The following is a 1153433-nucleotide window of genomic DNA, read 5'->3' as shown; positions in this document are numbered from 1 at the left end:
ACTGAACACTGTCTGATGCACACGCCCAGCAAAAACATATCTAAGAAAGTTCACATAACATACGATATAACCAACTGTGCTTAACATTTGTGTTTTTATTAAAGTCTGTAGCATGGTGCCACAACAGTTGTGCTTCATGATATAGATTCTATGCTATTAGATATTATTAATGTTACCATATTCAAAGTACATTTTATTATCGAAGTTTATATACACATTATACAACCTTGAGATTCTTCACCTAACAGCCATGAAACAAAGAAACCCATTGAAAAGAAGATTGTCAAGCACCCAACGTGCAGAGAAAATAAACAAACCGTGCAAAGAAGAAACACAAACAAATCGTGTTCTGAACTGAAGTCCACGAAGAGAGTTTGTCCACAGACCCTCAGTTTAGTGCTGAGCTGAGTAAACATCACAGAGCAGCGAACTGAACTGGCCCATCCCTCACCTCATGCCCCAATACCCTGATCTTTTCAATCTGGCCCAAATTGTCACACATTGAGGTTCTGTCATCTTGTTACACTCTGAGATTTGAACCTTACCGCCTCATTTCAACCTGTATCAGAACTTTCCAATTCAAAAAAGTAATTTAAGACATCTTTGAGATTATTACACAAATGTTATTGCTTATTTGCTGTATGACTAATCAATAGACTCGGGTTCAATAATATCAAAATCTTGAAAACTAATCTAACCACATGATAGGACAACAATCACCACATGGACTCTATCTAAGTCTACCATCAATTTCTGTGACAATAAAAACTGTTTTACCAGAATTCCCAAATCACAACAATAATTTTATTAAAAGAGTATTTAAATAAATTGATTTAGGGTCAATAGAGACCACCTGATTTCTTGGATACAACCAATCACTCAAAAATAAAGATATTGTAGTGCAGATCTTTTACATGTGCAATGTAATTCATGGAGTCTTAGATTCATTTCACACAGAAATAACCCTTTTAATCTACTATGCCTGTGCTATCTACTAAATCCTGATCTATACTAATCCCATTTATCAGCATTTGGTCTGTCATTTTCTATGTCATTAATTCAAGTAGTATTAAACAGGAGGATGAGGATGTCTTCAAGAGCAAGTCAGAAGAAGGGTCCTTAGAAATCCACTCTTAAAGACGGCCATGGAATTGTCTTCAATAGTTTAGATGTCTCTTAATGCTTTTGTTTCTTTTAAGGAAATTCATATAGCTCCAATGTCTTGCTCAAGGGTCCATCTCCAAAACTATAGTGGATAAGCATTCATTAGTGTTGCCCCATTCCCAGTCTGTTCAGCAGTTTTTTCTGCACTATTGGAAGTAAGAATTCCCAGAAGCAGACCAATACTCCAAGGTCTCTCACTAGTGGTGCAAGATCATGCAGCTTAGTTAACACTTCTTGACTCATGGAATTATATGCCATCATTATGTGAAAGTCCGCTGGATGACTGCAAGTCACGCACGACTCTCTGCTCAGTTAACTGTGAGAGAATTACTCCATGTTCCGAAAAGATGTAGGCCCACTTTGGAACGTGTTTCTACGTGATTTCTTATTTCTGTCCGGAGGAGTACAAGATTCTCATGTTTTGACATTTAAAGAAATACATGTATTTTAGTTTGGATGCTCATGGTAATTAAAAGAAACATTAGTAAATCAGGGAGCAGGTGCTGCACAAATTCCTCTTGTACCATTGTTGTTTCACTTCAGTTGACTGGTGAGGTGGATGGAATCAGATTGCAGACAGAAAAGCTGCTCATTAAAAGCCTATTAACTAATTGGAAGACTGATTGATGCCTTGAATTTCAATAAAAATGTTCCCCTTCAGTGGACATGCACGTCCTCCCCTGCCACAAAGCAGCCACTGCAGATGCAGCAGAAATAGCTACAAAAGGCTTTTCTTTGCAACTTTCATTTATCATTTACATCTTGTAGGGAGAGGGTGAGGGGGTGAGCGGGAGATACTCTCCCCATTAGGCATCGGTAAGTGGCAAAAATAAGCGGGCTGGCGTTGTGCCATCCACACCAGACTTTGAAGCGAGCGGTCTCAGGTTTGAATCTGGCTGGCTCCGTGCACACTTTCCATCTGTGCTGGGTTGAGCATCGTGCTAGCAACATGGTCTCGTAAAAAAACAAAGTGCTAAAGAAATGATAAGATTGCAGTCCCATCTGCCCCAAGGAAAGGAACAGTAAGCAGAGAAATGAACAAAATGATTTTGATTTCTCTGATATTGTTAATAAGAAAATAATACTGAATGGTTTGTCTGTTTGATACAGTCAGCAGCTGACTAGAATCATAGAATGATTACAGCACAGAGAGAGACCAACATGTCTGCACTTTACCAGAGTGGCTGACCAGTTATGCTTTTGGGCCCTTTCCCTGTCGTCCTGCAAACTTATCTTCAATGTATATTTATCCAATTCCTTCCAGAAAGCCAAAGTGGAACCTGCCTCCAATGCATCTGCAGGCAGTGAACTCCAGATTCCCAACACATGCAACATTTCCTCATTTCAGGTTCAAGTTCAGTTTATTGTCATTCAACTGTTCACATGTATACCACCAAACGAAACAACATTCCCCCAGACCGTGGTACGCAACAGAATGCATATCACACCCATACAACTCATGAAGTAATATTACTACAAATAAGTTAACAAATAATAAGGTACATTTACAATGCAATTTTTGAAAAGTAAACAGTCTAACACTACTGATGCTTCATACTTGATGAGTTCTGGGTTGCACTTCATATATGATGGGTAATCAAAGAGCCTAAGGGAAAAAAAAAACTTTTTCCCATCCTAACAGTTCTTGTTTCAATGCTACAGTACTTCCTGGCTGATGGTAGGGGATCAAAGAGATTGGTCGATGGATGGCAGGGATCATTGACCTTGCTAAGGGCCCTGAGTACACAGTGACGCTGGTAAATCTCTCTGATGGGTGGACGAGGGACACTGATAATCCTCTCAGCAGTCCTCACAATCCTTTGTAGGGACTTGCAGTCAGATGATGTAGAGGGTCAGCGTACCCTCAATGGTGCTCTAGTGAAAATTCATTAGAAGGGAGGAGCCAAAATTACATATAATCCCATTTCAGTTGAATGCTGAAATGATCATTGGGTTACAGTTGACTCAGAAATGGAGTATTTAGTACATACTCCTCCAAAGGAGAGAGGAGAGGTGAGAAAAGAAAGAGAGAGATAGGGAGAGGAAAAGGGAAGGAGTGGGGAAGGGAGAGGGAGGGTGAGAGAAAGAGAGATAGAGAGGGAGAAGTGGGAGACAGAAATCTGCACTTGGACATCAAGCAGTAATGGTAGAACACAGAAAAACATCTGGAGATCCAGCATTGACCAAAGCTCTGAGATCATCAAGCCTGGTGGAGATAATGCTGACACAAATAAAGGACCAGGGACCTTTATCATTCCAGAAAAATAACACCCAGAGAAAGGATGTGCAGGTAGCCGGAGAGAGGTGCCTGTGCCGCCCCTGCAATTGCCTGAATAGATATCCAATACCCAATGAAACTGCAAAGAGAATCTAAGACATAATTGTCCATGAAAATGTAGATATGCTGCTCATACTATTCTGGACAGTATAGTGTAAAAGAGCCAAAGCTCTTCAAAAGATCCCCACTACTTTTTCAAAAGCATGTCCAATCTTACACTCTGCTGTCTGTAAACACGGTTCTTGCAGTGTTGATGAGCAACCCACTGACCGAATGTTTACAAGGTTATTGTGAAGTCGTTAGAATGCATTCACCAACAGCAAGTATCTATCCCAAACAGTTGTGGTTTATTGCAAAATAGTACATTTACTGTTTATGCACTCTGGTTGATCTTCCATTGATTCTGTTGTAGTTACTATTCAATAGATTTGCTGAGCATGCCCACAGGGAAATGAATGTCAGGGTTGTATAAGGTAACATTTATGTAGTTCGATAGTAAAATTTACTTTGCACTTTGTGGCCTCAAGCCCTGCTGTTAATTTTAACCCCTGTGCAATTGTTATTACCTTGCTTGATGACCAGCAGGAACACGTAACTCTGCTGCCTTGGTTATTTTGGGCTCAGACCCTTCGTTGGGACTGGAAAGGAAGGGGGAAGAAGCTGGAATTCTGTCTGCATTCCTCCAGCACTTTGTGTGTACTGCTCTGGAATTCCAGCATCTACAGAATGACTTGAGCACAGTAGCATAGCAGGTAGTGTAATGCATTACAGCAACAGAGACCTGCGTTCAAGTCCCACCACTATCTGTTGTAGGTTCTCCCCATGGGTTTCTTGCCGATGCTCCAGCTTCCTTCCACATTCCCAAGCTGTATGGGTTAGTAGGTTAGTTACATGGTGTTAGTGAGTGGCATGGGCTTGTTGGACTGCGAGGGCCTGCTGTATCTCTAAAGAAATTAATAAAGTTATACTGCAAACATTTGGGCCAAAGAAAACAAGAACTAATGAGTAAATGTGAAAGTTTTGCTCTTAACCGGTTGATGGGCCCAGGTAGCAATCAATGGGGGTCATGGTTAGCATAACACTATCACAGCTCAGGGTGTCAGAGTCTGAAATTCAATTCCAACATCATCTGTACAAGTCTAGATGTCCTCCCCATGGAATGCATGAATTTTCCCTCAGTGCTCCAGTTTCCTCCCACAGTCCGAAGATGTAGGTTAATTCTTGTAAATCCTTCTGCGATTAGGCTAGGGTTAAATCAGGGGTTGCTGGGTGTTGCAGCTCAAAGAGCCAAAAGGGCCTGTTCTACGCTGCATCTCCGAGTAAATAAATACATAAATAATCTGTTGGACAACTCACTCTGTGATATGTGTATTTGGGGTTGCAGAAAGCAATGTTCAGCAGATGTGAAATTCTTGTATTAGAGCTTTGCTGCTGGAGGAGTTAGAAGGGGACGAAAGCAGAATACCAGACAAGTCCATGGGCAGCAGTCAATAGGATAGGGCAGTGAAACCAGCTCAAAAACAACAACTAATGACTAGTGAAAAGAAACCTGAGAAATTAGAAACCAAATGCCTCAGTAATTTACTTGAAAACAAAAATGGAAAATTACAGGAACCTCCAAGACTTCATTACATAGTGTAGACAGGTACTTTTTACAGTATCTGACATTTGTACAAAGGATGTAGTTTCCTGAAATGTTGTATTAACCATTTATGTAAACATATTGGACTGGATCATTATTGTCATTTAAAGTAAAATTGGATGAGTATATGGACAGGAAAGGAATGGAGAGTTATGGGCTGAGTGCGGGCCAGTGGGACTAGGCGAGAGTAAGCGTTCGGCACGGACTAGAAGGGCCGAGGTGGCCTGTTTCCGTGCTGTAATTGTTATATGGTTATATGGATCAGAATTTTGGACACCTATATTATCTCCAAGCAAGCACTTAATTTTTGAGAAAGCATAAAGTCGATGTTGTTTCTGCAAGGCACAATGGGCCATAAGCTTGATGAAGACACAAATGGTAGGAACTAAATACTCTCCAGGCACAACACTGAATTGTGTGTGTATTGGAGGGGTGTTTTCTGTCAGCCAGTCACTGTTAATGCCCTCAGATGGCTTGTCACTTTCACTCGTGCCCAGGAGCATTTGGTAAATATATAAATATAAATAATTAAACTTTATCAAAGTAATTTTATAAATTTACAACTAATATTTAAAACCTGTCAAAACTGTTGTTAATGAGCATGAAAAGACATAAAACACAAGAGGACAATTGTGGTGGGTGATTTTAATTTCCTCCACATTCACTGGGACTCCCTTATGCATCCTGAAACAATACATAGATCGCCCAGCTTAAGCAGGGCTTTATACTGAAGAAAGATTATGGCCACGTTATGACAATTGCAGTGGGGAGCATCTTGAGATAACAGCTTGGTCTTACAACACAGTGGGCAATGGTGGTCGGGTGTTACTTTGAATGGAATTTGTGACCAATGTTGTCCCACAATGACCAGTGTTGGGACCTCTGTTATTGCCAATACGATTTGGATGAAAATGCAGGTTATCTGATTGTTATGTTTGCAGACAATACAAAAAAGAGTGGAGTTGTGGATATTGAGGAAGATATCAAAGAACAGGATATAGATCCTCTGGGAAGTTGGGTGGGAAGTGGCAAATAGATGTTAATCTGAACAAGTGTGAGGTAGTACATGTAACGCTTACGTGACAGGCTGGTGTATGTCCAGCCACCCGTCAAACCCCGCCTCCCGTATACGTGGATGCTGTGGAATAGAAACATAGAAACATAGAAAATAGGTGCAGGAGTAGGCCATTTGGCCCTTCGAGCCTGCACCGCCATTCAGTATGATCATGGCTGATCATCCAACTCAGAACCCTGTACCTGCTTTCTCTCCAAACCCCCTGATCCCTTTAGCCACAAGGGCCATATCTAACTTCCTCTTAAATATAGCCAATGAACCGGCCTCAACTGCTTCCTGTGGCAGAGAATTCCACAGATTCACCACTTGCTGTGTGAAGAAGTTTTTCCTCATCTCGGTCCTAAAAAGCTTCCCCTTTATCCTTAAACTGTGACCCCTCGTTCTGGACTTCCCCAACATCGGAAACAATCTTCCTGCATCTAGCCTGTCCAAACCCTTTAGAATTTTATACGTTTCAATAAGATCCCCCCTCAATCTTCTAAATTCCAGTGAGTATAAGCCTAGTCGATCCAGTCTTTCTTCATATGAAAGCCCTGCCATCCCAGGAATCAATCTGGTGAACCTTCTCTGTACTCCCTCTATGGCAAGAATGTCTTTCCTCAGATTAGGGGACCAAAACTGCACACAATATTCTAGGTGCGGTCTCACCAAGGCCTTGTACAACTGCAGTAGAACCTCCCTGCTCCTATACTCAAATCCTTTTGCTATGAATGCCAACATACCATTTGCCTTTCTCACTGCCTGCTGTACCTGCATGCCCACCTTCAATGACTGGTGTCCAATGACACCCAGGTCTCGTTGCATCTCCCCTTTTCCTAACCGGCCACTGTTCAGATAATAATCTGTTTTCCTGTTCTTGCAACCAAAGTGGATAACCTCACATTTATCCACATTAAATTGCATCTGCCATGAATTTGCCCACTCACCTAACCTATCCAAGTCACCCTGCATCCTCTTAGCATCCTCCTCACAGCTAACACCGCCGCCCAGCTTTGTGTCATCCGCAAACTTGGGGATGCTGCATTTAATTCCCTCGTCTAAATCATTAATATATATTGTAAACAACTGGAGTCCCAGCACTAAGCCTTGCGGTACCCCACTAGTCACTGCCTGCCATACACGCTAGTGCAACGTCGCACACACAATATCAAGCTCACACCAGATACGGTTACAGAAAACACTCCCTCACCAGTTAGCATAACAAAGAAGCAGTTTTACTTTTAACAAACAAAGAAGCCATTTTGATTAACATACGCAGTGCATACATTTTGTGAAAACAAATGCTAGAAGAAAGTATGTAGCAAATGGCAGAACTCTGATGTACAAAGGGAACTCGGCATTCAAATTCATAGCTTCCAGAAAGTTGGAAATTCAAGGACTAGGGTAGTTAAAAAAGACAGATGACAGACTTGCTTTCATCAGTTGGGATATTGAATATGTAAGTTAGCAACATACAACGTATGTTACAGCATTATAGAATTTGGTTCTGCCATGTTTGAAGTATTGTGTGCAGTTCTGGTCACTGTTTTACAGAAAGAATGGTTGGACAAATTTGGATTGTTTCACCGGAGCATTGGAGGCTGGGAGGCAATCAAAATTATATGACTCATAGATAGGGTAGATATTCAGAGTGTTTTTCCCAGGGTGGAAATGTCCAATACCAGAGAACATAGGTTTAATGCGAGTGAAAAAGTTTAAAAGGTTTGTCAGGCAAGATTCTTTGTGCAGATAGGTGCCAGGAACATGGTGTTAATGTTTAAGAGGCATTTAGTCAAACACATGAACATTATGTAGACAGATAGAATTAGTTAGATTGACATAATAGTTGGCAGACTTGGTGTGCCAAAGGGCTTCTTCCCTTGTTTCACTGATCTATGTCTGATCTTTGTTCCATATTGTTCTATCTGAATGAAGAACAATCCCTTGCAATGGTCATTTGTGACCAACCGGTTTTATATCATCTGTAAAGAGAGATAGACTCTGCCTTTTTGAAGGGAAAAGTTATCATTGAGATAAATTTTGAAATTATCCAGTTGATCTAATGAATAATGATAAACCCGAACTCTTTACTGTCAATTTTGTGAAATCATTTCTATAATATTTTAGGTTTAATATCATCAGCATACGTTGTGGAGTTTGTTGTTTTGTGGCAACAGTACATTGCAATACATAGTAATAGAAACTATAAATTACAATAAGTATATATAAAAATAAATTAAATAAGTAGTGCAAAAAGAGAGGGAAATATACTGAGTAAGTGTTCACAGGTTTATTGTCCATTCAGAAATCTGATGAAGGAGGGGATAAAGCTGTTCCTAAAACATTGAGTGTGTGTTTTCAGGCCCCAGAACCTTCTCCTTGATGGTAGCGATGATAACAGGACATGTCCTGGGTGATAAGAGTCCTTACTGATAGATGCCACCTTTTTGAGGCATTGCCTTTTGAAGGTGTCCTGGTTGCTGTGGGGGGAAGGGAGGAATGGAGAGAGGAGAGGGAGAGAGGGAGGGAGGGAGGGAGGGATGGATACTTCATTGATCCCAAAGAAAATTACAGTGTCACAGTAGTATTACAAGTGCACAGGTATACAAATAGATAAGCATTAGAAGAGAAGTAAGAAAGAATAAAAAATAAATTACCTCAGTCTAATGGGGGGGGGGGGGGTGGTCATCTCTTCCCTGGCTATAGGTTGACTCTTTATAGAGCCTGATGGCCGAGGGTAAGAATGACCTCATATAGCACTCTTTGGAGCAGCGCAGTTGTCTTAGTCTATTACTAAAAGTGCTCCTCTGTTCAGCTAAGCTGGTATGCAGAGGGTGAGAAACATTGTCCAGAACTGCCAGGATTTTCAGTTTACCACAGCCTCCAGTGTGTCCAGTTTGACTCCTATTACAGAGCCAGTCTTTCTAATCAGTTTATTGAGCCTGTTGGCATCACCTGTGTTGATGCCATTGCCCCAGCTCACCATCCCATAGAAGATTGTACTGGTGACAACAGACTGGTAGAACATGTGAAGGAGGGGCCTTCATACTCCAAAGGAACTAGAGGTGACCCTGGTCCTTCCTGTACACAGCCTGTATGTTGGTGCTCCACTCAGGTCCTCAGGTCTGTCATTCAGGTGCACCCCCAGGTACTTGTAGGTCCTCACCACACCCACATCATCGCCATCAACAGTAACAGGGAGCAGTGCAGGCTTGGTTTTCCTAAAGTCTATTCACCATCTTTTGACTTGTTGAGCAGCAGATGATTCAGGTTGCACCATTTGACAAATTCCTCTACCTGGGCCCTGTATTCATCCTCCCTTTATGCACCCAACTACTGCTGAGTCATCAGAGAATTTCTACAGATACATGACTCGGTGTTGGATCTAAAGTCTGGGGTGTACAGAGTAGACAGAAAGGGAGCTAATACAGTCCCCTGTGCGGCCCCAGTGCTGCTTATAGCCAAGTCTGACACGCTGAATCCACACAAACTGTGGTCTGCCAGTCAGTTAGTCCATTATCCAGGACACAATGGAAGTGCCAACCTGAATTAATGGAGCTTTCCCCCGGCAATGAGGGCTGTACAGTATTGAAGGCACTTGAGAAATCAAAAAAAAACATGATCCTCACAGTGTTGTCCTGCTTATCCAAATGGGAGTGGGCTCTTTCAGCAGGTAGATGACACCTCCTGGTAGGCAAACTGCAGGGGATTGAGGGCTGATCTGACCAGGGGTCAGAGATGAGCCAGAACCAGTCTCCCTAGGATCTTCATCATGTATGAGGTCAGGGCCACTGGACAGTAGTCATTCAAGGCTTTTGGTTGGCCCTTCTTGAATACTGGGACCACATGTGATGTTTCCCACATAGCCAGGACCCTTTCAAGGCTGAGGCTCAGATTTAAAATGTGCTGGAAAACTCCACACAGTTGCTCATCTAATAGTGCCCATGATAGAACTGGCTGAGTTTTTAAACTTTCTGCAGCTCTTCCCGATCCTATGCAATGGCCCCCTCCATACCAGACAGTGAGGTAGAAATTTGCCATTATCTTTGGTGACATACCAATTCCCCTCAAACTCCTAATGAAATCTAGCTGCTGCTGTGTCTTTGTAATTGCATCAATATGCTGGGCCCAGGATAGACACTCAGAGGTGCTGACACCAAAGAACTTGAAACTGCTCACCCTTTCCACTTCTGATCCCTTGATGTGGAATGGTGTGTGTTTTCTCAATTTATCTTTCCTGAAGTTGACAATCAAATCCTTAGTCTTGCTAACAAGGAGTTAAGGTTGTTCAACCAACTGACCTACCTCGATCCTATACGCCTCCTGTCATCTGGAATTCAGACAACAATAGCTGTGTCATCCGCCAATTTTTAGATGGCTTTTGAGCTGTGCCTAAACACAGTTATGGGTGTAGAGAGAGGAGAGCTGTGGACTAAGCACACATCCTTGGGGTGTGCTACCGTTGATTGTATGTAGTAAAATATATAAAGATAAATTTAAAATAAAATTGTTATTGAAATATACAGTCTATATCTACAAAGGATGGGAATCAAAGCAACCATGTATGATTAAAAATTGATTCCCTCTCTTCCAACATTTAATTGTAGGCCTCCGTTAGTCTTGATAGACCATGGATTTGTGCCTTGGAAAGTTTCCAGGGTGCAAGTCTAGGCAAGGTTTTTTTTAAACGGAAGACCAGCAGTTGCCCAAGCTGCAAGTCCTCCCTCTCCACACCACCGATGTTGTCTAAGGGAAAGGCATTAGAAACATTTAATTATTGCTGCATGATCCAATTACATTCTTGTCAATATCTGCAGAAAGGGAAGCTGATTTCCACCATTGAATAAAATCCATAACCATTGAGAATTTTGTGGCAATTTTAACTCTCTATTTAGCTAGGAAGGACTGGGATAGCTGTTAAAATGTCTTGTTGCACAAGAGTCCCAAACTTAAGACTGCTGGCTTTGGAACAGGATGGGTTTCCACTGACAGAAGGCAGGGTCCAACAACAGAAATCTCCCATGAAATACAGGAAACTTCAAAGATAAAGGAGCCTGTGGTGGCTCTCTCATCAGGCAAAGCAAACAGGAAAGCAATGAAGCCACAAAAACATATTGAAAACAAAGTTCTGAGGGAAAGCAGTATCCTTTATCTTTATCCTGCTGTAAAGTAGATAAACAGATGACAGAGTAAAGCCCAGATTTGGAAATAGGACAAGTTTCTGGGTCACGCATAAATTTAGTCATTAATATTTACTTTAGAAACTAACAGATAAGTTTTTAAAAGATGAGGAGTTACCAGAAGTGACACATAGTTGGCAGCATCAGGAGTAAAAAAAAAAAGGAGGGGCGAAGAGGCTAGAACAAGAAAGTGGGGAGGGGAAGGAACATAATCTAAAAGGTGATAAGTACAAAGTATATTTATTATTGAAGTACATATATGTCACCATATGCAAACCTAAGTTTCTATTTCTTGTGGGCATACACAATAAATCCAAGGAACACAATAGAGTCAGTGTAAGGCCACAGTGAACAGAATGGGCAACCAACCAATGTGCAAAAGACAACAAAAAGACAAGGGGGACACGGTCCCTGTTGTGGTGATGGGAGGAATGCGTGAGGGCCAAAGTGCAGGAAATGGAGGAGATGCGGGTGAGGGCATCATTGATGATGGCAGAAGGGAAACCATGATCCTTAAAGAAAGAGGACATTTGAGATGTCCTGGAATGGAAAGCCTCATCCTGGGAGCAGATGCAGCGGAGACGGAGGAACTGGGAATAGGGAATAGCATTTTTACACTTGGCAGTGTGGGAAGAGGTATAATCAAGGTAGTTATGGGAGTCAGCGGGTTTATAGAAGATGTCAGTGGACAGTCTGTCTCCAGAGATGGAGACCAAGAGATCGAGAAAGGGGAGAGAAGTGTTCAAGATGGACCAAGTGAATTTGAGGGCAGGGTGGAAGTTAGAGGCAAAGTCAATGAGAGTGATGAGCTCACCACAACAGGGACCGTGTTCCCCTTGTCCTCACCTACCACCCCACCAGCCTCTGGATCCAACATATTATCCTCCACAACTTCCGCCACCTTCTACAGGTCCCCACCACTAAGCTTATCTTTCCCTCTCTACCCCTCTCTGCTTTTCGCAGGGATCGTTCCATCCGCAACTGCCTGGTCCACACGTCCCTCCCCACAGATCTCCCACCTGACACTTATCCCTGCAAGCATAAGTGCTACACCTGTCCCTACACCTCCTCTCTTACCACCATTCAGGGCCTCAAACAGTCTTTCCAATTGAGGCAACACTTCACTTGTGAGTCTGTTGGGGTCATCTATTGCATCCGGTGTTCCCAGTGCAGCCTCCTCTACATCGGAGAGACCCGACGCAGATTGGGGGACCGCTTTGTCGAGCACCTCCGCTCCGTCCGCCACAACAGACAGGATCTCCCGGTTGCCACCCACTTCAGCTCTGCTTCACATTCCCATTGGATATGTCCGTACATGGCCTCCTCTACTGCCATGATGAGGACAAACTCAGGTTTGAGGAGCAACACCTCATATATCGTCTGGGTAGTCTCCAGCCCCTTGGTATGAACATCGAATTCTCCAACTTCCGGTAATTCCCTCCCCCTCCCTGCCCCCATCCCAGTTTCACTCTGCCTCCTCCTCCAGCTGCTTATTACCTCCCTCCTTGTTTTGCCTTCTTCTACTTCCCATATTGCTTTCCCGTTACACTCCTTCTTAACCTTTCCTGCCTATCCCCCTCTCTCACCCCTTGATCTTTCCCCTTACTGGTTTTCCACCTGACACCTAGCAGCCTTCTCCTTCCCACCCTCCCCCCACCTTCTTCATAGGGCCCCTGTCCCCTCCCTCTTCAGTCCTGATGAAGGGTTTCGGCCTGAAACGTTGACTGCTCATTTCCACGGATGCTGCCCGACCTGCTGAGTTCCTCCAGCGTGTTGTACATGTTGCTTTGACCTGAACATCTACAGAGTACTTTGTGTTTACCTTTCACATTGTTTGTCAATGATTTGGATAATAGAATTGATGGCTTTGTGGTAAAAGTTTGCAGATGATCTGAAAGTAGGTGAAGAGGTAGGTAGTGTTGAGGAAGCAATGCAATTGCAGCAGGACTTAAACAAATTGGAAGAATTGGCAAAAAAGTGGCAGATGGAATACAATGTTGGGAAATATAAGATATTGCATTTTGGTAAAAGGGACAATAGAGTGGACTATTATCTAAATGGGGAGAAGATTCAAACATCAGAGGTGCAGAGGGACTTAGGAATCTTTGTGCAAAACTCCCAGAAGGTTAATTCACAGGTTGAGTCTGTGGTAAAGAAGGTAAATGCAAAGTTGGTATTTATTGTAAGGGGAATAGAATACAAAAGCAAGGAAATAATGCTGAGCCTTTATAAGACACTAGTCAGGCCACACTTAAAATACTGTCAACAATTTGGGCCCATATCTTATAAAGGTGTGTTGTCATTGGAGAGAGTCCAGAGAAGGTTCATGACGATGATTCTGGGAATGAAGAGGTTAATGTATGAGGAGCGTTTGTCAGCTTTGGGCCTGTACTCACTGGAATTTAGAAGAATGCAGGTGGATCTCAAAATTGAGGGCTACCCTTTAAAACAGAGGTAAGAAGGATTTTTTTTAAGCCAGAGAATAGTAGATCTGCGGAATGCTCTACCACAGACAGCAGTGGAGGCCAAGTCCGTGGGTATATTTAAAGCGTAAGTTGATAGTTTCTTGATTGGTCAGGACATCAAAGGTTATGGTGAGATGGCAGGTGTATGGGGTTGAATGGGGACTGGGATCTGTCATGATGGAATGACAGACTCAATGGACTGAATGGCCTAATTCTGCTCCCATGTCGTATTATATTGTACTGTGGCTGCTAAGTTAATAAATTTCACAACATATGCCAGTGATATTAAACCTGATTCTGATGTATTAATGTAAGTGAACAGTTAAACAAAGTTGTAAAATCTGTGATGGCTGAACACTTTCCAGGGCCTCAAGAGACTTACTTCCAACCTCAGCTTTCCAGCACAACTGTATAACTTTTCCAACAAGTCAGAATTGTTTTTGACAAAGTTAAACTTCTAGCCAATATTCCTTGCTCAGCTTCTTGTAAATAGATGAACAATGATGCCTTGCTGTCCCACGTTTAATCAATGTAAGAAAATGCGGTTATGCTAATTGGCCTATATCAAACCAGACAGCACCAACTGGATTGCTTGCACCATTGTGACTGAAAAAGTCCACATGTAGATAATATCAATGAGTAGCAAAACAATATGAATATTAGAAAGCACTGGGATTGATAGGAATGACAGAAAGATTGGGTGATGGAAGAAGAACTAGAATTCATTCCCTTCCCTTCAGTTTCTGCGACAGATGGGTCATCTGCAACTTGTAGGCATGTTCTTTTATTTTGTCAGCATTTACCTGTATTTGGATATTCTAATTAATTTTCTGTAATTCAGGAATCTTTTATAAATCTGAAACCTTCTGTGAGTTTTAAATATGTGTTAAGAGCAAAATGTGGAAAGCAATGTCTAAATGTAAACATGCATCATTAAAAAATAAAATAAACTGTTTTTAAACTACTTTGTTGGCTGAAGTATCTCCTTTTTGGTAGGGAGGGAGAACCCACCACTCAGGCAGTGGATACTGGCAGGTAGACCTTATCACAGAGACTAGACAGGGAAGTAAGTGAGTTTTTGAAGAGTAGTTAAACATATTATAAACTCCCTATCATGAAGGCACCCACAGATACCAATAAATCAGATAGGGCTTAAAATCTCCTTTCAAGTTTCGGGCTTTGTGGACAGTGAACCCAGTACCATCACAAATCCACAACACCCTGTGCAGTGAACAAAAACATAAATGGAAAATTTGTGTTACATTATGCAGTGTCTGGAGAGAGAGAAAAATTGAGTCAATATTACACGTGGTAACCTTACAGCAGAAATGTCCAGCTCTGATGCAAATTGAGAGAGATTGTCATCTAAATTGTTGAACTTGCCATTGAGTTCTAAAGGCCAACTGGATGATGAGGTTCTGTTCCTCAGGCTGAGATTGGGCTTCAGTGAAGTAACACAGGTGGCCACAGACCTATAGTGCTCAGTGAGAATGGGATGGAGAATTGAAATGACAGGCTGCAGGAGGCTCAGGATTAGCTTTGTGGTCTGAATGCAGTCACCCACCCTGAAGCTGGTTTCTCCATTGTAGTGGCAACCACCATGTGAATACAATGCACACTCTTGGAAGAAATCCTGGCGAATTGCTGTTTCATCAGAAAGGACTGTTTGGATTCCTGGGTTGTATGAAAGGATGAGTTAAAAGTTGTGTCTCCTGCTGTTGCCTGGCAAAGTGCCAGGAGACGGAAGCTCCTGGTGAAGATGGAAGTGTGGACCTGGGTATCACAAGGAGAATGGACCCATCAGAATGCTGGTACAGGAGAGGAAGGATGGAATGCCAGCTTGTGACTGATGTCAATAAAGAGCATAGAACAGACAACAACTCAGACTCTTTAGCCCACAGTATTGTGCCAATCTACAACTTACCTGAATACCAATCTACCCATTTTCACCCACATTGTTCTATCATCCACATGCCTATCTAAGAATGTCTTAAATGCCCCTAATGCAACTGCCTGAACAGTTTTTATAAAGGTTCAATATGACTTTCTTGGGTATTCTGTGCTTTTATTTACGAAGTTCTGGATCAATATCCATCATTAATCACTTTTTCAAACTACCCTGTCACTGATGTAGTTTTGTGTAAATATACATACTGTAGAACATGGAAACAGAATGTACAGCATTGTGCATACCTTCAGTCCACAATGTTGTGCCAACTTTATAACCTACTCAAAGATCAATCTAACCTTTCCTTCCAACGTAGCCCTCCAATTTTCTATTCATCTATACATTCAGTTTAGAACTGCACCATTTAAGCTATTGAACCATTCCTCTTTTCTTCCCAAAATGTATCATGATCCACATTTCTGTTTGAGAATGTTAAAAATAAATAACAGTTCTTTGCAATATAATGAAAGAAGGAACACTGTTCAGTAATGCTTAAAGAGAAACACATTAGAAAAACAAGACTTTTATCGGTATTTGCAGATGCGACAGTATGTTAATAGGACGGTTAAAAATGTACCCAAGGCAAGCACATGTTTGATAGAGTTATTTAGAAAAGCATATAATTCAGATAGCGGTAGTAGAATCATTTCAAGCATGTATAAGGGTGCCAAATCTTAAAACACATTCGACTTCATACATTAAAGCAAAATGGGAGAAAGAAGGAGTGATAATTATATCTGAGGAAGAATGGACAATAATATGGAGGTATCAATGAAAGTGTACCAGTTCACAGAAATGGAGGGAGTTCGGATGGAAAAACTTGATAATAAGATTTTTATTACACCCTCTCAGAAATCCCATTATGATTGTAACCTCCCTGTTTGCTGGAGAAATCATGGAAATCAAAAGGCAAACCATCATATTTTCTGGGAATGCCCCTTTATCAAAGACTACTGGACTGGGATACACAATGCCCTACAAGACATCTTTAAATGTAAAATACCCTTAGAAAGTAAGACCATATATTTTGCGTATATACTTCAAGAATGGTTGAAAAGAGATAAATATTTAATGAACATACTGCTGGCGGCTGGTAAAAAGACTCTTACTAGGAAATGGTTATCACAGGAGAGCCCAACCTTAAATACATGGATGGAAATTACAATGGACATTTACAAAATGGAGAAGATAACAGCATCTGTGAATCATAAGTTGGAACAATTTGATTCATACTGGGCCAAATGGTTTAACTACATAATACCGCATAGGCTTGATTTTATTCTCACAAATCAATGAATATATTGTGGGAAAAAAAGGATCACTCCCTACTTGTACATAGTTCTTTCCTTTTGCTTGTTCTTTCTTTCCTTTCTTTTCTGTAAGTGCATACCTCAGATAAATATTATGTGGAGATTTGTGGCAAATATGACTATATAATATATGTACAATATCTGAAATACATCTTATGGAAATGTTTGTTTGACGATGAACTTCAATAAACAATTTCTACTGTCTAATTTCCACTTTATAAATTACAAGATGTAAAGCTGAGGAACAGCAGAGCAGCCAGGCTGTGTGGAATGTGCATTCTGTGACATGTGGGCAGACACTCCCGACAAGCCAGAAAACAATGGCAATGGAACAGCTTGAACTCCAGGTTTTGGAGCTGAAGCAGAGGCGGGAGTCATCCTGAAGCATCTGTAAGGCTGCGAACTTCGTGACTAGTACATTTAGAGTGGTTGGTCACACTGCAGCACAAGTGCATGATGAAGGAAGTGGTCCCACAGTCCAAATTCAGAAGAGTTAGTCGGTAAATTAGCCATTGTAAATGATGCTGTGAATAGGCTAGGCGAACTCTTGACTCGGGTTAAATCAGTGGCTTGCAGGGCAGTGTGGCTCGAAGGGCCGGTTCCACACAGTATCTCTAAAGTAATAATTAATTAATCAGACTGCCTGCATCAAACAGGTAATCCAGGGGGCTCCCGTAAGTCCATCACTCTCAAAAACAAGCCCTCCCTCCTGGATTGTGGTGTGGTTGATGGTTTCTCGGTGTAGTGCAGTCAGAGCCAGAACCCGCAAGAGGAATAGAATCATAGACCATGGGAACAATCTATTCAGCCCAAAGGGCTCATGCCAACCAGGATTCCCATCCAAACTAATCCCATTTGCCTATATTCGACCCATTTCTCCCCAAACTTCACATATCCATGTATCTGCTCAGTGTCTTTCTAATGTTCTTACAACGTACCTGCATTTCCTTGACACAGACATGAAAAGGCTGCTCTTCTGGTTCCTATTAAACCTTTATAGGATCAAAATACGGTATCTGATCCATCATTTCCATGCCAACCAGTAGGCACCTATGCATTTTTCTCCCACCTTCTACTACTTGACCAGTAGTCTTCAATGCCTGGGGCAATTCAAACGCTTATATAGACACCTTCCTAAAAGTTGTCAGTATCTTGGCTTCCACCACTCCCTCTGGCAGTGCATTCGTGATCTTCACCATTCTCCGGGTGATAAAAAAGCCTCCCACAGATGTGCTGCCCAACTGCACAGAAGGAAGAAAAGGGGAAAAAAAGACAATAGTGATGGAGGGTTCAAAAGAGGATGGACATGTGCTTATGTGATTGTACATGTCGTTCCAGGATGTTTTGTTGTCTCAATGGTGCTGGGGTCAGAGATGTCACTGAGCAGCTGCTAAGCATCTAAAGCAGGAGGGTAAGTAGCCAACAGTCATATCAGTACCAGAAATATAGATATAAAGATAAATGGGACCCTCATAGAAGTTGCAGAATTAGGAGGAGGTTTTAAGAAGCAGACACTCAAAGGCACCAATCTCCAGACACATCCTCACTACGATTTTCTTTTTTTTGTATTTTTTTTTCTTTTTGCACTCTTTATTTATTATATATATCAAACAACAAATTTCATGACATGCAGTATGCCAGTGATATTAAACAAGATTTTGATTCTGAATCTGAGTCACTACTACTGCTGTGTGTTGGTGTCGGTGACAGCAGAAACAGGAAGATAAAGCAGATAGCTGACCATGTGGTAGAAGAACTAACCTGGCAGAGGAGAGAAAACTAAAATTATTGATTATAGTATCATAGAATCATAGAAATCTACAACACACTACAGGCCCTTCAGCCCACAATGGTGTGCTGAACATGTAACCTACTCCAGAAACTGTCTATAATTACCCTTCCACATAGTCCTCTATCTTTCTAAGCTCCATGTACCCAACTTAGAGTCTCTTAAAAGACCCTATAGTATCCGGCTCCACCACCTTTGCTAGCAGTGCATTCCACACACCCACCACTCTCTGTGTAAAAAAACTTACCGCTGACATCCCCCTTGTACATACTTTCAAGCCCCCTTGTGTTAACCATTTCAGCCCTGGGAAAAAGTATCTGGCTATCTACGCGATCAATCTTTTCATCATCTTGTACACCACTATAAGGTCACTTCTCATCCTCCATCACACCAAGGAGAAAAGACCAAGTTCACTAAACCTGTTCTCATAAGACATGCTCTCCAATCCAGGCAACATCGTAAATTTCCTCTGCGCTCTTTCTATAGTATCCACACCCTTCCTGTAGTGAGGTGACCAGAACTGAACACAGTACTCCAAGTAGGGTCTGACCAAGGTCCTATATAGCTTTAATGTTACCTCACGGCTCTTGAACTCAGACCCAAGGTTGATGAAAGCCATCACATCATACGCCTTCTTAACAACACTGTCAATCTGCGCAGCAGCCTTGAGTATCCTATGGACACGGACTTCAAGATCTCACTGTTCCTCCACACTGCCAAGAGTCTTACCATAAATTCAAGAGAATATTTTAGTGCTGGAGAGAGAAGATGGCACAGCAGAACAAAAACAGGCAAAAGAAAATCTGCAGATGCTGGAAATACAAGCAAAACACACAAAATGCTGGAGGAACTCAGCAGGCTAGGCAGCATCTATGGAAAAGATTATGGTTGACATTTCAGACCAAGTCCTACTGAAGGGGCTCAGCCCAAAACATCAACTGTACTCTTTTCCATAGATGCTGCCTGGCCTGCTAAGTTCCTCCAACATTCTGTGTGTGGAACAAAAACAGAATCCTTCTGTTTCAAGCTAAGAAACTGAAGGTGGAGTATTGGACTGCAGTTGAAGTTCTGTAAAGCACCAACAAGTATTCAGTTTGTCAATGTCCAAATCTTGGCTGAATTGTTAACTGCAAAAGCCAGAGTGATAGATTGCATGTGCATGGCAGACAAAGTTTAATGCAGAGAAATGTTAAGTGATGCAATTTGGTAGGAAAGGTGAAAAGAGGCAATAAAGAATAAAGGAAACCATTCTAAAAGAAGTGCACGAGTCAAGAGACATGAAGATATTGGTGTACAACTCAATGAAGGTGGCAGGGCAGGTTAGGTTGAGAAAATTATTAAGATGTTCACAATTCTGAAGCCATGCTGAATCTTTATGATGTGTTGGTCTAGCCTCAATTCTGTTAATTTCTGGTCAGCACATTACAGAAGGGATGGAAAGCCATCAGATTGATTCTAGTGAGATATATGAGAATGGTTCTTGGGGAAAAAGTACAATACTACAGTTGAAAATATAGAATAGAGAGGCTTGAGCTGATTTCTTTGGAGAATTGAAGGCTGGGGCACATTTAAAATATATAAAATTTTGAGGGGTCTGGATAGAATGGATAGTGGGAAACTGTTGGAGGGTTTGGAGAGTTTGATGGACAAGCATTAAATAAAAAGGGACAGAATTTAAGAATGGCGTAAGGAAAATCTTGCTTTTGCAGTGCTGTTTGCAATTTGGAAGCCACAGCCTGTGGGTGTGGAGGAGTAGTTTCCACTGAGTGGATAAAAACATAGTGAAGAAAAATATTGGCAGACTGCAGAGAAAGGGCTTGTGGATGGAACTAGGGAGTTGTACTGGTAGACAGCTGGCATGGAGATAATGGGCTAAATGGTTTATTTAATCTGGTAGCTTTTCTATTCTGTGATTACTGTTCAAATAAGCTGCTTTTTTCATAAGCTGTAAATGATCCAGATGTATTGCCTGCTGTGAACACAGCTTGCCAAATCTATGGTCTGTTGGGTAACACTCTGCTTATACAAAAAGTCCAAGATTGTGAAATTGGTCCCTAGTGAAAGCTTAAATGGACAAAGTTCCTACTTATGGTTTATGAAGGTAGAATGTCAGCATTTTTACTAGTATGTGTATGAAACTCAGAAAGGTTCCATCAAACTCCATCATCTTACCTAAATGCTGCAAGATGAAAATAAGAATATATTTCTGTTGTGTATTTAATATTTCAGTAGCATTTGAATAATATTGTAAATCTTCTGTTTGATTAAGAATTCTCATTCACTTAAATAATTCATTACAGGTTATACTGTATGTAAAAGTGAATGAATTCCATACATCATGATACAAGCACGTGATACGTGCATACCTTGCCTAAAGTAAACATGAAGTTAGTCTCTCATTTTGGACCCCCTTGTTTTTCTTCCAATTAGTGTTATGTTTTGGAGTTACAAAACATAACAGTGCTGAAAAGGAAAAAGACAGAATACAGAATACTGAAGAATTTATGGGTTCAGAAACAGTGAGTACTGGGTGATAATAATCATTAAAAAGAGCAAAAATGGCTGGCTACACCAGAAAGATAGACCAGTCCATTACATAACAGATAACTGGATTTTATATACTGAATGATTGACCAGTATTATAAAAGCAAATGGAATAGTCAGTGAGAAACAAGTACCAATTGTGCTGAGTGGATTTAATTTAAAAACCATACTGTTTAACTGTTCTAACCAAACCAGCCGAAATGAGCTTTGTTGAGATCTTGAAAGTAACGTATGAACATTTAGAACTGAAACCATTGTTCATTGCAGAACTCTTTAGGCTTCATAAGTGGAATCAAAAGGAAATATGTGGCTGAATTACAGGAGTTGTCCGAGCATTGTCAGTTCAGTAATGGGCTTAATGCAGACATTCCACCCTGCAAAAACTCATTTCAGGGAGGTAGCACCACCACCCCCGCCCCCCCGCAACCCCATATCCCACCCACCCCCCACCCCGGTCATCCTCAAAGTGTGTATGTATACAGGACATTTGATTATGCAAGAACACAACAAATTATTTGATCACATATTGAAACTGTTTACACACATATTATATATTATATATATTCCTATTCTTTGTTGAGTATTTTGTTGGCAGTCTCAATGCTAATAGCTAAATGCTAATGCAAATAGCTTTTCTATTTCTTTTGTAAACTTTCCTTGTACTGTGATCTGGCTTGCTTGGCAGATTTGAGCATTTTGCCTGAAGTCTCAACCTCATAGCAGTCTGTGTCAATGAATTTGTTAATTTTGCAAGACATCAGATTCACAAGTGTTTTGTGAGACAGCTGACTTCTGAATTCTATCTTAATGTGACACACCATGCTGAATGCCCTTTCTACATCACAATTAGAATTTGGCAGCGCCAAAAGCAGCTTCATTAACTGAGAGATCATTTAGTTTATGAAAAATTACAAGAAAGCACAGACCAACTAAAACATTAACTAAAGCACAACTTAAATTTAAAAGAGCAGTTGAAATAGCTGTATCAATGGAAACAACAGACGGAGACACAAGTGAATTGCTGTCAGAAATGAAAATGAGCATGAACAAGATTGCAACATCTAAACAGAAACCTGCCTGACCAAACAAGCAGGCGAAACTTGCAGAAAATGCAATGAAGTAGGACGCATACAAAGTGTGTGTGGACTGCAGAGGGAAGAGAAAAAGCTAAACAGTCCATTTGCAGTTTCAAAAAGAGAAGAATTTGCATGCTCTGATAATGATCCAAGTGACACAGGACAGATTAGCCTTGAGCTTTACAATGTGAAAACTAGCAATAGACAAGCAATATAGCTTACACCAGAAGTACTGAAGAATGCCATCAAGAAATGGAAAGACTATGGCACAACTCTAAATCTACTTAAAGCAGGCCATCCTCAAAAACTGAATGATTATGCAAACAGGGGATTAGAGAGGGAGACCACCAAGAGACCTATGACAATTCTGGAGGAGTTACGAGCTTCAGTGGCTGAGATGGGAGAGATTGCGCATACAACAACTGTTGCCCAGGTGCTTCACCAGTCGCAACTTTATGGGAGAGTGGCAAAGAGAAAGCCAGTGTTGAATAAAACATAAGAAATCTCAGCTAGAATTTGCTAGAAGGTACATGCGAGATCCAGAGCCAGCTGGAAGAAGGTTCTATGGTCTGATGAAATCAAAATTGAACTTTTTGGCCATCAGACTAAATGCTACATTTGGCGTAAGCCAAACACCGCACATCATCAAAATCACACCAGCCCTACCATGAAGCATGGTGGTGACTGCATCATGCTGTGGGGATGCTTCACTGGAGCAGGCCCTGGAAGGCTTGTGAAGGTAGAGGATAAAATGAATGCAGAAAAATGCAGGGAAATCCTGTAGGAGATCCTAATGCAGTCTGCAAGAGAACTGAGGCTTGAGTGAAGATTTGTTTTCCAGCAAGACAATAGCCCCAAGCATAAACCCAAAGCTATAGAGGAACACCTTAAAAACAATAAAGTTAATGCCCTGGAGTGGCCAAGTCAGAGTCCAGACCTCAATCCAATTGAGAATTTGTGGTTGGACTTGAAAAGGGCTGTTTACTCACAATCCCCATGCAATTTGACAAAGCTTTAGTAGTTTTGTAAAAAAAGAATGGGGTGAAATTGCAATGTCCAGATGTGCAAAGCTGATAGAGACCTATCCACACAGACTGAAAGCTGTAATTGCTGCCAAAGGTGCATCTACTGGCTTAAAGAGGGCAACTACTTCTGCAATCACTTATTTTGTGTTTTATATTTCTAATTAATTTAGATCACTCCGTAGAGATCTGTTTTCACTTTGACATGAGTCTTTTTCTGCTGATCAGTGTCAAAAAAAAAGCCAAATTAAATCCATTGTGATACAATGTAGTAAAACAATAAAACATGAAAATTTCCAAGGCTGGTGAGTACTTTTTATAGGCACTGTAGCTGAGACCTACATACAGATGGGGATGGAAGAAGAGTCAAATGTTTTTCTTACCATAAACCATAAAACCATAAATGTTTTTTCTCACCAAGGGCATTATCACTATAATGGACTAATTTTTGGAGTAGCATCTCCACCTGCACTCTGGCAGAAGGCTATGGTGTAGGTGCTGTGAGGTTCTCCAGGCACTCAGCATTACCTGGAAGATATCATTACTACCTGTAAGGATGACTTGGAGCATGTCCAAAATCTCAAGTCAGTATTAAAAGGATTCGAAGATTATGGACTCATTCTTTAAAGTAATCATCATTTACTAGGTCACACCATTGACACCCAAGGATTTACACAAGTATGCCAAGAAAATTCAAGCAGTTGCGGATGCCCCAAGGAAAAAGGATGTGTCACAGTTGTGGTCCTTTTTTAGGATCTGTCAACTACTTTCACAAATTTCTACCAGACCTGGCTACTCTGCTCCACCAGTTGAACTCATTATCACAGATCAGCAAGAAATGGCAATGGACAAAGCAGTGTGAGGTGGTTTCCAAGAGGCAAAGGAAATGGTGATGTAAGACACTGTAATCACACATCATGATCCACTTCGTCCATTGAAGCTTGCCTGTGACACCTGTATAGGTGCAGTCATGTCACATATTGTGAGTGATGGGAGTGAATGTCCCATAGCCTTTGCCCCACATTCCTTTACCACTGCGGAGAAAAATTACTCACCAATTGACAAAGAGGCCTTGAATCTGGTTTAGGGTGTAAAACATTTTTACCAGTACTTGTATGTGAGAGAATTTATCCTTGTTACTGATCATCAACCACTGGTGTCCATTTTCAATCCACTGGAGGGTATTCCACTAATAGCAACAGCATGAATGCAGAGATGGGCTCTGTTTCTTAATTACAGGATCGAATTACAGAGGACAACTAAGCATGGAAATACTGATGGGTTGTCCCTTTTACTTTGGAAAAGGAAATCCCTGAAAAATTTACAGAAGAGGACTCTCTACTTGATGTATTCTCCCTAAGGGTAATCAAAAGTCTCCCTGTTGTGGCAAAGATGATCCAAAGGAAATCAAGAAAAGACCCCACACTGTCTCAGGTCTACATGGCCACCCAAAATGGCTGGCACATGCAGCAGATACTCCAGTTCCACCTTTTTACCGACATTAAGATGAACTTGCCCTCGATGGGGATTGCCTGATGTGGGAATTGAATTGTTATACCATCCAAGCTGAGAGCTAAAGCATTACAGGAGTAATATGCTGGTCATCTAGGTGTGGTTAAAATGAAAGCATTGGCTCAAAGCCTTGTCTGGTGGCCTAAGATAGAGCAACAGATCAAGCAGCTTGCTGTGCGTTGTGAAGGATGCCAACACATTCAGAAGATGTCAAGAGCAGCACCTCTTCATTTCTGGGAATGGCCTGCATTTTCCTGGGCAGATAATTCCTGTAGATTTTGCCCGGCCATTCATGGGCATAAGTTTCTTGGTAGTGGTTGATGGTACAAAGTGGCCAGAATCATTCTCAATAGCCGCCACTACAGCCTCACACGCTAATGATGTGTTGAGAAGCCTCTTCGCAAGGACTGGTGTTCCAGGACACTTAGTCAGTGACGATGGACAACAGTCTGTGGCGGAACAGTTTCAGTCATTCTTGAAAATGAATGGAATAAGACATATCTGCACCGTACCACCCAGCTACAAATAGCTTGGTGGAAAGTTGTGTCCAGAGCCTAAAGAACTCACGGTGAGCAATGTCACCAGAACACACTACACTGGCACTGAATCAGAAGCTCACCAATTTCCTCCTTGCATATCACAATGCAGCACAATGCACAGCCAGCAACTCACCAGCTATGCTCTTCCTGGGTCATCCCTTGCATTCATGCTTGCATCTCAGGAGAATGCAGAACATCTGATACAAATTGAAGGCTCCTCAAACAAGGAGGTCTGATGTTTGACTCCTGAAGAAGCAGTCCTATCAAGTGACTACAGAGGTGATCAAAGGTAAGTACTCGAAAAGATTAAGGACAGAACTGGACCACTCTCCTATACAGTGGGGATTGCACCTGACATCATCTGGAGATAACACATCAATCAGTTGAGGACAGCAGAGGCAATTGTTAGAGAAGAAAGGAGGTCAGAGCTGTCCAAACCACTTCCTGCAGTCCCAAAGTCAACTCCTACAACCATTACGGAAGAGGCCCCCAAAAATGAGACTGTTTTACAACCACAAGACTCACCTGCCAAGCAGATTGAATCCCCCGGTCAGGAAAGATGTTATCCCACAAAAGCAAGAAAGCCTCCACAGAGGTTAAATCTTTAGGCCTGAACCAGATGTTGCAAAGATTTACTATGCTGTGGATGTATAGTAGTTGTATGGTATAGTATACTGTGGATATAGTTGAGATGCATTCTATATTGGGATGGAATTTATAGCTAAGTAGGAAGGAGTGTTGTGTATCTAATATTTCAGTTATATTTGACTAATATTGTAAACATATTGTTTGATTAAGCATTCCTGTTCATTTAAATAATTCATTATGGGTTATACTGTATGTAAAAATAAAGTGAATAACATATGTCATTATGCTAGCACGTGATATATACGCACCTCGCTTAAAGTCAAACACAAAGTTTGACTCTTATTTCAGACTCATTTATTTTTAATTAGTTTTATGTTTCAGAGTTACAAATCATAACAATTTCATATAATTCAGTACCAATGCAAGTTGATTAAAAAGCATTTTTTCCAAAGAAAAAAGCTGATGGATGATAACGGATAATTAGAAAAAAAAACATTTGCTTAAGAAGAGAAGATAGAAATATACATAAAAGTCTGTGCACTGTTAAACTTTATAAATTGGAAAAGTAATTTAGGAAAGGTCCCTAGATATCATAAAAAGATTGTTTCGAATTTAAGACTGAGCAGCGGATCTTCTCTAAATTTAAATAAGACATAATATCACGTAGCCATTGAAGATGTGTAGGAGGGGTAGAATCCTTCCATTTAAGCAAGATTGCTCTCCTTGCTAAAAGAGAGGTAAAAACTAAAACCTGTAGGTTAGGAGTATTTAAAGTTATATCTTCATTTGCAATAATACCAAACAAGGCAGTAAGGGGATTTGGGTCAAACTGGACCCTAAAAAGTTTTTTTTTCTAATTATCCATTATCATCCATCAGCTTTTTTCTTTGGTAGTTGGTAGGGGGTTGACTTTTTTAATATAAAAAATTTATTTTATGATGTATGACCTATCTTTAAATTTTTGATTACAGAGTGGTGTACCTTTATGTGATATGCTATAACATTTTGATCAATTTTATTACAATATATGAATGTACACAATTTATGTTGAGATGTATCTATGTGTTGCACTCTGTAAATCTTGTTTTTTCTTCTAAATAAAAATATTGTAAAAAGAAAGAAAAAGCATTTTTTCTGTGCTGTTACATCAGCCCAGTTCAAATATGCAATTATTCCTTATTTTCATAGCCTGGGATTCTGACAATTACAAATGAAAAAGCAGCCGATCGGATATTGTAAACTCATTGGCGACAACATGATGCCAAAAAATATATATCCAAATACAAAGGTCTTTTTGTGGACCACTGCTCTCTAGAAGCTGCCTATTGTGAGAGGCAACAGTACTACCTACTCTGCCACTGAGCAACCTCAGAGTGCAGTCCTAAAGCCTGTAATATGCTGGTACTCCAGATTACTTTTAGCATCATAGGAACTCTAAAGGGGGACAAAGACGAAGGCCAGAGTGGATGTAGGACCAAGGATTATGCATACATCAAGTAATACTGCCTCGTTGGAAGCATTTTCATTTAATGTGGTACATGCTTGGCTCTGGTGCAATATTAAAATGAAGTAACTGGTTTAAGGACAGTACGTTAGCCAATATCTCTTAGCTAATGGGAAGTTCCAGGATCTACTGACACATACAGCCTTATGAAATCCAGGTCTTGACTAAATGCAAAAAGAACATTGCGAAATATGCCAAAAGTATTTTTCTTCTGAGTGATTGCTTAACTTAGGTTGTGTTAAACTTACAGCTACATGCCATTTTTTCCTGATACCTGTTATGCTCTTCCTGCATTTGTTTTTGATCCTGATTAGTTTGACAAGACTGATGGGCAATCAATTTTTGCTGCTTGCCACACCATGAATTAATTGACTGCAGATTTGAGTTCACAAGCTGAGTTCAACCAAGGACGAGGCCAATGGGAAGGAAAATAATCCTGGCTCCACCAAAAAGCCAGAAAAATTTGAGGGAAATTCCCAAGAATATTGTTACACCAAAATTAAAATAAATGAGATGAATCTGAAAAAAAAGTCATCACAAGATTGCTTTGTCATTATTTGAACAAGGCATTTCTTTAACACCTGTGTTAAAAGGCATTTTCTATGGACACATTATAATAATTTACTTAGTTTGTTTTCACTGAGAAACACACTGAGAAAACAACTTTACTGAGAAATATGGTATCATAAGCTCCACCAACAACACTTTCTTCCCCCCCCCCCCCCCCACCTTCTAACTCTGACTCCTCATCTCTTTTTTCTCCAGTCCTGCCGAAGGTTCTCAGCCCAAAACGCTAACTGTACTCTTTTCCATAGATGCTGCCTGGCCTGCTGAGTTCCTCCAGCATTTTGTGTGTGTTGCTTGGATTTCCAGCATCTGCAGATGTTCTCTTGTTTGTGAACATTCTTTCCTTAATGACTTGGAAGATTTGCTACAAAAGCACCATTTGTCCTTGTAGATTTTCTACAACATTGGCAACAAATTTTTTCAAAAGTGTTACTTCCTCAGATTTTTTTTCGTTTATGATGGACCTCTTAAAGCTGAACACAGATATAATTTCAGACTACTTGTATCACATATGATTTTGAAGAAACAAGAAATTAACAAGAAATCTTTAGTGACATGTTGTACTTCATGGTTTGTATGTTTGAAGCATTTCATGAACCAACTGCACGTAGTTTGGTGCTCTGTAGTTGCCAAGGAAGTTTCCAGCAACATTTTTGAATGCCTTCCATGTGATTTTCTCTGATCCCATTGGAAGTTCTTCAAATTGCTTGTATTTGATGACCTGTTTGATTCGTGGACCCAAAAAAATGCCATCCCTAATTTTGGCAACAGTTATCCTGACTTGAATTATGAATTGTAAGATATATAGGCAACTTAAAAAAATAATTGCATGTTAAATTTCATTATGATTTTCATGATCACTAGCCCAAAATCCGTAAGCTTTCATGGAAGTATTCAGGAAGCAAAATCTTCTTTGGCCAGTGAAATAGGTATCAATAAAGAATGCATTTCTAAATAAATAACATGCATTTGCTTCAAATTTTGATAGCAGAATATCATGAAAAATGGAAAGGAGGCTTTTTAAAAAAGCTACCATCCTCAGAATCAGAATCAGAACCAAGTTTAATATAACCAGCACATATTGTGAAATTCATTATCTTCGCAGCAGCAGTGCAATGCAATGCATGATAAGTATGTGGTGAACTACATATACCTGTCTGGACACGCCCCCCCCCCCCCCCCCCGCTGACTGCTCCTGTGGCTCCTCCCACAGACCCCGGTATAAAGGCGATTGGGGCCTGAGCCCTGCCCTCAGTCTCCAGGATGTAGCATGGTGGTCAATTGCTGCTTGTTCTTTCTTCCAGTCAATAAAAGCCGATATCGCACCTCATGTCTCCGAGAGTTATTGATGGTGCATCAAAGTATAGGGGAAAAAACTGAATTTCTGTAATTATATATCTGTAAATTAAATAGTTAAGTTAAAATACGTGGTGCAGAAAACCAGGAATAAATTTTAAAAAGTGAAGTAGTGGTCATGGGTTTAGTGAACATTTACAAATCTGATGGCAGAAGGGAAGAAGCCGTTCTTGAATCACTGAGTGTGTGCCTCTGGATTCTGTATCTCCTTCCTGATGGTAACAATGAAGAGAGGGATGTGCTGGGTGGTGGGGGGGGGTGATCTTTAATGATGGATGCCGCCCTCCATCAAGGCAGCACTGCACCTTGAAGATGTCTCGGATACCACAAAGGCTAGTACCCATAGTGGAGCTGACTAATTTTACAACTTCCTGCAACTTACTTCAATCCTGTGCAGTAACCCCCCCCCTCCCCCCACCCAACCTCCATACCAGATGGTGATGCTCTCCATGGTACATATATAGAAGGCTTTGGGTGTTTTAGGTGACAAACCAAATCCCCTCAAACTCATAATGAAATATAGCCTCTGTCTTGCCTTCTTTATAACTGCATCAATATATTGCATCCAGGTTAGATCCTCAGAGATATTGACACCCAGGAACATCAAATTGCTCATTCTCTCTGCTTCTGATCTCTCTATGAGGATTGGTTTGTGTTCCCTCATCTTACCCTTTCTGAAGCCCACAATCAGCTCCTTCATCTGATTAACATTAAGTGTAATGTTGTTGCTGTGACACCACTCAACTAGCTGGTATATCTCGCTCCTGTACGCCCTCTCATCACCATCTGAGATTCTGCCACCAATGACTGTTCCATCAACAGATTTATAGATGGCATATGAGCTATGCCAATCACACAGTGATGAGTGTAGATAGAGTAGAGCAGTGGGCTAAGCACACATCCCTGTGGTGCACCACTGTTGACTGTCAGCAAGATAGAAATGTTATTTCCAATCGGCACAGATGAACCAGTTGCTTCATTATAAAACTGCATTTCAGGGATAAGCTTGGAGCATGTTCTCTGCAGATATCTGTAGTTTAATTATATTATTTAGTGCAGGAACACATGTTGCTAGTCAGCAGTCTGAATAAATTAATGACATATCCTCAGGTTCAGAGTTCACTAATCTGGCATAATTCATTAAATTCCAAAGAAACATCTTTATTTTGTCATTTCATCACTTTGTATCTTATTAATTCATATTGTTATTCTCTTTTTATCATTATGCTATCCTGTCACGATTTGCTTTGCATTTCCAAGTGGAAATCCAGAATTACATAGTGTACAGGCAGAATAAATATTACACATCACAACTTTCCAACATTCTTGTACCCTCTGTATCTGTAGAAAGGATATAGCTTGTGTAATCATTATTTCTTAATGCTTACCCTAATTAGAATGGCTTTAGCAGAAAGATATAATTCCACAGATCTATTTGATCAAATATCTGATGTTGCTACAATAAACAATCTGTTTGGAACAACTCAGCTGGTTGAGCAGCATCTGAATTAGGAAAGGAATTGTCAACGGTTTGGTTTGAGACTCTGCACCAGAACTAAGAGTGAAGAGTTGAGATCACCAGCTTCAAGAGGAGAAGGGTGGAGAAGAATGGCAGGGGCCAGAGCTGACTGGAGGACTAAGGGAGGTGAAGGATGACCAGAAGATCGATGCATGTCGAGGAGGGAGAAAGGTGGGGTTGGGAGGCAGAGGCAAGTGGATGATAGGTGGAAGCAGTCAAAGTAAAAGATAGATGGAGCTAGGTGAGGGGAGAGGAGGGTGAAGGTGAAGACAGCTAAAAGAGTGATAAGTGGGTACACAGAGCCTGATAAGCATGAAAGTGATCATGGAAACCATGAGGGGAAAGATGAATTGAACAGCACATTCAACTAGGACCAAATGGGACAAAGTAGTAGGGGGAGAGCTGATGGGTGTAATATGGGACTACTAAGTTGATGGGGGACAAAAGTAGGGTGAACAGAGGAGGACTAGAAGGAGAGGGACTACGTGAATATTGCAGACAGTGAAACACTGGTAAAGAGGCTGAGCCTGAGCTCCAGATGAACAGTGCTTTTTAGGAAGCTTGGCCCCTTGACTGCTGAATACTATTTTGTACTTCAGTTATCCTTAGGTTTCTCTCATCCATCAATTTCATTAACTTCTTAGAAACTGAACACCTTAAAGGAAATATCTGATGTACAGGAACAATGGTTTTATGTTTAAGTAATGACAGCCTCACCAAAGGGAACTATCACCTGATTCATTAACATATTTCACATTATCCTTGCAAAACATAATGTAGATTTTTTTGTCTTTAACAGGGTACACTCTGAAAATAGTTGGTAAATGGTTATAGGCCAGACCAGTTAAAGTGATGACTTACATGGAGAACTTTAGATAACCTTCATTCATCTTACAGGATTATATTACATGATTTCTAACGTTATATCATGCATACCACTCGAATACTAGCATTCACCTAGTGAACTGAATCCTGTTTTAGAAAAGTTCACCCAAAGCACATGGAAGATAAGTGAACAACTCATGTTCACCAACATGCATTGCATTAGAGAGTCACTTGCAATCAATGTCAGCATCTCAAGATAATTGGTCAAAGAACTGGAGGCGAGAAGGGAGTAACTTCCTCTGCATCTGATTTCTTATTTGTGAGCTGTGGTGGAAGCAAAGTTAGTAAATGATAGCTTTTAAAATCTAATAAGTACCTCAAGGAGAAAATAATTTCAAGACTATGGGGAAAGCACAATTGTGTGACACGGCTCAGTCAAGGTAACATGCAAGTTCCATAGTCGCATTGTATCATAGTCCTGATGAAGGCTCTTGGCCTGAGACGTCAACTGTTTACTCTTTTCCATAGCTGCTGCCTGGCCTGCTCAGTTCCTCCAGAATTTGTGTGCATTGCTTTGATTTCCAGCATCTTCAGATTTTCTCTTGTTTGTTAGTCATATTGTATGTTGTATTATTCCCTAACTTTAACAGAGAAAGTCTCTTTCTCTGTATGCTGGAAGCAAGGCTTCCTATTCTAGTTGGAGTTCATGCCTCCATTAATCAGAGGTAGTGGTCATTGGCACCTTGAAAGGAGAAGCCAGCCATATTTGGTAACTATAGTGGAGTAAGCGACATAGGTCCAGCTAGTGATGTAGTGGCATCAGCATTAGACTTGGAGATGAATGGTCCTGAGTTCAAATCTGGCCAAGTGCTAACCTGGGCAGCAGTAGTATCTGTATGGAAGAAAGGCCTGGCGATCTACTTCCATGTCATGCCAGAAAAACCTTGTGGACAACTGACCATATCCATAGGGTCACCATGAGTCGATGGCGACTCAACGGCACTCAACAACAAACAAGTCAAACCAGATTTTGACCCATAATTATAAATTACGTTTCCAAAACTTAGCTTTACATTTGTGTTTGGAGTGAATGCATTCCCATTTGAGTTACATTAAAATTTGTAAAAAAAAACAACGAATGAACATCTGAGCAACATGACAATTTAAATCTTTGTGAGCTTGCAGCATGCGGAGTGTCTGCACAAGGTAAACACAGAAGGTCTGTTAACGCCTAATGTTTGTTGACAGCAGCTGGATTCTTTCTTGGTCTCAGTCACCATTAACATGAGGATGTTTGTTATTGACTAATGTCTGTTGGTTTGAGAGCTAGATTGATGCATTCTTTCTTAGTGTGTCAAATTGGTTTGATGGATTCTTTCTGTTTTGGATTTGGGCTTATTGCTTTTCTGTAAAATGAATGCCTTCTATAAGTCCAAGGAATGTTATGTCCAAAACATTGGCAGACTGATGGATAAGGGGTGACCAGTAAAGTGTCTAATTGATTTGTCAGGATATGCTGAACACTGTTAATGAACACATGTACTGCTTGACTGAAAGAAACCAGACTGAATTAATGGCGTGAGAACAAATGATCAAAGAGTTTGTCTCTGTGTGTCTCTCTATGCTTGTGGAACTTGTATTTATTGCAGTACCTTTCCCTGGGTTCTTTGGACTTCACCCAGACTGGATATTGCAATCGATGCCTGGAATCCAGGAGTGGATGCACAAGTAAGCCCGACAACAGCAATAATCAAATGATGACGACAAATCATAAGGCCTGAAATCTTTGTGACCTACTACTCAGTATTTTGTCTGGTTTATTTTGGCTTTCTAGTTTATGATAATAAATTAGGTTTAAGTTGCTTTGTTATGCTTATTACCACATCTCCCAGACACTCAAATTGTTTGGGTCTGATCAACCCAGTCCACTACACCATTTTCACAAAAATAGCAAAACTACTAATCAGCATTGAATTAAAAATGTCAATGTCCTTAATGATGAGGTAGTGAAAAAAAACAGCATCTTCTTTCTGTATAATACATATTATAGGGAATTGTGTGGTTTCCACAGAGATTAACCTTTATTCCATTACTTATTCGACATCTGGCTATTTAGTGGCTTCTTCCCTCCTCTTAAAACCTTTCAATTCCCAATGCTGAATTCCATTAATATTTTTGCCATTCCTGTGAAAACTGGAATGGCATTATCTCCAAACACACACATAAATGAAAGGTTTCTATACTGTTGTCTGTCTCCCAAGAACCAAAGGTAAGTAAGAAATAAGATTCTCACTGCATCTCACTGCTTATCCAATAATGCACTGAAAATAAGCTTTATGAGTCTGCACCCCACCGGGCCTTCATCTGCAATGTGTACAGGAACACTGCTGGGCTAACAAGCGTGTTCGGCACAGCTAGTTCACTAGGTACTCTTGCAATGATTCGTGTGCTTAAAACAGCAGTGTCAGCCAGACCATACACAAGAAAACTGGAATACAGTACAGCAGAAGAACAGGCCCTTTGGCCCAAAATGTTGTACAGAACTAATTAAACTAGTAATTAATTCCCTAAGTAAACTAATCCATTCACAGCTTCATTTTGTCTCTGAAAAAAAAGATACCAGAAGTCTTTTCTTGTCTATGCCTCTCACAATCATATAAGGCTCTGTCAGGTCTCCTCTCATCTTCTGCTGCTCCAGAAGAAACAACCCAAGTCTGTCTAACTTCTTCCTATTGCACGTGCTCTCTAATTCAGGCAGCTTGCTGGTAAACCTCCGCAGCACCCTCTCCAAAGTCTCCATATCCTTCCTATAACCAGGCAGCCAGAAGGAATTCTGAAGCAACCCAAGTGAAAGAAAGTAGGCTTAATTGTTTAAATTAAAAATAGTGCAAGGAAGCTGAGGCACTCACGTAGTGATCTTTATCAATGTGTGGAAGGCTAGAGTCCTGGATACCTGACCTACAGCCAAAGGATTTGCATTCCAATTGCTTCCTCCTTACATCTTCAAAAGTTGGCAATATTGCTACCTTATCCTTCATAGTTCCCTTTCCCAAGAATCTTCCCATCAGATCCAGACATTCATATACAGTTGTGTAATTCTGATGCTCGCTCACCTTTCACTATGGCAGAGAAAGACAGATGCAGATTCATCAAAAGAACACTCTTGGACATTTTGTGCACCCTTCCCATGGAGAATATAATTCAATTGGGATCTTAACACTGGAAAGAGGGATACCCCTTTCTCCCTCATTAGTGAGAGAGCCCACGGGATGTCGAACTGTTGGAATAATCAGTGCTTTTTGATGGACTAGATCATTGTCTCTTTGGGGACTTTGCTATTGCTTGCATGGTGGGTGGCGGGAGGGCTGACGCTTTCTGCTGGGACAAATGGGGAAGGAGGAGGAGTGTTTTTGGGTTCTAGCATTTTTTTTCCTGTCATCCATCCTTGGGGTGTTGTTTTGTTTTGTGAATGTCTGCGAAGAGTAAGAATTTCAGGTTGTGTACTGTATACATTGTCTGATATTAAATGAACTTTATCATTGTTAAACAATGAACATTGAACTTTATCATAAGTACAATATAATTAATCTCACTTGTCCAAAAGTAAAAAAAAAACAAATGCAGGAAAGTTGAACTAAAAATGGAAATGTTGGAAATACTCAACATGTCAGACAGCCTTTAGGGACAGACATATAGAGTTAATGCCTGAAGTCAATACTTCAGATCAATGGTCAACGAAAAACATTGACCTGCTAAGCTACTTCGCTGTCACTCTGTGCAGATTTATCTGACCCATTGAGCACTGCTGGCATTTGTTTCAAAAGAAATTGAGAAAAGTCAGTAAGTAAGGAGACATGATTGGCGAGAGAGGATGCACAAGGGTGCTGCCTGGATTAGAGAGCTTGAGTTTTCAGGAAAGATTTAGAGGCTTTCCTTAGAGTGTATGAGACTGATATGATAGAGTGTAAAATACACGAGATGCATAGATAGGATGGAGAGCTGGTGTCGGTTTCCCATGGTAGAGGCAACTAAAACTAGAGAGCATAACTTGAAGGTGACAAGGAGAAGATTTTAAAAAAGGTCTGAGGGGCAAACTTTTCAGACAAAAGTAGTAGTTATCCAGAAGGAGCTGCCAGAGGAGGTGGTGGAGGCAGGGGCAGTAGTAATATTTCAGAGTTATCCGGACAGGCACTTGACTGAGTAAGGCAAGGAAGGATATGGGATTACTACAGGCATGTGACATTAAGATAGATGTGATGTTTGGCATTGACATTGAGTACCGAAGGGACCGTTCTATGTTGTAACTCTAGAATAAAATTTCTTATGTCTTGAGAAATCTTTTAATTTCAGCTAATAAATTATCATTTTCTTACAGTATTAACAATTGTAACCAGTTGACACATTGGAAAGGAAGTGGTGTAAATTTAACTGAAGTATCTAACTACCCATCATGAAACCCAAGAACTTGACCAGAGAGCTTATATAGAATTACTTTGAGAAATATGGCAAACAGCTGTTAGCATTACATTCCAATTATTATTTAAGAATATTTGAACTTTAAAGTTTATCTCAAAGTTCAGCTAATACATTGGACATCCAGGATATACAGTACATTTTGTTTTTGTAATTTACAATGGGACTGGAGCCAGGAGAATCAAGGCAAACTCCTGCAGTTGTGCAATGCTGGGGTCATTCACTGTCGAGTTACTTCAGTCCTGGACTAAGGCAGAAAACCATCTTGTTCTTAAATATCTCCACCAGATGACTTCTGATTTGAGACAAAAATCAGGATGGGGAAGGTAATGCAGCCACACAATTAACCAGATTCAAAATAAATGTAAATTGCTTCTTAACATTTGAAACAAAAACTTTAAAATGCCCAAGATCTCTACTGCCAGTGCCTCTGTCAAAGTATTACATATAATTGAAATGACTGAAATGTGCCCAAAAGAACAGATATAATAATAATGCAAACAGTTGTTATGAGAGATCATTTAAGAATTTCATTGACGTCCATTGTCTGATGAAGATTAAATTTTAGCAACAGGAATTTAATTTAACTGGAATCTTTAATTTCCTCAATACTTTAAAGTTTTGAGATTACTTGTGCTAAGTGTGAAGCAAGGAATTCAGACACAGAACAGGTAACAGTTTCCCTTTTAGAATAGTTTTTTTTTACTATGTTGGCAGAAATTTGTGATGGAATTCAACACTCTAATGAACCTATTTTCAGAATAAAAACAAAGTTAGATTGAACGTGAAGATCGAAGCAGGTGTCATCTGCCTATACCCTGTCCCTCCAATGATCATTTGAGAAAGTTGAGAAAGCTTATCATAGTGTTGTTTTTAAAAATGAGCTTGATAACTGTTTGAGCATTAATAGAATTGAGGGATGTATGGATAATGTTGAAAATTGGCACAGAGGCTAGTAGAGAAGGCTCAGAGGGCTGAATGGCCAAATCCTATCCTTATGTTTTTTTCTAATTTCAGGCAGAAAATAGGGTAGATCTTTCTTTACCTGTCCATTGAGTCATGTGTGCAAGCCTCTTGGACATTTCAATCTCAACTCCCAAGTGAGGAGTAGGAGCAGATACATCCAGCTTAAGGATTTCACTTCCCATGTTAATGTAAACATATTTAGAAATGATGGCAACCTCGATTCTCTTTCTTTGACTTTTCATAAAAGATGTTAAATCTCCTGCACTGAAACATATGACAAGACTTCAAGTCAGGGGAGAATGGGGTGCAGGGAAGGAAACAAAGCTTTCCTGTCTGAAAGCTACTTCCTGAATAGCTAAGGAGAGATATTCTTAAGCAACCCCAAAGCTGATCATTCAGATCAAATACCACCGAAGTTACTTCCTGGTTTGACAGGCTAAAAACAAATAACTTGCTCTTCCACAAAACTAGATTCGATGCATGTCATGGAGAGAGATGTACTTCCTGTGACAAAATGTTTTGGCCAACTGCAGTCATGCAACAAATTTCACAACATAAGCCAGTGGTATTAAAATTAATTCAGATTCTGATGCTGCACCACATATCTGCATATCCACCAAGCATGGCCTGGTCAGCAGTGAAGAAATGGTGCAAAACGGTCTCTTTGTTGATAATGGTTTTGCAGGCTTCTGAGCGAAATGTTCTCTGAACTGGTGTCTGATCCAGGGCAGCAGACACACTGGGAATACTGTGGTACATTGAATGGGAAGCGGTGGGGTGTGGGAAAGCAAGAGTAAGCATTGAACTATCTTCAGTGGAAAATAAAAGGATCTATCAATGTCAGCAGGCCAGTCATCATTGTCATGGTTTACATTACCTCAGCAAAACTGGAAGCCACCAGCAACAATAAACTGCAGCCATATTTTAAGATGATAAAATATCCAGACTTGCGAAGGGTTAAAAAAAGTAATTAGCTTAAAAGGACTGTTGCAGTCTTCGGAAACTAACAATACTTAATATTATCCTCATACCTGTCTACAAACCTAGTTCCTCCTTGGGGTTTGCATCAATGTAGGAAAGGATAAAGTTTATTGCCCCCTGATCCATTCACTTTGGAATAATACATTTAATTCTTTCTCAGTTATTAAGCTGTGATTGATTACATTGTTACTCGATTGTTGGTTCAAAATGACATTTTGTAATGGCAATCTGACCAATTACATTAAAACAGGGAAACATACCCTGGGATGCTATTGGAGAAGTTTACCCTGAGTGGAATAGAGTTACAATCAAATGAAAAGCTGAACTCATGGATGGGTTTCATGTACATCTGATAAACTCAGTCTGAGTTTTCTAATGAAGGAACCATATTGCAGCCCACCAGACATTGCCAGCTTTGAAGGAATAGCCTTTGTGATGTCTGACCAATAGACCAAGATCAAGAGCAAGAACATAATTCTGTTTTTTTGGGCTCTGAGCCGAGAATCATTTTGTTTCAAATCCAAGAACAGAAAAGGAGGACATTAAGAGCTAGTAGCTACATCTTTCTGTTTCCTGAACCCAGTCTTGGCTGAATAGCTGACTTGAGTTCAGCAATTTTTTTTCCTTTAATGCCTTCTTTGCCAACTCATCCACCCTCTCATTCCCCTTCACCCCTACATGAGCTGGAACCAACAGAAATTTTACCTGACCTCCCTGATTTGCATCTCTTGAGACTGACTGAAGGACTTCATAAAGTACATCTTGCCGGCTGTTTGAGTGAAAAGACTTTAAACTTGCTAGAACTGAGGATGAATCCAAGCATATCAACATTTTGACTTGTTTAGCTTTCTCCACCCATCGCAACACAGCCAACATCTCCACCGTATACACCCCTAACTTATTAGATGCTCTTATTAGGGATACAGGGTTTTTTTAAAAAAATAGGATATGATGGATAAGCAGGAATAGGGGACTAAGATGGCCAAAGAAGGAAGGATAAAATGTAGACTGGGTGGGGGGGGGGGGGGAGAAGAGGGAACAGAATGGGAACAGATTTTCAACCCAAAGGTCCATGCCAATCAAGTTGCCTTACTAAGCTAGACTCCTTTCCCTGAACCTGGCCCACACCCCTTTCCGATCCTTGTAACTTTCCAAATATTGTTTAAATGTTTTAATGACAACCATGTCCACCATTTCCTCTGGCTGCTCCATATAACCACAGTTTTCTGTATAAATCATTCTCCTCTCACTTTAAACCTATGCCATCTAGTTTTACTCTCCCTAGCCTGAGAGAAAGTCTGTCACTATCTACCCAGCCTGTGCTGTTCATAATTCCATAGACCTCAATTATATTGCTCCTCAGCCTCCTTTGCTCCAGTGAAAAGTCCCAGTCTATTCAATCTCTTCTTTCAACTCACACCCTCCAGTCCAGACAGCAATTTTGTAAATCTTTCCTGCACCATCTCATGCTAAACCACAGCTTTCCTGTGGTGTGGCAACCAAAATTGCATACAACCCTCCCAGTGCTGTCTAGCCAATGTTTTGTACAACTGGTAACATGACGACTCATGTACTCAGTACCATAGCTGATGAAAATGAGCATGCCATGTGCCTTCTTCTTCTCAACTCTGCCGACCCGTGTTGATACTTTCAGGAAATAATGTCCCTGTACACAAGGTATCTGTGTTTAACAACACTCCCCAGAGTTCTATTAGTTACTTGGTATATCCTTCTTCGGTTTCACTGCCAAAATTGCATCACTCTGCACTGGTCTGATTTAAATTCCAACTACTATTCTTCTACCCATTTCTCCAATTGATCAATGTCCTCTTGTAACATTAGAAAACCTTCTTCACTGTCCACTATATTATTCCTTCTATCATTTACAATGCCATCCTATCTTCTCTCATACAATGGACGGAAGATTATCACAGCCAATCCAAATGTTCCTTCTCAGTTTTGAAATCTGAAGGCGCACAGATTCCCATGGGTCAATGAAGATATTAAAATTCATCAAGAAGACATTGAGAAGATCATCAAATTTTTTCTTCTGTTCTCCTAGCAGTTGCTATCTGTGAAAAAGCTTAGAGGAATTTGCTGTCTTGAGGCATATTAGGGCGATAAATCCCCAGGGCCTGACAAGGTGCTCCCTCGGACTCTGTGGGAGTGAAGTGCAGAAGTTGCAGGGGCCCCAGCAGAGATATTTAAATCATCTTTAGCAACAGGTGATGGAGGATTAGAGGATAGCTAATGTTGTTCTGCTATTTACGAAAGGCTCTAGGAATAATCCTGGAATTTATAGGCTGGTGAGCCTAACATCAGTAGTGGGAAAGTTATTGGAAGATATTCTAAGGGATAAGTATTTGGATGGACATGGATAGATATGGAATGATCAGGGATAGACAACATGGCTTTGTACATGGTAGGTCATGTCTAACCAATATTATAGAGTTCTTCAAGGAAGTTAATAGGAAAGTGGATGAAGGCAAGGCAGTGGATTTTATCTACATGGACTTCAGTAAGGCATGGGGAGATGGTCAAGAAGACTCCTTCGCTTGGAATTCAAGATGAGGTAGTAAATTAGGTTAGACATTGGCTTTGTGAGAGTGGCCGAACGGTGGAAATAGATAGTTGACTCTCTGACTGGAGGCCTGTGAATAGTGGAGTGCCCCAGGGATTGGTGCTCGGTCCCTTGTTGCTTGTCATCTATATCAATGATCTGGATGATAGGGTGTTTAACTGGATCAGAAAATTTGTGGATGATACCAAGATTAGGGGTGTAGTGGACAGCGAGAAAGACTACTAGAACTTGCATCAGAATCTGGACCAGCTGGAAAAATGGGCTGAGAAATGGCAGATGGAATTTAATGCAGACAAGTGCGAGGTGTTGCACTTCAGTAGAACCGCCCAGGACTGGTCTTACAGTGAACACACTGAGGAGTGTGATAGAACAAAGGGATCTGGGAATATAGGTTCATAATACTTCGAAAGTGAATCGATAGATTAGGTAGATAGACAGGTAAATAGAGTCGTAAAGAAAGCTTTTGGCCCATTGACCTTCATAAATCAAAGTTCTGAGTACAGGAGATGGATATTCTGTTGAAGTTCTTTAAGATGTTGGTGAGGCTTAATTTGGAGTATTGTGTGCAGTGTTGATCACCTACCTACTGAAAAGATGTGAGTATGGTTGAAAGAATACAGAGAAACTTTACAAGGATGTTGCTGGCACTGGAGGACCCGAATTATAAGGACAGATTGATTCCTTGGGATGTAGAAGATTGAGGGGAGATTTGATAGAGATATACAAAATGATGAGTATAGATAAAGGAAACGCAAGCAGCCCTTTTCCACTGAGGTTGGGTGAGACTACAATTAGAGGTCATGGGCAAAGGGTGGAAAGTGAAAAGTAAAACATTTAAGGGGAACATGAGGGGAAATGTCTTCACTCAGAAGATTGTGAGATTGTGGAACAGGCTGCCAGTGCAAGTGGTGCATGCAAGTTTGATTTCAATGTTCAGATAGATGCATGGATGAAAGGGGTATGGAGGGCAGATTGATGGGAGTAGGCAGCTTAAATGGTTTGGCACAGACTAAATAGGCCAAAGGGCCTGTTTCTGTGCTATATTTTCTTTGACTCTACTACTCTAGCATGGCAGTTTCAGAAGTCTAACATTATGCAAGGGCACATAGTGGCAGACTCAATGCTGCTGACAAATTAAGAGCTTTACTGCTGGAGATGTTGACCAGGCACAGGAGTCTGATGTCAGGTCATTTATTCTTCCAGTGGATTTTGAGGATTTTACAGAGACAACTTCAGTGATGCTTTGCAGTGTTTTGTGCTGCCTGCATGTCTTGGAGTCTTACATTTCGGTTGGGCTTTCTGCTGCCTGGGCAGACAATGCCAAGACTGAGAGCTTGATATTTACAGTAGAACAAAATTCCCAGAACTGCAAATTAGCAAAGAGCCATATGCGACAGTGCTGCACTCCAACATACTTTTGGGACGGGCAAGTAGTAAAATATTTGTTCAGATGTACTGCAGAACAGTACAGCACCGGGCTCTTTGACCCATGACGTCTGTACCAACATGATGTCAAATTCAGTTAAATCTCCTGACTGCATGTGATCTGTATCCCTCCATTCCCTGAATATTCACGTGTCTATCTGAAAACCTGTTAAACACCACTACTGTAACTGCCTCCACCATTACCCCTGGCTGCTAATTCCAAGCACCTATACCTGCAGAAAACACATAACTCCTTTGACAGTTCTTCCCTCACTTAAAAGCCTGTCCTCTGGTTTTTGACATTTCAGTCCTAGGGAAAAGGCTGTCTATCCTCTCTATTCCTCTCATAACTTTGAAAAACCAGGTCTCCCCTCAGCCTCCTATGTACAAGGGAGGACAACCAAGTTGACCCAATCTTTCCTTTTGGCTTATGCCCTCAAATCCAGGCAGCATCCTGGTAATTCTCATTTGCACCCTTTCCACAGTCCTTCCCATAATGGGGTGTCCAGAAATGCACAGTCCTCCAAGTACAGCCTAACCAAAGTTTTATGCAGCTAAAACATGACTTCCTTACTTTTATTCTTAGTTCCCTGACAAATGAAGGCAAGTGTCACAACCATGGATTCGGCAGCGCAGTAGATGGGCAATTGCACTTGTGAATTTGTGCATGTCAGCTAATTGTTAGTTAATCTTGATAGTAATGAACTCCATACTGGTCATCATAGGGTTTTCGAGACTTGAACAGAGCACAGCAACGCTTTGTTTTTGTTTGTATCGGCCTTGTCTGAGAAATTGGACTGTCGAGTCAACTGACTCCGAACACTAGCGGTATTTCTTGAATAATTAGATGTTCTTTTCAGCCGCAGTGTGGGCTTTGTTTCTCATTTGAGAGTTTTAGTTAATGGTCCTAGTTGGCCTAGCGTTTATTGTTTAATTTTCCTTTTAACACTGTTTGCATTAAAGTTTTGTGAACTATCAACCCGCTTCAGTGTCTCTCACTCCGCAGGTGGATCATTTCTGAACCTGGTGACAGCAAGCATGCCAAATGCCTTTGTTACATCCAGGGACAGTGGGATGATGTAATCGTCTTGTGAGTGGGATGATGTACTGGTCTCATGATCGTGGTGTGATGCTATGTCATGTGATGGCATGGTATATAAGGAAAAGCCCGCCACTGTGATGCAGTTTTTAATTCAATTTTACAGTACAAACGTTGCTGCCAGCTGTTGTCCCAATTGCTGCCAGTTTTTATTGTTTGTTGTACTTTTTTTACCTTTACAGTCTAGTATTGAAGAGTGAAGACATTACCAGCATACAGGAACCCAAAGGATTGGGATAAGTTAAGGACGTTCGGTGTTTTGGAAGTGATCGACCTTTTTAAATCTTCGTTCGGGAAATTATGGCATACACGTTTGAGTTAAACCCCTGCAAGGTCAGGAATGTTTGTGTGGTGACCACCATCCAGCCCAAAGGTCAGTTATTTCTTTGTGATTTCTTCAGACAAGGCATCTCTCAGCTGTGATCGGGAGACTTGTCAATTCTTTGAAGAAATTGCTGCTTCAATAAAGTTTCTCCTTAATGGCTGTATAAATCACTTGGACTTTTGAATTTACTGCTTTAAGACTGTGCTTGAATGAGAACTCATTAAGAATTGTTTCTAAATTTGACTGTTTGATAGATACAGTTGCATAACTGTTAACTTCCAGTTAGAAAAACCACAGAGAATGAACCTATGTTTTGAGTAGAGATTAATAAATTTCATTTTTGTTTATAAAACCTGACTCAATTTCATATCGATTGCTGCTGATTCATAACACCTTATCTACTTCTGTGGCCACCTTCAAGGACCCAAATGTCCATTAGTGATGTTAAGGGTCCGGCTAGTAACTGTATACATTTGACCTCCCAAAGTGCAGTACCTCACTTGTCCAGATTAAAATCCCTCTATTAAAAACAAAGAAAACCTACAGCACAATACAGGCCCTTCGGCTCACAATGTTGTGCCGGAACATGTCCCTGCCTTAGAAATTACTCGGCTTACCTATAGCCCTCTATTTTTCTAAGCTCCATGTACCTATCCAAAAGTCTCTTAAAAGACCCTATTGTATCCACCTCCACCACTGTTGCCGGCAGCCTATTCCACACACTCACCACTCTCTGACATCTTACCCTTGACATCTCCTCTGTACCTACTCCCCAGCACCTTAAACCTGTGTCCTCTTGTGGCAACCACTTCAACCCCAGGAAAAAGCCTGACTATCCACACAATCAATGCCTCTCATTATCTTGTACACCTCTATCAGGTCACCTCTCATCCTCCTTCACTCCAAGGAGAAAAGGCCAAGTTCACTCAATCTATTCTCATAAGGCATGCTCCCCAATCCAGGCAGATATCTGACCTACCAAAATGAACCACTTCACTCTCATCCAGTTTGCACTCCATCTGCCATTTCTCAGCCCAGTTTTGCATCCTATCAATGTCCTGCTGTCACCTCTGACAGTCCTCCACACTATCCACAACACCTCCAACCTTTATGTCATCAGCAAACTTACTAACACATCCCTCCACCTCCTCATCCAGGTCTTTTATAAAAATCACGAAGAGTAAGGGTCCCAGAACAGATCCCCAAGGCATTCCACTGGTGACCAACCCCCATGCAGAATATGACCCATTGACAACCACTCTTTGCCTTCTGCGAGCAAGCCAGTTCTGGATCCACAAAGCAATGTCCCTTTGGATCCCATGCCTCCTTACTTTCTCAATAAGCCTTGCATGGGATACCTTATCAAATGCCTTGCTGAAATACATGTACACTACATCTGCTACTCTTCCTTCATCAATGTGTTTAGTCACATCCTCAAAAAATTCAATCAGGCTCGTAAGGCACGACCTGCACTTGATAAAACCATGCTGACTATTCCTAATCATATTATACCTCTCCAAATGCTTATAAATCCTGCCTCTCAGGATCTTCTCCATCAACTTACCAACCACTGAAGTAAGACTCACTGGTCTAATTTCCTGGGCTATCTCTACTCACTTTCTTGAATAAAGGAATAACATCATCAACCCTCCAATCCTCTGGAACCACTCCTGTCCCCACTGATGATGCAAAGATCATCACCAGAGGTTCAGCAATCTCCTCCCTCGCCTCCCACAGTAGCTTGGGATACATCTCATCCTGTCCCAGTGTCTTATCCAACTTGATGCTTTCCAAAAGCTCCAGCACATCCTCTTTCTTAATGTCTCAATGTCTAATATGCTCAAGCATTTCAGTCTGCTACAAGTCATCACTACAATCACCAAGATCCCTTTCCATAGTGAATACTGAAGTATTCATTAAGTACCTCTGCTATTACCTCCAGCTCCATACATACTTTCCCACTGTCACACTTGATAGGTCCTATTCTTTCACGTCCTATCCTCTTGCTCTTCACATACTCATAGAATGCCCTGGGGTTTTCCTTAATCCTGCCTGCCAAGGCCTCCTCATGGCCCCTTCTGGCTCTCCTAATTTCCTTCTTTAGCTCCTTCCTATTAGCCTTAATCTTCTAGATCTCTAACATTACCTAGCTCTCTGAACCTTTTGCAAGCTTTTCTTCTTGACTAGATTTATTACAGCCTTTGTACACCAAGGTTCCTGTACCCTACCATAGCTTCCCTGTCTCATTGGAACATACTTATGCAGAACTCCACACAACTATCCCCTGAACGTTTACCACATTTCTTCCGTACATTTCCCTGAGAACATCTGTTCCCAATTTAAGCTTCCAATTTCCTGCCTGATAACCTCATAATTCACCTTACTCCAATTAAATGCTTTTCTAACTTGTCTGTTCCTATCCCTCTCCAAAGCTATTGTAAAGGAGATAGAATTATGATCACTATCTCCAAAATGCTCTCCCACTGAGAGATTGACACCTGACCAGGTTCATTTCCCAATGGCAAGTCAAGTAGAGCTTCTCCTCTTGTAGGCTTATCTACATATTGTATCAAGAAACCTTCATGAACACACGTAACAAACTCCTCCCCATCTAAACCCCTTGCTCTAGGGAGATGCCAATCGATATTTGGGAAATAAAAATCTCCCATCACAACAACTCTGTTATTATTACACCTTTCCAAAATCTGTTTCCCTATCTGATCCTCGATATCCCTGCTACTATTGGGCGGCCTATAAAAAACACCCAGTAAAGTTATTGACCCCTTCCTGTTCCTAACCTTCACCTACAGAGGCTCCATAGACAATCCCTCCAAGGCGTCCACCTTTTCTGCATTCGTGACACTATCTTTGATCAACAGTGCCATGCCCCCACCTCTTTTGCCTCCCTCCCTGTCCTTTCTGAAAAATCTAAAACCAGGCAGTTAAAGTAACCATTCCTGTCCCTGAGCTATCCAAGTCTCTATAATGGCCACCACATCATATCTCCAAGTACTAATCCATGCTGTAAGCTCATTCGCTTTGTTCACAACACTCCTTGCATTAAAATAGACGCATTTCAAACCATTGGTCTGAACACGTCCCTTCTCTATCACCTGCCCCTCTCGCACTGTCTGCAAGCTTTCTCTATTTGTGAGCCAACCGCCTCTTCCCCAGTCTCTTCAGTTCGGTTCCCACCTTCCCAAACAATTCTAGTTTAAACTCTCAGGTCTTAGCAAACCTCCCCGCCAGGATACTGGTCCCCCTGGGATTCAAGTGCAACATGTCCTTTTTGTACAGGTCACACCTGCCCCAAAAGAGGTCCCAATGATCCAGAAATCTGAATCCTTGCCCGTGTTCCAATCCCTCAGCCACACATTTATCCTCCACCTCATTTTATTCCTATTCTCACTGTCATGATATTGTAACTGATTTATGTTTTGTGTCCTTTGACAATCTTCTTCGATCTCCACACTCCATCAATCTGGGTAATTACTGCAAACTACCAACCCACTCATCTACATTTTCAAGCAAACCATATATATGTAAATGAAACACAAACAAAATATGTCCAGTGCATAATACCTCCAGCCAGGCGAACACCCATCCACAACTATCCCTCTGACTTATATGGGCATGTTAGTTCTAAATCCAAACTGGGAAATTACCGTCAATCACATGTATCCTAATCTGAATGTAGAAATTACAGAGTGGTGGCATAGTGAAGTTATTTTACTTTTCATAGTCTAGGTAAGAAGTAATACACCAAGGACTATCCCATTTCATTTCTTATGAATGGATAAGAAAACACCATTCATATGTGGCATTCCTACTGAGTAAACAGCCTTTCAAACATTTGTCAATGTAAAAACCTAATAGTTGAACTGCCAGCAAGATGAGATGAAAAGTAACGGGAGAAAGGTTTCAAATTTTAGAAAAAGTGTTTAAGTCTGTTTTCCTTAATGACAGACTTTCCTTTGACCCATAAAGTGGCATTAAATTTCTAGCCCATAATCCCAGCTGTAGTAAAGAATTTAGCTTTCAGACTTTGTTTACCTTATGCTCTGTGGGAAACTGCATCAAACCTTTTCATGGTACTGATTCAAAGATTCATACTGAAGCTATCAATGAAGACTGTAGTGGGAAATACACACCTTCTCGGGGGCTGAGAAATTCCACTAATGGCCAAGAATCAGTCTATCTGGGTGGGTGAAGGTGATAAAACTAGAGGTGGTCTTGGTATAACATTAACCCAAGACTCAACTCAAATGCAAACAGGATTTTTTTTTCTAAAGAAAAGCAAGAATATTTTCAGTCTTACTAACTGGGGATGTATTTGCAGGTTGTGCTTTTTTACACTGGGGACCAGAAAACACACAAGATAAAACTGAATAATCAGCCTTACTCTTAATTGCCGTGGAAATCACATGCACAAATTCCTCCACCCTATGCTAGAACTAGTTACATAGTTTAGAACAATCTATTTAACCTACAGAATTGCCCTTATTTGATATGCTTATCATAACAAGTTCATGGGTGTTTATCAGACTAGTTGACTGAATACTGTCACAGCCCAACTTGCTGCTGGCTATTCACAATGAGAACCACAGACAAAATTACATACAAGCTGACAGGGAAAATCTTAAATGGAGCTAAACTGGATAAACACCTAAAAAATTAAGACATCAAAAATAAAGAGAGAATATTAGAAACAGAGGTAATGTTTCAGGTTGAATGCCCATCACCAGAACTACAAACATATTGATTTTTAGGATGGTAAAAGGAGGGCTTGGGTGATGGAAATATTTCTGATAGGGCGAGTTCGGGGCTTCCCACTGTCAGTCTTATGTTTATGGAAATTATAAGATGAATGGGAGAAGTCAACGAGACAGAAGGCAATGAAATTAATTGTTAAAATTGTGAAATGCACATCATGGTTGTTGTTAAGTGCAGAAACTAAAAGAACATTGCTGAAATGACTGGCCAATCAAGTAGAGTGCATGGAGAAAGGAAAGCTTATTGAATAGCAGAAATCAAGGACTCTCTAACTAATAGAGAAAAGGGAGGGGCTTCCCACCCTTGCCACTCTATGTAACCTCAAGTATACCAGTTCTCCAAAACTATCCAGTCCTGATGAAAGATCACCAACTTAGCATCTCTCTCTACACATGCTGGTGACTCGCTAAGTGTTTTTTTTTAATTATTGAGCCATGCCACAGGATTCAACGCAAGTATTTGTACTTGTGCTCCATATAAAATTCTTTTCACCCTATTTCATCTAAACCTGTCAAAATTTCCTTCTGTTCTATCCACCCACTTTCCCTTAAATGGGGTTCATGCACTTGAAATTTCCACATTTTAAACATCTTCCAATTCCACAGACTGGACGACAGGGAGACTGAGGACAGAATCAGTATCATCCCTCTGCTTAACATTTACTTATGGAAATCTTACATTGAAAAACGTGAGCAACATTTCTGACTTTAACCAAGGACACAAATATATCAGAAAGGCTTGGTCAACAAATCTCCAGAGTTCTTGTTTCATTCAACCTGACATCTGCACTCTGCCTTGTTGCCTGTGTGAAAAATAATGACATTTTATATATAGTCTGGTGTTACCTACCTTTGTGATTAAGTTGAACAAACTCATTCAACATTCACTTAGAATTTTCAGAAATTTCTGACTGTAAACAGAATCTGGAGCAGGCCCATGGTAACACATTGTAAATGCCCATTCAAAAAGTGCAGCAGGTTAGAAACTGATTCAGGGCTCTTCTTTGAGAATTAAAGTTTTATTTAGCCCATTTCATATTACTTTCAGGGCACCTCAAAATACTTTACAGATGACACCTTGCCCTACTGTCCTGTTTATTTATTGTAATGCCTGCACTGTTTTTGTGCACTTTATGCAGTCCAGTGTAGGTCTGTAGTCTAGTGTAGCTTTCTTTGTGTTTTTTTTTTAATTACATAGTTCAGTCTAGTTTTTTTGTACTATTTCATGTAACACAATGGTCCTGAAAAACGTTGTCTCATTTTTACTATGCACTGTACCAGCAGTTATGGTCAAAATGACAATAAAAGTTGACTTGACTTGATATAATTATGAATACATTGATTTTACTTTGCTTAATCTCATGTGATGGCAACATACAATATATCACTACACTTACTGGCCAGTTTATTGGATTTCTGTTGCTGTAGCCCATCCACTTCAAAGTTTGACTCGTGCATTCAGAGTTGCTCTTCTCCACACCACTGTTGTGACACATGGTTACTTGAGCTACTGTCGCCCTCCTGTCAGCTTGAACCAGTCTGGCCATTCTCCTGTGACCTCTCTCATCTACAAGGTGTTTTTGCCCCAGAACTGCCACTCACTGGGTATTTTTTGCACAACATTCTCTGTAAACTCCAGAGACTGTTGTGTGTGAAAATCCCAAGAAATCAACAGTTTCCGAAATACTCAAACCACCAATCATTCTGCAGTCAAAGTCACCTAGATCATATTTCATTCCGTTATGATTTTTGGTCTGAACAATTGAAGCTCTTGACCACATCCACATGTTTTATGCATTGAATTGCTGCCATGTGATTGGCTCATTAGATATTTGCATTAATGAGCTGGCATACAGGTGCTTCCAATAAAGCAGCCACTTCGTTTATCTCCCTTTGTGTGTCAAGCTTGGGCTTGATTTCTCTCTATGCAGAAGAGAAGTACGAAGGTAATAGCCGAGGGTAAGAATGATCTTATATAGCGTTCTTTGGAGTGGTACGGTTTTCTAAGTCTATTACTAAAAGTGCTCCACTCTTCAACCAAATTGGCATGCAGAAACATTGTCAGAATTGCCAGGATTTTCCAGAGGATCCTTTGTTCTACCACAGACTCCAGTGTGTCCAGTTTGGACTCCAAGAACAGAGCCAGCCTTTCTGATCAGTTTATTGAGCCTGTTGGAATCACCCACACTGATGCCATTCTCCCAGCACACCACCGCATTAAAGGTTGTACTGGCAACAACAGACAACCAACGTATTGATGTTATGTGCCAATGATTGGCTGCTGGAGGGAACTGAATCAATTCCAGCTATGCTTAATCCAAATATATATTCCACAAACATAATAACTACTCAAAAACAGCAATGTAGCTGCTTCCCACAATCACTCTTGCCCTCAGTGCTGCTGTTGCTGCATTATCATTGTCACTGGTACCCAGAATATAGCTGTCACGGTCTGCTTTTTCCTGGTCCATTGCAAAACCCTTCCCACCAGCACGATCCCCTTCCACTCCCACGAACATTAGGTGAAGTCAGTGCAGCCCTAAGAGCACTACTGCTTCAACTTAATGCAGTCTTTGATTCAGCTGGTTTCAATCACTTCATTAATGACTTCCCGTTGTACAGTGGGTTGCTGTGTTTGAAAAAAGCTTGCAACCAACTTCCCAAGTTAGGGATGGGCTAACCGCCACTGCCCACATCCTGTGGATGAAGAAACTGGTATTAGTTCCCGCAGCTGCTCCATAACAAAGACACAATGTTCAGTTCCTCCAAAAAAATAAAGGTGCAAACCATGCTGATCACCAACGCTCGGACAGCTTTCAAGTTCAGGATTAGGTATGATAATGGCCACCAGAGTTTATGATTACCGTATTAATGAGGCATCACAGAAATTCAGTTGGATGGAAATAGATGCCAAGCTAAAGGGCAAAGCAGAAAGGGAAAACGATAGCTTGCTCCAACATGGTGTTGGAGATGGAGAAGCAGAGTGATTCAGGCATACCGAGGCACAGAGTGAGACTAGGATGACTGAAAGTACAGCTACTATTAGAAAGGACAAGAGAAGGAATGAAAAACATGACATAGAACATACCTCTGAAAGCACCTGGCAGAGCACAGCTAGAATACTTTGGATCTTGTTCCACATATTACTTGTGTTGCATTTCCTCATACTTCTATGGGGCAAAATAAAATTTACCTAATCCTTCCACATGTTCTTTCAATTGTGGTATCAGTTTTATATCCTTCAGTTAGCAATTTGAACCACAGAAGTAGGTTCTTTAGCTGACAACTATTGGGTCACTTTGAACATCTTAAGGAATGTCCACTGTTCCAACTTTTCTGCAATCTACTTCCTCTATTCTCAAACTCCAAGTGAATGGTCTTCTACTTTTCTGATTCCCACCAAGTCTTCATAGTTCAGTATTACAAAAATTTAAAAATTGAGAATTTAGGGGCTAAAATACTTCCTCTGAACCAAAGGAGTTTGAAAAGTATAAGAAACAAATAAATTGACAACTTAATTTGAAGAAACCATACAAGTTCAGTGGAGAAAGTAGGAAATAAATGGCCACAAAGTTTTTTTTACCTTTTCAAACTCGTAAGGATATGGAGTTAAGCATCTATTATTAGCTGGATAGTTTTCCCTGAAAAGTAGCTCAAATGGCAATGCACAAATGAAACTTGGATAATAAGCAAATATACCATGATTGTTAACTGGGAGATTTTATATTTACATGAACAGTTCAAATTGTGGAACAATGCTCCTTTCAAATTGAGTAATGGGTGGACTTCAGCAATCTCACCTGATACACCAGAAACACACACGACTCCTTGTATTACACTAATTTGTTTTCAGGATTGCAATAATGTTGATGTCTTTCTCCTTCCACCTATTCAAATTTTTTGACATAATTCCCATGTCTTGTAAGTTCCTTCTTGTCCCAAATCAAAATTCTAAATCAGTGAGGAAATGGAAAGTTAGTGCATGTGTTTTCAGGACATGGTAACACTAAAAAAGAGATTCATTGTTCATTGTCCAGGATTGAGTTGGATATTGGCATCATATGGACTTGAGGTCAAATTTTATATGATATCACTGAGGAGCAACATGTAGAATCAGATCCACATCTTTTGAAGTCTTGTGAGGTGACAACATAAGAGTAGTAAAACAAGAGCAGGAGTTTCTCTGACTGCATCTGGCTAGACAAGAGCAGAATTGGGAAATGGCAGCTTTTCTCAAATAGGTTACAGAAAAGAAATATCGGAAGAGGACAATATAGTCAGGTAGCTCAAAAAGGATTTACTATGCATGAAATTGCTGAAGAGAAAATGTGCAGAAAATAGAATTCTGAAATTAAAGTGGGCAATAGTGTTTTGGTCAGAACCTGTGGAAAGAGAAGCAAAGTTAAGGGTGGATAACATTTAGTTTAGTAACGTTGATGAGGATGTTTCTATGTGACAACTGTGATATAATAAAAATACAGTGGAATTATTCCTGCTTCACTGCAGAGATTGACCCAGGAAATAACATCCAAGAACTTTAGAAATGGAAGATGGAGATGTAGTAGAAACTTGGAACATCCTATGACCCAAGATTGTGAGGGGCAAGTATTTGCCAATGTGAAATGAATGTTCACTGTACCTGAGGAAATAATTTTCAGAGGGTGGGGTTTAAGAGGAACAGTTGTGTCACCAGAATTTTAGCAGGAATAGGGTCAAAGAGGAGAGTATCATGGATGGGGAAAAACTCAGAGGGACTTCTGGGCAATGGCCATTGTGTTAGAGTGGGGAATTGAAGCTTTGCCTCAGAGGTTTCTCAAGTCACTTTTTATTGTCATTTCAACCATAACTGCTGGTACAGTACACAGTAAAAATGAGATGACTTTTTCAGGACCGTGGTGCTGCAAGAAACAATACAAAAACTACACTGAACTACGTAAAACAACACAAAAAACTACACTAGACTGCAGACCTACCCAGGACTGTACAAAATGCACAAAACAGTGCAGGCATTACAATAAATAATAAACAAGACAATAGGCAGAGTAGAGGACAGTAAGTTGGTGTCAGTCCAGACTCTGGGTATTGAGGAGTCTACACGAGGAAATCTGCAGATGCTGGAAATTCAAACAACACACATAAGATGCTGGTGGAACGCAGCAGGCCAGGCAGCATCTATAGGGAGAAGCACTGTCGACGTTTTGGACCGAGACCCTTCGTCAGGACTAACTGAAAGGAGAGATACTAAGCTCTCCTTTCAGTTAGTCCTGACGAAGGGGTCTCAGCCCGAAACGTCGACAGTGCTTCTCCCTATAGATGCTGCCCGGCCTGCTGTGTTCCACCAGCATTGTGTGTGTGTTGTATTGAGGAGGCTGATGGCTTAGGGGAAGAAACTGACATAATCTGGTCGTGAGAGCCAGAGTGCTTCGGTGCCTTTTCCCAGATGGCAGGAGGGAGAAGAGTTTGTATGAGGGGTGCGTGTGGTCCTTCATAATACTGTTTGCTTTGCAGATGCAGCGTGTGGTGTAAATGTCTTTAATGGCAGGAAGAGAGACCCTGATGATTTTTTCAGCCGACCTCACGATGCGCTGCAGGGTCTTGATATCCGAGATGGTGCAGTTTCCAAACCAGGCAGTGATGCAGCCGCTCAGGATGCTCTCATCCTGAGATGAGAGAGGTCCTGAGATGAGATACAGAGGGGTCTCTGTAGAATGTGATGAAGTTGGGGGGTGGGAGACTTTCCTCAGCCTTCGCAGAAAGTAGAGACGCTGCTGGGCTCTCTTTGCAATGGAGCTGGTGTTGAGGGACCAGGTGAGATTCCCAACCAAGAAATTTGGTGCTCTTAACGATCTCTACCGAGGAGCCATCGATGTTCAGTGGGGAGTGGTCACTCTGTGCCCTCCTGAAGTCAACAGCCGTCTCTTTTGTTTTGTTCACATTCAGAGACAGGTTGTTGGCTCTGCACCAGTCCGTTAGCCACTGCACCTCCTCTCTGTAAGCTGACTCATCGTTCTTGCTAATGAGACCCACCACGGTCGTGTCATCAGCGAACTTGATGATATGGTTTGAGCTGTGTGTTGCAGCACAGTCGTGGGTCAGCAGAGTGACAGCAGTGGACTGAGCATGCAGCCCTGGGGGGGCCCCTGTGCTGAGTGTGATGGTGTTGGAGATGCTGCGCCCGATCCGGACTGACCGAGGTCTCCCAGTCAGGAAGTCTAGGATCCAGTTGCAGAGGGAGGTGTTCAGGCCCAGTAGGCTCAGCTTTCCAATCAGTTTCTGAGGGATGATTGTGTTGAATGCTGAACTGAAGTCTATGAACAGCATTCGAATGTACGTGTCTTTTTTATCCAGGTGGGTTAAGGCCAGGTGGAGGGTGATGGCAATGATGTCATCTGTTGAACAGTTGGGACGGTACATGAATTGCAGGAGGTCCAGTGAGGGGGGCAGCAGGGTCTTGATATGCCTCATGATGAGCCTCTCGAAACACTTCATGATGATGGATGTGAGTGCAATTGGACAATAGTCATTTAGGCAGGGCACTTTAGACTTCTTCGGCATGGGGACGATGGTGGCAGCCTTGAAGCATGTTGGAACGACAGCGCTGCTCAGGGAGATGTTGAAGATGTCAGTGAGAACATCTGCTAGCTGGTCTGCACATCCTCTAAGCACTCTGCCATGAATATTGTCTGGTCCAGCAGCCTTCCGTAGGTTGACCCTGCACAGGGTTCTCCTCACATCAGTCACAGCGAGACACAGCACCTGGTCATTTGTGCAAGGAGAGGCAGAAGCTTGTGGATAGATTTTTTTTTTGTATAATTCTCTTTCTTTCCTATTACACTATTAGAGCAGAGGCGATACCAGGCAGGCTACTGGAAGGCTCCTCCTGCAGGATGTGGGAAGGCAGACAGTCCTCCCATGTCCCTGAAGACTATACCTACAATAAACGTATCCAGCCGCAGCTTCTTTCAGACCATGTTATGAGTTGGAGCTTGAACTGGATAACTCGAGCTCCAACTCTGCTGATAAGCTCCAGATCGGTAAATAATGTTAACTATGCTAATAAATGAATGACACCTGTTGAACTCAACTCAACATGTCTTTTACATTTTAACCCACCATGGGCAATAGAAAAGTCACTGTTGCAAACTGTGCAGCGAGAAACACTGTCATTATTTTTGAGGTCGACTGTAAAGCCCACTCACAGAGAAAACTGATAGGTCTACTTAGCACGAAAGGAGACCAATCAGGATGCTCCCTCCCGCTCTTCCTCTCTGCTCTCCCTCTCAAATAAAAACAAAAATCGATTTCCAGGATATTGTATATAATTTGCAGGCGTCAGGGAGCCACTACCAATATGTGGGAGATTCCCAGAACTTCCGGGAAAGATGGGATGTCTGCCTATGCATCCGTTGTCATAAAACATAGCAGTATAGAGCACCCTGTAGCACGACAGGCCAAGTGCTTCCCAGTCCCTCAGGTAGATTAATATCACAATGAGATAAGGAGTCAGGAGTCCGAAGTTTATTTTTGCTTAAGTCATGTTCAGAAATCAGTGTACATTAGAAAACCAGGTAACTTCACTCACTGCCTCCTCACTCTTAAGCACACCTTTCTGTAGGCCTTGAGAGAAAGAAACCATTGAATGGCATTTTCCTGTCCTCTTCACACGCCTTGCTTGAATTGACAGGCAGATAAACTCCACCCCTAATTACTACACTGAGAAAGATGTTCCAAGTTGACTTTCTTTAATGTAGCAACTGGCAGTAGGGTAAAACTGACAGAAAGAAAAACATTCAGTCAACAAAAAGCATCCAAATTCCATTCTGGTAAGTACAAGTATTAAGTATACCACAAATGATACAATATATACACACAATACTGTATACAAATAAGTTCCAAATGTATCCTAAAGATAGGCTACTGGTAAGCATGATGTTGCTATATACACAACGTATCTTATGCACATTTTCTCACTACAAGCTAGCCAGGTTTACACATTATCAGGATTCAATTTAACGGCTTGTTCTTCTATCAGATAATTTCAATCTCAGATGCAATACATGTGCATGTTGTTACTGAAGCAGTCAAACCAGAACAACAATTGCCATGACATTCTGGAATCAAGGAAATGTAAGCCATGGCTGCCCACAGCATATTGGGAAAACTGCTTTATATGTAGCTATATCTTAAACATTTAGTTACCAAATGCTCTTGGAGCTTTCTGCATTTTGTGAATGATTACATTTAATTTGTTCTGAGCTCTAATTAGCAGCTAATTAACAAAGTCCATGTGCAAATATCCCACCATGAACCTCTATTTCTTGAGGCACCAAATGCATTCTGTGCCATTAGGATGCCCGCAATCAATTTACCCCCATTGCAAACACAACTACCTACTCTTACTGAAAGTGGTCAAAAAAGTTTTCCTACAATACTTAGGTTAAAAACAACTACAACATTTAAAAAGGGGAATTTGACCTTTACAAATGTCATCCCTTTCAACCTTGAATAATTAAATCAACTGCTGAATACAATGATGCCCATTACCTATATGGGCACCTTAAATCTCCTTGTTTACCCAGCATTCTATAAAACTTTAAAAACCATTCCTATAAAGATAAAATATAAAACAATGACAATGATACTCCCAAGAAAATAATGCCATTACCAAAGAGGCCTACAAAAATAATACTATTTGGAATTAAATGGTTCCTTGTCAGGTTATATTAAGTCACTTTTTTGTCTGTGGGAACATGTGGCCCACATGAATATTCCATCTGTATTTTTATCTGCACACAAACCATTCAAATATCTCTGATGTGTGAAGATATGCATATACATCAATAAATGATAAACTCAAAGGTTATTTTTACATACCAATGATCCTTCAAAGTCCCGAATACAGGATGAAAAGGCATGAGTTTTCCTTTAGTTCTGATGCACCATCAATAACTCTCTGAGACGTGAGGCAAGATATCGGCTTTTATTGACTAGAAGAAGGAACAAGCAGCAATTGACCACCATGCTACATCCTGGAGACTGAGGGCAGGGCTCAGGCCTCAATCGCCTTTATACCGGGGTCTGTGGGAGGAGCCACAGGAGCAGTCAGCGGGGGGGGGGGGGGGGGGGGGGGGGGGGGGGCATGTCCAGACAGGTATATGTAGTTCACCACAAGTTCTAACGTGGAGAACTGTTTAAATACCTACCGTGATGTCATCAACTAAAGACACAGATCACATGACCTAAATGACTGCTATACAAAATACCAGCAGAGGCTGCTAAATGACAAATAAAAATAACTGACTACTAAGGCAGTACAGTATTCATCATTTTGAATTGACTTTATTTCTTACATCCTTCACATACGTGAGGAGCAAAAAATTTTGCATTACGTCTGTCTAAATGTGCAATGTGAAATCATGGTAATTTATAATAATTTGCCTTATCCAATCATTTCTTATATTTCTATCCCTGTTCTGCCTCTGTTATAAGGACATAGAAATTCTATCATGACTTCTACGAAAAAACTCTGATTGTCTTCTATATGTAGAATTACTCCAGAGATACTACTGAGAAATAATTTGCAGACACAGGAGACTGTAAGGTGCTGAAATCTGAAGCAATAAGCAATTTGCTGGAAGAACTCAACAAGTCATCAAACTTATGCTACAGATAATGGCAAAGTGAACTCAAACCTTGACAAATTCTATTCACATAATATTATATGGATGAAATTCATTCACAAAGGGTAAAATTTCCAGGTGAGCAACCTTTACCCTCATTATTGTTTATTATAGCACTAAGGAAAGTGTTAAGTAATCTGCTATGACCTTCAATTGGTTAATTAATCTTCTGGGAGCCAGCTAATTACAGGCACTAGACACAATCTGTTTATTAGTTAAGATGTGTTGCGATACAATTCCACATCATCACTTGAGCAGTGACACCATCACCAACCAGGAGGCCAAACCCCCTGGAGTGAAAAGAAAGATGAAAGGACTGCAGGGAAAATGAGAATATATTATTTTCTATTGCTTTTACAGGGATTTTTAACAACACTGGAGTGCACTTTGCATAGATTTTATAAATAACCATATAAATGCAGAACTAGAAGATATATTAGTGGTTAAAAGGGAACTCTTCACATCTAACACAAGCATGAGTGAGCAGCTTCAAGTCCCTGGGTGTCAAGATCTCTGAGGATCTAATCTGGTCCCAACATATTGATGTAGTTATAAAGAAGGCAAGATAGCAGCTATACTTTATTAGGAGTTTGAAGAGATTTGGCATGTCAATAAATACACTCAAAAACTTCTATAGTTGTACTATGGAGAGCATTCTGACAGGCTGCATCACTGTCTGGTATGGAGGGGCTACTGCACAGGACCAAAAGAAACTGCAGAAGATTGTAAATCTAGTCAGCTCCATCTTGGATACTAGCCTACAAAGTGCCCAGGACATTTTTAGGGAGCGGTGTCTCAGAAAGGCAGCGTCCATTATTAAGGACCCTCCAGTTACCAGGGCATGCCCTTTTCTCACTGTTACCATCAGGTAGGAGGTACAGAAGCCTGAAGGCACACACTCAGCAATTCAGGAACAGCTTCTTCCCCTCTGTCATCTGATTCCTAAATGGACATTGAAGCCTTGGACACTACCTCACTTTTTTTTAAATATACAGTATTTCTATTTTTGCACATATTTTTTCATCTCTTCAATATGTAATTGATTTACTTATTATCATTATTTTATTTTTATTATTACTATTTTTCTTTCCCCTGCTAGATTATGTATTGCATTGAACTGCTGCTGCCAAGTTAACAAATTTCACATCACAAGCTGGTGATAATAAACCTGATTCTGATATAGAGGCACTAATTGTGGTGTTTTACCCAGTAATTTCTGGAGGCCTGGGTATCAACCAGGACAAAGAGCCTGAAGTCCATTATTTTCAGCATGAATGTCAAGAACTTATGATGGTACAATGCCTGTTAGAAGACATCTTAGCTATATTGAGATACACACAGAGTCCACTTGCTCCCTGTGAACCATTGGACTCTGGGATATCAGGAGTGCACAGAATCTGAAACCCCTGTCCTCTCTCAGGATAGCAGCTGTCATTCACAAATCTGCCAATTCATTAGTGCCCTCCCTGTTTCCTTCCAGCCAAACTGTTGATGGTTTTTAACATTAACTCCAATTCCTTTCCATAGATGCTGCCTCACCTGAAAGTTTTTGGAATGTTCTGCCTTTTTTCAACATACTACCCCAATTCACTACCATACCACTGTAAGGGGAAGCTGGCCTATTTAGATGCCGATGTATTCATTATTTCCTCTCATGGCCACTAACAACATCTTCCATTCTAAGGGAGTAACCATCCTCCAGCATGACTGAGATTTGGATGGGGGGGGGGGGGGGGCTGTCAAGAGAGAATAACCTGGTATGCCACCAAACACAGGCCAAAAAAACAGGTAACGGAGTACACAAGGGTGAACAGATAAAATTGCTTGGTCTTGATAATAATTGGATGTACAAAAATGTTTGATGTTGTTCTGGTTTTCTTGAATGGATAGAAAGGAACACTGAACCAAGTCGTCACTGAGAAGTAACAATGAGGGGATTTAGGCTTCACGACACTTATTAGCTATTGGTGCTTGGCTTCAGAAGGATGTTTCTCATCCTCATTTGACATTGCCTCTTGGATTAACCATGGTATTCATGCTGAGTGAAGTCAAATATTATTGAAATCAGTCCAGAAGCTGGGTTTTGACTCAACACATCAACAATCGCCACTGATGTGACTCGACCTGCTGAATTCCACCAGCAGATTGCTGCTCCAGCCTCCAGCATGTGCAAACTTTTGCATCTCCATCAGATATTACTGCTACAGTGGCATCTTCAATGTGGTAAATGATTGCCTGAGGCAATTGACATTGTATTAAATCACCTGCTTTTATCTTTGTTCTTAAGAATATGAAAACCTGGTGTACATTTGTATCAATCAACTTGTAGTCTCCATTGACTTGGTTATAGTTACATCATAGAACTGAGAACAATAAAGATTCTTTGGCCCATAATTAAACCTACTCTGTGATTAATCAAATCCATTCCCTCCTGCACATGACATGAGAGTTCATTAAATTTTCATGAGTAAAAGCAGGGCAATTGACCCAATGGTAACATCAGATAGATTATAAATGAGGGACTGGGCAGTATCAATGTTCAAAAGGAGTAAGGTGGCCAAGAGACTCTAAAAGCAAACATGTAGCAACAAGACGTGCCAAAGAAGCCACACGGTACGTTGGTTTACTTTGACAGAATTTGTATGTTAGAATAAAGATACCTTACTGAAATTAGGTTAAATATGCAGCTTTAGTGTTCTTATCTCAAAAGGGACACGCCTGCTATTGAGGGAGTGCAGTGACCAGTGAATTGAACCTTACTGGCAATAAACAAATTCCAGCTCAATAATGTCTGCTGAGCATACTGCTGAGTATTTCCAGTATTTTATGTGTTAGCTAGTAATGAGCAGATGTACAAAAGAAAATATCTACAGATAATCTTTGTTTATTAAGCAGAAAAAAATGGACTGCTTGCGATCTGACAAAACTATGTGCTCTCTCACTTGTCACACAGTTTAATTAGTGCAAATTAAAAGTTTACAGTAGCCATTGAATAGATCACAATATTTACTTAACCCTCCTTTCTAACGTCCAAACAAAACAATGCTGATTATGATTTGGAAATGATTAAGTATGTGTAGGTCCTCAGAGGTTATGTGAAATTACTGTAAATATTCCTCCATGAGGAGCGTTATGTCCACAGCTAGGAAACAATAGTATAAACCTTGGAACAGTACATTTCCTGATGTTTATGCAGTTTAATTCAGTATTTCATAATTTCAGTTGAGAAAACAAAAGAATTTCCATCATGAAATTCTGTGGGGAATATGTCAGAAGGTCCAAATCCAAAACAAAATCTCTTTTCCTTTTACCCTCATCATCCTTTCCTCGCCCTCTGAACAGAAAATTATGTATGAAAACAGAACAACTTGTCTCAACAAGCCTCTTCAGTATTTTGTTGGTTGTGGATATTTGATCTTTAAATCTCAATTTACCATTTTATTTCCATATATATGGACCCATGTTTAAGGGCTCTACAACTCATGTTCTTGATGTTTATTGCTTATTTGTTCATTTTTATCATATTATCCTTTCCTTTTTATATTTCCACAGTTTGTCTTCTGCATGAGTTGTTCGTCAGTCTGTGCCGTGTGCGAGTTTTCATTGATTCTATTGTGTTTCTTTGTGAATGCCCACAAGGAAATAAATCTCGAGGTAGTACAGTATGCATATGGTGAAATATGAACTTGGATAATAAATTTAATTTGAACGTTGATTTTTGACATTTTTAATTATCATTGCATATCTTGTTGCTTGTGTACATTCTTATGAATCTCTTTAACTGATCATAACACATTTCAACATACTGTAGCAATGTGCTACACACAGCGCTGAAATAACGACACGCAGTCGGTAAGTCGTTTCGAGACTAGTTTATTCAAACTTCGCGGCGCTGGCATTTAATCCCTAGCGCCCGCCCTCTCCGGGCGGAAATGATGTCAGAGGTGCATTACCAAAGTCTCCCCGATGCGCTGGCTATTTGTGAGCCGGTTCGCCTGCGCAGAAAGTGGGTCGCCACATAACCCCCCCCCCCCAGAACCAGCGATACACCCCCCAATGTCCACAGTCTGGACCAGCCTCTGTTTGGGAGGTCTGCCTCTGCGCCGCGGTGCCTGAACCTCGACTGACTGCACTAAGTCCACATAGGCTGGTTTGAGTCAGTCCACCGTGAAAACCTCCTCACTCCCCCCAATTTCCAGAACATACGTGGACCTGTTGTTGTTGATCACCTTGAACAGCCCTTCGTACGGCCACTGTAGCGATGCCCGGTGTCCGCCCCTTCATACAAACACAAACTTACAGTTCTGCAGGTCTTTGGGTACATGGGTCGGGGTCCGTCCGTGCTGTGAACCTCCGGTGGGTGGATTCGAACTGCTGCGACAGGGCTTTAGTGGGCCGCTGCACCTTGGTTGTTTGGCATTGCACGCACGTTCTGGCCCATTCACTGACCTGCTTGCGAAGTCCGTGCCACATGAACTTGCTGGAGACCAGCCCGACGGTTGTCCTGATACATGGGTGCGCCAAACCGTGTAAGGAGTTGAAAACCCGTCGCCTCCAGGCTGCCGGGACGATGGGGCGAGGCCACGTTGCACAGGAGGATCCTCTCACCTGGGCCTACGAGAAAGTCCTGCAGCTGCAAACCCGAGACTGCGGTCCTGTAGCTGGGCATCTCGTTGTCTGCCTGCTGCACCTCCGCCAATGCTGCATAGTCCACCCCCAGGGACAGGGCCTGGACAGCTGGTCTGGAGTGTGCGTCCGCCACAATGTTGTCCTTTCCCAAGACATGCTGGATGTCCGTCATGTTCTCGAAGATGTAGGACAGGTGTCACTGCAGGCGAGCCGACCAGGGATCGGACACCTTCGTGAACGCGAAGGTCAACGGTTTGTGGTCCGTGAACGCGGTGAACGGCCTGCCTTCTAAGAAGTACCTGAAATGTCGGATTGCCAGATAGAGTGCCAACAGCTCCCGGTCAAAAGCACTGTACTTGAGTTCAGGTGGTCGTAGGTGCTTGCTGAAGAATGCCAGGGGTTGCCAGCGACCCTCGATGAGCTGCTCCAGCACCCCACCGACTGCTGTGTCAGATGCGTCCACCGTGAGTGCGGTCAGAACATCTGTTCTGGGGTGCACCAGCATCGCGGCATCTGCCAAGGCTTCCTTGGCTTTAACAAAAGTGGCCGTGGCCTCCTTGTCCCAAGTAATGTCCTTGCCTTTACCCGACATCAGGGTGTACAAAGGACACATGATACGGGCTGCTGAGGAGAGGAAACGGTGGTAGAAGTTCACCATACCAACGAACTCCTGTAGGCTTTTGACCGTGTTGGGCCGGGCAAAGTGGTGGATCGTGTCTACCTTGCCGGGCAGAGGTGTTGCCCCGTCTTTGGTAATCCTGTGGCCCAGGAAGTTGATGGTATCGAGACCGAACTGGCATTTGGCCGGGTTGATCATGAGGCCGAAATCACTCAGGCAGGAGTAGAGCTGGCGGAGGTGGGACAGATGCTCCTGGCGACTACTGCTAGCTATAAGGATGTCGTCCAAATAGATGAATGCAAAGTCCAGGTCGCGTCCCACCGCATCCATTAGCTGCTGGAATGTCTGTGCGGCATTCTTCAGGGCGAACGGCATTCAGAGGAACTCGAACAGGCCGAACGGGGTGATGAGTGCTGTTTTGGGGATGTCTTCAGGACGAACCGGGATTTGATGGTATCCCCGGACGAGGTCTACTTGGCTTCACCAGGGAGAACGTCTTGAAAGTCTCAGCATGTACTAGTCTTTTCCCTTGAAGGTCGATCAGCAGGCTGTGAGCTCGCAAGAAGTCCACCCCCAGGAGTGGTTGGGCCACCGCGGCCAGTGTGAAGTCCCACATGAACCAGCTGGCGCCGAACTGCAGCTGCACTTGCGGGTGCCGTAGGTCCATATCGTGCTGCCGTTTGCGGCCCTCGGGGTGAGTCCTGGCTTCCTGTTGCAGGTGTCGTACCCCGTCGGGGGCAAGACGCTGATTTCCGCTCCGGTGTTGACCAAGAAGTGGTGTCCTGACTGTTTGTCCCAGACATACAAGAGGCTGTCCTGGTGGCCAGCCGCCATAGTCATTAGCGGCAGCTAGCCCTGGCCCTTGCAGGGCGGACGACAACGGCGGGCTTTTGTGCCCCACTGCTGGTGGTAGAAACACCACTGTTCACTGGCCTCCTCACTCCTGCCTCTGTGTTGTGTGCGCCCCCCTGCCAGGCCTGGTCTGGTCCGCTGTTGGGCGCGTGGCCTGGTAATCTGAATGACGGACACCACGCTCTCCCTCTTGGCTTTCCACAGCATGTCTGCCCGGGCCGCCACCTTCCGGGGGTCGCTGAAATCTGCGTCGGCCAGCAGCAGATGTATGTCCTCGGGCAGTTGCTCTAGGAATGCTTGCTCGAACATGAGGCAGGGCTTGTGTCCGTCAGCCAGAGACAGCATCTCGTTCATCAATGCCGACGGCAGTCTGTCTCCCAAACCGTCCAGGTGAAGCAGGCGGGCACCCCGCTCACGCCGTGAGAGGCCAAAGGTCCCAATGAGCAGCGCTTTGAATGCTTCATATCTGCCTTCTTCCGGGGGCGACTGTTGAAATCCGCAACCTGGGCGGCCGTCTCCTGGTCAAGGGCGCTCACCACGAGGTAGTAACACGTGGAATCAGAAGGTATCTGCCGAATCTGGAACTGGGCTTCTGCTTGGCTAAACCACACACGTGGTCGCAGCGTCCAGAAAGTCGGCAGTTTTAGCGAAACTGCGTGAACAGATGAAGAGTCGGTCATCTTTGGTCCAACTCCCGTTTGGACCGTCGGGGTCACCAATGTAGCGATGTGCTACACACAGCGCTGAAATAACGACACACGGTTGGTAACTCGTTTCGAGACTAGTTTATTCAAACTTTGTGGCGCTGGCATTTAATCCCTAGCGCCCACCCTCTCCAGGCGGAAATGATGTCAGAGGTGCATTACCAAAGTCTCCCCCCGCACGCTGGCTATTTGTGAGCCGGTTTGCCTGTGCAGAAAGTGGTTCGCCACAATACAAAATTTGTTAGTAGCTTTACACTGGGGATGCAGAGCTTCTACTTAGCCAGGTTGCAATGTCTGGAGCTAGTCTTGAAACGAAGATCAAGCATTCAGCACAGGGACGATAAGAAATTTCTCCCCCCAGATGGTAGTAAATGTTTTGAGTTCGCTTCCCCAGAAGACGTCGTTAGGCTAGAAAAAAAGTGCAGAGTAGATTTACAAGGAATTTGTCAGTAATTGAGGGATTTATTGAAGGAGAACAATCGAGTGGGTTGGGTCTTTAATCATTCGAGCATAGGAGAATGAGGGGCTGCATTATGGAGATGTAAACAATCCCGAGGAGCATAGATCCCAGGTGAAAGCTCTCTGTCTTTATCCCAGGATTGTGGGATCAAGAACAAGAAGACAAGGGTTTAAGATGAGAGGGGAGAGATTTAATAGGCTCCTGAGGGACATTTTTCCCTGTGTATATGGAATGATTTACATATAGAATGGCTGAGCTGGGTACATTAACAACATTTAAAAGGTACTGGGATAAGTACATGGATGGGAATGGTTAGGAGGTCAAGGGCCAAAAGTGGGCAAATGTGACTATATTAGGAGGGACTCTGGTTTGGCATGGACCAGTTAGGCCAAAGAGCCTCCTCCATGCTTCTGCAGAGGCTCAGTCACTAAATATATTAAACTCATCAATTGATCAATTCTTCAAATCAAATTTAATTATCAATTAGCCATTGTATGGATACAGCCAAACAATATCACATTCCGCTGGGGCCAAGGTGCAAAATATACACAATACATTCAAAATAGCAAGAAAGCAAATACAGTCATGCAAAAAAAAACACACAAACATACATTAAATAGTCAAAGGTGCTGAGTAACATGTCCTGCAATTTGATGGTACAGATCCCAGCAATCCAGCCTGTCATACCAGAAGGGCATAAAGCCATAAGATACAGAAGCAGAATTAGACCATTTGGCCCATTGAACCAATGCTTTCAAAGCCAAAATTGGACTCACAAGCCACTTGAGAGCCCATAAATAGATCAACAGAATGAAGACCATCATCCTCGACCTCGAGGGATAGCCACAATGGCCATTTCATCATGGCTGGTCCATTTGTCCTCTCAGACTCAATCTGCTGTCTTCTCCTCACACCCCTTCATACCCTGACCAATCAAGAATCTATCAACCTTTGCCTTAACTGTACATAAAGGCAGCTGCCTGTGGCAAAGAATTCCACAGATTCATCACTCTCTGGGTAAAGAAATTACTCATCTCCATTCTGAAAGGATGCTGCTCTATTCTAAGGCCAGGTCCTCTGGTCTTAGACTCTCCTACCAAAGGAAACAGTCTTCCCACTTCCACTCTGTCAAGGCCTTTCACCATTCGATAGGTTTCAATGAGGTCACCCCTCACTCTTCAGCTCATCCTGTTGACTGCAATTTTTCCCTATCGACAGTTTCTCCTCACTTCACATTACCTTTGCTTGTAAACCTCATCTTCAACACTATTTTCTGCCTTTCCTATGATATTTTTTGCATTGAAATATAAGCAACTCAGGACACCAGTCACAGCATGCTCAATCTTTCGGTTCCTAACCTTGTCTGAGGTCTTACAAACACCTGCCTCCACAAATTCTCCACTAACTGTTCAGGCATGCAGGTTCCCACACCCCTGCAACTCTAGTTTAAACCCCACTGTGCAGCATTAACAAACCTTCCTGCTAGGATATTAGTCCCCTTCCAGTTCAGATGCAAACTGTCCCTTCTGTACAGGTCCCACCTTCCCTGGAAGAGTGTTCAGTCCAATGACACAAAAATCTTATGCCCTCCCTCCGACACCAACTCCTTAGCCACATATTAAACTATTTAATCTTCCTAGTTTTAGCATGTCTAGCATGTCACAACCCTGGAGGTCCTGCCCTTTAACTTAGCACCTAATTCCCTAAACTCTCTATGCAGAACCTCATCACTCATCCTACCCATATCATTGGCACCTACAGGGACGACGACCTCTGACCTCACCTCTGACTTTCCTCCGATAGGTCAACCCCACCCCCCTAATAGTATCCAAAGTGATATGCCTGTTACTGAGGGAATGGCCACAGGGGTACCCTGCACTGTCTCCTTAACCCCTTTCCCCTTCCTGACAGCCACCCAGTTTCCTGTGTCCTGCACCTTGCGTGTAACTACCTCTCTACATGTCCTTCTATTACCCCCTCAGGCTCCCGAATGATCTGGAGCTCATCCAGTTCCAACTCCTTAACACAGTTTGCTAGAAGCTGCAGCTGGATGCAATTCTCACAGCTGTAGTCTTCAGTCAGGGACACAGGAGGTCTCCCTGCCTTCCCACATCTTGCAAGAGGAGCATTTCACTACCCTGCCTGGAATCTCTACTGTCCTAGCTGAGCAGATATAAAGAAGGGAAGGAAAACAAAATTGAGATTTTATTTCCTTTGCTTTACTTGAGTGAAGCTTCTCTTTGCTGAACCCTTGAAGAGCTAAAGCCTTAAGATCACCACTCTGACTATCTCCACTCAGGTGACGGCCACTGCACTTGGCCCTGCCTTCCTTTAATTTGCTCTTACTGATCGATCCTAAATGTTGACTGGTCACTGGTCAAAACTCTATTAAGCTGCCACAACACACTCCTGCCTTTTATCCTTGGGCAGTAGACCTGATTTAAGGCCCCTCCGCTACAAACTTCCAAAGTCCAGATTTACTGTTGGTAAAGCATGCCTTTCCTGTCCTCTTCATACACCCTGCATGAATTGACAGGCAGATAAACTCCATCCCTAATTACTACACTGAGAAAGATGTTCCAAGTTGACTTTCTTTAATGTAGCAACTGGCAGTAGGGTAAAACTGACAGAAAGAAAAATGTACAGTCAACAAAAAAACATCCAAATTCCACTCTGGTAAGTACAAGTATTAAGTATACCACAAATGATACAATATATACACACAATACTGTATACAAATAAGTTCCAAATGTATCCTAAAGATAGGCTACTGGTAAGCATGATGTTGCTATATACACAACGTATCTTATGCACATTTTCTCACTACAAGCTAGCCAGGTTTACACATTATCAGGATTCAATTTAACGGCTTGTTCTTCTATCAGATAATTTCAATCTCAGATGCAATACATGTGCATGTTGTTACTGAAGCAGTCAAACCAGAACAACAATTGCCATGACATTCTGGAATCAAGGAAATGTAAGCCATGGCTGCCCACAGCATATTGGGAAAACTGCTTTATATGTAGCTATATCTTAAACATTTAGTTACCAACTGCTCTTGGAACTTTCTGCATTTTGTGAATGATTACATTTAATTTGTTCTGAGCTCTAATTAGCAGCTAATTAACATAGTCCATGTGCAAATATCCCACCATGAACCTCTATTTCTTGAGGCACCAAATGCATTCTGTGCCATTAGGATGCCCGCAATCAATTTACATCCATTGCAGACACAACTACCTACTCTTACTGAAAGTGGTCAAAAAAGTTTTCCTACAATACTTAGCTTAAAAACAACTACAACATTTAAAAAGGGGAATTTGACCTTTGCAAATGTCATCCCTTTCAACCTTGAATAATTAAATCAACTGCTGAATACAATGATGCCCATTACCTATATGGGCACCTTAAATCTCCTTGTTTACCCAGCATTCTATAAAACTTTAAAAACCATTCCTATAAAGATAAAATATAAAACAATGACAATGATACTCCCAAGAAAATAATGCCATTACCAAAGAGGCCTACAAAAATAATACTATTTGGAATTAAATGGTTCCTTGTCAGGTTATATTAAATCACCTTTTTTGTCTGTGGGAACATGTGGCCCACATGAATATTCCATCTGTATTTTTATCTGCACACAAACCATTCAAATATCTCTGATGTGTGAAGATATGCATATACATCAATAAATGATAAACTTTTAAAAGGTTACTTTTATATACCAACAATGCTTTCAAAGACCTGAATACAGGATGAAAAGGCATGAGTTTCCCACAGCGCTAACATGGAGAACTGCTTAAATACCTACCGATTATGTCATCAACTAGAGACACAGATCACGAGACCTAAATGACTGCTGTACAAAACCACCAGCAGAGGGTGCTAAATGACAAATGAAAATAACTGACTACTGTGGCAGCATACTCCCCACCTGGTATCCGTAGATACCACAATTTAACACTCTCACACTTCACTCCTGAATGAAGAATACTCTTGTTCCTAGTCCTCGGGGAGAGCAGCAGGACCACTTCAGGCACAGGCCTGTTGATCTTCACCTCAACCTTACGAACTCTTCCATCCTTGCTGGGAAATACCTGAGTTATGACTCCTAAAGGCCAGTCATTTTTCTTGGATTGACAATCCCTCATGAGAACCACAGATCCTAGTGTGATGTTTGGCCTACTGGACGTCTGTTTCTGTCGTGTCTGGAAGAATGGGATGAGGGCTGCTTTTCTGTGTGAGCAGTGGGGCAGGAGTGAGGATGAATGGACATGGGCACTTGAGGTCTATTGTTCACAATGGCCATTACCTCACCAATAAATGGATCCGGCATCCTAGAGGACTGACCTTAGGGATATCTCTTTGGGTCCTGATGCAGTCCATTTCTTCAGCATGTTTCCTGCTGCACAGATTGAATTATGACATTTTTGCTCTGACTGAGTTCCTCCACTGTGTATGATTTTTCGCAATAATGCCATCCCTTACAGCTCCCCATAGAGTCTTCTGAGGTCTTCTTGAAGAGGCATGCAATATGTGTGAGACAAGATATGGCACGAGTAAGAGCCCTCCAGGTAGAAAAGTGCTCAAAGCACTGAGATCCAAGTCAGCTGTCTTGGGAGGTGGAGGTGAGCCCTGTCACTTGCGTGTGAATATCTTTATCTTGTTCTGGGTCCACTAGTTCAAAGATGGCTGTCTTGAGAGAAGTTTTCTCTGGCTGAGATAAGAATGCAGGCCCGGTAAACCAGGTGGTGTCTTTCAGACAGGCTGCAGGGATGGACCTTGTGGCATGGTCCGCAGGGTTGTGTTCAGTGGACGCGTAATGCCATTATTGTGGCTGTGTGCCCCTCCTGATCCTCTGGATCCGATTGTTGACATAGACATAGAATCTCCGCTTTTCATTATAAGTGTAGCCCAGAACTACCTTGCTGTCTGTATAGAAAGTGACTGCATCACACTCGATGCCAGTCTCAGAGGTAATGAGCTCTGCCATGTCCACAGCCATCACCGCAGCGCACAACTCTAACCGAGGTACGGTCTGTTCTGGACATGGAGCTAATCTTGCTTTGCCTAATATAAAGCCTAAGTGGCAGTTCCCTTCTGCATCTGAGATCTTTAGATAGGCAACTGCAGCTATTGCCTTATCTGAAGCATCCGAAAAGATACAGAGTTCCTTATGCTGGGCCTCCGTTGGAGACACATTTGTATATGGCCTTGGGATCTTCAGGTGCTGAAGCTTTTTTAAGGATTCTCTCCACTTTTCCCATAGTTCTTCTTTGTCTGGAGGTAATGGAGCATCCCAATCACTCGTCTCCATTGAGAGTTCTCGAAGAAAGGCCTTGCCTCGTATAGTGACAAGAGTTATGAATCTCAACAGGTCATACAAGCTGTTCACTGTTGATTCTCCCCGCCAAGTGAATGGCTTCCTTTCTTCTGCCACCTGGAATAGGAAAGTGTCCGTCTGCAAGTCCCAGCAGAGTCCAAGGCTGCGCTGTATAGATAGAGTTGACACTAAGATCCAGATCTTTAAGGTCACTGGCGTGATCCTCAGTGGGGAATGCCTCCATGACCTCTCTGCTCTTTGAGGTTATTTTATGTAGCCTGAGGTTGGAGCAAGCCAGCATGTTCTGCGTTCTTTTGAGCAAATTGATAGCAGCCTCTGATGTGGACAGGGACTGAAATCCATCATCAACATAAAAGTCTCTTTCAACGAACTGCCTTGCCTCCTTGCCAAACTCCCTCTCCCCTTCTTCAGCGGTTTGTCAGAGACAGTGAACAGCGACTGCTGGCAATGGACTATTCCTGAAGACATGCACTTTCATGTGATACTCCATGATGTCATTTTCCAAGTTGTTGTCTCCATACCAAAAAAATCTCAGAAAATTTCTGTCTTCCGTCCCAACGACAAAACAGTTGTATGTCCACTGTGATGGCAATGGAATCCTTACGAAAGCGTATAAGTACCCCAAGAAGACTATTATTGAGGTCCGGGCCAGTCAGGAGGACCTGATTCAGTGAGACTCCCTTGTGTTGAGCACTTGAATCAAAGACCACCCGAATCTGGCCTGGTTTCTTTGGATGGTAAACCTCAAAGCAAGGGGGGGTATCAACATTTTTGTCTTATCTGAGGGAGGAGCTACCTCTGCGTGACCATTCTGGAATATCTTCTCCGTGAATGAGATGAAATGATCCTTCACCTCAGGCTTCTTGTTAAAGGAGCAGCGCAATGAAGAAAGACTTGTGACCTGTTATTGGGAAGGCAAGGTCATGGCTCTCTGAATGGCAGGGGAGCTTCCCAGCTATTGTCCTCATCTTTACAGGCTCCCTGTTCCATAGTCTTCAGAAAGAGTATATCCTCAACCAAAGGGCCCATCTTGTCATCATCTTTTGTCTGTTGGAAGACACTACATCCCAGGTGCTCTCCGTAATCCCCACCTGTGGGACCCTCCACATGGACAGGTGCGGGGAGACCTGAGGCCTTGCTGCCGTACCACTTTTCCTTTATGGCATAGCGATTAGGGCTTGGTTTAAAGACAGAGTGGTGACCATTTTCCAAAGAGTTGGTTTAGTTGGTGTTCACAGTGGCCAGCTTGTGGACATTTCCTCAGCAGACATTGCCAATGATTACCCATCCCAAGTCCAGTTTTTGAGCATAAGGAGAGTCATGTGGCCCATTTATCTGCTTCTGTATTTTGTAGATCCTTATGATGTCTCTTCTGAGCAGAATCACAATAGGAGCCTGAGGGTCGAGCTCCGGGATCTTCTGCGCCAGAGATTTCAGATGTACATGATGCAGTGCTGCTTCCAGGGTGGGGATTTCAGAGCGATTATTCGGAATCGCGTTACACTCGATCAGTGTTGGTAAAGAGCGAGTAACTTGCCCGTCCATGGATTCCACTCTACTGCCTGCTGTTTCAACCACACCAGCACACGTCTTGAGGGAGTAAGGAGAGTTGTGGCCTTTGATGTTGAAAAGCTCAAAGAACTCAGACCTTATTAATGAGCGATTACTCTGATCGCCCAGAATCGCATATAACCGGATTGCCTTTTCCTGCTGGCCAGCTGGGTAGACTTTCACAAGACAAATCTTTGAACATGATTTTTCAGTGAGGTCTCCCCCACAGACCTGTGTACAGCCTGAGGAAACGGTGCTCACGTGCAGGAGTTTGGGTCTCTGAGGACCAGGGTGCAGGGCTGAGGTGTGATTCTTGCTTCCCCATTCAGCACACTTTATGCTGCTGTCACAGTTTTTGGCTAGATGTGCTGATGATGCACAGCACTTGTAGCAGATGCCACGTCGCTTTAAAAAGGCTTTCCTGTTTTCGATGGACTTCTCCCTAAATCCACAGCATTTTTGGAGGGGGTGCAGTTTGTTGTGTAAGGGGCATTACTTAGCAGGATCCACTTTACTCTTGCGTGTTGTGTCAGCTGAAGGGGAGGTATAAGGAGACACTTCAGTCTTGTGGACTGAAATTGGAGGCCTCTGACTGTGGTACTTAGGAGCTGACCTTCCCATCACTGCAGGGTCAGTACTGCCTGGAATGAGAGAGAAGCTAGGATCATTTTGCATCTTGGCTTGCTGACAAATGAAATCCACAAAGTAGGCAAACATTGGAAAAGGAACATTGTGCTCCTCCTGGAACTTAGAACCGTCCGAGAGCCATCTCTCCTGTAAATTATATGGCAACTTCTGCACAATGGAGTTGATACCACGGTGAGTGCCGGCAGGTCCCCCTCAGATTCAGTGGCTTCAAGCTCCATTAACAAGTCACCTAGCTCTCTTAGCTTCCACAGCTGTCTGTGGCAATGAATTCCACAGATTCACCTCTCTCTGGCAGAAATTCTTCCTCTTCTCTGACCTAAATGGACATCTTTCTATTTTGGGTTGGTCCCTCGGGTCCTAAACTCCCCCACCTGAAAAAAAAAATCCCTTCCATGTCCACTCTAGCTAGGCATTTCAATATTCAATCATTTTCAATTCTCATTTTTATAAATTCCAACAAGCACAGACCCAGATCCATGAAACATTCCTCATATGTTAACCCTTTCATTCCCAGAATCATTCTCATGAACTTCCTCTGGATCCACTCCAATGCCAGTACATCTTTTCTTAGATAAGGGGCCCAAAACTGCTCACAATACTTCAAGAGCAGTCTGACTAATACCTAAAAAATCCTCTGCATTACATCCTTGTTTTTATTTCCTGGTCCAACCGAAATGAATGCTAACTTTGCATGTGCCTTCTGTTGGGCTTGAAATTCTGCCCTGTGTTCGTTTAGGAAGAGAGACAACCAACACCGGAATATTACAAAACTTGGGTTTATTGCAGAATACACGGAGTCGCTGGAGAAGGCGTGTTCTGTCTTCCCCTTACAATCTGCTCTTATTTATAACCCTTTTCCCCAGCCCAACCCTTCGCTACACATATTTGGTAAGGCTGGACTTTGTGTCCTCCTTATTGGCCCGATGCCATTCACTCACGAGTTACCTGTTTCTTTTGTTTACTGAATCGCGTGACACTAGCAGTTTCGGTGTAGCGGAATCCTCAGTTTCGCTCCCTCCCTCCCTTGCACTTCTGTCTCCTAATATCACGTGAGCCACTCCTGACATGTAGTGGCAGTCTCGAATTAACCCTAACATTAACCCTAACACTTCCTTACCACCAACTCAGCCTGCAAGATAACCTTTAGGGAATCTTGCATGAGGACGCTCAAGTCCCTATGCACCTCTGTTTTTTTAATTTTCTCCATTTAGAAAATAGCCCATACCTTTTTCCTTCTACTGAAGTTCATAATATTCCATCTGCCACTTCTTTGATTTCATTGTTTACCAACAATGCCACCCCACCTCCTCTGCTCACCTGCCTGTCCTTTCAATGCAATGTGTATCCTTGGATGTTAAGTTCCCAATTACGTTCTTCTGTCAGCCAGAACTCAGTGATGCCCTTAATATCATATTTGCCAACCTCTAAGTGCATTTCAGGATCATCTACCTTATTTCATGTACGACGTACATTCGAATATAATAAATCCAGTCCTGTATTGATTACCCTTTTTGATTTTGCCCCCATGTTACACCTCAATGCATCCGACTAATGACAAATGTGGCAGTGCGTTGGAAGCTGGAGTGATAGGGCCGAGGATGGGACAGTTGGTATAGGAGTAGATGCAGTGTGTAGTGAGACTGTGAAGAAGTACAGGCAGACGATAGTGCAAAATTGAGGTGTCCAGAGCAATATGCTTATTATTGAGGGGAAAAGCCACAGGGGTACACTGCACTGGCTGCCTATTCCCTTTCCCTCTCCTGACAGTCACCAAGTATCCTTCTCCCACATCTAACGGGTGACTACCTCCCTGTAGCTCCAAACCATCACCTGATAAAACCTTTGTTAAAAATGTTTCATTAAAATGTCAATGTTTATGAGGTAATAGAAATTTGGAGATGATGAGCTTGGAGCATTTTATTTTTTTTTTTACCAGGTATCCCAATCAAGGATCCGAGCTTCCAATTCTCAAACTCCAGAATTAAGATTCCCCTTAAAATCCCTCTCATTGCTTCCATCTGGGTGGAACATGTAGCTGCTGTGGAGCCACCTGGTGTTCATGGTTAAACACAAGAATAGTTGCGATCTATTCACCACATATTAACTGATGAGCGGCACCTAGTGGTCATTTAATGCAAAGAAAACTCAATTTAATTTTAAACCATCCAAAATTTATTAGTAATTCATTTTGCATAATGTGGGCCACACTTGCAAACGGGAACGTTTATTGCCAGTCATTGATTTTCTTTGGTGGTGGTGGTGGTGGTGAGCCACATTTCTGAATCATTGTGGTCATTAGCAGGGAGATCCAGAGTAGTGAGATGATTCAGTTGAGAGATCCAATGGAGGAGGAAGATTGAGTAGCATCTCCCTACTCAATAATGGTGTGACTGAGTTAGCAGATACTGAATTTATCCTTGGCAATGATGAAGAAATGTTGATATATTTTCAAGATTAAGTTGCTTGTGTGTCTTTCCTGCAAAACCAGGAGATGATGGTATGCCTCTGTACCTGGTATCCTTGCTCTTCCAGTTATTAAACGTCAGCTTAACAAACAATTAACAAATGGAGCAGTCTCTTGTGTCTCCATTAAAATAGATAGTGTCACAGAAAGTGGCTTTTGCACTTTAGCCTTAAGTACAGAAGTTAGGATGCTCTATCAAAGTTGTATGAGAATTTGTTGAATCCAAATTTGCAGTATTGTGTGAATTTCTAGTCACCTATCTACAGGAAAGATAACAATTGGATTTAAATAGTACAGAGAAGATTTGTAAGGATGTTGTTGTTAATTGAGCTTTAGGTGTTACATACCTCGTGGGTATCTAGTGACTGTCTTATGACCATGATGTAATTGAGTATCTGGTGAGCATGATGTAATGGTCTTGTGATGGTGGGGTGATGCATTTTCCCGCCAGTGTGAGGTCACATGATGTAATTTTTCCGCCAGTGGGAGGTCATGTGATGGCCTGGTCCAACAGGTATAAAATGGGGAAAGCCTGCTGTGACACAGGAGTTTTTGTTGGGACATCGTTTAAGTAATCCGTTACTCCATTATGCTGCGTATTTGGTTTCATGACGCAGTTTTGTTTTAAAGTGGAGTTTTATTTCTTACTGTAAAGTACGTTGTCATTGTGCAGGCAGTTTTGAAAATCACTGCCAGTTATGTTTGATGTATCTTCGATTTAATTCTAAAGTCTAAGTATTGGAGAGTGAAGATTTACCGAAGTACGGAAACCCGAAGGATCGAGTAAAGTTGGTGTCATCAGCAGTTTAATTCAGGATCGACTTTATTGGATCTTCGTTCCAGAAATAGTAACCTGCATCCGAGATAGCCCCTGCATTGTAAGAGCAGAAAGGGTTACACGCAGTGTTATTTGCCAAGGAAAAGGTCAGCTCCTTCAAGCAGTTTTTATTTCCTTCATTGGGAATCCGGACAAGGCATATTTCAGCTAGGATCAGCAGTAATGTCACATCGTCGAGAAATTTGTTACTTCAGGAAAGTCTCTCCTAATTGACTGTATAAATCATTTGGACTTTTGCATTTATCACTTTAAGAACTGTGTTTGCATTTATCGCTTTAAGAACTGTTCGAGTTGCCATATAGCAGTTAACTTCCGGTTAAGTTAGTCGCTTGTTTACTTTTCATTTTTATTGAGCAGAATTTAAATAAATGTTTGTTTATTTAAAAAAAACTGTCTCAATTCTATATTCATTGTTGCCATATCATAACATAGGTAAAAGTTGAATAAGATAGAACTTTAATTTTAGCAGCATAGGAGACTAAGAGGCAATTTGATGAAAGTATACACAATTATGAGGGCGTAGTTAGGGTAAATGTAAGCAGTCTTTTTCCATTGGATTTAGGAGAGACTAGAACTAGCAATCATAGGTTAAAGGTGTATTTTCAGGCCAATCAGGCAATCTGGCACTTTGCTGTCTCCCTGAGGGTTCCACAAGTTTGTGAGCAAAGTGTGCGGCATGGAGGTCAGGAAGCCAGGAGATGAGGAGCGGGTCCATCATTAACTCCATCTCTCGCTAATCTTGCCAATCAAAGCACTGAGGAGGATTGAAATCATTGAGGTGAATGCAGAAGGGCAAGCAAGCGTTCAGTGCCGTCTACCAGCGGCTGCCGGAGGAAGGTGTCTGCACATGATGATCTCTTTCTCCCTCTCCCTTGCTGCTCCTGAGGGAAAGTCTTTGCATTCGAATGATCATTCTCTTCCTCAATGCTGTCAGAGGATGATGCTGGAGCACAGTTTAATCAAACTCGGTTTGTGGATTATGGACTCTAATTCAAGTATGCTATGTTTCTAGTTTTTCTGGTCACGTCTTTATATGTTGCTAGTTTGGGCAATTTTGAATCGGAGTGGCCTGCAGATGATGAACCCTGACCTGAACTGAACATACCTTTTGATTTTGTGTTTTATATTTGGTGTTTTTTGCTCATTTTCCTTTGAGGCCATTTGCTCAATTTGTTTAGATTTTGCATGTGGGAGGAGGGGGGGGGGGTTTGATGTTTTTTTTCTTTGAATGGGTTCCATGGTTCTTCTTAGTTTCGTGGCTGTCTGTGAGGATGACAAATCTGAGGGTTGTATACTGCATACATACTTTGATAATAAGTGTGCTTTGGATTTGAATTTGAATTGAACAGTGAAATATTTCAGAGGGAACTGAAAATCTTTCCACTAAGAGGGTGATGAAAGTGTGAAATGAGCTGCCGGAAGTAGTGGATGCAAGTTTGATTGCAATATTTAAGAGAGGTTTAGGTAATCAGAAGGGGTGTGGATGCCTATGTTTCAGATGGTGGTCAAGGGGATTATGCAGAATAACAGCTGGAGATGGACCAGATATGCCGAAGAGCTTGCTTTTGTGCTGTGCCACTCTATAACTCTATAAATGATAGATGTGAGAAATACCATAAGGGCAGCCTATCAAGGAGGAAGTTAAAATTTGGCATGTTGTTAGCTGCCAATCTACTTTATGATGGATTTCATTGGATTTTAAGCATATAGTTGGACTCTTGTTCATCCAGGCAAATCAAGACTGTTCCATCAGGCCACGGGCCTTACAATTGGTGGAAAGCATTTGGTGTGTAAAGAGGTGAATCATTTGCCACAAGATACACAGTTCTTGCTGTGCTTTATAGCAACAGCATTTTTGAAGTTGCTCCAGTCAAGTTTCTGGTCAATATTGAAGGCCAGGATGCTGTTAGTGGACAATGTTTTAACGGTAATGTCACTGAATATTAATACAACTAATTACATTCTTGTTTGATAGGCATGAGCATTTCTTCAGTGATATTTAGGTCTTGTGTGCAACATGAACTAAGTCATTTGCTGAGGTCACAAACATTCACAACCAGATAAAGACAGACTGCAGAAATAGCTGATTACAATCTGTTGATTGCAGAAGCTCTTGACTATGGCTATATCCACACTGAGCCGGTGAATTGTGAAAACACCGGTGTCGCGAAAAAACGATAGGCGACCACAGCAGGCATTTCTGAAAATACCTCTGTCCACATTAAAACGGGTATTTGGGCGAATCTCCTCCTACTGGACACAGGCTCAGGACACAGCTACAGAAAACAAGCAAAGAAGAAACGGTATACTATTTCTGTTTCCTCCTCTTAGTTCAAGAAAACAATGAAATGCTGCACGGCTGCCACCATCTGTTCCAGCGCGTCATGACAGCATTTTTAAAAAGCTCCCCTACACACTACACCGTCCTGCCGGCATTTTCAGATTTACATACTCTGGAGAGCGTTTTAGAAAAGCTCTGTTTTCGGGGGAAGAAAATGCCGTTTCAGTCTGGTCTAGTGTGGATGAGGCCTATGTCTATTACTTGCAGGTTTTGCTGTCTAGCTTGCAAGTAGGAGTCATACAAAACTACAGGTGCTGGAATCTGGAGCAACAAACCCCTCACATTTGGGGTGTGTGAGGGGTAAGTTTTACTACTCTGAGAGTCATAGATGCCTGGAATGTGCTGCCTGGTATGGTGGTAGAGACAAATAGATTAGAGGCTTTTAAGAGACATTTGGATAGGCCCATGGATTTAAGGAAGATGGAGGGATATGGGCATGGTGTAGGGAGGAGGGATCGGTGTTTGGGTGTTTTTGATTTGCTTTTTAGCTGGCTCGGCACAAAATTGTGGGCCGAGTAGCCTGTTTCTGGGCTGTACTGTACAGTTCTATGTTCTAAACAAGATGCTGGAGGAACTCAGGCAGTGGAGGGAAATGAACAGTTAACATTTCAAGTTAACTGAAAATGAGATGAAGACTCTTCATCTAGATTGAAAGAGAGGGGAGAACAGGTATATAGGTGGTGGAGGGAAGGAGTTGGAGCAAGAGCTGACAAGCAATGGGGGGATCCATTGGTGATAGTCATATAGAAAAGGGAGGATCAAAAATAGAAGAGGCTGTGGGCTAACACTTGCTTTTTGAAGAGTGGCATAAACTACTCTATATGGTAGTCAACTTGAGATATCAGTGAAACACAAAATTTGTGGTATTTGTTGCCATATGCAGCTGTGGAGGCCAGGTCATTGGGTGTATTTAAGGCAGAGATTGATAGGTTCCCGATTGGCATGGCATCAAAGGTAACAGGGAGAAAGCTGGGAACTGGGGTTGAGAAGGAGATTTAAAAAAAGGTACAGCCATGATTGAATGGCAGAGCACACTCAATGTGCCAGATGGCCTAATTCTGCTCCTATGTCTTATGGTCTTATATCAGAACTCAGCTGTACTTACAAAATTCCAGAAGTAGATAGGGTGGAATGCCAAACATGCCTGCTAAAACTGGATGACAATGGAATTTGCAAGGCCGAGTTCTAAACAGCTCCTATACTGTTGCATATTTAGCAAAAAAATTACAAATATCCACCCCAAAATGATTCCATTTGCAAGAGGATCAGTAAACAAGCATTGCCACTTGGGAGTGGGGAGTCCAGGGGGGACAAAGAAGATTTTTTTCCCCTCACATAACAGGCTGTTAAATGCACTTAACAAAACTGTTGAAAGTGGGTTCAACAGCAGCTTTCAAAAGTCAATTAGACATGCAAGTTAAATTATTGGGTTATGGAGAAAGAGGAGGGGAGAGCTCTTTGGCTGGCTCTTTTCATCAGCTGGCATCGGCCAGGCTGTCCAAATTGCTTCCTTCTGTGCTGTTTTACTTAAAATCCTATGAAACAATCCACTTCAATACTGTCTATTTTCTTTCTGCAAATGCTGCACTGTTGTGTCTGAACATGGATTTTTATTAACTTTTATTATTAGCCAGATGCAATTTTATCAAGACGAAGTGTGCTTTAAAAATATTACATAAAAAGGATATTTGAACAAACCTTGTCAGATTTTAAATTTTATTGTACACTATATTTCCTTGATATGTAAGAAATGGAGAGAGAAAATTCATGTAAATTTTAATATACTTCGAGGCATAATAGGGTAAGTTTAAATGTACCACACTAGCTTATAGGCATTGAATAGAATGCCATAGTGGAAGTAAAATCTTAAAAATTAAATATGTTTTATATGAATACTCTTCCTCTGTTACATTGACAACTGTACTGGTAACTGCTTCATGCACCCATGCTGAGCTCGTCAATTTCATCAATTTTGTCTCTAATTCCACCTTGCCCTTAAATTCACTTGCTCCATTTCTGACATCCCTCTTCCCTTTCTCCATCTCTTTGTGTCCATATCTGGAGAGAAACTGTCGACTGATATCTTTGATAAACCTACCAATTTCCACAGTTATCTTGACTATACCTCTTCCCACCCTGTCTCCTGTAAAAATGTCCTCTTCTCAATTTCTTCATCTCTGCCGCATCTGTTCGCAGTATGTGACTTTCCTCTCCAGGACATCAGAGATGACCATTTTCAAAGAATGGGGTTTCCCTTCCTCCACCATTGATGCTGCCCCCACCCACACCTCCACAATTTCCTGAACAGCCACTCTTACTCCATCTTCCTGCAGTGATATTTGTCCTGACCTACTACTGCATGAGCCTCTGCATCCAACACACCATTCTCGCATCTTCTGCCATCTCCAAAAGGATCCTGCCACCAAACCCTCCCTCCCCCTCTTCATTTTCCCACAGGGATTGCTCCATCCGTGATTCCCTTCTCCACTCAGCCCTCTCCACTAATCTCCCACCCAGCACTTATCCCTGCAAGTGGACTAAGTGCTACACCTGTCCATTCACCTCCACCCTCACCTCCATTCAGGGCCCAGACAGTCCTTCCAGGTGAGGCAACACTTCACTTGTGAATCTGCTGGGGTCACCTATTGTGTCAGTTGCTTCCAATGTAGCCTCATCTCTTACCTTAACACCTTTGTGCTCATTTTGTTACTCTAACATAGGTAAAGATTCTGATTCTACCCTGTCTGCACCCCTTAAAATTTTATATACATCTGTCAAGTCACCCTTCCACTTCTTTCACTCCAGGGAAAACAAGCACATCTTATCCTGTCTCTTTCTAGAAATGAAATCTTCCAATACATTAACACTCTAGTGAATCTTTTCTGCTTTCTCATCTAATGAAACCACATACTTTCAATAGTGCGGTGGCCTGCCCTGCACACAATACTCCGGGTGCAGTCTAACCAGCATTTATAAATTTGCAATATAGCTTTCCAACTTTTATATTCTATGCTCTGGCCTCTGCATCCTGTCTACATTGGTCACCGATAATTAGTTTATTACTGTCACGTGTACTGAGACACAGTGAACTGCTTTTATTTGGGTGCCTTCCTGACAGATAATTCCACACACAACTTTGTCAAGATAGTACAAAAGTAATGAAGTAGAAAGTAGAAGAACTGTTACAGTTACAGAAACAGTGTAGTGCAGGGGGACAAAAAAATCAAGGGCCGTTAGACTTTGAGGTTAAGAGTTGTTTATCTTTCATGTTTAAAAGGTCCATTCTAGAGGCGGATAACAGCAGGATAGAAACTATCTTTGAGTCTGAAGGTACATGCTCTCAAGCTTTTGTACCTTCTGCCAGACAACAGAGGGCAAAAGAGAGAATGCCCGGAGTAGAGCGGTCTTTGATTGTGTTAACCACTTTCTTGAGGCAGCTTGAAGTATAGATGGATTCAATTAGGGGAAGCTGGTTGGCATGGTGGATTGTACTTACAGGAACCTCTAAAATTCAACCTCACAGTTCCTCTCTTCAGAAACATTTTTAGTATCCTACCACTTACTTCAATTTGACTTCCTAAAATGCTCATGTCACACTTATTGTGATTATATTCCGTCTGTCAATGCTCCGTGAATTTAAGTTTCTTGTCAATATTATGCAGTAACCTTGGGCAACCTTCCACGCTATGCAGAGCACCACCAACTTTTGCAACATCCACAGACTTGATAACTACACCACCTATGTTCACATGCAAATAGTGAATATATAATCACAAACAACAAGGCCCCCAGTACCAAACCCCCGTGGAATGACATTGGTCACCTACTTCCTATCAGAAGAGTGTTCTTCCATTTCTGTGCTCTACCACCTCTCACCAAGATAACTTTGGTTCCAATTGACCAGCTTGCTTTTGATCGTACAGTACTATGTAAAAGTTATTACTTACATGTGTCTAAGGCTTCTGTTCAATACTATATTTATCAATGTGGAGCAGAGAGTGAGTTTGTAGATCTGGTGGGAGCAAAGGATGTTGTGAATGGTGAGGGTGGAGAGCACCATGGGAGGAGGGTGGTAGAGAAGAAGTGCCAAGGGTAATAGGGTTGTGCGGGTGCAGACACACCCACCCTGAAACACCAGACAAGGCCAAACAATTGGTTTATTGATCATTTCAGTATGTTGTTCTGGTGCTTCCTGCTCCCTCCCCTCTCCCTTCCCCCTTTCCCAGCCATTTTTGAATTTTCTCCCCATTTAGAAAATAGTCCACACCTTTATTCCTTCTACCAAAGTGCGTGACCGTGCATCTGCTTACACTGTATTCCATCTGGCACTTCTTTACCCATTCTACCAATCCGTCCAGGTCCTGCTGCAGACATGCTGCTTCCTCGACACCTACTGCCCCTCCACCTACCTTTGTATAATCCACAAACTTGGCCACAAGGCCATCAATTACGGCACCCAAATCATTTACACATAACGTGAAAAGAACTGATCTCAACACCTACCCATATGGCAAACTACTTATCATCAGCAGCCTACCAGAACACTCCCCTTTTATTCCCACTCTTTGCCTCCTGACTGTCAGCTAATCTTCTATCCATGCTAGTGCCATTCCTGTGATACCATGGGCTCTTGCCTTGTTAATCAGCCTCATGTGCAGCACCTTTTTAAAGGCCTTCTGAAAATCCAAATAAATAACATGCACTGAATCTCCTTTGCCTATCCTGCCTGCTATTTCCTCAAAGAATTCCAGCAGATTTGTTAGACAAGATTTCCCCTTAAAGAAACCATGCTGACTTTGGCCTATTTTATCATGTACCTCCCAAGTACCCCCAAAACCTCATCATTAATAATGAACTCCAACATTTTTTCAACCACTAAACTCAGGTTAACTAGCCTATAATTTTCTTTCTTCCTTTTTTTCCTTCTTAAAGAGTAAAGTTGCATTTGTAATTTTCCTGTCCTCTGGAACCATTCCAGAATCTAGTGATCCTTGAAAGATCATTACTAATGCCTCAATATTCTCGTCAACCACCTCTTTTAGACCCCTGGGGTGTAGTCCATCTGGTTCAGGTGATTTATCTACCTTCAGACTTTTCAGAATTCCAAGCACCTTCTCCTTAGTAATAGCAACTACACTCGTTTCTGCCCCACCAGTGCTCTCGCGTTTCTGGCATTTTGCAGATGTTTTCCACAGTGAAGACAGGCACAAAATACTTATTCATTTCTTCTGCCATTTTTTTGTCCCCCATTACTACTTCTCTATCATCATTTTCCAGGAGTCCAATATCCACTCTCATCTCTTTTATTCCTTGTACTGTAAGTCTGAAACAACATTGTATCCTCACTGCAATCAGAGCCAGGTGTCTGCAATATTTGCACTCTTGGCTGCCATCCACAAACTCACCGTAGACAGCCAGCATCAGCTGACAGCCATTAGCGTTGTCAGCAACACAATTCAACAGCCTCTGGCCACATCAGTCCCACTCTCAGCATCTCACAGGTCCATCCTTTTGGCTGCCTGGACTACCTCTGCCATTATTGCTCCCACTCTGTGCCCAGACCAGAACTGACTCCCACACCCAGACCAGAAGTGACTCCAGCGACCGTACAAGAACCGAATATTCCACCACCAGACAGATACTCTGGAGATCCCAATGGATGCAGGAATTTTATTACCAATGTGAGCTGACATTCCAAGTCCTGCCTAGTTGTTTTGGTGATGATTCGCGAAAAATGGCGTACATGGTCATTCTCCTAGATGGACTTCCGCTCAACCTATCTAAAACCTTACAGGAGAAAGGATACCCCGCAGCAGAATTGTTCCAACATTTTGTTGCAGAGTTAAGAAGAGTTTTGGACCTTCCAATACAGGGTCAGGAGGCTGCTGAGGCAGAGGGACAGTGAGGGCCTTTGCAATCCCACACACCTGCAGTGGAGACAGGAAGGAGTGGGAGATCTCCCATCACTGACTTCCAGCATGGACTGAACACAGGCATCTGGCATGAGATTGCTGTCCGTGACGAGCTGGGTAGTCTCCGGAACCATTCCAGAATCTAGTGATTCTTGAAAGATCATTACTCGTCAACCACCTCTTTTAGACCCCTGGGGTGTAGTCCGTCTGGTTCAGGTGATTTATCTACCTTCAGATTAATTTGACAATTCCAGTTGACAACTGGGTAACTGAGTGGTGCAGGGAAAAAATGTCTCAAACTTCCTACTTGAAGTCTGATCACAATCTTTTCTCACTCTCTCCCTCAACACCTGGCACCCAGTCCACGGAGTCCACCTATGCAAGTGGGGTGAATGCGCCTATGTCAGGAGGAACGAGATCGGTGCAGCAGAACAGGTTCTTGCCTCTGTTGTAGTGATCCAAGACATTTCCTGAAAGCATGTCCCAAGCATCCGGGAAAAGAGGATACCCATCAGCAAGGAGGGGAGTCCTGACAGGTTGGTCCTCTCCGCAAGCACCTTTCCCTGATGGTGTTGTGCTCATGGGTTTCTTGTTGTAGGGGTGTCAGAACCATGAACCTAAGGCATTAATCAACTCTGGGGCAGCCAGGAACCTCATGGATATCCCTCCAGCTCAAAGATGGGAAGTTCTGACTCAGGAATTAAGAGAAAATATCGACTGCTACTGATGCTTGGTCTCCCCAGTTACCCTGGCATAATCCATGAATTGATTGGTCTCTTAAAGCACACCTGTCCACCTGTCTGGGTCCAGCTCAGGCTCCACACCTTGAATTCCCTCCTGTGTCAGCTAAGAACGTGAACCGTCTGAGATTCTGACAGAGTATGCTGATCCTCTTGAGGTCTTCATTGAAAGGAAGGCCACCTCCCCATTGTCCACACCAGACATACGAGTGCGCCATAGATCTCCTACCTGGCACTAGTTCTCCCTGGAGCCAGCTCTTTTCACTTGCTCGTCCTGAAACGGTGGCCATGGAATAATACATCTAGGAGGCACTGGCCACGGGGCTTATCCATCCATCAACCTCACCTGCAGGAGCAGGCTTCTTTTTTCATAAGCAAGCTCCATCCCTGCATCGGTTATCGGCCCTAAACATTAACACTGTGAAGAACCGCCATCTCCATATTTTCCAAATTTGACCTGCGCAATGCTTATAATCTGATTCATATCAGAGAAGGGGATGAGTGGAAGACAGCTTTCAACACTTTGAATGGCCACTATGAGTGAAGGGTTTCGGCCCGAAACGTTGACAGTGCTTCTCCCTATAGATGCTGCCTGGCCTGCTGTGTTCCACCAGCATTTTGTGTGTGTTGTACCTTGTGATCTCCTTTGGTCTGGCCAATGCTGTTTTCCAGGCCTTAGTTAACAATATGCATCTAGATTTCCATTTGAGAGTTTTAGTTAACAGGTCTGTATGGCCTAGCATTTATTGTTTTCTTTTCCCCTTAAAATCCTGTTCACATTAAAGCTTGTAAACTACCAAACTGCTTCAGTGTCTATCTCCCAGCACTTGGGCCATCTCTGAATGCCTTGACACACCTGCTCTGCCTACCTGCCTGTCCTTTCAATACAATCTGTATCACTGGATGTCAAGCTCCCAACTCTGATCTTCTTTCAGCCACAACTCCGTGATGTCCACATCATACCTGCCAATTTCTAACTGCACTACAAGATCATCTACCTTACTCTGTTTACTGTGTGCATTCAAATATTCCACCTACAGTCCTGTATTCATCACCTGTTTTGATTTTGACCCCTTGTTATACTTTAACTCAGCCCACTGACTGATCCTCTCATTACACACTGCATCAACTTGTACAGTATATCAACTGTACCATCTCAGCCCTACCATTCTCATTCCCCCCCCCCCCCCCCTCAAATTAGCTTCAACCCTCTCCAACAGCTCTAGAAAATCTACCCACAAGGATATTGGTCCCCCTTGTGTTCAGGTGTAAGCTGTCCTTTTTATACACGTCATACCTTCCTCAAGAGATCCCAGTGATCCAGAAATCCGAAACCCTGCCCCCGCACCAATTCTTCAGCCACACCATCATCTGCCAAATCGTCCTATTCCTACCCTCACTGGCAAGTAGCACAGGCAGCAATCCGGAGATTGCTACCTTGGAGATGCTGCTTTTCAATTTTATACCTAATTCCCTATATTCTCTCTTCAGGACCTTCTCCCTTTACCTGCCTATGTCATTGGTACCAGTATGTGTCATAACTTCCAGCTGTTCACCCTCCCCATTTAGAATGCTGTGGACGTGATCTGAGACATCCCTGAGCTTGGCACCTGGGAGGCATCATACCATCTGGGTGTCTCTTCCACATCTATAGAATCTGCTGTCTGCTCCTCTAATTTTGGAATTCCCCATCACTACTGCACTCCTCTTCACCCCTCCCCTTCTGAGCCACAGAGGCAGACTCAGTGACAGAAATGTCACTGTGGCTTCCCCCAGCATTATCCAAAGCTGTATACTCATTATTCAGGGAACTGCCACAGGATACTCCGCACTGGATGGCTAACCCCTTTCCCTCTCCTGACAGTCACCCAGGTATCCTCCTCCTGCAACCTGGGGGTGACTAATTCCCTGTAGCTCGTATCCATCACCCCATTTTCCCATGTGAGCCAAACATCATCGAGCTGCAGCTCCAGTTCCTTAACACGGTCTCTATGGAGCTGCAGCTCCCTGAATTTAGTGCAAATGTGGTTTTCAGGGAGACTGGAAGTCTCCCAAAGTTTCCATATCTCATACAATGAACATACCACTAACTTTAGACCTACTCTCAATGCACTAACTATGTACTAGCAGAAAAAAATGACTAGATATTTACTTAGAATCTCCAGCTGTGCTTGCCCAAACGTGTTCAGCGAAAGTCTGATTGCTCTAACACTGTCCACTCACATAATGGCCGCTCTGTTTACACTTTACATCTTTTTATTGGCCCCTGACAAGTGCCTAATAGATCATTTAGAATGCAGGCTGTTGAAACGTCCCAAAAGCATTTGAGCTCTTTATAAACCTGGTGCTGCAGCACCAATGAACAACCTCTCACATTGATTGCAGCCCAGATACACCCAAAAGATATAAACATGTCCTTAAAACTGAAATATCTAAGGAATAGTTTGCCAAGAGAGTGAAGGAAGGTACATGGGTAACTAGCAGGAGAGCCAGTGAGGAGAGATAGCACTTTTTAAGGGCAAAGTGAGACAGTGACTGTGGAAGGTGAGACTACAGGGGAATGATAATGTGAGTGGTTCAGAGAGCTGATGAGCTGGCCATGGATTATGCAGAATGTAAATATCAAGCATATGAGGAGTACTCAGGGCTGGATAGTCGAGGGAGGGATGATCCAGTCTTCCTGAATATGTTGAAGGGAGGTCTGAGCTCTGCAGAAATTTTTAGATTTGGAAATAGAGGGGAATCAACCAGTCCCACAATAGTATGCTGGATCAGGGAGATAGACCAGAGGAGGAGGAGGTGTTGTAAAGGAGCTTTAGTGGATGTAGCTGCTGTGATGTTACAGAGGACTTGCAACCAAAGTTGAAAGTATATTTATTATTGAAGTACGTATGCAGAATAGAACCCTGAGATTCGTCTTCCTCACAGACAGCCACAAAACAAAGAAAACCATGGAATCCATTCAAAGAAAAACATCAACCCACCCCCCCTTACATTAAAAAAAACAAATCATGCAAACGGCAAAAACAAAAGAGTGAAAAGCACAGAATATAAAACATCAGCCCACAAAGTCATCAAAAGAGACCAGGCAGATTCAGTTCAGTTCAATCTAGTGCTGTGTCATTCCTTATCTGCCCCGATTCAAAATCAGCCAAAATAGCAGCCAAAGAGGAGCAACCAGACACACATCATAATGTGAACTTGAGTCCAATCCACGAACCACGTCGATTAAACGTTGCCCAAGACCCAAGTCTCCGGTACCATCCTCTGACAGCATCAAAGGAGAGAGAAACCATTCAAATGGAGGGACACTCCTCTGGGAGCAGTGAGTGACAGGGATTGAGGGACTGTTACATGCAGACAGCTTCCTCCGAGAGCAGTCAGCAAGAGGATGGTAGACGGCTCACCTTCTGCTCACGCCTCGATGATTTCGATCTTCCTCGATGCTTTAATTGGTGAGATTGGAGAGAAAGGGAGTTGACAGTGGTCTCACATCCCACCTCCAGGCTTCTTGGCCTCAAGGCCATACACTTTGTTTGAAACCTCATCAAGCACCCTCGGAGACAGCAAAGTGCTAGAGCACTCAATTGGCCTGAAAACACACCACCAAAATATACATCACAGGCTCCAACTGTAGCAGAACCACATTTCAAAGAAAAATAAGATGTAAAAGTAGTTTCATGAACTGTCTTCAGGATGTCGCCCTTAGTCGCGTTGTTCGCTGGTGCCATCTTCTTCCGAACAGGCCACCGAGCAAGAACTGCTGGACTAGACATAGAACAGTAAAGGAAATATGTTCTGGCTGTGGCCAGTCGGGCCATAGTTGTCCTAAAAAAAAAGGGAAGGTGTGAGAGTTACTCACCAAGATAGGCAGAATCCACAGCAGCTCATTCTCTGTCCAGTTTGATTACTGACCAGATTACAGAGTCCAGTCGGACAAAGGGCTGATGGCAGCCCCCAGTACCAGCAAATGTGCACAAAAAGGCTTATTAAGGGGCCAGCAATGTGATATGTTATTGGACACAAGTTCCTCGGTGTGTTAACAGATCTACCCTTGACCATGTCTGGAGAGGTGGCTTACATTACCAGTGCAGGGGGTTAAGGAGATCAGAAAGATCAGGTATTTGAGATTGAGGGAGTGCAGCTTCCTGCAGATTTCTAGGTGTGCACAAACAATGAGGGTACTGTCCTGGGGATAGACACACTGAGTAAGGCAGGAGCTGTCAGAGTCTCAGGAAAAGGAGAAATATCACGGACAAGATAGGAAGAGCATACCTGTATGATACACAGTAAACATCATGGTCCACTGGGAAGCAGCACTCCCAAGCAGTGACAGGACATGGGACAATGATCGTGAATCATGACAGGAAGTCCCAAAGGTAGGAGGCAAACACAGACAAGAAGTGTTAAAAGCAGTACAGCAGACATAGCAGCAGTTAGAGACATGCCAGAAAGGGGAAAGAAAGGAGCAAATGGGAATGGGTGTGCACATCACGGGGCAAAGAGAGCAACAGAAGAACATGATACAACAGAAGATGCAAGTGCAAGGGAAGAAACAACTGGAACCAATTAAGTAATGTTATATGGAGGCATAAAGGACCATTGTGATCAGGTTAACAGAGCAAAACAGCAGCAACATATCGCTGATCAGAGAGAGCCAGAGAGAAAGGGACGATGGTCCTCCCACAGCCAGGTGAACAAGTCTTGGTAAGGGAGCAGCCTGAAAAGGCCGGGTTCGCTCCCGGGTGGATAGGGCTATGCGTGGTGCTCCTGAGAATGGCACCTGTGTTTGTGTGCAGACCCAGAAAGCAGCCAGTGGAAACCCTGAACTCAGGTCAAATGGTATGACTCACCTTGTCATAGGCAGAACAAGAGATCAAGTCTAACCAGTAACCATTTCATTACAGAGAACTTAAGTGATGCCTGCCTAATCTGACCACTCCTGATGGAAGCAAGCCTGCGGATGAAAAGGAACATAAACATGAATGCAGAAGACACAGAGATCATGTCAGTGAACTGTATTAAAGTATAACAGTAACAGTACTTTGTAATGAAGGATGTTTCTGGGAGGTGGATGATTAGTTATATAGATCAGAATGGAAAGATAAAGGGAAAATAGATGGGAAGAGATCTGAGTTACAGTAGAGACATCAAGTTCCATAACATCAATGGCAAGGGAGGCTGATAAAGAGAAGAAATTGTAGTCAGTAGTCGGGCCAGCGACCAAAAGGAGTCTGGGACAGGTGCCACTGGGATGAGGTCTTTAGGGATCACCCCAAACCCTCCAATACATTGATCAAAGGGACTGAGAGGCATGTCATTCTGGTAATCTTCTGTCATGGCATGGACTGTGATCCTGAAACAAAAAATACTTTGCTGTGCCCCCTGCTCTCAGACTAACTCCCGACAGCTATGTCTGATAGTTATCAGACTCTGAAGGGGTGAAGATAAGGATGTAAGCTCTGGAGGATCGGTCCTAGGCCCAGCTCATCAATGCAGTTACGAAGAAGGCACAGCAGCAACTATATTTCATTAGGAGTTTGAGGAGATTTGGTTTGTCACCACAGACTCTCGCAAATTTCTACAATGTACCATGGAGAGCATTACAACTGGCTGCATCAGCATTTGTTATGGAAGGTCTGCTGTCTTAGGATTGAAATAAGCTCCAAAAAGTTGTGAACTCAGTCAGTTCCATCATGGGCAGTCACCTTCTCAGTATCCAGGACATCTTCAAGAGGCGATGCCTCAAAAATGAGGCATCAATCATTAAGTACCTCCATTATCCAAAACATGCCCTTTTGTCATTGCTACCATCAGGGAGGAGATACTGGAGACTGAAGGCACATACTCAAAGATTCAGGAATAACTTCTTCCCCTCTGCCATCGGATTTCTGGATGGAAATTGAATCTATGAACACTAGCTCACTACTTTTTTTCCCTTGGTTGCACTATTTATTTACTTTTAAAAATATCTATTGTAATTTACAGTTTTCTTATTCTTATGTATTGCATTATACTGCTGCCACACAGCAACAAATATCATGACATATATCGGTGATAATAAATCTGATTCTGATTAAACTGCAGTGGGTCAGCAGGGAAGGCAGCAATGAGCACACAAACGACAAAGCTGCATTTTAAAGACGGATTGACACTGAGAGGACAAATTTATCCAGGAAGAGGATGTGATCAAATTTCCGGAGTGTTTTATGGCCATTTCTGCTTAGTCTTAAAGGTACTCGGTTAGGGATGATAGTGTAGATGTAGGTTCGCATAGAGACATGGTAGGTTAGTAACTGGGGAGGGGATCTGAAGCGAAGGTAATTTTTGATGCTCTACTTAATAATAATCTCCTTAATGTTTGGCCTTCTTGGGACAGATTTCTGTTCAGGGCCAAAAGGAGGGTATTCTGGAATTAGAACACCCACAATGTTGTGCTGAACCAACTAAAAAGAAAATCAAAAACACCCAAACACTAATCCTTCCTAGCTACACCATGTCCATATCCTTCCACCTTCCTTAATCCATGTGCCTCTCCAAACGTCTCTTAAAAGCCTCTAATATATTTGCCTCTGCCACCATAGCAGGCAGGGCATTTCAGGTATCTATGGCTCGGAGTAAAAACTTATTCCTCACATCCTCTTTGATCCTACCACTTCTCACCTTCAAAGCCTGTTCTCCAGTATGAGGTATTTCAACCCTGGGAAACAGATACTCTCTGTCCAATCTATGCCTCTCATAATCTTATAAACCTCTAACAGAGCTTCCTTCAGCCTTTGGCATTCCAGAGAAACAACCCAAGTTTGTCCAGCCTCTCGTGATCGCACATGCCCTCTAAAATAAGACAGCATCCTGGTAAACCTCTTCTGCAGTTTCTCCAAAGCCTCAACATCCTTCCTATAGTGGGGTGACCAGAACTATACACACACGCACCCCTAATCTCCTGGCCCTCCATATCCTTTTCCTTGGTAAATACAAAAGTTCAAAGTAAAATTTATTATCGGAGTATGAACAGCCCTGAGATTCTTTTTCTGTGTCTGCGGGCATACTTAGCAAATCTAAGTATTAATAGTACTAATAGAACAGTAACTATAAACAGGAACAACAAACTGCAAGTGGAAATATAAATATATACCAATAAATAACGAGCATGAAATAGACATAGAAACATAGAAAACCTACAGCACAATACAGGCCCTTCAGCCCACAATGTTGTGCCGAACATGCCCCTACCTTAGAAATGACTAGGCTTACCTACAGCCTTCTATTTTTCTAAGCTCCATGTACCTATCTAAAAGTCTCTTAAAAGACCCTATCATATCCAACTCCACCACCGTTGCTGGCAGCCCATTCCATGCACTCACCACTCTCTGAGTAAAAAACTTACCCCTGACATCTCCTCTGTACCAACTCCCCAGCACCTTAAACCTGTGTCCTTTTGTGGCAACCACTTCAGCCCTGGGAAAAGCCTCTGACTATCCACATGATCAAAGCCTCTCATCATCTTATACACCTCTGTCAGGTCACCTCTCATCCTCTGTTGCTCCAAGGAGAAAAGACCAAGTTCTCTCAACCTATTCTGATAAGGAATGCTCCCCAATCCAGGCAACATCCTTGTAAATCTCCTCTGCACCCTTTCTATGGCTTCCACATTCTTCCTGTGGTGGGGGACCAGAACTGAGCACAGTACTCCAAGTGGGGTCTGACCAGGGTCCTATATAGCTGCAACATTACCTCTCGGCTCCTAAATTCAATTCCACGATTGATGAAGTGTACACCAACACACCGTACGCCTTCTTAACCACAGAGTCAACCTGCGTAGCAGCTTTGAGTGTCCTATGGACTCGGACCCCAAGATCCCCAAGATCCCCCGATCCTCCACACTACCAAAAGTCTTACCATTAATACTATATTCTGCCATCATAATTGACCTACCAAAAAGAACCACTTCACACTCCATCTGCCACTTCTCAGCCAATGCACGAGGAAATCTTTTCTGTGTAATGGACATAGATTTTTTTCACTTACTTTTATGGGTACTGCAGTGGGGGCCCTCAACTCACAGGTAGGAGGGGCTATCCCTCACGGCTAGGTGTTCCCTCTAGCTCAACCCAAGCTCATCTACTGGAGACCTCAGCCTTGGAATCACACCTTCGTTACCTTGCTTTTTATTTGCATTTCTTGGTTCTTATTTGTTCAGGGAGTAGATTAAGTTTTATTCTGCTAATTTCAATGAGATACTGACAGATAAATACACATGGCTAAGGACAAAGTAAAATTAATTTCTTTTAATGTCAATGGGCTGTTAAATCCAATCAAACACAGTAAAATTCTGTCAAAGATGAAGAAAGAACAAGCCCATGTAGTATATTTACAGGAAACTCACTTAAGTGATAATGAGTACGGAAAACTAAAGAAAATGGGCTTCACTAATTTGTTTTTCTCCTCATATAAATCAGGACATAGTAGAGGAGTTGCTATTCTCATCTCTAGCAAGCTAAATTTTAAAAACGTATTCGAAATGGGAGATAAAGAGGGCAGATATATTCTGGTAAGGGGGAATATAGATGGAAATCCAGTTACTCTATTGAATATATATGCACCTCCAGGAAGTGATATTAGTTTCTTCCAGAAACTTACTAATATTATGGTAATGGAAACAGAAGGTCTCCTGATATGTGCGGGAGTCTTAAATTTACAATTACAACCAAACTTAGACTCTTCCAATAGAAAAACCTATGAAACAAAGTCCTTACATAAGAAAGGTAACACACTTTTTGAGGATGTTGGTCTAATTGATATATGGAGGACTTTTCCCCGACAGAAGAGATTACACTCATTACTCTGCACACCCCCCACCCCGCAATTCTGTATATACAGGAACAGACTGTTCCATAACATTTTAAAAGATAAAGTCAAAATAAACACCTGTGGAATTGGGACAATAGATGTAAGTGACCATGCACCTATATATTTATCTGTTGATTTTGACCTACAACTAAAGAATACAATTTGGAAACTAAATTCAAGTCTACTCAATGATCCCTATTTTAAGGAACAAATTAAAAAAGAAATTGGTCTTTACTTAGACTTTAATGATAATGGAGAGGTTTCACCTCCCATTCTATGGGATACTCTGAAGGCTGTCTTAAGAGGGAAAATTATAGTGATATCTTCATATAAGAAAAAAATAAGCAATAAAACATTGAGGGAATTACAAAATAAGCTAAAGGAACTAGAAAATTGAGTTTGGCACAGGATACATTAGAGAAAATTTTTAAAATTAGGAATGAAATTAATAGTTTGGTTACACAAGAAATCAGGAAAAATGTAATGCTTCTGAAACAGAGACACTATGAAAGTGGATCTAAATCTATGAAAATACTGGCGTGGAAACTTAAAAAAAAAGAAGAAAATACAATTCATAGAATTAGGGACCCAAGAACAAAAGTGATAAAAAAAAAAGCTAAATTAAATTCAAGAAGCTTTTGAAGTGTGTTACAGCACCATAAAACTCTATTTTCCAAAGTTCCAGGGGGAAGCATAACCCAAGTTGAGACCTTCCTGAATTCTCTAGAGTTACCCACTTTAAGCGAAGAACAAAATAAAATGATGACTGCTGAAATAACTAAAGCTGAACTAAAAGCTGCAATTAGTAGGCTTAAATTAAGTAAGTCACCAGGATCAGATGGGTATATGGCAGAGTGGTACAAAGAATTTGAAAATGAGTTAATTCCTGATTTACTCCCCACACTGAACAGGGCTTTAAAAAAGGCGCAAATGCCACCCAGCTGGAAAGAGGCAAATAATCTCAGCTATATCAAAAGAAGGCAAGGATAAAATGGAATGCGGGTTATTTAGACCAATATCTGTTCTTAATGTAGATGATAGGTTATTTACCACTATCATGGCCAAACGATTAGAAGAGCTCCTACCCACACTGATACATAATGATCAGACAGGTTTTATACAACAACGCCAAACACAAGACAATATATAAAGGACACTTCACATTATGGATCATATACAAAAAAATGAAATTGAAGCAATAGTGATAAGTGTGGACTCTGAAAAGGCATTTGATTCGGTTAATTGGAATTTTCCTTACAAATTACAAAGTAATTAATTGGAATTTACAAAGTTTTACATGGATTTGGTTTACATGACAATTATTAGAACTATACAGGTACTATATGACAATCCTTCTGCTAGGATTAAAATCAATGGATATTTATCAAATAGTTTTACCCTAGAAAGGGGCACAAGACAGGGTTGTGCATGGTCACCACTGCTCTTCACATTCTATCTGGAACCATTACCTCAATACATCAGACAAAATGAAGTTATCAGGGGAATTTCTATTAAAGGGACAAAGCATAAATTGTCCTGTTACGCAAATTACATTTTGATCTATCTAGGGCAACCAACATACTCTTTACCTAAATTGATGCAATCCTTTGAACAATATGGTCAATTGTCAGGATACAAGATCAACATAGATAAAACCCAATTACTTTCATATTACTATAGCCCACCAAGAGAAATTGAAAGTAGATCTCCCTGGGCATGGCAAACAGACCCTTTCAAATATTTGGGCATCATTATGCCAAAAGATTTGGCGAAATTATCAGAATACAATTATTCGCCTACATATAAAAAATTAAGGAAGATATAACAAGATGGAACCCAATTCCTATTTTTAGTCTCAGTTCAAGGATTGAATCCATTAAAATAAATATACTGCCCAGACTGTTATATCTCTTTCAGACCCTACCAGTAGAGATGAATCAAAATCAATTCAATGAATGGAACAAGATGCTACCAAGGTACATTTGGCAAGGTAAAAGGCCTAGAGTTCCTCTCAAAACTTTGCAATTAGCCAAGGAAAAGGCGGGATGGGGCCTACCTTCACTTAGAAATTATTATTTTGCAGCACTGTTGAGAGCTGTGATATTTTGGTGCAACCCATCAAATGATGCTCAATGGAAAAACATTGAAGAGAGGATACTTCCCATCCCCATACAAGCAATTTTGGCTGATAACAACCTACAAAGTTACATAAATACTATTGATAGCCCATGGGTGAAATGGACTCTTAAAATATGGAGAACTATTATAAAAGAATATAAACCAGAGGGAGATATTGCAATTCTTAAATGGTGTGCATATGACTTGGATTTTACGTCGAATGAACTGGATTTAAAGGATTGGACAGCTAAAGGAATAACAGTTCTTTGTAAAATAATGAAAGAAGGAACACTTCAGTTTGAAATACTTAAAGAGAAACACTTATTAGAAAAACAAGACTTTTATCGGTATTTACAGATGCAACAGCACGTTAATAGGAGGGCTAAAAATGTAACCAAGGCAAGTACATGTTTGATAGAGCTATTTAGAAAAGCATATAATTCAGATAACGGTAGTAGAATCATCTCAAGTATGCTCAAGGTGTAACATACCCCATAACAGGTTAAAAAGAACCAGCAGAAATGGACACACCTGGAGTCTGAGTCTTCCATTATAAACTCTATTTTATTAGTAACTACGTGAATAAAGTAATATAAAACAAGGTACAGGTTAGCAAAGTATATGCATATATATAGGTGAGTAGATAAGGTTCCCAAGCTTCCCCAGTCTTACGGTGGTATGGTAAGTAATCAGTTCAGTTCTTGGTATTTAGTTGAGTAGTGATGGAGAGAGAGAGGTGTTTAGTTCTTCAGGTGAGCTGATGCCGTCAATCTTCCCGTTGTCCTCCGAAATCCTTTAGAAGTCACCGAATGTGACCACAACAAAAGGGGACCATTCTTCTGTGGTGGAATTATCAACCCAAGTGAGGGTTGGACGCACGAATAACTCCCCACCAGTCACACCTTTTCCACACTGCGAGAGCCACTGATCTATTCTCCTGGTTGATCCTGCAAAACCCACCTTTCTGTGGGCACAACAAAGCTCATCCAGTGTTCAAAACTGTGTGTCTGTGAGTCTATCATCTGACCTTCTGTTTATCTCACCATGCTGAACACCAGCTGTCAATCAAGTAACTCCTCCCTTCTCTCTCTGTAAGAACTTAGAAGCTGCCAGTGTCCTTGCAGAAGTGTAAACACGCTGCAGAGAAACCATAACACCATCTCCAAGCAGGGTTCACCTCTCTTTCTCTCTCAACAACAAGGTGTTTGTATTGGACACCTCTCTCTCTCTCTCTTTTTAAAAGCACAGTTCATAGGGATAATTCAGGATCCCGTCACAAAGGGTTTGTCAAATCTTAAAACACAGTCGACTTCATACATTAAAACAAAATGGGAGAAGGAAGGAGGGATAATTATATCTGAGGAAGAATGGATTATAATATGGAGGTATCAATGGAAGTGTACCAATTCACAGAAATGGAGGGAGTTTGGATGAAAAGTTTGATAAGATATTTTATTACACCCTCTCAGAAATCCCATTATGATAGTAACCTCCCTGTTTGCTGGAGAAATTGTGGAAATCAAAATGCAAACTATTATCATATTTTCTGGGAGTGCCCCGTTTTCAAAGACTATTGGAGTGGGATACATAATGCCCTACAAGACATCTTTAATGTAAAATACCCCTAGAAAGCAAGACCATATATTTTGGGTATATACCTCAAGAATGGTTGTAAAGAGAAAAATATTTAATGAATATACTGTTGGTGGCTGGAAAAAGACTCTTACCAGGAAATGGCTATCACAGGAGAGCCCAACCTTAAACACATGGATGGAAATTACAATGGACATTTACAAAATGGAGAAGATAACAGCACTTGTTAATCATAAGTCGGAACAATTTGATTCATACTGGGAAAATGGTTTAATTGCATAATACCTCATAGGCCTGATTTTATTCTCACAAATCAATGAATAAGTTGTAAAAAAAGATCACTCCCTACTTGTACATAGTTCTCTCCTTTTGCTTGTTCTGTCTTTCCTTTCTTTTCTATAAGTGTATACCTCAGATAAATATGTGGAGATTTGTGGCAAATATTACTATATATGTATGTAGAATATCTGAAATACATCTTACGGAAATGTTTGTTTGATGATGAACTTCAATAGAAAATAAATTACAAAAAAGAACCCGGTGGTGCGAGTCCTAAGACACTTGCACTTTCTACTTGATGGCAGAAGTGTGAAAAGGGCATGGTCTGGCTGGTGAGGACTTTGATGATAGATGCTGCTTTTCTATGCCAATGTTTCATGTAGATGTGTTCAGTGGTTGGGACAGTTTTACCCGTGATGTACTAGGCTAAATCTACTACCTTTTGTAGGATTTTCCACTCATAGGCATTGGTGTTCCCATACCAGGTCATAATGCAGCCAATCAACACATTTTCCACCACACATCTTCGGTTCTTGATGACATGCCGAATCTCTGCAGACTCCTCAGGAAGTGGGGGCACCGTCATGGTTTCTTTGCAATTATATTTATATGATGGGTCTAGGACAGGTCCACTGAGATAGTGACACACAGGGATTTAAAGTTACTGACCCTCTCCACCTCTGATCCTCCGATGATTACTGGCTCATGGACCGCTGGTTTCACTCTCCTGGTCTACAATCAGTTCCTTGGTCTTGTTGACATTGAGTGAGAGGTTTTTGCTATTACACCACTCAGGCAAGTTTTCAATCTCCCTCCTGTATGCTGATTCATTACCACCTTTGATATAGCCCACAAAGGTAGTGACATCAGCAAACTTGTATATGGTGTTGGAGCTGTACTAGTCACACGGTCATAGGTGTAAAGTGGGTAGAGCAGGGGACTAAGTGCACATCCCTGTGGTGATCCTGTGCTGATGGAGATTATGGAGGAAATGCTTTTTGTTTAGTTCCTCACTCACATCCACTGCATCCAAACAAATGCCCCCCCCCCCCCCTTATCTTTGAGAGATCCCACCCTCTCCCTAGTTATCCTCTGGCTCTTGATGTATGTATAGAATGCTTTGGGATTCACCTTCTTCTAACTTGCTAAGATCTTTTCATGGCCCCTCTTGGCTTTCCCAATTCCCTCTTTAGTTCTTTTCTGGCTTCTTTATACTCCTCAATTTGATTTGTTTGATCCTAACTTCTGAAGCTTAACATACTTTTCCTTTTTCTTCTTGACTAAATTCATCACCACTCTGGACATCCAAGGTTCAATTACCTTGCCATCCTTGTCTTTCCTTCCAGCAGGAACATACCTTTCCTGTACTCTGTACAGTTGATCTTGAATACAGCAGATATTAAGTTAAACCAGAACTAATCTTCAGTTCTTCATGTAAACTGTAAATTGCAGGGAGTAAATTGAAGTTAAAAGCACATCTTTGCAAATCAACAATACTATCTGCTTAACACAGGCTGGCCCATAGACTAAGAGACATGGTTTGTAAAATGTACATCAGCCAAACGTTAAAATAATGGTGTTATGTTAATTGGCCTGCAATACAGGAAACTATGGGTTTAAGTAATTTGCATCATTGTAAACAAGTTCAAGAAGGCTTGCAGACCAGACTGAAACTATCTTGGCAATTCGTTTGTCCCAGAGAAAGTACTTGAACATTAAGGTGACTCATAATGTAAATATGCAATTCAAAGGAAGCATTGTCAACCCAAAGTATGATGTAAATTATGACATTTTAACTGTTGAAATGGTATTGAATCACCTACTGTTATCATTGATCACAAGAACTAGAGGTGGAGAGAGTATAAAAAAGTGTACTTTTGAGTTTGTGAGACTCTACTGAGATGATCCCCAGAAGAATGTCTACTTGTGATGAATAAAGACCTTTAGAGCATCAGCTTCAGGGTCTCCAGTGACATGGATCACAGTCACAACAACTTAAATTAAATTAACTCAGGAGAGATAATAAAATGCTAATGTGTGGTTCCAATTAATTTTGCCATAATTCAAAATCACATCCTTTGTTATGTCTAATTGTTTGACATTTGCATTTTTGCTCAATGTGGGAGGGTGAGGTGAACCATACCAATTTTAGAGTTAATCATTGATTGATAGACTGTCAATAAATAAGACTTTGTCTAGTTGAGTAGTGGATGAACCTTGCATGCCAGTTCGTGTGATTAATATTTAAAAATAAACCCACTGACTTTAAATTTTCTAGACCAATAAATCTCTTCCTCCACCACGTCCATGCACTGACAGCAAAACTGTCAGTGTTCATACTCACAACTACTTGTGTCCATGGTTTCCTGAACTACAGAGTAGAGGGATTTCTGCATTACTATCCCATTCCAGAGGCATTTGATAAGGTATCACAAAGGCTAGTGCATTGGGTAGGGATAACATCTTGACATGGAGAGAGGAAAGACTAACTAGGTATCTAAATCAAGATAAAGGGAAGAAGCTCTGAGGGTCAAGAAGAGTGGTTTCATCCAGAGGATGTTGAGATCTGGGACTCACTGCCTGAATGTTGTCCAAAGCTATATGGGATATGGGTTATACCCAAAACAGTGAGCTGTTATACAAGTAAGGGAAGTCATTAGTTTCATGGAATGTGAGTCTATTTTGAAAGGTGTATAATATGATGACAGGAAAGTTTTCATGAAACACTACAGGCACTATCGAAACTGTACCTAGAGAACAACGTACAGTTTAAGCCTCCACATTTAAGGATATGCTTACACTGGAACAACATAGAGAAGATTCACTTTTAGATAAAGGAATTGACACATGACAAAATGTTGGGCAGTTTGGCTTAAGCACAATAGAATACAGACAAATGAGAGGCAATATTGCTAACAGATAAGACCTTGAGGGGGACTGAAAGGATGTTTCCATTAGTGATATATAGAACTAGGGAACTTACTTGCTGAGTAAGGTATCGCCCACTTAAGATGGACATAAGGTGTTTTTTTTTCTCTCAGGAAGTCATGAACCTATGGAATTCTTTGGAAGAGCAGTACAGGTAAAGTCATTGAAAATAATTAAAGCAGAGGCTGTGAGACATACAAAGGAGGAAGGAGATATGGAGAGAGCAGAAATAATGCTTAGGCCAAGATTCCTACAGCCATGATCTTACTGAATGGCACAGCAGATCCGTGGGGCTGACTGGCCTAATCCTATCTTTGTTTCTTATCTTGCAATCTAAATGGCACCTCCCTGACTGTTGTCTAGGTCTTACAGCACGCAAGCTGTATTTGCTCAATAGCTGCATGTGGAAATGAGTAATAAGCAATCATCACGATCCCCACTTCTGCCACTGCAATTGCTCACAGTATATGACTGTCTTCATCAGATAATCTCTGCTAGTGACGGGGCTCACCTGCCCCCAGCAACCATCAGGACTGCTCACTCTCTTCTCCAAGCAAGTCAATCAGTTATGCCAAGGAGCATCTTCAGTCGTGGGAGTGCCAGATATCTGTTCCATACAAATTACAAAACATGATTGAACAGATGTAACATCGTAGCCTCAGTTGCTAAATAGCCAGACTAGTAACCCAGAGACCTGGACCAAAAATTATGAGGTGAGGAAAATTAGAAAGAAACAGGAACTGTGTGTGTGTGTGTGTGTGTGTGTGTGTGTGTGTGTGTGTGTGTGTGTGTGTGTGTGTGTGTGTGTGTGTGTGTGTGTGTGTGTGTGTGTGTGTGTGTGTGTGTGTGTGTGTGTGTGTGTGTGTGTGTGAGTGAGTGAGTGAGTGAGTGAGTGAGTGAGTGAGAGAGAGAGAGAGAGAGAATTTTACTGAAAGATATTAGCAGAATGGTGAAATGATGACAAAAATTTGGATGAAGAAGAAAACTTATGACATAGATTGACCAACATTGAGAGGTTAACTAATTTTGTTTGGATGCTGATCAGCCATGCTGATTATGTTGTCCCTTGTAGGCATTTCCCTGGCAACTCCTACCAGCATTGCCTGGAGGCAGCTCTAGAGAGTCCTCCTGCAAGACGCTTGCCCCATCCCCAACAACTCCTTGTCCATGATATTTTCTTTCTTTGGGTACAATGACCAACCAGTCCCTCAAGGCCCCTTGTAGGAAAACTGAGAACACATAGTACATACCCAGCCCTTGGGAACGTTAGAATCAGATAGCTGGAAGCTTGCAGTGTAATGGAATCTTAAGTTTTATTCATTATGGACTGTGTCTTTAAGAACCATGTCTGTAAAAGAGAGAGAGATGAGCAACAGCGGAAGACTGGCTGCAGCGCAAGGGGAGGGGGAGAGGGAGGGGGAGGGGGGAGAGGGAGGAGGAGGGGGGAGAGGGAGGAGGAGGGGGAGAGGGAGGAGGAGGGGGGAGAGGGAGGAGGAGGGGGGAGAGGGAGGAGGAGGGGGAGAGAGAAAAGCTACATTATGGACAGCTGGTGTTCAGCACAATGATATTTAAACAAGCATTACTGCTTGTTTCACAGGACACGCAGATGCATGAAGGCTGGTGGCGGACAATGCCACTGAACTTTTAAGTACCCACAAAGGGTGGGACTGAGGATCGATTATGAGGAATTGATCTGTGACTATTAGTGCGTGTAAGGGTGACCTTGTGGAGTCTATCAGTGTGTCTAACCCTTGCCTGGGTTGGTAGATTATCACTTGAAGACGGCGCTGTTAAGTTGGTCACGTTTGGCTGACTTGGAAGATTTGGAGGACATCGAGGAGGATCGACGACACCTGTTTATTCAGATTACAAGTATCTCTCTCTCTCTCTCTCTCTCACTTCAATCCCGTGCACCTGAACTGAACTTTTGTTACATACAATCATAAGACTGTAACTCTTGCCACCTGAGCTTATTTACACCTATATATGCATAACACCATTAACTCGTGATTTACCTGGTTTAAGTTACTATATTACATAGTTACTAATAAAATAGTGTTTTGTTAACAGCAAAACCAGACTCCAGGTGTGTTCTATTGCTGCTGATACTTTTACAGGGTTGTGTGTACATGACAGCAGTCAGCTATTGACACACAGATTCCTTACGTCAGAGTGAGTGATCTGGAGGCACCTGTCTTTCCTTCTGGTACAGCTCACTGCATCTGGTATTCTTCAGCAATCTCTCAACCAGGCTTTTTTTAATTAATTTTATTTTATGAGTTTCTACAATACAACTACAAAAAAATCAACAAAATGGAGATTTATACAGTGCAAAACAAAAGTGTCTAATATATAATTCATAACAATAAAGAAAAAGCACCCAAAACAAAATCATATAAAGTTAGTGTCCTCCCCACCCTCCCACTACAAAACTCCAGGCCAACCATTTCAATGTATAACAGAAAAATTAATCAGAGCATTCAACCCCACAGAGCTGTAAATATCTATATATATATATATATATATATATATATAAAAATAAAAGTATAATGCCTCCTACCAAAACTATAATATAATTCACATTAAAAAAAACCATAAAACTTACAGAAAAAAAGCTGAAAGTAAGGGATTATAGTACAAAAAAAAGAATAAACTTAAAGAGGAGTTTTGAAAGTATTCAAGAAAAGGTCCCCACATCTTATGAGACTTTATGTCCAAATTGAGAAGTGAATAATGAATCTTTTCAAAGTCTAAACAGGACATAATATCATTAAGCCATTGAGCATGAGTGGGTGGGGCAACATCTCCCCACCGTCTAGCCAAAAGAGAGGCAAAAGATAATGTTCAACGTTTAGTCAGACTCAAATGCATGTCTACTTCACCCACGATGCCGAAAAGAGCAATCAGAGGGTTAGGTTCTAAGTGGCAATTAAGAATATGGGATAAAGATAAAAAAGACTTCTCTCCAGATTTTCTCTAGACTAGGACAAGCCCAATACATATTGTCACAAATGGGACTAATGTCAGGATAAAACCGCAATAATTTAGTTTTAGGCATATGATCCCTATGTACAACCTTAAACTGCAAAAGGCGGTGGCAAGCACATAAAGAGGTTGAGTTAATTGACTTAAGAATTGAATCCCAGACAGCATCAGATAAATAAATATTTAAATCATGCTCCCAGGCAGTTCTAATTTTATCAAAGGGGGCACACCTCAAGGTCACTAACTTATCATGAATAGAAGATATTAAACCTTTACCCAATAGATTAATACAAAGAAACAGTTCCACAACATTTTTCTCGGGCTTCTCGGGAAATTTTGATATAAAAGGGTTTGAAGGTATCTAAAGAAATGAGTATTAGGTAGGTTAAACTTTACAGACAATTGTTGAAAAGTTGCAAAACAATTATCTATGAAAAGATCTTCAAAGCGCCTAATGCCCTTTCTGTACCAATCATGAAATGTTGAGTCTTGCATAGAAGGTAGGAAAAGATGATTGCGTAAAATAGGACTAGAGAGAGAAACCGTGAAGGCCATTATATTTTCTGAACTCAGAGTATGTCTAACAATTAACAATTAGGCTAGGCAAGTGACAAGGAAGTGCGGATCCAGGAAGTGCAGAAATGGAGAGTTCCTCACTAGAGTTCAAGTCCATTGCCACCTATTTTGGGCAGCCAGACTGATTATGACAGAAGGACTAAAAAGTAAGACAACCTATATTGGCTGCCCAATAATATAAACGGAAGTTAGGCAAGGCCATACTGCCTTCCTTTTTAGATTTTTGAAGGTGAGCATTATTAAGTCTGGAACGTTTGCCCTTCCATACATAGGATGAAATAATAGAATCTAATGAATCAAAAAAAAGCTTTAGAAATAAAAATGTAAACACTCAAGTAAATATAAAAATTTAGGAAGGATATACATTTTAATAATATTAATTCAACCTACCAGAGACATGGACAAGGGTGACCACTGTGTCAGACTCTGTTCTGTAGAATTTAAAAGATTAGCAAAAGGTAATTCCACTCCACACGATCAAACACTTTCTCCGCATCAAGAGAAATGATACATTCAGGAGTCCCAATTGAGGGTGAATGTAAGATTGTAAATAGATGTCATATATTTTAAAAGGAAAGCGATTTTTAATATAACCAGTTTGATCTTCAGAAATGATAGAAGGTACAATATTCTCCGATCTACGAGCCAAAATTTTAACATCGATATTTAACAAAGAAATCGGCCTATATAAAGGTCATTCTGTTGGATCTTTACCTTTTTTGGCTAAAAGAATGATATATGCCTTGTTAAATGATGCTGGCAATTTACCATGTTTAAACGAATCAGATAGAACTAAAAGTAATTGAGACGGAAGCAGTGAGGAAAATGATTTATAAAATTCTGCAGAAGACCCATCAGGTCCAGGAGATTTACCTGACTGCATTGCATAAATGGCAGAGAATATTTCTTCTAGTGATAATGGCTCATTGAGTTTTGCTTTAAGATCAGAAGAAAGTAAATTGTTTAAAAAAATGCTCAACAGAGATATCATCATTTAAAGATACAGAAGTATAAAGTCAAGAATAATAATTCTTAAATGTGTCATTAATTTCAGAATGGTTCGAAGTAATGTTCCTATTTCCTATTCAAATTTTTGTAATTTGTTGTTTAGGTTTAGAGCGTCTTAGATGGTTGACTAAAAACTTGCTGGATTTATCACCATGAATGTAAAGTCGGCTCTTGCTTTCAAGGAGCTGACGTTCAACTGGTTGAGTGGAAATAAGGTCAAACTTAGTTTGAAGTTCTATTCGTTTCTTGTAGAGTTTGGGATTTTTGGTCTGGGCATATAGTTAGTCTGTTGCTTTAATCTGACTGATAAAATTTAATCACTCTAAATAGGTCTTTATTTTCAGATTCACAGTATATGAAATTATTTGATCCCTCAACTATGCTTTCGTGGCATCCCAGACAACCTGGGATGAGATTTCAGATGACGTGTTAGTGTTTAAAAAAAAGTTATCTGGTCCTTCATAAATTTTACAAAATCATTATCCAACAACAAGGTTGGGTTAAAACGGCAATATTTATTCATTTGAGGGACACCAGGAAAATTTATAGACAGGGTAACTGGGGCATGATCCGAAATCAATGTACTCTGATCATCACAAGAGTGAACAGATGGAATCAACTGGTTGTCCATTAAAAGTTAATCAATTCTAGTAAAAGTATGATAGACATGTGAAAAAAAGGAATAATCTCTCTCAGTTGGATGGGAAAAATGCCACACATCAGAGATACCATAATTAGAAAGAAAAGAGTGAATAGATAAAGCAGATTTACTAGTAGTCTAGGAACAGAGGACGATTGATCCAAAACTGGTTCTAATCAACAATTAAAATCACCACCCAATATAAGAGAATAAAAACTCAAGTCAGGCAATAAAGAGAAAAAAATTATCAAAAAAGTTCACATCATCTGAATTGGGAGCCTACAGGTTAGCCAAGAGTACCCTAGTATTATACAATTTCCCAGACAATAATAAAACAACCATTTGTATCAGATACTTTGTTGTGAAACTCAAAGGGAACATTTTGATTTATAAGAATTGAGACCCCCTGGCTTTAGCCAGGAAGGCAGAATGAAAATGCTCTCCCACCCACCTTGACATAAAATGAGAATTATCAAAACTATGAATATGTGTTTCTTGCAAAAAAGCAATGTCAGCTTTGAGCTGCTTAAGATGTGAAAACACCTTCCTCCTTTTAACAGGATGGTTCAATCCCTTAACATTCCAGTTAATAAGATTCAATGGGCCAAACACTCATTTAAAAAAATCATAAAGGGTAGTAGGAATAAACAAGATCTAACATTCAAATAACAGCTCTGGTGCAAAAATATAAGACAAGGGAATCAGGACAAAAAATGTCCTGAGTAACAAAGAATAACTAAAGGTTCTATAAATGATGTTGGCACTAGAGAGCCCTCCCCCCCATCCCAAAACATGAAAGCTACCAAAAAAAACAGCAGCAGGCTCTTCAGAGAAAAAAAAACACCCCAAAAACCAATTTCCAGTTTGTTAACATCATCGTAAGCTCCGTTTAACTAACAATTCAAGAACCCAGAGAACTTATCCACTACGAATTAAAATTATACATAAAGAATTAAGAGAAACAGTTCATCAAAAAGCATTAAGCTTAGCTCAAAATAATAATCCAGAGTAGCCTACCCGTGAGAAACCATGAAAAAATACAGTAATTTAAAAACAGGAAAAAACAGAACAAAAATCATTTTTAAAGTACTTACTGGCCATTTTAAATAATCAGACTGAGTCTGATGGAGTTGAAATGGCAGGGAGATTTTCAATAAATTTCTGAGCTTCTGTAACCGAGTTAAACCATTTTTTTTTTGTCCAGTACTAAGAGTTATTCAGAGATGGGCTGGATAACGCAGAGAGGGTCTGAATCCACAATTGTAAAACTCTTTCATAACTTTATACTCAGTGCGCAGCTTCAGAACTTGTGGAGCATAATCCTCAACAATAGGGATAAAATGACCCTTGAAATCCAATTTTCCTCTCCGACATGCTTCCATGATCAAAAGGTTTCTCACCCGATATCGATGAAAACACAGAATTACTGGACGTGGCCTGGAGCCCAACTCAGGCTTGGCCAGAAATGTACGGTGAGCTCTGTCTAACTCGGGTGGGGTCAGAAGAATATCCTTCCCAAAAATCTCACAGAGTAAAGAAGAAAAAAATTCAACAGGAGATCTACTCTCGATAGCTTCTGGCAGACTGAGGATTCGTAAATTATGACATCTGCTCTGACCTTCGAGATCAGTTATTTTGGATGTTAACTTGGTGTTATGCTCACTCAGATTGGAACAGACAACTTCTAGCTGCTGAACACGACATTTTAATTCTTCGGTAGCTGACTCAAAAGAGACGTATGGCATGATCCTCCACTTCGGAATAAATTTGATCCAATTTTGACTCCAATGAACTGAAAGAAGACTTATATTCAGACTTAAGTTCAGATACATTCTCTTGTCAGTGCAGTTCCAAAATGGAGATAATCTCGACAGAGGAACCAGAGACAGTCACAGTCGTAGAGACTTCTTTTTTTCCAGATTTAGGGAACTTTGTGGCCATTGTAGGACAGGCATATTTGCAGGCTGGTAGGAGAGCAAAAAGTTTAACGGTCTGGAGTTAAAAAAAAGATAAAGAGTGTGGAAGTAAGAAACGAAATGGAGCGATAGTTTTAAGTGCCTAAACTATTGCCATCTTACTGGAAGTCCCTCACCCAGGCTTGAGTCAGTTTAGCACTGAAGATCAGACACAATAACAGCATGAGACGCCTTTAGAAGCACATGTTCATAGAAAGCCTTTTACTTACACAGTCTCAAAAGAAATAATGAAATTTTCTGATGATACAAAATAAAGAGGATGGTGGTTACTGAAAACAGGAAGTGGCTATTCATTATACTGTTTCCCTGGAATCTCTAAAATATTCATCTAATCACTAAATGAGCATTCAATTTCCTTTGATATTTACTATTATTTGCATCCATCAACCTTTCACACAGTGCATTCTAGATTAGGGGGAAGACTGGAGTACACACACAGGACCTCATTGACGGGCCAGCAGTGGAAAGGGTTTCAAGTTTAGTGTGTCATTATCTCAGAGGACCTACCCTGGGCCCTACATAATGATGCAATCACATAGACAGCACACCAGCAGCTGTATTTCATTAGAATTCTGAGGCGATTTGGCATGTCAGCAAAGACTCGATCAAATATCTTCATCTGTATGGTAGAGAAAACTTTGGCCAGTGTGGAGGCTTCACTGTGCAAGATCGAAAGAGGCTGCAGAGGGTTTTAGACTCAGCCATCCCAATTATCGGCACAAATCTCCCCACCACTGAGGACATCTTCAAAAGATGATGCATCGAAAAGGCTACATCGGCCATTAAAGACCCTCACCATCCAGGACACGTCCTCTTCTCACTACTACGTTCAGGTGGAAGGTACATGAGCCTAAAGGCCCACACCCAATGTCTTAAAGATAGCTTATTCCCCTCAATCAGATTTCTAAACACTATCTCACTGTTCCTCTTCTGCACTATTTGTTTTGTAATTTTTATGTTTTGCACTGCACTGCCATAAAACAACAAATTTCATGACTTGTCAGTGATAATATACCCAGTTCTAATTAAAAACTACTTCTCATCTTAAAAACATAGAAAACCTACAGCACAATACAGGCCCTTTGGCCCACAAAGTGCCCCTACCTTAGAAATTACTAGGCTTACCCATAGCGCTCTATTTTTCTAAGCTCCATGTACCTATCCAAAAGTCTCTTAAAAGACCCTATCATATCCGCCTCCACCACCGTTGCTGGCAGCTCATTCCACGCACTCACCACTCTCTGCATGAAAAACTTACCCCTGACATCTCTGTACCTACTCCCCAGCACCTTCAACCTGTGTCCTCCTGTGGCAACCATTTCACCCATTCTTCTCAATAGGGACTGAAAATTCTTTAAAGATTTGGAGGCAGAGAACACTGTTAATAAATACTTAGATTGGTACCTCCCCATTATGTCTGTATTCTTCAACTTTTTACTGGATTCATCAATGACATCACAGAAATAATGACCTGTATAACCAACTCTATTAATGACACTAAACACATGTGGCACTGCAAATTATTTTCATGTGATTAGGAAATTATATTAGAGTATTCATAAATTAAATGACTCAGCAAAGCTATGGCAGAAACAGATGAATATGAAAAAAGGAATGTTCCCCTCTTTCACAAGAGGGCTGGAATACAACCCAGTGGAAGATTTGCTACAATTGCATAAATCTCTCATTTTACTGCATCTGAAGCACCATGCTGGAGGATATCTTGATCTTGGAATAATTGCAGTGCAAATTCATCAGAATGACAGAGAAAAATATATTTTTTTTAAAAAAGATTATGCCTAGACATGCTGGAGGCAGGGAGCATGTTCCCGCTGATGGGTGAGTCCAGAACTAGAGGCCACAGTTTAAGAATAAGGGGTAGGCCATTTAGAACAGAGATGCGGAAAAACTTTTTCACCCAGAGAGTGGTGGATATGTGGAATGCTCTGCCCCAGAAGGCAGTGGAGGCCAAGTCTCTGGATGCATTCAAGAGAGAGTTAGATAGAGCTCTTATAGATAGTGGGGTCAAGGGATATGGGGAGAGGGCAGGAACGGGGTACTGATTGTGTATGATCAGCCATGATCACAGTGAATGGCGGTGCTGGCTAGAAGGGCCGAATGGCCTACTCCTGCACCTACTGTCTATTGTCTATTGTCCATTATAGATTAGATTTTTATTTAAAGATGATTCATAGATTAGAGTGTAAAAAATAGTGATCTACTTTGTTTTTAAGATGGTTCAGTATGTTGACAGTATAGACGGGGCACAAGAAATACGAGTAGCCCTTCCAACATATTTCACCATTAAATAAAATCATAGAAGAATTTTAGTAAACTATCCAAAGCTGCTTCACAGGCGTATCAGCAAAAGGAACTGCAACCTGATGCCATAGGGGCTAATACCCATATTACCCAGCAGTGTCTCTACTTTCTGCGAAGGCTGAGGAAAGTCCATCTCCCACCCCCCAACCTCACCACATTCTACAGAGGATGTGTCAAGAGCATCCTGAGCAGCTGCATCACTCACAAAATGCTGGTGGAAAGCAGCAGGCCAGGCAGTGTCTATAGGAAGAAGTACAGTCAGCGTTTCGGGCCGAGACCCTTAGTCAGGACTAACTGAAAGACTAACCAGCATTTTGTGTGTGTTGCTTGAATTTCCAGCATCTGCAGATTTCCTCGTGTTTGCAGCTGCATCACTGCCTGGTTCAGGAATTGCACTCTCTCAGATCGCAAGACTCTGCAGCGGATAGTGAGGTCAGCTAAGAAGATCATCGGGGTGTCTCTTCCCACTATTACAGATATATACACCATATACTGCACCCGCAAAGCAAACAGTATTATGAAGGACCCCACACACCCCTCATTCAAACTCTTCTCCTTCCTGCCATCTGGCAAACAGTAACGAAGCATTCGGGCTCTCACAACCAGACTGTGCAACAGTTTCTTCCCTTAAGCTATCAGACTCCTCAATACCCAGAGCCTGGACTGACATCTACATCATTTATTATTATATTGAAATTTGTCCTCTACTGTACATATTGTCTTCTTTAGTTATTAATTATTGTACTGCCCTGCACCGTTTTGTGCACTTTATATAGTCCCGTGTAGGTCTGTAGTCTAGATTTTGTGTTGTTTTACATAGTCTAGTGTAGCCTTTAGTTGTCTCACATAGTCTAGTGTAGTTTTGTATTGTTTCATGTAGCACCATGGTCCTGGAGGAACGTTGTTTCATTTTTACTGTGTACTGTACCAGCAGCTTATGGCCGAAATGACAATAAAAAGCGTCTTGAGTTGAGGTAACTTTTAAACAGCATCAATAAGGAATGATTGACAGAGGCTTCAAAAATATATTTCAGATTTTAGGTTGGAGGAAACTGAAGGCACAGAACGAGGCTCCTAGCTAGCTGCACACCCTCTTTTAAATTGATTGTTCGTGCCCATTTTTCATAATTAAACATTTGGTTTATTTTAAATTAGACTTCTATACTGTTGAAAGTAGCACTGCTATTGAAGGTGCACTTTTCAGCTTCTTAAATCAAGGCAAGTATAGAATTTGGTAATTCTATTTGCAAAATTGCCATCACAATTAATTAAATCTCCAAAACCAGGAGAATGACTGGGATATTCTGATACAACAGACACAAAATGCTGGAGGAATTCAGCAGGCCAGCCAGCATCTATGAAAAAGTGTAAATAGTCGACATTTTGGGCCAAGACCCTTCAATAGTCCTGAAATGTCGACTGCTTACACTTTTCTATACATTTTGCCTGATCTGCTGAGTTCCTCCAGCATTTAGTGTGTGTTGCTTTGGATTTCCAGCATCTGCAGATTTGCTCGTGTTTGATATATTCTGATAGTCATTTACAAACTAATCTAGAAAACAAGGAAAAATCTGATTAATTCCCTCAAACAAATTGGCATACTTCCATGTTGCTAGCTGCTGAAGAAAGGGATTCAAAAACAAGTTACAATTTGGGGTTTCTTGAGCTGAGAAATGGTTATTCACTATATTGTTGGATTTGCATCTATTATAAACAAATCACAAATGCTCTGCAAGAGACATTTACATTTTGCAAAATGGTCTGTTGGAAATAATTTGGAAAATTGAAACAATGTTAGACTTTGCAATAGGTACAAATTAATTTATAAAGCACAGGCTACACTGTATATGGAACATTGTGAGAAGTTGTTGGCCCTGTATCTAAAGAAGGATGTGCTGGTCTAGAGGAGGTTCACAGAACTGATCCAAGGAATGAAAGGCTAAATGAAGAGAGTTAGATATCTTTGAACCCGTAGTCAACAGAGTTCAGAAGGATGAAGGGAGACCTCATTGTTACCTACCAAATAATGAAAGGATTGGATAGAGTGGATATGAAAAGGATACTTCCATTATTTGGACAGTCTGAGAACAGCATCGGAAGAAAGGCAAGGCCTTTTAAAGTTGGGAGGAGGAATTTCTTCAGAGGCCGTTGAATCTACATTATTCATTGCTGCAGAGGTTGAGTCACTGTTTGTACTTAAGGCCGAGATCCATTCATATTAAATGAGTAAAGGAGTTTAGGATTACGGGAATAAGATGACAATCCAGTTGAAAAAGTCAGAATGGTGTAACAGACTCAAGGGCTAAATTCTGCTCATGTATTTTCATTGAAAAAAGTAACATTTGCAGGCCATTACTCACAGAAAGATTGCACATCTGTTACTTTTTTTTTAAAAAAGATTCAATTGCCCACCCTCTTCCTTTTGTGCCAAGGAATGTCTTCATACAGCTGGTCTCACATTTCATAGCTTCCTCTTCAACAATATTTCCTTGCCCTTTATCCTATCTCTATTTACATTAATTTAGTTCACTCCCCTCCTTTACTTATCTATTCTAGCCTCTTTCCTAGGAAGAATGTGATTAAGCTATATAGACCACAAAAAAAATTAATGTTTCTTTTGTACCATCATTTTTACCTCCAGAGATCTTATTTGTACATTCTTCAACTTCATTATTTCCCAGACCTGCACTACCATCCAGGATTCACAAACTAAACCTCCTGTGTTTCTGCCTGCTCCTGTCATACCAAACACATAGAAACATAGAAAACCTATAGCACAATACAGGCCCTTCGGCCCACAAAGTTGTGCTGAACATGCCCTACCTTAGAAACTACTAGGCTTACCCATAGCCCTCTATTTTACTAAGTTCCATGTACCTATCTAAAAGCCTCTTAAAAGAGTCTATTATATCCACCTCCACCACCTTTGCTGGAAGCCCATTCCACGCACTCACCACTCTCTGAGTAAAAAAATTACCCCTGACATTGCTGCGACATTACCTCTCGGCTCCTAAATTCAATTCCACAACTGATGAAGGCCAATACACCGTATGCCTTCTTAACCACAGAGTCAACCTGCGCAACTGCTTTGAACGTCCTATGGACTCAGACCCCAAGATCCCTCTGATCTTCCACACTGCCAAGAATCTTACCATTAATACTATATTCTGCCATCATATTTGTCCTACCAAAATGAACCACTTCACACTTATCTGGGTTGAACGCCATCTGCCACTTCTCAGCCCAGTTTTGCATCCTATCAATGTCCCGCTGTAATCTCTGACAGCCCTCCATACTATGCACGACAACTCCAACCTTTGTGTCATCAACAAACTTAGTAACCCATCTCTCCACTTCCTCATCAGGTCATTTATAAAAATCACGATGAGTAAGGGTCCCAGAACAGATCCCTGAGGCATCCCACTGGTGACCGACCTCCAGGCAGAATATGACCCGTCTACAACCACTCTTTGCCTTCTGGGGCAAGCCAGTTCTGGATCCACAAAGCAACATCCCCTTGGATCCCATACCTCCTTATTTCCTCAATAAGCCTTGCATAGGGAACCTTATCAAGTGCCTTGCAGAAATCCATATACATTACATCTACTGCACTTCCTTCATCAAGGTGTTTAGTCACATCCTCATATCGCAGCTCCATTTTGTCTCCCTCGATTTATTCCTTCCCCATTCACAACTTCATCAGCTTTCAGTTCCCTAGCTCCAACCACCACATTTGCACCATGTCTCTGTGTACTTCTGTCCTCATCAGGAAAGTCTCAGGGCAGTCTATATTTTCTGGATAACAGACTCAACCAGTTCCCCTCCACCACCACTCTGCTCCATCTTGAGATAAAACAGTAAGACACAGGAGCAGAATTAGGCCCTTCGGCCCATTGAATCTGCTCCCCATTCAATCATGGCTGGTTTTTATTTTATCCTCTCGACCCTGTTCTCCTGCCTTCTCCCTGTAACCTTTGACATGCTTACTAATCATGGATCTATCTACCTCCATTTTAAATATATCCAATGACTTGTCCTCCCACTGTGCCAATGAACTACACTGACTTACCACCAGCTGGGAAAAGAAATCCTTCATCTGTTCTAAAGGGATATCCTTCGAGTGCCCTCTGATGCTAGACTCTCCTACTACTGGAAACATCCTCTCCATGTCCACTCAATATTTGGTACTCCTCAATGAGATAACTCCTCATCCATCTGAGATCCAGCAAGTACAGTCTGAGAGTCATCAAATACTCCTTAAAAGGCAATCCTTTCATCCCCGCATCATTTGTGTAAATTTCCAATGTCAGCACATCGTTCCTTGGATACAAGGCCCAAAACTGTTCTCAATACACTAAATATGGTCTGACAAACGCCTTATAAAGCCTTATCATTCAATCCTTGCTTTTATATTCTGATCCTCTCAAATTGAATGATAACATTGCATTGCATTTGCCTTCTTTACAACAAACTCAACCAGCAAGTTAACATTTTGGGAATCCTACACTGGTACTCCCAAGTTGCTTTGTACCTCTGATTTCTGAATTCTCTCCCCATTTAGAAAATAGTCTATGTCTTTTTTCCTTCTCTTATAGTGCATGACCATACACTTCCCTATGCTGTATTCCATCTGCCACTTTTTTGCCCAAGTCCTAATCTTTCCTAGTCTTTCTGCAGACATGCTGCTTGCTCAATACTATCCACTTATTAACCTATCTTCATATCAGCCATAAACTCATCCAAAAAGCCATCAATTCTGCCATACAGATCATAAATATATAACGTAAAAAGTAGCAGACCTACCACTACCACTGGGGAACACCACTCGTCATCGGCAGCCAACTAGAAGAGACCCCCTTTATTCCCACTCTTTGCCTTCTGCCAGTCAATCTTCTATCCATCATAGTACCTTTCCTGTAAGACTCCTATCTTCTTAAGCAACCTCATGTGTGGCACCTTCTGAAAATTCAAATAAACTATAACTACTAACTCTCCTTTCTATTTCCTGCTTGTTACTTCCTCAAATAACTCCAAGAGATTTGTTAGGCAAGATTTCCCTTTAAGGAAACCATACTGTCTTTGGCCTTATTTATTTATTTAGTGATAAAGTGTAGAGTAGGCTCTTCAAGCCACTCAACCCTTGACAAACTCAATTAACCCTAACCTAATCATGGGACAATTTACAGTGACCCATTTACCTAATCAGCACATCTTTGGACTATAGGAGGAATCCAGCGAAAACCCATCCCTTTCATGGGGAAGATGTACAGAGACTCCTTACACAATGGCACTGGAAATGAACTCTGAAATCCAGAACATTACCGTGGCTGAGTACCCTGAAACCTCATTCTTAGTAATGCACCCTAGAGTGCTTTCTAATGGGCAAAGTGGCCTATAATTTCCTGTCTTTTGTCTCCCTCCCTTCTTCAAGGGTGGAATGACATTTGCAATTTTCCAGTCTCTGGAACCTTCTCTGGAACCTTCCCTGAATCTACCGACTGTTGGAAAATTGCACTCTGATGCTTCCACAATCTCATCAGTTCAATATTAACATTTACTCAATTTCTTCAGCAGAAATGCTGGTAAACATAAATCATACTCAAAAATTGAACCATTTACTCTGTAAATGGAAGTAGAAATGTTCCTGGGGATGAATGATGGTGCTTGAGAAAGGAAAGGGAACAAAAAGCAGCTTATAAGAGGAGGAAGATGGTACCGTTCCAATACAGTGGCCTGAGATACAATATATGAGTCCATGGTAAAAAAAAAACTGGAAGGGATGCTATAGTCATAATTATCAACAATAACCAGGATTCAGAATCAGGTTTATATCACCAGCATATGTTGTGAAATTTGTTAACTTAGTGGTGGCAGTACAATGCAGTACATGATAATATAGAACAATAAATAAATAAGTAAATCAAGTGCAAAAACAGAAATAATAAAAGTGAGGGAGTGTTCACGGGTTTGATGTCCATTTAGGAATTGGATGGTAGAGGGGAAGAAACTGTTCCTGAATTGCTGAGTGTGTCCCTTCAGGCTCCTGTATGGCCTTCCTGATGGTAACAATGAAAAGAGGGCATGTCCTGTGTGATGGGGGTCCTTTCTGAGGCACCACTCCTTGAAGATGTCTTAGATACTATGGAGGCTAGTACCCAAGATGGTGCTGACTAATTTTACAACTTTCTGCAGCTTCTTATGATCCTGTGCAGTAGCTCCACCCCTCATCCCACCCCCATATCAAACAGTGATGCAGTCTGTCAGAATGCTTTCCACGGTACATCTGTAGAAGTTTTCAAGCGTTTTAGTGATAAACCAAATCTCCTCAAACTCCTAATGAAATATAGCCACTGTCTTGCCTTCTTTATAGCTGCATCAATATGTTGGGACAAGGTTAGATCCTCAGAGATCTTAACACCCATGGACTTGAAATTGCTCACTCTCTCCACTTCCGATCCCTCTTTGAAGATTGAGTCATGATCCCTTGTACTACCCTTTCTGAAGTCCACAATCAGCTTTTTGGTCAACAACCTTGACATTGAGTGCAAGGTTGTTGCTGCTATACCATTTTCAATATTTTTATTAATATTATATAAATTGCATGGATATAAATACAAAGTTCATAAGGATGCAAGTAGTATGAATTACATTATATTTAAAACACAGTAATATAATCAGAGTATCCCATATTCCAAATCAATCATGTAGAAAAAAAGATTGAATTATGAAATGAAATAAAGTAGAATAATTGTATTTTATTAAAAAGAAATCCACCCCCACTAACAAAATGAGCTGGTTGGTGAAAAAAAGAGGAAAAAATACCTTACCATATAATATTATAATAATAATGGGTCAAAACCATACTTTAATAACAGTTCAAAGATTACAAAAATAACTCAGAAAGGGTCCCCATAACATTAGAAAATGTTTAGAATCAGAAATTGAATAACGAATCTTCTCTAGATCAAGGCACAACATAACTTCAGATAACCATTGAACATGAGTGGGCGGGGCAGCCTCCTTCCACTTGAGCAAGATCGCCCTCCTGGCCATAAGAGACATAAAGGCCAATACCCGCAAATTAGATGGCTTCAGTTTCGTAATACTATCCTCAACAATACCAAACATGGCAGTCAAGGGATTGGGCTTAAAACTAACATTGAAGAGTACAGAAAAAGTTTGAAATACATCTTTCCAAAATTTTTCAAGTCTCAGACATGTCCAAAACATATGAATTAGTGTGGCCACACCATTAGTACATTTATCACAGTAGGGGAAAATATCTGCGTAGAAACGAGAGAGCTCATCTTTAGACATATGAACTCTATGTACCACTTTGTATTGTAATAAAGAATGATGAGCACATAATGATGAATAATTAATCAATTTTAAAATAGTCTTCCAGTTCTCTTCAGATATGAGAATTTTTTCCCAGTCTCCTTTAATTTTATCTAAAGTGGCCTTTTTCAGTCCCAACAGCAGACCATAAATGTGAGATATTGAACCATTGTCAAAGGGTTTCAGTTTAAAAATTGTATCTATTATATTCTTATCTGGGCTTGTAGGAAATGTATGTAGTTGGGATCTTAAAAAATCTCTAATCTGTAAATATCGAAAAGAGTGAGTATTGGAAAGGTTACATTTTGTTGAAAGTTGCACAAAAGAAAAATTCCCTTCATCAAACAAATCCTGAAGTCGTTTTATACCCAATCTATCCCATTCTTTAAAAGATAGGTCCATTAAAGGTGGTTTAAAAAAGCAATTAGAAAAGATGGGACTTGAGAGGAAAAATCTGAATAAACCAATATGTATTCTAAACTGTAACCAAATCCTCAAAGTATGTTTGACCACCACATTGTCAGTTAGTTTATTTAAAATAGAGGAGGCGAGGATCCAAGTGAAGAAGTAATGGAAAATTTCATAACAGAATTGACTTCCAAAGAAACCCATACAGGGCAATTCTCATGGTTCATGTAATATATCCAGAATGTAATGTTTTGTATATTAACTGCCCAATAATATACCGTAGATTCCGGATTTTAAGCCGCTACTTTTTTCCCACATTTTGAACAGCTTTGAACTTTGCGGCCAATAATCCGAAGCGGCTAATGCATGATTTTTTTCATGCCGCCTCGTAAACATTTTGCCTCATAACAGTAGACCAATAAAATTGATGAGTAGTTCACAGAGGTCCAATGAAATTGTACGATAAATCAAGCGCACTTTCACAATTAAATTATTGTAAATCAGTCATTTGTACTCACCCTCATCAACATGGAAAACACTCGAAGCATTGTGCTGCCTACTTAGTTTAAACTATATTTGTTTTCTGTACTACATCGCGGGATGCTATGACGTCACACCCGGTTTCGCGGTGTCTTGTGGGAAAATGCCGGTTTGCGATGAAACGGGATGGAGGGAGGGAGCGCATTACGCGAGCGGCTTTGGATCTGAGCGAAAACGCTGCTTTTAAGTTAAAGGTGATCAATAACTTTTCCTGGTAGGCTGCAATATATATATTTTTTTACCAGTCGTTAGGAGATATTGGAATGTTGTTCAGTAAAGAAGTATACGCAACGTATATTTAAAAGTAGCCGCGTACGGGCACGGTTCGAAAAAAAGCATTTGCAATATGTATTTGTTTTTGTTACCATATGGATTTAATTAAAAGTTAAAAAAATCCTCACGTGTAATATCTTTCTGTGTAAATATCTCATATTACAACGTGGGACACCTGCGGCCGAAAATCCGGTGCGGCCTAAAATCCGATGCGGCCTTTACAATTAAAAAATTGATTTTATTTCTAAAATTAGAGCCAGCGGCTTTTAATCAGGTGCGCTCTGTAGTCCGGAATCTACGGTAATCTAAAATTGGGTAAGGCAAAGCCTCCATTCTGTTTGGTTTTTTGAAAGTGAACTTTATTTATCCGAGGTTTTTTATTCTTCCATATATAGGAAGAGAGAATTGAATCCACAGAGTCAAAAAAAGATTTAGGAATAAAAACAGGCACAGATTGAAAAAGGTATATAAATTTAGGTAAGATATTCATTTTAATTGAATTAATTCAGTCAATCAGTGTTAAAGAGAGAGGCAAAGTGTTTTTAACATAATTCAATAAAGTTAAAAAAGTTTCCTTAAATAAATCTTTATAATTCTTAGTGATTGTTACTCCTAAATATGTAAATTGTTTTCTTAAAATTTTAAAAGGAAGGTTAATATCGGATGGTATTAAATTGTTTAAAGGAAACAGTTCACTCTTATGTAAATTTAATTTATATCCTGAGAACTGACTAAAATTAGTTAGTAAACGTAACACAAATGGTAAAGAGGCTGTAACATTAGAAATAAAAAGCAATAAGTCATCAGCATAGAGCGACACTTTATGGCTATTACCTCTCCTTAAAATGCCAGTAATCTCTTTAGACTCCCAAAAAGCAATTGCTAAGGGTTCTAATGCCAAATCAAAAAGCAGAGGGCTCAAAGGGCAGCCTTGTCTAGTCCAACGTTGGAGTTTAAAAGCTTTAGAATTCTGAAGATTAGTAAGAACCCGAGCGGAGAGAGATAAATAATTTAATCCAATGAATAAAATTAGATCCAAAATTAAGTTTTCCTAAGGATGTAAAAAGATAATTCCATTCAACTCTGTTAAAGGCCTTCTCCGCATCCAAAAATATCACACATTCTGATATTTCCTTAGATGGAGAAAGCATAACATTTAATAAATGCTGTATACTAAAATGGGAATATCGATTTTTAATAAATCCTGTCTGATCATCCGAAACTATAGAAGATATAATATTTTCAAGTCTGCGGGCCAACATTTTAGATAAAATTATAGTATCAAAATTGAGTAAAGAGATAGGTCTATATGAAGAACATTCAGTAGGATTCTTATTCTTTTTGAGGATAAGTGAAATGGAGGCTTCGTAAAAAGACTGTGGTAATCTTCCTACCTTGAAGGAATCTGTAAGGGTAGAACATAAGTGTGGTATGAGCAAGGAGGAAAAAGCCTTATAAAACTCTCCAGAGAATACATCGGGTCCTGGGGACTTCCCAGAATGCAATTCTTGAATAGCCTGAGCAATTTCCTCCTGGGAAATGGGTTGATCCAATTGTCTATGGTCATCTATCAAAAGATTAGGAGTACTTAATTGATCTAAAAAAATATTTATTGCAATATTATCATTAACAGAGTCAGAGCTATACAATTTGGAATAAAATTCCCTAGAAGTGTCATTAATTTAAAAGTGATCAGTTGTCATATCCCCATTAATTTTACGTATTTCTTTAATTTGCCGCTTAGCTATAAATGGCTTCAATTGATTAGCCAGTAGCTTACCAGTTTTATCTCCGTGAATATAAAATTGACTTCTATCTTTTAAAAGCTGACTTTCAATTGGATAGGTTAAAAGGAGATCACATTTAGTTTTGGTTTCAATAAGTCTCTTTTAACTTTCAGGATCAGGTACCAAAGCATATTTACTGTCCGGTTATTTTAACTGATTAGCTAGTCTGGTTCTTTCTTTGTTAGCTTTTTTAATAATGTTTGCAGTATAAGAAATAATTTGACCTGGATATACACTTTAAAAATATCCCATGTAATAAGACTAGACATCTCTTCTGACGTATTTTCATTAAAAAAAGAGTAATTTAATTCTTCATAAATTTAAAAAAGTCCTCATCGGATAACAGAGTTAAATTAAATCTATACTCAAATCTACTGGGATAGGACCAAGAAGATTTAGAGATAGAAGTACAGGAGAGTGGCCACAAATAGCAATCTTTTTATACTCGATCGATTGAATCAATGGAATCATTTAACTGTCAATAAAAAAATAATCAATCCTGGTATAAGAATGATGGACATGAGAAAAAAAATACTCCCTGTCCGTCGGATGAAGAAAACACCAAGCATCAACTATACCACATTTAGTTAGAAAGGATCGGATAAACAAAGCTGATTTATTAAGTGTGGCCGGTTTGACAGATGAGCGATCTAATACCGGGTCTAACCAGCAGTTAAAATCTGCTCCCATTACAAGAGAGTAAGTACACAAATCTGGCAGAAACGAAAATAGGCATTCAAAAAATCCTGGATTGTCTACATTGGGGATATATACATTAGCAAAAACAATCAATTTATTGTCTAAACTCCCTGATACAATGACAAATCGATCATTAGGATCCGAAATAACTTTATGCTGAACAAAGGAAACTATTATCTACAAAAATTGAAACTCCATGTGATTTTACATTAAATGAAGAATGGAATTGCATACCCTTCGACCGAGTAAAAAAACAAACTATCACAGCTGCGTAGTGCATTTCTTGTAAAAAAAAAGTGCTTTTAATTTTTTAATATAAGCAAACACTTTGTTCCGTTTAGTAGGATGATTCAGCCCTTTCACATTCAAACTAAATAAGTTAATATTTTTGAACCATTTTAAATAGATCATCATGTAATTAAAAGATCTGGCCAAAAGTTATTGAAACTAGAAAGCAAATCGTAAGGTAAGGTAGTCAAACAGGCAATCATATAATCAACCCAACACAGCTCCCAGAAAGAATTAGATCCTAGCCCCTCCCCCACCCAAAGCCAGAAGGCTGACCAATAGACAGTCAGCGAGCTAAGAACTAAGTACCCTCCCCAAAAAATCCTGTTGACAGAAACTCCAGTCCTTCAAGGTCAATTATGTCCCTACCAAGACACAACATAGAAAGAAAAATAACTCAGTATTCAAAAGCAGAAAAAGGTCAATTTAAACAAATTCAAAGAAAGCTATATTAAAATAAAGCCTCAAAAAGGGATAAAATAAAGTATCAAAAAAGACAGCATATGAACAGCCAAAACATAACCTTATTTCAGATTCATATTAACAGAAGAAAAAATTGATCAAATATGAAAGATAAGTTTTAGACTTCCGCTTTCAGAGTCTCTTTTGCATCTTCAACTGACTTTATTCTTCTTTGCATTCCATTCTTCAAAACAATACTCAGACAAGCTGGAAACCGAAGGGATGGTTTAAATCCTTTATTGTACAATTCCGACATAACTTCTTTGTATTGCATACTTTCAGCCACGACTTCAGGCGAATAGTCTTCCACAAATCTAACCTTGTAACCATGGAAATCAATCATTCCTAGTCGACAGGTGTGGCGAATTAAAAGGTCCTTAATACGAAATTCATGAAAACTTAGAATGACCGACCTGGGTATCGCAGCCGACGACAATGGCGTCAAAGTTGACAAGTGATATGCTTGCTCGCACTTCGGCTTGGAAGTAAATAAAACAGGGAATAACTGTTTCAGAAAGTTTGCAAAGAACTTCGTAGGGTCAGTGCCTTCAATTGACTCCTCAAAACCCAGAATTCGCAAATTATTTCTCCTGTTTCTATTTTCTAGACTGATAATCCTTTTCATCACTTTTTCATTGGATGATAATTCTTTGTAGAGTTTAATTGTATCTTCAACATCCTCTTCAAGAGTCGCCAGTTTTGCAGTATTTTCCTGAATTCAATTCTCATGCTCAATTAAAGTTAGTTGGAATGTATCCAATTTGCTGCTAAGTCGTTGAAACTCCTCAGAAAATTCTGATTTTTGCCATTTAAAAAAGTCACTGATAGAATCCAAAATGACTGGGGATTCATCTTCTGTTTCTCTTTCATTTGCAAAAGCTTTTGTTCTTTTCCCAGCCATAGTAGAGCAATATTAAAATATTATACTAAGGTTTCAAAACAAAAACTGGTAGGAGACAACAAAGTAAGTAGGGTAAGAACGATCTAAGACATGTTACTCCATCAGCTGCCAACAGGGCTCTGCGTGTTGCTGCTATGCCACTCAACTAGCTTGTATATCTCGTTCCTGTACACCCTTTCATCTCCATCTGAGATTCCGCCAACATTGGCTATATTATTGGCAAATTTATAGTTGTCATTTGAGTTATGCCTAGCCACACAATCATGGGTATAGAGAGAGTAGAGCAGTGGGCTAAGCACACACCTCTGAGATGCACCAGTGTTGATTGTCAGCAACGAGGATGCATTGGCACATGCATCAAAGGAAAGATTGTAGATTATGTAGCCAGGCATAAAACACTGGTAAAAAGATGCAATTTACAGGCCTTATAGCTTAAGCTCTGAGGTATTACTTACTACACTGATGGGTGATCGAGAGATTTCAGGAAGAACGACCTGAAATGCAGATCTCACCATTCAAGGAAGCAAGCAATTAGTCCCATATGAAAAAGCTTAGTCAAAGCGTAATTCTGAAGTCAAGTCCACTGAAAAAAATAAAGTTCTCTTTTTCATTGTGGCCAATTTAAATAGGTTCTTGAGTGAGTTCAGCAGAAAACTGGTAGGTCATGATTGCAACAGAATAAAAAGCTCAAGTCATGTGTACAGAACTTGGAAGACTTGCCAGCAGTTACTTGGCCTCAGAATTCCTACCTTCGTCAAGAGGACCACTATCATCCTAGCACCACAGGAAAATAAGAGAACAGGCCTTAATGACTACTGCCTGGTGGCTCTGACACCCATCATCATGAAATACTTCAAGAATGTCATGGCACACGTCAATTCCAGCCTCCCAAATGAACTCGATACACTGCAATTTGACTACAACCACAACAGTTCCATGAGTGATGCCTTTTCCCTGGCCTTATCTCTGGAACATTTGAATAACCAAACCATCGACTTTAAACTCCTACTTACTGACTACGGTACCATAGTTGCACACAAACTCATTTCCAAACTCTTGGACCTAGGACTTTTGCTTCCATCCCCACCTGCCCCTGGAGTTGGATCCTGTCTTCCAGCCTACCAAACTAGAATCAGAAAAGATAGGTAGCAACACCTTTGATATCTTTATCCGTAACACACGTGCCCTGCGAAGCTGTGTCCTCAGCTTATCACTCTACTCCCAGGTTCTGCTTTAACTCCTCTGGCAGAGGACATATCCATGGAGCAAGAGATTTCAAACAATGAGATGGAGCACAGTAAATGCTTAAAAACACATACAACCAGGATCAAGGACAGCTTTAAGACACTTGAATGGACTTAGAAAATAAAAATGGACTTAATCTCTCAATCGACCTTATACGTTATTTGGCTTTATTGCACTGCACTCTCTCTGTAACACTCTCTTCTGCATTCTGTTGTTTCCCCTTGATGTCCTTATACATGGAATGATCTGTCTGGATGGCATGAAAATATAAAATTTTACATCTCAGTACACGTGATAAACCAGTTACAGTAGATATGAAAAAACAAACAAAAAAAATCTGCAGATGCTGGAAATCCAAGCAACACACACAAAATGCTGGAGGAACTCAGCAGGCCAGGCAGCATCTATGGAAAAGGGTACAGTCGACATTTCGGGTCAGGACTATGGTCTCAGCCCAAAATGTCAACTGTACTCTTTTCCATAGATGCTGTCTGGCCTGCTGAGTTTCTCCAGCATTTTGTATGTGTTAGTGTACATATGACTTAATTGGATAATTAGTATGCAGGAATGAGAATAGTTGATAACATTTACTGCCGCATTATGGGGGAGGGGCAACAAGGAAAGTAGATTTAAGTGCCTTCTGATCGAGGAATTAACTATAAGCATGATCTGGTAAGTCAGCCTATTTCATATTATACTATGTGTCTATTATTACAGAAGCCACAAGAAAAAAACTACCAGCAGGTTAACATGAACTTCTGAGTGAAAAGTCACTTTTGACAAATCTGTAAAGATTTTGAGTTAATGTGTTGCTAAATAAACAAGGGAAAGCAACAGATAATGAATCACTCGGGAGGTCCATAATCCAAATCAGAGAATATTGGATTGTGGGTAATATGCTGGCATGGAGTGACGAGAACCATGATTAGCTAATCAACAGGGAACAGAGAGATACATGGACCACATTCAAACTTTGCCGCATCTAAACATTTTGCACTGAGGAGATCCTAATCAATATTAAGTCAGCCATGACAAATAACCCTGTTATTTTAGCATCTTTCCAAAATTTGTGTACATTTGCTCTGCGGAGTCCAGGTGGCTATTGGGGGCCTACAGAATACTTAGAATGTGATTGTTTCTTTCCTCTTTCTGAGCTCCATCCACACTGACTCAGTAGACCATGCCCCTCCCTTTCTACAACTATGAAACTATCGCTGATTAGTAATGTCATCGCCATTCCCAGTTTTACCCCCCCCCCCACCTTTCTGAAACATCTAAACCCAGAACATCAAGCAATCATGTCCTTATAACAGAGTCTCTGTAAGGACCACAACATGTATTCCATGTACAGATCCATGCTTTAAGTTCATCATCCTTATTCTTCATAGTTCTCACATTAAAGTAATTATGTTAATCTATCCAGCTGCATTTATGGCCATCCACTACCTTTCCTTCCTCACAATCTCACTGCATATTGCATCTACCTTTACACCAACTGTTCCATCACTCTGCTTCCCATCCCCCTGCCTACCTAATCTACACCTCCCCCAACAGCTCCAACAAACCTGCCCATGACATTATTCCCTCTCAAGCTCAGAAATAACATATTCTCTTTGTACATTCATATCTTTCTTAGAAACGATCCCAATGGTCCACAAATCTGAAATCCTGTCCCCTGCACCGATTCGTCAGCCACACAGTTACATGCCATTTCTTTCCACTTGTACCCTCACTGGTGCATGGTTCAGGGATCACGATCCTAGGGATCATTCTTTTCAGCTTCCTTCCTAACTCCCTCTGTTCACTCCACAGGACCTTCCTTCCTAACTCCCTCTATTCACTCCTCAGGACCTTCCTTCCTAGCTCCCTCTGTTCACTCCACAGGACCTCCCTTCCTAACTCCCTCTATTCACTCCTCAGGACCTTCCTTCCTAACTCCCTCTGTTCACTCCTCAGGACCTTCCTTCCTAACTCCCTCTGTTCACTCCTCAGGACCTTCCTTCCTAACTCCCTCTGTTCACTCCACAGGACCTCCCTTCCTAACTCCCTCTATTCACTCCACAGGACCTCCCTTCCTAACTCCCTCTGTTCACTCCTCAGGACCTTCCTTCCTAACTCCCTCTGTTCACTCCACAGGACCTTCCTTCCTAACTCCCTCTATTCACTCCACAGGACCTTCCTTCCTAACTCCCTCTGTTCACTCCACAGGACCTCCCTTCCTAACTCCCTCTGTTTACTCCACAGGACCTTCCTTCCTAACTCCCTCTGTTCACTCCACAGGACCTTCCTTCCTAACTCCCTCTGTTCACTCCACAGGACCTTCCTTCCTAACTCCCTCTATTCACTCCACAGGACCTTCCTTCCTAACTCCCTCTGTTCACTCCACAGGACCTTCCTTCCTAACTCCCTCTGTTCACTCCACAGGACCTTCCTTCCTAACTCCCTCTGTTCACTCCACAGGACCTTCCTTCCTAACTCCCTCTGTTCACTCCACAGGACCTTCCTTCCTAACTCCCTCTGTTCACTCCACAGGACCTCCCTTCCTAACTCCCTCTGTTCACTCCACAGGACCTCCCTTCCTAACTCCCTCTGTTTACTCCACAGGACCTTCCTTCCTAACTCCCTCTGTTCACTCCACAGGACCTTCCTTCCTAACTCCCTCTGTTCACTCCACAGGACCTCCCTTCCTAACTCCCTCTATTCACTCCTCAGGACCTTCCTTCCTAACTCCCTCTGTTCACTCCACAGGACCTCCCTTCCTAACTCCCTCTATTCACTCCACAGGACCTTCCTTCCTAACTCCCTCTGTTCACTCCACAGGACCTTCCTTCCTAACTCCCTCTATTCACTCCACAGGACCTTCCTTCCTAACTCCCTCTGTTCACTCCACAGGACCTCCCTTCCTAACTCCCTCTATTCACTCCACAGGACCTCCCTTCCTAACTCCCTCTATTCACTCCACAGGACCTCCCTTCCTAACTCCCTCTGTTCACTCCACAGGACCTCCCTTCCTAACTCCCTCTGTTCACTCCACAGGACCTCCCTTCCGAACTCCCTCTGTTCACTCCTCAGAACTTTCCTTCCTAACTCCCTCTGTTCACTCCTCAGGACCTCCCTTCCTAACTCCCTCTGTTCACTCCACAGGACCTTCCTTCCTAACTCCCTCTGTTCACTCCACAGGACCTCCCTTCCTAACTCCCTCTGTTCACTCCACAGGACCTTCCTTCCTAACTCCCTCTGTTCACTCCACAGGACCTTCCTTCCTAACTCCCTCTGTTCACTCCACAGGACCTCCCTTCCTAACTCCCTCTGTTCACTCCACAGGACCTTCCTTCCTAACTCCCTCTGTTCACTCCACAGGACCTTCCTTCCTAACTCCCTCTGTTCACTCCACAGGACCTCCCTTCCTAACTCCCTCTGTTCACTCCACAGGACCTCCCTTCCTAACTCCCTCTATTCACTCCACAGGACCTCCCTTCCTAACTCCCTCTGTTCACTCCTCAGGACCTCCCTTCCTAACTCCCTCTGTTCACTCCACAGGACCTCCCTTCCTAACTCCCTCTGTTCACTCCTCAGAACCTTCCTTCCTAACTCCCTCTGTTCACTCCTCAGGACCTCCCTTCCTAACTCCCTCTGTTCACTCCACAGGACCTTCCTTCCTAACTCCCTCTGTTCACTCCACAGGACCTCCCTTCCTAACTCCCTCTGTTCACTCCACAGGACCTTCCTTCCTAACTCCCTCTGTTCACTCCACAGGACCTTCCTTCCTAACTCCCTCTGTTCACTCCACAGGACCTTCCTTCCTAACTCCCTCTGTTTACTCCACAGGACCTCCCTTCCTAACTCCCTCTGTTCACTCCACAGGACCTCCCTTCCTAACTCCCTCTGTTTACTCCACAGGACCTTCCTTCCTAACTCCCTCTGTTCACTCCACAGGACCTTCCTTCCTAACTCCCTCTGTTCACTCCACAGGACCTTCCTTCCTAACTCCCTCTGTTCACTCCACAGGACCTTCCTTCCTAACTCCCTCTGTTTACTCCACAGGACCTCCCTTCCTAACTCCCTCTGTTCACTCCACAGGACCTCCCTTCCTAACTCCCTCTGTTTACTCCACAGGACCTTCCTTCCTAACTCCCTCTGTTCACTCCACAGGACCTTCCTTCCTAACTCCCTCTGTTCACTCCACAGGACCTCCCTTCCTAACTCCCTCTGTTTACTCCACAGGACCTCCCTTCCTAACTCCCTCTGTTTACTCCACAGGACCTCCCTTCCTAACTCCCTCTGTTCACTCCACAGGACCTTCCTTCCTAACTCCCTCTGTTCACTCCACAGGACCTTCCTTCCTAACTCCCTCTGTTCACTCCACAGGACCTCCCTTCCTAACTCCCTCTATTCACTCCACAGGACCTCCCTTCCTAACTCCCTCTGTTTACTCCACAGGACCTCCCTTCCTAACTCCCTCTGTTTACTCCACAGGACCTTCCTTCCTAACTCCCTCTGTTCACTCCACAGGACCTCCCTTCCTAACTCCCTCTGTTTACTCCACAGGACCTCCCTTCCTAACTCCCTCTGTTTACTCCACAGGACCTTCCTTCCTAACTCCCTCTGTTCACTCCACAGGACCTTCCTTCCTAACTCCCTCTGTTTACTCCACAGGACATCCCTTCCTAACTCCCTCTGTTTACTCCACAGGACCTCCCTTCCTAACTCCCTCTGTTCACTCCACAGGACCTTCCTTCCTAACTCCCTCTGTTCACTCCACAGGACCTTCCTTCCTAACTCCCTCTGTTCACTCCACAGGACCTTCCTTCCTAACTCCCTCTATTCACTCCACAGGACCTTCCTTCCTAACTCCCTCTGTTCACTCCACAGGACCTCCCTTCCTAACTCCCTCTATTCACTCCACAGGACCTTCCTTCCTAACTCCCTCTGTTCACTCCACAGGACCTCCCTTCCTAACTCCCTCTGTTCACTCCACAGGACCTCCCTTCCTAACTCCCTCTGTTCACTCCACAGGACCTTCCTTCCTAACTCCCTCTGTTCACTCCTCAGGACCTCCCTTCCTAACTCCCTCTATTCACTCCACAGGACCTTCCTTCCTAACTCCCTCTATTCACTCCACAGGACCTTCCTTCCTAACTCCCTCTGTTCACTCCTCAGGACCTCCCTTCCTAACTCCCTCTGTTCACTCCACAGGACCTCCCTTCCTAACTCCCTCTATTCACTCCACAGGACCTCCCTTCCTAACTCCCTCTGTTCACTCCACAGGACCTCCCTTCCTAACTCCCTCTGTTCACTCCACAGGACCTCCCTTCCTAACTCCCTCTGTTCACTCCACAGGACCTCCCTTCCTAACTCCCTCTGTTCACTCCTCAGGACCTCCCTTCCTAACTCCCTCTATTCACTCCACAGGACCTTCCTTCCTAACTCCCTCTGTTCACTCCACAGGACCTCCCTTCCTAACTCCCTCTGTTCACTCCACAGGACCTCCCTTCCTAACTCCCTCTGTTCACTCCTCAGGACCTCCCTTCCTAACTCCCTCTATTCACTCCACAGGACCTTCCTTCCTAACTCCCTCTGTTCACTCCACAGGACCTCCCTTCCTAACTCCCTCTGTTCACTCCTCAGGACCTCCCTTCCTAACTCCCTCTATTCACTCCACAGGACCTTCCTTCCTAACTCCCTCTGTTCACTCCACAGGACCTCCCTTCCTAACTCCCTCTATTCACTCCTCAGGACCTTCCTTCCTAACTCCCTCTGTTCACTCCACAGGACCTCCCTTCCTAACTCCCTCTGTTCACTCCACAGGACCTTCCTTCCTAACTCCCTCTGTTCACTCCACAGGACCTCCCTTCCTAACTCCCTCTGTTCACTCCACAGGACCTCCCTTCCTAACTCCCTCTGTTCACTCCACAGGACCTTCCTTCCTAACTCCCTCTGTTCACTCCACAGGACCTCCCTTCCTAACTCCCTCTGTTCACTCCACAGGACCTTCCTTCCTAACTCCCTCTGTTCACTCCACAGGACCTCCCTTCCTAACTCCCTCTGTTCACTCCTCAGGACCTCCCTTCCTAACTCCCTCTGTTCACTCCACAGGACCTCCCTTCCTAACTCCCTCTGTTCACTCCTCAGGACCTCCCTTCCTAACTCCCTCTGTTCACTCCTCAGGACCTCCCTTCCTAACTCCCTCTGTTCACTCCACAGGACCTCCCTTCCTAACTCCCTCTGTTCACTCCACAGGACCTTCCTTCCTAACTCCCTCTGTTCACTCCACAGGACCTTCCTTCCTAACTCCCTCTGTTCACTCTTCAGGATCTCATCCCCTATTCTACCTATGCTGTTGGTAGGAATGTGCACCATCAGTTCTAGCTGTTTACCTTCTCCCTTAAGAATGCTCTGGGTTCAATCAAGACATCCCTGACTCTGGCACCTGAGAGACATACCACCTGGGAATTTTATTCTCATCTACAGAATCTCCTACTGTCTCCCTAACCAATGACCCCTCCCATCACTGTCCTCTTCTGCCCCCGTTTTTATGTGAGAAATCAGTGCCGGTGATCTGGCCACTGTGTCTTTCCCTGGTAGGGCGACACTCTCTCTCCCACCCCCACAACAGTATCCAGAGAAGAATACCTATTACTGAGGAGAAAGGGTGCCCTGCACTGACTGTCTACTCTCTTTCCTCTCAGATGGTCACCCAGCTACCTGCAACCTGGGTGAGGTTGCCTCCCTTTAACTCTAAGCAATCCAAATGATCCTTAGTTTATCCAGTTTCAGTTCTGTACTGTGGCCTGTAAGGAGCAGCACCTGGATGCACCTCAAATAGGTGGAGGCCTCCCTGGTATCCCACATTCTTTAAGGGAAGCATATCACTGCTCTCGCAGTCATTCCCACTAGGTTATCTGTGCGATGGGAAAGGAACCTTACCTGAAACTCCATGCCAAAGCCTCAGCTCTTCACTCTAACACTGCCCCAGCTCACATAAAGGCTGTAAGATTTTCCCTAATTCTTACTATTCCCTCTGTCAATTAATTAATCAGCAGATCAATTATTAAATAACAACTTCCAAATCTGCCTCTTTTAGAGTCCTTGTAAGTAAAACTTACAGCAGGCCCTGAGACCTATCTCATTTAAACGCACGCACACACCTTTTCAGGACCTGTTTTCTGCCCCATGTGACTCTACTGAGATTATATAGTGATTTTACATTTAAAATATTGTGTACAGGACAGCTCTTCCAAAGCAATAATAACCTGTGATCAGGCACATCAAGTTTTACCAGGTGATTGCTGGGACGATTGCTAGGGAAGGCCTATATTTTTGACTTTAGAACAATGAAGACTGAACTCATTGAAATATACCAAGCTTTTAAGAAGGGGGGAATCCTTCAGCCTTTATCAGTGGATTTTCAAGACAGGAAGTGAGAGTTAGGCATGCATGATATAGAGGTATTGGGAGAAATTGAATAAAAACATTACATTGGGTTTGTGTGTTGATCAGGCATAATCCAACTGAATGGTAAAGCAGACATGAGGGAGTGAATGACCTACAACTACAGCATTCCCGAAACTAGCCAGTAGGAACTACTGGGCTGATAAACAGGAACCTAATCATGTAGTGAGGTGGAAACTCTGTAATTAAAACTCTGCCAAAGCTTAAAACGAAAACAATAAAAAAAAAGGCGAACATGTGGTAATACTCAGCTGCTGAGTTCCTCCAGCATTTGTGTGTAATACTCAGTGGATCAGCCAATCCTTCGGGCTTTTAGCTTTCATCAGAACAGATGTGTGTTAGTTACGATGACATAACCGAAGTATGGTAGTATCTCTTCTCTCCGCAAAAGCTGCCCTGCTTGCCGACGTTTCCAATAATTAGAGCAACCTAACGGAATATTAAAAACGTATAATAAGCCAAGCCTGCAGAACCACCATAAATAACACGGCAGTTTTTAAGCAGCAACCGGTTTGCGGGCCACGCCCGTCGGCAACACGGCGGAACACAGTGCGGGGTTCGTCCACCATCCTCCGGGGTGGTAGCAGACAAGCAAGGCGGTTTAAAAAAAAGACGCAGCGCTGTCAAATAGCTATTCCCATCAGCTCCGTCAATTTTTGCCCGTGTATTAATTTTTTTTAAATGAAATTGGATGCAAGGACGCGTGCGGTGTGGCTGCCGATGTCGGTGTGACGGGCCGCCCTCCCCTGGAGCCAGCAGCCGCTCGCAGCGCTCCTTCCGTGTGGAGAACACTGGGTATTAGCGAGCCGAGCCGAGCCGAGCGGAGCGGAGTGGACCCGGACCGGAGTAATGGCTTATCCTGGTTACGGAGCGGTAGGTACTGGCGCCCACACGCCGCGCCGCCCCGTCCCGTCTCGTCTCGGTCGTGTGCGTGTAGAAAGGACAGGCTTCCCTGTTGAATGGCTTTCACGGAGGCTCTATTTTAATGGAAGGAGATGGAGGAAGCAGGAAGGGGCAATTTTCATTATAACTCTTATCTAGTTATAAATCTAATTGGATCTATAAAGTTGCTTTAGATCTGTTTAAACACTTCTGCACTCCTAAGCTATTGCATTTGGATTCAATAATTTTAGTGATTTCACTTTTCGGGCTGTTAACGCCCTTGACGAGGCCGGCATTTGATGTCCATGCGTAGTTGCCCTCCTTTACCTGTGACAGATAGTGTATTGCAAGGCAGTCTCGCAAGGATCTGGTGTCAGCCAGATTGATTTATATATGGCAGACGTCTTTTCTGGAGGCATTAACTGAATTTAAATTCCACAACGGCTGAAGTGAGATTTGAGAAAGCACTTCTAAATTGTTAGTCTATAAACCTAACATCATACCATCACTGCCCTGTGTTGTTGAGCAAGGATAAATGGACTTAAAGTGTGTGTGTGTGTGTGTTCATAAGTGGTCTTCCGTGGTGGACCATTACCTCTCTTGCAGCTCTGAGCTGGTCAGTGTGGAACCTACAGCTTTTGCATAGTTGGGTTAGGAAGTGTTTGATGATAATGGATGGATACTAGGGGGCACTACATTCTTTATTCTGGGCTTCTGCACGTTCAGTGCCATCTTAAGTGTTGCTGCCTCACTGTAAAGAGAGATGGGCCTAGTTTTCCCACAGATCAATGGGGGTATTACACTTTGTCTGGTAGGCCTTAAGAGCATCCTTGATTTGCTTCTTTTAATAATCTCTTGCTGTGACAGAACTTGGAGTACTGTGTAAGGCTTGAGAGTCTGATGTTTCAGACAGTGGGACTGGGAGTAAGCTCCATTCCACACCAACACTATTGTTGCTACTGTAAGGTCTCGTTCATTGCATTGTCCAACACAGAAGCTCTTGCTTCTTTGTTTTAGTTTTGGATCTGGTGGCTGAACTGTTTGTGCTGCTTCACCTGAATATGTTTAGCCCTGGGAAATCTTCCTTTACCAAGTGCACACTTATATCATGATCTGACTTGTGCCTCCCTTACCTCCATGCCACACAACTATGAAATGATTTGACAGGCTTCACTTTGCCATTGTGTCTGGACGTGCCATTGTTCTCTCTTGAATTCTCTAATCAGTCCTAATTTTTCTAAGAGTGATTTGAAACTGGAACTTCAGATACCCTGTCATGCAGGGTTTGAAGAGGTATATTCAGTTAGTTTAATAGTATTTAGTAATCTGTAATTTGGTGAGCAACCTGAAGGATAATATTAATTTGATTGTAGGTGTCCTTTAGGGTTATTTATTGAATACTCTGGACCGTTTCTACAGATTGGAGACTAACAAATTAAGAAAGTGAGGATCTACAAATCAGTTATCCCAACATTTGTAGAATTCCAAAGTCACTTATAAAAGTTCAAGTAACAAAATACTTTAACAAGATTGGACAAGTCAGTATGGGTTTGTTATGATTGTGATTCACACCCATCAGCTTCTCCATGAGTTAAAAGTTTTTATTCATTATAACAAATGGATTTTTTGGGGGGATCTTCTTGATAGAGTCTCCTAAACTCTTGAGTACATTAAAATTTTACACTCAAGGCCAGTGGTAATAGTAAATGATTCAATACAATTTTAATAGCTGCAGTGACATTGCTTGTTTCAATATTTTGTCAGAGAAATTATTCCATTGAAACACATACTTATAATTAGAGCACACCATAACAGGGCACTTATGAATGTTCAAACACCATTGTTGGAACAAAATAATTCACATAGATGGTGTAAAAGCTTCTCATAGCAGAGAGCCAGATGTTTAAGGTTAGTGTTGTGAGGGCTAACTCACTGAGTGCACTAATATCTCAGTTATTGGTAGAGCAAAATGACTACCATATTTGATATGGCAAGTGATGAAATTTAGTCTGGTCTGGCGGTCCTCCTTGATCTCTAGAAGAAGAGTGCACAGTAATTTAGCTGCAAGTGTGTTGTTTAATGTAGAGGTCAATTAACATAAATTAAGTGTCTTATTTTGACTGTTGAAGAGCAGAAAATCTTGTGGTCAGTTGAGGTTACAAATCATCTTAAGCTGCCTGTAGATGCTCTGTAGCTGCCTTTTAATTTCAAAACTGATTTCGGTTTTACTTTACATTTAAACAAATTTTAATTTTGAGGTCTGGTTGGTACTTGTTTGGGTTGCTACCTGCTGCACCATGACCTTGAATATGCCCCATGAGTGACAATTTCTTTACAGATTTTTTGAACTGGAAATCATGCTTAACAAACCTACGGGAATTACTTTGAGTATTTAGCTTGTAGAAAGGCTAAGGGAGAAAGAGGGGAACTGTGCATTTTGATTTTTAAAAAATTTTTGATAAAGTTTACAAGAATTAGTATGCAGAGTTGAAGTATGTGGGATTAGCAGTAATATATTGGCATAGATAGATCAAGAGTTGATTATTGACAGGAAACATTAAGTACGAATAGAAGGATATTTTTCTACGTGTATATTTGGATAAGGGAACAAAATGTAAAATCTTGGCAGATGAACACAAAGCTGGGTGGGATGGTGCAAAATATGAGCTGTAGGGAGGATGCATATGGAAATAGAAAATGCTGGGAAACTTTGCAGGAAAGATAAATAGTGTTTGGAGTATGTGATCTTTTAGAGCTGGGTGAGTGAGCACATGCATGGGAGATGCTGTTTAATGTGGATAAAGGCAAGGCTTTCGGGTGAAAACAGGATGACATTATTATCTGACTAACGATATTAGGGTGAGATGGACTTCTATGCCCCTGGGTACCAACCACTCCGTAAAAGTAAGTGTTCAGGAGCGGCAACCATTTGGGAAGACAAATGATGTTTTGCTCTTGTTACATGAGGATAAGAATACAAAATGGATATCACAGCAAGTTAATGAAGTGTTGTCTCCACAGTGTTTGTCATCAACAAAACCTTGCAAACATCAGTTCTCATTTTTCTCTCTAATTATCTTGGGTTAAATGTTATTTCCAGGGTATTTCCACCATTCATGTCAAAATTGCTGGTTGTTTAAATGCAGAGGACTTATTTCTGTTTCCCTCTAGTGAATAGCTGAAGGAATGTTTATGGTTGTTTTTTTTGCCAGTTCACATCCTTTAAGATATTTAAACTACTTTCTTCCTACCCTGGTAAAATCTAACATGACTTGCTGTTGTATTAAGTGCAACTTTAAAAAAAAACTTCCTTTTTTTTAAAAAAAAACACCTCACAATCTGCTATTGCAGTGTGATTTTTTTTTAAAGGGGTCTTTTGGGCCTCTCAAATATCGGACTTGAAAATAAGCGGTGTTTTTGCTTGCTTTTCCTAATTTGGTTTGTGTTAGTTTGTGGTTTGCTGTTCAGAGTTCTCACTTCTGAGATCCCCAAAATGAACATTTTTAAATAAAGTCATAATAAACAAAGGGAGGCAGGTTTTTGCTTGTAAGTGTTGACCAGGTTGTCATTTCTGAATTTTTATCAGTGCTTGTAATGTCCTTGAGGACTTTGCAGCACTGGAGGGATACAGAGAAGGTTTATAAGAATGTGTTAAAACTGCAAAGGTTTTAGGCAGTATTGGCTAGGCAATGGGTGTAAAGCAGGGGTTCCCAACTTCGGGTGCCTGCACCCCCAGGGGGAGCGAGATGGCATTTCAGGGGGTGCGACAAAGAGTGGCTTGTGTCCTTGAGTGATGAGTCACGAGTCATCACTCAGCCAGCTGCCAGTGTGCCTTGAGAAGTGGTAGTAACGTTTGTCCCAAGCACGCTCCAGTCTCCTGCTGCCTGAGTCGAGAGAGACGTAAACTCACTCCAGTCTCCGGCTGCCTGAGTCAGCGTTGAGGATTCTCATCAGTGTTACCTGGGAGTTACACCTCAGAGTTGAGGAGTCTCATCAATGTTAGCTAGAAGGTTACGTCTAGTTAATGAGTTAAAAATCATCTCATAATCCCAAAATCTTAATACATCCCAAATCAACCATCGAGTAATGACTTCGTATTAGAACCAAACCCGCAGACAGTAGGTAAATTATTCAATTATAAAAATTTTTAAAGCCGCATTTTGATTAAAATGTAGCTGAAGTCATTCATTCTTATTTATCTCAATTCATTTAAAAAGTTTTTGAATTTCAAAGGTTTTTTTCCTCTTAGAAGGTTTTTTTTCTTGAATCATTGATAATTTTGAATTGTATTAGTTGAGGAGGTATCATGATTAGCACCGAGGACTTTGAGTCGTATGATGGGAGTTCATATCTCCGGTAATCATCGGAAATAGGTGTGTAAATTCAGTACCGGGTAGCCTAATAAGTTGCGTCACATCCCCCTAGCATTTCCACCTGACAATTTATCTTGGCGTAACTGCAGATAATATCGTAATATAATATTTGAAAGCGTATTTCCCGCGATACTTTGCTGTAGGCGTGTCTGGTTGAGTAAAGCGGTCATCCCCGACTTAGTCAGATAGTTTTTCTCATATTAGCTCATATTTTTCTCTTTACCCTTAACCCTTCATTAACCCTTCATCATGTCAAAAAGAAGGAAATGGAATGATGACTATGTGTGCTTTGGTTTCACTTGCACAACAGGAAATGATGGCTTGCAAAAACCCCAATGCATTCTTTGTAGTTGTGTTTTCCATCTCAAATCTGAAGCCATCCAAACTTCAAGAGCACTTCAAGAACAAGCATGGCGGAGCTGATGTTGAAAGACATGATGTTGGGTCATTGAAAGGCAAAAGAGCTCGTTTTGATTCACAAGGAACTCTTCCAAAATTAGGTTTTGTTTCTGTTGAAAAACCACTACTTCTTGCTTCATACCAAGTGCCGTATAAAGTGGCCAAGTCCAAGAAGCCCCATACAATTGCGGAAGATCTCATCAAGCCATGTGCACTGGAAATGGCAACAGTTATCCTGGGCAAAGAAGCAAGAAAAAAATTTGAACAGGTGCCCCTATCAAATAATGTCATTCACAACTGAATCAGTGATTTGAGTGAAGATATTTTGGACCAAGTCATCTCAGATGTCAGAGCTAGCCCTCTTAAAATCTTTATTCAGTTGGATGAGTCAACTGATGTCTCCAGTTGTAGTCAACATTAGTGAGGTATGTCAATGATGGTGCTGTGAAGGAAGATTTCCTGTTTTGTAAAGATCTGAAAACAAACACAACTGCAAAGGATGTGATGCAGCTGGTGAAAGAATTCTTTGCCTAACATGATTTAGATATCAAAGTCATTGGTTCTGTGTGCACTGATGGGGCACCTGCAATGCTTGGAAATAAATCTGTCTTTTCTGCATTGATGAAGAAGGAGATTCCAGACTTGCAAGTTACCCATTGTTTTCTTCATTGACATGCTTTGGCATCAAAAACATTGCCTTCAAATTTGAAGAAGGTCCTTGATACTTGTGTGAAGATCATCAACTGGATCAAGGGGCGTGCTTTGAACCATCGCATCTTCAAATCATTTTGTGAGGATCTGGGAAGTGAGCATTCAGTTTTGTTTTTCCACACAGAAATCAGTTGGTTGTCACGAGGACAAGCTTTAACCCACTTCATTGAACTGCGGGAAGAAATCAAAGTTTTTCTGAAGGAGCATGAATGTGATCTAGTTGGGGCAATAGAATCACAAGAATTTGCCCAAATGCTGGCTTACTTAGCTGACATTTTCACTTGTATGAATAACCTGAGTGTTTCTCTACAAAGGAAAAGGGACAAACATATTGAAGGCTTGTGAAAAGTTGAATGCCTTCAAAGAAAAGTTACATCTTTGGCATTGAAGGATGGAAAGAGGCAGTCTCTCAAATTTTCCTTCACTAGAAGAGATGGTTGATGATGCTGGATCCATAACTCCTACTGTGCGTGAAGAAATTGTGGCTCATTTGGAAATGCAGTCAGAATTGTTTGATGGATATTTTGCTGCTGGAGACCTGAAGATTTCAGAAGAATGTTTCATGAATCCATACTTCTACAATTTGGAGAAAATGTCAGATGATGAAAAGCTGAAGGAAGATCTTATTGATTTGCGGACAAATCGAGCTCTTGAAATGCAATTTGAAAGCAAGACTTTGGAGGAGTTTTGGTGTGCAGCACCGGATATGTTCTGAAGACTGGTGGAAAAGCACTCCGTGTCCTCATTCCATTTTCAGCAACATACTTGTGTGAATCTGGATTCAGTTCTCTTTTGTCAATCAAGACAAAATCTAGGAATCGCCTGAATCCACAGGCAGACCTGCCGATCGCAGTCAGCAAGAAAGTTCCACGTTTTGACAAAATCATGAATGAGAAGCAGGAGCAAAGTAGTCATTGAATTTTATGTTCACAGTTGGGATTGATTTTACTGTTTACATTTTTTTCTGATTAAATTGGAATCTAATTGCTCAATTTATATTTGCATTTTATGCACTTGAGTTAAAAGCTTATTTTTTTAAGTTCAATTTGTTCACCCGCAGTATTATATGTGGTTCAAAAATTAGAAATTAGACTTCTTCATCTTCAAATGTGATATTACTTTTGTAGGAGGTGCGAACATTAATCAAACATTTCCTAGGGGTATGGGGCATAGAAAAGGTTGGGAACCACTGGTGTAAAGGGTGAAGAGTGATTTAATCCAGTTACAAAAGAAAGCCCTTTCTTATGCATAGCAAAAGAAAAACTGATCAAAGGGTCAAACTGTAGAGGCAACAAAGATGGTCATTATTTTGAATCAAGACCCTGCCCAAGTACAGGCTGTGAATAAGAGATTCTTAATGTACTTTCTTATTCATTGCCTGCCTGTTTTTTAAACTCTTTCCTTTGACAAGGAATACAGTAATTTGGAGCAAAGTTTTAACTAGGAGGAGGGTGTTTGAAAGGTGAAGGCAGAAAACTTTATCACATTTTAAAATGCCTGCATTGGCACCTGATGTTCTGTACTTTACAAGGTTTGTGATGTCAAAGTTCAATATTGAAAATTCAAAGTAAATTTATTATCAAAGTACGTATATGTTATCAAATTCTACCTTGAGATCCATTTTCTTGCAGGCATTTACAGGAAAAAGGAAATGTAATTGAATTTTACAAAAAAACTATACATGAACAGACAAAGATTGACAAATACCAATGTGTAACAGAAGAAAAACTTCAAATAATACTGAGAACGAGCTGTAAAAAGCCCTTGAAAGTTAGGTCGCATCTGGAGTATTTCATATAGTTCTTAACTCCCTACTATAGGAAGGATTTTGAGGCTTTGAAGATGGTGCAGAAGAGGTTTACTGGGATGCTGCCTGGTTTAGAGGGCATGTGCTGTCATGAGAGGCTGGATAAACGGTTTGTTTGGAGTGCCGGAGAGTGAGGGGAAATCTGATAGAGGTTTACAAGATTATGAGAGGCATAGATAGAGTGGACCGAGAATATCTGTTCCCCAGGGTTGAAATGTCTAGCCCCAGAGGGCATCTATTGAAGGCGAGAAGGGGTAGATTCAAGGCGGATGTGAGGCTAAGTTTTTTTTACTCGGAGCCATGGATGTCTGGAATGCACTGTCTGCTATGGTGGTAGAGGCAAATACATTGGAGGCTTTCAGGAGATGTTTGGATAAGCACATGGATGTAAGGAAGATGGAGGAATAAGGACATAGTGTAGGTAGGAGGGAATAGTGTGTGGGTGTTTTTGATTTGCTCTATTAGCTGGTTCAGCACAACATTGTGGGCTGAATGGCCTGCTCCTGTGGTGTACTCTTCTATGTTCTGTCATCTATGTGAGCATGTAAGTCATAGAATCAGTTCAGAGTAGGAGTAAATGAAGTTATCCATGCCAGTTCAGGAGCTTAATAGTTGTAAGGTACCGTAGATGTTGGATTATAAGCCGCTACTTTTTTCCCACATTTTGAACAGCTTTGAACACTGCGGCCTTTAATACGGTGCGGCTAATGCATGATTTTTTTCATGCCGCCAAAAACATTTTGCCTCGTAACAGTAGACCAATAAAATTGATGAGTAGTTCACAGAGGTCCAATGAAATTGTACGATAAATCAAGCGCACTTTCACAATTAAATTATTGTAAATCAGTCATTTGTACTCACCCTCATCAACATGGAAAACACTCGAAGAAAAGCATTGTGCTGCCTTTATGGCAGTTATTTAGTTTATAATATTTTCGCTTATTAATTCATTTTCTAGTTAAAGTTAGAAGTGTTTTAACTATATTTGTTTTCTGTACTACATTGCGGGATGCTATGACGTCACACCCGGTTTCGCCGCGTCTTGTGGGAAAAATGCCGTTTGCGATAAACGGGAAGGTGGGGGGCGAGCGCATTACGCGAGCAGCATTAGATCTGAGCGAACGCTGCTTTTAAGTTAAAGGCGATCAATAACTTTTCCTGGTAGGCTGCAGTATATATATTTTTTACCAGTCGTTAGGAGATATTGGAATGTTGTTCAGTAAAAAAGTATACGCAACGTATATTTAAAAGTAGCCGCGTTACAGGCACGGTTCGAAAAAAAGCATTTGCAATATGTATTTGTTTATGTTACCATATGGATTTAATTAAAAGTTAAAAAATCCTCACGTGTAATATCTTTCTGTGTAAATATCTCATATTACAACGTGGGACACCTGCGGCCGAAAATCCGGTGCGGCCTGTACAAGTACAAAATTGATTTTCTTTCTAAAATTAGAGCCAGCGGCTTTTAATCAGGTGCGCTCTGTAGTCCGGAATCTACGGTAATAACTGTTCCTGAATTTGGTGCTGTGGAATTGAGGCTTCTGTACTTACTGCCTGATGGTAGTAGCAAAGGGAGGCATCACCTGGATGGTGGGGTCCTTTGATGGATGCTGCTTATATGTGGTAGTGAGCCCGGTAAATACATTCAATGGTGGGGATGGCTTTGCCTATGATGGACTGGGCCACCTTTTGTAGTGTTGAACTATATTGATTTTAGCATTCTGAATATCATCTGTAGTATCTAAAGCTTTATTGTAAAATATCATCTGACCTTTATTTGCCTTGGTCATTTTTCTCTGTTCTTCTGAGAACAGTGTTTCTATCCTGAAGTTGACTGTAGAGAGGGAAATCAAATAGAGAGAGCCCAGATTTCGATGGTTATTCAGCCAAATGAACTAATCTTTCTGTTTATTTTTGGGGCGCTGAAGTACTTTAAAGTTCAGATGTTTCTGCTGAGTTAGCATCGATGAGGTTCAGATGTGAGTCTTCCCGGTCTGCATTACAGGCTAATTCATCTATGTTGTGATTTCTATCTTTCATAAAACTCTATGGTTTTCTACCTATGTGGAGCAAGTCAAAATTAATTGTTATAATCTCAATTAAATAGAGTGAGCAGCATAACATTTGTACTGTGAAGACACATACATGAGATCTGCCTGAAGATACACAAGTTAAAATACCTTCATTCTGAGGTCCATTGTGTTTTATTGTAAGTTTTGTAATGGTGCCAAAAAAATTCCAATCCACATTCGCTGGCAATATTTTGCATATGTATTAACAGGTGTGGCTTTTTTTTACTGTTGATTTTTTAAAATGCCATGCCCGATAAGAACAAGGTAATAAAGGGGAATTAAGAAATGAGTCAAGCAAGTGAAAACAGGTGGTAATGTGTGTTCAACACTGTTCTCTCATCTCTGGAAACTGAGTTTTAGTCAAGTCTTGACTGACCTGTTGTAAGTCTTCCTTTTTAAGGTTTAAAGATTATGTGAGATGGAGAGGTATTCCAGAAGACCATAAGTATAGAAGCAGAATTAGGCCATATGGCCTGTTGAGTCAGTTCTGCCATTTTTCCTCTCAGCCACAATCTCCTGCTTTCTCCCCGTATCCCTTCATGCCATTCTCTGCCTTAAATATATACAACAGACTTGGCCTCCACAGCTGCCTGTGGGAACAGATTCACCACTCTTCTGGTTCAAGAAATTCCTAATCATCTCTGTTCTAAAAGGACAACCCTCTATTCTGAGGCAGTGTCCTCTGGTCTTAGACTCTCCCACCATAGGAAACATCCTCTCCACATCCACTCTATCAAGGCCTTCCACCTTTGATAGGTTTCAAGTGGGTCAGCCTTCATTCTTCTGAATTCAATTGAATCCAGGCCCAGAGCCGTCAAATGATCTCCATTTGATAAGCCATTCAATCCTGGAATTATTTTCACGAACCTCTCCAGTTTTAGTACATCCTTTTTTAGATAAGGAACCCAAAACTGCTCACTATACTCCCAAGTGAGGTTTCACCGGTGCTTTATAAAGTCTCAACATTACATCCTTGCTTTTATACTCTAGTCCTCTTGAAATGAATGCTTACTTTGCATTTGCATTCCTCACCACAGATTCAACCTGTAAATTAACCTTTAGGGAATCCCACACGAGGCCTCCCAATTACAAACGAGAAAATCTGCAAGTGTTGGAAATCCAAGCAACACATACAAAATGCTGGAGTGACTCAGCAGGCATCTATGGAAATGAGTACGGTTGACGTTTCAGGCTAAGACCTTCATGAAGGGTCTCGTCCCAAAAGATCGACGGTTCTATTTTTCCATAGATGCTGCTTGGCCAGCTCAGTTCTTCCAGCATTTTGTGTGTGTTAGGACTCCCAAGTCTGTTTGTACTTCAGTTTTTGGATTTTCTGTCATTTAGAAAATAGTCAACCCTTCCTTCTACCAAAGTGCATGACCATACACTTCCGAAGACTATATTCCATCTGCCATGTCTTTGTCCATTCTCCTAATCTGTCTAAGCCCTTCTGTAGCCCCTCTACTTCCTCAAAACTACCTGTCCCTCCACCTATTTTTTTTATTGTCTGCAAACTTTGCAACAAAGCAATCAACTTCTTCATCCAAATCATTGACATATAACGTAAAAAGAAATGGTCTCAACATAGACCCCTGCAGAATGCCACTAGTCACTGGCAGCTCACCAGAAAAGGCTCTTTTTATTCCCACACTATGCCTCCTGCTAATCATTCACTGCTTTATCCATGCTAGAATCTTATCTTTAATACCATAAGCACGTAATTTATTTGCAGCCTCATGCAGCACCTTGTTAAAGGCCTTCTGAAAATCCAAGTACACAACATCAACCGATTCTCCTTTGTCTATCCTGCTTGTTATTTCTTCAAAGAATTCCAACAGATTTGTCAGACAAGATTTTCCCTTGAGTGCTGACTACACTATGACTGACACTACTATGCTGACTACAGCCTATTTTATCATGCACTTCCAACTACTCCAAAACCACATCCATAATAATAGACTCCAACATCTTCCCAACCACTGAGGTCAGACTAACTGGCCTATAATTTCCTTTCTTCTGCCTCTCTCCTTTCTTGAAGAGTGGAGTGACATCTGCAACTTTCCAGTCTTCTAGAACTATTCCAGAATCTAGTGAATCTTGAAAGATCATTATTAATGCCTCCACAATCTTTTCAACCACTTTTTTCAGTACCCTGGAGTGTATAGCATCTAGTCTAGGTTACTTATCTACCTTCAGACCTTTCAGTTTCCCAAGAGCCTTCTCTCTAGTAATGGTAACTTCTCACCTGTCATGTCCCCTGACACCTGGAACTTCCACCATATTGCCAATGTCTTCCATAGTCAAGACCGATGCAAAATTCCTATTCAGTGTGTTCATTTTCTTTGTTTCCCATTACTACCTCTCCAGCATCATTTTCCAGTGGTCTGATATCCACTCTCGACTCTCTTTTACACTTTATGTAACTGAAGAAACTTTAGGTATTCTCTTTAATATTATTGGCTAGCTTACTATATAAAATCTTCCCAATCCTCTAACTTCCTAATTTGAGCTCTATTATATGCCCACTCTTTGGCTTTTGTGTTGGCATTGACTTCTCTTTTTAGCCATGGTTATGTCATCTTGCCTTTAGAATACTTCTTCCTCTTTGGGATATCCTGTGTCTCTGAATTGCTCCGAGCTATTGATGCTCTGCCATCATCATTGCCAGTGTTCTTTTCTGATTAATTCTGTCTAACTTCTCTCTCATACTTCTGTAATCTCTTTTACTCCTCTGTAATACTGATTCATTTGGCTTTAACTGCTGCTTCTCAAATTTCAGGTAGAATTTGATCATATTATGATCCTTTATTCTTAGTTGGACCAAAATCCTTGGCACTAAATTATATAGAATTTTTAATTAAACTGTTACACCATATAATGAATGGATGGAAGCAAACTTGAATTTGTTGCAATGCAGTATTTGTTGTGATGAGAATAGAATTGAAGAAATTACATAATATCTGAAAACAGTTATGATAATGTCTGTGAAATGAGTGCCTGGAAGTTTTAGTACATGACCTGGACCAAATATATCTTGGGACAGTCAAATGATTACACCACCCCTCTGTTTTCAGTATTTTTGCTCCCAGGACCAGATTTTCAAAGCAAAGACTGGCGGGGTGAGGGTGAGAGAAGGGGAGATAATTTGATAATTTTTCTCTGAGGCTGCTGACGTCAATGTCTTGGGAGTTGACCCATCGATCTCTGAGGAGAGTCAAGAAAGATTGGTAACTTTGCCCACAAGGAATGTTGGCCTTTTTCAATGTTTTTTTAAAAATCACCATGACAATCAAACAAAATTAAGGTTTTGCAAGACGCATGTACTTTTGGGCATTCTTGAGGCTGAAACTATGTGTAAACTGAATTTAAGAAAGTCTGCAACAATTTTGAGTCTCTAATTATTCATTATTATTTGAAAAAAATATTGTGAGCCTTCTATATATTGCATTTTGAGGAACTCCCAGACTGTTATAATATGGTTTAGCATGCCATAATGAAAACCTGCTTGAAAGGACACAAAAATTATAAAGCAACGATCCTCATACAGAAGGGAATAATTAGTCCCTTCAGTGAACAGCTACACCCTTATACATCCCAGCACGTAATTTTTACTCTGTTCCAACAAAATAGTTTTCAAAGAATAATATTTCTTTCAAAATTTCAAAAAAACATTTCTTTCAAGTTCAGAAATAATGGTAGAGATTTCTTACAAGATGTCTAGTTCCAAAATATCCTGGGATATGTAGATTAGATTAGTCTTTAAATAATTAAAATTTAACATTTGAACAGCATTTACCATTATTTCCAATAGGTTTCCTTCTACATTGCGCCAAATCTGACCACTTGTACCTCAGATTAAATGCATAAATATGTGACAGCAATTTTAACCTGAGTTGGTAGGTTTTAGAAATACTGGCCTAGGTAGATTGTCAGTTTTAGATCCTGCATTATTTTGGACCTCCTTGATTTCAATGAAGAGCAAAACTGGATATTGTGTAAAACCAACATTTTGCCTGATCTCAGTAGTTTTCTAGTTGGTGGATCACAATAACATTTATCCTAAATTTGTCCAATACAAATAGAAATCCAGTGAGCGAGTCTACTTTCATCTATAATTTTGTCATTTATTTTCCCTAGACTTTGGGGCAGTTCAAAAGTGCCATTAATGCCCTTCCCCCAATCAGCCCTCAAACTGGGACACATTTCTAGATTTTCTGGAACAAGTTTTCTTCTGATACAGGAGAGTGAAGGCAGACTGTAGATAGAACTTTGTTGCCAAAGTTGGCCACTGGGCCAGCTGTCCAAGTGTGGCAGTGCACAGTTGGACTGTGATTATTTGGTTGAGTCCATTCTCAGATTTGATGTGCAATAGGGAAGGATTTTGATAATTTGTGAGCGCTGTATTCCACGGAGGGGAACACAAAGCCTGATGAAGAGTGTGAAGTGCATTTTTCTGAGCATTGAATGAACTTGCCCTACTTGGGCTGTGACATTAGCCTCTCCCTCCTGAATTACCTTCCTGAACTTCCACTTATGTGCTGCTGACTGACTTAAGGGAGCAATCAAACTACCAGTGTAGTAGCAAATTGGAGGGAAGTTCTCATTCTATAGCGGCCCAGTGTGCCGATTTTTGAAGAGGAGGTGTGAGATAAAAGAGGGGGATTCTAAGTCTAGGCCTATGGACAATTCTGATATGGTTAATGATGAAGACTTACAAACTTCTGAGTCATTTCACTGCACTAGCACAACAATGGATACAAAAGAAGTCTGTCTTTACAGTGAAAGCTACTTATCAATGGGTTTTGCATGGACTGGTGATCCAAGTTGTCAAATTCCATTGTGCCTAGTCAGTATCAACCAACTTACAAATGTGGCAGTGGCTCCAGTAAAACTGAAAAGACATTTAACTACATATCTACATGTAAAAGTCCTGATTATTCTAAATGACTGTTGGAATCTCAAAACAAACAGATTAAAGCTTTTGAAAATAAAGTCGCAGTCAGTAAAAGGATCCAGGAATCAAGTTATTTAGTAGCTTCAAGACCAGTTCAACTAGAGGAAGTTTTAAAAATTGTGTGAACACCTGGACAAAGAGCATGCCAATCTCCTGCTACATACAGAAATCTGGTGGGTTGGCAGAAGAAGAGTTCTCAATAGGGTGTTTGAGCAGAAAGGTGATTGCAGGAGTACTTTCTAGAAAATAGCCAGATTTTTCTGAGTGTTTTGAAGATGAAGAATGGCTGCAGAAACTAGCCAACATAATATTTTCATCATATGAACCAGTTGAACAAATTTCTGGAAGGCACTGGAGAAAATGTTTGACTTCAAGTGACAAGATTTTTTGAATTTAGAAGGAAACTGAATCTTCGGAAAAATCATATTGCAAAAGGAAATCTTGAAATGTTTCCACTGCTGCTTGTGCTTGAAAGTGAGGAAGGATATCAGAAAGTTTCGAGTCTTATTGAAAACCACCTGGAAGAACTGTAGAACAAAATTAAACAGTTTTTTCCCTCCCTTTCAACAGAAGTGTATGACAAGATGTTTCTCTGAATCTTCTGCTCAGCCTGAGAACTTGACTTTGAGAGAAGAGGAACTTTGTGAGCTGCACTCTGATCGTGCACTCAAGATGAGATTTACTGACCTGCCCTTGGACAAGTTCTGGATTTCTGTGAAAGAAGAGTATCCTGCCATTCATAGAAAAGCAGTTAACATTTTGCTGGAGTTTTCAACTTCTTATGTGTGTGAGCAAGCTGTTTCTTGTTTAACAAGCATCAAAAGCAAGGATAGAAATTGTTTAATTTCAATTGATGGTGAAATCCAAGTGTGCTTATCTCAAGTTTGACCCAGAAATGAGGAATTTATTATGTTTACCTTATGAGTTCTTAAAATTTATGGAAGGGAAAAAAAGCAATTAATTTCAAGAAAGGTAAGCTAAAAAATCATTCTGTACTCAAAAGAGCATTGATAATTATTTTTGGATTATTAAATCTACAGTTTACTGATCACACTAACATACCATGTGCTGCAGCTATTATAATTTTTATGCAGGGGTTCCCTGAGACCTTAAAATTATTTAAAAGGTTTCTCCAGGCAAAAAGGTTGAGAAAGGCTGCCCTAGAGGTATCAAACATCCAGAAAATCTTGTAAAACCCTGGTTATTTAGTTTCCCTTAGTCTAGGAATCACAAGAAGAATTATTTGTGTCAATCTGGGAGTAACCTGTAAAACAGATTGATTGGTGAGGAGTCTGCTTGTTCTGCTGAATATAGGATCACACTGAGGTTGGAATCTTATTTCAGATGGATATTGGGTGATCCAGCATATTATAAGGTGGTCTTTCAGCTTGAGTACCTGGCAAGTTGATTAAGCCCGTTTTATGTCCTTTGCATAAAAGAAGCTCTGCTGGGCCTTTAGATGGCTCTATCAAGCAATATGCTGGTAACAGTTGGGTGTTCAATTTCATGGTTTGCTGTAGGGAAGGAGAATGGAGGCTCCTGATACTAGAGTCTCATTTCCAACCTGTTGCTATGCTAATTGTTGATTGGGTGTTAAGTTATTTTATTGATTGGCATTGTAAGTAACACTAAGGAATGTGGGGAAGATGCTGCTTTACAAAAGTAGTGAAATGTATTTCTTTTGTTTCAGCTGGCAGTTGAAACTGCAGTTTAAAAATATTAGCATAGATATAGAAGCAGATTTCGGCCATTTGGCCTATGGAATCTGCTCCGCCCTTCAATCATGGTTGTTATTTAACCCCTTCTTCCATCTCCTCCCCACAGCTCTTAAATTATAAGATATGCGTGTGACCAGGAAGCAAAAATCATTGTGTGTATATATTGTGCTAGTTTGTATGAATCACTATAAGCGTTATTAAATTGTTTTTATAAACTTCTCTTCAGTAAAACTAAGTGGAGATCTTTGTTCATAACTAGGTTTGCTCTACAATTGTTTCCTTATTTAATCTAATAGAATATTTTTCCCAATGGTTCGGGCATTTTTCTGATGCAGGGGCCTAGTATAGAGAATAGCTAGGCAGTAATATTTTCTGACCTTTGCAGGGATTGACTGGGGGTGTTAAGGTATAGAGTTGGTGAGGATAGTAGGGTTAGTTTCGTAGTCCTGTGATCCTGGAAACACTCTGCCAGTCCCACTTAAAGAGCTCACAATAGTCTTTTACACTATTACTTATGCTTAACAGTGAATTAATTTGGTTTTGTGTTGATTAATCTGTTATAACCTTGTTCTTTTCCATTCAGCAATTTCCTCAGTATGGTGGTGCACCAGGTGGTCCTGGTGGTGCAGGATTTCCGGGGGCTGGCGGTTCGGGGTACCCAGGGGCTCCTGGAGCTGGAGGTTATGGAGCATTCCCAGGTCAACAGCAGGACCCACTCTATGGATATTTTGCTGCAGTGGCTGGTCAGGTAAGTTGCTTTTTGCTTCTGTGAAATGCATTGCTTAGTACAGGAGGGGTAGGGGTTGTACATTCTCCAACATTACAGTCGGCCCTCCTTATCCGCGAATTCCGCATGCATGAATTCAACTGACACCGAATCACAAAAACCCGGAAGTGTTCTTCCAGCACTTGTTGTTCGAGCATGTACAGACTTTTTTTACTTGTCATTATTCCCTAAACAATGCAGTATAACAACTATTTTACATAGCATTTACATTGTATTAGGTATTATAAGTAATGTAGAGATGATTGAAAGTATACAGGAGGATGTGTGCGGGTTATCGTGTATCAGGATCGGGAAAAAAAGCAGAAGTTCTCTTACTAAGTTAGTCGGAACAGGTACTTTCGGTGTTATTTGGCGTCAGTCAAACGTTTGTCTTAGTATATAGTATATATTTTACCTTTCTTGCATATAAAACACATAAGAGCATATGTTTCAGCGCCGGGCTCAAGAACGGAAGTTCTGGAGTTCGATCTAGTGATAGACCACTTCCGAGTGCACTCTCCACTGTGCTGGGTTGATGTGGAGGATCAAAAACCCAAAACCCAATAATTAAACCACTGCGTTGCTTAGTAATAATTGTAGCTTTCATCAGGGCAGAACCTTTCTCACTTTATCCTTTAAAATTGTTCCAATTGTTGACTAACTGTAGCCTAACACTTTTCCAATGACCTATTGCGTTTCACCTCTTTCCAATCGCTTTATTATTTCCACTTTATTTTCAATCACAATCGTGATTATTTTCGTGAACAGAAACACTGCAGATTCAGATCTCTGCCGCCGGGTCCTAATGTCCACCGCACTGAGAGGTTAAATAAGGTCTGGGGTTCTGCTGGGTCCTAAGGACTAACGTACTGAGACAGGTTCAATAAGGGACTTGAGCATCCACGAATTTTGATATCCGCGAGAGGTCCCGGAACCAATCCCTTGTGGATAAGGAGGGCCGACTGTATTTGAGTTAAGATTTGTCAGCCTGCGAAAACATCCACGTAAGCCATTAACATCACATCGTTTTAAATGTGTATGTCTTGCATGATTTTAGTGAGGCAGTCTGATTCCTATGCCTTTAATGAATTGAACTGGAAAAATTGGAAAGGTAGAGAATGTGGAGGGAGAGTGTATGGCCCATTGCTAAACTGGCCAAGGTAAAAGCTATTTAGGAAAATCTCACTTCCTAACTTTCCATCTGTGGCTCCACAAGATGCAATACATCAAGATTAAGTACTTTTTGAATCTAATGAGGGTGCAGCCATGGTAAATTTGGGTTCTATGTTCTTTAGTACTGACTTCTGTGATGGAAATAGATAATTTGTTCATCTTGTCTAAATTTTGTACCCCTGTTAAATCTTCTGTCTCTGTCTCGCTCTTTCTTGTTGTATAGTAGCCAAGTCTTTCCCAGCCAATCTTTCAAAATTATCCAGACAACAACTTTGTAACTCTTCTCTTCACACTCTGCAGAAGTGTTGCAGACTTTCTGTACCATGTTGACTTAAACAGTAACAATAATTTGTGGCCTGGCTAAACTTTATACAGTTCCAGCGTGATCCCCTACTCTCATATTATCTGCCTCTCACAAAAAAGACAAATATCCCATCTGCCTTAACCAATGTCTTGTTATCTTCCAAATTCCTGAGGATATGTTTTAAAATCTTGTAAATTCTACGGTTTTCCATGTCTGTATTACATCCCTTTTGATTAGATTCTTTTTGCCAACTTTCAGCATTGAATTCTTCTGGTAGGTGCTTTACTGTTGCTACATGGAAGGTTTAATTTTCATAGTTTACTTGTGATGTAGCACTACAGTTGTGCAAAATGGGGGAAAAGCTTGTAACAAAACTGCTTACTCAAACTTGGGCATCCACATTATCCTATGGAGCTTCAGCAAAAAAAGCACAAATATATACGACAAAAAATATGTAACCTCATGGTATACAACTTGTTTTACTTTGCAAACCAAACCAGAAGATCAGCCCTGGTTTATTAAGGAGTGCAGAAGGACGTGCTGGCCTCTTAAAAAGCTAGTGAGGTAAGGAGATTATCTCAAGAATATCCCAATCCTCAGTGATGGCACAGTCCCAAACGTGAATGCTCAGGATGAGGCTAAGGCACTCATTGCCATCCTTGGCCTAGGTGAACAGAGCATCAATCTTGGTTTAATTGCACATGATAGCAAATAATGGATGAGAACACTTATAACAAAAACTTTGAAACCAGACAACATCAAGGCTGGAGGACTGAAGAATTATAGACCAGAATAAGGTTCACCTTCAGCCAAAATGTAAAAGAGCAGATAGTTTTGGTGGCAACAGATATTTCTGTAACTCTAGGTTTATATGTTGCCCACCTGGTGCTAAAATCAAGGATGTCACAGAATGGTTGCCGAGCATCTGAAAAGTGGAAGGTGAATAGCCTATATCAGTACCATTATAAGAACAGAAATGAAGATGTTTGCTGAAGACTGCACAATGTAAAATTCCCATTTGCAAATCTCAGCTGAATTCAGTGTAATTCAGAACAAGGCATCCTGCAAGATTTGTATTCCATCCACCACTTTAACTATTCATTCCCTCCCACAACTGGTACATTGTAGCTGCATTGTACATTGTCTACAAAATGCACTGCACATACTCACTTTAGCTATGACAGTTCCTCCCCAAACCAATACCACTGAAATGTATAAAGGCAGCCAGTGCTCAGGAGCCTCACCACCTATACACTCTCTTCCAGGTTTCACTGCAGTTAGAGAACAATATTTCCATTTCTTCGTTGTCACTAGGTGTTCTGGATTACCTTAAGTCTGTAAATTTTCAAAATGTTGTTCATTATCATGTAATTAAGGGTGATCAGATGGGCAATAAATAATGGCTTGTCACTGATGCTTATGTCCCAAAAAGATTTTTTTTAAAAAAAAAGTAAAAGCTGTACTTCTCACAAATTCACACAATAGAAAATGCTATGCCGAATTAAGTGACCTAACAATAGTAAACCGGCTATGAGGAGAGATCCTGAGATCTCTCCTTTATGTGATTGTGATAATGGGTTGGAGAGCAGAAAGGGAAGATCATATATCAAGATCTTCAATTTGAGGAAAATTCTTACATAATAAATAATTTGACCAGAGTATGTGAAACCTAGTGTGTAAACAGTATAAACACAGTGAAAGACATTAAAATAATTAATTAATGCAATACCAGACTGTGTGGTAAAGGCTTCAAACAAAAGGGACAGTATATCAAATTGTGGAAATTTGCATAAGTTCAAAGGAAAATAGCAATCTTGTAGATCGAGAGAGCCATATTAAAGTAATAACAAAGGATTGCAAAGAAATATGCAACCAACTCTCAAAGACTAAGAAATAAAGTTGGATTGTTGAACCCTTGAAGACTTTTGGAAGTGAGACTACAAAGTACAATATGAAATGGCAATTTTGTTTGGTGAACAACCTTTACCTAGTTATCTTGTTTCACAGTGAAAAGGGAACAAATTATACTTGTTTCAAAGGAAACCAAAAATAAATTAAGCATTGTAACTTAGTTGTTTCACTTTGAGTTTCATGAGAAGAAAAGCATTGGAGGAAATGAGATTCCAGAAGTGAATCTGCATTAGCTGATGAAGTTGGTAAGAAATGACTGATGCTTTAGTTCAAACTTTTTCCTATTTACTAGAATGGTGCAAATGGTACTCTGTTAGATCAGAGAAATGGGTTGGTGAGAGTGACAGCAGAACTAGGTAAATTACTGGAATGATAAGGGCACAGGGTTCTTGGCCAAAAATGAGTGATATGAGAGATTGCAAAAATTGTAAATCATAGGTAACATCTGACTAATGTCGATGACATTTTTTGAAATTGCCTAGGGTTTTGTCTGTATATTTTTATTATCAATTTTCAGAACACTTCTGAGGTAGCAGGTTGGAGGTCAGATAACATGGAATTGGAGGTAACTTGTGGCACGAATTGCGAAGGTCCCTTTATGCCTACTGTTTCCTGCACTGGGACTTAAGCTTTTCATCGACTTGGGATGTTAGTGAAATAGTAGACAGCTATACATCTAACTGTATGGACAGTGCTAAATTAGAAGCCATATTTGTGTGGTTGGGAACAGGAAATTGCATCTCTCCACGAAAGGTTTTAAGAATTAGGTCTTTTTAAGAACATGAGGTCTGATTTGGAGATGGAGGGAGTTCTTAGAGTTGTAAGCTGGAAGACATTACAGAGAGAGGAAAGGGGAACATAAAGGGATTAAAACTGAGCGGTTCACAGTGGGGCCCATTGTGGTCAGTGAGCACAGTTTTGGATAATGTGGTAAGCTGAAATGCGTTGATGCTGAGTTTTCAGTAAGCCCAGGCTGAGCCTTGAGGTAGAATAGAAGTATAACAGCTGTAGGCAAAGATGGAGATGATAAATTTTACACATGTAGAAATGGGTGGTACAGGAATTGCATTTTAGATAGGAAACCATGATTGTGATTGGATAGGACTGTGTGGGGAAAGGGATGAATAAAATGGGGTAGAGATGGAGCTACTGCCTAGAGAAAGGAACTGCTGGGACTAAAGACATACTTCATTGAGTGTTGGAGGTCATGTTAGGGGGATAGGAGGAAAGTTTAAAGGGTATATGTAGAGTGAGATTTTCTTTTGACTCAGAGTAGTAGGTGCCTGGAATGTGCTACCAAGCATAGTAGTGGAATTACGTATGATAGTAGCATTCAAAAGGCTTTTAGGCAGGAACATGAATATGCAGGGACATAGATGATGTGTAGGTGGAGGGATTCATTTAATTTAGCTTCATGTTTGAGATAGGTGGAAAGTGCGTGTTCCTGTACTGTCCTGTTCTGTGTCTTAACTTTTATAATTGGTGGAAATTCAATATTGGATGTCTGGCAGGATGCTTCTGAATTTGCAAATGAAATTTTAGTTCTCTGATTCAAGGTTAGGGAGCCCTTGCAACATTGCAAATATTCTCTTCAGATTTGTGTCTGCAATGAGCACAGGTCTGTTTCTTCCCTTGCTATCAATTATGTCAATTATGGAAAACTCTGAACATCCTCTACATAGCACCATCCAGAGACAGAGAAGCAGTTTCAGCGACAGGTTACTATCGATGCAATGCTCCTCAGACAGGATGAAGAGGTCAATACTCCCCAATGCCATTAGGCTTTACAATTCAACCGCCAGGACTTAAGAACTTTTTAAAAGCTATTATTAATGCTTTTTGAGATAGTGATTTAGATGCATATCATATTTTTTACTGAGTTAAGTATTGTATGTAATTAGTTTTGCTACAACAAGTGTATGGGACATTGGAAAAAAGTTGAATTTCCCCATGGGGATGAATAAAGTATCTATCTATCTATCTATCTATCTCTTGTAGTTCAGACTTGTGGTCAGTTAGCGTTGATTTCTTTGTGGTTGTTTGATAATAAGGTTTACTTTGAACCTTGAATATCATTATAAAGTACCTAATTGTCACCATGTACAACCCTGAGATTCATTTTTCAGCGGGAATACACAGCAAATCTATAAACAGGATCAATAAAATATCGAGTGCAGAAGGCAGCAAACTGTGCAAATGCAAGTATAAATAAATAACAAATACTGAGGGTCTTGTACCTTCTACCTGATGGCAGCCGTGAGAAGAGAGCATGGCTTAGATGGTGAGGATCTTCAATGATGGATCCTGCTTTCCTATGACAGCATTTCATGTAGATGTGCTCAATGGTTGGGATGGCTTTACCTGTGATGTACTGGGCTGAATCCATTAGCTTTAGTAGGATTTTCCGTTCAAAGGCATTGGTTGTGATGCAGCCAGCCAGTACACTCCATCACACATCTGTAGAAGTTTTAGATGTCATACTGAATCTCTGCAGACTCCTAAGGATGTAGAGGTGCTGCTCAGAAGTCAAAATGCATTGAGTTAACAAATACAATTTCTATTCTTGTATTACACTGTGATGTTTTATTGATATTCAGATACTTCTTTAAATTATGGCTGTATTATCAATTCGGGTTCTTTAAGTCTCTTCTTGCTTAACTTCATATTCTTAAATTTTGTTTTTGCACTCTACTGATTTGTCACGTTTCTGACAGGTTCAGATTATCAGAAAGTACTTAACACTGAGTACTGGGCTTTGCAGTTATGTTATTTTAGCAAACTGACTTGCTACTTTTATGTTTTTCAGGACGGCCATATAGACGCTGAAGAACTTCAGAGGTGTCTTACTCAGTCCGGTATCAGTGGCAGCTACAAACGTGAGTTTAAATGTTTATAAAATGCATTGACAAGATTAGTACTTAAAATTTGTGTTTGGTAAAATTATAATCGTACAATTATAGTAAGAAAAATAAATGGGATCCATTGTTTGTAGTGTTTTATCTGTGGAACTGATGGTGTGCTATGTTGTATTTGTCCCTGTTCCTTGCCAGCTGTGACTCAGTGCTCTGGTCAGAAAGTTGTGGTTTCAAATCGTAGTTTGAACAGTTGAAGCTAAAACTGCAGTGTGTTTCTGAAGAGGTTCTGTTCTCTCTTTAGTGCAAGGCATTAAACAGACCTGTATGCTGTTGTAGAATTGTAATACTGTTATCTTTCAAAGGAAAATCTTTTGGGAAACAGGCTAATAAGTTATTTTTATATAGTTCATGTTTGGGAGGCCAACTTGATATGGAGCCCTTGTCTAATCATTACCTTAATTCGTGATAACTCGCACCTGAGAAAGAAGGAGTTGCAGAATTTGAACAACTAATCAGCTTTTCAAAGTTGAAGGAATATTTCTTTTCAAAAGGGTAACATTCACGTTCACCCACTGCAACCTCAAGATGGATTAAGTGGCCATTAATTCCAATGCCATTTGTATAACCTTGCCAAAAGCAAAATAACTTCTGCAGTTGCAGATGATTTTTTTTTAAGTTCAGTGAATGAAACTCTTGAAGTACAGTGGATTCTGGTTAATTGTTTCTTCTACATTTTGGTCCAATTAAGCGACTGCCCCAGTTCGCCCAAGTTTCATGGAGGTAGTTTTAAAAGGTTGTCCATTGTATCCAATGATGACAGTAAACCTGTGTGGGAAAAGCTTTTAAAGTGGAAAACCTGTTGCACTGGGGCTGCTCCACTCTCTCAAGCTCAGAAGTCTGAGTCCAGTGGTATGAGTAGTCATCACAACTGGGGTCTTAGTTGCAGTGGATAACTCTGACTACTTCTGTGCTTCATTATGCCCTTCACTCTCCATGGAGCACTGCAGAACTGCCTTCTTGGCCATTGGATGTTACTGTCGGTCCCATCTGCCTAGTCTGCCAAAGCTGACTTTGCATGTCGTAATAACACCAGGGTACCCTCATCTGTGGAAGCAGTATACTGGGGTGTGGCTGCTGTCAGATGTGAACAGCGATTTGGAGCCAAAAGTAAGAGCTGAGTGCCCGGTGGGGACCAAACTTGAGTGAGCTGCCCCAGATTGGGCACAGGCCTCTTCAGCAGAGGTACTACCCTTCCCTGGACAGCCCTCTAGGGACACCTCATACAGTTAAAAAGACCGATTACTGTTTATCAGTGTAACAAATTATATATTTAAATGAAAAACAGAACAAATTAGAAGACTACCAATATTACTACAGTACTATAAAAACTGTATTAGTTCCTAATAGTTATAGGTGGAATTCATCCAGTGTACACTACCATGTTCTTTTGATTGACTGTAAATGAACAAAATCGGTGCAGACACTTAGTGCAGATAATGGACTGTCTTCATACAATGCTTTTGTCAATTGCATCCTCCAAATCTTCATTTTCATTGTAATGTTCAAGATGATTGTCAATACCTTCAAATTATTCATAGTTCTTGTTGAAGTAGTGAAATCAGTTCATTTTCACTCCAGGCCATTTGTGGCATCTTCAAGCCTGAATGCTTGAAACAGCAGTGAGCAAAACAGTTCCAGATTGTCTTACTGCTTATTTCTCGCTAGCTGTCAGTGACAGAAGTCATGGCTTTTTGAACTCAAACACATGCAACTGAGACAGTTTAGAAACTGCTCTCTCTCAGCACAGTGTAGTGTCTAAAGGCCGTGCAAGTACACGCAACCCAAGTTTGTAACAGTCTCCTGTTCAGATTAAGCGGCATAGTGTCTCAAATAAATGAAGGGAATCTGGCTATTTTCTCAAATAGTTTTAGTTCTTTAAGAGTTGTCCCAAGTGAACAGCTGTCCTGAAAAGCCGATGGCCCAATTAACTGGAATCCAGTGTTTTGGGAAATAAGGCAGTACATTTGGAAATTACACACATTTTGTTGTTAGTTTTCAATTTTTAAGCATCTGGTGTTTATTTAATACTTGTTCCTTTTTATTTTTATCTTGTATCCTTTTTGTTAAGGGTTAAATAAAGAATCAAAAATATGGCTAATAAATATGATCAATAACTCTGAAAGAAAGTTAAATGGTCTTTATGGCAGAAGGTATGAATTTTATCTGCTGGTGTAACCTGTATTTTTGTTCTACAGCATTCAGCATGGAGACCTGCAAGCTAATGATTTCCATGTTAGACGTATCCTTTCATTGCAATTGTTCGATACTGCTCTTGAATATGAAATTGTGATTGATCATTTGATATTATCACCAAAGGAAAAGTTTTGCAATACAAAGTTACCTCTTTAAGTAGGAAGAATTGATTGACATGTTTTCCATGCTTTGCTAAATTCTCTGAAATGTTGATTGTTGACTTTGATCTTATGGCATTAGTGTACCAGGCAGTCTTAAGCAATGGTTCAAATGCTGAAGGAAAGGAGGAGGAATGCAATGGCAAAGCCTGAGTGTATTGTATAGTTGGCCTGATCTCAAAACAATTCAGCACTGTATCACTGCACTAGAATTCTATAGATGACCAGTGGTTGCAGTTGTTGATTGCACTTAATATCATGGTGGTCAACTTATGGCAAAAATAAAATCAGATATTTTATAAAACAAAGCAAGTGTAACTTGTCCATAGTTATTTTTGAAATTCTGAATTGTAAGAAATTCTGTGAAGTATCTGGAACAGAGAGCTGAGTCAACATAATGTTCACAAATAATCTTTGAGTCTGGAATTAGTTTCATTGCAATAACTGTGGACTTATGGTATATATTGTAGTGTCCATTTTTAACTGTAATGTACAGAGCAAAATGTCAGTGGCAGAGTATTAAGTAGGCATTGTAAAGTTATAGATTGGATTGTTCATCTTATAATCAAGATGTTCGTTGGATTATCATCTATTTTTCCTGAAGATAACATTCAAAATAGCACGTTATGCTACTTGTAAGATTGAAGTTCAATCTGTCAATTGCTGTTATTTTAAAAAAAACAAGAAAGTAAATTGAATGTCTCTCTTTCACTTCACTTTGTTCTGTAGAATGCATGACATAGTGTTGTGTGGACGCATTTTCATCACTAGTTAGTAGACCATAGAACAGTACAGCACAGGAACAGGCCCTACAGCCCACAAGGTTGTGCCAAACCAACTAAATTAGTAGTCAAATAGCCAACTAAACTAATCCCTTCTGCATACACATGTCCATGTTCTTCCATTTCCCTCACAATAATGTGCTGATCCAAGCGACTCTTAACTCGCCTCTACCACCACCCCAGGCAATGCATTCCAAGCACCCACCACTAATGAAAAAGAATTGCCCCTTGCATCTCCTTTGAACTTGCCCCTCTCACTTTAACTGCGTGCCGTATGGTATTTAACATTTCAACTCTAGGAAAAAGATACTCTGTTATACTTCTCATAATCCTATAGTCCTCAATCAGGTTTCCCCTCAGCCTCTGCTGCTCCAGAGAAAACAATCCAAGTTTCCCCATCCTCTTGTTACAGCACGTCATCTAATTCAGCCAGCATCCTGGTGAACCTCTTCTGCAGTCTCTCCAACAGCCTTTCTATTATAGGGTGACCGGAACTGTATGCAATACACCAGATGAGACCTAACTCAAGTTTTATAAAGCTGCAACATTAACTTCCTGATGTTTGAACCCAGCGCCTCAACAAATAAAGGCAAACATGCCATATGCCTTCCTGACTATTCCATCAGCACTATTAAGGGTCTTGCCTTTAACAGTGTACTGTTTCTTTACATTTGACCTGCCAAGGTGCAACACTTGACATTTGGCGGGGTTGAACACCAGCTGCCGTTTCTCTGCCTATATCTGCAACTGATGTATATTGTGCTGTATTCTTTGCCAGTTTTCAACACTATCCACAACATCACCAAGCTTCATATCATCTGCTAACTTACTAACCCACCCATCTACATTTTCATCCAGGTCATTTATATACATCACAAACAGCAGAGGTCCCAGTACATATCTGCCAAACACCACTAATCACAGACCTCCAGCTGGAATAAGTCCCTTTGACCATCACTCTCTGTTTTCTATGGGTAAGCCAGTCTTGAATCAAAATGGCCAATTCAAGTCAAGTCAAACCACTTTTTATTGTCATTTCGACCATAACTGTTGGTACAGTACACAGTAAAAAAGAGACATTTTTCAGGACCGTGGTGCTACATGAAACAGTACAAAAACGACACTGAACTATGTAAAAACAACACAGAAAAAAAAACTACACTGGACTACAGACCTACCCAGGACTGTATGAAGTGCACAAAACAGTGCAGGCATTACAATAAATAATAGACAAGACAATGGGCACAATAGAGGGTAGTAAGTTGGTGTCAATCCAGTCTCTGGGTATTGAGGAGTCTGATAGCTTGGGGGAAGAAACTGTTACATAGTCTGGTCCTCAGAGCCCAAATGCTCCGGTTCCTTTTCCCAGATGGCAGGAGGGAGAAAAGTTTGTATGAGGGGTGCATGGGGTCCTTCATAATGCTGTTTGCCTTGCGGATGCAGCGTGTAGTGTAAATGTCCATGATGGCGGGAAGAGAGACCCCGATGATCTTCTCAGCCGACCTCACGATGCGCTGCAGGGTCTTGATATCTGAGATGGTGCAGTTTCCAAACCAGGCAGTGATGCAGCCGCTCAGGATGCTCTCATCCTGAGATGAGATACAGAGAGGTCTCTGTAGAATGTGATGAAGTTGTGGGATGGGAGATGGACTTCCCTCAGCCTTCGCAGAAAGTAGAGACGCTGCTGGGCTTTCTTTGCAATGGAGCTGGTGTTGAGGGACCAAGAAATTTGGTGCTCTTAACAATCTCTACCGAGGAACTGTCGATGTTCAGCGGGGAGTGGTCACTCCCTGCCCTCCTGAAGTCAACAGCCATCCCTTTTGTTTTGTTCACATTCAGAGACAGGTTATTGGCTCTGCACCAGTCCGTTAGCTGCTGCACCTCCTCTCTGTAAGCTGACTCGTCGTTCTTGCTAGTGAGACCCACCACGGTCGTGTCATTAGCAAACTTGATGATGTGGTTCAAGCTGTGTGTTGCAGCACAGTCATGGGTCAGCAGAGTGAACAGCAGTGGACTGAGCACAAAGCCCTGGGGACTGATCTGGACTGACCGAGGTCTCCCAGTCAGGAAGTCTGGGATCCACTTGTAGAGGGAAGTGTTGAGGCCCAGTAGGCTCAGCTTTCCAATCAGTTTCTGAGGGATGATTGTGTTGAATGCTGAACTGAATTCACTATGGATCTTAATCTTCTGGAGGAACCTTCTCAAATGCCTTTCTGAAATTCACATAGACAACATCCACAGCTCTACCTTCATAAATCTCCTCATTACTTTGCCAAAAAGGCTCGATCAAATTCGTTAAATGTGATTTGTCCTATACAAAGCTACACTGCTGTTCCTAATTAGGCCATGGTTTTCCAAATACTCATAAATTCTACCCCAAAGAATTCTCTCCAGTAACTTCCCTAGCACTGGTGTATAGTTTCCACGATTATCCCAGGTACCCTTCTTGGATAATGGAACAACATTATCTACTTACTAGTCCTCTGGGACCTCATCTGTAGCTAGACAGGACATGAAGATATTGGTTAAGGCTGTAGCAATTTCATCTGTTGTGTTTCTCTCTATAACCTGAAGTATATCCCATCAAGCTCCGGTGACCTATTTACCTTACTGCTCTTTAGGAGACCCAATATTACCTCCTCGTTGAACTCAGTGCCCTAGCATATTAATATCATTGGCACTATCCCCTTATCCTCCTCTTTAATTAAAATCCAAACAAATTTCAGATGCTAGGAATAAGAAACATAATATATAATGGTGGAAATACCTAGAAGTATCTGTGCATTTTGGGTCCTTCAGTGGTCAGTGATTCACTTCTAATCTAGTCTACTGCATTTAGTGTTCACAATATAGCTTCCTCTGAATTGGAGAAAACAGATGCAGATTGGATGATTGATTTACAGTGCATCTACATTCAATCTGAAGAAATAATCCTTCTGGTTGCCTACCAATTTAATTCAGCATCTCACTCCCACTCCCACACCCACTCTGACCTTTCTGGCTCTTGGCTCCAGCACTGATACAGCAAATCCTGACTTAAGCCTGATCAGTAATGCCTTGTGCCTGGGCACATTGCCACCTGCTAAACCCAGTATATGAATTTTCCAACTTTATATAACTCGGTCTTCTGTTCATATGTGAATTGGCCACTTCTGCCTGTCATCCCTCTTTTTCCTTTTTCTTTCATTTATATAGTCATGTCCTAGTTGGCCATTGACAACGTATTATATAAGAAAGGACCTTAATCTGATTTTAACTGTCCCTTAGACACATTATTCCACCCATTGCCCAAGCCACCTTCTCTGCGAACTAAACTAATTTTACTGCTTCTTTTCTCTCAGTTTTGGACAATCACAAACTTCAAACTATTTCTCTTTCCACAAATGCCATCTGGCCTCTTGAATTTTCCAATATTTTCTGTTTTTATACCCTGTATCAGCTGTTCAGCATCAGATATAACTATATTTTCAGGATAGTTGGTGGCAAAAAGGGGAGATTTAAAAGAAGAAACAAAATAAAATTGAAGTTGCCACTGTTGAGGTAAGGCTCCTGGGACAGCTTCTTTCTTCTAGTGTCATTGTTGAGATATAACCATATAACAATTACAGCACGGAAACAGGCCATCTCGGCCCTTCTAGTCCGTGCCTAACGCTTACTCTCATCTAGTCCCACCTACCTGCACTCAGCCCATAACCCTCCATTCCTTTCCTGTCCATATACCTATCCAATTTTACTTTAAATGACAATACCGAACCTGCCTCTACCACTTCCACTGGAAGCTCGTTCCACACAGCTACCACTCTTTGAGTAAAGAAGTTCCCCCTTGTGTTACCCCTAAACTTTTGCCCCAACTCTCACTCGTGTCCTCTTGTTTGAATCTCCTGTACTCTCAATGGAAAAAGCCTATCCACGTCAACTCTATCTGTCCCCCTCATAATTTTAAATACCTGTATCAAGTCCCCCCTCAACCTTCTACGCTCCAAAGAATAAAGACCTAACTTCTTCAACCTTTCTCTGTAACTTGGGTGCTGAATCCCAGGTAACATTCTAGTAAATCTCCTCTGTACTCTCGCTATTTTGTTGACATCTTTCCTATAATAGATGTTTCAACTCTGCCAGTAGCTCAATTTCTTTATGGTGTGTAAACTGTGTGTGTTGGGTCTCAACACCTCTCTCTGTAACTGGATCTGGACAACTTGATCGAAAGGCCACAGTTAATCCATGTTGGCAGAAACATCTCTAGCTCCATCACACAGAGCACCAGAGACCCTCGGTTGCATGCTTAGCTTGCTGCTGTTCATACTGCTGACACATGACTGCACTGTTAGATCCCGTTCAAACTGAATTATCAAGTTTGCTGATGACACAGCTATGGTTTGCCTCATCAGCCACAACAACGATGAGAGAGGAGGTAAGCAGCTGGTAAAATGGTGCAAGCCCAGCAGCTTGAGTTCTCGTCGTGCACAAGACCTAACAGGTGATAGTGGACTTAGCAAAGGTGCAAGGTGAGCTCACGGCAGCTACATGGTTCATCTGTTGAGAAAAGTTAGGAGCACCGAGTTGCTGGGAGTGCAGATAATGGACAATCTCAATTGGTCCCTTGGCACCATCTCTTTGGTCAAGAAAGCACAGCATCGTCTCCACTTCCTGAAGAGATTGAGGCGAGTGAAGCTTCCCCACCTCAGGTTCTAATAAAATTTTACAGGAGCACCGTCAAGTGTCCTGACTAGCGACATCGTACAGGAATAGTAAAGCATCTGATTACAAGTCCCTACAAAGGATTGCGAGGACTGCAGTGATGATCATTGGGGTCTCTTCCATTTATCAGAGATTCTTTAGCCAGATGGTGGTGAATCTGTGGAATTCGTTGACACAGGCAGCTCTGGAGGCCAGGCCATTGAGTGTATTTAAGGCAGAAATTGATGGGTTCTTGATTAGTCGGGGCGTGAAAGGTTACAAGGTGAAGGCAGGAGAATGGGGTTGATAGGGAAATGGGTCAGCCATGGTGGAGCAGACTTGATGAGCCGAATGGCCTAATTCTGATTGTAGTGTCTTAACAGGAGCATTGCATACACAGGGCTCTTGGCATCCTCAATGATCTGTCCAATCAGGCAGAAGGTACCTTAGCATTTGGACAAAAACTGTTAGGATGGGAACAGCTTCTCCCTGCACCCCCCCCCCCACCGGCCGTAAGACTACTGATCTCCCTGCCACAATCCAGATCTTATCAGGCACGATGTGCCAACAACATTGTACTGTTTACTTTTTAAAACCTGTTTTGCAAATGCACTTATTATTTGTTAAAATATTCTGCCTTAAATAGACTCAATGGCCTGGTCTCCAGAGCTGCCTGTGTCAACGAATTCCACAGATTCACCACCATCTGGCTAAAGAATCTCTGATAAATGTATTATGTTTGTGAATTATATGTGCTGTGTTGTGCATCTTGGTCTGGAGGAATGTTTCATTTGATGGCATACTTTTGTATGGTTGAATGGCAATTAATTTGAACTTTTGACGCAGGGTGTGAAAGGAACAGAGATAGTTCTAGGCTCAACTGACATGTTGACAAAGCAATAGTTGTGAGCCAACTAACATCCAGTTTTTGTAGTGGAGTTCACAATCCTGAATTTTTGTTGCAACTTGTTTTATTTATGTAAAAGCAGATTGAAACACGTGGGGTGAGCAAGAAAAGTACCGGTAATCCTCTAAGAATAGGATACGGGGGAGTAGTGGAGTCAGGCAGTCTGTGGAGTTTAGGCAGCTTTTGGATATACATGTGAAGATGAAGAGAATGGAGGGAAATGGATGATAAAGGAGGAAAACATTTAGTATAAAATTTCCTTCTCATTTTTATTTATTATTTTCTCCAAAATGTGAAAGAATTCAGTAATGGTGTACTTGATTGCTTTCAAGCACTGAACTGAAGAGGTTACCATGGTAATAGCTACAAAGCAAGTCACTGGGGCAAGAATGCAAATAGGAAATGGGTTTCATTTTTTCTTTTGATTTTCAAGTGTTGTGCATCACAGGTCCAACTTGCAATGTGTTAATAAGTTTGACAAAATGTGAGCAATTTAAAAAAAAAACTAAATGCATGGGATTCTGCAGATGCTTGAAATTCAGAATAACACACACAATTCTGAAAGAACTCAGCAAATCAGGCAGCATCTTTGGTGGGAATAAATAATCAATGTTTTGGACTGAGACCCTTTAGCAGCAATAAAACAACTGTGATTTTTGAACTAGCTGGCATGCACTTATGCAAGAATTGGAGCTCCTTCAGCATGGTGAAATGACAATTGTTAGTGTTATCATTATTAATTTCTTGATTTGAGGGAGGTTGTAGTGACCTTCCAAAGATCTGCCCACCACAGTGTGAACCATAGACCAAGACTGATTGTGAAGTCAGCCTCTGATCTATTGCTAGTAATCAAATCTGCAGCTAGTATTCCATCTGAGAAGATTGTTTTGAAACAAAGCTATGTCAAAGTACTGCTCATGTAAGAGAAGGATGAGTTGTTTCCTGAGGTGTGTACCATCTTTGCTCTGATGCCACTGATCACTTGGGATCTGAGCTCAGGGCCCCAAAAAAATCACCATACCAAAAGTGTACTTAATTTTGTCGGATGGTTTCACCTTAAAATCCCTTAGAGGAAGTATTTGATACACCTATCTCCAAGACAGTGACATGTTGAGATAGTTACTATTGATAATCACCTGAAAGAGAGTTGCATGGCACTTATAGTAATGAGTGCTTCTGCCTCAGAGCTGTCGGGCTCAGAGTTCAATTCTAGCTTTGGCTACTACCCATCTGGACTTTGCACTTTATCTAGGTGATCATGTATGCTCCTGCTGGGTTGTTTAGTTTATTCCCACATCCTAAAAATCATGGTCAGTTGATCGGCAGATTGATGGGAAGTTACTCCTTGGTGTAAGTGGGTGTGTGTAAGTCACTATAAGAAGGATGTGGAAGCATTGGAAAGGGTACAGAGGAGATTTACCAGGATGCTGCCTGGTTTAGAGAGTATGCATTATGATCAGAGATTAAGGGAGCTAGGACTTTACTCTCTGGAGAGAAGGAGGATGAGAGGAGACATGATAGAGGTATACACGATATTAAGAGGAATAGATAGAGCAGACAGCCAACGCCTCTTCCCCAGGGCACCACTGCTTAATACAAGAGGACATGGGGTGGAAAGGGTAAGGGGTGGAAAGTTCAAGGGGGATATTAGAGGAAGGTTTTTTACTCAGGAAGTGGTTGGTGCATGGAATGCTCTGCCTGAGTTAGTGGTGGAGGCAGATACATTAGTGAGATTTAAGAGACTACTGGACAGGTATTTGGAGGAATTTAAGGTGGAGGGTTATATGGGAGGCAGGGTTTAAGGGTCAGCACAACATTGTGGGCCAAAGGGCCTGTACTGTGCTGTATTGTTCTATGTTCTAAAACATCAAAGGGGAATAGGAGAGAAAATAAGTTGCAGAGCTACAGGAAGATAAGGGGATAGACACTATAACTGATGTGATTGTTCTGCTGTGAGCCAGTGTAGACCTGATGGGCTTATTATGTAAGTAGTAATGGGCATATGAGAGTAAGTAAACTGCTGCGTTAGCTTGTGAATTAAACACAACAATGTGCAAGTATTTGGAAGTCAGATGTTAGCATGTACATGCTCGGAGTCCTGCCATGTGCAGAAGTTTGCTGATGACACGGCCATAGTGGGGTGTGTCAGGAATGGACAGGAGGAGGAGTATAGGAAACTGATACAGGACTTTGTGATATGGTGCGACTCAAACTACCTCCGTCTCAATATCACCAAGACCAAGGAGATGGTGGTGGACTTTAGGAGATCTAGGCCTCATATGGAGCCAGTGATCATTAATGGAGAATGTGTGGAGCAGGTTAAGACCTACAAGTATCTGGGAGTACAGTTAGATGAGAAGCTAGACTGGACTGCCAACACAGATGCCTTGTGCAGGAAGGCACAGAGTCGACTGTACTTCCTTAGAAGGTTGGCGTCATTCAATGTCTGTAGTGAGATGCTGAAGATGTTCTATAGGTCAGTTGTGGAGAGCGCCCTCTTCTTTGTGGTGGCGTGTTGGGGAGGAAGCATTAAGAAGAGGGACGCCTCACGTCTTAATAAGCTGGTAAGGAAGGCGGGCTCTGTCGTGGGCAAAGTACTGGAGAGTTTAACATCGGTAGCTGAGCGAAGGGCGCTTTGTCGGCTACGGTCAATTATGGAAAACTCTGAACATCCTCTACATAGCACCATCCAGAGACAGAGAAGCAGTTTCAGCGACAGGTTACTATCGATGCAATGCTCCTCAGACAGGATGAAGAGGTCAATACTCCCCAATGCCATTAGGCTTTACAATTCAACCGCCAGGACTTAAGAACTTTTTAAAAGCTATTATTAATGCTTTTTGAGATAGTGATTTAGATGCATATCATTTTTTTTAATGAGTTAAGTATTGTATGTAATTAGTTTTGCTACAACAAGTGTATGGGACATTGGAAAAAAAAGTTGAATTTCCCCATGGGGATGAATAAAGTATCTATCTATCTATCTATGTATGTATTCCCTTCCTGAATGAGCATGATTGAGTTGGGTCCCGTTTCGTTCTTCACACCCATATGGCTGATTTCAGAGACAACTGTTTTACAGACTTTAATGTACTTCTCGAAACCACATTCACAGGTTTGTACTATTTGTTTACTTGAGAATTTATGTAGTTAGAGATGATCACGGTCGGATTATTTTGTCCCTTAATGTAAATTCCTAGCGGGATATGTCTGGAACTATGGGCTTTGCAGAGTTCAAAGAACTGTGGACAGTTCTGAGCAGCTGGCGGCAGAACTTTGCTACTTTCGACAGGGACAGGAGTGGAACGGTGGAGCCTCATGAGCTACAGCAAGCTATTTCTACCATGGGTAAGGCGCTGATTCGATGATTTCTCCACTAATCTCCATATACTGCCAGAACAATTGCTCCAACATACAAAAAAGTTAAAATATGAATAATATCCTTACCCTTCAATTTATGGTAACAAAGTCCCTGCATGGCAAGTGATGTTAAATACAGAATTACTGCATATGGCAGCAATTAGCTGAGTGGGGAAGATAAAATTCAGCAGCTCTGATCTTGTTACTTTTTGTTTAAGATGAAACTGCAGTACAATATGTTATTTGGTCTGTAATTAAAGGAACCCATTGGCATCATTAATGTGCTCCAGGAAAGGAAATCTGCCATCCCAGCCTGGATTAGCCTGCGCAGTTTTAATTTCCCTTGTTTTTTTAAAAAAATAATATACAATGCCTTGTAAAAATATTCAGCTCCCCAACCCTTTGTTCACATAAGTGATTGTTACAACCAGAGATTTTGATCAATTTAATTGAATTTTTATTGGTGAATCACTTACTCCTTTTCCCCCACAGTAAAACCCAAAAAACAGGGAAAATTGTAAAGCAAAAAAAAACTAACTATTCAAAAACTGAAATGTCAGCATTTCAAAAGTATTCAGCCCTGGGAAAAAGCCTCTGACTATCCACACAATCGACACCTCTCATCATCCTATGCACATCTATCAGGTCACCTCTCGTCATCCGTCGCTCCAAGGAAAAATTGAAAGAAATTTTTAAGTGCTCAGGGAAATTCTCCCTAAAATCTTTCTGAATTTATTACTGGTTAGGAATTGCACTGTAATACACAAAGGTATATTTCATTATTTTCTTTTATTTTCAGCAAATTGCAGTTTTTTAAAAAAAGTTGAATTATCCAGCTCTTGTACACTGCAAGCAGTGCCGTCTCATTTATGTTTATCCGCGGCACTGTGTAAATAATGTAACGTTTTAAAGATTTTTTTCTCTTTCATTGTATTGAATAGGGTACAGATTATCTCCGCAAGGTTTGAATGCAATAATAAAGAGATATAGTACCCATGGGAAGATTTCATTTGATGACTATGTGGCCTGTTGTGTGAAACTCAGGGCTTTGACTGGTATGCATTTCCTTCTTTTGTTAATTTCAGCACATTGTAAAGCATATTGAATGACTTTGGCGATAACAATTGTCCTCCTAGTGAAACCTCTTAATATTGGTTAATTGTACAAATAATTGCTTTTGATTTTGTGCAGTGGAATAGAAACCACACAAAGAATAACACTCTTTTCATTCCTGTGTATTGATGTATTACTGCTCAGAAAATATAACTCAGTACCTGTAGTTTTCAGGTATCTTTCCTTTAACTATGTTACCCATTTATGGGAGTTGCTATAAAAACAGGTATTTTAAGCCCTCCCTGGATGTCTTGAGAATATTTAATCTTTCTGTAAGTTGGGCTGATTTTTTCATTTGAAAACTCCTCATTGCTAACCATTGCATTCTCCTGTATCTCTGAGATATTTGCTTTGTAGTGAAGCAGAGTAAATAGTGGTTTGTACTTCAGTTGGCACTTCCAACAGCAGAGATTTTATTTTGCACTGTTTCAAATTAATACGGTAAATTTTATAAATGTAGATGATGATATTTCATTCTGTTTTGATTCTTACTTTGATCAAGACCTTTTATGTAACCAAAGATTATATGACACTTCTATGCACACATTGAATCTCCATTAGTTAATGTTTGAATATTAAATGTGATTGCTTGCTTGTTTTAAGCAAAAATCATGTTTAGAGTAATTTTACATGTTTTAATTGATCATAATTTTTAATATTGATCGATCGTCATAATGCCTTATACGGCCACAACGTTTTCACTTCTTTCCTATTTCAGGCAAAAAAAAAAATGCTCTGAGCTGAAAAATAAATTACAAAGTTTTATTTTTCTTTGAACGGAAATTGAATGTTAGAAGATTATAAAGCTTTATTTTTTCTGCTGGTACCTCAGTAGTAATGTGTGTTACTGGAAACTGAAAGGTGAACAATAGTTTTAAGGGCATAATGTACATGCAATGATTTTTGATATTGTCATAATCATCCTTTTCTAAATGATTACATAGTGCTATCTCAGTCACAATATGATTTTTATTCATCTGTTATAAGACTAATGAATAATTCGTTGAGACAGTTCATTTTAAAATTTTGGTTCAGTTCCTGCTGCCGTCTACAAGGAGGTTGTTGTTTTTCCTATGAGAGCGTGGGAATCCTCTGGTGCTCCAGGTTTCTCCCACATTCCAAACATGTTATGGGTTAGGGTTATTAAGTTATAGACAAGCTATTTTCCCCCAAGCCATCAGACTCCTCAATGCTCAGAGTCTAGACTGACATCTACATCACTTATTATTGTAATTTGTCCTCTACTGCGCCTATTGTCTTGCTTATTAATTATTGTACTGCTTTGTGCACTTTATTTAGTCCTGTGCATGTCTGTAATCTAGTGCAGTTTTTATGTTGTTTTACATAGTTAGCCTTGTGCTGTCTCATAGAAACATAGAAAATAGGTGCAGGAGTAGGCCATTCGGCCCTTCGAGCCTGCACCGCCATTCAGTATGATCATGGCTGATCATCCAACTCAGAACCCTGTACCTGCTTTCTCTCCATACCCCCTGATCCCTTTAGCCACAAGGGCCATATCTAACTTCCTCTTAAATATAGCCAATGAACCGGCCTCAACTGTTTCCTGTGGCAGAGAATTCCACAGATTCACCACTCTCTGTGTGAAGAAGTTTTTCCTCATCTCGGTCCTAAAAGGCTTCCCCTTTATCCTTAAACTGTGACCCCTTGTTCTGGACTTCCCCAACATCGGAAACAATCTTCCTGCATCTAGCCTGTCCAATCCCTTTAGAATTTTATACGTTTCAATAAGATCCCCCCTCAATCTTCTAAATTCCAGTGAGTATAAGCCTAGTCGATCCAGTCTTTCTTCATATGAAAGCCCTGCCATCCCAGGAATCAATCTGGTGAACCTTCTCTGTACTCCCTCTATGGCAAGAATGTCTTTCCTCAGATTAGGGGACCAAAACTGCACACAATATTCTAGGTGCGGTCTCACCTAGGCCTTGTACAACTGCAGTAGAACCTCTCTGCTCCTGTACTCAAATCCTTTTGCGATGAATGCCAACATACCATTTGCCTTTCTCACTGCATGCCCACCTTCAATGACTGGTGTACAATGATACCCAGGTCTCGTTGCATCTCCCCTTTTCCTAATCGGCCACCGTTCAGATAATAATCTGTTTTCCTGTTCTTGCAACCAAAGTGGATAACCTCACATTTATCCACATTAAATTGCATTTGCCATGAATTTGCCCACTCACCTAACCTATCCAAGTCACCCTGCATCCTCTTAGCATCCTCCTCAGCGCTAACACTGCCGCCCAGCTTCGTGTCATCTGCAAACTTGGAGATGCTGCATTTAATTCCCTCGTCTAAATCATTAATATATATTGTAAACAACTGGGGTCCCAGCACTGAGCCTTGCGGTACCCCACTAGTCACTGCCTGCCATTCTAAAAAGGTCCCGTTTACTCCCACTCTTTGCTTCCTGTCTGCCAACCAATTCTCTATCCACGTCAATACCATACCCCCAATACCGTGTGCTTTAAGTTTGCACACTAATCTCCTGTGTGGGACCTTGTCAAAAGCCTTTTGAAAATCTAAATATACCACATCCACTGGCTCTCCCCTATTCACTCTACTAGTTACATCTTCAAAAAATTCTATAAGATTCGTCAGACATGATTTTCCTTTCACAAATCCATGCTGACTTTGTCCAATGATTTCACCTCTTTCCAAATGTGCTGTTATCACATCTTTGATTACAGACTCTAGCATTTTCCCTATCACTGATGTCAGACTAACCGGTCTATAATTCCCCGGTTTCTCTCTCCCTTTTTTTAAAAAGTGGGGTTACGTTAGCCACCCTCCAATCCTCAGGAATTAATCCAGAATCTAAGGAGTTTTGAAAAATTATCACTAATGCATCGACTATTTCTTGGGCTATTTCCTTAAGCACTCTGGGATGCAGACCATCTGGCCCTGGGGATTTATCTGCCTTTAATCCCTTCAATTTACCTAACACCACTTCCCTACTAACATGTATTTCCCTCAGTTCCTCCATCTTACTAGACCCTCGGTCCCTTACTATTTTCGGAAGATTATTTATGTCCTCCTTAGTGAAGACAGAACCAAAGTAGTTATTCAATTGGTCTGCCATACCTTTGTTCCCTATGATCAATTCACCTGTTTCTGACTGTAAAGGACCTACATTTGTCTTGACCAATCTTTTTCTTTTCACGTATCTATAAAAGCTTTTACAGTCAGTTTTTATGTTCCCTGCCAGCTTTCTCTCATAATCTTTTTTTCCCTTTCCTAATTAAGCCCTTTGTCCTCCTCTGCTGGTCTCTGAATTTCTCCCAGTCCTCAGGTGTGCCGCTTTTTTTTTGCTAATTTATATGTTTCTTCTTTGGACTTGATACTATCCCTAATTTCCCTTATCAGCCACGGGTGCACTACCTTCCCTGGTTTATTCTTTTGCCAAACTGGGATGAACAATTGTTGTAGTTCATCCATGCGATCTCTAAACACTTGCCATTGCATAACCACCGTCAACCCTTTAAGTATCATTTGCCAGTCTATCTTAGCTAATTCATTTCTCATACCTTCAAAGTTACCCTTCTTTAAGTTCAGAACCTTTGTTTCTGAATTAACTATGTCACTCTCCATCTTAATGAAGAATTCCACCATATTATGGTCACTCTTACCCAAGGGGCCTCGCAGGACAAGATTGCTAACTAACCCTTCCTCATTGCTCAATACCTAATCTAGAATGGCCTGCTCTCTAGTTGGTTCCTCGACATGTTGGTTCAGAAAACCATTCCGCATACATTCCAAGAAATCCTCTTCCTCAGCACCCTTACCAATTTGGTTCACCCAGTCTATATGTAGATTGAAGTCACCCATTATAACTACTGTTCCTTTATTGCACACATTTCTAATTTCCTGTTTAATGCCATCCCCAACCTCACTACTACTGTTAGGTGGCCTGTACACAACTCCCACCAGCGTTTTCTGCCCCTTAGTGTTATGCAGTTCTACCCATATTGATTCCACATTCTCCAGGCTAATGTCCTTCCTTTCTATTGCATTAATCTCCTCTCTAACCAGCAATGCTACCCCACCTCCTTTTCTTTCCTGTCTATCCCTCCTGAATATTGAATATCCCTGGATGTTGAGCTCCCATCCTTGGTCACCCTGGAGCCATGTCTCTGTGATCCCAACTATATCATATTCATTAATAACTATCTGCACATTCAATTCATCCACCTTGTTACGAATGCTCCTCGCATTGACACACAAATCCTTCAGGCTTGTTTTTACAACACTCTTAGCCCTTATACAATTATGTTGAAAAGTGGCTCTTTTTGCTTTTTGCCTTGGATTTGCCTGCTTGCCACTTTTACTTTTCACCTTACTACTTTTTGCTTCTACCCTCATTTTACACCCCTCTGTCTCTCTGCACTTGTTCCCATCCCCCTGCCACATTAGTTTAGAGCCTCCTGAACAGCAGTAGCAAACGCTCCCCCTAGGACATTGGTTCCAGTCCAGCCTAGGTGCAGACCGTCCTGTTTATACCAGTCCCACCTCCCCCAGAACTGGTTCCAATGCCCCAGAAATTTGAATCCCTCCCCCTTGCACCATTTTTCAAGCCACATAGTCATCTGAAATATCCTCCTATTTCTACTCTGACTAGCACGTGGCACTGGTAGTAATCCAGAGATTATTACCTTTGTGGTCCTACTTTTTAGTTTATCTCCTAACTCCCTAAATTCAACTTGTAGGACCTCATCCCGTTTTTTACCTATATCATTGGTACCTATGTGCACCACGACCACTGGCTGTGCACCCTCCCATTCCAGAATGTCCTGAAGCCACTCAGAGACATCCTTGACCCGTGCACCAGGGAGGCAACATAACATCCTGGAGTCTCGTTTGCGGCCGCAGAAACGCCTATCTATTCCCCTTGCGATCGAATCCCCTATCACTATAGCTCTCCCACTCCTTTTCCTTCCCTCCTGTGCCACAGAGCCACCCATGGTGCCATGAACTCGGCTGCTGCTGCCTTTCCCTGATGAGACATCTCCCCCAACAGTATCCAAAACAGTATATCTGTTTAGGAGGGAGATGACATCGGGGGACTCCTGCACTACCTGCCTACTGCTACACTGTCTAGTGGCCACCCATTCCCTTTCTGCTTGTGTAGCCTTTACCTGCGGTGTGGCCAACTCACTGAATGTGCTATTCACGACTTTCTCAGCATCGCGGATGCTCCAGTATGAATCCAATCACAGCTCTAGACGCTCAATGCGGTCTGCCAGAAGCTGCAGTTGGACACACTTCCGGCACACATAGTCGTCAGGGACACTGGAAGTATCCCTGATTTCCCACATGCTGCAGAATGAACAAACCACGGGGCTGATCTCAGCTGCCATGAGCTACCCAATACTTGCCTCAACTTTTGAAACTTTCTCCTTTGAAAGGAACTTACCCGGCCTTACCTCACTTGGAGTGAAGCTCGTCCTCAGCCTCTTCTAGTCGAAGCCTCGATTGCCCAATCAGCTGCTTTCTGCTGAGTCTGAGCTATTCAAATCTTGATTGTCTAATCAACGGCTTTCTGCTGAGCTATTCAAATCTTGATTGACTTGATTGCACAGTCCAACTGCCAAAACTGCCAGAATCTCTCGAGTCAAAGCCTCAAACCTCCACTCCTTCACTGGCCCACTCACTCACTGGCCGCTTTCATAGTCTAGTTTTGTTTTGTGTTGTTTCATGTAGCACCAGGGTACGGGAAGAACATTGTTCTGTTTTTACTGTTTACTATACCAGCAGTTTATGGTCGAAATGACGATAAACTTGACTTGAATTGACACTGGGGCACGTTTTAGCATGATGATACTTGCGGGCTGCTCCCAGCACATTCCTGGACTATGTTGGTTATGGATGCAAAACATGTATTTCATTGTATGTTTTGATGTACATGTGATAAATAAAGCTGCTTTATCTTTACCTTGAAGCTGCATTTCTTCATGTTTATACTGATTTTTATAGCCTTTTTAAGAAATGTATAAACGAATGCTTTAGTTTTCCATATAATAAGATCAAGTTGTAAGATTGTGCTTGCCTACGTTATCAATAGTCTTTTATCCGGTAATGAACATCTGATGGAAAAAAAGTCAAGCAAGCACTATTATTATATTCTTTAGTTGTTTGTGCTTTAAATTTGTGTCTGTGTTTACATTGTGAGCAGTTGCTTCATGTTAGCTGGTGGCAATTGCAAAGGATAAGGATTTCAAAAGAGAGCTCTTTTAATTATTTAAAAATAAAGTTTAGGATCATGTTTCTAGTGTTAGTATGTTAATATAGGGGTTGATAGCTTCATTATGCATTTTGCAGATCTCCCATTTTCTTATTTGGTGTTGGTAATTTTAATCTGTTATACATTTTTTTCATTGTCAGATGCCTTCAGAAGAAGAGATGGTTCTCAGCAAGGGGTTATCAGTTTTGCCTACGATGATGTGAGTAAAGAATTATGCTATTGTATTCATGAAAACAGTGGGGAAGCAAAACTTATAAACTACATTGCCTGAGAGATATGAGTGTCAAGGTAGCATGGTGGTTAGCATGACGCTATTACTTGGGGCATCGGAGTTCTGAGTTCATTTCTGGGGCCATCTGTAAGAAGTTTGTATGTCCTTCTCGTCCCATGAGTGTGTGGTTTCCTTTGGGTGCTCCAGTTCAAATAAAATTTATTATCAAAGTACATACATGTCACCCTGAGATTCATATTCTTGCAGACAATCACAGTAAATACAAGAAACACAATAGAATCAATGAAAGACCACTGCCAACTGGACAGACAAACGATCAACATGCAAAAGACAACAACCTGTGCTCGCACAAAAAGAGAAATAATAAATAAGAAAAATATATCAGGAACATGAGACGACGAGCCCTTGAAAGTGAGTCCATAGGTTGCGGGAACAGCTCAGTGATGGGGCAAGTGAAGTTATTGCCTCTGGTTCAAGAACCTGATGGTTGAGGTGTAATAACTGTTCCTGAACCTGGTGGTGAGGGTCCTGAGACTCCTGTACCACCTTCCTGTTGGCAGCAGTGAGAAGAAAGCATGGCCTGGGTGGTGGGAGTCCTTGATGATGGATGTTGCTGTGACACTTATTGTAGTGGGTATCCACTACTTTTTCTTCGCTTTTCCATTCAAGGGCATTGGTGTTTCCATGTCAGGTTGTGATGCATCCATTCACTATACTCCCCACCACACATGTATAGAAGTTTGTCGAATCCTTACAAACTTCGAAGGAGTGGCTCATGAACTTCCAGTTTCCGCCACCTGAAGTCAATAATCAGCTCCTTGGTTTTACTGACGTTGAGTGAAAGCTGGTTATTGTGGCACCTCTCAGCCAGATTTTCAGTCTCTCATATTCCAAAGACATTGGTTAATAGGTACAGTTGGCCCTCCATATCCGCGGGAGTTTAGTTCCAGGACCCCCTGCAGATACCAAATTCTGCAGATGCTCGAGTCCCGTATATAAAATGGTGTAGTATTTGCATATGTTACGCCTGCAGCCCCCTCCTTTTTGAGAATCGCAGGATCGCTATTGATTTGGGTCAGGAGACCCAGGAAATAAGAGAAAGATGTTTGGAATGTCTTGACCCCCCCCCCCCCCCCCACAGCGATATGAAGCTACGGGAAACGGCCATTGTCTCTTGGAGACGGAATTGTGTATTAAAATACTGTGCTTCGTGGAAGCCCTCAGGCAAAGTGGGCTGGTTGGTGGAGGGATTGCATCCTCCCAACCTGATTGACATCTGAGACCCTGTGAGTCAGGATAAAAGAGGGTCTGTGGGAACAGCCCCTCAGACGCACCAGAAGAAACGCTAGCGATCCCGTAATAGCGGAAGCCGGTGGGAAGGCCACGTGCGTCCGTTTCCATTTGCCCCGGAATCGGTGGGTCTTTACCACAGAGGAACGGTTTTTAGCTAACAACGGGGAAATCAACTCACAACGACTCTCGAAGGATTGACATCATAAAAGGAATGGGCAAGTTTTAACCCGTCTTTCTCTCCAACCCAAAAGCTGCAGCTTGAATGAACTGAGTGACTTTTATATTTCCATCGGACAATACATTATCCCCTAGACAACGATAGAGCTATTTTTTATTGATTATTATTATACCCGCGCTTTTAGATTTAGTATTAACGATGTACATTGTCTGTATGTTTGCATTGATATTATTCTTGTGTATTTTTATCAATAAATATTGTTAAAAATAGTACCATCAGACTTCAACGGACCTCTCTATCTTTGCTGGTAAGTGACCCAGTTACGGGGTACGTAACACATATAACCTACGCACATCCTCCCATATACTTTAAATCATCTCTAGATTACTTATAATACCTAATACAATGTAAATGCTATGTAAATTGTTGTTATACTGTATTGTTTAGGGAATAATGACAAGAAAAAAAAGTTTGTACATGCTCAGTACAGCTGCAACCATCATAGCTCTTCTGGGAACACTGATGCTGATTCTCCCATGTCCTTTAAGTTCTTGAGGCTGTAGTGCTTTACATAGCTAGCCAGCCATCCCTCACTAGCCTTAAACTCCTTCCTCTTGCTCACAACACAAGTAGCGAACAAACAAGACGCGAGACAAACAATGCTCAAACAACGAGTAATATTTTTAATCATCTCTAAATTACAGTACTTTACACTCCCTCTTAGCCTTTGAGGAATTGCTTTGACCACTTAATTGCTTTTTAGGTGGCATTTTATCACAGAAACAAAGGGTGCACACAACACAAGTAGCAACCAAATGAGATGCGAGGCAAACAATGAGTGCTTCCGGGGTTTTTTTTTATCCCGATCCGTGGTTGGTTGAATCCGTGGATACGGAGGGCCAACTGTATTGGAAATTGTCCTGTGATTAAGCTAGGTATAATGGGTGCGTTGCTGGATGGTGCAGCTCATTGGGCTGGAAGGGCCTGTTTGCACTGAATGTAAAATAAAATAAGATCATTTTCAGATAAATAACCAAGTAAGTGGGTTAAATCAGATTGTGCAGTGCATCTTTGAAGACATTTACATCATCAAATACTAACTCATAGATATCAGTACGAGTTGAAATCTTTTGGGCAGATGAGTTCAGCAAAGGCAAAGCAGGAGACAAGTCACTTTTCAAAAATTTTCATCTAAATTTAAAATTATTTAGATTTGCAAATTCAATAGAAAGTATTACATTTTTGAAATGAAAATATAAAAATAAAATATTAATTTCAACACATTAGATTGAAACTCTAAGCAGAACACTTGCTCTTCTATAGGGTTAGCAGGCTTATTTAAATCACTGTTATGGCAGTTCTCTCTGCTGAAGTTGAAGTCGAAGTCCTGAGGTAAAGTATATCAGGAGACCGGTATTAGCAAATTGCTGCTCTGAGACTGAAGTTGACCTTTAGTTGTGCTGGCATTTGAGCTTTTCAGGTTTCTAAAATTTTTGAGCATGTGTGCACTGAAGTCAGAGATATCAACAGCTAATGATCAACAATTTCCTTTAGAACAGGCAGCCACTGGTCGGCAAGATTTGGCTGAATAACATTTTGCATTTAATGTTGGTTTATGATTAATTCGGTATAAACTTGTTTTCCAATTAATTGTTTTATTATAAAAATGTCATAATGAGGGGAAGTAACTGAACTTCTGTTCAGCTGAAATTTTAGTCACCTAAGTTTTCAAAGACATTTCTAAAATATGAGATGGACAGAAAATTTGCCTGTGGTAGATCTTTTCTTCGTGTGTATCTGATAAGACCTAGAAGCAGAATTAGGCCATTCTATCATGGCTGATTTATTATCCTTCTCAACCCCATTCTTCTGCCTTCTGCCTATAATCTTTCTTGGCCTGATTAATCAAGACCCTATTAACCTCTGCTTTAAAAAGACTCGATGAATTGGCCTCCGCAGATGTCTGTGGCAAAGAATTCCATGGATTTACCACCCTCTGGCTAAAGAAATTACTCCTCATCGCTGTTCTAAATAGACTTTACTCAATTTTGAGATTCTGGTCCTAGGCTCCCCACTATAGGAAACATCCACCCTTTCCAAACCTTTCAATGTTCAATAGGTTGCAATCAAATCTACATCCACCCTTCATTCTTCTCAACTCCAGCAACTACAGGTCCAGAGCCATCAAAAGGTCCTCCTATGTTAACCCTTTCATTCCTGGGATCATTCTCGTGAACCTCTTCTGGACTCTCTCCAATGCCAGCACATCCCTTTTTAGATAAATGGCCCAAAACTGCTCAAAATACTCCAAATACAGTTTGACCAATGCCTTGTAAAGGACTCCCAAGTCCTTCTGCACCTCTGATTTTTGAATTACTTCTTATTTATAAAATAGGCCATGCCTTCATTCCTTCTGCCAATGTGCATGACCATACACTACCCTACATTACATTCTATCAGCTGCTTCTTTGTCCATTCTCCTAATCTGTCTAAGTCCTTCTGGAGACAACCTGGTTCCTGTCCTTTCTTCATATCATTGGAAAAAATGCCTCTGCAATCAAGTTTTCTTAGCATTTGTGGGTAATATTACAATCAACACAACTTTGAGACAAATCTCAACTCCCTATCTCATCATGAAGCCTTTACTATTAATTTCTATCTATCCAATAAAAGCAGCTGGATTGTTGTAAAAGCTGAATTTGCTCTCCTGGGGAGCTGGATGTTAGGAGGCTGTGATGGGCAAGCTTGTGGGACCCCTCCCCCCAACTAGTTACCTCATTACAACATAATATCAAAGTACACAGAAGATGTAAACCATTTTCACTTGTAAGTAGTATATTTTAATGCAAGTATTTCATGTATGGGAAGTTGGAGGATTTTATGAATGTAGCAAAAGTCAAAAACTGACATGTTTTCTCACTGTAATAAACCAGCATATGTTAGTATAACTGATCTTGACAAATACCTGTGTTAAATAGAGGTATCTGTTTGTTGCCTTAAAAAGAAACACAAATCAAACAGAATAAGAGGCTGTGAGTTGTTTATTTCATTTTAAATAAAATCTCAGTTACCTTCTCTTATGGCTTAACAAGTTTTGTTTGTTTGGTTTCTTCACAGAAAAGATCAAGTTTTAATCCTATCTGTTGTACTATGTAATCACTTCTGTTGGGCTATTGGTATTGAAATTGACAGGTTTTCTGCTGCTGTTTACTAACTAGGAACCCTTCCTGGAGTTGTGTTTGAACTGGACTTTTATTCCCCCCAGATGATCAAATAAGTGCCAACACATGGGTGTAGACAGTCATTTGTATGAGATAAATGAATGCAGTGCAGAAAAGTCATGCCACCTAGGTTGAGCTCTCTTCTTGCTGCTGTCATCAGGAAGAAGGTCCAGGACCCTCAGAACTCTCACCACCAGGTTCAGGAACAGTACTATCCCTCAACCATCATGCCGTTGAACCAAAGGGGATAACTTGACTCGACTTCATCAGCCTCATCACTGAACTATTACCACAACCTATGGACTTACTTTCAAGGACTCTTCATCTCACGTTCTCAAAATTCATTGTTTATTTATTTATTATATTTTTCTCTCTTGCATGTGCACAGTTGTTGTCTTTGCACATTGGTTGTTTGCCTGCCCTGTCAGGTGTGGTCTTTCATCCATTATGGTTCTTGCATTTACTGAGTATGTCTGCTAGAAAACGAATCCCAGTGTTATATATGGTGACATGTATATACTTTGATAATATATTTACTTTGAAAGGAAGAGGGATATAATTATTGTTTTATGCCAAATATAATTTGAATGTTTAGTGAATGTCACATTTTGTTTTCCAGTTCATTATGTGCACCATGTGTATTTAACTGAAGAAAGGACTGCAAAGGAAACTAAGCTTCACAAAAGAACTGACCTCCACTTCTTGAGTGCCAGCCAAGCGGTCACAATGTTATGCAATGTTATACAAAATGTATAAAGAGAGGAGTGCATGAAAATAGATAATTATAGTATATTTGGCTAATTATATAATGCTGCACCAGGTAACTGCTGTGAGATTAGTTATAACATATTAATTATGGACACTGATTTTTTTTTACTGAATTCTACCAAATAATGCTTGATTTGATATTATATAATATGCAAGCTTATAAAAGTATTAAAAATCTAGATTCCATTATGAATATAATCAAATTAAAATACTTGCACACACCTTTTGTTTTGTATGTGCTTTGTACTAGTTCAGGCAAGGAAACTGAAAGCATTTCAACAAGCAACAACAATCAATTCTGCTTGGATCTGTATTCTTTGGAGTTCAGAAGAGTGAGAGGTGATTTCATGCAACAGCTTGACAGGGTAAATGTTGAGATGATTCCGAAGACATTGGTGCAAGATAAGCGGGTTGTTAGTTGAAAACTGGGGAGTATAGAAATTTCGTCCTACAGACTGTGATCAATCTATGGAACTCTTCAACTCAAGAGGCTGTGGATCATTGGAGGTATTTAAAGAGTAGAGACTTACTGCAAGACCCTCAAAAGTGAGGGGCATGAGAAACTGGTACAGCAGTTGAGAGCATTTTGTACTTGAAGGGCATGGTTCCATCCTTCTGATCCAGTTCTCTTTTGCTTATTGAGATACAGAAACAATGACATGCATTTTTTTATCAGGGTACTTTGTGTGGTCTTTACTCTACACACCCGAGATTGTTTAATGTCATTCCCAGTACACCAGTGTAAAGGAGAATGAAATAATTGTTACTCCAGGTGCAGTGCAGCACAAAAAAAAAGGTATGATAAAGAACACAGTAATAAAAAACAATAAATATAAATACATGAGATAGCTTATATACATTGATTGCATGTCCATAAGGTGATGCTAAGCACAGGGGAGTCCACATAAGGTGACTGACAGGAAATGATAAAGTAGTGGTCGTGTGGTGGGTTAGTGGATGGAGTTGTTGATTAACCTCACTGCTCGGGGAAAGTAATGGTTTTTGAGTGTGGTAGTCGTAGTGTGGAAAATACAAACCCCATTTCCAGAAAAGTTGGGATATTTTCCAAAATGCAATAAACACAAAAATCTGTGATACGTTAATTCACGTGAACCTTTATTTAACTGACAAAAGTACAAAGAAAAGATTTTCAATAGCTTTACTGACCAACTTAATTGTATTTTGTAAATATACACAAATTTAGAATTTGATGGCTGCAACACACTCAACAAAAGTTGGGACAGGGGGACGTCACGTGATGACGTAGGATCGAGACGCTGGAACCCAGCCCTCCCGTAAAAAATCAATGTTTAAATGAAAAAAAATTAGCCAATACTTTCATAAGGTTACTTATAAATTACTCTGGATTGTTTTAAGCTATGTCTCATAAACAGAGGACGAAGAAAAATACTACCGCGAAGACAGCTCAAGTTCGAAAAGAATCAAGGCCTACTTCTACCGAAGAACCGCGGACTCAGGTACAACACACTACTGGCGAAACAGAACAGGAAACTACAGCAACATCGGCCATTTCGAAAGGAAAAGATCAACGAGAACTGCGCAAGCGTAAAGGAGCGAGCATGCGCAAACGAGAGCAACAAAAACTACAAATCCCAACAGCGACTTCAACTGAAAGTGACAGCGACTCTGAGAGAGAATCAGACTCTCTGGATAAATCAGGTGAAGATGGAGATGAGAATTCCTCTGAAAATATACAAAAGACTTTGAGGCAAATAATGCATAAATTAAATGCATTAAAAGTAACCAAAAAGTAATTAAAGAAAAAATAATGAGTATGGAGGCTATGTTTGATAATATGACAAAGAAACAAAAAATGGAAAAGAAAATTACAGATCTGGAAATGAAAATGGAAGATATGGATGGAAGAATGAAGGAAATGGAAGTTGATAACAATGCCTGGACATCAGAAAGAAAACAACTCGTGGAAAAAATTGATAAACTTGAAAATTTTAGTAGGCGTAACAATATTAAAATTGTTGGACTTAAAGAAGGTATCGAAGGAGAAGACCCAATAAATTTTTTTCAAAAATGGATCCCTGAAAAATTGGAAATGGGGGAAGAAATTTCAATTGAGATTGAAAGGGTGCACAGAGCTTTAAGACCAAGATCTCAAGATGAGCAAAATCCGCGATCAATTTTGATAAGATGTTTAAGATACCAGGATAAAGAAAAGATTTTGAGGGCGGCTGCCCAAGGTGCCAAAAGAAGAAAGGGTCCATTGATGATAGCAGAGAAACCAGTTCTTTTTTATCCTGATATAAGTTATAACCTTTGGAAGAGAAAGAAAGAATTTAATTCAGCAAAAAAAGTCTTATGGGAAAAAGGTTATAAATTTTTAATGCGCCACCCAGCAACATCTTTCTGGAAGAGGGAAAAATTTTTTTTTCCGATTATCGAGACGCGGAGGTGTTCGCACAAAAACTTCCATCTACTTACTAATTAAACATAGAGACTTATAAATGTAATGGTTAAAGACGAAGACAGAGACAGCGAATGGAACTGATGGACATTTAAGGATGATACAAGGGAGAAAAGTAAAATTTTAGAAATGTTAATTGAGAAGAATATGTTTTTTTTTCCTTATATATACACTTTTTACGTTGCGGGGGGGATGGGGAGCTTTGAATCGGTTACTACGGGATTCACGTGTGTAATCATGGCGATTGGGGGGTACAACAGAGGGGGGTAATGTTGTGTTTTTTTTCTTTCACAACATTAGTAGGGGGGTATTTTGTTTTTTTCCTTGTACTCTATTTTTCTTTTACTTTTTTGCCTGGATGATTGGTGGGGACACACATAGCAACATGGAGATTTCTAAAAAGATTTCCCAGGATACCATGAAAGTTGAAAGATTAGATATTATTATAGATTGGAGTAACATAATTAAAAATAATGACTAATTTATTGAATTTTTTAAGTTTTAATGTTAATGGGCTTAATGGACCAGTAAAAAGAAAAAGAATTTTAACATATATTAAAAAAATGAAAATAGACATAGCTTTCCTACAAGAAACTCATTTAACGGACATAGAACATCAGAAATTAAAAAGAGACTGGGTTGGAAATGTTATTGCAGCTTCATTTAACTCAAAGGCGAGAGGAGTTGCAATTTTGGTTAATAAAAAATTTACCAATTAAAATACAAAATGTATTAATTGACTCGGCAGGAAGATATTTAATTATACATTGTCAAATTTTTTCAGAACTATGGACTCTTATGAATATTTATGCACCAAATGAAAACGATGTAAAATTTATACAGGAGGTCTTTTTGAATTTGGCTAATGCACATGATAAAATATTAATAGGTGGAGATTTTAATTTTTGTCTAGATCCAGTTTTAGATAGATCAATAAAGGTTATTACAAAATCAAAAGTAGTAAAACTAACTCTATCATTGATGAAATACCTAAATTTGATTGATATATGGAGAAGAATCAATCCAAAAGAAAGAGATTATTCATTTTACTCAAATAGACATAAAACATATTCAAGGATAGATTTTTTCTTATTATCAACGAATATTCAAGATAGAGTGAAAAATGTGGAATATAAAGCAAGAATATTGTCTGATCACTCTCCTTTAATAATGACAATGATAATGATAGATAAAGAGGAATCAATTTATAGATGGAGATTTAACTCAATTTTACTAAAACGTCAGGATTTTTGTGATTTTATGAAAAAACAGATTCAGTTCTTTTTAGATACAAATTTACATTCAGTTGATGATAAATTTATATTGTGGGAAGCAATGAAGGCATATTTGAGAGGTCAGATAATAAGTTATACTTCTAAAATTAAGAAGGAATATATGATAGAAATAGATCAATTGGAAAAAGAGATTATAAAATTAGAAAAAGAATCTCAAAGAAATATGACAGAAGAAAAACGAAGACAACTTATCAATAAGAAGTTAAAATATAATACACTCCAGACATATCGAACAGAAAAAGCAATTATGAGAACTAAACAGAGATATTATGAACTAGGTGAAAGATCACATAAGGTCCTTGCATGGCAGTTAAAAACAGATCAGGTTTCTAAAACAATAAATGCAATTCGAACAAAAGTGAATAAAGTTACTTATAAGCCTCTAGAAATTAATGAGGCTTTTAAGAACTTTTATTCTGAGTTGTATAAATCAGAATCAAAAAATGATGATGTTAAGATAGAAAGATTCTTAGCACAAATAACTCTTCCAAAATTAGATATGGAAGAACAGAAGGGATTAGGTATGCCTTTTACAGTGAAGGAGGTTGAAGAAGCTCTAGGATCACTTCAAAGTAATAAATCCCCAGGAGAAGATGGTTTTCCGCCTGAATTTTATAAAAAGTTTAAAGATTTATTAATTTCTCCCTTTATGGAGTTAATACATCAAGCGGAAAGAAAGCATAGACTTCCAGAATCTTTTTCAACAGCTGTTTTAATAGTATTGCCAAAAAAAGATAGAGACCTTTTAAAACCAGCATCATATAGACCTATTTCTTTATTAAATACTGATTATAAAATAATAGCAAAAATCTTATCTAATAGATTATCTAAATGTTTACCAAAATTAGTGCATATGGATCAAACAGGATTTATCAAAAATAGACAATCGGCAGATAATGTAACCCGGTTAATTAGTATAATCCATTTAGCGCAAAAGAGGGAGGAAATGAGTGTGGCAGTTGCTTTAGATGCAGAAAAAGCATTTGATAGATTGGAATGGGATTTTTTATTTAAGGTATTGGAAAAATATGGATTAGGAACATCATTTATAAGATGGATTAAAACCTTAAAAACTAATCCCAAAGCTAAAGTAGTGACAAATGGTCAAATTTCGACACCATTTCAGTTAACAAGATCAACTAGGCAAGGTTGTCCATTATCACCTGCTTTGTTTGTGTTGGCAATAGAGCCATTAGCTGAATTAATTAGAATGGACCCAGATATTAAGGGTTTCAGAGTTAATCAGGAAGAATATAAGATTAATTTATTTGCTGATGATGTTCTACTTTATTTAACAGATCCATTACATTCATTAGGTAAATTATCTTATAGATTAGAAGAATATGGGAAAATATCAGGTTATAAAGTAAATTGGGATAAAAGTGAAATTTTACCTCTTACTAATGGAGACTATAGTCAATGTCGATTAATAACTCAATTTAGATGGCCGGCAAATGGTATAAAATATTTAGGTATAAGAGTTGACAATGACATAAAAAACTTATACAAATTAAACTATTCACCACTTTTGAAAAAAATTCAGGAGGATCTTGATAAATGGATGGCATTACCAATAACATTAGTAGGTAGAGTAAATACTATAAAAATGAATATATTCCCTAGACTACAATATTTATTTCAATCATTACCAATACAACTACCCCAGAAGTTTTTTCAAGAGATAAACAAATATGTGAGGAAGTTTCTCTGGAAAGGTAAGATGTCAAGAATATCGTTGGAAAAATTGACATGGAAATTTGATCTAGGAGGGTTACAACTTCCAAATTTCAAGAATTATTATAAAGCAAATCAACTTAGATTTATTGCATCTTTTTTTGAGAAAGATAAACCGGCATGGATTAGAATAGAACTAGACAAAATAGGAGAAAACGTACCAGAAGATTTTATATATAAATGGGAATCTAAATGGATACGGGAAAAGAAAGAATCTCCTATATTAAAACATTTGATTGATTTATGGAATAAGATAAGTGTTGATGATGAGACAAAAAAATCTTTATTAGCAAAGAGATCTTTAATTCAAAATAGACTTATTCCTTTTACAATGGACAATCAACTTTTATATAATTGGTTTCAAAAAGGGATTAAATACATAGGAGATTGTTTTGAAGGAGGTATATTAATGTCATTCGATCAATTAAAGAATAAATATAAAGTATCAAATAACACTTTATTTTGTTACTTTCAATTAAGGGCTTACATAAGAGAAAAACTAGGTCAAACAATGTTATTGCCGAAATCTAAAGAAATAGAAATTTTAATTCAAAAAGGAAATATTAAAAAATTTATATCTTGTATGTATAATTTGATTCAAAAACAGGCAACTAAACAAGGAGTCCATAAGTCAAGACAAAAATGGGAAAGTGATTTGAATATTAAAATTGAAGAAATAAATTGGTCAAGACTATGTCTCGATAGTATGACAAATACAATAAATGTTCGGTTAAGATTAGTGCAATATAACTTTTTACATCAATTATATATTACACCACAAAAAATAAATAAATTAAATTCAAGTTTATCTGATCAGTGTTTCCGATGTAACCAAGAAACTGGTACATTTTTACATTCTACATGGTCTTGTTCTAAAATTCAACCTTTTTGGACAAATTTAAGACTTTTATTGGAACAAATTACGGGAATACAACTTCCTCATAATCCAATATTACTTTTACTAGGTGATATTGAAGGGACAAAACCGAAACTCAAACTAAATAAATATCAGAAAGAATTCATAAAAATTGCACTGGCTGTAGCCAAAAAGGCTATTGCAATTACTTGGAAATCAGATACATATTTAAGTATAGATTGTTGGAAAAAAGAAATCTATGGCTGTATTCCATTAGAAAAAATTACTTATAATTTAAGAGATAAATATGAAACATTTTTGAAAATCTGGGGCCCTTATTTACAAAAGACAGGATTAAATATATAGGTGCTCTGAAGAGGAAATTAATGGTTACTTGGGGAAAGAAATAAATATATATACTAAAGTTATTAAGAACTCCATGGAGCATGTGGAGACCTTCCAACAACCAGGCACTCTTTCTTTTCTTTTTTTTCCCTTTCTTAATTTTTTTTATATAGGGAAGTTAGGGGGGAGGGATTAAGGGGAGGGGGGAAGGGACACATACTTTTTTTTCTACACTTGTAATCATTTAAAAATGCAATTAAATAAAATTTAAAAAAAAAAGTTGGGACACAGTTAAAATAAGATTGAAAAGTGCACAGAATATTCAAGTAACACTGATTTGGAAGACTCCACATTAAGCAGGCTAATTGGTAGCAGGTGAGGTATCATGACTGGGTATAAAAGTAGTGTCCATCAAAGGCTCAGTCTTTGCAAGCAAGGATGGGTCGTGGTTCACCCCTTTGTGCCAAAATTCATGAGAGAATTGTTAGTTCAAAAGGAACATTTCTCAACGCAAGATTGCAGAGAATTTAGGTCTTTCAATATCTACAGTACATAATATTGTGAAAAGATTCAGAGACATCTCAGTGCATAAAGGGCAAGGTCAGAAACCACTGTTGAATGCGCATGATCTTCAAGCCCTCAGGCGGCACTGCCTAAGAAACCGTCATGCTACTGTGACAATTATAGCCACCTGGGCTCGGGAGTACTTAGGAAAACCATTGTCACTTCATACAGTCTGACGCTGCATCCAGAAATGCAACTTGAAACTGTATTATGCAAGGAGGAAGCCATACATCAACTGTATGCAGAAACGCCGGCGAGTTCTCTGGGCCCAAGCTCATCTCAGATGGACCGAAAGACTGTGGAACTGTGTGCTCTGGTCAGATGAGTCCATATTTCAGCTAGTTTTCGGAAAAAACGGGCGTCAAGTTCTCCGTGCCAAAGATGAAAACGACGATCTTGATTGTTAGCAGCGAAAGGTGCAAAAGCCAGCATCTGTGATGGTATGGGGGTGCATCAGTGCCCACGGCATGGGTGAGTTGCATGTATGTGAAGGTAGCATTGACTCTGAGGCGATTTTAGAGAGACATATGTTGTCATCAAGGCAACGGCTCTTCCCGGGACGTCCATGCTTATTTCAGCAGGACAATGCCAGACCACATTCTGCACGGGCTACAACAACGTGGCTTTGTAGACACAGAGTGTGTGTGCTTGACTGGCCTGCTGCCAGTCCAGATCTATCTCCTATTGAAAATGTATAGTGCAAAATGAAGAGGAGAATCAGACAACGGAGACCACGGACTGCTGAGCAGCTGAAGTCTTATATCAAGCAAGAATGGACAAAATTTCCAATTGCAAATCTACTACAATTAGTATCCTCAGTTCCAAAATGATTAATAAGTGTTATTAAAAGGAAAGGTGATGTAACACAATGATAAACATGCTTCTGTCCCAACTTTTGTTGCATGTGTTGCAGCCATCAAATTCTAAATTTGTGTATATTTACAAAATACAATTAAGTTGGTCAGTAAAACTATTGAAAATCTTTTCTTTGTACTTTTGTCAGTTAGATAAAGGTTCACGTGAATTAACATATCACAGATTTTTGTTTTTATTGTATTTTGGAAAATATCCCAACTTTTCTGGAAATGGGGTTTGTATATATATTCTTGATGGCTGGTAGGCTAGTGTAGGTGATGCAGTTTTGACTAACTGTTGTAGAGCCTTCCCGTCTGCTGCATTGCAGTCTGTGCAGTGTTGCAGCAAGTTAGGATGCTGTCTGCTGAGGGGTGATGTTTTGTGATATCAGCGAACGTGACTATGTGATTACTGGAGTTTTTGGTTGTCCTGTCCTGCCAGAGTGTACCACAATGGGCTCAGCACACAGCCCTGGGGGCACCCGTATTCAGGATGATCGGAGGGAGCAGTGGTTATGCCTACTGACTATCTGAGGTCTGTTGAATGCCAAAATAAAATCCAGTAACAGCATTCGGACATAAGTGCTGTTTTAACAGTGTGTCAGGGCCAGGTGCATGACAGATACTATGCCATCTGTCATAGAGGAGTTCTGTTGGTAAATATATTGGTGCATGTCCAATGTGGCAGGAATAGAAATTTTGATATGTCATTTACAACACTTTGTGATGGAGTGCCACTGAATGGTAGTCATTTAGTTCTAAAGGTGTAGAGTTAATCGGTACAGGGATGGTGGTGGTTGATTTGAAGCATGTGGGATAGTAGCCTGGATGACTGAAGATGTCAGTGTGCTGGTAGGCTTCACACTCCATGCTGTAGCTTGAAGTGTGCTTGGCTCTGTAGTAGTGAGCTTGGATATGAGTCAGAATGTTGTGGATTGGGCCCCATCTCCAGGGCTGCAGCATATAAAGGAGGCTGACGTCACAGTGAGCATTGCCTTACACATGAAATTTAAATCAACGCATTAACAAAGAAGTTGGTATCATTGAAATAGAGCTATTATATTGGGGCAATACATGCTACACAAACTAGAATATATTGGTGATGCTGTCACAGCAATTAATTCACTCACTAAGCTAGGGTTCCAAGAAACTGGGCTGACACATCCGAGGAAAAGGGCTAAGGTGGATTTTCTTCATCTTGTAGACTAAGTGTACTGCCAGGAAAGGAGAAAATAAATAAAAGTACTTAAATTTGTTTGCAAGTGGCAGCTGACTTTACAGATGGCTGTTTTTGCATCTATCCACGACTTTGAAGCACAGGTGACCTTTGTTAGACCTCATTGCCTGAACAGTGTGCCAAGGAAAGAATCTGTGAAAGATGCTTATTTAAAAAAAAACTCTTCTGTGCCAGTTCCCCACAGCCCTCACTTCACTTACCTTTTTAAAGATTCATCTTCCCTTACTGTAAATACTATCAATGATTTAATTTTCTCAATCCTCTGCTTCTCCTAATGGCCTGTTATTTCTTGATTATATTCCTAACAAATAAGTTTTAAGCTAACAGGCTATAGTTACCATGTTTTTGTCTCACTTATGGAGTCCCTTTGCAATTTTCCAGATGACTGGTAACCCTATAGAACTTGGTACGTTTTGGAAAAACTTCAATCATTGGTTCTGCCATCTCTGTAGCTTTGTTCTCTAGAACCGTTGGAAATAGGCCATAGGATCCTGCTGACATGTCTGTTCTTGGTTCAATTACCCTCCCCCATCCCCTGTGATAGGAATTGTGATCCATTCCTACATGTTATTGAAATTAGTCTGAGTGATTCTTTGGCATATTTGTTCTATACTGTGAAGACTGATGCAAAGCTTTGATTAACTTGGCTGCCATTTCCCTGTTTCCTGTTGGTAATTTCCAAGCAGGTACTACCTTTCCCTTTTTTTATATATCTGTAGAATAAAGATGAATAACCTTCAGCTGTCCATTTAATCACTAATAAAATTAATATAGTGCTGTTCATTTTCTTAGATGTCAGATGTTGCTTTAGGTGGATGTAAAAACAATCCCAGAGGACAAATTTGAAAATAAAGACTAATCTCTTTATCCAAACTTCTATATATCCCCTCAATCATCAGCATATGTAGAGTTAAACAATACTGAAAAAGGCCCTTTGGCCCAACTGCTTCATTCTGACTAAGATTCCCATCCAAGTTGGGCTAATTTGTTCTCTGAATTAGAAGTTCTTGACCCAGAGGTCCATGGCCCCCTGTAATGGAGTTGGTCCATCAAAGCAGGTGATATTGCTCTCCTAAGGATGGTGCAAATTTCTTGGGGGCATTAAAGATGGAGCTGGGTTATGGGGTCACTCAGTAGCAAGAGGGCAGCTGAGGGATTACAGACTTAATTTAAGAAATGAATTACTTATTTAAGCATTTGATCCTCATTGCCTTACAATTGATTACAATGATCATGTCACCACCTCATCTCTTGTGAACCCATCCATCTCTTAAACCTTGCTCGGATCGTATTATAGTTGTGGAAGAGCAATGTGACATTTCTGTATTTGGCATTTGAGAAATCTGGACTGAAGATTCAGATCCCAGCCTGGCCAAGCATTACTACCGTTCACTACTGTTAGTAGTGTTAGTGTAAACCTCAGGTTCGGCCAGCATACATTTAAACCACAAGTGATTGATCTTGGTTGGTAATCCATAACAAAAATGGCAGAAGCAGTCCAAATGAAAAAGAAACGTCAAGCATTTGAAATATAGATTAATACCAGCACCAAGCAACCAACAGCAGCCAATGTGTCTATTCGGTGAAAGTTCTTTTTTAATGAGAACACATTCCTTGAACGTTTGAAGAGAATACACTCTGATAAAGCAAACAAGAACTTGTATTGTCAGTCATTTTGTGAAAACTTTCAGAAATGTAGAACACCTCAAAACCTGTTTGCCAGCATTTCACAACATGCTTCATACAACATTTTGTTCTTACTGTTAAATCTGGGAAGCCCCATAGAGTTGGAGAACTGATTCGGCCAGCAATAAGGGAGATTCAGGGTACAGTTTTGCATAAGTCACCAATAGGTATGTGGAATACAAAGTCCAGTTCATTGTTTTTTTTTGGTGGGACCGATAGTGTGGGAGCTGCGTGGCCTCAGTTGGAGTAAGGACTAGGCCTCCTGCTGCAGTATCTGTTTGCAGCTGTCAGGGAGGGAGGAGTTGGAGTTAGTGCCTGTGAGTGGTGTGGTGCGGTGTCCATGCTGGTATCAGTGCTGCCCTCCAGTGTTTGCTCAGTGGAAAACAAGCTGGATTGCATTCATCTGCAGACTGCTGTGGGCTTGCTCTTAGCAACAACATTCATGGACTCAGGGACTTGGGCTATATTTTTTGTGTGACTATATGTTTACTGCTATCTTAAATGTACACACAAGCATAACCAGCTTCTTTGACTATCTTTACTTAAAGACTCTCCCAATTCTTGTACCTCTATTCTTCCTAGCATTCTGCTTTATAGCCTATTCAACTGGTGACAAAGCCATCTAGTCCTCATCTGAACCAATTTTTCCTGCACATTTCCCCTTATGGTTCAATTATCTCTACCTGGCTTCACCTATCATCCACCTGCCTGTTTCCCAATTCCACTCCGCCTCATGCTTCCCTGCCCATCATCCTTCACATTGGTCCAACTTTTTGCCTTTCACCTTTTGGCTCCAGCATTACCTCTCCCTCTCTCCTCTTCATACTGATCATCACTCTTGGTTACTGGTTACTGATCCACTTTTGACCCTGATGCATTAGCAACGTCTTTCCCCCCACTGATGCTGCTCGACCACAGAGTTCTTCCAGTAGATTAATTTGTTGTTGCTCCAAGTTCTAGCATCTGCAAGTTTTTGTGTCTCCATCTGCCTATTTCTATTCCTGTGTCCTTTGGAAATTACCTTTTTTAAACACAAAAAGTACTGAAAACACTCAGCAGGTTGGCAGTATTTGTGAAGGGACAAATAGTTAAGTTCTTACATTAATACTCTTTCATCAGAACAATCCGACTAAAAAATTCTACATTTGTTGAGTGTCTTAATTTTACTACACTCAACTACTTCCACCTAAGCCACTGGAAATAAAGTGATGGACACACTCAACAGGTAAGGTATTTTCTGTGGAAAGAACAGTTAATAGATAGATAGATACTTTATTCATCCCATGGGGAAATTCAACTTTTTTCCAATGTCCCATACACTTGTTGTAGCAAAACTAATTACATACAATACTTAACTCAGTAAAAAATAAGATATGCATCTAAATCACTATCTCAAAAAGCATTAATAATAGCTTTTAAAAAGTTCTTAAGTCCTGGCGGTAGAATTGTAAAGCCTAATGGCATTGGGGAGTATTGACCTCTTCATCCTGTCTGAGGAGCATTGCATCGATAGTAACCTGTCGCTGAAACTGCTTCTCTGTCTCTGGATGGTGCTATGTAGAGGATGTTCAGACTTATCCATAATTGACCGTAGCCTACTCAGCGCCCTTCGCTCAGCTACCGATGTTAAACTCTCCAGTCCTTTGCCCACGACAGAGCCCGCCTTCCTTACCAGCTTATTAAGACATGAGGCGTCCCTCTTCTTAATGCTTCCTCCCCAACACACCGCCACAAAGAAGAGGGCGCTCTCCACAACTGACCTATAGAACATCTTCAGCATCTCACTACAGACATTGAATGACGCCAACCTTCTAAGGAAGTACAGTCGACTCTGTGCCTTCCTGCACAAGGCATCTGTGTTGGCAGTCCAGTCTAGCTTCTCGTCTAACTGTACTCCCAGATACTTGTAGGTCTTAACCTGCTCCACACATTCTCCATTAATGATCACTGGCTCCATATGAGGCCTAGATCTCCTAAAGTCCACCACCATCTCCTTGGTCTTGGTGTTATTGAGACGCAGGTAGTTTGAGTTGCACCATATCACAAAGTCCTGTATCAGTTTCCTATACTCCTCCTCCTGTCCATTCCTGACACACCCCACTATGGCCGTGTCATCATGTTTCATGTAGAAGACCCTTCCTCAGAACTGGGAAAAAAAAATTAGTTTGGAGCTGCTGAGAAGGTGGGGGTGACGTGGTGCAGGATATATTTGAATTGAAGAGGCAAAATGTTACATGGTTACTATAGAACAGGGAGTGCTTGGTAGGGACAGAAGAACGGACCAGGTCATTGTCACTTTGCAATGTTGATAGTTTGGGGATTGGTGGGAATGAGGATAGAATCAAATGGGAATGATGTAGGATTATTGCAATTGGGTGCTAACCAACTTCTATAAGCTGGGTGTACCCAAGGACTTGTTTCCAAGCCTTATGATTCTGTGGTGATGGAATCTTATTGGAGCTGGCAGAAATTGTGAAGGATGATCCATTGAATACAACAGCTGATGGGTTGGAAGGCAGGGAGCAGAGAACTCTGATCTTATTCTCTCCAGATAAAATTAGGGTAAGGCTATAGCCACAGGAAAGAAACAAGATGCACGGAAAAGTACTGTATACTATAGCGAAGCAAAGTCACAGGTCAGAAAGAAGGCATCTCAAAGGCCGCATTGTTAGCTATGCCAGAACTGTTGTTATATAGATAGATAGATAGATAGATACTTTATTCATCCCCATGGGGAAATTCAACTTTTTTTCCAATGTCCCATACACTTGTTGTAGCAAAACTAATTACATACAATACTTAACTCAGTAAAAAAAATATGATATGCATCTAAATCACCGTCTCAAAAAGCATTAATAATAGCTTTTAAAAAGTTCTTACGTCCTGGCGGTAGAATTGTAAAGCCTAATGGCATTGGGGAGTATTGACCTCTTCATCCTGTCTGAGGAGCATTGCATCGATAGTAACCTGTCACTGAAACTGCTTCTCTGTCTCTGGATGGTGCTATGTAGAGGCTGTTCAGAGTTATCCATAATTGACCGTAGCCTACTCAGCGCCCTTCGCTCAGCTACTGATGTTAAACTCTCCAGTACTTTGCCCACGACAGAGCCCGCCTTCCTTACCAGCTTATTAAGACGTAAGGCGTCCCTCTTCTTAATGCTTCCTCCCCAACACGCCACCACAAAGAAGAGGGCGCTCTCCACAACTGACCTATAGAACATCTTCAGCATCTCACTACAGACATTGAATGACGCCAACCTTCTTAGGAAGTACAGTCGACTCTGTGCCTTCCTGCACAAGGCATCTGTGTTGGCAGTCCAGTCAAGCTTCTCGTCTAACTGTACTCCCAGATACTTGTAGGTCTTAACCTGCTCCACACGTTCTCCATTAATGATCACTGGCTCCATATGGGGCCTAGATCTCCTAAAGTCCACCACCATCTCCTTGGTCTTGGTGATATTGAGACGCAGGTAGTTTGAGTTGCACCATATCACAAAGTCCTGTATCAGTTTCCTATACTCCTCCTCCTGTCCATTCCTGACACACCCCACTATGGCCGTGTCATCAGCGAACTTCTGCACATGGCAGGACTCTGAGTTATATTGGAAGTCTGATGTGTACAGGGTGAACAGGACCGGAGAGAGTACGGTTCCCTGCGGCGCCCCTGTGCTGCTGACCACCGTGTCAGACCTACAGTCTCCCAACCGCACATACTGAGGTCTATCTGTCAAGTAGTCCACTATCCAATCCACCATGTGAGAGTCTACTCCCATCTCCGTTAGTTTGTGCCTTAAGATCTTGGGCTGGATGGTGTTAAAGGCACTAGAGAAGTCAAGGAATGTAATCCTCACAGCACAACTGACCCCCTCTAGGTGAGAGAGTGATATGGTGGAACTGTAGGGAATTCCAGGAATGAAGTCCCACATAGTGACTGGTGGTTTGCCACAGGGGTCTGTGTTGGGATCGATTCTTTTTATGTTGTATGTTGGAATTGATTGCTTTGTTGCAAAGTTCGTTGCAGATAGTTTTGAGGAAGTAGAAAGGCCACAGAAGGACTTGGATTAGGAGAATGGGCAAAGTGGCTGATGGAATACTATGTTGGGAAGTCTACAGTCATGCACTTTGGTGGAAGAAATTAAAGGATTGACTCTTTTTTAAATAAAGAGAAAATATAAAAACTGAGGTGCAAAGGGACTTGGTAGTCCTTGGCAAGGATTCCCTAAAGGTTCATTAGCAGGTTGAATCTGTGGTGAGGAAGGCAAATACGATGTTAGAAGCATCCATTTCAAGAAGACTAGGATATAAAAGCAAGGATGTGATGTTGAGACTTGCAAAACACTGGTGAGGCCTCACTTGGAGTATTGTGAGCAGTTTTGGGCCCCTTATCATAGAAAGGATGTGTTGAACCTGGAGAGAGTTCAAAGGAGGTTAACAAAAATGATTCCAGGATTGAATGGCTTGTCACATCAATAGTGTTTGATAGTCCTGGGCCTGTATTCATTGGAATTCAGAAGAATGGGGAAGGGAGGAGTGACCTGATTGAGACCTATGAATGATGAAAGGCCTGCAGAGGATGTTTCCTGTGGTGGGAGAGTCTAAGAGGACACAGCCTCAGAATAGAAGGGTGTCCTTTTAGAATAGACGTGAGGAGGAATTTCTTTGGCCAGAGTGGTGAATTTGTGGTATTCATTGCCACAGGCTGCTGTGGAGGCCTATTTTTATATACGTTTAAGGCAGAGGTTCTTGATTGGACATGAAGGGATACAGGTGGAAGGCCAGGAGATTGAGACTGAGACGAAAAATTGATCTGCCATGATGAAATGGCAGAGCAGACTTGATGAGTCATATAGCCTAATTCTGCTCCTATATCTTGTGATCTATAATGACAAAGGGACAGTTGTTTTGAATTGGTGATGAGTGCTGACAGTGATGTTGATTTATTACTTTTTTTTTGGTTAGCTGAAAGACAAAGTTAGTAGTGTTTCATCTTCAAAGAGGTTATTTTAGTTTCCATGGGTTTATTTTTCTGGTGTCAAGTATAAGCAATCCATTTGAAAAGTGTCCCAGGAGTCCATCACAAGCTTTGACTCCATACTGATAAGCATAAGTCACCCATAAGATGATGGATTCTTACTAATTATGATTGTATGTATGTGCTGTTTGTAGGCCATCTGGTTTTGACTGCTTGCAATCTGAATTAACTGTAGTAAAATGCCCCGTGTTCCTCCGTGATAGCAGAATCTCAAGGTGACTAGAAATGCAATTACTAGCAGGGAATTTTAACTTGTGTCTCAAATGTAGTTCATCATGCAGGTATTGAGTTTATAATTTACAGGTCATCAATGGGGTTGATTAAACAACAAGAAAAACATACTTACCAGCCCTTTTTGAACACCAGCTATGAGTTTTGAAGCTCAGTTATTATAACTGTTCAGAAATGTAGTTTTAGAAAGCAAATATTAATCTAAAACCAAAGCATAAAACTACAACCATTTGATCAACTGAAATCTAGAAAGATTTCATTAGTTGTGCTCATTCACATAACAATGAGAGGAGATTCACCCACCCCAACCTTTCTCATCCAACCAACAACCCTTGTTCTAGCAGTTAGTTTTGACCTGACCCTCCCAACTCTTCCTGGTGGAAATGACCACAAGTCTGGGTAAAGGGTCAGAGGGTGTGGAGTAAGTGCCATCACTAAATGCGATTAGTTCCACCTCTATAAAATTGCTAGCACTGGTGAGATGACACAAGCTTATTGAAAAATCATGGATCAGACCAAAATAATTAAGCAGGTATGTTTAATCCTTCTAGAAATCTTGCAATAGCAGACAAAAAGGTAACTGTCATTTTTACACAAAATAGCAAGATATACAGTAGGTCAGACAGCATTTTAATATTTCAGCCTGATTGCTCTATGACTCAAAGAAATTGGTATTATATATTGTTGGGAAATGGGAGACATGCTGAGATAGCCAATTACTGGAAATCATTGACTTCATTGTTGAGCCTTGGGAATTCCAATGTGCTATTCCTCAAACTAACATTGAGCTTTGGTGATGGAGTGTAGGTGTGAAAGCTCAAAATTCCAGTATCTGCAGTACTTTGTGCACAGTATGTTAGTTGTTGAGCAATTAATTAGCAGCAGGTCACAGCCCAATATACAGCAGGCATACCCTACACCATACAAATACTTGTGTAGGTGACAATAAACTCAATCTAGACTTTAAAATTTGGTGCAGTCTTTGCCTACCTGTCCACTGTATTTAAAGATGGGATGGGGAAAAGGAGCATCTGGCAACGTATGTTATTTAAGCTGTTTATGTAAGACAACATGAGGCTGGATAGGTGGAGGATAGAGCAAGCATTGATTTAATGAGAAATACAATAAACAGTTGATTTCAATGCCACTATTTTTCTGATAGGTATCATTATATTGTATTGTAATGGTCATACAATACTGAATGTTTGAACTTACCTAGAATTTTCATCCACACATTAATCTGTGAAACTCACTAGTGGCTAAACACAGCACCAATGATATACTTAAGTTCGCTGACGATACTTGTTGGCCGAATCAAAAGTGGTGACGAATCATCACATAGGAGGGAAATTGAAAATCTGGCTGAGTGATACCACAACAACAACCTCTCACTCAATGTGGCAAGACCAAGGAGCTGATTATTGACTTCAAGAGGAGGAAACCAGAGGTCCATGAGCCAGTTCTCATTGGATGATCAAAGGTTGAGAGGATCAGTAACTTTAAATTGATTGGTGCTATTACTTCAGAGGCTCTGTCCTGAGTCCAGCATGGAAGTGCCATTATGAAGAAAGCACAGCAGTGCCTATACTTTCTTCTTAGAAGTTTGCAAAGATTCAGTACTTTGACAAACTTCTATAGATGTGTGGTGGAGACTATATTGACCGGTTGCATCAAAGCCGTGAATGGAAAAACTTACAAAAAGTAGTGGATACAGACCAGTCCATCATGGATAATGCCCTCCCCACCAACGAACAGATCTTTTTGAAGCACTGGCACAGGAATGCAGCATCTATTAGCAAAACCCCCCACTACCCAAGCTATGCTCTCTTCTTGTACTGCCATCAGAAAGGTGGTACAGGAGCCTCAGGACCCACACCATCAGGTTCAGGAAGTTATTACCACTCAACCATCAAGCTCTTGAACCAGAGAGGATAAATTCACTTGCCCCCTCACTCAACTGTTCCCACAACCTACGGATTCTCTTTCAAGGACTCTTCATCTCATGTTTTCAATACTTATTTTTTTTTTTCTTTTTTGTATTTGCACAGGCTGTCATCTTTTGCACATTTTTAGTTCTACCTGCCCAGTTGGGTATGGTTTTTCCTGATTCCATTGAGTTTCCTGTATTTACTGTGAATGCCACAAGTAAATGAATATCAGGATTGTATATGGTAAATGTACTTTGATAATTAATTTGTAGTTGGATGAATTTGTATATCTTGAGATGTATATACACTTATATCTTTTACAATGTTGAATTTTCATATCAATTTTAAGTCTACTTGTTTTCTACAAAATAGTAATATTGTGGAGTCCTTTAATTGATCATTATATCTCAGTTTTCCGTGAAGCTATTAAATCTTGTGTTTTGTAGAGGTGTGTGTAAATTATTACCAGTGTGCAGAAAATTTTTTACTCCAAGTTATTTGAATTACAAGAATTTGTAATTCTTGCATTTTTCCTAATTGTATTTAAATAATTACACAACTTACCATATTAACCAGATAAAGAAAGAATCTAAAGCTTGGTCAACCTTAAGGTTCTAATAGAATTAACATGTGACTATTAAATCACAAGCTTCTCTGATGTAATAGTCATAAAGTTCAATTAATAGAATTCTGCTGTAAGCATTCTATATTCCAGATCTGATATAACAGCTACATTTCCAGCAACAGAAATGAAATATTCAGAGAAAATCCATAAAATGAATCCTTGGGAAGCAAACAAGCTGCATGTGACCACTAATCAGAAAAATTTCATGAGGTCTTGAAGCAATTATGAAGAAAAATGGACAAAAGAAAAATTCTCTTGAGTCATTCCTATTCACAAACTAGGAGACTTCTTCATAAACAAGTTAAGGTGGGTCTCTTAACAGTTTTACTGAAGAAAGCACACGGTGCATGTTTTATCAACACTGGTGATACACAGAGAACCCTTTCTATCCAAACAGGAACTTCATTCTCCAAAGTTTCCAGATGGCAACATTAAAACTAACAGTGTTCAAGAAGAAATAGTAACTGCAGATTCTTCACTGACATGCTCACCTTATGCTGAAAGCCATACAATGCATACGCTTCCTGGAATAAGAACTTACGGACATTTAGAATGGTTCCATTATGAATTACCAGTGCCGCTCTACCCTTCCTTCTGGGATGTTCTTACAAACAAAGAATCCTCGAGGCCTCAAGAACTAAATTCTCCAGGGAGTGATATGAATACTAAAGGAAAGAATAATAACTCAGCTCCTCCAGTTTTAGCAATGTCCACCCCATTCAACTGTACAAATATTCCTCATCAAACAAAAACAAAGGCATCAGCTCCATTCCTCATAAATGACTACAAGAATGTGAATTTTGAACCGCTTCTGACACCATATTGGAAACAAAAGATCTTCATTCCGCATCCTCTCAAAGAAGCAAAATACAAAATTCGACGGATTGTGCAGAACAAAATGACTAAAAACCTATAAGTATACCAACTAAATTGTGAGCAGGTCTGGAAAATGAAGAACATAGAAACAAAGTAAATTAATATTTATTTAAAATCTCCAAAGGTGTTGAGAATTACATAAAATTTACAAGAAGCCAGAATAATAGGCTCCATAATTCAGTAACTCTCCTGTTCATGTTCAGAGCATTTGATTTACATGAGATTATATATAATTTCAATATGAATTCAATATTGACAGCATTAGGAAATCAGTAGAGTTTCTTGCAGCTTCTCTCTTTCTTGATTACTTGTAGGAATTTGCTTTATGTTTAGGCACAAAGGTAAAATTAGGAGGAACAGGTCCCAATAGCATTTCACTATTAAGAAAACAGAATAAAAGTCTTAGAATAAATATGTATTTTAAATTCATGCTTTCAACCACAAAAATCCACTCTCTGCTATAAAATGTATGAGAAGCCAAATGGGATGAAACAGTTATATATGGGTTACACATCAGGGAGAAAACTTAAGAAAATCCCATTAGTGCGAGTTAGGCAATCAATGTGTGCTACACTAGAAATTGTTAAAATTTGGATTGTAACCTTAAATAATCTGTGAAAGATACATATACACATTAAGAGGACTTAAACAGCTACCTTCTAATTAAACTCATTTTAAAACATCTTCAACATTCAAAGAGCATACGACTTTACCTTATTTTGATCCAGTCACATGCATTTTGGCTGGACATTAGAGTTTCCAAATAGTCTCTACCCAAATAATAAGGAGGTCTTTCATTGATTTTCTGAGGTACATGTTCCAGAAGTCCTACTGGAATATATCTGAACCAAACAAAAATGCAATGAATGTTACATTCACTGATGTTCAATATAACTCATTTAAGGGAAATTTAGTGCTGATTTAAAGATTTATTTTACCTGCATAAGAATGACAGCCACTCCAAGAGAAATCTTCTGCACTTCTCCACTCCTTGTGTGTCTGATCCCCAATGCTCTAGCCCATAGTTACTGTAATCCTGGAGAATTTCAAATCTCTCTTTTGAGGAAATATCCCAGTGTCGTTGCTCTTTGATCTCAGTAAATATCCACGGTTTGATCAGTGCTCCTCTGAAATTAAACAAACTCAAGTGTAAATTTCAGAGAACTTAGTCCTTTTGATTTTTACATAGTCACCTCTGCAGAAGGTAGACATTTATCTCCCAGCTACTATACGAACTATCAACTATTTACAAATGTATTAAGAAAATGTTAATTCAGAAACTCAGAAATTACAAACCTAAAAATAATGCTTTTAGAATCTGTCAGATATCAAACTGTCACGTATAAAAGCAACACTTTGTTGCAAGTATTTAAGTTTTCTTTTGCCTTTCTTTGAAAAACTTAAAATTCAGCCCAAAATATTGATTTAGGGTCGAATTTTACAGAAGAAAGTTAGAAATAATTAGTTTTCAAATTTAAGTAATGCTCTGAATATTAATCAAGTTTCACACTGTCTGTGGCTCTAAATTTACATGAGGCTTTGCTGATGATGGAATATGTTCAACAATGCTTACAATTGAAAGCAATAAATTAAAATCCTCTAAATACATTTTCATTTAAGTTGTTATTTTTTAAATGAATTTTTTTGTCACTATTCTCATCTTCAAAACAAAATATGTCATCTTATTTGGGAGAACAGAGAACCCTTTAGGTGAGTATCTCTGCAATGAATTCTAGCAACATCAAATATCAAGACAAACATGCCCATTTGACTTGCATTCAGACCATTTCCTTAGCATTCACTCCCTTCTACTGTAGCAGCTAAGCTATAATATACACCTTCCATACAATTCTCTACAAAAAAATACTTTTTTTGATGCATCTCCAAACATCTGAACATGGATATACATTGGGCACAGTCACACACAGGAACACTACCATTAGCATGTTTTCCTACAAGTCATGTACCACCTGACTAGGAACTAAATTGCCATTCTTTATCATTATTTGATCTAAATATTGAAATTCTCTATTCAACTTTTCTTGAAGAATTGGCACTATCACAAGATGGCAGCTCAAAGGAAATTTTGAAGAGCAAAATATGTAGTTACCACGAATATCCACACTCCATAAAATCTAACCAGGTAAATCATAACCACACTCACAACAGAAGAGTTGTCATAATGTTACCAACATATCTGCATCAGTAATGTCTGCTCGCAGGATTTCTGCTCTCAATTTTTATGAATATATTGGAGTTCATTTCCAAGAAACAACACTACTCAATACATCAGAAGTTTATTTCAAACATCTACCTTGTGTAATTTATACAACCTACATACTGTATAAAATCTCCCTCCTTTATCCACAGTGAAACAATGGAAGTAAACTCAGTTAAGGTCTGTCTTAACATCAAATCGTGTTCAATCAGAACTGCCAGATTCAGATTTATCCTAACACAGAACATCTTGAAGAGTACCTTAGTAAATGGGCTATTACTAAGAATCATTACTTACATATTACTGATTGTTTCAGCAATCATCTTCAAATACCAGAACTAAATTCTCCTAGACTACAGGTCCAAAAAAGGAAATGAGAAGTGAACAGTAGCTCAAGGTCACAGATCAATTCACCATGGCAGAAGTCAGGGTAAAGGTCACAATTTCAACAACAAAACAAGCCACTGCTAGAACAAGAAGCTGTTGGGGAAAAGCTTGTGCTTTGTGCATACAAAGGCAGGGCTGAATAAATTGGGTTGTGCCTGTCCTATTACTGAGGATAGTAATTACCACAGTGGCTGACCCAGATCAACAGACTATTCTTATTGACTTTATGTTGTACATGGCAATCACAGCATTTTAAAAGCTCTGCTGCTGTCACCGCAGCGATCTTTCTGGAGATAAAGAAATCTCAAGAGTTTGGGGAAAGATGCAGAAACCACAGAAGAACCTGCAACCTGAAAACCCTCATTCATGAAGCTAAGTGATATTCACTTTTCTTTTCATTGTGGCAGCTTGACCACAACAACCTGCTGTTTCATAATGTTAGAACTCTTTTAAGTTCATTCAAAGTTTCTATATAAACTAAATCAGGTAGCAAGGACCTTTGTGAGAATTATGTTGACAGAAATTTCTTAATCCTAATTGCACAAAATGAACAAACCAGATGCCCACATGATTAACAGTGATGGTATCAGGGAAAGATAGTACAAGACATTTTAGTTGAAATTGAATGAACATTTGTATTACTTACACACCTTGCAACCATAACTCCTGAGACAGCAGTTGTTGCCCTAGCCCTGTTGGCATCTTCAAATGACAAAATATCACCATTTCCTGTTAAACATAAAGACTTTGTTTATATGCAACCTCAGAAATCAATACAGAATCAAGTCCAACTTCAGTTATGACCTGGATCCCCTTATATTTGCGTATATCCACAACAGGTCAGCAGGAGATGCCATTTCACTGGCTCTCCATTCTATGCTGAATCAGCTGGTCAACAATATTACACAGGTCCTTGACTACAGCTCAGCATTCAACATTTACATTCCTTCCAACCATTTCAACCAGTTTCAAACCTGGGCCTCATGATTTAATCATTGAGCTAATAATTTGAACCAATCACTGATTTCAGAAAGTGGAAGCCAGATGTCCCAGATCTTATTGGTGGTTCCGAGAATAAGTAGCTTCAAATTTGTGTGTGTGAACATCTCAGATGACCTGCCCTGTGCCCTTCGCAGAAAGGCCATCCTGAAGGAATTTACTTCCTTAGAAGCTTAAGAAGATTTGGCCAAGTCACCAAATACTCTAACAAACTTCTGTTGATGAACTGTTGGAAGTATTCTGACTAGTTGTATCATTGGCTGGAATGACAGTTCCAACATAGAGATATGCAAGAGACTGTAAAGAGTAGTCAACACAACCCTCCCCATTACTGACAAGGCACTGCCCCAATAAGTATTTATCAAGTATTCCCACCATCCGAGTTATGCCCTCTTCTTGTTGCAACTGTCAGACAGGAGGTCGAGAAGCCTTAAGTCCCACACTACCAGGTTTAGGAACCTACAACCATCAGTTTCTTGAAAGGACCTGCACACCCCTGATCCTAGCTCAGTAATGGAACTTTACGGATCACCTCTTAAACTATCCCGAGTTTTTTGCACTGCTTTTTTCCCCCACTTACTTCACTGCCTTGCACTATTTATGTATAATTAATATTCTATGCATTGTTTGCACCTATGTCAAAGTCAACATAGTTAATCAAATACACAAGTATATGTCTGCACGATTGCAATAAAATACATGCAGCGCATCACAGGCACATAGCATCATATAATCAAAATTCACAAGAAAAAAACATGAATTATACACAAATTTTACAAGAAAAAACAATTACAGCAAAACAATATATAATTGTTGTGCAAAGTGATCAGTAGTCCCAGTGTTGCTGAACTGCAGTGGTGATTAGGGTTTGCTGGCTGGTTCAAGAACCGAATAGTTGAAGGAAAGTAGCTGCTCTTGAACCTGGTGATGTGGGACTTCAGAATTCTGTAAATGCTGTCCTATGCCTGTGCCTGAAACATGTCCGTCATGCTGCTAGAAGTTTTCTATTTCACCTGTACCTCACCTTATTTTGTATAGGACAATAAACTCGATTTGACTCAATGACAGGGCATTGGTGAAGTACAGCAATTTTAACTCCCCATTGTTTTCTTAAAGAAGGGCACTATAGTAGTCACTGCAATATCAGGCTCAAGTCTATTAATGCTATTATCCTGAACTTAATTTCACAACCAATGAAAAATGAGATGAAACTGTTCTCTCCTGGACTGTGTGCAGGAATTTATATTATATTGTCTTTAGAGAGATACATTAAAATATGCCAACAATGCAACATTGTCTGTGACATGGAAATGGAGTGCTTTCCAAACTGGCACAGCCAATCTAAATCTTAGAATCATGCAATTAGTTTGCAAAGCTCAGGACATAACAGAAAATGAGACTAAGATTGCAACAATTTCATAATGCTAAGATTTTGGAAAGCATTCCAGTTTCATTTTATAGAAATATTGTGCTATTGGTTTGTGAACTCTCACTTAATAATTGACTAACGTGTGGAAAAACTGTAGGATGCTGTAGCTGATAGCAAGGAGAATGACCTTAAGCTACACAATAATATTGATCAATTTACAGTAAGTAAATCAAATGTGCAAAGTAATGTTTTAGGTTAAGACCTGCATCAGGCAGATGAAATATGGCTTAATGCAGATTTTTGTGGGGCATCCACAATGAACGGTTGGGCCTTAGACCTCAAAGTGCAAATCCAAGGATCCATGAAGGAGCAGTACAAGTAAATAAATTGACAAAGATGGTACATGGAATACTTGCCTTCATTAGCCAAGTCGGAGGTTACGGTATGCTTATGTAAAGCATTGGTTAAGCCACAGCTAAAGTACTCTTAGCAGTTCTGGTCTCCACAATATATGAAGAATGTGATAGCATTGGAGACGATGTAGAGATTCTCCAAGATGATGCTCTGAATTGTCACATTTCACTTATTAGAAGAGACCATACAGAGTTGGGACCAAAAAGATGTGGATAATGTTAAAGGAGCATAGATAGATAGTAAGACATTTTCTCAGAGGGCAAAGATTTAAGGTAAGGAATAAAAGGTTTATTTAGGAATTGAGGAGAATTTATTTTTCCATGAGGATGGTTGGAGGGGGTGGAGGGGGCAGTGGAGGCTGCCCCCTCCGTTCACAACATTCGAGGTTTAAATAGAAACACCTAGACCTCCAAGGCACAGAAAGCTACACTCAGTTAATGGGATTGTTATGGATGGGTACTTCATGATCAGCATGTACATGGAGAGCCAAAGGTCCTGTTTCAGTGCTATATAACTCTATGATACCTCAAGGACATAATAGAGCTTTGCAAAACTCAGTGGTACATCTAAGTTATATAATTTAGAAGATAAATGTAAATTTTAAAGTGTTGATTCACTCCAGAAGTGGAAAATCAACTAAACTAGTAGAATATTTCTTTTCTTCTTCTTCATCAAAGTTAACTTCCAGGACACGTCAAATTACTTCTCTTTCGTGCTTCTAGTCTTACAAGGGAAGAAACGTAACAATGACATAAACGTCATAGTGAACGTGTTTATTTAACAGCTGTACTAGTTGTTATTGAGACCAGCTAGTATTGAAGAGTATTGTGTGCTGATTCAGTTATTAATTTAGAAAAGGAGCAGAAGAGATTCATGAAGATGATACCAGGACTGGAGGGCTTGAGTTATAATGAGGCTAGATAGGCTTGGACTGTTTGCCCTGGAGCATAGAATGCTGAGTCATAACCAGAAAGGAGGATATAAAATAATGAGGGGTGTAGATAATGGTGATAGTCATCATGCCAAAGTAGGGGAGCCTAACACTAAGGAGCACAGATTTATGGTGAGAGGGGAAAGAGTTAGGCAGCTCTGTTGGCATGGATGAATTGGGCCAAGGAGTTTATTTCTCTGCTGTACAACTCTATAACAAGATATATATTAACATCTTAACTGTATCAAGTTGCATTGAGTCAATCAATAGAATAAAGGCATGGAACATGATAGGAGAGTCAGAGGATGACAGAGTGTGTGATTATTTCAAAACTCAAAGTATATTTATTATGAAAATACACATATGTCAACAAATATAACCCTGAGATTCAATTTTTTTGTTGGCATATTCAATAAATCCATAATAGAATAAAAACCATAGTAGAATCAGTAAAAGACTACATCAATTTGCATGTTCAACCAGTGTGCAAAAGACAACAAACTGCATATACAAAAAGAAAGAATAATAATGAATAAGGAATAGATATCTAGAACATGAGACGAAGAGTCCTTGAAAATGAGTCCATAGGTTGTGGAAATATTTCAATGGTGGGACAAGTGAAGCTGAGTGAAGTTATCCCCTTTGGTTCAAGAGCCTAATGGTTGAGAAGTAATAACTTCTCCTGAACCTGGTGGTGAGAGTCCTGAGACTCCTGTACTTTCTTCCCAATGTAGATATGCTCATTGATAGAGAGGAATTTACCAGTCATGGACTGGGTCATATCCACTACTTATTGTAGGGTTTTCCATTCAAGGGCATTGGTGTTTCTATACTAGGCCATGATGTAGCCACTCAATATATTCTCCTCTACTCTTCTATACGCATTTGTTAGAGTTTTAAATGTCATGGCAAATCTTCATAAACTCCTAAGTAGAGGCGCTGGTGTGCTTTCTTCATAATTACTCTCACATGCTGAGCCCAGGCCAGGCCCTCCAAAGTGATAATGCTGAGGAATTTAAAGTTGCTGAATCCCTCCACCTCTGATCCTTCAATGAGGAATGGCTCTGGGTTTTCTCCTCCTGAAGTCAATAATCAGCTCCTTGGTCTTGCTGACACTGAGTAAGAGCTCTTTGTTATGGCACCACTCAGCCAGATTTTCAATCTCCCTCCACTGTGTCAGTTAAGAATTGGATTAACTGGAATGGTGGGAGAACACCAGATGTTGCCACATGTAGATCCTATCAGCATTTTGAGGGTGGCTTCTCCAGGAACAAAAAATTTCAGATCATCTTAAGACAGTGATGGAGTGATATATCACATCCTGTATCAAAAGTTGTTTACTTGCAATAATTTTAAATATGGGAGATTACTCCTCTGGTTTACTTTAACCACTTTGTTGTTTTCAGAAATTTGGAGTTAGGTCATAGGATCACCAATTATTTTATTGAATACAGAGAAGGCTCAAATCTTCACTTGCTTCCAAATCTTAAGAGTCTCTGATAAACCATAAACACTGCACCAAAAGGAAATAAAAACAACCATACATACCAAAGAGCAGCATTGGCTTAGCTAACTGAGCACAGTGATCAATATAATCCCAGTCTGCCAATTTACTGTATCGTTGTTCTCTGGATCGACCATGGAGCTAAGAAGCACAAACAGGAATCATTTAAAGAAAGAATGTTGCAATCACATTCCAGTAATAGCAAAAACTTACGTGCATGTTTTAATATTGAAAGGAATTCTAAAATAATTTAATATCAATTTTATAACAGATGACAATATTATAGCTAGCTTATTCGAGAAACGAGTTCACTTTCCTTTACACAAATCATAAATTTTCAATATTTACAATCACCTTTAATAAGAGAGAACATCCTAATTTCCCAATATTTCGGTGCAAAATCTGACAAGCACACAGGTAATGAACCTGAATGTCTCTTAGAAGGTAGACTGTTAACTCATAAATGAAGAAAGAGGTTTTGGGAGGGGAATTTCAGAGCTTAGAACCTTGTCAGGTGATGATATCAATCCTAAGATTAAAGTCTTTACACCTGGGGATAATCAAGAGGTCAAAATATGAGGAATAAAGATATCTGGGAGTTCTTCAAGACCAGAGGGATAAAGCTGAAAATAAGGGAATAGAGTGAGGATAAGAACGAATTCTCATTCTATTTTTTTTATTAAAACTGGAGTGCTGGCTTAATCAGGAGTCAATTGGCACTGTGATGATGGGCAAGTGGAACTTAGGATACGAAACAGAACACTGAAAGAACTCGGCAAGTCAACCAACATCCGTGGAGGCAAAAGGTGTAAGGCAAGACCTGCATCAGGACTGAGAGGATAAGGAAAAAATGCCAGTGTATATCAGCACAAGTGGGCAAGCATGAGGGGCAGGGTGAAATAGAGGCTGAACCAGATAAAACCCATGAAAGTTAGCACGTTAAGAAATGGACAACAGAGTTTTGCATGACCTCATGTTTGAGGAATTCTGGCCAAGAAATAATCAATAATCAATTCAACTGACAATAAAAGGCACAAATGAGGATTTCAGCAAAAGGTGATCAGGAAAAGGGCCAACCAATTTAATAACTAGCAATAAGGGGCATCAATCTGATGTCTATGTGCTTCAAAACTTCACCCAGGACCAATTATGATGGCAAGATTTTGAAACCGTGGTACGGTTTCAAACTATTAAGGACAAAGTCAGCGACCAGAAAATTGTGTTTTCGGTGGACAGTATCTAGCTTATAGGAAATGTTTGACTTGCCTGAAATTGAAAGCTAGATATGTATTCTGTTAATTAAAGGTCAGTCAGGAGAAAAAGTGGATGTAATTCTATGTGTCTCTAAATGATATCTCATGGAGCAGATAAAGAACAGAAAGAGGGTTAGGCAAAGAAAGAGAAGATACTGGATAATCAGACAGCTCCATGTAGCTGGATGTCACAGAAAGGATGTGAAGAATTATGTAATTGGCTAGACCTGAGTTTGTTAAAGAAGTCTAAAGGCATGAGGAGGATCAGATCCGTTAACTGATTGGACTATGGATTCTTTTGGTTTTATGGGGTTTTTTATTCTGTGTTTTCACCGGTGTGCTTTGTCAGTTGGTTTGTTAGTTGTTTTGTGTGAGTGGAAGGGATTTGAGGGATGATGTTCTTGTTGCATTTCGTTAGATTTTTGTGCGGGTGGACGGGGGTTTGGAACATCGAGGTGGATGTGGAAGGCAAGCAAGGAAGTGCCGACTACCTGCCTTTTGAATCGCTGATGGGACAGACCTGAAAAGGAGCCTGTAGGTCCTGTCGCTTGTTGTTGCTGGAGGGTAGGCCTCTACATCTTATTGCATTTTGTTTCTTTTTGTGCAGGAGAATGGGGTGTTGAGGGGTTGACAATTGTGTTGCTGTATTTTGTGTGAAGGGGTGGGTTTGATGCTTTTCCTTTTAACTACTTCTATAGTTATCTTTGTTTTGTGGCTATCCGGAGAAAACAGATCTCAGAGTTGTATACTGTATATATACTTGGATAGTAAATGAACCTTTGAATCTTTTTGATGAATTTCATTCAGGTGACATATCAGATTATTTGTGATTTTGATCAGAGCTTTTTTGCTATTATGATATGGAAGACGCAGACAAGAACATAAAATTTGGAGGCTACAAAGGACAAGAGAAGTTGGAAGTGGAACAGTAATTTATAAGAATGCAAAGGTATCAAGCTTTTTTTAAGTAAGGAGAGGTATAATAAATTTGAAAGAATGAAGTACAGTCCCAAACAGACTACTTGTAGCATCAGAAAACATGGAGGCTAGGCAATATTAATGAGGGGCCTGTGATTAAATGGGAATATGGTCAAAAGAATAGGAGGTGAATCTCTTGGACAAGGATTTGGAGAGAGTATACCATCTTACATGACATGATTATATCTTTCATGTATGATGCAGGTGTTTTACTGACATAAACAACAAGATTATCCTTATATTAAATAGACTCCTTTTCCTGTAGGAAAATGGCAGGCAACTGTCCAAATAATAAAAAATAAACCCATTCCACTGCACTCATGATTTACCAATACCAAGCTTGGCCATGGACAAGTTATTTGATTGAAATGGTGGCCTTCAGTAGGAAATTAGAAATACTGCTCTTGAAGGATTGAAATTCATCTCTGATATTCAATTAAATTTTAACAAAGCAATGAGCTTAGAAACTCAAATTTTATTTTAAACTAAACAGTGTAAAAGTAACAACTTTTTTTCTCACTAGTAAATATATCAGCTTAAAATAAGCTGCCAAAAAGAATAGAATGTTTGTATTGGTACTTACTGTAACCATGGAAAGCCCACAATTCCTAAGACTGGGTATTAGTTTATGGGCAATATTGACCTTCTCTTGTATACCTGTCCTTAATTTTGCTGTCACTGGTACATCCAATACCTACAGCAGAAGATGGAACAAACAGCTTCAGTTACTTCTGGAAAAGCAATAAATAAATTTAATAAGAATGAACTGAACATCCACCTAAGTTACTACTTACAGAATTCATTCCTTTTACAATCTGTTCCAACTTGGTAACACGGTTCATTAGACCACAACCCGCACCCTGAAAGAGAGGCAGGATTTGAGAAGCATTTTACAGAGAATAACATGTTTATTCATAATTTCTAACATGTAGTCCTGTATAATAATGATCATGCTAGACTGTAAAACCAACTGGAAAAACTAATCTAAATCTCCACAATACTTACAAAGAGTAAAACAACCTTTCAACAGAATTAGGTTTCTCAATTAAAGATTTGTGAGATTGTTTTAAGGAAAAATTACACCTTCACTGCATACAATTTATAACTGATGGAGTCTACATTTAGTAGCCATTCAGTTTGAACAGATCTATATTTATTTTATACATAAAGCATCATCATGAATATATTAAACATTATATAAATAAGGCAACAAAGCTACTTACCTTCTGGTACACCAAATCAATTGGACAGCCAACATTGATGTCAACAAAATCAACATCAATGGTCTGGTTCAGAAGCTCAGCACATTTTGTCATGGTGTCTGGAAAAGCCCCCTCTAGCTGTAACAAAGAAATAATTCATTTTAACTGCAAACAATGGTATACCACCGCTACTAATTGTATTGAAAATTCATTGCTAAGTACAAGATACTGCTCATATTTTAATGGCTCCCGTTTATTTAGTTGCTTGGAATTTATGAGCATTCTGGAAATAACTGTTATGTCTTTGAACAGCATTAGGGTCTCGAAATGCAAATCATGTAAAATGTGTGGTTCAGAACAAGGCCCATGCATGAAACTTTGGTGGAAACTACTGACAAATGGCAAAATAAAGCCCCAATTTTGTGCCCCCTTCTATATTAGCTTTGCCAACAATCAAAACTATTTAGGATTTTCAAACCCTGACACCCAAAACCATAAAAAATCTACCATAAAGTTTGATTATTAAAAGACTGAGTTTCCAAAAGCTGTTTTAGAAATGAAATGAGTAATTTGGTAATTAAGAACATTAAAATCAATACAAATATTTAAAAACATATAGACACAAGAGACTGCAGATGATGGAATCTAGAGCAAACAATGAGAACCTGAGCAGGTCAGGCAGTAGAGGGAAATGATCAAAACTTTGGGTCAACTCTGGAAACAGTTGATTAAAAACACGCAACTTATTTTAACTCTTTCCTACAGCCCTGCAAACACCAATCAAATAAATGAGTTTATGGATCCTGCAGAGCAATCTCAACAACTACTGGATCCAAAGGCAAAAAGAATAGAATGCTTGTATTGTGGAAGTTTGGCCTTTTCCCATGCTGAGCCAGCGATGAAGCAAAGCTAGGAAATACAAGAGCATCTAGCCAACAATATTGGGACTTCTGCATTCATAAGGACCCACACACTGGTGTTTACATGAAAAATCTTACATTACTTCCCATAGTCAAATTATGACTTTTTGAAATGATGAGATGATGAGATCAGTTGGGGGCATTTTCTAACATAAGAACCGTGAAGCTGATTAAAGCACTTTCACTGTTAATTGTTCATTGATAAAAATGCTTATTTTCATCTTGACATTCTCCCAATAGAAAAACCAAGATAAATGCCACATATGGGTACTGTTTCAAATACTTAGATATCTGTAGGTGTAAGCTGGTATCCCGCCATACCACTAATACATGCCTCTTTCTAAAAGCTATCATTCATACCAATCAGCGATGGGGCAAAAACTGAAACACTTTATTTAAACATCACTTTATTAAGATTCATCAAAATACATAACTTTTGACATCACACACCTGTACTCCAAAGATGTCTTCTGTGTGATGGCGTTTCAACAGTGCCCATTCTGAAGACTGACCTTGCAAAAGGTTTGTACAAACTGCCATTTCCCCACAAGTGATGTCAGCTCCAAATTGTTTACAGATTCGGCGGAAAGGAAGATTTCCACACTGTGATGAAAAGAGAAAAATAGACCTGAAAAGTACCTTTCATAATGTCATACTGCTTCAATACATTTAGAACTTGCTTTTGGAATGTGGTGCTATAGAAACGGCATGCAACTGAGGATGACACTTCAGGGGCTGGAAATTTATATTCCTGCTGCTGAACACAGCTCTAAATTAGATTGAACTATGGACTAGTACTTCAGAAGTATTTCTTTATTGATACCATCTTTAGACTATAGGCATTATATCCCTCCTTTAGATGGGAAAGTAGGTAGTTTCACTTTTGAATCCTATGACAATTCTCAATGTCACTCTCAGCCATTTAAAAGAAGTATGTTCCTAAGAACTGCATTTTCTTTCATCAACTTAAATTTTTACAAGATTAGTTGTCTGCCATTGAAGGTCACAAACAATTAAATTTCTTCAATGTTATAGATATTCTATTTTTATCATCAAACAAGCATGAAAATAGCTGAATAATGGTGCTCATTATACCTTAGATGATCATGCAGAAACCTTGCTTCATCACAGTGCACAATTTCACAAATAACATCATTTCATTCATCCCATTATAATCTCCGTCCATTCTTGTTTGGTCTCTCATATTAGTGATGGACTGACAAACCTAACCACATCTATGTTTGAACTTTGGAAACTTCTAACCTGAACCACATGATGATTACCAGTGTCAGGAATATTACCGTAGATTCCGGACTACAGAGCGCACCTGATTAAAAGCCGCTGGCTCTAATTTTAGAAATAAAATCAATTTTTTACTTGTAAAGGCCGCACCGGATTTTAGGCCGCACCGGATTTTCGGCCGCAGGTGTCCCACGTTGTAATATGAGATATTTACACAGAAAGATATTACACGTGAGGATTTTTTAACTTTTAATTAAATCCATATGGTAACAAAAACAAATACATATTGCAAATGCTTTTTTCGAACCGTGCCCGTAACGCGGCTACTTTTAAATATACGTTGCGTATACTTCTTTACTGAACAACATTCCAATATCTCCTAACGACTGGTAAAAAATATATATACTGCAGCCTACCAGGAAAAGTTATTGATCGCCTTTAACTTAAAAGCAGCGTTTTGGCTCCGCCGCTCCCCCCCTCCTTTCCGTTTATCGCAAACTGGTTTCCCACAAGACGCGGCGAAACCGGGTGTGACGTCATAGCATCCCGCGATGTAGTACAGAAAACAAATATAGTTAAAACTCTTCTAACTTTAACTAGAAAATGAATTACTAAGCGAAAATATTATAAACTAAATAACTGCCATAAAGGCAGCACAATGCTTTTCTTCGAGTGTTTTCCATGTTGATGAGGGTGAGTACAAATGACTGATTTACAATAATTTAATTGTGAAAGTGTGCTTGATTTATCGTACAATTTCATTGGACCTCTGTGAACTACTCATCAATTTTATTGGTCTACTGTTACGAGGCAAAATGTTTACGAGGCGGCATGAAAAAAAATGCATTAGCTGCTCCGTATTAAAGGCCGCAAAGTTCAAAGCAGTTCAAAATGTGGGAAAAAAGTAGCGGCTTAAAATCCGGAATCTACGGTACTCACCGTGGTCAGCGGTGCTAGATATAGCTTATCTCTGAAGTTCAGCTGAAAAATAAAATTAAAACATTTCAAACATATTAATGATAAAATTAATTTTAAAATGTAACAAAATATTTTCAATGGAAACTATTAGATAGAAACTTAAACCGGCAAATGCAAAATTATCACATTACTGTGAAAATTGTTTTCATTCATATTCCAACATTAGTTGTTTAAAAAAAGTAATATATGGGGTGCAGCTGTTGTTTATAATGATTGGCTATCTTTAATGAACGTATAAAAGGATACCAGCCTTCCCTTATATACGAATGCTACATGGAAAGGTGTATGCTTTTACATTACGGTTATTTGAAGTTAAAAGCCTCTTGGTATTTGTTTTTCCCAAATGAGAAAACAAGGGGAAGAACGGAAGATGAAATTTGTCCTTAACTTGAAACCTGTCTCTGTACACGTAGATTTTCTTAAAGGTTTTTTTATATATACTCTTGTTGTCTTTGATCATCCAATACTTCATTCTCTTTCCCTTCAACAGCTACATTGTTTCCACTAATTATTCTTTTCATACGAATTTCTTTCACGTTTTAAATGTCCCTCATGTTATGCTCTTCCTATCCAGTGGACAATACCTCTCAAATACCAAAAGCAAGCTGATGCACATACACTTGACTGCAATACATCAAAGCCATTCTCACTTTCTAATACTGCTGAAGTAATTGTTAAGGATTTCCAAGCAGCACCTTTACAATCTGCGCACATTTACATGCACATTGCAGAAAGTCAGGTTACTCATAACTTGATACTCTTTGTGGAATGAAGTACAGTATATGGATTTGGATATAAAGTGTGATTTGGATATGGATGATACTCGCAAATAGCACCGACGGAGAACATCCTGTGGATGAGAAACAGAAAGGACCAAGGATACCATCTTCGATCATACAGCTAGGAAGCAGAATGGGAAACAAAGCAAATGAAAGAGGTAGATGGGTTATGTTGGATGTCAGATTTTAAGAGTAGAATCAGAGCTGAATCTCAGAGTGGTTGGGACTAAACCATCACGTATAAAATATATTTCAAAAGCGAGGAAAATTAACAATGTTACATCAAGAAAAATCTGATATATGTCCTTTAAAGCAAGGCAAATATATTGGTGAGTTTCCTTTCGCCAACTCAAAATTGATAAAGTTAACTTACTTGCTTCTTCTCACAAGACCGAAGCTTGATGATATCTTCATCAGTGACAACACCTAATCTTTTTGCAGAGGATATTTGTTTGTCATCATTAACAGAACCATCAACAGCTGCATCTATCCCAGAACTAGGAGTGGTATTTTCTTCCAATTTGCTTCCTGGACAGGCAAAAGTATTTAGCAAATGTGGAATTACAATATCATTTGATGCTAAATAGTTTTCTTTCACGACTGCACTTGAGACACTAACAGCTGAATTAATCTCCACTGCCATACCTGTAATAACCTTGGTGGAATCAGGTTTCTCTTCTGAATGATGTTTTCCTGATTCATTTTCTTCTAAACTGTCTTGTTTACATGATTTTTGTTTTACACTCAACCTTTTCAAATACTGCTCACTCTTGGGAAAAGAAAACTTTTTTTTGCGAAGGATATGCTGCAGTTCTTTGCTGAGAGTATTTTTCACCATCACTTTTGTCTCCCACGTTTTCATAAGATCCTCATTAATAAGGTTATTGTTATCCGGCCCAATATGAGATTGTGCATAACGACAGGATATGCCGTATTGACATCTTCCATATGTGTCATACAAGTAACAATGGTCTCCAAGATCAGCAGGCTTCTGTGCCAAATATTTCGACACATCATGCAAAAATCTGCACTTTTCACCATAGTAACATTCTCCTGGAGGTTCCTTGTGTGTGCAAGGGGAGTGGGGGGAAGAGGAAAAGAAAGGCACAAATGATAATATATGTTTTAGCTTATTAAGCAGATTTTTAACAGCATAGCAATCACAAATGTTTAAAAATTTGAAATCTTAGGAAATGAAGTACTATGATCAAAGCATAGAGTATGTTTGTAAGCCATAATATCTTAGCAACAGAAGACACCTCCAATGCATTGACAATATTTATCTCTCAGGACACTTGGTTTGGCCCACATAGTAGAAACCCTTACAAAATCTGGAAGTATAAATTTCCTAAGCAAAAATAAATTATATATGAACAACAGGTACTTACCAATTTTGCTTCAGTTCATGAGATTTTCCTGAATGACTACAGCCCAGCATTCAACCCCATTATCCCTTCAAAGCTAATCAATAAGCTCCAAGACCTTGGCGTCAATACCTCCTTGTGCAACTGGACCCTGGATTTCTTTACTTGTAGGCCCCTGTCAGTTTGGATTGGCAACAACATCTATTCCACAATCTCTATTAACACAAGTCCACTACAAGGCTGAGTGCTTAGCCCCCTGCTCTACTCGCTTTACACCTGTGACCGTGTGGCTAAGCACAGCTCCAACACCATATTCTAGTCTGCTGATGACACCACTGTTGTGGACAGAATCAAAGGTGATGAATTGGCTTATGGGGGGAGATTAAAAATTTGGCTGAGTGGTGTCATAACAACCTCTCACTCAATGTCAGCAAGACCAAGGAACTGATTATAAACTTCAGGAGAGGGAAACCAGAGTCCTCTTTGGAGGATCAGAGGTACAGAGGGTTGTCAGCCTTAAGTTCTGAGGTGTTACTATTTCAGAGGACCTGTCCTGGACTCAGCACATAAGTGCAAACGTGAAGAAAGCACGGCAGTGCTTATACTTTGTTAAGAGTCTGCTGAGATTCGGCATAACATCTAAACCTTTGACAAACTTCTATAGATGTAAGGAGAGTGTATTGACTGGCTGCATCACGACCTGATGCAGAAATACCAATGCCTTTGAATGGAAAATACTACAAAAGGTAGTGGATTCGGCCCAGTATATCACGGGTAAAGCCCTCCCAACCATTAAGCACATCTACATGAAATGCTGTCATAGGAAAGCAAGATCCATCAGCAGAGATCCCCACTACCCAGGCCATGCTCTCTTCTCACTGCTGTCATCAGGTAGAAGGTCACCAGGTTCAAGAACAGTTACTGTCCCTCAACCATCAGGCTCTTCAATAACAGAGGATAGCATCACTTGCCCCATCAGTAAAATGTTCCTACAACAGTGATCTCACTTTAAAGACTCTTTATCTCATGTTCTAGAGTATGCTTGTTGCTACTTTGCTTATAGTGCCAATTTGGTTCAAAGTCTGAAATTTCACAATAGCTACTTAACATCTGTCAGCTCTTAAGGTCCTTGTGCTCAAGGTGCAAGTCTTGCAGTTTATTTTACACACAATTCTATATTGTAACAAAATTTGTGCAGACTTTTCTTTTGTAGTTCTTTTCCACACCTTGATTTGGAGTAAGACATATGGAATTTAATACACAAATACATTAAATAGAAACTACTTTACAGATAGATTTATTTTTACTTTAGAAACTTGTACGCCCAGATTTTGTAAGGATTTCTACTACCTGGGCAAAACCAAGTGTTTAATTGGTGTATTCACACTAAAATATCACTGTCACCTGTCTCCAAGTGTCAGTACAGTAGCAATCATTTACTGCACAATTTTATTCACCATCTGAAAAATCTTTGTACTTTCCACAAATAAATGAGATCAATTGAGTGAAGCAATCACTGCATTAATTTTCTTAATTTTTAAAAAAAAAATTACTTCTTGTTTCCAGGATTTATAGAGCCAGGCAAGATCTAGTCAAGACAAAATACAGGAGCCCTATTCAAAGTTCAGAGTAAATTTATTATCAAAGTACACAACTATATACGACCCTGAGATTCATTTTCTTGCAGGCATTCACAGTAGAACAAAGAAATACAATTGAATCAGTGAAAAGCTACATACAAAGACCAACAATCAATCTGCAAAAGGAGGCAAACTATGCTTTAAAAAAGTGATAATACAGAGGATATGAATTGTAGAGTCCTTGAATGTGAATCCCTAAGTTGTGGAAGCAGTTCAGTGCTAAGGTAAATGGAGTTGGTCACTGCTTCAGAAGCCTGATAGTTGAAGAGTAATAAATGTTCCTGAACCTGGTGTTATGGAACCTAGTGCTCCTGTACCTCCTTCTTGATAGTAGCAGCAAAAAGAGGACATGACCTGGATGGTAGAGTTCCTTGACAATGGATGCTGATTTCTTGTGACAGCACTCCTTGTAGATGTGCTCAGTGGTGACAGGGCTTTTTCTGTGATGGTTATATCCACTACTTTTTGTAGGCTTTTCTGTTCTTTGGCGTTTCCAAACCAGGCTGTGGTGCCATCAGTCAGGATACTCTATACTGTGCATCTACAAAGGTTTGCCAAAGTTTTACATGATGTGTCAGATCTGCACAAATTTCTAAGCAAGTAGAGGCCCTGCTGTGCCTTCTTTGTACTGGTCCACTGATGTTCTGGTGTCAGAACAGATCCTCTGAACTGGTATTAATGTTGTTGTTTGTTGATCAGAGGAAAATATTTACAATGATGAAAAATGACTATATCAGAATTCCTCTCCATGACAACCCTGTATTCAAGGAAAGTAGAAAGCAGTGCCCAAACATAACTTCACAACGGGCAAGATTTGCAGTTCAACCAAATGTGAGAGAAGGGAAAGGACAGTAGCATAACATATGAGGTAACTAACTATATATACTGATTTTCTAAATCAATATAGCAGCGAAAATGGTAAAAAAACTGTGCTTTACTTAATACTTACCCGAAATACTGAAGAACACAACTTTTGATCATGCTCATACTGGTTAAGCTTCATATGAGGCCTGTTTTTATTCTGGCCCCTGGCCTTCCTTTTACTTTGCTTGCAGTTATCTTTACTTTGACATAATTCCACATTACTCTTTTCAGATTCATTTGTATCTTTGTCACTTTGATCGATTTTAACTTTTTTTGATTCATGCTTTAGAGCATCATCAGTAACTTCTTCATCTAAACTGTCAGGAAGTGTTAGGTCCTTCTTCCTCCCATTGTTAAGATATTCATGGAATGTATCTTTGGTGGTCAGGTATCTGCAGAAAAAAAAGCAAATTAAAAATGTTTTAAATTATGTAGGATGTACTGTGGATAATGAGAAAGCAATGCCACTCGTAAGCAAGAACAAAGGCCAATAACATAGACTTCAACAAAACAAACATGGATGCAGAAGAAACATTATTAGGATCAGTTGTGGGAAAAGGGAAGTTCGAGGGAAGGGAGAAGAGGTACAAAGATTACATAGAGAGGGTTAGACAAGGAAGAATGAGAAGCAGATTAAGTGAAGTATAGTTTTTGCCCTCTGATACATTTACTTGATGTGCAAGTTCAAGGAGCTGTGAATGTTGCAGCATAGTTAAATAAGGAGGTTAAGAAGGGATCCTAGATACTAGTCTTCATTATCCACAGTAGAGTACAAGAGAGGTTTTGATACAAGTTTATAAAGCTTGGTTAGGTTACACACGGAGTATTGTGTGCAGTTTTAGTTGCCACAGTATAAGAAGGTCATGATTCTGGGGAGAGTGCAGAGGATATCTATTAGGATGTTACCTGGGATGGATTATCCTGCTTGTTATTTCTTCAAAGAGTTCCAACAGATTTGAGGAAACAATGCTGACTATGGCCTATTTAATCATGTGCCTCCAAGTACCCTGAAAACACAACCTTAATAATGGACTCAAACATCTTCCCAAGTTAGACTATAATTTCCTTTCTTCTGCCTCCCTCCCTTTGTAAAGAGTGGATTGACATTTGGAAATTTGTAGTCATCTGGAACCAGTCCAGAACCTAGTGATTCTTTAAAGATCATTACTAATGCCTCTAAAATGTCTTCTGCTATCTCTTTCAATACCCTGGGGTGTTGTCCATCTGGTCTAAGTGACTTACAGTATCTACCTTCAGACCTTTCAGCTTCCTAAGCATTTCTCCTACACGCACATGCACGTCTACTGCCTGATACACTTGATTTTGCAACATGCTAAACTATAGAGAAGGCAAATAGTTCTGTGATTCCCATAACAATTGAAATAAGATGGATGCCCATCTTGAAATGCTGGTAGTAATTTTTGACTATATTTCAAGGCTAAATAAAAGAACACAGAAAGCACAGGTGGTGAAAGATAAAAAAAATTGATGGAAAATACTGTATACTGTCTTTGGCTTAGTGCTCTCATAAGCCCTATAAAAAAGCAAGAAGGTTAATTGGTGAGTCAGTATTTTCAAATTTAGTGGGTGTAACGTTACATTTGTTTTGAACTTCATTACTGATTTACAATTACTGCACATTAAATGATCACTAAGGCATTGTATGCAAATTCTTTCACCGAAATGAATTTCTGCTAAAACTTTAGGAAGGCACTGTAATTTAACTGGACTACATTTGTTCTTTCAATACCAATTTCTGAAAGAAGACATTGTAAATGTTTCCCTTAAATCTGGTTCAGTGTTGAATTGGCAGAATATAATATAGCTTCCTTAGAATGAGGAAGAGTACAGCCCACTACAGGCACTTTAACTCACAATGTCCATATCCACTATTTAAAATATTCCCATTTGCTTTCAAATGATCTATTCCCTTCTATCCATTACCTGTTTATGCTCCTATCTGAATATCTCTTACTTGATTAAAAAAAAATGTTGGTTTTAAAAGCAACTTACTGAGATTTGACTGCTGCTACTCCTGGGTAAGTCACAGTACCATTGGTAGATTTATTGGCATCTCCTTCATCCATAATTAACCAAGTTGATGATTACAGGCTTGTGAAATCTCGGAAACTAAATGTATCGTCAAACCAGCATTCAGATTAGATAATAAAAAGTGCTGACAATATTGAGCAGTTCAGAAAGCATCTGTGGACAGAAAATGTAAAATGTTAAAATTTCATGTTGAAATTTTCATTACTCTTCCTCAGAACTGGGAAAATTAAAAGGAGAGCTTCACAGGCATTCAGGCTCATTCTGACAGCCCAATCAGCACAGGAGCAGGCCACAGCGACAGGTCATTGACGTTTGATTGAAAGTACAGAAGGGACGAGCGGGGCGGCTATCATTGGGAGTAGACCAGGGGTGAGAGTAAGAGTGTCAGGTTTTGGCTCAAAGGAAGCTTAGGCTCAAAAGAGGTGTTGGCTCTGGGTAAGCTTTTGTTAGGGCTCCCTTTTTTTCCTCTTACTGTACAAAGTGTAGTAAATGGCTGTGTGTGTTCTTCATGTCAGATGTTGGAGTCCTGGCAGACCCAGAGTCTCCCAGGGAACTTCATCTGCGTGAAGTGCATCCAGCTGAAGTTCCTTGTTCGGGATCTGGAGCAGCAGCTGGATGACCTTCAGTTTGTACGGGAGAGCATGAGGAAATAATCGATCAGAGTTACGGGAAGTAGTCAATCTGAAGTTGCAGGAGGCGGGTAGCTGGGTGACTGTCAGAGAAATGGAAATGTGAACAGGCAGTTAGCACAGAGCTCCCCTGTGGCCATTCCCCTCAAAAATAAGTATACCACTTTGAATACTGTTGTGGGGGATGACCTCCGAGAGGAATGCCACGGAGACCAGGTTACTGGCCCTGAGCATAGGTCTACAGTGCAGGACGGAAAGAGGGAGAAAAGTGGATCGGTAGTGATAGGGGTCTCAACAGTCAGGGGAACAGATTCTGTGGACACGAACAGGTTATCAGGATGGTAAGTTGCCTCCAAGGTCAGGGACACCTCAGACCACATCCAAAACATTTTGGAGCGGGAGGGACATCAACCAGGACATAAGAAGGAAAAGCAAAGAGGTCCAGAAATGAGAATTTAGAGAGCTAGGAAGAAAGCTGAGAAGCAAGATCTCCTGGATATGTGCCACCTGCTAGGAAGAATAGAAAAACAGGAAGATTTGGCAAATTAATGCATGGCTGAGAAGCTGGTGCAGGAAGCAGGGCTTCTGGTTGCTGGATCATTATGATCTCTTCTGGGGGAGGTATGACCTGTACAAAAGGGACAGGTTGCACCTGAACCCAAAGGGAACCGATATTTTCACAGGCAGGTTTGTTAGAGCTGTTGGGGAGGGTTTAAACTAATTTGGCAGGTGGTGGGAACCGAACTGAAGGGATGGTAAAAACTCAAAGATAGTGTGCAGTCAGACTGTCAGGAAGGGCAGGCAGATGATAGGACACAATTGCAGCCAGCAGGGTGAGTATCAGTGTTTTAGGGATGCAGAATCAAAAAGTGTAGCAAATACAGCATTCAAAGTGTTATATCTCAATGCACAGAGTATAAGGTGGATGTTCTTGTTGTACTTTTACAGCTTGTCAAGTATGATGTTGTGGCCGCCACTGAATCACGGCCAAAGGATAGTTGCAGCTGGGAACTGAATATCCAAAGTTACATGTTATATCAGAGGGATAGGAAGGTAGGCAGAGGGGGGTGGCATGCCTCTGCTAGTAAAGAACGGCATCAAATCAGTATAAAGATGTGACGTAGGATCAGAAGATGTTGAATCCTTGTGGGTTCAGTTAAGAATCTGCAAGGGTAAAAGGACCCTGATGGCAGTTACATACAGGCCTCTCAACAGTAGCTGGGACATGGACCCAGATTACAACAGGAAACAGAAAATGTATGTCAAAGGGACAATGTTATGATAGTCATGGGAGATTTCAACATGCAGGTCGATTGGGAAAATCAGGTCAGAAATGTATCTCAGGAGTGTGTTTGTTGAATGCCTACAAGATAGCTTTTTAGAGCAGTTTGTTGTTGAGCCTACTAGGGGATCAGCTATACTGATATGTAATGAACTGGAGGTGATTAGGGAGCTTAAGGTAAAAGAACACTTAGGAACTAGTGATCACAATATAATTGAGTACAACTTGAAATTTGAAAGGGAAGAAGTACAGTCTGGCGTTGCAGTATTTCAGTGGAGTAAAGGAAATTACAATGTAAAGCAGATGCTGACAGGGATGATAGCAGAGCAGCAATGGCGTGAGCTTCTGGGAAAAATGAGGAAGTCGCAGAATGGATGTATTCCGAAAACAAAGACGGCAGACGAACTAAATGAGTATTTTGCATCAGGCTTCACTATGGAAGACAATAGCAGTGTGCCAGATGTTGAAGAGGGAGGAGGTGCTCAAAAAGTTGAAAGACCTGAGGGTACACAAGTCACCTGGGCCAGATAAACTGCACTTGGGGGTTCCGAAAGAGGTAGTTGTAGAGAGTGTGGAAGCAATAGTAATTATCTTTCAAAAATCATTGGACTCTGCAAATGCCACTCCACACTTTAAGAAAGGAGGAAGACAGCAGAAAGGAAATTATAGATCAGTTAACACAAAGTATACTGCAGATGCTGTGGTCAAATCAACATGTACAAACAAGCTGGATGAACTCAGCAGGTCGGGTGCTGCCCAACCTGCTGAGTTCATCCAACCTGTTTGTATGTGCTATAGATCAGTTAGCCTGACCTCAGTGGTTGGCAAGATATTAAGAGTCAATTGTTAAGGATGAGATGATGGTGCACTTGGTGACAGGACAAGATAGTACAAAGTCAGCATGGATTCCTACATGTTGGAATTCTTTGAGGAGATTACAAGTATTTAGATAAAGGGGATGCAGTGGATGTTGTAGATTTGGACTTTCAGAAGGCCTTTGACAAGGTGCCAAAATGAGGCTGCTTATCAAGTTAAGAGCCCATGGTATTACCCAAAAGATACTAATATGGTTAGATCATTGGCTGATTGGTAGGAGACAGCGAGTAGGAATAAAATGGTTCTTTTTCTAGTTGACTGCCAGTGAGTAGTGTGGCCCGCATGGGTCAGTGTTGGGACCACTTCTTTTTATGCTGTATGTCAATGATTTAGAAAATGGAATAGATTGCTTTGTTGCCATTTACAGATGATACCAAGATGGATGGAACGGCAGGTACCACTGAGGAAACATTTAGGCTGCAGAAGGACTTAAAGACAGATTAGGAGAATGGGCATGAAAGTGGCAAATGAAATAAAATGTTGGAAAAATACACGGTCATCTACTTTGGTAGTGGAAATAAACGTGTAGACTATTTTCTAAATGGAGAGAAAATCCAAAAATCTGAGATGTAGAGGGATTTGGGAGTCCTTGTGCAGAACACCCTAAAGGTTAAACTTGCAGGCAGATTAACTTGAAGGCGGCAAATGTAATGTTAGCATTCATTTCAAGAGGGCTAGAATACAAGAGCACGGATGCGATGCAGAGGCTTTATAAAGCACTGGTGAGGCCTCAGCTTGAATATTGTGAAGTTTTGGGCTCCTCATTTGAGAAAAGATGTGCTGGCGTTGGAGAAACTCAGAGGTGGTTTCAGAAGGATGATTCTGGGAATGAAAGGGTTATCATATAAGGAACATTTGATAGCTTTGGATCTGTACTTGCTGGAACTTAGAAAGGATGTGGGGGGTGGGTCGCGTTGAAACCTTTCAAAGTTGAAAGGCCTAGACAGAGTAAATGTGGAAAGGATGTTTCCCATGGTGGGAGAGTCTAAGGGAAGAAGGCACAGCCTCAGGATAACGTTGAAATTTCTTTAGGCAGAAGGCGGCAAATTTGTGGAATTTATTACCACAGGCAGCTGTGGAGGCCAGGTCATTGGGTGTATTTAAGTCAGAGCTTGATAGGTTCTTGATTGGACGGAGCATCAAAGGTTATGGGGAGAATGCCAGGGAGTGGGCCTAAGGAGGGGAATAAAGGATCAGCCATGATTGAATGGCAGAGCAGACTCAATGGGCCAAATGGCCTAATTCTACTTCTATGTCTTATGCTCTTATGCAAAAACAAGTATTTTAAGTCGCAGAGAATGGTACAATGTGGACATCTATGATTGATTATTTGTTTGGAAGAGTGTAAATAAAGAAAATAAGTTAAAGTAGGGGGAAAAAAGACTGAAAGTAGGAAAGGAAAAAAAGCAGGCCGAACTCTGAGCGCAGAGGACATGCATTTGAAGAAATGGAAGGCTAGAAATATTTAAAACATGTGATAATATACGTAGAAAAGTTAATGTTACTTGTGAGTGATTTTAGATCGGGTACGGTCGGTCCTGAAATAAACAGAAGAGATCTGTTATTTGAAATGGATTAATTCAGTCTGGAGTCTCAGGGCTGCCTGGTGCTTCTCCGGGAAATGGGTGCCTTCTCTCATGCTTTCGCACATGTGGAAGTTAGGGCATAAAAAATCGCGCACAGAATTCAATTCTCAAGAACAAGATTTTTGAAAAAAACCCAATAATTTTTGCATTTTCAGCACGATTAATTGTAATACTTCTCCGATCACGGTTACATGAGGCGGAGGCTGGGACTGAGGCCGCTGCCTGATCCCCGCGGACACGCTTAAACCAAAATCAGCCCAGCTCGTCTGATGAAAAGGTGAAAATAAGACAGTTGTTTAAATACGGCTGAGGAGAATATTTACCAGTAACCGCACGGAGCGACTTCTTCCGAGTCGGACCAACACGCCGAACACACTGCAGGTGCACCGCTAGAAAGTTCCCGCCACAACTCGGAACCGCTTTACAGGTCCCCGTGCCTGTCATAATCCAGATCATTTTGCTGCATCTAGGTTTCTTTAACTAGTTTTGGCGAGAGATGAAATATGCATGTAGGAGAACCAAGGGATATTCCTTCATATATATGTATACCTTTGTAAGATAAGAAAATTGTTGAAACCCTGACGGAGATTTTTTTTAAACTTCACTGGCCTCAGGTTAGGTACCAAATGACTGCATGACCCCAAATGTTAAACATTAATTCAAAGGAAGGAAATGAAGAATATAAGTCAAGTAACTAAGTCAGTAGTAGGGAAGCTATTAGGATTAATAGCTAATTAGGATTAATGTAGGATTAATCTACATTTAGAAAAGTGACAATTTGTCAAAAATAGTCAGCAAGGCTTTATTAGGGGGAGATCAACCTGGCTGAACAATCTGACAGCTTTTCAATGAGGTAACAAAATGTATTGATGGGGCAACGCGGTTAATGTAGTCTGCAGGGACTTCAGTAAGGCTTTTGACTAGCTTCTACATGGGAAAATAGTCCAAAATGTTCAAGCTCATGGGATGCAAGACATATTGGAGCTAAAATTGGTTTCATAATAGAAAGAGAGGAAGATGCTGGAGGACTGTTTCTGTGATTAGGTATCTGTGACCAGTGGTGCACCATAGGAATGACCCTTACTGTTGGATGTATCCATTAGTAATTTCAAAGTGTAAACAGATAATGATTAGCATATTTTTTCAGAATGCTCAGTAATTGGTGGTACCGTTGAAAGCCCGGTAAATAATCTTAGGCCTTAGATTCATAAGTGATCCTTTGGTCATATTTGGTTAATTTCAGCAAGATCAAAGAATGGATTGTGGGCATCACGAAGAGCTCAGGAGAAACACACACCAGTTGTCATTGAGGGGTCAGAGGTCGAAAGAGTGAGTAGCTTCAAGTTCCTGTGTGTCAACATCTCAGACGATCTATCCTGGGTCCAATACATTGGTGTACTCATGAAGAAGGCACACCGGGGCTATATTTCATTTGGAGTTTGAGGAGATTTGGTATATCAAAGACTCCTCAAATTTATACAGATGTACCATGGAGAGCATTCTTATTAGTTGCAACACTGTTTGGTATGGAGGCACAAATGCACTGGATTGAAAGAGGGTCTAGATAGTTGTAGACTCAGTCAACGGCATCATAGGCATAAGCCTTCCACCACTGAGGACATCTTCAAAAGGCTGTGCTTCAAGAAGGTGCCATCCTTCATGAAGTACCCTCACCATCCCATACATACCTTCCTTTCATTATTACCATCTGGGAGGTGGTACAGGAGCCTATCAACACCTACTCAACATTTCAGTAACAACTTATTCCCCTCCGTTATCAAATTTCTGAATGGTCCATGAATACAAACTCATTATTCAGGTTTTGCACTTTTTTTGTTGTGAATTGTAGTAATTATGTATGTCTTTCATTGTATTGTTGCCACAAAACAACATATTTCACGAAATATCTCAGTGATAATACAACTGATTTCAATTCACTTAAGCTGCTTTTAAAGTTATTACTATATGTAAATGGACATAAAGATCAATCTCTTTAGTGATGACTCCATCCCATTAACTATTACAAAAAAAAGTATTAAATTCCCAAACAAGAATGGTCCCCAAGTTTTCAATTTTCTGGTAGGAGAAAACAAACAGCCTTTTAGAAAATATACCCAACCCTCCCTCAAAAAGTCATGAAATAATATAAAATCAAATTAAATAAATGAAATCACCTTTCTTTTCCAATATATTTTTACTTCAGCTTTCCTTAATTGACAAGTTCTTCAGCCCAGAAGACTATCAGGCAAATTAATCCTGTGCTAATTACAGTCACCAAACCAGAGTATAACACATAGGAGCAGAATTAGGCCATTCTGCCAATTTATCCTGCTCCACCATTCCATCATGGCCGATTTATTACGCCTATTCGCCAGCATTTTCTCCATAACCTTCGAAGCCCTAATAAATCAAGAACCTAACAACCTCCACCTTAAATACATCCAGTGATTTGGCTTACACAGCCCTCCGTGACAATTTATCATCCTCAGATTTATCACCCTTTGGCAAAAGAATATTTTCCTCTCCTCTGTACCAAATGGATGTCTATTCTGAGGCTGTGCCCTCTGATCCAAGACTCCCCCACCTCAGGAAACATCCTCTCTATATCTACTTTATCCAAACCTTTTAATATTCGATAGGTTACAATGAGACTCCCCTCCCCCATTCTTCTAAACTCCAGTGAGTGCAGGCCCAGAGCCATCACATGCTCCTCATATGTAAAACTTTTCATGCCTTGGATCATTTTTGTGAACATCCTCTGGACCCTCTCCAATGCCAGCACATCTTTCTCGGATAAGGGGCCCAAAACTGCTCACAATACTGCAACTGAAGTCTGACCAATGCCTGTCTTGCTTGAGTGGATTCATAGGTACTCATGTATGGTTGAATGACAATTAAACTTGAATTGAATTGAATTATACTGTAAGGCCTCAGAAGTGCCTCCTTGCTTTTGTATTTAGTTCACTCTAAATGAATGCAAACATTGTATTTGCCTTCCTTGCCACCAAGTCAGCCTGCAAGTTAACCTTTAGGGAATCTTGCACAAGGACTCCCAAGTCCCTCTGCACCTTCGATTTTTGAATTTTCTCCCTATTTAGAAAACAGTCCACTCTTTTATCCCTTCTACCAAAATGCATCACCATACACTTCTGAACATTATATTTTATCTGCCATTTCTTTGCCCATTCTCCTCTAAGTCCTTCTGCAGACACCCTGCTTCCTCAACACTGCCTGCCCCTACACCCATCTTTGTATCATCCACAAACTTGGCAACAACGCCATCAATTCCTTCATCCAAATTGCTGACATACAACATGAAAAGAAGCGGTCCCAACACCGACCACTAATCTGTGGCAGCCAACCAGAAAAGGCCCTTTTATTCCCACTCTTGGCCTCTGCTAGTCAGTCCATCTTCTATCCATGCTAATATCTTTCCTGTAGTACCATGGGCTCTCATCTTGTTAGGCAGCCTCATGTGCAATAGCTTGTAAAAGGCCGATTGAAAATCCAAATAGAAAACATCCACTCGTCAATTTTATCAACTTTGCCTCTAACTTCCACCCTGCCCTTAAATTCACTCCATCCATTTCTGACATCTCCTCCCCTTTTTCCTGAAGACAAACTGTCAGTTGACATCTTTAATAAACCTATCAATTCCAGTTATCTTGACTATACCTCTTCCCACCCACACATTCATGCTTACCCCATCTTCCAGCCGCCTTAACAGCAATAGAATTCTTCTTGTCCTTAGCTACCCCCCATCAGCCTCTGCATCCAACACATTATCCTCCTCAACTTCTACCATTTCCAAACAGATCCTACCTCCACCCTCCACTTTCTCTCAGGCACCGCTCCCTCCACAATTCCCTTGTGCATTCACCCCTCCCCACTAATCTCCCTCCCAGCACTTATCCCTGCAAGTGGCCAAAGTGCTCCACCTACCCATTCACCTCCTCCCTCACCTCCATTCAGGGTCCCAACAGTCCTTTCAGGTGAGGCAACACTTCACCTGCGAATCTGCTGGGTCAGTACTTGTGTCCAGTGCTCTCAATGCGGCCTCCTCTACATTGGAGAGACCTGTTGTAAATTGGGGACTGCTCCATCTGCAAAAGCAGAACTTGCTGGTAGCCAGATTTTAATTCCGATTCCTTTTCCTGTTCTGACACGTTGGTCCATTGCCTCCTTTGTGCCACAATGAGGCCACCCTCAGGGTGAAGGAGCAACACAGACTGCCCAGATAACCTCCACGCTGATGGTATGAATATCGATTTCTGCTTCTTGTAAAAAGAAATCCAACCCCCTCCCCCTTCCTCTACTCCCTACTCTGGCCTCTTACTTCTTCTTACCTGCATATCACCTCCCCCTGGGTCCCCTCCTCCTTCCCTTTTTCTTATGGCCCACTCTCCTCTCCTATCAGATTCCTTCTTCTCCAGCCCTTTATCTTTCCAACCCACCTGGCTTCACCTTCTAGTTATCCTCCTTCCCCTTCCCTTTCATGTTCTGGCATACTCCACCTTCCTTTCCAGTCCTGACGAAGGGTCTCAGGCCAAAACATCTACTGTTTATTCATTTCCATAGGTGCTGCCTAGCCTGCTGAGTTCCTCCAGCATTTTGTGGATTGATTTGAACATCCACCAACTCTCTTTTGTCTATTGTGCCTGTTATTTCCCTCAAAGAATTCCAACAGATTTGTCAGGCAACATTTTCCCTTTAGAAAACCATGCTAACTTTGGCCTATTTTATCATGTGTCTCCAAGTACCCCAAAATGTCACCCTTAATAATAGACACCAACATCTTCCCACCCACTTTTCAACTTCCCAAACACTTTCTCCTTATGTTACGTTCCCAGTAACTGGGTGACTTACCAGCAAAGATAGAGAGGTCCGCTGAAGTCTGATGGTACTATTTTCAAACGTTTTTATTTATAAAGGGGCACAAACGTATGGTTAATACAAAACATTCAGATCATATACATCGTCAAAACTTAATCTAAAGCATAGATATAGTAAGAATCAATCAAAAATAAGCTCTATCATTGTCTAGGGGATAATACTGAGTCCAATGGAATATAAGAGTCACTCAAAGTCTGCAGGCTTTCCCGTTTTGGGAACCGCGGGCATTTCACGTGTTGGAGAGAGAGAGTGGTGAGAAAGAAGGAACACTTGCCCGTCGTCTTTGCGAAGCAAATCCCTGTTGTTAGTTAAAACGGTTTTCCTTTGGTTTCAGCCACAGACTCCCGATCCGGAATCTAACGCACGTGGCTTCCTTCAAAATGGCTTCCCGCTCCAACGGGAAACGCTATCGTGTCTTCTTCGTGTGTCTTCTTGGTGCGTCTGAGGCCCCGCCTCGGCAGCCCACCTTTTATCTGGACTGGCAGGGTTGTAGATGTCAATCAGGGTGGGGGTGAGGCAATCTTTCCCCCATCACCCAGCCCACGTTGCCCTGAGGGTTTGCATGTAGTCCAGTCCCTTATTCCACAAAGGTATCTCCCAAGACAATGGCCATGTCCTTGGCTTTTGTCTGGCTGAGAGGCCAGACCACATTCCAATAGGCTAGGCAGCACCTATGGAAATGAATAAACAGTCGATGTTTTGGGCTGAGACCCTTCGTCAGGACTAGAAAGGAATGTGGAGTATGCCAGAACATGAAAGGGAAGGGGAAGGAGGATAACTAGAAGGTGAAGCCAGGTGGGTTGGAAAGATAAAGGGCTGGAGAAGAAGGAATCTGATAGGAGAGGAGAGTGGGCCATAAGAAAAAGGGGAGGAGGAGACCCAGGGGGAGGTGATATGCAGGTAAGAAGAAGTAAGAGGCCAGAGTAGGGAGTAGAGGCTGCTCTCTCTCTCTCTTGCAATTCTCACAAAGGAGGGGACTGGGGTCATAACACTTAGTAATAACTACTCTCACTTCTGCCCTTGACATTATCTCATTTCCATCACTCTGCTAGTCTTCCACAGAGAAGGCTGATGCAAAATACTTAGTAAATTCCTCCACCATTTCTTTGTTAGCTCAGGCACAGTGTTTCATGTGTGATTTCTCCAAATACAAACTGTCTGAGTGAAATTGTTTAACTATAATAGCTCTTCTGTATTCACTATTATTTTTATGGTAAGCAATTTTTTCCTTACTCTTCCACAAATACATTTTATACAGGTGCAGCAATGTTAGCACATTATACGGCACAACATCGCGGGCTGGTGGTGCAGTGGTATCCCCATCGGGTTTCGGGGTAAATGGCCCTGGGTTTGAATCCAGCAGATTCCTTGCACCCTTTCTATCCATGCTAGGTTGAGCTAGCAGCTCAGCATTTTAAAAAAAGATAGTGTAAATGCCAAAGAAATGGAAAGGTTGTCACCAGAAGGCGCTGAGAGCAACAACGACAGCACACCAGAAAAATATACGGGAGCCCATGAGGCCAGTTCTGCTCACGCCGCGCAGAATAGGCTTTTGCGTGTCAGAATTCCGTCACGCCAGGACGCTCCACGCGCCGTGACCGCGCCGATCCCCGGTCGCCGCGAGCGGCCAATTGCGCATGCGCCTGGTTGGTGGGGCGTTCCCGCGGATGCAGGAAAGGGAATTGAAAGTAAGGAAGGGAGAAGAGAGGAAAGGCGCTGCAAAATGTTGTGTGTCAGAACCGCCCTGGTCGTCGTTTTCCTCACCTCCCTCAGGCTGCCTGGCTCGACCGGCAAAGGTAAAGGGTTGTGGACACGCCGGGAAATGTCGTCTGCATCGAGTGCTGGTGGTTCCACTCGAGTCACTGGCCCGAGGTCTTGGCGTGCCTTTCCCTAATTAAACACCCCGTTCCCTCTCCTTCTCCCCCTCAACACCATCCTGGGTACACCTACCCTCCAACTTTCTGCTCTCCCCCTTTATACTGCGTGCTCAGCTGCACTGGTATCCGTGAGAAACAATGGCTGCGTTACCTGTTGATATCGAAGTTTGTCACTCGGCTCCCCTTTCTGTTCTGTACTTTGCACATAGGAACCTTTCTTTGTACCAGTAAAATGTAAACAGTTGTTTGCTATTCAGCGCTATCATCTTGCTCCCTGCTCAATAAAATCACTCTATAATCTTGGCATCATTTCCCTTATGTACTGCTATCATGTCTCCTCTCATTCTACATCTACTTATTTCAATCTTTTTTTCATAGTTCCTACCCTGCAGACCTGGAATGAGTCTCGTCACACTTCTCTGAACTCTCTCCAGTGCCTTCACATCCGTCACAAAATTTGGAGACCAAAACTGTACACAGTACTCAAGGTGTGGCCTCACAAGTGCATTATACAGCTTAAGGAGAATGTCTCTTGATTTGAACTCCACTGAGCGCGTTTCAGTATATAGCTCGACATTCTGTTAGCCGCTTTGGTCGCTTCTGTGCATTATCTAGACGTTGATAGTCATGAGTCTACCAGGACGCCTAGACATTCCATAGTGTATTTATATATCACATTTTTGCTTGTATGTAATATTTTACATTTAAATTAAGTTTCATCTGCCATTTATCTGCCCACATCTGGAATTTGTTTAGATCTAACTGTATTGATTCTGCTGCCGAATGTTATTAGCCAACCCCCCTAATTTTGTGTCTTCAAACTTTACTAGTTTATTTGTTATGTGCTTAACCGAATCATTAATGTAAATTAATAACAGGGCGGCCCCAAACCTAATCCCTGTCGAACTCCACTTTTAACATCTCGGTGTGAAAAAGATCCTCTCACCATAACTTATTTTCTGTTTTTGAGCCAATTCTGCACCCATTCGCACACCTTACCCTGATTCCCTACCTCCTGTAATTTGATTGTTATCCTCTCATGGAGTACCCTGTTAAAAGTCTTCTGAAAGCCCAAGTAAGTTGTATCAACTGCTCTATTATTATCATAAATTTTAGTTGCCTCTTCATAGAACTCCAGTATATTAGTAAGACATGATTTCCCCTTTCTGAACTCATGTTTGCTTTCTGCTAATGTGTCTGTTCTTATCTACTGCTTTTTCATTTCATTCTTTATTATTGTTTCCATTATCTTACCAAGGATACACATTAAGCTTACTGGTCAAGAGTTACCAGGGACTGTATGGTCACCCTTTTGAATACCAGGACAGCATTATTCCATTTCCAATCCTTAAGGATTTCACCAGTCTTCACTGACTTTTGAAAAATACATGTTAGGGATTTGTATATATAATCACAGACCTCGTTACATACCCCTGAATATATGCTGTCTGGCCCTGGAGATTTATTAAGTTTAAGACTTTCCAGCTGAAACGGGACCTCACTTCCTAAGATCTCTAAGTCACTTAAAGCAAATTTATTTTTCTCTACACTTACTGGCATACTGCTAACATCTTTGCAGGTGAATAGCAAAATATGAATTGAGAGTATCTGCTATGCCCTTCTCTGCTTAGTTTATCACCCCACTATTCCTAATGCACTTAACTTCCTCTTTGACTTTTCTTTTACTACTAAAGTATTGAAAAAATCTCTTGGAGTCAGTCTGAGCATTATCAGCAATAGCCTTCCCAACCTGTCTTTTGCCAATCCAATTTCCCTTTTGACTATAGCTGTCATAATTTCATTTGCCCTACGGTTAATATAATTACTTCTTTTTCTTTATTCCTTAAATAGCTGCCTTTTCAATGAATTTTATGTATATCTTTATTCATCAATGTAATTGATCTGTTGTTTTTATTGCTTCTCCTGACCTTGATTATGAACATTTCCTGCATTGTGTGTATTACCTCTTTAAATTAACCACATTGTTCTTCAACTAACTCAACGTCAAGCAGTTCCTTCCAGTTTACCTTCTGAACTCTTTGCCACATCTGCACAAACTTTGCCTTTCTGAAATATATTTTAGAGGTTTTGGTTTTACTGATATACTCTCCCAAAAAAACTTTGAGACCAATAAAGTTACTTGTTTGTAAAAGCTCAACAATTTTTGTACTCCAAATTCTATTAAATTCTGTAGGGATAGGATAGTGGACTGGGAAGGCATTAAGGGAATGATCCTTTTCAAATGCTGAAAGGAAGGGGAAATGTATGGCTCGTAATTTAATCCTGCTAGATTTAGTAGAAATTGTGAAGGATGATTCATTGAGAGGTTGGTGGGATGGAAAATGAGAGGGGTTGAGAGCCGAGGTGCAGGATATAGATAAGGTCTCATCTATTTGAATCTGATAACAAAAGAAAACCTGTCTTTCTTTTAGATGTCCTGAAATGTATGAATAATATACTTAGTGTGCAACACATTGTTTACTAAGAGATCAAACTGGAATAAAGTATGTCCCAGAAATTTTATTACTAAAAATAACAATCACAAAAATACTGGTCTTTTTATTCATGTTTTTCATTTAATGGAATCATAGTTAAAGTAAATGTTTCAATGTTCTGCATTATTTTCCTTCTATTGTTTTCAAATTATGCAACCATTAAGTGTAAATTATTAAATGTTAATTGAAACTAGAAAGAAACTTTTATTATTTTCATCAAGTGAATTAAGAGGCCACTTTGTTAGTTCATATATTTGTTCTAGGCCAAGGGTGTGTGATCTAATATGAAAAAAATGTCTTAGTAAGAAGCATTAAATGTATTTTGCATGACAACAGACACTTGGAAAGTTTAGAAATGGGTACAGAAGAAAGCCTCATCTGCCATTCATCAAGATTCTGTTGATCCTAACCCAACCAGAATTTTCTGCATTATCGACAGAGATCTTGTTTTCCTGCATAACCAGAAAGCAATCAGTCTATGTTTTGATTGAAATTACCAATCCCAACCTTCACAGCCACGCTGGTATTGAGAATTCTGAAGATGTTTTGATCATTTCAGTCCCATTTGGTCTAGTGTTTATTTGAGTATGATCCTTGGTTCCAGAGTCCTTACTGAGGGGAAACATCATCCCTGCATCTAGAATCTTATAAATTTCCTTCTCCTCTTCTGAACACCAGAGAGTGCAGGCTAGTCCACACAATCTCTACTTGCACAACAAACCCTGGAAAGGGTCTAATGTACTAGCTCTTGGCTACACTCCCTCATTGGTATTTTATATCTTTTAAGTTTGTTGCAATCTGTGCATAGTAATCGTAATTTCACCATTTCTCCATACGTGGAGTAAGACTTAGAAACATAGAAAACATACAGCACAATACAGGCCCTTTGGCCCACAAAACTGTGCCGAACATGTCCCTACCTTAGAACTGCCTGGGCTTTATCCATAGCCCTCTATTTTTCTAAGCTCCATGTAACCATCCAGGAGTCTCTTAAGAGACCCTATCATTTCCACCTCTGCCGGCAGCCCATTCCACGCACTCACCACTCTCTGCATTAAACAAAACTTATCCCTGAAATCTCCTCTGTACTTACTTCCAGGCACCTTAAACTACGCCCTCTTGTGGCAGCCATTTCAGCCCTGGGAAAAAGCCTCTGACTGTTCACACAATCAATGCCTTTCATCATCTTAAAAACTTCTATCAGGTCACCTGTCATCCTCCGTCGCTCCAAGGAGAAAAGGCCAAGTTCACTCAACCTATTCTCATAAGGCATGTTCCCCAATCCAGGCAACATCCTTGTAAATCTCCTCTGCACCCTTGCTATGGTTTCCACGTTCTTCCTAAAGTGAGGCGGCCAGAACTGAGCACAGTACTCCAAGTGGGGTCTGACCAGGGTCCTATATAGCTGCAATATTACCTCTCGGCTCCTAAGCTCATTCCCAGGATTGTGAACGCCAATGCACTGTATGCCTTCTGTATGACTTCTTTACTCTTCAAATCCTCTCCTAAAGGTGGCAAGTTGAGCTACTAACTACCGGCTCTACTTGTCCTGATCTTTGTAAACCTGTAACCACATCCTATGGAATTCTTATGTTGATCCAATAACTGTATTTTTGTGGTTAGTCTGGTTACCTTCTATATGCAGAGATCTTCTGGTTGATAGTTTAATTGGTAATTGTAAGTTGTGTGTTGGTGAAAGGTAGAATTTGATGGGAATCTGGAGAGGATGGGTTACAGGAAAAGTATCTAGGGAATTGAAGTGGCAAAGACTGGATGGGCCAAAGTGGTTTCTTGCTATGGTATAAGTAATTACATTTGCCTTCTGGTTTCTTGTTTATTTGCATATTGGTTTTCAAAGACCTGAGCACATTGTCCCTGTGAATATTAATAGCATTCAGACTGCAACCTTGTGAATCATTAATTGCTACCATTTAAACAAACACTTCATAATTTGAGTCATATCTTGAATCCTTCTGTAGCTTTCAAAATATAGTTTCTGCATTAGCTAATGAGATTTTATATTTTTTGTGCAGATTGCTCACATTTGACAATTACATCTTGTGAAGAATGCTTGGAAAATATTGATGTAAGTATAATGTAACCATAATTGGAGATTACTTAAACTACAATTTCCAAGTCATTTACTTGCCTGCCTGATTAACTCCTTTTATGCGAAATTGAACATTATTATTGGTATTGGTTTATTATTGTCACATGTACTGAGATACAATTGAAAAGCTTTTGTATTGCATGTCATCCAGGCAGATTATACCATCCATCAGGGTAATAAAAAGAAAACAACACAGAATGTAGTGTTGTAGTTACAGAGAAAGTGTAGTATTTGAAGAGATGAAGTGCAAGGATCAAGGTAATGGGATATAGAACAACCTCCAAGCAAACCTCTTTGCACGGATTCAGCTTGGTGACACTGATACTTTATCTGACTTCAGGATGCTGAAACTGCAACGCTTCCCAGAGACTCACTGTACATATGACTATATTTCAGTCAGTTCATTTCAATTTTGAAAATTATTCTCAAGACTTTACAAATACCTGCCACAACTGGTTTGGCATTAATTGGCAAATATTTAGTATCATAAGTTGGCAATTTTAAATGTTATATTGAATTTCTTGTAGTATTTTGAGATCTTTAATTTTTTTTATTGGGTTAAATTTGCTATTTCATTGCTTGTAAAAGCTGACTTCTGCAAATGTTCTTTGTATCAAACTAATACATCTCTATCAGTACTGTAGTCATTTCCCTTTAATCACAGTGCTGTTGAATTCATTAAATTTGTCCAATACCTTTCCAGTTACTTTGATAGTGGGGTTAACAAATTTTAACTTTTTTTCTACAGTGATTTTCATTGGGTACAGTTATTTCATTATCTTTATGTACAAATGTGAAATGTTATTACCTGTTAAGATGATAAAATGTCTATGAAAAATGTTTAAACATGTTTGTTTTTGAAACTTCCTTATTTATATAGTACATTTTTGTAACTAAGTTAGATGTTGTTTCTTTAGGATTTGGGAATTCAGTGGTTGCCTTTAAGACACTCAGGGAAAGTTAATTCTGTCATTGACTGATACATTTTCCTGCTGATAGATTTGAAACTTGGCCTTGCAGGCATATTTTTATTATTTCAATTAGCTTTAGTGATTAAAATGAAACTAAAATTCCTGTCAGTATAAATGGATTGGGGCATTTTGGGACTGTGAACTATTAATATAATACAAACTCGTTTCCTTGAAAATCTTAAAAATACAGAGATGTTTAATCTTTTTAAATACAAATCATCCATGAAAGTGCTTAAGTTTGCTCTGTTATACAGGACTAAGACAAATTAGAACAGATATTCAGGCAAATTTTCTTTTAAAAGTCAATTTTTTGAGTATTACAGTAGGCTTATCCACTCTGTCTATGTAAATTCTCGAGGTGTACGATACTGCAAGTCTTTTGTCCACTGCTAATTCTTTCATGCACCTGATTTTCATTGTGCCAGTGTTGGCATCTATTCAGGTGCCTAAATCTGTGTTCTGAAATTGCTTTTCTATAATTCATCCTTCATATTCCTCAGTTATTTATGGTGCACCCTAAAACCAGTTTATTTCACTAAGTTTTATTGTCATAGCTAATATCACCCTGTCAAATTCTGTTTGGTATTGTCCATTGGGGCATTTTACTGTTTTAAGAGTTCAGTATATGTTAGTGGTTTTTGTAGATCATATACTATTATAGAACTTGGTTTAAAGCTACAAACTATCCATCTCAAGTTTCTAGTTTAGGTAAATCCTGCATTATGGTCTTTTGGGTAATGTAAATTTGCCCTTTCAGAATTCACAAGATTCTATCCAAAATTTAAAATATGGAGTAAAATTTGCTCACATGTAATTTGCGTGGAGAGATAAAGTAAATGATGCTCTTTTATTGGCCATTCTCCTTAAAGTGGCTCATTGTCTCCTCCTGCTGGATGTACTGCCATCATTAAGGGATCGAGATGATGAAATTTTAAAAAAAGAGATAAAGTAAATAGATTAGTACCAAATTTATTTCCTTTCAATGTAGAGATCACTTGTTCTTAACAACAGCCCTCTCATTTCTGAACTTTAAAATACTATAAAATTTTAAGACAAGCAACAAAAGTAGCAAATGAATAAATGTTCTTTAATTAGAAATATACTCAAAAAAACACAAACAAAAAATAGTTTTAGCTTTTATGATGAACTAATCATTTGGATGATGCATTACAGTTTGGATATGTATGAGCTGGAATATATGTTTTAATTTGTAAATAAGTATTTTACATGAGGTAAAGCACTTTAGTAAATCAGAGTCATGGGTAGTTCTGGACAGGAAAAAAAGAATAAAATGAATGAAATTTTTCATCTTAGAAATCATTGCATCATTAATACAGCAACAATTTATGTTTGGGATTCCAAATGAACAGACAATGCATCACAAACATATTGAAAACTGAATTGGCATAAATATTTTAAAACTGGTATGAATTTGGATCAGGTGGGGTTTAAGTTATAGAGTGGTATTTTGCATATAAAAAATGGGGAATGTTGCAGACTGTTGAGATTTTGGGTATTTTTAACATATTTTCAACTCTTGCCCTTTAGTGCCTTTGGTGTTTTGTTGGAGAGCAATGCATGAATTATCCAGTTGACGCTGTTATTCCACCTAGTTCACTATGTCCTTTACGTGACGCTCGTTGGGCAGTTTGCTGGGGTGAGTTCAGTACACATTTTGCACAGACTATCCAATTACATGATAAAACTTCAAATTGTATGTATTAGTAATTTTTAAAACTGGAAGTAGTCCTGATTATTGTTTGTAAGTTCTTCTATCACACACTATCTCAAATATAAGAAAACCTATGGATGGCAATTTAATTGGTAGACAGTTTTTGGTTTGTAGTTTTTCATTCTTTTAGATAATTGTGTCCAAATCTGCATATTACTGGCAAAGGCAGGTCATTTGCTCACTCAGTGTCAAGGCTGCTTGTGCATTGCTGCATCTATATTGTAACAAATAACACTGAGTGCTTTGCTAGACCAATTCCAACTTTTATTCTGGAGTACCTACATATTGGCTAGTATGAGAATTGTGTAGTAACTATTCTGGAGGATGTTAGGGAACAGGTTGGTTTCGAGTTTGATAGATTTATTGTCCCTTCCAGATAGCAGTTTTCAATAAATTACAGATTTTTCTATGCAAAAGAAACTGAATTCAGATTCTTAAATTATCTCTGGATAAGTCATTTACATTTGTACCGCAATATCTACTTCCATTTACCGTAGTTTCCGGACTACAGAGCGCACCTGATTAAAAGCCGCAGGCTCTAATTTTAGAAAGAAAATCAATTTTGTACTTGTACAAGCTGCACCGGATTTTAAGCCGCAGGTGTCCCACATTGTAATATGAGATATTTACACAGAAAGATATTACACGTGAGGATTTTTTAACTTTTAATTAAATCCGTATGGTAACATAATCAAATACATATTGCAAATGCTTTTTTTCGAACCGTGCCTGTAACACGGTTACTTTTAAATATACCTACGTATCGGTAACACACAAATTACGTTGCGTATACTTTTTTACTGAACAGTGCACGAACAACATTCCAATATCTCCTAACGACTGGTAAAAAAATATATACTGCAGCCTACCAGGAAAAGTTATTGATCGCCTTTAACTTAAAAGCTGCATCATATGCGTGCAGCGTTTTCGCTCGGGTCTAATGCACTCGCCCCCTCCTTTCCGTTTATCGCAAACCGGTATTTTCCCACAAGACGCGACGAAACCGGATGTGACGTCATAGCATTCCGGGATGTAGTACAGAAAACAAATATACTTAAAACACTTCTAACTTTAACTAGAAAATACTAACAAATGAATTACTAAGCGAAAATATTATAAACTAAATAACTGCCATAAAGGCAGCACAATGCTTTTCTTCGAGTGTTTTCCATGTTGATGAGGGTGAGTACAAATGACTGATTTACAATAATTTAATTGTGAAAGTGCGCTTGATTTATCGTACAATTTCATTGGACCTCTGTGAACTACTCATCAATTTTATTGGTCTACTGTTACGAGGCAAAATGTTTTTGGCGGCATGAAAAAAAACCATGCATTAGCCGCACCGTAGTAAAGGCCGCAGTGTTCAAAGCGTGGGAAAAAAGTAGCGGCTTATAATCCGGAATCTACGGTATATAACAATTTAAAAACAGCAAAATGTCCTACCGACCCTGAAAGGAGAACAATGCATGAATTATCCAATTGACACTATTATTCCACCTAGTTCAATATGTCCTTTACGTGACGCTCATTGGGCAGCGTGCTGGGGTGAGTTTGCAAGGAAACTCTCTCCACTCCTTAAGAAGGGAGGGAGAAAAAGAAGAGCAATTATAAGCCAATTAGCTTGACTTCAGTGGTTGGGAAGACTTTGGAACCTCTTATTAAAGATGAGTCTTTTGGGGTACTTGGAGGCACATGATAAAATAGGCCAAAGTCAGCATGGTTTCCTTAAGGGGAAATCTTGCCTAACAAGTCTGCTGGAATTCTTTGAGGAAATAATAGGCAGGGTAGACAAAGGAGAGTCAGTGAATGTTGTTTACTTGGATTTTCAAAAGGCCTTTGACAAAATGAGGCTGCTAAACAAGATAAGAGCCTATGGTATTTCTGGAAAGATATAGCATGGATTGAAGATTGGCTGACTGGCAGGATGCAAAGAGGGAGAATAAAGGGGGCCTTTTCTGATTGCTGGTGATTAGTGGTGTTCCACAAGGGTCGTTCATACTGTATCTTGTTATACTGTATGTCAGTGATTTTAATGACAGAATTGATAGCTTTGTGGCCAAGTTTGCAAACAATTCAAAGTTAGGTGGAGTAGCAAGTAATGTTGAGAAAGCAGGAATTCTACAGAAGAATTAGATTGGGAAAATGGGCAAAGAAGTGACAGATGGAATATAGTATAGGGAGATGTATGGTCATGCACTTGGTAGAAAGAATAAAGACATAACTATTTTCGAAACGGGGAGAAAATTCATAGATCAGAGGTACAAAGGGACTTGGGAGGCATCGTGCAGGATTCGCTGCAGGTTAACTTGTGGATTAAGTCACTGGTAAGAAAGGCAAATGCAATGTTAGCGTCATTTTGAGATGACTAGAATATAAAAGCAAGGATGTATTGCTGAGGCTTTATAAGGCATTGGTCAAACCACACTTAGAGTATTGTGACCAGGTTTGGGCCCCTTATCTGAGAAAAGATGTATGGCATTGGAGAGAGTCCAGAGACGGTTCAGAAGAATGTTTCTAGGAATGAAAGGGTTGATGTATGAGGAGCCTTTGATGGTTTTGGACCTGTACTCTTCGGAGTTTGGGGGGGGGGGGTCACAACCTCATTGAAACCTATCAAATATTGAAAGGTCTGGATGGAGTGGATGTGGAGAGGATGTTTCCTATAGTGGATGAGTCCAGAACCAAAGAACACAGCTTCAGAACTGAGGGGTGTTTCTTTAGAACAGAGATGGGAGGAGTTTCTTTAGACAGAGGGTGGTGAACCTGTGGAATTCATTCCAAAGATAATGTGGAGGCCAAGTCATGAAGAATATTTAAAGTGGAGGATGATAGGTTCTTGATTAGTAAGGAGTCAAAGGTTACAGGACAAAGGCAGAAGAAAGGGATTGAGAGGGATAATAAATCAGCCATAATGGAATAGTGGAGCAGACTCGATAGGCCAAGTGACTGAATTCTGTCTTGTGTATGGTATCAAAATATAAGCAAATGAGGACTTAGAAATGACAAACAAAACAAGCTATTTGTTCCCTTCAGTAAGATAGTGGCCAATATTATTGTTAAATGGCATTTCCTGTGCTCATTCATCTCTTGATATCCTTAATATCTAAAAATCATCTAAATGAAAATATGGTGGAGGGCACTTAACTAGCTTAAAGAGGTATGATTCAAAAAGCATTTAAAATGAAGGAAGAAGTAGAGTGGATATTGAAGACCATGGCTGTGGTAAGATAGTGGTATTGACATACAGTGGAAATTGACATCAGGATTTTAGATCTTATTGCCAAGCGGCTGTTTATAAATGAATAATAAAAGATAGATCCTGCCCAGATAATGAAGGTTTAGAAGGCAAAACTGTTGAATATTGTTTTGAAGCACTTAACTGTAGAGCACCCTGGTATCGATCTCTCCTCAAGAACTTTCTGCCATCTTTTCAAAGACAGGAGGATGGGTAATAAATGTTGGCCTTACCAGTGATAGCCACATCTAGTTTAATACTGACATCTATCCAGTAGAATGGGAATGCACAGGTATTTCTTAGCCTCAACAATTAGGACAAACCTAGTTCAGAATACTATACTTGGTTTCAAACCTATTTTCCAGGTCACTGTAAATGTCAAGAGTCCTGAATTTCCAGTTCATTTCCCTGTCCATTGCGTATGTACTTTGCTGTCTGAGAATGACTTTTCCACTCTCTTTGTTCTCTCATTTCCCCCAGCTCCTTCTCTTTTGTTTCCTGGTTTCTGGCTCTCTATTAGTTGTTTTTAGACTCCTTTGTTTTGCAGTCCTCCCAGCATAGACTGGCTGATATTACCAACTAATAGCCATATTTTGCATTGCAGTATCAGCCAAATACCATTGTGCATACTTCAGGAAACTATAATTACTGAAAATCACAGCTCGAATATAAGAAGTTTAGTATGGTTAATTCCAGTGGCTACCAACTGCTATCAATAAGCTTGCCTAGCAAAGATTTAAGATCGTGTCATATTGACATTCAGGCTCTCGCACCTCAAAGTTGGTACCTTTGTTAGTATCTTGGAAACTGAAATTGTTGATAACATTTATACTAGCATTTAGACCCACTTATTTTATTGAATATTGATAGTTAAATACTATAAGTTGGTTTATTTTTAAGGCATGATTTGAACTCTGAGCGTAAGGTATCTTCCTTGAGACTGGGTCTGTGATTGACAGAATAATTTGCATTTAGCTTAGTGTGGAAACTAGTCTTTTGGCTTTCCCTGTAACACATACAAAATGCTGGAGGAATTCAGCAGGTCAGGCTGCATCTATGGAAAGCAATAAACAGTCGACATTTTGGACTGTCTTGACGAAGGGTGTCGATCTGAAATGACAACTGTTTATTCCTCTCCTTACATACTGTGTGGCCTGCTGTGTTCCTCCAGCATTTTGTCTGTATTACTCTGTATTTCCAGCATCTGCAGAATCTCTTGTGTTCAACATTCCCTGTAAACAACATTTTAGGTGCTGTTCATATTTGTGGTTTTCCATTGTTATGATACCAGCCCCCTCCTTTGTGAGAATCGCAAGAGCCCTAGTGAGGGGGGGGGGGGGGGTCAATGACCCAAGAGAGAGAGAGACGTGCTGAATAGACACAGGAAATGGGAGAGAGAGGGAGACGTGCTGAATACCACATTCCACCGGGATGCAGAATAAAGCGACCCTGACTATTGTCTCATGAAGACCACGTGTAAAGCCCTCGGGCAAAGTGGGCTGGTTGAGAGAGAGATTGACACCTGCGATCCAGTGAGGAAGTATAAAGGAGGGTCTGGGGGGGGGATGACCCCTCCAGACGCACCAAGGAGATACGATAGTGATCCCGTCGTAGCGGGAAGCCATTTTGAAGGAAGCCACGTGCATTAGATTCCGAATCGGGAGTCTGTGGCTGGAATCACGGACAATCACTTTTAACTAACAACAGGAAAGCCTGCTCTCCTGATTCCACAGCTTTGCTTCGTAAGGACCTGGGCAAGTGTTCCTTTTCTCACCAATCTCTCTCTCTCTCTCTCTCCAACACGGGAAACTCAGCGGTTCCCAAAAGGCTGAAGCCTGTCGACTTTTGAATGACTGTTATATTTTTCCAAATGGACAAGATATTATCCCCTAGACAACGATAGAGCTTATTTCTGATTGATCATTACTATACCTGCGCTTTAGATTGAGTATTGACGACTTATGGTATCTGAATGTTTGTATTAACCTTCCTTTTGTGCCCCTTTATAAATAAAAACGTTTTAAAAATGGTACCATCAGACTTCAGTGGACCTCTCTATCTTTGCTGATAAGTGATCCAGTTACGGGATACGTAACACCATATACATAAATGACTTGAATGAGAATGTAGCTGGACTAATTAGTATATTTATAAATAATGTGTAACTTGGTGGAGTCATAAAGAAGATTGTCAAAGGATACATCAGGACATGGATCAGTTGGAAATTGGTGATACTAGGACTGCAGATGCTGGAATACGGAGTGACATGGAGTGACATGAAGGATCTTAATTCAAAATTTTTGTTGACTGTTATTTCCTTCCATGGATGCTGTTAGATCCACCTAGATCAGCTATAAAGTTGGGTGTAGTGGTGGCAGATGGAAATTAATCCAGACTATACCATATACCTTGCAAAGACAAATTTCTGTAGGATGTATGGAGTAAATAGACTTGGGGTGCAAATTTATAGTCCCTTGAAAGTGGATAGATTAGTGAAGAAGGCATTTGGAATGATTGTCTTCATTGGAAGGCATTTAGTATAACAGTTCATCATGCTCAGCTCAATAAAATATTGGTTTGGCCTCATTTGGAGTATTGTATTCGATTCTGGTCACTGCTGTATTTCTGTAGCAAATTATTCCTGCACTGTGGTGACCAGCAATTGAGAGAATACCAAGGAGATTCACCAGCATGTTGCCTGGAAAGGAGGGCTTTAGTTGTGTCCTCTCATATTTGGCTTTTACTCCCTGGGGGTAAAAAAAAGACTCTGAATATATCTATCTATCTTTGCCTCTCATAATTTCAAGTACTTTCATCAGAGAAAACAGTCCAAGTTTATCCAACCTCTCCTCATATCTGCTACACTCCAGTTCAAGCAAATTCCTAGTGAACCTCTTCCGCATCCTCTCCAAAGCCTCCACATCTTTCACATAGAATATGGTGAAGACCGATACATTTCAAAAGGGACTGCAATAAGGACTTAAAGGGGAAAGAAAGTTGTGAACTCCAGGGTGAAGACTCGTGACTGGAACTTTCTCAATTGTTTTCATAGAGGCTGCAGGAATTCATTCTGACAAACAGCCTCCTCCAATGCTAAAACTGTTCAGTTATTCTATAGTAGGTATTGCTATGTGTAATGATTCAATAATGTTTCTGAGTGACACTTTGGAGCATGGATTTTGAGAAAAAGTTTCCCCTCTTCTAGAAAATGGAGAACATATTCAGAATGATCAGTTGTGCCATTGACAACATAGAATGAGAGCTGAATTATTGAATTGGTATATTTATGCTAGGCTAATGCAGATTTTTAAAGTAACAGAATTATTGACGGTTGTGTGGAATGGCAGGAGTGGAATTCAGGTCAAGAGTAATCAACAGTATTACTGAATGGTTGGAGCTGACTCACAGGGCCGTAGGATCATCTCCTGTCCTAGTTTCTTACCTCCTTTTGAAAACTTGCTCAACCATGAGTAAATTACTATGACGCGATAAGATGATATTAGTTAAGCAATAGTTGCTGATCACCTAAATAAAAGTTTGTATTGCTCAATTTTTAAATAAAGAAATAAATTAAATAGGTTATCTATGTTTTCTAGTTTTAAAAAAAGTATACCTGAAGAATAGTCTTTGCAGAATGATACCATGAATAAGAAAATGCACTGGGTGGCAGCACTGTATTATACAAAATCATACCCATGGATATGGAAATAATTTTTCCATTGCAATTTTGGTTTGCTGCTAATAACCACTAATTTTGTGGTCCTCTGTCTTTCTACATAAGTGAATTGAATGTGCTTTGATCAGAACACAGGGTCCCCAACAAGGTCAATATTTTCACTATAATAAATGTATTTTCAATTTCTACAAAAAGATTGAAGAAGTGTTAATATGTTTGAAGGAGCTTTCCCTCAGGACTTTTTTTTTTGGAAAAGCAGAGTTAATGAAATATTTAAAAATATAGTTTTGTATTTCAAAACAATTTAGAGTAAAATACTTGCAAAATATTCCATACCCAGATAAACTTTTTTAAAATGCTGCTGTGTGATTACACAGGTGAGACAGAAGAAAGTGCAGACATTTAAATCTTTAGATTAAAAGATTTTGTTTGAAGCATAGAACATTTGAAAACAACTTTGATATTTTATAATGACTCTTTGAATAAGATTTCCAGCATTTTCATTTTAAAATAATTGGTTAATGACAACTGGCAATCTTTTTATAAACACAAACTGACAAACCTGCAAGGATGTATTGCTCATAACAATATTTTTGGTTATTCTGAGCATTATTTGGTTATTTTTGGCATTATTGTGAGATCCCCTCCATTGAACCATTGCAAGTGTTGAACTGTCTGTTTTAGATTATGAAACAATCTAAATTGCAAATTTGGCCTCAAAACCTCGTTCTGTAGTTGGACCCTTGATTTCCTCACTTGCAGATCCCAGTAAGTTTGGATTGGTAATAACATCTCCTCCATGATCTCCATTAGCACAGGTACACCACAAGGCTGTGTACTTAGCCCACAGCTTTTATCACTTTATACTGTGTGGCTATGTACAGCTCCAATCCCATATTTAAGTTTGTTTACGACACCACTGTCACTCACCAATTCAAAGGCGGTGACGAACTAACATACAGGAAGGAGACTGAAAATCTGGCTGTGTAGTGCTACGATAACAACCTCTCACTCAATGTCAGCAAGACCAAGGAGCTGACTGTTGACTTCAGGAGGAAGAAACCGGAGGTCCTTGAGCCAGACCACATCAGAGGATCATAGAAACATAGAAAACCTACAGCACAATACAGGCGGTTCAGCCCACAAAGTTGTGCCAAACATGTCCCTACCTTAGAAATTACTAGGCTTACCCAAAACCCTCTTATTTTTCTAAGCTCCATGTACCTATCCAAAAGTCTCTTAAAAGACCCCATCATATCTGCCTCCGCCACCATTGCCGGCAGCCCATTCCGCACACTTACCACTCTCTGAGTAAAAGACTTAACCCTGACATCTCCTCTGTACCTATTCCCCAGCACCTTAAACCTGTGTCCTCTTGTGGCAACCATTTCAGCCCTGGAGGGAAAAAGCCTCTGACTATCCACACGATCAGTGCCTCTCATCATCTTATACACCTCTATCAGGTCACCTGTCATCCTCCGTCGCTCCAAGGAGAAAAGGCTGAGTTCACTCAACCTATTCTCATAAGGCATGCTCTCCAATCCAGGCAACATCCTTGTAAGTCTCCTCTGTGCCCTTTCTATGGCTTCCACATACTTCCTGTGGTGAGGCGACCAGAACTGAGCACAGTACTCCAAGTGGGGTCTGACCAGGGTCCTGACCAGGGTCCTATATCGCTTCAACATTATCTCTTGGCTCCTAAATTCAATTCCACGATTGATGAAGGCCAATGCACCATATGCCTTCTTAACCACAGAGACAACCTGCACAGCTGCTTTGAACGTCTATGGACTCGGACGCCAAGATCCCTCTGATCCTCCACACTGCCAAGAGTCTTACCATTAATGCTATATTCTGCCATCATATTTGACCTACCAAAATGAACCACTTCACACTTATTTGGGTTGAACTCCATCTGCCATTTCTCAGCCCAGTTTTGCATCCTGTCTATGTCCCGCTGTAACCTCTGACAGCCCTCCGCACTATCCACAACACCTCCAACCTTTGTCTCATCAGGAAACTTACTAACCCATCCCTCCACTTCCTCATCCAGGTCGTTTATAAAAATCACGAAGAGTAAGGATCCCAGAACAGATCCCTGAGGCACTACACTTGTGACCCCATGCAGAATATGACCCGTCTACAACCACTCTTTGCCTTCTGTGGGCAAGCCAGTTCTGGATCCACAAAGCAATGTCCCCTTGGATCCCATGCCTCCTTTCTTTCTCAATAAGCCTTGCATGGGGTACCTTATCAAATGCCTTGCTGAAATCCATATACACTACATCTACTGCTCTTCCTGTGTTTAGTCACATCCTCAAAAAATTCAATCAGGCTCATAAGGCATGACCTGCCCTTGACAAAGCCATGCTGACTATTCCTAATCATATTATACCTCTCCAAATGTTCATAAATCCTGCCTCTCAGGATCTTCTCCATCAACTTACCAACCACTGAAGTAAGACTCACTGGTCTATAATTTCCTGGGCTATCTCTACTCCCTTTCCTGAATAAAGGAACAACATCCGCAACTTTCCAATCCTCCAGGACTTCTCCCATCCCCATTGATGATGCAAAGATCATCGCCAGAAGCTCAGCAATCTCCCTCGCCTCCCACAGTAGCCTGGGGTACACCTCATCCGGTCCCGGTGACTTATCCAACTTGATGCTTTCCAAAAGCTCCAGCATATCCTTCATTCGCCCCATCACTGAACTGTTCCTGCAACCAACAAACTCAGTTTCAAGGATGCTTCATCTCGTGTTCTTGATATTTATAGTTTGTTTATTTATCTATTCTGTATTTGTACAGTTTGTTGTCTTTTGCATATTGGTTGTTTATCCATCCTGTTGGGTGCATTTTTTCATTGATTCTGTTGTGTTTCTTGGGTTTACTGTTTTTGCCCACAAGTAAACAAATCTTGGTGTTGTATATGGTGACATGTCCTGAGCAGATTCGCTATTCAAGGTCTCAGTAATGAAAGGTGTAGATTGTTGGTCATTGAGCACTTACTGAAAAAAATTCTCTCATCTGTAAGACTTGTGGCAAAATAGATTTTTATAATGAATTTTTTTGGCAAATTTAAGAAAATATTTGGTGCTTATACATTTTGGATCAACCACCATTGAATGATTAGAATTCTGCTTTGCGATGCCTCTGTAAATAGAGCATTAGAACAATGGAGGAACACTAAATTAACTGATCCAGTTAAGTATCATCTACCTAGATGAAACACATTGTGGTTTCAACATTTTGCTGGATAATTTAAAAGTGCAACAAGTCAGAGTTGAGTATCATTTAACCTATGTCATCCATGCTAACTAAGCTGCCTGAGCTCGCTCCATTTTGGACGATATTCCTCTAAACCAGAGGTTTCCAACCGGGGTCCATGGACCTTGTGCTTAATGGTATTGGTCTGAGGGGTCCATAGACCTCTTGCTTAATGGTATTGGTCTGAGGGGTCCATGGATCTCTTGCTTAATGGTATTGGTCTGTAGCATAAAAAAAGTTGGGATCTCTGCACTAAACCTTTCCTGTCCATTTTTTTGTCCAAGTGTCTTCTGTCCTCACTATAAACTTTTGTATTTATATAAAGAAACATTTATTGTCTATTGGTTTCATATATCAAGCATACACTCAGTGGCCACTTTATTAGGTACCTACTGCAGCTAATAATGTGGCCACATAAGTGTATGTTCTTGGTCTTCTGCTACTGTAGCACTTTGAGGTTCGACATGTTGTGCATTCAGAGGTGCTTTTCTGCACATCACTGTTGTAATGTGTGGTTGAGTTACTGTCATTTTCCTGTCAGTTTGAACCAATCTGACCATTCCCCTCTCACCTCTCTCATTAACAAGGCATTTTCACCCACAGTACCCCTGCTCGCGAGATGTTTTTTGTCTTTCGCACCTGTAATGCCATGGTTAAGATTTCTATTGCTGTGCTGTAGGTATTTCATTTTGGTAGTTTTTGCAAAAGCAATGCATTCTGCTGGTAGACTGTATTGGTTTCGGCTAAAGATAAGAAGCCCTGTTGTTCAACTCAGGCTGGTGGGATCAGGAGAAGGTTCTAGAGAGAGCAGGGTGGAAGTAGATTTGTGATGGACAGTAATCTGGTTTGGGGTCTTTTGGTGGGAGTTGAAGAGCAAGCCGTAGAATTCTGTTGGAAGGAGAGTCCCTGTAGCAAAAAAATGCTTTGTGCAGGTGAATGTCTCCAAGAAAAAAGAACCAACACTCCTGAGGGAGCCAGTTTGTTTGTGATGAACTTCGAGGGAAGTTCAGACTGTGGCAGGTGCTTTCACGCAGACTGTGGGTTCGGCACTGTGAGTAACAGTTATACCCAGCTTTTGTAAGAAACGAGCACCAACAGTCATGTGCACATTCAGACAAGTCTAACTGTAATTGCCCTTTTCTTTTGTTCTTTTAATAACTGATTAAAAGCTGAAATTGGTAAGTATACTTTCTTCATAATTTTATGTGGTGTATAATCTGTTATTTGTTGTCAACCGATAATTGTGTATGGGCAGTGTTTACACAGCATTCATTCAAGTTGAAGTTTCTTTAATCAGAACATCACAATGCTCCTGCTTGGTTGGACCCCAAATCATACCCACCCTAGATGTATATTATTTATGAAAGGTGACCTTCTCAATGCTGAGTCATGAGTTAGCTAATGAGCTGTTTGTATATGAGCCTGGTGAAAGGGTTACGCACCATTTTCTGTAAACTCCAGAGACTGCTGTGTGTAAAATCCCAAGCAGATCAGCAGTTTTGAGATACTCAGACCACCCTGTCTGCCACCAACAATCATTCCACAGTCAAAGTTACTTAGATCAGATGTCTTGACCATGTCTGCATGCTTTTATACAATGAATTGCTGCCACATAATTTGTTGATTAGATATTTGTGTTGACAAGCAGCTGTACGGGTGTACATAATAAAGTGGTCACTGAGTGTATTTAGAAAGCAAATGGATAGGGATAAGTACTTACTGGGTAAATTAACGTGGCTGAAGATAAAACCCATTATAAAAACACTAAATATGGAATGACCATCAGTCTGCAATGGGAAACCAAACTAATGATTTGGCCATCCATTTGCTACTAAGTGACCATTCAGAATACTTTTCTTCTGGCGTATGTTTTAACTATTAAATGAGCCTTGTTATGGAGCCGTGTCACAGAATCATAGAGCATGAAAGCGAGTCCTTTAGCCCAACCGGTCCATGCCAAACAGGATGTCCATCTAAGTCCATACTCATCTGTCTGTGTTTGTGCCATATCCCTCTAAGCCTTTCCATTCTGTGTACCTGTCTAAGCATCTTTTAAATATTGCTAATACACCTTATCCCCATTATATGCGGGGGATTCGTTCCTCGCAGTTGACGCATAATGTGAATAATTATTAAATGGAGAAAATAGGGATGTGTTCCAGAGGGCTTCCTAAATATGTTTTATCTGTAATCATGTTTTCATACCCATCTGACACAAAAGCAGTACCACAAGGCAACATTTGTATTATATTTCATCAATTTAAGGTAATATTCAGTGTAAGTTGAAAGTGAACATACTACTACTCACCAACAGTGGCAGGTGTGTTCGCTCCAGGAGAGGAGTGGGTGTTGTGTTGGGATCATAACAAGCACAGCAAGGGGTAAAGCAAGACTCACAGAACTCTTAGAACTGCCGGCAGCAAGAAATAACACCAGTTTGAATAAAGTGGTGAGGGTTGTTTGCTTGGCAGCATTTTGTTTTTCAGTATAAGTTTGCTTGTAGGGAAGAAGGGTGGACCACAGGGAACGACGGAAATGCTGACTCCGTTCTAAACTTGGGTCCATGTCCATTGCCATTTGTGGTAAGTGTTCGGACTTCCACCATTCCCTCACCGTTGGTAAACTCCTGGGATTTCCAAAATCGTCTGTTGCTTGCAGCATCTGAAAGGTCGCTGTAAAAAAAAAAGATACACCTTGAATGTGGATCACACCTTGGTCGAGTGGCTGAATCAGCGATGTTGTGTTCAGCAGCAGGAAACGCACTATTATGTTAGGAGGAATGCTGTCCAAATGTTTAGGATGGGTTGGCGCATTGTCAAGCAATAAAAGAACTTTAAAGGCAAGATTCTGTTCCAGGTAGTAGCGTCCCAGATCTGTGTTACCTTCAGCTGATGCCGCACTGTTTATAATTTCCGACTTTTTTTCAAGTGTTAAAGCGGTTCTCTGCCGCTCGGCTGATGGCCCAGGACATGACATCGGACACTTAGGAGGCACAGTTAAATATTTTAAGCACAAAATCACTGCACCATAGATAAAACCAACAAAAGTTTAAGAGCGCAAGATCGCACATCCACACCTTGCCAAAACCAATGCGAGACTAGTGGGAGTGAGACTGTGAGGCGTGCGCACCTGACTTGTATTGGCGGGAAAGCAGTGCTCCTCACATAACTGAGTTTTGGACACATATAAGGAGACGTTGGTAGAAATAGGTTCCTTGCATAACTGTGAGTCCACATAGTCTGAAGACGCATATAACGAGGATAGGGTGTACAGTATTCCTGCCTCAGCCATGTCCTATGGTAGCTCATTCAATATATCAATCACCCTCTGGGTAAAAAGTTGTTCCTATTCTATCTCTCCACTCTCACCTTAAATCTATGTCCTCAAGTTTTCAATTCATCAACCCTGGGACAAAGTCTGTGTGCATTCACTTTGCCTCTATCCCTCAAGATTTTACAAACCACTTTATGATCAACTGTCAATGTCCTTTTCTCAAAGTCTTTCTGTAACTCAGTCATATAATTTAAGAGATGGAGAAATTAATGCACACTAATAATATGCAGAATATGTTTTTTTCTTCTGTTCTATCCATTCTGAAATGTTTATGCTGGTTTGATTTTGATGGTCCACTCTTTCCTTCCTACCTTTCCACAATAATATTTCAGTTTTGTGTCAAACACGAATAGATTGGGTTGGCTGCTATATTTCATGACCCACGGGCCCAGAAACTAAAAGATACAGATCGGTTCTCATAAAGTCAATGGTGGATGAAATAATGGCAAGCATGATCAAATACTTAAAATGCAGTAAACTATGAAGGATGATGATGACAAAATATGTTTGATGAGCTAAGTTACATTCCCATTAATTCAACGTATACTTTTCTTTGCAGTGAACTTCGAAATCTTGATCATTATGATATCCATTGTTGGGGGACTTATTCTGCTGCCTTTGGTGTGTTGCTGCTGTTACTGCTGTTTCAAGCTCAAACTATGTTGTTGCCGAAAGAAATCACACCGGTAATTCTCCCTTTTTTTAAAAAAATTATTCTGAGCAGGCATGTAGTCTCAATCAAGAACTTGGACTTGAGTATCAATTAAGAAAAGTAAACAAGAATACAAATACTTAGATCATGTATTATTATTAAACAGAACAACAAGCAGCATGAAAATTAACTTTCAGGCTAAACCGTTTTGAAAGATGCAAAGGGATGGTGGTCTTGTGAACCAGACTTCTGATTTATTATTCCTGATTGATAAGTTACAGAACCTGGGCCTCTGTACCTCCGTCTGCAATTGGATCCTCGAGTTCCTAATTGGAAGACCACAATCTGTGCAGATTGGTGATAATACCTCCTCCTTGCTGACAATCAACACTGGTGCATCTCAGGGGTGTGTGCTCAGCCCACTACTCTACTCTCTTTATACCTATGACTCTGTGGCTAGGCATAGCTCAAATACCATCTATAAATTCACTGATGATGTAACCATTGTCGGTAGAATCTCAGATGGAGACGAGAGGGCGTACAGGAGCGAGATATACTAACTAATGGAATGGCATTAATGACTCCCATACTGTTAAAGATCTAGACGGATTAGAGTTTGTAAAATGTGTTCAGGAAAGTTTTCTAAATCAATACATAGAGGTACCGACTAGAGAGGATGCAATATTAGATCTCCTGTTAGGAAATGAGTTAGAACAGGTGACGGAAGTATGTGTCGGGGAACACTTTGGTTCCAGTGATCACCATTAGTTTCAACTTGATCATGGATGAAGATAGATCTGGTCCTCGTGTTGAGGTTCTAAACTGGAAAAAGGCCAAATTTGAAGAAATGAGAAAGGATCTAAAAAGCATGGATTAGGACAGGTTGTTATCTGGCAAGGATGTGATTGGTAAGTGGGAGGCCTTCAAAGGAGAAATTTTGAGAGTGCAGAGTTTGTATGTTCCTGTCAGGATTAAAGGCAAAGTAAATAAGAATAAGGAACCTTGGTTCTCGAGGGATATTGGAACTTTGATAAAGAAGAATAGAGAGATATATGACATGTATAGGAAACAGGGAGCAAATAAGGTGCTTGAGTATAAAAAATGCAAAATAATACTTAGGAAAGAAATCAGGAGGGCTAAAAGAAGACATCAGGTAGCTTTGGCAGTCAAGGTGAAGGATAATCCAAAGAGCTTCTACAGGTATATTAAGAGCAAAAGGATAGTAAGGGATAAAATTGGTCCTCTTGGAGATCAGAGTGGTTGGCTTTGTATGGAACTAAAAGAAATGGGGGAGATCGTAAATGCGTTTTTTGCATCTGTATTTACTAAGGAAACTGCCATGGAGTCAGTGGAAATAAGGCAAACAAGTAGTGAGGTCATGGACCCTATACAGATTGAAGAGGAGGAGGTGCTTGCTATCTTGAGACAAATCAGAGTAGATAAATCCCCAGGACCTGACAGGGTATTCCCTCAGACCTTGAAGGAGACTAGTGTTGAAATTGCAGGGGCCCTGGTAGATAGATTTAAAATGTCGGTATCCACGGGTGAGGTGCCAGAGGATTGGAGGATAGCTCACGTTGTTCCATTGTTTAAAAAAGGCTCTAAAAGTAATCTGGGAAATTATAGGCCAGTAAGTTTGATGTCAGTAGTAGGTCAATTATTGGAAGCAGTACTAAGAGATAGGATCTACATCTACAGTGACTTATTAGGGAGAGTCAACACAGCTTTGTGCGTGGTAGGTCATGTTTAACCAATCTATTAGAGTTTTTCCAGGAGGTTACCAAGAAAGTGGATGAAGGGAAGGCAGTGGATGTTGTCTACATGGACTTCAGTAAGGCCTTTGACAAGGTTCCACATGGGAGGTTAGTTAGAAAGGTTCAGTCACTAGGTATACATGGAGAGGTAGTAAATTGGATTAGACATTGGCTCAATGGGAGAAGTCAGAGAGTGGTAGTGGAAGATTGCTTCTCTGAGTGGAGGCCTGTGACTAGTGGTGTGCCACAGGGATCAGTGCTGGGTCCATTGTTATTTGTCATCTATATCAATTATCTGGATGATAATGTGGTAAATTGGATCAGCAAATTTGCTGATGATACTAAGATTGGAGGTGTAGTGGACAGTGAGGAAGGTTTTCAAAGCTTGCACAGGGATTTGGACCACCTGGAAAAATGGGCTGAAAAATAGCAGATGGAGTTTAATACAGACAAGTGTGAGGTATTGCACTTTGGAAGGACAAGCCAAGATAGAACATACAAGGTAAATGGTAGGGCACTGAGGAGTGCAGCAGAACAGAGGGATCTAGGAATACAGATACAAAATTCCCTAAAAGTGGCGTCACAGGTAGATAGGGTAGTAAAGAGAGCTTTTGGTGCATTGGCCTTCATAAATCAAAATATTGAGTATAAGAGTTGGAATGTTATGGTGAGGTTGTATGAGGCATTGGTGAGGCCAAATTTGGAATATTGTGTACAGTTGTGGTCACTGAATTACAGGAAGGATATTAATAAGGTTGAAAGAGTGTAGAGAAGGTTTACAAGGATGTTGCCAGGACTTGAGAAACTGAGTTACAGAGAAAGGGTGAATAGGTCAGGACTTTATTCCCTAGAGCATAGAAGAATGAGGAGAGATTTGATAGAGGTATATAAAATTATGATGGGTATAGATAGAGTGAATGCAAGCAGGCTTTTTCCACTGAGGCTAGAGGAGAAGATAACCAGAGGACGTGTTAAGGGTGAAGGGTGAAAAGTTTAAAAGGAACATTGGGGTGGGGGGGGGGGGGGTTCTTCACACAGAGAGTGGTGGGAGTGTGGAATGAGCTGTCAGATGAAGTGGTAAATGCCAGCTCACTTTTAACATTTAAGAAAAACTTGGACAGGTACATGGATGAGAGGTATATGGCGGGATATGGTCTTGGTGCAGGTCAGTGGGACTAGGCAGAAAAATGGTTTTGCACAGCCAAGAAGGGCCAAGAAGCCTGTTTCTGTGCTGTAATGTTCTATGGTTCTATGGCATCGCAGCAACAGACTTGCACTCAATGTCAGTAAGACAAAAGAGCAGATTGTGGACTTAAGGAAGGGTAAGACCAAGGAACACATATCAGTCCTCATAGAGGGATCAGAAGTGGAGAGAGTGAACAATTTCAAGTTCCTGGGTGTCAAGATCTCTGAGGACCTAACCTCATCCCAACATATTGATGTAGCTATAAAGAAGGCAAGACAGTGACTACTTCATTAGGAGTGTGAAGAGATTTGGTATGCCAACATAAACACTCAAAAACTTCTATAGATGTACCATGGAAACCATTCTGACAGTTGGCATCACTGTCTGGTATGGGGGGGTGGGGTAGTGCACAGGACTGAAAGAAGCTGCAGTGGGTTTTAAATTTAGTGTGCTCCATCTTGGGTACTAGCCTATGAAGTACCCAGGACGTCTTCAAGGAGCGGTGTCTCAGAAAGGCAGTGACCATTATTAAGGATCCCCACCACCCAGGGCATGCCCTTTTCTCACTGTTACCATCAGGAGGTACTGAAGCCTTGAAGGCACACACTCAGCGATTCAGGAACGGCTTCTTCCCCTCTGCCATCCGATTCCTAAATGAACATTGAACCCATGAACATCACCTCAATTTTTTAATATATGTTATTTGTGTTTTTGCACAATTTTTAATTCATTCTATCTCTATCTCTGTCTCTCTCTCTCTATCTCTCTCTCTCTCTCTATATATATATATACTGTGATTGATTGATTTATTATTATTATTTTCTTCTATATTAAGTATTGCATTGAACTGCTGCTGTTTAGTTAACAAATTTCAGGACACATGCTGGTGATAATAAACCTGCTTCTGACTTACTAGAGATAGTTAACACTAAATGTAAATTTTTATGCCTCATCTTTTCTTTTCCATTATAGAATTATATCCAGACCAAGAAGCAATCTCCCGAGTCCTGGCCTCTTAATACAAAACTGAAATTAATTATAAGCTTGTTCAATAGTTTTGTGAGGGCTTGTGAAATAATAACACTTAAAAAAACATTTGGATAATTAGATTGATAGGAAGGGTTTTGGAAGGATATGGGCCAAACATGGGCAGATGAAACTTAGCTTGGTGAACACCATGACTGGTATTGATGAGTTGGGTTAAAGGGCCTGTTTCCATGCTGTTTTATTCCATGACTTCAGAAAATCTCATACTAAAAATTGAGTGGGTAAAGTGGTATGTCTGTATCAACCAGAGCTGATAATATTCACAATGAGTGGAACAGTTTTCAGCATGTTGGCCTAATTCCGTATTCAATAAACCACTAGAAATAAACACTGAAGTATCGAATTGAAATTAATACAATGCCAGAAGCAAACACCAAAAATGTAGTGTTAAGATCTATTGTGCTGCTCCATGTGCAGTACTAGAAATTTTGTATGCAAATTATTTAATTTTTTTGCTTAACTGGATTTTGTTTATTTTACCAGTAGCTAATGAGTAATATCTTGGGCGATGTGGTTCAATAAGTTCAGCACACTTAACATGCAACATCTGCCCATTTTCAATTCCAGTGCTGTTCATGTTTTGTCACCTTTCAATTCAATTTATTCCCCTGAGACCTTATTATTGGCATATACCTCCAGAGCCTCTGCAATTTGCTTCAAAATGTTCCAGGTTTTCCCTTTACTCTTTTACTGTTAAGCCTCCTTGGGACAGAAGCTCAGCTGTCTTGGCCCAGTACTCTGGAATACTTAGCCACCATCTTGTCTGTTGTGTTGTTTTTCTTTCTATTTTGCAAAAATGAGTCTCTCTTGAAACTTGCAAAGCAAGTAAACTTCTGCTGTTGGCCTCAATGCACAATATTAGATATATGCCACATGTACCACTTCATGTTGCAGCCAAAAAGTTCCAGTTTAGTCACATCGACCACAAGGGCTTCTTCTTCATCTTTACAGTATCCGCTGACTGATACTTTGGAAAGTCTTTATGAGCAAGTATGTCTTTTGTAAAGTGGTTCATGTGGCATAAACCTAATACTGTGCATCAGCCAGGTACACTATTCATACCGTAAAGGAATATTTTCAGCAGCAGGACTGGAATTCTGATCAGGATTGATGGGAAGATGAAAGCAGAAAGATTTTGGATAAAAACCTGCTAGCTTCAGTCAGAAAGCTTAACTGGTGAAGAATTTAATCTTTCAGCAGGACAATGATCCAAAGCACACTGCCAGATAGTGGCTTCAAATGAAGAGAATTGATGTCCTTGAGTGACCTGGTCAGAGTGCTGAGCTTAACCCGATTGAACATCTTTGGCAAGACCTCAAGATTGTTGTCCACCACTACTCCCCAGCTTAAGCAACTTTGCAAGGAGGAATGGGCAAATCTTTCACATTCTAGAAAGCTAATAGAGACTTATCCAGAAAGACTACTGGCTGTAATAGCTGCAAGAGGTAGTTCAACTAGGTGCTAAGCAAAGGGGACAAATACTTTTGAAGTGCTGACATCTCAGTTTTGGAAGTTTTAGTTTTATATGATACACAATTTTCCTGTTTTTTGGGCTCTGTTGTGGGCAAAATAAGCATGTGATTCACAAGTAAAAATTGTCAGTTATATTGATCAAAATCTCTGGTTGTAATACTCATTTATGTGATCAAAGGGTTGGAGGCTGAATACTTTTTCATGGCACTGTAGAAACAAAGTTGGAAATACTCAAGTCAGGCAACATTTCTGGAGAGGAAAACACTATTAATATTTTGGGTCACTGACCTTGCATCAGTTTTGCAATTATTTGGCGTGAAGATCTGGGATGCACAGCCTGAATGGTGGAAGGGTGAACACAGATTCAGAAGTAACTTTCAGAGGGGATTTGGAAACATTCATTTAAAGAAAAAGGCTTACAGTGAGAGGGCAGTATAGCTAGAATAATTGAACAGTTCATTCAAAAGTACTTGGATTCGTAAAGGATGTTTAACTATCTCAGAATATCTTTTGAAGTGTCGATGCATCTGTTAAACAGGAAATTCAATGGTAAGTTATGTATGGGCAAGATGTAAATGCTGTTTAGGGAACTGAGACTAGTGCCCTGCTTTTCTTTGAAGTACTATTGAGGCAGTTTTGAGGACAAGAGGAATGCAGCTGGAATATATGCTGCATTATGAATAAGATCAGACAGGTCGAAACCTGGGCCATTTCCCACCATATCTTCAATATTTCTTGATTCTCATGATTTACAATCTACAGCCCTCAGTGGTAAAGATTTCCATAAATGTTCAACTTTTATAAAGAAATTTCTCTTCCTCTCAGTCTCAAATGAGCAAATTTTTTTCTAATGCAACACACTTGTTCTAAGTTCTACCTGCTGAGGCTTTGAATTAGTGTTTCAATCAATAATGAACCTTCTAGCACTAATGTGTTTATATGCTAGAAGTTTCGAGCAAGAAGTCTTTTTCTCATATACTGTCTCCTTTATTAGTAACTTTCTTCGAACATTTGAAAGTAAGGGAATTTTGCAATTTCATATTCATTTGTTTATAGCTATTTAAATTTAGATTTGTATTTAAAATATGTGCAAACTACTGAAACGAATTTATCTGTGTTCTAAGATTGTAGTATAGCTAATTTGTTCATTAATATATTTGTCATAGTCCTGATGAAGAGGAATTGCGCCTGGCCAGGCAGCGAGAGGAGAGGAAACGACGCTATGAGCAGAGGTGAGTGAACGACCATAGAATATTTGAAAATTTAAATCTTACTTTATTATTTCTGGGTTGACTGTGAAGCCATTGTTATTGCTCTTTCTTTAATTTTGTCTTGTTCTTTCCTTTTTCATTTAGTTACTGTTTTTTTAAAAATTCTTTCCCACTGAGTTCTGAATAACATAGCATAGCACAGTAGGGAAAGTGAAACATTAGAGGCTAAATGTAAGGTGAGGGTTTTGAGGATGATCAAACCGTTGGCAGCTTCTGTCTTTTTTACTTACTGTCTTTCAGTCTGGGCTTGCTTCAATAGCTAGCATGAATTAAAGAGAGGTTGAAACCATGTTATTTTGTAGGTAGTTGACCCAATCATTTGTACCCTTCATCAATTACCAAGTGATAAGGATTTGACAATGCTGGGGATCTACCAAGGGTAAGTCCAATACAGAAGAAAACTAGGAGGAGTACATTACTAAGGTCGTGTCAGTTGGTGATAAATGTAAAATTCAAGTGTTGTATGTCATGGCCCAAGACTGGCCTTACTATATTGCTGAGAATTTAAGGTAAAAATGTACTGACCAAGCAGACATTGGACATGTCAGCAAGCTGGACAGGCTCTGCCATTTTCCCTTTGACTACAGTATTGTCAAGCAGTAATTATCCCAGAATATGTTTACACTCTCGACAGATATTAAAGAGATTGGATCTGATTGGATGTTTATCCAGTAAGAAGGGCACTGCATTGACAAACAGTCTTGTTTCTAGAACCATGCAACCAACAGTAAGATCTAACATAAATGGTGATGCTATCACCCTTTCTGTGTCCTCGGTATCACTATATGCCACTAAAGAAGATTATCTTCTATGTTGAAGACAATATTGGGGGCTAGGATAAATCGAAGCAGAAGTGAGGCCATGTTCTTTGGCAAAAAGGAAATCAGATCTTCTGCTTCAATTAGTCTTCTGCTTTAGTCACTGTAGATTCTTCACTAAAAGCCATTATTCTACAGGCTGTCTTCAGTGGCAAGTGTGGCAGGCAATGAGAAGTCTTCTGATCTGCCAAAAATACCAAAACCATGCAATTTTTTTTTGGTCATCTCATCCTGTGCAATGCAGGCATTGCCAGCAGGGCCAGCATCTGTCGCTCATCCCCTATTGCTCTTGAGAAGATGGTAGCGGACTTTCAGTATTGTACTCTCAAATTGCTTTATTACAGGATTTAGACCCAGTAATGATGGAGAAACAATGATGTATTTCCAAGTCTAGATGGCTTGATACAGCACATAATGAATGACGAGATGGCTTGTAACTTGGAAGCAAGGATGAGAGGAAATGGAGGGAAGCTGCAATTGGTGGTGTTCCCAAGTACTTACTGATCTTGTTTTCTTGGTGGTTGGGGTCATAAGTTTGGGCTGTGCTTTCAGTAGACTGTGTGAAGTCATCAAACAGAGCAAAGTATCCTCTGCTATGTGGTGTCACTAGCATAGACCTTGATCCAGGCATATATGCTGCAGAATGAAGTCAAATGAGGTGTGATTTCTGTTGAGGGCCTGTATGCATACTGAGAAATGTCAACTCCATGAATGCTATTTTATAAGAGGGCACAGTGCACGTGATATGTCAGTAAAAGAAAATGAAATTGAACAAAGCACAATGGCATTAGCTCTATATATGTAGACTGTTGTGTCTTTTTGTAGGAACTACTTTTTATTTTACATAATATTCTTTCCATAAAGTATTTTGTAAAAATATGTTTGAACAATTAATTCTTGATAAAATTAGGTTAAAATGCCTAAAAGATTTCTCTTAATTGAATTTAACATTGCCTTCCCCTTTGCTCGATATCCTTAATTTTGTAATCCCCATTAAATTTAATGGGCTATTTTATCCTGTATCCTGACCTGGTGCAGGGTTTAAGAGGCGTTTGCCCACAGAAATGATGATAGGGAATCTCAGAAAGGTGGATTTTAGCTACTGAATTCCACAGAATCAACACCCTAAATTTGTAAATTCAGAATTTTTGTACATGTATGGAAGTCCCAAATAAATGTTGGCAGTTTTGTTAAAAACTGTTAGAACTTACTAGCAAAATCCAAACCATTATAATGAACAAGCAGCATCAAGTTGATAAGTCTTTTTCATTAAAATGGACACATAATTACCCCTACATCAAATTTTGGGGGCTATGGAATTTAAACCATAAGGTACAGGAGCAAAGTTAAGCCATTTGACCCTTTGAGTCTGCTATGGCATTTCATCATAGTTGATCCAATTTTCCTCTCAACCCCAATCTGCTGCCTTCCCCCTGTATCCCTTAATGCCCTGACCAATCAAGAATCTATCAACCTCTGCCTTAAATATTAATAAAGCCTTGGCCTCCATAGCTGCCTGTGGCACAGAATACCGCAGATTCACCACTCTCTGGCTAAAGAAATTGATCTTTATTCTCTCTATTCTGAGGCTGTGTCTTCTGGTCTTAGACTCTCCCACCATAGGAAACATCTTTTCCACAGCCACTCTATTAAGGCCTTTCACCATTCAATAGGTTTCAATGAGGTCACTCCCTCATTCTGAATTCAAGCGAATCCAGGCTCAGAGCCGTTGACCATTCTTCATTTAACAAGCCGTTCAATCCTGGAATCATTTTCCTGAATCTCCCTTAAATCCTCCCCAGTTTTAGCACAAACTTTCTAAGATAAGGGGTCAAAACTGCTCACAATATTCCAAGTGAGGCTTCACCAGTCCTTTATAAAGTAGAGATAGCCCAGGAAATTATAGACCAGTGAGTCGTACTTCAGTGGTTGGTAAGTTGATGGAGAAAATCCTGAGAGGTAGGATTTATGAACATTTGGAGAGCCATACTATGACTAGGAATAGTCAGCGTGGCTTTATGTAAGACAGGTTGTGTTTTACGAGCCTGATTGAACTTTTTGAGGATGTGACTAAACACATTGATGAAGTAGAGCAATAGATGTAGTGTATATGGATTTCAGCAAGGCATTTGACAAGGTATCCCATGCAAGGCTTATTGAGAAAATAAGGAGGCATGAGATCCAAGGGGAAATTGCTTTGTGGATCCAGAACCAGCTTGCCCACAGAAGGCAAAAAGTGGTTGTAGATGGGTCATATTCTGCATGGAGGTCAGTGACCAGTGGTGTGCCTTGGGGATCTGTTCTGGGACCCCTACTCTTCGTGATTTTTATAAATGACCTGGATGAGGAAGTGGAGGGATGGGTTTGTAAATTTGCTGATGACTCAAAAGTTGGAGGTGTGGATAGTGTGGAGGGCTGTCAGAGGTTACAGTGGGACGTCGATGGGATGCAAAACTGGGCTGAGAAGTGGCAGATGGAGTTCAACCTAGGTAAGTGTGAGGTGGTTCATTTTGGTAGGTCAAATATGATGACAGAATATAGTATTACTGGTAAGACTGTTGACATTGTGGAAGATCAGAGGAATCTTGGGGTCCAAGTCCATAAGATACTCAAAGCTGCTATGCTGGTTGACTTTGTCTTTAAGAAAGCATATGGTTCATTGACCTTCATCAATCATGAGTTTGAGTTTAGGAGCCGAGAGGTGATGTTGCAGTTATATAGGACCCTGGTCAGACCCCACTTAGAATACTGTGCTTAGTTCTGGTCGCCTCACTATAGGAAGGATGTGGTAACCATAGAAAGGGTACAGAGGAGATTTACAAGGATGTTACCTAGATTGGGGAGCATGCCTTATGAGAATAGGTTGAGTGAACTCGGCCTTTTTTCCTTGGAGCAATGGAGGATGAGAGGTGACCTGATAGAGGTGTATAAGAGGCATTGATCACGTGGATTGTCAGAGGTTTTTTCCCAGGTCTGAAATGGCTAGCAAGTGAGGGCATGGTTTTAAGGTGATTGGAAGTAGGTACAGAGGAGATGTCAAGGGTAAGTTTTTTACACAGAGAGTGGTGAGTATGTGGAATGGGCTGTCGGCGACGGTGGTGGAGCCAGATACGATAGGGTCTTTTAAGAGGCTCCTGGACAGGTACATGGAGCTCGGAAAAATAGGGGGCTATGGGTAACCTAGGTAATTTCTAAGGTAAGGACATGTTTGACACAGTTTTGTGAGCTGAAGGGTCTGATTTGTAATGTAGGTTTTCTATGTTTTACTACCTCTCCAGCATCATTTTCCAAAGGTCCGATGTTCACTCTCAGCTCTGTTTTACACTTTATGTATCTGAAGAAATTTTAATCTTAATTATCACAAATTAGCACTTGGTATTTATTTATTACAATCCATGGTGTCTAAGAATATAAGAAATAGAAGCAGGAATAGGCCTCCTGGCCAGTCAAGCCTGCTCCACCATTCAATAAAATCATGGCTGATCTGGCTATGGACTCATCTCCACCTACCTGCCTTTTGACCATAACCTTTAATTCCCCTACTATGCAAAAATCTATCCAAACTTGTCTTAAATGTATCTGTTGAGGTGCATGTCACCTGGACCCGATGAACTGCACCATAGGGTTCTGAAAGAGGTAGCATTAGAGATTGTGGTGGCATTAGAATTGATCTTTCAAAAATGATTGGACTCTGGTATGGTGCCAGAGGACTGGAAAATTGGAAACATTACTCCACCCTTTAAGAAAGGAGGAAAGCAGCAGAAAGGAAATTATAGACCAGTTAGCTTGACCTCAGTGGTTGGGAAGATGTTAAGAGTCAATTGTTAAGGATGAAGTAATGGTGCACTTGGTGATACAGGACAAGATAGTGCAAAGTTAGCATGGTTTCCTTCGGGAAAAATCTTGCCTGACTAACTCGTTGGAATTCTTTGAGGAGATTACAAGTAGGATGCAGTGCCATGCGCTTTGGAAGTAGAAGTAAGCGTACAGAAAATTTTCTAAACGGGGAGAAAATCCAGGAATCTGAGATGCAAAAGGTCTTGGGAGTCCTTGTGTAGAACACCCTAAAGGTTAACTTGCAGGTTGAGTCAGTGGTGAGGAAGGCAAATGCCATGTTAGCATTCATTTCAAGAGGCCTAGAATACAAAAGCAAGGATGTGATGCTGAGGCTTTATAAGGCACTAAGGCACTGGTGAGGCCTCACCTTGAGTATTGTGAACAGTTTTGGGCTGCTCATCTTAGAAAAGATGTGCTGGCATTGGAGAGGGTCCAGAGGAGGTTCACAAGGATGATTCCAGGAATGAAAGGGTTATCATACAAGGAACATTTGATGGTTTCTGGGTCTGTACTCGCTGGAATTCAGAAGAATAAGGGGGGGGATGTCATTGAAACCTTTCGAAAGTTGAAAGGCCTATACAGACTAGATGTGGTAAGGATGTTTCCCAAGGTGGGACAGTCTAGGACAAGAGGGCACAGCCTCAGGATAGAAGGGCACCCTTTCAAAACAGAGATGCAGAGAAATTTCTTTAGCCAAAGGGCGGTGAACTTGTGGAATTTGTTGTCACATGCAACTGTGGAGGCCGGGTCATTAGATGTATTAAGGCAGAGATTGATAGGTTTTTGATTGTACATGGCATCAAAGGTTACGGGGAGAAGGCCATGAACTGGGGTTGAGGAAGAAATAGATTAAAGGATCAGCCGTGATTGAATGGTGGAGCAGATTCGATGGGCCAGATGGCCTAATTCTGCTCCTATGTCTTATGGTCTGAGTGAATTCCACAACTGTTGCAAAAAAATTCAGTATCTATATATTACTGTAATGTGGATCTGTGAATTCAAGTCTGTGTAATTAACTGCTACTCTGCTGTAGTCTATTGAGAAGATCAAAACTGTATGCATTACCACAAATATGGTCACACCAAAGGCAATCTTTGCTTTCCTTTCACACACTATTCCTCTTGTGATTATTACCCGCATCTCTTTTCCCTTTCTAACTCCATACTATGCATGTTAGTTTCTTTTATGAGGGCATCAATAATTCCCTAACAACCAGCATTTGATTGTCTCACATGATTAAATAATCTGTGTTCTACCAAAATGGATAATGCTTCATTTCCCCATATTAAACATCTGGTACAGCTTTGATGACTGACTTTTCAAACTTCTGGTGTACTCATCACTGTCTAGCCTATCTTAGTACTGTCAGCAGACTGTGATACAATGCATCTGTCCCTTCATCAAAATCATTCATACAGATTACAAAACATTGAGGCACCAGACTAATCTTTGCAGCATCACATTCAATGCAGTTTGCCAACTTGAAAATGAACCACTTATCCTTGTATCTCTATTGTTGATAGTTTGCCATTTATCCATCTTTGATATCTTGTTGCCCTCAATACTAAATGCTCTTGTGCATTAAGTTTTAATACAGTACGTTATTGAATGCCATATACTAAATTTGTCAAATATTGTTTGCTTATAAGATCATTGTTTATAAACTCATGTTGTTTCTTCCTGTATATTTCTGGCTTCTTGCAGAAAACCAAGAAATAAAAATCACAACTTTTAATCGACTTAAGTTTATAGATAGTACTTTGACGTATTAGAATCAGGCTTATTATCACCGGTATGTGAAGTGAAATTTGTTAATTTAGCAGCAGCAGTTCAATGCAATTCATACTACAGAAAATAGAGAGGCATTGATCGTGTGGATAGTCAGAGGCTTTTTCCCAGGGCTGAAATGGCTAGCATGAGAGGGCAAAGTTTTAAGGTGCTTGGATCCTAACGGACTGGTGCAGAGCCAACAACCTGTCTCTGAACGTGAACAAAACAAAAGAAATGGTTGTTGACTTCAGGAGGACACGCAGCGACTACTCTCCGTTGAACATCAATGGCTCCTCGGTAGAGATTGTTCAGAGCACCAAATATCTTGGTGTTCACCTGGCAGAGAATCTCACCTGGTCCCTCAACATCAGCTCCATAGCAAAGAAAGCCCAGCAGCATCTCTACTTTCTGCAAAGGCTGAGGAAAGTCCATCTCCCACCCCCCATTCTCATCACATTTTACAGAGGTTGTATTGAGAGTATCCTGAGCAGCTGCATCACTGCCTGTTTCAGAAATTGCACCATCTCGGATCGCAAGACCCTGAAGCGGATAGTGAGGTCAGCTAAGAAGATCAACGGGCTCTTCCTGCCATTACAGACATTTACACCACACGCTGCATCGGCAAAGCAAACAGCATTGTGAAGGACCCCACGCACCCCTCATACAAACTCTTCTCCCTCCTGCCATCTGGGAAAAGGCACCGAAGCATTTGGGCTTTCTCACCAGACTGTAACAGTTTCTTTCCCCAAGCCATCAGACTCCTCAATACCCAGAGTCTGGACTGACACCAACCTACTGCCCTCTATTGTGCCTATTGTCTTGTTTATTATTTATTGTAATGCCTGCACTGTTTTGTGCATTTTGTACAGTCCTGGGTAGGTCTGCAGTGTAGTGTAGTTCTTTGTGTTGTTTTACGTAGTTCAGTGTAGTTTTTGTATTGTTTCATGTAGCACCACGGTCCTGAAAAAGTCATCTCATTTTTACTGTGTACTGTACCAGCAGTTATGGTTGAAATGACAATAGAAGGTGACTTAATGTAGGTACAGAGGAGATGTCAGGTAAGATTTTTACGCAGAGAATGGTGAGTGCATGGAATGGGCTGCCGGCGGCGGTGGTGGAGGCGGATACGATAATGTCTTTTAAGAGACTTCTGGTTGGATACATGGAGCTTAGAAAAATAGTGGGCTATAGGTAAGCCTAGGTAGTTCTAAGGTAAGGACATGTTCGGCACAGCTTTGTGGGCCAAAAGGCCTGTATTGTGCTGTAGGTTTTTTATGTTCTATGTGCTTTCTAAAAATAAATAAATAAATTATATGTATATTGGATAGATTTTAAAACTCTGGGAAGCCTTTCGGGTTGTTTGGGTTAAATATGTAATTAAAATCTTGTTTTCTGTATTCTTTCAAAAATATTCTACTGATCCTTCAGTTATATTGCAAGGAGAATAATAATTGTAGAATGTTTCATGAGTACAGCAGCATCAGCAGGGGTTCTAAAATTTCTAGAATGATCTTGTCTTTTAAAATTCTATCTTTGTTTTGATCATTATGTAAAATTCTAAGAAGATGGCTATTATAGGGTGAAGTATCACTAATGGCTGAAAATTGTGATATTTATTATTTCTGCTGTGTTTGTGATCTCCCTGATTTTGGAACTACTTGATATAACAGATCATGCTATACATTTTATTTGTCAAGGACATATTACTTTCACTGTTCTGAATGAAGTATCTTCAAAACAGTAGAAGTTGCATAAGAAGGTTTAAAGAGTAGGTGTCAAGTGGCTGTTTCCTAAGAATCTATAATCAGTGTTAATAGTTTCAGGGCTGGCTATCTAGGACTGAGAAGAATAAACTATTTTCAGAGGTTTGAATCTTTAAGTTGGGAGAAAAATGAGGGTGTGGTGACCCACTTTCTGTGCAGGCGAACCGGCTCACAAATAGCCAGCGCGTGGGGGGAGACTTTGGTAATGCACCTCCGATGTCATTTCCGCCCGGAGAGGGCGGGCGCTAGGGATTTAAATACCAGCACTGCGAAATTTGAATAAACTAGGCTCGAAACGACTTACCAACTGCGTGTCGTTATTTCAGCGCTGTGTGTAGCACATCGCTACAAGGGAACATATTGCTGTCTGTATATTTGCTGAAAAAGATCAGTGTAATTCCAGTGTTTAATTGGCAACAGAAAGTAAGTGCCATTTTAAGTATAATAATTTACACCTCTTTTAATGAATTATTTTGAAATTATTTCTAATTCTTTAATTCTGTAAATTTTATAGCTTTTATAACTTTATTGATGTTTGCCAGCTAATGTTTGAGTCTAGGAATTTTCATTTGGAAATCTAATCATTTTATAATTTTTTTCAGAAAATCAGATATGAGTGCACTTTACGAAGAAATCCGCAAAAAATATGGTATGTCAATGTCATTTGCCATTACTTTTTAATAATGCCTCACATCATATCAATTTGTCTTGCATATTAAAATATTTTTGTAAATTTCATTAGTGTAAGGTTGCAATCAAATAATAATTCTGTCATTTGTCTTCTACATGCCATGTCAGTCTTACTTTCCATCAGTATTTCTTCATCACTACAGATATTAAAGGTGGATAATAAGAAAATCACTGCATGCAATGTACTTAGTTTTTTAAAAAGCAGCTAACAAACTATGATACATGGTCATTATATAATATTAAATTTCATAAGACTGGGATGTGATAAGCATGGATAAGGGATAGTAGACAATTGCTACTGGGTCACAATTCTCTACCTTCTACTTACAGTTTATATTAATGAGTTAAGGAAAGCAGAAAATAAACAATCCAAGTTTGCCATTAACATAAGGAGGAAAAAATGAGCTGTTAAAAAGATAAACAGGGATTGTAGCAAGGTTAATTGAATGGGTAAGAAGGTATTAGAAGAATAATGGTGAAAAATGTGATGCTCTGTGCTTCTTTGGGAAAGAGCAGACAACATTTTAAATCATGAGCAATTGGTAAATGCTGGGGCACAAAGACATTGTGCATTGGTTATTGAGTCACAGAATAAAGAGATGCAGGTTAAATGTAATTAGGAAGGTAAGTGCTATGTTGTCCATCATTGCAAGGAGTGTAGAGTACACATGAACATGCAGAGAATGTTCTGGACTTCACTGTGAACTCATTTGGAGTATTCTGTGCAAATCTGGTCTCAACTGGAAAAATGATTGTTGCCTTCCAGAACATAAAAGATGTACAATATTTACTGCTGGGATGAGGGTTGTACTCTGAAGATAAACCGAAAGTTTGGCCAGTGATGTTTTGAACAATTCAAAGTGATACTGCATAAGATTTTCAGACTGATCGTCATGATTGGTGCCAAAATACTGTTTCCTCAGCTCAAGTGTATATTCTCAGAATGAAGGCCAGACGTTTAGTCTAATGTCACAAAGGTACTCTTTATGTAGAGGCCTCAGCAATTGTAGATGTTTAGTGATTGGGTGGATTCAGGGCTGAAGTAGGTAGGTTTTTAGGTGTTAGATGAATTGTACAAAAAAGTATTCTTGAAGCCGAGCTATTTATTGACCAGCAGAGAAAGCTCCAGGCCCTGTGGATTATTGCTGCTTTCATTTCTTGGGATCCTGTTGATAATGAATAGAATGTGATGATGTTGATTAGAATGTGGAGTAGCTGAAGTAATGACATTGAGGCACTTAGGAGAAGCAAGTGAGGAAGATGTGTTTTAAAGCAGAGAATTCACGATCTTTCATTCCTTGACAATACTACTGATTTCTTGAATACAACTATTACACAACCTTAACTTGAATCATCTATTACTGCTGCAAAAAGCTACTCTGAAGTCCTTAAAACTTTTATTCAAGGGCACTTTTTCATCACCATCATGACGTTTTAGCTGAATCTATCATTATAAAACTGAATCATTAGGTCAGTTTTTGTGTGATCCAGTTCATGTCCCATTTTGAAGCCCTGCAATTCAAAATGAGCTCTGGACCTTGATGACACAACTATCCCACAAAACAGAGCAATCCTTGAAAAGTGACCAGGTCTCAGATGATGGTTACTGAGGATTAACCATTAGGTTGCCCTGTTGGATAGCTTGTGCTCTCAAAGGTATTTGGAATATTTCCAATTCTGTACCAAAAACAGCCATTTAAAGGCAGTTTTAAATATGATTAAAATGGTTAAAGATATAAGACAAAGTTGAAAAAATACATTTAGCTTATAATTTTTCTAAAAATAATTAAAATAAAAAATGTAAACCATTTAACTGTATACATTTAATTATTAAAAGGTGTAATTGGGAAAAAAAAGTATGTTACAGAGGCTGCACGTAGTTGAAATGGATGCTTCAAGGTTATGAAACAGTGGTGGGCACATAGTAGGGCAGCACTGCAGTGCAGTTAAGAGTTACTAACTTGTAGCTCCAGTGATGCAGAATTAATCTTAACCTCCGGTGCTGCCTCTGTAGAGTTTCTTGGTTTCCATGTCACTATATGGGTTTTTTCCAGGCACTGTGGTTTCCTGCTAATTTGAAAAGTTTGTGAGTTTGAAAGTTAATTGGCCACTGTAAACTGCTGTGTTCATAGATGAGTTGTACAACCTGGAGCTGAGGGTGTGGTGTTGGTAGCTGATTGAAATGTAGAGAGAATAGATAGGTTAGGCTAGGTTTAATGTCAAAATGGATGCTTGCTGATCAGCACAGATTCATTGGACCGAATGGCCTGTTTCCACCCTGTATCTCTTTAAGGTTCTATTTTCCTTTCATCCAAGTTGGTGACCCATTCAGATGAATGAGGTCACGAGTTGTGAAATCAGATGTAAAGTGCTCTGCTTCTACTAAACTAGGTCCAGCAGCGAAGCAGACTGTCAGGTGTTCTAGCAACACACACACACAAAATGCTGGAGAAACTCAGCAGGTCTGATAGGATCTATGGAAGGAAATAGAGTCAACATTTTGGGCTAGAAACCTTCATGCTTGAAGGCAACAGGGCTACCTCCTCGAAGAAGAGTCTCAGCACAAAATGTTAATTGTTTATTTCCCTCCATAGATGCTGTCTGACCTGTTGAGTTTCTCTATCATTTTGTGTGCGTTGCTCACCATTTCCACCATATGCAACATCTCTTGTCTTTCGGATGTTCCGTTATCTTAGCTCCATGTGATTCCAGACTTCTACTTTCCAATGTGTTGGTGAAATCAGGAGCAAGATAACATGTGCAATATTATCAACCAACTGTTCTCTGTGAAACAGAAGGCTGAACAGTTTGGGCCAATATCTTTTTGGTGATCAAATTTTGATCTTCTTTAGAACTGCTTTGCTCTTTTACACAAATACTTTAACTTAATCATGTTGGCCAAATCACTTGTTTACCATCCTGTTAAATACTTGATTTACACTGCATATCCTGTTGTATGTATAATTTTGGCACTTCTATTGCAATAGTAATAATAATGATGGACTAGAAGCACACAGTATAATTGGCCCAATCCCTAACAAGAGAAAATATGCAGATGCTGGAAATTCAAGCAACACTCTCAAAATGCTGGAGGAGCCCAGCAGGCCAGGCAGCATCTATGGAAAAGAGTAACATCGACTGTACTCTTTACCATAGATGCTGCCTGGCCTGCTGAGTATATTTAGCCATAAGTTCTGAAATTTCTGTAAGTCATGTGCCTCAGGAACTGGGGAATTTAAATTTAAATAATTCAGTTTGTCTGAAAATAAGAACTGATGTCAGTATTAATGTCTGGAAATTACTAGATTGTAATGAAAAGAACACAAGTGATTCACTAATGCTCATTAGAATAGGAAATCTGTCCTCCTGAACTGACCTGTATGACTCTAACATCATAATGGTTTTAAGAGACACTAGAGTCTACACATGCTACAGCCTAAAGCAAAAGACAAACTCAGCAGATTGAGAAGCATCTTTGGAGGCAGAGGAGTGTTTTGGGTCAAACTCCTGCATCATGACTTAGAGGAAAGATAATAAATATACAGAAGTGAGAGGGAGGGGGTCAGACAAAGGCTGCTAGGTTATAGGTGAGTGTTGAGGCAGAGGCTGGAAGGTGACAGGTGAAAACAGATAAGGGGAAAATAAAGTTCAAAGTGAATTTATTATCAAAGTACATGTATGTCACCATAAATGAGCTTGAGATTCACAGTAAATACAAACACAATAGAATCAATGAAAGACCACACCCAACAAGACAAACTATGTGAATACAAAAGAGAAAAAAAAAGTAAATAAGCAATAAATATAGAGAACATGAGATGAAGAAGCCTTGAAAGTGAGTCCATGGATTGTGGGAACAGTTGAGTGATGTGGTGAGTGAAGTTATCCCCTCTGGTTCAACAGCCTGATGGTTGAGTGGTCATAACTGTTCCTGAACTTGGTAGTGTGAGTCCTGAGGCTCCTGTACCACCTCCTTGATGGCAGCAATGAGAAGAGAATATGGTGTGGATGGTGGGAGTCCTTGATGTTAGGTGCTGCTTTTCTGAGATATCTCCATGTAAATGTGCTCAATGATGAGGAGGGCAATGATGGACTGGGCCATATCCATACTTTTTGTAGGCTTTTCTGTTCAAGGGTGTTTGTGTTTCCATATCAAGATGTTATGCAACCAGTCTATATGCTCTCCCACACATCTATAGAAGTTTTTCAGAGCTTTAGATGACATGCCGAATCTACACAAACTTTCAAGAAAATAGAGGCACTGCTGTGCCATCTTTGTAATGGAAGTTATATGTGGGACCCAGGACAGATCTTCTGAAATTATAACATCGAGAAATTTAAAGCTTCTGGCCTCTCCACCTCTGATACTGCAATGAATCCACGAACACTACCTCACTATTTTCCCCTCTCTTTTTGCACTGCTGTATTTCATGGCATACTGCTTTGGTTCTGAAGCAGCAGTACATTGTAATTCATAATTTAAAAACTGTAAATTACAATATTTGAATAAGTATATGTATTATATAATATATACATGATAATTTTTTAAAATTACAATGATATATTATTGTAATTTATATTTTTAAAATTATTATTATGTATTATAATGTACTGCTGTCGCAGAAAAATTACATTTGGTACGCCAGCGATATTAAACCTGATTCTGGTTCTGAAGACAAGCTCATGGACCTCTGGTTTCCTCCTCCTGTAGTCAATAATTACCAGTTAGGCAGGTGAAACCAGGTGGGGGAACGAAGGGTGAGGGTAGAGTCCGAGGCTGGTAGGTGATGTGTAGAAATAGATAAGGAAGGAATGATTGGCAGTTGGATCGAGGCAAGGGAGAGCTTAGGGATGGTGAACCAAGGGGGAGGAAATCAGATATATAGGCATGTAGGTAATGGGCAGATGGAAGTAGATGGTGGGAGGGTAACAAGTGTTGGTAAGGGGTAGGGTAGGGACAGAAAAGGTGAACAAATGGAGAGAATTTGGGCAACACACACAAAATGCTGGTGGAACACAGCAGGCCAGGCAACATCTATAGGGATAAGCGCTGACAACATTTCGGGCCAAGACCCTTCGTCTAGAATTTGGGTATGGGGAAGGAATGCATGGGGTGTGAATAACCTAAAATTGGAAAATTCAATGTTTATGTCATTGGGATGTTGGCAACCAAGCAGAACATGAGGGGCTGTTTTCTGGTTTGCTTTTAACCTCACCATGACAGTGGAGAAGGCTAAGGACAGACTGTTTAATAAGGAATTGGAAGAAGAGTCGAAATGACATGCAAATGGAAGCTTAAATTGGCTATTACAGGCGGAGAGTGGGTACTCTGCAAAACAGACATCATGTCCATTCTTAGTCTCGTTTTCATAGAAAAGGCCATACTTCAAACAGAGAATGCATTGGAGCAGGTTAAAGGAGGTTCAGGTAAATCTCTGTTTCACTGTGCATCTAAAATCTGTGATAATTCTTAACTGGAAACAGAAATAGCCCAACTGGGTAATCAGTTCAAGGAGCAAAGCTCCAAATTAAAGATTCTTAATAAAAGACATGAAGATCTTTTTTAATTCATTATCTACTTGGATGCCTTGGAACTATTTTGTTGTATTAAGCTCAAAGGAAAATGTATTTGCTATCTCAGATATGTCACAAATTCTTTGAATGAATTACGTCAAAGTAGCGGCAATTAGCCCAAGTCATATTCCTTGAACTCCATCTCAAATTCATGATTGGAACAATGCCTACAGGCTGATGTTGAAACTTCAGCGTGGGAAAGAATCCCAAAATTTCTCACAGTTCTGTGGAGCATTGACAACAAAATGTTGGTGATTTTCCAGTATTCTCACAGAATTCCCACCATTATAAGTTTTAATCAAGTCAAGTCACTTTTTATTGTCATTTCGACCATAACTGCTGATATAGTACACAGTAAAAACGAGACAACATTTTTCAGGACCATGGTGCTGCATGAAACAGTACAAAAACTACACTGAACTACGTAAAAACAACACAGAAAAAAAAACTACACTAGACTACAGACCTACCCATAAAGTGCACAAAAATAAATTGTAGTGGAGCTTCATCCTTTAGAATCAATTCAAAGGTACAAAAGCAAGCACGTTGCAGCAAATTATTTATAAATGTTTAGTGAGCCCATATTGGGCCCTCACTTTGGACACTACTTTTTGAATGTTAGTGTCTTGGCAAGCATGCAGTGGCGATTTACCAAAAACGTGCCTACATGAGGGGTTTCTATAAATTGTGAGATTGGAAAAATAGATTTGTGCTTTGAACAAACAGAACTATAGGGAGAATTTATTTCAGAATAAACTTGACAGAGCTATTTCTGCTGAGTTTAAATTCAATTACTGTGGCAGTCAGATTAAAGATAATTAGCAGAAAGTTCATAATCAGCAATGAGAAACTGTTTTATTCATCAAGTTCACCCAGTCCAGAGTGCAATGCTCAAAGAGGTCATAGAAACAGGTTTGGTGATCATTGTATATCCGGACATATATTTGAAAGAAAGGTATTTGCTGTCTTTGTGAAATTTGTGGAAGGCTAATGTAGAAGAACAGACAACAATACAGTATATATGAAGAAGTGAATGGGCTCCTTGTGTGTTGTATCATTCCATGATGGAGAAATCTAATCTCTGAAAATTGTGATGCAATTTTAAGCAAAATTCCAAAGCTAGGATCTATTTTAACTGGGAAAAGGAACACAGTGAGTGACATTGTTCATGTAGGCCCAGTGATTTTTTTTTAACCAAGGTTTGGTTACACATCTGTTTTTAATCAGTAACAGTGTTGAACTTAGAACTCTTTGCTGATGTTTCAATTTATTTAGGTTATTCTTAGATGCTCAGTGATTGTGCTATTCACAATAACTTCTGCTAAGTTTCAAAAGTATAATTGTTCATTGAAGATTAAACTAAAATGGCATAGGTTTTGTGGTCAGCAGCATGTTGTCAAAACTCATTGACCTTGATTTTTAGACTGCATTCATCAGTGATCTTCCTTGTATAAATTTGAAGAAAACATTGGGAAAATTTTCCACACCATGCTTTTCTACGTCTGTTCTGTGTAGCTCTAAAGCATTAACTCCTCCCACAAAATCAGAAGAAAAGGCATTACGCACTATCAGAGTTGCCGTTGTTTATGGAGGCAAGGCATGTCTAAACTTTTAAACCTTGAAGATATATTTAACAAATCTAAGCTAATTGACCTATTAGATAATTACTTAAATAAAACATCCTTAGTCTTTTTAAATTTTGATATACAAGAACTTATTTTAAGTCATTTTGAAATAATAAGCTTTTTAAAACCTTGCTAAATCTCTTGTAGCTGTTCTCTTCCTTTGGACACATAGAAAACACCGCTTGCACTTCCTTGGACAATTTCAGAGTTACTGTCAGTTTCATGTAGTTATGACAGTCGGTGAATACTGGTACCATGATTGGAGATGTTATTAGTTATGCAGCACAAATCTTCAGCACTACAACTTAGTTGCTGGCTTAACTTTGTGTTTTATTTGAAAGGCAACGCCAAACTTGCTAATTACAAGTTCACGGTCAAACTTTACACTTAATGATTACACTTTATCTATTGTAAGTAGAAGATCATATAACATTTTGTTTCAACATATCCAATTTGCCATTATTTGCAATTTTCACAGTGCAGAAGTATGTGATTAAGCTAGAGAGGTTGCAGGGAAGATTCAGAAGGAGGTCAGTGAAGGTGAAGGGTCTCACCTTAAAATGTTGGCTATCCATGACTCTCCATAGGTGATGCCTGATCTACTGATTTCTTCCATCATCTTGTGTTTTGTTCCAGATTCCAACATCTGCAAGTTTTTTTTTTACATCGAAGGTGGTGGGTATATGGGATGAGCTTCCAGAGCAGGATTAGGGTCAGGCACAACTATAATGTTTAAAAAAAATGGACAGGTACATGGATAGGAAAGATTTAAATTAATATGGACTAAAATGGTTGCAATGGACAAGTTGGACTGAACTTTATAATTCTGAATCAACAGGTTCCTCTCACAGTGAAAATACACCATTTGGTGTACACACTGTTCTCCCTTAGATCATCAAGAAACCTGTACCTGAGCGCCAAACCAATGGTAGTCCAACTTCTAGAAATATTCATATAATTCTCCTTTTTCCACTGGAATGCAGAAAATAGTTGTGGATAGTTTATTTTGATCTGGGTCTCTACTGGCTATGTTTGTCTGTAATGGCAATACATAGATCTCCAATCTTCTATTTTGAACAATTTGTGATCGTGTGCCCATGTTGGTGGAGATAATATATTTTTGTATAATATAATATATAACTTAAATGATATATAATATAAAATATACAGTGGATTCCGGTTAATTAGGACACATTGGGACCAGTACATTTTGGCCCAATTAAGCAGCTGCCCCAATTAGTTGAAATTTCATAGAAATATGTTCAAATTAAGTTTATTATCAAAGTACATATATGTCACCATATGCAACCCTGAGATTCATTTTCTTGCAGGCAAATGCAATAAATCCATAATAGAAATAATAACCATAATAGAATCAATGAAAGACCTCACCAACTTGGGCATTCAACCAGTGTGCAAAAGCCTATGCAAATACAAAAAGAAAGAAACAATAATATCCTAGCTATACACATGTGTTAATACTTTTGCACAGTACCATACTGGAACATGTTATTATTAAAAATGAGGCAGATATCTGAGCAAGTTTAGAGATGTCCACAGGGCCTCATAGAATCAGAATCGTATTTATTATCACCGACATGTGGCATGAAATTTGTTAACTTAGCAGCAGCAGTTCAATGCAATACATAACCTAGCAGAGAGAGAAAAAAATAAATAAAATATTTTAATAAATAAACAGATAAATCAATTGTGTATATTGAATAAATATTTTAAAATGTGCAAAAAAACAGAAATACTTTTTTTTTTTAAAAAGTGAGGTAGTGTCCAAAGCTTCAATGTCCATCTAGGAATCAGATGGCAGAGGGGAAGAAGCTGTTGTGACCAGCAGGGAGGGAACTGATGTTATTACAGGTGCTGGACAGACTTTTAATACGTCACTGGTCATGGGTGATGTGCCAGATGATTAGAGGACAGCAAATGTACCTTTATTCAAGAAGGACAGCAGGGATAAGCCAAGCAACTGCAGGCCACTGAGTATCATGTCAATGGTAGGGAAGCTGCTGATGAACAAGATTAATCTACTCTTGGAGGTAGACAGAATGACTCTGTTAGTAGGATCTAACTCAACCAGAGATTTTGAACCAAGAAGGGGTAACTTCACTCATTTTCACTCACCCAACACTGAAAGTTTCCACAACCTATGGACTCACATTCAGAGATTTTTCATCTCAGATTATCGATATTTTGTTGTTTATTTATTATTATTATTTCATTTATCTTTTTGTATTTGCACAATTTGTTGTCTTTTGGCACATTGGTTGTTTGTCTTGTGTGTGTGATTTTTGTTTGTTGATTCCATATAACAATTACAGTATGGAAACAGACCATCTTGGCCCTTCTACTCCGTGCCGAATGCTTACTCTCACCTGCTCACTCTCCCACTGACCGCACTCAGCCCATAACCCTCCATTCCTTTCCTGTCCATATACCTATCCAATTTTACTTTAAATGACAATACCGAACCTGCCTCTACCACTTCTACTGGAAGCTCATTCCACACAGCTACCACTCTCTGAGTAGAGAAATTACCCCTCATGTTACCCCTAAACTTTTGCCCCCTAACTCTCAACTCGTGCTCTTGTTTGAATCTCGCCTACTCTCAATGGAAAAAGCCTATCAACGTCAACTCTATCTATCCCCCTCATAATTTTAAATACCTCTATCAAGTCCCCCCTCAACCTTCTATGCTCCAAAGAATAAAGACCTAACTTGTTCAACCTTTCTCTGTAACTTGAGTGCTGAAACCCAGGTAACATTCTAGTAATTCTCCTCTGTACTCTCTCTATTTTGTTGACATCTTTCCTATAATTCGGTGACCAGAACTGTACACAATACTCCAAATTCGGCCTTACCAATGCCTTGTATAATTTTAACATTACATCCCAACTCCTATACTGAATGCTCTGATTTATAAAGGCCAATATACCAAAAGCTTTCTTCACCACCCTATCCACATGAGATTCCACCTTCAGGGAACTATGCACCATTATTCCTAGATCACTCTGTCCTACAGCATTCTTCAATGCCCTACCATTTACCATGTATATCCTATTTGGATTATTCCTACCAAAATATAGCACCTCACACTTATCAGCATTAAACTCCATCTGCCATCGTTCAGCCCACTCTTCAAACTGGCCTAAATCTCTCTGCAAGCTTTGAAAACCTACTTCATTATCCAGAATGCCACCTATCTTAGTATCATCTGCATACTTACTAATTCAATTTACCACCCCATCATCCAGATCATTAATGTATATGACAAACAGCATTGAACCCAGTACAGATCCCTGAGGCACACCACTAGTCACCGGCCTTCAACCTGACAAACAGTTATCCACCACTACTCTCTGGCATCTCCCATCCAGCCACTGTTGAATTCCATTATGGATTTTTTGTATTTGCTGTGAATGCCCGCAAGAAAATGAATGTCAGGGTAGTACATGGTGACAAATATGTAGTTTGATAATAAATTTACTTTGAACTTTACACTGGATTTTTCGAATTTGTAACAAGATGCACTGAATAAAGGTAATGTGAGTTAATGTGATCTTTAAGGCCTTTGCAATGTAGGAAATTGGTCAAAATGGTAAGAGCCCATATGATCCAAGCAAGTTGACAAATTGGCTTGGTAACAGGAGACACATGAGAATGATGGGACATTATTTTTCTGATTGGAAATCTCTGACCAATGATGTACCAAAAAGATTGGTGCTGAGGCTGTTTTGTCAATTGTTTTGTATGCTAGCAATTAGAATGTGAGTGGTGTGATACAGAAATTAGTGACAGTGGTGTTAGTGGGAGTACAGATGTAGGCTACACAATGATTCTGAAGAATTGGTAAGATGAACAGAGCATGGCAGATAGAATTTATCCTGATAAGAGCACACTGCAGAAGGCCGATACCCTTGTGAAGGACCAATAGGGGTAGACATACGGAGTATTGAGAGAGAGAGAGAGAGAGAGAGAGAGCGAGAGAGAGAGAGAGAGGCACCTGGGTGCAAAAGTTGTAACAATCCCTGAAGCACAAAGCAGTGTAGAAAGAGTATGCCTTCATCAAATGAAGCGTAGAAACTAAGAGCATCAAGGATATATTATAACATTGGTCATAGCAACAGTATATTTTACATTTCTAGTCACTACACTGGAGCAAGGATATGAATCCTCTGGGGAGAATGTCAAGAGGATTCACCAGGTTATTGCTGGGGTGGAGTGTTTGATTGATTAGGAGAGACTGGATAGGCAGGTTTGCTTCTTTTGAAGTTGAGGAGACTGAGGAGAGACCTGATAGAGGTGTGCAAAATTATGAGGAGCATAGATAGGGTACATAGAAGATAGAAAATTACAGCACAAAGAATGGGTCTTTAGACCACCCTTTCTGCACTGGCCATGATGCCAGCTTAAATTAATCTCGTCTGCCTGCACATGGTCTACATCTCTCTGTTTCCTGCCTAGTCATGTGCCTCTTAAGCATTGCTGTCATATCTGCTTCCACCACTTCCCATTGATCCTTGTGTAAAATAAATTGCCTCACAAATCTCCTTTAAACTCTTGCTCTCTCACCTTAAATCTGTGATCTTCAGTTTTTGGCATTTTTACCCTGAGGTCTTGATTTGATCCTGACCTTGGGCATGACTGTGGAATTTGCATTTTCTTCCTGTGACTTGCCTCAATCATTTCGGAGATGTGCTGTAGCTTAATTAGCTGCTCTTAGATCATTCCAAAGGCCGGGTAAGACAGCCACAGGAGTAATGCGAACATCAAGCTGGATTGAGAGAGGCTGAATAGTTTGGGACTCTTTTTTAAATGAGCATAGGAGAAGGAAGGGTGAACTTAAATGAGGTATATAAAATCAAGATGGGCATAGATAGAGTCAATGTTCACAATCTTTTTGCCAGGTTAGGGAATCAAGAACTGGAGGACATTGGTTTAAGATGAGGGGAGACACTTAACAGGAACCTTAGTGGCAACTTCTTCACCTAGAGGGTGGTCAGTATATGAAGTGAGCTGTCAGTTGAGGCAGGTACATTAACAGCATTTAAAAGATACTTGGACAGCTAAATGAATAAGGAAAAGTTTAGAGAGATATGGGGCTAGCTTAGAGGGGAAACATAGACCAGTTGGACCTAAGGGCCCATTTCCATGCTGCATGTCTGTCTATATGGCTTAGATGCAGTGAACAATGACAGAGCCCAAATCTTGAGGGCATAGATATACAGAAAAAAAGATTTTAAAAGGATCTGAGGGCAGCTTTTCCATTATAAAGGAAGGTGGGTTTTGGAATGAGTTACCAAAGAAAGTGGTAGAGATGGATATAATTACAGAGTTTAAAAGGAATTTGATAGGAAAGGTTTAGAGGTATGTGGACCAAACAGGTGGTAATAGGACTTGCTCAAGTAGACAACTTAGTTGTTCTAGACAAACTGGGCTGAAGGGCCTATTTCTGTGCCTTATAAATTAATAGGTACATTTAATGTCAGAGAAATGTATACAATATACATCCTGAAATTCTTTTATTTCGCACAGATACACGAAAACAGGAGTGCCCCAAAGGATGAATGACAGTTAAATGTTAGAACGCCAAAGCCCCCCCCAACTCCCCCCTCCTGCGCACAAGCAGCAGCAGAGTAATGACCCCCCCCCCCTCCGCCACCAGCAAAAAGCATTAGCATCCCCCACCAAGCACTCAAGTGTGCAGCAAAGCATCAGTAAGACACAGATGCAGTACCCCAAAGACTACTCATTCACCTGGTATTCAACAGACCACAGGCTCTCTCTCCCTAATAAGAAAAAAAGAGGTGTCCCCCTTTTACAGCAAGTGGGGAGACATAACAAAACAACTCGCTGATTTATGATGTTAAAAGTCAGTTGCGTTGCTTTTTCCAAGCTCTGTGCCCAAAGAACTCGGGTCTCTGGGCACACAGCCAGCTTGCTGCTTTTTATCTTCTGTGTACTCTCACGACTCATCAGACGGCGGCACCAGCTTTGAACCCGCCCACCTCCAGAGCCATGAAAATCTCGCACCCTGAAGGCATGCTAGTCTTCCAGGCTGCATCCTTGGCATATCAAAAAGCAACCAGTCACGAGGCCCCGAGAGCAGGTCCCATTTCTGCAAAGAACTGAAGTCAGCGTGTAACTCCAGGTCAGGGTCTTCATAAGAACCCTGAAAGGGACAAAAGGAGACTCTAGAAATAGAACCGTTTCCAAAGATGTACGCAAAGGAATTACTGTTAGGCGCCATTGTCCTCCTATGCTCCGCCCAATCTGTGATTTCATATCACATATCCAAGTAGATCTCTGACAGCTCATGCTTCAGGTTTTTGCTTCGAGTTGTCTTCATTGATTCTTCATTGTCTTCGAGTTGTGGAATTGAATTTAGGAGCCGAGAGGTAATGTTACAGCTATATAGGACCCTGGCCAGACCCCACTTGGAGTACTGTGCTCAGTTCTGGTTGCCTCACTACAGGACGGATGTGGAAGCCGTAGAAAGGGTGCAGAGGAGATTTACAAGGATGTTGCCTGGATTGGAGAGCATGCCTTATGAGAATAGGTTGAGTGAACTCAGCCTTTTCTCCTTGGAACAAAGGAGGATGAGAGGTGACCTGACAGGTGTTCAAGATGATGAGAGGCATTGATCGTGTGGATAGTCAGAGGCTTTTTCCCAGGGCTGAAATAGTTGCCACAAGAGGAGATGGGTTTAAGGTGCTGGGGAGTAGGTACAGAGGAGTTGTGAGGGGTAAATTTTTTACTCAGAGATTGGTGAGTGCGTGGAATGGGTTACCAGCAACGGTGGTGGAGGTGGATACGATAGGATCTTTTAAGAGGCTTTTAGATAGGTACATGGTGCTTATTAAAATAGAGGGCTATAGGTAAGCCAAGTAATTTCTAAGGTAGGGACGTGTTCGGCACAACTTTGTGGGCCGAAGGGCCTGTATTGTGTGTAGGTTTTCTATGTTTCTATGCAATTAAGATTTTAGTGGAGTTTCTGTTTTGCCTGGTTTATTCATTGCTCATTTTGTTGTTGTTGGCTCCAATTTCATATAATCAGCTCAGACATTCCACTTCTATTTTTATGTTAAGTGGATTTCAAGGTTGAAAGTAAATTCTGAAACTTTCTCTGTTGCATTCTCATTTTGCACTATGTCTTCGGCAATAAATGAGGGATGTACACAATTTCTTAAACTGTTGGAACAGTATTTCCTGGCAACAGCAGTCTGTTTGTATGAATTACCTTTTCACCAGGAAACCCACACTTGTTTAGATATCCTGGTGATACTTGTGCATAAAAATGTCTACAAACATATAACATAAGAAGTAGGAGCAGAGTAGGCCAACTTGCCCGTTGAGCCTGGTCCGCCATTCAATAAGATCATGATTGATTTGGCCGTGGGATCACCTCCACCGACCTGCCTTTTCCTCATAACACTTAATTCCCTTGCTATACAAAATCATAACTCTTTATAAATGATTTTTGTATACCTTTATAAATCTTGTTCATGATGTTGAGAAATGTCTTTATGCCACTACATCGTATGTGAACGCCCTTAAAAAACGAAAAGAAAGCTATGTAGAGAAACATCCTGGCTCCTGTGTTTTTCCTTCGACTGGCCTCTGGTGTTACAAAACATAACAAAGACCCTATATCAAGGTGTGTTAAGGAAAGTTTAAAGTTAACCTATGAGGCAAATTTTCTCCGCGGAATGGAGAGTGCCTGGAATCTGCTACTAAGGAAAGTGGTAGAAGCAGGTATAATAGCAACTTCTAAGTGGCATTTTGACAGATACATGAGCAGGCAGGCAATGCAAGGATGTATATACAATGTGCAAGCAGGTAGAAATAGTTTAAATTGATATCAGTGGTTAGCATGGACATTGTTGGCTGAAGTACTGTTCCTTTGCTCTTCTGTGTTCTAAATTCTTGTCTGTCTGAGTGCAGATTCAAAAATTCTCAAGTAGCTTGACACACAGGATAGAGCAGCCTGCTTGATTGTTACCCCTTTTAGCACCTTATTGGGTCATTTCCTACACCACCAATGGACAGTGGTTGCAATATATATTGACTACAGAATGCAATAAACCTACAATCTGTACTACCTAGAAGGGCAAGGGCAACTTTGCATGGGAATATCATGATTTGCAGGCTCACCTCCATGTCACATTCCATCCAGACTTGCATTGCATTTCTGTCCAGCACTGCAGTGATCAAGAATAGGGCTTATCACCACTTTCTCAAGAACAATTAGGATGTGCAACAAATTCTGGCCTTGCAAATGACAACATATTCTGAAAAATAAATAAGCATAAAGAAGACTCTCACCTTCTATGGTGTACTTTTGAACACGGTGGTTGACATCGTCTTCACTACCAACTCTATTTATTATTTTACTTGTTTAGCAATTTGGCACAGAGTAGGCCCTTGGAGCCATGCCTCCCCAGCAACCCCATAACCCAGATTTATCTTAACCTAATCACAAGATAATCTACAAACAAGCAATTAACCTATTTGGTACCTCTTTTGCCTGTGGGAGGAAACCAGAGCACCTGGGGAAAACACACACATTCCACAGGGAGGACGTACAGAGACTCCTTCCAGAATGGCACCAGAATTGAACTCTTTAAGTTCTGGAATTCCCCAAGTTGTAATAGTGTCATGCTAACCATGGGAGCCATGATTAGTGTAGCATTTAGCAGTACATTCCAACCACTGTTTTTAAAAAGAAAAAATAAATCTGAATTCCTCAAGTCACTTTTGGGTTTTTTTATCAGTCACTTTCATTTAGCTCATGTTCTTGAACATGATGGGAATGGTTTCTATTTGTTTGCTGTCCTTGTCCACATAACTGTGGTTTCAAATATCCTGGAACCATATTGGTAAATTTCATCTGCACTCTCTAAAGTTTCATCACAGGCTCCTTTGTTCCAGGAGAACAATCCTAGCTTCCCCAGTTTATCCATTAATCTGGAGTGCGTCCCCAGAATCTGAATGGTAATTCTTTTTCACCTTCTCTCATGCCAAAAGTATGGTACTCAGAACAGTACACTATAATTCAATTGAGGCCAAACAAATGTTTTATAAAACTTATCACATCTTTCTCAGTTGAGTACTCATGAAGGCTTGAATGCAGCTACTCTGCCACTTCCATCGAGCATACACATATAACAGTCCAAATGCTTTTCTTCAAATGGTCATTTTTAGAGATTCTTAGCAGTCAGTGGGATTGTTGCATTTCTTTTCAGAGTTGTATCTTTTCTCTGTTTGCCTGGTAATCTCTTTCCATGATAGTTTTTAGCAGTGTTGCTGAGCATGTGAATGATGCGGCATACTCAACATAACTGGCTGGAAGTAACTAGAGCCTCGGTACTGTGTAGGTTGGCATGATAGAAGACACTGATTCTGGTTTACTTGTCCTTCCAACCAGCACTTCATTATTCAACAAGAAAACTTCGTCAAGTTGGTTAGACATATTTTCTGAACGTAAGAACTAGAAAAGTATTGTAAAGGTATGATATTTGGTTTCTGAATTCTTTATTGTACTTTATTTCTGTTAATTTCTGTTAATTTTATTTCAGGTCTTTCTCAGAATTCTGAACCCGTCTTTCACAGGTTTGAGAATGAATAGAGTTTTGAAGTTCAGCCAGACTTTGAAGACTGCCTAAATGGATTTCAGTGGTGTCCATCTGTTGTTTCAATATTTAGTTAATACTTACATAATTTTATACTTGTATTTAACAAATACATCTTGCTACACCCTTCAGGGTACTAGGACTATTACCACTAGATGTTAAGTCAGAATCAAATTATGAAGCCAAAAGAAATTATGAGAGCTGTCCACCACAGGAAAGGAGGTATGGTTCAGACCATGGATTTATTGTAGCATTAGTTACATCATTTGATATACTAATAAAAAGAAAATACTTAAAGCATTGATCTTTACGTAGGTTATAACATCATAGTAGTTAAATTAAGACATTAAAAATTAATACAAAAAAGTACAACTATAAAGGTAAAAAGTAAATTATAATTTAAAGAAAATAACGAAAGCACTGAAATTAAGCTCAACTACTTAATTGTGTAAAGTAAAAAAGTTTAGAAGTCATTTGTCCATAAAATTGGTCTTGAACACTGAGGAGGAGAAACTCTGGCATTTCTTCATGCCCAGTAAGCTCTTAAGCGGTGCAGCTGAGTTCTCTTTATGAAAAGTAGTATCTGGACCTTACCAACATCAGCAAATTATTCATAAAAGCAGTCCATCTACATTGGAATAGTTTATTGCAAATTCAATCCAAAAATTGTTATGTCTGATCTTAGAGTTTCCATATGCATAAATGTCCTGAAAATGTGGCCCAGGGTTTTCTTTGTCATCCAGCAGTGCCCACAGTATTTATCTTTCTACATCTTTTTAAGTATTTGATACTTAAAACCAGATATGTTGAATTGCTAAATTAAATTGTTTATATGGGATATGACGCTTTATCCAATTGTTCTTAAAGTATGTTAACCTGACCATCTGGGGCTGTAATCATTCCAAATATTAATCTTTTTGCAAAATAACACTGACAAAATATCAATAACACTCCCAACCAAATCATTCACCATACTTTGAAAACACTTCAATTTATTATATCTAATAATCACATCTTTGAGATTAATACCCACTTAATCAAACACATAGAAGGTCAGGCCATTACTCACGTTATTTTAATTTCCTTTTTAAGTCAAGGATCTACACTTGAAAAATGAACATTCCTAGTCCTCAATCAGAAGCTTTCCAGTATGAAATTCTATGATTGTTACAGCTCAGCAAATGTACGAACTTTTTGATAGAGTTTCTAATAGTGAGTTTTAATTAAGTATTCTGTGATGCCTTACATAAAATCAGCAAGTAATAAAAGTAAAGAATTAGAAATTCTATAAAAATTTCTATTATCTGTATGGGCTGTCACCTGGCCTTTAACAAATTGTGGGACCATCTAACTATTGAATCAAGTCAAATGCACAGATCTACACAGCCGCCCAAATATTCAAAACAACTCGGAACATTAAAAAGACAAGTTCAATATTACTAATTTTCTAATTCTGAACAGCATTAAAAATAATGTCTTATTTTTGAGTACAGTGTATTGTGGTTAACTGGGACACATCAGGACCAGTACATTTTGGCCCAGTTAAACAGCTGCCTCAATTAGCTGAAGTTTCATGGAAGTAGTTAAAAAGGTATTAAAAAAAGACAAACTGAGTAACAAATTAGGTATTTAAATTAAATACAGAACAGATTGGAAACTACCAATTAGTACTATAGTACTATAAAACTATATTAGTTCCTAACAGTTATCAATGGAGGAATTCATCCCGTGTACCCTGTCACATTCTTTCGACCATAAATAAACCAATTCAAGACATCTCGTGCAGGTAATGGACTGTCTTCATACAATGTAGTCGACGATTAAATCCTCCAAATCTTCATTTTCATTGTAACTTTCAAGATGATTGTTGATCCTTCAAGTTCTTCTTAGATGCTAACTTGTTGAAGTAGTCAAATTGTTTATCTTCCATCCATTCCCAGCCATCATTGGTATCTCCAAGCCTGAAAGCTTGAAACCGCAGTGAGCAAAACAGTTCTGAATTGTCTTGCTGCTTATTTCTTGCCAACTGTTAGTGACAGAAATCACTGCTTTATGAACACAAACATACTACACAACTGATGCTATTTTAAAAACTATTCATTAAGTATGGTGTAGTGTCAAATGGCCACATAAGTGTGCACGACTGGTGCTAGTTAGAACCTGTTCAGCAACAGTCTCCTGCCATGTTTAAGTGGCATAGTGTCCCAAATAAACAAATGGAATCCCGGCAATTTTCTTGATGAATTTTTGTACTTTAAGAGTTGTGCCAAAGTAGTACAGCCTATATCACTATAATCTAGATGAGAAATATACATCCAACTTTCTAAACAATAGAATTAAAGATCTGTGACTTCATGAAATGAAATAGGTGAAAGTGAGTCACCTTACTTGACCCCCATTAATAGAAATGGGCTCAGTTTTAGCTTTATTTCCACTGGATAAGTCAAGTTTGTCAAGTCAATATGTCCATAACAAGACTAGTAAAATGCTTATTGACCTCTGTATGACCCAAAGCTTTACAATTTGCTTGTGTTCCATGGAGTTAAAAGCTTTTACAAGGTCTGGAAAAACAACTGAAGATTTTTGCAGGTCCTGTTAGTCCAGATATTAACTTACTTTAAATGGTTATGTTTTGGTTGTATTCAATGGTATATATACTGTAGCTGTTAAACAAAAATTTTCACAGCCTGCACTAGTAGTTTGGCTAATATCTTGATTCACAGTCCTGAGGAAAATGGAATAGGCCTTTAATAATTGACGTTCTGTAGCTTAACAGAGTTTTCAGATTTGGGAATAGGAATTCTCAGACTCTCATTGATTTTATCAGGTACTTGTCCTATTTAATCTAAGAAGATAAAATTATCTCTGCTCTGATATCTTGACCTCCATTTTTTGTGCCCACCTTCCCAGATCAGCAGTTGTATCATTTTTAAAAACTGCCAAAGGTCTCCCTGGGCCACACTGACTGCCACTAACACATTTTCATTCCTTGAACTGGTGGGATGCGGGCTGAACCAGACATTTGTTTATTTGTTAGAAGACACATAAAGCTCTAATTTCTAAAGGACCTGTGACATTGACTGGACCTCTAATTCATTAACTGGACCTTAAATTCTGCATGATCATAGACTCATCAATAACTTCTAGCAGGTCCACTTAGATAACAAATTATTGCCCCTAAGTAACTATCTGGAGGTAAAACCAAACAGTGAAAAATTATATCTCATTAAAGATGATAGGTATCCTGTTGGTGGGTGAGGCCACTACCCTCTTTGATCTTAATTATAACAAAAGGAAGTTAACAATTTCTGTATTAGTAATCTTAAGTATTAAAACCCTGAAATATTGATGAACTGACAGTTAGAAATATACCAAATTGCCTTTTTAAAGTTAGATATACTTCTGATTTCCAAAATCAGGTGTTGGTGGTTGCATATTTTTAACAAAACCAACAATTATATATTTTCAGCAGAATGATAATTGTGATGAGTGTATTTTTAAATATTTATCTTAATTTTCTTTCTACTGTATTGATTGTATAAGAATTAAAACATTGTATTCTTGACTTTATTTTAATATTGCACACTTGATGTTTTAAAAAGCATAGGCTGCATTTGATTATTTTTGCCATGTAATATAGTTTATCAATGCTGAAAGCTTAGTTATACTCGTATTTTGTAGAGGTGGATAGTGTCACAACTGGACTATTTTCAGAGTTATATACTTTGTATATAGGACAAAGTCATATTGGAGTCTTTTGGTAATCACGAAGATTGCAAATTTAGTTGCAAACAAAAAGGCTTATTGAAAATTGCACTACAGTAATTAACAACATATCAGAAATGGACTGGTTAAAAATGTGTTTATCACCATAACACCACATGTATTATGAATATTGGTATCTACTTTTAAAGAATTAAATGGTATGCATTTGTCATATAGTTAGGTTATTTGGAAAATTACATTAGACAGAATATGTGCATTTAGGCATTTCAGATTCTCAGAATTTTTTTAAATTTTGTCAACAAAAAGGGTATTACATTGTTTTTTCTCTGGTAGAAATCAAATAGATGATTTGTTAGTAATGTCTATAAATGACAAAATAAATGATTCATTAAACAGATGTTTCTTCACATGTGTAGACCTATTCCTTTTCATTGTAATAAAATTAAATATGTACAAAATACATGTCTTGACTGAAGCTTTGTGACTTGCTGGGCAAACATGAGCCATATCCATTTTGAGCAGTAATTTAATTTGACGTACTGGACCAAATAGTTCAGTTGTCCCTTGCTGCATGTCCTTGATTCAGAAAGTGAAGTAAAAGACCTAGTGCCTGATGTCCAATTATGGGGGGTCGTCATCCTGTGACTGGAGAACCAAAACAGAAAATCCTGAGACCTGAAAATAGGGTGAGTACTTGAGAAAAACATTTGTGGCTTTCATCATTATACTTAGTTGAAAAATCTTTAACCAGTGCAACACCCTGGCTTGGTCCCAGAATTGAAAAAGGTAATTGCAATCAATCACGTTCTTGAAGTGTAGATTATAGGAGAGTCATCATATCAGTGTATTAAGAGTAAGAAGAGGACAGGTTGGAAAAGAGTGGGTCTGCTGTGTGACCAAAAGGGTAAACTTTGTGTCCTAAATGAATAGCTCTTGTCAATATTCACTAAGGATTTGGAGGAAAGTGACTTCAGAAAGGGGTAAGTTGATAGTCTGGAGCATGTCAGTGTTAAGAAAATGCTAGTGTTAAATATCTTAAGATGCATAAGGTGAGCAAATCTTCAGGGCTGGATCAGATCTATCCCATGATACTATAGGAAATGAGAGGAGATTGCTGGGGCTCAGACAGATTTTTGCATCTTCATTAACAAAAAGTAGCTGGCCTGTGGTGTAGTGGCATCTGCACCAGGCTTCAAGGCGAGTAGTGCCAGGTTCAAATCCAGCTGGTTCCTTGCACACTTCCATCCGTCCTGGGTTGAGCACCAAGCTAGCAACTCGGCCTTGTAAAAAACGCTAAAGAAATGGCAAGGTTGCCGCCTGATGCGCCACAAGGTGCAGAAAGGAACAACAATAAATGAAAGGTGGGTATCAAAAGACTGGAGGGGCAATGTTGCCCCTTTATTTAAGAAGAATGGGAAAAATAAGCCAAGTAACAATAGGTCAGTGAGGCTTATGTCAAATAGATTGCTGGGTTTGCTGAGATGAATATAACAGTACTTTTGTGGAGCTTGATTTTTTTCCCTCCCGTCTATGGCATGACCAGTTCCTTTGCTTTTGACGATCAGACAATCAGACTTCATTTTTGCCTCGTGTTAAGATGGTACAGTCTGCATCCAGGCCTTCTACCCCTAGATCTTTATGAGGTTACCTTCCAAGACTACCAGTTGTGTCTTCCACAAAAGACGAGTAGCATTTCAGCTAGTCTATACTAATCCCATTTGCCTGCATTAATTTACTTTATTGTCACCAAACAATTGATACTAGACCGTACAATCATCACAGTGATATTTGATTCTGCGCTTCGTGCTCCCTGGAGTACAAATCGAAGTAAATATAATAAAAATTTAAATTATAAATCATAATTAGAAAATAGAAAAGGGAAAGTAAGGTAGTGCAAGTCAGGTCCGGATATTTGGAAGGTACGGCCCAGATCAGGGTCAGGATCCTATTCCTGTTAGTCCTTTTCATTCAAGTATCAGCCCAGCTGGATCTTAACTGTTGTTACTGTTTACGCTTCCACCACCTCCTCTGGCAGCTCATTCCAGATACCAACTACATCTTGTGTGAAAAATTTACCCCTCATCCTCTTTGATGGAACAGTACATGATGTTTGTGCCAACTATGCCATCAATTTAAATTGCATATCTGCCTGCACATGGTCTGTATCTCACCATTCTCCACTTGTTCATATGTTTGAATGCTTCTTAAGTGTTGCTATTGTATCTGCTTCCACCATTCCGTCAGTATGTTTCAGACAAAAATTTGCCTCCTTTAAACTAATCCTCTCACCTTTTTGCCCATTAAAAAGACTCTATTTTGCCCATGCCTCTCAAATTTAATATACTTATAGCAAGTCACCCCACAGCCTCTGATGCTCCAGAGAAAGCAGTTCCATAAGACAAAGGAGCAGAATTAGGCCATTCAGCCCATTGAATCTGCTCCACCATTCCATCATGGCTGATCCCAGATCCCACTCAACCCCATACATATGTCTTCTCGCCATATCCTTTGATGCCCTGATCAATCAGGAAATGATCAACTTCCACCTTAAATATACACATGGACTTGGCCTCCACTGCTGTTTGTGGCAGAGCATTCCACAGATTTACTACTTTCTGGCTTAAAAAGAACTCTGTCTCTATTCTAAAGAGTCATCCCTCAGTTTTGAGGCTGTGCCCTCTAGTTCTGGATACCCCCACCATAGGAAACATCCTCTCCACATCCACTCTATCTACTCCTTACAACATTAGGTAGGTTTCAATGAGACCCCCCCCCCCCCCCCCCCCGGTATTCTTCTAAATTCCAGTGAGTATAAGCTCAAAGCTGCCAAATGCTCCTCATATGTTAACCCCTTTATTCACGGAATAACCCTTGTGCGCCTCTTCTGAACTCTCTCCAATGACAGCACATTCTTTCTGAGATATGGTGCCTGAAACTGTTGACAATACTCCCAAGTACAGCCTGACTAGTGTCTTATAAAGGCTCAGAATTATCTCTTTTATATTCTATTCCCCTTGAAATAAATGACAACATTGCACTTGCCTTCCTCACCATAGACTCAACCTGTAAAGATCCAAATCTGGGAGTTTTCTCTGCACCTCTGATGTTTGAACCTTCTCCCCATTTAAATAGTCTGCACTATTGTTCCTTTTACCAAAATACATTATCATATATTTCCCAACACTGTATTCCATCTGCCACTTTTTTGCCCATTCATCCAATTTGTCTTATGGATCTGCTGACCATGAAAGAACAGGACAAAACCTTCACTAAATCCCATACATACAAACAACACTCACTGTTCTATCTTTTCAACCTCCCTCTTGCCTTAAACAAGGGGTTCCTATCCTGGGGTCCATGGACCCCTCAATTCATGGTAAGGCTTGTAGGTATAAAAAAGTTTGGGAACTGCTACCTTAAACCCTATGTCCTTTTGTTTTAGACATCGCCACTATGGGAAACAGACCTTGGTTATTCACCCTATCTGTGCCTCTCATTTTACATATACCTCTAACTTGAAACACCTGAACCTCCTTTCCTCCATAGAAAACAGAGCTAACCTATATCTCAAGCCCTGTCATTTTATCCCTCTGCCTCCTTCTCTGATACTAAAAGCTAACTTAGGCTAAGTCCATACTACGCCAGATAAATCCGTAACTGAAGCTTTTTCTCTTAGTTTTTACCCTCCGTCCACACTAAAACGGCGTTTTCGTCCCCCGAAAACAGAGACTTTCAAAAACACTCTCCAGAGTGTGTAATTTTGAAAATGCCACTTGGCCAGAGCAGTGTGGACGGGGTAACTGGAGAAATCTAAAAACGCTGTTATGACATGCCAGAACAGATGGTGATGGCAGCGCGCCATTTCATTGTTTTCTTGAACGCAACCTAACAATTTCAGAACAGACGGCAACGAGACTGAAGCCAGAAGAGTTAGAAATGTACTCACCAAATACTTCGACCCATAACTTACTGAATAAATAAGTATACTCACTTTGCCCTGTTTTCTGTCCTTGCTCATATGAAGGTGATTTACCTATTTATGCAAGTACTTCTCTGACAATAGAAGTTTAACAGCCTAACGTAACATTGTATGGAAATACAAGATAACACTGATGCAGACATGCTTTATACATTTAACAAGGGGCTTTATTATGCAATAGAGTTCGTCAGTTTTTCAATGTTGGTCATCAGCCAGGTCATACTGTCCGTGATCTCCCTGTCGGTTGCCTCCATACGCTCCAGTATTTGTTTTTTTTTAGTTTTAAGTCCTCCTGCACGAGAGCCAACAGCTGTCCATCATTTAAGTTTTTCTAGTCTGTAACTGAACAAACACACAGCAAGTCTTTCACGGCGAGATTCGGCACCAAACATGTCGCTTGTTTTCAGTAGATGTGTCCTGCGCATGCCCAGTAGGAGGAGATTCGCCAAAATATCCGTTTTAATGTGGACAGAGATATTTTTTAAAACACATAGTGTGGACGCCTATTGTTTTTATGCAAAACCAGCATTTTCAGAATTATCCAGTCTAGTGTGGACATAGCCTCATTTTCTTTCTTACCAGTTCTGAGGAAGGATCTAGGATCCAAAACATTGACAGGTTGTCTTTTCAGAGATGCTCCCAAAGTATCTGTTTCTGGTTTTATTTTAGATTTCCAGCATGTGCACCTTTTGTTTTCAATGCTCACTTTTTCTTGCATTTCCAGCTGTTTTTTTCAAAATTCCTGGTATTTCAGGTTTTGTTTGTCATTTTCCGTCAACACATCTAGACATACTGATACCACCCTCTTTCATTCAATTTCTCCTGGTCTCCAGCCATTTAAAGATATCTCCTGTATGTATACAGCCTTCCTTTCAGCAGTTACAGAATGTGTTTCATTTCAGGCTTGTATCTGCTGACATTTAGAGTGGGAGGTAACTTGATTGAAACAAACAAGACCTTGAGAGGTCTGGGAGAGTGGATCTGGAGAGGCTATTTCCTGCTAAAGAAGATTCCAGGAGTACAAGTCACTTCAAAATTAAAGGGCAAATCTAAGGTTAAATTGTTTCTGAGGGCATGAGTTTTTGGAACTCTTCAGTAAAGGGCTGTGGAATCAGTTTATTAACTCTTTCAGAGCATGAACAATTTATATATTAGTGAAGTGGCCTCCTGTGATATATACTTAAATGATTTTAATTAAACTTAATTTGCAACCACTCAGAGTTTTCAGTATTTAACTATTTCAGCATTTTGGTAGTAAATAGACATTTGATATCTACCTGGAAAGTACATGTGCAGACACAAACAATAAGTGATAAAACTTGATTGTAGTATTAGCAATTTTCCACACTGAGCAGAAAACTTAATCATGAAGTTAAAATGAGCCATGTCACACATATTATTCCAATTTTGCATTTGCTTAAGACTTTTACAAAGAGACAAGACGTAAGTGAAGAATCAAAGCAAAGGTAAATCAGCACCCGTGGTAATAATAGATGTCCTCTCATTATACAAGAGTACAGTATATAGATAACATCTATATACTATATATAGATATGAAATATCTATATATGAAAATTTAGAAGGGGTAGAGGAGGAGAAAAATAATGGGAATAGTTTATGTAGTGGATGGTGAGCTATGAAGAGAGAAATGACCAAGTGCTTGATCAAGGTTCTGGTTTGTTTAGAGCAGGGGTTCCTAACCTGGGGGCCATGGGTCCCGTGAGGGTCCATGAACTTGGGTGAGAAAAAAATTGACATCTTTATTTTCACTAAACTCTAAATAAAATCTAGCATTTCCTTCAATTATAAATGTAGGCAACAAACCACAGCAGTGATAACAGAACCTGTGACTTTGGCATCAATAGAAATCACATATTTTCATATCATAGTACAGTTGTTACAAATACCTCAAAGTACTGTTTACTCATCACTACTTCAAAATTATGGTGGTTATGAGACTCATCGCTAAATCAAATGTGATCATAGTCTTCCTGTCCAGCTATCAGGCAGCCCTATGCCTTGTAATCATTCAGCCACCAAACAGTGAAGTTGCATGTTCTCACATTTGTGACCCAGTCGTCTACATTACTCCCCATTACTCCCTTGCTTGTTGATCAATGCTTGAAGGAGGTGATTAATATTTTTGCAAAACAGGGCAGTTCAAAGGAGAATTCTTAGCTCTCCATAAGGCCACGTGGCCTTTTGTAATGTAGATAGGTATATAGACTGACAGTGTAGGCCAGACAAGTTCAAACATGTCTGATGATTGGAATAACTGTTGAAGTGTGTTAATTAAAGTAAAAATCTTATTATTGCTAACAGATTGTGAAGTGATAAAGGTCATGTAAGTTCTGTGAGTAGCAGAGGTCCTCTTTTGTTTTTCTCTTTGTACTTCCTTTTTGTACATTGTTATGAAGTAAAGAAGTGCACATGCAGTGTGTTTTACAAGTGGCATTCTCCTAACTTACAGCTTTTTGACAAGCATATGATGACTGAAAGACCCTGTTAGTTCTGTACTATAGTTACTGAAATGTTGCATCATTGAAGCCACAAATTCTTGGCCAGTGCATATTCAAAGTTCAAAGTAAATTTATTATCAAAGAACACATATATCACCACCCATGACTTAGACATTCATTTTCTTGCTGGTATTCACAGTAAATACAAGAAACGTAATAGAATCAATGTAAAGCTGCAGCCAACAGGACAGGCAAACAATCAAAGTACAAAAGAAATAATAATACTAAGTAAATAAGTAATAAATATCAGGGTCATGAGATGAAGAGTCCTTGAAAGTGAGTTCATAGGTTGTGGGAATAGTTCAGTGATGGGGTAGATGAAGTTGAGTGAAGTTATCCCTCTGGCCCAAGAGCTTGATGGTTGAGGCGTAGTAACTGTTCCTGAACCTGATGGTGTGGGTCCTGAGGCACTTGTACCTTCTGATGACAGCAGTGAGAAGAGAACATGGCCTGGATGGTGGAGATCCTTGATGATGTATTCTTTCCTGCAACAGCGCTCAGTTTAGATGTGCTCAGTAGAGAGAAGGGCTTTACCCATGATGGACTGAGCAGAAACCACTACTTTTTGTAGGCTTTTCCGTTCAGGGGCATTGGTGTTTCCATACCAGGCCGTGAGGTAACCAGTCGATATACTCTCTACTACAATTCTATAGAAGTTCATTAAAGTCTTAGATGATATATTGAAACTTCACAAACTTCTTAAAAAGGAGAGGCATTGCTGTACTTTCTTTCTAAGGGCACTTGCATGCTGGACCTGGGACAGATCCTCTGAAATGATAACATCAAGGGATTTAAGATTCCTGATCCTTGCTATCTCTGATCCCCTGATGAGGACTGACTCATGGACTGCCAGTTTCTGGACTGTTGGCTTTCCATTCCACCCCCCCCCGCCCCGAAAGATGCTCTCACGTCGGCCTCTTTAGTCTCTGCCTGTATACAGGTCAGAGAAGGACAGCCAAGTGACCAGATTTCCTGAAATACAGTCTAGGAATGGAATGCTAGGCATTCCTGATCATAGTACTGTATAGCAGTGCTTGAGTGTGTTGGAACCCCTGGTCCTGCAGTTTATATGTTCATGATAGTTGAACAGAGATTTCTTCAAGCCTAATTGAAGTCCCCAACAATGATTTGATAGACATTGAGGGAGACTTTCTTGTTTGCTGATGGTGTCACTCAGTATCTTGAGTGACTGCTTAATGTAAGCCTTTCGTAGTATGTAACCCTCTTGGTAAGTCAAATGGCTTGCACATAATCTTCAGATGGTTCAATTCAGGGGAACAAGAGTGTAAAAAAACCGCTGTGTCCAAGCACAAGGACTATCATGAAACAGACTCCCACTGTTTGGCTTCTCTGAATCAGCAGTCCTGTCCATTCTGTGTATTGAGAAGCCCTCTAGTCTTACGGAAGTATCCAGTGTGTCTGGAGTGAGCCGTGTCTCTGTGAAACAGAGAATACAGCAATTCCTCATTTCCCTTCAATACAGAAGTCTTGACCTTATGTCCCCGGTCTTGTTCTCCAGCAACCATACATTAGCTAACAAGATGCTGGGTAAAGGAAGTTTCATGCCCCAGTGTTTTAGCCTGGCTTGGAGTCCTCCCCTCCTCCCTCTCTTTGGGCTGTGACAATGTACTTTCGCCAGATTAAAGGTGCCATACCTGTATGGTTGAGAGTTAAGTCCGCCGAGGCCTTCAGAAGATCATAAAATCGCTAGTTTGTTAAGACAGTTCAAAGTATGTACCGTAATCTAAAAGGAAATTGCAGGCTGCAGATTGCAGTGAGAGTAGTTCAGGAGAAGTATATTTAGAAGTTTTGTAAAAAAAAACTTCTAATATACTTCTGAACTACTCCCGCTGCAAAGAGAGAGAGTAGATGAGAATACAGAGAGAGATGATGAGAATTAATCTAAGAGAATTGGGGGTGCAGCAATTCACATTAAAAGGGTTGCTGGGCATGGGTGAGAGAGCACAGGTTAGGGTATTTTTGGCTTTCTTAAGAGGTACAGGTGTTTTTTATAGGATATGATGGATAAACAGGAATAGGGTACTAGGATGGCCAAAGATGGGAGGATAAAGTGTAGGTTAGGGTATGTGTGTGTGTACGATTGGGTGAAAAGATTTCAAATGTAAGTCTATCGTCTGATCCACACTCCGGAGCAGAAGGTGGCGGTAATGCACCATTAAGCTGGGTGCCAACCACCATAAAACAAGACATAGAGAGAGAGAGAGAAGTTTTGTAAACTGTCTGCCATGGTTCACCAGCGCCATTTTGCCTGGATAGACACCAGCTTAGGCAGGCGCATCCAAAAGCAAGACCCAGCTGATGCTGAAAATGTGTGTTGTGTCAGCAGAGAAAATGATAAACAGCCAGACTTAAAGATGACAAAAATCATGGTGCAGAAATGAAAGGGCAAAGTAAGAAGCATATGTGGGCATTGTTGTAAATAAGCAGTGATAGTGATGTCTTTCAAATATTAAATAAGTAGCTATCCATTGCTTGCCATTTTTGGCTGGCCATATAAAACCCCGAACCATATCCTGCAAAATGTCCTTGTATCAGCAGTGAAGAAGGATGGAAAGTGATTTGCAAACATACCAACATGACAATAGAATTACATACTTGTTTTCAGCAATAACACCCTACAGTTACAGAACAGCAATTCACATCAGGTTTGAATTTCTTTCCTGCTTCGTAATGGGCTGGTTATTTTGAGCAAACCATCCCTATTTATTTATTTATCTATCTATCTGTCTGTCTGTCTGTCTATCTATCTATCTTTCGCGGGTGTTCCCAGCCTTTTTTATACTATGGACCGATGCCATTAAGCAAGGGGTCCGAGGACCCCAGGTTGGGAACCCCTGATTTAGATATAATAGGTCCTTGGGCGTAATGAACCACACTGCCCATCAACCAGCTATTAAACACGAGTCTAATCACAGGACAATTTACAATGGCCAATTAACCTACTAATTGGTGCATCTTTGGACTGTGGGAGGAAACTGACATGTTCCCAGGGAGAAGTGCAAACTCCTTGCAGATGGTGTCAGAATTGAACTCTGTAATCTGATGCCCCAAGTTGTAATAGCATTGTGCTAAACACTGTGCTACCATGGCACCCTACTTCCACCTTGGCAGCAGTGGAATTTAACCTTTGTTTAAATATTCAAAGTATCAACTACAATTCAAGTTAGAAGGCTACCATAAAAATTACCAGAGCAAACACGAGGAAATCTGCAGATGCTGGAAATTCAAACAACACACACAAAATGCTGGTGGAACACAGCAGGCCAGGCAGCATCTATAAGGAGAAGCACTGTCGACGTTTCGGGCTGAGACCCTTCGTCAGGACTAACCGAAAGGAAAGATAGTAAGAGATTTGAAAGTAGTGGGGGAGGGGGAAATGCGAAATGATAGGAGAAGACCGGAGGGGGTGGGATGAAGCTAAGAGCTGGAAAGGTGATTGGGGAAAGTGATACAGAGCTGGAGAAGGGAAAGGATCATGGGACGGGAGGCCTCAGGAGAAAGAAAGGGGGGGGGAGCACCAGAGGGAGATGGAGAACAGGCAAACAACTAAATATGTCAGGGATGGGGTAAGAAGGGGAGGAGGGGCATTAACGGAAGTTAGAGAAGTTAATGTTCATGCCATAAGGTTGGAGGCTACCCAGCCAGTATATAAGGTGTTGTTCCTCCAACCTGAGTTTGGATTCATTTTGACAATAGGGGAGGCCATGGATAGACACATCAGATTGGGAATGGGACGTGGAATTAAAATGTGTGGCCACTGGGAGATCCTGCTTTCTCTGGCGGACCGAGCGTAGGTGTTCAGCGAAACGGTCTCCTGGTCTGCGTCGGGTCTCACCAATATATAAAAGGCCACACCGGGAGCACTGGACACAGTATACCACACCAACAAACCAATAAAAATTACCAGATCGTTGAAAAAGAAACACCTTTCTCATGAATGTCTTCTGGGGATGAAATGTGATTGCAGGCGTACACCTTGTAGTAGACTGAATGCTTTCTCTGATGTGATCTAGCCAGTCACTCAGTTGCAGCTGGCTCATCACCACCTTCTCAACAGGGGCAATCAGGGATGAGATAGGGGCAATGTTGCTGGCTTAGCATGTGAAGTTCAGAATCCTGAAAAATTATTTTTAAAAAACTTACTCAGCTGAGCTCTTAACTGCTGATCAACAGGAAATGTTTGTGTTTTCATATTTTCAGAAGTAGCTTGTGCAAACAAATTCCTCAGTTAAAGCACTAATAGATAACGATCAGAAATACATCCCTTTTGAGGCTTTGTACAAGGTTTTTGCAAATTCCTTTTAGCTTTTGTGTGGCAATCATTTACTTGAGTATGATAAACCTTCTGCACTTTATGCTTTGGCAGTATCTTCTAAATTACATACAGCATTTTAATTAGATAGCACCGGTAGCAGTCTTGCATAATTAGATCTACTGATTGTAAGGTTAAAGTTGGTAAAAGTTTATTGTTTATTTATGTTCATGTTCATCCTTCTGAATATTTCAACAACACTTTCCTGTGGAGCTGAAGCCAAGTAAAGAAAAAAATTAAAAGTGTTTTAGCTGTACAATAGATAGAAATTGCTATTTCTGAATTAGTCTAATTGTTACTGTGCATATTTATAATGCTGCTCCACTATAAACACATTAGGTTGCTCAAACTAAAAACTACATAAATACAACTACATAGGCCAGGTGTCGTTTTCATTTTACAAAGCTCACCCTGGGAATTTCAGAACTCATTTCCTTTCTGACCTTTGAAATTCTCTGGAGTCCACTGATCTTTTCAGTCATCCCACGATGTGATGGATTTTAATTCCTTTTATAAAGCTCAAGGCATTTAAAATAAATGAAGCGGGCAGCAACACCGGCTGAAAATACCTGAGTTGAAAGACCACAAACCGGCTTGGATTATGTGTAATGCAGGGTATACACTGTGAGAGATTGTAGGATACAAGAGGGAATAAGAAAAAAAATAAGCTGAAACCTTGCAGATGATGGTAATCTGAAATAAATTAGAAGATGCTAGAAACACTCAGCATGTCGGTGGAAAGAAAGTAGCTGTTGCTTTAGGTCCAAGTCTCTTCATCAGAACAAGAAAAAGAGCGCGCTGGACTTTGTTGGAGAGAAGGATGAGGAAGAGAAGGAATGTCTCTGAAAGAATAGGACTGGCTGACCAAATGTGGCAGTTTATGCCAGATGGTTTCTCTTCACATCTATTGATAATAGATCACATTTTGTTGAGGACAAGGTTTCCCAGCCCGGTGTCCACTGTCCCCTTGTTTAATGGTATTGGTTCATAGCATAAAGAAGGCTGGGAACCCATGGTCTACAATCATCTTGAAATGTGGTTTATTGATGCATTTTTTGTAGAAGAAATATTCCAAGAAGACATTTTTTGAAATTATGGATTGACAGGAAATGCAGTGCTTACTTTTAGACCACTGGATAGGTACCATAATATTAACTGCTCAGTTATATCTCCGACCGTAAATCATAAATGGCATACACCTTGATACCAGTGAGGCAACATTTTTAATTCTTGTATTACCCTAACAATTACCTTCAATAAATAAAGTCCATTCAGCGCTATATCAGAGGACAGACAGAAACACACTTTCTAGGTGGGATTGGAATTGCCTGCTATCCTTAAGGAATACCTTCAATCTCTTCTGATCAGTAAAATGGCATCTACAGTGTGGTTAGACATGCATATTTTGTGTGCATATTGCAGCAAGTAGTATTTCCCTGTTCAATAAAGCCCATCGGAAATATTCAAAGAGAGGCCCGATCATGGAAGTAATCAGAACAGAAATTTTGTGGATAAATTACTGGCCCTGTAATCTGAGGCCTGGAATGTATCTCTCCAAAAACGACATGTAAATTAATTTAATAATCTGGGATTATTAAACAAACAGCCAATGTTGTTGTTAAAAAGCACACCTGTCTTGAAGAAAATTGAACCTGCCATATACATCTGGACCCAAAGCAATACAGTAAACCATGCAGATGTAATAATTTAACACGAATAAAACCAGCCAGAAAACCCGGCATTGAGCTGGACACAGTAAAACAAACCCACCTCAGATGTCTGAATCGAGAGAGTCCTCTCACAGTTTGAGGCTGAGATTATATCAGGCTGAGCAACAGCCTGATGTAATCTTACAGACTGACTCAGAATCTTTCATCATGATTGGTTAGTACATCCTGTACCACAGGCAGGTTCAACCTTCTCGAGGTTGCAGCACAATGTTACATGGTGAAGAATGAAAGGCCAAGGAAGTTCTCCTTGCTGACCTGTTCTATAGAGGCCCTTGAAAGGTCAAGCCAGAGCAAGAAATACAATATATGTTTTTACTTTTCACTCATCATTCTGCTGAGTTATCACAAGAATCAGTGTACTTTTATGTTGAAACGCACTTGGTGGCTCCCTAAAAAATAACAAGGGTGTGTATTCTGAATGGGAGACTTCTGCCTCCATAACCCTGAGAAACACCGCCACTGGTTGGCTTGACCAGATCCACAAGGACGCGGATACTGGACTCAGTCTGTGGTCAATCATAAAGATTATCCAAACCATTGCATTTGGGATTTTCCCATTCCAGTATTGGTAAGAGTATTCAGCACACAAGCTGAATAAAAAATCCCATCTTCCCACAGAGGATGCTGAATGAGCTAATTCAGAACAGCTCAGTGGTGGCATCTGTGATGCACTGTGAGCCATCAGCAAAAGTACTTTTATTTTAACATCGCAGTCTGTTGGCCTGGTATTTCCCATGCTTGATCATTATCCGCAAGTCAAAGGAGTAATCCTGATTTACTGAGGGTAGAAGAGTATTGACAAGATCAGAATCAGTCATACCTAATAATGTCATGGCAACCTAGTGAGAACATCACAGAGGATGAGACGCTTGTCACAGAGAGAACCGATCATCTCATTGGTAACCATGATGTGGTCAACAACCAGGCCAAAGGCAAAGTATTTGCATTTATTTCCAGCCAGCAGGGCTGAGTTGGTGATTTGCCTTCAACTCATAGTGTCTAGCAGAACTGAAAACAGCAAAGAGCTTTGAAACAATCAGCATACTAGAAGTAGTGATAAAAACATACCCAAGAATTAACTGTGCCTCTTATAGTCTAGCCTGAACTCTGGCATCTCCCTGAAAATGTTGACAATTGCCCAGCTCTCTCCTGACTAGATAAAGTAGGATAAATACATTCAGTGGACATTTTATTAAGTACACATGCTCGTTAATGCAAATACTAATCAGTCAATTAGGTGGCAGCAACTTAAAGTATAAAAGCATGCGGACATGGTCAAGAGGTTCAGACCAAACATCAGAAAGAGGAAGAAATGTGATTTAACTGACTGATTGTGGAATGACTGTTGGTGCTAGATGGGATAGGTTGAGTATCTCCGAAACTGCTGATCTCCTAGGATTTTCACACATAACAGTCTCTAGAGTTTACAGAGAATGGTGTAAAAAAACAAAACAAAAATCCAGTGAATGGTAGTTCTGTGGGCGAATGTTAATAAGAGAGGACAGAGGAGAATAGTCAGACTGGTTCAAGCTGACAAGAACACTACAGTAACTCAAATAACCACACATTACAACAGTAGTGTTCAGAAGAGCATCTGTGAACACACAAAATGTCGTACCTGGAAGTGGATAGCAGCAGAAGATGACAAGGATTCACTCAGTGCCCCATTAATTATGTACAGGAAGTATCTAATAAAGTGGCCATTGAGTGTGCAATCAGATAATCACTGCCCCATGAATTTAATATTCATGTAACACCACGCAAGATGCTGGAGGAACTCAGCAGGCCAGGCAGCATCTATAGAAAAGAATTATCAGTTGATGTTTTAGGCCAAGACCCTTCATCAGGGCTGGAAAAAAAGACAAGAATTCAGAGGAATAAGGTGGGGGGGGGGGGGGGAGAGGAGGAGTGGAAGAAGTACAAGGTGATAGGTGGTAGGTGAAACAGGGAGAGGAGGAGGGATGAAGTAAAGAGCTGGGAAGTTGGTAAAAGAGATAAAAGACCATGGGAAGGGGAGGATCACCAGAGGGAGGTTATAGGCAGGTAAGGATTTAAGGTGAGAGATTCCATTCCATTTGCGCTTGTCTGTTCATCCCTCACCACAGATCTCCCTCCTTGCAAGCGGAATAAGATAGATAGATAGATAGATACTTTATTCATCCCCATGGGGAAATTCAACATTTTTTCCAATGTCCCATACACTTGTTGTAGCAAAAACTCATTACATACAATACTTAACTCAGTAATAATATGATATGCATCTAAATCACTAACTCAAAAAGCATTAATAATAGCTTTAAAAAAGTTCTTAAGTCCTGGCGGTAGAATTGTAAAGCCTAATGGCATTGGGGAGTATTGACCTCTTCATCCTGTCTGAGGAGCATTGCATCGACAGTAACCTGTCGCTGAAACTGCTTCTCTGTCTCTGGATGGTGCTATGTAGAGGATGTTCAGGGTTTTCCATAATTGACCGTAGCCTACTCAGCGCCCTTCGCTCAGCTACCGATGTTAAACTCTCCAGTACTTTGCCCACGACAGAGCCCGCCTTCCTTATCAGCTTATTAAGACGTGAGGCGTCCTTCTTCTTAATGCTTCCTCCCCAACACGCCACCACAAAGAAGAGGGCACTCTCAACAACTGACCTATAGAACATCTTCAGCATCTCACTGCAGACATTGAATGACGCCAACCTTCTAAGGAAGTACAGTCGACTCTGTGCCTTCCTGCACAAGGCATCTGTGTTGGCAGTCCAGTCTAGCTTCTCGTCCAACTGTACTCCCAGATACTTGTAGGTCTTAACCTGCTCCACACATTCTCCATTAATGATCACTGGCTCCATATGAGGCCTAGATCTCCTAAAGTCCACCACCATCTCCTTGGTCTTGGTAACATTGAGACGCAGGTAGTTTGAGTTGCACCATATCACAAAGTCCTGTATCAGTTTCCTATACTCCTCCTCCTGTCCATTCCTGACACACCCCACTATGGTGCCACACTAGCCCCTACACCTCCTCCCTCACTACCATTTATCACCCCAAACAGTGCTTCCAGGTGAGGGGACACTTCGCCTGTGAGTCTGCTGGGATCATCTTCTGCATCTGATGCTCCAGGTGTAGCTTTCGGTATATCGGTGAGACCCAACGTAGATTGGGAGACAACTTCACTGAGCATCTACACTCCATCCACCAGAAAAAGTGGGATCATTTAGTAGCCACCCATCCATTTCAATTCTATGTCCCACTCTCACTTCAACATGTCAGTCTATGGCCTCCTCGACTGCTGTAATGAGACCACACTCAGGTTGGAGGAGAAACACCTTATGTTCCAACTGGGCAGCCTCCAACCCGATGGTATGAACATCAATTTCTTCAACTTCTGGTAATTACACCCCCCCCCCCCCCCACCACCTTCACCATTCCCATTCACCATTCCCATTCCTGTTTCCCTCTCTCACCTTACCTACCCATCACCTCTCTCTGGTACTCCTCACCTTCCCTTTCTTCAATGATCTTCTACCCTCCCCTATTAGATTCCTCCTTCTCCAGCCTTTTATCTCTTTCACCAAACAACTTACCAGCTCTTTACTTCAGCCTCCCCCCGCCCCGCCAAGGTTTCACCTATCACCTACGACCCTGTATTTCTTCCTCCCCTCCCCACACCTTTTTACTCTGACTTCTCATCTTTTTTGCAGTCCTGATGAAAGGTCTTGGCCAGAAAGGTCAGCTGTTTACTCTTTTCCATAGATGCTGCCTGACCTGCTGAGTTCCTCCAGCATTATGTGGGTGTTGCTTGAATTTCCAGCATCTGCAGATTTTTTCATGTTTGGGATTTTAATATTCATCATCAGAGTTCCGCTGGGAGATCTTTTTCAACAGTGATATCAAACAGAAGGCTTACCCTCAAATCTATTTACTAGTGGGTACTTTTGACAGGAACAATGCTCTCCAGGTGTTACATGACCTTAATCCAGAAATGGGAAAAAGGCTTGGATTCCAGAGGCAGAGTGAAAATGATGTATTTGACAGTTAAGCAACAAGTGATGAGTCTGATACCAAAGGAGTCCTAGTAAAATGGAAGTAACAGGCAACCAATGAAAAATTCCATTGGCTGAGGTCAAATCTCACACATGGAAGATGGTTTCAGTTAATTAGTTCAGACCCAGGAGTATCAGTAAAGAGGTACAGTACATCAGGGGAATGTCTTCGGTCCATTCACCTTTAGCTGTTTCATGAATGACCTTTCTTTCATCAAACAGTCTGAAGTGCAAATGTTTACTCATGATTGTGATCCACTGGAGTTTCCAAATGTTCTTATTGTTGATTATTGAAGTTTTACTGTATTGAATCCTGTACTCAAATAGCAGTAACATTAAAACATTTGCAGAAGATATAAAACTCGGTAGTGAATCAATTTGAGGATATTTATATGATCCAGGGTGGCCTGGGCAAGATTTAGCAGTATCAACTTCTATATTGTGAGGGTCAGTATAGAGACAATTAATGTCCATAAATATAAAGTGATGGGTCATTGAATTAATTACCTAAATACACAGATGCTTGAATTTGGCAGGGGCAAGTTAATAGGCTGTTTAAATTGATAAACATGGATTATTTATACTTTATATAGAAGAATGGAATATAAAAACAAAGAAATAATGCTCTTCAATCTTAACTGGAATAATGAGGACAGTATATGAGAATTTAAAAAGAGTGCTTAGAAGATTAAGAAGTTTGTTTCGTTGATTAAAGGTTTGATAGGATGGGTAGAAGAAAATTAACCCTCTGGCAAATGAGTCTGTAAAATCATGAATTTAAATTCATTGCCAAAAATCAAAGAGGAGATGTGGAGAGATGCTTCTACTTAGTTATGAGTGCCTGGAATATTTTACTTGAAAAGGTAGTGTAAACAGATTCACTTAATAACTTTAAAAAGGATTTGTTGAGGAACTGGTAGAGTACAAAGATGTGGGACCAAGCACAGCTGTTCCTTGAAGATTCAAGATTATTTAATGCCATTCTCTGTACACAACTGTAAAGGAGAATGGAATAATTGTTACTTCAGATCCAAAGCAGCAGGAAAAAAATGCAATAAAATAAAGAACACAGTAATAAAAACATGATCAATATAAATACATAAGACAGCTTATCTACAGAGTTTGATTGTATGTCCGTAAAGTGACGCTAGGCACAGGAGTGCCTGTACATGAGATGAATCTGACAGGAAATGATAAAGTTGTGGTGGTGGAGTGGGTTTGAAGGTGGAGGCATTGATCAGCATTACTACTTGTGGAAATAACTGTTTTTGAGTTTGGTGGTCTCGGCATGGATGCTACATAGCCTCCTCCCTGGCAAGAGTGGGACACCAGTCCATGAGCAGGGTGGATGAGAGCCTTCATGATATTTTCTGGCGCCTTTCCGTAAATATGCCCTTGATGGTGGGTAGGCTGGTGCTGGTGATGCGTAGGGCAGTTTTGACTACCCATTTTAAAGCCCTCCTGCCCGCCACAGTGCAGTTTCCATACCACACAGAGATGCAGCGTGTTTGAGTGCTCTCTACTGCACACCTGTAGAAGGATGTGGGTAAAGAGGTGCATTGTCCAGCTTTCATCAGCCTACTCAGAAAGAAGTATTGGTGGGCTTTCCTGATTGTGTGGAATGTGTCTGGAACTATGAGAAGTTGTGCAAGATGTGCTCCCCCAGGAGTTTGAAACTGCTCACGGTTTCCACTGTCGACGTAAAGAGGGATGTGAGTGGTCCACGTCAGTAGAAGGCAAATGTTGTTTTATTTCAGTGCTAAATTGAAATTGATTATTCCTTTGAGTTATTAACATGTTATGTTGTTCTAGTTCAGATTTCTTATCACCATTTTTTGTGTCTACTGGAACTAGATGGACAACCCTCATTTATTTATCCAGAGGGACATTGTTCTCTAAAACAGATTTACAGACTGGAAGTTCAATGAAGGTACCACATGATGTAAATTTTAACAGTTTTAGTACAACACTTAAATTATTACCATAATTGCCTATTTTCTTGTAGATGTTTTTGCAAGTAGGCAAGTGTATGTGGAAAATAATGAAAACAATGAGAATTTGTACATGGTTTAATTAATGGTAAATCCTTGTAACCATGTCTCAAGAATAGATTGGAAGGAGCTCAAATGAAACATATTTCATCAAGTAGAAGATTAATATCAAAATCTAGACATAGATGACTGAACAATGAGTTAAAAGCTATTGCAGAGGTAAATATCAAGCTGTTTATGCTAATGGAATCTGGGTAGAAGGAGGGCTCAAAATTGTGCAAAGGTAATTTTAAAATATGAGAAAGTACTACTTATTAGTTGTGGTGATGATCAGGGACAAGTAAATGATGTAACTGTTTATTAAAGGCAAGGTGCTAACATAAAAATGTTATTTTTACAGAATGTAGGAAGTAGTGATATAACAGGAAATGTTGAGTATCCTTTTATCATTATTGGTCTCGGTATTGGTGTATTATTGTCACGTGTTCAAGATTCACTGAAGAGCTTATCCTGCATACTATTAATACAGATCAAATCATTACACCGTGCACTGACGAAGAATAAGGTAAACAATACCAATGCAGAATGAAGTGTAAAAGCAACAAAATGTAGTGTAGGTAAACCACATGGTGCAAGATCATAAAACGGAAGATTGTGAGGTCACAAGTCTATCTTAATCAGACAAGAGATCTGTTCATGAGTCTAATAACAGAGGCTTTCAAAAGTTTTTTTTTCAGATATATAGACTAAAAGAGGCAGGAGTGGATATCAGACCACTGAAAAATTATGCTGGAGAAGTAGTAAAGCAGGACAAAGAAATGGCAGGTGAACTTGATAAGTATTATGTGTCACACTTCACTGTGGAAGACACCAGCAGTTTGCCAGAAATTTGAGTGTGTCAGGGGATTGAAGTTTTTGTGGTTACTATTACTAAGAAGATGGTGCTTGGGAAGCTGAAAAGTCTGAAGGTAGATAATTCACTTGGACCAGATGGTCTGCACCCCAGGGTATTGCAAGGGAAAGCTGAAGAGATTATGGAGGCATTAGTAATGATCTTTCAAAAATCACAAGATTCTGGAATGGTTCTGAAGGACTGGAGGGAGGCAGAAGAAAGGATATTATAGGCCAGTTAGCCTGACTTCAGTGGTTAGAAAGGTGTTGGAGTTTTTTTTATTAAGAATGAGGTTTTGGGATACTTTATAATTTAGGCCAAAGTCAGCATGTTTTCTTTAGGGGGAAATCTTGTCTGACAAATCCCTTGGAATTCTTTGAGGAAGTAACAAGCAGGACAGATAAAGCAGAGTTAGTGGATTTTGTTTACTTGGATTTCCAAAAGGCCACACATGAGATTGCATAACGAGGTAAGAGCCCATGGTGTTATAGAAAATATACTAGCATGGATAGAAGATTGGCTGACTGGCAGGAGGCAAAGTGTGGGAATGAAGTGTACCTTTTCCGATTGACTGTCAGTGACTAGTGGAGTTCAGTAGGGGTTGTTGTAAGACTACTTCTTTTCACATTATATGTCAGTGATTTGAATGATGGAATTGATGGCTTTGAGCCCAAGTTCGCATATGATACAAAGATAGGTAGAGGAACAGATAGTGTTGAAGAAGCAGGGAATCTGCAGAAGAATCCTTTGATACCAGATATGGGGCCACTGTGGATTTTGACCTTGGCTTCGGAAGACAGAAAATACACACTGTAATACCAGAACTTATTCGTTCCTTTTCAGAAGAATTATTTATTGTCCTATGGCTTCGATAGCAATGTAAGTATATTGATACTGAAATTTGAAGAAAGGCTTACGGAGAACCCATGTGAATATGCTCTAGAATATATCAAAAGAAGCAATCTTTGATAATTTCCAGTGCAGTCACAACAGAGGCATGATTTATGTTTCCATTGGTTTAAAAGACAAACCTGTTTGTATTCTATTTAAGGTTGTTTGTGTATTGCATGGAAATACACAATTCTTTTCTCTAGAAATTGCTATAGTTCATTGAAATCTTTATTGTTACTCATTGGAGCCTGGCCCATTGATTTGAGCCACCTTTGTGGTGTGTCTTCAATCCATGCATGGATTGTGTGTGAAAGCTTGTTGTGTGAAATCAGGTTTGCGGGTTTGATGAGTCGGGACAGAAGATACTCAATTCTGTTAAAAAGGTTAACTATTTATTTTATCAGACAAGACAGACACTAAACATTCAGTAAACCCTTCAAGTTACACTCAGTTACAAATATTTATCTAAATTGAGTGCTCAAATTGGCAGGACAAGAATGGCACTAAATATACACACAGTGGCAAACACTTACCTGAAGTGTGCACCCGGGCCCTCTTTAATGCAGCACACTTCCACTGTTTACTGTTTCCATGGCACCTGCCATGACCCTCAACCCACAGTGACCCAGAGAGTAAAAAGAGTGGTTTCAGTGGGCTAGATTACTGTACTGGTACCATGATGTCATCGGGTAAATGGCAGCTGGTGGGAGGGGCTGCAATGCTGCTTAAATGTGCCAATGCCAAATTGGCATGGGGGAGCTGATATAAATGAATAGGTAAGGTCCACCATTACTGCAACATCCACCCTTTGAAAGACATGATCCCATAACATACAGTCTGCAGGCTAGTATAATCTCCATGGTCACCCCACTATGCTACGTACAAAATATAACACTATGATACCCGGAATTATCAGCCTACCAGTTGCTACCCAATGTACTAAAGTCATCCACTGCCCATTGTCTTAACATTTGGCTGATGCACACGCAGATGTCTCGTGCCCATCATTTTGCAAAGGAGTGCTTTTAACTTCAATTTACTACATGCCTCATTAAGAACTGAAGATCAGTTCTTGCTTGAATTAATATCTGCTTTTTTCACATAACTCCAGAATACTCCATAACATGCCCTCCTCTTGGCCCCAGAAAGGCCAAACTTTGAGGAGAATCTAATTCAGTAGGGCAGCAAAAGCACCCTTCACTTCAGATCCCTTCCCCAATTACTAACCTATAATGTCCCCATGTGCATCTACATCTACACTATTATCCCTAACTGGCTATCTACAAGACTAAGCAGAGATGGCAATAAAACATTGCAGAAATTTGATCACATTCCCTTCTTGAACACAATAATCTTCTCGATTTCAACCAGTCTTTAAAGTGCATTCATGTCATTCTGTTGCTTGCTGCCTCCTTTGCTACTGGCCCATTATACATCCTTACCTTCACCTATCCAATCTCTGACAGCTTTGACTTTTAGTACTGTAGTGGTTTTCAGTTGTTACCCTGTGGGCAGGGTCACAGCAAGGTGACTTTGTTTCAAGTTTCCAGCAACAGTTCACGTTCCATGCCATGACAGAAAACTATCAGAATGATCTGACAACCAGTCTCTCACGTTCTTTGATCAACCTATGGGAGGGTGGGAGGGGTCTCCATTTGAATAGCTGTAAGGACCTCGCCCCAGTGGTACCCCTTCTAGACTGTCCTTTCGATCGCGGGCCCAACCACTGAAAGGGCCAAGTTCATTTGTGTTCACTCCCCTTTCAGGTGGGGATGACTGTGCGCAATTCCTTCTCTTTCTCATTCTGCCTGATGTCTCTGCTATAACGTGGATTCCTCCCATCTATTTTCCCATAATCTTTCTATTCTGCTGAAATAACTAATCATCTACCTTCCAGAACCAGCCTCCATTACAAAATACCAGTGGCCATGTGCTTTGACGTGAAGTTCATGGCTTGCTGTCGCACCGTCTCTCTCTCTCTCTCTCTCTCTCTCTCACTCTGTGTCTTCTGCATTCGGGTTTCTGTTCCTTTTAATTTGCAGGTCTTCTTCAGTTCGGAGGTTGATGGTCATTATTTAAGTTTCCTGTAATGGGATTGTTAGTGGCTGAGTTACTTGGTCTGTCTTCTGTCTCCGATTCTCTGTGGTCAGCATTGGTGAACTCTCATTTGCATTTTACCCGACAGAAGCACGTTTTACATTTGTGTTCTAGGAGATAGAAATGATCTTAATCCTGGCTACTCATTTGCATTTATGAGACACATGCTGTGACTATGTCTCAATTATATATGTGTGTATGTGTGTGTGTGTGTTTATATACAGGTATATATATATATAGACTGTGCATACTGCATATATACTGCTGACACTGAGTGAGCATGGTACTGAAGTAGATTATCAGCATAATTATATGTTTGTGAAGGGTCAAATGATTGAATGGACCACTATTATTCCTATTTTTTCAATATTTTCTATATAGAACAAATAATAACTCAAATATACTGTATTTTGCCAGCATTTCTGGCAAATGATCATTGCAAGCTATAACTTCCCTTTGGACTTGGTGGCAATTCGATGTGACAGAATTGAGGGAGGCAAGGCAGTGGGCCCATTGCCGAGAGCGATGATGACGCAAAGTTCGATCAATTTAAGCACCGTGCCAAATCGGAAAGATCAGGTACAGGGCGAATCGAGGCGACGGGATCCAGGCCTCAGAATGTATTGAGGCAATTGAACCCAATGTTTGGATGCTGACTTAGGCACCGGCCAGGTTGAAAAGGTCGGGGTGTCAGGGCCCAGGATGAGGGATGGGCCGGTTCCGATCACTGCTCCACAATGTTTACTCGGCTCTGCACTGAACTATGGGTCTCAGCCTCTCTTCGTGGACTTCAATTCAGAACACTATTTGCTTGTGGTTATTGTTTGCATGATTTGTTTTTTCTCCCTCGCTGCAAATTGGGTGTTTAACAGTCTTTTTTGGGGTTCTTTTGGGTTTCTTGGTCTGTTAGTAAGTGAATTTCAAGGTTGTATAATGTATACATACTTTGATAGTAAATGTACTTTGAACTTATATTTGCATAGTGTGTAAGAAATTTACTGGTAAGTCTAACCAGTCTAACTTCTGAATATTTGAAAAAATTGCTAATCAGTAGTCATAGTTAGCTCTTCAAAAGTAGTTGTTAATGGCCAGGATCCTAACTGAGGATGTGTTTTCTATAATTTTGGTCTGCATGAGGCTGCAGTCACAGAAAGGCATTGTAGACTTAATTCTACTGCTGAGGTACTAATGTATAAAGGGATCATTTTGGCAAGGCTCTTCTTTCTTCTGAATGCAACCTCAAAAATTCCCTTTGTTGTGGGCAAATGTGCTCAGCAAGTACTGTATGTGTGTCAGGTCTATATGGAAACAGGCCAGTTTCCAAGGAAACCTTCTGAATGCACTGTCATGGTTATAACCATAGTGAAATGTGTGAGCTTACTCAGGATTTATTTCAAATTGTTTCAGATCCAAGAAAGGGTAAAATTCCAAGGCTGTGCTGAGCTCCAGAAGTAATAGGAATAAAATTCCTTTTTATCCTAATCAAGTGAATTTTCATTGTTTGGGTATATACTAGTTCTGATTTTCCAAGGTGATCCAAATTATACGTTTGGTAATTCATTTCAATGAGACAGCATTCCCAATATTTTACCAAACAGTGCTTTAACAAGAACTCATAAGCCAAAATCAATTAATTTAGCCAAGGAAATGTGAAGAGTGTCTCGGGTGTCCTAGTATTATGTGGCAGGCAGGTTTTCCATGTCCCACAGGATCAAAATACCTCAAAATCTACCCTTTCAGATGAAGTGAAAGTTAAACACATAAAAACTTTCTATCTAGACCATGATCCTGGTGGGTAGGAGCTCTTTATTAAGCAGAGTGCCTGAGTAATCACAGTGTCAAGTTCGCCGATGACACAGCAATAGTGGGGCTCATCACCAACAATAATCAGATGGCCTACAGAGAAGCAATGGAAGAGCTTGAGGCCTGGTGCCAAGCAAATAACCTCTTCATCAATGTCAAGAAGACAAATGAGGTAGTAATCGATTCAGGCGAACTTACACCACTCATTCAGTGGAAACTGAGCAGTTTCAAATCCTCTATCTCACACAAGCTCTCATAGTTCCAGAACGCATTCTACACAGTCAAGAAAGCTCACCAATGCCTGTAATTTCTGAGAAAGCTGAAGAGAGCTGGACTATGCACATTAATAGTCACATCCTTCTACAAATACGCAGTAGAGAGCGTCCTAACATGCTGCATCACTGCATGGTACAGAAATTGCTCTGCAGCAGGTAAGAAGGCTCAACAGGTAGCCAAAACTGCCCAATGTATTAGCCAACCCAACATATATACAGAACAGTGCCAGAAAAAAGGCCAGCAACATCATGAAGGATTCCACCCAACTTGCTCATGGACTATTTGTCTCCTCCATCAAGGAAGAGGCTACATAGCAGTCACGCCTGGACCACCAGACTCAAACGCAGTTCCTTCCACAAAACAATAAGGGTGATCAACACCTCCACTAACTGATCCACACCGCCAACCATACCCTCACCACTGCTTCTTTTTTATATCTTGTCACAGTCACCTTACGTATATACACTCCACTGCCTAATGTCACTTTATGGACGTAAAATCAATAAGCTACTTTATGTATTTATATTTGTTGTGTTATCTTTTAACATCGTGTTCCTTATCTCTTAGTATTTTTTTTGTGCTGCATCGGATCCGATGTAACAATTATTTTGGTTTCCTTTACCATTGTGTACTGGACATCATATTAAATAATCCTGATTCTTGATTCTTTTGATTACAAAATGGGCCTGGACTTGCCTCCAAGTACCCTTAATGGACTAGAATGAGAGGTAGAATTTTACCATTGATCAAAAAGATTAAATACTCCTTTTTCTCATATGTGGATGATATTGCTGTTTTTGTACTGAGTTAGATTCATAAATCTAAGAACAGAGAAAAATAGAATGCAAAGGATAGAGAAAAAATCTGAATGGCAACATGAAATTTATATGGATAATATATTAATCTGAGGTTTCATGTGTTGCAGCATTGAAGATGATTCAGCATCTTTCTGTTCTCAATCCCTTAATTAAGTTTTAAGTCAGAGGTGCAGTCTCTTTCAATTTTTGTTCAATTACATTTGTTCTTTCCTAGGAGCAACTTACTCCCAACAGGTGACCTTGAAATAGCACAGAAAATTTTATTAACCCATTAACTATGTGAAGAAGCTTCAAAATTCTTTGCAGTAATGTTGTAACTGTTCATGACATAGATTTCTGAGCTTCCTCGTTCCATCACTGAGTTGATCCTGAATTACCCACTCATACAAATGAAGCAATTTTAGTAAACATGACATCAGATTTCTGAATGGTCAATGAACCCATGAACCCTACCTGTTTATTCCCTTCCTTTGCATTTTTTTGTTATTTATGGAAATTTTGAGTCTTTACTGCTGCTGTAAAACAACAGATTTCAGTTTGTATAAAACAGTGATAATAAAACTGTTTCAGTTTCTGATTCCAATAGTTACCAATTCTATCAGTACTACCAATATTGTGGTTGTTACCAAAATGTTGGAATAGTTGCTGATGAGGAGTGCAGCAGATTACAGGAGGACATCAATGAATTTGCAGAATGGATAAATTATTGACAAATTGTTAGGATTTTATTGTAAGCCAATTTGACTGCAAGAGCAACACACACAAAATGCTGGTAGAACACAGCAGGCTAGGCAGCATATATAGGGAGAAGCGCTGTCGACATTTCGGGCCGAGACCCTTCGTCAGGACTGCTGTGTTCTACCCGCATTTTGTGTGCTGCTGTGTTCTACCAGCATTTTGTGTGTGTTGTTGTTTGAATTTCCAGCATCTGCAGATTTCCTCGTGTTGACTGCAAGAGCAATGTTTTGTTCAAATGAAATAGAGCTCTGCTGGGCCACATCTTGCGTAGAAGTCTCTCTGCCTAAAAAAAGATATACCTGTGATGGAGAGAGTACAACAGAGGTTCTCCTCATTGATTCCTGGAAGGTGGGTCTGGTGCTGGAGGAGAGATTAGGCTGACTGGGCTGTAACTCCCCAGAGTTGAGAAGAATGAGAAGTGATCTCATTAAAATGTGTAACATTCTTAAAGATCTTTAAGAGGATGAGACATGAGGTCATTGGAAACAGAGATCTTAGATTTTCAGATATAAAGGAACAAAGGCATATGGTTTGTATACAGGAAAATAATTCAAAGATTAGCCATCATTTTGAATCATGTGGATGCCTTAAGGGACCAGATGGTTTCTCCTGCCTGTTTGTTATTTTGTGGCTTTCTTCTTTTGTTCTAAAACAGATAAATATGGGCTAATACATTTTGATAAGAGTTGCGAATTTACCTATGACTCTGGGAGTACAAGATAGAAAATAAGATCATCTTGGGGTACAAATCTATCACTAAGAGCTGAGTGGGTTAGCAAGGCCAAAAAAATGCATACTATTTTCTCAGATTTATTTCTCAATGAATAGAATTGAAATGTAGTGAATTTATGACAAACCTATGTCAGACCATATTTAGACCAGATTTCAAGAATTACGTATAACTCTGAGTAATGACCTGGAGGAAGGAATAGAGTGCAAGGTTTCCATATTTCAAAGCTCAAATTTCAAAGTAAATTTATTATCAAGGTATATAAACTGTATGTCACCATTTACTACCCTGAGATTCACTTTCGTTTGATCTTTTAGTGAAATTATAAAGAAACACAATGAAAGCAATGAAAAACTGCGCACGGGCAAGGCAAGTAACCAACGTTGAAAAGTGAACAAAACGTGCAAATACCAAAAGAAAAAATGCAAATGAGATAATAATAAATAAATAAACAATAACCATTTGAGAACATGAGATGAAGAGTCCTTGAAAGTGAGTTCATAGATTGTAGAAACAGATCAGTGTTGCGGAAAGTGAAGTTGAATGAAGTTATCCCCTCTGGTTCAAGAGCCTGAAGGTTGAGGGGCAATAACTGGTCCCGAACCTGGTGGTGTGGTCCTCAGGCTTCTGTACTGTAGCTCCTCCTTGATGACAGAAGTGAGAAGAGAGCATGGCCTGAATGGCGGGGGTCCTTTGTTATGGATGTTGATTTCCTGTGACAGTGCTCCGTATACAACCCTGAGATTCATTTGCTTGTGGATATTCATAGTACATACAAGAAACGCAAAAGATTCAATGAAAGACTGCACCCAACAGGATAGACAAAAAGCCAAGGTGCAAAAGACAACAAACTGTGCAAATACATAAAGAGATAATAATACTAAGTAAATAAGCAATAGATATCGAGGACATAAGATGAACAGTCCTTGAAAGTGAGTCCATAGTTTGCAAGAATAGTTCAGTGATGGAGCATATGAAGTTGAGTGGTTATCCCCTTTGGTTCAAGAGGTTGCGGGGTAATAACTGTTCCTGAACCCGGTGGTGTACATCCTGAGGCTCTTGTACTTTCTCCTGATGGCAGCAGTGAGAAGAGAACATGGCTTGGGTGGTGGGAGATCCTCGATGACATATCCTTTCCTGCAACAGCGCTTGGTGTAGATATGCTCAGTAGTGGGAAGGGCTTTACCCATGATGGACTGGGCTGTATCCACTACTTTTTGTAGGCTAGTCCTTTCAAGGTCATTAGTGTTTCCATACCAGGCCTTGATGCAACCATTGCACAGCTATAGAAGTTTGTCAGAGTTTTTGATGACATGCCAAATCTTTGCAAACTTCTAAGAAAGTAGAGGTGTTGCCGTAGCTTTTTTTTTGTAATAGCAATTGCATGCTGGACCCAGGACAGATCCTCTGAAATGATAGCACCAACAAACTTAGGTTGCTGATCCTCTCCATCTTTGATCCTGTGATGAGGACTGGCTCATTGGCCTCCCGTTACTTATTCCTGTGGTCAATAATCAGCTCTTTGCTTTTGCTGACATTGAGTGAATGGTTGTTGCTGTGGCACTATTCAGCCAAATTTTCATTCTCCCTCCTATATGCTGATTCATCACCACCTTGATTTGGCCAATCACTGTGGACTCATCAACAAATATAAATAAGGCATTGGTGTGGTGCTTAACCACACAGTCTTCAGTATAAAGTGAGTAGAACAGGGCACTAAGCACACAGCCTTGTGGTGCACCTTTGCTGATGGAAATTGTGGAGGAGATGTTGTTGCCAATCCAAACTGATTTGGGTCCACAAGTTAGGATCCAATTGGACAAGGAGTTATTGAGGGCTAGGTCTTGAAACTTCTTGATTAACTTTGAGGGGATGATTGAATGCCAAGCTGTAGTCGATGAAGAGCATCCTGATGTATGCACCTTCACTGTCCAGATGTTCCAGTGTTGAGGGAAGAGCCAATAAAGTGGCATCTGTTGTTGCCCTGTTGTGGCGGTAGGCAAATTGGAGCAGATCCAAGTCGCTTCTCAGCCAGAGTTTGATGTATTTCATCACCAACCTCTCAAAGCACTTCATCACAATGGATGTAAGTGCTGCTGGGCAATAGTCATTGAGGCAGGTTGCCACGTTCTTTCTGGGCACAGGTATGATTGAAGCCTACTTGAAGCAGGTGGGTATCTCAGATTGCTGAAGCGCGAAGTTAAAGATATCAGTAAGCATCCAAGTCAGTTGATTAGCACAGGTCTTCAGTACTTGGCCAGATAACCCATCTGGGCCACATGCTTTCAGTTAACAAATTTCATGACACATGCTGGTGATAATAAGCCTGATTCTGATCCTGATTCTGAAGGGTGCTCTCACATCAGCCTCAGAGACTGAAATCGCAGCATCATCGCGGGCTGTGGGAATTCTTGAAGGTGCCTCCATATTTTGTCAGTCAAGGTGAGCATAAAAGGCATTGAGCTGATCAGGGACAAAAACCTTGTTGTTACATATGTTGCTTGTGTATTGCCCTGGTTCATACTGTTTTGTAGTGCTGTGCTGCTCTGTATGTGATTTCTGTGCTGTTCCCCGCAAGCTGCTTGTTCGGGTTACTGTCGCAGGTAAGAGATGGGAGAATTGTGTGCCATCCAGTGGGGATGGACGAATTAAGGGGAGGTTTCTCTGGTGAGGGACACTAAGGTTGGGCTTGGGACTTTTGTTGAGAGGAAGAAGAGAGAAGACGCTGGAGGGAAGAGGTCGGGGGATTCGACCTGAAGCGGGACCGTGATTCGACAAAGCCAAGGTGAGATTGAAGGAGGATTGGTGAAGCGAAAATCGTGAGCTCCAACTTGTGCACATTGGACTGCTTCATTAAAATGGGCCTTTTCTGTTTTTGCTCTTTCTTTACTAACCCTTTAGTCAATTTAAGAATAATATAGCCAAATCTTTTAATTGTATGTGGTGTACTGTCTGTTATTTCATGGCACTTATTTGTAACAGGGTAACACGTCACACAGCATCCACACAAATGGCGGGTTTTAGGGTGGACTTGCGCCTCAATCTCACACGCTTGGTGGGGCCAGAGATTGTCTTCCCTAGACGTTCGCAGCTGATGGAACCAGGGTGTTTCACTTGGTTTTACTTTGTAGGATGTGATAGCATTCAAGCCCTGTCACAGCTGCCAAATATTCTTCTGTGATTTCAGTTTGATCCGAAACTGTCACTTCAAATGTGACACACAAAATGCTGGTGGAACACAGCAGGCCAGGCAGCATCTATAGGAAGAAGCACTGTCAACGTTTCAGGCTGAGACCCTTCGTCACCAGCATTTTGTGTGTGTTGTTGTTTGAATTTCCAGCATCTGCAGATTTCCTCGTGTTTGCACTTCAAATGTGAGATGGCTTTCTGCAGGTTGTACCCAGATCTCTCGTATTTTACTTGGTGGGTAGACCTGAACGCCACTGATCAATCTGCAGGTATTGTGAAAATAGATGGTAGGACATAAATTGGTAAAAGACTGGGTAAGCGGAGCTAAGACTAGCAAATGGAATTTCATATCGGGAAGGAAAGTGTGAGGTCATGCACTTTGATAAAGAAATAAAAAAGCAGATTATTAACTAAATGGAGAGTGGCTGCAAGTTGAATGACATACAGAGGGAACTTGGTGTTCTAGTTCATGAATCACACAAAGTTAGTAGGTTCAACAAGCAGTTAAGAAGGCAAGCATTTGGAATTCAAAAATGGGGAGGTTTTGTTAGAATTGTACAGGGTGCCAGTGAGGCATCACCTGGAATATATTTATAGTTTTAGTCCCTTTACCTAAAATAAGATAAAGCAATGTTGGAGGCAGTGCAAAGGAGATCAAATTCCTGGGATGAGATAGTTGTTCTACCCAGAAAGACTAAATAGTTTAGGCCTTTTTTCCTTGAGTTTAGAAGATTGAGAGGAAAAAGAATTACAGCATTTAAGAACCTAAAGGGGCTTAACAGGAAAGATGTTGGGATGTTTTCTATTCTTTTTTGAATAGGGGTCATAAAGGAGAAAACACAGATAAAGCTGAAGAACAAAGCATTTTCTTCTCACTGAGTGTGGAGAATCTCTCGAATTCTTTGCCCTGGTGTGTACACTAAAGAGGATTTAGGTTTTGGATATAGACAAAACAGTGGTTAATATATGGTATGAATTGGTATTTTGATTAATGGTAGTTCTTATTATGCCTTATCTCTAAAGAATGAACAACATGTTTGAGAGATCATTAGGAATGAGGAAAGGTATGCAGAAAGCTATGATGATCTGTTCCCAAATATTTTTCAAGCTGATAATTGAGGAACTTAAAAAATAGAATGATACTGTTAGAAAGGAGATCTCATTATGTGACAGAAGTGTAATTATTACAAGATACCAAATGGAATATTATTGCTAAGATGACTCTTGTATGCTTGAGTATTATTTTGGCTATCTAAATTAGAGGTAGAGGGTTTAATCCAAAGCATTTTTTTATTCCTCTCTGTTTGGTATCATACCATTTTGTTGGATATTTTCGCATTATAATGGATTTGGCCATATTCCAAGCTTAGAATAATAATTCCTACAGGCTACATTTACAATTTGTTATTTCATTTTCTGCACATTATAATTGATTATTTCCTTGTTCGTGCAAAATGATTCAGAAAGAACTGACACCAGTATGACAAAAAGCAAGAATATATGACCACTAGGTTTGAATTCTATTTGCAACATTATTAAATTTACAAAACAACTGGAGATTTACCAGCAGATCAAAAATAAGATACTGTACATAAAAACACTTTCCAATTTATAGACATGGTTCATTGCCATTCTTCTCACTCTTTGGAACTTTTCAATGGTATGAGTGCTGTCTCTGCGACATCCTCAATGAATACTGAGACTGATCTTTCACTTCCATATTACTGTGAACCCTTTTTGGCTCTTTTGCTGCTCGCTGCTTCTTCACATCATTCTACTGTGACATCCTCATCTAGTACACCTTGAAAGTCTAATTCCGTTCATCATCAAGTTCAAATTCAAGTTTAATTGTCATTTAACCATACACAAGTATAGAGCTCAATGAAACATCGGTCCTCTGAGGCCAAGGTACATACATTCACACACAGCACTCAGCGCATATAGTTACAATAGTTACAATGCACATAGTTACACAGTTACAAAATAATATTAGCACAAGTCTTGAAGTGGCATAGCCAGGCGATTGATGGTGCATGGTTTGTTGTCCTGGTCCGATGTTTCTGCAAGAACAAGCACACAGCAGTTCCTTATCTCGCACTTGATCAGCCTTCGATGAATGCAATCCAGTTTGTCTTCCACGGAGCGAATGCTGGAGATGTCTTGCATCTTGGGAATTGCATGCATATAGAAAGTGAACCTCTTGAACTTTCCAACCACTTCCATTGAGTAGTTCAAAGACAAGAATATCTGCAGACACTAGAAATCCAAGCAACACACACAAAATGCTGGGACTCAGCCCAAAACGTTGCTTGTTTACTCTTGTCCATGGATGCTGCCTGGTCTCCTGAATTCCTCCTGCATTTTGTGTGTGCTTCATCGAGTAGTTGTTGACTGTACCTCTCAATGATTTCTTTCCAATCCTATCTGGATGTCCATGATATGCTAGATTGAATCTCTCATGGTGTCTTGGCAGGAAATAACTTCTTTGGCTCGACATTTTCAGCAGTTTGACTACATTGAGTTTAATCTTGACCCTCAGCATCTCAGCCTTGACAATCCATTGATGCAGTGGAGTGTTGTTCGATGCATCGATCAGAAAATTACAACTTGGTGCTGCATTGACCTGAATTACATTATTCATACATTTTTCTTCAAAACCTTCAGAGTCCAATCAAATGATTCAACTTCTTGATTTGAGGTGGATGCTTTGGAGAAAAGAGGCAGTGCTTTATGCAAATCATGAGCATAATTTTCTCAAATTGGCTGGAATGCAACTTTGGGCCATTATCTGATATAAATTCTGACAACCATTATTAGTTGCATGTGGAATCCCACTGGTTATGATTTGAGATTTTACTAACAAAAGGAAAACTGCCCATAGGCATGTACCAATAAATTAGCCAGCCTGTGCAACTATTCAGTCTTATCTCTACTAAAGCAACAGCTTTCTTCTCACTCATGGCTTTGATCTGTTCATTGTCACTTCTCCCCACTTCTGTAATATTGTCAGCCTAGAAACATATGTCCATACACTCTAAATATTTAGTCAGTTTTTCCCATACCTTGTCATAGCTACTGAATCTTTCAGTTTTTCCAGTCCAAAGTTTCCATTTAACCCAAGTTCCTTTTACCCTCACCATTTCCCACTCGCTTAAACTAAAAATGACTTGGAGGCTCTTTCCCAAACTTCCTCAGTCTCACTTCCTGTAGCGTGAACCTTCACTACCTCATATCCTCATCACCAGTTTGGTGTTTGGAATCCCTGTTTGACTATGCTCCGAATTGCTGGACAAATATAGTGAGGCCTAAGGGGACAGTGTTGGCTAAATTACCAGATTAATTATCTAGAGAACAGAGGAATTGTCCAGAGTCCTGGGAGCATCACCAAGTATACTGTCCCTATAAATGATGAAATGCCGCACAAGTGAAACTGCAACACAGGGTTATTTCACTTACACACTCATACTTCCCTCCTGCCATCAGATTTCTAAATGGTCCATGAACCCATGAATACTACCTCTCTATTTTCCTCTCGTTTTGCATTATTTACACATTTGTTTTCTCATTTCTTATTGTAAACTACAGAATTTAAAAAATATTTTGCACTATCCTGCTGCCGCAAAACAACAAATTTCATGATATATGTCAGAGGTAATAAGCATGATTCTGATTCTGTTTAGCATGCAATAGGTGGAGCTGAGCAAGTTGACAACCAGCTCTCCAATGCTACCTCATGTGGTTGTGAAATTGGGTGGTTATTTAAACATCTAACAGGAGGAGGAGGTTCTGGAGCAGCCCTATCCTCAGTGATCGTGGGATCAAATGCTGAAGTTCAGTGACCTGTGTTCAGCTGCTTCATCATTGATTTTCTTTTCATCATAAGGTGAGAAGTGAGGACGTTGGACAATGCACATTTCCACTTGCAGCTGCTCAGCAAGTAAACTAGTCTCCATCCGCTTACAAGTAGGCCATCGCTAATAGTCAGGTGGGGTCTAGTAGGTGGGAAGTTACATTTATCACCTGACGCTACAAGGCAATTTAACCATTCACTCTTGACATCAACAGATTCAGATTTATTTACCATGTGTTGTTTACATTAACAAAACAACACAACATTGGGATGTGCTGGGTGCAGCCCAGGATCAGCACAAAAAGCAACAAGGCAACAGAAGAACAAGTCCCTTGGCTCCCACCCACCCACACACACATTCTAACTCTAGGGCAGGCCTCCAGGCTTTGGCCATCAGACCTTGACTTCTCAAATACTGATTGACCACCAGACAAGCCGGTAGTGGGACCTCAAACTCTGGGCAGACTGACCGTCTGGCCCTGGTGCCTCCTGCTCCCTGGCCTTCAAGCACAGAGTGGAGGCCTGAACCGCAGGTATCTTTGCCACATGACCTTGGAGCACAGAGTGGGAACCTGGACTGCAGATGTGCTGGGTGGGGTCACCATTGAACAGAAACTCATTTTTGCCCAGCTACAGAACTACCACAGTTACAAGAGCAGGTCATAGCCTGATATCCTGGACTGAAGGACTCATGTCCGGATGTCACTAACATTTTCTACCACTAGCAAAACAAAAATCAAGAGCCTGATGTTTAATGGACTGCAGGCTACTCCCCCTTCACCTCAGCAGGTACAAGGAAACATGGTCTCCTGCAAGTTTCCCTCCAATCTCACACAATATTTTGACTTAGAAAGATATCACTGCTGGGTTTAAATCCCAGAAGTCTCTTCCCAGCAGCGCTGTGTGAGCACCTTCACCAGGTTGACTGCAGCAATCAAGAATGTGACTTAACACCTCTTTCTAATGGACAATTAAAGAATGGAAATAACTACAGCATTGAGGAGTTCAAGCAAACATGTTTTTGTTACATTTGCTCCTTCAGACTAACTCTGGAAACTTCTGCACACAATGTTGTAACTCTTGAAGCATAATTACCCTGTTCTTAATAAAGCAGTGACTGCCCTAATGCAATCAATTCTGCACATCATGAAAGTTTTGCCTACCTAAGCAAGTAACCTGACCTCAGTTCAATTTATCTTCAATGTCAATTCCAACAGTGCCGCTTTGCCTATTCAATTGTTCGACATTCATTACTTAAAACCATGACTTTCATGACAGTTGTACGTTCTTACACTGAGCTAAGGGTTGAATCTTTACTTTGTAACCAAGTTATCTAAAATGTATAAGGTCATCTAGATCACAATGTGTTTAATGAAGTTGCAATGAATTATCAGAAATGGACTTCTCAGAATCCTAAGTCAGCTGACTTGATTGTGTGAAAATCAGATGTGAACAGGAAATAAAGTGCAGACAGGGAAGGAATTGATTCCTGTGCTATTATAAAGCAATTGTACACCAGGAGTGGGTGCAGCCGATAAACTAATGAGGTTTGTTGCTTCGTTTACTATTAACACAAGTGTGCAATGTTAAGAACATGGCATCAAAACTTCACCTGTGACTCTGCTCGGGTCATTTATTGTGTCTGGGGCTCTCAATGTGGCCTCCTCTACATTGGTGAAACCGGTTGTAAATTGGGAGAATGCTTCACTGAGCATCTCCACTCTGACATTTTGTGGTGAACTACATATACCTGTCTGGACACGCCCCCCCCCCACCCCCCCCCGCTGACTGCTCCTGTGGCTCCTCCCACTGACCGTGGCTCCTCCCACAGACCCCGGTATAAAGGCGATTGGGGCCTGAGCCCTGCCTCCAGGATGTAGCATGGTGGTCAATTGCTGCTTGTTCTTTCTTCCAGTCAATAAAAGCCAATATCTCGCCTCACGTTTCGGAGAGTTATTGATGGTGCATCACATTTTAATTCTACTCACCTGCCTATCACTTCCCATGGGTCCCCTTCTCCTTCCCTCTCCCCTATGGTCCACTCTCCTCTCCTATCAGATTCCTTCTTCTTCAGCCCTTGACCTTCCCCACCCACCTGGCTTTACCTATCACATTGCAGCTAGCTTCTTTCCCCTCCCCCTACCTTTTTATTCTGGCATCTTCCCCCTTCCTTATCAGTCCTGAAGAAGGCTCTTGGCCAAACATGTTGACATTTCCATAGATGCTACCTGATCTGCTGAGTTCCTCCAGCATTTTGTGTGTGTTGACTCAGTCTAGATGAAGAATCTTAACCCTAAACATCAACAGTCCGTTTCCCTTTGCAGATGCTGCCTGATCGGTTGAGTTCCTCCAGCAGCTGCAATCTCTTGTGTCTCCTCTCTAAGTCACGCATCAAGTTAACATGAAACTACATTCAGTGGCCACTTTATTAGGTACACCTATACACCAGCTTGTTGATACAAATGTGGCCGCAATCAATGCATAAAAGCATGCAGACATGGGCAGGCATTGTTGTTCAGACTGAACATCAGAATGAGGAAGAAATGTGATCTAAGTGTATTTGACTGTGGAATGATTGTTGGTGCCAGACGGAGAGGTCTGAGTATCTTAGAAACTACTGATCGCCCAGAGTGTTCACACACAACAGTCTCGAGAGTTTATGAGAAGGGTGTGAAAAGCAAAAAAAAAACATCAAGTGAGTGGCAGTTCTGTGGTCGAAAAGCCTTGTTAAAACGAAGTTGGAGGAGATTGGCTAGATTGGTTCAAACTGACAGGAAGGCGACGGTAACCCAAATAATCACACGTTACAACAGTGGTGTGCGGCAGAGTATCCCTGAACACACAATGCATTGAACCTTGAAATGGATGGGCTACAGCAGCGAAAGACCACAAGCACACACCAAGAGGCATGGCCAATTTGTCAGGTACAGGAGGTAACTAATAAAGAGTCCACTGAGTGTATATTACTGCTCATTCAGCATTGCTCCTGACCCTTCAGCTTTGTGAGACTGACATTATCAGAAAGTCTGCATCGATTCTAGAATGAGGTCCACTACCTACTTAAGGGCAATTAGGAATGAGCAGTATGATTCCAAAAAGTAAAGAATGAAATTATGACATTGTTCTTACTGTAAAATAAAACTGTAAGTTACATCATGATTAAGTTATTTAAGACTGTCATCATCATGAAAGCTCAGATGTAATTTTTTCCAGATGTAAGAATACAGTGTGGTTTGCAGAAAGCAATAGAACTACATAATAGTTAAAAGAGCAAAAAGCTCTTAGCACAGTATACTGTTGAAAAGGACCTAAGTGCTCTCTCAGAACATTGTCTATGCTAATAAAATAAATGTTTTTTAATGAGTTTGCAAATGGCCTGGAGATTGCTTCCAGCAGACAAACTACCGTAGATTCCAGACTACAGAGCGCACCTGATTAAAAGCCGCTGGCTCTAATTTTAGAAAGAAAATCAATTTTTTACTTGTACAGGCCGCACCGGATTTTAGGCCGCACCGGATTTTAGGCCGCACCGGATTTTCGGCCGCAGGTGTCCCACGTTGTAATATGAGATATTTACACAGAAAGATATTACACGTGAGGATTTTTTAACTTTTAATTAAATCCATATGGTAACATAAACAAATACATATTGCAAATGCTTTTTTTCGAACCGTGCCTGTAACGCGGCTACTTTTAAATATACGTTGCGTATACTTTTTTACTGAACAACATTCCAATATCTCCTAACGACTGGTAAAAAATATATATACTGCAGCCTAACAGGAAAAGTTATTGATCGCCTTTAACTTAAAAGCAGCGTTCGCTCAGATCCAATGCCACTCGCGTAATGCCGCTCGCCCCCCTCCTTCCCGTTTATCGCAAACTGGCATTTTTCCCACAAGACGCGGCGAAACCGGGTGTGACGTCATAGCATCCCGCAATGTAGTACAGAAAACAAATATAGTTAAAACACTTCTAACTTTAACTAGAAAATGAATTAATAAGCGAAAATATTATAAACTAAATAACTGCCATAAAGGCAGCACAATGCTTTTCTTCGAGTGTTTTCCATGTTGATGAGGGTGAGTACAAATGACTGATTTACAATAATTTAATTGTGAAAGTGCGCTTGATTTATCGTACAATTTCATTGGACCTCTGTGAACTACTCATCAATTTTATTGGTCTACTGTTACGAGGCAAAATGTTTTTGGCGGCATGAAAAAAATCATGCATTAGCCGCACCGTATTAAAGGCCGCAGAGTTCAAAGCTGTTCAAAATGTGGGAAAAAAGTAGCGGCTTATAATCCGACATCTACGGTAATACGTACAGGCTGAAGGAAACAATCCTTACACCACAGCCTGAATCATACTTAATATTCAGAGTAGGCACTGTTCTCCTTTTGAAGGAATGTCACCCTTACAGAGGTATCACAAATGGAGTATTCTGTTGACGTTTTGTAAAAGGTGATAAAGTGGCCAATCAAAATCATTCCAGGTTGAGGGACTATGTAGATAGATTGGAGAATTTTCTTTTACGCAGTAAGTGGTTGACGACAGAAATGCACTTCCAAAGCCAGTGTAGTCAGGTCTATTTGTAATATTCAGAATGACTTTGGATAGTTAGCTGAGAGGAAAAATATGTAGGGCTATTGGAAGAGAGAGAAGATGGGGGGTGGAGTTAGTTGGTCTGATTTTATGTTTAGAAATACAAAGGTAATGGGCTATATGGTTCGCTTCCGTCCTGTAGATATTCTATGATTTTTTAGCCTGTTTTAGTGAAGAAAGGGAGCTTCTCTTTAACAGTTCTTCTCAGTGAGATAGCCCTTTCAGTAAATAAACTGGCCACTTTCCACATTAGATGTTTAAGTGCCAACTTTGCATTTGGAAATCTGGTGCTGAGTTTTGCATTGTTTTACTGACTTTGCAGAAAGATCAAATACTAAAATGTCTGATAAATCAGGAATTTAACAACAGTATTGAGCGTTGTGGATACAGCAGATAAAAACTGAGATGTAGTTTTTGAACAATTGTGTAATAACCAGAAATGCTGTCAAGATCAAATATATGAAAATAGAATATTTCTTATAAAAGCACAAGGAAAGAGACCAATACACCTGAGTGTAAAATTAAAGTTTATTCACCTTGCCAGAAATTGCCTTTGAAATCCAACTAAAAGGAGCATTAAATGAACATTGAGGATATTGTCCAAAGCTAAACTCAGAAAAGTGGAACTTAACATAAGGAAACATAATAGTTTGTGAAAAAATTGTATAACTAATTGGAAAAGTAAGAATTCATGATTGACAGAAATAGTTGTCAGGAAAAATTAATATTGACAAAAAATCAATATGTTTGCTTTTATATTAGAGCTTTGTACAAAGACTTCAAGCTGTTGTTGTTTCTAAGCCCTTGAACTATGAGTACCGAAAGCCAACCTGAATATTGATTTGGGATTCAATCTCCCTTTCTCCTATCTTCTTCTTGTAAAGTTTAATGGTGGTTGGCAGAACAGCATAAGGTACATTGTCACCACCTACTGAAATGGAGTGTGGAGCAGAGACAGGGACCCCCTCCCACCAAAAAACCTCAAATAATATCAAAAAGTCAAATGCTTTTCAGAAAGTCAAATACACACTTATATACATTACAATCACAGTGATATCCTAGCAAACATTTCATGTAAAACTGTGTCTGTCCAAAAGATCTTAACTTAGCGATTAGATGTTTTCTTTGCACTTCATAGGAACTTCATCACAAACAATACTGTATATGCTGCACTGTTTCTTGACAAGTGCACTCCCTACAAATGCCTGTATCATGCATATTAATCCTGAACAAGGATTTAGTCAACCTAGTAAGTCCAATACATAAACATGGAAGTAATAACTCCTTCCCTTCTTTTATACTCATCTTCCAGTTGAGCTCCCACCACCCTCTGAATTTTATATAAATGTCATCCTTTCATTTCCTTATCCCAAATTTTTTTGCCACAGTGATTGAATAGACTTTTTAATTATGGCTTTCACCCCCCCCCCACCCTCAATACAAAGGCACCACTTTGTTTATATCCTTAATTCTAAGTGAGTGCTTGGCTAGATTGTCTGCTGCATTGTTTCCTTTAATCACAATGTGGCTAGGGTTCCAAAGGAAATATATACACAGGCCTTGACCCCATAGCCTCAACAGATGTTGTCCCATCTCAAGAGGAACGTCTGGGCTACAATTTGAAATACCTGTTTTAATAGATGTGAAAACCAAGAACAGAAGTATATGATCAGGGCACATTTCTTTGATCCATTCCAAGGCTAAAGTGATTCCAACGATCTTGGACATGAATACTTTGTCTGATAATCACCTGAAACTTTGGAGCATGAAGAAACACACCTGGACAACTTGTCACTGGATCTTTTGAACCATCTGTGTAGATATGTGAGAAACTACAATATCTGCCTTGCATCAATTGCTGAACTTCCTGAGCCACTGATATACAATCATTCCTCATCCTGATCTTTTATTGAAAGCTTAAATCAACCACAAGCAAAGAGAAAAACAATGGAGAAGTGACTGAAAAGGGTACACTGGGACCATATTCCACATTAAACAACCCACAATATTGTGGCCATTCATTTCCCAGCCACTTAAAACTGAAGACCTTATAACTGATGACCAACTTTATGTCCTCTTACATTAACCCAATAAACAAACTGTAACCCGCTTAGATGTAAAGGTACTTCATCCATTTCTACCAGTAATGCTGAAATTGGGGATGATTTATGATTTAATAGCGCCACAACATAATCTCATCTCATATCTATTTGATTAATAACTATTAACTGTGAGCCAATCAATAATGAAACTGAGTGGATTCCCAAAAGTAGCGAGAATGTACAGAACATCGTTCTCATAGAAACTTGTAAACACCTTTGTCCATGTCAAACAACTATCATTCCAGAGGCTTTAATGCTCTGCGGCCTACTTAAATGACTTTATGATTGAATTACAACGCGGATGATGAGGTAATTTGCAGCCTCGAGGAGACTTTTGGTTACAGAACTTTCCGCCTGACTGTCCTCTAATCAATTCTGTGCCGGCTGCTGAGGTGCGAGGAAGAGAATCGCGGAATACTGCAATATTTAGTGAACATTTGAGCCGTACTGTACACTGACAATACGGTCTTCTATATAATGTACATAAAACAGATTTGTACTTGGTAATAATGAATATTAGCACAGTGTATCCGTTATCTTTCTTCGGTCCTCTGAAATGAATAAACTAGATCCGAGCTTATAGTTACCGGAACTGAAACAAATTTTTGAATATTGCCAGTATTGTGTTTTTTTTTAAGCAACGCCCCGGGTAGCATCACTTGCTTCTACTTTGCGGCATCTTGAATAAGAACTCAGGTTTCGTTTCTTTTGAAATATTAAGTCTGGGAAAATATGCAAATACGGATGTAAACTCGAACAGAACGGGTTCAATGCCCCAGGAAGGAAATGTCCTGATCGTGCGTACTCGTCATTTAAGTTAACACAATTATGTGAGAGTACCAGCATTATCAGTTGACTGCTGTACAAATCTGCCTTGTTCTTGTCTGAGGGTGTTGTTACTGCTGTTTTTATCGGACTGCCTGTAGGCTGTAATCTCACAGTTGTAATTTCTGTTCAAGCACGGATGTCAGTAATTGTGATGTCATCAAATTAATAAGGTTGGTTCATCTCTAATCTAAAAAAATATTTCAACAATAATTTGAATCGAAGGCATATAAATTAAGCAGTATTTCTCTCACTTAATCACAATGCATTGCCTGCTTGTCGTTTCCTGCTTCAAACTCGGTTCTGTGTACACCGTTTCTCCACTGTACCAAACATTTTTTGAAGAAAATAAAATCGAGTGAATTGTCTGGGTGGCAACAAAGTCTGGAACCCCGCTCCTCGGAGAGGGGGGAGGGGGGAGGGAAGGGGGGCGCTTGGAAACAAGAGATTGATGGACACACAGATGCTCAGTCAGCGACCAATCGGGCGAGAGGGGGCGGGTTTTAGCGATCTGAGGCGTCCCTGACTTGCCGAAAATGACAACCAGTTTTGCGGAGGTTTGAGCGGTGACTTCCCTCTGCAGCTCAGGGCTGAGAGTACATTCAGTTCCTCGCCTTCGTTCCCCCCACCCCACCCCATCTCATCTTCTTGCTTCTCTACAGCATGATATACTTCAACCTCACCTGACTGAATGAATGAAATTCTCCCCAGTGTCTTGCCAAGAAATCGAGGTGGAGGAAACTGTCGAAATTAAGTTCCAAAACGCCGAGGGGCTGTGAACACACTTCCTGTGTTTGACAGAAAGCAGAGGGGATGGGGGCAAGCTTTCAGACTTAAGTTAAACGCTTCGTCCCTCGTTTACAATTACTTATTATATGGGGTCCAATTACTTTTTCTCTCTCGCATTGACCAGTATCTGCTGAGTGGCAGAAAGAGGAACGGCTCTGGGCGTTTGACCCGCGATGTGTGATATGATTTCAGACCAATCGGCTGAGAAAATCAGCAGAATGAAAAAGTTGAGGAGAACTTTATCGGAGAGTTTCAGCCGCTTGGGTGAGTGTGTTATTCAACGTTTAAACATACGTAATTTAGAGTCCTTACTTTCGCTTTCTGAAAAAAAACGTGTTCATTATTTTTTAAATCCCCGGCTAACTGGGAATAGTCTTTTATGTTTAAATAAAAACACTTTCACCGGGGTAAAGCTAGCTGGCGCAGTAATCACAGCGTTTGCTAGGTTTTATCCACTGCTGGGTTGTAATGTAAACTCCCAGAGTGATGCGTAATATTAAAGGATTTTTAAATAAAATATTCAAAAAAACTTCTATATATTTTGATCTCGCAGCATTATTAATACATTTTCATATATTTATAAGTGTAAATAAATATTATTCTGTAAAATTTGAACAATTGTAACAAAGCAATCTTCACCAAATAAATGCTCGATATATTAACGTAGTTTACAGTCATGTGTAGATTTATAATTTTCTTTTGTTTCTTTTAAGCCTTGAAGAAGGAGGACAATGGCTTCGATGAGGTAGGATTTCACTCAAACTGTACAATGTTTAGATGTGTGTTTGTAGTGTCCGCGCTGAATGCAGGTTGCTAGCTTAGAATCTATTCTCTGTGCAGTCGGATAAAAGGACACTGTCATTTTGCCTTAGTTACCAAGGTTCAAATCGGGATCAGACTTGTATTGTCTGTAGTTAACTTGGGGAACCTTCAGCCTAATTGAAATCAACTTCAGAAAACCTTTTTTTGCAGCACCTTTCCACCAACTTAAGGGACTGTTTAATATTTATGTATTTAGTCACTTGGGGTACTTGCATGTAAACATACCTCCTTTCTATACAATGATTGACTACAAAATGCAATTACAAAACGCCACAGTTCCAAACACATCTAGTTGCAAATAACAACATTGACGAGGTTTGAATAGTACGATAGACAAGTAAGTAGTGATGGGTTAAAGAACGTTCAGTGGGTGAAACTGGGATTGAGCCAGGATTGTCCAGATTCCATGTGAACCAAGAGATGATAGAAGATATGAGAACACCTGGAATAGACTGGACATTTTTATACATGTAACCATTAACAGCCATCCCCTTCTGAGAGAGGGAGAATCCTTCAATGAACTTGAAATACATTAGTTTTACCCTTTATGTAGAAAAATAAACCAGATGGATTAAATAATAACTGTTCATCATGATAAATGTGAAAGTACAACCTTGTAAAAAATGTTCCCCCTAGATAATGAAGTTCATGGGTGTACAGCAATAAAAGGCACCTTGTTCGGATTATACACAGAGCCTGAAACCAGCCAAAGCGAAGTTTGTTTACTGGTAACATGAGTAAATGTAGTCAAAGGTGGTCAGTGAAATCTCTGGTGGAAACAAAGTATAAAAATCGTATCTCTGTGAATGCCTTTCTTGGAATGGATGAATGTTATAACAAAACATAGCAAAATTTTTGGAATATATTCCAAAAATTAAAGCTTGGTATTAATGATCTGAAATTAGCTTAAAACCATTGACTTTTATGAAAGGATGTGCATTAATACTGTGTTCAGAATGAATTTTGGCTCCATGCATGAACTATGTTTGTCAATTTGATAGATTATAGTGAGCCTCAATGCAATGGTCAGCAGCATAATGGACCTGCAGTTCACATCTTCCATGCCAGTTCTATATGCATGTCTCTTCATTGCATCAAGACTCAAACATGATCATTCCCATGTAAAATTAATCATCTGGCCTCCTGGGGTAGAGATAAAGGTTGCCAGTGAGATGGCATTTGTTTAGAATGCCGGTGGCTTGTGGATGATGTGGTTACTAATTGAAAATTGATCCAGAATCAAGACTTCCTGTGGAATTGTAAATTGATACCTGATGCAAACAGACCTGTGCCCCTCTAAGGTAATGATGATGGATTAGTCACCCCTGGCTGATTGATGGAACCTGGTGGATTAACGTATCATTTTGAGGTCAGATCCCTGCTGCTCGTCTGTAGTTAAGGTGAAGAGTGAAGCAGCTAGTAGAACTGTTTTTACCACAGCCTCTGTGATCCAGATTCAATTCTGACCTTGGCTGCTGACTATGTGGAGCTTGCATATTCTCCTTCTAATCATGTGGGTCTCCCTCATGTTCCACAGAGGCGTGGATTGTTAGGTTAATTGGCAATTATCATTTGCTCCTAGAGTGTAGATGAGTGGCAAAATCAAGGGAGAGGTACTGGGAATCTGGGCAGAATAAAATACACTTTCTGTGGACTGAGTTTAAATGGTTGCTGGTCCGTGTGGACTCAGTAGAACAAAAAACCTTTTTTCGTGCTGTTTGCCTCTGACTTCTAACCCTTCTCCTTAATAATCCAATGATTGCCAGTACTTGGGAACATACTCTCAAAGGGTTGAGTTGGAGTTTTTTAAAAATTAGAATGAAGCTTATGTGCATGAAGCAAAAAGGAACTAGATGGCTTGTCTTTTTGTACATGGAAAGTGATTTGGAGTATTGAAAACACTTGTAACTATACGTTGAATTGCAGTGTTTGGGGGGAAATAATTTGGTTTGGATACAAATTTTGCTGAACATCATTTTGTAAACTTGTTGATTTTTGCAGAAGGACACATAGCTCATGAATTAATAGTTCTAATGTTACAGCTGTTTTTGCATTGATGATTAAGTTCAATTTATATTTCAAATCCAATTTGTCTAGTGTACTGTAGATAAAATGACCGTATATTTGTTAGCTTCACAAATCCACATGGTACATCAGGAGTGTCAGTTTATACAAAGGAGCTCCCTTTGTGTATCAAAATTTAACAGTGGTCTTTTGCACACACAAGCTTTCCATTTTTCAACTGCACCTCTAACTGGAGGTATATTTTCCCTTCTTTAAATCTTGTTGCTTGATTAGGGGGTGTTGTAAAATAGTTCTAACATTTTAATTGATGTCCTGAATAATTAGTCTCATTTCTGATTTCTTCTTTCATTTGGCAAATCAAAATGCCAACTAAGGTATGGAATATCTTAGTCACTTTCTTCTTCACAAACTTGGCAAATGGAATTGTTGTTGGAAGTTGTCCAATCATCTTCCTATAAAATCTGGTTTGAAATATTGTTGAATCATTATAAAGTGCTTCTCAGGCAGAACTACATTTAAGGGTATTAAGTGAAGTTGTGTCTTTGCTTTATTGTAATTATTTATCAAGACCCAATTTTGTTATCTGTTAGAGATTTCTTTGAGACTTTTGTTTCCACCAGCAGTACAGAGAAGCTGCTGCTGTTAGCCTCTTTTGTTCTAGTAGGGCATGACTCGTGTTTCCTTTTCAGGAGGAAACCCAAGAGAGACTAAAATCCCACTTTTGTGGTATAATATTTCAGATCTTTGCATTAAAAGTAATTTGCATGACATTTATCTGTATATTATACATTCAGGAAAAAGCTTGCATTTGTGATCAAAACAAAGCTGTTGTTTGTATAGTATGTGAAAATTATGCAAATTTGAACAGCATGAAATCAGTATCCAATCCAAGGTCTTGGATGTGATGTGAATATGGTAATTTTCGATGTAAACCTCTGCCAAAACATGGAATATGATATATAGGTTATTTAAATGACATTATACTTTACTTTGTATGACAAGCTATGTCGTATGTTAGAATTCATCTGCTGCTCTTCATATTTATTTGTCAAGGTTATGGTGCATAATTCTGATCTTAATTTGGTGATGACAATTCAGCTTTGCATATATCCATACCTCTGTCCTGCTCCTCCTACGTTGCACACTGTTCAGCTACTGCATAAAAATGCCACTAAATTAACATGCCATTCACTGTTTTTTCAGAAAAGCCCCATGCTAATAGTGCCTTAGAGAATCATGATTTGATGTAGCTGTGTTCTTACTGTGGATGTTGGGGACATGTATGTCAACAGGGTTGACTGATAAGGGCTTGAAATATTCCTGGCTAAGATTCAACAATTGTGGCAAAGGTGTTTGATTATTGGTGATAATGTTAAAAGTCAGACAAAAGGGTACTTCAGATGAAACATTGTTTGTTGTTTATCCAGTTAGTGTTTATAATGTGCATTTAATATATGGAGCATATTATTCACTTCTAATATCTGTGAAGGTGCTTGAAAATATCCTTGGTCAAAGTGTCACATTCTGGTTAAAAGAATCTGTTAAAAGCTTTTTTTCCTTCTACAATAGTTTTAAAAAAGAGGTACAGAATAATTGGCTATTATGTTTTATACTTGAAATAACCTTGAGGCTTAATTGCTTACACTTAGTAAAGAAAAATAAATTGTCAACAGCCTGGTATGTTTTCTTTTGCCTTGCTCCTATTAGAGTATGTGGCTCTGAATATTGTCAATTTTTCAAATTTCCTTTCGTTCAAGAATATCCTCATTGCAGTTAATAATGCGTAGGGTGGGATACAGAAATTTTTCAATGACAAAATAGAATATATTGTTTCAGAATACTGTTTTCTGTATTCTCAAAAATATTGGACAATGTGTTATAATCTGTTAATTACTAATGTTGATTTTAAAAATATGTATCCCTATGCAAATAAAGCAGGCATGGTCTCGAGAGGAAGTGCCTAAGGAATGTTAGCAATCCCTTGTTTTGGCAAAAGCATAGGGAATTCAAACAGATGAAAGATTATCTTTCTGTGGTTGTGTCTTTGCAGCCTAAATGCGCTCTAGTCTTTGTAGAGAGAATGGCAACATTTTCAGATACATTGCTCCATTATAATCATGCAGAGTACTTGCGAATATATGCCAATGTTGCTGTAATGTCATATTGATAGAAAATGAATTGTTAAAGTTTCAGTATTACGTGCAGAGGATGTTTCCTATGGTGGGAGAGTCTAAGATCAGAGGACACAGAACCGAGGGGTGTCCTTTTAGAATGGAGATGAGGAGCAATTTCTTTAGCCAGTGAGCAGTGAATCTGTGGAATTCTTTCCTATGGGCAGCTGTGGAGGCCAAGTCTTTATGCATGTTTAAGGCAGAGGTTGATAGATTCTTGATTGGTCAGGGCATGAAGGGATATGGGGAGAAGGCTGGAGACTGGGGCTGAGAGGAAAATTGGATCAGCCATGATGAAATGGCAGAGCAGACTCTATGGGCCAAATGGCTTAATTCTACTCCTATATCTTATGGTCTTATGTTGACTTTTAGTTACCTTTTAATATTTTTTTTGTTTAAATAGCTCTTTTTCAGCACTGTGATTGAGACATACAGCTTTACACATGTGGAGTCACACTGAATTTGTGGTGAAATTTAATTTTACTCCAGCCTATAGGCCACTTTGTTACATTCCAAGGTATTCAAAACTTTTAAAGTCACCAGGAAGTGGCTTAGTTACAGGAATTGAGGAATTGACCATCTGTAAAACTGGGCACTTTCAGAATGTGAAACATGTTTTGGAGATGCCATTACTGAAATACATTTGTTGACCACTTTGTACGGTTATAAGACAAAATGTATATACTACGAGCAGTCTGCTGGAGGAACTCGGCAGGTTGAGCAGCATCTGTGGGGCCGGGAGGTGTGAAGAAAGAACTGTTGATGTTTCGGGTTGAAACCCTCAAACAGGATTATTCAGATTTTGGCTCAAAACATTGATAATTCCTTTCCCCACTGAATTCATCCAACAGATTGCGAGGTGCCCCAGATTCCAGCATCTGTTGTCTCATGTGCCTTGTGTGTGAGAGAAAGAGAAGTTCTCCAATGAATGTTTTATTCAAAGTCCATTCTCCCCTGAATTATACGATTTAAAAGCTAATATCCACTTGAATACTGTATATAAACCATACTTACATTTAAATACACTTTCAAGGCTCAATATACTTACAGAATATCCCTTTAATGTTGTATTAAATCTGTCTTATCTTGGATGTAGCCAAGTGAGTCAAATCACTATTAAAAAAACAGTTTCACAATATCATTTCTGCCACAACAGCATCAAAAATAGATTAATTGGCCTGTAATTTAATTTGCTGCTTTCCTGTGAGAGTACTAATAAAAATATTACACCAGATTTAAAGTGTTCCAAGATATTCTTTCTTAAACATTTTTTCAGTAATGGAGACAAAGTGATATGTTTACAGATGAAATTTGAGACTGTCTGTCACCACTATTTGACTCAGATTGGAGATGCTTTGAAGGCCAGAGTTGCAAAGTTTTGAGGTTGTGCATGACTTGTTCTGAGATTTGATGCAGAATGGATAGCAAGAGTTTGTTATCCTCAGTTGGAGATTCTGAAATTAAGATTACAGGTTGTTCAGTGGCATGGCTAGAAAAGTTACTGCCTCTCATCTCCAGAAACCACAGCTCAGGTATGGCTGGTAAAGCTACTGCTTCTCAGCTCCACAAACTATAGCTTAATCCTGAATTCAGGTGTTGTTTGTATGGAGCTGGCACGTTCTCACTGTGCCTGCGGGTGCAGGCTTCCCCAGATGCTCTGGGTTCCTCCTACATCCCAAATAAGTGCAGTTTAGGTTAATTGACTACTGTACATTGTGTGTTGATGAGTGGTAGTATCTGGGCGAGTTAGTGATAATGTGAGAAGAATTTTTTAAAAGTGGAATTAATATGGTATTATAGTGTAAACGGGTGGTTGATGGTCACCAAAGGCTTGATGAGCCAAAAGGCCTGCTTCTCGGCTGTATCTTTCTGTGACTCTAAGAGACTGGTGACCTAGAACAGAATGATGCAGTGAGTGAATCACAGAGGTCTGTAATGGAGCCAGATTGTAAATCCTTGGACTTAACCCCTGTAAATGAATGAGCTCTCATCATAGTACCATTCTAAAGAGCAACATACATATGTACCGGTACATTCATTCCTACAAATGGCAGAACTGGTTTCCTGTCTCATTTTACTTTTAGTAATTGTTCTTTCTGATGTGCTTTACGTGTCATTCATTACAATACCATGGAGGTGTGATTACCATATGGAGTAATTTATGTATGTCTTCCAATTTATGGACAAAACTGGCTTATGGACATCTGTAAAAATGGATCCTGCTCGTTTTCCAAGGATGTCCTGTATATTCAAGACATTAAGTGTCCAGAATTCAAAATTCACTAATTTGAGAATTCAGAATGGAAGGAAATGGGGATTTGTTGGTCAGGCGGACTTAGCACTGTATCATCTCACTGAATGGCGGAGTGGGCTGAGAAGGGCCTTGGGGCCTTTTCATCATTTTCCCTCCTATGTTAGGGGGAAAGAAAAGTAAACAAGGAGGCAGTTGCATTGATATGGTTGTGGATAAATTTGAAGAAGCAAACAACTATTCTTGTTTCGTTTAGCAGTTGGGATCACTGAAAGGGTGATGAATAAACAGAAATCTGGCATATGGAATTCATTTCAAGAGTCAATGGATGGCAAAGGGTTTGCCATAAATTCATAACTGAAAATCAGAGTGTGTGAGAATTAAAAGTTGGGTGTTGAATTTTTGTAATTTTAACTTGGAGAAAATTTTAAGTGATCTGCAATGTCATACCAGTTAAGCATTGCAGCAGAACTTTCCTGAAATGCACACACAGGGTGGCCCCATTTTTGTGAAATTACCAAGTAAGTGATAAAGACAAGGAAAAGATACTTTCTTAAATAAACATGAAATCTGCACGGGTGGTATAAGAAGCTTTTGCTTGACTTGCACTGCTTTTGTTGTAACATCAGAACGTAAGAAATAAGAGCAGGAATGAGCCATCTGCCCCATCAGGCCTGCTCTGCCATTCACAAGATGAAGGCTGATCTGGCTGTGGACTGAGCTGCACTTACCTGCCTCTTCTCCATAACCCTGCTGTGCAAAAATCTATCTGTCTTAAAAATATGTAACGAGGTAGCCTCTACTACTTCCCTGGGCAGAGAATTCCACAGATTCATTATTCTCTATGAAATACAGTTTCTCCTAATCTTCCTAAATCTATTCCTTTGAATCTTGAGGCTATGTCTCATAGTTCTAACCTTACTTACTAGTGGAAGCAACTTCCCTGTCTCTATCTTATCTGACCCCTTCATATTTTTATGTTTCTATAACATCTTTTCTCATTCTTCTGAATTCCAGTGACTATAATCCAAGGTGACTCAATCTTTTGTCATTGATTCACCCACCCCTGCAATCAACCTAGCGAATCTCCTCTGCACCAGCTCCAAAGCTAGTATGCCTTTTCTCAAGTTAGGGGACCAGAACAGCAACAGGAAGAAATGAAGTGACATTGCTGTAATCCCTCAAAACTGGGCAGTATGCAAGAGATCTTGAGAGTGGAAGAGTGATTTCAAAGATACTCAGTACTGCAGATTGGCAATCAGAGAGTGTTATTTGTTGAGGTGTAGAGAGTATCATTCATTGAAGTGTATTCTCTATCCAAGATATCAACAGTGGAGCTGAAAGAAGATAATGACCCATCATAACCGCAGTGAAGATGGAGGAAGGCTGCAGCAGTGAAGGATCCCCAGCAATTTTGCGTTCCATGCCACTGGTCCCTGACTCTGATCTGTCACGGACCTGCTTGTACTTCAGCCTCACCACTTTAAACAAAGTCACGCAGAGGCGTTCTCCATTAGGGGAATAACCTCTAAGGAAAACATCATACTCAACTTCAGTGATTGCACTTGTATTCTCTATGTTGAGTGTGAAGGGTTTTTAAGAAGAAAACTTCGACAGTATCCAAGGGAAATTTCTAATGTTAACCCAATTTCTGGTATGATAGAGCTGGATTAACTTGAATCTGGACAAAAAAATGAATATTGCACATATTTAAGACAGTAGGGACTATAGAAACATAGAAAATGGGAGCAGGACTAGGCAATCTCGTCCTTTAAGGTTGCTCTGCCATTCAATATGATCACAGATGATCATCCTAATTCAGTGCCATGTTTTTTGCTCTCTCTGGTACTAAGAACAATGTCTAATTCTTGAATGTATTTAATGACTTTTGCTTTCAAGTGCTTTCTGTGGTAGAGAATTCCACAGATTCACTGTTCGATAGGAGGAAAAACCTTCTAATCTCACTCTTAAGTGCCTTATCCAATACTCTTAGACAGTGGATTTTGCTTGCGAAACCTCTCCTCCCCTTCTCCAAAGTCCTGGACTTCCCAGCTATCCTCCTTACCTACTTAAAATCTGTCTAATCCTTTTAGACCTCTGTAGTTTACTATGTGAAGCCTTCTTTGAAACTCTGAATATTAGCCTATTTAATGCAATCTTCTTACAGTAGTATTGCCAATGTGACAATCAGTCTGGTGAACACCCTCCTTAAGTTTCCTCTTCGGTTAAGGAGTTCAGTACTGTATGCAACACTCAATGTGTTGTTTCACTAAGTCCCTGTACAACTGCAACAAGACATCCCTGTTCCTCTAGTCAGGTTTTCTTGCTGTGAAGGCATTGCCTTAACCAGTGGCTGTAGGATGTATCAAACACTCAGGTTTTATTGCACTTCCATCCATCACAGTTCAAGTAATCTGCTTTCTTGTTCTTGCCACAAGAATGGATAGCCTTCTGTGTACTGTGTGTGTATCTGTCTGTATTACTTGGGTAGCATGGTGGCACAGTTAGTAGAGTTGTTGCCTCTGATGACCAGAGCTCAAACCTGACTTCCCATTCTGTCTCTGTGGAGTTAGTTTGTCCATTCTTTTTGTGACCAGGCAGGTTTCCTTTGGGTCATGCAGTTTGGTAGGTGAATTAATTGGCAACAATACATTCCTCATAATGGGGCAGAATCTTGGGGAGGGAGTTGATGGCAATGAGGAGATAGTAAAATTTAAACAAGGTGTGTGTGTGAGATAGTCAGTACGGGTCTCTTTCTGTGCTGTATGATTCTATGGTACAGCCTTTGCCAGGTATGTGCATCTTTCTCAAGGCTTGTTCTTCAACACACCTTTAAAAATGATGCATTTAATTCCCCCTCATGCATATCATTAATGTTGTTAAGAGCTGGGGCCCCAGCACAGATACATCACAGATAAGCTCGACTACCTTGTTCTGATCTGTTAATGCTCCAATTTGCATAGCCATTTAGTGCTGCTGATTTGCTACTCAGTGTCCTGCCATATCCCAAGGATATGCTGGTAGGTTAATTAGCTGTTGTAAATTATCCCTCAGTGATGGTAGGTGACAGAATAATTGCAGGGATGTTGCAATGCGAGATAGAATATGTCGCAGGATATGATTAAGTAAGGAGGAGGGGAATGGAATTGATTGGGTTGTACAGCTGGCTGGCATGGACCCAACAGACAAAATGGCCTCCTACTTATTGTAGATAAGTCAGTCAAATTGCATTGTCAATTTGCTTTCCTTAAAGTTGGAAAATGCAAGTTGATGAGACATACTCAGAGAACTGGGGCAATATGCCCACCTGCAAGCTCAAAATACTACATTTGGATCATACTGCTCTTTCTTTATCTTCTCACACACAATAAGTTGTAACCTTTGTGCCCAAATTCACTGCACATTCTATATTATTCTGAGGTCTTGTCACAAACTTGCTATCAAAGTTCAAAGTAAATTTATTATCAAAGTTACATATACGTCACCATATACAACCTTGACATTCACTTTCTTGTGGGCAATCACAGTAAACACAAGAAACACAGTAGAATCAATGAAAGGCCACACACAACCGGACGGACAACAATCAGTGTGGAAAAGAAAACAACAAACTTTGCAAATACAAAAAGAAAGAGAAGAAAAAAGAAATAATAATAATAAACAATTAAATAATAAATATCAAGAACATAAGATGAAGAGTCATTAAAGGTGAGTCCATAGGTTGTAGGAACAGTTCAGTGATGGGGTGAGTGAAGTTATCCCCTCTGGTTCAAAACCCTGATAGTTGAGGGGTGATAACTGTACCTGAACCTGGTGGGGTGGCTCCTGAGGCTCCTGTACTTTTTTTCCTGATTGCAGCAGCAAGAAGAGAGCATAGCCTGGATAGTGGGGGTTCTTGAATATAGATGCTCCTTTCCTGTGATAGCGCTCCATATAGATGAGCTCAGTGATGGACTGGGCCATATCCACTATTTATTGTAGGCTTTTCAATACCTGGTGTTTCTATACCAGGCCATGATGTAACCAGTCAGTATACTCTCCACCACACCATCCACAGAAGTTTATCAAAAATGTAGATGACATGTTGAAACTTCACAGGCTTCAAAGAAAGTTGAAGTGCTACCGTGCTTTCTTCGTGCTCACTTGCGTGCTGAATCCAGAACAGATCCTTTGAAATGATGAGAATCTTGCAGAAGTGGAATTTAAAGTTCTTGACCCTCTCAAGCTCTGATCCTCCATTGAGAACTGGCTCATGGACCTCTGGTTTTCTCCTGAAGTCAATAATCAGCTCCCTGGTTTTGCTGAGATTGAGTGAGAGGTGGTTGTTGTTGTGGCACCATTCAGCCAGGTGTTCAATCTCCCTCCTATATGCTGATTTACCACCACCTTTGATTTGACCAGTAGGAGTGGTGTCATTGGCAAACTTAAATATGGCATTGGAGCTGTGCTTAGCCTCTCAGTCAACAGTATAAAATGAGTAGAGCAGGGGGCTAAGCATACAGTCTTGTGCTGCACCTGTGCTGTTGGGGATTGTGGAAGAAATGTTGCTACTCTGAACTGACTAGAGTCTGCAAGTGAGGAAATCCAGGATCCAATCCCACAAAGAGGTATTGAGGCCAAGGGCTTGAAACTTATATTGCTAAGAATTGTATCATTTGCATACTTCAAATTATACAGATGTCCAATTCCAGGCGACTTGGAAATAAAATTTGTACTTGTACAACATACCTTACATTTTCCTGGTAATGCTGCTTCATCTGTTCATTCTGACCCTTGCAGATGTTCTTAACTTCCTACTGAGTGTGTGATTTTTGACACTTATTATGCAACCAAATAATTAGTTACTGACTGTAAAGATATAATTTCTGCAAATTACATGATGAGAAGCGTGCCTGTGTATATAGTGTAAATATCTGAGCAACTTGTCATTATGCTGTAATTTTCTGAAATGTATGTGAAGTCTGGGTCATGTTGTTGGGCAGTAGTTCTTTGAATTGTGGTTAAGCTCTTTCTGTCATACTTCTTTAAAATGGATCTTTGTTCCCCAGCTGATTCATAGAGCTTTTGGATTCTTTTAAATAAACTTTTTATTATCATAAATCAGGTGACAGTGCTTCAGCTCTGTGTCAGAGTCTTTTGGCCTTGAATTCAGTGTGTGCTGTTTCCTGTAATAGGCGTGTTAATTAACTTGGTGACTGAGTGATGCACAGATGAATGGAGTTGGGGCGGGGGGGGGGGGGGGGGAGAGTGGAGAAGCTGGGGGATGGGTGGAATGTTGGATGTGTGTAGGAGGATTTGGATAGATCAGGGGGAGAGAGAACAGGACAGATGGAGAGTGGGTTACCTGAAATTGGAGAATTACATGTTCATGCTGTTCAGGTTGTCCCTCCCCCAGCTGTACTCAACTGCTCACACTGCCTTCCTTATTTGGTTCCGTGTCTCACCTTTCTTTCCTGTCAGATTCCGTCATCGGCAGACATTTGACTCCACCTATCAACTCCCAGACTCTAATGATATTTCCATCTTTCCCACTCCCATATGATTCCGTCTGGGAATTATCCTTCTGCACCTGAATTAGACCATTTGTCTTATTGAATCTACTTCACTATTCCATCATGTCTGATTTATTTTCCTTGTAAAGACCAACGGCAGAAGTATTGAGGCCATGATTACCCAGCGTCAGTTGTAGAGGCTGGGGCACGTGATAAGGATGCCCCCATGTTGGCTACCCTGCAGAGTGTTATACGGCCAGCTATATCATAGTCAATGCTCAGCTGTAGGGCCAAAGAAGCACTATAAGGATCGGATGAAGAATGCTTTAAGGAAGTGCAAGATCAGACTTGTGGACCTAGAGGATGTTGCTGCTGACCGTAACACTTGGCGACAGCTGTGTAGGGATGGGGTTCGTATTCTGGAGATGGAAAGAACAACCAGAAGACAGCAGAAGAGAGCCAGGAGAAATGCAGCCATGGTTGCTATTGCTACCACCACTACCACATATACATGTCCCACCTGCAATAGAACTTGTGGGTCCAGGATAGGACTGTATAGTCATCAAAGATCTCACCATTAAAGGAGTGGATGTCGTCATCGGATTCCGATGGACAACCGAAGAAGAATATTTTTCTTCTCAACTTCACTCACCTGCCTTCCTCCTGAAACATTTAATGCTCTTACTAATAAAGAACCTATCAACTTCTGCTTTAAATATACCCAATGACTTGGCCTCCACAGCCGTCTGAGGCAATGAATTCCACAGATTCGCCACTCTCTGGTTAAAGAAATTGCTCCTCATCTCAGTTCTAAATGGACATTTCTCTATTCTGAGGCTGTGCCCCTGGTCCTAGGTTTCCCCACTATTGGAAATATCTTCTCCATATCCACTCTACCTAGTTCTTTCAATATTTAATTGGTTTTAATTGGATTCCCCCCATCCCCATTCTCCTAAACTCTGGCAAGTACAGGCTCCGAGCCATTGTATGCTCCACATACAATAACCCTTTCATTCCCAGGGTCATTTTCGTGCACCTACTCTGGACCCTCTGCAATGCTAGCACATTTTCTTTCTTTAAAAAGCGGCCAAAGTGTGGTCTGACATGACTTATAAAGCCTGAGTGTTACATTCTTTCTTTTATATTTTAGTCCTCTCAAAATGAATGCTAACATTGCATTTTAGAATAGAATAGAACTTTATTGTCATTGCTCAAACTAATGAGACTGTAGTGCCACCTCAGTCTGTGCAAAGCAAATATTTACAATGCACGTGGTATGGCTTAATTAAAAATAAAATCCCATATTTACTTGCAACAAGTGACCTTGGTAGTCCATAACACTGAAAGTCCATTGGCAAACTGGGGTGTAGCATTATTCAGCTGCACAACAGCCCTCGTGATGAAGCTGTTTTTCAGTTTTACTGTTCTGCTAAGGTGTTTCTGTATCTCTTACACGATGACAGGAGATTGAACAGACCATGTCCGAGATGTGATTGATCTTTAATGATATTACGAGCGTGCCGTAGGCATTGAGAGTTGTAGATTGTCTCCAGGTCCAGTAGTTGAGTCCCAATAATGTGCTGAGCCATCCTTTGTGATTTCTTTTCTCTCTGTTGCACATTGGCCAGCAATTTTTGGCACAATTTTTAGCTCTCCTTAAGCACATCAGGTAGTATTTGTCTTCTTTTAACCTTTATGGAATCCTGCATGAGGACTCCCAAGTCCCTTTGCACCTCTGATTTCTGAATTTTCTACCTATTTAGAAAATAGTCTACACATTTATTCCTTCTACCAAAGTGCATGGCAATACAGTTCCCTGCACTATATTTCATCTGCCACTTCTATGCCCATTCTCCTGTTGCTTGCCAATTCTTGCCCCTATCCTCCCTTGACCTCTTTATGTTGGATATCTTCACTCAGTCCAGATGATGAGTCTTTTCTAAAACATCAAAGGTCCACTGACTTCTGCAGGTGCTGCCCGACTGTTGTGTTCTTCCAGCTATTTGTTGTTTTCGCTCCATGGTCCCTCAACTGCAGTCCTCTGTATCTACAAACTTGCTGCAAAGTAGGGGTTATTGCCTAACATGTTAAGTTTTTAGAAAAAAGTTAATTATGTTCCAATGTCCCTCTTCAATTTTTGTTCCAAAAGGGAGTAGTATGAACTGTGAACATGCATATGTTATGGGATTTTGTTTTTGTAGAGTTTTCTTTTTAATTCAATTTTTTTTCTCTTTATTTTACATACTTCCCTTAGTATGAAACTAAGTCACCCCATTTGCTTCACCAATACTCATCTTTCTTAATTCTAATTTGGTATAATTTGGCTCATTTGGTACAATTATAGTGAGAATTTGAAATATTTTTTCATGTTGCACCTTGTTGAATGCTTTAGTGAAATCAATAAAACATAAAAAAACATCATTTTGTTATTCAATTGCCCTTTCTGAAAGCATTCGTAATATGGAAATTGCATTCCTAGTTCCTGTATCCTCAATAAACCCATATTGCAGTTTAGAAGTTTCTGGCCTTAATTTGTTTTTAATTCGACTCAGAACAATTTTTAACAAAATCTTTTTTATGTGACTCATAAGACTGATTGTTCTATAATTTTCACAGTCAATAGTTCCAGGAATTTTTGGCAGAGATATAAATACTGATTTCAAGAGATCGTCAGGCAATACACCAGACTCCTATATGCCATTAAACAGTTCAAAAAGAATATCTATGCCCAGATCTTCTAGGGATTGTATCATTTCCATTGAAATTTCATCAGGTCCAGTGGCTTTACCATGTTTCATGCTTTTCATTGCTTTAGTTATTTCTTCTTTGGTAATAGGTGGGCCAAAATCAGGGTACTGATTTCTTGTACTGGGATTATCTCTTCTGCTGATTGCTGTACAGCATATTTAAATCTGTCCCAAATAGGTGTTGTTTCGTTTTCATTGAGGTGATTTTCTACAGCTGTATTGAATTGTTGATTAAGTATGCTATCATTTTTAAGTTCTCCCAACATATACTTCTTTCTCTTTTTTCCACATTTCATTTTCTTTAATTTTATTTTGATGGTAGCTGTTACTGGATGGTGATCTGAACCACAGTCTGCTCCTGGGTAGGCTTTAGAATTTGTGATATTATTTCTAAAGTGTTCATTGATGGTAATGAAATCTATTTGATTCCATGTTCTATCTCCAGGGCTAATCCAAGTGCACAATCAATGTGGATGGTTTTTATGCCAGGTAATGGTGATCACTTGGTTGTTTCTGACACACCAATCAGTAAACTTTTCTCTATTTTCATTTTTCTCCCCTAATCCAAAAGGTCCTATGATGTTATCAACCCTTTCCTGTCCAACTTTGGAGTTAAAATCTCCCATGACTAGTTTTATATCCTGAGATTTACATAAGCACTGTCGAGATCTTCATAAAACTTGTTGATGTCCTCTTCATCGGCATCATTTGTTGGTGCATAAGCATGGATTATGCTAATATTAAAAGGGTTACTCCTTAATTTAACTAAAGACAGCCGGTCGGATATCACCCAATATCCCATTAGACATTTTGATGCTTGTTTGTTTAAAATAATTCCAACTCCATACATATATTGTTGACCTCTAGATTGATGATAATACAAGCAGTTGGACTAAAATTCAAAGAGGAGTTGGACAGGGATGTGTTGCCTCACCTGAATTATTTAATATCTATAGTGAAATGATTCTCAGAGAAATAGAAGACCTAAATGGGTTAAAAATTGGAGGTGTTAACATCAAAAATATAAGATATGCAGATAATACCACCTGAATAGCAAGTGCTGCAGAAGACCTACAAATCCTCCTAGACAAAGTAGTACAAACAAGTGCAGATTTTGGTCTGACCATCAAAGTTAAAAAACCAAAAGTATTATAATATCAAAACAGCAGGATACCCCCAACTGCCAATTGTACATCAGTAACCAAGAGATTGAACAAAAGACCAACTTTAATTACCTTGGTAGCTTTATATCACAAGATGCTAGAAGTAAAGTAGAAATAAAAAGAAGAATTGCCATTGCCAAAACCAACTTCCAAAAAATGAAACCCATTTTTACCAACTGACACATTTCTATGACAACAAGGCTTAGGCTACTAAAATGTTACATCTGGTCAATCTTGCTGTATGCTTCTGAAACATGGACTATAACACCAGAAGTCCAAAGAAACTTAGAAGCAACAGAAATGTGTTTTCTTAGAATAATGCTGAAAATATCATATAGAGATAGGGTAACTAATGAGACAGTACTCCACGTGCCCATACAAAAACATATTTAATGAGAACATCAAATGAGAGGAAACTTAATTTCCTGGGCCATGTCATCAGAAAGGGAGTAATAGAATGGTTTACATTACAAGGCCTGGGAAACACGGAAGAGGAAGACAAAGAAGAAAATATACGGGCTCTGTGAAAGAACTAACAAATCTAAATGTGCGAGGTATAATTGATGCTGCGAGGAGATGTGTTCAATGTGGAGAGTCATGATCGCCCAAGCGTGTAACGCGCAAGGCACATGAAGAAGAAGAAGGTATAATTATTTGAGGTCATGAGGGTGAATTGTTGTTGCCATTGATTCACACTGTTAGAATCTCTCAGTGCAAACATTTTTGGTTGAAGGATGAGGGGAGAAGTTAAAAAGAAGAAAGTTTCAGGCCAATGTCGGGCCACTTGTTTCATTGTCAGCATCTCTTGGCTTTTCAGGGTTGGGTGGCAGGTTATTGACAGTTTAGAAGACTGCAATGAGAGTCTGTTCCTGTGGCTTTATGGGACTGAATTCTGAAACATTTGAAGAATTCACTTGCATATACGTGATTGTTGTAAGAGCTATTAAATGATCTCAAGTGGAGCAGGCTGGCACCAGCTCCAACCAACTCCACTGACTGCCAGTCATTTTTGGCTAGGAGATCTAAACAGTCATTGGATTCCCTTGATGTATAAATAGGGTTAATGCCTGATTTAGCAGCACTTTGGATTGTATGCAAAGCTTTTTTTTAAACCATGTAGCATTCTGTCAAGTTGCAGAATGTAGTTGCCTTGGTTCAATTTGCAGTCTGGAGGATGAGCACAATAATGGAGACCCATTTTGATTTTTGCCCATTCAAAGCATTTGAGGTGTTTACTGTTCTAAATCAAAAGCTTTGAATTTTGTCTGCACGTATTAGTGAATGGGAAAAGTAGATATATGTGTAGATATTCTTTTAAAACTGTTCTTGTGATTCAAAGCTCAAAAGAATATTTATTTTCTAATAAAATGTTAAAAATCAGCTAAAACAAAATAATTAAAATATCAAACCAAACTAGTCCTCCAGCCTAGTAATTCCTAATGAAATCCAATGGTACATGTTCCAAGAGAAGATTACTTTTTTCCTCTCTGTATCTGTATGTGTCACCCAGTCACTTGGGAATTTCGGAAAAATTAAGCATCTCTGCTGCTGTGGGGAAATTAGTGGCAAAGTGTTGAGATTTTTTGGACTTTCATATTTGACTGTATATGCAGAGTTGGTGGTGTTCACAAGTAAAATCTAAGCCTATGGTCGTATCTCTAACTAGTACATGAGTGATCATGGAATACCCTAGAATTGCACTTCAGATTTAACCTCCTGTCGATATTGAACATAATGTCTGGCACTGAAGTGTGCTTCAAATATTGCACTTAACTGTACTCCCTATGGCAGCAAATGAAATTATTTGCTTCAGTGATGCTTTGCACGGTGGGCGACTGGCCACCTGGTAAAAGAATGCACTCCTGCTGTTGCCTTTCCACAGGGAAAATGATAAAAGTGTTCCCTCCAGGAAGAAGTTTATTTGATGCTTTGTTCACAGAAAATTTATTTGACATATGTATGTTGTGCAGTAATGCAACACTTCAGTCTCCTTTGTGACCGCTGGGTACAGCTGGCGTGATGATAAAATGTACAAGGAGGTTAGGCTCAATTTGTCTTATATCTAGCAACTTTTTCTCATGAATCATGGACAATGAAGGCAAGTTTGCTTTTCTAATAAACCTCAGACAAATGTTCTTGGGTCTGAGCACACAATTTCTTGCACAAATGCCTGAGGTGTAATTACACCTGCTTTTCGTTCATCTACAATAGCGGTCCTTTAAGTTTCCTCCAAACCTTGTGTGGGAGGTGGATTAAGCTGAGCCTTGTGGGAGTTTGTATTCTGAGAAATTTGAATGCTGCGCTACTTCAGTACAATAACAGACACATAGGGAAAAGAATTAAGGTGAAACTGTTGCACAATGCAAAAAACATGAAAAGGTCTGAAGGTTTCCAGAAGAGCAAAAAAAAACTTTAGGAGAATTATTCAAACATATATTTAAGTAGTATGGTAAATCAGTAAATACTGTTCTAGGCTATTAGTACTTACCAACTGTGCAGGTGAAAATATGTCTCTCTGCTTCTATCTGGATAGCCTCCAATCCTCCAATCTGCTGGCATGAACTTCCTCCCCCCCCCCCCCCCTTTCCATTCCCCATTCTGGTTCCCCTTTTACCGACTTCTCTTTTCCTCACCTACCCAAGACCTCTCTCTGGTGCCCCCCCCCCCACCTCCTATTTCTCCCATGATCCACTCTCCTTTCCCAGAAAATTCATTCTTCAGCCCTTTATCTCTTATGCCTATTGCCTCCTAATTTCCTACTTCATCCTGTGTCCCTCACCTGGTTTCACCTATTGCATCCTGCTTGTAACCCCCACCCCCACCCCCACCATCTTATTCTGGCATCCTTCCTTCCAATACAGATGAAGGGTCCCAGCCTGAAACGTCGACTGTTTACTCTTTTCCATAGATGCTGCCTGGCCTGCTGAGATCCTTTTGTGAGTGTTGCTTGAATTTCTAGCATCTGCAGGTTTTCTCTTTGTTATTGAATAAGGGAAATGCCTAGGATGTAGAAGATATGATTAGGGCTAAAGGAAGTCGGGAGAACCTCGGGCATTTGCATTAAATTCTATTTTGCACTATTTATTCACAATGATCAATTCATTTCCGTGTAAGTTAAAGACTAGCCAGTGCCTCTTAATGGGAACATTATGGCTGTAGTGTGTGGCTGTAATGGTTACTTGGTAAGGTTCCACTTGTGAATCTGATCTGGGATCCAAAACTCTGCATCCTTGGATTGTAACCCAAAAAAATTGAATCTGGAGGCTGGAAATGACTTAATTCCACATTGCACGATAGTAGCATTAAATGATTTTGATACCATAAAAGAGGTAACTGCTCAAATTGCAGGATCAAGAATGATGCAGTTATCAGCTTGCCTGAGGATTATATTGCACATGATTTCAACAGTTTATTCTAAAGAGGACCTTGATTATACCATTGGCAGAAAGAAGCTTACATTTTAATGACAAGAGGATGGATGAGTCAAGCACCACCATTGTATCAGAGTAGTTCTTTCTAGGTGGAAGTGGTGCCCGGCTTTGTTTTCCTATTTCTAATCCAACCAGACTAATAGCTGATATTGTAGCTAATTGCTGCATAGTGATGGTACTCTGCAATCAAGGAAAGTAGCCTTGATGTTTTAGTTTTTAAAATTATTCAGTTGGGGAAGTTGGAGAAACACAGCAAAAGTGTAGGGTTCTTTTTATTTGCCTTCACCGAGTGCCCTTTACGATCCTGAGTTCATCACTGTGGCAGAGGACTCCTGGATCAATATGGCAGATAGAAAAAGTTGTGAGGAGAAGGCACATAACATCAAGGAGGAGAAAAGAAAATCAATGACTGAATTATTTGGTCAGTCTGTATTTTTGTCTTTTTAATTAGTTAGTTTCTTTTTCATGCTGCAACTTTGACCACTAGATTGAAATAAGCATAAAACATTTTGTAATCATAATGCACCTATAGGAGATGGATTGAAGAAAATTTGCAGAGACACTGGGTGGTAGGAAGAGAATTTCATTTAATGCAGTGCTATGGTTAAAGTGTACTACTTGAAAGGGTGGTGAAAGCAGATTCTATAACTTCCAGAAGTATCTTAGGAGTCAGAGTTGTACAGCATAAGAACAGAGAGAAAATAATTCTTGGTATCTACTCTATCTGTGCTTCCCATAATTTTGTATGTCTTTTTCATGTAACCACTCAGCTTCCTTTGCTACAGGGAAAATAGAACCAGCCTGTCCAAACACTCCTCCTGTGTCAATGATTGGGCTTCTTTTTCAGGTCCACAGATGGACGTTACAGAACTTGTTTCAGATGGTTGTCTGAGCTTGCAATCATGAGATAGCATCTCCCCTGAATTCATTGCAATGATCTAGTCTGTGGTGTGTCCACAGTAATGAAACTGAAAGCAGAAACCTTTTGTGAAAGGAGTTATATTTGCATCTCATTAGTCGGTCCAGCAGTGATGCATCATGTTACTATAGCTTGACAGCTATTGATTGTTATCAGTTTCCACTTTATTATATATCATTTTTTGAGAACAAAAAAAATGAAGCGTGATGTAAAGGCAGTTGATACTGTCTTGATTAACTTCCTCATAAGGTAGTTTAATAGCCTGGAAATGAGATCAAAATCAAATCCAGGTTTAGAATGAGATCATCTATTTCAGGTGACAGCACAACTTAGAATTTTTAAGGATGGGTAATCTTGCTTTATTTTCTTGTGCAGTTAAAATCTCTGACATATCTTGATTATGGGTTGAGCCAGCTATCAAGATGGCTCTACGTGTCAGCGAGCAGGGTGTTTTATTGGATCAAATGGCATTTTCTTCCTAATGCCATTTTCTTTGCTTTGTGAATTTACTGACAAATCACATCTGGTGATTATGAAAGGATATCTTGATCACAAATAGCACTGTCTTCAGATTTCAACATAGCATTTAACCTGAAACAAACAAGTTGGAATTTAGTTTTTGATTCAATATTAGCAAGTCAGATTATTGAAAATCTTGTCAAGTAATCACTGCTTGCTGTTTTGATTAAGGCAAGAAAGTTAGCCGATAGACCTGCTTTTATATAGCATCCGGAGACATTACTGCTTTCAAACACAGTGAAGTATTTTTGAAATTGAGCCAGCTTTAAATGTAGGAAACAAAACTGCCAATTCATTGTTTATCCAAAAGTCCCTTTCCATTCAGCAAAGTAGTAATAACCACATTATTAATTTTAGTGAAACTTGTGAAACCCTGTGCTGTTTGATACTGTACATTCACCCAGGGCAATAGATTGACACTTCTGTGTGTTGGCATCTCAAACAGAGCAATTCTTGCTCAGTCCTGCGCAGTAATGGTAGCCTAGGTTTCTGAACTAAAATCTCTGGAAAGTGATTTCATCCTCCAAACTTCAGATTTATAGACATTAGTGTTACCCGGACCAAAACTGGCAATATCACTGTTAACTGTAATAATGTTGGAAACTGGCTTTTCATCTTCTAGTGCAATTGCTATGTCAGAAGAAGGAAATCAATCATTTTGATTACAATTATGCTTCATTTGTAGCTATGAAGGATGCTACTGTAGTCCAGTTTACTTCAGGTAGTATTTATATTTACACAGGAGATCCAATTACATTGCATAAAAGTTATGACTTGATACAAGTCAGAACATGCAGGGACTGGGTCCTTGGGAAACAATACTACTGTGCATAATAAATAGAAGAATACCAAGGTCAGAGTGACTTTAATAGGTACCTTTTCAAAACAAAAAAATCTCTTCTATGTCACTATTATTGTCTACTGAGCTAAGAATATAAACCGATTTACACCATTAAGTGGAAGAGGTTCCTAGAGCCAGGATCCAAACTGAATGGAAGTGGAAAAACAGCCGTGCACATGACCAGAACTCATAACTGGAATTTAGTCCTTTTGGAATTGGTTGTCATGCCAACAATTTGATTTTTCAATACAGAGTTGTGAACAGACAAGCTTTCCATTGCAACTGACATAAACAAGCATTAGACTGGCAACTGCTGTTCATCTATTGCCTTGAAAGACTGCCTATAATACTGGCATTTTTTGCTCCATTGTGAGTAATCTTCAGCCAAGCAAGCACAGGTTCAAATTGCTACATTAGGAAGAAATGATACCATTAATCAGTAGTAAACTGCATGAAAGATTGATGCTAAGAGAAGTGAAGTTCTCAGTATTCTACATATTTTTAATAATTTACGCAGGTGGAATATGGAGACCGTAATGCTGAAAGTAGAATGGTTTGTAATATGTCATAACCCTGAACAGTCTTCCATTGCTAACAGGCTATCTTGGCTACCTTCTGAACTTGTACCCATTGTAAACTTCAGCTTGTACAGAATTGTCCCTAATCTAATTATTATCAAGCCTATTTTATCCAAAACCTTTCTGCTTGCTGGCCTTCACTGGCTCCTATTTCCACAAGATATCAATTTGTAACATTGCTTTCAGATCCTTCCATGTACTTGCACCTACAGATGGGAATTTTTTAGTTCAAATGTGGCCAGAAAGGAATAATTCTGGATTTAGTTTGGGGAAGTGAAATGCGGTTACTGAGGCATGTTCCAGTGGGAGACCATATGGGAAATGGTAATTAAAATGTGAGGTTTATGATAATGAAAGCAAAATAATTTTTTCATGAAATCACTGATCTCTCTCTCAGTTAAGCCTAGAAAATTGGAAAAAGAGACCTGTTCTAGGTGAATTGGAATCAAATTTTTGTGGCAAAGCATTAACTCACATGGTGGCAGATGTTCAAAGAGGAAGTGGTCCTGGTCTGCCAGATAGATTTCCACAGTGTGGCCACTTTATTAGGTACACCTGCACAGCTGCTTGTTAGTGCAGATATCCAGTCAGTTAAAACTGTGGCAGCAACTCAGTGCATAATAGCAAGCAGACATAGTCAGGGGGTTCAGTTGTTGTTTAGACCAAACATCAGAGTGTAGAAGAAATGTAATCTAAGTTACTTTGGCCATGGAATGATTGGTGCCAGATGGGGTGGTTTGAGTATCTCAGAAACTGCTGATCTTCTGGGATTTTCTTGCTCAACAGTCTCTAGAGTTTATAGAGAATGGTGCAAGAACCAAAACAACATTCAGTTATCGGAGATCCATGGGCAAAACAATTCGTTAATGAGAGACGTCAGAGGAAAATGGCTGGTCTGGTTCAAGATGACAGGTGACAGCAAACTCAAATAACTATATGTTACAATATTGATGGGTAGAAGAGTATCTCCAATTGCATTGAAGTAGATGGGCTACAGCAGCAGAAGACCACAAACTTACTGTAGACTCAGTGGCCACTTTTTAGGTACAGGAGATACCTAATAATATGGTCACTGAGTGTATTACTATAAGATTGAAATGATGGGCATTCAGCACAGAAGTCCATGCATGAATACAGCTACAGAGACAAACAGAGATAATTAAAAAATAAACCTGGAAAATAGAAGCAGGAAAAGCTATTTAACCCTCTCATACTGTTCCTCTGTTCAATACAACTTTGGTAATCCTAAAAGTTTTATATGCTTTATTAAGATTGCCTATCATTCTTCTAAACTTAAGAGTTGTAAGAGGAGGTTCTGACCAGTCCTCTAGTCCTTCTTGGACAAGGCAATGGTGTCAAAAAACTGAAAGCTTGAAGATGTTCTATAGCTACTTGCTTTATGATACAGGGAGTATCTAGCAACTACCTGCCAGTATGACTAATGCTAGTGATAGGAAATGTTTTAAGATAACAAGTTATGGATGTAGTTAATTGGCATGTGATGATATTCGGGTTAGGAAATAAAATTGCACACATATGTGGCAAATTATCTTGGAATAAATTATTCATGGTAATCAGGTAATTGATGCAGTTATTGTGTTTGATGTTATGGGTGTATTTTTGTATCTGTGCAAAATACAGCTTAGCTTGTATTGCAAAATTAAAGTTTATAGAATCAAATGAACAAAGCAGCACAGATGCACAAATTGTTCTCAGAAATTTGATTTTTCTATTTGCCCCTTTCAAGTCTGTTTATTAAGCTGTTTTAGATCATAGCTGCATAATCCACACATCCCTTGATTCCCTCAATAACCATAAATGCATTGGTCTCTGTCTTGAGTAAACTCACTGATGGAATTATCACAAACTTCAGGTGAACTTATCATTTTAGTTTCAAATGGTACCTCCTTTTCTGTGACTGTGACCTGTGACCCCCCCCCCCCCCCCCCCCCGGTTCTGGACTCCTCAGCCAAGTGAAGCCAATTGCCTACATGCATCCTTTCAAACCCTGAAAGAATTTTGTTTCGTCTGCTTTTAAAAGAATAGAGGTCTGGTTTACTTAACTAGCAAGTCCACTGTCTTGGGAATCAGTCTGGTGAAAATGGTTAATCTTCCTCATGTTTCAAAGCCAGTTTCTACTGGCAGGCCTACTAATAGCTAAAGGACACAGATTTAAAGTGAAGGGCACTGTAAGAGCAATTTTTGAGTTTAGCACATATAACAAATAACTTCAGTCACCGATCTTCAAATCTGAATGTACATTGTAGATTTAAAATGCAGCTCTGAACAATGGGTTCCTAAATGCCTTAAATCACAGACCAAGCAATTCTGATTAAAATTCATTTAAATGTCTGTGGTGTTGGTGGGAATCAGGAGGTGTGAAGTTGTGTGTCATTTCAAAAAAAGCATTATGGCTGAATTGTAAATATGGAATTGTACTGTGATGTTTAGCACATAAAATGTTGGGTACCATTGAGCCATTCTTCTCCTCCCACTCCCCAAGGTTCTGCTGTGGCTTGTTTTGTCAATAAAGAGGCTGCTTCATGTGACTTAATTCATGCAACATCAGACGAAAGAAGTAGAAATATTATGAGATGACCAAATCTTTTTCAGAATATAGTAAATTCTTGTAATTTGGAATACATTGTTAAGAAGGTATGCTGGGAACAGATTCTGTAGTAATAGATAAAGGAGAGTTGGCAAAATATTTGGAAGGAAACATTACATGACTGAAATGCATAACAGGAAGATGAGTAAATATGACTTACCATATTGTTGTACCACAGAACCAAAGGTTTGATGGTCCAAATGTTAGTTATCTGATTTCCTAAATAATTATAATTACAGCACATTAATTTATTGTGGTGGAATGCTGTTGATCTTGAAGTTATGATAAACTGCTGCATATTCTTTTTTTCTTTCATTTAAGCACCATTAAATTACAAGTTATTACCTGTAATTAAAAGCCCATGAGACAGACAAAATGTCAGTTGCCCAGAACAAAGTGAATAGCTCACTAAAAATAACTTGGAGCATCCTTTGGTATGCTGTGTTTCTCTTCCCTGCTGCAGTAGGGATAAACAATTAAATTTATCTTCTTTATCTGGTCAGTTAATGCATGGGAGAGTCTATGAATTGCTGTAAACTGCTACTTAACTGCCTGGCAATTCCATTCCACAAAATCTCAAAGCTTTGTTTTTTGGGATTTTTCCAGATTAAGTAGGTACAAAAGTCTGGAATTTGTGTCTATTCAGTGATAAAATAAAAAATGAACAGAAGTCTTGGGAAATGTGTAGAGTCCTTTATCTTTGATTGGTCACCCAATCTTTTCAGTAATTTCTGTAAACTTTTTACATTTTTTTTTGTTATCCTATGACTGTGGACTTGATTAGTATTCTGTGCATATATGAAGTGTATTTTAAATACAGTGGCATTAAATATATTGAAGTTCAAATTAGAATATGATTTGATGTGTTTCTTTTTAAATTCGATTTCACCTCAAATGAGGTATTCCAAATGTACTCTATCAAGTTGCTGTGAACTCAGATCATTAAAGGTACCTCAGTGAAACTGTGAAATCACGCTTGTTAAATTGAATTTGGTGGTGAATGACTACCATCTGAAGAACTGTAATTTGTAAGAAACTTCTAGATTGGAGCCAATAGACGTTATTGTAATCACAAGATGACTGAATTCAACTGGATTCATTCAGCTCGGAAATGCATGTGGTTAAGTAGTTCCTGCCTGAAGTTCCGTTGAGTCTTTGGTTTTACTTTCTGCCTCTGGGTTCCTGCCAGTGATGATTCAGTGTGAGGAATATGGATCTGCAGCAGGGAACTTATTCTTCAATATCGGATATCATCAGTTTTGAATGTCCTTTTATTTTGTTTAAATATCAGCTTTAGAGAATGGGAAAGTTGTCTCCTGTGAACATGAAGCTGAACAGCCAGTTTATTCATTTTTATAAAACATTGTGTATTGTCAAGTCTGAGTATTAGCTATCTCCATTTGCCTGTGAAGATACAGGGAGTGAGCTATCTTGAACTCTTGTGGTCCTTCTGGTGATTCCACTAAACTCTTGGGTAGGGAATTCTAGGATTTGGACTCTGCAGTGATGAAGGAACAGCAGTGTATTTCCAAGTCAGGATAATGTGCAACATTGACGGATTTTGTGCCCCTGCACCAGCTGACTTTGGTGGTAGAGGTGATACACAATATCATTATGAGGTGACCTTGATTTGAGAAGAGGGGAATACTAATGCCTCTGAATATTGGATATAACCGGAATATAAACTTGTACTGTCAACTAGTGACCTGTGAGGGTGAAGGGTAAACCTGGCAAGTGTAGGGAGCCCTGGCCTATGAAAGGTAATTGAGGCTCTGATAAGGGAAAAAGAAGGAAGCACACATTAGGTTTAGGAGGACACAAATGAATCATTTGAATATAAAATGATTAAGAAGGTATTTCAGAAGGAAATTAGGAGGGAAAGAGAGGGGATGAGCAAGCCTGGCAGGTAAAGTTAAGGAAAATACCAAGAGTTATAATAAGAATAAATGGATAACCAGAGAATAGATTGCTTTAGAGATGAGCACAGCTGCCTATGTCTTGAGCCGTAAGAGGGGGATAGGATTTTTAACAAATATTTCTTATTTCTATGTATAGGATGCCTTCTTTCATGTGAAGTCTAACTACAAGTGTCTCTCTCTCTCTCTCTCTCACACACACACACACACACACACACACACACACACACACACACACACACACACACACACACACACACACACACACACACACACACACACACACACACACACACACACACACACACACACACACACACACACACCTTAGCCCACTGCTCTACTCTCTCTATACCCATGACTGTGTGGCTAGGCATAGCTTAAATACCATCTACAAATTTGCTGATGATACAACCATTGTTGGTAGAATCTCAAACGGAGACAAGGGGGCATACAGGAGTGAGATATACCAGCTGGTGGAGTAGTGTCGCAGCAACAGCCTTGCATTCATTGTCAGTAAGATGAAAGAGCTGATTATAGACTTCAGGAAAGGTAAGATGAAGGAACACATACCAATCATCACAGAGAGATCAGAAGTGGAGAGAGCAAGCAGTTTCAAGTTCCTGAGTGTCAAAATCTCTGAGGACCCAAGCTGGTCCCAACATATTGATGCAGCTGTAAAGAAGGCAAGACAGTGACTATACTTCATGAGGAGTTGAAGAGATTTGGTATGTCAACAAAAACACTCAAAAACCTGTATCAATGTACTGTGGAGAGCATTCTGGCAGGCTGCATCACTGTCTGGTGGGGGGGGGGGGGTCTACTGCACAGGACTGATAGAAGCTGCAGAGGGTCGTAAATTTAATCAGTTCCGTCTTACACTAGCCTACAAAGTTCCCAGGACATTTTCAAGGAGCGGTGTCTCAGAAAGGCAGTGTCCATTATTAAGGACCCACAGCACCCAGGGCATGCCCTTTTCTCATTGTTACCATCAGGTAGGAGGTACAGAAGCCTGAAGGCACACACTCAGCAATTCAGGAACAGCTTCTTCCCCTCTGCCATCCGATTCCTAAATGGACATTGAATCCTTGAACACTACCTCACTTTTTCAATATATATTATTTTCAGTTTTTGCAATATTTTAATCTCTTCAATATGCATATACTGTAATTGATTGATCTATTTATCTTCTATATTACGTATTGCATTGAACTGCTGCTGCTAACAAATTTCACATCACATGCCGGTGATAATAAACCTGATTCTGATTCCAATTCTGACAAATGACAAATATAAAAGTCTTTATTTGCATGGTGGACCTTCAGGAAAGAGGGTCTAAGAGAATATGAGCTAAGACCTAAAGTAGCATGCAGTTTCTGCTTTTGAAGAATAATCTCAAATATCCAGTCTCTGGATTGTCCATCATACTTACTGATGTAACTTTTAATCCAGTTTAATTTATGAAATGCAGCTGTTAACTAAGATTTTTTAAAAATTTACCATAATCAAATATGCTGCCCGTACTTGTTGAAAGTTCTAGTCTGTATTAAGAGTGCAGGTTCAGCAACTTTAAGAAAATGTTGTAAGTAATTTGTACTGTTATCAAGGTTTATAATTGAAAATTGTCATTATAACTAAGTTTAAATTGATTTTGTAGTGTGAAACTTTCAATAAAGATCAGCCGTGATTGAATGGCGGAGCAAACTTGGTGGGCCAAATGGCCTAATTCTGCTCCTCAAGTCAAGTCAAGTCAAGTCACTTTTATTGTCATTTCGACTATAACTGCTGGTACAGTGCATAGTAAAAATGAGACAATGTTTTTCAGGACCATGGTTTACATGACACAGTACAAAAACCAGACTGAACTACGTAAAAAAACAACACAGAGGGAAAAAAAAGCAACTACACTAGACTACAGACCTACCCAGGACTGCATAGAGTGCACAAAACAGTGCAGGCATTACAATAAATAATAAACAGGACAATAGGGCAGTAAGGTGTCAGTCCAGGCTATTGAGAAGTATGATACCTTAGGGGAAGAAACTGTTACGTAGTCTGGTTGTGAGAGCCCGAATGCTTCGGTGCCTTTTCCCAGACAGCAGGAGGGAGAAGAGTTTGTATGAGGGGTGCGTGGGGTCCTTCAAAATGCTGTTTGCTTTGTGGCTGCAGCGTGTGGTGTAAATGTCTGTGATGGCAGGAAGGGAGACCCCGATGATCTTCTCAGCTGACCTCACTATCCGCTGCAGGGTCTTGCAATCCAAGATGGTGCAATTTCCAAATCAGGCAGTGATGCAGCTGCTCAGGATGCTCTCAATACAACCCCTGTAGAATGTGATGAGGATGGGAGGGTGGGAGATGGACTTTCCTCAGCCTTCGCAGAAAGTAGAGACGCTGCTGGGCTTTCTTCGCCATGGAGCTGGTGTTGAGGGAACAGGTGAGATTCTCCGCCAGGTGAACACCAAGATATTTGGTGCTTTTAACAATCTCTACCGAGGAGCCGCCAATGTTCAGTGGGGAGTGGTTGCTCCGTGCCTTCCTGAAGTCAACAACCATCTCTTGTGGTCAAGTATTATCACAAATAAAATGGGCACACTATGGCATAGCGGTTAGTGCGATGCTTTCACAGCTCAGGGGTGTTCCAGAGGACATTGTTCAATTCCAGCGGCATCTGTAAGGGGTTTATACATTCCCCCGTGAGTGGCGTGGCTTTGTCAGGGTGGTATGGTCTCTTCCCACAGCCAAAAACTTACCAGTTAGTAGGTTAATTTGTCATTTAAGTTGTCCATGATTGATCCGGTGTTAAATAGGGAGGTTGCTGGGCAGTGTGGCTTCTTGGGCTAGAAAGGCCTCTTCCATACTGGAACTCTAAATAAATAAAAATGTAAATATTTTATGTTCAAGAAGGTAAATGCAGAAATAATCATTTGTCGACTCAAAGTTTTCACATTGGTTTTAATTTTCTAATCAGTCTTCTAAAGTCTTTTGGAAAAATTAAAGGTTTGGCTCATGCACAGTTGATATAACTTGCTCATCCTGAACTGTTTTGAGTAATCCTTTGAAGCAAGAGTGATTACCCTGAGGAACTAGGTTGCATTTGACTTTGCAAAACTAATTAAGATCCTCCTGCATTGGTGGTTGAGGAAGTCACAGCTTGGATCTCTATTGTGGCTAATTTACAATACTATATTTGTGAGTGAGCACCACATACTTTATTGTCATTGTTTTTGTTTGACATAGAACAAATTCTTAATACATTAAAGTCCTTTACATAGCTGGTATAATTGAGAATTGCTACCTTTTCATCTACAGTTTTTCTCAGTAAGTAGGCATTGCTTGGAAGGCCAGTTCATTTTTCCTTTAATTACAGCCCGGTTGTGAGCTGGGCAAATTGTATTTTTTGATGGACTGATGTTGAAAATGAAGTTGCATTTAGCATAGGCAGAGAAAGGGTAGTCAGATTCCTTCTAAAGAAAAACTCATGAACCATTGGTTTAGCAATAACTTAAATGTGCAGTCACTTATTCGCAACCAATGCTGGTTTTGATTTTGTTCTTAAACTGGGTTTAGAAAATAAAAACATATGAGATCTAAAATAGTGTTTTGCCAGATCTCTACACAGTTTGACAATTCATATGTTATGTTTTTGATAGTGGTGGATTATTCTTGTCATACTGTTGTGTCAAACAAATACGAGACAAAGAGCAGACCGATGGCTGTCATGTGGAAAATATTCCATTCTCCAACATCTGTTAGTTTTTGAATTGTTGTATTAGATTGCTGGTAGTAATAGCTAATGTGCAATGAAAAGCTGGCCCAGCTGAAGGCCACTGAAAGTTGAACAGCCAATTTAGTTCAGGGAATAATTTGTACATTTGTGAAGTTGGCAAGGGGGATGGGTCAGTGTCTAGAACTAGTTACAAATGCTTAATTGTCGTCCTTGCCAGCCTTCACTACAATAAATTTATAAAAACTTCGGCAGCTTTGGAAAAGTGTTGCAAATACATTGCATGTGGTCAAGTCTGTTTCTGCTTTTCTTCTTCTCATGTAGAATCACAAAATTGTAACGGACTAGAAGGAGGCCATTCAGTCCATTAAGTTCATATAACCGTAGGGCAGAGCAATCTGGCCGGAACCTCTCTCCCTAAATCTGCAAAAGTTTCCCTTTTGAATTCTTATCCATCTGTGTTTAAAATGATACCATTGACTTTCCCACTGCTACTGTCCTTGGCAGTGCATGAAGGAAAATAACCCTTTGTGGAAAAGTGAATGATAGATTTTATCATTTCTTTAAAAAAAATCTATGAAAGGATTTTTTAATGCACACTAAAAAAGATTAATGCAGAATCACAATATGTAAAGTAACCTTCTGAAATCTATAAAACCCAACAATTCAACAATATTCCAACAGTTCAGCAACCATGCTGACTCATAATAAATATATAACTTAAATTTTAATAAAATTGATCATGATTCTCTTCTGAGAACTTCTGTCTGCCTTTTTCTTTGAGTGTTTCTACAGCTCTGCCTCACATTGAATGATGAAAAATTTTCTTATGGCAGTGTATATTATCATGTTGGTCCAGTTCTGGAGTTTAGTGCAATCTCCTATTTATTCTCTCTCTGTTTGTTTCTCTCCATTTTTGCACAGTTTTAATTCATGAATTCGATGTAAACCTTTTCCCACATACATACTGAAATTGTAATAGCTGAGGGAATGATCTCTATCAATGGTTGGAGCAAGAGAAAAGCTTATCTACAAATAATTCTGATCATCTTTGCTATAAGTAGTTAATATGTTAGGGGACACAGCAATTAAAATGTTGTCCTCTGAAGTGCCTTTTCATTTAAAAATATTCGTTTTTAATTTGTGAAGTTTTTTGTGCGATAGATCTTTGAATTAGGTGAATGTTTCACAAAACAAATTTTCCTCCAACTGTCCCTCCTTAAAGTGATGCCACTACAAAGCTACTCCATTAAACACAAGACTTTTAACTCTGAAGTTACTTGACTTTTCTGGAAACTATATTTTAACAAACAAAGTCTTGTGGCTTTCCAGCCGACTAGGTAAGTTGTGTAAATACTTATATGGTTGAACCCTGAGTAATTTAAATTTCAGAACTACACTTGCAATGCTTCTGCTTGGGAATGTCCCAGTTCTTGTTTTCTTTTTTGATGAACTTCAGGAAAACAAGTGACAAAATCATGACAACTATTTGCTTGTACTGATTTTGGGAAATAATGCCATGTTTTTGTTGCACATTGGTGGAAGTTATTTAATAATGCTGTTGAGCTGACACAGACTGATTTCTTTTTCTGCAGATGTGGATAATGTAGCTGGTTCAAATGGCTGTTCACTCAAGCACTCAGTCACCTAGTTTCCTTGTTTTCTCCTTTTTTGTAATGTTTCTATGACCCTTTCTGTATAATGGCGCCTCAAATTATGTGACTAATGGTCTGATCATAATTCATCTTCATAGGTATTTGAGTTATTCAAGATTATACTGCGAATTGAAAAAAAAAGCACAAGGATAATTAAGTAATTTAACCTGAATGGAGTTTTATTATTTCTGTTGTGCAATCAAATATAAAAACTCTTCTGTTACTACTGAACATTTAGCTCTAGAGAATGTCTGAAATGGCATTTTATACCCAGTAAAGGCAGTGTACAGATTAATGGAGGGGAATCAATACAATTTTTTCCACATCTGTGAAAAGATCTTGCAGTTAGTAGCCAGCTGTCCTCAATCACAACTCTCTGAGGAGTGACAGAAAGTGCTACTGAAATTAGAAAAGAAATGAGCAGTGCAAAGCGTGAGAGAAGAAAATATTGGCTGGCAAAATAATAAACACTTGCAGATATTTTAGTGTACCTGAATGATGACAAATGAGTGAGTGGGGTCAAAGTCTGTTCAAAGCGGTCATCTGAGAGTGGAAGGTGTGTGCATTGCAAATTAGATATTTTAATTTTCTCCATCTCCTTTTCATGGGAAAGAGGAATGGTACATATTGAGGAAGAATTTGAAGTATTGGAAATGATAAGGAGAAATTTTGCTAAGGATTTTAACATCTGTATCAGAGGTTTCATTATCAGGCCCAGGTAGGATTTGCCTGGCTTTTACAAGAAGCAATAGAGGAAATACTGGAGTGCAGATCTCTCTCTCTCAATCTGTTCTGGCCACTTGCATGATGATAGAGAGCTCGAAGGTAGCTGATTTAGTTACAGCACTGGTTTGGTCAGCACTTGTTGCAAATTTCTAATCATCCCATTTAATCACCTTCACCACCAAGTTCCACCCTGCTGTCAAATTTACCTGGGCCATTTCTGACACCTCTGTTCTTCTTCTGGATCTCTTTGTCTCCATCTCAAGGTAGAAGCTTGCCACCAGCATCTATAAACTCACCCACTCCCACAGCTGCTTGCCCTTGCTTCCTTGCATGCCAGTGCTTTTCCTCAATTTCTCCATTTCTGCGGCATTTGTCTGAAGATGAGACTTTCACTCTAGAGAATCAGAATCAGAACCAGGTTTAATATCACTGGGATATGTTGAGAAATATGTTGGTTTTGTGGCAGTAGTACCTTGCAATACATAATTTAAAAAACTATAAATTAAAATAAGAAATTAAAAAAAAAACAAATTTCATGACACGTATGAGTGACAATAACCTGATTCTGATATGGGTCTCAACTGTGGACTGAGAGTGGGAAGGGAGTAGGAAGAGGCGAATCATGGTTGGGAAAAGGGGAAGGGAGAGCAGATGAGCAGGAAGCACCAGAGAGATCAATAAACCAATTGTTTGGAATCAAATGAACTTGCCTGGTGTCTCAGGGCTGGGTGTGTGTGCAGCCGTGCCACCTAGCGCTCCTGTTCTGCTACCTGTCGCATACCCCTTCTGCGGTGTTCCACCCTCGCCATTCCTGATATCATTTGCTTCCACCAGATTTACAAACTCACACTTCACTCCACATTGAGAAATACTGCACTGTGCAAAAGTCTTAACCCCCCCCCAAGCGATCTATCTATATCTATATATATCTTAAGACTTTTGCACAGTACTGTATCTAACTAAATCAATCAAATAAATAGTGAAAAAAGAGAGCAAAAGGAAGCAAAAAAAAAGTGAGGTGGTGAACATAGGTTCATTGTCCATTCAGAAATCTGATGGTGGTGGGGAAGAAGCTCCTCCTAAAATGCTGAGTGTGTATCTTCCATGGTAGCAGTGAGGAGAGGGTGATGGGGGTCCTTATTGGTGATGCTGCCTCGGTGCTGGGGGGTGCTCATACTCATGATGGAGCTGGCTGAGTTTAAAACTTTCTGTAAGCTGTTTCTGATCCTGTGCAGTGGCCGCTCCGTACAAAACGACAATGTAACCAATAAGAATAATCTTCACGTTGCATCTGTAGAAATTTGAGTGTCTTTGGTGACATACCAAGTCTCCTCAAACTCCTAATGAAATATTGCCACTGCTGTGCCTTCTTTGTGATTGTAGCTGCTCACCCTCTCCACCATTGATCCCTCAATGAGGACTGGCGTGCGTTCACTCGACTTGCCCTTCTTGAAGTTCACAATCAATTCAGTGACGTTGAATGAAAGGTTGTTTCTCAGCCAGCTGATCTATCTCACTTCTGTATGCCTCCAGCTCACCATCTGAAATTCTGCCAACTATAGTCGTGACATTGGCAAATTTATAGATGGCGTTTGAGCTGTACGTACCCACCCAGTCGTGGGTGTAGAGAGAGTAAAGCATTGGGCTAAGCGTGCAAACTTGAAGTGCACCAGTGCTGATTGTCAGTGAGGAGATGCTTTTTTTTCTGATTTGCATTAACTGTAATCTCCCAATGATGAAGACAAGAATCCAGTTGCAGAGAATGGTACTGAGGCTCAGGGTTTGGAGCTAGTTGATTATTACCGAGAGTCTGATTGTGTAGAACGTTGAGCTGTAATCAATAAACAGCAGTCTGATGTAGGTACGTTGATTGTGATTGCAAGGCTGAATGGAGAGCCAGTGAGATTGGATCCATTGCAGATCTGTTGTGGCATTAGGCAAACCATAGTGGGTTCAGGTCCTTGCTTAGGCAGGAGTTGATTCTGGCTAGGACCAGCCTCTCAAAGCATTTCATCACAATAGATGTGTGCAACTGGGTAATAGTTGTTGAGGCAAATAACCCTGCTCTTCTTGAGCAGTCATATGATTGATGCCTTTCTGAAGCAGGAGGGAGTCTGACTGCAGCATTGGGAGATTGGTAATGTCCTTGAGCATTCCCGCCAGTTGATTAGCACAGCTTTTCAGAGTGCCCTACCACGTATGTCATCAGGGCCTGATTGTCTACTCTCATGGAGTTCACCCTCATGAAAGATGTTCTGATGTTGGCCTCTGAAACAGATTACAGGGTCACAGGCTTCTTAAATGTCCTACTGCTTCCCCTCTGCCATGGCTGATGGAGACTTCACATGCATTGTCTTCATTTCCTGCACATCTATTTTGAAACACCTTGCCTCCCGTCCCTGGACAGAATGGTGATTGACTTTCCTTGGTCCTCAAGCCTCTGTATCCTCTACCTGGCATTTCTGCCCCCTCCAAATCATCCCACCACGAGTCACACCTTCTCTTCCCTCTCCTTTTCTGCTTTTTATGAGTACAGATGTCTTTATCCTATGTTGGGTAACCCACGTCTCCGGTGCTCTCCTTTCATGCACACTTACCTTCGAGGTTTGTTCTCCCTTTGTTTATCCAACCCCTCAGCGGCTCCACTTTCACCTCCCAGCTTCTGTGGAATTATACATTTTGCCTCAATAGATGCTGTTTGCCCCACTGATTTCTTCCAGCTTTTTGTACCTAACTACTGTTGTCTGAATGACTTGTTCAGCTATTTTAAAGCGTGAGTCCAGAGTCATGTACAGGCCAGACTGGTTAACGATAGCAGAATTATTTCTCTGTAAGGTATTAATGAATTCGATACATTTTTATGGCAATCTACAACATAGTTGTCATTGAATGTAATCATTTTCTGAAATTCTAGATAGTTAATTAAATTCCATTGCTGCCGTGGTGGAATTTGAACTGGGATCTCAAAATTCTTAGTTCAGGTGTCTGGATTAGTGAACTAGTAATTTCACGGCACAAGCATGTGGCTAGCATCTTGTTTTGGAAAACTTCCAGATATCTTAAACACCAATGAGATGTTCAAAGTAAATCTATTTTCAAAGAACACACATGTCACCATATACTATCGAGAGAGAGATAAATACACACACACACACACACACACACACACACACACACACACACACACACACACACACACACACACACACACACACACACACACACACACACACTGTGCAAAAGAAAATCTGTGCAAATACAAAAAACTAATAATAATGATAAATAAATGATACTGAGACCACGAGTTGGAGAATTCTTGAAAGCGAGTCCATAGCTTGTGGAATCAGTTCAGTGTTGAGGTGAGTGAAGTTATCCATGCTGCTTCAAGAGCCTGATTGTTGAAGTGACTAACTGTTCCTGATCCTGGGGGCATGTGGCCTAAGGTTCCTTCTTGTTGACAGCAGTGAGAAGAGAGCATGGCCAGGGTCCTTGATGATGAATGCTGCTTTCCTGCAAGGGCATTCCATATAGATGTACTCAATCACAGGGAGGGCATTTCCATTATTGGACTGGGTTCTATCTGTGACATTTTGTAGGCTTTTCCATTCTTGGGCATAGTGCTTCCATACCTGGCTGTGATCTCTCCACTGTGTATCTCCAGATGTTTGAGGTGGTGCTAGAGGCACTGCTTTCTTTGCACAGGCTACTCACAAATCAAGGGTGAAACTAGGAAAAAGTTTAAGGGAAAATTATCTTGATCTATATGTTCTGAACAGATAACAGAAACAGTCTGAGTATATCACGCTTGATGTTGACCATATTGCTTTTACTATAGCATTTGATAGTTTGACATAAGGAAACTTGGTGAATTGGTAGAAAACAAGGGGGAATAGTCAGTGGAAGTTTTAATGACTGTGTGATGTACGTGGGTGAATTTCTGCACAGTGTTCAAAGTTGTTATTACTAGGAAGCATAGAATGATACCGATATTTGATATTTTAGAAGAAAGTTCCTGAAGGTCCTGTCTGCAGAAGAATATCATCAGGCTGCTCAGCCAGTTGCAAAGGTAAGAAATAGAATGCAGTCTGGAGAAATGTGAATTTTTAGTAGGTGATAATGATAGGATACAATCTGTAAGAGAACTGAGAGATCTTGGAGATGAATTCTTCAGAACTGGTATCTAAAATGAGTAAGTAGGTGTTTGGGATAATGGCCTTTTACTAGCCAAATAAACAGTGGGGTACCATACTGGAACATACAGTAGTTAAACATGACCACATCTAGAGTACTGTGTACAGTTTTGGTAATCACACTGAGGAAGGACGTGATTGCATATTAAGGCTCAGGGCAAATTTGAGTGTGTCATCAGGGTTGGAGAACTGTAATTAACAGGGTAAACCAATTGCACTGGGGTTGTTCCTTTTCAGAACAAAGGAAGCTGAAGGGGATTTAAATAAGGGATATAAAATTAAGGAACTTATTCAGAGTACAAAAAAGTGTTCATTGGCAGAGAGATAAATAGCTTGAAGGCAAATAAGACCATAAGACCATAAAACATTCTGCTTAGTTGATAGGTAGAAGATCAGGGAAGAAGGGGCAGTGGAACAAGAAATGACGGCTGGAATTTAACTCCAACTAGTATGAAGTGTTGCATTTTGTGAAGTTAAAATGGGTCAAGGCTCTGGAGAATTTTGTAGAACTGATGCACCATCAATAACTCACTCTGAGACGTAAAGGCGAGGTATCGGCTTTTATTGACTGGAAGAAGGAACAAGCAGTGAGTGACCACCATACTACATCCTGGAGACAGAGAGGCCGGGCTCAGACCTCAATCACCTTTATACAGGGGTCTGTGGGAGGAGCCACAGGAGCAGTCATCAGGGGGTGTGTCCAGACAGGTGTATGTAGTTCACCACAAGAACAGACAGTGCTCGGGGTAGAAATATATTTTTCTCTGGAAGCAGCAACACAGGTAGACAAGATGATGAATGTGATGTTTGGGATGGTTGTCTGCATCAGTCAGGATATTGAGCACAATAGTTGGGACATTGTGTTACAGCTGGTGACTATACTTGGAGTATTGTGTGCAGTTTTGGTTGCCTAGTTATAGGAAGGATACCATAAAAGATTAAAGGGAAGTTGAATAAAGTTGTCCACGCAAAGAGAAATTGACTGATTCCCTTTCATTTATACCAGTAAGCCAATCCTTGCTAGAAAGGCTTTGCATGGTGCCAAGACCTTGCCTGCTGTCAAATGGTTTGCCATTAATAAAGAAAACTTGCCTCTAAAACAGCTGGAAAGTGCTGCTATCTGGCAAAGTAGCTAAACACAAAAATATTTCAAACTGAAATTGTTGTCAAAGCACGTTCTTGAAAAATACTAGAAACCAGCTTGCAGTAATGTCAGCTATTGTACGTTTACACAGAAAACGTTGCTATCGGTTACTGGAAGATATATTGAACATTTTATGGGTACAATGGTCACGATATCAAGGCCAACAATGTGTTTGAGAGTTATTCCTGTAAATTTTTAGGATTTAAATAAAGCTACTTTGAAAACTATTTTTTTCAAAGCATGACTTGTATGATGCTGGTGAAGGGTTAAAAATTTTATATAATACTTTTGAATAAAATGTGTCATTACTTCGAATAGGAATTTAAAATATAATTTCATTCTTTAGTAGCTGTCTTTTGATAAGTGTGATTTAATTGGAAGCAAATGATTGACCACTGGTAAACTAGTTTTCAGAATCTTTCATGATCATGATTACTGATTATATCCAGTTTGGCTTGATAAAGAGAGTGAATAGTTTGGTCTCTATGTGGGTCCTGTAGTCCTTTGGATCTTTCAGACAGTTTGTTTCAAGAAGAAAGGCATCCTCAGGCTATACTTATTTGTGGAGAACAGATAAAAATAAGTTGAAAAACTACTTGTAGATGATTTAAAAATGAAATCACAACAGTTTTGCTAGGGGCATTTTTTGGCATTAAATGTACTTGAAACAAAAAGAACCCTTGAAGCTGAATTTGTCAACAAAAAAAGATGGGAATCTTTCCATTTTTGCTTCAAGTCATTATTCAGATAAATGTTCAATCTTTTGACGTTGAGTAAATACTTTATGCTGGTAGAATGCTCAAGGCTTTGTCTTGGGGTCATGTTCCAAATGACAATGTTGTTGCTGTTGTACCACACTTAAAGGAAACCCTTCAATCAAATGACCAGTGATCTGATCATGATTCAAGTTGGCAGATACTTGAAGATTATTTAGCTAACACTACAATGTTGATGTTTCACAGTACTAATGACTTGTATAGCCTAGCAAATGATGTTAAGCAACATCTGGTCACCAGTGCACAAAAATGCATACTGCCTGTAGGTTTGACCTGTGATCTTCTATAAATTATTACATGTGGAATCATAGAAATATGTTACTTTTTCCATACAAATGCTATCTGTTGTATCCAATCGATTCCTATTAACATTGATGTCGGTTTATCTTGAATGGTGTTCCTTCAATATCAGATCTCAGGTAACAACAAATTGATTGTTGCAATCACAATAAAGGCACACCAATGGCTCGATTTTATTAGGCGTTGAGGAGATTTGATAGGTCACCAAAGACTCGGGCAAACTTTTATGGAAGTATGGTTGAGAACATTCTGACTTTGCATCACAGCCTGGTATGGAGGCTGCAATGCACAGAACTGCAAGAGGATGCAGAGGATTGTACACTCAGCCAGCTCCATCACACGCACAACCTTCCCCACCATAGAGGATATCTTCAAGAAATGCAAGAGATGGTACTTCAAGAAGGTAGCATCCATCATTAAGGACCCTCACCATCTGGTCCATGCCCTCTTGTTACAACTGTCAAAGAGCCTTAAGACCCACATTTAATGATTCAGGAACAGCTTCTTCCCATCTGTCATCAGATATCTGAGCGGTCATAGAGTCAAAGAAAACTACAACACAGAAACAGTCCCTTTGGCCCATCCAGTCCATGCTGAAACTATTTAAACAGTCTACTCCCATCGAACTGCAGCCACATCATAGCCTTCCATACCCTTCCCATGGAGGTCCATGAGCCAGTCCTCACTGGGAGATCAGAGGTGGAGAGGGTCAGCAACTTACAATTCCTTGGTCATGGATCCAGCACTTAGGTATCATTACTAAGAAAGCATAGTTCCACTTTTACTTTCTTAGAAATTTGCAAAGAATCAGCATGCCATCTAAAACTTAGACAAATTTTTATAGATGTATTATGGAGAGTATAGTGACTGGTTGCATCATAGCTTGGTATGGAAACACCAATGTGCTTGTACGGGAAAGCCTACAAAAAGTAATGGATATGGCCCAATTCACCACAGGGAAAACTTTTCCCACTATTGAGCACATCTACATGGAGTGGTGTTGCAGGAAAACAGCATCAAGGATCCCCACCATTCAGGCATGCTCCCTTTTCACTGCAGCCATTGTGAAGAAGGTACAGGAGCCTTAGGACTCACTCACCAGGTTTAGGAACAGTTACTACCCCTCAACTATCAGGCTGTTGAACCAAAGGGGATAACTTCACTTGCTCCATCATTAAAATGTCCATCATTGAAATGTTCCCATAACCTATGGACTAACTTTTAAGGAATATTCATGTCATGTTTTCAATATTTCTTGCTTTATCTATCATAATTATTTTTATCTCTTTGTACTTATGGTGAATGCTCTCAAGCAAATGAATCTCAGGGTTATCTATGGGGGCATTTATGTACTTTGATAATAAAATTACTTTGAATACTTTGATGTGGTCATTGTGTTGCTAACCTGTAGAGATTAGTGTTGTGCTGTGTGGTTCATGTCGCAGATGTTTAAAAGGCAGTGATTTATTTTTAAGAACCTGGTGATATATCATTATAGGCTTCTGTACTTCCTGCTTGAAGATAGCTATGAGAAGATAGCAATGGCCCAGTTGCTGGGCATCAGTGGACATTGTCTTTTTGAGGCAGCACATTATATTGATACCACCGGTGGTGGGAAGGGTGTGCCCATGATGTATTGAGCTACTTTCAGTAGCTTCACGTATTCTTGTGCAAAGCAACCAACATACTCAAGGATATGCTTCCCCAACCCCCCATTCTATAGCCCAGGCTCAAGGACAATTTTAAATCCTACTGTTATAAGATAGTTTAATGGCTCTTGCATCTTAAAGATAAAGGGACGAAGTCTAGACTTCATAGTTCATCTCATCATGATCACTACACCGTGTGGTCTGGCACTGCTCATTCACTACAACTGTAGCACTATATTCTGCATTCTATTCTTGGTTTTCGCTTCTACTTCCACAATGTACTTGTGTTCTGAGATGATTTGTATGAACGATATGCAAGACTGTATCTTGGTACAAGCAGCAATAATATTCCATTTCCCAATTTTCTGCCATTTGATGCTTTTGCCTACTGTCAGACCTTTTTTCTTTTTACAATATTTTTATTCAGAAGAAAAAACAAGATTTACAGAGTGCAACACATAGATACATCTCAACATAAATTGTGTACATTCATATATTGTAATAAAATTGATCAAAATGTTATAGCATATCACATAAAGGTATACCACTCTGTAATCAAAAATTTAAAGATAGGTCATACATCATAAAATAATTTTTTTTAAAAAATAAAATATTTTCTGAATTAAATAACATATTTTGAAACATACGCAAATGCCCGCTATTTTCTATGTGCACAGACGCCCAACCAGCAGTGAGATGCATGATCTGTTACTGGTGGTAATCTCGTAAATGTAATTGTTATCTTTTGAAACTTCAAAACTTTAAATAATTCAAAGGAAGACACAGGAGTCATGAACGTGGGTCTAACTTTGAGTTTACTTTAAGCGAGACACACTCATATCATGTGGTAGCTTGATGACATATGCAATTAATGTATTTGTACATATAACCCATAATTATTTAAACAAACAAGAATGCTTAATCAATCTCTCTCTCTCTCTCTCTCTCTCACACACACACACACACACACACACACACACACACACACACACACACACACACACACACACACACACACACAATATCTGCAGGCGTCAGTTTAGTATCTTTGAAATGCGGTTGAAACTCATTTTGTGGAATGACTGAAACAGCTGAGCCAGTGTCTAATTCTATATTAATTAATTTGCTGTTCACTTCTGGTGTAAATTGTATTGCTTGTCTATTGTTAATTCTCACACTGTAAATCTCAAGGCTACACATTCTCCTGGTTATCTGATGTTTCATCTACAGTGTGTAAATTAGTGCTCATTTTGAAACTTGATATTTTAGCTTTATCTTTTCCCTGTGCAATCCATTTATTTTTGTCTGCCCAACATGTTCTTTTTACGTGACGAGCTCTGTTGCATTTTCTGCAAGATTCGCCTTTAAATCTGCATATGTTTTGTGTTTTTGAGCCCCTGCTGCAACAGTAACTCAATTTCTTCAGCCAGGTTGGTTTATGTTTAGACACTGCCATGCTCAGGCAATCTCTTTTCAGTCATGTAAGCTGAAATGCAGTCCCCTTCCTTTTGATTCTGTTTTTGAAACATAAAGCGTTCTACAATCAACAATGGTTTTGATTCTAAATGTTCCTGCATGACTTCCACAGTATCAGCTGGTTTGGTTGGAGAAGTCAAACTTAGAAATAAACTGTATGTCGTTAAACCCAATGCACACAGCAAACTGGCACCTGCTTCTCATTGGCTATTTAAGTTGCTTCAAAATGCTGCTCAAATCGCTCAGTATACAGTATCCAGTTATCTCTTGTGCAAAGGAATGAATGTGTCTTTCTGATGTTGTCAGCCATTTCTGCATTTTTTATTTATGATTATTATCACCTGGTACTCACTGGTTATGAACCCAAAAATTTATCTGTCTAATGCTTTTTTAAAAACTCAATTGTTTCTTTCTTGCGAAGAAAGCATGTTGCGGTTTATTTAAAACTCAAACGTCCCGCTGTGCTTCAGTAGATAGGTAGTTATCTTGGGTTCATTTTAAAATATTCTCATTGCCACTGTAATGTTTAGTAACTCCATAACATAAAAACTAATTGGAAGTAAAATAAGGGAGCCGGATGTTTAGTGCCTCAGCTTCGTTTTTACTTTAAGCAAGGTGTGCACGTATGATGTGGTGGTGTGATGACTTATGTCATTCATGTACTTTTACATATAACTGTAATAAATTATTTAAGCAAATAAGAATGCTCAATCGAATGATTTTACTCAAATATTACTGAAAAACACAACATAATGTGATGCCAGCCATCAGGAAGAGCTCCTGTACTCGACTGTATGTAAAAGACCACATTAAGTTTATCTGATTCATGTGCTCAAGCTTAATAGAGCAATTGTTTTCTTATCAAGAAGACAGAGCGAAAGAAATCAATGAATATCATTTTAGGATGAATTTGCCCAGTTAACTTAGATACCAAGAAAATGTTTTTTGACCTATAAGTATTACAACAGGCAGTTGTGAACATCTCTTAATGGACAAAATACCACATTTAAAGTGCAGCACTTAAGCTGTTTCAGGAGGTCTTTGGGGAATGTAATACTTTCTTCTGACTTTTGGTATAGTTTACCAAATTCCTTGGAGGCATTATTTCTGTAAAACCAGTATTAAGCCTTTCAATGTGGACATTCCCCTGCAAGACTTTAGCTCTCGGATCATTTGGAGAATATCTTTTAAACTGATGCCTGTAATAAACTAGAGATTATGTGCTTAAATTTCATTTTGTCCTAGTGTGCATTTACTGAGCTCCTTTGATCATTTGTCATTACAGTGAATTTGTGGGGCCTTGCTTGCCATTGCCTTATTTTCTGCCACACCAGATGTACTTTTACTTGAAACTAAATCAATGTCTCCTTCACATGTAGATGGACAGATAATGAGGTTTACCACCCATTTAAAGAATGCCACACATGGGTTTTCTCCAAAGGCTTATCCAAATGATATGGCGTCTGTCACTGCCTGACCCAGAATGACATGTCAAAATCTGTTAGAGCAAAGGTCAATTTTGAGAGATTATTCATTCATTTGAAGTTGGAATTTGGAAGAGCACGAGTAGCTTCTTGGAAAAGTAATGCAAAGAAGAAAATGTAACTTATATTTAAAACATATTTCCTAAAGTAAAGAATGTGACCTTCTGACTCTATTAACTTGATTTAACTGCAAGAAACTTGCTTAATGTTTTGTATGCTAAAAGGTGTCTTAGAAATAGCAGGTTGCAAAATCTTCATGGCATTAAAATAAGCTCTGCAGTCCAACAGGCTTGTTTAGGTAGTTATGATCATATTGTCCCATGATCTAATCTAACTGCAGCTTTATCAATGGAAAATTGTACAAGGAAATACACTTATTTCATATTTACTGTACACTCCTATGCAAAATACTTAGGACTTGCAATTATGTATCTCTTTCCATTTAGAATGCAGAAAGAAATGTCAGAGAAAAACAATCAATGAAATAATCCATAAATTGAAGAATGTTAATTAACTAAGGACAACAGATTAGTGCAAGTGTTTTGTAACAGAACATATAAATATAATTTAATCATTAACATGCTGACATATGCTGTTTATGTAGCTTAAAGTTTATTGTCTGAATTGTCCTGAAAAATCTTTTGCTTTGAGTTTGAGGATGCTGCTTGATTTATAGCGAGGGGCTAGGAAGATTTGCGTTTTGTTCAGTGGAGCTAGGATTCTAGGGGGTAACTTACAGAGTTGTGTCAAGTCAGGAAGAGTACAGATAGGGTGAACGCACACAGACTTTTTTCCCCAAGGAAAGGGAACTAGGAACTAGAAACTAGAATGGCGTAGGTGTAAGATGAGAGGTAGAAGATATGGAAAGGGGTATGTGGGGCAATGTCTTCATGCAGAGAATGGTGCATAATGTATATAGATTGAGCTGCCAGAGACAGTGGTACAATACCAACATTTAAAATATATTTAGAAAAGATCATAGATAGGAGGGACTTAGAGAGATATGGGCAAAGGGCCTGTTTCCAAGCTGCATTACTCTGATTTCATGCTTCTCTTCTGAACAGGTATCTGTCATTTTTAATGGCTCATAATCTGATAAATGGGCTTTTGTTTATGGTGTGTACCTGCAACGTTACCTCTGTTTTGATTTAAAAATCACAGTTTTCACATTTGTCTTCAATTTTGCATCCAGATTTAATACAAAATGTTGGGGAAACAGATCAGTCAACATCTGTACAGGAAGAACAGTATTTATGTTTAAGGTTGCTGTGAGTGAGAAGTTGGGGGGAATTGAATGGATGTTTGTGATAGGATGGAGACCAAGATTGTTCATTATAAGCTATTGTTTCTGGTTCCATCTAGTTGATCATAACTGATCTATCAAGAGTGTAACTAAAGAAAGATGAATGAGAGTAATTATAAATAAGAAATACAATAGTCTGCTGGAACTCTAGAGATACTGCTGATGGACATATGAGCTTAAAGAGAACACTGGAAATAGTCAGCAGATCAGGCAGCATCTTGGAGAGAGGAAAATGCAATGAAAGTTAAAGATAAATGATTGCACTAGAACTGGCTAGCTCTGACAAACAAAAAAGTTTGATTACTTTAATTAGCTGAAATTAACATCTCTGTAGAGAACTGCACCAAGTTTCTGGGAGTTCGCATCATGGATGATCCCACCTGGCCCCTTAATATCACCGTCTTGAATAAGAAGGCAGAGCAGGACCTCCATTTCTTAAGAAGAAAGAGGCAAGCAAGTCTCCCCCCTCCCCCCCCCACCACCCCTCACCAATCTTAACTGCCTTTTACAGGAACACCACTGAGAGCATCCTGTCAAGTTGCACTTTCATCTGGTATGGGAGCAGTTGAGCACTGGACCAGAAGTCCCTACAAAGGACTGTGAAAACAGCTACAAGGATCATAGGGGACTCCATACCATCCATCAGGGACATTTATCAGGAGCGCTGCAAACACGGGCCCTTAGTATCATTAAGGATACCACCCAATCATCCAGCATCCTCTTTGACTTTCTACCATCTGGCAGGAGACTATGAGGAATAAAAACAAGAACGGTCAGGATGAGAAACAGTTTCTTCCCCCAGGCTGTCAGGCTTCTGAACTCCCCCCCCCCCCCCATATTCGAAGTGTCGCTGGTTAATCTGTTCCGTACTTTACAATATTTAATATTACTGCACTTCAGTTTGTTATTCATGTCTTATTCATCTGTAGATTTTATCCTTACCTTCATAAGTAATCGTGTGAATTTAATTAAACTTTGGAGACTGGTACACTTGTAATAGAAACAAAAGAGTACACCTCCAGGTCCTGGAAAAGAAGTGAGCATGGAAATTTTGGAAATGCACCAGATGTAGTTGAGGAAAATAAATTAAAGAAGTAAATAAAAGTGAGAATCTGATATAGCTCCTCTTTTACTGGTATTTCTTGATGTAATTTATCTGGATAGAGTTGGAATCGGGAAGGATAAAAACTGAAGCATCAATGTTCCTTAAGAAAAGCCCATACAGTCCTTTGAACTGCTGCTTCATCCGGTAAAAGTCATGGCTGGTTGGTCTGAGCTATGACCTCAACTAGATTTTCCTGTCTGATCTCTTCTCAACCTTTGTGTAAACCTAGGCACAAAGTATATGCAACATTGGATAAGAGAGTGGTGAAAGAAATGACCTGGTGAGTTCCTCTGGCATTTTGTGTGTGTTGCTTGGATTTCCAGCATCTGTAGATTTTCTCTTGTTTGTGATTGCACAAAATTTATGACAGTGATCAACAGAAAAGACTTCATTGTGTCAAAGTGAAAACAGATCTCTACCAATGATCTACATGAATTACAAATACAAAATAATTGATTGCGTAAGTATTCACCCCCTTCAAGTCAGTATTTAGTAGATACGCCATTGGCAGAAATTACAGCCTTGAGTCTGTGTGGTTCGGTCTCTATCAGCTTTGCACATCTGGACACTGCAATTTTTCCCCATTCTTCTTTTAAAAACTGCTCAGGCTTTGTCAGATTGCATGGGGCTGATGAGCGAACAGCCCTTTTCAAGTGCAGCCACAAATTCTCAGTTGGATTGAGGTCTGGACTCTGACTCAACCAATCCAGTTTAGTTTGTTGTTTTTAAGCCAGTCCTGCGTGTCTTTGGCTTTATACTTAGGGTCATCGTCTTGCTGGAAAACAAATCTTCTCCCAAGTCGCAGTTCTTTTGCAGACCGCATCAGGTGTTCCTCCAGGATTTCCCTGTGTTTTGCTGCATTCATTTTACCCTCTATCTTCACAAGCCTTCCAGGGCCTGCTGCAGGGAAGCATCTGCACAGCATGATGCAGCCACCACTGTGCTTCACGGTAGGGATGGTGTGTTTTTGATGATGTGCGGTGTTCAGCTTACGCCAAATACAGCGTTTAGTTTGATGAACACGAAGCTCAATTTTGGTTTCAGCAGACCATAGAACCTTCTTCCAGCTGGTTTCAGAGTCTCCCACATGCCTTCTGGCAAACTCTAGCTGAGATTTCATGTGAGTTTTTTTTTTCCAACAGTGGTTTTCTCTTTGCCACTCTCCCATAAAGCTGGAACTGGTGAAGCACCCGGGCAACAGTTGTTGTATGCGCAGTCTCTTCCCATTTCAGCCACTGAAGCTTGTAAATCCTCTGGAGTTGTCATAGGTCTTGGTGGCCTCCCTCCTTCGCTAGTTCTCTCTTTGCATAGTCACTCAGTTTTTCAGGACGGCCAGCATCTAGGCAGATTTACAGCTGTGCCATATTCTTTCCTTTCTTGATGATTGACTTAGCTGACTTAACAAGAGATATTCAGTGACTTTGAAAATTTCTTGTATCCATCTCCTAACTTGTGCTTTTCAATAACTTTGTGGAGTTGTTTGGAGTGTTCTTTTGTCTTCATCGTGTAGTTTTTGCCAGGATACTGTCTTACCAGCAGTTGGACCTTCCAGATAAAGGTGTATTTTTACTACAATCAATTGAAACACCTTGGCTGCACACAGGTGATCACTATTTAACTAATTGTATGACTTCTAAATCCAATCAGCTGCATCAGTGATGATTTTGTGTGTGATATGAAAGGGGGTGAATACTTATGCAATCAATTATTTGTGTACTATATTTGTAATTAATTTAGTTTACTTTGCAGCGAGTCTTTTTTTGTTGATCAGTGGCAAAAAAGCCAAATTAAATCCACTGTGATTCAATGTTGTAAAGTAATAAAACATGAAAACTTCCCGGGGGATGAATACTTTTTATAGGCACTGTATATCCAAGGACAATTAAGGGAAAGCGATGTGGAAAGGATCCTGTATATGAAACGTTTTCAGATCCACTTGCTGCCCTTGTTCTCCTAACTGGTAGAGTTTGGAGGTTTGGGAACAACCGAGTTGAATTCTGTAGATGTGACATGATGCAGGCAGAGTATGAAGATAATGAAGGATTTGGACACATGTGCACACAGCTCCTTGCTGGTTGATTTTGAGCTTCTAGAGCAGTGTTCATCCAGGCAGGTTAAATGTATTCCATCATGTTGCCAACTTCTACCATGTAAGTGCTGGTGTAGCTTTGTAAAAACAGAGGGACCCACAGGTTACCCAGTCTCTGCCCTGCTGTGGTGTATGACCAGAGACCAGGGGTTCCCAACCTGGGGTCCAAGGACTCCTCGGTTAAAGGTAGGGGGTCTATGACATAAAAAGTTAGGACCCCTGCCATAGACTAATTTTTATATGGTTGGTCCAGTTAAGTTATTGATAATTGCCAGAGCTTGATGGGAATTTTGCAATGGCAATCGCATTGAATATTCAAAGGTGGGCGTTTAGACTCTTTTTGGAGATGTTCATTGTTTGGCAGTGGTACTATGTTCCTTCTCTACTTGGGTATGCACTGCTTTATTTTGTCAGGAGTTGTGATTGAAGTTGATCATTTGCCCAATCCCTACTTTTGACTTTAATTGGGGGGTGGTGTGTAGATTGCTATGGAGGAACGTATATTTCTCTGATGTTGAAACCTTACTCTGTTTTATTTTGCCTGTAATTCTCTCCTGATTATCAGACTTGTCTTGGATGGCTTCCATTTTAATGAAATTCAGAACAAAGGCTTGGAGCTGTTCATCACTGTGCAATCTAGATCTGATAATGCAATTCCGCTTCAGAGAAGCATTCTTATGTAAGACATAATCTTGCTGCATGTTTTCCAATGGCTCTTTAAAGACTTCTGGGAATCTTCCAACATGGGCTCAAAGCTATATTCCAAAGGGAAGCCAAGAAGTTTATAACTAGTTGAGTGCCAACATTGAGATTGAAAGATGCTGTGCACTGCTAGCTAATATAGAATTATGCATCCTTTTTGTGTACTCAAGCACATGGGATACTTTACTAAGTGTCAGAGTTAGTGAATTGTTTTATAACATTATTATGTGCTGGAAGCTAACTGCCAGAAGAAATTTTATTTTTACTCCTTCATTGTTCTGTGAGAGAAGGAGGTTCTAATGCAGATTGACATGAGATTTTCATCTTCTTTATAAAAGGCAGAAATAATCTCCCAGGTTGAGAAACTGTTCCCTTACAACTTTATTGCAGTAAATAAAAAGAACGAAGCTGGAATTTATTCTTTGTATGTTTTTCAAACCTTTTCTAAACCCTTAAACAACATTGCTGTTCCAATACCTATCTATCTTTTAACATTTTCAGGCAATCTTTACAAAGTAATTTGGATTAAATCAATGGAAGGCTGCCCTTCTGCATTCATTTGTAGCATCCACATGGGGGTTATGAATTTATTTGGTAGGATCCAGCTCTCTTTTTCTTTGCTAAATGTATGCTTGTAAATTGAAGACTGCTGTAGGTCTCACTCTGGTTTAATAATCTTATTTGGCAAATTTTGATTCTTGCTACCTTATTAACTTGCATTGTGCTGGGGTGATTTGGGAGCATAAAGAGGAAATTGATCTTTGCTACAATAGAAAATGCTGGACATGGTTGTGTGGTCTGCACAGTGATCTGAAAGTCCACTACCCACAGACGCTGCTGGGCATTTCCAGAAATAACTGGGTTTTTTTTGTTTTCTAGAATGTGAATTATTTGTATAGATTAATGTTGCTGATTTTTTTGAAGACTGATTAGTGAGCATGGGTGTATCATTGCCTGGATTCATTGAATAAATTGCTGTTTTCTGAGAAAGACTGGAAGAAATCCGAATCGTGACACAGGCTGTTACTCAGTATAGTTTCCATTACTTGCTTAACAATATCATTTTTATGGTGCTTTCTGAAAATAAAAATTGAGGATGAGAACTTCTTTTTTCAACCTGATGATCATTAAGCTAAAAAACATTTTACATTATTAGGCAGTGTATGTTGGAAATTTTGATATGCATTGATGTTTTGAAACATAAATGTTTCAATGGAATTTTTCAGTGGCCAACCATTTTAATTCCTATCCCCATTCCCATTCCAATATGTCAGTCCATGGACTCCTCTTTTGCCACAATGAGGCCACTCTCAGGGTAGAGGAACAACACATATTCCATCTAGGTAGCTTCCAAGCTGATGGCATGAATATCGATTTCTCCTGGTAATTATTTTCCCTCCCCTTCTCTCTTCTTCTTTTTCCCACTCTAACCTCTTACCTTTTCTCCTCACCTATCTATCAACTTCCTCAGTGTCCCTCCTCCTTCCCTTTCTCCCATGGTCCACTCTCTTCTCTTATCAAACTCCTGCTTCTCCAGTGTTTTACTTTTCCCACCTACCTGGCTTCAGCTGTCATCTTCAAGCTGGTTCTCCTTCCTCTCGCCCCACTTCTTTATTCTAGTGTCTTCCCCCTTCATTCCCAGTTCTGAAGAAGGGTCTCGGCCTGAAATGTCAACTGTTTATTCATTTCTATAGATGCTGCCTAACCTGTTGAGTTCCTCCAGTATTTTGTGCGTGGTGGTTTGGATTTCCAGCATCTGCAGAATCTGTTGTGTTTATATCTTGAGATGATTGGTGAAAATCAATTGCAGGCTGGAATTATATTGTGGTAAGCTGCCTCACCATTGTGTAGTACCACCTACATCCACAGTGATGAAGCATATCCACTCCTGCCTGAAAAGCAAATTGGATCCACTCCAATTTGCCCATTGTCACAGCATGTCCACAGCAGGTATCATTTCATTGGCTCTTCACTCAAACCTGGTAACATCTGGACAGGAAAGATGCATACATCAGGATGTTCTTCATCAACTACAGCTCAGCTTCAATACAATCATCTCCTCAACACTAATCAATAAGCTTCAAGGCTTTGGCCTGAAAACCTCTGTGCAATTGGTACCTCAATGTCCTCACCTGCAGATCCCAGTCAGTTCGGATTGACAACAACATCTCCATCAGCACAGGAGCACCACAAGGCTGTGTGCTTAGCCTCCTGTTCTACTCACTTTACACTTATGACTGTGTGGCTAAGCACATCTCCAATGCCATATTCAAGTTTGCTGATGACACCAGTGTCATAGGCTGAATCATAGATGGTGATGAATCAATATATTGGAGGGAGATTATATATCTGGTTGAGTGGTCCCATAACAACAACCTCTTACTCAAGGTGCTGATTATTGACTTCAGGCGGGGGAAACCAGAGGCCATTGAGCTGATCCTCAGCTGAGGATCAGAGGTGGAGAGAGTCAGCAACTTTAAATTTCTCAGTGTTGATATTTTGGAGGACCTATCTTGGACTCAGCATTTAACTGCAATTATGAAGAATGCACGACAGCGCCTCTACTTCTTTAGGAGTTCGCGAAGATTTGGCATGACTTATAAAACTTTGACAAACTTCTATAGATAAGCAGTGGAGAATATATTGATTGGCTGCATCATAGTCTTGTATGGACATACCACTGCCCTTGAATGGAAAATCCTGCAAATAGTACTGGATACGGCCCAGTCCATCACAGGTAAAGTCCTCCCTACTACTGAGCATATCTACATGGAGTGTTGTCACAGGAAAGCAGCATCTATCACCAGGGACCCCCATCACCCAGTACATGCACTCTTCTTGCTGCTGCCATGAGGAAGAAGATACAGGAACCTCAGGACTCACACCACCAGATTCAGGAACAGTTATTACCCCTCAACCATCAGGTTCTTAAACCAAAGGGGATAACCACTCAACTTCACTTGCCCTATCATAGATATGTTCCCACAACATATGGACTGAGTTTACAAGACTCTTCATGTCATGTTCTTGATATTTATTGCTTTTTTAAAAAAAAAATTTGTATTAGCACAGTTTGTTGTCTTTTGCACTTGGTTGAATGCCCAAGTCAGTGTGGATTTTCACTGATTCAATTATGGTTTTATTATTCTATTGTGGATTTACTGAGAATGCCCACAAGAAATGAATCTCAGGGTTGTATATGGTGACATTAATGTACTTGGATAATAAATTTACTTGGAACTTTGAGTAACTTATGTGGTTGTAAATTGAGGAGTTCTCTAATGTTTATTTTACAGAACAAATGCAATCTTAGATTTTGTATCTTTCCACCTAATAGTGTGCCAGGAGAGACCTGCAAGTAAACTCATTATGTTTATAAAATTATAAAGATATATTTAGAATTATAAAGTCGGGGAGTTGGTCTAAATTGTGATTATGTTGCACATGGTTCCTTCTATAGTGGCCGATAAATAACAGTGCATCCCTTTCCTAATGATTTTAGATTGTGTAATTTGTACTCTTTGCAGCCTGTAGGATACTGAATATTTAAGGAGATGGGAAATACATATTTATTTTGTGTCTTGGTTAAAGTCGAGATACTGCTGGCCCTACGATCTCCTACTGCAGCTTTGAAGTGAAACAATAAATCCCATATCTAATTAAATTAACACAGAAATCTGGGATTACCGTATCAGACCTAATGCCATTTTGGCTTAGTTAGCACATTTGTCTTTTCTCACACAGGAATTTATTCACTCTGATTGTACATTTGTAACCAAGGTGATAATCTACACTCTAGAGCACCTACTCTCATCTCTGGAACATCTGGACACCTGTGTCAGACTGTTGTTTATTGACAACAGTTCTACCTATAATACTATTATTCCAAGCAAACTCATCACTAAACTCTAGACTCTGAGGGTCAATGTGCCCTTCTGCAACTGAATCCTTGATTTTTGTGACCAACAGACCACGATCATTAAGGATTGGAAGCATGCCTCTGCCACAATTATTCTGAACACTGGTGATCCACAAGGTGGCAACCTCAACCCCTCACTCTACTCCCGACATGGTCAGATTCTGCTCCGACTTCCTCCACAAGATTGCAGGTGATGTCACCTTTAGTGAGCTGCATCTCAAATAATGATGATCTGAGTACAGAAAGGAGATGGGAAGCTTAGTGACTTGGTGTCATGGTAACAACTTTCCCTCAGTGTCAACAAAACAGAAGAGCTGGCCGTTGACTTCAGGAAGAGGAGCAGTCTGCGTGCTCCTGTCTACATTAGTGGTGCTGAGGTTGAGAGCTTCAAGTTGTGAGGTGTGAACATCAGTAATAGCCTGTCCTGGTTCAACCTATGTTGGTGTCATGGCCAAGAAAGCCTAAATGCTTCTGCTTCTTCTTCAGGAAGCTAAAGAAGTTTGGTGTGTCCTTGTCAGTGCTTGCTATTTTTTATTGTTGCACCACAGAATGCACGCTGTCTGGGTACCTCACAGCTGCTCTGCACTTGACTGCAAGAAACTGCAGAGTTGTGGAGACAGTCTCCCGTCTATGGACTCTATACTTAATCCTACCTTAGTAGAGTTTCTGCATATCAAAGACTCTACTTCCTTGGACGTTCTCTCTTCTGCCCTCTCCCACTGGGCCTAAAAGCATGTACCACCAAGCTCAAGGACAGCTTCTATCCCATTGTTAGCAGTCTCTTGAATGGACCTCTTGTATGATATGATAGATTCTTGACTTCACTAACGAGCTTGTTATGATCTGGCACTTTATTATTTACCTGCACTGCATCTTTTCAGTAGTGTTTGCACTTTATTCTGCGTTGCTATGTTTTATCTTATTCTTGCTCAATGCATTGCGCAATGAATTAATCTGTATAAACAGTATGCGAGACAAGCTTTGTCTTGGTACACATGAAAAACCAATCTGGGTTAACAGTTTTTTGAACTGTATGATAAATAATGGTTTCTTCATAATGATTTAGTAGGCACTGAATTTGACAAGCAACAATACGAAGTTGGAAGTGCAGCATTGTGGGTTGAAGGACCTGTATTGTGCTGTAGGTTTTCTGTTTTTCTAAGATCATGGGGTCTTTGGTCGGTGTTCCTCCCTTAATTGATAACATCGAAATAGATCACTGTGAGCTTTATTAACTGCTTGTTGGTCTGTTCTACACACAAAACAAGAATGACTTGGCCTCAAAATATGTTATTGGTTTAAAGAACTACAGTGAAGCAATTTGACATGCATTTCTTTTTGCTGTTTGTTTATTTTTCCTTCCTTTGCTCCACATTTCCTGGATGGCAAAGCATTTTGCAAAGCAACACGCTCAAAGTGATGGAGGAACTCAGCAGGTCAGGCAGCATGTGTGGAAATGAAATAAACAGTCAACGTTTTAGGCCAAGACCCTTCATTGGGACTGAAATGGAAGTGGGAAGATGCCAGAATATGAAGGTGGCGGGAGGGGAAGGAGTACAAGCTGGAAGGTGATAGGTGAAACCAGGTAGGTTGGGGAGAGGGGAATGAAGTAAGAAGCTGTGATGTGATCGGTGGAAAAGGCAAAGTGTTGGAGAAGAAGGAATCCAACAGGAGAGGAGAGTGGACCATAGGAGAGGGTGTAGCACTGTTATCTCCTTTTAAGTTAATGTTTGTTTGTATCAATGGATATTTATCTATGAAGAATATATCTCAGGCCAACTGTGACCATTTTAATCTTCCCTTTGCCTATGTTTGACGCTTTTATCTAAAGCTATTAGGTAACATGTGAATGCTATAAAAAAAACTTTAAGGCATTCAAATCTTAAAAATAATTGAGGTTAAGAAGAGTTTGTAACTTATCTGTTTCAAAATTTGACTGAACATGCATCTTCCATGGTTAAATTACTTTATTTTGAACTTTGTATTTACTGCAGTATGAACAATCTTGGCACAAATTAGTTCAGCAGGAACAGAAATTTAAGCTTGGGGAAATTCCACAATGAAATTACACTCCTGTTCCAATCATTCAAGTGATATTGTGGGAAACATGAATGTGATGAGAAGTTATTAAGTAAAAAGTTATATATTTAGAATTTGACCTCTAACGATCAGAATTCTTAGGTGTAATGTGATATGCCTAGATTACTGGGAAGTTACTTACTGAAGTTATTGTGAAATATTCCTTGCATTAACATTGTTACTGTTTAGAGCTAAGCCAAGCTCTGACACAAAGCAGATACCAGAGCCACTAAAGAACATTGTTTAACTATCAGTAACCCCTGAAGGACAGAGTAAAGCGGGAGCAGATCCACCATCTCATTGAACAGAAGCACAAATGGGAAGCTGACTGATTTCAAAATTATACACTAGACCAGCAGCGCTAAGAAATGTGTTATACTCGGATAGTACATCATTTGCTTTAAAAATCAGTCTGCTACATAAGTACGTTTTGATAGATCTTGAATCTGTTCTGCACTGAAAATAAGTTCATCTGATCGATTTCTTGGATGTACTTTAAGTTCTTCATAGCTTGTCAAGGATCAGCCACACATTATTATTTCCACGTTTTCCTCTGATGTTTATTCAAAGCTAATCTTTAAAATTTTCAAATTTATAATTGCCATTGCTTTTCTACTAAGCCTCGCAACTTAGATAATCTGCTGATTGCTTTTGTTGTAAAGCTATTATTGTACAGTTCAAAGGAACATTAGGAAGCTGAGAAAATAAGGCAGATTCTCCCTGCATCTAATAGACTGCTCATTATATGGCTATAACAATGTACTTGCTGGAGTGCTTCTTGTCCATTAAATAAATCTATTTATTTGAATAGAGATCTGTTACAATCTCTGAGTGACAAATGGGTAAATCAACCATTTAAGGAAAATGTATTTTTATGTTGTTCAAGTTTTTGAAATGGTTGCCACTATAATAGAACAAAGAGGTACTTGGATTATAGTGAGGAATAACATCCATGTTTGTGTGTTGGAGGTATTCAATTTCTTATAAAAATCTAAGATATACAGTAGAAACAGCAGTAGGCTATTCAGCCACTTTTGCCTGCTCAATAGATATGACTAATCATTAACCTTGATACCACTTTCTTGTCCCTTGATTTCAATACTGCCTAAAAGTCTATTGATAGCTGCATTCATGTATTTGCTGACCTAGTCTCCATTGCTCATCGACAGAAAGGTTCAGAACTCTCTTGGTAAATGCACTTCTTCCCTTCTCCGTTCTGAATGATGACCAATTATTTTGAGAGAGTGTTCCTTGATAACACCAGCAGGGGAAATGGGGTCCTGCATCTCCCCAGTCAAGTTCTACGAGAATTATGTATGTTTCATTGAAATTGCCTCTCATTTTTGAAGCCTAAAGAGCACAAGCCCAGTCTCCTTGATCTTGTGCTTTTGAACTTTTGTATATGTAATATATATCCCTCTTCAGGTAGATAGATCAGGCATATACACAGCAATCCAAATGTGATCTCATGAACGCCTTGTATCATGTCAGTAAATTATCTTTATTCTTGTATACATATCTCTTGCAATAAAAACCAATGTAAAAGTTCCCATACTAGTTGCTTGCTTTACTTGTCAAGTAATGTGTATAAGGCCACCAAGGCTTCCACGAACACCATGATTTTCCAGTTTTTCAGAATTCAAAAATTTTTTTGAATGTCCTCATATTTCCAGTTTATTTGTTTGCTTTATTTGTTGTATTCTTGCGCATTCACTTAGCCTGTCTATATTCCTTTGTAGCATGTCTACATGTATATCTTCCTGACAGCTCACTAACACTTGTCCTGCCCTTTACCTTTCCCACCCACCTGGCTTCACCTTTTAGCTGGTCCTCCTTCCCCTCTCCCCACCTTTTTATTTTGGCATCTTCCCCCTTCCTTTCCATTCCTGAAAAAGAGTCTCAGCCCGATATATTGACTCTTTATTAATTTCCTTAGATGTTGCCTGAACTGCTATGTTCCTCCACATTTTGTGTGATTTACTCTGGATTTCCAGCATCTGCAGAATCTCTTGGGTTTATGATTTTTACAATATTGCTTTTTTTAACTCTTGATATTTTTTCCATTCCTCATTCATTCTCCACAGTTTGTGTGATACAGTATGTCTTTGTGACTTCTATACAAATAGAAAAGATTTGTGTAGTTTATTTCCCAGTTTCTTATTCCCTGTACAAGGAACTCAGGTGAATACTTGGCATTTTTTTGTTTTACATTTACATAGACACTTTTGCAGTCTATTACTTCTTCCCTAATTGCTTAATATTTTATTTTCCCTTTTCCTTGGTAGTTTCTTGGTTCTTTTTCTAAATACTGAAATTGGGCTTATCTTGGGTTATTGTTCATTCTAACATTGTGTTTTTTCCCCTTTTGACTCTTATTGGACCGTTATTTATCCTTTTGTGTTTTGTGACTGAAAATATATGTAGTACATTTGTCGTAACTATGCATTACCTCACAGGTCAGTTAATAATATAAGAAGTTACAAAAAAGAAATCAGTTTTTTTGACCTACCATACCTGTGCCCAATTCTTGAAAGTTATCTCCTGTTTTATTCAATGCCCCAGTTTTTTCCATGGCATGGCAGACTTAACCATTTTTCTTGCTGGTAAATCATGTGACTTTAAAATGCTAAAGAAGATATCAAGTAAGTAACTCAGTGGTGATGAAAGCATTCTATCTGGATAAAGTATCAGAAAGAGTGCAGTTGTGCAGTTGCTGATTTCCTATATTCCATTACACTCATTACATTAAGTTAAGCATGATCTTATCTACACTTGTCTAAAATGGGTCAGGTTATTCAATCCAGATTTCTTGATTTACTTGTTGTTTGCAATCTGTTTATATTGCAAATGAATGAAACAGTCTAATGCATGGAACTCTAATAGATTATTGCTGCTGATCTTGGCTTTACAATCTGTTGTTAGCGGGACTTAAATGCAGCTCGCATCTTTACAGTTACAACCTGTAATACCAATGGGAATGTTACAGTACAGATTGAGTGAGCACTTTAAGGGGACACGTAATAAGAAACAACTGCTTTGTTAGGCACCTCTTAATGGTAAATAGATGATACGATTTATACATGCAAGTGACCGTAACTGGTCCATAAATACTGCTGATGTGTCTGAGTAAAACTGCCATTTGTTTTGTTTTCAGTCTTAAGGCAATGATGTTGTTTGTACTCAGGCTCTCTGAGATTTATCTTGAGAACAGGCATTGGTGTATATGGGATTTCAGGCACAAACCTGCATCTCGTCATTCGGTGGCACCTAAAGAGACTAAAATTCATCATTCTGTTAACATTCAGTGAGCCATCTCCTGCAAATTTCGGAACTCTTATTTCTAAGACTGAGTCATGTTTATGTTTTAAAGGCAAAAAAAAACTTGCAGTGATGTTTGCCCATTTTAAAGAAGAATTATCATGTTAGAAAAGGGTTAGTTCTCTGCAGAATTGAAATAGTTTTGCCATTTTTAATTTGAAAAAAATTACGCCAAAGATCAGAGGTAAAATATGAATAAAAATGTCAAATGTAGAAAAGTTTTACTTATGTTGAAAAACTCATCTGCAGATCTATTTTCTTTAACTGTGTTTATGGATTTTACATTTAAATTCTTAACTCAGTGATGTAAGAATTTTCTTACCAAAGTTTTTCCATTAGTTTGAAAGGGTGTTAAACTTGTTTCCAGGATGTAACTGTTAAGGCCGCAGTTCCAAACTGAAGGAGAATTAACATTCATTTTTTTTTTAGCACTGTTCTCTTAATCTTCCTTGTATATCAGCTGGCACCACTCTAGCTTCTCACCCAGAAGGTGAGAGTCAAAAAGTAAAATGGTACAGAGGATGATAATTCAAAATGAATAGAATATGTCAACAATACACAACAAATCAGTCAGCTTCAATGGAGAAAGAAAAGGAAAGAGTTAATGTTTCAATCGAACATTGTTTTAATGGACTGATAAATATATAATTTAATCATTTCCTTAGACGGGTTATCAACTTGAAAGGTTTTTCCTTCTACAGATGTTGTCTGACTTGCTTCCTATTTCTACTGTTTTCTTTTTCAGGCTGTGGGTTCAAGTTCCTTTTCCATAAAAGTTTAGGTTAGTGCACTGACTGGTGCAATATTGAAAGGAATACTGAAATGGTGGCAGCGGTATCTTTTCAATGTGACATTAAGCTAACTGCTCTCTGGTGGGCATGTAGCTCAACTTTGAAGAATTACAATTTCCTGGCAAAATTTATCTCAAAATCAGTATCAGTTAAAGGCATTATCTAACTTGAATAATCAAACTCAGCTCAGCTTCCTAATGCTAATTTGGGTTTGCCTAACTTAACTAAGATTTTTTGAGATAGCAGAACAAGTTGATGAAGGAAATGTAGCATCTAAATTGATTTTCACAAGATTTTTATAAAGACCCACACTAAAGTTTAGCTAGCAAAATTGATACTCATAGACTTAAAAGGTCAGTAGCAGCTTTGGCTTAAAGACAAAAAGCATGAGAAAATCTGCAGATGCTGGAAATCTAAACAACACACAAAGTGCTGGAGGAACTCAGCAGGTCAGGCACCGTCTATGGAAAATTGTAAACAGTCGACGTTTTGGGCCCAGACCCTTCATCAGGAACATCGACTGTTTACTCTTTTCCATATTTGCTGCCAGGTCTGCTGAGTTCCTCCAGAATATTGTGTGTGTTGCTGAAGTATAACATTGTGCTGGTGAGAGTGCAAGGGGATTCACCAGGATGCTGCTTGGATTGGAAAACTTCACTTTATGGGGAGTCATTGGATAAGCTGGGCTTGTTTTTCCTGGAGAAAACGGGGTTAAGTATGTCTAGGATTTGAGAGGCAGAGATGCATATAGAGCCATTTTTCCATGGTAGGGGTATCAAAAACAAGAGGGCATAGATTTAAGGTGAGAAGAAGGAGTTTGAAAGGGATCAGAGGGTACCTTTGTATGTAAAGAATGGCAGCTATCTAGTACATGCTACATACTTCTGTGCTTTGATCTACCTCCTTGCTTTAATCGGTGAACAAAGGGAGCTTTAATCGGTGAAATGGAGCAAAGCATCGACTTGTGCCTCGTCCTGCAGCCTGCTCGCTACAAGTTTCGTGCACGCTGTCACCTGGAATCCTCTCGAGAAACGCAGACCGCTGAAACACCCAAAAGATCCCCAAACTTGTGCCTTTGCCTTGATCTTTCAGTCGCCTTTATCTCTTTAATCGTTGAACACTGGAAACTATAGTCAGTGAGATGGGTCAAACATCGGCTGGCACTCCATCCTGCAGCATTCTCACCATGAAATTTGCACACTAAAATCCTCTCGGAGATAGCAGAGCACTTGAAGCAACCAAACAATCTCAAAACAGCAAAACACGGGCTCTGACAGTTCCAGAATCACATTCAAGACAAGAAACAAAAGTAAAAGACATAAAAGAAATGAAAAAAAAAATGGTTTCATGATCTATTCAGAAGATGTTGACCAAAGGAGTGTTGTACACAGGCGCCATCTTGACCAGAAGTGGCATGAATGAGGTGTGCTGATGTGTCAATTTCTTGGGTGTACAACTTCATGGTCAACGATCATATTACCTAAGGAACCACCTTTTTTGTAAGTATTTGACGATATAATGCATTATATCAATATAATTATATAATTACATATGCAAATTAAAATTTCCAAATTATGGATGCCAAAGATTGGAATTGTGAGGAACAGTGAGGACAAGTAGTAGTAAATTACAGAGAGACTTTAGCTGGCCAAATGGGCAGTCATGAGATTTAATGCAGAGAAATGTGAAATGATGCATTTATCAGAAAGAAAATGTAGACTAAATGATGCATACCCTGAGATTTAGGTGTATATATACATAGATCATTGAGAAAAGGAAATGCTAAGAGAGGAGTTGTTAGAACCTGTGGTAAAGTCTACAAGTAGGAAAGGAAATGGCATTGAGGAAAGTGGGCAATGAGATCAGTGTAGAAACACATCACTGTTGTCATCAATGGGATAGCTCAAATGGCTTGTGTCTGTGCTGAACACTTGAGATATTATGTGAAAAGCAGAGTGATGACTTTGAATCTGGTATCCTGGACACTTCTCAGGATATTGCACAAAAACAGATGTGGAAAGAAATGAATTTTCCAGAGGAAGTGTAAAACGGTTGTACTGAAATGAAAATCAAATAACTGCAGATGATTACAGGGTTAATTGAAAAGTCTCCAGGACAGGAACAGCAAACCTTTTTGAGAGCATGTGCCCAAATTGGCAATAATCTTCTTAAAATAGCAAAAGGATAGTGAGGGAGAAAAATGATCCCTTAGAGAATTAGAGTGGACAGCTATGTGTGGAGCCAAAAGAGATGGGGGAGATTTTGAACAATTTCTTTTCTTCGGTATTCACTAAGGAGAAGGATATTGAATTGTGTAAGGTAAGGGAAACAAGTAGGGAAGTTATGGAAACTATGATGATTAAAGAGGAGGAAGTGCTGGCGCTTTTAAGGAATATAAAAGTGGATAAATCTCCGGGTCCTGACAGGATATTCCCTAGGACCTTGAGGGAAATTAGTGTAGAAATAGCAGGGGCTCTGACAGAAATATTTCAAATGTCATTAGAAACGGGGATGGTGCCAGAAGATTGGCATATTGCTCATGTAGTTCCATTGTTTAAAAAGGGTTCTAAGAGTAAACCTAGCAATTATAGGCCTGTAAGTTTGATGTCAGTGGTGGGTAAATTAATGCAAAGTATTCTTAGAGATAGTATATATAATTATCTGGATAGACAGGGTCTGATTAGGAACAGTCAACATGGATTTGTGTGTGGAAGGTCATGTTTGACAAATCTTATTGAATTTTTTGAAGAGGTTACTAGGAAAGTTGACGAGGGTAAAGCAGTAGATGTTGTCTATATGGACTTCAGTAAGGCCTTTTACAAGGTTCTGCATGGAAGGTTAGTTAGGAAGGTTCAATCGTTAGGTATTAATATCGAAGTAGTGAAATGGATTCAACAGTGGCTAGATGGGAGATGCCAGAGAGTAGTGGTGGATAACTGTTTGTCAGGTTGAAGACCGGTGACTAGTGGTGTGCCTCAGGGATCTGTACTGGGTCCAATGCTGTTTGTCATATACACTAATGATCTGGATGATGGGGTGGTAAATTGGATTAGTAAGTATGCAGATGATACTAAGATAGGTGGCATTCTGGATAATGAAGTAGATTTTCAAAGCTTGCAGAGAGATTTAGGCCAGTTAGAAGAGTGGGCTGAAAGATGGCAGATGGAGTTTAATGCTGATAAGTGTGAGGTGCTACATTTTGGTAGGAATAATCCAAATAGGACATACATGGTAAATGGTAGGGCATTGAAGAATGCTGTAGGACAGAGTGATCTAGGAATAATGGTGCATAGTTCCCTGAAGGTGGAATCTCATGTGGATAGGATGGTGAAGAAAGCTTTTGGTATGTTGGCCTTATAAATCAGAGCATTGAGTATAGGAGTTGGGATGTAATGTTAAAATTGTACAAGGCATTGGTGAGGCCAAATTTGGAGTATTGTGTTCAGTTCTGGTCACCAAATTATAGGAAAGATGTCAACAAAATAGAGAGAGTACAGAGGAGATTTATTAGAATGTTATCTGGGTTTCAGCGCCTAATTTACAGAGAAAGGTTGAACAAGTTAGGTCATTATTCTTTGGAGCATAGAAGGTTGAGGGGGGACTTGATAGAGGTATTTAAAATTATGAGGGGGATAGATAGTGTTGACGTTGTTAGGCTTTTTCCATTGAGAGTAGGGGAGATTCAAACAAGAGGACATGAGTTGAGAGTTAGGGGGCAAAAGTTTATGCGTAACACAAGGGGTAATTTCTTTACTCAGAGAGTGGTAGCTGTGTGGAACGAGCTTCTAGTAGAAATGGTAGAGGCAGGTTCGGTATTGTCATTTAAAAAAAAATTGGATAGGTATATGGACAGGAAAGGAATGGAGGGTTATGGGCTGATTGCAGGTTGGTGGGACTAAGTGAGAGTAAGCATTCAGCACAGACTAGAAGGGCCGAGATGGCCTGTTTCCATGCTGTAATTGTTATATGGTTATAAAAACATTCTCTGTCATATGCCAGGGCAACTTTGAGCAGAGATTATCATTGATTAATGGTAATGTTTTTCTCTTTAGAGGAGAAAGGATGAGTCATGTTGCTTATTTATGAGTCTTCATTGTTTTACTGTTAATAAAAATATTAGAGACAGATTGAAATAAATGAAGCATTTTTTTAAAAAATCTGTTCAAAAATTATTAGTAGTAATCTTATAAAAGTCAATCGAAAAATTGTATTTCTAAATTGTATTGTTATTGTACCTCATATATAATATGATGTGAATGTGGAATTATAAGCTTTGGAACATTTTGTTGCTGCACTAACAAATATTTTATATGCTACTTGTATTTGGGTGTTTTGAGAGGTATGCACTAGTTCATCAGTAAGTCTACTCCTGTAATTAGACTTGACCAAGTTCATCAATGAAAACAATGACTCATGTGAATATGTCATTGAAAATACTGTTAATATTGCCATTCCAAAATTTTTCCAACAGCTAAAAGTTTCAGGAATGGAATTCCAGAGTTTAAGAACCTCCATATCTGGATTTTTATGCTTTGAATCAGACACTGACCGAACTTTTTCAATATTCTTTTCAAGTTCTTAAGTCAGCAAATGTTTGCCTCCAATGAGCTGCATTGTAAGTCAGTCAATTACATTACAAAATTATCCAAATTAATCTGCTGTAACATTTCCATATTCAGTTATACATTTACATACGCTGTCTGCATATTTTATAAATTTTGTAGTTGCTTTGCCACCTCTTTGAGCTAAAGAAGGGATTATTGTTCTTAGAGCTAAAAAAAGTTGAGAAAAGATTTGGTGGAGGGTCAAGATCATGAAAATTAAATTGCTTGAAGCTGTTCCCATTAGCATTTGGTTTTATATTTGGGGATACATTTTAAAGTTCTTGGGTAAAAAACACAAGAATGACATGGTGAAAAATTGTTGTTACTTGGGGGATATTTATGATGTAGAGTTCACTCTCTGAAGATATAGTGGACATAGAATCAATCAGTGTCTTTAAAAGGGAATTGGATAGATTTTTAGTGATTTGCCAGGCTGATTCTCTGGGACTGATAGAACTGGCAAAATCTAATAGGAGCCTGCATGTACTTAATGGGCCTAATGGATTCTTTCTATTCCTTAATAGTTTTAGTTTATGATCTTTGGGTATTGTCACTTCTGGGAAATTTGCTGCCGTGGTTTCCTGCATCACGTGCAACAGTCTTCTGAAATCGAGGCGTGAAAGCACTTTGGCTTCTTCTGAAGTCCCAAATTCAGAATAGTATTTCTCTTAAATTGATTTTGACATAAAAGAGTCTTCCACTGGAAATATCTTTGCTGAAAGTTAGATAATATAGTAGCATTAGAAAAGTTTAACATTGCTTTTAATGACATTTTGTTTTGGTTTTTGTTGGCAACGTCTTACTGCTCAGACAAGATGAAGTATCAGGTAGCATTTGCATTGTAGCATGATTTTTAAAACCTCTGATGTACATATTACATGTTTTAAAGCTATCTGTTGAATAATTTGAAGTCACATCTCAAAACAGTGAGGGTTGGGTTGTTAATTAGTATGAGTTGGAATACATCTTTTATGCTTTGTAGAAAAGTTATTAAAATAAAATAAAAATGGCTGATCTATTTTTCCTCTCAGCCCCAATCTCCTGCATTCCTCTCACATCTTGTGATGTATTACTATTGGAAAGTGCAGTAATTTAAGTTATATTAATATTCATTAAAAGATTATACATTTTATATTTTATAGATGGAAGTAAACAATCAAAGAGAAAAATGTTTGAGTTTTGAATAGAAAAAAATGAGTGAAGTTATGATTCCTTGATTTGGTGAGTCTAGCCCAAGGATTATAGTAACTGAGTTCTTGGGTTTCACCAATATGTTTGTGTCCAGCTACAAGTTTCTGATGCACTTCCATTGACGAGTCAATGTGGAACCTCATTGTAGACTTCCTGGGTGAAAAGAAATAAAAGGGTATTGGGAGTGGGGAAGAGTTGCACAACTTGGAGGTGATGCAGCAGTTGTGATCAAAATATTTTTCTTTTTCTTTTTATTTGGGTGTCCTCTGATTGGAAGAACTTCCAGTGGAAAATCTTCAGAATCAGAATAAGGTTTAATATCACTGGCATATGTTATGAAATCTGTTAAGTTTATGGCAGCAAAACAGTATAATACATGATAAATAAATATAGAGGAAAAAACTGAATTGCATGAAGTATATATATGTCTTTTAAATAGTTAATTAGTGCAAAAAAACAATGAAAAAATAATGAGGTAGTGTTCATGAGTTCAATATCTATTTAGAAATCGTATGGCAGAGGGCACAAAGCTGTTCCTGAATCGCTGAGTGTGTGCCTTCTGACTTCTGTACCTCCTTCCTGATGGTATTAATGAGAAGCGGGCATATCCGGAGTGGTGGGGATCCTTAATGATGGATGCCACCTTTCTAAGGCACTGCTCTTTGTAGAACTAGCCTGCTGGCTGCTCATTGACAAATGCAAGGAAGGGGTCATAAGCTGCAAAACCCCCTGTCACATTGTCAGATTGGATGTCCTTGAGATTGTATTTCCAATTTCTATCTTACAACTTCCCATGCAAGCACTCTGCTTTATCAATTTTTTAAAAAGAAGTTGCTTTAAATTATTCATGTATTTCACTTGCAACCACTGTTTAATGTTAACTTTATGCAAAATCATTGAAGATTTCTAAACAAAGGGTTAAAAGAGGGAAGAAGTGATTGATCCATCGATTCTTATCAAATTGAATCATGCATACGAGTCCAGTATCAAACTGTGGTGGAAACTTGGCCTGTAGCCTTATGGGAACAGAGATAAGCTGCTTAGAAACAGTGTAAACTGCTGAATTTGTGGAGCATGCTTATTGTGAAAATAGTTTAATAGCATTAACTTTTATGCTATGAATAATCATAGCAAATGAGTTATTTTATATGGGATGTCCAAACATGATAGACTAAGCAAGTATGCTACTTGTTTGGCTATGGACTAGTTTGTAGACTTGTGCACTTTGTTCACTAAGGAAAACAACAGGGATAGCGCTCCAAACAAAATCTCCTTTATTGAAGATGAAAGGCACTGAGCCAACACTGTGTCATGCACAACAGTGTCATTCCAGATGGTAATTTACTGTACTTGTTAAACAGGCACAAGTTCATAAATACTCAACATTCCCTTTTTGTAAAAAAATGACAAACCCAAGCCAATCAACAACTAAATACCAAATTAACATACCTCCACTTTCCATCCCAGTCACAAATTCCCTCAATTTCTTCAGAGAAACTTCTTAAGATTCAAAGTTGCTTATTTTCATTTGTCAGTACCCAAGTGTCAAGGAGAACAAAATGATTGTTATTCTGGATTCGATGCAGCAGAAAAAAACACAATTAGCATAAAGAACGCAATAAAAAAACACAATATGCATCCCTTATTACGTTTGTTATTTAACTGGGAGAACACAATTGGGAACCAGACATTTAGCCCCTCAAGCCTCTTTTGCCACTTAATATCGTGACTGATCTACCTAGAAATCAATTTTCCTGTCCTATCCTTGTATCCCTTTATTTCTTTTCCCGAGATCTACTGAATTCTGTTTTGAATACGGCTACAGATTGAGCTTCCACAGCATTCTGGAGTTGAGAATTCAAATTCGTCCTTAAATACTGAAATTTCTCTTCATCTCACTACTGAATTCGTCAATGAGATCACCTTTCATTGTCCCAAATTCCAGAGAATATGGGACAGATTCGTCCTTCCAGGAACCAGTCAGGTGAATCTTGACCGCATTCTCTCTGTAGTAGGTGTATCCTCTTTGGAAAAAAGGAGACTAAAATTACACATAATACTCAAGTTATTATTTCATCTGTGCTCTGTAAACTGTAAGTATAATATCTCTACCATTTTAGTCAAATCTTTGCCAATAAAGTCTAACATATTTGCTTGCTTACTACTAGTTTTCAGTGACTTGTATACAATGACATCCAAATTGATTTTGAACTTCACTAATTTCCATTCGCTCACCTTTAAAAATACTTAGCATTTCTGTTTTTTTTCTAGAAGTTGATATCCTCACATTATACTCTATCTGCCATATTTTTGCTGAATTACTTAACTTGTCTATAGTTCATAGGGGTATCTCATTAGTATCTCCAATCCAGGGGTATCTCCATTCACAGAAGGTCCTGTTTATGTTTTCTCTTTCTCCACTTGTAACCTTTGAGTTCATACAGTATATTACTCCCAGTTTTCTGTGCTGTCTTTGTTCACTAACTTCTTGCGTGGGATTCTTCGTGTAAAGTATATTCACTGTTCGTCCTTTTCTGTACTGCTAGATACATCCTCAAGGAATTTTTAAAAGTTAGTCAAGAATGATTTCCCATCCACAAGGCATTTTACTCAATCATATCAACACGCACAAAATGCTGGAGGAACTCAGCAGGCCAGGTAGCATCTATGGAAAAGAGTAAACCGTGTCATTTCAGGCTGAGAAAAACACTGTCTGTTTACTCTTTTCCATAGATGCTGCCTGGCCTTCTGAGTTCCTCCAGCATATTGTGTGTGTTGCTTGAATTTCCAGTGTCTGCAGATTTTCTCTTGTTTGTTACTCAATCATATTAGAAGTTCCTCTTCTACTGATGCCAAACTTTAGTAATGGCATCATCCTTGCTACCCTCCACACTGCAGGAACCAATCCAGAATATAAGGAAATTTGGAAGATGACCCAGATCATCTATTATATCTGTAGCCACCTCTTCCAAACCTGGGTTGTACATCAAGTCCTTCAGGGTTTTCGGCTTTTGGGCTCGAACCAATGTATCTTTGTTATAAATTTTGGTTTGTTTCTTTAAATATTTGCCATTGACTATCCACTGTAGTTTCCCATTCTATACCTGTCAAGCTGTCCTTGATATGAAGAAGGATCTAGTGCTTTCTTAGTGTATATGATGCATAAATTCTTCTTGGCTTCCAGCTGTGTACAGATATCGATTATAACCTACATTTCCATGACACAGAATAGTAAACAGGTTAGAGGAGCTGACACCTGTTTGGATGAGGACTAACCAATCAGGAGGGATGAACAACGGGGGTGTATATACCATTGAACCAGACATGCCCAGGCATCATCCCTGATGAAGATGGCAACGTTTGTCATCGAAACGTCAGTTATAATCAATACCTGTACCCTGCTGGAAGCCTGAGAAGAGTTTATATGTCCTTGTTACCTTTAAAGTTTTCTTTGATTGGATTGTAAAATCCTGGTTGTGGAAGCAAACAGAATTATTACCTCTGTCAGCAATTATTTCTTTCAAAAGACTTGCTCATTCCTGTGCAATATCTACAGAGCTGTAATTATTAACATGAGAAAATCTGCAGATGCTGGAAATCCAAAGCAATGCACACAAAATGCTGGAGGAACTCAGCAGACCAGGAAGTATCTTTGGAAAAGAGTAAATAGTCGACGTTTCGGGCCAAGATTCTTCATCGGTCCTGTTTACCCTTTTCCACAGATGTTGCCTGGCCTGCTGAGTTCCTCCAGTACTTTGTGTGTATTGAGCTGTTGTGATTGTGGTTCTGGACCATTTCAAAGAAGTGCTGAGGCCAAGTAGTACTTGCAACGTCCCTGGCTAGGCCTCCTGCCTTTAACACTTACGTGGCTTGTAGCCTTCTCCCTATAGCAATCTCGTGGCCTACTTCCTACAAAACCCATTTGACTTCAAGTGACCTATCTGTGGGGAAGATCATGCCTCTATTTACCATTTCTGTGGTCCAGTTTCCTGTGTGACAAGCATTTCCCAGCATACTCCTGTCTGCTCCTTCAGTGTATTTATTTTTGCTTGGTTTCTGTCGTTTGCCAGCTAGCATACCAAACAAACTCACAATCCACAATCTTAAAATAGTTTGAAAATTGTGTCTTTTCTCTTTGGCCCAACCAGAAACTTGTAACTCTCAGATTTCTGAAGGCACTGTTTAAAATGTCCTTCAGGAATCTTATGATGTCCTTGCTTAAAACTTTAATCATGGTTCATGCTGCAAGGTAACTCTTTTGTGTCTTGGACTTAACGTTCAGCAATGACGTAACTTTTTGTTGCATTACACGTCTATTTCTGCACTGCCCTTTTGGTGCCTCAGTGATACGGTTCACTCTCAGAAACATCTTTACTTGGTCCATTATGCAGTGCAAAAGGCCAAAACCTCTTGTGTGTCTTACAGTGACCAGCATAGTCTCCAAATCGACTTCCTGCTGGTACTATTTCTGTACATTGAAAGCATGCCCTATATTACCTTGCACTGCAGCTTCCCCAAACAATGACGTTTTCTCCATGACACTAGGTTCTCCATTAAGTTATTTTGATGACTTTCCATTGAGACAGTTAACTAAGATAAAACTGCCAACAAGATGTTAATTATTAGAAGCAGTCAATGCTCAACTGAAAGTGTTAGCTGGTACATGAATGAATCATTGTCCACACATTCACGTGCACTTGCATTCGTGCAGATAACAGGGGTCCTAATGCCTTTGAGCAAACCTATATAGCACGTAGGACAATACCACACAGTATATACCCTTTGGCATGTGATGTTCTGCTGACTTTTTAACCCAATAGAAAAGAAATGAACACGTGTAATTTAATTAGAACCCTGAATGAAATGACTGGGAAATATGCTAGATGATGCAAATGAGGCAGCAAGATAGCTTAGCCTGTGCGTACGAGGTTGTGGCAGGTCAATCGATAGCTCTGCTCCTGCCTGACTACGCACAGATCCCACTGAGCCACTACCAAATCACAAACCGTAGATAGGGCGGGCTGTCTGCAGCAAGACCAGTCAGCGAGTATGCAGCAGGAGCCTGATTCTGCTTGCCTTCCATTGACCTGTATCGGTTATAGTACTTAGAAAGCGTGACACGAACACGGCAGTTACTGTAGTGGGGCAATTTGCCGGAAACGGCTGAACTGCAGATAGGTAAGAATGCGTGAAGTCTAGCACTGCATCACTATCTACCACCACAACTTACATTAAATCCCTGATACTTCCCATATTATGAAAGGAAGTTCAATTTTCTTTTCTTGGTGAGCACATGCTCTTTATTGCCTTGAATTTACATATATAAAAGCATTTTTTAAAAAAATTGCTGGAAAGTCTGGAGCTATTTCTTGGAAAACAATATTCCGCTGGAATACATAATGGCTTGTACAACTGATGGTGCTGCTTTGATGGTAGGAAGATATAGAGGATTCACTGCTCATTTAAAAATGGTGTGTCTGATGTTTTCTTCATACATTGTGTCATCCACCGTCAGCATTTGGTTGCAAAAAATTGGCCGGACACTTGCATGACACCCTTGCTGCAATAGTAATGCCTGTCAACTTTGTCAAATCAAATACACTTCAATATCGTCTTTTTTTACAACCTTGTGAGAAAAATGAAGAAGATTTTGAATGGCTACTAATGCATAATGAGGTCTAATACTTATCAAAAGGTAATTTGCTTTGTTACTTTGTTTCACTTTGGGATAGTATTGTAGCATTTCTCAGTGATAAGCCACTTGGAGGACAAATTGTTGCTGCTAAATCTGACGTATTTTACCTGTCAGACATTGAAAAACTGAATTTATTAAACAGCTACAAGGAAGGAGTTAGATAGAGTTCTTAAAGATAGCGGAGTCAAGGGATATGGGGAGAAGGCAGGAACTGGGTACTGATTGTGGATGATCAGCCATGATCACATTGAATGGCGGTGCTGGCTCAGAGGGCCGAATGGCCTACTCCTGCACCTATTGTGTATTGTCTATTATAAAAACTGAATCTCATATCCTGCCAGGAGGCAATTACTGCTCTCCTTGGAGAACTCAAATTTTTCAACAGCAATATTGGACGTTGCAAGTGCCGTTGCGTGTTTATGCCATTTCCTTCACTGGCCACTCTTAAAATAGAATTGCAAGATGATGATCTGATTGTATATCTTGAACATTTGAAACAACTACACACTGATATGGAATTTCATTTCCGAGACCTGCTGGAGATGCATATTCCAGATTGGGGGGTGGATCCATTGGGGGTGAATGTGAATTATGGTAATAGCACATTGCAACAATGTCCTAATAAGCTGCAGGGTGATATAGCAGCTCAAGCAAAATTCAAACACAACAAGCAAAATTTCTGGATTACTTGTGATATTCTAAGTATCTTTCCACAACACTGGGAGAAAGCAAAGTTTTTTTTGGCCTTCCCACCTCCTATCTAGTTGAATGTGATTTTAGTCGAGCTCTTCACCTGCTGTCAAAAGCTTGGAACCATCTTGATGTTGTATAAAGAGGTGATCTTCGATTATCTTTAACTCAACCAGATATTCAAAAACCTGTTAGTTTGGTTCTCATTAAATACCCAAAGTAACAATATTAAGGGTGTCTTTGTTGCTGGTTGGAAGAATATATATACATTAAATGAAGTATCCTATTCAGAGCTTCGAAATAGTTTTATTTTTCATATACACCTATAACATTATGTTTAACATATAATAATACTAAAAACCTGTTAAAGCATTAAATATAGACTGTATATTAGAATAATTAGTATTGTTGATGGAATTAAACTTTGGTAACTAACAGAGAAGATGGAGGTTGGGGGCCACAGAAGTAAATGGAAGTCACAAGTGGACCATGAACAGAAAAATGTTGACAACCACTGTTTTAATCTACTCCAACATCAATCGAATTGATTCCCTCCAACATAGTCTAACATTTTTCTTTCATCCATGTGCTTTCCGTGAGTCCCTTAAATGTCCCTAATGTGTCAGCCTCTACCACCAATCTTGGCAGCACGTTCTATGCATCCACCATTATCTGTGTAAAATACGTACTTCTGACATCCCTTCTATATTTTCCTCCAATTACCTTAAAATTATGCTCTCGTATAGCCACTTCCATCCTGGGAAAGAGACGCTGGTTGTCTATCTATGCCTCTTATCCTATACACCCCTATCATAGAACAATACAGCACAGTACAGGCCCTTTGGCCCACAATGTTGTGCCGACCCTTAAACCCTGCCTCCACCTTAAATTCCTCCATATACCTGTCTAGTAGTCTCTTAAATCAATTCTCCTCTCATCCTCCTTCGCTCCAAAGAAATAAACACTTGCTCACTCAACTTTTGCCTCATAAGGTGTGCTCTCTGATCCAAAGAGAATCCTGGTAAATCTCCTCTGCACCCTCTCTAAAGTTTCCATATCATTCCTATAATGAGGTGACCAGAACTGAAAACACTACTCCGAATGTGGTCCACGTCTGAAGATTATTTCAGTTCTGAAATCCACATGCATTTATACTGTGTTATATGGAGGTTGAATAATTTTGTAACTGATAGAGGTGTAATGGTTAATGTGATGTTATTACAGCTTGGGGCATTCCAGTGTTCAGAGTTCAATCCCAGTGCTGTGTGTAAGGAGTTTGTATGTTCTATCTGTGACCATGTGGGTTTCCTCCCACACTTCAAAGATATACCAGTTAGTAGGTTAATTCATCATTGCAAATTGTCTGGTGATTAGGCTAGCGTTAAATAGGTGGGTCGCTGGGCTGTGCAGATCATTAGGTGAGAAGGGCCTGTTCCTCTCTGTATCTCTAAATAAAATATAAATTACTCCAGAAGAAAATCACCAGCAGCTAGACTCTGGCTAGACAACTTGGGCTGATGGGACCCAACTACATATGAAAGTCCAAATAAAATCTGCAGGTACCAGCATCATAAACACTGCAAATACTCGGTAGGTCAGGCTGCATATGTGGGCAGCAAAACTGTTAATGTTTCAGGTTGACAACCTGAAGCTGAAAGCCTCAGAACTGGAGAGAAGAGAAATGAAGCTTTAAGAGCTACAGAAAGGGTGGGGAAGGAGGGATGCCTCTGATACTATAAAACTGGAGTGTCGTAGCGATGACCTGTAAACAGGGTAATCTGGTCAATGAATGAATGGGTCAGTTAGAAAATGAACGTGGAATTGCTAAGCAACAGGAAGGCGTGCCTAGCAGATCAGACTGGGCATGTCCTCCATTCTCAGAGGGGGAAAGAACTGGGGGTAAAGAAAGGAAGGAAGTCCCAACAAGCTAAACAAGTATCATAGATGGATAACCGAAGTAGACGGCAAAAACAAGAATTCAACATTGTGTTCAGAAGACTGAAACATGTTCAGACAGGAGATGGCATGCACTGGGCCTTGCTGTGACAGTACGGGAGGCCAAGGATAGATTGGTTGGAGAGGAATGGAAACTCAGGGTCAGTCTGATGGACTAAATGCAGGTCCTCCACAAAATAATCACAGAATCTGTGTTTAGTTTCTTCAGTGTAGAGGAGTTGGTGTGAGCCAGGGAACCAGACAGCCTCTTCAGGTGATTCAGTGATTTGCTTGCACTTCTATCAATCTTCTGTACTATAGATGATGTTATTTAGAGATACAGTGTGGAACAGGCCCTTCTGGCCCAGCAAGCCACTGATTCAACCCTAGCCTAAACACAGAACAATTTACATTGACCAATTAACTGACTAACCAGCACGATTTTGGACTGTGGGAGGAGTACCCAGAGGAAACCCACTCAAACATGGGAAGAACATCCATACTTTCTTACAGAAGACACCAGAATTGAACTCTGAACTCTGACACCCCAAGCTGTAATAGTGTCACGCTAACCACTACACTACTGTGTGTGGCCCAGTCTTTGACATTGAGAACCATTTAGCTTCACTGTAACAACCCACTGTCAGAATACTAACAAGGAGTGTGTTGGCATAGTCATCGTTACTAGACTGGCAAAGAAAAGGCCTGAATTAATAACATAAGTCTCCACAGCTACAACTGAGGAAATTGGACTTGGGTAAATTTGGAACAGCAAATAGTGACGATGAATCTATCAAAAAAAAATCTGGTTCATTTAGAGTTGAAAGCCTTCTATCCTTTCACATTCTGGATTATGTATGTGCACTGACCTAACTGTGTAATCAGCCATTCAGTTGCAGTAAACTGCTGTGTCAAAACACAGATGTAAATCTGAACTCTCCAGTGTCGACCTGAGATGGCAGAAAGCACAAAGGGGGTTGTCTCATAGACAATGTGGAAGAACTTGACCTGGTGCTTCCTTGCTTCTACCTTGGCATGTTGAACCCCTTCTATCACAATCACTTCACTTCCCATTCTCCTTTTGTGTTAGACGTAGCACCAGCTTGCATATGGAGCTTGCTATTTGATGCGTTGTTGTATTGCATGTAAATTAAAAATATATACCCTCAGTTTTCTGGATATTGGAACATTTGCAACCAATAAGCTGAATTCCCTGTTCTCTACCATTGGAAGTTTTAGGAAATGTTTGCTGAACATTCAAATTTGTCAAAAATATCCTTTCTAGTTGGGATCAAGAATCTGTGTCATGAGACAGTTCAACCAGAATGTGTTAGTTTGAACTACTGAGTTGTTAGTGTTTGAATTTCATCAACGTAGACAATCGCCTCTAAACTCATTCATTATCATTTAATTTATTTAAACAATTATCTAACTCTTTAAATGAATGCATGGATTTTTTAACATGGATGAATTTAGGAAATTATGGTGGTTACCCATTTGGCCTTGGACCAGCTTTAGCACTTACAAATGCTAAAGCTAGTCTTGTACTTCTAACTCACTTTTTCTTGTCCATCAGCCATATATTCTGTTTTCCTTCATGTCTGAAAAGCTATTGATTTGAACCAGTAATACTGACAACAACACAGCAAACAGTGAAGACCTCCAAAGAATCACAACCCTTAGTGAGGAAATTTATCTGTTTCTTTTCTAAGTTGCCAAGATGACAAATGGACATAAATTTGGCTTTGTAGTAGGAGGATGGTGGAGGGTCGTTTTTGTGGTTGGAAGCTCATGACCACAGGCATCATGCTGGGTCACTTGCTCTTTGCTAAATGCATTAACAATTTTGATATGAATGTAGATGATATGATTAGTGTTGGTTTATTATTGTCACATGTACCAAGTTACAATGAGAAGTTTGTTTTGCATACTGTTTACACAGATCAAATCATTACATGGTATGTTGAGCTGGAGTAAGATAAAAGAGTAACAACGCAGAATGAAGTTACCAGAAGAGTGCAGTGCAGGTAAATGATAAAATGCAGGATCATAATGAGGTAGATGGTGAGGCCAAGAGTCCATCTTACCATACAAGAAGTCCATCCAAGAGTCTGTTAACAGTGGAGTAGAAGCTGCCCTTGAGCCTTGTGTATGTGCTTTCGGGTTATTGCATCTTCTGCCCATTGGGGGAGGGGAGACGAGAGAATGTCTGGCTTGGGTGGGGTCTTTATTTATGCTGGCTGCTTTACTGAGGCAGCGAGAAGTATAGACAGAGTTCAGAAAGGGAGGCTGATGTGATGTGCTGAGCTGCAAGTGGTAAGTTTGCAGAAGACTAATACCGGAGTTGTCGATTGTGAGGAGAATAATTTTAGGCTTCAGGATGATATTGAGTTTGTAAGATGAACAGAGCAAAAACCCATGGAATTTAATCTTGCTAAGTGCAAATGGCTGCACTTGTGTGTAATGGATATTCGCTTCCTGAGCCAAGGAGCCTCTTACTTTTTGCCAAGCTCAGCTTTCAAATTACAGCAACACATCTAGAGATCAAACTGTTGTTTTCAGTAAGTTTAACTTCCAATCAATATTCTTAGTTTAACTTCTTGGCATAAACGGGGGTCTGTCTTCAGTTCTTAATGTAAATGGAAAGCAATAATCAGTTTGAATTTGAAAGGACAGTTTTGCAAACAGAGACACTGTCTATAGAATGTAGGATGTAGGTTCACAGCACCTGGACTGAATTCCCAAGAGTTGCAGTGTAAGACAATGGGTTACTTAACTGGGCTTGTTTCAAAACTGACAACACTGGCTGAGTTATTTAGTCAGTAAAGCTTAATGGCCAGATTGATATCACTTAGCATATCAAATAGCTAATCTGTTAATAGTTGTAAAGTTTGTATATGCAAAGAGTAGCATCACAGCTTTAATTGCAGGAATCTGGGAACTGTGTCTCTAAGAATCACTTAGACGGATTCAGAAAAAAGGTATCTGAAAAAATATTATATGTGTTTAGTTACCCAAGTGGCAGAAAAACAGTATAAATGTAGAGGGCAGTTTCGGCGTATTAGGAATGGTTAAAGAAGATTGATAGAAAGACGGGGTGACTAGAATCCATCCACTGCCTTCAGTTTCTGTGACGGATGATTCATTCAGCTGCACCCTTTTTAGCGTATTGGAATAGTATCTGTGTTTTGGAAATTCTTTGAGTTTTATAAATTGTTTATACTTTGGAAATGTTTTAAGATAAAAATCCCCTGGGTTTTAAATGTATTTTAAGAGTTTTAACTGGATTTAAATGTGGATCTCTGTAAAAAAGATGGACTGTGTTTAAACAACTCTGTTACCTCCTCCTTGGTGGGGGCGGTGAGGGGTGTGCACCGCTCAAATAGTGTATTGGCAGATAAACTCCCCTTGGAGGATAAGCAGGGAAGTGAATTAGGTTTTGACGCATTGGTACTTACGTATACCCTCCCTATAGTGAGTGTACCCACAGCTGGATAGGGCTTAAGTGGGTCATTGAAGTTTAGAATTTCACAGTCTGCAAACCCAATTTCATCATGGGGCAGGTCTGATATAGTTAGAACATATATAATGAATAATGGAATAGTGGGAGTATGGAAGAAAAGAAGATTTAGGTGCACTTGGTGCCTCTTTGGTTAGGCTACAGCTAGGTTGGTTCTGGTTGCTACACAAAGGACGTGATTTTGCGAGATGGTTCAAAAGACGTTAACCAGGTGTTGCATGTGATGGAGCATTTTTGTTATAGGAAGAAACTGTATTTGTTTTATTTCAGGTGGAGGAGACTGAGGCAGATCTGACAGAGGTGTATTAAATTACGAGGGACATAGGTAGGGTAGCCATCTATGCAAGGATATAATGTTGAGGGTTTATCAAGCACTGGTGAGATCTCACTTGGAGTATTGTGAGCAGTTATGGGCCCCTTATCTAAGAAAGGTTGGGCTGATATTGGGGAGGGTTCAAAGGAGGTTCGTGAAAATGATTGCGGGATTGAAAAGCTCCTCTTATGAGGAGCATTTGATGGCTCTGGGCCTCTACCCACTGGAATTCAGAAGAATGAGGGGTGACCTCATTGAAACCTGTCGAATGTTGAAAGGCCTTGATAGAGTGGATGTGGAGAGGATATTTCCTATGGAGCGGTGCCTAAGACCAGAGGACACAGCCGTAGAATAGAACGGTGTCCTTTTAGAAAGGAGGTGAGGAGGAATTCCCTAAGCCAGAGAGTGGTGAATCTATGGAATTCCTTGCCACAGATGGCTGTGAGGGCCACGTTAAGGCAGAGGTTGATAGATTGTAGTTTAGTCTGGACATGGAGGGATATGGGAAGAGGGCAGGAGATTGGGGTAGAGAGGGAAAAGGATCAGCCATGATTAAATGGAGCAGACTCGATGGGCCAAATAGCCTAATTCTGCTCCTATATCTTATGGTCTAACAACTTTTCCCCATTCCAGAGGTATCCAGAATAAGAGGACACTGGTTTACGCTTGTGGGTAAGAGAGTAAAGGAAAAACATTTTCACCCAGGGGTTGATTGGAATTTGGAATGCACTGGTGAGGGTGTTGTGGATGCAGGTACTCAAAACATTTAATTCGTTTCTAGGGAAGTACTTGAATGGTCAAGGCATAGGAGAATTAAGAACAAGTGCTCGGTAAGGAGGCATGATGGTGTAGTGGTTAGCACAATGCTTTACAGTACAGATGACCCGTGTTCAATTCCTGTCGCTGCCTGTAAGGAGTTTGTACATTCTCCTCGTAACCACGTAGGTTTACTCCAGGTGCTCAGATTTCCTCCCACAGTCCAAAGACGTAGCAGTTGGTAAGTTAATTGATCATTGTAAATTGTCCCGTGATTAGGCTAGGATTAAATTGGACGTTGCTGGGTGGTACGGCTCGAAGGGCCAGAATGGGCCAGTTCCTTGCTCAATCTCAATAAATAAAATGATCCCATTTAGCTGGGATAGATACTTCATGGTCAGCTTCTCAACTGCAGCTTCCCCTCTACATTGTTAACAAAGTCCTCGATTGCATCTCCTCCTTTACTTGCACCTCTGCTTCCACCCCCTTTCTGATAGAGAACAATGACTTTGTCTCTCTTCCCACACATGTGGCCCATCTACAGTATTTTGTGTTTCTGTTGTAGATTCCCTGCAATTTATTTTTCTTGTACTTTCTTTCTGGTTAGTTTGCTGAAGTGTATGTTCCTATTCTGTGTGATTAATCACCTATTCTGCATTTTCTATCAATACAGAGACCACATTGTGAAAATCAAATGCAGTAGCTAAATTAAAAGAATTAAATTGCTGCCTTGCTTGAAATAATGTTAATGGGAAAGAAAGAGATAAAATGGCAGGGCATTGCATATTCTGCAGCTACATCTGAAGGAAAGTGGAAATAAGTAGAGGTTAAAGAAGAAAAAATATAGGATTCTAGACTGCACAGTTCTTTTGGAGTAGTGAAAGAGGAGGGAAAGATGTGGATACTGATGGCATTGTGTTTAAAGTGAGAGAAATTACAGGGGATGAACCATGAATATGGTGGGAGGTGGCAATAATAGCTGAGGATATGGGAACATCTTCCATTCAGTGAGAGAAGAGGCACTGAGAACTGACACAGAAGTGCAGAAAATGGAACAGATATAGTTATCTGCGGAGAAAACCACTGGTAAAAGAAGACCATAGAAGCATTGAAGTCGAAGACAGTGTATCCATAAGGGATGCAATAGAACTGGAGATGTTGGGAACAGAGCTTTTGAAGGCAGCAAGGTGGAAAGAGCAAGTGGAAGTCTGTGGGATTGGAATGGATACCGGCTATTGACCTTTTCCCTGAAATGGAGATGGGCAAATTGAGAAAAGAATGGAATAGCCTGAGACATGCCATGTGAAAATGAGAACAGGATGGAACTTGACAGCAAAGGTGAAACTTTCTAATTATGTGGAAAAGTAGGAAGCAACTTTGAAAGCCATTGGTATACTGGGATAACTGTATTTTGAGGAGAGCTAAAACAACGAGGATTCAATATATCCCACAAAGAGACTTCTGGTCTAAATCTGCTTCAATGGGAAGTGGATGGATTGAAGTTACTCAATGCAAAAAGATATGGTCGTGGTTGAATCTCTATTCAAGTAAGAAGTGAAGGATGCTCCATTTACTCTGGTGTAGGTTGGGATTGTTGGAGGTGGGGTTGATCAATCATAGTTAAATAGGAAAACACTGGCAGGAATTCCTGAAATCTGATTGGCTGGATTAAACAATTTGCTGGACACAAAAAAATACAGCAGGCCCAAAAATCTGAGTGTGAAACAGAAAATGCAGATCAGGCAGCATCTGTGGAAGGAATGTTTCAACTTGATGGCCCTTCTTCATGCTGCCTGCATGTCATAATCCTCTTTCTGAATAGAGGATTCAGGCTCTTAATTCCATTGTATCTTTCGGGAACCTTTTTTTAAAGTCAGTGATAAGCACTGGCTCATTGCTAAAAACAGCATTTTAATCATAATGTTGCCTCCCTACTTTTAACCATTATGTTGGGCATGCATTTTGTCTAATATTATTTCTGAAAAGAGCTAATTTAAAAGAAAACAAATAGCTTTAGTTTCATTAGCATACAGAGTTATGGTTCCTCACAGATCCAATTATCATTTGAACATTCTATTACTTTATGAAGAAAGGCAGAATTATTCTGTGTTTGTTCCCTGATTTTGGTAATATGACTGAACAGATGACTGCAGAGGTACAAAGATGTTTTTATGTTTCACAGCAGGAGAAAGGACTCAAAAGTAATTAAGAAAGATAAATGAATGTATCAAAATGAATCTGAAGGCTCATTTTAACCAGTGTGATGCTGTTTTGTCTAAAAATCACAACAGGAGGTATTTCTAAGAAGCTTGCTCTCAGATCAATTGTAGCACTCTTTATGAATCCAGGCTGTTTGAAATGAAATTAGTTAGTTGGTTTCTGCACTAGGATATTAATTAATAATATCCTAATAGCCTGATTCCTGATGCAGAGTTTCAATCTAAAACGTTAACTATCTGTTTACCTCCACAGATGCCGATTGTCCTGCTGAGACCCTCCAGCAGTTTGTTTTTGCTCTTTTTTAAGTAATAATTTTAGTTTGAGTTGCAATAGTTTTGTCTAATATTTTCCACCAACCGCTCTCCCTTTCTCTTCTCACCATCTCCTGGGTTCTTCATTGGAAAGAAAACAATTCAATGTGTAATATGTTGCCATGTTTTCTCATTTGATTAATTTTCCACCATTTATGAATAAGAATATACTTAGCATTTTTATAAATAACTGGTACGTATTACAGCAAATGATCAGAAATTGGAGGCTCTAAATTGTACATTATCAACTTTATTTCCCAAAATTCTGAGTTTTTAAACGGTATTGAGTTAATTAAGTCCCTCTTGCAAAAAAACCCCATTAAACTAGGTCACCTGCTGTATTAGAGCTGTATCTTGAAGTTGTATACTTGGCTCAGAAAAAAAGTTGCTAACTTTCCATTAATAACATATTCATTTACACTTTGTGTCAGGGCAGGGAGGAAGCAAGCTTTGACTCTCTCTCTGCTCATGGTTCGTGAATTGTCTTTTGGTTGCAATTTTGCTGCTGGTATTGCAGTTGTAATGTGCCGGTGGTGAGGAACCACTACATTTTGTCATGCTGGTGCTCTGCCCACGGTAATGTTAGATAGGCATCGTGAGAGCACAGCAAAATGCTGAGGTCAAATGGTGACTTTGTACAGAGCCTATATATAGTGACCTTGTAGCTGTGTGGCTTTGGCTTCAATTTTTTTCTACCTCACTGGTTTCTGCTAAGCATTTTGGCCATAAGGTTTGATTTGTGATTAGGAATACCAGTGAATTGAAGCAGGAAACTTGCAGGCATACTGCTGTGCCACAATATAGCTGCAGTATGTTTTATAGTTCAAACGGTGCTGCAGTAATTAAACTGCTTTGCTATTTAAGTCTGCACACTGCCTTACCTATGAGATTTATCTGTATCTAACCATCTGTTTTGAAGTCATTTCACATTGCATCAGAGAGTCGTTGAGCCGTACCTTTTATCATCACTGGAATGAATAATATTCTTGAGGTGGATTCCAGAATGTGTCATACAAGCATCCTTTACATTACACTTCACAGATGATTGATGTAATTTTGAGGTCTTAATTCTTTGCATGATGAGCTTCTAATTTCAGCCAGGCCACTGTGACAAGAAGAAGGTGAAAAGGGATGCCTTCTATAAGAGCAAAGGAAATACTGTTGAATCTATCAGGTTAGGTTCATCTTGTATGAACTGACATCTGCCTAAAGCACACACTTCTAACATCAATCAAAGGTCTGACTCGGGATGGAGGGGCCTAAAAGAAAATACGTTTCATCGAGTTTGCAAGTTTTGTCTTTGTTTCATTCATAATACAATAATTCACAATTTCTGGATGTTTCCTTAAAGTGGCCTGTGTTGATTTTATTCACACAGACTCCATCTCAAGCTCACAGGTGTGAGGTTAATTTCTGGCAAAACTTTGCAGCATAGCTTTCCATTGTTACGGCTCAATTGTGTTGTTAGGAAACATAAGGACTGCTTTTAAATGTCATGTGTTTATTTGTAGTTTGAAGTAGCTCCTATTTTGCCTGCACAGCAACATTTATTTTCAAGCATCAGCAGAGTTTATAACCACACAAAATATGCTTTTAAATTTGTGCAGATACCAGCAGCAATAAGTTCTAAAGTCCATCCACCATAACTTTCATGGGAGATTGTCAGGAACCGTACAGAAACCACTTAAATTATTATTTATATAATTTAACCACGGTTTCTGTTCATTACAGTGGGTGCTTGGAGACCTTCTGCAGAAATTATACTTCAAAATACGGATTGAGATTTCCAGTTAAAATTTGTTCTAAGGGTGCTTTTTGTAGTGAATTAGAGTCGAGTGTCTTGCGCTAGATTAGTGGGACAACAACTGGAGGTCATGGGTTACAAGCGAAAGATGAAAAGTTTAAGGGGAACATGAGGGGAAACTTCTTCACTCAGAGGGTCATGAGAGAGTGGAACGAGCTGCCAGCAGCAGTGCATGCCAGCTGAATTCCAACGTTGAAGTGAAGTTTGGGTAGTTAATGAATTGTAGGGGTGTGGAGGGCTGTGGTCCTGGTGCAGGTCACTGGGAGGAGGTGGTTTAAATGGTTGGCATGGCCTAGATGGGCCAAAGGCCCTGTTTCTTTGCTGTACTTTTCTATGGCTCTATGACTTTATTACTTATTGACTTTATTATTTATGACTCTATGAGAGTTAGATTGAGCTCTTAAAGATAGCGGAGTCAAGGGATATGGGGAGAAGGCAGGAACGGGGTGCTGATTGTGGATGATGGATTGTGGATCATGGCTTTAATGACTGCTGCCCAATGTCTTTGACATCCACCATCATAAAATGGATCAAGATGATGGTCATGGCACCCATTAACTCCAGCCTCCGAGGCACGTTCAACCAACTGCAATTGTGTACCACTGAAACAGGTATAAGACAGACACCATCTCCCTGGTCCTATGTTCATCTTAAGAGCATCTAGACAATAAAGACACCTACATTAGTCTTTTGTCTATTGACTACAGCTCCACGTTCAATATTATAGTTCACACAAGTTCATCTCCATACTCCTAGACCTGGGACCAGGCACCTCCTTTTGCAAAGGGATACCTGGCTTCCTGACCAACAGACCACAATTAGCAAGGATAGATTGTAAAATCTCCAACACAGTTATTCGCAACACTGGAGCCCATAAGGCTGTGTTCTCAGCTCCCTACTTCCCTATCCATATACCTCTCCAAATGTCTTTTAAACATCGTAATGGTTCCTGCCCCTGCCACTTCCTCTGGCAGCTTGTTCCATGTACCTAACACCTCCTGCGTGAAGAAATTTCCCCTTAGGTCCCTTTTAAATATTCTCCCTCTCAGAATCAGGTTCATTAGCACTGACATATGACATGAAATTTGATGTTTTGGAGCAGCAGTACAATGCACAGACATAAAATTACAATAAATTACAATATATAAATAAACATTGCAAAAAGAAAGGAGTAACAAAGTGGTAATCAAAGACCCCACCCACCCCAGATGTTTTCTCCTCCCCACCCCCACCATTGGGCAGAAGATGCAAATGCCTGAAAGCACGCAACACTGGGCTCAAAGAAAGTTTCTATCTTGCTGTGACAAGACTAATGAATGGTTCTGTAGCACCAAAAGTTCTCCCCTGCACTACCTCAATGCACTATTGTAATGAATCGATCTGCATTAACAGTGTGCAAAGAAGTTTTTTGACTGTATCTTGGTACATTTGACAATAATGAACCATATTTACCAATACTGACAGTCACATTTTAGAAACACTTCACACTCTCATCCTTTGACACCATTACTATTCAACTTCAGATTTGGATAATTAAACTCTCTTGTTAGAACTTCACTATTTTTTTCTGCATACTTGGTCCTCCATTTCTCTCCCACTCATTGCTAACTTCTAGATTACATTCAATAGCATAATGTTCACATTACCATTTCTTAGTACTCAACAAAGAGATTTTGCTTGAACTCCTCTGCAACACCCTCTTTCCAGCAACATCAGATTACCTTCAATACATTAGGATGTATAACCTTCAAATTTGTAACTATATTTACATTCACTATGCATGCAGGAAACACAAAATGAAATCCTGTTAAATAAATAAAACAATTGTACCCAACAAATACATTTTTATTTTTAAAAGTGAACACAGTGGAGATTGTCTCTTGAGTTGCCAGTGATAACAGATGCGTAACTAAAGGCTGTTGACTCCACTAACCTCTGCACATCTGGATCCAGCTCAAATTATGTCAAAGCCAATAAGATGATAATTAATGCGAGAGCACTCTTTATTCCATTAATAGTCAAATATCCTTTCAGACCTTGATACCTACTAACTTCAGAACAATCCACTTTGTAAAAAAAAACCACATACATTAGTAATTAATAATGGCATTTTTTAAACATTTTACTAATGCAGCCGCACTTAAGCATGTACAAAGCATTTTTAAATTTAAGAACTTTTAAGTTTTGGAAAGGCAGATTAGTTCTGTAAGCAACTGGAAAACAACATTAATATTAGGACAACCAAATATACAATTGCTTAAAAACATCTAATCAAGCTGATTGACAACAATGTCCAGGATCATAAATCTTAAAGTGCAGCTGGAAATTTGAAATCTAATAGGATCTCTCATGGCAGTTTAATGTTTTTCGCTAATGCTCAGCAACACATTCCTGGCATTAAATTTTCACAATGAATTAATCATATAGAGGCAATTAATAGCCTGAATTTACATTATGAAGTTTCAAAAACTCTTCATGCCGAGCAAAACTTAAGGAAATATGTTTAAAATCTATGTGAAATGAATTAAAGTGAAGAAGGTAAGTTACTAGTCTGAACTCAGTAAAGGCAAATAATTTTATCGAAGTGTTTCCAACCTGAAACATTACCTCCATTGTTTTCCCGCAGAAATTGCCTGACCCACTGAATGTTTCAGCATCTTAAATTTCTATTTCATTTAATCACTGCTTTAGAACTAGTATTTTAAACTACAGTATCCCTTAACTACCTGGATAAAAAATGCATCTGTAAGCTTCAACTTTTTATATACAATAATGTCCATTTTCTCAAAATGAATTTGATAGCCTAGTGTTAGAGTATTACAGCATTTGTAATAGTGTGGGCAAACGATATCAAATTATGCCAGTATTTAAAAATTGAAATATTTTCCAATGCATTTCACAAAATGTATAAAGTTGTGAAATAATATTAAATCATAACCATAGCAGTTACACAGCAAGGTTACAGGTAAAGTATAAACAAGCAAAAGCTCTATTTCACACACTATATTATATAACAAGACTAAATCAAGAAATGGAAAATCATTAAAATATTGTGAAGTATTTTTGTTGCAACACTTATCTGAAACAAATACTTCATCTCCCTACATTTTTTATCTGGAATTCTTTTCCAAATTTTAAGTGCTTACACACCAGATTGTGAACTTTGAAGAGGCATTTAGACAGGCATATGAACAGGCAGTGGGTGGATGATGTAGACCACACACACGCAGATGGGATTCATTTAAATTGGCATCATGGTCAGCACAGACATCATAAAGGCTACTTCTGCGTCTTACTGTTCTACATTCTTCCAATGCGCCATGGGCCATCAAACTCACTTTTCTATGTTTCATTTACAGGAGGGAAGGAATTTTTAAGATCTCATGCAGGCAAGGTAAACAGAAACATTATGGTAAAGGAAGCAATATACTCTTTGACCTCGAGTCAAATTATTTATGTGAATGAGCCCCTTAAACTCCTAATTCCCCTCCTCCTCTGCTCTGCCTCCTACCTCACTACCCATATTACCAAAAAGACTTTTATTTGGCTGGCATGCTATTGCATAGGGAACTGGTTGGGAACCCTTTTCAACTCCACTGCTGCATGCTGCTATGCCAGGAACCTGCAAAGATCCTTGCCCACAGGTGCCCTTGCAGATGGGAATTGGTCGCAGCTCAGTGTGGAGATGCTGCTTACGAGGGCTGGCGTTGGGCTGAGCAGGGAGAAGGAGTGAAAGTGGGGCTGAATCTGGGTCATCACAGAGAGTGTGGACTATTGCTGGAGACTGGAAGCATGAGACCACCCAGATCTTACGAATTCTCTCACTGACTCCTGTTGGATGTGATGGAAAATTTGCCTCCCCAGCCTAGAGATTTATCTACAACAACATGCTCAATGGTGGGCACTAGCCATTGAGCTTGCTACCAGAGACAAGCCTCCACATAGCAGAGAATAGTGTACTCTGACAAAAGGATGGGGAGACAGTAGCTTCTCCTGCATACAGAAGGTAATGATGAGCACAAGATCAGGGCAGTCTCTTATACAAGTATTGCCGATTCCGAGCATTAACCCACACTCACAATGTGGGCTTGGGGGAACTGCAAGCTCTTTAACTCAATTGTGAGCAGCCGGGCCAATATCAGGCCCCAAAGGGAGCCACCGATTCATTGCTTGAAGTACGAGCAGAAGGTAGGATTTCCTGCCAGGTTCCCTGCACAGACACACTGTCAGTAATGCTTCTCAATGGCCCCTTTTAGCACAGATCCTGTTCACCCGCTGATTCCTGGATGCATTATGAGCACTAGCGTGGGTCCTCAGGAATTAACACTGCACTCTGGCCAGCAAGAAAAAACAAGCATCAACCCAACAGCCAGACAATTGCAAGAGGCAAAGGAAGAAGGGGATAGAACAAGATGGACAGATAATACTGCTTGGAATACATTTTTAAGGATATTTACACAAATGAATTGGAGAATGTGTTTCTGGATTTGTTCCTGGGTGAATAATTGTTTCCTACTAATGCAGGCATATGATTTTTAAAATGTGAGTGACACATGTAAGGAACATAATTTGTGCACAGATCAATTGTAATAAACAGTTCTTTCAGTCATAACACCCCCATCTGTTGTGGGTCCAGATTTTCATGTCAGGGCCAAGAAATCTTACAGCAACTTAACATATTTGTATAAACTACTTTATCTTGTCATTGCAAAATTACTCATTTTTTTAAATAAGTTTTTTTTCTTTATCTTTTTCAATATTTTTATTGATTTCTTATAAAAAAGAATACAGAGTCCAGGAGGATGTGTATCACATATCAATTACAATATATGTGAATCACATTTATAGTTTCATTAACCCACATCCATGTTAAGTAATTGAATCGTAATATTGAAAAGTAATAATTTTATTATTATACAAAAAAAATTCTAAACCCACTACCAAGAAAAACTGTTTGGTAAAGAAAGAAAAAGGAAAAAAATCCTTATCATAGAGTAAAACATATTATTAGCCAACATCTGTACTTGATAACAAATCAAAGATTTTGAAAGTTATTCAGAAAAGATCCCCACAATGTTAGAAAGTCTTGTCTTGATTAAGAAATTGAATAATGAATCTTCTCTAAATTTAAGCATGACATAACATCGCTTAGCCATTGAGCATGAGTAGGCGGAGCAACATCTTTCCACCTAAGCAACAATGCCCTCCTAGCTATAAGAGAAATAAAAGCCAAAATGTGCAAATCAGGTGTCTCCAAGATAATATCTTTTCCTCCAACAATACCGAATAAGGCAGTCAAAAGATTTGGTTTAAAATTTACTTTAAAAAGCACAGAAAATGTTTGAAATACTTCCTTCCAGTATTTTTCAAGAATTGGACATGTCCAGAACATACGTTTTTTTAAAAATCAGAAATCTACTACCTACCCTCCAAGTAAAAGTATTCTTTCTTAATTTCCACTAAACCTTCTAAGCTTACTTAAGCCCTTGACCCTGGCTCAAGACACATCTATTATAAGGACCCTATCTTTGTCCTTTATAATTTTGTACATCTCTGTAAAGTTCCCTCTATCCAATACCCTGGCAAAGCTCCTCTGCACCCCATCCACCACTATCCTATCTTTCCTATAATGTAAAACCTGAATTGCACACGGAAGTCCAACTGTGGCCCAACTAATGACTACATAGTAGTGCCATGACCTCCCTGCTCTCATATTATTTTCTCAACTAATAAACAACAGTTTCCCATATGCCTTCTTAACCACTTAATTACATGTGAGATCGCCTTCAGGAATGCATGGATGTATACTAAGGTCCCTCTGCCCCTCAATAATTACACCTATCAGGATTAAGTTTCATCTGTCACTGCTGTACCATTCTTCATGACTCACTAATTTTGCTCTGTAGCCTAGGATGAATACTGTCATCAATTTCGATGTCATCTGTAAACTTAATAATCCCTCCTCCTAGTTTTCCTTCAAACAGAAAGACTCCGACATCGTTCTCTGCGATGATAGTCATGAGTTGTAGGCTTCTGGTCACATAACAGCCCTCCATCACCACTCGCTATATCCTACTGTCGTGCCTGTTTTGGAAACAACTTGACAATTTATCCTTGATCCAACGGACCGTGCCAGTGAATGGGACCTTGATAAAGGCTTTACCACTGTCCAAGTAGATGATACATTTGCACTGTTCTCATCAATACACTTTGTTACCCCTTTCAAAAATATAATCAAATTAGTGAGGCAGAATCTCCTATGAATAAATGAAGACTATATTTGCCTAAGCCAATTATTAATTATCCATAATTTTTCAAAATAGTGCTGTAATAATTTTAGTTCTAAGTTAAAGGACAGGCAAGACTTTAATTTTTCATTTTAGTTGAAAAGCAATCCCAACAGTGCACATTCCCTCAATTCTTAATCAAGTATCTGCTAAATTCTGATGTTGAATCTTTTTAGTATGATGCCTTGAACTCCTTGTGAGTCTAAGAGATTACTCTTGCTCACTGAGTCATTCCAATCTCTTAAAAGAACTATTATACTGAATAATTCATAATGTATTATCCTACTCTAACGGTCTGGTATGTGACTCTTTAAGAATACAAAACACATTGAACATGAAACAGAGTAGCACAGGAACAGGCCCTTCAGCCCACAATGCCTATGTAGACATTAAATTAATCCCTTCCACTCACTCATGATCTGTTTCCCTCCATTGCCTGCATATTCATGTACCTACCTAAAAGCCTCTTGAATGTTATTATTTTATCTGCTCCCACTACAACCACCAGCAACATTTTCGAGGAGCCTACCACTCTTTCTGCAAATCAACTTGCCACACCCATCCCCTTTAAACTTTTCCCGTCTCACTTTAAAGCTACAACCTACTGAACTCAACATTTCTACACTGGGCAAAAAGGTTCTGGTGGTCTAACCTATCCATGCCTCTCATAATCAGATTTCCTCTCAGCCTCCACCAGTCCAGAGAAAACAATCTAAGCTTTTCCAACCTTTCCTTATAGCGAATACCTTACGACCCAGACAACATCCTGGTCACTCTAGACATCATGGTATAGTGCACCAGTTAGCACAACGTTACTAGAGCTTGGGGTGTCAGAGTTCAGAGTTCGCGTTCAGCATCCTCTGCATACCCTCCCAATGGAATGTGTGGGTTTCCCCCAGGTGCTCCAGTTTGCTCCCACAGTCTAGAGATGTACCAAGTAGACTAATTGGTCATTGTCCCATGATTAGGCTCGGGTTAAATCGGTGGGTTGCTGGGATGGTACAGCTCAAAAGGGCCAAAAAAAAGCCTATTTTTTGCTATATCTCTAAATAAACCTCTAGTAAACCTAATCCAAAGTCTCCACATCCTTACTGTAATGTGGCAACTAGAACATCAAACAATATTCCAAGTGTGGCCTAACTAAAGTTTTATATACTCTATGTATGTGCCAGGAAATTTGAGTTGCCTTACATTCTTTCGCTTACTGTTCAGGACACTCACAGATCAGGCAAGTTTTCCCTCTACTTCACAAAACAGCATCTCAGACTACAAAACTTGAATTACAATTTATTCTTCCACCTGTGTTCAACACCTTTTAAAGAAAGTCAACAACAGGATATGAACATAAGTGGGAAGGCCAACCATTATTACCCATTTTTAAGTGCTCTTACGATGATGATGATGAGGCACTTTCATAAATCACTGCAATCCTTCAGCCAAATGATCTTCCTCCTCACTGTATAGGGAGTTCCATGAGTTAGGCCCAGTGATAATGATGGAGTGACAATATTCAATTCAAGCTCAATTGTCATTCAACCGTATACAAGTACCCATGAATACAGCCAAACAAGACAGTGTTACTCCAGGTGCAAAACACAGTATCAACAGTCACACAGCACAAATAGAACATACAAAATAGTAAGATACAGCAAGAATCCAGACTCGAGCCATCAATGCCACAGAAATCTGCAGTCGACAACAGAGCCTGTCTTCTGGCCTGTGAACAGTGGGGGTAGCACTGATTCCAGCCTGGACGCTGCGCCAGCTGTTACCATCTGGGAAACAGTACTGCAGCATAAAAGCCAGGACCAACAGGCTCCAGGACAGCTCCTTCCACCAGGCCATCAGACTGATTAACTCATGCTGACGCTACGGTATTTCTGTTATATTGAATATCCTGTTGGACATAATATTTATAATAAATTATTATAATTGAACATTTGAACGGAAATGTACTGTAAAGAATTTTACCCCTCGTGTATTTGAAGGATGTAAGTAATAAAGTCAATTCAATTCCGGTGGAGCGCACTGCCTCCGATGGCTCTCAACACCAATATATTCTAAATCAGGTTGTACAAATTAGAGGGCACCCTACAGCTCGCAGTGTTGAGAACAAAAGAAAATAGGTGCAGAAGTAGGTCATTCAGCCCTTCAAGACTGGCTCTCCCCATTCAATATGATCTTGGTTGTTTCTCTCCTCTTCTGCATACATTTCCCATAGCCCTCAATTCATTTATCTTTCAAAAAGTTATCACTTTCCTCTTTCAATAATTCTAATGATCTAGCCTCCCCATAATGTTGTGGGGTGGAGAATCCAGAAATTTATAACTCTCTGCATTATGAATTTAGGAAGTTACATTGGTAAAATCTTCACTCATTTCTACTGCAAGTTAATTGTGTGGTAAATAAATATCATGTGGGAAAATACCAGAAACATTGTTCAATATTTTGCTGGCCATTTTTCAAGTTAAACGTGCAAGCAGGTGAAAAATCCACTCTAATCCGTGTTTCTACACCCTGGTGTTGTTCTGATGAATCTCAGTAGCAATGCGGCCAGGGATTTGCCCCAAGGGTGGAGCCATTTCAAACATCCTCCAGCCTTTACTGATGAACTTGCCAACCAACAAATTTCAAACACTAAACTATTGACAAAATCACCTACCAATGTTTGTCTAATGAAAACCATTTTACCACTGACTTGTTTTCCCCACAGTAAAACCTAAATGACTAACAGGAAGAAAGCTTTTACTAATGTTTTAATATTTAATTTTAAAAGTCAGTAGACAATAGCTAATAGGTGCAGGAGTAGGCCATTCGGCCCTTCAAACCAGCACCGCCATTCACTGTGATCATGGCTGGAAGCAAACTGGAACCAAAATTCAACATGCATCACTGTAACAGAAGAATGGACTGCCTTTTAAGGGTGAAGTGGATCACAGGTTCATTTATTATCAAAGTATACAACTCTGAAATTCTCCAGTTCTCTGGGTAGCTGGATCAGGTGTTGTTGAGAAACATTCCCACGAGGGTCAAATGAAGAACAAACAAATCTAGAGTTCCCTCGTTGATGAAAGAGACACAGAGGACGATACAACAAATAAAAGACTGCTTATGGTAAGTGGTGGGTTGTAAATGCCAACGAATGCCAGGGAGGATGCATGAGAACAGTATCCGCCAACATAATTCAAAACCTAATTGTTCTACAGGCATATGTGGAAAAAGGGTAATACACGAAGGAATGGGGCTGTTAAGGAAGAAAATAGCAACTTGCTCATGAATGCTGAGGATAATGTTGTTACTAAATGAGACCTTTGCATTTATTTTCATCAGGGAAAAGTGCTTTCAAAGTGCTAGTGCAGGTTGAAGACATAGGATGTGTTAAAAATTAATAGCATGAAAGTATTAAAGTGGCTGAATTCAAAGTACCCGGTACATTTGTCACCAGGACTAGATCGGATATACCTTAGAAAGTTGAGGAAAGATTGGGATGAAATTCCAGAAGCACTGACTTTTATCTTTAAATACTGTCTGGATATGAGTTGGTATTAGAGGACTGGCGATTGGTTACTCCCTGTTCAAACAGCAGAGTAAAGATAAACCCAACACTGACAGAGCAATCAGTTTAACCTTGATGGTAGGAAAGCTATTAGGAACATTGATCTGGGCCAGAATTGCATGTCACCTGGAGAAAAATGGATTAATTAAGGCAAACTAACATGAATTTGTAAGGGCAAACTGTGTTTAACCAATTCAGTAGATTTTTTGGATGAAGTAAGGCATGGAATTTACTGCATTATGCTCATCAATATGGTACACGAACTTCCAGAATGTTTTAAGTAAGTTGCCATAAAACTGGCTTAACAGCAAAATGAAAATATTTGGCATGAAAGCAGCATTATGGACATTAAATTAGCTAAATAATAATAGAGGGTTGTGGTGAATAGTTGTGTTTCAGACTTGAGGAAGGTGAAGTTGGTAGTCCCCAAGATTCAGTATTGGAATATTTCTGGCATGGACTTAAGGATGCAAGCAATTTCTAAATATGTTGATGACAAAAAAAAACTTGGCAGTATTGTGAACTTAGACGATGGTGGTAGATTGCAGCAGCGTATACAGAGCCTAGTGGATTGGCAGACTTGTGGCAGATATGGTGAATTATGAGATGATAAATTTTAGCAGCATAATAGAATGTAGGATACTGTCTTAAAAGGGGTGCAGGAGCAGTGGAATCTTGGGTTAAGAAAATGGCTAAGGCTTTCATGTTTCTGGACCTTGTCAATAGGGGCATGGAGCAGAATATCACTAGTCTGGTCTCAGCTGGAGTATAATGTTCAGCAGAGACATGATAGTGCAGATGCTGGAACCCGGAGCAACAAGTGTGATGCCACAGGAACTCATTGAGATGCCAGATATATTCCCTTCTGGTTGTGGCATTATAGAAAGTATATATGGACTATATATATATATATATTTGTGGAACAAGCTTCTGGTAGAAGTGGTAGAGGCAGTTTCGATTTTGTCATTTTAAAAAAATTGGATAGGTACATGGACAGGAAAGGAATGGAGGGTTATGGGCTGAGTGCAGGTAGGTGGGACTAGGTGGGAGTAAGCGCTCGGCACGGACTAGAAGGGCCGAGATGGTCTGTTTCCATGCTGTAATTGTTATATGGTTATATATAGACTATACTGAAGGTCCAGATAAGATGTGGTTCCAAGAAAGAGAGACTGCGGTTACAAGGATGGATGAAGTTTTTGATCTTTTCACAGCTTTAAAATTCTGGTTAGGCATCTCTGAAGTATTTCATTCAGTTCAGGTCACCGTCTTATTGGAAAGGTGTGGAGACTATGGAGGGGGTGCAGAAGAGGTTTACCAGGATGATGCCTGGATTAGAGGGTATGTGCTATAAGGAGAGGTTGGACAAAATTGGATTATTTACTCTGGAACTGCTGAGGCTGAGTGGAGAACTGATCGAAGCCTGTACAATTATGAGACGCGTAGGCAGAGTGGACCGCTGGTATCTTTTTCCCATGATCAAGATGTCTAACTCTGGAGAGTAAGTATTTAATGTAAAAAGGGGAGGTTTGAAGGAGATGTGTGGATAGGTGTTACTTTACGTAGAGAGTAGTGACTTCTGAAATTTGCTACCAAGGGTGGTGGTAGAGGCAGATACAATAGAGGTATTTAAGAGAATACTTAGTAAAGTACATAAACAACATGAATATTTATTCAAGAATAGAATGTTGTGAGTGGTATTATCCAGCACAGGTAGTATCTTCAGAACAAATTATTGACTCCTCAGTAATCCTTCAAAACAACATGAAATGGTGCCAAAGCCAATCTTCAAACAATATTTGGTTATATACACCTTGGCAGTAGATTTCCTGACAAATGGAAATTAAGCTTTGCCGATGGACTTGAGAGCGTTTAGGTTCTGTGCATAGTAAACAAGAGAGGTTTAGTTTATAATCACTAAGCTGTTGAATGGATCAGCTTGAAAGCATTCCTGATGCTATTTGACCTTGGTCATGTTGATTTAATACCCAGCAAGTTCCCTTTATTTATTTTGCCACTTATCTACACTAAGAGGTCATTTAAAACACCATTTTAATACCAGCAGGTCTTCGGGATGTGGGTGGAAACCAGGATGCCTGTCAGAACCCACATGGTCACGGAGAACTAGCACATTTTATGGAGTGTAAGAGATCAACATTAAATGTGGGTTGCTGGAGCTGAGAGGCAGCAGTTTCATGGTTGTTGGACCACATTTTCATTTTCTGGTTGCTGCATATCCACAGTTTACATCCCCACACTTTTTGAAATATTGTAGTGTCTTAATTGTTTTACATTGTGCCAGGTTTGAAATTCTACGATACAGTTTATTTGCAAACTGGCAAAAAGATGCACTTGCTTTGAATACATAATTTCACTAAATATTTAATTGTGCACTTATTAAAACTTAACCAGGTGTAATTAACAGAAGTAATTATATTTGGTGCAGAGAGTATTGTGCGTTTTAACCAGGTTTAATGCCTCTTTTGTAAGCCTTTCGACTATTTATTCATGCATCAACCAGTTCTTTCAATTTGTGAAGTAACATTGCAGATAATGCGTGACCATTTCATAATGCTTCATTTGTCCTGCTATTAGAGATGTTGTGATATTTGCTTTCAACATTTGTAGATGTGCTGTTGTGTCACTAAGAATGAGATGAAATGCAGTACCAATTCTGTGTCTGGCTTTATGTGTGGAACTTTAAGTTATACTAATTTCTAGTGATAAAATGCTCATTGTCCAGCCAGCAATTTGTGTAATGGAATCACTGCAAGGGAGCTGCATTTTAAAATCATACATTTAAAAAGAAGACTACTGTATGTACTAAATAATTTACAATGATACCTAAATTTTTCATGAAATAAGAATGCATCTTCTTGTGGCTGACTGCCAACTGTAGGAGTCATACAATGTGGAAACAAACCGAGAGAAGTGTCCTGAAGAAGGGTCTTGGCCTGAAATGTCGACTGCCTATTTTTTCCATAGATTCTGCCTGACCTGCTGAGTTCCTCCAGCATTTTGTGTGTGTTGCTATGGAAACAACCTCTTTGGCCCCACTAGTACATGCTGTCCAAGAGTCCCATCTAAGCTAGGCCTACTTGCCCTCGTTTGACTCATGTCCTTCTAAACCAGTGTTTCCCAACCTTTTTTAGCCCAGTGTTCCCCAAAGCACCTTCATACTGTTCCCCAACAGCCCTCTTGGGCACAATATATTTTCTGGCATCTGTATGGTGTTAAAAACATATGAAAAACATATGAAGAAACATATGAAATACCATATGCTAACATGAGAAAAATTATTCTGCTTTAAATTTTTATTTGTCTTTAAACCTAGCTTACACCATACCTGTATGCTGTACAGCAGCTTCAATATCAATGTGATCCTTGAGCTTGATGGTTTTTAGCAAGAGTTGAAATATCTGGTTCAAGTTGTGACAGCAAAAGCCTCAGGTCCCCACATGTTCAAGTGGTTTCTGTTTTTTGTGAGTATGTGGTTCACTGCACTGAAGCCTCTTTCAATAAAGTGGGAGAATGGAAATCCAATGAAGAGCAGTTTGGCTCTTCTTCAAAGACCAGGAAACTTTGTATGACTGCGTAGTCACATACCATAAAAGCTGACATTTCTGAAAGGCCTTTTTGCTTCTTCATCATTCTGAATTTTGATGATTTCTTCTTGCAAGCTTTCTTCCTGTTCTTCCACCTTGCAAAGAAATGGGTTGGTCACCCAATCTGGAATATCCAGACCATTCAAATCCATGAATTGATTCTGAAAATCTTTCTTCAGTTACTGCAGGCGTAAGGAGTACTCTAGCAAATCACCATCTGTGAAAGAGAGCGCCATACTTTCCATGCAGGGAAACTGAGAACATTCATTCCCCCCAATATTTTGCTTATATATTTCCAATTTTCTGATAAAAGTGGACACTGCCTAGATTAAATTGAAATTCTCACCCTGCAGTTTCATATTTAGAATGGTCATTTTGCCATACATATTGGCTAAGTTTGCCACATCTCCATGTAGAAGTTCAATCTTGTTTCCCAAACTCTTTTCAACTTTGACCAAAAATTCAACCACAGTGTCAAAAAGATCAAATAAATGTTTTAAGCATCAGCCTTTTGACAGCCAATGCACTTCAGTATGAAGAAGCAAGCATTCAAACTCTTCATCATTATCTTGGCATAACTGGTGAAATATTTTACTATTTAATAAATTAGCTTTAATTTTGTTGATAGCAGATTTTACAAGAATCAAGTTATTGGCTAAGGTTTTTGACTGTCAGATGTTGATGATGAATTACATGATGGATTGCAAATAGATTTGGAATTTCTTTTTTGTCATAAATGCCACTAAACCAGCATGGCGACCTGTCATGTATGGTGCTCCATCTGTTGCACAAGAAGTCATGTTCCTAATCAGATTACTTTTATCCTCAATATACACTTTGAGCTTGTTGTGGAGTGATACTCTGTTGATATTTGTTTTTAACTTTTTATAAAAGAGAATCTCTTCATAAGCTTTTGATAAACTGTACATATGCCATTAGTAATGCCTCATTGTCTCGCGCTGTTGATTCATCCATTTGTATCCCAAATTCTGGTTTTTGTAGCTCTGTGCATAGTTGATACACAATGCCTTCACTCATTTTATCAATACGACAACTTATAGAGTTATTACTCAGAGGAATTAATTTTTAAAATACTAGTGTCCATTTTGGGAACAGTGGTGAGCATTTCTGATATAGCAGGCATTATTAATCTTCCACCAATTGTATGAAGCTTTCCAAACTTTACTATCATTTTGAAATTGTTATAAGAAGCAACGAGACCACTATCAAGGTCATTTTTAGCTTTCTTGGCAAATGACTCGAGTGTGTAACACTTTTCAAATGCTTCTTTCATCTTCTGGAACTAAGTAATACCATAAATAGCATTTTCAGGGTGTCATTCATATCCATAGAGATTGTGTCATACATATTTATCCATTATTAATGCAGCTAAATTAAGATAAAAAATAAACACAAACTGGGAAAGCCTATTGGATGTTGACGATGGCAGCGAGTTGATGGAACAATAGTAGCAGTACGCAAAGGAATGGTGAGGCGAAGATGAAGACGATCACAACAGCGAAAATTACTTTGTCAAGGATTCAGATTGGAATCTGAATGTCATTTGGGATAGAGCTGGTGTTCGGCAAGATACCTTTATACTATTCCAGTTAGTGCAATTGAGCAATCATGTAAGATCTCAACATCCCCGAAGGTGGTTCTTGACCACACAGATATGAAGCCAAGGTCACTTTCAATGCCTCAAGAGGAAACCTTGGGGTTGGCAGGTTCACTGATTGGCTCTATTTAACCATTTGGTTCTGGCCAGCGCTGTATCGTTGTGCGATCTGTTTTCTGTAGATCTGTAGAGAAAGTTGAGGGGGAGTACTTGACTTACCGACTTTTAACTTGCATGGGTTCATTCCGAAACGTCGACTGTTTACTTTTTTCTATAGATGCTGCCTGGCCTGCTGAATTCCTCCAGTAGTTTGTGTGTTTTGCTTAGATTTCCAGCATCTGCAGATTTTCCCTTGTTTGGAACAGTTGGGCACCCTGGTTGCTAATTTCTGCATCCCCAATATTGGCTGTTTGGTTGGTAAGGTTGGATGAGATTGCTGAGTTTGAGACGCAGTGTGAGAACTGCTCACCACCTGCAGATCTATGGTTCCTCCTGTGTTTCAGTGCCTTGTCCTTTTTTCTGGAAGTGCCTGTTCTACCAGTGGTCGGTCAGGTCTCGTGCATCAAGTTAGGTTATCACTTACTCCCTCTCCCACACAAGAATCCAGAACGCCCTTCCAACGACTTCTATTTCCCCTTTACCCCCTTAGGACACATAACTGTGCCCATTAGGAATCACTGGTCTACCTTAACTATCCTTGTACCTGTCTGAGTACATGTTAAATGTTGTTAATGTACCTATCCACTCGCCTCCTGTGGCAGCTCATTTCAGATACTGACCACTGTTTAGGTAAAAAAGTTGTTCTTCAGTTTCCTATTAAGTCTGTCCTCTCTTACCTTTAACATATGCCTTCTAGTTCTTGATTCCCTAAACCTGGGTAAAAGGTAATTGCTGCCTCTTTGATTACCTTTTAATTAAAGTGAGAAGGCAGGATTACATCAAATGTTGTTGGGGTTTGCTGTCCATATTTTTGTTCTGGGTTTAAGCAGGGTTCTAACAGCCATTAATTACAATATCAAGTATGTACTAACATGTAAAATGTACTTCTCGTACCTGTTAACGTGCGCCAAACCGGAATGCTGCAGTTTGGTTAGCACAAGCCAGTGTATCGGTAGGGTTGCCAATGACTACTGATGCCACTGCCACATGTTGTATTGCTGCACTAATCGGACCACCCCCATGATGCAGATGAGTCTGTCCTTTGGGCCTGGATCAGTTATTACAAGAGTCCTATTTTCTAATTCAATAACTAATTGGATATCTTCTTCAGTAGAATCTCGCAGCTTGAAAGATGAGTTGTTTTTCATAGCAAAATTACAGATTTGCTTGATCACAAATTTAACTGGGATCTACAGTTATTTTCAGAGACTTTAATATCACGCTTACTTTAGTTCCAGCATTACTTAATCTCCTCTTTTAAGGACAGCTATATATTTGAAGTATTATTATTGATTTTTTGACTTCAGCATTGGTCTGTCTTTGCTTGGAAGTATGGCATTAAAACTCATTGTGGTGTATAATTGTAGAGGTATGCTGCTCCTTGAGTGTGCTCTGATTTCTTAATTGCTGCTGCCGATCTGGCTTCATTGATGTGTCTTTAGCTGTAGGAGGTGAGAAGAGGTGAGAGGAAATGGGATATTTCAATCTTTCTATGAAGACTTGCTTGTTTACAACAGCCCTAACTGGTCTCGATCTCATTTTTAAGATTGTGCCTAGATGTTGACTCTACGCAATGAAAGGGGTTTCACTTATTTCTCTCTCATTCATTTCCTTAATTCATCTTAAACACCTTGGTTAACGATCCCTGAAATGGCTTTCTTTAAGAGTATGGAAATCTAGTTTCTTCACATTGCACTCAGTGTGAAATTTGAACTTTGTTAGTCTTGGTCTAATTTTAATGAATATCAATTACGTTTCCTCTGAGGCCAGTATACTTCCTGAACTTTGGTAGTCAGATCTGAATGCAATGCTCTAACAATTGTTTTATAGAACTGTAACCTAATTTCTACTTTTGTATTTAAGGTTTAATGAAATAAAACCTTTCAATTTCTTTATATATCCATCCATATATCTCAAATTCTTTTCTTCTTCATGGGTGCAGTCACTGTTTATTCAGGTCCCAAGTGAATCCTAACATTGAAAGCCATTTAGCAAAGTTTCTCCCATTCTTCTCCCAATTTACAGTTATAAATTAAGTGGAGGAATATGGAGTTTTGTGACATGACCTTGAGCATTGCAGTCCTATTTAATTTAGTTTTTTTTTCAGAAGTGGGCAAGGTTATTTCAGATTTTCTGCTTTACAGAGTTTGCTGATATCACTCATGGATATATAATCTAATTATTCTAATCATTTTCAAAGGTGACTAATTTAAGTGATTGTTATCCCATTTAAACATCTTCCAAAGCAGTTTAATAAGGAGTAACATCTCATATTCCATCTCGGAAGCCCCCAGCATTTATTTCACCAACTTCTGGTAATTTATTTTTCCCTTCCCCATTCCCTCTTCTTTATTCCCCACCCTGACTTGTTGACTCTTCTCACTTGCCTGTCACCTCTGCCTGGTGTCCATCTTCCTTCCCTTTCTCCCATGGTCTGTTGACTTCTCCTATCAGATTCCTTCTTCTCCCGCCCTTTGCCTTTTCCACCTATCACCTCTCAGCTTCTTGCTTCAGATCCCCCATCCACCTGGCTTCACCTATCACCTTCTACCTACCCCTTGTCTTCCTACCCCTCTCCAAACCTTATTCTAACATCTTCCCCCACTTTCCAGTCCTGATGAAGAGTCTCAGCCCAAAGCGTCGACTATTTCCATAATTTCCATAGATACTGCTTGACCCATGTTCCTCTGGTATCTTGTGTGTGTTGCTCTGGATTTCCAGCATCTGCAGTATCTCTAGTGTTTATAATGTATTCTTCATTTGAGGCTGGTTTATTGAGATGTTAGTTTATGAATTGGCTTCTTTGTGATGAACAATTTATTCTCAGAACAAACACAGGAGATTCTGCAGATGCTGGAAATCTTGAGCAACACACAAAATACTGGAAAGTTAGGCAGCATCCATGGAGAGGAATAAACTGTTGACCATGACAGTGGCCCAAAACATTGACTGTTTATTCCACTCCCTAGATGCTGTCTGACTTGCTGAGTTTTTGTGTGTGTTACTCTGTCCTCACACTGTTTTGAACCTTCTGATGCAAGCTAAATCTTTGTCAAACTGGCATATCTTTAATCATCACATTAGTAACAATGAAGAAATTAAACATTACTGAAAAAATAATGACTTCTAATTCATGGGCAAAATGCTCTGTGACCATTTGGTGGAAAATGCTGGCAACTGAGAAATTATTTGGACATGTAAGCATTTGTACATCAACATAAGACCATAAGACAAAGGAGCAGAATTAGGCCCTTCAGCCAGTTGAGTCTGCTCCATGCTGATCCTGGATCCCACTCAACCCCATACACCTGCCTTCTTGCCATAACCTTTGCTAAGACCATAAGAAGAATGTGAGAAGGACTTGCTAAATCAGTGGATTCTGGTTACTATGTCATTGGTTAATCAGAGCAATTGACCTGGGTGATGGGGGTTCTTAATGAAGCATGCTGCCTTTTTGAGGCATTGCTCCTTGAAGATGCCTTGGATACTATGGAGGCTAGTGCCCATGACATCCAAATCTTAAAGAACAAAAACTAATGAAGAAAATTGCTGGGATTCCCTTAATTTATTTGGGACACTATGTCATTTAATTAGGACAGGGGACTGTTTCTGATTGGCCTCTAATGAATGTCAGTCATGTGCACTTGTGTGGCTGATAGACATTACACCATGCTTAGAGCACAGTTTTTAAATAGTGTCAGGTGTGTGTGTTTGTGCCTTAAAAAAAAACTGATTTTTTTGCCACTTGCTGAGAAATAAGCAGTAAGACAATTATGGATGCTTTGCTCACTGCAGTTTCAAGCATTCAGGCTTAGAGATGCCAGCAATGGCCAGGAGTGAAGATGAAATGATTTCACTGCTTCAACAAGTTGGGAACTATGAGGAATTTGAAGGTTTCAATAATGATGTTAAATGTTACAATGAAAAGGAAGATCAGAATCAGATTTACTATCACCAGCATTTGTCATGAAATTTGTTGACTTTATGGCAACAGTACAATGCAATACAGTCAGCCTTCCATATCTGTGTAGCCTCCCGCCAATTCACAGATTCTCAGTCTCTCTCCAGCACTCATTGTTTGAGCATTGTTTTCCTCGCGTCTCGTTCGTTCGCAACTTGTGTTGTGAGCAAGAGGAAGGAGTTTAAGGCTAGTGAGGGATGGCTGGCTAGCTATGTATAGTGCTCCAGCCTCAAGAACTTAAAGATCATGGGAGAATTGGCATTGGCTGATGCCGAGGCAGCATCAACGTTCCCAGAAGAGCTATGATGGTTGCGTCTGTACTGAACATGTACAGACTTTTTTACTTGTCATTATTCCCTAAACAATATAGTATAACAACTATTTACATAGCATTTAGAATGTATTAGGTATTATAAGTAATCTAGAGATGATTTAAAGTATACAGGAGGATGTGCGTAGGTTATATGCAAATACTACGCCATTTTATATAAGGGACTTGAGCATCCGCAGATTTTGGTATCCACAGGGGGGTCCTGGAACCAATCCCCTGTGGATACCGAGGGATGACTGTACATAATAATAGGTAAAAAAAAACTGAATTACAGTAACTGTGTCTGTGTGTGTGTGTGTGTGTGTGTGTGTATGTGTGTATGTGTGTGTGTGTGTGTGTGTGTGTGTGTGTGTGTATCTATATATAAGAAAGTAGTGTTCATGGATTCAATGTCCATTCAGGAAACTGATGGTAGAGTAGAAGAAGTTGTTCCTGAATCATTGAGCGTCTGCCTTCATGCTTCTGTAACCTCCTTCCCGATGGCATTAATGAAAACAAGACATGACCTGGATGATGGGGGTCTTTAATGGTGGATACCACCATTTTGAAGTATTGAGTGCAAAGTTGTGACAGCACTCAAGAGGCTCATATACCTTGCTCCTCTATGCCCTCTCATCACCATCAAAAATTCTGCCAACAATAGTTGTAATGTCAGTAAATTTATAGATGACATGTGAGCTGAGCATAGCCACACAGCCATGGATGTAGAGAGAGTTGAGCAGTGGGCTAAGCAAACATCCCTGGGGTGTGTAGATTGTCAGTGAGGTGGAGATGTTATTTCTGATCTGCACAGATTGTGGTCTTCCGGCTAGGATGTTGAGGATTCAATTGCAGAGGGAAGTACAGAGAGCCAGGTTCTGGAGCTCTTTGATTAGAACTGCAGGAATGATTGTGTTAAATGCTGAGCTGTAGTCAATAAACAGATTTGGAGAATGGAATCATCAATAGCTTTGTATGAAGGCAGTCAATATCTGTTTTGTCTGATTTTGTCAATTGCATACACTGGATGAATTCCTTCATTGATAGCTATTAATACACAGTTTTATAGAACTATTGTACTACTGGAAGTACAATATATTGTTCTGTAATTTGTAGTACTGGTAATTTGTTCTTTATTTTATTTAAATACGTAATTTGTTACTCTTTTTTTCTTTTTTATACCTTTTTAAATAACTTTTTTACTATTTCCATGAAACTTTGGTTAATCGTTGAAGCTGCGTAATTGCGCCATAATGTACTGGTCCCGATGTGTCCCAATTAACCAGAATCCTCTGTACTTAATATCACGGTTTAATATCTTTTAATTCATCTTCATTCCATATCAGAATATTGCACAGTTGTTGACTATTTTTAATGCAGTGACTTTCCGGATGGCACTACATCCATAGAACCCATAAAATCTGCACCAAGCATTACAGTGGCCATAGTATGGAGATCGTCAGCAACACACGCAAAATGCTGGAAGAACAGCAGCTATGGAAGGAAATAAACAGCCAGCATTTTAGGATGAGACACTTCATCAGGGCTGTGAGATTTTTTTAATATACCTTCATCACATTAATTTCTCCACTATTTCAGAATTTCTTCTGTATTTTGTCTCTGCTAATGTTAATTCCTTTTAAGTTTCTCATTCTTATTAGATATTTGGTTCCTTGCTATTTCTGGAATGTTCTTCTGTGATTACTGTTGCAGAATATTGTTTTAAATCCATTATTTCTTTAATTTGCTGAAAATTTTCACAGTCTCTACCCTTAAGGGGCACACTTTAATTTTTGCTGATCTTTCTTTTATAGAAAAGAGCTAGATTCCGTGATCTTTGACTCTTTGTTACTTCCACCTATCACCTCCCAGCCTTAATCTGTCCATCATTTCACTCGCCTGGATTCACCCATCACCTGCAAGCTCTTGCTTCACCCTTCCCTCCACCTTTTTATAGTAGCTATCTCCCCTCTTTCATTCCGGTCCAGATGAAGGGTGACAATGGGACCTTCAGTACAGGCGGCAAGGTATTGTAGGGGTTAGTAAAATGCTAAGCAGCGCCAGCGATCGCCCATCGGGGTTCAGTTCCTGCTGCTGTCTGTAAGGAGTTTGTACGTTTTCCTCATGACCATGTGGGTTTCCTCCAGGTGCTTCACTTTCTTCCCACATTCAAAAGACAGATGGTTAGGTTTAGGGTCAGTGAATTGTGAGCATACTTTGTTGGGGCCATAAGCATGATGACACTTGCACAATCCTCAAACTGTGCTGGTATTTGACACACGAAATGTATTTCACTATCCTTCAATGTTCCAATATTCATCTGACAGATAAAGTTGATCTGAAATTGGCCTGGAATATCAGCTGTCCATTTCCTTCCATAGATTCTACTTGGCCTGCTAAATTCCATCAGGGCTTTTTCAGTTGAACTAGAAAATAAAATATTTGGGATTAAGGACGGAAGTTAAATGGGAAAACTTCCATTTGCAAGTAAAAGGATGTTGAACAAGCCGCTGGATAAATTTAGTGCATGTTTACAAACCAGTTCAACAAATTTGCAGTTGGTGGATACAGTGGAATTGAGTTAATGATCTTATTGATCTTTTTCCATTTCTCAAAACTCTTGCTGCACTGGAGCAACATTTGCAGGAACTACAGGAGAAATTCAGCAGGTCAGGCAGCATCTCTGAAGAGGAATAAATGTGAAGTTTCAGGCTGAGACCCTTCATCAGGACCGGAATGGAAGGGGAGAAAAGCCGAAATCCCCCCCATCCTTTACAGTCCTGATGCGGGCCTCAGCCCAAAATGTTTCCTTTCAAAGATGTTGCCCGATCTGCTGAGTTCCTCCAGCAGTTTGTGTTTGCTCCAGATTTCCAGCAACTGCAGAATCTCTTGTGTATAGATCTTGCTGCACTACTTTTTAAAACACTCTACAGCAAAGCCTTTTTTTTACAGCAAAGCAAGTTTTATTGGAGAAGAATATTTGCATTGAAAACTCAGAAAGTTGTATTTTTAATTAATTGAGGGAGTGTGTTGAACGCTGGCCAGCTGAATGTGGGTCACTTTAGCATCCAGCTGGAAATTCTGCAGTTAGACCTGTAATGGAGGGGAGGTCATTAATCTTACAGCTGCTAACTATCCCAGGAAACTGGTCCACTCTCCTGGTTTAATTTCAGGTCTACTTGGGAGATTAAGTTCTCTGTATTTCATTTCATCCCATGGCAAATGTTTGTTCTAATTAGCATTGTGAGAGGCTAACATTTCACGCATGGTGCAATTTCATTTAAACTGGCATTGCAGTTTTTAAAAGGATTTAAAATGTATTAATCAACTTGTGTCTAAGCTAAAGTTTCATTTGGTCCCTACAAGAGTAAAACTGAACTCCACCAAAGAGGGGATCAGTCATTTGATTGATTTGTGTACGTGTGAATGGGACAGAAATTGGTTCACAAATTTAAACATGATTGCTGTGTAGATTAGTGCCTTCTATCGCGTCATTCACACACACTCCACATTACAACAAACCACTGGAATGTCAGCTATGTACCGAATGCTCATTAGCTGAGATGTTTACTGTGAATTGTTGAAATGTGGTTTTCATCAGCTAAAGGAAAAATAAACATTCCTTAAAGCAACATTATACAAGCTTCAGTGATGGTAAATTTTGCCTTGTAATATTTAGGCAGCCTCGCAAAAGATGAGTTTTTAAATGGGGCTCTTTTAGTGAGGAGAAACTTGCACTGTTGTTCAGCAGATTTTAGCTGGACTGGGGGATGGCAGAAGCAAAAATGCTTCATTAGAGCTTTTGGCAACGTTTTGAAGGAAACGATTCAAGTATGAGTGATTTTTACAGAAGTGTTTTCAGGGATGACTAATGGTGTTGCTTCTGATACGAGCTTCCACCTCACTAGTTCCTAAGCTCTAACTTTCAATACGTTCCTTTCTGTAAGCGAAATGTTCAAGTTGAATTTCTCCGTGCTTCAGCGAACATATTGTGGGCTCAGATAAACAAACCATCCTCGTGCAGCTGTAGACTAACAATATATCCCGACCATTAAGCGCTCGCCGCGGCTGAAGCCGAAGCCAGTGTTTGAAACGCTTTTCTTTTGAGAATGTAAGCAGTGTTTCTGACCCCATGCTATTCACGTGTCAGCTTTGCTTGTAGCTTTCCGGAAAGCGGATGTCCATTTCACTGCGAGGGGCGTGTTCTGCTTTATTCTGCGGCAGTTATTTCCCACATTCTTACACGATTACTGTAAACTGTTTGACGCTGCGCTGCAAATTGAGTTCTAATTGAATTCTGTAAATGAATGAACGCGGTACAGTGACTGTCAGGACAAAATCCGCATGGTTACTTCTGGCTGCAGTCATGCTGCAGAGCTAGACTCTGCTTCCCTGCACTACACAGACCAGTTCATCCCCGCGCCGGGTTGGTTTTCTTCATAACAGAGTTTCAAAGGATTATATTGTTTTTAAAGTCGTGTATTTCTTCTGCAATACATTTTGTATCGACTGCGCTACCGCATTGTAGATGAAGGTGCACCGTGGCCGCATTGACTTTAACGGGGATGTTTAGTTCCCTCTTTTATTCCACCCCCCCGCCCCTTTCCAAGGTAGTACAACCTGCACTAGCAAGCTGAAATGGTCCAGGAGATATTTCGAGTTCATTTATTGAACATGATTGGTCTGTTAAGGATCCAGCAGAATTCCTAGATGTTGGAGTGTTTGTGAAAGAACCCTGCAAAGTATCCAGGACGAAAAGGTAAGGCAGATGGCTGTTTACAATGTGAAACATGACTGTAATGGAACAGCTTGAATCAGCATTCCCAGCGTAGTGCAACACCTGGGAATGCTGTGATGTTGATGCAGCTCATGCCTCTGCCTCTGAAGTGGTTATTGATACCCTATTTGAGGTAAAAAAAAAATGCATGTTTTGTTATATGACAGTGCTGGAGATGATAGTGATATCCTATATTAATGGTTAAAATTTTTAAAAAAATGTCATAGCATCTGTTTTGCAAGAATATACTTTGTTTTTGGACTGTTTATTCTCAAGAATCTCTTGTTGATATACTGTTTGAGACTGCATTGCAAAAAAAAGGTCAGCAAAATCCACACTGGGTTAAAGTGGCCAAATAAATAAGGTTCACTTTTCTGTATCGATGAGATGAATACACTGCATATACATTAGTAATCAGCATGAAGTTTGGTCTGCAACTCATAATTGCCATCTGAATTAACTACAATTTGCTGCCAAGATTTGAAATGACAGAAGCGGTCACTGGAGAGTGTTGCTACTGTTGAAGCAGAATTAAACAGAGGCAGCAGCTGCTGCCCAGTGTTATGGCTGACTTCTGGATGATTGCTCAGCAAGTTGAAGAAACATTGCATCATTTTTATCCAATTAAAATTATATCTCTCAGTTTTGATGCAATGTGTAGTGGTTACAGGTTGCTCCTAAATAGTTAACTTCACAGTACATTAAGGCGATCAAAAATGTAAAATACGCCAATATTGTACGTGGCCACTGCCCGACCGAGTTGCATTTTTTAAGTTACTGACCCAAAGTAAGGGCCCATGGTATTACGGGAAAGATGACAACATGGACAGAGATTAGCTGACCACAGAAGGCAAAGAGTGGGAATAAGGGAGGCCATTTCTGATTGGCTGTCGGTGACTAGCAGTGTTCCACAGGGGTTGGTGTTGGGCCCGCGACTTTTGATGTTATATGTTAATGACCTGGATGACAGAATTGATGGCTTGTGCCCGAGTTTGCAGATGACACAGAGACAGGTGGAGTGAAAGGTAGTGTTGAGGAAGCAGAGGGACTTGGACAGATTAAGAGAATGGGCAATGAAGTGGCAGATGGAATAGAGGTATTGGGAAGTATATGGTCATGCTCTTTGGTAGAAGGAATACAGGCATGTTTTCTAAATGAGTTCACAAGTCAGAGGTGCAAAGGGATTTGGGAGTGCTTAGTGTAGGATTTCCTATAGGTTAAATTGCTGGTTGACTCAGTGGTAAAGAAGGCAAATGCAATGTTAGTGTTCATTTCAGGGAATTAGATATGCAAAAGCAAGGACCTAATGCTGAGTCTTTAGAAGGCATTGGCCATGCCACACTTGGAGTATTGTGAGCAGTTTTGGGCCCCATAGCTAAGAAAGGATGTGCTGGCATTTGCAAGGGTCCAAGGAGGTTTACCAGAATGATGACTGAATGAAGGGTTCATATATGAAGAAGAAATCATAAACACGAGAAATTCTGCAGGTGCTGGAAATCAGGGCAATATATACAAAATGCTGGAGGAACTCAGCAGGTCAGGCAGCATCTATGGAAATTAATATACAATTGCCGTTTTGGATCGAGACCTTTCTTCAGGACTGAGAGGGAAGGGAGAAGAAGGAGGCTTGCAGGAAGGTGGTAGGTGAAGCTGGGTGGGTAGGAAAGGTCAAGGGCTGGAGAAGAAGGAATCTGATAGGAAAGGAGAGTGGACCACAGGAGAAAGGGAGAGAGGAGGTGACCCAGGGGACAGCTCTGGATACCAAGTCATTGAGTATATTCAAAGTGGAAGGAAGTTGATAAGTTCTTGATAAGTAAGGGTGTGAAAGGTTACAGGGAGAAGGAGAATAATAAATCAGCCATGATCAAATGACAGAATTACTTGATGGGCGGAATACCAAGTTCTTTTCCTATGTCTTATGGTTTTATAATTAACTCTCATGGAGCAAGACCTGCACAGCATTCCAATGTGAAATGATAAATGCTAAAGGCATTATATATTGTATGAAAGTGAGTGTTCTTTTTAGAACTGTGTGTACCTAAAGGCATAATGCTAAGAATTGTGCACAGCCAATTGCCAGCCAAGTGCCAGCCAATAACAAAATCTAATGCAAAAATGGCTAACAACTTTTCATTAAAATGTAGAACAAATGCCGTTTGTCCTAGCAAGCCTGCACTGACCATGATTCCAGTCTAACTGAGCCCATCTGCCTGAATACCTCTTTACTTTGACTATTGTGTCTGTTTCTAACTTACCACTCTGTTGCTCAACTCTGCCGGAGTCTTCCTCCTTCTCATTTTAAACCACTGCCTTCTGGTGTATGACCCTGGGGGAAAAAGACTCTGTCTATGTCTCATAATTTTATACATTTTCACAAGTTCACCCCTCCAGCTCGGATCCGATGCACCGAACAGTCAAAGTTTGTCCAACCTTTTTTAATAGCTAATTCTGGTAACATGTCGCTGAACCTCTCCAAAACCTCCAATCAGTGATCAAAACTGCACACAATGTTCCAAATGTGGCCTAACTGAATTTTTTTTTAATATAGAGCTGCAAAGTGACTTCTGAACTTTGGTATTCAGTGCAATTCTATTGTTATTGCTTGCCCACTTTACCCCTTCCTCTCCCCCTCTCCCTGATCAATTGGTGGCCCAGTGCTGGGGTTGGCAGCTCACAGCACTGAAGACCTGGTTGGTCTGGAGTTCCCACATTCTATCTGTAACCACATAGGGTTCCTCCTGCATTCCAAAGACTTTTGTTTTAATGGGTTAATTGGGCACCGTATACAGTACTTTGTGTTTAAGTGAGTGGTAGAGTCTGAGATGGGAAGTTGGTGGGAATGTTGGGAGAATAAAAAGGTGGGATTTCTGTAGGATTACTAATGGATGGTTGAAGGTCCTGTTCTGCACTGCATGACTCTGATGTCACTGATGTCCAAAATTGACCAAAGCATAACTGGACCACCCACCTTAATACTGTAGTTGTAAAACCTGGTGAGAATCTGGACCTACTAATCCGTTACTTTCAAGTTTGAAAAAAATCACCTGTTTTCAACTTGCCTTGATGTGATGGTAAACTATCCAACTAAATAGAGGTGTTACATTGTTGGAAAATGTGTTAGGAACTTGATGTGGCATGGAATTCTGTGGTTGACTGGGCTCTGGTTCATCCTAGTTCTTCCAGTGCAATCTAGAAATCTACCTTCCCAAGGGGATTGGCGAGATGCAGGGCCACAGGTAGCCTACTGCACTGACAAGAATGGCCTTGATACCTACTGAGTGAAGCCCCATCCCAGCCATGCCAGCTGTCAAACCTGCTGTTTAAATTGAATCTGCACTCTATCAATTAATCATAATTGCCTGTCCAAAATTAAAAATGTTAAATGGATTTAAATGGTTTAAAAAATAAAGTATACGCACGCGCGCGCGCGCGCACACACACACACACACACACACACACACACACACACACACACACACACACACACACACACACACACACACACACACACACACACACACACACACACACATTTTCCCTCTGACTTTGTTGGACTTGTTCTTAGACTAGTTATCTTGGTGTGCGTTCAGCAGGCAAAATTCCAAGCCTAGGTGTGCAGAAGTCCTTCCGTAGGTGCTCTGCCAACAGATGGCAGGATGCACTGCAGCCTCTGCTCTCAAATTGCCCAGGTATTAGCATATCTGCCGGCAGATTCTTTGTGGCCCTGAGTGCCTGAGTGGAAGATATGTTCTATAATGTGCAGAGCTTCAACACCGCGTATTTTTCACTGAGTATTTTAGATAATTCTAAACACAATTGTAGGAAATCTGTGCAGTTAGCCTTGTATGTAAATCAAAATCTTTGTGGTAGTTTGATGTACCACAGCATGTTTGTTTATTTATTTATTTAGAGGTAGGGCACAGTAACAGGCCCTTCTGGACCAGTTATGTGTGACCAATTAACCTACTGACTGGTACGTCTTTGGACTATGGGAGGAAACTGGAGCGCGGGAGGAAACCCACACGGCCACAGGGAGAACGTACAAACTTCTTAAAGGGCTAATGTGCTGACTGCTCTGTGATTAGTTTTAGGGTTTCTTTTTCCGTAATATCGAGCTCCTACTGATATCAATGTTTCAAATTGTTCAGCTATTAAGGGAATTAGAGTTAAACTGGGAATTATTAAGTAAAATTTCTGATGCCAGATTTCAAGTGAACAGTTGAATAAGTGGTAGTTTAAAAATTAGCAAAGTCTACTACAGAAGCCTTTTCAAATTTATTGAAACTGAAATATCACCTGAATGTTTAGATAACTATGACAACTTGTGTATTAAGAATGTTTAAGTTTGTTGGGTAAATTTGTGGGTGTTGATCTATGACGCTGACTGCTACCTGAATGCAATTCATAAGTTAACATTTTGAATGATGTCCACTTTTGCTCTTGATACCTGTGGAATATGATGAGGAGGTCATTTGACAAAACACAAATTAATTTGGAAAAGATACTGCAACACACACTAAATGCCGGAGGAACTCAGCAGGCCAGGCAGCATCTGTGGAAAAAAAGTACAGTTGAAGTTTTGGGCCGAGACCCTTTGGCAGGAACGGAGAAAAAAGATGAGGAGTAGATTTAAAAGGTGGGGGAGGGGAGAGAGAAATACTAGGTGAATCCAGGAGAGGGACGGATGAAGTAAAGAACTGGGAAGTTGATTGGTGAAAGTGATACAGGGCTGGAGAAGGGCGAATCTGATAGGAGAGGACACAAGGATATCGATGAAAGAAAAGGGGGGAGGAGCACCAGAGGGAGGCGATGAGTGGGTAAGGAAATAAGGTGAGAGAGGAAAAAGGGGATACAGAAAGGTGACGGAGATGCGGAGGGGGCATTACTGGAAGTTTGAGAAAGCGATGTTCATACCATCAGGTTGGAGGCTACCCAGACAGAATATAAGGTATTGTTTGTCCAACTTGAGTGTGGCTTCATCGTGACAGTAGAGGAGGCCATCGACTGACATATCAACACTTTATTCCATCTGGGAGTTTCCATTTCTTGAATGTCTATTAATGCCTCCCCCCACTCCCCCCCAACTTCACCATTCCCCATCCCCTTTTCCCTCTCTCACCATATCTCCTTGCCTGCCCATTGCCTTTTTCTGATACTCCTCCCCCCCCTTCTTTCTTCCATGGCCTTCTGCACTGCCCTATCAGACTCTCCCTCCTCCAGCCCTGTATCTCTTTCACCAACTTCCCAGCTCTTTACTTAATCGCTCCCCTTCCTAGTTTCACCTATCACCTTGTGTTCCTCTCTCCCGTCCCTCCACCTTTTAAATCTACTCCTCATCTTTTTTTCTCCAGTCCTGACGAAGGGTCTCAGCCCGAAACGTCAACAGCGCTTCTCCCTATAGATGCTGCCTGGCCTGCTGCGTTCCACCAGCATTTTGTGTGTGTTGCTTGAATTTCCAGCATCTGCAGATTTCCTCGTATCTGCAGATTTTCTCTTGTTTGTGATAGGAAAAGATGCTACCCATTTGTATGACATTAGTTTTCATCGCAGATTATGGGCAAGTGCGATATGCAAATGAAACTTAGTTGTTTTAACTTTGTGCCACCCAGCTGAAAATGTTATCTTTTTTGTTTCCATATAACCATATAACAATTACAGTACAGAAACAGACCATCTCGGTCCTTCTAGTCCGTGCCGACGTTTACACCCACTGGCCCGTACTCAGCCCATAATCCTCCATTCCTTTCTTGTCCATATACCTATCCAATTTTACTTTAAATGACAATACTGAACCTGCCTCTACCACTTCTACTGGAAGCTCATTCCACACAGCTACCACTCTCTGAGTAAAGAAATTACCCCTCGTGTTACCCTTAAACTTTTGCCCCCTAACTCTCAAATCATGTCCTCTTGTTTGAATCTCCCCTACTCTCAATGGAAAAAGCCTATCCACATCAACTCGATCTATCCCCCTCATTATTTTAAATAGCTCAATCAAGTCCCCCCTCAACCTTCTATGCTCCAAAGAATAAAGACCTAACTTGTTGAGCCTTTCCCTGTAACTTGCTGAAACCCAGGTAACATTCTAGTAAATTTTCTCTGTACTCTCTCTATTTTGTTGATATCTTTCCTATAATTCGGTGACCAGAACTGTACACAATACTGCAAATTTGGCCTCACCAATGCCTTGTACAATTTTAACATTACATCCTAACACCTATACTCAATGTTGTGATTTTTAAAGGCCAGCATACCAAAAGCTTTCTTCACCACCCTATCCACATGAGATTTCACCTTCAGGGAACTATGCACCATTATTCCTAGATAACTCTGTTCTACTGCATTCCTCAATGCTCTACCATTTACCATGTATATCCTATTTGGATTATTCCTACCAAAATGTAGCACCTCACACTTATCAGCATTAAGCTCCATCTGTCATCGTTCAGCCCACTCTTCTAACTGGCCTAAATCTCTCTGCAAGCTTTGAAAACCTACTTCATTATCCACAACGCCACCTATCTTAGTATCATCTGCAAGTTTGCAATTTTTGATATGTTTGTGACAAAGCATAATAGCTGGAGAAAGCCATATGACCCTTTGGACTTTGCATTACCATTTTGTAAGACCATGATCTTTAGCCTCCGTTCCGCTCCATAACATTCAATTCACCTGGTATACCTGGTTACCTCATTCATACCAGGCAATTCATTAGGTATACCTAATGGCCCAGCATACACAACTCTAGTGCAGAGAATTTTAAAGATCTGTAAACAAACAAAACAAAAATTAATATCCTACAAGTTTTTGTATCATAGGCAAACTCTGACAGCACAGTTTCTGTATTGCCCTAACCATAATATAAGGAATAATTAAAACCACTGTGCAGGTACTTGGGAGATGCAATTCATGTAATAATCTATTGTTGCAAAGCTGCCTACTAAAGACTCTGGAAGTCTTTACTGTGAAATTCATCGTCTTCTTCCTATTACTTCTACTTAAAAACCAAGATCAATTAGTTTCAATTTCTCTAGTTTTAATTATTTATATAAATAAATATCAAACTGTTGCGGAATCATTGAGTGTGTGCTTCTGCACCTCAGCCACGTTCCCACTTTGAACCTCTACTGTTTGTGTGCTGCTATTAACAAATGCACAAAATAAAGAAGAGAGCTGCAGGATTTTGATCTGCTAAGAAGGATGAAACAGTTAGATGGTTTCTTGTTGGAAATTGTCATTGTTTAGCACATGCTTCACAAGTAACATTTGTGCTACACCTGAAGGTTATGTTGCGAAGGACTGTTGCATTATCTGAGGAGTTGCCTGCCCTTGGAGCTGCGTATTGTGTCTTATCAGCAAACTCCTACACTTATCCAAATGGCTTCTAATTCCTTGGCAACACACACAAGCTGCTGGAGGAACTCAGCAGGCCAGACAGCATGTATGGGAAAGAAAGTACAGTCAACGTTTCGGCCTGAAACTTCAACCAAAGGGTTTTGGTCTGAACCATTGACCATTCTTTTTTCCCGTAGTTGCTGACTGGCCTGCTGTGATCCTCCAGCATTTTGTGTGTTGCTCAGATTTCCAGCATCTGCAGATTTTCTCTTGTTTGTGGCCTAATTTCTTGGTTTTTCTTTGACCATTTTAAAAGTCAAAATTCTAGATTTGAGGTAGCTCATAGCCAGAGCTTCATCTCAACCTTCAAAACTCAATGGGAGTTATTATTTGCTCAAGATTTTCCAATATTTGTGGCTTTTCTTTTAGAATTCTTTTTGATATCTTTACTGAATGTGAATTCATTATCCAGCAACTTCCCCAGATTGTGGTAGTGTTATCTTTTGTGTCAACAGTACCGTCAGATTTGTGTAATTATTTCTATTTACATAATTTCTTCAGTTTTTGAAAGGCTATGTTAAATTCGACCAGCCCTTTCTAATGCAGTAAAAACCTTGTGATTTTGATGTCCAACTAGTTTCCTAATATCTTTTGTAGCTTTTTATTATCTTTTAAACTTTTGCTGTTCAGTTTTAGTTTCTTATCCATGTGGCTGGTTTATTTGCTTTATTTGCCTATTTATGGCATATTCTTTACTAGTAATAAGCTAAACTCTTGTTTCTGACATGATCTATCCAAGGCAAACCAGTTAAAACTTTTTCAGTTTCTATTTCATTCTGCTGCTGTCAGCCGTACCGACATTGTACTGGTGAATTCAGTAGCATATTCCCTCCCTAGTAACGTATGTTAGATTGTTAATAAAGTCCAGTTGATTAGCCCTGTTCACGTGGTTTAAAAAAAACTACAGCCGGTGTATATAAAGAAAATTACTGATGAGTTCTCTGCTTTTCTCAATCCATCTACAAATATTGAAGTATGCTATAAAGTACCTGGCATCTTTGCAGTGTGGGCTGAAGTCTTGAAGGTGCAGAACGGTTTGGTGTGATGCATATGGGCTGAATTGAGGTGGTGGGCCTGGCCGAAGAACGGGAACGAGCCGGTGTTTGGCCGTTGCTGGAATGGATTTGGAGGCGATTTGAAGTGGCAGATCTGAGGCAAGCCAAGCTGACTGGGCTTGGGCCCGAGAGCAAGGAACAAACCGATTCTTAACTGCTGTAAGTGCCAGGCCAGATTGCAAAGGTTGGGTGTGGGACAAATTTAGATGGTGAATCCCGGGTGCAAGAGCATATCGAAGCAGCAGGGCTCAGGTCTTGAGAGTGAGGAATTACTCAAAGTTTGGCTGATTTAAGCACTGGGCCAGATTGAAAAGGTTGTGGTATTGGGGCCAGAGGCGAGGGACGGGCCGGTGTTCAGCTCACTGCTCACAAGGTTTACCTCTGTGCTGAACTGAGGCTGTGGCCTGCAATTAACAGGCTTCTAGGTCGGCTGTGATTGAATTCATGGCTGTGGACTCACTTTTGTGAACTTCAGCTCTGAATATTATTTGCTTACTTTTATTGTTTGCACAATTTGTTTTTCTTTCTGTACTTTGGCTGTATGACATCTTTTTTAATGGGTTCTATTGGGTTTCTTTGTTTTGTGGCTGTCTCTAAGGAGATGAATCTCAAGGTTGTACATAGCATACATACTTCGATAATAAATGTACTCAGAACTTTGAACTTTAAAATAACACTTTCAAGCTTCATCTCAGAATTAATGTTCGACTGCTTTATCCTTGCTGTATAGGAGCTTCTGCACAACTTCTCATTGTAGTTTTATGTTATCATATCCTTAGTTTCAACAGTACTGTCACCACCGTTTTCTCTTATTCATGCCATCTCACTAATCCTGTGAACTCAATTTAAGGCAGAAAGTGGAAATACAGTACTCAGTAGTTGGGGTATCATCTGTGGAAAGAGAGTGAGTTAACATTTCAGGTCGAGGACCCTTTGTCAGTGCATTTAACTGCTGTGACTCTGCAGGGTGCACCATGCTCCATTCCACCATCCTTTTGTGAAGCAGGGTGGGCTCTAGCTCATACCTAGCACTTGGGTAATGGTTCTCTAGCACTGTCCTGGCAACCTCTCGTAGTTTGCTGCTGTTAAAGGCATCCTCCATGGTTTGAAATATTTCTGTTGCCAAAGGTATTAAAATTGTTCCTAAAATTAATGAGAATATAAATTTAATAATTAATATTATGTCATTTGACAGTGTTGAAATGCTGAGAAGTCAAATGAAATATGAATGAAAGATGAATAGGGTTGTTTGTATGCCAACCATGGCTGCTGCAAGCTCAGGGGCCAAATACATCAGCCTTTCAGTTTGGCACATTTTGGAGCTGCCACTGAGCTCAGCAGTGAATCCCGTCATGGAGCGGGAGGCTGAGGTATGCTGGCATCTGAACTGCAGTCCATCTCTCAGTTCTGCCTTACAATCTGCAAATGTAGACACTGACAGTACACAGAAGAGTGGAGGGTGAATGGGTGGTGATTTTCTAAGGTGCCACCACCCACAATGAGGCACTATTCAGTCCAATTGTATAATGGTGATGTTAATCGATAAAAGATAATCCTCCTTTCGTTCATTTTCCATGTCCTTACTAAAAATAATACAGCTACGAGTATTTAACATTCATTCACGTCTGTGTTGCTGGCACAAGAGGGTATTGACCGCCTGGGTACCCTCAACATGTGTTTGAATCTATAATTGTGTTTATGTTCTAATTAAAATTGTGCTAATATTTTCACAAAAGAGCCTAATTCTGCACTTTTACTCCAATGTGGTTGCTCAGTGTAGCAGATTTTGTAGTATTTAGTCTGCTGTGACTACTTTGGTTCTTTCAGCTTCACCTAGAGCAGCAGTGTCATGGGATTCATTATTCAAACCTTGATCTTACCCTTTATTTCTAATGCTAAAATGGTTAATGACCGTGCAATACCTCCTACCAGCACCGACCCTCTCTTTTTATATTAGCTCAGTTAGCCTTTGTTTCTGGAACCATACTGTATGTCTGTTTCCTTGTGTACATTCCTCCTGCTTTCACATTTCCAGTTAATACTCGGTCAAATTTTTTCTCGTCCTCCCCCATTTTGAAATCTTGCAGAAATGAGGCGGTGATAATGTGCATATTCTGTAGCTGTACTCTGGAATTAAAATCGACTTTGATTTAGTTTTTCTGTTTTCTTGGAATTGCTGGAAGAGTAGCATCATCTGCATTCTAGAAAGCAAAATTAGGCTTGATGCTTAAAAAGCTTGGTTAAAATTTTCCTGTATCTGAATCCTGTCAAGGTAGGGGACCATGTGAATATTCCAGTAAATGAAAATCAAATTCTAATTCTAACAGATGCTGGTAATTTGAAATAAAATTTAAAGAAATACTGGGAACATTCAGCATCTGTGGAAAGAAGAACAGCATTATTGTTTTGGGTCGAAGTCTTTGCAGTAGGTATGGGTAAATATGAAAACCAGTTGAATTCAAGTTGTGGTGAGGGTGTGGGTGGGATAGACAGAACAAAGGGAATATTAGAGTAGTTTATTGTCATATCCCCAGGGTGCAAAGAAATTCCATATTTGCATGAAGCTCACAGAGTAAAAGGTATATTTGGTGGTAATAATAATAATATATACAGTGATGAGCACAAGACTAACAGATGTGTTGGCGTGTGGCCAAGTGGTTAAGGCGTTGGTCTAGTGATCCGAAGGTCGCTAGTTGGAGCCTCAGCTAAGGCAGCATGTTGTGTCCTTGAGCAAGGCACTTAACCACACATTGCTCTGTGATGACACCAGTGCCAAGCTGTATTGCCCTTCCCTTGGACAACGTCGGTGGCGTGGAGAGGGGAGACCTGCAGCATGGGCAACTGCTGGTCTCCCATACAAATCCTGCCCAGGCCAGCACCCTGGAAACTTTCCAAGATGCAAATCCATAGTCTTGCGAGTCTAACGGATATATGAGCACAAGATTGCAAAGTGGTGCTTACAAAGTGGTAGAGGTAACTCTAACTTTCTTAGTTACAGTGCAGTTTGAAATATTGTAAAAGAAGTGCTAAAGTGACAATAATAGAATAACTGAGAGAAATGATTTGGGGGCTTATAAGGGATAGAAGGGGAAAAAAGAGAATAGCTAGGTTTGCAGGCATCCTTGACAATACTCTTAGCCTTCTGGAAGCAAAGCAGCATTTAAGGTGAACTGGAGTGTAGGAAATTACAAGCCTGTGATGGACTGGTCTGGGCTTACCACTCTCCGCAAGTTCCATTGGCCCAGGGCAGAGTAGTTGCTGTCCCAGTCTGAATTACAACCCATCAGGATACTCTCTATAGAACCATTTGTGTACATGATTAATAAGGGAGGGAGGGAGGGAGGGAGAGATATAGAAATCTGTGTAATTCAAGTCACAATTGTTGCTGGAACCTGAGATCAAAGGGAGAATGTTGGAAATCCCCAATAGATGAAGCAGTACCAGTGAAGTGAAAAACCGGAGTTAGCATTTTAATTGTAGACACCTTTTCAGAAATGTCTGAAGCATCTGGCATCCAAGGAAGTCTCTCTGAAGTGCAGTCAATGTAGTAATACAGCAGGCAGTTTGCAAATTGCAAGGTAAGGAGATGAATTGCAAGATGATCAGTTTTTAGTGACAATGGTTGTAGGAAAAATGAACTCTGGGAGAAATATTCTGTTGTGCTCAATTGGATCTTTTATGGCCACCTGAGCAGTCTGGATTCAACAAATCTAATTAAGATGTCACCACTGAAAATAGAGAACCATGTCCAGAGAATGTTGCACGATTATTTATTTCCCAGAGAAATACAAGATGTTAGAATAACAACCAATATGAAATAACAGCATAAGCTGATGCATTAATTCGTAGCTGTGGTGAAGATGCTGCAACTAAAATTGTGCTGTTCTGAAAAATGACTATGTAGCTGAGACTAAAATGCTTCTACAACTGGAACTTGACAGTTTCCCAGAAAAAAAACTGGTGACATGTACATCATTTAAGGCAGAAATAGATGGGTTCTTGGTTAGCCAGAGCATCAAAGGGTATGGGAAGAAGGCAGGGGAATGGGGATGACTGGAAGAATTGGATCAGCCCATGATTGAATGGCGGAGCAGACTCGATGGGCCAAATGGGCTACTTCTGCTCCTCTATCTTATGGTCTTATTACTTTGATCATTCACATTTACTTCGAACTTTAAAATTTGAATGAATGAACTATAACATCATTAATCCTACATTACAATGGCTGGTTATGCAGATCTGTGTTGTGTCCACAATGATAATGGATGGAGATTCGTAGAGCGTTGACTCTGCAACCATGAATTACAGCATGTCAAAAGTTATTTTTGATGGCATTAGGACATTTTTTTTCAGCACGCACCTGCAGTGTGATGGCTTCACCACTCTCTGCAAAGAAAGGTCAGTTGATTGTTTTAAAGGTAGAGGGGAGGTAGCATGCTTCAGGATTAACTCTCCATGCTGCACAGACGTGACGCTTCTGTCTCAGTCCTGCTCACCTGACCTGGAACATCTAGCAGTCGTTTTGTCTATTTTATCTGCTGCTGGAGTTTTCTACCGTCATCTTGGTAGATGTGTATATCCCACCTCAGGCAGGCACTGCAGGAGCTGAGCACCGTGATACAATGCACCCTGATACATTCCCTATCATTGCGGGGGATGTCAGCCAGGTCAGCTTGAAGAAGTCTCTGAACAACTAGCACCAGCATATCATCTATGGAACAAGAGGTGCCAAAATACTTGACCACTGTTAAACCGCCATCAAAAATGCTCGCTGTGCCATCCACACCCGACTTTGGAAAGTCCAGTCACCTGGCTGTACTACTTCTCTCGGCGTACAGTCAGAGACTAAAGACCGCAGCACCAGTGATGAAGATCAAGAAGGTATATTTAAGGGAGGTGGAGGAGCACTTGTAGGACTGCTTTTAGTTGGTGGACTAGGCAATATTCAGGGATTCATCTTTGAATCTGAATGAATATGCCACAGTTGTCACCGATTTCATCGAGACCTGTATGAATGAGTGTGAACATACCAGATATAAAACTGTGGATGATCCAGGAGAGTTGTAGTGTTCTGAGGGCTAGATCTGTGGCATTCAAGACAGGTGATCCAGAACTACACAAGAAGTCCAGGTATGACCTACGAAAGGCTGCTTTAAGAGCAAAACAAACAATTCCGATTGAAGTTAGAGATAGAATCAGGTGCACGACAAGGGTTTACAGGCCATTACTTCTCACAAGGTGAAACCTAACATCATGAATGGCTGTGATGCTTCACTTCACTTTGAAAGCGGAATAAAACTACACCTGTGCAAATCCCTGCAGCATCTGGTGACCCTGTAATCTCTGTTTCGGAGGCTGACATCAGAAAGCTTTCATGAGGGTGAACCATTGCAAGGTGTCAGGCCCTGATGGTGTACCTAGTAGGGCTCTATCAACCTGTGCCAACCTACTGGTCGAAGTGCTCAAGGACATCTTCAGTCTCACTGCTGCAGTTGGAGGTTCTCATCTGCTTCGAAAGGGTGACAATCATATTATTGCCCCAGGAGTGCAGGGGAGCTGTCAATCAGTCAGTTGCACTCACATCTACTGTGATGAAGTGCTTTGAGAGATTATGGCCAGAATCAACTGCCTATCAAGGACTTGGACCCACTGCAATTTGCTTACCACTGTAATAGATCTACAATGGATGACATATCACTGGCTGTCCACTCGGCCATGGATCATCTGGGCAATAGCAATACTTATATCAGGCTGCTGTTTATTGTCAAGTCAAGTCTTCCTCACCAGCACTTTGTATGGTGAATCAAACCAGGGTGTAAAATGTATTTAGCCTGTTGGCGAGTGAGTCGTCCTGGTCACCGACGAGCAAGGTGGACATAATCTGTAATCCTCTGAATTCCCTGCCACGTGCACCTCATGTCTCTGATATCACAGAAATGATTGTGTATTCTCTGAGAATGCTTCTGTTTCGTCGTCTTGATGGAGCGGGAAAGCTCAGTTCTTGCTTTCCTGAGAGCTGTCACATCCCCTGATCTAAAGGCAACATCACGATCCCTCAGCTGCACGTGGACCTCTGCAGTAAGCTATGGCTTCTGATTTATCCTCACACAGATGTGCTTCATGATGGTAACATCCTCAGTACACTTCTCTATGTAGCTGGTCACAGAATCCACAAAACCCTCAATGTTAACATGGTTGCCATAGGTAGCAGCTTTCCTGAACATTTTCCAGTTCGTATCATCAAAGCAGTCCTGCAATGCTGAGATTGCCTGCTCAGGCCAGATTTTTACCACCTTTAGGGCTGGTGGGGACCAATGATGAGTGAGCTGCCCCAGAATGTACACAACAATCACCTCACCAGAGGTGCTGCTCCTCTCAGGACTCCCCATACATGGCACCATTGGGACCTGAGGAGTGCCGGATTAGTGAAAATGCCGAATTACAGAAGGATCACATTAAGCAATAGCTAACCGCCTCATCATACTTTAACCAATATCATGTAAGTCAGTGCAAGTTAGATAATAATGAAACAGAAATATTAAATGAGTAGCAAGTGAAATTTTAATAAAGTAATATACTGTACAGGCACAGATAAAATAAAGGGTACAGGTAAATGTACAGGAATTAACTTGTACAGAACAGTTGATCACTTCTGCTTCTAAAGTGAGATGTTTAATATACCTTCAGGAAAAGTTACATGTCTGCAAGTGTGGGGTTGTCAGGATCATCAACATCGTCATCTTGAAAAATGAGTGAAGCGTCAGGAACTGGTGCTGAAACTGACACAACAGTTTCTTCAAAAACTGTTGATGTTGGTGGTAGCACATCTGGGTGAGCAGAAGCAGAAGTTGAAGAAAGGAGGTCTTCTATACGCCACATTCCAGGCAGACGGGGTTTCGGCGCTGGGCTCTTCCCTCTTCACTCGCAGTTACTGAGGGAATTCTCGTTAGTTTCTTTTCCTCCGCTTAGTAATATGCTTAAGTTCAGCGAGTCGCCACGTCTGATCTGAGGTTGTAGGCAGAAGAGAACGGAGAGCCGGCTGGGTGATGCCGGAGGGTAGTGTGTGACTGCCGGCAGGCGGGTGAGAAGGCGCCAGCTCCTCCACGGTTGGCAGGTGAGATGGGTGGGTGCCGGGCAGCTGCGCCTCACGCAAATGATATTAATAAGTGCAGGAAAACAAGCAGGAATCGCCTGTCTGTGCTTACAAGAGCGCACCAACACGTGAACAGATCTAGCGCAACCAAAACGATGTGCAGCAGATTTGTACGGTGGCCTGGGAAATTTGAAATTACAGTTGTGCGGAAAAATTTGACATCAGTGCCGGATTATCGAAGGAATGGGATTACAGATAGTCGGATTAGTGAAGGTCAACTGTACTGTAGTAGCATTCTAATCTGTTCTATATTCATTTAAATACATAGTTTGTTATTCAGTTAAAAGATAGCTTATCTTTTTTATACCTTAACTATTTCTATGAAACTTTGGTTAATTGGGGCAGCTGCTTAATTGAGCCAAGATGTGCTGGTCCTGATGTTCCCAATTAACCGGAATTCACTGTACTTCTTATTGTAATTTATAGTTTAAAAAAAATTACTGCTGCTGCATTATAGCATATTTCACAAGAAGTGTCAGTGATATTAAAACTGATTATGATTCTGACTCTGAGATGCACCTGAGAATTGGGCACCATTATTTTAAAATAACCATGATATTTGGTTTCAAAATAAGTATAGAGTTTATTTGAATGCTTTTAATGTATTTATTTTAACGGATTTCCCTCTTCTGGACTTCCAAAGACGTATGGTTATTCCTTGGAAGAATTATTCCTTACTACTTTATGGGAAAAAAAATTGATGTCGTGCTGAATATAGAGAGGCAAAAGAAATCTACGATCAATCTATTGTGGTATAGCTGTTAGAAACAGCAGGGCAGCTGTAAGTGCACCACACAAAAATGTGCTAATGTCTTTAGGAGATGTGGTTGGTGGCAAAACGGACATTAGTGCTTAAGTGAGCATTCAGGCAAAATTGGGTGAGAGTATCCAGAGAAGGGTCACAGCTGTGGGAACAGGAAGAGCAGATCAAAGTTTGAGAAAGAGATGGTTTAGATAAGAGCAAACACTTTTGAGGTTTGTGCTCATATAGGAAGGATGTGTGGTACTTGCTGATCCTTCCCTTTTTTTTAAATGACTAATGATCTTAATGTGCATTGCAGGGGTTTTCAGGGAATTCAAATGATTAATATGAATTGTAATCCGTAGTGAGGAGAGTATTATTAATATTTTATTGAGTATGTGTAAACTTTTATTATAGGTACAGGACTTCTGTTCTCAAACCTTAGATATTTCGCGGTGAACAGATGCCTCTATTACAAAGCTTATAATTTTAAAAAGATTTGCCAATCATTTGAAATCATGACTCAAAGGTTGAGTTGAAGTCACTACTCATCGCCTTCTGATACCCATATTTGCTTGTTAAGGATGCAGAGGTCCTGTCTTGCAGACCTAAATGTTTGGATGACAGCAGGCGCTCAGGTGTAGTGAAGAAGCCCCACACCTGAAAGCTTTGACAGCAGTTTTGCTGGTTGGCAGATTAGAGTCTAATTTAGTATTCATTGTTTCTGCAATTTAAGAGGCAGACATTTATAAACTATTAATATTGAAGAAAATAAATAAAGTTAACAAATTTAAATTTAACAATTTTTTTAAATAAATACAAGAGATGGTACAGATGCTGGAAATCCAGAACAAATCACACAAAATGCTGGCAGAACACAGCGTGTCTGGCAGCATCTATGGAAATGAATCAACAGTCAACATTTCAGGCTGAGACACTTCATCAGGACTGAAAAGGAGAGGGAAGGTGCCAGAATAAGAAGGTTGTTGGAAGGGAAGGAGGACAAGTGGGAAGTTGATACCTGAAGCCAGGTGGGTGGGGGAGAGGGTGGATGAAGTAAAAAGCTGCAAGAAGATAGGTGAACAAGAGAAAACCTGCAGTTGCTGGAAATCCGAGCAGCGCACACAGAGTGCTGGAAGAACTCGGCAGGTCAGGCAGCATCTAGGAAAAGATCACAATCTGAAACCCTTCGGCAGGACTGGCGGGATGAACTAAGAAGCTGGAAGGTGATGAGTGGAAAAGACAAAGATCTGAGAGTGGATCATGGAAGAAAAGGAAGGAGGAGGGGCACTGGGGGAGGTGATGGGCAAATGAGGAGAAGAGGTAAGAGGCCAGATTGGGGAAATGAAGAAGAGTGAAGAGAAAAGGGGAAAAAATTAACGGAAGCTGGAGAAATTGATATTTGTGCCATCAGGTTGGAGGCTACATAGATGGTATAAGATGTGTTGCTTCTACAACCTGAGAGTGGCCTCGTCGTGGCAGAAGAGGAGGCCATGAACCGACATTTTGGAACAGGAATGGGGATAAGAATTGAAATGTTGGGCCACCAGGAAATTCTACTTTTTGTGGATGGAGCAGAGGTGCTCGACAAAGTGGTCTCCAATCAACATCACGTCTCACCAATGTAGAGCAGGCCACATCAGGAGCACTGAATACAATAAATAACCCCAACAGATATGCAGTTGAAATGTTGCCTCACCTAGAAAGAACTATTTGGGGTCATGGAGGTAGTGAATGGGCAGGTGTGGCATTTCTGCTTGAAGTGAACCTGCCCAGGGGGAGATTAGTGGGGAGGGATGAATAGACAAGGGAATGAATCATGGAGGGAGCAAACCCTGTGGAAGGTGCAGAGTGAGGGAAGGTAAAGACGTGTTTGGTGGTAGGGTCCCGTGATGATGGCAGAAGTTACAGGGAATGATGTATTGAACATAGAGAGGATCATGGAGTGGTAGTTGAGGACAAGAGGAACTCTATCCCTGTTAAGGCAGCGGGAAGAATTTATGTGAATGTTCGAAAACATTGAAATATTTTTTATGTAAGAGGGACTTGGATTCTTTGCTTCTTAATTCACAGCCCTGTGAACAGTAGATTTTCTGTTCTGAACATCTTGTAGCACATCCACAAGAGTTCTAACTTTCCTTTAAATGGCTAAATGCCAGTGGTTGCCTTTTAAATCTGCGGCATTAACCAGTGAGATCAGGCACACTATTATATTGAGAAAGCTGCCATGAAGAGCACGCAATCCCAATTCTCTCTATTACAAATGCTAAATGTATGTATAAAGTGTTGGCGCATGGCCTAATGGGCAAGGCATCAGACTAGTAACCTGAAGGTCACTGGTTCGACCCTCAGCTGAGGTAGGGTGTTTGTGTCCTTGAGCAAGGCACTTAACAACACATTGCTCTGCGTCATCACCAGTGCTAAGCTGCTTGGGTCCTAGTGCCCTTCTCTTGGACAACATCGGTGGTGTGGAGAGGGGAAGGCCTGCAGCTTGGGCAACTGCCAATCTCCCATACAACCCTGCCCAGGCCTGCACCCTGGGAACTCCAGGCGCAGATCCATGGTCTCTCGAGACTGACGGATGCCACCACTATATATAAAAAAAGTGATTTCAAGCAGCAAGTGCATTTCAAGACAGTTGTCGAAGTGTTACATTGCTAAAGTACTCTCACCTCTTGCAGTTTATGGTTCAAAAATGTGCGACCTTTATTGCCTTTTGTAACTAGATCCCAGGTTTCTATTTTATTAAGCATTTAAGAAATAATAATTAACAATTGAAAATAATTCTGTGGACTTGTGTTAGGCTCACTAATTGGTTTTGGAAGCGAACATGTCACTGAACTGCATTCAGTAGGTATCTTAGAGCCAAAGAGATGTTCTCAACCTCTGCAGGTATTACAGTTGAATGAAGATGAAACTCTAGTGTAAAGATTTGAACACTTCAAGAGATGAAATTCTGGTTCTCTGTCATTGAACCCCATATTAGTACCAGCTTTGCAGTTGAAAATTGGAAGTTTAGTTCACAGCTTGTAATTTTGTAAATTGCAGTGCTTATACTGAGGCACGTTATTATTCAGGGAAGAGTATTGTGATGGCAGAAAGTCACAGTGCTGTGGTGATGATTTATAAACTGAGCAGTTTGCCTCCGCCCCATCACGACAATCTATCAGTCACATCAATCATATCACTGCTATCTAACAGATTGTTTACAGGACAGTTTGACACACTGAGTTACCTTTTTTGCTTTAGTTGTTTATGGTGAGGTGTGGAGTGTGGCTGGGAATCATAGACTTCCCGCTGTTGACATAATAGATTTCCTTAAACTCAACACTAATTTGAATCTCCTTTCATTTCCGATGCTATGCCTCCATCACAGGTTTGCTACACATTTCCATTTGCTTTTCCCTTTTGATGCTGTCTCTTCCTCCCTTGGGCGTTATGAGCTATTCAGTACCCTTCTCGTCTAATAACAAATGTCAGCCTCAATTGAATGGCAGTTCTGGTTTTGAGCTTTATGTGATTTATTGAAATAATTTGTGATCTTTAAAGTACATATTAAGGAAAACAATCAGAACTACCAATGGGTGCAAACTATTGGAAATTTTCCTCCTAACCACCATTACCTAGTGGCTTGTGCTGATCAAAGAACAAATTTAGATGGGACTTCAACCAGTAATCTGTGAACACAATTCAGCTTGGCTGTTTCTCATCAGCATCACCTAGAACTCCAACAGAAATAACCTGGAAATTAATCAGATACTTTTAGTTATTTTGTGCACTATTTGCATTGCCAAAGGCAGTAAGGTTGTGTATTACCATCAATTTTTATTATATTTATACACATCGATGCCTGCTGAGTGCCTTCTCATTTTCTCCATTGTTTTCTTTCATTTATCTCTCTTAACAGGATAATAATACTGCAGTGAGACACCACAGATGTCTACATTTTCTAAACCAGAATGCAATTTTCTCCTGAAAGATTAGAGTAACTACTAAATTTGCTGATAGCAATGTGAACATTGGTACTTAATAGTTTGTAGTTCGTTATCGTCCTAATTATATAAATTCCTAGAAACAGGTTTGAGCATCTGCTGTGAATACAATTGACAATGAAGAAGAATTTGGTGCTCATGAACCAATCCCACTCTATTTCCTAAAGGATGGCTTAAAATTTAAACTTCTATCTATCTCATAACTTAACATCTTATTTTCTTTCCTCTTTTTATAATGCTTTTCACTCCCACTTCCTGCCATGAGCTTAAACTGCTCAACCAAAAAAAATGTATCTAGTCTTAATTCCACTTTCTAGTTTTTGCCTCATTCATTGGTGATTATGGCACTCTGTACGTGTCCAAATACTTCTGAAATATTTTGAGGACTTTTAGTCCCATCGCTGTTTGTGAGAGTGAGTTCCAAACTGCCCATGAACCTCCTGGTGAAAATATTTCTTTTCATTTATTCCCAAGTTATTCTATTAAATACTTTAGTCAACTTTTCTTGACTATTAATCCACATCTAAACCTTTCAAAATGTTAAATCTAACCCATGGCCAGAGACAACATCCTACCCAGTCTTGAAGAAGGGTCTCGGCCCGAAATATCAACTGTTTACTCCTTTCCATAGATGTTGCCAGATCAACTGAGTTCCTTCAGCATTTTGTGTGTTATCTTACCTCATCTTCCTTTATAGCCAAAGTAATCTAGTCCATTCCATTTCATTTCTCTTTTATTTCCCTTTTCTGTCTGCCCTTCACCTCCCCACCCCATTCTCTGCTCTTTATTGTCTTTTGATTGTTTAGTGCTATCATATTCTTTGAGTGCATGGAAAATAAAGACTGATTTAAGCCTTCCCATGATTTGTATGTCTACCTATTACATTTGCGATATAGTGTCATTTATAGTGGCAAAATATCGAAAGGATATTCCTAGTAGCATTTTTGAGACAAATTGGAGAAAAAAAAAATTAAAACTTTTGTCAAGGGCTCAAGTTAAAGGAATCTTTTAAACTTGCCAGTTTTGGAGATAGAATTCCAGCCTTCAGCTTTGAAAGGTGAGGTCTGATGAAGCAACTTATTATTGAGGGGAAGCAACAGGCCAGAAAGTGGGGAGCACATTTCTTAAAGAGTGGGAGGAATTAAAGCTAGAGAGGCATATATATTGTACTGGATTTAAAACAAGCACAAAAATTTTACAGCGTTATGAGAATTAAATGGGACCCAATATAAATCAACATCTGATGGATTTGGTGCATATTGAGACATGGCCTCAGATTTCTAGAAGATGGTAGATTGAGGACAGCCAGGGGCTGTCTAGAGATGACCAAATGTGGATAAACATTGCAGCCAAGCTAAAGCAAATGTAAACTTGTGCATTGATGTGAAGGTAGGAAATGGTGGTTTTGGCTATGCAAGTATGATCGCAACATGAGTCCTGGGACAAGAAGCAATTGGATGAATGAATGAGTGGAGACTGTGACTGGATAAGTGCATCACCTTGTACCTCAAGGGAATAAATTCATTCTGCCATGGTTTGGTTGGTTTCACCTAATCATCTACTACACCAAGCCTAGGACTATTCTCCTTACAGCCTGCAATTCCAATTTATGTGCCATCTGCAAACTTGCTAATGAAGCCTCCCACATTTATAATCAAATCATTAATGTGCAGTATATCAGAAACAGCAAGGTCCCTACATGGATACCTGTAATACATTGCAGATTGCAGGCTTCCAACTATAAAAGCAGCCTTCCAACCATCACTCTGTTTTCAATTGTCAAGCTAGTTTTGATCCAATTGGTCAACTTTCATTGAATCCAGTGAGCTGTAATCTTGTGTATCGGTTCCCTATGTGGGACCTTGTGATAGAACTAACTGCATCATTAATGTCCTCATCACTTAGATTACAGAAGAATATTGATCAGTTGGTAGAGCAGAGAGACAGCAGGTGGAATTTAATGCTGATAATCAGAGTTTTTACCTCTGAAGGTCTATTAAGGTAAGATCTATACCCTTGTGAGTAATAGGGGACAGAGTGACTGATCTTTATGTAAAGGTCCATAGATCTCTCAAGGTTTCAGCGCAGGTTGGTAAGCTAATATGCTTGAAATCCAGGGTAAATTAGCAAATTGGATGCAAAATGAGCTTGGTTGAAAGATGCAGGAGATGTCAGTGGAGGGTTTCAGACTGGAGACTTGTGACTAGTGGTGTGCCACAGGAAATGGTGCGGAATCCTTTGTTGTTTGTCATATCTGTTACTTGGGTGAACACCAGACAAAATGTCAGTGGAATTCAGTGGGTTTGGCAGTATCTGTGGAGGGAAACGAACAGGTGATGTTTCAGGTTGAGCCCCTTCATTCCGATGCATGGAAGCAGTTGGGCTTGTTTTATGGAGGTTCAGAAAGTATGGAGAAACAAGATGGTATTAAAGAAAGATCCTTGTCAGACACCCAGAGTTAATGATGTTGGAGTACAAAGACGAGGCCATTCCGGTGTGAGTCTGGCCCAGAAACTCCAATAGACATTGCAACAGGGCACAGGTGACTAAGTGTTGGCCATTTGTGTATTTGAAAATCTGTTATCTGTGAGCCTAATTCATGGATTCATTTAAGGGGATGTTAATTGCCAAAACCCCTTTGGAGCCAATGTTATGGTGGAGATCAAGAGAATGATCTTAGGTGCTGCCTTTTGTAGATGCGTATTATACAAGACGTACAGGAGCAGATTCATTCTGTGGGGGCTTTGTGGGAGAGCATAGATCAGCCCAGGCTGATGCTTTGGGAGTTGGGTATAGGGACAGGTGCGGACAATGGAAGGAGAAGATTGCTTTGGGCTACTACTTGGGGTTAAAAATGACTGGAAAGAAAATGATCTGTGTGTAGGATGGCAATGAGGAAAAGATGATCAGGGATAGTGCTGTCGTTGGTGTGGTAGTGAAAAGATGAGCAGGTGCATTCAGGGATGGAGGAGAAAGCTTAAGGGTCTTTGTTGGTATTTAGGGTTTAAATATTAAAGGATGGTTGGGTAGTGGAGTACTTACTAGGAGTATGAAAGGCAGTGGGTGTATCAGTTGTGATTTGGATGTTGGTGGCCTCCTAGTCTTAGGAAATGACCAATGTCTTGGACAACTTGGTCTAAGTTCCATTTTCTTGACCCCTGTCTCTTTGAAAGGAGCATTACATGGTGAATGAAAATAAGCTGTGGACCCTTGATGCGGGAGCCACATTTAGGGCACAGGGGATGCTCACTCAGAAATGCCTGGCCAAAATACATGAATTCTGTAAAATTACCGGTATCTGAAAACGGTTATTGTGTTTCAGTCAGGAAAGAAAATGGAATTGCAGCTGCATAACTGTGAAAATATCGCTACAATAATTGAATTTCTAGCCTCTGTGTACATCAGTAATAGAGTCATTGAGAGAGAGCACAGAACCTGGCTTGTTGGCCCACCAGGATCGTCCAACACCCATTTTATACGAAACCTACGCTAACCTGTTTTGTTCTCCTCACATTCCATTCAGCTGCAACACCTGTATACAGAGATAGGGAGAAAGTGCAAAGTCCACACAACACTGAACTTGAATCCAGGTCGCTGGAGCTAAGATAGTGGCTCGACCAACTGTCTACTCTGCTTGTTTGATAACCAGAAGCAGGTCCATGTGGGAGAATGAATGTCAGCTTTAATGGGATTCTGATTACAAGTTCAGAATAAAATAAAATCTTCAATTAGCTGCATTGAGTAATTTTGGCATGTTAATCTTATAAAATCTACATTATATTGTACTTTGTGCTTGTCAAATGTACATATTGAATAACAGAATGTTACACTATCTGTTGAATGAAACCAGCTTAACATGTTAAATCATGCATGATTTAACATTATTCTTAAATATTAACAATTGAAACTTGAATCGTTTTGGACAAGGCCTGTAGCACAGTCAATGTTTCCTAATTTGTTGGAATGCAAACCTATCACTAGACCAGGGCTTTGCTCATTAGCATTGTTTGGATCTGCATTCTGGAAGAGTAATTGAAGCCTGTTATTCCACAGCAGCCTATAGTATAAATTATTAATATTTTATACTGTAGGAGGCTCAGGAGGACTGTTAAGGTCTTAGTAGTCGCAAAGCTGCTGTTAAGCAATAGTACCAGAATATGAATGTATTAGAACAAAATGGAGTGGCCAGTAAGCAAAGAGTAACATTTAGCATACTAAAATGCTATATTATGTTAAAATATCATTGAACATACTAAAATACAGTAGTTTTAAGTGAATAACTATGACTGCATTTTTCCACAGATATGCGTTCAAAAGATGTCGACAAGAAATTCTCAGGCTGTGGATTCAGTTGTCAAACCATTGGATACCATTCCTGAAGACCGAAAAGTCAGAGTTCAAAGGACTCAGAGCAGTTTTGATCCATTTGACAAGCCAACAAGTCAAGTGAAAAGGGTCCATTCTGAGAACAATGCATGCATTAACTTCAAGAGCTCCTCTGGTGGAAAAGAGTCTCCAAAGTTGAGGCGACATTCTAGTCCTAGTTCAGTAAGTAATCGTTCCTGCAATGTTGTCTGTCTGTCTGTCTGTCTGTCTGTCTGTCTGTCTGTCTGTCTGTCTGTCTTTCACTGTTAGTATGGTTCTGAAATCCTGTATTTTATGCTCTTGATGTACTTTTTATAAATATGCACTTTTTGCTGTGTGGGAATTACTGAATTTTCAATATCTATGGATATATTGTACATATGCTTATCCTTTACACATTTTGTTTCCTGAGTTAATTCTAAAAGGTCAGTAATAGTAGCCAGGATGTGAGATGTAATTTCAATGGGAAATAGAAAAGGCATATCATAAGGGCAATATTATGATAGTCATAGGGTATTTCAGTATTCAAAAAATCAGGTTGGTGCTGGATCCCAAGAGAGAGAATTTGTAGAATGCCTATGACATGGCTTTTTAGAACAGCTTGTAGTTGAACCTACTAGGGGAAAGGCAATTTGGATTGGGTGTTGTGTAATGTACCAGATTTGATTAGGGAGGTTAAGGTAAAGGAACCCTTGAGAGACAGTGATCATAATATGATAGAATTCACCCTGCAGTTCTAGAGGGAGAAGATAAAGTCAGATGTACCGTATCAGTATTACACTGGAGTAAAGTGAATTACAGAGGCATGAGCGAGGAGCTGGTATTTCTGGGCAATTTGGAAGGCACGAGATAGAAGCTTCCCAAAGATGAAGTATTGTAAAGGGAGGAGGAGGCAACTGTGGCTGACAAGGGAAGTCAAAGACAGCATAAAAGCAAGAGATGGCAAATAATATAGCAAAAAATAGTGAGAAATTAGAGCAAACACGAGGAAATCTGCAGATGCTGGAAATTCAAACAACAACACACACAAAAGGCTGGTGGAACACAGCAGGCCAGGTAGCATCTATAGGGAGAAGCGCTGTCGACGTTTCGGGCCGAGACCCTTTGTCAGGACTAACCGAAAGGAAAGGTAGTAAGAGATTTGAAAGTAGTGGGGGGAGGGGGAAATGCGAAATGATAGGAGAAGACCGGAGGGGGTGGGATGAAGCTAAGAGCTGGAAAGGTGATTGGCGAAAGTGATACAGAGCTGGAGAAGGGAAAGGATCATGGGACGGGAGGCCTCAGGAGAAAGAAGGGGTGGGGGAACACCAGAGGGAGATGGAGAACAGGCAAACAACTAAATATGTCAGGGATGGGGTAAGAAGGGGAGGAGGGGCATTAACAGAAGTTAGAGAAGTCAATGTTCATGCCATCAGGTTGGAAGCTACCCAGCCGGTATATAAGGTGTTGTTCCTCCAACCTGAGTTTGGATTCATTTTGACAATATAGGAGGCCATGGATAGACATATCAGAATGGGAATGGGATGTGGAATTAAAAGGTGTGGCCACTGGGAGATCCTGCTTTTTCTGGCGGACTGAGCGTAGGTGTTCCGCGAAACGGTCTCCCAGTCTGCGTCGGGTCTCACCAATATATAAAAGGCCACACCGGGAGCACTGGACGCAGTATGCCACACCAGCCGACTCACAGGTGAAGTCACATGCTGGAAAGGTAGTAATGGGGTACAAAGAAATAGCAGGCAAACTTAGTAAGTATTTTGAGTCCATCTTTAGTGGGGTAAGTGCTAGCAATATGCCAGAAATTTAGGAGTATTGGGGGGCGGAAGTAAGTCTAGTTGTTATTGCAGAGGAGAGGGTGCTTGGGAAACTGAAAGGTCTGAAGATAGAGAAGTCACCAGGACCAGATGGTTTACACCTCAGGGTTCTGAAAGAGGTAGCTGAAGAGATTGTCTAGACATTAGTAATGATCTCTTAATAATCACTAGATTCTGAGATGGTTTTGGAAGACTAGAAAATTGCAAATATCACTCCACTCTTTAAGAAGGGAGGGAAGCAGAAGTAAGGAAATTGTAGGCCGGTTAGCCTGACTTCCATGGTTGAGAAGATATTGGTGTATATTATTAAGGATGAGGTTCCAGGTACTTGGAGGCAGATGATGAAGTAGGCCAAAGTCAGCGTGGTTTCCTTTAGCAAAATTCTTGCCTGACAAATCTGTTGGAATTCTTTGAGAAATTAACAGGCAGGATAGACAAAGGAGAGTCAGTGGATGTTGTTCACTTGCATTTTAGGGAGGCTTTTCACAAGATGCTGCATATGAGGCTGCTTAAAAAGATAAGAGCCCATGGTATTTCAGGAAAGATGCTAACATGGATAGAAGTTCAGCTGATGACACGGCCATAGTGGGGTGTGTCAGGAATGGACAGGAGGAGGAGTATAGGAAACTGATACAGGACTTTGTGATATGGTGCAACTCAAATTACCTGCGTCTCAATATCGCCAAGACCAAGGAGATGGTGGTGGACTTTAGGAGATCTAGGCCTCATATGGAGCCAGTGATCATTAATGGAGAATGTGTGGAGCAGGTTAAGACCTACAAGTATCTGGGAGTACAGTTAGACGAGAAGCTAGACTGGACTGCCAACACAGATGCCTTGTGCAGGAAGGCACAGAGTCGACTGTACTTCCTAAGAAGGTTGGCGTCATTCAATGTCTGTAGTGAGATGCTGAAGATGTTCTATAGGTCAGTTGTGGAGAGCGCCCTCTTCTTTGTGGTGGCGTGTTGGGGAGGAAGCATTAAGAAGAGGGACGCCTCACGTCTTAATAAGCTGGTAAGGAAGGCGGGCTCTGTCGTGGGCAAAGTACTGGAGAGTTTAACATCGGTAGCTGAGCGAAGGGCGCTGAGTAGGCTACGGTCAATTATGGATAACTCTGAACATCCTCTAAATAGCACCATCCAGAGACAGAGAAGCAGTTTCAGCGACAGGTTACTATCGATGCAATGCTCCTCAGACAGGATGAAGAGGTCAATACTCCCCAATGCCATTAGGCTTTACAATTCTACCGCCAGGACTTAAGAACTTTTTAAAAGCTATTATTAATGCTTTTTGAGATAGTGATTTAGATGCATATCATATTTTTTTACTGAGTTAAGTATTGTATGTAATTAGTTTTGCTACAACAAGTGTATGGGACATTGGAAAAAAGCTGAATTTCCCCATGGGGATGAATAAAGTATCTATCTATCTATCTATCTGACTGGCGGGGGTAAAGAGTTGGAATAAAAGTGGTTTTATGTCGTAGGCTGCTGGTGATGTGGTGTTCTGCAGGATTTGGCATTGGGACCATTTCTTGTTATATGTCAAAGATTTAGATGATGAAATTGATGGCTTTGTGGTCATGTTTGTAGATAATACAAAAATAGGTGGAGGGACAGGTAGTGTTGAGGAAGCAGGCAGTCTATAGAAGAAGAACTTGGACAGATTGGGAGAATAGGCAAAGAAGTGGCAGATGGAATATAGTGCAGGCTATTTTCTAAATGGGCAGAATATCCAAAAATCTGAGAATCAAAAGGACTTGGAAGTCCTCATTCTGGATTCCCACAGGTTAACTTGCAGGTCGAGTCAGTTGTATGGAAGGCAAATGCCATGTTAGCATTCATTTTCAGAGGACTAGAATATAAGGGCAAGGATATGATACTGAGGCTTTATAAGGCATTGGTCAGATCACACTTGCAGGATTGTGAGCAGTTCTGAGGCCTTTATCTAAGAAAAAGATGTAGTGGCATTGGAGAAGGTCAAGAGGAAGTTCACAAGAATGATTCCAGGCATAAAAAGGTTAATGTATGAGGAGCGCTTGATGGCTCTGGGCCTGTACTCCCTGAAGTTTAGAAGAATGAAAAGGCTCTTATTGAAATCAATCGAATATTGAAAGCCTAGACAGAATGGATGTGGAGAGGATGTTTCTTATAGTCGGTGAGTCTATGACTGGAGGGCACAGCCTCAGGATAGAGGGACATCCATTTAGAACAGAGATGAGAAGGAATTTCTTTAGCCAGAGAGTGGTGAATCTGTGGAATTGATTGCCTTAGGCAGCTGTGGAGGCCGAGTCATTGATATTTAAAGTGGAGATTGATAGGTTCTTGGTTGTTCAGAGCTTCAAAGATTATGGGGAAAAGGCAGGAGAATGGGACTGAGAGGAATAATAAATCAGCGATAATGGAATGGCAGAGCAGACTCGATGGGTTGAGTGGCCTAAGTTTGCTCCTGTGTCTTGTAGTTTTATAGTCAAATGAAGGCTTTGAACCTATTTTGGTAATAAAGTTCCTTACTAGAGTAGGAGCAAACTGGCTGAGAAATACAATACAATTTGGACATGATCTTGGACCATGAAGTCATTGCTGACATTGGCAAGATGAAAAACTTAAAGCTAACTTATTAAAAAACATCTTGAATGGTGAATGTTAGGTGGGAAAATAAAGGCAGGGTGAAATTAATAGATGGAAGGAATTAAAATATGACATCAATACTAACAGAAATACAAAATACCTTGCAAAGTAATAACAATTTGCTTGTTTGCATTTGCAGCTAGATTTACATATTTTAGTTTCTCTGTAAACAATTTCTGTTACAGATTTCTGCTATTGTAAAATGGCCCTTAACGCTACTTAAATTCTTTCTGTGCCATTCAAAACCTATGAATAATATTCAAATTTATATGCAAAATCTACAACTAATGCATTAGATGAACCACGTTACTACAGGTTACATGAAATCAGCAAAGATCTAAAGTAGCTGGACTGCAGTTTCAGCTTGAAAGAATGTGGTAGGTAGGTCACATTGGAAAGATGTCTCCCACTTTAACTTCTCTTTTTAATATTCATGTACTGAACTTCCCCACTTGTTTGCCACAGCACTCATAAATCCTTAATAAATTTTGTCCTTTATGTCATTAATGTTCCTTGCATCAATTTCTTGAAATGGACTGCTCTGTCATGTAAAGGCAATACTAGGTGGTCTGAGGAGAAAATTCAAGGATATGCCCAAACCTCCTTGAAGAAGTGCAATGTCCCCATGACGCCTGAAAATCTCTGGCATATGACCTCTCAAAGTAGAGAAGGCGCAATTAGAATAGTATTGAGAATCCTGAAGCCATTCATTGGGAGCATACAGAGGCCTTGTGAGGATCTCGTCACAAACTGCCTACCTGTAGTGATTAATTTAGATTAATTGCAGATCTTCTGTTTGCTGCCCCTAACTAATCTATGGAAGAGCTTGCAATGTGATTATTGGCCTCATGAGCCACCTCGGAACCTGTACAAGCAGTGTGGAAATAAGTCAGCATCATTGATCTTAATTAACTACTCAAGATTAAGAAAATATTTTGCAGAAGACAGTGATTAGATCTAATTTAGAATACCTTATTCAGTTTTTGTTCTCTCACACAGTGTTAAATATTGATGGATTAGAAAGTTTACATGGCTATAATATCTTGTTCACTCTGTGAAAAGCTAAGCCCACATATTTTAGAAAAAGTACATGATTGGGGTAATATATTAATGTTAATGAAATAATGAATACATACATAATGGTTATATATAAAATTTTAACTGGATAGGTTAGGAAGGAGTAGCTGTCAAAATGTCAAGTTATACCCACGTAGAACCATGTGGTGTTAGGCAGCATTTCATTTTGCAGAATGGATGGCATGAAATAGTGAGAAACTTGGATGCAGAAAATCTGGAAAAAACCCCCAGAAAACACTGGTCAGCAGATCAGACTGAATCTGTGGAAAGCAATACTGAGTGATAATATCTCAGATCAAAGGTTTTTCTTTCACCAGAGGTGGTTCTTTTGTTTCTCACTACGCGGATGCTGCATAATATACTGAGTGCATTCTCTGGTATAGATTTGAAATTCCAAACCTGCAATTGTCTGTTTTCTTTTCATATTCCGTTTATATGTATCCAGAAATTTTAAAGGCTTAATTCCTAACACTACTTGTATATTGCTTTAAGTTAGAATTACGCACATTCTTTAACAGAGCCCAAATTAGGTATTTGCATTCTCTTGGATTCTGTGGAGTGTCCAGAATTTTCAGCAAATTAGAAAAATGCACTGATGGTCTATAGTAAAATAAAGGTCGGATTCGGATGCAAAATCTCTAGAATAATCTCAATCTACTCTTGAATCTCCTATGCATTTTAAACTAAACCAAAATTGCTTTATGTTTGAAATTTTTTCATATGTAAGCTCTAGTCAGTGCTCATGAATGAAAGATGAAAATAAAAATAAAATAATTTGTAGAAAACTTTGATTAAATTCTATTTTAGAAATTGTATTTGAAGTTTATAATTTCACTCAGAATTGCAAATTGCAGTGTTGTTTTGCATGGTGACACTTTTTCATTCCCTTGATCTTTCAAATTTGTGTGTCAGTTGTAATATTGCACATTTGTCGCATTTTAATTTTTAAAAGTCTCCTAAGGCACAGAGTGTGATTATAGATTCATTGTGAAAGAAGTTGAAATAATAACAAATTAAATAAGGATATGGCTTAAGTGAATGCCCTTATTTTCCTGACGATACAACTGAAAGTAAAGAAGTATTGCATTAACTGTATGGAACAGTTAAGATTTTTACTGCTATGCTGTAGGTATTTCATTTTGGCAGTTCTGTAAGGGCAGTCTGTTCTGCTTTCAGCTTGTTTGGGTTTGAGCTGAAATCAGGGGCTTTGTTGTTCAACTTGGGTATCTGGTGCCAGCAAATCAGGATGGTGGAATTGGGAGAAGGTTCCAGAGGACATTGGGCGTAGAGTTTTTGTGAGGGACGCTGGTGTGGGTCGAGGTCTTTTTTTAGTGGGAGCTGGGAGAGACAGGACGGAAGATGGCTCAGGATGCTGTCGCTGTTGCACAAGGGGTTTTGTGCAAGGAGGAAGGACCAATACTCCCATGGGAGACCCTTTTGTTTGAAATGGAATTTGGGCAACATCGGGAAGGTGGTGTGTGCTTTCACACAGTCCGAGTGTCCAGCGCATGAGTCACAGACAAGTTCAAGATGAGCTCCAGCTTAAGTGCACATTTGACTGTTTAATTACTATGGGTCCTTCTTGTTTTTTTAATAAAATTTGGTTAAGTTAATGTTCATAAACATACTCACTTTATAATTGTATGCAGTGTACAATCTTATTTATTGCCGATGGGCGATTGCTGGGGGGCAGTAAATCATACAGCATTCACATAAGTCAGGGCTTGGTGGGACCAAAGTTGTATGTACCCTGGACGTATGAAGCCTGCGAAAAGTGGGTTTCTTGCCACGGAGTCCAGTGGCTGTTAGTGAGGAGCTAATGAGCCGCAGTAGTTAATTCATCCAGTTTATATATAAATAGCAGAATTAAGCAAAAATTACTTTTTTTCTACTGCCCTGTGATTCAAGTATTTACTTAATGTGCATCTGCTGACATCAGCTTGTTTGATGTAACCATCCTCAGTCGTGAAGTCCTGTGTTGTGGACGGCTCTTCAGTAAGTAGGTTCTGTCAAGTAGCTGGGCAAGTGTATTAAATACATACCTCACTGATAATCAGAGCATCTTGAGTCTCCTTTATGGAAGTTCAATGGCCTAGCGTTCTGAGTTTCCATATGATAAATTGTGAAATAGATTCAGATGAATCTGATAATTTGTTGGCAGAATTCAGAAATATGGCCTTAACAGTTGTTGTTTTGTTTTAAAGAACTTAATTTATTGCCTTCAGAAAAATGACTTTTGCCCCTTTCTTGTCTACTGACACTTGATTTCAATCCAGACTTTGATTGTGTCTCATAAATTGAGGCTGTGGAGGCCAAGTCATTGGGTGTATTTAAGGCAGAGATAGATAGGTTCTTGATTAGCCAGGGCATCAAAGGGTATGGGGAGAAGGCAGGGATTGGGGGTGACCAGAAGAATTGGATCAGCCAGTGACTGAATGGTGGAGCAGACTCAATGGGCCACATGGCCTACTTCTTTTCCTATATCTTATGGTCTTAAATCCTTTAGGTATGTGTGTAAAATAACATAAATACTGCTTTGCTGGTGTGGCCAAGATCCCAGAAGCAAACAAAACAGATGGGATATTGCTTCTGTGTGCATCCCTGTGCAGGTAAAATTATAATACATTTTTCCCACATCTTCTTTGTCTTGCCCTGTATTTTATTTATTTTATTTTATCACTTATTTTATTGGAGCAAAAATGGAAAGATGTTTACGCATTTTAGTATTTATCTTTGGCGCAAATCTGCATCTCCTTTAATTTTATTTTCCATTTATTGATTTACATTTTAAGATATTGATATTATTATTTTTAATTGGCTTTAGACAGCAATTAAAAACTATGTATTAAGGCCAAACAGAGTCTTAACTGTAAATTTTCCACCAGTGTAGTATTGATTGACCACTGTTTGGAATCTGTTTTGGATGAATCTATCTGGAGTTTAACATAATGTCAAAATCATCCAATTCTTCTATTTACAGTGGCTTCCAGTTAATTGGGCCATTGGTTAATCAAGGCAGTGGCTTATTTGGGACAACTCTTAAAGAACAAAAACAAATTGAGAAAGCAGCCAGGATTCCCATCATTTATTTGAGATATTATTCGACTTAATTGGGGTAGGAGACTTGCACAAGGGGTTATAACTAAAGTCAATCGCCTGCACTTATATGGCCGTTGGATGCTACCCCATGTTTAGAGCGAACAGTTTTTAGGTAGTGTCAGTTGCTTCTATTTGTGTTCAAGGAGCAGTGGTTTTTGTCCCTGAGAGTTGGTGAGAAATAAGCTGGAAGACAATTCCAAACTTTCGCTCACTGCGGTTTCAAGTGTTGAGGCTTGGAAATGCCAGAAATGGCCATGAGAGAAAATGAAACAATTTCACTACTTCAATGAGTGAGAAACTATGAAGAATTTAAAGATATTGATTATCATCTTGAACGTGGCAATGAAAATGAGGATTTGGAGGATGTGCTCCTCAATAGTGTTTTATGAAGGCATTTCATTATCTGCACTAAGTTTCGGCGTTGATTTTATTTATTATATACATTGGATGCGAACTCCATCGATAACTATTAGGAACCAATACACAGTTTTATAGTACTGTAGTACCATTGGTAGTGGTCTAATTTGTTCTGTATTACATTAAAATGTATAATTTGTTACATGTTTGTCTTTATACCCTTTTAACTATTTCCATCCAACTTTGGCTAATTGTGGCAGCGAATTAATTGGGCTAAAATGTACTGGTCAATTAACCAGAATCCACTGTATTTTAAGACCAGAAAACTTGTAAAACTGCTATTTGGATTTCATCTAAACTCTGCATAGTTTAAAAGTGTATTTTAAAAAACAAAACAGTATTTTCTTTGGATTGTTGACAATAGACAATAGGTGCAGAAGTAGACCATTCGGCCCTTCGAGCCTGCACCGCCATTTTGAGATCATGGCTGATCATCTACTATCAGTACCCGGTTCCTGCCTTGTCCCCATTTCCCTTGATTCCCCTATCCATAAGATACCTATCTAGCTCCTTCTTGAAAGCATCCAGAGAATTGGCCTCCACTGCCTTCCGAGGCAGTGCATTCCAGACCCCCACAACTCTCTGGGAGAAGAAGTTTTTCCTTAACTCTGTCCTAAATGACCTACCCCTTATTCTCAAATCATGCCCTCTGGTACTGGACTCTCTCAGCATCTGGAACATATTTCCTGCCTCTATCTTGTCCAATCCCTTAATAATCTTATATGTTGCAATCAGATCCCCTCTCAGTCTCCTTAATTCCAGCGTGTACAAGCCCAGTCTCTCTAACCTCTCTGCGTAAGACAGTCCAGACATCCCAGGAATTAACCTTGTGAATCTACGCTGCACTTCCTCTACAGCCAGGATGTCCTTCCTTAACCCTGGAGACCAAAACTGTACACAATACTCCAGGTGTGGTCTCACCAGGGCCCTGTACAAATGCAAGAGGATTTCCTTGCTCTTGTACTCAATTCCCTTTGTAATAAAGGCCAACATTCCATTTGCCTTCTTCACTGCCTGCTGCACTTGCTCATTCACCTTCAGTGACTGATGAACAAGGACTCCTAGATCTCTTTGTATTTCTCCCTTACCTAACTTTACACCGTTCAGATAATAATCTGCCTTCCTGTTCTTACTCCCAAAGTGGATAACCTCACACTTATTCACATTAAACGTCATCTGCCAAGTATCTGCCCACTCACCCAGCCTATCCAAGTCACCCTGAATTCTCCTAACATCCTCATCACATGTCACACTGCCACCCAGCTTAGTATCATCAGCAAACTTGCTGATGTTATTCTCAATGCCTTCATCTAAATCGTTGACATAAATCATAAACAGCTGTGGTCCCAATACCGAGCCCTGTGGCACCCCACTAGTCACCACCTGCCATTCCGAGAAACACCCATTCACCGCTACCCTTTGCTTTCAATCTGCCAACCAGTTTTCTATCCATGTCAATATCTTCCCCCCAATGCCATGAGCTCTGATTTTACCCACCAATCTCCTATGTGGGACCTTATCAAATGCCTTCTGAAAATCGAGGTACACTACATCCACTGGATCTCCCTTGTCTAACTTCCTGGTTACATCCTCGAAAAACTCCAATAGATTAGTCAAACATGATTTACCCTTGGTAAATCCATGCTGGCTCGGCCCAATCCTATCACTGCTATCTAGATATGCCACTATTTCATCTTTAATAATGGACTCTAGCATCTTCCCCACTACTGATGTTAGGCTGACAGGTTGCTAGTTCTCTGTTTTCTCCCTCCCTCCTTTCTTAAAAAGTGGGATAACATTAGCCATTCTCCAATCCTCAGGAACTGATCCTGAATCTAAGGAACATTGGAAAATGATTACCAATGCATCTGCAATTTCCAGGGCCACCTCCTTTAGTACCTTAGAATGCAGACCATCTGGACCTGAGGATTTGTCAGCCTTCAGTCCCATCAGTCTACTCATCACCATTTTAATGTCAATCTGTTTCATTTCCTCTGTTACCCTATGTCCTTGGCCCATCCATACATCTGGGAGATTGCTTGTGTCTTCCTTAGTGAAGACAGATCTAAAGTACTTATTAAATTCTTCTGCCATTTCTCTGTTTCCCATAACAATTTCACCCAATTCATTCTTCAAGGGCCCAACATCGTTCTTAACTATCTTCTTTCTCTTCACATACCTAAAAAAGCTTTTGCTATCCTCCTTTATATTCCTGGCTAGCTTGCGTTCGTACCTCATTTTTTCTCCCCGTATTGCCTTTTTAGTTAAGTTCTGTTGTTCCTTAAAAATTTCCCAATCATCTGTCCTCCCACTCACCTTAGCTCTGTCATACTTTTTTTTAATGCTATGCAATCTCTGACTTCCTTTGTCAACCACTATGGCCCCTTTCCCCCCTTTAAATCCTTCCTTCTCCGGGGGATGAACTGATTTTGCACCTTGTGCATTATTCCCAAGAATACCTGCCATTGCTGTTCCACTGTCTTTTCTGCTAGGATATCAGTCCAGTTAACTTTGGCCAGCTCCTCCCTCATGGCTCCATAGTCTCCTTTGTTCAACTGCAACACTGACACCTCCGAACTGCCCTTATCCTTCTCAAATTGCAGATAAAAACTTATCATATTATGATCACTACCAACTAATGGCTCCTTGAGACTTTCTGTTCCACAAGTGAAGTCTGTTTGAACACAGCACAAGAACAGGCTCTTCAGCTCACAATGATGCACCAAGTAATTATGATATTGACGTATTCTGTTTGTGCATATTCCATATTCTTCCATTCTCCAATCTCTGCATTTATATGCCTCCTATACACCTCTGTCTTACTTACCTGCAGCACCATCCCTGCCAGAGCATTTCAGGTACCCACCACTCTGTGTGCCTTGCACATTTCCTCCCTCTCACCTTACTTGCATGCTCTCTAGTATTAGACATTTCAATCTTGGAGGCTGGGGGGGAGAAATATTGTCTGTTTACTCTGCCTGTGTCTCTCATTTATTTTATAAATCAGGTCACCTTTCAGACGCCACTGTTCCAGTATAAAAACAACCCTAGTTTGTGCAACCTCGCATTATAACACATGCCCTCTAATCCAGTCAGCATTCTGGTAAACCTCTTCTGAACCCTCTTCATAGTCTCACATTCTTCCTCTGATCCTGCAACTAGAATGGAATGCAGTAATCCAGATCTGGCCTAATGAGAGTTTTGTAAAGCTGGAACATAACTTCCTGATTTTTGAACTCAGTATCTTGATTAATAAAGGCAAATAACCCATATGCCATCTTTCGTACTCTATTGACTTGAGCAGTCACTCTCGGGAAGCTGTGGACTTGGATCCCAAGACCTATCTGCACCCCTTTAAGGACCCTGCCATTAGTTGTGTACTTACACTTTTTATCTGATTTCCCAAAGTGCGACATGGCTCTCTTGCCCAGATTAAAGTCTGTCACTTTTCTACTCTGCACTGTGTCCTTGGCAAGCTTCTAGACTGTCTAGAACCACACCAATCATTGTGTCATCTGCAGACTTACTAATCCAGCTGTCTATGCTTCCATTAAGTCACCCTTTCCCTCTGAGCATCTGAGCAGATCAGAGCCACCAACGTGACTGCTACTGTCTACTTTCTCCGGAATAGTTATCATCCTAACAGTATCCAAAATGCTTTTTTTGGTTTTGAGGTGAACGGCCACGGGGAATCCTGCATTATCTGAAAAAGTGAATTTTAAAGTCAAGCTTTTAGGAATTGCCCTTTGGGGAAAAGATTGTTTAATCAGATTACAAGAAGTAATGAGCAGTAATTCATTTTTCTCAAATGCATTAAAAAAAAATTGTTATCAAAATACATATACAGTATACAAATGTGAGATTTGTCCTCCATCAGGCAGCCACAAACAAGGAAATATCATGGAACTCATTTAAAGAAAACATCAAAGACCTATAAAAAGAACAAATTGCACAAACAGCATAAAGCAAACAAATAACACACAGAATGTTAAACATCAGACTGCAGTCCGTGAAATAGTCCAGGAACCACAGCCACCAAGTCAGTTCACTTTGGCGCTGTGTCGATGACTGCAGGCCCTAGCTGCACGGCCATTTCCACACCAAAGTGCCTTGATCAGATCTTGCCAAAAAAAAAGAGTAACCAGAAAAACTTGGAGCATGAGTCTCAGAGTTCTCCAGAAATGAGTCCACAACCACAGAGTGCATTTGGATCTGAGGACGTTAAACATCAAACTACTGAGTCTCACAGCCATGAGCCGTGGCGGGGTTATCAAACCAGCACCACCTTCTGTCAGCAGAGAGAGGGAAACCAGTAAAACACAGGCAGATGATGCTGAAAACCCACTCACATTCCGCTCTCGTCCTCATTGATTTCAACCTTGCTTGACACTTTAATTGGTAAAGAGTAATGGAGCCATCCATGGGGTTCGTGTTCTACCATTAGGAAATGATGGCCGCACACTCCACTTTCAATCTTGCCAAATTCCCCAGGAGATGGTAAAAGCACCAGACTGTTCAGATGACCCAAAAAGACATCATCAAAATGGAGATTACAGGCTGCAGTTGATCACAGTTCAGGAGAAGATGTATATTTAAAACAAGAGGAAGAAGTAGAAGTAGTTTCGTGAGCTGTCTGCAGGATGTCGCTGTTGGTTGTGGGTGTAATTTTTTGCAAATTTGCCTTTCTGCTACATTTTATTACAGGCAATTAGTTGTGAAAAATAAATGTGGTCATTTCCATGGATTTTAAATACTGGAAGGTACCTGTTTCTGAATTTAATAGTCACATCTTGCCCTTTAAACTCTTCTATAAAATTATGTCATGATTACAGTTATTCAAAATTACTAATTGAGCATCAGAACCCATAGGAGATAGAGACTTGGCTCGTAAACAGAGTTGATTTTTTTTTTACAGTAAATGCACTGTTATCAATGGGGGACCTTATCAATAATCTCACCAATCAAGCCCAAGTTCATACTTTTGTTACTTATAACCCTTTTGCTCATTAATCTGCTCCTTTAATATCTCTGTACACTCCACCTGTTTATAGACTGACATTGATTCTAAAGTTATCAGTTGTCAGAATAAATCACTTTTTATGTGGCCTGTTCATGATGCCTCTGTTGTGAAAGGATGCAGGGATGACAAAGGTGCAAAAAATCCTGATTACTGAAGATACTGAATGCTTGTGCAGTTTTAATAGATTTCTTAAAGATTGTGCTGAATAGTCCACTTGTCTTCCCATTAGTTCCTAATGAAGCCATCATTGTGAATTTATGGCAAATGTTGGCAATATATATATATTATTTATATTATTATGATTTAGCTTTGGGTGCAGACCTTTTATGGGTGGTATGATAGTGTTTTGGTTAGCATGATGTTTTACAGTACCAGCAACCCGGATTCGCTGCCTGCTGCCGCCGGGAAAGTGTTTGTATCTTTTCCCCATTACCACCTGGCTTCCTCCCACAGTCTAAAGTATCAGTTGGTGGGTTATTTGGTCACTGTAAATTGTCCCATGATTGGGCTAGGATTGAATCAGGATTGCTGAGTAGCACAGCTTGAAGGGCCAGAAGGGCCTATTCCGTGGTGTATCTCAATCAATAAATCAATAGATCGATGGGTGGTTGGTTGATCTATGAGTTACTGCATGGAACTGAGCAAAAGAAAATGTGAGAAGAGGTGATGTGTTGAATCAGCTGGTTTGAATAGTGATAAATAAGGAAACAGTGTTGGCTAAAATATCATGTACATCTTAGCCAAGTGATTCGAAGGTACTATTTAAACCAACAATATCAAAGAGAAGAAATGAAGTTATGTGAAGGAAAGTTTGAGGGAGGGTCACTTAATTACATCTTTAACAATACTCTGGCATGCGAGATATTGCACCAGAAGTGCCCTCGAGTTGAATGCCAGTAGAAATCTGCAGCAATTTTCAAGCTTATTAAGAAAAATATGTTTAAAGTTAATAATTTCAAAAGATTTTTTAAACTCTCCAGGGTGAAATTTTAGCCTCTGGATTAAGTAGCACGGGAACAATTGCAGTATTGGCCACCATAGACCAGCTTATGGTCTTTGGCATTTTCAAAGCAATTTCTTGCATTGCCTATATTTGGTCTGCTATATCATCGGTAACTGAACTGTCAGCCACCTGAACAAAAACTCTTATTGCTTTTCTGAGAATCCTTTAAAACTTCAGAACTAATTTAATGTTGTTTTCAGTCTCTCCTTTTAACATCTTACTGGTTGACATGTATTCTGATGTGAAGTTTGTTGAAATATTTCATTCAAATGAACAAAAGTGCAAGTTAGCTGACTCATGGGATTCAATGAGCATTAACAAAAGACAGAGTAATATATTGGACTCCACGGTAGTGTAGCTGTACTACATTGTGCTAACTGCTATAAGGAAATCAATTCCGATGCCGTCTGTGAGGGGTTTGGACATTCTCCCCATGACTGCATGGGTTTCCCCTTGAGTATTTGGCTTTCTTTCCACAGTCCAAATATGTACGGGTTAGTCGGTTAATTGGTCATTGTAAATTGTCCTGTAAATAGGCTCGGGTTAAATAGGTGGGTTGCTGGGTGGTACGGCTCGTTGGGTTGGTACAGCCTGTTCTGCGCTGTACCTCTAAACCAGTAAATAAATCTAATTACTCTGAAGTTGCTGACAGAATCACTGAGTAGTTTTGAGAAGCAAAAATATGAGTTGAAGCCAAGTTTTTCCTAGCATTGGCTATTCTGAGTTACCAGTGCTCTGATACAACAATGAGAGATGTGACGCACTGACAGAAAATTGAATCCACATCAAATGAACACTTCACCTCCCTTTCTCTCAAGTAGTGCTGTTGCCACTTGGCATTAACTCCCCTGTTTACTTTTGCCTGCTGCGTCTTAACTTCTATCCATCAAAATGAAGCTAGTCATAGAAAGATAGCATAGAAACAGGCCCTTACCAATTAAGGAAGTGCCAACCACCCACTTAACTAACGACATTAATCCTACTTGCTATTCTCCCCACATTCTCTCACACTCCTCCTAAATTATATCACTCACCTACACATAAGGGGCCATTTAACCTACCATCCCACACATCTTTTGGATGTGGGGAAAAATTCAAATGAAAATCAAATAATTACAAAAAAAGTAGACGAACCTGATACAGGTCCAAGGTAAGGACTGGACCTGGTTTTCTCAGACTGTGAGGTAGCATCTCTACTAGCTTGTGCACCCTGAAAATTCAAATCAAGTGAATGGCAGTTGTTATTGCCTCAGTGAAAAATACAGATCTGCCTCATTGCAAGCACACATAAACATTTCTTTTAAAGGCCTTAGTTTTTTATTTCCCAGTTTGGAAAAAAAAATGTCCAAAAGTATGGAAGGAAATTTTTAAAAAAACTACTGAAATCAAGCTAATTAATCAGTGGTTCTCGAAGTGGGTGATGCCACCCCCTGTGGGCAGTGGGAGTTCCTAAGGACACGATAAAGATAAAGGGGCTGCTGGGGGGCGTTCAGTGGTAAGGGAGTCAACTGAGGAATTACATACTCAATGTAATTAATGATTGTGAGACATTGAAATAATCTCACCTCTTGCTGACCCACTGATCTTTTAGACTTTGCTCTAAGCATGTTATAGTTGAAAAGCAATGTGGCAGTTCTGTATTTGGCAGTTTGTGAGAAATCTGGACTGAGGAATTAGTGTTATTTCTGAGTGGCTGTGCATCATTGCTGTTCACTACTGCAGTGCAATGTAAACTTGGAAGATTGCCATAAGCTAATCATGCAGAGATGCAATTCCTGTGGATTAAGGTATGGCGCTCAATGGGGTAAAGTTCAGAATCTGCCTCACTTTATATACCTTCAGGCAAAGAGACAGATTTTGCCTGAGCTATGATAACATCATGACTTTCTCTTTGATTAATTTCAGCACTTGAGCTTAGACTTAAACAATAGATGATTGACCATGATTGGTAATCAGTAACATAAGTGGAAGAAGCAAACCTAAAAAAAGGGTAGACAGTATAGTACAGAGCATCTTAAATATTGATTTACACCAGCACAAAATTAAACTTTACATAATGACTGACCATGAGGTAAAGCTGAGAGTTAGTTCTGATTGGTTACAGGTTGAAACTCTCCAATATTGTAACTACATTTGTAGTAAATGTGTCCGGCATCATTAACAGGAGCAAATGAGGAGACCGAGTCAACAAAGAAACCTGCAATGATTTGATTTTGAATTAGATTTCAACAAAATATTTTTTTTGGTGGGCTTTTTAAATTTCAATGTATTTAGAGGAGTGGATGGTTACAGTGCCTATAAAAAGTACCCTCGGATGTTTTCATGTTCTATTGTTTTAGAAGATTGAACACATGCAGGAGACTCTGAAGTTAGCTGGAAGTAGGTTCTATGGTCTGATGAAACCACCAAAATTAAGGCCATCAGACTAAATGCTAATTTGGCGTAGGCCAAACACCGTACATCACCAAAAATACACCATTCCTACCGTGAATCATTGTGGTGGCTGCATAATGCTGTGGGAATGCTTCACTGCAGCAGGTACTGGAAGGCTTGTGAAGGTAGAGGGTAAAATGGATGCAGCAAAATACAGGGAAATCCTGGAGGAAAACCTGATGCAATCTGCAAGAGAACTGTGACTTGGGAGAAGATTGTTTTCCAGCAAGACAATGACCCCAAACATAAAGCCAAAGCTACACATGAGTGGCTTAAAAACAAGAAAGTTAATGTCCTGGAGTGGCCAGGTCAGACACCAGACCTCAATCCAGTTGAGAACTTGTGGCTGGACTTGAAAAAGGGATGTTCACGCACGATCCTCATGCAGTCTGACAGAGCTTGAGCAGTTTTGTAAAGAAGAATGGAGAAAAGTTGCAGTGTACAGATGTGGAAAGCTGATAGAAATCTATCCACACAGATGCAAGGCGGTAATTGCTGCCAAAAGATGCATCTACTAAATACCGACTCAAAGGGGACATATTTTTACACTATTAATTATTTTATGTTTTATATTTTGTGTAATTAATTTAGATCACTTTGTAGAGATCTGTTTCACATTGATACCAAGTTTTTTATTCTTGATTAGTGTCAAAAATAGCCAAGACTGTGATTCAATGTTGTAAAACAATAAAACATGAAACTTCCGGGGGGGGGGGGGTGGAATACTTTTTCTAGGCACTGTATTTGCCGTACTTCTGCTTTTGCAGTCTGCTGATTCGTGAATAAGGCAACTCTGTCTGGACATTTCCTCTCACCAATGAAATTAAGCACTGTTGCACCACTCAGAAGCATTCTCACCAGAAAGTACAAAAAAAAACCCAGTGTGGAAATATTTCCTTATTCTCCACGAAACAGCCTCTGAGACGGTGGAAATGTCTAGATAAGTGTTACAGCGAAGCAGGTTTGCAGATTCAGTAAGTGGGACAGAAGACACTCACTGCAAGTAAGCGCATTATATCATTACTTACAGTAAAACTGTAACACTCAAGCAAGCATCTAAGTCACACAAAATGCTGTAGGAACTCAGCAGGTCAGGCAGCATCTAGGGAAATGAATAAACAGTTGACGTTTTGGGCCGAGATCCTCCTTCAGCACTGGAAAGGAAGGGGGAAGACGCCGGAATAAAAAGGTGGGAGGAGGCAAAGGAGGATAACCAGAAGGTGAGAAGTGAAACCAGGTGAATAGGAAAGGTTCTGATATTCCTCTGAAGAGGAATGAATCTGATAGAGGAGAGTGGACCATTGCAGAATGTGAAGGGGGAGGTGATAGGCAGGTGAGAAGAGGTAAGAGGCCAGAGTGGGGAATGGAAGAAGGGAGGGGGAAGGATTTTTGTTTACTAGAAGGAGAATTTTCAAGCCATGAAGTTGGAGGCTACCCTTCATCCTCTGGGTAGCCTCACCTTGGCACAAGAGGAGAACATGCATCGACATGTTGGATCAGGAATGGGAATTGGAATTAAAATATTTGGCCACCTAGAAGTTCCGCTTTTGATGGATGGAGCGGAAGGGCTCGGTGAAGTGGTCTCCCAATTTTCGATGGGTCTCACAGATAAGGAGGTCCCATTGGGAGCATTGGGCACAATAGACAATCCCAGCAAATTTGTAGGTGAAGTGTTGCCTCACCTAGACAAGTATTTTCTAAGCCCCTTCTGTTATAAAACTATGACATTGAACATTTGGTAACACTTCCTACTCAAACAGGTAATTTGTTAAGTCCCAAGTTATACAACTACAACACTAACTATTCAACTAATAGGTACTTACCTAAATCAGTGGTCCCCAACCTCCGGGCCGTGAACCGATGCCAATTCGTGAAGCATGCAGGGGTGCAGCAGTAGCTGGAACACACCCAGCACATCGTTAAGAAAAAAGCCAAAATAAACAAGCTAATTAATTAGGTGCTGCCTGGCACGTAAATGTCGGCCCAGATCGGAGGCGATTGCCGATCAATGCCCCACAAGGCATGGAAAGGAACAACAATAAAGGAGGTATAAGGCACTCCTTCCATCCTTTAGCCTGTAGATCACCCTTAGGCAAGGTGTAGCATCTACTTAGCCCCCCCGTCCCCAATCAGGGTCACATGAAGCCATGGGAGCAGGTAGTGGATGGCCATACATAGTCCATTCACTGTGTAATTCACAGACATTTTTAGCAAAAATTCTAAGTGATTGCACAAAACATTAAATACTGTTATCACAGCAGTAAATAAAATCAAGTCCCATGCTCTCATTTCTTGACTATTTCCAGAGTGTTGTGTTGAGAGTGATGAACAGTTTCAACACTTGCTGTTGCACACAGAAGTCAGATGGCTCACTAAAGGAAACCGCCTGAGGTACTTTTAAAACTGTGAGATAAAATTCTTTGAAGACTTTGCTTCTTTGCTTCTTTCAGTAACCAGCTCAAGAATATTAGACATGACATTGCTTATTTGTCAGGATTATTTGCAAACTTTAGTGAAAACAATCTTCAATTACAAGGAAATGATATAAATCTTATCAAAGTCAAATTAGTCAAATCCAGTTTTCTGTACGAATTAATCCTATTTAAGTCCAATATTGCCGTCACAACCTTCTCTAATTTCCAAGCCTCTCTGAGTTGGAAGAGAAAGAAAGAATACCAAATGATGATCCTCAGGTATGTTATGCCTGCCTGAGTGAGCTGCATAAAGACATGTCAGAGAGATTTCAGGATCTTCAGGATTTCAGAACCGGATTTGACAAGGGAACTTGAGGTAAAGGAGCCAATAGGAGGTAGTGACCATAATATGATGTTTTAATCTACAGTTTGAGAGGGAGAAGGGAAAATCAGAAGTGTCAGTATTACGGTTGAACAAAGGGGATCATGGAGCCACGAGGGAGGAATGAGCTAAAGTTGACTGGAAGGATACCTTAGCAGGGATGACAGTGGAACAACAATGGCAGGTATTTCTGGGAATAATACAGAAGGTACAGGATCAGTTCATTCCAAAGAGGAAGAAAAATTCTAAGGGGAGTAGGGGGCGACCGTGGCTGACAAGGGAAGTCAAGGACAGTATAAAAATAAAACAGAAGTATAACATAGCAAAGATAAGCGGGAAGCCAGAGGATTGGGAAACTTTTAAAGAGCAACAGAAGATAACTAAAAAGGCAATACGGCAAGAAAAGATGAGGTATGAAGGTAAGCTAGCCGAGAGTATAAAGGAGGAAAGTAAAAGCTTCTTTAGGTATGTGAAGAGGAAAAAATTAGTTAAGACCAAAGTTGGGCCCTTGAAGACAGAAACAGGTGAATTTATTATGGGGAACAAGGAAATGGCAGATGAGTTGAACAGGTACTTTGGATCTGTCTTCACTAGGGAAGACACAGACAATCTCCCATATGTAATAGTGGCCAGAAGACCTAGGGTAATGGAGGAACTGAAGGAAATTCATATTAGGCAGAAAATGGCATTGGGTAGACTGATGGGACTGAAGGCCGATAAATCCCCAGGGCCTGATGGTCTGCATCCCAGGGTACTTAAGGAGGTCGTTCTAGAAATCGTGGATGCATTGGTAATGATTTTCCAATGTTCTATAGATTCAGGATCAGTTCCTGAGGATTGGAGGGTAGCAAATGTTATCCCACTTTTTAAGAAAAGAGGGAGAAAGAAAACAGGGAATTATAGACCAGTTAGCCTGACATCAGTGGTGGGGAAGATGCTGGAGTCAATTATAAAAGATGAAATAGCGGCACATTTGGATAGCAGTAACAGGATCGGTCCGAGTCAGCATGGATTTACGAAGGGGAAATCATGCTTGACTAATCTACTGGAATTTTTTGAGGATGTAACTATGAAAATGGACAAGGGAGAGCCAGTGGATGTAGTGTACCTGGACTTTCAGAAAGCCTTTGATAAGGTCCCACATAGGAGATTAGTGGGCAAAATTAGAGCACATGGTATTGGGGGTAGGGTACTGACATGGATAGAAAATTGGTTGGCAGACAGAAAACAAAGAGTAGGGATTAACGGGTCCTTTTCAGAATGGCAGGCAGTGACTAGTGGGCTACCGCAAGGCTTGGTGCTGGGACTGCAGTTATTTACAATATACATTAATGATTTAGATGAAGGGATTAAAAGTAACATTAACAAATTTGCAGATGACACAAAGCTGGGTGGCAGTGTGAAACATGAGGAGGATGTTAGGAGAATGCAGGGTGATTTGGACAGGTTGGATCAGTGGGCAGATGCATGACAGATGCAGTTTAATGTGGACAAATGTGAGGTTATCCACTTTGGTGGCAAGAACAGGAGGGCAGATTACTATCTGAATGGTGTCAAGTTAGGAAAAGGGGAAGTACAACAAAGGTGTCCTTGTTCATCAGTCACTGAAAGTAAGCGTGCAGGTACAGCAGGCAGTGAAGAAAGCTAATGGCATGTTGGCCTTCGTAACAAGGGCAGCTGAGTATAGGAGCAAAGAGGTCCTTCTGCAGTTGTACAGGGCCCTGATGAGACCACACCTGGAGTATCGTGTCCAGTTTTGGTCTCCAGATTTGAGGAAGGACATTCTTGCTATTGAGGGAGTGCAGCATAAGTTAACGAGGTTAATTCCCAGGATGGCGGGACTGTCATATGTTGAAAGATTGGAGCGACTGGGCTTGTGAATTTAGAAGGCTGAGAGGGGATCTGATTGAAACATATAAGATTATTAAGCAATTGGACAGGCTAGAGGCAGGAAACATGTTCCCAATGTTGGGGGAGTCCAGAACCAGAGGCCACAGTTTAAGGATAAGAGGTAGGCCATTTAGAACAGGGTTGAGGAAAAACTTTTTCACCCAGAGAGTTGTGGATCTATGGAACGCTTTGCCTCAGAAGGCAGGGGAGGCAAATTCTCTGGATGCCTTCAAGAAAGAGTTAGATAGAGCTCTTAAAGATAGCGGAGTCAAGGGATATGGGGAGAAGGCAGGAATGGGGTACTGATTGTGGATGATCAGCCATGATCACATTGAATGGCGGTGCTAGCTTGAAGGGCTGAATGGCCTACTCCTGCACCTACTGTCTATTGTCTATCTTCTCTCAATCCAAATTCCAAATTGGGTAATAAATCCATTCCTGAACACTTGTAATGAGGGAATAATAGGAAGAATGGAGGAGGAACTGATCTTGCTGTAAAATGTCTTTGAACTGAAGCCAAGGTTCAAAAATGTGTATCAAGACTTTTAGTTGCAGAAAGAAATCTCTGACCATTCTCCTGCACTGTAGAAAAAGGTCAAGGTGTTCTTTATTGCCTTTCCAACATGATATTTAGTGGAGCATGGTTTTAGTGCAGTCTCACAACTTCTTTCAAAGCAACGAAGCCTACTGTAAATTACTGAACGTGGGGATCTGAGATTCCTTCTGAGTTATGTTCAGCCTGATGTTGAGAAGCTGATGTCTCTGCACCAAGCTCACCCTCCTCACTGAAAGGTGAAAAAGCAATGAAGTTGTGAATTGTTGGACTTTGAAATTGTTGATGAAAATTGCTTTTACGGTAACTAAATAATTGTAACTTTCAATAGATTTGATGTTTGCAATTGTTTGTCACTGGTTCGAATTTGCATTTCCTATTTTCTTTCACTGTGTACCTTAAATCAGAATTATTTGTCATTTTTATGTAATGGTTGGAGAGGGAGAGGGAACTGCTGGGAGTGTGGTCTGGGAAGGAAGCAGTGCGATAACACAAAAAAGTTGGGAACAATTGCAATAAATTATAGATCCTAGCTGCCCTCTCCTCTGTTTCTGTCTCCATCTCTGGGACAAATTTGCAGTGGTTTTTATGCACTAAAATGCAGGATTCCTTGGTGTGTTAATGAGATGTTACTTGCTTCACCCAGTGAAATGTAGTAGGTGGCTTTTCAGTGTTATTAAGCCACATGGAACCAGAAGTCCATTATCAGTATGTGATGGTAATCCTTCTATGCTGAGCTGTGAGATTTTCCTCTGAGGCTACACTTAACAAGCTCAATATGTTACTGCTAGCTTTGCTGTGCTTTGATATTTCATTTGTCAAAGGATCATTAAATTTTATTTTTGATATTTTTTATTGTGCTTCCTGTACCTGGATTCAATCTCCAGAACTAGCAATTGCAAATTGGATTGGAACAAATTTGCAGCATCACTGATACTATTTCTGAAATTACCCTGACTTGGAATGCACAATGTTTAATGAGTTTATCTGAAAGTTGTCTATAATTTTAGGTTGGCAGAAGTGTTAACGTATTTGTTTTAAACAGTACATACTTCCATTAAAGCATATAACCATATAACAATTACAGCATGGAAACAGGCCATCTCGACCCTTTTAGTCCGTGCCAAATGTTTACTCTCACCTAGTCCCACCTACCTGCACTCAGCCCATAACCCTCCATTCCTTTCCTGTCCAATACCTATCCCTATACCAATACCTATCCAATTTTTAAAAAAATGAGAAAATCGAACCTGCCGCTGCCACTTATACTGGAAGCTCGTTCCACACAGCTACCACTCTCTGTGAGTAAAGAAGTTCCCCCTCATGTTACCGCTAAACTTTTGTCCCTTAACTCTCAACTCATGTCCTCTTGTTTGAATCTCCCCTACTCTCAGTGGAAAAAGCCAATCCACGTCAACTCTATCTATCCCCCTCATAATCTTAAATACCTCTATCAAGTCCCCCCTCAACCTTCTACACTCCAAAGAATAAAGACCTAACTTGTTCAACCTTTTAAACCCTAAATGTTTAACCCTAAAGCGGGGAGGTAAATTTGAGATAAATTCTAACTTCAAAGTCATTGTCTATTTGGTTTATGGTAAGCTTCTTGAGTGACTTCTTTGAATGATTTTCAGATTCCAGAGGGATGAGGTTCTCCTTTGTACACTGTTTCCAACAGCTGTATATGATTTATATAATACCAAAAGTGCAATGGGAAATTTTACCTTTACTTTTGAAAGGTACACTGTCCTTGTTCCGCTGATGAATTTTCACTAATGGTGAAAATTTTATGTTCTCTGAACAATATTAGTGAATAGCGGGCAAGATTTTGATAGTTTTTGAGCTATGGATGTTATGCCTATTTGAATGTGTAATTGAAACAATATAAAACCATTTTGTTTGGAATCTATAACAACTAGTAGAGAGATGATAATCTGTTCCTTTGATGCAGCTGAATAAAAATCCAGGTCCCAGCTGTGGCTTGTGCTTTGCTTCTAGTACCCAATTAAATCCTTTCACAGCTCATCAATGGATAAATAACAAGCTAATTATGGCACAGTATCAATAGCCAAATTGTTACACATTTTAAGCAGGTTCAGTAATGATAATCTCATCAAATAATTTAGTTTGATTTTTTTTTCCTTTTTGACTCGTATAATGTCAGCATTGCAGGAATGGAATAAACTGCCTTTGGAACTACTTTGGTCTAAATGATAAAAAGCACGTTTTTTTGGTGTGTGAATGGATGTGTTTTGGAACAGAATAATCGCTTTAAAATTTTGTTCAGTATCCTACAAACCCTGCCCATTTCCCCCCTCCCCAACCCTCATTCTCCTCTTACCTTTCCTTCCAAGGCATTTTGGGGTATTTTTTTTCCTTAACTCTGTTATCATATCCGGGAGATATTAATTTGTGTGTGACCAATACAAGGTTGCATTGTATTGGCTGCTGTGTAGTGGGGAAAAGAGGAATTGGATATTATTGTTGAGTCTGATTCTGTCCTTATCTGACTTTTGCATATGTAGTTTGGAGCAGTTGTTACTGGATTTTTAATTGGCAGCCGCAAACGTTCACTATCTCTTCTTATCCACCCCCACCTCCTTTTAACAGAGTGCAAAGACAGATGGTACATTTGTGAAATAAATTATTAGGCTTGAAGGCTATTATTAGAAGTGTAGGTATTGTATCTCGCCTACTTGAAATGATCAACATTTGCCAATTGTAGTATTGATAGATACAAAGGAATTTTAGTTATACTGTTTTAGTATTGAGTTACTTTGCATTAATATGGATACCATTGCTAGAGCTGTAGGAGTTCTGTACCCTAGGGTGAGTCAGGAAGTTCATCAGGGACTTCGCATGACACAGCAACCCATTTAGAAACAAAATTTCTAAAGCCAAGCTTTATTTGTAGTGGCCAGTTCCAGCAAACCAATTGCCACTGCTGGCAACCTAGCATGGGTTATTATCCTTGTATGGTACGCCCTCCAATCACTCCGGTAATGATGTTCCATAAAGTCAGAGAAATGTATTTGATCCTTTACTACCAACTGGCAAACCAAACAACTTTGAAACGATGCAATTAAGTGTATTTAAGCAGTCAATGGAAGACATGACGCCTGGCGGTTCCCAGAACAAACATTAATATGTTCACTTTTAGAACATCCCCACCCACACGAGTAACTACCACAATTAACATAACAAGCACGCAACACAGAATATAATGTAGATAGAAAACAGATGCAAAGCTCCTACACTATTGCATAGCTGCTACTTTCTTATGTGATTATTACAAGCAACTAAGGAGACATTTCTACACTAAAGCTGTCATTTGGAAATGTAAGATTCAGCTTTCCTAAATAAATTCAAAAATAACTGACAAGTTATAATTGACTTGATAGAAAAGAATATAAATCGTTTATTCCTTGCAAGGAAATGACTTTGTGATCATCTTCTATGTTTTTTTTCTGTGTTTAAAAATACCGTTAAACTTCGAGTTATGTCAGGTAAACTGTTTATCAATATCATGTGAGTAGGAATAAGTCTTAAGGAATGGTAATTCTCAAATATATGGTATAAAATTCTACATTTCACAACCACAGTCTTACCTTCACTTAGAATCATAATGTTCGATAGGTATTGCAAAAGTTTCAAAGTATTTAAATATTAAATCACCCTTCATCACTGACTAGGTTTCTATTTGAGCAAATCTTATTTGAAGTTTCATTTTTGCAGATGATCTGATGCATTTGTGATTTGATTTTACATTATAAAGTTTGCGATTTGTTTTATATCCTGACCGTTGAGGCAAGGTACTGTTCTCTGTGAAAATATCTAATAAAATGACAGTGGAAAACTGATTCATGCTGATGAAAAATTCATGAAAACCTGAACTATATAGCCCTCCAAGGAGCTACCAGGTCACTGCAAGTCGTAATTTTCCATTAGGATTCACTTTCGCTCAATCAAGCTGTGATTCATATGGATTGTAATGAAATGGATAGGTGTTATACTGTAGAAACTATTTTGTACCATGATTGCTATCAAAAGGATGACTATCTGTCAAAAATATCTACTCTTACAACAGCATGTTTCTTTGAAAATAAAGTATGTTGACATTCACTAGCTGCTGATACAATGAGCAAAAGTGAACCACAGAATCTTGACATTAGGATGTGCTGATGTATGCAGTATTTGGCGGATAGGGAACTTATTGACTCAGTATTTTCCAAATTCCATGTATGAGGTGAATAACTGATATATCTATAATAGGAGAGAGAGACACGCACGCACGCACGCACGCACGCACACACACACACACACACACACACACACACTGCTTTTAATATCTATATTTGTTAATGAGTTGGGCAGGAGTGTGCAGTTCAGATGTCCACATCTTCAAATGATGCAAAGCTCAGAAAATGTGTGAAACAGTGAAGAGGACAGTGCAGACTGCAAGAAGGCTTTAGCTAGTCAAAGGCAGAGACAAAGTTCCAATAAAATTGTGACAAATTAGGAAGGGTATACATGTGGATAAACCTTTGAAGGTAGAGGATATGTTGAGAGAGTGTTTTGCAGAGCAGGTGGACTCCTGGGATTCATAAATAAAGGCATTGAATCATTGTGTTCAAAGGCATCCCTCAGGGTTGAGGATATCGTGTTTCCAGTCTGGTTCTATGAGTTTTAGGGTGAATGATGAGGCTAATTTGCACCCTACAAACTCTGCCACAGGTGGAACAGATGGCTGGATATCAGGAAAGTGATTTTGAACCTCTACAAAACATTAACCAGGCCACACTACGGCCACCATTCTTTTTAAGAAGGATGGGAAGATCATAGACAAGAACAGAAGTCACTTCTCAGAATGGTACAAGGGGTGAGAGATTGCAGTTAGTAACATAATGGGAGAAGCGAAGATCACATTTTCAAATAATAAAGAAGATGAATGAGACATCAGACAGACACATATAAGACATGGAGATGCAAGAACCAGATGCTGGAATCTGGAGCAAAAAAACCAAATGCTGAAGCAACCCACAGAGAGTGGTGAGTCCGTGGAATGGGCTGCCGGCAACGGTGGTGGAGGCGGATATGATAGGGTCTTTTAAGAGACTTTTGGATAGATATATGGAGTTTAGAAAAATGGAGGTCTATGGGGAACCCTAGTAATTTCTAAGGCAGGGACATGTTTGGCACAACTCAGTGTGTCGAAGGGCTTGTATTGTGCTATAGGTTTTCTGTGTTTCTAAATCAGAACCTTAAAATGGGAATTGCATGGGTTTTAGTACTTAACAGGCTATGTCAATATGTCTTATATCTCTGCAAATTATCAAATGCAAACCTAGTTCTTATTTGAAGGCATTGATTGATGCTGTTTCCACCTCCTTACGGGCACCAAAATCAGATCCTACTGACAGTTAAAATGTTATGGGAGTGCACTCCTAGGAGTCGTCATTGTCTCAGTGAGCTGAATGCTTTCTTTCTGAACCATATTAAATCTATGTTGTGTTCCAAAACATAATGTTTATCATTCATTGCTCAAAGTTTCAGAGAAATTTTAGGGGACCATAGTCTTTGTCACCTTTGCAAATTCCATATCACTTTAAAACATCAATTAAACTTTTTAATACATTTCCCTGCTCCAGTGAAAATTGTCCCAGAATCTTTCTCCCCATATCTATAATTTCTTATCTGCCATCATGGTTTTATTAAAACAGCTATAGATGAGTGTGTCCCCATAAAATCATTCAGGGTTTACCCCAGTCATAAGCCCTAGATGAACAATGAAATCCGGAACTTGCTGAGAGCCAGATCAGATACACTCAAGTCTGGAGATCAAGAATGCTACAAGAGGTACAGCTTTGATCTCCAGAAAACCATCTCTCAGTCGAAGTGGAATTTCCGGACTTAACTGGAATCAATCAGGGATGCTTGACAGCTGTGTCAGGGTTTGAATGTCATAGCCACTGACAAAGCTAAATCGTGTGACATAGGGATCAGCAGAGCTTTGCTTTCAGATGAGCTCAATGCTCACTTTGACCTCCAGAACAAGGAGGAGCCATCGCACACCCCCATGGCTCCTGATGATCCTTTTCTCAGTATCTTGAAGATGACGTGGGCTGACTTCAAGAGAGTGAGTCCAAGGAAATTATCCAGTCTGGATGAAGTACCTGGCCGAGTACTGAAGACCTGTACCAATCAACTGGCTGGTGTATTTATGGGTATCTTCAACCTCTCACTGTGGCAGTGTGTGGTACCCACCAGCTTCAATTGTACTGGTGCCCAAGAAGAGCGTGGTAAACCTGTCTGTATGACTATCGCCCAGTGCACTTACATCCATAGTGATGAAGTGTTTTGAGAGGTTGGTGTTGAAGCATATCAGCTCTGGTCTGAATGGTGAACCAAAGCAACAGGTCTACAGCAGATGCTCTTCACACATCTGGACAGCAAAGATGCAGACATCAGGCTCTTTATCGATTACAGCGTTGCATTTAACACCATCAGCCCCTCAAAAACTAATCAGTAAACTCCAGTGACTGTGTGGCTAAGCAGAGCTTCAACACCAGAAACAAGTTTGCTGACGACACCATTGCTGTGGGCCGTATCAAGGGTGGCGATGAATCAGCATACAGAAGAGAGATTGAAAATTTGGCAAAGTGGTGTAATAACAACAACCTCTCACTCAATGTCAATAAGACTAAGGAACTGATTGTAGACTTCAGGAGAGGGAAACCAGAGGTCCATGAGCCAGTAATCGTAAGAGGTGCAGAGGGTCAGTCACTTAACATTCCTGGGTGTCACTATCTCAGCGGACCTGTCCTGGACCCAAACATATAAATATTATTGCAAAGAAAGCCCAACAACACCTCTACTTCCTCAGGAGTCTGGGGGGGTTCAGCATGTCATCGAAAACCTTGGCAAGCTTCTATAGATGTGGAAAGCATGCCAACTGGCTGCATTTCAGCCTGGTATGGGAACACCAGTGCCTTTGAGTAGAAAATCCTACAAAAGATAGTGGCTTTGACCCAGTACATCACCCTGGTAGAACCCTTCCAATCATTGAACACATCTACATGAAACATTGCTGTAGAAGAACAGCATCAACCATTGAAGATCCTCACCAGCCAGGCCATACTGTTTACAGGTTGAAGGTACAGGTGCCTCAGGACTCGCACCACCAGGTTCAAGAATACTTACTACCCCACTACCATCAAGCTCTTGAACAAAAGGGGATAACTACACTCATTCAAGGACTCTGTTATATTGTTATTTCATACTCCTTATTTATTGCTGTTTATTTATATCTGAATTTGCACAATTTGTTCACAGTTAACAGTTCCTGATGTTTACAGCTTACAGCTACTGTTCTATAGATTCACTAAGCATGAGAAAGAATCTTAGGGTTGTATGTAGTGACATGTATGTACTCTGATAATAAAATTTACTTTGAACTTTGAATCATGTTAGTAAACTGTATACTGTGAATCTAGCATTTGTATGCAAAAGATGCTCAAAACTATTTAACTACTGTATACATTCTAAAATTCTGCAGATGCTGGAATGCACAAAATGCTGAAGGAACTCAGCAAGTTAAGTAGTATTTATCGAGGAAAATAAACAGTTGATGTTTTGGACTGAGACCCTTCATCAGGACATAACACAGTAGACAGTTTGTGCTAAGACCTTTCATTAGTCCTGAATGGTCTAGGCCTGAAATGTCAACTGTGTTTATTCCCCTCCTCTGATGCTGCCTGAATTGCTGAGTTCGTACAATACTTTAACCGCGTTTTACACACTGTAGCTTTTCTCTCTTCATGAGCACAGCCAACCCTGAATTTCACAACTTTTTACTCCACTTTCTTTCCTCTCATTAACTTCCCCACTAACTGCTCAACTGGAGGACCTCTGCAGTTTATCTCCATGGCAACCTTGTCCTTGTCTCTTTCACAAGTATTCCCTTTCTCTTGTGCATCTTTTCCCACCTTCTCTGCAGTTTAAAATGACCAAGTTTTCTCTCTCTTCTACTACTGATGGAGTAAACAAACATTAATCCTTTATTTCTTTCCACAGTTGCTGCCTCGCCTGCTGAGTGTATCTAACATTTCTTGATTTTATTTCAGAACCTGAATCAGATTTATTATCACTGACTTATGACATGTTTCACAGCAGCAGTATAATGCTAAAACTTTTAAGTATTACAATAAATTGCAAAAATATATAGTGCAATAAAAGGAATACTGAAGTAGAGATTGGAAGATTTTATGAATAAAACACGTGAGAGTCATTTTTTGTGCTTAGAAATGCCATGCACTTTACTTCCATTATGGACAAGCCAAAAACACTGACACTGAAGTCATTTCATCTGACACTGTCTCTTAAAGTGAACGCAACAACTCAGTGATGCTGTTTGTGAATTATATAGAACAGTTTTTATTATAAACAATATGTGTCAACTGTCACCCATTGCATTACCCAACTCTTGTCCCCCCAGAATTAATCAAAACCGGCATTGTGAGTCTGTCTGAAGCTCGTATGAGCCATTCGTCTCAGGCCCTATGTGCCTTGGTTGGAGTAACAGCAGGTGCCATTGGCTCATCCAGGGGTGTACTGACACATCCATGGTAATGTCATAAAGCAGAGGGTATGGTACTGGAAGCATCCACTGGTGGGCTGGTTTAAGGTAATCTATAGAAGTAAATTCAGGATTACCTTTCCTATGTACAATAAAAGTCTTTTCAGTCAGTTCCAAAATGCAGAATGGGCCATCATAAGGGGGCGTTGATGTGAATCATGGCAGACAAAAATCATCGAGGTAGAACGTAGGTCAAATGGAACCCATGAGTGCTGTATATTATTATGGGAGGTAGGCATTGGTGTAAGAGAGCTACATTTACTGACCAACCAGGTGGTCGTGCCATTGGGAGTAAAATCACCTGTAGCGGCTGCCTGGACACCAACTCAGCTGCAGAGGACTGCAGGTCTTCTTTTGGAGCCATTCTGAGCCCCAGCAAGACCCACAAGAAACAATCATGTCAGCACTTGTCCGAAAAGGAGACCCTCGGAGCAGCCTTTAAGGAACAGTGAAGCTGCTCATGCAGGCTATTGGACTGTGGGTGATACGTCGTGGTGTGATGCAATTTAACACCAAGGTTCTGGGCCATCGCAGCTTAGAGGTCTGAGTGAATTGGGGGCCGCTGTCGGAAGAAATATCAGATGGGGTCTTAACTGAGCGACCCAGGTGCTGATTAACGCCCAAGTCATGTCCACAGATGTTGTTGACGCTAGAGGGGCAACCTCTGGCCACCTGGTGGTACAGTCCATCATGGTAAGGAGATCATGAAACCACAGAGCAGGGAACAAACAAGGTCCACTCCACATTGACATGGTCAAACCTTTGCTTTGGGATTTTGAAATGTGCCGATGGTGCCTAAACATGACGGTTAATTTTCACTCACTGACACGTAACACAGGCTGCACTCCAGTCTTACACATCCTTCCTAAGGCCGTGCCCACAAACTTCAAAGCAACCAGATTCTGTGAGGCCTCCCCACCTGAATCTGAGAGGCCATATTTGTGCCTCCAGTTTGCAGACATCGGTTGAGACCTTCCAGTAACTGAAAATGATACGGCCAGATAGAGAATGAGAAGCTGGTGATGAAATGTACAGTACTTCCTCTCCAGGGTGGAGTTGCCAGCTGAAGAAGGCCAGTGCCTGCCACAGGCTTCTAACCAACTATTCACCCACAGCATAGTCCAAGGTGTCAGTAGAAAAATGGCTGTAAGTTCATTGGAGAGTGGGTGCAGCAATAGGGTTGCATTCAAAAGGGCTTGTTTGATGTTGTCAAATGCTCTGGTCATGTCCACTGACCACTCAAGCATGCGATTAGAGGCTCTGCCTTTAAGGGGAGCATAAGTTCAGCTGCTTATGGAATGAAACGGTGGTAGAAATTCTGCATACCTAAAAACTCTTGCAGTGCTTTGGTAGTGTGGGGCAGTGGAAAGTCTGTAATAGTGGCGACTTTTGATGGGCAGGGGTGTCGCACCTTCAGCAGAGATGCAGTGGCCAAGAAAATCAGTAGTAGAGAACCCGAACTACCATTTAGCAGAGTTGATAATTAATTAGCCCATGTTGGCTCAAGTGCAGAGATGTGTTAAGTGTTAGGTTTTGATGCGCTGGTGACTATTATGTTGCCCAGAGAAACAAAAGAAAATCTATAAGTCTTTTAACACAAGTCCATTAGTTGCTGGATATCTGTGCTACATTTTCAGCCCAGACAACATGCACAGAAACTCAGATAGGTTTGTGAATGTCCTTGGTACGCGTAAGCACCTGATGGTAGCTCCTGGCTAAATGTACTGAAAAGTCTTAAATACATGGGACTGGGTAATGATTGGGAGCGGAGGCTTCGTTGTGTGGACAGTAACCCCACCATTGGACTTGGGGACCATGTGCAGGGGTGAAGCCCATGGCTAATTGACCTGCATACAATGCCAAGCATTCCACGTTGGCAAACTCAACCTTCACGCTGGCCAGCTTTACCGAGTCTAGTCTACGTGCACAGGCACAGACTGGCGAGCCAGTTATGGAAATGTGCTGCTTGACCCCATGCTTTGTGACTATAGTGAGCTTGGTGAGGTTTGGGAATTCACCCAGCAAGTGAATGAATTCACATGTGCTGATGCATCTGTAGACAGTCATTATGGGATACTTAAGGCTGATTTATACTTATGCTAGTTGGTGGTGGGGTTTCTATGCCACTGTGTTGAGTTTCTTCGTGAGAGACATAGACGAGGAAATGCATTTCAAACATTTTTGCATGTCAGCAGGTAGATTTGACGATTTGGTTCATCTATTTTGCATCGGTGTACAGACATGGCAAAGAAGCAACCAGAAATGTTTAGGAGGAAATGCGATGCTACCAAGCAGACCAATCACAGTTGTTGTGGTCTGCGTCGCCGTGACGCGTGAGTTACTTTTTTGGGGAGGTGCATGTCACCCTACGTCGTAGCTATGGTGTAGGGCATGCGGTACCTATGGGATAGATGCGACACAGAAGTATAAATCAGGCTTTACTGGTGGTACAGGGTAATGACAACAATCCTTGGTGTCTACAAACTGGCAGTTCTTAAGATCTATTAAACAGTCCTTTGGTGTAAAGAAATCTGCTTCGAGCAGAGGTCTAGCAACCTTAGTAAGTCAAAGTCCTATGTGTAGCATTGTCCACTGAAGCAGAGCGTCATGCGTTGCATCATGTAAGTCTGGATCCTACCACCATTGGCAGCCTCCAGTGAGAGCCCATTGCTCCCTGCCGTATAATCAATGGGCAGTACACTCATTTGAGCGTCTTTGTCGCACAGGAAGTATCGCCCTTAAAAGGTATCGGTAATGAACAATAGATAACACTGACAGCTGGAACTCATTGTGTTTACAGACCTCTGATGTCCCGATTTGCTGGCACTGTCGAAGTTGCATGGCAGTTGGCACTTGGTGTTTGTGCTGAAGCATGCGTGGTAGAAACAGACCTAGTGTTGTTCAGACGCGCAGGCATGAGCCTGCTGGGGGCGCTGCTTGCTGACAGATCTTACTGAGACAGGGAAAGGAGGAGGAACGATGCACCTCTGCCTGGCTGAGTGTAGACTATTGGCCATTTTAGCAAGCTCCCTATAGTCCTTCACGGGTGTATTAGTGAGGGCTGTGCAAACTTGATCAGTCATTTGTTACGTAAAGAGTTCTTTAAAAAGACAGCGAGAATGGTGATTGCCCAGGACAGATAGCATGTAGTTAATTTGTTCTGATGACCTAGCGTCACCTAGGCAAGGAAAGCAACTGTTAGGTGTGCTCCGATTCAGATGGTCTAAAAGTCTGTAGTGGGTGAGTTTTCAAAGTGACATATTAATCATGTGCAGGCAGGTCTTCTAGTAGACTCACCACTCTGGCTGCAGTGGAATTACTTAGCAGTGCTGCGACATAGTACAATTTGGTATTGTCCGTGGTGATTTCTCCCAGCACGAACTGGTGCCTGTGCAAACCACACAGTAGCATGCTGCTCCAAAACCTCCGATACCTTCACAGCGACTGCGTTGGTTGACGTGTTGTTGAATAACTCTGGAGTCGTCCAAAAGTATTGTAGTCACCAATGTAGGATTTTGTGAATACAAAATGCGAGAGTTGTTTTATGTGGTTAATAAAAGCCGCAGCCCTTTACTTTCATTATGAACAACCCAAACGCAGTCGCCTTACACTGACATCATTATGTCAGACACCGTCTCTCAAAGTAAACACAATAACTCAATGACGGTGGTTGTGATTTATGTTATAAGGTTTCTGTTCGAACAATATGCACCATTCAGAAATCTGATGCAGGGACCAAAGCTATTACTGAGTGGCTGAGTGTGGGTCTTCAGGCATGAGTGTGGAAAAGGGCATGTCCGAGGTGGTGAGAGCCTTCAGAGATTGATGCCACCTTCTTGAGGTACTGCCTCTTGAAGAAGTCCTCAGTAATAGGGCGAGTTGTGCCCATGATGGAGCTGGCTGAGTCTTCTGATCCTATTCATTGGATGCAATGAGTCAGAATGCTGTGCATCGTACACATTTAGAAATTTGTAAAAGCCCTTGGTGACAAAGTGAATCTTCTAACACTCTTAACCAAGTAGAGCCACTGGCATGCCTCCTTCATGATTGCATCAATGTGTTGTGCCCAGTATAGACCCTCCAAAATGTTGATGCCCAGGAACTTGAAGCTTCTCACTCTTTCCACCCTGACCCCTCAGTGCAGACTGCTGTGTGTTCTCCTAACTTTCCCATCCTGATGTCCACAGTCAGTTTCTTGGTCCTGCTGATGTTGAGTGTGAGGTTGTTGTTGTGATACCACTCAACCAGACAATCCATATCACTCCGGTAAGCCTCTTTATCGCCATCTGAGGTTCTCCCAATAACAGTGGTTGGTTCAGATTTCCAGTATCTGCTACATTTTTGATTTTTGTTGTTATTATTCTCCTAGGCTGTTTTTATTTGTACTTTGATGTGCCTTTAGTCAAGTGATTACTAAGTTATATATCTGAAATACTGAGATTGGGACTTAAGCAAAAGAAAGCACACTTTTTTTGAGCCAGCTGCATCTCTCCAAGCTGTTGCAGAAGAATGTCAGAAGTAGCATCTCTGCGAATAAACTTGGAAACTATTTGGGTGAATCCTGTTAACATAAAAGAAGATTGCTGCCATTTCGCCGATTTCAGCCAGTTTACTGTCAGTCATCAGTAAAGTGTTGAATATGTTGATTGACAATGGATCTAAGTAGCATTTACATCCTCACCATTGCCCAAAATTTTATGCATTGATGGGTTAATTGTGGGGCTGCTGTTATCCCTGGCTTGGTTGTCCAGATCCAGGGCTCACAGACTCAGAGGAAGGGAATTGATATTCAGGACTGACTTGAGAAGATATTTCTTCACCAAAGAATGATGAATCTTTGAAATTTTCTGCCTAAGTGTACCATGTAACTCAAGTCACTGTGTGTGTTTAGGACTGAACTTGACAGTGCTTTAGTTATTGGGGGATTTGACGGTTTGTGCAGGGAAGTGGCACAGAGATTACAAGTAAATTGGCCATGATTTTATGGTGTATGTATTGAGGCAAGGATGGTGGTATAGTGAATGAGCTGCAGCTGCTTCAGTTTCTTATCTTCTTAATACTGTACTCCGGAATCCTCAACTCCAGCACTCAACGCAACCTTGGACTGAAGTTCACCAGGAAATTAATCAAGAGGTGAGGTGTATCTCAGGGCAGTTTTTTGAGGGTGGCATCAGGGATCCCTTATAATACTAACAACTGAATTTCCCCCTTCATGTTTCACACAATCCTAACTTGATGTTGAATATATTGAATAAGATGTGCATAAATACCAACATTTTTACAATGGTTGAAAGTGATTTAATGTATGTGCAGACTAAAGTAATAGATGTAGAGGGTGGGAGGGGGTCTAACTAGAATGGTTGATCAGATTAGCTGCCTGGGGGAAGAAATTTTTAAGATGGCGTGGAGTTTTGTTTTAATAGCTCTATAGCGCTTTCCAGAAGGAAGCTATTAGAAAAGGCACTCTGCTGGGTGGCTAATGTTCGCAATGATTTCCTGGCCTGTGTCTCTGTCTTGAATGCATACAAGTTCTGCAGTGATGGTAGACTGCAGCAATAATGTTTACTGTTGTCCTAACAGTTTGCTGTAGTATTGTATATGGTGAGAAGATGCTGCACCAAACCAGACAGTAATGGCTGATGTGAGGACGCTCTCGGTGACGGCAGTGTAGAATTCTACCAGTATGTTCTGGAGAAGATGCAGTAAGAAGTACATTCTTTGCCAAGCCTTTTTGTTAATGGAGGAGATATAATTCTTCCACATGAGTTTCTCTGAAATAATGATAGCCAGGAACTTGAATGTTGAAGTGGTGCTAACTATAGAGTTGTTGATGGTGAGTGGGTGGAAAAGAGACACATTCCTCCTGAAGCTGATAAACATCTTCACAGTTTTGAGGGCATTCAGCTCCAAGTAATTGTGATTGCACCAGAACACCAACTTACTTTTTGGTGGTATTTGGATTTGCTACCTCTGGTAATTAGTCAGCGACAGTGGTGTCATCCTCAAACTTTATTAGTTTAACTGATAAATCACTGGAAATACTCTATGGAAAAAAAAATAGGAAAGGGGAGAGAGCACCAGGGCTGACTGCATAATCTCTCATACTGTCTCCTGTTAGAGAAAGAGTTTGTCATCGACTTACAGATGGAATTTGTTGATTTTCCAAAGTTTTTCCATGAAGTTTGAAGCTCAAAGATGATGAGATTGAAGGATGAACTGAGATGAACAAAGAGAAGCCTCACCTATGAATCCTGACATAATAAAATGAAGACGTATGCTCAGTGACTACTTTATCAGGACAAGGAGGTACCTGATAAAGTGGCATCTGAGTATATGTTTATGGTCTTCTGATGCTGTAGTCTATCTACTTCAAGATCTGATGTGTTGTGCATTCAGAAATGCTCTTCTGCACACCACTGTTGTAACATGTGGTATTTGAGTTACTGTCACCTTCCAGTCAGCTTGAACCAGTCTGGCCATTTCTCTTTCATTAACAAGGCATTTTTGTCCACAGAACTGTTGATAACTGGATTTTTTTTTCTTTTGTTTATCACACCATTCTCTGTAAACTCTAGAGACTGTTGTGTGTGAAAATCCCAGTAAATCAGCAGTTTCCGAAATACTCAAACCACCCCATCTGACACCAACAATCATTTCATGATCAAAGTCACTTTTCTTCCCTTTCTCATGTTTGGTCTGAACAACAGCTGAACCTCTTAACCATATCTGTATACTTTTATGCCACATGATTGATAGACATTTGCATTGGTGTAAAGCTGTACCTAATAAAGTGGCCATGGAGTGTACATTTAGTGTGAATAAAAGTGGTCCTGGTGCAGATTGGTGTTTCTGATCATTTTTCCACTTTAAGCAGTGTTTATTTACTCTGGTTCTTTGCGTCGCTCTTCGTCAACTTTTTGTTCATGCCATTGGATTTCTTTATTGCCTTTCAAAAAATTTCTAATTGCCTCTGTACACTTTAAAAAAAGATTGGAGGGCAATACATGCTATATGGAGTCTACTAAATTGCAAAGTTGTTTTTGCTGTTTCAGCTTAATCACGGCTTTGTTGATCATCACTGTGTAGCTTTTCATCTGTTGAACAAACATGTTATGAGTTTATTACCTTGTTTGACTTTCAGATAAATTAATTTTGCTCTGTCTCTGACTGTCATTGCTTGCCATGCCCTGTAAAGACTGTTTCTCTAAAGTCAGCTTCAGGAACTCCAGCTTTGCATATTTAAACTTGGCAGTGATTAATAATTTAATTTTACTATGAAAGTTCCCTGTGGAAGATCTTTGTTTCTGACAGGGAGCATTGGTATTGCAGCATTATTGCACTGTAGAACTGGAATGACAAATATAGAGAGCCACGGTTTCATTTATGCTGATAAGTAATATCAACTTCTAATAAATCCAAGTGTTGTGAGTGGATGGTGAATATTGGACAGGAGCTCCTCAGATATTTATAATGACCAAATTGCGTCTCAAGTTAATTTATCCGCCTTCTTTCCAATATCTTTGCTGCTTAATTGAATAATTTGTTGTTCTAAGGCTTTCTATTTTCAGTGGACTAGGTGTCCATGGCCGTATGTGAACAGGAGTTATCGTTTTTCTAATGGTTGGTGGTAGGATATGGAATGGGAAGTGTTCCAAAATTTGCCTAGTTGTATTGCTTAAAGATTACCTTCATTTGTCACATTTGTCACATCGAAACATATGAAATATATTGTTTTCTGTCAACACCCAGCAGAGTCCGGGGATTGTGCAGGGGGCAGCCCACAAGTGTCGCCACGCTTCTGGCCTCAACGTAGTCTGCCCACATCTTACAAGCCCTAACTACCTTTGGAGTGCAGGAGAAAACCCACATTGTGATGGGGAGAATGGATAAACTTACAGATGGCAGTGGGAATCAAACCCCAAATGGTGATCATAGATGCTGTAATGCTGTTGTGCTAACTGCATTTTTATGCTTGATTTTCTCCCCACGTCCTGTCAATCAAATGATTTTACTTGGGCAGGACCATTATTTGGAATTCAGCTTTGTAAAATATTTTCACAGTATTCTTGTAAGAGGTATAGCTTTGCATTACTTCTGTGGATTTGTACCGTAGTTAATTGTTCTAGCCATGTATTTCTGGAACTGATTTGCTTTGTATTTTAAATTTTCTCTGCAATCCATCAATTGGTGAAAGCTTATTTTAAGCTTTTTTAGACTCATTTGTTGAGTACTCTAATGATAGACACTTAAGTGACTGATATCCATTTTATCAACTTATATAAATTTAAATTGTCATTTGTCCCCCACATTCTACAACTGATTTGTGTCCTTCAGTAAATTGTTAGCTAGATTACCTACTTGTACTCCTAATGCTATTATTAATGTCATCAAATTTTCCACTTCTGCATTGATTTTCCATAGTTTGGTCAGTAGATGGTTTGTGCCCATCCAGACTACATTGCTTAATTTACAGAGCAACTAACTACTGCCAGGAGTAACTACTTTGCATAATCTAATTTACTAACTATTATAATCCTCAGACCACCCTATTTCAATATCTGTGATAATATCCTTTTGTATTATGTTTAAGTTTTGCAGGTAATATAATTATGCTTGTGTGGAAAAGAGCTGATAATGTGAGGAGTATTGCTGCATGTTGAATGGGACTTTTCACATTCAAATGCTAACAGAAATGTAGGATATTGCTAGTAGATTTTTATTATACTGTTCTGGAATTTATCATTCACCTTGTATCATTCAATATTATCATCCCTTTAAACCTATCAAATAAACTTCAAGACCTTGGCTTTAATACCTCCTTGTGCAATTGGATCTTCGATTTCCTCACTTGTAGACCCTAGTCAGTTCAGATTGGTGATAATATTTCCGGCACGATTTCCATTATCGTAGGTTCACTGCAAGACTGTGTGCTTAGCCCCTGTTCTACATGTTTTATACTTGTGATTGCGTGGCTAAGCACAGCACCGATGCCATATTCAAGTTTGCTGATGGCAACACTGAATTAGAACGAATCAAAGGTGGAGATGAATCAGCATATAGAAGGGAGATTGAAAATCTGGCTGTGTAGTGCTACACCAACCCCTTACTCAGTGTCAGCGAGACTAAGGAGCTGAATATTGACCAGGTGGATCTATGAGATCTATGAGCCAGTCCTCATTGGAAGATCAGAGGTGGAGAGGGTCAGCGACTATAAATTCCTCAGTGTTATCAATTCAGAGTAGCTGTACTGGGCCCTGCACTTAAGTGCCATTATGAAGAAGCACAACAGTGCGTCTACTTCCTTCGGAGTTTGTGAAGATTTGGCATTTAAAACTTTAACAAACTTTTATAGATTTGTGACAGAGAATATATTGACTGGCTGTATCACTGCGTGGTATGGAAACACCAAAGCCCTTGACCGGGAAATACTACAAAAAGTAGTGGATATGGCCAAGTCCATCATGGGAACATCCCTCCCCACCTCATGGAGCATTGTCGCAGGAAAACAGCATCTATTATCAGGCACCCCCCCATTACCCACACTATTGAGGGAGTGCAGCGTAGGTTCACAAGGTTAATTCCCGGGATGGTGGGACTGTCATATGTTGAAAGATTGGAGTGACTGGGCTTGTATACACTGGAATTTAGAAGGATGAGAGGGGATCTGATTGAAACATATAAGATTATTAAGGGATTGGACATGCTAGAGGCAGGAAACATGTTCCCGATGTTGGGGGAGTCCAGAACCAGAGGCCACAGTTTAAGAATAAGGGGTAGGCCATTTCGAACAAAGTTCAGGAAAACCTTTTCACTCAGAGAGTTGTGGATTGTGGAATGCTCTGCCTCAGAAGACAGTGGAGGCCAATTCTCTGGATGCTTTCAAGAAAGAGTTAGATAGAGTTCTTAAAGATAGCGGAGTCAAGGGATATGGGGAGAAGGCAGGAACGGGGTACTGATTGTGGATGATCAGCCATGATCAAATTGAATGGCGGTGCTGGCTCGAAGGGCAGAATGGCCTACTCCTGCACCTGTTGTCTATTGTTATGTGCTCTTCTCGCTGCTGCCATCAGGAAGAAGGTACAGGAGCTTCAGGATCCACATCACCAGGTTCAAGAACAGTTATTACCCCTCAGCCATCAGGCTCTTGAAACAGAGGGGATAACTTCACTCACCTTCACGAAATGTTCCTTCAACCTTTAGATTCACTTTCAATGAGTCCTCATTTCATGTTCTCATATTTATTGCTTATTCATTAATTATTATTATTTCTTTTTGTACTTGCACAGTTTGTTGTCGTTTGTACACTGGTTGAATACCCAATTGGTGTGCTTTTTCATTGATTCTATTATGGTTTTTGAATTTATTCAGTATGCCCACAAGAAAATAAATCTCATGGCTGTATATGGTGACATAGATGTACTTCGATAATAAATGTACTTTGAACTTTGAATCATTCTGTAGTAATAGAAAATATTTTCAATACATGTTTTAATGTTTCCATATGATGGAGATATTAACAGCAGTATATGAAGGTTAACAACAGCAGAAAGTTACACTTTCCTGATAGTTCAGAAAATAATTTGTCTGGTTAAGAAAAACATTAATTTCTGAAACTTTAAGATATCAATCAATTGTGTTGTTCTGTTTTTCTCTTTAGCCAACAAGCCCCAAATTTGGAAAAGCTGACTCCTATGAAAAATTGGAAAAACTTGGTGAAGGGTCCTATGCAACAGTATATAAAGGAAAAAGCAAGTAAGTGTTCTGGCATAATTTCATTGTTAGCATTTGTTTGCTTAGATACCCTTCCTTTTAAAATTTTATTTGTCTTCATAATTTTAATCCATTAAGACAACCAGCAAATAGTGGGTGAAGACTATTAAGAAGAAACTTTTTGTTGAGGACCACGAGAAAATCTGCAGATGCTGGAAATTCAAACAACAACACACACAAAATGCTGGTGGAACACAGCAGACCAGGCAGCGTCTATAGGGAGAAGCGCTGTCGACGTTTCGGGCCGAGACCCTTCGTCAGGGCTAACCGAAAGGAAAGATAGTAAAAGATTTGAAAGTAGTGGGGGGAGGGGGAAATGCAAAATGATAGGAGAAGACCGGAGGTGGTGGGATGAAGCTAAGAGCTGGAAAGGTGATTGGCGAAAGTGATACAGAGCTGGAGAAGGGAAAGGATCATGGGACGGGAGGCCTCATGAGAAAGAAAGTGGGGGGGGGGGGGGAGAACACCAGAGGGAGATGGAGTACAGGCAAACAACTAAATATGTCAGGGATGGGGTCTTTTATATATTGGTGAAGTGCTCCCAGTGTGGCCTTTTAAATATTGGTGAATGGTATACTGCGTCTGGTGCTCCCGGTGTGGCCTTTTATATATTGGTGAATGTATGCTGAGCTCGTCGACTTCATTAACTTTGTCTCCAACTTTCACCCTGCCCTCAAATTTACCTTGTCCATTTCCGACACCTCCCTCCCCTTTCTTGATCTTTCTGTCTCCATCTCTGGCGACGGCCTATCTACTGTTATCTACTATAAGCCTACAGACTCTCACAGCTACCTGGACTATTCCTCTTCCCACCCTGTCTCTTGCAAAAATGCTATCCCCTTCTCACAATTCCTCCATCTCCGCCGCATCTGCTCTCAAGATGAAGCTTTTCATTCCAGGACGAAGGAGATGTCTTCCTTTTTTAAACAAAGGGGCTTCCCTTCGTCCACCATCAACTCTGCTCTCAAACGCATCTCTCCCATTTCCCGCACATCTGCCCTCACCCCATCCACCCGCCACCCCACTCGGGATAGGGTTCCCCTTGTCCTTACCTACCACCCCACCAGCCTCCAGGTCCAACGTATAATTCTCCGTAACTTCTGCCACATCCAACGGGATCCCACTACCAAACACATTTTTCCCTCCCCCACCTCTTTCTGCTTTTCGCAGGGATCGCTCCCTACGCGACTCCCTTGTCCACTTGTCCCCCCCCCATCCCTTCCCACCTATCTCCCTTCTGGCACTTATCCTTGTAAACGGAATAAGTGCTACACCTGCCCTTACACTTCCTTCCTCACCACCATTCAGGGCCCCAGACAGTCCTTCCAGGTGAGGCGACACTTCACCTGTGAGTCGGCTGGTGTGGTATACTGTATCCGGTGCTCCCGGTGTGGCCTTTTATATATTGGTGAGACCCGACGCAGACTGGGAGACCGTTTCGCGGAACACCTACGCTCGGTCCGCCAGAGAAAGCAGGATCTCCCAGTGGCCACACATTTTAATTCCACGTCCCATTCCCATTCTGATATGTCTATCCATGGCCTCCTATATTGTCAAAATGAATCCAAACTCAGGTTGGAGGAACAACACCTTATATACCGGCTGGGTAGCTTCCAACCTGATGGCATGAACATTGACTTCCCTAACTTCTGTTAATGCCCCTCCTCCCCTTCTTACCCCATCCCTGACATATTTAGTTGTTTGCCTGTTCTCCATCTCCCTCTGGTGTTCCCCCCCCCCTTTCTTTCTCCCTAGGCCTCCCGTCCCATGATCCTTTCCCTTCTCCAGCTCTGTATCACTTTTGCCAATCACCTTTTCAGCTCTTAGCTTCATCCCACCCCCTCCGTTCTTCTCCTATCATTTAGCATTTCCCCCTCCCCCCACTACTTTCAAATCTCTTACTATCTTTCCTTTTAGTTAGTCCTGACGAAGGGTCTCAGCCCGAAACATCGACAGTGCTTCTCCCTATAGATGCTGCCTGGCCTGCTGTGTTCCACCAGCATTTTATGTGTGTTGTTTTTATTGAGGATGTTGGTTTTGAGATATTGACTGCAAGGGCTTTTAAATATTAGTGTTGTGTCAAGAGTAATGATAGATTTCAATGAAATGTAAAGCTTGTTAGGAAGTATTTAGTTGATATGTAACTATATTAGAAACAACAAGTGAGTAAATTGGTTAAACTGGAACAGAAATGGAAATCTTGGAAGTCTGAAGTGATACACAAAAATTTATCATGCTACAAAGCCGAAGTTTTCTTTTCAAAATGTTATCTCTACTTAATGGTTTCTATAGAATTGATATTATTTTACCTACGTTCTTCGTGGAGGTCACAAAAATATAATATGAATAAATAAGCACAATGATTTTGAAGATTTTTCTTATTGTACCAACATTAATAAAGTTGCTTGTCTTTTGATTTGTCTCAATGTACAATGCCCAAACCAGTAAAATATATGGTCCAACGTAGAGATCAACTAAGTGTTTTAGTCAATGGAAAATGCACATCAATGTTTAACTTTTGGGAGCTGAATTAATTTTCTGGATGAAGGATTGAGATGTTGTGAGGGATTTTTGTATGACAAGTATGTAATGCAGTAGGCTGTAACAATGCAGTTTTCCTCTCAGGTTTTGTATGCAGAAATGCATAATGGTGATGAAAGTAGAAGTGAATAATTCTTGAGTCTTTCCATGTAGCATTAAAATAAAATGCAAATTGAGCAGAATTAGTTTGTAGATAACATTAATGTATTTTGGAAAGGAATATGATCAAAATTGAAATTAAATGAAAAAATTCTTATGGTATAAATATATTGGAGAAAAGGAATTGAAGCCAGTGGATGACAGATGGTGAAATGTCTCTAAATGTATTGGACAGGTACAAGTACTCAAAACTTCAAGTTTAATTGTCATTCAACCAAACATATGTGTACAGCTAAATGAAACATTCCTCAGGGGCCAAGGTGCAAATACATTACATGCAGTCACACACAGCACATGTAGTTACAATAACACGTACAATCACAAAAAAAAAATAGCACAAATCCTTCAGTGGTATCGCTTGGAGATTGATGACATAGAGGATGTTGTCCTGGAGCCATGCTCCTGCAAGAACATGTTTGCAGCAGTTCCTCATCTCGCATTTTTTCAGAAGATGGAGGTAACCTAGCTTGTCTTCCAGGGAGGAAAGGCTGGGGACTGCAGGGGTCAGACTCAACCCAGCTCAGATTCCAGCGTGGCCACCGTGTCTCTGTCTTCTTCCACGCTGCCCGTAGCACTTCCTCCCCTGGAGGGTTGCAACAGGTGTTGCTGTGGCATGAGGGCCTGTTCTGTACAACAACCAAGGCCACACAGATTCCCTGCTGTCGTCTCTCCTATAAACCAATGAATTGAACTTGCAGCATTTGTATATCAATGTCCAACAGGGTTTTGTAATCACAGGAAAAATGTTGAAGTCACATTTTTTTGCACCATTTTTTGATCCGCTGTGACTGAGAATGTCGCCATGTTACAGGAGGTCAAAAAGCGTGGCCAAAGTATAAAAGGAAGGATTGAAATGTTAAGAAAAGAATCCTCAAACATATAATAAAGTTTAAATACTGATGTATGCCTTTTGGATCTCTTTCCTCTATTGAAATTGATGGTAGAGAACTTCCTAGGTCATGCCTAATTGTGGCAAAGAATTTTGATAGGGTCACAAAGTCAGTGCTAGAGGTTTGCTGCAAATTTGTGATGGAGCTCATTTGTGGAATCACCATTAACCAGTTGCCAGCAATTTTGGGATTCGCACAATCACAGACGTACATATGGAAATCTTGAAATTGTTGGCACCTGGGGAAACTGAAATGCGAACATTGTGAGGGACTTTTAAAATGTACTCGCACAGGTCTAAATATCTCCCCAGAACCCCAGGGGCTGGGTTTGGTGTGAGTGCAGATGGACCCAGCCCCGAGACATCAGGAAAGGTAAATTGATTCCAAGCAATTTGTTTATTGATCATTACACAATGTCTCTCTGGTGCTTCCCACTCCCTCCCTGCTCCCTTCTCCTTTTCCCAACCGTGATGTTGCACTCCCTGCCCCCTTTCCACTCTCATTGTCCCATAGAGTCCCATATCAGAATCAGGTTTATCATCACATATGTCATGAAACTTGTTTTTTTTGGCGCAGCAGTACTGTGTAATACATAAAATTATAGTACTGTGCGAAAGTATTAGGCACCCTATGTATATATATGTGCAGAAGAGTTTTGCATAGTACTGTATCTACCTGATTACTTCACACCATAAATCCTCTTGAGTACTCATATATGCCTCCACTCTCTTTGTATTCACCAGTGACTGGCATTGCTGCAGTTCAGAATCAAAATCCGGTTTATCACTGACATATGTTGTGAAACTTGTTGTTTTGTGGCAACAGTAAAAGTAAAATTACCACCAATTTGCAATTAATAAATAGCACAAAAGCAGAATAGCAAGGTGGTGTACACGGGTTGATCGACTGTTCAGAAATCTGATGGTAGAGAAGTAGAAGTTGTCGTCTGTCTGCTCTATGTGCCTTGTGCTGTGTATGACTTTTGGTACAGTGTTTTGCATCTTGGCCCCAGAGGAACACTGTTTTGTTTGGTGGCATTCATGTTGAATAATAATTAAACATGAACTTGAAATTAAAACATGAATATGAGTCTTCAGGCTACTGCAACACACACAAAATGCTGCAGGAACTCACTGTATCACTTGATCAATGGTACCGTTGAGTAGAGGGCATGTCCCAGATGGTGAGGATCCTTAATGATGGATGCCAACTTTTTGAGGCACTGCCTCTTGAAGATGTCCTTGATAGTAGGGAAGTTTGTTTCAACACTTCAGGATTCTTTCCCAACTCTTTCATTTTGTCCTGTCCTTCAATAACTTTAAGACGCTCTTTCAATCTCTTTTTTTTATTTCATTAAACACCCCTACTGATCTACAGTGTATCTCTTTCATCAATGTTTGTGAAAACTCATGGGATAGTTTTCTATGCTGAAGGAACAATATAACAAAATTAGTTGTTAAAAAATTGTTAAAGCAGTAAATTAATATTTATAAAGTGGCACTCTCATTTAGCAGATATTAATTTTCTCATATTCTGCTGTATTTGATTATATTTTTGTTAAACAAGCCTAATCAATTTCCCAGCCACATCATCCATTTAATTGTGACTCATCCTTGGAACTGCCAGCCAAATTTATGGAATGAGTTGAACTCACCTGTAAATGGTCATTACCATGATTCACACCAGTGATGATCAATTTTCAGTTGTATAATGCTGAGGAAAATCACTATGTGATGGAACTTCGGCATTAGTAATCTTGTATACTTTATCTGGTGGTTGTTTTTCCATTTTGATGTTTGTTGAATTTACTTAGCTCAGAATTATTGAAATCACTAGTAACTCTGCAGTCCAAATCAGCAAACTCCAGTCTGGGGATTCAGGTTTTAATCATTGAGTTTCAAACTGCAATTATCGCATGAGCTCCAAAATGGAGAGATTCATTTTTATTTACAGTGGTTTCACTTCTATTTATACTGTTACCTCAGTGCCTGAGCCCTGGTATGGAAATGCCAAATTCCCAGAACAGAAAAGCCAACAGAAGTAGGGACATAGCCCTCCCCATCATTAAGCACATCTACAAGGAGCATTGCCACAAATAAACTGTATCCATCATCAAGGATCTCCACCATCCTGGGAAGGATGTACAGGAGCCTTGGGTCCCACACCACCAGGTTCATTCTTTAACCATCAGGTTCCTGAACCAACGTGGATAACTTCACTCACCTCAACACTGACCTGACCAAGCAGAAACTACGGACTCACTTACAAGGACTCCAACACTCATCTTCTCAGTATTATTATTTTTTGTTGTTATTATGTATTTTGCATTTGCATGGTTGCTTGTCAGTCTTTATGTGTAGTTTTACATTGATTTTACTGTATTTCTTTATTCTACTGTGTATTCCTGCAAGAAAATGAATCTCGGTAGTATTTAGTGACTGTTACGCCCCAGTTTCTCTTTGGGAGTTTTACGTCAACTTCGAAGTGTTGTAGTGCATCTTGTGCTTTTTCCCTTTCCTGTTCAAATTTCAATGTTTCCATTTCCATCTGCTTACTCTGGGCATTCTGTTCCTTTGATTCTTCAAAGGCTTTAATGTATTCAGACTTCAGATTGTCAAAAGCCACATGATACCTGCTACTTTCATCTTCAGTCTTCTCAGGTCTGGCTCTTTCCAACTCCAACTGAGCTAGCAACCTGTTCTTCTCTTGACGCAATAAGCTGCCTTGTGAATCCAAGGAAGAGATTTGCATTCTAAGAGTAAGCAGTTCTTCTGAGACAGTCCGCTCTTTTTCTACAGCATCTGCAAGCTGAGCTCGACCACCGGCTAGTCGATGAGACAAGTCCTTTTCCAGTTTTTCCCAGCTTGCTGACTGTGCCACAAGGGTGGCCTGTAGATTTTCAGTCTGTCGTAGTAGTGCAGATGTAACACTTTGGCTTATCTCCTGCTTTTGAAGTCTCTGCTGAATCTCTTGACGCAGATAGTCCACCTTCCTGGCTTGCTGTTGTTCAGCCTGTTGGAGGTCCAACCTGAGATCTGCCACTTGAACTGTTGGCACCTCTTGTTGCAGCCTTGCCTCTTCCTGGGCTCGCTCCAGAACCACACAGTGGTTCCTTGGTTTTAATCTCATGATGCAGAGCAGCTTCCTGGGCTTCACTGTTTTTAGCTGCATTTACCCTACGTAGCTCAGCAAGCTCCTCATTCTGGGGTTGATCCAAGGGTGTAGTTCCCACCTCTGGCCATGGCAGCACTTTCCCACCAGCTAGGACATTGCCCAGGATTAGGGTAACCCCTCTGCCCAGTAGCGAGGGCTTTACCCCGATTGTGACGGACCTGCTCACTAGGTCTGACTGTAGATGGATCATGTATAGTGGAACTTTTAAACACCCCGTCTCAATTCCCTGCACTCAGACATGTGACCCACAAAACATGTCCTCAGAAAAATCTAGTGCATCAGAGCAGATAAAAGACTGTGTTGTGCCAGTATTGGGCAGCATGTTCACTGAGACCTGTGCATCTGGCTTAACAGACATGGAGATGAGCCCGTGAAATAAGAAAGGCATATAGTTAAGATCAGGCTTGGATTTTACTATCAGCTGAAGCTCGAAGAAAACCGCGGACAGTTTTAATCAGATCCACACTTTGAGTCTGGTCCGACTGCTGCTGGTTACGCCTTAGGCTCCTGCAGTCCATGGTTAAACGACCTGACCTGTGACAACAAAAACACTTGTGCTCTTCCTGAGAATGAGGTGAAGTAGGAGGAGGCGATTTCTCATCATGAGCCTTAGGGGCATTGGCCCGTTTCTCACTGCTCTGAGCTACTGCACGGTGAGACACAAACACATTCAAGGCTAAATTCATCCGCTAACACAGCAACTTGAGACAAAGAATGTACTTTCTGTTCATTCAGGTGCAGGACAATATGCTCAGGTAAGCAGTCCTCCAAAAGAATCAGCTCCCGAAGAAAAGCAAAATCCTTCACCTTATTTGACATGCATGGTTTATTAAAGAGATGGCCCTTCTCCCTTGCAAACTCAACAGAGGTCTGAGTTGTGATCTTTCTACAATTCCTAAAGCACTGTCTATATGCCTCAGGCACCAGCTCATATGCACGCAAGACAGCAGCTTTAACAGTCTCATAATTGAGTCTATCGGACCAGTGACAGCAGAGCATGCTTCCTGCGCTTTCCCCACAAACCTGCACTGCAGTAAGAGAGGCTAGTCATCCTTGGGTCATCAGAATGATGCTGATATGCGCTCCAAAGCAATGAATCCACCTCACTCTTGTGAAAGGGTGGCACTAATTTGATGTGCTTACCCATATCAAACCCAGTCTCTGGGATCACTGGGTCACAATTCACAGTGGGTGAGGAAGGAGTCGACCGTGTAACTGGAGCTGCAGCAATTCTCATTGCTTCAAAGTCCAGCTGCCGCAGTTTGATCTCACTCTCAGCCTCTATCACCAATCTTCGAACCTCCAGCTGCCAGTTCAGCTCAGCTTGCAGCAAATGCCTTCTCCCCTCTGAGACGAGCTGCAGCCATGCCAGGCACACCCTCAAACGAGGATCACATGTACTGGCCAGCGAACCTTCACCCTCGGACGCAGTGGACACAAAAGGTGGCAATGTGACTTTGGCCCCAGCTTCAGCCTCCACCTCCTCTACCGCTTGCCCCTCAGACTTCTCACATGTGGATACCTCTCCCAATCAGGTGTCTGCGCACCAACACAAGAGCACCATGCTCCATCAGACCTTCAAACACAGCATGCTTAATGACCTTTTTCAGGGCTTGTTTCACCACAGGAGTACTAAAGTTCAGTGCCAGGGCCAGCAAGTCATCTTTATGGCACTTGTGTAATTACACTACTGTTGGATCACTCAAAAATGCTTGCATACTAACCTGGTCCATATCCACACTGAGAGACTTTCACCCAAACGGCAGTGATGAGTGACACCAAGCAATCCAGCCAGTGCGTTTTAAGAGTACTCTCCTGTCTCCGTCTACCTAACCAACAAACACCACCTAAATCCGAGCTGCTCTTCAAGGGCTTGCTGTGCTTGGGGGCAGCTCTGAGCACTCAATTCTGAGACAAAATGACTGACAACATACCCCCACTGGGGTTTCAATTCCTACCCAGGATTACCCTCCAAAACAAAAAAAAAGAAAATAACAAACTAGTAGAAGGAGTTAACACACCGCAGCTGGAACACATTAACTTAACTGGAGAACACTCAATAACACAGTGATCACTCATAAAAGAAAAGTAAAACTTAAACTCACCCTTTGCAAAAGAAATTGACTCAAAATGGAAGTATCCCGGATGAGCCCCCAATTTATGTTACAACTCCCTGTTAGCTCTTGTCTAGGGGTGTCAGGGAAGCAACATGAAAACAAGTCTACCCTCAGTGTGGTGCATTGTCTGTGATGGGTAAAGGACAAAGCAGACACAGGTGGTTCTATTTGCAGTAGATTTACTGTATTTACACGCATTTACAGAAATGATCCAGGGCAACCAAATCCAAGGGAGTAATCCAAAAGTCGAAATCCACAATGTGAAAACCCAGCTCAGAACATGAAGACTACAAATTTGTTAATATGGAAGCTAGCACGATTCTTTAACAGTCGATTCTCCCCAGCCACTCGCTCTCTCCCTCTTCCCGGATGCTGGCTTTTAAAAATTGCACTCTCCAAATCCCGATTGGAGCAATCATGACAAAGGGGCAGGTCCAGCAGCACTCTGAATGAAGATTGACAGCAGCTCAGCACACCTGAAACCAGGGTAACTGGATGGAGAGAGGGAGCAGAAAGCAAAAACACGGGTGTGCAGTGCACACACACGTATCAGTGATGTATACATACTTCAATAATAAATTTACTTCCAAAGGGATAAGTCATTTACATGAAAGTGAGTGGAATGTCCATGGTAGGGATGTTATTTAGAAAAATTAAGAGAGACAGGAATGAATTACACTTGCAAAGGAAAGTGATTAAAAATATTCAGCATGGATTTTGGAAGGAGATTCTGTTCGGTCAATTGATTGAGTCTTTTGAAGAGATAACAAGATGTATTGATGAGGCAGTCTACAAAGACTTCATTAAGTTCTTTGACAAGGTGCCAGATTGAAGATAAATCAAATGTTACTGCCTATGAATACAAGGAAAAACTGTCTTGGTATTTGGAAGCAGAGGGGGTGGGTGGGAGTATTATCTGTGATTGGAAGTGATGTATCACAGGGGTCATTGCTACAACCTTGTGCTTCAGTAATATTAACATTTGGATGTGAATGTAGGAGGGATGATTAGTAAATTTTCATATGACACAAAATTTAGTGGTTTTGCTGCAAATGTGGAGGATATCCTTAGGATGATATTGATGAGTCTGTAAAAATGATTGAGTAATGGAAGATAGGGTTTAATGGCATGAGATCTTCCATGCGTATTACGAAAATACGATAAAAGTATTGAGCACAGATATTTAAAAAGTCTAAGTGATTTTTTACAAAAATAATCCTTCGATTAGAGTCATTTGTTTTTTATCTGCATGACTAATTGTACTGTTTTCTTTTCAAAACAGGGTGAATGGGAAATTGGTAGCTCTGAAGGTGATCAGACTGCAAGAGGAGGAAGGAACCCCTTTCACAGCAATCAGAGAAGGTACAGTTTTATTGTTGAACGTTATTTTCTAGCAGAGAAAATGTATCAAATTCCAGACAAGCTAATTACATACTTGTGTGCTGTTTAGTAAGGCAGTTAAAGTATATGCAGATTCATCTGTTATGGAAGCAGAAAAATAAGAGAAGTGATTACAGTCATTAAAAAAAATCAGCAATTAGAATACTGTAGGTTGTAATGACTGCACAATTAACTTAAAAAGCTGGGTTCTCTTACTGATGATGCTTACTATACTGGAATATGGTAAGAAACAAATTTAACTAATCCAAATAGAGGATATTGAATATGACAATTAACATAGTATTTTAAAATGTATATTTTTTTCCCTTCCTCAGTCTTTGACTCTTCCCTAGTAGAAGGGCATGGATTCCTTTGTGTCTCTTTATGTTCCATTGTGTCCCCATGTAATCACGGGGTATACGTACTAGGGCTGCTTTGAAATGACCTTTTCCACATGATTAAGGATGGCGTTAACATTCTCTATAGCATCTGCTGCTTTGGAATAGGTACATCATAATTACTGGGCCCTGGTTTTGCAATCCCATTACTAATGGGTCAAGTAGGATGTGTAGTGTAGTTAAAGGCAGAAATGTAGGAATGGCCAAGTGAGCGAGGAAAAGATAGGAGAGAAACAGGAAAGGGAATGGTGACAGGAGGTATTTAATGTTGATAAGTGTTAAAATATGGCATATTCACAGTCCAAATTGTGTGTTTCCATTTGCTATTTAATACAACTGATCAGGATACACTGGAGATGCTGTTTCTACTTCTCTAACAAAAACAAATTAAGTTACATTAAAACAACTTGTGATGTAATATATTTTTCCCAATAGAGTGATCCCTATCCCACCATTTTTAGGTGCTTTGCATTTCATAGGCAACATCTGGAGGTGCTAGTGGTCCTGCAGCACCAACAGCTGGTTTTATGTCAAATGATTTCTATTTTGTCCTATTTTATTGGCTACTAAAATGTCAGAATACTTAAGAGGAGGTCAACAGCAATTCAAAGAAACAACCACGGTGCTTCATGCCCTGGAAATTATGTTTTTATTGATTTTCCACAATGAAAAAATAAGTGTTAAAGAATTGTTTGTTAGAGAGATTCCTTTCCTTTAACAAAACCAGTAAACGTATGAAGAACTTTATACCGACACTTCGAAAATCCTTATAACTGCTACCTCCGTCACCATCTAATTGTCTTGATGCAGACCAAGGTCAGATATTTTGCTTGTTTGACCACACATATGATCGCTAATGTCAAATACGGAAAGCCAAAGCTTCATTATCTTCTTAAAATAGCAGCTAACTAGCAGGATGGAGCCCCTTGTTATTCCATTGGGAGTTTTGTTCTGTATTGGAGGCAATGAGTATGAAAAACATTAAAGGCAAAATATGAATGGAACAGGTGCAAATTTTGTGAAAACAAATCAAAGAAGAATAGAAACTGGAATTTTGATTTATGATACAGAGTGGATCATTTCAGGCTTTGAGCATGCATGTGGATGTTGGTGTGTCTTACTGCTTGTTTGTTCGCAGCTTATTAAATGCCACAGTTTTGTTTAATGCCACATCTGATTAAGAAATCTTAATTGTGGCATTAAACAGGGAAAGAAAACATAATTTAAGAAGACCTGTAATCTTAACTGATGAATGTAAGGCGTGATTTGTGGAGGCTTAAAGAAAAGTTAGAATAAATAAACGAGGATGGTACATTTTTGAGTTTATATTGATCTGGAAGGCCTGAAGCCTGAGTCGATCAGTGGTTCAGAACAAATAGTAGAACATCACATTGATATGATCAGTAGCCTTGCCAAGGTATTGCATATGACTGACTCTGTTCTTTTACGTTATAAAGTTACTGACTGTGGATTTGATGATGTATTATCAATCACTGAGGTTTCCACTCCATGTATTGGTAATCTCTTAGGTCTGATACATACTCCTAGTTGAATATATGTCCCACTGTCCATCCCATTATTCTTTTACACTGAATCAAAGGTAGCCAGCAGCCTGGAAGTACAACTTGATATCATTGTTTAAAAAAAGCATACTGCATTACACAATTCTAGCTTGAGGCTAGAAATGTGGGCAAGGGATATATAAATCTTGCCTCTTGTTAGCTGACTCGCAAGGTGATTTTGTGCAGTTTTTGTTTGCTGTACCAGCAACTGAAAGAATATGTACTAACTTCAAGCAAAGGATGAAAATCCCAATAACATCACAACTTAGACGATCTTTCATTCATTAATATCTGACAATATTTTTAACTGAGTTTGCTTATTTCATCTTCACTAAGACCTTTTCAAAAGAAAACCTAATCTATTCTGTTCATTTGTACTATAATGCCCAATGTAATTTGGGAAGTCAGCAAACAAATGTGCAATAAATGGTTGGCGCAGTGGAATGTTGGTGAACATATGGACCATTTTGACCATCAAAACTAATCCCATTTGCCCACAGTAGGTTTGTATCCTTGATGAACAGAGAGTTCAATTTCATATTTCCCTGAAGGTGTCAATACAGGTAGATAAGGTGGTATAGAAGAAATATAGCATGCTTGCTTTCATATATTGGGGCATACAGCACATACCTGCGATGATATATTGCAGTCATAGAGAAGTACAGTACAGAAACAGGCCCTTTGGCCCATCTAATCCATGCTGAAACCATTTAAACTGCCTACTCCCGTCGACCTGCACCTTGAACCATAGCCCTCCATATCCCAAGTACCTATCCAAACTACTAAGACAACTGTGCTGCTCCAAAGAGTGCTATATGAGGTTATTCTTACCCTTGGGCATTAGGCTCTATAATGAGTCAACCTATAGCTGGGGAAGTGATGACCCCCTTCTGTTAGACTGTTTGAAGTAACTTATTTTTTATTCGTTCTTATTTTTCTTCTATTATTTGTATACCTGTGCACTTGTAATGCTATTGTGACACTGTAATTTCCTTTGGGATCAATAATGTGCTTATCTATCTGTCTAAACCTTGAAATCGAACTCACATGCACCACTTGTGCTGGCTGCTCATTCTAACCTCTTATGACCCTCCGAGTGAAGTAATTTCCCCTCAGGTTCCCCTTAAACTTTCACCTTTCATCTTTAACCCATGACCTCTTGCTGTAGTCCCATCCAATGTCAGTGGAAAAAGCCTGCTTGCATTTCCCCTATCTATACCCCTCATAATTTTGTATACCTCTATCAAATTTGCTCTCAATCTTCCACCTTCTAAGATTACAGTCCTAACCTATTCAACCTTATAACTCAGGTCCTCCCGACCCTGCAACATCCTTGTACATTTTCTCTGTACTCTTTCAAACCTTTATTACATCTTTCTTGTAACTTCCACACTGTACTTCAAATTAGGCCTCACCAACATCTTATATAACTTCAACATAAAATTCCATCTCCTGTAATCAATACATTAATTTATGAATTCCAATGTGCCAAAATCTTTCTTTACGACCCTATCTACCTATGACCCGCTTTCAGTGAATTATGTACCTGTATTCCAAGATTCCTTTGTTCTATCATACTACTCAGTTCCCTACCATTCACTGTGTAAATCCTACCCTGGTTGGTCCTACCAAAGTTCAAGACCTTACAATTGTCTGCATTAAATTCTACCTGCCAGTTTTCAGCCCACTTTTCCAACCGATGCAGAGATCCCTCTGCAAGCCGTGATAGCCTTCCTTGCTGTCCACTAGACCCCCAGTCCTAGTGTCATTCACAAATTTGCTGATGCAGTCAACCACATTATCATCCAGATCATTGATATAGATGACAAACAGTGTTACCAAGCTCTGGTTACACTGACTTAAAGGACTCTCTGTAGTTCTGGTTACCGCACAGGGATGTAGCTGCACTGGATAAAGTTCATTGGAATGTTGCCCGGATTGGAGGACTTCAGTTATGGAGAGAGATTAGACAAGTTGTGTTTGTTTCTCCTGGAGAGGGGATGGCTGAGGGTGATCTGATAGAAGTATGTAAAACTCTGAGAAACACGGCTAGGTTAGACTGACTGAATTTTTTGTCTCATGGTAGTTTTAAAGTGAGAGGAAGGAGCTTTAAAGGGGATATGAGAGGAATTTTTTTAAAGCTAGAGAGATGCTGATATCTGGAACTTGTTTTGGGAGGAGACAATGGAATCGGAAAGAATTTCTATGGATAGACAGGCACTTAAAAGAGTAGGATATATAAGAAAGCAGATCTGGTGTGGGCAAATGGGATTAGATAGAAAGATCAACATGGATAAGATGAGCCAAAGGGTCTGATTCTGTGCTTTACAACTCTCTGGCTAAATGGGTGTTGCCAATTGCTGCTCAAATTAATTTATTAAATGGAATGCCAGGAAAAGCCAGGGAGCAGATCCATTGTGTAAAACATCTTCCAGAATTTTACCAATGTCCGTCCACTCTTAGAGCCACCAAGCCTCAACATTTATAAGGTTTAGCCAACGGATCAAGAAAGTATTTTTTCTTGTAATTGGGGCCAAAAATTAAAAGGGGTTGATGATAAGAGTAAAGTGCAGGGAGATTTAATGTAGGTAAGATGCATCAAAACATTAAAATGCTGATACATTAAAAATGAAAATTAAGTTTTATTTGCACTCACCTTTCTGCACAGGAGCAATTTAATTGGGTCGCCATTCACATATCATACTGAGGGGCTATATTCAAATCCTGCTCCATTCTTCACATGATTGCTTCACCACTAGAACAAGCAGTCATTCTACATATAATGGTGATAGGCTTCCCATTTGCTCTGGACTTAAGCTGAGCATGCATGGAACTCCAAGACATCCTGAAGTTTAACCTACTGATTGATTGCTGGTCATTTCAGATGAAGCTATTGATTATTGGTCTGTTCCATTTGATCCCATAAAGGAAAAGCCACTGATGTATGTGGCAATCAGTACTTAGCCTCATTGACAAATAGCGCTCAGTCACAGCAAAGGAAGTATCTTTATCATAACTTGTAATATTCTTATCCTGTCTCAAGGTCTTTGGGGAAGGGAAGTATCGTGAAGCAGCAACAGGTAAGGCACCATGCATTGAGAGAAGTGCGGTCACAATAACTGACTGTGATGTTGGAGTTCATCTTCAATGTGAAGTGGTTGACAGTGTGATCTGTTGCCAGCACTAAGGCCGGTCACATGCCTTACTGAAATGAGCCCATGCTCACCTTGATGTCACCATGAATTCCTTGAATATCAGCAAATCTGCCTTCGTAACTAAGTATACAAAGCATAAAACCATCTTCATTGATAACTCAGTGAGAGAAATGTACAATCGCAGTCTGCATGGATGCATCACAAATTATAAAAGGCTGTCTTTTTTGGAGTTGAATATTGGAACTTAATGCTTTGTAACAGGGTATTTTTCAGCTTCTGGTAAGAGTGATAACGCTACTAGTTTAGATATGTTATAGAGCAAATGAGAAAAGATGTCCCATTTAATCTGCCAGTGCATTTTAACCCTCACCTTCACAGGTCTGTCATGACTAGATTAAAATCACACTTTTTTCCATCCTGCATACTGCCACCCTGGTGGCTTCCAAGATATTGCCGACTTAATCATATATTATTAGTGCAGTATAGTACATTCAGACTTGACAACAACTAGATTGAAATTGCTGAGGTGTATTTTATTGAATATTGACATAAGAAAAGAGAGAAGTTTATTCCATCAGTTCAATCTTCATTCAGATTGTGCCGAAATATTAAACATTTATTCCGAAAATCTTTCTTCACACAAACAAATTTAAGGCGAAGGATAATAAGCCTAATACATTTATAAAATGTGACTGATTTATTTGGATAGAAAGCCACAATAGGGCATAAAGTTGTACAGCATAGAAAGAGGCCATTCAGCCCACAGTATCTATGCCAACCTACATGTTAATCTACAGTAATCCCATTTGCCTGCATTGATTCCATAGCTCTCTATGCCCTGCTCATTCAAGATACTTGGTAAGATGCCTCTTAATTATTACTGTTTCAGCCTCCACCATCTATTTCAGAAAAAAGCAACTGTTGTGTGGGGAAAAAAAACCTCTCAGATTCCCTTTAAACCTTTTCCTTACCTTTGACCTAAACCCACTAGATTGAGACTCCCATAACATACGAAACAGATGGTGGTGTAAGAATGGGGGAGGGGAGCACCAGAGGGAGATGGTCTCTCCCCCATTCTTTCTCCCTAGGCCTCCCATCCCATGATCCTTTCCCTTCTCCAACTCTGTATCCCTTTGGCCAATCACCTTTCCAGCTCTTGGCTTCACCCCATCCCCTCCTGTCTTGTCCTATCATTTCTGATTTCCCCCTCCCCCTCCCCCTCCCCCTCCTACTTTCAAATCTCTTACTATTTTTTATTTCAGTTAGTCCCGACGAAGGGTCTCGGCCCGAAACGTCGACATTGCTTCTTCCTATAGATGCTGCCTGGCCTGCTGCATTCCACCAGCATTTTGTGTGTGTTACAGTGTTTTAAATGCGGGTTAACCAACATTTAGTACAACAGTAACATGCCATCCCAACTTTCTCCCCCTCAGTGCTTTGATGGATGAAGACAAGCATGCCATATGCCTTCTTCACCACTCTGGTCTGCTTGTTTTCCCATTTTCAGGAAACAGTGTGTAAGTTCCCCAAGTCTTTCTATTCAACAACACTCCCCAGGCTGCTGCCATTCAATGTGCATGCTCTGGTGCAACTTCCTTTAATTTAATCTCTTTTCATTTGTCTAATTGAAGTCCATTTGCCATTCCCTGTCCACTTTCCCAGTTGATCTATAATGCTGTTAAGAAGTAACAGAAATATAAAGCTCTTTACTACCACCAAGTTAACTTTGCATACATAATTGCTAACTTTTTGTGGATCCTCTAAAACATATAGAGGGAGCAGAATTCAGCCACTCGGCCATCAGGTCCACTCTGCCATTCCAGCACAGCTGATTTATTATCCCGCTCAACCCCAATCTTCTTTCTCCACATAAACCTTTGACACTCTTACTAAGCAAGAAGCTATCAACCACCACTGTAAATATACCCAGTGACTTGGCCTCCATAGTCACGTGTGGCAGTGAATTCCACAGATTCATCACCCTCTGATGATAGAAATTGCCTCTCATCTCATTGTTAAAGGGCCATCCCACTACTCTAAGGATGTAACCTCTGGTCCTAGACTCTCCCACAATAGCAAACATTCCCTCCACATCCACTCTATGTTGGCTTTGCAGTATTCAATAAGTTTCAATGAGGGTCTCCCTCCCCCCCCCCCCCCCCCCAACTTATTCGTCTAAACTCCAGCGAGTACAAGCTGAGAGTCATCAAACACAACTCATATCTTAACCTTTTCAGTCCTGGAATCATTCTCATGAATCTTCTTTGGACCCTCTCCAATGACAGACATCTTAGTTAAGAGGCTCAAAACTGTTCACAATGCTTCAAGTGTGTTCTGACTAATTCCTTATGAATCTCATGTATCCTAACTTTCCAGATCTTACAGGATGCCAAGGAAGAAATTGTAGAGGCTTTTACTGAAGTATTTGCTTAATTGTTAGCAACTAGCAATGTTCTAGTGGGCAGCAGAGTGGCTACCCTTCTTCATTGTTAAAGAAGGGTAGCAAGGACAGGCCAGGGAACTACAGGCTGGTGAGCATGAATTCATTTATAAGGAAGTTACTGGAGGGAATTCTGAGGGACATGGTCGATCATCACTCGAATAATCAAGGACTGACCAGGAACTGTCAGTATGATTTTGTACATGGGAGATAATCCCTGATGAATCTTTTGGAGATTTTTTTGAAGTGCTAACTAAGAGGATAGACGAAGGCAGGGCAGTGGATGTTAATTTATATGGACTTCAGTAAGACCTTTAACAACGTCAAGCATGGTGGACTGACCTAAAAGGTTAGGAACTGATTTCCTGTTTACTCTGACTCTAAGACCAGCATACCATATCAAACCTTGTCAAAGGCCTTGCTAAAACCCAGGTAGACAATATCTACTGCCCTGTCCTTATCAATCGTCTTCATATAACTTAATCAAATTTGTGAGACATGATTTCCCACATGAGAAGTCAAGTTGACGATCAGTTCTTGTTTCTCCAAATGCAAATAAATCCCGTCTCTCAGAATTCCTTCCAACATCTTTCCCGTTGCTGACACGGCTCAGCGTCCTGTAAGTCCCTGGTTTAACCCTGCTGTCCTCTTTAAATGCACATTAGTTATCTTCCAGTCTTCCGATACCTCACCCATGGTCAACAGATATTCAAAAATCTATTCCAAAGCCCGGTAATGGTAGCATAACAATCTGTAATTAAAACACAGTTTGAATGTCTGTTTAGCCAGCTTAGAGAAGCATGAATTTCAGCAATACAGACTATGCAATAATATAAACAACTGTGCAAATGTCATCATCCATACTTCCAAAACATTGTTAAAAGCATCACAAGAGCTTGAGTTAATGAGACAGATCTTATATTAAAGATTGATTGTTTTGGCTTCCTAGCATTAATGTTGCTCTTTTCCTGTCACATGACTCAATAGAACATAGAAACAGAAAACCTACAGTACAATACAGGCTCTTTGGCCCACAAAGCTGTGCCAAACATGTCCTTACCCTACAACTGCCTAGGCTGCCCTCTATTTTTCTAAGCTCTATGTACCCATCCAGGTGTCTCTTAAAAGATCCTATCATTTCTGCCTCCGCCATTGCCGGGACAGCCCATTCCATGCACTCACCACTCTCTGCGTAAAAAAAACTTACCCCTGGCATATCCTTTGTACCTACTTCCAAGCACCTGAAAACTATGCCCTCTCGTGCTAGCCATTTCAGCCCTGGGAAAAAGCCTCTGACTATCCACATGATCAATGCCTCTCATTATCTTGTACACCTCTATCAGGTCATCCCTCTGTCATTCCAAGGAGAAAAGGCCGAGTTCACTCAACCTATTCTCATAAGGCATATTCCGCAATCCAGGCAACATCCTTGTAAATCTTCTTTGCACCCTTTCTATGGTTTCCACATCCTTCCTATAGTGAGGCGACCAAAACTGAGCACCTCACTTTAAACTTAAAACCAAAATTCAGTTTTAGTTTGAAATATTGTGTGTGCTAATCCTTATCACACCTGTACTTAAAGGGGATGTAGTTCTTGATTTGATCAGATAACACAGAAAAGCAAATGTATTACTAAATACCAAGTTTAGTATTTAAATAAAAAGTGAGTTGAACAACTGATTTCAGAACAAAGTGGTGAAAAGCAAAAAAAGTGCAGTAATATTTGAAAGACAATTGAACAAGCATTTCCAGAAGCAGTTATTGAGAGATACTTAGAACTGCCCAGATGCTCAGCTTTTTCCTGTTTCCTATGTTGACATGCTGTCTGTGTTCCAAATGCTTAAGTTCTAGAATGGGTCAGCAGAGAAAGTGGATTAATTACTAGCATACTGTGAATGCATTATTTGTAACTTGTTATAGTTCATTACTGCAAGGATTGAAACCTAATTTGCCAGCTCAAGTGATGCTGTCACCAAAGATTAAAGTAAATGTTGTCCTAGGCTGCTAGTCTCCTCCACCGAACCACATAAGATTCAGAATGCAGCTGCCACTGCCCTGGTAGCCCTGTAATCAGGTATCGTCCTTCTGTTGCATCAGGGTTTCAGATCCAGCCTTGGAATAAGATTTCAAGTTAATACCAAAGTAAGGGTATTTTAACTAGGAGCTGACTTGAATTTTACTTGGATTGGTGGGACAGGAGTTTAAATGCTGATATGTTTCCTTGTGATGGCCTTTTCAATTTTTTAAATTCTTTAACTTGTTGGATCCAGAATATTACCTGATATATATTTTTTGAACTCTCCCATATGCTCGACAGGGAGAAGACTGAAATCTATATTTAAGAGCAATTAGAGAGTCGAGTAATAACTGGCTGAGGCAACACGATCTATGTTCAACAAATCTAACAGAGGTCACTGAGGTTGGAGTTAGCAGAAGAGCTAAGAGTGAAGCAGTTAATGTACTATACTTCCAGGTGAATCAGGGTCAGGTATATTAACACTGTCTTGTGTGACATGAAATTTGTTGTACAACAGCAGTACAGTACAAAGACAAAAATAATATAAATTACAAGGTAAATTGTGCAAAGACAAAGGAATGATGAGGGGGTGTCCATGGGCCAAACCAGAATTCTAATGGTGAAGGAGAACCTGTTTCTGTTTCATGAGGTCACAGTTCTACAGAAGCGATTAAACAAAATTAATCTGCACAGCATTGGATTGAGAATGGGTTAACAAATAGAAAGCAGAATAAGAATACATGGATAACTTTCACACTGGGAACCTGAAGCCATAGGTTTCAGTGCTAGGGCCCCTGCTGTTCACTCTGTAGTTACACAAGTTTGCTGACGTCACAGGGCTACTAATATAGGCTATAGTCAGCTTAGGTGAATGGCTGAAGGCATGGTAAACAGAATATAATCATGGAAGGGATCTGAAGTGATCTACTTTGCTGATTAAAAATGGAAAAGCTGAATATTTTTATATGGTAAGAAATTGAATGGTGTAGATGTTCATTACCATCACTGGGTGTCCTGATAAATGGATCATTGAGAATTAACATGTGGGGATAGCAAGTAATTGGAAGATAAATATTAACCTGTATCTCAAGAGGTTTTTGAATTCAAAAGAGAGATCTTACTAAAGATTTTTAGGCCCTTGGTGAGATTGTACTTGGAATGTAGTACGTGGTCAGGTCTCTATCCCCAAGATACACTTGTAGCAGAGGGGTCTAGCAAAGATTCATCTGATACCTGGGATGGTAGTTTTTTTTTGCACAATGAGAAATGAGGTAGATTCACCTACACTGTCATGGTGCATGGCCTCAATGAAATATTCAGAATTGTGTATCCAGGAGGGTTTAGTCACTTTGTATTCAAAACATCAGTAGATCTTTCTGAGTGGTTTTCCATGAAGAACAATGCAAAATCTTTATTTACCTGCTTATTGCGCTGTTCCTAGCTGCAGGTTCGTCTGAATAGCCCATGAAGAACTCATGCTAACTCATGCTGATTTGTTTTTACACTTCGGAACTTTTGTATTTCAAATAAAATAAATAAACAAGCAAACAGGGAAATGGTGCAAATACCTGCAGTACCTACATCTGCTTGCCTAAAAAAAAAGGGCTCCCCAGACACTTGATTTCTCTAAACCAGGGGACTTTGACAGATGCTTTAGACGCTTTGAGAGATTTAGGGTTCCAAGTAATCTCAGGTAGGTGTCAAAAGAGCATCAAGTAAGCACACTGCTATACTGCATGGGCGACAATGCAGATGACCTCGTGGATGGATTAGGACTGTCAGGTACTCAGAAAGAGGAGCACAAAACAGTGCTGACAGATTCAAAGAATATTTCATAAGAAAGTGAAATGTGATACATGAGAGGGTAAAGTTCTGAAAGCAGGAACCAGATGAAGTGTAAGTGACTTCAGCACAGCATTGTATGCCCTGTCAGCCAACTGTGCATATGGAAATCTGAAAGGTGAACTCATTCGGGTTGTTGGGCACACTGGACACCAAGTTACCAGTGTGACTTCAGTTGCTGGCAAATCTCACACTGGAGAAAGCTATTACTATGATCAGGCAGAGTGAGAATATTCGTCAGCAACAGACAGAAGTCAGGTGTGAAAATTATGCTGAGTTAAAGCAAGAAGCTGCACAAAATGAAGGGTTAAGCTCAAGATGCAGTCAGAAAGACTTTAGAAAGATGACTGTAGAGCTCAGTTCAAACAAAACAGACAGGTGAAACACAGCAGGTAAAATGTCCAACTGCAGGAGATGCAGCAAGTCTCCATTCCACATCAAAGAGCTCTGTCCAGCAAAAGAAATGAAGTACCTCCAATGCAATAGAGATGGCCATTAGAAAAGTCAGTGTCACTCAAAAACAGTACCTCAGATGGTCAAAGTGATTCAGATGAAGAGAAGGCTTTCCTTGGGGTTCTAGTTTCAACATTCCAAGGCTGGCATATTATGCTTCAATTGCAAAATGAGGCAGTGACATTCAAAATGGACACTGGGACAGATGTCACAGCCATTCCCAAATGTCTGTTCACAAAAGTGGCAAAGAAAATAGGCATTACGCTAAACCCAACAAAAAGTGCTCATGGGGGCCAGGGAAACAAGCTCACAGTGAAAGGAATATTTACTAGTTCAATCAAGAGGAAATAAAATCAAAACTTTTTAGTCAAAATTCCAACTCCTTCCTTTATACTTAATCAGAACTATGTTTATGAGGTCTGTTTTGTCCAAAATGAATATGAACATACAAATCACTGAATAGAACACTCATAAAAGCAAAGAATATGAAAACCTTATTTTTCAGCTTCTATGGCATAAGCTGAATGTTGCAAATTTTAATTGAATTCTTTTGTATACAAAATAATTACAGATACCTGAATGTCTCTTATGCCCTATAGACTATAAAAAATAGACTGTCATTAACCAATCATAGATCAACAGCAAGCTGGAAAATTTTGAAAACAGCATGCAAGTGTTGAAACAGTTGGACGTTATGGGAGATTTGCCCACCGGAGCAACAAATCCACAGCAAATGTCATTTCATTGACCCTTCATTTAACCCTAAAGCATATGGACAGCAAGGATACATCCATCAAGAGTACAGTCGATGTTTCGGATCAAGACCCTTTGTAGATCTCCTTCTCATCTCCATTCCTGCCGAAGGGTCTCAGCTGGACTGTACTCTTTTCCATAGGTGCTGCCTGGCCTGCTGAGTTCCTCCAGCATTTTGGGTGTGTTGTTCACAATCAATCTAACCCTTCGCACCTACATCCATCATTTTTCTTACATACATGTGTCTACCTAAGAGTCTACTGAATATCCTTATTCTATCAGCCTCTACCACCTCCAGACAGCCACTAATCTACCTGACATCTCTCCTAAATTTTCGTCCACCCACCTTAAATGGATGTTCTCTGATAATGGTCATTGCTGTCTTGGAGTGAAAGGTGCTGGCTATTCACTGTATCTATGACCCATAATGTTATACATCTCTACCAAATTGCATCTCGTCCTCTGTTGTTCCAAGGACAAAGGGGCTAGCTCACTCAGCCTTCCCTCATTAGACATGGTCTCTAATCCAGGCAGCATTAGTTCTCAATCTGAACTTTGTTTGATGGCAGAAGATATTGGGAATTTTATTCATGGTTTAAGTACAGTATATTCATTATTGCAACCTTCATGGAGGAGGCATTAATTTATAAAATATTACCCAACATTCAGTGAAACCTGCAGCACTTCTTTCATTGAAGCCCATCAAAATAATGATGCCATTCAAAAGTACAAAAATATTTTGTCCATGTTGTATTCTGGTCTAATGTGCAAGTACAATGTCCTGAATTTTACAACAGTGATGCCCACTCCCTTAACGTTTGTCCTTAGAAATTAGAGGAGGGAAAACCAAAGTGTTAAGTTAAACCTCCAAGATTTAATGGACAAATTTCTTTTTGAGGTTGATGTTGAAAGATATCTAAAGGGGTCATTCTGTGAGCAAGTGCATTTATTCAAATCTGAGTGCTTTATGATGACTCCAAGATGCCTAATGTATTTTTACAAGCAATAGCTTTTATTGTTTTTTTTAATAGATGCATGGCACAGGTATTTTTTGCTCATCCAGACGCAGTTAATGAAAATGAAATGGTGAATTTCTGCAAGTCTACAAGCAGAAACATTCAGTGCTGCACAAAACACTAGGCTCAAATGTATTTCAGGAGTTTGATTTACAACTTTCTGTCTCAAAGGTCAGGATGTGATCAATCCGAAGTATTTGCAGAACATGTAGCAAAATAATATTCTACTAAAACCACAGAGTGCTGCAAAAACAGGCGAACAATAAGCTTCATGTGTTAAAACTGAACACACTTTTACAAACAATTTCATTGTGCACTTTTCAAATGGATAGTTTAATTCTAAATGAAATTGAACACTCTCAGCAAATTCTGGTGATATTTTAATACCTTTAATTTTCATCATTTATGATAAATTGCATTCTAGTAGCTCATTCTATTCTGCCAAAATCTAATTAAGAGAGAAGTGGAAGTATAATGGAATGCTATTAGGCAGTACAATCTAATTTGGTGAATCATGCATAGCTTTATCATTTCAGTAAGTGATGCATCAAAAATTAAAATTTCACTGATGACTGCATCCTAGCATAATATGCAGCACGTGGCAGTGTTGACATTACATACATCCTGTATGTACATTGTTCCTTTCAAAAAAAAACTGTTGTTTAGTAATGCCACACCCTAGGATGTAAGAAGTTGATAGTGTTTCATTTAGCATTAATTAAAAGGAATACGAAAGCCTTTGACATCCATTTTTTGTGTAGAGGGTCAACTTATCCAATCCTCAGCCTTTTGAGAGTTGAGTCAGTAGGCTGGGCCCAGCACGATCCAGCCCATTGAATGATTAAAGTCATGGGAGCTCCCAATTTCAGCTAGAGATGCTGAAATCCCGCTTTTTCCAGCTCAACTCACTCTCGTGTGGAGCTAGATGATCAACATGGGTACTCCACTGCTTTTTGCCCTTTCTCATAGAAAGCAAGAAATAAAAGATGTATGGCTTGTTGTCACCCAATGAATGGGCCATCGAATGAGTTTCATGAATGGAAAGACATGGTATCGTACAGGGATGGGGAGTGGTAGCCGTGTATGAATAGGTGGAAGTCAAGGAGATCCATGCACAGAAAAGAGTGAGCAATTTAAGTGGGCGTGAGGAATGATTTACTGCAAAAGGCATACAAAGAGAATAACAATGTTTAAAAAGCATTTAGGATTAGCGTAAATAGGCATTAGATTGCATGGGCAAGGTAGGCTGGAAGATCCTGTTTCTGTTGTTCTCTGAGACAAGATGCACATAATAAGATGCAGGTGAATGTGCTGCCTTATTTAACAATCCGCTTGTGAGACTTGGGTCATGAAAGGCAAGCTCTAATCATGTTGCTTTTGTCTCAGCAGCAGGGTTTATCATATCATTATAGAATCACGGAGCACTACAGCACAGAAACAGGCCCTTCGATCCATCTAGTCCATTCCAAACTGTTAGTCTGTCTAGTCACATCTACCTGGAGCCAGACCATAGTGCTGCATACCTCTCTCATCCGTGTACCTATCCAAACTACCCTGAAATATTGCAATTGACTCCACATCCACCACTTCCACTGACAGCACACTCACAACACCCTCTGAGTAAAGCCGCTGCTCCCATTTCCCTTAAATGTTTCACCTCTCACCTTAATCTTTTGACCTCTAGTTCTTGTTTCTCCCGACCTCAGGGGAAAAAACCTATACCCCTCATATTTTTCTATACCTCTAAGATCTCCCCTCAGTCTCCTTTGCTCCAGGGTATAAAGTCATAATCCAGTCAACTTTTCCTCAAGTCTCAAGTCCCAACAACAAACTTATAAATTTTCTCTGCACTCTTTCAAGCTTGATGATATCCTTCCTGTAGATAGGTGACCAGAACTGAACACATTACTCCAAATTTGGCCTCACCAACATCACATCCCAAATCTTGTAGTCAATACTTTGATTTATGAAGGCCAATTTGCCAAAAGCTCTCTTTAAGACCATATCTACTTTGATCATTTTAAAGGATAATGTAATAGAAGTATTCAAATATGAAGGATTTTAATGCAATAACTCAGCAGAATTTGGAGTTAATATTAAGCTCTAGATTTCGCGTAAATGGCAAAAGAAAATGTGGGCAAAGTCTGATAATTGCCTTGTGCATTGTATTAAGAGCTGAAATGCAGTACTTGAAAGTATGGTGAAAGCAGACTTCATAACGTTCAAAAGTGATTTTACGCAGACGATTTGTCTTGTTTTCCATTTTTATTTAGATGCATGGAATGATTCATGCATCAATAATGGAATTATTGCATTTATAATGGATGAACCATTATAATTCTTGTGGCTTTGCGGAAATCAATCTTTAGTTCCAGGAGGTGATCTAAAAGATGAAAGGAAAAGGTCTTGACATTTTTTTCTAAAGGTTCTTGAAGAATATTAAGTGAAAATGAAGAAGCACTGGCAAGAGCTGAAATGGGCTGGGTTGATTAGACCCAAACAATTTGAGAGTCCAGGAGATGTGGTAATAAGTGTTCAAGCAGAACAAAGTAAATGAAGCCTAATTTATTATCATAAAATGGAAAGCACAAATAAATCACTACACAAAATTCCGCGTAGCAAGTCACAAAGATTTCAGGGATCACTGTTTTTAGTCATCACTTAATTGTCACTGTTGTCAGGGGAATTCTGAATTCTGACTCACTTATGAAACTGATTCCGAGGCACCATTCGTGATTCCTGGTCTATATGAAGCCCAATGAATCCAGGGAAAGGTACCCTAATAAATAGGAGTTCCACAAGCATAGAGAGACACACAGAGATAGAAACTCTTTGATCATTTGTTCTTATGCCATTAACCCGGTCTGGTTTCTTTCATTCAAACAATACATGTGTTCATTAACATTGTGTTCAGTGCACCCTTATAAATCAATTAGACACTTTAATAATTACTCCTTATCCATCAGTCCACCAATGTTCTGGACCTAACATTCCTTTAGTTACAAAAGAGCATTAATATTACATACAAGCGATAAGCCTGAATGCAAAACAGAATCCATCAAGCCAATTTGACAGATACTAAGAAATAATCCATCAATCTACCTCTCAAAGTGAGCAAAAGACATTAATCATTAACAAACATCCTTATGTTAATGGTGACTGAGACCAAGAAAGAATCCAGCTGCTGTCAACAAACATTAGATGTTAACAGACCTACAGTACAGTGTCTATCTTGCAGAGATATTCAACACACTGCCAGCTCACAAAGAGTTAAATTGTCATTTTGAACTGTTCAAATTTTCGTTCAGTGTGGTACAAAATTTTAATGCAATACAAGTGCTCAGAATTGGGGGAAAGAAAAGTAGTTGGGGTGATTAAAAGGGATCTGATTCAATTTTAATAGTCCTTAAATAAACAATTAAGTTAATAGATCTGAAGTGGAAGCGGTTCAGAGAGGAAATATTTTGAGGTGAAAAAGATTACAGAAACTTCCTGGGGGGGAAAAAGTTATTTTTTTTCTAGTGAAGAAACAATTAGTAGATCTAGGAGTGAACATGAGGAATATTAAGAAGATCACCAGGAAAGCAAGAGTACTAAAATCTATGTATTTTCTAAAGGAAATGATAAACATGAAAATGACGATGTAGCGGAATTGTTCTTCAGTAAAGTAATTGGGATTTGTAAGTATTTTCCACCTTAATTTTTACAGGGTTTGAATACACAATTCTGTTAAGAACAAGTGCATCAAGCCATAAAAAGTATCCATTTGACTCCTGTACTTACAAATGAAGATAGTACAGAAGTAAAGAAGACACATACTTATACTGTAGAAATCATTGGTGAGACCAGAGTGGGAGGACTCTACAAAGATACCTCAAAGAGGGCACACAACCACTGGTTCACTAAGATAATACCATGCCTATATGAGAGAACTGAGACACTGGCACACATTTTATTCAAACAAAGGAGATGTTTCACATTCTAAAGAGTTTTCTTTTACAAATAACTAAGGAAGGAGTTGTTCCTTTAGTTGTTGAGTCAATGTGAAATCACCAATTTAGAGTTATTGTTGGATGAAGATAGTAATGAGAACAATACACTGGATCATTGTGAAGGATAGTAACTGCAAAAACTAAGGAATGATTGAAGGAAGATTGAACAATAGCAGATAAGGATGCAAGATTATTGAATGGGGAAGACAGTTGATTTGAGTTTGATTGTTCAAACAGTGATGTCAAAGACACAGTGTAATTCTGTGCTAGTTACATTATAATGTAGTTATGTCTATGCTTAAAAAGAACCAGATTTTTTTTTTAACTAAAGCAAAAAATTTTATAATATCGAGCAGGTCTGCAATAGATGGAAGAGAATTGAGGGAAGAAAGGAAGAGCGATAGCATTTTAAACAATTAATGGTTTTTTCCCCAAACGTTAATCTAAGTATCTCCACGATTACCATCTTTTCCACCGGTAAAAGCGTTTGCAGTTAACATCTTAACTTTGTTCAACATTTAAAACAGTGTTGTTTTTGTAATGTCTGTACCAAATCTGTAATGCCATTGACCGTAGTGAATAAGATTCATTTTAAACATCTGCTTTTGAATGCCTTGAATTTGCATTTTGTACTGTACACGGACAATTAGTGTCACCAGTGTGCTGATTATTTACAAGTTGTAGTATAATTTATCGTAATTACTTTTTTAAACCTTCTTGGAGTGGTCCAATTTTTTTACTTTGGAAAAATAAAGGTATTAATTCTTTTTTGGATTTATTTAAAGAAGGCAGATTGATGTCCTTTGAACAATTAGTCAATAAGTATTCTCTCTCAAATTCACACTTTTTACAATATCTTCAAGTTAGACATTTTTTACAAAATATTTAAGTAATTTTCCTTACATAACTTGTTAGATACTATTATGAATCTGAACCCCTTGCTGAAAGGTTCTATTGGAAGAATTTATAATTTATTATTACAATGGGATAAGCGTCCTTTACTTAAGATTAAACAGGATTGGGAGAAGGAACTCAATTTGACTTTTATATGGGAGGATAGGACACGGATTCTGAAGCTGGTTAACTCTTCTTCGATCTGTCCGAGTCATTCATTGATTCAATTTAAAATTGTACATCATTATCATTTGACGAAGGAGAGACTTTCTAAAATATTTCCCAATGTTGACAAGTATTGTGATAGATGTAAAACTGAGATAGCTACACTGACACATATGTTCTGGTCATGTTCTATATTAAAACAGTTTTGGAAGTCGGTCTTTTCGACAATTTCTAAAGCATTCAGAATCAATTTACAGCCTAATAAATTGACTCTGCTTTTTGGAATAATTCCTCAAAATATCCATGGTATTTCTGTGTCTGACCAACATGTTATTGTGTTTGTTACATTGATAGCTAGGAGGGCCATCTTGTTGAAATGGAAGGATATATCAGTTCCTACTTTGTCACAATGGTTCGCTCAAGTGATGCTGTGCCTTAGCTTGAGAAAATTAGAAGTCGAACCGTTGAACCTTTATTTGATTTTGAGAAGAGATGGGGCTCATTTGCTCGTTATTATCATTTCAGTTAACTGATAGATTTCCTCCACGATCTAAATGTAAATTTTTTTTGATATACCTTTTTTTCTTCTTGGCGGTTTGATGTTTACTTTTAGAAGCTTTTTGTATGTCACATGGCTCCGGGGTTGTACCTCCAATGGGTTTCTTTTTTTCCCCTCACTTTTCTTGCTTAGTAGGGTTTTTTTTAATTCACAAAAATTTTCAATCCTTAAGATAATTTCTTCTTTTTTGAGGCATTGTAAGTGTTGTTACTTCAATGTACTTGTGCTATTTTTGAATAATAATAATAATAATAATAATAATAATAAGATTTGAAAAGAAAAAAAGATTATTTACAAGTTAAACACCCAATCTTTGTGTGGTTGCTATGGAAAGATAATCGTAGAGTGTACCAAATAAGCGAGGAGAAACTTGTCAGAAATGTTGCCAAGCCATCCACCTCAGGTCAAGTCAAGTCAACTTTTATTGTCATTTCGAGCATAACTGCTGGTACAGTGCATGGTAAAAATGAGACAACGTTTTTCAGGACCATGGTTTACATGACACAGTACAAAAAACTAGACTGAACTACGTAATAAAAAAACACAGAGAAAGCTATACTAGAATACAGACCTACACTGGACTGCATAAAGTGCACAAAAACAGTGCAGGCATTACAGTAAATAATAAACAGGACAGAAGAGCAAGGTGTCAGTCCAGGCTTCGGGTATTGAGGAGTCTGATAGCTTGGGGGAAGGAAGTGTTATATAGTCTGGTTGTAAGAGCCCGAATGCTTCAGAGCCTTTTCCCAGATGGCAGGAGGGAGAAGAGATTGTATGAGGGCTGCATGGGGTCCTTCATAATGCTGTTTCCTTTGCGGATGCAGCGTGTAGTGTAAATGTCAGTGATGGCGGGAAGAGAGACCCCCGATGATCTTCTCAGCTGACCTCACTATCTGCTGCAGGGTCTTGCGACCCGAGATGGTGCAATTTCTGAACCAGGCAGTGATACAGCTGCTCAGGATGCTCTCAATACAACCCCTGTAGAATGTGATGAGGATGGGGGGTGGGAGGTGGACTTTCCTCAGCCTTTGCAAAAAGTAGAGACGCTGCTGGGCTTTCTTTGCTATGGAGCTGGTGTTGAGGGACCAGGTGAGATTCTCCGTCAGGTGAACACCAAGAAATTTGGTGCTCTTTACGATCTCTACCGAGGAACTGTCGATGTTCAGTGGGGAGTGGTCGCTCCGTGCCCTCCTGAAGTCAACACCCATCTCTTTTGTTTTGTTCACATTCAGAGACAGGTTGTTGGCTCTGTGCCAGTCCGTTAGCTGCTGCACCTCCTCTCTGTAAGCTGACTCATCGTTCCTGCTGATGAGACCCACCACAGTTGTGTCATCGGCGAACGATGATATGGTTCGAGTTGTGTGTTGCAGCACAGTCGTGGGTCAGCAGAGTGAACAGCAGTGGACTGAGCACGCAGCCCTGGGGAGCCCCCGTGCTCAGTGTGATGGTGTTGGAGATGCTGCTCCCGATCCGGACTGACTGAGGTCTCCCAGTCAGGAAGTCTAGGATCCAGTTGCAGAGGGAGGTGTTCAGGCCCAATAGGCTCAGCTTTCCAATCAATTTTTGAGGGATGATTGTGTTGAATGCTGAACTAAAGTCTATGAACAGCATCCAAATGTATGTGTCTTTTTTGTCCAGGTGGAGGGTGGTGGCAATGGTGTCATCTGTTGAGCGGTTGGGACGGTACACAAACTGCAGGGGGTCCAGTGAGGGGGGCAGCAGGGTCTTGATATGCCTCATGACGAGCCTCTCGAAACACTTCATGATGATGGATGTAAGTACAACGGGACGGTAGTCATTTAGGCAGGACACTGAAGACTTCTTTGGCACAGGGACGATGGTGGCGGCCTTGAGGCACGTTGGAATGGTGGCGCTGCTCAGGGAGATGTTGAAGATGTCGGTGAGAACATCTGCTAGCTGGTCTGCACATTCTCTGAGCACTCTACCAGGGATGTTGTCTGGTCCAGCAGCCTTCCGTGGGTTGACCCTGCACAGGGTTCTCAAGTCGGCCACAATGAGACACAGCACCTGGTCATTCGCAGGAGGGGTGGACTTCCTCGCTGCCACATCATTTTCCGCCTCAAACCGGGCGTAGACGTTATTCAGCGCATTTGGGAGGGAGGCATCACCTGCACAGTCAGGTGATGTTGTCCTGTAATTGGTGATGTCCTGGATGCCCTTCCACATGTGCTGCGTGTTGCCGCTGTCCTGGAAGTAACTGTGGATTAGCTGGGCATATGCACGCTTTGCCCCTCTGATGGCTCGGGGCAGTTTGGCCCTCACTGTTGTTAGAGCTGCCTTGTCGCCTGCTCTGAAGGCAGAGTCACAGGACCTCAGCAATGCACGCACCTCTGCGGTCATCCATGGCTTCTGGTTGGCACGTATAGTGATGGTCTTGGACAGAGTAACATCATCGATGCACTTGCTGATGTAGCTGGTCACTGATGGTGTGTATTCCTCTAAGTTGGTAGAGTCGCCATCGGTTGCAGCCTCCCTGAACATGTGCCAGTCAGTGTTCTCAAAGCAGTCTTGAAGAGCAGAGATGGCTCCTGCTGGCCAGGTTTTCACCTGTTTCTGAACTGGTCTGGAGCTCCTGACTAGCGGTCTGTATGCTGGGATTAGCATAACAGAGATGTGGTCTGAGTATTCGAGGTGGGGGTGGGGCTCTGCCCGGTACATGTCGGGGATGTTTGTGTAAACCAGGTCCAAGGTGTTCTCCCCCCTCATTGCAAAGTCCACATACTGATGGAATTTGGGGAGCACTGACTTAAGGTTCGCGTGGTTAAAATCACCAGCGCCAATAAACAGACCATCAGGATGTACTTTCTGCAGTTCACTAGTAGCCCCGTACAGTTCACAGAGCACCTCCTTAGCATTAGCACTGGGGGGAACGTAGACACAGAATATAAGGACAGAGGTGAATTCCCGTGGCATATAAAATGGTCTGCATCGAACTGCCACAAACTCCACTAATGATGAGCAGTGTCTGGAAACCAGCACAGAGTTCTCACACCATTCCGTGTCGATGTAAACACACACACCGCCACCGCGGACCTTACCGGAGACAGCTGCATCTCTGTCCAAATGAAACAAAGCTAGTCCATCTAGCTGGATGGCAGCATCTGAAATCCCATCAGTGTGCCATGTCTCTGTGAAGACATACGCGAAGCAAACTCTGTACTCCCGCCAAGTATTACGTTGGAGTCGGATGTAGTCCATTTTATTGTCCAGGGAGCGGACATTGGAGAGCAGAATGGACGGGAGAGCCGGCCGGCTAGGGTTTGCTTTTAGCCTGGCACGCACCTGATGCACCATCAATAACTCACTCTGAAACGTAAGAAGCGAGATAGCGGCTTTTATTGACTGGAAGAATGAACAACACTACATCCTGGAGAATGAGGCCGGGCTCAGGCCTCAATCACCTTTATACAGGGGTCTGTGGGAGGAGCCACAGGAGCAGTCAGCAGGGGTCTGTGGGAGGAGCCACAGGAGCAGTCCAGACAGGTATATGCAGTTCACCTCAGCACCCCTGCCCGTTTGCCTCGCTTCCGCTTCCTCGCACATCGCTTTCAACGTCTCCATCTCCGGCTCCCAGCATCAGGCAAGTCCGAGGAATGTAGGCCCGTTCCCCTCAGCAAGCCGACGTCGCGTAATTCAGCCAGCAGATCTTTGTGGAGGTTTGTTTTTGGGCGATCTCTGTATTGTAGTAGTATCTGGCGATGGTAGATAGCCGTTCTGTTATCCATGTGCCCTAATCAAAAATTGTGTATCAAACTTAAAATAGAAAATTAAATTAAAGAACCACCAGGTCTGAAAGGCCGCTACTGCTGTGCCACGCCGCCTCATGGGTAGATGAGTTCAGGTTATCTTTCTCCACTGTCTACTCTGATCAAATCCTTCATCATTTTATATATTTACCATCAATCTTCACTCTCCTTTTTCTTTAAAGAAAGCAGTAGTATTTTCTCTAATCCCAAGATTGTTAAATGTCATTTCCAGTACGCAAGTATGAAGGACAATAAGATAAAGAACACAATTATACAAAAAAAACCCCAGTAAATTTAAATACTTAAGAAAGCTTATGAACATAAATTGATTGTCTGTCCATAAAGTGGTGCTAGGTACAAGAGTGTCTGTTCATAATGTGACTTTGACAGGAAATAATAACATAGTGGTGGTGATGAACACATTACTTCATTTGGGACCGGACCAGAGGTTCAGCATGATTTGACAATATTGTGTTGCCCTATTAACTATTGACTCAACCTGTCCCACCTCTTTCAATAACCTGTGCACACTTCTGTAGGCCACATTGCTCCAGCAACTCTTTTTAAATAGCATGCTTCATTATTTATTACCTATTCTCATTCTTCCTAACAAATTACATCACTTCACATTTGTCTGCTTTAAAACTGTACCATACCTGTACCATTTCTTGAGCCTATTTATTTACTGTTATAGTTGATTCCTGTCCTCCTGGTAACTCACAAAGCCACCTGCAAACTTGGAAAATGTTACTTGCATCTCCAAGTCTAGATCAGTAATATAGTTAAAAAAGCAACGATGGTCAGAAACTGCCACTGTTCTTCTTCTAGTCCAATGTGTGCTTAAAAAGATGCTGGGAGGGTGGATCATTGCTTTTTGTTCCTAGAGGAAATTTTCTATCTTTGAAGAGGTTCAGTAGTTTAGAAACCAAATACATCTTGTGTTTTAATCAATAGCAAGGTATTTTTGTATTGTAATGGGAAATGTTACTCAAATTAGAACAGTCACTAATTTCTGCAGGTTTTGCTCTTTATTTGAAGTGTAATGGTATATTTGTTATAACCAGATATCTCATGGCATTCAATAATGTTGCAAAGTCCTTTCATTTGTGCCAGAACCAGATCTAGTTAATATTACAGACAAATGTGCACTTACATAATGGGTTTATTAATCAAATATGGTTAGGCATTTTTTTTGTATTTTGAAGAAAATTTTAGGATATTTTAGTGGGAAGAAGCGCTTATGAAATCAGCACTGACATGAGCCATTGTTAGGTTTATACACACACAGATGCATTACTGGCAGTGCCACAGTGCTGGGAATTGACACAAGCTTTGGCCCTTGCTGCCTCTGTGCTCTCACAACCACCATATGGAGAGGCTGACTGTGAGAGCTGGTGATGACAGAGCAGCAGTGAGTGGTGCAGCTGCCTATCACTGAGATGTGGGACTCGAGGTTCAAAGTAAATTTATAATCAAAGTATGTGCACGTCGCCAGATACCACCTTGAAATTCATTTTCTTGCAGGCATTTACTGGAAAAATAAAGAAGTGCAATAGAATCTACAAAAAAAACATGCATAAACAAAGACTGACAAACAACCAATGTGCAAAAGAAGACAAATTGTGCAAATAAAACTGAAAACATGAGTTGTGAAGGAATCCTTGAAAGTGAGTCTGCAGGTCTGAAGATCAATTGGGAGTTGTGGTCAGTGGAGATGGTTTAGAAGCCTAATGGTTGTCGGATAATAATTATTCATGAACCTGGTGGTCTGGGATTAAAACTTCTGTACTTCCTGCCTGATAGAAATAGTGACAAGAGAGCATGGGTCTGTATGGTGGGAGCCTTTGATGATGGATGCTGCTTTCTTGTGGCAGCACTCCATAGAAATGTACCCAGTGGTGGGGAGTCATTGCCTGTGATGGACTGGGGTTGTATCCACCACTTTCTGCGGTCTTTTCCATTCCTGGGCATTGGTGTTTCCATACCAGGCAGTGACGCAACCAGCTGGGATACTATCGAAGTTTGTCAAAGTTTTTGGTGACGTGCTGAATCTACACAAACTTCTAAGGCAGCAGAGGCATTGCTGTGCTTTCTTTGTGATGGCATTTACATGCTGGTCCCCGGACAGGGCCTCTGATATGTTAATGTCAAGGAATACGGTCCCTCTTCACCCCCTCCCCCCGGTCCCCAAATGACGACTGGTTTATGGACCTCTAGCTTCTTTCTCCAGTAGTCGATAATCAGCTCTTTGATTTTGCTGACTCTGAGTGAGAGCAGTTGTTGTGGCACCACTCAATCAGATTTTCAATCTCCCTCGTATATGCTGATTCATCACCACATTTAATTCAGCCAGCAACAGTGGTGTTGTCAGCAAACTTAAAATACGGCATTAGAGTTATACTTTGTCTCACGATATAAATGAGAAAAGCAGGGGGCTAAGCACACAGCCTTGTGGTGACCTGTGCTGATGGTGAGTGTGGAGGAGATGATTTTGCTATTCCTTATTAACCGCCAGTGAGGAAATTTGGGATCCATTCGCACAGGGCAGTATCAATGCCCGGGTCTTGGAGCTTAGTGATGAGTTTGAAGAAACTGTAGTATTGCATGCTGAGCTGTGGTCAATGAAGAGCATCCTGTTGGGTGCATCACCATTGCTAGAAGCTCAGAGCAGAGTGAAGGGCCAATGAAATGGCATCTGCTATTTATCTGTTGTGACAATAGGTAAAATGGAGCAGATCCAGATTAGTCCTCAAGCAGGAGTCAATCTGCTTCGTGACCAACTTCTGAAAGCATTTCATGACAGTGGATGTACGTAATTCCACTGTACAATGGTCATTGAGATGGGTTACCACATTCTTCGTCAGCACCGGTGTGACTGAAGCCTGTTTGAAGCAGCTGAAGACATCAGGCTGCTGAAGATGTTCGTAAACTCTCCAGCTAGTTGATTAGCACCAATCCTCCGTACTCAGTTAGGTATGCTGTCCAGGCCACATGCTGTCCGTGGGTTCATCTGCCTGAAGGATAAGTTCACGTCAGCCTCAGACTGAGATCACAGGGCCACCAGGGGCTGTGGGGATTTTTGAAGACGCCTCCATTTTCTGTCGGCTGTACCTTGCTCTGTATGATATGTACAGCCATCACTGATAACTGGCACATCTGATGCCCATGATGTCAGATTGTCTTGATTCTGTCATCTCTCTTGTCAGCTATTGGATGTTGTGGACACTCCCTTCATTTTATTTGGCTGCACAATTCTCTCTTGCCCAGCCAGAGATCTGACTATGGTGAAAGCTCAGTGTTTTGAGCTGAGCACTCAAATAGGGCAGTGGTCCCCAACCACCGGTCTGCGGCCAGCTGGTTGGGGACCACTGAAGTAGGGAGAAGAGGAGCATCCAACATCTGATGAGAGGTAATGAAAGAGCTTGTATGATTGAGGTGGTCTGTCAATAAATGGAATTGGTGCTGCCAGTCCTGCTTTACCTGTATTCACTGTGCTAGCTACAGTACTGTCCTATGCCCCATGTCGCTGCACTAAGTGGCCACACTGTTTGCCTCAGCACATCCAACATCACAGGCAGTCTCTTTGCAAAATGGTATCAGTGGTTCAATGCCTTGTGAGTGCTGCTGGAGAGCAGAATTTTGGGTCGGGTTCCTGGCTCCGCAGAGCAGAGTCTGTTTGGCTGATTTTAAAGAAGAGTTGGGTGTATTCATATTCAGATTCAGTTTATTGTCATTTAGAAACCACAAATGCAATGCAGTTTAAAAAATGAGACAACGTTCCCCCAGAATGATATCATAAAAGCATATGACAAAACAGACTACACCAGAAAATCCACGTAACGTTTGGCAATCCCCAATCCAGAGTCCGGAGAGGCTGCTGCATATTAATATCGCGCTACTGTCTAGCGCGTTCCCCAGAAAGGAGCTCCAAATCCACCAGACAAACAAGACCAAAAACTAAAGTTACAAGACCTGCACAAAACCACATAATTACAACATATAGTTACAACTGTGCAAACAATAGGATAATTGATAAAAAAAAACAGACTACGGGCACAGTAAAAATAGTCCAAGATGTTAAAAGACTGTAAGTTCAAAAGAAATCACCACAGTTTCCACAAGTCCCCAGGGTTCCAACAGACTCGCCATCCCACACCGGGGGCAGAAGGGAATACCCCCGCTATGGACTTCCACGGCGCCGCCCGACTCAGCCTCGCAGACGCAGCACACAATGGAAGCTCCGTCGAACCCAGACTCGCAGACGCAGCACACACCGAAAGCGACCTGACCGCAGCGGACTCTGAGTCTGTCGAACCTCCGAGCCAACGACCATCCCCTCCGGCACAGCTTTTCCGACCACCATCCTCTGCCAAGTGTATTAAGACGGCCCCACCAACGGCCATTGGCAACGCGACCCCGAGGACTGGGGGCCTGTTCTTCCCAGCAGAGTCCCGGACCTCACAGCAGCAGCAGCAACGAAGAAGGTCTAACTGGAATTTCCCAATGTTTTTCCATGCTTCTACGTCCGTTTTCAATCAATTATGATTGTGCATGGCACCCCACTTCACAAATAACAGATAATCAGTTCCGGAGTGGCCGCTGCAAGCTGTGTCGCGCCGCCATCTTGGAGATGAGAATGCTAGAATAGGAGGAATGAGAGCACTGTGACAAATCAGAAATTCGGGAGAATGCTAAAAAGGGTATCTATGCATTATGAATCTTGAGTAAATTTGATCAATGATATCTGGGAATAATACATTTGAAAGAACTGCTTATATTAAGCTATTGGTGTTTCATTTATTGGCTTTCAGTGTGCCCAGTATGAAAATAGTTTCAGTACCCAGGACCTAGGTGGAGTAAATAAGAACAAGCTATTCATCTTAGCAAACAAGTTAATGATGAGGGAGCATAGACAGGGTAGGAGGTTGAGACAGAAGGTAAGAATTTTACAACTCACTGTTTGAAAGTGTGATTGAGGTAGTAACCTTCATCACATTTAAAGGTGTCTCGATGAGCAGCCATGTTGAAAACAGCTGGATGTAACATTAAATGGCCTCCCCTTGTGTCATAAATATCCGTGATCCTGTCACACCATTTCATTAGGTTCACCATGTGATTTCAGCACAACAACAGGGCATTACCAAATTAATGCAAAAAAACAAAACACAATCAATTGAAATCCAACACACAGATGGCTTGTTTTCCTGCTTGAAGATATTCATTTTCATTTGAGCACAAGTGAATTTTCATCTGAGCTCAAATAACCCATTTATTTGTATGTTAGTACTTTTCTCCAGATTTCTTCTTGTCAGTGCACTGTACTTCTACGTATGAAGTAGAGAATCAGTTTTGACTGTCGAATTACCATGCAGATTTAGTTCTGATTATTCTATTACATTTTCCACACATAGTTTTTACAAATAATGAATAGTTTGTAATTGTTCAGGATCTGAATGAACACAGCAATGCCAGTGTTTATTGCCCATCTCTAATTGCCCTTGAAAGGGAGGTGTTGAGGTGCTTATTGAGTTGTTGCAATCAATTATTTTTGTTTCTCTCAGAAGTGTGATAGATCGTAATTGGGTCACATGACCATTATGGAAGACAACAGACTCAACTAATTGGCTGGTCAGTTTACTTAAACTGAGTATAGCATTCAGGTTTCCTTCCCTAAATGACAATGTTTTTACAAGCATGCAGTAATCTTTGGACCTCTTTTATTTCAGATTTATTTAATTAACCAAATTTAAGTTCCCCAGCTGTTGCAGTGTGAATGGAACGTGTCTCCAGGTCATTAACTCAGGCCCCTGGATCACTATTCCAGAAGCATAGCCACTAATTAACTGTGCCCTTGAGTAAAGTGCTTTATATCATTGCAATAATGGACTACGGACCAATTATTTATGGCTTTGAAGAGAAAATAGTCCTAATTAATTTAGATCGAGTATAATGGTATAAAATTTTAAACATATCTTTCATTTTAATCCCAAGTGTTTGGTGAGTTTAGGCAATTTGAGGGCATTATAAGGAAATATACTGTCCTGAAGGCTCTGCTGTATTATGTTTAATGTTCAAGATATGTATATTGGGAATCTGGACATGTGATTTTGTCTGTAGAACTATTCATTTTTAACTTGAGTAAGATTAACGGGGTAAAATATATATCTATTTATTCTAATTCTGTACATGAGGTGAGCAGGATCTCAAACTTGTAAAAAGCTTCCTATTATTTGAGATCTATTAATGACAATTTACTTCTGATCTTTCTGTTTCATATTATTTAATTTTGCGTTCTGTAATTTCTAACCATGCCTTGTAAATAATACGTTTCAGCTGCACAGTGGTGCCACTTGTGACTGACCAGCAATTACTTCTGTCTTTTCAGATTGGAAATCTTTGTTTCAGGGTGAACTGTCATCTGATGTCTAGCTCAGAACTAATAATATTCAGGCAATTAATTATAGTGACAGCTGGAGGATTCAGAATCCACTTATAAAACGATCTGGAAGAATACACCACTGTAACTGAGAGGAAAAGGTGTTCTCTTTAGGATACATGACAAGACAATGACATCTTGTGAGCTCAACTGGCTCTCTGTTCTGTTCATATGCGTAAAGAAGGATTGTGCCAAGATGGAAGCAATTTAATTGTATATCTGCAGTTTAATTTTTTAAGAGAATATTGGCAAAATTCTTGTGATACTGATAGGAGGTGTTGGTCATCTTCCAGTATAAAATGGACTTCATCCTGGAAATCAGGAAAAGAGTATGTTCACGCCACTTTTAGTCTAGTCAATTGGCATTGATGTTTTTCTTCAATATCGTTAAATACTTCAAATAGTTCACCTAATCTTTATAATTAATTAATGACACCCAAAGTTATTGACTGGTAATTGATTGCTTGGGCAAAGCTACCAATCTGAAAGTTTTCTCTTTGTTTCTTTGCAGCTTCCTTGTTGAAAGGTTTGAAACATGTGAACATAGTCCTGCTTCATGACATCATTCACACGAAGGAAACCTTAACTCTTGTGTTTGAATATGTGGTAAGTGCTTTCCCCTGATTGCTGACGGAATTGCTTGGACTATAATTACAATGTAATTACACTAGTGAATGTTTATACTCTCAATGTAATCAGTCTTTGTCATGCTCCAAGTATGTTTTTCTTGTGTCTACACACATAAGTACAGATTGTATAGTCTGGTTGGTAGAGACTCCCATAGGGCCTGCAAGCTTTGCAGATTTTAAAACATTATTGACTGTTAGATGACAGTCTCAGTCACCACAAATTTCTTTTTTACTGAATTACTTATAAATATTTTCATTTTTAGTTACACTCTAAATCAGAAAAAGAGTTTTCATTTGGGGAAAACGTAGCAATGCAATTTAATTATCATTTTAGGACTGGTTTGTACATTTGTAGGTTTAATTCAAAATGGTTAACGTCAAAACTTCAGCTTCATTAGTTAATGCAATATATTATGCTTTATTTTTCTTGATTAAAATAGTATTTTTTATAGTGCAATTAACAGTTCTACTATTTTCTTTTGAATTGCTAATTAGAATTCAGTAATTCTAAGTCAGGAAATAATTACTGCTGAGATTCTTAAATTATATCATGATCATTTGGACTTAAACAAAACTGACAAAAAATAGTTCTACTGTTGCATAAGTTTCTGTAGTTGGTGTTATTGCCACAAGTTAGACAAGACCATAAGAGACAGGAGCAGAGTAGGCCAACTAACCCTTCATGACTGCTCCACCATTCAGTAAAATTGCGACTGATTCAGTGCTGGCCTCAAAATCTCTTGCCTCATCTCCTCAGCTCCCCTGTAGTTCAGCTAGCTGTCAGCACTTACCCACAAATACTCACAATGATAACACTGATGCCATTCATAGCTGCAAGACCAAGAAAAAAAAATCCTGATTTCCTGACATGTGCGTGAATTTATGGAGTTTCTATCAGGCACGTAGGCAAGGATTTCTATACTAATTTAGGAAAAAGCATTTTTCTTTGTCCAGAAATCAGTTGAGTTTGGAGAGGGATGGGGAAATCAAGTTGCTCTTTGAAACAAAATCGGTTAGGTATTGGATGATGTAACTTAAGACAATTGTACGAATGAATGTCTCTGAAGTGTGATGCCAGTTTTTTTCTGCAGGCAAGTGTTCTTGGCAATATTTTTCAGTGGTTAGGAACTAAATATAGATTTTTATATCCTTATTCTGCTGTATTAATGGTTATGTCTGAATTTGCACCAATGCTTAAATTTGCATGGAATATTCCTGAAGAGCATTGTAGCTCTGGGGCAAAAAATATATAGGAAAAAGATGGTCTTAATTTCTTTGAATGATTTATACTCCCCTTAGTTCTTAAACAAAGATTTCCACAGTTTTGCATCGAGCCTAGTATGGGCTCGCCAGTCATGTTCCCAAGGCCACTGGGGTGATGTAAAAAGCTTCCCGACTCATGTTTCATGTCAGCTTTTTGGATTAATGCAGCCACTGTACTATTATTTTAAGAACAAAATGTGATGTTTCCTTCGGGCAATGCTCTGTCATGTGGCAAATAACAACTGATTATTAACATGAAAAGTGGCTGACCCATTCATTTGCTGTTTTCTTGACTTGAAAGCATGATTTATTTCTATGTTATCTTTTTGTTTGCTTTAATAATGCTGCTTCATTCTGGTAATATATACTGCTGAGAACATAGTGACATCTGTTAGAGGCTTTTTACCTTCTGATTAAAAATAGATATGCATGAGCTACCCAGTCATTTTCTTGTCAAACCCTGATAGTAACAGCATCTGCATATATAAAAAGCTAAAGCTCTTAACAGGAGTGTTACCAAACAAATTTTGACACTGAGCCAGATATTAGGATAATCTTGAAGAGAGGTTTCAGGGAGTATCTTCAAAAGAAGTAAATGAGTCTGATGGCATAATTTTGAGAACTCTGAGCCTTGCTTAAGGGCTTGCCAGCCATTATAGGAGTGATTAGAAGAGTAAATCATGGCCATGCTTAAAGATGAGGAAAAGAGATTTGAAGTTGAGCCACTGTCAGGCTAGGAACTAATGTAACACTGTTCAAGAGGTAATGGGTTAATTGGGTGTTGCATCTTGCCTGCAAAGTTTGTGATCAGCCAAGCAGCTCCCTAGTCTAGTCACACACACAAAATGCTGGTGGAACGCAGCAGGCCAGGCAGCATCTATAGGAAGAAGCAATGTCGACGTTTTGGGCTGAGACCCTTCATCAAAACTGCTCCCTAGTCAAGCTGATTTTGCTTGTTAAGTATGAATTTGTGGTTTTGTAAATTAAATGTTACCAAAAATGAATAAGAGATAAAATTATCCCATTGCCAGTATTATGTTTGTGATGTTTAAATAAAACCGTCAATTTATATTAGTTCAAATTCTGTCACTGGAAATCAGTAGGGATCAGTGTGATATGAATCTTTCCTTTTTAATCCAATGCCCTTTAAACTAGTTGTGGTTTTATTTGATTACAATGAGTTGCTGCTGCTGCTTGCTGCCATCAGTGACTTTCAGTAAAATTTTGTATTGGTTTCATCACTGTGGATTTTCTGGGAAAATGTTCTCTGGGTCATATTACTTGGGTACGTAAAAATACATCATTTTTCCTTGGTGCACTCTTTTAGGGTGCTGTTTAAATTCTTTGTCTTCCATCTGTTCTTTTTTAATCTATCACTTTCATTTCTACTACTTATCCCTTTTAAGACCTAATCAATTTCTTGCTTTTGTGGTCCTGATTTAGGATTTGTTATCAGAACAAATTATTCTTCTTTTTGTATCCTATCTAACCTTTTGAGTGTTTTGTGTCTTTTTTTAAGTCATCAAGATGGTCCTGTCAATAAATATTGATTTGTTGGAGTACTTTGTGAGAGAGAGAGAGCCGTCCCATTTACCATTCAGCTGCACACAAGGGGCCATTTACATGGTCAAAATAAACCATTGACCTTCACATCCTAGGGATATGGGTGGAAACTGGAACACAAAGTACTTTCATAAGGTGAGAGGGGAAAGACTTTGAGAGGAACTGAGGGACAACTTTTTCCACACAGACAGTGGTGGGTATGTGGAACAAAGTGTCAAAGGAAGTGGCAGATGCCAGGTTTAATTTTAAAAGCTATTTGGACATAAATGTTTAAAAATATCTGGGCAGATATATGGATGAGAGGGATGTGGGCCAAATGCAGGGAATTGGGATTGGCTCAAGTAGGCAACTTGTTCGGTATGGATCAGTTGGGCTGAAGGGCCTATTTCTGATCTGTGTAACGCTGACTCACCAGAGGATTTGCAGTCATATGAATAAAATATAAACTTCACTCAGACAACATCAAAGGCCATGATCAAATCCTGGAACTCTGAGGAAATAGCTCTACCAGTCACACCCATTTTTGGGCAATGCCTTACCATATTTAAACAACAAGGTATGAGGGGCTTGTTCTGAGAAAAGTTTCAGGTGGTATAAAATCTTCTTTTCAATTGTGTTTTGAAACTTACTATGCCTGGGAGATAACCATCTAATGCAATGGGTCCTTAAATCTTACTTTGGTAGTCTCCACAAACATTATTGCAAACCGAAGACCACCAGCTGCACACCACTCTCTACTGAGAGGCAACAGGCTTAAAACAACAATTAATCTTTGCAGCCATGACTGCAGAATTTCAGTGTTTTCCTTTAGTGCAAAAGAAAAGACCTGTCAAACATCTTCACATGCATTAATTTGCTTATGCCCAGGCTTTGCCACAGTGGTCTCATTCAGGAATCTTCTCAACGATGTTACTGTGGTTAATACTTCTCAAGGATGTGTGCTGGATTTAAATTAAATTCAATGTTCATTGAGATCACTGTCAGGCTCTCTTAGTCTTCATTATGCACGACTATGACAACTGCATCAACCTCTTGTGATCCATAACTCAGTTTGTTGACAGTTTTTACATCATAATTCTTTCTGCATTAAGATTTTCAGAACATTGACTACTGATCTTGGTTGGTACTTTATTGAGGTTCTACGTCATGCCGTATGTGAATTAGGGCCACTAAAATGGTGGGTGTAGATGTTGGAGAGAAGCCTGCTGTCTTGCAGCTAAGAGTTAGCTAGGTGCTACTGACTTCTTCCTGCGCTGACAAGAATTTCAGAACAAGCACTGATTGAGCCACCACAATTGATTGAAATTGCTGAAAAATGTCAGGTTTTCTGTAATGAGCAGAAAATATTTTGATGGGTTGTAAATATTATGCTCTCCTGACTGAATCAGTTGAAGTTTGAAAGCTGATTGAATTAATGCAATACAAATATTTTGTCATTCAGTTAATAATTTTAATAATTTGATGCGTCCATTGCTTCAGGCAGTTTTTCTTTGTTTTCTGTGTACTTTTGTGGTTGAAATTGTTAATGTGGTTGTCAAGGTACAAAAAATGCAATAAATTCCCATTGTCCTCAACTGTCAGCTCCAAGTTCAGTCTAAACACAGAACCTTCTAACCTCACTTCATCCAGTTTCATTCTCTTCTGAATAACTGGAAATGTGAAAGCTGTCTGGCAGTGATCCAAATACAGAACAAAGGCTATTGGCCTTATACTGATATGTACCCTAGTCTAGTCTGCACAAAACCAATGCAAGACTTTTATTTTCATACAACAGCTTATTTTGCAGACGTTTTGAAGGATAATTCAGTAGCTCCAAACAGATCGTTCCATTCATTTTGTGATGTTGGAAGAGCACAAAGCCCAAAGAAAAAGATAGGTTGCATGACTTCAAATTTAATGCCTGTTAGCACTAAATTCTGGGTAATTTTGAGTTGTTTGACAACTTTAAGCAGGTGAAAGGAGCTGTCAGAGTTCTTTTCACATGGGACCATTACAACTGTCAGTAAGAATGCATTTATAATTTTCTGATGCAACGGATGCCTCAAAGGGCTTAAAAGTACTTCTGTTTCTCCTCAATGTACATTCTGTGTATCTAAATTAAACAAACAAGTTTTTTTTTACATTTGGTTTATTATACTGTTGCATCAAAGGCAAGGAAGCTGCAAAAGGAGAAGCACTTCAAAGGACTAAAATTTAAATTAAAATACAGCCTAAATTAGATTGTCTTTTTCCTAGTTAACTTGCAATTTGAAAGTCTGTTTTACTTTATATGGTTTCTTTAAACAATGCAAAACCTTCAATAAGGAGATTTGCACAGAACTGTTTATGCATTTAATTATGCATCATGAGTTCCTCTCTTTGTTTGCTGATCATCAATCCTTCAGCAAATATTAGTGGAAAATCAGGGTGTTATAGCAATGGACATCTCGCTGGATTCCCAGCTCCCTGTTCTGAGGAGCTGCCTGGCTGCAAGTTGAAAGGTGTATGTTCATGTTAAGGGATAAAAGAATCTGAGGCCTTCCAAGCCTCTACACAGCACTGCTTGAGGTGAGGTCTAGCTGTGCCTTACAAGGACTCTTCCTGTGTATAGAGGATTAGCTACACTGGCCCTCTGTTCTGACCTCAGACTACCATGAAACCATGGGCAGTGAGTCCAAGCAGTGGTCTGATTCTGTTCAGTTTGTTTTGTCCACACAGTCACTCGACATCTGCAGCTTGACCTACTGTGTATCTAGACTCCAGTTTTGTTGTTTTGGGCATCGTTCTGTTTCATGCCTGTACTGAAAGCTTGACATGATGCTATTGTGTCAGCGAGTACTCAGTAAGCACACTCCTTACACATGCATGTTCACTCACACACAAACAGCACAACTGCCTTGCCATCATGCTGTCATTGTGGTGAGTGTGCACACTTCATTGTCTTCCCCGGCACGTTAACCCACTGTTTTCCCTCCGCATTCAGAGTCAGACCCCAGAGTTCGGTTTGTGAATGTGCGATTGTGCTGAGCATTCTGCTATTTCGGTGCTGAGCCCTGAACCTATCTGATGCGCTTGAGCTGACTGTATGGCACCTTTCCCACCAGACATGGCGAAATATTCAATTTCTTTAATAATAGGGGTGTGTAAATGTGTATATGTTGTTCATATACTTTATTCAAAGTAGATACTTGTGTTTATTTTGTAATATGACTGTATTGCACCCCTCAGTACACTGTGAGGTGCAGTAATCTAATTCATGTGTGTAGTCTTAAGTTAACTTGTTGCTAATTAAAGCTGGTATATCCTGGTGCCTTAAGAAAAGGAAGCATTCACCCTGTGTGTGTGTGAGAGAGAGAGATACACACACACACACACACACACACACACACACACACACACACACACACACACACACACACACACACACACACACACACACACACACACACACACACACACACACACACACACACACACCTGCGCGCGCGCACCAGGAGTTCACACTGGACAAGAATAATTATGGAACTATTATGATGATTTCTTGTAGATATCATGTTGTAATTATTGGCATTTTTCTTTTCACTATTTCCACTAATTTTTGTAGGTTTTATTTTTTGATACATCTAATTAACACCTTTGCACTAAAGTGTTAAGTGACACCAGCCATTTTTTCCTTTGGTCATAACCAACATATCAAACAGCTATTTTTCATGCCACTGTATACAGAGAAGCTGAACACACTGTGGCCTGGGAAACTTCATGTTCAATGGACTGCTTCTATTCTTGTGGTCTGAAATTCAACCAAACATTATTTTTTGTGTGGCTAAGTGCAAATGAAAGTATATTGAAACTTTGAACTGAAGTTATGAAATCAATTTTCAATTTGCAACGTGTGTGTTTGAGATTCATGTTTGGTATAGCTTTTGAATGATGCATAGAGTCTGCTGTTCAGTCTGTGTGTGATAACTGCAGAACATGTTACGTTTTAATCATTCATTCTTTTCATTTTTGGTACTATATTGATTTGCTTTTGTAAAAAGATTTTGTGTGTGCAATGTTAAAGTCTAGGCATACGAGCTTATCTTATGGCTGAAAGACAGGCCACTGACTGTCTGGTGTTAACAAAGAAGAGAGACCTCTCTAATGTGATACTAGTGTTAGTTCCGATGCAATTTTAGTCATGTATGAATTAGTCCCTCAGGAGAAATTTTTGATGGGAAAAGGATTTGGATTCAGATTAATATTTTAATCATTGTTTTTCAAAGCTTCATATCCAAGATCCAGCTATTTAAATTGAATGGAATATTATGGGGATAGTAATAAATGTCTGAAATAACTGAAGATAACAATCACCCGTTTTGTTGCTAAAAGCCTTATAAAATCACAGCTGCTGCAGTGAACCTTTCAGAGTAGTCTGTTTGGAAAGGAGGGAACAAGAGTATAACAGTGACTAGAACTGATGGGGCATGAATGATCTGTGCATTTTAAAGGAAGAAAATCTAAATCAGGAGGAAAAAACTGCAACGTTTTCTGTTCTCATTGAGACTGTTGCTAGCTGGCAGCTCCGTGATCTCATTGCCAGGAGCCAAATAGCACAGCTTGGTATTTTTTTGGAAAAGCATTTCACATTAAAGGTTTTCAAGATGGAAATGATGTTGGAAGGTTCTGTAGCCCATTGGGAAGCTTCAGGCTGTTCACCCTTTTGAGCCTTATAAATGGTAGTTAAACAGATCTCTGGATGACTGGATTCAAAGTACAGTGGATTCCAGTTAATTGGGACATATCAGGACCAGTACATTTTGGCCTAATTAAGTGGCTGTCCCAATTAGCTGAAGTTTCATAGAAATAGCTAAAAAGGTATATTAAAAAAAAGAGACAAACTACTGTGTTAACTGAGTAACAACTTGTGAATTTAAATGAACTGTTCGGCAAGTCTCCTGCCCCAATTAAGAGACATTGTTTCCTAAAAAAAATGAAGGAAATCCTGACTGTTTTCTCAATATAGAAATTAGTTGGCCAGAATAAGCAGCTGTCCTGATTAACTGATGGCCCAATTAACTGGAGGCCACTGTATTTTACTGAGCCATAGGTGTGGAATTTTGGATGTTTCTGATGTGAAAACGGCATTTAATGTATACATTCCTTGATCTTGTGATTGTAGAACTAATTATTTTTCAAGACGAAGTATCAATTAAAGCAGGACAGTAAAGTAACCCAGAGGATATCTTCCTGAGTGAGGGTCAAGCTGGAGCGCAATAGTTAGCCGAATTCTAAAGTGATTCCTAAGGTCATGTATGCCCTCTGTGAAGTAATTAATTTTTCTAAGATTCCATAGCCTCATTGATTTGCCATTGCAAAACACTTTATATGTGTGGTGGAAAGTGTGCTGACTGGCTGCATTATGGTATGGGAACACCAGTGCGTTTGAGCAGAAAATCTTACACAAGGTAGTGGATTCAGCCTGGTACATCACAGGTAAAACCTTCCCAACCATTGAGCACATCGATAGGAAACGTTGCTGTAGAAAAGCATCATCATCATCATCATCAAAGTTCCTCACCACTCAGGCCATGCTCCTTTCTCGCTGTTGCCATTCGGTAGAGGCTACAAGTACCTCAGGACTTGCCCCACCAGGTTCAAGAACAGTTACTACCCCTCAACCATCATGCTCTTGAACAAAAGGGGATAACTACACTCATTCAAGGACTCTTATCTTGTTATTTCATCATCGTTATTAATTGCTGTTTATTATCCGCATTTGCTCAGTTTGTTCACAGCTTACAGATCCTGCTCACAGTTACCATTCTATAAATTTGCTAAGAATGCCCGCAGAAACTGACTGTCAGGGTTGTATGTGGTGCCATGTATGTACTCTGATAATAAATTTTACTTTGAACTTTGAATTTGCTTGCATAGTTAGTATCCCAGTGTTTTCACACTCTATTTGAATACTGTTCAATTATGCCAGCATAGTTTTGTGACATTTCTTCTCACCTCAGATTTAAATGGCCAGCACTTTGTTTTCAGACTGGAGTTTGTGCTGTCTCCCTGTGACCACGTGTTTCCTCCCACATCCTAAAAATGTGCAGGTTGGTAGGTTAATTGGCCACTATAAGATTGCCCCTAATGTGTAGGTGAGGGGTGGAATCTAATGGGAGCTGATGGTCAGCTGTGGAAAATAGACAGTGGGATTAGTGTAAAATTGGTGGCTGATGATCAGTACGGATTCAGGCTTGAAGGGATGTTTCTATTCTATATTAACAGCATTCTAGGGATTTATTATCCCATTCATTTTCCAAAAATATTTTTACTAATACCATTTTCTTTCAGCTCCTCATTCTTTGTGGATTGTGACATGGCAAAAAAACTAAACTCTCCTTGTTTGATAATGAAATGATTTCTCTAAGGTTATTTCAATATTAAAGAACGTGAGGGATACCTCTCTAGAGGTGCGAGAATGCTGTAGTCACTGAAATATGAGTAAAGAAAATTAAATTTGTTCAAAATAAAATTGGGTGAACAAAATGCAAAAATGTCTCACTACTTCAAAAATGAATATTTGTTAGCATGATAGATCTCGATCTTTTCATTACAATACCTTAATGATTAAAATTATGATCAATTTAATTGGAGAGTAGCCAGCATGACATGTGAAAGAACATCTGTAAAGATATTACTAATTTCAAAGGCTGAAGAGCTGTAAAGTTAATTGGGACAAGAGGGAGAAAGGTCTAATGAGGTTGAACATCTGTTATACCCTTTATTAATTATACATTGATAATATTGTCACCGTGGCCTTGCACAGTAAACACAGGTGCTTAATAGTTCATGTAATAACAATATAATAACTGTGTACAGTGTATTCATAATGTCATCTGCTCTGTTCATAGAGCAAAGCAAGCCAAAATGTACTGCAGTACACTTGGGCAAAATGGTCAATTGGTCAGTAGCCATAATTATTCATACTTGAATCAGACACCATCTCTGATCAGGAAGCACATGGTGTACAGATCTAGGGAATTACAGGAATAAAAAAATAGCTGCAGTTAAGAAATATGACATTCTGCTTTCCATTAATGACCTACCTAGTAGACCTACTTTTCATTGAAGGTTTTAGGAACATAGGAAATGTATTGGACAGATTCTGGTCTTCTTATGTGCTGCAGAAGAATCCATTGTTGATAATGTTAGAGCTAGCTTTACCCTCACTGGCAGGAAGCAGGGAAGTATTAATTCAGAAAAGTCAGTGCTTGCTTATTCAGAATTAATCTCGAAATCAATCTACATGACTGTGGGAGTCAATTCCTTACTGACCCATGGAAAAGCCATTAAATGAAGGTTACAGTAAGTCAGGCAGAGCCCTTTTGTGATGTGAGCATATCAGGCTACTAGAAGGTTTGTACTTCTAGAAGTAGGAAGTGGACCAGCCCACCAATATATAAATACTTCTTTCAGGGAGTTCTTTGTGAGTACAGTACACTGAGAAAGGCTGATTTATGTCAAACAAGGTGTTAGTGGACTGTTGTGAACTAAATTTTGCTACCTTTGCTGTTTTGCATGGATTTAGCCGATTACCTGAGTGGAAGGACATTCATTATCATTGCATTTTGCCTACATAGAGAGTTCAAAGTAAATTCATTATCAAAGCACGTATATGTCACCACGTACCACCCTGAGATTAATTTTCTTGCTGGCATTCACAGGTGAACAAAGTAATATAATGCAATCAATGAAAAACTACACACAAACAAACACTAACAAGTAACCAATGTGCAAAAGACAAACTGCAAATAGAAGAAAAATGTAATAATAAATAAATATGTAAATAAATAATATTGAGAACATGTGTAGAGTTCTTCAAAGTGAGTCCAGTAGTGCTCAATGCTGAGGTGAGTTATGTGATCCATACTGGTTCAGGAGCCTGATGGTTGAAGGGTAATAACTTCCTGAATCTGGTGTTGTGGGACCTAAGGCTCATGTACTTCCTTCCCAATGCACCAGTGACAAGAGAGCATGGCCTGGATGGTGGGGGTCCTTGATGGAGGGTGCTGCTTTTTTTGTGGCAGTGCTTCTTGTAGATGTGCTCAGTGGTGGGGAGGAATATTCCTGTGATAGATGGGGCTGTATCAATCATTTCGTGTAAGATATTCCGTTCTTGGGCATTGGCCTTTTTTGAAATTGCATTTGTATAATGGTCCCAGAACAGATCCTCTGATATGATAACACCAAGGATTTTAAAATTATTGACCTTCTCTGCCTCCGATTCCCTACTGACTCATGGACCCCCAGTTTCATCCTCCTGTAGTCAGAAGTCAGCTCTTTGGTCTTGTTGACGTTTGGTGAGAGGTTGTAGTAGCACCATTCAACCAGATTTTCAATCTCCCTCTTACATGCTGAATTGTCACAACTTTGATTCAGCCAACAACAGAAATACCTGTCTTCCCATTCCAACACCTTGTAAAATAATTTTGTGATTTTTTTTCTACCGTTGAAGTCCAAATTATTTTATCAGTCTCGTGGGCAAACCTTACATATATCAGAAATTTACCTGCTGCTGATTTGAGGCATTTTTTTGTTCTGTCCCTGTTTTATGTTCTGTTCAATTTAAAATAATTTTCCAGATTTTCATCTTCCTTTAATATATATTGTATAAGAAAGCTTCAGGTATCTATTTAACAGCTTAAAATCACAGCATTTTATCCTTTACATCAGCTAAAATGGGATCTTAGCACTAGCACCATTTTCTCCTCATCCTTTTCAGTCTTAGTAGGAACCAATCTCTCCCTGATTTCACCCCCTTCTCCCAGGCACTTTCGTCTGCAGATGAAGGAAGTCCAACACTTGCCCCTGTACCTCCCCTGGTACCACCATCCAGTGACCTAGAACAACCTTTCCAGGCATGACAAAGATTCATCTGCGCCTCCTCGAACCTCTTCTGCCACACTTGGTGCTTCCAGTGTGGCCTCTTTGACATCGTTGAGACCAAGCATAGACTAAGTGACTGATCTACAGAGCACCTACAGTCTGTACACTGTGGTTAGCCTGAGCTCTGAGATGCACGTCCTTTCAACTCTCCTTCCCATTCTTATAGTGACCTCTCGATCCTCAGCATTCTCTTATCACGAAGCTGAAGCCCAACTTAAACTAGGGAATGAATAATTGTGTTCCACCGAACTAACGGTATAAAGATTGACTTTTCCAATTTAGCTCCTGTATTTTCTTCCCTCCCAAGCCCCCTACCCCCACTGCCTGTCTGTCTCTCCCCGATCCATCTCTGATCTTTCCATTTTTGTCCCCTTTGCAATACTGCTGTTCCCTTCTGACCCCAACACCCACTTGCATGCCCTCCCCATCCTGTTTCTATTCACCTCTTACCATGCATTTTGTCCACTGGATTTCTCTGCCCCTCTACCAGATTCCATCTGCCTTTTTATCTCTCCCTTGATGGATTCCTAGTTTCACCTGCCTTACTTATTACATTCTAGTACTACTAACCTTTATGTTCTTGCTTATCAGCCTCTTAGATGTCTCCACCTTCACCCTTGTCTTCTCCCATCTATCTTGATCTACCCTTTGTTCTTCTATCTGTCTTCACTTATCATCCACCTGTCTCTGTCCCCCAGTGTTACCCCACACCCTCCACTATCTGGCTCAATCTTTCAGCTATCCCCTGTTCACCAATCACCCCACCAGCCCCTGTCTCAGCAGTACCCTCTCCTCTCTCTACTGGCTATCTTCCCTCCCTGCTGTCAGCCCCGAAGCAGAGTTTCAATCTGAAGTGTCAGCAGTACCTTTCTCCAACACAGATGCCGTTCAACCTGTGCAGAGTTCCTAAACCAGATTAAAACCATTTTCTGTGCTTTCTCCAGGCCCTGATCTGTAGCACTGTACTGGGGATCTCTATATTCCCAATGAGTGAATGTTGCTTTTTTATTTCTGGGTGAAAAATTCAACATGTCCTTGGAATATTTCCTGAAAAGTACTAGTCAGGATAATTTAGGACAGATTATCAATATTGTATGGCACAGTAGTGTGATTAATTGATTGCCTTTAAAAGGCACATGTACACTAAAAAATGATATGATTATGAATGAAATGTACCTTTTCTATTTATCAAAATTGTGATATATTTCTGTTTTTTAAAGAGTAATAGACAATCTTTTGCTTTTCATTAATATAGCAGTTAGCAATTTAGCAAACAAATTAAATATAATGAGCTCTTTTATATTAACTTCTGACATGTAATTATGGAAGTAATAGACTTCACTAATTGGAGTATTAAGGCCTTTTAATAAGTTTGTTGTGCTTCACAATGTCATGCATGTGAATTTGTTAGGTTTAAATGCATTTGCTCTATGATGGTAGACTTGCATTGTCCATGTTACACAATGAATTGTAACAATTATGTGTGTATGTGAGGGAATGGTGTGGGAGCATGTGGTTAAATTTATTTTTGTTTGGATTAAGATCTTAGTTTAACCTTGAAACCATTAAGTGAGAGTAAGCGCTCAGCATGGACTAGAAGGGCCGAGATGGCCTGTTTCCGTGCTGTAATTGTTACAAATCTGAAATCTGAATTACCTTATTTGTGAAAAGTTTACTGTCTGTATTTGATCTGAAAATACATAACTTACAAACAAAATTTAACAAGAACAGCAGATAGTTGACACCCACAATGAAAGCTGAAAATGTAAACATTCAGCAGGACATTCAGCATTTATGAAAACAAAGATGATGTTTCAGGTCAAAGACTCTTTGTTGGAACTGGAAAGTTGACAAAAGGAGCTTGTTTAAAGTTGCAGAGAAGTTGGAGAGAGATGGGTAGGACAAAGGGAATATCTTTGGTCACACGAGGATGGGGTTGCTGCATTAACTGTTGTTTAAGTAGCTGGCTGGTTGGTAGATTAATAAGGGCAGGATGAGAAAGAGCAAACTCACAAATTTTTAAAGGTATGAAATAGACATCAGAGTGGTTACTAAATCCTAAAACCAAAAGGATGCTGGAAATACCTAGCAGATTGAGCAGTGTCCATTGAGTTAATATTGTTGAATAACCATAGAGCAGAACTGACGAGCTCTGAAAAAAACAAGAAAAAAATGTCTGGAATTGCTGAATTTGACTTTGAGTTTCAAATGGATACAGAAACCCGTTTCCCTAGAGGAAACATGTCTGTTAATGAGAATTAAATTGTATATACAGTATTTCTATAATTTTCCAAATGCATAGATAATTAGTGTTGCATTAGAGTACCCGTGAGCAGAAAAAAAGAGACATTATATTTTATAAGTATGTACAATGGTCACCATGAATAGTATTGGTAGAATCTGGTGTAAAGTGATTGGGAAGTGGGGAAGATAGTTTACAGAGAAAATTAGTAGGGAAGGGAATTATTTTCCTTCAGAAAGGGAATTCTTCAGCCACTTCTGATACATACATGTACAAACACAGTTGGTGATGCCCTGCTCCCCATAGCATGTGCTGTTCCAGTGTCAGTGAATGAACAAGAAGTAGCAAGAACTTCTTATCTTTGCAAACTAATCTGACAGACATAAATATGGATATGTTGTACCTTACAGAGTGAGCCATGACTGGGAATTTTAAGTAGCCATACTCCATAACGTCATTTTTAAAGTTAAAAAGAATTGCCAGTAGCTCAGCTTTTGACAGTAGATCAGTTTTGACGTAAATGTCAGAGTCAAACACTAGTTATTTTTTAGGTATATATTAAATTATTTATACAAAGCTTTTTAACTTGCTGGTTTGGTGCACATAAAAATTCTTCAATGTGGCTAGATCCTGGAACCACCTTTGACTTAAGCATGAAAGGAATTGATAGTGAGAAGGGTGAATGTCAAATGATGTAGATCAGTTATTTTCAAGATGAGACTGGACTGCAAAAACCAGGTCAAAGGTCATTGTATTGATGAGAGATTTTTCCCAATGATAAAAATGTGTGCAAATATTGCAAGTGGTTAGATGCAGTATATCTCTTACCACTCTTTACATTTCTGGATATCTCTAGCATAACTAGAATGGTAGAGCCAGGTTCTGCATATCTCATTGTTGCATTGAGGCATTCCATTTCTGGTTTCTATGATCGGAACATATTTTTTTAAAAATACCTGATGTTCAATGGCCTCACAAGATTTTGGGAACTTTTTCTACTGCTTTTTAATTCCTATTTTCTTTAGATAGTAGTCTGACTTTCAACTAATAGTCCTAATGAGTAAAATAAGCTTGGCATTTAAAACAGTGCACCTCCACATACAGTATTTCTGCAAGCAAAAGCTTGCTATTGAAACCTTTGCATGAATTAATTCTGCACAAAGATCCCTTCATGATCATTGGAAAACACAAGATAAAAATTTGTAACTGCAGATTAATGAATACATTCAACTTAGTCAGAGAGATTCAAAACTAGTTAAATAATTAAGCCAGTGTGCTTGTAATGTAAGTTGAAGCTGTTAAATTATTGAATGACTGATACATGTTGAATAATTCTCCTTTCCTCTCTCCATTGATCTAGCATACAGATTTATGTCAGTACATGGATAAACATCCAGGAGGACTCCATCCCGAAAATGTGAAGGTAAGAAGTGTACTTACCGCACTAATATAGGGACTTGTCCAGAAGCCATGAGTCATCTGCACAATTTTGCTGTGAGTGTTGGTGAACTACATAGCGTGCAGTATACCAAAGCAATGCTCAAATAGTACAGTCAAGACTCACATGCAGGTAAATATTGATCAGAACAGAAAAGTTTTTTTCCTTACCGCTCTGGGTATAGAGATAGATTTAGTTTCGTCAAAACTTCAGCTGGATCAGTTAACGTAGTACATACTACAGTTTTAACTGAGATGTTGGTCATTTGGTCAACACACTTATTTTGATTTAACGGACAATTGGTTTTATCCCATCTGAAAGATCCCTTTACTTTGTTAATGTTTGGACAAAGGTGTGGAACAGATTTAGTGTAGGCAGAATTAAAACTGAGTGTAATTGAGCAGGTGATCCTGTGCAATTTCATTATAGTCAACTATTCCTTTCATCAGTGTGCTGACTGAAAGTCAGTGGTAATTGGCTGGATTATGTTTGTCTTTGTTTCAGTGAACAAGGTGATTATTTTACACTTCATGATATAAGTACCTGTGCTGTGTGTGTTTGCATTAGGTGCGGGTTTTTCTGGAGTCTTTAATGCTGCAGTTGAAGTATTGGGCCAAGTACATTTTGTTCTCGGTTGTAAATTTGTGTGCACTGAATTGAATTATCCATGATGTCACAGGGAAGATGAGATAAATCATCCTCTCAGAAATTCTGACTAGGGCATTTTCGGAAAACTGCCTTGCATTTTACATTTAGGCGTTGAAATCCATCATTGTTGAGCTGGGAATATTCATCTAAACTCTTTATCCCAATGAAAAAGCTCTGATAGTCCAATACCCTTTGCAATTTTAGTCATGCTAGTCCAGCATATCTCGTGTTTGGCTGTTGGCGCTATTAATGCCTAAACACGCATGTTTGTTAGGTTTCTTTTTACATGTTATACAGTATTGTAATACATTTTCAAGTGGAACATGTGAGTTTAAAGGGAGTGGTAAAATACACAGGCCCTCCAGCTCTGCTTGTAAACCCACCCAACCATGTTCCAGCTCCCTAGTGTGCTGGAACCTAACCCTGGCTCCGTCTACACACATGGCTTATGGTCTGGATCCCAGCTCTGGCCACACACCTCACTTACATTTGAGAACATTCCAGGTTAGTGAATGAGTTGGATGCCAAATCATGGGGGTTTCAAATGATCATTTGCTAGTTATCATCAATATAGCTGTTTAGTTACACACAAACACTTACATCTGGTGTTATCACAAATAAGCAAAAGTGTTAGTAGGTCTGTGAAAGTTCAATTAGATTGTTCTGTTCATTGCATGGCATTTCTTTTGTTCAGTTTACATGTCCAGCCCTGTATAGGAGATGTAGCATGTTGACCTGTTACACCTATTATAGATGGTCGTAGTTTGGAAGGACAGATGTAACAGTTAAAAAAGTAGGAAGGAAGAAATCATTGGAATATAAGATAAAGCTAGTAAAGAATATAGAGATAGTAAAAGTGTCCAAGGGTAAGGAGAAGATTTTTGGTCCTGTAGAAAATGAGTGTGGGGAGTTAGTAATTGAAAAGCAGATGGTAGAGGAAATAAATAGATATTGTCTATTGTGTTCTCTTCAAAGGACACAAGTAACATTTCTGAAATAAAGGAAATTAGGAATTTGAAGGGATGGAAAGACTTAGGCCAATTACAGTCAACAAAAGAGAGGGCATACAAGGAAGCCAGAGCTAGTGGGAAGATAGAGGATTGGGGAGTTTTAAAAAATTTGCAGAAGGAAACTAAGAAGGTCATTTAGAAGGAAAAGATGAATTATGAAAGGAAGCTGGTGACTAATATCAATCAAGATATTAAAAGCTTTTTTTAAGTATATAAAAGGTAAAAGAGAGTGGAGTGCAGGTATAGGGCCAATACAAAATTAAGCTGGAGAGATTGTCATGAGAGATGCAGAGATGGCAGAGGAACTGAATCCGTATTTTGCATCAGTCTTCACAGTGGAAGACATCTGCAGTATACCAGACATTAAAGAATGTCAGGGAAGTGAAGTTTGTGCAGTGAAAATTACGACTGAGAAGGTGCTCAGGAAGTTTAATGGTCTGAGGGTGGATAAATCTCCTGGACCTGATGGAATGCACCCTCGGGTTCTGAAGGAAGTAACTGGAGAGATTGCAGAGGCATTAACAATGATCTTTCAAGAATTAATAGATTCTGGCATTGTACCAGATTACTGGAAAATTGCAAATGTTACTCTGCTATTTAAGAAGGGTGGGAGGCAGCAGAAAGGAAACTATAGACCTGTTAGCCTGACATCAGTGGTTGGGAAGTTGTTGGAATCAATTGTTAGGGATGAGAATACAGAGTACCTGGAGGCACATAACAAGATAGGCCAAAGCCAGCATGGTGTCCTGAAAGGATAATCCTGCCTGACAAACCAACTGCAATTCTTTGAGGAAATTACAAGCAGGGTAGACAAAGGAGATGCAGTGGATTTGGATGCCGTTAACTTGGATTTTCAGAAAGCCTTTGACAAGGTGCTGCACATGAGGCTGCTTTGTAAGATAAGAGCCCATGGAATTAGAAGGAAGTTACCAGCATGGGTGAAGCATTGGCTGGTCGGCAGAAAACAGAGAGTGGGAATAAAGGGATCCTATTCTGGCTGGCTGCCGGTTACCAGTGGAGTTCCACAGGGGTCTGTGTTGGGACCGCTGCTTTTTATGATGCATGTCAATGATTTGAACTATGGTATTAATGGATTTGTGGCTAAATTTGCTGATGATACAAAGATAGGTGGAGGAGCGGGTAGCGTTGAGGAAACAGAGAGCCAGCAGAGAGACTTAGATAGTTTAGGGGAATGGGCAAAGAAGTGGCAAATGAAATATAATGTTGGAAAGTGTATGGTCATGCACTTTGGTGGAAGAATTAAGCGGCAGATTATTTAGATGGAGGGGGAAATTCAAAATGCAGAGATGCAAAGAGACTTGGGAGTCCTTGTGCAGGATTCCCTAAAGGTTAACCTCCAGGTTGAGTCAGTGGTGAAGAAGGTGAATGCAATGTTGGCATTCATTTCTAGAGGTATAGAATCTAAGAGCAGGGATGTGATGTTGAGGCTCTATAAGGCACACGTGACCACACTTGGAGTATTGTGTGCAGTTTTGGGCTCCTTTTAGAAAGAATGTACTGACATTGGAGAGGGTTCAGAGAAGATTCATGAGAATGATTCCAGGAAGGAAAGGGTTACCATATGAGGAATGTCTGGCAGCTCTTGGTCTGTGTTCCCTGGAGTTCAGGAAAATGAGGGAGGATCTCATAGAAACATTTTGAATGTTAAAAGGCCTAAACAGATTAGATATGACAAAACTACTTCCCATGGTAGGGGAGTCTGGGACAAGAGGGCATGACTTCAGGATTGAAGGAAGTCCTTTTAGAACTGAGCTGTGGAGAGATTACATTACTCAGAGGGTGGTAAATCTGTGGAATTTGTTGCCACGAGCAGCTGGGGAGGCCAAGTCATTGGGTGTATCTAAGGCAGAGATAGATAGGTTCTTGATTAGCCAGGTCATCATGGTATATGGGGTGAAAGCAGGGACGTGAGGATGACTGGAAGAATTGGATCAGACTTTGAATGGTGGAGTAGACTCGAAGGGCTGAATGGCCTACTTCTGCTCCTATTTCTTATGGTCTAAAGTGATACTTTAAGTTTTTGGGTCCTGATGGCTTTCATCTAGGATCTTAGGCTGTGGGAAAGATGATGCATTATTTTCATTTTCCAAAGTTCCCTAATTTTTAAAAGATTCATTGGGTTGGAAAACAGCAAATATAACTCTTGTATTCAAAATGGAAGGCAAACTACAGTGAAGTTACCTTTACAAATTATTTTTTTCCCCCTGGAAAATATCAAAAACTATCTTTACAGAAGAGGACATGGAATATTACATGCTAATTAGGCAAATTCTGAATGGCTTTGTGAGGAGGAGATCATGTTTGACCAATTTATTGGAGTTCTTTATAGAAGTATGATTCTGTGGATATGTACTCTACTTCAGTTTCCAGAAGGCATTTGTCATAATATTTCCAGAAAATAAAAGTTCATGGTCTACAAAATAAGGTAGAAGTTTAGCTGGTGAATAGGAAACAGAGTAAGAAGAAAAATGATTTTTTTTTTCTTATTGGAAGGAAGCAGAGTAGGAAGAAAATTTTCTTTATCATTGGCAATACAGAATGAGTCATGTCAGGGGCCTCAAATTTTTACAATTTATATAAATAATTTGTGGTATGTATTTACTATTTCAATAATATTTGAGCAATCTTGTGTGTGTGTATCTCTCTCTCTCTCTCTCGCTATATATATATATATATATATATATATATATATATATATATATATATATATATATATATATAATAATATAGTTTGATTAAGCATAGAACCATAGAACACTACAGCACAGTACAGGCCATTCAGCCCTCCATGTTGTGCTGACCCATATAATTCTTTAAAAAAAGTACTAAATCCACACTACCCCATAACCTTCCATTTTTCTTTCATCCATGTGCCTGTCCAAGAGGCTCTTAAGTACCCCTAATGTTTTAGCCTCCACCACCATCCCTGGCAAGTCATTCCAGGCACTCACAACCCTCTGTGTAAAAAAAAAACTTACCCCTGATGTCTCCCCTAAACTTCCCTCCCTTAATTTTGTACATATGCCCTCTGGTGTTTGCTGTTGGTGCCCTGGGAAACAGATACTGACTATCCACCCTATCTATGCCTCTCATAATCTTGTAGACCTCTATCAAGTCCCCTCTCATTCTTCTACGCTCCAAAGAGAAAAGTCCCAGCTCTGCGAACCTTGCTTCATATGACTTGTTCTCCAAATTAGGCAACATCCTGGTAAATCTCCTCTGTACCCTCTCCATAGCTTCCACATCCTTCCTATAATGAGGTGACCAGAATTGAACACAATACTCTGAGTGCGGTCTCACCAGAGATTTGTAGTGTTGCAACATGACCTCTCTACTCTTGAACTCAATCCCCCTGTTAATGAACCCTAGCATCCCATAGGCCTTCTTAACTACCCTATCAACCTGTGCAGCGACCTTGAGTGATATATGGATTTGAACCCCAAGGTCCCTTTGTTCATCCACTCTCTTAAGTAACTGACCATTAATCCTGTACTTAGTCTTCTGGTTTGTCCTTCCAAAATGCATCACCTCACACTTGTCCGGATTGAACTCCATCTGCCATTTTCCTGCCCAACTCTGCAGCCTGTCTATGTCCTCTTGTATCCTTCGACCACCTACAGCTCCATCCACAACTCCTCCAATCTTCGTGTCATCCGCAGACTTACTTACCCATCCTTCCGTCTCTACATCCAGGTCATTTATAAAAATCACAAATAGCAGGGGTCCCAGGACAGATCCCTGCGGCACTCCACTAGTCACCGATCTCCAGGCAGAATACTTTCCTTCCACAACTACCCTCTGCTTTCTTCCTTTAAGCCAATTTTTTATCCAAACAGCCAAGGTTCCACTTATCCCATGCCTCATGACTTTCTGGATGAGTCTCTCATGAGGGACCTTGTCAAATGCTTTGCTGAAGTCCATGTAGACCATATCCACTGCCCTACCCTCATCAATTTCTTTTGTTAGCTCTTCAAAAAACTCAATCAGGCTCGTGCGAGTCTGTGGTGGCCAGTGCTATCATGTTTGCTTTTGTGTGCTGGGTAGCAGACACCAAAAGAATCAACAAACTCATTTTAAGGCCAGTGATGTTGTGGGGGTGGAACTGGACTCTATGACGGTGGTGTCTGAAAAGAGGATGCTGTCCAAGTTGCATGCCATCTTGGACAATGTCTCCCATCCACTCCATAATGTACTGGTTAGGCACAGGAGTACATTCAGCCAGAGACTCATTCCACCGAGATGTAACACTGAGCGTCATAGGAAGTCATTCCTGCCTGTGGCCATCAAACATTACAACTCCTCCCTCGGAGTGTCAGACACCCTGAGCCAATAGGCTGGTCCTGGACTAATTCCCACTTGGCATTATTTACGTATTATTATTATTTATAGTTTTATATTGCTATATTTCTACACTATTCTTGGTGCAACTGTAACGAAACCCATTTTCCCTCGGGATCAATAAAGTATGTCCGTCTGTCTGTCTGTCTGTGAGGCACGATCTTCCCTTCACAAAGCCATGTTGACTATCCATGAGTAGACTGTACTTCTCCAAATGCTCATAGATCCTATCCTTAAGAATCCTTTCCAGTAGTTTGCATACCACTGACGTAAGACTCAACGGTCTATAGTTCCCAGGTTTCTCCCTATTACCTTTTTTAAACAAGGGAACTACATTTGCCATTCTCCAGTCCTCTGGCACTTCCCCTGCAGCCTTGCTTATAGTAAACTCAAAGATAGACCTGTCCTCTTTTGAACTAGTTTTAAAGTTACAAAAACATAACAATTTGGATGAAGGTATGCTTGCTAATTGTGTTGATAAAGAAAAGGTAGATTCAAAAGTAAAAAAAAATGCTGAGGATGTAAGGAGGGCACAAAGAGACATAAATATGTTAAATGTGCACAAAATCTGGCAAGCAGAATAATGTAATAAACTCTGGGGCAGACCATTTTGACAGGGATAAACACATTTTCTAAATGGCAAGAGGTTGCAGCACTTTGGGATGCAGAGGAATCAGGGTGCCTTTCCATAATTCACTTAGCTATGTATTTGTGTATTGAGAGGGAGATGGAATACAAAATGATAGTATTTATGAGAGCACATCTGCTCTTCTATTGATCTTACTTTAGAAATGATGGTAATGCATAAGAGGCAGTTCAGAGAAAGCTTACTAGACTAGTAACTGGAATGAGGACTTGCAGTGGCTGAGTTGGCTGAGTCCAGTTGCTTGCACTGGACTGCTTGAGCTTTTATCTGCTGAACATGAGCGCAGACCTGCTTGAACCATTTAAGTCTGTGAGGGGTCTTGAGAAGGTGGATGTAACTAGAATCCACGGCACAATTTCTGTTTTTTTTTGCACATTGATTGCTAATCCATATTTGTGTGTAGTTTTGCAATGTTTCTATTATATTTCTTTGTATCTACTGTGAATACTGAATTCTGTATACTGTAATTGACTTAATAACTATTGTAATTTTATTTTGTATTTTTTTCTTATATATTATGCATTGCATTGTACTGCTGCTGCTAAGTTAGGAAATTTCACATGCTGGTGATAGTAAACCTGATTCTGATTCTCAATGCTTGCAAGAATTTCAGTGTAGTATATGGAAGTATATGCATAGTTTGATAATAAATTTACTCAGAGCTTTGAATTTTGAACCTAGAATCTAGATCTTAGAACCTAGATCCCAGAACTTTGAACCTGGAACTTACTGTACTGTGCAAATGGTGTTAGCCACACACACTATATATATATGCGGACACACACAGCCTTGAGACACCAGGCAAGATCCTTTGATTCCGAACAGTTGGTTTACTAATTGTTACAAAATGTCCCTCCCCTTTTTCTCAACCATAATTCCCTTCTCCCTGCACCCATCCCACTCTCAGTCCACAAATGGGACCCTTATCAGAATCAGGTTTTATCATCACTCACACATGTCATGAAATTTGTTTTTTGTCTTGTGGCAGTGATACGATGCAGTACATAAAATTGCTACAGGACAGTGCAAAAGTCTTAGGAGCCCTAGCTATATACATATGCTGACACTTTTGCACAGTACTGCAGAACTTTTGAGCTTTGAGCTTTGAACCTAGAACTTTGAATCTAGAACCTAGAATTTGGGATTAGTGTTTAGAAATAAGGGGGTGCCTTTTTCAGTCAGAGGTGAGGAGCAATTACCTCGCTATGTATCGTCAGTCACAGGATGGTGGAAGCAGAATCTTTGATTGTTCTTAAGATGGGGATAAATAAATTAACAATAAGCAAAGGTAGACACAAGTATTGAGGTGAAGTTGCTATCAGATCACTTTAATCATATTACGCGTCTAAGTAAGCATAAGAGTCACGTGATATACTCCTGTTTGTAATGTGTATGTTTACATTTTGTTGGACACTCTTCTTGGTTCCTGGCCTGTGTTTTATAATATTGCCATTAAAACTGCATGAAAAGACGGGAGAGATCATTGAGAGTGTAGATACAACTGACCTTGGGTGTAAGAAGTTTTTACATAGCAGGTGATCCAGGATAGGAAGAGAAGGGTAATAAGAAAAAAACATGATGGGGTGACTTTTGTTCAATGTTGATTTCATTGTCCTTCTCAAAAGATGAAGTTATAAATTTATAATCAATTTTTCTCCAGTAAGGGACAGATGTTCAGATAATCTGGGGAAAATGTGGTTTGCAATTTTTTTGCTTTCCATGTGAAACTCCAGAGTCAGTTATGCATTGACTTGTATTTTTATTCTCTAAAGACAGTGAACATCTCAAGGGAGGCAGCTTGGCTAATAGAGCTGCCAGCAATTCATCTTCTCGTGTCTTGAGTGGCTGGCTGCGACTGTCACACATGGACAAATGTAGTGCTGGAATGTGACAGCAGGGCATAAGGGAGCCTGTTACTGATGACATTTGCTCAACTTCATATTCCATTTCACTGAGAGAAGTTGAAGTGTGATTTTAAAATATTTAAACGGTCCCAGTAATGCACTCACAATTCTTTTCATGATTTGGAGAAAATTGTGGGTATTTTTGTGGGGTTTTTTTGCTGCACGAGCCAGAATTGAGATGCGATTGATTTCTTGATACTCTTTCCGCTGATAAAAGGCTGACTAGTTGATGATCTCGCAGTGAATTTGAGACCTAGAGAATGTAGTGTTTCCACACATACAGTATTTGCACAAAGACAGATGACGGAAGTAGGAAAGAAAGTTGAGAATAATGACTTGAATATGCATTTACTGTTGGTTTTGATAGCAAGAGTTGATGAATATGCACTTTTTAATTTAATGAATGTGCGTTAAAGGATGGAAATCTGTAACCGATCGTATGAAGAGAACAGGCGGAAGAAGGCAGTTTAAAGATATGGAACAAATGCCATATGTAGGCATGCATAATTTATGATATAAATCATACCTCTGAAATATTTCTACTCTATTATATACTGTCTCTCTAGCTGTAACACTACTCTGCATTCTGTTGTTTTCTCTTGCACTACGTCTATGTACTGATGTGCATTGATCAGATGCAAAACAAAGTTTTTCACTGTACCTCAGTTCATGTGACAATAATAAATGAATTTATAAATTTAAATCTAAAATTGTTGAAGTCATTCCCTGCTTAGTATCACCAATTTTATAAACTGAGTTTTCTCTTGCCTTTTCCTGAACAATGTCGACAGCTCTGTCTTGTAAAAACCTATATTGACCATCCAACCCTCTTCATAAAGCAACATAACCTTCGTCACCTACTGGATATCCTGTTTATCTGGTATCTACAGCTAAGACTTCCATATCAACTCCTAGCTCTTTGTAATGTTTCTCCTGGCTCGACTCCCTGTGGAGGATCAATATATGGCAAATTAATATTTCATCAATGTGCTTTTACTGATCAAGGACTTCAGTTTCTTGAAAATGTGCTACTTCCTTGATTTTTTACTGAAGTGGAGTGCAGGTGGATAGAGCAGGTGGGGTCGTGGGTGCCAGTAAAATTGGTGACTGGAGAAGATAACAACTGTTGACCGGAAAGAAGGTGAAAATAAACAAAGATATGTGGAAGTGCCATGTTTTCACTGCCATGATATTTATAATGTGATTACAGTATTTTCAACAGTTTTAATATGACATAGATTAAAGAAAACAAAAATAAACAGTAATGTGCAATACGCAACATGCTGAAGGAACTGTACAAGTCAGGCAGCATCTATGGAGGTGAATAACTTTAACTTGTGCCATCTCCATCAGGATCTCGCCAATAGCACATCCTACCCCTATGCCACCTCTCTTTACCATCTTTCAGGACCCAAAATAGTTCTTCCAGGTGAAGCAACACATCACCTGTGAGTATTTCAGGTTTATCTGTTGTATCTGGTGTTCATGGTGTGGCTTCCTCTACATCGGTGAGACCTGATGCACATTGGGGTATGGCTCTGTTGAGCACTTTCACTCTGTCCACCTCAAAAGGCAGGATCTACCAATGACTACCCATTTCAGTTCAACTTTCCATTCCCGTTCTGACATGCCTCGCTCACTTTCCAGCTTCTTACTTCATCCCCTCCTCCCCTCCCCCCTCCCCCACCCCCGTCCATCTTCACTCTCATCTGTTCTCACCTATCATCTGCCAGCTGATACTCCTTCCCTTCTGTCCCAGCTTCATATTCTGGCTTTCTTCCCTCCCTTTCCAGTCCTGATGAAGAGTCTCGACCCGAAGGATTGACAGTTTATTCCCCTCCATTTTGTGTGTGTTGCTCAAGATTTTCAGCATCAGCAGAATTTCTTGTTTACTAATAATGTATCATGCTGGAACAAGCCATTGAATTGGTTAGGAATTCAGAGTAAGTAAAAGTAAAAAGTATCCATTTCCCCTTTCATAAATTCTGTGCACACTAACAGGAAATCTGTATCCAAAATATAATGGTGAATCATTTGCTGAGTATATTGCAAATTGATGGATTTTTAAATATTAAGGGAGTGAAGAGATATGAAGTTGATGCAGGAAAATGACATTAAGGTAAAAATGTTGAGCCCTGGAGAGGCACAAGGAGTCAGGAGCCCTTCGTTCTTCTTTTTCTTATTTTCCAGTGTTATGTTGAATTGATAAATTTGCATTCTGTGTGTTTATTTCCATTCTTATCATTTTTCCCTAAAATTTTATACGCATGTTTATTATTCATTGAATAATCATTGATCTCTCTGGAGAATGAGTGCCTTCAAAGGTCTCTGAGATACTGTACCACAAAGACCCATTCTACCCTTCAGCTGCGTCTTTCTCCCCCTGTCTGTGAAAGGTTACTGTGTATCTAGTATGATGATGTATTCTTGCACAACTATGTCCTTTTATTCCAAGAGGAATATGATCATGGAAAAAATGGATAATTAAATATGGAAAAAAACAAAAGGTAGCAAATGATACTTGACAGGTGTGTCTGTGCAAACATATAACATAAAAGCAATTACTAGCTGTAAAATGCACAGATTTTTGAGTGATATGTGGAAACCATGGGGACATATCAAAGTTTTGAACATTTGAATAAAATATTTTCTATTGCTTTAATATGGAACAGATGAAAGCAAACAACTTGAATGTAATCACACTTCTGTAAAGTCTACTAAAGTTAACACTATCATAGGTTTAGATTTAGCACTGCCATAGGTTTAACACTTTCAAAGAAACCTTAGATTATGCTGCTGCAACTAATGAAATATTCTTTTCTTGTTTCTGAAAATTATTACATTTATGATGTAAGTATCTAAGTGTTTATGACCATAAGGATTTTGTCTATGCAGCACAGAAATCAGCTATGAATCCACAACTACTGTGTAATATATAGTGAAGTGAATAACGAAACACTTCCCGAAACAATCGGAAACACATAGAAACAAAATAAGCTGTGGTATTTTTTTTAGCACAGCTGAGTGGTGTAGCTTTTGATCCATACACATTGTACCTCAATCTGCATTCTCACTGGGCTGCAGGTTTAAAAACAATCATCAGGTTTACTGTGCTTCTTGGTCGTTCATTGTGAATGCATGAAGTAATTGTGAAGCTCTGATATCTTCAGGAATATTAAAGACTTTTGGTTGTTTCTTTAGGGAAAGGCCTACAATTTGGTGTTGGCTGAGGGGTAAACTTGGAGAATGTCTCCTACCCCATTCAGGTGGCCTTAAATCCGATAATATGAATGCAGAATTTTCCAATGTCAGTTTAACATACATATCTAGTGTTTCTTTTCATACCTACTTGTCCACCTATGTTTTCTCTCCATTTGTTTATATTGTCTATTCCTGCTCCCATCTCCCTTGTTACCTGCCATCTGCCTGTCCATCCTCACAGTCTCACTACACCTATTGACTTGTATATACCAACTGCCCCATCCTCAGCCCTATCACTCCGGTACCGACCCATTCCCTGTTTAAACCCTAGTCAACAGCTCTAGCAAACGCAATGATATTCAAACTCCTTGAGTTCAGATGTAACCTGCCCTTTTTGTACAGGTCATACCTTCCCCGGAAGAGATCCCTATGGTGCAGAAATGTGAAACCCTGCCCCCTGCACCACTCCCTCTGCCACTCATTCATCTGTACCATCATCCTATAGACCGGTTAGTCTGACATCGGTGGTGGGGAAAATGCTAGAGTCGGTTATCAAAGATGTGATAACAGCACATTTGGAAAGCAGTGAAATCAAAGTCAGCATGGATTTGTGAAAGGAAAATCATGTCTGACGAATCTTATAGAATTTTTTGAAGATGTAACTAGTAGAGTGGATGGGGAGAGCCAGTGGATGTGGTATATTTAGATTTTCAAAAGGCTTTTGACAAGGTCCCACACAGGAGATTAGTGTGCAAACTTAAAGCACACAGCATTGGGGGTATGGTATTGATGTGGATAGAGAATTGGCTGGCAGACAGGAAGCAAAGAGTGGGAGTAAACGGGACCTTTTCAGAATGGCAGGCAGTGACTAGTGGAGTACCGCAAGGCTCAGTGCTGGGACCCCAGTTGTTTACAATATATATTAATGATTTAGACGAGGGAATTAAATGCAGCATCTCCAAGTTTGCGGATGACACGAAGCTGGGCGGCGGTGTTAGCTGTGAGGAGGATGCTAAGAGGATGCAGGGTGACTTGGATAGGTTAGGTGAGTGGGCAAATTCATGGCAGATGCAATTTAATGTAGATAAATGTAAGGTTATCCACTTTGGTTGCAAGAACAGGAAAACAGATTATTATCTGAATGGTGGCCGATTAGGAAAAGGGGAGATGCAACGAGACCTGGGTGTCATTGTACACTAGTCATTGAAGGTGGGCATGCAGGTACAGCAGGCGGTGAAAAAGGCAAATGAAATGTTGGCATTCATAGCAAAAGGATTTGAGTACAGGAGCAGGGAGGTTCTACTGCAGTTGTACAAGGCCTTGGTGAGACCGCACCTAGAATATTGTGTGCAGTTTTGGTTCCCTAATCTGAGGAAAGACATTCTTGCCATAGAGGGAGTACAGAGAAGGTTCACCAGATTGATTCCTGGGATGGCAGGACTTTCATATGAAGAAAGACTGGATCGACTAGGCTTATACTCACTGGAATTTAGAAGATTGAGGGGGGATCTTATTGAAACGTATAAAATTCTAAAGGGATTGTACAGGCTAGATGCAGGAAGATTGTTTCTGATGTTGGCAAGTCCAGAACGAGGGGTCACAGTTTAAGGATAAAGGGGAAGCCTTTTAGGACTGAGATGAGGAAAAACTTCTTCACACAGAGAGTGGTGAATCTGTGGAATTCTCTGCCACAGGAAGCAGTTGAGGCCAGTTCATTGGCTATATTTAAGAGGAAGTTAGATATGGCCCTTGTGGCTAAAGGGATCAGGGGGTATGGAGAGAAAGCAGGTACAGGGTTCTGAGTTGGATGATCAGCCATGATCATACTGAATGGCAGTGCAGACTCGAAGGGCCGAATGGCCTACTCCTGCACCTATTTTCTATGTTTCTATTGCTGCGCTGACTAGCATGTAGCACTGGGAGTAGTCCAGAGATTACTACCGTGGAGGTGCTGTTCTTCAGCTTGTTCCCTAACTCCCTATACTCACTGTGCAGGACCTCTCGCTCCTTTGTACCCATATCATTGATGCTAATGTGCACCGTGACCTCTGGTTGCTCATCCTCTCTCCTGAGAATCTTCTGCAGCTGCTGTGAGATATCCTGGAGCCTAGCACCCAGGAGGCAGCTCATCATCCTGGCTTCTCTTTCACGTCTATAGAATCACCTGTCCTTCTCCGTAACTATCGAGTCTCCTATCATTACGACTGTGCCTGACGCTGCCCTTTGTGCTGAGCTTCAAACCGGTTGCAGTACCAATGGCTTGGCTTCTGCTGCTGTACCCTGGTGGGTCATATCCCCATGCAGTATCCAAAGGCGTATACTTGTGGCTGAGGGGAATGGCCCAGCAGAATCCTCCACTGACTGCTTATTCCCCTTACTTCTCCTGTTGCTCACTCATCTACATCAGAATTCTGCACTCTCAGTGTGCCCACCTCAGTAAAAGACTCAAATATGAGGTTTTCAGCCTCCCAGTTGGTGGCTGCATCCAGCTGTAGTTGCTTGACCTTGTCGGGAGCTGAAGCTGGTGTACTTCCTGCACATGTGGTCATTAGGGAGACCGTGGGTATCCTGAAATCCCGCAACAGGCAAGAGCATTCCATTGCCTGAAGTTGTTACGCCTCTACCTTCTCAAACTCGTACTAATCTGCGCCTGTTCTCGCTGCAGCCTGTTGAGCCCAAGCCTGACCACTTTAACGCTGCTCCAACATTTTATGTATTTATATTTGAAATATTCATTTATGCTATTTGGAGTTTCGTACCAAGTTTGCAGAAAGGAATTAAGTTTTATTAACTAAATGACTATTTATATTGTATTCTTATATATTATCTTTTTTCCAATCAAACATGAACAAAAGGTCACAGTCAGTGTGAATCATGGCTTTAAATATAGTTTCCCTCTATTTCTAACATTTTTTTTCAAGGATAATATCAGAAGTTGGACTTTGTTAATTTTTTACCCTGGTGCCTTTTTTTTAAACAGCACAGCTTAAAGGCGATGCTTTTCAGAACTATTCTGACAGATAGGTTCATTTAAATTTTTGATTTTGCCTTTCATGGTGCAGAATTGCTGATTGATGACCATTACTTCCTCCTAGAGCAGAAAGAGCGGAAGAGTGAGAAGGTATATGAGTGGAAGATGGTGGGGGTTGCAAGGAGAAATGTGCCACCTCTGAATGCCAAAGATAATTGATGTTTACAGTTGCACAAATATTACTGTCCTTTCTAGATTTTTTTTTGCTTTCCTAAGAGAATTGGGGAAATCTACAGAGAGTTATTTTAAATTTGCATCAGAGATTTTTCTCTTGTATTGATTTTTCCAAGTCAAGTGTGACTACACCATGTTTGAATGATTTGGGCATAATAAATCACATCACCCTTTCAGTCTGTACACAGAAGAAAGAGACTTGAATTTATGTTGCACCTGCAGTGTCCTTTCAGAAACCTTTATTCCCTATTAAGATCTTTTGAATTATCGCCACTGTAGGCAGAATGCCAATTAATTTTGTACAAGCTCTTTTACTACCTTCAGTAAGCATTTCGAGATGGATTTCAATGTAGAGGTAGAACAGTAGATTTTAGTAAGGCATTCAGCATGTTACCTCATTCTGTACTCATCTGGAAGTCTAAAATGCATGGCTTACAAGTTGATTTGGCCGATTGGATTCAGAATTAAAGTTGCCCATAGAAGACAATGGGTAGTGGTTATACACATTTGGTAAATGGGCTGCAATTTTATGGATGGAAAAGCATTCAATTCTATCTTGAGTTTTTATCATGGACAAGCAATTAGCCTTGTTGGATTACGTCTCACATGTGTTGAGCTTGGATGTTCCTTATTTCAGATTGCTAGGGAAGTGATAAGAATTTATAACTCTCCATTTCTACAGCTCCCTCACATTTATGAGAGATGCCGAGGCTGTGTTTTAAAGAAATATGGAGGCATGCAGTGCACATCAGTAATTGGGAACTAGTGAATCTCTTGACTACAAGATGTATTGGAGTGAACTTAAGAGAGAGGTTAGGAGAGCTAAAAGAGGATATGGAAGGATATGGCAGCAAAAATGAGATAAAATCTTGAGCAATTTCATTGGCATATTAAGAGTAAGTGTGTGGTTTTTGTCAATCTTAAATCTCATGGTCATGGATTAATACAGAACAGAAACAGACCTTTTGGCCGAACTTGGAGAGTGGTTATTGTGGAACCATTGAATAGCAAAAACAAATCAGGAAACTACAGGTCTGTGAGTCTGTTATCGTTGATAGGTAAATTGCTGGAGGGGATGCTGAAGGAGAGAATCTATCAACATTTGGAGAGGCTGATTTGGGACAGTCAGCATTGCTTTGTACATGGGAAGATGTGTCTGACAAGTCACTTGGAGTTCTTTGAGGAAGTAACCAAGAGGGTAGTTGAGGGTAGGGCAGTAGATGTTGTCCAAAAGGACTTTAGCAAGACTTTTGAGAAGACCCCTCATGGCAGGCTAGTCTGGAATGTTAAATCACATTGGATCTATGGGGAAGTAGCAGATTGGATTCATAATTGACTCAGTGGTATGAAGTGTTACGTATTCGGGCAACAATAATATAGATGAGTTAGGCAAGGGGTTTTATAACGAATAACACGTTTATTAAACACTGATAACAAACCCCCTTCAAATGTAAACAAACCCAAACAATGATCCGAGCTCAGCTGCTCAAACAGTCCTTAATAGCGTTGCAGTCCCAAACAGTCTTCAAAGCAGTATTGAAAAGAACTCAGCTTTTTTTTAAACGATATGTCGAAAGAAAGCAGTATTTTAAAACGATATGCCGACAGTTCAAAAGCTCACGGTACTTTTAAAAGGAGAGACTTTTTAAAGCGATGTAAATTCTCTTCCACGTCGATGTCCTTCGATTCCCAGCGTCGAACTCCCACGTCGAATTTTATTAAATATAACAACTTAAAGTGACTGACCTCTCTTCCACACTATTCTCAAACCCTTTCTGGTCATCCCAGGGGTCAACAGCGAGAATAGTCAACGAAATCCTTCCGAATGAGGATCAAACAAGGTCGAAGTCAATCCATCGAAAATCGATTCTTCTCGATCTCCAAACTTCACTCTCCATTAGCAAAGAAACCGTTGGCTCTGACCTTTTAAACTTTAGGCATTATATAAAACTTCATTTTTAACTAAACTGCGTCATCACATTAAATCACACAGTAACATGAAGTCATCTTGGCAAATCCAGCCACGAACTGCCCCACCTGACAGGGTGGGTCTTCCTTTTATACCCTGTAGAAAAAACCTGTCACATGACCTCTACTGGCGGGAAAATGACATCACTCCACCATTACCTCATGTCCAGTATAACTTCAACCCCAGTCACGTGACAAGGGTACCACTGTCACGTGTCACGGGTACGTAACAGAAGCAAAAGGTAATGGTCAAGGCTTGTTTCTCAGACTGGAAGTTAATGTTTAGTGGTGTGTCACAGTGGTCAGTGCTGGGAACTGCATTGGTTCACGGGAAGAGTGTACAAAAGCCTTACTGACAGTGCCAGAATTGAACTCTGAGCTCCAGAAAACTCCGAACTGTAATAACATCATGCTCTGGTTTCCTCCCACAGTCCAGTAACGTACTGGTTCATAGATTAATTGGTCATTGTAAATTCTCCTGTGATGAGGCTAGTGTTATATAGATGGCTTGCTGAATGGTGCCGCTAACTGGGTCAGAAGGGCCCATTCTGCACTGTATCTAGATTAAAAATAAAATAAATGAAAAGCATTTTGGGTGGTAAACCAGGTTAGGATACTGACTGGTGGTGCAGTGGCATTCACACAGGGCTTCGAGGTGAGCGGTCCCAGCTTTGAATCCGGCTGGCTCACTGTGTGCTTTCCATCTGTGCTGGGTTGAACATTGAGCTAGTAACCCAGCCTCATTTAAAAAAAAAACAGACAAAAAATGTTAAAGAAACAGCAAGGTGGTCTGGCGCAAGGTGCAGGAAGGACCAGGGTAGGTATAAAGTGACTGGAGCAGCATCTTCATGTAAAGGGTGGTATGTATTTGGAATGAGTTGCCAGAAATTGTGATAGAGCCGGGCATATTATTAACATTTAAATGCTTTCAAGGAAAGTATAGGGAAGGGAGAGATATAGATGACTATTGGGCAAACACAGTCGGCCTGAATGAGCTGTGCCAGAGGGCCATGACTTTATGCCTTTATCTACAATAGCCAGGTTGATGCCAAGTTTTGAAGAATGAGGAGGAGCTTCAAGACAGAATAGTTCTGGCCCAGGAGTTTTCTGGGGGTATCCTGCAAAGAAGGCAATACCTTATACACCTCAAAATTCATCTACCTAAAACAAATGCAAGTGCGTGATACCTGTTTTTGAGAGGTGACTTCCAGTTGTCAACAGGTATCATCAAGTAGAGAGCTGGCAAAATGTGGAACTGCTGCTCAGAATACATTTACTGTAATAGTTACAATCATTTAGTAGTGCAACAGCAAGCACAAAGAGCTCCACTATGATGGCCAAGTAAAATTCAACAGGATATCAAGTCCGTCAAGTTCCATTAAAATTTACCAAATATGTAGAATAGCAGAAATTTAGCATGCATATTTAATTAAGGTTGAATCTTTTATAAAATTGCCATGCTCTTATCCTTCATTGAGCTATTTTTGGGGTATAATTTAAACATTTATGAAACACAAAAGGATCACTAGCTTTCTCCTTTGAACCTTGAGATCAGTAAAACTGAAGTTCTGCTTTCTGTTACTTATATGCAGGCGCCCCAATAACAAACACTGGCTTGTTGCTTTCGATTCAAAGGTGTTCTTGCTTTAGCGCCTTTTAAAGTAGAGAAAGAGTGAATTTGAAGGGATTAACCAAAGTCACAAATGTCTAGACCTGGAGCAGACCAAAGCTGCCACATTCATTGTGAGGAGGTATTAAACTGTGGCCTTTCCCCATCGATCCCTTGTGCTGTTTGCACTAAGCTTCAGTGTATTCTTCAGTAAGAAATTCTACCCTTGTAATGTGCTGATCTGCAATGTTGTCCAATACAGCTCCTAAGTGTTGTCCCATGCCGCTCCTTAAGTTAGAAGAATAGCGAATGTCTGGGACACCAAAGGACATTTCACTGAGCCGATCTTCCAACAACAGATGGCGTTTGTTTCATTCTGCATTTCTGGAAGCTGCTTGTAATAGAATCCTGCATCCACAGCAATTTGGGATGAACCTCAATGAAGCCATTGCATGGCTTTAGTAAACAATCATTCCAGAGAGTTGCCCAGCTCAGGAGCCTCGATGATATCATATGGTAGTGCTCAGAATCCTGCTGGGTGCTGAGTGATCTCTGAAAACCAAGCACGGCCTCGACACTTCTTCTGAAGTTCTGGTGATGAGTTATTCTGCCAAGTGACATTGATAGTGTGAGGAACCAATGAAGTTCTTTCTCTGCAGAGCTTCGCAGATGCTCTGTGCAGGTTAATGCTTTGCTGATGTGCATTTTGATCTGTTTGGTTGCAAAATGGTTTTGTTTCAATGAGGCACAGGTGGTATAGAACATACCCAAATTCATTATACATAACACTACTGTATATTCACTGAGACTCTCAGCAGATAGTGACACTTGGTGTTTGTGTAAATACACAGCTCGATGCAGCCTCAGAACACCATTGAAAATGTGGCAAGAAGGCACAGACCGTGGTGTGCTTGGATGCTTCCTGATAGAATTTAGAAGCTGTTGTGTTCAGTCCACTTGACTGTGGAGGTGCCAAAGCCTCTGTATGGAGTTGGTGTTGTGTATTTAATATTTCATAATAATAATAATAATTTCATAATAATATTCTATGTATATTGTATGATTAAGTATTCTTGCTTGTTTAAATATTAATTATGGATTATATGTATAAATACATGAATTGCATATGTTATCACACTGCCATGTGATACATACGCACCTCGCTTAAAGTAAAGATGAAGTAAGACTGGCATTCCTGGACCCCTGTGTTTTCCTTTGAATTAGTTTAATGTTTTGAAGTTAAAAGACACTACGTTGGTGACGAGGTATTCTTAAAACAAACTCGAGACGGCTACCGACCTGTTAAAGTGGAGCAAATCATTTGAGCTAAAACAAACACAGAGGAACTTAGAGTAAAATACCCAGTCCAGCACATGCAATGAGACAATCAAGTTTCTTTTTAAAAACATCAGCGCAGCATATATTCTTCGGAAAGGAAAGCAGAATCAAGTTTTTTTTTGGAAAAGTCAGAAAATAGAAAGATTCATAGGTTCATAAAGAGTGAATAATAGGTGTTAATAGTAAAAAAAATCATAAATAGCTGGCTACATCGGAAAGATTGACGAGTTTGATTACACAATGGGTAATTAGCTCATATATACTGAACTATTGGAACAGTATTTTGAAGCAGATGAAATGACCAATGAAAAGTGAGTACAGATTTTGCTGAGTTCATTTGGTTTAAAGTCATACAGTTTGCTTCGGAGTCGACTGCTCCAACAAAACCATCAGAAATGATCTTTGCTGATATTGTAAAAGTAATGCAGGAATGTTTAGAACTGAAACCATTGTTGATTGCAGAATGATTCAAGTTTCATAAGCAGAATCTAAAGGAAGGGTAGCCCATTTCAGAATATGTGGCTGATTTAAAGAGACTGTCTGAGCATTGTCATTTTGGTAATGGTCTTAATATTACACTAGGAGATTGCTTAGCTTGTGGAATCTTAAAAGGAAGCATTCAAAGACGGCTCCTAACTGAAGCATAGCTTGCATTCGAACGAGCTGTGGAAATTGCTGTTTCAATGGAAACTGCAGACAGAGGCCATTTGAGTTGCAGTCAGGAATGAAAGTGAGCGTGAACAAAATTGCAATGTCTAAACAGTGCAAGCAAATTGTGTTACCTTTTTTGGCAGGGGCTCACATACACCAAACAAATGCAGATTTAAAAGTGAAACTTGCAGAGAATGCAACAATGTAGGACACACACAAAGAGCATGTCACGCAGAGAAAAATAAATGGACTGCACAGGGAAGAGGAAAAAGCTAAAAAGTCAAATTGCAGATTGAAATAGAGCACTGGTCTGCATGCTGTTGATAAAAAATCTGATAGTGATGAGAGTGACACAAAATTATGCAGCCTTGAAATTTACAATTTGAAAATTAGCAATAGACAATCAATATGGCTTATGCCAGAAATGAACAGGAAATTAACTAAAATGGAATTGGACACTGGTTCAGCCGTTTTCAGTCATTCCACAAAATGAGTTTGAACGACATTTCAAAGATACCAAACTGAAGCCTGCAGATATCCAACTAGGAACTTAGACTGGATAAAGGATAACTCCTTGTGGAAATGACATCCGTAACTGTGAAATACAACAACAACAAGCCACATTAAGCTCGTGTGTGGTAAAAACAGGACCAGCATAGTGGGAGCGTTATTAGCTGAGACAACTACAACATGACTGGAGATCCATCCACCATTGGCATGCCACATTCCCTGTAATTAAGCTGTATGAAAGTGCATTAAGAAAGGTTACTGGATGATGCCACAACTGTCTTGATGCTAAACACCGTGAACTATTGCCCAACAGAGGACAAACAGGTGTTGGTACCAACCTCTGTCTCTCCGGTTGGAAAGCATATTGGACCCAGGAATGACCATGCTCCTCAGAGGAATCATGAAAGTGATACAAGTAGTGGTCTTCTCTGTGGATTGTCACCTTGCCGTGGTGGAGAAGTTTGTATGGTCCTGAGATCCTGAGAGCAATGCCGTCTGGAGCTATGGGTAGGGTCACCCATGGCGGTAAGGTCGAGATCCCTGACAAAGAACAATCCAACCAAGACCTCAACGGTGGAACAGGCGGACGAAGTTACTTCGAACTCAATGGCTGTGAAGGCGGATGAAGGCTGCAACAAATCCATCAGCTCCAATCGCCGTGTTTCCATGCCATTGGAATCAGTTGGTTGATTTGAGAAGTATCGTGTGCTTCTTGGAGTGCAACATCAAGTACACCTTAAATAAATACATGCACAGGCGTCTTTGTTCTGTGATAGATCAACGGAATGAAAACCATCATCCTCGACCTCGAGGGATAGCCACAACGACTACGACAAGTAGTGGTTCAACTACAACAGTTTTTGTCGGCAACGTATCTGAGAAAGCTTCTGACCTGTTACTACCTGTTCAGGTAGTTACTTGTGAAATGTGGTGTGGTTTTAAACTCGAAGAAAGTTCCAGTTCGGGAAGTTGTAAGTTTGGGCTTTTGTTAGTATAACGAACTGGAATCTACTCTGTGCGCATTAAAGTTGTTGAATGAATTCCAAGTGGGAGACAGAAAACTGCTTGTAAAGGTAGATGCAAAGACCAAAGCCCAGCTGGGTGAATGGAGGGCCAAAAAGAAAGGAGTCATGGAGATACGAAAACAGAGGAATCGTCAGATTATGTTACGGATGCAGAAACCAAAAGGAGAGATCAGATGGTAAAGGAGCAATAGAAGGATTAATAACAGGTTACTCCTGGGAACTAAATGCACCTTCACAAGATCAAGGTGCACAAATGAGAAGAAGCAAAACAAAGGAAGAGATGGAGAGAAGGAACATGAGAAAGAAAATGAAAGAGATCGGAGCAGATTCAGAGAGAGAAAAGGAGAAGAAAGGGGTCCAGGGCTATTCCTGCAGTCCCAGAGTCAACTCCTACAACCACCACGAAGGAGGCCTCAGAACCTGGGATTGTTTCACAGCCGCAAGTCTCAGCTGCCAAGTGGAGTTGAACCCCCTTGTCAGGAAGTATGTTATCCCACAAGAGTAAGAAAGCCTCAAAAGCAATAAAATCTTTTGGCCTGCATCGAACAATTTAAGATTTACTATGCTGTGGATGTGTGTATATAGTAGTTGTGTTATGTAATATACTGTGTATTTAGTTCAGATGCATTCTCCATTGAGTTGGAGTTTATAGCCAAGTAGGGAAGAGTGTTATGTATTTAATATTTGAATAATATTTGTGTAATTCTGTATATATTTTGTTTGATTAAACATTCTTATTTGTTTAAATAATTCATTATGAGTTATATATATAAATAGGTGAATTGCATACGTCATCACACTGCCACGTAATACATGCACGCCTCGCTTAAAGTAAAGATGAAGTAAGACCTGCATCCCTTGGACTCCTGTGTTTGCCTATGAATTAGTTTAATGTTTTGAAGTTACTAAACAAAACATTTGTATGCTCTTTCTGTGACTGCGTGGGTTTCCTTCCACATCCCAAAGGTAGATTAATTGGGTAGTGTGGGCTTGTTGGTCCAGAAGGGCCTGTTACTGCACTGAGTCTCTAAACAAAGCAACGTGGTGTAGGCTGGGCATAGCAGCTTGCACTGGTGCAATTCTAAGGCCACTGATAACTGAATTCTTCCATTTGAGGACTGGATTAGCCATTATACTTCAAGATATTCATATAGAAAAATTCCATTGTGTCCTTTTTTGTGGGATGAGTTCTGGACTTCATGTCCCAACATTCCCTGCTCCTAACCTCTCCTATCCAATGGGGATAGTAATAATCAAGGCCTTTGTTTGAGTTGTAGTGTTGGCCTTTATTTTTGTTCAAACACTATTCATCACCTCTCCTTCCTTAGCTGTTTAAGTATCCTTTAGCAAGAAGGCCACCTTTGAACTTAGTTAAACAGGAGTGATGTATGCTTCAGGAGACACGAGACTTCAGTAGGTCCAGGAGCACCTGTGGGAGGTAAGATATGGCTAATGTTTGGGTTGAAATTCTGCACTAGGATTGGGAGTGGGGGGACAAGATGGCCAGTATAGAGAAGAGAAAGGGCGGGCAAGAAAGGATTCTGAGGGGATGAGTGGAAGGTGGAAGCTGAGAGGCAGGTAGTGCCAGATGAATGGTAGATGGGGCCAACAAAACGAGAGGAAAAAGAAATATAAAGATGGAGCAAGGTTGGGGAGGGGAATGTGAAGATAGGAGACAGCTACTGGAGGGGGATAAGCAGGAGCATGAAGTGCTCCTAAACAAGAGGGGGACAATGGATGAATGGGGGTAGGAGTGAGGTGCGATAATAGGGGCAAAATGGTATATGTCCTCACATTGAATTGCATGGTCTGAGAACTGATAAATGTGACATATCCCTGTATGTTGGATTCTAGACCAATTTACCATTGAGATTTCAATGCGTTGTTGTAACAATAGATCTTAACCAATGACAAATTGGTGCTGGATTTATGTTTTATATTCTAGATTTTCCATTAGTTAGCATTTCAATGAATTATGACCCAAGTTTGTAAAATCATGAGAGGCATAGATAAAGTGGATAGTCACAGTCTTTTTACCAAAGCAAGAGTGTCCAAAATTGGTGGATAGAGCTTTAAGGAGTGAGAAGAATGAATTAAAGGAGAAATGAGGGGTGTTTTTCCCACATAGATGGTAGTGGGTATGTGGAGCTGCCAAAGGAAGTGATAGATGTGGGTACAGTTACCGTCTGTAAAAGACATTTGGTCATGTTCGTGGATAGGAAAAGTTAAGAGCAGGGGCTCCCAAACCCTTTTTTATGCCATGGACCCCTACCATTACCGAGGGGTCTGTGGACCCCAGTTTGGTATCCCCTGGTTAAGAGGAATCTGGAACAAATGCAAGCAAATGGGATGAGCTCAGGAGGGTAGATTGGTCAACAAGGGCTGATGACATCAAACGGTTTGTTTCCGTGCTGACACTATGATTTCTTAACGTCCACTTCAGATTAACCTTATGTTTTGACCTTTCAGGATTAGAGTATGGGGTATTTCATAATGCAGTGAACATTATTAAGCAATTAGGACTTTGAACATCTCTGGCCGTCATAAATACACAATTAGCAGCTTGTGCTTTGCTGTTATTAATGCTTTCTTTATTGCCTGAAGCTCAAAGACTTGTGCCATGTTATTATTGAAAGCCAAGGATATATATGCCAACATTATGACTGGAACATTTGGCAGATGGAGGATGTAATGAAATGGCAGAGTGGGTGCTGGGATGGAACAACCTTTTCCCTGATGCTGTTGATATGCTAATTCAGGAGCGATGAGCCTCATAGCAGTTAAACAAATTTCTATTTTTCATTCACAGACCAGGGAGCAAGCAAGTGTATCGCCAGTAAATGAATGTTATGCCAAATTAAGGGCCCTTTTTACAGATGGTGAAGAGAGAAGATTAGAAGATGAGAATCTCATTGGGTGGTGCAGATGCTGTCAGAATTAAATGGAAATTTCATTTCCACATTGCTTTAAACCATGAGATTGTATGCAAATTTTCCTGCCTCCTCTACATTAAGTCACTTAATGACAGCTATTGGAATATTTACTTCAGCTACATATACTTGATTGATTATTTTTTGTAGATTTGTAGATGTAGTTTGCAAATGTGTTTTCCAACTTGAATAAGCTGATGTGATTTTGTCTTGGGCATGGGTAAGAATTGATTTCAAGTTTTAATTGTATAGCAAGTGGAAGAACAGTTCTATAAAAATGAAACTTCAGATTTATGGTTTGTGGCTAGTTTTTTAGCATAGTAGATAATAATTCTTATCACAGTCTTATTGATGTTGGCCAGTTGTAACTTCTATAAATAGCTATATATTGTCAAATTAATTCAGCAAAGGAATACAGTAATTTAAATGTATTCAAGAACATTTGTACTGGATGTTGATCAGCTAATTCCACAGTTCCTTTCACATTGACAGCTGTGTTCGGAAGCAAATGTAACAAAGTGAAGATTTTCTATTTAAAAGGTACATCATGGCCATGGAAGAGCCTTAAAGTATAAATTGAATTGTTTTTATATTGCATGCTTATGCTTGTAATCCATCGACAATGGTTCTTTTCATTCATTCAGTGTTTCAAAAAAGTATTTTGGTAAGGAAATAATCCAACTTGCCAAAGCCACTGACAGTTCTGTCAGTCGTTTTCAGGAGGAATCATCTGATGTTGAAATTCAATCCTGTGTTAGTGTCTGTATAATCATCTTCAATTGTTTTCTGCTTACATGATCATTAATTGCAATCGTATTTCAGTTACCATCCATTGCAAGGAAGAGATCGGAGTTCATAGTAAACCTATTAACAAAGTCACATTTTCTTGCAGGCATTCACAATAGAACAAAAATATACAAAGGAATCAATGAAAAATTACATATTCTTCAAAAAAACTCTGCTTGCATAACAATGACCAGTAAAAATGAAAATAAAAATTAGAACTTTTGGACATAATCAAGGTGTTAGGTAACATCTGTAGAGAACTATCAAATTGAGATGAAGATATTTGGCATTCCTGGTTTCTTGTGAAATATTTTGTCATTCAGTTCCTGGTCTCTTGTGAGATATTTTGTGGATAAATTCCCTTTTCCATTTCCCAGAATATGGGAAAATCTTGGTGTAAACAAAATTTGACACTGTAGATTCGTCTTTCGATTTGTTGTGGTGAGATTTTCTTCTGTGTTTTTTGAGATTTTTAAGTGTAGCTCTCTTGTAATCTCGAAAGTCGAATAACCTTCACGGCATCTGTACTTGGACTGAATCACAAGGATTATGTGTTTATAGCTATTTCTCACTCTCCCCAGCAACTTTTGTGAAGATGAAAGGAAGAACAAGAACGGGCATAAGAAAATGCCTTTAATCAGTGTGTCAAAACTTATCACTGTGGTAGCCAATTTAGTTGTTATGTTGCAGGTGTTGAAGCACAATTCACTTAACATTTCCAAATCACAGAGAAACTGGTGAATTGATAAAAATGAAGGCCATAGTCTGGTCTTCAGATTAATATCACAAAACTTATTGCCTCAGGTGACATAAACATTAGAAAAACATGAATGTTGATGGTAGTTAACCTTGCCAATGCCAATTACCAGCACCTTTTGGAGACTGGTCTCTTAAACTCAATCTCCACCTTACAGATAACCAATTCCTGTGGGCTGGTATCCTCAGTTCACTGGGTTTAGTTCACCACTGTTAACACAATTTGTGCATATTTTTGGTTCCTTTATCTTAATTTTTTTTTTAAATGAAGTAATCATGTTGCATTATTGCCTTGCCAAAAGAGCTCCATCAAGCAAATTCCCAGATGAAAGAATTGTCGTAGCAAGAGAGGCTAAACAAGTTGTGAATGTATCGCTTTGAGTTTAGAAGACTAAGCATAACATTAAAGCATAAGATCCTGAATGGGCATGACAAGTAGATGCTGAGATGTTTTTACTTATGGAAGAGCCTCGAATGAGGGTGCATATTTGCAAAATATTGTCTGCTGTCATTTAAAATGGAGGCAGGTAGAAATTTCCTGTCACCAAGGAATGCTCTGTCCTAGAAAGTTGTGAGGCTAGATTTTTCAAAGCATTGAAGGAGAAGAGTGATAAATATTTGAAAGATTAGGGAATTGAAGGCTACAGGGAACTTGGACGGAAAGTGAGTTGACGTTAGCATAAAGCAGTTGTTGTTATATTGAATGGTGAGGCAGACTTAAGGTGAAAGTAAAAGTAAATTTATTATCAAAATACATGCAATACTTCACAAAAGGCTTAAATATATATGTATGTGTATATATGTGTGTGTGTGTGTATATATATATATATATATATATATATATAGATATATATATATATATAGTATAAAAATGATTCACTCCACTTAGAAGTTTTTATGTTTTATTGTTTTACAACATTGATTCACAGTGGATTTAATTTGGCTTTTTAGACAATGATCAACAGAAAAGACTCTTTCATGTCAAAGTGACAACAAGTTTCTACAAATTGGTCCAAATTTATTACAATTATTAAACACAAAATATTTGATTGCATAATTACTCACACCCTTCAAGTCAGTATTTAGTAGATGCACATCTTGCAGCAATTGTAGCCTTGAGTCTGTGTGGATAGGTCTCTATCAGCTTTGCACATCAGGACACTGAAATTTTTCCCCATTATCCTTTACAAAACTGCTCAAACTGTCAAATTGCATGGCGATGATGAGTGAACAGCTCTGACTTGGCCACTCTGGGAAATTAACTGTTGTTTGTAAGCCATTCCTGTGTAGCTTTGGCTTTATTCTTGGAGTCATTGTCTTTCTGGAAAACAAATCTTCTCCCAAGTCGCAGTTGTCTTGCAGATTGCATCAGGTTTTCCTCCAGGATTTCCCTGTATTTTGCTGAATTCATTTGACTCTCTACCTTCACAAGCCTTCCAGCGCCTGCTGCAGTGAAGCATCCCCACAGCATGATGCAGCCACTAATTTGCTGTGCTTCTGATGATGGGCAGTGTTTGGCTTACACTAAACATAGTGTTTTCTCTGATGGCCAAAAAACTTAATTTTGGTTTTATCAGACCATAGAGCCTTCTTCCAGCTGACTTCAAATTCTCCCACATTTCTTCTGTGAAATTCTTATCAGAGATTTCATAACAAAGAGATTTCTCTTTGCTAATCTCCCATTAGTCTGTGGCTGGTGAAACAAAAGGGCAACAGTTGTTATATGTGCAGTCTCTCCCATCTCAGCCACTGAAGCTTGTAATTCCTCCAGAGTTGTCATAGGTCTCTTGGCCTCCCTCACTAGTCCCCTTCTTGCACGGTCACTCAGTTTTTGAGTGTGGCCGGCTGTAGGCAGATTTACAGCTGTGCCATATTTTTCCCATTTCTTGATGATTGACTTAACTGTAGTCCAAGGGATATTCAGTGACTTGGAAATTCACTTGTATCCATCTCCTGACTTGTGCTATTCATTAACCTTTTTGCAGAATTGCTTGGAGTGTTCTTTTGTCTTCATGATGTAGTTTTTGCCAGGATACTGACTCACCAGCAGTTGGACCTTCCAGATACAGGTGTATTTTCATTATAATCAATTGAAACACCTTGACTGCACACAGGTCTTCAAAGACAGATCTCTATTTAACTAATGATGCGACTTCTAAAACCAAATGGCTGCACCAGTGGTGATTTGGAGTGTTGTATTAAAGGTGGTGAATCAATTATTTTGTTTTATGTTTGTAATTAATTTAGATTACTTTGTAATTTTATGTATTGCACTGTACTGCTGCAGCAAAAGAACAAACTTAATGCCATTTGTGAGTGATGATAAACCTGATATATCAGACTCATTCTGATATGGGTCTCTATTGTAGACTGCGTATGGGAAGGAGTAGGGAGTGGGAAATCATGGTTGGGGAAAGGGAAAGGAGAGGGAGCATAAAGCACCAGAGAGACATCCTATAACGATCAGTAAACCAATTGTTTGGAATTAAATGACCTTCCCCGGCATCTCAGGGCCGGTGCACCCACACCAACCCCGCCCCTGGCACTCCTTCTCTGCCATCTCTTTCACACCCCTCCCACGGTGCTCCACCCTCGCCACTCCCAGCATCTTGTGCTCCCACCAGCTTTATAAACTCGCTTTCTACTCTACATTGATAAATACAGTTGTGTGTAAAAGTCTTAGGCACCTTAGCTACAAGTATATGCCCAAGACGTTAGCACTGTACTGCATATGGCATCATATACTAGCTTGAAATTCATTTTCTTGTAGGCATTAACAGGAAAATAAAGAAATACACTAGAATTTATGAAAAACTATACAAAAACAAAGACTGACAAGCAACCAGTGTGCTAAAGAAGACAAACTGTGCAATTATAAAAATATCCTGAGACCGTGAAGCAACTGAGAACACGAGCCCATACCTGCTCCTAATGTTCTTGTGTAAGTTTCTGCCTATTCTGGTGAATTGTCATGCTGCACGTCTGAGTACACAAAATGCTGGCAAGTTGAGCATAGTAAGGGAAATTAAAGTTATCTATTAGAGTAAGACCAATTCTGTTGCATGGGAAGCTCTGTGATTCCTATAAATCATTTTTCTCTTGTCAGCCTTCAGCATTTTCATTCGCTGCATTAATAGCTATGGTACTTTCTACTACTAGAGCAGCATTAATACCGACAATTAATTGTCTTAAAATACAGATACCACAGATGTTGGGAATTTCAAATAGAAACAACATGTTAGTCAGACAGTGTTTGTTAGAGAGAGAAATGGTGTTAATTTTTCAGGTTGGTGAACTTACATTGGAACTTGCAGTTTTTATATAATATTTAACACTACTCTTCTGTCTTAAATAAATAACCTTAATTCCACTCAGAATACTCCACCTGGCCTTTTTGCTCAGACAGTGTTCCAACTTGGCAATGCACCAAATTGAACAGATGTGTTCACGACCAATGGTGAACTAAACTGGTGAACGAGAGATATTTGCCTATAAGTGAAGATTTGAAGTTTGAATAAAAATCTTTAACCGTAGATGAGAAATGGTATTGATAAAGTTAGCTATGGTCAAGTCAGGTTCAATATGCATCAGTTATGGTCTTATGTACTGAAATTATGAGGGGCATGTTATAGGCACAATAGTTCTTTTTTCCTTGCAGCTAATATTTCTTTCATCATCATTATTTACTCTGCATAAGGAGAAGAGCATAGGGTACAATCTAAGACTCCTAGATGTGGAATTCTTTTTTACTGAAGTCTTGAAACCCTAGAGATAGGTAGAAGTAGAACTTGTCTGAATTATTGTTTTTTTCTCTCTAATCAAAGTAACTGTCCTTTGAGACTTTGATTTTCATTATTCAGACACAAACGTAGACACAACCCAAACACAAGCACAACCCAAGAAGTTTAATTGGAATTTGAAATACCAGTTCTCGTGAGACTTTTAGCAGGTCAGTTTCTCATAAAAAAGAGAACACTCTGTATCAGGTATAGAATACACTTGATATTTTCCCCTTTTCCTCAATATTTTTTTAATATTGTCTCATGAAGATATCAGGTGATGTTCCTGACTCTCACAGGAAATGCAATTTTATAACAACAGGAATAAGAATGAAGAGCAGAATTGTTGGTCTGATACTGGTCAGAATTCTAAGGAAAGGGATAGTGTTTGCCTGGCAGCTCTGCTAGGTGTGTATGCTACATGACCAGATACTGGGTTAATTTATTGATAACTGACATTTTTCGAGCTGAATTTGGGAGTTTAAATTGGATATAGTTTCCAATATATTTGGTAAATTCTGCAGCCTGGTATGTGAAAGATACTATATTGATATTGTGAAAAGGGATTGATAATTAGCATTTTTGCCTGCTACTGTATATTACAGTTGGAAATATCAGAAATCTAACTTTTATTACTCATAAAATGGTTTCTGGTTCATGAGTTTGGTTAGAGCAAGTTGATTCACTGCTTAAACACTGCTAATGACCATAAGCAACCTTTGAACTATTGAAAATAGAGTTGCAAACTCATAGCTTTTTAGTCAAACTATTTTAATAATTCAGTTAAATTGATCAGTGAGGTGTAGAAACCTTGAACCAAATCATTTCTAAATACAGTTTCCCTGAGCATTTTGGCTCCTAAGGCTTTCATAGCCGGAAAGGTGGTGGTACCTATTAAATGCTGCTAATGGCCTGCATCTCATAGCCACCGAGTTAAGTCCTGCTCCTGGCCTTCTTGCAGCTTAGTTACTAAGCCAGGTGGAACCATGAACCATTTCTACTGACAGGAGAAGGGACAAAAGTGAGTTACTAGCACCTTAAAACCAGTCGCTTCAGGTAGATGAAGCTCATCAACGGTTGTTGGCTGCTCATCTAAGAGCAGAAAAGCTCTGATCTCAAACCTCCACTGCCTTGTGGCTATACCCACTCAGAGGGAAGGTTTCCGGAGGAAACCCTGAGGAAAAATCAGGAGCTGGCGTCCTTAAAGCAGTCCTATGTTGAGCTCAATGTTGATTGGCAACTCCTGCGACACGACTGGTGCCAAACTGTCGGCTTCTGCCGTTCCTTTGGATTCATCAGCTGCGTGGAGAGGGGGAACCTGCAGCATGGGCAACAGCTTGCTCTCCATTTCGTACTGCCCAGGCTTGCATATTAACTTCAATGCAGACAGCTGGGACACAACATCCGTGGTTGACCCCATCCAGTGGAGGGCCTTAATGAGCATTTTGAGCTTTTTACCAGGAAAAATGAACGCTTCCATTGAAATCAAATAAATCACAGATAGTGGAAATCTGAAATGAAAACACAAAGTTCTGGAAACCCTCTGCAGGTCATTTAGCATCCATGGAAGCAGTTTCGGTTCTGAGAACATTTCAGTTCTGTTTCCCTTTCAACAGATGTGGCCTGACCTATTGAGCCTTTCTAAGCATATCTGTGGAGTGAGTAAAGAATAACGGACAATTTATGTACCTTTTGTGCTTTTTTTAAAGTTAACACTTCTGAAATATTTGACCTGTGAGTGTTTTCTGGAGGAAAAGTCATGACGACTCCTGTTTATCGTTGTCTTAGAGCCACCTGAAAAGTTTCTAGTTGTTCACATTTCTAATGCTGTGAATGGATAATTTAAGAATGTCGAAGTATTTAAATTGCTGTCTGCCATGATGATGCTGAATTTATATGAAAGAAAGCAGATCTAGACTTAAGTGATTTGTCATGAATTTAGTTCAAATATGCTCAATTGAATCAAGTTACTAATTTAAAGATGACTCTTTTGCCACAGTAAGCATTTATTGTAACTGCTCAATTTTAGTATTTTTCTTTGAAACAATTTAAAATATTATGGGAAAAGTAAGTGAAGGTTTGCGTGTAAGGGGGTGCAATTAAAATGTCATGCATGTATTCTTGCCACTATTATGCATCAGCAGTGAGTATATTTGTCAGCAATGCCTAGTAACTTGGTTATTATGGAGGATGCCAATGCAAATGCTTTCAGCAGCTGCATCATCTTATGCCTGTTCACCCGCTAGTTTATACGCCTCCACCATCCATCTGTCAAGAATTTAAACAGGATGAAATGGGTAACAAAGTACCAGCAAACCTTCCTCAAGCTGAATGCTAATCAGTGTAATGACTATAGATTAGTATTTTAAAATTAGAAGTTGCATATTTTTATGTTTGTAGTATTATAAAATGTGCTAGATTTCTTCTATATTCAGTTTGGATGATTTGGTCAATAAATCTTCTTTGTTATAATCTCTGCACCTGCAAAATTCAGTGTCAGTAAATAAAGATAGAGGTCCAGATATTGAAATGCTTGTGTTACTGAGCAACTGCATGTCAGTATCAAGAAACACATAGTTCTATTTCTAAACTAGCATGGATAAATGAATAGTTTGTGTTGTCAAGGTAACTGGTACCAAATGTCAATAATCATAACATCTCTTAATCTTAGCACATTCCTCTTTCAGCTAACTTTTTCATTGTAACTAATGGGTAAATGGTATGAAATGGATGCGCTTTGGAGGAGTAACTATACAGTGAAAACATATAGGGATAGAAAGATTAGTATTTATCTTGTGATTTTCACAACCTCCAAGCATTTCAAAATGATTTACAGTGGATTGATCACTGTTGAATTGAAGTCAATGTTATAATAGGGAATCTGGCAGTGAATTTGTGCACAAGGATCTCCCAGAACTCGGAATGCATACTTCACAGTTGATTTTTTTTTTAACATTCATTACAATAATAATATTAGGTAGGACAACAGCGAACAAATTCTTACAAATGTGGTCCTGATATTCAATGAATTAAATGACCATTCCATAGCAAAACAGCTGAAAAATGCCATGTGGTGAAGATCAGTAGTCTGTGGTACAATAAGTGCATTTGTAATCTAGTTAACAATATCTAGAGAATCCAAGATTTGAGATGTTTTGCAGATGCCGTAAAATCTTGAGCAAAATGTTGATAGGCCGAGACCATCTCAGCCCAAAACATCGATTCTTTATTTCCCTCCATAGATGCTGTCTCAGCATTTTGTGTGTTTTTGCTGCAGTTAATCCAAGTTTGATTCCTTCATTGAAATCATTAAATTAATTGTAATTATTCCACCATTCAGGAAATAGAAATCTCTGGATTTTTCAAGAATATGCATTCCATCTTTTCTTTTTATTCATTGTATGTTGCATGGATGCCAACAACAACCAATTCAACAACAACATTCCTAATTCCTCTTGATAAAAGGGCAGTGAGCCACCACATTGAAACTTTGCACACCTTCCGGTAAATGTACTTGGGGAAACTTCATAATGTTGTTGAACATTTTCGAAATGCTTTTGCTTTTTTAGATTTTTCAACTTTTGGGATCTTTTGAAAATGGGCCATTTTTTGTTTCTGATCTTGAAGTTGTGATGTGTCTGTAATAACATGATCCTCCAAGTACTATATCTGAGTAAGTTATTTGGGTATAAAAATTGGCTTTGATTCTAACTTTCTTCATATTGTAATAGACCTGTTAAAGGAGATGGTTTATATGAGGCAGATAAGGATCTAGCAAGCAGTTTGTATTAACAATATGGTGAAGTGATTTTTGAATGTAAATTGCATGCTTTCATGTGTTTGAGAAGGAATTTTCAAACTTATTCAAACTGCATCAAATTACACGCTGGATGAGCAGCAATGCTGCATGTAATCCTTCTGATTATGTGTGGCTGCAACCTTTCAATGTTCAGAGCAGAACAATTTAACTACCGGTACTTCTTTCAAAAATACAAAATGCTTTACAAACTGAGCTAAGTCTGCTGAAAATTGTTTTTAGAATGTGCCAAAATACTTACATCTTCACCTCGAGCCCTGTTTAATATTGAAATTTATTTGGGAGTTTATGGCTTTTATTCATAAAAATGTATTGGGTTATTATGTGAAATGCTGGTCATTTATATTGTACTACATCATAAGAGTAAGGCAGACATTTTTTTTTCCTTTTGCGGTTTTACCCTCTTGACATTTAGTCCACATGGCAACCACCATGATTAGCTGATAGTTTATGAAACAACATATGTACTGCTACAAAAGAAGCCAGTATCTAATTTTGTTTGGTTTGGGAACAGTGGAAAATTATGCCTTTTCTTATTGAGGGAATAGACGTCATGAAAAATGGACATGTTCTTGTGTGATCTTTTGTTGTTTGATTACAATGAAAGCTCACTCTAAAGTACTGTAATTCAGGGAAAAGGGTGACGGCACACCAGCACTCACGGGGAAGAAAAAATAATAAAACTGTATCTCTTAAGTTTTGTGGAAGATCTCTTAGGTTTTGTGTAAAATATGCACATCTATTGACTTGCAGTGTTTCAAATTTAGGAATATGACATGATTATTTGCAACATCTGCCATTCCTTAGTTGACTGACATTGATTTCTGATGATCTTGGCATTTCATGCCTTATTGCTAAGTATTCTTTTCTTGCCTTTTAGCTCTTTTTGTTTCAGCTCCTGCGGGGTCTCTCCTATATTCATCAGCGATACATCTTGCACCGAGACTTAAAGCCTCAGAACTTACTCATCAGTGATACTGGAGAGCTGAAGCTAGCAGATTTTGGTAAGCTTTGACATTTGTGCCAAGAAAAGACAAATAATGTAAAGGTTACTTTGACAGATGGATAGATAAAATTTAAATTTGGAATGTACTTTTCTACTCATATACATACACAGATACTGTGTATAGTTTGTGTAATCTAATCACAGCAAAAATAGAGTAATCCTCTAAAGGAAAGATAATTAATGCTACTTATTGCTGGATTTTAGATACAAGCTGTTGTAAGGTAAGTTCGGCTTGTGTTTTGCGGGAAGTGTACATGTTATGTGCCTTTGAACATTACTATTTCTTTCAGTGGAGTCTGTAATAATAAATTGCTCCTGCTGTGCTCCTTTTCTCTCGTCTCATGATCTATCCATTTCCTCCTACACTCACCCCCGGCTCACATCATCCTGTTTGTTTCCACTCCTCCAGCTATTCCATCTCCGCCGAACCCGCCAGCTCCTGTCACTAGTCCTCCTCCTCCTGTTTCCATCTGCCCACCCCAGCCCCGTTATTTAAATACATGCTGCACCTTCTTTCCTATTGGATTCCATTATCAGCCATAATCGCCCAGCATCTTTTTCATTCCTCCCTCTTTCTTCCGCTCTTTTTGTTCTTTCCACCCCACCTGCCTATCGTCTCTCATCACGTGGACCCATCTACTGCTCGGCCCGAAACGTCGACAGTGCTTCTCCTTATAGATGCTGCCTGGCCTGCTGTGTTCCACCAGCATTTTGGGTGTGTTGTTTGAATTTCCAGCATCTGCAGATTTCCTCGTGTTTGCCCATCTACTGCTTGCCTACTTTGGCTCCATCCTTCACCTCACCTTGCTATCTCCCCTTTACCTTCCACTCCAGATGAAGGGTCTTGACCTGAAACGTTGACTGTCTATTTCCCTCCACAGATGCTTCCTGGCCCACTGTGTTCCTTCATGTTTTGATTGTTGCTTCGTAATGCTCTCCTGTTCTGAGGCTCCCACAGTGCGGGATGTCACTGACTCCAGAAAGGTCATGACACCCATTGCTGTCCAGTTCCCGGGGCTGGCATGCAGTCATTGAGGTTAAATGTTTATGGATGTCTTTGATACTTAGAAATCCCTTGGTCTGTGGTGCTCCTTTTAATATGTTGAAGCACAGTGTTACCAGCCAGCAATAAATTGGAGCAGAAGGCTATTCTTTGGTTTGCATCAGCAGTCTAAACCTCTGCTCAGGCAAATCCTTAACAGCATTGAAATCCCAAGTGGATGTGTTGGCTTTAAAATGCAAGGTCTATCCTATGACTAAAACAAGGTGATAAACAAAATAACCTGTAGATATTTGTAATCTGATGCAAAAACTGCTAGATACTTAGTAGGTCAAACAATATTCACGGAGAGAGAAACAGAGTTAGCTCTCCAGCTCTAAGAATTTTCATTGGAACTAGAAAAATGAGAAAACAAATTTGCTTTAGTTGGCACACAAGGTGGAGGGATGACTATAGCAGGGGGTATGTCTATAATTCAGGTGGAGATCAGTGAAGGAAAATGCTAATGTGCTACATTTCTAAAAGATGGTGATGAGTGCTCACTATCAAGGACATGTAGAAAGTGGGAGGTGAGTGTTGGTAGAGGAGAGGCAACAAACAGACAATAGAAGTGTGAGATGCAGGACACAGGGGTTGCAGGAAATCTGAAAAGAAAGAGAAAAGAATATTGGAAATACTGAGCAGGTCACGCAAGAGAGAACCTGAGGTAATGTTTTGAGGGATCGGCCTTACTTCAAAACTGACCAGCTCTGACCTACAAAGGAAACCCTGTTATTTTAGTAGGCTTTGTAGTCTGTCATAAACTTGAATGGTCCAACTCAAGAAACTGTCAAAAAGCAATCTGTATTCATCTGTTTTGAAATAATTTTGTTTTTCCAAAAATGATCAAACTTATTAACCATATACATTTACATGTACAGTATTAGGAATTTGCTATGGTGTGTTGGTCAGCATACAAAAGCACAAGATATGATATAATTGAGCATTTGATGAGGAAATCTTAGGAAGTAATGGGCAAATTTCAGTATTAATTCATTGTTTATTTTTTGCTTTTGATTGATCAATGGTTGTGTTTACTCAGCATGTTGGTATGAAGTTATGCTTTGAAGAGCTGCAGTCATTGCTAGTCACGAGACTCTAAAGAGTGATCTAGGCATTTGATGATGTCATAGTACTTCTTATACAGTTGACCAAGCAATAATTGAATTGATTGTTGTATTTGTGGATTACCACATTTGTTTTACTTTTTTTAATATGCTGTAATTTTTCAGAAATTGCATGAGGAATAGGGTGACAGTATTATTCAAGTTCAAGGTGGGGCAAAAAAATTGTCTCCATTTCCATCTTCACATCTGCCTGACAGTGCTCCTTCTCACTACCATTTATCTTTGAAAGCATGATCCCTACTCACTTGGTGATTACATTGTAAATTAGAGGGGCTTAGCCAGACAATGGAATTTTTTAGCATTCCGGAACATGCTCTGAGGAACTTGCTGTTCAGGCTCACTCATGAGAGCATTGGAGTTGAGCTTCTGTTGGGTTGAAGATAATGCTGAGGAATGTGAGGAGTCTCAGTCAGTGCAGGGTTCCAGGAGCAGAGGGTTGCAGGCATATCAGTGGCATGATCATCAGTTTCACTGGGATTTAATCATTGTAAATAGTATGGTTTCAGGACAAAAATGGGTCACATACACATGAAAGGTGGGACAGTCTGCCTTCACTAAGCTGTAGTGGAGGTTGTCACAAATGTGATCATATATGTATACGATGCACGTACATTAGCATGGCCATATAGACAAATAGAGGACTGCAAGAATTTTAAAATACCATTACTGCTGATTATATTGAATGACCAATGACTATTATTGAGAACAGAGTTTTTATCGGTACATAAGCTGAATGCAGCATGAATCTACAATTTGTGTGCAGGACTGAATACATATCTGCTACAATATACAGATTTGTTGAATAGTTCATACAATGATAATGCTGTACTTCAGGCACGTATCCACAAGTCCATCATTGGTAGCACAGACTTATTCCCTTAAGGCAGGGGTGTCAAACTCATTTTAGGTCACGGGCCGGATTGAGCAAAATGCAGCTTTATGCGGGCCGGATCAGTCGGACGTGTGCGAACGCAGCTTTCGTTGCCTCTGTTTTTTCAGCCTGCTCTCATGTGTCTCAGTCTCTGCTATAACTACAAAGTGTTTCACTTTACAAATTCCGTTTCTTATGAAGAAGACTGCCGAGCAAGACTGCCGAATAAACACTAAAAACCCTGAATACCTGGTACCTGAATAAACTCAGCATTAGCCATATCATACGCCATAGGCGCTTCGATTACTGGGGCCAGCTTTAATAGTAATTAGATATTATCTCACGGGCCAAAGATAATTCCACCGCGGGCCTTGAGTTTGACATATATGCCTTAAGGCATAGGTGAATGAAGAACTGTGGAAACTGGGATAGTGGTTAGGGCCCAGTGCAGTGAACAGACATTCCCACTTGTCCTGGTTGAGAAATTGTATTTTGTGTTTATGATAAAGCACATTGGTTAAAAATGAACAATACAGCGTGTTTGTCTGTCTTGCAGGGATGGCAATGGCAAATTATTTTCACCTTGCAGGGTTTTGTGCTCATTAGCACATCTTTGCATATTCACATTTCAGTGGATAGTGCAGATTGGTTTTGAAGAATGGGATATAATCCATAGGGGAACTAAGATGCAGAACAGTAAGGCACCTTGGAAGGATAACCATTCTTCTTCATCAATATGTATGACAGATCTCGAGGAAGTATCAGACACACATCCTGTGCCTTGAAAAAATATTCATCCCCCACAATTATTTTCACATTTTACTGTCTTAATTTCTAAATCTAAAATACATTGAAGTAGGATTCATTTGAGCTAATCTACAGAACATTATCAAATACAAAAACCTGTCAGCAATTAATTAAAAATTAAAAACCAAAATTGTGAGACTGACAAAGTGTTCATCCCCTTCTAATAACTAAGCTAATTTTCCCCAGGTGCAATACTGCATATCACACTACCAACTCACCCAGTTTGTTGATGTAGAAAATTGGAGGGTTACCTGAAAAAAAATACCCCCCCAAGGTCAACGGCATGGTAGATTTTCAACAGACCAAACCAAAATGAAGACAAAAGAGCATTCAAGACAAGTCAGGGAAATGATAATAGAGAAGCACAAATGTGGGAAGGGCTACATGACCACCTAAAAAGGCACTGTATGTACCATAGAGCTCAATGCAGTCCATCATGAAAAAGTGGATGGGCTATCTAGGTCATGGCGTCCGTCTAAACTTAATCCTTGGAGAAGAATGGCACTTGTAAGAGAGGAGACTATGAAACCAAACAGTCAGTCGAAGTGAGCTGCAAAATTCAGTAGCTCCAACTGGAGATGAAGTTCAAGGCTCCACAATCTCTAAGGCCAATGGTGGATGAAGCACCACGCTGTGGGGATCCTTTTCAGCAGCAGGGACTGGAAATCTAGTCAGGATAAATGGAAAGATGAATGCTGCTAAATACAGAGATATCCTAGACAATATGAGATATGCTAGCCTCTGTCAGAAAGCTGAAACTGGAGAGGAAGTTTGTCTTTCAGCAGGACAACAACCCAAAACACACTGCCAGAACAAGCATGGAGAAGTTTCAAATGAAGAAAATTGATGTCCTTGAGTGACCCAGACAGAGTTCTGACCTTAACCAAATCGAACAACTCTGTCCACCACTGCTCCCCAACTACGCTAGCACAGCTTGAGCAATATTACAAGGAAGAATTGACAAATCTTGCTCCATGATGCTGTGCAAAGCTAATAGAGACTCATCCAAAAATACCACTGGCTGTCATAGCTGCGAGAGGCGGTTCAACTATGTACTGAGCAAAGAGGGACATTTCAGTTTTTGAATTTTAAGTTTTACAATTTTCCCTGTTTTTTTTTTTGGCTCTACTGTGGAAAGAGAACCTGTGATTCACAAATAAAAATTCTCAGTTAAATTGATCAAGATCCCTGGTTGTAATATTCATTGATATGAACAGAGAAATGGGGACTGAATACTTTTATAAGGCACTATGTATTGAGAATGTCTCAAGAATTAGAAAAACTGTCATGTACTTAAATTTGGAAAATTGTGTATATTCTTGAATTTGTTCATGTCCTATAAAATGTTCATTGATTTTAAAGAGAAGTAGGTTAGTATTCATTGGTGTGAAGTACAACTGTTGTATGGTTGGTTATGTACATTATTATCTTAAGCTATATTGCATAATCTTCTATTGCAACACAACGTATTTTGCACTTCGCTCAGATGAGGTTTGAGAACTGAAATAAGTAGATATGTTTTATTTAATAATTGAATTAAAGTGAGCTATATAATACTTCACTACAGACCAAAAAGTCCCAGACTTGTTAAATTTCAGCATTATCTGCCCCCACCTCGAATACTCAGACCACGTCTCTGTTATGCTAATCCCAGCATACAGACCGCTCGTCAGGTGCTCCAGACCAGTTCAGAAGCAGGTGAAAACCTGGCCAGCAGGAGCCTTCTCTGCTCTTCAAGACTGCTTTGAGCACACTGACTGGCACATGTTCAGGGAGGCTGCAACCGATGGCGACTCTACCAACTTAGAGGAGTACACGGCATCAGTGACCAGCTACATCAGCAAGTACATTGATGATGTTACTCTGTCCAAGACCATCACAATACGTGCCAACCAGAAGCCATGGATGACCGCAGAGGGGCGTGCGCTGCTGAGGTCCCGCGACTCTGCCTTCAGAGCAGGCGACAAGGCAGCTTTAACAACAGCAAGGGCCAAACTGTCCCGAGCCATCAGAGGGGCAAAGCGTGCACACACCCAGCTAATCCACAGCCACTTCCAGGACAGCGGTGACATGAGGCGCATGTGGTAGAGCATCCAGGACATCACCAATTACAGGACAACATCACCTGACTGTGCAGGTGATGCCTCCCTCCCAGATGTGCTGAATAACTTCTATGCCCGGTTTGAGGTAGAAACTGACGTGGCGGCGAGGAAGTCCACCCCTCCTACAAATGACCAGGTGCTGTGTCTCACCGTGGCTGACGTGAGAAGAACCCTGTGCAGGGTCAACCCACGGAAGGCTGCTGGACCAGAGAAAATCCTTGGTCGAGTGCTCAGAGGATGTGCAGACCAGCTAGCAGATGTTCTCACTGACATCTTCAACATCTCCCTGAGCAGCACCACCGTTCCAACATGCTTCAAGGCCGCCACCTTCGTCCCAGTGCCGAAGAAGTCTTCAGTGTCCTGCCTAAATGACCACCGTCCCGTTGTACTTACATCCATCATCATGAAGTGTTTTGAGAGGCTTGTCATGAGGCAAATCAAGACCCTGCTGCCCCCCCTCACTGGATACCCTGCAATTTGCATACCGTCCCAACCGCTCAACAGATGACATCATTGCCACCACCCTTCACCTGGCCCTAACCCACCTGGACAAAGAAGACACATACGTTCGGATGCTGTTCCTAGACTTCAGTTCATCATTCAACATAATCATTCCTCAGAAACTGATTGGAAAGCTGAGCCTACTGGGCCTGAACACCTCCCTCTGCAACTGGATCCTAGACTTCCTGACTGGGAGACCTCAGTCAGTTCAGATCGGAAACAGCATCTCCAACACCATCACACAGAGCACGGGGGCTCCCCAGAGTTGTGTGCTCAGTCCACTGCTGTTCACTCTGCTGACCCACGACTGTGCTGCAACACACAACTCGAACCACATCATCAAGTTCGCTGATGACAGGACCGTGGTGGGTCTCATCAGCAAGAATGACGAGTCAGCTTACAGAGAGGAGGTGTAGAGGTGCTAACGGACTGGTGCAGAGCCAACAACCTGTCTCTTAATGTGAACAAAACAAAAAAAATGGTTGTTGACTTCAGGAGGGCACAGAGCGACCACTCCCCGCTGAACATCGACGGCTCCTTGGTAGAGATCGTAAAGAACACCAAATTTCTTGGTGTTCACCTGACGGAGAATCTCACCTGGTCCCTCAACACCAGCTCCATAGCAAAGAAAGCCCAACAGCGTCTCCACTTTCTGCGAAGGCTGAGGAAAGTCCATCTCCCACCCCCCATCCTCATCACATTCTACAGGGGTTGTATTGAGAGCATCCTGAGCATCTGCATCACTGCCTGGTTCGGAAAATGCACCATCTTGGATCACAAGACCCTGCAGTGGATAGTGAGGTCAGCTGAGAAGATCATTGGGGTCTCTCTTCCTGCCATCACGGACATTTACACTTTGCTGCATCTGCAAAGGTAACAGCTTTATGAAGGACCCCATGCACCCCTCATACTATCTCTTCTCCCTTTTGCCATCTGGGAAAAGGCTCCAAAGCATTCGGGCTCTCACGGCCAGACTGTGTAACAGTTTCTTCCCCCAGGCTATCAGACTCCTGAATACCCAAAGCCTGGACTGACACCTTGCCCTATTGTCCTGTTTATTATTTATTGTAATGCCTGCACTGTTTTTGTGCACTTTATGTAGTCCTGTGCAGGTGTCTAGTCTAGTGTAGCTTCCTCTGTTGTTTTTTTTACGTAGTTCAGTCTAGTTTTTGTACTGTGTCATGTAACACCATGGTCCTGAAAAACGTTGTCTCATTTTTACTACGTACTGTACCAGCAGTTATGGTCGAAATGACAATAAAAGTGACTTGACTTGACTATAATTGGCCACTAATAGATCTGATGGGACCATCCCAGTGCTATTCAGTGGGGGAACAAAATGGGAATCACTCATGGGTTCAACAACTCCTTTAGTTTTTTTGTTATCCCTTTGTAGTTTTTACAGCTGTCTACATAAGTTAATCTACTGTCTCTTCCAACTTAGCATCAGCTGCAAATTTGATTATACTTTCTACCACTGTATTTAAGTTATTAATCTATATGGAATGATGATGAAGCCTTTTTGCCACAGTGTGGTAAAGAGCTTCATGTATTTTCCATTAAGATACATTCCTTACCCTTTGTATCCAAAAACTAAATCAAGATGAAACTGAAATGCTTTTATTTGGTCCAAAAGCCAAAAGAAGAAAAGCTTCTTGATTATCTTGGGAATTTGGCTCCCCTTGTAAAATCAGAAGTAACAAACATGGGTGTTACCTTTGATTCAAATTTTGAATCCCACATAAAATAGTGACCAGAGCAGCATTTCTATACTTAAGAAATATTTCAAAGGTACGTCCATTTTTGTCATGCAATCATGCTGAAAAACTAATTCACACCTTTATATCGAATAGACCAGATTACCGCAATGCACTTTTTACTGGCCTTCCAAAGCAATCTATTGACAAAATTTAACTTATTCAGAATGCCTCTGCTATATTGTTAACTAAAACCAGGATGAGGGAGCAATCACTCCCATCCAAACTACTCCAGCATTTTGTGTGTGTTGCTTGGATTTCTAGCATCTGCGTTTTCTCTTGTTTGCGATCTAACTACTCTGCATTGCCTTCCTATATCTTCTAGATTAAATTTTAAGGTTCCTGTGCTAAGGCTTTTGCACAGTACTGCATTTGTCATCATGGAGTGGAGAGTGAGTTTGTAAATCTGGTGAGAGGAAAAGATGTAGGGAATGGTAAGGTGAAGAGCTGTGTGCCAGGAACACACTGGTGTGTACCAGAATGTCTCCCTGTTGCTTCCTGATTCAACCCCTCTCCCTTCCCTTTTTCCCAACCATGATACCCCTCTCCCTTCCCCCTTCCCACTCTCAGTCCACAAGAAGGACCCATATCAGAATCAGAATGACAGAGAGAGAGAGATATATAGATAGATAAATATATAATGCTAGGATGTTTGAGACTTTTGCACAGTACTGTACATCAAAGAATCACTTTTGTTTTATAATCCTGCTTGAGCTCTCAGGTCTTCTTCTGTCAGTTTCTTAAATTTAAACAATCTCCCTCAGAAGAAAATTGGCAGGTCAGCTTTTTTTGAACTACATTCCAAAACTGTGGAACTTGGCTTCTGGCAGTGATAAAGCAGCATCTCAATAAGCTGCATCACCAACGCTATTGCAAAAACAACCCTCTACCGTTCCCCTCAGTCTCTGATTGCAAATTCAGGTTTGGAACAGCTTTGCCACCTTGCCCTTGATTTCAAAAGCCCTAACCTCTTGGTCTAGCTTCCTATGTAGGACCTTTTCCAAGTCCTCAGTGATGTCCATGTACTCAACTACATTCATTCATATTCTTTGTTATATCTTCAAAAAATTGCCAAATGTAAAATAGTGTTTTATAGACTGTAACACAAAGTAAACTGAAATATGTTTAAAAACAGTTACTTTCCTCTTTAGCAACACACACCAAAATGCTGGAGGAACTCAGCAGGTCAGGCAGCATCTATGGAAATGAATAAACAGCTGACGTTTCGGGCTGAGACCCTTCTTTGAGACGGAGAAGGAAGAGGGAAGATACCAGAATAAAACGATGGGGTGAAGGGAAGGAAGCTAGCTGGAAGGTAACAGGTGAAGCCGGGTGGGTAGGAAAGGGCAGGTTTATGGAGAAGAAGGAATCAGATAGGAGAGGAGAGTGGACCATAGGAGAAAGGGAATGGGCGGGGGGGGGGGGGGCCCAGGGAAAGTAATAGGCAGGTGAGAAGAGGTAAAAAGTCAGAGTGGGAACAGAGGAAGAGGGGGCAGGGGGGAATTTGTTTACTGGAAGGAGAAAACATCATTGTGGCACGAGAGGAAGCCATGGACCAATACGTCAGAACATGTTTGGCCACCAGGAAGTCCCACTTGTGGCAGAGGGTGTGGAAGTGCTCGATAAAGCAGTGCCCCAATTTATGACGTGTCTCACCAGTGTAGAGGAGCACCAGGCACAATAGATGACCGCAGCAGATTCGCAGATGAAGTGTTACCTCACCTGGAAGGTCTGCTTAGGGTCCTGAATGGTGGTGAAGGAGGAGGTGAATAGGCATGTGTAGCACTTGTTCCACTTGCAGCGATGAGTGCCAGGAGGGAGATCAGTGGGGAGGGACGAATGGTTGAGGGAGTCATGGAGGGAGCAACCCCTATGGAAAGAGGAAAGGGGGAGGGAGGTAGATATATTATTTAGTGGTAGAATTCCTTTGAAGATAGTGGAAGTTGTGGAGGATAATCTGTTGGATGTGGAGGCTGATGGGTGGTAGGTAAGGACAAGAGGAACTGTTACTGCTTAACATTCTCCATGAAAATCAAAGGGATAATGGATCGTGGGCCTGGAATTTTCACGTCTGGAATATATGCAGTGTCCAGTGGAAGAGTGGACTGACAGATGCAATCTTCCACATCCAAATTGCAGAATTCTGTATTTGACAGCCAAGGCACTAAAATCTGTCAGTTTTTGTGGTTTCAGTGGATGAAAACTGCCATTTTCAATCTGAACTGCCAGAAACAGTTAGCACAATCTAACCTGGTCTACATATTAATTTAGATTTTTATCTATTGTGCAGAATATTAAAACATACAGTTGCAAACTCCAGTGTATGTTATTAATAGTGTCATTATTTCCAAATACCTTAATTTTTCATTGCTCTATCAAATAAGGTTTTAAAATATCAGTTATTTAATATACATTGCCTCCCTGAGTAGAACTTTTATTCCTATCATTTTTATCTTTTATTTTTATTTTTATTGATGTACAGCACAGAATAGGCCCTTCCTACCCTTTCAGCTACATGGCCCAGCAATCCCCAAATTTAATCCTATCCCTATCCCAATCATGGGACGTCTGCACCCGGAGGAAACCCACCTGGTCATGGGCAGAACGTACGGGCAGTGGCAGGAATTCATCCGGGGTCGCCTGCACTTGTGCTAACCATTATGCTACTGTGCTGCCTCAATATATATCGCATATCATAGACAATCATAAATACTTAGTGGACACAATGCAGATCATTGGTATTTTATCATTTAGAACAGACATTCAAAGAATGAATGATCTTAAATGAATGATGAATATGGGATTAAGATCCATGACTCTTAACATTACAAAAAATAGTACTGATGATCCTATTAACAGGAACAGCTTCAGAGTGATTTCTCATTGTCTTGCTAAGAATTATAGAGTAATTCAACACAGAAACAAGTTCTTCAGCCCAACTGACCACTGCATCTTCCTTGCTCGTCCCAGTGGCCGTGTTCAGCCCATAATCCTCAAGGCCTCTCCTCTCCAGGTACCTGTCCAATTGCCTCTTAAATGTCGCAGTTATACTGACAGCACTCTGGCTGCTCATTCCAGGTACTCAGTACCCTCTGTGTAAAGAAGCTACCTCTCAGGTCTCTGCCTTCTTATCTTGTATCTGTGACGTCTAGGTTTGCACTCCCCAATCCTGGGTAAAGGTTATGACCATCCACCTTATCCATACCCCTCATGATTTTGTAAACTTCTATGAGGTCACCCCTCGTGTTACAGGGAATAAAGATCCAGCGTGAGCAACCTCCCCCTATAACTCAGTCTCTCTAATTCAAGCAGCACACTCGTAAATCTCTTGTGCACTCTGTCCAACTTGATAATGTCTTTCCTAATCAGGGTGACTAGTGACTTAACTGTAGTCCAAGAGACATTCTGTGACTTGAGATCAACTGTGTGCAGTCAATGAGCTTCAATTGACTGTAGTAAAAATATGTCTGTATCTGGAAGGTCCAACTGCTGGTGGGTCAATATCCTGACAAAAACTACACCATGAAGACAAAAGAACACTCCAAGCAACTCTGTGAAAATGTTATAAAGCACAAGTCAGGAGATGGATACAAGAAAATTCACAAGTCACAGAATGTCCCTTGGACTACAGTTAAGTCAATCATCAAGAAATGGAAAGAATGTGGCACAGCTGTAAATCTGCCTAGAGCAGGCTGTCCTCAAAAACTGAGTGACCGTGCAAGAACTGAGGGGAATAGTGCGGGAGGCCACCAGAAGACCTTTGACCACTCAGGAGGAGTTACAAACTTCAATGGCTGGGATAGGAGAGGCTGCGCATATAACAACTGTTGATCAGTGCTTTACCAGTCTCAGCTGTATGGGAGAATGGCAAAGAGAAAGCAACTGTTGAAAAAAATTCACACAAAATCTTGGCTAGAGTTTGTCAGAAGCACGTTGGGAGACTCTGAAGTCAGCTGGAAGAAGGTTCTATGGTCTGATGAAACCAAAATTGATGACCTCGAACAGAAAGCCAAAGCTACACAGGAATGGCTTAAAAACAATGAAGTTAATGTCCTGGTGTGGTCAAGTCAGAACCCAGACCTCAATCCAATTGAGAATTTGGACTTGAAAAGAGCTGTTCACTCACCATCTCCATGCAAACTAACAGAGCTTGAGCAGTTTTGTAAAGAAGAAAGGGGGAAAATTGCAGTGTCCAGATGTGCTAAGCTGATAGAGACCGAACCACACAGACTCAAGTCTGTATTTACTGTCAAAGGTGCACCTACTAAATACTGACTTGAAGAGAGTAAATAGTTATGCTATCAATTATTTTGTGTTTAATAATTGTAAATTTAGACCAATTTGTAGAAATTTGTTTATACTTTGACACGAAAGAGTCTTTTCTGTTGATCAGTGTCAAAAAAGCCAAATTAAATCCACTGTGATTCAATGTTGTAAAACAATAAAACATGAAAACTTCCAAGGGCGCTCAATACTTTTTATAGGCACTGTAACTACAATATGATGTCCCTGCATCTAAACTCGATGGCTTGAATGATGACGTGGAGCCTGCTGAATGTCTTCTTCATGATTTTGTCTATTTGCATGACTTCATTCAGCAGACAGTGCACTTGTACTCTCAGGTCTGTCTGCTTCACAACACTCATCAATATCTTGCTGTGCATAGTACAAGTCCTACCCTGGGCTGGCTGTCCCATATCTGTAACCTCACACTTATCCAAATGAAAGGCCTTGGCCTGAAATATCAACAGTTTATCTCCCTCCCTACCTGACTTGCAGAGATCGTATTATGATAGAATTCACCTTGTAGCTTGAGAGGAGGGAGAAGTTATAAATCGGATGTATTGGTGTTACCGCTGAGTAAGGATAACTGCAGAGGCAGGAGAGAGTAACTGGCCAAAGATGATCAGAAGCAGCAAAGTTATGATAAGGGACAAAGAAATGGAATGGTAGTAACAGGGGGATAAAGAATTAACAGACAAACTGAGTAAGTTTGAACAAATAACTAAATAAGTTGTAACAAAGTTGAAGGTCTTGCTCTAAATAAGAACAGGAATTTGGTTGTAAACTGGATGGGACAGCAGAAATCTGATTAGTTGAGGACTAACCAATCAGAAGGGATGGGCAACGGGGCTATATATACCACTGGACTAGACATGCCAAGGCATCATCACTGATGAAGATGAGAGTTAGTCATCAAAAAGGTTGGTTAAAATCGATACCGTACCTGGCTAGAAACGCCGCTACCCATGACGCCACTTTCAATGAATTATGGACCTGTATTCCCAGATTCCTTTGTTCTGTCACACTCCGTAGTGCTGTACCATTCACTGTGTATGACCTACCTTGGTTGGACCTATCGAAGTACAACACCTCACACTTGCAGACTTGTCTACATTAAATTCCACCTGCCATGTTCCAGCTACTTTCCCAGCTGATCTGAAACCCTCTGCAACCCATGATAGCCTTCCTTGCTGTCCACTACACCCCCAGTCCTGGTGTCATTCACAAATTTGCTAATCCATTTAATCTCATTATCATCCAGATCATTGATATGGATGACAAAGAATAAAGGACTATGCACCGATCCCTGTGGCACTCAGCTAGACATAGGCCTCCAGTCAGAGAGGCAACCATCTACTCCAACAAAGCCAAACTGTAATCCAGTTTACTACCTCATCTTGAATGCTGAGCAACTGAACCTTCTTGATCAAACTCCCTTGAGGGGACCTCGTCAAATTCCTTGCTAAATTCCGTTTAGACAAGATCCACTGCCTTGCCTTCATCGACTTTCCTGGTAACTTTCTCAAAAAAGTGTAGATTGGTTGGACATGACTTACCACGCATGAAACCATGCTGACTATCCTTAATCAGTCTTTGTCTATCCAAATACTTATACAGTACATCCGGTCCTGTAGAGTATCTTCCAATAACTTCCACAGAAAGAGCTAGTAGCTGGTGAATCTGTGAAATTCATTGCTGCAGACAGCTATGGAGAGGATGTTTCCGTTCTTGATTAGTAAAAGTGTCAAACATTGTAGAGAGCTGGAGTATGGAGTTGAGAATGAATAATAAATTAGCCATAATCTAATAGTGGAGAAGACTTGATGGGCCAAAAGGCCCAACTGGGCTCCTATGTTTTATGGTCTAATTTTGAAAAGCGAGAAGAAAAATTTAATGTTTTTGTTGATTTGAAAGTGATTGTCTTTGTAAATGTTGACAATATTTTCCGTTTGATGTTAAATAGAATAAAGCATCAATTTTCTGACATTATTTGCATAATAAGTATTTTACATCATTATAAAAATGTGCATTACTTTTTCCTCTTCCAATCAAACTGAGAGTTAGCAAATCATTTTTCATGAAGTCATTTTCTCTTTAAAATGTATGATCTGCATTTCCACAAAACATTAGCAAAAAAAAAATGCAGATTACCAGAGTTACTGATAACGCTCATCGTAATGCTGGAAAACATTGTAAGCACATCAATTAGCATTTCCTTCATAAAAGTGTCCCACGAACTGTTAAATTCATATCTTGCATATGAGAAGTTTTGCGAATTATGTGTTGCTTTTCCCATATATTGCTTGCAGAATCCAATTTCCCTGATTTATTATGGAGTGAAGACAACTTCACATGCATCTATAAATGCTATTGTTTCTTTATTGAAATAATTACTTAACTTTAAGATATTCTGTAAATTTAAGGTACTATTTTTAAAGATCATTTTCTGTAATAAAATGATCAGAAATTTATTTTCCCAGATATTTCAAAGTAATGTGAAAGTCCAGCTTCATATTACCTATAAATTAAAATTATTTCAAATTTGAGACAGAGAAGTATTTGCAGAAGGCGCTCTTCAGATATATGATAATATCTTCCAGAAGCAATAATGGTACACACAAAATTAAATTTTCTTTTTATTTCATTAAGCACATGACAAAATTCTATGTCCTTTATTATCAATGTTGTGATAAATAGAAGTGTATTATGCCCTTAGAGTTAACTTGATGCAGTGCAATTATACAAAATAAGTAGTGTTCTCAAACTCAGCCTCATTTGCAATTTCTGCTATTTCCCCATAGATTTGAGATTAATGGCTGCATGTAGTGTTTTACTGATACTGTTTAGTTATTGAAGTTCAGTCACTTAGTAATGAATATTTCTAAGCTACTCATTTCAAAATGCATTTTTCTCAAAGTAAAATGCCATTAACGACCATTTACAGGCCGTGTTAACAATCTCTAGAAATTCAGCTCTCAGCATTTCCTGACAAAAGTGTGTTAGCATATCAGAAGAATTGCTTTGCATCAGATGCTCAAGAAACTATGTTATTCTCCATTTCCCATTGAAATTGTTGAATGTTGTACCAGAAGTACATGTTGTTGGACATTTCTAGTCACCAAGGTTTAGATTGCACCATGCCAGGTAGTGAGCTTACAAACCTGAGTTTGTCTTATTCTATCAAATCTCTCACCAATTCCTGATTGGGAACTATCCCATTCTAGTCACTAATCGTGTGCCCTAAAGGAGAGCTCAATATTTAACTCTCACACTTCACGAAACATTAATTTCCATCCAGATGAGCATCACAACTCATCTGCAGACGAACCTCCCCCCCCCCCCACCCCCGCGAATACGTGGCTCCTCGTTAGAGAGAATTAAGTGCACCAAGTTCCTGGAAATTCACAGGTGACCTCAGCTGGTCCCTTAATATTACCTCCCTGAACAAGAAGGCACAGCAGCACCTGCACTTCCTAAGCAGGTAGGTTGCATCTCCATCTGGTATGGGAGCAGTCGAACATCGGACCAGAAGTCCCTAGTAATATTAAGGATCCCACCCATCCATCCAGCATCCTCTTTGACTTTCTACCACTGGGCAGGAGACTACGATGCATAAAAACACGAACAGTCAGGATGAGAAACGGTTTCTTCCCCCAGGCCGTCAGGCTTCTGAACTCCCTGCCGTAACATGTTCGAAGTGTCACTGGTTAGTTTGTTCCATACCTTACAGTATGTAGTATTAATACACTTTAGTTTGTTATTTATGTACAATTCATCAGTAGATTGTTTTCCTTAACTTCATAAGTTATTATCTGTTTGACACCCTGGTTCAAGAAATGTGTCCTTTCTATATACATTATATGATTATATATGTTATATATATGTATATAGTTAAATGACAATGAACTTGACAACCCTAACAACTTTACCTCAACTAGCCTCCAAAGTACAAATCGCTTGCCCAGCTATCTATTATTTGCTTGGTGACGAGCCACCTTGTTGATATTGTAGCTGCTGTTTTGAAGTGACAGCTGACAATGGCAGATGTTGGCGAAAAGCAAGTGCTCACTGTAGTGATTGCTAGATCTTTGTGCTGTTCTTTTCTTGTGCTAAATCACAGACTTTGCCACTAACCACCAATTCAGAGTCATTCATTAATTTGAATCTTCACCTGCTTATTCTTTTGGAATGTTTAAAAGAATTTGGCTTAACTAGAGTTTTATATAGCTCCAACTTGACTTGCCCAACGTCTGTCCTCTACACCCCAACCAGTGAAGGCAAGCATGATATACTGTGTCTATAAAACGTAGGAAGTTTTCATGTTTTACAATATTGAATCACAGTGGATTTATTTTTTTTTACACTGATCAACAGAATAAAACATGAAAACTTCCGGGGCGGGGGGTTGATACTTTTTATAGTCACTGTACACCTTCTTTACCACCCTGCACACTTGTGTTGCCACTTTCAGGGAGCTGTGCTCCTGCATCCCAAATTCTCTCTGTTTATTAATGCTGTTATGGTTCTTACTGTTTACTGCATATTTTCTTCTTGCGTTTGACCTCCATTAATGCAACACTTCACACTTATTGGCATTAACCTCCACTCTCACACGTGTCTGGATTAAGTCCAGAAACCTCTCAGTTAAGAAAATGGCTCAGGATTTAAGACGATCAAGGACATGAGATGATCTTACTGAGGTAGTTTATGTACAAAAGAATATATGCATTCAAAATGAGAATAAGGGCAGCCCATCTAAGTACACCTTTTAAATTGAGAAAACATTAATCAACACGTCTTTTGATGCAGCAGAATTGATCTATTATAGGCTGGTATCTGAAATGCTATAAACACTTTCTGTTGAGGCAAAATATAAAAGTATTAACCATGAATGCTGGATGGCCTGAGTTATAGGAGAACTAAACTTTTGAGATGTCAGGACCATACTGAAAAAAAGGTCTATACTGTACATTTTTTAGTATGGGCCTTTTTTAATAGGACACTAGAATGTGTACCAGGTTTGAACTGGATTGAGTCAATCTATTTGAAGGACCATAATTGAGAAAGGTGAAAGTGGAACCAGGTGCCTTTCATATTCTGTGGTGAATTGACTTTGCCCATGTTCTGCTTTCATATGGGCATGGCTGGTGCCAAGAAGGATAGACCTGACATGCTGACGGACTGGAGTTACAGGCCATGACTACAAGGAAATAGACCACGAGAGATTGATGAATAACTAAGGAGTGCCTGAAACAGTGTAAGGAATAGATCCTAGGATAGAGGTGGAGTGAATACAAACACCTTTCTCCAAACGGGCAGGTGTGTGTCAACCAAGGCAAAGATAGTGAATCTTATGAACCACTGCAGATAGAACCTGAAGTTCATTCAAAGATTAGAGATACATAGTTAAATGCAAGAATATTGTGACGAGGCTGAAGCAAGTTCAGGGGATCGAGAAAAGGTGGAGCAATTATCAGAGGGCAGTGGTGAATGGGAACATTTCCCCAGAAGTGGGTCTGTTTGTATATTTAAATAATTCAATAACATGACCTGGTAATAATTTAATCATTCAAATAATAAAGACTGCATTTTTAATATTAACCACCTTTCAGATTTGGATTAATTGAACAACTTTAAAATTATTACCATTTACTTCTTATGACATAATTTATTGTGCCATTATTGTAGTGTGATGTGTGGTACATACTGGAAACTAAAGAATATTAATCTTCTTTATTAAAGTGTGAATCATTTCTCACTTAAAAAAAAATATATATGCTCTCTTTGTACCGCTTTCTCTCTCCTGAGGGCAACACACATGCCAATTATATTTTGTACCACTCTTTCTTGTTTTAAGTCTCCTTTCCAGGATAGACTGAACGTTGTTACATTGAGCTAGGAGGTGTATTTTTTATGGTGGTTATAGAGCTGACTGGTGTGTAGTGGCATCAGCACTGGACTTCGAGGCAGACGGTCTCGAGTCCCAACCTGAGTGGCAGCAGTATCTGTGCAGAAGAAAGGCCTGGCAATCTACTTCTATATCTTACCACAAAAACCCATAGGGTCACCAAGAGTCGACGGCACTCAACAACAACAACAACATAGGAAAAAGGCTATTTACAAACTTTGTAGTTTCAGTCAAAGAGTTCATCCATTCAAACAAAATTTACTTTTAATTCCTTATGAAGATTTTGGGACAGTCAGAATTTTAGAGACACAGTATATTGTATCTTTCAGCCAAGCAATAAAATGGCTTACTACTAATTTCTGTAAGTGGTTAATACAATATAAAATATAATCCCTCTGCTATGCTCACAATTTCATGATAAGCTATGTGATTTGTAACAGGTACAGGAGAATTGTGGAGCAAGTCCTGAAATGATCGCCTGTACTTGTGTAGCAAATGCATAATGCCATGATCTCCTGGCAATACTTTAAAATCTGCACTTTGGGATTGTCAGATCAATTATGAGCCACTTATATCCAATGCAGAATTAATCTAAAAATGAAAGACTATTTTAAAAATTGCAAGTCAAAGCAGCCAGGAGGACAGGCAATATACCTACGATTTATCCGTAATGCTAAAGGTCAAATAGGCTTGAAGTTTCAGATGCAGATTAGATCTTGGCATGTCTTTAGATCTTTTTCCAACTACGCAATGTTTGTAGACATCTCAAACTTAGCTTGTTTTGTTGATAATTTCTGGAGATAAATTGTGCTTTGGTATAAGAATCACAGATGGAATTTTGCATTCAGTACAAATTACGAAAGTATGAATTTGGAGAAATAATTCAGCCCCTCATGTTTGCTCTGCCGATTAAGAAGATCATGGTGTGTCTGTTTGTAATCTTGAATCTGCACTCCAATCCTTTTGCACCTATATTGCCCAATTATCTCTTTACCTCAGCCTTAAAATAGAGAGTTTAGCAAGTGACATGGAGAACTATGGAAGATTTATAACAACACTGAAATAGTGGAACAGCCAGATAGATAGAAGATAGAATTAGGATTGCAATGTAAGGTCATACCTCAAGGGAGAAAAAGATGGCAATTCAAAGACAGTAAAGGATGAAGAAAAACACATAATTTGAGGCTTAAGTACATGCTTCACCAAAATGACAAGTCATTGTATATCAAACCATTAAAAAAAGCAAACTCATTTTTAGCTTTATAAACGTTATTATTGATTGCCAGAGCGAAGAAGTATTTGTGACCCCAATGTTTGGATTTTAGTTCAAGTAACATGCAATTTTGGCCACTGAATTATAGCAAAGATAGCAAAATGCTGGAAAGCATGGGGCACGTATTTAGCTATTGGCCTTCAGAGCTGAGAAGTTATATTGGAGCTGGGGAGCAAGAGTTCAGTTACTCAGACATACAAAGCATGAAAGAGACTAATATGAGATTTTATGTAAATACTACATTGGACTGATGCAAGGTTTTGATCTGAAAGATCAAGTGTCTCATTGCCACCAGAGATGCTGCCTGGTCACTGCATTTCTCCAGCAGTCTGCCCTCGAATATGACGTGCAGTTTCTTCTGTTTCCACGCAGATATATTTCAGTGAACTCTTTGCATAGTGTTGAGTTGTATGAATGACAGGGCTCTGTGCAATCATTGTACTGATGTCAAGTGTACCCTCAACACCAAGGTGAACCAAGAAACTGATGGACTTGTGAGTCCTCTTCTTTTTCTTCTTCTTCTCCTTGAGTTTTTACGGCAGTTGGCATCCACAATGTTGCATTACTGCCAGCTGTGAATCCTCACTTCCATTTCCTTCATTTGTATTGGGGAGGGGCACGTTCGATTTGATTACAGAATCAGCTGCAATTGGCTCTGAAATGCTGTGTAAAACTATACAAAATAAGTTGAGGATTGGTTATAAATTTATGTAGATGAAGAGAACGAATGAAGTTGAAAGTTGAACTGATGTATTTCAGTTATATGTCCTTTAAAAGGTGTCAGTCTTGTAATCAAAAAGTGAATTAAATTTCCTTAGTAATTGACTGTGATTTCACTAAACAATGCATCATAGCTGTGCTCATAGAAAGAGTGGAACCATTCTGTGGTGTAGAGACTGCATCAGTTTGGTACCTTTTAAACTTTATGCCAATACATTCTTCAGAGATGCTTCAGCATCTTGGTCTTTAAATTAAAAACACATCAAAATTGATGATGGATTTCCTTTCAAAAGCCATCAGTTACAGTGCACCTATATATAATCTAATCTGCAAATTATTAATGTAAATTGAATAAAAGATATTTCACAATAGCATACTACTCTACCGTATGGCTAGTTTTCGACTGGAGTGCTTGATTAAGTTTTAGATTTCAGCTTTGTTTTTATTTGTAAAGTTATCTAGCAATTTGTCTCAAAAATAAGAGGACAGACCCATGAAGTCTGCCATATCCTTACAATTTCTTGAACTGGCAAGCACTAGAGAAATATACACAGGTTTCAAGCTGTGTTGGCTGTATGTGCGATAAATAATGATTCCTCCAGCTGGTTAATGAATGAATAGCATAGTTTGTGAAAAAGAAAACAAGGTGATGCGTGGAAAATAAATTCACGGTCTTCATCTGTGAATGTTAATGTAATTTAAACATGGAAAATCTTTCATTCTGAATGGTCAGATGATCTGTGTTTTAAAAATTCAAAGGAGCACCCTCTATCCAGTCCAATCAACCAAATTACAGTAATCTGTATTTCATATAATTTCGATCAATTAGCATTCCTGCCAAAGGGTCTCGGCCTGAATCATTGACTGTACTCTTTTCCAAAGATGCTGCCTGGCCTGCTGAGTTCCTCCAGCATTTTGTGTGTGTTGCTTGGATTTCCAGCATCTGCAGATTTTCTTTTATTTGTTCTTATGCTTGTTGATTTTTCTTTTGAAAAATATAACTCTACATATACAACTCATTTCTTTGGATCCCTTTTGGAGATGAGTGATTATGTGAGAAGACATTGTTCCCGATAAGAAAGCCTAGATATGTGAAGTACTTCCTTAGTAGCTCCTATCCATCAACTGTCATTTCCACAGCCTAGAGTCCTCTCATCATTTTGAAAAATCAAATGATTTCAATTCGTAACCTAATGTTTATAGACAGAGGAATGAAAGCCCCACAGATTTCCAGATTCCAGGTGACAATGGAGCAATGTGAACAGAGACCTTGAAGCTGTTATATCTCAGCTGGTTTATAGGAGGAAGATGTGGAAATGAAAAATCTGTCAGCCAGGACGAAGCTGTGATACTAAAAATGACAAAGCAAGCCTGCATGCTGAAACTTTGTGGGAAATTAATTCAAATTAATCCACAAATATTCAATGAGATCACAAAAGTGCTAAAAAAAAAGTTGCCTTCCTATATATTGTGTTATTTAGAGGTGATTTGATAAGTCATGCTGCGTAGTGAGAATCTGCCAAAGCAAAGGAAAATCAGGGGTATTTTCCTGCAGAGAACAAGAGCAGGGTGAGCTACCTCAGTGACTATCACCCAGTTGTGATAACCGACATCCAGCTGACCCCGGAGGACATAATGGTCAGTTTCGATGTGTGTCCCCGTTCACAAGAGTTTGCATCAAGGACAACTTGGTCTTCCGCAGTCAAGGTTTGATAAGGGTTCCCTTGACCTTTCTGAGCGCATCCTTACATCAATGTACTTCCTCTATAAGGACATCTACTATGAACAAATGGGCAGAGTGGCCATGGGATCACCGTAGTTGCCGGCTATTGCTAATTTCTACATGGAGGACTTTGAGGAGAGGGTCTGAGTTCATCACACTTTTGCTTCAAATGCTTCTTCAGATACGTTGATGACATCTTTGTAGTGTGGCTTCATGGACTTCAGTCACTCCATGACCATGTGAACAGCATACATCCAAACATTCAATTTATCATGGAGATGGAGAAGAATGGTTGCCTCCCATTTCTGGACATTTTAATATGATGCAAACTGGACAGTAGCGTTGGACATGGCATCTATCAGAAACCCACTCACACGGACTTGTACCTCAACAATAACAGCCACTATCATGCATCCCAACGTACAGTGGTTCTTTCTACTTTGATTAACAATGTGATAACTATTTAAGATCCAGAGAGTCACCGTGTGGAAATTAGATGATTACACACGATCTTCCTACAGAATTGCTACAAGGTGAATGAAATCTCTCAGGCCCTTAAAAGGACCGATGGAGAAACCAGGACATCTATCAATGAGGAGGAATCAGTTGCTATCACCTGTCTTCTTGATATTTTCATGGTTTCTGGAAGGATCACCAGAAGCCTGAAGAAATAATGGATTAATACCATCCACAAACCTGTAAGGAAGTTCAAATCACAGATTATGTGGGTCAAAGATGACCTGAGCCTTAGGACATCTGACGTTTACAGGATTCCCTATGATTGCAGAGCAGCGTATATTGGCTAGATGGGGTGTATCGAGGAGCATAGGATGTTTGGGTTACACGGTGAAATCGATGGTAGCAGAACATTGCATTCACAATGGCAATAGGATTGGCTTCGATGGCACAAAACTACTGTGCCACGCCAAAGGCTTTTGGGACCACCAGTTGAAGGAAGCCATTGAAATAAAACTAGAGGAAAATAATTTTAACAAAGACGAAGGTCTCGCTTGAAGTAACAACTGGAATTCAATTGTAAGTAAGGTGGGACGGCAGAAACCTGATTGGATGAGGACTAACCAATCAGGAGGGACAACAGGGATATAAATACCACCAGGTTAGACATACCCAGTTATCATCCCTGATGAAGCTGGCAGAGTTTGTCCTTGAAACATTGGTTAAAATCGATACCTATGCCTGGCTGGACGCCCGGGAAGAGTTTCAGTATTCATCAAATACTGTGGGAAAGCACTAGATCCTTTTTCACCCAAGACTTCAGCAAATTTCTACAGATGTACCATGGAGAGCATTCTAACTGGCTACATTAGAGGGGCCACTGCACAGGATCAGAAAAAGCTGCAGAGGGTTGTAAACTCAGCTTGCTCTGGGCACTAGCCCTCCCACTATTGAGGACAACTTCAAAAGGTGATGCCTCAAAAAGGTGGTATCCATTATTAAGAATCCCCACCACCCAGGACATACCCTCTTCTCATTGCTATCATCTGGAAGGAGGTACAGGAGTCTTAAAGACACACACTCAATCTGTTGATGTAGATATATATATATATTTTCAATATAATAAGGAATTACAATACACATATATATTACATAATTATGCATACATTTATATCTGTGTGTATAATTTATTTTTGTGATTTATATTTATTGCACTGTACTGCTGCCACAAAATAAAAAATTTTGAGAGGCATTAATTGTGTGGATACTCAGAGGCTTTTCCCCAGGGCTGAAATGGCTAGCATGAGAGGGCACAGTTTTAAGGTGCTTGGAAGTAGGTACAGAGAAGATATCGGGTAAGTTTTTCATGCAGAGAGTGTTGAGTGCGTGGAATGGGCTGCCAGCGACAGTGGTGGAGGCAGATACGATAGATTCTTTTAAGAGACTCCTGGACAGGTATATGGAGCTCAGAAAAATAAAGGGCTATGGGTAACCCTAGGTAATTTCTCAGGCAAGGACATGTTCGGCACGGCTTTGTGGGCCGAAGGGCCTGTACCGTGCTGTAAGTTTTCTGTGTTTCTGAGTTTCATGGCATACAGTATGTCAGTGATAATAAACCTAATTCTGATTCTGCGAACCAAGAATGGGAATGCCTGTGATGATCAATAAACTTACTAACCAACTTGATAGCTTAAATGAGGGAGGAAATTTCAGTTTTGCATTTCATGTGAATCCTTAAAATGTTCACTTCTAATGTCATCTGAAGATTTATCCTTTCAAAGTCATATTTTCCTGCAGTGTTGTCCTGGCAACAATTTAGGAACCAGGGCATGAAGTTATTACACCGATTGTGCAGTGTAATCTTATCCTCTGTTTACCTGTAGCTAGGTGTTTGTTTAGACTAATAGCTTGTCCTTACTCTTGGATGTTTGTGTAATGGTATGAACGAGATGTGAAATAAAGACAACATCTACATCTTTGAATGTTAATACAATTTAAATGTATACAATCTTGCATCCTGAATTGTCAAATGATTTAAATCAATAACTCAAAGGGACATGTTAGTGTCTGGTAGAACTCAAAAGACAACTGCTGTTTCTGAATTATTCTTTGACCTTCAGCTGCTTTTTGATGTTATATGTCAGTCTCCAAAGCAAAATTTCACATTCTTCAGTTATTGATTATAGTTGAGTGTTCTAGCAGTGAGCTGTTGTCGAAAGGTTACAGAAGTGACATGAATTAAAAAGCTGAGAGTGAATCTGAACAGGTAAAGTCTGCCCTGTCACCCAGGTATAATCATCAGCTCGAAAAACTTGGAGAGATAAAGATAGATGAATCCCTTTCAGGAAACGTGTTTTCAAAATGGTTATCTTTTGATCCATCTCAATCAGATTGATGGCTTTTTATTTACTTTCACAAGTAAAAATTCAAGGATGTATCAGGCTCCATTCCAACTTGGAAACGGGGTAGGGAAGTGATACTGCCATGTAGTTGTTAAATAAGTAGAACAGAGTCATAGATGAGTTACCCAGAAAGCATAAAATCGAATCACACCGTTACATGGGAATTGGAATTTTCTTTTCAGAAAGTATCAGTAATAATTGGGGAGAAAGAAGATATCTAATTATTTTAAACTGCCCTTGCTCACTCTGTCTTTTTGGTGTAGAAACCTTTTGAACCTGTTCTGAACAAATGTCACGTATATTTAAGAATAGCTTGAGTGCAGCTCTTAGCTGCCCATTAAGCATCTTGAGCACTACTTTGCAGGGGCTCCTTGGGATAGCAATCAATGAGGTCCTGTCCAGTAACAGTCACTGACTGAAAAGAATGTACACACGCGGAAATCTGCAGATGCTGAAAATTCAAACAACAACACACACAAAATGCTAGTGGAACACAGCAGGCCAGGCAGCATCTATAAGGAGAAGCACTGTCGACGTTTCGGGCCGAGACCCTTTGTCAGGACTAACTGAAAGGAAAGATACTAAGTTAATATCTCTCCTTTCAGTTAGTCCTAACGAAGGGTCTCGGCCCGAAACGTCGACAGTGCTTCTCCTTATAGATGCTGCCTGGCCTGCTGTGTTCCACCAGCATTTTGTGTGTGTTGTTAAAAGAATACTCAGCTACTATTACAAACTGTAAAGAAAGAGCAGCCTGAAAAATATCACAGCAATACTGTGATTTCAAATTTGTCACTCCTGAGAAAGTTAAGACTGGTTGAACTAAGACATTCACTGATATGTTGAACTACGTGCTTAGAAACAAAGAATTTAAAGAACTGTCATTTTTTCATCCATCTTTGGAACATTTCAAACTTATAGTGCTGACTGTGAATGTGGATTCAGTCTGATGAATTGAATCAAGTGCAAATCCGTAACACTAAGATTAATAACAACTAAGATGCATCTTTCATCTGAATGCAAAATTAATCTGGCCAGTGTTTATAGATTTGTAATAAAGACAGATGAGAAAGAGTTTACAAAGCATGAAAGTTTTGCTTTGTTTTACTGTATTTCGTTATACCCTTCAATTAATAAATAAAATGTATTACCCCGAGTAATAATTATTTATTAATTGAAGGATATGATGAGTACCCCTGTGGCCATTCCTCTCAATAATAACTTTGGATACTGTTGGGGAGGGATGAACTGGGACTCTGGCACTGTGGCTCGGAAGGAAAGGGGAAAGAAGAGGACTGCAGTAGTGATGGGTGATTCCATAGTTAGAGGAGTAGGCACTAGATTCTGTGGATGTAATAGAGACACCTAGATGGTATGTTGCGTCCCTGGTGCCAGGGTGAGGAATATCTTGGATAAGGTTCACAGCTTTCTAAAGGGGGAGGGTGAGCCACCAGAAGTCTTTATATGTACTGACAGCAATGACAAAAGTAGGTCTTGAGGAGAGAATTTAGGGAGCGAGGTAGAAAGCTGAAAAGCAGGCTCTCTAGGGTAGTAATCTTTGCATTGCTGCCTGCACCCTGTGCCAGTAAGGGTAATAAGAAATAATCTGGCAGAGGAAAGGAATGGTTATGGGTGCAAGTAAGCATTCGGCACGGACTAGAAGGGCCAAGATGGCCTGTTTCCGTGTTGTAATTGTTATATGGTTATAAATGCAGGGCTGGGGAACTGGTGCAGGGGGCAGGATTTCAGATTTCTGGATCAATGGGATCTCTTCTGGGGAAGATATAACATCTATAAAAGGGACAGTTTGCACCTGAACCAGAGGGGAACCAATATCCTCGTGGGCAGCTTTGCTAGAACTGTTCAGGAAGGTTAAAATTAATTTGGCAGGGGGATGAGTGATAGGATGGGGCATTTGGGTATACAGGCAGAGGCAGTGTATCGTAAAACTGTCAGTATAGACAGGCAGATAATAAGGCAAAATTGGGATGAGTTGCAGTGAGATGGGGACAAAACCAAAAAGGGTGATGAATACAGGACAGAAGGTTTTATATTTGAATGCACACAGTATACAGAATGAGGTAGATGATCTTGTAGCACAGTTAGAGATTGGCAGGTATGACGTTGTGGGCATCACTGAGTCATGGCTGAAAGAAGATTATAACTGGCAGCTTAACATCCAAGGACATACATTGTATTGAAGGGACAGGCAGGTGGGTAGAGGGGGTGGTGGGGCTATAAGATCATAAGATGTAGTAACAGAATTAGGCCATCTGGCCCATCGAGTCTGCGCCACCATTCAATCATAGCTGATCCTTTTTTTCCCTCCTCCTCAACCCCAGTTCCCGGCCTTCTCCCCATAACCTTTGATGCCATGTCCTATCAAGAAACTATCAATCTCTGCCTTAAATACACCCAATGACCTGGCCTCCACAGCTGCCTGTGGCAACAAATTCCACAAATTCACCACCCTTTGGCTAAAGAAATTTGTCCGCATCTCTGTTTTGAAAGGGTGCCCCTCTACCCTGAGGCTGTGCCCTCTTGTCCTAGACTCTCCCACCATGGGAAACATCCTTTCCACATCTAGTCTGTCAAGGCCTTTCAACATTCAAAAGGTTTCAATGAGATTCCCCCACCCACCATCTTCTGGAATTCCAGCCAGTACAGACCCAGAGCCATCAAACGTTCCGCTTTGATGAAAAAAATGAAATCAAATATTTCAAAAGAGGTTACAGAGGATCAGAAAAAGTAGAATCTTTGTGGATAGAGTTAAGGAACTGCAAGGGTAAGAAGACCCAGGTGGGAGTTGTATAGTGCCTTAAAAAAGTATTTAGCCTCCAACCCTCTGTTCATATAAATGAGTCTTACAATCGGAGTTTTGATTAACTGAGAATTTATATTTGTGAATCACATGCTCCTTTCTTCACAGTAGAGCCAAAAAAAACCCCAGGAAAGTTGTAAAGCACAAAAAACTAAAAATTCAAAAATTAAAATGTCGGCCCTTTGCTTAGTACTTAGTTGTACCACCTCTCACAGTTAGTACAGGCAGTGGTCTTTTTAGATAAGTCTCTAATAGCATTACACAACGTGATGGATCAAGGTTTGCCCATTCCTCCTTTCAAAATTGCTCAGGTTATTTGGGAACAGAGATGGACAGCAGCCTTGAGTTCTTGCCAGAGATGCTCAACTGGATTAAGGTTAGGACTCTGACATCAGCTTTCTTCATATGAAGCCACTCCATTGTTGCTCTGACAGTGTGCTTTGGGTCATTGTTCTGCTGACAGACGAACTTCCTCCCCAGCTTAAGCTTTCTGGCAGAGGCTAGCGGGTTGTTACCTGGGATCTCTCTCTATTTAACAATATTCATCTTCTCACCAATACTGACCAGATTTCCAGTCCCTGCTGCTGTAAAGCACCCCCAGAGCATGATGTTACCTCTATCATACTTTACAGTGGTCAAGTCAAGTTTGTCACTTAACATGTATTCAACGTGTATAACCATATAATGTACATAGAAATGAGATGACATTTCTTCAAACCGGGATATAAAGCACAGTAGTACACATAACACATGATAACTTATGAAGGTAAGGATAAAATCTACAGATGAGTCACACATGATTAACCAAATAAAGTGCATTAATATTAAATATTGTAATATTTAATATTACAGATTAAGATTAACCAGTGACACTTCAAATATAATGTGGCTGAGAGCTCAGGAACCTAATGACCTGGGAGAAGAAACTGTTTCTCATCCTAACCATTTTTGTTTTTATGCATGGTAGTCTCCTGCCTGATGGTAGAAAGTCAAAGAGGGTACTGGATGGATGGGTGGGATCCTTAATAATACTGATCGTATTATGTATCACGGCACTGATTACTGGCCTCCAAACAGAAGCCAGGATGTGGGCTACAAACTAAAACTGGAGATAGAAAATGTATCAAAAGGGCAACTAGACATGGGGTATTTCAATATGCAGGTTAATTGGTAAAATTAAATTGGTGCAGATTTTGTTTTCCGAGAGAGTTTGTAGAATGCCTACAAGATGGCTTTTTGGTGCAGCTTGTGTTTGAGCTCATTTGTGGATCAGCTATTCTGGATTGGGTGTTGTGTAATGAACCAGATTTGAGTAGGGAGCTTAAGGTAAAGGAACCCTTAGGAGGCAGTGATTATAATATGATAAAATTCACCCTTCAATTTGAGTGGGTGAAGCTAAAGTCAGTGGAATAAAGATCATTATAGAGGCTCGTGAGAGGAGTTGGCCAAAGTTGATTGAAAGAAGGCATGAGCAGGTATGATGACAGAGCAGCAATGCTATAGTGTTTGGGAGCAATTTGGAAGGCATAGGATAGATACATCACAAAGTATTTTAAAAGCAAGATAGCACAACCATGGCTGACAAGGGAAGTCAAGACCAACATTAAAGTAGAAGAGAGGGCATATAATAGAGGAAAAATTGGTGGGAAGTTTGAGTACTGGGAAGCTTTTAACAACCAACAGAAGGCAACTGAAAAAGCCATAAGGAGGGTAAAGATGAAATATGAAGATGCACTAGTCAATAATGTCAAAAAGGATACCTAAGGTTTTTTCAGATATATAAAGAGTATAAGAGAAGCGAGGGTAAATATCAAACTGTTGGAAAATGACACTAGAGTGTTAGTAATGGTGGAGAACTGAATAATTATTTTGCATCAGTCATCTCTGTGGAAGACAGTAACAGTATGCTAGAAGTTTAAGAGTGTCAGAGAGCAGGCATGAGTGCAGTTGTTATTGCTAGGGATAAGGTGCTTGTGAAGCTGAAAGGTCTGAAGGTAGATAAGTCACCTGGACCAAATAGATTCTGAAAGAAGAAACCAAAGAGATCGTGGAGGCATTAGTAATGATCTTTCAGGAATCACTAGATTTTGGAATGGTTCTAGAGGACTGGAAATTTGCAAATGTTACTCCACTTTTTAAGAAGGGGGAGAAGCAGAAGAAAGGAAATTATAGGCCAGGTAGCCTGACTTCAGTGGTTGGGAAGATGTTGGAGTCTATTATTAAGGATAATGTTTCTGGGTACTTAGAGGCACATGATAAAATAAGCCAAAGTCATTATGGTTTCCTTAAGCAAAAATCTTGCCTGACAAATCTGTTGAAAATTTTTAAGGAAATAACAGGCAGTATAGACAAAGAAAAATCGCTTGTTGTTGTGTACTTGTATTTTCAGAAGGCCTTTGACAAGGTGCTGCACATAAGGCTGCTTAGCAAGCTAAGAACCCGTGGATTTACAGGATAGATACTAGCATAGATAAAGCATTGTCTGATTGGCAGGAGGCAAAGAGTGGGAATAAAGGGAGTCTTTTCTGTTGGTGACTAGTGGTGTTTCTCATGGGTTGGTGTTGGGACTTTTTTTTACGTCGTATGTCAATGATTTCCATGATGAAATTGATGGCTTTGGGCTAAGTTTGTGGATGATATGAAGATAAGTGGAGAGGTAAGTAATTTCAATGAACCAGGGAGGATCCAGAATGACTTGGAGAATGGGCAAATAAGTGGGAAATGTAATATAGTGTTGGGAAGTGTACGATTATGCACCTTGGTAGAAGGAATAAAAGCATAGACTATTTTCTAAACAGGAAAAAAATTCAGAAGTCTGAAGTGCAAAGGGACTTGGGTGTCCTAGTGCTGGATTCCCTAAAAGTTAACTTGTAGGTTGAATTGGTGGTGAGGAAGGTTAATACAATGTTAGCATTAATTTTGAGAGGACTAGAATATAAAAACAAGGATGTAATGCTGAGGCTTCATAATAGACTGCTGAGTCCTCACTTGGAATATTGTTAGTGGTTCTGGACCCCTTATCTAAGAAAGGATATGTTGACATTTGAGAGGGTGCATGAAAATGGTTCTGATAACCAAAGGTTTGTCATTTAACCAGCATCTGTTGTCTCTGGGCCTGTACTCTCTGGAATTTAGAAGAATGAGAGGGGATCTCATTAAAATCTGTCGATTGTTGAAAGGCGATGTAGAATGGATGTGGAGACAGTGTTTCCTATAGAGGTGGAGTGAAAGACCAGAGGGTACAAGGTCAGGATAGAATTTAGAATGGAGACAAGGAGGAATCTCTTTAGCCAGAGGGTGATGAATCTGTGGAGTTGGTTGCCACAGGTGGCTATGGAGGCCAGGTCATTGGGTGTATTTAAGGTGGAGGTTGATAGATTCTTGATAAGTCACGACCTAAAAGATTATGGGGAGAATTCAGGAGAATGGAGCTGAGGGGGAAATGGATCAGCCATATTGAAATGGCAGAGCAGTCTGATGGGCTAAATGGCCTATTTCTTCTATGTCTTATGGTCTAAAATCAAAAATATGTGATATTTCAATTTTTATTCTAAATATTACATAGTAGCATATTACAAAAAGCATTTTAAGTGGTGCACAGCTTTCAGGCTGTATAAACATTTCCTGCTCAGAGCAGGTTGGTCCATGAAGCTGTAAAACAAAAAGTTGAGGGAATGTTGCCCCGACGACCCTATCATTTCAGTCTCTGAGGCCAACTTGAAAATACCCTTCAGGAGGGTGAACCCACAGAAAGTGTCCAGCCCAAAAACGGTACCTGACTGAGTACGAAAGACCTGTGCTGATCAACCGACTGAGATCTTTAACCTCTCGGCAGTCTGAGATACATAACTGCTCCAAGAAGAACATGGTAACTTGCGTCAATGACCACTGTCCAGTAGGTCTTACATCTACTGTGATGAAATGCTTTGAAAAGTTGGTGATCAAACATTCCATTTCTTGCCTGAGAAGCAACTTAGATCTCCAATTTGCCTACCGCCACAATAAGACCTAGGCCTCAAAACCTCCTTGTGCAACTGGATCCTTGATTTCCTCACTTGCAGACCCCACTCAGTATGGATTGACAACAACATCTCTTGCCGTCAGCACACTTGCACCACAGCGCTGTGTACTCAGCCTTCTGCTCTACTTGCTTTATACTTATGACTATGAGGCTAAGCACAGCTCCACTGGCATACTTGAGTTTGCCAACGACACCACTGCCATTAGCTGAATCAAAGGTGGAGACAAATCATTGCATAGGAGGGAGTCTGAAAATCTGCCTGGGTGCTGCCACAACAACAACCTCTCACTCAATCTCAAGACCAAGGAGCTGATTATTGACTACAGGAGGAGGAAAGTGGAGATCCATGAGCCAGTCCTCATCGGAGGATCAGAGGTAGAGAAAGTCAGCAACTTTAAATTCCTCAGTGTTATCATTTCAGAGGACCTGTCTTGGGTCCAGTACACACTGTATGTGCCACTACATAGAAGGCATGGCAGCGCTCTACTTCCTTAGAAGTTTGTGAAGATTTGGAATTGTATCTAAAACTTTGACAAATTTCTATAGATGTGCAGTGGAGAATATTTTGACTGGCTGCATCACAGCCTGGTATGGAAACACCGATGCCCTTGAATGGAAAATCCTACAAAATGTAGTAGATACAGCCCAGTCCATCGTGGGTAAATCTGTCCCCACCATTGAGCACATTTACATGCTGCATTATTGCAGGAAAGCAGCTTCCATGAGCAGGGATCCCTGCCAACCAGGTCATGCTTTCTTCTCCCTGCTGCCATCTGGAAGCAGGTACAGGGGCCTCCGGACTCACACCATCAGGTTCAGGGACAGTTGTTACTCCTCAAGCATTCTGCCCTCGAACCCAAAGGGTTAACTTCACTCAGCACAACTCACTGAACTGTTCCCACAACACAAGGGTACCTCAACTTATGCTCTCGATATTTAAGAACATAGAACATAGAATAGTACAGCACATTACAGGCCCTTCGGCCCACAGTGTTGTGCTGACCCTCAAACCCTGCCTCCTATATAACCCCCCCACCTTAAATTCCTCCATATACCTGTCTAGTAGTCTCTTAAACTTCACTAGTGTATCTGCCTCCACCACTGACTCAGGCAGTGCATTCCACGCACCAACCACTCTCTGAGTGAAAAACCTTCCTCTAATATCCCCCTTGAACTTCCCTCCCCTTACCATAAAGCCATGTCCTCTTGTACTGAGCAGTGGTGCCTTGGGGAAGAGGCGCTGGCTGTCCACTCTGTCTGTTCCTCTTAATATCTTGTACACCTCTATCATGTCTCCTCTCATCCTCCTTCTCTCCAAAGAGTAAAGCCCTAGCTCCCTTAATCTCTGATCATAATCCATACTCTCTAAACCAGGCAGCATCCTGGTAAATCTCCTCTGTACCCTTTCCAATTCTTCCACATCCTTGCTATACTGAGGCGACCAGATCTAGACACAGTACTCCAAGTGTGGCCTAACTAGAGTTTTATGGAGCTGCATCATTACATCCGTCTCTTAAACTCTATCCCTCGACTTATGAAAGCTAACACCCCATAAGCTTTCTTAACTACTCTATCTACCTGTGAGGCAACTTTCAGGGATCTGTGGACATGTACCCCCAGATCCCTCTGCTCCTCCACACTACCAAGTATCCTGCCATTTACTTTGTACTCTGCCTTGGAGTTTGTCCTTCCAAAGTGTACCACCTCACACGTCTCCGGGTTGAACTCCATCTGCCACTGTTCAGCCCACTTCTGCATCCTATCAATGTCTCTCTGCAACTTTTGACAATCTTCTACACTATCTACAACACCACCAACCTTTGTGTCATCTGCAAACTTGCCAGCCCACCCTTCTACCCCCACATCCAGGTCATTAATAAAAATCACGAAAAGTAGAGGTCCCAAAACAGATCCTTGTGGGACACTACTAGTCACAACCCTCCAATCTGAATGTACTCCCTCCACCATGACCCTCTGCCTTCTGAAGGCAAGCCAATTCTGAATCCACCTGGCCAAACTTCCCTGGATCCCATGCCTTCTGACTTTCTGAATAAGCCTACTGTGTGTTGATTATCTATTTGTTGATTATCTATTTATATTTTTATCTTTATTTTTCTTTTTTGTATTTGCAGAGTTTGTTTTTTGCACATTGGTTGTTTGTTCATCTTTATGTACGATCATTCATTGACGCTTTTGTGTTTCTTTGCATTTACTGGGGATCCCCGCAAGAAAATAAATCTCAGGGTTGTATATGGTGACATATATGTACTTTGATAATAAATTTACTTTGAACTTTTGAAGAGAATCAGAGCTGGTAGTTCAGGTCAAAGACCGTTAGAACCAACAAGGGGTTTTCCACCTGAAATGTTCTTTACATAGGAGCTGTCTGATTTGCTGAATCTTTCCAGCATGTTTATAATTTTATTTTAAATAAGTTGTTTCTTTCTGAAATATTTGCATGTGTGGCATTTTATTTAACCTTTATATATTTTAATTTTAGACTATTATAATAATTTATTAAGAATGTTTTGTGTTTGAATGCTTTGGAGTGTTCCTTATATCAAGCAGTTTTGGAACACTTGGAAGGGCTTGGGCTTGTTGACTTTGACAGCGGTAACGATAGGGTATGGCTTTGCTATCAGTTAAAGTTTTCCTCAGCAGTTGTGCAGACAGGATTTGTTTTGGCCAGTCTGTGACTATGTTATCTTGTGTGAGACCCTGCTGGGACCTTGCCAATTGTATTTCTAGAGTCCCTTGATAAACACAGTCAGTGTTATGAATCCTACCTCATGTAAGTTTGGTGAGGGGAGCACTGAAGTGTCTGAGCAATGACAGGAATGACCAAAATCTAGAGCTATAATTTCTCTCTAGTTATTTTGCCTTACTTCACCTGTGTAAGTGTTATGCAATTTCTCTAATTATAAGCATAATCGTGTTGTAGTCCTCCTAGCAAAATTAGAGCTAAAGAGATAAACCTTGCTAACTTATTTCATAATTATGTTTTGATATACCTGCAGAGTAGTTGTGAATACATTGAAATGTATTCTGGAGGGTAGTGTAGATAACTTGCTAATGGGTTAATATTCTTTAAAATACTTCTTAATGCTTTTGTGAAAGGGAGTATATATACCCTGAAACATTAGATTGTGCAAGAATATGCCAGCTGTCTAGAAACCTGCCCATAGACACAACACATATGAACTGTCAGGAGTGCAGCAGGTTAATTTATGTGTTCTGCTTCATCTTCAGTAAGATTATAGCTGTTCTTTTACCTCATTGTCACTTTCTATACTAATCCCATGACTTTCAATTCTTACAATTTCCAAAAATCTACTTGTGCTGTGAATATTATGACCAAGTTTTCCATCATATTCCACATGCTTAGGGCAGATGTAAAAGGTGCAGGGTGTTCTCGCCTTTAATATCCAGCACAGTGTGACCACCCCGGGCAGAAGCAAATCTAACTGAGTGCTTTGTCAAACTTTGTCAAAGTTGTACCTCATTAATGTGCTTTTATCAAATCCTTGACATTCGTGGTATTTTACAAGCCATGATAATTTGAAGTAAGTAATTGAAAAATTAAGTTTGATAGTAAAAAAATGATGAAATTGCAAAACAATTGAAAATATGAACTAAAGCAAAATAACAAAGACAAATTGCTTTTTTTCCTTTTGCCATTTCAATTGCTAGCCTGGAATCCTCATTGAAATCACTTCCATTTGAATAATAATTCCCCCAGCATACGAAGTTCAATGCTGTTGACTTGGTGCAGAAATGCCTGATGTCTTCATGAGTATCAGCACTCAACACTGTCATCCCTTTGAAACTTATCACTAAGTTCAAAGACCTGGGTCTGGGTACATTGCCGTGCAACTGAATTCTTTATTTCCTTACTGGCAGACCCCAGTTAGTGTGGATTGACAACAGCATCTCCTCCACAATCCTCATCAGCACAGGTACAGCACAAGGCTGTGTGCTTAGCCCCCTGCTCTACTCACTTTGTACATAGATTGTGTGGCTAGATACAGCTCCAATGTCATATTTAAGTTTGCTGAAGACACCATTGTTGATGGTTGAAACAAAGGAGGTGACAAATTGGCATGGAGGAGGAAGATTGAAAATCTGGTTTAGTGGACCCACAACAAACACCCCTCACTCAGTGTCAGCAAAATCAAAGAGCTGATTATTGACTGCAGGAGGAAAAAGGGGGAGGTCCATGGATCAGTTCTTACTAAGAAAACAGAGGTGAAGAGGTCAGTAGCTTTAAATTTCTTGGCGTGAACATATCAGAAGATCTGTCCTGGGAACAGCATGCGAGTGTCGCCACAAAGAAGGCACAGCAAAAATTCTACTTTTTTAGAATCCTGTGCAGATTTGCCAAGTCACCAAAAACTTCTCTAGATGCAAAGTGAAGAGTATCCTGACTGCTTGCATGACAGCCTGATATGGAACCACCAGGAACAACCAGGTATGGAAAAGTGTACCTAAGGTGGTGGATACAGCCCAGTCCATCACAGAGAAAAGCCTCCCACCCGTTGAATACATTTAAGAAAGCAGCATCCACCATCAACAACCACAACATCTCAGCCGTGTCCCCTTGCTACTACCAGCAGACAGGTTGTCCAGAAACATCAGACCCCATACCACCAAGTTTAGGAACAGTTATTATATTACAACCATCAGACATCTGGATGATTACAATCACCACTACTCTGAATTGATTCTACAACCTACAGAATCACTTCCAAGAATTTGTTACAACTCGTGTTCTCAGTATTATTTTATTTCCATAGTTGGTCTTCTTTTGTACATTGGTTGCTTGTTAGTCTTTGTTTATAATATTTGTTTGTGAATTCTATTGTATTTTATTTTTATTTAAATTTTATTTAAATGTGTGCAAGAAAATAATCCTTCGATAGTATATGGTAACACATACATACTTTGGGATACATAGTCTGGAATTGACATAGTTATATATAACCACCTTCCAAGATTTCCAAAATTCAAGGGGATATGTAATAGCAATGAATAGTTTAATATTTATGTGCATTGATTCCATCAATTTGCATATAATTTATAAAGTCCTGTTAGTCCAGTGAGCTTCTGTCATGAACGGACTCTGAGCAGAATTTTCTTTGTGCCTTGTAACTGTTGTGGAATATTTTATAAGTTATGTTTTTGATGCTCCATCTCATTATTCTTAATGGAAATTTTGTTGATCATTGAAGTGAATGTGAGCAATAATATCTTTTAGTTTATGCATTGTAATTACGTAGTCTAGAAACCGTGACAACTATGCTCTCAGATTAGAGTGCCGATACAATCTGAATGCTGAGTTTCTGACACATCTATTTTTCAGCGGTGCTGCTGGAAAACATTACTTTCATTTTGGACGAAACTGTCAATCACAGAAAATGATTTATTAAACTTTCAGGAAATATTTATTTTTAGACAAATGTTTTATTAATTGAATTCCTGTAACATGCTTACACTGCAAGAACTGTTATAGGGCTAAAGATTAACTAGTTCTTTTTCAGAAGCATTACCAAATTTTATTCTTAAGTGTTAAGAAAAACTATACTTTTTGATTGAGAATAACTTTCACTGTTCTAACACCTAATCTTGCTTTTTATTTTCAGGACTTGCCCGAGCCAAGTCGGTACCCAGCCACACATACTCCAATGAGGTAGTTACACTATGGTACAGGCCTCCAGATGTCCTGTTGGGCTCCACAGAATATTCCACTTGCCTTGACATGTGGTAGGTGCAATTGTCTGGTCAAGTGATTTCTTTACCTACTTTTACTTAGACCATAAGACTCAGGAGCAAAATTAGGCCATTCAGCTCATTGAGTCTGCTCCACCATTCCATCATGGCTGATCCCAGATCCCCCTCAACCCCATACATCTACCTTCTCGCCACATCCTTTGATACCCTGACCATTCAGGAAATGATCAATTTCAAATATACCCATGGACTTGTCCTCCACCGCCGTCTGAGGCAGAGCATTCCACAGATTCACTACTCGCTGGCTAAAAAAAAAAAATCCTCCTCACCTCTGCTGTAAAAGATCACCCCTCAATTTTGAGGCTGTGCCCTCGAGTTCTGGATACCCTCACCATAGTTATTTGTCCTTCAACCATTCAGTTGGTTTCAATGAGATACCCCCTGCATACTTCTAAATTCTAGTAAATATAGGCCTAAAGGTGACAAATGCTCCTCATATGTTAACCCCTTCATGCGTTGTCCTTATGAACCTCCTCTGGACTCTCTGCAATGGCAATGCATCCTTTCTGAGATATGGGGCCCAAAACTGTTGACAATACTCCAAGTATGGCCTGACTAATGTCTTATGAAGGCTCACCATTATCTCCTTACTTTTATGTTCTATTCCCCTTGAAATAAATGCCAACATTGCATTTGCCTCCTTTACCACAGACTCAACCTGTAAACTAACCTTCTCAGAGTCTTGCACGAAGCCTCCCAAGTCCCTCTGCACCTCTGATGTTTGAATCTTTTCCCCATTTAGGTAATGCTCCGTACTATTGTTCCTTTTACCAAAATACATTATCATACATTTCCCAACATTGTATTTCATCTGCCACTTTTTTGCCCATTCTTCCAATTTGTTGATCCTGCTGTAATCACATTGCTTTCTCAGTACTACCTATCCCTCCACCTATCTACATATCATCTGCAAACTTTGCCACAAAGCCATCAATTCAATTATCCAAATCATTGACAATGTAAAAAGTAGTGGTCCCAATACTGACCCCTGAGGAACACCACTAGTCACTGGTAGCCAACCAGAAAAATCCCCCTTTATTCCCACTCGCTGCATCCTGCCTGTCAGCCATTCCTCTATCCATGCTAGTATCTTTCATGTAACACCATAGGATTTTATCTTGTTAAGCAGTCTCATCTGTGGTACCTTATCAAATGCCTTCAGAAAATGCAAGTAAATGACATCCACTGCCTCTCCTTTGTCCACACTGCTTGTTACTTCCTTGAAGAACTCTAATAGATTTGTCAGGCAAGATTGCCCTTTACAGAAACCTTGCTGACTTTGACTTATTTTATCATTGGTCTCCAAGTACCCCAAAACCTCATCCTTAATAATAGACTCCAACACTTTCCCAACCACTGAGGTTAGGCTAAGTGGCCTATGATTTCCTCTCTTTAGTCTTCTTCTTAAGGCGCGGAGTGACATTTGCAATCTTACAGTCCTCAGGGACTATGCCAGAATCAAGTGACTCTTGAAAGATCATGACCAATGCATCTGTTATCTCTTCAGTAACCTTTCTTAGAGCTCTTGGATGTAGTCTATCTGGTCCATGTGACCTATCCATCTTAAGACTGTAATATCAATGGCACTCACTCCTGCTCCCTGACACTCAGACCTCTGGCACACTGCTAGTGTCTTCCACTGTGAAGACTAATGCAAAGTACCCATTAAGTTCATCTGCCATTTCTTTGTCCCCCATTACTACCTCACCAGCATAATTTTCCAGTGGTCCAATATCAGCTCTCACCTCCCTTTTACTCTTTATATAACTGAAAAAAGACATAGTATTCTGCTTTATGTTATTGGCTAGTTTGCCCTCATATTTAATCTTTTCCCTTCTTATAGCTTTCTTGGTTGCCTTTTGTAGGATTTTAAAAGCTTCCTAATCATCCCACTCACTTTTATTGCTACCTTATATGCTCTTTCCTTGACTTTTAGGCAGTCCTTAACTTTCCTTGTCAGCATGGCGACCTACCCTGCCACTTGAGAACAACTTCTTCTGTGTCTTCTGTGGGACATATCTAACCAATGGGTTGTGAACTATTCCCAGAAACTTCAGACACCTCTGCTCTGCTGCCATCCCTGCCAGTATCCTCCTCCAATCCACCTGGGCAAGCTCTTCTCTCATGCCTTGATAATTCCCTTTATTCCATTGCAATACTGATACATCTGAGTTAAGCTTCTCCCTCTCAGATTGCAGCATGAATTCAATCATGTTATGATTACTACCTCCTGAGGGTTCCTTTACATTAAGCTCCCTGATAGGATTTGGGTTATTACTTCTGCTTTTTGTCTTTGCGGGTTTATGTTAAAATTGTCATGATGTCAATGTGTATTTGTACATGAAATGTTTCACAAAGATTATAATTGTTGAAACAATACAACAGTTTTTAACATATTATAGACAGAACAGTGAAAAGAAAAAAAAATCTATTATTACTAATGATAACTTTTGGCCTTGTCATTGTAATACAGTCTGCTAAAACATGCAAGTTATAATATTGCCAAAAGTTTAACCATTAAACATATTGTCCAAGTTGCATGCCATCTTGGACAATGACTCCCATCCACTCCATAGTGTACTGGTTAGGCACAGGAGTACATTCAGCCAGAGACTCATTCCACCGAGGTGTAACACTGAGCTTCATAGGAAGTCATTCCTACCTGTGGCCAGCAAACTTTACAACTCCTCCCTCGGAGTGTCAGACACCCTGAGCTAATAGGCTGGTCCTGGACTTATTTCCACTTGGCATGATTAACTTATTATTATTTAATTATTTATGGTTTTATATTGCTATATTTCCTCACTATTCTTGGTTGGTGCGGCTGTAACGAAACCCAATTTCCCTCGAGATCAATAAAGTATGTCTGTCTGTCTGATACTTATTGTTCCATCACTAAACATACTCACAGTGGCCGCTTCATTAGGTACAGGAGTGGAACCCATTGTAGTCTCGCCCACCCACCTCAAGATTCAACATGTTGTGCGTTCAGAAATGCTCTTCTGCGTACAGGTGTCCTCCGCTTTTCGAACGTTCGTTTTACGACAACTCGCTGTTACGAAAGACCTACATTAGTACCTGTTTTCGCTAATCAAAGAGTATTTTCGCTTTTACGAAAAAAAGACGCCGGCTTTATACGTGTGTTTACCCCAAGAAAGACTACAATGTCCATGAAGACTTGTGCGCGCAGTTGTTTGTGCATGTGTGTATGTGCGTATGCGTGTACGTGCACATGTGTGTACATGCCGATTTTTTTTTTCTCCAAATCGATTTTGGCTCGCTGTCTTCCCGATTTTGATAAGTGAAAATACACCGTATCTACAATATTTCTACTTTAAATAGGGTGTATATTTATCATATCATTCCTGCTGTTACTATATGTTAGTGTTATTTTAGGTTTTATATGTTATTTGGTTTGATTTGGTAGGTTATTTTTTGGGTCTGGGAACGCTCAAAAATTTTTCCCATATAAATTAATGGTAACTGCTTCTTCGCTTTACAACATTTCAGTTTACAAACGGTTTCATTGGAACGCTCTACCTTCAGATTGCGGGGGAAACCTGTATTACTGTTGTAACGCATCGTCATTTGAGTTACTGTCGCCTTCCTGTCAGCTTGAAATATTCTGGCCATTCTTCTGTGACCTCCTCACTAACAAGGTGTTTTTGCCCACAGAACTGCTGTTCATTGGATTTTTTTTCTTTTCACATCGTTCTCTGTAAACTCTAGAGACTACTGTGCATGAAAATGCCAGGAGATTAGCAGATTCTGAGATACTCAAACCACCCATTTGGCAGCAACAATCATTCCATGGTCAAAGTCACTTAGATCACTTTACTTCCCCATTCTGATGTTTGGTCTGAACAACAACAGAACCTCTTGACCATGTCTGCATGCTTTTAAACATTGAGTTGCTGCTGCGTACTGGGCTGATTAGATATTTGCATTAACGAGCAGGTGGATAGCTGTACCTAATAAGGTGGCCACTGAGTGTATATTTACAGTTCATGGTGGCTTTAAGTATTTTGTTCCATTCTATAGAGTGAGAAATTTCACAATTGACTTTCTTAATTACAGTACAAGTAGCAGTTTGGTAGTTAGTCATCTGAAATGAACAGTTCATGTCTGAGAGGAGACTTGAGTGATTTCCTGCAGGTATGATGGATGCTGTGAAAGAGTGCTCATGGCTGGGGCCCCGGTACATTTCACCAGCTGCTCAAAACTGAAATTAGTGACTGCAGGGAAATGGTGGGACACCACTAAAATATGGCTAGAGGTTATTTTTGTACTCCAGTGGATCCTTTAGAGAATTGAGACAGTAACTAAAGATTAATGTTCCTTAGCTAATGATGTGCATATCAATCAATTAGACCGTTACATTTGCAGGAAACTGGCTTTGAAATGGAAGTGCGTGTATAGGTAGAAGAGTGCAGATACATTATCATTTTCTCCCTTGTTACAGTTAGCTATTGTTTGGTATATTCTGTGACGTTTTCCAAAAAATGCCTACAATCTGTAGCATCATGCCCTTTGTAGTTGGAAGTAAGTGTACAGGTAAAATGTCAAGTTGAAATACCGATGTGTGTTGCAAAGCAAAACACTGATTTTTCTCTAACAGCTGGTATAATATGTTAGAAGATTAATGTATAAATGTTATATATTAGGCATACGATCTGAAGACTGCTTGCTAGCTATTTTCAATGTAAATGCACTGACATCTTTCTTACTATTTTGTCAAATTTGTTTGTTAAAAACTGCCATTCTCCTGCTGTACAGCTGACCTCCTTTTTCTATAATATCTCTTATTATTTTAGTTGATGTGTGTGCATGTGATCCATCAAGCAGCTTGCATTTGTGCTGAGCTCTGGAATATCCAGTGCATTGAGCATTCCCGTGCTATCAGCTTGCAGCATTATTGTTCTGTTATTAACCCATTTCCTCTCCTGAGCCCAGACATTAACTCAAAGACACCAAAGACTGCAGGTCTTCCTGCAGTTCTGAGGCAAAACAAAACACTGCTGGAGGAATTCAGTGGGTCAGGCAGTATATGTGGAGACAGAGGGATGGATGGTCATTGTTTTGGGCTCAGAACCTTAGAGACCAACCCAATCATTCTTCTGCCTTCACAGATGCTACCTGACCCACCGAGTTCCTTAAGTAATTTGATTATTATGCCAGACATTAACTTTCTCCACCTGCTGCAAAAAAATGTTGGGAAGTGTTGATCTAAGGCAACCACCAGATCTGCGAGGCTAACCCCTGTCTTGTTACCTTGTGTAAATTGGTGTTAAATGTGTATTTCAGCATTAGGCTGTGCTTTTTAATTTCTTATTTGCACAGCCACGATGGTGCTGATATCCCAAAATTTCTCTTTCACTGGTCTCATCTCTATATCAATTTAGGTTAAGGCTAGTGAAGTATATGTTAAAACTCATAACAGTTCATTTCATTTCACTTCGATGAACCAGTTTACCTCCTGCAACACATTCCTGGATAACGTATTTATCCCACTTATTGGCATCAACACAAGCTAATTGCCAGAGATCTTATTAAATAAAAATAGTGATTACAACCATCTGATATCCCCACAAACTTGAAAATTATTTGTGGTATAGCTGGAAATTTGTCTTACTTATTTTGCTATAGTTACAGCTCCTGCTTTGTGAAATTCACCATACAGCATGTGAGCCAGCTTTGTGAGGCAGAATCGAACAACATTAGGTGACCTGTGTGCTGATAGTGTAGTTGCAGGTTTAAAAAAAATTGTGTCTTACGCCATTCAAAAACAGAGTTTACAGTGCATGATTCTGCGGAAATATTCTCAAAGCTATTGGATATTTTTGGACAACTAGGACAAATTATTTTATTGTTTCATCTTTTGACAATTTGTACTGCAAGACAAGTTAAGCAGCAAAAAGTAAATTGAATAATGTCATGGCTGTGGATTTTGGAATTGTTTTTGTTAAGATGATTTTCTTTTTGTGCAATGTGTGGCTCTTCACTTTGTAACAGATTAATTCATGTACTATTCCTGCCAGGTGTCATTGTAATATTCTTTATGCAGAAACATGAACAAAAATGACATTGAACTGAATGTCAATCAGTTAAATGTGATTAAATTAAGATTGTTGTCAGAATGATAATATAGGTTGAGTATCCCTTATCCGAAATTACAAAATCCGAGAAGCTCCAAAATCCGATTTTTTTAAGTGTTGTCATGATGTCACAAATGGAGAATTCCACAAGACACTGGGAAGGTTTCCAGGTGATGTGCACATCTCTGCATACCACAGACAGTTCTTAGAATTAACCTCACGTATGTAATGAACAGATATTAATGAAAAATGGAAAAACACTGCATAAGGCGAAAAATGGAAGATTTTGATCATGCATCATTAGCGTTGGAGTGAACATATGCTGCTTAACAGTATGCAGACCATGAAACAAACAAAGATCTATTACAATGAACTGAGAATTGAAGGTAATTGTGAATATTCAGCAGGCTGGTTGTTGAAATTTAAGTAAAGGTACAGCATTACATTTTTAAAGTCTCTGCTGATCACAAAAATCTAGCACCAGGACAAATTTGCAATGCTGATTTTTTTATACCTTACATAACAGCATAAAATTTTAAATCATTGCTGATGAAAATCTAACACCAGAACAAGTCTACGATGCTGATTTTTTTATACCTTATATAAAACCTAAGAAAAAAGTATAATGCAAATACAGTGTACTTTAACCTTTTAATCAAAACAGAGCTGTGGGTGGAGACTGAAAGCTGCCATTGTTTGTTATTGTTCAACAGCTGATTCAGGTATTCTCCCGATGCTGTTGTGCTGCTTTACATTATATTTTCATTGTATTAATGGCATGTAATGATTTTTACTGTTAAGTACATATGTGTGATGAACAAGTATAAGACGATGACTACTTACCAGTAGCACATAAGTTCAGAGTCAGGAATGATGGTGATCCCAAACTATCTCATTATATATTCCAAAACCCCAAAAAATCCAAAATCCAAAACACTTCCAGCCCCAAGCATTTCAGATAAGGGGTACTCAACCTGTATCAATTTCACATGCACATTACCATGAAAATAAGTAAATTCTGACATAGTATCGAAAAATGTGGCTGCTGAAAATATTGTTCTCAGATGTAGACTTTACAGCTCATGACGTTAGACTAATGAGTTGGCTAATGCCACCTGCAGGTTTGACCAAACTCTTTCCATCGCTTGTCTTACATATCAAGAGGAAACAAATGCTTTTGAAATTCTGCGGTGGTCCAATTTGATTCAAGACCAAAAAGAGGGTAACCTATTTTAATTTTGTGTATCAATTGTTGAGTGTGAGTCAGAATGCCCATATCATTGGTATGACCTATGGAAGTCTATTTTTAAGGGCGAGAAAACAATTCCATTTGGATGCACAGCAGCTCAGGCAGGGTTTGCAGGCTACTTCTTCCTACAAAGCAAAACCTAACATCATGAATGGCTGTGATGCTTCACTCCCAGAATGTCCTTTATGCTCAGTTTGAAAGGGAGAATGAAACTACATCTATGCAGCATCTGTTGACCTGTGATCTGTCTCGGAGGCCAGCATCAGGACATCTTTCGAGAGGGTGAATGCTCACAAGGTCTTGGGCCCTGATGGTGTACCTGGTAGGGCTCTGAAAACCTGCGCCAACCGACTGGCAGGAATCATGAGGGACATTTTCCATCTCTCACTTCTGCTTTCAGAGGTTCCCACCTGCATAAAAGACAGACCGGTGCCCAAAATGAGCAAAGTCAGCTGCCTCAATGACTGTCACCCAGTGACACTCACATCTACTGTGATGAAATGCTTTGAAAGATTGGCCTAGCAAGGATCTGGACCCGCTGCAATCTGCTTACCGCCACAATAGGTTTACAGTGGATGCAATGTCACTGGCTCTCCACTCAGCCTTGGATCATCTGGACAATATTAATATCTATATCCGATCGCTGTTTTATTGATTAAAGCTCAGCTTTCAACAAAATCATACTCTCAGTTCTAATCAACAAGCTCCAAAACGTGAACCTCCGACTGCAACTGGATCCTTGACCTCCTCACCAGGAGAGCAGTCTTTGTGGATCAGAAATAACGTCCCCTTCTCTCTGGCAATCAACACTGGTGCGCCTCGAGGGTGTATGCTTAGCCCACTGCTCTACTCTCCCCACACCCATGAATACGCAGCCAGGCACAACTCAAACACTATCTGTAAATTTGTCAATGTCACAGCTATTGTTAGCAGAATTTCAGATGATGGTGAAGAGGTGTACAGATGCAATGTAGAGCAGCTGTTTGAGTGGTGTCACAGCAAAACCGTTGTGTTCAACATCAGTAAGACCAAGGAATTGACTATGGACTCCAGGAAGGTTAAGTCAAGAGAATACACACCAGTTCTCAACGAGGGATCAAAAGTAGAAAGGGTGAACCGTTTCAAGTTCCAGGGTTTCAGCATCTCTAAGCATCTGTCCTGGGCCCAATGTACTGATGCAGTTACAAAGAAGGCATGGTAGCGGTATGTTTTGTTAGTAGTTTGAGGAGAATTGGTATGTCTCCAACATTTGCAAAATTTCTACAGGTGTACCATGAAGAGCATTCTAACTGGTTGTATCAGCATTGGGTATGGAGGGGCCACTGTACAGGATCGGAAAAAGCTGCAGTAAGTTGTAAACTCAGCCAGCTCCATCATGGGCACTAGCCTTCCCAGCATTGAGGACACCTTCAAAAGGCAATGCCTTAAAAAGGCAGTATCCATCATTAAAGACCCCCCCATCACCCAGGACATGCTCTCTTCTCATTGTTTCCGTCAGGGAGGATGTACAGGATCCTGAAAACTCAATGTTTCACAAATAGCTTTTTCCCCTCCACTAGCAGATTTCTGCATAGACAATGAAACCATGAACAATTTCTGAGTATTTTCCCCTCACTTTTTATACTACTGATTTAAATTAATTTTTATCTATATAATTATTGTAATTTATAGTTTTTATTACTATGCTGATGATATTAAACCTGATTCTGAGTGTGTGTGTATGTATGTGTATGTACATATATATATCTCTGTGCGTGTGTGTATATTTTGTGGCCTCCATTGGTCATGGTCGGCCATGGGTCCTGTGCCTCTGGTAGTCACTGGGAGTGGCCTCTCCAGGGCAAAAGCCAGGGCAGAGTTGATATGGAGGTCCGCCTGTTGCCCATGCAGTGGGACCCCCCCTCTCCATGCTGATGACAGGTCCAAAGGAAGGACGAAAGTCGATACAGTTTGGTGCCAGCAGTATCGCAGGAGTTGCTGTGCCGGTGCTGGATACAGCAGTCAGCTGCCTTCGGGACTCCGACTCCGGATTTTTCCTCGGGGTTTACTCCCAAAGCCTTTCCTGTGAGCGGGTATAGCCGCAAGGCAGCGAAGGTTTGAAATCAGACTTTTCCCTCTCCTAGATGAGCTACCATCCATGGTTAACGAGCCCTATCTGCCCGGAGCAACTGGTTTTAAGGTGCCTTTGCCCCTTCTGTCAGTGAGAACAGCTCCGCCAGCCATAAGAACTATGCCACACGTGAAGGCCAGGAGTTGGACTTGGTTGTCAGAGGCTGTTTGAGACACACGCCATGAAGAGCATTTGTTTAGCAGTGGGAATTTGTCCCTACTACCACCCTTCGAGGCTGTAAACAGCAGAAACAGGTCACTTGTCCCCTCAGAGTTTCCATTGAATAGGATTGCTGCAAATCTGATTCCCAGTTATCTCCAGCAACTTTTCATATCCCCATTGTGATTACCTTAAAAACATTCAGAGGTTTTGCTTCTGCTGCCCTTTAGGGAGAAAGAGTCCTGATCGTCTGAATAATATGTTTAAAAATTCTTAAATGGATGACCTTTTATTTTTGAATAGTGGTCCTATATTTCAATCAAGTCTTTCAATCAAGACAAACCTTCTCTAACCTGCTCATGAGTTGGCAAGTTACTCATGCTTGGCGTAGTCCTGTATTAGAAGGGTTCTTACTCCATTTCTATAGCCAGGAACCAGGCATTTTCTTGGATTCTAGCAGGGAATTAATTGGGCCTCTTATTACTTATCCAAATCCATCCTTTTCCAAAATATTTGGCAATTAAGCACCGTTTGTCATTAACTCTATCTAGAAACTCACTTTGACATCCAGTTTCAGTACCATTCTTCCCATAAACTGTATGCCTAATGACTTAAACAGGAAACTATTCATATTACAACAACAGCTGTCCAGCCTTTCGGCCTTTCGGAGATGTTGAAAAGTGGCTCATTAATGAATTTTCCTGTTGTTCCTCCTTGAATGATGCACTTCATCCCTTACAACCACATGAGAAGATTTAAGAGCCCACATGGAGACACATACGAGCTTAAAAACCGAGTACAATTTTTAAGATATACAGTGTAAGAGCAGGCATAATTAACAACAGGATAATATGGAATGCAAATAGTCCCCATTGATACTATATTTTGGGTGGGGAATAAATGCAAGCTCAGCCATAGAACATAATGGAGTTAGTCATATTATTGAAATGTCAAGGTTAAATGAGCCATTCCAAATATAGCAACGGATGTCTGAAATGGGCAATAGGGAGTCTGATTTTAAATACTGATTAAGATTTATTTTTTTCTGCCTCCCATTTTAAAATTCTCAGATAAAAATAAATGATGTGTAGCAATTTGGTCAATGGATTCTCCTTTGTTTGTTGACAAAGGACTCATTTTAACTCTAATAATCCCTTTTGTACTATATAGCTACTCAAGGGGTTTCATAATGATTTACCCCGTGCATGCTGTTAAGTACAAATTATGATAATGGTTTTCTCTATGCATACTGCTAAATATAAATTACAATCATGATTTTTCTTCTTGACATTCAATTAAAAAATGCTGAAAATTTGATACGCTTTTATTATTCCGTAAACTATAAGGGGGTACAATTGTTAGTTCCGCTTCTGTTTTTACTGTATCTTTAATTAAAAGCTGTTGTATTATTTAAAGTGTTGCATTTAGTCTTCCCCTCTGCAATGTACTTCTACTTGAGTTCTTCATCATGGACTTGTTCTCCTTTCCAGGGGTGTGGGTTGCATTTTTGTCGAAATGATTCAAGGAGTTGCTGCCTTTCCTGGAATGAAGGATATTCACGATCAATTGGAGCGTATATTTTTGGTCAGTATTTATAATCTTAAGACTTTATACATCATTGGGATGTTAAGTAAAGAAACTGTATAACACAAATGCAAAGGTGGTTTTAACGTGGTGAAAATCATGCCCTCAATTTTTGTGAGTGGGTCCAATGATCTGTTTTCCCCTGAAATCCAACATTGCTGGAAAAGGGCGAGCCCCTGAGCTGCAAAAGGTGGCATGAGTGGGCCAAAACAAAACCCATCCATGAAATACATCTAGATGCCTGTAAGCATTCTGCCCCATGGGCCAGCAGCTTCGCTATCTGTCAGATCCAGCAGATACTTATTAGTGTTTCTTCATGTTCGAAATGAAATATACTAAATAAACTACTGGGGCACAGCTGGAAAATCACAGGCAGACTTTGGTCAGTAAATTCAGTGCTCTTCTGTTCACACAGTTTTCCACAAAAGACGCTAGTGTGTGGCTAGCAATGTAGAAACCAAACAAAATCCAGGATATTATTTTCGCTTTTGAGTATTATTAACTTCGCTGTTGCATTTTGGTCATTAATTACAGGTTATGGCATTAAAATATTCAGCACAAGATCAAAACTAGCCAGTAACAAGGGTAATCTGTTTTATGTTCAGAAATAGTGACTTTTGTAGTCTTTCTAAATTGATCCCAGTTTCAAATCACACTTGTACAACAAAGAAGCTTAACTGTGATGCAAGCTTTAACTCAGAAATAGCATTCTTAAGACTTCTGCTTTTGATCATTTGCACTCTCTGTATAAGCATGCATATAAACATATTTCTAAATAATTGAAAATATTATAGAAATGGGGATCCTCGTCCCTATTATAGAAATAAATTGTTACAAATAAGATAAGGCAGGCATACATTCTTCGCTTTGATCATAATGAAGTCAGTGGGCTTTCAGCCCTTGCACTGGGTTTAACCCAAGAGCAGATTCCCCAGCATGCATGCTCCTGCTCCACCATTGGACTGTGTGAGGTGGAAGGTGGATTGTTCAGCATGCAGTGCATCTACCAAATTGCCAGCTTATTTGTCAGTATGTTAAGAGAGCCAAATTAATGCAGAAGTACCAAAATGTGTGATCCCATATTGAGGTATGGCAGAATTCCTGGTATCTTCTGGCATGTTGTGGGAGATTAAGAAGTGGGATCATGATTGGTCCAATTATAGAAAATAAATGTTTTTTTTTCTTCAGTTCTTAAAAAACTTATTAAATGGAAGAACTTGGAATTGAAGTCATTTTTTTCTGTGAAGTATTATGAATGACTGGTCAGTTATTTGACATAATGTATAGATTTTGATACTGAGATGTTTAATGCAGTTTGATGTTGTAATTTGGGATTATGGTTCCTAGAATTCACTTTTATAGATGAAAATGTCAAAGAATGACAAAAATGGTATGATTTCCAAAAATATGATACATACCGGTAAGTGTTTTTGGATAGTCCTATGAAATATCATGTCAAGCTTCATTTGATGGGAAGTGCATTGATTGAAATTATTTATTTACACAGCAGAACCATAACTTTAATCTGAACAAGAGTAAGCAGTTTGTATGTGAGTGCAATGATGCAAAATACCTGTTACCATTGTGAAATTTTAACTTAAGATTCTCAGGCTGTTACTGATGATAGAGGCTATTTTGCATATTCTTCCAGAGCCGTTATCAACTCCCTAGTAAAACACTGCTGTTATAAGTCATTGCTCAGGTTGGTAATTCACTACGAAAACAATATATTACTTTCAAGACCTGTATACACATACAAAAAATTTCTTGTTGGAGAAACTCAGCAGGTCAGGCAGAATCTGTGGGGGGGAAATGGATAGAGGCAGAAGTCTTTCAGTAATCGTTCTTTTAAATTAGACTGGTGTGCTTTTGATGCCCTCTACAATATTTGTGAAGGTATAGTTATAGTGAGTGATTTTTGTGTATGGACAGAATCAACTGACAGCTGAAAAAATGGAAATTATTTGTAACCTGGGGACAACCTGTTCATTCTTGTTCTCTCTTTTGGAGTTGGAAGTAAAGGAGTGTTTAGCCATCAGATGTTATTTATTTATTTAGAGATACGGTGTGGAATAGGCCCTTTGAGCCAATTTTTAACCCTAGCCTAATTGCGGGACAATTTACAATGACCAATTAACCTATCAATTGGTACATCTTTGGAATGTGGGAGGAAGGTGAAGCACCTGGAGGAAACCAATGAATTCCATGCAGTTGACCTGCAAACTCCCTACAGAGGACGCCATGTTACAAGGACCTACTCTTTAGTAATAATGAACCTGTAATTACTGAAAAGGACCCTTATTGTCACAACGGAAGAACGTGAACTTACACAACCCAATACCTGTGTGCAGACCTACTAAGTTTCCCTGACCTTCCATGAACAATTAAAGAATAGAAAATGTAATACTAATAAAAGGAGTCTAGGCTGGACATGTGTTGCTCGTGGTCCTGCTATGATTTCCATGTGGCCATGGGATTCTCCACATTCATGATGGTGGGTCTCTGGAGAGGGCAGTTGCTATTTTGCAGTCAAGGCATCTGTGTTTGTATCCATTCCATACCAGTTCAAATGTTGCATTTCAGTGTTATTGGCTATGGGTCATCTGACTGACCAACAACACCTTATTTGCTCTGGTCCAAGCCCCAAGCCAGCATCCATTTATTGCCCTTCTCCCACAAGTGACAACTTGTAATTTATGGCTCTTTGTTCTAAATCAGTTACCAAATCAGTAATGAGCTCAAATCACTCAGGGCACCACAGACCACACACCCCCCCATTCACAAACCTACATGTTGTATCTAACCAAAGATCACTTCACAAATAACTTATAATTTGGGAATGATCTCTAGTCCAGATTACCTGGAGCATTATTGTGTCTACTTTAAAACACCGACTCAGTCACAGAACTCCAGCACACAAAATGGCAGCCTCCATTTCTTCAACCTCACAGCAAGAACAAAGACAATTGGTCTGTCTGCTTCCACTGTCCCTGATTCATTTGAGTTCACTGTAGACTGTAGTTCTTTCTGGCCAGCAGCTGGGATTGAACTCCAATGTCCTGTCTCCATGGCACCCCCTCAGGCAGACTGTGTTACAGCAGACTAAATGTACGGATCCTGGACCAATGTGATAGCAAATACAAGTAACCATTGTAACACTCAAAGTTGTCAAAATTTAAAAGTGCAATAGAACTTCATTACTTTGTCATTTCTTTCCATTATGCTTTAATTCAACAGACCATTTGATTTTAATTTTGATTGTCTCTATTGAATGTTAATGCGTGTTGACCTGCCTAGAAGTAGTCCTCGTGCAGGATTCCTGAAAGGTTAACTTGCAGGTTGAGTCAGTGGTGAGGAAGGCAAATGCCATGTTAGCGTTCATTTCGAGAGGACTAGAATATAAAAGCAAGGATGTAACACTGAGGCTTTATAAGACATTGGTGAGGCCTCACTTGGAGGATTGTGAGCCGTTTTGGGCCCTTTATCTAAGAAAGGAAGTGCTGACATTGGAGAGGGTTCTGAGGAAATTTATGAGAATGATTCTGGGAATGAAAGGGTTATCACATCAGGAGTGTTCGATAGCCCTGAACCTGTACTCGCTGGAATTTAGAAGAATGAAGGGGGATCTCATTGAAACCTATCGAATGTTAAACTTCCTAGATAGAGTGGATGTGCGGAGGATGTTTCCTATAGTGGGGGAATCTAGGACCAGAAGGCACAACCTCAGAATAAAGGGATGTTCATTTAGAATGGAGATGAGGAGGAATTTCTTTAGCCAGATGGTGGTGAATGTGTGGAATTAGTTGTCTCAGGTGGCCTTGGAGGCCGGGTCATTGAGTGTGTTTAAGTCAGGGGCTGATAGGTTCTTGGTTAGTCAGGGTGTGAAAGGTTTCAGGGAGAATGGGGTTGAGAGCCAAATCAATTAGCCATGATGATGAAATGGTGGAGCAGAATTGATGAGCTGAATGGCCTTATTCTGCTCCTCTGCCTTTTGCTCTTACAGTCTTATGAAGACACAGTATAACAAGGGGCCTAATGTACGGACATTGTTATAGCATGGCACATGAAACAATGTTTGATCTAAGGGTGTGTTGTTAATGCACGACTGAGTTAATGCTGTGTTCAGTTTTTCACTATTTCCGCTGGTGGCATATTGCTACATCAGAAAGAATGAGGGAGAGCAAAGTGAGAGTAGCTTACAGAAAGAAAAAACGTGGAAGATCAGGAAAATACAACTTGTTTCTTTTTGCAAGCTTGAGGCAATTAATTTTACGATGATAGATTAGGTAGTATGTTATAAAAACTGATGCAAGGTTTCAATCAAATGTGTGTACTTGAAAATATATACCTTCTGGGTGTACATTTTTTAAAGTATTAAACTGCCTCTGGTTTCATTCTTCCTTGTGACAACAAAGGTATTTTGTCATTTGAACGTAGAGACTGATTTCAGAAATGATGGCCATAGTGTATTGTAAACTGAATGCAACTTGATTTCCAAAACAATTTTAAAGAACAAACTTCTTTCCTTCATACAGCCAAGGTCTGTTAATGCCTCAAGTACAAAAGTCATCACATTCAAATTTCTTATAGCATGCACCTCACTCACCATTTGAAAAATTACAGGATGTAGCATTATGGGGAAAGCTGCTAAAATGATTCAGGAGGCTGGAAACAAAACCATATCACAAAAAGCTGAACACGCTATGGATATCTTGGAAAGAGGAGACTGACAGATGACCAATTTATTTCTTCAAAACTTATAAAAGTGTTTATTGGGAAGAAGGTGGAGTTCTCATTTGTGATGGAAACCAAAACAACAGGCCACACAGAAAAGATGGCACCAACACCAGGAATGGGAAATCTCGAAGAAATTTCATACGGGTGGCAAAAATGTGGAATTCATTAAACTAGGTGAGGATGAGGCAAGCAGCAACACTCCATCTAAGGAAAAGCTTGATCAACATGAAGAAAATAGGAATAGATGGTTGTGTTAAATAGAGCTGGATGGAAACATGTATTGGAGGCTGGTTTATTACATTTATACTGTACCAGGCTAGATACTGTCCATGACATAATACATGCAGTACATTTCTTGTAATTTAAAATATCTGAAGTTTAGCACATTTGAAAAATATACTTCATTTGTATCTGCTATCTGTTGGTCTGATTATTGTACTGTTTCTATGCATTGTGTGTCATTTTTTTCAGATTTGGAGGTATACTCATGTCTTTGTGTTTGGGTGATTTAAAGTGGCAATATTCAGTGTACTTACAGTGGCAAATAGTGACATTTTAAATGTAATTATTGTCGATATAAAAGTCATTCAAACATTGAACTAAGCTCAAATACTACAATGAGTTAATAAAGAAGGGTGAATTACCCTTTAATATTGTCCAAGGTTGAATGAAGACATATGCTTCGTAAGACATGTAGAATACTGCAGAGATCACATCATTAGGAAAAGTCATTTTGATCTGAAGGTTGTTTGTCGATTTATAAATCTACCTCATGTTGTGCATGTGCATCAACACACATTTGATATTCTGGTTTAGTCCCTTTGACTTGGTTAATGGGATATGCATTGTAGAGTGAAGTTTCGCTAATAAACTGTCTGTCTCAGTTAAGTCACATAGGTATTTACTGATTGAGCCTAGTTAATTGCAGCTGCTAGAAAACATGCAGATTTCATGCTCAAAACTGGATGATCTAAAGATGTTTTTAAATGAAAGTTTTGTTACTCAACTGGAGTAAAATGTGATCTTTCGCTATCCTCTGATCTACTTTGAACCACATTAGTATCTGCACCGCCAAGTGAAGTCTCTCTTAAGGCTGCTCTGTCAAATGTCCAAATCAATCTCCTCAGGACTTGCCACACCTATAGCATCTTTTTTCCAATTCATTACAAAAATCCTTGCCCTTTTCCAACCAAAGCTCTCTTGACTATAGCCACAAATGCACCTGCATTCATGGCTGCTACTACTACCACTACTGCTAAATCAACTCAGGCCTAGGGGGCTGGCATCGGGCACAATGGCAGACTCTCCACTCCTCCCTCTCCCTCATCAGTGTGTTCAGTTCATCTACATTAGCTGCGCCGCTATCTTCTAGGTGCGTGTTGACCATAGTCTTGGGAGGGCGCCCAGGGTTCATTCTCCCATGCTTGGGCTCCCATATGATGACTAGGCTGGCAGGTAGCTCAGGGTGGCATAGACAGTGCCCCGCTAGTTGCAGTCTTCTCACCTCAGTTTTAGTAGTGAGCATTGGTAGGTCGTCATAGAGCTCGCGTTCGTCATGCTCTGTTGCCAACTCACGTCAAGAGCCATCCGGAGCATTCCTGTATAGCAACCATCTAGTGACTTCCGCATGGTCTTGGTGAGTGTCTGCTCATGGCTGCTCATCATTATCTGGAATCAACCATGTTGTTCATTATTTTCTCCCCCAACAGCCAGCTCTTGAACTCTCTTAATTACCTCTGCATTCTTAACATCAAGAGACAAATGAAAAACTGGCCTTAATGTGGCTGTTATCAGGATTGCAGTTACCTTTCAAAAGTGAAATTTTGAGCGTACAAAGCTTATATATACCTGTCAGAATAAAAGCTACAGGTAACAGGTTTAGGGAACCTTGGTTTTGAGGCCCTGGTTAAGAATTAAAAAGGGAGGTACATAGCAGGTATCGGCAGCTAGGAAAAACAAGGTACTTGAGTATAAAAAATGCAAGAGAACACTTAAAAAAGAAATTGGGGGTGGGGGGGGGGGTTAAAAGAAGCATGAGGTTGCCCTGGCAGACAAAGTGAAGGAGAATCGTAAGGGATTCTACAGATATGCTAAGAGCAAAAGGATTACAAGGGACAAAACTGGTCCCGTGTAAGATCAGAATGGGAATCTATGTGTTGAGTCAAAAGAGATGGGGAAGATCCTAAATGGATTTTTTGCATCCGTGTTTACTGAGGAGATGGATACAGAGTCTTTAGAAGTGAGGCAAAGCAGCAGTGAGGTCACGGCCCCTATACAGATAACAGAGGAGGAGGTGTTTGCTGTCTTGAGGTATATTAGGGTGGATAAATCCCCAGGAGCTGGCAGAGTGTTCCCTTGGACTCTGTGTGAGGCAGGCGAAGACATTGTAGGGGCTCTAGCAGAGATACTTAAATCATCCTTAGCCACTGGTGAGGTCCCAAAGGATTGGAGGATAATTAATTATGTTCCACTGTTTAAGAAAGGCTCTAAAAATAAACCAGGAAATTATAGGCTGGTGAGCCTGACACCGGTAGTGGAAAAGTTGTTGGAAGGTATTCTGAGGGACTGGATATATGAGTATTTTGATAGACATGGACTGATTAGAGATAGTCAGCATGTCTTTGCATGGTAAGTCGCATCTAACCAATCTAAGAGTTTTTGGAGGAAGTTGGGAGCAGCAGGTTAGCTGCCGTGAGTTGTGTATCCAGAGATCTGTGCCTTTCTGGAGCTATCTCTCCGGGCGCAGAGCTTGGAAAATGTGATGCAACAGACTTTTAACATCATAAATCAGTGAGTTGTTTGTTATGTCTCTTGCTGTGAAATGGGACACCTCTTTCTACCTTATTAAGAGAAGAGAGAGAGAGCAAGTGGTGTGTTAAAACACCGGGTGAACGAGTAGTCCTTGGGGTACTGCAAGTCTGTGTCTTTATTGAGGCTTGCTGCTGCTTGTGCATGGCCAGGGGGAGCAGGGAGGGGGTCTTTGGGGTTCTAATGTTTAACTGTCATTCTTTGGGGAACTCCTGTTTTTGTGGATGTTTGTGAAGAAAAAGGATTTCAGGATGTATATTGTATACATATAGGCACCAAGAATGGGGGTGTAGTGGACAGTGAGGAAGACAGAGCTTGCAGCAGGATCTGGACCAGCTTGAAAAATGGCATACAGAACATATTGAAGACATGTCAGGTGTTGAACATCAGTAGGACCAACCAGGGTAGGTCTCACACAATGAACGGTAGGGCACTGAAGAGTGTAGTAGAGAAAAGGGATCTGGAAATACAGGTCCATAATTCACTGAAAGTGGCAGAACAGGCTTTTGGCACATTGGAATTCATAAATTAAAGTATTGCAAAAGTACAGAGAAAATTTACTAGGATGTTGCCGGGTCTGGAGGACCAGAGTTATAAGGGAAGATTGAATAGGATAGGACCTTGTTACTTAGAACATAGAAGATTGAGGGAAGATTTGATAGAGGTATACAAAATCATGCGGGGTAAACATAGGGTAAATGCAAGCAGGCTTTTTCAACTGACATTGGGTGGGTCAAGGGCTAAGGGTGAAAGGTGAAAAGTTTAAGGGGACCATGAGGGGGAGCTTCACTCAGAGGGTCGTGAGAGCGTGGAATGAGCTGTCAACGAAGTGGTACATGTCAGCTCGATTTCAACATTTAAAGAGCAGTTTGGAGAGGTACATGGATTGCAGGAGTATGAATGGCTATGGTCAGGATAAGGAAATTTAAATGATATGGCATGTACTAGATGGGCTGAAGGGCCTGTTTCTGTGCTGTACTTTTCTGTGACTCTATGACTATAAAAAGCTTTTCCAGCTGCTGGTCCATCATCTTACTTTGAAAATCTCTCTAACCTCATGTTGTTTGACAACATTCTCCTGCTTCTTTAATTTCAGCTTCTTTTCATAGCCACGTGTCAGCTGATAACAAAAGTGGTTTAGTCTCCTTAGATACTGTCCAATTTTTTTCAAAATCCAGATTATTTCCCTTTCATTAAAGACGTCAGCTGTCTGGCCTTGCAAATGCAAGATGACATTATAGCACAGCAGCTACCACTAGTGCCTCGGCATTCCAGGAACAGCTTTTGATCCTGAGCTTAGCTGCTGTCTCTGTGGAGTTTAGATATTCTCCCTGTGACTCCCTGAATCTATTTGGGTGATCCACTTTCCTCCCTCATGGCAAAGACAAACTGCGAGATCAATTGGCAGTTATAAATTACTCCTTGCCAAAGAGGGGTGGAAAAATAATCAAAGGGGAGTTAATGGCATGTAAGAGAGAATATGTTCCAATAGAAATGGGAATACCAGGATTATTTTTCCGAGAGTCAATGTGGATTTGACAGGTTGAATGGTCTTCTTCTGTGTTGGGATAAGTAAGTAAACAATCCGCTACTTCTTCTCGCCTCCCTGCTCAAGCCCTCAAGTTCAGGTTCAAGTTCATTGTCATTCAATAAATACCATTTACAGTTTACCACCGTTGGCAGTGTAGACTGTATACTACCAAATGAAACAACATTACTCTGGACCAGTACATATCACTCACACGCAACGCATAAAGTAACATTACCACATTTAACTTGCAGGTCGCATTGGTGGTGAGGAAGGCAATTGCCATGTTAGCATTCATTTCAAGAGCAAGGATACGATGCTGAGGCTTTATAAGGCACTATGAGGCCTCACCTTGAGTATTGTGAACAGTTTTGGGCCCATCATCTTAGAAAAGATGTGCTGGCATTGGAGAGGGTCCAAAGGAGGTTCACAAGGATGATTTAAATGAAAGGGTTATCATACAAGGAACATTTGATGGCTCTGAGTCTATACTTGCTAGAATCCAGAAGGATGAGGAGGATCACATTGAAACCTTTCGAATGTTGAAAGGCCTAGGCAGAGTAGATGTGGAAAGGATGTTTCCCATGGTGTGAGAGTCTAGGAAAAGAGGGCACAGCCTCAGGATAGAGGGGCACCCTTTTAAAACAGAGATGCAGAGAAATTTCTTTAGACAAAAGGTGGTGAATGTGTGGAATTTGTTGCTGTGGAGGCCAGGTCATTGGGTGTATTTAAGGCAGAGATTGATCAGTTCTTGACTGGACATGGCATCAAAGGTTACGGGGAAAAGGCTGGGAACTGGGGTTGAGGAGGAGAAGAAAAAAGGATCAGCCATGATTGAATGGTGGAGCAGACTCGATGGGCCAGATGGCCTAATTGTGCTCCTATGTGTTATGGTCTTGTGGTTTTATTTAGCATAAGGTGCATTTATGACACAAGTTAAGAAGTAAACAGTATAATGTTACTGGTGCTTCACACATGGTGAGACCTTGGTGTCAGGGAGTTCAGATGTCTCATGGCCTGGGGAAAGAAGCAGTTTCCATCCGGATAGCCTCGTCCTAATGCTATGGCATCTCCTGCCTGATGATAGGGTGCCGAAGAGATTGTTGGATGAAAGTCAGGGATCCTTGACAATGCTGAGGCCCCTGCACATGCAACGCAGCTGACAAGTATCTCAGATGGGTGGAAGAAAAGCCCCAGTGAACCTCTGAGCAGTCCTTACAACCCTTTGTAGGGTCTTGCAGTCAGATGCATTGCAATTCCCCTATCAGATGATGCGCCCAATGGTGCTTCTGTAACAATTGGGGGTGTAGGGTGAAGCCTCACTCATTTCAATCTCCTCAGGATGTGAAGACACTGCTGTGCTTTCTTGACCAAAGAGGTGGTGTTTGATCCTACATTGATCAATCACTCATTGACTGGCCTAATCTGAAACAATAACGAGGTGGCCTACAGGGAAGAAGTCATCTCTCTATCAAGTTGTGTCAAGAAAACAACCTTTCACTCAATGTCACAAAAACAATGGAGCTGGTTGTGGATTACCGGAGGAATGGAGATGGGCTAAGCCCTATTTACGTCAATGGATCTGGGGTTGAGAGGGTGGACAGCTTTAAGTTCCTTGGCATACACATCACTGAGGATTTCATGTGGTTTGTACATAACAGCTGTGTAGTGAAAAAGGTACAACAGCACCTCTTTTATCTCAGATGGTTGAAGAAGATTGGTATGGACCCTCAAATCCTAAGAACTTTCTACAGGGGCACAACTGAGAGCATCCTGACTGGCTGCATCACTGCTTGGTATGGGAATTGTACCTCCCTTAATCGTAGGATTCTGCAGAGAGTGGTGCAGACAGTCCAGCGTGTCTGTAGTTGTGAACTTTCCATGATTCAGGACATTTACAAAGACAGGTGTGTAAAAAGGGCCTGAAAGATGATTGGGGACCCGAGTCACCTCAGTCACAATCTATTCCAACTGCTACCATCCGGGAAATGGTATTGCATCATAAAAGCCAGGACCAGCAGGCTTCTTCCACCAGGCCATCAGACTGATTATGTCCCGCTGATATGAGTGTATTTCTACATTACATTGACTGTTGTATTTATTATAAATTATTATAAATTACTATGATTGCACATTGCACATTTAAATGGAGATGTAATGTAAAGATTTTTACACCTCATGTATGTGAAGGATGTAAGAATAAAGTCAAGTCATTCATTGAGGGCCCAGGTGAGATCGTCCATATGTGTATTCCCAGAAACTTGGTGCTCCTCACTTTCTCCACAGAGAAGCCATTTATGTGCAGTCAGGAGTGGTCAGCCTGTATCTTTGTGAAGTCCACAATCAGCCCTTTAGTCTTGCCCACATTGAGACTCGAGTTTTTGTATTCACACCATTCTACCAGTTGCTCTGCGTCGTCTCTGCGTGCCATCTTTTCGTCTTTGTTGATGAGGCCAGCCACTGTTGATTCGGTTTGAACTGGATCGAGCAGTATAATCTTGCATTAGCAGTATGAACAGCAGTGGGCTCAGCGCACAACCCTGGGGGGGGGGGGGATAGTGGTGAATCAGCATGATGGAGCTAGAGATGTTACTGCCAACACAGAATGACTATGGTCTTTCAGTCACAAAGTCCAAGGTCCAGTTAAAGAGAGAGGTGTTGAGAGCCAATGAGGAGATCCAACATTTATAATATGCCAGAAATTCTGTGATTTTGTTGTTGTTATTGAGAGTCTAACCCTGCCATTGCACTGTAGCACCCCAAGTTAAATCCCAAATTTATGACTGATCCTCTACACCTTTGTTTTTGTGCAGTCTTTGTTAAAAGTGGTTTAACTGAAATGGTTGGATTTTTGAAAAGTGATGGATGCCTGAGATAAGGTTTTATTTCTAAAAACTGAATGTTTCAGATAAATAAGAGATTCAATCCAATTGTCACAGAGCAAGCTTTTTATTACTCCTGCAAGGTTAGTTTTGATTTGAATTAATAAGCAAACTAAAGAAAAACATTGAAGTAATGATAGAGGTTCCTATTTGCAGAATTATCTTTTAATGAGCAATTGCTTTTAAAATTACCTAAAATTCCATTGCTCCTTTTTAGAATGTAGTCCTATGGATAGAAATCCTATATTGTATTAACTCTAATTTAAAAAAATATTAGTAGATTTTTAAAAAATGTGCAGAGCTTAAAGAAGTTGAATACTTTCCAAGCAGAATAAAATGTATATCCAGTGTTTCTGTTTCTCCCGCATATGGACAGCTATAGGCATTGCCTAGAGAATTCTCTATTAGGAAAACAGCTGCTAGCAAACATTTCTTAGTTAAACTGGTGACATTACTGATTAGGATGCCTTTCATTTGACCAAACCTTTGCCTAGCGCGTCCTGAAGTAATCAATCCATAATTACCTTGTTACTAAGATAAAATAACCCAAAATGCAGAGGGAAACACACTGGTATTACGGGTGACGTAAAAGTGTTTCCAATTCAATTAAGTTTCCTTGTGGAGTGGACCAGATTGTGTCATTTGTTTCCTCCCTAACAATAAGGTTCACATTCAAATCTTCCATGAATGGCTCAGCTGTGAGAGGCCAGTAAATGGGTGTTATCAATGCTGTAGCTTTTAGAATGAAAATGGATGTTTCTGTATTTCAGCAACTTTGATAATCATGAAGGAATGTAAAGTTAGAGGTCTCAAAGGGAAAAGATGTCCAGACATTGATGAAAGCTTAAAAATTAGATCAAAGCTTTCACTGCAGATGTTTCATTATCCCTGTAGAACTGACAGGAAGAGGTAATGGGCAGATTTAAGTCCTACTTTGGGGACCTGAGCTCATAATTCCAGTTGAGTTTCGTGCAATACTGAGGGATGAGATTCCAGTTCTTTAGAAGGGAAGCCCCTCCTGCTCTCTGTGACCTGGGCAATATTTATTCCTCAATCAAGATAACAAAGGCAGATTAGGTGATCTTTGCTGCTTATGGGAGCTTGGTTTTACTTTTTATACATCACAGTGGTGTCCAGACTTTTAAAGATGTGGCTGTGGAGTACTTTGTGGACCTGGGTCTGTGAATTTAAACACTCTTAAAATTAACAGTTCAATGGTTAAAAAGAACAAGTTCCCTTTCACTAAATATAGAAGGTTTGTTTCATTTCAGAACACCTACAATTTCTTGAGATAGTCTAACCTGTCTTAAATTTTCCTATTTAAAAAAAACCTCTTTTATTACTGACATGATCTCTTTTTAACTGGGAAGAAAGAGCAAACTGACTACTGTATTTCGAATGAGGCAGAAATTAAGATCTTGCTCTCTGATTTAAGCTGACAAGGATGCGTCTGCTCCTCCTGTACTGGGGATTTATCGATATTATTTAATTATGACAATCTGCATCTTGACTGTGTGAGATCAGTGATCTTAGCATTGCCTTGTGTGTGTATTTAATGTCAATGCAGTGCTCCATCTGCTGACCTGAACAAGAACAACCACGCTCAAATAATTGAAATGTTGATTCATTTGGCGGTTACAGTAAAGCTAGTTCCCTGTGTGGAGCAGTACACTAACTTAAGATTACTTTACCCCTCAAAGAGTATACAGTATTTAGTTTTAGAATTCAGGTTTTTTAAAAATAAAGTTAATAGAAATGTATCTTTCTCAAAATATTTATGACATGTTGAATCAAATGAGTAATTCATCCATTCAGGGTCTAGGCATACCGTATATGGTATTTGTATGCTTCAGAAGGTAGCAGTTCAACCACCGGGGTTTATGCCAATTCTGGGAGAGAAATCCTATTAGTCTCATTGCTCCTTCTTTAGTCAAGTCAAGTCAAGTCACTTTTATTGTCATTTCGACCATAACTGCTGGCACAGTGCATAGTAAAAATGAGACAACGTTTTTCAGGACCATGGTGTTACCTGACGCAGTACCAATAAACTGTATTGCACTGTATCTCTGTAACTTTCGTTTTGATAAACTTCACGTTTGTCATCTTCCCTTTGATAACTTTGCCCATTAACTACACTGATATAATACAACACAATGCAGGTGTAGGTTAACTTATTAGCATATCTTTGGGATGTGGGCGGAAACCAGAGCATCTAAGGGAAAGCCACAAGGTTATGGAGGGAAACTCCCTGGATATGTGAGGCAACAGCAAGTAGCTGATATTTGTTAGCAGAAAGATAACAATGGGAATATAGAACATTGAACAACACAGTAAAGGCCCTTTAGCCCATGAGGTTGTGCTGATCTTCTGACCTACTCCAAGATCAATCTAACCTTTCCCTCCCACAGAGTTCTCTATTTTTCTTTCATCTACATGCCTATCCAAGAGTATCTTAAATGTAACTAATGTACATCCTACTACCATCATCCCTGGCAGTACAAAGAATTACATTTATTTGGGAGATTGGGGATGGATGTAGTGGTTATGGGCATGGTGGGGACACTAAGAATGAAGAATATGTTAACAAAAATATTGGGTAATAACCTGAATGATTGTGAAACAAGAGAATAAATGATGGAAAATATTTCATTGCTAAATACACATTTTTATCTCATCTGCATGTGAGATAAAACAATTTGCATTATTGAAATATTCATCTTAATTATTAATATTTGTAATCTTTGTCAATATAATGTTCCATTTGTGCTTTAGAAAATATGCAAAATTCATCTGTTATTTTGGATCTTTCTTTGAAAAATAACCAAGAATTTTGAAAGGAGAGCATTTATGGAAATAAATATTAAGAAATTTAAATACGTATGTGGGTTAGGTGCAGTCAGGGAAACTCTACACTGAAATCTAAATGAGTGAGGAAGATTAGCAGCTCATATATGTAAAAACACAATAGCTATACAAAAATTCTTCATATAAATGTACAATATGGATTTAAAAAAACTGAGGGACTTCAAAGCCAGAATTCCAGCAGACTTGGATACAGTTTGGGAATATGAGGGAGCTAACTACTAGAAGCCAGAAGATCATAACAAAGAATACGGAGATTGAGGAAGGAAGGGAAACTGGCAATAAAGATGAGAGAAGGATCTCTGTACAGTAAAAGACTTTTAGTATTTACTCCATACTAGTGGTGTTGCACAGGGGTCTGTGTTGGGACTGCTTCTTTTTACATTACCTGTCAATGATTTGGATAATGGAATTGAAGGTTTTGTGGTCAAGTTTGCTAACGATACAAAGCTAGGTGAAGGAGCAGGTAGTACTGACGAAGTAGGGAGGCTGCTGAAGGGCTTATAGATTAGGAGAATGGGCAAAGAAGTAGCAGATGGAATATAGTGTCGGGAAGTATGTAGATATGTACTTTGGTATAAGAAATAAAAGCATAGACTATTTTCAAAATTGAGAGAAAATTGAAATATCCAAGGTGCAAAGGGACTTGGGAGTTATCATACAGGATTCCCTAAAGGTTAATTTGTAGGTTAGTGGTGAGGAAGGCTAATGCATTTTCAGCATCATTTCAAGAGAACTAGAATATAAAGGCAAGGAGTAATGATGAGGCTCTTTAAGGCACTGGTAAGGCCTTACTTGGAGCAGTTTGGGGTCCCTTATCTAAGAAACGATGTGCTGACATTGGAGGGGGTTCAGAGGAGATTCACGACAATGATATAGGGAATGAAAGGGTTTCTGTTTGAGGAGCAATTGATGGCTCTGGGCCTGTACTCACTGAAATTCAGAAGAATGGGGGGTGGGGGCAGGGGCTCATTGAAACCCATGAATGTTGAAAGGTCTGGATAGAATGGATGTGGAAAGGACGTTTCCTACGGTGAGGGAGTCGAAGACCAAAGGGCACAGCCCCAGAATAGACGGACATCCATTTAGAATGGAGACGAGGAGGAACTTCTTTAGCCAGACAGCGGTGAATCTGTGGAATTCGTTGCCACAGGTGGCTGTGGAGGCCAAGTCACTAAGGCTGTGGTTGATAGATTCTTGATTATTCAGGGCATGGAAGGTTACCAGGAGAAAGCAGGAGATTGGGGCTGAGTGGGATCAGTCATGATGAAATGGCAGAGCAGACTCAATGAACCAAATGCCCTAATTCTACTCTTGTATCTTATGGTCACTTAAAAGCAAATAATTGAAGATCCTGAAGGTTGTCTGCAAAGTTCCTAAGAACAGTATTCACACAGAAATCAGAAAGGCCTAAAACAAAGCAACTGTCGCACAGATTTGGTGAGTCAGAAGAACCGTAGCAGTAAAGTCAATGATTTACTAGAATGTGGTTAATGGGGAAGGCTATATCTGCTCAACACTGGAGTGGGAAGCCATAAAAATCAATCATGGAGAAGACAGAAATATGTGGTGCAAAAATCAAAATGGAAAAATCAACTTCCATAGTAAACAAAGCCAGCAATAAGTGCTTTTGAAAATATGAAAGAAAATAACTGTGGAATGGTAGATCTAGTCCCATTACAGATGGATGCAAGCAAGATCATAATGAACAAAAAGGAGGTGACAAACTTTGAGAATAACTAATGCAAGAGATTCTGCAGATGCTGGAAATCCAGAGCAATACACACACACAATGCTGGAGGAACTCAGCGGGTCAGGCAGCATCTACGGAGAGGAATAAAGAATCAACATTTCAGGCCAAGACCCTTCTATCCCGAGGAACTCTATCGCTGGAGGTATTCCCTGTCAGAGAGAATTCCTCCACCACTAATGCTCACCTCACCTGCATCTTCTCCATTTCCTGGACATCAGCGCTCACCCCATTTTCCCATCGCATTAACAAGGATTGAGTTCCTCTTGTCCTCACCTACCACCCCATGAGCCACTGCATCCAATACAATATTCTCTGCAACTTTCACCATCTTCTATGGGATCCTACTACAAAACACATCTCTACCTTCCCCCCCCCCCCCGTCCCACTCTCTACTTTCCCCAGGAATTGGTCCCTCTGTGGCTCCCTTGTCCATTCACCCCTCCCCACTAATCTCCCTCCTGGTACTTATCCCTGCAACCAGAAAAAGTGCTACACTTGCCCATCTTTCTCCTCCCTCAACTCCATCTCTGGCCCTAAACAACCCTTCCAGGTGAGGCAACACTTCACTGCTAATCTGTTGGGAGTCGTCTACGATATCCAGTGCTGCCAATGCAGCCTCCTGTACGCTGGTGAGTCCTGAAATAGATTGGGAATTGCTTTCTCGAGCACATTTGCTTCATCTGCCAAAAGCAGGATTTCCTGATGAACAACCATTTTCCAATCCTAATTCCCATTCCCACACGTTGTTCCATGGCCTGCAGTGCCATGATGAGGCCACTTTCAGGTTAGAGGAACAACACCTCATATTCCATCCAGGTTGCCACCAGCCTGAAGGCCTGAGCATCACTTTCTCCAACCTCCAGTAATTATTTTCCCCAACAACCTCCCTCTTCTTCAATTCCCCACTCTGATCCCCTCTTTCTACTTCTCAGTTGCCTCTCACCTTACTCTGGTGCTCCTCCCCTTTCCCTTTCTCCCACAATCCACTCTCCTATCAGATTCCTTCTTTGCCAGTCCCTTACCTTTACCTCCTATCAGCTCCCATTTCTTACTTCATCCCTCTACCCCCATCCAACTGGCTTTACTTAGCACCTTGTAGCTTCCCCTCCCCCTGACCTTCTTATTCTGTCATCCTCCCCCTTCTTTTCCAGTCTCGATGAAGGGTCTCGGTCTGAAACGTCGACTGGTTATTCCTCCCCATAGATGCCGCCTGACCTGCTGAGTTCCTCCAGCATTTTGTTTGTGAATAACTACTTTGCTTTTGTTTACGCAGCAGTGGGAAAGTTGTTAAGGATGCTTTGTAAACTAAGGGTTAAGAAGCTGTGGATATGATGTAAGTGGCATGGAATATGACAGATTCAATGATTACAAGTGTTTTAGATGGTAATGAAATAATACTAGTTAAGGCAAGAAAACCTTCAGGATCTTAAATTGCAAATTGTCATATATCTTTAAGATGAAAAATATTTGTATTATTGACTGGAAAGTTGTAAGTATTATTCTATTGTTTAAACTAACAGAAGTCACATAATACAGATTTGCCAGATTAATATTAAATGTGGAGAAAGTTCTAAAGTCAGCCAATCAAAGAGGGTTATTAAAGATTTAGGAAGCATGCATTATATCTGACTAAAAGGAAAGTGTTTATTGGTACAGGCCATCTTAGTTCACAGAAGAGAAGTTTCCAAATAAGAGATTATATCAGGAAACAAGTACTCAGATTTAGAGGTGATATGACATGGAGTTGATCATTGGTTGGGAGGTAGGATTGTGGAAATTAGTATTAAAGGTTTATTCTTTAACTTTTATGTGATAAGTAAAGTCCCCCAATAATTTGTACTGGAGCTTTCATAATATATTGAAAATAGGATAGAGTCCTGATGAAGGGTCTCGGCTCAAATCATCGACTCTATTCCTTTCCACAGATGCTACCTGACCTGCTGAGTTCCACCAGCATTTTGTGAGTGTTGCTCTGGATTTCCAGCACTGCAGAATCCCTTTTGTTTATCAAGCTTTAGGAACTGTTTTTGTACAGATGGAAAGATGAGCTTCCAAATGGTGTTCACCAGAGTTACCCACTTCCCTCCTTGGTCACTCTGTCCAGTTTAATGCCAGGTCTGAGGTCTTGACTTTCGAACACACTTTTTTCCCCATGAAGTCTGGTCTTAACAGAAGTGTGAACTGTTACTTTTGGAGGGCAGTTTTGTATAGTGGGAGCTGGTTGGTAGGGAGGGGAAGCCTTGTCTTGTTGATGTTGAGTGTTGTTCCATGTATTTTTCCTGGAGCTGCAGCACATTGACGGTCACATCCATTGTGCTTCTGAATGGGCAGGATCTACAATGTACTTTAGAGAACATACATTTAGCTCCTGGGAGGAGGCAGCTGAGGCAGACCTGGTGATTTCCCTATGGTGAACAGCAGGGAGACTTTCTGATAGTTGCCTTCTTGTTTTCTTCATTGATTTTGACCATGATTACAATCCCCTGTTATATGTTCTTCTTTCTGGATGTGGGTAATGAGCTTGTGAATTCAACACTGAAGCACTGCCCTTCCAACTTTAGGTCCAATAGACATATAAAAATATTTCCACAATATTCAGATATGAGGCAGCAAGGCAATATTTGTAAATGGGTGCAATAGTTGGTCAGGACTAGCTGTCAAGCAGCCATTGAGTGGAAGATGCAAGATGAGCAGATACCTGTGAAATTATTGGTAATGATTAGGGAGCAAAACCTAGTAACTTTCTGTTGTTTGACTGCAGAAATATCCAATCTACTCGGTTCCACTGCCCGATTCTGATTAATGCCAGATAACTACTTCCATTATAATTCTCAAAAGGCATTGTTGGTATAAGACTGAATATCTGTAAATAAAATAATCTGAGATGTAAAATGGAAGGCTTATTTTTTAGTTGATCAAATAATGGAACTCAATCCCTGAGGTGTATGGATTCTGTAAACAATTTAATGTAGATGGAGTCACTCTATCATTGACCCTGAAATTATCCCGTACATGGTACAAAACTACTGTAATAGACAGTCTGTCCTTCAACTCTGTGTGAAAGTAGAGCAGCTGGTTCAAGAGTCTGCACTAACCATAGGTATCGAATGTTGGGAACAAACTGCTTGAGATTGTTCCTTTGTTTGGCTTTTTTGAATCCTCAATTACACTGCACCATTGTGGCTCTCTCCTTAGTATTCATTATTTTATTCAGAATGTGAACAAGAATCTTTAAATAGAGCACCCACCTGCTCATAGCAACCTAAATTCTTCAAACAAATACTTTTATATATACACAAGGGGCTGTCATTCTTGGAATATCCTGAGCTCTGTGCCTTGTAATTATCATAGCAGAGAAAAAAATGCCTTGGCATGGGTCGATTATTAAATCGTTGCATGACAGTCTTCTTTCTTTCTGATTAATGCTAAAAAGTAAAATTACTATCTTAGATCCAGTTATTAAACAATGTTTAAACCCTTTTGTCTGTGACAAAATACAACATAAAACATAACTCGAGTGGAATATTTTGCATATTAACGGTTTCATAATTGTAGGTATTAATATTCACAAAAGTATATGTGGGAAAACTCTGTGAATTATGTTAATCAATCAAATTCCAAGAGTTTCATATTCCAGGAGTATTGGCTGGTGAATCAGTTTGCAAACCAATCAAGCACAATATCTCCTTGGGGACTTTGCCCTTCCACATATGAACATCTGTCTCTTTAGAAAGCTCAAGGACTATTGAGAACTAAAAGGGTCAAAGGAAATATATTGAACTTGTCAAATGTTTGGCATGAAAATGAACAGAGACAGGTTGGTGATTAAGCAAAGGCTTTCGTATGTGAATCCTGGGCAACACGAGAATAAAATTATCAATGGGGGAAGTCTTTGATTTTCTTAAGGTGTGTGTGTGTGTGTGTGTGTGTGTGTGTGTGTGTGTGTGTGTGTGTGTGTGTGTGTGTGTGTGTGTGTGTGTGTGTGTGTGTGTGTGTGTGTGTGTGTGTGTGTGTGTGTGTGTGTGTGTGTGTGTGTGTGTGTGTCCATCTATCTATCTATCAAAATTGGGTACATTTGTGGCTTAATGATTTTATTTTGCAGTCAGTATACTGTAAGTTATATAATTAGCCAAATACACCACTGTCACTTAGAGAGTGTGTATTTCGGATAAAGCTAATTTATTTAAGTAGTCACCCTTTCTAGGCCTTTAAACTGACAGCATTCCCTGAAAATCAAGACCTGCACATGACTGACTCTGGCATACTTAATAAAAAGAGCATTATTTGCTATCTTGACAAGCAGGGCAGATCTATGATGGAGACAATAAATGACATCAATATCCTTTAGATCAGTTTGGATTGTAAGCAGTCAAGTGTGGTAAAGTGTATGTAAGTAATTAGTCAATCTCTTGCGGCAGCAGAAGAGAGAATGCAGTGAGAAATGTAGATGAGAGAGGGAGAGGGGACAAAAATTGGGGCAGTGAAAAGAAGAAAGGCGGGGGAAATCAATACAAATGTACCTCGGTCTTGGCAGGGTGAAATGATGACAATTGCAGGTAGGGAAGTAATAAAGAAAATGAGAAAGGTTTAAAAAGATCATTAGTTATGTTCCTGATTTATTCTGATGAGGTGAAAAGGTTTAAAATAACACAGTTAATTCCCCCTAAATTAAATATGATTCATTGTGTGGGCTGCTACGTTTTGGAGATGGGAGGGATGGAAATGGAGTTTTGCTGGTTTGCAGATATCACAACAAATCAAAGTTTTTGAAAAGTAATTGGTGTTTGCTTTCTTATCTTATTAGAATACTTACACAAAGACACACTGAGGCAAATGCAGCTTCATACCCAGAAACTAGTCATAAAAACAGGAGATGCTGTATTTAATGAGATTTCTTTGAAAGATACAATCCAGAAATAGTGGTAAAAGCACCCTTAGATGCTTAAAGGTGGTGAATAGTGATGAAGAGTAAGAAAGGGGACCTAAAGTCTTAAAACATATGAAAATTGTTGTTTCTGCGTCATTCACGTTAACTTTATAGCTATAGATTCCTGTGCTGAGGTTTGCATTTGAAACTGTGTTAATTTGTGGTAAATGTGCTCTAGGGCTTCTGTGTCTGGATGTTGGATGGGGCTGGTTTCGGTTTGACTGCCTGCCTGCGCTCATGGCTTTGTGTTTTTTGCTCGACAGCAGTTGCTTTTCGCAGCCTGTGGAACTGATTGTTTTAAAACTGGACTATGTAGCTGCCTTCAGAAAACCCCTTTATCCATTTGAGAACTCCTTACCATCAAAGTTCTATTCGGCTATTTTTAAACGTTTTGGATGAGTTTAAATCATTGAAGATATCATCAAATATTAACAAATTTACTTAAATGCGTGTTTTGCCATATGGGGACTTGGGAGGGTTACAGAAGATGGTCACTGCTCAGATGGGAGAGCTTTAACAATAAAAAGTTTGGTCAAATTTAGACAGTTCCCTCTGAGGTTTCGGAGGCTGAGAGGAGACATGATAAAAGATTTATAAAATTATGAGAGACACAATTAGGGTAGAGACTTTTCCCCAAGGTAGAATTTTCAAGTATTAGAGACCTAGCTTTAAGATGGGAGGGGATTTTTTCCCCGCACTGAGTGCAAGGTGCCTGGATATTGGAGGACACAGATGTGAAGTGTTATTCAAAAGTACTTGTAGAAAATCATGAACACGCAAGAGATGTGAATAAACACTGAAGAGATATGAATCATGTGGAGGAAGATAGGTTAGCTTAATTTGGCATGGTGGTTGGTTGCCAGCAGATGTATGGGCTGAAAGAGCTGTTCCTGTGCTGTACTGTTGCACATATAAATACCTTAAACTGATAGAAAATAATTTATCAGCCTATACAAAATTAAAATAAACAATGGCTTTTTTGATCAAGATCAATAATCCAGGCAAACAGAGCTGACCTAAATCTGATGGTGTGGGAGTGATGTGTATCCAGTCTTGGTCTTGGCCTTGGCTCAGTGTAGTTACTCTGCTGGTGAGTCCCATGGTGGAGCAGAAGTCAGATGTTCCAGCTGTAATTAAAGAAGGCGAATTGTACATCAGTTTCTGTTGTAAATACAGATGTTGAACTTTACAGTGGGAATAGCATTCATCTGTCCTTGAGAACTGAAAGGCATGTAAAGCCCATATGCCCCACAAAGTACCCCTCTTTTGTTAATCTAAATTTATTTTGGTGAGATTCCTTGGAAGCTTGTTCCACAAATATGTTACCTTGATTGTGTAAAGAGGTTCTCCCTGACTTCCATCTTCAGTCCATATTTTTTAAAGTTGTGTCCCCTGGGTACAAGTACTCTGCCATATTAATAAGGTCATTCAGTTCTTCCTAGTCAGTTTTTTTTACAGTCTCAAAAACTTTTATTATGTCACCTCAAAATCTCATTTCTGAAGGATATTTATATGAAAGATGGCTAGTAATGCCCAAGACAATGATTTACCTGCATGGTTCTAATGGCATTATAGTATTAAACATTTCATTTGAAGTTTGTCGATATTAGAAGCTGTTTAAGCCCTAACTTCACTGGCACATAAATTTTGTTCAGGTTTAAAATGGAGGAAGTTCCCTTCCAGTGACTCACTGTTTGTTGCTTATTCTTTTCTCTTCATCTTTCACCTTTCTCTCTCTGCGTCTAGTCACTTTTTGCTATCTTGCTTTGTTTCCTAATCACTTCTGTTTATCTATTTACTTTTTCACTCATCATTTATCTCCTTTTCCTTGTATCTTCTGTACTGCAGATGTATGTTTGCTTTTCATTTGTACACCTCTAGGCAAACTGAAGTATTGAACAGCTGTGGCTTATAAACATCTGTTGGGGCACCACATCAGCATAGCGGTTAGCACTATTCGAGCTCGGGGTGTCAGAGTTCTGAGTTCAATTCTAGTGCACTCTGTAAGGAGTTTATACGTTCTCCCCACGGCCATGTGGGTTTCCTCCAGGTGCTCTGGTTTCCTCCCACAATCCAAAAGCATAGAATCAGTAGTCATTGTGAATTGTCCTGTGATGAGGTTAGGGTTAAATACGTGGTTCAGTGGGCTGTGTGGCTTGTTGGGCTAGGAGAGCCTGTTCTGTGCTGTTTCTCTAAATAATATACAATTAAACAAAATAGATTTTTCCTCAAGAATTGCCAAAAGCTCAGTTTTCACTTGTTACACTTAATTTACATTTTATTACCCTTTTGTGTTCCTTTTCTTCTTAACCCTGCTATGCCCATTATGAAGTGGAACCTATTTGTTCCTTCAGTTGCAGAGTTTGTAGTTTTCAGCAAGCAGGTTCACTTGAGGGACTGAATGCAGGCAGGGGAAGCTTGCAGACAATATGTAAGTAATAGGGAGGATTGACTAAAGCCTCAGGAAGACAGAAGACAAAAGGGAAATGTGAGATCTTTGGGAGCACATTGAGCAAGCATGTGCTAGTTTCTCAGATGCACAGTATTGAAAGAAATATGTTTCTTTGGTCTCATGTTGGAGCCTCAGCTAAGCATTGCTCCTGGGAACAGTTGTGCGTACATCGGAGATGGATTCCTGCACAATTTGTTTAGTTTATCTTGGGAACATTTTTCTTGCTTTGTCAGCTGTCTGGCTTGAATTATGAGGTATGCAGAGGAAGATACAAGAGCATTCAGAATGTTTAGAGACTCAATGAAGTGTAGCATACCAAAGGAGGAGTTTTAGAGAATTAACTGTTGTTAAATCTATTTTTTGTTTTTCTTTCCTGAATTACTTGATTTTTTTTTTTGTTTCTTGCATAACTTTTTCAGGATACTTACAATTGAGATGCTTGAGAGTTTCTCTTGGCTGCTGCACAGCATTGATTTTTTTTTAGTAGAGTTCAAGCTTAATTTAGGTCCACAAAATCCTTTGGCGAAGCCAGAGTTTCAAGTTAAAGGGTTAACAGCCTAAGTACTCTGTGGTATTCAGGGATGAAGTCTGTGTTTCTACAGGTAGACCATATAGCCATTCTATCTTCAGTCTCATTCAAATAAAACAATTAGCTTTTTAACTTAGACCATAAGACATAGGAGCAGAATTAAGCCATTGAGTTTGCTCCACCATTCGATTACAGTTGATCCTTTTTTTCCCTACCTCAGCCCCACTCCCTGGCCTTCTCCCCATAACCTTTGATGCCATGTCCAATCAAGAACCCATAATCTCTGCCTTAAGTACACCCAACAACCTGGTCTCCACAGCTGCCTGTAGTAACAAATTCCACAATTTCACCAGCCTCTGGCTAAAGAAATTTCTCTGCATCTCTGGACGCCCCTCTATTCTGTGGCTGTGCCCTCTTGTCCTAGACTCCCCCACCATGGGAAACATCCTTTCCACATCTACTCTTTCTAGGTCTTTCAACATTTGAAAGGTTTCAATGAGATCCCCTGCCTCATTCTTCTAAATTCCAGTGAGTACAGACCTAGAGCCATCAGATGTTCCTCATATGATAACCCTTTCATTCCTGGAATCATCCTTGTGAACCTCCCCTGAACCCTCTCCTTTGCCAGATAAGGAGCCCAAAGCTGTTCACAGTATTCAAATTGAGTTCTCACCAGTGCCTCATAAAGCCTCAGCATCACATTCCTGCTCTTATATTCTGGACTTCTGGAAATGAATACTAACACTGCACTTGCCTTCCTCATCACCGACTCCGACTTAAAGATGGACTCAGGAACGGAACTCGTTCATAACCCGGGGATTGCCTGTACTTTTAAATCATCTCTAGATTACTTATAATACCTAATACAATGTAAATGTTATGTAAATAGTTGTTATACTGTATTGTTTAGGGAAATTGACAAGAAAAAATACTCTGAACATGCTCAAACAACGAGTGCTGGAGAGAGAACTTCCGGGTTTTCCTGATCCACGGTTGGTTGAATCCGCGGATAAGGAGGGCCGACTGTACTTAAGTTCTGAGACTGTGCCCTCTAATCATGGACTGTCCCACAACTGGTAACATCTTCTCCAGGTACTCTCTATCCAGGCCGTTCAATATGTGGTAGGTTTCAATGACATACCCACCCCACCATTGAACTGAATTGAATTGAATTTCAGTTTATTGTCATTTAGAAACCACAACTGCAATGCAGTTAAAAAATGAAGCAACATTCCTCCAGAACGATATCACAAAAGCACATGACAAAACAGACTACACCAGAAAATCCACATAACGTTTGGCAATTCCCAAATCCAGAGTCCGGAGAGGCTGCTGCGTATTAATCTCGCGCTACCATCTTAGCGCGTTCCCCGGAATGGAGCTCCAAATCCACCAGACAAAACAAGACTACCCAGACACACCAAGTCAGGAGACCAACTCTACCACCCAACAAACCAAAAAATAAAGCTACAAGAAATAAAAATAAGCTACAAGACCTACACAAAACCACATAGTTGCATATAGTTATAGTTAACATATAGTTACAACAGTGCAAACAATTCCATAATTGATAAAACAACAGACCATGGGCACAGTAAAAATAGTCCAAAAATGCTAAAAGACTATAAGTTTGAAAGAAACCACCACACAGTTTCCACAAGTCCTCAGGGTCCCGATAGACTCGTCATCCCACGCAGGCGGCAGAAGGGAATACCCCCACTATGGACTTCCACAGCGTCGCCGGACTCAGCCTCGCAGACGCAGCAGACAGTGAAAACGCCCCAACCGCAGCGGACTCTGAGTCCATCGAACCTCCAAGCCTCCGACCATCCCCTCTGTCACAGCCTCTCCAAGCACCATCCTCTGCCGAGCGCACTATGATGCCTCCGCCGCTGGCCACCAGCAACGCAACCCCTAGGACTGGGGGCCTGTTCTTCCCAGCAGAGACCAGGACCTCACAACAGCAGCAGCAACAAAGAAGGCCTTCCTGGAGATTTCCAGATGTTCCTCTGTGCTCCCACATCCATTTTTCATCAGATCAGGATTGTGCATGGCATCCTGCTTGACAAATAACAGATATCAACTCCGAAGCGGCCGCCATCTTGAATTGAGTATTATTCTTCTAAACTCCAGTGAATACAAGCCCAGAACCATCTCATATGTTAACCCTTTTGTTTCAGGGATCAGCCTTGCCAGAGTCCTCTGCACCTTTTCCAATGCCAGCACACCGTATTTTAGATATGCAGCCCAAAACTGCTCTCAAATACAGACGTGCAGCTTGTGGAAATGGTGGAAACCACAAGGGGGATTATTAGGAGTGTTCTTTAAGGATTATCACGTGGGTGATCTGAACTATTCACCTCCACAAAATTTGCTTGCTGCTATTTTCTGTGTTGCTGTGGGGTATGGGAGAGTTAGAATATGATATTGAAATAGAAGTTCAGTTACGATTGTATTAAGTAGTTTGTTCCAGTTTCTTTGTCCCTATGAGAAAGAGGGCAAGTGTCAGCAAAGTGACATCCCAGAAGAAGGCGAGCTGTCATAAAATTGAAACTTTTTAAAACACCCTGCGACGTTTAAAAATGTAAGCAAAACGCTCTGAAATGTCTACAGGCACTTTTGCAATTCTAAATCAATGTGCCATTAGAACTTACTTAAATTTTACTGGGAATTTAAAAATTATTACTTTCTGAATAACTTTATGGAAGTGTTTATGAATTACCAAATTTTTATCTGAAACTCTTTCAACCATTGTATTCTATTTAAGTCAACTGGAGAATACCTTCTTGGATCAGAGTAGCAATTTCCCTACGCGTTCATGATGCAGCCAAGCCATTGAATCCAAGCTTTCTTTCTCATAATGGACTCTACAAGTAGTACAACCTTAGATATAAATATCAAAACAAGTACTAGTGTACCAGTCTCAGAGTCACTATCTCTCGTAATGTTGGCCATGAAACCTCAGAAATACCTTGCCACTTACATGTGCTGTTTACTTTGAATTTCACTTAATTAATTTTATTCCTTCTTCTCTGTTTACCACCAAATAATTACAAAGCCTGTCAGAAATAATTGTCTGCACTGTTTGCCATGTTCTCAATGTCTATTGTACTCCTGAATCAGTGATCATGATACAACACAGGTTTAGTTACTTCAGTGATCTCCCTGTGTCTATTCTCTGTTACCGGTAACTTGAGATCGTACCTGCTGCAGCCATCTCACCGTGTGGTTTCCCCATCTAACCAGCCCTTGCTAACCTTTGGGAACGTATGAAACCAAACTAGTCTGAATGATAAACCAAGAAATAGCAATTAAAATAATAAAATTAACAATTCATTCAGTCCAGTTTATCAGTAAGTGAAATATTGAATGCTTAAAACAAGATGTTCAAAAAATGAATAAATAAGGTATATCAATAAGATTTATTTATTGATAAATCCAGTGTTTATTTCAGTCTTTGGTGTCTCATTTACTCCTAAATTATTGGACTTCCTCTCAAGACAGTGACATAACTGAAGTCAGATACTGAAATACTGTGTATCATGTGAAATTTCACTGCATAGGCAGCATTAAATTATCAAAGCTGATGGAACAATGTGAAGTAGATAGAAAGGGGTTAGCTGTTTCTGTGAGACAAGTAGAAAGAGAGAACCATGTTGCATCCTATACTGAGTGTACTTTGTGACTTTTATTTGCCATAATTGGCCAGAAATTGCCATAGATCTCCGTGCTCACTAATTGCCCATCTGCTAAACCACTAAATCCCCTGGACATCAATGTTCCAGATGGAAAACTGTCATAGAGCTTTTATTGTTTATCAATGATATTCAAAACCTACTATATAAAAAAATTATTTTTCATTATTAAAATTAGATACATTAGAAAATAACAAATTAATAAACTCAATAACAAATTACATTAACTGAATTAAATCATGAAGATTTAGATTAGCTGTACCTATCTTCTCTCCATCACACTGCTTCCTTTCTCTTGAGCTGACTGGGTTTGCTGAACCTATGCCAGGTTAAACCTGGCACAAAGTCAGGAGACAGATTCTACAAAAGAAATTCATGTTCCACAATTAAAGTATAGGGATTCTGACAGCAACAATCACTTTCCGTGCAAACAATTGTTATGTGCATATTTAGACCAGTATTTTTCTGGGATTCAAATAGTTGTTGTGGCAGATCTGCTTGTGGTTCATATTTGTTATTATGGGTCAGAGAGGTTTAAAAAAATCTAAACCATCAACATGAAGGGAGTATGAAGAAGTGCTTATTAAATGCAGGTAACTCAGTATTACAAATTTAAAGCACTTTCCTAATTATACTGAGAATAGTCAGAAGGTCAAGCTGGAGAAAACGACAGATTAGCCTCTCTGGTCTATCATGTTTGTTTCTTTATCCCCAGATGCTGCTTCAGTATTTCCAGAAATAATCATTTTTATACTGGTTTTCCGGAATTTGCTGTAATTTTCCCTTCACGTACTTGGGTTATTCACTTGAACATTGTGGTTCTTGTCTCTCCAAAACATGGTGTGACTGTATTGAATTTTGTTGCACTCACGTTCTGCTCAGTATCTACCTCTAGCATTAACCAGTGGTGCAGCAAAATATAACCTTTTGATATGATGACTTTAAAATTCAGTTCTGAGGTATGGGTACTGGGCATGTCTAGTATTTATTGTCCGTCTCTACTAACCCTTGAAAAGGTGGCAGTCATCCACCTTCTTGATCTACTGTAATCTACCTGGCAAAGGTGCTGCTGCAGTGGGAAGAAAGTTCCAGGACCCAACATAACAAAGGACTAGTGATATATTTCCAAATCAGGGTGGCGTGTATGTTCAGGAAAATTGGAGGTGGTGTGTTTCTTTGTGCCTGCTCTTGTTGACCTTCCTGGTGGTCAAGATAGCAGGTTTGGAAGGTTCTATCTAAAAAGTGGTAGGGTGAGTAACACCATGCATTTTGTAGATGCTACACACTGTAGACTCTGTGCAATGTTGGTCGAAGAAATGAAGGTTTAGGGTAGTTGTTGGGGTACCAGTCAAGCTGCCGGCTTTGTGTTGAACTTTGAGAACTGTTGGAGCTGCAGTCATACAGCCAAATGGAAAGTATTCCATCTTGCTCCTTGGATATTTGCTACAGGATTCCCAAGGTCCCATCTTCTCATGGCTGGCTCAGATGACTTTCTGTTCAGTGATGATGTCTAGGATGGTGGATTTGCAACGACAGTGCTATTGAATGTGAATTTGGGATGGTTAACATATGGTCAGTTGCTTGCCACTGATCAGCTCATGCCCAAATGTTGCTTGATGCAGGTGCTCTCTGCTTCATTTATTTAAGGGCTGTGAATGGATTTAAACATTTCAACAAAGAGTAAACATTTTCACTTCTGATTTTAAAATTGAAGGATAATCATCATTGAACCAGCTAAACTGTTTGGGTTGTAGGACATTGTCCTGAGGAATTTAAGGTGAGAAAGGGAGGTATCAAATGAGATAGTGCAGGCAAATTTTAGTTTTAAAGAGAGAGAGAGATGGGTGACTGAAATAAGCTGCCAGGGATGGGGTTGCTAATTGTGTTCAAAAGGCTTATAGATAGGCACATGAATATGCAGAGGTTTGAATGGTATGGACCACATGTTAGCTGTCATAAACATAATTATTCTGACACAACACCATGAGCCAAATGGCCTGTTCCTATATCATACTGCTGTATGTTCTAATCCTGCAGAGATGTTCCAGGACTGGGATGATCAACTTGTGACAAACATTGCGGCGTATAGCCTAAACCACTCTGTAATTTTACCTTTTGATGCCCACTTTAGTTTCCCATGATGTTTTGATGCCACTTTCAGTCAAATGCTGCCTTGATATTAAGGAGAGTTATTCTTACCTAATCTCTCAAAATACATATTTCATCTACATTTCTTTTCAACCTTTTGGAAGGCAGATGAAGATGTGGTTTGACAGACATGAATCACAAAGTTACATTTGAATTGATATTATATTCAAATTAGTTAACTTGCTCTTTCTGTCTATATCTGAACTGGCTATCTCTGTACATAATCACCTTGGAGTTTTTCCTCTTTCTGTTAGTGTAGGCTGCCCTGTTGGCCATGCATCTCAACCCTGTTTCAGCAAGGCACTACTCAAAGAATCATGATCAGCTTCAAGCTGCCAACATCAGGCTACACAAACGGAATATGAGGTGTTACACCTCCATCCTGGGAGTGGACTCTTTGCGGCAAAAGACGAGACCAGGGACCGGCATGTTGGAATGGGAATGGGGATAGAGGTTAAAATGACTGGCCACCAGGAAATTTCACTTGTGGTGAATGGAGCGCTTTTACTTTGGTGAAACCGGAAAAAAATTGGACAACTGTGCTTTGCTGTGCTCCTCCACTCCATCCGGAATAGAGTGGAATTTCCCGGTAGCCAAGTAAAGAAATAGTACAAGACAGTTAGAAAATTGAGGTGGTCATAGTCAGCACGTACATACAAAAGAGAAATCAAGTTTCACAAACCCATCAGCTTTTTGAGGTTGTAATTACTTGAACAGCTAAGAGGGCACCAATGAATAGCTTGCATTTTGGACTTTCAGAGGGGCTTCATGAAGGGGCTGAAAACTAAAGCAGATTCAACCACCTGGAATGGGTGGAACTATATGGATTAAAAGCTTAGTTATTTGCTAAAAACAGTAGAAATTACCAGGTCACTTTCAGTTTGGAGAGTGCCTTAAGGATTGGTGCTGAACTTTCAGTTGTTCAGTAATGAGGATTAAGTAATCAAATGTAATAGATCAACACAATGTCCCTATCCTTCCATTTTCCTCACATTAGCGTTTATCTGAACATCTCTTAAAAGATTGCAAAGTATCTGCCTCCTCCACCACCCTAGGCAGCACATGTCAATGAGTGATGGTGGAGCAAATGGGCAATACTGTGTGAAAATGTGAGGTCATCCACATTGGTAGAAATAAATAGAAAAGCAGACTGTTTTTGAAGTGTTGATGGACTATATGGTGTACCTATGTGCTCAGAGAAACCTGAGTACTGTTTTACATACACGAGTTACTGAAAGTTAATGTGCAGTTAACTGAGATAGAATGGCTTTTATTGCAAGTGGACTTGAGTGAAAAAGTAAAGGCCTCCTGCCACAATTATTTATGCTCTTGTGAGATGCATTTGTAATAGGGCAGAAATATCTACAATAGAGGAGGCACACATAGGTTTGCTAGAGATTTCTGAAAGGAGTTTTGTCTAAGAGCAGGCTGAACCTATCCTCTCACATGATGGGTCACCTAAGGGAAATAGATCCAATTCTTACAGGACTCACGTGGGCAGATGTAGAGTTGAAACTTCTGAAAATCAAAAAGAAAAAAATTGCAGCTGCTAGGAATCTAAAATAAAACAAAAAAATACTGTAAATAATAGTAAACAGTTCAAGCCATATCTGTAGGAAGAGAAATGGAGTTAACATTTCAGGTTAAGGACTCTTCCTCAGAACTGGGAAAAAAAAACAAAAGCTGGTTAAACTGCAAGGGAGGGGAGAATGTCCCTGAAAGGATAAAACCAGAGGGCCCATGTGAATGAGCCATAAACAGAGTCCTTGGGTCAGTGAGTAAATGAAGGTAGTTGGAGAGTAATAATTTCCCTGAGTGGAGTGTCTTAACCAAATTTGAATTAAGGTCATTCAGGACTGACAGAAGAAATCTATTCGCCCAGACGTTAAGGACTCTTTGGATTTCTTTACGCAGTGTGCTGTGCAGCCTCAGTTTCTGAGTACTCCAGGCAGAGATTGATAGATGATTGTATATCTAGGAAGCTAATGGAGTTACCTAATGGCTGTGCTGCTGCAGCTCAGTAGACAGCTTTTGGTTTTATGTAGGTGCAACCAGAGAAGCTGAGATATTCAAGTTCTACATCCCAAATAAAAAAGTTTTGGTAAAGGGTTAAAAGTCGCTTTATTAAATTGCTGTAATGATATTGATGCGGATTCATTTCAGTGCAATGCCATGAAATTAGATGAGCAGAATAGGAGAAACTCATCAGAGATGGCAGCAGGGGTCAGAAAAGGAGCAATTCTGCAATTATTTAAATCTAGTATAAAATTAAATGAAATGACTATTCCCTGCCAGCTGGGTTCACTATAGTGCTTCTCCCTTTTCCATTTCAGACTGCACCCCACCTCCCTGTACTACACTGGTGTGCTTTTTTCCATTTTCTCCACCTCAGCTTTTTCCTTACTGGATAAAATGTTGGTTCACAATTCAGTTAGGAACACTGACTTCCAACTTCCTCTTCCTGAGGTTTCTCAGATGAATTTTATTGTAGATCAGAAGCAGGGCTTCCTGTGGCGAGTGACTTGCTTAATTTCCCAAAGTTTTTCTAATTTCTCCAAGGTAAAGTTATGGGTAAAAATTAAAACTCTTCACTTGCCTGACTTTTTCTGACAATTCTCAAGAAGCCTGACACCATCCAGGTGACATGACTGCACATTACCTCCCTTTGAGTCCCCACCTCCTTCTCATTTTGCCATGGCCCACTGGCCTCTCCTATCAGATTCCTTCTTCTTGAGCCCTTTACCCCTTCCACCTATCACTTCCCAGATTACTTACTAAATACCCCCTCCCTGACCCACTACCTTCCCCCCTCACCTGACCTGCCAGCTTGTACTCTCTTCCCACTTCCCCCACCGTCTCATTCTGACTTCGACCCTTTCCTATCCAGTCCTGATGAAGGTCTCAGCCCAAAACGTTGACTGTTTATTCCCCTGCCTAAAGGCTGCCTTACTTGCTGAGTTCCTCCAGAATTTCAGCAACTCCAGAATAACTTGTCAGTGATTTTTGACAAATATTAAAATATATTGGCTCCTTTAACATTGCTGGGTGCAAATTATTTTTTGTAATAACACTTTGTCTCCAAGGGTAAACTTCCAGTAGGTAGACATAAAAACTCATGATTAGATGTTAGCAATCCAGCACAGTGATTATACCAGGTTCTGGCTTTGGAGTTGATGAGCCTGTCGAATCATGTGTGGGCTCCCATGCGCATGAAGTACATTGGTGCCTGGTCTCTTAAAAGTGGAACTGTTTTGTCATGAAATAAAACTATAAAAGCAGCTACTGAGAAAACATGGTTTATTAGATTATTGATGTGAGGGTAAAACTGACAGGAATTCCTTGGATGTTTTGAATAACATCCTAAAAACATTTGCTAGTTAATTTGTTTTCCAGCCTGTACTCCCCATGACTATGCAACCTTTCATGCCTTGACTAATCAAGAACATATTAACTTCCATCTTAAATATACCCAATGGCCTGCCCTCCACCACCACCTGTGGCACCCAATTCCACAGATTCATCACCCTCGGGCTAAAGAAATTCCTTCTCATCTCCATTCTAAATGGAAATCTCTCTACTCTGATGTTGTGCCCTCTGATCCTAGACTGCCCCACTATAGAAATATCCTCTCCACATTCACTCGTTCTTAGCCTTTCAACATTCAATAGGCTTCAATGAGCCATCAAATGCTCCTTGTATGATAAGCCTTTCATTCCCAGATTAATTTTTGTGAACCTCCTTTGAACCCTCTCCAATGTCAGCATATCTTTTCTCAGAGAAGAGGCCCAAAACTGCTCACAGTACTTCAAGTGAGGCCTCACCAGTGCCTTATAAAACCTTAGCGTTACATCCTTGTTATTTTATATTCCAGTCCTCTCAATGTGCCATATTCCCACTCTTTGCCTCTTGCTATATCGCCAGTTCTGTATCCATCCTTATATCTTACCTGTAATATTATGGGCTAAGCAGTCTTATGCGTGGCTCCTTGTCAAAGGCCTTCTGAAAATCCACCGATTCTACTTTGTCTATTCTGTTTGTTACTTCCCCAAAGAATTCCAACGGATTTGTCGGGCAAGATTTTCCCTTAAGGAAACCATGCTGACTTTGGCATATCATGTGCCTCCAAGTATCCTGAAGCCTCATCTTTGACAATCAACTCCAAGTCTTTCCAGCCACTGGGGTCAGGCTAATTGGCCTATGATTACCTTTCTTCTGCCTGCCTTCCTTCTTGAAGAGTAGAGTGACATTTGCAGTTTTCCAGCCCTCTGGAAAAGGATTCATGATGTTTGACATTCAGTACCTGAATCCTTGCATGAAATGTTGATTTATTTCACCCTATTGAAGGTTGCGAATGGCACATTAGTCAACTTTCAGTGACCTCTCCATGAGAGACATTTCCTTATCAAGGTTTTTCTATCCTTCCCAAATCTATTGCTGTTTAAAACATCTGCTTTGTTTCAAATAAGCTCCTCTTGGATTCCAGCTGCGTACAGGAATCGATTATAACCAACATTTTGATGAGAAACTCTGCCATCTTCATCAGGGTATAAATGCCACCAGACTAGACATGCCCAGGCACCATTCCTGATTAAGATGGCAGAGTTTGACATCGAAACATTGGTTGTAATATATACTTGTACCCGGCTGGAAGCCTGAGAAGAGTTTATTTGTCATATACGCCAAAAAGTACTAAATCCTTTTTCATCTACTTTATTTCTTGGTGCAAGAGCAATCACTGCAGGAGCAATCAAAATGCAACCATTTTCATCTCCGTGTTTTTTTTTAATATAACTTAGCTGCTTGTACAGAAGTAAATCATAATTTCTTTTAATTGTCATGAGTAATAATTTAAAGCAAACAATAATTGTCAAGGTTATATATCTGAAATATTTGTGTTGATTTTGCATTTTGCTTTAGTTTTATAATGGATTTTAATGCGTACCATGTCTCACTACAGTTCCTTATAACATTGAATTGTGCTTACGGGTTTTCATTCAAGTTTCAGTTTTTTGAAAAGTTCTGATGAAATAAGTTTATTGAATATGCAGCAAGGTAAAGTTGCAATGGGAAAAAAGTTAGAGGAATATTGTTTTAAACATCTGCTTTATTTCTTGGTGCTCTATTCCGTCATCCAGATCAAATTTTGTTAGTCTTGGTCATGCTTAGGTTAAAATATGGTCTGTAAATGCAATTTTTTTCAAGAACTTTCAAATCAACAGTCAGTTGGCTTATTTGTTAATAAGCTTCATAGTGATTCAGAAATAGAAATCAGTAAACTAAGCAGAATGTAGATTTGTTCTCTCTCGCTTCCTGACAAGGATATGTGTCAGATGATCTCCTTGTGGTCCATTATTATTTCCATCCTAAGGTTAGGAAGAGTATTGTATACTGTGGTGAGAATGACATTCAGATATTTCTGCCATTTTCATGGTAAGTGTCCTGCATTGAATCTCCCATGTGGTCTTGCTGTTCTCTGTTCCAAGTGTTAGGAATTTAACATTGTTTACAGTTTGTCTTCTGATGATTCGTTGTTATAAATGAATGATTTTAGTTCTACTTTGTCTTCAAACAGCATACTTATTGGTTTCAGAAAAAAATGTATGTTTATCTGTATATAAAGAGGAAAACTGCATTGCTCTTGTTTGTTATTGAAAGTTAATTCCCGACTCTGTCAATTTTAGTGACAAAGCTTCATTATAGACTATCATTGCCAGAAAACTGTCCATTCAGTGTTCTTACAGGACACAGGGAGAGCTTCTAAATTGGTCTTTGAAGCATTATGATAAATTGGTTGATACTGTTTTGGGTGAAATTGATGTCATATTAGTGTAAGGCAAGGCACATTATAGGCAATAATATGAAGTCTCTTTGATAAATAGGGTTGAACAGAGTCAAAAAAATTCGGGAGCAATTTCCAACTTAACACTAACAATGCCATGCTGACCTGCATTGCTAAGTCAGCAGAGTACAAATTGTCATTGTGAATTTATATTGTGCTCTTAATCAGACTGTCTTGAATATTGCATTCAGTTGTGGTCACTGAACCTCAGCAAAACTGATGCAGGGAAGAGCTTATAAACTAATCTCCATTGTCAGAACAGTGTGCTATGAGTAAAGATTTAGCTAACCATAGGTCACCATTGTGCTGGAGTACGTTGTTAATCCAATTTTTTGCTTCAGATACACTGAATTTATACACACTTCTGTAAGATTTGAATCTCTCTGTCAGTTCCCATGTGTATTTGCTTGTCACAGAAGTCCCATTGATAGAAACTGGTGTTTCCTGTCCTGCAGAAGAAGCTTCTTTGTTTAGATGAGCATCAATTGATAGATATTGGCGTGCTGTGACAAACGCAGGTCTGATCCTCTTGCTACAATGTTGGGGACCCTCTTAAAAATAGCAGTGGCATGACTACCTGGAAAGTTGTGATGCAGTAGCAGAAGTTCCTAATGGGTTTCACTGAACTCTAAAGCTACATCTTACTGACCACCTCTTTTTTTTTCCCCTTTTCAAATCTTTTTATTATTATTATTATTATTAAAAAATACACAGGTACATCGAAGTAACAACACTTACAATGCCTCAAACAAAATCTTAAAGATTGAAAATTTTTGTGAATAATGAAAAAAAAAACCCTACTAAGCAAGAAAAGTGAGAAAAAAAGACCCCATTAAGAGCACAACCCCGGAGCCATGCGTCATATAGAAAGCTTCTAAAAATAAACATCAAACCGCCAACAAGAAGAAAAAATATATCAAAACAAAATTTACACTTAGATCTGATTACACTGACCACCTCTGATGACTCTTAATAAATAGCTTGTCAGTGACATCTATATTACATGCAAGAATAAAAATCCAGAAGGGGCCACTGCACAGTAGGCATAAACTGCAACAGTGGATCTTTTCTTACCATTCTAGGCTTAGTCATGGCTGGGGACAACTGCTACTTCAACAGAGTTCAATAAAGCCTGGGCTAATTTAGGAGTAAATACCAATTAGGCTATGACATGAAAGTGGATGGGAGAGCATGTTGTGATAAAGTTATTTGACCTCTACAACAGGATATATTTAGGTTGAGTGGGTAGGTGAATACTTGCCACACGGAGTACAGTGTGGGAAAATGTGAGGGTCACCTACTTCAGAAAGAAGAATCTAAAGGTGGATGATCTTAACGGGAAAACACTACAGATGAGTACTGAGGGATGTAGGTGTTCTTTTGCATGGATCACAAAGTGTTAGTTGTACCAAGTAGCTAGGAATGCAAGTGGTATATTGGCCTTGATTTGCAAAAGGGTTAGAGTTTAGAGTATTGTTAAAATTGAACAAGGTACTGGTGAGGTTGCAACTGGAGAACATTTCAATGTTTTGGTCTCCTTATGTAAGAAAGTATATGCTACCACTGGCACCACTCTGAAAGAGATTCTATAGATAATAGGGTTGTCCTATCAAGAGTCACTGAATAAATTGGATCTATATTCTGGTTGTGACTACAAGAATGAGGAGTGATCTTACTGGAAAGTATAAGATCCTGAGAGGTAGATGGTGATATGTTTCCAATTGTGGGAGAATCTCAAATGAGGAAACATTATATACTGAGATGTCTAGGAATTCTTTTATGCCAGAAGGTTATGGAGGCCAAATCATAAGGGGTTTTTAAAGAGGGGATAAATACCTTATTGGAAGATCAGGAAATTGAGAGTTGTGGGAAAATGGCAGAGAAAAGAAGGCCTGGGTCAGATTAACCATAATCACATCGAATGATGAGGTTTGAAAGACTGAATAGCTTACACCAGGCTCCTATTTTTATACATAAAATATGTAAATCTGAATCATTTCAGATGTGCATTAGACAGTGGCCAATGGCCAATGGGAGATTGCAACTTCTGTCATATGTGCCTTTAAAAGGCATGCAATTTTTATAACTCAAATAATTTTTATTAGTATTTATCCTTCAAAGAAAATAGAACGTGTTGGCATTTAGCATTATATTTAATGCAACAAATGTACAGAATTCCAATACATTGTGTAAGTCCAGGGTGAAGGCTTAGAGAGATTTGGAACTAATTACACTGGAACCACTGTCAGATGCAGTTGGATCATGGAAATAATTAAATTTGAAGTTCCATTGTATCACAGTATTTCTCGTTTGTTGGCAGAGTCATTTGTTTCATTTTAATCTCATGCCACTGTTAAATGAGCAATTTATCTTCTGTCTGAAATTCAATTTATTTTCACCAAGTTGATTTAGCTTTCTTAAGTTTCTGTTTTATTGTCACATCTGTTACCTTACTCTGGCTCACACTTTTTCTTTCGTTCTCTTGCTCCCTCCCGTAGTGACGGTTGTTGAAGATTTTCATTTTATTTTCAACAGTTCTGGCATCTGGGATTAATTTCCTGACTTGAAAGCTTGGTTGCTCTTAACATTGTTTCAGATGTTTCTAAACTTTAGTTTAAATATAAGGTTTTCTTTAAAGTTTTCTTGAATAAATTCTGGCAGTTGCAGTGACTACTGATTTCCTGTACACCAAACCCCAATTCCAGTGAAAGCAGTGGCTGATCAGAGGTCAACTTCTTTTCCAGCTGATATACAATATTGTTTTAGTTGGGCTCCAAGTAACAACAGAGTAATTTTTTTCTAGTCAGAAGTATTAAGTGCCATAGTTTACTGTCAGTATTTTGTATACCTATCACCCTTGTTTGCAGGAGAACATGCAGCCAGAATCTAGGTGACACACGTGAGAGTGCCAATGCTGGAAGTCTGGAAAAATATGCACAAAATGCTGGAGGAACTCAGCAGTTCAGGCAGCATCTATGGAAGGAAATGAACAGTTGGCAGTTTAGGCCAAGACCCTTCAATAATTCTGATGAAAGATCTCAGCCCGAAACATCAACTGTTCACTTCCTTAGACCAGGGGTTCTCAACCTTTTTTATGCCATTGACCAATACTATTAAGCAAAGGGTCTATGGACCCCAGATTAGGAACCCTGCTGACCGACCTGCTGAGTTCCTCCAGTATTTTGTGTGTGTTGACAGAGGTATGTGTTGTGGCCCGCATAACTATATGCCAATGGTCACTGCAGTCATGGTGGTTAATTAGTTTGTGATTTTGTAATATTACTTGTCCCATTCCCATAGGGATGAGGCTACGTAGCATCCATGCCACAACCACCAGACTCAAAAACAGTTACTTTGCCCAAGCAGTAAGGTTGATCAACACCTCCACCCACTAACCCACCCCTCTACACTCCCCCCCCCACCACTACTTTATCATTTCCTGTCAGAGTCACCTTATGTATAGTGCTTCACATCATAGAAATACAATCAATCTACCTATATAAGCTATTGTACGTATTTATATTTTTTGTGTTTTTTTCATTATTGCACTGCATCGGATCCGGAGTAACAATTACTTCATTCTCCCTACAGCTGGGCACTTGAAAAGACATTAAACAACCTTGAATCTTGAACTTGTAAAAAGACCACTTTCCTAATGCTATTCTATCAGGGTTAACTGGCCAAGAAAACATACTGTTATTTGCATAGGAAAAGAGTTCTGAAAGCTTTTAATTGATTCAATAAGGTGTACGGTATCTTAAAAGCATTTGGTTACAAGTTAGAAAGGACTGATCCATCTTGGTTGCACAATATTTAAACAACTGTTTATACAGAAAAGAATAAAATGATTAATCCAGAATTCATGAATATAAATTTTAAAGGATAATTCATGAGTTTATTGAAGTCCTATTAGATGATTGGGTGGCTTTTCAGATATTTTCAGATAATGTAAATGCAAATAGGTTATTTAATTTAAAATTTGATTTATCCCTAGAGGCAAGTGAGCATCAAATTAACAAGAGATGACATACTTTCCTCATTCCTTTGGGGAATACCCTCCTTCCTCCACAGAGTTGTTATTAAGAGGAAGAGACAACTATAAATAAAGTTTGACAGTATCTGATTGGAAATAATTTTGAGAGCCATATAAGGCACCATCATTCTTTGATAAATTTCTGGAGAGCTAACACAAAATGGAATTAATGCTCCTTTATTAAAGGCCAATCAACATTGATTTGAGGAAGGAAGGAACAGAAGAAAAAGAAGTTAGAAGTAAGGCCATTGAGCCCTTAACCCTTCTCCTTGATTCAATAAAATCATAAATTATCCTTTATATCGAAAGTAATTTTCCTGCCATATCCCCATTTCCCTTCAATTCTCTTAACATACAGAAATCTATCAATCTGTTTTTCAAAAGCAATCAATGATTGCGTTCTTTTCAAAAAATAACTGCGCAGTAATGATTCAGAATCAGAATCAGGTTTATTATCTCCGGCATGTGACTTGAAATTTGTTAACTTAGCAGCAGCAGTTCAATGCAAGACATAATCTAGCAGAGAAAAAAAATAATAATAAATAAATTACATATATTGGTAAGATTTTTTAAATGTGCAAAAACAGAAATACTGTATATTAAACATTTGTTTATTATCATTCAAATGCACACACGTATACACCCCCATGGAAGAACATTCCTCCAAACCAAGGTGCAAAACACATCACAATTAACTCATACACATAACACAAAGTATTCTTACCTCTAGTAAATGAACAAATAATAAGGTGCATTTATGACACAAGTTAAAAAGTAAATAGCGTAACACTCTGGCGCTTCATGTGTAATGAGACCTGGGTGGTCACAGGGAGTGCAGTAGACTTACAGCCTGGGGAAAGAAGTTTTCATCCTATCAGATCTTGTCCTAATGCTGAGGTACCTCCTGCCTGACGGTGGGGTCAAAGAAAGTGTTGGATGGATGGAAGTGATCGTTAACAATGTGAAATGCACTGCATACGTATCGGTCCTGATACACATCATTGATGGGTGGAAAAGAGACTGCCAGGATGCTCAGGACTCCCCGCGATCCTTTGTAGGAAATGGCAGTCAGATGCCTTACAAATCCTGTACCAGACGGTGATGCAGCTGGTCAAAACACTGTAGATGGTGCTCCAGTAAAAATTGGTTAGAATGTGGCGGGGGTGGAGAGTGAGGGAGATAGGGAATGGGGAGCCTCATTCACCTTAATTTCCAAGGAAGTGGAAACTCTGGTGTGCTTTCTTGACCAAAGAGTTGGTTTTGAGGGACCAGCTGAGATTGTGCATTATGTGCACTCCCAGAAACTTGGTGCTTCTAACTCTCTCCAAGGAGGAGTCATGTATGTGCAATGAGGAGTGGTCAGCCTCTGCATCCCTAGTCCACAGTCATCCCTTTGGTCTTGTCCATGTTGACACTCAAGTTGTTGTGCTCACATCATTCTAGCAGCCGCTCTCCCTCCTCTTTGTATGCTGTTTTGTCATCATTGTTGAAGAGGCCAACCACTGTTGTATCATCAACAAACTTGATGCTTTTGATGACAGCTGAATGCATTTTAAATATAAATTCATAAGATGCTGTGTAGAATTCTTGATGAAATTAAGGTGTTCAAAATAGTATCAAAGGAAATAGAGGTAGCATTAGGAAACCAGGGATATTATTACACCTAATGAGAAAACAAATAAACCTGACAGAAAAAGTAGCAGAACTAAGAATTAGAGCAGTTTACAATTCAGTAAATTGGGACAAAAGGATTGATTAAGGGTGGAAACAGACATGAGAGTAAACTTGCAGGGAATATAAAAGTGTCTGTAAAAGTTTATATAAATATGTGGGAAAAAAGTGTTAATCAAATCGAATGTAAATTCAATCACAAATAGTGGAAATTTTGACCGAGAACAAAGAAATGGTACTTATTGTTTCTGTCCTCACAAAGTAGAACACAAATACATTTCTAGATATGTTAGGAACTCAAGGGTAAAGCGATAGGGAGGAATTTAAAGGAATCAGGATTTGAAAGTAAATCTATGGGTGTTTTTGGGGATGTTACCAGAGGAATAGATGAGGGAATTAATGAATGTGGTCTACGTGGACTATAAGAAGACTTTTAATCCTCTTAACCAAGTGGATTTCTACAGAATGCTTCATATTCCTTCTACATCCCAAAGAATTGCTAGTAGCTAATTCACCACTGTAAATTACCCTCTAGTTTAGGTAACTGTTAAAAGAGTATTTGACAGGTATGTGAGAGAGAGAGAGTAGTTTTCAAAGCTAGAAAGAAATTTAGGAGAGAATGAAATGACACAGATAGGATTGCACTGTTAGGATCCAGCATGAACCTGATGGGATGTGTCTGTGGCAAAATTAGTAAGTTATATGGTGAATCAGGCCCAAACCTCCACGTTCCCAGTCTTCTCGTCAATTTCCTGCTGGGTTTAAGAAGACTTTGAGGACATGGATTGGTGCTGGATAGTATTTTGGAGGCCCAGTGTATTACTTTCCTAGATGAAGGAGTTTGAGTTCTTTTCACAAACTGAGCTTTCCAGAAGCAACAGACTAGAATGATAGGAGAGGCAATGAGTGGAACTGGCTGACAGTGCAGTTTTGCATGGTCAATAAAGCTTACGTTAAGTTTTTGAGGATCAAAGAGACAGTAATTCTAAGTTGTCACTTTAATGTTTTCATTAGGTGGATTAAAACAGCTATACAATGTGTGAGGTTATAATTGCGATTGCGAGGAATTGCCTGCATCTCAAGCATCATCATAAATTGCTATCAGCTCTTTCCCAGTTTGATTTGTCTCTTCAGTTTCTCTGCGGCATTCACTGTAGTTTCAATGAATTGACTGGCAGAGGGTATGAGGCTTTATACTATAGGGAGACCATCCTTCTGTTATTTCCTTTAACTTGTATGAGATCTGTGTGGTTTCCCCATTGCTTTACTCCTGGTGCATTGGGGAATGAGCATTACAACCTGCGAATGTTCTCAACAGTCACACTACTGTGCAGCAGTATGAAATATGTTGTGCCACATAATGCAAAACCAGAAACATTTGTCACGTTTAGTTGTGGTTTCAAGCAGATGCACAGGGTGGTGGTGTAACAGTGCATCTCCCTAGAACCCTATTCTTTATCAATGGTTTGTAAAGGAAAGTGTTTCTTTGGGCAGCACAATATTGATGTTTTACATTTCCCTTGTTCCTGTTGGGCTTTTTCTCCCACACTTTGCTGACTTGCCTTTCTGTCTACAATCAGCATTGCATTGACATGGCCCTGATGAAGGGTCTCAGCCTGAAACATTGACTACTTACTCTTCCCTGTCGATGCTACCTGGCTTGCTGAGTTCCTCCAGCACTTTGTGTGTTGCTTTGGATCTGCAGATTTTCTCGATTTTCCATTGACATGCTGCTCCTCCATCCTCTGATAGTTTCATTGTCAGCCCCCTTCTAGTTTCTTCAGCTATAGACCATAAGATACAGCAGCAGAATTAGGCCATTTGGCCCATCGAGTCTGCTCCGCCATTTAATCATAGCTGATTGTTTTCACCCCTCCTCAGCCCCACTCTCCAGCCTTCTCCCCATAACCTTTGATGCTGTAGCCAATCAAGAACCTATTGATCTCTGCCTGAAGTACACCCAAAACCCTGGCCTCCACAGCTGCCTGTGGTAACAAATTCCACAAATTCACCACCCTATAGCTAAAGAAATGTCTCCACATCTCTATCTTGAGGCTGTGTCCTCTTGTCCTAGACTCTCCCACCATGGGAAACACCTTTCCACATCTGCTCTGTCTAGGCCTTTCAACATTCGAAAGGTTTCAATGAGATCCTGCCCCCCGCCCTCATCCTTCTGAATTCTCACAAGACCCAGCGGTATCAAACATTCCTCGTATGATAACCCTTTAATTTCCAGAATCATCCTTGTTCAACTGGTCTGAACCCTCTCCAATGTCAGCACATCTTTTCCTAGATAAGGAGCCCAAAATTGTTAACAGTGGTCAAGGTGAGACCTTATTAGTGTCTTATAAAGCCTCAACACCACATCCCTGCTCTTGTATTCTGGACCTCTGGAAATATATTCTGGACATCTTCAAATGAATGCTAAGATTGCATTTGCCTTCCTTGCCACCGAGTTAACATTTAGGGTGTTCTGCACAAGGACTCCCAAGTCCCTCTACACCTCAGATTTTTGTATTTTCTCCTGTTTAGAAAATAGTCTGCACATTTATTTATTCTACCAAAGTGCATGACCATGCATTTTCCACTATTGTATTTCATTTGCCAATTTCTTGCCCATTCTCCTAATCTGTCCAAGTCCTTCTGCAGCCTTCCTCTTACCTCAACACTACCTGCCCCTCCATCAATCTTTGTATCATCAGCAAACTTGGCAACAAAGCCATCTATTCCATCATCTAAATCGTTGATATACAGCTTAAAAAGAAGTGGTACCAACAGTGACCCCTGTGAAACCCCACTAGTCACTGGCAGAGACTTTCCTGTAATTCCATGAGCTCTTAACTTGGTAAGCAGCCCCACGTGTTGCACACTTGTTAAAGGCCTTCTGAAAATCCAAATATGCAACTTCCACTGCATCCCCTTTATCGATCCCATTTGTTATCTCCTCAAAGTATTCCCTGAAGGAAACCATGCTGACTTTGTACTGTCTTGTCCTGTGTCACCGAGTACTCCATCACCTCGTCCTTAACAACTGACTCCAACATCTTCCCAACCACCAAGGTCAGGCTAATTTGTCAATAATTTCCTTGCTGTTGCTTCCCTCCTTTCTTAAAGAGTGGAGTGACATTTGCAATTTTCCAGAGTCTAACCATGCTAGAGTCCAATGATTCTTGAAAGATCATTACTAATGCCTTTACAATCTCTAACGCTACCTCTTTCAGAACTCTAGGATGCAGTTCATCTGGTTTGGGTGACTTATGCACCTTTAGGTCTTTCAGCTTTTTGAGCGCCTTCTCCCTTGTAATAGTAACTGCACTCACTTCTCTTCCCTCACACCCTTCAACATCTGGCACACTGCTAGTGTCTTCCACAGTGAAGGCTGCTGGAAAATACTCATTTAGTTCATCTGCCGTCTCCTTGTCCCTGTTATTATTTCTCCGTCTTCAGTTTCTAGCAGACCTATATCCATTTTCATCTCTCTTTTACTTTTTATACACTTTAAAAAGCTTAGCCTGCTTGTTGTTTTTGGCCTGCTACTGTGACTTTCCAAGAGTCCTGTCCCAGTCTGCATCAGAAAGAAACCTTTGTTGCTGCCCCGTCTGCTTTACGCTGCTAATCACCCCCTAAATAATTTTATTACTACAGTTTCTTTCAGTAAACCTTTGATCCACTGATTTACTTTTAAATTATATTTAATATTATGGGTGTTGTGTTAGGATAATATCAATTTACTAACTACATATTGTTACTGACCTTTATACTGGTATATTTATCCTAGGCATTGCAAACTATATAATTGTTCTTATTCTGACATCTTCTCGCTTCCTTTCCAATCCTGAAGAAGGGTCTTGGCCAATTGTTTATTCATTTCCATAGATGCCTGACCTGCTGAGTTCTTCCAGCATTTTGTGTGTGTTGCTCAGGATTTCCAGCATCTTTACAATTTCTTGTGTTTATTATTGATATGATAAAATTCTGATGTTAATATTATAATTTTTTATGATGTGGATGAATAATCTTAATTCATTCAGTTAGTCCATCTAATTCCTTTAACACCCTATTCTCTGCCATTGCAATGGTCGTATTCTCTTCCACTCATTGCCCCCCCGTTGCTTTCTTTGCTTCCTTACCCTTCTGTCCTCTACCCTCCTCTCGGCTGCACTTCCCTCACCCTCTTCCCCTTTTCTCAGACCTGTTTCATCACTGTTCCAGTTATTTTCATCCTTTAGCTCTCCTTGACATGAAGAGTGCATTGAGTTGAGATCCCTGATCTAAATGCCAAAGTTAATCGGAGAAATTGACTTGAAAAGTGAAAATAATTTTACAGAACATGCACCCTGCCATATGGCCCCTTCATTTAATGGATAAGATAAATATGAAACAAGAATTTAAAAACAAATAAAACAGAAGGAAGAGAATAAATTAAAAACAAAGACAATGTCTATTCCATTTTTTTCCACTGTGGGAGGAAATTTAAGGTCAGAATCGGATTTAATATCACCGGCATATGCCATGAAATTTGTTGTCTTTGCAGGAGCAGTACAATGAAATGCATAATAATAGGAGAAATAGAATAATAGAATTGCAATATATATATACATATTAGTTAAATTAAATAAGTAGTGCAAAAATAAAATAGCAGTGAGGTAGTGTTCATGGGTTGTCCATTCAGAAATCGGATGGCAGAGGGGAAGCTCCTGAATCATTGAGTGTGTACCTCCTTCCTGATGGTAGCAATGGGAACAAGGCATGTCCTAGGTGATGGGGGGCCTTAATGATGACAGCCCCTTATTTTGAGGTATCGCTCCTCGAAGATGTCCTGGATACTATGGTGGCTAGTGCCAAGATGGGACTGACTAAGTTGACAACGCTGTGCAGCTTATTTCGATCCCCTGCAATAGCCCCCCCCCCCCCTCGCATACCAGACAGTTAGAATGATGTCTGTGGTAAATCTGTAGAAATTTGTGTGTCTTTGGTGACATACCAAATCTCCCCAAGCTCCACTGTTGTGCCCTAATGTTACACACTAGATTTGTTTATATTCTGCAGTTCTCTTAAGTCTGTCTTTGTGGATATACTAATGGGTCTGCAGTTTCATTTTGAAGAGTGATTTTTCAGGACTGCTACAGTTCAAAGTGTTTCTGCAGGTAAAAACGATTGATTGCTGAGGGAATGTAATGGTGGGATTTGTTCAACAGCTCTCTCTAGAGGTCAATGCTCTATCCTGCACAAGAATGCATATACAATGCATATTCTCTGCCTCAATGCTTGCTCTTGATTTGTATTCTGATATCTCAAGATAATCCTGTATAGTTTCTTCTTTATTTACTTTGCGTCCATTTGCCTATCACCTGCCTTTTTGAAGTGAGAGTACTTGAAATAGTCAGCAAGTCTGGTTGCTGATCCTTCGTTAGCTGGCCCTACCTGCCCAGTGCCAGTGGCCAGCAAGTGTATACAAGTAACTGAAGGTGGCACAAGTTCTGACATGCTCTGCCGAAAACCTTTTACTTGGACATTTCAATCTTTGACTTAATTTTTTTAAATTTGTTTATTTTTCATGATATCAAAGTTGCTGCAAGAAAAGCATTTATTGGGCCTTTGAGAGGCCGCGGTTCATGTTTGCAGTCCTTGAGAAGATATTCTCACAATGAAAAGCAGTGATCCAATTCACAGTCAGAATGGTGCATGATTTGGCGGGGAACCTGCAGGTGGTGGTGTTCCCATTCACCTGCTACCCTTGACCTCATCGGCGGTAAAGCTTGCAGATTTGGAAGATGCTTTCAGAGTAAGCTTGTGGGAATTAATGTACAAGAAAGTTAGTGACTTTAGTGTTCACTCCATTCTCTTCAGTTTGATCAGGATTCAAGATTCAAAAACTTTATTGTCATTCCAACCATACATCATCAGCTCTGCAGGGCAGAATGAGACAGCGTTTCCCGGGGAAAGTGCAATCATAACATAACAAACGCAACAATAAATAGTAAACACAGCAGCAAATAGTAAAACACAACAGCCACATGCTGGTTAAAATCAAGTTATAAGTGTCCAGTGCAAGTTAAAAATGTCCAAAGCAGAGTCAGGTAGAGCAGCTATTTAGCAGTCTGACTGCCTGTGGGAGGAAGCTGTTTAGTAGCCTTGTGGTTTTAGTTTTGATGCTCCTGTAACGTTTGCCTGATGGCAGAAGAACGAACAGTTTATGCAGAGGGTGTGAGGGGTCTTTAATGATGTACCGCGTCTTCTGGAGGCATTGACTCTGAAAGAGGTCTTGGACAGAAGGTAGGGAGACCCCAATAACCTCTGCACCCCTAACCACCCTCTGCAAGGCTTTTTTGACGGCAGCACTGCAGCTGGAGTACCAGGTTGTGATGCAAAAGGTCAGCACACTCTCAACCACGCCTCTGTAGAATGCAGTTAAGATTTTAGTGGGGAGTGATGCAAAGAATGGAAGAAGAGATAACAGTATCACAAGGATATCTCTATTTTTGGTTGGTTAAAATTGTATTTGATGTTGGAGTCAAGTTGATAGCAACATCCAAGTATTGAAATGTATTGACATCAATTATAATGTGCATTTATAAAGCATTGTTAATATAATAAAATGCCCCAGTGATTTTGGTGAATAGTTTGAGGAAAATGTGGGAATTACTGACACAATTTAAATATTAAACCAGGAGAAAGCTGCATATAGCAGAGCTGGAAACAAAACCTTTGTATGTAAGTAGCATGCACCGTTACACAATTTTATCAAGTGTGAACAATATAATTATAGATGAACTACAGCTTTTTTCTTTTAATTACAGGTTTTGGGAACTCCAACAGAGGAAACCTGGCCTGGAGTTAGCTCTTTGCCGTACTTGAAAACAGGTATTCACATACCAATTTGCTGCAATTATAGGCTGCTTGTCTTTCTTCTGAATTAACCATGTAAGCACATCAGTGTTGGAGTTGTAGTGGAAGGCCTGGATTGGAGCCTGTGTTTTATAAGTGCATTGCCAAAGGCTTTTTCCCATGGCTAATCTGAGGCTTTTACCAGGATGCGGCCTGGATTGGAGACTGTGTTTTATAAGTGCATTGCCAAAGGCTTTTTCCCATGGCTAATCTGAGGCTTTTACCAGGATGCGGCCTGGATTGGAGCACACCTGAGGTTGAACAAACCTGGGTGTTTTTCTCTGGAGCAGCGAAACCTGAGGGGAGATCTGATAGAGATTTATAATATTAGGAGAGGCATTGACAGGGTAGGCAGACAGTATTTTTCCCCAGGGTTGAAATATCTAATACCAGAGGACATATATTTAAGGTGGGAGGAGGTAATTTCAAGGAATACATGAGGGGCATTTCTTTTTTTGCAGAGAATGGTGGATGCCTGGAATACACAGTTTAGAGTCCTGATGAAGGGTCTCGGCCTGAAACGTCGACTGTACTCTTATCCATAGATGCTGCCTAGCCTGCTGAGTCCCTCCAATGTTTTGTGTGTGTTGCTTGGATTTCCAGCGTCTGCAGATTTTCTCATGTTTGTGATTACTAATTTATTTGGTTTGGTACAACATTATGGGCCAAAGGGCCTTTTACTGTGCTGTACCATTCTGTTTTCTGTGAGTGGGCATAATTCTAAGGTGATTGGGTGCAAGTATGGGGGGAGATGTCGGAGGTAAGTTTTGTTTTTACCCAGAAAGTGGTGAGTGGATGAGGCAGGTACACTAGGGACATGTAAGAAACTCTTTGGCCCGTGGATGATAGAAAATGGAGAGTAGAATAGGTTGAGAGGTGGGCACAACATCTTGGGCCAAAGGGCCTGTAGTGTGCTGTCATGTCCTTTGTGTTATGTAAGTGTCACAGAGAGAGTACAAGAGTGTAGCAACTGGAGGAATGGTAACCCAGGGAGATGGAAATGGATCTGAGGAGGGGAGAGTCTGGCATTTTTTTTGCGGGAACAATAACTTGGGGGAGGAATTGGCCCTCACCCACTTCACTGTCTTCATCCTGGAATTATTTTTGTATTTGAAACATCACTTGAAACTCTCAGGACACACAACCCTCCCTCCAATACAACGTGACTTTGTCCTTGTCAAATCACGGATTTTTACACTTAAACATTGTGACGAGCCAAGTCAGCACCTCCAGCCCCAGCACAAACTGCTTATGTCCTCTCTCCGTCTGAGCAACAGCTCAGGCTCTTCACTGCCTGAACCACCTATTTGATGTTTTGACCCACACGTTTCCATAATAATCTGTAATAATAATAATAATAATAATTTCTATCCTTGTTAACTTCAGCTGCCTCAACCCTCTTCAGCCCCACTCCAAAGCCCTCACGGATGACTTCGTGATCTCCTGTTTTAACTATGCGATGGTTCTCCTGTGAACCTTAGCATCTTCCACTTTCCGTAAACCTTATCTCATGTAAAACTCTGCTGCTGATGACAAATTGCCTGATCTCAGAGCCCCAGTTTGTTTGAATGTCATTATGATTTTGCCCTTCCCTCTCACTAAACCACTATCCACTCTTTATTTCATCATTTCTGCTTTCCTCCAGCTCTGGCCAAAGTAACTCACACATTTCCATCACTGCCTTCTCCTCCCCACAACATGACAGACACAGCCATCCTCTAGGTACCAAACCTTAGCTCATCTTCTGATTCTTCCCGTACCAGGGCAAACTTCACCGTATAGACCAGATACGTTCCCTCCGCTGGAGTGTAGCGGTTAACGTAACAGCGCCTGGGTTCAATTCCCGCCGCTGACTGTAAGGAGCTTATCCATTCTCCCCCTGACCACCTAGGTTTCCTCTGGGCGTTCCGGTCTCCTCCCACATCCCAATGACATGTGGGTTATTAGGTTAATGGGTTAGTAGGTTAATTGGTCATATGCGGACTTATCGGGCAGGAAGGTCTGTTACCATGCTGTATCTCTAAATAACAGTAAAGCAGCCAGTGTCACCGACTCTCCATCCCTTGACACAGGCCTAGAACGTACTTTATATAGTTATTTCTCATGACAAAGACCAAGGTCATTCAGCCTACCCAGTGCTTGGAGCAATGTCACCAATCCTGCTCTCTCGCTTCTTTTCCTCTAACTTACTCTTTCTTATGCATCTGTGAACCCCCCCCTGAAATTCCTTCCACATACCTCCCCGAAGGGGTAATGAACGTATGTCAGTGGGACATGGGAGGAAACCAGAGCAGCTGGGGGAAAGATCCTACAAAGTCACGGTGAGGACAGGCAAAGTCTCTGCAGGGAAGCTGGGTTGGGACTTGAGCCACTGGCGCTGTGAGGCAGCAGCCAGCAGCTCTACTGGCGCCCACGTTCACCAAATCCCTGCAACACGCACAACATTCCTGAGGAACTCAGCAGGCCAGGCAAGAACTATGGAAAAGAGTAAACACTGGGCGTTTTGGGCTGAGACACTTCATCAGGACTCAAGGATGGAGTTCACCACATCTCTGTCCTCAGGACACAACCCCACCCCTCATCACCTGCTCTCCATCATCCAGGGTATTGCTTTATTCCACATGACAAACTCCAGCTCTTTGGAATAAGTCTCCCCACCAGTCCCAGGGGAGAGCCACAGCCTGCGTGTTGATGTGACAAGCACAGAAGGAGACTATTTAGCCCATCAATCCCACAAACATGAGGAAGTCGGCAGATGCTGGAAATCCAAAGCAACACTCACAAAATACTGGAGGAATTCAGTGGGCCAGGCAGCATCGATAGAAAAGAGTACAGTTGATGTTTTGGGGTGAGACCCTTCACCAGACCCATCCTGGTTACTACTGGATCAATTCCATTGATCCCCTGCCCAGATTTCCTTATTTCCCTGTATCCTACAACTCATTCTCTACCTAATCTGCCCTTCAATTCACCATGTCATTAACAACAGCAGAGGATTGTTTACAATCGCCAGTTCACTGGCAGTCCCCGAGCGGAAAAACCCGCAGTGTCACGGAGAGAAAGTACAGACGTCTTACAGCCTTGCGCCCAAGATCAGGAATGAATAATCATATTGATGCAGTTATAAAGAAGGTACAATAACAGTATATTTCACTTGGAGTTTGAGGAGACTGAGTATGTCAATAAAGACACTTACAGATTTACTGTGTGGGACATTCTAACTTGTTGCATTACTGTCTGCTATGGAGGGGCCACTGTACAGGATCAGAAAAAGCTGCAGAAAGTTGTAAACTTAGCTTCATCATGGACACTAATGTCCATAGTGTCCAGGACATTTTCAAGGAGCAATGCCTCAAAAGGGCAGCATCCATCAAAAAGACCCCCAGTGCCTAGGACATGCCCTTTTCTCATTGCTGTCATCAAGGAGGTGGTAAAGGAGCCTGAAGACACATACTCAACAATTTAGGAACAGCTTCTTCCCCTTTGCCATCAGATTTCTGAATGGGCAATGAATCCACGAACACGACTTCACTACTTTTCCTGGTTTTTTGCACGACTTATTTAATTTTTTATATATACTTACTGTAATTAATGTTTTTTAAATTAATATATATTGCTGCTACAAAATAACAAATTTTACGACACATGCCAGTGATATTAAACCTGATTCTGATTCTGGTGTTGTTCTGAAGCATCCCATGGGTTAGTTTTTATATGGACATTAGACTGCCATAGCGAATGCTGTCTGTCAGCAAGAGAAATATGTGGGCATATCCTCCCAGAAAGTTACAAATTCTAACCAAGGTACGTAGTTTCATATTCACACTGCAATGTTATGAGCTTCGCAGACAATAGGAACACCTACTTAGGAAAAGCAGCGCAAGAGGTGGCATGGCTGATGTCATTTATCTGCATCCACAAGCTTAAGCATGTTCGGGTAGACAATTTCTAAGCAAGTTGAGAGCAAAAGGAACCATCTTTGACTGTGTTCTTTAACACTGCTGACTAAAAATTAAAACATCTGCTGACTAATAAAAGATTAAAGAGAGCCATTCCTCTAAAGCTGATTTAAATCAATTCTTAATAGAATCAAATTTCAAACTAATGCATTCATTCCTTTCCACAATGTATGCCTTCTTATTTTAGTGAGTAAAATAATTTGTTGAGTAACGAATTTCTGTGTAAAATGATATCAAAATGACTGAAAATCATGGTAGATTTATCACTATGGGAAATGTATGAATTATGAAGCAGAAGAGAATATTTCTAAAAGTTTGAATGATTATCTGAATGGTTTTACAATTAAGATTAAAATCTTTAGATTTGCTCAGTGAATATTTTTATAGTTTTGATGGTGTCCTTTATAACAATTCCTTAAAATACTGTTGCCAGCTGCATGAACTTGCAGTACCCCATATTTAGCAGCAGATGGCGATAAATACCATGAAATTTCTTTTCCTGCTTTAAGATGGTCTCAAAAATGTTGATCAAATGTTAAACCTGTTTGTTCTGTGTACACACTTACATATTAAAATTAGAATGTAATTATCCTAAAACAATTTTTTTGAAAAATGTAATTTCTTATATAATTTAGTATTCTCCAAATCTCTACCCCCTCTACCCCCTCTCTGCCAAGTGTGTGTGTGTGTGCATGCATTAGATGGAGACACACACACACACACACACACACACACACACACACACACACACACACACACACACACACACACACACACACACACACACACACACACACACACACACATTCCTGCCCCTTTTCAATTGCTATGTATGCCCTTCCTATGATTGTTACACTTTTGGATTTTGCACATCTACTTAAGAAAACATAACATGTCATGGACAAATTAAAATGGAAAAAGGAAGAGCTACATTTATCCAGTGTATGTATATTTGTTTAATTCTGTTACACAGGCCATTGGTAAGAGCATATGTGCAATGCCGGTTACTAGTCTGCTTATTTAGGAAAGAATGTTAATACATCCCAGAAACAGTTCAGGGAAGGTTTACTGGGCTGGTTTCTGGAATTGGCAGGATTTCTGCTAAGGTTGGAAAAATGTAGCTTTTATCTGCTGAAGTTTAAGAGTGTGCAAGGGAACTTAAATGATAAAATTTAGGATCCTGAGAGAACTTGATAAGGTTGATGTGGAGAGGATTAGATTCCTTGTGGGAGAACCCATTTAAAAATAATAGGTCACTATTAATGCAGGATTAGATGCATTTTCTTCAACAAATGTGAGGCATTGGAACTTCCTTAATCAAAAGCAGAGTCTGAATATTTTTTTAAGGTCGACATACACTGACAGAGAAAAAGGTTAAAGATTACTGGGGGCATTTCTGAATACAGAGGTAAGGTTGTAATTACATTAGCAGAGATCTCAGTAAATGTGAAAGAGGCTTGAGTGGCCAAGTGGCTTTCTGGTCCTAATTCTTATTGTATTGCATCTTTGGGTGTGAAACACTGCAAGGGGCTTTACTGTATATACACTGGGTACCATTGTAACATAGGGAAAAGCAGTTTCTCCCAAACGACAGTGTGATGTTGTAATGCTGGTAGAGGGCTGAATTTGAGCAGGGCTCTGAGAAAACGTGAATTATCCTTGATGCATACTGTTATTATGAGCGGTTAACCAAGCCAGATTTGCAAGGTGTTTCCTGCAGTTTTTGTTTTCAGTTTTGATCTTCATTTTGTATCTTAGGAAGCTTCCTTACGTTATCTTGTGTCCATTCCTATAAAGTAAGAAGCTGCAAAAGCAAACCCGGCTGACATCGTGGCTTTACTCAGATAAAAGTACAACGTGTTTAAGATTTATGGGTAGTATTTATCAATTTAAAGATTAAAGAAAAACTGTAGGTGCTGGAAATTTAAAGTAAAAATAGAAAATGCTGGAAATGATCAAAAGGTCAGCCTGCATTAGTGGAAGTAAATTATACCGGATGACCAGATAGCTTGTTTACAGTTTATCCCCATGGCCACCCCAGATTTATGTTGTCAGAGACATCACACTTCTACCATCATTCTTGCAGTTTAACAAGCTTCTTTGATCTCTTTCCCATCTCTGGCAAAGGGTTTTCAACCTGAAACATTAATCCCTTTTCTTTTTCCACTGATGTGGCCTGAGCTTTTGAGTATTCCCAGCAATTTCTGTTTTTTGTCAGTACGGTTCTCCTATCACCGTGAAATAATCAATAACTAACTCTAAGGATACTTCTTAATAGTAGAGTGAGTCCGGTTTCAGATTTATGCTGCCAAAATTTTACACTTCTAGTTATTGCCATCAGAATCCAAGAAGAATGATCATAATTTCCTTTATTAGCTGATGTAAGCAACAAGCTTATAGAAACCTAGTCAATAGAATAAGCTCTTACAAGAGAAAGTTTTACTTATTTGTGTAGCTCATAAATGAATGTGGTGAATTGTTAAACCACATTTGAACCTTGACAGTGGTTGACTTTAATCAATAATTGCAGATTGTTAATCATTGCAGATTAAAATTCAGAGCACACCCAATAGCGAAACTGTTTCCCACAAGTGTATTGTTGCACGCCATGAAATCAAGAGGAGCTTTAAAAAAAACTGGAATTGGAGAGGAAGTGGTTGTGTGATGAATCTGGTGTTTGACTTAAACTGAAATTTAATACCCACCTATTATTTACTGTGGGCTATAATTTGGCATATTGGCATTGAAGGTCAGCACAGCTTGAACCTGTCACTGGGACATGGAGATTTTGTCACATTTACAATTATGATTATTTGGGCATGGAGATATTTTATTATGCAAGTTTGAACTCCCTTCTGTTTCATGTGCTAAAGTTATTTAATTTGGACTGCAGTCAAATGTTTAATACTGAAATAAAATAGAAAACTGCACTGCCCCCCCAGAACACTGTAACAGGGATTTGCAAATGTATTCAAGTTAAAAGTTAGCTTCATCATAGACCTAAAGTGGCTCCATCGCCTCTTACTAACTCCATCTGATTTTTTTTCCTGCCTCCACCACACCTTTCATTGAATTGAAGTTTATGTTAAATAACAAGTTGATTTAAATTAAGCATTTAGATACAACTGTCATGTAACAACAGCTTCAGTGGAATGTGATCAACTAAACAACTAGAGAACAATCTGACCGTCAACTCGTTATTGTCTCTTTTCTCATGCACCGGACTGGTTAATTGATCATGAAGTTAGACAAAAAGAATTGTGTTCGGAACAGAGTTTGTCATCACGACACTAATGCAATTAAATACATATAGTTTGGAAGCAGCTTTGGGTAGCTTGGTGAGACAGTGCACAAAGAAAAGAATATTGTTGAAGTTCCAGCATGTTAATTATTCTGAAGATCAGACTAACTATTACGTAATCTGCACAAAATGCTGGAGGAACTCAGCAGGCCAGGCAACATTATCAACATCTGCAGATTTTCTCTTGTATTTAGTAATGTGTAGCCTTGATTAAGTTCAACAGTTTTTTTACATTATGGTGTTTATACCTAAAAATAACTGAGGAAATGTAATGATCGTGCCATTGAGTGGATGACTCGTTAGTAACTTGAATATTTCCAAGTTAACCACAACTTCCAAACGTTGCTATAATAACCTTATAATTTAGAATTATATAAAATGGTGTTCTTTGAAGCTTTCAAGACATATATTTATTTTAAAATATGGTTCCCAAAAACAATATACTCTAACTTAATGCACATCATATTTTCTTATTTTTAGACAAGAAGCCTGACTTTGTGAAATTACTGGGATTTAGCTAGACTAATCAGCAGAAATAACCCCCAAAATCGGAGTGGTGCTACACTGATGATCTGCTGGAAGTTAACAAAGTTTGGATTGTGAATGTAGAGATTTAATAAAAGGAAAAAGAGAGAGATTTCATTGTGCTGGTCAACTTGAATGTTCTGAGAATCTTATGGAAAGTGCAGGGCATTCTTGCATGTTTGCACTAGTGCAGATAATGAAGTGCCTTCATCTGGGGATCAGTGGCTTAGTAGCTTGAAAGCCATTGACCTTCTCAGAGATTATTTACTGTGGTAACCTAACACAGCAGTTCATAGCAAAAACCTAACTTCATCAAAGGGTATTTACATCAGTGAAGTAGGTTTGTTTCTGGAGTTTTTTTTATAATTGAAAGTCAATCACCCCTATGGAGTCTTTCATGTAACATTGCGATCTATTGATGGACAAATAGCACAGGATGAAGCAACCTTGAGCTATTTTGAAGGCTACAGTAATAACTTTCACAGCATCAAATTGAATTTTAGGAATCAGATTTTCAGTATTTCACTTTGCTCAATGGGACTTGGTTGTTAACATTTTTTGTCTTTAGAATCCCTCATTCCACAGAAACATAGCTGAGCAAGAGAGTTGGTAGGTGATTTTCTCCCAGGATCTTGCTCTGTAACCAAGCAATAGAACCAAATTGATTTGCCCCCTGAATTTTAATTTGTTTGTTCCTAGAAAACATGAATTTGCTCAGCATGAATGGCTGCTCTCAAGATCCATGGCCAATTACAAGAGTAAATTTTAATCCTGCATCATTTGACAAATTTACTTGCAGTAATGCTGAGCAACTTGATTTAGGATTTCTAACAAGAGAGAATCTGCAGATGCTGGAAATCCAAGCAACACACACACAAAATGCTGGAGGAACTCAGCATTTCAAAAAGTATGTTTGTAACCATTAACCTGGGTTTAAAAATGTGTTTCCTGTGTATTTTTTGTCTAAAGCTGATAGCCTTTAATGAGGTAAAAAGGAATATGGTAACAATAACACTTATTTCCTGTTGAGGTTGTTGGCAGGTCACCCAGGTTGTATTGCAGAGACAGTAAAATGAATAACCAAAGTTTTTCTGCCCAAAGGCACAGACTTATAAACTCATGGTGGCAATATTAAATTTGTATGAGACTGCAGGCAAAGTTGGAATACAGGGATGAATCTTGATGATGTTATAGGGCAGATTTATAAGCAAAAGGTAGATATGATTGTGTAGTTGTTGGAATTAATTCATTATTGACATAAGTACTGAAATACGGTGAAAAGCTTGCCTCCCGTACTATTCATACAGATCAAATCATTTCAGTGCGTTGCAAATTGAGATAACTAATAAAGATAATCAAGGCGTCTTTAAAGTTGTGATGAGTCAGAGTAATCAATCACTTGCTAGCAGTACTTTATAAACACTCAAATTTAACTTGGATAACAAAGGAATTACAGGGAACGCTAGAAAGCATTCTTGTTGGTTAGCGCATGAGCAGATTCCATGATTATTTTCAGAGTATAATAGCTGCTCAGAAAGAGAAACACTACAAGGATATGAGAATGGGATTAGATTAGAAGTCTCACATGGTGGAAAGTCCCGTGATGCCAAAATCTAATTTACAGAAGTAACTGCACTTTCAAATTTACTGCACATTCATCAACATCAAGCATTTCCTAAGTTAAAAGTTAATCTGAAATATCCATTAGAAGGTACATTTTAATTTGTAAAACATTAATGATGAACTTTGTAAAAACACAAAATGCTGGCAGAACTCAGCAGGCCAGACAGCATCTATGGGAGGAGGTAGTGACGACGTTTTGGGCCGAAACCCTTCATCAGGAGGTGAACTTTGTAACAGTTAACATAGCTGGAGGGAGCTGGCATCAATAGGTGATTGATTGCACTATTATTTTCCTCCAGGAATATATTTCTGGCCATAAAAAAGATAAATGCCATTATTTATTAGAAGCTAATATTTAATAAGTGATGGAGTGAGACCTGCCTTAGAGATTCTAGCACAGCTGTACAAGAAAATTAAAATATGAAAACACCAACATATAAACTTTTCTAAGAAATCCTAACAGGATAGACAACATAAATTCAATTTTGCAGATACTGCTTATGGGCTTATTTCCAATTATCAGCAAAATAATGGATAGTGTCAACAGATGTTGCCACACAGATGGACATTTGAGTTTAAGCACTCTCACTAGGCTCCAGGATTACTTCCTCCAATACTTACTCCAGTGTAGAACAAAGTTAATCAGGCCATCAAGGCCACACTAGTTCTCAGCACAGCAATTCCACAGCAATGCCACAATAGGTCTAAAGTGCATGCAGTCTCACTGGCTCTTCATTCAGCCTTGGATCACTGGACAATATCAATACCTGCATCGGACTGCTGTTTATAGACTACAGCTCAGTGTTCAATACAATTATGCGCTCCATTCTAATCAACGAGCTCCTGGACCTGCTCTTCCGTGACTCCCCCGCAACTGGACCCTTGACTTCCTCTCTGGGAGACCACCGTCTGCGCCGATCGAAAATAACATCTCCTTGTCACTGACAACCTCAAGAGTGTGTGTTTAGCTCACTGCTCTACTCTCTACACCCACGGTTGTGTGGTGAGGCACAGCTCAAATACCATCTATAAATCAGTTTACAGCACAACTGTTGTTGACAGAATTTCAGAAGGTGGTGAAGTGGTGTACAGGAGCAAGATACAGCTGGTTAAGTGGTGTTGCAGCAACAATCTTGAACTCAACATCAGTAAGACCAAGGAATTGATTGTGGACTTCAGGGAAGGGAAAGTCGAGGGGTCACACATCAGTCATCATCGAGGGATCAGAAGTGGAAAGGGTGAGCAGTTTCAAGTTGCTGGGTGTCAATATCTGAGGATCTGCTCTGGGCCTAATACATTGATACAACTACAAAGAAGGCATGACAGTGACTGTATTTCATTAGGAGGTTGAGTGTCACCAAAGACACTCTCAAATTTCTACAGATACACCGTGTGGTTGCATCACCGGCTGGTATGGAGGGGCCACTGCACAGGCTGAGAAAAAGCTGTAGAAAGTTGTAAACTCAGTCAGCTCCATCATGGGCAGTAGCCTCCCAGCATCCCGGATACCTTCAAAAGATGATGCTTTAAAAAAAGATGGTATCCATCATTAAAGACCTTTCATCATTGAGGACATGTCCTCTTCTCATTGCTACCATCAAGGAGGAGGTAAAGGGGCCAGAAAACACACACCCAACACTTCAGGAACAGCTCACCCCCTCTGCCATCAGTCATGAACACTACCTCAGTATTTTTCCTCCCTTTTTCCACTACTTATTTAATTACATTTTATATACTTATTTTTATATAATTGATAGTTTTTATTATGCTTTGCAGTGTACAGCTACAATAAAACAACAAATTTCACGACATGTGCCAGTGATATTAATCCTCATTCCGATTCTCATTTCACGTTCCTTTTCCCTCACAAGCCCACCAACGTCTCTTCGATTCATTTGCCATTTACCTACATTGAGAAAGTCATTTACATTAGTTGGGTTGTAGGAGGAAGTTGGAACACCCACAGAAGCCCACGTGGTCACAGGGGTGATGTGCAAACTCCACGTGGACAGTATCCAAGGTCCCGATCAAATCTGGCTGCCTGGAGCCATGAGCAAAGTCTGTACTACCATGCCACCGTTCAATTGTGAACCGAGCGGCAGATCAAAGACTGCATTCGCGTCACTCAAAGCAAAGGCAATGCTTGTGTGTACCACGTGACTTTTCTACCCTCGTACGTGATGGCGCGGTAGCATAATGGTCAGTATAACGCTATTACAGCACCGCTGTCTGTAAGGAGTCGGTACATTCTCCCTGCGACCTTCGGGCGTTTCATTCGCATGCTCCAGTTTCCCCTCTCAATCCATGGATCTGTGTTTAGGGTTAATGAGTTGTGGGCATGCTACATTGGCACTGGAAGGCTGGCGATTGCAAACAGTGCATTTCCCTGTGTGTTACAATGTCCATACCACAGGTAAAGTTCATCTTTACTCAATATCATTCCCTACCGGGGAAGGCACACATACTTATCATGAATCTCTGTAACTGAAATAAGCTAGGTTAATAAAAAGGAAGTTGAGCCTGGCAGGAAATATATCTGATACAGCAGAAGTCAGCTCTTCAGCACGGTTTGCCCATCACCTTCCTAACTGTACTAATCCCATTTTCTAGCACTCAGTCTGTAGCTTTCTAGGTCATGTTTTGTGCTGAGTAGCCTGACTCTTGTGCTGTTTAAGGCTTTCTACACCCTCAAGGCTCAAAGCAGGTGTGCACACAAAGGATCAGTTGCCGTTTCTGTGAATGCTAATGCATAACGTTACAGGGGCAAGCACTGACGAGTCGATACCTGAAGGGGAACTGTAGTGCTTGGACAGATAACAAATGTCAATCATGTTACTACAGCAGTAAACAGGGCTAAGGAAGTGAAATTGTAATTATGTAAGATAGATGAGGAGGTGTCAAGAGGGAAACCACTAAAAGGGAAATAATCATAGAAGGTTGACTGATTTCATTCCGCTTGCAGCCAGTGCACATGAATCTGCAGAAACTACAGACGAGGATGGCAATATGCATGGCCATCTCCAGTAAAGAGAGCAGAGCTACGGGGCAAATTAACCAGAGTTAGCCTTGGGCAGGGTGTTTGCAAATCACAGAGGCTAAAATAAGGAGATGGGTTATTTGTGTTCTTACCAGAAGTGCTATTGTGCACTGTAGGGGGCGAGTAAAAGTTTGTAATCAATACTGACAGACACCACACAACCAAATGAAGTACAGATGCTTCTGAAAGACGATCACTGCTGTCGAGTTTTAAGCAGGTTTATTAACACCACCTCTGAACTCAATGTCTGATTTGCTACCACTTGTGCATTACAATTGTATTCTCTGATATCTACCTGGTGAACAGAGGCACCTCAAATGCTTACAACAAAGAACAGTAAAGCACAGGAACAAGCCTCAGACACGATGTATCTGTTTACTGTGTTGGAAAATTTAAACTAGTCCCATCTACCTGCACAGGATCTTTATCATTCCATTCCCTGTTTGTTCATGTGCTTCTTAAACATTGATATCATATCTGCTTCCACAACCTCTCCGGTCAACCACAACTGTGTTAAAACAAAACATGCCTCATAAATTTCCTCTCAGCTTTCCTCATCTCACCCTGAAGCTCTGCTCTCTGGCATTTGACATTTTGATCCTGGGAGGGAAATTCTATGCCCCTCGTCATTAGGTCTTACATCAGGTCACTCCTCAACTTCCAATGTTCCAGAGGAACAATCTAATTTTGCCCAGTTTCACTACATGCAGTAAATAGCTAATGCTCTCTATTCTAGGCCCCATCCTGGTGAATAACTTTTGTGCACCCTCCAAAACCTCATCTTTCATATAATTCAGCAAGCACAACTGTATGCAGTGTACTAAATGTGAGCAAATTAAAGTTTTAGACAACTGCAACATGACTTTTCTACTTTTATACTTGGACAGCACAGTGGCATAGTGGTTAGCATAACACTATTACAATGCCAGCAATAAGATCAGGGTTTGATCCCACTGCAGTCTGTAAACGTGTGAATGTTCTCCCGGTGACAGCATGTTTATGCTCTGGATACCCCAATTTCCTCCCACATTCTACAGATGAATAGTTAAGGTCAGTGAGTTATGTGTTTGAGATCTTGGCACTGGAATCATGGTGACATTTGCAAGCTGGCCAGCACATCCTTGCTGATTTGATTTGACACAAACAATGCATTTCACTGTATGTTTCATTATACGTGTGACAAAGTCAATTTCTTTAATCTTAACTCAAAATCCCTCCTGGGAAAGTCACGCATGCACATCTACCCTCACTGCATCCTCCCAACATCATAAAATGGATAGGGTTCATCTTGCCCTTACCTATCACCCCATAGCCTCTGTATCCAGTGGTGTGTCTGTGCACAACTGCATATGAATTAAATAAAAGCATGCTTGTGGGCGACGACTTTAACTGGTGTATTCACATTGCAGCGAGAGAGAGAGAGAGAGAGAGGACAATGCCCACGCACAAACAACAGATCAATATGTAGTGCTGGGTGGGGGGGGGGGTGTCATTTCTCTAAAAGAAATAGATCCATACATTACACTTCCTTCCCCTTTAGATTTATGCATCATAAAACTGTATATGTACAAAATATTCAATTTCCCTTTCATAAACCCATATTCCAAATGAGCATGCTTTCACAATAACAGTCCATAGCAACTTCACAGTTCTGAAGGCTCAGTCTTTTGGGTGGTCTGTTTCTTTCAGGATAGCGCCTCCGGACCTGTGGAGAGGCATCAGGTTTGGTAGGTGTCTTGTCTAAGGCAACGTTCTCAGTTTCCAGTGTCACATTGCTATCAGAGACATCATCACTAAGAGATAATCTGGTAACTGTAATGTGTCCTTCTTGTTGGATGCAGTCAACTCAGGTGTGTTCTTCAGTTGAGCATGGAGTATCTGGTCCACATGATGTTTCCACGTCTGATCTCCAACATCCACTGTGTACATCAGTGGTCCCGTTCTTGCAGCTATCCTACTGGATGTCCACTTCTCGGTAATCACGCATTAGGTCTTGCTGTCCAATCTTGAAACTCCCTGCTGCTTCACTTGGCAACTGATTGAACTATTTATTCCGCACTTCCTTCCATTGATCTGGTTTCAGGAGGTCTATGCAAGATCTCAGATTCCTGTTTATGAACAGCATTGCAGGAGTTCATTTGTTGTCACATGAATAGAACTCCGATACAAAAAAAGGAAGCTGTTCACCTTGTGCTGTAAGGAAATGTCCTTCTTGTCCATCGTGTTAATGGACTTAGAAGATAGAAATTTACAGCACATGACAGGCCCTTCGGCCCACAATGTTGTGCCGACCATGTAACCTACATGGTTTGGACTTCTTGAAGGTTTGGATAAAACTTTCAGCTAACCCATTTGTTGTTGGATGATGAGGAGCCGACTTGAAATGTCTGATGCCATTATTCTTCATAAACAGCTGGAATTTTTCCTACTTATGATCTGTTGTCACTTTGAATGAACATCCACAGCAATCAGCAACATGGAGCCCACGAATGGCCCAACAAAGCCAATCTGTACTCTTTGCCATGGTGATGATTGGCACTCCCACGGGTGTAACCGTGCCTCTGGGGGTGAATTTTGAAATTTTCAGCATCCCGAACAGCTTTTGGCCAATTCTTCAATCTGTTTATCTATTTCCGGCCACCACATGTAGCATCGGGTGAGACTCTTAATCTTGACCGTACCCAGCTGTCCTTCGTGCAGGTTTCCTTACACTCTGGTACACAGTTTAGAGGGAACCACAACATAAGATGCACACATCAGCATTCTTTGACATACCAACAGTTGGTCTCATTTCCAGAGTTCTCAGCGAGACATAGGGTTACCATGATCTGGTAATCCTTGCATGGTGATTTCTTAGACTTTTGACAATGTCTGGTCATTCCTTGTTTCTCTTTGTATTTTGGAATTTGTTACTGGCAACTGGTCCACCAATGTGGTGTGGAACACTTCTGCTGGGTCACAATATGAAGACTTTTCTTCTTCAGTTGGCAGAAGTGGAAGATGTGACAAGCCGTCAGTGTTGCTGTGTTGTTTGGTACCCTTGAACTCTATGTCATAAAAATGGGTTCCTAGAAATAGTGCCCAACATTGTAATCGGGTAGCAGTCATCACTGAAATTCCCTTCCTGGGATTGAAAATGGACACAAGGGGCTGGTGGTCTGTCACTAGCTTAAAATTTTGTCTACAGAGGTGGTAAAGGAGTTTCTTTATTCCCATACTAGACTAAGGGCCTCTCAGACAATCTGTGCATAGGAGCATTTTGCACTCGTCAGTGAACTTGAGGCAAACGCAATTGGGCATTTGGATCCATCTTTCATAATGTGTGACAAAATAGCTCCAATGCCATAAGGGGATAGATGCATCGCACGCCAGTCTGATGGGCAAAGATGGGTCATAATGGGTGAGCAGTTCACAGGATGTTATTAGTCTCTTTGTTTCCTTGAATTTTTTTCACATCTTTCTGACCATTCCCACTTTGCTCCTGTCTGTGACAGTGCATTCACTGTAGCAGTATTTGGGAGAAACCACTGGTGGCAGTTTACAAGGCCCAGGTATGATCTGAGTTGTGGCACATTTTCCAGTTTTGGGTGCTTGTAGCACAACTTCATTATTCTCTTGTGATTTATGTAAGCTATGCTTATCAATAACATATCCACAATATGAGATTTCATTCTTGAAAAACTCGCATTTCTCTCTCTTTGCAAGCAGACCATATTCATTCAGCCCAGTAAGTACTTTACCAAAGTTCAGGAGGTACTCTTCATCATTTTTGCCAGTCACGATGATGTCATCAAGGTAACATTTGTGTTCCTGGGATATCTTAGAACATTTGGTCATTGCTCTTTGCCAATTTGCTGGAGCTGATGTGATGCCAAAGACGAGACGATTATACTCCTGTGGGTGTTGATTCCTGCTTGATTCCTTTTGCAGATAGGTTTGTCACAAGTCAATCTTTGAAAACCTCTTCCCACCTGCCAAAGATGCAGTAATGTCTTCTATTCGTGGCGGGATACTGCATAGTACGTAGCATTGGGTTGATGCTCACCTTGACATCCCCACGTATGCTTACAGCTCTGGGCTTCCCTTGATCACCTGGACAATGGGTGTGGCCTAGTCGCTCCACTCAACTTTGGAGAGAATTCCAGATGTCTCCAAGCTCTGCAGTTCAGATTCACTTTAGGATGTAGTGAGTAAGGCACTGGATGTGCTTTATGGAATCTTGGTGTTGCTGTTTCATCCAGTTCAATTCTAGCCTTCATGTCTTTGAGTTTACCAATTTCCTTCTCATTTAGCATTAAGCAGGTGTGCCAGTCTCTGGTTAGTGTTACCATTTGGGCTGCAGTTGCTTGTTGATGCCACGCTGAGAGCTTTGATTAAGTGTCAGTCTAGTTGGATTTTTCTCAACCATTCACATCCGAAAAGTGCTGACCCTCCACTTTTCAATACAGAAAGCTCTAACTGTTGTGTTTGGTCTCCATACGCACATATACTTTCAGTTTGCCTTTAGGAGACACTTTTTCAACTGAGTCGGTCTTTAGCATCACTGAGGTCTTCTCTACTGGTAGTGTAGAAAACAGTCTGATGTAGTCAGTCTCTGGAATTAGACAAAGATGACCCTGTATCCAGCTTCATTTTCAGTTTCAGAAACATAGAAAACCTACAGCACAATACAGGCCCTTCAGCCCACAATGCTGTGCTGAACATGTACTTACTTGAGAAATTACCACAGGTTACCCATGGTCCTCTAATTTTCCACATACCTATCCAAGAGCCTCTTAAAAGACCTAATTGTATCTGCAACCAGACATATCTATTGCAATTTATATTATATTGTGATTTTTAGGCATGACAGCTCATCTTTGTCAGATTCTATGTTGTCTGATTCTGGTTTACATTCAGTAACTTTATGCAATGCTTAGTTGTCTTCGAGACTTTTCACTCAGTTGTGCTTTCTGTCTGCCTTGCACATTCTCCTATGTGACCCTGTCTGTGACACTTGCTGCAAACTTTTTCTTTATACCAACAGTCATTTGCATCATGATAGGATTTGCCACATCAATAACATCTATGGCCTTTTGCACCATTCGGGGACATTTTGTGTATTTCATATTCTAACCTCCTTTTCTGTAGTCCTGCTGCAGTCTCTAACTATATTGCAATGGTCAATGCTCGTTCTAAAGTTCGGTCTCTTTCAAACAGTAGCCTCTTTTGAGTGCTTTGACTACGCATGCCACAAACAAGCCTGCTCATTAATGCATCAGAAATTCCATTTCTGAAGTCACATTTCTAGGCGAGTTTGTGCACCTCTGCAATGTATCCAGGAAGTCGTTCATCTTTTGACTGGATCCTTTGTAAAATCCAAATCTCACAGCTATCATCAGCAGTTTCGGGCTCATATGATTTTGTAAAATTGTAAACATTTCGTTGAACCTCATGCTTGCTGGCTTTGTGGGGATTACTAAATTGCATAAGAGACTGTATGTTCTTGGGCCCATTAACCTTAAAGTGTATGGGCTTTCTCTTGTTCCTCCATGTTGTTTGAGTTACAGTACAGTTCAACCCACTGGATATACGACTCCCAGCCTCCATTAGCACCATCAAATTCGTCAACTTTCCCACTGAAGCCATCACCACGTTATTTTCTCTTTAAATTCGGCGCATCTTTCACAGTTAATATGCACTGTACTCCTGGGTTTGTTAGCATCTATGACAGCCTTCTTGTGCTTTTAGTCCTGTAATCGGGCCGTAACTGTCGGTGCAATTCGTGATATTTTCGGACATTCAGGTTCGTATCCGTCGCCAATTTATTATGTCTGTGCATAACTACATATATATATTAAATAAAATGAAGTACTTATTTAACTCACGTTTTCACATTGCAGTGTGTGTGACAGAGAGAACAATGCGCATGCATAGACAAATATTAGTGCTAAGGGGTGGGGATGGTTATTGCTTTAAAAGAAATAGATCCATACATTACATCCAGCACTTCATACTTGGTAACTTTTGCCACCTTCAATGGGACCTTACAACTAAGCACACCTTCCACCCCCCCCCCCCCCCCCCCCCCCCCCCGGCAACCTCTTCTTTCCACAGGGATTGCCCTCTACATCGTCCCTCTCCACTGATCTCCCTCCTGGCACTTATCCCTGCAAGTGCATCAAGTGCTATACCTACCCCAACACCTCCTCCCTCACCAGCATTCAGAGCCCTAAACTGTTCTCCCAGGTCAGCGGTGTCTGTCAAGGTCATTTATTGTATCAGGTGCTCCCAATGCAGCCTCCTCTACATTGGTGAAAACTAACAGATTGGAAAGACTGCTTCACTGAGTACCTATGCTCCGTGTACTGCAAAAAGCAGGAACTCTGGAGGCTACCCATTTAATTTCAACCTCCCATTCCCATTCCAACATCCTCCTCCATTGCTACAATGAGAATTTAAAATAAAGCTCAAATGAATATTTTCAATATTGGGCTCAATCAAGAAAATTCATGTTTTTAGCAAAGCAGCCTGCATGATTAGAACTTTGTTCACTATCCTAAATATTCATTCTCTCCACCAATGACACATCGTGGCTTGTGAAATCCACAGAAGGAACTACTGATAACCCCAATGGCACCTCCCAAATCAGCAATCTCTACCTTCAAGAGGTGCAGCGGATGCATGGGAACCCCACTATTTGCAGATTCTCCTCTAAGTCACACACCATCCTGACCCAGGGAGGTGTTGCTGCTCCTTTATCATTGTTCTGTCTTGGAGCTCCACACCCTACAACAAATCCTTTACTACATGAACTGTAGCAATTCAGAATGCACCTGACAGTGACTTCTCGGTGTCATTAAGGGAGGAAAATAAATGATTGGTTTTACAAGCAATTATCACACCACGGAAAGGTGAATACTAGTTTAGTCACACAAAATGTTTCTGAATGCTGCTGCAATTTCAGGTCTACAGTGGCATATATTGCATCAATATATGATGACATACATGCATCATAGGGATCAGTGCTGGAGTTTCAATGTTTTGCAATTTATATAAATGTTACGATGAAGGCATCCAAGTATGGTTGCTAAATTTGCTCATGACTCATAAATGTGTAGCGCATATATGTCAAACTCAAGGCCTTATCTTTGGCCCGCGAGATAATATCTAATTACTATTAAAGCTGGCCCCAGTAATCGAAGCGCCTATGGCGTATGATATGGCTAATGCTGAGTTTATTCAGGTACCAGGTTTTCAGGGTTTTTAGTGTTTATTCGGCAGTCTTGCACGGCAGTCTTCTTCATAAGAAACGGAATTTGTAAAGTGAAACACTTTGTAGTTATAGCAGAGACTGAGACACATGAGAGCAGGCTGAAAAAACGGAGGCAACGAAAGCTGCGTTCGCACGCGTCCGACTGATCCGGCCCGCATGAAGCTGCATTTTGCTCAATCCGGCCCGTGACCTAAAATGAGTTTGACACCCCTGGTGTAGCAGATTAAAGACCATGTGGAGGCTATAGAGAGACAGGTTAAATGAGGAAGCAAAGATCCAACCAATCAAGTATATTATTAGAAAACATGAAGTTTCTGATTTTGGCAGGGAAAATAATAAGGTATATTATCCAATTAATGACAAATTGTAGCACTCTGAAATGCAGGAAGATCTGGGTATTTTAGCCAGACTTTGCAAATGATGAGCAGGAAGGTAAATTAATATTTAGGATGGATAATAGAATATTGTATTTTACTGTGAGAGAATGCTATTCTTTGATTATATAAAGCATTGGTGACAGCACATCTGGAATACTCATTAGACTTCCAGTATCTGCCGATTTTTAAAATTTATGCATTCTATTTACATTGTTAATTTACAGAATCCTTAATTAAGAGTTTTGATGCTTTGGAAACAGTTCAGGGAAACCTACTGGATTAATACCCAGACTGAGCAGGCTACCTTACAAGTAAGGACTAGACATAATAGGCAGGCCCATAGCCAGTGGCCATTTAACAGACGTATAGAACAATACAGCACAGAAACAGACCCTTCTGCCTGCTGACCATTATAGTTATCTATGCCCATCAAACTGGTCTGCATTAATTTCATCTATCTATGCCTAGCATATTCAGGTACCTGTCCAGATGCCTGTGATGACGGAACTGTTCCTGCCTCCAGCACCTCCTCTAGTTACCCCATTGCAGATGCTAACTACTGGTGAAAAATGACACCGTAGCTCCTCTTTAAAGCTCTTCCCTCTCACTTTAAACCTGTGGTTTTAGATGATCCTACAATTTGAAAAATGACTCTGATTATCTACCCTATCGATGCCTCTCACATTATAAATAAATTTATCATGTCACTCCTCAGTCTCCTCCACGCCAGGAAAAACAAACAGACTCAGCCTATCCAAAGAGAATCTGCAGATGCTGGAAATCTTGAGCAACATATGCTGGAGGAACTCAGCAAGTTAGGCAGCATCTATTCAGGGGAGTAAATAGTAGATATCTTGAGCCAAGACCCTTCATCAGGAATATTCAGTCTCTGTTTATAATGCAGCACTCTTGTGAATCTCTTTTGCACCATTTCTAGCTGAATCACATTCTTCCAGTAGCATGGTGACCAAAGCTGTACATGATATTCAAAGTGTTGCCTAAACAAGTTTAGCTGTGCTTCCTGGTATTTTCTGGGTTCTTTTGTTTTGGGTCCAACAAATGGTTTTGTTCCTTTATTCAGTTTCCTAAGATTTCTACTCCAGCCTGTGCAGTCATACATATTTGCATTTTAATCCAGGGCTGAATAATATCAGAGGCAGAGACTGCATGATAGATCATCATAAATTAGAGCCTTCATAAAATTATTAACAGAGCTTTAACATCTTGCATTGAACACAAAACAGCATTCTGCAAACAAAAAAAAACAACTTCGGAATAATAAAAGTTAGTGAGAAAATAAATGCATATAAAATTTTTTAACTGATACCTGGAATGAACTATGTTCTGATAAAGATTCAGCTGCATCTGGCTCTGGTGAATTGTGCAGGATAAATTAATCAGATTTGCATAGAGAGTAGCAAATGATAATAATCAAGTCAGATAATTAAAAGGAATGAATTAAACACCTGCAGATCTAAGGGTAAATCTGTCTCATGTTTCACTTCTAGTGGTTTCTCATTACATATGGTGATTGTATTAGTAAAATACCTTATTATATTAAAAAATGCATTTATGTAACATTTGCAATGGCCTCAGAATATGATGAAAGTCTTAAAATAGAAAATTTAGCAGTCAATTTGCATATATTAAGGTCTCATAAATATCAATACAACAAGGTTTACTGAATAACAATGTGATAATGGCCTGTTCACTCATTCTTTGAGGAATAAGAAATATCCAATATACAGCAAATCTTTCTACTCTTTGTTTAATATAGAGGGCAGAAATGCTTCAGTACAATACCTCATCTGAAAAATCACATTTCTAATGGTGTAGGACTCCCTTATTGCACAGGAGTACATCCAGGTTTATGTGCTGTAGTCTCTGGTGTTGGACTTGAATCTAATTTAGATATTTAAACATATAAAGCTTAACATACTTTGTAAATGATTATTTGTCCTGATAAAAGCTTCTTATTTGTCTGCTTAAATATTCTATATGCTGTTTATTATTTAAGGTACTAGTACTACCGCCAGGACTTAAGAACTTTTTAAAAGCTATTATTAATGCTTTTTGAGATGGTGATTTAGATGCATATCATATTTTTTTACTGAGTTAAATATTGTATGTAATTAGTTTTGCTACAACAAGTGTATGGGACATTGGAAAAAAAGTTGAATTTCCCCATGGGGATGAATAAAGTATCTATCTATCTATCTATCTATCTATCTATCTATGATTAATTAGAAAATAACACGGAAACATTCATTTTATTTCTGTTTATTCCAGATCGCTTCACACAGTACAGTTCTAAAAAACTTAGGCAAGCGTGGAATAAGTAAGTCTTTTTGTCGATGATAGTTCTTTACATCCTGTTATATATGTGTATATCTATGTCTATATTCATCTATGGAAACAATTTCTTATTGCATTCCTTTTTATGTTCAAGTTAGCACAATGGGTATAGAGTATATCTGTATAATTGTGAATTAAAACTAAGCTCCTCTATTATGTACATACTGTTTCAGTTTAGCAGAACAACTTTAATAAGTGTAAATGGCAATTTCTGCAGCAGCCTGAAACTTTAAGCATATACATTTTAATTCAGGTATTCTTATTTATACAATCACGCATTGGTTTCAGAGATAATACAGAAATACTTGTCAGTGACACTCCATTTCTTGTACAGTGTTAAAGCATATAACTTTTTTTTCTAATTGCAGTATGGTTCACGTTTTCATTTTGCTTCATTAAACAGATTTGCAAAAAAATCTATGTTGATGACTGAGTAACTGACAACGTATTTATTAATGTAGGAACAAAGTCTCTGATATGGTTGGAAGAGAAGGGCAACTTTTGATGTATAACCAAGTTCTTGTAGTAGCACTGGATTTAAATTGGACTTGCATCTTGCCTTTTGAACTAATTAGTTTGAATTCTAGTATTCTTTATGATATACCATTTGGATTTAGATCAACTGGCAAAACTTTTTCTTAGAAGTGTAACATAGCTTTATCTGAAGAAAGGACATGGTCTGGGTGTGCTACGTAACAATCTGGAGGAAGGTCATTTAACCCATTGTGCAAAAAGGACATAACACAACATGCTTGTATTTTTCTTCTGTGAAATTAAAGAATAAGTCCCTCAAAGAAGAGCTTTACTCTTTACTCTTGCAGAAGATGACTAATAATTTATAAGTTAATGTTAGTTTTTAAAAAACCAATGTTTGCAAGAAGAATTAAAATGTATATTTCCTGTTACGAACCTCGTAACCGGGTGACTTACCAACAAAGATAGAGAGGTCCGCTGAAGCCTGGTGCTACTATTTTCAAACGTTTTTATTTATTAAGGGGCACAAACGTATGGTTAATACAAAACATTCAGATCATATACGTCGTCACAACTCAATCTAAAGCACAGGTATAGTAATAATCAATCAGAAATAAGCTCTATCGTTGTCTAGGGGTAATGTATATATTGTTCGCTGTATATCTGAAAGTCTCTTGCGGCCACTGCAGTTCCACCAGCTGCCGTCTGTTGTGGTGTCGCGTTGGTGCACTTTTGTTAGAAAGAGAGAGAGAGATTGAATGAAACAGTTACCCGACAGGTTTTCCAACCTGTAGGAGTTCGGTTCGTCGGAAGTCTCGTTGGGGAATGGACTCTCATCTGTGGCCTCCCCTGTAGCTAAGCCGTTCTTCCGTGGTGAGGTCGCCAATCCCAGGCAAGGAAAAGACGCACACGAACCCCACCACCGGCTGTCGCTATCAAAACGCTGTCGCAGGATTTCTAGCGTGTCTTCTGGTGTGTCTGAGGCCCCGCCTCGGCAGCCCACCTTTTATCTGGACTGGCAGGGTTGTTGATGTCCATCAGGGTCGGGGGGCGAGGCAATCCTTCCCCCATCACCTATCTCACCTTGCCCTGAGGGTCTGCACGTAGGCCAGTTCCTTTTTCCACAAAGGTGTCTCCCAAGACAATGGCTATGTCCAAGGCTTTTGTCTTGTTGAGCGACCAGCCCACATTCCAAACCGTAAGGCTCTCTCTCTCTCTTGCGATTCTCACAAAGGAGGGGGCTGAGGTCATAACACTGGGTCACTTACCAGCAAAGATAGAGAGGTCCGTTGAAATCTGATGGTACTATTTTTAACAGTATTTATTAGTAAAAATACACAAAAATAAGATTAATGCAAACATACAGATAATATACGTCGTCAATACTAAATCTAAAAGTGCGGGTATAATAATAATCAATAAGAAATACCTCTGTCATCTAGGGGATAATGTATTGTCCGATGGAAATATAAAAGTCACTCAGTACATTCAGGCTGCAGCCTTTTGTTTGGAGAGAGAGAGAGAGTTTTAGAAACTTGCCGGCTTTCCTTTTTTATGATTTCGATCTGTCAGAAGTCCCATTGGTGTGGCCGTTCACTTGTGGCCTCTCCTTTAGCTAAGCCGTTCTTCCGTGATGAGCCCGCTACCCTGGCAAGGGAGGACGCACACGAGCCCTCACCGGCGTTCACTATAAAACGCTGTCACTGGATTTCCAGCGTTTCTCCTGGTGCGTCTAAAGGGGTTGTTCCCCAGACCCTCTTTTATCCTTACTCAAGGGGTCTCAGATGTCAATCAGGTTGGGATGATGCAATCCCTCAACCAGCCCACTCTGGTCGTCCCCTGAGGGGCTTCAATGAATAGTACAGTACTCAATACACAATTCCGTCTCCAAGAGACAATGGCCGTTATCAGTGGCTTTGTCTCGCTGAGGCCAGGACACATTCCAAAACCTTGTGGATTCTCTCTCATTTCCTGGGTCCCAGACCTGAATTAATAGCGATCTTGCGATTCTCGAAAAGGAGGGGGCAACTTTGTACCCTTCGGCCCCTCAGAGTTGTGGCACATTCGTAACATTCCCAAATGAAGAAATATTGTTTATGCTTCAAAAAAATCACTCTGTGTGTGTGTGTGTGTGTGTGTGTGTGTGTGTGTGTGTGTATGTATGTATTTGTCTCTGCAACTTAGACGCAAAGAGACAACTCGGAAACCACCTGATGACATCTGCTCCTGGCTGAAGGCTACGGTTACCTCATAAGGTATCTGGAGAATGCACCCTAACAGGTGTATGTAACAAGTAATCTCTGGTTTTTAACCAGTGGCTTACTGGATGGCAACCGAGGAAGGTCGGTGACGCTGGAGAGACAGCTGACCTCCAGGAAAGACTGGCGTGGGCTCACAAGGCTAGCAACCTTATGGGCACCACTCAAGCTACGATTGAACACGAAGAGCAATACCCCCAGAGTCTTCCAAGGGGGGGGGGAGGATAAGAGACTCAACAGGACGGTCATACCGGCAACGGCCAGGACAGGAAACGTGACAATGAGGAAGCTAAAGCAAACAACACTGACGGGAGAGGAATTCACGGTAAGGTGTCATTGCGGGAAAGTCTGCAAAAGCATCAGAGGGCTCAAGATACACCAGAGCAGGTCTAGATGTGGATCAATGGTGACCCAAGTGCAGGGCACGGACTTGTTATCTGGTGAGACGAAGGAGAATGTCGGCCAGGAAGCACCTCACGGAGCTGAAGATCTCTCCGCACTTGAGTCACCTCAGCACCAAACAACAGACCAAGTGAGTTCCCCCTTGGCTACCCCAATCCATTCATCAGGGAAAGTCAGGATCAAATGGCCTAGATCGTCAGACAACATCGCCTGGATGGAGTTCGTTGATGATCTAGGCGGCATCCTGGAAGTTGCCTTACCAGGCCCAGTACACAGGAAGATTGACTCACTCACAGCCATAGCATACAATCCAGCTAAGGAACGATTCGGCCCACTGGAGCAGAGAAGTCAGCCCGAGTTTCTGCGGCAACCGAATAGGAGGGAAAGGGAGGTTCGTCGCTTCAGAGGCGAATTAAAGACGCTGAGCAAGAGGTTTAAAACCAGCTCACCGGCCGAAAAAGGTATCAAGGACTTAACCAGCATGTTGTGGGAACAGCTGCGCAAACTCCGGAGGGTGGAACATCTTCGACAGCAAAGAAGGAAGAAAGAGAAAAGGCGAGCGCAGTTTGTGAGAGATCCATTCAGCTTCACCAGCACTCTTCTCAGCCAAGAAAAATCCGGTATACTATCCAGCTCAAAGCCAGAGGTAGAGGAGTTCCTGTGCGGGGCACACAGCGACCCACGGAGGGGTCAGGGACTAGGAACCAATCGGGCTGTGTGTAGACCGGGAAAACCATCAATTGAGCTGAATGTGAAGGAGCCTACATGGCAGGAAATCCAGGACATCATCCGGAAAGCTAAAGCATCAACTGCCCCGGGCCCAAGTGGCATACCTTATAAGGTGTATAAGAAATGCCAAAACTTCTTTGGAGGCTGTGGAAGGTCATGAGAAAGATCTGGGCTAAAGGTACTATTCCATCAAGTTGGAAATTGGCAGAGGGGTGCTTTATTCCAAAGGAAGTGGATTCTTCCACAGTTGCCCAGTTTAGGACAATTGCTCTCCTGGATATGGATTGTAAGATTTTCTTTTCCGTGCTTGCAAGAAGGCTGACTTCTTACATGACGCAGAACCGCTAAATCAACACATCAATCCAGAAAGGCAGCATTCCAGGCTTTTCGGGGTGTCTGAAGCACACCTCAGTGATTAGCCATTTGATCCGTGAGGCCAAGCAGAAAAAAGGTGACCTAACAGTTGTCTGGTTAGACCTCGCGAACGCCTACGGGTCTGTTCCACATGACCTCATCTTATAAGGACTTGACCACTACTACATCCCAGTGGTGATTCGAGACATGATCACCAGCTACCTAGGGTGATTCAAACTCAGATTTACATCAGCCCATTTCACAACTGGTTGGCCGGACCTCCAGAAGGGGATTCCAACAGGTTGCACCATCTCCCCCACCCTATTTATTATGGGAATGAACCTCCTAATATCAGCAGCAGACGTAACCCACAATCCACTGTTGGAGTCAGGCATTGCCCAGCTGGCTCTACGAGGGTTCATGGACGACATCACTATAACAACTGTGTCACATGTCCAAGCAAGATGGGTATTGGAAACCCTGGACAATGTAGCCACTTGGGCGAGGATGTCCTTCAAGGCCAAGAAGTCCAGGTGTATGGTGATCAGAAAGGGCAAAGTAACTAGCAAGTTTAACCTCCATGTTCAGGGTGAGGCCATCCCTTCCATCGAAGATAACCCCATAAAATTCTCGGGGAAGTGGTTTAATGCGTCACTGACAGATGGGACCAATGTCACCAATGCTGTGAAGCAGAAAGAAGAATGGCTGAAGAAGATCAACAAATCCGGACTTCCCAGTAAATTCAAGAGCTGGCTGTACCAATACGGCCTTCTGCCCAGGCTTCTCTGGCTCTTCACACTTTACGAGTTCCCCATGACCGCCGTAGAGGGCATCGAGAGGAAAACCAACAAGCACCTGCGGAGATGGTTAGGAGTTCCTCCAAGCTTCTCTTCAGTGGGCCTCTATATTCGATCCGGGCAGCTGCAGCTTCCCCTGTCATCTGTCGTGGAGGAATTCAAGGTGGCTAAATGCAGAGCCTTATTAAGTTTGAGAGATTCCAATGAAGCCCTGGTAAAGCAGGGAGGCGTTACAACCAGATCTAGGTGCAAGTGGGCAGCCGACGCAGCAGTAGAGCAGGCAGAGTGTTCTCTGATGCTGTGAGATATCATCGGCAACCCCTGTGTCGGGCAGCAAGGCCTCGGCTCAGTTCACTTCCAGCAGTAGGGAAACGCAAGCATAAGGAACAGGTGAGAAATGGTACAGGCAGAAGAACGGATCCGTGAGGAAGAGAAGCGGATGTCAAAGGCAGTGGAACAAGTGTCCCAGGGTGCCTGGACAAAATGAGATCTGCCCAAGCGCAAGATCTCATGGGCAGAGTTATGGAGACTGGAGCCCTTCTGTATTCCCTTCCTCTTGCAATCCGTGTATGACACCCTTCGCCATTACATCTGTACACGTGGGGGATGAGAGAGGACCCGAACTGTAAGCTCTGTGGTCAGAAGGGGACACTGGTTCATATACTGTCCGGGTGTAAGACAGCTCTAATTCAAGGACGGCGCCATGATAAGGTGCTGCTGGCTCTTGCTGACACACGAGAGCGAGAGAGATGCAAGAAGAGGACGGCTGGCACAGGTCTGAGGAAGGCCAACACCTTCATCAAAGAGGGAGTCAGGCCTTTTGTAACCAAACAACCAAAGCCAAATCTGCTGCTAACGGCCAGGTCCTGGGAGAATGAGGGTCGATGTGGGAAGGAGGATGCAGTTCCCAGAGGTGATGCACACAACCCTCCACCCGGACGTTGTATTGTGGTCAACTGAAGACTGGAAAATAATTCTGGTTGAGCAGACGGTGTTGTGGGAGGAGGGATGGGAAGAGGCCCACGAGAGAAAGGCCTTGAAGTACCAGTCCTTAGTGCAGGAGTGCAAAGACAAGGGATAGCAGGCATAGTTGTTCCCTGTGGAGATCGGCTACAGAGGTTTCCCAGCCAAATCAGCATGGCGGTTGTTATCAGCTCTGGGCCTGGGCGAAAGAAGCAAAAAACAAGCAACTCATAGGATGAGGGAAGAGGCAAAGTGAGCCTCTTGTTGGATTTGGAGTAGGCGAGAGGAGGAAAGCTGGAAGCCAGGAGCAGACGGGCAGTGATTTGGCCACCACTGCCTGCCCACCAACTGGAGAGTGTCGTGGTTAAGGGTCGAAACACTCTGTGAAGGTTAGGAACCACCTTATGACATCTGCTTCTGGCTGAAGGCTATGGTTACCTCATAAGGTATCTGGAGTATGCACCCTAACAGGTACCCGTAACAAGTAACTGGTTCGAGTCGCTGCCCTCGGAGGGGGTGCTGGGTTCCGATGCTGTCTGAGGTATTATTGAAATTCTGAGAATTATGGATTGGACTGTGGTTGTAATTAGCTGTAGTTCATATTGGCCTCTTTCAGTTCTAGTTTCAGTTTCTTTTGTCTTCTCGCCCATTATTACTTGTTGCGGATTGGCGGGCTGTGATGCACTATCAATAAGTCCAAAAGACTGGAAGTAGAGTAAATACTGAAAGGCTTTTATTAGCAGTAAAACGGAGCACGTCCATGCTGGATGACTGTGGGAGGAGCAGTGACACAATCACCTTTATACAGGGGTCTGTGGGAGGAGCCAAAGGAGCAGTCAGCAGAGGGGCGTGTCCAGACAGGTATACATGGTTTACCACAGTATGATCTGTTAGTTTTTGTGTGAGGGAGTGGTTGGGGGTGTTTGGAGGTTTTCGAGTTTTTGTTTCCTTTTCTTTTCATGTGGCGGGGGATTGATGCCTTTCTTTTAACTGCTTCTGTGTTTTTTTTTGTATTCTATGGCTATCTGGAGAAGACAGATTTCAGAGTTGAATTTTGCATACTTTGATAATAAAATGGACCTTTCAACTTTGAACCTTTAAATGCTAGAATTTTTTTAGAAAATTTAATATTGCACAACGTAGATGCTAGTAAATCTTCTACTAGCAAAAGGGAAATCTTTTCATTAAGTTAAACATACATTAATTAGAGTTTCTTTCTTTAGTATTTCTTAGAAGATGTGCAGATCTTAAATGTCTAATTTCTTTAGAATTTAAGACGTACATTACTACAATTCTCATGTTTGATAAGAACCACTCACACCTTTGTTAATTCACATATCCACTTCAGAAGTTTGAAAATAATTAGATCTATCATTTGAGCTCATTCTTTTCCTTGTGTATGCTTATCTGTGTGACTGTATCTTAAGATATGATATATTGTATGCAATATTTAACTCTTTCAATGCAACAAACTATTTGATGTTCTCCACCACATTTTTTGGTCACAGAAAAGCACAGCATGTTTAGTGCATGACTGTGGAATGGATTTAAATGGCAGCAGATGATGGTAATGTGGAAGGAATAATTCTAGGTGTGTTACATACAAAGATTCAGTAGTTTATAGGAATGAGCGAACAAGCAGTTTTATTTTCTCAGGCAGTTGATTGATTTGAGTACATGCTTCTGGTTGTTTTAATTATAATTCACCACAGCTAGCCAGTTCTATCTGAATCATTGTAATTCATATTCTTTTGATATTTCTCCTTTATCTGAAGGACTTTTGATAGAACTGCATTACTATAAAGGCGTCAGCAGGCAATTTGTTGAGCGCTTTTTAAACCATTCAGAGTCAGGTCTGTTATCACTGACATATGTCATGAAATTTGTTGTTTTGCAGCAATGGTACAGTACAATATATTAAAACATTTTTGGGTTATAATAAGAAGTGTAAAATAAATATATAGTGCAAAAGAAGAGAGCAAAATTGTGAGGTGGTGTTCAAGGTTTCATGGATCTGATGGGGAAGGGGAAGAATCTGTTTCCAAAATGTTGGATGTTTTTCACATTTCTGTACCTCCTCCCTGATGGTAGTAATGAGAAGAGAGCATGTCCTACATGGTGAGGGTTCTTAATGAGTGAAGACGCCTTCTTGAGACATCGCATTTTGAAAATGTCCTCGATGGTGAGGAGGCTAGTACCAGGCTAGTGGGCAAGCTAGACCTGGGGCCAAAAGCGGTCTGACGAACACCTTTTAAAGCCTCTGCTTACGTCCTTGCCTTCCTGTCCTCTTTGAAATGAGTGTTAACATTGCATTTGCCTTTGTTGCTAATCCTGATATGTTGTACTGCCTGATATTCATGTGCAATAGTGTGGGCAGCCTCCAAGTTTGAGCCAACAGGTAGCACATATATTTTATCTCGTTGATCTGCCAGGCTATCACCGTCTGCTTTAAGCACAGCCAGTTACTGCCTAGACCTTTGGCAATGCTGCAGTCATGCAACTGTCCACTCTAGGCGTCCTGTAGTTCACAAATAATCACAAGCTCAAAAGGATCAAAAGTATGACTGCAACAAGTACTCCTATTGTGCTCAACAGGGAGCAAGCCACAATACTTTCCACAGGGCTCAGGCTGGTATTCACTGGAATGATCACATACACAGCAAAACGGGACATTGTAGTCAGCCTCACCAGTACCATGACTGTATAGTGTTCATTCCGCAGCTGCACTGAAGTAACACGTGCATCTTAACCAATCCGTGTTTCCCAGTGGCATCACATCCACAAGTTCAAGAGCAGCAGATGGTGGAAGTGCCAGTACCTCCACCTTAATTTGAACATGTTGTCCTCTTGTGATCACTACGCTCCCTGGCTAACATCATCAAGGCCCACATTGGTTTAGGGAGCATGGTCTCTGCCACCATTTGCATCTGTTCTCTTGGAGCAAGGTAGGAAATGAAGGCTTCCCAGCCTTGTCTGCGTCTGCACACAAATGAGGAAATCTTCATACCCTACTTTTGGCACAGAATCTGGAAGCTAGACCCTTCCATTTGAAGGGAACTCTTCCTGTGATCAGAGAAAGACAAAGTAAATATCCCACCAAATATCTGAACCCTGGCCCATTCCCTGTTTAATTCTTGCCTCGGAGCGTAGAGAGGAACAACCAATGGGCAACTGGAGGGCAAGCCCAGCAGTGTTTGGAACTGTGCATGCTTGTGCTGGAGGAAGGAGAACTGTGCTGGCAAGATTGTGGGAAATGTAATGTCAGGGCATGGACAGATCTGGGAAGGAGATTGATGGTAAAGGCTACAAGACCTTGCACCTGCAAAATAAAACATCTAAACAGTCCTTGCATTGCCACCAGCTTTGCATTCGGTGGATTTTGTTTGTGACTTCCTGCCTTAATTTATTCCCCTTCCTGTGATGACAGTGAGATTAAAAATGGCCTTCTGCCTTGCCCTTTCTGTACCCCATCTCAATAATTGTTGAGGTGGGTAGCACTGTATCGTCCTGGGACACGCTCAGACTTAACTCTCCTTAATTAAAGCAGCAGATGAAGGATGGAACAAAAGCAAATAGATCCAAAATAAAGGTAAATGCTTCACTGACACAACCAAATTAGACAGCCTTGCCTGAAGCAGTAACTATACAGACTGAAATTTGTGGCGATCGCAATCAACTCAGCCACAGGAAATACTCCACCCAGCTACTTCAAGGCTGGCTACACACCTCAGTTTCCTGGAGCCTGTCATCACATGGCCACCTACTCCGTGTACAACAGTCTGCTAAATGGTCAGCCTGTGATCCGAGTGTTTGCTAATCCCTATTTCCTTTATTCTTGTGTTTCGTTTCAGCTAATACTTTCAATTATCTTCCTTTTAATAGGTGTATCTATCTCCCCACTGATTCTGTGCCCCACACAATTTTCTTTGTATACTGTCTAAAAGTAACAACTGTATGGTCCTTTTTATGGGATAAAACTGCACCAAGTCCACCTACAAAATAGGCTTTGAGCAAAGCTTTTGACAAAAAAATCTTTCGGAAGAATTCATTTAGTGTTCTATTATATCAGCATTTCCAAGAGAGCAATTAATTCTAGTCCTTAAGTAGCAGATTGGCCACTACCAATCTCTGTCTTAAAATTCACCCTTCTATTTATATTGAGAGTAACTACGATAAGCCGACAATTGTTGCTTCGTTATCTATGCTTGAGCAGTGAGATACATGGGATAATTAAAAGATCTGGGCAAGGTTATGCAGATCCAGTAATGGAGCTTAATGTTTAATGTTTTTGCACTTGTCATAACCAGATTGTTGAATGACTGGATGTTTCAAAGTAATTTTCTGTTTTCATTCTGTTTGTCATCTCTTCTGGTAACAAATATGTTCTAATATTCATATATTCCTCATGGGTAAGTGTATTTTAAAGAAATTCTTTAATGCCCAGTATCTTACCTTCCCCGCACAACTTGCTGTGGGCTGTTATGAAAGGTTACTGATCTTGAGTTGAGTGCTTTTTTAAAATTGTAAAGTAAGTTCAAGTTTTGAAACTGATTGAAAGAAAAACACGGGAGCCTGGGATAACTTGCAGGATAAACTTGAACACCTCTATCCAGGAATAACACAGGAGCCCAGGTTAACTGGCGTACACTTAGTTTCGCTTTAACGAGATGTGCACACATGATGTGGTAGCTAAAACTTTTGCACAGTCCTGTATTTATCAATGTGGAGCAGAGAGAGAGTTTGTAAATCTGGCGGGAGCAAAGGGTGTTGGGAATGGTGAGGGTGGAGTGCCATGGGATGGGTGTGGGACAGGTGGCAGAGAAGGAGTGCCAAGGTGGAGCGTAACGCAGGTGCAGATACACCCAGCCCTGAGACACCAGGCAAGGTCATTTGATTCCAAACAATTGGTTTATTGATCATTTCAGAGTGTCTCTTTGTTGCTTTCCGCTCCTTCCCCTCTCTCTTCCCCTTTTCCCAACCATAATTCCCCTTTCCTTGCTCCTTTCCCACTCTCTTTCTTTTTCAATCTTTTTATTATTATTATTAATATCAACAAAATAAAATTGATACTTAGATAATGGGATTTCAAACATACACATTTCAACTGAACATGAAAGAATACATAAGCAATAGTTACAGTATAAATGAGTATTCCCAAATCATGGACGATACAAGTAACAAGTAAACAAGGCAAACCTAGGTATATCATAATATATATTTAAAAAAACAGAAAAAAGAAAAAGAAAAAAAATTATGCAAAAAAACTAATCTAATAATCTAATAACTAATAAGGAAAAAAAACGAAAAAAGAGAAAAAGAAAAAATGGAAAAAAAGGGCTGTTTATAATATTTCACAAAAATACAAAATCATCAGTGTCATCAACTCCGATCCTTTCAACATATATAAAATCGAAACTGGAAAAACAAATAGGCTTGGAACAGGGTCATATTACATCATATGAAAATATTGAATAAATGGTCTCCATATCTTTTCAAATTTAATAGAAGTATCAAATACAACACTTCTAATTTTTTCTAAATTTAGACATAACATAGTTTGAAAAAACCAATGAAATATGGTAGGAGGATTAATTTCTTTCCAATTCAACAAAATAGATCTTCTAGCCATTAATGTAAGAAATGAAATCATTCGACAAGCAGAAGAGGATAAATGGAGTGAGTCCATCATTGGTAAACCAAAAATTGCAGTAATAGGATGAGGTTGTAAATCAATGTTCAATACCGTAGAAATAATATCAAAAATGTCTTTCCAATATTTTTTCAAAAGCGGACACGACCAGAACATATGAGTTAAAGACGCTGTCTCAGAATGACATCTGTCACAAATAGGATTTATATAGGAATAAAAATGAGCCCATTTATCCTTGGACATATGAACCCTATGCACAACCTTAAACTGTATTAATGAATGTTTAGCACATATAGATGATGTATTAACTAATTGAAGAATTTTATCCCAATTCTCAATAGGGATAGTAAGGTTAAGTTCTCTTTCCCAATCATTTTTAATTTTATAGAAGGGCTCTGAACGTATCTTCATAATTATATTGTAAAGTTTTGATATTAGCCCTTTCTGAGAAGGATTTAGTTCAAACAAATTCTCCAAGATACCTAAAGACACAAAATTTGGAAAAGTAGGGAGTACAGTATTTAAGAAATTCCTAATCTGTAAATATCTAAAAAAATGAAATCTAGGCAAATTATATTTATTAGATAATTGTTCAAAAGACATAAAACAATTATCCAAAAATAAATCGGAAAATCGTAGTAATCCTTTAGTCTTCCAAGCTGAATAAGCTTGGTCTATAATAGAAGGATAAAAAAAGCAATTGGATACAATAGGAATATTTAAAACAAACTGAGTCAACCCAAAAAATTTCCGAAATTGAAACCATATACGTAAAGTATGTTTAACTATCGGATTGTCAATTCGTTTCGGCAATTTAGAAAGAGCAAAGGGAAGAGAAGACCCTAAAATAGAACCCAATGAAAATCCTTGTACAGATTTAATTTCCAGGTTCACCTAATGAGGGCTAAAAGATAAATCCCAATCCTTTAACCAACATATCAAATATTGGATATTAACTGCCCAATAATAAAATCTAAAATTAGGCAATGCCAATCCACCTTCCTTCCTTGCCTTCTGTAAATATTTTTTACCTAATCTAGGATTTTTATTCTGCCATATATATGAGGAAATTTTTGAATCAACATTAGCAAAAAAAGATTTCGGAATAAAAATTGGTACCGCTTGAAATATATATAAAAACTTGGGTAAAATAACCATCTTAATAGCATTAATCCGACCTATCAGAGGTAAAGATACTGGTGACCATTTAGTAAACAAACATTTAATCTGATCGATTAGGGGTAAAAAAATTAACCTTAAATAAGTCCTTATAGTTTTTTGTGATTTTAATCCCTAAGTAAATAAAAGATTCCTTAACTAATTTAAAAGGTAAATTTCCATAAATTGGAACCTGACTATTTAAAGGAAACAATTCACTCTTATTAAGATTTAATTTATACCCGGAAAAATTACTAAATTGAGCCAACAATGATATAACTGCAGGAATGGATTTCTCAGGATCAGAAATAAATAATAATAAATCATCTGCATATAATGATAGCTTATGTATATCTGTCCCACGATTAATGCCAAACATATTCTGTGATTCTCTGATAGCAATTGCCAAGGGTTCTAAAGCAATATTAAATAATAATGGACTAAGAGGACAACCTTGTCTAGTACCCCGAAATAAACGAAAAAGGGAGATCTTTGATTGTTGGTAAGCACCGAGGGTACTGGAGTATGATTTATCAGTTTAATCCAGGAAATGAATGACAGACTAAAATTAAACTTCTCAAGCACAGTAAATAAGTATGGCCTTTCAACTCTATCAAATGCTTTCTCCGCATCTAGTGAAATGACACATTCTGAAGTGCTATGTGAAGGAGTATAAACAATACTCAATAATTTCCTAACATTGAAAAAAGAATAGCGATTTTTAATAAAACCAGTTTGATCTTCCGAAATAATTTGGGGTAATACCTTCTCCAGCCTGGATGCCAGTAACTTGGAAAAGATCTTGGAATCTACATTCAATAAAGATATTGGTCTATAGGATGCAGTCAGTAGGGTCTTTATCTTTCTTCAATATTAAAGAAATGGAAGCTCTATAAAAAGATTGTGGCAGATTACCCAATCTAATTGCTTCTTCAAAAACCCTGCATAACCAAGGAGAAAGAGTAGCAGAAAAACATTTTAAAAATTCTACTGTATACCCATCTGGACCTGGTGCTTTCCCAGAATTCATAGAGGAAATAACCCCTTTAATTTCTGCATCCGTAATAGGAGTTTCTAATATTGAAAAATCATCTGATGATAATTTTGGAAAATTCAATTTCCCAAGAAAATCACACATGGTATTATAATTATGAGGGAATTCAGAATGATACAGGGAGGTATAAAAATCTTGAAATGATTTGTTTATCTCATCATGGTTAACTGTCAGATCCCCATTCTGCTGACGAATCTTAGTAATTTGACGTTTAACCAAAGCATTCTTCAATTGACTAGCTAAAAGTTTACCCGATTTATCACTATGTATATAAAAATCAGATCTGGTTTTCATTAATTGATTTTCAATCGAAGATGTAAGTAATAAACTATGTTCCATTTGAAGTTCAACCCTTTGTTTGTAAAGCTCCTTACTAGGAGTAGTCGAATATTTCTTGTCAATCTCTTTAATTTTATCAACCAATAAAAGAGTTTCCTTCTTAATGTGTTTTCTCAGACCAACAGAGTAGGAGATAATCTGTCCACGTATATATGCTTTAAAAGTGTCCCAAAGTGTTCCACAAGAAATATCATCCGTGGAATTAGTTGAAAAGAAGAAATCGATCTGTTCCTTCATAAATTTAATAAAATCCGGATCTTGCAGTAAGGTAGAATCAAATCGCCATTGTCTAGCACTAGAAGCTATATCCGTAAATTTAATAGAAAGTTTTAATGGAGCATGGTCAGAGATGGCTATAATATCATAATTACAACCAATTACCGATGGAATAAAACAAGAGTCAATAAAAAAATAATCAGTTCTCGAGTAGGAATGATAAACATGTGAGAAAAATGAAAACTCTTTGTCCTTAGAATGCCGAAATCTCCAAATATCAAAAATTCCATTATCAGTCAAAAAAGAGTTAATATAAGTGGCCGACTTATTAGGTAGAGTCTGAGTAGATATAGGTTTGTCCAACAAAGGATTTAAACAACAATTAAAGTCACCACCCATTATTAACTTATATTCATTTAGATTAGGTAGAGAAGTAAATAAGGACTTAAAAAAATTGGGATAATCCACATTTGGAGCATAAACATTACCCATAGCAACCTTTTTGTTAAAAAGTAAGCCAGTAATTAACAAAAATCTACCATTCGGATCCGAAAAGATATCGTGTTGGACAAATGCAATAGAGAAGTCAATAAAAATTGAAACTCCCTTTACTTTAGCATTCGAATTCGAACAGTACTGTTGATCCCTCCAAAACCTAAAAAAGCGATAATTGTCCTCTTTCCTCACATGAGTTTCTTGTAAAAAAATAATATGTGCATTGAGTCTTTGGAATACTTTGAAAATCTTTTTCCGTTTAATCGGATGGTTTAAGCCATTGGTATTCCAAGAGACAAAATTAATGGTCTGAGCCATATTTCTGAAATTAACCCTTTGGTATATAAAGGGTTAACCAAATTATGAACTCATGCACCTGGAAGAGGAACAAAAATAAGGGGCGGACCCGGAAGTGACGACATCACGGACATTTTAGTAGTTTAAAATCAGCCCAAATGAAGAAACTAAAAAAAACTGGTATAAAGAACATAAGATTTAGAAAAAGACCCCCCACTCCCCACCCAAGAGGAGAAAAGATCTCCCCAGCCAGGAAAAGGCTGGGAAAAAGGAGAAATGAAACTAAATCTACCCCCATATCAGCAGAAGGCAACTCGTATATAAAGGATAAAAAAGATCCACCCAAACTCTAAAGAAATAATAATCACTATACTAAAACCAAACTTCTTAATATAATTGGTAGTAAAAAAAACAAAAAGAATATAATCACTAGTAACTTATAAATCGGGTTAAAACCCAAACAAACCAAAAAAAATTTAAACTGTGATAAGAAATGCATTATAGGAAGAAGACGAGAGAAAAAAAATGGCAAAATCAAAAAAAAGCCAAAAATATTTTAGAGAAGAAACCGCCATCTTAGTAAAAAAAATTCACCTTCGAAGGATTAATAAAAATGACCAAAGCTAAGTACAGTAATTGAAGTAAATAAAATAAAAAGATTAGTACATCAAAAAAAAAACTTTAACTAGAGTATAAAATATAGAGTAAACCTTCACCAATAGCCAGAAACAAAATCTGGTTTTGGAAACAAAAACTATCTTGCAACGATCAAAATCACTCATTTATTAGAGATGAGAATCCGTAGCAGTAGGGAAGTTCTCATTCAAAAAGCTTCTTGCTTCAGATGTAGAAAGGAAAACACGCAGTGATGCATTGGGAGGCGATATCCTGAGCTTCGCAGGGTATAAGAGCGCAGGTTTTAGATTTTTCTCATAACATTCGGACATCAGAGGTTTAAAAATAAGCCTTGCCTTCATTACTTCTGGACTAAAATCTTCCACTAATCAAAAATTGAATTCTTGAAATTTGACCATCCCTACACGCCGAGCCACACGAATAAGTTGCTCTTTAACATGCACATAATGAAATCAGCCAATTACAACCGGTGGTTTAGCTGAAGCGCTTGGTGATCGACGCATAATGCTGTGAGCGCGATCAAGTAACGGAGGACTGTCTGGGAATACAGAAGGGAACGCATCCTTTAAAAGTTGAGCAAAGTACTTTGAGGAGTCCCCTTGTTCAATACCTTCTGGGAGACCAAGTATGCGTAAGTTCTGTCTTCTGGACCGATTCTCAAAGTCGACACTCTTGGCTTTAAGTGTTTCCACCTGTTTAATCGTCGAAAGTAATTTCTGCTCCAGTTTTTCAATTATCAAGTCTCGCTTCCGAGCGTCCTCTTGCAAAGTTGCGATTAGAACTTGTTGCAGGTTAACTACTGAATCCGTCTTATCCATATAATCTTGAAAAGCCTTTATATCTTGTTTGAAAATTTGTCGTTGTTCTTCAAATTTTTCATTTGAAACCTCCAGTAATATTTCATAAGTCAATTCAGTGCGCTTAGGATCGGTCTTTTTCTTCTTCCCGTTCCTGTTAGGATCTTTCCCAGGTTCTTGCCCTTTAGATCTAAGAGCCATTTCTGTATTCATTTCTTCAAAATTCACAATAAACTCTTAAAGATAAGTCCAAAACAGTAGCAAGAATCTTTTGGTGTAGGTCAAAGTAAGTTAAATAAGGGTGATCATAGGTTAAAAAAAGTAAAGGTTATGGAGCGAATCTGAAACAATGCTCACTCCATGAGCGTCACCTGCAGACTCCCCTTTCCCACTCTCAGTCCACAATAGAGACCCATATCAGAATCTGTTCTATCATCACTTACGTACAGTATGTCATGAAAATCGTTTTATATTGCAGCAGTAGTACAGTGCAATACAGAAAATCACTATATAATACAACTACAATGTAGACATGCACAGCATAGTAAATTTACAATTTTCCCATTTAGGCCTAAAGTTTCAATCACTGTCCGTGGTGGATTTTTTACTCTTGTGGGGTAACGTCGTTCCTGGCAAGGGATTCACTGTGTTTTGCTGAAAAGGCTTGTGGCTGCGAAACAATCGGCGGCCTCCTCCATTGCGGATGTAGGAGTTTACCCTGCAACTGCCGGAAGTGGTTCTGACAGCTCCGAACACCTTTCTCCTCCAACAATTGACTCTGCTCTCCTCAATTCATCGATGTGTCATCTCCAGATGACATCAGGCATCATCTCCACCGTGTAGGAGAATGGTCCAGTTCTGTCCTTAATCTTTTCAAGTACCTGCTTTTGATCACCTCTGTAGTCCCTCACCAGGACTGCTTGTCCAGGAGTGAAACATCAAGTTTCATTGTTTGATGAACCCTCAATTTGTCTCAGCTGTGTGACCTGCATAATCCTTCTGAGATTGGGTTTGAGGAGATTCAAGCATGAGTGCAAGGGATGATCCAGGAAGGGCATAGCTGGTGAATTGTTGGTCGTGCAGTGTGCTGCATTGTGATATGCAAGGAAGAAATTGGCAAGCTTCTGATTCAGTGTTAGTGTTCTGTTAACATTGCTCACCGTGCATTTTTTAACCTCTGGACAAACCTTTCTGCCAGGCCATCCATAGCTGGGTGGTTACTGTGCAGATGTAATATGTCTCATTCCATTCGTTTTCAGGAATGACACAACAAACTGTGATCCATTGTCGTGGACTAAGTGTTCTGGAACATCAGACGTTGAGAAGAGGCTTTTCAACACACCATCAGTGTGTGTGGATGCTGTGGAGGCTATTGGCCACACTTCTGGCCACTTTTCAGCTGCATCCACTACTACAAGAAATTTGTTCCCATGAAAGGTTTGGTAAAATCCAGAAGAATCATCTGCAAGGGCAATGCAGGCCATTCCCAGAGATGCTCTTGACATCTTCTGGATGTGTTGGTATCCCACACAATGCACAGCAAACTGCTCGATCTGCTGATTTATCCCAGACCACCAGATAAAGCTTCAAGCCAATACTTTCATTTTGACCATGCCTAGAAGACCGGCATGTAGCTCCTCTAACAGTTTAGCTCTCAGCTTGGGTGGAACAACAAAAGGAAATCCCTGTCAGGGGCAGGTTCTTCTGGGCACTGGTACAAATGGGGGAACTAGAATTTCAGCTGCACATTCCAGCCATTTTGTGTTACAATGTAGACTTGAGACAGTGTGGGGTCTTTTCTGATTTCCTTTTGGATCATCTCTGCTGTAATAGGGAGACTTTTGATTTGTATTAGGCAGAATATATCAAGAGGCGTGTCTTTGTTTGCAAATTTTTCAGTTATTCCCTTTTCCAAGGGTAAATGGGGAAAATCCATCAGCATTTCCATGATTTGTCATCTTAGTTCGATCTTGTAATCGTGTCCTCCAAGCTACAGAGCATGTAAATGTTGGATGTATCTCCAATCAAGTTGTAGTTGTCTCAGCTAATCATGACTCCAATCACGATGGCCCTCTGCTTTAACCACATAAAAGCCCAATGTGGCCTGTTGGCCGTTGTATTTCACTGTTATGAATGCAATTGTGAAGAAAGCATGGATACATTTCTGCTTCCTTAGGAGTTTACAAAGATTCAACATGGCATCTAAAATTTTGGCAAACTTCTCTAGATATGTGGTGGAGAGTACATAAACTGGCTGCATCAGAACCCAGTATGGAAACACCAACGTCCTTAAATGGAAATCATACAAAAAGTCATGGATACAGCCCAGTCCATCACGGGTAAAACCCTCCCCACCATTGAGCACATCTACAAGGAGCATTATTGCAGGAAAACAGCATCCAGTATCCGGGACCACTCCCACCCAGGTCCTTCTGCCTCAGGACTCGCGCCACCGGGTTCAGGAACATTGTTATCCCTAAACCATCAGGCTCTTGAACCAAAGGGGATGACTTCACTTGATTTTGGTTGTCCCATCACTAAAATGTTCTCACAAGCAATGGACTCACTTTCAAGGGCTCTTCATCTCATGTTTTTTATATTTATTGCTTATTTATTCACTATTATTACTATTGTTGTATTTTTGTTTACCAGCTCAAGCTGGCAAAACCCAAGGTACAGGCATAGCCAAGCAGACTCATTTCTCAATTGCTACAACTATTCTAGTGATGTTTAGTATTGTGGCTTTCTGGGGATTTACATAAATATTGCTGTGTAGGCCTAATTGTTAATGCCATTATTTAGTAACTTTGGGATGATACCAGTTGTAGATGTTACTATTGGGACAATGTATACCCTGTTCATGTTTCATAGTCTTTCAATTTCCTCTTTTAATTCAGCATATTTCTGGTGTTTTTCACTTATTGAAAAAGCAGGATCTCCCAGTAGCCACCCTTTTTAATTCCACTTCCCATTCCCATTCTGACACATCAATCCATGGCCTCCTCTACTGTCACGATGAGGTCATGCTCAGGTTGGAGGAGCAACACCTTATACTCCATCTGGGTAGCCTCCCACCTGATGGCATGAACATCGATTTCTTGAACCCCTCTCCTCCACCATTCCTCATCCCCTTTTTCCTCTCTCAGCTTATCTCCTTGCATATTCATTGCCTCCATCTGGTACCCCTGCCCCTTTACTTTCTTTCATGGCCTTCTGTCCTTTCCTATTAGAGTTTCCCTTCTCCAGCCCTATATCTCTTTCACCATCAACTTCCCAGTTCAGTTGTCCCCCTCCTGGTTTCACCTATCACCTTGTGATTCTCCCTCCCCTCCCCCCACCTTTTAACTCTGACTCCTCATCTTTTTTTCCCCCCAGTTCTTCGGAAGGTTCCCGGCCCGAAACGTAGACTGTACTCTTTTCCATAGATGCTGCCTGGCCTGCTGAGTTCTTCTAGCATTTTGTGTGTGTTGCTTGGATTTCTAGCATCTGCAGATTTTCACATGTTTGAGATACCTATTAACTGTTGTTCTTGTCTGTCTACCCTGTATTACAGTATTATATCCAGATGGTTATTTTGGATTGTCCTATCTGTAATCACTGATCAGTCATAATATAATTTGTGGCATTCTGACTTTAATACTGGATCAGCCTTATATTTATAGTAAGATGTGATTTCTTTTATGACTTTGTATATTATTATTAGTTCATTTTTTTCTTATTTGCACAGTTTATTGTCTTTTACACACTGGTTATATGCCCAGTTGATGTGGTCTTTCATTATTCTATTGTGGTTATCGGATTTATTGCGTATGCCTGCAAGGAAATGAATCTTAGGATTGTGTATAGTGAAATATATGTACTTTGATAATACATTTACTTTGAATATTAAACATTGAAATGTTAATATTAGTGTAGTCACAATGAAAGTCGATTCCATTTTAATGCAGAGAGGTGTCCAAAAAGAGTAATCTTTACTTTGAATTTTCATTTTCTTTTATCCAGGATAGCTTTATAACAATTAGCATAAGTGCTAATAAATAATCTGATAAAATATAGCTGAGTAGCTATCTACAAGGAGAAATACAAGGAATAGTAATAAATAGAATATATTAGTTCTGATCAATTCTGGGGCAAATTAATTTCATGTTTAATGTGATGTGGAATTCATCATCATGTGGGTATTTAGTATTAAATGCAAAGTGGAGTTCCTCAAGCATACACAAAATTGTACTAATTTCTGCTGTGCTATTTTTCTAACTGCAGTCTGTATCCTAATTTATAGTTGTGAGGGGCCCCAAAATGAGTGGAATCCTACCACAAACATGCTACTTTTGACTTGAATCATTCTCTTGCTCGGAATAAGTACATTGTTCCGACTGATTTCAGCAGAATTGGAGAAGTGGAAAGCAGTGAAAGGAGGAGTTGCATTTAATTTCGATAGTGTACGTAGTAACCTTCATAATTCACAGAACAACACTCAGAAAGTTTAAACAGTGATCTCTGACTTGTAACCCAGCTATTCAGAATGGAATAAAAGATGGATGGTCTGCCTGTCAGTGTGTTCTTTTCTGAAACTCTAGGGGAATTATAATTCCCGAAAATAGTTTAGCCTTTCTCAGGAATTTTCAAACCTTGAAGGCCTGAGACAAAGGCATTAAATCATCTGAGACCAAGAACTAAGATTCATTTCATTTATGTAGACAGAATCAAAGCAGATAAATTGAACCTTGAAGTAGCTTTTGATATAATGCACAGACTTCAGTTTTGGCTTTTAAGTTGTTCACCATTAAACTTGAATGTGTAATGCAGGAATGTTCAAATCAGGATATATTTGAAGTGAGACACCACCATTCTTGTTATGCCACATGCTTTGTGATTTAGAAAAAAATTGTTTCAGATTTTTTAGTAAATAGTAATAAATTGAAAATTAATTGCAACTAATGATTAATTCACACATTTGTATTTCAACATAAAATTACATGAAGTATATTCAATCTAAAATACTGTGCATGCAAGAAGAGCCTGTTTCCATGGTGAAAATAAAATAGCTTTATTTGGAAATCTCCTGTATTGCCTCAGGAGGAAATATATAATAATTTTGCAGAGTTGAGCATTTGTGGAATTATTCTTGGATTTCTGCTTGGAAAATGGCATCAGCCACTAACAAATCTTAAAATAAAATGCTTCTTTATTTGTACTTTGAGGAGAAGGTTACAGTTGTAAATGTGGCAAGATATCTGCAATGTGGCTTGCAAAGAAGACAACTTTGGGATAGATGAGTGCTGTTGTACTAGACACGTTCCCAGGACACTTTGGACTTTAAGACCTTTGGACACTTTAATTAAATTGAATATGTGAATAAAATTAAAATATAATTTCTAGGACACCATGAAGTACAATTTCTACTTAATATAAAAGGCTTTGACTTGACTACATTTCTCTCACCTGAGCTGCTGCCCGATCAGATGAGTATGAGATGCATTTTCTATCTTTATTTCAGATTTTCAGCATTTGCAGCCTCTGGTTTCAGTTTAAGTATTTTGTTTCTGCTTTACCATCTTTATGACTGAACATATTATTGTGAAATCTAACATGAAGATAGACATCTAGATACATGAGTCATTGAGCATGGAGACAGATCCATAGCCCAACCAGTCCATGCTAACCACAGTGCCCACCCAACTGGTCCCAATTATATCTGCTCATCAAGATGATTGACATCATTGACAGGGAATTAAAAGCATCTCTTTAACAACTGGTGATGTCTGGATAAAAGAAAATGAAAATTCAAAGTAAAGATTACTCTTTGGACACCTCTCTGCATTAAAATGGAATCGAACTTTGTAATGCAAATATTGTTGTTGCCTACATTAAGGATTACCAGTCAAAGTAGCTAAAAGTCTTACAACTGACGTATGGCAAATGCTTCATTCTCTTCAGATATGTTGTATCTGAAAAAAATCGCTTTCACAGCTTCACATCATCAAAGACCATTTACCTCTAGGGTAAAAATTAATGATTAACTGAAAAAGAGACTTAGCTATTAACTTGAATATGAATTAAGAGTGGAATTAGGCCACTTAGCCCATGAGCCTGCTCTATCAATCAAACAAGCCTCTCTGATTGGACAGCAGCCTCAACTCTACATTCCCAGTAGTCTCTCATCTTCCTTGCTTAACAAGAATCTATCTCCATCTACCTTAAAAATATTTAAAGAATGTACTTCCAACATCCCTTAAGGAAGAAAGTTCCATAAGGTTACAAGGCCTTTGTAGGCCTGATCTGGGTTCTCTGTTGTCCACAAATAGACAACAAGCAGAAGAAGCCTTTATTCTTTCTGCAGTTTTCTTTTTCTACTTAGAAATATGAAGAATGTAACATGTTATGGACTTTAATCTTTTGTAAAGGGTTATTTTTTTATTTCTGTGATGTACATTCATTTTCTACTGTTTAAGAGGGAGCCCTTATGGTGCAAGTTACTCAGCCTGTCCTGTGTATATTTTGGTGTCACTTGCCTTTACCACCAGCTGCATAGGCCTTGGTTTAAGTGTCTACAATATTTCGCTTCTTTTGCATTCTTAATAAAATTAAGCACCATTTAATAAGGGTATGTCTTACACCCCAATCCTATTCATTTCCAGTGTTCTGACGAATAAGAACAGCTGATTCAGATCTTCAGCACCATGTGGTCTGACAGAATTATTTGTGCTATTTGGAAATCTGGAGGAATAAACACAATTCTTGCCCAACTCTAGTGGGAATGAAAAGAAGCAATTAAACACATTTTATTCAATCTGAGAGGAACTTACAAATTTATCTTCTAATTTTCTAAAGTAATATGATCTTCTGCCATTTCCCAGGTAACCAATTTACCTTGAAGAGTTCAATGCTTGTTGCTATTAGGACTGAATTTAGTTTCAACAGATATCCTGCAATAAGTGTAATTTTATCATTCTGGATCAGACTGAATGTAATTTTCTGATGAAATATGATTATGGTAATACTTTGAATCTGATTGTTGCTTTATTTCTGAAAGATTACTGTTTCCTGCAGAAATAATATTTCTGTCCTCCCAGTATCCTTTTGTTAGTTTTGCTGATATTTTATAAAATAAACATTGCCCTGTCTTGGCCACAAAGTAGCTGCCCCTAGTTACACTGCTGTATTGGAGAGGGAGAGAGAAGGTAACTTGTTGAAACGTGCCTGATGGCAATCCGTCTCCAAGGTGGTATGACATTAAGTTAATCCAGCAGTTATTTGTATTGGATCTGAGAGCATACCTGTGCAAGGTACACCAACATTAGTGGAGAGAATTAACATTTGTTTATTTGGAGGAAGTTTTCTTCTTTTGCTGCTGTACCAGAATTTTAACTCTCAGTCAAATGAACGTATCTACAGTTTATTTAGATTCAAATGACAAATTTAATGTCTGTTTATATTTAACTGTGAAAGTAATTCTCAAAGAACTAGAATCCTTAATTTGCACTTGTGAACGATACAAAGGTAGGTGGAGGAGCAGGTGGTGTTAAAGTAGCACTGAGCCTGTGGAAGGACTTGGACAGACCAGGAGCTTGCTTGCACTTACCCTATCTTTACCCCTTGTAATTTTGTATACCTCTATTAAATCCCCCCTCAATCTTAAAAAGGAATAAATTCCTAATCTATTCAATCTTATAACTCAGGTCCTCCAGTCCCGGCAATATCCTTGTAAATTTTCTGTGTACTCTTTGAACCTAATTACATCTCTCCTGTAGGTGGGTGACCAACAGCACACTATACTCCAAATTAGGCCTCACAAACATCTTGTACAACTTCAACTTAACACCTCATCTCACCTTACCTCATTAAAGCTTTCTTTACAACCCTAGCTACCTGTGCTGCCATTTCCAATAAATTATGGACCTGGATTCCCAGATCACTTTGTTCTACCACACTCCTCAGTGACCTCCCATTCACTGTGTAAGATCTACCCTGATTGGTCCTACTGAAGAGCAAAACCTTGCACTTGTCTGCATTAAATTCCGTCTGCCATTTTTCAGCCCATATTTCCAGCTGGTCCAGATCCCGCTGCAAGTCCTGTTGGTCTTCCTTGCTGTCCACTATACTCACAATCCTGGTGTCACCCGTTAATTTGCTGATCCAGTTAACCGCGCTATCATTCGGATTGTTGATTGTCGATATAGATGATAAACAACAACTCAGCCAGCACTAATCCCTAAGAAAGCTAATGGTATGTTGGGCTTCATAACAAGGGGAGTTGAGTATAGGAGTAAAGAGGTCCTTCTGCAGTTGTACAGGGCCCTAGAGAGACCACACCTAGAGTATTGTGTGCAGGTTTGGTCTCCAAGTTTGAGGAAGGACATTCTTGCTATTGAGGGAGTGCAGCGTAGGTTCACGCGGTCAATTCCCGGGATGGCGGGACAGTTATATGTTGAAAGATTGGAGCGACTAGGCTTGTATACACTGGAATTTAGAAGGATGAGAGGGGATCTGATTGAAACATATAAGATTATTAAGGGATTGGACACGCTAGAAGCAGGAAACATGTTCCCGATGTTGGGGGAGTCCAGAACCAGAGGCCACGATTTAAGAATAAGGGGTCGGCCATTTAGAATGGAATTGAGGAAAAACTTTTTCACCCAGAGAGTTGTGGATATGTGGAATGCTCTGCCTCAGAAGGCAGTGGAGGCCAATTCTCTGGATGCTTTCAAGAGAGAGTTGGATAGAGCTCTTAAAGACAGTGGAATCAAGGGATATGTGGATAAGGCAGGAATGGGGTACTGATTGTGGATGATCAGCCATAATCACAGTGAATGGCAGTGCTGGCTCGAAGGGACAAATGGCCTACTCCTGCACCTATTGTCTATTGACACTCTACTAGTCACAGGCATCCAGTCAGAGAGGCAACCATCTACTACCATTCTCTGACTTCTCCCACAAAGCCAATCAATGTCTAATCTAGTTTCGTACCTCGCTGTTAATAAAATTGATGCGCTATCAATAACTCTAGGAGACTGGAAGTAGAGTACAAAATAATAGGCTTTTATTAACAGCGAAAATGGGCACGCCCATGTTGAAGACTGTGGGAGGAGCAGTGCCCCAATCACCTTTATACAGGGGCCTGTGGGAGGAGCCACAGGTGCAGTCAGCAGAGGGGCGTGTCCAGACAGGTATACATGGTTTACCACAGATCTGTCCCATCTCCTTTGGCTCCATGCATAGGTTATCATTCTGATTTTCTAGAGGACCAATGTTGTTCCTTGCAATCCTTTTGCTCTTAACATATCTACAGAATCCCTTAGGATTCTCCTTCACCTTCTCTGTTAGGGCAACCTCATGGCTTATTTTAGCCCTCCTGATTTCTTTCTTAAGTGTTCTGCATTTCCTATAGTCCATAAGCAGAGGGATGTTATGTATTTATTATTTTAATAATTTTTGTGTAATATTGTAAATATATCATTTTCTTTCATTGTTTAAATTATTTGATACCAGTTATGTGTGAAAGGCATAAGTCATTACTCCACCCATATCACGTGTGTGCCTCTTGCTAAAGTGAAAAAACAAAAACTTTCCCACTCTATGTTTCTTATCAATTAGTTTTCAGATCAGATCAGAATCAGGTTTATATTAACCGGCATGTGATGTGAAATTTGTTAACTTAGCAACAGCAGTTCAAGGCAATACATAATTTAGCAAAGAGAGAAAAAATAATAAATAAAATAAAACATAATAATAAATAAACAAGTAAATCAATTACGTATATTGAATACATTTTTTTTAATGTGCAAAAAAACCCAGAAATACTGTATATTTTAAAAAGTGAGGTAGTGTCCAAAGCTTCAACAACCATTTAGGAATTGGATGGCAGAGGGGAAGAAGCTGTTCCTGAAATGTTGAGTGTGAGCCTTCAGGCCCCTGTATCTCATACCTGACAGCAAAGGGCACGCCTTGGGTGCTGGAGGCACCCAACAATGGACACTGTATTAATGTTACAAAACATAACTATGGTGATGAGGAAGTTTTAAACGAACCCAAGATTACTGCCTACCTGTTGAAGTGCAGTGAGACATTCAAGTGGAAGAAAAAACAGTGAGAAATGGTCAAGTTAAGAAAAAAAGTGCAGCATGTAAAGGGACAGAGATGAATTCATGGGTTCATAAACAGAGATTATCGGATAATAATAATAAATTTAAAAAAGCAAAAATGGCTTTATTGCACGAGGTAATTGGCATCTGTATATGGAGTGAATTGAACAATATTTTAAAGCAAATTAAATAGCCAATGAGAAACAAGTGCCAGTTTTGCTGAGTGTAATAGGTGAAAGAGCACAGTTAGCATAGTTTGCTTAGAAGTTAGTCATTGTTGATTGCAAAACGACTTAGGGTTTATAAGTAGAATTGAAAGGAAGGGGTGTACATGGCTGAATTGACTGCACAGAGAAGAGTAAAAGATAAAAAAAAGTCAATTTGCAGTTTCAAAAAGAGCACTAATTTGCATGCTGTTGATGAAAAATCTGATCATGATTAAAATAACACAGGACAATGTAGCCTTGATATTTACAATGTGAAAACTAACAATAGAAAAGCAATATGGCTAACAACAGTTGTTTACAGCAAATTAATTAAATGGAATTGAGTACTGGCTCAGCTGTTTCAGTCATTCAAAAAAAATTAGTTTAAACGGTATTTCAAAGATACTGAATTGAAGCCTGCAGATATTCAACTAAGAAGATATATTAGAGAAAAGATCATTCCCGTGCGAATAACATTTGTAGTGGTGAAATACACCAAGCAACAGCCACATTTGGCTTGCACGTGGTAAAAACAGGAGGGCCAGCATTATGGGGTCATAATTGACTGAGACAACTACAACTTGATTGGAGATCCATCCACCATTTGCATGTCACATCCCCTGCAATAGAGTCAACTGAAAGCAAATTAAGAAAGGATCACAAACAAGAAAAGATCTGAAGATGCTGGAAATCCAAGCAACACACACAAAATACCACAGGAACTCAGCAGGCCAGGCAGCATCTGTGGAAAAGAGTAAACAGTCAATGCCTTGGGCTGAGACTCTTCATCAGGACTGGGTGAGGCCACAGCATGTTCAAGGAAGGCACTGGAAAACTCACACGTATCAAGGGTAAAATAATGTTAAATGAAAATGCCACACCCAAGTTTTTCAAAGCCTGTCCATTTTTTATACCATCCATGTTAATGTAGCCAGTGTGCTAGATTGCATGGAGGCTGAAGGAGTTCCTTTCAAGGTTGACTGGAGCTCATGGGCGATGCCAGTGGTCCCAGTAGCCAAGAAGAATGGGTCTTCCAGGATCTCAGGTGATTGTAAGGTCACTATCAACCTGGTACTGAAAGTAGATCAATACCCTTTGCCCAGGATAGAGGCTATCTTTGCAAACATTTCTGGAGGGAAACTCTTCAGAAAAGTGGACTTAGCTAAGACCTACCTACAGATGGAGATGGCAGAAGAATCCAATGTGTTTCTCACCATCAACACGCTTTATCACTATAACAGGCTTGTTTTTAGAGGAGCATCTGCACCTGCACTCCGGTAGAAAGCTATGGACCAGGTGCTGCAAGGCTGCTCAGGCACTAAGTATTACCTGAATTACATCATTGTTATTGTCGAAAATGACAAGAAATATCTCCAAAATCTCAAAACAGTGTTAAAAGATTAGAAGGTTATTGGCTCAGAGCATGATTCAATGATGCATTTGTGAATTCTATAAGCCAAGCATCATTTACTGTGGTCACACCATCAATGCACAAGGATTACACAAGTATGCTGAGAAAATTTAAGCAGTGGTGGATGCATCAGGACCAAAGACTGTGTCACAGTTGCTGTCCTTTTTAGGATTTGTCAATGACTATAACAGGTGACTGCCAAACCTGATTATTGTGCTCCACCTCTTGAACTCATTACTACAGGTCAGAAAGAAAAGGCAGTGCACAAAACAGTGTGAGGGGGCTTTCAGGAAGGTAAAGAAAATGGTGATGTTGGACACTTGTCATATATATTGATTGAAGTCATCCAGCGAAGCTTGCCTGTGATGTCTCGCCTGTAGGTGTAGGTGCAGTCATGTGACACGTTATGAGTGATGGAAGTGAACCCCCCATTTTCAATCCACAATAGGGTTTTCCAGAGCACAACTGCAGAGATGGGCTCTGTTTCTTGGAGGACACAATTAAAAGATTGATTTCAAGAGGACAACTAATCATGGAAATGCTGATAGATTGCCACATTTACCCTTGGAAAAGGAAATCCCTGAAAAATTTACAAAAGAAGACATTCCCCTTGATGTATTCTCCCTGATGCAAATCGAAGTCTCCCTGTTACAGCAGAGATGATCCAAATGGAAAGCAGAGAAGAACCCTCCACTGTCTCTCTTCTACATGGCCCCTCAAAATGGCTGGAATGTGCAGCAGAAATGTCAGTTTCCCCTTTTCTACCAGTGCGGGGGATGAACTTGCCCTTGACGGGTGTTGCCTTGTGTGGGGATTGTGAGTTGTTGTACCATCCAGGCTGAGAGCTGAAGTGTTGGAGGAGCTACAGTACATTCCATTCATCTAGCCGTCGTCAAAATGGAAGTGTTGGCTCAAAGCTTTGTCTGGTGTCCTGGAATAGCTCAGCAGATTGAGCAGCTTGCCATGCACTGTTCAGATGATGCCAATCTGTCCAGCTGAGAGGCATTCAGAGCTATCAGAACCACTTCCTGCAGTCCCAGAGTCAGCTCCAACAACCACCACAGAGGAGGTCCCAGATCCTGAGATTGTTTCACAGCCACGTCTCAACCATCAAGCAGACTGACTCACCCTCCCCCTCCCCGGCCCAGTCAGGAAATATGCAGTTTAGTATAGTGTGTGTGTGTGTGTATAATATATATAAAAGCTGAGATGCTTTCTATTTTGAGTTAGATTTTATAGGTAAGCAGGGAAGAATGTTTTGTTTGAATATTTCAGTAAATATTTAAGTTAAATTGTTAATATATTGTTTGATTAAGCATTCTTTGTTTAAATAATTCATTACGGGTTACATATGAAACTACGTGAATAGCATATGTCATCAGGCCACCACATCATGTTCGTACATCTTGCTAAAGTAAAAAACGAAAACTAAGACATACATTTCTGGCTCTGTGTTTCCTTTCCAATTAATTATATGTTTTGGAGTTACAAACCAAGCCAAGGGACTCTAGGCTCAAAGATCACATCTTCAGGACAGAAATCTATCACTTTAGAACAGAGATAGTTCAGAATTTCTTTAGCCAGAGGGTCATGAGGCTGTAGGATTCAGTGTTGCTAATATCTGTGGAGGACAGGTCAATGGGTATATTTAAAGTGGAGGTTGGTAGGTTCTTGATTAATAAGGGTGTCAATGGTTACGGGCAGAAGGTAGGAGAATGAGGTTGGGTGGGAAAATAAATTAGCCATGATCAAATGGTTGACCATACTCAAAGGACTGAACGACTTTATTCTGCTCCTGTTCTTAGAGTCTTAAAATGCAACAATCAATCCAATCTTCTTAGGTGCGGCCAAATTAAAATAGATCATTTAACTAATGATTGAGATGGATTTCAATTATAAGATAAAAAGCAACTGAATATATAGTCATGGTAAGTGGTACAATATCAAAATGATTGGATTTCTGATGTTTTAAACATCTGACAAAAGACATCTGTCATTGGTGATAAATGCTTGCTGTGCTGCTGGTTGTACTTAGCTGATGAATTTGGTGCTGTTGGCTTTAATGAGCAGTGAATACATGTGATGGCTGATAGGCATCTACTTTAGGTACTACTTTCTACCCCTCAGCATGTAGTTGCTGTAGACTAAGTTAGGGGAAAGGCCAACAACAACTGGCTGTCTGCTCAGAAGCCCTATTTTGTGCAGCTGTCATTTTGTCTTCCTCTTTTCCAAGATCATTAGAAAGCCCAACTTGAATGTTTAAGGAGAATCTTCAAAGAAATGAATGGTAAGGAGTGTTTCTGGCACCACAATAGTGTCAGCAGAACGACAGGAAAGAAGTTGGTCTTGTGCGCAGTACAGATGCTGTCAATATTAATACTTGACACTTGATTTTAGTCGCGGAAAATTGGCTTTTTAAAAATTCCGTCAAAGACATTAAAAGCAAAAGATATTTTCTTTCCATTTGTAGATTCTGACCACTAGCCAACAGTTTTAGTTTCCTATCATTTGATCTTTCAGCAGCTCAAGGGAACTCAGAAATGCTCTTGGTGATTTAACTTGAAAGACCACTACATAGTAACTTATTCTAATTAGGCACTGCAATTACTTTTACATTGGCATTGAGCTGAGCTGTGCTGCTGGTTCCAACAAGTCGATGTTGTTCCTTTGAGAGTTCAGATCTCATGCTGCTACTATTTTATGTTTCTTCACGGTTACCTCCAGGAACATAGGTAAAATATTTAATATTTTTTAATACTTCAGTTGTACAAGATGGTTCATCTGGTTGATATGGTAAGCAGCACATCAGCCAAAAAAGTTAATTTCCCAGTCAGTGCTGAGACAGTTGATGTATATCAGGGCATGTTTGATGTACTGTAGTTACTCTATTATCCTCTGAGTTAGGGAGGAGAAAATCAGTGAGGTTCTGTAGTCATTCTGTCATAGAAGATACCAATGGGTGAAATATTGTGCTTTGAAGAGATGCATGCACATACAGAACAAGGCATATTCTTCATTAGGTCAGCAATTTTACTGAGCAATGCCCAAAACAGGAAGCAGTAGAGTAAGCCTTTTATGTCCTATAACTACATAACATTACATTAACACATGACATAGTTGCTGATATCAGAACTTTGTATATTTTAACCCAGACAATAAGCATGAAGAGTTCCAGATCTTTGAACTTTCAGGGAGCAATTATTCAATAATTAAAACATTTATTAAAATGTAGTATTTTATAATTATGAGAAACTAATTGATATATAATGTATTAATGTTGTTTAAAATAGTAGAACATTTTGGTCATTGCATGAATCTATCTTTTCAGAAATTCAAGCACAGCTTTGTTTGCTTCCTCACTAGTTATTTTTTATTTGCTCAGTACAATCTGCTCAACAGAAAGCGAGTAGAAACTCATCTGGACAAGGCAAGTTATCCATGATGAATGACCTTTGACTCTTCTGGCTCCAGGAGGTCATCTGTGCATCGTATTTGGCAGAACAACGTGTAGCATTCCAGTAAATTCTTGGTAAAGCCCTGAATGAATAAATTAACCACACACCAGTTCCTATTTACACTTTAAAAAGAGGAAACCTTTTCAAATTCTTGACTCGAAGGTGTCTGCCAGAGTACAATTTATATGACATTACTGAAATGTTTATAGCACTGAGTATGCTTTCAAAGTTCAGATGAGATATTGCGCTGAAGACAGCTGCATTTTACAGTGATTTAATAGAACAAACCATGTCTGCTCGAGAGCAGCTGTTCTCGATGACCATCTTTTAAAAAAATCAGCTTTTCTGGGTTGAGCAAATTCCTTTAGGGATCAGCCTTTGCAGCCAATGACAGGGAAAAATTACTAACTGTAGAGCCTGCCAACCGTTTAGTTTAGCTACTTCTGTTTCTTGATGTATTCTGCCTTTTGTCAGTTCTGGCATGAGCCCAATCCATGAGGAAATAAATATGTGAAGAAAGAATGCTGTGGAATGTTAACTAGAGTACCAAATTTTCCTTTTATCATAGGCCAGGTTGTATAGAACTTGCTATAAAATGTTTGTTAGTGACTGTGGTCACAGGCTAGCCTTGCTTTAGCGTACCTGCTCTTGTGAGGTCAGACGGTATGAAATCAAGTCTGGATTTGTAAGGATTGAGACTTTAAAATATCAGATTATATCTGTGCAAAAGTGGTGTTTACGCAAGTTCATTGATACCTATGATTTTTATTTTGCAAAACCGCAAAGCATAAACCTCGGCACTTTCACTTGATCGTTTCTCCAATGATGTGACATATTCTCTCTTTCAGTCTTGGCCTGATAAGATTTATCCAATTACAAGTTAATCCTTCATTTCTTTTATGCTGAGTCATTTTAAGAAAGGGGTTATCTGTGGGCATTTTCCAAAACATAAGAGAGGTGTCTTTGGTGAGTAATCAATTGTCTTTTAATGGTGTATTTCTGCCTCAGGTGCTTGAGCAATAAATTCTGTGCCCTGTTGCTGAAGCACAGCTGCTAATTAAGCAGGTAGGGAGATAGTGAACAAATGAGTGCCTGTAACATTCCGCTTCTTCTCTTTCTCCGTCAAGCTTGGGCCACTAATGTTCCCTTAAAGATCTATTTCAGTTGATAGAAAGGGAATGTAACAAATAGGTCACATTGTGTTGAAAGTCAAAAATGTGCAGATGATGGAAATCTGAAATAAAATCCAGAAAACACAGCAGATCATGCAGCATCCATGGGAAGAGAGCAGAGTTCGTGCATTGTTTCAAGACCCTTTGTCAGAACTGGGAAAGCAAAAATAAATAGGACTGTTTTTAGTTTATGTAAGAGGAAGTTAGGCCTTTTTACCTATAGGACTGAGGCAAAGGGCTTCTGCTGACCAAACTGTTGAAATATCAGAATCAGGGTTAATATCACTGGCACATATTGTGAAATTTGTTGCTTTGCAGCAGCAGTACATTGCAAAACATAATAAAAAAACTATAAATTACAATTAAAAAATCTGTAAATTAAATTAAACAAGTAGTGCAAAAAGAGAGGAAACAGAAAGAACATACTGAGGAAGTGTTATGGGCTCATGGTCCATTCATAAATCTGATGGCGGAGGGAAAGAAGCTGTTTCTGAAATGTTGAGCACGTGTCTTCAGGCTCCTGAACCAGCTCTCTCATGGTGGCAATGAGAAGAAACCATGGCCTGAGTAATAGGGGTTCTTAATGGTGGATGCCACCTTTTTAAGGCATGGCCTTTTCAAGGTCTTCTGGATGCTGTGGAGACTAATATCATTGGAATGTCATTAGAGAGAGTCTAGAGGAGGTTCATGAGGATGATCCAGGGAATGAAGGGGTTAACATATGAGGTATTCACTGGAATTTAGAAGAATGCATGGGGATCTCATTGAAAACTACCGAATGCTGAAAGGGCTAGATAGGCTGGATGTGGAGAGGATGTTTTTTATGGTCAGGGTATACAGAACTAGAGGGTATACCCTCAAAATTGTGGTGCTACCTTTTAGAACAGAGATGAGGAGGAATGTTTTTAGCCATAGAGTAGTGAATCTGTGGAATGCTCACACCCACAAATAATTGTGTCGTATTAATTAAATTTGATTTTCTTTTATAAATCTGTTAGCTTAGTTCAATACTAAAAATCTTTGCAAGCCATTCATCCATCCCCATACGCATTCCCACCTACAGACATTCATTTAACATGCTGCTAGCTTTCCTTCTGAGACACTCTTCTTAAAAAGTGTAGTCACATTTTCCCCCTTCCAATCCATAGGAGCAATTCCAGAATCCTCAAAACCTTTGGAGGGATGTGATAAGAGTATATGCTAACTCTAATGCTACCTCTTTCTAAACTCTGGGATGTAAATCATTGAGTGCTTGGAATTTATGAGATTTCAAGATCAAATTCTCTAATATAGGAACATAGAAAATAGGTGCAGCAGTAGGCCATTCGGCCCTTCAAGCCTGCACCTCCATTCAGTGTGATCATGGCTGATCATCCAACTCAGAACCCAGTACCTGCTTTCTCTCCATACCCCCTGATCCCTTTAGCTACAAGGGCCATATCTAACTCGCTCTTAAATATAGCCAATGAACTGGCCTCAACTGTTTCCTGTGGCAGAGAATTCCACAGATTCACCACTCTCTGTGTGAAGAAGTTTTTCCTCATCTTGGTCCTAAAAGGCTTCCCCTTTATCCTTAAACTGTGACCCCTCGTTCTGGACTTCCCCAACATCGGAAACAATTTTCCTGCATCTAGCCTGTCCAATCCCTTTAGAATTTTATACGTTTCAATAAGATCCCCCCTCAATCTTCTAAATTCCAGTGAATATAAGCCTAGTCGATCCAGTCTTTTTTCATATGAAAGTCCTGCCATCCCAGGAATCAATCTGGTGAACCTTCTCTGTACTCCCTCTATGGCAAGAATGTCTTTCCTCAGATTAGGGGACCAAAACTGCAGACAATATTCTAGGTGCGGTCTCACCAAGGCCTTGTACAACTGCAGTAGAACCTCCCTGCTCCTGTACTCAAATCCTTTTGCTATGAATGCCAACATACCATTTGCCTTTTTCACCACCTGCTGTACCTGCATGCCCACCTTCAATGACTGGTGTACAATGACACCCAGGTCTCGTTGCATCTCCCCTTTTTCTAATCGGCCACCATTCAGATAATAATCTGTTTTCCTGTTCTTGCAGCCAAAGTGGATAACCTCACATTTATCTACATTAAATTGCATTTGCCATGAATTTGCCCACTCACCTAACCTATCCAAGTCACCCTGCATCCTCTTAGCATCCTCCTCACAGTGTTAGCACTGCCGCCCAGCTTCGTGTCATCCGCAAACTTGGAGATGCTGCATTTAATTCCCTCGTCTAAATCATTAATATATATTGTAAACAACTGGAGTCCCAGCACTGAGCCTTGCGGTACCCCACTAGTCACTGCCTGTCATTCTGAAAAGGTCCCATTTACTCCCACTCTTTGCTTCCTGTCTGTCAACCAATTCTCTATCCACATCAATACCATACCCCCAATACCGTGTGCTTTAAGTTTGCACACTAATCTCCTGTGTGGGACCTTGTCAAAAGCCTTTTGAAAATCCAAATATACCACATCCACTGGTTCTCCCCTATCCACTCTACTAGATACATCCTCAAAAAATTTTATAAGATTTGTCAGACATGATTTTCCTTTCACAAATCCATGCTGACTTTGTCTGATGATTTCACCGCTTTCCAAATGTGCTGTTATCACATCTTTGATAACTGACTCTAGCATTTTCCCCACCACCGATGTCAGGCTAACCAGTCTATAATTCCCTGGTTTCTCTCTCCCTCCTTTTTTAAAAAGTGGGGTTACATTAGCCACCCTCCAATTCTCAGGAACGAATCCAGAATCTAAAGAGTTTTGAAAAATTATCACTAATGCATCCACTATTTCTTGGGCTACTTCCTTAAGCACTCTGGGATGTAGACCATCTTGCCCTGGGGATTTATCGGCCTTTAATCCATTCAATTTACCTAACACCACTTCCCACTATCCTCATTCCCACTATTCCCACATGTAATACTAACATGTATTTCCCTCAGTTCCTCCATCTCACTCGATCCTCGGTCCCCTACTATTTCCGGAAGATTATTTATGTCCTCCTTGGTGAAGACAGAACCAAAGTAGTTATTCAATTGGTCTGCCATATCCTTGTTCTCCATGATCAATTCACCTGTTTCTGACTGTAAGGGACCTACATTTGTCTTAACCAATCTTTTTCTTTTCACATATCTATAAAAGCTTTTGCAGTCAGTTTTTATGTTCCCTGCCAGCTTTCTCTCATAATCTTTTTTCCCTTTCCTAATTAAGCCCTTTGTCCTCCTCTGCTGGACTCTGAATTTCTCCCAGTCCTCAGGTGTGCCGCTTTTTCTGGCTAATTTATATGTTTCTTCTTTGGACTTGATACTATCCCTAATTTCCCTTGTCAGCCATGGGTGCATTACCTTCCCTGGTTTATTCTTTTTCCAAACTGGGATGAACAATTGTTGTAGTTCACCCATGCGATCTTTAAATGCTTGCCATTGCATATCCACTGTCAACCCTTTAAGTATCATTTGCCAGTCTATCTTATCTAAATAGCTTATTTTTGAACCATATTAACTTGTTTCATTTCCTCATTATTGTAGTTAGTTGATTAACAATTATTTAATTTGTCTGCCATTTCCATATTCCGCATTACAAGTTCTCCTGCCTTTGAATCTAAGCATCTCCCTCATTCGTACTCACTTGCCTTTTCCCTTTTATATGTTGTACTGAAGTTCTGAAAAGGTTTGGCAGTCTTGATGTAGGGAGGGTTTTCCCTGACTAGGGAGTCTAGTTTGAAAAAAAATGTAGATTATTTTGGACTGAAAGAGGATAGATTTCTTTACTCTGGAGTGCTGAGCCTGTGCAATTCACTGCTCTGCTAAGTGTTGTGTTCACTCGAAACAGTTATCAGTAGATTTCTGAACATCCAAAGAAAGCTAGATGTTGGGATAGTGCTAGAAGATAGCACTGGAATGTCAGCCATTTTCTCAATGAGTAGTTGAGCAGCTTGAAGGGTCAGACAGTCTATTCCTTCTGTTTCTTATGTTCCAGTGTAGAAAGAGGCCACACTGCTCATTACATCCATTCCTGGCAAGAAATTGATATTCAGCATTAACTGATTTCGATCCATTGTCCGTAGGTTTGTGGATTACAGCACAATTGCTTGCCAAAGTCTTTTCCAAAAGCAATGTGAGCTTCTGTCTTTTCTGTTCATGCAGGTAGTGAGTTTCAGAGCGACACACACAAAACACTGGAGGAACTCAGCAGACCAGGCAGCATCATACAGTCAACGTTTTGGGCCAAAAAACACGCATTTTGTGTGTGTTGCTCGGATTTCCAGCATCTGCAGATTTTCTCTTGTTCGATACCTGTTGCTCTAGTGGAAAATAAACTTCTCACTTCTTTAAACTTGCTGCCAGTTACTTTTAATCTGCAACTCCTATTCATTGACCTTTCTGCTTTAGGAAGTATGTTCTTTCCATACACTTAGATAAGCTTCTTGTTATTTTATACACCTCAGTTAAATCTCCACCTCTCCCCACTGTCTCTTTTCCAAAGCAATGAAATCCAGCCTAGCTAGTGTTTTGTCATAACAAAAATGCTCCCTGGAAACATTTTCATAAATCCGCTCTGTGCCTTCTATGCTGCTCCCTGTAGTGTGGTGACCGGAATATACACGGTGTTCTAGTTGTGGTCTAGTTAATATTTTATACAATTCTAATATGACTACCACGCTTTCCATTCTAAGCCTCTGCCTGCAGGGTAAAGTATTCTGAATATTTAGCTTCCTGTTTCTCAGGCCACATCCATAGCTGATGCCTTCTTTAAGCATCTTATTAATTTCTTCTGCTACCTTAAAGATCTTGTGGGTCATACATTCAAGTATCCATCTGTTTTTTTTTCTATCTTGTTTTTAATACCCTTTGTTTATTGTGCATTCTTTGTCATATTTGCCCTCAATTAGTAAAATCAATTAAATATCAACAGTTTAATTAAAATTTATGATACTAAATTGATGATGCCCTAGCTTTAGTTATACGGCCAGTGAAACAACCTTTCAATATTAACTTTACTTTCTTAATTATGTTGAAGTGATTCCACTTGATAATTAAAATGGCCATTGAAAAAAATGATCTATCAGTGCACAGCATGAGGTTCCCTGAGCGGGTCTCTCTCACTGTGAGACACCTTCTTAGGCAATCCCTTGGGATGAGGATGACTTGCTCCTTCTTTGGGATTGTGGGTTCTGAGTTGATTATCAAATCAGAAGGGAACTGCATTTCGTACGCAAAAGAGGCAGGAGATGCTCGACTAATGAGGAAAATGGTTAGTTTGTGAAATGCTCGGTTCCTTCCATCTCAAAAGCCGAAGGTCGCTGTAGGTTCCCGGTGTGTGACCTTGAGGTGGTGGGTGCCTGGGGTGGTGGTACTTTTTAGAGATGTTTAGATAGGGACATGAATGTGAGGATAATGAAAGGAGATGGGTGTTGTTTAGGCCAGGGGGAATTAGTTTAGTTGGTCATTTGGTTACTAATTTGGTTTGGCACTACATTGTGGGCTGAAGAGCCTGTTGCTGTGCTGTACTGTTCTATGTTCACTCCTGGAGTAATGTATTGGTTTTGGTTTCCCTATTTCAGGAAAGGCATATTTGCCTTGGCAATGATGCAAAGGCTCACTGTATTAATTTGGAATGAGGAGTGTTGTCTTGTAAGGAAATATTAAGTACAATGTGTGCATGTTCACTGGGATTCATGAAGATGAGAGTTAGTCCTAGTGAAGTATACAAAAATCCGAAAGAGCTTGACTAGTAAGATGTTGGCAGGTGAGTCTAGAACTCCGTGCTGTCCATATTTGCTTACAACATGGAAGAAAGTGATTTCATCTCATCCAGTCTCTGCCAGCTCACAGAGCAATCCAATTCTCCATTAGTATTTGCAGTGAATTTGGAGAACTCCTAGGAATTTCCTTGATATTGAGAACCGGAGTCCATACATTGTGTCCACACAGAAACCTTTCAAAAGCGATGAAAAAGCACATGACAGGCATCCACCCACTTGTCTCATTAGCCACTTGCTCCCCAGTCAGTGGAGGAGTCTGCATTTACCACACTGACCTCAGAACCCTGAGGCTGGAATGAAAGCAGGATATGGTCAATCAGAAGAACTGTCTGAGAAGAAGAAACCTTCAGCTATGGTAATGTCATGGGGAGTGTGAGTATGTGAAGTAGGACTTGATGGGCCAAATGTGAAGGTCGTTTCAACCTGCATGATGTTGAGCTTCAGAAGTGTTATTGTGAAATGAGAGTGTTTCATTGCTCTGTTAATATGGATTTCAGAAAATGAGATGAGTTACTCATATCTTTGTTGAGTGACTGACAGAGTTACGTTTCTGATCCATAAACTCTCCAGAATATGATGGTGGTAGATTAGATAATGGTGATGCCTTTGATCGCCATGGGGAAGTGGTTAGACTTCCTTGTTAAGATGGTCATTTTCTGACACTCATATGGTCAGATTGTTCTAGATGGACCTAGATGTAGCCTGCTTCATTGGAAAAAAAAGTTGAATTTCCCCATGGGGATGAATAAAGTATCTATCTATCTATCTATCTATCTATCTATCTAGTGGAGCTCAAAACTCTTACATTCTTAGTGATCAGCTGTACTTTTGACAAGTTAGAGAAAATGTCATTGATGGAGCATCTGAAGTTTGTTGGACCTAGGACAGTCCTAGGAAATTTTGTAGTGCGGTTATAAGGCTAAGGTGATCTTCAGCAACCATGATGAAAATCCTGCAGATGCTTGAAATTGAAAACAAAAACTGAAATTGTTAGAAATATTCAGCAAGGTTAGGCAGATCCTGTAAAAGAGAAACTGCGTTAACATTTCAAGTGGACCTTAATCATTTTCGATTACAGTTGGAATAAATGGGATCTTTTGGCAATGTTCATTGACCTCCTCTCATATTACTGTGCACAGATTTCTGGATGAAGTTTGGAATGAATCAAGTTGGGTGAATGCCAATTTCTATAAGGTTAGAGAATCCAGAATGAAGTTGAACTGATCCTCCAAACATTCTGGTGAAAATAGATAGAGACTGTTCAATGTTGTCTTAGTGTTCATTGAGGAGTCCACTCTGGTTCATTTCTGATTACTGGAACCAGCTGGCTTGTTGAACTTCTTACACACTGGAGTTCAGTATGCAGTTCTCTAATCATTTCTATTTATACTTTCTGGCCACTTAATTTCAGAATAGTTGAAATCTGCTTTGATTAATATTCTGTTTATTGATCATTTTCCTAATTTATTTCTATATTTTTTCCTCCACCTCCCTTCATTTATTAGATGGTCTGCAGACAAGCCAGATAGTATGACTGATACTTTGTCATCTTTGGTCATCATCCAGATGGATTCTATTTTTGTCTTACTGAAAGCTTCATTTCAATTTCAAGTTTAATAGTCATTCAACCAAACATAAATACCCATGAATACAGCCAAACACAACAGCAAAACAGCCAAGGTGCAAAACTCAGTACCAATAGTCATTCACGGCAAAAGGCACACATAGCACATATAAGACAGAAGTAAAATACAGTCACACACAAATAGTCCAAGTCTCTGAGTACATCAGTGTTGCAGCAATCTGCAGACCAGCACACTACATCTTGTCTTCTGCCGAGCAAGCACTGGAGAGCAGCACTGAGTCCAGCATGGACACCACACCACATCGGTGGAGTGCACTAACTAACACCTCTCTCCTGGGTAGCTACAAGGAGGTGACACTGCATTTTGAGGCAAAGTCCTCAGTACAACTGAGACCACACAGATCTCCTGCCATTTGTCAATAAAACAGTGCATTGGACTGGGAGCATTGCAAACATCCAACTGGGTCTTGTGGTCACAAGAAAAGGGACAAAGACAATCACTCACCATTAGACAGCACACCGCCTTTGCGAACCATCGCCTCTCTGACACAGACAGCAGCACGATCTGCATCAAGTCCAGCTCCTTCAGTTTCTCCACCAATCAGCGAGTTCATAGGGTACACCTGCAGTAGTTTAATTCCTTAATGTCCCGCGGGGTCTGGTGATCTGAACAAATATGTTTACAAAACAGAATAACACCTTTGGTTGGCCCTGTAGAAACTGTTGCATCTGAGTGTGCTGCCATCTTGCCGGAAATTTTTTCAAATTATTTCAAAAGGAATTTCTTTGTCCTACTGCCGTATGTTATCTCTAACAAGTACAGCTTGTTCAGGCCAACTCTTATTGAGCTCTATTTTTAATAAATATTTTTAGATGTGTTGCAATGCTTAATTCCTTGTATTGAATTTTGTGTAACCTCATTTCTAGTATCCTTTCAATGTCCAGTTCCTTGCAATATGTGCATCTGCCTCCAGCTTTTATTCCTTATTACTGACACTTATTGAATTGCCATAGAGAGAATTGAACTTAATTTTAATCAGAGTCTTTTGAACCATCCTTTCCACGCCATGTTTTCCATAACTGTGAATTGCCTGGTCGTTCAGTTTTTGCCTTGGTGTGGGTTGATTTATTCTCTTCCTTTCTCAGGTCATTCATATTGAATGTCATAGCATCTGTGCAGTGAAGAAGGCAATCTGTAGAATAGAAAAATGGACTAAGTATCAGTATTCAATGCAGCAGTTGTCTGTGAGATTCTGTAACACTGCTCAGGAATGAATTTGAAGCTGTAGTCACAGGGGTGTACAGCACAGGAACAGGTCTGTGCACACCATTGCTCCCAACTTCCTTGTCACATTTGCCTGCACTGAATGCAGGGCCTTCTGTGCCTTGGTGAGTCAAGTGCTAGCCAGGATGTTTCTTAAATGCTCTGACAGTGCATTGCAGATTCAGACAGGTAGCAGGAGGTGATTCTGGATATTTTGGGTGTCACATACCCATTTGTGTTGCTTGCCTTTCTGCTGAACTCACTGTAACCAAGTCAATTCTCGGCTCAAATCCCTTTCATGCAGGAAGCTGCAACTGGGTAAGTGAGTCTATACATTGCAAGGTCTTCTGTTGGTAAATCCCACAGAAACATTTATGTCTTTTAGTTCAAGCACAGCAAAGCAAAATAATCGATTTAAATTAATTCACTTAAAATGTACATTATATAAAGCTTCAGGATGCTCTTTATTGTCTACAGTTGGATACTCAATACTATCATCACCTCGAAGCTAAGTAAATAAACTTCAAGACCTTGGCTCAATACTTCCTTGTGCAATTCGATCTTCGATTTCCTCACTTGCAGACCCTAGTCAGTTTGGATCGGCAACAACATCTCCTCCACAAGCTCCATCAGCACAGCACCACTTCTACTTCCTTAGACTTGTCATGACATATAAAACTTTTACAAACTCCTATAAATGTGCGGTGGAGAGTATATTGACTGGTTGCATCACAACATGGTATGCAAACACCACCATCCTTGAATGGAAAAGCTTACAAATAGTAATGGATACAGTGCAGTACATCATGGGTAAAGCTCTCCTCACCATTGAGCACATATACATTAAGCATTGTTGCAGGAAAGCAGCATCAATCATCAAGGAACCCCAGCATCCAGGTTATACTCTCTTCTTGCTGTTACCATCAGGGAAAAGGTACAGCTCTTGAGCCGGAGGGATAACTTCACTGAACTGTTTCCACAACCTATGTACTCACTTCCAAGTATATTCATCTCATGTTCTTGATATCTATTGCTTAAATATTTCTTTTGTATTTTCACAGTTTGTTGTCCTGTGCACATTAGTTGTTTGTCCATTCTTTCATTGTGGTCTTTCATTGATTCTATTGTGTTTTGTTGTATTTACTGTGTATGCCTGCAAGAAAACAAATCTCAAGGTTGTATATGGCGAATATAGGTAGTTTGATAATAAATTTACTGTGAACCTGAACTTTAAATTTTGAACTTGTTTGTTTCACTTCCAGTGCTTCCTCTTCATTGAATTAAAGATGCTGTCAGAGGTTGCATGCTCTAGGCTGCTACAGGTTCAGTGTAATTTTCCCTAGCTTATTCACAACAAAACTTCGAAGAGTTCATATCTCTATGTTAGGACACTTAAGGAATCTCATGTTAGATCATAATAGGAATAGTGCAGTTATGAGGATGATTGAGAGTTTTGGAAATGCTTACACAAGAGCCTCAGGTGTCCTGCGGGATACAGTAGTAGCTCCCAATTATTCAGCACAATATTGTCAGATTTTGTGTAGAAATTCCAGGTTATCCTCCTCAAGATAAATAGGAAGTTATGAGCCATTGCTTTCATTACCAATCCAGCAACAGTGAATCTTAACATAATTTAAAGGAATTATGCCTTTTATGATTCATATATGATAGATTTAAGCTAAATGTAATGTGGATCACATCTACCTTTATAAGCATAGATCCAACAAACTATGCAGTTGTTGGTTCTTCAATTATATAATTAATATAAGTGATGACAAGATTGAGATTGATAGGGGTGATTAAAATCATCACACTGTCAGTTTGACGTTTACTGATATTTTGACAGCATTCCATTTGTAGGAGTGGTCATGAGAAAAATTCCCAACCAATCTGAAGTAAAAGTTCATTAGGGATTAAAAAGGAGAAGACTACAAGGAAATGGTGTTAAGTGTCACAGTTATTCAGCTTTGGAGCTTTGAAGCCAAGGCTGTCAGTTAGCTTTGGAAAAACTTTTCTGGCATGAGGTTACTGATTGAAAATGTATGTATTTATAGATGTGGTTGTTTTTGAATCTCGCCACAGATAAAATTCCAACAGTCTACAACAAAGTCTCTTTCATGTGGAAGAAACATGTTCTCACAATTTGGAACATGTACAGATATTATCAAAAGATTTGGGTAGATTATAGGGCATGTAAACACATGGAGGAAAATTGATCCAGGGAGGAGCTGTGACTGGCAAAGGAAATGTGGGAAAATTTAGAAATTAATGATTCTGCTTTAATGTGCAGAAACATTATTTAAAAAAAAAAGGCTTTGTGAGTCCCTTTTCTACTTACTGCTTTCTTTCTAGGATTGAGAGGTAAATTATATTGATGTAAAGTTAAAAATGCTGGACTGTTTTTTTGGCATGTGCAATTTTCCCCCAACACTTTGGTTTATAAACCAGCTTAAGAAATTATACCAATTATTTAGACTAATTGTTAATTACCGGACTATTTTCATGCTTGTGAAAATTAGGTTCTTTGACTTCCAACAAATTTTCTAGTTAGATTCATAAGCAAAATACAGTAGGAAACTGTGGAGGTGCATTTGTCCCTCATGTTTTGGTAATTTTGAGATAATGTAACGTAGCTGATGCTTTTGTGGTGTTCTGATAACTTTATATTCAGATATTTTGCTTGATAAGCACTGCTTCTTTAAACATGCAAATCATTTGCACAGCACTTAACTTATATTTTACTAATTTCTTCATAGTCTCAGCAGCTGGTTCCATTTACATTACACTATTGTGTTGGGTGACACTATAGTATGCCTTGCAAATAGAAGTAATATCCTTTTGCACTCTTATGTTTCAGACTAGATTATGTGGCCCATGCTGAAGATCTTGCCTCCAAACTTCTACAGTGCTCCCCAAAGAAAAGACTGTCAGCTTTATCGGCACTGAATCACGAGTACTTCAGTGATCTTCCTCCGCGGCTGTGGGAACTCTCAGACAGTAAGTATGATACCAACTGTAGTCAAGTTCAGCACAATGTGTGTTTCATATAAATGGCCATTACAGAAAAATTCCCTGTTCAAATAATTGCAAACCCCTTTTTTTAAACAAGGTAGCACTTTTTGAAGCTTGTTCACGTAATAATGAGCATGAGAAAAATAGAAATACTAAAAAAAATTGTTAATTTGCTAACATGAGGAAATCTGCAGATGCTGGAAATTCAAGCAACACACACAAAATGCTGGTGGAACACAGCAGGCCAGGCAGCATCTATAGGGAGAAGTACATTCGACGTTTCGGATCAAGACCCTTTGTCAGGACTAACGGAAAAAAGATAGATAGATAGACAGATAGATAGATACTTTATTCATCCCCATGGGGAAATTCAACATTTTTTCCAATGTCCCATACACTTGTTGTAGCAAAAACTCATTACATACAATACTTAACTCAGTAATAATATGATATGCATCTAAATCACTAACTCAAAAAGCATTAATAATAGCTTTAAAAAAAAAGTTCTTAAGTCCTGGCAGTTGAATTGTAAAGCCTAATGGCATTGGGGAGTATTGACCTCTTCATCCTGTCTGAGGAGCATTGCATCGACAGTAACCTGTCGCTGAAACTGCTTCTCTGTCTCTGGATGGTGCTATGTAGAGGATGTTCAGGGTTTTCCATAATTGACCGTAGCCTACTCAGCGCCCTTCGCTCAGCTACCGATGTTAAACTCTCCAGTACTTTGCCCACGACAGAGCCCGCCTTCCTTATCAGCTTATTAAGACGCGAGGCGTCCTTCTTCTTAATGCTTCCTCCCCAACACGCCACCACAAAGAAGAGGGCGCTCTCAACAACTGACCTATAGAACATCTTCAGCATCTCACTGCAGACATTGAATGACGCCAACCTTCTAAGGAAGTACAGTCGACTCTGTGCCTTCCTGCACAAGGCATCTGTGTTGGCAGTCCAGTCTAGCTTCTCGTCTAACTGTACTCCCAGATACTTGTAGGTCTTAACCTGCTCCACACATTCTCCATTAATCCATTAAAGAGATCATAAAAGATTTGAGAGGGGGAGGGGGAGATTCAAAATGATAGGAGAAGACAGGAAGGGGAGGGATTAAGCTCAGAGCTGGGAAGTGGATTGGCAAAAGGGATACAAGGCTAGAGAAGGGGGAGTATCGTAGGACGGAAGGCCTTGGAAGAAGAAAGGGGGAGGGGAGCACCAGACGAAGATGGAAACAGGCAAGGAGTTATTGTGAGAGGGAAAGAGAGAGAGAAATATATATATATATATATATATATATATATATATATATAGGGATGGGGTAAGAAGGGGAGGGGAGCCATTAACGGAAGTTAGAGAAATCAATGTTCTTGCCATCAGGTTGGAGGCTACCCAAACGGAATATAAGGTGTTGTTCCTCCAACCTGAATGTGGCTTCATCTTGACAGTAGAGGAGGCCATGGATTGACATATCGGAATAGGAATGAGACGTGGAATTAAAATGTGTGGCCATTGGGAGATCCTGCTTGCTCTGGCAGACAGAGCGTAGGTTAATTTGCTATTATTTTTCCCTTGGATAGTATTTCCTACTAAAACAGAAACTGGGCAAATGATTGAGAAGCAAGCAGGTTTCAATTTAGTTGCTAGAAGTTTCTTTTTCTAAAAATCTTAATAAGATTTGGTCAAAGTAAAATCACATTGTAATATCACCATAATACTAAGCATGCCCTGTTTATGAATTTAAGGAAATGTATCTTGCATCAGGGTTGTCAGATAAAGATCATGAGGGTTGAATGATGAAACCACAGAGGAGGAGAGGAGCCTATACTAGAAGCAGCTGCACTGGCCCTGGATCAGTTACCTGCACGTCTCCAAGGAAAAATGTAACTTGGAGGTCTAGATCCAAGTGGCACCTGATTTTGATGGTTCCTTAGTGACTGCAGATGTTCTGGTTATATTTGCCAAGATTATAGTGTTTTTAGTCATACAATCTCTGCAAGCAATAATTTAGAGTTTCTTTCTCCCCCTGGCAACCAGTATATTACATCAATCTGTGGTCAAATAAAGGGTGATAAGTTCAAATTTATAGAGACAGCTGACTGTGCAGCAAAGCATCTATAGCAAAAGTGAGTTCACCAGAGTAATGGATAAAGTGCAATTCATTGTCAGTACAAAGAAAGTCTGTTCATTCTTTATGGAAGTAGATTATTTCATAAATAAGCTTAGGACTATATTTCAAAGCAAACTATAACCCTGGGAGTCGATGACTCCATCTGCAAGTATACTCTTGACTCCCTGACCAGTAAGGTGGCATCGTCTCCTCTATGATTGTAAACTTTGGTGCTCCGTAAGGTTGCATCCTCAACCCCCTATTCTACTCCCTGTGCACACATAACTGTGTTGCCAGATGCCGCTCCAATTTCATCTACACGCTTGCAGATGATGCCACGGTGGTGGTCCATATCTCAAACAGCAATGAGTGGGAGTACAAGAAGGAGATAGAGAGCTCAGGAACATGTTACCATGACAACAACCTTTCTCTCAAACTCGGCAAAACCAAAGGGCTGGTCATTGACTTCAGAAAGGGGTGTAGTGCACATGGTCCTGTCTAAATCAGTGGTGTGGAAGTCGAGAAGGTTGAGAACTTAAAGTTCCTAAGAGTAAACATCACTAATAGCCTGCTCTGGTCCAACCACATTGTTGTCACAATAAGCTCTACTTCCTCAGGAGGCTAAACAAATTTGGCATTTCGCTGTCAACTCTTAGCAACTTTTATCAATGTAGCATAGAAAGCGTCCTGTCTGAATGCATAATGCCTTGGTATGGCAACTACTCTGCAGGTGATTGCAAGAAACTGCCGAGCAGTGTGGACGCAGCTCAGCACATCACAAACACCAGTTTCCCATCTGTGTACTCTGTCTAGACTTTGCACTACTTTGGCAAAGCAGCAAGCATAATCAAAGATTCTACCACCCTAGACATTTTCTCTTCTCTCTCCACACATCAGGCAAAAGATACAAAAAGCTGAAAGCACACAACACCAGGCTGAAGGAGAGCTTCTACTCTGTTGTTGTAAGACTATTAAATGGTTCCCTAGTACAGTAAGATAGGCGCTTGACTTCAGAGTCTGCTTTGTTTCAATCTTGCACTTTATTGTTTACCTGGACTTTCTCTATCACTATTACACTTTATTCCACACTGTTATTGTTTTATCCTGTTCTACCTCAGTGCACTGTGTAATGAACCGAACTATATCAACAGTATGGAGACAAGTTTTTCACTGTATCTTGGTACACGTGACTACAATAAACCAATTTCTATTCCAATTCTGAAGTTAAAATAATAGTCAGTTATAAATATACTTTCATTGCATGACTTGATTCACCTGAATGTATTGAGATACAGCATTGTTCTTAAGATGAGATATTTTCCAAATGTGAAATGATACGTCGTTTACAGAAACACCTTCACAAACTATTCAAGTGTTGATCTATCCAAATACAGATTCTTCAATTCTGATCAAATGTCCTTTGCATTAGATTACTCTGTGATTACACTGTTAGAAACAAAGGAGATGAACATGGAATTGAGCAGTAGCAAAAAATGAAAGCATCTATTAAAGTCTGTTTTGTACTACTATTAGTGACCAACCACCCTCCAGTATTCAAATATACCCAATGACTAGGCCTTCACAGCCATCTGTGGCAATGAATTCCACAGAATCACCACCCTCTGGCTAACAAAGTTCCTCCTTATCTCTGTTGAAAAGGGACAACCTTAAATTCTGAGACTGTGCCCTCTGGCCCTTCGATTCCTACACCAGAAGCATTCTCTCCATGTCCACTCAATTCTAGGCCATCAATATTTGATGATATCACCCCTCATTCTTCCAATGTGTACAGGCCCCGAACCATCAATAGTTCCTCGTACGATATGTTAACGCTTTCATTTCCAGCATCATTCTTGTGAACTTCCTCTATACTCTCACTAATGCCAGCACGTCCTTTCTAGATGAGGAGTCCCAACTGCTCACAATACCCTAAGTGCGGTCTGATCAATGCCTTAAAAGCCTGGTCATTACACTCTAGAGTTTATAACTTAGTCTTGTCAAAATAAATGTTAACATTGTTTTTGCCTTCCTTACCTTCGACTCCACCTGCAAGTTAACCTTTAGGGAAACCTGCACGTGGACTCCCAAGTCCCTTTGTACTTATGATATCTGAATTTGATCTGCATTTAGAATATAATCTACACATTTATTCCTTCTACTGAAGTGCATGACTACCGTAGATTCCGGACTACAGAGCGCACCTGATTAAAAGCCGCTGGCTCTAATTTTAGAAATAAAATCATTTTTTTTATTATACAGGCCGCTTCGGATTTTAGGCCGCACCGAATTTCAGGCGGAACGGATTTTCGGCGCACTGGATTTCCGGCGGACCGGATTTTCGGTGCACTGGATTTCCGGCGGACCGGATTTTCGGCGCACCGAATTTTCGGCCGCTTGTAATATGAGATATTTACACAGAAAGATATTACACGTGTTGGGCTTCAAATTCTGCCCTGTGTTCGTTTTGGAAGAGAGACAACCAACACCGGATTACAGTGCAGCGTGGCTTTATTGCAGAACGCGTTTTGCCTTCCCCTTACATTCTGCTCTTATTTATACTCCTTTTTCCCCCAAACCAAACCCTCGCTACACATATTTGGTAAGGCTAAACTTTGTTATACCTACCGGTATTTGGTAACATCGGACACTTGTGTCCTTATTGGCCCGATACCATTCACACACGAGTTTTACTGTTTTTGTGCAGCGGAATCCTCAGTTTCGCTCCCTCCCTCCCTTGTACTGCTGTCTAATATCACGTGAGCCATTCCTGACCTGAAGCGGCAGTCCCAAATTAAATCTCCACCGTCTCACCATCGATTCATGTATGCCAAGATTACGCGCAGCAGCTCGATTTCCTTGTTCAACCGCCAGATTGATTGCCTTTAACTTAAAAGCTGCATCATATGCTTTTCTTCGAGTGTTTTCCATGTTGATGAGGGTGAGTACAAATGGCTGATTTACAATAATTTGTGAAGTGCGCTTGATTTATCGTACAATTTCATTGGACCTCTGTGAACTACTCATCAATTTTATTGGTCTACTGTTACGAGGCAAAATGTTTTGGCGGCATGGGAAAAAACTTTCTATTAGCCGCACCTTATTATAAGCCGCTATGTTCAATGCTGTTCAAAGCATGGGAAAAAAGTAGCGGCTTATAATCCGACATCTACGGTATACACTTACCTACACTGTATTCCATCTGTCACTTCTCGCTCATTCTCCCAATCTGCCAAAGTCCCGCAGACTACTACTTTTTTTAAGGTATTCAAAAACTAACAAACACTGATGCTTTGTGTGACAGTGTAATACAAATTAGAGCAAATAGTACATATAATCTTTGAAGAAACAGTTATGTGCAGACTGCCATGTGTGTTCTGGTTACAGTGCTGTTGGAAGGAAAATCACTTACTCTACCTCCAGAGCAAAGAAGGTTTAATGGAGAGCAACTTTGGGTACAAATTTGTGTTTAGATTGTTTTGTGTATCTGTCTGTCTTCTGTATCCTTCACGATCAAATTTATTGAAAACCCATTAACTGTAATTTATGTGAAGAATAATTGAATTGTCAAATTATCTAGAGAAAAGCAGATTATATTGTTTATTCTCCGACTTTGCCTGGGTTGTTTTTTTTTATTGGGATACTGCGTGGAATAGGCTCTTCCAGCCCTTCGATCCGCACCTCCAGCAACCCCACGTTTAACCCTAGCCTAATCATGGGACAGTTTACAATTAACCTAACAACTGGTATGTCTTTGGATTGTGGAAGGAAACCGGACTTGTTATTGTCTTCAGACTGATGACGTGAGCTCAATTTTATTCAGGCTACCAGAATCTTAAGTAGAACAAATGTGACGTGGATTATTGTCCTAGTATAAGACCTAAAGTTGTACATATTTTGGTGCATAAAAATGTTGTCAGAAGTTTAAAGTTAGGGAGTCTATGTAAATATTTGGAAGTAGAAGGCTTTCATTACTTGCCTTAGATGTGGAGTACAGCCTGTTATTCGTAGATAAGCTCATGTTACTTGCCTTTCTGTTCAGAAAAACAGGACGGTTAGCATCAATACTGGAGGGGAACCAATATCCTCATTGACAGTTTGCTAGCACTACTAGAGAGGCAGGGAGATACGACAGCAAGTGGTCAGGTTGAGGACAAGAAAGATGGAAGAGAAGGAGAGCAAGGAATATGCTAATGAACATGTTGCTTCTGATGGGCCAAAATGTGTATATTCCAAATGTGATATTATGGGGAGGAGGAATGAACTTGGAGCAAGTTATGAAAAGGTGCAGAAACAACAGAATTGTCATAACGGAGGACTTTAACTTCCCCAGTAATGACTGGAATTTCCTTCATGTAAGAAGCTTAAATGGGACAGGACTTCTTTAGTGCATCCAAGACAGTTTCTTGAAACAAGAAATAGTGAATCCAACTACAAGCAAGAAAATATTAGACCTGGTTTTAGGAAATGAGCCAAGTCAGGTGATTTATGAAATAGTGGGTGAACATTTTGAAAATAGCGACCACAACTCACTATGTTTAAGATAGTTATGCAGTAAGCAAGGATAAAAATTGGATCTTACCAGAATATACTAAATTGGGTGAGGGCAAGTACTGATGGCATAAGACAAGAGTTAAAGGGTGTTGATTGGGAGCAGCTGCTGTCTGACACATGAGAGTTGAGTAAAGTACAGCTGATCAGAATTCAAGATTGGCATATTCTAGTAAGGAGTAAGGACAAGGATGGTAAGGTAAGAGAATCTTGGATGACCTGGAACATCCTAAATTTAGTCCGGAAAGAAAAGGAAGTATATGTAAGGTTTGGAAGCTAAAGTTAGTCTGGGCCCTTGTGGAATATAAAGCTAGCAGGAATGTGCTCAGTAAGGCAATGAAATGACCTTGGTGAACAGGATCCAAGGAGAATCCAAGGTGTTTTGTAAAGAGGATAACTATGGAAAGGGTAGGTCCACTCAAAGATAAAGGAGAGAATTTGTGCTTGGAGCCAGAGCAAGTGGCTGAAGTACTATAGCAGTATTTAACAAGGAGAAAGATTGAGAACTAGGTTGTCCAAAGAAGACAGAAAGTAAAGAGGGAATGCTGTTATTTTGGCTGCAGGTCTGTAAGCAGTGCAGTTCCACAAGAATCTGTTGTTTGTAATATACATTTGGCCCTCCTTATCTGCGAATTCCTCATGCGCGAATTCAATCAACGTTTTTCTTAGTATATAGTATATATTTTACCTTCCTATGCATATAAAACGCTTAAGAACGTATGTTTCAGTGCCGGGCTCGGGAAGTTCCCGAGTTCGATCCAGTGACAGACCACTTCCAAACATGTTCTCTTTCCGTGTCGGTTTGATGTGGAGGATCAAAACCCCAAAACCCAATAATTAAACCACTGCACACACAAAATGCTGGTGGAACACAGCAGGCCAGGCAGCATCTATAAGGAGAAGCACTGTCGACGTTTCGGGCCGAGACCCTTCAACCACTGCATTGCTTAGTAATAATTGTTGCTTTCATCAGGGCAGGGCCTTTCACATGCTCCATTAAAATTGTTCCAACTGTTGACCGACGTAGCCTAACGCTTTTCCAATGACCGATGGCATTTCACCTCTGATCACTTTATTATTTCCACTTTATTTTCAATCGGGATCCTGATTATTTTCGTGAACAGAAACACTGCGGATTCAGATCTCTGCCGCCAGGTCCTAATGTCCACCGCACTGAGACAGTTTAAATAAGGTCTGGGGTTCCGCTGGGTTCTAAGGTCCACTAGATTGAGACAGGTTGAATAAGGGACTTGAGCATCCACGAATTTTGGTATCCGTGGGGAGTCCCGGAACCAATCCCTCACGGATAAAGAGGGCCGACTGTACAGTACATCAGTGACTTAGATGAAAATGTAGATAGGTGGATTAACAAGTTTGCAGATGATACCAAGATTGGTGAAGTTGCAGTCAAGTCAAATAAGTTCAAGTTTATTTTCATTTGACGGTACAACCAAAATGAAACAACATTCCTCCGGACCACAGTGCACCACAATACATATATCACACATAGCACATGAAATAAAATATTACCACAGATAAGTTAATATAATATGATTCAAAATGCACATGAAGTGCACAGCATAGATAAAGAGCAAACAGCTTGTGAATATTCATGAGTCTCACAGCCTGGGGGAAGAAGCTGTTACCCAGTCCAGCAGTCCTGTACCTCCTTCTGGACGGAAGTGGATCAAAGAGATTGTGAGATGGGTGGTAGGGGTCTTCAGTGGTATTTTGGGCCCTTTCTATACAATGTCCCAGTGAATGTCACAAATAGGGGGAAAGGGAGACCCCCATGATCCTCTTTGCAGTGTTTACTATCCTCAGACTCTTGCAATCCGATGCCTCGCAGCTTCTGTAGGCCACAACGATGCAAGCAGACAGGACACTTGATGGTGCTCCTGTAGAAAGTTGTTAATGTGGGAGTGGGGAGCCCTGCATGCCTTAATTTCCACAGCAGGTGCAGAGACCGCTGTGCCTTCTTGGCTAATGAGGTGTTGGGGGTCCAGGCTAGATCATCTGTTCTGTGCACACCAAGGAAATTTGTGCTGTTCACTCTCTTCATGGCAGAGGTGTCGATGTGCAATGGAGAGTGGTTGATTCTGAAGTCCACAATCATCTTGTTTGTCTTGTCCACATTGAAATGCAAGGTTTTGTTCTCGCACCATTTAGCAAGCCTCTTTACCTCCTCTCTGCATGCCCACTCATCGTTGTTGCCAGTGAGGCCAACCACTGTTTATTGTCAGTGAACTTGATGATGTGGTTTGAGCTGGATCTGGTAATGCAGTCTTGAGTCAGCCGCATGAACAGCAGCGAGCTGAGCACACAGCCTTGAGGGGCACCAGAGCTCAGCGTGATTGATCATGAGATGTTGCTGCCAACGTGGATTGTTTGGGGTCTTTCTGCCGAGAAGCCCGAGATCCAGGTACAGAGAAGCTGAAGTCAATGAACAACATCCTGGCATATGAGGCATTGTTTTCTAGGTGGGACAGGTTGGAGTGGAGGGCTGAGGCTATGGCATCATCAGTGGATCAATTTGAGCGATAGACAAACTGGAAAGCGTCCAATATAACTGAAAGGTGGGATTTTATATGATCCATTACCAGCCGCTCAAAGCACTTCATGAAGGTTGAGGTGAGTGTCACTGGGCAGTAATCATTTAGGTCAGTTACTGTCCTCTCTTAGGCACCAGAATGATAGTGGTTGCCTTGAAGCCTGCAGAAACAGGCGTTTGTTACAAAGAGATACTAAAAAATGTCTATCAAGACCTCTGTTAGATGGACTGCACAATCCCTCAGAACTTGACCAGGTATGTTGAATGGCCCCTCTGTTTGTGTGGATTTACCCTGTCTAAGATCCTCCTCATCTCAGCTATGGCCAGACAGGGTGCCTATTCCTCACGCGGGAGGAGGGCTTTCCTCTGTCACATCATTCATTGCATCAAGTTGTGAATAGAAGGCTCTTGCTTAGAAGTACTCTTCTAAGAAGTAGAATAGAAGTACTCTTGCTTTGCCTTCCCAATGGCACGGAAGAGCGTGGCTCTTGCTGACCTTAGAACTGTCGTATCCCCCAATCGGAAGACAGCATCACCATCCCTAAGCAGAGCACAAACCTTTGCAGTCAGCCAGGGTTGCACACACAAAATGCTGGAGGAACACAGCAGAACAGGCTGCATCTATGGAAAAGAGTTAACAGTCTATGTTTGAGGTCGAGACCCTTCATCAGGACTGGAAAGAAAGAGGAGAAGTCAGAATAAGAAAGTGGGGGAGGAGAGGATGAAGTACAGGGTGATAGGTGAAACCAGGAGGAAGTGAAGTAAAGAGCTAAGAAGTTGATTAGTTAAAGGGCTGGAGAAGGCGGAATCTGATAGGAGAGGATAGAAGACCATGGAAGAAAGGGAAAGAGAAGCACCAAAGAGAGGAGATGGTCAGCAAAGGAGATAAGGTGGAGAATGGTGAAGGAGAGGAGTGGGGGCAATTACCAGAAGTTAGAGAATTCGATGTTCATGCCATCAGGTTGGAGGGTACTCAGACAGAATAGAAGGCGTTGCTTCTCCACCTGAGTGTGGCCTCATCGCGGCAGTAGAGGAGGCCATGGACTGACGTGTGGGAATGGAAAGTGGAATTAAAATGGGTGGCCACTGGGAGATCCCACTTTTTCCGATGATGCAGCATAGGCACTTGGTGAAACAGTATCTCAGTCTACATTGGGTCTCACTAATGTACAAGAGGCCACACCGGGAGTACTGGATACAGGGGATGATCCCAACAGACTCATTGGTGAAGCGTTGCCTCATCTGGAAGGACTGTTTGGGGCCCTAAATGGTGGTGAGTTAGGAGGTGTAGGGGCCAGGTATGGCACTTGTTCTGCTTGCAAGGGTATGTAGCAGGAGGGAGATCAGTGGTGAGGACAAATGTCAAGGGAGTCACATAGGGGTAGTGGAAAGTGGTGAGGAGGGTAAGATGTGTTTGGTGGTGGAATTCGGTTCGAAATGCAGAAGTTAGAGATTTATGTGCTGGATGTGGAGGATCATGGGTGCTATGTGAGGATAAGAGGAACCCTATCGCTGGGGAGAGGGCAGATATGCATGAAGTGGAAAAGATGCAGGTGAGAGCAGCGTTGATGGTGGAGAAAGAGAAGCCCTTTTCCTTAAAGAAGGAGAACATCTCAGTAGTTCTGGAATGAAAAGCCTCACCCTGAGAGCAGATGTGGCAATGGAGGAACTGAGAAAAGGAGATGGCATTTTTACAGGTAACAGGGTTGGAAGAGGTATAGTCCAAGTAGTGTGAGAATCAGTGGGTTTATCAACGATATCAGTAGACAGACTGCCTCCAGGGATAGAGACAGAGAGATCGAAAAAGGGAGGGAGGTGTTGGAAAGGGACAAAGTAAATTTGAGGGTAGGCTGGAAGTTGGAAGCAAAGTTGATAAAATTGACAAGCTTGGCATGGGTGCGGAAAGCAGCACCAATACAGTTGCCAGTGTAGCGTAGGAAGAGTTGGACTGTGATACCTGTGTAGGCTTGGAACATGCATTGTTCCATGTAGCTGACAAAAAGACAGGTATAGCTGGGACTCGTGCGAGTGCCCATGCCTACGCCTTTGGTTTAAAGGAAGTGGGAGGAGCCAAAGTAGAAATTATTATGAGTGAAGACCAGTTCCATCAAGCAGAGGAGAGTGGTGTTGGAGGGGAACTGGTTGGGACTACTGTCTAGAAAGAAGCAGAGAGCTTTAAGGCCCTCCTGATAGGGGATGGACGTGTATAGGGACTAGACATAGTGAAAAAGAGATGATCAGGGCCAGGGAACTTAAAGTAATTGAAAAGACCAAGAGCATGTGAAGTGTCACAGATGTAGGTAGGAAGGGACTAGACCGGGGGGAGGGTGGTGGGTGAAGAAACAGAATTGAGGTATGCAGATATAAGTTTGGTGGGGCAGGAACAAGCAGAAAATAAGGATCTACTTTGACAGGCAGGTTTATGGATCTTGGGTAGGAGGTAGAAATGGGAGTTATGGGGTAAGGGATCTGTGGGGTTAGTGGCAGTGGGTGGCAGATCTGCAGGGTTGATAAGATCAGCCATGGTTTCTGATTTGCCCTGGCAGTATAATGTTTAATCACAGTAACGTCCTTAATGTATTTTCTTATGTAGCTAGTCACGGATCCTGCATATTCATAAGTGTTGAAGAGATGATCGTAAACAGCTGTCTCCCTGAATATGCTCCAGTCCATGCTTTCAAAACAGTCCTGCAGGGCTTAGGTGACACCGTCTGATCTCCCTGGAAACTGGTTTGACTTGTTTAGCCAGTGGTCTGTTTGCAGGGATTAGCAAAATGGATATGTGATTTTAGGTATCTGAGGTGGGGGTAGGGTCAGCTTTCGAGGCACCACAAACGCTGATATAGACTGGGTACAGTACTTTCTCTCCTCTGGATGAGTATTTGACATGCTGGTAGAACTTTGACAGGACTGTTATTAAGTTGGCATTAACTCACCAGCAACAATAAAGAAACCATTGAGGTGAGTGGTTTGGAGGTCGCAGATGGCACCATAGAGTTCCTGCAGCGCTTCCTCAGCACTAGCAGGAGGTAAACAGCAGTCACAATGGCAGTGAGCTCCTTTGGTAAGTAGAAGGGCTTGCATTTCACCATTAAAAACTCTATCTGTGGTGAGCTGTGGGCCATTGCTACCAAGGAGTTCATACACCAGTTCTTACTGACATAGACACACCAACCTCCTCCAGGGGTCTTGACAAAGGTCGCAGCATTTCTGTCCGCCCAAAAGAAGATTAGGCCTTCTAGCTGAATGGCCAAATTTGGAGTGGTGTCCTAGAGCCATGTTTTGGTCAGGACGGGTGTGTAGCAGTCCCTTATCTCCCACTGACCCAGATGCAGGCAGAGGTAGTCTAGTTTATTTTCTAGCAACCGTATGATAGCGAGTAGATCATCGGGAGCATGGCAGTTAGTGAGTAGAATTGTTGGGTATTGTAGACAGTGTATCAGAGTTTATATCAGTTATAGATATGGGCACAGAAGTGGCAGATGGAGTTTAAGCTGAATAAGTGAAGGTGCATTTCAGGAGATCAAACTGAAGGAGAAAGTATACAGTTAATGGTTAATAGTTAATGGAAAGTATGCTGTTAATGAGTTGTAAATGCACATTATTATTTGTTAATTTATTTGTGGTAATATCACTTTATGTGTTTTGTGTGAGTTCTACATACATACTGTGTTGTGTACCTTAGTCTGGAGGAACATTGTTTCATTTGGCAGTATGCGTGTGTACAGTTGAATGACAATAAACTTGAACTTGTAGGCCCCTTCATAGAATTGAGGTATAGAGGGATCTTGGGGTCCAGGTCCTTGGTTCACCGAAAGTGGCTATGCAAGTGGATGAAATGGTAAAGAAGGTGTATGGCATGTTTGCTTCACTGGTAGGGTGTTGAGTACAATCATGCTACAGTTATCATAAAACCTCCATTAAACCACACACTGTATATATACAATTCTACTCACCCCATTATAAAAAGGATGGGGAGATTGTGGAAAAGGTACAAAAAATGTTTACCAGGATCCAACCTGGATTAGAGGGTAAGGTTTATAAAGATTTGTTGATCAAACTTATGTTGTTCACCCTGGAGCATCGAACACTGAGGGGAGATGTGATAAGAATTTTTTTTTAATTATGAGCGGCACAGATAATCTTTTCCCCAGGGTATAAATGTCAAACACCAGAGGACATGACTTTAAGGTTAGGTGGGAGGAGGGGGTTGTGGGTGCATTTAAAGGCAAATTGAGGGGCAAGTTTTTTTTTACACAGACTGGTAGGATTACCAGGTGAAGTGCTGGAATCAGTTTGGTGTTGTAAAGTGGCTTTTAAATGAACACATGAATGTGAAGGGAATGGTGTAATATAAATGATAAACAGGAGTAAACTTTATAAATTGGCAGTAATATCAGCAAAACATTATTGGATTGGCCAAATAGGCTGTCCAGTACTGTAATACTTTATTTTTATTGATACTTTTCCTCATTTCATTTGTTGGTCATGCAAGATACTACCAAAGCATTTTAAGGTTAGAAGTGTAATTCTCTGAATTGCATCACAAAATATGGTAGCAAATAAAGGTCCATTTTAATCAGAATTTATTTTATTCTTTATTGAATGTGAGCATCAAATTAGCTTTTTATTGTCTTTCCTCATCTGTCTCTAAGAAGCTGGTGGTGAGCTGTTACTTTGAATGGCTGCCATCGACGTAGTCCCACTCAGTGAACAGAATGCCAAGATTTAGCTTCGGCAGTGAGGAAGAAACAGGTCTGGCGTAAGGGTTAGTGCAATGCTATTACCGCTCAGGGTGTCGGAGTTCAGAGTCCATGAGCATGTGGGTTTCCTCTGGGTGCTCTGGCTTGCTCCCACAGTCTAAAGATGTGCCAGTTAGTGGGTGCATTGGTCATTGTAAATTGTCCTGTGATAAGGCTAGGTTTAAATAAGTGGGTTGTTGGGTCAGAAGAGCCTGTTCCGCACTGTATCCCTAAGTAAATAAATAGCCGCTTAGTGGCCACTCTGTTAGGTACAGGAGTTGAACCTGGTGTGGTCTGCTGCCGCCAAAGCCCATCCACTTCAAGGTTCAACATGTCGTGCGTTCAGAGATGCTCTTCTGCACACCACTGTTGTAACACATTGTTATTTGAGTTACTGTCTCCTTCCTGTCAGCTTAAACCAGTCTAGCCATTCCCCTCTGATCTCTCTCACTAACCAAGTGCTTTTATGCACAGAACTGCTGCTCACTGGATGCTTGTTGTTTTTCACACCATTCTCTGTAAGCTCCAGAAACTGATAATCCCCGAGGATCAGCAGTTTCTGAGATACTCAAACCACCCCGTCTGTCACCAATAATCATTCCATGATTAAAATCACGTAGATCACATTTCTTCCCCCTTCTGATGTTCGATCTGAACCACAACTGACACTCTTGACTATGTTGACATGCTTTAATGCATTGAATTGCAGCCGTATGATTGGTTGAGTAGGTATTTTCATTCATGAGCAAGTGTGCAGGTGTACCTAATAAAGTGGCCACTGCGTGTATATTCAAAGTATGGCTTATAATTTGGAATAAAACTTCCACACTGCAGTTTTCCTATGTAATTGATGTCTTTGCCTTTCTAAATGGTGAAGGTCAGATGGTTGGGAAATGTTATCAAAGATGCCTTGGCAAGCTGTTGTCATCACTTTTTGTAGACAGTACACTCTACAGCCACAATGTGACATGAGACCAGGGGTAGATGTGGATGTACTGTGTGTGGTGGATTGGCTACCAATTAAACAGGCTGGATAGTGAACTACTTCAAGGTTGGATCTTTTCCATGTGAGTGGCAATATTGTGCGAGCCCAGAGGTGAGTTGCTTTTTACAGAATTCCCAGGTTCTTTAGATGCAGCATTTCTGAGGTTCGTTCTGTTATGTTACAGGTCAATAATGAACGCAGGATATGACTGTGAGTTCTTAGCAATTGAGATACCATTAAATGTCAAGCTTTGGAAGTTAGCTACACAAAATGCTGGAAAAACTCAGCAGGCCAGGCAGCATCCAAGGAGAAGCGTACAGTTGACGTTTTGGGCCGAGACCCTTTGCTGGAGCAGAACATTACTTGTACTTGTGTGATACAGCTGTTTTTTTGTTGTTGTTATCAGCCCATGTCTAAATGTCACCAAAAACTCAGCAGATAAACATTGACCATTTCATTTTCCAAAGAGTTACAAAGAGAAGTGCACAGACATCTCCATTTCTCAACTTACAATGGAAGGAAGGCAGCTTAAGGTTGCTTGGCCCAGAAAGTTGCCCTGAGGAACTGCTGCAGTAATGTCTAGAAACTGGGGTGGTGGATCTCCAAAAGCTGCAACTATTTTCATTTGACTCCTGTTTGTGGAGATTTTGCTCTTGAATTCCTATTACCATGGCTCTTTAATGCAACATTCAGCTAAATGATTTGATGCCAAAGGTGGATATAATCGCCCTACCTCCTGAATTCAGATACATCATACGTGTTTGCACCAGGGTTATAATGGTCTGGAATTATGTGGTTCTGGTGAAAATTAACTGAGCACTAAGAAACGGGGTATTGGTTGACTAGATGTCTGCCGTTATTTGATGATCATGTGCAAACTGATTGGATGGTGTCAGCCATGTGCATTTGTCCTTTATTTGTGGGTAGGAAGTATTGAGTCAAATTTCTGTACTGAAAGGCACAGGTAAGTATTATAGTTGTACCAGAGTAGCTTGGTTACTAGCACACTAGCTGGGATGTTGTCTAATACCAAACACTTTGCAGTATCTAGTGCCATTAGCTGTTTCTAATTCTTATGTAGAATGCAACGCGTTACTGAAAACTGCGTTCTGTGATGGTGGGGACTGTGGTGAACTACATATACCTGTCTGGACACGCCCCCCCCCCCCCCCCCCCCGCTGACTGCTCCTGTGGCTCCTCCCACGGACCCCGATATAAAGGCGATTGGGGACTCCGCCCTGGTCTCAGTCTCCAGGATGCAGGGTGGTGGTCAATTGCTGCTTGTTCTTTCTTCCAGCCAATAAAAGTCTATATCTTGCCTCACGTCCCCGAGAGTTATTGATGGTGCATCAGGGACATCAGGGAATGAGGACAAACAGATAATCTGTTTGAGACTGAAGTTAATTGCACTCACACTCAGCAGCCACTTAATTAGGTACAAGAGTGGAACCTGGTGTGGTCTCCTGCTGCCATTAACAAGGCGCTTTCCCCCACAGAACTGCCACTAACAAAACTTGAAGCTTTTTTGTTTATCGCATCGTTTTCTGCAAATTCTGGAAACTGTTGTTCATGAAACACTCAGGAGTTTCTGAGATACTCAGAACAACCGTGTCTGGCACCTACCATCAAGCAGGGGTACAGGAGCCTGAAGACACACATTCAGTGTTTGAGGAACAGCTTCTCCGCAGTCAGATTTTTGAATGGACAATGAACCCATGAACATTACCTCAGTATTTTCTGCACTGCTTGTTTAACTTACACTACCTATTTTATACAGTATATACTTACTGAAATTTATAGTATTTATTATTATGTATTACAATGTACTGCTGCCACATAAGAAATTTCATGACATATACCAGTGATATTAAACCTAATTCGGATTCTGGTTCATTCCATGGCCAAAGTCACTTAGATCACATTTCTTTCCCATTCTGATGTTTGATCTGAACTGAATCTCTTGGCCATGTCTGAATTCTTTTATGCGTTGAGTTGCTGCCAAATGATTAGCTGATTAGATGTTTGCGCGGATGAGTAGGTGTACCGAATAATATGATCGATGCTGTTGCCTTGTAATAAATCCTGAGATTGTCCGCAGTGAGAAAGGACTGGTTTTCCAGAGTGGATTGTGGCAGCAGAGGAACATTCAGAGTGCTGCACTTGCTATGTGGCTTTCTTTCACCTTAACAGAAGTTATCTTGTTTTCTGTAGGGTCTCAGCGCGAAACATCAACAGTTTACTCCTCTCCGTAGATGCTGCCTGACATGCTGAGTTCTTCCAGCATTTTGTGTGTGTGTTGGTCCTTGTTTATTAAGTGAAAAATTTATCAACCTTTTTCTTTCGTCTTACAAAATTTACTCAGTTTCTTTAGTTAAAGACTCTCAGAAACTGGCTGAAGAAATACTGTTAGTTATATTGGAGCATCTGAATTACAATTATTAGATTCTATAATTTGTTATAATCTTTTAAGTCTGTAATTTCATTTGACTTTTTTTCTTGGTTTAGTGAGAGTCATTACTTTCTCTTGGTTCTACAAGGTGATGCCAGAATACAATTTGATGGGGGAAAATCGTGTAAATTTACTATTGTCTTTACATTGACCCTGTAGCAAATTAAACCAGAGGTTTCTCTAAACTGGAAAGAGTTAAAGATCAAACTTCCAATAGCAGGACTTCCTGTAGTAAATCAACACATTGCTATCAGTTTCGGGCAGGATTCACATATGTAATATGATCTTTGAGACTGATGATAGAAAGGAACAAGTGTATGTGCACAAGTCTGCAGTATGCAGACTCTACCTGAGCAATGCTTCTACCAGCACCATAGGGAGAAGATTCCCACTGTGCATATTAACCCATGCTGTGCTAACAAGTAGATAGTACTTTATAGTAATGCTAGATCTACTTTACTCATTTTAATACACTGTAGACGCTTATGTATTGGTATCAATATAATCTATACAGAAAATACTTTCTGGCTAGATAATAAACAAAAGCAAAAGATTGCATTTCGTAAGCCATGTTTGCAAAATCTATTTTCGTTTATTTCATGTGGTTCTGGTAGAGAAACCATCAGAGTCTTCCTGACATTTATTGTTGGAGTATAGCATTGGATCAGTTGTGTCTCTCTTGTCTGTCATTTTAATTGTTTGCCTGAAGCATTAAAAGAAGAGAGCAACCTGCAGCCCAGCAGCTTAGACTGAGTGTTGATGGCCTGTTAGAGCATTTGGAAATCCATTGCAGTTCAGTAATTAACTTTCAAAGGAACAGCAAGTCACAAGTGATAAAAAAATAGTTTTTAAAAAAATATTACGGTTTAGCAAAAGAACTTATGAATTTTTGTGATGTATACTTATTTCATTTGAAGATCAGTGCTGTTACGCTTTTTACTATGTACATCATTGGGCTGACACACCAGCAGTATATGTTTTATTTATTTTGGCTGTGGCTACTGGCAAATCAAATTTCGGAAAAATTGACGTATTTCATTTAAAATTGGATATGGGGATTGCATTCCTAACATATCAATCATCATTGAAGTCATTTTGTGTGAATTTTTGTTTTGGAAGCTTCAGTTGTCAGTTCCTAAGGTACATTCTGCAAATGAGAGACAGCTCTTGCAGACAGATTTTTACTGTCAAGCCATATGTGGCTCTCTGGAGAGAGGGTGCATTCTAGGTAGTGAAAAGAAAGCATATGATGAATTAAATGTTTGCAGGTTTTTCAGACAATACTTCCCTGTTCTCAGCATTCTGATATCAATTACTATTGCTATGAAATCTAGATTTAAAAGATGATTACCGAAAGATATTTGCCTATACATTGAATGCAATTTTTAGTGCATGAGGCCGTGGTTGCATGTAGCATAAACACTAAATCAAGTCCTCTTCAAAACTTCATTCTAAGCTGTATAACATTTTTGAAAAATGGAAATTGGCTTTCAATTTTGACTAATAAGAGATTGTTCCAATTTTATTGCTGTTAAATGCTGATTATGATGACTCTTGCTTTCAATTTTCCTACTCGTCCTTCCTCCTTCCCTGAGAATTTTTATAATTTCCAGTAGGCTATGATTGCTAATCCTCTCTCTCGTTTTCAAGTGGGATGCTATGAGAATGAATGATTGGTCAACTGAGCGTTTCTGCTGGCAGTTTGGGAAAAGCTATCCCTGAATATGCCATTCCACACAAGCTCAATTGTGACAGCTGTGGCTTGTAATCTGCCCACATGTTGTGACCCTTGCAGGATTATCCCCTTCTCTCCATTGTCCTACCATAGCCCCCATCCCCTCCACCCACAAAATGTACTGCTGTGTGGCTGGCTATGTTCTGCCAGCAAAAATAGAGCGTAAACAGTAAGAACTGAAATAAACTGAAGGATAAAAGAAACTACAAAAAACAGACTGGAAGAGCAGGTGAGAAGTGCAGATGGATGGAAGAGAAATAAACATGAAAAAAGGAAGAGGAGCAGGCCACCAGGTTCCTCAAGCCTTTCCCACTATTCAATATGACCATGGCTGATCTGTACTGGCAACACACACACACACAAAATGCTGGAGGAACTCAGCAGGCTAGGCTGTATCTGTGGAAAAGAGTACAGTCGATGTTTCAGGCCAGAACCCTTGGTCAGGACCCGAAACGTCAACTGTTGACTCTTTTCCTTAGATGCAACCTGGCCTACTGAGTTCCTCTCACATTTTGTGTGTGTTGCTCGGATTTCCAGCATCTGCAGATTTTCTCTTGTTTGTGATCTATATTGGCCTCAACTCCTTTTCTGTGCCAGTACCACTTACCTCTCAGAACTCCATAATCTGTCAAATATTTATCTATATTCTCCTTGCATTTATATCTAATGACCTGATCATGCTTGGAAGCACAGGGTTCCAGAAGTTTGCTACTCTCTGAGAGAAGAAATCTCTACGCACCTCAGTTTTAATGAGGATCCCTCATTTTCTTGGTATATTCTCTTATTTTCAACTCACCCAATAGTGACAGCATCTCAGTATCTATCCTGTCAAGCTGCCTTAGAACCTTTTTGACTTGAATAAGGTCACCCTCCATTCTTCTAAATGCCAAAGAGCATGGATCCTAACTGTGTAGCCTCTCTATATAGGACAACTCTCTGGCACCAGGAATTAACTTAACGATTCTTCTTTGGTCTGTATCCAATCCAACTATATCCTCTTTGTTAGGTATTCCAGGTGAGGATTTACTGACACCTGTACAATTGTAACAAAACCTAAAAACTCCAAGCCCTTTAATAATGAATGCAAAAATGCTATTTGCCTTAACTACTGTTTAAAACTGCCTGGTAACTTTTTCTGATTCATACACTAGTACACCTAGATCCCCACAAGCTTCACTAATTTGAAGTCTCACCTCATCGAGGTAATAACCTGAGCTCATACAGAAGTGCATGGCCTCACACTTTCCCCACAATAAGTATCATTTACCAGCTTTTTGCCCAATTATTCAGTCTGTATACATCCTTTTGCAGGATCATAATGTTGCAAATGCAATGTTTGATACAATAATAGATGGAAGGACATGTCGTGATGAGCCTGCCCTTCCATCTATCTTCATATCAAGTTTGGAAACTTTATACTACATTGACCTTCAGGTCATTAATGTAAAAATAAATAACTGAGGGCCAAGGACCATTCCCTAGGGTTGTGTGCATACTGAAGGAACCAGAGCGAGAGAGAGTAAATTGGAGTCCTGTCTCTCTCCCTCTCTCCATCCCTCTTTCCCTGCATATGTGTTTGGAGATGAAAGAGAGAGAGATTCGCAACATACCAAGCCACCTTCTATACACCCTGCTCATCGTCCGGTGTCCATTTCCAAGAGGGCAAGGATAATAGCATCATCACTATCTACAGATTCTTATTCAGGTTAGACACTATCCTGAGGTAGAAACATACTGTCTTTCCTTTCTTGTTGCACAAAGTCAAGAATGTAGCATTTTGACTGGTCTTGTCTGCAATGTCCCACACTCTCACTCCTTCAGTCTCATGGAGAACTGAAGAAAATGGTGGAGTGATGTGACTGAGACGGAGGAGTGTTGAATACTTGTTCTTGGCCTCTCATTTCCCTTGTTTACCATGTGCAGTCCCAACGCAGAAGCAAAGAAAATCATTGTGCGGACGGGAAGACTTATTATAGTATCCAGCAGACATACAGAAGAATAGTAGGGAGGCCCCATCTTCGAGTCTTTCTGCTTGCTTCTCCCTACAGGATTGAATTGAGTCTTTCTGTTGGCTGATATACATCAGCTTCTGAAAAATTCTTGTCACTATGGACACATTTACAGCTGCAATGCTTAGCACTCCCTCATATCTACGATCCAAAGTTTGCTTGTCCCTGCCATTGGCAAGGAGCAGCTGAGGTGTGGTGTTACAGTCTAATGTCGGATTGGAAGAGGCCAGGGATAGGTCATTACAACATCTTGTGGAATGACTGCTGTTTCTGAAATTTAAGACTACAGTTGCACTCTATTTTTTCCGAGACCATTAGCTAGAGAATGTGAAAGGCAGCTGTTCCTTTGCCTGCATCTTGTAATACATCAGCAAAGAGCCTGCATGTCCCCTACATTCAAAAGCCTACACAAAAAAGGGGTGGGGGGCATAGACAGCATGGATTCAGACCCTCTCCCCAAAATAAAGATGCAAACGTACATGGTGGAGGGTAATCATGGGGATTAAGGAAGAGCACACGTCCTTATGGCTCAGACAGCTGAAAGCATAGTAATCTACATGGACTGACCACCATTCCGAGAGCTGTTTGAATGTTTGGTATAACATTGCCAACTGGAAATTACTGATCCCAGTTGGTGTGCCAGGCCATGTCACATGTTTGTGAATAATTACATTTTTCCCAATGATGTGGCTCATTTAATCATTGTTTCTTGTGAAAGGTTAATAGCTGGTGTTTCATCTGGGAAAAGAAATAACTATAAGAAAGCTGGTTAGTCCTTAATCAGATACAGTGATTGAATGTAGGATATAGAACAGTACAGCTCAGTGTGGGCTCTTCTGTCCTTGATGTCGTCCCAATCTTTACAATCAACCTGATCCGTCCTTCCCACACAGCCCATAACTCTCCATTTTCCTTACATGAATTACATAAATGTATTTCCAACATTAATGATGTACCTTTGCAGATATTTTTAAAAAACTGACTAATTTCATGAGTATTTTTTCAAGAGTGAATAATGGGGATAATGAAACATACTCTCACAAGCACTGGCTGATGAAATATATTGAGGAGGGAATGATACCATAACTATAAAGCCTTAAAATGCAATGCCAGAGATTGTCTTCAATGCATTGTAAACATATTGCAGTCTACCTGGGAATAAAGCAGTTAAATAGTTAGCAATTTTTCTCATACATCAAGGAGCAAGAAGAATCCTCTGATGCTTTTTAACAGAGTTGTGATTATTAACAGGTAGTTTCAATGTTGTAGTTTTAAGCTAGTTGGCTCATTAGATCATTTGTGCATCTTGAGGGACTGGTTGCTGCATGAGACAGTCAATTCAAAGGAAGTGTATACCAGCATATAAAGCTGCATAGCCGCCCAAAGCTAGAGCAGAAATGTGGTAAAGCCTGGAGATGGATGACAGAAAGAGTGGAAATACTGCCAAGATGGTTCTGATAATCCAAGCCTTGTGGATGGTAATATGAATAACTGAAATGAAAACGGTCCTGTTTATGGGAAAGGGCATGGCTGATGGCAATTGGAAAATCTGTTCTACAAGCAGTGTGCAATGTAGAGGAAATTGAATGTCCACAGAGTGACATTCCAGATGACCCAGATGAGCCATTTGGGTTCAGAGGCCAGGTCAGATTCAGAGTACTAGTTGAATATAATTGTACTTGGTGTCAAATGAAATTAATTCTCTGAACATAATTCCCACTGGATGGACAAAAGCCAAGATGCGAGGGAAGTTGGGAATAGTGTACATTGCTTTGGATTTCAGTTAAAATATTCTTCCTAGCCAAGTCCAATAAATGTTATGCATTCAGAGTGCAAGATCACCTTGAAAGTTCTCTTTAAAGGTGTGAGTTGAAAGAATCAAGAAAAATTCAATGCAGATTTCATCCTGTAGAGTTCAAAGATGAACTTGTTCTTGGAAATAGGGCAGTACAAGATAGGATACTCGTAAAGATACACCATGGTGGAATCATGATTGGTCATGAGCGATGAGGATTCCCCCATCAAAGGAGAAGACAGTGTCCCAAAATGACCAGAGAGGAAGTCTGTTTGACCAAAATGGATATGGAAGTATTAGAGAATACATCACTAATCCTGCACTCCTTGATACAGACATCCAGTGAATGGAAACCAGAAGAAGGAGAGTATATTGACCTATAGTAAGCTTTACAAAGACTTTATGGCAAAATATATTTATATAAATATATCTATGGCAAAATAAAACATGGAAATTGGGCTCTGGATTATCTTCATTTAGTTATTACTGAAGGAAGTATCTAAAATATGTAGCACATGTATATTCAACATTTCCTTTAATCCTATCACCACTTTGTTTCATATGACTAGAAGTGTTCATGGATGCAAAATTATGGAAGAAGGCTTTTGGAAAGGAAGCAACTATTGGATCTGAGATGTTTAATGTATGAAGTACCATTGACAATATCTGTTAACATCTATTTCCAATGTCCTTATAGGGGTGACTAAGAAAGATACTAAAAATTGGCCAGTTCTTTTTTTAATGTTTTAATGTTTTCAACATGATTTGCACACAACCGTCATATCTGTTTATGTGTTCTGGAAATGGAAGCAGGAAAAAGTCAAATTCTATTTATGGTTTGGAAGCCCATAGCAAACTTTAGGGGCCCTTCAGCAAAAAGAAACTCCATGAAGCAACTCCTGGTCTTCTAAACCTGTTTAAGTACAATGGATTCCCTCAGCCCTCTGCAGAATTTGACATGATCACTATGAAATATTGAAAGCAAAGTATGCCAGGTTGTAGATTTTGTGGCTCATTTTGGTTACATTTGATTGAAATGCACACAATTTTGGCCATTTACAGCTGTATTCCTTTTGTCTTGCTAGCAACACCAACTGTGATAGCTGATTATTACAGATGACTTTTTCTACATATTGAATACAAAGTAGTTACTTGAATTCAGTACACTAACTTTAATCAATACCGTGCATAGACAAATTTAGGTCTGTAACATACATACACATGTATACACCTTTGTTTATTTAGATGCATTCTACTTTTTGGATTGCATTAATATTATACAAATAATATAAGGAGTTATAATTAATCTAATTAAGTTCCATTAATGCAGTGAAATAACCATTTGTAAGTTATTGTTTTGATTATTTGAACATTTGATATTAATCGAATTTGGTTTGAAAATGGCTGACATTTGAGCTGAATTCTCCCACTTGCACAGAGCACATTAGTGAGAGGCACAAGGTTTTTGCAAATCACTGGGTAAAAGGCATTGACCAAATCCATGATACGTGGTGACATCTCAATCTCCTTCTCTCAGGAGGGATGGCTACAAATTGCTAGCAGTAGATAAACTCATGGGGCCTCGTGCATTTTGAATATGTTACTGTGAGATCTGGGTTAATTGAACTTATTACACAGTTGCCAGTTCATTATTGTAGTGTGGATACATCTAGTTCAGTCAATATATATTGTATATATTTTTTTAAAAGATGCCCCATATTATCATACTGGAACAGGCTGCCAACTGAGAAATACTTGTTCAATCATTAACAGACACAATCTATGCAGAACACCAGAGAGGAATTAAAATTGGGAAAGAAAATACCTCAAGGGTGGTAATTTTAATATGAGAATTTAATTTGTTATTTTCCATATTAAGAATTTTGCTGTATTAATCCTTTTATCAGTGCTCAGCAGGTTATTTGCACAAGCATAACTGTAAGGTGATATTCGTTTCCAGAACGGGTCTGTGTAGAGCTCTAAACAGTGACTGATGAAAATCCTTTTGAAGACCAGACCAAAGATGAAAATCTACATATTTTTAAATAACACCATTGCTGCATGCCTCAGAGAAATGTTTAGATGTCGTGAAGAAACATTCTGCTTCCTGTAGATAATTACAACAAGAAAATGCAACTTGACAAATTTTAACTATCCATAATCCAAATTAATTCTGATTCATTTATATTAACTATTTTATTGTGAAGGTGTGCAGCATGTGATCCAACCACTCCCCACGTATTTAGTTTCTTAATCCTTTTTTATATCAAAAGATTGTAGTGAAGTTATGATAAATTAATTCACTGTGGAGCACATGAATAATTAACCATGACATGCTTGAATAGTCAATAACAGATGTTATCTTTAAACTGGAATATAACTGGCCATTCTCCTGCCAGCTCCACTTTTTATCTCCTTCAATTGTAATTAAACTTATAAGGTAGATGTGGGCTGACTTTTGTTGCTCCATGTTTTGTAAATAAAAATTATGAATGGTAATTAACTTCTGCTCTTCCTTTTGGGGAATTTCTTTGTGTCTACCTTGAATCCTGACTGAAGTAGACTGACTGGAATTAACAACTCCTAGTGTGAAGGTTCACAGGCATAACCTATCCTGTTGTTTTACAGCAGAGACTACCTGTCGTGTTATGTGATCTAATTCTTCTTTCTAAAACAGTGGAAAATTGGAGAGTGTCAAGTTATATTTTGAACATTATGAAAATTAGAAATCTTGCAGAAGAAGAATGCTTGCAAATTTTATTAAAATTTAAAAAAAATATACGGATGGTGTAAATCTGAAAGCTAGCTTTCAAAATAACTGATGAGATAAATATATCCTGGAACTTCTATCAAATATTTCCAGTTCTGGAAGCACCTGGAGTTACTCTAACATTGCAAATGAACAATGAAATAAGCTTAATTGCATTTCCCATGAAAAATGATTTTAACTAAAAGAAGCAATTATTTTTGGCCTGAGGGGTCCTCACCTTGGAGTGGTGAAAATTTCATGGTGAAAACTAAATTGATTTGTTACTGTATTAGGAAAATAAATAATCTCTATGTCAAAAAATGCCAGCATGTTGCCATTTTGACTCTATATTTCTCTTCATCACCAGTGTCCTCTGTCTTTGTCGTGCCCACTGTGAAACTACAGGCTGAAGTAGACGACAGTTCAAGAGTTTTTGGGAGAAGCAACAGTCATGGTAAAGGCTTTTTGAACCACAAACATTGAGGCGTTCTTAACCCTGGTACCATACAAAGGTAATAAAATTAAAGTACTGATTCTTTAAGAAGTGTTCTTCCATACTATTGAAAAATTACTTCAGTATGGTGCATTTAAAGTTGGCAGTATGTGTGTGCAAATAATTTATTTCTCCACCTAAAATCAATCTTAATTATGTGCGTCTGTTGAAATTAAAGTTTCACGTGAAATATACACATATGCTCATGTTTTAACAGTATAAATCACAGGTGCAATACATCAGAATCTCAAAAAAAAAAACCAAATGAAAGTATAATTATTTTAATATTTTAATGGCTAAGCTTTTGCAAGTATTTTTCAGCTGATTACATTTTACATTGTATAATGATATGTATGTTTATAATTAACTTAACTGTTGTGGCTTTATCAAGGCAAAAAGTATTTTCTCTCCTTATCCTTCTACTGTTCAGTGCCTTCCACTCTCCCTCCTCCATTTAGTTTCTTCACCCAACCTTTTCCTCTTACCCTCTCCAGTCATCTTTCTATTACTACTCCCTAACTGCCTTCCTGTGTCATTGATCCTACCTGTTTCTTTTCTCCTTGTATATCTTTGCATTTCCTCCTTTAACTACCCACTCCCCCAATTGGCTCACTCCATATGCCCAACCAAGTGCAAATTCTGGGAGCTATACAAAGGGCTGTATCTTTGAAATTCTCTGTCTCAGTTTCAGAATACCTTCAGAATGCTTTGTCTTTGAATATATTTAAGACTGGAATCAGTGGACTTTCAGACAGTAAAACGATCTAATGGCAACATTAATTGAAGGTTAAGACCTAACCATGATATTGTGTGGGTGAGCCAATTCAAGGAGCTGAAGAGCTTGCATTTCTGTTCTTATTAGGTTTTCAGGAGTCTCCCACCATTCATGCCATCTTCATTGCAAGTGAAGTATATTATTCATTGATGTTCCTTCACTCAGTACCAATCAGCATCCCTGTTATTTTTCGTATTTAGACCAACACATTGTAGGGAGGAAGCTGAAAACTTAGAGACCTGGTGTCAGACTGGAATTTCTGCCATCTTGCTTATGTTGAACTCCTTGGTGCTTCCTAAATCTATCTTAGTCCATACTTCCTACCTCCTCAACACTAGCTTATTTCATATCACCTGCAGACTAGACCACAAAGCCATCAATTCCTTCATCCCAATTATTGACATATAACTTAAAAAGAATCAGTCCCAACATCAAGTCCTGCAGAACGCCACTAGTCACCAGCAGCCAATTAGGAAAGGCTCCCTTTATTCTCAGTCTTTGCCTCCTGCCAATTAGCCAATCCACTATTCATACTAGTATCTTTCCTGTAATTCCATGGGCTCTTATCTTGCTAAGCAGCCTCTTGTGTGGCAACTTGTCAAAGGCCTTCTGAAAATCCAAGTACATAACATCCACCAATTCACCTTTGTCTGTTCTGCTTGATATTTTCTCAAAGAATTCCAACAGATTTGTCAGATAAGATTTTTCCCTTCAGGAAACTGTGCTGACTTTGGCCTAATGTATTATGTGCCCCAAATACACTGAAACTTCGTACTTAACAGTGTACTTCCCAATCACTGAGGTTAGCCTATAATTTCCTTTCTTCTGCCTCCCTCCCTTCTTGAAGAGCGGAGTGACATTGCAATTTTACAGACCTCTGGAATCGTTCCAGAATCTAGAGATTCTTGGAAGATCTCTTCTAATGCCCCCATAATCTCTTCAGTACCTCTTTCAGAACCATGAGCTGGAATCCATCTTGTCCAGGTGACTTAACTCTCTTCAGAGCGTTCAGCTTCCCAAGCACCATCTTTCTCTCCTAATGGCAGTTGCACACACTTCTGCCCCCTGACACACTCAAACTTCTGGCATACTGTTAGTGTCTTCTACAGTGAAAATAGATGCAAACCACTTATTTACTTTGTTCACCATTTCCTTGTCCCCTATTAATACCTCTCTGGGGTCATATTCCAGTGGTCCAATGTCCACTCTCACCTCTGTTTTACATTCTATATAACAAAGAACTTTTGGTATCCTCTTCGATATTATTGGGTAGCTTACCTTGATATTCCATCTTTTCCTTCTTCATCACAAACAAGAGAAAATCTGCAGATGCTGGAAATCCAAGCAGTACAATCAAAATGCTGGAGGAACTCAGAAGGCCAGGCAGCATCCATGGAAAAGAGTACAGTCGATGTTTTAGGCCAAAACCCTTCATCAGGACCTGATAAAGAGTCTTGGCCTGAAATGTTGACTGTACTGTTTTCCATAGATGCCGTATGGCCACTGAGTTCCTCCAGCATTTTGCTCTAATGTCCCACTAACTTTTGCTGGATTATATGCCATCTCTTTTTATATTGTTTTTGACCTGCCATGTCAGCTACAGTTACATCATCCGATGTTTAATATACTTCTTTGGGATGTATCAATACTAAGCCTATAAAATTGCTCCCAGAAACTATAACATTGCTGTTTGACCATCATCCTTGCTAGTGTCCCTTTCCAATCAGCTTTGGCCAGCTGCTCCGATATGCCTCTATAACCCCCTTTAATCCACTGTAATACTGATACATCTAACTTTACTGCTCCCTCTCAAATTGGAAGGTGACATCTACCATATTATGTTCACTGTCTCCTAAGTGTTCCTTTACCTTAAGCTCCCTAATCAAATCTGGTTCATTACACAACACTCATTCCAGAGCAGCCTTTCCCCTAGTGTGCTTAAGCACAAGCTGATCTAAAGAACATAGAACATAGAATAGTACAGCACATTACAGGCCCTTCGGCCCACAATGTTGTGCCGACCCTCAAACCCTGCCTCCCATATAACCCCCCACCTTAAATTCCTCCATATACCTGTCTAGTAGTCTCTTAAACTTCACTAGTGTATCTGCCTCCACCACTGACTCATAAATTATGAACCATCTCATAAATTCTGTCTTGGGATCCAGCACCAACCTGATTTTCCTAATCTACCTGTATATTGAAACCCCCCATCACTATTATGAAATTGCCCTTATTACATGCACAAGAAAATTTTCAGATGCTAGAAGTCCAAAGCAACACACACAAAATGCTGGATAAATTCAGCAGGTCAATCCTGATGAAGAGTCTCAGCCCAAAACAGTGACTGTTCATTCTTTTCCATCAGTGTTGCCTGACCTGCTGAGCTCCTCCAACACTTGGAATACTGTGTCCAGTTCTGGTCACCTCACTACAGGAAGGATATGGATACTACAGAGAGAGTGCAGGGGAGATTTACAAGGATGTTGCCTGGATTGGAGAGCATGCCTTATGAGAATAGGTTGAGTGAACTTGGCCTTTTCTCCTCGGAGCGACAGAGGATCAGAGTTGACCTGATAGAGGCATATAAGATGATGAGAGGCATTGATTGTGTGAATAGCCAGTGGCTTTTTCCCAAGGCTGAAATGGCTAACACAAGGGGGCATAGTTTTAAGGTGCTTGGAAATAGGTTCATAGGGGAAATAAAAGACAAGTTTTTCACACAGAGAGTGGTGGGTGCGTGGACTGCACTGCCAGCAATGGTGGTGGACGCAGATACAATAGAGTCTGTTCAGAGACTCTTAGATAGGTACATGGAGCTTAGAAAAATAGAGGGCGATACGGTAGGGAAATTCTAGGCAGTTTCTAGAGCAGGTGGTTGGCACAACATTGTGGGTTGAAGGACCTGTAATATGCTGTAGATTTCTACATTCTAACATCTTGTGTGTGTTCTTTATTACACGTGTTTCCTATCTCCCATTGTAAGTTGTAGCCCACATCTGACCTGTATAAAACTCATTTACCCTTGCAATTTCTTAAATCTATCCACAAGGATTCAACATCTTCCAATCCTATGCCACGTCTTTCTAAGGATTTGATTTCATTTTTACCAGCAGAGCCATCCCATCCTTCCTGTCCTTTTGATACTATGTGCATCCTTGGATGTTAAGCTCCCAACAATGATCTCTCAGCCATGACTCAAGGACGACCATAACCTACCAATCTCTGAATGTGCTACAGAATCATCTACCTTATTCCGTATACTGCATGCATTCAAATATAACCTCACCAGTCCTGTATTTGCCATCCTTTTTGATTTTGTCCCCATGTTACACTCATCCCTTTACTGAAATTTAACCTTATCATGTGCTTGTCCTTCCTGATAGTCTCAGTGCACACTGTAGTTGTATAGCCACTGCCCAATCCTATCACTTTGGTACCCATCATTCTGCCAAATTAGTTTCAGCCCTCTCCAACAGCTCTAACACATCTGTCCTCAATGATATTGGGCCTCCTTAGGTTCAGGTGTAAGCTCTCTGTTTCGTACAGGTCATACCTTCACCATTTCATGTTCAAGCTGATGGATCATTTAATTGGCACTTTGACTGAACATGGTTTCAAATCCTTTAGCTTACTTCATCTAGCATAGAATAGTTAATAGCTTCAAAATTAATTAAAATGGAATGGATTGCTATTTTTGTGTGTTTTTGACTTTGATCAAACTTATCTACAACTGTATCCCATCCAGTGTGAACATTTGCCAATTCTTTTCTGTGGAAGTCTGTTTGTTCTCCACCTTGATCTGTACACTAACATCAGTGAATCACTGCTAAAAATCATCTGTCTGACCACAAAATTGTGATTAATTATTGTCAATGTTTTTTTTCATGGAATGATGAGATATTTGGCTTTAATCCAGATAGAATCAGAAACAGGTTTAATATTGTCGGCATGTGTCATGAAATTTGTTCTTTTGCAGCAGCAGTATATTGCAATACATCATAATAAAAACTGTAAATTACAATAAGAAATATTTATAAAAATTTAATTCAGTAAATAGTGCAAAAAGAGAGCAAAACTATATGTCATACATTATAAAATTGTTTCCATGGATTAAAAATGTATTAATTTGATATAATATTTTAAGAGAAAAGGACTTTTCTTTATAGTTTTATTTATTTCACACTGGAAAACTGGTTTGTGATTGAAATAAAGAAATGAGCATTTGTGATGGGTGACAGAAGCATAAACAAAAATGAACCTATTGCAGACTTATTAGTTCATCAACATAAAAAGAATCTTGATCCATGCCACAAATATAATCACAGTCACATTTTTGCATTGTTACAAAGTTAAAATATACATGAGATTCATTTTTCTCCATCAAATATTTATTATACTGTATTTGAACGCTATGGATTTGTGCTTTCATAGTATTAATGGGCAGTTTGTTATATTTTTATGTTAGACTCCTGATGTTCTTTCCTTTTAATATTCTATTGTTTAATTAATATTTTGTATTACTCAGACAAGACCCCAATATGTGTTTTACAACCTCCTCAATTGTTTTTATAAATATGAGTAGTTGTGCATTCAAAGCATATTCTTGCAGGAGATGCCTAATCAGGGCCTGCAAATTTGAGAAGCAGCAATTGTCTAACCTGTGCGTGTTGACATTCAGCACATTTCCAAGCCATGTCAATAAATTGCTTTCAATTGTGTGAGCTTCAATTTTAAACAATAGTCTACGATGTAGATGTTATCTAAGCATCACTGACAAAATGCTGGAAAAATTCAGCAAGCCAGGCAGCATCTATGGAAAAGAGTACAGTCGAAGTTTCGGGCTGAGACGTCAACTGTACTTTTTTCCATAGATGCTGCCTGGCCAGCTGAGTTCCTCCAGCATTTTGTGTGTGGCGCTTGGGTTTCCAGCATCTGCAGATTTTCTTTAGTTTGTCATTATGTAAACATTCTGGATCTCCAGAAAAATAACTGTGTAGGGTCCTTATTATTAACTGTATGTTAACTGCTAACTGCATATATAAAATGGCTTCTCTGTAGAGTTATAATGAAATGGCTTCTTTGTGGGTAACTGATGAGGTAATGCTCTGTTTAGTTGGAATGTTTGGGTTATAATTATTGATAACGGAGCAACGAACCAGTGGTAGCAATGTTGCTCTACCTGTATGTGTGGGAACCTGGAGTGGGTGCGCGGGTTTTTCGGGGAGGAGAACCGAAGAAGGAGTGCGTGCTGGATGCGCTCTGGTCGACCACCGAGGTTGGTCCCAGGCAGCGGGTCGAGGAGGTCAGAGAAGATCGAATAGCGGACCGAAGACTTCGATAATTGAACTCCAACGGTTATGCACGAATTGACTGAACTCTGATAAGTTTTGGTGCCTTTTCTTTTCCTTTCTTTTTTTATATATTGTATCGCTATTAATTACCCAGTTCTAGTAAGATGTATAAAGTGTACTCTGTAAATGTACATGGTGTGCGGTCTGATATTGTGTGTGCGAGTTTGTACCACTGTGCATCTCACAGCATCCACGCATACGGGAGACACGGTTTGGCGGGTGGACGGATTTTTCCCCTAGACATACATCACCCGATAGCGTGGGCGTTACATTTGGAAAGTTCATCTGTGTTTACTGTAATAATATCCACTTCAAGAAAACATTCATCCTTGCCATTCTTGACCCACTTTTCAAAAATATTTGTTACCTCTTAGTGATCACCTGAAACTTATGGTACTCGGTCACACTATCTAGACTGGTCTGCAACTCATCTAAAGGTAGATGAGTACTGCAATTTTCCTGATTGATTCCTGAAGTTTGAAGATTATAATTAAGATGTCTCAAACATTTTCTGCTAGTTTCTTTTAGAACCTTTTGAAGGAACCCATCTGTTAGCTGTCATTTGGCAATCCTCGGTGCTGTTATTTTCCCTACTGCAGTGACTATTATTTTATGTATATTCTGATGCTGCTGGCGGGTAGCCAAATATTTAAGGCATTGGTCTAATGATGTAAAGGTCACTAGTTCGAGCCTCAGCTAAGACTTGAGCACAACACACAGAGCAATCCACACATTGCTCTGCGATGACACTGGTGCCTAGCTGTATCGGCCCTTGCCCTTCCCTTTGACAATATCGGTGGCATAGAGAGAGGAGACTTGCAGTATGGGCAACTGCCGGTCTCCCATACAACCCTCCTGCGCCCTGGAAACTTTCCAAGGCGCAAATCCATGGTCTCTCGAGACTAACGGATTCCTATATTCTGATGCAAAGTAAGTTTTTCAACATTTCCCCCAGTAACTTCCTTTTATTTTACAATAAATAAATGTTTCTCTGCTCCTGACCATTCTCTTTTCCTAATAATGTTATGGCATGGGCACAGTGGTGGGGGTAGCATGATGGGGCTCTTAAAGCATCCGTTGTCTCATGGCTCCAGTGAGCCACGTCTGATTCTGGCCTCCAATGCTGTCTATTTTGAATTTATACTTTCTCCCTTCCTTCAGTACTCCAGTTTGTTGCCACAATCCTATAAATGTGCTGATTAGTAGGTTAATTGGTCCCTGTAAACTGCCTCTAGTGTATAGATGAGTAGACTTGGGGAGAGAGTACATGGGAATGGGTAAAAAATAAAATAGATTACCAAAGTTCAAAGTAACTGGCCTCTGAGCACTCATTGGGCTAAAGGGATCTTTTCCGTGCTCTATCTTTCTGTGCTAATTTGGCACTTGGTCAGGTACGTGGACAGGAAGCTTTTAGAGGAATAGACACCAAATATGGGCAAATGGGACTACCTTAGATGGGAGTCTTGATCAGCATGTTAGTTATTTCCATGCTGTACTAAAGGGATCAACACATTCAAGATCCAGATGTAAAAAAAATTCACTGGTGTCAAGCTTCTACTTTTTTTTAGAAACTTACGAAGATTTGGCATGTTATCTAAGACTTTGGCAAACTTCTGTAGATGTGTTGGAGAGTATACTGGCTGGCTGCATTACCACCTGGTATGGAAACATCAATTCCCTTGTGTGGAATAGGCTACACAAAGTATCAGATACATCATGGGTAAAGCTCTCCATGTTCCGCATATAACACAGAGCACTGTTGAAGGAAAGCAGCATCCATCATCTAGGACCCCCACCATTCAGGATATGTTCTCTTCTCTCTGCTGCCATCAGGATGAAGGCACAGGAGCCTTGGGATCTGCACCTCTAGGTTCAGGAACAGTTATTACCCTCAACCATCAGGTTCTTGAACCAGTGAGGATAACTTCACTGAACTTTACTTGCGCCATTACTGAACCTATGCACTCACTTTCAAGGACTCTTCGTCTCATGTTCTCAGTATTTTTTGCTTATTTATTAGCATTTTTGTTTGTATTTGTACTGTTTGGAGTTGTTTTCGCAGATTGGTTCTTTGTCCATCCTGTTGGGTGTGGTCTTTCGTTGACTCTAGTTTTTCTTTTAATTACTGTGGTTGCCCACAAGAAAATGAATCTCAGGGTTGTATATGGTGCTACATATGTACTTCGCTATTAAATTTACTTTGAACTTTGAACTCTGGAGGATAAAATTATTTATTACCAGGTCTTGGCCAAAACATTGACTACTTATTCACCGCCCTGACTTGCTGAGTTCCTCCAGCATTTTCGGTGTGTTGCTCAAGATTTCCAGTATCTTCTAATCTCTTATATTTATTATTTGTCAACCACTTCAGCCCCTGTATAGTGGTATTGACACTGTCTCATTGTAACTTGCTCATAGAATTTGGTGGCAACAAAGTGTAAATATTACCTTCATCCAGTTTTTGCACCAGGTCTCTCTCAAACACTTTCCTTTTAACTTACTGATTTTATCTGTAAGTATTTCCATAATAATTTCATTGTTAATTTATTTGCCTTAATACCATTTTATTTTGTGCAAGTGGATGTTATCTACACAATATTTTGTCTGTAGACAGATTAAGGATTTTTTGTTCAATCAGAAGTATTTTACAGCATTACATTTTCCCACTGTAGAATATTGTATAATTGCACAGCTTATGTTGTTAATATTCTCTTATGCAACAAGGAACAGTGTTGCATTCTTGGACATTCAGAAATTGAAAATACATTTCCAATTAGTTTCAATATAAAAAAGCTGAATGATGTTATATGTGATATAAAAGTATCTGATATCATCCTTTATAACAAAATACAGCATTTTTGTTCAAGCAACCACATTTAATGCTGCGCTCCATATTGTAACCATCGTCTATGAGGATGGCAGTCATTTTCTCTGTGGTAAAATGCATATGAAACCTTGTGGTAATTTGCTTTCTAGGTTGTGGTATTGCCCAGTTGGCTTTTCGTTCGTATCTTCATTTCTAAAAGCTATTCAGCATGGAAATCCAATTACTCTTCCATGTTGTTCTGTTCTATTTCATCAAATCCAGCCTCATTTGTCAATTTAACATTGCTTTCTAATAGTTTTTTTTTTCAATCTCTTATATGCATAGGAGCCATGCACACATATCCCTTATTTTGGTCTTGTACTGTGTGAGGGCATTCTCTTCCAAAAGAGCCCAATGTTCCTGAATATCCACCAACCTCATTCAAACTATATCCTTAACCCTCATTTTTCCCATTCTTTCAGATCACATTATGCAGTTCTAATCTCTTGTGTTTATGATTTGCTGCTCCGCTATTAAATCTCTTCAAGGCATGACTACTCTGAAGAAGTTTAAATCTTCTCTTCGATGGAAGTTCAGAGGGATCATTTCTCACTGCTCCTTCTCTGTGATCTGCTTCCTCTCCCCCCCCCCCCCCCCCCCCACCCCACCTACTTACTCTGGTTTAGTATTTGCGATTATAGTACCCCTTTTTTTTCAGAAGAGATGCAATTCTTTAAAACTGCTGGGACGTTATGATTCAATACTAAAGAGTGTGCAGAACAAAATGTGATGAATCACGATAACAATTCCTATACCATGCAACAAAGGCAAAATTTTCTGTGACATTGTGTGGGATGCACAAAATGCATTACAAATGATAATTAGCATGGTTTAATTGAAATGGTGATTAAAGCTTTGTAAATCAAGGACACATATCCGATGGAGTCAGTGGCATTATTTAGAAAATTCGTAAACTGAGCAATATCTGTATTTTTTAATGTAGTATTTGGTGATACGTGGAAGGTCTAAATTAAAGGATGACAAAGTTTATGGAGTATCAAAGGGCTCAAGATAACTTTATGTGGTAGGAAGTGGGGAACTGAATATGCAATAAGTATTTTGAAATTCAAGCATTCTTGGACAATCTAAACCACTGAGCAGAAGATTGATAGGTGAAAAGTGACTTTCCTGTGGAAGGCTGAGCCACGTCATCATGGTATTTAATGTATTTGCACAAATTGAATTTGAAAAATAGATAACATCACAAGAATGTTGAAAATTTTCAGAGTATGTGCAGCTGGAAGTCATTTCTGACTTAAACCACATGATCTACAATCATGCTGGTAAATGAAGTCAAAATTACAGCATTTAGGTTTAGATTAAATTTTTAAATTACTTGGAAAATATGAAAGGATTTATAAGGTTTTAGAGGCTTTGGTGGATTTATGTAAAATTCCCGCCAAATCTTAAAATGTGAGCACTGGATCACAAGGGTATCCCACTGTGTTTGTGTTCAAGGCAAGGCATTAGAGCTAGTTTCAACCAGAGCGATTTATAATTGAATTTATTTCCACGTGGAATGATACAAGTTCAGTACAGGATGTCTCTATGGAAATTGATAAACTTAATGAAAGAGATTTCTTTTGTTATCAGTTGATAAAAGGAAGGAAATAATTCCTCTGTATTGTTCTTAAAACATCCTGGCTTTCAAATAATCCATAGTATGGATACACCTGTTACTTTAAGATACCATCTTCCCCCTTACTCGGAACCTGATTTAAGATGGAGCTACCAAAGGCGTGCAACAGCTTACTGATGGTTCGAAAGCAAAAGAATTCAATTAAAAACATTACTAATAACACTTTTTTTGAAGTAAATTGTGGTAGCCTATCACTGCAAATAATGAAGAGACCAGCAAAGGCAAAGTGAACTCGAGAGAGGTGGAGCCATGCTGATTGGAGCGACCGATTTGGAGTGGAGAAGATGAGGCAGAGGAGTTCCGATGCCCATCCAACTAATCTGGGTTCGAGGGCGGATCACTCTTAAGCACCAAGCCAATTTGGAGATGTCAAGAACAACTTCTTCAGCAGTGAAATCTAGGTCTGAAGCGAATTGTTGAACAGCGTGTTCTAGGCCCAGAGCAATTTGCTGTGGTGGTGCCAAGACCCTGATGTGACATACAATCTGCTGTTTGGATGATTTAAACGCTGGCTGGCCCAGATAGACTGGAAAGTCAAGGTGTTGAGAGTCGGGCCAGGCTTGATCACTCTGGGTACTGAACTGATTTGGAGAGGTTGAAAAGGGCTTTGGCAGCAAAGTCTCAGCCCAGAGCAATTCGTTGCAGTGGAGCCCGGGTCCTAATGTGAGACATGATCCATTGTTCGGACAATTTAAATGCTGGACCAGATAGACTGACAGCTCCCCTCTCTGTGACGCTAAGGCTGCTGAGCTTAGTGTCTGCGAACTTTGTGGCAATTTGCCCCGTTGATATGATGAACTGAATATTGAGGCTTTGGGCCTACTCTGGGCTGCTCTGGGGAATAGGATCTGAGGACTCAATTTGGTTCGGAATGCTCTTGTTTTTGCTTGCTTCTATTGTTTGCATGATTTGTGTTTTTTTTTTCTCTGCTCACATTGGGGTTGGTCTTTATTTTTTTTCATTGGGTTCTTTTGGTTTCTTGCCTTGGACTGCCTACAAGCAAACAAATGTCAAGATTGTATAATTTATGCACTTTGTACTTTCCAGTCTCAGGCCAAAAACGTCAACTCTTTAATCCTCTTCATAGATGATGCCTGACCTGCTGAGTTTCTCCAGCATTTTAGTGTACTACATAAAGCTTTACAAATTTCCAACTGCTATCAGGGCGAAAAAGGATAATTTAACTGTGTTCATTTGGTAGCAGTCTCACCCTTCTCATAGGGAGTGAATTCAAACATTGTTACAGGCTTCACTACAGAAATCTAGGCTGATTCTCCATTGTGGTATCAAGAAAATACAACACCAGGGCTCCTTTGTTACAGCGTAATAAATAAAAGCGTGAGAAGGCCATTGGGCGCTTATCCATCCCACACCATTCGCTACGATAATGGCTGGCAGTCCACTTTGACACCTCTTTTTAGTTGCAGCTCCATCCACTGAATATCCAAAATTGTATCGATTTCTGTCTTGAGTATAGACAGTGTCTGATTCTTTTGCATCTTTCTTGGGTAGAAAATTCCAAAGATTTAATATCTGTAGGTAAAGAAGATTTTCCATACCTAGGGTTGAATGGCTGGTCAGTTATTTTAAGATACTGATCCTAAATCTAGAGATCCTAGCCAGAGAAAACATCATCCTTGCACCTACCCTGTCAAGCCCGAGAAGAATTTTGTATATTTCAGTAATGTTATTGCTCAGTCTAAAGTCTAGAGAATAAAGACCCAGCCAATTTAAATGCTCTCCTCATAAAGGAATCCCCCATCCAGGATCTTTCTTGGAAAATTTGATTGTCATTTTAATAGGTGTTCGTCCTTTCTTAATTAAAGGGACTAGATGTATGCAAAATTCAATGTGACGTTTCACCAGGAACCCAGATAATCACAGTCAGACATCTTTACTGTTGTCTTCAAAATGTTTTTGCCATGAAGGCAAATGCACTTTTCATATTCCTGCTTAAGTGATTTGTGTATAAAGGACATCCTGTTCCCCTGTTCCCTTTGAACACCAACATGTTCCAATTTCTCACAATTATAAAGGAAATTTTCCTTTTACCCCTCAAAGTTGATCATTTTCTATTCTATTCTTTGACAATAAAATTTCATCAAATTAGATATGCAGTTACAAGCTGGACTATGATGATGTGCTCAATGTATGCAGGTCAATATCTTAACAATTATCTGTTGTTTTCTTCAACTACAAGATTGCATTTTCTAAGACTTTGCTTCCAGTGCCAGGCTTCACTGATTTATTGTAAACAATGGAAAATCAGAGCTAAAGAAGAAGTTAGGTACGTTGACCGTCACTGAAGATAATTCAATGTCTTAAATAAAATTCCATGGGTAGTGAAAACTGCAAAAAATTAGTTTTGCTCAGCATTTAGACTTCAGGCACATTTATTGTGCAAAAAATGGATGCTTCCTCTCAAAACAATGACAGAACTGGACTATCTCTGTGCAATCGTCATTGTGGTTTGTTCCCCCTTAAGAGAATAAGATGTGAAGTGTGCATTTTACAGAGAGTAACTGCTTGCTAGGCAGACAGCTGTGCTGTATTTTACATGCTGACCCATGGGAAGTGGGTAGTGTTTTTAATCTCTCAATGACTGCCAGTTGGGAGGGGGAACAGGAGTGGGAAATGCAGGGTTAAGAGAAGCATCAGTAAATGGGCTAGCTACAACTGACAGAGCAGGCCGATCGTGCCCCATGACCATAGGCCCCTGCAATCAGCAGTAACTAACAAAGCCACAGATCAGTGGGTCTCTACAGTGAGCACATCACAGACTCCCTTGATCCTTGCAAAGGGCTACTAGCTCATTTTTTTGAAAAATAAAAATTACAAGGGCTATGTTTGCACATAAAAGCAATGTTCTGGCGGAGGAAGTATAGGGATGGAGCACACAGTATATTTGTGTTTAGCTCATTACTTTCAGCATGAAAACTACCTGCTTTTATTCAAAGTTCAAAATTATTATCAAAATAAATATGCCACCATATATAACCCTGATGTTCATTTTCTTGGGGGCAATCTTGGAGGAACACAGTAGAATCCAGGAAAGACTGCACCCAACAGGACGGACAACAACCAATGTGCAAAAAAAAATGTGTTCAAATACAAAATGAAAGAAAAAAGGAAATAATAATAATAACATTAAACAAATTGGCAATAAATATTGAGAACATGGAATGAAGAGTACTTGACAATGAGTCCTGTTCAGTGGTGGGTGAGTGAAGTTATCCTCTCTGGTTCCAGAGCCTGATGGTTGACACTCCAGCTGTTCCTGAACCTCGTCATGCGAGTCCTGAGGCTCCCATGCCTTCTTCCTGACAGCAGACAAGGAGAGCATGGCCTGGACGATGGGAGTCCCTGCTGATGGATGCAGCTTTCCAGCAACAGTGCTCTGTGTAGATGTGCTCAATGGTGGGGAGGGTTTTGCCTGTGATCGATTGGGCAGCATCCACTTCTTTTCCATACATGAATATTGGTGTTTCCATACCAGCTTGTGATGTAACTATTCTCCACCACACATCTGTAGAAGACTGTCAAAGTTTTAGATGATATGCCAAATCTTCACAAACTTCCAAGAACTTCCACCTCTGATTTCCTGATGAGGTCTAGCTCATAGAACTCTGTGGGTTCCTTGTCCTGAAGTCAGTATTCATCTCCTTGGACTTGCTGACGTTGAGTGTGATGTTGTTGTTGTGATACCACTCAGCCAGATTTCCCATCACCCTCCTATATGCTGATTGGTTACCACCCTTAATTTTGCCAACTACAAAATTGGCATGGATGAACTTAAATATGGCATTGGAGCTGTGCTAACCCTTGGTCATAAGTATAAAGCGAGTAGAGCAGGGGACTAAACATACTTGATTGTGGAGATTGTGGAGATGTTGTTGGCAATCTGAACTGACTGGAGTCTGCAACTGAGGAAATTGAGGTTCCAAGTGGTATTGAGGCCCAGGACTTGAAGCTTATTAATTAGTTTTCAGGGGATAATAGTATTGAATGCTGAGCTGTAGTCAATTAAGAGCATCCTGAGATATGCACCCTTACTGTCCAAGTGTTCCAGGATTGAGTGAAGAGCCATTGAAATGGTATCTGCTGTTGACCTGTTGAGAGGGTAGGCAAATTGGAGTAGATCAAAGTTGTTTCTCAGGCAGGATGTAGGTGCTACTGGATGATAGTCATTGAGTCAGGTTGCCATATTGGCACCCAGTATAATTGACACCTCCTTGAAGCAGGTGGGTACCTCAGACTGCTGAAGCGAGAGATTAAAGATTTTGGTGAACACTCCAGCTAGTTGATCGGCACAAGTGTTTGGTACCGTCTGGGCTGGGTGCTTTCCCTGGATTCACCCTACTGAAGGATGCTTTCACATCGGTCTCCGAGACTGAAATCATGGGGCCATCGGGGGCTGTGGAAGTTCATGAAGGAGCCTCCATGGTTTGATAATCAAAGCATTGTGGACATGTGGCAGCAGAGCCTTGTCAACTATGTCACTTGGTTTCACTTTGTAGGAGGTGATAGCATTCAAGCCCTTTTCATTTTCTTGTGGACATTCACAGTAATTACAAACAAAATGAGATGGACAAACAGCTAATGTGCAAAAGACAAAAAACTGTGCAAATACAATAAACAAAAATAAAGAAATAAATAATAAATATTGAGAACATGAGATGAAAAATCCTTGAAAGTGAGTCCATAGGTTGTGGGAGCAGTTCAGTGATGGTGCATGTGAAGTTATCCTCTGGTTCAAGAGCTTGATGGTTGAAGAGTAATAACTGTTCCTGAACCTGGTGGTGTGGGACCTGAGGTCCCTGTACCTCCTCCGTGAAGACAGCTGGAAGAAGGGAGCATGGTCTGGATAGTGAGGCTCCTTGATGATGGATGCTACTTTCCTGTGACAGCACTCCTTGTAGATGTGCTTATGGTGGAGAGGGCTTTAACTCTTTTCCCCTACCTGACTCTCACTCAGTCTTCTGGCTCTTGCACCTTGGGTGTAACTACCTCTCTATATTTCTTATCTATCACCCTCTCAGCCTCATGAATGATCCAGAGTTCATCCAGTTGCAGCTTCAACTCCTTAACATGGAGTGTTAGAAGCTGCAACTGGATGCACTTCTTGTAGGTGAAGTTGTCAGGGGCACTGGAGGTCTCCTGGCCTTCACGTATCCCAAAAGAGGAACATTCAACTATCCTGCCTGGCTGCCCTGCTGTTCTAACTGTTCAAATATAAATAAACTGGAAGAAAAAATTTACCTGCCGCCTTGTCACCTTCTCTCACACAAGCTTCTCCTTGTTAAAGCCTCAAATAACCACTCTAACACTGTCCAGTCCAACAGTGGTCACTCCGCTTGTCTCTGTTCAAAAACCAAACTACCACAACTTGATGCCTTATCTACTCAGTCAGTGAACCAGAGTGAACTGTCTTTTCATGCTTCCAATTGCTGATTGGCCACTGTTTAAAATGTCTCTTATGATCTTGTACACCTCTATCAAGTTACTTCTCATCTTTTTTGCTCCAGGAAAAATAGCCATAGTTCACTTAAACTATCCTCATAAGAAATTCTCTCCAGTTGTGCTAAGTCTCCTCTGCATCCTTCCTAAAGCTTCCAGATCCTTGCTGTAATGAACTGAATGCAATACTCCCAGGAGTGGTCTGGCTAGAGTTTTATAGAACTGCAACATTACATCATAGCTCTTGAACTGAATCCCCGACTAATAAAGGTCAATGCATTATATGCCTTCTCAATAACCTTATCATTTTCTGCTGCAATTTTGAGGAATCTGTTCCTCCACACTACTGAGAACCCTGCCATTAACTCTGTTTTGTGCCTTCAAGTTCAACTTTCCAAAAATGAATCACTTCACATTTTTCTGGATTGAACTCCATCTGTCACTTAAAGAAGTCCTCATTCTGTCAATGTCCCATTGTAACCTATGACAACCTTCTACACCATCTACAATACCACCAACCTTCATGTCATCTGCCTACTTAGTAACGCCCTCATCCACCTCCTCATCCAAGTCACTTATAAAATCACAAAGAGCAAGGGTCCCAGAACGTCACAGATCACTGACCACCTGACAGAATATGCTCCACCTACTACCCTCTGCTTTCTGAGTGTTTCCCATGATCTCATACCTCCTGTGTTTTGGATTCAGTGTTTCCAGCGTTTTCTGGTTTTATTTAACAGTTCCTTGTGCATTAATTTAAGGAAGATATTTATTTTACAGATATATTCTAGGCAAATTTATTAATATCAATTCTAACAATCAGTAATTTTAATGCATCTTGCATCTGAACTACAGGCAATCAGAAATATTTAATCTCTTCCATTTTTAATGCACAGCTGCAGCTTGCTGCATTAAACTATTATCTGTTATGAAAGTGTGCTTTTTTGCAGCAGTCTTATCATGCTTTTATTTATTATTGTGCTTTAACTTGTCAGGCTAATTCAGTTCATGCCTAATAAATGCTTTCAAATGATCATGGTTTAGTTAACTTGTTAAATAAACTTCAGAACAATAGTGTCTCTGATACATCAGCTGGCTTCATGCAGAGGTTGTGATTTAGGATGACACTTTTCACAGAGCTATTTCAAACAGTTGCAAAGTTTATTCTGTGAACAGGTAGCATCTTGCTGCTGTCAATCTTTTCCATTCCCTTGTGTTTGGGGGAAAAAACCTTTAATGTAAAAATAAACTGTCAACAATGAAGTATTCAAATAAAACTAGGGAATTCAAAATATGCTATTGAAAAGCCATTGTAATTATCCCTTCAATAAAAGTAATTAAATGCAATCAATGTTGCCAGATAGTGAAAATGTATAAAACTGGTATCAATTGTATTCCTTTTTGTAAGTCTATCAGTCACATTTTACAAAAGTATTTTGTCCTTGGATTAATATTTCTGTAGTATTAAACTTTTAACAGAGTTTGAACAGTTAAATTAAACTCAACTGAAAATCTTTCCCAGAAGTGGAAACATCTCTATGAAGAAGATCACAAGGGTGCACGGGATAGAGCGAGAGGGTGTTAATTAGGCGGTTCTGTAGAAGAGCTAGCAAAGGTACAGTAAGCTACAAAGCCTTTTTTTGTACTTTTTTACATTTCAGAGAAAATAAATCGGATTCTGATCTGATCATTCAGATTCTTACTATAGTTATGAAAAGGTTAAATTTAAAACCCGTTTCTCTGAGTGTGTAACAGAAAGAACAAAGGAAGGCAGTGCATAGAAATGTAGGCAAGCTCAATGTGAGGAATGTTCTTTGGAAGACTAGAGTCCACACTTCTAAAGACAGGGTTAGACCACTTTACTCAAAAAATGAAGAGAAGAATTAAATTATACAGTAATCATTATGTTACTTTTCACTATTTAGAAATAAGGCATAATATTGAAATTGCTAGACAAATTTGTTTATAAAATCACAATGGTAAAACTCAACAGGTCTGTCAACATCTGTGGGAAGAGAAAGTGAGAAGGCAGAGGTAATGTTTCACTTTGGTGTAAATGCTCTAGATAACAACAGTTCAAAAAAGCATTCACCTCCTTCTCTAGGGCTAATGAGAATGAACAATTAAATGCTGGCTCAGCCTGCAAAGCTTGCAGCCCTTGAATGAATGGATACATGAGATACAACACCAGAGAGACATCCACTCCAGACAAGAAAGTGCTGAACTGCAGTCTCTTTTGAGGTCTTTTTAGGCTTTTAGGGATGTTTTGGGACTGACTGGGGAGTTAGAGATGGGTTTGAGTCTGTTAGGGGAGTCTGAGATGGCTTTGGGATTGACAGGGGAGTTAGGGATTGTTTTGGGAGTAGAAGTGAAGCTAGGGGTGAGGTCAGAGTTTAGGGACAGAAATGTGGGGGAGTTAGAAGTCAGGCTGGAGTCTAGGCCTCGAATCCATGTTCAAAGCCCAGTGATGTGGATGTGGGATGAAGGACATCTGTGGTTATTGAAACAGGAGACCAGAGAGGATGAGGTCTAGTGCCCCCCTCCCAACCACCACCACATCAGCAAATCATTGCCAGATTCCAGGATCGGAATTTCCAGTGGGCAAGTGGGCACAAAGCCTGGTAATCCCCTACATATGTTAGTCAGCAAAGTAGGAGGTGATGAAGGGTTTCAGCCCAAAACGTCAACTGTTGACTCTTTTTCATCGATGCTGCTGAGTTCCTCCAGCATTTTGTGTGTCTTGCTTGGATTTCCAGCATCTGCAGATTTTCTCTAGTTTGGAGTTTGAAACCTGGAGCTTGGAGTCCTGTCACTGGTGTGTATGACTTGCGGAGGGCTATTTCAAGGGCGAAGAGACAATTTCTAATGAGGTTGGAGGCAACATTGGAGTACAACAATTCTGACAGGGTTTGCAAGACATTACTTCCTACAAAGCGAAACCCAATAGCATGAATGGCAGTGATGCTTCACAACCAGATGAACTCAATGCCTTCTATGACTGCTTTAAAAGGGAGAATATAACTACAGCTGTGAAGATCTCTGCTACACCCGGTCACCCTGTGATCTCTGTCTCAGGGGCTGATGTTAGGCTGTCTTTAAAGAGGGTGAACCCTCACAAGGTTTTAGATGGAGAACCTGGTAAGGCTCTGAAAACCTGTGTCAACCAGCTGGCAGGAGTATCAAGGACATTTTCAACCTCTCACTGCTACGGGCAGAAATTCCCACTTGTTTCAAAGAGGCAGCAATTATACCAGTGCCTAAGAAAAATAATGTGAACTGCCTTAATGATTATCGCCCGGTAGCACTGAGAATGTGAAGAGGGTAAGGGGTACGTATAGAAGGGTTGGGCGAGGGGTAAGTGTAGCAAAATATGTAGACAGGACCAGGGAGAGGATACGTGATTGGGGAAGTGTAGGAGGACAGGGAAGAGGTAGCTAAAATAAAATTCCAGACAGCATATGGCAACCACAAAGAAGAGGAACCTTGCGACCACAAGACAACGTGTTCAGCAAAGTATTTTGAGCTACATACCTATTTCGAGTGTTTTGCTTGCGTCCATACCCATTCCAAGAATTATGCTTGCGTCTATGCTTATTCTGAGTATTTTGCGTGCTTAGCTATGCAATAGCCAATCAATTGATGAATTTGAATCGGTAACCATATTTGCGAATGTAGTACCCTGCTTTTGGGTATAAGTATGACCTTTGTAAACCGACAAATTGGGAGTTGGCTACCTTACGCCCGAAGTGTGTGGGGCTGTGAACTCCTCTCTGAATAAAAACCGTTTCAGAGGTAATTTCGTGTCTCTGGTGTTTTTCCTCAACTGAGCAGGTTAATAATTTCAGGTTGACGGCAGTCACATCTACAGTGATGAAATGCTTTGAGAGGTTGGTCATGACTAGACTGAACTCCTGCCTCAGCAAAGACCTGGACCCACTGCAATTTGCCCATCACCACAATAGGTCAACAGCAGACGCAATCTCAATGGCTCTTCACATGGCTTTAGACCACCTGGACAACACAAACACCAATGTCAAGATGCTAGTCATTGACAATAGCTCAGCATTTAACATCATCATTCCCACAATCCTGATCGAGAAGTTACAGAACCTGGGCCTCTGTACCTCCCCCTGCAATTGGATCCTCAACTTCCGAACCAGTAGACCACTATCTATGTGGATTGGTGATAATATCTCCTCCTCACTGACGATCAACACTGGTGCACCTCAGGGGTGTATGTTTAGCCCACTGCTCTAAAATCTCTCTATACCCATGATAGTGTGGCTAGGCATAGCTCAAATACTATCTATAAATTTGCTGATGATACAAACATTGTTGGTAGAATCTCAGATGGAGACAAGAGGGCGCACAGGAGTGACATATACCAACTAGTGGTGTGGTGTTACAGCAACAACCTTGCACTCAACATCTGTAAAACAAAAGAGCTGATTGTGGACTTCAGGAATGGTAAGGCAAAGGAACACATACCAATCCTCATAAAAAGATCAAAAATGGAGAGAGTGAACAGTTTCAAGTTCCAGGGTGTCAAGATCTCTTGAGGACCTAACCTGGTCCCAATATATTGATGCAGCTATAAAGAAGGTAAGACAGTGACTATACTTAATTAGGAGTTTGATGAGATTTGGTATGTCAACAAAAACACTCAAATACTTCTATAGATGTACCACGGAGAGCATTCTGACGGGTTGCATCGCTGTCCGTCTGGTATGGAGGGGCTACTGCACAGGACCGAAATAAACTGCAGAGGATCATAAATATAGTTGGCTCCATTTTGGGTATTAGTCTGCAAAGTACCCAGGACATCTTCACAGACCGGTGCCTGAAAAAGGCAACATACATTATTAAGGACCTCCAGCACCCAGGGCATGTCCTTTTCTCACTGTTACCTTCAGGTAGGAGGTACAGAAGCCTGAAGGCACACACTTAGTGATCACTGATTCAGGAACAACTTCATTCCCTCTGCCATCTGATTCCTAAATGGACATTGAACTCGTGAACACTGCCTCACTTTTTAATATATGTTATTTCTATTTTTGCATGAATTTTAATCTATTCAGTATACATTTACTGTAATTTTTTTATTATTAATTTTTTTCTTATTCTTCTATGTTATGTATTGCATTGAACTGCTGCTGCTAAGTTAACAAATTTCACGACACGTGCCGGTGATAATAAACCTGATTCTGATTCTGGTGAGTCTGTAGTTCAAGACCTGTATTTGGGTTCCTCATTCGCCTTATTGTCGAGTCTTGATGTGCAAAGACTGAAACCCAAAGGTCGATTGGAAGTCTGGAAGTTGAGGTCCAGTGGACAAAGCCCTGGTTCTGCAGGTCCACTGGGGAAACTGAAGGCCCAATATCTGTGAGTCCACTGAAAGCCCAGAGATGGCCTGTCCTAGGGTTGGTGTGTGTGTAAGCGAGAGAGAGGGAGGAAACGGACACACAAAAATGCTTGAGGAACTATGGAAGCATCTATGGAAAAGAGTAAACTGTCGGCATTTTGGACCAAGACCTTTCAGTAGACCCTTCATCAGTGCTTGTTGTGCTGTTGTTCTGTTGTTATTGTTGTTTGTGTTGTTCTGTAGATGTGGTGGGCATGCTGCGTTGGTGCTGCAATGTGTGACAATATTTACGGGCTGCTCCCAGCACATCCCAGGTTGTGGTTGTTAATGCATTTCATGATACATCATAATATGTTTTGATGTGCTATACCTGTGATAAATAAATGAATGTGAATTTAGGTGTCCTTGCCCAGTGTTAATGTTCAGTGATGGAGGCACGGAATTGTAAAGCAGGGTGGTTATGTTTTACAGGGCATTGATGAGACCATATCAGTCTTCCTATGCAAGTAAGAACAGTAATGCATTGGAAGCAGTTTGCAGAAGATTTATTAGACTGCTAACTAGAAAGAACTGAGGAAAGTTGAACAGGTTAAGTTTGTATCCACCAGAGTTTTGGTGTGTGAAGAGAGACTTGGCTGAAATATATACATGCTGAGGGTTCCTGACAGAATGGACGTGGTGAGGATGTTTATAGCAAGTAGATAAGAATTTTTTATAAGCAAAAGGGTAAAAGGTCACTTCAGTTATGATTTTATTAACTGTTGGAGCAGGTTTGATGGTCCTTGAAATGTTGACTATTTATTCCCCTCCATAATGTCTGACTGAATTCCTCCAGCATTTTGTGTGCATTGCTCAAGATTTCCTGCATCTGGAGAACCTCTTGTGAATAGACACACACAAAATGCTGGTGGAATGCAGCAGGTCAGGCAGCATCTATAAGGAGAAGCGTCAGGACGAAGGGTCTCGGCCCAAAACGTCGACAGCGCTTCTTCCTATAGAAGCTGCCTGACCTGCTGTGTTCCACCAGCTTTTTATGTATGTTGCTTAAATTTCCAGCATCTGAAGATTTCCTCGTGTTTGTCTTGTGAATATAATTTACTCATTATATATTTTGCCATTCCATACAAGACACTAAAATATTGTGTGAGAAAAATTGCATAAATGATAGCAACCTGAAATAAATTGAGGCAATGTGGCAACAGACAGGGTGTCAAAGAGCCTCAGGGGAGAGAGGAATAGATAAAATGTCACGTTCTTGGCTATTGGCCTTCAAATTCAGTTCTGTTTCTCTCTTCATTGATGCAGTTTAACTTGCTGAATGTTTCTACCATCATATGTAATAAAATATAATTTACCTTGGCTTTTACCAGCAATGAAAAATCAAATTTTATTATGATGTACTGCAATTGTATAGTTAATTGCTCATGACCTAGGCCTAACTAACAAGCATTATGGGAGTTTGAAGATGAAGCAAAGGTTGCCTTCTTTCTCCATAGTGGATGCACTAATTGTTAATTATACTTAAGCTGACACTCTGTCAATATGTTAAACGTGGCAAGATGGTGCTGGCAAGACAGGGCAGCGTTTTGTAGGCAGCAGACAAAACTACTTACTATTCTATTAATTTTACTTCTTCTGGACTATGATCATTGCAACCCACAGCCTCTAATTTCCCTTTGGGAGTTGTACTTTGGAACCGTTGGTATGCCTTGCTTATCCTGAAGGATTCAGCATACTGGACTCTCGACAATGCAGGTACAGCTCCGCTAGCCTTAGCTGGAGTCAACTTGGGGCAGGATTGAACCATCAGGCTGGATCAAAGTGGCGGGGCATAGGTCAAGAGCAGAAAACGAACTGATGTTTAGCCAATTTAAGCACACAGCCACTTTTAAAAAATCAAATCATTGAGGCCAAGAGCGAAGGATGAACTGGTGTTCAGCACATTACTCCAAGATGGAGCTGAACTGGCTCCATGTTTGTATCCTGCAGCCATCGGGCTCCCGGACTGGTTCCATGGTCGTATCCTGCAGCTATTGAGCACCCGGACTGGTTCCATGGCTGTATCCTGCAGCCGTCGGACTCGCGGACTGGTTCCATGGCTGTATGCTGCAGCCGTCGGACTCCTGGACTGGTTCCATGGCCGTATCCTGCAGCTATTGAGCTCCTGGACTGGTTCCATGGCCGTATCCTGCAGCCGTCGGACTCCTGGACTGGTTCCATGGCCATATCCTGCAGCCGTCGGACTCCCGGACTGGCTCCATGGCCGTATCCTGCAGCTATTGAGCACCCAGACTGGTTCCATGGCCGTATCCTGCAGCCGTCGGACTCCCGGACTGGCTCCATGGCCGTATCCTGCAGCTATTGAGCACCCGGACTGGTTCCATGGTCGTATCCTGCAGCCATCGGACTCCCGGACTGGTTCCATGGCCGTATCCTGCAGCTATTGAGCACCCGGACTGGTTCCATGGCCGTATCCTGCAGCCATCGGACTCCTGAACTGGTTCCATGGCCGTATCCTGCAGCCATCGGACTCCTGAACTGGTTCCATCGCCGTATCCTGCAGCCATCGGACTCCTGGACTGGCTCCATGGCTGTATCCTGCAGCCATCGGACTCCTGAACTGGTTCCATCGCCGTATCCTGCAGCCATCGGACTCCTGGACTGGTTCCATCGCCGTATCCTGCAGCCATCGGACTCCTGGACTGGTTCCATGGCCGTATCCTGCAGCTATTGAGCTCCTGGACTGGTTCCATGGCCGTATCCTGCAGCCGTCGGACTCCTGGACTGGCTCCATGGCCGTATCCTGCAGCCATCGGACTCCTGGACTGGTTCCATGGCCGTATCCTGCAGCCGTCGGACTCCCGGACTGGTTCCATGGCCGTATCCTGCAGCCATCGGACTCCCGGACTGGTTCCATGGCCGTATCCTGCAGCCGTCGGACTCCCGGACTGGTTCCATGGCTGTATCCTGCAGCCGTCGGACTCCCGGACTGGCTCCATGGCCGTATCCTGCAGCTATTGAGCACCCAGACTGGTTCCATGGCCGTATCCTGCAGCCGTCGGACTCCCGGACTGGCTCCATGGCCGTATCCTGCAGCTATTGAGCACCCGGACTGGTTCCATGGTCGTATCCTGCAGCCATCGGACTCCTGGACTGGTTCCATGGCCGTATCCTGCAGCTATTGAGCACCCGGACTGGTTCCATGGCCGTATCCTGCAGCCATCGGACTCCTGAACTGGTTCCATAGCCGTATCCTGCAGCCATCGGACTCCTGAACTGGTTCCATTGCCGTATCCTGCAGCCATCGGACTCCTGGACTGGTTCCATGGCCGTATCCTGCAGCCATCGGACTCCTGAACTGGTTCCATCGCCGTATCCTGCAGCCATCGGACTCCTGGACTGGTTCCATGGCCGTATCCTGCAGCCATCGGACTCCTGGACTGGTTCCATGGCCGTATCCTGCAGCTATTGAGCACCCGGACTGGTTCCATGGCCGTATCCTGCAGCCATCGGACTCCTGGACTGGTTCCATGGCCGTATCCTGCAGCCATCGGACTCCTGGACTGGCTCCATGGCCGTATCCTGCAGCTATTGAGCTCCCGGACTGGCTCCATGTTTGTATCCTGCAGCCGTCGGACTCCTGAACTGGTTCCATGGCCGTATCCTGCAGCCATTGGACTCCTGGACTGGCACCATGGCCGTATCCTGCAGCCATCGGACTCCCGGACTGGTTCCATGGCCGTATCCTGCAGCCGTCGGACTCCCGGACTGGCTCCATGGCCGTATCCTGCAGCCATCGGACTCCTGGACTGGTTCCATGGCCGTATCCTGCAGCCGTCGGACTCCTGAACTGGTTCCATGGCCGTATCCTGCAGCCGTCGGACTCCTGGACTGGCTCCATGGCCGTATCCTGCAGCTATTGAGCTCCTGAACTGGTTCCATGGCCGTATCCTGCAGCCATCGGACTCCTGAACTGGTTCCATAGCCGTATCCTGCAGCCATCGGACTCCTGGACTGGTTCCATGGCCGTATCCTGCAGCCATCGGACTCCTGGACTGGCTCCATGGCCGTATCCTGCAGCCGTCGGACTCCTGGACTGGCTCCATGGCCGTATCCTGCAGCTATTGAGCTCCTGAACTGGTTCCATGGCCGTATCCTGCAGCCATCGGGCTCCTGGCCTTGCTGCTGGGCTGAACTGGCTCCATGGTGGCAGACTCAATTTCACTGACACTGCAGTTTATGTTCCCTGTGTTATTTCTTTACTTTTTTTTATTTTTTTGCACAATTTGTTCCTTTTTTTGCACATTGGGCGTTTGTGGTCTTTGTTGTGTGAGTTCTATTGTGTTTCTTTGTTATATGACTGGCTGCAAGTAGACGAAGCTCAAGGTTATATATGGTATATGTACTTCTGAACTTTGAAATTCCGTGTTTACAAATTCTTTCTCAACCAGTGGTGTTAAAAGTGCTACAGAGAAACATTGATGTACTGCTGTACTCTCTCTGAAATTCTTTCCACTGGCTACACTTGAAAGGACTTCAGAGATGGAATGCAATGTGCTGTCATTTCTATATCCATCACTTAGCGCTACGAACGGGGAGAATTAGTTGGTTAATCTTTCTGTGCAGATCAGTGAGAAAGATTGTAACTTTATTTACAAAGAGCAGGTTTTCCAAGCCAAAATCACTTCCACAATCTTTAGCAGGTCAGTTATTTTATTTGGTGTTAGCGAGATCATGTTTTTTAAGGACTGGCTGCCTGTATAACAATTTCTTTACTTGAAAAATAATTCAAAGACTGTTGTTGAGACAAGGAAATTACAAAAACACTTAGATACCACATAAATCCAAGCTCCTTGGCAGCATTACTTTTCTTTATTCAGATGTATACAGTATGTGCATGTTGAACAGTGCAGTGGGAGTGGGAAAAGCAGATGTGTAATTCTGCCAGGGCCCAGAGTGTTTTCTTGTATTATTTATACAAAGACATCAGCCAAGTAAGGTTCATTGCAAAATCCCTGTAGACACCAAACATCAGCCTTTTGTGTGTTGTGAGAGAAGTGCCTGAGTGTAAAAGGCTGCTTCGCTGAAGGGTCTGACAATCTACAACAGCACACGAACGCAGCCAGGACTACATCATGATGATAATGACTGCAATGAGTCAGTTTTACTGAGAGCACCCATCAGTCCTTTCTCCTTAAGGCTGGTCATTTCATTTTGGAAGCATCTGTCATGATCTCGGCTACTCTTTAAAGTGAAAATACTGAAGCACAGAAACTGATCTAAAGCTAGGGAGACAGCAGATGCTGCTGTGCTGAAGCAGGACCCGGTACCCATGGAGACAGGATGTCTGATGAGCTACTGTCTTCTGTTTACTTAGAGCAACTTTTTCAGATGAGCATCACTTTAACATTTGAGAATGCCAAATCTTATCTGAGATATGTTCATAACTTTCATTGATTACAATTAAGTGTTATATAAATGCTTATCTTTAAATAGAAGCATGCCAGTACTTAGGCACTTTAATTCTGTTCAAACATGTTATTTCATAATTGCACTTGTCTCAAAAGCCTCAAGGGAGTCTCACCTGACCATTACGCGCAGCTTACCGGCTACGCTTTGTAGTCTGGTTTCATTTGGCAAGTGGTTGCTCTTGACTTGTTGATCAACAAGCAGTTTAAAGTGTGAAGTAGGAAAAAAGAGATTTAAATTCCATCAACACATTGTTTTAAACTGAAATACCTCCAAGCTTTGTACTCCGCCAAACCAAATATGAGGAGTTTCTGTTAGCCATTCTTCTTCATCACAAAATACCAACTGTATTCTTCAATGAATTGAATACGTTGTAAAACCCAGTGAGGGCGTATTTTTCACACAGGATCACAAGAAAATAAGAGGATTAGGCCACCATTCACATCAAGCCTGCTGTCATATAATTATGGCTGATCTATGCTGCCCTCAACGTCTCTTCTGTTCCTGTTTCCTATAACTTTCAATTCCTCAAACTTACAAATATTCTTTATCTCTACCTTAAATTCATCTAATGAGTTGACTTCCACCACCCTAGGAGGCACAGATCTAGAGATTTACGCTTTTCCCCAGTATTATCAACCTCCAGATGTCAGCAATAAAACCTGGCAAATTGCTTTGGATGCACAGGTATGCTGCACACATATTCATTGACAGATATCTACTCAGGCATGGGATGTCTGCATGGGGATACACCACATTCCTTATTCATGGATGTATAAATAGATGTGTCTATGAACTGGGAGACAGTAATAAATATTGCAGGCTATTTGCAGTCCACATTACAATGCTGGGACTAAGCATAAACAAGCCATCTTACAACATGCCAATTGAACTCTGATGTATTGGACCAGAAGGATCTACAGGAAAGGTAATGCAGTTTGCATTAAATGCAGCCCATACATTGGAAAATGCTTTTGTATTACATTATCAAAATCAGAATCAGGTTTAATATCACTGGCGTATGTAATGAAATTAGTTGCTTTACGGCAGCAGTACATGATAATGTAAAAATTATAAAGTAGATTAAATATATTTAATCTATTTTATAATGTTTACAGGCTCCTGTACCACCTCCTTGATGGTAACAATAAGAAGTGAGTATGGCCTGAGTGATGAGGGTCTTTTAGTGATGGATGCCACCATTATGAGGCATCACCTTTATAAGGTGTCCCGGATGCTGGGCAGGCTATTGCACACGATGGAGCTGGCTGAGTTTACAACGTTCTGCAGGTTTTTTCTGATCCTGTGCAGTGGCCCCTCCATATCAGACGGTGATGCAACCAGTTAGAATGCTCTCCAAGGTACATCTGCAGAAATTTGCGTATGTCATTGGTAACATACCGACTACTCAAATTGCTACTAAAATGTAGCTGTTAATTTGCCTTCTTTGTAATTGCAGCAATATGTTGGGCCCTGGATAGATCTTCAGAGATGTTGATACCAAGTAACTTGAAACTGCTCACCCTTTCTACTGCTGATCCCTCAATGAAGACCAGTGTGTGTTCTCTTGACTTCCCCTTCCTGAAGTCCATGATCAATTTCTTGGACTTACTGACATTGAGTGCAAGGTTGTTGTTGCAACATCACTCAACCAGCTGATCTATCTCGCTCCTGTATGCCTCCTCATCACCATCTGAAAGTTCTGCCAACAGTAATTGTGGCACCATTAATTTGAAGCTGGAATGTTTAACTCAGTAAATTGCTGCAAACTCATTCTTTTCAGAAATTGTTGATTCTGAAGAAAATAGATTTGCTTTGATTGTTTGTTTTCTCTGGAACACCTCATAACTCATTGTAGACCATTACTTCAGATCAGGTGCAGATCAGTGAAATCATTCAAAACAATGGTTTGCTCCAGATGAGCTGAGGGCCAGACACAGCCTATCCACACCCACAACTAAACACATCATAGAACATCCCCAGACTCATTGATAAACTCTGTGTGGAATTGCTGATGTCAGAGCAATCTTGCCTAATGTCTGCAACCATCTTCTTCCTTCCAGTGTTGAAAAATATGAAAAAAAGTTTTGATCTGTGACATCATCTGAATCAATTTTAAAGTTGCTTTTGCTTCAAGTGCTTACCTATTGACCATAAAGATTAAAGGTTTAAAGCATTGTTGCTTGTTAGCTGAATATGATTTCCAATCATATCATTTTGTGAAAGATGGAACTGATGCTACATAATTAGAATTATGTATTCTGGATCAACTACCTTTTAAAAAGAATGTACCATCATTATTTTTAATGGGCATAACAATTTTTTTGAAGTAATAAGTTGTTAGTTTCTGGCACCTGAATAATATTTTCAGTATGTAAGGATATTCTTATAATTCAGAATAAATTATATACAGTGAACAGGCAGTTGGAATAACTGCAATGGCGACATATGTTGCAATAAGTATTTGAGGCACATCAGTAGATAATGAAGCTAACAATACAATATTTTAATGGTAATAATGACAATTTATTATTTTGCATATTTGCTGTAAGTAATTGAGATTGAAAATTTATATAAGTAATGTTTCTAGAAATATGTTACATTTGAATTTATTTTTCATTTTTAACTCGCAAGATTTGTTCCAAAAGTATATATTTAAACACCTTGGCTGGTGTCCAATTTGTTCCTATGTTGCCATCTGTATGTCTGTTTACCCCACTACTCACATGCCTGCATTTTAGACTAAAATTCCCTTCTTCCCACTTGTTTAATCTTTTTTTCTCCTAAAGTTTTCAGACATCTGCTCTACCATTGGTTTCAGTCTGCTTTTAAAATGGTTTTACTTTTGTTCACCTCGTTTCAACATTACATTGGAAAGTTGTGCTAAAATGGCCTTTTTTTAAAAACTGAAATGTTTTTTTCATAGAAGAAAAATTAAAAATGGAGCAATCAATTATAAAAAGTCTAATTCTGCTTTTTTTTGTGGCTGTGTCCCAGCAAATAGCATTACCATGATTTATAATGCATCTGTAAAGTCACTGTTATTGTGAGCTAAATTTGTTTCACTACACCAACGTTTAATTAATTATCTATTTAATTAAAATTTAGATGTGCATGGCAATAAGTTTCCCTCCCTCTTTCTCCTTACCAGCCCAAGACTGGTTAAGTTCTGTGCAAAGATGATTGACAGGATGAAGGATTTGATTGGATGAGCCTCCCTGTTCTGAGGGTCAGGAAGGCCAGTTAGCAATAGCAGCCAAAAGAGATGCCAGCAGCATTCAACATGGGAAGTATCATGATTCTGAGGCAGGTGGTGCTCCCTGGAATGGGACTCCCTTGCCTCATTTGCAAGTTACAGGATACAAATTTAATAGAAGAGGAAGAGAACACCCAAAGGGATTGATTGTTGTGACAATCAGATGGATTTTTGGGTACGATTTGCTTATCATACGAGGGGTCCAAGATCTTGCTTTTCTCAAATGAGAAGGAGTCAGTGGTTGGGGCAATGTGCAGTTTGTAGATGGAATTTTTGACTACAAATCAAACTGATTAAAGTAAAGTTTAGTTCAAAGTACAGTGAGTCCTAGTAGCTCTTCAGATGACAGATTGCTCTATTTATATTGTGTCTAGTAGAAATAATTCTCGTGTGGTTAAAACTTCTGATGCTGTGAGTGAATCAGCTGCTGATATAGACAGGCTCTATATTTACAACCTTTAATTTTCTTCATGGCGAAATGGAATGACTTAAACTGTTGTGGCAAATGACTAAAGAAATTTTTTTAAAATATTTTAATTAAGTGATATTTTTGTGGTAGAAATTATTTCCCATTTTATTAAAGATGTAATATCTGTTTAAGAGCGTTATTTGAGGACTGACAGGAGGAAAAGGTTAAAAGATCTACTGGAGAAAAGTCCTGCAGGTATACTATCAGATGATTGGAGGGTGTTAAATGTAATTCATTTGTTTAAGAAAGGGAGTAGAGACAACACTGGAGTTATATATATGGGACATTGGAAAAAAAGTTGAATTTCCCCATGGGGATGAATAAAGTATCTATCTATCTATCTATCTATCTATCTATCTAGACCCGTGATTCTTGCTTCAGTATTGGAGAAATTATTGGAGAGGATTCCTAGAGACAGAGTCTACTAGCACTTGGAGAAAATGGTCTGATTAAGGATAGTCAGCATTGCTTTGTGAGGGGCTAGTAATGCCTCGTGACCCTGACTAAATCTTTGAGGATGTGACAAAACAGATTGATGAAGGTAGAGCAGTGGATGTATATGGATTTTAGTAAGGCATTTGATAAGATCCCTATAGGATACTCATTCAGAAAGTCAGGGGGCAAGGGATCCATGAAAATATGGCTGTGTGATGCAGAATTGGGTTGTCCATTGAAGGAAGAGAAAGGTAGTAAATGGCGAGTATTCTGCTTGGAGGTCTGAGACCAGCTGTGTTCCACATTGTCTGTTCTGGGACCTCTGCTGTTGTGATTTTTATAAATGACTTGGATGAGGAAGTGGAAGGATGGATTAGTAAATTTGCAAATGGCACAAATGTTGGTGGAGTTGTGGATAGTGTGGAGGATTGTTGTGGTTTGCAATGGGACATTAGCTGGATGTAGAGCTGGGCTGAGGAGTAGCAAATGGAGTCCAGCTTGAAAACAAGTACAGAGATTCATTTTGGAAGATCAGGTTTGAATGCAGAATACAGGGATAATGACAGGATTCTTGGCAGTGTGAAAGAACAGAGGGATCTTGGGGTCCGCGTCCAAACATCCCTCAAAGTTACCGCACTAGTTGGTAAGGTTGTTAAGAAAGCATATGGAGTGTTGGCATTCATTAGTCAGAGCCAGGAGGTAATGTTGCAGCTCACTAAAACCCTGTTTAGACTATACTTAGAATATTGTGTTCAGTTTTGGTCACCTCATTACAGGAAGAGTGTGCGAGCTTTAGAGAGGGTGCAGGGGAGATTTACCAGGGTGCCGCCTGGGCTAGAGGGCATGCCTTATGAAGATAGGATGAGTAAGGTAGGGTTTTTTCTCTTCAAAGTGAAGGAAGGTGAGAAGTGACTTGATAGAAGAAAATAAGATGATAAGAAGCATTGATAGGATGGAAACCCAGAGACTTTTTCCCCAGGGTGGAAATGGCTAATGCAAATTTTAAAGTGATTGAAGAAAAGTAAAGGGAAGATGTCAGAGATAAGTTCTTTACATAGTGAGAGGTTGGTGCGTGGAATACCCTGCCATGAGTGGTGATAGAAGCAGATACATTAGGGACATTTAAGAAGCTCTTAGATAGGCACATAGATGAAAGAAAAAGTCAGGGTTATGTAGGAGGGAAGGGTTAGATTAATCTTTGAGTAGATTAAAAGATCAGCACAACATTGTGGACTGAAGGGCTGTTATGCTGTTATGTTTTATCTTTGGCATTGGTGAGGTAGGTGGAAGCTACCTATATGTTGGTAACTATTTTAAGTACCTCTTGTGAGGTTCATGTGTTTTCTTTAAGGAAAATTAATTAAGTTATATGTATGTATAGATTTCCCAGCATTTAATATAACTTTGTAAAGGATATTTTAAGCAGATTTTGAAAGGGAAGCTCAGCTGGTTAGTCACCATCTGTAAAAAGAGAAATAAAATTTTATTTTTGGTCTGTGCTGCAGCATTAAAATGATCTGGTTGTGTAGTGGTCCTGATACCAACTTCACATGGGCTCCTTTTTCCTTCCATTAACAGCAGGGTGAATGATCTAAGCCTTACCCCATTTTTGATAGATCCCTATTGCAATTGTTATTCATGCAACTTTAAATATCTCCAACAATCACAGTACACAACCTTCCAGCGTAGAGAATGCCAGATATTCATCACCATCCAAGAAGAATGTATTATGTTTTGTAACTCCAAAACATAAAACTAATTGAAAGAAAACCATGGAGTGGGGCGTGCGTGTCTTAGTGTTGTCATAAGTACGAGGCATGCGCTTATGACATGGTGGTGTGATGGCGTGTGCCATTTACATACTTTTACATATAACCCATAATGGATTATTTAAACGAAGAAAGAATGTTTAATCAAACTATATATTAACAATATTACTCAAATATTACTGAAATATTGAATACACAACACTCGTCCCTACTTAGCTATAAACTCCAGCTCAGTATAGAATGCATCTCAACTCAAATGTGCAAAATATTACTCTCTAGTCTTATACATACACACACACAGTACAATACGTCTATTATATAGACATTCATAGTATAGTAGGTTTAAAATTGTCCCATTCCAGTCTTGAGATTGTATTGCTGTGAATGATTTGCTGCTGTTGAGGGATAATGGCTTTCCGGCCAAGCGGTATCGCTCTGCTTGGCAGGTGCGACTTGTGGCTGTGAACCAGTCTTAGCTTCTGGGGTTTCTTCTGTGGTGGTTGTAGGAGTTGACTCTGGGACTGCAGAAAGTGGTTCTGACAGCTCCAGACACCTTTCTTCTGTGAATTGAAAATGGACCCCAGTGGTTGATAATCAGTAATGAGAATAAACTCTCTCCCATACCAGTATGGGTTGAAACATTTTACACACCAAACAAAGCTCAAGGTCTGTCTTTCTGTTGTACCTAGCCATTTCTGATTTTTAAATTTATTTATATCATTATCACTTGGTACTCACTGTTTATGAACTCATGAATTTGTCCATTTTCTGCCATTATTTTAACTCAGTCATTTTCACCTCTTGCGCTGAAAGCACACTGCACTTTTTTTTAATGCAAACATCTAACAGCACTTCAACAGGTATGTAGTGATCTCCGGTTCACTTAAAAAGTCGTCGTCACCACTGTTGTCTTTTAAACTCTAAAACATAAAACCAATTGAAAGAAAATCACAGAGCTGGGAGATGCATGTCTTTATTTTTGTTTTACTTTGAATGAGCTGCACACTTATGATGTGATGGCGTGATGATGTATGCCATTTATATACTTTTACATATAACCTGCAATGAATTATTTAAACAAAGAAAGCGTAATCAAATGATATATTTACAATATTACTCAAATATTATATACACAACACTGTACACTTCAGTTTTAAATAATTATTCCCCCTTGTAAAGATGCTTCTCTATCTAGAGTCTCCTACTGGTGGAAACAACTCAATGTCTACTCTAGCATGCCCCTTTAGGACCTTATATATTTCAGTAAGATCACTCCTCATTCTTTTAATCTCCAAAGAACACAGTTCCGTCATTCATGAAAGGCCAGCCCTCTCATTCCTTTAATTAACCCTGGGAATTTATTTTGCTGGTATATCCTTTCTTAAATCCCCTTTTCCCATCCCCTTTTCCCTCTCTCACCTTATCTTCTTGCCTACCCATCGCCTCCCCCTGGTCCTCCGCCACCCACCCCGTCTTTTTCTTCTATTGCCTTCTGTCTCTTTCACCAATCAAGCTCCTTACTTTATGCCTTCTCCAGGTTTTATCTGTCACCTTGTGTTTCTCTCTCCTCTCCCCCCACCTTTGAAATCTACTCCTCAGCTTTTTTCTCCAGTGCTGCCGAAGGGTTTTGGCACAAAGCATCAACTGTTTTCCTAGATGCTGTCTGGCCTGCTGAGCTCCTCCAGCATTTTGCATAACATTGAACTCAACGTAGGACTGCCATAGGAATTCCAGCTCCAGATTTTTCCCTCAGGGTTTACTCCCAAAGCCTACCCCGTGAGTGGGTATAGCCAAAAGGCAGCAGAGGTTTGAGATGAGAGTTTTTCTTCGCCTAGTTGAGCTGCCAATCATGGCTGACTAGCCCCATCTGCCTGAAATGGCTGTTTTTAAGGCACCAGTAACCTGCCTTTGCCCCTTCTCCTGCCAGTAGAAATGGTTCAGCCGGGCTTAGTAGCTAAGCCACACATGAAGACCAGGAGCTGGACTTGGTTGTTGGAGACTATTTGTGGTGCACGCCATTGGGATCATTTAATAGGTAGTGGGAACTTGTCCCCATTACCACCACCAGCTATAACAACCTTAAGGAACCATGTTGTGATAAAGGCCAATAAGAGTGATGTAGGGAAGACTAGGGAACAAAGCTTGACCAAAGTGTGTCTTCTTATTATTAATTTGCTGTGAATTAATTTGTGGCCAAGCACTACAAAAGGGTAACTTGAAATGATTTACGGTCTCCAGCAAAACTGATCTTGATCTGAGCTTGCAAAGTTCAATTATTTTTTTATATAATAAATAAATATACACTTGGCCACTTTATTAGGTACAGGCTACCCTGGGTGGTTGCCTGCTGCTATAGCCCATACATAGCATATGTATCAATGCTGAAAGAACTAAATTAAAGGTGATTCCAGGTATGTTTTTCAACCCGGTTTCTCCCGTCCCCAAACTTATTCGTTAATCTTGTTAGCACATATAATTATTTATCACTGAATTCATAATTCCAGTCCTCAAATGTCTATGTTGAAAAGGTTATACACTACAATAACAAATGTTCACTCTCACCCTCTCTCAGCTTACCTTCCCATTCCTTCATCAGTGATTGGATATCTACAAGTTTGGTTAATATAATGATCAATCTCTGTTTAAATTTCTGATGAATTTTCTTTTAAAAAGCAATGAAGGTATGTTTAAAAAGGCTCTGTTCCTGCAACTGATTTTATTTGTGAAAACTGGTTATGGAATTAAAATCATTAGCCTAAATAAAAATGCATAAACTTGCACCTTCAACTCAGAATAATACCAATATTCCAGCAAGTCCACAACAATGAATGTTGGCAGAAAGCCAAATTTAGAGAAAATAATTAAAATGTTTGCAAATAGTTTATAAGCAAATCTAGTCTCCAGTTTAATCATTGTATTTACAGTACTGATGGATGAGTTACACGAGCTTGTCTCAGTGGGATATGTCTTATGAAAGTGTACTTTGATTTTATCTCCTTTATGAATGAAAGTATAGTTTTACAAAATAAAAAGTATATGAAAAACAGTACCAATAATCTAGGATAGCAGGTGTTAAGCACATTAGAGATGAAGCAGATTAGCAGCATGGAAATGTATTTTTCAAAACTGTGATATTACAAAGAATGATGCCTAATTTTTGACTAGCAAGTTTAATTTATTTTCTAAATATCATATCTTTTTGTTGAATTGGATTGCTAATGGTTGAATTATTCCACTGGTATAGACTCCATGCATTCTTTCCCCAGACTCATGATTTATAATGCCTCCAAGTGCTGAAAACTATTTTGTAACTGTGTATTTGTGTTGCCTCTCACATAGTGGAGATGAAAAGAATGACCCCACTGTGGCCTCCTTTTCCTTTTCATGCTGCAGTTTGCACAACAGTGTCCCCATTTAATTCAAAAATGACAACACGGCTTATAAATATGCACAAAAAGTTGTACGAGAAATTTAAACCAGGAAGTCTGTTGCCTTAGGCTATCTAGATGAAGGGGAGGACCAGTATATTGAGTAACATATGTTCATATTAAGATCAGATAAAATGTGATGACTTTTTAGCTGACTTCACACTGTGCTATAAATTCATGCCTGATTGATGCAACTTTGCATTTCTTATGGTGGAGTGTTTTTTTGGCCCATCTGCCATGTGAAGTATTTACATCCAGCGTTTTGGTGCCGCCTTGTCTCCACCCAGATTCCACCACAGTGCTTGAAATGTTACTAGGGAGGAAGCACGAAGGGAAAAAAAATAAGGCTGCTGTGAAAAGTTTAAAAGAAACACGGAATGAATGCTTCAGTTGTTGGCTTTTTTGAACAATTACCATACCTAGGGGAATATGCAGGGAATAGTTAATTATGACTAAATGAGTTCTTTTAAAGTCAATGCCAGGCCTCGGGTTTCAACTGTCAATGCTATGAAGGATATTGAATTGGAAGGCTGGTCTCCTTGTCAGCCAGTGGGATGGGCCGCTTGAGATGTAAAACAAGCCAGTGAAAAGATAGCTATTCTCAGAGCAGCCTCAGTTGAAGGAACAGAGCAAAGCATTTGCATACTTCTACTCTAAAGGGGTTTAATCCAAAGAGGGAGAGAGATTTCCATATTGTTAGCTGAAGCTTTGTTAAAGGATGAAGAGTGAGAGAAAAAAATTCTGATGAAGGGGCCTCTCTGGAGCCTGTATCTTGGCCTTGAATTACCCTACTCTCAGGGTATGCTTAAAACTGCTGTACCTATCATCACTGGTCTCCTTTCAGAGAGTTGGGATGTTGCTCTGAGGTTCTCAGCCTTATCCGCTCTCCTAATACCAGGCTCTTTTGCATACACACTTTATATTTCCCCCTTAAGTGTGCATAAACTGTGATAAGATTATTTAAGCAACATCATTTTTTAAGTAATTGAATTTCATCTGATTTATTGTAGTAAGTGTATTACAGCAGCTTTCCAAAGTTGTTTTAAGGTAGATAAACTTTTTTTTCTGGAGAACAAATAACCTATCAAGCAAAACAATGTAATAATATACATAAGGAAGTTTCCATACACTATCTTTCATTGACTAAAACAATGTATCCTATAAAAAATATGTTAAAATGCCAACTTATAGAAAACTTAATTATTGCACTTCAAAATTTTTATTTACAATAAACATAATTTTCTTCTTCCTTAATTATATTGAAACGTAATATGAGTGTTAAACAATATTGATTAAGTAACAGCATTGAATATGTTTCTTTATAAAATTCAATGAGTTACTTCATATTTAGACCAAATTTCCAGAGAACTGTCATGAGCCTCCATATATGGCAGAGCATCACTGTGGTTGAGCTGTCACCATTCTCGGAATGGCCACCATTAGCCGAAAACTCTTCATCATTGGTCTTTAGTCTATGACCAGAGAGAACTGCTTACCAACAAGAAACTTCTTAAATTGAGTAACGTTAAAAATAATTCTGCTTAGAGCTTACTTTAGAATTCGTGCATAGTTGAGATGAGGAAACATCAAATGTAAGCTTTGCTGGATTCTGTGAAACAGGTAGTGATATCCCCATCCAAAACAGGAAGCATCACACAGCAGTCATGTCCTAATGAAAAAGGATGGACTCACTGCTAAACCTTGCTAGACATGGCTAAAGTGTCCACTATTGCTATTTACTTCAGAGCCAAAGCTAGTCTTTATGTAATAAATACTGTGGGCAAATTCGTAGAACAGATACTCAGTGGCAACTTTATTTGGTTCCTCCTGCACCTAATAAGCTGATCACCAAGTGTATGTTTTTGATCTTCTTCTGTATCCCATCCACTTCACGGTTTGATGTGCTGTGCATTCAGAGATGCTGTTCTACACACCACCTTTGTGAAGTGTTATGGGTCCACAGTTTTGATTCCTGTGGATGTCATGTGATATTAGTTTCGTTTACTAAGTATGATGTATCTATGGTCTTGTTTTGCTGAAAATTTCTAGTGTTGAATCCTGTGGGCATCACATGATCATAGTTTCGCTTTGCTGGGTATCCGTAGTTTTGTTTCTGTAAGCTTCACTTGATGACGTATACCAACGGTATAAAAAGAGAAACTCAGACTGATTGCCAGAAATCAGGAGTTGCTCGGTAAGGAGTTGTTAAGGAATCGACGGGAAGAGAGAGTGAGAGTGGCGATTGCAGGCTTCCAATGAACCCAATAGGTTAGCTGGCAGCACTCTGCGTTTCGAATGTGACTGACATTTCGTATAATCCATACATAGATTGTGGCACACACTTTTGGTTAACCCCTGCACAGTCTCAGGTGTTGTGTGGTGACTATTTCGGCAAAAGGGACATTCCCTGTCAGTTACTCTGTGAAATCTTGCTGTTCTTGGATTCTTCGAAAAAGGTACTCCGCGGCTACAAACTATGGTAACTGTTTCTTCGTCTCTGTGAGATCGCTTTTCCGCTGTATTGTGAATCTCCAAAATGGTCTCTTTGTTGCATCGTGAATACACAAGTCTCTCCTCTCACTTATTTCATGAATCACCTGGACTTTCTAAACTGCCACTCTAAGACTGTGCTTGAGAAAGACTTTGTTAAGAATTGTTTCTAAGTTTGACTGGTTGGGAGCTATAGACGCATAACACTGTTCATTTCTGTTTAAGTTGGTCGTTTGTTTAATTTTCTACATTTCTGCGTAAATGTTAATAAATTTAGTTGTTTTGCAATAATTCCCTGACTCCATTCTACACCTATTGTTGCTGGTCCATAACAAAAGTGTGCTTGTTTCAGTTACTGTTAACTTCCTGTCAGTTTGAACCAGTCTGAGTATTCCTCACTGACTTCATTAACAAGGTGTTTTCACCCACAGAACCGGGGCTGACTGATTTTTCTTTTGCTTTTTACACCATTCTTTGTAAACTCTATAGACTGTTGTGCATGAAGATCCCAGGAGATCAGCAGTTTCTGAGTTACTCAAACCACCCCATCTGGCACCAACAGTCATTCCACAGTCAAAGTAATTTAGATAACATTGGGTCAGAACAAAAATTGAACCTCTTGACCATGTCTGCATGCTTTTTTGCATTGAGTCGCTGCCACACAATTGGCTGATTAATGAGCAAGTTGGCAGGAAGTACCTATTTAAGACCATAAAACATAGTAGGAGCAGAGTTAGGCCATTCAGCCTGTCAAGTCTGTTCTGCCATTCCATCATGGTTGATTTATTATTCCTCTCAATCCCATTCTCTGACCTTTAACACCCTGACTAATCAAGAATCTATCAATCGCCTCTTTAAATATAATGATGTGGCTTCCACAGCAGTCTTTGACAAACCAATCCACAGATTCAACACCCTCGAGCTAAAGAAATTCTTCCTCATCTCAGTTCTAAAGCAACCACCTTCTATTCTGAGCCTCTGACCTCTGGTCCTAGATTCCCCTTCTAAAGGAAACATCCTCTTCACAGCCACCCTATGTGAGCTTTTCAATATTCAATAGGTTTCAATGAGATCTCTCCTCATTCTTCTGAACTTCTAAACACTGAGTACAGGCCCAGTGCCATCAAACGTTCCTTATGCATTGACCCTTTTAGGATCATCTCGTGAATCTCCTCTGGACCCTCTCCAATGCCAGCACATTTTTCTTAGATAAGGGGCCCAAAACTGCTCACAGTCCTCCAAGTGTAGTATGACCAATGTCTTATAATACTTCAGCATTGCTGTTATATTCTAGTCCTCTCGAAATGAATGCTATCATTGCACTTGCCTTCTTTACTACCAATTCAACCTACAAGTTAACCTTTACAGAATTCTGCACAAGGGCTCCCAAATTATTGTACACCTCTGATCTCTGCATTTTTTCCCCATTTAGAAAATAGTCTATAGCTTTATTCCTTCTACTAAAGTGTGTAACATGTACTTCTGTACGCCTTTATTTCATCTGCCAATCGGATGTGCAGAAGGACTTAGGAGTCCTCATGCAAGACTCCCAGAAGGTTAATTTACAGGTTGAGTCTGTGGTAAAGAAGGCAAATGCAATTTTGGCATTTATTTCAAGGGGAATAGAATATAAAAACAAGGAGATAATGCTGAGCCTTTATAAGAGCCTAATCTGGCCACACTTAGAATATTGTCAACAGTTTTGGGCGCCATATCTCAGAAAGGATGTGCTGTCATTAGAGAGAGTCCAAAAGAGGTTCATGAGGATGATTCCAGGAATGAAGGGGGTTAGCATATGAGGAGCATTTGGCAGTTTTGTGCCTGTACTCACTGGAATTTAGAAGAAGGCGGGGTGGGGGAGTCTCATTGAAACCTACCAAGTGTTGAAAGGACTAGATAAGATGGATGTGGAGAGAATGCTTCCTATGGTAGGGATATCCAGAACTAGAGGGCACAGCCTCAAAATTGAGGGGTGACCCTTTGGAACAGAGAGAAGGAGGAATTTTTTTAGCCAGAGAATAGAAAATCTGTGGAATGCTCTGCCACACACTGCGGTGGAGGCCGTCCCTGGGTAAGGTGGAAGTTGATAGTTTCCTGATCAGTCTGGGCGTCAAAGGGTATGGTGAGAAGGCAGATGTATGGGGTTGAGTGCAATTTGCAATCAGGCATGATGGAATGGTGGAGTAGACTCGATGGGCTGAATGGCCTAATTCTGCTCTTATGTCTTATGGCCCTAATTCTCCTAATCTGTCGAAGTCGTTCTACTGACTCCCCACTTCCTCGACACTACCTGACCCTCCAAACTTGGCCACAAAGTCATCATTGCCATCATCCAACTTATTGACATTTAATATATAAAGAAACAGTTCCAACACCAACCCCTGCAGAACACTACTAGTCACTGGCAGCCAACCAGAAAAGACCCCCTTTATTTCAACTCTTTGTCTCCTGCCAGTCAGGCAACCTTCTATAAAGTAGCCACTAATTGTAGAATAATAAAACACAGTACAGGCCCTTTAGTTCACAATGTTGTGCCAGCGTTTTAACCTACTCTAAGATCAATCTCTCCCACATTGCCCACCGTTTATCTATCATACATGCTCCTATCTAAGAGTCTCTTATGAGTGCCAAATTAAGTCAAGTCAAGTCACTTTTTTTGTCATTTCGACCATAACTGCTGGTACAGTGCATAGTAAAAATGAGACAACGTTTTTCAGGACCATGGTTTACATGACACAGTACAAAAAACTAGACTGAACTATGTAATAAAAAAAAACACAGAGAAAGCTACACTAGACTAAAGACCTACACTGGACTGCATAAAGTGCGCAAAAACAGTGCAGGCATTACAATAAATAATAAACAGGACAGTAGGGCAAGGTGTCAGTCCAGGCTTCGGGTATTGAGGAGTCTGATAGCTTGGGGGAAGAAACTGTTACATAGTCTGGTCGTGAGAGCCCGAATGCTTTGAAGCCTTTTCCCAGACGGCAGGAGGGAGAAGAGATTGTATGAGGGGTGCATGGGGTCCTTCATAATGCTGTTTCCTTTGCGGATGCAGCGTGTAGTGTAAATGTCCGTGATGGCGGGAAGAGAGACCCCAATGATCTTCTCAGCTGACCTCACTATCCGCTGCAGGTTCTTGCGATCCGAGATGGTGCAATTTCCGAACCAGGCAGTGATGCAGTTGCTCAGGATGCTCTCAATACAACCCCTGTAGAATGTGATGAGGATGGGGGATGGGAGATGGACTTCCCTCAGCCTTAGCAAAAAGTAGAGATGCTGCTGGGCTTTCTTTGCTATGGAGCTGGTGTTGAGGGACCAGGTGAGATTCTCCACCAGGTGAACACCAAGAAATTTGGTGCTGTTTACAATCTCTACCGAGGAGCCATCTATGTTCAGCGGGGAGTGGTCGCTCCGTGCCCTCCTGAAGTCAACAACCATCTCTTTTGTTCACATCAAGGGACAGGTTGTTGGCTCTGCAACAGTCTGTTAGCCGCTGCACCTCCTCTCTATCAGCTGACTCGTTCTTGCTGATGAGACCCACCACAGTCGTGTCATTGGCGAACTTGATGATATGGTTCGAGCTGTGTGTTGCAGCACAGTCATGGGTCAGCAGAGTGAACAGCAGTGGACTGAGCACACAACCCTGGGGAGCCCCCATGCTCTGTGTGATGGTGTTGGAGATGCTGCTCCCGATCTGGACTGACTGAGGTCTCCCAGTCAGGAAGTCTAGGATCCAGTTGCAGAGGGAGGTAAAGATTCTACAGCATTCTAATGAAGGATTGAAGCTTGGTAATTTTATTTGCCACTCCAGCATTCTGTATCCCTGCCGACTTTCTCTGGACAGGTCTCTGTACCACCGTCTCAATTTTGAGACTTGAGTGGACAATTTCATGCTGCATAAAAGCACACTTGTTCTGTTTTGGCTTGGTATTGTTGAGTAACTTGTTAGGTGTCTTGTTCAACAGCTTCATGCTCCTATTCATTAACTGTGTTTTTGAGATTACCTTCTTGATTGCATAGACACTTTGGAGTCCCTTGCAGAAGTGTGTCCATTGTGGACTTTATATGATTACTTGATATACTGTAAGCCTACGGCCCTTTGTGCATGTAATGTAAAATTTGAATAGCTTTGACACTCTGAATTCAGGGACAGCAACAGGAGACATAAACTCTCAAGCATACTCCATTGTTTAAGAAGATCCTACATGTGCCAAATTTGCAAGCATATGTGTCATAAACACTAATTTACAGCTCTACGCAGTCACCTAGAGAACTCAGTTTGCCACATAGAACACAAAGGCTTTTGATTGTCTATTATTTCATGCTTGATTACCTTATCACTCCCACAAGCAGTAACATCCCAAACACTGTGTCCTTTTAAGTTGCTATCCAGTGAAATAATAAACAAAGATAGTTTTACCATCAAGGCATCCTTCTTTGTAGACATCAACAGTGAAATAACATCAGTGGTTGGTGCAACAATATGCCAAAAGACAAACGTCATGGTACTTCTGGAAATACTGGAATATTGAAACTTACGGAATATTGATCGTTGGTATTAAATGAGGGGAAGGGAAAGATTAGATAGATAGATAGATACTTTATTCATCCCCATGGGGAAATTCAACTTTTTTTCCAATGTCCCATACACTTGTTGTATCAAAACTAATTACATACAATACTTAACTCAGTAAAAAATATGATATGCATCTAAATCACTATCTCAAAAAGCATTAGTAATAGCTTTTAAAAAGTTCTTAAGTCCTGGCATTAGGATGTGGAAGAGTCAGTGTGAACTCGACTAGGGAGGAAGGGAAAGGGATGGAAAAGTGATCCTACCCACTTTGCCCTTACTTTCTAACCCCTTTTGTATTCCCTTTGCCCGCTCACCCACTTTCAATGCCGCTTCATGTCTTTCCCTTGCCTTCGCAACCATTCTCCCCACTATTCTGACTACTCCATTCTCTCTTTCACCTTTCCGCTGTCACCTTGCTGCTCCCTATCTCAATATTGCAATTCTTTTCCTTTTTCATTTCATCCTGTCTTTCATTCTAATGCCTCTCCCCCCCCCATGTTATACATTCATATCCCCCTCTAGTTTTACTATTCACAGCCCCTCTCCCGAGTTCTTTCCAGTCCCTTTCACATCTTGAATCCCGCCATTATGTCAAACATCAGGCTAGTATATTGCCTGATTGTACAGCTAGCATCAGCTTCATGGAATTGAATTTTACGGAGAAGCCTCTTCTTATTGTTGTAGGGTAGGGAGGTGTAGTGGTTTAGACAGGAAGTGTGGGAGCTCTGAACCATAGGAACTGGAGGCACAGCTGCCACTGGTGGAAAGAGTGTTGGGAATTGTAGATGTGAAAGACACCAGAAATGGAAGAATACAGAGATTTCTCAACCTTAGAGGGCTCTCGAGCTGTGTGGTCACGAAAAGATTTTTAAGTAATGAAGTATACTTTAAAAGCGAGGCTTTGATGCAGTAGAACCTCAGGAGGGTCAGTAAGTTCAGGATTGTTAGGTGATCAAGATTCAATGCAAGCATTAAAGTTTTCCATGAGATTAAGAAGGCACAGGGCTATGATTGAGCATTTAGGTAGCAAAAACAAAGAAAAATGATTCAGCACATAAAACACAGGCAAAAAAAGAGATATTTGAATGTGAAGGTGCAGAAGTCCATCACAGATTTTCTGCCTTATGTACATGTGTGGATAATGTGGATGATAATTCTGTACTGAAAGTTTAACCTCATTTTCTCCACAGAGTTTATATTTTCTGTCCATGACCACTTTCCCATGCTGTCATCTTCCTTGATTAAACCAAGAGTCAGGAAAACAACACAGATTGCAGGAGAAATGCTGGTGGAATTTGTTGGGGTGAAGGATCAGTTCACAGTAAACATCAGCATTGTGTGCGGACAATATCACAGAAGTTAGTATTGGTGCTTTCCAGAGACCAAGACTGGAGTTGTTAAAAAAATCAAAAGAAAAAGTATCTGAGGTCAGAGGTGTCAGTGAGAATAGAAAATACGGATTGTGAAACTGTCAGGCAGAGGGGGCAGCAGAGAAAGAACCACAAAGATCAAAGCACTCTTGGGTGGGGGAAGGTATGCCACATAAGGATCAGCTGAATAAGTCAAGTACAGCTAAATCCTGATAACACATAACTAGATTACAGGATTTTAATACTTGAGGCAGGTTTTCTATCAACTCAGTATAAAAATAACCAATTTGCAAATCACAGTTCAGCGGACCATTTAATTGTTGATTCAGCAATTCTTTCGGAGCGCTGGAAAAATGTACATGTTATACAAACGTGATTAGACTTCTGATGTGTGCTGCTGTCTCCCAGTGCACTTTCACAATGGAATGATTATAGTTTGTGTGAAACAAATTTTGAAATAGGAGACAAACAGGGAATATTTAAGCATACTCATTTATGTTAAAATTTATACTTGGGTCATAAAATTTGTACAATAGGAGTAATGGAAAGGTTTATTACTTTGACTCTCTTTCCCTGAATTCCTTTCTTTCAGGTATGCATTTATTCAGTCAACTGTATTTATTTGAAAGGCATAAGCTTAACCTACTTCTTTTCAAGTCACTTTATTTACGAAATTGAGATGAGAAGCATAAAATTAATATAATCATTTCTGTACTGCACACTCCCTCCCTACATCATCTCAACCGCGCCCCCCCCCCCAAGTAGCAGGTAAAATGAGGACATGTATCTGTGTCTGTCTTTAAGGACAATTGAATCCTTTTTGTCTCCATGAACTGTTAACTGAAATATTCTGAAGATGCAACATGATTTTTTTTATGCCCTGAAGTTTTTTTTTTCTTTAAGTCTTTTGAAAGCAGAAATTCATTATACAGTTTGTTAAAAATTGAGGTCTGCCATACTCAGCTTCTCCAGTGCAGTGGCAGCAATTTCTTCTAAAATTGCTTCGATTATCGGTGTTTATGGAGCTAAATTTGTACTGCTCAGTATTCATTGAAATGATATTATAACTACAACCTTAAAATAACATTTCCAGCTTTTTGTGATTGTATGCTTGTATCTGTCACATCTTTTTGCACACTTCAAAGTGGAATATATAACATTTTGTAGCTTGAAGTGAATAGTTAAGCTGATTTATTTCACTTTGTTTGGACATGCAGAACACCAGTTATACTCGCTTTTACTTAATTCATACAATACAACATAATGCAAAATAATAAGCATGCTATCACTGAGTTATCTTGTTTGCTTTAAGTATAAAACCCTTCTGCATTCTGGCCTTTAGCCCAAGCAGACGTTTCTCTTACTGGAACCTGCTGTCTTCTTTTCAATGAGTGTTTGACTTCAGTGTCAGCTTTTTGACAACCTGCCTACCCACCACTCGAGTGGAATGCACTAGCATATCTTGGCAATGACCCATGCAGTGTTCAGATGAATAGAGTTGTCACAGATCTGATGAGAGTAAACAATCACTGGAATATTAATCCATCTTTCTTTGTGTGCAGTATGCAGATACTAATCATCAGAATCCTAATCTTAATCATTATGCTCTTTAAATGTAATATCCTGAAAGAGAGGCTTGTTTTATTAGTAGAATTTAAAGATATAACATGTTGGTGTAGTCAGAAACCCTCAGCATTTGCTTTATGAATCAGGTGGTGACTATTGCTAGATTATTTAACTCTGGACAACACTAGGTTAAACTTAAATTTGTCTTCGTCAGACAATTACAGTTAATCGCCTTTTGGCAAGGGCACTAAAGTGCTGATTTGCTTTCTTTACACTGTAACTCCCAAGGTATGATTTCTCACCTGGTTCTCATTCTGATGGGCTCTTTGCTTAGAGGAGTGCTGGCTTGAAATTGAGTACTTGGGTGTGGATTACCATTTGCAAAGACTCCTGAATATACTGAATTTTTCAGGATAAATGCAGAAGGGGAAAATGAAGAACTTGCAAGTTTAAGAAATAGATGCAGGACCAGGCCATTTCTCGTTTCCTCTTCAGCCATGATCTTTATCAAATCTTATCTTTGGCTGATTTGCTCTCTCAACATTCTTTTCCCATACTATTATCACCTTATCTTTTGGGTCCTTGCTAATACCTGTATATTTTGTAATGAGAATCTTAAGTATAGAGGTAAAATAATTAATGCTCTCCAAGTGTACAACATATATGGTCCATAAATCCTGCTGCTTGTGGCTAGCTTAGCTTGTGAGCAACAGTTTCTCGAGCCAGCTTTGACTTTACTCAGCTCATGGCTAATTCGTGCCTTAACTAGATAGATAGATAGATAGATACTTTATTCATCCCCATGGGGAAATTCAACTTTTTTTCCAATGTCCCATACACTTGTTGTAGCAAAACTAATTACATACAATACTTAACTCAGTAAAAAAATATGATATGCATCTAAATCACTATCTCAAAAAGCATTAATAATAGCTTTTAAAAAGTTCTTAAGTCCTGGCGGTAGAATTGTAAAGCCTAATGGCATTGGGGAGTATTGACCTCTTCATCCTGTCTGAGGAGCATTGCATCGATAGTAACCTGTTGCTGAAACTGCTTCTCTGTCTCTGGATGGTGCTATGTAGAGGATGTTCAGAGTTATCCATAATTGACCATAGCCTACTCAGCGCCCTTCGCTCAGCTACCGATGTTAAACTCTCCAGTACTTTGCCCACGACAGAGCCCGCCTTCCTTACCAGCTTATTAAGACGTGAGGCGTCCCTCTTCTTAATGCTTCCTCCCCAACATGCCACCACAAAGAAGAGGGCGCTCTCCACAACTGACCTATAGAACATCTTCAGCATCTCACTACAGACATTGAATGACACCAACCTTCTTAGGAAGTACAGTCGACTCTGTGCCTTCCTGCACAAGGCATCTGTGTTGGCATACTACTGTATGTTTACCTTTTGATTTCTATTCCTTGATGTCCTATCTCCATAAAAATAAGAGCTTTTACATTCCTAAGTGGACATTAGAAAGTGAGAATTATTTCTGAAATACAGGAGGATGTTTTCTCCGACTGTGGAGGCTAGAATTAGGAGTCAACGTTTCTGAATGCTGTAGCCATTAAGGTGAGATGATGAAAAAATTCTTAACCCAAATGATTGCAGATCCTCTGAATCCTCTACCATGAACTACTGTGGATGATTGGTTGTAGAGCTGGTTTCAAGAGAGTCAAGGAAAATTTCAGTGCAGGAGGGTAGAGCTGAGATAGAAAATGAACCACCATCAATCTGAATGAGTAAGCTTGGTTGAGCTGCTTGAGTATTTATGCTACATCTTCAATATATTCAGTTGACCAATATCTGCCATTCTTTTGGGAAATGAATTCCAGATTTACGTTACTCTTTGTATGGAACAAATGCTTCCTTATTTCACTCGTAAATCGCCACGCTCGATTTATTAAAATAATTCCCTTAGGTTTTGGATTCTACCACCAGAGAAAATATACTCTCTGTATTTCCACCGTGAAATTATGTGTTTCATTTTAAATTTCTGTTGGATCTCCCTTTAATTTTCGAAACTCAAGGGTATACAGGTGAGGATTGCTGATTACCTGGGGAAATCATTTGCTGTTAACCCAGCTGTCATTTTTTTAAACAAGTGCAGCTGCAGAATAATATTTGAAACAGCTGATGCAAGAGTAGATGTGCAGAAATTCATTTTAAAGATTCTTTGAGCACATAGAATCTTATGAGATTGGTGTCACTGATTTACAGGAGTAACAGCAATGATGTTAGTAAGAATAGAAGCAGTTTTCAGTGTGTTGTGATTGAGGCTGGCTACTCAGGCTTTGTGAGTTCTGAAGTGCTTAATGAGGCTAATGTGGTAATGGCAGGCAGAATGGTGGATAGCTTGTAAGGCACTGCACTCTTTTTGCTTCTGTGTCCTCCCACAACATGACTCAATTTCAAGTTCTTAAATTTCATCCTGATAGCTTCTCCTGCGTTCTGAGAAGCCCTGAGCCAGATGTTCCCGGGGATCAGTAGGGATGTTGCCTTTCTTTGTCGAGGCTTTGAACACATCCTTGAATCTTCTCCTCTATGCTCCAAGTAATCTCTCCCTGAAAGATGGTGGAAGATGATGTTATCTGATGTCATGCAAGTGAATAAATATGGCTTTCCTACATACATATGGCTCAATACTAGGGTTTTAGGCTTGGGAGAGAATGCTGATGTTGGTTTAATTATTATTCCAGTGAATTTGGGTTCTTTTGCGCGGTCGTTATTGGTGGTTCCTTTCCAGTGCCTTGTTATGCCCTACTGTGGTTGGTCCAGTTCTCTGAAGGTAGCATGTGATGAGGGATTACAGTCTCCCATTAAAATTTTGTGAGGCCTTGATCTCCAGAACCCTTTTTCTCAGTTGATCCGAAGACAGTGCTGGCTCATTGAAGATGTTGGTAAATTTTATTGTCATTATCTGCTAGGAGGTGGCAAAGAAAGTGCTGTGTGCTTTCCACGTCTTGCCGTGAATATTCACTGCCTGAAGGCAATGTGGTGCAACAGGAGCCGATTGGAAGAGGATGTTAGTTCTAGGTTGTTGTAGGGCCCATTCCCATGGACTTCAGTGAAAGCAGCAAAGATATCATGGACCTTGGCTACTAGGCTCTTACAGACATGATTTATCCTCATACTGAAGCTTGAATACTGAAATAATGCTAACCTTAGTTCTGGAGAGTGGTCGCTTCTGGCATCAGTGTTCAGAGTTCAGTTCCGACACCATCTGTGAGAAGTTTGTATGTCCTTCTTGTGAGTGCATGGGTTTCCTCCCACAGTCCAGAGACGTTCTGGTTAGAAGGTTAATTGGTCACTGTAAATTGTTCTGTGTTTAGACTAGGGTTAAATGGGTAGTTGCTGGGCGGTGCAGCTCATTGGGCCAGAATAGTCTGTTCTGTGTTTCCAAGCAATAAAATCTGAAGAGGGTGCTCTTGATTGATAGTCACAAGCCGCAGTGAGGACAAAAATGCCATGTATAGTGGCTGGTGATGTTCCAAGTGTTTTCTTGGAGTTGTTCATGGCAAGGTATAGTTCTGATTTGTGAGAAGATTGCCCAAGTTTTCTGCAGTATATAGAGTTACTGAATTCTCCAACTGAAGTTTGCCCGGCAACAGGTACAAGCTGAGTAGCCTATCAGGTGCATGCAACTGAAATGTCATTGGTTAATCTATTACCATTTTTTTGTTATACAGTGTGTAGCAGGTTGCTTTCTGAAATGACCAAGGTGAATGCTTTCAAAAATCTTTTTCAGAACTAGCCTTTTGCATTCTTATTTTTTTACATTATTTTACAGAGATTAGTTTGGATGATGCACTGCAAGTGTGTGCTTCAAACTGGACACCCAAAACTTGCATGAAATTCAGAAACACAAGCTATTCTGCAGGTCACAAACAGTAGAAAATCTGCAGATTCTGGAAATCCAAGCACCAAACACAAAATGCTGGAGGAACTCAGCAGACCAGGCAGCATCAATGGAAGAGAGTTCAGTTGACATTTCAGGCCAAGACCCTTCAACGGGACTGAAGGAAAAAAGATAAGGAGTAGATTTAAAAGGTGGAGGAGGGAAGAGAGAAATAGAAGGCAATAGGTGAAACCAGGAGGTGGAAGGGGGAATCTAATAGGAGAGGACAGAAGACCATGGAAGAAAGAAAAGGGGGGAGGAGCACCAGAGGGAGGTGACAAGGAGATTAGATGAGAGAGGAAAAAGGAGATGGGGAATGGTTGGTGAAGGTGGGGGGGGGCACATTACCAGAAGTTTGAGAATTCAATGTTCATGCCATCGACTGGAGGTTACGCAGGTGGAATATAAGGTGTTGTTCCTCCAACCTGAGTGTAGGCTGATTGTAACAGTAGAGTAGGCACTGGTTGGGTGGGGTGTCCAGGAAGATACAGAGCTTTGATTCCTTCCTGGTGGGGGATGGAGGTGTTTAGGGACTAGACATCCATAATGAAAAGAAGATGATGGGGGCCAAGGAACTTGAATTCATTGAAAAGACCCAGAAAGAAGTGTGAAGTGTCACGGATGTAGGTAGGAAGGGACTGAACTGGGAGGGCGGGATAAAACATGGTTGAGGTATGTAGATATGAGTCCAGTGGGGCAGGAAAATGCTGAAACAGTCGGTCTACCTGGATAGGCAGGATCTTGGGTAGGAGATAGAAACGGGAGTTGCGGGGTGTGGGAACTATGAGGTTGGTGGCAGTAGATGGGATATCCCCTGAGTTAACAAGATCGATGATGGTGTGGGAGACAATGACCTGGTGCTCCTTAGTGGGGTCCTGTTCGGGGGGTAAGTAAGCGGAGGTGTCTGACAGTCGTCGCTGGGCCTCAGCAATGTAGAGGTCAGTCTGCCAGACTACTACAGTGCCCCACTTGTCTGCAGGTGGTGAGGTTAGGATTAGTGCGGAGAGAGTGGAGAGCAGAGCGCTCGAAAGGAGTGAGCTTGGAATTGGAGAGAGGAGTGTTGAAGTCGAGATGGTTGATGTCCCATCAGCATTTCTCCTTCCTGGCACTTATCATTACAAGCAGAACAAGTGCTACACCTGCACCTACACCTCCTCCCTCATTACCATTCAAGGCCCCAAATACTCCTTGCAGATGAAGTGACGCTTCACCTGTGAGTCTGTTGGAGTCATATGCTGTGTCCGGTGCTCCCGGTGTTGGTCCTGTATTTTGGCAAGACCCAACGTAGATTGGGAGACCACTTCGCCGAGCACCTACACTCCATCTGCCAGAAGAAGTGGGATCTCACAGTGGCCACCCAGTTTAGTTCCACTTCCCATTCCCATTCCAAAATGTCAAACCAATCAACTTCCCAGCTCTTTACTTCACCCCTCCACTTCCCGGTTTCATCTGTCACCTTGTGTTTCTTCTTCTTCTCCCCCCACCTTTTAAATCTGCTTCTCATCTTTTTTCCTGCAGTCCTGCTGAGGGGTCTTAGCCTGAAACATCGACTGTGCTCTATTCCATAGATATTGCCTGGCCTGCTGAGTTTCTCCAGCATTTTGTGTGTGTTGCCATTCTGCAGATGTTGGAAATCTTGAGGCAACATACACAAATTGCTGGACCAACTCAGCAGGTCAGACAGCATCTATAGAGGAAAATGAACAGCGAACGTTTCAGGCAGAGGCCCTTCTTCAGGACAACTTTATGTGTGTTGCATAAAATTCAAATTTAAATTTTATAGGCAGGTGACCTTCAGCTCAATCCTCTGGGTTGGGATAGATGGAAAATTATTGGAGGTTCTGAATACCAAAGGATGCCAGAATAATGAAACTAAAAGGACTAGAAACATTAAGGAAAATTCAATCATATTTAAATTTGAAGTGATTGCATCCATCTCTTTAATACAGAGAGAGCTATTAGAATCAGAATCAGAGTCAGGTTTAATATCACTGGTATTATGTTGTGAAATTGTTGTTTTGCTGCAGTGCTACATTGTAGTACATCATAGTAAAAAATCTATATTAAAATTTTAAATGTATACATAGAAAATAAATAAATTAAATAAGCAGTGCAAAAAGAGGGAAAAATACTGAAGTAGTGTTGATGGGTTCATTGTCCATTTAGACATTTGATGCTGTTCCTGAAACATTGTGTGTGTGTCTTCAGACCTCTCATTTAATGGTAGCAATGAGAAGAGGGCATGTTCTGGGTGATAAAGAAGGCTCTTTGTTGGAAACATCAGCTATCTATTCATTTCCATAGATGCTGCCTGATCTTCTGAGTTCCCCCAGTATTTATGTGCGATAGATACTGATCATCAGGACCTCCAAAATGTAAAACATCAGTGTGTATGGTAATATGAGTTTCAATACAGGAGGTCACATGCATCACAAAGAACTCACCATGATCAGATAATATCTTTACTGTTTTTGACAACTTGCTGGAATCAGAGAACAGTCATTTCAACATATAGCTGAACTGATATTATAATTCACACATGATTTTAATAATTATTTGTTGTATTCCATGTAAAGCAACTCTGGTTTGTCTTCACTGCATGAAGAAAAGTACTGTTGACTGTGAATCAGCTGTTACGTACAAGTACTACAACATTGCAAGGACAGAAGGTTCATTTTGATCCTGAAATTCCTGACAAATATTCATGTTACCCCTTTGTTGATCAAGAATAGTTCAGTATGTATTTGTTCAAAAGCAACACATACTAAATTTATAATGGGACTCTATCCACTTTTTCTTTTCATATTTAAACCATAGCAGTAAATTCTATGATTACAACTGCTTCCAAAAGCACTACTGTCTTCTGGTCTAATATTGTTGGTTGTTAATAGTGGAGTGCATCAATTGGTGCCAGCTGTAGTCTTAATAATGCTAAACATTACCACCCTACTGAAATAAGAAAGTTGTACTTATAATTAAAACTCTTATTTTTCTTATGTATGTTATTGCACAAAATTGGGTGTTGTTTGATATAAATGAATTCAAGCAGAGAAAGAAGACAGTGCATTATTACTGTGATTGAAGGGAGGGAAAGTTCACCAGCTGCATCCATACTGTTCACAAAATGATGTCAGATAATAGAGTAATTATGTATGTAATTAAGTTTAGAACCAGACTTCAATTTCTTTTTCTCACTCATCAGATTTCAAATCTTACATTTAAATATTTTCTAATCCTTTCATAATGCCGTTCTTCATGAGAGTTTTCTCCTAAAATTAAATTCACTTTTTATGACACTAATTTGATAAAATTGCAAGTTCTTGAATGATATAGATTCCTGGTAAGAGTCAATCAGAATTAGATCTACTTAAAGAATGATGCCAAAGCATTTGAAAACTTTTATTTTACCCCATACAAGTATTAAATCTTCACCCTCCTTGATGGCTAAATGTGCAAATTACTGTAGGTCTATGCTTAATTGTTCAAAGTTGATCAAAGTTGACCTTCCATGAACATTGGCAGGATTTATGTTGTGTTTTCCAAAAATCTGCACCACTTATTTATGCACAGCCTTCCTTGAAGGAGCAAGAAGAAAAAGGAGCCTATCTTAATTTGAAAAAAGACATGAGATTTTATTTATTTTTGCAGAAAATATTTCAGGATAAATGCACAGTCACATAACTTTGAACTAATGTGTCAATGCACAGAATTTCACTGTTTTCTACTTGAAAACACAAGAGTTCGAACTTTAATCTATTTTGCCTGCAGGAAAGGGGTAGCCCTTTTCTTAGACTTACTTTTTCTGTAAGAAGCATGTCTGATTTTGGGGGACTAAATATGTTTCTTTGTTGTCAGTCCTGTTGAGCACAGTGCTAGGTTCTCTTTCCCACCAGGAAGGTCAGGCTATTGAAGTCCAGCCTATTTTATGCCGTGATCCCTACTGTCTGTCTAAGCTACGAGACCAAATTGAAACAGCAGTAGCACATGCCATTTTCTACATTCATTGTGAAGTGTATGAAATACAGTTAGAGACCTGGGTTTCCAGGCAGAGCAAATCTAAACGCATGCACATGCACACACATGCAAGTCTAATTGCACAGACACACAAGACAGCCAGGCCTGTCATTGATATGCATACAACCAATGGTCTCTAGATAATAGAGGTAATGAAGTCTTCACAAACCCTAATACAATTGGACTCTGTAAGGCCCAAACAGTGGCTAATTATTGCTTGGGAATTACAAGCTGAAACCAAACAGATGAAAATATTCTTTGTTGGAATGGGACTTCAGTTTATTCATTATTTGGCTTTTGATAAGCTTTAATTAAACTGCATCTCACAAGTGCGATTGGAATGAATGTGCTTATTTTCCATACTATGCAATTTATTCACTCTGGTTATGCTTCAGCAATCAAAGCCAGCAGAAATTTTTTTGTTCATGCAGTGTGCAGGAGAGCAAGAGGAAATAATTGCTCACAGGCATAGCTGTCAGAATGTCTGAGTGCACTGGTGATGAGCCTTTGGATGAATTTAGTGATGATGCACATTTCAGTAATTGATGTGTTTTAATTTATTCATAAATTACTTTAAAATGATTAATGAATTTAATAATTGAGGCTGAAATCTTTAATAATTAAATTGTTTTGTTCTTAAAAGCAAATAATATGCATGCTATACAGCTAATTTTCTCACTTTGCATCAATGTTTTCTGGTTGATTTTAGTTTTTTTAATCTATAAATACTCAGATACTTTGATCCTTCAATTCAATGTGCAGTAACACTTTATCTATATACTGTATAATAGACTCAAATCCTTTTATTCCTACAATTTCTTTATTTGTTGTTATTTTGCTCCTACTGAGAAAGTCCTCGTGAGAAACCCCAACTTATGTAGGCAGTTAATAGACTACAAATGAACAGAAAACCTATGACTTCCCCTCCCCCAGGTGCAACTTTCTAATACACAAAAAAACTGGATTGACTCATAGCAAGGGGATGGCAATGTAGTGATTTCATGCTCAGTTGTTGGCTAACAAGATGCTCCAGTCTTTATGTAGTGATGCCTGATTGCAAGATGCACAGAATTGTATAAGGCTGAGCTGCCAAGGTTACAGATCACACAGCTTAAGGGGATGCTGGGTTCTGAATGTAAGGAGGATTGTCTCTGCCCAGCAGGTGAGGAATGGATCTAGGTTGAAGATGCGGTGCACAAGATGTTGGCTTGCCTTTACCAATTCATAAAGCTGATAAATTAAAACATTCTTTCCAGTCCAGGGAATCGAGCAGCCAGTAATAGAGTTATTAACCCGTAATATGCTGCTCACTTGTTGCAGCTTGAAACAGACAAATTAGTATTTTAAAATAAACTAATGCTGTTTTTTGTGATTTTTTTTGCTAAATAAGTACTATTTTACAGAGCAATATACAAATGTGCGCTTAAGGGAAAGGTGGTCTTTCTGGACATCTTTGCTGGAAATAGCTTGGGAAGGCTGTTTTTGAGTCAGATAGTCATAGACAGCAGAAACAGGCCCTTCGGCCCTCCTCATCCATGCCAACTGTTGCAATCATCAATCCCATTTAACCACACGAAGTCCATAGCTTAATATGTTTTGGTGATTCAAGTGTTTGACTTTTAAATTTATGCAATATCAGTCTGCCAGTGTAAAGTGGTTTTGGCTTTTTAACCATATAACCATATAACAATCACAGCACGGAAACAGGCCATTCCGGCCCTCCTAGTCCGTGCCGAACTCTTAATCTCACCTAGTCCCACCTACCCGCACTCAGCCCATAACCCTCCACTCCTTTCCTATCCATATACCTATCCAATTTTACCTTAAATGACACAACTGATCTGGCCTCTACTACTTCTACAGGAAGCTCATTCCACACAGCTATCACTCTCTGAGTAAAGAAATACCCCCTCGTGTTTCCCTTAAACTTTTGCCCCCTAACTCTCAAATCATGTCCTCTCGTTTGAATCTCCCCTACTCTCAATGGAAACAGCCTATTCACGTCAACTCTATCTATCCCTCTCAACATTTTAAATACCTCGATCAAATCCCCCCTCAACCTTCTACGCTCCAATGAATAGAGACCTAACTTGTTCAACCTTTCTCTGTAACTTAAGTGCTGAAACCCTGGTAACATCCTAGTAAATCGTCTCTGCACTCTCTCTAATTTATTGATATCTTTCCTATAATTCGGTGACCAGAACTGTACACAATATTCCAAATTTGGCCTTACCAATGCCTTGTACAATTTTAACATTACATCCCAACTTCTGTACTCAATGCTCTGATTTATAAAGGCCAGCGTTCCAAAAGCCTTCTTCACCACCCTATCTACATGAGACTCCACCTTCAGGGAACTATGCACTGTTATTCCTAGATCTCTCTGTTCCACTGCATTCCTCAATGCCCTACCATTTACCCTGTATGTTCTATTTGGATTATTCCTGCCAAAATGTAGAACCTCACACTTCTCAGCATTAAACTCCATCTGCCAACGTTCAGCCCATTCTTCTAACCGGCATAAATCTCCCTGCAAGCTTTGAAAACCCACCTCATTATCCACAACACCTCCTACCTTAGTATCATCAGCATACTTACTAATCCAATTTACCACCCCATCATCCAGATCATTTATGTATATTACAAACAACATTGGGCCCAAAACAGATCCCTGAGGCACCCCGCTAGTCACCGGCCTCCATCCCGATAAACAATTATCCACCACTACTCTCTGGCATCTCCCATCTAGCCACTGTTGAATCCATTTTATTACTCCAGCACTAATACCTAACGACTGAACCTTCTTAACTAACCTTCCATGTGGAACTTTGTCAAAGGCCTTGCTGAAGTCCATATAGACTACATCCACTGCCTTACCCTCGTCAACATTCCTCGTAACTACTTCAAAAAATTCAATAAGGTTTGTCAAACATGACCTTCCACGCACAAATCCATGCTGGCTACTCCTAATCAGATCCTGTCTATCCAGATAATTATAAATACTATCTCTAAGAATACTTTCCATTAATTTACCCACCACTGATGTCAAACTGACAGGTCTATAATTGCCAGGCTTACTTCTAGAACCCTTTTTAAACAATGGAACCACATGAGCAATACGCCAATCCTCCGGCACAATCCCTGTTTCTAATGACATCTGAAAGATCTCCGTCAGAGCTCCTGCTATCTCTACACAAACTTCCCTCAAGGTCCTGGGGAATATCCGGTCAGGACCCGGAGATTTATCCACTTTTAAATTTCTTAAAAGCGCCAGTACTTCCACCTCTTTAATTGTCATAGGTTCCATAACTTCCTTACTTGTTTCCCACACCTTACACCATTCGATATCCTTCTCCTTAGTGAATACCGAAGAGAAGAAATCGTTCAAAATCTCTCCCATCTCCCTCGGCTCCACACATAGCTGACCACCCTGATTCTCTAAGGGACCAATTTTATCCCTCACTATCCTCTTGCTTTTAATATAACTGTAGAAGCCTTTCGGATTTACTTCCACCTTATTTGCCAAACCAAACTCGTAACTTCTTTTAGCTTTTCTAATCTCTTTCTTAAGTTTCCTTTTACATTCTTTATATTCCTCGAGCAATTCCTTTACTCCATGCTGCCTATATCTATTGTAGACATCCCTCTTTTTTCGAACCAAGTTTCTAATATCCCTTGAAAACCATGGCGCTTTCAAACCTTTAATCTTTCCTTTCAACCGAACAGGAACATAAAGATTCTGTACCCTCATAATTTCACCCTTAAATGACCTCCATTTCTCTATTACATCCTTCCCATAAAACAACTTGACCCATTCCACTCTCTCTAAATCCCTGCGCATCTCCTCAAAGTTAGCCTTTCTCCAATCACAAATCTCAACTCTAGGTCCAGTCCTGTCCTTCTCCATAATTATATTGAAGCTAATGCTATTGTGATCACTGGACCCGAAGTGCTCCCCAACACATACATCTGTCAGCTGACCTATCGCATTCCCTAACAGGAGATCCAACACTGCCCCATCTCTAGTCGGTACTTCTATGTATTGTTGCAAAAAGCTATCCTGCACACATTTCACAAACTCTAAACCATCCAGCCCTTTTACAGAATGAGCTTCCCAATCTATGTGTGGAAAATTAAAATCTCCCACAATCACCACCTTGTGTTTACTACAAATATCTGCTATCTCCTTACACATTTGCTCTTCCAACTCACGCTCCCCATTAGGTGGCCTATAATACACTCCTATCAGTGTTACTACACCTTTCCCATTCCTCAATTCCACCCAAATAGCCTCCCTAGAGGAGCTCTGTAATCTATCCTTCCAAAGCACCGCCATAAGATTTTCTCGGACAAGCAATGCAACACCTCCTCCTCTGGCCCCTCCTACTCTATCACACCTGAAGCAACTAAATCCAGGAATATTTAGTTGCCAATCACACCCTTCCTGCAACCATGTTTCACTAATAGCTACAACATCATAATTCCATGTATCAATCCACACTTTAAGCTCATCCACCTTTCTTACAATGCTCCTAGCATTAAAATAGATACATTTAAGATACTCTCCACCTCCTCCTCTCTTTTCATCCCTAGCAATGCATTCAAATTTATTATCCTTTTCTTTCTTAAGAAATATTATATATAATATATATAAAATATTATACATTTTATATATGTAAGCTGCATAACTTAACACGCTTATAGTTGATGAGCAATGTTTGGAAAACTATAGGAGATCATTGCACATTAAAATAGAACTAAAATGTATGTAATAGAAAATATAGAATATTAACAGGTAGAACAGTAGGATAATTGCTTCATATCTTTTGCATTGTACTGTATTTGTCAACATGGAGTGGGGAGTGAGTTTGTAAATCTGGCAGGAACAAAGGGTGTTCGGAATGGTGAGGGTGGAGCACTGCGGGAGGGGTATGGCAGAGAAAGAGTTTCAGGGGCAGAGAATGGTGCGAGTGCAGCCATACCCAGCCCTGAGACAGCAGGCAAAATCATTAAATTCAAAGCAATTTGTTTATTGATCATTATAGAATGTCTTTCTGGTAGTTCCTGCTCCCTCTCTCTCCCTTCCCCTTTTTCCAGCCATGAATCCCCTCTTCCTGGCCCCTTCCAATTCTCAGTCCATAATAGAGACCCATATCAGAATCAGGTTTATCGTCACTCACATATTTCACAAAATTTGTTTTTTTGCAGCAATACCCCTGCAATGCATAAAATTACTACAGTACTGTGCAAGGGGTTTAGATGGGGTGGAGTTTGTTAGGTGTGTTCAGGAAGGTTTCCTGACACAGTATGTAGATAAGGCAACTAGAGGAGAGGCTGTACTTGATCTGGTATTGGGAAATGAACCTGGTCAGGTGTCAGATCTCTTAGTGGGAGAGCATTTTGGAGGTAGTGACCACAGTTCTATCTCCTTCACCATAGCGCTGGAAAGGGATAGGAGCAGACAATTTGGGAAAACATTTAATTAGGGTAGGGGGAAATATGATGATATTTTGCAGAACCTGGGAGCACAAATTGGGAGCAGATGTTCTTAGGGAAATGCACGGCAGAAATGTGGCAAATGTTCAGGAAGCATTTGCATGGAGTTCTGCGCAGGTGTGTTTCATTGAGGAAGGGAAAGGATCATAGGGTTAAAGAACCATGGTGTACAAAGGATGTAGAAAATCTAGTTAAGAAGAAAAGAAAAGTTCACGAAGGGTTCAAGAAACTAGGTACTGTTAAAGCTCTAGAAAATTACAAGATTACAGGAAGGAGTTTAAGAATGAAGTTAGGAGAGTTAGAAGGAGCCATGAGAAGGTCTTGGTGAGCAGGATTAATGAATACCCCAAGGCATTCTACAAGTATGTGAAGAGCAAGAGGATGAGCCATGTGAGAATAGGACCAATCGGGTGTGATAGTGGAAACGGGTGCATGGAGTCAGAGGAGGTAGTGGAGGTACTTAATGAATACTTTGCTTCAGTATTCACCGGAAAAAGGACCTTGGCAATTGTGGGGATGACACAGTGGACTGAAACGCTTGAGCATGTAGACATTAGGAAAGAGGATGTGCTGGAGCTTTAAGTTAGATAAGTCACCAGGACAGGATGAGATATCCCCCAGGCTACTGTGGGAAATGAGGGAGGAGATTGCTGAGCCTCTCGCGATGATCTTTGCACCATCAATAGGGACAGGAGAAGTACCGGAGGACTGGAGGGGTGCAAATGTTGATCCCTTGTTCAAGAAAGGGATTAGGGATAACCCAGGAAATTATAGACCAGTGAGTCTGACTTCAGTGGTGGACAAGTTGCTGGAGAAGATCCTGAGAGGCAGGATTTATGAGCATTTGGAGAGACATAATCTGATTAGGAATAGTCAGCAGGGCTTTATCGAAGGCAACCTGATGCCAATATTCAGTGGCAATGTTACTGTCAACAACCTGACTGCTGTTAAATTTCACAAAATGGAATGTACTGTACGAAAGGATAAGTAAAGCTCTTTGATAAAGATAAAACAGCCAACAGTGTCTCCGTTTTCAAACCTATTGTGCTAGTCCAAAAATACATGGAGTCTAGCAACAAAGCCTGGGCAGTAGTATGGCATCTGCTAAGTACTGAGATGGCATTCAGAAATTTGTAAAAAGCATTCTAGTAGGCTGTGAGTTGTAAATGAATGATCTGCCACCAAAGATAAAATGGGAAAAGGAAACGAGCCTCAGGTAAAGAGCGAGGAAAATTACATAAAATCAGGGGAAGTGAATTATTAGAGAATTTGGAAGTTAGCAGTCAGCTATGGGGTCTTGTGGTGAGAATAGAATGGATTGGAGCAGAATCAATATAATTAATGTAAATCAAGTCAGCATGGACTCAACGATTTTGTCTTTGTGTTGTGTCTCTGCAACTGAATATATACAATGATGGATAAATCAAACAGCAAAGGTCAAGATGTCATAACCAAGTGCTACTGCAAAGTAACAGTGTCTTCACCACAGGTCCATGTCAACATCAAGCACCAATTTACACTAATTCTACTCCTATCCTGTTTTATATGCTTTCCCTCACTTTTAATCGCTTAAATCGCTCAACGTGCATGGTAATCTTCAGAGAATCATGCATGAGGACACCCCCCCACCCCCCAGTCCCTATGCACCTTGGATATTTGAATTTTCGCCCCATTTAGAAAATAATATAAGCTTTTATTCCTTCTATCAAATAGCATGACCGTGTACTTCCCAATACTGTATTCCCTCTGCCACTTCTTCACCCATTCACCTCGGCTTCTCCAGCCTCCCTGTTTCCTCATTACTACCTGCCCCTCCACCTGTCTTCGTATCATGTATAAACTTGGCCACAAAACCATCTATTCATAAAATAGCATGCAACATAAAAAAATGCGGTCCCAACACCGACCCCTGCCTTGATCAGCAGCTAATCCAGATATCAGAAGTTTGGAGAGGAGGGCAGTTCCATCAGGTCCACTGCCCAAGGATAAAAAGCCACAGTAGGTCACGGCAGCGAACAAGAGCTTTGGCCAGTGACCAATCGGGATTGATTAGTTCGAGCATATTAAATGAAGGCAAGGATAAGTGCATCAGCCATCGTCTGTGTGGACATAGTCAGTGTGGTGAACTTAAGGCTTTAGCTCTTTGAGGCTTCATGAAAGAAAGATTTCACTCAGAGAAGGCAAAAGGAAAGGGAAGTTCTTTTTTTTTCCTTCCCTTCTTTATATCTGCTCAGCTAGGACAGTAGAAATGCCAGGCAGGGTAGTGCAATGCTCCTCTTGTGGGACGAGGGAAGGCAGGGAGACCTCCAGTGTCCCTGATGATTACAACTGTGAGGTGCATCAATCTACAGCTTCTAACAAACCACGTTAAGGAGTGTTTGGAACTGGCTCAACTCCGGCTCATTCGGGAGGCTGAGGGGGTGATAGACAGGACATATAGAGAGGCAGTTACACTCAAGGTGCAGGACCCAGGAAACTGGGTGACAGGAAGGGGAAAGGGGTTAACGAGCCAGCTCAGAGTACATTCCCATCAACAGCAGGCATTATATCACTTTGGATACAATCGCAGGGTGAGGCTGACCTATCAGAAGCAAGTCACAGTGGCCATGTCTCTGGCACTGAGTGACTCAGAAGGGAAGTGGGGGAGAAGAGGCACGCCATGGTGATAGGGGATTTGTTAGTTAAGGGAACGGATAGGAGGGTCTGTAGGTGAGAACAGGCTTCCCGGACGGTATGTTGCCTCCTGGGTGCCATGGTCTGGGATATCTCATTTTGAGTCCTCAGCATTTTTAAGTGGGAGGCTGAACAGCCAGAACTCCTGGTCCTTGGAGGTACCAATGATACGGGTAGGATGAGTGATGAGTATCTGTATAGGGAGTTCAGGGAGTTAGGTGCTAAGTTAGAGGACAGGACTTCCAAGGTTGTGATCTCAGGATTGCTATCCATGCTGTGTGCTAATGAAGATTACACAGTTTAAACTGTGGCTGAGGAATTGGTGTAGGAGGGAGGGGATAAGATTTTTGGATCATTGAGTTATTTTCTAGGGAAGGTGAGATCTGTACAAAAGGGATTATTTGCACCTGATCTGGATGGGGAATTGTATCCTAGTGGGAACTTTTGTTAATGCTGCACAGTGGGGTTTAAACTAGAATTGTTGGGGGATGGGAGCCAGAGTGCCAGAACAGTTAGTGGAGAGCTTGTGGAGGCAGATATTGGTAATACCTCAGACTTTAGAAATCAAAATGTTAAGCATGGTGCAACTAGTGTCCTGAGCTGCCTGTATTTGAATGCAAGAAGTATTGTAGGATAGGTGGAATGAGGTAGCTGGTTTACAGATTAGATTAGATTAGATTCAACTTTATTGTCATTGTGCCAAGTACAGATAGAAAGCCAATGAAATGCAGTTAGCATCTAACCAGAAATGCAAAAGAATAGTGTTATTTACAAAATAACTGCAAATAAAAAGTAAGTGCTACAGCATACAGATATAAAGGTACTGAGACAGTACAATATGGGTGAAATACTGCTTAGCGCTGTGATGTGAGGTTCAGCCGGGACACAGCCTCAGGGAAGAAGCTCTTCCTGTGCCTGCTGGTGTGGGAGCGGAGTCTTCTATAGCGCCTACCGGATGGGAGGAGAGTAAAAAGTCCATGGTTAGGGTGAGATGCATCCTTGATAATGCTTTTCACCCTGCCCAGGCAGCGTTTATGGTAGATGTTCTCAATGGTGGGCAATTGGGTGCCGATAATGCGCCTGGCAGTTTTCACCACCTGCTGGAGTGCTTTGCGGTCCGATATGGGACAATTGCCATACCACACTGAGATGCAGTTGGTGAGTATGCTCTCAATGGTACAGCGGTAAAAGTCTGTCAGTATCCTGGGACAGAGGTGAGCTTTCTTGATGCTCCACAGGAAATAAAGGCAATGTGTAGTGAGGAGAGGCTATTGATAGGGCAAATTGCAGTCAATAGTAAAGGTGGACAAAATCAAAAATGGTGAATACAGGACTGAAGGTGTTGCATTTGAATATGCGCAGTATACGGAATAAGGTAGATGAACTTGCAGCACAGTTGCAGATTGGGAGGTATAACGGTGTAGGCATCCCAACATTATACATGGCTGAAAGAAGATTATAGCTGGGAGCTTCATGTCCAGGGATATACGTTGTATTGAAAGGATAGGCAGGAAGGCAGAAGGGGCGTTGTTGCTCTGTTGGTAAAAAAATGAAATCAAATCATTAGAAAGAGGTGACATAGGGTCAGAAGGTGTTGAATCATTGTGGATAGAGCTAAGGAACTGCAAGTGTTAAAAGACCCTGATGGGAGTTGTATACAGACCCCCAAACAGGAGTAAAGATGTGGCCTACAAATTACAATGGGTAGGAGAAAATGCATGCCAAAGGGGCAATGTTACAATAGTCATGGGGGACTTCAATATGCAAGTAGATTGGGAAAATCAAGTTGGTGCTGGATTCCAGGTGGAGGAATTTCTAGAGTTCCTACAAAATGGTTTTTTTTAGAGCCATCCGTGCATGAGCCCACTAGATTATCAACTATTCTGGATTGGGTGTTGTGCAATGAACCAGGATTAGAGAGTTCAAGGGAAAAGAACTCTTTGGGGCATGTGATCATAATATGATCAGAATCAGGTTTATTATCACTGGCATGTGACATGAAATTTGTTAACTTAGCAGCAGCAGTTCAATGCAATACATAATCTAGCAGAGAAAAAATAATAATAAATAAAATAAAAATGATAATAATAAATAAACAAGTAGATCAATTACATATATTGAATAGATTTTAAAAATGTGCAAAAATAGAAATACTGTATATTTTTTTAAAAGTGAGGTAGTGTCCAATAATTCAATGTCCATTTAGGAATCAGATGGAAGAGGGGAAGAAGCTGTTCCTAAATCGATCAAATTCACTCTGAAATTTGAGGAGAGCCGAAGTCACGTGTATCAGTATTACAGTGGAGTAATGAGAATTACAGAGGCATGGGAGAGGAGTTAGACAGAATTGATTTGGGGGAAAAAACTCTGGCAGGGATGACAGCAGAGTGGAAATGGCTGGGATTTCTGGAAGCAATTTGGAAGGTACACAATATATACATCCCAAAGAGAAAGAAGTATCCTGAAGGAAAGATGATACAACCGTGGCTAACATGAGAAATCAAAGCCAACATAAAAGACAAAGTCGGCATAAAATAGAACAAAGGTTAGCGGGAAATTGGAGGATTGGGAAGCTTTTAAAAACCAACAGAAGGATGTATTGAGAGCATCCTGAGCAGCTGCATCACTGCCTGGTTTGGGAATTGCACCGTCTCGGATCGCAAGCCTCTGCAGTGGATAGTGAGGTCAGCTGAGAAGATCACTGGGGTCTCTCTTCCCACCATTACAGACATTTACACTATGCGCTGCACCCGCAAAGCTAACAGCATTGTGAAGGACCCCACGCACCCCTCACACAAACTCTTCTCCCTCCTGCCATCTGGCAAAAGGTACCGAAGCATTCGGGCTGTCATGACCAGATTGTGCAACAGTTTCTTCCCCCAAGCCATCAGACTCCTCAATACCCAGAGTCTATACTGACATCTACATCATTTATTATTATATTGAAACTAGTCCTCTACTGTGTCTATTGTCTTGTTTGATAATTTATTTATTAATTAATTATTGTACTGCCCTGCACTGTTTTGTGCACTTTATGTAGTTCTGGGATCTGTAGTTTAGTGTAGTTTTTGTGTTGTTTTACGTAGTCTAGTGTAGCCTTGAGTTGTCTCACATAATCTAGTGTAGTTTGTGTTGTTTCATGTAGCACCAGGGTCCTGGAGGAACATTGTTTCATTTTTACTGTGTACTGTACCAGCAGTTATAATCAAAATGACAATAAAAAGCGACTTGACTTGATTAAGAAGGTAAAAATAGAATACAAAAGTAAGCTAGCCAATAATATTAAGGAAGACACAAAAAGTTTCTTCATAGACATTAAGTGTAAAAGGAAGGTGAGAGTAAATATTGGACCATTGGAAAACAATGCTGGAGAAGTTGTAATGGGGGACAATGAAATGGCGGGTGAACTGAATAAGCATTTTGCATCAGTCTTCACTCTGGAAGACACTGGTGGCATAATGGAAGTTCCAGGTGTCAGGGATCATGAAGTATGTAGTGGGGTAGTCTTGTTTTGTCTGATGGGTTTGGAGTTCCTTTCCGGGGAATGTGCTAAGATGGTGGCGCGATATTGATACGCAGTAGCCTCTCCGGACTCTGGATTGGGGATTACCAAACGTTATGTGGTTTTTCTTGTGTGGTCTGATTTGTCATGTGCTTTTTTTGTGATATCATTCCGGAGAACATTGTCTCATTTTTTAACTGCATTGCATTTGTGGTTTCTAAATGACAATAAACTGAATCCGAATCTGACGTGAAGTTACTATAACTAGAGAGAAGGTACTTGGGAAAGGTCTAAAGCTAGATAAGTCACTTGGACCAGATGGTGTACATCTGGGAGTTCTGAAAGAGGTGGCTGAAGAGTTCATGGAGGCATTAGTAACAATCTTTCAAGGTTCACTATATTCTGATATATTTCCTGAAGACTGGAAAATTGCAAATGTCCCAAGAAGGGAGAGAGGCAAAAGAAAGGAGACTATAGGCCAATTAGTCTGACCTCAGTGGAGTCGATTATTAAGGATGAGGTCTCTGTGTACTTGGAGGCACATGATGAAATAGGCTATAGTCAGCATTGTTTCCTCAAGCAAAAATCCTGTCTGACAAATCTGTTGGAATTACAACCAGAAGACCATAAGACATAGGAGCAGAATTAAGTCATCAGCCCATTGAGTTCTCTCCGCAATTCCATCACGACTGATCCCAGATCCCACTCAACCCCATACACCTGCCTTCTCGCCAAGTCCTTTGATACCCTGACCAATCAGGAAACAATCAACTTCTGCCTTAAATATACCTACAGACTTGGCCTCCACCACAATCTGTGGCAGAGCATTCCCCAGATTTACTACCCCTGGTTAAATAATTTCCTTCTTAGCTCCATTCTAAAAGGTTGTCCCTCGATTTTGAGTATGTGCTCTCTAGTTCTGGATACCCCACAATTAGGAAACATATTCCCCACACCCACCCTATCTACTCCTTTCAACATTCAGTAGATTTCATTGAGATCCCCCTCCCCCACATTCTTCTAAATTCCAGTGAGTATAGGCCCAAAGCTGCCAAATCTTCATCATATGTTAACTCGTTCATTTGTGGAATCCTCCTCTGGACTCTCTCCAATGACAACACATCCTTTCTGAGATTCGGGGCCCCCAGAGTTCTCAAAGGGATGGCTATAGAGATCAGAGAGGCATTAGTAAAGTTCTTTCAAGAATCACTGGATTCTGGAATGGTTCTGGAAGACTAAAATTACAAATATCACTCTTCAAGAAGAGAGAGAGGCAGAAGAAAGGAAACTATAAGCCAGTTGATCTAAGATGTTGGAGTTGAGTATTAAGGATGAGATCTGAGAATACTTGGAGGCACATGATAAAATAAGCTGTAATCAGCATGGTTTCCTCAAGGGGAATTCTTTGAAGAAATAACAAGCAGGATAGGCAAAGGAGAATTGGTTGATGTCTGCTTGGATTTTCAGAAGGCCTTTGACAAGGTGCCAGACATGAGGCTGCTTCACAATGTCCGAGCCATGGTATTACAGAAAAGATTCTAGCATGGATAAAATGAATAACTGATTACCAGGAGGTGAAGGTTGGGAATAAAGGGAGCCTTTTTTGGCTGGCTGCCAGTGACTAGAAGTGTTCCACAAGGGTCTGTGTTGGGATCAATTCTTTTACCTTATATTTAAATGATGGAATTGATGGCTTTGTTGCAAAGAAATGGCAGATGGAATACAGTGTCAGGAAGTGTATGGTCATGCACTTTGGTAGAAGAAGCAAAAGAGTTGACTATTTTCTCAATGGAAAGAAAATACAAAAACTGAGGGGCAAGGGGCTTGGTAGTCCTTGTGTTAGGATTATCTAAAGTTTAATTTGAGTCTGTGGTGAGGAAGGCAAATACAATGTTAGCATTCATTTCAAGAGGATTAGAATATAACAGCAAGGCTGTAATGTTGAGACTTTATAAAGCTCTGGTGAGGCCTCATTTGGAGTAATGTGAGCAGGTTTGGACCCCTTATCTTAAAAAGGATGTGCTGAAACTGGAGAGAGTTCAAAGGAAGTTTATCAAAATCATTCCAGAATTGAATGGCTTGTCACATGAAGAGTATTTGATAGCTCTGGGCCTATAGTCACTAGAGTTCAAAAGAATGAGGGGTGACCCCATTGAAACCTATTGAATGGTGAAAGGTGTTGATAGAGAGGATGTGGAGAGGATGTTTCCTATGGTGAGAGAACTTAAGACCAGAAGGCAGAGCCTCAGAATTGGGGTGAGTCCTTTTAGAACGGAGATGAAGAGGAATTTCTTTAACCAGACAGTGGTGAATCTGTGGAATTCGTTGGCACAGTCAACTGTGGAGGCCAAGTCTTTATATTTAAAGGAGAGGTTGATAGATTCTTGATTGGTCAGGGCATGAAGGGATACGGGGGAAGACAGGAGATTGGGGCTGAGAGGGAAAATGGATCAGCCACGTGATGAATTGGTGGAGGAGACTTAATGGGCCTAATTCTGCTCCTTTATCTTATGGTCTTATGGAACATCCCTATTCATTAGCAGCCCATCAGAAAAGGCTTCCTTTATTCCCACTCTTTGTCTCCTGCCAATCAACCAATACTCTATACATGCTAGTTTCTTCCCTGTAATACCATGGGCTGAGCAGTCTCATGTGTGGCACCTTGTTCAGGGGCTGTTTATAACTCACATCAAGGTCTTTTTACCCTTGCAATTTCTTAACTCTAAGCACAAGGATTCTACATCTTCTGATCCTATGTCACCTTTTTCTAAGGATTTGATTTCAATTTTTACAATTAGAGCTACCCCATCCCCTTTGCCTACCTGCCTGTAATTTCAATAGATGTTAAGATGCATATTCTTGGATGTTAAGCTCCCAATTATGATAGTCTTTCAGCCATGACTCAGTGATGCCCATGGTATCATACCTGCCAATCTCTAACTGTGCTACAAGATTATCTATCTTATTCTGTATACCATGTGCATTCAAATATAACACCTTCATCACCCTTTTTGATTTTGCCCCCCGTTACACCTCAACTCGTCCCACTGACTGCAATTTTGTCCTATCATCTGCCTGTCCTACCTCAAAATATCACGACACAATGCATTGACTAGGAAACCAACTGGCCCATCCTCACCCCTATCACTTTGGTTAAAAGAGTAAACTGTACAACACTACTGGTGCTTCATGTGTGATGAGAACGCAGTGGTGCCAGGGAGTTCAGATGTCTCATGACCTGAGGAAAAGAAGCCATTTTCCATCCTAACAGTTCACGTCATAATGCAATGGGTCCTGCCCAATGGTAGGGTTAAAGAGATTTTTGGATAGATTTGAGGGATCATTGACAATGCAAGGGGCACTCCTGATAAATATCTCTGATTCATGGAAGAGAGCCCACCCTATTATCCTCTCAGCAGTCCACGCAATCCTTCGTAGGGACTTGCAGTCAGATGTTATGCAATTCCCATACCAAGTGATGATGCAGCCGGTCAGTACCTCTCGCTGCTGCTCCTATAAAAATTGGTTAGAATGGGGGAGTAACTCACCTCAATCTCATTAGGAAGTGGAGACACTGCTGTGCTTTCTTGAGCAAAGAGGTGGCATTGAGTGAGCAAGTGAGATCATGCACTCCCAGGAACTTGGTGCTCCTCACTCTCTCCATGGAGGATCTGTCTATGTGCTGTGAGGAGTGGTCAGCCTTCACCTTCCTGAAGCCCACAATCATCTCTTATGCATTGATATGAATGCCATTTGCCATCATTTGTTCTCTGGCCTTCTATACCTTGCCAATTCAAGTACTGATCTAAGTGCTTCTCACCTGCCTCCACCACCAAATATCGAGCATGAAACAACGTTAAAGAGCCTTTAAAGTGAGACCATCAGTTGTAGAAACTCCAGAAGTAGAATGAGTGCAGTTATCCCCTTTGGTTCAAGAGCCTGATGGCTGAAGGGTATTAACCGTTCATGAACCTGATGGTCTGAGTCCTGACACCTGTACCTTCTAACTGATGGCAGCACCAAGAAAAGAATATGGCCTGGATGGTGAGGATCTTCAATGACGAATGCTGCTTTTCTACAGCAACGTTTCATGTAATTGTTCTCAATGGCTGGGAGGGCTTTATCCGTGATGGACTAGGCTGATTCCACTACCTTTTGTAGGATTTTCCACTCAAATGCAGTGGTGGTCCCGTACCAGTCCATAATGCAGCACACTTTCCACTACACAGCTGTAGAAGTTTGCCAAGTGTACATATGTTCTATCTCTATTCATAGTGTCCAAATGGTTAATAAAGAAGCTTTAAATGTATTAGTTTCAACATAAAGCCCATGAAAGTCAGAGAAAAGACACTTTTGCTTTGAACTGTCAGTGAGACTACAAATGACCTGGGAGAAATATAATGAAAGCTTCCCCTTTGATCCAAAAAGAGGATAAAAATTTTTATTCTAAATTAAATAGAATTTTACAAAATAATGATGATGTAATCTAGGAGTATTTGCTTTAGTTTTGATCATTTATTACAATCCTATGGTTTTCTTAGGGCTGCACAATCATCAATTAATTAATTTCTGCTCATTTAGCCACCAGAAATAGTCAGCCAAAATTTTTTTGTTTGCCTGGAAAATTGTACAACAGAATAATTTCCTGGGGATCTTTGTACTTTCTGAAAAGTATTGTAGCAAATATAAGGAATCATTAATTAGAGTGATTAAGGTTTGCGTTCCTCATTACTTTCCTCTCACCACTATAAGAGATGGATTTGTTGCTGTGCTGAAGGGATGTATATTTGATAAATGAAATGCCGGAGTTGGAGCTTGAGGGAATTGATAGAGTAGACTAAGCTTAAAGAAAGCAAAACTGGAAAATTGTTTCATTGTTGTCATACATACTAAGCTACAGTGAAAAAAATGTACAGGTCATTTCATTCTAATAGTGCATTGATGAAGTACAAAGAAAAACAACAGAAGGCAGAATAAAGTGTTGCAGTTACAGGGAAAGTGCAGTTCGGATAAAATATAATGTACAAGGCTACGGACACCCAAGGTCAGTAATTAGCAGGTGTAGATTTAAAGTGACAGGTGAAAGTATTACAGACAACTAAAAATTGTCAGTGTGAAAACAGGAGTTGCCTCAAGCTCCCTGATGAACATGGTGTTGCGAGCAGAAATATTTTCTAAATTCTGATGAAGAGTCCCAGACCTGAACCATTAACTCTTTCTGTTTCCACTGATGCTGCCTGACCTGCTGAAGATTTCCAACAATGTCTGTTTCTATTTCAGATTTCCAGCATCTGTAATTTTATGGATTGCCATTATTAGGGGACTGGATGAGCACTTGATGTACCCCTGTCAGAATCAGGTTTAATATCACTGGCATATGTTCTGAAATTTGTTGCTTTGCAGCAGCAGTATATTGCAATGCATAATTAAAAAAACTGTACATTACAATCATAAATATATATATTAAATAAGTAAAATGAAAGCAGTAAAAGAAAAAAAATCAGAGATCTGATTGCAATGGGGAGGAAGTTGTTCCTGAAACACTGAGTGTGTGTCTTCAGTTTCCTTGATGGTAGCAATGAGAAAAGAGCATGTCCTGAGTGGTGGGGTCCTTGATGATGGATGCTGCTTCCCTGCAACAGCACTCAGTATAGATGTGCTCAGTGGTGGAGAGGGCTTTACACGTGATGGAAGGGCATTATTGGTGTTTCCATACCAGGCCATGATGCAACCAGGCAATATTCTCTCCACCACACATCTATAAAAGTTTGTCAAAGTTTTAGATGTCATGTCAAGTCTTCACAAACTCCTAAGGAAGTAGAGGTGCTGCTGTGTTTACTGCATTATTGCCCTTACATGCTGCATCCAGGACAGATTCTCTGAAATTATAACTTTAGGTTGCTGACCCTCTGCACCTCTGATCCCCCAGTGAGGACTGGCTCAAGGACCTCTAGTTTCTTCCTCCTTAAGTCAATAATCAGCTCTTTGGTCTTGCTGACTCTGAGTGAGAGATTGTTTTTGTGGCACCACTCAGCCAGGTTTTCAGTCTCCCTATTTGCTAATTTGTCACCACCTTTGATTCCGCCTATGATAATGGTGTTGTCAGCAAATTTAAATATTGTAAAGTATGGATCTATTTCTTTTAGAACAATGACCCCCCCCTTAGCACTACGTATTGATCTGTTGTCTGCACATGCACATTGTTCTCTCTCTCCCCCTTTTGCTGCAATGTGAATACACCAGTTCAAGCCATCTCCAGCGTACTTTCTTTTATTTAATATATATGTAGTTATGCACAGATGCAACAAATATGACTATGGATCTGTGGTAGCCTCACAGTCATATGTATAAAACAAGTAGAACAGGGGGGCTAAGCACACTGTCCTGTGGTGCACCTGTGCTAATGGAGATTGTGAAGGAGATGTTGCCAATCTGAGATGACTGGTGTCAGCAAGTCAGGAAGTTGAGCATCCAATTGCCCAAGGAAGTATTCAGACCAAAGCCTTGAAGCTTATCGATTAGTTTTGAGGGAATGATGTAATCGATAATGAGCACCTTTGCTGTCCAGATGTTCCAGGATTGAGTGAAGAACCAATGATACGGTATCTGCTGTGGACCTGTTGTGCCATTAGGCAAAGTGCAGTGGATCCAGGTCTCTTCTCAGGCAGGAGCTGATAGGCTTCATCACCAACCTCTCATAGCACTTCATCACAGAGGACGTAGGTGCCACTGGATGATAGTCGTTGAGGCATTTCACCATATTTCAGTAGTACTTGAGTAATATTGTATATATATAGTTTTTTGGTTAAGTTTTCTTGCTCATTTAAATAACGTATTATATCTAAAAATATACGAAGTGTTATGCCATGACGCTACCACGTGATTGATACGTGCATGCCTCACGTAAAGTAAGCATGAACCAGACTCGCATCATTTCAGACTTCCATCTTTTTATTGAAATTAGTTTTTACATTTTGAAGTTAGAAAAGGTAACAAGCATGTTCTTCTTGGGCACTGGTATGAACGAAGCCTATCTCTGACTGCCAAAGTGAGAGATGAACACTCCAACCATTTGGTCAGCACAGGTCTTTCTGTGGGTTCACCCTCATGAAGGATGCTCCCACATCAGCCTCAGAAACTGAGGTCACAGGGTTATCTGGTGCTGTGGGAGTTTGTGATGTTTCTTCCATGATTTGATGGTCAAAGTGAAAATAGAAGGAATTGAGCTCATCTGGAAGCAAAGCTTTGTTGTCACCTGTAGAACATAGAAATGTCCAGGATGCTACAGGCCCTTCGACCCACAATGTTGTGCTGATCATGTAACCTACACTGGAAACTACCTAGAATTACCCTACCACATAGTCCTCTATTTTTCCCATGTACCCATCTAAGATTCTCTTAAAAGACCATTGAATCTGCTTCCACCACCGTCGCTGGTAGTGCATTCCACACACCCACCACTCTCTGAGTAAAAAACTTACCCCTGACATCTTCTCTGTACCTACTTCCAAGCATCTTAAAACTGTGCCCCCTCGTGCTAGCCATTTCAGCCCTGGGAAAAAGCCTCTGACTATCCACATGATCAATGCCTCTCATCATCTTGTACACCTCTATCAGGTCACCTGGCATCCTCTGTCACTCCAAGGAAAAAAGGCCGAGTTCACTCAACCTATTCTCATAAGGCATGCTCCCCAATCCAGGCAACATCCTTGTAACAGCAACACACACAAACGCTGGTGGAACACAGCAGGCCAGGCAGCATCTATAAGGAGAAGCACTGTCGACGTTTCAGGCCGAGACCCTTCGCCAAAAACATCCTTGTAAATCTCCTCTGCACCCTTTCTATGGTTTCCATATCCTTCCTGTAGTGAGGCGACATAGTTTAGAATCAGGATCAAGTTTATTATCACTGACTTATGTTGTGAATTTTTGTTTTGTTTTGTGGCAGCAGTATGGCACCAGACATTAAAAAATTACAACAAGTTATAATAAAAGTAAATAAATGAATAGTGCGAAAGGGGAATGGCAAGGTTCATGAAGGCAAGAATGGAGAGATTTAGAATGGTTGTGAGATGGATTTACTTCCGTCTAAGCATAAAGTTCCTGGAATGCATTGCTGAGAGATGATTTTGGATCAATAGCTGCATTTATGTAGATGAGTACTTGAATCACTTAGGCATAGAGACCTGTGCATCAAGTGCTGGGAGTTGGGATTAATACAGAAGGATGCCCTTAGGTCAGCATGGATAAATTGGGCTGAATGGCCTGTTTCCATGCTGTATGTTTCTCTGATAATTTCTCTGAATAGTGTGAAATAATTAACAGTGCTTATTTATGACTAATTTTGAACTTTTGTAAGTTACTTGGTCATTTCTTATCTCTATTTTGTTGTCATTATAAATGCACTCACTGGCCATTTTATTAGCTGTGTCCTATACTTAATAAAGTGGCCATTGAGTGTACTGTGTGCTTGTGGTCTTCTGCTGCTGTAGTCCATCCATTTCACCATTTGATGTGTTGTGCATTCAGAGATGCTTTTCTGCACACTGTAGTAAGGCATGGTTATTTGAGTTACGGTCACCTTCCTGTCATCTTGAACCAGTCCGTCCATTCTCCTCTGACTTCTTTCAATTTAAAGGCGCTTTTGCTCACAGAACTGCTGCTCAGTGGATGTTTTACGTTTTTTATGCCATTCTCTGTGAATTGTAGAAACTGTTGTGCATGATAATCCCAGGAGATCAGCAGTTTCTGAGAGACTCAAACCACCCAGTCAGGCACCAAAAATCATTCCATGGTCCAAAGTCACTTAGATCACATTTCTATCATCTTCTTATGTTTGATCTGAACAACTGAACTGTTTGATCGTGTCTGTATGCTTGTATGCGTTGAGATGCTGTCACATGATTGTCTGATTAGATATTTATATTAATATATAGGTGTACCTAATAATATGGCCACTGAGTGCATAATAGTAATTTTATTAACATAGAAACATGGAAAACATGCAGCACTTTGGCCTACAAAGCTGTGCTGAACATGTCCTTACCTTAGAAATTACCTAGGGTTACCCATAGCACTCTATTTTTCTAAGCTCTGTAAGTATTTCTCTGAATTAGTAAAATTTGAATTTTGAAACTGTCCTAAAAAGAGGAAGTACAGAATATTGATCATATTCTGATTTGTTAAAATCATTTAACATTTCTCTGATTGGGTGATTTTCAAATGTGTTTCACAGTATTTCTTGCTTACCTTGTGAAAGACAACACTGCTTCACACTGGGTTATTGTTCCAAGAAGTCTGCCAAGCATCAAGCTTCCAGTCAACCAAGTGGTTCTCTGCTCTGCATGCGCCTAAAGATAATCTTTGTAGTGAAGCCAAATACTGCTCGCTTTTAACACATTCATTATCGTGTAAAGGCACTCTTGCTCATTTACTTGATAATGCATTTTCCAAAATGGAGAAGAGAAATTCCTGTTAAATTTACACTTTCCTCAAAACTTAGTGCAAAAAACTTTTGCTAATTTTAGCATTCCTATCTGATGATCTGTGTCAGTTGACAAAGGTCAAATGTGACATCTTCCATCAAATTTGGCATTGATCCTTGATTCCTGAGGGTTTCCAAGAAATTTTCTCCTCGAGCATTAAACTGATAAAATGCTCTCCAATTAAAATATGACATTAATTGTTAATGAAGAATTTGATAACTATTTCATAACAAAACTACCCTGTGAAAAACTTAACTACAGTTTTGTCGAAGGTTCAATATTGGCAGTCTCATAAAAAGAAAAATCGTCATTTTAAGTGAAAAACCAGATCTACTTAGAATTTGATTTTTCCCTGTTGTTGACACATTAGTGTACCATCTGCAAATTCTATGATGGGATTTGACTGTTATATTCGTACAATAATTCGTAGAGTTTCACCTTCTCCCTTCAAAGATCTTACCTTGAAATTACATTGAAATGGTTTGCTTTTTGCAAAAGCTTTCTGATTTCATAATTGGTACTTTTGGTATGTGCATTGATGCATGCATTTGTGCCTGGAGTTACAAACCATTCAGCTTTCAGTCTAAAACAGCTAAGTAAAATTGTTGGCAGTGTAGTTAATCTATATGCAGCGGACAGCCTTGCATAGTTCAAAGTCTAAAGACTTCAACTTCAAAGCCTCAGATTCTGTTGTTATGCTTGCAGCAGCAAAGCCCTTGGTGAAGCTGCCTGTTAGCAACACTGTGGCTACCTACCTTGTGAAAACATTAAAGTTCTGCAGAAAATCCTTTTCACATATTCCGATAAGCGTGGTGGGAATATGTTTAATTCTTCTTCCGCAGCAGGTGCTCATTCATTGATTGAGGTTTTAACGCTTGATTTTTAGTGATGTTCAAAATGGGACTATTCTTGCCAGAATTACTCCCAAAACAGGAATTCCTGACCTCACAGCAAATCTGTGAACAATTTCACGGTAAATGAGTCCCAGACCTAAAATAATCCCACAACTGAGTTTCAAAAAGCAAAACAAAAGCCACTGCAAATATTTTGGAGCTGATATTGGCTTTATAACCAGTGAGAAGGAGTGAGATATTAAATTTTTTTGCTAACTAAATCATTAATTTCTGTGATTTATCTTTGGACGTTCCCTTAATAATTAAATAAACATCTGATTCCGCTTTTAACATGGTGCTATGTAAAAGCTGGAGTTGTAACTGGAATGCAGGAGGGAAATGATATACGAGAGCCATTTTCCTCTCCTTGCCCTTCCCCCAACTCTTGCCTGATTTTTACATTTTCTCTGCTTCACAAATTTAAAATAAAGTGAGTGCACATACTCTTCATGGGAGCTTCAGTGGATATTATTTTGATTGAGAATTTTTCCTGAAACTAAATAATGAGCTGGAGTTTTTTTTAAATACCGATGTACTGACACACCAGCAAAATAAAACCTTTTTTTGCACTGCACTATAAATGGTCTGAACTATTTTTCACAACTGGTAGAGATAATCTCTGGAACTCTATTTTAAAATGTTCAATCACATTATTTAAGATGACTTCTAACTGTGTTTGTTCAAAATGTAACTATTTCATTGATAGGAGATATCCGTATTTTAAAAATATGCAAGGACAACTATTATTGAAAACATTGCTGCAGTCTTCTTTAAAGTTCTTTAAAATGCAGTTCTTTGTATGTCTCTGCCTTTATAAACAGCATTTATCAATTGCAGACACCAGAATCCATTTTGCATAAATGCTCATCAACCAATCATGTTAACTTTGTTTCTCTCTCCATAGATGCAGTCTGACTCATTGAATATTTCCAGTTTTTTTTCTGATTTCAATTTATCTTTGACTAAAATAACTTTCTTAGGCTCCAAAGTTACACTGATGATGCAGAAAGCGTTTGGTAATGAAGCCAAGAGACTAACTTGCACTATTTCTGGCTCACCCTTGCAACTGCTAGTTGTATGTGCCCTCCAACACCCCTGAACTTTTGAGACTCTGCAGTTCCAGAGTTCTTGTAATGTCACGCCAAGAAGCAAGTTCTTCGGCTGTCCATTGATTTTCAATGATGACTGAGGCCTGGGCAAGATTGTATGGAAGACCTGCAGTTGCCCAAGCTGCAATTCTCCCCTCTCCATGCCACTGATGTTGTCCAAGCGAAGGGCATTAGGACCCATACAACTTGGCACCGGTGTTGTCGCAGAGCAACGTGTGGTTAAGTGCCTTGCACAAGGACACAACACACTACCTCAGCTAAAGCTCGAACTAGCGACCTTCAGATCACTAGACCAATGCCTTATCCACTTGGCCACACACCACACCTTCAAGAAGCAAGAGGAATCAATGAGGAAATTAGATGCACATGGGGTAAAATTAGTCCACCCTCAAACCACTCTGCTAGCCTTCTGGAAGTGATTCTGTCTGAAGGCCTTTATACCATTTCTAAATGTGTTGTTGGAAACTTGAAAAATAAATAAATTTAATATAAAAATATAGAATTATGAAAAATATATGAAACTAATATAATTGAAACATAAATATACATGGAGCCAAAGAAAAATTTTAGCATGCAGGTCGACAGCTCATAGATGCACCAGATTTGGGCAGTAACGGGATGTGAATCTAGGCCTTGAGTTCACAAACTTACAGGACAGCCTGGGTTCAGTGTGACATGCTGAGGAACAGACAGACTAGATTTATCCAGCGGCTGAACAGTGTATTTGCTACTTTAAAACAAGATTGGAGGAAATGTCTTCACCAAGATGATGGTGAACCTAAGGAAATCACAAGCACAGAAGGCAACAGAGGCAAAGTTATTAAATAGACCAAAAAAAGAGAGATAGATATATTCCTTATCAAGGAATACAGAGGAAGCAGGTACAGGGTTGGAATTGGTTTATAATTATCACATGAAAGTACAGTGAAAAGCATGTCCTGCATAGTGTTTATACAGATCAAATTATTACCTGTTACATTGAGGTAGTAGAAAACAATGCAGAATGAAGTGCAACAGCCACAGAGAAAGTACAGTGCTGGGTACTGAAGAGAATGGAATTTTTTAAAGCAGATGCCAGAGATCTGAAATAAAAACAGAATGTACTAAAAATGCTCAGCAGGTTGTACCTTGTCAAGACAAGAATAGCAGCTGAAGTTTCAGGTCAACGTTCTTTCCCAGTTCTGATGAAGGCTCTCTGGCCTAAAATGGATGCTGCCTGACCTACTGAGATTTCGGCATTTTCAATGCCAAAATGAATAGTCTGCCATGATCCTATTGAACATTAGAATGAGCAAAATTGAGCAAGTGGACTGCCCCCACTCCTACTTTCTGTCCTTCTAGGTTCCTTTTGAGTCCAAGAAAGGTGTGCTTAGTCGTAGGATCCCGTTAAAGATGGTGGAAGTTTAGGACAATGATAGCCTCTTCTACTGCCACAAGGAGGCCACATTCAGGTTGAAGGAGCAACACCTCGTGTTCTATCTGGGTAGCCTCACTTCCTGTAATTCCCTGACCCCCTCCCTCTCTCTTTTTCCATTCCCCATTCAGAAGACGTAGAATCCTTGTAGAAAGAGTTATGAAAATGCAAGGATTAAAATACCCTGAGGTGTTTACAGGCCTCTGAGCAGTAGCCAGGATGTGAAAAGAAGAAGATAAAGTCAGACGAATCAGTATTCCAATGGAGTAAAGGGAATTATAAAGACATGAGAGAGGAGTTCGCCAGTTGATTGAAAGGGGACACCAGCAAGGATGATGGCAGAACAGCAGTGGTTTCTGGGGGAAACTCAGAAGGCACAGAAAAGGTACATCTCAAAGAATAGAAGTACTCTGAAGGGAGGATGCAGCAACCATGGCTGACTAAGGAAGCCAAAGCCAGCACAAAAAACCTAAATAGTAGGTATATAATAAAGCAAAAATTAATGGGAAGGTAGAGGATTGGGAAGCTTTTAAATAACCTACAGAAGGCAGCTTAAAAAACCATAAGGAGAGAAAAGATGAAATATGAAGGTAAGCTAGCCAATAATATAAAAAAGAGATAAGAAGTTTTTTCAGATATGTATAAAGAGTGAAAGAGAGACGAGAGTGGAGATGCACCACTGGATAATTGCACAGGAGAGGTAGGAATGGGACTGAAAGAAATTTCAGATGAACAGAATTAGTATTTTGCATCAGTCTTCACTGTGGAAGGCACTAGCAGAATGCAGAAATGAGAGTGTTAGGGGGCAGAAGTGATGGTTGTTAGGATTACAAAGGAAAAGGTGCTTGGGAAGCTGAAAATTCCAAAGATAGAAAACCAGGTTGACTACATGCCAGTGTTCTGCAAGCACTATCTGAAGTGATTGTGGTGGCATAAATAATGATTTTTTAAGAACTGCTAGATTCTAGAATGGTCCCTGACACCTGGAGAATTGCAAATGTAACTCAACTCTTTAAGAGCTGGGGGGGGGGGGGGGCGAGCAGGCAGGAGAAAGGAAATTATAAGTCAGTTCAGTGGTTGAAAAGATGTTGGAGATAATTATTAAGAATGAAATTTCAGAGTACTTGGAGGCATATGATAAAATAGGCTAAAGTCAGCATGGTTTTCTAAAGGGGAAATCTTGCCTGATAAATCAGTTGGAATTCTTAGAGGAAATGACAGGGAGGATAGACAAAGGAGAGAAAGTGAATGTTTGGATTTACAGAAGGCATTGGACAAGGTGCCACACCGGAAGCTGCTTAACAAGATTAAACCCAACATGTTACGTGAAAGATAATAGCATGGATAGAAGATTGGCTGACTGGCAGGACGCAAGGGGTGGGAAAAAGAAGGCCTTGCATAATTGGCTGTCCTTGACTAGTGGTGTGCCGCAGGGGTTGGTGTTGGGAACGCTTCTTTTCGTGTTATATTTCAATGATTTGGATGAAGAAATTGATGGCTTTGCGGCCATATTTGCAGACAATATGAAGGGCAGGTAGTGTTGTGGAAGCAGCTGGATTGGGGGAATGGGCAAAGAAGTGAACTAGGAATATAGTGCAGGGAAGTGTATGGTCATGCACTTTGGGAGAAGAATAAAGGTGTGGACTATTTTCTAAATGGGGAGAAAACTCAAAAATCAGAGGTTTAAAGGGACTTTGGGAGTCCTTGTGCAGGAGTCTCTAATATTCGCATTCATTTTGAGAGAGCTAGAATACAAAAGCAAAGATGTAATTAACTTTATAAGGCATTGGTCAGACCACACTTGGAGCTGCAGATGAGTGTGGCAGTTTGGGCCCCATATCTAACAAAACGTTGTGCTGGCATTGGAGAAGATACAGGGGAGGTTCGCCAGTATTATTCTGGGAAAGAAAGGATTAACACATGAGGAGTGTTCGATGCTCTGGGCCTGTACTTGCTGGAATTCAGAAGAGTGAAGGGGGATCTCATTGAAACCTATCAAATATTGAGAGCCCTAGATAGAATGGATATACAGAGGATGTTTTCTATAGCGAGAGAGTCTAGAACCTGAAAGCGCAGCTTCAGTATTGAGGGGCGTCCATTTAGAACAGAGAGGAGAAAGATTTCTTTACTCAGAGGTGCTGAATAAGTGGAATTCATTGCCACAGATTTCTGAGGAGGCCAAGTCACTGGGTATATTTAAGGCAGAGGTTGATAAGTTGTTGATTAATTAGGGGATCAAAGGTTACAGGGAGAAGGCAGGAAAACGTGGTTGAAAGGGACAATAAATCAGCCATGATGGAATGGCGGAGCAGACTCGATGGGCCAAATGCCTTAATTCTGCTCCTATGTTTTATGGTCTTACGGTTATAAGAGCATATTTGGTCTAGGACATGTCTTGTATCATATAATGCCAAAAGTTTTGTTTGGCTCACGTTTGCATGCTTCATACCTTTTTCATATTTGTTCGGTGTCACATACTCACTCTCAAATTAGCATCTCATTTATGTCAGTGTCCTGATTTACAATTTTAAGAACTTGGGTGGTTTGTTTTGAACATGAGACAACTGAGTGATGGTAAGGAAATGTATTAATATAGCTCATTTCATGCCCTTGAGCTTAAAAGTCAAATAATTACTTTTGAAAGGTCATCACTGTAATGCAATTTGCACACATCAGGATTCTAAAAAGATAAAAGGAGATAAATTGTCTATTTTTGTTTTGACTGATGGATGTGTGTTTTTCAAGAAACCAGGGGAACTCCCTTATTTGGAAACAAAAGTATTTTTTAAAATATCTACTATGTTAACAAGATCAATTTAGTTACGCATCTGCAAGTGTGACATTCCCTCAGTAATATGCTACATTTCTAATTTACATTATATCTTGTCTTTGCATTTTGACAAAGGATTGTACCAAGCTTCTTGATGCAAAATAATGATATCTACATGATGAATTATTAAATTTTAAGCTGTAGTTTTTAATTATTAGAACTATTAATCAATATATAACCTGAACAAATTGCAACAAGTTATGCTTTCACTTTGACAAGCAAATTTCCAACTGTTGAGTCATTTTGAAGTCGTTAACTATAATGTCATTATAAGTGCCTCAACTTATTCTGAATCTGAAGTTCGTGGATCTGAGACATGCTCAAAGGCAAACAATTTGCTTGAGCTAATATGGCAGATGAATGCTGCACTGTTGGAAGTTCCAAAAGTTCAGAAATCTTGACAAACTAGTAGTTATTTTTCAACAGATCATTAAAATTCCAAAATGATTGTAATGCAATAAAAGGCGCAGGAGTTATTTTAAGTGTTTCTCAGCCAACGCTCCTAATGAAAGCTTAAATTCACATTAATTTTATTGCTTTTTGTGGGACACCTATCATATTTTAAAAACACATTTTATCTTGAATTGTGTGAAATTGTTTCTGCGCAGTTTTATTGTCATTTTCCTTCAATATATGTTTTATGTACCAATTCTCAACAAGCCCCACCTTTGATCAAAATATTTTGCAGCACAGTATGTTTAAAGATGTTTTCTGTATTAGTAATGTAGCTTGGCAAGTTGTTGACGCATAGTAATTCTCAGCACTAAACAGAATTAAGTAAATTAATCCTTGAATTGTTAGGTACTGCTTTAAAGTGTTTTGGAGTAAGATTAGTCTGATTTAATGGACAAAAAGAATTGAAGAAAAAAGCCCTAGTGATGAACAATATTGATGTTTATCTGTACAACTTCATATTTCACATTCTACACGCTTTTTAATTCCGGTTAAATTTATACATTGAAACTTTTCCAGGTTTTAAGATCTCCACCTTATTTCAATAAACATTTGGAGAACTTTCTGGGTACTGCGTTGCAAGCTACTTTTCACAGTCTAAGTTAAGTGTCCTTGCAGTTTCCAGAGTTTTTGCTTCTGTAAAGTCAGGTGTGTAGGTCAGAATGTGGAAATATTGTATGCCTGTGTGGCTTTAGGCTCTAGGGTGGCTTTAAGAATGAAAGGCACTGGACCCAATCCAGTATTTTGATCAAGAATTTATTTAACCCATTCTTTGCTTTGCTCAATACCAATTCTACTAAATTTGATTTTAAGGTGTCTTAAAGTAGCACTGTAAGGTTGTTTCAGTTATAATATATTCTCATTTCTGTGGCCCTTTGAAAGGCAGTGCAAGGTAAATGGAAATAATTTTGTGATATTTATCATTGTTTGAGAAGAAAAGAAGCGTAGGCCTCTCTGTATTTAGTTGTACCCCTAACTTGTTTGATGAATTTCCTGATTCAAATTGTATTTGAACATAAAATACGCCACTTCAGTCAGTGTAATTCAATGTAGAAGATGAACTTGATAATGAATACACAAAGAAAAGGCTGTAACTATTCATACATTCAGTAGCATCTACAGAGCAAGAAATAGGTAATGGCTCAAGCTGCTGAGTTTTCATCCGAAATAAGAAAAATTAGTTTCTGGCTTAAAACAGCAGGAAAGTATAGAGATTTTAGGCTGCATCTGGATTATTATATTCAGTCCTGGTCAGCAAATTATAGGAAGGACATGGAATCTTTGAAAGGATTCACAAGAGGTTTACCAAAATGCTGCCCAGAATTGAGGTCGTACTATAAGGAGAGGTTGAACAAACTGGGTTGGTGCAGGCTGAGGTGAGACCTGAATGAAGTTTATACAATTGTGAGAGGCATGGGGAGAGTAGACAGCTATTATCTTGAATGTCTCATACTAGAAGGTAGGAATTTAAGGTGGGAGGGGAGGCAAGTTCAAAGGAGATTTGCGGAGCAAGTTTCTGTTTACACAGAGAGCAGTGGGCGCCTGAAATGAGCTGCCAGAGGTGGTTGTAGAGCTGGATATAAAAGAGTCATACATGAGGCTCTTAGATAATACATGAATACATACAGAGACTGGAGGGAATTGGTCATGTGCAGCCAGAAGGAATTAGGTGTCAGTAGATTAATTAGCTCAGCAGCATGTCATGGGCCTGAGGCCTTCTCATTTGCTCTGCTGTTCCATGTTCTATGTTCTATTCCTGACTTGACTCTCACTACCAGGTACAGGGACAGGTATTACCCCTCAGCCATTAGACTCTTGAACCAGACGGGATAACTTCACTCAACTTCACTTGCCTCGTCATTGAAATCTTCCCACACCAAATGGACTCACTTTCAAGGACTCTTCATCTCATATTCTCAATATTTATTGCTTATTTATGTGCTACAATTATTACTTTCTTTCTATATTTCCACAGTTTGTTGTCTTTTGCACACTGGGTTTGCACACTTTTGCCAAGTTGGTATGGTCCTTCAGTATTTTATTATGGTTATTGTTCTATAGATTTATTGAGTATGCCAACAAGAAAATGTATCTCAGGGTTGCAAATGGTAAGATGTATGTACTTTGATAATAAATTTACTTTTTAGCTCTGAACTTTGAAATGATCTTCGAACATGCTGTTTTCCTTTATTTAGAAAAATATATTGTTTTGTCTTCTGTCCTCTAATATCAGACAGATTTCTTCTTCATCCCTTTATCTCTTCCACCAATCACCTCCTAGCTTCTCATGTCATTCCCTTTCTGACTCCCACCCCTATCTCTCTCACTTGGACTCATTTATCACCTGCCAGTTTGTGCTCCTCCCCCTACCATTTTATTTTGGCTTCTATCCTCTTCTTTTCCAGCACTGATGAAGGGTCTTGGCCCAAAGCATCGAATGTTCATTTCCTTCCTCAGTAGCTGCCTGACCTGCTGAGTTCCTCCTGCATATTCCGTGTGTTACTGTGATGGTAAATTCAAGTTTCTGAGGTAATCCAGGGACTTTAAGCAGAAGGGCAGTGGGAATTGTTGGAATCATGGGTTTGCCAAAGGTTTACTTTATTGATTAATGCAAACAAATTGTATTTGGAAGTTTATGAAATATTCACCTACTGACAAAAGATGATCTTGTCTCTTCACATAATCTCAACATTCAAGATTCAAAGATTTCAAGACAGTCAAGTATTGTTGAGTGCTCTGTGCACGCACTGGAGTAGAAATCCTTGCCACTCATTTGTTCCGATAGGTACTGCTGATTGCAAACTTGCTTATGTGCGGGCACGAGGCATCTGTTTCCTTTGTAATACTTAAACGATAAACGCAAAATTCTTCATGTGTTAGACACGAGATTCTGCAAATGCTAGAAATCTTAAGAAACTCACTCAAAATGCTAAAAGAACCTAGCAACTATTCATGTGTTTCTGGCAGAACCTAATGGTCAGTTCCTGGCAGTCTGTGTTTATCAAGCAGTAAAATGCTTTTGATTCTGCCAGAACTCCATTAAGACATGCAATAGACTGGCATCCTATCCGGGAGGGGAAGTCTCGTACTCTCAGTCGCTTCACGTCACAGAAACCAACATCAGCACTGGCGTGATGAGCCTACAAGGCTCGGGACCGACTTTTAACTCCGTTAAGACAGACATCCATCCTTCGTCAGGAAAATTAACTCATTTCTGTAGAAGCCATGCACGATGTCATACACTGGGTGGCATAGTGACTGAGCTAGCTGATTCGGTGGAATTTGCACATTGTCACTATACTCACGTGGTCTACGTGCCCATGTTTCCTCTCAAAAAAAAACCATGTTGGTTGATTGTTTAATTGACCACTGTGAATTGTCCCAATTTTGTAGGTGATTGGTGGAATCTGAAGAGTGGTGATGTTACTGTGAGGAGAATAAAATGGGATTAGTGTAGGGATAATGCAAATCAATAGCACAAACAGTGGGAAAAGCCTTTTTCCATGAGTAACACCCTTCTCTTGATCCTTTCATCTGTATACAAGTGCAGGTAGGCAAAGATCACCTTATTTTTATTATTATAAAGGAATACGACATTGCTCCTCGATCAATGAATGCAGGAACTCCCAGCAACACAATAGGAATATTTTGAACACGTGAACTACACCAGTTCATACTCCTTCCCAAGAGCAGTATGCTATGAGAAATATGTGATCTTGCAGTCAAATAGCATTTTTATTGTTTCAAATCTCTGAAACACTTAAGGATAAAATTCTCTGAGAGGGACACTCTTTCAATGCAAATTGTTGAACAGCAGTATGAAGAGTGAAGGTTTTCTCAGTATATTCTTCAGTTTTGGACTTGGTAGTGATAATTAAGGGAATAAATGATGTTTCATTGCCATTCAGAAATAGTTCTAATAGTGGATCACTGAAAAGAAAATTATAGACCATTTCTCCTCAAACCACTCATCTGCTACAATCTAAGTTGCACCAATGTGTGCACTCTTAGTAAACGCCTGAACTAAATGTCAAGGTTCTGCAGTTGCCAATTTCAAATGCTATTAAATTCAGGATATCCACAGTAATCATTAAGAACAGTGTTCTTTGATCATACTGGCATATTAGCAGACCTTTGTGTTTATATGTGGGGCAATACAATTTGACTTGTTACAACTGAACCTCTACAACCAGGAAAGTAAAGGCTTTGAGTGAATAAGAACACTCTTCCTTGCAGTTCTCCTCCAAACTACATGCCACCCTGACTTGGACATAAATTAGCATTCTCATCATCGCTACATCTAAATCCAGTGACTCCTTTCAGCAAACACCTTCCCTAGAAGTATCTCAGTGCTTTAAAAACTAGGAAAACATGGCCTTGTAAGTAATGCATGCATCCCATATATGAATTTTTAAAAATTATCTTCTAAAACAGGAAGCATGCATTTTCTCCTGTTATAATGCAGTCTTAGCTCCTACTCAAATATCAGATTAGCTTTGAAAACACCTTCCCGCTCAACGTATTTTAATAATTCTAATGATTGAATTATGTAGTTTCTATAATACTGATGACATTTTACTGAGGCAAATAAAGCCCTTTTTGAACAAAATAATGGCTAATAATGATTTTTTTTTAAAAAAATTAGCTCCTTACACAAGAGACTGAGTCTAAAACCAAATCAGTTCAACAAACATAAAAGTTCACCTTGGCCATTCATTAGTGCTCTGTAAACTGCAAATGATGATGTAGTATACTTGTGGCCTATCTCATAACTTCTCCATATTTTAAGTTTTCAAAAAACCACATTCACTAGTTCAGAATGAATTATTTTGAGCTGACTTGGCACCCAGTATTTCAAAAGGAATCAAAATAGGATTGCAAAAGGTAAAAAGTACTTTACAGTGGCAATTAGATTATTTTCTCTGGCTGGACCACAAATTTGTGCCATTTCAAAGATGATTTATTTCTAGCTGTCGTTACAATATGCAGAGTTGTTGAAACCCCACAAGACATGCTTGCTAGCTGGCTATGAGTTGAAATTACTTCAGAATACATTGAACAATATACATTGGGGCTATTAATGAATGCTCATTCAATTTGTTGCTTATGGGAATCAAATAATTATATCTTCTAAAAAAGTGTTGTTGGCTAATAGTACAGACAATGAAGAAGTGTTTCTATTTTGGGCATACTTGGCAATCTGGTTCCAATTATTCAGATGAAGATGAGGTCAAGTAGAGGTTCCCCTTATGTTGCATCTCTCACCATCTGCTGCAGGCCTAGTCTGACAGCTCAGTCCTTTAAGAGTTCAGCAGTTTCAGTAAAAGTGATGCCATTGTTGGTGATCGTATGCAAAATGAAGGCTTGTCATTTCTTCATCTGATGGAAGTCAATACACAATAATCAGCAAGAAATTTCCATGCCCATGTTAGACTTGATGTTGTGAGACTTGTGGGTTCCATGGGCAGCACTGAAAAATTTTAGGGTCACTCTCCTAGTAACATACTGCCAATAATGCCAATGCTGATGGGTAGCATAGTGGGGTAGCAGTTAGTTGTAACATCGGACAGCTCTCGTAGCCCAAGGTCAGTCTTGACCTTGGGTGCTGAATAAGCAAAATTTGACTATTTTCCCAATGCTATTTGGGCTTCTGTTGGTTGTTTCAGTTTCCTAACTCATCCAAAAGGTATGCTGGTAGGTTGATTGACTACTCACACTTCCATTGGTGACTTCATGCACACACAAGGAAGAATAAGCTGCAGGGAAGAAGGGATAATTCCATAGGGAGTTAGCATGGATGCAGTGGGCTGAATGGTCTTCTCCAGAGCTATTGACTCACGTCTTCTCTGGGCTATAACTGCTGAAAATTGAAAACCAACATGAAGAATTGCATTGAAAAAATCCTCAGTGAGGGCATGGAAAAACTCAGAGAAGATTGTACTGTACTCCACCATGGTCTCCACCCAGCTGCCCATCATTCTCCAGTGCCCGCCCTACCTGTGACACAATCTGTTGATCCTGTATTGGGCTCATTGGAAACCCAGGAAACAATACATCCTCAGTCCAATGTGGTGCCTATTAAGTGTAAAATCTCTGAGTATACAGGTTTGTGAATTGTTTTGTGGCATGGTGTCCCACATCCCACACTGTCTGCTGAAACTACTCCCTATTTGTAGTTATGTTGCAAAATAATCAGAAAAAAGGAGTTAAGAGGCATGGGCAAGAAAATAAGTTGCAGGCTACAGGGAAATAAGAAGCAATGAATAGGGACTGATTGGATTTTTTTCTGGGCTGACATGGAGACAGAAGGCCCAAAGGCCTCCTCCTAAGTTGTAATAAATAAGTTTAAGTTCTATACTGCTGGTCTGACAAGTTGAACCTGGGGCGATGAGAGAAAAAGCTGGGGTGTTCTGTGTCTGATTACAGGTGTGACTACGTCACACTGTTGCTTGGCAGGTTTACAGGTAGTCTCTCCCAGTTTTGCAACAAATCTCAGGATGTTAGTAAGTAATCTAAAATTATATTACAATAAGTCTTGCAGGATTTCCTACCACAGAAAACAACAAAGAAGGGAGACAAGGGTCTTTATTATCCATCGCACCGGCCCAGTTGATTTCAGGAGAAGTAAGGTAGAACTCTCATTCCAATTGCTAACACCTCCTCTTATTCATGCTTATTGGCGGATACAATAGGGTTTTTTAAGCGACTCCTGGACAGGTACATGGAGCTTAGAAAAATAGAGGGCTATAGGTAACCCTAGGTAATTTCTAAGGTAAGCACATCTTTGGTACAGCTTTGTGGGCTGAAGGGCCTGTATTACAATGTAGGTTTTCTATGTTTCTATCTTTCTATGCTGTTGTAAGGTATGTGGCCTCCAATCTATCACAATATTTCAGCCCTGCAAACTGTTACTTTCCAATTGGTAAAATGAACTGTGGTTGCAGTTCATTCCAAATTGATTCACTTAATTCATATTTGGAGGCTTTTATTTGTATCCAGTTGTTGCATTTCCCAGGACAATAAACAGATCTATGCATTTAGATGTTACTCAAAGATGTGACTTATCAACATTACTTTTTATGTCTAAGTCGTAAATATGAAACTAGAATTTTATAATGCCCCAGTGTAATAAATTTGTGTGAGCTATTGCTCTTTGGGTAGGACTTCTACTGTGATTGTTAGGGCACAGAGGAGTGCGGTAGAACAAAAGAATCTGGGAATACCTATCCATAATTCACTGAAAGTCACATCACAGTTAGATTGGGTTATAAAGAAAGCTTTTGGAACATTAGCCTTCATAAGTCAGAGTATTGAGTACAGGAGTTGGGATGTTATGTTGAAATAGTATAAGATGGTAGTAAGACCAAATAAGGAGTACTGTCTGCAGTTCTAGTCATCTAACTGCAGGAAAGATGTCAATAACATTAAAAGAGTACTGAGAAAATTTGCAAAGATGTTGCTGGGGCTTGAGAACCTGAGTTATATATAGGAAAGGTTGAATATGAATAAGTGATCCAGCACCCATCATTAGGAGACATTCGACTGTGTGTCGAGAGAAAGAAGTTTCAGAAGAAGGGAGCGAGGGCAGTCAGGACATTCTGTGTGCCACATCACGAGGAGCTGTGAGAGTGTGTGTAGCGAGGGAGAGGTTGCGGGAGCAGCCATTGAGTGAGTGGGCTAATGTTAGAGTGGGGATTTCAGGATTTGGCTTGTAGCAGGTTCACTGAGGAGAAGTGGAGGCTGTAAGGACATTTTTTTTGTCCTGACGAAGGGTCTCGGCCCAAAACGTCGACAGCGCTATTCCTTGTAGATGCTGCCTGGCCTGCTGTGTTCCACCAGCATTTTGTGTGTGTTGCTTGAATTTCCAGCATCTGCAGATTTCCTCGTGCTTACATTTTTTTGTACAATTTTTCTTTCTTTCTCATCACACAGTTAGAGAAGGGGGGGATGCCAGGCAGGACAGTGGAATGCTGCTCTTGCAGGATGTGGGAAGGCAGGGTCCCTGACAACTACACCTGAAAGAAGTGGATCCAGCTTTAGCTTCTTACAGACTGTGTTAGGGAGTTGGAGCTGAGACGGGAAGAACTCTAGATCATTCAGGAGGATGAGGCAAGACATACTGGAAACTAGTTATACACAAGGTGCAGGACACAGGTAACTGGGTGACTGTCAGGAGGGGGAAAGAGGACAGGTAGCCAGGTCTTTTTCCCTATGTATACTGCTGTTTTGTGGGGGGAGGTGGAGGGGGATGACCTAGCAGAAGAAAGCCACAGTGGTCAGGTCTCTGGTACTGAGTCCTGCTCTATGGCTCAGGAGGGAAGGGGGGAGGAGAAGAAGAGGTGAGCTGTAGCGATAGGGCATTCATTGTGCTTAGCGGAACAGACTGCAAACTGAAGGTTCTCTGGTCAAGAATGAGATTTCCAAATGGCAAGTTGCCTTCTGGGTGCCAGGGTCAGGAACATCTCAGATTGAGTTCACATCATTCTTAGGTGAAGTGGGAGGTTGTGGTTCAGATGGGAACCTATGACATGGGTAGGAAGAATTATGAGGCCCTGCAAAGTGTATTCAGGGAGTTAGGTGCTAAGTTAAAGGACAGGACCTTCAGGGTTGTGATCTCAGGATTGCTACCCGTGCCAGGTGCTGGTGAGACCAGAAATCAGAAGATCATATAGTTTAAGGGGGTGGGGCTTCATATTTTGAATCATTGAGTTCCCTTCCAGGGATGATGGGACCTGACGGTGGACAGGAGGGACGCTCTACGCCGGAACTAGAGGAGGATTAATATTCTTATAGGAAAGTTTGCTTGTGCTTTACAGGGGGGTGGGGGGTCTTTAAACTAGAGTTGCAGGGAGATGAGAACCAGAATAATAGAGTGGTTGTAGGGAATGATGTTGATAAGCTTGCATACAAAGTCAAGAATTGAAAGATTGAGCATGGTGGGTTGAATGTTCTGAGTTGTGTATATTTCAATTAATGTAGGAAGGACGTTTGATCAGACACATGGAATTATAACATTAGTGAGACTTGGTTGCAGGAGGCAAGGGACTGGCAGCTCAATATTCTGGTGTACGTTTGTTTTAGATGTGATAAAGTGGGAGGGATTAAAGGGTGATGGTTGACATTACCAGTCAGGGAAAATGTCACCACATAAGTCAACAGTTATTTCTAGTTCTGTTCAAGTCAGGCACTATGTACCATGCCTCTCATTGTCATGGCTGTAGCATTAGAAGCAGAAAGTGGTCTGCAATTTCAGTTAGGAGCTTTTAAGTCACCTTCTGTGCTGTGTAGCCATGAGGTTATCGAACTGCAGTCAAGCTAATAGCTCAGGGGTTGCCGACAAAAACCAAATGGCCATATTAGAATATTGAGTCAAACTGCAAAGTGACATAAACTGATCTGTATACTTTCTCCAGCAAATTACTTGGATAGAATTTCAGCATTTCACATGCTCACATTTTAGACTGAATTGAACAATTGGAAAATTTCTGAAGGCTTTGTAGGCTGCATTAAGACCATTTATGAATGTTTTTCTCAATACTTAAAGAGGGAGCACAGCTAATTCTGCAGTGTTGGTACACAATTAATAAATTCTGGTTAACTGTAGCTTCCCAGCTCTGGCTATGAGAATTTAAAATTCTGATAAACGGTTCGACAGTGATGTGAATTCTTTAGGCTTTTCCTGCTGCAGCCTGTGCATTATTTTGACGATTACTTTCTGGTGCCGTTTACTGTTGCCTTTTGGCAATCAGGACTCCTGCAGAGAGTTTTTATGTTGACAGCAGCTGCTTGTTCAGCAGTGATCACAGTGCTCAGCACACCATTCAACTGCACCTAGGCAGCTACAAAGTACTAAATGAAGCAATCTAAGCTCAGGAATTTGGATGTACGAGATATTAGGTGGTACGATAGTTCCTTACCACTGCATCGTATTGAAATCCTATGAGCATCATTAAATGTAAGGTATCAACTACTTTGGAATTCTGGACCTAGACGATATCTTTCTCACTGATTCCCTAACTGGGCCACAGCCCATATTCGTTGATACTCCCTGACACAATAATTGTATATTGCATTTTTTTTTAAATTTCTCAGCAGCAAGAATAAAACCTTTCATCAAAAATCCAACAAAAGATTCAATGCATCCTTATTGAACGTTCAAATACTAATTTAAGGTTCATGACATTCAAAGGGGAAAATAATTAAAAACATTTTATACCTAAACAAAAGTAATGTTCTCTCTACTACTACTACCTTAAAAGCCAGCCAATTGATGCTCTGTACATATGCCAAGATTAAAACAGCATATATGTTCATTTTGTATCATTGGCTCAGTTTGAACCTGTGAGGTCAGCTTCTGACTCTGATTGCGTGTTTAGTGATTTCAGAGCTATGCTGTCTCAAATTGTGCAACTAGTCTTAATGTTTGCCTCACATACTTAAGAAAGGGGGTGGTCTTGTCTGTACTATAATCCAACGCTCCTAGCTAGCCGCCTCTCTGTTGGAATTCATGACTTGTTGATGAAGCCTGGTGATTACATAAGACAGCTGTATTGGCCTTTGACCCTCGCCTCCTCCCCCTCAACCCTTCACTGATGCTGACAGCTGCCTGCCATATGTAGAGGAAACCTCACAGACAGAAAACAAAGACCAGAGATAAACAGACAAGAGGGACTATGGGGCATGAAAGCAGACAAGCAGTTGTTCAGAATTATCCGTTTCCTTTGAATCTTAATTTTCTGCACCTTTGGCAGCATTCTACTAAACATTATTGCTGATAAATAATGAGCACACTCTTTCAAGATTGATGATTTTAATTTCTAAATTATTGCATGTCAAAGGAAGCAAAATTACAAATGAAAATTCCATTTTTAAAAAGATAAATTGAAATTCTCAATTGATGGTTATTCTTGGTCATATTTCAAGAAATTTTAGAGATCTGGTTCACAGTGCACACGGCCACTAAAATATTTATCATTTTAACTTAAATAGTGTTAGCTGGGAAAAAAAGTTTCTGATTTCATGTTTAATTCTCACACCTAGTAATGCAAAGCAAGTTGCCATTTGAACACCTTTTCCAGGATTATAACTAAACATTTAAACTAATCAATGTGTTAGGGATGACCCTTTCATAATATTGTGACAAATTTCAAAGAACTTTTCACCTTCAGTTGGGAACATGGATTTTGAAACATATTCTTAGCTGATTTTAGAAAAAGAGAAACATTTTATGAACCCAGCTTATTATTTTATTAAAACATGGTGAAAATGTGATACATTTATGGTTAAGTAATAAAATGGAGTTCAGAGTTAAGAATTTCCTATGTTCCATATCCTGAAGGGAGAAGACTTCCACAAGTATGGAGCAACTTTGTGGTACCTTATTTATATCCTCATTTTATTTAAATGAACATAAATAAAGATTACCCTCATGCTTTTAAAATATGGAGAGCCAGCAGAGCTGAGCTTCATTTTTGCACTCACTTAGTGAAACTTTATCCTCAAAAATTAAAACAAAAACAAAAATTTCCGATGTAAATTACTTTGGAACTTGAAAGTAAGCTGATTCTCTGACTGAAATTAAATAATACATAAAACAGCAGGGTTCAAATTTGAACCACACTGATTCATGTGGTTAAGGCATAATTTCCTTCATTTGTTTTGGGATCTGAACATTCCTAACAAAGCCAGTAATTACTGTCCATCCCTAATTGCCCTTAGGGAAGTGGTTGTGAGCCAAAGCTTTAAAATGCTGCCACCCTTCTGGTGAACACGCAGCATTATTATGGAGGTTTGATGAGGTAGGCCCAATGACGATGAAGGGCTGGCACTCCTCCTCCAGGACAGGGTAGTATGTAACTCTGAGGCAGACATGTTCCCATGTACCTGGATACTGCCTTCGATGGCAGAGCTCAAGGGTTTGGGAGATGCTTTTTCTAAGTGGTAAAACACTGTAGCCACAATGGAAAGGATAATGGTTATTTGGACTTTTTGGCTTTTCAGTGCTTGATTACAGCATTAGATGGAAAGATCTTGCTTTTGACCTTTAACTGTGAAGTTTTTTAGTTACAATTTTAACTCTTGTCCCATAAAAATAGATCCACTCTTGGCAATAGATCAAATTGTCAGCATGTTTTATATATGCTCTGAAGTTCCATTGAATTCCTATCTAATTAGGCCTCGACATAGACATCGAACAACTCAGCACAGGATAAGAGCCTTTGGCAGATGAAGTTGTGCCAAACTAATTAAAATAGTAATTAAATGCCTAACTAACCTAATCCATTCTTCATGCACATTGTCCATATCCTTCCATTCTCTGCACCTTCATGAGCCTATCTAAGACCCTATTAAATATCGTATTTGCCTGAATTACCACCCTTGGTAGCACGTTCCAGGCATCCACCATTCTCTGTGGTTCAAAAAAACTTGCTCCACACGTCTCCTGTGAATTTATTCCTTTATGCCTTAAATGCATACCTCTAGTTTTAGGTATTTCAACCCAGAGGTAAAAATACCAGTTGTCTACTCTTATCTATACCTTTCATAATCTTATGAACTTCTATCAGATCTCTCCTCAGCTCCTGCTGCTCCACAGAAAAAAACAACTCAAGTTTGTCTGACCTCTCCTTTCAGCACATTCCCCTGTAATTCAGGCATCATTCTGGTAAACATCTTCTACATCAACTCTATGATAGAGCAGCCAGAACTGAACACAGTACTCCAAATGAGACCTATATAGAGCTTTGCAAAGCTGCCATAGCTTCCCAACTCTTGGACTCAGTTCCTCGACTTCATAAAAGCAACCAATACCATACTCCTTTTTTACCACCCACTTGTGCTGGCACATTCAGGGAGCTAATCCAACAAAAGCCCTGTTAAGGGTCTTGCCATTAACAGTATACTGTACCTTCACTTTGGATCTTCCAAAGTGCAACACCCCACATTTAGCCAGATTAAACTCTATTTGCCATTTCTCTGTATATATCTGCAACTGATCTATACCCCATAGTATCACACACTCTCCACATACCACCTATCTTTGCATCATCTGCAAACTTACTAAGCCTCCTAACTACATTTTCACCCATTTATATCCTGAACACTAGAGGTTCCGGTATGGATCCCTGCAGAACACAACTAGTCACGGACCTCAGTTGGAGTAAGTCCAATTGATCACTACTCTCTGTCTCCTATGGAGAAGCTGGTTCCGAATCCAAATTGCCAAGTTACCATGGATGTCATGTATCTTAATCTTCTGGATGATGCACCCAAGAGCAACTTTATCAAACAACTGACTAAAATCCAATGTGACAAGATCCACAGGTCTATCTTTATCAATCACCTTTATAACCTCATCAAAAATCTCAATCAAGCTTTTAGGACATGAGTTGCTCTACACAAGCCATGCTCATTGCCATGATTTTCCAAATGCTCATAAGTCTTAGCTGTAAGAATCTTCTCCAATAGTTTCCAGGATTATTCCTTTTACCCTTCTGGAATAATAGACCAACATTAGCTACATGCCAGTTCTCTAGAACCTCACCTGTGGCTAGAGACACAGAGATCTTGGTCAAGGTCCAAGCAATCTCATCTCATCTCCCTCTGTAACTTGTGATGTAGTCCATCAAGCCCTAGGGGCTTATCCATCTTAATATTGTTTAAGAGATGTAACATGCTTTATCTTAAAATGCCCTGTCATATTAGCATTCTTCATGCTGATCTCACAATCCTCCATGTCCTTATTCTTGGTAAATATTGAAGCAAAGTATTTATTTAGGCCTACTTCCTCAATAGACAAATCCCAGTGAAGAGGAATATTACTTGGGAAATGTGGATTTATAGTTCTTGATATTCAATCTATTAATTTAAGTATTCCTCCTTAACAGCAGCACAGTAAATAAGTATCCTAATTTCACCTCCTTCAAAGAACAGGGTCTGCCTTCCACTACCATTGATTCTGCTCTCACTCGTATCTCCTCCATTTCTCCCATATCTGCCCTCACCCTATATTCCTGCTGCTATAACAGGGATATGGTTCCCCCTGTCCTTGCCTACCTCACTTATGAGTCTCTGAATCTAGCACATCATTCTCTGTGGCTTCCACCATCTACAATGGTACAATGGGATCCTAACACTAAGCACATCTTTATTTTCCCGTCTCCCCCCCCCCCCCCCCCCAACACACACTTTTTGCAGGGATCAGTCTCTATGTGACTTGCTGGTCTACTTGTCCCACCCCATATATTTCCCACCTGATAAGCATGACAAGTGCTACACCTTCCTGTACACCTCTTCCCTCACCACCATTTAGAGCTCCAAACCTTCCAAGTGAGGCAACACCTCAACTGTGAGTCTGTTGGGGTCATCCGCTGTATCTGGTGCTCATGGTGTGACCTCCTTTACATTGGACTGGAGGATTATTCTGTCCACCACAAACGGTGAGGATTTTCCAGTGGCCACAGATTTCATTTTGAATTCCCAGTCCCATTCTGACATGTCAGCCAATGGTCTCCTCTACTGTCATGATTAGGCCACTTTTAGGTTGGAACATCTCATATTCCACCTTAATAGCATCCAACCTGATGGCATGAGCTTTGACTTCCCTAATCTCCATTAGTTTCTCCCCCCACCCCTTCTCTATTTTTTCATTTCCTATTCAGGCTCCCCTCTCACTCCTTCTCTTCTCCTCACTTGCCCACTATCCTCCTGTGGTGCCCCTCCTTCTTCCCTTTCTTCCATGGTCTGTTGTCTTCTCATGTCAAATTCCTTCATCTTCAGCCCTTAACCTCCTCTACCTTTCACCTCCCAGCTTATTACTTCATCCCACCTTTCTCCTCATCTGCTTTCATCCAACATCTGCCAGCTTGTACTCCTTCCCCTAACCCCTACCTTCTTATTCTGGTATCTTTCCTCTTCCCTTTTGGTCCTGATGAAGGGTCTCTGCCCCAAATGTCTGTTTGTACCTCTCCATAGAGGCTGCCTGATCTGCTGAGTTCCTACAGCGTTTTGTGTGTGTTGCTCAAGATCTCTAGCATCTACAGATTTTCTTGTGTTTATGTTTACTAATAAAGTTGGATGTATTCTTTTTACTGGGAGATAACATAGTGACAATCCAAAACATTTAACTTCATAGATGAAACTTACATCTGCCATTACTACATGGTTTAAACTTTTGGCAGCAGATAGGGTAGCTATTATTCATTTATTTCTTCTTTTTATCCATTCTGATGTTTGAACTATCTCAATTCTTTCCCCTGCCCAATCTTTCCCCGTGCTCCATATAACCCATAATATTTCATGAAAGATATGTCTTTATTCTTCTGCTGCAATTATGACAGTATATCTGCTTCTTAGCTTTTGTTCCAGGTACATCTTGCTTGCTCAAAGTAGAGCCATATCCTACCTTCACAACTAATTATTTTTAATCCTCAAAGTTGACCTGGCGGGGTAGGAAAGTGCATTCTGTCAGCCAGCTGCTCAGTGTGCTGCTGGCAGGTAGGAGGTATTGGAAGGGCTAGTGAGTTGAGAAAGGGGATCCATGAGTGTAAATGTTCAGTTGATACATTAAATGACCTGGTTTCGGTATTATTGGATTCTGTGACAAGATTGCTCCAGTCTTCACAGAGTTAACCATAACTGGAGACTGAAATAGAGTTTTCCTGGATATAAAAACAAATGTCGTGTCAAAGAGCTGGCTCGGATCATAAGATCAAACGTCACTTCACTATTGGAATGTCTTTGCTATGTGATTGTATGGAGTCAATTAAAATTCAACTGCAGTGCTTCATTTAATTTCAGGTGAAACAAAAATGCTATTTTAATTAGAATGATGAACTGTGCCAGATACATTGAGCTCTTCAGATTTATTAATGCATTTTCCCCGGCTACTATTTTTGTTTGTCCTTGTCTTAGAGAACATTCTGCTGTTTCCAGCTGAAGAGACTTAACAGAAAATTCTTCAGTATATTTGGGAAAAAAAATTTGCTGGGTTTAAACTCACACAGATCAATCCAACAACCAATACAGCTCAACTCTTGCTAGTATGGGAATACTGTAAAAGCTGTCAAGTGCCCTGTAAGGTCAGTTAATGAACTGAATTTGCAGAGCTAGCCTCATGAGACAGAAGTAGAGCCATTCTTTTAATCGATGCATGGTAGTAAATTTATTCATTTATTGCAATCTTTTGGGTTTTTTTAGTGGTTTTCATACTGTAGAAGGTTGTAATGTAAGTATCAAATATTATTAAATATTTATTGACTTACATTGAACTTAGAAATATTAATTAGGTATTTTTAGTTTGGAAAGAAAACCAACAGTTATTTTTGTCAAGAATGTTTAAATTTGGATCTAAGAAGTAATGTTTTTGCGCATGATGCTGAAGAAAAACTGAAGTCAGAAATGTTTTCGAATCTATCAGACAGAGAGCATAGTTCATTTTCCAATGAAGCTCCATAATAGTCATTTTTTTACCTTGAAATAAAAGGAATTTTGACAAACAGGAAATTATTCTTTTGCAAAGGAAGTCTGCTTGATCAGCAGTAAATAAATAACACATTTCTATGTCCATGTGATGAGTTCTGAGCAATTCTCCTCATGAGGATAGTGGAAATCTTACTTAGAAAGCAGTAACATTCTCCAGGCATTTTATGTTGCAAACGTGTGAATCCAAGAGTTACCAGAGGGCTTGTCTCAAACACATAGCCAATGTTATACCTTCCTAGTTTTGCAGTGCCATGCAAAACAGTTTGAGGAATGACTATGATTAAGTCAACAACATTTCTGTTTTATTTTAAGTGCTGATTCTAATTAGATCAACCATGTAATTTTATTCTATTTTAGCTATTTAACTTGTTATCTATAATGAAGTCCTGAGGCTTCTCCACCCACTTATTTCCATCCAGTTGCATGCAAGAATACAGACACTCAACGACCTGTGAATCAAAACCAAAATCTAATTTAAGGGGAAAAATAAAGAGCATAATTAGGGGTGAATGCTGCTTCCTTTTGATTACATGAGCAGTTTTGCTTGCTTCGATTAAAATCCGTATTTTGAACCAAAAGTGACAAAGATTATTCGTGGCACTGACCATCAATCTCATAGTTTTAGTGGCAAGGATGAAAGTGAGGGGATCATGGTGCTGATTTAAGAATATTACTGAAGGTTTTAGCTAGTTCAGGTGTAAATTTACATTTTTCAATCAAAGAGTGATGCACTGTTTTGTTAGACATACAAGAGGCTGTAGTGATTGTATGGTTTTAGCTCCTGTCACCAATATAGCTACCACTCCCGATTAAGTACTATTTCACATTTTAACTCTAGCATTTCAAATTACAATTTAATTTGAATTACACCAGCACTGTAAGTTGGGGAGAGAATCAGCAGCATTCAAGATTTGTGTCCATGTAGGGATGAGGGTGTATTACTGGAACAGAGTGGTAGTGTGCTGAAGGTGGAGGGGGGAATCGGGAGCAGCAGACCAGGGAGGATGCTCAGGTTCAGGAGGAAGTTTCAAGGATCAGGACTGACAATACTGGGAAGAGAATGTAAGTGGATCCCCCTCACTACTAATCAACAAGTTTCAGAGCTTGGCATCTGTACCTCCTTCTGCAGCTGGATCCATGACTTCCTCATTGGGAGGCCGCAGGCAGTGCGGATCTGTAAAAACATCCCAGCTTGCTGGGACACCTCAAGGATGCATGCCTACACCCATGACTGGCTAGGCACAGTTGAACTGCCATCTAAAAATTTGCTGATAACATTCTTGTTGGCAGAATCTCAAATGGAGGTGAGGAGACGTACAGAAACAAGATAGACTGGTTGGTTGAGTGGTATCATAACAACAACGTTGCACTCAACATCAGCAGGACCAAGGAATTGATTGTGGACTTCAAGAAGGGGAAGTCAGGAGAAAAAGCATCAAGTTCCTGGGCATCAACAAGACAGAGAGTCTACTCTGGGCCCAACACATTGATGCCATCATGAAGAAGGCATGCCAGTGACTGTTTCATTAGGAGTTTGAGATATTTGATATGTCACTAAAGACTCTAGAAAATTTCTACAGTTGAGTAATGAGTAGAATTTTGACTGGTTTCATCACTGGCTGGTGTGGAGGCTCCAATGCACTGGAAAGAAAGGGTCATTAACACCACCAGCTCCATCATGGACACAACAGTTCCCTTTTCAAAAAGATGGTGCCTCAGGGAGATGGCATTCATTGTCATGGACCTTCCCAATCCGGCACGTGCCATCTTTTCATTTCCACCTTTGGGGCGGACATACAGGAGCCTGAAAGCCAACGCTTAATGATTTAGGAACAGTTTTTTCCACTTTGTCATCAGATTTCTGAATAGTCTATGAACCCATGAACACAACCTTACTACTCCTCTTTTTGCGCTATCTATCTAGTTAGTGCCTTAGTAATTTTATGCCTGCCACACAACAAATGTTGTGATATATGTACAGTATGTCACTGATGATAAATCTGATTCTAATTCTAGAAATGACATTGTATGAACGATTGTCACATGGATATAAAATGATGCATGTCTCACTCTTCTGATGTGGAAATCACATCAGGATCATAAAGTGATTCCAATCTTGGATCAGCAGCAGCAGTTTCCTCCATTGGAATATCACAACCAAAGTCTTCTTCTGTTCCCAGCACAAAATTTGGACATGCACCATCAGCTCCACCCATCATCCCTGCAACTGTTTCAGACTGAAGAAAAGTATTCACAAAATCAGTATTTTACTCAATCTTGATCTGAGGTTCTGATCCCATGTTCAGCTCTATCATGATACAACCCTCCCCACCATTGAAGACATCTTCAAAAGACAGTTTCTCAAGAAGGTGGCATCCATCATTAAGAACCTTCACTATCTGGGACATGCCCTCTTTTCATTATCATCATCAGGAATGAACTAAAGGAGCCTGAAGACCCACACCCAACATTTTAGGGATAACTGTTTCACCTATGCTATCAGATTCCTGCACAGTCCATGAAGCCATGAACACTACACCTCACTATTCCCCTTTTTGCAGTATGTATGTACATATCTATTTTCATTTTGAATCGTTTTTATATCTTGCACTGTACTACTGCCACAGAACAACAAATTTCATGACACACGTTAATGATAACAAACCTGTTTCTGATTCTAGAGATGAAAATTTTTGGGGGAAAAAAAACATAGAAATATAGAAAACCTACAGCACAATACAGGCCCTTCAGCCCACAATGCTGTGCTGAACATGTACTTACTTAAGAAATTACCTTGGGTTACCCATAGCCCTCTAATTTTCTAAGCTCCATGTACCTATCCAGGATTCTCTTAAAAGACCCTGTCGTATCTGCCTCCACCACCATCGCCGGCAGCCCATTCCATGCACTCACCACTCTCTGCATATAAAATTTAGCCCTGACATCTCCTCTGTACATACTCCCAAGCACCTTAAAACTGTGCCCTCTTGTGCTAGCCATTTCAGCCCTGGGAAAAAGCCTCTGACTATCCACACGATCAATGCCTCTCATCATCTTATACACCTCTATCAGGTCACCTCTCATCCTCCACCGCTCCAAGGAGAAAAGGCCAAGATCACTCAACCTATTCTCATAAGATATGCTCCCCAATCCAGGCAACATCCTTGTAAATCTCCTCTGCACCCTTTCTAAAGTTTCCACATCCTTCCTGTAGTGAGGTGACCAGAACTGAGCACAGTACTCCAGGTGGGGTCTGACCAGGGTCCTATATAGCTGCAACATTACCTCTCGGCTCTTAAACTCAGTCCCACGGTTGATGAAGGCCAGTGCACCATATGCCTTCTTAACCACAGAGTCAACCTGCGCAGCAGCTTTGAGTGTCCTGTGGATTCGGACCCCAAGATCCCTCTGATCCTCCACACTGCCAAGAGTCTTACCATTAGTACTATATTCTGCCATTATATTTGACCTACCAAAATGAACCACCTCACACTTACCTGGGTTGAACTCCATCTGCCACTTCTCAGCCCAGTTTTGCATCCTATCATTGTCCGGCTGTAACCTCTGACAGCCCTCCACACTATCCACAACGCCCCCAACCTTTGTGTCATCAGCAAATTTACTAACCCATCACTCCACTTCCACATCTAGGTTATTGTTAAAAATCACAAAGCGTAGGAGTCCCAGAACAGATCCCTGAGGCACACCACTGGTCACCTACTGCCATGCAGAATATGACCCATCTACAACCACTCTTTGCCTTCTGTGAGCAAACCAATTCTGGATCCACAAAGCAAGGTCCTCATGCCTCCTTACTTTCTCAATAAACCTTATCAAATGCCTTACTGAAATCCATATCACTACATCTACTGCTCTACCATCATCAATGTGTTTAGTCACATCCTCAAAAAGTTCAATCAGGCTCGTAAGGCACGACCCACCTTTGACAAAGCCATGTTGACATATTGTGCCTCTCCAAATGTTCATAAATCTTGCCTCTCAGGATCTTCTCCATCAACTTGCCAACCACTGAAGTAAGACTCACTGGTCTATAATTTCCTGGGCTATGTCTACTCCCTTTCTTGAATAGGGGAACAACATCCATAACCCTCCAATCCTCCGAAACCTCTCCCGTCCCCATTGATGATGATCATTGATAGAGGCTTCATAATCTCCTCTCTCACCTTCCACAGCAGCCTGGGGTACATCTCATCTGGTCCTGGCAACTTATCCAACTCAATGCATTGCAAAAGTTCCAGCACATCCTTTTTCTTAATGTCTATATGCTCAAGCTTTTCAATCTGCTGTAAGTCATACCTACAAATGCCAAGATCCTTTTCCATAGTGAATACTGAAGCAAAGTATTTATTAAGTACCTCTACTATCTCCTCTGATTCCATGCACACTTTTCCACTGTCACACTTGATTGGTCCTATTCTCTCACATCTTATCCTCTTGCTCTTCACATACTTGTAGAATGCCTTGGGGTTTTCCTTAATTCTGCTTGCCAAGGCTTTTTCATGACCCCTTCTGGCTCTCCTAATTTCATTCTTAAGCTCCTTCCGGCTAGCCTTATAATCTTCTAGATTTCTGTCATTACCTAGGTTTTTGAACCTTTCGCAAGCTTTTCACTGTGCCTGTTCTCCATCTCCCTCTGGTGCTTCCCCCCCACTTTCTTTCTCCCGAGGCCTCCCATCCCATGATCCCTTCCCTTCTCCAGCTCTGTATCACTTTCGCCAATCACCTTTCCAGCTCTTAGCTTTATCCCACCCCCTCCAGTCTTCTCCTATCATTTCGCATTTCCCCCTCCCCCCACTACTTTCAAATCTCTTAGTATCTCTCCTTTGGCCCGAAACGTCGACAGTGCTTCTCCTTATAGATGCTGCCTGGCCTGCTGTGTTCCACCAGCATTTTGTGTGTGTTGCAAGCTTTTCTTTCCTTCTTGACTAGATTTTCAACTGCCTTTGTACATAACTGTTCCTGTACCTTACCATCCTTTCCCTGTCTCATTGGAATGTACTTATGCAAATATCCCCTGATCATTTGCCACATTTCTGTCGTACATTTCCCTGAGAACATCTGTTCTCAATTTATGCTTCCAAATTGCAGCCTGATAGCTTCATATTTCCCCTTCCTCCACTTAAGCACTTTCCTAACTTGTCGATTCCTATCCCTCTCCAATGCTATGATAAAGGAGACAGAATTGTGATCGCTATCTCCAAAATGCTTTCCCACTGAGGGATCTGACACCTGACCATGTTCTTTTCCTAGTATCAGATCAAGTACTGCCCCTCCTCTTGTAGGCTTATCACAATATTGTGTCAAGAAACCTTCCTGAACACACCTAACAAACACCACCCATCTGAAACCCCTTGCTCTAGGGAGCTGCTAAGCAATATTTGGGAAATTAAAATCTCCCACTACGACAATCCTGTTATTATTACACCTTTCCAGAATCTGTCTGCCTATCTGCTCCTCTGGGAATCTGGGAAGATTGTTTCAGTGTGGAAGATAAAGTATCTAAAACAACAAATTTCTCAACATATGTCGGTGATAATTGATTCTGAGCCATCTCCTTCACAGAATTGCCCATCTTTTCCACATCTCAGCCTCTGTGCAGTTGGAATCAGTTTATTGGTATGGACTCTTGCTGGATGCTGGTACTTCAGCCCTGATAGAATCAGCTATAAAAATTCTATTAACACCCATGTTTGTGTTGTCCTTGTCCTTGCTTCTTCCTGTTCTGTCAAATACCTCAAATTTGAAATTATCCTCATGATTAAATCTCACTACTTCTAAGATTTTAAACCCATCACCAATAGTTTCATGGAATTTTACTTCTCTTGTGCAACTCTTAGTTTCTGCCTACACTGCCTTTAGGAATGGAATGCCTCTATTGTGCCATTCTACCCAGAAGAAGATGCAGTCGTTGTGTGGTCTGACCAGAACACTGTACAGATTGATCATGATTTCCTCTGACTTTGAATTTTACTGGTCTGACAGCATTCTTCCTGCATTGTTGACTGCTGTTGTGGTTGAACATCAACTCTACTAAAGCCATCATCACCGAAACTGATTAACTGGCCATTTTGTTGTTTGTGGAACCTCACTGTGAAAATCAGTTTCCTTGTTTTACTGGGCTTCAAAAAAATACTTCCTTTGCAATATACTGCATGCATTGGATTAAGTCCATTTTTCTCTTGCCTTTTGCAGCATGCAAGTCTGCTCTTTTTCCCCTTCTCTGCATGATAGTTAATTTATCATCTTTCCTATTTTGCTTTACCTGTTACTGTTCCATCCTACAAAGTACATGTCCAATTCATTTTGCTGTCTCTTCAGAGCCAGTTGTCGTCACTGGTTTGTCTCAAAATCTGACCAGATTCTAATTTGGTTTCCAAAACACATTATTTGTCACATTCTCTAGGAAACTCCACTCAACATTTCTGTCTTCCCAGCCCTTAACTTACCCATCTTCTTCCTGGTTCCATTCTCAAAGTCCATTATTTCAAAGTTTAGAAGCCAAAATCCATTTTTATGTTTTATTTCAAATTTACATGAGGTCAGTTCCTCATGAGGTTCCAAGAGAGTGATAGAAACATAGAAACATAGAAAATACATGCAGGAGTCGGCCATTCGGCCCTTCAAGCCAGCACCGCCATTCAGTATGATCATGGCTGATCATCCAACTCAGAACCCTGTACCTGCTTTCTCTCCATACCCCCTGATCCCTTTAGCCACAAGGGCCATATCTAACTTCCTCTTAAATATAGCCAATGAACTGGCCTCAACTGTTTCCTGTGGCAGAGAATTCCACAGATTCACCACTCTCTGTGTGAAAAAGTTTTTCCTCATCTCGGTCCTAAAAGGCTTCCCCTTTATCCTTAAACTGTGACCCCTCAATCTGGACTTCCCCAACATCGGAAACAATCTTCCTGCATCTAGCCTGTCCAATCCCTTTAGAATTTTATACGTTTCAATAAGATCCCCCTCAATCTTCTAAATTCCAGTGAGTATAAGCCTAGTCGATCCAGTCTTTCTTCATATGAAAGTCCTGCCATCCCAGGAATCAATCTGGTGAACCTTCTCTGTACTCCCTCTATGGCAAGAATGTCTTTCCTCAGATTAGGGGACCAAAACTACACACGATATTCTAGGTGCGGTCTCACCAAGGCCTTGTACAACTGCAGTAGAACCTCCCTGCTCCTGTACTCAAATCCTTTTGCTATGAATGCCAACATACCATTCGCCTTTTTCACTGCCTGCTGTACCTGCATGCCCACCTTCAATGACTGGTGTACAATGACACGCAGGTCTCGTTGCATCTCCCCTTTTCCTAATCAGCCACCATTCAGATAATAATCTGTTTTCCTGTTCTTGCAACCAAAGTGGATAACCTCACATTTATCCACATTAAATTGCATCTGCCATGAATTTGCCCACTCACCTAACCTATCCAAGTCACCCTGCATCCTCTTAGCATCCTCCTCACAGCTAACACCGCCGCCCAGCTTCGTGTCATCCGCAAACTTGGAGATGCTGCATTTAATTCCCTTGTCTAAATCATTAATATATATTGTAAACAACTTGGTCCCAGCACTGAGCCTTGTGGTACCCCACTAATCACTGCCTGCCATTCTGAAAAGGTCCTGTCTTTGCTCCCTGTCTGCCAACCAATTCTCTATCCACATCAATACCAGACCCCCAATACCATGTGCTTTAAGTTTGCACACTAATCTCCTGTGTGGGACCTTGTCAAAAGCCTTTTGAAAATCTAAATATACCACATCCACTGGCTCTCTCCTATCCACTCTACTAGTTTCATCTTCAAAAAATTCTGTAAGATTCGTCAGACATGATTTTCCTTTCACAAATCCATGCTGACTTTGTCCGATGATTTCACCTCTTTCCAAATGTGCTGTTATCACATCTTTGATAACTGACTCTAGCATTTTCCCCACCACTGATGTCAGACTAACCGGTCTATAATTCCCCAGTTTCTCTCTCTCTCCTTTTTTAAAAAGTGGGGTTACATTAGCCACCCTCCAATCCTCAGGAACTAATCCAGAATCTAAGGAGTTTTGAAAAATTATCACTAATGCATCCACTATTTCTTGGGCTACTTCCTTAAGCACTCTGGGATGCAGACCATCTGGCCCTGGGGATTTATCTGCCTTTATTCCCTTCAATTTACCTAACACCACTTCCCTACTAACATGTATTTCCCTCAGTTCCTCCATCTCACTAAACCCTCGGTCCCTTACTATTTCCGGAAGATTATTTATGTCCTCCTTAGTGAAGACAGAACCAAAGTAGTTATTCAATTGGTCTGCCATATCTTTGTTCCCTATGATCAATTCACCTGTTTCTGACTGTAAAGGACCTACATTTGTCTTGACCAATCTTTTTCTTTTCACGTATCTATAAAAGCTTTTACAGTCAGTTTTTATGTTCCCTGCCAGCTTTCTCTCATAATCTTTTTTCCCTTTCCTAATTATGCCCTTTGTCCTCCTCTGCTGGTCTCTGAATTTCTCCCAGTCCTCAGGTGTGCCGCTTTTTTTTGCTAATTTATATGTTTCTTCTTTGGACTTGATACTATCCCTAATTTCCCTTGTCAGCCATGGGTGCACTACCTTCCCTGGTTTATTCTTTTGCCAAACTGGAATGAACAATTGTTGTAGTTCATCCATGCGATCTTTAAATGCTTGCCATTGCATATCCACCGTCAACCCTTTAAGTATCATTTGCCAGTCTATCTTAGCTACGGTAATTCACGTCTCATACCTTCAAAGTTACCCTTCTTTAAGTTCAGAACCTTTGTTTCTGTATCAACTATGTCACTCTCCATCTTAATGAAGAATTCCACCATATAATGGTCAGTCTTAACCAAGGGGCCTCGCACGACAAGATTGCTAACTAACCCTTCCTCATTGCTCAATACCCAATCTAGAATGGCCTGCTCTCTAGTTGGTTCCTTGACATGTTGGTTCAGAAAATCATCCCGCATACATTCCAAGAAATCCTCTTCCTCAGCACCCTTACCAATTTGGTTCACCCAATCTATATGTAGATTGAAGTCGTCCATTATAACTACTGTTCCTTTATTGCACGCATTTTCTAATTTCCTGTGTAATGCTATCCCCAACCTCACTACTACTGTTAGGTGGCCTGTACACAACTCCCACCAGCGTTTTCTGCCCCTTAGTGTTATGCAGTTTTACCCATATCGATTCCACATCCTCCAGGCTAATGTCCTTCCTTTCTATTGCGTTAATCCCCTCTCTAACCAGCAATGCTACCCCACCTCCTTTTCTTTCCTGTCTATCCCTCCTGAATATTGAATATCCCTGGATGTTGAGCTCCCATCCTTGGTCACCCTGATCATATTTTATAACCTGTGGGGTTTTTTTTTGGATGTCCTTGAATGCAAGTGAATTACTTTTAAACTGTACCTATTTTTGGTCTGTTGATATATGTCCCATCCAAAGTCATATTGATCACAAACTTACGAGATATTAGCATTTAGCTTTTGTTTCATTATTTCTTCCTGTATATGTCATTTGGTTAGCCATTCATTCAGCTAAAATAACATGGAGGTTTGAGGATCTACAGGGAAGTTTATTTGTAGAATGCATAACTGACATTGTGAATATGTGAAAGGCAAACTGCATGCAGAACTGCCTTTGTTATTTGTGATTCCTCCCATTTGGGGATGATCTCCATGGGTTAGGTTGTACTGTAAGTGCACTTGTTTATGACTGAAAGGAATGACCCTTGGATCACACTTTTTCCCTTTCACAAAGTGAGATGATGGACCCCCCCCCCCCCCCGTCATGGGTTGAAAGCTCCAGTTTTTGGTGACTGATCTGCATTTGTACTCACATCTGTTCAATCTGAGGGTGTACTTCTTCCTTGACTGCTCTCTGGCAATGAAGGTTCACAGTGAAACAGGAGAATGTACACCACCTCCCATATTTTAGATTCCTCTTGGCAGAGGCACATTTCCATCACAAGTTCAATATGCCAACACAGTCTTTATTCAAAGAGTACTATTTGAAGACCAGTACTTTGGGTGTAGCACAAATATTGCTTCTGCAAAATCTTCCCAATTCACTGAAAGAATAAGTGAACAAATTCTAGTGCCTCTCCCAGGCCAACATCCCCAATATTGAGGGTCTAATTACACTTGGTTTGCTTTGTTTGATGCATCATGTTGTTCATGTACCTCACATTAGACTCCCATTACAGTTCCAACGTTCCTAATTCTGCTGTACTATATGGTGGACAAAAAGATTCAAGTGTGTACACATGGAAAAAAACGCCATATCTATGCTGACTTTTGGAAATTTCTGGCCCAAAACCACTCGGTATGGACAAAGCACATTTGGGCTGGTGTCATGAACTCTGAGTTCCACAGAGCTTAAGCAGTAGACGGCCAGCACCACTCCACCAGCACAGATTTAGACGGAGATGTAACATAAAGATAATTACTCATGAATGTGAAGGATGTAAGAAATAAAGTCAATTCAGTTCTTTTTCTCTGCCTCACATGTGGTCCCCACTGTAGCATCCAGTCACATTGGATCTCTCAAAATTAGAGTGTAAACTAATCAGCCTCAATTTTGGGAGAGTGCCACAGCAGAAGGCAATTTCTTGACTAACAACTGTAGCAGTTTTTAGTTATGACCAAGTCGTTCATTCTTTCTAAATGCTACCATATCTAGGATGGCTTGAATGCTTCGCCCTCAGCTGCATTATGTATGTGCACCAATGCCCTGTCCATCACATTATTGTTTCAGTGATGATGTTAAGTGAGTTCAAGCTGCGTGTTCACTGAAAAGCAGCCCATCAAAAATGCTCCCTTTATCATCCAAGGATTCACAGACTTACACCACATTTTCCCTGTTCTTTGGGGTTTATGTATTGGTTCTCTCCATTGTGTATAATGCAGCCGAGCTAGAGTACTCAGTTCATCCTGGGCATGCCAGTGCTTTAAAAAGATGATCTGTTTGATGATAATTTCCTAGACTTAAAGGCAATGGATTCTTCTTCCACCATTATTTCTGAACTGACTAGAGATTTCCACAAGCTTCTTACTTTGCTGTTTTGGTGAATTTACTGACATGCAAACACATGGAAATTATTTTCTGCGTTTACCTTGTCGAAACCCCTTATAATATTCTGTTTCAAAGAAAAATGTTGCTTCTGATGAGTGCAGAGAGTGTGAAATCAGTTTTATTGTATCCAGTTTTAGCTTATGTGCTATTTAACCTGCCTGGGTAAAAGGAAGAAAATTCATGTACCTGTTATGGTAAGACTATCAGTTGGTAGACAAAAGCTATGCTATAACATAGTTTTTAATAAAATGGTATCTGTTAGAAAGACACAGCTTAAAACTGCACTCATACAGTCAAGTAGAGAATATTCAATTAACCAAGAAATAACTGAGGCTTGTAAGAACGGAATGGCAGTTGTCATGGGGGATTTTAACTTCCACATAGATTAGGTGAATCAGGTTTGTCAAGGAAGTCTTGAGGACGTCTTAATAGAATACATCCATGATGGCTTTCTTCAGCAGCATGTTAGTGAACCTACAAGGGAAAGTGCTATCTTAGATCTAGTCCTGTGCAATGAGACAGGTAAGATTAATGATCTTGTAGTCAGGGTTCCTCTTGGAAAGAGTGATCATACTATGATTGAATTTCGCATTCAGATGGAGGATGAAATAATTAGATCTAAAACTAGTGTATTATGCTTGAACAAGGGAGACTACAACAGGATGAGGGAGGAGTTGGCTAATGTGGATTGGGAGCACAGGCTATTTGGTAGGACAGTTGAGGAACAGTGGAATACTTTCAAAGAGATTTTTCACAGTGTTCACCAAAAGTATATTCCAGTCAAAAGTAAGGACAGTAAGTGTGGAGGAGCCAGCCTTGGTAAGGAAATAAATGATAGTATCAAATTAAAAGCTCGTGTATAAAGTCGCAAAGAGTAGTGGGAGACTGGAGGATTGGGAAAACTTTAAAAAACAACAGAGAACAACTAAACAAGAAATAAGGAAAGGAAAGATAGAGTATGAAAGTAAACTAGCACAAAATATAAAAACAGATAGCAAAAGTGTTTATAAATATATAAAGCGGAAGAGGGCAAAATCAACGTAGGTCCCTTGGAAGACGAGAGGGGAAATTGATATTGGGTGATAAGGAAATGGCTGAGGCATTGAACGACTATTTTGTGTTGATCTTCACAGTGGAGGACACATCTAATATGTCAAAGAAGGATGGTATGGATGAAATGGGAGGTGAGGACCTCGATAAAATCACTGTCACTAAAGAGATACTGATGAGCAAACTAGAGGGCCTGAAGGTAGATAAGTCCCCTGGTCCTGATGGGATGTATCCCAGGGAGCTGAAGGAATTAGCAGAGATCATAGTAGACACATTAGTAATCATTTATCAAAACTCTCTAGATTCTGGGCAGGTCCCGGTGGATTGGAAGACAGCAAATGTACGCCACTTTTTTAAAAAGGATGTAGGCAAAAGACGGGCAACTATGGGCCAGTTAGCTTAACATCTGTAGTCAGGAAAATGCTTGAAGCTGTCATTAAGGAAGAAATAGCGAAGCATTCAGAAAGGAGTGGTTCCATTAGACAGACGCAGCATGGATTCAGAAAGGGCAGGTCCTGTTTGACAAACTTACTGGAGTTCTTTGAGGACATAATGAGTGCAATGGATAGAGGGGAACAGGTGGATGTCGTATACTTGGATTTCCAGAAGGCGTTCGATAAGGTGCTGCACAAGAGACTTATAAATAAGATACGGATGTCTAGAGTCAGAGGAAGTGTATTGGCATGGATAGTGGATTGGTTAACTGATAGAAGGCAGTGAGTTGGTATAAATGGGTGTTTCTCTGGTTGGCAGTCTCTGGTAAGTGGGGTGTCGCAGGGGTCGGTGCTGGGTCCGCAGTTGTTTACCATTTACATTGATGATTTGGAAGAGGGGACTGAGTGTAGCGTAGCAAAATTTGCTGATGACACTAAACTGAGTGGAAAAGCAAATTGTACAGAGGATGTGGAGAGTCTGCAGGGAGAGGTAGATAGGTTAAGTAAGTGGGCCAATGTCTGGCAGATGGAATAGAACATTGATAAAGGGGAGATCATGCACTTTGAAAGGAATAATAGAAGAGCAGATTATTATTTAAATGGTGAAAGATAGCAGAATGCTGTTGTGCAGAGGGACTTAGGAGTGCTTGTGCATGAATCGCAAAAGTTGGCTTGCAGGTACAACAGGTTATTAAGAAGGCAAACGGAATGTTGGCCTTCATTGCTAGAGAGATTGAATTCAAGAGCAGGGAGGTCATGCTGCAACTATACAGGGTATTGGTGAGGCCGCACCTGGAGCAGTATGTGCAGTTCTGGTCTCCATACTTGAGGAAGGATATACTGGCTTTGTAGACAGTGCAGTGGAGGTTCACTAGGTTGATTCGAGGGATGAAGGGGTTAACCTATAAGGAGAGATTGTGTCGCCTGGGACTATACTCTCTGGAGTTCAGAAGAATGAGAGGGGATCTTATAGAAACATACAAAATTTTGTGAGGGATACATAAGATAGAAGTAGGGAAGATGTTTCCATTGGTAGGTGAGACTAGAACTAGGGGACATTACCTCAAGATTCAGGGGAGAAGATTTAGGATGGAGATGAGGAGAAACTGTTTTTCCCAGAGAGTGGTGAATCTGTGGAATTCTCTGCCCAGGGAAGCAGTTGAGGCTTCTTCACTAAATATATTTAAGAAACAGTTTGATAGGTTTTTACACAGTAAGGGAATTAAGAGTTATGGGGAAAGGCAGGTAGATGGAGCTAAGTTTATGGATAGATCAGCCATGATCTTATTAAATGGCAGGGCAGGCTTGATGGACTGGATGGCCTGCTCCTGCTCTATTTCTTATGTTCTTATTCCATGCCTTTTGGCATGCCTTATAGATGGTGGAAAATCTTTGGCTAACTTTGGAGTGTATCATTTGTTGGATATAATCACGTAGATTGCTTTTTCAAAGCATTTGCATGCCCAAGATGGACTAAATGCTTCAACCTCAGTTGCACTATGTATGTGCAACCACTGCCCTGCATGGGAGGCACATTGGCTACTGAAGGAAAGCCAGCCTTTGGCCTGTGTTGGTCCAGTTGTGTTTTGGTCAATAGTGTCCTCTAACGAGATTACTAACAGGGCTGCTCAGTCACTGCCACCACTGCGAGCGCTAGCATCACATTGCGTAAAGTTCAAAAAAACGATGTTTATTTTTTAATCACAATCTCTTGCAGAACCTCGGTTGAGAAACCCTGTTCTAGAAGTATGTATTCAAATCCCTACCGCAACAACGGAGATAATAACATCTGGCCAAAGACCAAATGGTGTTGAGTTGGTATGCATGCCTCAAAGTTGGTCTTATTTGTGCCTTAGTAGTTTCTGTATTTTCGTGAATGCTAAATCCGATGTCACAAGAATAATAACGGGTACATTATTGCTTCATAAAATACTTATTGCATTACAGGTGCATCCTGCACCTCAGAGAAGTCTGCAGTCATTGCAAAACTATTCTCTTGCAGCTGATCTCCATAAAATGAGAATGCAATGTAGGTATTTTTGTTTGATTAGAGAAATTGAAAATCTTGGCCAAATGTAGATGGCAGAATGGGAAATGTTATAAATTGCTCCAGATTTTTCATAGTAGGGGAATTAAGGGTTATGGGGAAAAGGCAGGCAGATAGATAGATAGATAGATAGATACTTTATTCATCCCCATGGGGAAATTCAACTTCATCCCCATGGGGAGATGAGTCCATAGCCAGATCAGCCATGATCTTATTGAATGGTGGAGCAGGCTCAATGGGCCAGATAGCCTATTTCTGCTCTTATTTCATATGTTATGTTTTTATCCAGCTTGGAGCAAGTCAATCATGTAAAAGTTCATTATGAACTCGATATGCACTCACATTATAGAACAGAAGCCGAAATGCTGAAAGAACTCAGCAAATCAGGCAGCTTCTGTGGAAAGAGAAAGCAGTTAACATTTTGAGTTGAAGAACCCTCAATCAGACTGACAGAGATGGCATTTTGGTGTATGTAACAGAGAAGGTGAGGGAAGGCACAAAAGGAATGTCTGCAATAGGGTGAAATGATGTAGGCATTGAATGAACAGTTAAGTTCCTTTGGCTGGGTAGTGTGTTGCTAATGTTGTTAAACTGAGCATTATAGTGAAGCCAACTAGGACATGATAGAGAATTCAGTATTAAACCCTGCAACATGGTTGGATGAAAAGTAAGGTGTTGTTCCTTGAGCTTACACTGGGCCTCACTGTAATGGGGCAGGAGGCCACGGACAGAGGTCAGAGTGAGATAGTGAATTAAAGTGGCAGGTGACTAGAAGCTCAGTGTCACCCCTGTAGACTGAATATAGTACTCTGATCAACCAGTCTGCATTTGCTTTCTCTAATTTAAAAGAGGCCACATGGGGAATACAGAATGCAGTAGACTAGACTGAAAGAAACACAAGTGAATCACTTACTTGGGTCCCTGCATGGTGGGAAACGAGAAGGTGAAATGACAACACCTAATGAGTGCAGCACCAACAACTCTTGAAGTTCCACACCATTCAGGGCAAAGCAAAATATTTGCCTGTCACCATATCAGTTACAATGGGCACTGATTCCCTTTAACGCGAGATCACAGTGGATGCAGTGCATAGCAACTACAAAGTGCACTGCAGTAACTCACCTGCCTTATTCTGCAGTTTCTGCCAGCAATAAACACAAGGGCAGCATATGCATGGGAGCACTACCGCATACGCGTTCCCCTCCGAGTCATGCACCATCATGACTTGGAGGTACGTTAGTGGTTCTTTATCATTGCTGGGTATACACACTGCATGTAGTCTCTTACTACCATCACTGCAAGAAAAGAATGCTGGCAAATCAAGGTGCATTCCTCAATTTTATTTATTTAGAAGCTTTAGACTTTATATTGTGCACTCTATAAAACCATAATATTGGAGATATAAAATATATACTGCATATCACATCCAGCATAATGTGAAATGGAGATAATTGCTGCAGATGTTAAATCAGTATCTAAAGAATGAACTGTGTTCCAATTGTAATGAGCTCATTCTGATTAACTTCCCCTGAAAATATTGTTTTCTTTCAGTTGAATTTCCTGTAAAGCAATAATTTTCAATTTATCTTCTAAATTTGCACCATTGTTTTATTTCAATTATATTAGTGGAAATTTTTTAAAAGCTTGATAATTTTGTAGGTTTTGCTATTAATGAAACCAGAAATCATGGTGCATGAATACTAATATTATTCATCACCTAACTCACAAAAAGTTACAATGTTCATTCAGGTGGAGTCACTAATTCTCCAATTGCAGAAGAAAATTCTGTAGCACTGAGCCTTGATGTGCAAGGTTAACTTATACAAACCGAACCAGACCTTCAAAGGAAAGTGAAGAGCAAAGACTGCAGGAAAAATCAGCTGTGCAAAATATCCATGGTCAATTTTACTTATCTCCTTTCATTCCTGCTAATCAATGACTCCTTAATAGTATGGATTTGGATCATAACGTAGTCACAGATTTGTTACTCTGTGGCACGTAATTTGTGCACTGGCATCCTTTTTAAGATCAAATATTTTTCCTGATTTAACACTATAAATAGAATAATCTGTAGACTGGATATTCTTCTTTCGAATTTATTCTTCTTTCGATACTACTGAAGGACAACGTAACTGAAAGAATTTCATACTATCGTTTAAAGGCTAAGTAGTAATATATCCGCACTCAATAAGACATATGATTATCCATTTATCATTTTTTATGTGAGATGCAACATAGGATTTTAGTAATTACAGTAAGAGTGCCTATGTAATGTGCTGAAGCAAAACCAGATGCAGGTCCAGGCAGCTAATTTCAGAAACAAATAATTTAATCATGAATGGTTAACTAATCTGGGATTGATTTGTGGAGTGAGGTTTCCATCTTTGAAATTTCATGGACTTTCTCAGTGGTCATGGCAGTGAGCATTTCCTTGTTCCTCTCCGAACTATGTATAACTTAAGGGGCTTTTTGCTTGCTTGGTGGTGTAGAGACCAGCTGTCAGAACTGGGTATGCCACACCCCAAATCCTCCCACAATCCCTCCCACTGATTCCATGTGGGTTTGTCATGCTTCATTTTGATTGTATTGCAACACAGATTCTACATCTGTTCCTACTAAGTTAGCCCCTGAAACAACAAATTCCATTGTTGATTTTCTCAATGTGAACTACTGTATTTCTCATCCCTACACCATCACTACCACCCCATCACCCCATACATGATGATTTTCTGACAGCTGTCCACAGGGTATGAATATAGGTTATGCAAGCACTATTTTAAATACAGGTGTCCCCTGCTTTACGAATGTTCACTTTACGCCACTTCGCTTTTAGAAAAGACCTACATTAGTAACCTGTTTTCGCATAACAAAGAGGATTTTTGCTTTTATGAAAATTTTTCCCATATAAATTAATGGTTCTTCGCTTTATGTCATTTTGGCTTAAGAAAGGTTTCATAGGAATGCTCTACCTTTGTAAAGGGGAGACACCTGTACTGAATTTGAATCTCTTTTTGCATTTTGATTTATGTTAGTTTTAATTATAAATGTGAAGTTCTGTATGATTTTGCAGTATCCAGCATTGCATGTTTGTGAAAACTACATGTCAACCAACTTTTGTCAAAATAAACCTGAGTGTCTTCAGGAGAGTGGTGGCAATAGATGTTGATCTCCTTTGGGATCTGAAATCAATGGAGCTTATCAAAATGCTCTTTTCCTTGAGAAGTTTAAGAATAAATGTGAACATTTTATTGATAAAGTGGCTTTAATTATCTAAACTTAAGTAAATAGAATCATGTAAGGTGAAATTCAATTCTAAAAGAACACATGATAATAGGAGTTAGATTAAGAACTCATCAGGCCCCATCAATTAGTGTCTGATCTGTGCTGGCCTTAAATCCTCTTCTGCACCATTTCTCCATACCCTTATATTCCTCAAATTGTCAACTATTTTTCCACCTTCATTAAAGTACTCCTCGGGATACAGAACACAGAAGAAAATAGGAGCAGGAGTAGGCCATCAGACCCAATAAGTCACTGTGTGTCTGAATGGTATAACCATAGTGCAGAGTGAATTGTACAATATAAAATTAGCATATTTTGTCTGCACAAAAATTGCTTTGAACTTCATTAAAGAAGGACCCATTCCTGTGATGGTTAGGAATCAATGCCTTATTTTATCAAATGGTGTCAATTACAACACTTTTCAATATGGTGGAACTCACTTGTTATTTACACGTTGGCTTTTTTAATGACACCATCTCGGAAAAAGATTAATTGTTTAGGAGTAGGTGCAGGAGGAAATACGTTTTGTACTCCAATTGAATATATATAAACGTGAATATATGAAACTAGACTGCTTAGAAATTTGAGTTTTATTTCTTGCTGAATTGCAAGAAAGGTGTTTTCTGGAATAGACTAGGACAAAAGAATCATGTTAGAACAAAATTACAAATGCAAATCCCAACATGCCAGCAGCTCTTTAGGTGGCAGCTGTTAATAGAATCTGCAGTTTTAAGTAGAGCATTTCATGTGGGAAGTCTGAGCTAGAATTGGCAAGATGGAGACAGTGACAGTCACCACACATCTCACACAGACACTCAAGGGAAAGATCAGAACAGCTGGCTGCACCCTTCCCCTTCTCAAAATGCACGGAAGCCTTGCTTGGAACTTCTAGAAACATCTGGCCCATTCGAGAAGATGTAGATCAACTCTACAGACCACACCTATATCCTACAATTGTGATGGCTTTTTGCTTCTCAAAAAGATCCACATTTCAATTCAAGACCAAAGTGTTATCTTAAGCCCAGATGCTCACTTTTAAATTCTGCAGCAGCAGTACCAGACATGCATTGTATGCTGATTGAGGGCACTATTCTGGTCCAGTAGCTTCAGTGTGGTCATTTGCACAGATGAGTTACAATTTTACAAAGACTTTTATATCTCATGATTTATTTTCAACTTAAAATCTGTTTCAAGGTGCATAAAAATTTACCCAATGTGGTAGTTTTTTTAGCTGGTGATCTTTCAATGGTCTGGAAATTGACAAAAGTTGTCGGCTTTAATGCAAAGGTTTTTGGCAGAATACATACTCTGTCAAAATTCATGGTTAGAATTCATAACTCCAAGATTTAGAAATATCCTTTTAGATGTGTTATGTATTTAATATTTTAGTAATATTGTAAATATATAGTTTGATTAAGCATTTTTGTTTGTTTAAATAATTCATTACAGGTTATATGTAAAACACCTCCTCACTTAAAGTAAAAACGAAAATATAGACACTTTACTGCTCGCTCTACATTTTCCTTTCAATTAGTTTTTATGTTTTGGAATTACAGGATATAACAGTGGTGACGAGTAAATTTTAAAATAATCTGAGATAACTACTCAGTGGGCTACTCAGATGACTGAAGCTCAGTGGGACATTTGAGTTTAAAAAAAAAGTACAGTGAGAAACAGTTGAAAAAAAACAGCACAGCAGGTGCTTAGTCGGAAAAGGAGATGTTTGATTTTAAAAAAGCAGAAAATAGACAAATTCACAGGTTCATAAATAGTGAGTACTGGGTGATAATGAACATAAATTAAAAAAAGCAGAAATGGCTGGCTATGTTGGAAAGATAGATGCATTTGATTGGACAAGAGATAACTGGATATTATAAACTGAGTGAATCAAGCAGTACTTTAAAGCAAATGGAATAGCCAATGAGAAACAAGTACAGTACCAGTTTTCCTGAGCGCATTGGGTATAAAGGCATTCAGTTTGTTTAGAAATTTGATGGTTCAAAGCAAACCAGCTGAAATGAGCTTTGCTGATATCATGAAGGTAATGCTGGAACATTTAGAACCAAAACCATTGTTGATTGCAAAATGCTTTAGGTTTCATAATTGGAATCAAAAGGAAGGGTAGTCCACTTCAGTGTACATGGCTGAATTCAAGAAGTTGTCTAAGCATGGTCAGTTCAGTAATGGGCTTAATGATTCACTAAGAGGTTGTTTAGTTTAAACAGCTCGTAACTGAAGTACAACTTACATTTAAAAAAACAGTTGAAATAGCTTTATCAATGGAAATAGCAGATAGATGGAATTGAGTTGCGGTCAGGAACCTAAGTGAACATGAATAGAATTGCAGTGTCTACACAGCAATTGGCCTGGCCAAATTATTTGTGTTACTGTTGTGCCAAGAGCTCACATACACCAGACCAATGGAGGTTTAAAGGCAAAACTTGCAGAAAATGCAACAAATTAGGACGCATACAAAGAGCATGTTGGGCAGACAACTGTAAACGAACTGCACAGGGAAGAGAAAAAAATAAAAACCCAAGTTTCAGTTTCAAACAAAAACACTAATCCACATGCCATTGATGAAACATCTGATAATGATGAGAGTGACGCAAGACTGAGTAGCCTTGAGATTTACAACATGAAAACTAACTATTGTAACCCTTAGGTTTGGCTGGCATGTGTTTGTATAGGGAAAGACAGCCTCTGGCCCAGCCAAACTGAGAAATCTTGTTTGTGTGGCTGTTGCGTGATGTGTTTCTTGGTTACAAATCTAAACTGCAAAATATCAGACAGTGCACCATATGCAATTAAACAAGTGAACTTTATAAGTCTTAATATGACTATAGTAAAGGAAATATAAAGAAAAAGGGCGCATTTTAATGAGACAGTCTAAGGTGCATGTTGGAGCTCATGATTTTGTCCAGTCGTTTGTCATTGACTTCCTCTGAGCGTTGCCAACCTTCGGACCCTCACTCCAAGTCCACTCCATCCGGCAGTCTACCAACTCTGTCCACTTGCGTCTTCTCTCTTCATCTCTCACCGACAAAAGACCGCAAAATCCCTGCTCCCAGACCCACAAGAAAAAAACAACATGCCTCTCATTGGCTAGTATACATTGCAAAGGCCCCGTTATCTCCAGTTATAATCCAAACATTACTGCTACAGAGAAGCCATTACCTTAGCAGTGAAACATTACAGAGAGGCCATTACATTAGCAGTGAAACCTTACATTGCATTACACAATGTACAAGCAATATGGCTTACACCAGAGGTGAGCAGCAAATTAAATGGAATTGAATACTGGCTCAGCTGTTGCAGCCAATCCACACAATGAGTTTTAACGGCATTTCAAAGGTACTGAACTTAAGCCTGCAGATGTCCAGCTTAAAAACTTATACTGGAGAAATTATGACTCCTGTGGGAATGACATTCGTAACAGTGAAATAAGACAACGAACAAGCCACATTGGGTTGTATGTGGTAAAAACAGGAGGGCCAGTCAGTGTCTGAGACAACTTCAACTTGATTGGAGATCCATCCATCATTTGCATGCCACATCCCCTGCAACAGAGCCAACTGAAAGGATATTAACAAAGATGATGCCATAGCACTGTTAAGGATGGGAATGGAAAACTCAAACATGTCAAGGGTAAAATAGTGGGAAAATGCCACACCCAAGTTTTACAAAGTCCATGCAATCCTTTGTAGCATCCATGATAAAGTAGCCAGTAAGCTAGATCGCATGGAGGCTGAATGAATTCTTTCCAAGTTTGAGTGGTGCTTATGGGAAATGCCAGTGGTTCCAGTAGTCAAGAAGAATAAATCTATTAGGATTTGAGGTGATTTTAAGCTACTGAAAGTAGACCAATATCTTTGCAAACCTTTCTGAAGGAAAATACTTCAACAAAGTGGACTTAGCTGAGGCCTACCTACAGATGAAGATGGAAAAAGAGTACAGAGTGTTTTTTCAGCATAAGCACTCAGAAAGGGCGTTATTGCTATAATCAGCTTATTTTTGCAGTAGCGTCTGCACCTGCACTCTTGTAGAAAGCTGTGGACCAGATACTGCAAGGCTGCCCAGGCACTCAGTGTTACCTGGATGACATCATTGTTACTGGTAAGGATGACAAGGAACATCTCCAAAATCTCAAGACAGTGTGAAAAAGATGAGAAGATTATGGGCTCAGAGCACGACTTAACAGGTGTGAATTCTTTAAAACATGAATCACTTACTGTGGTCATACCATTGACACACAAGGTTTACAGAAGTCCGCTGAGAAAATTCAAGCGGTGGATGGCCAAGGATGTGTCGCAGTTCATTACAGGTTATATGTGAAACACCACGACATCATACGTATGTGCCTCGCTTAAAGTAAAATCAAAACTTGATACGTTATTCCTGGCTCTATGTTCCTACCTTTGATTAGTTTTATGTTTTTGGATTTACAAAACGTAACTGTGCACACTTCATCTAAAAGCTGCTGTTTAATATATTGTCTCTAGAAAGACAGCTTTCCCTTTTACTTTGATACTATTTATCACTGATAATGAACAATGCTTGAGAAAACAAGGACTATGAAGAAATATTTTATATACATACAGTTAACTCAGAATAATCTTAAAATCATCTTCAGAGTTACTATTTCAAGACAAGTTTTAATGGTAAGTATGAGACTGGTGGTTTGAAGCTTGCTCCCAAATCCCAGCTACTGTGAATTAAGATTCAAGCCATCTGTTTTACTTTGTTTACTCCAGCCAGTCTGCATTACTAAGTTTGTACTAAGCCGACATTCATACTGCATGTTTTAGTTATCTGGGTATAAAAGAAAAATACTCAGTTTAAAGAAAGGAAATGAGGGAAATAACTAGAATTTTGGGCAGCATCTATGCAGGAAGAAACAGAGTTAATTATTCCATTCGGTACTTCTTCTACAAGTTGTCAGCTTGTCAGCCATAAAGAGTGGTATGGTATGATGATAAACACAAGCAGATTTGCAGATGCTGGAAATCCAGAGCCACACATATGAAATGCTGGAGGAAGTCAGGCAGTATCTAGGGAGATAAGTAAACGGCCAATGTTTTGGACTGAGACTCTTAATCAGGACTGGAAAGGAGGGGAGAAGAAGCTAGAATAAGAAGGTGGGGGAGGGGAAGGAACACAAGCAAGCAGGTAGTGAAGCAACACGCAAAAGCCAGGTGGGTGTGGGAGGAGGGATGAAGTAACTACCTGAGAGGTGATAGGTAGAAAAGGTAAAGGCTGGAGAAGAAGGAATCTGATACAAGCGAGGAGTCAATCAAGGGAGAAGGGGAAGGAGAAGGGGCACTGGGGGTGATAAGAAAAGAAGAGGTAAGAGGAGAGAGAGTGGGATTTAAAGAAAGGGGAACAATAAGGATGAAAGGCTTAGAAAAATTGAAGTTCATGCCTTCAGGTTAGAGGCTATCCAGACAGAATATGAGGTGTTGCTCCTCCAATCTGAGAATGGCCTCATTGTGGCAGTAGAGGAGGCCATGGACCAACGTGTCCAAAAGGGAATGGGGATTGGAATTGAAATGGTGCTCAGAAAAGTGGCTCTCACCAACATAGAGGAGGCTGCATTGGGAGGACTGGATTCAGTTGATTCAGATTCACAGGTGAAGTATTGTCTCACCTGAAGAACTGTTTGGGGCCCTGAATGAATGTGAGCAAGAATGTGAATGGGTAGGTGTAATAGTTCTGCTTATAGGAGTAAGTGTCAGGAGGCAGGTTAGTGGGGAGAGATGAATGGACAGGGGAATCACAAAGGGAACAATCCCTGTGGAAAGTAGAGATTGAGGCTATAGTAAAGGAAATGTGCCTACTCCTGCCAGCTACTTGTTTTTGACTGTGTGCAGTCTTATCCTGTAAAAGAGAGGGAGTGTTACAAGGATTGTCAAATATGTGTGTGGGTGATCTACCCTTGTCAAGGCTCAATATCTGGCAATCTATGCAGGCTATGCAATGTGGGTCTGCAGTTATGATGAATCAGAACCTAAAAATGTAAGCAATGGGAGCAAGAATATGATATGTGGTTCTTTGAGCTTATCTGCATTCAGTAAGATCAAGTCTGATTGAATTGCTGGCCTCAAACCCATTTTCCTGTCTGAACCCATAACTCTCAATTCCCCTGTGGTGCATTGAATTGTCTTTCTCAGCTCTGAACGTGTTTGATGACACAGCCTCTTTGGAATAGAGAATTGCAAAGACTTACCAGCACTTTTAGAAAAATAATTCCTTCATCATTGAGTTCGTAAGTGGTTGGCAGCTTATCATGTGATTGTGCTTCCTCGTTCTAGATTCTATCAAGCCCCCTCAGTGTCTGTTTCAACAAGGTCACCTCTTATCCTTCCAAACTCCTATTCTGCTCAACCTTTTCTCTTTGGACAATCCTAGAATAAACTTGGGGGGTGCTCCATTGTGCTACCTCTGCAGCAAGTATATTTATCCATGAATGAAGATAACAGGACTGTGTGCATATTTCAGGTGTGATTCTAAATAGCCTTATGCAGTTGTGGGGATTTTTAAAAATTATATACTCAACATCCCTTTGAAGAAATGGAAGCACTATATTCAATTTGTGTTCTTAATTATTACTGTAACTCAGTGCCAGCTTTTTCTTCTTTTACAATGATAATGCTCTTGTTAGTGCACTTGAAGCACTAGCATATTATAGACTTCACCAATTCAGTAACAATCTGCTTTTCGATTCTTATCAATATAGGTAACTCACATATCCTCATATTATACTCAATGTTCTATTTCATTTAACCTACCTCAATCCCTTTGCAAATACGTTTAAACTCTACTCATACCATGGTTTCCCACCCGTCTTCATTACATGACAGCAATACCCTCAGTCATTTCAGAGATTGTAAGTAAATGTGGGCATATCACTGATCCCTGCATCACCTCACTAGCTTCCTGAACTGTGGGGTTACTTGGCAACCTGCTGCTCTAATTCACCTGTTCACGTGCTATCTGTCTTCTTTCTCAGAAATGCACCAGGTTGTCTCAAATTATGTGGCCTTACTACTTTTTTATGCCTTGGGTGAAATGGTGGAGATACAAGAGGGACTGCACGTTGCTGGAAATCAGGATCAGCACACACAAAATGCTGGAGGACCTCAGTGGATCTGGCAGCGCATATGGAGAGAAATTAATAGTTGATGGTTCAGGCCAACACCCTTCATCAAGACGAATTTCCAGCATCTGCAGATTTCCTCGTGTTTGCCCTTCATCAAGACGAAGGGTTTTGGCTTGAGATATTGACTGTTTATTTCCCTCCATTGAGTTCCTCCAGTGTTTCTGTGTGCTGATTACCGAAGAAATACCAGGTAAACTATTGGAAACAAGAACTGACCTGCATCCTATGATTCAATAAGGAATGGGTATAAAGGTGGTGAAATGTACTGGGTATGATCTTCCATAATTCCCTAGAGTCTTGAAAAGCCCTTGCAGATTGAGAAGAACAAATGTAAAACTGCTATAATGCAGAGTGAAGTCAACATTGGACCAGTTAGTTCAATATTTGCTGAGTTTTAGTTTCAAGCTTTAGTAATAGTGAACCTGAAAAGCATTACGTGATTAGGCAAAGTTGGCAGGGCTTCATGAAAGTGAATACTATTTGCATAGTTATCGGAGTACCCTGAAATGTGACAGCAAGGGTAGATAAATAAGAGATGATTTCTAAAAATTATTTGATAAATTACCATACCAAAGTTAGTGCACTGTAAAATCATGGATAAAGGGTTCGTTAACTCCCAGAGGCAAGGTAACAATAAACTGGTCTTTTCCTAAGTTCAGATTGTAACTCGCGGGTTGTCTTGGGATCAGTTGCGGCAGTTCCACACTCGACAATTTGTGTTAATGATTTGGGTGAGAGAATTAATTGTAATGTATCCACGTTAAGTAACAATAAAAAGATAGAATACAATATATATGTAAAGTGATATACTGTATACAGTGTGAGTGAGAGATCAAAACATAGGGCAGATGGAGTGAGGGAGAATGTAAACTTACCTGCTTGAGTAGGAACAACTAAAAGTAAAGAATTATTTAAATTGAATAAGAGTAGTTAATGGTTGATGTTCAGAGATACCGGGTCTACATAAAAAAAAGTTAACATGGAAGTAGATGTTATTAAAAGGTAATTGCCATGCTGGCCTTTATTACAAGGGGAGTGAAATATAAGAATAGCTAGGTTTTCCTACATCTACACATACTTGCTAAAGAAGTATATACTCTCCTTGAAGTGCGGTAAAGCTTCACAAGTTTGGTTTTACTATTAATGTTTCCGGGAGGGGATCGAGCTGTGAGGGATGCTGGCAAAATAGGCCAGTAGTTCATAGCATTTGAAAGTATAAAAGATGACCACATGGAAACATTTAGAATTCTAAGAGCCAGACAGGGTAGAAGCTATGAGAATGTTTCCCAGTGAGGAAATCTAGAACATGGAACACTACAGCCCAATAAAGGCTCTTCAGCCCGTTGTGTCAACCGTCTAACCTGCGCCAAGATCAGTCAAACCTGTCCCTCCCACATAGCCTTCCATTTTTCTATTATCCATGTACCTATCTAAGAGTTTCTTAAACACCCCTAATCTATCTACTCATCACCACCTCTCACAGTGTGCTCCACAAACACATCACTCTCTGTGTAAACAAACTTAACTTTGACATCCTCACTATACTTTCTTCCAATCACCTTAAAAGTATGCCCTGACATATTAGCCATTGCAACTCAGAAAAAGACATTGGCTGTTCTTTCTATCTGTGTCTCGTATCATCTTATACACATTTATCAAGTCTCCTCTCATCTTCCTTTGCTCCAAAATGAAAAGCCCTAGCTTGCTTAACCTTTCATCATAAGGCATTTTCTCTAATCCAGGCAGCAGCCTGATAAATCTCCCTTGTTCTCTCTCTAAGGCTTCCACACACATCCTTCCTATAATGAGGTGAACAGAACTGAACACAGTAATCCAAGTTTTGTCTAACCAGATTTTTATCGAGCTACATCATTACCTCACAACCTTTGAGCTCAATTCCCCCAAATAATGAAGGCCAAAACACCATATCTTAAACACCATATCAACTTGCGTGGCAACTTTGAAAGATCTATGGACTTGGACCCCAAGATTCTTCTGTTCGACCAGACTATTAGAATCCTGCCATTAATATTGTACTGTGCATTCAAGTTTGACCTTCCAAAGTCTATCTCTTCAAATTTTTTTTCAAATTGAGCTCCATCTGCCACTTCTCAACCAAGCTCTGTATCCTGTCAATGTTCCATTGTAACCTACAACAAGCTTCCACAATATCAACAACCTTCATGTCATCTGCAAGCTTACTAACCCACCATTCCACTTTCTCATCCAAGGAATTTATAAAAATCACCCAGAGCACGGGTCTCAGAATAGAGCCCTGCAGAACGTGACTAGTCATGGACCTTCAGGCAGAATTTGCTCCTTCTTTTACCACCCTGTACCTTCAGTGGGCAAGCCAGTTCTGAATCTGTGCAGCCATGTTTCCCTGGATCCCATCCCTTGACTTTCTGAATGAACCTTCCATATGGAATCTTGTTGAATGCCTTACTGAAGGGCGCCATGGTAACCTAGCAATTAGTGCGATGCCATTACAGTGCATCAGAGTTTGGAGTTCAGTTCTGGTGTTGTGTATAAGCAAGTTTGTATGTTTCTTCTCGTGTGCATATGGGCTTCCTCTGGGTGTTCTGGTTCCCTCCCACAGTCCAAAGATGCACCAATTAGTAGGTTAATTGGTCATTGTAAATTGTCCTGTGATTAGGCTAGGGTTAAAATCAGTGGGTTGCTGGATGATGCGACTCAAAGGGCTGGAAAGGCCTGTTCTGCACTGAATGTATAAATTAATTAAAATAAATAAAATCCATATGCACCACATCCACTGCTTCACCTTCATTAGTCATTTCCAGGAAAAAGTGGAAGCTTAGTCCTAGGACCCCCTTAGGTGCATTCAGCCATTTCAAATTGAGATGAGAAGGAATTTCTTTGCCCAGAGACATATGAATGTGGATAATTCTCTCAATGGCTTTTGGAAGCTGAGTCACCAATTACATTTAAGACTGAGCTAAAGTTCTGAATCTTATTTTTCACAATCAAGCGTGAATCAAGAGCTTAGGACAATGTTGAAAATAGCAATGACTTAATAAATGGCAGAGCAGACTCAATGAGTTCTGAGATCTGCGTTGGCACCAATTTCTTATTTTAACTTGTAAAAACAGAAAATATATAGTACAGTACATGAAATTTTCAGCATGTTAATCAACAAATTTGGGAAAGATAATGGAGTTAAGTTAGATATGGCCCTTGTGGCTAAAGGTATCAGGGATATGGAGAGAAAGCAGGTACAGGGTTCTGAGTTGGATGATCAGCCATGATCATACTGAATGGCAGTGCAGGCTCAAAGGGCCGAATGGCCTACTCCTGCTCCTATTTTCTATGTTTCTATGTTAATGTTGCAGGCCAGTGATTTCTCATTTGAATTCCCGAACATGCTGAAAAATGGATCGTTGATCAGAAGGAAATTCCTTCCATGTATATGGCTTACAACATTGATATTGCCTTTGGTCTTTCCATGTGTTTAATGAGAGATTGCAGTTCATTCATGATCACTTTATCTTGCATTCATTTCTGTATAGGTAAGTCACTGTTCAACCTAGGCCTCTTTCCTTCAGTCCTCTATTAAGAAAGATATTCCAGTATAAGTAGGAGCAAACCAAACTGATCTGACAGTGACTAATTAAGCCAAATCTTTCCCAAGGTGGTTTAAAGATGTGTGGATATGTAAGGATGTCTAAAATAAGTGCCAGTGGTAAAGACTGGGCATTTCGTATTTTCTTCTTGAGTCCTAATAAAGGTCCTTGGTCTGAACTGTTGGCTTAATTTCCCTGCATAGAGGCTGCTTGGCCAGTTGAGAATTTTGTGTGTGTTGGTCAAGATTTCCAGCATCTATAGAATTTTTTGTGAGTTTGATTTTCTACTGTGCATTTTATTCACGTGGAATATTAGGTTTCCATTTGTTGTATAAAAGGAGAGGGTAGGCATTATTTTTTGGGAACTCCCATCCCTGAGACATCTATGGGCTATAAACATGAATCTTTTTAAAATTACTATTGTTATTAAAGATTGTGTATGCAACAATATGCTTTACACCTTGTTTGCAGCTGGAGTCTAGGACTCTTTGGGCCAAAAGGACAAGTACTTTGTATCAAGACCATTGCGAGCAATGGGTCACACCAACCAAGTCTGTGGACTAGCAACATCCAGCATGTACATGTTATTTGGCAAAACTGGCAAGGCTATGCAATCATACAACAATGTTCTTATGTATTTACACACCTTTAATACATATATAATTCTTTCATCATTTTCAGATAGATTTATACAAATATTTCTGAGTAGTTCTGAATGAATCTTGATTTCAAGTGTAATGACAATGGAAGTTGAGCTTGGTTGTGTTTGGTTGGTGGAACTTAATTTCTAAAGTATTTTCTTTGTGTCATAGTATCTTGTAAAAGTTGTAAAACATCCATCTAGTTACCTTTCTAGCATATTTAATGGTTACATCTCCATATGTATTTCTGCACACATAGTGTTAATATTTAACAGCAATTGATCATCATATGCTACATTGCAAAATGTCTCCATTAATTTCATGTAGTTTGCAAATCACTGAATCTTTTTGGAACTCTTGCCTATTCTTGACATTTTTAGAAATGATTTTGATCTGACTGAAATGTTATCATGCTTGTTCACTATTCAGTATGTTGAACTGTCTTCTTGCAACAAGATCGTGAAATATCTTCATACTAAAACTGAAGTGGATACAAAATGTGCCTTATGAGACAAAACGTCCTGTTCAGATTCCATGCTCAACAATTTATTTAAAAAAATCTAGATTTCATAGCTAGGATAATAGAACTTCACAAACCACTATAAATTATATGATTTAATAATTCCACCATTAGAGCATGTACATTGGATGTTTTTAATTTTCTTATTACCAATATTGCATTGAAGGAAATTATATCTTTTGGTGGTAATACATGAAAAGCTGTTCAGTCTACTGTCCAAAATAAAATAGAGATCATAGGCCAATGATATTAATGGATATAGGACAACTATGTAACTGCAGTTTCACTGTTCACTCTCATTTTTAAACATATTTTGTTCACTCTTTGGCATCCTGCATTAGAACTGAATTTAAAATGTGAGTTGCATATTTTATTCAATATTGTAAACTGTTCCAGTGAATCATGGAGTTTGATTTTGACATCTGTCAGCAGATTAACTTTTAACATTTATTTGTCTAACCTGTATCCCTTGCATTAAAACACTGATGAAGTCATTTATAATTCAGTCATTTTAACGGAGAAGAGAGCAGTGTTCATCCCTTACCTATAATGTGAGGCAGACATGAGAAACCACAGCCGTTAAGATAATTCAGGCTCCCTCGTGGCCACAGCTGAGCAAATTTGGTGTCAATGGGGTATCTGTGCAGGCAGTGCTCTCTTTAATTAGTCTCTCGAGCCTGGTTGGTGGCAGTTCCTCAGACTAACTAATCAATTTGTAGCTGTCTGATGCTTGGTGCGGAGATCTTCTCCGGCTGAGTTTTCTCCCACAGGTCACTCACCTACCCTCCAGGAGTGCTCGTTTTAAATTTTTATCTTTTCCATCATGTGGTGCTGTCATCTGGTTCCAAGAAAAAAGGAGACAAAAAATATTTAGTTCAAAGTGCATGTAGGTCAGGATGAAATTGCATTATGGGTACTGATGGGCCAATTAATTATTCAGGACTTGGTGCTTGTTGAGCTGCAATAGGATAACAGTTGAATACAAATGTTGTAAAATATAGGTAACAGCAGTAACAGATTCAGTTGGAATATATTTGTGAGACATAATACTGCAACCAATACACTGCTGCCAGAGATGTGGGTTTAGGATTGATAGTCTAAAGTCGAAAGCTCGTGTGATCATCTAACCACTAACCTGAATGGAATTACACCTACAACCTTTAAATAATCTGCACTTGCACTGTTGAATCATTTCATTACTAGGAAAAAGTCAGTATTAGTCAGTAATTTACTGTTTTGTTTGATTGTACAAGATCTTTAATATTAACATTCAATCAAGCTTTAATTCCAAATATTATATTTTCAGATATACAAATTAATTTATGAAATCTGAAAGGAGAAATTCCCAAGGGACATTTATTAAATAATATGATAGAAGAAATGTAAGCCAGGTTAGCTAAGTAATAATATTGAATATTTATTCGTAGTCTAATTGTGATCTTCAATGCTGCCATCTACTCTGTTTATATCTGATGGAATGTGCTGGTATGCTGCAGCTGCAATATCTATTGTGATATGACTGAGCATTTTTGATCAAAAAAGCTTTTCTATAAGTATCTTATACTGCTATTTCAAAGAAATCAACACGTACTGTAAATTAGTGTATATTCAAATGGTGTTTCATTAAAGATGAAATATAAAATCACATTATTTTCCAACAGTATATATATCATTTTATTAAATGCATTATTTGACCAATTTTAAAACTTTTTGCTCATCCCATTCCTGAAGATCATGATAAGGATGATAATCATTCTAATTTCAAACATTATTATTCAATAGTCCATTAAATATTGAACAAGTCCAGATTACTAAAGAGAGAAAGGAATTAGAATATTTTGTTTCTTAATTTGAAAGTGTTCATGAAATCTTAGTTCATTAAATGGACAAACTAATTTCATGGTAAGTCTTGAGACTACCATGAATGTTTGTAATTTTTAAGTCAAAGGTTATATTAATTTAGAGTAATTGTGCCAATCAGTCTTCTGCATTTCCCATGTTAATTAATAACTGATATTTTGATTTGTAAATTTTTTTTTACCAATTTCATCTATACTGTAAAACAATATTGTTCTGATCTTTAATTTTTATTATTGCAGGTAATTTCATCGCCAGTTCCAAAGAGCAGCTGAGAATCAGAAAAGCAAAAGAACTCAAGCACCTATTCTCTTGTTGATAGTCACATTGGCGAATGGCTGCTGTTGTTAGAATAACTCTCGCCATTTGCATTGTGTGGGTTTATTTGTGCTTGCGCTCTGAATTTGACATCTTGAATGCTAAACCATGACATGCAAGAACCACCTCTTTTTTTTGTAATTTGTTTAGAGATTCACTTAGCTGATAAATGATCTGTGCTGCTTTACAGAGTCTTGTCTGTCAGTCTTTTGATTTTCTGTGCTAGTGTAGCATTTTTGTACAGCTCATTCAGATTTCACTGGCAACATTGAAATTCTGGAGATTTTATTTGAAACTATGTTGAGCATGCCAGGAAACCCTATGATGCCAGCATTACAAAGCAATCAACAGTGGCCTGAAAGACAATGCATATGTTTTACAAAAATAAGCATACCTTTGTATACAATTGAAATGATATAGCTAGTGAAGCACCGTTAACATTTGTGACAGTGCTCCAGCTGGGATCTTGGAAGGTACTTAGATAAGTCCACAGATGATGGGGTGAACTGCAGTGTTTAAAATAGTTTGCACTATCATGAGGATCACTGGCTTAGTACTTTTAGAAGAATATAAAAACCATGTATATAATGGCATCTCTTGCACCCCTATGAATTCTCAAGTTAGATTTATACCCAATTCTTTGTTGTTACAGATCCTGGGTAAGTGTTATTACAGAAGGTCTGTACTTGGTACAAACTCTGCGATGAAGGTACTTATATAAAAAGCAGAGCTAAAATCTCTAGGCAGGTGTCATGGGATTCTTGAAATACCAGAGATGTCCTTTTAACCTTGTGGCCTCAGTCCATTCTTTTTTTCCTGTACTGGTTTGAGCACAGACCAGTTTCTATCATTAAGACAAATTAACTAATTGTTGTGATATGATTTCTACTAATTTTCTATCTGGAGTAAAATTGCACCACCAATTCACATCAATAAATATTTTCTGTTATATCTCCCTAGTTTTTTTTTAAATATCTTTGTTGCTGTCCTTCATAATCCCCCTTGCCTGCCATTATGCAGGTTGCCATTATCATTCACAGACCATAAATTACTTTTAGGTAAATATATGTTTTTTTCCATGATTGATGACATTTTATTCCTTACTTGAGATTAAAAATAGTTACTTTTCCAATGTTATTAATGCATTAATTTCTATATATTCCAAAATCGCTATTTTCCTATTGCATCAGGCCCCCCCCCCCCCAACACTCCCCGGTAAAACATATTAAGAATTCTTGATGGTGCACTGGAAATACAAGTGTGTAATTTAATCTGAGTATAGATTATGCTTAAAACAAACATAACCTTCAATCAGAAGGAATAGGTAAAAATAATACTTATGGATTCTAAATCATTTTAAAGTATACTGTTACAAATGATTTGAATCATTTCATTTAGAAAAGGTTTGCTTGTAAATGGGATGGATTGAGATTTAAGATTAAAATTGCAAATAGGACCAATATCTGTTTATCATTTATTATTAAAATTAAAATACTGTAAAATACATTCCTTTTTCCAAGTAATATCTACCCGTAGTTTCACAACAGACAACTGTTACAGTTGTGAGAGATGCATGAATCAGTTCTTCTTTCTGTGCTTTTTGCAACATTATATTGATTAGTCCACTAATAAGAACAATCATCATTGAATGTTAGGTTACCATGAACCAGAAAATAAATGGAAGCTATGTTAACACTCAATGTTATCAGTGATAACTTTCAAAGTTTGTAAGTGTGATTTTGATTGTTATTCAATCAGTCAAGAATAATTGATCATGCAATGTGTCATGTATTTGTTAAATTAAGGGTAATATAAAAAAGCTATTAAAGACAAAGTGGGATAACACCATTAATATGAGAGTTAGTTTTATTCAAGTAGTTTTTGAACTTTGTTTGATAATGGCATAAAGCTGCATGGAAGTCTTTCACTTCAAGAATACTTCCACGAGTATTACCTCCACTCTCTTTACGCCCAGTGTTTGTTATTTTGATTAGTATTTTCTTATTTTAATGCAAAACTGTTCAATTAATTTGAATGTTAGCAGCACATTTTAATTTTAGGCAATTATATCTGAAGATTTTGGAAAATGGGCACAATAAGAAAGATCATTTTTTTAAAAATCTGTTAGAGTTGAATTTTTGAAGCTTGATATGCAGATATGTTTCTTCAAGATCATTATCAATGGTGAAGTATCTGTTTATTGTACTTGTATGCTACATGGCCCATATTCACTGTGTCAAATGTTGACTTCTTGATTAGGTTGTTTTAAATAATTTTCACAACTAACTGCATACTGGTAATGAGTTGTTGCTTTGAGTTGCTAATTTGCGTGCAGTTGTGACATTTGATTATTACGTTCTTTTTATTTATCAGATTTTCTACAAAAATGTTTGCACTGTGTTATGCTGGCTCTCCAAACACTGAAATTCATAATTATGAATTTTAGAGAAACTTAATAGTGCACTGAGTACTTCAAATATGTCAGCATTTGTACAAGGTGAAAGCAAAAACCAGGAGTCAGTAACTTTGGAAATATACTATGAAGTGAACGCATTTATTGTTTTTCTTTGTAAATATTCATTCTAAGCTGCACATTTTGACATACAATATTTTTACTTTGGATTTTTGTGTGGCACCAGTAGATATTGATGAGCTTTGTTTGAATCTTGTTTAAATAGATAAATAATTCTTAACTGAGTAAACATGGTACAAAATAAGAATGCATAAATTCATAAGCAATCACTGTGCAGCGTGCTGATAACCAGAGATTATCTGTTCAAATTGTGGAATCTATAGCCCCTTATATTATCCTCAAATATCCTGTGAATATTTATGCACTTATGTAATTTTTTTGTACATGTATAATGTTTGTTCCCTTCCAAGTTCTTACAAAAGAGGAATTAAAAATTGTTCTCTTCTGAGGACAGTTAAGTAATTGAGGTACCATGATACCATGCATATTGGGTTTTGTCTCCCTGCAGACAGATATAGAAGAACCATTATATGTATGTATTGAATGCTGTACTGCCTTGTAAATTCATTGAATATTAGGGTGATGGCAGGTAACCCAAACATGAATCTGGATAGTGTTGTTCCAAGTAACTGCACTTGTGTGCTTCATGTATTTTTTTTTTGTATGATGCATCTGTTAAAATCCATCTTCTTGATATCGTGTTGTTTGCTACAGAAACAAAATACAAATAAATGACACAAACCCTGAGAAAGTCTAGAATGTAGAAACATGGTGTAACTGTTGCATTATTTGTTAAAACTTATTATGTAATGTAATGTTGCAGATGTATTAATTGTTTGTCCTTCTGTAATTGGTTTCTTGTTACATGAAAATAAAATATAGTGCAGCTAATTATTTTAAATGATTGAAAATTAATAACCCATTTCTTTATTTAGGGATAATGCAAACTGTAGCAAAACCTGGACATTCTAGTTGGTTTAATCTGCACCAAATTACTGTTGGTGTTAACATCTAGCATGATAATATAATAAGTGTTCTCTTATATCATCATCAAAACTAAATATGTAAAATACTGTGCTAAGGTTATTTCAAGATGGTTAATGGATTAATGTACATTTAGCAGCTGACTAACTGCATTGAGGTAGTGAAGCAAATAATTGCTGATGTTGGAAATGGGAAACACAAAGTGCTGAAATTCGGCATGTCAAGCAGCATCTGTGGAGATAGAAACAGACTTAGCATTTGAGGCCAGTGTTAGAATTGGCAAGGTGGGAATGTGAGCATGTTTTAAATCACAATACAGAGCAAGGCATGGAGTTGTCACGAGAGCAGACATGGCAGAGGTGGAGAAACTAGGAGAATTGAATAGAACCCTTACAGGAAACAGATGGGCAGATCTGTAGCTGAGAGGTGGTAATTTTTTCCACTTTAATTATTGACACTGTTATGGGCAACTTCCATTATAAGCCCATCAACCTACAGTTTGTAAAACAAATGATAGGACTTGTCACAAGGCTAATTGTGATGGCATAAGATAGGAACTTACAGAAATTGATTGGAGAAGCTGTTCAGAGGTAAAGAGGTGTTTGGATAACGAGAGTCTTTTAAGAGTTCTGGGCCAGCAGGTTCCTGTTAGGCTGGCAGGATGAAGGAACAATGGTTCACGAAGAATATTGAGATTCTGGTCAACCCTTCAAGTCTGTGCTTCATCTAAGAATGTTCCTATCAGTTCCCCAAATTCATCATGCAGATTGAATGGATGGTTGGGCAAACGGTTGACTGAGAGTTTAATCCCAATAAATGTGAGATGATGCGTTCTGCAAAGTTGAATAGTAGAACTTCCACAGTAAATATTAGGGAACAAAGGAAAGTTGATGAACAAAACAATCATGGGATTCGACTCCACAGTTCCTTGAAAGTTCCATGGTTCCACAGGTAGATAGGGTGGTGAAGAAGACATATGTTAGGCTTGCTTTTCGTTAATCAGGGCACAGAATACAAGTTGGGATACATGTTGTAACTTTCTAAAACATTGGTTAGACCGCATTTAGAGTGTTGCGTGCTGTTCTGTTTGCCACACTATAGAAGGATATGGTTGGGCTGGACAGAATGGAGAGGACATTCATTGGGTTGCTGCCTGCGCTGGACCGTGTTAGATAGGGGGAAGGTTTGAATAAACTGGCATGATTTTCCTGGAATAAAGGTTAAGGGGTGATGTAATATAAGTTAATAAAATTATAAACAAGACAGACAGATTTTTTTCCTATGGTAGGGGTATCAAAACAAGAGCAGATAGATTGAAGAGGAAGTGCCTTAAAGTGAATCTTAGGGGCTAAGTTGTAGGTTGACATCTAGAACTCACTGCCAAGCAGAGTGGAGAAATCACAAAGAATCACTACTTTTAAGAGACATTTGAATAGATTAGGCATGGAAGGCTCCTGCATCTAGAGTGGGCAGTTGGGGTGACAGTAAATGGGCAAAAATATCAGTATGAATCTTCTTATTCTGGCTTCTTCCCCCTTCCTTTGCAGTCATGATAAGGATGTTGGCCTGAAATGTCAACTGTTTATTAATTTCCATAGCTGCTGCTTGGCCTGCTGAGTTCTCCAGTATTTTGTATTCTGTTGCTCAGCATGGATGTGATGGGCCAAAGGACCTTCTTCTGTGCTATGCAGTTCTGTGACTGTGAACTTGGAAATGCCTTTGTTTTCCCATCCCCAATAAAATATGATTTCTCTACTCTTGCTACTAAAACTCTACTATATTCTGAAGGTGGATTACAGTGTGGGCATTTACTGCCACCCTGCAGATGTAAGTTGTTCAGACTCTTAGCATTGTGTTGAACCTGTATTTAAGATATTAGACAATCAAACAACTTTCTTGACATTTGAATGTGTGAATAATATGTATTGAATTTATGTATTTTAAACTCCTAATGAAATACCACCCATGGCATGACTTCATCAATGTGTTGGACCCAGGAAATCCTCTGAAATTTTGATGCCTATGAACTTGAAGCTGCTTATCCTTTCTATTGTAAACCCCTCAATGAGGACGTGCATGTTTGTTTAACTTTTGCCATCCCGAAGTCCACAATCAATTCCTTGCACTTGCTAATATTGAGTGCCAGGTTATTGTGGTAACACTCACCCAGCTGATCTATCTGGTTCCTGTCACCATCTGAAATTTTACCAACAAAAATGTCATCTGCAAATTTATACAGTACATGTCATTTGAGCTGTGGTTAGCCACAGAATTGTGAGTTTAGAGTGAGTAGAACAATGGGCTATGCACATATCCATGAGGTACACCTCTGTTGACTGTCAGTGAGAAAGAGATGTTATCACCCATCTGCACTGACTGCGGTCTGCTGATGAGGATTTCAAGAATCCACTTGCAGAGGGAGATAAGTTTTCTAGGCCAGCAGGTTCCTGTTAGGCTGGCAGGACGAAGGAATACTGAGATTCTGTTCAACCCTTCAAGTCTGTGCTAGCTCCGAGAATGGTCCTTTCAGTTCCCCGAGCTCCAAGAATGGTCCTTTCAGTTCCGTGAATTCAGGATATAGAATAAACGGATGGTTGAGCAAAGTGTTGAAAGTGAAATTAATTCCAACAAATCTGAGATGATGCATTCTGCAAAAAGTAAATAGTAGAACATCAACAGTAAATGGTTGGGAAAATTGACAAACAAAAGGATTTTGGGATTCAAGTCCATGGTATGAAGTTTAAAACTTGGTGATTAATATAAGGGCATGATAGCACTGAGCACTGAACTGTCATCGATAAGCAGCAGCCTGGGTTATGTTTTGCTGCTGCCTCGGTGCTCCAAAGCAGGATGGAAAGCTATTCTACAATATAGGTATTCTACAGCCATAATGTCTTTAATCCCTTGTCTGTCATGCTACTCTATTTAAAATTTTAAATAACATATGGAAACAGAATCTCACTGATGGATATGACATCATTGTATTAGGCAATGGAGGTTCTTCAATCTGTCAGATATAAATACTAATTAGGGAAGTACTAAACAATTGTTTTCTGGTGTGCGGTGATGACAAAGATTTACCTTTTTTCCCAGAATTCTTGACAAGTCATTGCTGCATGCTATCAAATACTGAACAATGTAATGGGATTGTACCTGAGGATGCCCTATATTAAGCAATCTGGATTTATGATCCAGAACATGGATTGTTGAAGCGTAGTTTTACTAACAGTTGTTATGTTAACTGCATTACTAACTGTGTAAAAAATAACAATGTCTGTGGGTACAAAAGATCAGGAACAAGAAGGCTGATTTTATTAATTTTCTAATGTATAACTCTGGGAGGACATCTGTGGTCTAGATTTTGCTCTTTGCTGACAGTGAAAATACCAGTCTTTGTTGTCACTACATTGTGAAATTGACAACTTTGGGATTTCCACATACGCATAGTTCAATGCAAAAATCTCAAAGTTACTGCCAGTACTTCAACAGCTGCTATAGCCCATGCTTTTTTTGTAGTCTCCTTCTAGGCGATCAAAGGGAATTGGTGATTTGATAGATTTCAGGTTTGAAGAACGAGTCTGTCTGTAAAATAACCTGAAAAGGTTACTTTCTTAAAAGACATGAATTTTGAATGACATACCAAATCATCACTACTATAGAGCAAAACTTTGTGACCCATACTCACATGCATAAGAATCATAATTCCATCAAATATTTCAAAATAATTGAAAGATTTGTTAATTTGGCTTTTATTAAATGTTACAATATTCATTTAGCACTCTGTAAGACATTTTAAAGCATGGGGCACAGCATTCACTCATATAAAGGGTCAGTTCAACCTGCCTGCGCCCCCCCCCCCCACACACACACACACACACACACACACACCACAGCCTCCTGAGATTTGTTCCAATTATATCTGGCACACACTATGCTAGCTGCCCAACTGTTGTTACCAAAAGCCCTACCTGGTATGGGATTTCCTCTAAACGAAAAGGAAATTAGCTGTACTATTTGATGTTAATCCAGTATATTTTTTCTTTCATAAAACTATTTTTCACTTTGGAAAATCATGAAGGAAAGAGTGCAAGAGCAAGATTTGTATGAGAGTTGGAACCATTGGGGGGGGGGGGGGGGGGGTGGGGGGAGAGAAAGTAAGCCTAGTGCGTAAGTTTCACTAGGGCCAAAGAAATGAAGTTAGGTTTAAGTGGAGCAGCCATTGTGTGAGTGTACAGAGGTGGGGGATCTGTGGCTTTGGCTTAAGAAACTTCAGTGAAGAGACAGAGGCGAAGTTGAGTTTCTGATAAGATCCTCTTTCTTTCTTATCGCACAAGTTGAGCAATGAGAATGGAACCCTGGGCACATCATGCTCCTTTTGCATGTCAGGGTGACCTCAAGTGTCCCTGCCTACACAAGCAAGAAATGCATTTGGCTGCTGCTCTTTACAGATTTTGTCAAGGAACTGGAGCAGGAGCCATTTGACCTAGCCACCCTTCTTTTACCCTCTGTGCAGTTTGAAACATAGGTCTCTCACCTGGAAAGTTAACCTCTTCTCCAGATTCTGACTGATCTGCTCTGTGTTTCCAATATGTTGTACTTTATTTCAGACTTCCAACATCAGCCTATTTGGTTTTTCATTCTTCTCATTTATCCATTCAAGGTTCCTCATCTCATCCTAAATTCCCATTAGCCTCAGTTACAAAAGAAATAATTCTTGCTTATCCTATTTTTCTTCAGACAGTTTTACATTCCAGATAGCATTATCATATTTCCTCTGCAAATTTTCCAGTGCAACCACATTTTTCTATGACTAGAACTGTATGCTATACTCTGTCTGTGACCTGTTTGTTAACTAAATGTAAGTATCTGACCAGCAACATCCAACAATTTGTAGCCATGCGGCCAAATGTCCATGTGTTCCTCATAACCACTCATTTTATTGTATATTCCCTTGCCTTGTAATTGCTCAGAAAATGTTGCTTCACATTTTTGTACAATAAAATCAATGTTTTCTGATCAACTGATCACTTAATGAAATGTTCCATGTCACTTGGAATGGAGAATTTATCAATCAGTTAAAATCGGCCAAGTAAGAAATTATTGGGATAACTTCAGCTTTGGGTAAGCTTTCCTCTGATGGTGCAAGGCAAGAGGCTGACAATAGGTTGAAACTATCCCGTCTAGCACACTGGAACACAGAAAATGCCACACCACAAAAATTGCCATGATCTTCCTCTGTTCTTTTTAAGTAAATGGGACAGTTGTGGAAAATGTAAACTGAAGGGTTTAAGAACTGTCTGTCACCCCAGCTTTCCACAGGTCAGAAATGGTGTTGGCTGAGATTGCAGACATTGTATTTGTGGATTAATTAGCTAAGGATCAGTACAGATGACTAATGCAGATCTGTTCTACAGATTTAAAACTTGCCAAACCAGAGTGTTAATCTTTAGAAACACTGGAAAAAAATAAGTAAGTAAACAAGGCATAGCAGATAGAACAGACCAGCCAAAGTCAGGTACAGATGGTTATTTGAAATTTATAGACTTACTGACCAAAAAAAAATGGAGTCATAAGTCTCACAATAATTAAGGGTGTTGGCTTTGGTCTTCCCACTGTTTTAAGAAAATTCCTACTTATCCATTGCTGTATGGCCAAGTCAGTGGGTGGGGTAAGAAATGGATGAGACAGGAAAATAAATGTAGCCCTCAACTTATAAGTAGACTGATTCATCACCAACATTTCCAAGTTCATCAAGAGATGAAGCATTAATAATGGCTGCCAAAACTCAGTTATAGAGACGAGCTTATAGGCTGGGCCTCTCTTTGCAAATCAAGCAGATCCAGGTGCAACAGTAAGTGAAAGGCTGCTACTGAAAATTTTTAAAGAAACAGCAGATCCTGGGAATCTGTTGGGGAAAAAATCTGCAAGTTAGGCAGCATCTATGGAAAGAGAATCACAGTATCAACCTAACTGAAACACTGACTGTTTCTCGTTTACTAACCTAGAATAGAGAACAGTAATCACAGCTATAGGCCCTTTGGCCCAGTGTCCATGCCACCATGATGCTAATCCAAACAAATTGCATCTTTATCCCTGTCCATCTGCCTGTCTAATACATCTAAACGTGCTTTCACACCTGCTTCCACTTCTGACAGTGCACTCCATGCATTTACCACGGAGTTCAAAACCTAAGCTGTAAATCTACTTTAAACTCTCCTCTCCCCCCCCCCCCCAAACTCACTCAAACCTGCACCCACAAGTACATTTCCACCCTGGGAAAAATAACTGCCCTTCCCTTATAGCTGTTAATCTTTATTCTGATGTGTCATTGTTTTACCTCAATGCACTGTGTAATGAATTAATCCGGATGAATGGTATGCAAAGCAAGCATTCACTTATGTGACATGTGACAATAATAAACAAATTTCAATTTACAATCAGGCTGCTTTGGCTTCCAATGCTCCGGAAAAACAAATCAAGTTTTGACTACCTACACCCCACGCCAGTCCAGGCAACATCAAGGTGAATCTCTTCAGCACCCTCTTGACACCCTTCCTGACCTGCTGAATTTTCCAGCAGTTTACATTTTCATTTTATGAAAAGCAGATTTTTTCTCCTAATAGTCTTATGAATGACAAACGTGGTAATAATGATTTAATAAAAGCACACACCTTTTGCTAGCATAACAAAGAAAATGAAATCATGCATTGAATGTTTGTTGACGTCGCTTAATTTGGTTCCATTGTGATTTTAACTTATCGACTTATTTATCTGTTAATGCTCGACTGCCCCAGAATGACTATCAGCATATTCTTGTCTCGTCAAAGCATTGTCACATCAACGTCACTTATGATTGAAATCTTCCTTGTTAAGTGCTGACAGGGTTTATAAAAAGGGCCAACTGGTTTGTACAAGCAACAAATAATTCATTTTAATATATAAGTAACTACAGAGCATTGAAGAAAAATCGCTGCCATATCTATATAAACGGATAAATTAAAACATTGAGGAAAATAGATATTTGCACACATTGTCAAAAACACGCGGCAGTTTTCAGTAGTAAGCATGGCATTAGCTTGTAATTAAATCTGGGAACTTTCTATTGCATCATCTTGGAGATGGAGTAATGACTGAAGCGTTAAAAAAAAAACCGACAGCTCGCTTCCAACTCTCTGTTCGCGCTTTTAACAAAGTTAGTGCACATATTTTCACCAATTTTTGTAAATGTTGAAACCGCAGAACGCCGCCATTTAATGCAATACATTCCTCGAGTTCCCACATGAAAAGACTGACTAGAGTTTAAACGAAATTTAGATGGCATCACAACTCGGTTCAGCTATAGTTACAGTCGTAACACCAGATTCACTAATCTCCATGACTGCAAATAAAATCTGCTACGCTTAATTTTCTTTGTTCTCCCTGGAAGCAAGGAAGGAACTTTCGCTTTTACGTCCCGTAGAGAAAGAATGCGAATGTGTCCCTTGAATTGGTGCTCTTGAATTACTCTTCTGCAAGTTCTCTCCCTGGACTCCTCTCTTTCGGATTCAGACTGTCCCGATACACCTCAAAACAACGATGGAATTTCGCAGCCCTGCCCTTTTCAACCAATCTCCAAAACGCCCTGATCCCGAACCCTCGTTTCTGCCTGTCTTAAAAGGTTTCTACAACAGCGAGCTCAGAGCCGGATCTCTGTCTTATTGTCTCATCTTCTTGAAACTTTCATCTCCTAACCGACACTTTCCTTATATATGTATTAAAAAAAAGTAGCTCCCTCTAGGTTTGGGAGTCATCTATGCTTTCTTTCGCATTCGTGCTAACAGACCCTGCACCATGATTGCGGCCGGGCCCCTAAATCGACTCCATCCTCTGCCTATGGCCGTGTGGTTCAGTATTAATAAACCTAGTGAGCAACAGTTTCCTGGAATGCAGCAGCCTGACCTAAGGAGGCCAGAGGTCCCTGACGCCATCTGGGGATTTGACCTCTGAAACTACACGCTCTCAATAATACTTTGCGCAAATGAACCCCGGCTCCGGAGGGGGAAGGAGAAACTGCCGATCCCCTGGGGAAAGGAGAGCTTCAAGTTGCCAGTCTCAAAACCCCAGCTCTGGCTCTGACTCGCGCAACCCACTCTCCCGCGCAGTCCAACAAGTGCTGCCAATTATTTAAATTTCCGCACCGCTGCCAACCAATCGCAGCGCCGGCCGTGGCTCGGCCTTGGCCGGGTTCGACTGGCGATTGGCTCGCCTTGGCAGTTGTAAGAGGCCCGAGACCGTTTCAAGGCGCCTCTGCCGACGCGCGCCCCGCAATGCGCAGCCAGACTGGAAGGGGCTCCTGGAAACAGGCGGCGTGGAACTGATGGAGTGACACAAATGGCTAGTGGAGTCGGAGCTGGGTTGTTGCTCGAATTGAGGCTGTTTTCCTTTGGCATCGGAATTGCTTGAAATTAAAATCATTTTCTCTAACGTAAGTTTTTAAAAGAATCGAAAAACTTATGCTGTACTGAATGCCGTGAGAACAAATATTTGTGCCAGAGTGAAAGAAGTAGTTTGAAGAGATGGGAAGAGCAAGAGAAAGTATGGCTGTGTGTAATTGTTTCCATCTGGATTTATGCAAACTTGCGAGCTCTCGATGGCTGTTTGTGCTCCATTTGTTTCTGCAAAGTTTGGGACCCGTGCGGCCACAGGGGCAGTACAATGGCGAAAGAGGCATCTCGATTCCAGACCACGGCTTCTGCCAGCCGATCTCGATCCCTCTGTGTACGGACATCGCCTATAACCAAACCATCATGCCGAACTTGCTGGGGCACACCAATCAGGAAGACGCCGGCCTGGAAGTTCACCAGTTCTACCCGCTGGTGAAAGTACAGTGTTCGCCCGAGCTGAAGTTTTTCCTCTGCTCCATGTACGCGCCGGTGTGCACCGTGCTGGAGCAGGCGATCCCCCCGTGCCGATCGCTATGTGAGAGGGCCAGGCAGGGGTGCGAGGCGCTCATGAACAAATTCGGTTTCCAGTGGCCCGAGAGACTCCGATGCGAAAACTTTCCAGTCCACGGATCTATCGACCTGTGCGTCGGGCAGAACAGAACTGAGAAGGGCAGCCCGACCTTAGATCCCACACAAACGTTACCCGTCGTCGGCACCGTTCCCCCCTTTCTGGGCCAGTTTACCTGCCCTCGGGTATTGAAGGTACCCACTTATCTGAACTACCATTTTCTGGGGGAGAAGGACTGCGGCGCTCCCTGCGAGTCCTCTAGAACCAACGGGCTGATGTATTTCAGCCAAGAGGAGCTGAAGTTTGCCAGGATCTGGATCGGTATTTGGTCGGTTTTGTGCTGCGCCTCGACCCTATTCACGGTGCTCACCTACCTGGTGGATATGCAGAGGTTCAGCTACCCCGAGCGGCCCATCATATTCCTGTCGGGCTGTTACACAATGGTGGCCATCGCCTACATCGGCGGCTTTCTGCTGGAAGAAAAAGTGGTGTGCAACGAGAAGTTCGCCGAAGACGGCTACAAAACGGTGGCCCAGGGCACCAAGAAAGAAGGCTGCACCATTCTCTTCATGATGCTGTACTTCTTCAGCATGGCCAGCTCGATCTGGTGGGTAATCCTGTCACTGACTTGGTTCCTGGCAGCTGGGATGAAATGGGGTCACGAAGCCATCGAGGCCAACTCCCAGTACTTTCACCTGGCTGCCTGGGCAGTGCCAGCCATCAAAACCATCACCATATTGGCAGTGGGCCAGGTGGACGGAGACGTGTTGAGCGGGGTCTGCTTCGTAGGGCTCAACAACGTGGACGCGATGCGAGGCTTCGTTCTGGCCCCGCTCTTCGTCTACCTGTTCATCGGCACCTCGTTTCTCTTGGCCGGCTTCGTGTCGCTCTTTCGTATTCGGACCATCATGAAACACGACGGCACCAAGACCGAGAAGCTGGAGAAACTTATGGTGCGCATCGGCATCTTCAGCGTCCTCTACACGGTGCCGGCCACCATTGTCATCGCCTGCTACTTCTACGAGCAAGCCTTCAGGGAGCAGTGGGAGAGGAGCTGGGTCAACCAGGCCTGCAAGAGTTACGCCATACCCTGCCCTCGGAACCAGCAGCCTCCCATGACGCCGGATTTCACTGTCTACATGATCAAATATCTCATGACACTTATAGTGGGCATCACCTCCGGCTTTTGGATCTGGTCTGGTAAGACTTTACATTCTTGGCGCAAGTTCTACACTAGACTCACAAACAGTAAGCACGGAGAGACGACGGTGTGAGTGAGGGGAAGACGCTCTTCCCTCCGCGTTTTCCTTCCCGAAAAGGGAGGCTCGAACCACACAGAGTGAAGCCTGAGTTTTCCGATGTGACAGACTATTTCAAATACTGTATGTTGTTGTAAATAGCATCTGTAAATTTTTTTTGTAATTATATATTTGTATTTAAAATATCGCCTCCAGAGGTGTTACCCTGTTTCCCCAATATGTGGAGATTTTTGTTTTGTCGGGAGGGGGAGGGTATTGGGAGGGGGAAGTGCTCGGAAATCGTCTTAACTTGTAGTCGGACGCTGAGAACGAACCTTTAAAATGAGTCAGACTTGAAAGTTGATCCTGGTGCCTGCCAACTCGCATGTCTGAATGTTGAACCTATCGAGAGATAAATTAGACCTGGAGGCAATTAGTCTTATCCCGGAATGAAAAACTTCCCTTGGGTCCTAACGCTAACCAAGTTATCGCTGTTGTTCTTTACACAAACTGGAATCATTAGAAATTGGAGAATATGAGAGAGAAAATAAGTAGATTTAAAATAAAAGGAGAAATAACGCCTTCATGCGTTCTTACCCTTTGACACGCAGATTGCAGTATAGCATTCCTTCCTCAATAATAAGCTGGTAATTCTGATTTCTTGCGTACTGATCAACCCAAAGTAAACATCCCAAAATACTGGCGGAAAACATAAAGGGCACAAGAGCACTTAGTTTTACAGTTTAAAAAATAGTTGGCATATTCGTAGACAGTAGCATTTTTATTGGCTGGGTATTAAAAGGGTAAAAATCCCCCAGTGTTATGCTGAATGAAGGATCGTTCTCAGTTTGCTTTTGTTATGATTTGGTATTGCTTTAACATTCGTTAGACAGCATTTACTGGTTTTCTACAGCAATGCGTAAAGAGATTGTTCAAAAGTCTGAAATCAGGCGGAAAAGTTTGTTCCCAACAGATACTGAACAGCTGAATAAGCAAACGTTAACATTCCTTGGTAATCTTTTTTTTAACTGTTTTCTTTGGCGAACAGGGGAATGTTGAAATTCAGAACCATGTGGACTGAATAGAGTTTGAGTTGAGGCTAATGTTCAGCCCCATAGGTGTGGAGGTAGAGCAGAATATGGTTCAGTCAGTGTTTTATTAAAAACTAAAAATCCATTCTGTTTCCAAGTGAGTGGGCTGAAAACAAAGTATCTATAGAATATTGTGTGGTACCAAATCCAGCATGTTTACTCTGCTGATTGAAATGTGGATTATTTTTATCAGAAAACTACAAACTTTGTTTCCCTTTGTACTATATTACAAGCATTTCAGTACAAACATTTTAAAGGCACCATAACTGCACAGACTTTTTTTATTATGTACTGTATCTTCAAATAATTTGCATGATTGTTATCAAATAATTAATAGGAGTCTGTAGCCATAACGACATACAAGCCTGTACTTATGGTTCAAATTCATTATTGGCTTAAGTCCCTGATAAGCAAAAAAATTGTCTGAACTTCGTATTCATTTATTCTTGTTCACCATTACAGAATCCTTTATATTTATAGAGTAATAGAAAGTTTATATATTCCATATTTTTAATTTCTCTGAAATAAAACTGAAATTTTTTCTACAAAAATCGTGTCTGCCTTAACAGAAGCTTATGTGTCCTTACTAAAAGGAATTATGCACTATTATGTAGCATTTGAACAAATGATACAGCTTGGTATTAAATATAACCTTCCAGAGGAAAAATGCTGCTTGGTTTGCTGTTTGATACAAGGTTGCTAATAATAGAAAATAATTATCTTTCACATACTTATTTGCTCCTTGCAAATCAGAACAATTACATAGAACAATGTTGTTCTTAAGGTTATTTTTCTAATATTAGACCATGTAATAATGATGTATAACAGTATATGTCAGTCTAAAATTAAAGCAATTGCCCATAGTTGCTATAATTTCAGATAAACAGGTTATGCTTTATAGTTCATTCAGTTAAAACATTTTAAAAGCCCTTCTCCTCTTACAACTATAAAGGCATTGTATTTCTGGATCTATGTGACATTTGAAGAAATTTTAAATGTTAATTTGTTAATTTTTTTGACATTTAAGAATAATCCTCAACAGTAGATTTCAAAATGCTTAAATACAAGTACAGTAGTAATCGATCATTTTGGAATTTTAAATATAACATGCTTATTTTTGCAATAGAGACAAGGTGTGAACAGAATACCCAAATGTTTGTTTATAGTTGAATTTAGGAGGACCTCTAATATTTTATGTATTGGAACACTATATCTTTTAAAATTATTTGTGAAATTCTATGATTTGTTCTGCATTCTTCTCAAGTTCTGCTTCTATATTTAGAATTAGATTAATCAAGTGGATCTTTTAAGAAATAATCCATAATGATAAAATAATCTTAATTCTGATTTGAAAGTATCCATAAATAAATGCATTTATCATTTGCTGTGTATATGTTTGTAGATTTTACCATTTTTAAACACAATTTTATTGGTAAATTGGACATTTTGAAAATTGAAATGCTAAGCCACTTTAATTATGTAAATGTCTTGTTTTAGCATAAAATACACTAGATTAGTCTCTGAATCTGTTGTCTGTGATATAAGCACAGCATAAAAACAGCAATTGCTGATCGGCCGTATATCTAATTTCACTGCTTCAGCCATAATGGTGTTCTGAAAAAGAAATATGCATTTGTTAAGGTTGTACACACCAGCTGCTTTGTGATGCTTTTCTAAAAGTGTAGACCATTATTGACTTATTTAATCTTTGTACATATTCATCCATATTCTATCTAGGGTGAACGATCTAATCCTTGTTTATTTCCTATGGGAGTAGAAGATTATTCCTTGCGCATGATGAGATTTTGAGAACCAAAATTCTGATTTACCATTTTGTTTTCAGATTATAGTTTGGAACTTGGTTATTAAATAGTATTTTCTTAAACATACTTTAATCTTCATCATTAAATAGATGCACATATTAGTTTCATTTTTGCATTTAAGTTAAGTGATTTCAAACTAGTCTGGTGGAAATTGCTAAATACTCTTAATTACTGTATGAAACCAGTGCATGCAAATTGTCAGAGAGTCAAACACGGAGAATAAAATTCTTACAAATTATGAATATTATTGAAGTAGGATCTCAAGCCACATTTGTTAACTATAATTTAAAAACAATCATAATTGATTTTATAAACATTTTAAGAATAGCTAGTTAATATTCCAATCAACATATATTTGTATGTGTGTGTATATTTATATATATATAAATTTTACAGAGCTCACCATTTTCAAAATCTTTATAAAAAGCTTTTGTTAACTTGGTATCTATATTAAATATTATTATATAAATGACATTAGTAGCAGGTTTGTTATGATTAATAGCAAGCTGTCATCCCATATTTACATTTTCACTTAACCGGGATACTTTTTTTGATTGGGATAACATCACTAAATAATGAATGCCAAAATATTTCATTTTCATTATATTATTATGAACTAATGGGATAACCCATAATGAGATATTACATAGTAAGCAATGGATTGGAAAATTACATATTAATACATAGTTTTTTAATAACTTTACCTAATCACTGATACTAAGAGTTTTGGCCCAATACATGAAGAGATCAGTACATTGAGTAATGCATATTAATATTCAAAGCAATAGATTGTAAGCCAGGTATTAGAAATTTTAAATTCCTTTTTGATTATATAGTGACTTGAAATTTTGTTTTTAAATATATTACTTAAAGTCAAATTTTCAGTGGTACATTTGAAAACTGATAACAAATGTATTAGTATTTTTTGTTGTAAGATAAGAACTTTGGGTCTGAAGGTCGAGTGACTGTATGCAACTGTATAAATTTGGGAATGAAATCAGCAGATAGAGAATAATTTTAGATCCCAATCAATCAAATTAACACATCAGAAAATAAATCTTTATGTATTAAAGGCCATTAGTTCTATATAGCATTATTTTGCATGTTGAGTGCAGTTGGAAGGATTTGTTGAGAACTAGGTAACATAGTAAGTGGCAGAAACAAGAGTTGCAATGAATCACAGTTTCATAGAAATTTACAGAGCATCCGAAGGTCATCCAGCTCATCAAGCCCTTGCTGGCCAAAAGGAATGAAGACCTGAATCCATTTGAGTTTCATGTACCTGCTCTTTGGAGTTTTGGTTCGATTATTCTGTAAGTAAGAAATTTAAGTACAACTTGGCCATGCATAAGAAAACTGGAAGGCATCTTTTTTGTGTGCAACTCACACAAAATGCTGGAGGAACTCTAAAGGCCAGGCAGCATCTATGGAAAAGAGTAAACAGTTGATGTTTCAGGTTGAGACCCTTCCGAAATGTTGACTGTTTACTTTTTTCCATAGATGCTGCCTGGCCTGCTGAGTTCCTCCAGCATTTTGTGTGTGTTGCTTGGATTTCCAGCACTGCAGATTTTCTCGTATCTATTTTGTGTGGTCAGGCTCTCCAATTAGAACATATGTTTGTAAATCTAACTCTGTTATCTTGTTAAATAACTGCATCCTTGTATGTTGTGAGGAAAGCAGCAGGGTGATTGTAATTTGGTAATTATGGCTGGAAGGATTAAGTTAGTTTCAGTGTCAGATATGCCACCTATAGTTTCAATTTGATAATTTACTGCAATGAAAACTTATTTTCCATATTTTGCCAATTTGCATGTGGGTTTAGCAAAACATAATCTAGAGTCTAGGCAATAATTTAAAATGGACAGTTCAGAGATTTATTATTTCATAATGTGCTTTATTCATTTAAAAATCAGAAATATGTAAGACAAAATATTCAAGAAAATAGTTTAATTATACAGTATGTTATCTCTGTTACTTTAGCATGTTTTCAGTTATCTTTGATTTACATGTCTGAAGCATATAGTTCATGGGATTTTAATTCAGATTTTAAATAATTCATGTGCAATGGCAAGAGGGACCTAAACTGGACCTTCCCCATACCTGCAGTGACTGTATTCAACAGATTTGCTTTGGCACCATGTATAATACAGATGTCATGTGTTTGTTTCTGTGTTGTGGTATCCTATGTTCTGTTTCTTCCCAGACCTTCCAGGAGATGGGTAGTAGGCCTCTTCCTGTACAGCCATCAAAAGGGAAGTGCATGATGAGGTCAATATTCCAACCATACAAGAAACAACTTGAAAGGCCCTTTTCACCACCAACCAACCAAGGTCCTGGCGTTTGTTTGAAAGTATTGCTGATGAGGCATGCTGCCAAATGACTTTCACAATCTGCTGAAGGAACCACCTCATTGGGTGCACTAGCTCCTTCCTGCTGGCACTGATGACACCTTGTAATCAAAGGTGTTCTTCTAGATAAAGTACCCCGCTGTAAGTTTTTATTTGTTTTTCACCCGCACCTACATTACTGTCTTTGCAGAGCAGTCCATCCAATTACAGGTCATCATTTTGGAGGATGTGACCACACACAATATTCTTTCAACGCTCTTTTGGTCCAAGCTGACCAGACTGAGGTTCACTTAGCTACCCAGTACTTAAACAATCATAGTCCTAAACAGCATGTAGCGTTAGAGACCTCTCAGCCTGTAATGCTGCAGTTCAGGTGTAAGTGGATCACTAAGCCCTGAGCAAACCTGAACTGTGGTGATAACCTTGGAGAGAATCTCATAATCCACGTCTTAACAGTGAGGTGGGCTGCCATTTCCTTTCCTGTCTTATTTCTGCTTAAAGAGGAGGGTGATGGTATTTCTCATGGATTCTGACATGTCACCAAAGCATAATACAGTCAGGGCTGATCCAGACCCATAGAGAATAATGCAGTGGTGCAGCCTAACAGCTCCAGTGAACCAGGTTTGTATTAACCTCTGATGCTGTCTCTGTTGTCTGCGTGTTTTCTCTTTGACTGTATGGGTTCCCCCCCCACCCCAGGTGCCCTTGTGTCTTTCCACAACTCAAAGGCTTGCTGGTTGGTAGGTTAATTGGCCACTATAAATTGATCCATGTGTAAACGAGTGGCAGTATCTCTAGGGAATTGATAGGACTGTAGAGAGTAGCTACAGGAAAAATTAGTGGGGGAATTGAATTCTTCTGTGAGCTGATGGCCTGAGTGGCCTCTGTCGGAAGGAAATATAGAAAATGGATACACCACGTAGAAACCTTTGCTTCCAGGAGTTGTACTTACCTCAAAAGAGCTGGGCAACATTGCCATCTTGTCCGTGGACAATGTTCATTTACATTCTCCCACCTGCTATCATCTAAATCTCCAAGATGGAAGAAAGGAAGTTCTGGGATGTTAAACTGTTTGTCACCTTTAAGTTGAATAATCCAGAAAAAAAGGATTTGCTAATTCTTGTATGGTAGACTCTGAGCATGTTACTGAACCATTTCCTCCTTAAAGCTGCAGATCATAGAACCTCCTGGAGGAAGAAGTGTGAGTATACAAGCCATAGAAAATACACCACAGAGAAAGGTCCTACAGCCCATCTACTCCATGCCAATCCATTTAAACTGCCTACTCCCAGCGACCTACACCCAGAACATAGCCCTCCACACCCTTACAATCCATGTACCTATCCAAACTTCTCTTAATTGAAATGAGTTTGCATGCACCACTTGTGTTGGCAGCTTGTTTTACCCACTCAGACCTCTGAGTGAAGAAGATTCCCTTCATGTTCCCCTTAAACTTCTCACCTTTCAACCTTAGCCCATGACCTCTCGATGTAGTCTCACCCAACTTCAGTGGAAAAAGCCTACTTGCATTTACCCAATCTATATCCCTCATAACCTTGTATACCTCTATCAATTCTCTCCTCAGTCTTCCACGTTGCAAGGAATAAACCTAACCTATTCAATCTTCCTTTATAACTCAGATTCGCCAGTCCCAGCAACATCCTTGTGAATTTTCTCTGTACTCTTTCAACCTCAATTACATCTTGCCTGTAGGTAAGTGACCAAAACTTCAGATAATACTCCAAATTAGTTCTCACAAACATCTTATACAACTTCAACATAACATCTCTTCTCCCTTGCTCAGTACTTCAGTTTATGAAAGCTGATATGCCAAAGGCTTTCTTTACGACCCTATCTACCTGTGCAGCCACTTCCCCAGATTCCCTTATTATACTGCACTCCTCAGTGCTCTACCGTTCACTGTGTAAGGACTATTCCCTGGTTGGTCCTACCAAAATGCAACACCTCACATTTGTCTGCGTTAAATTCCATCTGCCATTTTTCAGCCCGTCTTTCCATCTGGTCCAGATCCCACTGCAAGCTCTGATAGTCTTCCTCACTGTCCACTATACCCCCAATCTTGGAGTCATCCATAAATTTGCTGATCATGTTAACCACATTATCGTTAATGTAGATGATAAACAGGAACAGACCCACCTCCGATCCCTGTGGCACTCCACTCGTCACGGGCCTCCAGTCAGAGAAGCAACCCTCTATTACCACTCTCTGGCTTCTCCCACAAAGCCAATGTCTAATCCAATTTACTACCTCATCTTTAATGCCATGCGACTGAACCTTCTTGACCAACCTCCCATGTGGACCTTGTCAAAAATCTTGCTAAAGTCCAAGTAGACAACATCCACTGCCTTGCCTTCTTCAACTTTCCTGGTAACTTCCTCAAAGTTCTAGAAGATTGCCTAGACATGACCTGCCACACACAAAGCCATGCTGACTCCCTAATCAGTCCATGTTTATCCAAATACTCATACATCCGGTCCCTTAGAATACTGAACAATAACTTTCTCACTACTGATATCAGGCTCACTGACTTATAATTTCCTGGTTTATTTTGAAGTCTTTTTTGAATGGTAGAACAGCATTAACTATCTTCAACCCATTGGTACCTCACCTGTCACTAAAGATGATTTAAATTTCTCTGCTGGGGCCCTTGCAATTTCTGTACTTGCCTCCCATAGGATCCAAGGGAACACCTTGTCAGTCCCTGAGGATTTATCCACCCTGATTTGCCTCAGGATAGCAAATACCTCCTCTGTAATCTGTACAGGGTCTGTGAAGTTTGTTTTTATTTATTCATTTATGGGATGTGGGCCTCACCAGCTAAGCCAGCATTTATTGCCCATCACTAGTTGCCCTTGAGAAGGTGGTGATGAGCTGCCTTCTTGAGCCGCTGCAGTCCCTGAGGTGTAGGTACACCCACAGTGCTGTTAGTGAGGGAATTCCATGATTTTGACCCAGCAATAATGAAGGAATGGCGATATGTTTCCAAGTCAGGATGATGAGTGACTTGGAGGGGGATTTCCAAGTGGTGGTGTTCCCAGGTATCTACTATTCTCATCCTTCTAGATGGTAGTGACATGGATTACCATTCTGATCATCCAGACGACCAGTTTTGTCCCTTGCCATCCCTTTGCTCTTAATGTATCTGTAGAATCCCTTAGAATTCTCCATCACCTTGTCTGCTAGGGCAAGCTCGTGCCTTCTTTTAGACCTCCTGATTTTTTTCTTAAGTATAGAAACATAGAACATTACAGCACAGAAACAGGTCCTTCGGCCCTTCTTGGCTGTACTGAACCATTTTTCTGCCTAGTCCCACTGACCTGCACCTGGACCATATCCCTCCATACACCTCTCATCAATGTACCTGTCCAAGTTTTTCTTAAATGTTAAAGGTGAGCCTGCATTTACCACTTCATCTGGCAGCTCATTTCACACTCCCACCACTCTCTGTGTGAAGAAGCCCCCCCCCAATGTTCCCTTTAAACTTTTCCCCCTTCACCGTTAACCCATGTCCTCCGGTTTTTTTCTCCCCTAGCCTCAGTTGAAAAAGCCTGCTTGCATACACTCTGTCTATACCCATCATAATTTTATATACCTCTATCAAATCTCCCCTTATTCTTCTATGCTTCAGGGAATAAAGTCCTAACCTATTCAATCTCTCTGTAACTCAGTTTCTCAAGTCCTGGCAACATCCTTGTAAACTTTCTTTGTACTCTTTCAACCTTATTAATATCCTTCCTGTAATTAGGTGTAATAAACTGCACACAATTCTCTTTCAACCTTATTAATATCCTTCCTGTAATTAGGTGTAATAAACTGCACACAATTCTCTTGCATTTCTTGTAATCAATAAGTATCTCATTTGTTCCTACGCACCTCTTTTTTTTCTTAACCAGAGCCTCAGTATCTCTTGAAAACCAAGGTTCCCTAAACCTGTTATCTTTACCTTTTATTCTGACAGACACATACAAACTTTGTACTCTCAAAATTTCACTTTTGGAAGTCTCACACCTACCAAGGACTGCTTTACCAGAAAACAGACTGTCCACACTTTCTAGATCCTTTCTGACACCATCGAAATTGGCACTTCTCCAATTTAGAATCTTAACCTGAGGACCAAACATATCCTTTTCCATGTTTACTTTGAAACTAATAGTACTATGATCATTAGATGCAAAGTATTCCCTTACACAAACTTCTATCTGTCTCATTCCCTCAGCAGATTAAGGTTTGCACACACTCTCATTGGGACATCTATGTACTGATTGAGGAAACTTTCCTGAACACATTTGACAAACTCTATTCCATCTAGTCCTTTTACAGAATGGGAATCCCAGTCAATATGTGGAAAGATAAAATCACCAACTATAGCCTCATGTTTCTTGTAACAATCTGCGATCTCTCTACAAAATTGTTCCTCTAAATCCATGGACTGTTGAGTGGTCTATAATATAGCCCATTAGCGTGATCACACCTTTCTTATTTCTCAGTTCCATCCATTAAAGTCTCACTAGACGAGTTCTCCACTCTGTCCTGTCTGAGCACTGCCATGACATTTTCCCTTTTTAATCACTCCCACTCTGTCACTTCTAAAATAACAGAACACCGGAATATTGAGTTGGCAGTCCTGCCTCTCCTGCAACCATGTCTTACTAATCATTACAATATCATAATTCCATGTGTTGATCCATGTCCTCAGCCCATCTGTCTTTCTTACAATACTTCTTGCTCTGAAATATACACAGCTCAGGACATTAGTCACAACATAATCAAATTTTTGATTCCTGACTTGGTCAGAAGTCTTAACAACATCTGTCTCCACATCCTTTCCACTATCCGTTTTGGCACTCTAGTGCCCAAACCCCTACAACTCTAGTTTAACCACCACCACCCCCCCCCCCCCCAACTCCATGCAGCACCAGCAAACCTTCTGCTAAGATATTAGTCTCCCTCCAGTTCAGGTGGAAACTCTCTCTTCTGTACAGGTCCCACATTCTCTGGAAGAGAACCCAATGATCCAAAAATCTGACCTATCTCATCCTGTTCCAAGGAAATGATCTTGATAGATTCCAAAACAAGATGCAAAGTTTGATGGCACTTTATCTCTGGAACTCTTCCTCAATAACTATTCCCATTGACCATAGAAGGAGCTTCTTGCTCTCTCTCTGCTATTCTGAAAAGGATAAGGTTGACTTGGAATGATTCTCACCATCAGAGAGACAAAGAGGGCTTCACAATATTTTCATCTGCCTAATCATACTTTATGCTTTCTGGAATCAGCAGGTTGATGCTCAGCTTCCATATTCCTCTGCCATCTCTCTGGTCTTTCTTCAAGTAGGTACCAGCCAACAAGAAGTGTAATCAGAGAAGAAAATCAACCTAATTTTGACAGATTTAACAGTGAGCCTTTTGGACAAAAAAAGGAAACCTATTTTAGTAAGTCCTGATGCAGGATTTTGACCCAATATGTTGACAATTACATTCCTCCCTCAGATGCTGTTCAACCCACTGAGTTTTAGATAGATAGATAGATACTTTATTCATCCCCATGGGGAAATTCAACATTTTTTCCAATGTCCCATACACTTGTTGTAGCAAAAACTCATTACATACAATACTTAACTCAGTAATAATATGATATGCATCTAAATCACTAACTCAAAAAGCATTAATAATAGCTTTAAAAAAAGTTCTTAAGTCCTGGCAGTTGAATTGTAAAGCCTAATGGCATTGGGGAGTATTGACCTCTTCATCCTGTCTGAGGAGCATTGCATCGACAGTAACCTGTCGCTGAAACTGCTTCTCTGTCTCTGGATGGTGCTATGTAGAGGATGTTCAGGGTTTTCCATAATTGACCGTAGCCTACTCAGCGCCCTTCGCTCAGCTACCGATGTTAAACTCTCCAGTACTTTGCCCACGACAGAGCCCGCCTTCCTTATCAGCTTATTAAGACGTGAGGCGTCCTTCTTCTTAATGCTTCCTCCCCAACACGCCACCACAAAGAAGAGGGCGCTCTCAACAACTGACCTATAGAACATCTTCAGCATCTCACTGCAGACATTGAATGACGCCAACCTTCTAGCCTTCCTGCACAAGGCATCTGTGTTGGCAGTCCAGTCTAGCTTCTCGTCCAACTGTACTCCCAGATACTTGTAGGTCTTAACCTGCTCCACACATTCTCCATTAATGATCACTGGCTCCATATGAGGCCTAGATCTCCTAAAGTCCACCACCATCTCCTTGGTCTTGGTGACATTGAGACGCAGGTAGTTTGAGTTGCACCATATCACAAAGTCCTGTATCAGTTTCCTATACTCCTCCTCCTGTCCATTCCTGACACACCCCACTATGGCCGTGTCATCAGCGAACTTCTGCACATGGCAGGACTCCGAGTTATATTGGAAGTCAGATGTGTACAGGGTGAACAGGACCGGAGAGAGTACGGTTCCCTGTGGCGCTCCTGTGCTGCTGACCACTGTGTCAGACCTACAGTCTCCCAACCGCACATACTGAGGTCTATCTGTCAAGTAGTCCACTATCCAATCCACCATGTGAGAGTCTACTCCCATCTCCGTTAGTTTGTGCTTTAAGATCTTGGGCTGGATGGTGTTAAAGGCACTAGAGAAGTCAAGGAATGTAATCCTCACAGCACAACTGACCCCATCTAGGTGAGAGAGTGATTTGTGCAGCAAATACGTGATAGCATCCTCCACTCCCACCTTCTCCTTATACGCAAACTGAAGCGGATCCCGGGCGTGCCTGGTTTGTGGCCTCAGATTCTGTATTATCAGCCGCTCCATGGTCTTCATCACGTGCGACGTCAAGGCAACAGGTCTGAAGTCATTCAACTCCTTTGGTTGTGGTTTCTTCGGTACCGGGACAATACAAGATGTTTTCCACTGTCTGGGTACTTTTAACAGCAGATTGTTGCTCCAGATCCTAGCATTTGCTGTCTCTTGTGTTTCTAATAACAAATCTATTCTGGACATGGCTGACCTATCTGTATAGACATGGTGTACTGTATTATTGTGGTATCTCTCCACTTGCAGGGTCATTGAAGCAAATGCACAACTTTAAAAACATACAACATAGAATAGTACAGCATAGTACAGGCCTTTTGGCCAATGATGTTGTGCCAACCTTTTAACCTACTTGAAGATTAATCTAGCCCTTACCTCTTATGTAGGCCTCCATTTCTCTATCATCCATATGCCTATTTAAGGGTTTCTTAAATCTCCTAATGTATCAGCCTCTTCTATCACCACTCCTGGTAGGGTATTCCACACACCCACCACTCTGTGTAAAGAACTTGCCTCTGACATGCCCATCACTTTAAAAATTTACTGCAGTCACCTTAAAATTATGCCCCCTTGTATTAGTTATTTCTGCCCCGGGAGAAACTCTCTGGCTCACCACTCAATGTATGCCTCTTATCATCTTACACTCTTGGTACCTTTAACCATTCCAGACTGGAATTTGGATGTGGCTTGAGTTAGCTGATGTTTCTGTTGTGTCGTCTGGTGATAGCAATTATGCAGTTGGCTACATCACTGGGTGACAGCTTGGAGCATCACCAACACCACCAAAACATGAGATGAAGAGTCCTTGAAATTGAGTCCATAGGTTGCGGGAACAGTTCAGTGATGGGGCATATGATGTTGAGTGAAGTTGTCCCCTCTGGTTCAAGAGGCTGATGTTTGAGGGGTAATAACTGTTCTTGAACCCAGTGTTGTGGGTCCTGAAGCTCCTGTACCTTCCTCCCGATAGCAGCAGCATGGCCTGGATGGTGGGGGGAGGGGTCTTTATTGATGGATGCTGCTTATATAATAATAGCTGTGCCCTCCCTGACACATGAGCACAGCTCTCGAAAGAAATATCCACATCCTCTCCTCTTTCTTTCCTCCCCTGGAAATTAGAGGCAAGGTGATTCATCCAATCACCATTGAGTCTATGAACTGAGAGTTAAGACTGAGAGATCAAGATTAGCTTTATTTGCAGCAAGATGCTTTGTTTACATCAAGATCCAACACAGTCCAAACTTACTAACCTTAATTTGTTTTCAAATCTAAAAGGAAACAGGACCGGCTGGGTACTGCATTCTTGGGGAGAACATACAAACTTTTGGGATTGAAATCAGCTGATCTTACAGCTAGTGCTGTAATGCTGATCTCCACACTCCTGTGCAGGGATTGAAAGTACTTTGAATCTTAATCTCATCATGACTGGCCTATGAAGTGTGATCCCATTCAATTAGATTGCTGACCTGAATGGAAACAAGTACAGGTGTAGAAGTGTATCTTGTTTATTAAGAATAATCTTTACTTACAAATACATTTAACTTATTTAACATAAGGATATTGTTTTAATTTTTTGATTATTTAAGTCTACTTTGATTAGTTTTGAACATCTCTGATTATCAGGTTGGAATGGGTTTGCACCAAAGCCTGCAATAGTTAGTATATGTGAAGACATTGTACAGGGAACACAAAGCATGGGTTTAGTCTACCATAATTCAGTCCCATTTCAGCCGGAAACCTTTAGAGTGCTGTCCTTCAAATTTATTTGAGACTGTTAGGCCTGAGTGGAGTTAGGACAGCCAGTTAACTAGACAAGGGCAAAAACACCATTGTTCAGCTCTTGTTTGCACTTTGAAATACTGCAAAATCTACAAAGAATGAAAAGGTTTTGATGTTTTGCTCCTGCCACTCATAATTGATGGTGGTTGTTTCTAACTGCTCAGTCTAGTTGTCATAGCATCCTGTGGGTATCATTGCTTCAGAAGAGCAAGCTGAAAGGTATGGATACCATCATATTATTTAGAGAAAAGCAGAATGTTATATGGCTGCTCTAAGTCTGTGGTGCTTTTCTACCAGCTGACAATGAAGAGACTTGTCAAGGTGCAATCAGGTTGTGATCTAATAATCGCAGATTCATAGAGCACAGAAACAAGGTCCTTCAGCCGAACTCATTCACGTCACAGTAAATCCCGTCTACATTAATCACATCTGCCCACATTGGGATTGTATCTTTCTGTGCCTTACCTATTTCAGTACCTGTCCAAATGCCTTTAAAGATTAAAGATCGCTTGTTCCAAATAGTCACCACCTGTGGTAAAACCCTTCTGATCTCCTTTAAATTTCTTCCCTCTCACCTTAAACATATGCACTCTAGTTTTATATTCCTTGGGAAAAAGGATCTATCTACCTGTTCTATCTCTGACACTCATAATTTTATACAACTCTATAACGTCACTTCCCCTCATTTTCATTTTCAAATCTCTGCCAAATTAAAGTGATGATGTCTTTCCAAGAAGCCTGTAAATGGTCTCACTTATGTATCAGATACCAGCGGATAAAATAAAGTGTTCATTCTAATGTACACTAAACAAAGATTTATTCATATCAGAAATAAAAATACTTGTATGTTTTAGAGCCACAATAAACCTTGACATGTACGAGGTACAGAGTGGAAATTTCTAATTTAAACACAGGCCACTGAAACAATTACCACATTGAGCCAGATGTTTTAAACACCACGTTTTATGGTGGTCATTGATGGCGTTGAAATTGGATCTGTCCCATTGGGCACTGAGGAAGCCTAGGAACAGATTGTGAAGAGATAAAAAGAAGGGAGAGCTTTCAAGTATTGGCCATTAGAATCAATAGTCATAGAGAACAAGCAATAGGCAGACACTTTAGAATGCTTTCTATGCTTACAGTAGTGCCATTTTACCAGTTGATACATTCACTTCATTTTTTAAATTTAGGGTTAATTTTAATAAAGAGAGGAAAATTTGGTTCCCATTTAAAACAGCTCAGCATATCAGATTTGTTGCTCAGAAATTTTAGAAAAATAACCTTGTTTTGCTGATTGTGATTTGACATTGGTCCCTTCTGTTGAAGTGTGTGGGGTGTTTTCTGTGAGTGTGTAAGAACATGTTTACAAACACATTTATGTTTGTTGCTTTTGTTACTTCCTCAAGTTATTCAACTGTATTTATTGGATGTTTTCTAAGCTTAAAAATCTATATTAACACTTCTTAATCAATTTAATTTCTCTAGGTGCATAAGCACTTCTTCCTTAATTATAGATTCCAACAGCATCCCCATAACAAATGCTTAACCACATATTCAGCCTACTGTTATCATGATCTGACTGCAGTCAGCTGTCTAGATCCCTTAACTGTTGTCTGTTTCCACTTCTGTGGTCCCATCACACAATGGTGCATCAGTTAATATTGATACTTCACATCTCCTGCAGTACAAGTCCTGTCTGTGAGGAGTTTACACATTCTACCAAAAAGTGCACGGCTTTCCTCTGGGTACTCGGGTTTCCTCCCAATTCCCAGAGATGTGCTGGGAGGTATATTATTATTGTACACTCAGTAGCCACTTTAATAAGGACAGGAGTGTATCCATTAAAAAGACCACAAGAGTAGAACCCAGTGTTCAAGCCACTACGAGGTTCGATGTCTTGTGCGTTCAGAGATGCTCTTCTGCACACCACTGCTGTAATGCGTGACCTTCCTGGCCATTCTCCTCTGACCCCTCTCATTATCAAGGCACTTTCACCCACAAAACTGCTGCTTTTTTGTATTTTTGGTTTTTTTTTGCACTTATCTGTAAAATCTAGAGACTGTTGTGCATTAAAATCGTTGGAGATGAGCAGTTTCTGAGATACTCAAATCACCCTGCTTGGCACCAACAATCATTCTATGGTCAAAGTGTCAAAATCACTTAGACCACATTTCTTCTCCATTCTTAAGTTTGGTCTGAACAACAACTGATCTGCTTGACCATGTCTGCATGCTTTTATGCATTGAGTTACTGCCACATGATTGGCTGATTAGATATTTGCATTAGCAAGCAGGTGTACAGGTGTACCTATTAAAGTAACACTTAGACAAAGAAATCAAAAGGAGTTAACGAGCATGTGTGAGAGAGGGTAAATTGCAGATTGCAGGGAAATAAGGACCTCTGGGATTGCTCTGCTGGAAACAGCATGCATCTAAAGGATGGAATGGTCTTATCCTGTTCTAATAGCCTTATCCTGACCTCAAGCATTTTTATTTTGATGGATTTACTTGTACGTCTAGCACTTATTGACCATTCAGAAGTATCTTTAAGAAGGTGGTAGTGAGCCATCTTCTTGAACTTCTCCTGTGATGGATATTCACTTTCTGAGCTAGGATCACATGTTTGCAAAGTTTGTTTTATAAATACAACAGAAGAACAGATGTAAGCAAACTTCCAACTAGGCTTGAAGTTTAAAACACAACTTTGCAAACAAGCTCCACATATAGCAAACACTCTGTCTATAGAAAGCAGACAATAGCTCACCGCACCTGGTTTATTGCTGTGCAAAAGTTTATTATAAGGCAATAAGTTTTTTTTAATGTGGCTTGTTTCAAAACAGACAAGCTAAGTTGTTTAGTTCAAGGAAGCTTACCGATCATTTAGCGTGTCAAAAACTGATCCATTAACGTTGGGAGTTTTATGTAGTCGAGGTTAGCTTCATTGCATAAATAGGATGTAGCTGAGGTATGTATCTCCAAAATAGTTTTTAGACCTTTTGTCTAAAAAGAGTATCTAAGGAAATATCATATTCATGTGAAGTCGCTTAAGTGGCAGAGAAGCAATATAAATGTAGAGAGCAGTTCAGGCTTATTAGGAATGGGGTAAGAAACATCAAGAAGCATGAAAGAAATAGGAGGTGAACTAGAATCCATTCCTCTGCTTCAATTTCTGTGATGGACAATTCATTTGCCTGCATCATTGGAATGTCATTTTAGTTTATAGGAATAATACCTGTATTTTAGAAATCCTACGTCCTCTGTGTTTTAGAAATAGTTTGTTGTTTGGATTTTAAAGTGTAGAACTGAAAATAAATTAACCGTGTTTTATCTTCTTGGTAGGGAGGGGGACCCACAGCTTGAAGAGTGGGTTTTGGCAGCTAAATTCACCATGGAAAATAAACAAGGAAATGAACTAGTCTTTGAAGATTGGGTAGTTACAGTATAATCTCTCTCTGAGAGTACTCATAGCCATTTATATCTGATAGGGCTTAAAGTCTTCATTTGAGTTTAGAACTTCCTGGTCAGCAAATCCAATGCAATGGCACTCCAGTCCTTCTGGTGAAGGTACTCCCATAGTCTCATTGGGCTGAAAATTCCAGGAATTAGATCATTATTGAAGGAAAGCTGATATACTTCCAAGTCAGGATATGTGCAGCTTGGAGAACTTATAGATGGTGGTAGTCTCTTCATGTGTTTGCTGCCCTTGTTCTTTTTGGTGATAAAGGCTACAGATTTAGAGGTGCTGTTGGAATAGCCTAAGCAAATACCTGATGTGCATTTGTAGGCAGTACACACTTCAGGAAAGATGAAATTAGAGGTTGTGATACCAATCAATTAATCAGCTTCATTCTGGATGATGTTGAAATTTTCAGGTGTTGGAAACCCTTTCACGTAAGTGGAGGGAATGTTACCACAATCCTGACTTGCGCCTCAGTAACAATGGAAAAGCTTTGGGAAGTCAGAAGGCGAGCTACTTCTTCCAGAATATCAAGCGCCTGACCTGCTCTTGCAATCACAATATTTATTCAGTTAGTCCGATTAAGTTTATGCTCAAATGTGATCACATTTTTAAGGAGACTTAAAAAAGAGAATGCAGTTGAACTTCCAGGGTAGACTCTCTGTGCCTGGAGCTGGTCATTGCAATGACATTTGCTGGACACGTAATAGGACATACCTAAATGTTGTCTAGATTTTGTGATCTACTTACGTGGACTGCTCCGAAGTTGTGAATGGGATGTAACATTGTGCAATTATCATCACTTTTGACTTTAATGATTGGCATCTTAAGGAAGGAGAGAAGAAAAGAGGTACAAAGACATTAATAGGATGAATATAATTCCCAAGGCAAACAGAAAGCACAAAAGAAGCAGATTATGACCAAATGGCTATAGTTAGAGGTTTTATATGTCCTCATAACAAGAAGGAGGCCATTTGGCCCATTGCCACCATGCCAACACTTTGTTTCTAAGGCTGGGAGTGGGTACAGAGATAGGGAGGGAGGATATAGACCATTAAGGGAGTTAAGAATGAGCCCAATTTAGTAGGAGAATGGAAGAAAATGAATCACTGACAGCATTAGAATAATTGAGTCTTGAAATAGCAAATATGTGAGTGAGTGTTTCAGCAAGTGATGAAATAAGACAGAGACAGTGCCAGCTTAAGTCACAGAGGTGGAAGTGGAAGGTCTTCATGGCTGAAAGGGTGTCCGGCTAGAAACATAGTTCTGAGTCAATTAGAATGGCTTAGTTCTGACAGACTATTGTGATCTAAGTGGCTAATGATTGTGATGACATCAATATCTATTGAAAAGAGTTTGAAGTTTTAGCCAAAGATAGTTGCTGCCCTTCTCAGTGTTGAATAGAAGAACAGTTTAGTGCTATTTATTAACTTGATGCCAGACTGGATAATGGACTCCATCTATGACAGATAAGAGTGGGGCCAGGAAATGGAAACCTCAGTCAGTTGGATAAATGGAGAAGAGGCAATAGTAATGATAGTGTGGTGACTAATGTTGCAGTGAGATTGTGAAAAGCACCATGGAATTATGCATTACTGACACAATTACAGACACTGACATTTATGTTTTTGATTTACAGCATTTCAGTGCTGTGCGAAAAACAGCACATTTGTAAAACTTCACCTGTCTCACTATCTTTTAAATAGTTTTATTAAGAGGCTCTACTTTTAAACACCAATTCTGTCAAACAACTTCTATTTGTTTTTCCCAATCATTGGTCTTGCTTGTATTATGTTGCTGTGGGATTCCAGTGAGCACATATCAACTTCCTGGATTCTGACTCTGATTACACTTCAAATACACTGCATTTATTGTCAAGTTTCTTGGAATGTCCTGAGGTAATTATAGCATACACCCTCACACTGACTGATTTATGGATTTGGTGAGAAACGTCTGATAGTTTCACTTGTTATTGTACAAAAATTATTTGGCAAATATGCTCCCTTCAAATTCAGAATGCTGAGTTTTTTAACTATTAACGGAGTATTATAGACAATTTTGGTTACCCTTTTATAGGAAAGACAGGAAACTGGAAAGAGTGCTGAGAAGATTTACAGAGAGGCTGCCAGGACTACCTGGGTTATAGGGAGGGGCTAGAACTTAGTTCCTTGAAACTCTGGAGATTGAGGGGTGATCTTATAGAGGTATATAAAATGATGAGACATATGGATAAGGTGAATGTGCATAGCTTTTTTAAAATGGGAGAACGAGGGCATAGGTTTAAGATGAGAAGTGAAAGATTTAAACAGAACTAAGGGCAACTTCTTCATAAAGAGGGTGTTTCTATGTGGGAGAAAGTGGTTGGAGTAGGTTCATAACAACATTTAAACGATATTTTGATAAGTACATAGACATGAGGGGCTTATAAAGATATGGGCGAAACATGGGCAAATGGGATAGCAGGAGATAGCAGGAGCTCTGACGGAGATCTTTCAGATGTCATTAGAAACGGGGATTGTGCCGGAGGATTGGCGTATTGCTCATGTGGTTCCATTGTTTAAAAAGGGTTCTAGAAGTAAGCCTAGCAATTATAGACCTGTCAGTTTGACATCAGTGGTGGGTAAATTAATGGAAAGTATTCTTAGAGATAGTATTTATAATTATCTGGATAGACAGGATCTGATTAGGAGTAGCCAGCATGGATTTGTGCGTGGAAGGTCATGTTTGACAAACCTTATTGAATTTTTTGAAGAAGTTACGAGGAATGTTGACGAGGGTAAGGCAGTGGATGTAGTCTATATGGACTTCAGCAAGGCCTTTGACAAAGTTCCACATGGAAGGTTAGTTAAGAAGGTTCAGTCGTTAGGTATTAATGCTGGAGTAATAAAATGGATTCAACAGTGGCTAGATGGGAGATGCCAGAGAGTAGTGGTGGATAATTGTTTATCGGGATGGAGGCCGGTGACTAGCGGGGTGCCTCAGGGATCTGTTTTGGGCCCAATGTTGTTTGTAATATACATAAATGATCTGGATGTTGGGGTGGTAAATTGGATTAGTAAGTATGCCGATGATACTAAGGTAGGAGGTGTTGTGGATAATGAGGTGGGTTTTCAAAGCTTGCAGGGAGATTTATGCTGGTTAGAAGAATGGGCTGAACATTGGCAGATGGAGTTTAATGCTGAGAAGTGTGAGGTTCTACATTTTGGCAGGAATAATCCAAATAGAACATACAGGGTAAATGGTAGGGCATTGAGGAATGCAGTGGAACAGAGAGATCTAGAAATAACAGTGCATAGTTCCCTGAAGGTGGAGTCTCATGTAGATAGGGTGGTGAAGAAGGCTTTTGGAACGCTGGCCTTTATAAATCAGAGCATTGAGTACAGAAGTTGGGATGTAATGTTAAAATTTTACAAGGCATTGGTAAGGCCAAATTTGGAATATTGTGTACAGTTCTGGTCACCGAATTATAGGAAAGATATCAATAAATTAGAGAGAGTGCAGAGACGATTTACTAGGATGTTACCTGGGTTTCAGCACTTAAGTTACAGAGAAAGGTTGAACAAGTTAGGTCTCTATTCATTGGAACGTAGAAGGTTGAGGGGGGATTTGATCGAGGTATTTAAAATTTTGAGAGGGATAGATAGAGTTGACGTGAATAGGCTGTTTCCATTGAGAGTAGGGGAGATTCAAACGAGAGGACATGATTTGAGAGTTAGGGGGCAAAAGTTTAAGGGAAACACGAGGGGGTATTTCTTTACTCAGAGAGTGATAGCTGTGTGGAATGAGCTTCCTGTAGAAGTAGTAGAGGCCAGTTCAGTTGTGTCATTTAAGGTAAAATTGGATAGGTATATGGACAGGAAAGGAGTGGAGGGTTATGGGCTGAGTGCGGGTAGGTGGGACTAGGTGAGATTAAGAGTTCAGCACGGACTAGGAGGGCCGAGATGGCCTGTTTCCGTGCTGTGATTGTTATATGGTTATATGGTTATTTCCATGCTGTATTACTCTATGACTCTAACAATTTCTCAGTTCCAAATGAAATTTTCACACTTTCAAATGAATAAATCTTGCACATATAAGTATTTAACTCACTCAGTGAAGCCACAAAAGGTAGAGATCCATTCATAGATTGAAGGAACCACTTCCTCAGAAGGCAAGGGTTCTTCGTCTGCGCCCATATCTCCACTGGATTTTCTTTTTGCCCTGATCCCAAGTTTGTTATGTGAGTTGATGGTGTGTTCTGAATATAATGCATCCTAAAATGATTTGGTTTATTACAAAGGTGTCTCTTTGTTAAGTATTTGTTAGAGCTGTGTAGATCTAAAATGCCACATTAAATGGAATTCTGTTATTTGTCCTGTAGAACAATGAATGTGAATCACTATCGAAAATATTGAAAGACTTCTTTTTACTGAGGCGATTGCAGTTTTAATTGTTGAGATTAGGTTACAAGAGCTGTAAAACTGGTTGGGATACATTTGATTGCTACATATGCAAGGGAGCTGGCATGTAAAGAATTGCATCATACATAGTTTCGTAAGGATGTGTTGTGGAGAAAAATAATGAAAGTTGAGATCCTGTCAGTTATTTGCATTGTACTGACTCTTGCTATCCTTCGCTTGACACTAATTTAAAACAAAATCTCATTAAACAAGTTTCTTAGGTTACAGTCAAGTTGAAAACATCTAAATTAACACCTGAAGAAGTGGTTTAAAGAACTATTATGGGCATGAGCTATTTGTAAGAGAAATGACAATAATGCTTATGAACACAACAACTACAAAAAGGGCATTTGGTTGAAGATAGTTTTAATTGTACTTGGTTGTAACCAAATAAACTTGTTTAAGGTGACTTTGCTTACAACAGTTTAATTAATTCAAAACTGTCCTAGCAACACAAGTAGAATGTAATAATACTGGGGAGGGGAACCCCTCACAGAATAAAAAAGGGTAGTGAGGAGTTGAGTTCTGCAGGAATCTGTGTTGGAATTCATGCTGTTAATGTTATTTAAACTTGTAATATTGTAAGATTTGGAGATTACAATTAGTTGGATTGCCAGTAATGAGTGTGAGTAGATTGATAGGGTGTAAAAAGGTCAAAAATGGCTGAGATAAGGAATGGCAGATGGCCTTTCTCTCAATGTAAATATTACGTGGCAGAACTTAGAATGACAGAAAAAGCTTGAGATGAAATGTATGAAAGTTTTTTAATGTTATGTAACTAGAAGGAGTATGTAAATGAGTTACTAGATAACACTTTAGCCCCACAGCTACCTACAGTATAACAAATGGAAGATATTTCAAAATAGAAAACTTGAAAGCTCTGTGGGCCAATAAACTGGGACAACTGCCTTGTTTTCAAATGGGGTTCCTTTGTCTGTAACCACTCGCAGCCCTACAAAGATTCTGGTGCTCTCTTCCTCAGTTAATGTCACATCTTGGTGGCAGACCAACGAATGTTTAAAAAAAAGTTGATGAGAGACTCCTGGAGCCCATGGAGTAGAATGGTTCAAGGATTCCTCTCCTACCAGCCCACAAATGAAGCTGTCGTGAAAAAAATATGTATTGCTGAAATTTCTCTGATGCCTTTTCTAATTGAATGCTGTAGCTTGTCGTTTGTACTCTTGCTTCTTCTGACCCTCAAGGAAGTCCTAAATTAATCAAATTTAGACCATGCCAGCTTGGCCCAGGTTTGCCCTCAGGGTTGGCCTGAATATATAGAGGCAGTAGCTGCTTCATTGCTCAGTCTTGCAACTAATATCGAATATTGGATTCTGATCTGTAGAATGAAAGAAGGATTTGACCTTCCATCCAGGGTGGTAGTGAGGATAAACTCCCTCTGCCTATTAACTGCTCCCAACAGCATGCGTCACAAATAGCCTCAGACGACCAAGTCCAGCTTCTGACCTTTATGTATGGCTCAGCTAGTAAACCCGGTGGAATCATTTCTGCTGACAGGAGAAGGGGCAAAGGTGGGTTACTGGCACCTTAAAACCAGTCGCTTTGGGCAGATGGGATTCATCAGCTGTGATTGGCAGCTCATCTAAGAGAAGGAAAAATCTAATCTCAAACCTGCTTGCTTTATTGTTCTACCCACTGATAGAGAAGGCTTTGGGAGTTCACCCTGAAGAAAAATCTGGAGCTGGAGACCCTAAAGCTGTCTTATGTTGAGTTCAACACTGACTGGCAACTCCTGTGATGCTACTGCTACCAAACTATATTTGTCTCTACTGCTCCTTTGGATTCCTCAGCTGCGTGGACAGGGGGAGCCTGATACATGGGCAATGGCTTGCTCTCCATTTGCACTGATCTGGCTTGTGTAATATGTAGACAGCTGAGACACAACATCTATGCTCAACCCTGACTAATGAAGGGCCTTTCTTGGATTCTGCCTCAGTAATGATGATGGAACTGAACTAAGGATATTGTGGAAATTGGTGAAGATAGTGTCCACATGGTGCCTTTGTCCTCCTAGGATGAAGGTTTACAGCTTGTTCCAAAGAAATATAAACTATGTTCCTGTGCATCTTATTTACGGAACTTTGCAATTATGTTGGTTGAATCAGTGAAGGTTCAAGAAGGTGAATATGAACTGTTGACCAAGCAGATTACACTGTGGTTGGATTCACACTCATCCCAGAAAATTCTATTCCTGGAAACAAGAGGAATCAGCCATTCCAGACATGCCTTTATAACCATGGTTTTATGCAACATTTTCCATTTAAAATGTTGATCATGGGGCTTTTAAGATGTAAGTGATATTGATATGATTAGAATGTTTGTTTGATGGTATTTGACTCACAATAGTACTATTATTAAGCCACAATACTCTCCAGCTCTTATTGCACATTGGAGAGTTGCAAATCAAACTACCACTGGCCACTCTTTCCACTTCTGACTCAGTTATGAATTAAAGGCATAAAGAATAAAGGAACCAGAGACGATTTGGCTTAAGGAACTGCCCTACTAAACAGCTAAATTCTGTTAAGAGCTGATCACACTAAAATGGATCCGGCCTAAATAAAATAAAGCTGCTTTTGGAAATTATATCCATGAAACCATTAACATGGACACTCCCTTTTCTTACAATACCAGAACTTCTAGTCATTAGATAGATGTTATGTTGGTCCTAGTTTAGTAAATTCTGCTGTCAAGTTAGCGGGTACTCTTGTTTGGCAAAAACAGGCCTACATTTAATAATTTTTCACTTTAATTTATTGGAAATTTCTGAGGAGAGAGGATGCCACAAGTATGATGCATTTACATTTTTGCATGTTAATTGTATTGTCCACGGTCAAATAACAGTTGTGATGTATAACTTGAAGCTGCATTTAAGTATGTGGATGGCTGATGGACTAGTATTTAGCAATACAGGTGGTGTTCGTCAAAGCAATGGAAATGTTAAAAGTTAAAATGCCTTGAGAACTTAACAACCTGTGTCCTTCCCATACTTGTAGAAAATAAACTGTTAATGCACTTCGCATGATACTCTGATTGAAACGTTGCCAGAAATGGTCATGGACAATAAAGGTTACTCCTGAACTGTTAATGTTAATAATTAGGAAGCAAAGAGTAAAGCTGAAATGAGCAGAAAGGAATAAATTTATTTCCTCATTTTATATCAGTGTGAACATTTACTGTTCATCCCTAATTACCCTTTAAAACATGATGGTGAGCTACCTTCTTGATCTCTTGGAATCCTTCTGCTAAATATACTCCCACAGTGATTCTGGGTAGGAAGTTCCAGGATTTAGATAATGTAACAATGAAGGAATGGTGATGGAGTATGACTTGAAAGGAAATCTGCAGGTAATAGTGTTTCCAATAGTCAGAAACCCTCAATAGTCACAGTTCTCAGTGGTAGAGGTCATAGGTTTGGATGCTGATGTTGGTGTAGTCTACCCAGTGTGATATCAGAATCAGAATGAAATGTCATTTAATCAGCTGCACTGACTGAAAATGGTTATAAGTGACATAGCTTTGCATTTGGAATTCAGAAAATTGATTCTGCCTTTGTTGTAGATGGGAATGAGCTTGGAGTTGCACAAATATTCACCAGCATTCACAAGTAGGTGTGGCAAATTGTAGAGACATCATCTCACCTTCTATTCATGAGAGTGTAATTAAATTGGTGAAAGACAATAACCCTGAGCACCTTACCAACGGTAATAATTCACAACTTGAAAACTCATTTACTACAGGCCATAATGGATTGCCTGAGACATAAAGAAGGCACAAACAAAAAATGCATGATCACATCATAAGACTTTCAACTAATCATGAGGATGAATGAGAAGGAGATTTGAATGGATGGAATGCAGTAATGTAATAAAACATTGGGACTACTGAAGATCTTGTGCCTGGGTTTAATCTTATTGGTGTTAATATAGTTAACATTAAAATAACGTCTGGGCCAGAACTACTGATGACTCAGTCTGTCTAAAATTGCCTGACGATTTTAATTGACATTGTGGCCTTTTCTCTGTTTGCCAATTTCCAAAATATTAACAGAGGATTACTATGCATCCAAAACTGATGATTGATGAGTTTTAGCTATGGAGCTGGGGAGTCATATGGTGAGATTCAAAAATGATTTTTTTGCTCATAATTTTCTGTGTCCTTATGACAATTGAACCCATGCCTGCTCCAATTACTAGAAACCAAGTTGAGTTGAATGCTGAGAGGCCTTGTTGCTGCAGCCTGGAGTTCATCTTTTCAGGCTCCTAATTCTTTATGATCCAAATCTAAGCCTCACAGAGTCTGTGAAAATTCTTTACCTCCCATGCTCAGTCATTGGGAATGTACTGTAAGCATTACTATCAGGCACAAAGAACTATAGGGGGAAAAGCTGAGTGATGGTTGTTTATGTCAGCAATTGCTATACATGGAAATCTAAATCAGAATCAGGTTTATTATCATCGGCATGTGTCGTGAAATTTGTTAACTTAGCAGCAGCAGTTCAATATCTGCATGACAATATAGAAAGAAAAATAAATAAATAACCAAGTAAATCAATTACAGTAAGTATATCTGTATATTGAACAGATTTAAATAGTGCAAAAACAGAAATAATATATTATGAAAAAAGAAGAAAAAGTGAGTTAGTGTTCATGGGTTCAATGTCCATTTAGGAATCAGATGGCAGAGGGGAAGAAACTGTTCCTGAATCACTGAGTGTGTGCCTTCAGGCTTCTGTACCTCCTACTTGATGGTAACAGTGAGAAGAAGGCAAACCCAGGGTGATGGGGGTCCTTAAAAATGGAGTCACCTTTCTGAGGCACCGCTTCTTGAAGTTGTGTTGGATGCTGCGGGGCCTAGTACCCAAGACAGAGCTGACTAACAATTTTCTGTAGCTGTAGCCCCTTCCCTCCCCCCCAAGTACCAGACTTTGATACAGCCTGTCAGAATGATCTCCACAGTACATCTATTGAAGTTTTTGAGTGCTTTAAGTGACAAATCAAATCTTTTCAAACTCCTAATGAAATATAGCCAGTGTCTTGCCTTCTTTATAGCTGCATCGATATGTTGGGACCAGGTTAGATCCTCAGATATCTTGGCACCCAGGATCTTGAAATTGCTCACTCTCTCCACTTCTGATTCCTCTACGTTCACTCTCTCCATTTTTGATCCCTCTTTGAGGATTGGTTTGTGTTCCTTCATCCTGAAGTCCACAATCAGCTGCTTGGACTTACTGACATTGAGTACAAGGTTGCTCAGCCAGCTGGAATATCTCACTCCTGTATGCACTCTCTCATCTTCATCTGAGATTCTATCAACAATGGTTGAAGCAGCTCATAGCAGTGAGAGGTTCAAAATGTCCTTGAATACTCCCACCTGTTAATTGGCACAAGATTTCAAAGCCTTACCAGGTATTTCTTTGGGGCCTGCCGCTTTGCAATGGTTTTCCCCGCCCCCCTTAAGCCTAACATTGGTCTCCAAGACAGAGATCACAGAGTCGCTGAGTGCAGCAGGGAACTTCACAGCTGTAGTTATATTCTGCAGGCATAGGTTTTGAGCTCATCCTGGTAGTGAAGAATCATTGCCGTTCATGCTATTGGGTTTCGCTTCGTAGCAAAGAATGGCCTGCAAACCCTGCCAGAGTTGATGTGCATCTGATGTCACCTCCAACCTCACTTGGAATTGTCTCTTCACTCTTGAAATAGCCCTGCCCAAGTCATACCTGATTTTGTTGTACAGACCGGGGTCATCAGACTCAAATGGCACAGATCTAGCCCTCGGCAGACAATGTACCTCCTGGTTCATCTATGGCTTTTGCTTTGGGGACGTTCAGCAAGTTTTCATAGGCACACACTCATCCACACAGGCTTTATGAAATTGGTAACAAATGCAATATATTCACCCAGATTCAGAGCTGAATCCCTAAATACATCCAGTCCATCGATTCAAATCACCTTTCTCAAAGTACAACTAGTAGTAGCATCTGGCCTATTCATCACAACGTGAGTCAGGGCTTTGGGTTAACCTTCCAAGCTAATCTCAATTCCTAGCCATTTCTAGTTTCTTCTGTTTGTGTTCAGTAAATAACCAGTGCACTTCCTTCAAACTCATTGACTAAGTCACATATGAAAGTGATTTTGGGCTGGTATTTGATTATTACATTACAACACAATGTTGTGCTGACTTTCTAACCTATCCTAAGGTCAATCCAAACCTTCCCTCTTAAATAATCCTCCATTTTTCTATAATCCACGTGCCTATCTAAGAGTTTCTTAAATGCCCCCAGTGTATTTGCCTCTACCTCCAACCCTGACAGTGTGTTCCACACAACCACCACTCTCTGAATAAAGAACTTGACTCTGACATGCCCCCATACTTTCCTCCAATCACCTTAAAATTATGCCCTCCCTAATTAGTCACATCCACTCGATCTATGCCTCTTAACATCTTGTACACCTCTGTGATGTCATCCTTCATCTTCCTTTGTTTCAAAGAGAAACCCCCTAGCTCCCTCAACCTATTTTCATATGATATGCCCTCTAAGTCAGGTTATAAAACACGCTCTTTAGTTGTCATCAAAACTTCTGTCTTAAATCTTACTCTAGCATCTGTTTATTTAAATAGAAATCCAGACAACAGGAAGTGGGAAGAGGCGTTGGAGAAACTTCTGAGATTAAGTACATGGCAATGCTGCACTGTACTCAGGTGGTGAGAGGATGTGAAAAATAGTAGAAATATAAGTGAAGAAATTGCATTAAAAACAATGACTATTATCTCCAGTTTCTCCATTGTGGATGCTACCTGTTAGAATATTCTCCTCGTGCCAACAAGGGCTTCATTTGAGTGTGTCAGAACTTCAAAGTATGATCATAATCACAGCAGATGATGGAAAGAAACCCCGCAGAAGCAGCAGCATAAACTTTCACTTAAAGTGGACTTTGAATTTGGGCCTATTACACATCTTTTACATCATTTTTATTCATGGTACGCAAAATGGTTAAAAACATTTGCAAAGATGAAGTGTCTGAGAAGTTAAACCAGTATATTCTGAAGACATAAATGTTTTGCCAGCAATAGAATATATACAATGCCGTTGTGCATTATCAGAGCTCTTGGAAACTCCCCAGAGCGTAATTGATACTTGGCTAGTCAGTGGAATGATTGCTCTGGGACTCATTACACAAAGACTGCCGTCCACTGTGGGACGTGCACCACCACTGAATGAGGCTGGTTCGACGAATGCAGCAAAAAAAATATAATGGATTAAAGAAAGAAGTGAGAGAGAAAACAGTGAGTGAAATTTAATTAACCATGCTGAAAATGTTTTCTCTTGCTTTCAATGAAAAGCAGCTGTTGAGCACAACAAATGAATGCACTCAGCAATCTGAATCCTGCCAACAGATCCAAGATTTAATGACGTTTGGAATAGGTACAAATGAAAGTTGCCACTTAGGGTGGTAACACATTGACAACCTCAACTTTCTACAGCTGAAATAATTCTCTTTCATTAATGAAATCTAACAGGTCAGATGCCTGCAATCCTCCTGTTTCCACAGCATTGATAAACACCACCTATGATGCCCAGCATACCCCACACCTTCAACTCTCCCCTCGCCGAACCACAGCAGTTGATTGTACAGAGCCTATAAAAAGTATTCACCCACCCCCCCCCTCCCCGGAAGTTTTCACGTTTTATTGCTTTGCAATATTGAATCTCAGGGGATTTAATTTGGCTTTTTTTTGACACTGATCAACAGAAAAAAGACTCCATAAAAAGGTTATTGAAAAGCACAAGTCAGGAGATAGATACGAGAACATTTCCAAGTCACTGAGTATCCATTGGAGTACAGTTCACTCCATCAAGAAATAGAAAGAATATGGCACAGGTGTAAATCTGCCCAGAGCAGGCCATCCTCAAAAACTGACTGACCATGCACGAAGGAGACTAGTGAAAGAGGCTACCAAGAGACCTATGACAACTTTGGAGGAGTTACAAACTTCAGTGGCTGAGATGGGAAGAGACTGTGCATACAACAACTGTTGCCTGGGTGCTTCACCAGTCGTAGTTTTATGGGAGAGAAGCAAAGATAAAGCCACTGTTTAAAAAAAACCTCATATGAAATCTTGGCTAGAGTTTGCCAGAAGGCATTTGGGGGACTCTGAAGTCAGCTGGAAGAATGCTGTATGGTCAGATGAACCCAAAATTGAGCTTTTTGGCCATCACATTAAAAGATACGTTTAGCACAAGCCAAACACTGCACATCATCAAAAACATACCATCCCTACCTTGAAGCATGGTGATGGTGCATCATGCTGTGGAAATGCTTCACTGCAGCAGGTACTGGAAGGCTTGTGAAGGTAGAGGGTAAAATGAATGCAGCAAAATACAGGGAAACCTGATCCAGTCTGCAAAAGAACTGTGACCTGGGAGAAGTTTTTTTTTCTGGCAAGATAGTGACCCTAAGCATAAAGCCAAAGCGACATAGGGATGGCTTAAAAACAACAAAGTTAATGTCCTGGAGTGGCCAAGTCAGAGTCCAGACCTCAGCTGAACTGAGAATTTTCCAACTTGTCAACTAGTTCCAGCGAATCAGTATGTTTATAAAAGCAGGACAAGAGAACTGTCGGTGGCAAACAACTGATCTTTAAGCACCTTGAAACTTTTCACCCTCTTCAAGGCTCAGCACGAGCATAATGGATATTACTCGCCCGGCTGAGTGCAGCTCTATCAATACACAAGTATTTCATAGCAGAAAACATTCTTCTTCATTAGTTTTTCATTCACCAGCCTACTCTGGCCTTACCTTGGTGAAGTGTATCCCATTAACAAAATGCACCGTAAAGGAAAAACCTAGGTTGCTTTCATAGCACCTCAAAAACCTCACAAACCATATCACCACAGAGGCTCATAAAAACGTAGAAACATAGAAAATCTACAGCACAACACAGGCTCTTCGGCCAACAATGCTGTACCGAACATGTACTAACTTTTAGAAATTACCTAGGGTTACCCATAGCCCTCTCTTTTTCTAAGCACAAAGTACCTGTCCAGGAGTCTCTTAAAATACCCTATCATATCTGCCTCCACCACCGTCACTGGCAGCCCATTCCACACACTCACCATTCTCTGCGTTTTTAAAAACATACTTACCCCTGACATCACCTCTGAACCTACTTCCAAGCACCTTAAAACTCTCATGTTAGCCATTTCAGCCCTGGGAAAAAGCCTCTGACTATCCACACGATCAATACCTCTCATTATCTCATACACCTTTATCAGGTCATCTCTCATCCTCCGTCACGCCAAGGAGAAAAGGCCGAGTTCACTCAACCTATTCTCATAAAGCATGCCCCCAATTCAGGCAACATCCTTGTAAATCTCCTCTGCACCCTTTCTATGGCTTCCACATTCTTCCTGTAATGACACGACTAGAATTGAGCACAATACTCCAAGTGGGGTCTGACCAGGGTCCTATATAGCTGCAATATTAATGGAGAATTAATGATCATTAATGGAGAATGTGTGGAGCAGGTTAAGACCTACAAGTATCTGGGAGTACAGTTGGACGAGAAGCTAGACTGGACTGCCAACACAGATGCCTTGTGCAGGAAGGCACAGAGTCGACTGTACTTCCTTAGAAGGTTGGCGTCATTCAATGTCTGCAATGAGATGCTGAAGATGTTCTATAGGTCAGTTGTTGAGAGCGCCCTCTTCTTTGTGGTGGCGTGTTGGGGAGGAAGCATTAAGAAGAAGGACGCCTCACGTCTTAATAAGCTGATAAGGAAGGCGGGCTCTGTCGTGGGCAAAGTACTGGAGAGTTTAACATCGGTAGCTGAGCGAAGGGCGCTGAGTAGGCTACGGTCAATTATGGAAAACCCTGAACATCCTCTACATAGCACCATCCAGAGACAGAGAAGCAGTTTCAGCGACAGGTTACTGTCGATGCAATGCTCCTCAGACAGGATGAAGAGGTCAATACTCCCCAATGCCATTAGGCTTTACAATTCAACTGCCAGGACTTAAGAACTTTTTTTAAAGCTATTATTAATGCTTTTTGAATTAGTGATTTAGATGCATATCATATTATTACTGAGTTAAGTATTGTATGTAATGAGCTTTTGCTACAACAAGTGTATGGGACATTGGAAAAAATGTTGAATTTCCCCATGGGATGAATAAAGTATCTATCTATCTATCTATCTATCTATCTATTACTTCTCGGCTCTTAAACTCAATGCCACGATTGATGAAGGCCAATGCACTGTACGCCTTCTCAACCACAGAGTCAACTTGCGCAGCTGTTCTGAGCATTCTATGGATACGGACCCCAAGATCCCTCTGATCCTCCACGTTGCCAAGAGTCTTACCATTATTACTATATTGTGCCAGAGGCGTTGCCACTGTTGCTTCCCCTAGGTAGGCCGTTCCCCTCCAACAGCATTCAAACAGGAGTACTTATTGTTAAGGGGGACAGCTACAGGGGTACTTTCTAGTATCTAACTCCTGCCCTTCCTTCTCCTGACTGTTACCCATTTATCTGTCTCCCAAGGCCACGGTGTGACTACTTAGCTGCTCTCTATCACTTCCTCACTTTCCCTGATCAGATGAAGGTCATCGAGCTACATCTCCAGTTCCCTAACCCAGTCCCTAAGGAGCTGCAGCTCGATGCACCTGGTGCAGATATGGCTGTCCCAGAAAGCCTCCTGGAAAACCTCACTCCTGTAAGTTCCCTTCCAAATCACACACCATTCTCACATGAAGATCTATTGGCATTTCTTCAGAATTTTGTCTTTCATTTAGTCTTTGACTTCCATGTATGTGAAAGTGCTGGAGCCCAGTCTTGCTGGAATTTCTCAGTATTTCCCCAATGAATTGCCTCTTGTAGATTAATAACTAATCAATGTTCCTTTATTTTTAACAATGTGATTTTGTGATTACTTTAGCTTTTTCATATCCTATTATCAGGGATATTTTTGTTCTTTCAATCCTTAACAGCTTTGACAGAAGACAAAATAATGCCCCCAATTTTGCCTTGTGTCAATGTCTGTCTGGCTAATATAAATTTGAGGTTTAGCTCTATACCACCTGAGAGATTGATGCTTGACTGGAAGGGGCAGTGGGCCAGCAAGATGACCTTCATCATCTGACCCAGGTGAGTGCATGCGGAGAACATGGATGATGACGTAGGATTGTTTGTTTGGTTCAGTGCGATCCAGCCCAATGTGCAAGTGCCAAGAAAGGCCAGTCTGTATTGTAAAGGGTTAGTCTTTGTGCTTGTCAAATGTCTTCACTACTACTGCTGTGGCCTTGGATGTAACTGAAATAGCTGCTGAAGCTTTGATTGGTACTGTGGGAATACAATTTGGTGACTATAAAAATGCAGTATACCGTGAGAGTACAGCTTTAGGAACATGAAAGTCAGGTGAACACAGGAGTGGGACTCGTGAAGTGTGGTGACAAGTGACGATTGGTTCTGGTTGGGTGGTCTGAGCTGGTGCTATGTATTGGTCCACTTACTGCAGCGTTTCATATCAGTGCAATGGGTATGCAAGTAGACCATTGGGAGCTTAAAGGTGGTTTCTTGGGGCTTCACCAATGGGCTAGTTGTGCATGGTACTGTGCACCAGCAGAACAGGAGGTGTGCTGCAGTGAGGGGGGTGTGGTCAGGGCATACCTAGATAAGTATTTTAACATTTGCTCTGTTCTGACCTAATAAACAAAGTTTTGTAGTTCTTAGTAGATAATTGGAACTTGTGTCTTTCTGCCTTATTGAACTGGATCTGGGAAACTTTTGTTGTAACAAAACATTTTGTCAGGTATGGTGGAAAGCAAAAATGTTTAGAAATAAGAGTAAGAAGGGAGAATCACCAACCCCAGTGTGAAGGCTGCCGAGTATCAGGGCGGACCGATAACTCTGTGGGGTTTGGCAGCCTGGCTAATTTGCTGGTGGACCATGGTGTGCCAGTGGATTGGATGGACAAGTTGGACACCCATGGGGTAAAAATAAGACACCATCTTGTGTCCATACTAAAGGGATTAGGGTTTTTGCATAGGACGATTAGTCAGAGAGGTGCTTTAAGACTGCTGGTGGTCACCATGAAACAGCAACATGAAGAGTAGGAAATAGGGACTCTTAAACACGAGCTGGAGACACTGAATGAGCACTACACGATGATGGGAGAGACTGCCCATTCGGCACAGACCTGGTCTGAGGAGAGGGAGGTAAAAAGATCAACATTGACTGCCACTTGATCAAGGTCCGGCAGTAGGAAGTGGTCTGAAGGGCTAATTGACAAGTGGACCCAGTGAAGGTCCAGGCTCTTATTCTACAGGGTAATGACCTGGATACTTGGGATGGGGTATTTGGTTTGATGGTGAGGATCATGAGGAGAGGGTGGAACGTCGCCTCCCTACCCATGTCCCGCAGTCCTTGAAAGCATGGCCAACTATGGTTACTATGTCCAGAGAAATAGTGGACCAATAACTCTTTGATCTGACCAATCTCCCTCTCCATGTGGCCCTCAGCCTGCAGGGTCTCCTCACACTCCAGGACAATCCCACACCCCAGGAAAATGTGGAAGAACAGGAGTGGAGACCTGAAACAGTAACCACATTGGCAGTGACTAAAGACTCCAAAGAATAGATGGAGCCGGGGGATCTGTACATGCAGAAATCGGTGGAACCATTAGCTGGGTTTGCAGCATGGTAGTTAAGGATATAGGATACAGGGGTGATGGAGTGATCTTATCTGACTGGGAAATGGGGACCTGGGAGGACTATGGGGCAAACAATACCCTACAGTGAATGGTAAGGGAATATCTCTTTGTGGGACAGAGTAAGGACCATGGTAAAGGTTATGCAACCCTTAACCTTTGGATTGGAATTTAAAATCTTTAAAAGCGTAGAACACAGTGGAGGAGGGAACTAATGCCCTTCGTCAGAGTTCCCTAATCACTAGGGTTTGACACACCAGAGATCGAAAGTTCACCTTGACTGTGGTAGGTTACTTGGTTAAAAATGGCAGCCTCCCCCCATCTGAAGGGAATAATACTACTCTTTTTAGGGGCAGCAGAAACAGGGACAGTAGGAGCAGCGAATGAGCTCTTAGAGAGGTTGCACCATGTGGGCAGGGCTCATTGCAGTGAGGGAGACAGAGAAGCAAAATGGATGGGCTTCTATCTGACCCATAAGGAAATGTTTCTGACCCTACTCAAGACAGGCATTCCAAAGGAAAGGGTAGACAGGATAACCACAGCTGCCTCATATGCTTCATGGAAAGACCATTGTCAAAATAAGAAGGGAGAGGAGTTACCAGGTTGGGGGGGGGGGGGGTGTTGTGGAGGATTTGGCTAACACTTTCTTTTCAATTCCCCCTGAGCCACAAGTCCCAAGACCAGCTTGCCATTATGTGAGAAGGCAGACAGTATACTTTCCTGCTACACCAACAGGGATAGAATTCCTCTTCTCCTCACCTTCCACCCCACTAGTTTCTGCATCGAGCATGTACTTCTCCATAACTTCTGCCATCTCCACAAGATCCCATCACCAAGCACATCTTTCCTTCCCTCCCCTTTCTGCTTTCCACGGGGATCGTTCTCTACTCAACTCCCTTGTCTACACGTCCCTCCTGGTACACACCCTTGCAAGCAGAACAGGTGCCACATGAACACCTACCCCTCCTCCCTCACTACCATTCAAGGCCACAAACACTCCTTCCAGCTGAGGCGACACTTCGCCTGCAAGTTTATTGGGGTCATCTACTTATATCAGTGAAACCTGACCGATTGGGAAACTGCTTCATCAAACACATTTGCACCATCCACTCCCAAAAGTGGGATCTCCCAGTGGCCACCCATTTCTATTCTACTTCCCATTCCAATTCCATATGGCTTCCTCTACTGCCGTGATAATGCCATACTCAGTTTAGAGGAGCTTTACCTTGTATTCTTTTTGGGTAGCCTCCAACCTGATGGCATGAACATTGATTTCTCTAACTTCCAGTAATTTCCCTTTCCTCCCACCCCCACCATTCTCCATTTCTGTTTCCCTCTCTCACCTTGCCTGCTCATCACCTCCCTCTGATGCACCTCCCCCTTCCCTTTCTTCCATGGCCTTCTGTCCTCTCCTATCAGATTCCCCCTTCTCCAGCCCTTTATCTCTTTCAATCAACTTCCCTGCTCTTTACTTCACCCTTCACTTTCTCCCATTTTCTCCTGTCGCTTGCCACCTTCCTTTCCTACCCCCCACCACCACCTTCTTATTCTGACTTCTCCCCTTCCTTTCTGGTCCTGATGAAGGGTCTCGGCCCGAAATGTTGACTGTTTACCCTTTTCCACAGATGCTGCCTGGCCTGCTGAGTTCCTCCAGCATTTTGTGCGTCTTGCTTTGGACTTCTAGTATCTGCAGATTTTCTCATGTTTGTGATTCCATTTGTCACCTTCTGCAGGGATATGTGCAGAGCCCAACCTTGTGCCATGGCTTTCTAGCTTGTAGAAGACCTACAAGGGATCTAATTTGACTCAACCATCTCAACCATTGCATAGATGATATCCTATTGCAGGTGCCCTCGGAGAAGAGGGTGGGGGAGGCACTAGACAAGGGACTAGACATCTCCCTGAGGGAGATGGGCTGGTCTATTAATCCCGGTAAGATTTGAGGCCCAACTAGAATGTGTTATTTCTGGGAGTACAATGGCATTCTGGACAATGGGAAATACCAGAAAAGGCCAAATGAAAAATATCCTGCTGACACTTTCAGAGAATTTGTAGTATTCAGTCAAGGTTTCAGAGTGTGGCTCATTTCTACAAAATCAAAGCCCAGCCCAGAGCCACGACCTTCAGAAGGGAATTAACAAAACTTATTTGTGTGATTCCCAAACATATATCATGACACCAATTACTCTCTCAATGATCAAATGAGTTGTTGTGATATTGACTATACCACATTTACCTCCAGCATGTAACGTGGAAAAAGTCTTCAGGTGCTGTAGGTACGAGGAAAATGGGCAATGAGCCCATAAAAATATTAGGACTGGTGACCAAAACAGTTGATGTAGTGGTGGATAATGAGAGAGCAGATGTCAGAAGGAGGGAGCTCCAAATCAGGGCTTTGGAGATGGTGGGTCCTCCAAGTTGAAAGTAAACTTATTGTCAAAGTGCATGTATGTCACCATATACAACCCTGAGATTCATTTTTCTTGGCATGCTCAGTAAATCCAATAACCATTATAGAATCAATGAAAAACCGCACCAATAGGGCAAACAACCAGCGTGCAAAAGACAACAAACTGTGCAAATACAAACAGAAAGAAAAAGAAGAAATAACAATAATAATAAATAAATACGCAATAAATATCGAGAGCATGAGATAAAGAATTTTTGAAAGTGAGTCAATTGGTTCAGTGATGGGGTGAGTGAAGTTATCCCCACTGGTTCAGGACCCTGATGGTTGGGGGGTAATAACTGTTCCGGAAACTAATGGTGTGAGTCCTGATGCTCCTGGACCTTCTTCCTGATGGCAACAGAGGGAAGAGGGCATGACCTGGGTGGCAGGGTGTTCTCTGATCATAGATGCAGTTTTCCTGTGACAGCACTCAGTGAAGATGTGCTAGCGGTGGGAAGGGCTTTACCTGTGATGGACTGAACTGTTTGCATTACTTTTTGAAGGATTTTCCATTCAAGGGTATTGGTATTTCCATATCAGGCTGTGGTGCAGCCAGTTAACATACTCTTCAAAGTTATAAATGTTATGTTGAATCTTCCAAAACTCCTAAGGAACTAGAGGTGCTGCCTTGCTTTCTTTGTGTTTGTGTGCTGGGCCCAGAACAAATCCTTTGAAGTGATAACACCGAGGAATTTCAAGTTGCTGACTCTCTCCACCTCCGATCCTCTGATGAGGACTGGCTCATGGACCCTCCACTTTCCTCCTCCTCAAGTCAATAGTCAGTTCCTTGGTCTTACAGACATTGAGTAAGCAGTTGTTGTTTTGGCACCATCCAGCCAGATTTCCAATATCCCAACTATATGCTGATTCGTCCCCTCCTCTTGTTCTCCCACTAATGCAGGTATAAAGTTGACTAAAATAATACTTTGCACTCTGATACACTTCTTTTGTGCATTGACAAAAGTTACAGTGATTGGTAGTACCATAATATCAATTCAACAGCAACATACTAAAACAGAGCTGAAGTACAGTGTGATAATAGCATTATCAGATTAGTTAACAAGCACTTTTCATTTCACGATGAACTACATTACTGTGAGCTCAATGTAAGAACAGCTTCATACAGTGATCAAATACAGCACATTCTTACTTTATTTATATGGCAACAAATGAAAATTGATGCTTCTGCAAAACAAGACCCCACAAGTAACAAGAGGTTCTGTATGTCATTGAAATTCTTGCTGCCAGCATATGTCTGCCATATGATACAACCACAGGGGAAAACTGCAAGGAATGCCATTTAGGGGTGAATGGAATTTGCCTATTGTATACTATAACAACACATTGCAAGAAATCTACAGGAGAGTAAGGAGATGGAACTGCTTGGAAACAAATTTCCCAGAAATCACTGCTGTTTATCCTGACAAAACCGTAAGACAAAAGACTAGTCCCTTGATATCAACTTTCCTTGACAATATCCTGTGTGGACTGCACTTAGCTATCTTTTCCCTATACGTTACCTTTTCCCCATAGACTGCAAACTGTATTCACAGAGTCAGGGAAAAAACAGTGGAACTCCCACATCCCAAGAAAATACAGATCGATACCTGTGCCCTTGCAGTCTTTGATATTAGCTGCAAAATAGTGATTTGCATCTGAAGTGGATCCAGAGAAAGGTAGAAAGCAGGATTATGCACTTTGTTTCACCCAGTTCACCAGTCCCAAGATGAAGGCCTGAGTTGGGAATCCAGAGCCACAGGATCAACTACAGGAATCCAGCAATGTCCAAGGTTAGAAAGCTAGGACACCACATCCAAAGGTTCAGGACCGAATATAGGCCAAACATGGCAAAAGGGACTGGCTTCGATGGGCATCTTTGTCCGACAAAGCAACACACACTAAATGCTGGAGGAACTCAGCAGGCCAGGCAGCATCTATGGAAGAGAGTACTGTCAATGTTTTGGGCCGAGACCCTTCATCAGGACTGGGGGAAAAATGTGGAGTCAGGGTAACAAAGTGGGGGTGTTCAGCGGGAGGAAGAGCCACAAGGTGATGAGGGGGTACGTGGAGGGGTGAAGTAAAGAGCTGCGATGTTGATTGGTGAAAGGGGTACAGGGCGAGAGAATGGGTAATCTGATAGGAGAGGACAGAAGGCCATGGAAGAAAAAGGGGAGGAGCTCCAGAGGGAGGTGGTAAGGTGAGAGATGGAAATGGGAATGGTGAAGTGGGGAGGGCATTACCAGGAGCTTGAGAAATCGATGTTTATGCCATTAGGCTAAAGGCTACCCAGACGGAATATAAGGTGTTGCTTCACCAACCTGAGTGTGGCCTCATCATGACATTAGAGGAGGCCATGGACGGACATGTCAGAATGGGAAGTTGAATTAAAACAGATTGCCCCGGGAAACCCTGTTTTTCCTGGTGAACGCAGTGTAAGTGCTTGGTGAAGCGGTCTCCAATCTGCGTCGGGTCTTACTGATGTACAGGAGGCCACACCGGCCCAAAACATCGACTGTTTTACTCTTTTTCCCTAGATGCTGCCTGGCCTGCTGAGTTCCACCAGCATTTTGTGTGTGTTGTTTGCATGTTCAGCATCTGCAGATTTCCTCTTGTTTGTGATTGGTCAGCAGAGGGCCTGTTTATGTGCTATATGGCTCTATTCCCACTGAAGCATCAGAGATATAAGCACTGACAAATTAAAATCCACTCTAGGGTTTAAGGGAAATCAAGTTATATAATGTTACTGTATGCTCACCTTCTTAATTGAGAAACATGAGGAATTGGAATTCATTTATTATGATACACATGCAGTGAAATGTTTGTCTCATCTACCAATCATACATATGCAGTGCATTCACATAGAATGAGGTAAAGCAACAATGGAATGCAGAGTAAAGTGTATGTAACAAGCAATGGAGAAAGTACAGTTCAGATAGACAATAAGGTGCAAGATCATAATGAGCTAGACTGTGAGGTCAAGAGTCATTTTATTATACGAGAGAACCATTCAATAGTCTTTGAGCGTGATGGCATGTGCTTTTGGGCGTTGGTATCTTTCTCCCAATGGGAGGAGGGTAAACAGAATTTCCAAAGTGCAAGGGATCACTGATTATGCTGACTACCCTATCGCGGCAGTGAGAACTGTAGACAGAGTCAGTGGAAGGGAAGCTGGTTTCAGTGATGGTGCTGAGCTGTATCCACTACACTCTGCATTTTGAATTTGGAATCTGAGAAATATACAGTATTGCAGGGGTGAAATCATACAATGATCCTTGTGATATATTTCCACTTAGATAATATAGAAGCATTAAACCAGAAATACCAGAGTAAGGAGTTGAAGGACACCGGCTTTGATGCACCCATAAAGATAGTAAACCCTTGGGATCAGTTTTCTGGCCTAATGCTAAGCAGGAGAAGAGTATCAATTCTGGCAGTAAAAAGATAAACCAGTGGCCTGAAAGCCCCAGGCATGAGGCAGGGGAATTTCTTCCAAGAAAAAAGATTTCTGTACATTTAAAGGAGGAAGATGTTAAAAGATTGAATCTCAAACCTGGAAGTATTTGATGTTAATGTAATTATTTTTCAACTTCCAGCAGAAAATAAGGACACAATCTTAAGAGTGTAGTTCTTGCTGCCAGGCTTTGCGGGGAGGACTCGGGTTTATCAGGTCCTAACACCCTAACACTGTGGAAGTTGCATAAGGAACAAGAACTTTAAATGCAAGGATCATGGAGCAGAGTCACTGAGTTTTACCCTAGCATTCCCTATTGAAGCAACAGCATGTGCTGGACCCCCCATTTTTCACAATATCCCATAGTACAATTTTGGCTTAAAACAGATGGGAAAATCGGTCAGGCTTCTAAGGAACTAGCTATCTCTATTAGATTGTTTGTCTCAGAAATCAATAGGAACATTACTTCTGGTTGGATAGTTAGAGACAATGTACCTGGGAAATGTTTCTGGATTTTTCTTTGAATACCTTCCCATAGGAGTACTTTGGTTAGAACCACATAAGACATATTAAGTAATTTCCTTGTGAAACAGATATTTTTTTTAAAAATCATTCAGAGGATGTGGATGTCATATGCAATGCCACCATTTATTATCCACTGGTTGTCACTGAATTGAGGACAGAGTTAAAAGTGAACTCCTTAGAACAGGTAAAGATGGCAGATTCCTGTCCACGAAAGACATTAGTGAATTAGATTTTTTTTAATGTAATGGCATAGCCAGCTTTAAATAAATAAACAAACAAACAAATAAATAAATAGATAAATAAATAAATACAACGGCCTTATCTCTGGCTGATCCAGTGCCATTTTCTACAATACTTAAATACTCCCAATAAATATTTATTTTCTAGATATTTATTCAGCTATTTCTTGAATGCGCTAATTTTAGTTTTCCCACTGTCCAAGTCCATGTTATGCATTCCTTTCCTGCTTTACATTTGATGATATAAATACATGCTGTTGAAATTGTTACTTAATCAAGTAGACTGGAATGAATTTTCTACTTCTGTACTTGGGCATAAATAATCAAATACAGAAATCACCAAAAGATGGCATGTCTTTATTGGAGTGCATGAGTGTTCTATTTTTGATTGAAAATCAAACAACTGCAGTTGCCAGAAATCCATTTATTGATGTTTATTTTGTCTATCTGCTTCAAAAATCTTAAATACTTAAACTAAGATTACTCTTCAGTGTTATCTTCTTAAGTGCCTCTTAGGTGTTTAATCCCAGCTTTCAATTCTGCTCTTTTTGCTGCACCTTCCCCAAACCCTGCCTGAGAGTTTCACGATGATCTAAACCTTACTTCAGGTTGCTGGACTCATGCTGTGCATTAACTCAGAATCATTTCCTCTGTTTGAAGTTTATTCATTTGGCTATGTGGCTTTAGATTCAATATCCTCTTTTTATTGAAGCTTGGTACAAAACGATGGCCTCAGTAATATTTTCAGCAGTACCTCAGACTGTCTGTAGTGTTCAAAGGGGCACAATTGTGGCTTAACATTTACTGGGAGGGAGACTTCAAAGCACTGGAAAATATGTGCTGGAATCAGAATGTGCAATTATTCCATATTCAATTGATCCAGTTCAAGGTGCATCAGGGATTTGTCCTCCTATTCATTGTAGCTTTTAGTTAGCACTGCTTATGCATTTATTAGTGCATATCCGCAGGATACAACTTTGTGAGATGCTTTGGAGTTAGCTTGTGCAGATTGGAGTGTTGTCTGCACTTTTAGAGGGAGGTGGTCACTGCTTCCACCTGCAGCTGGAAGTTATTTCAAAGGCCAAGAGCTTACTTTAAAGTTTCAGGTATGAATTAGCTGTTTTCCATCAAACTGGCGTCATTTGTGATCCTACCACCCCCTTCTGTCAACGCTGTTCCAGATAACTGGCACTGATTCTTGTTATCTGTGACAAAATGGTGCAGTCCAAAGCTCAGACCTGCTTCCCATGTGCTCAACTGAAGTCACAACCAGTAAAAAAGCTTTGATGATTAGCGGTCTGAAATCACTATGTAGGACCAGGACGAAAGGCAAAGACATATGGAGATCAAGCCAAAGGTGTATGGACAACGGTTATTGTTTGTAGGGATTTTGTCTGATTAAATTAATCAATATGTTTTGCCTGGTGAATTCATTGGGTCTTGCATTCAGGAATTGGTGTGGAAATGTGGTTGTAGACGGGTCATATTCCGCAATTGGTTGCAGATGCGTCATATTCTGCAAGTGGTTGTAGATGGGCCATATTCTGCATGGAGGTCGGTGACCAGTGGTGTGCCTCAGGGATCTGTTCTGGGACCCCTACTCTTCGTGATTTTTATAAATGACCTGGATGAGGAAGTGGAGGGATGGGTTAGTAAATTTGCTGATGACACAAAGGTTGGGGGTGTTGTGGATAGTGTGGAGGGCTGCCAGAGGTTACAGCGGGACATTGATAGGATGCAAAACTGGGCTGAGAAGTGGCAGATGGAGTTCAACCCAGATAAGTGTGAGGTGGTTCTTTTTGGTAGGTCAAATATGATGGCAGACTCTTGGCAATGTGGAGGATCAGGGGGATCTTGGGGTCCAAGTCCATAGGACACTCAAAGCTGCTATGCAGGTTGACTCTGTGGTTAAGAAAGCATATGGTGCATTGGCCTTCATCAATTGTGGGATTGAATTTAAGAGCCGAGAGGTAATGTTGCTGCTTCATAGGACCCTGGTCAGACCCCACTTGGAGTACTGTGCTCAATTCTAGTCGCCTCATTACAGGAAGAATGTGGAAGCCATAGAAAGGGTGCAGGGGAGATTTATAAGGATGTTGCCTGGATTGGGAAGCATGCCTTATAAGAATAGGTTGAGTGAACTCAGCCTTTTCTCCTCGGAGTGACGGAGGATGAGAGGTGACCTGAAAGAGGTGTATAAGATGAGAGAAGCATTGATCATGTGGATAGTCAGAGGCTTTTTCCAAGGGCTAACATGAGAGGGCATAGTTTTAAGGTGCTTGGAAGTAGGTACAGAGGAGATGTCAGAGGTAAATTTTTTACGCAGAGTGGTGAGCGTGTGGAATGGGCTGCCAGCAGCGATGGTGCAGGCAATAGGATCTTTTAAGAGACTCCTGGATGGGTACATAGAACTTAGGAAAAATAGAGGGCTATGGGTAAGCCTAGGTAGTTCTAAGGTAAGGACATGTTTGGGACAGCTTCGTGGGCCAAAGGGCCTGTATTAAGCTGTAGGTTTTCTATGTTTTCTATGAAATGAATACCAGAGTGATCTGCAAAAGAGTAGGTACCATGGCAACCATAATGAAATGAGAAATTAGATTTTATTTATTCATGTGGCAAGTCAGCATTTAAAGGATGATCCCAAATGACTTGTGAAAATGGTGGGAAACCACTTTCTTTCACAACAACAGGAAATGCCCAGAGCACTCAGTGCATCAAGCACCCTCATTGCAGTGAGAAACCAGAGGCAATGCTTCACGTCAAAGGTCCTTGAACAGGAGTGGAAAGGTGGCAAAGCAAACATGTTTTAAGTCAGAGAGAAAGGTTACGATGGAGAGAACAGAGGGAACATTTGTGATATGATCGGAACAAAATAGTCGAGAAAGCAACTATTTTAAATACCGGCAAATGGAAAGGAGCAAAATAAAATAAAACATTATAACAGAAAGGTACAGCCACCCCCAGTGGCAAGAGAGAGAAGAAAACGAGCAGTTGCCCAATAATGTTGACGAGTATTAAAAGCCAAGGTTTTAATGTACCTAGTTCAAAGTTCAAAATAAATTTAGTATCAAAGTTATGTTGCTGTATAGTACCTTGAGATTCATTTTCCTGCAGGTATTTTCAGGAAAATAAATAAATAAAATAGAATGCTATGGCATTCTTTGAAATTTAGTAGTTACAATAAAAATCAGTTGGAAGATGAGATGCTATTCCTTTTTGCTTCCTAGTCCCAAAATTATTCTTTCGAATTGGACATCAGTGAAACAATACAGATTACAGAACACCACCCTTCAGTCCACAGGGGTGAATTTCAGTTCCATGCCTTTCTCTTTAATTCTCCATCCCATTCTTGCTCCTAACTCTCTGCGACTGGAATGGGTTTCCTGATGTCACCTCTAGTCTTTTCTCTTCTTCCTGGTCAGGTGCTGGCAAAGGTTATGTTCATGTAATCACCAGCTGGTGCAGGCCACAGCAAACAAATGCCACATGGGATACTCACTCAGCAGTGTACAGCTTGGCTTCTTCTGACTAATCCAAGAAGTGGAATCGGGGCTTGGGGGTTCCAAGTGGAAAGTATCTTGGAAGAACAATTCACTGATAGCTTGTGTAAATAATTCTGTTATGATCTTAAAATACACATTGCACAAAATATACAGTAAACAGGATCTCATAACTGGAATGAGGCAGTTTAATACTAACTAACAAATAGTTTGCAGCCTCTGATCATTTGTTAAGTTTATTGCTAAATCTGCTTCCTGGCCCCAAAATTATTCTTTAGAATGACAGAAGTTTAGTGGATATACATGCCTAAAGAAACTGAAAAGAAGTTGGTGTCACTTTTGATGTTAGGAATAAGCCTTGTAAGCTTCGTCAGTGATTAATGGAGAAAAAATGGAAGCAAAAAGTGAAAGAGAGTTCCTCGGGGTGTTGAACAGGCAGCACTTGTTGATAGCAAGCAATAAACAGAAAATTACTTTGAAGAAATGACTACAAGGGAAGTTAAGGTAGTTCTGCCAGTGACACCATGGAAGCTATTGGTCAATATTTTGCTGAAAATCTTCAGTCCTATGTAAGCAAATTTAGGTTCATTACAATGATAACCTTTGGAAATACTAAATAACAACAATGATAATCTTCACAAAATCTTAAAAAACACAAGATAAGAAAATAAACTCCTGTATCAGATTAAAGTCAAATATGTTAAGAGCAGACTTTTTTAAAAAAATCTAGGTTTGCAGTTCTAATTATCCAAAACCTTTGTGCAAGAAGACTGTGCTGCAGGAAAAAATACTCATTAAACCAGCACATATTAAAAGTTAAGAAGAGTAATCATTTTAATTAGGTGTTGCATTAATTAAAACTGTACCTTTCTGCACTATCATCAGGCCATTTCCCATCATAATAACTATTTTAACTAAATTTTAATCCTTTTCTTTTCCCCCCTCTAGTCCTTCAGCATTGTTTAGGGATAAGCAGTAAAAGAGGACATTTATTTACTTGAGTGATAAAGTATACTCAATTAACAAACCCAACAGGCCAGGTTTTTATCTTCCTTTCTTATTAGTATTCACATTTGTACAGCCATTCCCATGTGTGTTTGAGCTTCTAGAGGGGCTGTGGTGAGAGGACTATAAATGACACCATAATGAGATCAGAGTGTTTAACAGGACCAGAAAAGATAGCCTCAATATTTGCTTCAAGTAAAGAGATTGATTTTATAATCATTAATTTTCAACATCTTACTGTAAGTATAAAGTTTCTTCAAAACAGGAACATGATTTGACAAGTATTGTGTATTTCTTCTCCACCCTCCATGACAAATTTGAATCTATGTCTCCCGGTAGTTTTTAAAATGTCCGCGGAACCTGCCTCAGTTAATTTCCTTACATAATCTTTCATTACCTCAGGGTAAGACTACTTTAATGCTCTCCTGGCTGAACTCATACCTTCCATTCTCCAAACCTGAGTTTATCTAAATCCTGAAATGCCATAAATGCCCATCAGATCAAGCAGCATCCATGTAGACAGAATCAGACAGAAACCAGTTTTGATGAAAAGCTCTTTTCAACTCTGTTTCTCTGATCATTGTCTAAAACTCTGCTGCCTATCTGTCCAAATCATGTCCTTTCATCGCCTTGGTATTTATTGACACCCACTGGACAAAACTATGATTTACTAATTCTCATTCTCATTCTCAGTCAGGGGTTCCCAAACTTTTTTACGCCCAATACCATTATGCAAGAGGCCCCCATTCGAAGTCTCAGGCCCTTCGGCATTCTTAGAACCTGTCCTGTGGAGATGTGCGTTATTTTGATTGTTGAAAGTTGCTTTTGTTGTGATTGCTACACACAGAAAATGCTGGTGGAACGCAGCAGGCCAGGCAGCATCTATAGGGAGAAGTACAGTTGACGTTTTGGGCTGAGACTCTTCGTCAGGACTAAATGAAAGAAAAGAGATTTGAAAGTGGGAGGGGAAAGGGGAAATCTGAAATGATAGGAGAAGACAGGAGGGGGAGGGATGAAGCTAAGAGCTGGAAAGGTGATTGGCAAAAGGGATACACAGCTGGAGGAGGGAAAGGATCATGGGAAGGGAGGCCTAGGGAGAAAGAAAGGGGGAAGGGAGCACCAGAGGGAGATGCAGAACAGGCAGAGAGATGGGCAGAGAGAGAGAGGAAAAAGGAGGCGGGGGAAAAACTAAATATATCAGGGATGGATAAGAAGGGGAGGAGGGGCATTAACGGAAGTTAGTGAAGTCAATGTTCATGTCATCAGGTTGGAGGCTACCCAGATGGAATATAAGGTGTTGTTCCTCCAACCTGAGTGTGGCTTCATCTTGACAGTAGAGGAGGCCATGGATAGACATATCAGAATGTGAATGGGACGTGGAATTAAAATGTGTGGCTCCTGGGAGATCCTGCTTTCTCTGGCAGACAGAGCGTATGTGGCCTCCTCTACTGTCAAGATGAAGTGTACACAGACTGGGAGACCATTTTGCTGAACACCTATGCTCTGTCCACCAGAGAAAGCAGGATCTCCCAGTGGCCACACATTTTAATTCCACATTCCATTCCCATTCTGATACGTCTATTCATGGCCTCCTCTACTGTCAAGATGAAGTTATATTCTGTCTGGGTAGCCTCCAACCTGATGGCATGAGCATTGATTTCTCTAACTTCCATTAATGCCCCTCCTCCCCTTCTTACCCCATCCCTTATTTATTTATTTATTTATTCATTCTCCCCCCCCCCCATTTTTTCTCTCTCTGCCCCTCTCACAATCACTCCTTGCCTGTTCTCCATCTCCCTCTGGTTCTCCCCCCTCCCCCTTTCTTTCTCCCTTGACCTCCCGTCCCATGATCCTCTCCCTTCTCCAGCTCTGTATCCCTTTTGCCAATCACCTTTCCAGCTCTTAGCTTCATCCCTCCCTCCTGTCTTCTCCTATCATTTCAGATTTCCCCGTCCCCCTCCCACTTTCAAATCTCTTACTATCCTTTCTTTCAGTTAGTCCTGACGAAGGGTCTCGGCCCGAAACGTCGACAGCGCTTCTCCCTATAGATGCTGCCTGGCCTGCTGTGTTCCACCAGCATTTTGTGTGTGTTGCTTGAATTTCCAGCATCTGTAAATTTCCTTGTGTTTCTGTTGTGATTCGTTAGATTAGAAACTGCAGCGGTTTTTCCCATTTTGTAGCTGCCTGGTGTCCAGTTTCAAATATCATGGGTACATAAACTAGCACATCTCAGGGGCTTGCTGTCTTCTTCCTTTGTTTAAGGTGAGACCATTGGGAAGGTATGCTCTGCGCACACGTTTAACTAAGTATAACACAAAAATACAACTGCAGATGCTGTGGATTCCTGATGAAGGGTCTCGGTCCGAAACATTGGCTACTCTTTTCTCACAGATGCTGCCTGACCTGCTGAGTTCTTCCAGCGTTGTGTACGTATTCTTTAACTAAGTATGTTTGTTGAGTATTTATCTTTCTATTGCCTGTAACTTGGGGAACATGAATGCTTGGTTGAATTTTTACTGTTTGTAAATAAATGATTAATATGCATATTCGAAGTCCGTGCATTTTTCTCACTTGCCGGACCGGCAAATCTGATTCAACATTACAGAACCATCTGCCACTACTTTCCTTCAGTGTATCTGCTGCCAAAAGCAATATCTATGCTTATATTGCCCAAGACCTAATCATTTCTGTAATTTCCTAGTGGCCTCTCACCTTCCTCTGTCTGTGAAAGTGAGCTCAATTAAAATTCCCTTTCCTGGCAGTGTCCCATTCACATGACCCTGGTGAATCTGTGATAGATATTCACAGTCCAAGGCTGGGGGTGGGGGGGGGGGGGCTTTTTACCAAGCTCAGCTGTCTAACCCAGAGGATGGTACTTCTAGAGACCAAAGGGATGTTTTGATAAGTTAAACTTCCAACCAGGGTTCTTTGTTCAATTTCTTGTCATAAACTGGAGCCAGTATTCAGTTCTTAATGTAAACAGCAAACAATAATCAGTCTGAAGTAAAATGGACAGTTTTGCAAACAAATAGCACTGTCCTTAGACCACAGGCAGCTGTCCCACAGCATGGGACTGTCTACTTAAGACATGTAGTGTAAGTCAATGGGGTTATGTTAACTGGGCCTGCATCAAACCAAACAACACTGGCTAAATTAGTTAGTTCAACAAAGTTTGCAGATCAGACTGATATTGTCACTTAGTACATCAAATAGCTGATCTATCAGTAGTTTGAAAATTTGTATACTTAGAGAGTCAGCCTTCACAGCATTAATCGTGTGTATCTGGAATCTCTGTCGCCAGGAGCTTTTAGACCATCTGCGTGAAAAGTTATCTGAAAAATTATCACGTGTGTGTGAAGTCACCAAGTAGCAAAAACAGTATATATGTTAGAGAGCAGTCAGGCTTGTTAGGAATGGTCAAAGGACAAGAAAAATGACAGACAGATGAGGTGAACTGGAATCCATTCCTCAGCCTTCAATTTCTGCTATCGACGACTCATTCATCTGTATTTCGTTAGTATGTCCTTTTAGCTAATAGGAATTGTACCTGTATTTTGGAAATCCTTTGTGTTTTAGGAATCTTTTTTTTTAATCCTCTGAGTTTTAAATGTATTTTAAGAATTTTATCCTCAACCCTAATGTGTCTCACTAAAAATAAATGAACTGTGTTTAAACTACTTTGTTCGCTGGAAGTATCTCCTCCTTGGTAGGGACGTAGGGGGGCAATGCTCAGATAGTGGATATGGCAGCTAAACTCACCATAGCAGATAAACAGAGAAGTGATCTAGCCTTCAAAGAGTATGTGGCTGCATTGTTACCTCCCTTTAGTGAGGGTACCTGTAGCTATCTACTGTATATCGGATAGGGATTAAGATCTTCATTTGAGTTCAGGTCAGCAAACCAAATACTATCACAAATCTGTTTTGGATTCTTTCTGTTACTTTAATATCCTACTCAGGACAGATCTATAGTCCAAAAATAAAAATGCAGGTAAACTCGGCAGAGAACCACACATTTGGGCAGATGAAGAACCAAGAGAGGAACGTTACACTATAATGGTGTATAAGTTCACTATTGCTGCCTTGGATCTTAATGCTAGTTGATAGAAGCCTTCCTTTAATTATTGGTCAAGGTCATAGGCTTCAGAAAAGGACTAAAGTGAGCTGGCATCTCTAATCCTTACAGTGGTGCTTCATGTGATTCACCCTGTACCATCTTCTCAAATAAATTCCCTATCAATTCCTGCAGGGTTTAGTTGTGAATGCTGTCTCTAGCTTTATTTTGTTAACAGGAAAGCACAGTAGATTGTTATTTTAAGTACTTGGGATGAAACGATCAGACATTAGTGTCCACATTGGTTCAGGAGCTTCTGCACTCTCCTGCGGGCTCATCTTTATCTGTAACCAGAACAAATTTGGAAAGAACCCCACTTTTTTTTGCCTACCAGTTTATACTTGGCACACCACACAAAAGGGCATTATTCATTAGTACACCCTCTTACCTTTCAGGAGTCATGAGGACACACAGATGCATCACAGATTTTTCTGGCAGTATGTCAGATTATAGTTATTCTGGTAGCTTTTTGGCTGGATGGTCCAATGCAATTTTTTCCACCGTTTTTTTCCACAGATTTGATCTTTGTGAACCTTCTGCCAGGGCCATCTGTACATCAAGATTAAATTCAGTTACTTTGATATTTATTCCAAAATATGTGAATTCAATGGACGTTCTTCTTTACAGTGCTGTACTGTATGTACAGTCCAAGGCAGGCCATTCAAGCTGTCTACAATTCCGTCAAAATATGCTGAACTATACTGCACCGTTCCTCATTGTTTCTGCATGCCAAATGTTTTATTTCCCTCCCATACATAATGTTATGTCTAATGCAGTGCACATAATACATCATGAAGCGATCAATTATAGAGCAACAACAGCAATGTTGCAGACTAAATTAAATATATAGATTTAGAATTAGTATTTTATTTCTTACATCCATCTCACAACATGAGGGAGTAAAAATCTTTATGTTGCTTCTCTACTGCTATATATAAGAAATAAAGAGGGGAAATGTGGGAGGATATTGCCCAAACACTAAGATTGTATACATAGGCAATACGAGTGAATCTGCAGATGCTGGAAATAAATAAAAAACACAAAATGCTGGCAGAACTCAGCAGGCCAGACAGCATCTATGGGAGGAGGTAATAACGACGTTTCGGGCAGAAACCCTTCATCAGGAGAGAGTGATTCATCTCTCCTGATGAAGGGTTTCTGCCCGAAACGTCGTTATTACCTCCTCCCATAGATGCTATCTGGCCTGCTGGGTTCTGCCAGCATTTTGTGTTTTTTAAGATTGTATACTTAATTGTTTTGTATACATGTATGCACAGTCAGATATGCAATCAGATCAATGTGTATTGATCGATCTGATGGCCTGGTGAAAGAAGCTCTCTTGGAGCCTGTTGGTCCTGGCCTTAATGCTGTGATATCATTTGCCGGATGGAAGCAGCTGAAAGAGTTTGTGGTTCGGTGGCTGGAGTTCCTGATGATCCTTCGGGCACTTTTTATGCACCTGCTGCTGTAAATGCCCTGGGTAGAGGACAGTTCACATCCGCAGATGCTCTGGGCTGTCCACACCACTCTCTGTAGTGCCCTGTGACTGAGGGTAATACAGTTCCCGTACCAGGCAGTGACACAGCCAGTCAGGATGCTCTTATAACTGCTATATACCTGATTAAGCTGGTAGGTGCGGATATGCTCTCTTTGTAATGTGACAAGTTGAGGAGGAGAATCATTATGTAATTGTGTTTTAACAGATGAAGAGTGAACATCTTGTAATGTAAGGTATGCCATGTAATGTACAAACAGCAGTAGGTCTGCTTGAGTACATATCACATGCTGCTTGCCACTTCCAGAGATGAGTCCGAACATCAGGTAGACAAAATGTTCCCCCTCTTTAATACGTTTCACTTCAGCACAAAACATCAACTGTTTATTTACTAACACCATCGAAATGCATTGAAATCCAATTATTTCAGTGAACCAGGCGTTGTTACAAAAGGGTTGGAGGGGATTTAAGATTGGATAACTGCTGTTGAGTTTGTGCTGAATTAAAGAATATGTTAACTCTGTTTTCTATCATTCCCTTCTAGCCTCCACTCTGCCAGAGATATCTTCCTCTCTTGTTCTTTTCCTGTGATGGGTATTTTCTGTCCAGGATGGTGGGGAGGGGGGGAAAGGGGTGTTGCTTTTTGCCAAGTTCAGCTTTCTATCACAGCAATTTACTCTTCCAAGGGTCAAAGAATTGTTTTTTGAGTAAGTTAAACTTGCATCCAATGTTCCTTGTTTAGCCTCTTGTTGTCAACGAGTGAACAATAGAGCCCTTATTGGCCCATTACTTAATCTAGAGAAAACAATGGGGTCTGTATTGGCTTAATTAAACCAATGCATTCACCTGGCCTGGTGAATGTCACTGAAAAACATCACTTGCATGAGAATTTAACAAGTTGCGGAAAAAAACAGTACACATGTTAGTCTTTAGCTTTGGCTAACAATTTTTCTTTATAGTCTACTTTTATGTTTCTTTATCAATTTCTTGGTGTCTGACAACATCATCATACACACACTCACACTCTCAGTGGCCACTTTATTAGATATACCTGTACACCTGCTTATTATGCAAATATCCATTCAGCCAATCATGTGGCAGCAATTCAGTACATAAAAACATGCAGACCATGGTCAAGAGATTAAACCAAACAACAGAATGGGGAAGAAATGGGATCTAAATGATATTGACTGCAGAATGATCATTGGTGCCAGATGGAGTGGTTTGAGTATCTCAGAAACTGCTGATCTCCCAGAATGTTCACGCACAATATTCTCCAGCGTTTTCAGAGAATGATGCAAAAAAACCATCCAGTGAGTGGCAGTTCTGTGCCTTGTTAATATAGAGGTCAGAGAAGAATGGCCTGACTGTTTGAAACTGACAGGAAGGCAACAGTGGTGTGCAGAAGAGTATCTTTGAATGCACAACACTCTGACCTTTGAAGTGAATGGGCTAAAGCAGCGAAAGACCATGAACATCAAATCAGATTATGATTGTTTGTTCCTAAGACTCCATAACTATTAGATTACTAATTAACTCTTTTTCATTGCACAATAATAGCCTCTTTATTCAGAAGTTATTGTAGGTTCCTTTCTATACTGATCTATAAAGCCATATTTTGTACATGTCATGGTCCTCCACTATTACTGGTTTGCCCAGCTGATGCAGACTTTAAAGTATACTGTGATTATTATATTCCTCCTGGTGCATGGGCCCCTAATTTCCTGATTTATAATATGCTATACATCCTATAAACCCTACATCAAGGGTTCTCTACCTGGGGTCCAGGGACCACTTGCTTAATAGTAATGATCCATGGCATAAAAATGGTTAGGAACCCGTACCCTACATACTCTTTGACAGTCTATGTACAACTCCTACTAAAGTTTTCTATCTCTTGTTTTTTCTTAGCTCCCGTTAAACTAATCCTGCTTCTTCATGTCAGAAACTACAGTCTTTTTGTACTCCTGCCTTTATTATCAGAGCAATCCCTGTTTTTCCATTTTTCTATCTTTGCTAAAAGGTAGGAATCCTGATATATTTAATCATCAGCACTGGCAATTTAGATTGTATCAATTTGTTTGTCTTTGTGCCATTAGTCCCATTTCTGCTACTGTGACAGGAGAATACTGGAAGACAAATAGTCCAGACAAGGAAATCAGCACCTTTAAACCTCTGAAATTGGCAGCCTCCTGAATTCCAAAATGACTTGTAACAAAGAGGTTTACTATACATCACATTATTTGGAATCAGTACATCAGTGGACAAAGAGGAAAGTCACATTCTGTATTAAGTTTGCATTACCCTATAATGTTACCAGATCTGTTTCCAAATGTTTGATTGCATTATACTTGAATGTATGGTATTGACACCCAGGAACAAGACAATTGCCAAAAGGACAAAGAATAAACCTTAAGATCCTAATTAATCAAGAAAAATATATTAAAGATTGTAAGTGCTCAAAATAAAACTGAATAGATAGCCATAATAAGTTTGTGTGCTTATGAACCCAAATCCAAAAAAAAAGCTATTCAGCTATTAAGATCATCTTCAATCATTTGTGAGAAGAAAATATAAGCTTTCTTACACAAAAATGTAAGTTTTCATATATGGTACCTACTGTTGTACCTACTGTTGAATTTCATAAGTAAATCAAATCATGTTCAATGCTATTTATGTTGCAGTAGATCCTATGCAGGATTTATTCAATAGTAGTGATCCATGACCCTAGGGTGTGACAATATACAGTATAATGGTAACCTATAGGAACTAATGGGTCAGAATGGCATGGCTTTTTATCAGATATCTGAATATGGTACAACATCTTGTTTGCTTTGTCCAAAATTCTTAATGTATATGTAGTTTGTTCTCATTTGGAAGTAAATCTGCAAAGGTGCCAATTTGGAAAGGAAAACTGTTGCCTATTATATCTCTCACGTGGATGTGTTATTTTTACTATGCCTATACTGTCCTGCAAAACAGCAACACTGCCCACATATCTGGGCATAAGCTGGAGGAGTTGAAACAGTACACTTGCAAAATTAGGGAAAGGAGCATTTTCAGTCCTCAGGAAAAAAAAATGACACCTGTTCAATGCAGTCAGTTAAAATGGCCAATGATTTTTATAATTTTATTCAGTGTTGGGGATCTGGGCATATTGCCATCCCTGATTTCCCTGGAGATGGTGTGGGTGAGTTGCCGTCATGAACAGCTGGTGAAAGTATTCCTATGGTACTTTTGGACGGTGAGTCCCAGGAACTAGATCTGATGATGATGAAGGAATGGTAATGTTTTTCCAAGAAATGATGGGACATGACTTGGAGAGGAACCTGGAGGTGTTCTCCGTGTTTGGAACCTTATTCCGCTTTGGTGACAAAAGTCACAAGGTTTTAAAGATGCTGTTTAGTAGCCTAGGTGGGTAATTTCAGTACGTCTTGTAAACAGTACATACTGCACCCACAGTGCAGCATGAGTTGGGGGAAGGGATGTTGAGAGTAGTGGATAGGGCACCAGTCAAACAGGTTGTTTTTTTCACTGGATGGAGTTGAATTTCATGAGTGTTTTGGAGCTGTGCTCATCCAGGGTCTTCACTCTCCAAACAAGTATCTTGTAAATGGAGCCACTCCACAGCTACTTGCTATTTAAACTGTTCTTGCAGGTGCACTATTTGCATAGCTTACCCAGTTGATGTTCAGATCAAGCGTAACGCCAGGATATTGGCTCTGGTTATGCATTTGAATATCAGGGATAGATGGGTTGGTTTTCTCTTTTGTTGTAGGTAGCTATGCAAATTGTGGTGCAGATATTATCAGCATTTGTCTGTTTCTGTGTCTTGTTCATGCAAATACAAATCCTCTTTTTTATTTGCTGAGGAATTGCAAGTAGAAGTAAACCTTGCTCAATCATCATTGGACGGGAAGGGATGTTAGTTGAAGCACCTGAGGATGGATGGGCCTGCAATGATAGACTGGTGCTGGGATGATCAATCTCCAACAACTATATCATATCCTTTGTGGGACAAATTAATGATCAGTAGACATCCATCTAGATCATTTTCCCCAGTTTTATCAGAGCTCCTTGATATTACTGTAGGGCTCTCAGTACCAGTAACTGTGGTGTTAACGGTTCAGGCTAACAAAATGACTTTTCTGTATTGTTATAATGAAATGGCTTCTCAGTGATGTTACTTAATGCTGTAATGAGTTTCTGTATCTGGAATGTTTGGGTTATAACTGTAGATAAGGGGGTAAACTGGGGGCACAGGTGCTACACTACACTTGGTCAGATACTGTTGTGGTGCCCAGCACATCACCATTGGAAATGGTCCCTTTGGCCTGTGTTTTGTACAAGGCCGTGATAAGGTCTGGAGGGAAGTGGTAGAGTACAACCACAACTAGGCAACAGTGAGTAGTGTTTTAGTGAGCATGTGCCCTTGCTGCCACTATTGATAATTGCTGATGATTGAGAATTAATTGATTATTAGTCAGATTGGATATGCTTTGCTTTTTGTGAACTAGTAATCATGCAACATGTGAGTGGAAGTGTCCACCCCACTTCTATCAATGCTGTCATGAACAGATGTATCAGCGAGGTTCAACTGGTAATGATAATGGCAAATGGGTTTACTTATGTTTGTGCCCTCACTCCCTACCACAGACTCAAAATAAAATCTGTGATCCTCTGGACTTGATCACCTTGGTCAGTGACAATGCTACCACATCACACCTAGTGATGGATACTGAAGTTCCCTAACCAGAATACGGTCTGTCTTTGCTACTTTCAGTGCTTCTTCCAAGAGACGCTCAATGCAGAGGAGTGCTAATTCTTCAGCTGAAGGAAGGTAGTAGGTAGTAATCATGAGAAGGGCTCCTTACTCATGACCTGTTGCCATGAGAATTTAGGGATTAGAATCAATGTTCTGCTCATTGTTACTCCATCCTACATGTTCACCACTGGACTGGTGGGTCTGCCCTTCTGATGGGACAGGTACCACACAGGCAGCTATTGTCATGCAGAAGACTGGCATGTTGTCTGCTTCAGTTGTGACAACTTTGCTTGTAAGTCTGAAGGTTCCGAATTGCAGCATTACTCCAGAGTCATACTCAGAAATTCTGATTGCCATTACAGTGCAGTACTGAGTCCCACTCCAACTGCCTTTTGAATAAAGATCTTTATTATTCAGAGAGAGAGATATGCCCTCTCTATCTCTGAATACTAAAGATCCCCTGACACTATTTCAAAGCAGATGGCAGATCCTTGATGCCTTAGCTATACTTAACCCTCAACTGATATCACTGAAACAGATACCTGTCTGTCACACTGCATTGCTGATTGTAGGTGATTATGATGTACAAACTGGCTCATGCGTTTAGTAATACCACAACAGTGACCATGCTTCAAGATTATTTAATTGGCTGCAAATCATCTTGTGATGCTCTGAAATGAAATTGAAATGCATTTTACAAATGCCTGGTCATTACATCCTGAATTTTAATTTTGCTGTATCTGTTCCTACTTGGTCATTCCCTAGTTTTTTCACTATTTTGATTATAGTTTGATGTGTGAAATTGCTTTAGATAGGTCAGAAAAAAGATAATAATTTACTATTTTGAATGGACAGGTACTGCATCAGTTCTTGTCACTCAATGTTTCTTCCTTGGATTCCCCTTCACCTTTAGCCATTCTGTTTTTTATGGAATTTCCTTATGCCATCTGAAGACATCTCAACCCTTATTTCAGACAGGAGTCATTCTTTATCTGGTTTCTCTTTGGCTATCCCTTTGCCTCCACAGATACTGCCCGATCCTCTGAGTTTCTCCAGAAGTTAGTAGATTCCACCAAATACAGTCCCTTGCATTTTCACTTGACCTCTGCTCTTTTTACCTGCACACATTCATGCAAATGAAGGCATAGCCATAACAATTGTTACTTTATATCAATGAATAGGAGCTCATCATGAATAGATTTAAATCAGTAAACAGTGAGCCAACCATTCTGCAATCTGCACACTAAAATGATCACCGAGGACATCTGGTTTTGCACTTCCAGTACACGATAGGTTAAAAACGCGTAGCAGCTGCTAGATCCAGCCAATATAGATAGAAATGGGAAGTTTCTGAAGATCACAGTAACAGTGGAGTGTACTTTCTACAGCTGCAGACCTATTGTGCTCTTGTGTCCTTTTGCATTCCTCTGTAGTAGTAATTATTTCTTGCCATCTGGATGTGCCCTTTGGTGGATAAGGAGGAGGAGCAGGGACACGGTCAGAGTAAAAGAGTTTTCTTTGAAGAATATGTCAAGCTGAGTGTCAGCAACAAAGCATACCCTTTAGCAAACTGACGTCTCAACATACAACTACTATCCATGTGTATTACAGGCACAGAAAGGTCACTCACGGTCATTAATTCCTGCACAGTGGCTAACGTGTCGCAGAGGAGTCATCTTTTGGAAGTGAGAAAGAGTCACACCACACCAGGTAAAGGAGGACTGGGCAAACAGAAAAAAGCAAGAAAGCCTGTAGGCACAAGAGACTCTGCAGATGCTGGAAATCCAGAGCAATAAAATCACAATACTGCAGCAACTCAGCAGATCAGGCAGCATCCATGGAGGGAAATGGACAATCATTTTTTAGTTGGCTGAGATCCCTTTATCAGGACTGGAAAGAAAAAGGGCCTAGCCAGAATATAAGACCAAGGGGAGGGGGAGGAGCATGATCTGGTGGTTGCTAGATGAATTCAGTGGGGGGGGGGGATATTAATAGGTGGGAGGAAAGGGGGATGTTGGAGAAATATGAGTAGTTGTAATCTGACAGGTGGAAGAGGCAAAGGGTTGAAGAAGATGGAATCTGGACCCTGGAATAAATAGAAGGAGCTGGGAAACCAGACAGAGAAAGGTGTGGGCCACGGGCGAGTTGTGAGGGTGGGAGAGGGGTAAGAGAAGGGTTAAGGGTGATAACCGAGGAGAATGGAAGCCGGTAGGCAAGTAAAAATGTAAGGAGCAGCAGGTGCCATTTCTCTGCCGTTGACAGTAAAATCCAGACTAGCTTGTACGTCGTTGTATATTCCACCCATAGCAGGACTGAACTGCAGTGGATTTCATCAACAATAGAATAGCTTTGCCATTGACGGTGCCTTTTCACCTGCAGCACAGGAAGCAATGACCTCATTAAGGTGGTTAAACCCTGCGCCGGAGGCATTGAAACTGTTCCATCCACACAGCTGAGTTCTCCCCTGCAACAGTGCTATAACAACAATCAGGGATATTTGCTGAACCTTTTCAGTTTGTGGCAGGTTAATACACGCCAACTACAGTAATACCTGGCCTACTGCCTGCATATTTGAATATTCCTGCCGCGATTAAATCAAAAGAATTCATTCATCAGTCAATTTAAGCAAATAATGATGAATAGCTATAACAAATGCTACTTTCCACCAAAAAAAACATGAAATGAAGCCCATCAAGAATATAATTGAATCATTTAACTCTATTTGGGATTAATATTGGGTTTAGTGGTGGACTGTTGCTATTGTTATCTCACAGGTGGCTCTCATACAGTTAGTGGGAGCTGTAAAATAAATTTACTGGTAGTTAAGTTGAAAAGGACACCATCTTGTACCGCCTGCTCATTAACATGATTACTGTGTGTAGATAACTCTAATTACACAATTCTTTGGCTTATTACCTCAGCATGGGGCCCAGTTTCATTCACAATTAGTAACAATTAAAGCTAGTTTGCACTAGTTAAAGCCATCCTGCACTAATTAAAGATGGTCCACACCTATTAAAGGTGAGGTGGATCACAGCAGGTGCAAACAAGAGATCTGCAACTCCGTCTGACCTGAGGGATGGTCAAAAATTTTCATTTTTATGTTAAAGATACAGCATGGTAATAGACCCTGCTGGCCCAACGAGCCTGTGCTGCCCAATTAATCTACTATCCACTACTATATTTGGCATGACACGAGAGAATAGTAGTCATGATCTTCTAATGTGACAGTGTATGTGGTAGTGAAGGAAGAACAAAGGAGAAGGAATTTTCTATTTCTGTAGAAGGCCAAGAGATCCTCCAGAGACATGTTATGAGGCAATGAAAGGTTAAGGAAGGGTTGACTGAGAATCTAGATACAGCACTGCCAAGAGTTTTGATCAGTTCCATGGCCTCACATGTACCATCAAATGCTATATTCAACCAACACTGCACTTTGTGTATTTCTCCACCATTCACCTATCAACATTCTCCATTAGTCACACATATCATCCTCATGTTCTGATGCAGAATAACTCTGAGTTAATACCGCAGCAAAGTGTCTCAAAGATGCCTCCAGTCTTCTGAAATGTCCTCCTTCAGCATGGTTCCCCTCTGCTGTAGTTGATGGCGCTGCACGCGCATTTCCTTCTTTCTTGTCCATCTGCTATTGGCTTTCGGCCGGACCTTCCAAAGGGCTTGGGTCCAATGCCAAAGATGAGCATGAAGGAGGCTTTGCCAGATCTTGGAGTCTATTCTTTCCGGTGCAGAAATGGCAAACAATTCCAGCTCCACTGCAACGCAGAGTTTGATGGTCTCACTTTCTATTGCAGCTCTGCAGCAGTCACACAAAGTCTGATGCAGCAGTGCCAACTCGAGCTTCTATAACACAAGGTGAGCTTGCTGTTCTATGGCAGTGGGTGCCCCTGTTTAAAATGCAATGCAGGGGTATCAATGTCTGTCAAACAATAGAGTTTTAGGCTCTGCTCTCAGTGAGTCACTGTGGCTGTGAGGTGCAATTGGCCTTCACCCAGGGCAACAATGTTGATCCTTCATCCTTTGTGACTATGTCAGCACACCTGCTGTTGCCTTTCAGACAGTTAGCGCAGATTGCTGCCACTTATGCTGAAGCTACGCCTTCCTGGGTTGGAAGTGGTGGTGCCACAATTTGTCTTCATTAAATATCAACAGTGTTCCTCAATAGCTCTATTGCCATTGGAGTAGCAATCTGTTGGAGAATGAGGAAGGACAACAACACACTGAAGACCACTGATTCAGTCTACTGATCTAGAGCTCAGGAGTTCAAATCTCTCCACAGCAGCAAGTGATATAATGTAATTCAAGAAATTTCACACTATGCCAAACCCTCATATCATACGTTCCTTTCAACTTAAATGCACTTGTACCTTATGAAAGAATCATGGAAAATTCTTGCATCACCCAAATCTTTCAAGACATGATGTGTTGCCCAGTAAACCAGATCATATCACCATACTATTCATGATGTGGTGAGATCATGAATGGCATTAGAGAGTATGTAATCCAAAGGCCATTTGTAGTTTTATTGTTCTAACCTTCATTCTCCTAATCCCTAACCAAGCAACTTGCTGGCTCCCTTTTCCCCGCATTTGACACTTCCCTAAAAGTGTTATCATTGTGGCTTTTTACCCCGGGACCCTCTTTGATTGTTGCATTGGCTCCTGCTGCATCACTGCCTGATGTTCCTCCAGAATGGCATACATTTTTCCCCGCTTAGTTTGGCAAACTGCTTCCATGAAATAGTAATGTAAAGAAGAAATCTAATGCCTTGTGTCATTCTAGAGCTACCCAGGCAATTCTGTGCAGCCAATAGCTACAACCAGTTTGGTCTGCACTTGTCAATTGCAAGTCAGTATATATGCAGCACACACAAAATGCTGGCTGAAGCAACTCAGCACATCAAGCAACATCTATGGAAGGGATGTCAAGTTTTAAAAAAAAACTTGACATCGCAGAGTCGACTTTAAAAAAAAAACAATCTGTTAATGGAAGCCAATACAGATGAAGGTAGTGTTACAAAATTACAGTACAACTTAGTGAAAAAAAAGATATTATGAAGCAAGAAAGGTTAGAGTCTGGACATTTGGAAGGGTAAAATTCAGCAGGATTACCTTTGAGATAGAGTATGGGAGCTGGGGTACAGTAGGAGTGATGGATGGGGCACATTAAATAATATAAAGGTCCAATGATGGTGAGAATGAAAAGTTAATTAAAATAAAGACATTCAAGAATATTGTCAAAAGATTATTTTCCCAAGAAAGAAGAATACAGTGATGCTTGGTAAAATTGGTACAATGATCACTGTTCTTAACCTATGGTATTGACCTGCACTTGTGAACATTTTACATTTGTTTGAAGTTGGAAGATGGCACAAACTGTGAAGAACTGAGTAAGCGCCAAAGAGACAACTGTGCTGCAACACACAGCTCAAACCACATCATCAAGTTCGCCAATGACACGACCGTGGTGGGTCTCACCAGCAAGAACGACGAGTCAGCTTACAGAGAGGAGGTGCAACGACTAACGGACTGGTGTAGAGCCAACAACCTGTCTCTGAATGTGAACGAAACAAAAGAGATGGTTTTTGACGGAGTGACCACTCCCCGCTGAACATCGATGGCTCCTCAGTAGAGATCATTAAGAGCACCAAATTTCTTGGTGTTCACCTGGCGGAGAATCTCACCTGATCCCTCAACACCAGCTCCATAGCAAAGAAAGCCCAGCAGCATCTCTACTTTCTGCGAAGGCTGAGGAAAGTCCATCTGCCACACCCCATCCTCATCACATTCTACAGGGAGCAACTGCATCACTGCCTGGTTCGGAAATTGCACCATCTCGGATCGCAAGACCCTGCAGCGGATAGTGAGGTCAGTTGAGAAGATCATCGGGGTCTCTGTTCCCACCATCATGGACATTTACACTACACGCTGCATCCGCAAAGCAAACAGCATTATGAAGGACCCCACACACCCCTTATACAAACTCTTCTCCCTCCTGCTGTCTGGGAAAAGGCACCGAAGCATTCGGGCTCTCACGACCAGACTATGTAACAGTTTCTTCCCCCAAGCTATCAGACTCCTCAATACCCAGAGCCTGGACTGGCACCTTACTGCCCTATTGTCCTGTTTATTATTTATTGTAATGCCTGCACTGTTTTGAGCACTTTATGCAGTCCTGGGTAGGTCTGTGGTCTAGTGTAGTTGTTGTTGTTTCTTTCTCTCTCTCTCTCTGTTGTTTTATTACGTAGTTCAGTCTAGTTTTTGTACTGTGTCATGTAACACCATGGTCCTGAAAAACGTTGTCTCATTTTTACTATGTACTGTACCAGCAGTTATGGTCGAAATGCCAATAAACGTGACTTGACTTGATAAAGATTTCAGGAGGCCTTTGGCACACATAAAATGGGTGGAAGAGTGCCAGGTGAAATTTAGTAAAGAACAATAAGAAAAAGGAAATAGTAGCAAGATTAGTCTATTTTTCCCCTTGTGCTTGACCAGGACTGAGCTTTTATCTTGGGTACAAGAAATTCATCTGATTTCTGAACTGTAGAACTATCCCCTTATTTGAGACCTTTATTACAGATTCTATTAGGGGACACATTAACCCACATTCGCCCTGTCAAGCACCTGAAGAATTTTGTATGTCTCATTCTTCTCAACTCTGGAGAGTACAGTTCCTGACCTGCTATATCTGGCATTGCAGGAATCAATCTGATCAAGTGGCAAGGGATCATTTTTAGTAAGAAGAGTAATCAGAGCCAGTAACTAGGAAAATTAATGGGCCATTCCTTTGAGCCAGCTCCACCACTCATGAAGTTCAGTACCCTTTTGTAAGGCGTTTTACAAAGTCTCTTGGCGTAGGCTCATCCAGAAGGTTAAGATACATGGGATCCATGGTAACTTGGCCATTTGGATTCAGAACTGTGCATGCTCACAAAAGACACAAAGTAGTAGATGATAGGACATATTCTGACCGGAGGCCTGTGACTAGTTGTGTTGTGCAGTTACCCTTGCTGGGACTTCTGTTTGTGATATGTATTATTGACTTGGATGAAAATGTGAATGGATGGGATAATATGTTTGCAGATGATATGAAGATAGGTGGTGGTGTGATTAGTGTAGGAGATAGCCAAAGGAAACAGCAGGATACAGATCAGTTGCAGATATGGGTGGGGAAGTGGCAAGTGGAATTTAATCTGGCAAAGTGTAATGTGTTGCTCTTTGGGAGATCAAATGTAAAAGACAGTACACCGTTAATGGCAAGAACCTCAATGGTGTTGACATATGGATGAGTCCAGAGAATCCAGAAGTCCCACAGGCGACTGTATTGGCTTCCTTCCTGTTTACCCTGTAAACATCAGACACTGAGTCATGTCATCTGCAGAAAACCTCTGATGACTCAGCAATAGTTGGGTGTATAAATGGAGGACAGGAGGATGAATATGGTGCCTCGGTGGAGGACTTTGTCGAATGATGCAAGCTGAATCATCTGCAGCTCAACACCAGTAAGACAAAGGAGATGGTGATGGACTTTAGGAAGACTAAGCCTACACTGCTCCCTATTACTACTGAAGGTGATGACATGGGTGGGTGAGGACCTGCAAGTACCTGGGGATGCACCTGGTTGGTAGACTTGAGTGGAACACCAACACAGAGACTGCGTACAAGAAACGCCAGAGTCACCTCTACTTCCTGAGGAGACTGAGGTCCTTTGGAGTATGCAGACCTCTCCTTCACATGTTCTACCAGTCTGTGTGGTGGTGTGCTGGGACAAAGGCGTTAATGCAGGAGATGCCAACAGGCTCAATAAACTGATTAGAAAGGCTGGCTATGTTATAGGAGTCAAACTGGACAAACTGGAGGCTGTGGTAGAAAAAGGACCCTACAGAAAATCCTGGCAATTCTGGACAATGTTTCTCACCCTCTGCTACCTTGGCTGAACAAAGGAGTACATTTAGTAATAGACTAAGACAAATGAACCTCGGGCATTAGGTTCTGTAATGAGTCATCCTATAGCTGGGGAAGTGATGACCTCCTTCTGTTAGACTGTTTGAGGTAACTTGTGTTTTATTCTTTCTTTCTTCCCTTCTAATATTTGTGCACTTGTAATGCTACCGTGACACTGTAATTTTCTTTGGGATCAGTAAAGTATCTATGTATGTATCTATCTAAATCCACAGCTCTCTGAAAATGTTGCAGAGCTTAATAGGGTGATGAAGAAAGCATGCATGCCTTTATTAGTCAAGGTATTTGAGTTCAAGGGCCAGGAAGCTGTGTTGCAGACTTAAACTTTGGTTAGGACACTTCTCGAGTATTGCATTCAGTTCTGGTCATTCCAAAAGGATGTGGAGGCTGGAAGGAGTGCAGAAGAGATTAACCAAGATTCTGTCTGGATTAGAGGACATGTGTTATAAGGAGTGTTTGATAGTTGTAAGGATGAGTTCATAGAGAAAATGGATAGTTTTCTCTAGAGCAGCAGATGCTGAGAAGGAGACCAGATAGAAGCCATAAAATTATAAGAGGCTTAGATGGAGTAGCTAGTCAGTACCTTTTTTTTTCCAGATTTGGTATATCTAATATGAGAGGGCATATATTTAAAGTGAGAGGGGTTAAATTCAAAGGAAATTTGGAAGGCAAGTCTTTTTTATAAAGAGAGTTGTGGGTGCCTGAAATCCTGTTAAAATTGGAGCATTTCTATGAGATTCCCCTCTCAATCTTCTGAAATCTAATGAAAAAAAGCCTACTTGAACTGATCTCTTTTGATATGCCAGAGCTGCCATCCTAATAATCAATCAAAGTAAATCTTATTATCAAAGTACATGTGTGGTGTGTCGACGTATCCAACCCTGAGGTTCCTTTTCTTGCGGCACACTCAACAAATGTATGAAATAGTAAGTATTACAGGATCAATGAAAGACCAAGCAGAATGCAAAAGATAACAAACTGTGAATATGCAAATAGAAATAAATAGCAATAAGAATGAGAAAATTAGATAATGAGATAAAGATTCCTTCAAAGTGAGTTGATTGGCTGTGGGAACATTTCAATGATGAAGCAAGTGATGTTGAGTCTAGTTATCTCCTTTCATTCATGATCTTGATAGTTGAGGGATAGCAACTGTTCTTGAACCTGCTGGTGTGAGTCTTGAGGCCCTTGAATATTCTTCCTGCTGGCAGCAGTGAGAAGAAAGCATGACCTGGCTGGTCCCTGATTATGGATGCTTTTTTCCTATGACAGTGTTTCATGTAAATGTGCTCAATGGAGGGAGAGCTTTACCTGTGATGTACTGGGCCCCATCCACAACTTTGTATAGGATTTTCTGTTCAAGGGCATTGGTGTTTCAATGCCAGGCTATGATGCAACCAGTCAATATACTCTCCACTACACATTAAACTTTGTCAAAGTTTTAGATGTCTTGCCAAATCTCTGCAAACTCCAATGGAAGCAGAGGTACAATTGCATTTATGTGCTGGGTCCTCTGAAATAGTAACACCCAGGAAGTTAAAGCACTAACTCTCTCCACCTCTGATTCAGTGACTAATGGTGTATACACACGAATATTGGAAGTGACAGTACAGGATGAGAAAGCTTTTAAATCGCAACATATTGGACCTTGTCATAGAGTACTCAAGAAAGAGAGCGATATATTTATAATTGACTAATATTCAAAAAGCCAGAACATTAGAAAAAAAGTTGACAAATAAGAAACAGGCCCGAACAAGCTGTTGTACAAAAAGTGTTCTAAAGCATTGTAGTTCCTTCCTTCGACCAAAATGAACATAACTTAACACTCAACATCCATTGTGTATTTTCTCCAGTTCTGTGCAGTGTCTTGTAAGTTGGACGTGGCATCAGAGAAGATGCAGAGGAGTAATGTGTGAAGGAAGAGTTATTCTCAGTAGAGTAGAAAGTAGATAAGCTTATCAGTACATCAAAATATTGATGGAGTTGTGTAGGATAAGAAAGGTTTTGATAGGATAACTAAGAAGAAATTGATAGAAAAGTTCATGGCAGGGAAAGAACAACAGAGACGGGGGGCAAATGCAGTCCTTTGCAAAATCTGGACATACAAGTTTCAAAGAGGAATTGCATAAATACCTGATGAGGAAAAGAGTGAGGATTAAATAGCACTTTCAAAATGGGTCAAATTGCTCTGAATTGAGAGCTATATAATAAAGGCTTTGATAATGCAAAATCCACCATGCATGTCTCTGTAGTCATCAACTTGTACTTTCTTACAACAATCCCGTAAGATCATGCTGAATATAAAATTAATGAAGCTGCACTTGCAAGCAAAAACTAAGTTAAGTAAAGAGCTAATAAATAACATTGCTGGCGGTATTAGTTTGTTGAGCCATTGTGGAACAGCGGTGTATCTCACTGCATAATCATTTTGTGCCTCTATCTCAATAAGAGTTGGAAATAACAATGGAAAAAGAACCCCATGGAATTTATGAGGCGCACAAAAGAACTGGTTTAAGCAGAGTGAATCAGTGAGAGAGAAGTGCCTGAGGCACTTAGGCACAGGAGTCTGAAAGCTGTTGGGAGAAAATGCGATACTATTGGAGAGAGATGTTTCAAAGGGAAGGTGGTGCATGAGATAGACAGAGTAAAAACATCCATGTAGTTAAGACAGAATCAGGGAACGAGAGTAAGAATGAAAACACATGGGCTGGTGAAAGTGAAGAAACTAAAACAGAGAATTTTAGAATAACAGGCTATTATTAATCAATATACTGTAAATAACATGTTATAAAATTAGGTTGTTTCTGTTTTCAAACAATAGAAACAGATGAGCAAAAATGTATACTTAAAAATGTCAAATGATGTTTAAAACTATAGTTTCTTTGATAAGCAGATTCAAGAACCAAAGAATGAATCCATGTGTTGGAACAGTGAGAAGTTTGTGGCAAGACAAATTAATAGGCTCCTGTAGTTAAGTAACCCATCATTATTCAAAACACATTTGTCATATAAAATCTAATGCCCACTGCATTTTTCTGCTGTGTGATATATGCCTTATCTGCACAACATTTCAATAGGACTATCCTAGTCTGCAATAACAGATGGCCAACAAATGCAGGCCTGATCAACATTGGGCCTGGGTGGCATCAAGCTGGGTGGCAGTGTGAAATGTCAGGAGGATGTTATGAGAATGCAGGGTGACTTGGACAGGTTGGGTGAGTGGGCAAATGTATGGCAGATGCAGTTTAATATGGATAAATGTGAGGTTATCTACTTTGGTGGCAAGAACAGAAAGGCAGATTACTATCTAAATGGAGTCAAGTTAGGAAAAGGGGAAGTGCAACGAGATCTAGGTGTTCTTGTACATCAGTCAATGAAAGCAAGCATGCAGGTACAGCAGGCAGTGAAGAAAGCTAATGGCATGCTGGCTTTTATAACAAGAGGAATTGAGTATAGGAGTAAAGAGGTCCGTCTGCAGCTGTACAGGGCCCTGGTGAGACCCCACCTGGAGTACTGTGTGCAGTTTTGGTCTCCAAATTTGAGGAAGGACATTCTTGCTATTGAGGGAGTGCAGCGTAGGTTCACAAGGTTAATTCCCGGAATGGCGGGACTGTCATATGTTGAAAGATTGGAGCGACTGGGCTTGTATACACTGGAATTTAGAAGGATGAGAGGGGATCTGATTGAAACATATAAGATTATTAAGGGATTGGACACGCTGGAGGCAGGAAGCATGTTCCCGCTGATGGGCACGTCCAGAACTAGAGGCCACAGTTTAAGAATAAGGGGTAGGCCATTTAGAACAGAGATGCGGAAAAACTTTTTCACCCAGAGAGTGGTGGATATGTGGAATGCTCTGCCCCAGAAGGCAGTGGAGGCCAAGTCTCTGGATGAATTCAAGAGAGAGTTAGATAGAGCTCTTATAGATAGCGGGGTTAATGGATATGGGGAGAGGGCAGGAACGGGGTACTGATTGTGTATGATCAGCCATGATCACAGTGAATGGCGGTGCTGGCTAGAAGGGCCGAATGGCCTACTCCTGCACCTACTGTCTATTGTCTATTGTCCTCTTCCTTGACATAAACTGGTGTGCCATGGTAGCATAGCGACTAGCACAAAGCTATTACAATTCAGAGGGCCAGAGTTCAGAGTTTAATTCTGATGCCACCTATAAGGAGTTTGTATGTCCTCCCCATGGGTTTCCTCCGGGTGCTACAGTTCCCTTGCACAGTTCAAAGATGTGCTGGTTAGTAGGTTAATTGGTCATTGTAAATTGTCCTGGGATTAGGCTAGGGTTAAATGGGTGGGTTGCTGGGTAGTGCAGCTTGTTGGGCCAGAAGGGCCAATTCTGCGTTGTATCTTTAAATAAAATAATTTTAATTGAGTTGACTTTATTACTTTACAGCCTTCATATACGTGAAGAGTAAAAATCTTTACGTTTCATCTCCGTTCAAATATGCATTGTGCAATTATAGTAATTTATAATACATATTATGTACAACAGGATAGTCACTATAACATAGAAATATAGTTGGGTCAGCATGAATTAAGCAGTCTGATGGCCTGGTGGAAGAAGCTGTCCCGGAGCCTGTTGGTCCTGGCTTTTATGCTGTGGGACCATTTCCTGGATGGTAGCAACTGGAATAGTTTGTGGTTGGGGTGATTTGGGTCCCCAATGATCATTCGGGCCCTTTATACACACCTATCTTTGTAAATGACCTGAATAGTGAGAAATTCACATCTACAGATGTACTGGGCTGTCTGCACCACTCTCTCCAGAGTCCTGCGATTGAAGGAAGTACAGTTCCCATATCAGGCAGTGATGCAGCCAGTCACGATGCTCTCAATTGTGCCCCTATAGAAAGTTCTTAGAATTTGGGAGCCCGTACCAAACTTCTCCAACCATCTGAGGTGAAAGAGGCACTGTTGTACCTTTTTCACCACACAGCTGGTATGTCAAGATCACGTGAGATCCTTAGTGATGTTTATGCTGAGGAACTTAAAGCCTCTCAACCACAGATCCATTGATGTCTATAGGGGTTAGTCTGTCTCCAGTCTTCCTGTAGTCCACAACCAATTCCTTTGTTTTGGCAATTGAACATCACAATAAAATCTGGTACAAATATTAAATTAGAACAATGGCATGTTTTTAGTTCTGTCCCACCTGAGTTGCTATGTTGTGATGGACCTTCTGCTTGGGATCTCAGGCATACAGCATCAATGCCATCATCAAGCTCCCTGATCAGCCCGTCACAATGAGGAATACTCACTGACACCAAACAAGAGAGCACTAAATTAATTTAACTTTTAACCTTTTCACAGAAATTGGAATAAAGGTTTGTTCATACACTTTGCTTTAAGGCAGTAATGAAAATAGCAATAATGTAATAAAATAAAAGAAAAACACACAAAATGCCAGAGGAAATCAGGTCAGGCAGCATCCGTGGAAATGAACAAACAGTCATCATTTTGGGCCCAGACCCTTCTTCAGGACTGGAAAGGAAGGAGGAGGATGCCAGAATAAAAAGGTGGGGAGAGGGGAAGGAAGATAGCTGGCAGGTGATAGTGGAAGCCAGCTGGGTAGGAAAGGTAAAGGACTGGAGAGGAAGGAATCTGATCAGAGAGGAGAGTGGACCATGAGAAAGGAAGGAGAAGGGGTACCAGCGGCGGTGATTGACAGTTGAGAAAAGGCCAGAGTGGGGAATAGGAGTAGAGAGAAGGACGAGGGACTTTTTTAAACCTGGAGTTGATATTCTTACCAACAGGTTGGAGGCTACCCAGATGGAATATAATGTCAGCACACACTAAATGCTGCCTGGCCTGCTGAATTCCTCCAGCATTTTGCGTGTGTTGCTTGGATTTCCAGCATCTGCAGATTTTTTCTTGTTTGTGATCGTAATATAATGTGTTACTTCTCTAACCTGAGGACAGCCTCATTGTGGCATAAGAGGCTATGTTCTGATACCTCAGAATGAAAATGCAAATTGGAATTAAAATGTTTGGCCACCGGAAGTTCCACTTTTTGCAGATGGAGCGAACGTGCTTGATGAAGTGATCCCTCAGTTTACAATGGGTCTCACCAATGAAGAGGAGACATCATCGGGAGCACTGTATACAGTAGACAAACCCATCAGATTCACAGGTGAGGTGTTGGCTCATCCGCAACGACTGTTTGGGGCTGTGAATGGAGGTGAGGGAGGAGGTGTATGGGCACTTAGGCTGCTTGCTGGGATAAGTGCCAGGAGGGAGATTAGTGGAGAGGGATGATTGGGCAAGGGAATTACAGCATGAGTGGTCTCTGCGGGAAGTGGAGACTGTGGGGGAGGTAAAGATGTGCTTGGTGGTAGGATCCCTTTGGAGGTGGCGGAAGTAGTGGAGCATAATGTGCTGGATGTGAAACCTCTTTGGGTGGTAGATAAAGACAAGAGGAACTCTATCATTGTTAAAGTGGTGGAAAGTTGGGGTGAGTGCGGAAAATAAAATATTTTGTAATTCTAAAATCTTAGAATCTGCAGATGTTAAATGGATGACTGACAATCCACATTTGTAAAGTGAATCTCTTTGGGTTGATTCGTAGTAAATTTGCTCCAGAATCAGGATGCTTCATGCTTTTGTTTTTTACCCATCCCACACAGTTCCTAAATTGAATGCAGAATCAGCCACATTCCTATGGGTCTTATACTTGAATTTAAAGTATCTACCACCCACGGTGAAATCGCATCTCTAGATCAATGCGCTAAATACCAGTATAGTAAGTCAACCGGTATGTTACCATATTCCCCACATACTATTAAAAATGTATTTCATTCAATGAGATTTAACATTTTAGTAAGTCTTTGCAATGAAAGTGTGGAAAAAACGAAAGTGAAAAAAACTTTGACATTCACTAGCTCCATGTTGGTTGCAAGGTAAAAGCTGCGCAGAATGTGGAAGAACAGGTGGAGACCATACCGTACATGTGGAGGTGGCAGACATTTCTGTCCATTTTGCAGGGTATTGATGAAGAACGCTGACAATTCCAACATAATTTCAGGTGAAAATTCTGGACCTACTGTATGCCCCAGGATCTCAATGTCAAAATAGGGATCAATAGTCAAGCATGATGACAGAAGTTCAGTCATGCACCAAGTGCAGAGGGAGAGATGCAGACATAGAATGAACAGTTCATTGAGTTTTCATCAAACAGTACAGAATAAAGGAAAATAATAAACACTAGACCAACAGGACCACTAACTAGAAACTCTCAAACTAACTAAAAACTGACACTGTCACTACAGCTCAAAAACTGTGATTTTTAGAAATGACCTAGAAGAAGAAGTAGAAGGGTGGGTTAGTAAGTTTGCTGATGACACAAAGGTTGGGGGTATTGTGGATAGTCTGGAGGGTTGTTAAAGGTTACAGTGGGACATTGATAGGATGCAGAACTGGGCTGAGAAGTGGAAGATGAAGTTCAACCCAGATAAGTGTGAAGTAGTTCATTTTGGTAGGTTAAATTTGAAGATAGAGTATAATATTAATTGTAAGACTATTGGCGGCGTGGAGGATCAGCGAGATCTTAGGGATTATGTCCATAGGACACTCAAAGCTGCTGAGCAGGTTGATGGTGTTGTTAAGAAGGTGTTTGGTGTATTGGCCTTGATCAACTGTGGGACTGAGTCCAAGAACCGTGAGGTAATGTTACAGCTATATAAGACCTTGGTCAGACCCCACTTGGAAAACTGTGTTCAGTTCTGGTCACCTCACTACAGGAAGGACATGGATTCTGTAGAGAGAGTGCAGAGGAGATTTGCAAGGATGTTGCCTGGATTGGGGAGCATGCCTTATGAGAATAGGTTGAGTGAACTTGGCCTTTTCTCCTTGGAGTGACGAAGGATGAGAGGTAACCTGATAGAGGTGTACAAGATGACGAGAGGCTTTGATCGTGTGGATAGCCAAAGGCATTTTCCCAGAGCTGGAATGGCTAACGTGAGGGGGAGTAGTTTTAAGGTGCTTGGAAGAAGGTACAGAGGGGACGTCAGGAATAAGTTTTTCACACAGAGAGTGGTGGGTGCGTGGAACGCACTGCCAGTGAAGGTGGCAGAGGTGGATATAATAGGGTCTTTTAAGAAACTCTTAGGTAGGTACATGGAGCTTAGGAAAATAGAGACCTATGCATTAGGGTAATTTTAGGCAGTTTCTAGAGTAGGTTACATGGTTGGCACAACATTGTGGGCTGAAGAGTCTGTAATATGCTGTAGATTTCTATGTTCAGTAACCTAGAATTAAATTAATATTGATCCTTTAACAGCGTCTATTTAAATCACCAATATTCTTTCCCAGAACATGGAATAATGTAAGCAGGGAGGGTTTCATTGCTGTGCTTCACTCAAAACCTGACAAGACTGAAAGAAAAGGAAGAGAGTTAAATAATTGGCTGGAATCTGTGTATTGTCAGGTGCGTGATTGCTCTCTTCTTTCAACTGCCCGCCTGCGAGACCGCCCAGATTCCATGGCAGTGTCCGCAGTTGTAACTGTGCCCCCTTCAGAGGCCTGTGGAAGTCCTGGATGAGAGACTTGTCCAGGATGTGTCAAGCTGGAATCCAAGAACGTTACTCTGGGCCATAGCCCTTCCTGTCAATGAAGTACTGAACAATGCCCTGCACCCGGTGAGACACCAGAGTGCCCCCACTCTGAATAGACTAGGGACCCATCTATGGGAGGGGGAGGGGGAAGAGAGGGGAAGTCACCAGCCTGAGCTGGGAAACATGGAATACTGGAAGAATGTTTACGGATGATGGCAGGCACAGCCTACAGGAGGCTCTGTTGATAGCCTTCTCTTCAATGAATTGTCCCATGTAGTGTGCAACCAGCTTGTGGCTCTCTACTCTCAATGGAAGATTTCTAGGCACCAGCCAGACTTTCTCCCCTACCTTGAGAGACCTCACTTGTCCATAGAGCCAATAGGTCTGCCAGGCATATTGCTTCAGGGTGAGCCCTCTACCCAGGTCTGTCTCCACTTGCACGTAGTGTTGGACTAACTGTTCAGCAGCGGTGTCTCCCATGTCAGGCTCTTGGTCAGGGAAGAGCGATGGCTGGAATCCCTTTTGGCATTCGAAAGAAGTTTGAATGGGGTTTATTGTGGATAATCCCTCCCCAACCCAGTTGGGAGCTCCAGGTTGTGGGATTGGAAGAGACAAGGCAGTACAGGGTTGCCTCCAGCTCCTGATGCACTCTCTCAGTTTGGGCATTAGACTTGGGCTGAAAACCTGATGAGAGTTATGTTTGCGCTCCTGAAAGAGAACAGAAAGCCTTCCAAAAATGGGACATGAACTACGGTCTTGATCAGACCCTCTGCCCTGAGGGAAACCATGCAGCCTGAACATGCACTGAACTGTGAGAGTGGCAGTCTGATAAGCTGACAGGAGCTTGGGAAGTCCAATGAAGTGAGCTGCTTTAGAGAACTGGTCCACAACTACCAGAATGGTGATGTTCCCAGCAGACAGAGGCAGACCAATGATGAATGGACATTTACAAAATGGAGAAGATAACAGCATCTGTTAACCATAAGCTGGAACAATTTGATTCATACTGGGGAAAAATGGTTTAACTACCTAATGCCTCATAGGCCTGATTTTATTCTCACAAATCAATGAATCTGTTGTAAAAAGATCACTCCCTACTTCTACATAGTCCTTTCCTTTTGCTTGTTTTTTCTTTCCACTCTTTTCTATAAGTGTACACCTCAGATAAATACTTTGAGGAGATCTGTGATATATGTGATTATATGATATATATGTACAATGTCTGAAATACATCTTATGGAAATGTTTGATGATGAACTTCAATTAAAAAAATTAAAAAAAAAGAAGAAATCCACCAAGAGGTGCGACTAGGGGCAATGAAAAACAGGCAGTGGGCAGAGCAGACCAACAGGGCGCTAATGTGATGTTCTGGGCACAAGTGGGTCAGGCAGCGACAAAATCATGGACATCTTGGGACATAGATGATCACCAAAATTATCCCTTTAAAATTCCAATGTCTGTTGAATCCCCAGTACTACGTTTTGGAGTTCAAAAAGCAATAAACTAATTGAAAGCAAAAGCACAGAGCCAGGAGATAACTCGTATGGACTCATTTTTACTTTAAGCAAGAAGCACACAGATGATGTGGTTTTGTAATGATGTACGGTATGCCTTTCATGTACTATTACAGAGAACCTGTAATGAATTATTTAAACAAAGAATGCTTAATCAAACAATATATTTACAATATTAACGAACTATTACTGAAATATTAAATACTCGACACTTCTCCCTACTTAGCTATAAACTAACAATACATTTCAACTCTATACACAGTATACGATATAGTACAACTACTGTATAGACATCCACAACATAGTAAAGATTTAAAGACAAAGATGTAATCACTCTGGAGGATTTTTTTACTCTGTGGGATAACATCTTTCCTGACAAGGGGGATCACTTTGCTTGCAGCTGAGACTTGTGGCTGTGAAACAATCTCAGGTTCTGGGGCCTCCTCTGTGCTGGTTGTCGGAGTTTACTCTGGAACTGCAGGAAGTGATTTTGCCAGCTCTGGCCACCCTCTCTAACAATTTAATCTGCATGATATCAGACACAATCTCCATTGTGTAGGAGAGCGGTCCAGTTCTGTCTTTAATCTTTCCAAGTACCCACTCTTGATCGCCTCTGGAGTCCCTCACCAGGATTGCTCATCCAGGAGAGAAATATCGAACCTTCTTGTTTGAGGAGCCTTCAGATTGTCTCAGCCATTTGTCCTGCATATGCCTTCTGAGATTGGGTTTGAGGAAAGCAAGGGATGACCCAGGAAGAGCATAGCTGGTGAGTTGCTGGCTGTGCATTGTGCTGCATTGTGATATGCAAGGAGGAAATTGGTGAGCTTCTGATTCAGTGCCAGTGTAGTGTGTTCTGGTGACATTGCTCACCGTGAGTTCTTTAGGCTCTGGACACAAATTTCCACCAAGATATTTGTAGCTGGGTGGTACGGTGCAGATATGTCTTATTCCATTCATTTTCAGGAATGACTGAACCTGTTCTGCCACAAACTGTGCTCCATTGTCACTGACTAAGTGATCTGGAACACCAGTCCTTGCGAAGAGGCTTCTCAACACATCAGCAGTGTGTGAGGCTGTAGTGGAGGCTATTGAGAATGATTCTGACCACTTTGTAGCTGCAAAATCTACATGATGCAAAATGGTCCAGCAAAATCTACATGAATCCTCTGCCAAGACCATGGAGGCCATTCCCAGGGAATGAGAGGCGCTGCTCTTGACATCTTCTGGACGTGTTGGCATCATGAACAGTGAATGGCAAGCTGCTCGATCTGCTGATCTATCCCAGGCCACCCAGACAAAGTTTCAAGCCAGCATTTTCATTTTGACATCAACTAGATGTAGCTCCTCCAACACTTTAGCTCTTAGCTTGGTTGGTACAACAAGTCTCAATCCCCATACAGGACATCCTCTATCAAGGGCAAGTTCATCCCGGTGCTGGTAAAAATGGGGGAATTGGGATTTCTGCTGCATGCTCCAGCCCTTTTGAGTGGTATGTAGACCTGAGACAGTGTGAGGTCTTTTCTGATTTGGCAATCAGAATTTAAATGTTTGGCCACCAGGAAGTTACACTTGTGGCAGGTGAAGCAGAGGTGCTTGCTGAAGGGGTCCCTCAATTTATGATGGATCTCACAATTGTAGAGAAAGTCTTATCGGGTGCACCGGACACAACAGATGCTGATTTGCAGATGAAGAGTTGCCTGACCTGGAAGGACTGTTTGGGGCCCTGAATGGAGGTGAGGGAAGAGGTGTATGGGCAGGTGTAACACTTAGGAAGCTTGCAGGATAAGTGCCAGGGGGAGCAAATGGACAAGGGAGTTGCAGAGAGGAGAACAAAGTAAAGATACGCTTAGTGCTGGGTCCTGATGGAGATGGTGTAAGTCGTGGAGCATGACGTGTTGGATGTGGATGTGGATGTGATGGGGTGTTAGGTAAGGACAAGATGAACTGCTAAGGCAGTGGGAAGATGGGGTGTTTATGGATGTTTAGGAAATGGAGATGTGGTTGAGGGCAGCATCAATAGTGGAGAGAGGGAAACATTGTTTGAAAAAGGAGGACATCTCTGATGTCCTGGAACAGAAAGTCGCGTCCTGGGAACAGATGCAGTCAAGGTGAAGGAACTGAGAAAATGTATTTATAATATTACTTAAATATTACTACAATATTAAATACACCACACCGAGGAGGCCAACCAGACTGACCCCACTCCATCAGCCTCGGATTCATGCACAGTTATTGGGACATACAGCCCGTTGGGAGGTCCCCTGACTCCAATGCCGTCATCAGATGCATCAATCTCGATGATGAATGGACAGGATGGGTTCAAAGTTCAAAAGGTAAAATTTATTATCAGAGTACATACATGTCACCACATACAATCCTGAGATTCTTTTTCTGCGGGCATACTCAGCAAAAAGAGCAAGAGCTCAGAGGACAACAAACTGTTGAAATGCAAGTATAACCAACGAGTTGACGCGAGGCCTAGTGGATAAGGCATCGGTCTAGTGATCTGAAGGTCACTGGTTCGAGCCTCAGCTGAGGCAGCGTGTTGTGTCCTTGAGCAAGGCACTTAACCACACATTGCTCTGTGACGACACCGGTGCCAAGCTGCTTGGGTCCTAGTGCCCTTCCCTTGGACAACATCAGTGGCATGGAGAGGGGAAGGCTTGCAGCTTGGGCAACTGCTGGTCTCCCATACAACCCTGCCCAGGCCTGCGCCCTGGAAACCTTCCAAGGCAAATCCATGGTGTCACGAGACTAATGGATGCCTATTATTATTATAAACAAATAGCAATAAATAATGAGAGCATGAAATAACAGGATAAAGAGTCCTTAAAGTGAGATCATTGGTTGAGGGAACATCTCAGCAGATGAGTGTAATTATCTTCTTTTGTTCAAGAGCCTAATGGTTGAGGGGTGGTAACTATTCTTAAACCTGGTGGTGTGGGTCCTGAGGCACTTGTACCTTTGTCTGATAGTAGCAGCGAGAAAAGAGTATGAACTGTTTGGTGAGGATCTTTGATGATAGATGCTGCTTTCCTATGACAACATTTTAGAAATCACAAACCTTTGCTATCCCAAAATGTAATAAATAATATTTGTAACGTTCTTGCTCGGGTGTGGCGTAACGCCGAGGTAAATGTCGAGATAAACCAGAATCAATGCAAACGAGACCGCAGTAAGATTAACCATTTACTGTTCACTCTTCACATTAACGCATGGTGAAAACTGTTGAAAAACAATACAAGATTGGTACAGTGTTTGTTCCCTTCTAAATATCACATTTACATTGTGAATACTTGCAAAGGTAAAACTACAATAACTACATTACATTAAAGTGCAGCATTCAGTCAGAATCTAGCTGCTCCATTGGCTGCTTTAGATACACTTCAATACAAACTATCCCGACTCTTTAACTGACGAAAAGGTAAACCTTACCGACCGTCGTTACTTTTAACAGAATCGGCGTTAACATTTTAACTCAAAATACCGATTATCTAATGACTTACAGCATTGCTTTCACTGTGTCTTTGGTGCATAGAGAGACCCTAGTCAGCGTTATGGTGGCACATGTGAGTGACCCCCACCCTTGCGTGAATCTCAAACCGGTAATTCCCCACAAGACGCGGCGAACCCGGATGTGACATCATCGCAGCCGCGATGTATTACAGACAAATCAATTGATTTAAACAATCCTAACTTTAACTAAAAAAATGCTAACAAATTACTACGCGAAAATATTATAAACTAAATAACTGCCATAAAGGCAGCACAATATTAGATTATCATTTATGACTTCAGGAGGAGGAAACTGAAGGTCCATGAGCCAGTCTTCATCAGGGGGTCAGAGGTGGAGAGGGTCAGCAACTTTAGGTTCCTTGGTGTTATCATTTCAGAAGATCTGACCTGGGCCTAGCACTTAAGTACAAAGAAAGTACGGCAGTGGCTCTACTTCTTTAGAAGTTTGTGAAGGTTCGGCATGACATCTAAAACTTGGACGAACTTCCATAGATGTGTGGTGGAGAGTGTACTGACTGGCTTATTGTGGCCTAGTATAGAAACACCAATACCCTTGAATGAAAAGTCATGGATATGGCCCAGTCCATCACGGCTAAAGCCCTACTATTGAGCATGTATACATGGAGTATTGTTGCAAGAAAGCAGCTTCTATCATCATGGACCCTACAGCCCTGTTCATGCACTCTTCTCGCCGCTGTCATTATGTAGGTATAGTAGCCTCTGGACTCACACATCTAGGTTCAGGAATAGTTGGGCGTGGTCTTTCATTGATGCTATTACGGTTCTTGGATTTACTGCATATGCCTGCAAGAAAATTAATCTCAGGGTTGTATTTGGTGACATATACATACTTTGATAATAAATTTACTTTGAACTTTTAAATAACTTGCTGCCAATGGGAATTGGTACAGAGATGGATAGTGACTTTTGATAAGTGAGGAGCAAGTGTTTCAACAGGCATTTTAACAAATACCTTTAAAAATATGAAAGAAGTGGTGTTTGTAAAGCATTAACAGTATATGCTGAATAACTGATAAAGGATGCTAAATTATCTTACCATATTTAACTTTCATCTGGCTCAATAAGTTTGCTCTGGATTTGTGGGCATAAAACTATCAGTAGAAAGACTATAGATTAGTTCAGAGAAACAGAGGGATTTGGAGGCAAAATATTTGAGGGCAAATGACTCAAGTTGACATGACTGGCCACCAAATGAGACAGAAATAAAGAGGAAGAAAATACATAAAAGACAAAGGCAGCCTATGGAAGTTCAGGTTAATGAGGAAATTGATTCGTTTATCAATAGAAGGAAGAGAAGAACCACTAGTAGTTGCTCCGTATTCAGATAAAGTTTAGGTGTAATCAGCCCAGAGCTCTAATGATATAAGGTCCAGGTTCAGAGAGATAGTCCATCTGTTTATTTAGTCACTGTACCGCACAGTAAACACTTTAAAATTCTTTTATAGTGCTGTTTAAACTGTAAATACATGCTGGTATTTCTGTATTTATATTTATTTATTTATTCAATATCAGTACTTCTAATTTTAATTTTATATATTTCTTCATGTAACTGTTGAATGTTGTCATTTTTGTTGCATGTCTCACAAACACATCACAGCAATTTCCTAACACATGTAACTAAATATGGTGAATAAAGTTGATTCTTGAGGTATTGTGTCAAAGTCATGTGTTTGGATACACTGCAGCCAGAAAATACCGATCTGAAAAAAAAGAGAAATATTTGATCCAGGTGATCTAGTGGTTTTAGTGATTACTAGAGCACACAAATAATATTTAATATACAAATAGAACACCCATAGCACTAAAGAGCCTATATATCGGCACAGTAGTATCTTGTATATCACCACAAAAATGAGGACCAGTGGAAATGAAAGATAAGGATAAAGGACAGTGAAAGAAGCAGCATAGATATCAATCTACAGAATATTCTTGGGAGGTGATGTTCAAACAATATCAGTAGCAAACAAGGTCAAATGATCCAGCTGAACATTGGGGATGGCAGGCTGCAAATGGAAATTGGCAAAGCAGAAATCAAGATGAAAGGCTAAACCTCGCTGATCAGAGTCATGAGTGAACAGATGCACAGAAAACAAAATGCATACAGATATCAAAGTATGCTCTATACGATATATTGTGATTTATTTAAATGCAGTATAATTCCAATAAAATTACATAACTGCTTTTAAATAAGCTATTTAATCCTGTTTTTTAATTCTAATTGATACCCTTCTACAGTATTCTTATAGCTTAAATATATAGAAATCTTGGTATATTTGATTAAAGTATTAATAAGATAGAATTAATGATATAGAAGGCAAATGAAATGTTAGCATTCATTTTGAGAGGACTAGAACATAAAAGCAAGGATGTAATGCTGAGGCTTTATAAGGCCCTGGTCAGATCACACTGGCTGTATTGAGAGCATTTTTTGGGGTCCTTCTCTAAGAAAGGATGTGATGTGCTGTCATTGGGGAGGATCCAGAGGAGTATCAGGAGAATGATCCCCAGAATGACAGGGTTAATTTATGTGGCGTGTTTGATGGATCTGGGCCTGTGTTCTATCTAATATTGAAAGCCCTAGACACAGAGGGTGTGCAAAGAATACTTTCTATAACGCCATAGACTTAAGACCAAATTAATCCATACAGCCCATTAGGTCTGACAGACAGACAGACATACTTTATTGATCCCGAGGGAAATTGGGTTTCGTTACAGTCGCACCAATCAAGAATAGTGAAGAAGTATAGCAATATAAAACTATAAATAATTAAATAAAAATAAGTTAATCATACCAAGTGGAAATAAGTCCAGGACCAGCCTATTGGTTCAGGGTGTCTGACACTCCGAGGGAGGAGTTGTAAAGTTTGATGGCCACAGGTAGGAATGACTTCCTATGACACTCAGTGTTACATCTCGGTGGAATGAGTCTCTGGCTGAATGTACTCCTGTGCCTAACCAGTACATTATGGAGTGGATGGGAGACATTGTCCAAGGTGGCATGTAACTTGGACAGCATCCTCTTTTCAGACACCACCGTCAGAGAGTCCAGTTCCACACCCACAACATCACTGGCCTTACGAATAAGTTTGTTGATTCTGTTGGTGTCTGCTACCCTCAGCCTGCTGCCCCAGCACACAACAGCAAGCATGATAGCACTGGCCACCACAGCCTCGTAGAACATCCTCAGCATCATCCGGCAGATGTTAAAGGACCTCAGTCTCCTCAGGAAATAGAGACGGCTCTGACCCTTCTTGTAGACAGCCTCAGTGTTCTTTGACCAGTCCAGTTTATTGTCCATTTGTATCCCCAGGTATTTGTAATCCTCCACCATGTCCACACTGACCCCTTGGATGGAAACAGGGGTCACCGGTGCCTTAGCCTTCCTCAGGTCCACCACCAGCTCCTTAGTCTTTTTCACGTTAAGCTGCAGATGATTCTGCTCACACCATGTGACAAAGTTTCCCACCGTTGCCCTGTACTCAGCCTCATCTCCCCTGCTGATGCATCCAACTATGGCAGAGTCATCAGAAAACTTCTGAAGATGGCAAGACTCTGTGTTGTAGTTGAAGTCCGAGGTGTAGATGGTGAAGAGAAAGGGAGACAGGACAGTCCCCTGTGGAGCTCCAGTGCTGCTGATCATTCTGTCTGACACAGTGTTGCAAGCGCACGTACTGTGGTCTGCCAGTCAGGAAATCAATATTCCATTTCAACATGGCTGATTTATTTTCCCTCTCAACTCATTCTCCTGCCTTCTTCCTGTAGCCTTTGATGCCTTGACTAATCAAGAACCCATCAATCTCCGCTTTAAGTATACTAATGACTTAGCTTCCAAGCTGTCTGTGACAATGAATTACACAGATTCACCATTGTCAGTCTAAAGAAATTCCTTCTCATCTCTGATCTCAATTCTGAGACTGAGCCCTTTGGTCCAAGACTCCCCAACTATAAGAAACATCCTTTTCACATCCACTCTATCTAGGCGTTTTGATATTTGATAGATTTCAATGAGATCCCCTATTGTTCTAAACTCCAGTGAGTTCAGGCCCAAAGCCATCAAATGCAAATAATATGTTAACCCTTTTATTCCTGGAATCATCCTCATGAACTTCCTCTGGAACGTCTCCATTGCCAGCACATCTTTTCTTAGAAAAGAAGCCCAAAACTGCTCATAATCTTCTGTGCAGTCTGACCAATTACTTATAAAGGCTCAACATTATACCGCAGGGCTCAGCCTCAGAATAGAAGGACATCTGTTTGGAACAGAGATGAGGAGGAATTTCATTAGCCAGAGTTATGAATCTGTGGAATTCATTGCTACAGATAGCTGTGGAGGCCATGTCATTGGGTATATTTGAAGCAGAGGTTGATCCTTTCTTAATTAGTAAGGGTGTTAATGGTTACGAGGAGAAGACAGGAGAATGGGGTTGAGAGGGATAATAAATCAGCCACGGTGGAGCAGACGATGGTCCGAATGGCCTAATTCCTATGTCTTATCATCTTATGACCCTATCATCTAAAACCATTTTTAATTAGTTCAATTTTAATTTCTATTTCTCTTTAATTTCATTTAATTCCCATTCTTTTATTTTAAGCAACTGCAATATACTCAGTGACCAATTTATTATGTACACCTGATTGTTAATGCAAATATCTAATCAGCCAATCACGCAACAGCAACTCAATGCACAGAGGCCTGCAGGTATGGTCAAGAGGTTCAGTTGCTGTTCAGACCAGACGTCAGAATGTATGAGAAATGACTTTGACCGTGGAATGATTGTTGGTGTCTGACGCTGTAGTTCGAGTATCTCAGAAACTGCTGATCTCCTGGGATTTTCATGCACAGTAGTTTCTAGAGTTTATAGACAATTGTGTGCAAAATAATAAAGCGTCCAGTGAGTGGCAGTTCTGTGGGTGTAAATGCCTTGTTAATAGAGGAGAATGGTCGGAGTGGTTCAAGCTGACAGTAATTCAAATAACCATGCTTTACAACAGTGGTGTGCAGAAGATTATCTCTGAATGCACAACATGTCGAGCCTTGAAGTGGATGGGCTCCAGCAGCAGAACACCACGAGCATCCACTCAGTGTTCATTTATGCGAGGTATCAGGTAAAGTGGCTACTGAGTGTTATCACTGTAATAGTAAAATTTAATCATATCAATCTTCGACTCTTATGAAACAGCAAATTCTCTGAGGAAACATGAACAATACCAGCAGATTGTGCTACAAGCTTTTCCCATCACATTGTGCACAAACAGATATGGTGTTCCAAACGTGAAACAATCCTGAACCAACAGAGAAAGGATCACAGGTATTGACCGAGAGCCTCATATTTATATGATGTTATGCTTACTGATTACTCTTTGTTTTTTTTGCTCCAATTTTATGAAATTCTGTACCCAAAAAGAAAGATTGTTAACTAGGGAATGCATTGCTAAATTGTGAGCGCACTCATGTTTTTCCATCATTTAATTTTCATAGACAAGGAGTTTGTGGAGAATGCATTGTTTATTTCCTGATGAGCATCTCCATTTGCAGACCCCATATGGAAATTCTTGTCCCTACAATAAGCAGTAACCTTAAAGAGCAAGCAAAGTTTACAGCTCAATATCACAATGATACTCTTACAACTTTAGCTACCGTAATTTAATTGTATAACAAATGTTTCAATAAGTACTCTTCAAAATTGAATTACCTTTCTGTGTACATTATGTGTATGTAATGATGTGTGATTTTAGCTTTAAAATAATGTCATGAATATTTCAACTCTAATTAGATAATTCTTTCTACTTGTTACATTGCTGCACAATCTTTTCAAGACATCGTTAGCTCTTTCAACTCTGTTTATTCTTTTAATCTTCAACCATTCTCTTGAAGTCTCACTTAATTTCTTATTTATTCACCTCTGCACTTTTTATCTTATTCTGTTTTCCAGTGTTTGCTGTTGAAATTAAATTAAAATTTGGAGCACTCTCAAGTTGGAGCAAAGAACAGTAATAAGGATTGGCAATGAGGAGCTGAATAGTTTGCAGAGGCATTTCCCATTGCTGCCATATTGGGACACAGCTTATTTATAACTAAAAGCATAAAGAATAGTGAAAACTACAATATATTCATCACCATTAACTTGATACAGCAGATTAGAGAGTGGAATCCAGTTTGGGGTTTGAATTTGTTCAATGTTATTTGTTTGCTTGGAATTATGCTTTAATCAAATAGTGGCAATTGCTAACAAATTGCAACAGATATTGCTAAGGATTTCAGAAGGAAAGTTGCTTAACTAATCTTTAGAAAAATTGTTTCAGATATTAGGCTTAAATAACAATTTTCAGTTTCTGCCTACACAACGTTTCTCTCTGATCTTCTCTAGGAGCTTCATTTTCCAGCACATTTCCAGTGATAATGTCACTATCATTGCCCTTTGCATTTTTTCCCTCAGTGCATTTCAAGGGATCTACAGCTCATGTTCTCAGTATTATTTATTTATATTTGCACAGTTTGTTTTCTTTTGCACATTGGTTGTTTGTCAGTTTTTGTTTGTGGGCAGCTTTTCATTGATTCCCTTGTGAATGCCTGAAAGAAGATAAATCTCAAGATGAGATATACATACATACATACTTAGTTAATAAATTTACTTTAACATTTAGTATTTTGAAGATACATTCTTATCCCTTACCGCTTATTTGGTCATTCTGCCGTGTCCAACTAGGATGGAATAACATCAGGTATTTTCCCTGCTCATGATCACTCAACCCTTTTCGATAAATGCTAACATCCACTCTTTCCATGCATGTCAATTGCTAGATTGAAAGCTCACCGAGTTGATGGTTATAGAATCTGACGCCTTATTTGGAGATGAGATTTTGCAATCTCATAAAGTGCGAAACTGTTGGGATTGTTTGCCAAGAAATTGTCTCCTGACAGGCAATTCTGGAGTAGCGGCAGCAACAAAATAAAGTTGGGATACAGAGTGCATCATTTTGTTTTTGTAATTCAAATTTTTATTATTATTTATTCTTATTTTACAAAGCTGCACAGCATTTCATAGAGCAGATACAGTACAGCATATTTATACAGCCATCCCATGACAGGAAAACATATAAAACTAAGAAACAGAAAAAAAACCTTCTAATTTAAGTTTAAATTAACATACAACCAAATTTGATCCCACGCGTCTTACACTTTTCCCTCACTGTTAATTCTTCCCAACATGTGTTCATATGATGAAATCTTAATCATTTCCTCAGTCCATTCCCTCACAGTGGACATTTTAAGAGGAATCTTGACAGATACTTGAATGTGTAGGGCATAGAAGGATAAGACATTAGTGAGAGCAAGTGAGGATTAGAATAGATAAGCATGATTGTTGGTAGATCCATGTGAGCTGAAGAGCCTAATCCTACACTGTACAATACCATGACTTTATCACACTATTCTGACAGAGTAAATTTCTAGACAATTAAGCCACAGTTCTGTATTTGGAAATAAGTACAGCACTATTTGAATATAATACTATTCAAACAATATTCTTTGAAATATAATTCTTCTACTGTTGTAGCAAAAAATTCTTCCTCATGTAATTGAGCTAACAGAGATAGGCAAGGGTTTTATTTAAATGCTGAGGTTCTGTGTGCAAATTGCCTAGATTACAGCAATCACTACTTGTCTACAGCAATTAATTGTATGTGAAATGCTTTCCAATATGTTGAAGATCAGACGAGTGCAAGTACTTTATATGTATACAGTTGTGTTACATTAGCATTAGCCTGCTGAAAATCTTCCTGATTCAAATGCACACTCTGATATCATAGGGGGAGAAAGGGTAGATTCTGTCTTCAGTGCTACCCCCTTTGATAGGTTATTGACTTTATTATGAATAGGATTATGCATCTCCTTTTTAGCATTTAAATGAATACCCATCAATAGTAAAGACAGATAAAATATTCATAAATATTTCTATAAATAATCCAAACAGTTGTGAAAATTTGCTTTCAAAGGGAATTTACAAGAGACTATATCTACAAAGCCTAAACCCATCCCAAAAGCTTCACTGTCATTTACAGGCTTTGTTGCAAATGAGACATTTACAGAAGCTGTGCGTGCTCCATTCTGTCATCGCTCCTGCCTTGAAGTTTTGTATGAGTGGTAATTTTACTAAGTTCAAATTCAAATCTATGTTGCTGCAAAATGTGAGCATGATTACTTAGAGCAGTAGTTTTATTAAGCAGGGCAAATTTACTTTGTAAATAGTTTCTAAGCTTTAGCTATATATACATACATACGTGTGTGTGTGTGTGTGTGTGTGTGTGTGTGTGTGTGTGTGTGTGTGTGTGTGTGTGTGTGTGTGTGTGTGTGTGTGTGTGTGTGTGTGTGTGTGTGTGTGTGTGTGTGTGTGTATATATATATATATATTCATACATACAGTAGCTTTGAAATGTGCATAAAATGATTGCTATGGCCAAATTAGGATTTTTTTTCTCTGTTAGTGTAGATAAGCTGACAATGAAACAAGGAGAGAAAGGAAAATATTTCTTGTCATTGGAATGGCTAATGCACACAGAGAGAATGTTGCTCAGCTGTAGGTGTTGTACTTGGAATTTATATTAAACTAAATAGCTCTGTTCATATTCTGGTGGATCTCAGCAGGAAATATAATTCCCAGTGTATGATCTTAATAAGGTTGAATACTGGTTTTATGGAGGATAAAATTATTTTCCTGGTACTTTACACCATGTGTCCATTTTTTTTGTTTTCTCACAATACTAATCAATAAGTTTCAAGACATCAATTGGCCTCAATATATTCTTGTGCAATTGGATCCTCAATTTCCTCACTTGCGGACCCCAGTCAATTCGGATTGGCAAAAACATCTCCACAATCATATTCAGCATGGGCGTATCACAGGCTGTTGCTTAGTCCCTTCCTCTACTCTTTTTATACTTATGACTGTGAGGTTAAGCGCAGCTCCAATGTCAAAAGTTTGCTGATGACACCACTGTCGTTGGCCTAATCAGAGGTGGTGATGAATCAGCATATCGGAGGGAGACTGAAAATCAGGCTGAGTGGTGCACAACAATAACCTCTCACTTAATGTCAGCAAGATCAAGGAGCTGATTATTAACTTCAGGAGGTGGAAACGGGAAGTCCATGTGCCAGTCCTCATCGGTGGATCAGGAGTGGAGAGGGTCAGCGACCTTAAATTCCTCAGTGTAATCATTTCAGAGAATCTGTCCTGGGCTCAGCAAGAAGTGCCAATATGAAGAAATCATGGTAGCACCTCCACTTCCTTAGAAGTTTGTGAATATTTGGCATGACATATAAACTTTAATAGACTGCTATAGATACGTGGTGGAGAGTATTTTGACTAGTTGCACTGCTGCCTGGTATAGAAACACCAATGCCCTTGAATGGAAAATCCTAAAAAAATGTCCATCACAGGTAAAGCCCTCCCCACCACTGAGCATATCTTCACAGAGCATTGTCACAGGATAGCATCATGCTCTTCAATCGGAGGGGTAACTTCACTCAGCTTAACATGCCCCTTCACTGAACTGTTCCTATAACATATCAACTCACTTTCATCTCATATTTCCAATACTTATTGCTCACTTATTTATTATTTTTACTATTTTTTTCTTTGGTAGAATGATTGCACTTTGATTATTGTCCATCCTGTTGGGCACAGTCTTTCATTGATTCTTCTCTGTTTCTTAGATTTACCGTGTATGTTTGATGAAGAAAATTAATCTGAGGTTTATAGATGGTAATATACATGTACTTTGATTATAAATTTACTTTGAACTTTGAGCTTTGCTTGTAGTCACTGAAGCACCAGAAAGGAGCTCAGATACTTCTTTGAAGTGTTGTCCTAGACTGTGTCCTTAAAAATTTACAGTTAGTAGTTTTCTATTTGCAACCTACAAAGAATATTCCAAGTGTACCGAGTCTGACATACAAAAGCACGCTTATTATGTAACAACTTATTCCTGTTTGAATAGAAACAATTATAAATGCAGTTGACCATAATTAATAAAAAATTATTTAAAAAGTTTATTGGAGAACTTACACACCCTAGTGGGTTACCATTCAATTAATTACCTGTAATAATATTTCATAATGTCACAGTACGCAAATACTGGTACAAAATCTATATGTTTTGATTATATATATTGTTCTGGCAAGATGAGGCATTTGCAGGTGTTTCAGTCCTGATGCATTAGAGCTACTGACATTTAAGGCTGAAGAAGCATTTATGTTATTAGACAAGCAAGTGTGTAGTTGTACCCTACACCCACTTTTTGGAGTATTCTGGTCTGCAATGGCTGGTGTAATGAAGATGAATAGGTATTTTACAGACAGGTAATTCCATGACATTAGATCTTTGCTATTTAACACTGTCTAAATTATTTTCAGCAGTGTTGAAACTTGCCTTTGAGTACCAGTATTGGGTTCAGCCATGCAGTGATCTGTGATGTATACAGTTCATTAATTTTGTGAGACCAGCTGTCACTGTCCGCTTTAGATCAGATTACAGGATGTGATTAAACAGCTTTCTACATCTGTAAATGAATCAAGTCATTACCATGAGTAGTAGTCATAATTCCTATTATGCAAAGACATCCAGATGGCAAAATAGCATCAGTGTAGAAAATCCAGTTTGACAAAACTAAGTACAGAGAGCTGGGAGCATTCTATCAGTAGCTATCAAGTTTACTTATAGCAGATTTTCTTAAATTCCTTTTGTACGAAGAAATAATTTAATAGGTTTGATAAAAGTGTAACAGCTGGTTGGGTATCAGTTGTTCTTTTGATCTTCAAATACCAATGACAATGTTGAGACCAAGGTTGTTCTGAATAAACTGTCTGATCTTATCAAAGTACGGAAGGGTAAAATGCTCCAGTCTATCTTGTTCTTTCCCATCTATAGCCTTTGTAAATTGCTTAAAACTATTGGTGTTCCTTCACACAATTTATATTTGTGAGAAATATTCAACAAGACTTTCCCCTTCTTATTGCTGTAATCAAGTAATATTTCAGGTTAAGTAAAATAACCTTAACCTTAAACGTGGCTGGATTCTGCTCCTAGTGATGGGCTGGTGAGTGAGATTTCAACTCGCCTTGACTCTGCTGTTCACCTGTTCAAAAACTGGAACTGGAATTGGAATAGGTTTATTATTTGTCACATGTACCAAACTACAGTGAATTATTTGTTTCGCAAACTTTTCATGCAGATCACATAATTACACAGAGCATTAAAGTAGAACAAGGTGAAACAATAACAATGCAGAATAAAGTGTAACAGCTACAGAGGAAGTGCAGTGCAGGTAGGCAATGTTCAAGATCAGAACAAGGTAGACTGTGAGGCCGAGTCCTTTCATATCATACTAGAGAACTATTCAATAGTCTTATAACCGTAGAGTAGAAGCTGTCCTTAAGTCTTCTGGTACATGCTTTTAGGCCTGTATATCTTTCTCCTTATGGAAGAGGGAATAAGAGAGAATGTCTGGGTTAGGTGGAATCTTTGATTATACTGGCTGCTTTACTGAGGCAGTGAGAAGTATTGGCAGAATCCAGGGTGAGGAGGTTGGTTTCCATGATGAGATATACTGTGTACGCAGCTCTCTGCTATTTCTTCCAGTCATGTGCAAAACAGCTGCTATACCAAGCTGCACGTCCAGATAGGATGCTCTCTGTGGTGCATTGATTAAAAAATTCCACCTGGTGCCTTTATTAAATGTGCAGGATGAATTTAAGGCATAATTACGCTCCATGTTAGGTTCCTGTTGCAGGGATCGGGTATGTAAATCGAGTGACTTGGCAACCTATGAGAGGGGAGAGAATCAGGGTCAAGTGTCTGCGTTTACTCTGAAGGTATTGCAGGATGGGATCCAGGCAAGTAAGGATTCTCTGATGGATATCGAGAACAGGGAGTCTGGCCAAATGATTATTCATAATGTTAGGAGAAACATTGTGGGTGCTCTTACCAGAAACCATCACCACACCCAAAAACAAATTACCTCGATCCACTAGGCAGTACATACCTTAAATTCATCAAATCCTTAAGATCTCATCTACGCTATGCAAACAAACTGAATTCTCTCGATTTTTATTCTGTCCCTGCAATCAAAGTAATTTTACACTCCTGAAAAAATCTTTGCCATTGTCTTTAAAACAAGAGCATTTGAGGAATTAATTAAAACAAAACCAGTAGAAAGGCCCAGCAATTAATTAAGGAGGCAAACAGCATTTTGCCTTTCAACTGTAGACATTTCTTCTCACAATGGGTGGTAAATATCTGGAATTCATTGCTCGGGATTGTGGTGGAAGCTGGATCATTAGAAATACTTAAAATGGAGGTGGATGAATATTTGAATGATCAAGGAATAGAGGGTGTAGACTACTGGTACAGAAGAGGTGTTGAAAACAGCAGAAATGAGCTGTGATGGTTAAATATTGGTGTAGTCTCCAGGACCTAATCACCTTCTGCTCCTATTTCCTTGTGATCTTCTGTTAATGAGGTGAAGAGGGCAAAAACTGCAGTCAGAGCATCAGGGCACTTGATCAACAAACAAATTGCCCAGCAGAAGGTAATGGTGTGCTACAGACTGCTGGATATTTGTGAGCAACTTACCGCAAGACTGCTGTCACTTCAGTCCTGACCGTAAAACCTGCTTCAGAAACTTGAAAAAGAAAACAGCCAGAGGGAAGAGAGAACTGGGGTGATGTGAGACGTTTCAAATATAAGGAGCAGGTCATAAAGTTCAGTTACTTTTAATTAATTTCACTTGTTTTTTTGGTGGAATAAATGGGTACTATATTTTGCCTAATGTGAAATCTGGTGCCATTTTAAAAAAAAACTATTGTAACATTTTTCCTTAGCAAAAATTGTTGACATGGGCTCCTCTTTGGAAATGTTGATGCTGAGCTGCATGAATAAGCATGCACCTGCTATGCCATTGACATATTATTAGTGAGCAGGCACTAGTAAAGAATGTTGTTCATGGCACCTAGTAAAAATTAGGGAGAAGAGGTGAGCGTTAGGAATAGGAAGCAACTCAGTGCGACAGCAGGAGGTCACAGAGAATGGAAGATAGTAGTGAGTGGTTTCGGAGTGCAGGACCTTTTGTCAGAACTCCTGCCGCATGGAGTGGGCCCAACCTAGCCTTAGTTACTTGGGCTACTGTGCCTCAGAAACTGCAACATCAGGGTCAGGTGTTGAAGTGCCTAAGAACTGAAAATATCACCATAATGTGACTTCAATTTGTGCTCCTCACTGCCAGCAATGAGATTTATAACAAGTAAAAATGACTGGTGAGGAGAGAAGAGACCAGGTTTCTAAAATATAAAGCCTTTCCCCCAGCAGAGACACTTCACATTAAAATATTTCACCGATGTCTTGTGCTGTTGTAGATAAACGAATGAAAGTTGCAGGTCATTAGCTTCAGTTGGTGTGTAATGGATAGAACTTCAACAGCAAATAGGTGCAAGCTCTTCAAATCATGCACAAAATACATATAAAGACAGGTGTAGATAAACCAATTTTCCAAGTAATTTTATTTCTATGATGATAAACATTTGTTGATAAGTGGGTTTTAATGTATGATTGGTGTAATAGAGATGTAACTGGATAAGGTGGGATGTAAGTATTGAAATTAAATTTCATAGGAAAAATACTGTATTGACCTCTATTTGATTTTTATTTTAAATATTGTACTTACTGTACTACACTTGCTGTCATGTAGTTGCTTTAGTGGTACCAATCAATTGCTAGGCAGATATTCAGAGTATGCCATTGGTTCAGTGTCACACTCTGAGAAGCAGGTAGGGAGCATTCAGGGGTTCAATCCCCAGTTTATGCCTGCTTGTCAATCTTACTTGGAGTGCCACAAATGGATTCAGAGCTGCTCAGAAATGAAAGCAAGATATCAAATCATGTGATCTCTGCTGGAAAGTGCACCTTTGCAGTCTCTGACTAATCCTGAGATGTTGACCAGCCAAGATCAACAGATCAGGAAATGGAGGGCTGTGCATATTTGTGAATAACGGCAAGAGACGACGGGAAGCAATTGAGCATCCTCATACTGTCTATCAGCCTTGACAGGCATGCTCCTTGTAAAGCAGAAAGTGCTGGAGAAATTTAGCAGGTCAGGCAGCATCTATGGAAGGAAATAAACATTCGGCATTTTGGGCCGATGCCCTTCTTCAGGACTGGGAGAATCTCGGCCTGAAACATTGACTGTTTATTTCCCTCCAGAGAAACTGACTGAACTGCTCAGTTCCTCCAGCATTTTATATTGCTGAAGATATTCAGGATCTCTTGTGTTTCTGATGTTTCCTGTTGCTCTAGCAGCTGTAGTATATTAGTTCATTCAAAATGAAAAGAAAATGTCAATGCAAAAACAAAATCCCATTATCTTGCTTTTCTTTTTGAAATCACAAAGAGAAAACATTATAAGATGTAATGTTTTTATTAATGGAATATCATTTAGGAATTTGATGAAGGAATCTTATAAAATCCTGACTTTGTTACCCAACTGCCTTCTTTATCTATATATGCAATATTGTCTTTGAATCTGTGAAAGACAACTACTACTGTTCCTTCGTGCACGTCAATGCCTAGGCATCTTATTTTACTTTCTGCATTTGTATTTTACTCTTGGATTGATTTAATTCCTTCTGACCTCAATCTGTTCCACATCCATACTTCATTATGCTAGCTTAATGCAGCTGTTAACCTGTGGGCTAATGCTACCAAGTTAATTACAAAACTAGATAAGCTAACCGAAGAATTGTTTTTCTCCACTGCACCCAGGAAACGTTATTTGTGTTCCATAATTTGGTGTCAGGAGAAAATGTGTTCAACTCTGATACACACGGCAGATCTGACTCTTCTTATTTTCTTTTACATGCTGAGTAGCTAATCCAAATGTGTGAAATTCCTGAAAACATGAGAGCACACAGCTTCTTTAAAAGCTCCTATGGACTGACATGCCTCTTGCATGCAGTTCAGTCTATCGAATGACACTCACCTCACTCAAAATGGATGAGGCTGGTTTGAAATAGGGTTCAATCCCCAGTTTATGCATGTTTGTCAATCTTACTTGGAGTGCCACAAATGGATTCAGAGCTGCTCAGAAATGGAAGCAAGATATCAAATCATGTGATCTGTCTTCATACCTGAACCAAATCCACCTGATTTTGAATTGCCATCTTTGTTCATAAACGAGGACGCCTTCAAAAGGTGCATCACTAACGACCCTCCCCAACCTGGACATGCCTTCTTCTCTTTTCTACCATCAGCGAGGAGGTACAGGAGCCTGAAGACACATACTCAATGTGTTAAGAAAAGCTTCTTCCCCTCCACCATCAGATTCCTGAACAGTCCATGAACCCATGAACATACTTTACTACTTTGCTCTCTATTTGCACAACATATTTAGATATTTTAATATAGTGTGCATTTCCTATTGTAACATAGTATTTTCTTACATATTGCAGTGTACTGCCTCCACCAAACAATGAAGTTCACAACAATTGTTAGTGATGATAAACCTGATTCTGATTGTTGGAATTGAGGACATTATGGTGCCTCTGGATCAGGCATTGTATAAATGCAGATCTGGTCTTTAATAGCCCACATTACACAATAGGCTTTGCTGAGCTTCTGAAACAATGAGAGCAGATCCTGAGTGCAGAATACAGCTGAGGGATTAGAGGGAGGTTTAGTGAAATTGAGAAAAAAATGGAGCACAATGTTAAACTAAAAACACTAATACAGTCATAATGTGGTAAAGTGAATGTAAAAAGGTGACATTACACTATGGAATGGAGCTGCAATGACCCTGCAATAAAATATAATGTAGCTGACACCATAGAGAGCAAGGCCTACAAGTTTTGTTTTACCTTTTAGATGCACTGTAGTTGTTTCCAAAATGGAGTATGATTGCAATATTTTAATATGACCGGATTAAACAAGATTTTTGTTTCTTCTATTGTGTAAATGCAACACCTTTTGTGTTCAGCACATTTAAATGGATTGCATTTTGCAATATTTTACAGTTGCCAGCACTCACCTGTACATTGTGACCCAAGAATCATGTCTTAAGGATGTAGATGCACCACATTAGCACCAATGTGCTATGTGGAAAAATAGCTGCACCAATAGCTGGGGATATTAGAGAATAAGTCAAATATTTACTGCAACAGACTTAGCAGCTAGAGCCAGAAACGATCCATGGAAAGGGTTCCAGAGTCCATTCAGGGTCACTTCTGTGAGGAGCTTGTTTTGGAATATCCATGCTAGGATTGGATCTCTTCCATCTACAAGTATCTATCCTGTAGGGAAACCAACCAAGCCATGAATTCCTCTTGTCTGGTCTGCTTTGTCTTCTGGGATGAAGAAAAACTGGATGAGGTTTTCTTTCCTTTGTTAAATACCCCGTAACTGGGTCACTTACCAGCAAAGATAGAGAGGTCCATTGAAGTCTGATGGTACTATTTTTAAAAGTATTTATTGATAAAGGGGCACAAAAATAAGATTAATGCAAACATACAGATAATATACGTCATCAGTACTAAATCTAAAAGCGCGGGTATAATAATAATCAATAAGAAATAGCTCTGTCGTTGTCTAGGGGATAATGTATTGTCCGATGGAAATATAACAGTCACTGTTAGTTCGTTCAAGCTGCAGCGTTTTGGGTTTAAGAGAGAGACGGTTTAAACTTGCCCAGGTCTTTTATGATGCCAATCCTTTGAGTCGGGGGAGTTGATTTCCCCGTTGCTAGCTAAAAGCCGTTTTCCGTGGTTCCAGCCACCAGTCCCAAGCAATGGAATTGAACGCACGTGGCCTCCTTCAAATAGCTTCCCGCTATTACGGGATCGCTAGCGTTTCTTCTGGTGCGTCTGAGGGGCTGTTCCCACAGACCCTCTTTTATCCTGACTCGCAGGGTTGTAGATGTCAATCAGGTTTGGGTGATGCAATCTCTTTCTCACCCAGCCCACTTTGCCTGAGGGCGTTCACGTAGCATAGCATCTCAATCCACAAATGTGTCTCCGAGAGGCAATGGCCATGTCCCGTAGCTTTACATCGCCGGGGAACGAGGCATTCTGCACGTCTCTCTCTCATTTCCTGGGTCCCCTGAACCAACCCAATAGTGATCTTGCGATTCTCACAAAGGAGGGGACTGCAGGCATAACACCTTGAGTACTGGGTTGGATAACCTTTCGAATACATTGGTGGTAGCAGACTGTGAGATGCGGCAGAGATTGGCAAAGTGAGAAAAATATTCAGCAGGCCAAGCAGCATCTATTGAGAAAAAACAGTTAATGTTGCAGGTCAATGATCTGTTACCAGAACTGGGAATACTTAGAAAATTAACAAGTTTTAAACTACTCAAGAAGGGGAAGGACCACCAGGGGAAGCTTGTGGAAGGTGGCAACCAGTAGACATGCAAAGGCTCAAGTGTTAGCCGTGCCAGCTGATAGAGGGTCATACGAACCAGTGATTAATAACATCTGTGAAAGGGGGGAGACATAAAGCAGGAGAAAAGCCTAATGTTTCCGAGAACTGTATGAGAGAAAACATAAGTGAAGAGGGAGAGGGAGTGATGAAGTGATACTGGAATTTCAATATACAAAACTGGAATGGCTGATTATCTGAGGTTGTTAAATTCTATATTGTGTTCTAATGGTTCCAATATACCTGCTTCGAGGGTGAGGTGTTTTTTTGGCCGACACTGAATTTCATTGGAAAAGTACAGTCCATACACGGTGAGTTCAGAGTGGGAAGGAGGTAGAGAATTAAAGTGACAGACAGTTTTAAGCCCAGGTCGTCATTGTAGATGGTGCTGAGAAATTTGGCAAATGGTCATGCAGTCTTTAGACATAAGAGATTCTGCAAATACTGGATATCTTGACCAACATACACAAAATGCTGAAGGAACTCAAAAGTTCAGGCAACATCAATTGAAGGCCAATGAAGTGTTCTGGCCTGAAACACTGATTCTTATTTCCCTTCATAGATGCTACCTGACCTTTTGAGTTCCTTCTGTATTTTGTGTGTGTCATCTAATCTCTGTTCAAATTTTTCAGTAGAGGAAATCATATTGTGAGCACTGATACCTAGTGTACTGAAGTGAAAGTGTGATAGGAAAGTTGTTGCTTCACCTGGAAGGAAAGTTGGGTTCCTGAATGACAGGAAGTAAAGAATGAAAGGGTAGGTCATGTATCTGCAGAGGTTCCATGAAAATGGGTTGTTGCAATACTAAAAGAGAGGAGGACTTTGGATAAACCTTGGATGTTCTGGTGGAGGAGGAACAGAGAAGGAGCAATGTTCAATGCCCACTGAAGGAATCGCAACTCAGTCTCCTTTCTGTCCCTGCAACAGTCATATTAACACTCCATTCTTCATTCAGACTAAACAGGTCTCAATATGCCCTGATCAACTATCCCTTTTCAAAGTTCAAACTAAATTTATTATCAAAGTATGTACTGTATATATAGCCTTGAGATTCTTTCCCATTCACAATAGATACAAAGAAACCCAACAGAATCAATGAAAAGCTACACAGCAAAGAAGACAAATTGTGCAAATACTAAATAATAATAATAGCAAATAATATTGAGAGCTTTTGTGGTAGAGTCCTTGAAAGTGAGTCTATAGGTTGTGGAATCAGATCAGCATTGAGGAGAGTGAAGTTATCCCCACTGGTTTAGGAACCTGATGGTTGAAGGATCACAACTGTTCCTGAACCTGGTGGTTTGGGACCTCAGGAACCTCCTTCCTGATGGCAGCAGCAAGAAGACAGCATGGCCTGGATTGTGGGAGTCCTTGATAGTGGATACTGCTTTCTTGTGGCAATGTTCCTTGTAGATGTGCTCATGGTGGCGATGGGGGATGGTTTCTGTGATGCCCTGTCTGTATCCATTACTTTTTTTAGGCTTTACTATCCATGGGCATTGGTGTATCCATACCAAGCTGTGATGTAACCATTCAGGATACTCTCAGCTGTGCATCTATATAAGTCTGTCTAAGTTTTCATACAGAATCTGTGCAAACTTCTAAGAAGAGGCATTGATATTCTTTCTTTGTTAAGACACTTATGGCTGTAAGTACTGTGCCTCGGACAGATCCTTTGAAATGATAACACTAAGAAATTTAAAGTCACTGACCTTCTCCACCTCCGATTCCCTGATGAGGACTGGCTCATCAACTTCTGGTTTCCTCCTCCTGTGTCAATAATGAGCTCTCTGGTTTTGTTGACACTTGAAAATAAGGTTGTTGTGGCACCACTCAGCCAGATTTTCAATCTCCCTCCTATATGCTACTTTGTTACCACCTTTGATTCAGACAACAACAGTGGTGTTGTCAGGAAACTTGAAAATGACATTGAAGCTGTACTTAGCCTCACAGTTATCAGTATAAAGTGAGTGGGGTAGGGGCTATTCACACGGCCTTGTGCTGATGGAGAGTGTGGAGGCGATGTTGTTGCCAATCGGAATTGACTGTGGTCTGCAAGTCAGGAAATAAAGGATCCAGTTAAACAAGGAGGTATCAAGGCCCAGAGCTTGGAGCTTTTTGGTTAGTTTTGAGGGGAATGATAGTGTTGAGTGCAGAGCTGCCAGATGTTCCAGGACTGAGTGAAGAGCCAATGAAATGGCATTTGCTGTTGACCTGTTTTGACACTAGGCAAATTGGAGTGGATCTGCATCACTCTTCAGGCAGGAGGTGATATGTTTCATGACCACCCTCTCAACAAACTTCATCACAGTGATGTAGGTGCAACTGGATGATAGTCAGTGAGACAAGTTACCATGTTCTTCTTGGTGGCAGTATGACTGAAGCTTGCTTGGTTACCTCAGACTGCCAAAGTGAGAGGTGAATGATGTCAGTAAACACTCCAGCCAGTTGGTTAGCACAGGTCTCCAGGATTCGGTCAGCTATACTGTTCGGGTTTGATGCTTTCTATGGGTGCACCCTCCAGTATCGGCTTCAGAAAAATCCCAGGGCTATCGGAGGCTGTGGGAGTTCATGAACATGCCTCCATGTTCTGTCAAAGAGAGCATCAAAGGCATTGAGCTCATCTGGGAGTGAAACCTTGTTGTCACAAATGTCGTTTGGTTTTGCTTTGTCGGAGGTGATAGCATTCAAGCCCTTGCACAGCTGTTGAGCGTCCTAAGCAAGATATACAAAATGCTGGAGGAACTCAGCAGGTCAGGCAGCGTCCTTGGAAATGAACAATCAGTTGATGTTTTGGACTGAGACCCTTCTTCAGGACTGAAAAGAAAGGGGGGGAAGATGCCAGAGTAAAAATGTGGTGGGGTGAGGAAGGAGAAGGATGCTAGTTAAAAGGTGTTAGGTAAAGCCAGGTGGATGGGAAAGGTAGAGGGCTGGAGAGGAAGGAATCTGACAGTACAGGAAAGTTCACCATAGGAGAAAGGGAAGGACAAGGGGAAGGTGATAGGCAGGTGAGGAGAAGTATGTTGGAAGGAGAAGCAGCAGGAGAAGCAGTAAATCAAATGTGAGTATCTGGGAACTTTGGTGGGTCCAAACTGGGAGGCCTGAAAACAGAGTTAGAAGCCATGTTGAACAAGATGGCAGGAAAGACAAGTTCCCAGGAAGGATACATGGCTGTGGTAGTGAGCCTGAGTGAGTACATAATTGAAGATTCAGAGGGCAGCAGAGATCACAGAAGGGGAGCAGTGAGAGGGGGTCTTCTTAAACTCCTGTTGAAGAAAAGATTTCCTTCCATGAATCAAGTTTGGTCTAGAATCGCCAGTGAAAATATCAGATAGCTTTCCAGAGGTCATACCTGGACCTCTTGCATGTCCTTGGCTACCGAGCCTGAACAGCATTGATCTGGCCCTCAGCAGATCATGGATCTGTTGTTCATCCAGCCCTTCTGGTTAGGGAAGACTCTAAATGATTGGGCATGCACTCATCCATGAGTGTCTTTAGACTGCTTCTTGTTTGCTAATCATGACCTTCAATGCATTGAGTGCTTGACAGTATGTAATCTGTGGCCGGAGTCATGGCAGAGAACTCTCTCGGTAAGTACAAAGGTTGGCACTTAATCATGTTCCATGAAGAGTGTGCGACAAGACCACTACATCTGAGTACTGTAAAGAGTTTATCATAAAGCACAGTCCACCACCTCTTACCTTCTTTGAATCAGCAGTTTGGTCCAGTGAATTGAGAATCCATCGAGTTGCAGTGCCAAGTCCAGCATGTCTGAAGTGAGCCATGTCTCAGTGAAACAGAGAATGCAACAATCCTTCATTTCCCTTATGTACAATAAGCTTACCCTTAGGTCCTCTGTCCTGTTTTCCAGTGATTACACATTAGCCAGCAAAATACTGGGGAGAGGTATTTTCATACCCCAAGGCTTTAGTCTGGTTTGAAGTCCACTCAAGCACTTTCTCTTCTCCTGATGGCCAGCCTTCATCCACTTCAAGGTACCATACCCACATTCCTAAAAGTCAAGTTCATCAAGTCCTTCAGGAGATCGTGAAAACACTCATCCATTTACATGTTTCGAAAGTATGCTTCTTAAAGGGAAATTACAGACGGCAGATGGCAGTGATAGTAGTTCAAAGACGTATATCTAGAAGTTTTGTGATGTGCGCACAAAGCATTGCTACGTATCACCGATGCCTTTTTAATCTTCTCCTGATGACTTCCCTCAGAACAGCAAAAATATGGATGGAAGAAAAATGAAGGTTTTTGGGCTGCATAGGAAGTAAGGGTTAGATTGATCATGGTGTAGGTAAATATAGATCAGCACAACATCATATGCTGAAGGGTCCATACTGTGCTGCATTGTTCAATGTTTCTATTTTTCCATGTATATAGGAAACAGAGTAGGCTACATAGTCCCTGGAATCTACTCTGCCACTCAACAAGATTATGGGTGATCTGATATTAGCTTCAAATCCTTTTTCCTACCAAAGGCAGCGTTCATTATTTCATTTAGCAAAGCCTCAAATTTCTGGTATAAACGTTGCTCAACTATTGTTGAAATTTTGGCAGTCTCCGGATGCATGTTCAGAAGATGTCTTCGCAGATTGCACAAAGAGTGAAGATGTAACAGTGAGTAACCCTTCAAATAGCAGTAGAAATTAACATCATCTATCTGCTTATTTCCAAGTAGCTGGTTGCTGTTAAGAGAGAGCACTATCTGTTCGCAATTCCTTTCACCAAAGTAACATTCAGTCAGTTTAATGAATTCTAGCAGACATTTTAACTCATCTTCAATGGATCTCAGTCAACTATGTGAAGCACTAACTTGAACTCCTTGACCAAGGTTACATTCTCAATTAAATGTGGACTAAATTAACTCTGTGATTTAGAACCTCATTTTCAAGATCATTTGCTGCCTAAGGAACGTGGCAAAAAAGATCATTTCAAGAGGTTTTGGAAATTACCACTTTCAGGTAATTTTAAAACATGACCCTATTCAATTTCTTTGAATAAAGATATAAAGAAAGAAATGCTGGAGAAATACAACAGGTCAAGCAGCATCTGTGGAAAGGTGAATAATGAATCCAAATAATGATTTGGCTTCTTTAAAGAAGATCTGGTGTTGGACACAAAGAAAAGGCTGCATAATAGTGTTTGTGTCTATTTACTGAATGTATCTAGTCTCTATTTTTCAAATTTTATGATCTTTTGCTTCTTTTAAAGAAATTACTTCAATATCTTCCAGGAATTTAAAAAAAAACTGTTTAAAATCAAAGACTCTGTTGTACTGGTTAGCTGTAGTGGATATGAAAGGTGGTTTTGTTTTTAAGAATAGTTAGATCTGTCATCAGTCTCCTGCACTTTCAACATCGGTACTGAAAACGTGTGGGAATCACAACACAAAGAAACAGCCTCTCCAGTCATATCATTGAAAAAATCTTTCAACCCATATTGCAGCAATCTGACATGAGCTGCACTTTACAAATTACAATTAATGGAAGTAATTAAAGTAATTTTATATAATTTCCCAGGAATACAACATTTTAGTAAAAGGGGCTTTTTGTTATCACATACAGTGTTATTAATAGCCTAAGCTGTGCATGAAAAAATAATCTTGCAGCCATAATGTACTGAGATTACTTGATGAAAATGGAGGCAAAATCTGTTGCCAATTCAAATGCAGTTCAAAGAGTTATTTTCTTTAGGGTCAAGCAAACTGTGATACCAACCATTCTTTTCTCCCTCAGTTTTGGATTTGTTTCCTAACTTGATAGTTGGATCTTTTGCATCTCACCCTGTTCCTCATCAAGAGTTGATAAGAAGTAAAGATTTTCTCTTACTTCATTCAACGTTAAGCTTTTATCTGCAGCTTTGAAATATACTAAAGCAGCTCAAGACCTTTCATTTTCCTCCAATTTTAATATATTATTGATATCTAACGCACCTTATCCCTTCATTTCCCTCTCCTCTTTAATCACCATCACATGAGGAGAAGCATTGATAAACTTTGGCCAAGTACGTCATGGTGCAGCCATTTACAGATCGTTCTTCTATTATGTATATCTAAGCATAGATTTTCTTTAATATTGAACCTGTTAATTCTAACATTCAAGTATCTTCTCTGTAATGTTAACTGTATATCTAATGTAATGGAATTTTTAATCCTGATCAAGAAAGCAAGTTGAAGATGGTAAATGTGCTGATAATGATATGTAGAGTAATTTCAAGCTGATTAGAATTAGGGCAATAACTGATTATAGGGACAAATAAGATAGGGTTGGAAAATATTGCTGGAATCATGATTAACCTGAAGGACATTCATCAAGTTTAGACTAAGGTCTCACTCAGTGACCTTAGTAACAGTTTATTGCCTTAGAGGAACAATGAGGTTTAATCTGCAGAACAATGAGGTCAAGAACAGGCCGAAGTTCAAGGTAAATAATTTTATTATCAAGGTATACGTGTATGCCATCAATACTTCTCTGAGATTCATTTTCTTGCAGGCATTCACAGTAGAACAAATAAATACAATAGAATGAGTGATAAACTACACACAAACTAAAAGTGACGAACAACCAAAGTGTAAGTGAAGATGAACTGTGCAACTGAAAAATAAATAAATAATATTGAAAACTTGTGTTGTAGAGTCCTTGAAAGTTAGTCCAAACATTGAGGAATCTGTTCAGCGTTGAGGTGGGTTAAGTGATCCATACTGGTTCAGGAACCACATGGTTGAAGGGTAATAAATGTTTCTGAACCTAGTGGTATGGGATCTAGGGCTCCTGTACCACCTCCTTGACAGCAGCAGCAGGAAGAGAGCATGAGCTGGATGGTGGGGGTCCTTGCTGATGGATGCTGCTAACCTGTGGCAGCTCTCCTTGTAGATGTGCTTGGTGGTGGAGAGGACTTTTCCTGTAATGGACTAGGTTGTATCCACTACTGTTTTTGTCGGCTTTTCCATAGCTGGGCATTGGTCTTTGCATACCAGTCCATTATATAACCTGGAAGATCAGAATGGAGTGAAATGGGGAATTAAAGTGAGAGCAATGGACAATCTGCTGAAGGAACTCAATGGATCAAACAGCATCTGTTAGAGAAAAGGAAGTGTCAATACATTGCATCAAAGCCTTGCATCTTGGTATGTTGACATTTCTTCTCTCCCCACAGATGCTGTTCAGTACTTTGAGTATCACTAGCAGATCCAGATTCTAGCATCTGCAGTCTCCAGCATCTCTCATTAAAGTTATAGACTTGTTACAAATCAGCAATAATGAATATATGATTTGAGACAGGTTTTTTTTATAACAAATAAAACATTTATTAAACACTGAAAAAAAAACCCAAAAGTAAACAAACGATTAACTTAACCGGAAGTCAGCTGTGATACGGCAGCTCGAACAGTTCTTAAATCGAGAATGCGAAAACAGTTCTTAGAAGTAGTAATGCGAAAGTCCAAATGCTCTCACAGTCCGTTAAAGGAGAGACTTCTTGAAATGATTTAAATCCTCTTTCGTAGAGTTACTGCTGATCTCAGCCGAAGTATATTATTCCCCAGAGGATTTACGATCGAAGGAAATAAAACGGCTTAGAGGCACTGACCTTTCTTTGACGAAACTTTGTATCCAACCCTCTGCTCTTCTGGCAGAACAGGGGTTGTCATGGATACTCGTTACTAATTCCTCGTGCGAAGATTAAACAAAGGTCGAATCTGTTTCACCATCGACATTAACTTTCCCAATCCTTCGGGATTTCCGAACTCCTTTAAAATCTTCACTCTCCACTGACCAAACTGGCAGTATTATAGCGAAACTGCCAGCAATAACCTTTGAGACTTAAAACAGAAAGTAAAACTCCACTTTTAAACGAAACTGCGTCATAATATCGGAATACGCAGCAACATGGAGTCAGTGGCGAATTCAGCCACGAACTACCCACGTCACAGGGAGGGGTTCTCCTTTCATAACCTGTTGAAAAAAAAACTATCCCATGGCCTCTCACTGGCGGGAAAATGACGTCACTCCACCATCATAAGACCATTACCTCATCTCCAGCATAGCTTCAATTACATCATGGTCACGTGACAGGTACAAGATACCCACGGGTACATAACAGGCTAGATTCCATTGTTCTCAGCCTCTGACAGTTTTCCAATGAAATTCAATAAAGGAACAGCAGCTCATCCACTGACTACACATATTATACCGTCCTGTAGGTAATGCTAAACTCAACTATTTTAATGATCAGCAGTTCTACATTTATATTTCAACTGTTGAATTTCATACGGTGACACCTCCTTTAGAAACATAGAAAACCTACAGCACAATACAGGTCTTCGGCCCATAAAGTTGTGCCCAACATGTCCCTACCTTAGAAATTACTAGGGTTACCCATAGCCCTCTATCTTTCTAAGCTCCATGTACCTATCCAAAAGTCTCTTAAAAGAACCTATCATATCCGCCTCCACCACTGTTGCCGGCAACTCATTCCACGCACTCACCACTCTTTGCGTAAAGAACTTACCCTTGACATCTCCTCTGTACCTACTCCCCAGCATCTTAAACCTGTGTCCTCTTGTGGCAGCCATTTCAGCCCTGGGAAAAAGCCTTTGACTATCCACACGATCAATGCCTCTCATCATCTTGTACACTTCTATCAGGTCACCTCTCATCCTCTGTCGCTCCAAGGAGAAAAGGCCGAGTTCACTCAACCTGTTTTCATAAAGCATGCTCCCCAATCCAGGCAACATCCTTGTAAATCTCCTCTGCACCCTTTCTATGGCTTCCACATCCTTCCTGTAGTGAGGTGACCAGAACTGAGCACAGTACTCCAAGTGGAGTCTGACCAGGGTCCTATATAGCTGCAACATTACCTCTCGGCCCCTAAATTCAATTCCATGATTGATGAAGGCCAATGCACCATATGCCTTCTTAACCACAGAGCCAACCTGCGCAGCTGCTTTGAGCGTCCTATGGACTCAGAACCCAAGATCCCTCTGACCCTCCACACTGCCAAGAGTCTTACCATTAATACTATATTCTGCCACCATATTTGACCTACCAAAATGAACTACTTCACACTTATCTGGGTTGAACTCCATCTGCCACTTCTCAGCTCAGTTTTGCATCCTATCAATGCCCCACTGTAACCTCTAACAGCCCTCCACACTATCCACAACAGGCCCAACCTTTGTGTCATCAACAAACTTACTAGCCCATCCCTCCACTTCCTCATTGAGGTCATTTATAAAGATCACAAAGAGTAAGGGTCCCAGAACAGATCCCTGAGGCACTCCACTGGTGACTGACCTCCATGCAGAATATGACCCATCTACAACCACTCTTTGCCTTCTGTGGGCAAGCCAGTTCTGGATCCACACAGCAACGTCCCCTTTGATCCCATGTCTCCTTACTTTCTCAATAAGCCTTGCATGGGGTACCTTATCAAATGCCTTGCTAAAATCCATATACACTACATCTACCGCTCTTCCTTCATCAACGTGTTTAGTCACATCCTCAAAAAATTCAATCAGGTTCGTAAGGCACGACCTGCCCGTGACAAAGCCATGCTGACTATTCCTAATCATATTATGCCTCTCCAAATGTTCATAAATCCTGACTCTTAGGATCTTCTCCATCAACTTACCAACTACTGAAGTAAGACTCACTGGTCTATAATTTCCTGGGCTATTTCTACTCCCTTTCTTGAATAAAGGAACAACATCTGCAACCTTCCAATCCTCCGGAACCTCTCCCGTCCTCGATGATGCAAAGATCATTGCCAGAGGCTCAGCAAACTCTTCCCTCGCCTCCCACAGTAGCCTGGGGTACATTTCATCCGGGCCCAGCGACTTATCCAACTTGATGCTTTCCAAAAGCTCCAGCACATCCTCTTTCTTAATATCTACATGCTCAAGCTTTTCAGTCCACTGTAAGTCATCCCTACAATCACTAAGATGCTTTTTCATATTTGAATACTGAAGTAAAGTATTCATTAAGTACCTCTGCTGTCTCCTCTGGTTCCAAACACACTTTCCCATTGTCACACTTAATAGGTCCTATTCTTTCATGTCTTATCCTCTTGCTCTTCACATACTTGTACAATGCCTTGGGGATTTCCTTAATCCTGCCCGCCAAGGCCTTCTCATGACCCCTTCTGGCTCTCCTAATTTCCTTCTTAAGCTCATTCCTGTTAGCCTTATAATCTTCTAGATCTCTAACATTACCTAGCTCTCAGAACCTTTCGTAAGCTTTTCTTTTCTTCTTGACTGGATTTATTACAGCCTTTGTACACCACAGTTCCTGTACCCTACCATAGCTTTCCTGTCATACAACTACCAGCTATATCTTAAGCACCAAATGAGTTTTTCTGGATTACAGTTTATTTTGTATCGATTTAGTGCTTGTACATTCTATGATCATGATAATCCAAGTTAGATTCTGTGTTTTAAGAGTGAGTAAGAAAACTGTACAAATTTAAGAGGTGAACATTGAAAAATCTGTATGCTTTTACTGTACTATCTCTTTGATAATCTTTGGTCCTCTTCAATTATTATAAAGTTCAAGACTCGTATCAAATCCTTCTTCTGGACTCAAATGGTGATTCAGTCCTTCCAAAAAGAAAGAATGCCTCCTTTTAGAATATGTTGAGCGTCTGGCAGAGAGTACAATTAGAATATATTGCTCAATATTAAGACTTACCAGAACCATGCAGACTCCACAAGCTGGAACCTCATGACCTGGGTCACATTTAAGCTGTGCTGAAACAGGCAGTGCTTGTCTTGTGAGACCTGTTTCTGCACGAGTGCCTTATACAAGATAAGATAAAACTTTATTTATCCCAAAGGAAGTTATTGTTGCAAGGCTGCTCAGTCAGAAACCTATACTTTAAAATAAAAAATGTAACCATTGAGGTACGAAAAAGTAATAGTGCAAAATACAGATGTGCAATGAAACCATACACTTATATTCTTAAGGAGGAGGAGTTGTAGAGTCTTATAGCCACAGGGAGAAAGGGTCTCCTGTGGCGCTCAGTGCTGCGTCTCAGTGGAATCAGTCTATTACTAAAGGTGCACCTCTGTTTGTCATGGAGGGGGTGAGAGGGATTGTCCATAATGTTCCATAGCTTCTCAGCATCCTCCTCTCAGACACAACCACCAGGGAATCCAGTTCCACCCCCAGACCAGAACCAAGCTGTAGACTGAGCATACAGGAGGATGATTCTCTTCATTTTGGTTTCCTCAGTAGCCTATTTTACAGGGTTTTTTTGCTGAATGTTAAGTCTCTACAAATGATTGGCCAGGAAATAGAATATATAATTTTGCTCTAAAATGTATCATGTTTTTGATGCATGGTATAAAAAGAGCCATTCAGACTATTTTTACTTCTAAAATGACTTCTTTGAATACATGAAAGATTGCAGATGCTGGAATCTGGAGCAAAAATTAAACTGTTGGAGGAACTTGACTGGTCAGGCAGCATCTGTAGAGGCAAAGAGACAGTCCTGAAGCAGGGTCTTAACCCAGAATGTCAACGATTCCTTTGGCTCTACTGGTGCTCCTTGACATGCCAAATTCTTCCAGCAGTTTGTTTCTGCTCTAACTCCTATGAAAGTTTAGTATGGAGCAATTTCCCTTTAAGCAAAGAAAAGATACGCTTTATGGAACATGAAGTCTATAACCTATAGGTTTGATGTCAGAATCTGTCAATTTAGATGCATACAAGGTTGGAGTCAAATCCATCAACCCAGACTGTGAACTCATCATAGAGTGATGGTTCCTGAATTTCAGTGAACTTATTCAGACAACATTAACAGAAAACACCAAGGGGCAGACTTTCAGCTTGTTATTGAATCTGCTGTCACTAGACAGTCATCCATTTCTTGAAGCATCTATTTTCATTTGAATTCAATGCAACCATAATAGATAAAGTATGTAATTTAGTTGGAACAGTGGTTAGAAAATGTGCACCTGTGAAACTGTAATGCTCTGTAGTTATTTTCAGCTTATCCCATTTGTCAGCATAGCTTCACAGAATAATTGGATGAGATATGCTTTGGATGCAGGGTTAGTCTTTATTTGTTGAGCAAATATTTGTAATTCAGTGTCTAAAAGGCATTAAAAATGTTCAAACTAAAAGACTGAGTGAAATGGTCAAGTTCTGTCTTTCTGATGATAGTATTAATATATGTGAAAAAGTGAAGCTCAAATTGACAAATAGGATGTTATTGAAAGAAACCAATTTCTTTCTCTTTCAAAGACTTGGGTAAAGATACATGTATGTTTATTATTGTTAAAATATCCCACTGGTCTGTTTTGAAGCTTGCCCTTGAAATTAACCACAAGAAAGCAATTGCAGTAATATATAAATAATATAGTACACTGAGTAACTTTTAATTTCCAAGAAATATTTTATATATTTCGTGTAATTTATTTCCAGCAAATGAAATCTGTTCTAAAGTGGAAAGTTCATGGGCTGTGAAGTTTTGGAAGTGTACTCTAGATTGTTCACCATTACTTCAGTGGGAGATCTGAAGAAATCCTGGAGACTTGTCCAGAATTTTTTTTTAAATTCTTTTAACTTGTTTACCATCGGGAAGGATAAGCAGGCTGTTTTACTTGAAGTGCACTAACTTGGAGAAGATGCCCATTCAGGCTCCACCTAATGAGCTGCATCATCTCTAAGCTGCGCTGAAGCAGGCATTGCAAGCCTTGTGAGGCCTGGTTCTGCATGCGCGCAGAACTACGCATCAACTATGCATCTGTTCCATTTACAGTAGTAATATCCAGGTGAGTGTTGCATGCCAAGCAACACATAAAGAAGCCAGAAGGAAAATTGTTAGTGCACTTTAACTACCTGATTCACCTGATTATGCAAGTCTTTAAATATTATCATAAATGTTAAGGGACTTCTGGGTTTTTTTGTTTTATGGTGTTCCGTAATCAGACCAGGCAGTATGAGGGCAGTTAATGGAATATCAGAAGCATTTTGGCAAGCACTTGTTTGCAAACTCTGGTCTTATATAGAGGGCAGAATTATGTTAATTAGCAGCCCAATGGGAATTCAGTAAACTTGCCTGGGGGCAATACATTTACCAGTAGCAAGGCTATAATGTAAAACCAACTTAAGAAACATAGGGTGAATTTGCATTGGCACAATATCACTCATGAATTTCTTCCTTTGAAAACTCTCAGGAATTTCCAGGTCATTATTTTTTATGTTTGCATAATTATATTTTGTCTATGTTTTACTGGAGAAATACAGTGCAGACAATTATATCCACTCTGAACATTTATTCTAAACATGTCTAAATCCAAGTAATGCTGTTACAGTACCTCCACTGGCTGGAAGGAACTGGAATTGAACTGGAACTGGTTTATTATTGTCACATGTACTAACCATTCAGTCTTTAGCTGCTGGGGAAACCCACCACTTCAATGAGACCTGAAGGGACATCAGGGTTGCCAGGCACTGGTCACAATCCAGCCCATGGAGAATCTCCAAAAGGTCCTTGAAACAACCTCACCATTATAATATTCGGGATCTCCTTGCTTCCCCTATAAGTGAATAAGAGTTCCTTTTACAGCAAGACTACTGATACACAAAGTACAGGAAACCACTGTCTGATGCCCAGTAAATTACTTCAGACAGGCCTACCTGCATAACCAAAGCCTAAAACTAAACTAGAGTCAGCCATCTTGTCAGCATACTCAGCCATTTTATAGCTGTTTCCATGGGGAAATCACTAATTCTGTTTCATCCTGTCACAGATGGGCACATGAACAGACAGGGAATGGAGTGGTATGGATCATGTGCTAGCAGCTGGGTTTAGTTTAAGTTGGTGCCATGGTCACCACAGACATTGTGAGCCAAAGGCCTGTTCCTGTGCAGTATATTTGTATGTTTATTTGATATGCTTGTTCGGCATATTGATACAATTCCAATGCATGTACGACTGCGGCTGTATCTCATTGGGAGCTTGAGGAGACTTAGTATGTCACCAAATTTCTACAGGTGTGCTGTGGGAGCCTTCTAACTGGTTGCATCAGTGTCTGGTATCGAGTGACAGTATTAGAAAATAGCTGTAAACTCAGCCAGCTCAGTCAAGAGCACTAGCCTCCACAGCATTGAGGATACCTTCAAAAGGCAATGCCTCAGAAAGATGGCACTCATCATTAATGATCTCCGTCACCCAGGACTTGCCCTCTTTTCATTGCTACCATAAAGGAGGATGTACAGGAGCCTGAAGCCACACACTCAATGTTTTAGGAACAGCTTCTTCCCCTCCACCATCAGATTTCTGAACAGATGATGAACCCATGAACACCATCTTACTACTGATATTTCTCTCTCATTTTGCACTTAGTTTATTTAATTTTTATATACATTTCTTATTATAATTTATAGTTTCAAAAATTATTCTGTATAGCAAAACGCTGCTGCTGCAAAACAACACATATATGACATATCCTGATAATCAATGACATATGCCAATGATATTCAACCTGACACTGATTCTGATTGTTTTTATTTTTATTTGTATAAATTGTTTGGATGAATGCCCTGAAGATATGGTTGAAAATGAATTAATGCCACAATCATGGGTGACAGATGTGGAGAGAATGTCACCCTTTGTGGTGAATCTAGAACAGGGGTCACTCTTAATAAATAAAGTCTGACATTTCTTTCTTTCAAAGGGTCAGGAGTCCTTGGAATTTCCTTTCTCAAAGGGTGGAGGAAGATGATGTGATATACTTGATTAACAAGGAACTGGAAGGTTATTGTGGGAACATGTGAAAGCAAAGTTGAGGTTACAATCAGATCAGGCATATTTTATTGAATAATAGAGGTGGTTTATGGAGCCTAGGGGACGATTTCTTCTCCTAATTTGCATGTTTGTGCATTCACATGAGTAATTTATGTAATAACTATTCTATTAGGAATGAGAATCATTAGTAAATGTGTGTTCAAAAATTAACACTCCTTAATTCCCATGATGCATTGTGTGTGTGTGTGTGTGTGTGTGTGTGTGTGTGTGTGTATGTTGATTTCCAGTACACAAAAGATTTTAGGAAGCATTTCTATTCTTTATGTTCAGTAATATGCAGGCACAATGCTAGTATTTGTAAAGCAAAACACTGCTGCATCTACAGCATGGAGAGAGCCTGCAGAGATAAATAGACCCTGTGTACTTATTTTAGTACAAGTTTACTGCTTGCAGATATAAAATAAGGGAATTGCATAACTGATAAATAATTTAAATTTTAGCTACGAATTACACTCCTGCTGATCTAATAATATAGATTAAGTATCAGTGACTATAGTGCTATGTAAGGATGAAGAATGACTCTTACTAGAGTATCTATATTTTAGGAAAACATTACATTTTGGGGTAAAACTAAATTTAACAGCGTTCCATTTGGATAATTTTAACAGCACATGAAAATTAACTCACTGGAAAAACTGAAACTGAAAAAGATTCAAAGCTTAGCAGATTTAATGAGTGCACTTGTTGCTGGAGCAACAGTGGGTCATGGATGTCAGTAGAGCAATTCCAGTATGCGGTTAGACCAAAATAATTCTTGCAAGGCTGAAGAACATAGAAATCATTATTTAAATCTACCAAGCTATTTAAAAAGGTTAGACGCATATCTCAGCATAAAACAACATCCACGTTTATTAGTATTTATCACAATCCTTTGTTTTTCTGCTGCTGCAATAATTTGGCAGCTTCATTTATCACCTGGGGCATTGGCTCAGGTTTCAGGAAAGCAAAGTGTTTCAGTCAAATCACTTAACCTGAGACAGATGGATCACTGTAAGACTGGATGGATCCTCGATTGAACCTTGTTCATTACAAAGCAGATAGTAAGTCCCAAACTGGCAACAATCTTAGTAACAATGGAGGGAACAGCTTGTCCTGAACTGTGACTTGTTGTGTATGTAATATTTGAGTAATATTGTAATTATATTTAACTGATCCAACCAAACCAGCCAAAATGAACTTTGCTAATATTGTGAAAGTAATGCAAGAACATTTAGAACCAAATCCATTGCTGATTACAGAATGTTTGAGGTTTCATAAGTGGAATCAAAAGGAAGGGGAGCTTATGTGGCAGAATTGAACAGATTGTCCAAGCATTACCAGGTCAGTGATGGGGTTAATGATGCACTGAGAGATGTTTAGTTTGTGGAATCTTATAAGAAGTCATTCAAAAATGGCTGCTAACTGAAGCTCAACTTACATTTAAAAGAACAGTAGAAATCGCTGTATCAATGGAAACAGCAGACAGAGACACAGTTGCAGTTCAGAATGAAAGTGAGTGTGAACAAAATTGCAACGTGTAAACAGAAGCCGACATGGCCAAGCAATTGTGTTACCCTTGTGGTAGGAGCTCACATACACCAGACAAATGCAGATTTACAGGTGAAAGTTGCAGAAAATATAACAAAGAAGGAAATTAAAAATGTACAAAGAAAAGAAAAAGATAAAAAGTCAAATGGCAGTTTCAAAAAGAGCTCTACTTTGCATGTTGTTGATGAAAAACTGATAATGAAGAGAGTGACAAAGGACTGAGTCGCCTTGTTATTTACAATGTGAAAACTAACAATAGAAGTGAATGGCAAATTAGTCAACTGGAATTGGACACTGGTTCAGCTGTTTCAGTCAATCCACATAAAAGTGTTTGATCAACATTTCAAAGATACTGCAGATATTCAACTAAGAACTTATACTGGAGTAAAGATAACTCCGGGGAATGACATTCATAATAGTGAAATACAACAAGAAACATTCTGCTTGTATGTGGGCCAGCACTGCGGAGAGGTGTGTGGCTGAGACAACCACATCCCTGCAATAGAGTCAACTGAAAGTGAATTAGGAAAGCTACTGGATGATGCCACAGCAGTGTTCAAGGATGGCATTGGAGAACTCATACTTAAATGAAAATGCTACATCCATGTTATACAAATCCCATCTAGTGTCTTATATTATCCATGATAAAGTAACCAGTGAGCTAGATCTTATGTAGGCTGAAGGAATTCTTTCCAAATGTGAGCGGAGCCCATGTACAACTCCAGTGGTCTCAGTAGCCAAGAAGAATGGGCCTGTCAAGATATTGTGATTTTAAGGTCACCATCAACCCTGTACTGAAAGCAGATCAATACCCTCTACTTGGTATGGAGAACATCTTTGCAAACCTTTCTGGAGGGAAACTCCAGCAAAGTGGACCTAGCTGAGCCCTACTTTCAGACAGAGATGGAAGAAAAGTGCAAAATACTTCTTACCGTGAACACTTACAAAAGGCTTTGTCACTATAATATGCTTTATTTTTGAAATAGCATCTGCACCCGCACTTTGCCAGAAAGTTATGGACCAACGCTCATTATTACCTGGATAACATCTTTGTTATCAGTAAGGATGACAAGGAACTTCTCTAAAATCTCAAGCCAGTGTTAAAAGGATTATAAGATTATGAGTTGAGAGCATGATGCAAAAAGTGCCAATTCTTTAATTTCATTTAGGATTTGTCAATTACTATAACAGGTTCTTGCCAAACCTGGCCACTGTGCTTCACCCCTTGAACTCATCACTACAGATCGGGAAGAAATGGCAATGGACAAAGCAGTGTGAGGTGGCTTTCAAAAAGGCAAAGGCAATGGTGATATCGCTCACTCGTTATGATCCCCATTATCCCATGGTGTCCATTTCAAATCCACAGAAGGGTCTTCCACTAACAGAAGCAACACAAATGCAGAGGTGGGCTCTGTTTCTTGGAGAACACAGTTACAAAGTTTATTAAAAGGGGACCCACTGCTTCTGGGTAATTGCAGAACTGTGCAAACTTTCCCAGTACTGTGACTTTAGAGATGGACTTTCTGATGCGTTAAGGGACAGGCTTGTATGTGGCATGTATGTCTAAAGGACATACTTAGACAACTGCAGTATTAGAGACTGCAGCAAAGGATGCAGCAGAACTACAGAAAAGGAGGTTAAACTATGAAATGTACAAAATATCCTTGAATAGTGTAGAAAGCCAAAAGTGTTACAGTTGGCTCAAAGAAAAACTCTGCAAAAAATGTCCCAGCCAAGGGCACAGAGAGCGAGTGTACAAGGGGGACAAAAATCACAACCGAGTGAAAAGTCTCAAACTGAAAACTAAGCTAATGTATAAAGCTACTGAATGTAAAGCAGAACCAGACAACATAGAGTCTGACAAAGGTGAATTGTCATGCCTAGAATGACAAAATCATCTTGATCACAATAGATTTGTCCAGTGTAAAACTGGAACTGGAGCTGGATACAGGGTCAGCTTTGTCCATAATTCTAGAGGCTGATGACAACAGACTGTTTTCTAAGATACCATTAGAGAAGACCTCAGTGATGCTAAAGACCTACACAGGCGAAAAAGTGTCTCACAAAGGCAAACTGAAAGTAAACGTGGCATATGGAGGCCAAACACAACAGTTGTGGTGTTGAGGATTATGTTTTGAAAAGTGGAGGGCTAGCACTTTCTGGACATGAATGGTTGAGAAAAATCCAACTATAGAGGTGCTCAGTCGAAGTTCTGTGTGACATCAACAGGCAACGACAGCCCAAGTGGTAGCACTAACCAGAGACTGGCAAAGCTGCTTACTGCTAATGAGAAGATGTTTGAGAAGGGGATAGATAAGCTCAAAGGCATGAAGGCCAGAATTGAACTGGATGAAACAGCAACACCAAGATTCCATAAAGCAGGTCCAATGCCTTACTCACTACATCCTAAAGTGGATGCTGAACTGCAGAGCTTGGAGGCATCTGGAATTCTCTCCAAGGTTGAGTGAAGTGACTGGGCCACACCCATTGTTCCAGTGATCAAGAAGGGAAGGCTGGAGCCGTTTGCATATGTGGAGATATCAAGGTGAGCATCAACCCGGTGCTGCATACTGTGCAGTATCCCCTGCCATGAGTAGAAGACATTTTTGCGTCTTTGGCAGGCAGGGAGAAGTTTTCAAAGATTGACTTGTCACAAATTATCTGCAAATGGAGATTGAGGATTCAAGCAGGAAGTTCCTCACAATCAGTACTCGTAAAGGACTGTTCCAGTATAATCATCTCATCTTTGGTGTCACATCAGCTCCAGCAATGAATGATTTATCTGAAAGGTTTATCCAAACCTTCAAGAAGTTCATTAAAGTGACGTGTAACGCCTGTGTAGTGCTTGTCTTAATCTCATGTGACTAGTTGAGCCATGCTCTTTATGAGAAAGTCAAATTACATAGTACTACGTAGGTGCCATCAGAAGCTCTCGGTATTGATAGGTGGAAGTGAATTGAAAACACACACTTCTAGAGCTAATATTGTTTATTAAAAAATAGCAATATATAGAAAATATTTACATGAGTAAGAACAAATCAGAATTTCAACATTAGGTTCCAAATCTCAGATATTAAATGAAAACCAAATTCCTTTTTAGTTAGAATCAGTGAAGTTCATTAGAATAACCTTTAATAATCCAATTTCTAAGTATAACTTCAGTTTCAGTTCAGTACATCAACAAATTCAAATTCAACACTATATATATATATGCAGCTTAACTCCTTTCACAACAATTCTCCAACATCACACTTTTAAACAAAGTAACTCTCATTCAGTTACTTATCAAGGTCTTCCAGAAAATTATTCAGATCCTTAGAATCAGAAATAAATTTATACATCCAAATGTATTAAATCCTTTATGTCTTAAAACATTTTGTTTCTGCACTGGTTCTTCAACTTGGGTGGTTCACCATCTTGTTTCTTAGTTCGTTGGATGAAATAGTGGGTCATCCATGGAAAATGTACTTACAATAGTTACACAAAAAATACCTGACCTGTATACAACAGAATTACAATCTGTAAGTTCTTATATACCTTCTATTTTCTATTTCAAAATAACTGAATATCTACATATGTGCATTGTTTTATTTCTCTCCCACTGCAATGTGAAATCACCAGTTAAAGCCATCTCCTGGGCGCATGCTTTTACTCAATATATATGTAGTTGTGCACAGATGCAACAGTTAACTTTCAGGTTGAATTGGCAGTAATGAAGGTAAATGCAATGGTAACCTTCATCTAGAGAGGACTAGAATATAAAAGCAAGGATATAATGCTGAGGCTTTGGAGAGCATTGGGCAGACCACACTTGGAGTATCGTGAGCAGTTTTGAATCAGAATCAGGTTTACTTGGACAATCCACAGCAGGGAATGTGTTAGAGAGCTACCTTTTAATCAGGACAGTGATCGAGATTTAAAAGGCAGAGTTTCTCAGCAGTTTCGCTGAATTAAATAGTGACCAATCAGCAAGAGGTAGTGCGTAAAAAAGAGCCATGTTTCAGTCAGGTTCACATTCAAGGTTTAAAAGCAGAGTTTGGCAGTGTTTCCTCCGAGTTGGACAATCCACTGCAGGGAGTGCATACGAGAGCTACCTTTTAATCAGTACGGCAATCAAGATTTTAAAGGCAGAGTTTCACAGCAATTTATGAAAAAGAGCTTTGACCAGCAACCAATTGGTGTTTGAAATTGATTAGCAAGGGGAAATTAAAGGAAGGCAGTAGCAAGTGCAGTGGGCATCGTCGCAGCAGCTGTCATCTGAGTGGAGAGAGTCAGAGTGGTCATCTTGAGGCTTTAGCTCTTCAAGGCTTCAACAAAGAGATGCTACAGTCAGAGAAAGCAAAAGAAAAGCTCTAGGATAAGTTTTTTTCCCATCCCTTCTTTAGATCTGCTCAGCTAGGTCAGTAGAGATGCCAGGCAGGACAGTGGAATGCTCCTCTTGTGGCATGTGGGAAGGCAGGAAGAATTCCAGTGTCCCTGATCACTACAACAGTTAAAGGTGTATCCAGCTTCTAAATCTCAATGATAAAGAGTTGGATGAACTCCGGATCATTTGGGAGGCTGAGGGGGCAATAAATAAGCCATATAGAGAGGTAATTAATCCCAAGGTGCCAGACACAGGAGACTGGGTGACCATCAAGAAGGGGAGAGGGATTAAGCAGCCAGTGCAGGGCACCCCTGTGGCCATCCCGCTGAATAACAGGTATATCATTTTGGATACTGTTGGGGGGGATTGACCTAACAGAGGAAAGTCACAGTGCTCAGGTCTCTGGCACTGAGTCTACCTCCATGACTCGGAACGGAAGGGGGGTGATGGAGGGGAAGAAGAGCCACACCATGGTGATAAGAAATTTGTTAATTAGGGGAATGGACAAGAGGTTCTGTGGGTGAGAATGAGATTCCCAGACGGTATCTTGCCTCCTGGGTGCCAGGGTCTGGGACATCTCGGATTGAATCCTCAGCATTCTTAAGTGGGAGGGTTAACAGCTAGAAGTTGTGGTCCATGTAGGTACCAATGACATGAGTAGGACGTATGATGAGGTTCTGCATAGAGAATTTAGGAAGTTAGGTGCTAAGTTAAAGGGCAGGACCTCTAGGGTTGCAATCTCAGGATTGCTACCCGTGCCATGTGCTAGTGAGGCTGGAACTAGGAATATTCTCCAGCTTAATACGTGGTTAAGGAGTTGGTGTAGGAGGGAGGGCATAAGATTTCTGGATCATTGGGCTCTCTTCCAGGGAATGTAGGACCTGTACAGAAGGGATGGTTTGCATCTGAACTGGAGGGGGAAATAATATCCTAGAGGTTTGTTAATGCAGCATGGTATGGAATAAACTAGAGATGCAGGGTAATGGGAGGTTGTGGAGGCAGATGTTAAGACCTCAGACAAAACTAGGAATCAAAAGGATGAGCATGGTGTGACTAGTGTCCTGAGCTGCGTATATTTCAATGCAAGAAGCATCGAAGGAAAGGCATATTATAGTGCAGAAGATAAGGTAGCTGGTTTACAAGTAGAGGCAATGTGTTATGAAGAGAGGCTGTTGGTAGGGCCAAACTGCAGCAAAAGATGAATTGCAACGTAAAAGGCAGACAAAATCAAAAAGTGTGAATACAGGACTGAAGACGTTATACAGTATTTGAATGCACACAGTATACGGAATAAGGTAGATGAACTTGCAGCACAGTTGCAGATTGGCGGGTATGATGTTGTCAGCATCACTGAATCATGGCTGAAAGAAGATTATTGCTGGGAGCTTGAAGTCCTGGGATACGCATTGTATTGAAAGGATAGGCAGGAAGGTGGAGTGGGTGGCATGGCTTTTTTTGATAAAAATTGAAATTAAATCATTGGAAAGAGGTGACAGAGGGTCAGAAGGTGTTGAATCTTTATGGATAGAGCTAAGGAACTGCAAGGGTAAAAAGCCCTGATGGGAATTGTGTAAAGATCCCCAAAACTATAGTAAGGATGCAGTCTACAAATTACAACAGGAGATAGAAATGCATGCCAAAAGAGCAAAATTACAATAGTCATGGGGGAATTCCAATATGCAGTTAGATTGAGAAGATCAGGTGGATTCCAGGAGGAGGAATTTCAGGAGTGCCTAGGAGATGGCTTTTTAGAGCCCATGATGGGATAGCTCTTCTGGATTGGGTGTTGTGCAATGATCTGGAATTGATTAGACAGCTTAAGGTAAAAGAACCCTTAGGGGAAAGTGATCATAATATGATTGAATTCACCCTGAGATTTGAGAAGGAGAAGCTAAGATCAGAAGTATCAGTATTACAGTAAAGGATTTTCAGAGGTATGAGAGAGGTGTTGGCCAGAATTGATTGGAAAAGAACACTGGCAGGGATGACAGCAGAGCAGCAATGGCTGAAATTTGTGGAAGCAACTTGGAAGGCACAGGATATATACATCTCAAAGTGGAAGAACTATTCTAAAGGAAAGATGACACAACCATGTCTAACAAGTCAAAGCCACCATAAAAGCCAAAGAGATGGCACATAATAGAGAAAAAAATTAGTGGGAAGTTAGAGGATTAGGAAGCATTTAAAAACCAACAGAAGGGAAAGATGGAATATAAAAGTAAACTAGCCAATAATATTAAAAAGGATACCAAAAATTTCTTCAGATACATAAAGTGTAAAAGAGAGGTGAGAGTGCATATCAGACTGCTGGAAAATGAGAGAGGTAGTATCGGGGGTCAATGATATGGAAGACAAACTGAATGTATTTTGCATCAGTCTTCACTGTAGAAGACACTAGGAGAATGGTGGAAGTTCCAGGAGTTAAGGGTCATGAAGTGCATGAAGTCACCATAACATGAGAGAAGGTTCTTGGGAAACTGGAAGATCCGAAGGTAGATAAGTCACTTGGACCAGATAATGTACATTCCAGGTTTTTGAAAGAGGTGGCTGAAAAGATTGCGGAGGCATTAGTACCGATCTTTCAAGAATCGCTGGATTTTGGAATTTTTCCAGAAGACTGGAAAATTGCAAATGTCTCTTCACTCTCCAAGAAGGGAGAGTGTAGAAGAAAGGAAACTATAGGTCCGTTAGTCTTACCTCAGTGGTTGGGAAGATGTTGGAGTCAATTGCTAAGGATGAGGTCTCAGGGTACTTGGAGGCACATAGGCCATAGTCAGCATGGTTTCCTCAAGGGAAAATCTTGCCTGGCAAATCTGTTGGAATTCTTTGAAGAAACAATAAGGAGGATAGACAAAGGAGAATTGGTTGATGATACATACCTGGATTTTCAGAAGCCCTTTGAAAAGGTGCCACTCATGAGGCTCTTTAACATGCTACGACCCCATGATATTACAGGAAAAATTCTAGCATGGATAAAGCAGTATTTGATTGGCAGGAGGCAAGGAGTGGAAATAAAGGGAGCTTTTTCTGGTTGGCTACCGGTGACTATGGGTCTATGTTGGGACTGATCCTTTTTATGTTATATGTCAATAATTTGGATGATGCAATTGATGGCTTTGTTGCAAAGTTTGCAGATGATATGAAGATAGGCGGAAGAGCAGGTAGTTTTGAGATAGTAGAGAGGCTACAGAAGGACTTAGATTAGGAAAATGGGCAAAGAAATGGCAGATGGAATACAGTGTCAGGAAATGTATGGACATGCACTTTGGTAGAAGAAATGAAAAGGCTGACTATTTTATAAATGGGAAGAAAATACAAAAAACAGAAAGGCAAGGGGAATTGGGAGTCCTTGTGCAGGATTCCCAACCTCCAAGGTTAATTTACAGGTTGAGTCTGTGGTAAGGAAGGCAAATACAATGTTAACATTCCTTTCAAGATGATTACAATATAAAAGCAAGGATGTAATGTTGAGACTTTATAAAGCAGTGGTGAGGCCTCACGGAGTATTGTGAACAGTTTTGAATCCTTTATCTTAGAAAGGATGTGCTGAAACTGGAGAAGGTTCAAAGGAGGTTCACAAAGATAATTTCAGGATTGAATGGCTTGTCATATGAAGAGCATTTGATGGCTTTGGGTTTATATTCACTGGAATTCAGAAGAATAAGAGGTGACCTTATTGAAACCTATTGAATGGTGAAAGGCCTTTATAGAGTGGACGTGGAGAGGATGGTTCCTATGGTGGGAGAGTCTAAGACCAGAGGTCAGGCAGCATCTATGGAGTGAAATGTCCCTGTCTGTGATGTAGCCTACAGAAGGGTCTTTTGATATATACATATATATAAATGATCATTTATGGCATGTCTTTTTTGCCAGCACTTGTATAAGGGCAAAATGGCTCCACAGTTAAGCAGGTGTGCAATGGTTAATTTTCCCATTAGGCTTTTCCTGTAAATATTATTTTTAGGGATATATCCTGGAACCAGCTCTTCCATCCCAATGAGCAGCAGCACCTAGCAACCCACCTATTTAACCATAGCCTAATCACAGGTCAATTTTTACATGGCCAATTAACCTACTAACAGGTGCATCTTGGGAATGTGGGAGGAGATGGGAGGACCTGGAGGAAGCTCTCCTACAAACTTGGAGGAGCATACAGACGACATTGGAATTGAACTAAGAACTCCGATGCTTCGAGCTGTAATAGCGTCGCCCTAACGGCTATGCTACCCTGGAGCCCATTTCTGTGGTATAATTTTATCATTGACATTATCCAATGAGTTTGGTTAGAGCTGGTTCAGGGTCCTGGTGCAACGTTTCAACTTGAAATGTCGACAATTCCTTCCCTCTCACAGATGCTGCTCGACCTGCTGAGTTCCTCTGGCAGAATGTTGCTGAGTTAGAAGCTCAAGTCTGGCCTAAGTGCATGACTCAGCCACAAAAGGGTCCAGATAATAACAGAGCACTATCACCACCCCCCACAGGCCCACTATTTACCAGACTCCTCAGAGGTGAAAGGCAATCATTCCAGTTGCTCACCAGGTACCACGTTGAACTTCTCAGCATGTTTACTGAAGTAGTGCCCTTGACCAAATTTCATGGAAAATCTTGCCAAAAGAATTGAAGTTTTATTACTGTATTATATATAATGATTCAGTATTTTGGACCATTTAGATGTGTTGAAATGGTGTCATATTGCAGATTTTGCAGAAGGAGAATTGAATTCTCCTTTAGAATAAATTGGCTCTCTTTGCCTTCCATTATTTTAATTTTAATCTCTCCTTCTCTGTGTAATGTTTCACAATTCAGCATCAATTAAACAGATTAAAATGCTAATTCTATTTTTGAACTATGACTTTCCTGATTTTTATTTAGTGCAGGAGTTGTTATTACTATAAATGTGAGATATAATTACAACCAAATGTCAATTTTCTTCTTATGAGTCATGGTGGTAGTCTTACTGTCTGCTGGATAGTTTTATTTTCTAAATCCTCAGGATGCATTCTGACATGTTTATGTTGTTTTATTATCAGTATCAAATAAATGAAATTCTGAAAAAGAGTAGCCATTCATAACAAAAGCCATTGTTATTATTATCATTGTTTAGAACTGGGCTACTATCAGTCACCTTAACTCAAAAGATTTTGATGTTGCCCACTCCTTCAAAAAGAAGCTTTGATAGTAAGGTGTGAAAAATAGCAATATTTGGATGTTATTTTTGCAAAGGTCATTGATGGTGAAAGTGAGTTGCATTCTGTAATAACTGGTCTTTTTTGATCTTTCTTGAGCCACTATAGATCGAAACTGGCTCCAAATGGTTAATAACGGGCATAAATCTTACTTGTAAAGTCAAATATTAATAGGGTTCAGTTTTATAGCTAATCATTGAACCTGATACAGAGAGATGGATTCAAGGAAAGCAATGGAACTACTTTTAAGTTTATTTGTAGCAATCATCTTTCCAAAATTTTAAAAAGAGTGAAGCACAGATTGCTGCAGAGACCAAATGCATGAAAATGTTTTGTCAAGTAGCTCATAAAAGGGTGTAAAAGCAAAACAGAGATAATAATACAGAAAAAAATAATCTGGAATGTTACTTTAAATGAAAAATCAAAATCGTTCAATTTGATGCAGAATCAAACTGCAGCAAATTAACATGAGAAAGGACAGAGAGGATCAAAAGGTAAGTAAAGAATTATAAGTGCATTCGTAGGACAAAAATACTGGCATCATTTAATAAACATTTGCATGCTACAAAGAGACTGCATTTATGTGCCATTAAGATTCATCCAAACATCTGATTTAACAAAGTTCAAATGACCTTCCTCATTTGAAATTATCCTATAATCTCACAATCACACAATGTTTGCAACACATGGCAATATTTATTATGGCAACATACTGGGAGGTAGTCAAAGTAAATCAGATCATGAGTGAAAGTAGGAATCTGCAACCAACTTGGGGAGCTGTTCCACATCATATCAGCTCACCACTAATCTCCCAATGGGTGTGAAAGTGACAAAATCTATGGAGAGAACTGGAATGAGTCCCACCCCTGAGTAAACATTTTCTCAAAATCAGGAAATAAGTAAACATAAAGTTATAGAGTAATGGAATTTTTATAGTTGTTTATCATATGCAGTAGAATAAAGACCATGTGGGAAAACAAATCAAAATAATTTTAGATTATGGATTTTATGGATGGAGGGGCAAATTTTGTGTGATAGTACAAAATAAGCAAATGAGCAAAATTGAGTAAAATGAGCAATAACTAAATCTTAGAATGCTTTAGAGTTATCATAATTTTATAATTTAATTGACTTCAAAGAACAAAATCAACACTCACCCCACTGTAGGTCAGAAGTCTAACTTTGCCCAAGCATGAAGTTTAAAAGCTGTTTCATCTTATCATTCTGTTGCTTTAGAAGTCTTGGAAGCACACATCATTGACAATCTCAGTTGAATTACTGTGAAGTACAGCCCATGACTAGCTTTATATGAATGATAATTTATTAAATATGCAGCATGTTTAATGTTTACTTTTTTATTTGGCCGTCTTTGGTATGTGTGGGTGTACTATCCATCATTTTAGCTAACTGTCTTTAAGCAATTTTGTTTGGAAACATCTCCAAAGTGTTCTACATTTTTTAATTCAGAACTTGTGGCATATAGCCAGTTAACATTTTGAAGCAGCCAAAATGAACAATTTATTGTACCACTTGTACACTGGGAATACTAGAACAGATAGATTTAATTCCTCAGAGGTTTCCATTTTATTCAGCAAAAAGCTCTTTGTTCTCATACTGAGAAAGGAAAACACTAAACCTGAAGCGGTAGTGTATGATCATGTAGTATTTGGCAAATTGTAGCATGTGAATACATGGGTACAATACTACATACCAGGCAGAGTTTCTCATCCAAAATACTTTGGAAATATTCAGGACATCATTGTGTGCCTTATTTTCTTATTTATCATATCTGATGCAAGCAAATACCTAAATTTAAACCTGCTGTAACCTTTGTGGCATACATACGGCATGCTTATTTATTTCCCTTCTGAGTTGTCTGATTGCAAGAAATGCAGGTAAAGAGTAAATATAAGTGGGCCTTCTGAAGCAATCACAAAAATAAACTCAACAATACCATTGCGGACCAAATGAACTTATTTGCATTTCTGCAGAAGATTTTAGAAGATTCAATACAAAAACTTACTGAGCATATGGCAGCGAAAGACAACCTAATCTCTGTAAAGAAATTATTCTTAATCAAGGCCTTGGATACAAGATTCTCAATTAATGCAGTTAATATCGTATCAACACAATGTACCTTGTGGGTTGAGTCAGTCGTAAGGAGGGCAAGTGTAAGGTTATCATTCCTTTCCAGAAGATTGTAATGTAGATTCAAGGACGTAATACTGAAGGTTTATAAGGCATTGGTCAGACTGCAGTTGGAGTAGTGTGAGCAGCTTTGGGCCAAAAAAGATGTGCTGGCATTGGTGAGGGTCCAGAGGAGGTTTACAAGAATGATCCCAGGAATGAAAGGGTTAATGTATGAAGAGTGTTTGATTCTTCAGGGTCTGTATTCATTGCAGTTTAGAAGAATGAGGGGGAATCTCATTGAAACCCGCCAAATATTGAAAGGTCTAGAATTGGAGAGGATGTTAGTGGGAGAGTCTAGGACCAGAGGGCACAAACTGAAAATAGAAGAACAATCCTTTAGAACAGATTCCCTCTAAACTAGTCCCATATGGCCCTGTTTTGACTATATGCCTCTAAACCTTTCCTACCCATGTAACTGTGCAAGTTTCTTTTAAATGCTGTTAATGTACCAGCCTCAATATATTTGCAGGCTCCATACTATGGGAGCATCCTCATCAAATGGACTTCAATCACCTTCCATGAAGACTTGGATGGATAAATAACATTGGCCCATTTGGCATATCCTGTATCCATCAAGTCAATGGAAAGGCAGTGATCATAATGTATTGGAGAAGGTTAATCTTTGTGTGAGTAGATGTGGCCTTGGACGTAAGTGACTAGCTGCAGAAGCTTTGATGTTGACCATAAGACTGCATTACAACTGTGAGAACATGAAAGTCACGTGGTCACAGGGGTGGGACTTGTGATGAGTGGTGGCAAGAGATGGCTGGTTCAGTAGTTTGAGCTGCTACAACTGTATTGGTCCACGTACTGCAGCATTTTATATCAACGGAGTGGGTATAAATCTAGAGCGTTTGTTGGGCTTGGGGGAGGTTTACTGGGATGTCACTGATGGGCTGGATCACAAATTACTGCGATGATCGGAAAGAGTGGGAGGTGTGTTGCAGTGAGGGGTCCTGCACACACCTAGATGAGTATTTTAGTGTTTGCTGTGTTCTGTTCTAATAAATCAAGTTTTGAAACAGGTAAAGCGTATTTGTGTCTTTCTGACTTACCGGCCTATCCGCAAACCTTTTGGCATAACATATTAATGCACATGTTTGAGCAGAGCCTATCTTTTGGCTGTGAGTTTCATAGAATATAGACATAGAACAGTACAGCACAGGAATAGGCTTGTGCCATAGTAATTAAATTTGTTATCAAATCCGCAATTAAACTAATTCTTTCTGTCTATACAATATCCATATCCTTCCAATTCCTTCACAGCTTTTTGGATGCTCCTATCACATTTACTTTGACCACCATCCCTGGCAGTGCACCCATCACTCTCTGTATAAAAAAGCTTGTCCTACACATCCCCTTTGAACTTACCCCTTCTCACTGTAAATACATACCTTCCTGTATTAAACATTTCAACCCTAGGGCAATGGTACTGGTTTTCTACTCAATCTATGTTTCTAATAATCTTTTAAGTCTCTATTAAATCTCCCCTCAGCCTCTGCCACTTCAGAGAAAACAAAACAAGCTTGTCCAACTTCTCCTTTTAGCATATGGTCTCTGGTCCTTGCAGCATCCTGCTAAATCTCTTCAATATCCTCTTGAAAGCCTCCACATCCTGGAGTGGGGTGACCAGAATTGAATACAATAATCCAGGTGCCACCCAACTAGTTTTATCAAGCTGAAAAATAGCATCCTGACTCTTGAACTTGGTTCCTTCACTAATAAAGGCAAACGTGCCATATGCCTACTTTAGTAGTAGTGCAATCACTCAGTCAAGTGTGATGTTCTCCTGATGGTTGTCTATTGGTGGGTCCTGATGTGTTGGAGAGGTCGATCCAGGATCCACACATTCTGATGTAGTGTGAGCAAGTGTGAGCAATCTCTTCATTCACAGCTGCTGCTTGTTCTCTGCAGCACAATGGAGGTTGCTCTCATGTAGTGCTGCTCCCTCTTCAACAGATTTCCTCCAGGTGTGTCGATTGACTGCAACATCTTCACTGTTTTTAGATGTAATGTTGAATCTCTTCAAGCTGATTTTGATGTTATCTTTGAAGCATCTCCTTTGCCCACCAGCAGCTCTCTGATCTTCTTTTACTGGGAGTAAAGGATCTGCTTGGGGAGACATGAGTCTGGCATCTGGATAACATGACCCTTCCTTTGGAGCTGGTATTGCTTTATTGTGGTGGAGATGCTGTTCATGTTGATCTCCTCCAGTACACTGACGTTAGTGGGACTGTCCTTCCAGCTGATCCTCAAAATCTTTCATAAGGTTCTTTGTTCCATGTCCACTGTAGATGGCCAATGATTCAGCTCAATACAGTAATGTAGGAAGGATGACTGTTCTACAGACCGGTAGGTCACAGTCTTGCTTAATCTTGCATAGGCTCCACTAGCAATACCCAGTGGTTGATCTCCAAGTTGATGTCTGCTTTTGAGGACAGAATGCTGCCAGGGTGGGGAATTCAGAACACATTTCCAAGGGCAATATCATTAGCTTTTATGGAGGGCTGGATAGATGTCTGGTTGGGTGGTGGCTGGTTGACCCATGTCCATTTTATATTTAAAAGAGAACCAGGGATCAATATGTCTTGGCAAAGGCATTCAGGATACACTGGAGGTCTTCTTCAGAGTGTGCTGTGGTGGCGTTGCCATTTGCATACTGAAGCTGCGCAATAGTAGTTGTGCTGACCTTGTTCTTGGCCTTGAACCAGTTGAGGTTGAAAAGCCTGTTGTCCATTCTATACACAATTAGGACACCCTGAGGCAAGTCTTGGCCAATGAGGTGAGAGAGAGCAGCAATAAAGATGGCAAGTAGGGTGGGCGCTCTTTGACTCCTGCCTTGAGAGAGAAGGGTTCAGCACCCACTGTTGCTGAGTACTTTAGCTGACAGGCCATCATTCAGTAGCCTCAGGATTCACAAGTACTTTACCACCCTATCAATCTGCGTGGCCACTTTCCAGGAGCTATGGACTTGTACCCTAAGGTCCTTATGTTTATTTCTTTGTCAGAGAGTCAACTGGAATACATTCAGACTAAACACTGTTTACCATTTCCCTGTCAAGGTTACATGAGTGAATCCTGAAGGGGATTCACAGTAAACATCTTTGCTGTACCTCTTTTGGAATGCCTTCAGAGTCATTTGGGAAAGAAGTTTAAATTCAGGGAGTGCACAGGGATGGGGTTTGTAGCCTGAACAGTGTGGCTCATGCACAATAGAAGTGCCTGATCTGATGTACTGCTGACATTTTAGCACAATTTCCTGGATGTAAAAAGATGCAATCCCAGTCAGATATTCAAACTTAAGTTAGTGTCTTGGTTACTGAAGCTGTCCCTGAAACAGCAGTTCATTCGCATCCGCCTTCCTCTCAGGGCATGAACTTCTAAATTTCTTCTATTTTCTCAATATCAACCTGAAGTATGACATGTGTGGATTTAAGCACTGAGATTTTAAGAAAATATTGAAATAGCAATTATTCCAAAGATTTTGTTATTCTCTTAAAAATAATGGGAACCAGAGTGAATAGCCAAACAAAATATGGAAGCTGAGATAAACTCTTGCCAAGTGGGTGAAAAGCTTATAAAATTTGTGCTGCATGTTCATTATACAGCCAGGACTAACCAATGTTACAGCTTCAAAGCATTCAATCGTCTCCAAGTTGCTGAACGTCTCCAAGTCACTGAATGTGTTTTAAGATATCATATTCTATCATCCTTTACCCCTTTTCACTGCTTAGCTCACCACAACTCCATCACTCCCTGCCAGTATTAACAACCATTTGTTTACACCACCACAGCCTCAGGTACTTGATCTTACTGCAAGCCTGATGCTCACGTCCATTGAGTCAGAATAGTGGCCTAGTGGTTATCATAACACCATTACAACGGCGATTACTGATTGGGGTTCGATTCCTGCTGCTGTCAGTAAGGAGTTTGTCCGTTCTTCCCATGGCTGTGTAAGTTTCCTTCCACATTCCAAAGACCTATGGTTAAGGTTAATGAATTGTAGGCATTCTATGTTGGCGCCAGAAGTGTGGTGATGCTTGTGAGGGCTCAATGGGAAACCGGCATGCCTCTCATGCATGAGTAGATGGTATACATCACACTGGGCTTTCTAGGTCTAGAGATACTTTGAAATATTTACACTTTTGAGTATTCATCTACAGGGAAAGTCAGCAGCCTTGCTCCCAGGCTTTTTTTTAACCATTGGGGCAGCACTTGAACAAACATTACTGCATCAGCTCAGCACTGCATACTGACCAACACAATGATCACTCAAGATACTAACAAATGGCATTTCTGGTGCCCTGGAGCCTAATTTGATGCCTAGTTGTTAATCATTTTGGTCCAATATTTAGCTGTGCAATCCTTCTGATTTTAACTTCCATGGAACGATCTTGATTTTATTGTTAACTCTGAGCCACGATGTTCTCCTTCCCACCAGCAGATGCTGCTTTCTTTTTCATCTCATTTGATGCTGAAAACGTGAGCTATTTTGTTGACTTTGCCTAATAATCAGCAAACAATCATAGCTCATGCCTGATTAATCATATAAATCTCCATTGTTTGCAGATCAAACATCAGTGAATTTTGTGCTGATTGTCCAGATTATTTATTAGTACCATACTGTAAGCGTTACCACCATTCTAATGTTTTACACGTGTTTGGCTTTTAAAAATACTACTGTCCTTTTAAGTATTGCCAACTTTCCTAAAAGTCCACAGCACTTCATTCCTACCTGCTCTGTTACCCATACAGTCTATCTCTTCCAATGAAAGAAACATACTGTATGTAAAGTTCTTTAAACATGCAGATAATACTATATTTCTCCATAATTTTAAAAAGTCTTTGTTCATTTCTCCTCTTTAGATTTCTCTGGTTATTTTTACCATTGAAAGTCTGGCAGTGGATTTGTTTCCAACCATTCATGGATACACTAGCATCTTGCGATGTGTACTAATACTTTATATGCAGTTGATCCTGCAGTTCACTTCTTTATTGTGAGGAATAGACAGTCTAGACACTCCTTACTTTCTTTAAAGTTCTTCCAAATCCAGAGTGACTATCTGGAGGCCTATCATATAATCCCATGAAAATGATCACCCCTTTCTTATTTGTAAGTTCCACCCATTTTGCTTCATTTGCTGATCCCTCCAGCTAATCTCCCCTGAGAACATTTGGAGACTAAAGCCACTGCACCTTGCAACCTGCAGTTTGAATGAAGACATACACCTCTAAATGCATATCAAATACTGTATAGGCAAGATCATTTAATGATAGGAGTCAAAACAAAAGTGCTTAAAATTGCTGTTGAACTTATTGGCATGTTTCAGACATCTTGAGAGTAAATATATGGAAAACTCTTAATAAAAAATCTTATGGACAGTAAAATGAACTTGCTATGCTAAAAAAAACAAACATCTCCACATAGATCAAGACATATGAGTTAAAAGGAAAAGTAAATAGACAAAATTTGTTGTTTCTTTCACATTTTGTGTTTAGTTATTCAGTGTTTTCCCCATAGGAAATCCATATCTCACATTTTTAGATTATGATTTGTGATTTCTGTAAGGGCATATTTCCATAACTCCATATGTGGAGGTTGACTGTGCTATAATCATGTGTGCTGATCCACACTCTCATTTCATCCATTCTACATGCAAGGCTCTTTGCATTGAAGTACTGCAGTTAAATCTAATAGACCGCTTATGCTCTACACCTCTCTGGCTGCCCAACTCATCACTCTTGCCTACTCCTTTTACTACATACGCTTCTCTCTCCAAACCTGCTATATTATTTTATGTGTCCACCATCCTGCATCATTATCCTAAACTATCCCCAGTCACACTGGCAAACTTCCCTGCCAGGACATTGGTCTTCCTCCAGTTTAGATGCAAGATCCCCTTCTTGTACAGATCAGCCCTGTCCCCAGAAGAGATTCCAATTATCCAAATATCTGAAGACCTTTCCCCTTGCACAACCTCCTCACCCATGCATTCAGCTATTCTGTCTCTCTATGTCTAAGCCCCTGGCACAGGGAGGAATCCTACAATTACTATCTTCAAGGCTTTCCTTTGCAACTTCTGACCAGACTCTGTAACTCTCTTTGCAGGACCTCGTTTTGCTCCTTACTTTTGTCGTTGGTACCAGATGGATCACCCTCCCCTCTCAGAGTGTTCTGCACCTGCTCATTAATGTCCCTGCTTCTGGCACAAGGGAAGAAACTCACCATCTTGCAGCCACAGATATGGCTGCTCAACTCCGTAACAATTGAGTCCTGTGTCACTACAGCTCATTAAGTCTTTGACCTCCCCTACTGCACAACAAAGGCAGTCGTGTTTTACTCATCTGCCTTCTGCTTCTTTCCCCCAACAGTATCCAAATCAGCATACCAGCTACAAGCAGAATTGCCACAGAAACTCCTGAACAACTTGACTTCACCTCCTGTCAGTCTCCTATCTACCACCACAAACCTGTGGTATGACCACCTCTGCAAAACTACTATCTAAGGTGCCCTCTGCCTCTTGTATGCTCGTGACTCCAACCAATCCATGTGGTCTGAGAGGAGCTGCAGCTCGGCACACTTCCTGCAAATGTAGTTGTCAGGGATACTTGACCACTCTCTGATGTCCCACATTTCAGAAGAACATAGGCAAGCAGAAGTAGGATGTGAAAACAAGATAGTAATAGTGGGTGATTGTAACTTTCCTAATACCAACTGGGAATGCCTTGATGTAAGGGGTTCAGATGGAATGGAATTGTTAAATGCTTCCAGGAAAGGATTTTAAAACTGTCTTACAAGAGCGGCAGCAATATTCAACATAGTTTTATGGAATAAGAATGGACAAAGGTGGAAGTGTCTATGGAGGAACATTTTACAACATATAGAACATAGAACAGAATGGCAGAAGACCAGGCTATTCATCCCATGATGTCTGTGCCAACCATGATGCCAATCCTAACTGATCCCATCTGCCTACACATAGTCTCTATGCTTCCATCCCCTCTCTGTTCATGTGTCTGTCTAAATATCTCTTACGTGTTTATATAGAGCCTTCCTCTACCACTTTCCCCGGCAGTGTGTTCCCGACACATAGCACCTCATAAATCTCCTCCAAACTAGTGAACCAGCATTACAGACTGTCCCCAATTTATAAACGCCCTGCAAGCTCCCATAATATTATTAAATGCAAAATTTACGTGTATGTACATGATATGTTTTCTCTCATAAACAGCAGAATAAATTTCTCGCTCTCTCTCCATATTTAGTCATTGTTCCTTCTTATCAGTCTTATGTGCTTTTGAAAACCTCACAAACCACCTCAACACTGCTTTGTATTATACTGTCTGCTGGTATGGAACCTCCTCTTTAGCTGTGACACTATATTTTGCATTCTGAACTGTCTCAATATACTGATGTGATGAACTGACGAAAGAAAGATTTTTACTCTGTCTCAGTATTCTATACGTGACAGTAATAAACCAGTGGCCAGTTACAATGCTGTGAAGCAATGGATGCCACCTCGAGTGTTTTAGGTATATTCTCCAACTTACGGACAAAAATTGACTTTATCAACATCTATAAAAAATTATTGCCTAGAAATAGTCTATACAGAATATAATTTTGAAAGTAAGACCACTTTTCTTGGAAGGTAGAAGAAAATTGTGTATTGCACTTCAGGAGTGGTCTCAGCAAAGTTCTGCCCTTTTTGCGATGTGCTTATATTCTTTATTCTTTTTGCAATAAGGTCAACATTATTTTGCCCTCCGAATTGCATGCTTTGCCCAGCTGACTTTTATGAACACCAGACCCCTCTGTACACCAACATTAACCAGCTTGCTGAGGTTTTGAAATACGTTCTGTTTTCCATCCTTCTGTTCTATGTATAACTGTCCTATTTATAGAAGGTGTTCCGTGTTTCATTTGTTTTGTTTATTTTATTTTATTGAGATACAGTGTGGAGTAGGCCCTTCTGGATCTTTCAGCCATGTCAGCCAGCAATCCCCTGATTTAATCCTAGCCTAATCTCAGCACAATTTACAATGACCAATTAACCTGCCTTTGGGCAGTGTGAGGAAATAGGAGCACGTGGAGGAAACCCATGTGGTCACGGGGAGAACATAGAACCTCCTGACAGACAGCAGCGGGAAATGAACCTGTGTCACCTGTACTATTATTTGTATTCACTCGATAACTTTACTCTGTAGCACAAAAGATCCTGAGTCTCAGTCGACGTCATCATCATAAAAGATCCGCTGAAATCTGAGGCCCATCACACCTACCCCCTGAGGGATTATATTATTAGCTCCTCAGCACATGGAAAATGAAGAAGGAATGACTCATTGGACCACAAGTGAACAGAGCAATTCTTTAACTAAATTATTTTCTTCAGTTTTAATTACTAAACAATAATCTTATAACAGAGAGATAGCGATAGGAGACCTGATTGTTAAGGGGACGGCAGGAGATCCTGTGGTCATGAAATAGATACTGGGATGATGCATTGCCTCTCAGGTGTTAGGGTGCAGGATGCTTCAGAATGACTGTAGAAGATTCTCAAGCGTGAAAGTGAGTAGCCAGAGGTTGTGATGCATCACCGAAATGAATTGAATTGACTTTATTTCTTACATCCTTCACATACGTGAGTAAAAATCTTTACGTGATGGCTCTGTCTGAATGTGCAAAATGCAATTTGAAGTAAATTGTAATAAATAGTATGTACAACAGGACAGTCAATATAGCATAGAAATACAATTGTATCAGCATGAATTAATCAGTCTGATGGGCTGGTGGAAGAAGCTGTCCCGGAGCCTGTTGGTCCTGGCTTTTATGCTGCGGTATCATTTCCTGGATGGTAGCAGCTGAAACAGTTTGTGGTTGGGCTGACTTGGGTCCCCAGTGACTCTTTGGGCTCTTTTTGCGCACCTGTCTCTGTAAATGTCTTGAATAGTGGGTTGAAAGTGGGTCATGGCTGAAAGAAGATCATAGTTGGGAGGTTAACATCCAAGGTCATGCATTGTACCAAAAGAACAGGCAGTTAGGCAAAAGGGGTGGGGGGGGGGCTCTGTAGGTAAAAAATTAAATCAAATCCTTAGAAAGAGGTGTCATAGGATCAGATGACATAGAATCATTGTAGGTAGAATTGAGGAACTGCAACGAGAAAAAGACCCTGAAGGGACTTATAAACAGGCCTCTGAATAGTAACCAGGATGTGGGGTAAAAATTACAATGGGAGATAGAAAATGCATGCCAAAAGCCCAATGTTACAATAGTCGTGAGAAATTCAATATGCAGATCAATTTGGAAAATCAGGGTTGTGCTGATTTTTGATCCTGAGAGAGAATTTGTAGAGTATCTATGAGATGGCTTTTTAGAGCAGCTCGTGGTTGAGCCCATTAGGGGATCAGCTATTCTGGATTGGGTGTTGTGTAATGAGCCAGATTTGAAGAAGGAGCTTAAGATAAAGAAGCCCTTAAGAGAGAGTGATCATAATAATATTGAACTCACCCTGTAGTTTGAGAGGGAGAAGGTATAGCCAAATGTATCAGAATTACAGTGGAGTAAAGGGAATTACAGAGACATGAGAGAGGAGCTGGCCAAAATTGATTGGAAGGGGACACTAGCAGGGATGAAGGCAGAACAGCAATGGCTGGAGTTTCTGAGAGCAATTTGGAAGGCGCAGGATAGATAACATTCCAAAGAAGAAGTAGTCTAAAGGAAGGATGAGGCAATTGTAGTTGACAAAGGAAGTCAAAGACAGCATAAAAGTGAAAGAGAAAGTGAAAGTGAAATATGGCAAAATTAGAGGGAAGTTAGAGGATTGGGAAGCTTCTAAAAATGAACGGAATGTAACTAAGAATGCCATAAGGAGAGAAGAGATGAAAATGGAGGTTAGCAAGGCAATAATATAAAAGAGAGGATACTAGATTTATTCAGATATTTAAAGAGGAGAGAGTGGATATTGGAGAGGTAGTAATAGGGGGCAAAGAAATGGCAGACCAACTTAAAAAGTATTTTGCTTCAGTATTCACTGTGGAAGACATTAGCAGTATGCCATAAGTTCGAGAGTGTCAGGAGGCAAAAGTGAATATAGTTGCTTGGGAAGCTGAAAAGTCTGAAGTTAGATAAATCACGTGGACCTGATAGACTACACCCCAATGCTTGGAAAGAGGTAGGTGAGGAGATTGTGGAGGTATTAATAATGATCTTTCAATAATCACTTGGTTCTCTTTAATAAGGGAGGGAGGCAGAAGAAAGGAAATTACAGGCCAGTTACCCTGACTTTAGTGGTTTGAAAGATGTCGGAGTCCATTATTAGGGAGGTACTTGGCTTCAGAGTACCTGGACACACATGATAAAGTAGGCCAAAATCAACATGGTTTCCTTAAGGGGAAATCTTGCCTGACAAACCTGCTGGAATTCTTTGAAGAAATAACAGGCAGGACAGACAAAGGAGATGCAGTGGATGTTGTTCACTTGGATTTTCAGAAGCCATTTGATAAGGTGCCGCACATGATGCTGGTAAACAAGATAAGAGTCCGTGATATTGCAGGAAAGATACTAGAATGGATAGGGTATTGGCTGACTGGCAGGAGGCAAAGTATGGGAATAAAGAATCAGAATCAAGTTTAATATCTCTGGTATATGTCATGCAATTAGTTGTTTTTGTGGCAGCAGTACATTGAAATATATAATTATAAAAATGATAAATTGCACTAGGAAGTATGTATAAATATAAATAAATAATGCAAAAAGAGAGGGAGAATACTGAGGTAGTGTTCATGGGTTTATTGTCCATTCATAAATCTAACAGCGGAGGAAAAGAAGCTGTTTTTGAAATGTCGAGTGTGTGTCTTCAGGCGTCTCTAACTGCCCCTAGATGCCAGAGAATGGGTTCAAGATGGATAATAAATCAGCCACGATGGAACGGTGGAGCAGACTTGATGACCAAATAGCCTTATTCTGCTCCTGTTGTATGGCCTTATGGTCTTTACACAAATACCTGTATGCACAGGTGCATTGAAAAGGTTACTTGCAACAGCATCACAGGGACATAGAATTATATAAAGAGCATTAACAAGAAAAGCATAAATTAAACATAATTTATAACCATATCCAATTTTTTCTAGAAAAAAATACAATTAGAATTGGAAAAATGGTCCATTACACCAGGAAGTGTTCAGCGTGGTCTTAATGTTGTAATAGACAATAGACAATAGGTGCAGAAGTAGACCATTCGGCCCTTTGAGCCTGCACCACCATTCTGAGATCATGGCTGATCATCTACTATCATCTACTATCAATTGTCTATTGTCTATTAATGTTGTAATGATTAAGGATGTGCCAGTTGGTTCAAGAATCAAATGGTTGAAGAGAAGTAGCTGTTCATGAACCTGATGGTGGGTGACTTAAGGCTTCTGTAAAGCAGTTTGTTGATTGAATTCTGGTAAAAAAATGTCATTAGACAACTGGAAACTATTTAAATGCTATGACTGCTGCTTGCTGGTACATTTAGAATGTTCTGGGATCTGGATCACTGCAGAAACTATGCAGGAGACATGGTGTCTGCAGGTGCCCACCATAAATTACATTTTTTTAGGAGATTATGAGACTTTAAATCAAATTTTCGTTTGGGATGGTAGTGTTTACTGCTGAACAGCTGTTAATAATGTTTAAATTAATCTGGTGAGTAGATATTATGGATCATTACTCCTGATACTTCTGAATGTTTAGAATACTATACCAAGACACATACTATAAATTGTTAATAAAATCAATCTCCTGTGAAAATCCACATAAACCAAGATACAGTGCCTATAAAAAGTATTCAACCCATTGGAAGATTTGATTTTTCATTGTTTTACAACATTGATTCATAGTGTATTTAATTTGGCTTTTTTGACACCAGTCAACAGAAAAAGACTCTTTACTGACAAAGTGAAAATAGATCTCTACAAAGTGATACAAATTAATTGCAAATATATATAAAAAATCATTGATTGCATGTATTCACCCCCCCCTCCCCCAATATGATGCATCAATTCATCACTGGTGCAACCAGCTGGTTTTACAAGTCACATAATTAGTTAAGTGGACATCTGTTTTTGGAGACTGGTGTGCAGTCAAGGTATTTCAACTGATTGTAGTGAAAATACACCTGTATCTGGAAGGTCCAACTGCTGGTGAGTCAGTATCCTGGCAAAAACTGCACCATGGAGACAAAAGAACACTCCAAGCAACTGCCCAAAAAAGGTTATTGAAAAGCACAAGTCAGGAGGTGGATACAAGAAAATTTACAAGCACTGAATATCCCTTGAGGTATAGTTAAGTCAATTATCAAGAAATGGAAAGAATATGGCACAGCTGTAAATCTGCCTAAAGCAGGACTCCTTAAAAACTGAGTGACCATGCAAGAAGGGGACTAGTGTGGGAAGCCACCAAAAGACCTATAACAACTCTAGAGGAATTACAAGCTTCAGTGGCTGAAATGGGAAGAGACTGTACATACAACAACTGTTGCCCGGGTGCTTCACCAGGCACAGCTTTATGGGAGAGTGGCAATGAGAAAGCAACTGTGTGACAAAAACTCACATGAAATCTCAGCTAGAGTTTGCCAGAAGGCATGTGGGAGACTCTGAAGCCAGCTGGAAGATGGTTCTATGGTCTGATGAAACCAAAATTGAGCTTTTTTGCCATCAGACTAAATGCTATGTTTGGCATAAGCCAAACACCGCACATTATCAAAAACACACCATCCCTACCATGATGCATGGTGGTGGCTGCATCATGCTGTGGGGATGCTTTATTGCAGCAGGCCCTGGAAGGCTTGTGAAGGTAGAGTGTAAAATGATTGCATCAAAATAAAGGGAAATCCTAGAGGAAAACCTGATGCAGTCTGCAAGATAACTGTGACTTGGGAAAAGATCTGTTTTCCAGCAAGGCAATGACCCCAAGCATAGTGCCAAAGGAACACAGGAATTACTTAAAAACAACGAAGTTAATATTCTGGAGTGGCCAAGTTAGAGTCCAGACTTCAGTCCAATGGAGAATTTGTGTCTGGACTTGAAAAGCTGTTCACTCACGATCTCCATGCAATCTGACAAAGCTTGAGCAGTTTTGTAAAGAAGAATGGGGAGAAATTGCAGCGTCCATTTGTGCAATACTGACAGAGACCTATCCACATGGCTGTAATTGTTGCCAAAGGCGCATCTACTAAATACTGACTTGTAGGGGATGAATACTTTTGCAATAAATTATTTTGTGTTTTATATTTGTAATTAATATAGATCTCTTTGTAGAGATCTGTTTTCACTTTAACACAAAAGAGTCTTTTGCTGTTGATCAATGTCAAAAAGCCAAATTAAATCCACTGTGATTCAATGTTGCAAAACAATAAAACTTGAAAACTTCCAAGGGGGTGGGGGGTGAATACTTTTTATAGGCTCTGTATGCATAAACGTATTGCACAGAGTTTTTCCCAAAAGTGTTCTGATAAAATTGTGTCAGTTGGATGTCTTTTGAGAGAGAGAGGTAACATTTTTGGAGAAAGTTTCCATGATTTTTACACTTGTATTCTTCTATGTGAAACCCAGGTAAATCAAGCCCCTGAAATGACAGCTGAGCCTAAATGCTTCAGCAACAGTCAGGGGTCGAAGAGGCAGCTGGAGAAGGAAAATTGGCTCCACACAAACCAAACCTTTCACACAAAACTCTGCACAAAGGAATATAATAATGATAAGGAATAGAAGGAGCAGCTGGTATTGTACAATAATGTTGAGGAGGAGGAGGACACCCTCCCCATAATTACACTCCTCAACCTTTCCCTGTCAGAACTTTCCCCGACGTACTGCATGTTGCTTTAGCTTCTGCTGCAGAAGCACCAGCTGAGGGCCTACAACTAGTACAATGAGAGCGATGAGGTGATACCAGTTGATTCAGAAACCTGAGGTGACGATGCCACCCCTTCAGGGGAGAAAAGGGGAAAGCCGTTGCTGGATTAGGACTCTGTTGGTACTGCTTAACAATAAGAAATATAATAACCACTTGCACCTAGAAGTTTTTTTGGTGGAACTGTGGTCATTAGATCAGAAGATACTAAGGACCAATCTGGGGACTGCTATTTCAGAAATATTAGCAAACAAAATAGAGCTCAACATACATGGTATCTCTCCGGCCATGGTGGCCATTGTACTTCAGGAGTTACAGAATTGGGAGGCAGGTCATTAGACCAGTTGACCAGGGCTGCACAGCCTATCCTGAGCCTATCTTTCTCATATTGGTCTCCCTCCAGAGGCCAAGTCTTCTCCTGTAGAACATCATGTTGTCATGGGATGGAAGGTAAGACCGCCAGCCATGGGGCCTAGTTCCAGAGATCCAGCAAACAGCTTGAGAAAATGAGGCCAACTGATGCACTAGAAACATGAGAAGGAACAAATCATCCATGATTTCAGCTTTGAAAAGTGTGAGACTTCGATGTACGTATTATAAATCTTTGAATTTGTGGGGCATACTAATAAAGAGACTGAACATGGAAAGTGTTTGGATGTTGTGTGATAAAGTAATGTATGACTTATATTTATAAATAGAGGAATATAAAAATAGAAATCATAATATAACATCATTAAGCACTTGTCAGACCTCAGCTGGAGCTGCATCCATATGTTAAGGCGTTGAGGAAAATGCAGAAAAAAACAATTACATGAGATGAGACTTCTGAGAAATAAAGTAATTTCAGAGAATTTAGGAGTGATCTCCTGGGAGGAGGGAAAGCTAAGAGAGAATCTAACAAATATTTTCAAATTAGACCATAAGACCATAAAACTATAAGACACAGGAGTAGAATTAGGCCATACAGCTCATTAAGTTTGCTCCGTCTACTTTTTATGAAATAGAAAGGCAAAATGTATTATTTCAGGCAATAAGCAGAGTTTATTGACTTCAAATCACTAGAAAAAAATCCAGCGGAAAAATGAAGAGAACTCAGGCTTGCTGAAAGCCGAAAATCTTCCCCTGAAAATCTGGTAGAAGTTGATTCCATTTTTATTGCAGGGCTGCAATAAAACTAACACTATAGTTGTGGGATTAGGAGTGCCTGCACTTTCAAAGAGACTGCATGATGGACTGAATGAGCATTGTGATGTAAACTTCTGAGATTCTAATCTAACTTTAAACAGGAAGTTTCCAAAAGCGGAAAGTAGGCACACAGGCATCAAATAATGCTAAGAATAGTTAGGTTGTGTGCACTTTGAAACTCACTCAAAGTTCAAAGTACCGTACAAAGTAAATTTATTATCAAAGTACATATATGTCACCATATACAAGCCCGAGATTCATTTATACACTATTCATCTATATACTACTAAAATTCTCATGCTGTGTTTGTCTGTTTGTCACCTGCAATTAGCCCAAACGGTGCATTATAGTGACACTTCTTTTGACTAAATTGACTTAAAATGCGCTAACTTACAGAATGCATGCAAAGTTTAGGGCTATATATTCATATAAAATTGCTCACTCGTCAATCAACAGGCTCCGCTTTCCACAACTCGAGCCGATTCCAGCTTTAATGGAAACTGTGACGCGACACCACAACGCGTGCGCATGGCCAGCCTCAGCAGCACCTCATGATGCTCACAGAGCCGATTCCCCCTTTCATGAAGGGTGGCAGATCAACCAGAAATGTTGTCATCAAAAGTGCCCTTCGTTAAAGGAGGAGGAGCTATATTTGTCTTACTATGTGTCTTTCTTCTTTAATAAAATGAGTTTTTCTTCTTTAATTTCCAAAGCACGTCACATCAGACTGCATTACCTTTCTCTCAAAGGGTGCCCCAATGGATCACCCGGTGGTCTAGTACTCCATAGTAGAATAATAGCCATAATAGGATCAATGAAAGACTGCACCAACTTGGGTGTTCAGTCTGTGTTCAGTCAAACTGCAAATACAAAAAGGAAGAAATAATAGTAATAAATACATATGCAATAAATATCAAGAACATGAGATGAAGAGTCCTGAGTCGATAGGTTGTGGAACATTTCAATGATGGGCAGTGAAATTTCGTTCAAGAGCCTGATGGTTGAGGGGTAATAACTGTTCCTGAAGCTGGAGGTGAGGGTCCTGAGGCTCTTGAACCTTCTTTACGATGGCAGCAGAGGGAAGAGAGCATGACCTGGGAGGTGGGAGTCCCTGATAATGGATGCTGCCTTCCTGGGACAATGCCTCATTTAGATGTGCTCAGTGTTGTGGAGAGCTTTACCCATATCCACTTCTTTTTGTAGGATTTTCTGTTCAAGAGCATAGGTGTTTCCATACCGGGCTGTGTTGCAGCCAGTCAGTATACTCACCACCACACATCTGTAGAAGTTTGTTAAAGTTTTAGATGTCATGCCGAATATTTGCAAATTCCTAAGGAAGTAGAGGTGCCGTGTGCTCTCTTCATAATTCCAGTTACATGCTTGGCCCAGCACAGATCCTCTGAAATGGCAACACCGAGGTGTTGCTACCCCTCTCCACCTTTGAACCTTTGATGAGGACTGGCTTATAGGGCTCTGGTTTTCTCTTCCTCAATGTCCTCTATGTTCACTTTGACCGTCAAATTATGGAGTTACAATTACGAGCTTCCCCCAGCCCCTGCTGATCTTGAGATCTCAGTCCTTGAAGCCTATGTGTGAACAGCCTTCAGGAGGGTGAACTCAGGAAAAGCAGCCGGCCGAGACGGGGTACCTAGCCAAGTCCTAAAGACCTGTGCTGATCAACTGAGTTCACTGAGATCTTCAGACATTGCAGTCCGAGGTACTCACCTGCTTCACTTATACCAGTGTCTAAGAAGAAAGTGGTAACCCTCCTCAAAGTCTATTGTCCAGTAGCATTTCCTGTTCATTTTAGATCAGGCAGAAACAAAAGATGGTGTTGCATTTTCCTGTGGTCAGACATGTAGTAAATTAAATGAATATGTAAGTGAAGTTAAGCCTGTGATATCAAAGAACAACCATCTTCCACAGAAGAGGAGATCATAGTGAATAACCTGGATTGATACAAATGCAATTCTTCTCACCATGACTGCTTTGTGACTCCTTCACTTCAGTTTCTGGACTATTCTTCCACTATAACTATGGCACACACAAATATAAAAGAATTCTTGAGAAATGATTATGGTTAGGATGGTAGGTGGTGGGAGTTCTCATGTTTTCTGACATTATGTGAGCCAAGCTCTGAGGTTTCTAATCAATATGGTAAATTAGAAAAAATGCTTACAAATCTACAGGGGCCTATTTTCAAAATGCTTAGTTTATATTGTTCTGTGAATCCTTGGTTCTATCTGTATCTGCTGGTCCTGTATCAGCTTGTACAAGAACATGATGGGCCCATGTACGCTCAGCTCCGTGAGCTCAATGTGTATGCCATGTACAAGTGAAGTAGATATTGCATGTTGTAGCACGAGTACGTGTTTATGAAACAGAATGCCAGAGGAGCAGGAGGAGGCAGGCGGGTGAGCCTGCTCTACCATTAAATAAGATCATAGGTGATCTAAATGCAGCCTCTGTTCTACATTCCCATCTAGCCATGGCCCTACTTACCTACCTACCCCAGAGGTTGCTTCTACCGCCCTTTAGAAAGAGAGTTCCAAAGGCAAGTAAGACAAATTTATCAGTCTTAGCATGGACAAGTTGGGTCAAAGGGCCTATTTCCATGCCTCACGGCTCACAATTCTGTGAGAGAAAAATATTTTGCTTCCTCTCTGTCTTAAACCCCTAATTTTTAAAAAACTGAATAATTCTCTCACAAGAGGAAACATCTTCTCCACATTCATTCTGTCAAGATCCCCTAGATCATATAAAGGCATATTTTTACAAAGATACTGAGCACAAAATTATTAACATTTTATATCAACAAGATAGCGATCTCCTATTTTCAAATCTCTTACTATCTTTCCTTTCAGTTAGTCCTGACGAAGGGTCACGGCCCGAAACGTCGACAGTGCTTCTCTTTATAGATGCTGCCTGGCCTGCTGTGTTCCACCATCATTTTGTGTGTGTTGTTTGAATTTCCAGCATCTGCAGATTTCCTCGTGTTAGCTCTTCATCATATTGGAGTTGGGCTGAATCATCAACTCCCTCATCTGTTGAAATTTTATACCAGCTGTCAATCCAGGACAAATGTGGCCCAAAGCAGCCCCATTAGGTGAAACACTGGTAATAAATCACTGCTTTCAGTGGTGGGAAATCATGCAGTGAAGTTTGCATTTTTTGGAACAATTTTACAATCAGTGTCCACTCTCTGCAAAGTCAGGCAGAAGGAACACATATTCTTTACACTCTAAGCATTATATACTATACCCAATAGAGTGAAGTTCCATGTGATCCTGGGCCCTCTTAGTGTTTTCAAAGGCAGAAGAATTTCCAGAAAGCTACGGTTACCAGTGCAAATCCGAGAATCACTATTCTTCGGTGAGCACACCATTTCCTGACTCTCCAAAACCTCCCACCATGTGCAAATCACAAGTAAGGAAAATGAAAGAGTACTCTTCACTTACCTGGATGAGTACAATACTATTAAAGAAGCTTTTTTGCCATCCAAAACATCTTTTTTTAACTGGCATCCAACTATCACTCAAATTATTTGACTATCAGAATACCATGCTGCAGTCTGCAACAAGTGTTGTAGCAACAGACAAAGGCCTCTTTGACATCACCTCCCAAATTCAAATATTTCCATTTAAAAGGACAATGGAAGTGGGTAGTGTAGGGACACCACTGCCTGAACATCATCGTTCAAGTTTCAGATGATTATAACTTGGATCTCTGTCACCATTCTTTCAGCATTGCTTGTTCAAGACTCTGGAACTCTCACTGACGTGGGAGCTCATCACCATCTTCTCAAGGGCAATGAAGGATGGACAATGTAGGCTTGCCTGCATTGTCCTTTTCTCATGAATGAATTTAAGTTTGTAACTAGTTAACTTTTTCAGCAAGGATCTCTGTGGAGTCAGAAAATTATAAGGCGGTGTATATAATAGCATGAGTTACTCATGTATAATTTGCTAGACTGAAAATACAGGAATTTTGGATTTACTAGATAAAAAAAGAGGCTGTGTATGACATCACTGTTCCTGGCAGATTGGAGAATTGATCATCAGGCCTGGAGACCACAAAGTTTTAAGTGACTGTGTTTGCTTTTAGGCTCATAACTTGCATGCAACTATACGCAATTCTCTGAATTCTGCTGTCAAATTCACCAGTGAGGGGTATTGTTGTGAATCTGGTTTGTAATGCTATTCATTTAGGCACTTTCTTATAGTCCACTTAAATAGAATTTGTCTGCTCTGTGTCAGGTAAATAAACTGGTGCATCAAAATGATGGTACTGACCAATGACTTCAAAGAAATCCGCACAGCTTTGACTCGAGAAAATATCTAATAACCACCCACAGTAATGTCATCTATTTGATTGAAATGGCCAAATGACATGATAAATTTCACAGTAAGTACTGTAGCTAGAAAAAGCACAATTTTTATTCAATATTGAAAGTATTGACTAATAAGGCAAAATTGGAGTGCACATTTGAGATTAACATATAACTATATGCCACATTTTAATAAACCAAAATCAGATGGATTTTATTACACTGTACAGCAGAATGTTCTGAAGGAACTGAAGGGGGTCAGTTGTGCTGTGAGGATTACATTCCTTGACTTCTCTAGTGCCTTTAACATCATCCAGCCCAAGATCTTAAGGCACAAACTAACGGAGATGGGAGTAGACTCTCACATGGTGGATTGGATAGTGGACTACTTGACAGATAGACCTCAGTATGTGCGGTTGGGAGACTGTAGGTCTGACACGGTGGTCAGCAGCACAGGGGCGCCGCAGGGAACCGTACTCTCTCCGGTCCTGTTCACCCTGTACACATCAGACTTCCAATATAACTCAGAGTCCTGCCATGTGCAGAAGTTCGCTGATGACACTGCCATAGTGGGGTGTGTCAGGAATGGACAGGAGGAGGAGTATAGGAAACTGATACAGGACTTTGTGATATGGTGCAACTCAAACTACCTGCGTCTCAATATCACCAAGACCAAGGAGATGGTGGTGGACTTTAGGAGATCTAGGCCTCATATGGAGCCAGTGATCATTAATGGAGAATGTGTGGAGCAGGTTAAGACCTACAAGTATCTGGGAGTACAGTTAGACGAGAAGCTTGACTGGACTGCCAACACAGATGCCTTGAGCAGGAAGGCACAGAGTCGAATGTACTTCCTAAGAAGGTTGGCGTCATTCAATGTCTGTAGTGAGATGCTGATGATGTTCTATAGGTCAGTTGTGGAGAGCGCCCTCTTCTTTGTGGTGGCGTGTTGGGGAGGAAGCATTAAGAAGAGGGACGCCTCACGTCTTAATAAGCTGGTAAGGAAGGCGGGCTCTGTCGTGGGCAAAGTACTGGAGAGTTTAACATCGGTAGCTGAGCGAAGGGCGCTGAGTAGGCTACGGTCAATTATGGAAAACTCTGAACATCCTCTACATAGCACCATCCAGAGACAGAGAAGCAGTTTCAGTGACAGGTTACTATCGATGCAATGCTCCTCAGACAGGATGAAGAGGTCAATACTCCCCAATGCCATTAGGCTTTACAATTCTACCGCCAGGACTTAAGAACTTTTTAAAAGCTATTATTAATGCTTTTTGAGATGGTGATTTAGATACATATCATATTTTTTTTACTGAGTTAAGTATTGTATGTAATTAGTTTTGCTACAACAAGTGTATGGGACATTGGAAAAAAAGTTGAATTTCCCCATGGGGATGAATAAAGTATCTATCTATCTATCTATCTATCTGCATGTAAAGCAGTTTTATAGGACAAGAGGTGTTAAGTATTAATGATGGCTTAGTATGTCATTCTAAATGCCCTTGAACCCCAGTCAACAAAGGTTAAAGTTTTCATAGTTTGTTGCAGTGTGAGTACTTCGGACCTGAAGTTCTCATTAGTTTCCTGATTTCTGGAGATTATAGTAGACGAAGCCTTAGGGCAGCACAGCGCGTGGAAAAAGAGGGCATCTCTGACAGCAAACTTCAGCTTAACTGTGCATGTACACTCTCCTGAATTTGCTGCAGCCTTGCAGTGTAATGACAGCAGCCATTGTCACCACAATTGCAAAATCTGTCCACATCCCTGACATTAAACTCAGTCCTACCTCCAACTCATTAGATGACACAAGACCACTCTCTAGCTGGCACAGATGTATTGTCAATAAATAAAGCCCCAAGTCCAATCAGTAGACATTTGAGTACATTATAAGTTATAGTAGATATTGACACATACCAGCAATCAATTTCTATCAATTAGTTTGTATAAATACTTTTAAACTTTGGAAACTAAAGATCAAGGATCACTTGTTCTTAATATGCATGTTAAACCTACTACATGGCATGTCTGAAATTATGCCAAAGGTAAGTTTTCTTTTGTTGCTTACCTGAAGGCAATTGAACACAGTTACTAATATTGGAAATGTTTATAATTGTAATTATATTGTAATATAATTGTATTATACAATTGTAATTGTGTAATTGTAACCCAGAAATGCTGCTTTTCATAGTCAAACTTGTAAATCATTTTTAACGGAGATAAATTTAATTATGGTTATGTCAAAGTTCAGTTTGAAAGCTCAGCATGTTTATCTAATTACATAAAATAATAAAACATCTGCAATTTGCTGTAGGTCATTTTGCAATGACCCAGTTCAATCAATCCAGAATTTCTAGCATTATTATTAAAGATATCTTAATAATCTCAGTAACCAGTATTCCATCTCTTGTTTGCTCATGCACTATGTAATTCAATTTAGTGGATAGAATCACAATTCTGGATGACAAAAAAAAGTCCAATTCCAGGAAGAGGATGGGATCCAAGTACTAAAGGCTACAAAAGACATCCATCAGATCACCTCTTTGAGTGAATAAAGCCCAAACATTCTGTAGATTGAGTGGGCTTTTTGCCCAGTTCACTGGTTGAAATGACTGGGAGGGTCATGAGATAGAGAGGTCTGGTGATTTTTGAGTGCTGGGCAAGAGTGGGGCGGTACTTGGCTTAGCAGCTGGAGAAGGTGTTGAGGGCAAAGTTGGGGCAACAGTAAGCTGCTGGAAGTGGGAATTTTGGCTCATAATGAGAATGGAATTACTCAAGGTGCCCAAAAGTGAGTATCCTCAGAATAGATCCTTTTCTGAAAGTACATGTATCTGAAACCAATTTCCGCTCTGGACTCCTAGAAACTTGGAGTCAGCTGCTCAGTTAGAAGAGCCGCCAAGGTGTACATCAGTTTGCATGTCTGAGTAACTCTATCTGAAACAGCATCATACACACAGGCAATTCAGAATGAAAATTGCAATTTTCACCAATAACCATTGGACAATCAACATCAGGCGTGCGTAAAAAGAGCTAGCTTTCAATTGGGATTTTAAAGGCAGTGCTTCACAGCAGTTTCTCTGAGTTGAGGAGCGACTAATCAGTAAGAGGGATTCATTAGAAAGGGCCAATAAAAATAGCATGGGTGTAACCATTGTTGTGAGTGTACCAGTGTTTAGAGTGGCTTTGGCTTGTTAAGCTTGGCTTGGGTCAGGTATAGTGTCGTAAATTACTGTCTTTCTGTTCTTGGAATGCAGCAGGCCAGGCAGCATCTATAGGAAGGAGCACAGTCAACATTTTGGGCTGAGACCCTTCGTCAGGACTAACTGAAAGAAAAGATAGTAAGAGATATGAAAGTGGGAGGGGGAGGGGGAGATCCAAAATGATAGGAGAAGACAGAAGGGGAGGGATGAAGCCAAGAGCGCGAAAGTTGATTGGCAAAAGGGATACACAGCTGGAGAAAGGAAAGGATCATGGAACGGGAAGCCTAGGGAGAAAGAAGGGGGAGGGGAGCACTAGATTTCTCTAACTTCCGTTAATGCTGCTCTTCCCCTTCTTGTCCCATCCCTTATTTATTTATCTATCTATCTATCTATTTATCTATCTATCTATCTATCTATCTACCTATTTATCTATCTATTTATTTATTAATTATTCCCCCCTCTTTTTCCTTTATTTTCTCTCTCTGCCCCTCTCACAATCACTCCTTGCCTGCTCTCCACCTCCCTCTGCTGCTCCCCTCCCCCTTTCTTTCTCCCTAGGCCTCCCGTCCCATGATCCTTTCCTTTCTCCAGCTGTGTATCCCTTTTGCCAATCAACTTTTGCACTCTTGGCTTCACCCCTCCCCCTCCTGTCTTCTCTTGTCATTTCGGATCTCCCCCTCCCCCCCCACTTTCATATCTCTTACTATCTTTTCTTTCATTAAGTCCTGACGAAGGGTCTCCGCCTGAAACGTCGACTGTACTTCTCCCTATAGATGCTGCCTGGCCTGCTGCATTCCCCCAGCATTTTCTGTGTGTTGCTTGAATTTCCAGCATCTGCAGATTTCCTTGTGTTTGCATCTTTCTGTTCTTATTTGTTCATTCCTCATCTGTTTGGGCAGAGTAGTGTAATGAGAATGGCTCCTGGGGCAGGTTTTGTACTCTGTGTGGGATCTGGGAAGTCTGCAACACCTCCTATCTCCCAGATAATCTCACCTGTACCGGGTGCACCAAGCTGCAGCTCCTGAGTGAATGTATTAAGGAAATGGAGCAGCAGCTCGATGACCTTTGATTCATTAGGCAGAATGCGGAGGTGATAGACAGGAGCTAAAGGGAGGTAGTCACCCTTAGATTGCAGGAGACAGTCAGGAGAAGGAGGGGAAATACAGAGCCAGTGCAGAGTGCATTCCTCTCAATAATAAATATACTACTTTAGATACTATTGAGGGGGACGATCTACCACAGGGGAGCCACAGTAACTGGGTCTGTGGCTGAGAAGAGCAGAGAGGTCAAGAGGACTGCAGAACTGATTCCATAGTCAGAGGAACCGAGTCAAGGTTCTGTGGGTGTGATAGAGACACCTGGATAGTACGTTGCCTGCCTGCCTGGTTCAGGGATGTCTCGACTTGGGTCCATGGCATTCTCAAGGTGAGCAGCCAGAAGTCTTGGTATATATTGGTACCAATGACATAGGTGAGGAAGGTGAGGAAGTCTTGAAGAAAAATTTTAGGGAGCTGGGTAGAAAGCTGAGAAACAGAACTACAGAATAGTGATCTCTGGATTGCTACCTGTGCCATGTGTGAGTGAGGATAAGAATAGGGCAATTTGGCAAGAGAATGTTTGGCTTAGAAACTGGTGCAAGAGGCAGGGGTTCAGATTTATGGATCATTGGGATCTCTTCTGGGAAAGGTACGACCTGTTCAAAAGGGACAGGTTACACCTGAACCAGACAAGGTTCAATATCCTTGTGAGCAAGTTGGCTAGAGTCGCTCGGGAGCAATTAAAATAATTTGGCTGGGGGTTGTGAACCAGAGTGATAGTGCTGAGGACGAGGTAGCTGGTTTACAAACAGAGGCAATGTGTAGTGAGGAGAGGCTGTTGATAGGGCAAAATTGCAGTCAACAGGATGAACTGCAATGTAAGAGGTGGACAAAATCAAAAAGGGTGAATACAGGACTGAAGGCATTATATTTGAATGCACGCAGTATAAGGAATAAGGTAGATGAACAGTTACAGATTGCCATGTATGATGTTGCAGGCATCACAGAATCATGGCTGAAAGAAGATTGTAGCTAGGAGCTTAATGTACAAGGATACAAATAGTATCAAAAAGATAGGCAGGAAGGCAGATGGGGCAGTGTAAAAAAAATTGGTAAAAAAAATGACATCAAATCATTACAAAGAGGTGATATAGGGTTGGAAGGTGTTGAATCATTGTGAATAGAGCTAAGGAGTTGTAAGGGTAAAAAGTCCATGATGGGAGTTGTATACAGACCCCCAAACAGTAGCAAGGATGTGGTCTACAAATTACAATGGGAGAAAGAAAATATTTGCCAAAAGGGCAACGTTACAATAGTCATGGGAGATTTAAATATGCAGGTAGTTTGGGAAAATCAGGTTGCTGCTGGATTCCAAGAGGGGGGACTTTCCAGAATGCCTACAAGATGGCTTTTTAGAGCAGCTCGTGGTTGAGTCCACGGGAAAAATCAGCAATTATGGTTTGGGTTTTAAGCAATGAACCAGAAATGACTAGAGAGCTTAAGCTCAAAGAACTCTTAGGAGAAAGTGATCATAATAGGATTGATCCACACTGAAATTTGAGAAGAAGAAGCGAAAGTCAGAGGTATCAGTATTACAGTGGAATAAAGGGAATTACAGAGCATGAGAGAGGAGCTGGCCAGAATTGATGGGAAAAGAACACTGGCAGGGATGACAGCCGAGCAGCACAGGAGATTTCAAAGGGGAAAAGTTTTCCAAAGGCAAGATGATATAACTGCGGCTAACAAGACAAGTCAAAGCCTACATAAAAACCAAAGAGATAGCTAACAAATATCTATCAATGCTCTTCCCACCATCCAACACTAAACTGACAGTTTCTTATATGTTGTGAAAATACCCACTTTCACTACTCCCTTAGACAGTTCCTTTCCAGATCCCATCCATCCTCTCGGTGAAAAATCATTCCTAAGCTCCCTCTAAATCTTTTACCCCTTAACTTAAACCGGTGCCCTCCAGATACCTCTGCTATGAGGAATTTTTTCTATCTGTCATATCCGTGTCCCTCATAAATTTGGATCACTGCCAAGGCTTCACTCATTTACCGATGAAACTTAGTCTAATCCAGCAATCTGCCTGGGGATCTCAGCAGGTCAGCCAGCACTGATGGAAAGCAAATGTTAATGTTTAGGGTCCAAACCCTGCATCAGGACAGTACAGAGTATTGTCGTCAAATTTTGACTATTTTTTCCCAGATTGTTTGTTGTTCTGGATTTTAGCACTATCACAACTTATAAGAAGTATTCATATGAACATAGAGGACTCTGGTCTACCCAATGTCTCCACAAAACTGAAACATAAATAGCTGTATATGGCAGAATCTATTTTGCACTGTCTCTAATACAATCACATTATTCCTATGATACGGTGACCACAACTTCATATTGTATTTCAGCTATGGCCTTACAAATGTTTTGCATAATTGTACCATAATTATCCTGCTCTTGCATTCTGTGCCATGACTAATGAAGGCGTATCTCCTAAGTGCATTTTTATTCACCCAATTTACTGCTAATGATGCCTTTTGTGATCCAGGACTACCAAAGTCTTTCTGTTCATCTGTCTTTCCTAGAGTACTGCAATTATTGCAAAAATAAAAACAAGTGATTCTGCGGATACTGGAAATCCAGAGCAACACAACAAAAAGTGCTGGAGGAACTTAACAGCTCAGGCAGTATCTATGGAGAGGAATAAACAGTCAACATTTTGGACTAGAAAGGAAGAGGGAAGAATCCAGAATAAGAAGATTGGGGGAGAGAAAAGAGGACAAGCTGATACGTGATAGGTGAAACCAGGTGAGGGGTAAGATGGGTGGGTGGGGGAGGGGGATTAAGTGAGAAGCTAGGAGATGATAGGTGAAATATATAAAGTGCTGAAGAAAAAGGAATCTTATAGGAGATGACAAGAGTCAATGGGAGAAAGGGAAGCAGGAGAGGCAGCGGAGGGAGGTGATGGACAGTTAAGAAGAGAAGAGTAAGAGGTGAGCCATAATAGGGAATCAAAAAAAAAACAGAGAAGGGGAGGAGGAAGAAATTAGCAGAAGTTAAAGAAATTGATGTCCATGCCATCAGGCTAGAGGCTACCCAGATGAAATATGTGGTGTTGTTCCTCCAACCTGAGAGTGGCCTCATCATGGGTTCGAAGAGCCCAATGGACTGACATGTCGGAATGGGAATGGGAAGTCAAATGGAAATGGGTGGCTATTTGGAGATCTCACCTTTTGTTGTGGAGAGCGAAGTTGCATGACAAAGTACTCCCCCCCCAATCTATGTTGTCTTACAAGGAGTAAAGGAGGGTGTACCACAAGCACCAGAAAGAGTAGATGACCCTGACAGGCTCACAGGTGAGGTGTCATCTCACCTGAATGGCCTGCTTCGGGTCCTGAATGAGGGTGAGGAAGAGGTGTAGGGGCAAGTGGACAAGAGAGTCACATAGAAAGTGATCCCTGTGGAAGGTTGAGGGGAGGGAAAGCTGTGCTTAGTGGTAGGATCTTGTTGTAGATGGCAGAAGTCACAGGGTAGCATCAATGGTAGGTGAAGGGTTACCCTGATGAATAAGGGCATCTGAAAGGTTCCAAATGCAAAGCCCCATCCTGAGAACAGATGCAGTGTGGTTGGAGGAAATGAGAAAAGGGAATACAATTTCTACAAGTGACAGGGTGGAAAGAGGTGTTTTCAAGATAGCTGTGAGAATCAGTAGGTTTCTAAAAGATAGCAATAGATAGTCTGTCTCTAGAGATGGAGACAGGGAGATCAAGAAGTGGGAGAGAGGTATCAGAGACAGTCCAAGTAAATTTGAGGGCAGGGTGGAAGTTGGAGGCAAAGTTGATAAATTGACAAGCTCAGCATGGGTGCAGGAAGCAGCACCAGTGCAGTTGCCAATGTAAAGTAGAAAGGTTTGAAGAATATTGCCAGTATAGGCTTGGAACATGGACTGTTCCACATAGTCCAAGAAAAGGCAGTCATAGCTGGCTACACTTCAGGTTTTGGTGAAAGTGGAAGATAGATATAGATAGATACTTTATTGATCCTAAAGGAATTACAGTGTCACAGTAGCATTACAAATGCACAGATATACAAGTATTAGAAAAATAAATTACCTTAAAAATAAAATGTACAAGATTTACAAGTCAAAGATTACAAGGTATACATGATTTCCAAATTCACACTAATAAAATGGTAGTGCAAGAATTAGCGTAATATTATATAGTAATGGGTGCACATTCACACCATCCAGATAAGAAGTGATGGTAGTATTGCACAGTATGCACAGGGTGTCCGCGATAGCAGGGTGTGGTAGCAGAGCTAAACAGAGCTTAAGCAGAGCTCTGGTAAACAGTGGTTAATAACAGTCTAACAAGAGGGGGTAATCAATTCCCCTGATATAGGTTAACTCATTATAAAGACTAATGGTCAAGGGTAAGAACGATCTCATATAGCACTCTTTGGAGCAGCACAGTTGTCTTAGTCTATTTCTAAAAATGTTCCTCTGTTCAGCCAAGGTGACATGCAGAGGGTGAGAAATATTGTCAAGATTTGCCAGGATTTTCCATAGGGTCCTTTGTTCTACCACAGCCTCTAGTATGTCCAGTTTGACTCCTATAATAGAGCCAGTCTTTCTAATCAGGTTATTGAGCCTGTTGGCATCATTTGTGTTGATGCAATGAGCCAGCACACCACTGCATAGAAGATAGTACTGGCAACAGCAGACTGGTAGAACATGTGAAGGAGAGGCCTGGATATTCCAAAGGACTTCAGTCTCCTCAGGAAGTAGAGGCAATTCTGGCCCTTCTTGTGCACAGCCTCTGTGTTGGTGCTCCACTCAAGTCTGTCATCCAGGTGCACCCCCAGGTATGTGTAGGTCTTCACCACATCCACGTCCTCACCATCAGGGAGCAATGCAGGCTTAGGCTTCCTAAAGTCCATCACCGTCTCCTTTGTCTTACTGATGTTGAGCTGCAGATGATTCAGCTTGCACCATTTGACAAAGTCCTCCACCAGGGCCCTGTGTTCATCCTCCCGTCCTCCCTTTATACACCCAACTATTGCTGAGTCACCAGGGAATTTCTGCAGATGACATGACTCAGTGTTGTATGTAAAGTGTGAAGTATACAGAGTAAACAGGAAGAAAGTCATTACAGTCCCCTGTGGGGCCCCGGTAATTTATAGCCATGTCTGACACACAGCTCTGAAGCTGTACAAACTGTGGTCTGCCAGACTGGTAGTCCACTATCCAGGGTACAATGGAAGTGCCAACCGACATTGAAAGGAGGTTCTCCCTCAGCAATGAGGGCTCTATTATATTAAAGGCCCTAGAAAAATCAAAAGCATGATCCTCACAGTTCTGCCCTGCTTATCCAAATGGGCGTAAGCTCTGCTCAGCAGACAGATGACAGAATCGCCGACTCCAATGTGCTCCTGGAATGCAAACTGCAGGAGATTGAGGGCTGATCTGACTAGGGGTTGGAGGTGAGTCAGGACCATCCTCTCTCAGGGCCACTGGATGGTAGTCATTCAAGACTTTTGGTCAGCCCTTCTTGGGTACTGGGACCACACAAGGTATTTTCCACACATTTGGGACCCTTTCCAGGCTGAGACTCAGATTGAAAGTTCTCTGGAGATCTCCTCACAGCTGCTCAGCACACTCCTTCAGGACCTTGGTGTTCACACCCTCCAGTCCCAATGCTGACTTTCCCCAGAGCCCTTCTCACCTGCTTAGTAGTGAAGGGAGTCCATGATGACCGAGTGTTGGTGGAAAGTGGGGGAAGATCAGGACAACAGCAGTTGGAAGGTGCAGGGGAAGGAGGGGATGTAGGGTGTGGTAGCCTGGGTTATTCATCCACATGGTGAACTGGAGTGAGGGGGGGAAGGTGTTGGTGCTGAGGGAGCATTGGGTGCCTTGGCACCTGGGCTGGTGTGCTGGGATGGGCATGAACAGCAGGGCAATTGTCAAACCTATTGAAGAACTGGTTTAATTCATTAGTCCATTCATGGCTGCATTCGAAGGCTCTACAGCTAGGCTGGTTGAAGCCAGTGATATTCTTCATGCCTCTCCACACATCCCATGTGCTACTCTGTCCAAGCTTGTTCTCCAGCTCTCTCCCGTATTTCTCTTTAGCCAACTTGATCTTCTCCTTTAGCTCCCTCTGCACATGTCTCCTGATCTAAAGGAAGGAGCTGAAAGAGAAATTGTTGAGTGAGAGCCAGTTCCGCCAGATGGAGGAGAGAGTGGTTGAGGGAAACTGGTTACGTCTGTTGTCTAGAGAGAAATGGGGAGCTTTAAGTCCCGCCTGATGGGGGGTGGAAGTGTATAGGGACTGGGCATCCATTGTGGAAATGAAGTGATCAAGGCCAGGGAACAAAGTGATTGAAGTGTTCAAGAGCTTGAGTCATGGATATAGGTGGTAAGGGACTAAGCAAAAGGACAAAATGGAGTTGAGGCATATGAACACGCATTCAGAAGTGCAGGAGCAGGCTGAAACATTGAGCCTACCTATATTGTCATGTTTATGGATCTTGGGTAGGAGGAAGAAACTAACAGTGCAGGGTAAAGAAACTATGAGGTTGGTGGCGAATGATAGGAGATCTCCAGAATTGATGAGGCTCGTGATAGTTCTGGAGACAATGGCCTGATGTTCCTTAGTCTAAGTAAGGATTAAGTAAGCGGAGGGGTCTGAGAGTTGCCACCTGTCCTCAGCAAGGTCGAGGTCAGTCCACCAGACTACAACTCTTGTCTGTGGATTTGATGGTGAGGGTGGGCTTGGTGTGGAGAGAGTGGAAGGCAATGTGTTTGGAAGGTGTGAGGTTTGAATAGGAGAACGGAGTGCTGCAGTTGAGATGTTTGAGATGAAAGAAGACCAGAGCGGGAAGAGAAAAGGGATTGAAGATGAGAGAATGCGTCATTGGTGGGTGGGAAATCTTTGCCTAAAAAGTAGGCTCAGAGACAGAGGTGATGGAAGGAGAGCTTGGGGTCACGACGGGTGCAGAACTCACTGAAAAGCAGGTGCAGAACTCACTGAAAAGCAGGTGCAGAGGGACAATGTTAATGCTCTTACTGAAGATACAGCATTCTGCCTCCGAGAGGGCAAGGTTGGAGGTGCTGATGAAGACATAGCAGGGAGGGCAGAGAGTTGGAAGGGTCGGAGGTGAGGGAAGGTTTGGGGTGTTCAGTGAAAAATGAAGTTCTGTCAGCTAATTCTTGTACCGTCACCCAGTGATGTTGTTTGTTCTTCATCTATCTTATATAAATGTCATAATCTTGCACAGTCAAAACAATGTTGAAACAGGCCCTTCAACCCCCTGAAACAGTTTCACCCGTCAAGCATCTATTTACACTAATGATACAGAAGTATGAATTTGGGCCCCTAGGTCTCTTTGCATCAACGTTCTTCAGTGTCCCACTATTTACTATATACCTTCTGCCCTGAAGTGATCTCCCATTGATTTCATCACACATCTCAAAGACGTGCAGGTTTGGTCGGTTAATCAGCCACTGTCAGTTACCATTTGTGCGTGAATGAGTGATGGAACCTGGGATGTTGATAGCAATGTGGAGAGAATAAAATGGAAGTTGTTGAACATCAGCGTAAGCTTGGTGATCAATGTGGATTCAGTGGCTGAAGAGCATTATTCCTTTCTGTGTGACTCTACTACCAAAACATTCAGCGCTAAAAGACAAAACAATGAAATGTAAAATAAAATTCATCTGGGAATTTGAGCAATTTATACTTCAAAATGCCAGACTTCCAAAAATGAGGGAAGGGACCCGTGTGAATAAAATTAGCAGCAGCTGTTTGGCGTGTTCAAAAAGTTGTTAGCTTTATCTTCAAAGCTCTTTCATTAGTTTGACAGCTTCAAAGCAAAATAACTTAATTCTCATTCTCTTTTATTTATGTTTTTCCCTGATAAACTACTTGGCAGAGAATGAATAATGATCTTATTCCCTGATCCTCGCTGGATAGCATCAAAGCAGATGGGGATGGGGGTCAGGTGAGAGGTTTTGCCTGGATGCGTGTACGTGATGATGTGAGAAAGGATCTCTCTTGCTCCACTTTCAATGAACTGGCAAACCCAGTGAGCTTCACCCTGCTGGGCCTCCAGATAAAGAATAATACATTGCATTTCTGTCTGTTGGAAAGTATGTACTGCTCTGAATATAAAAAAGTTTTTAAAAATCTATTAATTCTTTTGTTCCTAGCAAATTATTTGTGAAACAATTAAATAGAAATACAAAAAATGTTTTTTTCTCTGATGAAATCACAGGAATTAATTTTAAATTACTAGTAGTTTATTTACCATGTTAGTCACAAATAGGGATATTTACAGATTGTTCAGATCATCTGTTTTGCACTATTAACAAGCTGTATTACTTAGCGGCCTTAATTAGGAGCTTATGAGGGGTGGAGCTGTACAAACATTGCTTTGGCTTTAGTTTCACTAATAAATTCTGTTATTTATTACTGAAACAAGACTCTGTTCTGCTATGTTCACTATAAATAATGCTTTCAAAAGCACATCTTAAACTCTTGAATACTCTATACCAGTTAAGAGATGTTAATGCTTTATACTCAAGGAGAGAAGACCCAATCTCCAGGATGCAGGAAATGCTTGGTTCTAATTGGCAAGCAATGCCCAAGGCTCTGTGGGCTCAGCAGATAACTCATGAATGAAATATGTTCTCTGTTGCAGAAGAGTGAGCATTTCACAGTCATTTCCATTTTAGTGATTTTTTTTTAAAGAGAGCTCATCAAATTAAAGGGTGTCTAAACTGAGGAACGAAATTCCTTTCCATGGTTTACATTCTGTGTCTAGATAATGCATTGTATGGTCATAAATGACACACCTGACAGAAAGAAAAGCTTCCCTCACTGTATCTCAGCAATATGACTTATATGACCATCAAGTATATACCCAACTTCATTTGTGAATTTTCTTTTACCATTCTGTGATATTTTTGAGTATGGCTAGAAAGCTAACAGAAATATATGTTCTCTTTTCCCATTGATAATTCTATCTTTAACACATAAGTGTATTGCTCAGCTGTCATTTATAATTGTGGCCTATGATCAGCTAAATACTCATGGTATTGTGCTTGAAACCAGTTGATGCTGAGGTAAAATGAACAGCAACAATAAATATTCCATTAGTATTCTGCTCCACCTATGAGTTTCAAAAGTGTAATTTGTCCTTACCTACAACATTTCTTGTTCTTTGCACAGTGAAGGGCAATTCACTGTCAGTGATTAACTTCTGAAATGTTGTCCCTATTTTCACAAAAACAGTACACAAGCAAAAATAATGTATAAATAACTTCTAATGTATTTAGTGGATGACCCTAAGGTAGAAATATTGACCGATAAGTCTTTTTCTCTTCAGCAAATTGTGCTCTGAAATTTTGTATGTCATAACTGAAAAAAATGTTTCTACATTATTAATAGGAGGAGATGTCAGACAAAGCAACTGTGCTTCAGAACTAGAACCGAGGTAAGAATAGTTCCTTTATCTGGTTAATTATCAACTCTGCAGTGGACAGCTAACACAATGTCAGTCTTGCATTATTACTCTTGCTAAACAGAGCCACCTTGATCAGAAGAAAACTGGTTAGATCTCACTATCTGCTCCACAACAGGAAGATAATGACCCTAAGGCAAATTATAGCAAGAACATAAGGATACAAAAGACATATAATGTCATTCAAATCAAGGAACATCACGATATAACATCAGGAAACTTTCCACATTGCAAATCTGGTACCAGGATGGCTTTTAATTATTTTAAACCTTGGAACAAAGTAATACTAATGGATATACAAATCTCTTCCATTGCAACATGCAGGATGATGTGTCCAATTAGTACAATATGTTTCTCATTCAGTGTCAAATTATGTGCAGTTTCAAACTGTGATCTCTCAGCTTCTACTTCAAGAATGTCAGGATTTAGAGTGGAATGCAGAAGTTTGGGCACCCCTGGTCAAAATTTCTGTTACTGTGAATAGTTAAGTGTGTAGAAATCTCCAAAAGTCATAAAGTTAAAGATGAAACATTCTTTTCAACATTTTAAGCAAGATTAGTGTATTATTTTTGTTTTGTACAATTTTAGAGTGAAAAAAAGGAAAGAAGCACCATGAAAATATTTGGGCACCCCAAGAGATTTGAGCTCTCAGATAACTTTCACCAAGGTCTCAGACCTTAATTAGCTTGTTAGGGCTGTGGCTTGTTCACAGTCATCGTTAGGAAAGGCCAGGTGATACAAAATTCAAAGCTTTATAAATACCCTGTCTCCTAAAACGTTGTCCCAACAATCAACAGCCATGGGCTCCTCTAAGCAGCTGCCTAGCACTCTGAAAATTAAAACAAATGAAGCCCACAAAGCAGGAGAAGGCTATAAGAAGATAGCCAAGCGTTTTCAGGTAGCTGTTTCCTCAGTTCTAATGTAATTAAGAAATGGCAGTTAACAGGAACAGTGGAGGTCAAGTTGAGGTCTGGAAGACCAAGAAAGCTTTCCGAGAGAACTGCTCGTAAGATTGCTAGAAAGGCAAATCAAAACCCCCATTTGACTGCAAAAGACATTCAGGAAGATTTAGCAGACTCTGGAGTGGTGGTGCACTGTTCTACTATGCAGCGACACCTGCACAAATATGACCTTCATGGAAGAGTCATCAGAAGAAAACTTTTCCTGCGTCCTCACCACAAAATTCAGTGTCAGAAGTTTGCAAAGGAACATCTAAACAAGCCTCAACACACACAAAATGCTGGTGGAACACAGCAGACCAGGCAGCATCGATAGGGAGAAGCGCTGTCGACGTTTTGGGCCAAGACCCTTCGTCAGGCCTAACCAAAAGGAAAGATAGTAAGAGATTTGAAAGTAGTGGGGAGAGGGGGAAATGTGAAATGATAGGAGAAGACCGGAGGGGGTGGGATGAAGCTAAGAGCTGGAAAGGTGATTGGCGAAAGTGATACAGAGCTGGAGAAGGGAAAGGATCATGGGACGGGAGGCCTCAGGAGAAAGAAGTGGGGGGGAGAGCACCAGAGGGAGATGGAGAACAGGCAGACAACTAAATATGTCAGGGATGGCGTAAGAAGGGGAGGAGGGGCATTAACGGAAGTTAGAGAAATCAATGTTCATGCCATCAGGTTGGAGGCTACCCAACCGGTATATAAGGTGTTGTTCCTCCAACCTGAGTTTGGATTCATTTTGACAATAGAGGAGGCCATGGATAGACATATCAGAATGGGAATGGGACAAGCCTGATGCATTTTAGAAACAAGTCCTGTGGACTGATGAAGTTAAAATAGAACTTTTTGGCCTCAATGATCAAAGGTATGTTTGGAGAAAAAAGGGTGCAGAATTTCATGAAAAGAACACCTCTCCAACTGTTAAGCATGGAAGTGGATGTGTGGATCAATCATGCTTTGGGTTTGTGTTGCAGCCAGTGGCACAGGAAACATTTCGCTGTTAGAGGGAAGAATGAATTTGATTAAATACCAGCAAATTCTGGAAGCAAACATCACACCATCTGTCAAAAAAAGCTGAAGATGAAAAAAGGATGGTTTCAACAACAGGATAATGATCTTAAACACACCACAAAATCCACAATGGACTACCTCAAGAGGCGCAAGCTGAAGGTTTTGCCATGACCTTCACAGTCTCCTGACCTAAACATCATTGAAAATCTGTGGATAGACCTCAAAAGAGCAGTGCATGCTAGACAGCCCAAGAATCTCACAGAACTAGAAGCCTTTTGCAAGGAAGAATGGGCGAAAATCCCCCAAACAAGAATTGAAAGACTATTAGCTAGCTACAGAAAGTGGTTACAAGCTGTGATACTTGCCAAAGGGGGTTTTACTAAGTACTGACCATGCAGAGTGGCCAAAGTTTTGCTTCAGACCCTTTTCCTTTTTTGTTATTTTGAAACTGTTAAAGATGGAAATAAAAAAGTAATCTTGATTAAAATATTAAAGGTATGTGTCATCTTTAACTTTATGCCTTTTGGAAATCAGGTAATCTTTTACTCGCTTAGCTATTCACAGTAACAGAAATTTTGACCAGGGGTGCCCAAACTTTTGCATGCCACTGTATATAATTTTGTGGAACTTCCGCATATGGCTATGAGTTTGTGGTATGGAACTGCGTGCAACTCAGTATTGGATGCGAAACATATTATATTAATTGACCACACACCCCTTCGCAAAAACAACTTGCATGAATATTGTGGTCCTGATACTTGTCCACATTTCCTTGGACTTGCTGCCATAATTTTGCTGGTGGTGTATAGACATGACACAAATACAACACTTCTACAACGTATTTCTAATATCACCTACTGTCACCACTCCCTGGAGGCAGGAGTTCCAGACTACCAGATCCTTTAGTGGAAAACTATATTTCTCAACATCCCTTTAATTTTTCTAACAATCATCTTAAATCTATAACCTCATCCTTAACCTCTTTGTTAACAGCTTATCAATTAGATCAATTTTTTTCATAACTTCAAATACCTAATGAAATTTCTCCTCAGCTTCCCTTGTTTTAAAGAAATCCATCCAGTCTAGACTACTGCTCTTCCAGCCTAACAGTTTGCAGTATGGGAAACAACCTTTAGCTTCCCCTCTGTGCTGTTCAGTGTTATTACACCCGTCCTCTGGAATGGCAGCCGGAAATGTACACTGCACAGTAGCTATGACCATAACAGGATCTACAATGACTTCCTTGCATGTATATTCTATGTATCAACCAATAAAGGGAAGCACTCAGCCTGTCATTTTAACCACTTTATTGACTTGTTGGAACCCTGCCACCTTTGTAATCTTCTACATTGTTCAACAGCTTATCAATTATATCATAGTCACAGAGTAGCACAGTACAGACATGGGTCCTATGGCCCACCACCTCAATGCTCACCTTTTTGTCCATCTGCACTATCATCCCATTTGCCTGTACGAGGACTAAATACATCTATCTCTTGCCTGTTTATGTATCTGTCTCAATGTCTCTTAAATGTAATGCTTGCGTCTAATTCCACCACTTCCTCTGGCAGCAAACTCCAGGTATCAATCACCACTCATGAAAAAAAACATTCTCTTCAAAACACCTTCTTTCTATTTTAAACCTATACCCATTTTTTTTGATACCCCTAGCAGTGAAAAATAATTCTCATTAGCTACCCTATGCATACCTCTTATTTTTTTATATAAGATTATAGGAGCAGAAGTAGGCCATTTGGCTCATCGAGTCTGCTCTGCTATTCAATCATGGGCTGATCCAATTCTTCCAGTCATCACCACTGCCCTGCCTTCACCCCACACCCTTTGATGCCCTGACTAATCAAGGACCTGTCTTAAAAGCACCCAATGACTCGGCCTCCACAGTTGCTCATGGCAACATATTCCACAGATTTACCACCTCTGACTAAAGTAATTTCTGTACATCTCTGTCCTAAATGGATGTCCTTCAATTCTGAAATTGTGTCCTCTTGTCCGCTTGTCCTAGACTCCCCTGCCATGGGAAATGACTTTGCCATATCTAATCTGTTCAGGCCTCTTAACATTTGGAATGTTTCTACGAGATCTCTCCTCATTCTCTTGAACTCCAGGGAATACAGCCCAAGAGCTGCCAGATGTTCCTCATGCAGTAACCTTTTCATTCCTGGAATCATTCTCGTTAACCTTCTCTGAACCCTCTCCAATGTCAGTATGTCCTTTCTAAACTAAGGAGCCCCAAAACTGCACACAATATTCCAAGTGTGGTCTCAGGAGTACCTTATAGAGCCTCAACATCACATCCCTGCTCTTATATTCTATACTTTCTAGAAATGAATGCCAACATTGCATTCGCTTTCTTCCCCACCAACTCAGCCTGGAGGTTAACTTTTAGGGTATCCTGCACATGGACTCCCAAGTATCTTTACATCTCTGAATTTTGAATTCTCCCCCCCCCCCCCTGTCTAAATAATAGTCTGCTCATTTATTTCTTCCACCAAGGTGTATGACCATACACTTTCCAACATTGTATTTCATTTGCCACTTCTTTGCCCATTCCCCTTATCTACCTAAGTCTCTCTGCAGGATCTCTGTTTCCTCAACACTACCTGCTCCTCCACCTATCTTCGTATCATCGGCAAATTTAGCCACAAATCCATTAATACCATAGTCCAAATTATTGACATACATTGTAAAAAGCAGCGATCCCAACACCGACCCCTGTGGAACTCCACTGGTAACCGGCAGCCAGCCAGAATAGGATCCCTTTATTCCTACTCTCTGTTTTCTGAAAATCAGCCAATACTCCATCTATGCTAGTAACTTCCCTGTAATTCCATGGGCTCTTATCTTGCTAAGCAGCCTCATGTGTGGCATCTTGTAAAAGGCCTTCTGAAAATCCAAGTACACCACATCTACTGCGTCTTCTTGTCTACCCTGCTTGTAATTTCCTCAAAAAATTGCAGTAGGTTAGTCTGGTAGGATTTTCCTTTCAGGAAACCATGCTGACATTGGCCTATATTGTCATGTACCTCCAGGTACTCTGTATTCTCATCCCTAACAATCAATTCCCAACCACTGATGTCAGGTTAGCAGGTCTATAGTTTCCTTTCTGGTGCATCCTACCCTTCTTTAATAGCAGAATAATGTTTGCAATTTTCCAGTCATCTGGTACAATGCCAGAATCTATCGATTCTTTAAAGATCATTGTTAATACCTCTGCAATCCTCCAGCTCCTTCCCTCAGAATTCTGAGGGTGAATTCCATCAGGTCCAGGAGATTATCCACCTTCAGACCATTAAGCTTCCTGAGCACCTTCTAAGTCGTAATTTTCACTGCACATACTTCACTTCTCTGACTATCTTGAATGTCCGGTATACTGCAGATGTCTTCCACTGTGAAGACTGATGCAAAATATGCATTTAGTTCCTCAGCCATCTCTGCGTCCCTGAGCACATCAGCTCGGTTTAGAATTAGTCTAAACTTTGGTGTCTGCCTCTAGTGTGTGAAGCGGTGCAGAGGGAAAGCAGTGGGTTAATTATGAGAATATACCGGGGAAGACATTGAAATGTGTACTCACACTGCAACGACAGCAGAATGGCAAGGCAATGTTTGCGTGCGAGTGAATGTTCGTGCGTAAGGAGTGCATTACCAAGTGCTCTCCATCACAATGTTCCATCTGCTAATGCTCTGCAACACTTTTAGTCAAGTCCATTTCATGTGATGGCCTGAACACATATGTTCCCCTGCCTGGTTTGCTTTCCACATTTGCATTATCTCATGCTGTATGGAATTCATTGCCCAAAGAACTTTTTTTTAAAGTGGTATGACATTGAAAAATGTTGTCTCCTTTCACATTAAAAGACTGAAGCTTAACATGCAAGTATTGAAAGCAATTAGGAATGCAAATGGTATGTTGAGACTGAAGCAAAGATATTTTATTGCAATTACATTGAACTATGGTCAGACTGCAGATAAAATATAATGTACATGTCTGGGAAAGATATACATGTGACAGAGTGATAGGGTTAGAGTAGAGATTGGGATGTAGAGCTGCTGCCTCACACTACCAAAGCCCGAGGTGCAATCCTGATCTTGGGAACTTTTTGTTTGGAGTCACAAAAGGCAATGGGGGAACTCAGTATTTCAGGTAGCATCTATGGAGGCGATTGGAAAGTTTATGCTTTTGGTTGAGACCCTACAATTGGTGAAGGGCCTCAGCCCAAAACATCATCTGTCGATTTCTTTGCTGCTTCACCTAATGAGTTCCTCTATTATAAGACCATAGATCATAAGATATAGAAGCAGAATTAGGTCATTTGGCCCATCGAGTCCGCTCTGCCATTTCATCGTGGCTAATCCAATTTTCCACTCCATTCCAATCTCCTGCCTTCTCCCTATATCCCTTCATGCCCTGTCCAATCAAGGATATATCACTCTCTGCCTTAAATATACATGAAGACTTGACCTCCACAGCTGCCTGTGGCAAAGAATTCCACTGATTCATCACTCTCTGGCTAAAGAAATTCCTCTTCATCTCCTTCTAATAGGACACCCCTCTACTCTGAGGCTCTGTCTTAGGCTCTCCCACCATAGGTAGCATCCTCTCCACATCCACTCTATCAAAGCCTCTCACTATACAATAGGTTTCAATGAAGTCACTCCTCATTCTTTTGAATTTCAGTGAATACAGCCCCAGAGCCATCAAAAGCTCTTCATTTGACAAGCTGTTCAATATGTTGCTCCAGATTCCGGCATTTGCAGTCTCTTGTGTCTCCAGCCTGTATGGAGTTCACATGTTCCCACTGTGAGTATAAAGTTTTCTCTGGGGGGGCTCCAGATCCTTCCCACATCCCAAATACATGCCTCCTGTAGATTAATTTGCCTAAGTGTGTTGGTAGATTTTAGGAGGAATAATTGAGAATGTGGGGGAGAAAGAATTGATTAATGTAGGATTGGTATAATTGGTTGGTTGATTGGAACATGGCATTGCTTCAGTGGGGCAAAGGGCCTAATTCTAGGCTGAATCTTTCATTGATGCTATGAAGCATTTGTTCACTAGATTGATTCTTGGGTTCAGGAGATTATCCTTTGATGCAAAATTAGGCAAACAAAGCCCACGAAGTTCTGAAGAATGAGAGGTGACCTTATTTAACATACAAAATCCTGAAGAGTCTAGTACAGTGATTTACAATGCGGTCAGTTAAGGGAACTAGAAGTCGTCGGGTGGGGGGGGGGGGGGGGGGGGGGGAGGGGCGGTAGACGGCACCCTAACTTGAGGCACTAGACCTAATCGACCATTAGTAGAGCAGGCACGTCCAAAAGAAAGGATGAGGCACTGGAACATAGGAAGAAGCATAGCTCTGCAGGCAGTGAGCACGCGTCATCACAATGCATCTGATACTCGCCCATCTCATCTGACCTTACCAACCAAACAGACATTACTGAGGATGTATAAATTAGCAACCAGGTTGTCCAACAGAACCCCTTGATGTGCGCCACAGAACGAGTTCATGCAATTTGACAGTTGGTCAGTCAAGAACACCCTATCAACAACTTTCTCTAGAGTTCTATGGAAAACAGGTCACTCAACAATACAGTGCTTGACGAAACCAAATGGTGCAATAGAACCAATCAGTGAACCTGTCAGCCCCGAGGATTCCTCTTGAGGTGTTCAAAGCAACTTCAGCTTCATATATACAGTCGAGGACCACCTTTGGGGATTATGAGACCTTACGTGACTGGTCAATTGCGCTAACTGGAATTGTATAAAGGTGGCTTGAGGAACACCAGTTCCATCCCAACTAACATTCAAGTTCCGATCTGAATCCTTGTCAAAGTAATTTTCGCTGTTGTGATCATCTTCATCTTTGCCTCACCATTCCTTTGCATGCTGTTACCATGGCTCCATCTGTGTCAACTCACTGCTGCCAGCAACATCTGATAGGCATTGCTAGTTAGTGTTAATATTTTAATTTAACCCCATTAATGATGAATAAATACATACAATGCGATCTCTATTCATCTGAAGGTGGAGAATTCTAATCCTGCTAAGAAACAGAAACTACAGGAAGTCCCATCAGATTAGTGACGCCCCATGTGTCTTATTTGTATTACTGTACTGTCTAGTGAAGCTATGAAACCATCAAGATTGAAGGAACACTTATAGTATTACTTAGTTCCAGAAGATGAAAGAAGCATTTGAAAAGCGTTACACACTTGAGTCATTTGCCAATAAAGCTAAAAATGACCTTAACAGTGGTCTCATTACTTCCTATAACATTTCCACAATGATAGCAAAGTTTGGAAAATTTCATACAATTGATTATGAATGCCTGCTGTATCAGAAGTGCTCACCACTATTCTCAAAAATGGATACCAGTATTTTAAAATTAATTCCTCTGAATAATAACTTTGTAAATCATCTATTGATGAAATTAGTGAAGACATTGAGTATCATCAATGCACAAAGCTACAAAAACCAGAATTTGGGATACAACTGGATGAGTCAACGGTGCGAGACAATGAGGCATTGCTAATGGCTTATGTACAGTTTATCAAAAATTGAAAAGTTTATGAAGAGATTCTCTTTTGTATAAAGTTAAAAACAAATATCAATGGAGAATCAATCTATGATGAGGTCAACATATATATTGAGGATAAAAGTATTCCGATTAAGAACATAATTTCTTGTGCGGCAGATGGAGCATCATATATGACTGGTCACAATGCTGATTTAGTGGCATTTATGAAAAAAGAAATCTCAAGTCTGTTTGAAATTCATTGTGTAATTCATCATCAACATATAGCAGCCAAAAATCTCAGCCAGCGACTTTTCTCTAGCATGACTCTTGTAATATCTGCTATCAACAAAATTAAAGCTCATCCGTTAAATAGAGTATTTTGCCAGTTATGCCATGATAATGATGAAGAGGTTGAATCCTTGCTTCCTCACACTGAAGTGTGTTGGCTATCAAAGGGCTACTGCATAAAACCTTTCATTGATCTTTTTGACACTGTGATTGAATATTTGCTCAAAGTTGACAAGAGCTTGGAAAACAAGATTGAACTTCTTCATGGAAGTGTGGCACACCTACATAATCTGTATGGCAAAATGAACATTCTAAATATAAAACTGTAGTAGCAGAAGTTCAATTTAATCCAGGCAAAGAGTATAGTGTCCACTTTTATCAGAAAATTGGGAATATATAAGCAAAACATTGGAAGAAGAATGTTCTCACAGTTTCCCTGCATGGGAAGTATAGTACTCTCTTATACAGACAGTGAATTAGAAGAGTACTGTGTACATCTGCAGTCTTTTGAAGAAGGATTTTCAGAATTGATTCAAGGATTTGAATAATCTGGAAATTCCAGACTGGGTAATTAACCCATTTCTTTGCAAGGTGGAAGAACAGGAAGAGAGCTTGGAAGAAGAAATAATCAAAATTCAGAATGATGAAGAAACAAAAATGCTTTTCAAAAATGCCGGCTTTTGTGGTATGTGGCTACACTGTCGTACAAAGTAGGGATGATATTTTCCCAACACTAGGGTGTCCAGGACTTGGGATAAAAGTCTCAGAATTAGGGGTCTGCCATTCAGGACCAACATGGGGAAAATTTTTCATCCAGTGAGTGGTGAATCAAATAACTGCAGAGGCTCCACCACTGATCATCTTCAAGGCAAAGATCAATAGATTTTTGGATTGGGAAGTTTGCAAGTAAAATTGTCCTTTAATTTTTAACTCCTCACCTGTACTATTTCCAGATAGCTCAATTATGTATTTCAATTTACTTTTTGTTTGCTTTTCAAAAGATACATTTTGGAGTTTTCCTCAGAAAATGTACCTATTGTTACACAAAGTAGTTATCTGAATAAACAATGAGTATGTAAAATCTTAATCATGGGAATAAATAATCAAATTTTAAAATTGGCACTAACTGTTCAGTTTATAATATTCAAAAGCAGTTTGTTAGAGTGAAATACCAATCCCGGTGCTGCCCATAAGCACCAACCAGTGAAGAGCCTAAGGCTTTTTATTGATCTGTCTGACTTAATTCTTCTAAGCTTTTTTCTAATAAGCATGTGTTTAAAGATACAAGATCAAAATCATAATGAGTACAAAAAGATTCATGTTCCTGGCATTCCAACCTGAAGGGGAGACAGAAAGACCTAAACTAACAAAAATAGGCTGGTTGGCCTCCTGCTGAGGTTAGTCCCCATTTGGGGTGAAATGAAGCTCCAATGCCCTAATCCTCTTCTAAATCAGATGGAACCCTTCTAAATCTTCCCTCTGGAAAGCAGGGAAGAACTCAGGGACAGGATTTCCAGAACCAAAAGGGCCAAGGAATGTTCTTTGCAGGTAGGAGTACAGTCAATCCCAAGTCAATTTACACTTACATTAAAAAAAACAAAATAACTCGGGAGAGGGTAGACCACTCAGGGATAAAAGAGGGAATTAATGCTTGCAGCTGGATGATGTGGGTGAGCTACTAAACAGATATTTTGGCTGGTAGAGGACATGTAGGTTTGTGACAGCAATATGTGACATGTTAATCTGCTAGTGCATTTGGACATCAGGGAGGAGGTGGTGCTGGGTCTCTTGAGGAACATTAAGGTGGATAAGTCCCCAGGACCTTATGGGATATACTCTGAGTTATTGAAAGAGGTAAGAATGGAGATTGCTGGGGCCTTGGTAAAGATTATTTGTCTTGTCACCAGTAATAGATGGTGGCTACTGGGGCTGGAGAGTAGCCAATGTTATTACTTTGTTCAAGAAGGGAAATAGAGATAATCCAGGAAATTATAGACCGGGGAGCTTCACGTCACTAGCAGTAGCTGAGTTTTTTTGAGAAAGTGGCAAAGGTAATTGATGAGGCAGTGGATTTTGTTTACATGGACTTTATCAAGACATTTGACAAGGTCCTTCATGGTAGTCAGATCCAGAAGATAAGATGCATAGGATTCTTGGTGAGTTGGATTCACAATTACCCATAGAAGGTGGTTTTCCACGGGGATCACAATTGAAATCTTTGTTGTTTGTAATAAATAAAAACAACTTAGATGAAAATGTAGATGGAAGGGCTAGTAAGTCTGCAGACAACACGACGATTTGTGGAATTGTAGATGTATAAGGATACAGCAGAATACAGACCAGTAACAGAGAAAGGTGGAGTAATGGCAGTTGGAGTTTGATTCACTCTGGAAGATGTATAGATAATGGAAAGAACTTTAACTTCACTGATGTACAGTGAAATTTTGGGGTACAAGTCCATAGCTCTATGAAAGGATACATGCAAGAAAGCATATGGCATACTTGCCTTTACTAGGCAGGGCATTCAGTACAAGAATAAGGAAGTCATGTTGCAGGTACCTAAGGCTTTAGTTAGGCTGCACTTGAAGTATTGTATTCACTTCTAGTCACCCTATTACAGGAAGGATGTGAAAGTACAGAAGAAGTTTATCAGAATCCAACCTTGATTAGAGGGTATTTGCTATAAGGAGAGGTGAGAGAATCTTGGGTTGTTTTCTCTGGAGTAACAGAGGCTGGGGAACGACTGATTAAAAAAATTTTTACAAAAGTAGCACATTTATAAAATTACAAGAGCTACAGATAGGGTCAAAGCCTTTCTCCCACCTTACTCAGTCTGGGTATCATAGTGTCAAGTACAGGAGGATATACATTTAATGTGAGAGGACGAAAGTCTGAAGGAGATGTGTGGAGTAAGTTCTTTTACATAGAAAGTAAGAAGTGCCTGGAATGGGCTGCTGCCGCGGGTAGTGGCAGACAGGTGTGATAGTGACAGACATGTGAATATACAGAAAGTAGAGGGATGTGGACCACGTACAATCAGGAAAGATTTACTTTAATATGCCATCGACTTGGCATAGATGACTTATTCTTGCACTGTATTATGCTGTGTTCCATGTTCTATAATTCTAAAGGGGTGGGTGAGATTGCAATAATGGTTTCATCCAGATATCAGGCCAGATATGCTGGACATGGCCCACTGATCATTGTCCCTGTAATCCCGCTAGTGCCAGAAAGAGAAGGCCAACGTTATTGGACTTCAAACCCATTAGTCAATAGGCAGGGTCTCACCTGCTGTAATATGGATGCCCTGCCCTGAAGTGCTGCTGACTCTCTGACTCTCTATCAAAAGGCAGAGGTAGAGCTGGGGTTTTGTCTCCTGTGAAAGTTGCACGTAAATTTAAGATTATTAAAATCTCTGATATGCAGACACATTTCAAAACCATTAAAATTAAAGTAAAAATGATTTTAAAAATCTGAATTACTAAAATTGTGCTAAATCATTTAAAATAATCACAGATATCTTATCTGAAGTTAATTACATCGCATTGCCTATTCCATAAGCACAAAGTCTCAATTGACATCATCAGGATTTTATGCCAGGCCTGACCTGAATCGATATCTGTATGGCAATTCTCTCTCTCTGTGCAGGGATATCCCATAAAGTGGAATTCCTCCACTGGGCTTGCACACGTGGATGTCTTGGGTAGAGCTGCTGATTTCTTGCTTGACTGTTTTCTGCTAATTCTCATATCTTTCAGGAAAAGAGATTCCATTCACTATGCTCAATTTGGGGAATTTGGGGTTTTCGGAAAGCTCAGACTTCTTTACTCTATATGCCAGTTACGGTAGATACATCCTGAAGGTACATGCTACAACATTGAAAAGGTTCCTGTCCACTCAGACAGGCTGCATCAATCTGAGAAAGCTTCACATTGTCTGTTTCCAATCCCACTGGTCAGCTAGGTGAGTAGGATCAGCTGTGGAATACTTTCTTATGTGTTTTCCCATTAGTAGCTATAAAAAAGGCAAAACATCACAACTGAGACAATGTGATCTCTAGGTACAAAAAGCGGATTTAATGATGGAAGAGGGAAAACTACTTACACTAAAATAACATGTGAAATACAGTATTATTTTGTGTTGCATACACAGAATTGATTACCGATATGCAAGCTATTGAATACTAATTGGCCAAAAAACTAACACATTCAAAGTAAAAAATAAACTGCTGGAGGAACTCAATGGGTCAGGAGGTATCTGTTGAGAGAAGTGGTCAGTGGGCATTATGGGTCAAGACTTTTCATTTGGATTCAAACATAAAGGGGAGATACCAAAATATAAGTAGATGAGTGGCAGGGATAGAGCAAGAGCTGGCAATTGATAGTTGGTTATAAGTGAAGAGGGGGGATAGGCAGATGGAGGAGCGAAGAGTGGAAATAGCATCTGAGGTTAGGTGGTGATAGGTGGAAGAAGGAAGGGACTACAGATGATGAAATCTGACAGCAAGGGAGGATGGAGCATGGAATCAAAAAAGGGAGGTGTAGGCAGATGGGAACAATGGGGAGGAGTGTGTGAGTGATGGGTAGATAGGATAGGTGGAGGATGGAAAAGGAACAGGGTGATACTGTCTGGTGGGAAGTGTAGTGGTTGTAGGAGAATCAGGAGGAGAGAGACCATGTTGTTTAGTGATCCTTTTTTTTGCAATGAACCATTGATTTCATTAGTATAATGCAAGAGAGTTTTGAAAGTAAGGAATAAACTTTACAAAGTGTAGTCTGAAGGTATTGTGCCAGTAGAAAGCTGCAATATATTCAATTTCCCTTGTGGAATGATTGAGGTAACTTGTATTTATATCAAAGATTTTTCTTATAATGTACCATGCTGTTATGTGCTGTAAAGATTTTGATTTTCAGGAGGAGTCTAAAAACCAAAACAGTGGCCTTGTGATAGGAAGCTTTATTCTAGGAAGACAGGTGATTGAGACACAAACGGCTCAGTAAGAAACAGCAAGACGGGCAAGGAATCAGATTCCCTCTTATGTTTCACATTTTTGATGAAAACCAGAACAATATGACAGAAGTATAGACCCAGGGGAAAAGAAGGTTGGTAGCAATGACAGTGATGTTGCCAATACACCTGCCCAGGAATACAAATGATTAATAGAGTGTACAAGGATTAAAAGAAAAAAAATGATCAGTACACATGGATGGAGAAAGAAGCAAAGTGATGGAGGAAAGTTCTGAAAAACAGAATTATTCAGGAATATAGAAGTTGGAAAGAAATGCTTTAAAATACGTTTTAAGTTTTGTAAACATGGATTGATATTTTTAGATATTTATCATTCATTTTTTATTATGACTGACTGATAATAACATTTCATGTTGGATTGTGTCAGTAAATCCAAATGTATTACAAGGGGAAGACATGCATTTATTAATTTTTTAAAATATTTATCTCACAATTGGCAATGGGTCTGAGAAAGTTCCTTCAGCTCTTGGTATGGTTTCCAATGATAGTATTTTAGCATTATGTCTGTGGACCCAGAGAAAAATGGGCAAACATTGTTGCGCTTTTACAAATGAAAAGCAAGATCAACGTTTATCAGTTCTTAGCCAGGATGTTAAACGCGAGTGAGGCACTGCTGTAGCATAGCAGTTAACATGACACAATTACAGCTCCGGGCATCGGAGTTCAATTTCGGCATCCTCTGTAAGAAGTTTGAACACCTGTCCCTCGAGCACATGTGTTTCCTCCGGGCGCTCCGGCTTCCTCTCACTATCCAAAGATGTAGTGGTTCGTACCATGGTTGGGAATTGTAAATTATCCAGTGATTAGGCTAGGGTTAAAAGGCTGGATTGTGGGGTGCTGTAGCTTGTTCTGTGCCATAACTCTAAATATATCAAAAAAACAAATCAATAAGCTAAGGCCTTTTAAGCATCTCTGATTTAAATCCACCCCTTGAAACCCATGTCTTTGACTTTCAAGTCTTATGTTCTGGAATTCCACCCCTTAACATCATTCCTTCTTAATGTCTCTGTTCTCCTTTGAATGCTCCTGAATCCCTGCTTATGAATGAGATTTGTATCATCTAATATCTCCCTGTATGGCAAAATGTCAACTTTTGTTTGATAAATGGAAGTGATTGTTTTATTGAAGCTGAAGGTTGCATTGGAAACTAGCTGCTGCTCAATACTGAAATCAATAAAGAGCCTAAGATTTTCTTTGTTCCGTTTTCTATACTTTTGTTTTTATTGTTTGTTATTGCATGTTGAAACAAAGAGTAGCAGACTCTCAATTCTGAAAGTCCAGTTTGTTGCCAGCCTCCTTAGATCCAAAGACTGCATTATTCTCCACACAATCCTATTAATCCCCCACCCCAACACAGATTCAGCACCCAGAGGAAACCCATGCAATCACAGGGAGAACATGCAAGGTCTACATGGACGTCAATGGAGATCAGGACTGAACTCCGATCACTAGAGGTGTGAGGCACTATAATGCCACTGCACCAAACTAAATGCATATTATTGATTTTTATACGCATGGCTCTCCAATATTTTCTCAAGTTCCAGGTGGTCCTCATTCTGGGACCTTCTGGCTAATACTCCATCTGGCAAGACCCTCGATCATGTTTGCAGAACGTTCTTATTTGTCACATTGTTTATTGAGAGCTCTACCTCATGATTGTGGTGGTGGTGGGGAAGGTTGATATTTGAAATAAATTCCCCCAGTTTTCTTCAATGGATCTGATATTGAACAGGACCTTAGTTTAACATTATTGATAGAAAATGAGACACATTCAGCTTGCTTATCACTTGTAAAAGTAGGACAAAGCATGCTGGGCCCATTCTGGGCAGTTGATAATTCTACTGCTCAAGTCACAGGACTCAAAGTGATAGATTGGTTGAATATGTTCACGGAAACCCCAACGTTTACCGAGCAATTCTTTTGCTGATTGATCATCTCATCAGCAATGCAGACTTCAGATCTATGGAATGTGGCAAAAAAACTAGCGCCTCATAATTGAGTTCTTGTCATTAGAAGGCATTCTAAGTGACCGGATATATGAGCATTTGGAGAGACAGAAACCAATTAAGGATAGCTATCATGGCTTTGTGTGTGGTAGGCCATGTCTAACCAATTTCATAGAGTTCTATAGAGTTTTTGAGGAAATTTTCAGGAAAGTTGATGGTGGCAAGGCAGTGGATGTTGTCTACACAGACTTTAGCAAGGCGTTGACATGGTGTTGGTCAAGAAGGTTCAGTCGCTTAGCATTCAAAACTGAGGTATCAAGTTGGATTTAGACATTGGCTTCACAGGAGAAGCCAGACAGATGGTTGTCTCTCTGACTGGAGACCTGTAACTAGTGGTATGCTGAAGCGATCGGTGCTGGATCCATTGTAGTTTGTCAGTTATATCAATGTTCTGGATCAGCACATTGGCAATGACACCAAAATTGGGTGTGTAGTGGACAGTGAGGAAGATTATTGAAACTTGCAGCAGGATCTGGACCAACTGGAAAAATGGGTTGAAAAATGGCAGATGGAATTTAATGAAGACAAGTGTGAGGTGTTGCATTTTGGGAGGACAAACCAAGGTAGAATTTACACACTGAAAGGTAGGGCACAGAGGAGTGTGGTAGAATAGGGAGCTCTGGGAATACTGATCCTTAATTCCTTGAACATGGCATCACAGGTAGATAGGATCACAAAGAGAGCTTTTGGCATATTGGCCTTTATAAATCTAAGTATTGAGTTCAGGAGCTGTGTTGTTATGTTGAAGTTGTATCAAACATTGGTGACACCTAATTTGGAGTATTGTGTGCAGTTCTTGTCACCTTCCTACAGGAAAGATGTCAATAAGTTTGAAAGAGTGCAGAGAAAATTTACAAGGATGTTGCCATGACTTGAGGACCTGAGTTATAGGGAAAGGTTGAACAGGTCAGACCTTTATTCCCTGGAGAGTATTCAGAATAATGAGGGGGATAGATTGGTTAAATGCCAGCAGGCTTTTTCCACTGAGGTTGGGTGAGACTAGAACTAGTAGTAGATGTGGGTTCAATTTCATCACTTAAGAGAAATTTGGATGGGTACATGGATGACAGGGGTATGGTCCAGGTGCAAGTCAATAGGACCAGACAGATTAATACTTCAGCATGGACTAGGTGGTCCAAAGGGCCTGTTTTTGTGCTGTAGAGTTCTATGGCTCTTCTTTGACTCTATAACTCTAACTACTTTCTGCTCCAAGGAGTCCTTGACAATACCCTGGGTGTCTGTCCTACTTCACACAAGTAACAAATGTATTGGCTCTATTAGATGGAATCAGTTCCTCATTCTTTACTCCGACTAAACAGCAGGGATTACACAAACACATTTCTGATTCTTCAAGAGACAGCCAAAAATCCTACATGCCAAGTTCCAAAGTTATTGCAAGTATTGACTCTATGGTGTAAAATGAGGATGTTTACTGTGGACGAGACCCTCCTGGGTTAGTCTCACAGTCACAGCCTCCCACTTACTAGAGTTCAGGCATACAACCCGCTTTAGTGCTGTACATACTTATAGATATTTGTTTTTGAATTCCATTTATCAATGAACCTTCATTAAATGTTAAAGCAATGTGGGAAAAAAGTAACTGCATGTTACTACAAGCTAACCGATTTCACTTATTTAAGAGAGCACCTCCTTCCGTGATTCTCTGCACTGAATACCCACTCTCTTTTTAAGATGCACATGTGTTTCAACCAACTTTAGCAACAATATTCATATCCTGAGATTGATCAAAAGGCATATTGTGTAGACCAGGCCCATTCTTAGTGGTGTAATTTGGGAGTACAGTCATTCTTAAATGAGGGAAAAACATGATTGATTTCAGATGTACGTTAATACCGAGTTCAAAGAAAATAAACTGGTCTATTCATTGATGTATAAAGAGATTATGAAACTTCATCTTTGAACCCTAGCTCACCAGTCCCAATCAGGGACAGATGTTTACAGTAAAACTGCAATAAATTTAGACAGCCCAACAAGCTGGGAGACCTCAGTGTGGACATTTAGTTATTGGAAGCTGGCCAAGATTCTTCTTCAAAGTTATAAGCACAAGTTACATAGTTAGGACAACAGCAATATTTTATAGGAAGTGTGGGATCAGCATGTGGGGGGGCCTAAAGAGGAACTGAAAGTTCTAAAGAAGAGATTCTGCCAGATTATGTACACCTGCAAATGCCTCACCTTAAATCTCAGAAAAGAAAGAAGAGGATAATTAAATTAGCTGCTCAAATCAGTAAGAGTCTTTAACAAAGGGAAGGGAAAGTATTTGCAGTGTAAAATGATCAGGTAACAGAGGATACAAATGTAAGGTAATTGGCAGGAGAACTAGAGGTGACATGAAGCAAAGCAAGTATGGAGTGGGTTAATCTGGAATGCACTACTGAAAAGAGTTGAAGAAGCAAATTCCATTGTAACTTGCACAAAGGTATTTAAATATTTGAACAGGAACACTTTCCTGAGCTGTGGGGAAGTGAGAGGTTGGAAAGGGGTCATATTAGACAGCTTCTTCAAAGAGCTGGCACAATCTCAGTGGGCTGAATAACCTTTTTCTAAATTTTATTGCTCTGTAATTCCATGTAATCAACCTCCAAATCTACAGGAAATTACATCACTTCAACTGAGTAAAATCGTGAACCACATGTCATCTGAGACCTGAAGCAATGGTTCCTGGAATAAGGCAAATTGTTTCCTGATTTTTCTGGTCCTGACAGCTTTGTATGGTCTATCTCTAAATCTTCCTTTCTCTTCTTTAATTTTTCCATTTTATTTCAGCAGGTCATTCTTGCAATCAGTACTTACAACAATCCCACTTATTTCCAAAACTTATCTCACGCTGACTCCTAGAACATAGAACAGTAAGCGCAATACAGTCTCTTCAGCCCATGATGTTGTGCTGACCTTTTAACCTACTCTAACATCAGTCTAACCCTTCCCTCCCATAGAGCCCTCCATTTAAAAAAAATTATCCACACATCTTTTTAAGTCCCTATCGCATTCTCTTAGTTTTCTTCAGCTCCATATCCTCTATTCTATACCTGTGTTTCCAATGCATCTTGTTACCTCAGTCAAGAATTCTCTCCCAATATGAAAATTAAAACCATGTAAATGCAGGCTATCTGAAGCAAAAAGAGAAAATATGGGAAAGATGAAACGCATCGGGCAGCATCTATGAAAAGAGAAAGGATCTTCAACCTGAATTATTAACTCTGGTTTCTTTTCAAAGATGCTGACCAGCTTGCTGAGTGTCTCCAGCATTTTCTGTATTTGATTTTCCTCCATCATAGTCACCAGAACCTTTGTCAAAATCTATTGTATTTTTTACAATCTTGCTTGCACCTCTTTCTTTCCCTCCCAGAACCAAGCTAAATTCCCCTGTGCTTCCTTCCCTTCAACCAAACTAAAATATCAACAGATAATCCTCCACAACCTTTACTGCTTCCAATTCGACATCACAACCAAGCACATTTCCCCTCCCTTTCAATTCAGCATTTTAAAGGAACTGTTTGCTCTGGGAAACTCTAACTGTGTGAAATATAAGTATGATGTATCTGCTCAAGCATGGTGCAGTTGGATAGAATGGAATAAATGAGTTGCACATGTTTCACCAGTTTCTTGTGTCTCTTTAGTGATTCATTAGATTCCTGGCACTATGTACAGTCAAAATCAGAACCCACCCATCTGTTATAAATTAGAGACAAGGATGAAGAAAACAGATCATGCGTGAAGGAGTAATAAAAATAGATTACATGTCAAGCAAGAAGACTAGCCTATGTGACAACTGTGTTGGAAGCCATAATGGCAGTGCTGCTGAGTGCCAGCCAGCTCCAAATGTTAGCACGGGAGAGAACACCAGGCAAAACTATGCACGAGGAGAGGAAACAGCAAGGGTTTAGAGTCGGCTGGACAAGTACTTTGGGTTAGGACTGGTGTAATTCTTGAGATAATCAAGAATAGGTCAAAATTACAGCTTGTCAAGCAACTTCAGGGGAAGGGAGTGGGTGCACAGGAGCCACAGAGATACCGATGGATCCAACAGCTCAGTTTAATGAGGTAGGAGATGCAGCCAGGAAATGAATAAGGGCAACATCAGACTTGGCAGGAACACTCTCAGGATGACTGGATGGCTGCTCAGACTCAGCTGGTTGCATTGAAAGCCTTTGGCTACCTAAGATTTTCCACTTAGGTATAAAACATATGGAGGTATTTTACAGAATTTAGCAGAAATTGATGGCAGTGTGAAAATGGTCCTACATAGTCCAATACTATATGGTAAAACAAGAAGACTATCCTAGTAACTGAAAATATCACAGTACATAGAAGAGTTCTCTTTCTGTCCATTTTTGACTCCAGCAGACTACATATTCAAAGGATATTCAAAGCATTTTCTATCCAGTGCAGGACTTTCACATTGAGCAGTAAGTGTTGGAGAACAGAGGAAACTAGGAGTACAAGTACATATTGACCTGAAATCAGGGTCATAGATGGACAGGCTGGTGGAGAAGGCTTTTGACATGCTGGTCTTCATCAGTCAGGACACTGTATATAGGAGCTAAGATGACGTTGCATTTGAGAGGGATAATAAATCAGCCATGACTGAATGGCAGAGTGGACTGAATGGGCCAACTGGATTAATTCTACTCCTATGCCTTATAGTCTTATGGTCTTATTGTTCAGGAAGTTGGTCAGACCGCACCTGGAGCATTGCGTTATCAGAAAGATGCCAATGATCTGGAAAGATTGCAAAGAATGTTTATGAGAATGTTGGCAGGATCGAAGGACAGAATTCTAGGGAGAGGTTGGGCAGTCTAGGACTTTATTTATTGGACCGTAGCACACTGTTGGGTGACCTTATAAAGGTGTGCAAAATCAGGAGGTATCTACAGGTACCTCCTGTACGTAATAAAGTAGCCACTGAGTGTATGCTAATGGTCTTCGGCTGCTGTAGCCATTCCACTTCAAAGTTCGACATATTGTGTGTTCACAGATGCTCTCCTACATGTCATTGTTGTAACAGTGGTTATTTGAGTTACTCTCACCTTCCTGACAGGTTGAACCAATCTGGCCATTCTCCTCTGACCTCATTCATAAACAATGTGTTTTTGCCCACAGAATTGCCACTTTCTGAATTTATTTTTAATTTTTAACTATGCTCTGTAAACTCCAGAGATGACTGTGTGTGAAAATCCCAGGAAATCAACAGTTTCTGAAATACTCGAACCCCCCATCTAGCACCAACAATAACTTCATAGTCAAAGACACTTAGATAATGTTTCTGATGTTTGGTTTGAACAACAAACTGAACCTCTTGACCATGCCTGCATGCTTTTATACTTCGATTTGCTAGAATATGATTGACTAATTAATGAGCAGGAGGAAAAGCATACCTAATAAAGTGGCCACTGAGTGCAAATTTCTTCACTTGGACGATGTTCAACCCAGAACCCTAAATGAGAGGTTCAATTTTAGATTAGCAATCAACTAAAGCAAGCAGAATTTCACATTTGATCTTCATGCAAATTTGCAATATCTATGGGAATGTCTATAGAGTTTTGTCCCATGCAAGGTATAAGTTGTTTATGATCATTGAGTCGTAGTGAAAGCCAAAGCTCCAGAGGAGAACCTAAAACATATCAGAGGTGCTGATATAAATAGATGTTATAAAAAATAACAGAAGTTCAAATGGCAAAATGTTTGTACAGGGGTAAAAAGGGCAAGTATTATCAGCCAAAGTAACTGCAGCTGCTCGAATTCTTCAAAGAAAGGAAGTTTTCACTGTAAGAAACCACAATAAGTCAATCTACATGGGTACTGAAGTCAGTGAGGACAATGGAGAATTGAACATTTATGGCAACAAACAAAAGAATGGTTAAATGTTTAGTACAAGACTGAGCATCTGCAGAGTGACAGATTGACCGGCATACCCACAGTAAGTTCAGCCAAGTACCACTGTTGAAGAACACAGTGAACTTGAAACATATTCAGAGAAATGATGAAAGGTGATGGTCGGCAAATAGAACTACCTATGGTTACAGCTGACAACAGTGGACTGTGGTCGATGAAACACTCAAGCAATTGAGAAAATGCTGGAAATCTGCAGCAGGTCAGCTTTCCGCTAGGGAGAGGGAAAATAGTTAAGGTTTCAGGCCAGTGTCCTCCCATCAGGGCAATGATTAGCTTAGAAATTTGAAGTTAGTCTGGAAAGAGGTGTTTAGTAAGGAGGCATCAAAATATTGTGACCATAAGACAATAAGAAGTAGGAGAATTGACAAGCTGAATGGCCTAATTCTGCTCCTATGTTTTATGGTCTAATGGACTTGGGAGTCCTCATTCAAGATTCCTTAAAGGTTAACTTGCAGGTTGAATTGATGGTAAGGAAAGCAAGTGCAATGTTAGCATTCATTTGGAGAGGATACAAAATAGAAAGGCAGAGATGTAATGCTGAAGCTTTATAAGGGATCATGAGTTTTGGGCCCCTTGTCTAAGAAAGGTTCTGCTGGCATAGAAGAGTCCAGAGGAGGTTTGTGAGAATGATCCCAGGAATGAAATGGTTAACATGCCATATGTGGAGCATTTGAATGCTCTGGGCCAGTACTCGCTGGAGTTTAGAAGAATGAGGAGTGGGGGGATCTCATTGAAACCTATTGAAAATTGAAAGGCTTGAATAAATTAGATGTGGAGAAGATGTTTCCTACAGTGGGGGACTGTAGGACTAGAGGTGGTCAATCAAGTATGCTCCATCATTCCATCATGGCTGATTTATTAACCATCTCAACCCCTTTCTCTTGCCTTCTCCCAATAAACTTTGATACCTGATTAATCAAGAACGTACCAACCTCTGCCTTAAATATACCCAATGACTTGACCCACAAAGCCATATGTAACAAAGAATTCCACAGATTCACCACTCTCTGGCTAATGAAATTTTTCTTCATCCCTGGTCTAAATAAACGTCCCTCAATTCTGAGGCTGTGCCCTCTGGTCATACAATCCCCCAATATAGGAAGCATTGTCTCCACATCCAATCAATTCAGAACCTTTCAATATTCGATAAGTTTCAGTGAGAACCAGCCCCTCCATTCTTCTAAACTCCAGTGAGTACAGGCCCAGAGCATTCAAACACTCCTCATATTGTATGTTAACTCTTTGTATGTATGTAACATTTTATTGCATGTAACAAGAGCTGTATAACTCATCTCCTTCTACCTTAGGCCAGGAACTTATCAATCACCCCTGCTGTGGACACTTTCTGGAGGTCCAAGATCCGTATGCTCCATGACCACTGGACTAAATGTGTAGATGTAGGAGGGGACTATGTTGAAAAATAAATATGCTAGGTTTTCTAAAATTGACTCCTCCTACCCTAGGCCACAAACTTATCAATCACCCCTCGTACAACGTGAAAAGAAACGGACCCAACACCAACCCCTGCAGCACACCAATAGCCACCCAGAAATATCCCCATTTATTCTCACTCTTTGGCTCCTTCCAGTCAGATGATCCTTTATCCATTCTAGTACCTTTCATGTCAGGCTGTCTGAAAATCCAAATAAACAACATCCACTGACTCTTCTTTATCTACCCTGGCTGTTATTTCCTCTAAGAATTCCAATAGATTTGTCAGGCATGGTTTCCCCTTTAGAAAACCATGCTGAATTTGGTCTATTTTATCATGTGCCTCCAAGTCCCCTGAAACCTGATCCTTAATAATAAATTCCAATATCTTTCCAACCACTGAAGTCAGGCTAACTGGCCTAAAATATCCTTTCTCCTGTTTCCCTCCCTTCATTAAGAGCGGAGTGACAGTTGAAATTTTCCAGTTCTCCGGAATCATTCCAGATTCTTGTGATTCTTGAAAGATCATTACTAATGCCTCCACAATCTCTTCATCCAACTCTTTTAGAACCCTGAGGTGTAGTCCAGGTGACTTATCTGCCTTCAGACTTTCCAGCTTCCCAAGCACCTTCTCCTTAATAATTGCAATGACAGTCACTTCAATCCATTCTAGTACATTTCCCGTAATACCACTCCTCTTATTTTGTTAAGCAGACTCTTGTGTGGCACCTTGCATTTCTGGCATTCTGCTAGTGTCTTCCACAGTGAAGACCGATAAAAAGTAATTATTAAGTTCCTCTGCCATTTCTTGGTCCACTGTTACTACATCGCCAGCGTCCTTTTCCAATGGTGTTTTTGCAGTCATCTCTCTTTTCTATCTGCAAAATCTTCTTGTATCCTCTTTGATAATATTGGCTAGATTACCTTCATATTTTATCTTTTAACTTTTTATCACTTTTATAGTTGCCTTTTGTTGGTTTTAAAAGCTTCCCAATCCTTTAACTTCACACTAATTTTTGCTATGTTATATGCCCTCCCTCTTGTGTTTATGCTGTCTTTGTCACCCCTTGTCAGCTATGATTGCCTCATCCGCCCTTTAGAATACTCCTTCATCTTTGGGCTGTATCTTTCCTGTGCCTTCCAAGTTGCCCCTAGAAACCCCAGTCATTGCTGTTTTGCCATCATTCTTGCTGCTGTCCCTTTCCAATCAGCTTTGGCTAGCTTCTCCTTATGCCTCTGTAGTTCCCTTTACTCCACTGTAATACTGATACATCTGATTTTAGCTTTTTCTTCTCAAGCTGCAGAGTGAATTCTATTATATTATGATCACTGTCTCATAAGGGTTCCTTTACCTTAAGTTTCCTAATCAAATCTGAGACATTATATAGCACCTCATCCAGAATTGATGTTTCCCTAGTGGGCTCAGCCAAAAACTGCTCTAAAAAGCATCTCATATGCATTCTACAAATTCCCTTCTATTGGGATCCAGCACCAACTGAATTTCCCCAAACTTCTCGCATATTGAAATCCCCCATGATCCTCACAACATTGGTCTTCTTACATGTCTTTTCTATCACCCGTTGTAATTTGTAGCCTGCATCCTGGTTACTGTTCGGAGGCTTGTGTATAATTCCCATCAGGGTCTTTTTACCCTTGCAGTTTCTTAACTTTACCCGCAAGGATTCTGTATCTTCAGATATAAATGTGACCTCTTTCTAAGGACTTGATTTTATGTTTTACCAAGAAACATATGCCCGCTTGTCCTTTCAATATAATATGTATCCTTGGATGTTAAGCTCCTAACTGTGATCAGCCATGACCCAGAGATGCCCATGAGATCATACCTGCCAATCTCTAACTACGTCACAAGGTCATCTACCTCATTCCATATACTGTGTGCATTCAAATGCAACACCTTCGGTCCTGTATTCACCACTCTTTCTGATTTTGGCTTCCTTTTACACTAACTCATTCCATTTGCTGACAACCTCGCTACTCACGACAGCTGGTTGTAAACCACCTGTCTCATCCTCAGCTTTTCACTCTGGTTCCCACCCCCCTGCCAAATTAGTTTAAAACTTCCCCGACTGCTCTAGTAAACCTGTGCGAGGATACTAGTCCCCCTCGGATTCAGGTGTAGCCTATCCTTTTTGTATAGGCCAAGCCTTCCCCAGAAGAGATCCCAGTGATCCAGAAATCTGAAACCTTAACCCCGTCAGCCACACTTTCATCTGCCAAATCATCCAATTTTTACCCTTACTGGCATGTGGCACAGGCAGACATTCACAGATTACTACCTTGGAGGAACACACACAAAATGCTGGTGGAACACAGCAGGCCAGGCAGCATCTATAGGAAGAAGCACTGTCGACATTTCGGGCCGAGACGAGGTCCTGCTTTCCAGCTTTCCGCCTAACTCACAATATTCTCTCTTCAGGACCTCCTCCCTTTTCCTACCGATATGTACCATGACTTCTGGCTGTTAAACCACCCCCTTTAGACCCAATCTAAGACATCACTGACCCTGGTATCTGGGAGGCAAAGTATCATTTGGGTGTCTCTTTCATGTTCACAGAATCTGCTTTCTACTCCTCTAATTATGGAATCCCTTATCACCACTGCACACCTAATCTAACCCCTTCCCATTTGAGCCACAGAGCCAGACTCAGTGCCAGAGATATGGTCATTGCAGTTTCCCCCGGAAGGTAATCACCACCCCACCTCCAAAGTGGTCTACTTATTACTGAGGGGAACAGCTACAAGGGTACTCTGCACAGACTGTCTATTCCTTTTCCTTCTCCTAACGGTCACCCAGGAGCCTACCTCCTGCAGCTTGGGGGTGTCTACTTCCCTGTAGCTCCTATCTATCAGCTCCTCATTCTCCCGTGTGAGCCAAAGGTCATCGAGCTGCATCTCCAGTTCCTTTACACAGTCTCTAAGGGGCTTCAGCTTGATGCAGATAAAGATCAGGGAGACTGAAGGTCCCCTAGATTTCCCACATCTCACACAAGCAACATACCACTACTTCTGGATCCATTGTCAGTGCATTGGCTATGTACAAACAACATAAAAAACCTGACTAGGTACATTATTACTTCCTTTCTTAGTACCTCCGCCTACAAGATGTGTCTTTGTGCTGTCTGTATGGTTGCCTCAAGATCACATTGTCTACTGTTTTAAGGTTATCTGAGTAACCAATGCAACCAATAGTCATGTAGCCTCAGAATAGAGAAAATTGGCTTGTGGGCTTTATTGAGGAGGTACAGTTGTTGTGTAATTAACATTTTAATAGTATTTGAGTAATCTTGTGTATGTATGTGTGTATGTATATATATATGTGGTTTAATTAAGGATCTTTGTTTGTTTAAATAATTAATTTTGGGTTATAAATTTACACACATTAATTGCATATATCATCACAATACCACGTGATATGTGTGCACCTCACTGAAAGTAAAGACAAAGTTACTTTGTACTTCGGACTCGGTCTCCTTCTCTGAATTAGTTTAATGCTTTTAAGATACAAACCATAACCTGTACAAAATTTCAGACTTATCAGTGTGCAGAATGCTAATAATGCTCTGATTATGTGGGGAAAAAGAAGCTGTTCACCTGAATGGATCCACAGATACGATCAACCTCATAATCCCCACACAGAGACTAGATTGGATCCACAGATACGATCAACCTCATAATCCCCACACAGAGACTAGATTGGATCCACAGATACGATCAACCTCATAATCCCCACACAGAGACTAGATTGGATCCACAGATACGATCAACCTCATAATCCCCACACAGAGTCGAGATTGGATCCACAGATACGATCAACCTCATAATCCCCACACAGAGACTAGATTGGATCCACAGATACGATCAACCTCATAATCCCCACGCAGAGACTAGATTGGATCCACTCATACGATCAACCTCATAATCCCCACACAGAGACTAGAATGGATCCACAGATACGATCAACCTCATAATCCCCACACAGAGACTAGAATGGATCCACAGATACGATCAACCTCATAATCCCCACACAGAGACTAGAATGGATCCACAGATACGATCAACCTCATAATCCCCACACAGAGACTAGATTGGATCCACAGATATGATCAACCTCATAATCCCCACACAGAGACTAGATTGGATCCACAGATACGATCAACCTCATAATCCCCACACAGAGACTAGATTGGATCCACAGATACGATCAACCTCATAATCCCCACACAGAGACTAGAATGGATCCACAGATACGTTCAACCTCATAATCCCCACACAGAGACTAGATTGGATCCACAGGTACGATCAACCTCATAATCCCCACACAGAGACTAGATTGGATCCACAGATACGATCAACCTCATAATCCCCACACAGAGACTAGATTGGATCCACACATACGATCAAACTCATAATCCCCACACAGAGACTAGAATGGATCCACAGATACGATCAACCTCATAATCCCCACACAGAGACTAGATTGGATCCACAGATACGATCAACCTCATAAACCCCACACAGAGACTAGATTGGATCCACAGATACGATCAACCTCATAATCCCCACACAGAGACTAGATTGGATCCACAGATACGATCAACCTCATAATCCCCACACAGAGACTAGATTGGATCCACAGATACGATCAACCTCATAAACCCCACACAGAGACTAGATTGGATCCACAGATACGATCAACCTCATAATCCCCACAGAGAGATTAGATTGGATACACAGATACGATCAACCTCATAATCCCCACACAGAGACGAGATTGGATACACAGATACGATCAACCTCATAATCCCCACACAGAGACTAGATTGGATCCACAGATACGATGAACCTCATAATCCCCACACAGAGACTAGTGAAGATCTGTCACACAATTATTGATAAAATAGTGGCTTTCAATAGTGTCGAAAGTTAATAGCTGTTCAGTTGTTCTCTTTGTATGCTCATTTTATATTTTGGCAGAGAACCCGTGCAGACTATTAGTGTCACTTCTGGAACACCTTAAAATGAATGGCTGGATGATCAGCAGCAGTACACACCCTTATTATTGATACGCTCAGGCATGGATTAGGCAGCCTGCCAGGACAACAGAGGTGTGGCAAACCCCTGTGGAATTTCAAATATGGAATAATCACTTGAAGAAGATTAGTGTCAGCCAATAGCAGGTTGTGCTTGACCTAATTAATTGAATACTAAATTAACTGAAAGAATTAAAATGATAAAGAATTATCTGTTGTTGAATTTTATGCAGGTTATTAAAATATAAGCATTTGCTGAGGTGCTACATTAAAGACTCATGTCCATGGGAATGATGCTTATAATCTGAGAAATAAAGTCAATTAGATACACAGAAAGCTGGAAGATTGGGAAAGAAGGGCAAAATGAGAGGAAACCTTTCATTAAAAAGCTATCGTGCTTTTGGCACCATTCTTGTTTATCAGAAATATCCAGATTAGGTGTTGACAGAAAACATAAAATTGTAAAATAATAATTCAGAGAGTCTGAGTCCAAATACTACTTTGGTGGTCTAAGGATTTTATTTCCATTTTGAAAGTTCAGAAAAAGTGAAATCACTGCAACTTCAAAACATTAAACTAATTCAAAGGAAAGCAAGAGAGCCACAAGATACAAGTCTTAGTATGTGTTTACTTTAAATGAGTCATGCACATATCATGTGGTAGCATCATGACATATGCAATTCACTTACTTTTACATATAACTCGTAATGAATTATATAAACAATAAAGAACAATTAGTCAAACAATATCTGCAAGATGACGCAAGTACTACTGAAATATTAAATATACAACAGGTACCAATTTAGAAGGACCATCGAATTGAGAAAAAAATTCTTCCATATTAGAATTTTGATTCAGTTTACGTGAGGAGGAAACCAAGAAGATTTTTAAAGGCAGCATGGTCAAGACTGTATCTGAACTTTGGTCAGGCATTCGACTCTATCCTGTGTGATAGCTTATCCAAAAGGTCAAGACAAATGGGATCCAATGCAAGCTGATGAATAGGATCCAAAATCGGGCCTGGTGAGAAGAAGCAGAAGGTCAGGAATGTGGGGTAGGCGGATGATTTTCTGACTGGTTTACTGATCAGTGGAGTACACAGGGGTTGGTGCTGGGACTCTTGTTGCTTGTAATATTACAACTTGGATGTGAATGTAAGAGTTATGATTTGTAAGTTTGCAGATGACACAAAAATTGTTGGTGCTATGGACAAACATATTTAAGGAATGTTAATGAACAGGGAGATCAAAGAGTCCACAGAGAGATCAAAGAGTCCAAATCTTTCATGTCAACATGGGTCAAAAAGGTGGTGGAGAAGGTATACGGTATTCTTGTTTTAGAACATAGAACATAGAACATAGAAAACCTATAGCATAATACAGGTCCTTCGGCCCACAATGCTGTGCTGAACATGTACTTACTTTAGAAATTACCTTGGGTTACCCATAGCTCTCTATTTTTCTAAGCTCCATGTACCTATCCAGGAGTTCTTAAAAGACCTTACTGTATCTGCCTCCACCACCATTACTAGCAGCCCATTACACACACTCACCACTCTCTGCATAAAAAACTTACCCCTGACATCTCTTCTGTACCTGCTTCCAAGCACCTTAAAACCGTGCCCACTCATGCTAGCCATTTTAGCCCTGGGAAAAAGCCTCTGACTAGCCACACGATCAATGCCTCTCATCATCTTATACACCTTTATCAGGTCACCTCTCACCCTGCACCGCTCCAAGGAGAAAAGACCAAGTTCACTCAACCTATTCTCATAGGGCATGCTCCCCAATCCAGGCAACATCCTTGTACATTTTGTCTGCACCCTTTCTATGGCTTCCACATCCATCCTGTAGTGAGGTGATCAGAACTCAGCTCAGTACTCCAAGTGGGGTCTGACCAGGGTCCTATACAGCTGTAACTTACCTCTCAGCTCTTGAACTCAATCCCATGGTTGATGAAGGCCTATACACTGTATGCCTTTTTAACCATAGAGTCAACCTGTGCAGCAGCTTTGAGCATCCTATGGACTTGGACCCTAAGAGCCTTCAGATCCTCCACACTGCCAAGAGTCTTACCATTAATACTATATTCTGTCATCATACTTGACCTACCAAAATGAACCACCTCACACTTATCTGGGTTGAACTCCATCTGCCACTTCTCAGCCCAGTTTTGCATCCTGTCAATGTCCTGCTGTAACCTCTGACAGCCCTCCGCACTATCCACAACACCCTCAACCATTGTGTCATCAGTAAATTTACTAACCCATCCCTCCACTTCCTCATCCAGGTCATTTATAAAAATCATGAAGGGGTCCCAGAACAGATCCCTGAGGCACAATACTGGTGACCAACCTCCATGCAGAATATGACGCATCTACAACCACTCTTTGCCTTCTGTGTGCAAGCCAGTTCTGGATCCACAAAGCAATGCCCCCTTGGATCCCATGCCTCCTTTCTTTCTCAATAACCCTTGCATGGGGTACCTTATCAAATGTCTTGCTGAAATCCATATACACTACATTTATCTTTATCAATGTGTTTAGTCACATCCTGAAAAGGCAGCATTATTCTGTCTTCATTGATTCTGGCATGGAATATAAGAACCAGTTTAAGGTAGTGCTGGTGCAATACAGCAGTGATTTGTTGGTAGCAAAAAAAAACCAAATATATATTACTGTAATAGTCACACTTTCTCTCGGGTATGATCAATAACCTGTAACTTCTCTTTCGGAGTTGAGCATCTGAGCCACCTATATCACATGGTATTTTTGTGGTGTAAACTGAAGTCTCGAAGGTGCAGAGTGTTTGTGGCGTGACGAGTACGGGCTGAATCAAGGTGGCATATAACCATATAACAATTACAGCACGGAAACAGGCCATCTCAGCCCTTCTAGTCCGTGCCAACTCTTACACTCACCTAGTCCCAGTGGCCCGCACTCAGCCCATAACCTTCCATTCCTTTCCTGTCCATATACCTATCCAATTTTACTTTAAATGACAATACCGAACCTGCCTCTACCACACCTACTGGAAGCTTATTTCACACAGCTACAACTCTCTGAGTAAAGAAATTCCCCCTCATGCTACCCTTAAACTTTTGCCCCCTAACTCTCAAATCATGTCCTCTTGTTTGAATCTCCCCTACTCTCAATGGAAAAAGCCTATCCACGTCAATTTGATCTATCACCCTCATTATTTTAAATACCTCTATCAAGTCCCCCCTCAACCTTTTATGCTCCAAAGAATAAAGACCTAACTTGTTCAGAATTTCCCTGTAACTTAGGTGCTGAAACCCAGGTAACAGTCTGGTAAATCTTCTCTGTAATCTCTCTTTTTTGTTGATATCTTTCTTATAATTCGGTGACCAGAACTGTACATAATACTCCAAATTTGGCCTTACCAATGCCTTGTACAATTTTAACATTACATCCCAACTCCTATACTCAATGCTCTGATTTATAAAGGCCAGCATACCAAAAGCTTTCTTCACCACCCTATCCACATGAGATTCCACCTTCAGGGAACTATGCACCATTATTCCTAGATCACTCTGTTCTACTGCATTCTTCAACGCCCTATCATTTACAATGTATGTCCTATTTGGATTATTCCTACCAAAATGTAGCACCTCACATTTATCAGCATTAAACTCCATCTGCCATTGTTCAGCCCACTCTTCTAACTGGCCTAAATCGCTCTGCAAGCTTTGAAAACCTACTTCATTATCCACAACGCCACCTACCTTAGTATCATCTGCATACTTACTAATCCAATTTACTGCCCCATCATCCAGATCATTAATGTATATGACAAACAACATTGGACCCAATACAGATCCCTGAGGCACACCACTAGTCACCGGCCTCCAACCTGATAAACAGTTATCCACCACTACTCTCTGGCATCTCCCATCTAGCCACTGTTGAATCCATTTTACTACTTCAATATTAATACCTAACGATTGAACCTTCTTAACTAACCTTCCATGTGGAACCTTGTCAAAGGCCTTACTGAAGTCCACATAGACAACATCCACTGCCTTACCCTCGTCAACTTTCCTCATAACCTCTTCAAAAAATTCAATAAAATTTGTCAAACATGACCTTCCATGCACAAATCCATGCTGACTATACCTAATCAGACCCTATATATACCATCTCTAAGAATACTTTCCTATAGTATAGCAAACAGAACTACACAAAATACTTGGGGTGGAGGGGCACAGGGAGCTAATCATTATTACGTAAAGTTACAATATAATATCCCAATTCAAAGTACACTTATCATCAAAATATGTATACTTTATACAACCTTGAGCTTCGTCTCCTTGCAGGCAGCCACAAAACAAAGCAACCCGATAGAACCCAACAAAAATGATGGTCAGACACCCAAGGAGCATAAACATAAGTCAAATCATGCAAACAATAAAAGTAAGCAAATTACATTCAGGCATGAAGTCGGTCATCGGTGCAGCCACGGCCTCAGAGACAAATAAACGCTGCAGAGCAGCAAGCTGAACTGGCTTGTCTCTTGCCTCTGGCCCCATCATCCTGACCTTACATTGTCCAAACTGTGAAAGAAAGCACTTGCTAAACGCTCTCTTTACACACACATACACAATGCCTTGTCATTCTGCTGTCGTTGCACAGAGTGTGCTAACTTCAGTGCTTTCATCCATTATGTTCTAATAATGGGTCATAAAGGATTGGCTTTAGATAGATAGATAGATAGATAGATAGATAGATACTTTATTCATCCCCATGGGGAAATTCAACATTTTTTCCAATGTCCCATACACTTGTTGTAGCAAAACTAATTACATACAATACTTAACTCAGTATAAATATGATATACATCTAAAATCACCCTCTCAAAAAGCATTAATAAATAGCTTTTAAAAAGTTCTTAAATAGTTTACTAAAATACATTGAATGGTAACTTAAGCTCAGTCCTAACCCTGGCACTTTAACATATCATACCCCTGGCGGTTGAATTGTAAAGCCGAATGGCATTGGGGAGTAATGATCTCTTCATCCTGTCTGAGGAGCATTGCATCGATAGCAACCTGCCGCTGAAGCAGCTTCTCTGTCTCTGGATGGTGCTATGCAGAGGATGTTCAGGGTTTTCCATGATTGACCGTAGCCTACTCAGCGCCCTTCGCTCTGCTACCGATGTCATACTCTCCAGTTCGGTGCCCACGACAGAGCCCGCCTTCCTTACCAGCTTATTAAGACGTGAGGCGTCCCTCTTCTTAATGCTGCCTCCCCAACACGCCACCACAAAGAAGAGGGCGCTCTCCACAACTGACCTATAGAACATCTTCAACATCTGCCATACATGGCAGAATATTCAATTTCTTTAGTAATGGTGATGTGTAAATGTATGAATGTTGTTTGTATACTGTATTTAAGGTAGATACTTCTGTTCCTGTTGCTGCTCTGCAGCGTTTATTTGTCTCTGAGGCCGTGGCTGCACCGATGACCGACTTCATGCCTGAATGTAATTTGCTTACTTTTATTGTTTGCATGATTTGACTTATGTTTATGCTCCTTGGGTGTCTGACGATCATTTTTATTGGGTTCTATCGGGTTGCTTTGTTTTGTGGCTGCCTACAAGGAGACGAAGCTCAAGGTTGTATAAAGTATACATATTTTGATGATAAGTGTACTTTGAATTGGGATATTATATTGCAACTTTACATAATAATGATTAGCTCCCTGTGCCCCTCCACCCCAAGTATTTTGCGTAGTTCTATTTGCCATACTATAGGAAAGCTTTGGTTGTGCTGGAGATGCGTGCAGAGGGTATTCGCATGTCACTCGGACTGAAAGACTTCAGTTATTGGGAGATGTTGGATATGCCAGGCTTGCATTTCCTGGATCAAAGGAAACTGAGGAGTAAACTGCTGGAAGTCTGAAGGACACTGGAGGCATTGATAGGGCAGAGAGTCAAATCTTTTTCCCATTGTTGGTTTGTTCGTTATGTGCTATGTCCTATAACATGGATGATCACAGTCTTTCCACGACCTTGATTGTACTTGGCAAGCTTTTCTACAGAAGTGGTTTGCCATTGCCTTATTCTGGGCACTGTCTTTACAAGACGCGTGACCCGCACCATTATCATTACTGTCTGCCTGGCATTAGTGGTCGCATAACCAGGACTTGTGATAGGCACCAGCTGCTCATACATTCACCATCTGCTCCCATGGCTTCCCTTGACCCTGATTGGGGTGAGGAGGGGGGTGGGCCCAAGCAGGTCCTTGCCTAAAGGTGACTTGCATGCTAGCGAAAGGAAGGAATGCCTTACACTTCCTTTAGTAGAGATGTATGTGTTGGCACGTGGCCAAGTGGTTAAGCCGTTGGTCTAGTGATCTGAAGGTGACTAGTTTGAGCCTCAGCTAAGGCAGCGTGTTGTGACCTTGAGCAAGGTACTGCAACGACACCGGTGCCAAGCTGTATCGGCCTAGTGCCCTTCCCTTGGACAACGTCAGTGGCATGGAGAGGGGAAGGCTTGCAGCTTGGGCAACTTCGGTCTCCCATACAACCCTGCCCAGGCCTGCACCCTGGAAACTTCCCAAGGCACAAATCCATGGTCTCTCAAGACTAACGGAAGCCTATAATCATCATCTTTTAGTTTGTACTCCTTCTCCTCCCCTACCTTCTTATTCTGGCTTCTGCCCTCCTTTCCGTTCCAATAAAAGGTCTCAGAGTGAAACGTTGATTGTTTATTCCCCTGCACAGGTGCTGCCTGACTTGCTTAGTTCCTCCAACATGTTGAGTGCTGCTCTAGAATTGCTTCTGCAGCCTCCTGTGTTTATGGACATAGGTTGAAAGTAAATTTTAATGGGACTCTTAGGGATAGTTTTATGCAGAGAGTTGTTCATGCCTGGTTTGTAGCTGATACCAGGCGAGCCAGTAAAATCAGGTACAACTGCTATACTTAAAGAACATTTCGAAAGATGCTTAAATATCAAGGAGTGGAGAAGAGGGGTGATGTAATCCTAACATGGGCAAATACAATTAGTGTGGATTGGCAAAAGGAACTGCATAGATGTGTTTGGCTGAAGAGTGCATTACAGTGATATATGCCTCTGTAAATCTAGGATTCATTCCACTGGGAAATTAGGAGCACTGCCGAGGAAATAGAATTTGGGACAATGGAGCCTTATGCACATTTTTCAAAACCTAATGCACTTTCACGAAGAGGGAAAGCGCTCTTGCGCAGTTCCATTTGAGATAATCCGATTGCATACTTATTTGATCCCTAGGTATTTCTCAAGCTGGATGAGTGGATTCAATGTCAACATCAATCTCCATTTAAAGAGTGACACATATGATTTATGGATTAGAATAAATTCTATGATAGTACATTTTGCAGAAGTTTCCAATCAAAGCTCATTTTATATAATTTGCTGTCTGATCTTGAACGCCCCACTGGCTGCTGGATAAGAGTTAAACAATCGTGCCAAGAGCGGGCTGAAGGTATATTGGAATATCTTGACTATGAGGAACAATCCATGTGCATCATAAAAAAATAACTTTTCTCCTACTTTAACATAGCAAGTCATTTCACTTCTAATGAGTCATTATCTGGTGTCTCCGCTTGAACCTAGAATTCAATAATTTAAAGTTACATTCTTTGCATGTTGAAAAAGGACAATTATATGTGTGGGAGTTCTCTGTACTTAGTCCTCTCCCTCAGTTTTCTTTATTCTTTATATGAAATACTTTAAATAACAACTTGCTAAATATGTCATGATATAATTGGCAGTTAGGGTAAAGAGGAAGCTAACTGTCTTCCATCTAATTAATACCTATGGAGTCAAAGATCCTATGAGCACATTTGTAAAAGCAAAAGCATTTACTGTAAACATATTAATAATTTAAAAATATTAACTGGCATTTTCAGTCCTTTAAGAGTTAAACTTAGAATTCGCCGACCCCCAACCAAATACTTCAGAAAATAAGGAAAAGAATTAGCGTGTGAAAGGTTGATTTTAAAAACTCTCTTAGTTTCACATTTTATTCTTTCAGAGTTCTATCAAAGTTTCAATACTTAAATCATGCCATCCTTTCCATAACCAGTTAAATGTTTATGTTCCTGTGTGTGCAGTTGGAATATCCTGTATTTCTCAGTACGAACTCTGTTAATCTGGCATACCTGGCCTTTGCTGGTGCTGCACTGGCAGATTTTCTGGACTTGTTGGATATTATTCCAATTTTTCCTGCACACACAATACTGATTCACTTTGTTTTTAGGTATTAGATAGTCTTTCAACCATATGAATCAAACGAAATATCATTCCTTGGGGGCCAAGGGGCAAAACGCTAAATACAGTCACACATAGCACATATAGTTAGGATCCAGAACATAGAGTCCCTGAGTGGCATGTCTGAGGATTGATAGGTTGACATAAGGTATGAATGTTTAATGCCAGAGAGTATAATGTTACTGGCATTGATATAATCAAACAAACTGTAGTAAAAATAAATGAAACAGCAGCAATGAAAGATGAAAAGTGCCCAGTGCAGGATGAGAATGTGCCTGTGAGTTGAGGAGTAGGGAGGGTACACTGGGTATTCATACAAGGTGTATATGTGTGCTGTGGGTTAAGAAGTTGTACAAACCCCATTTCCAGAAAAGTTGGGATATTTTCCAAAATGCAATAAAAACAAAAATCTGTGATATGTTAATTCACGTGAACCTTTATTTAACTGACAAAAGTACAAAGAAAAGATTTTCAATAGTTTTACTGACCAACTTAATTGTATTTTGTAAATATACACAAATTTAGAATTTGATGGCTGCAACACACTCGACAAAAGTTGGGACAGAGTTAAAATAAGATTGAAAAGTGCACAGAATATTCAAGTAACACCGGTTTGGAAGACTCCATATTAAGCAGGCTAATTGGTAGCAGGTGAGGTATCATGACTGGGTATAAAAGTAGCGTCCATCAAAGGCTCAGTCTTTGCAAGCAAGGATGGGTCGGGGCTCACCCCTTTGTGCCAAAATTCGTGAGAGAATTGTTAGTCAGTTCAAAAGGAACATTTCCCAACACAAGATTGCAGAGAATTTAGGTCTTTCAATATCTACAGTACATAATATTGTGAAAAGATTCAGAGAATTCAGAGACATCTCAGTGCGTAAAGGGCAAGATCGGAAACCACTGTTGAATGCGCGTTATCTTCGAGCCCTCAGGCGGCACTGCCTAAGAAACCGTCATGCTACTGTGACAATTATAGCCACCTGGGCTCGGGAGTACTTCGGAAAACCATTGTCACTTAACACAGTCCGTCGCTGCATCCAGAAATGCAACTTGAAACTGTATTACGCAAGGAGGAAGCCATACATCAACTCTATGCAGAAACGCCGGCGAGTTCTCTGGGCCTGAGCTCATCTCAGATGGACCAAAAGACTGTGGAACCATGTGCTGTGGTCAGATGAGTCCACATTTCAGCTAGTTTTCGGAAAAAACGGGCGTCGAGTTCTCCGTGCCAAAGATGAAAACGACCATCCTGATTGTTAGCAGCGAAAGGTGCAAAAGCCAGCATCTGTGATGGTATGGGGGTGCATCAGTGCCCACGGCATGGGTGAGTTGCATGTATGTGAAGGTACCATTGACTCTGAGGCATATATTAGGATTTTAGAGAGACATATGTTGCCATCAAGGCAATGTCTCTTCCCGGGACGTCCATGCTTATTTCAGCAGGACAATGCCAGACCACATTCTGCATGGGCTATAACAGCGTGGCTTTGTAGACACAGAGTGCGTGTGCTTGACTGGCCTGCTGCCAGTCCAGATCTATCCCCTATTGAAAATGTATGGCGCATCATGAAGAGGAGAATCAGACAACGGAGACCACGGACTGTTGAGCAGCTGAAGTCTTATATCAAGCAAGAGTGGACAAAATTTCCAATTGCAAATCTACTACAATTAGTATCTTCAGTTCCAAAATGATTAAAAAGTGTTATTAAAAGGAAAGGTGATGTAACACAATGGTTAACATGCCTCTGTCCCAACTTTTGTTGAGTGTGTTGCAGCCATCAAATTCTAAATTTGTGTATATTTACAAAATACAATTAAGTTGGTCAGTAAAACTATTGAAAATCTTTTCTTTGTACTTTTGTCAGTTAAATAAAGGTTCATGTGAATTAACATATCACAGATTTTTGTTTTTATTGCATTTTGGAAAATATCCCAACTTTTCTGGAAGTGGGGTTTGTAGATAAAATTGTTCCAGCAAACCCAGTAATTTTAAATGGTGCACAGACAGAGAACCCAGGATTGCAGATGACCAGAGTTTCACTGAAATTTGCTTTGTATGCATTTGACTTTGGAATTAATTACATTAGGAGGAAGATGTATCCCTCAAACAGGTGCTTATCTGAGAAATGGAGTAGAAATATTTAATAATCTGATTCGTGCCAGTTCCTTCCAAATGGAATTAATTTCAGTGTATTTTACAAAGAGGCACCAATGCTGAGGGACACCTAACAATGGAAAATCACATGGCAATGTTTCCAGCAAGAATTAGAAGGGAATTAATTCATCAGAAAAAGGCAGATGCAAAACCATTGTCTAGAAAATGCTTTCCAATATATCCACACTACTCAGTTTATGAAACAGGTATTTTGTTTTATTTTAGAAGAAAAATTTTGTCCAGTTATAATAATACTATTTTTTAAAATGATATTTTAATTATATAACCAAATCACATGATGAGAAAAATCTTCTCAATCTATATTTTAAAAAATAATATTAAGTACATTATTAATCCCAAGTAGGAAATTCTTTCATTACAGCAGCAACATTTAAAAACACACTTAGCAGTGTGCAGACTTAACTGATAATAAAGTACAGAATAATAATATACATAATAATAATTTACCAATGTGCAATAATAATGTATGAAATAATAAAACAAAGACTATTGTACTATGAAACACAAAATGCTGGCAGAACTCAGCAGGCCAGACAGCATCTATGGGAGGAGGTAGTGATGACGTTTCGGGCCGAAACCCTCTGAAACGTCGTCACTACCTCCTCCCATAGATGCTGTCTGGCCTGCTGAGTTCTGCCAGCATTTTGTGTTTTGTATTTACTTCCAGCATCAGCAGATTCACTCGTGTAACTATTGTACTATGATGTGTGTTCACCTGTCTCACAGAGATGAACTGTTGTCTATGCTTATTGCATTTGGTAGGAAAGATTTCCTGTAATGATCCTTCTGACAGCAGAGCTGAACAAGGACACTTAGCTTATGTTTAAAATCTCTCTCGCTTTTCTTGTCAGTTTTAGCCATCTTTCTCAGGCTATGTCATACTATCTGAGTATAAGCAACCAACACTGAACCGGTCTAGATATTAATTGCTAAAGGCCAGTATCCTGACGTGGTTATCATTAAAAGATAAGAATAGCATACAGTCCAAGGAATTATTTTTAATAATGCAGGAGTTCAATGCAGTGCATATCAATATTAATAGAAGGCCTGGTCTTTAATTGTGATGGGGAACATTGTACTTTTCAAAAACTATGGCACATTCCTTTATATACATAAATGGCATATTCATGCACGCAAACTGCAAGGTGCATTGGAGTGATATCAGCAACACATAATTGATGTCAGTGTCACGAGTTTCAGATGTGAAGACACAGTCCGCAGAATGATGGGGCCCTGAACCCTGATGCTTGCCTCAACCTGATAGGGCTGAAACTTGCTCCTGTATTAACTAAGAGATTGATTCCTATTCAGGCCAAGATGGGAAGTCCAACATTGAAGGTTTTGCTTCATTCCTCCTAATGTCCCATCGGGAATTACTGCTTTATAAAAGGTCTCCCTTCTAGTTCCACACATGTTTTATGTGTGACTACTTGCAGATAGTTGGCAACCCAGCATTCCATCACACATGGAGGTCCTGGATTACTGTTTGAATTAGTGGCCTGGGCACTGTTTTTGTGCCTCGAATAATTTCTCGAGCACAGAGTTACAAGTTGTGGCAATACCTCAATCAAAGTAACAGCTTACTTCAGGCTCACCATGCTGGATTGATATCAAGAGTTTGTCTTTGTCTGGTGCTTTTTTCATTTCCAAAAAGCTTAGTGTCAAAAAGTACTTTTGACATGTAATCACTACCAACATGTTATATCTTTTGTGCAAACAAAGAATGTGTCTGATTTCCAATGTAAGTACCAATGGGAGACGGATTTGCCCTAGGTTAGTGGATAACCAAATACAGAACAAGCACGCTCTTCGGTCTCTATAACGTTCTGGCCACATCAGCTGACATCAAATGCTGGATTTATGTTGGGTAATTTGGGACAGCCTAAGGATTCGGAAGGTAAACACTCAGTTGTACATGATCCTGATAAGACTGCACTTGGAGCATTGAGCTCAGGTTTATCATCCTGCTATCGGAAAGATTTTATTAAGCTGCGAAGAGTGAAGAAGAGATTTACCAGGATGCTACCACGACTCAAGGAGATGAACTAGAGGGATATGGGCCAGATGCAGGCAAATCTTGGATGGGGCTCCTTGGTCAGCACGGATCAGCTGGGCTGAATGACCCTATGAATCTATAACAGGCTCTTCTAATCTACCATTATAGATTCCGGGAACTTAAACAGTTTAATCAAGCTTTTGATTATCATAACCTTTTTAAGAAGATACAATCGTGATTGAAGTATTTTTTGAAAATGGAATATCCCTGTGAAAAAGCTGTCCGAGCTGGTTTGAATGTTAGGGTAGTGCTCCTTCTCTCAGTTTCTGCATTTGCTATGGGAAATGCTGCAGAGCTGTTTGAAAGTACTACTAATGTAACTGTGGGTCAGAGACAGGTGAGTCACTAAGACACCTGGCTGTCAAGGATCTCCATTTCCTGCTAATTGTCCTTTGCCATGGCAGACTTGACAGATCAGGTGACCTTCACCACTTAGTTGCATTTTTGTAGACATTTTGACAAATGAATATGATAGAAGTGACTGATCTGGAATGATTATAAAGTAAATAGAAATATAATAGTTTTTTTTAGTGACATAATAAAAAAGAGTTATACTAAGGCTGTTTCCTCAACTATGATAAAAGGCGAATAACCTTATCTTTGGAATCCCACACCTGGCGAGAGGAGAAAATTGTACCACCCACTAACTTTCAAAAGCCAGGAATTGATTTCTTCCTGATATTTGTGAAATCAGTTGCATTTAAAAGATATAATTTCAATTAACTCGGGAGGGTGTTTAAAACTGACTCAAGGTTTTGTAATCAGGTCAGTTTTTAACTTTACCCCTGAATCAATTTTACTTGGCACCAGTGTGAGTGAGTTATGTTTAAAATAGGAGGCTGATTTGATCCCATCAGTTTCTCAATGGATAATTTTGATAGAATTATCCCCTTTATTTTTTCTAGAGACCAAAATGAAAAAGTTGATGGATTAGAATGACTCAAGAGAGTCTAAGGTAATTTAATTTTTTTTTCTTCCTTTCCCTGGAGACTAAAACAAATGAATCCTGTTGTCTAGCTCAGATGATAAACAGTCTAAATGGTCCAAGCTCATACATACAGATTTTATTCAGTTTTGGATAAGCTATCCAAGCCCTGTGGTCCAGAACCATCACTCGAAACAGCAACGGGTTTTTTACATTAGAAAAGCAAGGTTTAATGGCTGACTGAGAACATGCAGGTGTTGTTCATGGTGCAGTTTCTCTGATGAGCAGCTGTCAAAGCTGCAGCTGCCAACTACTTATCTGAATGTGGAACCGGACAATGTGATTAATTGACATTCATGGATTTTACTTGAGAGCAGGTAGGGGACGGTGAGAGTTTCAGAGAATAGTGGGAGTTTACTTCTCATTGGTGACAGCTTTCAAAGCTTTGTCACAATTGGATAGAATGAATGCACATTCTGAGCATAAATAAGCTTTAGTTAGCTAAATTGACTTTCTAACATTATGATTTGTTTTTGAAATTCTTGAATTTTTTTGTCTTGCCTAAATTAAATTTTCTATGCATCAAAATGCATCTGTGTTTTAATTTTGGAATAATTGAAATTTCCTTTTATTAAAACAAAGTTGAGTTTATTGTCATATGCATGAATACACACCTGTTCAGAATTATTGGCCCATTGTCTACTTATGAGGTTATTGACACTGGTTCATTAATTCTTGGGAAAAATACATCCTTCTCCTGCTCCTGAATAAAATCTGATTCTTCCAATAGACTAGCATAATACTTGATCTATTCAATCACATAATGCATTGTATTATTCATAATAGCGCATAGCACAGTGCAAAATCTATTCTTTGCTTCTATGGACCTACACGTGGAAACTGTAATGATGTTCATTAAAGCACAATGCAGTGCATGTTGGACATTACTGAAACAGCAGTGGAATGTGAAAACAGAATATTCCTCAAAGGAAAGCAGACTTTAATAAAAGGATGAATACATTCCTGAACTTAAAGGGAGAATTCTCTTCTAAGTTACAGTCGGAGATTATCGTAATGAATGCTACCATAAAATATCCTCCAAAAAAATATTTGTCTCTTCCAAAGAAGGTGTCCTGATAGCAATCCTGGAGGATCACTAACTTTTCCTAGCTCTGATGAAAGATCATTAGCCAAGGATGTTAACACACATATGCAACTGAACTGCTAGCTATCACTAAAATTTTCTGTTAGTATTTCAACTTCTACAGTTTTTGTCTTTTAATGCTTGATCTTCAGAAATCCCACAACACTGAGAGATGTTATGCCAAAGAGTTCTGATTCATACTCCTGTCATGTGTCCCCATGGCCCCAGAAGAAACTGGTGCAGATGCTTCACCTGCTTCACTTCCTTAAATTATTCAGGTTCCAATACCATGAGTCTTCTCCCACAGGGCTGTGACTTTAAAAACATTGCTTGATCAACACACTGTACCTGTTTCAAAGCAGATGGAAGGGTAGTTGCTCCAGAACTTCATGCTGGACAACAGCAATTTTCTGAGCTTAATATTGAAAGTTCTAAACTATTTTTAGCACATCTCAATAACTTATTTCCTTACAAATATTTTTAATAATTACATTAAATGCTCATTAATCTAGCCTAATAGGGAATGTATGTTCTTGTGGAAAGGCAAAATTAACATATGGTGCTACTTATTATATGAACTACTTGATATGATAAGCAAGGTTATATAATTGAATTATATTTCAGATATAGACTCACCCTCACTGCTGGAAGTTTTGTGGCATACTTCTATGGAAACTATGATTCTGAACAGCTATATGATCTATCAACATGATTCTCTCATGTTACATTTCACAAGAAGTAGGTGGCACTTCTTAAATATCTAGAATGTCAGTGACAAAGAAGCTACTAAACATTTGATCCATAGAAGTGATGATTTACAAAATGTGTGATGGATGTAATTGCTAGTTTATATTCAATTAAAATCTGCTAGTGGGTTTATCCAATGGACATTTCACAATCGTTCAGGATCAACCTCAATGGATTTATCCCGATGAAGGACTAATGGCTGTAAGTGACAGACAGTGATAGCAAGAAGGCCATTAGAGAGGTGACTGATAAATTCTTGTCTGGAGGGAGAACATTAAAACAACTTCATATAAACCATTGTTTATATAAAGGATTGAGTCAGATTGAGACACTCAAAGCAAATCACTTTTCAGAATCCCAAGTTACTATGACATTTTTAAAGACACTTTAAACAACCTGATAACACATCTGTACCCAATATAAAAATATTTAGACTGTAGATGCCATCTTCTGGCAATTTCATCAAAACAGCTTAAATGTTTTACCATATTTTTGATGAATAATGCCAAATGCTTATGTGTAAGGAATAAAACAAATGTTATATGGTGCCCCTAGACTCTGTGTTCACAGGGTAAGATTACTCATGCAACAACCCTTGTCACGTTTTCCCATTTCATATTTTATCTGGCTGTCTCTAGCAAGGCCCTGAAGGTAATGTACACTTAAGGTTCCCTTGTCTGGCTGGCATCTTTCCTCTAATCTCTCGGCAGCTCAGCCAATCATTACTCATTCCCTTTTCAACTTAACCAGCGCTCAGTGCAATTCCATTGTAAAACATGAAAGAGCACATTTTACAAAGCTCGTCTTAATTAAAGTGTGGCTGAATAGATATAATGCATGTGGAATTGGGCAAATTTACTTTATGCTGCAAAGATGGAAAATTATATTCCCAGACACTCTCTGTCTCATATTCTGTCTCTTTCTTAAAATATCTCTTTCTTCCCTCTACTTCCCAATTTCCCCTCTCCCTCAAACTCATTGTAGCATTGATCGGCTCAGATGAAAATTGATCATCATTTAGGGCTACTAATCAAGTTAATCATAGTTTTAATCGTCGAGTTAAACGGCATTAAAATTCAAATAATTTGAATGATCCAAAGATTTTTTTTTCTTTGATGATATAATTTATAAACCACATCATCTGCAAATCAGGTTTTCCCTTATCTATAAAACCTACTTCAGCTCCACAACCTCAGCTCTCTGTGTTCCTTCAACGGCTGTCTGCTGATCAAACATTGTTTGCTTCATCCACATCATGGGGCACAGCATCAGACAGCTTATGCTGAATTAGGTACTACTGAGGAAGAAGGAGTCCAGATCCAGTGTATGCTTGAACACTACTTAGCTCCCATCTATTCCCATCACATCATGCCACAAAGGGAAATATTCAAGACCATTGAAGATAAATGTATTACTTAATAATTTAAAAACAGTTTAAAAATACATTTAATTTGATAATTCTAAATAAAAATGATACTAGAAAACATGTAAAACATAAATATTTTTAAGTTTACTAATTTTTTTTAAGTATGCATATTACATTTCAATCAGCCCATGGGGGATTTGTTATGAGGTCTACATTCAGAAGTTCAAAATTTTAGTTTCATACCATATACTTCCATTTCATGATATCTCACAGCACCAAAGCTCCTACCTTTTAGCTCTGTCTAAATAAATGACTTATATATCAATTGTTATTTGATCTTGCTCACCAGCCCTACTTCTTGAAGGGTATTTTCTAATTACTGGTCTTTCATCCTTCACCAATGTAAGTCAAACTTTCACTATACAATTTTACATTGCACCAATTATTCTCATACTTTATCAATTAAAGTACTTGAGGGATCTCTAAACTTACACATTGTAAGTGTTACTGCATACTAGCATGATTGCATTGTGCAGCATAGATCTTTAGCTTCTAGAAAACTATATTGTCTTAAAGGAAATGCTTAAGAAATTGGAAAGAAAGAAATATTCATTCAGTGGTTTGGGAATAGCAATTTGATGTTATATGTGCTCACCTTGCAAGACGGAAAGATTTTTTAAAATATAAAATGTCAGTCTGATTGTGTTGGTGCAATGGAAGTTAAAATAAATCAATATTCCTTTCAGTGTACATGCATCGACTGGAGAGTGAATTTCCAGTGGTTAACACCATGCTGAATTTGTGTACTACAGCTCCTGTAATCTAGTTATTCATTTTGCTGATTTGATTCCAGCTATATAGAGTGTCTCCTGCAACAACCACGTAGAGGTACAAACAGTCTACATAAACTCAAAATTGGAAATGAAGTCTGTCAAAGCCATTGAACAACTTTCGCAAGTATGAGAATTCTTCTTCTGAAGAAGAAAAGTCTAAATAATTTATTAAACCTAGTTGCAGGTCACACCTTTGCACTCATGAAAAGTAGCCTTTGGAGGACAGGGGTAAGTAAGTTGAATCAAATGCCAGGATTGTGGTGAAGATTGAACTAAGAAACTGTTATGTGCATAATGCTATCAAATCATCTGAGCTATTGAGAATAGCTTTGGGGCGGCAAGGTAGCGTAGTGGTTAGCAAAACGCTTCACAGAGCCAGCGACCCGGGTTCAATTCCTGATGCTCTCTGTAAGGAGTTTCTGTGTTCTTTCTGTGATCACTTGGATTGTCTCTGGGTGCTCTGGTTTCCTCCCACAGTCCAAAGACGTCCCAATTGATCGGTGAATTGGTCATTATAAATTATCCAGTAATGAGGCAAGGGTTAAATTAGGGGTTGCTGGCTGGCACAGCTGGAAGGGACGAAAGGGCCTGTTCCATGCTGTATCTCAATAAGTAAACAAGTCAATATTAATAATAATTTGAATGATGCTTTCTTTAAGAATTGCTCTCGGAGTCCCCAGCCAGCAGTATTCTTGGGAAGCTATGGCGTGCCCAGTTTTCATCCAAAAGAACTTTAAAACACAAAAAGAATCTCAAACTGCTATGCTACCTCCAGAGAAAAGTAATTCTATAAAGAATCCAAGTTATTACAGCTCTGATGCCAAGATCTTGTCTGTCTATATCTTTAAGGAAAAGTCCTCATCTAACATCTTTGAATAAAACAGCAATTAAACAAAAGCCATACTTCTGTGATAAGTGTAAAATTCAGAAACCAAAGTAAGTGACCTCTTTCTAAGTGTCAATCAGTTCCTCTTTAAACATGGAGCTAAAGAAACTCCAAACAAGCAAAAGAATATAACTATACCACAGAGTGACTTGCCCAGAGCTGAGCATTGTCATGCAGGCAGAACCCTGGTGAAGCCCAAATGTTTTCCTACAGGGCACAACGGGAATCAGTCAGGAACTTTATATAAATCGTAAGGGAAGTCCAGCAGTGATCCAGAAGTACCTCAATGGCTGCAAAAAAAAAATAAATGTGACATGTGAGCTCCTGGTGAAGTAGAATACATAGAAGGGAAATGAGAAACTATACAAAAAAGAGCAGTCTTATATAATTGCTATCCACGTCACGTAGAAACTCACAGTAAGAAGATGCAATATTTTATGCGGAACCTGCAGGCAAGCTCTGGGGCATGGAGTAAGTTGGTTACTTTCATCTATTACTGTGCAAGTAACCTGTAAGCCCATTATTATCGTCAAGATTGATGCTGGAGGCCTGTTCTGTCTGATGCAACCAGACATTCAAGGCAACTGATGGATGGCTGGCTAAGTGGGATTTCACTTAGTTATTTCCTCTGTAGGCATCACCAGGCTGCAAAACTATTTCCAGAGGTGATTGAAATTCTCCTTTGAACCTGGAAGTAATTGAAATTTCCACAGCTTGTTCATCAAGTATTGGTACTGCACCAAAAACAAACAAAAAAAAACAAACAGAACGAAGTCCTCTGCTGGCAGCTGAGTTCAGATCCCAACACCACTGAGATCTAGGTTAATCGGCACTTAGTAAGATGAAGTGGAACACTAGGTGATGGGACCGGCTGACGATCAGTGGTGATCTCAGAAGTTAATGATTTTCTGTATACTGTTCGGTCTGGGTCCGTTGGGTCTGAGTGGGGCAGGGTTTTATTCCAGGAGGAGACAATGGGCTCTGGTTCATGTCCAATGCTGGGTAAGGATGGTGGTTCCAACCTCAGATGAAAAGGCTTCATAATCAGGATGTTTGAAGCATACAGTGTGGCAACAAAGAATACTGTCAAAATATTTATCACCCGCATTAAATTGTTTTCATTTCATTCTTGCTACCATGACACCAGTGTAAAATTGAACCAAGTTAAACCAGAGGTTTATATCATCATTAACATGTTCACCCCATTAACCCCTAGCAGCAGATTGGCTGTCTATTCCTCGGCTTATCTCAGTAAAATCTGACAGTCAAAGGATTGGTGCTGATTTCCCAACATGCTTTCAATCTCCACACATCAACCCTCCCATTCGCACTGGTGTATGGTGACATTAACTTTCACTTCAGTGAATCTACCTGGTGGACAAGGTCCTCCCATTCCTGGTATAAACTGAACTTTTCCATTTTGCTTTGAGGTCGTGCAGCTATCTTATTACCTTCATACCCCTGCTTTACCACAAAACACCATGGATAAAGTCAGAATAATGATTCAGTCATTTAGCTGATTTCAATAAAACGGGGGGAGGAACACAGGAGCAAGATAAAATGGACAAAATGCTATGCTCCAAGGAATAAAGACCTAACCTATTCAAACTTTCCCTATAACTCAGGTCCTCAATTCCCAGCAACACCCTTGTAAATTTTCTCTATACTTTTTCAACATTATTGATATTTCTCCTGTAGAAAGGTGGCAGGAACCACCGTCAATACTCCAAATTAAACCTCACTTCAGCCCGCTCCTTTACTCAGTACATTGATTCATGAAGGCCAGTGTGCCGAAAGATTTCTTTAAGACTGTAGCTAATAAAATGACCACTGAGTGCATTTCTCCCATCTGACCTTAAACTTATGCCATCTAGTCCCCAATGACCTTGCCTTGGAAAAAACCTCAAAATATCTATCCTATTCATGCACCTTATAATTTTGCAAAGTTCTATAAGATCACCCCTCGGCATCCAACGTCCCAGTGAAAATCAACACAGCCTATTCAATTTCACCTTACAAGTAAACCTTTCATTTCAAGCAACACCCTGCTGACTCTCTTCTGCATTCTTTCTAATGCTACCACACCTTTCCCACAGTGCAGTCTCCAGAACTGAACACAACTCTTTTCCATGGCTGCTGCCTGGCTTACTGAGCCCCTCCAGCATTTTGTGTGTGTTGCACAATACTCTATGTGTGGTCTGAGCAATATTTTGTATAGCTGTATCATGACATCTCCAGTTTTATTTTTAATGCCTCAGCCTATGAAAGAGAGCAAACCAAATGCCTTCTCCACCACCTTAATGAAAGAAAATCTCTCAGCATTATGAGAGAATGATTACCCTATAGTCTCACTGAGTCTTTCCCTATCAACCAGCACCATTTAAATCAGATCATTTGATCGTTCATCTCAGTTACCATTTACAAAAAAAAATTCTGATATTTGATTTGATGATAGTAACATTTTAGATGGAGTCTATCCCTTATAAAACACATCAAAATAATCTGCAGACTGAAATGGAAAGATATACATTTTTCTGTCCTCCTGCATTTCAATCATTGCACAACATTAAACGTAGACTCAGCAAAAAAAAGTGATGCATCCAAGGATTTATTGTGGAGGATGTGGCATTCCAATCAGATAAAGCATCATAGCTTCAACTTGCTGTGCGGCCGTTCAAACAAAACCTACAGCAGTGGAAAGTATTACATAAGTGGTCTACAAACTCAACGCCCACAATTCACTATCTTAAGAATGATTCCATGATAGCAAGGAACTGTGCGATTAGTTCTTCAGTACCAATCAAAGCATTGCTCAGCTTCTAGAAAACAGATGCAAAACAAATGTAAGAAGCAGAAACCTTATCAGGTATATATCTGGCGTGCCAAAGTTCCTGCTTTCTGGCTACATTTGGGGAATAGTTGCAATGTGCTGAATACTGCTTATTATAAATGTTAAGGAAGAGATACCATCTTTTAGCCAAGAGTCAACAATAAGATCAGGAGCCCCAGATTTAAATAGCCTCTTATTGATACTGCTGCTAAAAGAAAATGTAAATGTGGAAAGGAAAGTTTACCACAACTTGACGATATGCAGTAAGATATCTTTTTACATAAAATGATGATGGTTCAATCTAATTTAAATCTGGCTTTCCACTAAGTTTATCCTTAATAATATGCTTGATTTTGATGTATTTGAATGGGGTACTACAGTTGCACAGGGTTCTGGATAAGTTTGTCCCGTTAAAACAGGGAACAGATGGTAGGGTGAAGGAACCATGAATGACAAGAAATGTGGAGCATCTAGTCAAGAGGAAGAAAGAAACTTGAGCCTTAGGAAGCAAAAATCTGACAGGACATCTAGAGAGTTACAAATTAGCCTAGAAAGGCGCTAAATAATAGACTAAGGAGAGTTAGAAGGGGGTATGGTAAGGTGTTAGTGAGTAAGAAAAATCCCAAGGTATTCTGGATGTATTTGAAGAACAGGATGATGACTACAGTAAAGGTAGGATTGATCAGGGATTGAAGAGAAACGTGTCCGGAGTCAGAGGAGGGAGGGGAGTCTTTAATGAATACTTCCTCATAGTAATCTTACCCGGTTACTACAGGAAGCGAGGGGAAAGATTGCTACTCTTTTGGCATTGATCTTTGCCTCCTCACTGGCCACAAATGTAGTACCAAAAATTAGAGGGTTGCAAATGTTATTCCTTTGTTTAAAAGAAGGAAATAGCGAATCATGGACCGGTGACTCTTACATCAGTGGTGGGCAAATTATTCGAGAAGATTCTTAGAGAACAGATTTACAAGCATTTAGAGAAGTACAGTCTGATAATGAGGTTAGTGGTAAGATCCTTTGCAATGTGGAGACACAGAAGGATCTTGGTTGGAGTCCACATCCACAAAGTTGTTGCACAAGTCGATAGGGTGGCTAAGAAGGCATATGGTGTGTAACCCAACCTACTATCAAACAAAGTGGGTGCTGTTGTAGTGAGGCAGACTGATCTCTATGTTGCTTGAAGAGGAGCTCACACTAGACCATCAGAAAAGAATCTCTCCGGCACCATCACCGACCGCATCAATTCTGGAGAACTCCCATCCACTGCCACCAAGCAAGTAGTTCCCTTACCCCACATATCTTGCTTCTACCTCCTACCCAAGAACCACAAAACTCACTGCATAGGTAGGTCCATTGTCTCTTCCTGCTCCTTCTACACTGAACTCGTGTCTCCATACCTTGACCCCCATTCTATCCCCTTTAGTTCAATTCTTTCCCACCTATGTCCATGACACTTCTTACACTCTTCATCTTACGAGTAATTTTCAATTCTCTGGCCCTGACCTCCTCATTTTCAACATGGATGTCCAATCCCTATACACCTCTATCCCCATCAAGAAGGTCTGAAAGCTCTCCACTTCTTTCTCAATAAAAGAACCAACCAGTTCATCTCTACCACCCCCTCCCCTTGCCTCCCATCTGGCAGAACAGGTCCTCACCCTCAAAAATTTATCCTTCAGCACCTCCCACTTTCTCCAAACTCAAGGGTTATGCCTGTCTTTTCGTTGGTAAAGTAAAACAGTCCATGTTCCAAGCCTCACACAGTAATGATCCCCCAATTCTTCCTCTGCTACATTGACAACTGCTTTGGTGCTGCTTCCTGCAACCATGCTGAGCTTGTCAATTTCATCAACTTTGCCTCCAACTTCCATCCTGCCACTAAATTCACTTGGTTCATTTCTGACACCTCCCTCACCTTTTCCAATCTCCCTCTCTCCATCTCTGGAGACAAACTGCCTATCAACATCCTTTATAAACCTACCAATTCCCATAGCTACCTTGACTATACCTCTTTTTCCTGTAAAAATGCTATTCCCTATCCTCAGTTCCTTCGTCTGTACGACATCTCTTCCTAGGATAAGGCTTTTCTTTCCAGGACTTCAGAGATGTCTTCCTTCTTCGAAGAATAGGGCTTTCCTTCCTCCACCATTGATGCTGCCCTCACCTGCATCTCCTCCATTTCCTGGACATCCACGCTCACCCCATCTTCCCTCCACCTTAACAGTGACAGAGCTCCTCATGTCCTCACTACCACTCCATAAGCCTCCACATCCAACACATCATTCTCTGCAACTTCCATTGTCTTCAAAGAATCCTATCACTAAACATACCTTTACCTCCCCCATATTCTCTGCTTTCTGCAGGGACTGCTCTCTCTGTGATTTCCTTGTTCATTCATCCTTCCCCACTAATTTGCCTCCTGACACTTTGCTAGCAGCCAATGCTACACCTACCCATTCACCTCCTTCCTCACCTCCATTTGGAGCCCCAAACTGTCTTTCCAGGTGAGGTGACATTTCACCTGCGAATCCGCCAGGGTCCTCTATTGTCTCTGGTGCTCCCTTTTTTTTTACAAAATATCTTTATTACAAATTTACTGCTACAATATATACAAACCAGTGACAAGCACAAGCACAATTACTACATAATTACTAGACAAACGACATTGAACTAAAACATTTCCATCTCTGTCAATGATGGCGCAAGTCCCCCGTGGTGCCCAATAGTCCTGAAATGCCTCTATGGTCACGGACAGTGCGTATTCCCTCTCAATATTTACCCAGGCATGGACATACCCCCTTAACGTTGCTGGTAGTCTGCCTGGGCAGATCCCTCTACCACCCATTACCCGGACCCGCAGATCACTGTTTTCGCCAGCCCCAGGAGCAAGTTGACAATGACATCCTCATCCCTCCATGCTCCCCTCCTTACTGGATGACCGTATATAAATACAGTGGGTCTGAAGTGTAACCAGAAGGCAAGAGGCAACCCACGCAGATATGCAAAAAGGGGCTGCAGCCTTGCACGATCCATGTATATGTGATCCACGGTCTCCTGCAGCCTGCAGAAGTGACATGCAGCTGGGAGGTTCGTGTACAAACTAAGGAACTTGTTACAGGGCACTGCTCTATGCAGTAGCCTCCACCCTAGATCCCCAAGGTGCATGGGAAGAACTCCCTCGTAAAGGGACTTCCATTGGGGACCTCCCTCACCTCCAGGTGGAAAGACAGCCCTCCATGGCGTGCCAGAACGGTGAACAAGGGTTAGGAATTGGAGGGTGTGGAGCAGCAGCCCACACAGGTTCCTCCTACTTGCGTACTTATGAGACCTCTTCCACTTTGTTGAGACCTGTCGTAAGTCAGGGGATAGCTTCGTCGAGCACCTCCACTCCACCCACCAAAAACAGAACTTCCCAGGGGCCTAACATTTTAATTCCCATTCCCATTCGACATGTTGGTCCATTGCCTTCCTCTTGTGCCCCAATGAGGTTACCCTCAGGGTGGAGGAGCAACACCTATATTCCATCTGGGTAGCTTCCAACTGGAGGGCATGAATATCAATTTTTCCCTCCACTCCTCTCTTCTTCTATTCCCCACACTGACCTCTCACCTCTTCTCAACTGCGTATCATCTCCTCTTGGTGCCCTTCCTCCAGTGGTCCAGTCTCCTTCATCGCCAGCCCTATATCCTTCCCACTCACCTGGCTTCACCTATCACCTTCTAGCTATCCACCTTCTCTTCTCCCCACCTTTTTATTCTGGCATCTTCCCCCTTCCTTTCCAGTCCTGAAGAAGGGTCTCGGCCCGAAATGTTGTCTGTTTATTCATTTCCATAGGTGCTGCCAACCTGCTGAGCTCCTCCGGCATTTTGCATGTTGTTTTGGATCTTCAGCATCTGCAGAATTCCTTGTCCTCATATGTGCCATGTTGGCCTTTGTTAGTTGTGGGATTGAGTTCAAGAGCCACAAGGTAACGTTGCAGCCCTATAAAGCCCTGGTTAGACCATGCTTGGAATATTGTGTCCAATCTGGTCACCTCATTGCAGGAAGAATGTGGAAGCATTTGAGAGGGTGCAGAGCAGATTTACCAGGATTAGAATGTGTGGCTTACTGAGGATAGGTGGAGCAAGCTAGATCTTTAATTTGGAGCGAAGGGGAATGAGGTAACTTGGTAGGGTGTACGGTAGGATAAGAGGATTGAGTGATAGCCAGAGACTCTTTCACAGGGTAGAAATGGCCAATATGAACAGGCATAATTAAGGTGATTTGAAGAAAGCATGGGAGGGGGATGTCAGTGTTAAGTCCTTTACATAGAAAGTGGTAGGTGCGTAGACCACCCTGCCAAGGGTGGTGGTAGAGGCAGATATGTTAGGACATTTTAAAAAACTCTTGGATAAGGATGCGGACGATGGGGAAATAGGAGGGGAGGGCTAGTTTGATCTTAGTTTGTTAAAAGGTCAGCGCGACATCATGGGCCGCAGGGCCTGTATCGTGCTGTAAGGTTCTATAGTATATTGCTGGAATCATTACTCTCATATGGTTTGTTTAGGTCTGCCAGTGAATGGGATTCAGCTAACTGCTTTCATCTTCTGTGATACAGACTCTGACAATACTGTCTGTGTGTTGGAAATCTGTTTCCTTTTAACTGTGGAAACCTGTTTGGTCCTGGTGACCTTTAAAGGCACCTCCAGACACGTGGCAGGCAGCAGACTGAGAACCTCCCACCTGTGAGTCTGCCAGCATTACCCGACTGAGGCAGATTCCTCTTCATCTGCTACACTGAGTGTTACCCCACTGTGCTCCAAAGTTCCTCCTGCATGTTGGCTGGAGCATAGCAGTGACAGTGTTTGTAAGAGGTCTTACAACTCCAGGACTCAGCCCTGTCCTCCAACTACTGTACGTTGATTCTGAACTTCGTCAGTGCTGTATCATTTGATAGTTCTCTTATTCATGCAAAGTCAACAGAACAGAGAGCTATTGCGTCAGGATGTTTCTAGATTACAAATCAAAGTTAAAATCCCAGCAGCATCTTTTATGTTGTGTAGGACCCTGCAAGGTATGAATTACAAGAAGACTCAATATAAACCTTAATGAAAATGAGTGTTGGTTCAGCAGTAGAGAATCAATTTTTAACCTTCACATCTATCTGTGTTTGATGACTTACCGTACACATGAATTTTGCCATTCGGTAGCACAAAGATCACACAAAGGACTTTATTCATTCTTTTACACCTACGTAAAAATCATTGCATATGTAAGATAAACAAGGTCATTTCTACAAACCAAACTTGTGCTTCAAGAATAAATACAGAAAGCACAGGTAGTACTGTGCTCAGCAATTCGCACATTGGTGTCTTTCCCTACTCACCTAAGTTTAATGTGGATTGTTCATTCAACTAATACCAGCTGACTGGTCCTGACTAAAGATTTTTAATTAATGACCAAAAAAACCTCCTTATTCTGTGGTAAAATGCATCAACAACGTTGAACTATTGCAGCGACCTTAATAGACAGCTGTACTCATTTTCTCTTCCCATTCACTTTATCCCTGTATGCTGTGAGCTGAACCATGTTGCTGGCTGAAGACCACAGACAGGATTCAGTCCACTGACTGTCTGATGAGTCACCACCTCTGGCTGACCAGACCACCATTCACATGCCAGTGTCACATGGCTGAGATAATGCCCATTGGCTGTAAACAATTTTCCCTTTGATCTCTATGACTTGTACTTCACTGCACAACCCCAGCCCATCCGTCCACTCCTGGCCAGAGCAAACAATCCTTGGCTTTCTCTAAATTTCTACCTGAAATCTGAGTCAGCTGTCTGACACAATTTTAAGAACCTGAGGAAGGGTCTCAGCCTGAAACGTCAACTGTTTATTTCACTCCATGGATGCTGCCTGATTTGCTGAGCACCTCCAGCATTTTGTGTGTGTTCCTCTGGATTTCCAGAATCTGGAGAATCTCCTGTGTTTATGATACAGTTTTAAACTGCTACCTCACATCAACTCTGAACTATATTCAGGCAGCAAAACTCAGTTTTAATATTTATAATGATGTTACTGCTATTCAGTAGGATGTGTAAGCCATTTCAATGGAATTACATATTCATAATGGTGTTATTGTCTTGCGTCTCACCTCCAACAAATATCAGATGTGACTGGAGCAAATTTTCATAACTAATGAGTAGCTCTTCAGCCAATGGCTACTCCACTCCAGAAGAAAGATTACTTAATGTTCAGCAATTGAGTTGCAGTGTGCAGATAATACTTGTATTGCACATGGTCAGGCCATGCTCCAAGCCACCAGGCTCAATCCAGCACTATGCTGTCTGGTCTTGCATCTCTGGCCGCCATTTTCTGTACCATGTCACTTTAAGTGCAACCAGAGGAAAGACACACTTGACTATTCAGTTCTTTCTATCCCACTATCTACGATCCAAACAATCATTCCAGATGAAGCAATTATTCAATTACACTTCTTCCAATCTAGAGCACTGCGTTTGGCGTTCACAATTTCACTTCCTCTGCATCGGAGAAGCCAAATGTTTTAGTGGTAACCCTGTAAGAGCACCTATAATTAGTCTGCTGAGGTGGGCCTGATCGTCTGGTTGCCTGCCAAGTTAATTCACCATCCCACTCCCATCCTAGCTGTGTTTGCGGCCCACACTGTTAGAACAAGTCCCAAAGCAAATCCAAGGAGCAACACTTCACTTTTTGCCTGGAAACATTACCGCCTGTAGAACCCAACATTGAGACAAAAATAGACCATGGATTCTGTAACCTAGAGCAAAGAAAAGTGGCACTGCTGCAGAAATTCAGCATGAGAGGCTGCATCTTTGGCTTGCAGGTCGAAACCCTGCAATATTGAATTCTCCAACTTCTGTTGACTTGTTCTTTCTTGGTTTGCATTGAATCTTGCCATTTGTGCGTTCCATTCATCTCCTCCTCAGTTTTCCTTTCTTTCATGTGCATTTTCTGGCCTCGGCAGCATGTCCCAGTACACAGACGAAGGACCTTCATTACCCAGTCAGTAGCTACATCATTTTGTATTTCACTCTAGAAGAGAAATCCTTTTATTCCAACACTTGCCCCCTTGCCCACACTCTTGGCTTCTTAAACCAAGTGACTTCCTCTCTTTCTCATTTCTAATGAGGGATCCTAGATCTAAAACATTAACCGTTTTCTCTCTCCACAGATGATGAATGCTTTGTGGATTATTTCCAGAATTCCTTTCATTTATTTCAAAACTCTTGGAGCCTCAGCCTTGTCCTTTAGTTTTCCTCCTCTCCAGACTGCATTATCTCCATGTGATGACAGTCAATATGCTTTTTAAAAAGCACGTGATTTCCCAGCTGAGAGTTGCCTCCCATCAACCTATACCGGACTCAGCATACCAACCATGAAGAAAAATATACATTTGATTAACAGGAACTGGGCACAGTTAAATATAAAGCCAGCATATCTTTGTAGCCTGATGTGCAACTTGTATCTTGCCTGCAGACTACCTGGGATCAGTCTGGGACCATTTGAATTAATAGTACATCTGTGGACTACTTTTGAAGTCGACCATTATCACTGGAAATTTTCTTTGTATGGCTTTGCAATTATTACTATTGAAACAATTAAAGACCACTGAGATGTTCATGCAAATGCTAAGCTCCTGGCTGACATGAATGTAAATGGAACATAACTAACATCTACATCAATCTCAGTACATATTCATTCTCAATAATTTTCCCTGATCCTTCTTTCCATTCTCTGTACTGTGCTCCCAGTTCTGCCTGAAACTGCACACACCACAGCCAGGCAGCATGCATTTATCTAGTTTAGTTAAATGACTGCTACCCAATGCTCCCTTGGTTCAGGAAACTAGCATGTGTGCTGGAAGAATAGTGCATGTTCCTCTTCTGTTTAAGAAAAGTGAGACAGAAATTAAATATTTATCGGTTAACTTGAGATTTGCTATTTAGAAGTTGCAAGTGTGTGAGTGTTGACAGACTGAATATTTTGAAAATTTTAACTCATCAGAGAGAGGTAAAATTTTGTGTGTGCTGCTTTGGATTTCTAACTTCTACAGACGTACCCACGTTTATGATTTGTACAGGGTCAGTCATGACTGACAAAGTTGACTGAATCTTTTGAAGATGAAACTGAAGGATGAGAACATCTCCGGGAGTTATTTATATGGGCTTCTGGAGAGTATTTGATAATCTTTCTTATGGAATGCTATGGAGTTCAAAGTTCAAAGTGAATTTACTATCAAGGTACATATATGTTACAATATCCTACCTTGAGATTCATTTTCTTGCAGGCATTTACAGGAAAGAGAGAAATAAATTAGAATTCACAAAACACTCTACACAAACAGATAAATGCTGGCAGACAAGCAATGTGCAATAGGAGTACTATGAACATGCTGGACACTTCATCCTAGGAGAGATATGGTCCCATTGGAGGGAGGCTGAAAAGATTTATCACAGTGATAATTATTCTCTTTGGGATAAATTAAGAAGCAATTATACAAATTAGAATATTATTCTAGGGAATTTAATGGGTAAAAGGATGCTTTGATTATAAATTTAACTGAATTAAGGGAAACCAACAGGATAGATAAGAAAAAAATTATTTGCATAGATTGGGAAAGCTTTGATAAATGGCCATATTCTGAAGCTTAGAGCAAAGCCTTATAAGAGTGAATTTAGGAATGTTCTACTATATAGAGTGATAATTTTGAGTTCTCTCCTGCAATTGGCAGTTCTTGCTGTTCGGTTTTAAACATTACATCAGATAATGTTAGTTTTTTCTTGATACTGAAAAGACAGAAGTGTTCTGTGGAATTAAGGGACAGGTCAGCCTTGGTTTTTTTAAATAATGAAAGAAGGTTAAAGGACTGAATGCTTTTCAGATCGTGGGATTCTGTTTAAGAGCCAAGAGGTAATGTTGCAGCTTTGTAGGACCCTGGTCAGACCCCACTTGGAGTACTGTGCTCAGTGTTGGTGGCCTCACTACAGGAAGGACATGGAAACCATAGAAAGGGTGCAGAGGAGATTTACAAGGATGTTGCTTGGATTGGGGAGCATTCCTAATGAGAATAGGTTGAGTGAACTCGGCCTTTTCTCACCACACGACTGTGGTGGGTCTCATCAGCAAGAACGATGAGTCAGCTTACAGAGAGGAGGTGCAGCAGCTAACGGACTGGTGCAGAGCCAACAATCTGTCTCTGAATGTGAACAAAACAAAAGAGATGGTTGTTGACTTCGGGAGGGCACAGAGCGACCACTCCCCGCTGAACATCAACAGCTCCTCGGTAGAGATCGTTAAGAGCACCAAATTTCTTGGTGTTCACCTGGTGGAGAATCTCACCTGGTCCCTCAACACCAGCTCCATAGCAAAGAAAGCCCAGCAGTGTCTCTACTTTCTGTGAAGGCTAAGGAAAGTCCATCTCCCATCCCCCAGCCTCACATTCTACAGGGGTTATATTGAGAGCATCCTGAGCAGCTGCATCACTGCCTGGTTTGGAAATTGCACAAACTTGGATCACAAGACCCTGCAGCGGATAGTGAGGTCAGCTGAGAAGATCATCGTGGTCTCTCTTCCCGCCATCACGGACATTAACACTACATGCTGCATCCGCAAAGCAAACAGCATTATGAAGGACCACACGCACCCCTCATACAAACTCTTCTCCCTCCTGTCGTCTGGGAAAAGGCACTGAAGCATTCGGGCTCTCACGACCAGACTATGTAACAGTTTCTTCCCCCAAGCTATCAGACTCCTCAATACCCAGAGCGTGGACTGACACCTTACTGCCCTATTGTCCTGTTTATTATTTATTGTAATGCCTGCACTGTTTTGTGCACTTTATGCAGTCCTGGGTAGGTCTGTAGTCTAGTGTAGTTTCTTTCTGTGTTATTTTTTTTACGTAGTTCAGTCTAGTTTTTGTACTGTGTCATGTAACACCATGGTCCTGGCAAAACGTTGTCTCATTTTTGCTATGTACTGTACCAGCAGTTATGGTCGAAATGACAACAAAAGTGACTTGACTTAACTTGGAGCAAAGGAGGATGAGAGGCAAGATGATGAGAGGCATTGATCATGTGGATAGTCAGAGGCTTTTTCCAAGGGCTGAAATGGCTAACACATGAGAGGGCACAGTTCTAAGGTGCTTGGAAGCAGATACAGAGGAGATATCAGGGATAAGTTTTTTTACGCAGAGAGTGGTGAGTGCATGGAATGGGCTGCCGGCAACAGTGGTGGAGGCGGAAACGATAGGGTCTTTTAAGAGACTCCTGGATGGCTACATGGAGCTTAGAAAAATAGAGGGCTATGGGTAAAGCTTAGGTAGTTCTAAGGTAGGGACAGGTTCGGCCCTGTTTTGTGGGCAGTATTGTGCAGTAGGTTTTCTATGTTTCTAGGTCTTACTGTGTTGCTATTCTGCTGATATTAGTTGCACTTATTAAGCAGATTTTCATGAGCTACAAAATTTGCATCTAACTTTTACAGCATTCCAACTACCTGAGCTTCCAGTTCAAAAACTGGAGGAAATTACACGACTTCACAAACCTATAACAACATTTTGCAACTGGAGCTAATGTTAAAAATACAGCTTTTTCTAACAAACTTTCCATGAGGTTCTCAGCTGACTTCTATAAAACTAATACAAAGGAAACAGAACTTTAAAAATTCAAAGATTCAAAGTGTTATATTTATTCTTAATGACGACAAACTTGGCAAAGGTCTACGCAAGAACCTTTTATTACTGAGTTGCTGCTCAACCCTGCACGTGCACGACCAGGTCACCATTGTAGCTTCTGGTTCCGGGTGAACCCCTCCCACTGCCCACTGGGAACTGATGTTCTTTATTATGCACACATAATTACACACAAATACCTTTATTATCAATGTATGCAGTACACAACCTTAAGATTTGTCTTCCCCACAGACAGTCATGAAACAAAGAAAACCATGGAACTCATTCAAAGAAAACAGCAACACAACCCCACCTCCCAGCACACACAAAAATATTTTGTGCAACTGGGAACAAAAAAATATGGGTGAAAGAACACAGAATGTGAAACACAAAAATGAAAAGAGTCCAGACACGTTCAGTGCAGGTCAGCTGCGTTTCGTTTCCGCAGGCCACCCTGATTCAAAGTTGCCCAAAACAGCAGCAAAAACAGGAGTGACCAGAAAGCAGAAACACATCATAACGTAAACTACAGAGTCCAATCCACAAACTGAGTCGATTAAACCTTGCTCAAGAACTCCAGCATCTTCCTCCGACAGCATCGAGGGAGAGAGAGACCGTTTGAACGCAGGGAAGGATCATTATGTCTCTCTGGATCCTGTGCATTCCGAAAAACAATTAGAAAATGGAGAGCCCAGCAATGATCCTCAACCTATTCCTAAAATGAATGTGTTTGGAGAGGGGCATCCACCAAACTCATCCATTGACACTGGCATGAGTCACAAATCATTTCCATACCAAGTTTTACATGCAGTATTGGTCGGACACTTTTAGCAGCACTATGATCATTTGCATCCTGAAAAGCTGTATTGATTTTCAAGAAGATTCAACAATAACACTGGGCTTGATCAATGAGGCACAGTTGGCTAAATAGCTCTCTCCATCTTATAGAGTACTTCTTGTATTAGAAGGTAAAAATTATTAACACAATTAACTTATATAAGCTCAGCATTGATTAAATGAGACTGGTCTATTGAATAAATTTATTACTGCTTACACTGTTGGTTCATATAAATCTTTTATTATATTTTATAAAAATTTAAAATTTTATTTTCAAACCATTCACAGTCACAGACTTGAAAGCCAGCAGGCTGCTTCATAGGTTTAAAGAAAATTGGAAAGATCTAACTTAAAAGGAACTTTTGATGTTAGTTATTCATTTCAAACCACAGCAAAGGCCGTGAATTTAGGAGTAATCAGGCATGAAGGCAGCACAACAATAAAGTATAGATGTTTAAGCAGTTATATAAAACCATAATAAAACCTAGGAGAAGAAATAGGCCACTCAACCCATCAAGCCTGCTCTGCCATTTCACCATGGCTGAGTTATTATCCCTCTCAACACATTCTCATGCCTTCTCCCCATAACATTTGACGCCCTGATTAATCAACCTCCACCTGAAATATACCCAATTACTAGGCCTGTACAGCCATCCTCAGGATTCCACAGATTCATCACTCTCTGGCTAAAGAGATTCCTTCTGAACTCAGTTCTAAATGGATGTTTCCTCTGGTCTTAGACTCCCCCATTATAGGAAACATCTTCTCCACATCCACTCTCTCAGGACCTTTCAATATTTGACAGGTTTCAGTGAGAATCCCCTCATTCTTCTGAACTCCAACATGTACAGGCCCAGAATCATCAAACGTTTCTCATACTACATATTAACCCTTTCATTCCTGGAATCATTCTCATAACTTCCTCTGGATCGTCTCCTATGCCAGCATATCCTTTCTTAGATAAGAGGCCCCAAACTCACAATGCTCAGTCTGCCATCTGGCCAATGCCTTATAAAGCCTCAGCATTACAACCTTGCTTTTGTGCTCTAGTCCTCTTGAAATGAATACTAACATTGCATTTGTCTTCCTCACCATCAACTCAACCTGCAAGTTAACCTTTAGAGAATCCTGCATGAGGACACTTAAATCTCTCTGCACCTCAGATTTTTGAACTTTTGCCCAATTTACAAAATAGTACATGCCATTATTCCTTCTGCCAAAGTGCATGACCATGGACTTCCCTACATTATATTCTATCTGCCATTTTATTGCCCAGTCCTCTAACCTGCCTAAGTCCTTCTGCAGACACCCTAATTCCTCAAGACTGCCTGCTCTGTTACACGTTAACTCATCCCACTGAACAACACTGCACATGTCTACTTGTATACCAACTGCTCCATCCTCATCCTTTTCACTCCAGTTCCCTTCCTCCTGCTAAATTAGTTTAAACCCTCTCCAACAGCTCCAGCAAACCTGCCTGCAAGGATATTGGTCCCCCTTGGGTTCAGGTGTAACTTGTTCTTTTTTGTACAGGTCTTACCTTCCCCAGAAGAGATCCCAATGATCCATAAATCTTAAACCCTGCCTCCTGCACCAATTCCTCAGCCACGCATTGATCTGCTAAATCATTCTATTCTTACCCTCACTGGCATGTGGCACAGGCAGTAGTCCAGAGATTACTTCCCTGAAGGTCCTGGTTTTCAGCATTCTACCTCACTCCATACGTTCACTTTTCAGGATCCCCTCCCCTTCCTACCTATATTGTTGGTACACAATATGTATCATGACTTTCAGCTGCTCCCCCTTCCCCTTTAGAATGCTGTGGACCCAATCTGTGACATCCTTGACCCTGACACCTGGAAGGCAACATACCATCTGAGTGTCTCTGTCACGACCACAAAATCTGCTGCACTACTGCACTCCCCTTCTCCCCCTCCTTTCCTCCTGTGCCACAGAGCCAGACTCAGTGTCAGAGACCTGGTCACTGCAGCTTCCCCCTAGTAGATCATTTCCCCTTGCCTCCCCTCCCGGTAGTATCCAAAGTGGTGCAGATTATTGAGGGGAACAGCCACAGGGGTACTCTACACAGGCTGCCTATTCTCTCTCCTGACAGTCACCCAGGGACCTGCCCCCTACAACATAGTGGTGACTACTTTCCTATAGCTCTTATTTCTCATTCTCCCATATGAGCCGAAGGTCGCTAACCCCAGCTCCCGTTCCTTAACACAGTCTTTAAGGAACTGCAGCTCAATGCAGATGTAATTATCAGGGAGATTGGAGGTCTCCCAAATTTTCCACATCATCTCACACAAGGAACATGCCAGCATTCTCATTGCACCAGCTACATACTAACAGAAAAAAATCTTATTAGGAACCTTCTTATTTACTTACTTAGCACCTCCGCCTGTACTTGCCCAAGCCCGTTGAGCCAAAGCAGAACCACTCTAACAATGCCCCACTCCAACAATGGCCACTCTGTTTACACCTCCTTTCTTTTTATTGATCTTGAGCTGATTGCCACCCACTGAGCAAAAAATACCTGATCTTTTTTCAAACCTCAGACTGTGTCACCAACGAGTGACCTTTCACACTGATTGCTGCTTGCTGAGAAAAAATATATACCAATTAAAATACTCTAGTTTGACAGTACTGATAAATGGGCACTGGAGTGGTAAGAATTTCACTAGTTCAATGAGAGTACAACTTTATGACTCATTGGATCCTGTCTACTCCCAAAACAATTAGAAAATAGAGCCTTTCAAAAATCGTGCTGCAACCTCAGTATCATGATTTCTGCAACCAGTCAATCCAGACAACAATGTTTCCCTCCATATTGCATGCCCATAGGGTCCAATTTCACCAGTTCAATTCCGCTAGCGATGATTGGGGCAATGCCTTTTAGCTTTTAAAGGAGAGGTGGGAATAATTGTAGAGAACTGTTCAGCTTCATGGAGGAGAAATTGGATCACAGGTGAATTTCTGACATTACTCAGGAGACCTTGAAAAGGGATGTGGTGGTAACTACCCACAAAGGCTCAGGAAGTCCTCTGGACTCATGGTCAAACAGCTGTGAGACAAGGCAGCAAACAAGATCAAAATGGGGAATTGGTTTCAAAGACGTGGAAGTAAAACCTCAAAAGGTAGAAGGTTCAGATAAGGTTCACGAGAATGATCCCAGAAATGAGCAGTGTTAACTAATAAGCAGTGTTTGATGGATCTGGGCCTGCACTCATTGCAATTTCGAAGAACAAGGGGGATCTCAATGAAATCTACAATATAGTGGTGGAGCCCAGGACCAGATGGCACAGCCTCAGAATATAAGGATAACCGTTTAGAACAGAGCTGAGGAGGAATT

The 1153433-nt window shown here is 40.2% G+C and overlaps 5 protein-coding genes across 10 annotated transcripts; 4 read left to right on the top strand and 1 right to left on the bottom strand.

Annotated features, from left to right (window-relative positions):
* Nucleotides 1–132541: 132541 nt before the first annotated feature.
* On the top strand, nucleotides 132542–181311 carry LOC140732215 (sorcin-like). Its single transcript, XM_073054509.1, has 8 exons — nucleotides 132542–132833; nucleotides 149463–149627; nucleotides 155840–155909; nucleotides 158144–158187; nucleotides 167866–168013; nucleotides 168967–169080; nucleotides 175538–175596; nucleotides 180941–181311. The coding sequence occupies exons 1-8, from the start codon at nucleotides 132810–132812 to the stop codon at nucleotides 180965–180967; spliced, it is 651 nt and encodes a 216-aa protein (XP_072910610.1). The 5' UTR covers nucleotides 132542–132809; the 3' UTR covers nucleotides 180968–181311.
* Nucleotides 181312–200881: 19570 nt separating this feature from the next.
* dus3l (dihydrouridine synthase 3-like (S. cerevisiae)) lies at nucleotides 200882–226698 on the bottom strand. Of its 2 annotated transcripts, XM_073054508.1 has the most exons (15): nucleotides 226583–226698; nucleotides 221848–222039; nucleotides 219920–220226; nucleotides 216612–217029; nucleotides 216340–216494; nucleotides 215149–215190; nucleotides 213418–213570; nucleotides 212069–212185; nucleotides 211640–211705; nucleotides 211429–211539; nucleotides 208659–208755; nucleotides 204048–204126; nucleotides 201731–201919; nucleotides 201506–201634; nucleotides 200882–201169 (listed from the first exon to the last, which is right to left on the bottom strand). In XM_073054508.1, the coding sequence occupies exons 2-15, from the start codon at nucleotides 221919–221921 to the stop codon at nucleotides 201097–201099; spliced, it is 2010 nt and encodes a 669-aa protein (XP_072910609.1). In that variant the 5' UTR covers nucleotides 221922–222039; nucleotides 226583–226698; the 3' UTR covers nucleotides 200882–201096. The 2 variants fall into 2 exon arrangements, with proteins under 2 accessions (XP_072910609.1, XP_072910608.1); XM_073054507.1 differs by having other exon boundaries at nucleotides 216340–217029.
* A 6081-nt stretch (nucleotides 226699–232779) lies between these two features.
* On the top strand, nucleotides 232780–291140 carry LOC140732213 (pituitary tumor-transforming gene 1 protein-interacting protein-like). Its single transcript, XM_073054506.1, has 7 exons — nucleotides 232780–232948; nucleotides 237558–237610; nucleotides 240154–240262; nucleotides 254412–254538; nucleotides 261131–261196; nucleotides 270026–270072; nucleotides 286903–291140. Exons 1-7 carry the CDS (start codon nucleotides 232876–232878, stop codon nucleotides 286950–286952), a joined length of 525 nt encoding a protein of 174 aa, XP_072910607.1. The 5' UTR covers nucleotides 232780–232875; the 3' UTR covers nucleotides 286953–291140.
* A 41013-nt stretch (nucleotides 291141–332153) lies between these two features.
* cdk14 (cyclin dependent kinase 14) lies at nucleotides 332154–922468 on the top strand. Of its 5 annotated transcripts, XM_073054502.1 has the most exons (16): nucleotides 332154–332259; nucleotides 333000–333139; nucleotides 333589–333620; nucleotides 464737–464982; nucleotides 506821–506915; nucleotides 517097–517176; nucleotides 547155–547249; nucleotides 562605–562667; nucleotides 597705–597828; nucleotides 635279–635399; nucleotides 646530–646623; nucleotides 695288–695351; nucleotides 717742–717790; nucleotides 762251–762390; nucleotides 788434–788578; nucleotides 919019–922468. In XM_073054502.1, the coding sequence occupies exons 2-15, from the start codon at nucleotides 333049–333051 to the stop codon at nucleotides 788547–788549; spliced, it is 1410 nt and encodes a 469-aa protein (XP_072910603.1). In that variant the 5' UTR covers nucleotides 332154–332259; nucleotides 333000–333048; the 3' UTR covers nucleotides 788550–788578; nucleotides 919019–922468. The 5 variants fall into 5 exon arrangements, with proteins under 5 accessions (XP_072910603.1, XP_072910602.1, XP_072910606.1 ...); XM_073054501.1 differs by lacking the exon at nucleotides 332154–332259 and having other exon boundaries at nucleotides 332615–333139; XM_073054505.1 differs by lacking the exons at nucleotides 332154–332259; nucleotides 333000–333139; nucleotides 333589–333620 and adding an exon at nucleotides 423972–423988.
* An 8362-nt stretch (nucleotides 922469–930830) lies between these two features.
* On the top strand, nucleotides 930831–934422 carry LOC140732210 (frizzled-1-like). The gene has a single exon (XM_073054499.1). The coding sequence runs from the start codon at nucleotides 931107–931109 to the stop codon at nucleotides 932814–932816; it is 1710 nt and encodes a 569-aa protein (XP_072910600.1). The 5' UTR covers nucleotides 930831–931106; the 3' UTR covers nucleotides 932817–934422.
* Nucleotides 934423–1153433: the final 219011 nt, after the last annotated feature.

The sequence above is a fragment of the Hemitrygon akajei genome, chromosome 8 (assembly GCF_048418815.1).
Source record: "Hemitrygon akajei chromosome 8, sHemAka1.3, whole genome shotgun sequence".
Classification (NCBI taxonomy): Eukaryota; Metazoa; Chordata; class Chondrichthyes; order Myliobatiformes; family Dasyatidae; genus Hemitrygon; species Hemitrygon akajei.
Note: the sequence above shows the minus strand (reverse complement) of the source record. Positions and strands in the feature narration are given on the sequence as shown.

Excerpts from the sequence above, each read along its gene's own strand:
- LOC140732215 (XM_073054509.1), top strand. The coding sequence starts at position 132,810 with ATGGCTTATCCTGGTTACGGAGCG. Across the intron at positions 132,834-149,462 it reads CTTATCCTGGTTACGGAGCG|CAATTTCCTCAGTATGGTGG; the intron begins GTAGGTACTGGC and ends TTTTCCATTCAG. Across the intron at positions 158,188-167,865 it reads TAATGATTTCCATGTTAGAC|CGGGATATGTCTGGAACTAT; the intron begins GTATCCTTTCAT and ends GTAAATTCCTAG.
- dus3l (XM_073054507.1), bottom strand. The coding sequence starts at position 221,921 with ATGGATGAAGGAGATGCCAATAAATCTACCAATGGTACTGTGACTTAC. Across the intron at positions 211,706-212,068 it reads TTGATTTGGTGTACCAGAAG|GGTGCGGGTTGTGGTCTAAT; the intron begins GTAAGTAGCTTT and ends CCTCTCTTTCAG. Across the intron at positions 208,756-211,428 it reads GTGGGCTTTCCATGGTTACA|CTCCATGGTCGATCCAGAGA; the intron begins GTAAGTACCAAT and ends TGTGCTTCTTAG.
- LOC140732213 (XM_073054506.1), top strand. The coding sequence starts at position 232,876 with ATGTTGTGTGTCAGAACCGCCCTGGTCGTCGTTTTCCTCACCTCCCTC. Across the intron at positions 240,263-254,411 it reads TCGTTGGGCAGTTTGCTGGG|TGAACTTCGAAATCTTGATC; the intron begins GTGAGTTCAGTA and ends TTTTCTTTGCAG. Across the intron at positions 270,073-286,902 it reads AGAAATCCGCAAAAAATATG|GTCTTTCTCAGAATTCTGAA; the intron begins GTATGTCAATGT and ends ATTTTATTTCAG.
- cdk14 (XM_073054502.1), top strand. The coding sequence starts at position 333,049 with ATGTGTGATATGATTTCAGACCAATCGGCTGAGAAAATCAGCAGAATG. Across the intron at positions 464,983-506,820 it reads GACATTCTAGTCCTAGTTCA|CCAACAAGCCCCAAATTTGG; the intron begins GTAAGTAATCGT and ends TTTTCTCTTTAG. Across the intron at positions 517,177-547,154 it reads TTTCACAGCAATCAGAGAAG|CTTCCTTGTTGAAAGGTTTG; the intron begins GTACAGTTTTAT and ends GTTTCTTTGCAG.
- LOC140732210 (XM_073054499.1), top strand. The coding sequence starts at position 931,107 with ATGGGAAGAGCAAGAGAAAGTATGGCTGTGTGTAATTGTTTCCATCTG.